The sequence below is a fragment of the Myotis nattereri genome (assembly GCF_964212035.1).
Source record: "Myotis nattereri genome assembly, chromosome: 18".
Lineage (NCBI taxonomy): Eukaryota > Metazoa > Chordata > Mammalia > Chiroptera > Vespertilionidae > Myotis > Myotis nattereri.
The window spans coordinates 18620903-19545729 of NC_138093.1; the positions used below are offsets into that span (position 1 = coordinate 18620903).

A 924827-nucleotide genomic window follows, 5' to 3' on the forward strand; every position below is an offset into this window, starting at 1 on the left:
TCTCATTGGAGAAGGATAAGGTCCCAAATTCCCTTAGGTTGTTGGGAGCAAACCAGCTCCCCACACCAGGACCCACTGAAGGCTTCCCCATGCCCACTCTTCCTCAATGGTGCTGTGTGGCTCCAGGTTCCCATGGCAGAGTGAAACATAAAAGCTGCTCCCCGCACCTAGCAAGGGTTTGAAGGGAAGGTCATAGAGCAGAGGAGCCACCTGATTTCAGCATCTAGAAGTCTGATATGTGCCCTCCCAGAAGCAATGTGGCTGTCAGGGTGGGCCCAAGAATGGGGGTTGATGATAAACCCATACAATACCCTCAACTCATTTACATTTATCAAAATTCCTTCCCAATGCTTTTCCAACCACTAAAGGGAAACCCCTTACCTATGATCTTGGAATCACTGGAAACTTTGACAGGCTCAGTTGCTTGGATAATCAGTAGCTTGCTTAAATCTGAAGTTCCCTGAACCTAAAGGAGAAAAGCCCAAATTGGTCAAAAGCGCATTCTTTGATCTCTAAGCTGGCTGCTTCCTAAACTTTGCAAAGAATATTAGAAATAAGCCAAAACCTAGAACTGGGCCTTCAACCTAAACTCTTTCTCATTTCAAATCCTCTTTAACATTGCTTCAAAAAGCCTTGTACCAGCAAATTATTTTTGGCATATTTATAGACATCAGGAATTTTCTGCACATTACTTGTAACTGGACTGGAAATTCTCAGTTTAAAACAGAAAACCCATAATCCACTGAGTTAGTTTTACTCCTTTGAAATACAAGGGCTCAGGACCCAGCCTTCCCACGTAGCAGGATGGTCTTCTTTTCTTAGAGTTTTTGCCCACAAAATCTGCCCTCCCAGAATGCAAGTAGTGGAAAAGTAACAATAACTATCATTTCTAGGGAGAACCAAGATGGCGGTGTAGGCAAATGCCTGTACTCGCTGCCTCCCACAACCACATCAAAATTGCAACTAAAATACAGAACAACCATCATCCAGAACTGCCGGAAAGCTGGCTGAATGGAAGGCCTACAACTAGAGAAGTAAAGAAGAAAGCGCACTGAGACTGGTAGGAGGTGCGGAGGTGCGGAGCGGCAGGTCCAGCACCCACGTGCTGCTTTTTTAATTGGGAGGGAGATTGCCTCTGCGGAGGCTGCCCATGAGGAGCAGGAGGTCCCAACTCCACACCAGATGTCCAGCTGGGGGAAGAAGTTCCTATGGGCTGTAAAATCCAGTGGGGATTGGGGCTCAGTGACACAGAGGCTGCTGGAGACGCAGCTGCTCCTCTTAAAAGGCAGGCACCACGAACTTAACTTATAAGCTCCCGCTTCTCTGAGTTCCAGTGCTGGGTGAGGCTCTGGGGGACCCAGACACATACTAGGAGAAACCAGACTGTCTGGCATTGGGGCAGGAACTCGGGGGCGGCTTTCTTCCAGACGGAGGTGCTCGCAGGGGTCATTGTTCCTGTGCTGGGACCTCCCTAGTTGCAGGGATGACTGGCAGCCATTTCTGTTTGCTCAGCCCTGGTGATTGATTCCCTGAGACCTCGCCCCACCCTGTTCCTTTCTCTGGGGAGGTACAGCCCCACACCAAGGCAGACAACATGGTGAGCAGAGAGCAGGCTGATCCCAGCTCTTACCTGCCCCTCAATCACAGCCTTGTGCAGGGCACAACTTGCATGCAGTACACAGAAGTCCTGGGTATGTTTTGACCATTCTGTTAAGGGCAGGTGAGACCTGCAGAATCTTTCCAGGTTAAATTTATTTTTAAGGTGGTCAGTTGAGTATTAAAGCCACTTATGCAACACCGTGGAATGCAAATGACTCTAGAAATGATCCTTCTTACCTGCTCACAGGTTTTAGATAAGATGCAAGGTGCAAGGAATGGTGCCTCTGTCTTTGTATCCATCACACTGCCATACACGACAATCACCAACTTCATGGTCGCCCAGTCAATAGTCATCTCGTTACAGTTTGATAAAGTCTCCACGTATGCCACATTGAGTGCCACACACCTCTGGAATGTTATGTCCTACAAAAAAATTACAGTTTTCTATAAGTCATACACAAGGTCATACACAATGACACAAGGTATCAAAACGAGAAAATTCAACAGCAATACCGTCATAATATGGGACTTTAACACCCCACTGTCATCAATGGATAGATCTTCCACACGAAAAAATCAAAAAGGAGACAGCAATCTTAAACGACACACTAGATCATATGGATTTGATATTTACAGATTATTTCATCCCAAAGCAGCAGAATATACATTCTTCTCAAGTGCACATGGGATATTCTAAAAGGTAGATCACATTTTAGGACACAAAAATAAGTCTTAACAAATTCAAGATTGAAATCATACCAAGCATCTTCTCAGATCACAATGGCATGAAACTAGAAATTAACCACAATAAAAAAAAAACACCTCAAAAAACATTCAAACACATGGAAGCTAAATAGCATACTATTGAACAATGAATGTGTTACCAATGAGATCAGGAAGAAAGCAAAAATTACCTGGAAACAAATGAAAATGAATACACAACAACCCAAAATCATAGCATTACAGGCACCTCAAGAAACAAGAAAAATCTCAAATAAACAATCTAACCCTACACCTAAAAGATCTAGAAAAAGAACAACAGGAAAAGTAAGTAGAAGGAATGAAATAATAAAGATATCAAAGCAGAAATAAATGTCATAGAAACTAAAAAACAATATAAAAGATCAATTAAACCAAGAATGGCTCTTTGAAAAGAAAAACAAGATTGATGAACCTTTTACCAGGCTCGTCCAGAAACAAAGAAGATCCAAATAAAATCAGAAATGAAAGAGGATAAGAAACAACTGACATCACATAAATACAAAAGATTGTAAGAAAATATTATGACTCATTATAGGCCAACAAATTGGACAACCTGGGTAAAATGGGCAAATTTCTAGAAACATACAATCTTTCAAAACTGAATCAGGAAGAAACAGAAAACTTGAATAGACCAATAACTAATGAAATTGAAGCAGTAATAAAAAGACTTCCAACAAACAAAAGTCTTAGACCAGATAGCTTCAAATCATAGGCAAATTTTGCCAAACATTCAAAAAGCACATATCCTTAAACTACTCCAAAAAATTCAAGAGGAGGGAAGACTTCTAGGCTCTTTTAACAAGACATTCAATAAAATCTAGCACTGATTTATGATTAAAACTCTCAGCAAAGTGGGAATAGAGGGATCATACCTCAACATATTAAAGGCCATATATGAAAAACCTCCTGACAAAATCATACTCAACGGGCGAAAACTAAAAGCATTTCTCTTAAGATCAGGAACAAGACAGGGATGTCCACTTTCACCACTCTTATTCAACACAGTTCTGGAAGTTCTAGTCACAGTGATCAGACAAATAAAAGGCATCCAAATTGGAAAGAAGAAGTAAAACTCATTATTTGCATATGACATGATACACATAGAAAACATTAAAGATTCCACTGAAAAAACTACTAGATCTAATAAATGAATTCAGCAAAGTAGCAGGATACAAAATCAGTATCCAGAAATTGATGGCATTTTTATACACCAATAATGAACTATTAGAAGGAGACTTAAACCCTTAATCACTGAGGCACCAAAAACATAAGAAAATTAACAAATATCTAGACTTTTGCAACCTGAGAACTGTTCAAATTCTGGAATCTAAACTTGTACTCTTGAAACTTACAGAGTCTTATTCATGAATGTCACCCCAGTACATTTAATTAAAAAAATAAGTAAATAAATTCTGGAATCTCCAAAAGAGAGATTCTTCTTTAGAAGATCAGACATAATTATCCTCTCTGTCTTTGTCACAAAAATATGAAGTGCATTTTGTAAAAAATACAGTCAATCACTTATATTTTAATCTTGTCACTTACCTCATCGACAAGAGCTGATTCAAAATACTGATAGGCAGTGTTGAGAGCAAGCTTTAGCCATATTTTGTATTCCAGGGACGGCCAGAAGACATCAAAGCCCTCATATAAATCCTCCAGGGAGATGAAGCAGGCCTGAAATGACAAGATGTCATGCAGCAAGCTCAATTTGGAACTAAATTACAAGACCATCAGAAAACAAGATGCCTGTCACTTTCATCTTTATCAAACTCTACCATTTAAAAGCACTGTATTATTGGAGAGGTTGTTTTTTATGTATAAAGCAATACAATTTATAGTCCAATTAAAGCTATGGACTTACTAGTAGGCCAGGAAAATCAATACCAGTCAATAGCTAAGATAAGGATATGGCTCATGAGCCCAGGATCCAGGAACTAAGCCACATAAGTTACCTATTTTTATTGCCACAGTAGATAAAGTGGGCTCATGTAAAGTCTGTTTCCGAGGCGAAAGGCTTCCCTGCATAAGGAAGACTACACTTCCAGAATTCACGCTACATGAACTTCAGTCAATTCAATTCAGTTTTGTGACTAAATTCATGCCTCCTATCCTCTTCCAGAAATGAAATGGTATGAAACTGATACAGCAACACTCCCTCTATGCCCCACACCCCTGAGACTGGTCCCTCTCGATTGCATCAGAGTCCCAAAAACTTGAGAATTCTGTGTAAGCAGAAACTTTGGCTCTCTTCTATTTGAAACACCCGCCACACCCTCAGCTAGTAGAATACCGGGCTACTTATTTGTTGAATAGATAACTTCCTACGTAGCAAGTGAAAAATGAAAGAAAGGGAGATTCAGAACAAGCATTCTTTAAAAACACTGCTTTCGTATGATGGTCTATACATGCCAGGCACTTCACATCGGTGTTTTCCTAATCTTGGTAACATCAGAAGTGAGATCTACTCTCTTTTAATGAACGAGGACACAAAGGCTCACAGAGGTTAAAAATACCGCACTCCAGATGCCACAGCCAGGAATTCAGATGGCAAATGTGCCTTCCCAGTTGCTGGTTGAGGGACTAAATAATATATCAGAATGCCAAGGAAGCGAACATGCTAGCATTCGTCATTTACTTGAGGAAGAGTTCATGAATAACCTACAATGTAGACAGAACCAGGGCCTTACCTGTAAAATAGTTTCACAGATGGCAGTATATTCAATTTCACGCTTAAGCAGACAGCTCAACTCTCCAATTATGTCCCCACAAGTACAGTACTCTGTAAATAGGGTTTGGGACTGTCTAGTCATCCAATGGACACTGTCGATTCCAAAGGTAGGAGGTGAACTATGCAGCTGCAAAGGGAAATCCCAAGTTAGAAACCCTTGACCAGACTATAGGGGCTCCCACTCTTTCTTGCATTCATTACAATGGAAGGTAAAGGTGCTTTATGAATCCTCTCGGGTGTGAATTGGGCTTCACAAAAATCATGGTTTCTTTCACATTTAAACTCTCGGAGGCATGGATTATTTCTGATCTTTAGCTTTACAGTTTTCTCCTTAAACCTTCCTTATGTAAAATCTCACACAAAGTAGTTATTGCCATCTGCAACTAATGTCACTCCCCCTGAGTCCATTAGATATTCTTATTGTCACAAGCCAGTGCCTCAAGTGAAAAAAACAAAAACAAAAAAACCCACACCTTTTGATTCCATAAATGCATAAATCGGACATCTGAATTAATTCACCTCCGAACCAAGCAGTTCAGTAAAAGCCTGTCTCCCTTTAAGGTGCTTAAGAATAGCTACCAGGAAACAGCAGAAGAAAACGTTTTTAGGGTGAACACAAGATGGTTGAGTTCCCCCCAGGAAAAGAACTGGTAGGCACAAGTGGGGGAAGAAGAAAGGCATCAGACTTTGGGAGGAAACTGCAAGAATCAACCAGAAGGATTACAGAATTTCCCAGAAAGTTTAGCTGTAAACATCGAAGACGAAGGTTATTTTTCCGGACACAGGAAATAGGAAACAAAGGGTCACTGAAGAAGTTGCTGTGACAACTGTACCCTCTCTGATAGATCCCCATTCAGACTCCAAAGAGCTTGGACATTTTTTACATTTAATTTTGAATGCAGTTCAAAGGCCCCTTGAGCAGTGAGGAATGTCCCTGCTCTTTACAAACCAAGGAAAGAAGATAGCATCTGTGGTAGGCAGAATTCTAAAAAGCCAATTATACTTGAGTCTAGGTACCGCTATGAAGGGATTTTGGAAATGGAGTTAAGATTACTGACCACCTGATCATAGAGATGATTCTGGATTGTCCTGGTGAGCCCAGTATAATCACATACGCCCTCAAAAGTAGAAAAGGAAGTAGTCATTCAAAGAGATGTGACTGTCATCTAAGATCTGGGAATTATTGGGGTCAGGAGCTAGGGCTCACCCATGCATTCAGCTAGTAGTAATTTGGATTCTAAAGGATTCCTGTCCTCATCACTCTACTGACATCTTTCTTTTACTTTGGTCACCAAAGCCTCCTACTGGTCAGATAAAAAGTTGTATTTTCTATTCTCGTCCTATTTGACCTCTGAGGGGATGTGACACTGTGGTCCATTTCCTTAATCCTGACTCTCATTTTCTTTAGGTGAGTAACTCCACCACTCCAAGTACTGGGTTCCTTAATCGAACATCATGGAAAAGACTGCTTCCTCCCAGGATTGTTGTGAGGAATAAGTAACAGTTATAAAAACAATCTGTAAAATGAGAAGCACCTTTCAGATGTTAGGTATTAGCATCATCTCTCAGCTGTGGTGCTCACACTGGGAGAAATGGTTTCATTTGGTAAAGAGACTATGTTAAAATTTTGAAACTTTCTTGATTCCTAAATTTCTCCTTATGCTATAATTACATATTGCAAATACATTTTAAATAAAAAATAAACAAATAGTCCCTTACAATTGCCATTCCTGAAATAATTAGGTAGATTCCTTGTGGCATTTCACCTTCTTTACAAATAACATCTCCATAGTCAAAATAGGCAAGTTTGGCTCGTTCCTGAAGTAAAAAAAAAAAAAGAAAAAGTCAACACAAAAGCTTCATAGTCTACTTTTCTCAGTAGAAATTTTTTTTTTTTTTTTTTACACCGGCTCTGCCAGACACAGGCGCTTGGTCTGGAGGCCATTCTCGCGATAACCTCGTGGCTGCTTTTAGTAGAAATATTTTAAAGCAAAAATGTCTTCCAAGTTGCATGAAACCACAAGTTATATTATTCGGTTTGTTAATGAATTATAATAATGTGCTGACATAATGCATTAACCTTTAGAAAAAAAGGGAGAAGCAAGCAAACCATAGACTTTGTGATTCGTAATCAGCACAGTGACTGATAGAAAACCCAATAAATTCGAGGTTGGGTAGATGTTTACAATAAAGTGTGATAAGAAGACAGACAGGACGCCCTGGGAAAATCCAGAAAGGCCACAGGTCTGTGTCTTGAGTGTCCAGGGAAGACTTTACAGAGGAAAGAACAGCTAAGCTGAGACCTGCTGGAAGAGTTACACATGGCCAAGATTCGGTGAGCCGAAGACCATTCGGGCAGAGGGTTCAGTATACGCAGAGAACAGAAGCAAACAGAGTATCTGCTTGGGGTGAGCAGAGACTCAGTATGTCTCGGGCAGGGAGCGGTGGTCACCCGGACTCAGTTATCCATTAGGCCTCAAGAGGCACAGTGACTAGGGTTCACAATCGTTTTAGGGACTCAGCAATACTTTCGTTTCTTTTAAAATCAGAAGGAATGAAAGAACTTTTAAATAGAAGAGAATGTTTTAACACTAAAACAGTACTGGTCAGTACTAACAGTCATCTTCATGTGAATACAGTCAGAAAGTATAATTTGGGGAACTTGTTTATGGAGGAAGAGACCCACTGAGGCAAAAGAGTGCAGGGCCCATGAAGAGTCATGATGCAGCCTGGGCGAGGCAGGACTGGGAGCTGAGCCAGAGCCAGGTCTTGCAGGATCTGGGAGGCCCGTGAAAGAGTCCGGTTTTTTCCGAAATCAGGGGGAAACCACTGAAGGGGTTGTCACAGGAGAATTATGGTGACAGATTTGCATTTTACAAAGATTGTGAGAAACGTATTTCCAAGTCATTCATAGTGGTTATCACTAAGTGTGGGATGGAAGAGTGAACAGTCCTCTCTTTTCAATTTACTTCTGGGTCATTTGAAAATAAGCATGGATGACTTAACGATTTTTTTTTTCTTAAGTTCACCTAAAGCCAATTACCCAGAGTATGGATTATTCAGACCTTGTTTTTCTACCACTGTCTTCTGGCTTACCTTTATAGAGTATGGGCTTTTAGTAAACCACACCTGTTGGAGGATGAAAGAAGGGAGGAGTGGTGAAAATTAAGGATGGGGGCTGTGATGGAGACCAAGATTGAACTTACAGTCTTCACTAAGAGGTGTTTTATGTTTCTTTTCTCTGTGGATTTCAGTCATCCACACAATCCCTGGGCTGTTTCTAATGAGAATAACGCCCCTGTGCTCCCAACTCATTACCATTTTTATCCAGTTGAAATCAGATTTAAGTGGCTATCAAGAGCCAGCATAGGAAAAGGACCACTTAAAGAGAGAGGTACCTGAAAGGGATAGAGAAAGCCCAACAGCTTCGCATAGGATGGAGGGGAGGAAGATTGTGCCCTGCTCATAGATTCACCTCAGTGTCTGTGAATCATTAATTTATGGAGTTTTCTTCTCACCCCATTGTTCCCCATTCACCATTGGATCGTCAGTTATAATTATACTTGTGAAAATTATTGCCTATAAAGAACCAAATTCTAACTTTATCTTAAAATTGGATTTTTGAAAAACTAAACAGTTTCCATAAAAGCAAGGACTTCATTTATTTTGTTCACTGCCGTATCCCCAAACATAGAATAGTTTCTGGCACATACAATAGCTTCTGATAAATATTAGTTGGAAGAGCCCCAATTCCTAAAGCAACACTCAGTTGACTTTAGACAACACACGAACTCTAGACTATACCACAGTCCTCACTATTCCCTATTACACTACACCCAGCTGGTTTTACTTTTTAATGTATTTTAAAAAATTTTAAATTGATTTCAGAGAGGAAGGGAGAAGGAGAGAGAAATAGAAATATCAAGGATGAGAGAGAATCATTGGTCAGCTGCCTCCTACATGACCCCTACAGGGGATGGAGCCTGCAACCTGGATGTATGCCCTAACTGGGAATCGAACCATGACCTCCTGGTTCATAGGTCAACGTTCAACCACTGAGCCATACCGGCTGGGCTAGTTTTACTTTTATATTATCTTCCTGACCTGTATAGTCATTTAAATTTGAGGACCTTGCTCTAAAAAGTCTTTTCCAGAGTGGTCATCTGGAAGTCCAGACTCTACAACATAAAATAAGATGGAATTGCTAATGATCAGGTAACAGAGAGAGCTCATCCTGAGCAGATAATCCGTTGTAAGAAAACAATCATTGCTTTTCAGGCTTAAAATGAAATCTACTCTTCTAGGTTTTGCTAGGCCTCCATTTGACTTATCCTTTATTGGCCATTACAGGAATCTTCCTTTAAATTTTGTAGTTGTTAATCTTATATTAGGGAGTGGGAAAAACTAAAAATAATTATTAAACCTGAGCCAGAACAGAAGACAGAAGCTTTACCTTGAAGAACTCAATGAGAACATCTTTATTTTCCAGCCAAACAATATTATGAAGATATTTGTCAGGAGTAGGGGGCGGGATTGACATTGGAAAGTTATTCAGTGCTTTTATTTTTGAAAGAAGTACCTAAAAACAAACAATCAAAACAAGGGTGATCAGATCCTATAACAGAAAAGGTACACTTGGTTAAAACTGAGGAAATCTAAACAAACAACTGTTATGCAAACTTAATCTTGATTTTTGACTCAGAGCTTCTCTCACCGTATTTAAATTGTCCTCTAACTTTTTGTCCCTATTCTCCCCTCATTATTATTTTCACTAATGTCTTACCTCATATTCAATTTAACATCCTTATAATCCAATTAACACTTACATTCTACCCTGCCTTAATCTTAAATTATCTAAACTTCAAGGTTGATTACTATATGATTTAATGCCATGCTCTCTCCATTATCTTCATGTGTATGATTTGCTTCTCTAAACCCTTCTAGTGGAGGATACCCTGAGAAGCCCTCTCTGGCTTCCCCCACCAAGTAAGAGATAACCACTTATCTCCATATTCCCAAGGCATCTACAGGTCTCCCTTACGGAACTCATTGCATTATAGTAGAAGTAGTAGTTGTACTTCCGTGTTTCACCCTCCATATTATGTCACTTTTGTTGATTGGATGAACAAGTGACTGAGTGAAAGAAAGGAAGAGCCCATGGATCTTAGGAGACAGTGTTGTATCCATTAACTATCCCCATCTCCTCAAGAGTCCATAACAGATAGTAAGTATCCCATATATATTTACTTAATTAAATCGAATAGACTTACCTGCTTCCGTATGACCTGGGGTTGATAATTATATCTCTTTGGCTGACAATTTGACAATTAGCAGGCATTCAATTAGTAACTGTGGAATGATTGTTTACCCGTTACCTTTCTAAACAAATCGACAGGAAAAAATAAGTTTCTCTCCCCATAAGGGTTATTATTTATTTATGGGTATCAAGCATTCAGTTGAATCTCATATAGCCTTCAAAGTGATAAATGAAAAAAAAAATACAAAACACAATGCGTGCAGAGGTGTAATTTGAAGAATACTCTAAAGTAGCCCTTCCACTCTCTCTAAAAATCAATGGAAAAATATCCTTGGGTGAGGATTGAAAACAAACAAATAAGTAAATAAAGTCACAGTACACGTTGGGGTGTCAGGCTAATGGAATCAAGCAACATAAAAATTGCTCCGTTACCTTATTCATCTCGACGCCCTCGTGCTTATCGATAATGCCTCTGGAGCAAAGGAAGGCGAGGTGTTTCAGAGACTTGGCAATCACGGTCTGGATTGCCTGCCTGGTCTTCAAAGCAATGACCACATCACGATCCTCGTGCTCTATGAGTCCTGATGCGAATAAACCTCTCAGTAAGCAAACCATTCAATAGCCGCAATGACTAATATTTGTGTAATAAATAGTTTGTGATTTCCAAAGTATTTACACAACAGCCTTTTTGTTCCTGTCTCAGACAGGACTGGTGAGGCTGGTAGAACCAGAGTTATTTTCATCTCCATTTTATGGGTGAGGAAACCAAAAAACGGCTTTCCCCACTGGCGAGGAGAAAAATCACTCGTGCTGCCTATTCCCATGGCACGCCTACCTGGCCCATTATGAAACTCATTCCATTGCAATATTATTCTTTTCACCTGTCTCATGGATAATTTTGTATAAATTACATATTGTTGGTTGGCTAGTTGAATAAATGACTTGAGATCAAAGAGCCCCTGGACTTTGGCTGGTGAGTCTTTCTGAGATCAAATCCCTTTTTTTTTTCCCCTCTTTCATGAACATGAGGAAGTATGGACAGGACCGGGAGTCCAGGCTAAAACTGTGTCTATTCCATCTTTGTAATCCTAGCATCCAGCGCAATGCCTGACACCTGGGAGGTACTGGAGTCATTTTTCTAACTAAAATGAGAAGAGCAGTCAAATGAAGGATACGATGATCAAGAGCCGGTTCTAGTGTCAGACACGCCTGGGCCTGAGGTCTAGCTCACCACGTACCAGGCAAGTTAACTTCTAAGCCTCAGTTTCACCAACTATACATGAAGATGACAACAGTATTTGCCTCATAGAATAATTATAAGTGTTAAATGAGATAATGTATATAAAGCCACTAACACAATTCCTGGCATAATTAGTATTCAACAGTCCGTTGCAGTAATCATATGGGAACAGGCACTCCCTCTTATAGGACTGAATCAAGGAAACTTTGTAATATTCTGTACTAACCTAAAACATAATGTAAGACAGCAGCTCCTAGGCCCCTAATCTTTCAAAGCACAGAAGTAAAAATCTATCGACATGAAAATGGCAGCAATGGGCCCTGGATTTTCTGAGACAGCTCCCAAATATTGCCCTATTATCTCCAAAGTTCAAATTTCAGTCATTAGACCACATTCTTTCTGTTTTGATTTGGAAAGTCTGATCTTTAGAAGCCCACGTGGCATCTTACACTGTGATTATAAATGCAAAGTGGTTTTACTTGATTACTTTTATAAGAACTTCCATATATTAGGGGCCCACAATTTTCCAGGCTCTCTACCAGCTCTCTACTTTTCACACACCGGAAGCCTGGTCCACAGCCCCCTCAGGAGGAAAGCAGACCCAGGAAGCTTTGTATAGGATCCTAGCCGTGTGTTGTGATTCAAGCAGTGCGACCACAGTTGCTCAAGAAGTGGCATCCCGTGCGGTCTCACACTCCTGAGTAGCCTTGCAAAGTAAAACAAAGCCAAACACCCTCTGTGAAACAAAGGTAATTTTCAAATGTCTTTTTCTTACAACCTTAAAGGATCTGATCCTTAATACACTTCCCACACTTCTCATTCTTTCCTCTGGGCTCCCACAGCAAATAATAGAACTCTAACTTTCTGCAGTTAGCTACTCATAGGCGCATATCTGCACTATTTGCATACCTGGCCCATTACATGTGTTCAGTAAGTGCTTGTTGGATGAGTAAATGGGTGATTGCAGAATTGAGTGAAAGCATGAATTTGTCTTCATTTGGTTAAATTATGGGTCCTAGAGCAAATTAAGCCTGAAACATTGCTGGAGGCAAAAATGACAAAACTGAAGCTGTCCTACTTAGGGCACATCATGAGAAGGCAGGGTTCTTTGGAAAAGACAATAATGCCGGGGGAAAACAGAAGGCAGCAGCAAAAGAGGAAGACCAAACATGAGATGGATTGACTCCATAAAAGAAGCCATAGGCATGAGTCTACAGGAGGTGAGCAAGCAGGGCTGTTGAGGATAGGACATCACTCATGTGTAGTAGGGTCACCAGGGGTTGAAGCCAACTCAATGGCACGTAACACACACAGGGAATCAGATACTCCAACGACCTACCTAGTTCTTTGATAGCATCTCGTTTGTTGGTTTCTAAAATTTCATACAATTTCTGTAAGAAGTTAGGAAAAAAAACATTAATTTCTTATTATACCAAGTGCATTTCTAACTTTAAAATCTGAGGGGGGCCCTAGCTGGTTTGGCTCAGTGGATAGAGCATCAGCCTGTGGACTGAAAGGTCCCAGGTTTGATTCCGGCCAAGGGCATGTACCTTGGTTGCGGGCACATCCCCAGTAGGAGGTGTGCAAGAGGCAGCTGATTGATGTTTCTCTCTCATCGATGTTTCTAACTCTCTATCCCTCTCTCTTCCTCTCTGTAAAAAATCAATAAAATATATATTTAAAAAAATCTGAGGGGGGAAGTACAGTAGTCAAAATCTCACTCAGTTTATGATTTGGGGGAGATATTTGGCTCAGTTCTGCCCTCTGTGTGATTCTGCTGCCTTCCCCACGCTCACGCTCATGTTACAATGAATGCTGTGCTTGCCTAACTAATATTTCTCAGAAAAGATTGTTGTGCACCGCACACGCACCCAGGAGAATTCTCAGAGATAGAGCCCCACTAGGGGAGAGCCAACTGAGCAGTCATTTGGGGAGCCAGTCTATTGGGAGCACAAAAACAGTGGAATTAATGAGAAGAATGTGCTGTCAATTAGTTCATGCTTCCTACTGATAATTCCTGACACGCATAGCTCCACTCCGGGGTCACCGATCTCTGTTCAATCATACAGTAGGTGTTCGTCAAATGTCCCAGCCAGCACTCTTCATGGAACTACTCTCTGGCTTTGAGTCTTTCAGGAGCTTGCACTTGGACACACCAAAACCCCTGTGACCTAACAACTGAAGTTTCCGCAGACTGCCAGGCACAGGTGACTGAATTTCTGCACCCAGGCAATGCGTGGCATGGTGCTAGTTACAGAGAACAGCTGTTGGTCATCTCAAGTTTAATCAGTGTCAGTAATGAGAATATGCTGTGATTGTGTTGGTTTTAGAAAAACACATGTAATAAATCCCTCATTTTGAATATGAGAGTAAGGTATACAATTTTTATTAGGTTTTTCTCCTCTCCTGACAACATTGAATCAATATTGGGAAGATGTCAAACTACTGGCCTGACCAGGGCAGCCACATACTGTGGTCCAACCCCCTTCACACCAAACAGAGCCCACAGTAAACCGTAAGATGGCTGCAGAACGACCCTGCACAGGAGCGTGTTGGAACCAATTCTGCCTACAAAGAGAATAGAACCGTGAGAGCCTGGACACAATGTGACTTCTCTAAAGGTGAGCGGCCACGGCCTGGTTTCTTGAACACGTAAGTAGTTAGGTTTCGTTGTTTGGGTTTTGATGTGTTTTTTTTTCCCATAAGACCAGTACTAGTCTCTTACCCGTGGTCGGCAAACTGCAGCTCGCGAGCCACATGCGGCTCTTTGGCCCCTTGAGTGTGGCTCTTCCTAAGCCTTAGCAGTACCCTAATTAAGTTAATAACAATGTACCTACCTATATAGTTTAAGTTTAAAAAATTTGGCTCTCAAAAGAAATTTCAATCGTTGTCCTGTTGATATTTGGCTCTGTTGACTAATGAGTTTGCCGACCACTGCTCTTACCTGATATATTGATTCTCTGCTAGAAATCTGTTTTATCAAAAATTTGGCATCCTCTTGGCTTTTGACATAGCCTTTGGTGATACTATACATCAAGCTGAGGCGCCTCTTGATCTGCACATCCACAATGTTGATCAGCGTTGGGATTAATAACTGCAAAAATGGAGAGGGGGAAACCTGAAAACGTGACGAGGCAAAGCATGCTCAACAAATCTTTATGCGAGGCTTCATTCAAGAATTGTAAGGTTATATCAGTGACAAAAACGAAGACTGCTACCTAGCAGAGCGTCCATTGAACATACAGGAAAAGGTGATAATGCTGTGAGGAAAAAATAAACTTCAGCAGGTAGAGAGGGATCAGGAAGGTGGGTTGGGAGACTAGGCATACAGGGAGGGGGTGGGGCATGTTGCCATTCTATGTAGGTGGCCAGGGAAGATCTTCTGTGTAAAAAGGAGAGATTTGAGCAATGACTTGAAGGAGGTGAAACTGTGAACCAATCAGTTACCCATAGAGTGTTCTAAGGGAAGAGACAGCTCCTTCCCTCATTTATTTCAAAATAGTGAGGTTTCTGCCTGGCTGGTGTTGCTCAGTAGTTGAGTATCGCCCTATGAACCAGGAGGTCATGGCTTGATTCCCAGTCAAGACATATGCCCAGGTTTTGGGCTCAATCTCCGGTAGGGGGTGTGCAATGATTCTCTCTTATCATTGATGTTTCTATCTCTCCCTCTCCCTTCCTCTCTGAAATCAATAAAAAAAAATATATAAAAATAATTCAGTGAGGTTTCTGAACATATTTAACAAACAGTGTAGGAAAAAAAGACCCAATATTTTAAAATGTGAAGTTTTACCTTGATCAGAGGAATAAATCTAATTATTCTTGTATACCCTAATATTATTGTAAACTGAATAAGAACCAAGTTTTCCGGTCTCAATTTGACAAAGTATACACAAAAGCTATCAGTAATTCCAATAATCAGGATACAAAATTCCAGAGTATTCCAATGTTGATGAAAATATTTCCTTTTCAAAATTATTATCTGTTTAGAAAACAAATAGGACATATGTCATTTCATAGTACCTATACAATGTTGTATGTGAAGGGTAGGGGGGAGTCTTAAAAATTAACAGTTACATTCTCAACAAATGAGTTATAATCCAGAAGTTGGGTTTTAAGTTATTCATTTGGGGAATTCCAAAAAGTTATTTTTAATTTTCAACATAAAAAATCATAATTTAATTCAAACTATATAATTCTCTAATTAATCTGAAGTGCCCAGAACAAACCATGAAAAATATCGATAAACAGGTTCTTTGTCAGACTATTGATAATAATTAAAGTGTGAAAACAATCTTATCTTTTGAAGTAAAACATAGTTCTCCTAGTGAGGACCTAGCAAACCAGTTTGTTTTTATTTGCTCATTTATTTTTTTGCATCATTACAGAGGGAAATTGAGGGAAACATCCTGTCTGAACATTCAATTCTTGTCACTTGACCTTTGAGAGTCTGTTCACTTTATGATAATTGTTGTATCTGATATCCAAAACTGTGGCTATTATACTGATTTCATTATTAAACCCAGAAAATTAAAAAAGATTAAAATTCTAGGATTCTATCAACTGTTAGAGCAAGTGGCTTCTAGTATCAAGTTATTTCAAAAATATGACAAAAATAAATTTACAATATCTGAATTTTTTTATGGGATATATTTCTATTTAAAGCAGTACCTTTAATGTTGATTGTAATACATATAAAAGTATAAAATAGTAGTTTACTAATGTCAGAGACATCTCATTTAACTTTCTTGGCACTGAAGTTAGATGAATTATCAGAGGATAAATGTACATTAATGATATAATATGTCCTGCATAGTCAAATTCTTCTGAAAATACAATGTGATATATAAATATCAGAAATTTATTATTCCTGAAAAAAAGAGAGATCAAGTGAAATGTTAGATCACTTTAAAAGTATAACAAGATGGAAAGTTCAACATTTACTTAAACAAATCATTAACAGTAATTTGAAGAAAGTGTAATATAAAATAATAGATAAGAAAAAATCTAAAACATACTTTCTATACATAAAAATCATAGTGCAGAAATAAAAATTTGGCTCTGTAAATCTATGTCAGGCATAGAAAGTATTTTTAAAAATCAAGGTGAATGTACATAGGAAACGGTTGAAAGGATTTATAGATTGAAAGCAAGAAACAAATTTAGAGAAAAAAGTAGCATTGTTTAAAATTAAGGACAGGGCCCAGTTGAGGTGGCTCAGTGGTTGAGCATTGGCCTATGAACCAAGGGGTCACAGTTTGATTCCTGATCAGGGCACATGCCAGGTTGCAGGCTCAATCCCCAGTGTTGGGTGTGCAAGAAGCAGCCCATCAATGATTCTCTCTCATCATTAATGTTTTTATCTCTCTCTCCTTCTCCCTTCTTCTCTGAAATCAATAAATATCTACACTAATAAAAGACAAAGATGCTAATTGACCATACCTTCGCTATGCCCTAAGCCACGCCCACCATCCAGTCAGAGCGACTGCATGCAAATTAACCCAACCAAGATGGTGGCCAGCAGCCACAGAGCTGGAGCAAGCAGGAGGCTTGGTTGCCCGGGTGGTGGAGGAAGCCAAGCTTCCCGCCTGCTCTGAGCCAGCTGTGCCCTCCACTCATGGCAACAAAGTTTCAATTATAGAAGATAAATAAACCCCAGATACCTGCTTCTAGACAGCCTCCACTGGGAGCTTGGGTGGCTGGGGGTTGTGGCCAGCCTGCAAACAGCCATCAGCCCCTCACCCAGACTGGCTACACCCTTATGGGGTGAGGGTCCCCGCTGGGGGGCTTAGCCAGCCTAAAAACGGCTCTTAGTCCCTCACCCAGACTGGCCAGGCACCCCAGCAGGACCCCCCACCCTGAAGGGACTGTGGCCAGCCTGCAAACAGCCATCAGCCCCTCACCCAGGCTGGCTAGGCACTCCTATATAATAAAGGGGTAATATGCAAATTGACCCTAACAGCAGAACGACTGGGAATGACTGGTCACTGTGACACACACTGACCACCAAGGGGCAGATGCTCAATGCAGGAACTGCCCCCTGGTGGTCAGTGCGCTCCCACAGGGAGAGCTCTGCTCAGCCACAAGCCAGGCTGATGGCTGCCAGTACAGCGGTGGTGGTGAGAGCCTCTCCTGCCTCCCAAGCAATGCTAAGGATGTCTGATTGCAGCTTAGGCCTGCTCCCTGCTGGCAAGTGGACATCCCCCGAGGGCTCCCGGGCTGCCAGAGGGATGTCTGACTGCCAGCTTAGGCCCAATCCCCCAGGGAGCAGGCCTAAGCCAGCAGGTGGTCATCCCCTGAGGGGTCCCAGACTGCGAGAGGGCAAGGCCGGGCTGAGGGACGCCCCCCCCCCCCCCAGAGTGCACAAATTTTTGTGCACCGGGCCTCTAGTCCTATATAATAAAAGGCTAATATGCAAATTGACCCAAGACATGGCAAATAAAACTTGAAGAAGCCAAATCTGACCATCATCTGCTTCTTCCTACCCCTCTCTCCTGGAGAAGTCAGGATCTGCTGAAACACAATGGCGACAGGCAAGCAAGCACTCTGCTCAGTCGCCACTAAGCCAGTAACAGTTGATCATAATGTCAGTGTGTGTGTTTTAAATAAGAAAAACCAAAGTAAAGTACTCTGACAGTGTAAAAAGGTCAGATTGTCAAGTATATTGCTATGAAAGGTTCACAATACTTACCCATATGGAATAAAAAATCCCGTATCTTTATGATATTCCAAGAGAGTTAAAATTTTTTTGAACTTTATAAGCCAACTTCTAGCTTTTACATAAGTTGAAACATCATAAATACTCATGAATCTAAGAGAGAAACATATGCATATGTTAGGAGAAAGAGCAAGCACTAGCTGTCCTTGGGGGTAATCTAAAAGGAAAAGTTATACTCTATGTAATGTCACTTTATTATGCATGCCGAGTGCCGAGCCTCTGTATCCATCCACTGACCACTCATGGTCATGGGACAGGAACATAGTTAGCATCAGACTCCTGCTGTGTCTGTTCCTGGAACCATTCCTGACCTGAGTACAACAGAATTAAGACTTCTCCAGACCAATTCTTTGGAGTTCGGAATCAAGCTTCCCTTTGTCATGCCTTGCTAGCCCAAACCTCTCCAGGTCCTTCAGGCCCTAGCTTTCCCCCAACGTTATCCAGGAACTGATGCCAGATCTCCCAGGTAGATTACCAGGCTGCTAAACCATCAGCTGTCACCCAGATGGGATCCCCTATCATTGTTGCCCTGCAGCTGTGCCTTGAACCATCCATTGCTTCTGTTTGCCAGTACTGTGACCAGGTATCAATGTATCTCTGAGATTCTGAGCCTTTCCCACCAGGTTTAATTGCATCTATCAGCTAGGTCAATTCCTCCAGAGCCTGCTCTACCTCATGGAGTGTCTAATAGCAGGCTCCAGGCTTTCCTACCTCTCATAGACAGTAATTTAGTGAATTTGATATAAAGACAAAATAATTATAATAGCAGTTGAAACTATCTGGGTGCTCTTTCATGACTCTCTTAGCCTGTAATTTAATTTCATTGTAGTCAGATCTTCCTCCCAAATCTCCTAATGTCACCAACCTTCAGGGAGGGAACTGTAAACAACTCAAATAGGAAATAGACAAATTGATGGATGGATGGATGGATGGATGGATGGATGTGTGGGTGGACAGGTAGATGGATGAGATAAATAGATTGATCAATCAGGACATTTAACTCTCAGTTCATTTATTCCTTATCACAAATTAATTCAATTTTGGAAATATCAATTAAATAAATACTATACTTACTTTCCTTGGATGGGACAATAGCTTTTGGTTGCACCAATTAATATTCGGGCTGCCTCTGTATCAAGGATTCCATCTTGACACTGTTTTTCAAAGCTACTCTAAACATACAATTTTAAATAAAAATTACAAAGGACCAAAACATAAATGCAGTGAATTCTGCTTAATCTTTATATAGCCCTCACTATTATTATTGAACTCATTACAATTAAAGTATTCTTTTACCAAAAAATGCTATAGCGGGAAATACATTTTATTCAATTTAAATATTTACTGAATATTCAGTTTTGCAAAGTACTGTTCGGGATGTTTTAAAAGATACAAAGGTTCCTAGCTTCAGGAAACTCAAAATTTGTACTATTCAAAGAGTTTACTTTAATAATACAAACAGCTTCAGTAGCATCATCTTTTTAAAAAAATATATTTTATTGATTTTTTTACAGAGAGGAAGGGAGAGGGATAGAGAGTTAGAAACATCGATGAGAGAGAAACATCGATCACCTGCCTCCTGCACACCCCCTACTGGGGATGTACCCACAACCAAGGTACATGCCCTTGACTAGAATCAAACCTGGGACCCTTCAGTCCACAGGCCGACGCTCTGTCCACTGAGCCAAACAGTTAGGGCAGTAGCATCACCTTTGTACAGCAGCATAGATTATGCAAATTATTTATTCAAAGGGTAACTACCCCACAAAGAACTACCAATAAATAAAAGTAAACCGGGAGAGAATCAAGATGGCGGCATAGGTAAACACCTGTACTTGCTGCCTCTCACAACCACATCAAAACTACAACTAAAAGACAAACCAATTATCATCCAGAACCACAGGAAAGCTGGCTGAGTGGAAGTTCTACAACTAGAGGGAAAGAAAAAAGCGCATTGAGACTGGTAGGAGGTGCGGAGGTGCGGAGGCACGCACGGAAAGGGCTGGCAACTGGGTGCGCTGTTGTTTTTTTCAATAGGGAGGGAGATACAGGCTCCTGATTGCTCTGAACTCCAGTTCCGGGTGAGACTCTGGGGATCCAGACTCATACGGGGAGAAACTAGACTGTCTGGCATTGGGCCGGAACAAGAGGGCGGCTTTCTCTCAGAGGTGCTCAAAGCAATCATTGTTCCTGTGCAGGGGTACTGGATGCGGAGATGCAGGGACCTCTCTCGTGCAGGGCTGACTGGCAGCCACTGCTGTTTGCTCCGCCCTGGTGATTCCCTGAGGCCCTGCCCCACCCAATTTACAATCCCACCCAAGCTGTGCACAGCAGCTTTTGCCTATGAATGGCCTGTTCTTTCTCCGCCTAAAACCTGTCAAACTGCAGCTGGGTCAGAGAGCCCCACAGCTTCCAAAAGAAGGCCCAAGGCCCGGAAGCAGCAGCCTGCCTTGCTTTAGAGCTGGGCCTCATCTGGGCACTTTCAAACTCTATACAAAGAGGAGGAATCTGCAGATCTCTCTGTAGCACCTGCTGGGTGGCCTCAGGCAGTGGCTGACTTTGCACCTCCTTGGAGATCCAAGAGCCAGTGTATCCAGTCGTCAGTGTGAGACCATACCAGATTACAACACTTCAGATCCATAAGCAACACACTCCAGGGGCAGACTCAGTGAGCAGCAAAGCCCCACTGAAGCAAGTCCTGCCCCATAAGGGTGTCCCCTCCCGCCCATCTGCGCGTGCAGCTCCTCCTGAGTGGTTGTGATGCTCAGCTAATTAGCATATTCCCTGTTTATATAGATAGATAATTATAAAATTTATCTTCTCTTTTTTTCTTTTTCTTAATCTTTACTGAGGGCACGTTTATTAACTTTAGAGAGATAGAGGAAAACATCAATTGGCTGCCTCTTGGTGCTCTGACCTGGAATTGAACCTGCAATATAGGATATGCCCCAATGGGGAATCAAATCTGCAACCTTTTTGGTGTACGGAGAACACTCCAACCAACTGACCCTCCTGGCCTGGCCCTTTTGTCTTCTTGAGCTGTCTCCCTTTGTTATTTATTTTTGTAGTGGTTTTCTTCCATTCCTTTCTCTATATCTACTCTACATTTTTTTCTTTGTGACTACCCTGAGGCTTACCTAAAATATAGATATACTAGACCAGGGGTGGGCAAACTTTTTGACTCGAGGGCCACAATGGGTTCTTAAACTGGACCGGAGGGCCGGAACAAAAGCATGGATGGAGTGTTTGTGTGAACTAATATAAATTCAAAGTAAACATCATTACATAAAAGGGTATGGTCTTTTTTTTTTTAGTTTTATTCATTTCAAACGGGCCAGATCCGGCCCGCCGGCCGAAGTTTGCCCACAGCTGCTTTAAGCAATAAAAAAAAAAATCTAAAAAAAAAAAAAAAAAGAAATATTAAAAAAAAAAAAAAGTTACCTCCTGGGACTACTTCCTTTCTCACTAAACTTCCTCATATGCTGATCATGCACTCTTGCCTTATAAATGTACCCATCGCTTCTACTCATTGTTCATAATGTATTCATTGTAGAAGCTGCAAATATTCCCAAGGCCTAGGCTTCAGAACATTCCCAATATCACTTTCCCCACATTTTATTAGTCAAAACAAGTGACAAGAGCAGCCCAAATTCAATTGAGGGAAGTTACTAGATAAGAGACTTCCCAACTCTGAGAAGGACATATCCATTAATTGCAATGTGTGAACTTTATTGGAATCCAATTTAAAAATATAAACTAAAAATATGCATTGGTCATATTTATCAGACAATTGGAAATCATTGACTTGATATTTGATGCTATTAAGATCTTACTAATTTTAGGTCAATATATTATTTTTTCAATACTTTTTAAAAGATTTTAAAATTTAGAGATACATATTAAAATATTTACAGATGAAATGACATGATATCAAAATACTATGGAAGGTGGGGGAGTGAAAGAAGGTGGGAATGGGGTAGGGTTGGTCCTGTGTGGATAGGTTTTTAAAGATCGGTACATGGGGGTTCATTACACTATCATACCTACTTTTGTATATGTTAGAATTTTTCATAATAATACATTTTAAAATAAAAGTAAAAAGGACTCTATAAATAATGAGTATTTTAAATACTTGTAATATTGACTAACATTTGTCTTATTTAGAATGTAGCCCCAATTTAAAATGTGCAATTTGATAAGTTGATTTAACTTGATTTTACCTAGAAATCTTCCTATGTTTATAGTAGAACATTTAAATATTAAATTAGAAATATTTTAGGAGAATTTTTGATTCACTAGATTTATTTTAACTTATTAGATTTATAAGAATTAAATGATTACTTGAAATAATTTTCTATAGCCCTAACTGGTTTGGCTTAGTGGATAGAGCATCAACCTGCGGACCTAAGGGTCCCAGGTTTGATTCCGGTCAAGGGCATGTACCTTGGCTGTGGGCACATCCCCAGTAGCGGGTGTGCAGGAGGCAGCTGATCCATGTTTATCTCTCATCGATGTTTCTAACTCTCTATCCCTCTCCCTTCCTCTCTGTAAAAAAATTAATAAAAAAATATATATTTTTTAAAAATTTTCTATAAAAGATACTCAAATATTTGAGGATATTTACTTTACTAAATATGTAAATTACATCAAGCGTCATTCAGATCCCCAAAAAGTGAACTATTAAAATCCACTAGATTTAGAAACAGAATGAGATTTGTTACTTGAACTTTAAAGTCTAAAGAGATTTTTAATTTTTATTTTTAACTTTCATAAATAAAGCATAAATTTAACAACCAATAGACTATCAAATGATGAAAAAAATGTTTCTCTAGTCACCTGTAAACCATAAGTAAGAATTAAAAGCATTGCAAGAATAAAAACAAACTTCAAAGCAGATTATGTGAACAATACCAACCATTTGTATGATGGCTACATGCAATCTGGCTTCTTCTATTAAAACTTCATCAGTTGGGGACTCCTGCTCTTTTTCGCCAGTCGAAATGTGGTGAAACTGAACAGCATTAGACTGTTTTAAAAGCATACAGAGGTAAAGTTAAAAGTAAGTGAAAATGATTAGTCACTCAGAGATTTCAATACTCAATCAGAATTGCTCAAATGAAGGACCATGTGCATGTGGATAACCTTCTACATATTGTGGCAAAGTAACTATTTATTTGGGGAGATTTAGAAATTCTTCCCCCAAATGGCCTATGCTTGACTGTTCTTTTGTTTTTTCTAATACTAATCTGGGGGGAGATCTCTCAGTTCCTGAACTGGTTGGAAGCATCAGCTTGAAAGTCCATTCATAATTATTCAATCAGCCAATTGGTGAAAACACTAATTCTCGCATATTTGCCAAATGGGTTTAGATCACCAAGACAAAATTCAAAGAAGTCTTCTCACCAAGATAGCAAAGCTAGTAAACATACCCCCTCCCAAGTTTTCTGACATTTCATTAGCAGAATTAAGTTTCTTATAATAAACTAAAGCAAGAGAGGCAGACCCAGGAAGGGAAAGAAGCCAGGCATCAACTCACAGAAATTCTATATTTAATCTTCGATTTTTCTTCTACTAAGGTCCAATTAACATTTGTCAAAATTTTCTCCGTTTTAAATAAAGTTATTGTGTTCTGTATTATCTCCTGGATGTGGTCAATGGCATTTTGCATGGCCATCTGTCTTGGAAGAGAGATTACACACAAACCTGTAACAGAGAAAGCGAGAGCTTTATAGAATTCACTGATGGCTGCCAGGGGAAGCAGGAACATTGCATGATGTGGTGAAATCTTGGCATCGCCTGCATAGCTTAAGGCAAAGACAAGGTTTGGTCCAGAACTTTCCAGAAAATCACCCAACTATTTGTTTCCTTTTGGCTGTATAGCTTAACTTAATCTGACTCAAGTGCTAAAGAATGTTTTATTAGTTTCCTTTCATTCCCTATAGCTATAGACGTGACTCACTATTTCAAGGCACCAATGGATATTTCTCAAAGTGTGGAGAACTCCATGTGTCTTCTGTAGGCAGAAGGGCTGCTTAAAATATGCAAATTCCTGGGCTCCATTCCATACCAGCAGAAGCGGACTGGCCTGGGAATATGCATTTTAACAAGTTATGAGTCTTATAGATAATAAAGTTTAAAGGCCACTCCAAAAGACATCTCTCAAATTTAACATCTCTGTTTCCTTGGCCAGCAAATCTAATGTCCAAAACTTGTAGCAGCTTGTATTTGCTTAAGGTATGAATGTGAAGTTTTAGGTATGAGGCTCATTTACCAAAACGATGAATGTAATTAAGTGAGCTTAGCCTGCTTGCTCGAAGGTCCATCTCAGTAAAACAACTTTTTCTTCCTAATTGCATATGAAATGCCTCATAAATGGTTTCACAATATTTCTGTTTAACTTTATGCCTCCTCTATGGGCACTGTGTTCAACTGTAGTGTTTGAAATTCTGGGGATTCAAAAAGGTCTGGAGGCATATCCCTGTCAGTTCTCTATAGTCCCAACAAAGATGGGTTTGACTATAGTTAGAAGCTTTGGATTTAAAATACCCCTGGCTCAGACCACACTGGACGAATTTATTCATGTGCCTAATTACATCCTACCCATGTGATGGCGCCACAGCCACATCTGGGAAAGTTGCTCTGGGGAAGCATGAGTATATGGGGGAGCAATAAGTTTGAATGAATGAACATGTTGAAGATGATCTCTGTCACTGGTTCCATGCTTTCTAAGAAACCTTATGGATTACTAACTTGGTTTATCAAGGGAAATTGGTATTATAAGCCCTAGCCAGTTTGACTCAGTGGATAGAATGTCGGGCCCACAGACTAAAGCATCCTGGGTTAGATTCCTCTAGTCAAGGGCAGATACCTCAGTTGCAGGCTCAATTCCCAGCCCTGGTAGGGGCGCAGGCAGGAGGCAACCACTCTCACATCGAAGTTTCTCTCTCTCTCTGTCTCTCCCCCTCCCTTCCACTCTCTCTAAAAACTCAATGGAAAAATATCCTCGGGTAAGGATTAACAACAACAACAACAAAAAACCTGTCCCTACAACCCCAACAATAATCTGTTTACATTATTTTCCCCAATTAATTAATGAAATATAGATATACGTTACCTAATGTCCTGGCTAAATGAATCATCATGTATGAATTTATTCCCATCGTCATTAATGATAGTACTTGTACATAAAATATAATCTAAAAAAAACAAACAAAACACAAAAATACTTAGAGCCAAAACGTTAGTAAGTTCTCCAAAGGGAAACATTGTTCAGTTAACCACCAACAAAATGCTATCTTAATCCACATTTTTAATCCTGCCTCTGATAGGTAAATTGAGGCTAAGGGTTGTTTTGTGGGCACTGCATGAATACAATAATACTAGGGCAGAAATTAGTTTTCAATCTGAAGGAGAAAACAAAAGATTTCATAGTTTCTGGGAGAGAGAAGAACCCTGAGAGGCAGCAGCCAGGAAACCAGCACAGACCAGGTGGGGGAGAGACCCCAGCAACAGCAGGCGGTGGGGACCACAGGTGGGACAGGGCAGTGTGCCTACCACCAGCATTTCCTGCAACTGGACAGGTGACTCTGCAGGAGGCAGCTGTGCTGGGGTCTGGAGAGGGGCCGTGCAGAAGCAGAAACACAACCACATTTGTAGTTCTTGGCTCTGCTATTTTCCCCCATGTACTTTGGGGCCAGTTAAGCACTCTGAGCCTCAGGGTCCTTCACTGAAAAATGGAGTTTATAGCAATATATCCTCCAGGGAGCATGTCCCAAGCTTGACTGGTAACAACAGAGCTCCTGACGTGCTGGTTAAAGACACCAACTCCCCTTCTCCCATGCAGACTCTATTCTGTAGGTGGGGGTGGAGGGGCACTAAAGGGATTCTGAACATCAGACAGATTTGGGAAACACTGTGAAATGATACTCAAATGTGAGTTAACATGTCATTGACTTGCTCTGAGGCCAACTTCTTGCACAAAAGAAAACTGAAGGATTTCAGATGTTGGTTATCATACTTTTCCTTTGGAGCGTGGAAAGCTCCAAAGTCTTGGCAAAGCCACAGGCTTGTTTGAACTCCAGATTAATTCCCAGACCATTCCCGCAGATCTGAAGTGCGAACCCTCAGGAAAGAAGGTGAGGAATATGATACTCCATTAAAAAAAAAGCACTTCCCCCTTTGGGAGTTAGGGACCTGAGTTCTTTCCCTAAAATGCTCTTCTCTGTTTTGAATTCTCCACAGGCAAGATGGAGAGGGTGAACATTGCTCACAGAATGAAGCTATCTGAAAAGCACTGCACTCCGGGGGCTTCCAGGACAGGAGCGAAATAGCTAAGAGGAGGGAATCCCGAGCTGGGAAGTAGATGACAGCAGGAAACTGTATATCTCCCTCCAGAGTCAAGTTCCTTAGGCAGGTGTTCTTAATTCATATTATTCAAGTGCGTTTCTCCCTCCTAGGGGCAGGTTTGAAATTCATCTGACTGGGAGGTGCCAAGGGTGTCCTGGAGATTTCTAGAATCTTCTAGCAACTTTTCCAGCTAGCTCACACAGTACTGTCGCAAATGACGAGGTGCCTTAACGTGGTCAGCAGATGCACTAAGATCTTTTGATCTTCGCATAGATGCTGCCACCACCAGGTTGCCCATTGGCTAGACCCGTGGTCGGCAAACTACGGCTCGCGAGCCACATGCGGCTCTTTGGCCTCTTGAGTGTGGCTCTTCCTAAGCCTTAGGAGTGCCCTAATTAAGTTAATAACAATGTACCTACCTATATAGTTTAAGTTTAAAAAATTTGGCTCTCAAAAGAAATTTCAATCGTTGTACTGTTGATATTTGGCTCTGTTGACTTAATGAGTTTGCCGACCACTGCTAGTACATATTCAAGTAACATTTCAGGTTTTACTCTAATGGCTATAGGGATTGGACTGCTCTAGACAGGGTATTTTTTTATGCTTTCTGACATCTATTAAAAAATAGCATTTATATGCTCAATGACATTTATTGAGCATTTACTAAACATCCTCAACTGGAAATGGAGGCTCCACCAGTTTAGGGAACTTGCCCCAGGTCACTCAGTCTGTGAATGGTGGGCCAGGATTCGATCCAAAGTCCATCTGTCTCCCATGCCCATAATCTGTATTTGCTGTTGGTTCCTTTCACATTGCCAACAGCAGTCAAGTTTCCTCTGCAGGTTTCTTTCTAGTTGAAAGAATGTATTTTTCAAATCTAATTTTTAAAAGGATTAACTTTATTATTGGGTACAATGACAAGTGCTACAAAATTAATAAATATGAATAATCAGGAGACATGATTTTCCTACCATTTCTGGCGACTCCACTTTTTTATCAGACAGATTATAAATATCAGGAGCCAAGAGCAAGTTAAAAACACCTTTGATACCAGACCATGCTATCACAACTCCCCATCTCCAATTATATTCATAACTCGAACGCATCAGAATAGGGCTCACCAACACAATAGTAAGCAATCTGGGGAAAGAAAACACATTTTTAAGTCACACCTTATGTATTGTTATTCATAGTTGAAACTATGTACTAAGTACTAAATTTCATATAAAAATTTTCAGGAAAGAGAAGACAATCCACTTTATTAATAAATTGTTCAAAACTTTCTGGAGCTAACCAAATCTACTATCTTGCACATAATACTCAATCTTGAAAAGTAATGCTAGAAGTTCTATACAATGTAAGGAATTATCATTTACACTAGTGTGTACTGTTTTGATTTTGGTAGTAAATTCCTATAGTGAAACTTCTTCCAATAACATCAACAAGTTCATATATTCCCTGAAAGGCATTGTCTGGATTCAGAAATTAGCCTGGAGGACATACAATCATGGCCAAAGAGTAACATCATTATAGACACATTAATAAACTTGGCTCAACCACATTTTTCTTGTGTTCTCACAAGAATCATACACTAAATGCCACATATATCATTTCAATTTGCGCCTTATTTCTCTATGGATAATTTTTCTATAGGACCCCGTGCCAAAATTTAGAATCCATCTTCAGGGAATCTGCACCAAAAGGATATCAGTGTTGTCCTTCAAATAAGGTTTCAGTAGAAACAAAATTGATATGTTCTCAGCCTCAAAAAAATACACTGTGTCTCACTTGCTAAGCTGGGAATTTCACAACACAATTTAGACAGTTCCTGTCACTGAGAAACAGAAAAATCTACAATTACCATTTATAATGTCTGTAATTAATTTGGGCAAACTCCTTGGCCTTGTATTTAAGCTGTTTGCAAAGTAATTCTTACCAGTCTTACTAAACAATCTTTCTCTAAAATACCAGTGACTCCAGCCAAGATAGAACAGTGTGTGCTGTGTCCTGGTAACAAACACAGAGAGGCAGCATAGCAAAGCTCTGGAGTAGGTCTACCGGGTTCACATTTAGGCTTTTTTCACTAACTCTATAAAGCTCAGCATGTTACTTAACCTCTCTGAGCCTCTGTTTCTCCTTCTAAGGGTGTCCCAAAATTCACGCAAGATTTGAATTTTATGCCATTTATGCTGCAAAGTGTTGCCAGAGAAAAAAAAGGATAGCATGACAGCTGACAGTTCAGGGTTATTAAAAATGGAGGGCTACATGAAAGAACAATGCGTTTTCGTTGTTGAGCAATATTTTAAAAATAATGAAGGTTTGGCAGCTACAGTTCGCAATTTTCGTGCAAAATATGGTCGGAATAGTGATTTAACTTCATCAACTATGAAGAGATTAGTTAAAAAATTTAGGGAAACTGGATCAGTTAGTCATCTTAAACACTCTGGTCGTCCTTCAACAAGTCGTTCGACACAAAACATCGAAGCAGTTCGTGAGAGTGTTGCTGAGAGTCCAGGGACATCAATTCGGCACCGTGGTCAAGAATTGGACATTTCGAGAAGCTCTCTACAGCGTATTCTCGTGAAAGATTTGCATCTTCATGCTTACAAAGTTCAATTGACTCAAGAACTGAAGCCTACTGACCATGCACAGCGAATAGAGTTCGTTGAATGGATTATGGAACAACACGTGGATGCTGATTTTTCTAACAAAATCATCTTCAGCGATGAGGCTCATTTTCATCTTGATGGCTTGGTTAATTGACAGAATTGTCACATTTGGGGTTCAGGAAACCCACGAGTGATTGTTGAGAAACAAATGCATCCACAATGTGTCACTGTTTGGTGCAGATTTTGGGCTGGAGGCATCATCGGACCATTCTTCAAAAATGTGGCTGCTCAGGCAATAAGAGTTAATGGTGCTCACTATCGCAACATGATAATCCAGTTTGCTATTCTATACATAACCCTATACTGTATACTTTATGAATCAATAAAAAATTTGCAATTTTTAATGATAAACCTGTTTTCTCGATCAAAATTACTTCTTGCGTGAATTTTGGGACACCCTTATAAAAATGGAGATGATGGGGATGATAATTATACTTGCCTCAAAGGATTATTATGAAGGTTCAATTACATGGGACAGCATGCATAGCGCTAGAATGACATCTTGAATGTGGCCAGTGCTCATTGCGTTAGCAATGATGATTATGCCCTGGCCTTAGTTTGACTCATCCTCTCTGAAATGTTCCTCTCAACAAGTCTCTTATGGAAAGCCCACCCACTTACTGAGGCCTCTGCGGATGACTCTCTCCATTGAAGCCTTTCGTCTAAGGTGGAACCGTAAGTTCCCATAGTATCTCTGAAACTCACTAACCATTCGACCTTGGACAAGATACTTTGCCTTTCTTTAGCCGGTGCCTTCATCTATAATACAGAGATAATAGTTCATGTCTCCTAGTGCTGTAAGGAAGACGAAATGAGATCATGGACATGTAGCTGAGACAATGTGCAAAAAGCCATGTGTCTTTCCTCAACTCTCTGACCACTCTCCACTTGCACATGAGAGAAAGGTGGAGAGAAAGGTGAGCTGTATCCACTACCTTCTGAGTGACAGTGACTATCTGAGTGGCATGAAGAAGCCACATTCCAAGAGAACATCCTGTAAAGTGAGTACCCTTGGCCAGGCCTATCCTGAATGGAAATAACAATGTTTCAAAGACACTGTCATAAATTCTTATGGTAGACACGACTACCAGGAGTGGACTACCATGAGTGGGCCATAGCAGTCTAGAAAAAGCATGCTTGTGGGGGTCAAGTTTAAATCCCAACTCTGCCTTTACCAGTTGGGTGACTCTGAGCGAGTTTTTAACCTCTCTGTGTCATCTGTGAAATGATGAAGTAACACCTACCTCACTGGATTGTATTCAAATTAGTGACCTAATGTACATGGTAACTGCTTAATAAATGGCTTTATCCTAGCTATGGTGATAATAAGTGATGGTGAAAGTCAACGAAAACGTTAGGAGCCATTAATCTGGTCCAGTGATGCTCAAACTTTTAACAAGCATGTTGAAACAGCTTCCTGAATCTCATCTCCAGAGATTCAACTCTGGATGATGATTGGGATGGGCCCATTAATTTGCATTCCTACCCAGCTCATGGGTTATGCAGATGCTGCTATTCTGCCTTGCCCCTTCTCCTGTTACAGGTGGAATCTTGACCAGTGAATAGACACCCACACCCCTCGTGGCTCAGCAAGCTATCGCCAGGACCTTGACCATGATACAGGCTTCCCGGCTGCACATCCAGAGCTTTTCTGTGCTGGAACCCACTGCTTCCCAATTGTAATTATGAGCTTGGAAGACCAGGAAGCGAACTTTAAAACACAATTCTTACCTTACAAAGTTCACTGTGATAAATAAGACCAACGTGAAATTTAGTGTGTGAAACTTAAAATAGTTGTTTTCTCCACATCCAATTACAATGCCAAAGAAAGTGTATATTAATTGTTGGAACACAGATGTAAACATTATTAAGAACCTAGGGTGAATGGAAAGGAAATCATGTTTAAGTAGCGTGTTTTTTAAATAGCATCCTTCTCACAAAGCAGCAGGTGTCATGTATCTGCCACGCTTGTCTTGGAAAAGCTCCTTGCCTTTGTCACTGTCACAAGCAGCATCAAAAGTATCTGTGGGAACTGGAACCGCCCAGTTCCATGTTCCCCGTGGCCCTCATCGCACCAACACCCGTAGGCCATCTCTCTCAGCAACGTAATAAAAGCAAGGCAGAAAGATAAGGATACCGACCCCCTGCCCCCACCCTCAGGTCAGTGCTGTGGCAGTTTTGCTGAGATCAGCTGGCAGCATATCAACTGGGGGCCTGCCACAGCCACACCTGGGTCACCTTGGCTTTGTGAGAGCTGACTGGACCCACCTCCATGCCCACTGCATAACTTCTTCCTTTGTGATCCGCATGGAAGAGCCTTACCTTGAGGGTCTCCTGTCTGCTTCTACTGAATTCCTAACTTCCTGCACCGCTAACTCTACTTCTGTGTTCTTCACAAAACTATGCTAAGCACTGTCTCTGGAGGTGATCCTCCTCTGAATCCCTCCAGTGCCCATGACCTACACCATTTGTAAGCAGAGAAGAGCAGTAAGGATCACCCAGATTGCTTTCCAAAAACCTACGTGCGGCCCCACCCACCTTCAAAGACTCTTACTGAGTAGACCAGAGCACAGAGGTTAGGGCCTGGGGCTGGGCTGTGTCCATGTGGTGACACGCCTGGGGTCAGGGCCAGATCGGACCTCTACAGGCAGATCTCAGATCTCACCTCCTCTTGGACTCTCTAATGGGACTTTCCCCTTCAGCTGACTGGGTGAGACCCACCTACAGGGAGCCCAGCCTCCCTGTAGGTGAGTCTCAGTTTCCGCACTTAGGAAGCCTCCTGTTAGCTGCAGGTATAAGCCATGTGCTCTGATCCAGCTTTACTCCAATTAAGCAGACAGTCTGGTTCTCTGTCTGAATCCAATCTTTTGATTCAGTTGATTCAGAACTCCTAGAAGGGCCCTAGCCGGTCTGGCTCAGTGGATAGAGCGTCGGCCTGCAGACTGAAGGGTCCCAGATTCGATTCCAGTCAAGAGCGCACGTACCTAGGTTGCAGGCTTGATACGCGGCCCTGGTTGGGATGCATGCAGAAGGCAACCAATCAATGTGTCTCTCTCAACATTGATGTTTCTATCTCTCTCCCTCTTCCTTCCTCTCTGAAATCAATATAAATATATTTTTAAAAGAACTAGAAGGGAAGAGTATGAGTGGGACTGCAAATCCCAATGCTTAATTTTCTGAAAATTTAGAAATGAAGAAATGAGTAGAATGCTTTTTAAAATGTCTCTACAGGACCTTAAAAATACATACCTTATATATAGTAGGATCCCAATGAACATATAATTATTCTCACTTATTATTAGTTTCTTACATCAACACACCCATCACTTAACAATGAGTGTCTTCTGAGAAGGACTTATTTTCATAGCCCAAACCTAAGATACAATGTTCGGGTCATAGCAGACATTAAACCAGAGGTTCTCAACCTGTGGGTCGTGACCCTATTGGCGGTCGAACGACCCTTTCATAGGGGTCGCCTAAGACCATCCTGCATATCAGATATTTACATTACAATTCATAACAGTAGCAACATGACAGTTATGAAGTAGCACTGAAAATAATTTTATGGTTGGGTCACAACATGAGGAACTGTATTTATAGGGCCAGAAGGTTGAGAACCACTGCATTAAACAATGATTGGTTGAATAGGTGAAACAATAAACAATTAAATCAAGAGAATAATTTAGAATGATGCTGACAGACAGCACAACTGATCTCATAAACTGTCCAAATTCAGACAAAAAGTATATGTTTTATGAATTAGTTATTCCCAAGCTTCTGGACTTTAAAAGCCAATTTAAAAAATTTGCCAACGAGAGCTATTAAAAAAGTACAATCTTTTATCACAGGACTTTCATAAAAGAAAGAAAATTTTAAATACCAAAAAGATAGGAAGGCTATAATTTCAGAACAATGCATAGTCTTTACATTAAAAAAATAAATCTTGCCCAGCTGGCATGGCTTAGTGGTTGAGAGTCAACCTATGAATCAGGAGGTCACAGTTCGATTCGCAATCAGGGCACATGCCCAAGTTGCGGGTTCAATCACCATTTGGGGCACATAGAAGAGGCAACTGATAGATGTTTCTCACATCGATGTTTCTCTCTCTCCCTCTCTCTCTAAAAACCATGCAAACATATCCTCTGGTGAGGATTTTTTTTTTTTTAAAGGAAAAGGTAGAAAAAAGTTATAAAAAGGGAGTTTTATTAGTATCCAGGAAGTGCAGGGCCACTTAAGCACTAAATTTCTATGAGATCTACACCAAGCACACAATAGGAGACTTACTTAGTTATTATTATCTCCATCCTCGGTTTAAAGCTTAAGGAATCTAAATTCAGTCCTACAGTGATCAAAGCGACCATCCCTGACAATTTTAAAAATTCCACTAGGAGAAAAAAAATGAATAAAGTTAGTTGCATTCAAATCTGCACATTGAGGTACTTTATCTTGAGTAAAGGACTGGTGCGGAACATAAGAGTAATATTTCTTGGAAAGTTGCTTCAAGGGATTGGCCTAATCCTGCAGCTCAAGGGTATCCCTTCTGTAAATGACCAGATGATGAGTAGTCTTGGTGGGCCAAGTGGTCCCTGTTGAAACTACTCAACTCAGCTGTTGTAGTACATAAACTGCCACAGGGAACATGTAAATGAGTGAGTGTCCAATAAATCATGACACAGGAACTTGAATTTGAAATAACTTTCCCATGCCACAATATATTTTTCTTTTGAGTTGTGTTTTTTTTTTTAAACCATTGTAAAATGTAAAAACTATTCTTGGCTCATGGGCTGTGCAAAAATAGGAATATTTGATCCACGAGCTGTAGTGCCAACCCCTGCTGTAGATGGTCATTGAGGATAGGGCTAATAGAAGAATAGTGTAACAGCCTCTGCCCAGCACCTCAGGGGTGTCCTAGGGGTTGTGGTCCAAGAGGCTGCAGGTCCTGAAGCTGGCAGTTCTTTTGCATGATACAGACTCCCCTGTAACTGTCATTCCTTGGGCTCTAAACAGCTGTGTCAGTATAGTCTAGGGCAGGAAAAGCAGCTACAAAGGACGTTTGAATACCATAAATGACAACAGTTCTAGGCTGTAGAGCAGTGATGGTGAACCTTTTGAGCTCAGCGTGTCAGCATTTTGAAAAACCCTAGCTTAACTCTGGTGCCGTGTCACATATAGAAATTTTTTTATATTTGCAACCATAGTAAAACAAAGACTTATATTTTTGATATTTATTTTATATATTTAAATGCCATTTAACAAAGAAAAATCAACCAAAGAATGAGTTTGCTTGTCACCTCTGACATGCGTGTCATAGGTTTGCCATCACTGCTGTAGAGCCTTCGGCTGGAACCTTATAAACATCAGGCAGAAAGAAAGGAAAGGAAGTGCTTTGGAGCAGGGCAGAGCTCCATCCTGCATCTGTAAGAGAACAGTACCTCAGAGACTTGCCGTGAGCATTAAATTCGCTAATGTGAAAAGTGCTCAGCGCACTTTTAAGAGAATGAATAAATGATCATCATTATTCTTATTATGCTATCTGTTTTTACAGCCTGGCTTTACTGCTGAGTAAATTAACACTGATCACTAATTTGAACAGGATTTTATTTTTCCTTTGTTTTATCTCATCCCTTAAATCCGCTTTGGATTTCTTTTTATAGACTTTTAAATGGAATTTAAGATAAGTAACAACGGCAGTAAAACCAGTTGTGCTGGGAACTGTGATGATAGGGAAAATGTCTCTCAAAATCTTATTTCCAATTTCCTATAATTAGTATTACTAGATTTTAAAGCTCATCATAGTCTTTTTCAGAAACAGTCACTGCTTAGAGACAGCATCTGCAATGAGGGAACCACTGAACAACTTTATCTTAAAACTGATGTCATCTTATTTAGTGTAATCCCATTGCTATAGGAATATATGGCACGAATGCCTACATTAATATAAGCATGTACATTTATTAAATGTATTTTAAAGGCTGAGGTGCATGCACTCAGCTCTCAAACAGGTCAGAGCTACCTCCAACACACCAGCATGAGTGAGCCACATGGCACACATTATCTCATTACTGCCTGCAATCCTCCTACGAAGGTAGTGTTACTGTATCCCTTTTATAGATGAGGAAATTAACTCAAGTTTAGAGAGTTTAAGAAAAACTCCAAAGTCACGAGCTAATAAATGGCAAAGCTGGGATTCGAACTCCAATCCGCCTAACTCCAAAGCTCTTCACGGACTAGCATTTGTGTATTCAACCAGCATGTGTTCAATTACTAATGGACATATGGCAAGCGCTGGGCGTGCCTGGGGGAACATAGAAAAGAGAAGGAGTAAAGAGGAATGAGAGACAGCCTCCACCTCAAAGAACTCCTGGTCTAGGGGGAACACTGGATACATTAAATTAAAAATACTTCCTTCAGACATTTAAGGCATCCATAAAGGATTCACAGGGGAGGGGGAAAACGAAGGAAGCTGAAGAAATGCCCCTCCAGTGAATGTGTTCTGTAAGTTTTACTGACTGATTCAGGACAGTGAGCAACACCCAGGGGCGCTTCTGTATAGAGCAGCGGTTCTCAACCTGTGGGTCGCGACCCTTTTGGCGGTCGAACGACGCTTTCACAGGGGTCGCCTAAGACCATCCTGCACATCAGATATTTACATTACGATTCATAACAGTAGCAACATGACAGTTATGAAGTAGCACCGAGATTAATTTTATGGTTGGGTCACAACATGAGGAACTGTGTTTAAAGGGCCAGAAGGTTGAGAACCACTGGTGCAGAGGAAGTCGTGTTTAGGTAACAGGATACTAATTATCCTCTTAATACCAAGGCCTTTTGTGCATGGAGTCTGTCCCGCTGTGTGAAGTGAGGGAGGGCAGCCGAATTTGCCTGTGTCACCAGAGTCGCTATGGCTCTCTGGGTCTGGTGACCTGGGTGAGGCCAGTATACTAGGAAACTCTCCCACTCTCACTGGACTAGACTGGCAGGTGATGGTGGGAGGTGTGCCGATGTGATTATTCCACTCTGTCAGACACACACGTGCCTGATTCCTCCCTCTCCTTTCCTGCCCTCAGGTGAGGGGCGCCACTTCTACAGTCCCCATCAGTCTGGTGCTTGTTGAATTTAAGACTTGAGCACCTCCCCCAACGTTCTCCTTTGAGAGGTGGGTTGCTGAGAGTCAGAGCAGGAATCGGGCAGAGCTGATTCCTCTGCAGGGACTGCCGATAACTAATGTAAGGTCCAATGGTGGGGCTCGGAAAGAATAAGAGAGTCACCACACAGAGAATGTGAAGGGAAGGGACGAGGAGTTGAAATTAAGGGGATGTTAAGAGAGACCAGGGAAGAGCTGGAGGTGGCAGGAAGATAAGATGACAAGATGCGCAGAAGAGCCACAACAAGGGGGAAGTGGCTGGGAAAAAGGCAACTGGATTCAAGGTCAAGGGAAAATAGAGAAGTATGAAGTTCACACTGAGGACAGCACTTTTTGTATTTGGTTCTGCCTTACCAATGTAGAAAGTCATGTACACCATTGAAACGCAAAGAATGATGCTAGTCAGCGTGTTGCTAAATAGGTCGGTCAGAATGAACTGAATGATTCTCGCACTCCAATATCCAACTAGTATGCTCCCGAAAATGTGGAAGATAAAGTCCAGGAGTACATGGAACTCTAAAAAGAAAAGAAAATGAGAAAAAAAAAAAAGTTGAACTATAACTTTTGTTCCTTTTGTTGATGGCATTTGGGTCTACCCACTTTGGTTTGCTCATTTTTTGAGTGGAGACCTTGATCTTCAGCAGATGGGAGTTTCCCATGAAAGGCTGACGAGAGAGACTCTCTGGAGATATCCCCTCGCCCTCTGCAGCCTGAGGTTTGTTCATCCAAGGACAGCCCCCAGGAGCCAGTCTGGCAGAATCCTGTGAAAAGCCTATGACAAGCTGGAAAGTGAATGTCCATCCAAAAGATACCGGAATGTCCATTCAAATTCAAATGTTTTACAAACTATGTCAGGGCCAAGCAGACCTTGTCCAGGACCCTCACCAACCTGCAGTCCCTTTGTGGCCCCCGCCCCCGGCCCCGGTGGCATCTGAGAACTAGAGAGGGAAATTTCCTAAAGTCACAATAACTGGGACAGTAGTGACAGTCGGTCAGCAGGTTTCAGGCAATGCCATGGGCAGTTCTAAACAACAAAGATTGCCCCATCCTACGTGCCTGTCAAGAAGCACTACCAACGCCTCTGTATCCCCAGCATTCCTTTCTCCTCCTAGCCCGCTCTCTTCCTACATTTCAGGAGGATGGATGCCTTTTGCTTCTTCATGCTGTGGTTGTTTTCCCTTTCTACACTGCTCTGACCATATCTGGAAACCTCGCGAGACCATGTGCTCCACAGCCCAGTGAACTTGAATCACATGAATCTGACTATTAGCGCTTCAAGGCCCTGACACTCCAGTACTGCCCTGAGCCATTCTGCTTTCACCAGCGCCACGCCAGATCTTCACATCCAGCCTCTGAGATCTGGGTTGATCCAGGAAAGAAGGAAATCTGAGCCAGGCGGGAAAACGTGTGTGTTTGTGTGTGGGTGTGCACCCACACATGTACATGTGTACATGCATGTTGAGGGAGATGAAAAAATTTAACATTCTTTCCCCCCTAGTGTCCAAGAAAAGACTGAGATGGCCTGTAGTTATTTTCTTGTTGCCCGATATACTATTTTAGTTGGTCCAAGAGTAAGTATAGAAAAAGAGGTAAAGACATCTCGAATGTGTTTCAATTTCAGTATGAACTGAAATGCACCTGGTAAGCACAATTTTAAGAAAATAGACAGACCAAAAAAATAAATAAATAAATGTTCCTACCCCTAAACACGAACATGTGAACTAAGTTGTTCCGAAGAATTCCAAAAAAAATGCTTGTGACGCCACAGATGATCATGGATTCTCCTCGGATGATATCAGTATACATTTTGGAAATGCCTGGAAAAGGAAATATGGCCCATGAAAATGATGCTCTTGCACAAGAAACACAAGGACAGAAGAGAAAGCATATGCTAGAAACAAAAGAAGGCAGCCATGCCTGGGATAGGTCTGTAAGACAGTCACAGTCACCGGTTTTGTTTTGTTTTTTTTAATATATTTTATTGATTTTTTACAGAGAGGAAGGGAGAGGGATAGAGAGCCAGAAACATCGATCAGCCGCCTCCTGCACACCCCCCCACTGGGGATGTGCCCGCAACCAAGGTACATGCCCTTTGACCGGAATCGAACCTGGGACCCTTCAGTCCACAGGCTGACGCTCTATCCACTGAGCCAATACCAACTAAGAGCCAAATACTTTTGCTAGTTTTCTTTTCAAGAAATAGAAGGCTTTCTATTCTACTCCTTTGCTGAAAACATTTCTTAATATGGGAGCTGCAATAACTAATGATAGTATATAGTTTATTATAGCCACTTAGAGTCAAGAGACTGCAAAAAAGGGAGCAGGAAGAGAAGGAGTTGAGTAAAACAAGGGGGAAATGCCAGTGACTAAAAGAGAAGGACAGATGAAGAAAAGATAGAAAAAAATTGTACTTGGAAAATAAAGAGAAAGAAAAGAGGACAGGACCAGATTCTTTGAGGATTTAGAATATTACCATCACAAGTGTCTTAAAACCTGCTATGTTTTCCCAACTGTAAGGATCAATGGGTGTAAAAATGGGAATACCACTTGCTAGAAAGCTTGGAGGCCTCCCACTCTAATCATAAGGCAATATATTTCCACAAAATAGAACCACTGCCTGAAAATTGGTTAGGGACATATGTCTGAGTCCAAAACCAAAACCATAGCATCTAACCATTTCATGTGTGTATTGCTGAGTTAATAAAATGTGACAAAAGGGAGATATTTCAGCATGAAATCATCTTTTACCAAATAAGATAAGATGGGATGCTTGTATTGAATAACATAGTTACCAGACTATATTCTTACCCCGTTTCCTTTAAATCAACCACAGCCACCTGCCCAAGGTTAGCTCATCCAAAATGGAGTTCCAACAAGAGGTAGCGAGGCCTTGAAAACGTTTCTGTGGCATAAAGCACAGTCTCTATAGCTTAGAATTCAGTAGAACAGTAGAAGGATGCTAATTTTTATCACCTTCTTTTTGGGAAAAAAAATCCTTTGAGATTAGAATTGGTGTTATTTAACTCAGATCCTGAGTGGCCTTATTTGCATTGTGCCCTTCAAGTCAACCAAGGCCCCAAGAATAGCAGCCTAAACACCTACTCCGCTGGATGCACAATTTGTGCAAGAAAAATATAATCAGAAGCAGATAATTTATCATCGTTTCTTCAAGATATCAGAGAGCAGTACATCCTACATACCGATCGTTTTTAGTGTATTCACAGAGTGAATAGGGTCTATGATGCCAAGGGTCATGCTGAAGAGCAGGCAGCATTGCAGATCCCACGAAGCCTTATTGAATTTTATAACCACATACCCAACTATGATGAATGCCGTAGAGAAGCTAATAAATCCAGTTAATAAGACCTGTGGAACAAATTCATTACATAGTATTAGTTTCAACATCCATGTACTTACCTAAGAATCAGATCTTGGTTACATATTTTTTGTTGTTATTGTTAATCCTCACCAGAGGATATTTTTTTCATTGATTTCTAGACAGAGTAGAAGGGAAGGGGAGAGACAGAGAGAGAGAGAGAAATAGACATTGACATGAGAGAGACATATCTACCAGCTGCCTCCTGCACGCACCCTGACTGGGGCCAGGGATCAAACCTGCAACCAAGACACATGCCTTTGACTGGAATTGAACCCCTGGCCCCTCAGTACACGGGCCAACACTCTAACCATTGAGCCACTAGCTAGGGCTGGTTACATCCTATATAATAAAAGCATAATATGCTAAGTGTCCGACTGATCAGTTGACTGTTCATTGGACCCCCCAACCAGTTGCTATGATGCACACTGACCACCAGGGGGTAGATGCTCTGACCGGTAGGTTAGTTTGCTGCTAGGGTCTGGCCGAGTAGGACTGGGCAAGAGGGCCAGACACACCCTGGGGCCCTCCCGAGGTCCCTCCCTGGCTGGCCAGCCTCCATCGGCGCCAATTGGCCCCGATTGCCAGCCAGGCCGAAGGACCCCACCTGTCCATGAATTTGTGCACTGGGCCTCTAGTATTTTATACAATTCCTCTGGAAGATCACTTCAAAAGGTAATCTAGTTTACCCACCTCAAAGAAACCATCCCTTCCAAACAAGTGAGAGTCTATCTTATTGTGAAAAGATCAACTCCCTAATATTTCTTGTTCTTCCAGCTCAAGAGTCCTCAATATCAAAATGATCTTAAAATGGAATGCAAACTTCTCCTGTGGCTGTGTAAAACATTTCCTGGTTTCCTCAGTATCACCATCTGCTGGGCTCCAGGTAGAAAGAGAAGGACAGCAAAGGGCCAAAAGTACATGCCAGCTGACTGAGGTCCCTGGTTAAGGACATTCTAGAAGAAACCTTATTTAGCAAACCTCTGTATAGTACATTCCAATGGCCAAACTCTTCTAAGGTTACCACATATGTCAGAGATGCTAGATAATGTGGTATTTTACAGTGGGCCCACTACCATACCAAACGAACAGTAGTAAGTTCCTGTTAGTGAGGGGAAAGGGATAATACATACCAAATAGGCAATTGGCAGTGGCTGCCTCAGAAACAGAAATAGAATGGAAATAGAAGAGACAAAAATATATAAAGAAAAGTGAATCAACTTGATTGAGAAGAGAAGTATGAGAAAAAGCAAGGGGAAAGCATGCTCACTGCAGAGTACAAAAACTATCTGGGAGAAATAAAGCCAAATCTATTTCCTTTGATTTTTAAAATTTTATCTTTAATTCAAAAACAGTAAAATTCATTCTTTTGGGGGTACTGTTACATGAGTTTTGACAACCGCATGCAGTCACTTAGCCACGACCACAGTTAAAAACAGAGCAGAGCCCTGGCCGGGTGGCACAATTGGTAGGAGCATCGTCCCAGGCACCTTGAAAAGGTGGGTTCAGTTCCTGGTCAAGGCACATACCTAGGTTGCAGGTTTGGTCCCCAGTCCGAGCATGTGCAAGAGGCAACCAATTAATGTTTCTCTCTCTCTCCCTCTTCCTCACTCTACAATCAATTTTTAAAAATCTTTTTTAAAATAAACCAGATCCATCACTCTCAAAAATATCCCACACTGCTTTGTAGTCAATTTCTTCCCTCATCCCCAGTCCCTGGAAACCAATGATCTGTTCCCCAAACCTAGAGTGTTGCCTTACTAGAAGGAAGGCGTATGAATGGAATTGCACAGCATGTGGCCTTTGAGTCTGGGTTTCTTTCTCTAGCATTTGAAATTCTTCCATGTTGTTCCTGTCAATTGTTGTTTTTTTGTTGCTGAGTGATATTTGATTACCATACCAAACTTCATAAGTAACAAAACAATCTACTGAGTAAATTCAGGCCCTGTACTCAACAATTAGAGAATATACATTTTTGGAAAACAAACAGAACATTTTGGAAAAATGATCAGGTACTAGGCCCCAAGCAAATCTCCACAAATCACAAGAGTTGATATACAAAGCACATTCTCTGGCTACACTGTGGGGAAAGAAATCATAATAAGCCATATTTGGACATTTTTAAATAATTTCAAAATGATTAACAGGTTAAGGAAAAAGTACAATAAAAGGTAGGATTTGTATGATAATAAAAATGCTAATAATCAAATCATGTGGGATTACACTAAAAGAGTAGTTATAGGAAAATTTAAAACCTTAAATGTACAAAGTACAAAAATAAGTAAGCTAAAAATCAAACAACTACTATCTAACTCAAGATGTTAGGGGAGGGGATCAAAACCAAACCAAAGAAAATAAAATGTTATTTGAAAGGAAAAATAAATTAGTCTGGCAAGTATGGTTAAGAAAAAAAAAAGAGAAGGCACATAAAAAAAAAAAAAAAAACCAGCCTTAGCAACAAAAGCTGTATCTACAGATACAGTTGAGATTAAGTCAGCTGTGAAATTAGAATCCAGGTTCTGCCATTTATCGGCCTGGTTTGTGACCTCTGAACCGCAGTCTGTTTATACGTCAAATAGAGATGATATTTACTCAATCACAGTGGTCACTCAGCAAATAGTCATCCCTTCTCCCTCCCCTCAGCTCTCTCTAATTACTGGTTCTGCAGAATGAGGAAGGCACAACAACTAAAAGTGTGGGATTTGTGACTTAGTACCTTTCTTTACAGACAATCATATTCTCGGTCAACATGAATAAGAATTGACCATAATTTCTTTTTATTTTTTTATATATTTTTATTGTTTTCAGAGAGGAAGGGAGAGGGAGAGGGAGATAAAAACATTAATGATGAGAGAGAATCACTGATTGGCTGCCTTCTGCACGCCCCCACACTGGGGATGGAGCCCACAACCCAGTCATGTGCCCTTGACTGGGAATTGAACTGTGACCTCCTGGTTCATAGGTCAACGCTCAACCACTGAGCCATGCTGGCTGGGCGACTATAACTTCTTTTAAAAATGTGTTCTTACCTGCCAAAGCACATTCTTGAGGATATAAAAGTCCACGTCCAAGGCAGCCATAAATATAATTAAAGGTGAAACATAACAATAAAGTGAAAAACTTGGAGTTCTTAGAAGAGAATAGACAACTTGGTGCATCTAAATCAACAAAAGCAAACAAATTAGTTTGCTGCCATTTTGAAGTATTAGAAAGTAGGTTGAAGGTATGTCAATCAACATATTTTAGGATAATCCGATTTGCAATTTATGAGGGATGATCTGCAAGGCCAGTCCTGGAGGCCCAGGGGTGAGATTTCTTGATCTGTTATATGTGTTACCCTATTCAGCGGAGAATTGTGTGGGCTTGGGCTGCAGGCATACTGCTTATTTAAGTAATCAGTGTTTTCAAAAGCGAAACCCCTACCATTGGTGATGTCTGAGATGATTTTAGGTGGTCCACAGATAAGTATTTTTTATTAGAGATTTATTCTAATTTGCATTAAGAGGGGGGAAAAACCCTTGCACAGACATTTGCTCAGGATTTAAAAATCTTTCAGGGTATCTATAGTGTATACGATGTGTGTCATATATATTTCTATTATACTATGTTACACATGAAGCTGGCAGTTAGAAAAGAGGAACCATGCTTCGTCATAGCTGCTGCTTTTTATAACCAGAGTCTCCACAGGTGTTGGAGACAACAGCCCGGAAGAATCCAGTCTATGTCCTGGGCAGGAGCCAGGGCAGGGCTCCAAAGGAAGACGATGAAGAACCCAAGAATGCAGTCACATTGTCCACACTTACAGATCGGTGCTTTTTCTCAAGCACCTCTAATGTGTGTCTCCTTTACTGAATAGTATTTCATTTTTAAAGACGTTACTACCAGATGATTGTTTTTCAGCAGCTGTTCACATAAAAAAAATCCATGCATTCAGAATGGGTGGGAGTGGACCTTGTTTTGTGTGTCTGTTCTTTTATTTACTCTCTAGCTTCTGGTACATACATCACCTGAATAAAACTGTAGGCCAGGTGTCCTATCACAAATCCTGTTAGAGAGAGAACTGCTAAGACAATGACTTCAGAATTCTTTATAAAGGACCTCAGGAATCCTAAAGAAATAAATGGATGTGTTATTTAGATATCATATATAGTTTCAAAACGGTTTTATATCCCCTTGCTCTAGTTATTTAATTTTAAAGTTACTCTGAGTGTCATATAATTATGAACAAATAATTAACAGGGGGGAAAAAAACTTCCTCTGAATGTCATTTCATTACAAATGCTGCCTCTTAAATATAAGATACACATAATGAGGTATCTCTTACAGGTGAATTTGGAAAATACTGGAGTGCCAACAACCTCCTATTTGCGCACCCAGTGTCACTTACCTATGGATCTACTGATGAGAAATTATGAAAAGTCAAACTCCCTATCTACAGAGTACACTATATATTAATAATTACTCATCCTGAGCTACAGCCGCATAGATTCCATAATTTTCCTAAAAGCCAGAAGTACTATTAAACTGAGTTCTAACCATAGTGAAAACTGCCTTCACCGGGTAAGTAACAAAAGATACTTGCTAACTCTGTCTGTGTGCATTTTTGTGCCTTGAAACTCCACTCTAGCCGAAACCGGTTTGGCTCAGTGGATAGAGCGTCGGCCTGCGGACTGAAAGGTCCCAGGTTCGATTCCGGTCAAGGGCATGTACGTTGGTTGCGTTGGTTGCGGGCACATCCCCAGTAGGAGATGTGCAGGAGGCAGCTGATTGATGTTTCTCTCTCATCGATGTTTCTAACTCTCTATCTCTCTCCCTTCCTCTCTGTAAAAAAACAATAAAATATATTTAAAAAAAAAAAAAAAAGAAACTCCATTCTAAGATTCACTGCCTCCAGACATAAAATATAGGCTATAATCCAATTAATGTGTGCCTCAGGTGACATTCACTGGCATCCCAGCTCCTGCATTTATTGACAGTGGGAACTGCAGGTCAAGCCAAATCAGTAAATATTATTGGCTGCTTCTTACTTGTAAGGCCAGAGGAAGATATGTTCCTCGAACTATTTCTGCAATGCCCTTTACTGGTGGAGCACTTATCTCTCTGAGTTTATCGAAGATCTAGAACTAATGAAATTCATGGTCACCAGACCTCCCGGTAGCAACAGGAAACCAGGTCATTAGTGAATATCTTAAAGACCTAATACACTGAGTAAAATGGAAGGTTTTTTAGGTGTGTTCGCTTCATTGTTTGCTTCTTTACAGTCTTCCTAGTTCCAGAAAGGATTTTTTAAAATTCTTTATTGTTTAAAGTATTACATGAATCTCCTTTTTCCCTCCATTGACCTCTCCCCTGCCACCCCTCCCCCAAGCACAAGCCCTCATCCCCCCTACTGTCTGTGTCCATTGGTTTTGCTAATATGCATGCATACAAGTCCTTTGGTTGATCTCTTACCCCCTAACCCCCACCCCCCACCCCCTGCCTTCTCTCATGGGTTGTACAGTCTGTTCAATGCTTCTGTATCTCTGGTTTTATTTTTGTTCTTCAGTTTATGTTGTTCATTATATTCCACAAATGAGTGAGATCATGTGACATTTATCTTTCTCTGACTGGCTTATTTCGCTTAGCATAATGCTCTTTAGTTCCATCCATCCAAAAAGGATTTTAAAGTGGCTGACATTTTCACCAAATAAACATTTTTAAAGGGAACTAGAAACTTCTCTAATCACTAGCATTGAATGGGGGAACCAAGCACCTGCATTTTTGAATGCTGTTTTATGTGAATGAATATCGCTCACCATCCCTGCTGAACTCTTAATCACTGTTTAAGAGGCCCTTCCCCAGGAAACCTTTCCTAATTCCTCAGCAGGGTTAGGATGGGTGGTGCATCTTCCCACTCCATCTATGCAAATTGTGAACCGTATGTCTAGGTTCTATTTGCCCCAATTGCCCTCTCCTCATCCTGCCTATTTTGGTCAGGTGTAGGCAGGCAGTGTAAGGCCTCCTGCATAGAGATGGTCCACCATGCCTTTTATTACACTGAGCACATTGCATTGTGATGATCTGCTTGCCCACTGCCCCAGGAGAGGGCTCCCTAAGGTTAAGGGCTGTCTTCTTCTCCTGTGCCTTTCACACTACTGTGTTCAGCCAACGTCACCAACTAAAGGAACACAGTGTAGATGCTACTGAGGTTACAGGGAGCTAGACTGACAGCATTCACTCACATCTTATGATTGCAGGGGACCCTTATTTTGATGTAGTTGTGCATACTTTCTGCATTGACAAAGGCTGAAAGGGCAGAGGAAAGATGAAATTTAAAAGCTGCTACCTAGCCCTACCTGGCTTGGCTCGGTAGATAGAACATCGGCCTGTGGACTGAGAGGTCCCAGGTTTGATTCCAGTCAAGGGCACAGGCCAGGGTTGCAGACTTGATCCCCAGTAGGGGGCCTCCAGGAAGCAACAGATCAATGATTTTCTCTCATCATCAATGTTTCTTTCTCTCTCCCTCTCCTCCCTTCCTCTCTGAAATCAATAAAAATACGTTTAAAAAAATAATAATAAATAAAAGCCGCTACCTACCTCCCAAAATAGTAATGAAACACACAAGCATTGGAAAATACCCATGCACAAAAGTGTAGTCAGCCGACCTTCCACAGAGTAAATCTGCTGTGTTACCACTTCCTGTCCCCAAGTAGGTAGAATTCATTTTTGCCACCGCTTTTTCAGTTCTTCCTTGAGGAATTCATAGGTGAGTTATTACTGATACTTGCGCGACGACAGACCAGCCTGTGGTAATATGCAAAAAGGAGGAAGTGAGACTTGCCAGGAGCCCACCACACACATTCTTTCCACCAAAGATTGGCCCTCACTCAGATCCGAGCTCATTTCTCGCCACAGGGCACTCATCACACCTCCTGTTGCAGCTTGTGCCCCGGGACATTGTGCAGGAAACAGACAGCAGTGTTAGCTTCACAGACGCTGTGTGTCCCTAGGGGAGGGCTCATGTGGATTTCTGCACTTCCCACTGTTTGATATGGTAATGTCATACCGAGCCTTCCCCTCTGGGCACACAAGGGCTAGGGCTGAATATTAATTTTTCTTAAGGCTGTAGACACAGCTCATGGCACACAATAGGCTCTCCCTGAATATGTGATGAACTGAACTCGGTGAGGGGCACTTCCTCCATGGGTACCAATCATTCTGGAATTCCCTTCTACTGCAATCCCATGGCCCCTTTTCCTCTCTAGGACCCTCTAAAACCAAAATGGCAAATGGGAAACAAGGTCAACGTTGAGTCATACCAGTTAGGTGGGGGTGGTGAGGTCTATGAATAGCCCGAAAACAAAGGAAAAAACTAAAGTATGTGGTGTCTTCGAGTGAATTAGAAAAAGTCCCCTCTCCTGACCCCAGGGCACATGGCTTGGCATCTGAACAACAAACAGCCTGGGTTTCAGCCTCCACCCCCGTGTGCTGCTTCCCTTGTGTGGCACAGAGCCTGCATGGCGGTCCTGAGAAGGACTCATTCTGTTTTATTTTTCCTTGTGGCTAGTCTTAACCTGAAAATTCCTGGAGGTTCCTGAAGTATCCCCAATAATATCTAGAGCTGCTCTACAAACCACAATGATTCCCGTTGGAAGCAGAGGGTGGGCCAGAAATGAGAATCAAAATGCTCCATCTTCAAATCACTTCACCTGTCTTCAGGTCCTTGTCATCTTCACATCCTGCTGTCGCCACTTGTCACTCCAGCATCACTCTCAAATCAAGTTCTCCAAAACTACCAAGACCAGTGGTATCTTCTGCCAGGGCTCAGCGGTTCCGAACTGAAACCAGAGGGAGGCTGTCAAAAACCACGAAGAGCAAGGCTCACTCAGCTCTGCGTCTGTTTGCCAGGGTCAGTACTGCCAACTGATACCACCCTGAAAGCCATTTCCATGCCCGATTCCTATTGGTTTCTTGCCAACTCACTTTCATTCTGATTGGCTACCTACACCATCCCCACCCCCAATCCAGAAGCAGCTAAGTGATCCAATTCCAGGAAGTTTGCACTGCTTACTGCTCAAGCTGTGTCTGTCCCAACAACTGTCTTAACTGATTTTCCTTACCTGACATAATAGCTGAAATGGTCATTGACCATGAACCTCCTCCTAAATTTTTAAAAATATACACTCTGTTAGTTAAGGTATTACAAATGTCTCGTAATACCTTAACCAATAAAGAAATTAAAAAATTATATTTATATATATATATATATATATATATATATATATATACTGTTTTTCTTTGTTCAACCCTAACCCTTTTCAGCACTGCCTTGTCTCCCCTCTGACTTTTTCATTCATCCTTTTACATTTTCTTTTTCTATCACTCCTTCCTTTTCAATGGGAGTGTCTCTCCCCCATTTTCCTCCTTGACTCCTATTTTTCATTGGCTTTTGGTCCTTAATTTGAAGAAACAATCTCACCTGCTTTCATTGGGGAGAAAAAATACACCCCAAGCTCTGTGATGCCTAACTTATACCTGTTTGCCTCAACCCTAATCACTGAAAACAAATTCAGTATAAATTTAACCCAGTGAACATTAATTTGTAGTTTACTTTCAAGGAAGTTACTTTGTCACAATGAAATTCTGCTCTCGTTCCTATGTCACACCTCATGAGCTCCTCCCATGTTCACATGCTTAAACAGTAACGTGGCATCCAAGGTGAACGTCCCAGAAGAAACGAGATACACTGTCCTGAGGCTGGGTGTGTGCAGCTTGTCTGCTGGAGGAACGGGAGTGGAGCGGGGCACTGGCACAGCACAGTATGGAGAGTGGGATCCGGGGCTCATTTTTATAAAGGTGACCAAGCCCTATTGATGAATGAAGACCAGTGAGTTCTACGAATCAGTTAGCACCCAACGAAAATTCATTCAACTGTTATTCACTATCTTATCGGCTCTTCAGGTCTGAAGAGAAACAAGACAAAACCCCTACCCACAAAAAGCGCACAATTCACAAGGGGAGACAAACATGTGAAAGATCCCATGGAACACAGGATGAGGTTATTAGCACTATGGTTGCCCCCAAAGCACGCGGGGTTCCTTCTTCCTAACGTTAGGGATACAGAAGGTCGTGGTGGGGGTGACAGAGTGCTCCACCAAGGATAAGGATTGCCTTTCTTGCTTCCAGCTGGTTGAGGTATAATTGACATGTAAAATTAGAAGACAGGATTGACTTTGGAGAAGTCAAGCTGGAGGCAAGATGGAAAAGAGGTGGTGGAGTCTTAGTCTGCTTGGGCTGCTATAACAAAAAAAACTATAAACCAGGTAACTTATAAGCAAAAAAAATTTCTTTCTTTCTGTTTGAAGGCTTGGAAATTCAAGATCGTGGTGCCAGCAGATCCGGTGTCTGGTGAGAGCCTGCTTCCCAGATTACCATAACCTCACCCGGTGCCAGAGGTAACCTGATCCCATTCATGAGGGCTCTGCCCGCATGTCCTAACCACCTCCCAAAGGCCCCACCTCCTAACCTGTCGCATTGGGCATTACATTTCAACATATGAATTTGGGGAAAACAGACACAGCAGCTGGTGAAAGAGGGGAAAAGTTCGTAAGACTGTACAGCAAGCATGTCAAACTCGTGGCCCGCAGGCCGCATGCAGCCCACTGTGAATATTTTTGCAGCCCAGCCAATATAACGGTATGTAAGAAATGTTTTAATAAAAATTTTGTAACTTAATTTTTACAATATCCTGTTATACATAACTAGAGGTCAGATGCACGAAATTCGTGCAAGAGTAGACCTTCCTTCCCCCAGCTGCTGGCAGCGGCTTCCCTCCGGCACCCGGGACCCAGGCTGCCCTTGCAGTCCTGGCTTCATCTGGAAGGTCATCCGGAAGGACATCTGGAAAGACATCCAGTCTAATTAGCATACTATGCATTTATTATTATAGACTAGAGACTTGATGCACGAAATTCGTGCACTGGAGGCGGGGGGGCGGTCCCTAAGCCCAGCCTACGCCCTCTCACAGTCTGGGAGCCCTTGGGGGATGTCCAACTGAGGGCTTAGGCCCGCTCTCTGCGGGCCTAAGCTGGTAGTTGGACATCCTTAGCACTGCCATGGAGGCAGGAGAGGCTCCTGCCACCACCGCTGCACTTGCTAGCCATGAGCCTGGCTTCTGGCTGAGCAGTGCTTCCCTTGTGGGAGCGCACTGACCACGAGGGGGCAGCTCCTGCGTTGAGTGTCTGCCCCCTGGTGGTTAGTGCACATCATAGCTACCAGTGTTCCCATTTGGTTGATTTGCATATTAGCCTTTCATTATATAGGATTAATAACAAACTCAATGTTCGCTAATGACTGATTACTATAATTGTGTTGCATTCATTTCCCTTATGTGCCTCTCCACTAATACTAGCAGTGAATATTTTATTTTATTTTATTTTTATTTTTATTTTTTTAAATATATTTCATCGATTCTCCACTGAGAGGAAGGGAGAGGGACAGAGAGCCAGAAACATCGATGGGAGAGAAACATCAATCAGCCGCCTCCCACACACCTCCACCAGGGATGTGCCCGCAACCAAGGCACATGCCCCCGACCGGAATCGATCCCAGGGCCCTTCAGTCTGCAGGCCGATGCTCCATCCACTGTGCCAAACCAGTCAGGGCAGCAGTGAATATTTTAGCAGCCGATTGGCACGTCATTAGTCTTGGACTGACTTGATTGGTGTGCGCAACAGGAAATATTTCGTTTTCGGAGAACAAGAAAAATAGGTTTATTTGTGTTATGCTTTTTGTGCTAGTTATTTAGTGTCTGGTAAGTTAACGTTCAAGAAAAAATATTAATTTTTATTAAAATGTTCTATTATTTTATGTTAACAATTACTCATTTATTTCAGCCCTTTGTATTCAGCATGTCTATCAAAATAAACCTACATTTCTTTTTTTTAAGCTTTTTCTTCATTAAAAAATGTATTTGTTTATTGATTTCAGAGAGGAAGGGAGGAGAGAAAGATAGAAACATCAATGATGAGCGAGAATCATTGATCGACTGCCTCCTGCACGCCCCCTACTGGGGATCGAGCCTGCAACCCAGGCATGTGCTCTTGGCCAGAATCAAACCTGGGACCCTTCAGTCTGGAGATTGACGCTCTATCCACTGAGCCAAGCCGGCTAGGGAAACCCTATGTTTCTATGAAAATTGAAGCTTTTTTTTTTCCCCCTGACCCACATAAACTTAAACCTCGTTTATTTGGCCCGTGTTAGCCTTTGAGTTTGACATGCTTGATGTAAAGAAATCATTAAGGGCATAAAATGCCACTACAAAGAGTTTCATGAAGTCAGCATTAGCAAGTAGATCGAAAGCTACACATATCTGAGGATAATGACTAAAAGGTGAATAGAGGAGAGAGAGGCTAATTTTATCCTGGAGTCTCCAGAAGTGCCTCGGCCTCACCTAGATTCTCCGCAGGGAGGCTCGGGAGTCCTTCCTCGTCGCGGAGACCACATGCCTGGAGAGCAATGTCATATTCAAGAGCAAGGCTCAGAAGACAGAGAAATAGAGAGAGCAAACATGGCACCAGGCCTTGTCCCAATTTACGGCAGTGCTTAAAGGTAATGGACTCCTCACAACACACAGACGGGAGAGAACAGAGCAAACACAGAGCACCTGCTCTCTATTCCTCCCCAAACGCCCGCGGCATCTACTGAAGACGGGAGTGAGGGGTACTGCCTGTCCTTTTGCTTAAGGCAACTGAATCGCTCAGACATAAAAAAGATCTCAAAATTTTAACATTTGAGAGACAAGTTTAAAATAGCGTTACCTCAAAACCACAGCAGCGATGGAATTGCTGAATTGCTTATTTCTTTTCCTTCACCTCTATAATAAAAACTAGCTTTCAGGGTGAGACAAAGAAGAGAAACTCAAAAGAAAAAACAAATAAATGTGGTTTTTAAAAAATATTTTCTTTCACCCTGACCGGTTTGGCTTTGTGGATAGAGCGTCGGCCTGTGGGCTGAGGGGTCCTGGGTTCGATTCCGGTCAAGGGCATGTACCTTGGTTGAGGGCACATCCCCAGTGGGGGGTGTACAGGAGGCAGTTGATTGATGTTTCTCTCTCATCGATGTTTCTATCTCTCTATTCCTCTCCCTTCCTCTCTGTAAAAAATCAATAAAATATATTTAAAAAATATTTTCTTTCGTAAAAGTTTTCCAGAAAGTCATGGAGTAGTAGATCAGGGGCTTTTGGATAAACTAGGGGGAAAAAATTTCCAAATATTCTAAATCACTAATATGAAACCAACTATGATATTTAAAATCTAGAAAATGTAAAACAAAACAGAAGGTAAATTGACGTGGAATCCAGGTATAATAGCTGCATTACCAATCCTACAGAATAGAAGACATCTAAATATAAAACTAAACAGATTTGTGCTTATTAATTCAAAGACAGAACAGGGCTAAAGACAAATAAGAAGGTGTATTAAGAGACTATATCCCAACTTACAGGTAAATCTTAATTTGAACATAAAAAGTAATAGTTTTATGAGCTGAGGATTCTGATCCAAACTCCTAATAGTTCCTTGCTCCAGATACCATCCCATAACTTCCTTTTGAGAGAGGGAGACATCCCATAACTTCCTTTGGGGGGGGTGGGGGGGATTGCCTCTGGAAATAGCCACTATGTCTTCTCTTAAAAGAATTCTTTAACTGAACGGAAACTTCCTGCCTCATTACACAGAAGGTTATCAGATTCTCTAACCAGCTTCTAAAGCTTCCCTATGGTTTGTGTGAGTGACTCACACCCACGCGCTCTCTGGAAGGAGCAGGTGGAGCTCACAGGGGCTTGCACCCAGGGGAGCAGTCAAGGTCAGAGTCCGGACGGGAGCACGCTGACGAGGATAAAACAGAACAGGGGTCGACCCATTTCATACTTAAACATTTTTATAAAACCCCACATCTATGTTCTCAGCCTCAGTTGTCATGAATAGGTGTCCCTTTACAAATGCTGGAAGGAAATGCGGCTTTTTGTAACGTGTCTGTTCAGTAGAAGGCATGGTTTTGGCTTCTCTTCTGAGCAAGGCTTAGGCTACAGATTTGGCACTTCTCACTTGACCTGAAAGGAAGCAGATTTTTAAAGGTCCGTTTAATCCGTTTGCAATATAAAACACAAACGAAGGCAGTTTTTAAGATTTCTATTAAATTCATTGGGGTGACACTCGTTAATAAAACCGTATAGGTTTCGAGTGTACAATTCTGTAATACGTCATCTGTATGTTGTATTTGTTGACCCACAGTCAAGTCTCCTTCTGTCACCATATTTCTGACATTCAAACCACTTTTTATCCCAAACTTACGTGGTGTAGCCATTTTTGTGAAGATAGGAGTCACAATATCTTCCAATTGTTGTTTCTGCTCAAAAATCTCATCGATCGAAGCTTCCAATTGGGTTTCCAACCACTCACTTCTTAGACGGCATGCAGTGAGGATGTTATTCTAGAGACAGACCCAGAAAATTTACTTATTTATTGAAAAATAAAACACTGTATCCCTCTATACCAGCATTGCCTACCAGAACGTTCTGTGATGATCTGTGTCTGCATTGCCCAGTACAGCCACATGTGTAACATCTATGGCCACTGAGTACTGAAAAAGTGGTGGCTACTTCGTGACTCGAGCCTGTGGGCTTAATCTTGCCTGTGCTTTGTTGGTCTCATAAGAGATCTTGTAAAGTGCTTTATAAACCACGAGTGAAATGTGTGACTTAATCACGTTCCCAGACTTGGAGACCTCTATGCTTTAGCAATCTCTCATTCTTTTCATCAGAAAGTCACAAGAAAGTTCTCAGAACATCCTGCAGAGAAATGCAGGGAACAAAACCAAAACACATTCCTGACACCCTGAGTATATCTTGTGTGTGTGTGTGTGCATCCAAAGCAGTACACTAATCCACATGCAGCACTCAGTATGCAGCCAATATGGCACGCTATCTTTATAGCTATGCATCTTTTATACCATTATGTAAACTGTGACACATTAATAAACGTATGTAGTGGATATGTTCATATACACTAAAATACATGATGCAGATCTGGTTTGAAGCAAAGTAATGAGTATCGGTGGACCTCTCCAAACAATAGAAGATGCAGACAGACACCTCCAGGACTATTAATCCTGCTTCTGTGCCCCTCCTGTGATCCACCCGCCCCCCACCCACATCCAAGAGGCTTATACCTTTACTTTCCTTTTAAAATAGTTTTACCCCATATGTTGGCATCCCTAACAATATAGCTTGATATTGCTTGCTTTTGAGCTTTGTAAAAATCTATGTAGTCTTTGGTACTTTTTTTTCACTCAGTGCTAAGATTCATTCATGTTGTTGGGTGAGATATTTACTTAGTACATCTCTATGTCACTCTTTAATATGATTTCATTACTTTTTTTTTTTCTCAAAAGCTTTATTATTTCGTTTGGTCCAATGCATGGGAGAGGGCTTCAGGGTGGTTAAAAGAATGACCAGTGGTTTCTGGGAGAGGCTCAGGTAAAAGCCAGACACCAGGGGAGGCAGAGGGGCCCCTCAAGGGCCCCCGGGCTCCACAGGCTCCTAATCATGCTGGAGGGTGAGCCTTTCCTACAGCCACTCGCCCAGCCCAGCCTGGGGGCCGCAGCCTGCGGAGGGAGCCAGGTGTGGCCCATTTTGTTGATGAGCTTCACCTCCTCACCCGGAAGTGGCTCTGCAGGAAGTCACGGAGCTGAGGGCCTGCACGGGTAGAACCAGGGCCTGCAGGTCCACCAGGGCCTGGTCAGGTTCCTCCCCAAGGCCAGGGCGGTCTCCATGGCGCCCTGAGTTCTGCCCACTCATCTGGGGAGGCCTCAGCGCGTCCTGGGAGAGAGTGCGGCCACGGCGCTGCGTTTGCAACTTTAAGAGACACTCAGAGCCCTCGAGCTTCATCTCCACCATCTCGCCCAGAGAGAGGTAGCTGTGGGCGGCCGCAGAGGCAGGGGGGCCAGGCGGTTGCCCTCAGCCTCCACCTCAGGGGAATAATTCTGACGGATCTGGGAGCTCATGGTTGTTCGGCGATAAGGGGTTAAGGTAGAAAAGAAGCCGGTGTGTTGGCTGGTCCCGGAGGTGGTGCTGAAGGTGGTGACTGGATAAGACGCAGGAGGGTGGCCGGAGGCTGCGAGAAGGGGCGTCCCTGGGTCTGTTCTGTCCAAACACTTTTGAAGCAAGAGACAGATCCGGGACTGCCGAGGGCACTGCCTTTCATTACTTTGTATTAGTTCATCTCTTATCAGTCATTAAGAAAGAAAGGAAAGAAGGGGAGGAGGGAAGGAAAATGGAAGAAGAGAGCAGTAAGGACCGCCACCTACCTCTGGAACTTTAGCATAAAATTAAAGCTATAAGGCAAAAAATCTCAGACTTCAGAACAAGCAATGATCACAATGTAGTACCTTGTCTTCTTTGAAGAGTCTCCCTGGTCCCTTTTCTGATTCTGTAAGAGTGGCAGAGACCTTTGCGATATATCTTTTCAGAGCCAGCCTTGCAGCTGAAAGAATAGGCAGTAAGATGTACACAAATAAGACAAAGACCAAAAAAATGTGCTCAACTGTTTGTAATGGACTGTTACATACCCAGAGCTTGAAAGGGACTGTGTGGAGGAGATTTTTTTGTGTTTGTTTTTATTGAATTTCAAGAAAGATAACAACTCAACCGGCATAGCATTTGGGGCCTTCCAAAATTCACAGCTATCCCACATGCAAATTACATTTACCCCATCCCCGCATCCAAAAGTCTCAACCTATTACAGCATCAATTAATGTCCTAATGTTCATTGAAAATATTATCAGCTCACAAGTCTCAAATCTCATCGTCAAATCATCTAGACCAGCGGTTCTCAATCTGTGGGTCATGACCCCTTTGGGAGTCGAACGACCCTTTCACAGGGGTCGCCTAAGACCATCGGAAAACACATATATAATCACATGTGTTTTTGTGATTAATCACTATGCTTTAATTATGTTCAATTTGTAACAGTGAAATTGGGGGTCACCACAACATTAGGAACTGTATTAAAGGGTCGCGGCATTAGGAAGGTTGAGAACCACTGATCTAGACCTGGGTGAGACTTCGGTGTGACCCTTCCTCCCTGAAGTAGAATTCCTCTCCATCTGGAGACGCATGAAACTAGAAAACAAGTTCTGTACTCCCCAAACACAGGGATGGGACAGGCACCGAGTAACAGTTGTAGACACTGCCATTCGAAACGGGAGAAAATAGAAGAAAAAAAGGAGTCACTCGTCCCTAGTAATTTCAAAATCCCACGTGGCAAACTCTTATGCGTCAAGGCCTGGGAATAACCCTCTGCAGAGCAAGGCTCCCGCCTCGGCCTGCAGCTCCAGCAGAGCCGTCCTTCCCGCTTCATGACCCATAGCACGCTTTTGCAGCTGAAAAGTTTCATCGGTCAGTTCCAGCGTGTAGACTTTCAGGGGTCTGGCAGCCTTTTTCCATTTTGTTCTTTCGTCGTCCCTTTGTCCAGACCGGCAGTGTGTCTGCTGGTCTAACATCCACAAAAACCTTGAGTCTACCTGTATGTCAGAGTCATTCCATTAGACTAGAGCAGGGGTCCTCAAACTTTTTAAACAGGGGGCCAGTTCACTGTCCCTCAGACCGTTGGAGGGCCGGACTATAGTTTAAAAAAAAACTATGAACAAATTCCTATGCACACTGCACATATCTTATTTTGAAGTAAAAAAACAAAATGGGAACAAATACAATATTTGTATTTGCATGTGGCCCGCGGGCCGTAGTTTGAGGACCTCTGGACTAGAAGCTCGGCCACGGGTCCTCTTGGACAATCTCCTTTCTGGCCTGACTTCTGCTGAGAGGGCTGCGGGGGCCCGTAAGCCTGAGCTCTCAGCACCAGCAAAACACGGGGTGGCCACACCCCTGGCTTTCCCTCCAGAGGACACCTTCCTGACAGTGAATCTCCTCGTGTTAGCAGTTTTGCGATCCCTCTAGGCTGAGAAGTTCCCAAAACATCAAGTCCTGTTTTCCTTTCCATAGCAGGTTCTTTCCTCAATTTATCTTACCCCTCTCACATTTTACTAGGAGCAACAGAAAGAAACCAGGTCCTGTCTTCAACACTTGGCTTCGAAATCCCTTCAGCTAAATGTCCACATTCACTTCTAATTCAGCTAAGCTCTCTGCCATGCCAAATTCCCCACCCCTCACCCACTACTTAGTGGGCATAGGTTAAAAGGTGTAGGTACTTTTTTTGCTTAATTTGAAAGGAAGGATATTTCTGAGCGAAAAACAGAAGCAATTGTAGGTTGTGTAAAATGGCATAGCTACAGATATTTTTAAAGTAGATATAAAACAGCTATACTTGAGAAGGGTTGGAAGGGATATAGGTAAATTGTTTCCATGAAACTCCATTAATATGATTATAGTTTTAATTAATTAGCTAGCAAGACATTAGTAAAGTCTTCATTTTTCATAAAATTGAAGTAGCTTAAATAATTCTAGTATAAAGCAAGAAAAAGGATCCCCAGGTGACTGGATAAGTAACACCTTTTAGTTCCAATGTGGTTATGATGTCACTGACTCTGTCCATGAATCACTGACTGATGATGTCACAATGATCAGCAGTGTTTATTTTCCCAAGTAGAACGACTACCTTCCGTGTTCTTATTAACTAGTACTCAGGGCATCCCTGCTCTGTCTCTGACCAGAGTTTTGGCCATAGATTTTTTTTTTTTTATCCCAATTGAGAAAGATGTCCATTCAAGAACTACCCCTGATGTTTCTTCTGTTGTGTGCCTGCTTATTGAAGGAAAATTCCTGCATTTGTGATGGGACTACCTGGGCTAAGGTTGGATGGGAGATATTTCCTGAAGAAATGCTTTATCTAAAAGTTGAACCTTCTCCATCTCACTGTCTACCTTACCCTATGGACAAACTATGGTGCAATTTTATTAATATGGATGTAATTGCGAGTCTTGTATATCTCATATGTATTTTAGGACAAGCTATCTCTCTAATCCTGCTTGCTTTATCTGTGCATTACCTGTGGATGAAGTGGAAGAGACACAAGAAAGAGGTAAGTTAGTGATGCAAATAGTAGTAGTCATAGGATATCAGAGTTTAAAAGAGAAGATTACCAGCTTCTTTGAAGGAAAGTACGACATCTTTTTCCTCTTTGCAATCTCCCACAGTCCCTGCCATTCACCCCCAGCATCTAGCACAGTGTCTGGCATATAGTAGGTGCTCAACAAATCAGTATTAAATTAGAAGGTCCTTAAAATAACCTAGTACAATCCCTCCCTTTCAAGTTACAAAATGCATCAAGAAAGTAATGAGCTACAATGAGTAGAATGAACAGGAAATGAAGTTACCTGTCTGGGCCCAGAGGTAAGTCATTGGATCCTTCTCAGCTGCCTCACCAATACAATGAAGGATGTGAAATAAGGTATCTGTTAGATTCCTTCCAGATCTATCTAAGAAGGCTAAGGATGTAAAAGTTGGCATGTATTTTTTAAATGGACTGTAAACTAATGTCTAAAGTTTGGATCACTTTCTGGGAAATGGCACTCTTTAACTAATTCCCCACTTTTGCCAATGACTCCATATTTTGAGGCAATCTTAAAAGCTCATTGACTTTTACAATAAACATGTTGCTATAAAATGACCCTGACGTTATTGCATTATACTTTGAAGCTGTTTAGTAAAGGGAAATATTTTGCTAATATTCAAATAGCTTCTCCCAGCAGAATGCTCTAACCATAGGAAGCACTTTTTAAATGTTTGTTGATGATGATAATGATTATTATCATCTTTCACAGGGACATACACAAAAGAGCATTTCTTCTGCCCCCGGACCTGTTTTCTGTAATGACCTTTCTTTCATATAAATCAGTAAGGTGTTTCAGTACAGCTATCCAGAAAATTTAATTTGAACTACAGCAAGAAAACAACCTATAATTTCATTCGCTTTTCCCCCTGTTAGCTGAAAAAACAAGCCTCCATAGACACAGTCGGTAATGAACCGGAAAGCCAGTCCACCAATGACATAGACAAACTACTCTTCAAACTGTTGGCCACGACATCCATGATGAGTGAGTACCTGGACCGGAAGGCCCAGCGTCCTTCGTCTAAGAAATTCAAGCACGGAAAGCTCAAGTACAAGAACCGCGGAGGAACCAGAGAACACCAAAAACATGTGAATGTGGTTCTGTCCAAAATGGAGACGACGCAAAGCGCCTAGAAGAGAACGCGTATAAGGTTCAAAATGGTTCTCTGTGAGCCTTTCTCTTTTGCCACATTCTTTACTGAAATTTTGCAAAGAAGTCCAAGTTAAAGATATTTCTATTCAGCTGAAAAGGCATCCGTACTTTCTGAAGTACCGGGGAAAAGACGGCCCACAGTCACTACTGCAGATTTAAGTATTTTGTTCTTTTTAATGCATCACATTACAAATCATTAATCGATCTTTAAATTAGAATCTTTAGTGTTTTAATAAATCTCCAATTTAAATAATATTTGTGACTTTCCTTGCTTTCCTGAGCAAATGTTATGGCCACAAGAAAACTTAATTTCTCATCTCAGATGCCCTTTGCTAGAATAGTACGCAAGTATCAAGTAACAGATTAATTTTTTTAATATTATTTTTTCCATTTTTAGTATAATAAATGATGAATTGAGTATCAACACTCCTTTTAAATTTCTGAGTTTTGTTGCTCGGCTATCTCAATTTTTTAACAATATGGTTACCATATCTTCCAACAAATACTGGGAGACTGATCTGAGACTAGGACAGAAAGTTTGATTAAAAACATGAAAAATCCCAGAAATATATGCAAGATCTAAGGCTGGGTAGAGGGGACTTAAGAAGGGGGAATAGGGGGGACATCTGTAATATTGTCTACAATAACATTTAAAAAAACAATCCTTGGCCCTAGCTGATTTGGCTCAGTGGATTGAGCGTTGGCCTGGGGACTGAAGGGTCCCGGGTTCAATTCCAGTCAAGGGCACATGCCCAGGTTACAGGCTCAGTCCTCAGTAGGGGGCGTGCAGGAGGCAGCCAATCAATGATTCTCTCTCATCACTGATGTTTCTAGCTCTCTCACCCTCTCCCTTCCTCTCTGGAATCAATAAAATATATATTTAGAAAAAAATAATTCTTGAAATAGAAATAGTCTTTACAAAGTAATAGAAAGCAATAGTGTCCATCTTAGGTTATTGTGGATTAAAAGTTAATTTATAGCCCAGCGGCATGGCTCAGTAGTTGAGCCTCCACCTGTGAATCAGGAGGTCATTGTTAAATTCCCAGTCAGAGCACATGCCTAGGTTGCGGGCTCGATCCCCAGTGTGGTGCATGCAAAAAGCATCTGATCAATGTCTCTCTCTCATCATTAATGTTTTTATCTCTTTCTCCCTCTCCCTTCCTCTCTGAAATCAATAAAAATATCTTTTAAAGTTTATTTATGGTTCTACTTTCCAGACTCTCCTCCTTCTTTCCATGCTTTCTTAGCACAACCCTACCCACATTTCCACAGATGTTTGTTCCATGCCTTTAGAGTTCTGAAATATCAACTAATTCCCACTCAGAGAAAGCTGATAAATATTTTTTTTTAATGGAGGACTCTTGAACACTTAAAAAGTGTCCAAACCTTGAAAACCCAAAGAAATTTCTAACAGTGGAGAGGACTCTTTGGGGTAGGGAGTCCTCAACCCCTTAAACCTCTCCAGATGCCTCCTACTCTAATGACTAGAACAGGGAATGGAAGTGGCTTATACACTTGGAAGTCAGAGTTAAACAAACATGAAATGTTGAATAGTTTGTGTTTCTGACATTCCAGAGCTACGTGCACTTGAAGTCACAATCCTTACAATTCTATCACTGGTCTGGAAACAGAATAAGAGTTGATAGTATTAGCACCTTTTTTATCTTCATCACTAGGAAATGTTAGGTATCATTCCCCTGAGAATGTAAGGACCCAAACAAAACAGATGGATATTAGGGACAGGAAAACAATAAAACTCCGTACCCATAAACCTCAAACTGTTTCTTTTCAGAAAAGTAACAGCAAAATCTGTCCCTGGATTGTGTTTCTTAAGTGCTATGGGTCATTCTTCAAAAATGGGTGGAGTGTTGTTGTGTTTGTTTTTTGGGGGGTGGCGGGTGGGGGGTGTCCAAGGTCACATAGGTTTCAAGTGGAGATACCTCTATGTAAACTCAAGCAATCTGGGGCAAGAGCCCATGTACTTATGCTTTTATTACTCTGCAGCTTACCTGTGCAAACTAGGACTTGCGTTCCAGTAAAGCAATCTTGTCACTGTCCTTCAAACAGGCCACTTTCACTCCCAGCTCTTAGAGTTAGCTCATGCCCGTTTCCTTCTATTGTATTTTCAAATCCCACCCATTCTTCAAGGCCCAGCTCAACTCCAACATGCTCTGACTTCATGACCTCTGTCCACTTCAAAGCAGGTATGATGATCTGCTCTGCTGATTTTAACCCTTCATCATAGTCTGGCTGATCTTATTACTGATATGTACCTACCGTTTATCACCCCCGCCCCAACAAATGTCCAGAGGGCAGGAACAACCAATTGTACCTACAACAGTGCTCAGTGAGCATTTATTAAATGCTTGCTAAAAGCATGAGTGCAAATTACTACATAAAATGAATGCTGTGAACTTGATATTTACTAATTTTTTAACCGATGTTTGTATGCATGCAAATCTCTACGCTATATTCTACAGGGCTGTGGAAATGACATATACAAAATATTAGTATGGCTTTTTGACCTTTGATGGAAGCACAGCATACATACAAATGAACCAGTCAGCTTACTGATACCAGGTGGGTGTCCTTACCTGCCCAGTCCAGGAATTCAACGCACTCGGTCTGGGAATACCGAGCAGCAACGTCTCGAGCTAGCTCTTGCCGGAAGTTCAGAGCTTCTATATCAACATCCAGTTCCACCACAAGCACTTTCAATGTTTCCAGACGACCCCAGGCGGCAGCACAGTGTAAGGGTGTATAACCTGACAAACAGCATGAAGACAGGCCAAATGGACTACACTCTTCAAGATCGTCATTGCAATAATATTATTGAGCAATTACTGTTTACAACTTACTATGTACCAAGGACTGTGATATTTATAATTATCTTATTTGATTGTTACACCCTATGAGGAAAAATACAATATTAGCCCCATTTTGCAGATGAAAAAAGAGAGAGACAAAATGATTGGGTAACTTGCCCAAGTCACACAGCAATAGTGAAGTCTGTGTTCTTAACTACTGTGCTGTACGGTATCAGCGCGTATACACACACGTACATTCTTATCTATGTGTGTATATATTATATGTGCAAAATATAAAGCAGGCACATCCTATTTATCCACCTTTAGGTAGTCATAAGTAATACTGGTGAGAGAAAAGGGAAAATACCTCTGGCTGTGCTGTCATTCAGATCCGCGCCATATTTTGCCAAAACTCTAATCACTTCACTCTGCCCAGCCATGCAAGCTGCATACAACAAATTTCTTCCAACAATGTCTTTTTCCAAGAGGAGCTGTATAGCCTGGTCATAGAGAGGGTTCTCTGGATCCTCAAAAATCTTCTGCAAACCTTCTACATCCCCTGTGAGAACAGGTTGTAGGAGAGGATTAAGAAAGCCTGTCTTTTCTTCCTCCTCCTCTTCCTCCTCCTCCTCCTCTTCCTCTTCTTCCTCCTCCTCCTCCTCCTCCTCTTCTCCTTCTTCAACTTCTTCTTGCTGTGAGAAAGGTTCTGATTTTTCTGAACTCTCTGAGTCTTGGGGTTCTTCTAGATCCATTAACTCCAAAAATACCTGAGACAAAAAAAAAAAGAGTAATAAAAATCTACTCAGACAAATTGGTATTGATTGATTGATTCAGTCAGTCCACTGACAATATAGATGGGATGAAAATTCTTAACTGGCTTAAAAGTAATTATAAAATATTTCATCCATTCAACTAACAAAGTTTCTTGTGCACCTACCAGAAGTCAATACAGACGATGCACTGCCTGAATACATTCTACAATGCTGAACGTGTGCTATACATAGTAAATTCAATAGGAACAGTAGAGAGCAATGCGGGCTGGATTCACTGGGGAAAGATTGAAAGAGGATGTTAGAGTAACCCACTTGCCCAACCATGGGTCATACTGGGGAGAAGTGAAAAATAGTTGCATCATTGGAGTCAGATTATTAAGACCTTAAAAAATTAGGCACTGATGTTTAGACAGAATTCAGTCTCTCAGTAATGGTTACTGAAACCTTACCAATATCCTAAGTGCTGTGTAGGTATTATGTAAATTTTGAAGAAGAATCAACTTTATTTCCTGCCCTAAACAACTTAGTTTTTTTAAGGGAAAAAGGCGACCTGTGCAAAATAAGTGTAATAAAAGGTGATAGATGATAAGTATCACATGAGAGGAAGTGCTATGGAAATTTACAAGGGACAGGATTAATTCCAGATGGAAGTCGTCACAGTGCTCACTCTGGCATAATACATATTAAATTGGGAATGATACAAAGAAGGGGGGCATGGTTTCTGCAGATGTGTGAGAATGCTTGTAGCATCACTGTTCATAGAGCAAAAAGCCTGGGTGGGGGGGAAACAGTGCCCATTAACAGGAGCATAAACTGTGACATAGTTGCACAAGATAGTATATAGTAGTTAGAGTGATTAAATTACAGTGATACTCCATGGGTAGGCAGCTCTGACATGACTCCCAAAGCCCCTCACCCCACACCCTGGTATTCACACCTTTGTGTAATTCTCTCCTTGTGAAGAAGGCAGGATATAGTGATTTTATTCTAATGTGATGGGATGTCACTTCCATAATTCACTTACAACAGACAAGGGCATGTACTTTGGTTTCGGGTACAGCCCCAGCAGGGGGTGTGCAGGAGGCAGCTGATCGATGTTTCTCTCTCATCAATGTTTCTAACTCTCTATCCCTCTCCCTTCCTCTCTGTAAAAAAATCAATAAAAAAAATTTTTTTTTTTAAAGAAAAAGAGACATGGGCAATCTCTAGCCAAGAGCCAGTAAGGAACCGAGGCCCTCAGTCTAACAGCCCAGAGGAACTTAAACTCACCAACAACCACTGAGTGAAGGTGGGAGTGGATCTGCCGCTGTGGAACCTTGAGGTAACTGTGGCCTCAGGCAGCATGCCGCTGTGAAATGAGAACAGCACTGCTCTGCCTTGCTGACTGAGGTGGAGAACAGCCCATGGCTTTTCCTTTGAGTGTGAACTCTTTTGAGGCTGCTAAGGCACTAACAATAGGAAACCCATAGGTCATGGTCCTTGCCCCATGGGCCTTTACCGTCCAGTGGGGAAGACTCGGTCAATCAGCAATGACCGAGATATGGGACAGAATGGAGATTAGCAAAGCGTGTTTGAGAGTCGAGAATGGACATCTACAGTAGACTCAGCGTTGGCAGGTCCGGGAAAGGCTTTCCAGAAGAGGTGACCCTTCAGGATTGAAGAGTAGGCGTCTTAAAAGGAGGAGAAAAGGGCAACCGGGTCACAGGAGGAGCATAAACAAACAGCCAGGGGGCAGTCAAGGCAGCCTGAGGTTGTAGCTGGAGGAATAGAGCTCAAGGGTCTTTTAAACCAACTGGATTTTTTACAATGTAGTCCCTTGTCCCGGCTCAGGAAGGTCCCCAGGGCTAAGCAAAGGGGAGGCCTGAGGAAGAGGATAGGGAGCGGCAGCCCTGCCAAGAGTGGCAGAGGGGGCACCAGAGTTCGCCTTTCGGCCTGAACCCCGCAGGCACCTCCCGGATCCCCGAGGCGGGACCCGCTCCGCAAAGTTCCCTCCCCGCCCACCCCACCCGCCCCAGCTGCCCGGCTGGGAGCTACCCATTCCCCACACGCCCACCTGGGCCCTCGGCGCCCGGACCCAGCACTCTCAGCTCCCGGGATCCCCGGCTTCCGCGGTTACCATGGCGACGACTCACCCCGACGCTAACGCTGCACACACGGGTCAAAATGCCAGGTGCGAGGATCTGCGGGAAAGACGCAGCGGGACGATTAAAATCTTAATGATTAACATCGCTGTGTTCGGAAGGTGGTGTGCGGGGGTTTTTCTTTATTTTGTAAGTTTTCTGTAATACGGTCTATATTTGTTTTACAAAAACAAAAAAATAAAATTTAAAAGTAAGGTGTGCCCATTGGTAGCTTATCTTTGGCCTTTAAATGGAAGAATTTTCCAGAAATATGAAGATGCCATCTAAAAACGACGAAAGACAGTAATTCTAATGGGCAGCTTAATTTTCTAGTCTGTGGGAGATCTTTCACCTATGGCTATGGTCATGGCCACCAAGTGGCATTTCCTGAGACCTCCCAAGTGCCAACTATGGCAGGAGTGGAAGGAACTTGGAAACTTTCTCTCTCTTGATTCAGTTATTTAAGATCCAAAACAGAGGATTTTTAAAATGGGGGTGGGGTGGACAATGGGATGGGGTATCAAAAGAATGTGCCCTCTGGTCCCTCGCATGGATTCTAACTGCCTTCTGGGTTTTCCAGGCTTGCATTGTATATCCACTCTAGCTTGCTCACTTTTTTTTTTTTTTTAACATTTTAATCCCTTGTTCCACTGCCTTGCATGGCAATCCTGGCATCGTGACCTCATCTAGTAGGGGCCATCACTCTCCATGCTTAGGAAGCCATTCTAGCGGCATGTTTGTACTATCTCCTGAGATCTTTGCCATGGTGCTTAGATCCCCTATCCCAGGAGAGTGCTTTCCAGTTAAGTCTCCCCTGTTCAACTTTGTATTCTGTCCTTGTTCCAGCACCTTCAGAAGTCAGTCCTGTGTGTACTCCACCAGATGTCTCCATCCCATTGTTAAGGTTCCACTCTTTCCCAACTAGTACCCTGTCCTGGGCATAGCAGACTTGCCAATATTGAGAGTTTAATCTTCTTTGAGGCTCTGCTACTCTCATGATTAAGTCCTGGACCTGGTCCTCAGCTTACAGAAGAGGAGAGCCCCTGTATTTGTTACCTAGGAAACCCTTTGGCTTTCCTGCTTAGTGTTTGTTTGTTTTTTAATATATTGTTTATTGATTTTTTACAGAGAGGAGAGGGATAGAGTGTTAGAAACATCGATGAGAGAGAAACATCGATCAGCTGACTCCTGCACACCCCCTACTGGGGATGTGCCTGCAACCAAAGTACATGCCCTTGACCAGAATCAAACTCCAGACCCTTCAGTCCACAGGCCCATGCTCTATCCACTGAGCCAAACTAGTCTGGGCTGCTTAGCATTTAATTGCCAATTTATCAATCTATTTAATTAAACAGCATCACGTGAGCTTAGCAACAGGCCACCCCTATTTCTTCTATATATCTCTTTGCCTGATACATTGCACCCACTAGAACAGTGGTTCTCAACCTTGGCTGCACATTAGAATCACCTGAGAATCTTTTTAAAATCCTGATTTCTGGGCCTCATCCTCCGGAAATTCTGTTTCTTTGTTATGGGGTGAGGCCACAACATTAGTAACAAAGAAACAGAATTTCCGGAGGATGAGGCCCAGAAATCAGGATTTTAAAAAGATTCCCTTGGGAACTGGAAGGAGGGGAGTTATGGGGGGGGGGGGGGGGAAGAGGAACAAATGTAATAATCTGAACAATAAAGATTTAATTAAAAAAAAAAGATTCCCAGGTGATTCTAATGTGCAGCCAAGGTTGAGAACCACTACACTAGAATGTCTCCTCCCATCAGAATATACAGTTTGCTGAGGGCAGAGCACCAAGAAATCGGACCAAAATCACAAAGCTAGTCAGTCACAGGACTAGGATTTAAACCTATGGGTCTCTAGACCTAAAGGCAATGCATTCTCCACTACAAGCTAACTAGCAAAAGTTATTCTTTCTCTTTCAGAAGCAAGTGGACAAACCTTTGAATATCCCGTGTGAAGAACTGTTAAAGGAAAATCTGGTTAATTTGTGCTTAACTGTATATTTATTAGGAAACCACCACGTGTTTCACTGATATTACTGAAATTGTATCCCCCCTACCCTACCACTTATTTTTTTTTCTAAATATATAGTAAAACTCACGTGGCTATGTGCTGTGGAAAAATCAGGCAAATAGCAAATTTGAAAGTTCCCCCCACCCCCAGAAGTGTTCTGCTAGTGTCTGGTGGTTAATTAAGTGAAAGGGCAAGTTGACACGTAGCCTTAAAATCGTGGATAAAACTCTGGTATTTTGAAAGTTAAAATGTGGAAAATCTCCGCGGTGGAGTCCACTTCTGATTTGGCTGTGCGTCCTCAGCAGTTTGCACATAGTATGGGCCTAATAGATATATGTCGACCCCATGCGAGCATGCGTCCATCTATGTGCCTACAGGAGACTCACCTGCTACAAATAAATCAAAATTCCTAGCTTTCTCTGACTAGGCTCGTCTTCCTATTGCCTTCAGCTGGGGAAAACAAGGGAGCGATGTGGCGGCTTCAGCCAAAGACCTTTATGCATTTATGCATAACCCGAGGACACAGACTATAGGGTGGTGAAGGCCTGGGGCGAAGGGGTGAGGGGGAATGGGGGCGGGCTGAAAGGGGACTATGGGGGGGAAAGGGAGCCATATGTAATACCTTCAACAATAAAGATTTTTATTTTTATTTTTTTAAAGGAGGCGTCAGTACTCAAATACTGCCAGTTCGGCGGTGAACTCGCAAAGTAGTCATCTTTGGGATAGAAAGAACTGGATGCAAGGAGATCGGCTACTTCCGGAGCCGCGCCGGAACCTCTTAGCAGAATAAGTGAGTTCCAGGGGGGAACTATTTAAGATGAGGACCGCTTCCTGCTGCTGAACGGAGCGAGGGACGGGGAGGAAGCAGCTCGAGGAGTGGCATCCTGCCGGCGCTAGCGGCTGCAGAGGCGGAGGCGGAGAGGAGGCGGCGGGCGGACCAGGCGGGGGAGGCTGCGGCAAAGGGACAGGAAAGTGTCCGAGCCGGTGAGTGAGCCGCCTGAGAGCAGGGACAGTGGAGAACGCCCCGGGCTCGCTTTGCACATCTGTGCTTCCAAGTTGCCGAGTCTCCGCGTCGGGTAAGGGCCGAGCTTCGCCCTCCGCCTGTCACTCGGCGCCGAGAAGGGGCTGTTGGGGCGCTGGGGCTGGGCCTCGTGGGGCACCAGCCTGCACTCCAGCCGGCTGTCCGCCCCACCCCGGAGCCCGGGAGGCGCAGGGCTGTCCTGTCCCGCCTGGGGGTTGGGGCTTGTCTGCACAGCTTCCCCAGACAAGGGCTGGGACGAGGGAGAAGCGCCCCATTTACCCCTGGGGACCTAGCGAGAGCGTGCCGAGTGGGCGGTGGACATGGTTTCGGGGACAGGGAAGGGCTGGTGAAGGGAATGTGAACCCGGAGCGTTCGTGTCTCTGTACCGTTAAAGCTGCCCGGCTGGCCGAAACCGGTTTGGCTCAGTGGATAGAGCGTCGGCTTGCGGACTGAGGGGTCCCAGGTTCGATTCCGGTCAGGGGCATGTACCTGGGTTGCGGGCACATCCCCAGTGGGAGATGTGCAGGAGGCAGCTGATCGATGTTTCTCTCTCATCGATGTTTCTAACTCTCTATCCCTCTCCCTTCCTCTCTGTAAAAAATCAATAAAATATATTAAAAAAAAAAAAAAAAAAGCTGCCCGGCTGTCGGAGGCGGCGTTTTTGTTTTTAAAGGCAAAATGCCTCCCCTGCCGCTGTCGCTTCCAGACAGGTTCATTGCTTTCAGGTCCGTTGTTGAACCGGCCGCTCCCTATTCGTCTGAGTTAGAGCCGCCGTGGGCACCCGGTGGGCGCGCTGAGGGTGCGCCTGGCGGGAGGGCGGACGGGACGCCTCCGAGCGCCGTTTGAAGGGAGACGGACCTGGCGGTGGAGCCTGTTGAGCGCGCGTCCCCTCGCCTTCACCTCCAACCGATTCAGGTGAAGGATAGTCATCTGCAGCGGTTCTCAACCTGTGGGTCGCGACCCCTTTGGGGGTCGAACGACCCTTTCACAGGAGTCGCCTAAGACCATCGGAAAACACACATATAATTACATATTGTTTTTGTGATTAATCACTAGGCTTTAATTATGTTCAATTTGTAACAATGAAATTGGGGGTCACCACAACATGAGGAACTGTATTAAATGGCATTAGGAAGGTTGAGAACCACTGTAAGGTCCTGGGTAAAGGCTGTGCTTGTGCATCTGCAAAAGGTCTGTAATATAACCGGACGCGAAATGGTGTATCGCTGAGAAATAGTTTTTATTAAGTTGCTGCTTTTCTGTTGTCTTAGGTTCGGCTGTAGAGCGTGGTGAAGGGTACTTTTCATGGTGCATGGAAGGAAAGCCAATGCGCAGGTAGGCATTTAGGAAGAAAACCTTCGGTTTCACTGAAATCCAGCGCATGATCATTCAGGGCTTCATTTAAAAAAATTTTTTTTTTAAGTTTACAAATCTTTTTTAAAGTTCACAATGTTTTTTTTTAAGTTTACTAAAGTTTTTTGTTCTAAAAGAAATAATATCAGAAATTAATAGCTTTTAAATAGAGAACTATATAGAAAAGTTTCTAAGGAGTACTATGAATTTTGTGTCGTCGTTAATATTGAAATGTTCCTTTGTATGGTAATTTTTGGGGATAATCGTTAAGTGCACCGTGATATATGGATGGATTACAGTCTTTCATCCCCTGTAGAGGGTTCTGTTGCCATATACGTATAATGATGATTTATAATACACTGTACTGAATGTCTAATGATTGTTTTAGTTATTTCATTGATATTTGGTAATACAATTGTTCTGTTAATTAAAATAGCCACGTTGCAGGGAAGATTGAGGAGTATAAAAGGTACTGGCCAGCCCCACTGGTGTGGGTCAGTGGTTGAGCCTCTACCCAGGAACCAAGAGATCACTGGTTCTGCCCCGGTCAGGGCCCATGCCCAGATTTTGGGTTAACCCACAGGGGCGCTCAGGAGGCAGCTGATCATGATTCTCTCTCATCATGGATGTTTCTATCACTCTCTCCATTCCTCTCTCTCTAAAAATTAATATCTTTTTAAAAAAGATATTGGACATAATAACTCGGTCCATAGAAAAGCAAAACAGTTTGTGGGGAAATGTAGGCAATTATAGGTCCTCCCAACCCTAAAACTCAGTAATACTTTTTCTCAATCTGTTCTAACAAGTAGAACAAGAGCCCTTATTGAAACAATCAGCCCAGTTCAAGTTCATTTTTTAAACTCATTTTACATTAATTGAACTATACTTAATTATTTGCTATTTAACATCAAAGATAAACAATGTGGCAGATCCTTTTAAGAAAAGAAACATTTCATGATGGGGATATGGCTTATAACTTAAAACTGGGAGCAAAAATCAGAATATATCTTTTTCCAGATCTGTTATTGATTTTTTTTATTGACCTTGAGCTGTTCACCTCTCTGTGCCTCAATTTACCTCTCTAATGTATCTGATCAGGATATTGGGAATAATGAATGCTTGAAATGGTTTGAAATCTCCAGATGAAAAGATGTTATGTATGTAACAAATGCCATTATGTTATTTATATCTTACTCTATAGTAGCAATAATACTTGACAGAAAGCACATGAAATTAACAACACATGTACTTCATCACTTCAACATGGTTATAAAACCACAAATTGCTTCTCATCCTCAGCTGCCATAAATTTTATATCTTATGTAATTGCTAAAATAAGAGCTTATTATTCTTTAAAAAGAGGCACAGCGTGGGAATGTTTTTATCAGTAATTTCTATATAAAATACTCATTTAATTACACCCATTTTTTCTGCATTATTACATAATACTGCCAGTTACTTAAAATCATTTTGGAGAATTCTGGTGCCATTTAGTTACAGCTCTTTCTTTATCACCATCACTTGGCTCAAGCCAAGTAGAGATGCCAATTAGAATATGGGTCTGGAGCAGAAGAGCAGTTTGGGTTGGCGATTAAAAAAAAAAAAAAATTGTGTGTCAGTGCACAGAAGGTTCTAGAAGTTGTAGATGTGAATGAGGGTAAAACAGAAAAGAAGGATGCCAAAGACAGAACTCTAGGGAGTACCAGTGCAATTTAAGGTGTGATCTAAGACAAAAAGCCTGTAAGGATTCTAAAATGGGCAAGAAGTTTTAGGTTCTTTGGGTCTTGTTTTATTTAATTGTATTTAGAGTTTCATCAGTTTTCACTCACAGTGAAGATCAAACAAGTTTCTCCTTGAGTTCAACTTCAAATGCAAAACAAAACAAAAAAAATCCCATTCAGATCTTTAGAATTTCCTATTCCAGTCAGTCGAAAATGTTTGCTTAAAAGTAGTAGTATAAGATGTATTGCTTGATCTGGGTGCTCCTTGCTCAACACCTCTCCTTCCTTTCCTCCCTTTACTGTAGACATAAGAAAATTAAATATTATGCTTGCTATCTTAATCCTTGCATTTTGGGATAGCTGTGTAACAGAGTTCTCAGTGAGATGTCAGCAAAGTTGCTGAGGGGAACCCAGGAAGGTTTTTGCTTTCCTTACCTAAAGGGAGATCAGCTGGTTTTCATTGCCGTTTGCCCTGCCTCCTTCACCTTGCCTTGACTGTCGGGCTGAAGCACCCAAGCTGACCCTTATTTTGTCCAAGAAGCAGTGGTAAGATGTCTTGAGCTGAATCATTCATGACCTGTTTTCAGATTAAGGGTTAACAGCTTGGCATTCTGGTGTGGAATTAGGTATGGGATGTAGTGCCTAGCAGGTGCCCTTCTAATAACCAGAACTGGCACTTACAATAACAGATGGGTTTTCTATCTTAAGGATTTCTGTACTCGAACCTCTAGTTCTCTCTATTCTCAGTGTGTTTGGGACTTTAAATGAGGGTCAAACCAGCTGAATCTTTTTTCTAAGCTCAGGCTGTTAATTTCCAAATTAAAACAAAATGTTTGAAATATAAAAGGAGAGATGTTCACTTACCCCTGGCCAGTGTGGCTCTGTTGGTTGAGTATCATCCGTACACTGAAAGGTTGCCAGTTCAATTCCCGGTCAGGGAACATACCCGGGTTGTGGGCTTCGTCCCTGGTAGGGTGTGTGTAGGAAGCTTCTGGTGTTTCCCTTTCACATTGATGCCTCTCTCTCTGTCTCCCTCTCACACTCGCTGTCTTGATTTTGAGAGAGAGAGAAAGGTTCTTAGCTTAGGAACATAATTCCAAGCTAAGGAAAAATTCTGTAGGTCTTTGGACAAAGAGGTAAAATTGATTATAAATGTTTTAGAATCGGAGACTGTTTTCTAAACTTTTTATTGTGCTTGATTTCAACTTATCTTACCCACTTACAGAAAATGACTCTTTCCTCAATGAGGAATATTACTTTGGGATTACAAGATCTGAGGAATGTGTGACATGATAGCTCTGAAATCTGAAGTTGACTCACAAATTTTGGGTGGATAGAAATTATATTTATTTAGGGAGGTACCAGAGTTGTAACATTCCTTTGGTAAACATGAAGAATATTTAAGGTGTTTGGTTTGTTTTTTGGTTTATGCTTCCGGTATACACATGACTTGATTCTTCTCCTCACTATGATTTTAGGATATATTAATATTCATGGGAATGACACAGCCATTTACCTAGCCTGCACTTCCTTGGCTTCTTAAATTCTTGTGACTTTCACCTTCACTCACTTCCACAATGCGTTTCTACTGTCACTCAGAAAAACTCTCTGAAATCATAAATGCTAATGACTTGTTTTCTGACCATAATCTCTTGAATGTTCATTCCATCTGTTCTTTGTCAAAATTAACATGCCATTCCCCCTTCTCTCTTCACACAGTTTCAACCATTTTCTAGCCATCATTCAACTCGTTTTGTCTGTGGTATTTCAGGCATACCTATTAATTAGGCATTTCTATTATGCCTAATTATATGCAGGCATTTCTTTTCTCTGATTTGGGCTGTTGATTACCACTAGATAAAACAGCCACGGGGAATTCATGAGTCTTTAATATCATTTGGGCCAACAGTGTTATCCAACAATATTTCTGAGTCTTCACTGATTCCCCATAGCAGCTCTTCCACGTCATTACCCATTCTTCTCATAATCCTGTCACCATTCTGCTCACAGCCAGAAGATGACCTGCCACCCTCCTACTCCCAGCTTCACAGAAAAATAGAGGTCTTTATGAACTTCCCTAATTCCTGACACCTTCTTACCCCAAAATAAATGTATCTGTTTCCACATTATCTCCCTCCCACACCTTTTCTCTGATCTCTTACATCGAAGTTCCATTCCTCTGGTTTTGGTTCTCTGCACTCCCACTCTTCAAGGATCTCATTCCATCATTTATTCTCCCCCTCTTGCTTGTATTTTTAAACTTCTCCCACCTTTGGGTTCTTAGTGTCAGTATATAATTATTTTCCAGTCTTTGACTTCTTTAAGCAGACATAGCACTGTATCTCTTCACAGAAAAGCTTCTTTCTAAAAATGGTTCATACTCGCTGTCTTTCTTTATATATATATACAAGAGGCCCGGTGCACGAAATTCATGGGGGGAGGGTGTCCCCTCAGACCAGCCTGCACCCTCTCCAATCCGGGACCACTCGGAGAATGTCAGACATCCCTCTCACAGTCCTGGACCACTGGCTCCTAATTGCTCGCCTGCCTGCCTGGTCACCCCTAACTACCCCACCCCCCACTGGCCTGATCACCCCTCACTGCCTCTGCATGCCGGCCTGATTGCCCCTCACTGCCTCTGAGTGCTGGCCTGGTCACCCCTAACTGCCCCCCCGCCGGCCTGGTCACTCCCAACTGCAACCCCCCTGCCGACCTGGTTGCCTCTAACTGCCTCCCCCAGCCCTCCGCCACCCTGGTAGCCTCTTACTGCCCCCCTCTGCCGGCCTGGCTGCCCCTAACTGCCCCCCCCCCTTTGCCAGCCTGGTTGCCCCCAACTGCCCCCCCCTCGCTGGCCTGGTTGTCCCCAGCTGTGCTCCCTGCTGGCCTGGTCGCCCTTCATGCCCCGCCCACCCCCCCACCCCCCCCCACCAGCGGCCTGGTCACCCCATGCAGCCTGCTTGTTCAGTCATTTGGTCATCCCTCACCCCTCTGCTGGCCTGGTTGCAGGCAGCCATCTTGTGAGGGTGTGTGGGTTAATTTGCATATTACCTCTTTATTATATAGGATATACTTTATAAAAAATATATATAAATATATTCTTTTTTATTGATTTCAGAGAGGAAGGGGAAGGGAGAGAGAGAGATAGAAACATCAATGATGAAAGAGACTCATTGATTGGCTGCTTCCTGCACACCCTCCACTGAGGATCCAGCCTGCATGCAACTAGGCATGTGCTCTTGACTGGAATCAAACCTGGGACTCTTCAGTCTGCAGGCCAATGCTCTGTCCACTGAGCCAAACCGGCTAGGGCCTCACTGTCTCTTTCTTCGCCTCCATTAACTGCTGCCATTGAATACCTCAGGTTTTACTGAAAGTTTAGGGATAGTGGAGGGGGCCATAAAGTTTTTTGGACATCATCATTTTCTCACTGGCTGTCTCCTTAGATCATAACCCACCACCGTTTTATTTATTTATTTTTAAATATATTTTTATTGATTTCAGAGAGGAAGGGAGAGGGAGAGAGAGATAGAAACATCAGTGATGAGAGAAAAATCATTGATTGGTTGCCTCCTACATGGCCCCCACAGGGGATCGAGCCCACAACCCAGGCATATGCCCTTGACCGGAAGCAAACCCGTGACCCTTCAGTCCTCAGGCCGATGCTCTGTCCACCGATCCAAGCCAGCCAGGGCCCACCACCATTTTAAAAGTCTCTTTCCTTCCTTTCCTTTCCCTTTTCTTTCCCTTCCCTTCCCTCCCTTCCTCTTCCTCTTCTCCTTCCCTTCATTTCCCTTTCTCTTAAAATTCTTCCTTTCTCACCCTCCCCCTGCAAAAACTTTCTCCCTTTAAAATTACTGTTACTTTATTCTACCAAACAGTTTATTTTGTCACAATCCTTATACTAGTACCTCTATAGCAGAGGTTAAAAAACAAATTCATAGATCTTTAGGTAGTTTACACAATGTATGGCACAGCTTCACGTAAGACAGTATGATGGTGAACTAAAAGTCCTCCTAATGATATTCTATTTCCATTTCAAAACAAAACAAACCCAAAAATACTGCCAACCAAACAATTCTAATGGTCTTTATCATTCAGGGGGCCCTCATCTTGTCTTTTATAATTAAAAGGTCTAAATAAATGTATAGAGAAGAGAATATAAATTAACAAATGTGGAAGCAAGAAGACCACTTATGAGATTATGATACTTTTAAAAGGTAAGGATAGCCTGACTTAGGGTGGGGCTAGTTAGATATGTAGAGAAATAGTTGGATTTTAGGTATTATGTGGAGGTAGAATGATAGGATTTGCTGATGGCTTGGGTTTCAGGGTGGAAAGGAAAGGTTCCAAGATTTCTAGCCTGAGCCAATGTAAGAATAAAACTGCCTTTTATTGATCTGGGGAAGACTAGAGGAGAGACACCAGTGGAGGAAGAGAATCAAGGAATCAGTTTTAGATATAGCATTGAGATAGATGAGCTTGAGTTATCCAGATAGGAGATAAAACTCCTTTAGCCATTCACACATGGGTGATGGGAACCATGAGATGTGTATAGAGAGCAGAGAGGACAGACTTTGGAGAATGACCACATTCAAGAGAATTCCTTCCAAGTTTGTTAACCACATAGTCTATAATAATATAGAAATTACCCATTATTTAAAGTCAGAGTCTAATAATAGCAGCAGGGGTTTTTTTTTGTTATGGCATACTTCAAAAAAATAGATATGTAGAAATTAGCTTTCATATTTTACTTAGGTGAGATAAAAAATTGTTTATCTGATTTCAACAGTATCATCTTTATGTGCATAATTAAGGTTACAACAAACATGCTTTAACTTCTACATGCAATATCAGTATTACAACAGGAATTTTTGAATTGGTCTTGTCTTTAATGGTGGGGTTTTTTAAAGCCTGATTCTACCACTGTTGCCCGTGTGGTTTATTTTTTCAGCATCTACTACATACAAGGCACTAGTATGCACGTGGCTAAAAGCCTTCTTGATGGTTTATGTGGGTGGTAAAATTATCTAACTGCATAGCTTTATATTTCAGTCTTTCACTTGTCAAGCATATACAGTACTATTTCCGCCAGACGTCAGGAATTATGCACAGTTTATACTCTAGCATACACAGTCACCTGTGGGCTGAGGCCAAGCGTGGAAAGATTGAATGTATAAGTGCTTTGGAAAAACAGGTTGCTGTTGGAAGAACCATGCTCTTGATTTTTAAGTTTGTGCCTTTATAATGTAAATGCATAGGTATTTACTACATTTCCTCACTCGTAAGACACACAGTTGATTTAATAACAACTTTTTAGAATTGTGAATATTGAATTAAAGGTATACAAAGCTTTTCTTACTAGCTGCCAATATAGCAAGTATTTATCCATATAATTGATACCTCAATATTCTTTAATATCACAAAGTTTTATTCTAAGTTCTCCTCTCATTCAAAGACTGAAGAATCCCCTTGAATTATGTCTGGCCCTAAGCAATTATCCAAAGCATCCCAAGGACATACTTGTGCTTGTGATTTTTTCCCAGTTTTTTTTGTTGTTGTTTTTCACTTTTTTAGAACATTGTGATTGACTGTATAAACTGTAAACTCTAGACATCTTCAGGTAAAGGAAATACAGTACTACATATAAAGTTAGGTTTTGGACCCTGGCCTATTTTTCTTCTGACCTTTTCATGCAACATTGGCTATATTGGCTATATTGGTGCCGAACCTTAGAGCAATTTAAAATATCTTCCAATGATAATCAGAAATAAACATTTATGTGTTTTAGAAAAATGACAACTATCAAGATTTTGGTTAAGCCAGATTAAGGAATTAAAGTCCACAGATCATAATTTAAAAATGTTTTTCATAATGTGTTATTAATTTAGTACAGGCAGTTGCAAAAGATATGGTCTAAACCAGTGGTTGGCAAACTGCGGCTCGCGAGCCACATGCCGCTCTCTGGCCCCTTGAGTGTGGCTCTTCCACAAAATACCACGTGCGGGCGCGCACGTACAGTGCGATTGAAACTTCGTGGCCCATGCGCAGAAGTCAGTATTTTGTGGAAGAGCCACATGTGGGCCAAAGAGCCGCAGTTTGCCGACCACTGGCCTAAACAGTCTAATCTGACTACTGAGATGAAAAAAGAATTGTCCTTTATTTTATGGGAGTTCACAGTGAAAGTGCTCTGACTTGGAATTAGTACTATTCATTCCTTGAGAGACTTTAAAGAAGTTTTGAGTTCTAGAGTTCTTAGAACGGGAACTCTTTGGGGACTTGGTTCTGTCTTTCGGTTACCTATAGGTTTCCCTGTCTCTTGACTTAGGAATACTTTTATGACAGGAGTGAGCTTCTAATAATACTGCCATCTTCTCTTCCCTCTCCCCCTGCCATTCCTGTAGGTGCACCAACATTCGACCAGGAGAGACTGGAATGGATGTAACAAGCCGCTGCACCCTTGGAGACCCCAACAAACTGCCAGAAGGGGTTCCCCAACCTGCCCGTATGCCCTATATCTCAGACAAGCACCCTCGACAAACCTTGGAAGTGATTAACCTCCTGAGAAAGCACCGGGAGCTCTGCGATGTGGTGCTAGTTGTGGGCGCTAAGAAGATATATGCCCACCGAGTCATTTTGTCAGCCTGTAGTCCCTACTTCCGCGCTATGTTTACAGGAGAATTGGCAGAGAGCCGGCAGACAGAAGTAGTGATCCGAGACATAGATGAGAGGGCTATGGAACTGCTGATTGACTTTGCATATACCTCCCAGATAACTGTGGAAGAGGGCAATGTTCAGACCCTACTGCCAGCTGCTTGTCTCCTCCAGCTGGCAGAAATACAGGAAGCCTGCTGCGAATTCTTAAAGAGACAATTAGATCCCTCTAACTGCCTTGGTATTCGGGCTTTTGCTGACACACATTCATGTCGTGAGTTGCTAAGGATAGCAGACAAGTTCACTCAACATAACTTTCAAGAGGTGAGTTGTACTTAGTGGTTTGAATGTATTCATAATGTCTTTGTCAGGAGAGTATATAGGCCAGGGGTGGGCAAACTTTTTGACTCGAGGGCCACAATGGGTTCTTAAACTGGACCGGAGGGCCGGAACAAAAGCATGGATGGAGTGTTTGTGTGAACTAATATAAATTCAAAGTAAACATCATTACATAAAAGGGTACGGTCTTTTTTTTTTTTTTTTTTTTTTTTTTTTAGTTTTATTCATTTCAAGCGGGCCGTAGTTTGCCCACGGCTGGTCTAGGCTCACACTCTGCTAACTGACACAGCAGCTTGGCTGTTTACTGCCAATAATATTAAATAAGTAAGTTGTTATAAATTCTAAACTTGGTTTTTATTTTAGAGTCCAAGTTTGTGTTTCTCAGTAATAGTTAAAGTTTAGGACTTGATTGTGCCTAGTCATGTCATATTCATAAAAGGCTAATTTAAAAGTCAGAATACAGTTTATTAATTCATAAGGAGATGTGTGTCTGCTAGGATACCTGGTATTAGTCATTTACCTGAAGCATGGCCTTCCTGATTATATGGATTATTCAGCAGAATAAATTATAGGTCAGAGGTTATTTGGTGAGTAAACAAAAAAATTGACATTAGATATTATCAAAAGAATTTTTCATTAAGCCTGTTATTTTTCATTCATTCATTCAATATTTGTAAAGCTACTATGTTTAAGCCACTGGGCTTAGACACAAAGGCTGCAGTAGTAAATGAGACCCCTGGAGTCTGTTTTCGTGTGTTTATAATCCAGCAGGGCAGATAGCCAGGGAATGTACAATTACACAACTAATTACAGCAGTCGGTGCTACAAAGAAGAAACCCTGGATGATTTAACAGTGTGTTACAGAGATTTAACTTTGGTTCTAGAACAGCTCATTCAAAATCCTGAGACATGAAGAAGCATAACTAGTTTGAAGAATGGAAAGAAATCTAGTGAGACCCAGAGAGTAAAAGAGAGGATGTTACATAATGATTTTACAGAAAGAACAGAGCCAAATTGCACTGGAGTTAATAGACCATGTTAAGAAATTGAAATTTAACCATTAAAGTGTTTTGAGCAAAGGAAAGACATGGTTCATTTTGCACTTCAATATTACTCTTCTGTTCACCAGGATAACCTCCAGTGACTGAAAGACTTAAAAATACAAATGAAACCATGAAAATATTAGATGGCACGGATCAATTCCTTTCTAATTTTGAAGCAAAGAAGGCTTAATTGACTAACCCAGAAGGCATAGAAAAAAATATTGATAGATTTGACTGTATAAAATGAAAAAATGTCTGCATGGTAAAACAAAATAAGTCAAAGACAAACTGGGGGCATAGTAGCTTTACAAACTGGGGGCAAATATGTGCAAATCATATCACAGGCAATAATCTTAATATATCAAAAGCTCCTATTGGTCACTAACCAAGACCAGTAAAATGAGCAATAAAATAATAAATTCAGATTGCCCTTAAACATGTGAAAATCTGCTCAAGCTTGTTCATAATAACTGAAACATGAATTAATACTACACAAAGTACTATTTTTTTATCTACCAGATTACAAATATTCAGAAGTTGGATTGCAAATTCTATTGATAAGGCCATGGGGGAAATAGCTACATTGCTAGTGTGAGTATAAATTGATACATCTCCTTTGAAAAGAAATTTGGCAGTATCTATCAAAATTACACTCTTATTGCACACACTCAGCAATCCCATTTCTAGAAATTTGTACTACAAATGTACTGGAGAGGGGAAATGTTTGAGGAAGTAAGATCCGTAATGGATTCTGATTTAGGTATATTCTGTTTGAGACACTTGTGACATATCTAAATAGAGATATTGAGTAGGCCTCTGTTTATATGAGTCTGTATCTTAGAAAAGAGATTAGGCCCTAGCTGGTTTGGTTCAGTGGATAGAGCATTGGCCTGCGGACTGAAAGGTCCTAGGTTCAGTTTCAGTCAAGGGCACATGCCCAGGTTGTGGGCTTGATCCCCAGTGGGGGGCGTGCAGGAGGCAGCCAATCAGTGATTCTCTCTCATCATTGATGTTTCTATCTCTCCCTTCCTCTCTGAAATAAATAAAAAGATTAGGATGCGATTGAAATTTAGGAGTCATCAACATAGTAATTAAGTCACAGTAATTAAACTATGGTTTAATTCTTTTTAGGCCAGATATAATCCAGAAGCCATAAAAGAAAAAATTGATAAAGTTGATTACATAAAACTTTTAAATAACGAAAGCACTATAAGCCGGGTAAAAAAAAATCAATGCAAATGAAGTCACCTAATTCGGGGAAAGAAGAAAAAAGCGCTAAAATTTTTCCCATACAAAAGGATGGGTTAGCTGAACAGCAGCTGGCAGAGGAAACTGAAAATAGAGAGAAGAGGAAAGTTAGGAGTGTGGGATTGTTTCATGAAGGAGATTATATATATATATATATTTATAAAAACTGACTCAAGAAGAAACTGAAGACCAGAAAAAACCTATATCAATGAAAGAAGTTCCCATAATAGTGTGGGACTTAAAATGCAGATCTCCTGTAAACTTTTATTTGAGAAAGTGGATATTTTAAGGTATTATATATATATTATTGATTTCAGAGAGAGGAAGGAAGAAGGAGAGAGAGATAGAATCATCAATGAGAAGGAACCATTGATTGGGTGCCTCCTGCACACCCCCTACTGGGGATCAAGCTCTCAACCCTGGCATGTGCCCTGACCAGGAATCAAACCGTGACGACCTGGCTCATAGGTTGATGCTCAGCCAATGAGCCACACAGGCCAGGCAAGGCATTGTTTTCTTAAGCTGATTGTTTGTTTCCAGGATAGATGTCAGTGCTAGATTTGCCATAATGGTAGACAGTATCTTTTTCTTATTGGTGAAAAAGGAGAAGTGACATTTTAACCATACTTTGTTTATCAAAAGTATTATTCTTACTCTTTGTCCTTAGTGCCAAACAAATATTTTCTCACACAGATTTTCATGTCTTCTTGCCATCTGATGTTTCCAGTAAGTGATATCATTTTTAATATCATTATTTAATATCATGGTGGTTCACTTATAAACTTTAAACTTGGTGATCATTGACACATAACATTTGGTTTATAATACTAAGTTGGGAAAAATTTTTACGCTCTGACAAGATCGATCCACAAAGAATGTTAAGGCACTCCACAAAGAGATATGATACCTTACTTGTACTTAAGTAAAGAAATCGGAGTGAAAAGAAAAGAGGAAAGTAGGATACAGCCGTGGCTTAAGTTTTGCACACTGTGAAGGCCAGCACATTTAATTTGAAGCGAAGCCCCAAATTTGGCCCTGGCCTTTCTAGCCTCCAACATAGGGTTGCCAGATAAAATACAGGGTGTCCAGTTAAATTTAAATTTCAGATAAATAAATAACTTTTAGTGTAAGTATGTCCTCTATTTTTATTTGCTGTATCTAACAGTCCTGCCACAGAGAGTACAATGCAGTCATTCTAAGCTACCTGGTTAAGCAACCTAGCTAAAATGTAAATGTTACCTATTTAATTTCCTGAACCACAGAAGGTCTCCCACTCAGGTGATTTGAAACTTTTTGCTATACAAATGAAATGTTCATTAGTATTTTCTACTATAAGTATAGCTGACTTTATGGTCTGAAACTTTTATTTTGAGATGCACATTTTTTTCTAATGTACTTGGGAAAAACATTCTTAATCCAATATTCAAATAGCAGTTGCTTATCTCATATTCTGCGAAATATTCTGACTTTTTGATGAGCATGAAAATAACCTTGTCCCAAGAGAATAAATATATCACCTGCATCAGAGGTCACATGGAATGAATTGACCTCTTCACTAGATCCTTCCTGCACACATGGGCATCACACGTAGCACGTGTACTGTTGAGAGAACAAACCACATGGAGTGTAGCGGTTACCATTCCCTCCTGCATTGTACCCTGCCCCTTGTACTCTGCATAGTCATGGCAAGATCTATAAGCTTCTGGGATTTATGGATGGCATGCATGACAAGGTGATATCCTTGTTGTCATTTCCTCTCCATTCTGACAGTTAGTTCCCTAGCCCTGGGTAAAGATAAGTTATTGGTGTGTGTGTGTGTAGCAATATATGTAATGTATGCACACACATATCAGTGAGATAGATGTACTGGTATAGATAAATATAAGCGTGCGTTGGTCTTCAGAGGTTTTCCTGGGTCTGATTCTCCTCATTATATCCATTCTTGCTTATAAAATTGCTGACACCTTTATTCTTTATACTGGCCCCTTGGTGTTTCTACCCCAGACACTATTCTGTCAGTACTAATCTTCCTCTGGAAGCTATTCTTGAATTTTTTATGCCTCTTATATTTCTGGAGTTATAATTTGGTATAGTTTAGTTTACTTTGAATGTAAACTTTTATTTTGATACTTCTTTTTAGGAAAAAAAGATGTCATTTGTCTTAAATTATTTGAATCATAAATTCTTATTTTCCCCAAGCTTTGTGTCCCCTGTACTCTCCTTTGTTTCCTTTTTTAAATTAATAAACATTTTTTTAGAGTAGTGTTAGGTTCCAGCAAAATTGAACAGAAAGTAGAGTTCTACACACACACACACACACAATCACACACAACATCCCCCACTATCAACATCAGAAGGGTACACAACTGATGAACCTACATTGACATGTTATTATCACCCCAAGTCCATAGTTTACATTAGGGTTCACTCTTGATGTTGTACATTTTGTGCGTTTTGACCAATGTGTAATGTTGTATCCACCATTGTAGTATTGTACATGATAGATTCATTGTCTTAAACATAGCTCTGCCCATCTGTTTCTTTTAAACTTTTCTGCTCCACTGTTTTGAACCTCAGCTCTATTGTGGAATAGAACTTTTCTTCATAACCCTTAAGAAAAATATTGAGACAATAAATTAAGTATGATCACAGGTTTTTTTCTTTTATTCTTACCTCACTTTGAACAGGTGATGGAAAGTGAAGAGTTCATGTTGCTTCCAGCCAATCAGCTCATTGATATAATATCTAGTGATGAGCTAAACGTTCGCAGTGAAGAACAGGTGTTCAATGCAGTGATGGCGTGGGTCAAATACAGCATCCAAGAAAGACGTCCTCAGTTACCCCAGGTATAACGGAAATGCTTCTCTAAGTAACTGCTTTCATAATATGTATTTGACTTGCAAAAAAGGAGCAGGCATCACTCCTGTCCCTTATATTAGACTGTAAGAAAGACCATCTGTTTCCAAATAATCAAGGAGATACGTGTTTATCATAAACTTTTTGCTCTTTGCTTCCTCTCTATTTTGCATCAACTCTAGGTTTGGGCTATAAAGCTGGTCAGAACCTAAATCAGTGGTTCTCAACCTTCCTAATGCCACAACCCTTTAATACAGTTCCTCATGTTGTGGTGACCCCCAACCATAAAATTATTTTCGTTGCTACTTCATAACTGTAATTTTGCTGCTGTTATGAATCGTAATGTAAATATCTGATATGCAGGATGTATTTTCAGGGGTCGCGACCCACAGGTCCTAAATGGTACAAAATGAACAGAAGAGAGCAAGGAAGGCGACTGTCCTGCTTCCTTTCCCTATGGCTTGGAAATCCCATGCCATTTTCAAGAAAAAAGGGACAATATGAGGCATAAGTGGTCACTAAATGAAATGTTTGATGTTCTTATTATGACTGTAGGCTTTAGCAGTTTAATAGGATATTCTTCTAGATTTTTAATTAGAGTCCAGTTAAATAAGCTAATTGTAGAAGAGCTTATAAATATATTGCTGAAAGCTTCAAGTAACATCTAAAGCAGTGGTTCTCAACCTTCCTAATGCCACGGCCCTTTAATATAGTTGCTCATGTTGTGGTGACCCCCAATTTCATTGTTACAAATTGAACATAATTAAAGCACAGTGATTAATCATAAAAACAATATGTAATTATATATGTGTTTTCTGATGGTCTTAGGTAACCCCTGTGAAAGGGTCGTTTGACCCCCAAAGGGGTCGCGACCCACAGGTTGAGAACTGCTGATCTAAACTGCTGATATTACTGTGCTTTGTTTTCTGATTATTCTAATTACTGAGTTGGTGGTTAGAATAAACTGAATTTAGTTTTAGTATTTATGTCTTCCTCTTCATTATATGTTAATTAGATCAATTGGTAAGTTGATTCAATTAGATCCCCAAACAGTTGAAATACAATAGGGGAGCACTATTCTCTTACAAACCTGGCAGATGGGCACTAGCCTATAAGCATGTTCCTTTTCTCATAGGTGCTCCAGCATGTCCGCCTGCCTTTGCTCAGTCCCAAGTTCCTGGTGGGCACCGTGGGCTCTGATCCCCTCATCAAGAGCGATGAGGAATGCAGGTACGAATGGCTGTCGGGAAAATCAGCCGCCGAGAGTTCCTGTTTCCTCCTAATTTTCGTATTTCTATTGCTGCCTAACTAGCGTGTTTCCTAGTGCTGAATAACAGATTTTTATTCTTGGTTCGGGTCAAGAGGAGGAGATGAAGAGAGGACTGAACTTCCAGTATTTCGTCCCATTAGTTTTGTAATGTATTGTGTTTTTTGGTGTAGAAGTGCCAATAAAGATGTAGATTTCTAAGATTTTAATGCAAGCTTGTGTTAGAAGAGGTAAGTCTCTGCTAATATATTTCTTCTTGAGATAAATAATGCTATTGGTTTTGTCAAAAAGTGTGTCCGGAGCACATTTTCATTCCATCATGTATGCCCAATTAGGGAATAGGACTGGCCTTGTTTTCTGAGACTGTGGACGAAGTTAAAGGTCTACCACACTTTTGAAGTAGCTTTATAAACGCTTTTACAAAGCAAACAAAACACCTCCTTTATTGGGCTGTCTCTATAATGTATATGAAATGTAATAAATTTTCCCAGTTTGACAGATTTTACGATTTAGGTTCAAATCTGAAGCCATGTGGTGTTTTTAATCATTTTCTCATTTTAATCATTTTCATAAAAGAGCAAGTTAGTACTCAGAACTCCTTAACTTACACTGAAGAAACATGTTCTAAAATCAAGAAGCCCCTGGCTGGGCCAGTGGTAGTGGGTTATCAGAACTTAACTAAAATCAGAAATCCCTATAACGGGAAGGACATGAAGATGCATTTGTATTTCTTCTGTAATCTAAAGTCTGTCCCTTTAACAGATGTTAGAGAGGCTTTAGATTTTTGTCTTTTAAATTTAAAAAACAGACAAGTGGCAGTTTTTCCTCTAGATATTTACAGTACCTGCAGGAAAACCATAGGCATTATGGATGCTGAAATCTGAAGAAATAATACAAAGGTGCCCCTTGTGCATAAAACAGAAGTCAGATTGTACTGATTCTGATGCAGAAAGTAAAGGTGAAGTCACTTGTCAAAGAAGCCCCTTCCTGATATCTTGACCTCAGCATTTACCAGCTCTGTGACCTTAGGCAAGTCACTTTAACCTCTTTCTGCTACGGTTTCTTCATCTATAAAGTTAGGATAGTAATAGTACCGATTTCATAGACTGTGGTGGGGATTAGTGAGCTAGTGTGCCGTACAGCAGCACATGGCTGTAAATGCTGTTATTAATTGTGGGTTGGCTTGCTGAGTATCAGCTGTATGGTACTCTTTCTAGGAACCCCTGAAAACCTAATTAAAAACCAACTATATCGCCGAGACCGGTTTGGCTCAGTGGATAGAGCGTCAGCCTGCGGACTGAGGGGTCCCGGGTTCGATTCCGGTCAAGGGCATGTACCTGGGTTGCGGGCATATCCCCAGTGGGGGATGTGCAGGAGGCAGCTGGTCGATGTTTCTCTCTCATCGATGTTTCTAACTCTCTATCTCTCTCCCTTCCTCTCTGTAAAAAATCAATAAAATATATTTAAAAATTAAAAAAAAAAAAAAAAAAACCAACTATATCGCCCTAGCCGGTTTGGCTCAGTGGATAGAGCATCAGCCTGCGGACTCAAGGGTCCCGGGTTTGATTCCGGTCAAGGGCATGTACCTTGGTTGCGGGCACATACCCAGTGAGGAGTGTGCAGGAGGCAGCTGATCGATGTTTCTCTCTCATTGATGTTTCTAACTCTCTGTCCCTCTCCCTTCCTCTCTGTAAAAAAAAAAAAAAAATCAATAAAATATATTTAAAAAAACAAAAAACAAAAAAACCCAGCTATTAGGAGATCACTGTCTCTGTTTTTAAGGCTGAGAAAGCTAGAAAAGGCTCTTCATCATCATCGGGAGATTTTTTTGGTTTTTGTTTGTTTTATTTTTAAGATAAATAAACTCAGAGGAACTTAGCAAAGCCATATATAGGAAGTGCATTATTGGGTCATACCTGACGACTAGTCCAGCAGGAAAAAATTACTCTGTAACATAAAATAACTAGAGAAATTAAAATATAGTATAATTTAGGAAACATTTTAGAGTTGAGAGAGGACAGAGTAACAGATGGATATGCACTAGTCAGGTACTGTGTCATGCAGAGGACTCAAGTGAAATAAGTACATACAGAAGTAGTGTGCATTAGGATATTTTTTAGGTACAATTACTAGGTTCTTCTCATAAAATAACTTAATAGACAGAAAAAAACATTTCTTTATCCTCAGTAGAGTTGTTGAGAGTAAACCATTCAGACAGTACCAGATAGCAAATCAATATTAAATGATGGCACCATGCTTCTTTTTAGCAACAGTCTAATTTTTGACCTAGTTTTATTACCTTAATTAATTCAGCAAACATTTTGTGCTACGGCTGATGTGCTACTTTGCCAGTATCCTGCAGAATCTAATAAAATTTATGAGAAAGCAATAACTAGGCTGGTAATATAGTTGTAAAAGACCAGTCCAACACTGGTATTTTCCGTAAGTTATTATTGGCCCCAAGCATGTTGAGGTACATTTGCACTGAGATATGAAGGCAAAATGGAAATACTAATCAATCCATGACTCCGAGAGTGACTGGCATCATTGCTCTCATGTTTGTGACCCTTGTTAATATGGGCTGGCGTTCAGGGTTTGGTTTGATTTATGCTTGATCTCTTTGCCAACCTACCTAGTCCTAAACTATGCTGGGATTTGACTAACAGTGTTATTTAGACACTTGAAATAAAGGCAGAATTTTCTCCACAGAGACTTGGTAGATGAGGCTAAAAACTATCTTCTATTGCCCCAAGAACGACCACTAATGCAAGGACCAAGGACAAGACCACGGAAGCCTATCCGCTGTGGAGAAGTACTTTTTGCAGGTTTGGATCTTAATTATGGTGACTAAAGTGAACATTTTAGAGAAACTGTCAAATGAGTAGTCCTTTGGACAGTTGTGATATCCACTGTCATAAGAAACACATATGCTGTCATGTAACTTCAGTCTTACCTGCTGACCCAACACTGGTATTCTCTAAAACAGTGCTGTTTGCATAAACCTAAAACCTCATTGCACAGGCAAAACCTTAGAGCGGTGGTTCTCAACCTTGGCTGCACATTAGAATCACCTGGGAATCTTTTTAAAATCCTGATTTCTGGGCCTCATCCTCCAGAAATTCATCCTCTGGAAAATTTATTTTTAAGATAAATAAACTCAGAGGAACTTAGCAAAGCCACATATAGGAAGTGCCTTATGGGTCATACCTTAGGACTAGTCCAGCAGGAAAAAATTACTCTGTAACATAAAATAACCAGAGAAATTAAAATATAGTATAATTTAGGAAACACTTTTAGAGTTGAGAGAGGACAAAGTAACAGATGGATAGTCTGTTTCTTTGTTACTAATGTTGTGGCCTCACCCCATAACAAAGAAACAGAATTTCTGGAGGATGAGGCCCAGAAATCAGGATTTTAAAGATTCCCAGGTGATTCTAATGTGCAGCCACGGTTGAGAACCACTGCCTTAGAGAGTCTCAAGAATAGTCTAACTTGGTAACTAGTAATGTGTTTTTAAGGCTAGTTTCGTGGTAAGGCTGTGTTAGATTTTTAAAATAGTGGATTAATTCCTCTTTGTTGTGTTGCTTTCATTACTGAAAATAAATGGAACTTTGTATTTGAGTCCAAAAATAATAAAATTCTGAGGGGTTTTTTTCAGTTTAAGAATATATAAAAGCAAATTGGGAAAATTACCTAAAATCTATTTATAAATAAATAAAGCCACATTGCAGTGGATGTTTTGTTCAAATGAGTCATGTGCATTAATTTATATACCAGTGTGCAAGTTGTCTCATAATTACATGAAACTGTCAAAAAAACATTATCTTATATCAGTTATTTATACGCCTTCCTAGCTTTACTGGCTAGATGCAGCCCAAGACAACCTTATGCTGTATCGTTTTGCTCCTATTGTCTGCCTCTGAATCTGTTGATCTGAGGAAGACTAGGGAAAAATTATCACCCAGCCGTCATGATTAATGGAAAATCAGGTTTCATTTAAATCAGTATATTTAACTAATACTAAATGACACTGTTTTGTGTATCCTAATTTGAATACTGTTCTAGGATGTATGCCAGGAGTTTCAATATCAGAGAAAACATCTTAAATTCCAGAATAAAATCTGGCTCCTACTGTGAGGGTTGTGAGCATTTGAGACAAATCAAATAGCCTGCTCATTAAACCTCTGACAATTTTATAATGGAAGTCATAAACAGCTTTTTATTAGATTACATGGTTCCAAATCAAATTAATATTACTTCATCAACTGTGTTCCTTGATACTAAAGAAAAACACAGGCCTTTAGAAAACCAGTGTACTAAGGAAAATATTGCTGGAAAGGGATGCATGGTATTAGTTTAATACCCTGATTTATATGAAACCATAATAAAATAAAATGTGTGCACATTGAGATTTGAAATAAAGGAATGAATTTTCAAATTCAGCTAGAAGGTTAGAAACATTCCTATTTTAGTCTAGCTCTGGAAGTTATTGAAACCCCTTCGAAAACAGTTTTCAAATGTTTTGAGGTAAAGGTATCCTTAGACTTCACTTTTTAAGCTCTAGAATATAGCTCTTATTTGGATTGAAATAGAGATGGTTTGAAAGAATAACAAATGTATCCCAAATAAGCATGCTTTCAGGGAGCACTCAGAGATGCTTTATGGAACTCAGTTTGAACTTGTTATGAGCTTATGAAAAATATAACTTCTTTAAAACATTTTTTGATCTAAAATGTTATGTTAGGTGCTGGCTAGTGTGGCTCAGTTAGTTGAGCATCATCCCTTGGACTGAAAGGTCACCGGTTTGGTTCCCAGCGGGGCACATACCCAGGTTGTGGGTTTGGTCCCTGTAGGGGTGTGTGCCAGAGACAACTGATGTTTCTTTCTCTTTCTCTTTCTCTCTCTCTTTTTGTCTCTTCCTCTCTAAAATCAATTTTAAAAAATATTATGTTGAATAATACAGAATTCAGTACAGATTACAGATTAAAAAGCAAAATATTTTGTCAATAAATCATAAGAATTTTTGCATTATTTTTAGTTACAAGAGGACCTAGTAAGAAATCATGAGAAGAGCCAAAATCCCTCCCCTAACAGAGTAAAAACAAAAGGAACAGGCTTATGAATTATGGTTCTTCTTTTGGCTCTTAATTACATTTATGTAGTGTGTTGTGCTTTAAAAAGCAGTTTTATGTATTTTGTTTCACTTTAAAGTTTTTTTTGTGTGTTTTTTTTAAAATATATTTTATTTTTTACAGAGAGGAAGGGAGAGGGATAGAGAGTTAGAAACATCGATGAGAGAGAAACATTGATCAACTGCCTCTTGCACACCTCCTACTGGGGATGTGCCTTCAACCAAGGTACATGCCCTTGACCGGAATCGAACCTGGGACCTTTCAGTCCGCAGGCCGATGCTCTATCCACTGAGCCAAACCGGTTATGTCAAGTTTTTATTTCTTATTTTACAACTAGGTAGTTTACAGGATTTTTCAAAGATCACGGAGCTCAGTAAAGGCAGCAGTCAAGCTTTCTAGCTAAATTCAGTCTTCTGTTTTGTCACAGTACCTCCCAATCCCATTTGAATTGGTATCCTTGCCTGTCTCTGTAAAATGGACCCTATACTAACTTATTTAGAAATGAAAGATTTTAGCAATCCTAGTGGACGAAGTAAAAGTCCAACATGATAAGTCCAAGCACTGGTCACAGTTTACAGGTTGGCAGTAAGTGGTACAGCCTGTGCTTTGGGACAGGCATTCTGACCATTTGCGTTACTTCCCCAGTTGGTGGTTGGTGCAGTGGAGATGCCATTTCCAGTGTAGAACGATATGACCCCCAGACCAATGAGTGGCGGATGGTAGCTTCAATGAGCAAAAGGCGATGTGGTGTTGGGGTCAGTGTCCTTGATGACCTGTTATATGCAGTAGGCGGCCATGATGGATCCTCGTATCTCAATAGTGTTGAAAGGTAAGCAAGGTCAATGTGAAATTTTCTTCTGTACAATTCATATGGTTTCATTTGGGATGTTCATTAGGATACAGACAGGACTTGCTGCTTTAGGACTGCATCTGTGGCACCGGTTGGCAGCCTAGACCACTTAGCATGCACGTCCTTGATGATCTTACCAACACCTGTTTTTCCAAGTCTGTCTTCCCTGGCACCCCAGTGTTCCCTGAACGTGCTGCTGCAGACCCACTGAATTATTCGCTGGTCCTTAGACATGCGATCCTTTCCTACCTCTTCCTCTATGGTTATGCATGCTTTTCTTTATTTGGAAACAGTGCCTACTGAATAGTATTATTTATGCAACAAAAACATGCTTGCATATAAAGAATATATATGTGGATAGATATATACCTTTTTTTAAAAAAAAAAAGAGATACGCCCACTCATAGAATAAGACATTTAAAAAATGTACTTTTATTGATTTTTTTACAGAGAAGGGAGAAGAGTGATAGAACTATCGATGAGAAACATTGATCAGCTGCCTCCTGCATTCCCCCTACTGGGGATCAAGCCTACAACCAAGGTACATGCCCTTGACCGGAATTGAACCTGGGACCTTTCAGTCCTCAGCCTGACGCTCTATCTACTGAGCCAAACCGGTCAGGGCTATACCTATTTTAAAGTATTTTACTAACAAGTCTTGTAGGATATACACCAAAATGGGAAGAGGCCAGAAACCAAATGTAATTCAAAGGGAACTATAGCTCTCTATATATAACATCCTGAAAAAAAATTATATTCATATGTTACTTATTTAAGTAAAAATGAAATTTTTTAAGTGAAAATGAATTTTTAAAAAAATAAAAACATAGCCCTGGCTGGTGTAGCACAGTTGGCTGAAGCATCGTCCAGTACATCAGAAGGTGGCAGGTTCAATTTCGCGTTAGCACAGATACCAGAGTTGAGGGTTCGATCCCTGGTAGGGGTGGGTACAGAAGGCAGCCAGTCGATGTTTCTCACATCCATGTTTCTCTCTTTCCCTTCCTCTCTTTCAAAATTAATATTAAAAAACAACATAAATTAGACTTTTATATGCGTTAGTTATTAGTCATATTTAGGGGAAAGAACATATATATTATTATTTGTCAGTAAATATGTGAACATAGCCATACTTTCTTTGTGTAAGACAAACTCTGCTCTTGATGTTCTCGGCAGGTATGACCCCAAAACAAACCAGTGGAGCAGTGATGTGGCTCCTACAAGCACCTGCAGGACAAGTGTTGGCGTGGCAGTGCTTGGAGGATTTCTTTATGCTGTCGGTGGCCAGGATGGTGTGTCTTGCCTCAACATTGTTGAGAGGTGATTTTTTTCCCCAATTTATTTTCAAGTTTTAAAAGGCATATGGAGAGTGGGAAGAGATTAACCAAGAACTTTGCATACTAGAGGCTCTGTGCATGAGGGTCCCTTGCCCTTGCCTGCAGCGATTGAGCCGAAACCGGCTCTCCGACATTCCCCAAGGGGTCCTGGGTTGTAAGAGGGCGCAGGCCAGGCTGAGGGACCCCACTGGTGCACGGATCAGGCCGGGAAGGGACCACGGGAGGGCTCCAGGGCGTGTCCAACCCAGCTCACCCAGCCCCAATTGGCTGGATCCCAGCAGCAAGCTAACCTACCAATCAGAGTGGTCAGTGCAGGTCATAGTGACTAGTCGAACAGTCAAGAGATCGGACACTTAGCATATTAGGCTTTTATTACATAGGATATGCGTAATTCATGGACTCAGTCAATAGTACAGTGAAGGCCTGGAGGGGGTAGAGTGGAGGGGGTCAATGTGGGGGAAGAAAGGGGATATCTATAATACTTTCATCAGTACAGATACATTTTAAAAAATAAAAGGTATATAGAGGGCTCTTTAAAAGAAGCAATTTAGGACACTATGGATCCACTATTTGGTACTTTTCCCATGGGCTTTAAGGAAAACGTTTTCAGTTGATCTTAAAGTCTAGGAAGATGAAAGGTATTATCTTGGTTTTTTAAACTATGTGCTCCACTGATGAGCCTAACATTAAAGTGTTGGGATCATTTTAAAATTGCCTTCTATATAGGATATCAAGCATACCACTTCTGAAATCTGCTGTCTTTTCCCAGTATACTGAATGTAAGACTGCCCGGACTTCTTTCAGAAAAATAATTAAAGCAATCATTCTTTGTCTAGCACATCTTATAAGGACTCCCAATATTTTGTATATGGAGTCTCCTTAATTCTTGTGTTACTAAGGGAAATCTGGGCAGATGCCAAGGTTTACTTTACACTTTTACAAATCCGTTAATTTTGGTGAAATAGATTCTGTTTTTAATACCCTGCCCCATCAGTTTTTTCTCGCTCTGTCTTAGAGATTAGATTTGGAGTCTCATGTGCTATGATTACTGGTAAGAACATAGCCATATTTCATCCTTACTTCTTAAAAAGAAATGCTCATGACCCCAGAATTTTTTGAAATGGCATTTGAGTTGGGTTACCTGCTTACGTTGAAGAGTTTAACTCCGTCTTAAAATTGTAGGTAACTCTTAAAAGCTATGCTATCTGTCAATAAACTTATTTCCTCACTTTTAAAAATTCTGTGCAAGAGGATTCTGGGAAGATAACAGTAGTAATAGCATAATTTTTTAATCTCTCCAAATTCCCACATAAAAATAAACACAGCAACCAATAGCAAAGCTAAAAAACTATGGAAAAGTATGGAGCTTGGTTGCATGATAATGTGAATGTTTTCAACACTTAAAAATGGTTACAGTGGTAAATTTTATGTATATTTTACCACAATTAAAAAAACAAAACCCTGTGGACATTTAAAATAAATTAGGGGAGCCGGAACCGGTTTGCCTCAGTGGATAGAGCGTTGGCCTGCGGACTGAAGGGTCCCGGGTTCGATTCCGGTCAAGGGCATGTGCCTGGGTTGCGGGCACGTCCCCAGTGGGGAGTGTGCAGGAGGCGGCTGGTCGATGTTTCTCTCTCATCAGTGTTTCTAGCTCTCTATCTATCTCCTTTCCTCTCTGTAGAGACTCAATAAAATATATTAAAAAATAAATAAATAAATAAATAAATTAGGGGAAAGGGTCTCCCCATGAATTCCAAAACACAAATAAGCAAAGCAAACTACCAGTAGGCACAAGACCTGCATGATATTGTTTGTGCAGGAGAAAACGGAAAAGCAGTTGTTGAAGTCTGATAGCGCTAAGAACAGCCAGTAGCCAATGCGTGTTTACTAGAAAGCGTGAGGGGGAAATGTATGAACAGGTGGAGCTAAGAAGGGTTTTGCTTTTTCCCATTATAGAACAAATGCAAGGGACCTACAGCTAGATCTGAAGGACTTAGAAGGGGGTTTCTCAGCATCAAGCACGACTGACATTTTGGGCCAGATACTTTGTTGTGGGGGGCTTCTTTGTGCCCCCCACAAAACAGGATGGTTAATAGAACCGTTGGCCTCTACCTCGATGTCCAGTGTCTAGTCCTTCCTTTTGGCAGAATCTGATAGCGTGGCAAAGGACAGTGTCTTTTTCAGAGCACTAGCCGTGGCATCAGAAGTCAGAGTACAAAATAGCTCATAACTGACACAGGCACTGGGTCTAAGAGCTTTTTTTTTTTTTTTTTTTAATATATTTTATTGATATTTTACAGAGAGGAAGGGAGAGAGATAGAGAGCTGGAAACATCGATGAGAGAGAAACATCGATCAGCTGCCTCCTGCACGTCTCCTACTGGGGATGTGTCCGCAACCCAGGTACGTGCCCTTGACCGGAATCGAACCCGGGACCCTTCAGTCCACAGGCCGACGCTCTATCCACTGAGCCAAACCGGCTTCGGCAAAGAGCTTTTCCCCGTAAAACTAGTGAAGTGTGTTAGATTCGCACTGTGCATTTGACCATCGCATGTCCATGCCTCCAGCATCTCGGTCATTTCACACCTTATGAAAAAGATATCACTTACTGGAAACATGCATGTAGTCTGTGGTTTCTCTCACTGCAGGTATGATCCAAAGGAGAACAAATGGACCCGTGTGGCTTCCATGAGCACCCGAAGGCTAGGCGTGGCTGTGGCTGTGCTAGGCGGCTTCTTATATGCCGTAGGTGGCTCTGACGGGACATCCCCACTCAACACAGGTTGGTCCCTTCCAGAGTCAGTCTGCTTCTCCAAAAGCAACACGTTTTCCTTTGGAGAGTCTCCCTACAAAAAGTATAAATGTCGGGTTCCTGGTTGGTGTGGCTCAGTGGTTCTGTGTCAACCCATGAACCAGGAGTCAGGGCACATGCCAAGGTTGTGGGTTCGGCCCCCAGGAGGGGCGTGTGCAAGGAGGCAGCCAATCGTTGTTTCTCTCTCACTGATGTTTCTATCTCTCTATCCCTCTCCTTTCTTTAAAAAAAAAAAAAAATCAAAACATATTTTTTAAAAAGTATAAAAGTCAGGCATACCCTGTAATTTATTGGAAAAATTATTTTCCCTCTAGGGGAGGGCAACTCTTAGCTCCTCCTCAGCTCCCTGGGCAACCAGAGTCGTCTTGTATATTCTCAAAATATGTCTTTCTCCAAGCTGCTGGGAATTTATGATGAATAAAAGAACTATTTTCTTAATATGACTAGTTCCCTCCCCCCAACCATCTCTCCTTAGAAGACCAAAAAAACCCTCTATATCAGTGGTTCTCAACCTTCCTAATGCTGCGACCCTTTAATACAGTTCCTCATGTTGTGGTGACCCTCAATTTCATTGTTACAAATTGAACATAATTAAAGCATAGTGATTAATCACAAAAACAATATGTAATTATATGTGTTTTCCGATGGTCTTAGGCGACCACTGTGAAAGGGTTGTTCAACCCTCAAAGGGGTCGCGACCCACAGGTTGAGAACCGCTGCTCTATATCAAAGTCGGAGTAAAAACTTATAGCTATAAACTGGTTTATGTGTTAGTCCTTTCTATTTCTAAATATGTGGCACTCAGATATATTCATTGTCAAATATCTTTTTTTCAATGGCTTAGAATGCAGTAGGAATAGAGGCAAGAGAGTACAAGGTAGAGTTGTCTAAGACAATAAATTATTAGCACAAAATGATGCTTACAGATCATGTACTCTAATGCCCTCATTTAAAGATGAGAGAGTGAGGCCAAGAGTCACCCAGCCAATGAGTCCTACAGTCAGAACTGCAACTAGGTACCTTGACTCCAACGCCCGCCCTTTCCACCACACCATACCTGGAAGACACCAGCGCCTGATGAGAGTGTAGCGCTGTTGTCAATGGCATACAAGTCCTTCACAGAAGCAAAATCAGAGTACTTATTGAAAATGTACGTGTGTGATCACAGTTTCAGTGGCTGTGCAGGAAACTAGAGGGGAGAGGAAATGCTGGCTTTTCTGTTCTCTGCAGTGGAGCGCTACAGTCCTCAGGAGAACAGATGGCACACCATCGCCCCCATGGGGACCCGCAGGAAACACCTGGGCTGTGCAGTGTATCAGGACATGATCTATGCTGTGGGAGGCAGAGACGACACCACAGAGCTCAGCAGTGCGGAGAGATACAACCCCAGAACTAACCAGTGGTCTCCGGTGGTGGCTATGACATCCCGCCGTAGCGGAGTAAGTGCCCAGCTACTAAAAACTTTGAAAATCCAGAACCAAGAGAGGGCTGTGCAGGACTCTTGACGTGCAACACAGGACAGTGCGAAGATGCAGGTCAGGCAAAACAATCCCTGCACTTCTATACCGGGGAAAATTTTATTTTGATTGCTGTTGTCTCAAGTAGTTAGCTATATCATTAGAGATTTATGATTTATTTTTTATGATTTAGTATAAGTTGCATCTGAAAGGCATCTTCCGGTCTTATCTACCACCATCTAACTTCACCCATATTCATCCGATATCTATTAGGGCTAAATATTTCTACCTACTATTTCTAAGGAATTCGCATGCCAGTATAAATGTTCTGACAGAAATATGTCTGGCCCCACCACCAGTCTCCACAAACTGGTTTGCGTCTGTCGCATTTATAGTATAGGCCAGATTGGGCTGGCCTGTCATATTCTAGACCAGTGGTTCTCAACCTTCTGGCCCTTTAAATACATGTTGTGACCCAACCATAAAATTATTTTCGTTGCTACTTCATAACTGTAATGTTGCTACTGTTATGAATCGTAATGTAAATATCTGATATGCAGGATGGTCTTAGGCAACCCCTGTGAAAGGGTCGTTTGACCGCCAAAGGGGTCGCGACCCACGGGTTGAGAACCGCTATTCTAGACCATGGATGACCAGTGACTACAGAGACTACCTCGGTGGGTCTAGACTTCATCCATCCAGGACATCGGCTGGATGAAGAGTGAGATGTAACTCATTAACCAGATCCTGTCAGGAGTCCATCCATGTAGCACAACAGGTGGGAGAACCCAGCAGTGGCTGAAGGCTCCATGACCTGAGGATAAAAGTCAGTTCTGGTTTGCACGAATCGGGGAACACCACTGCATGGCTCAGCAGGGCAAAGCATTCACGTAGCTGTGGCTCTTTATTACTGGTACCCAACAGCGTCTAGTTACAGTCCTGCTGTTTTCACTGCTACATTCTGTTGATTTTATTTTCACTTGTTTAGCAAATATTTACTGTGTGCTGGGAAAACAAAATTGAGTATGATGATTCCTCCCCTCAAAGGGCTTCCAGGTTAGTGAAAGAAAATGTTTGCAGCTAGTGATAAAAGACCAATGTATAGTAGTGGCCTGTGCATTAGAGGAGAGCATGGGCAAATAGGCTTACTGCTTTGGGGGGCAGTGAAGAGACTCATCAGAGAAAGGCACATGTAAGCTAGTTCATGAAAGAACAGATGTTCTAGAAGAAGGAAGGAAAACAGCAGCCGGGGAGCATGTGCAAAAGAACAGAGATGTGAAGTGTACAGCATTTTCTGGGACTAGAATCAATCTAGTATTACTGCAGCATTGGTTTAAAGTTAACTTTCGTGGATTAGAACAGGCAAATACCAAAAAAAATAGAGCAATTTGAAGGTTCTGGTTCACTCCCAGAGAATGCTTTTTCTAAAATTTAATATGTTTTGAACTCTGTAAATATCCTAATTGAATATAATTTTCTAGTTCCCGTAATTTAATAGATTTTTGTTTTTTCCTCTAACACAGACAAAAATCTATTAAATAATAAGTAAACCAAACAAACAAAACAAATCAAGCAAACCAGAAGGTAAGGCCATAAAGAATTATCTTTTATTAAAGAGATTTATCTAGAAACCATTCTGCATTTTCCCAGGGATCAGTTTCTTTAGCAGACACTGTGTTTCGGTCCACAGGTTGGCCTGGCGGTGGTGAATGGACAACTCATGGCTGTAGGAGGTTTTGACGGCACAACATACTTGAAGACCATTGAAGTTTTTGATCCTGATGCCAATACATGGAGGTAACTTTTCAGCTATGTTGTGAATCACTCACTGCTGCCTTGAAAATAATGGGCTTGAGATAGCCCATGACTGTCAAAATCAGGGTGGTCGGCGCACTGAATTACCTCTTGCAGTTTTTGAAGAGGGCTGAAGTTACCCATATTTGGTTGTTTATTTTGACTTAATTGCTTTAAAGTGGCTGGCATCTTACAAAACTCTTCTCCTTGGTAACTGTCCAGATTTATACTTGAGAAGACAGAAACGGGGGTGGGGTGTCTCTCTAGGCCCATCGTTTAGCAGAGGAAAAGGAGGCACAGAGAAAGTAAATGACCGAGTTCCAATTAGAACCTTGACCTTTGTCTCTCAGTGCAGTTTTTCGGTGTCCAGTAAAAACAAACTGCAGTTACTTTAAAAAAAAAAAATTTAAAACCAGTATTTTTTCCTTGAGCTTTTAAAATCTATTTAAAATTTACTAGACTTTAAAATAGAATAATATATTTTAGGAGGAGGCTATATTTTATTTAAGGGTTTAATTTTACTTTGCTTTTAAATCTTTGTCTAACAAATCCTAAGGACTTAAGTGGTTCTTATAAATTCACATAAATCAGGTGGCTCATGCATTTATTTTAAATACTCAAAACGCTTACAAATTTAGCAAAATTCTCTTAAACCTCTAAACTTAAAATCATGGGTTTAAATCTCTACTTAATCACATATTTTACATTTGATTCACAAATTAATCTGATATACTTTAAGTATCAAATATAGTTAATTCTCAAATTTAACATAAAAATATCAATACTGATAGTTTGACGTACTTCATACCAGCCTTTTAAGGAAAGTTTTACCTTCCACACAATTTGAGGCCTGTTTTTCAATAAATGTGAGCTTCTTTGCCTAAACAAATTCTAGGGTAGGCATCTCAGTGGTTGAGGTTGCACATCAACCACAGGTATCAGTCGACATGAGATCTGAGGCAGCAGACATCCTGAAAGGTTTTCTCATGGCTGTGAAAGGTCAGCTGAGAGTCTGTTTTATAGCCACTACTCCAAAAGGGGCAGTCTCATAGCCCATCCTGTTGTTCTAAGTGTACATTTTCTAATTTTGTGCCTGTAGCTACCCACCCAGATTTTTCATGTTTATAAGATTCAACTAATGAATTTACTGAGTTCTTTGTCTAGTCTTCATCTCTAGAAAAGCCCGTTTTCACAGATATTTAGGTGACATTCTTTGAATTCTGCATCTCTTTCCTGGCTCTGTAAGGCTAAGCCCAACTAATGACATTGTAGCCCTTTTTGCTTCAACCTTGTTCATTAAGTAAAGATGCACCGAGTGTTGTAGACCCTGGGAATTCGAAAGTGTACAAAACAGAACTCCCTGCCCTCCAGGAGCGGACATGCTCTGACATTGTGGGGAGGGGGCTGGAATGTCCATTGTAAAGGGTGGCTCAGGAAGTCCTCACTGCAAAGGTAACATCTAGCAAAGCCTAGTACAGGTAAGGGAGATATAATGGCAGATTTTCATGAATAGGGGTATATTTCCTTCCACATACAGCTTTCTAACTTTAGTGGGAATTTGAGTAAGACATTTACTTCTGCCTCTTAATCACTATGATCTTAATGTAAGGACTTGTTTCTCAATAACTAAGTAGGTTGAAAGATAACTAAATATAGTAGTTATAGATCCCCAACTTAACACCAGTTTTCTCATGGCTGGCAGAGGAGTTAATATTCTTTCCCATAGAAATCCTTGTTTACATGTCACAAACTAGATGCCGACTTTATTTACTTACGTCCAGTTTTGTTCCATGAAGGGTTTGTACATACAAACGGCCCTAGCTGGTTTGGCTCAGTGGATTCAGTGTCAGCCTGCAGACTGAAGGGTCCCGGGTTCTATTCTGGTCAGGGGCACATGCCTGGGTTGCGGGCTCCATCCCCAGTAGAGGGTGTGCAGGAGGCAGCTGATTGATGATGTTTCTCTCAATATTCCTGCCTCTCTAAAATCAGTAAAAACTAATTCATGAAGGTTATGCAAAAGGAAACATGGGTGGGAAAATAATACAGCCAGGACAAAAATTAGACGCAGTCTTGGTGTAAAGTCACGATGCAAAAAGTAGATATAAAACAGTCCCCTCTAAGTTGTAGCATTTCAGTCAGCATCTAAAATAATTCCACCACTTGCCAGTGCTCAATTCCAGCTCTTAATCTTTGGAAGCGAAGTTTGAAAGCTAAAAATATTGTGATCTAAAACAGAGATAATGGTGTTTTTTTCCAGTTAGAAATCAGATTTTCTTTCTTTGCAGGTTATATGGCGGGATGAATTACCGTCGGCTGGGGGGTGGAGTAGGAGTTATTAAAATGACGCATTGTGAGTCCCACATATGGTGAACGTCTAGAAGACAGCTGTGTGTATGCTCTGCTGTATTCTGGAGCGCTTTGACTTTGTAGCTTTCTAAGCTCGGGAAAACACGAACAAATTTTATTCTTTGCCGGTGCCTCAACTATGGAAACACAAACAAAAAGTACTTCACCTGTAGGATGCCATCTTTGCACAATAATGTTCAGTTCTGTGCAGAATATTTATTTTTGATTTTAATTTATCATGGTTGTTTTTTTAGCTTTCCTCCCAACCAAAATAAAAAATTCCAAGCACTGAAATTTTAAGATACTAAGTTTGAAAATGTTAATAAGGGGAAAAGGGCTATATATGATCTAGCTGTTATTTCTAGGTACTCCATCCACGATTCCACTCCTTACAAGGACTACCAGTGACAAAGATCAGAATGCAAAGTGTCTAAGTTAGCTATCATTCTTGCACTAAGCACCAGAAGACTTGAAAATCTTTTTAAAAAGTATTAAATCAATAAAACCAGGACTCAAAGTTTTCATCAGTGGAACTTTGCATCTTGTTTCCTTCCATATGACCTTGTTTTCTGCTACATTTCAAGTTTTTTCCTCCCCACTATTTTATAGTGTCTGCTAGATCTAGAGCCCTACTGTGTGCCTCTACAAAACAGTATGCGATTCTCATGTACTGTCTTGAGAATCATGTGCAACTCTGCATGTTTTTACTCTAAAACATTACCGACTGACTGAAGCAACTTTCCTTTTGATTTGCATATTGCTACCAAGGACCAGCAGGGAGAAATGTGCCCTCCCCAGCAGTGAATTGTTGTAAAACTTACATTTGATGCTCAGGCTGCTGAAGCTGAGGCTTACCTGTAATCACAGCTGCCAAGGAATGAATTCTTCAGTTCACGTGATAGTACATGGGAAGGGGTGTAAAACCAGCTGAGGCATTTTATTAATATCTTGGTTCTTTTATACAGCTATATATTATTATCCTCATTCTATAAAGTCACTGCTACTACTCTCACATTGCACTTTTTGAAGAAAAGTTTAAAAAGTTTTAAGGAGAAAATGCTAAAAATTTCAGTGGTTGAAATATTTTGTCATTGTGTTCATAGACCTTCTGCAGGAAGGAATAACCTTCTCCCTGCAAAAAAATATTTGGCAACTTTTGTGTTTACATTTAAAAATCATTTGCACCTTTACAAGGAAAAGTATTTGGTAAACAATTGTTTACGTGTATCATTTATGCTTTTTTCTAGCATGTATAACTTTTTAAAATAAAGAGTACTTACCATAAAAAAAGTTTGGTTAATGTTTTTTAATCCTTGTGTCTTTACTACTTAGATGTTCTGTTTCTATATCATTTATATTTCCTTGATATAAAAAGGGATTGCTAGCTAGAATTATAAGTTGTATTTTATAAAGACATATAAAAGTTTAATGTATATATAACAATGTTTATATTAATATATTTAACTCTTGTATAATTTAATTATATTTAATATATTACCTAACCTATACACTTGTTTTCTAGTATAGGACTTAGAATCGTAGAATTTGGAGCTAGAAGGACTCAACAATTCATCTATTCCAGACCCATCTGTTTCTTTGCTTTAAGAGTGAAAACTCAGAAATCCCTTCCATAGAGTAAGCAGGCAATGAAAAAACCAACTTTAGAAATCAGTTGCCCAAACTCCCACTCCATTTCTTTCTGTGCCCCATTGCCTCTGCAGGGCAACCTGAAACGGCCTGAAACTAAATACACTAACAAACTTTATTTAACTGATTAATAACATTGAAAAAGTATAAAAAATACGAGATCCTTACAGTACTGCATCGTTAACAGCCAGTCTTCAAGGCAAAATCACCTATTTCCCAATACTAGAGTATTACCTATATTGGAAGAAAAGGAGAATGATAAGAACTAAATTCAAGAGGTGAGACTCTTTATACATAGGGAATTCCCCAATGGGAATGATTCATATGGCTGTGATTCAAGAACAGAGACCCAGGAACTACATTACTGGCCAGTGTTCATTGGAGCCAGGTTTATTACAACTTACTTGCATAGTGATTTCCTCAACACTATAACTGGGCCGTTGGGGTTTTTAACTCGCAGATTTGTCCACACTGAGCCTCCAGCATTTCATTAATTACAGCTCTGGTTTGCTTACCCCTGGCTCTGGTTCCCACGTAGTTTCTGCTCCAGTGAGCATGACTCCCTGTATTCACCTGTTTGTCTCTACAGTCTTGGGGGCACCAATTCGCCCTGTGTCCTCCCCTCTCTTAGGGACCTAAAAAGAGTCATTGACTTTTCCATCTGTTCTTTTTACTTATTGCTCAGGATAGAGTGGCAACTTACAACCTCCTTCCATATGAAACTAGAAACCAGAAGTAAAGAGTGTAGTTTTGAGTAATAAATAAGTTATGAATCATCTCAATAGATACAGAAAAATAAATTTGACAAGATTCAACATCCATTCATAATAAAAACCCCTCAACAAATCAGAAATAGAAGTGGACATCTTTAACCTGACAGGACACCTATGAAACACCTACAGCTAACATCATATTTAATAGTGAAATATGCTTTCCCATTACCATCAGAAACAAGACGTACTTTCTTACCATCTATTTCTTATACTGAAGAGTAGCCAAGGCAAGTTAGCACAGAAAAGGAAATATAAAACATCCAGATTGCAATTAAAAAATAAAACTGGCTTTATTCACAAATTGACACCAATCTTGTATATAGAAAATCCTAAGGAATTCACTGAAAATACTAACGTAAACAACTCTAGTGAGACCATAGGATACAAGAGCAATATATAAAATCAATTGTATTTCTGTGCAATAGTAACAAACAGTCCAAAAATGAAATTAAGAAAACAATTCTAGTCTCAATAGCATAAAATACTTAGGAATAAATTTAACAAAGTGCAATATTTGTATACTGAAAACTATAAAACTTCGTTGAAGAAAATTTTGAAAGATTTAAATAAGTGGAAAAATATCCCACGTTCATAGATTGGAAGACTTAATATAATTATGACAATACTCCCCGATTCAACACAATCACTATCAAAATCAAAGCTGTTTTACAGAAATTGACCAACAAATGCTAAAATTCTTATAAAAATGTGAAAGACCCAGAATAGCCAAAACAACCTTGAAAAAAGCTAGAAAAGTCATACTTCCTGATTTTAAAAAACACTACAAATCTACAGTAATCAAGTCAGTGTGGTATAGGCATGAGAACTGACACATTATAAATCAATGAATCCAGAAATAAACATTTATAGCCAACTGATTTTTAAGAAAGGTGACAGACAATTCAATGGGAAAATAATCTTTTCTATAAATGGTGCTGGGACAAATGGATATCCATATGTCAAATGAATTTGGATGCTTACCTCACACCACACATAAAAATTAACACAAGATGGATTACAGACCTAAAGTTAAGAGTTAAAATTATAAAATCCATAGAAGAAAACATAAGAATAAACTTCAGGACTGAAGATTAAACAATGATTTCTTAGATGACAGCAAAAGGACAATAAAAACATTGATAAACTAGACTTCATCAATATTTAAAACTTTTTGCATTTCAAAAATAAATGAGCTCATTCTGATATTTCCAATTAAAATTTAGTAGTATAGTTTCTACTTAGCTTACCTGATATTATAATTGTGTATCTTTTACACTGTAAAACTTGGTTCCTAACATTGTTATAATTACGTTTCATCTTATTAATAATTGGTAAAATACCAATATTAATAAAAATATAACTGAATGACATTTAATATTCCTTTGCTGCTCTTCTTTTCCTAGGATATAGACCACTAACGATGCACAGTCAAAATAGTAGTAAAGATAGTAAGAATAGTTCTTTGTGTGATTATAGCATGAACTTCATATATATTTAGGTTCATTTGTTTTCAATTTTAAGGATTGCTTTTTTCCCCCTTTTGGATCTGATTTTGTTTTATAGCTATATAAACCACTTATATGGTTCCAAACTATAAATGGAACATTCAAAGAAGCCTTAAGATACTAAGGCTTTCATTCCTGTCTCCTCTCCCCAATTTCTTCCTTTCTATTAGTAACCACTTTTATTAGTTTTTGACTTGTCCCTTCCATTGTTGCTTTTTTAACATAAGGAAATACACACACATATCCCTCAATTCCTCATAAAAGAGAGCATACTATACACTAACTTCTCCATAGAGTCTGTTCCATTTCTAACACCCCTTTACCTGTTTTCCCTCTTCCACTCTTGTCTCCCTACAATTTCTCCAATACCTTATAAAATACACAGTGGGTCATATAACTCTCCTGCTTAAAACTTCAGGGGCTCCCCATTGCATTTAGGATAAAATCCTATTTCTTCACAGTCCCTATGAAAACTGAGATGATGGGAATCCTGCCTCTAGGTATTAGGATTAGGTTTGGTTATGAGCAAGAGACCCAAACAGCAATAGCTTAAAACAAGATGGAAGTTTACTTCTCTGACACACATGTCTAAAGGAAGACCTCCCAAGGCTGGTACAGGGTTCAGCTTCAAGAAGTCCTCAGGGCCCTAATAGGTTTGGCTCAGTGGTTAAAGCATCGGCCTGCAGACGGAAGGGTCCCGGGTTCAATTCCGGTCAAGGGCACATGCCCGGGTTGTGGGCTCGATCCCCAGTAGGGGGCATACAGGAGGCTGAAATCAATAAAAATACATATATTTTAGAAAGTCCTCAGGGCACAAACTCCTTCCAGGCCATGTTCCCCGGTCTTTAGGACCTGACCCTCATCCCTGTGACCTAAAAGAGCAGCTAGAGTACCAGTCATTACATGTGTACCAAGTAGCAAAGTCGGAAGAAGAAAAGAGCAAGGGGTACATGCCTGCTGTGTTTTAAGGCAGATTCCTGGAAGCTCTACATACGCTTCCACTTACAGGGGTCAGAACTTAGAGACCTCTGAGAAAGGCTGGACAATGTCTTCCTGTTTCTGGGCAGCCATGTGCCCAGCCACAAGTTGGGAGTCACAACACCATGGAAGAAGTTTCTGCTGCAGTCTCTTCAGTTCCATCTCTTACTGTGCTTCAGGCACGCGTTCCCTTTGTTCCTCAAACTGAGCCCTTACCTGTCCCAAGGCCTTTGCTCCTGTAGTGTCACCTGCCTAGCACACTCGTCCTCAGATCTTCACGTGGCTGGTTCCTGCTCCTCACTCAGGACTCGGCTCCCCTGTCACTTCCTCAGAGAGCCCTTCTTCGACAATTGTAAGTAAAGTAGGCCCATCCCACTCACCCTTTTTCTCATCTCATTGCCTTATTTTCTTTATAGTGTTTTATCTCCATATGAAATTATCTTTTGCCTTACTCCATTAGAATATAATTTCCACAGGGTAGGGACCTTTTTTGTCTTCACTACTATATTCTTATTACCCAATACAATTCTAAGTATAAAGTAGGAGCTTAATATTAGTTGAATCAATGAATGTCTGACTCCAATGCCCATGCTTTTTCTACTACTTCTTCTGTTCCTAATGTAAAACAATACCACACTCCAGAGCTTGTTTTTTGTTTTTAGAATAGCCTATTAAAGATATTTTCCCCCCAGACAAGATTTTTAAAAACATGGTTTCTAAAGTAAAACAAAATTTTTCTATGCTCAGTAGTAAAGAGAGATTTAGATATAACTGCTAGGGCAAGTCTCAAAAGTTAGTACATTTCATCAGCAAAATGGAAGAGTTGGTTAAAATTCATTTATTTTATCTACAGATATTTACCAAGCACTGTGCTAAAGCAAAATTAGGGAATGAAGAAACTCTCTGCCTTTCCAATGTACAATTTGTATGACTCTCCGTAATTGTTGGTTTGTAACCTTTGTGCTAGAGAAAAAGCCCTTGACTTTCCATTCCTCAAACATTAAACATCTGTCACCAAGATATTGATAAACACACTGCTTCATTTTAAAAGTGAATATATTTAATTCAACACTGCAATAAGAAATGAATAATATTAAAAACAAGCATATTAATGGCTTCTAAAAATCCATATTCATTTTTAGTTTCCTTTGCAGAGGATTTTTTGATTGCTAGTTCTCTACAGCAAAATTGTGCTAGGAAAATGTCTTTACAAGACAGAAATTCTCTCAATGCAAGTCTAAAATGCTTACAAGGAACTAAAAGTTTTAGAGACCCAAGTCAGAAATACTGAATATTAGAGCTCTCTCATTTGAATCCGAAACGTCTGACATACTAAACATTACATATTTTTTAGGAAGATGGCCAACAAATAACAACTCAGCATTTTCTAGAGACTGGCACCCCTGATAGTCATGACTATTAAAGAAGTGCCTGACTGTGGTTCATCCCCTACCACCTTCTGTTCTAGATCCTTCTTGGCGTCTACGGGCACCTCCAAAGGCACTGTGAAGAAACAGATGCAGAGATGGATGCCCATTTCTCCTGCAGTCCCTTCTCAGCATAGCAGTTAATCAATGAGAAAAAGGTATAAAATCCATGACTTATGATCCCCACAAGGCCTCACTCAATTTGAAAAATTGCCAGTTCTGTCAAATATGCCAACACTCCAATAAGGTATTTATGACACAGAATCTGAAAAGAAAAAAAAGGGACAACATTTAAAATTAAAATAGAATTATGATAATAAAGTAGTTTGTATTTGATAAATATTCCAGGATTATTTTAAATTCCCTATCTGCAAGCTAAGATATGAATATGAAAACAAACCATTGCTGCTCTAAGTCTAATAAATTCACAACTATGGTCAATGGTGCTTAGAAGTAATTAGACTAGGGTGCTTATTTATCCTGAGTTCCGTGCTTGGGCTAACTCTCTGCCTAAAGAGTGAGGGGAGGAAGGGCATCTCTGAACCCCTTGAACTTATATACACATTGAGTATTTACATTTTCTAGAAGGAGGTGCATAGCTTCCTTCTTCTCAAGGGATATATATATATACACACATATACATATATATACACACATATATATACACACACACACATATATATATATATATATATATATATATATACACACATATATATATATGAATTCCAAAAGTATCTTATAAAAACAAAGTAAATGGCAGAAACCTGGCTAACAGATTACAATTAAGGTATGTTAAACTCCTACCTAGCACAGTGACAAAGCCAGTATTCACTGAGTGTTTATGGTGGTTGCATATGAATATATTTTAAATATATTAACATATTTTAATATACTTAAGGGCCTACTTTCAATTGGTTTTTCATACTTACTCTAATAAGGACTTCATGAACAGTAAAACAATGTCTTTATTACTTCCTTTATCTATTTTATTGATTTTTTACAAAGAGGAAGGGAGAGGATAGAGAGCCAGAAACATCGATGAGAGAGAAACATTGATCAGCTGCCTCCTGCACACCTCCTACTGGGGATGTGCCTGCAACCAAGGTACATGCCCTTGACCAGAATCAAACCTGGGACCTTTCAGTCCGCAGGCCAACACTCTACCACTGAGCCAAACCGGTCAGGGCTGTCTTTATTACTTCTTTTCCAGCAGGGATAGAAAAGCCTAAAATATGAAAATGATTATCTTAGTTATATGTTTCTGGCTATAATTTCCTTATCTAACATAAAATCCTGTTATCTGATTATTACTTCAAAGTTTGACAAGAAACTATTTGGAAAGTTTCAAAGTTACTACAGAGTAATTCATATGATTTCCAAAATCTGTAGCACACAACACATAGTATCCTTCCATAATAAAGTTGAATCAAGCCCTGGCCAGGGTGGCTCAGTTGGTTGGGCATCATCCTGTACACTGAAAAATTGCTGGTTCAATTTCTAGTCAGGGCACATGCTCAATTCCCAGTAGGGGGCATGCAGGAGACAGTCAGTTCATATTTTGCTCTCACACTGATGTTTCTCTCTCTCCCTCTCCCTTCCTCTCTCTAAAAATGAATTTTTTTTATAAAAAAGCTGAATCAAAAAGGCTAAACATTTTTATAAATCTTTTATAAAGCATAAAATAAAATGTCTCTATTGGCAGACATTAAGTTTATTTAGTCCATGTGGAAAACACAATCACCATACATTTTGAAAACTATGCAACAATAAGAAAAATTACTTAACTAGATTTGTTCAAACTAACCTTTATTTTTCCATTAGTATGTGCTGAAGCTACAGATGTTGAAACGCGAACCAATCTTGTGGCTGATAAGTGAATTTTGAAATGCCTATGGAAATGTGAACAAAGGCAGTCCATGAACAAGTCAACTTCCTCCTGGGTAACTTCCCCAGGGGCTTTGTGGACACTGTCCCACAAAGCTTTTGCATCCTCCGGATGTATGGCATAAGAAATATCCAGACTTTGAGGGCTACATGGTACAGACCAAAGAAACTCAGTAGTGGCCACATAATGGTCCATTTTGCATGCAGTCCACATAGCTGCCATCCAGGAAAGATTAAATGCATTGATTGCTAAAGGACTGAAATGACAGTCAAAAGTTTTCTGAAACCAGGTTCCAATTAAGGCTGTATTAGTCTCTGCTCCATTTGCAAGGAATAAGGGTAAGCAGGTGAAATCTTCTGAAACAGTCTCCAAAAGACTGTCTCCAAATATACAGCAGAACCAACCAGTCCACAACACTTTACCTTCTCTGTTCTCAGATGGCAATTGAGATTTTGACAGAATCTACAAAGAAAGAAAACAGGTTCATTAAGTTTAAAAGTACATTTACTCCTAAGTTACATCACCTCAAAATTAATTAGTACGTTTAAAACTACGAAGACATTATATTACTTATGAAAAAACAAAGAACAGTGTCCCTAATCATTATTAGGTTTTATTAAGTTCACTGATCTTTTTCCTAATATTTTTTTTTTTTTCAATTTGTAAGTTTTATTCCCACAAGGCAGCCAGGGGTGGGGGTACAGAGCTGCGAGCCAGGCCGGCCGAGGGGCCTTCCTCCGGCAGAGGTGCACGCCGGGTTCTCGGGTCTGCCCCACCAGCAGGCTGGTTTTTAGAAAGACTGTCATGAGTGCCGGGTGGAAGGCTCTGCGGGGCGCAGGCGGTGGGCTCAGATGTGGGGGTGCACACTTGTGGAGCTAAGGGTAGCAGGGCAGGTCCTTCTCTATGACCTGGGGCTCTTCCATGGGACCATACCGCTTCACCACACAACCATTCTTGTCAATGAGGAACTTGGTGAAGTTCCATTTGATGGCATTTCCCAGGATGCCCCTCCCCTTGGGCTGGGCTTTCATCCACTTCCACAGAGGGTGGGCATCATCTCCGTTCACACAGATCTTGCTATACATATCTAATTTGACATTATAGCCGGCAGCGAACTCTTTGATCTCGGCATTAGTCCCTGGCTCCTGCCTCCCGAACTGGTTGCAAGGGAAAGCCAGGATCCGTAAACCGCACTCAGCATATCGGGCGTGCAGGTCGACAAGCTGAGTGTAGTTTACGTCTGTTTTGCCTCATTGCGAGGCCACGTTGATGACGATGCACACGAAGCCCCGGTACTTGTCCAGGTTAACCATGTGCCCATCGATGTCCTTGGCTGAGAACTCGTGCATTGACTGAGCACAGCGCCAGTCGTCACGGGAGGCGCACATGGTGCTGGCCACGCCGGGCACGGCAAGAGCACCACACAGAAGCGCTGGCTTCAGCAGGCGGCACAGGCGGCTTCCTAATATTCTTATACACTAGAGACACGGTATATGGCAAGATCTTTGTACAACCAAAATGCAAAATAAAAGCTACCGATATGGTACAACCAAGTACAGCATCAGGGGGAAAAAGATCTCAGCTTTAGAAGGAGCAGTAAAAGGTCACCAAATGCAATGTGCTTGAACTCTCTCTAAGCATGTCCTCAGGTGAGGATTTTACTAGGGCTTCATTTATTTAGGTAAATTTTAAATATGAAAAATTTTAACATTGAAAAGCAAAATGAGCCCAGCCGGTGTGGCTCAGGGGTTGAGCATCGACCTATGAACCAGAGGTAATGGTTCGATTACCCGTCAGGGCACATACCCGGGTTGTGGGCTCCATCCCCAGTAGGGAGTATGCAGAAGGCAACCTATCAATGATTCTCTCTGATCATTGATGTTTCTATCTTCCTCTCCCTTCCTTTCTCTGAAATCAATAAAAATATATTTTTAAAATTTGGCTCAGTGCATAGAGCATCAGCCCACAGACTGAAGGGCCCCAGGTTCAATTCTGGTCAAGGGCATGTACCTCGGTTGCAGGTATTCCTGCCCTGGTCAGGGGATGTGTAGGAAGCAACCAATTGATGAGTCTCTCTCACATTGATGTTTCTCTCTGTCTCTCCCTCTTCCTTCCACTCTCTCTAAAAATCAATGAAAAAAATATCCGCGGGTGAGGATTAACAACAACAACAAAAATTTTAATAAAAAATAAAATAAAGAGAAGTTTCTGGATCTCAGAAAGTTTCATTAAAGATTTATGCGGTGGTAGGCATCCTGTTGGCCCTTCCCATCTTCGTTCTAATTTTTGCCGGAAACTTGCATATATCTAGAGCTCCAAGAGCCATCTTAGACTATAAAGTCACCTTAAGGATGGAAGCCACACACCAACGATAAGAGAGAAGAGAGAAGGGGCCTATTATTAATAATATCATAAAGCATATATATACCAGCCTTGAATAGCTTACCTATGTACACCTCTGTAAGATAGATAAACCTCTATCTCGTTTAATTTGCTATTATTTAAGCTTTCTGTCATATGCAGCTGAATCTAATCCTAGGCATCTTGAGATCCTTGCAAATACCATGACCTATACCATGGCTCAGCAAACTTTTTCTGTAAAGGACCAAATAGTAAATATTTTAGGGCTTGTGGGCCATAGCAAATACTCAGCTTTGCTATTGTAGCACAAAAGCAGCCATAGAAAATTCATAAACAAATGAAAGGGGCTCTGCTCCAATAAAACCTCATTTATAGAAATAAGCCGTGGGTCAGACTTGGCCATGCAGTCCATGGTTGGCTGACCTCTGATGTGTAACAAACAAACAAATTAGGTCTGTTCAACTGTTTCAGAATTTAACTTATCAATGACTAAGAAGAGTTACCCCAGAAACAGAAGTAGCAGGCACGAATAAAATAAATTCAGTTTCTGAATAAATCAAAAGTTAGTTATATTACTTTTATACACTGCACATAGGAAGGTAAAAGGTTACATTTCTGAGAGTAACTTGACCTGTATCACAAAATGTAAAAATAAGTTACTTTTTAAAAATATATATTTTTATTGATTTCAGAGAAGAGAGGAGAGGGAGAGAGAAACATCAATGATGAGAGGGAATCATTGATTGGCTGCCTCCTGCATGCCCCCACACTGGGGATTGAGCCCATAACCCAGGCATGTGCCCTGATAGGGAATGGAACCATGACTTCCTGGTTCATAGGTCAATGCTCAACCATCGTGCCACACAAGCTGGGCTAAGTTACATAATTTCTTTGTTAACATTCTACTTCTAAGAATCTAATCCCAGTAAAAATCATAAACCTGTAAAATTCCTAATGATATGAGTAATTATCTTCAACATTGATTATTAGGAAAAAAGCCATAATGCAAATAAATATGGGCAATATAATCCCAATTTTTAATAGACACAGATAGCTAAATGTATGTGTCTATGCTCATGAGGGATACTGATTTGTAGTTTTCTTTTGTTATAGTGTCTTAGTCTGTTTTTGGTATTAGGGTAAGGCTGGCCTCCCAGAATGAGTTAGAAAGTATTCCCTCTGCTTCTATCCTCTGAAAGAGAATATAGATAATTGGTTTATTTTCTTCTTTAAGTGCTTGGTAGAATTCACCAGCGAACCTGTCTGGACCTGATGCTTTCTGTTTTGGAAGGTTATTAATTATTTATCCAACTTCTTTAATAGATATAGGCCTATTCAGATTATCTACTGCCAAAAAGATGTATACCAAGATGCTGAACTGTGGTTTTTAACTTTCTTTGTACTTTATGTATTTTTTAAGTTTTCTAAAATAAACATGTTATACAGGGTGAGGCAAAAGTAGGTTTACAGTTGTTCATATGGAAAATACAATAATTAATAAGTAATAATACAAGAATAAACTCTGTTTCACTACTCACAACTATAAACCTACTCTGTATTGCCCCACCCTGAAGTAATAAGAAAAAGTATTTTTTAAGTTGGTCATAATCTACTTTAAATGTGGTCAAATAAGACATAAGAGGTTATAAATCACAAGCTTAAGAAATTCAAAAACTGCCCTAACTGGTTTGGCTCAATGGATAGAGCGTCGGTCTGGGGACTCAAGGGTCCCAGGCTCGATTCCGGTCAAGGGCATATACCTTGGTTGCAGGCACATACCCAATAGGGAGTGTGCAGGAGGCAGCTGATCGATGTTTCTCTCTCATCGATGTTTCTAACTCTCTATCCCTCTCCCTTCCTCTCTGTAAGAAATCAATAAAATATATTAAAAAAAAAAAAAGAAATTCAAAAACTGTAACAATTAGCACAATGTCCAAACCAAGACAATGCAGATTATTTTCCCTAGCAAATAAGTATTAATACTTAATAAATAAGTATTGCCTATACTATACCTGGACGAGAAATGCATCAGGGTCCCTTTGTGTTCCTTTCATTCCCAGGAGAGTAGAGAAAATCACTTTGATGTTCAAATCTTCGCCCACTTCCACAGCAAGTCCTTTTTGCTTTTCAGCAACAATAAATGCACTCAGAAATTTAGAGTACTCTTTGAGATTAGTGTAGGAGAACTTATACAGGGGAGTTAAACTATACAGAGTCCATTGCTTATGTAGAAGGAATGCAACCTTTTGAGGATCAACATCTTCCTAAAAAAAGAAAAAAGATCACAGCAAATGAAGTTTAAGAATTAGGAAACCTTAGTAAATAAGAATTTAATCATAGTATTTAATATAAATCTTTGGCTGGGTACCTGATCTTTGCACTCCAGCCAAACTGGAGTTTGCAGGACTCTGAAGATCTTTGAACAGGCCTTTGCTTTTGTTGTACCTGGCCTGTCCCTTTCCTTTAATCAGGTCTTTGCCTAAATGTCACTCAAAAGGCCACTGTACCTAAAGTAGCACCTGAACCCACTCCAACTTGTCACTTTCTAACTCCTAACATGCTTTATATTTATGACTACCTGATATTATATACTAGAGGCCCGGTGCACGGTAATTTGTGCACTTGTGGGGTGGGGGAAGTCCCTCAGCCCAGCCTGCGCCCTCTCACAGAGCAGAAGCCCTCAGAGGAGTGGGCCTAAGCCAAAGTCTGGCCTCCCTCTGCGAGAGGTGACCCACAGGCCGATCAGGGGACGGCACTGGCCGGTGAGCGGCCAGCACTACCCCCCAATTGCCCCTCCGCCACCACCAGTCGCCGTTGCCTCCCCAATCACCGTCCCCTCCCTCTGCCCACTGGCACCTGCCTTGGCTGGCTTGGCGCCGCCCACTCTCCAGCCCCACCCCCTGCCTACCAGTTGTTCCGCCATTCAGTCGATTTGCTTATTAGGCTTTTATTATATAGAATTTGTGTTACTTTTACTGTCTATTTTTCCTACTAGAGAATGAGTTTGATGAAATCATGAATTTTGTCTATTTTATTCACTACTACTTTCTAGGACTTAGAGCAGTGCCATCTAGAACAGGTGTTCAATAAATATTAATGGATGAAAATTTATGTTTCACTTGTAGAAACTTCAAGTTATAGATTTTGAAAATAATTATTCTTAGAGCAACTAATTTTATTGGATTTAATTAAGTAATTTTTAAAAGTGCCTGGCACACTATGCCATTCTATGACACAATACCTAATTTGGTAGATTAAATAAAAAGATACCTGGGAGTATTTTTGCCATGCTCTATTAGAACCACAGGTACCATCAAAAACAAAAGCAGCCCTAGCTGCTTTGGCTCAATGGATACAGCATCAGCCTGCAGACTGAAGGGTCCCAGGTTCGATTCCAGTTAAGGACACATGACCAGGTTGTGGGCCCGATCCCTAGTAAGGGGTATGCAGGACATAGCCGATCAATGATTCTCTCTCATCATTAATGTTTCTCTCCCTCTCTGAAATCAATAAAAATATAATTTATTTTAAAAAAAACACTTCACCTACACTATATCGGCACTATGTCGTTACTGAGCAAGAGTCTGCACAGACACTCTATAGTTCCTAGTTTTATCCTGAATTGAATTTTTCTATACAATTCATACTTCGTGAGATAGTCTCACCATTATCTTTTAGAAATTTCACTAGTTGTCTATTTACAAAAACATTTGTTCTGACAAAGTTACTCATGGAAATAGTTATAAACTTTTATATAAAAGTTATAATGTTTTTTTCTTATTACTAGGCAAAAGGTATGGCAAAATTTTTTGTATCATATACATAAGGGAGTACTACATTGGACATTCCAAACTTTAATTAATACAGTTTCTGTTTAGTGGTTAGGAACTATCACTTTCATTATCAGCACTAGCAATATTTCTTAAAGAAAGTTGTCACAAAGAAGCAAAACTTTTCTCATATCCCAAAAGATACTGTGCGCACAACAGTGTTAAGAAAACAAAGTTACCAGGAAGGTCTGAGTGACTGATCGCCAGGATCCTAGCTAAGTGACTCAAAACCACACACCAAACTGCCTGGGGCTTTATTTCATGTTTCAGTAAAATTACAAATTACTAATGTTTTATACTGTCAGGGTCGTGTGCGAATGATCAAAACAGAGCATGATGCCACCAGATAAATCTGAGCCAATTTAAACACCAAAATAACTTGGTAATGAATTACAAAAATTTGAAAAACAGGAATTCATGAGTTCAAGTCTCCAATAAACAAATGGAGGAGAAAAGAAAAGGGCTTAAAATAGAATGCCAAAAGCTGATTGGTAAATACGGAGTAAGGGGCCGAAACCGGTTTGGCTCAGTGGATAGAGCGTCGGCCTGCCGACTGAAAGGTCCCAGGTTCGATTCCGGTCAAGGGCATGTACCTGGGTTGCGGGCACATCCCCAGTAGGAGCTGTGCAGGAGGCAGCTGATCGATGTTTCTCTCTCATCGATGTTTCTAACTCTCTATCTCTCTCCCTTCTTCTCTGTAAAAAATCAATAAAATATATTTAAAAAATAATAATAAAAAAAAAATAAAAAAAAAAATACGGAGTAAGGGAGATTAGAAAGTCATTATTTTGCAACCATCATGATAAAGATGGGGTCAGGCAAAAATTATCAATGGATGTTAAGTCTAGGGGGAAATTTTGATAAGGAACATGATATTTGCATTATCTTAAAATATCTCCCCATAGATGCTTATTAGTTGCAGAGGGAACTAAAACAGTAATTACTGGGCAACACCTTGACAGGGTGATCAAAATTAACATTACCTATGTGGTACCAGATGTCATTCCCCCAGGACACAATAGCACCTATATAGTATCCCAGCCAAGAATACACAACTTCAACCTAATCGAGAGGAAACAGCACACAAATACAAAATAAGGCATAGTCTACTTTAAAAAGGGAAAGGAGAAAACTATACTCTTCAAAAATGTCTATGTCGTAAAAGACCAAGAAATATTGTGGCAGTGTTCTAGATCAAAGGGTTTAAAAGACCTAACAAAGGAGGTACTTCCTGACAGTGTGAATAACTTTCTTTTTGCTATTTCTCATTTATTTTATTACCTGAGGGATGGAGAAAATACTAAAAGTACTAGAAATTGTAACAAAAAATGAGATGTTCTGTTCACATCTATTCTCAATTATTGAGTAACACAAAAGCATACCTGCAACTGTGAACACTGGGGAACTTTCCTTTGAGGTGAAGGTGGGACAAATGAAGTCAGCTTCCTGACTGATTCCAACCGCTTCTGCAGAGGAGTAGCACCTATAAAGTGATCTTTAAGCCTTGAGGATGCACTTCGTCTGGGAGTCGATTCTGGGATAGCATAAGAATCCATGGTCTACATAAAAAGAAATAAAACCAGAATTCTAAACACTAACAAGTTAATTCATGCTCACAGTTTCAATGCTTCCTCTGCTCACTATAAAGGAGTTCTTTCTCCCTTCCCCTCCCTGCTTCCCATTTTGACTTTTCAACCAAGTCCAGTATTTCTCAATGGCTACTGGCTATTTTTATGAATATCTGACAGATGACTCAGACACAGTATGTTCAAAACTAAATTCAACTCCTTCCCATCCTCCTTCTTCCAAAAGTTAGCAGGTCCATTTTCTAATTCCTGTCAATATTCCAAGTTAACTTAAATTCATTTAAGTAGTCTCCCACTTTCATTCTTTAACATGCAGTCCTAAAGCACATTCTGTTGAGATTTTTCTTGAACAGTCTGTCATCTATTCCCAAAGCTACTTCCTTAGCCAGCTTCTATTACCACAACTAACCTTTTCTTCCATATCTAAGGGTAATAATCATCCTTCAGAAATGGCACTTTATTGTTAGATACCTGTGCAAAAACCTTTATAGTGATGAGTTCTACTCTTCTGCTCTGTACTTAAAAATCTTTCATAATTCAGTTGTCCTTATCCTCCTACTTACCCTAAATGTACACATTTTTTTGTCTTCATGTTTTTGCCTATCAACTATATTCCCTATCTAAAGTGTCCTTTTTCCATTTCACCATTTTTGAGATCATGCTTGAATCCAATCTAATTTCAAGTAGTTAGGGTTTTTTTAACCTTCTTTCCCAAAACACCTGTTATACACTTCTGTCTATATCAGTGGCTCCCTCATTCCTGGGAGGGAGGGAATGGAAGCTGGGGATGGGTGTGCGTGTGTACAATGAGCTATAGGGGTAAATATTTTTTAAAAGCCCCAAGGTCCTCCTGTGAGTTCCAAAGCAAGCTCCCCTCTGGCCAGCCCAACACTTGAGCCCAGGGTGCGGCGACCACGTGAGCAGTCGCGTGAGCAGCCTGCCCCCAACCAAGAAGCAGTAGCACCATGAGCAGCTTGCCCCCTTCCAAGGAACAACAGCCTCATACAGCCTGTCCCCATCCGAGGTGCAGCAGTCGCATGAGCAACCTGCCCCCGCCAGCCAGAGGAGCCATCACTGTTGCAAGCAGCGCCCACCAGAGGAGCCACTGCCAACTGAGGAGCAGCCACTGCCGCAACTGCCCGAGGACCAGCTGCCGCCTGAGGAGCAGCCCCCACACAACTCGACACCTAGATCCTTTGGTGAGAGAAAAAAAATGGGCAAAGAAACCCCCAAAGGAAAAAAATGGAGGAATTGCCAGAAAAGGCGCTAAGTGAAATGGAGGCATGCAATATGTTAGAAAAAGAATTCAGAATAAGGGTCATATAGTTTATAAACCAGATGGATGAAAAAAATCAAAAACTTACGTTAAGAGTCAAGAAGAAATAAAGAGTGATATAGCTGCAATAAAAAACACTATGGAAAGTTTCAACAGTAGACTAGGAGAAGCGGAGAACCAAATTAGCGAATTAGAAGACAAGGAAGCAAAACACACCCAAACTGAACTGCAATTGGAGAAAAAAATTAAAAGACAGGAAGAGAGCTTAAGGAAGGCTTTGGAACAACATGAAACGAAGCAACATAAAAATAATAGGGGTGCCAGAACAACAGGAAGAGGAACAAGTGTTAGAAAACCTATTTGAAGAACTAATATCAGAAAACTTCCCTGATGTGGGGAAGAAAACAGTCACACAAGCACAAAGATTCCCAAACAAGATGAACCCAAAAAGGCCCACACCAAGACACATTGTAATTATGATGGCAAATGTTCAGGACAAAGAGAGAATCTTAAAGGCTGCAAGAGAGAGACAGAAAGTTACATACAAGGGATCTCCCATTAGATTATCAAATAATTTCTCAACAGAAACACATCAGGCCAGAAAGTAATGGAAGGAAGTTTACAAACTGATACAAAGCAAGGGACTGATTCCAAGAATACTCTATCCAGCAAGGTTATCATTCAAAATTGAAGGGGAAATAAGGAGCTTCACAGACAAAAAAAAAAGCTAAAGGAGTGTATCACCACCAAGCCAGCAATGCAAGAAATGCTAAAGGGACTGGTGTAAAAAGAAGAAATAAAAAGGGAAGAAGGAACACAGGCACAAAAAATAAAAATGGCTATAAACAGGAGAAACTAAGATGGCGGCATAGATAAACACCGGGAAATAGTCGCCTCCCACAGCAATTGAAAATTATCCCAAAGGACGGAGCAAACATCGTCCAGAACAACAGGAAGGCTGGCTGAGTGTAATTTCTACAACTAGAAGAAAAGAGAAGCACGCTGAGAGCCAGAGGAGCTGCGGAGGCTGAGTGCAGAGACACAGCTGCTTCCCACAGCCAATTGGCCTGGAGGTCAATTCCTCCCAGTGATCCTACAACAAGCGAGGCACCAAGAGTGCACCAAGAGTGTCCACCCCGGGTAACTGGGGAGGCTGAGCCACTGGGCCCTACAGGACACCTGGCGCGCAGGCCACTCTATCAACACAGGGAAGCAGCCAAAATGCGGAGACAAAGAAACAGGTCACAATTGGCAGAAACGGAGGAGGCCAGACGACTGGATATAGAGTTCAAGGCCACGTTTATAAGGTTTGTCAAGAATTTTATGGAAACCGCCGATAAATTTAATGAATCCCTCAAGGAGTATGGTGAGACCATGGAGGTCATGAAAAAGGACCAATTAGAAATTATGCATACACTGACTGAAATAAAGAATACTTTACAGAGCTCCAACAGCAGACAAGAGGATCCCAAGAATCAAGTCAAAGATTTGAAATGCAAAGAAACAAAAAATACCCAACCGAAAAAGAAAAAAGAAAAGAGATTCAAAAAATATGAAGATAGTGTAAGGAACCTCTGGGACAACTTCAAGCGTACCAACATCAGAATTATAGGGGTACCAGAAGGAGAGAGAGGGCAAGATATTGAAAACCTTTTTGAAGAAATAATGACAGAAAACTTCCCCCACCTGGTGAAAGAAATGGACCTACAAGTCCAAGAAGCGCAGAGAACCCCAAACAAAAGGAATCCAAAGAGGACCACACCAAGACACATCATAATTAAAATGCCAAGAGCAAAAGATAAGGAGAGAATCTTAAAAGCAGCAAGAGAAAGACAGTCAGTTACCTACAAGGGAGTACCCATCCGACTGTCAGCTGATTTCTCAACAGAAACCATGCAGGCCAGAAGAGAGTGGCAAGAAATATTCAAAGTGATGAATACCAAGAACCTACAACCAAGATTACTTTATCCAGCAAAGTTATCATTCAGAATTGAAGGTCAGATAAAGAGCTTCACAGATAAGGAAAAGCTAAAGGAGTTCATCACCACCAAACCAGCATTATATGAAATGCTGAAAGGTATTCTTTAAGAAGAGGAAGAAGAAAAAGGAACTCTTACCATTTGCCACAGCATGGATGGAACTGGAGAGCGGATAAATACCACAAGATCTCACTTATTTGTGGAATATAATGAACAACATAAACTGATGAACAAGGACTGATCCAGAGACGGAGAGGCTTTGATTGGACTGTCGGGCCTTGGAGGGAAGGTAGGGGAGGGTGGGGGCAAGGGGGAAGGATCAACCAAAGGACTTATATGCAAGCATATAGGACTAACCAATGGACACGGACAACAGGGGGGTGAGGGGATGAGCGGGGGGGGGGGGGGGGGGGAGTAGAGGGTACACATATGTAATATCTTAATCAATAAAAAAAAAAAAAGAAAGAAAAAAAAATGGCTATAAACAAGTACCCTTCAATAACTTTAAACATAAATGGACTAAATGCTCCAATCAAAAGACATCAAGTGGCTGAATGGATAAAAAAAACATGACCCACATATTTGCTGTCTACAAGAGACCCACCTCAGAATAAGAGACTCACACAGACTGAAAGTGAAGGGATGGAAAAATATCTTCCAGGCAAATGGAAATGAAAAAAAGCTGGGGTCTGACAAAATAGACCTGAAAGTGTAGGCCATATCAAGAGATAAGGAAGGCCACTTCATAGTACTAAAGGGATCGATACAACAAAAAGATATAACCCTGATAAACATATATGCACCCAATGTAGGAGCACCCAAATACATAACTCTTGGAAGATATCAAGGGAGAGATTGACAACAATACAATCATAGTAGGGGACTTTAACACACCACTGACATCACTGGATAAATCCTCTAGACAAAAAATCAGCAAAGAAACAGCAATCCTAAATGACTCACTAGATCAGATGGACTTGGCATCTTCAGAACATTTCACCCCAAAGCCATGGAATATACGTTCTTCTCAAGTGCACATGGGACATTTTCAAAGATAGACCACATATTGGGTCACAGGCAAAGTCTCTCCAAATTCAAGAAGACTGAAATCATATCAAGCATCTTCTCAGACCACAATGGCATAATATTAGAAGTAAACTACAATAAAAACAATAAAAAAATTCAAACACTTGAAAGCTGAATAGCATGCTATTAAACAATAATTGGATTACCAAAGAGATCAAAGAAGAAATTAAAAACATCCTGGAAATGAATGACAATGAAAACACAACAGTCCAAAATCTATGGGACACAGTGAAAGCAGTCCTGAGAGGGAAGTTTATAGCTCTACAGGCCTACCTCAAAAAAACAAGAAAAAATGGTAATAAACCATCTAATTCTACAGGTTAAAGAGAGCAACAAGAAAAGCCCAGAGTGAGCAGAAGAAAGAAGATAATAAAGATCAGAGCAGAAATAAATGACATAGAGACAAAAAGAAAAAAAAAAATACAAAAGATCAATGAAACCAAGAGCTGGCTCTTTGAAAGGATAAACAGGACTGATGAACCTTGCCCTGACCGGTTTGGCTTAGTGGATAGAGAGTTGGCCTGCAGACTGAAGGGTCCCACGTTCGATTCTGGTCAAGGGCATGTACCTTGGTTGAGGCTAATCGATGTTTCTCTCTCACTGATGTTTCTAACCCTCTAACCCTCTCCCTTCCTCTCTGTAAAAAAATCAATAAAATCCTATCTAATAAAAGAGAAACATGGTAATTGGCGTAGGACCGCTACCCTTCCCATTGGCTAATCAGCAAGATATGCAAATTAACTGCCAGTCAAGATGGAGGCCGGCAGCCAGGCAGCTTGAAACTAACATGAGGCTTGCTTGCTTCAGTGACGGAGGAAACCAACGTTCCCCGCCTGCTTTGCCAGCCTCTGAGCCTGCACTTTAAGAAACATCGTAACAAATATAGAAGCTAAACAAAACCCCAGAAACCTGCTTTCAGCGAGCCCGGGATCTCAGAGCTGGAGTTATACAGTGTTTCGATTATAGAACCGAAACAAACCAGATACCTTCTTTCAGCAGCAGAAGCCTGAGCTGGAGCCAGAGCTAAAGCTGGCCCAGAATTTTTTAAAAAAAAGAAAAAAAGGAGCAGTTGGGAGCTTCAGTCGGCCTGAAAACAGCCCTCAGCCTCTCACCCAGACTAGCCAGGCACCCCAGTAGGGACCCCCACCCTGAAAAGTGTGTGACGAGCTGCAAACAGCCATCATCCCCTCACCCAGGCTGGCCAGGCACCCCAGTGGGGACCCCTACCCTGAAGGGTGTGTGACCAGCTGCAAACAACCATCATCCCCTCACCCAGGCTGGCCAGGCACCCCAGTGGGGACCCCCACCCTGATCCAGGACACCCTTCAGGGCAAACCAGCCAGCCCCGCCCATGCACCAGGCCTCTATCCTATATAGTAAAAGGGTAATATGCCTCCCAGCACCGGGATCAGTGTGACAGGGGGCAGCGCCCCAACCCCCTGATCGCCCTGCGGCTCTGTGTGTGACAGGGTGCGGCGCCCCAACCCCCCCACCCCACGGGCCCTGCTCTGTGTGTGACAGGGTAGAGCCATAACCTCCCCATTGGCCCTGCCCTGAGTGTGAGAGAGGCGGCGCCCCAACCCCCTGATTGGCCCTGCTCTGTGCGTGACCGGGGGTGGCGCCGCAACCTCCCCATTGACCCTGCCTTGAGTGTGACAGGGCGGTGCCCCAACCCCCCAATCAGCCCTGCTCTGAGCCCGACCAGGGGCTGCACCTAGGGATTGGGCCTGCCCTCTGCCACCCGGGAGCAGGCCTAAGCCAGCAGGTCGTTATCTCCCAAGGGGTCCCAGACTGCGAGAGGGCACAGGCCGGGCTGAGGGACCCCCCTCCCCCCTGAGTGCACAAATTTTTGTGCACCGGGCCTCTAGTATATTAAAAAAAAAAGACTGATGAACCTCTAGCCAGGCTCACCAAGAAGTAAAGAGAAACTGTAGTACATCTACACAATGGAATACTATGCTGCTGTAAAAAAGAAGGAATTCTTACCATTTGCAACAGCATGGATGGAACTGGAGAGCATTATGCTAAGTGAAATAAGCAGTCAAGCCGAAACCGGTTTGGCTCAGTGGAAAGAGCGTCAGCTTGCGGAATGAAGGGTCCCAGGTTTGATTCTGGTCAAGGGCATGTACCTGGGTTGCGGGCACATCCCCAGTGGGAGATGTGCAGGAGGCAGCTGATCGATGTTTCTCTCTCATCGATGTTTCTGACTCTCTATCTCTCTCCCTTCCTCTCTGTAAAAAAAAATCAATAAAATATATTCTAAAAAAAAAAAAAAGAAAGAAAGAAGCCAGTCAATGAAAGAAAAATACCACATGATCTCATTCATTTATGGATAATAAATACCATTATTAACTGATGAACAAAAATAGATACAGAGTCAGAGCAGCATCAAACAGACTGTCAAACTATAGCAGGAAAGCAGGGGAGGGTGCGGGGTGGGGGTGGGGGAGTAAGAGATCAACCAAAGGACTTGTATGCATGCATATAAGCATTACCAATGGACACAAGACACTGGGGGGTAAGGGAGGCCGGGGGAAGGTCAAGGGGGGCGTGGGGGGGGGGGAAGGAGACATATTGTAATACTCTTTGTAATACTTTAAGCAATAAAACAAAATTTTTAAAAATAAAAAAAGCAAAGAGAGAGGATCCAAGTAAACAAAGTCAGAAATGAAAGAGGCAAAATAACAACAGACCCCACAGAAATACAAAGGATTGTTAAACAATACTATGAACAACTCTATTCCAACAAACTAGACAACCTAGAGGAAATGGACATATTCCTAGAAAAATACAACCTTCCAAAACTCAATCAGGAAGAATCTAAAAATCTCAATAGGCCGATAACAATGGAGGAAACTAAAGCAGTCATCAAAAAGCTTCCAACAAACAAAAGCTCGGGGCTAGACAGCTTCAGAGGGGAGTTGTACCAAACATTCAAAGAAGAACTAAAACGTATCTTCCTAAGACTTCCAAAAAATTCAAGAGGAAGGCACACTTCCAAGTTCATTCTATGAAGCCAGCATTACCCTAATACCAAAACCAGATAAAGACAACAACACAATGAAAGAGAATTACAGACCAATATCCCTTATGAACATAGATGCCAAAATCCTCAACAAAATTCTAGCAAATCGGATCCAGCATTACATCAGAAAGATCAGACACCATGACCAAGTAGAATTTATGCTGGGATGCAAGGATGGTACAATATCTGCAAACCAATAAACATGATACATCACATAAACAAATTGAGAGATAAAAACCACATAATCATATCAATTGATGCAGAAAAAGCATTTTACAAAATCCAACACCCTTTTTTGATAAAAACCCTCAGCAAAGTGGGAATAGAGGGATCACACCTCAACTAATAAAAGCCTTATATGACAAACTTACAGCCAAAATCATATTCAATGGGCAAAAACTAAAACCATTTCACCTACAAACAGGAACAAGATAGGGATGCCCACTTTCACCACTCCTGTTTGACACAGTACTGGAAGTGCTAGACATGGAATAAAAGGTATCCAAGTTGGAAAAGAAGAGGTAAAATTGTCATTATTCACAGATGACATGATACTGTACATAGAAAACCCTAAAGACTCCATCAAAAAATTATTAGACTTACTAAATGAATTCAGCAAAGTAGCAGGATACAAAATTAACATCAAGAGATCTATGGCATTTTTATACAACAACTAGTGACTCGGTGCATGGATTCACACATTGAAAGGAAATTAATTAGGTGGCCGGCAGGGTTGGATTGGGTGAGACAGGCCAGACACACCCTGGAGCCAACCTCCCGCCATCCCTCTGCAGAGTGAGCTGGGTCCCTCTGGCAGGTTGGGTCCCTCGGCTTGGCTTGCGGGAATCGGGCCGAAACCAGCTCTCCAACATACCCAGAGGGGTCCCGAAGTGTGAGAGGGCACTCTGGAAAGTCGCTGTCGTACAGGGTGTGAAACGCAAATCCAAGTGTACAGTAAACCAGATTTGGGGCCGACAGTACCCCAACAACATAACCCATGGCCGAAGGTGGAACTGTGCAGCCCCGCAAGGAATTGGGCTCCCTTCTCTCTGATTTCATGGTGCATCACCTGAGAACCGCTACTGCCAAGTCACTGCAGCCTGGCAGCTCCTGCATTGAGCATCTGCCCCCTCGTGGTCAGTGCACATCATAGCAACCAGTCAGACGGGTGGAGGGACACTTAGCATATCAGCCTTTTATACATATAGATTATATATAGATAGTGACTTTACAGAAAGAGAGATTTAAAAAAAATCCCATTTACCACTGCACCAAAAAAAAATCAAGATACCTAGGAATAAACTTAACTAAGGAGGTAAAAGACCTGTACTCAGAAAACTATAGGACACTGAAAAAAGAGATAGAGGAAGACATAAACAAATGGAAGAACATACCTTGTTCATGGATTGGTAGAATCAACATCATTAAAATGTCCATTACTACCCAAAGCAATCTATAGATTCAATGCACTGCCCATTAAAATACCAATGGCATATTTCACAGACCTAGAACGAATTCTCCAAAAATTCATCTGGAATAAAAAAAGACCCCGAATAGCTGCAGTAATCCTGAGAAAGAAGAACAAAGTAGGAGGGATCTCAATACCAGATATCAAGCTATATTACAAAGTCATTGTTCACAAAACTGCCTGGTACTGGCACAAGAATAGATATATAGACCAATCAAATAGAACAGAAGACCCAGAAATCAACCCAAACCACTATGCTCAATTAATATTTGACAAAGGAGGCAAGAGCATACAATGGAGTCAAGAGAGCTCTTCAATAAATGGTGTTGGGAAAATTGGACACATACATACAAAAAAATGAAACTAGACCACCAACTTACACCATACACAAAAATAAACTCAAAATGGATAAAGGACTTACACGTAAGATGGGAAACCATAAAAATCTTAGCGGAATCCACAGGCAGCAAAATCTCAGACATATGCTGAAGCAGTATCATCACTGATACAGCTACTAGGGCAATGGAAACTAAAGAGAAAATAACAAATAGGACTACATCAAAATAAAAAGCTTCTGCACAGCAAAACCATCAACAAAACAACAAGAAAGCCCACTGAATGAGAGAACATATTTGCCCATGTTATCTCTCCGATAAGGGTTTAATCTCCAACATTTACAGGGAATTCATACAACTTAACAAAAGGAATATAAACAACCCAAGCAAAAAATAGCAACGGACCTAAATAGATACTTTTTAAAAATATATATTTTTTATTGATTTTTTTACAGAGAGAAAGGGAGAGGGATAGAGAGTTAGAAACACCCATGAGACAGAAACATCGATCAGCTGCCTCCTGCACACCCCCCACTGAGGATATGCCCGCAACCAAGGTACATGCCCTTGACCAAGATCGAACCGGGGACCCTTCAGTCTGCAGGCTGATGCTCTGTCCACTGAACCAAACCAGCCAGGGCCTAAATAGATACTTTTTGAAAGAGTTTGACATAAGGAAGGCCAAGAGACATATGAAAACATGCTCAAAGTTACTAATCACCCCAGATGCAAATCAAAACGACAATGAGGTACCATCTCACACCTGTCAGAATGGCTGTCATCAACAAATCAACAAATGACAAGTGCTGGAGAGGATGCAGAGAAAAAGAACCCTCACGCACTGCTGGTGGGAATGCAGACTGGTGCAGCCACTGTGGAGAACAGTAAGGAATTTCCTCAAAAAACTAAAAATGCGAGAAACTAAGATGGCGGCATAGATAAACACCGGGAAATAGTCGCCTCGCACAACAATTGAAAAATACCGCAAAGGACGGAGCAAACATCGTCCAGAACAACAGGAAGGCTGGCTGAGTGTAATTTCTACAACTAGAAGAAAAGAAAAGCACGCTGAGAGCCAGAGGAGCTGCGGAGGCTGAGTACAGAGGTACGGCGGCGGCTCGCACGCGCGGAAAGGGGGTGGCACCTGAGGACGCGGCTGTCTTTTTGAATCACAAGCTCCCGACTGCTCTGAACTCCGGTTCTGGGAAGTCTCTGGGGACCCAGGACTCATACGGGGAGAGGCTGCTCTGTCAGGCGGCAGCGGGCGAACTTGAGGGCGGATTTCCCTCAGAGGTGCTTGCAGCCGGTACCGGGACACTGAGACGCGCGACTCCAGGCGCAGAGAATCAGCCATAGCTTCTTTCTCCGCCCTTTGACTCCCTGAGACCCCGCCCCACCCAGGCTGCAGCAGAGGCTTTTGCATGTGAATGTACCTAACTACAGCACAGCCAAGCAGACCCGGAACTTCCAAGAGAAGGCCCAAGGCCCCGCAGCGGCTTGCATTGCTTCACAGCTGAGCCTCTTCGTGGCTCCGGCTGTGTGGCCTCAGGCAGGGGCTGAATTAGCACCTCCTTAGATCCAGGAGCCACTGTACCCAGTGGTCAGAGGGGGACCATTCTCCCACTTCAGACACAGCTGCTTCCCACAGCCAATTGGCCTGGAGGTCAATTCCTCCCAGTGATCCTACAACAACCAAGGCACCAAGAGTGCACCAAGAGTGTCCACCCCAGGTAACTGGGGAGGCTGAGCCACTGGGCCCTACAGGACACCTGGCGCACAGGGCCACTCTATCAACACAGGGAAGCAGCCAAAATGCGGAGACAAAGAAACAGGTCACAATTGGCAGAAACGGAGGAGGCCAGACGACTGGATATAGAGTTCAAGGCCACGTTTATAAGGTTTGTCAAGAATTTTATGGAAACCGCCGATAAATTTAATGAATCCCTCAAGGAGTATAGTGAGACCATGGAGGACATGAAAAAGGACCAACTAGAAATTAAGCATACACTGACTGAAATAAAGAATAATTTACAGAGATCCAACAGCAGACAAGAGGATCCCAAGAATCAAGTCAAAGATTTGAAATACAAAGAAACAAAAAATACCCAACCGAAAAAGAAAAAAGAAAAGAGATTCAAAAAATATGAAGATAGTGTAAGGAACCTCTGGGACAACTTCAAGCGTACCAACATCAGAATTATAGGGGTACCAGAAGGAGAGAGAGGGCAAGATATTGAAAACCTTTTTGAAGAAATAATGACAGAAAACTTCCCCTACCTGGTCAAAGAAATGGACTTACAAGTCCAGGAAGCGCAGAGAACCCCAAACAAAAGGAATCCAAAGAGGACCACACCAAGACACATCATAATTAAAATGCCAAGAGCAAAAGATAAAGAGAGAATCCTAAAAGCAGCAAGAGAAAGAAAATCAGTTACCTACAAGGGAGTACCCATACGACTGTCAGCTGATTTCTCAACAGAAACCATGCAGGCCAGAAGAGAGTGGCAAGAAATATTCAAAGAGATGAATAGCAAGAACCTGCAACCAAGATTACTTTATCCAGCAAAGCTATCATTCAGAATGGAAGGTCAGATAAAGAGCTTCACAGATAAGAAAAAGCTAAAGGAGTTCACCACCACCAAACCAGCATTATATGAAATGCTGAAAGGTATTCTTTAAGAAGAGGAAGAAGAAAAAGGAACTCTTACCATTTGCCACAGCATGGATGGAACTGGAGAGCGGATAAACACCACAAGATCTCACTTATTTGTGGAATATAATGAACAACATAAACTGATGAACAAGGACTGATCCAGAGACGGAGAGGCTTTGATTGGACTGTCGGGCCTTGGAGGGAAGGTAGGGGAGGGTGGTGGCAAGGGGGAAGGATCAACCAAAGGACTTATATGCAAGCATATAGGCCTAACCAATGGACACGGACAACGGGGGGGGGGGGGGGGGGTGAGGGGATGAGTGGGGGGGGGGGGGGTAGAGGGTACACATATGTAATATCTTAATCAATAAAAAAAAAAAAAACTAAAAATGGAACTCCCATTTGACCCAGTGATTCCACTTCTAGGAATATATCCCAAGAAACTAGAAACACCAATCAGAAAGGATATATGCACCCATATGTTCATAGCAGCACAATTTACCATAGCTAAGATTTGGAAACAGCCTAAGTGCCCATCAGCAGATGAGTGGATTAAAAACTGTGGTACATCTACACAATGGAATACTACGCTGATGTAAAAAGGAAGGAACTCCTACCATTTGCAACAGCATGGATGGACCTGGAGAGCATTATGCTAAGTGAAATAAGTCAGTCAGAGAAAGATAAGTATCACATGCTCTCACTCATCTGTGGAATATAATGAACAACATATACACTGATGAACAAAAACAGATCCAGAGCCCTAGCCAGTTTGGCTCAGTGGATAGAGCATCAGCCTAAGGACTGAAGGGTACCAGGATAGATTCTGGCCAGGGGCATATGCCCAGGTTGCGGGCTTGATCCCCAGTAGGGGGTGTGCAGGAGGCAGCCCATCAATGATTCTCTCTGATCATTGATGTTTCTTTCTCTCTCTCTCTCTCCCTTCCTCTCTGAAATTAGTAAATATATATTAAAAAAAAGAAAAAGATCCAGAGATAGAGAGCATCGATCAGACTGTCAAACCTTAGAGGGAAGGTAGGGGGAGAGTGGGGGAAGGGGGAGAGATCAACCAAAGGACTTGTATGCATGCATATACCAGTAAGCCTAACCAATGGACACAGACACCAGGGGGTTGAGGACATGAGCAGGGGTGGGGGAGCAATGGGGGGATAGGGACACATATGTAATGCCTTAATCAATAGAGAAAAAAAATTAAAATTAAAAAATAATAATAATATTTGGGGGGGAAAAGCCTCAAGACCCTCTAGATGGGTCTAACAAAATCCTTAAAGATGGTCTATAAAATCTTTGGAAACTACTAATATACTCGCCCACAGGGATCTCTGGGATCACCTAGTCCAGTGGTCGGCAAACTGCGGCTCCCGAGCCACATGCGGCTCTTTGGCCCCTTGAGTGTGGCTCTTCCACAAAATACCGACTTCTGCGCACGAAGTTTCCATCGCACTGTACGTGCACGCCCGCATGTGGTATTTTGTGGAAGAGCCACACTCAAGGGGCCAAAGAGCCGCATGTGGCTTGCGAGCCACAGTTTGCCGACCACGACCTAGTCCAGTGATGGCGAACCTTTTGAGCTCGGCGTGTCAGCATTTTAAAAAACACTAACTTAACTCTGGTGCCGTGTCACATATAGAAATTTTTTGATATTTGCAACCATAGTAAAACAAAGACTTATATTTTTGATATTTATTTTATATATTTAAATGTCATTTAACAAAGAAAAATCAACCAAAAAAATGAGTTCACGTGTCACCTCTGACACGCGTGTCATAGGTTCGCCATCACTGAGTCTGTAACACTCATTTTGGTCCATCTTCATATACCTCCTTGTACCCACATTTTGCCTCACGGAAAAAGCATCTCCCCGCCCACGTCCCCATGCGGCAGAACCGGGTAAAGATGGCTGGGAAGCTGCAAACACACAACATTGCCAACATCCATAACTGGATCGAGAACTTGCCTCCTCTCCTCCACACGCCCCCCTGAGCGCGGAAAAGCCAAAAACACAGGGGAGAGGAGGTAGGAAGGAGTTCTGGGAACTCTCAAAACCAGTGCCACCCCACACTGCCCCACCATTACCAGGCCAGCCGGTCACATAGGGACTCCCACCATCAGGGCATTTTCGAGCAATCCCAGAAGGAAAGGAGAGCAGGTCAGAGAAAATAGGAACGTACCTACGGCACCACCTACAGGAGAAAAGGAAGTAAGCTACCTATCGGCCTGCAGAACTGCTCAGCAATTCACCTGTCGGTCATTAGCAAACCAACAAACAAGATCAGGTGAGGATGTGTAGAAAAGGGAAACCTCACGCACAGATGGCGGGAATGCAGACTGAAGCAGCCGCTACGGAAACCAGTACGGAGGTTCTTACAACAACTAAACACAGAACTACCAAACCACCTACCGATCCCACGCCTGGGCGTTTTCCAAAGAAAACGAACTCTAATTCGAAAAGCTATCTGCACCCTACGATCACTGCAGCATTATTTACAATAGCCAAGATGTGGAAGCAACCTAGGTGTCCATTCATAGGTGAATGGATAAAGTGGTACATATATATAATGAAATGCTCCTCATAGGGAATAAATCTTGCCATTTGCAACAACATGGGTGGACCTAGGCAGTGATGGCGAACCTATGACATGCGTGTCAGAGGTGACACGCGAACTCATTTTTTTGGTTGATTTTTCTTTGTTAAATGACATTTAAATATATAAAATAAATATCAAAAATATAAGTCTTTGTTTTACTATGGTTGCAAATATCAAAAAATTTCTATATGTGACACGGCACCAGAGTTAAGTTAGGGTTTTTCAAAATGCTGACATGCTGAGCTCAAAAGGTTCGCCATCACTGATAGAGGGTATTATGCTCAGTGAAATAAGTCAGAGGAAGACAAGTACCATATGATTTCACTTATGTGCGGAATCTCCTAAAAAAAAACAAAACCAAAACACAGAAAGAAAGCAAACTGATGATTGCCAGATGGGGGCTAGGGGATGGGTGATAAATTGGCACGCGGACACAGGTTACTACAATTAGTGAGATGACCACATTGTAAAGTATGCAAATATCAGATCACCGTAGTGTACACCTAAAACTAACATAAGTAATATAATTTTGTATGTAAAATAAATAAAATTTAAAACCTAGGTAATACATGTTTACTAAGTATTTTCCTAACTTTTGAATTAGGTTAAAATTCGCTCGCTCTCCCGCCGAGTCCCCCTGCACCTGTAGCTCAGAACACACGCTCACAGCGTCGTCGCTTTTCTCCCGTGAAATCTGCGAAGGAAGGAACCCTGACTCTACCTTCTCCATCGCCACCGCCCCGAGGCCAACCGCCCCCAGGCCGGGGCTCGGCGGGTGCTGGGGACACCGTGCAGGCGAAAGGCACCGAAACACACAAGACCGTAAGGATAGCGACCACGCAACAGGGTGAGATGTCAAGTTCACTGCCAGGCCTGGACCCCCACAAAGCATCTTACCAGTGAAGTGCCGCGATGACGCTGTCCCCCACGCCGGCGTCGCGAGTCATTCTTCAAAGCTGGGCCAGCACGTCGCCGAGACTGACATCCCCTGAGGTACAAAAGCCGCCCAAAGGGCGGCTAAGGGCGAGGCCGGCCCACTGGGGACACTTCCGCTCTCTTGGAAGCCGGGGGGGGGAGCACTGCGACTTCACCCCGCGGGACAGCTCCGCGGACTCGGCCACCAGCTCTGCGACCCTCGCTCCTGCCGAGTCGGCCTCTGCCCGCGGAGGGGAAGGGCAAGGGACAGGGTGTCCCACCTGGCACGCTCCACCGGAGCCCCTCGGGTGCAAGGCAAGGCCAGCCCAGCCGCCAAAAGCCGCCGTTGAAAATCCGCAATTCACTCGCTAGCCGCCGCCGCCCGCCTCGTTTAAAATCGTTTCCCGACTCACACTGCGGCCCGACGCCGGAAGCCTCCCGGGCGCCGATTCCAAGTCAGTGAAGCAACTACGGTCGCCATTTTTACTGAGGGCACGTTCGAGCAATCTAACCATTAGCCTCACGTTTGAAAGCGCGCGGCGACGGACAGCGGTTTCCCACCTGCGCGAAGCTTTCCTTCCAATTTCCGGCCGCACTAAGCATGGCGGCGGGGCCTCCGCTCTGATTGGTTGATCGACTTCACCGTAGTCTCGGGCGCTCGCGATCGCTTTGAGGAGTGCTTGGCTCACCCTGAGGCTTGCCGGGAGAATCGGACCCTCACAACCGTTTGGATTTGCCCTCTTCCTCATTTTGAATATCCGAGGTCGGCGCCAGAATTGGAACGCGAGGCTGGGTTCTCCCTGTTTCCCGGTTCTGCCTTTGGGGAAGCGCGGAAGGAAAGGAAGGGCGTGCGCTTGATGACCGGCCCCTTCAGTCTCTCCCTGGGCGTGGGGTTCCCTCTTGGCGCTGCTATGAGGACGCGTCCTTGCACATCTGGCCGCAGGTGTGTTTGTTAGCAGAAGTGGAAACCGATGCATGGAGAAGGGGAGAAAAGTCTTTCTTCTACCCACTCCCCAAGGACCCCAAAGACCTTGTAAATCGATCCGGTGTCCAGACACGTGTACTTGAATGTTCAGCGGAGAAGGGCTTAAATACTGGAGCAGAACGTGGAAACTCCTAGCATTCTAAGGGATTTGCGTGTATTTCCAAAAATGATCGTTGACCACCGTCCAGCACCGGCAGTGTGGGATCCGTGAACGTTTCGCCCTCCAGCGGCTTCAACATGTTTTCGCGTTGGTTACCTGGGCTAAATAGGGGTTTGGCCACACCCACCGGAAGGATCGCGCAGCTGGTCGGGCGGTCTCTAGCCAGAAGTCTGCAGCTGAGCTCACGATGGAGCGTTCCAGGTGAAAGCAGTGAGGAGCTCGTGACCTCCGGACCGCACTTTCTCCTGTTCTCCATTCCCCGCTAGTCTTAACTGGATGGATGGTCAAAATGTAAAAGCAGATCATTCACCCTCTTCCTTTCTTATACTATAGTGTGTGTTTGCCTGGAGTTTAAAAAGACCAGAAAATGAGCCACATAGATAGGCTTTCAGTTAATGCTACTAAATCTCAAAATTTTTAAGTGTACATGGTGACTGTTCCACTTTCACACTAAAGTTAGTCACTGCACCATCCAATTTCCGTGATTCCTAAGGTCCTGTTGCGTATGGGAAGGATCTGTGCTGAGCTATTAAGAGTAGGGTGATTTTAGGTCAATGCAAATGCTTGGTGATGAAAAAATTTTGATTTCCTTACATAAGGCAAAAATTTAAGACAGTTATTTAGTTGGCTTTTGACACATTTACCTTTGACATTATAGATTTAATAGTGATTGAATCAAATTACGAACTTAGATTTACTTTATAAATTTTATCCATGGACATGAAATACCTAAGATGATGTGACTTGAAGTCTTTATTTTTAAGCAGTTTGGAAATAGATTTTTAATCTTGCTTTTTTCTTTTTTCTTTAGAACTCAGTAGCTTTGTTGCCCGGACCAACACGTGTGGAGAGTTGCGTTCTTCGCACTTAGGCCAAGAAGTCACCTTGTGTGGATGGATTCAGTACCGAAGGTAAATTGACGCAGACGGTGTAAGAATGCATAGTGTTGCCAGAAGAGTAAAAGCTTTGCAACTCCTACAAGATTCTCAAAATTCGTTAAGTTTTCCATTTTGTTTTGAAAGGCCCAAATAGTGTTACTCTGAGTAAGTACCACTAGCATATGTTGGAGGGTATAATAAGGAAGTGTGATCCACCAATGAACAGAAATGCCCCTTGGCTTACAAGGGTTGAAGTCTCCTGACAAGAAAATTCTGAGATGTCCTAAATTAAATTACTGCAGGTCAGAGGGTGAAGGAAGAGATAAAGGGGTTAAATTGGTTAACAGCTATAGTGCAAAACCAACAAAAGACTGCTCACACTCCTTAGTGCAGTGGTCGGCAAACTCATTAGTCAACAGAGCCAAATATCAACAGTACAACGATTGAAATTTCTTTTGAGAGCCAAATTTTTTAAACTTAAACTATATAGGTAGGTACATTGTTATTAACTTAATTAGGGTACTCCTAAGGCTTAGGAAGAGCCACACTCAAGGGGCCAAAGAGCTGCATGTGGCTCGAGAGCCGCAGTTTGCCGACCACGGCCTTAGTGTATGTTGGAATTATAATTAACATTCAGGTGGCTATTTCTGAGATTATATAAAAAGAGTGAATAGCCAGGCCTATCAAACCCCAGCAGCCTCTGCTTCTTGTTCACACAGGAGCTTTACAGATTCTGCTGCTGTGCCCTAGGCCATAGTAGCCCTGCTTCACCTTCACCGATTCCCTTTGTCTGTAGCTAATGTTCAAGCATGTCAGACGTGAGGCCCCATGCCTCATTTATTTAAGGCGTCACACCTTTCTCCCTGTTTCAGGTATAAAAACACTTGCAAAATTCGGGGATAACAGACATGCTGGTTTTTTTCTATCTAACCATGCTGCACCATGCCCCAAGAACAGTCTTTTTTTGTGTTGTGGTTTTTGTTTTTTGGGGTTTTTTTTTTTTTTGGTATCAATGGCCTAATAAACACTTTCTTTTAAAAAGACTTTCAGCCACGGAATTTAACTTTTTATTTTAAAACTCCCAAGGACTAGTAATTGGGAATAGGCCAGCTAGTAAGCTCCAAGAGCATGAACAAGCTTATTTTATTCTAAATTTAGGTAGAGAACATGATTCTTTAAGATTAGAGCCCTTTTGTTGTTGTATTCTAGAACATTTCTGAATAATACAGTAATTCACATTGAAGAGATCCAAATATATAGTGTAACCTCTCTAAAGAATATGTCCTAAATGGATGGACATTTGACCCATAAATTTGTTGATTTTATCTTCTCAAAATCAGAGGAGGTGCCCAGCCAGCATAGCTCACTGATTGAGCATCGACCTATGAACCAGAAGGTCATGGTTTGATTCCCAGTCAGGGCACATGCCCTGGTTGCGGGCTCGATCCCGTGGGGCATGCAGGAAGCAGCAGATCAATGATTCTCTCTTATCCTTGATGTTTCTATCTCTCCCTCTCCCTTCCTCTCTGAAATCAATATATATATATTTTTAAAAATCAGAGGAGGTTTTCTGAACCTCTTGTTGGTAGTAAAGACAATATGAAAAATGTAGATTGAATGCTAAAAATGTTGGGGTTTGGGGAAACTTTTGATGGTTTATAGAGATATTAAATTAGTAGTTGGACCTCCTCTAGAGAATTTTAGATTGTATCTTTTTTTTAGGAAAAGGCTTTATATTGTTGTACTTCAAAAATGTCCAATCAGATGTTTTTAATATCCTAAAATATTCCCTTGGATTTTAATATGTGGAAAGTTTTCAAATTTAATAAAATTTTCTTGTAAAGACCTAAGCCAGTGATGGCAAACCTTTTGAGCTCAGCATGTCAGCATTTTGAAAAACCCTAACTCAACTCTGGTGCCGTGTTACATATACAAATTTTTTGATATTTGCAATCATAGTAAAACAAAGATTTATATTTTTGATATTTATTTTATATATTTAAATGTCATTTAACAAAGAAAAATCAACCAAAAAAATGAGTTCGCGTGTCACCTTTGACATGCGTGTCATAGGTTCGCCATCACTGATCTAAGCCAATGAAAGTTAAACATTTTTTTAATCTTTTCATTAATAAGTCATCTGGATAACATTAGTAAGCTGAATATCTATATATATAAAAGCCTAAGCGACCGAATGACCAGTCACTATGATGCGCACTGACCACCAAGGGGCAGACACGCCACACAGGAGCTGCCGCCTGGTGATCAGTGAGCTCCCACAGCCAACCTCCGTGGCCAGCCAACCTCCTGTGGTCCCTCCCCCTGGCCAGCCAGCCCCAATCAGCCCTAATCACCACTCAGGCCGAGGGACCCCACCCATGCATGAATTTGTGCACCAGGCCTCTAGTATAGCCAATAAAAATTGAAAACAAAAAGAAGTTGTTTCGGTTTTTTTCATTAATAATCTACATAGAGCCCTGGTTCAGTTGGTTGGAGTGTCATCCCATATACCAAAAGGTTTCGTGTTCGATTCCTGGTCAGGGCACATACTGAGGTTTCAGGTTTGATCCCTAGTCAGGGTGCATTCCAGAGGCAACTCATCAGTGTTTCTCTCTCGATGTTTTTTTTCTCTCTCTCTCTTCCTTCCTTTCCCTAAAATCAATAAACATATCCCTAGGTGAGGATTAAAAAAAAAAAAGCTACATAGAAAGTTTCATGACTATCTATATATATAAAAGGCTAAGTGTCTGTCCATCCTACCAGTAGCTATGATGTTCACTGGCCATTTAAAAATGAACTGCACCACAGACCTGGCGCCAACAAACCAACGCTCAGCTTTCCCCAAGTGGGACACCGGCTCCACCACCACCCTGGAGCAACACCAAATCACAGCCAACGCCACCAAGACCCCATGGCGCAAAATGCAGCCCACAGCCCAGCCCAGCCCAGAAACGGTCACTGTGGGCGCGGGGTAATAACATCACGTAGCAACGCCCAGCTTCCTCTCCCTAGTGACTAGCATCCTTGGAGTTTCTTCAGCCCAGGAACCCAACTTGCTTTATAGCCAGGTGCAAACATTTTATAGTTTAACCAAATGTTTGTGAAGCTTTTTCCCTTGCCTCATCTCATTTGATCCTCACAGAAGTCCTGGAGTAGGTAGATAGGAGACTCGGTAGAATCCTATTTTCTTTTCATTAGCAAGATGCGAATATCAATATTAAAATATCAAAATATTTCTTGTAATTAATTTCCTTTCAGTGTGCATGAATCCGTGCACCAGGACACTAGTAGTTAATAAAAACCATATTATTTATTATAATAAATGTGAGAAATTATATGGATCTTTTGTTTGTTTAGTTTGCTTTGCCTGCTTAAATTTTGGGCTCAAAGATTTTATCCTAACGTGTTCATTTTCTTCATTAATCAGGCAAAACATGTTCCTGGTGTTAAGAGATTTCCAGGGGCTTGTTCAAGTTCTCATTCCTCAGGATGAGGTATGGAAGGTTTCCTACTGTTACTGAAAACCTCTTTGATGCTGTGGTCAGGGTAACTAAATACATTTGAGGTTTGAAATTCAAAAGTTAATAAAAAGTTAAAAAAATACAAACAACATTGAGACAAATGACAAACTGGGGGAAAATGTTCATCACAAACATACACCTATATAAATATAAATGAGACATTTGTTAATGAGCACATCAAATACAGGGGCTAATTTTGCTAATATCTAAAAGGTTACTACAGATCAAATTAAAAACAAAAACAGTGACTCAGCAGAAATATGAACCTAGGACATGAACATAAAATTTACAGAAAAGAAAAAGAAAATATAAATGGCTTTTAGATGTATGAAATATGCCCGACCTCACTCATAGGTAGGGAGATAACTACACAGAATTGTTATTTTTGACACACGGATTGACAACACACTGCTTGGGAAAACAAGTGTTCCTACATTCATGGAGGGAGTCCAAATGGCACTAGTTCCATAGAGGGCAATTTGGCAACATCAAAACTAGAAGTGCATCTATCCTTTCAACCATCCCTTCCACTTCTAGTCAGTTATCTTAGAAGCATCTTACACCTAGACTTACACAAATGCAAACTGACATAAATATAAGGTTTTTCATTGCGGGATTATTTTTAATAGAAACAAAACAATTGGGAAAAACCTAGTTGTTCCCCCAATAAGAGAGTGACATAAAAAATGCACATCCTGAGAGCCATAGAAAAAAGGTTACAGTAGCTCTTTATGAACTAATAATGGAAAAAGAAGGGTATGTTGATAGAGGAAACAAAACAGGAGTGCTATCATCTGTATTAAAAAGGAGGTGTGCGTGTGTGTATTTCATGATGTGTCCCTGGAAGGATCCGTGAGTGTCTGGGAAGAGAAACTAAAGGGCAAGGATAGGAGGGAGACTTCACTGTATATCTGTTCGTTTCCATTGAAGTTTGAGCCTTGTGAAGGTACTACTTGCTAAAAATAATTACTATTAAAATTAGATGAAATAAAGCTCTCTCATCATAGTTGTTGGGCAACATTGGTCTCTATTGTAATGCTTGTATGCCTAAGAAAAAATTTATTTACTCAGCTTTTAGTGTTTGAAATAAGAGCAATGAATTATCTCAGGATCTAGAAATGAGCATAGCTGACCTTTAGACTCCATTATTGCTGTGGGACTTAACTGACCCGAAGACTAACTCTGGAAACAGTTGCCTTTCAAGTATGTATGTGGGATTTGTTTGCATTAATCGTTTCTTTCCTTATTTCCTTTTAAGGAAAACACTGTTCCACTCTTAGTTAAGAGTTTGACTTGCTGTATTAACTGGAGTCAAAATTGTGAGGCAGTTTACCAAGTTCTTTAATAAAGTCATTAAGGGCAGCCCCAGTATTTACAGCAATTAAGCTCTGAGTACTATCGTTTTTCTAAACCATAGACTAGAGTTAGCACAGATTCCTTTAAATTCATGTGTTTCTTGGAACTGTTTCCCCCTCTTTTTCTGTAGTCCGCTGCTTCCGTGAAGAAGATTTTATGTGACGCCCCCATGGAATCTGTGGTGCAAGTGTCTGGGACAGTGGTTTCCCGGCCTCCAGGACAAGAGAACCCAGTTAGTAGTTTTGACACTGTATCTGTGTAAATTTCACCGTATACATTTGCACTGTCTGTCTACACATTCAGGCAACAGAGGCTGAGCACCTATTGGACATCAGGCACTAAAGCTCTGTAAGTTCTATGAATGAACCTGCAGATTTCAAAATCTTCACTATAAACACACACACTGATATAAATATGCATGTTATTTATTAATGATCATATCAGCCACAGGTATGCATAAGAATGTCAAAATCATGTATAGACATTTAGACTACACACTAAGCACCTGTGTACTTTACATACATAAGTAAATCATGTATTTTACAAATGTTCACTGTGTACATATCCTGATGAGTAAATTTTTAAATAGGTCTCTTCTCTCTCTTTAAGAAAATGCCAACAGGTGACATTGAAATCAAGGTTAAAACGGCTGAACTTCTGAATCCGTGCAAGAAGCTGCCCTTTGAAATTAAGGACTTTATGAAGGTGCCATCCTCTGTTATTAATAAAACTAGTAGCCCTGCGCACAAATCCCTGTGCCAGTAGGTTGCTGCTGCCCTCCAGTAGCTCTCCACCTGCTGCCCCACCCTCCTGTAATTCCCCTCCCCCCTCCCCCCTCATAGCGTGCTGCCCTGCCCCCTCCTGTAGCTCTCCGCAGCCCGCTTCTACCTCTCTGGCCCACCCTCCTGCTGATCTGTGATCTGGTTGTGAAGCACTTGGTCATTACACCTCAGGGTGTAACAACTAATTAGCATATTCCTCTCTTATATAGGATAGAGTATCTAGAGAATGTTGATGACCAATAAAATGTTTTCAAGTTTTTTTAAGAAAAACTTTAACTTCCATGGCATTAAGCATGTTGTTATAGATGTATCATGAATTGGTAGTCCCACAATTTCTTGATGAACCCTTCTTAAATAGTGACAATTCATTAAGCTGTTGGAGTTCCTAAACACGTGGACTGCTTATCAGACAGCTTGAAACATGATTCTGTCTTTAAGACTTGGGTTATTATTGCCCTGGCAGTGTGGTTCAGTGGGTAGTGTCCACTGGGGCACCAAAGGGTCTCTGGTTTGATTCCCGATCAAGGGTACATACCTGGGTTGCAGGTTCAATACTTGGCCCCAGTTGGGGCATGTGCAGGAGGCAACCAATTGATGTGTCTGACATCGATGTTTCTCTCTCTCTCTTCTCTTCGGTGTTATTGTGTTCATGTCTTTTTGCTGCTTGTTTACATTTTGAAAGGAAATTTATGTCTAGCTTGGACATGGCCAAATAGCATAGGAGATCTTGCATCTATTAAGTTTAAACCTCTAACAGTGAAAAAGGGTTGGCTTGATTTCCCAAGCATATAAATATTACTGTAATTCAGGATGTTCTTTACCAGTTTGAGGGGTTGATGAAGCTAGACAGCACTGGGTATGCACCCCCAGATAAATCTCAGCTATGTCACAATTATCTGTAGTTGCAGACCTGCATAGTCTGAGTGTGTAAATGGGTCAATACAGGGATTTTTAAATTAATTGCAAGGCCTCTTAGTCTTCCATTTTAAGTTCCCAATACTTAATCTTTTAATTAGAAAAGGCAGTGTAATTACAGAGTTGGCCTTGGGGGGAGGTGGGGAGAAATACCCAGTTAATCTTTCAGAAAGATAAGTGACAGTTCTTCTGTTTCTAGTATCAAGGAAATAAGCTACACCAAGAAAAGGGCTTTAAAAGCCCTTTTTTTAAATAAAAAGTTGTCAGCACAGAGATTTACAGCCTGTAAAGTAAGCAAAAGTCCCTCTGCTGTTCTTTGCATTTCTTACACTCTCAGTCCCATTCAGGTGATAAAGTTGTAGTTGTTTTTTACTCTAGTGTATATTATAAAAAGATCTTTGAAGACTTAATTACAAGTTTAACTGAATGGATAAATGTTTAGTATGATAGGCAAATTTCAGTCAGTGAAGGGTCACATTAATAATCCTTTATAATAAAAGTCTAATATGCAAGCCGACCCAACAGCGGAATGACCGGAGGAACAACTGGTCGCTATGATGAGCACTGACCACCAGGGGGCAGATTCTCAATGCAGGAGATGCCCCCAGCCTGCAGGCCCCAGGCCGGCCAAGGGAGGTGTCAGCGGGGGCTCCCTGATCGCCCTGCCAGTCGCCCCACAGATCGGCCCTGATCGCTAACCCAGGCCTAGGGACCTGTGCACGAATTTCATGCACCAGGCCTCTAGTCATGAATAAAAAATGTAAGCTCTGTGCCAGTAACAAACTTCGAAGTGGTAGGAATCAAGGGTGGCGGTGTATATACAAATGGTGGGAGCTAAAGATAAAGCTTTTGAAATTTCACACTCTGTATCTAAAGTTAATATCTTGTTAATATTTGAAAAAATATTTAAACATAAAAATCTTTTAATTTGTTTAGAAAACAGAGGCTCTTCGTTTGCAGTATCGCTACTTAGACTTGCGCAGTTTCCAAATGCAGTATAACCTGCGGCTGAGGTCCCAGATGGTCATGAAAATGCGGGAATATCTCTGTAATCTACATGGTGAGGAGATGCCTGCATGTTCTTGGAGCTTTTTAGCATCTCTTCTGTTCTGTTCAGCAGTTTTACTGTATCCTCGCCTTAGCATCATTGGGTCTGATGTTGCCAGAGGTCTGGAATTCACTTAATGTGTAAAGCAGTTTTTGAAGTTTAATTTCCAGGTGTTTTGTCCTAAAGCATCATTTAGTAATTTAGAGCATAATTTTGCTCCCCACTGGGTCACAAATGCAGCCTTTTAAAGGTGATAGTGCATGTTACCTTAAGTATTTCCCATCACTACTGAAGGTCAGACAGCCCTTTGGTTGTTACACCTGGAAGTTTTTTAAATTCTTTGTCATGCTTAAGTAGCATTTGTTGTGAGCTCAGAAATGTCATGGGAATTAAATTTGACTCTTTAATTAGTCCTGGGATCTTTTCCTACTATATTTATGTATTTTATGTTATTTTTGCTATGCTAGCAGAATATTTAAAAAAACAAAACAGTTCATAGACAAGTACGAATTATTTCATTACAAAAGTATCAACTTTATGAACAGAATAGGATTTCATGAAAATGTTCAGCTTTCTTCTTGGGTTTTTAGAAACCAGCATCAGTGGGCTTGGTAACTTTTTCAGTCAAAATTCCTAATTAAGGGTAGCCTCAGATTATTGTACTATACCATAAACATCATATTAGACAAATTCTATCTATTAAATTCAAATGTCTCTCTCTTTTTAGGGTTTGTGGATGTAGAAACACCAACATTGTTTAAGAGGACTCCAGGAGTACGTATAAACCTACTGTAATGTCCTGTTAGTTAGGAAACTGGACCACTTTGCATTTATATTCACTTGGTTTTACTCCTTTTACTGCCTCAAGATAATCACATTATCCAGATTTTCTTAAGAGCTGAGAAAATTGCCAGTGAAGCAGAGGTGCTAACCGGCAAAGCCCTGTCTGTGTCCCACCTGCTCACATTCCATTTTCTCTTTGGGGATGTGAGTGGATCCTGTTGCCAAGGCCCCACGCTGCACCCCCACCCCCAACCCCAGTGTGTATCCCTCCCTCAACTGAGGTGGACACTTGAAGACCCTGAACCTGCCCTCTCACCTGCAACAGGGCTCAGGACCTCGGAGTTGGGGTTTCGCCATCCCTGCTCCATGGTCTAGGAGAGAAAACAGGACTTAGGGCTGAGCAGAAGTCACACCTACTGCTTTGGGTACAGCAGCTCGTTGAACCAGGTCTGAGCACGCATCGTAGCCCTGTGTTCTCTAGGTCTCAATGATATTCACTTAAAAGGGGTTTATAGGCTACAGTTTCCAGGACCCAACACACTCCCCCAATCCTTGGATTTGCATTGGGTTTCCTGGGCATTTTAATTCAGGATGAACCTTTTCACATGGAAAATGCTGAAAGAAGCTTAGGAACAAGTAAAATAGCATCTTCTAGCCATTCAGTTCATAGTGATGTTGAAGAGTTGAGTGCAAAAAAGCAAGGTAGGAGAGGGGATAAATGGTGGTGAAAGGAGACTTGACTTGTGAACACACAGTGCAATATACAAACGATGTATTATAGAGAATTATACACCTGAAACCTATATAATTTTTATTGACCAACGTCACCCCAATAAATTTAATTTTTTTAAAAAAAGAGTTGCGTGCAACAGCTGTGAGGTAGATGAACTAATCTGGGAATATTAGAAATAGGCCAGGACAAGGCCACTCATACTTCTTCAGAATCCTTCAGACTGTTCTTTTATTCTAAATGTCAAAACTAAGGGGGGTAAAAAGAAATGGGATTTTGATTGGTCATTTTAATGTGGGTTTCGCTGAAGTCTTCCTTTAGGTCAGTGATGGCGAACCTATGACACGCGTGTCAGAGGTGACACACAAACTCATTTTTTTGGTTGATTTTTCTTTGTTAAATGGCATTTAAATATATAAAATAAATATCAAAAATATAAGTCTTTGTTTGACTATGGTTGCAAATATCAAAAAATTTCTATATGTGACACGGCACCAGAGTTAAGTTAGGGTTTTTCAAAATGCTGACACGCCGAGCTCAAAAGGTTCGCCATCACTGCTTTAGGTCCTTTAGTTAAACTATATTTTTCCTTAAAAGAAAAGGGAGTTGAAAAAATTGTATGGGTCAATATTTTGAGATAAAAATCTTTGTATTCTCTTTGAGTTTTCTTTGAGTTTTATAGATGCAGATCAATAATGAATTGGTTCCCTAAATATAAATCCCTTGTTCATTAAGAACTGACATTTCTAAACCTTGATGTTCAATCTATTTATACAATATCTGGACTTATAAAACTGTAGTTTAATTTTAAAAAGCAGGTAGGAATTATGTGAATAGGAATTGAGAATTCATTTCAACAAGCATACATTTAATACCTACTATATCCGAACATTTAAAGCCTACTGTGTGCAAGCCTTTAGGGGACTAAAAGGTGAACAAGAAATGATTTCTGTCATTTGAGGACTTTGCTCATTGCATCATTTAGTTCATTGATGAGCTGAAGTGTCAGCTCCCACCAGTTCTTGGGTTTGTTTGTTTTTTAATAATGTCTCCTGTCTCTCCCTCCCACCCCTCTCTCGTTAAAAGGGTGCAAAAGAGTTTGTGATACCGTCCAGGGAACCTGGAAAGTTCTATTCTCTCCCTCAGAGTCCACAACAGTTTAAGCAGCTTCTGATGGTTGGTGGTTTAGACAGGTGAGCTTTCCTTATGCTAGTAGTTTTCAGGAAAGGAAAAGTGGGACAGGAAAGGGAAAAGGAAAAAAAGTTGCCTGCATTCTTTTTATTTCAGAGAGGAAGGGAGAGGGAGAGAGAGATAGAAACATCAATAATGAGAGAGGCCCTAGCCGTTTTGGCTCAGTGGATAGAGTGTCAGTGAGGAATAAAAGGTCCGGGGTTCGATTCTGGTCAATGGCACGTACCTCAGTTGCAGGCTCAATCTCTGGTCTGGAAGTGTGCAGGAGGCAACCAACCAATGTTTCTCTCTCTCTGTCTGTCTCACCTCCTCATTTCCACTATCTCTAAAAAAAAAAAAAAAAATCAATGGGAAAATATCCTCTGGTGAGATTAACAAAAAAATTAAAAAATAATGAAAATCATTGATAGGCTGCCTTCTGCACGCCCCCTACTGGGCATCGAGCCTGCAATCTGGGCATTTACCCTTGACTGGAATCACACCCGGGGACCCTTAAGTCCGCAGGCCAACACTCTATCTACTGAGCAAAACCAGCTAGGGCTACCTGAACTCTTAAAAGAAGGTTAGAAAATGTATGAGCATTTGGGAAATATATGCAAAACACTCTAAAAATATGTAGTCATTCTTTAGTAAAGATTTATTGGGTGGCCACTGTGTGCAGAGCTATAAGCTAGTAAACATGGCAGGGGATTCAAAACAGAATAGCTTTTGCTCTCAAGGAATTAATGAATCTAGTTAGACAGAATAGGATAATAAATAAAACCAACTGAGGTAAACAAAAAAGGAGTGCATTGAGAGTTGCAGGGTGGATATTAAGAGGTTTGAAATTATATTGTTTGGGAAGTATAGAAACTTTGTCAGCTGGGTCTCCTGGGACAGAGTTCATTTCAGCAGATTGAGTTGAAAGTTGAATGGCATAGCACAGGAAAGCTCAAGTGTATTCATGGAGCAACAAGTAGTTCAATTTGGCCAAGGCACAAGAGTCTGTGTGAAGAAGCATGAACCGCCTTGCATGCCAGTCTCATGTAAATATCCAAAGGTGCCATGGTATATTTCTAAAGCAATATATAGAATAGTTCAATTCTGGGTCAGCTGTGTATGTACCTGATTAGATTAGGACAGTGATCGGCAAACTGCGGCTCGAGAGCCACATGTGGCCCTTTGGCCCCTTGAGTGTGGCTCTTCCACAAAATACCGACTTCTGTGCATGGGCCACGAAGTTTCAATCGCACTGTACGTGCGCGCCCGCACATAGTATTTTGTGGAAGAGCCACACTTTAGGGGCCAAAGAGCCGCATGTGGCTCGCGAGCCGCAGTTTGCTGACTACTGGATTAGGGCGTCATAATGAATTTTTAAATTTCTTATATGCCCTTTAGGTACTATAATTAATTTATCTCATAGCCTACACGGCCATGAATTTGGGGGGAAATGTGTGTATGTCTTATTAGAATCATGACTCAATTCATGCTATTTTTCTATTGTAGATATTTTCAGGTTGCCAGATGTTATCGAGATGAAGGCTCAAGGCCAGACAGACAGCCTGAGTTTACGCAGGTACAAAGCTATATTCACTTGTCTCTTACTCATGCAGCCTCACTTCAGCCCAGTGTCTCCAGACCAGGACAGTAGTCAGATAGACTTCTCATTACATTTTATCCATCAGATATTTAGTGCAACTGGCCTACAGTGGAGGCATTCATTATTTAACTTTTGACATATTTCATGTGTCCTTTTTATAAGGATTTTGGCCACCAACTAAGGGATGCCAAAGATCCCATAGCATTTTCATAGTCATGATAAAGTTCTTAAAACACCTCTTGTACATTAAGGACTAACAGTTCTGTATGTTGATATTTACTCTGCCTACTCTAGGCACTCATCAGAGCTGCTATGATTTGGTTTCTGTTTGGTAGCATATGAATCTGTGATGAAGCACAAAAATCATAAGTTTTGAAGGTGGACAGCCTGGGATCAAGTGTAGCTTTACTACTTAGTAGCTGTACATACACGGGCAAGTGACTTAGCTGCATGAGGCATGGGTAGTCATAGGAACTAAACAAGGGGATGATGTATGTAAGCATTCGCACAGTACCTGACATAAAACAGATGTACAGCCCTGCTAGTGTAGCTCAGTGGTTGAGTGTCGACCTATGAACCAGGAGATCACAGTTCAATTCCTGGTCAGGGCACATGCCTGGGTTGCGGACTCTATCCCCAGTAGGGGGCGTGCAGGAGGCAGCGAATTGATTCTCTCATCATTGATGTTTCTATCTCTTTCTCCCTCCTTCTCTGAAATTTTAAAAAAAATTTAAACACAGATGTACAATAATATTAATTCCCTCCTTGTATTAAGTACTTATGTCCAGAATCCTGTGGTAACTTAAAACCAGAGAAATATATGAATATGTACATAGTGATATTATGGCTGTTCAAGTTAGTTTCCATGTGTTATTTGGTTTCAGATTGACATAGAGATGTCTTTTGTAGACCAGACCGGGATCCGGAGTCTAATTGAGGGTTTGCTCCAGTATTCCTGGCCCAGTGACAAAGGACCTGTAGGGGTGCCTTTTCCTTCTATGACTTTTGCTGAGGCTTTGGCCAGCTATGGAACTGATAAACCCGACACTCGCTTTGGGATGAAGGTACTTTTGACGCTTCAGTTTCCCAGGTCTCTGCCCCCAAATAGTCCTGCAGTCTTTTGAACCACTCTGAAATGTACAACCAGTTGCACACACTGTTGTATCATATTTTCTGTTGTTGCCTTAGCTTGTTACCTTTGTTGTTTCGGAGCTACAGCAAGAGAGGATAATAGTCTGTTAGCATCGCAATACCTTTTTCTATCTACTATGTTCCAAAACCAATTTTCAGACAGCAAGATTCTTGCTATAAAGTTTATATTATTGATAAATTATCAATTATATGGACACAAATGATAACTGAAAGGAAAAACAAAAAACCCTGTTCTTTCCTCTTCAATTTTTCTTAAGCCAACTAAAATGGCACTTGGAAGGCCATTAAGAGATATTTATCCCTTTTCTGTGGTATTTAAAGAGTTCAAACCTATGGAAAATTTTTTCAAATTATTAAGATCAATACATATTTAACTATAAGGGTCAGGGGAGGATGTACGTGGTGCAGTTTCCGTTGGCAAGCCTCTCATTATTTGCTCTTAGAGAGCAACAGCCCTTTGTCTGTGTGATGCTGGTGACATTACCGCATCTGTTCTCAGTTCAGATGCCTCAGAAATTGAGTCCTCCCTCGTCTACAAATAGGCAGTGCTCAGTTCTTAGATTGAAAAACGTTTGCTACACAAAGTCTTAACTGCCTACTCACAGCTGATGCCAAAAAACAAAAATTTAAATATTCCAAAACAACACTCCTTGTTTCTTGTTTTGGAATATGGAATAGTGGTTCTTAAGTCAGGCTGCTTCAGTTGTGCTTCTGCCACTACTAGCTGTGTCATCTTGGGCAAGTTTTTGCCTTCTTTGTGCTTTGGTTTTTGCATTTATTAAATGGGGATAATAAGAGTGCCTCCCTTATACTTTTGTTTTACAGATGAGATGAATTAATACTATTGAAGAGTACATTAGCACAGGCCATAGTGCCCAGCCCATCCATGACAATCACTCTATATGAATGCACTTTGTAGATGTTAACAGCTCTATTTTCTTTAAAAACTTGTTTGTAAATGTTTTAGTTACCCTTTTTTTTAACCCACTTTCCAGATTGTAGACATCAGTGATGTGTTCAGAAACACAGAGGTTGGATTTCTTCAAGATGCACTTAGTAAACCCCAAGGAACCGTCAAAGCCATATGCATCCCTGAAGGAGCAGTAAGTAAGGCACAATTCTGTGTGTTCTCTAGAACCTGTTTATGGGGAGTAAATATATTCGACATGGGCATGTCTAAACTTTAGAAAGGACAGTCCTCTTTAAATGGGAATATAATCTATTCAAATAAACTTAAAAATTGTTTTTTAAAAAAATGAATACTTACATATTTTTATGTAAAGTCTAAAAGTGTCCCTAAAACTATGGAGAACAATAAAACCTGATGAATATGACTTTATACTCAAGATCTAGAGCTTTTTTATTTTTTTCCCCTTTTAAACATTGCTGTAAAGTACACCTGCTTCATTTGGGGGCGTTTCCACTAGTGATGAGCATAACATCGTATTCATATTCTGTCTCCAGCCTCGGTTTGTCCAGAGGCTCTCAGCTTAACCCAGCATAACCCTTGCATGTTGGGTCTTGAATAAGATTACTATTTTGAAGGACTACTCACTTGGATATATAAGAATATTAAGTATATTCAACCTGGGGATAAGAATTTAGTCTCTTAATTACTTCATATGTCCAGTGGAAAGTAATGTGGTGTCCATACTCTAGTCCAGACAGAATGAATGTACTCAGGTGAGCTCTGTACAACATATATTGTTGTCATTATTTACCCCAATTTGAGGATGTCCATTCTTCCCCAAGTAGCTGATCAGACCTGCTGGGTCACGAACCCTGACTCCTCCTTTGTGTATCTCCCATACCTACTTAAGTGGCCCATGAATATTAGTTATGATGACATTGTCTTACTTAGAAAGACATTGAGATAATTTACAAAAAGTAAGATATAAAGAATTTTAAGAGATCTGAAATAATTAAATTATGAATCTTCATATTGACCTGAAAGTTATATTTTCTTTCACAATTCAGAATGTAAAAATTAATTTGGAACATTTATCCTGCATATTACATGGAATACATACACAGCTATTCCCAGTGAGACTTGCATACAGTGTTTGGAAAAAAATAAGCCCTATAACAAGCTTTAAGTTTTCGTTATTTGGCAGCAGAAATTAAATTTGTATTTAATCCTACTCTTGTGATGGAAAGACACAAAATATATTTGTATTCCCTTTGCTATCATAAACATGTTTATGAAGCTAAGTGTCATACTGTTGAGTTTACTTTGATTTTCTTTCATCAGAAATACTTAAAAAGGAAAGACATTGAATCCATTAGGAAATTTGCAGCTGACCATTTTGATCAGGTAAGGATTAATTAGAGCAGGTTTTTTCCTGTCTTTTAGGGATTCAATATTTTTAACTAATAATTGCGTGAGCTTTTTCACCAACGTTAGTTTTGAGGATCTTGTTATTTCAGATCATTCTTCTACTTTTCCTTTTTATTTTTAAACTTAACCTTACCTCTGGGTATAATTCTAAGACTTAAACTTAGTTGAACTCACCGTTAATCAGAATGGAAGTTCAACCATAGCTTTTTAAAATAAACAACAGTACTTTAATCTGGTTAGGAAAATAAATAGAGCCCCATGTGTCCAAGATGTAAGTGAAAGTGTGGCGGGCGTGAAGGAAAGTCTGAATTAATTGTTCCTCCTGTACCCTTTTTAAAAATTCTGAATATAACTTTGATAGACACCTGTCTTCTGGGCTTGGTTAACGGTAGAACTAAAACGGGAGGAGCAGGAGTGGAAATGGGCATTCTTAACTCCCACAAGAAGTGGAAACTGCCTCAGCCATTTTGGAATCAATGACTTTAAAAATAGTCATGTTTTTTTGAGTCACTAAAATCAGTGATACTTTGAAGAAAGGATCTAAAATATAAGACTTTATGCTCCATTCACTTGCAACCTGCCAAAAATTTGCAGAAATCTCATCTACTGACATCCCTCCTGACCCTTCATTCTCTTTGTTTTTCGTTATGAGATTGCTTTTTAAATTCCTTTAGTATCATTTTGAAGGGGTTCAGGAGGGAATAGAGATAATCTCATGTAAGTTTTCTTCTATTGGGAACAAGAAATCTTTATAAGAAAACCCCACTTTTTTGAAAAATGTTAATCTTTTTCTTTATCACAGGAAGTCTTACCTGTGTTCCTGAAAGCCAATAGGAACTGGAATTCTCCGGTTGCTAAGCTTGTGATGGAGGAGCAAGGACTGGACCTGATCAGACGAATGGAGAACCAGGAGGAGGACGTGGTCCTGCTAACGGCCGGAGAGCACAGGAGAGCAGTAAGAGAAGTTACCTCCACGCTCAGTGCTGCTGGGGTTGAATGGAACCCTCTTCTCCTGTGCAATTAGCACACATTTGAAATTGACTGTTGATTGCATTAAATGAAGCTGCTCTGCATGAGTTTTTATATGAGTAAATATCTTTTTTTTTTTTTTTTTAATCCTCACCCGAGGATATTTTTTCATTGATTATTAAATATCAATGTGAGAGAAACACATCAATTGGTTGCCTCCTGCATGCACCCCCACCAGGAGCGGGGGGAGGAGCCTGCAACTGAGGCACATGCCCTTGACCAAAACCGAACCTGGGACCCTTCGGTCTGCAGGCCATCGCTCTATCCACTGGGCCATACTGGCTAGGGCATATGAGTAATGTCTTTCAGCACTTTATAATGCACTGTATAAAAACTAGTTTCTTCCCAGCCACTAGCCTCCATGGGTACTGCTCACAGACTGGCTATGGTTCTGATTAGGAAAGCCACTTAGGTAGAAGGCTATCGGGACTCGATGTATAACTATGAGAAAATATTTTCATTTTCAAAGTTTTGCAAATTAAGAAAATTTGATAGTCACTAACTTTTATACATAATGCATTCCTGAAAATGTGGAGGACAGGTCAGACTGCTGGAGGGCTGCTGGCTGGCAGACACTTGGCCCTACTTGATCGTGGCAGGATCCTCTTCCTTGGAGCAGCCGCTGGGAGTTGGTGAGGGCTGCCAGGCACTGGCCAACTCACTGTTCTTCAGCAGAAACACAGCAGACTGGATGTAGCTGAATAGGCCGTCGTAAAATATGCAGAAGTGGTATAGAAGTCAAACAAATACTGGAACTATACTGTAAGGGTCAAGAAGTACCGCTACTGTTACTATTGTAAAGAGAACTGAGGCTGAGAAGTTAAAAATTTGCACACACACAGCTGGGATGTGGAGGAGCCAGATTTTTTCCCTAACCCTCACAGTCTGGTTCCCAAAGGTGTACTCTGAAGTTAACCTCTAATCCACCCTGCCTTTCTCCTAGCAGCAAGCATCGTTGAACATTAAGTACATGCCAGGCACTCCACACATCCTCATCACACCCTTCAGGGCAGTAAGGAAATCATGGGAGTAGGTGCCCATGATCTTGCACCGTACACGTCTTACCTCACTGTGTTGTCACCACAGCCTTCTGGAATAGATACTTTTATCTCCATTTCACTGTGGCAAAGGATGCAGAGATGTTAGTAGCCAACAGATCAGACTCACTGTGCTCCATTCCCCAATCACTGAGGGTGACAGTCCTTCTCGAACCATTGAGTGTGTCTTCTATTACTTGGCTATTCCTTTCTCAGAGAATGGCCTGGCTTTAGAATCCACATCGGTCATTGCTGACGACTCTCCCCGTAGTTACCTCAATGTTCCTATCTTCTGTTTGCAGTGCTCCTTGCTGGGAAAATTACGGCTGGAATGTGCTGACCTTCTAGAAGCAAGAGGAGTGCTGCTCCGTGACCCAGCTCTGTTCTCTTTCCTTTGGGTGGTGGATTTCCCACTCTTCCTTCCCAAGGAGGAAAACCCCGGGGAGCTGGAGTCAGCCCACCACCCATTCACGGCTCCCCATCCCAGTGACATCCACCTTCTCCACACTGAGCCCGAAAAGGTACCATATCTGTGCTTGTAAATCAAAGCAACTGTGGGAACAAACAGCAAAGAACTTCAGATTTCAGTCTGACCCAGTTCTGGAAGCCCCAGAAGAAACTGTCGGTTTGAGTCAGTAGTTAACATTCTCTAATGTCGAGACTCTGCATCTTGTAGGTCCGTAGCCAGCACTATGACTTGGTTTTAAACGGCAGTGAAGTAGGAGGCGGTTCTATCCGAATTCATGATGCACAGCTCCAGCGCTACATCCTGGAAACGTTACTGAAGGTAACATTTCTAACCTGGCCTTGTGTCTGTTAAAATTTGTAATGAATGGAGGACTCACTAGATACAGGATAGTAGCAGCTTCTCTCTCTGCCTTCAGTGTAAGTCTTTGAAAAGTAGGTAATAACTGTTTGGCAGTGCTTACTATATGCCAGGCACTGCTCAAGTACTTCATAGGCACTGACACGTTTAATTCTCAGATGAATACCCAAGTCCGGTGGTCTGTTCTTGGTCACCAAATTCAATGGGCCGTTCTTTACCTTTACTCTCTCCTACCTCCCAGCAGCATTTGACACTGTTGCTTCCTAATATCCATCCTAGTCCCTTGACAGGACAATTCCCTGCTTTCATCCTACCCTTTGGAGCCATATCCTTGGTCTCACTGTTTGCATTATCAGTGTAACAGCTGCATTTACTGAGCACCAGGCATTTCTCTGCATGTTTTAATATGTGACTTGTCACATCACCTTGCTCTACTCTAAACCTCTTGAGGTCTTTAACTCACCTTTGTTTTCCCTTTCACACCTAAATGCACTGTGGCGCTTAGTGGACCCTCAGTATGTATTTAAATGGAATTATCTTTTGAATTTCAGGAAGACGTGAAATTGCTCTCCCACCTGCTCCAGGCTTTAGATTACGGGGCGCCCCCTCATGGAGGAATTGCCTTAGGTAAACAGTCTGCCCTTTTACAAGCCCAATTTCATTCACTGCACTGAAATTTGGGCTCAGCTTAAGGGGGGTGGTGGATGGAGGAATAAAGGAGATAAGGGAGTGAGCCCAAGGGTTCTACAGAATTTATGTTTCGTTTTTTTTTGTTGTTGTTTTTTTTTAAATATATTTTATTGATTTTTTACAGAGAGGAAGGGAGAGAGATAGAGAGTCAGAAACATCGATGAGAGAGAAACATCGACCAGCCGCCTCCTGCACATCCCCCACCGGGGATGTGCCCGCAACCCAGGTACATGCCCTTGACCGGAATCGAACCCGGGACCCTTCAGTCCGCAGGCCAATGCTCTATCCACTGAGCCAAACCGGTTTCGGCATGTTTCGTTTTTATTTACCAGTTATAAAGCTAAAACTTAACTGACCATTTGCATTTGAAAGATAAATAGAATGGAACTCTATGGTCTTAGCTCAAATCCCTGGGGGCTCAGACACCTTGGTAGCCCTGCTGCCTAGCCCCAGATTGTGTGAGTAGAAATGTGCCATGGCCCTTTTGATGGGCGAGGATGCTCACCTTCCTTCTTTTATCAAGAGTGTGAAAAATTCTAGAAAGTTCACTAGATTGTGAATCCTCAACCACAGGGACCACCTGTGTTCTTAGAGACTCCTACACAGCACCTAATTTTGTTTAGCCTTTAGTAAGCCCTTGCTAAAGGTATTACCTGCTGTCACTATTCATCCAGTCGATGTGACTGAGTATTTTTCAGTCCTGAGCATCTTTCTAAAGTGAGATAAAAGTAACCTCAAAAGTTCCCTAAAAAGGCAGGGAACTATGCCTGGGTGCAGCTTGGTAAAGATTCTTATTTAAACATTCTCTGTAACCTTTGTAGAAAAACGAAGCCACTCCCAACCGCAGGTTACATTCTCATCTGTTAACTGTTTTACTCACAGGGTTAGACAGACTGATATGCCTCGTCACCAGAGCGCCAAGCATCAGAGACGTCATAGCCTTCCCAAAGTCCTTCCGGGGGCAGGACCTCATGAGCGATGCCCCAGATTTTATCCCTCCTGAGGACCTGAAGCCCTATCACATTCAGGTCTCCTGGCCAACAGTCGCAGAAACAGAAAAGAATTCATTGAATCCTCCGCACCATCCAGAAAGCTGAGCTTTTGGGTTTCATCCTCTGCTCCCTCTGGAGTTCTGCCAAAGATCTGACACGTCTTTAGGTGGAAGGACTCCAGCCAACATTCTTTACCGCAATGAAAAAACAGTACTCAATCTGGACCTGATAACATGCATATTTAGGATTTTTGTTTGGGACTTTTTTGAAGTTTCTTTTCACTTGGAGAGGTGTGAAAGATGGCTCTTTGTTAGAATAATGTAATGGCTAAGCATCTTCTGATCATGTTTTCCCATACCCAGAGAGTAGGTTGTTCACTTGGGACAGAAGTAATCAGATCATGTATGAATTGTGAGAAAATATTTGACCCTTTAGACTGGTGAGTTGTTGGTGGAGTCCGTTTAACCAGCTTCGTCAAGAAAATCCTATAAATTAAGCTGGACAATCATAATATAGTGAAAAGCAACATGATAAATGCCAAATATCACTGAAATGAAACTCACAAAATCCCAGTCATTGCTTCACTTTGAGCAAGTTACGTAAGCCTTGCTTAATCTCCCTCCTGCTGTGTGAAATGCAAACAGAATTTGTCTGGCTGCCTCATAGGGCTCTTCTCGCCAGAATCAGAGATCAGAGATCACGTACGCGGAAGATAATGTGAGTGAAAATGCTTTGGAAAATTATAATGCATGACACAAATGTATGACTGCCCACCCATCTGTAAACAGAAACAGGTACAGCTGTGGATTTTATAATTTAAGATTAAACAAAACTGATTACCTGTAGTAAAAGAAAAACAGTGTTTATTCATCAGTATTGATTATACTTCTATTTTTTTAAGTAATCCCTGAATACCTTTTCCTCAGTTGTACTAAAAACATTTACCTTAGACCAACCTCAGATGTGTAAGAGTGAAAAAAAAAAATGTGTAAGAGTGAAAAAAAAAAATGTGTGAGAGCGAATATGAGGCTCACTGTGATTTTCTTCTATTGTGTGATTGGGGCCAAAGGGGGACACATGTAGTATTTTCAATAATAAAGATTTAGTTTTTTTAAAAGCTTACGATTAGTCATAAAAACGGGAACAAGGGAGGCCTGAATAAAATTGTTCTTTTTGACATTATCCTCACTTTTGCCTTGGCATTCTTTTGATTTATAACGTATGAACACAAATTATCAGCCTATATCCCTGTCTGGTTTTCTCAAGTGTTCTAAGCAATGCGATACTATGACCTATTCCAGGTCTCATTTCGGCTGCTCAGTGAGCTGGGAAGAACATACATGCTCTTCCCAACTGCAGAAAGCTGTTCCCCTGAAGTTTGTCCTTAACCCAGTCTCTCCTCATCTGTGGGCCCTGCGGCCAGAAAATCCTTGTTGGCAGGGCTCTCATGGTAAGAAAGGATGTCCAACTCTGCCTGCCCTTTCTCAGTGGAACTTCTTGAGATGCCCTTTATTGGGTAGGAAAATGCAATTTTACATCTACTTATCCCACATGCATGTTACCTAATTTTTAATAAAGTCACTAGTCACTGTTTAGAGCTGCATTCTAACCAAAATATTGTCTCGATGCTGGAGTTTCAGAAAACACCCCAAATCTGAGGATGTTTTCTGGGCTACAAATACCAAAAGCCCCAGGTCCCCAGACGTCAAAAAATCCTGTATTGGCATCTCAGAGACCTAGTCACTGGGGCATCACTCAGCTTTTCTTTAGTTCTGCCTCTCAGAAGAAAAAAAATGCTTATCTGAAATTCAAAGAAATGTCACTACTTCAGATCTTAATCATTGAAGTGACATTTTAAACATTTTCTCAAAAATTAAGGAAATATTGCCGAAACCGGTTTGGCTCAGTGGATAGAGCGTCGGCCTGCGGACTGAAGGGTCCCGGGTTCGATTCCAGTTAAGGGCATGTACCTGGGTTGCGGGCACATCCCCAGTGGGAGACGTGCAGGAGGCAGCTGATCGATGTTTCTCTCTCATCGATGTTTCTGGCTTTCTCTCTCTCTCCCTTCCTCTCTGTGAAAAATCAATAAAATATATTTAAAAAAATATATATATTGGAACGTTGAATCCTGTTTTTAAAAAAAAAAAAAAATTAAGGAAATATTAAGTTTGGAAACACCACAACCAGGACTTTGCAAACCAAACTAATTGTAAATTGGAAGCCAAATTTATTTCAAATCCAATCCCCAACCTCCTACGCAATTTAGATTTATTCTATGTTGCAAATTTTAAAAACAAGGTAAACAACTGTTGGGGAAGGTCAGATGATGCCACTCCTGCTCAAAACCCTTCGATAGGTGGTTTCCTATCTCAGAGGAAAGCCAGTCTTTATATGCGCACCAAAGCCATGAGAGCCTCTTACTACCTGACCACACTCTGCTCCACTCACTGGCATCCTTGCTTTTCCTGTTCCAGGCATGAGCCCAGCGCAGGCCTTTGCCCTAGCTGACCCGAGCAACTCTCCTCCAGAGGTCATTTGCTTTGTTCACTCCCTAATCCTGTCTGTTTAAGTGCTCCTCAGGGAAGATTTCCTGGACAACCATACTCAAACGGATGAGCCCGTTCCCCACCAGCACCCTCTGCCCCTTTCCCTGCTTTTTCCCTGTCGCATTAACCACATTTTAGTTTGCCACACTAGAATGTAAGCTCCAAGAGGGCAGATTTTATTTTCATGTTGTCTCTGCAATTACCTATTCCCAGCACCTAAAACACTGCTTGGTTAGATATTCAGTAAACCTGTCGGATCAAATTATTAAATGAGTAATACATGCGGACCTCTGGGCTGAGCTGAGGGGGCATGAAAATGAGTAAGTCATGGTTTTCCTAGAGCAGGTGTTCCCAACGTGGGGCACACATCCCACAGGGGGGCAAATCTGATGATTAAGGAGGGCAATTTGAGAATGAGTTAACAGTGAATTTTTTGCGTTTCTTAATGTCAAGGGCCTCATATACAATATATAAATATATATCATGACATACTTATGCATTTCAGTTCTTATGTTTTGAAACTTTGCTATTTTTTCCTATCACTTCAGATTTTTTTCAACAATTTTAGTGATTTTTTCCTCAGTACTTCAACTGGCCTTTCGTTTTTTTTCTTTCATGGATGCCATGTTCTTTGGAAGCTTGTTTAGACCAAGTTAATGGCCTTTTAGGCTTCCTGCATGTGAACAGCTCACTTTTTGAATATGGATTATAGGGGGGGGCGGGGGGGGGGCAGATCAGGATTTAAGAGATGCTTAGGTGGGGAATGGCCAAAAATAAGGTTGGGAACCAGTCCTAGAGGTTTTAGTAAAGGAGAGATAAACAGATCATATTGATACGATTCAGTCAACTGTGAGGTCATGCAGAGAAGGACCAGCCTTATTAACCCTCAAATGCTGGCAGCTTGTTGCTACGCTGGCTTCTTAGCCTTGACCTTTCAATGCCTGGGGTAAACCAGAGTCTCAGCTTTCTCATCTGTACAGCACAGTACACCACTTCCTCTAGCTTTTTGTCTGGAATAAACATAATTTACCATTTAAGCCCCAAAATGTTAAGGAGCTTGAGAATTCCTTTAATAAGATTTCCTTAAAAGCTGTGATAAGTTTTTAAGAACAAAGCATTGGTTTTGAATTATGGAACCCAGCCTTTCAGCCTGAATTTAACTACATGAGACCTTTTTTTTTTTGGGGGGGGGGGGCAGGGTATGCAGTGAAACATACTCAAATTCCCCATGGTTGGCTGTGATGGGGTTGAGGTCAGGGTCAATGTGATCCTTTCCTCAAATTACAAGATATCCATTAGGAAATGGGTGTAACTTTTTCAGGGGCCCAAATCCATGATATTGGAAGTATAAAACTGGGAACCAGGGATTCATACCAGTTGCCAGTGCTGTAACAGCACCTCCCCATGATGTGACAGGTTAGTCACAGGTTTCTGGAATGAGGGCACACGACAGTCCAACTTCCCACTGGTGTTCACCAAAGGTCACATTTTTTAAACCAACCTAGTCCCGCTTTTGGATACAGGGTTTGTCTCCCCAACTTTCCCTGAGCACACCACTGGGCCTTTCAAACAGACTAGTCTTTCCTGCCTATAGTCTTTCTAGTGGGGTCTTGGCCCTTTCCCACACCAGGAGAGCCTTCAGTGCCTTCTGTTCACTACAAATATGTTGCCGTATATTGACTGTTACCCTTGTGGCCTGTTAACTTGATTCTCTATCTGTAAAAATGAAGACAATTCCTAATCTGCTGTCATCAAAAGGATGAAAACAGAATATAGTAATCGTTCAAGATATTTTTCTCATATACTTGAGACTCAATGCTTCATTAAGGACTCTGTGAGCAACCTTAAACAGCATATAGTTAATTGTTCAAAAAAGTTGTTTCTTTCATCACCCAAGTTTATTAACATGACAGGACTAATGGTTGTAGTTCATATACTTCAAATTCACTGCTTCAATTAACCAACCACTCTGGGCAATCTTCCCCCAGCCAGCTGACCTAACTGCAGCCACCCAGGCCACGGACCTTCTTCATGCTGGATTTTGCTTTAGCGCAGACTTACTCCCCATTTCAAGATCAGGGTATTTTATCAGCCTTTTGGCACTCAAGTCACTAAAACTTCTCCAAGACTTCACCTGATCACTCTTCATTCAATAAATATAACCACCTACTGCTAAAAGCTTGGTAAATACTGCAATACAACAGACCAAATACCTCTCATGGAATAACATCTTATTAGGTGAAAACATGCACAAGTGCATAATTTAAGAGGTAGTGCTGGTGTGGATGGTCCATTTTCAGGATGTCTCAGGGCCTTGTGGCAGGACATTTGAGTAGGGACCAGGAACGGAAATGAATATGCATATTTAAATTTTCCTGCAGAACAAGCATTAAGTCTAAAGTAGCGGTTCTCAACCTGTAGGTCGCGACCCCTTTGGGGGTCAAATGACCCTTTTACAGGGGTCACCTAAGACCATTGGAAAACATAATTACATAGTTTTTGTGATTTATCACTATGCTTTAATTATGTTCAATTTGTAACAATGAAATCGGGGGTCCCCACAACGAGGAACTATTAAAGGGTCATGGCATTAGGAAGGTTGAGAACCACTGGTCCAAAGGAACTTCAAAGTAGGGGTCTAAGTGCAGCTAGCACTAACAACTTGAAATATTCCCTCCTACCCTGGAAGTGTTAGAACTCAAAACAGCACCTATTTGGAGAAAATGTGAAATCACAGCTCAAAAGTGAGCTGGAATTTGATTGGCAGGTATTGACTAGGATTTTCAAAGCTGCAAGAAGCCAGTTAATGGTTTCTTAGAGAAATTCACTGGCAACCCATTGGATAACTAATATTCTCACTTGACCTAATGTATGCCTCTAACATTTTATTTGCAAAATTAATTGATCTTCTAAAGATAAAGGACATTGCTATAACCACAGTGCCAACCTCAAAATTTTTCAACATTCCCCCTTGTTCTTTCTAGGCTCTTTCCTGTTGGGGGATTCATCCCTGAGACAGCCAGTCAGGGGGACTCATCAATTCTAGCCAGAGACCAAGCACCAAGGTGTTTACAGCCAATGGAGGTTTCTAGCTTCAGCACTCTCTACATTAAGATCACCTGCTTTTCTTTGCAAATTTATCTGTGTAAGCTCATGTTTCAGTGGCTCACTTGCCCATTTTGGGCAATAAGGGGAACACTGCAGAAGGTCTATAGTTTATTTCTCAGCATAAACTGCACTTACAAAGACGAAGACATCCTATGAATCTATGAAGTACACATGAAAAGGCGAGTTGGCAGTATGCTGCCATGGGGTCTTACTCACAAAAATGTCCTATTTTCCTTCATCCCATTAAGATGAAATAAGCAGACTTGATCAGATGGTTTATAAAAATTTATTAAAATTCAAAGTTGATCTTCTATCCCATGAGTATCCATCCAGCTGCCTGCAATAAAATAGCCACTTTTAGTCAATTTCCATACTTCAATTCTAATGGTATTTGAAGCACAGTATCCAGAATATCAGATCTCCTTTCATCATCAAGTAATCAGTGAGAGAGTTCAAGTCAGGTTGAGATCATCATGTATTCTGGGATAAAACCACAGCACTGATATTTACAAGACTTACCTCTCAAAGGTCAGCCAGTTGCCATGACCGCTATCATAAATGCCTGAAAGCAAAGAATGCACATTAATCATGGTAAAAAGAACTTGTGTGATGTTTGTCAGTAACGTAACCTCAGAATAAAAATGGAACGGTTTTATGAGTGATATCATCCTATTTCATTTGGCAGAATCACTACATCACTGGTTACATTCTAACTTATCATATATAACAAGTATCATATATTACCTGGAAATCTCCAGGGTTTCAGGTCTGCCTGTTTAAAGATTGAAAAAAAAAAGGACATTTATTAGAAATATACCCTACCAACATTTTTAACTTCTGGAAAAATAACATTTAGGGCAGTGAGCACCTTCTGTATAGCTCAATGGTGAATGTTCCACCATGCATGAACCCTAATGTGGACTTTGGGTGGCAATTATGTGTACTTGTGTTAAGTCCGTAAGTTTAACAAAAGGCTAATTCTGGTGGCTGGATGTTGATCATGAGGTGTGCAATTACAAGGTATATGGGAACTGTACTTCAGTTCTGCTGTGAATCTCAGTACAAAATTAAATTTAATGAATTAAAATATGACAGCTAAATAATTCAGGTATCATCTACAAATTTATATGCCATAAAAATTTGTTCACCAAGTGTTATTAACCTGCACTTCTCCAAATGTGTTATTCATCCTCCATTACCGCATAGAATGTTTGGTGTAGCACGTTCCCAGAATGTTTTGTGGGAACATGGCCAATTCCCTTTTTGAGGTTATGATTGTTGTAGCCAGATACATCAGATAGGAGCGAAAGACAATATTGCTCATCACTATTAGTCTGCTGAACTATGTTATCATCATTGTATCGGCTTTAAACCACTAAAAATAGAAAGAAACCAAAATGGAAACTACCATACATACCTCTGCTAAAACTCTTTACTTCTGGACTTGAAGCCAACCCAACTTCTCACACCTGCAGACGTATTTTCAAATTTAGTAACAGGCAATAATAGGAAAATTTATAAAATGTTCCAGGTACTGTTTCAGTTATACAATAAAATCTTCATTCTTTTTCTGAGAGATTCCCATCTGTTTTTTTTTAAATCATCACTAACAGCACCTTTCTTAGTAACTATTTGAGATTAATAAAATGCATACCTTTATTTTAAATGTCTCCAAAACCTGCATCTGAAAAAAAGTATTTATTTAGACTATATTTCCCAAATCAATGTCTTTGCACACCAGGAAACACGATCAGCAATCACTAAGACAAGCATATTTTAGCAATATAAATCTGTACCAGAAGCCAAAATCTGTTCTCATGTCTTACCCCAAGCATGCCATCCATGGATAAAAATGTGTATCCAACAGCTAGAAGGGAAATAGAACATTTTTATTAGTGTTAAATATCATTAAGTTCTTTGCTTATTGTTATATGTCACAGGGTTCTTCAGTGTTAGATTTGTCTACATGCTAATTTCAGGTCAGACATTTGATCAACATCATTACAAAAACCCCGTTCAAAGCATGCACAACATGCACTCAACTATTATGCAGTGTATTTTATCACATTCTCAGTTTTGAGTCAATTAGAATGGTTTTTTACAATTAATACTTACAAGAAGAAAATCAAGCCAGTCCAGACATGTCAAGAGACTAAGTCCACCTAAGAAAAAAAAAAGTGGTTTTCCAATAGCCGAAGATGAATTTTCTCCTTACCAATCTAAAAAATGCCTGAAATCAGATAGAGCTAATTAAGACCTTCACATTCAGTCAGTATTTGCTTATCATCACACAGGCTTTTACATATCCAGACATCTTAGGAATGGTGACAGGACAAGGACCGGATATTTAATGCACTCACACCTTTCAAGCACTTCCTGATGAGTGCTTCCTGTGCATTAGAAGGAAACCCTCAGAAGCCACTGGTGGCATTGTCGTCCTTGTCCAGTTACCTATGTGAAGTTATAATTATAATTTTACTTACCATTCCAACTTCCAGTTAGTCCTTTTTAGTGTCTACACAAAAGGAAAAGCAAATTAGTAGTGGCACTTTGCTTATGCTATAACCAGCTAACGTTTTATAGCAGATACATCAGACAAGTGGTACATCTCTTCAGAATTCAATCTGCTGAACTATGCAAGCATCACAGTATCCGTTTCTTTAGGTGTCCCCCAACATTAAATATTAGTGCAGGCGTTCACGTTTGAAAACGGGAGGAAAGCCCTGAGGATCAGCACCAATTTGGCAATGTGTGATCCCTTAGAAAAGTCATGGGTAAATAAAAAAGATCGATATATAAAAACGTTCTCACCTGTCTGCCCATGGCAAGAGAGTGATGCTTGCACCTTAAGACCTGAGAAGGAAGAGTTTCAGGTCAACTTTGGTGCAATCTTTATTTTCTCTAAATCACCGTTTTGTGTGCCTCAGTTAGGATAATGGTGGTAATACTTCTCGTCATTCTCACAGTCGAGAGTAGCAAATAAAATGTCATCATTGTAGCACATGGGGTGTACCTTTAACCTAACTTTCCTGCCTGAAAAAGCTCTCGGTTCACTTACCCCAGCAGCGGTTCTCATTCCTTTGGCACAGAACTAGAAAACAGACAAAGAGATCCCAATGAAGCATACTACACAGCCACGTTAAACATTCATGTCACGAATACTGAAGCCTCAGAATAGGATTTGTCAGAAATTCTTTCTGTCCACTACTCTTAAACCATCACAGGCTTAACAAAAAAAGACCACATCTAGGCAAATTTCATCCTTCCCACCGTATTTACCCGGTTCTTACCTGTCCATCAGATGCCACGTTGCACTCGTGCCGAGCATCATTCCTAGGGAAAATATTAGTTTTTGTTCATTTTGTTCTAAATTATGCAAGTGGTTTACATCACCCACAATTTCAGTGCATTAGACGTATTATAATGAGAGCACTATACAGTTAAGTTTAAGAACCACTGACGGCAATAATGCTGCAATGCGGAATGCAGCCCTTCAGAGAACCACGTGGGCTAACCCAATACCCGCCTCCCTGGAGGAAGTGGCTCAGGCCGAGGTTATTTACGGTGACTCGGCATGCGCCGCCATCAGAGCTGTTGGCATTCATCAACAGTCTCAGATGTCCCTACCAACATAAGCTTCATCAGAGGCAGGGCACGCGAGCCGAGGTATTTCCGCAGTTGAGCCCTACAACCGAGTGTCGAGTTTACGTCGTGCCCGCACCCAACACGCAATCCTCTACAATCCTCATCCTGTGGTTCCTGCAAAGCCTTGCATCTAGCCCATAAAAATCAGCGCGTTTAGGGCGACTTTAGTTGCCATGACCTGGAGGCCTTGCGCCAAGAACCCACTTAGCATGCGCGAAGAACATACACACATACCAGTTAGTGACTTCCATCCTCAAAAGACCGAGATGGCGTCCAGGCGCCTGTATATAAGGATTTCGTTCAATGACGTCATGACGCACTTTCCCCGCCTGCGTCGGCTCTAGCTCCTCCCCCACTCCTCCCTTAGTCTCCTCCTCCAGCCACACCTTCGTCCCGGCCTCTCTGCCCGCCCTTGGCCCCACCCCCTCGACTTGTGGGCGGGGTCACGATGGCCAGCGTGACGCTAAGCTCCCACCCTCCAAACCGGCTGAGGAGGAAGACAGGAGCGGGGAGGGGGCGCGGGGACGGAAAGCGCTGGGGGAGGGGGAAAGGGGACGGTGGAAGGGTGAGTGATTTCCTTCCGGCACGTCGCCCGCGCCAGGGGAGGGGGCGGGGGTTTTCACTTCCGGGACGGTGTTCCGGCCCATTCCTGCCCATTTCCACCCCCGGAGGTAGGTGCTGCTCCTTGACTGGGCCGGGGCCCGCACGCCCGTCCCGCTGCCCTGCCCTGGGGCCGCCCCGCCCGATCTCTCCCGCCTGCCTGCTCCTGGGGCGCTCAGCCACTTCCCTCCACTCCCACCCTAAGGCACCCGAGACCTGCCACCCCCTTGGCCCCGGGCCGGGCTGGGCTGCCGGACCCGCCCCCTCGCCGAGTCCCTCCCTCAGGACCCCGGGATGGGCGGCCCCCTCCCCCACCCGCCACACCCAGACACACACACCCACCTCTGAGCAGCTCCCCGCCCGCCCACACCTACCGCCTGGACCGGGTCCCGGGGCGCCGCCCCCTTCCCGCTCTGTACCCCGCACCTTATGGCCCGCTCCCAGGCCGCGCGCCCGGCTCCCCCCGCTGCCCCTGCTCCTCGGTGACATTGCGCGGCTCAGTCAGTGCCCGGCTCCCCGCGCTTCCTCACCCCGACGGAAGCCACTCAAGGACCGGAGTGGCCCACCGGACGGCGTTCCCGATTCTCCTCTTACAGCTCCCACTCCTCCAGCGCCGACGGTAGTGCAAGACCTTGCTGCAGGGGCCTCCTCCACTGGGGCATTGCCGGGAAGAGCAAACAAAAAGGCGCTGGTGTAGGCTCCAAAACACACACATCTGAATTCAGGATGGCATCGACAGAGGCTCTTATTGGATTAAAAGTTGTCAAACAAACAAAAACGCTTTGGAAAAAGGTCAGATTGGCTACAGTTGGTTCTTGAAAACAGTGTATGCACTTCCCTGTTTAACTGACCGGTGTGTTGTGAATGCCGGGCAGTCCTGTGAGCTTGTCAGATAAATTCCTGAAGTTTCAGGTCTTCGGTAACTATGTAATGTCCTAACTTTACAGATAAATGGAAACACATTGGGCTCCACTTAGTGTCTTCCCAGTGGGGTTTATATAAAACTACTCCCAGCCATGGAAAGCTGTTGGATGCGATTATAGGCTTAGTGTTTTTAAAACCTTTTAATGTAAAAATACTGGCCATACTTGGTAAATGCTCTATTTCTTTTTTTTTTTTTTTTTACCAGTTTTGGGGAACTAAATGTCAGAATCAAAGTACCATCCCCACCCTGAAATTTCCAACTTTGAAATTAGATTATTTAGATAGGGGCAGGTATACCTCCCTTTTCCTAATTCTGAGAGTGAACGTCAAGTCGCCTCATCTCAGTTGAGTCCTGTGGCACCTTTCCTAACCTAGACTTTGCCTCGAGTCCTAAGCCTCAACCCTTTTTGTGGGGGCTCGGCGCATCCTTAAAAATAATGGCTTGCATTCCTGTGGGATAGTAGTGACTTTGTAAAATAATAAACTCACTCAAGTAGTAAAATGTTAAGAGGAGGCATATCTAATCGACCTATCTGTGCATAATCACATTTATTCAAAAACTTATTTCCTCCAAGGAAAAGTTGTCATAGGATTTTATATTCAGTGCAAATACCTTATGATTAATGCTTAAAAAAAAAAAAACTCACAACTGCTTTCCCCCTCTCTGTTCTGTTGAACTCTGTTTTGATGTTGCATAGTTTATTGGTAAGGAAAGTATGGGTATAGCTTGAATTTTTAGAAATGTAACAATCACTTTTGTGTGTGTGTGTTTTTAATATATTTGTATTGATTTCAGAGAGGGAGTGGGAGATAGAAATATCAATCATGAGAGAGAATCATTGATCGGCTGACTTCTGCACGCCCCCTACTGGGGATCAAGCCCACAACCCCACATGTGCCCTTGACCAGAATCAAACCCGGGACCCTTCAGTCCCCAGGCCTATGCTCTATCCACTGAGCCAAACCCGCTAGGGCTAACAATCACTTTTTTGGGTTTAATGGTGTCTTGCTGTGAAACCTAGACTGAAAAAGCCTGTTGGTTTTTCTATTCCAGATCTAAACATAAGGCAGGTGTCTCTTTTTACTGGGAGATTTTGAAATTTTGCCAAATGATGTTTTTAAACACATTTGAACTGGAAAGCATGAGGGGGATACAATTCTAATTGTTCATGAGAATCTGGTTTCCTCTTTCGCAGGGTTGAATGCCTGCCTACACCCTCAGGCCCCACCATGGAGAAGGGTGGTAACATACAATTGGAGATCCCTGACTTCAGCAACTCCGTCCTGAGCCATCTAAACCAGCTGCGAATGCAGGGCCGGCTCTGTGATATCGTGGTCAACGTGCAAGGACAAGCTTTTCGGGCTCACAAAGTGGTACTGGCCGCCAGCTCTCCCTATTTCCGGGATCACATGTCCTTGAACGAGATGAGTACTGTCTCCATTTCTGTCATCAAGAACCCCACTGTTTTTGAACAGCTCCTTTCTTTCTGTTACACAGGGCGGATATGCCTGCAGCTGGCAGATATCATCAGCTACCTGACAGCTGCCAGTTTTCTGCAAATGCAGCATATTATAGACAAATGCACACAGATCCTAGAGGGCATTCATTTCAAAATTAATGTGGCTGAGGTCGAAGCAGAATTAAGTCAAACGAGGACAAAGCATCCAGAGAGACCTCCGGAGTCTCACAGGGTTACACCAACTCTAAACCGCTCCCTTAGCCCACGGCAAAATGCCCCAAAGGGAAGTCGGCGAGGTCAGGTTAGTGCTGTGCTGGACATCAGGGAGCTCAGTCCTCCCGAGGAGTCCACCAGCCCTCAGATCATTGAACAGAGTTCTGATGTAGAGAGCCGGGAGCCTATTCTTCGGATCAACCGAGCAGGACAGTGGTACGTAGAGACAGGAGTAGCAGACCGAGGGGCACGGAGTGATGATGACGTGAGGGTTCTTGGGGCAGTACACATCAAAACGGAAAATCTAGAGGAGTGGCTGGGGCCTGAGAATCAGCCCTCTGGAGAAGATGGGAGCAGTGCTGAGGAGGTCACAGCCATGGTGATTGACACCACGGGCCATGGTTCCATGGCACAGGAAAATTACACTTTAGGATCTTCAGGAGCCAAGGTGACTCGGCCAACAAGCAGTGAGATTGACAGGTAAGTTTTGTTTTGTTCGCCCATCTAACAGCTGTTGTACAGACATAACTAAAGCGAGACCCCTGTGTGGTACAGAGAGCATCTTCCTTCCTTGATGCTCTTAGCCGAAATAAGTTTATGTTGGGGAAACTGGAGGTGTGCCAGAAGACTTGCATTCTTATTTTTTTAAAGCAGGAAGCTCCTTGCCCTGGCCAGTGTGGCTCAGTTGGTTGAGCGTCATCCCATGCACCAAAGGTCACTGGTTTGATTCCTGTCAGGGCACATGCCTGGCTTACAGGCTCAATCCCCAGTAGGTGGTGTGCAGGAGGTAGCCAATTGATGTTTCTCTTTCATTGATGTTTCTCTCCCTCTCCCTTCCTCTCTCTCTAAACATCAATAAAAATATTTTTAAAAAATAAAAATAAAGCAGGAAGTTCCTAGTCCTGAAAAATTCAGTGTTAGGAGAACTATGGTAAAATTAGACACTTCCATGACTCAGAATAGCATCTGCAGCCACACTATGTCAGTAATTAGCAAGGCTTCCTTGGAATTCCAGGTAGAGGGCTCGTCATCAGCTGGGAACCTGGCAGGTTTGCCCTTCTTCCTTATGTTATCACCCAGGTAGGTGGCCTCAGGGGAGTTTGACTTGCCTTTGTAGCGCTGTTTACTTTTCTTTGCTGCCCACCTGTCAAGTTAGAAGGGGTATGGTACCAGCAATACTTGTGCTTTTTAAATTAGTGTAATCACAATACACTTATTCCAAAGAAAAGCTTTGGACATGGTTTTTATTCCTTTCTTCGCTTGTCATTTGATGTCTTCCTTTTGTCTTTCATTGGTGACTGCTATCACGGGTCCAAGAGTCTGTTTTTTCACCAGTGCTACTAGGTCCCATGGCTCCCATTTCTCTTTCTAATGGTAATTAGAGCATTTCTTTTTGGTGGAGATAGCAATCGTTTTAATTTAAGTAAATTTAAAGATAGTTTCAGTTGAAAGTATTGTCCTGGTTGGTGTGGCTCTATTCTATTGGTTGGGCATCTTCCCATGCACTGAGAGGTTGCAAGTTCAGTTCCTTGTCAGAGCATATGCTTGGGTTGTGGGCTTGATCCTCTGTAGAGGGCGTATAGGAGGCAGCCCATAGATGGTTCTCTCTCATCCATCTTTCTCTCTCCCTCTCTCTCTTCCTCCCTTTCTCTAAAAATCAATAAAAAAAACACATTTTTTTAAAAAGAAGAAAGTATTGCCCTGACTGGTTTGGCTCAGTGGATAGAGCATCGACCTGCAGACTGAAGGGTCCCAGGTTCAATTCCAGTCAAGGGCATGTACCTTGGTTGCTGGCACATCCCAGTGGGGCGTGTGCAGGAGGCAGCTGATCGATGTTTCTCTCTCATGGATGTTTCTAACTCTCTATCCCTCTCCCTGCCTCTCTATAAAAAATAAATAAAATATATTTTAAAAATAAATAAAGAAAGAAAATATTATCAACTTAGATTGTTTATATATGTTCTTTTTCCCCTTTTAAAAATAAATTAAAATTGACTGCATGGACAATGAAAGTTTAAAAAGTTATAACGGTTGGTTGATACCTGGTCTTGAGAGACATATGTGTTACAGATTTCTAAAGTATATATTGTATCCAGTTCAGGTAGTCTTGATTTGGCTATTTTCCTTCTTGTGTTCTTAATAGTTAAAATATTCTTGAACACAATACATATTGCCACCCCCCCCCCCATGTTAGTACTGTATCAGAAGTAATAGCTTAATGCAAAGACTGAATCTCCATGATCTACTATATCAAAAGTCTGAAATATATAACAAGTTATGTTAGGGCCTAAAGGAAGGAACAACCAAAAACCTAATCGTTACATAGAAGAAAAAATTATAAACCCAGTTTTAATTTATTCTTTTATGGTTCCCAATACTTACATAAGGATAGAACTTATATTTAGCTTTAGCTTCCCCAGGTCATATGGCCTATCCCATATGTAATTCTGTATTTCTTAAATTTACTACGGCAAACCTTTCTTAAAAAGAAAACAAAAAACCTTTCTTGTCTTATTTCAAATCAGATCCTATTATTGACTCCCTGAATTCCTTAGTCATCTGTTGTTCAGTTTGTTCCCCTTCTCTCAGCCATGGGATAAAGAGGATAAACATCACCATTTTTAAGTTCCTTGACACTGCTCTTCTGTTAGTCCCCTTTTGCTCCTCTTCCGACAGATTTAGCCCCTCCGGCAGTGTTGTCCCCTTGACGGAGAGACACAGAGCCCGAAGTGAGTCTCCTGGGAGAATGGATGAGCCTAAGCAGCCCAGCTCCCAGGTATGTAGTTGTGATGGCTGAAGCAATTGCCACTGTGTGTGAATCCGACAGGAAAGATGTAGGAGAGGGAACAGGGACCCTGTTAAAGAAATATTCTCCTTGATTACTTTTTTCTTTATTCCTGTTTGCAAGCATGCAGGAAATGCACTTTTGGTGTTCGCAGAGTTTGGGAAATAGAAAAGATGAGATTGCGGAACTCTTTTCTGAACCAGTCTTTAGTCCTGAGAGTAGAAATAAAAAAGTAACCCCTGAAAAGTACATGCAGGAAATGCAGGACCTGAGATGGAGAGCCTGATTCTGTACATGTGTGGTGGGTATAACACTACATAATTACTACTTTATGTAATAGAAAATATTTGTACACAGCTGCTTTTGCATTTTTATATGCTTACATCTTTTCATTTATTTTCTTCCTGAATCTTTTGTTAGACTAAAATGTTTTAGAGAAGATAGGAATTATGTCTTCTATTTTCTTTGCAATTCTCCTTAGCAAGTAGCATAAGTAGTTGGTTGATATTGTTTGTTTGTTTTTCCTCACAGGTCTCTATCATTGAAGATTTATTTGTAAAAGGACAGTAGAGCTCACCAAGTAGAACTTAATACGTTGTAAACACTTTTGTCCTTTGAAAGAAAACACTGGTGGACTAAGATTGCATAGCTAATTTTTTTAGCTTCTGCATCATACTGGTAGTATCTTGTTTAGTTTTTACTTAAACATTGGACACTTAGTGTGTATATATTATAATAACAGCAGCAGGACACTGTTAGAAACTACATTTACTTGCATGTTACCATGCCAGTTTTTCGGTACCAGAAAAGGAATTGTAACTATTATAAGAATTTTTTTTAGTTTTAATAAGGTATTAGAGAAAATATTAGGAGCTTGGAGGGAAAGCTTATTCTTAGTATTAGGGCCCTTTTTCTCTCATCTTTGAAAAGAACGTAATGACTATGTGAAGGTAACTAGGATGCAAATAAATACGAGACAGACCTTATAACTTAATGGGAGCATAAGGCAGACTAACACATACACAAAACAGATATAGGTGAGACTATATAGACCTCATTAACAGTGTTGTGGGAATAGAGTGCTTAAAAGGCAGTTACTGGAATCAATAACCACTTAAAGAAAGTGGAGAATTTAAGTGCAGTATTTAATGAAGTGGTTAGAAAGAGGTAACTTACTGCATATGTAGATATAATAGGGATAATAATTGGAATTCTACAAGGATGTTTACCCGACTAAAGCAGAAGGTGCAGACTATAAAGAAATAGAAAATAAATAATATTGTTTGGAGATAATATTAAGAGATGAGGTAAGCCTTAAACCGGTTTGGCTCAGTGGATAGAGCATCAGCCTGCAGACTCAAGGGTCCCAGGTTCGATTCCGATCAAGGGCATGTACTTTGGTTGCGGGCACATTCCCAGTAGGGGGTGTGCAGGAGGCAGCTGATCGATGTTTCTCTCGCATCGATGTTTCTAACTCTCTATCTCTCTCCCTTCCTCTATTTAAAAAAAAAAAAAAAAAAAAAAAGAGATGAGTTAAGCTCTAACTGGTTTGGCTCAGTGGATAGAGTGTCGGCCTGCGGACTGAAAGGTCCCAGGTTCGATTCCGGTCAAGGGCATGTACCTTGGTTTCGGGCACATCCCCAGTAGGGGGTGTGCAGGAGGCAGCTGATAGATGTTTCTCTCGCATCAATGTTTCTAACTCTCTATGCCTCTCCCTCTCTGTAAAAAATCAATAAAATATATTTTTTAAAAAAAGAGAGAGATGAGTTAATATGACATGTGTGAGAGTTTAGATGATGCAGGTAAATGAACATTTCCATCGAAGTACCCACCTGATTATCTAGATATAATTGTAGATTAGAATTCAAGAGGATGGTATGAGTGGGCCCAGATTCTTCTATTGCTGTACAATAGATCATTTACTGGGGGTGCCATAAAAAGCGTGCAGTTTGTCAGCCAGAAAGTAACTTGACTTTCTTGTTCTGTTATGGTAATGGAATACAGTGTCCTCATTTTTTTTTTAATTGTTATGTTAACAACTTTACTTGTGGGTAGTAATTTCCTGTTTGGATCTCGAAAATCAGCATAAAGCTTAGTAACAGGTAAAAGTAGATTTGATTTATTTTACTATTCACAGTGTATGTTCTTTTGTGCTTATTTTCCTCACCTGGCACAGGTAGAAGAATCAGCAATGATGGGAGTAAGTGGCTATGTGGAGTATCTTCGAGAGCAAGAAGTATCTGAGCGGTGGTTCCGGTACAACCCCCGTCTCACCTGCATCTACTGTGCCAAATCTTTCAACCAGAAGGGGAGCCTGGACCGGCACATGCGCCTGCACATGGGGATCACACCGTTCGTCTGTCGTATGTGTGGCAAGAAGTACACCCGCAAAGATCAGCTGGAGTATCACATCCGCAAGCACACAGGCAACAAACCCTTTCACTGCCATGTTTGTGGCAAAAGTTTCCCCTTCCAGGCCATCTTGAATCAGCACTTTCGCAAAAACCACCCTGGCTGTATCCCCCTGGAGGGGCCTCATAGCATCTCCCCTGAAACAACTGTCACATCTCGAGGACAAGTCGAGGAAGAGTCACCTTCACAAGAAGATACAGTTGCTCCTGGGGAAATTGCCCAGGGCTCTGTGTCCACCACTGGGCCAGATTGAAACATCGAGGGGGAGGGGGCAGACCCTCTTCCCCATTGGACCGTAAGCAGCCAGCATCAGGGCCATGGGCTGGTACTTCGATTCACAAAATGCCACATCACTAGATCGGAAGATGCTCCCAAGATGTTGCCAAACTAGAGGATCAGCAACATACACAGAAGCACTAGAGGCTTTTCCCCCTCTCCTTCCCACCTCACACTTTGGAAATTATCAAGCAAATCAACTTTCTAATTCAGGGATCAACAGCCTTGGTTTGTTAACTTTATAAGAAAAAAATTTTTTTAACAAAATAGTGATAGATGCTCATTTATCTACCAGTCACATTTGAACATTGTCCTTTGGTCCTTGTTATCCTGTTGGCTGTCACTCACCCAGATCTAAAAAACCCAGCAGGAGCCTTGGTCATCGGAACCAGCCAACCATATGAGGAATTTCCTTTCTTCCTTTCTGCCAGAATGTGCAGCTTCAAATTTCAAGGGAAAAAAAAGAATCCTGGTGCTTCTTATTGTTTTGAAAGGTTAGACTTATCTTTGCCCTGAGTAGGCATCTGCTGCGTGGTCATGTTTCCGGTAACAGCCATGGTGGAGGCAGCATCCGCTGAAGCACTTTAGGCAGCTGAAAGTGAAATGACAGCAGTGTTTGCAATAGGTACCACTAAGCTTGGGGGCTGGAGTGCTGGGTTGAGGTGAGGGGAGCAGAGGGAAGTTTTGGGTTTACAAACGTGGAACAGTACAGCGCCTACTGCAACTTACTGCTTGGTATTTGTAAACCACCGTGCTTGTATATCTTTGGATATTAGGAAATGGCTCTAGTCCGGATGAATTAACGTGTTAGGCTGACTACCAAAGTTTCCTCCACTTTCTTTGGCTCCTAGTTTCACATAACAGCAATAGTATACATCAGAAATGTCCCTTTCCAGTGAAATGAGCCTGGATTGTATTTTTAAATCCACAGGTCTCCCTATTTGATAACTTTTATATGAAGTTTTAAACACATTTTTTCTGCAGCATTCTGATTGAAGAAATTCAACACTATGGTTCTTATTGCAGCCACAATTCCATTTCCTCTTATATAAGTAATAGTTTATATTTTCAGTCCAATAGGAGAACCTCACTAAATCCATGTCTCATGTCTGCAAACCTAGTAATTCATAAACCAACCATCAGCAAATTGCTGGTGACTCCAAGAGCTTTGCTTTTTAATATAGTACAGGGCATTTACCAGAAAACATCAGGCACAATCATGTTGCAATAAATTGATCAAGGCATCAGTTTTGATCAGGTTTGATTACTTGATCATTCCTAAGATTTTTTAAAACTTCAGGAGCCCTTTCTGGTAATTCTGAGATTCTTACTCCAGCACTGAGAGTCAAGAGGAATTTACTAAGTGTGTAGAGCTTTAGATGCCCGATTTTGTATGCAGAGAATGAGGGTGGATTTTTAAGGGATGCAGGCAAGTAGATGCTTACAAGTTACAGTACAAATAGAAAGGAGAAAAATCTCTAGCTTCTCTTAACGATCATTAAAATGTTAAGATTAGTATTTCAATGCATAGTGGTTTAAGAAATTGTCTTGGTGCAGAGGCATAGATAATTGTTAAAGGGATTTGGAAGAGGGCCTGGTCACGCCTGCACTGGTGAGCCATTGTGAGTGTTAGTAGTGCGCTCGCTTCCTGAGAATGCTTTGTGATATGTGGAAAGGGGGACAGGAAAGGTGGCATTTCTTTGATGATAGGATGTTAAATGCAAAGGGTAATTCTTAAGCAATCTAAGAATTGTACATATACATACAGCTGCACTGTATCACTAGAGAATGGTTATTTTTTCTCTTTAGAAAAACAGAAATGTGTCTTTTAATAGGAATGTAATAATGCTATCATATGTTAAGAGCCTACCCTTAAAAGTTGTTTTGGAGTATATTTTATCTTTATAGACATTGACCAGGACACCATGATAGGGTAAAAACTCTTGCCGAGGTCCATCTTAAGGACCGACTAGGCTCTGTGACCTATAAAAAGTAGAGTTGAAATGAGACTGAAATCTATAGGGAAACATTTCAACTGGTAATCAAGGCTTTCAATGGACAGATCTTGCCATAACTAAATAGGTGAAAAGGACAGAATATGCTGCTTTAGCTGGAGCTTTTAAGCCTACCAAAAAAATATTAAGTCAATCCTATGTTTGAGAAGTAGTATGCTGGAAAGTTATTGCTTTGCTAGTTTTCTGAGATTTTATGTGAGAAAATAGAGCTTTTTAAACTATTACCAAATTGTAAAGGTGAAGTGCAGTAATTTCTGTAAAGAGAAACTTTGCAGCATTTGTCAGTACTCTATCCGGGGTTGGCAGCAAACACTTTGAATGCAGTAGAGACTGTCCAATAGACATGGAAATACTATGAGTGCTTGGTGGGTTCCTCACCTTTTCACTCATTTGTAATAGCTTTTGCTGTGTTAATACTGTGAATAGTGCCTCCAGATCGTCTAGGATCTCGTCAGCACAATTGTCTTTGCTGGTTCTCTCCTTTTCACTGGTCTAGACTAGAGCCAAGAGGTTCGTGAAATTCAAGTTTCCGAAAGCAATTTTCCCATTTTAACTAGGAGAGATATTGTTATTCTGAATACTTATCCATATTCTTCTCCAGGTTCACTGTGACATTGCCCTAGTTCTTAGTTAACATCATGGGGGAGCATAGGAGTTAGTAGTGTTCTGTCTACATCAATGAATCGCTATATTGTTGTGTGCACAGAGGATACCTCTCTTAACAGTGTATTAAATAACTTTAGCTAATGCTGAAAATTATTACCAAATCTTCACCTTGTGAAGGGAACTGCATTGGCAATGAGAGCTGAATCATCAAGTACTTTAATGCCCAGAAATAGCAAACACTGGGCCTGTTTTCATTCATTGAATGGCTCTTCATAGCAAAAGAGCTACCCAATATTCTCAGCAAACTAAGAGAGATAGCAATAGATTCAACTTCTTTCATTCTAAGGGGTACCTTTTATTCTCTCTGAACTCTGATACCAGTATAAAATGCAGCTTTGGCATGTGCAGTAACACTGTACTGAGGCAGAAAGGCTCTTTCTAATGACCTGTTCTCTCTTTACTCAGAACCATATTTACCTCTGAACTGAGTTGAGTTTTATTTTATGTAACTTACAAACTACCCCAGAGCCATTTCATTGTACCAGAGGGTTAAATCTAATTTTGAATATGTAAAATAACTTACTAAAGGATAAAGATCCAGAACGAAGGGAGATGGCAGTTAAGGGAAGTTTTCTTGCTATTTTGTTTTTTGGTGGTTTTGTTTTTTTTGTGGGTTTTTTGTTTGTTTGTTTTTGGGTGTTTTTTTTCTTATGTTTCCAGTTCCCTCTACATCTGTGAAATGGGGTTTTCCAAAGATGGTTTAACATATAGAATTAAACCATTTTCCTCTGAACTTCATAGTTGAAATTTGAACTTGGCTGGAAAGTGGTCTAACCAAAGAAATAGTGAACTTCATCCTTAATAACTGAATAGTCTTTTATCAAGAAGTAACTTTTAAAAAGTGTTAGCTGTTACTTGACACTGATTTTGTTTCCTTTAACTGGTAAAAACTACATTTTGTTTGACTAGAAGATCTAATTTAAAGAAATGATAGCAATGGCTAATGGAAAGAAATTAAACAAAGACAAAAGTCTTCTGAATCATAGTGGAAAGGCATTTAGTCAGGAAGGAGTTTGAATCCTGAAAGTATTTTTCCTCTCAGAAACAATAGACATGGTTTTTTTCTCTTCCTCACATGTCCTCCTTATCTGTGTACTTATTTGTTTAAGGAACAACAGATAAGTCTTCATTGAATTTTATCTTTGAAAGCAGGGCTCTTTACTTAGGCCTCATGGGAAAGTGCAAAATATTGAAGTATTTTGGTTCCTGCGATTTAGAAGGGAAAACAAGCAATTAAGTCAGATTAATCCCTAAATTTCAGAGGCTGTCCCTTTGTAAAGTATGTCCCTAGGACTATGAATTAGATCTGTGTTCAACAAACTGCAGCCCCCTGGTCAAAAGTGATAGTGGACTAGCCTCTTCATTTAAGTGTTGTTTATGGCTACTTTCTTCTACAATTCAAAGTTGAGACCAGATGGCCTGCAAAGCTTGAAAATACAGTATTTACTGTCTGACACCTGACAGAAGTTTACCAGCTCCAAATTTAATTTGAACACATCACCCCCCAAATTTGTCAGTCCTGCCATTTTGCTATTACAAATTCATAAGTCTAAAAGGGTTTTAATTCGTATTGCTATATATGCATGTTTCCCAAAAGAGTTTGCCATCTTTTCCTAGTTCCTTTTCTCACAACCCTCCTTGTGCTCCTTAATGATCCCCATTGCTTTAAGAGCATTTAGAATAGTCCTTAGGATTTGACCTTGCCTTAAAGGTGCAGGTAGATTAAAGTTTAGGATGGTTGTTATAGATATAGACAAGTAATTTTTAAAAACAATCCCCATGCATAATAATGTAAGGTTAAATGAATACCATGTTTACATAAAATACGGTAAAAAATTGTTTTATAAGTAAGCTTTGCCATTCCTCTGAGTTAACTTGAACTGCCTTGCATAATGATAGCAAGGGTGAATTTATTCCCACTAGTATTAAAATTGCATTTCTGTTAGGAATAAGTGGTTTGATTCTTATCCAAAGTACTGTTTTTCTAGATTAGAAACCTCTAACTTTTCCTGTATTATAAATCTTCATTCTAATTTCCTCAAGTAAACTTACTCTGTTCCTTGTGGAGTACTGAAAAGCCAAATCTTCCTTTTCCCTTTTTAATGAATGTTTTAAAGCATAGTGAAACATCTGAAGATTGCTGATTCTTCCTAGACCTATCTTCCAATTTCTATTACTGTATGTAATTCTTCTGAATATATATTGGGCCATTATATATTTGTTTTGTGAATGTTCATTCTTCCAGTAGCTTATTTATGCTAGACGTGAAAAAATTGGAAATTTTAAAGAAATAATAATAGAATTCTTTGCAAAAGGAGAATATAGTTGTTCCCCATTTGAAAACAATACATGGTCCTCTGCATTAGGTGCACTTGTCTGAATAAAGGGTTGTAGGCCACGCAGGTGCAATCCAGTGAGTTTACCTCTCACCTTGTGGTTGTAGCTCCATAACACATGTGAAGTTCGGATGAATGACCCAGCCACCTGTAGGGCACTTCTTCACCAGGCATTTTATTCTTAGAGTTGCCTTTCTCTAACTCCGAGATTAGTAAGTTCTACATAATACACCCTCTTAGTAATAAGTAGTCTTCATCGATAATATTTGCCTACATTTGTTCTGCCTTGTCTTAGAGCACTTATAGTAATAGTGGGTTCTTGGCATTTTGAACTATTGCTCTTCTGACTACTTTGAAACTCTGATTAATCTGGGGTTTTGGACTTGTGAAAGAAATTGGATTCAGATATATAAGCTCAGTGAATCATCTGCATCCATCCCTCCTTGAGGTCTGTAGTAGATGTCATTTAAATATAAATCTGTTTAATATGAGAAACAGTGGAGTTTGCCAAGTATTATGACTTCTTTGATAATTATCAGTTTTACATTTTGCCTTCTTTGTTTTCTAGTCTCTTTCTCTGTTTTCAATCTTCTTATTCTTTTTTTTTAAAAAAATATATTTTATTGATTTTTTACAGAGAGGAAGGGAGAGAGATAGAGAGAGTTAGAAACATCGATGAGAGAGAAACATCGATCAGCCGCCTCCTGGGTTGGGGATGTGCCCGCAACCCAGGTACATGCCCTTGACCGGAATCGAACCTGGGACCTTTCAGTCCGCAGGCCGACGCTCTATTCACTGAGCCAAACCAGTTTCGGCCAATCTTCTTATTCTTAAGTGGTGCTTTTCCCAGGGCCAGTCTTTTCGTTTTGCAGTAAGTGGGTTTTCTGCTCAGAACAAGCCAAAGTTGGATCTTTTGAGTACTTTGAAACACGTGACTTAGTTACATTCCAAAGGGTATAATTATTGATGGGAACAATGATGTCAAACTTAGAAAATATCTGTACAGACTGTCCAGTTTTGTTTTATAAGCAGACTATCTTTTCCCTCAACTGTGAGGAACAATGATTTAGAAGGCAACTATTACTTGAAATACATACTGTTTTCACAGAGGGTACATATATAAATAAATTCCTTATCATACATCTTTCCCATTATTTATATAACAAATATCTCCCATCTTAACACAGTTAAGAATGGCCCACCAGCTCAAATAGTGGAAGATTTAAACAACAAAGCTAAATTATAAAGGCAGAGCAGTTATGTTAAAAAGAGAAAATACTTTTCTAATGCTTGCTTCTTTCATGTCTACTCAGTCCTATTGAAGTGACTAGAATTCACTATCCAGTTAAGAGAGATATATGTGCAGCATCTCATGTGGCAACAGCACAATTTAACAGTACTAATTACTAATTACTGTGAATCTTAGAATCGAATCCATAATACCAAAAGTCACAGTATCTTGTAGGGAAATTTTTTCAATTTTGTGAAATCACTTATCTTAAGTGGTAAGTAGCATACAGGCAAATCTGTGCCATTAAGTAAATATTAAGTACTTTTTGGTACTAGACGATGTGCTTGGAATTTGTATAACAAAATTGATTTTAGACGTAGTTTAGATGTGGCTTCCTATAGTACTTGAGAGTCCTAAACTTGGTTGGAGTCTGTATGTATTGTTTTTTAAAAGCCTGCACTTTTTACTGCATAGATAAAGGATCAAAAAGCAGGGGACAGAATTAACTGTACTAAGAAAATAGCCCTATGAAGTAATAATAAGAACTAAAAGCTGACTTTTCTGAATGCTTACTATGTGCCAGGCACAGTTCTGTGCTTCTTATTGATTAACTCTTCTAATCCTGTGACAATCCTATTAGGGTAGATACTGTTATTATTTTCACTTTAGAAAGGGAGAAACTGAGACACAGAGGTGGACCCTGGTAGTCTCATACGAGAGTTGACACTCTTAACAGATTATATTGCCTTTAATAGGTTTAATTATACCACACTGTATAGATGAGGAAACTGATGAGCCCAACGGTCACACCATGGATAAATTACACAGCCAGTATTTACCAATCTGATCCCAAAGTCCAAACTATCTTTACTATATCTTGTTCATTGTTTAATGATAAAGGTTGGGATGAACTGGAATATGTAATAGCCAGTAACAGTACTACTTATAGTGAACTGTTAATTCAAGAATATGTGGTTGGAAGATCTCTTCAAAAGATAATGCAGTTGATCTCTGAGCAGATGTTGAATGGTGAAAATTTTCTAGAGATATCGCCCACCGATTTCAAGAGTCACCCATTCAGTAGGTCTAGTGGCGAATGTGTGAATGAGTTACTACCAAGGCAGAAAATGAAAGCTAGCATTCCAGATATCTGTTGCTGTGTGACAGACTACCCAAACCTTCAGTGACTTAAAATAACTACTATTGTATATCTCTCGTGATGTTGTGGATCAGAAATTCAGGACAGGTTCATCTAGGCAATTCTCTTGCTTCCTGTGGTATGACGAGTCAGGTCACTTGATAGTATTCAGCAAGTGGTTGGACTGGTCTGCAGTGTCCAAGAAACCTCACCCACATGCCTGCCACCTTCGCAGGATGGTTCACCAAGCCTCCTCTCCCTCGCTGGTGTCCCAGCAACTCTCTATGTATGTGGTCTCTCCAGCAGGGTAGTCAGACTTATTCAGAATGGCAGCTCAGGCCTCCAAGAGGCTGGGTAGGAGGTGGCATCCTGTTAAAGGCCAGGGTCACCACCATACAGTATTGGTCAAAGAAGTCACTGGTCAGCCCAGATTCATGGGGACAGGAAACACCTTCCCACTTGATAGAAGGTTTGTCAAGGATTGGGGCCTGTCCTTAATGAATGCTGTTATAGGTAGCATTCATTTTTTTTATTGGTGTTGACTCTTCTCTGTTCATTCATTTAGGTCCATTTTTTGTGCCATAGACACCATTTATTATGTCTGGCATTGGCCGGTAAAGGAGCTAGAAGGAGAATGAGACACATACCTGCAACAGATTTCATTATTTACCTGCCTCTGAGTTTCATTTATCTTACAGCAAAATGTCCATTTTTTTCTTTTGTTCCAACTTGTGAGCCTTTGCCCGGTTCTTTGTTTTGTGAAGCCACAGAAACTGTACATGCTGAGACAAATACTCCTGAGGGAGTAAAGAGCTTACTGTTACAGAACTTGAGATATCAGCTGTATTTTAAGTTTACAAATAGGTGAAAACTCCTGTGGCATGGGAAATTTATATGGCTAATAAACCTCTTTCAACAGGAGTTTCTGTTGAGTGGCTAGAAAGATCATATTCTTGAAATAATTGGAAGTTTTGCCTATGTATCCCAGGCCCATCGTCACTGCCGCCCACCGGCACTGGCTCAGTTTTGTCCTAGGAGATGAGTAGGTTCGTCCCACTTTTATTACCTTTCATATAGGAAAATCCATGGCCCAATTTTACATTTTGTTAATCCTTTAAAGTTACCAGTTGCTGCCAACCTCTCAACTGAAATAACAGCTCATTGAAGTTTTGTCAGATTTAGGATGCTTTAACTCCTGCTGGCTAAAATAACTAGACACTAACTGCCATCACAAGAAATAAAGGGGGAGAATAAATTCTGCAACAAAATGATCATTCTCAAGTCCATACACTTTCTAAGAGAAGAAAGGTTTGGGATTATCCATCTATTCCTTGTGCAGTGGATGCCTGAAGAGTTAGCTATGAGGGGTTCTAGTTGGTCACCCCAATTATCATACAGTAAAGAGCTCTCTGTCAGGCCTCAGGAATTGCAAATACAAGAGTAAAAGGAACACCCAGGGCTGAAGACTTAGTTTAAGGCTCTACAGAATGCTGGGAAGGGAAAGAGGAGACTTTTGGATAGGCTGGGATGGAATGCTTGGAGGCATATAGGCATCAAGATTAATTCGATTTTATCATACAAAGATTGGGGCAGATTTTAATGAAGAAAAATAAAGGAGCCTTAACTTTTTTTTGATCCACATTTCCACTCAAAGTCTGCTCTTTGTGACAGAGAAAGCTTTTGAAGATTTCCAGGGAATGAAAACTCATGGTAATCTATGGAGGTGTCTCTCGGTCTGGATTTCCTAGCTCTCCGGGCCCCTCTCTAGGCTCTTGGTGACTCTTAAATTTGAAATCATCTGATGGTTAGATGAAACTCAGTACTGTGGTTTTGAGTTGCAAAAGAGAACAGAGAAGAAAGGGAATTTGTAGATTGACAAAATATTTGTTCTTTTTTTTCAGCATCACAAGTCTAGACCAAATCAAGCCAATCACAACAACCTGAGTGAGTAGAAATTCCTTTAGGGTTTAGATTTCTGCTGGTAGCTGCATCTTAAAGTAGATATTTATGTCAAGAGAAGGTGATCTATTGTAGTTCCCATAAGGTAACAGAATCCTAACTCTAGCGGTTCTTTAAGAACCATTGCGAAAACAGAATTACAACACAGGGAACAGAGCTTAAGATGTGTTTCCTCGGAAAGCCATGATGCTGAAACAGAGGACGCTAAGTGTGACTGAAATCACCTCTAGAATGGCTGTCAGCAAGACAGTAGAGATTTTAGAATTTTTATGGTATTCGTAATATTTTTACAAAAATGATTTAAAATCATGTAACTTGAAGTTTTAAAAAAATGAGCCTGTTTTCTTTTTGGAAAACTGGCCCAATAAAAATAACACTAATATAATTCACTTGTATATGCATGTGCATTGAACACAGAGTGGTATACTAAAGAGAGTTCATGCAAATAACTTGTGGGAAGTTTGGCTATTTTCTTAATATCTTTTTTCATAAATGTATGTTTATAAGTATTTACTCGTCCACTATGACCTTGGTAGCATTAGAAGCATTTTGTTAGTTGTATCATTGATTCTAAAAATCTCATTCTTGGCACAGTAGGCTATGAGAGCTTTTTGTTGCTTTGTTAGTATTTTGGCTAAGAAATGATTTCTCGCACTTTCTATTTATAAAGATGTTATAACACATTGCACCCACTTAGTGCAGCTATTCTTCAGAGATAAAGTTGTAGGTGCTAAAGTGAAATGTATGTTTAAAAGCCTGGCAAAGGAGGGACCTCAGAGTAACCGATTTGGCTTGCATCTGCCTGAGAAGAGCTGGGGTACAGTATAAAACTGAGACTGAAAGCAGCTGTTAGGATAAGCGTGCTGCTGCTGCACGTTGCAATATTGTTGTGAGTGGCCAGCTCCGTGTATGTGACTTCATGTGTGTATGTGAGAAAAAGGTGTCTGATGAAGGCAGATGAGTCAGTGTACACTACCTCCTATTAAAGACTGAGCATATTCCAAGGTTGCCCTGCAACCCCTTCGGCAGGAGGCTGGATTCCTCAGCCAGTGCCCCCCCATTCTCTCTTGTACTCACTTCAGCTCCTCTACCTCTGAGCACTTGGCTGAAGAAAGAGTGTAGCTTTCTGTAGCAAGCAAAGGAAAGCCAAACCCAAGATACAGAGGCTGCCGGATCCAGTTCTCCTTGTCAAGTTAGATGTTAATGTTTGTTTTGGTGCCCAGATCAAAGTGTCAGAACACTTGGGGTTAGTGCTTTTATCCGCTGGCTTCTATTTGGCAAGAGTAGTCAGTGGAAGTGGAGCCTTTCTGTTGTTCTCAAAGATGCACCCCACTCCTTTTAATGATGTGAAAAATGTATTTGAATCCTGCATTGTTGATGTTTTCAGTTGCCATTTGCGGTCCATTTTGGGGGGGACTGGAATAAAAACCATATGTTCCTGGTAACAAGCCTTCTGCCAATATCTTGACATAGAGGTGAGGATGACATGGATTTCTGGGTGGCCTGTTTTGCTTTTTTGTCACTTCAAAGAGTGATGTTCCTGTTTTTAATGCCGATACTGTTATAATAGTCAGGACACCTCGCTTGAATGTTGTAGGTGTCAGAAAATGTAGTTTTAGTAGTAAAATGCCACTAGGCAGACCACCTAATCTGGAAGTCCAGCTGTAGCACTCAACTGACTGGCTGTTTGGGGCACTGGCACACTGAGCCACATCAGGTCACCTCCCCTTGGAACATCTGTTACAGCTGGGGAAGGACCAATGGCCCTTTAATAGGTACCCTGGAATGCTTCTGCCTTTTCTTTCTAATGCACTGGCTAGTCCTAATGTCTGATGAGGAGTGAAGATGAGACAGAGTGATCCACTTTCATATTTTGAGAGGTTGGCTTCTTTGTTTCAGGTACAAGCTAATAAATATTCATTTATCCAGTAACTGGGTAGGACAAGCGATGATACCAACAGTGTGAAATGCCAAATAATGAGACAAGCATTACTCATAGGTGACAACTGATGCAGAGTAACCTCTGCCTGAGTACAGTATGAATCCTGTAGATGAGGCAGTAAAATCAATGTGAATCTATTCACCACAGCTATTTTTTGTATAACTGTAAAATAATTGTCAGTGTATAAGCCAGGCTAATATCCTGGACTCAGGAATTAACTCCTGCTTAGGAAAATTCTCACCTCTGGCTTGTCTTTTGTTTGTGCCCAGATTCTGTCCTAGGCCAGTCCCCAGCTGTTTTGCTATACCACATGCTTTATTACCTAAAGTCAATAATTTACTGTTGATGGTGCAGCCAGTACAGCTAAAGTGATTTACTTAAAAACAGAACAAACACAACAGTGAGAAATGCCTAGATCTTTCCTTTGAGGCATGTTAAATCTGTGAATTGGGAGGAAGCATGGAGTCTTCCCTTTCTTCCCTGTGACTTGGGTGAACACTGGCCTTACTGCTTTCTAGTTCAGAGTCAGTTGACCTTGGCCCATAGACCTCCCTCATCAGATACCTTTATTGGCTCTGAGTTTAAGCTTATGGTGGGTGGGCCAAGACTCAGGTATTACAATAGATTGTCCATTTGTCCTCAGAGTCATTCTGGAGAGAGATGTTGCCATCCATTCCATTTCCTCTCTATACCAGATACAAAGGCTGCATAAGTAAACAAAGCATATTTTCAAAGTCTGGTTTCTAGAACCCACTTTACATAGGTGGTTTGAGTGGAGGTTTCTCAGTTCTGCTACGAAAATAGAACCCTTGACCTTATTAAAAGAGCCAAGCCACGCCACCCAGAGGGACCTCTCTTTGTAAAGTAACTGAGAAGCATTGTTAAATCAGTGGAGAGGAAAGGCTCCTTTCTGGGGTGATGCATTCAGTTGTCTCTTAGCTGTCTTCTATGTGGGATTTTTATGTAAAGTGACTTTCATTTTTCCTTCTTTGTGAATGAAATGCACTAGCTAAGGCTTAAATGTTTCTGAATTTTATAAGAAATGTGAAATAGTCATTTTAGCATCTTTGTTCCAGGATGTCAAAGACCTAATCCAGTAATTCCCAAATGAAGTTTCATATCTTTCCTTCTTTCCACCCCAGGTAGTAAAGATACCTGCCATGGCAACCTCACACATGGTAATGAAAGGGGAGAACTGTTTGATTTCCCATAAAAAGTGAGAGCCACTGTTCTAACTAAGGAACTACCCAGTGATTTCTAATTCATGAAAGAAATTTGTGTTTCAGAGCAGGTTCAGACATAGCAGACTCTCTCCTGAGAGAATTCTGGGCACCATAGAAATTCGTTCATATATTGCCTACAAATAACTGATCATTTAAATTTCAAGTAGCTGGTATGTTTGAGAAGAAATAGTGGGTCAAAAAGGAAAGACTGGTTTGTGCAGAGGACTGAATTAGCATCAGGCTATGAAATGTCATTTCAGTAACATTAAGGCCTGGCTATTTGCTTAGCATGCAAATGCTGCAATGTCACTTAGAGAAAATGCCTCCTATGCCTTAGAAAACGTGTGAAGGCTTCCTGATGCTGGGTGGAATTGGAAAGCGGCAGCTTTGGGACTTGTATGAATCGGGAGAGTGGCCCACGGGTTCTCCTACTGAAGAGCATTGTGGAGTACTGTGAAATGTTGTTGGACTTTATGCAAATCACGCCGCACTGGATTTTAAGATTGGGAGTGGGGAGAGTGGAAAAGGATGGGGAAGTAATGGTAAATATATATATATATATATATATATATATAAACTTGTACTAAATTTTAAGCAAGAAACGAAACATTCCCTATCAGGACTGTGAAGTTCTGTCAGGTTCTTCCGCCCTCCTGGGTCAGCTTGCTGATTCCTTTGAAACCTCTAAGAAGTCCTTTTGGAAGCAGCTAACCAGAGGCTAGTCTGACCACAGTTTCATCACCTGCCCTATCCCTCCTCTCAACAAAAGAAAGACATTCCCAAACTCTAGGCAGAAGCAATGTGTTCTGTCCCAGCCACTCACTTTTCATCTGCTGTGGTCTGTGTTCACAGGTTGAGCCCGTTGCATTTTTTTTGTGATCTCATGGCAGACCTTAAAGAGAACTGCCAGTTCATTCAGGAACCAAGAGCTCCTCCTTTCAGAAATCTGAAAATCAGAACTCTCAGTTTGGGGCAGTTCAGCATATGTGAGGAAAGGGGAAAGTACATTGGAAGAGAAGGAGAGAAGACTGAGGGTTCAGACAGAAGAGTCATGTAGCCAAAACTCCACTTCTGTCAGATGGACGTGGTCGAAAGAAATCTGTTCTCTATGGTGCTTATCCGGTGGGTGACACTGTCCCACCCACTGTCCCTGGCATTGTGCCTTCCCACTGGTCACTGTGAAAAGCAGATCACACTGGACTCAGAGGCCAGACTCCAGGACAATTCCCCCTCATTTTGAGCCCACCACTTCTGCGTACAGCTAATAATGTAGCACTTAGTTCTCTTTGGAAAACTCTTGGGATTGTCCCCCAAGAAATAGTAAAGCGTTTAAAGGAAAATAGTCAGTGGTAGCTATCAAATAAGGAGATTACAGGGAAGTGTCACTTCCTCTCGGCTGATACTGATTGATAGCAAGCACCTACAATGCCCCCTCCACCTGAGTTTTTAAAGGCTACCATAATATTTGTAAGCAACGAACTTATCTAACATTTTTTCACAACTTGTTAATCAAGGATTCATATGAAAACAGACAATCAGTTTCTGAAATGCTGTTATCCCTGAAAGGGAATGAGGTAGTTTTTAACTAGAAGAACCTACCAGTCTGTTTTTTCCCTTTGAAAAAACTAACCCTTGCAGTTTGTATCTTTCATCTGCAGCGATTACTCCAGGTCGCTTAAAGATGCCTCAGACAAGTCAGTGAGCCAGGCCAGCGCCCTTGGACCTCATAGGGTGCTGGGCTGGTTTGCGCATCTTATTTCCTTAGAGAGTATTGATCTTTATTATGACCTTAATTATAAATACCTATATATAGGAATAGGATTTCCTCTCACCCCACCCTCTTTTAATCATTATCACTTAAGCGTAAACCACCCCCCCACACACACCCCTTTTACTGAAAAAATGCACTTTAATTCCTAAGGAGAGTGGCTGTTTCCAGCCCTAAAGCCAGATTACTTCAGGAGGAGAGTTGAGGAGGGAGAACTCTTTTGCCAGACCCTGTGAAATTAACCAAATTCCTTAATGTAAACACACAAATAATAACATCCATTTTTAAGCCGCCCCCACCCCCAGCCAAAGGGAAAATGAAACAACCAAAATGAAAAAGTTCAAAATGCCTACTCTGATTTTAAAAGTTTCACTGGGGAACCCAATATTAAGTTATTTTCTCAGCTACCAAACTATCAGAAACTTCTGGGTTGTTTTGTGGGAGGCTGAGATTTTTTTCATTAGAAAGTCAAATGAAAATACAAAGGCTATAAAATGAGTCTGACATGTGTCATTTCTAAATCTCAGCCCTTAATTTGATAGGTGTGCTCAGTCTCTCCTCCTGTAGGGTCTGTCCTTCCCCTGATGACAAGCCAATCTTTCTTGGTGGGTTGCATGCCTCCTAGAGCCCAGAAGCCCTGTTGTGTCCGGGAGGGGGGAGGGCAGGAGGGTGGGCGGAGACTGGGGTTGGGGGCGGGAGATTCCGAGAAAGAGTGAAGAGATGGGTTTATATAAACATATTTAAAGCAGCTTAGCAAAAGCTTTCTTGTTGGACAGCTTTAAGAACAATGTGAATGAAATCTTAGCAACTTGGTTAGTAATCTGAAAAGTCTATTAATGTATACTTGAAATCTGTATAAAGATACATTTTCCTCTTTATTTTAACACTGTGTAAAAGAACATTATGCATGTGAGTGGTTTGAGAATTAAATGGTTTAATACTCAGATTTGAGTCTCTGTTTTTCTGTACATAGAGATTAATGCGTTTTAAAATGGGGGATTTTTTTGTAAGGTGGGAATACCAAGATATCAAGCCCCCCTGCCCTTCCGGGATGCCTACCACCATTCAGGATGATGCAGTCACATATCCTTCACTTCCTTTACCCAGATGTGTTCACTGGTAGCAAGTAAAAATCATCATTTTACCAAATGCCCAATAGCATGTCTAGCAATTTCTCCCTTCCTTGTCTTTATTTCAGGTGGCAATGTCCATTCATACTGGTGAGATGGGAGTAATTGTATTTATTTTTACCTCTGTTCACAAACCAAATAGGAGGAGGTGCAAGGAATAAGAACCCTCTAGTTCACACAAGGGTTGGCTACTCTTCCCATGAAGATGATAGTGTTCAGAGCAACTTCCCTTATAAGAACCAGGAAGGGCCTGTTGGCCTTGAAGATCACCCTGTTGGGGTTCAGCGAACGGCCAGCAATCACAATGGCGGTACTAGCTGCTGCTTCACTGCCTTCCTCATTCACCTGCAGGTCAAACAGGAAACAAACTGCTGCATTAGCTGCTCTGCTCTGCGTCTGTTCCTTAGATGCAGAGACCTCACGCATACACACAGCCACTCCAAGCGCTATCTGCCATCCAGTGGGAAGTGCCTTTGGGTCAGCTGGGAACCCCACTGTTCCCAGAGGGAACCCCACTGTTCCTCATTCTTCCACCCAGTGAATATTGATGTAGGCATTTGGATTCATCCAAGCTTTTGGCTGGATCCTCAGGTAATTGCTGAACCAGAAATCTGAATGGAGACAAGGATATCACATTCCTGGCTGGCACATGGTACATGGTATTTCAAGGGGATTATGTTGTACTCGATGCTAAAAGAAATTCTGACTCAAGATCAGAGCTCTACCGTTGAAATAGTTTCACTCTTGGAGCATCAGGCTCCCAGATATAAGTACCCCAAGCAGCCACTTGGGACCCAGGGCCTATGAAAAGAGGAGGACCCTCTGGCTGGAGGAGATGGCTTGGAGTAATAGACTGAAACAATGGTATGTGAATTTGCTGATAAGCAGAAGCGCCACCAGTCTAGAGGGAGATGCCTTTGGAAAATTGTACTTGGGGACCCAGAATATCACTAAAACTGTCTGTGCCTCTTCATGATAGTCCTCTGCTGGCTCCTTTCCCTTAATGTTTGTGTCCCTGTTTCACCTGCTTCAGGAGAGACACAGGAAGGGAGGTGGGAACAATGAGACCCCAGGGCTTCAGGGCAGGGCTGTGTTGTAGCTGGCCTCCCAAGGAGGGGGCAGTTCAAGCATCTGCTAGCTATACTAGGACAGCCAGTGAAACAAGAACTCCAGAATTACAAGTCACAGGAGATACTGATGAACAAATAATAAAGCAGATGGGAATAAAAAAGAGAGAGCAAAGGGAGGTGTACTCACCTCAAGAAATGCCTTATGGAATGCGTCTGAGACGAAGAGGTCGTCACGGCCTCCGGCAACAATACCTACAAGGAAGACCAGAGAAGGCTCTGTGACATGGGAGAAAGGGATCCAAATTCATTAAGAGGCCCTTTGGGGCTTTTTTGAAAAATAGGAAGCCATTCTGGACCCTCACTTAATGACACCCTCAAAATGCCTTCATGGAAACAGTAAGAACATATGCAGGGCTTCTCAGCCTGGCTCTGTGCATTGAGTCTCATGCTTCAGTCCTTGGTGGGGTAAGGGGGGGTGGCGGGGGCAGGGACTCTGTTCTTAAAGAAAAACTCACTCCATCTGGTAGGAATGTCTTTCTTTCCAGTCTGGCAACATTTTTGAGAGAGGGATTGGTTTTCAGACCTAGTTTAAAGATAGGCCATTAAAGGTCAATCCAGTTACCTAACTATGTAAGCTGAAAGGTGTGGCTGTGTCTGTCCAAGTGACCTTGAGGGAAACACATGAGCCCTTTGGAATAGCAGGTAAAGGGCTACCAGACGTAAGCTACCCCCATGTTGTGGGACCCAGATGCCCCCAGCTCTTCATCAGATCTATCTCTGCTCTGAATTTGATGCCTTTTCAAGTTCTTCTCTACCGGGTCTCATCTCCTCTATCAGTGACAGACTCAAAGGGTTCCCGTGCCAGCTGGGCCGGCGGAGAACCAAGAGCTACCTCCCCCTTTTCCAGAAGAAAAAGCTGAGTCCTGGAGAGGAAAAGGGAGTTCCCTGCGTTCACAGTAGAACTGGATTAGACCCAGGTGTCCCACCTGTTCTCTTTTCTACTCTCCCTCCCACTCTTCCACCTTTGGTCAGACCCCCTGGGGGGCAGATGAAGGAGTAAAGTCTTTTCTCCACTAACCCGGGAGCTTGGATTTCTCCGGACTGAACAGGTCCACAAGGCCCATGTCCTGCAGCTTCTCCTTCACGCTGAAGCTGTCCTCGATGCGGAAGCGGGGCATGTGGACCACCAGCATGGTCTCCGCCAGCTCATCCAGCCACTCCTGCAGCACCTCCGGGCTGAGCTGCTGCTCCACCTTGGCCAGGCTCTTCTCACGCTGGGGCAGGATGAGCACCATGGTGATGTCATCACCCTTGAAAGGCAACTCGAGCACCTGGGTGCCTTCTGCCACGCGCCGATAGCGGAACTTGCCCTCCTGGTACATCATGGATGCCGAGCACGACTGCCCATCGGCCTTGTAGAAAGGTTCTAACCTTGTGTTCTCAGAGCTGAACTTCGACTTCCATAGGCCCTGGAAGAAGACGCCAGGTGGAAGAATCACAAAGCAAGAAGACCCGGAGGATACTGACCTGCGCATATGCACATTTTGTTATGTTAACTTGTGCATATAATTATTAGGAAAAACAACTAGATGAATGATGACTATGTCAGAGTGTTTTCTTTCTGTGAACTTTCTGTATATTTCCCAGATTTTTAGCAATGATTATCTATTTGATTTTATAACAAAAAAGGTAAAAACTAAAACCAAGAAAAACCTACTGGCCTCTTCACAAGTCTCTTCTTGAGTTTAAATCGAATTGCTTTCTTTTTCCCACCAGCCTCTTTCTCCAAGGTATTATCCAAAATGCGGGGCTCTGCCAGGTAAATACAGGACACACACACACAAAAAATAACCCCAGGGGGTTATCCAGAAGCCTTGCCAGGCAGAGGGTGCATCCTGGCCAACTTCCTAGTCAAAGGGAGGAGATACAAGACACTCCTTTGAAGTGTAATGACCATCCCTGTTATCTTCTGGTTCTTTGATTTGCGGACAAGTCATTTAACTTAACTCTGAGCAGTGGGCCTTCATCTGTAACATTTGGAGCTGGAGATCACTAGTATTTGTAGGGAGTTCAATGTTCATCATGTGGAGGGCACTGCTCCAAGCATTTTACATGCATCAATTTAGTCCCCTCAGTTATGCAGTTATACATCATTACCAGCATTTTACAGATGCAGAAATTGGGACAGAGAAAATGTCACAGGTAGTGAGGCCAAGTTCATGCAGTTGAGATTACAGAGTCTGGATTTATACTAAGTAACCTGAATGAGCAGTCCAAGGTCACATTTGTGATGTTAGGAGGACCAGGAGGGCTAATTAATGGCAAAGTGTTCCCTAAACAGTCAAGGGCAATAGACCCTGAGGAAATGCAACCTATTTTACTCTTGGAGAGAAGGAAACCCCAGGCAACGGAGTGGTTGGCCACAGCAGTTGACTGGCTAAACCCTTGGGCTAAACCCCTGTGGAGGAGGGGGAATACATATGGAGCACAACCCAGGATGGGCAAATGTGCCACAATTCTACCCACCTTCAACGGGTGACCATCCTGACTCTGTCAGGAAGCTGTTTATTCCCACCACCCACACCCCATCCTCCTCCCTAAACGTTATTAATTTGGAGCAATCTTCAGAATTTCTGACTCTCTGAGAAAGATAAGGCCCTCAAATCACAGGGCCTTTGCAAGTCTGAGGTCAGTTTACCAAGGTCACTTACCTTGAAGTAAATGGTGTTAACCAGCACCAGGACAGTGAACTCATTAATAGCATCCTGGGGAATGACATCAGTGATACGTCCTTCGGTCTTATTGGATATCCACTGGTTGATGGTCACTCTGGATGGCTCTGGATTTTCCTAAGGAGAACAGGAAACAAATCTACCCACCTGTGCTATTCAACCATCTTCTCCATTTCCCCAGGCAGCATTTTATTTTATCCTTCATCCCTCTGTCCTTTCCCAGCATGTGGTTAAGCCATCACTCTAACCCAGATTGGGGAAACCTCACATATCTAGTACGGTGCCATGAACTCACAAGAGTCCAGGTTTCCCGGCCCCGGTGAGGCTGAGACGGTGAGGCTGAGATGGTGAGGCTGAGACGGTCCCAGTGAGGTTGGGACTGCTCCAGTGAGGTTGGAACAGATAATGGGGACCAGTATAGACTGATGAACAGGGGTAGATGCAGAGGCAGAGCAACATTGAACAGACTGTCAAACTAGTGGGAAGCCTGGAGAGGGTTGGGGGGGGGGGGATTAAGAGATCAACCGAAGGACTTATATGCATGCATATAAGATTAACCAATGGACACAAGACACCGGCGGGGTAGAGGCCGGGGGAATGTCGGGGGGTGGGGGGGGAGAGACATATATAATACTCTTTGTAATACTTTAAGAAATAAAAATTATTAAAAAAAAAAAAAAAAGTCCAGGTTTCCAAAACATGTTCTTTGGGAAGCTAATGAGTGATGAGGGAGCGGGGTGGGGCAGGAGGGATATTCATATGGTCAAAAATGCCTAAGAAATGCTGTTTGAATTAAAGTCGATAGACTTTTTGACCACAGGACTTCTCAGACACTTAATACCTCTGGTGCTTCATGAACCTCCAAGAGGAGAACATAACATGCATCACATGCCAATTTTGACCATGGTAACTTTAAAACATTGAATTAAATAAGGTCTCTGGTAGGACTGGCATCTCCAGGATAGCGTTGGGTATATATGTGAACTTGGTAGAGGAAATGAAGAATTTATTGCTTGTACTACTTTTTTAGAGCTTCCACTACAATCCATAGACACCACTGACTTCTCAGATTTAAAGCAAGAGTAAGTGTTCCAGGGGTTGTGACTTGGAGTGCCCCTCCACCTGCCCCTAACTAGCATAGCAGTGTTAACTTGGATCCTGCTTCTCTATCTCAATCCCTTAGTGGAGAGGAAGAACTCTGAGGTCAGGCATAATATGTGTAACTCACCTTGAAGTCCAGGGGCTGGAGCTTGGCTCCATATACCACCTCACTGATGTCCTGGTAGGTTTCATTGAAAGTAAGGGATTTGTCTCCAAAGAGGCGATTGGCTGATACCAACTCAGAGGATTTGTTGGCTTTCCGATAGAGTCGGCAGTTCAGTTTGGCAAAGAAGAAGTGGATCTGGTCCGATGTTTTCTCGGAGATAGTATCAAACTTAAAAACCTGTAGAAGCCAAAAGAAAATGGTGGTGGGTTGGGTGGTGAGCATGGTGCTGTTGGTCCCTGACCAAGAGCCACCTCAGTTATGAGCTCCTTCAGGTACAGTGCCTGGCAGCGTAAATGCTCAGCTCCTGTTTCCTAAACGAACACATGGATGAAAGAAGAATAAAGGTAGGAAGGATAAAAGGGAGAAGAAACACACAAAGACTGGGATACCACCTAAATCCTCCAAAGGGCTCTAGACCAAGACAGTAAGGAGCTGGGCAGAGGGCCCTGGATTGTACCTCCATCAGCTCCTTGAGGGTGTTGTCACAGGCTCCCAGCTTGGTCATAGCAAAAGCTGTGGAGATACTCAGGGGCGACAGGAAAATGTTGTCATTTTCATTCTTGGAGTCCGCCAGATGCTGATAGAAGGCAGTGGCAAAGCGGGAATTGGCCTTGGACAGTTCCCAGACCCGCCTGTTGGTGGCCTCGGGGATCTTCTGGTCTGAGCCCTCCTCCTCAGGGACCTTCTTCTCTGGGGTTCGGTAAATGCACATGGGATTCACAGGGATGTCCCGCGGCTTGGCTGTGCAGATGTCCTCCACAGGGCTCCAGTGACAGGTCACACAGCCCCAGAGGCCAAGGAGCAGCAAGGAGAGAAGACACACACTCCTACAGGGGGACAGAAAGCTGAGTTAAGCTAGGCTGGATGACCCCTATCCACTACCCATCACAGACGTGCCCCAGTAAAGCATAGGATGCCAAACCACCCGTGGGACCTTGGACTTTGTAAAATACAAGGGCCCAGGACAAGTCCAGTCCTGGATTCCCTACAAGTGGATAGTTATGTTGAAATTGGAATCAACTACTGAAGCAACTGATGGTTATTAAAAATAAAGAATGCTGAGCTTCCAGTGGTGAGATGGGATGTGCGCGCATGAAAAATAGGCAGGCCCTAGCAGGCTTGGTTCAGTGGATAGAGCATCAGCCTGCGGACTTAAGGGTCCCAGGTTCAATTCCGGGCAAGGGCACATGCCTGGGTTGCGGGCTCGATCCCCAGTGGGGGGCATGCAGGAGGCAGCCAATCAGTGATTCTCTCTCATCATTGATGCTTCTACCTCTCCTTCTCCCTTCCTCTCTGAAATCAATAAATATATTTTTTTAAAAAAAAGAAAGAAAGAAAAATAGGCAGGAAACATTGGTGCCCAAGGAAGAGGGAGGGTAGCAGTGGGAGCCACTTACAGAGCTGTGTTGGGAATTTAACCTGGATGGAAAAGGAGTGGAAGGATTTTCGCTGATACAGCAGAGAGGCTTCACTAACACACGAGGGATAAGAAGGAATGAGTGGGCAAGGGCACTCTACGTGCTCAAGACTCCCACATCCGTATCTCCAGCCCCAGAGTGTGCTGGATAACCCCACTTGGATGCCCTACACATTCCTTAATGAAATGCGACCACACCCTTGCTGCTGCTTCTGTGTCCTCCAACTCAGCAGATGGGACCCTCGCACACCCTGTGATCCAATCCTGAAACCTGGGGGTCACCCTGATTCCTCCCTCCCACCCTCCTCATTCAGTCAGACCTAGATTCGATTAATTCTTCTCCTTGCTCTCTCATTACCTTAGTTCAGGCCTCATAATTGTCTGTTGCCTGGAATTCTTAATAGCTTCCAACATGGGTTCACTAAAGGTAAATGAGACTAATTTTTTAAAAAAACGAGATCACAAAATTGGCAGATTAGAATTGGGACATCCAAGTAAGTAAACCCAGAGATGAACTCTCTTGTGTTTTATCGATAAGACTGGCTGGGCCAGGGCTTCCTCTGGCAGGCTTGAGCCCCTGGGTCTGGAAAAGGGAGTCTCTATGTGGTACCAGGTCTTCTCAGAAAAGACAGCTGGCAGGGCAGGAAAGATGTGTTAGGGAGGTCTATTGGGCAAGTGGGGGCTGGCGGGAAGCTGGGGGCCGCTGAGGGGTGCATGCTTGTGTGTGATCTGAGGCCAACTCCGTAGCTGTTTGCAGAACAGAGGCCCAGAATGGGAGAGGAGTGGAGGCGCTGAGGGAGGGAAGGGAGGTAAGGGGGGAGCAGAAAGAGAATCTTGCCATTCATCTTCCCTCTTGTTGCTTCTGTTCCCCATTTTGTCGCTCCACGACATTTGCAAACCCAAGTGGAGGCTGAGGAGGCCCTGGGAGCTCTGTTAAACACAAGGGAAAACCCAGATGGGTGAGCCACAGCCTCACGTCTGGCTTCCTCCAGCAACCAGATCAGGGAGAGAATGTGTGTGGTGTGGAGGGAGGAGAGAACAGGGCTGCGGCCCTTTCGTCAAAGGTCACCGAAATCTCAGAGAGGGGCATCCAAGCAGAAGGAAGAACCAAAAGGGAGTTAGGAGATCCTCACAAATTAAACTCGGAGGATTGTAGAGGCACGGCGGGCCCGGAGTTCCCCTCGGAGAGTCTCGGGACTGCTGTGAGGGCTGGGACTGGCGCAGCGCCTTCAAGGAAAGGAAAAGGCCCCTTGGCTTCTTGGGCTAAGAACCCAAGGTGTGGCTTAGGGAAAGGCCTTACCCCAAGAGGGGGCGGAGGGAGGGCGCTTGGAGTGACTTCCTGCAAACAAGCCGTCTTTGATTGTAACCACCTGGGAGAGGGCCTGGTCTTCTCCAAGGTATGGAGACCATCCTCGTGGGTCCTTCAGAGGTCAGGAAACCCTCGAGAGCCTGCGAAGGCCAAGCTTACCTTCTTCCAGCAGCCGCAGTTCCTATCCCACTGGAAAACATGGTCGCTAATCTTCCACAGGCTGGGCAGGTGGAGGTAGTGTGGCCGAGGCGATCCCTCGGAAAACTGGCTCTTTCCTCTAAAGCTGAGGTTCCAGAGGCCAGGGCGGGGGAGGGGCTGGTGAGGAGCGGACGACTGAGGTCAGAGGCTGATGACCAGCTTCCAGGGTTAAGCAAAGTGTGGGGCCCAGTGTTGTTTACTCACTAGAGAAGTTTTAAAGTTCAGTCCGGTGCAGGGAAAGCAAGGCCCACCTCTCTCATCCATACGTTCTCACTCTCCATCTTTACAGAACAGAAAAAGAAGGTTCACAAGTTCAAACTTGATCCGAAAATGCCTCCCTGAGGACAACTTTGCAGGATTTTTTTCCCCAGGGAACCAAACCGGGAGTAGAAAATAGGTGACTAGAAGTAGTCAAGTTGAATGTCTAGAAACTTCTAGACTTCTACCTGCTCAGCGTGATACCCTCTCTTTCTAGGTTTCTTTAGGGAGAGAGAGAAAGGGAGAGTCCATAGTGTGTCATTAGGGCAGAGAGAAGAGGAATATTCTGGAACAAGGTGCTACCTTCCGGCTTCTAAACCAACATACCCGTGACCCAGACCAGGACACACGTGGTTACACCTGGGGCCCACAGATAGAACCTTCCCCTTAGCCCTGAAGTGACGGGAGGGGGACCAGCGCAGGGGCCTCAGGGTGCACACCAGGACGTGCTTAAGGTAGCTGAGCTGGTTGGGAGACAGAACACAATCCTACGGGGGACTCGGGAGACAGAGTGCGGGGCAGATACAAACACACACAACAGCTGAAACACTCTAAAAGCAAACAAGCCACATTACGGTTGGTGCAAATGGTCATTTTTACTTAGTTTAGTTATTGGGGAAACTAAATAAATTCAAACCAGCGGAGATGAAGGGCCCGTTTATATTTTTCTCTTCCTCCTAGTAAACAGCCCGAAACAGCCTCCCTAGGACTGCGGCAGCAGAGTTCACGAGACGCGCCATCTGTGACTGAGGACTCCTGGACGCTGGGACAGTCAGAGGAACTCTAGCGTTCTCTCCTCACTAGACAGAAATCTCTGTCTGGACTGAAGTTGTATCTAATTCTTGGCTGACGTAGACCCTGGACACCTTGAGGACTCCCGTGAAGTGTGGGCAGTTACTAGGAACTGTCCTAACCCTCTCATGCTTAGGGGCTCCTTGTCACTCCAGGTGAAAGACAATTGAAAAGCTTCGCGTCTTAGGTCCTATGAACACAAGAGTGCTACCTGTGCCAGTGGGCTCTGTCCTCGGGCCGGGGACTCCAACTGGGGAAGGCAAGCAGCAATAACATAAAGAATCAGTATATACTTCTCATTAATAATAAAGGCTTACTGTAGAAAATGTAAAAAAAAAAAAGAAAGAAGAAAAAGAAAAAAAAGAATCAGTATATACGCCTTGGCCAGTTTGGCTTAGTGGATAGAGCATTGGCCTGCGGACCAACGGGTCCTGGGTTCGATTCCAGTCCAGGGCGCGTACCTCGGTTGCAGGCTCCTCCCTGGCCTGGGCCCTGGTCAGGGCGTGTGCAGGAGGCAACCAATCGATGTATTTCTTCACATTGATATTTGTCTTTCCCTCTCTCTGAAAATCAATGGAAAAAATCCTTGGGTGAGAATTAAAAAAAAAAAAAAATCAGTATATACTAAATAAATACATACCATATCAGTCAGGTATTGATAAAGGCCATGGAGAAAAATACAACAGAGCCAGGGGTTAGACAGTGATGGGGGCCAGTGGGGAGGTTACCTTTTATAAAGGGTGGTAGCAAAGGGCTCCCTGGGGGGAGTACAGAGTGCCATGTAACCCTGTGAAGGGAAATTTAGCAATACCAACATTACAAATGAATTTACCCTTTGAGCGGGGAAATCCCACGTTAGGAAACGTCTCCTACAGAGCTATCTGTGTGGGTATGAATGAGATTACCAATTGTAACAGCGACTGGGATAAACCAAGGTTCATCGCACGGCCTGTGGAAAACTATGCGGCTGTCACAGGGTGGGGGTCCTCAGTGTACTGACGTGAAACGCCTCCGGGATCATCGAGTGGTGCTGTGTTACCTTTTACACAGCAAAGTGGGGAACGGACGGTAGGGTGAGGGGTGGACAGACAGACGGGGTGGGAGTAAGACGTGGCTGTGAACCTTCCTTTCCTGTTTTTGAACATGTCGAAGTTCAAAAGGTCTTGACTTTGTGAGCAAGAAGGATGTTATGTTGTATCCTACAGAGGGTTGGGGGCAGGGGCGTTCCGGGGCGGCACCAAAGAGGAGGTCGAAGCATCTTAACTGACGTGTCATCACTAGCTGTCTGATCTCGGAAACAGGAGAAAAGGAGACTGAGACGCCCATGTCAGTGTCTGCAGGTGGAGTATAGGTGTTCAGGTGTGCCTGGGCTGGCAAAAACGTTTAGTAGCGTAGGATATTCCATCTTCACAGTAGCTTAGGTCAAGTTCTTTAAATCTTTGAATATGATAATAATAGGCACCACTTTCAACACCTACTGTACATATATATGTTTATATAGAAAAGAAACTAGTTACCCCCTGGCCGGGTGGCTCAGTTGGTTAGAGCATCAGTCCCCTACGCCAAAAGGTTGTGGGTTTGATCCCAGGTCGGGGCGCATAGGGGAGGCAATCGATCAATGTTTCTCTCTCACGTTGATGTATCTCTCTGTCTCTCAAAAATCAATTTAAAAAATCCAGTTATCACAGAATGCTATAAATATATACAAAATTTTGTTGTATTACCTTTATTATTGAATAAAGTACTTTTCAATAATATAACAAGACTCCTTTTTATTTAATTCTGGTAAGATCAGCCCTGACCAGTTTGGCTCAGTGGCTAGAGCGTCTGTCTGTAGACTGGAGTCCCAGGTTCGATTCCAGTCAAGGGCATGTACCTTGGTTACAGGCACATCCCCAGTAGGGTGTGTGCAGGAGGCAGCTGATTGATGTTTCTCTCTCATCGATGTTTCTAACTCTCTATCCCTCTCCCTTCCTCTCTGTGAAAAATCAATAAAATATATTAAAAAAATAATAAATTCTGGTAAGATCAAAGAAGACAGTTGGAGTGAATAGGACTGAATTCTGAAGAATAAACACAGTATGTTAATAAATGTATCAAAAATATTCAAGACCAAGGCCTGTACTGATGTGCTAAGCCCAGATAAAATCATGAGCAAGTCAGCCTCACCGAAATGACTGGTACTGTCTGGAATTTCTAATGCCCCAGGTGACGGGAAAATCCCAGGACGCCTGAGCGAAGCCATGGCCTTGCCATGTATTCACTAGCTGTCTGATCTCTCAACCTCTCAGAGGGTCAGAGATTTTAAGTCTCTCTATGGGGACAGAGTAACCACCTCTCGAGGATTTTGAAGGATTACAGATCATCCAATGGTCTATTGTTAACAAGTTAATACAGTTACACTTCCTCCAGGGAACACAGCTCAATTCTATTTCCAGCCTCCCCTACAGTTCAGTGGGACCACAGAATTAAGTTCTGGGAGGTGGGATGTTGCTGCAAATGTGCTAAAATGGCCCCACAGCCCTCCAAGCTCTGCCTCCCACGTTCAGGCTAGATGCCCTCAGGACTTTGAAGTGCACAGGAATTTGACCATGGCTGTGGTCATGCAGAAGTCAGCTGACACTGTCAAATACTACAGAAATGCGGTTGTGTGGTTTTCCTTTACCATCATTAATGACTCGCTTCCAAGTGGAACACAATATTAAAGGGGAACCCACCGTCTGACAACTCAAGTGCCATTTGATCTGATTTGATTAATTAAGGTAACATTTAAGGAACACCTTTGTGTCAAGGACTGTTCCAGACACCAGGAATAGAATGGTACATTCAACATAGTCGCTGCCCTCATGTAGCAAATGTTCTAGTGAGTGAAACAGATAATAAGCAAACCAATTCACACACACACTTTTTAAAAAAATCCCACTTACCATATATCAGGATCCTTGCTAAGTGTTTTACAGGCATTTGCTTGATCATCCTCTTGTCAGGAAGATGCTACTATGCCCAGCTGACAGATGAGAAAACCGCTGTTCACCAGGCTTAAGAGCCAGCCCCCAACCTATGTAGCTGAGATTCAAACCCTGTCTGCCCGTCTCACAGGTCTCATCCTCCTACGGGACAGCCGAGGAGAAACGGTCCAGGTGAAACCTCAGTCCCCTTGTTCTCCTGGGGCCAGGTTACAACACGTCACCACCTGGTTCTCCTCTGGCTAGTCTCTACCAAGTTTGCCCACGTTTCCCTCAAAACCCAGGGTCCAGAAACGAACGCAGGCACTGCCACCTGTTCCTTTGGTTACCCACATTTTGTTAGAAAACATTTGTCTTGATTGGTGAGCACACAGTGCGATATACAAAACCTGTAGCACAGAAATCCATACCTGAAACCTATATGATCCTATTAACCAATGCCACCTCAATAAACATAAGGAAACGTCTGTCTCCGGTGCCTTTTCCAAATGAGGTTTTCACACCAGCTTCTCATTGCACACAGCGTCCTTGCCTCTATCTAGATTTTTTTAAAAAAATATATTTTGTTGATTTTTTTACAGAGAGGAAGGGAGAAGAATAGTCAGAAACATCGATGAGAGAGAAACATGGATCAGCTGCCTCCTGCACACCCCCCGCTGGGGATGTGCCCGCAACCAAGGTACACGCCCTTGACCGGAATCAAACCTGGGACCCCTCAGTCCGCAGGCCGATGCTCTATCCACTAAGCCAAACCAGTTAGGGCCTCTATCTAGATTTTGATCACCCAAACCCCTTTCCTCTTGGTTCATCCTAGGCTGGTTTGATGAGGAAAGGAAAAGATAAAAAAGCTCGTATGCAGGGCAGACTAACCTGGGTCTGCCTGCCTATCTCTCCATCTCCACACACGCAGTGTCATCAGTATTCTGTGAAGTGTTGTAATAACTGTGCATATTTAAATCAAATTCTTCACGGGCTCTTACGACTATTTCTGGAAGTGGAGACAGCCTTAAGGACTTTTCTCAGGTAAATACTAGTTTGGGAAGAGGATACCTAACTTCTGTGTGGCCCAGTTTATCTCTATTCTGAGTGGAAACAAGATCGGAAGGAGCACATAGGAACCCTCTGCGTTGCTGTGTTTGGGGTCTGAGGAACCAGGGAGAATAATGTAGCATTCAGTCACCCCCTTTTCTTTAGGGTAGCAATAAAGTAAAAAATATCCCTCTTCCCCTTGCCCTGCCTCCAGGCTCAGCGGTAAGTCCTGTGAGTAGGTAATTGAGTGGGTCCTGGCCATTGCCTCACATCCAGGCTGTTCTGTTCTTTTCTTTGGACTCAAGAGAAAGACCTTGGCGGGAACAAACAGAGGAGCAGGACTCCCGCTGTGGTTACTGAGTAACTCCCAGCTGAACTCTTCCACGGAAATTCGGCAAAACATCTGGCACCCACACCACAGTCGCCTCCATCTCACTGGGGTTTCCAGTAGACCAGGCAGTTATGATACTAATTAAGGGGAAATAAAGTTTATCACACTAAGCCCTGCATTACCACCTGGGCAGCTTTCAGGGGAGCCTCTCAAAGCACGTCACAGGGATCTGTCCCAAGTCTCACAACTGTTAGAAAGTGCAGTTTTGGTTTCTGGGAAACCAAATCAAAACAAATATTTATTGAACATGTTCCGTGCCAATACCATTGGGTCTTCAGTGTACCTGATACTCAATAAATATTTGTGTTTGAAGAAACCCTGGTTTGGAGTAGTTCTGACTTATTAATAGGAAGATACTTTAAATGCCTCCCAAGTGGAAAGTTATCAAGCAAAGTAAAAATGCTACTGATTCAGGGAAGGTGATGCCTTGCATGAACAGCAACAATGGGCAAGGGTATTCTAGACAGTTGCATGGAGTTTACATCATTGCTTCTGATTTAGTCCAGCAAGTTGTAGGTGGTGAAGAGAAACAGAGAGACGGGCAGGAGGCAGAGCACACAGCAGAGATGTTGGGAGAAATCCCTGGAGATAGGGGGTGGGTAAGACAGGTTGCCCGGCAGCAATAGGAAGAAACTCACAGTAAAGCCAACCGTGTTTTCTGTGACTGGTGCCTGTTTCCTGCCTCTGCCAGGGCTGCTCTGGCCAACTTGACCAAGTCCGTTTGAGGGGTGAGGCAGAAAGGAGGGTCTACGAATGGAAGTGGGAGGGCAGTTTCTATCCCATCAGGACTCACAGCTGGTCTCAGGCCCTTCCCAAATGGCCAATACTGAACACCAGCAGATGCTACCTGGGCACAGGATGCTCGAACTCCAGGAATCACCTCTTGGGTGGCTACAGGTCAGCTCCACAGTAAATGGGCTGGAGGCAAACCCTTGAGCCGCTCACAGCTAGAGATAGGGGCCAGCCCAAGCTGCGAGCTGCGAGCTGCGGAGGAAGCCGAGCCATGCCCTAGGTCCAAGAGTTCAGCAGGTCCCTAGCATGTTGTCGGAATAACAAAAGGCCCAGTCAGTTTGAGGGTAGCAAGGGCAAGCCTAGACTGAAGAAAACCATGTTGCTATTATCACACTCAACAAAAATGTCATTCCCTGATATTATCTAATATCCAATAGTTAATCAACTCACTTTCCCAATCATAAATGCCTTTGTACATTTTGTTTGTTGGAATCAGAATCCAAACAAAGTGTTGCAATTGATTCCAACATCTCTTAAGTGTCTTTGAAGCTGGACTAGTTCGCTCCCTTCTCTTTTTCTCATATTTAACCATGACCTCTAAGAAAAAATAAACCTACATTTATTCTCTAATTGCAAGGAATGACTAATGGGCGGGGGTTTCAGGACAATTAGAAGATGTCAGTAAGAATGGAAAGATTAAAAACTGTACCAGGAAGGTATCCAGAGCAGGTCCATGTTGCTTAACCATAAAGAAGGTCCTGAGTTAGGAGAAGCCATCAAAGCCAGGACTTAGCTGTTGAGTCATGAGGTCTCATGGAACACTGACTGGCCCTAAGCTCTGAGAACATTACCTTATTCCTCGTGTGCAATCACTGTGTAATGAATGAAGGAATCTGGGCAGCAGTATATTTAAGGTTGGACTAACTCCTGTGATCTCTCTGCAAAACTGGTTACTACAAATATGTGTTTGCTTGTGTGCATGATCTACTGCTTTATTTTTAACCTAAAAAAAGAAAAAAAGATGTAAGGAATTAATCCCAATGGTTAGAATAAGTTGACAGACTCATTTACAACACAGACTACAGTTTCTCATTAATTTATCATTTAATATAAATGCTGACAGAAAGCAGATAAAGACCTTGTAGACACTTTCATATATTTACAAACCAAAAGGTGAATCACCTCCTTCTACTTGTTAAAATGATCCTTTTATCTGCAACTCATGGGAGCCCTAAACACTAATTAGAAGCAACATGAGGCTGAGTCAGTTTCCAAGGTAATAAAGGAAGGAAATAGCATTTTAACTAAATGTGGCATCTTTGATATAAACAACATGCACACAAATCATACTAAATTGAAAAAGATGGCCCTAATCCTTTCAAAAGCCTGCGACAAGCAGAACACACCCTTACTCGCACCCCAAGTTCTGCTGCCCCAAATACCTTCCTACTACTATATTTTCCACTTCACTTGATAAAAAATTGGAACTCTAAACAGATTTAAAGAGAGGAAAATGGTTCATTTCAAACGGGGTTCTTTTCCTTATTCCAAAAGGACTTCCAGGAAACAAAGTCTTCAAATAAGACTTTAGTTTGCCAAATGCTAAGAAATTATTCACACCCTGTGAAATTACAACCCATTGTCCATCTGTCTTCACTTTTTCTTTTTAAGTTGGAAATACTTGGAAAAAGTAAAATTTCATAAACTTCAGCAATTTAAAAATCAGCTATGACTTTAAGGCTCAGTACTTTTATTTCTGAACAGGTGGTGGAGGCAGGCAAGAAAGAATAGGGAGCAGAGGCAAGGAAAAAATAGGAATATAATAGGAATACAAGATTTTTAAAAAAGTATTTAGTCTAGCAATGATTTTTAACAGGAAATTTAAATTTCACTATGCAAAACTGTGATTTCATGAAATCATTCATAATCTGACTCAAATCTCATGGGCTCCTTTATTGACCTAGATTATTTTGTCTTGTTAAATATACCTCTGTAGGGCACAATCACATACAATCAATACGATTGGTAAATTACACAAGCTCTATCCCAAGCAAGTATGCATCAATGTTAAAAAGTTATTTTAAAAACAAAAACAAAATAAAACAAAATAAAATCCACCCAAAAAGGTGATAATGACTGCAGAATGTCTCGGGGAGACTGGTATGAGCCTAAAGACCAAATTGACCATAGTCAGGGGAACAGGGCAGCTGGGGTGACAAGGAAGAGACCACACACAAGAAGAGGAATCTCACAACTGGAAAATGTTAAATGGGTGAAAGGTTTTGTCCATTATCTTAATCTACTTTTCCACTGTTCTTGTTTCAAAAAGTCATAGATTCATCATAAAGTAGGATAATGAGGCCCATGCATCAATGAATAAAATGGGGGGAAAAATTTCCCCCCTATTTTCTTTCATTCCCAGAAGGTGGGAAGAGAAGGAGAAAGGGGACAATGAAAACTTAGTCAATACACCTGTTAAAAGTAGTCCCCAGGGCTGTGTATTAGTTGAACAGAGGATATAAAAATAATAAACAAGTTTAAACTGCCTTCAAATTTGAGGAATATTTTACAGGGTGGTTCAGATATGATAGCAAGAAGTGATTTTTTAAAATCAGGCAAAACAAAACAACCAGAAAACCAATTATTCACCCAATAGTTTTTTTCCATCCTTTTCTACATCCTTTCATGTACCAGCTGGGGTGGAGTAAGGGGCTACCTGACAGTTTCCAGTTATAAGATGACTCTCTGAGTGTACAACCTGGAATGGATGCCAAAGACTTGTGAGCTCTGTCTACTTAGAGTTAAACAAAACAAAACAAAACAAAACAAAAAACCCCAACCAATCAGAAACAGTGAGACCTCAATACAAGAAAATAACTCACCTTATGTTGTATATAATATACTAACTCCACAGGATTTTGTTTTCTATTTTCTTGTGAAAATAAAGGTTATTACCCTAGGGATGTTTTGCTCAGGAATAAAGTTTAGGGGAAATTCAGTGTTTGTCTGAAAGTTCAGAGGCTCTGAAAACAAGGATTCCAGTGGTAGGTAAGTACCTATATCACAATAGGATTTCAAAAGGCTCTTTACCCAGCTGGTTCAGTGCAGTATTGAAAATCCACCCAATTAGTAGAAGGTGTTACTTCTTCCTGGTGGTGGCAGTTTCCTGTTCTTAACATAACTAGTATTACTCCTCAATTATACTCTAATACATGTGAAGTATCTTTAGCAGTCAAAACAATCTTAAAAAACAAATCTTAAGTTGGTGTTTACTATAATTAATAGTACCTTTTGACAAAAACAGCTTTTTCAAGTGACTCAGAAAGGTTAAATGAAGAATTAAAATATATATATATTAACTGCAACCCACCTACAATTCCCAATAAGTCATTTCAGCAGGAAAATTTCATAAAGCTGAGCTAAAACAACAAATAAATATAAAACTCACAGCTGCCCAAGGTAGGGAGAATGTGGACCTGCAAACAGGCACAGGGGTAAAATGACGACAGCAGCAGACTGCTTGCTTGTCCAATCCTGAATGCTGAGTGACTGTTTTAGTTTAAGAGCTCTAATTTTCCTCTAAAAGGACAGGCCAATTTTTTTAGGAAGAGAACACTATAATAATGTAACATCAAATAAAAAATAAACAAAGTTGGACTCTAATAAGGTAAAAATCTAAGCAAGCACTGCAATTTCCAGGCAGGTTAATTTTTCCTTAAAAGTAACCGGGCCTTTGCTTTTAATGATATATAAATCATTACAGGTGCTTTTTACAGATAGATTTTATGTATGAAACCTTTACTCAATCCTTTAAAATGAGCAAAAACAAAGTGGAAGAAGGATGGTAAGACCTCCACCCACCACCATTTATATACATGAAATAGCCACCACATACTCTTTAGTGAAAAGAGCCTATTTTTCTTGGAATGTGATAATCTGACATATACAGCCCACAGTTAATTATGTCTCACCAGCCCATGACTTAACCATAGTGATAGGAGACTGTTCTTTAGGTACAAGTGAAAAAAAGCAAAAACACACAAGATGCTATCATGACAAAACAGTCTCAAAAAGAAGGGAAGGGACCACTTACACATAATATTATTAAAGATATTCCCTGATGAAAGAGAAACGGATGAATTTTCATTACTTTTACATTTTATAAGGCCAGCTAACTTTATCAGTTAACTTTAGATAAATCTTACACAGTACAGTCAACTCACAAATACTTAAAGGTTACACAATCAAAATGCTACTATTTTTCCCAAACCAAAACAGAGTAAACCACAAGTCTTTGGCTCTCCTTTAAAAAAAGAAAAAAAAGAAAAACACCAACACCCCAGCAGGTGACCATCCTGAACCAGACCTTTGCTTGCCTACCAGTAGGGCAAATGCCACATTTGTGCATCACTGAGTAATACTCCATTAGAAAAGGCAACTTCACAGAAGTTACTGGCTAAGCGAATTCATCTGAATGCTCTGTGCTGAGGCAGCCCACTGTCACTGTTGCCGATTGGGGAGGGCAGGGGGTAAATCAAGGGGCATTTGCAAGATAGAAAAGGGCCAGAAAATGAAAGAGAAAAACAACTTTGAGCTTCAACTCTGAAGGTCTGATGAAGTTATACATTCAAGATAGCAAATAAGAATCATACCAATTTTATGTCTTTTAGAAAAAGCAAAAGGATAAATACATGGGAACAGTGAGGCGAAGGGAAGGGGAACGGATGGGAGAAGGGACTCAGTCAGCCACATGAATGCTGTACCAGATAAACTGTGTGCATTCTGAGTAGCTGAATATTTGTAGCTGGCATTAGAAATAGTGTCTTGTCATTTGAATAATGTTAGTAGGAACCTCTGCTATAACTAACTTTTGATTAGAAAAGTAACAAGGAATGGATCTTTGGTTACGTTAGCCTCTGTAAAATAGCCAAGACAGGGCAAGCTACTGGACTTACATTGTGATAGTATTTATCAGTAAGGCAAAAGAGCTACACATAAGTCAAGAAACTGAATCCATATCTCTGAATCCGTATTTTCAGTACTTCTACACTTTTCCAGAGACCCCTTAAAAAAAGAATAAGTCAAAGTACTTTTATATTTCTAGCTATAAAATTATGGTCTTACTTGAACAGGAGTGAACACAGTGCTTATTATTCCCACCTTGGCCCTCTCAGAATTGTTCCAATCTGAGACGTCCAAGTCTTGATTTTGAATTCAGTGAAAGCAAGTAGTCATTTTCAGAAGAAATTAATATTTTAATAAGTAGAAAGCATAAAAACTTATTTCCTATCTGACAGGTTTAATCTCTTATTTCTAATGGCATAAATTTTAGAAGCTAGAAAAAATCAATGTCTTTCACAGATTTTGACCAAAATAGGCATTAAACAGTCAAGCACTTTTGCCACTTTCCCTTACAGGCTCATATATCATAAAGTAAATCACAGAGAAAAGGAAAAAAGAAACCCAAATTTTGAGGCTTTATCCTAACACTGCTTGTGAGCACTAGGAAAGCTTTAAGAATATCCAGGAGGTGGGCTACAGGCACATGGACAATATACTACTCCCCTGCCTTTCCATGCATCCAGCTTGCCTCAAGAGTGTGGGACCTTAGAGAGGTACAGCGAGAATTAAGGCTACCATTTAAGAGATGTTCCTACCCCCCCAAATAAATATACCTTAAAAAGTGAAAAACTATTTTCAATCAATTCAAAACAGTGGCTTTCCTGGTTTTATTCAGAAAAGGAACACTGTATAAATTAATCCCTGTTCCTGGCTAGTTTGGAGTATCAAAATGGTGATAGCTAGAATGAGAGCATTTGAAGGCCACAGAATAACAGAAGCTATCAGGCGTGGTAACAGATATCCCAATGGAATTTTACTTATTCTGAACTTTACCAAAATCAATATCCTTAAGTTTCATTTTGAGTTCCAAATTGAACATGTTAACATGTCCAAAGGAGAAGATCTGCCCAATTCTTCCCACAGAAGGTTGCAGGCCAAGAATGTTGCCTTTTATGGTTGTCTATATAGAAAAATGAAAAGTATTGGGGTTCTGTCAGACACACAGTTTCTCTCCTTCTCCCAAAAAACAATAAACACTTAAAGAATAAATATAAGAGGGTTTTAAGCAAAACAAAAAAAGCACAAAAGTATATTAACAAAAAAGAATATGGATTTCAAATGAAAAAAATGCCTCATCTTCATTCAGTGCTTCTACCTCCCAATCAGTCATTTTATCGCAACAGCTGCGCTCATGCGAAAAAATCCTTAAAACATACCCAATATATATACAGATATAGCTATGTATATATGTATATATATATATAATATATATAAATTTTTATTTAAATAAAAAAGAAAGCTCGAATCCCAAGCCAATATGTGTATATCAAATCCTTGACCAGCCAGGTCTGTAGGGCATAATCAAATTCAATGTGAAATAGTATATAAACACGGTGCCTTGACTGGGCAAATTAAATAATCGCTACTCAAAAGAGTGTTCTGTTTGGACTCTCCTACTGGTAGGCAATGGCAGGACTGAATTACCCCCCTCCCCACAATTTGTTAACATTATGATGGACACAGAGCTTAGACTGAGGTTATGACCTCAGAAGGAGTTAAGGGTTAAGAAAATAAGAAACAAGAAAAATACAAACTCTTGCTTTTACCCAACCAAAGCAATGCAGTAACATTACATAACCAGTGCTTTCTGTTTTAGTAGTATAATCCAGAAAGGGAAATTATAAAAAATCAGGCAAACAGAGGGATGGGGAGAGTGACTATATCCAATAATCCCCACCTAGCATGGTTTATAGGGTCTTAGTTCAGTACAGACATGGGCCATCAGAATATGTGCAGCAGAACTAACCAAATTCTTCTTTATTCTTTTTAACATTTTCATGGAGAATCTTTTCAGTATTGTAAAACCAAGTCTCTGGAAATTAACCTGTAGGTACTTCTACCTACTTGTGCTAATGATTCTGAACACCAACAACTGATCAATTCAGAAACTATTCCCAGGATCCAGGCAAACCTCTGAAAGCCAGGGGCACCAGTATTTAGGGATTTTATTTTATATTTTTGGGTTTTGAGGGTAAAATAAAAGAATTCAGTGAAATAATGTGGCTCTGTCCATTTTAACTTGAATTCAAGTATTGCAGTTTTAAAACATGGTTGACTGTGCTGTGCTGGTTTTTTAGCATTCTCTGATTTCATCCGAAGTTCAATTTAGAAAAGCACAGGTCCAAATTTCCAACCGTCAGCTCAAAGTAGGTTATACACTAACCAAGTATTTCCAGTGCTGACAAATTAGAGTTCATTCTTAAAATAATCTCCATACAAATCTAACCAACAATCTGAACACTGGCTCTGCTTTCAGATTACGTTAAGAGAATGAAAGGGTTCCATGACATGAACATGAGGACTTCAAGACTTGTCTGGCAATTATCTCTGAAAAGTTAAAAACAAAACAAGAAATGAAACCCCCCTGAACAAAAATACGTTTGAACAACATAGGAAACATACTTAACACATGAAGGCAGTGACCCAGAGAGGAAAGGATAATCATGGCTTCCAAATGACAGTTCTCAGAAACCTTGGTTTGCTGCACATTTTCTAACTGGTCTGTTACTGTCTTTTTGTTTATCAGGCACCAGAGAATTCTCAGAAAGGCTGGTGCTTTTTGTCTGTTTTAATTTATGGGGTTGTGATAGTGGGAAAGGATTGCAAGGCAAGAATTATACACTGGGTATGTAATAATACCAAAATACAAGAAAAACCTACTTCATTAAGATCATACAATTAATCAAACAGAGTGTATATATAATATCTTCTTTTTTTTAAAGCCCTGGATCCAAGGCGTCCAAAGTTATTAAAATAAAGTTCATTCACAGAACAAAAACAAATTTAATCTGAATTGCTTGCAGATACTGCTAATTTTCTTTTTCTTTAAATTAAAAAATGCATTAATGTGATCTATGTGCAGGGTTTGTTTTTAGTAGTGGTGTTTGTGCACATTGCCTCCGGTGCTTTCCCTGGACTTCTCTGACCACTCTCAGAGAAGAAGTTTAGAAGTTATCGTTCTGCTACCCTACGTCCTACAAATTGATTCGGAGCAGAACTCCTCATATTTTAGGGAGCAGAACTGGGTGTAACTCCTGATCTCTGGGAGTCATTGTTGTCTCCTCCTCCTTCAGGGTCCTCTGATAGGTTCAGAGAGCTGGTCTTGTTTGATAGGAGGCTGATATTCTCTTGTGTCAAGGCTGACCCATTCGGCACATCACTGTTAACATTAAAAAAAAAAAAGAAAGAGTTGGAATTTTTAAATAGGAGATAAAATGATTATTTAGTAGAATAAAATCAACAGGACTGTTCTTTCAGTAGTATGAAGACTAGGAATGGCTTTCAAACTTTAATTTACAGCTCTATATCCATGCTTTAGCACAGAGGTTCTCAAACTAAGGCTAGCTGCTGCCAGTTTTTGTAAATAAAGTTTCATTGGAACATAGCCTGCCTGTTTGTTTACATAGTGTCTATGGCTGCTTTCACACTATAATGGCAGAATTGAGAGTTTTGACAGAGACTATAAAACACATAATTTTAAATATTTATAATATGGCCTTTAAGAAAAACAATGCATGGGTTTAAATAGCCAAACTCTGAGCGTGAAAGTGACAAGGCATTAGCAGTTATCTATATATGTAAAAGCCTAAGTGACCATTATGACCGGTCAACTGCTCGACCAGTTGCTATGATGACATGCTGACTACCAGGAGGCAGACGCTCAATGCAGGAGCTGCCTCCGGTGGTCAGTGCGCTCCCACAGCCAACCTCCCACAGTCCCTCCCCTTGGCCAGCCGGCCCTGTTTGGCTCAGATCACCATCCAGGCTGAGGGACCCCACTGGTGCACAAATTTGTGCACTGGGCTTCTAGTTGTTATATATTGTCAGGAGGGCAACTCAGGACTATGTATCAACAGTCTCAAAATGTTCTAAGGGAATACTTAAAGATGTACAAAGAATTAACTTCAGGAAGAACCAAGAAGGCGGTATAAGGTATAAACCTGTATGTGCTGCCCCCCACAACAACATTAAAACTACAACTATAAGACAAAGCAGCTATCATCCAGAACCACGGGAAAGCTGGCCAAGTGGAAGTTCTACAACTAGAAGGAAAGAAAAAAGCGTATTGAGACCAGGTAGGAGGTGCAGAGGCACCAAGAACAGAGGTACAAAGATGCGCACCAGGAGGCTGCACCTGGTGCATGATTTTTTTCAATCGGAAGCGGATACAGACTCTCGAATGCACTGAACTCATTTACGGCGAAACTCTGGGGACCCAGAATCCTACGGGGAGAAACTGGACTGTCTTGCAGCGGGTCAGAAAGCGGGAGTGGCTTTCTCGCAGAGCTGCTCGCAGGAATCATTGTTGCTGTGGGGGTGTGGGACTCGGGACACAGAGACGGGGAGTCGCAAAGATGGCTGATGACAGCCATTGCTGTTTGCTCCGCCCTGGTGATTCTCTGAGAACCCGCCCCACTCAATTTACATCCCCATCCAACCTGTGCACAGCAGGGCAAGGGAACTGCCTGCCCTTTTGCAGCCTAACCTAACAAATTGCAGCTGGGTCACAGAGCTCCAAAACTTCCAAACCCCAAACAAAGAGGAGAAATCTGCTGATATCGCTGTAGCTCCTGCTGGGTGGACTCACACAGTGGTCGACTTGGAGATCCAGGAGCCAGGGTACGCCTGGTCAGATACCAGATTTCAACTCCTCACATCCATAAGGGACACACTCAAGAAGCAGACTCACTGAGCACCAAAGCCCCACTGAAGCAAGTCCTACCCCATAAGGGTGTCTCCAGCACAGCAGTTCTTCCACTGTAGACACAGCGGGTCCTCGCAGTCAGCCAAAAATGCAGAGACAAAGAAACATGTCACAAATGAAAGAAATGGAGGAAAGCAAACTAATGGAGGACATAAGAGTTCAAAACCACAGTTATAAGGCTACTCAAGAATCTTCTACGAACCTCCGAGGAACTTAGTGAGACCTTTAAGGATCTTAATGAGAATGCCAAAAACATGGAAAAGGACTAGTCAGAAATTAAACATACACTGACTGAAATTAAAAAAAATAAACAGAGATCCAACAACAGACTAGAGGATCCCAAGAATCAAGTCAAAGATTTGAAATACAAAGAAGCAAAAAACACCCATCTGGAAAAGCAAAACGAAAAAAGAATCCAAAAATACGAAGATAGTGTAAGGAGCCTCTGGGACAACTTCAAATGTACCAACATCCGAATTATCGGGGTGCCAGAAGAGAGAGAGCAAGATACTAAAAGCCTATTAGAAGAAATCATGACAGAAAATTTCCCCTACCTGATGAAAGAAATAGATTTACAAGTCCAGGGAGTGAAGAGAACCCCAAATAAGAGGAATCCAAAGAGGACCACACCAAGACACATCATAATTAAAATGCCAAGGGCTAAAGACAAAGAGAGAATCTTAAAAGCAGCAAGAGAAAAACAGTTAAGTTACCTACAAGGGAGTACCCATACGACTGTCAGCTGATTTCTCAACAGAAACCATGCAGGCCAGAAGGGAGTGGCAAGAAATATTCAAAGTGATGAATACCAAGAACCTACAACCAAGATTACTCTACCGGGTAGAGTCTACCCAGCAAAGCTATCGTGTAGAATTGAAGGTCAGATAAAGAGCTTCACAGACAAGAAAAACCTAAAGGAGTTCATCACCACCAAACCAGGATTATGTGAAATGCTGAAGGATATTCTTTAAGAAGAGGAAGAAGAAGAAAAAGGTACAGATAAAAATTATGAACAACAAAGTGACAACAAATAAATATCTATCAACAAGTGAACCTAAAAATTAAGTCAGAATAAACTGGTGAATATAACAGAAGCAGGGGCATAGAAAGGGATTGGACTGACAATTCTTGGGGGGAAGGAGCTTGGGGGGTACGGGAAGAGACTGGACAAAAATCTTACACCTATGGATGAGGGCAATGGCAGGGGGTAAGGGCATGGGGTGTGGTGGGAATCAGGTGGAGGGGAGCTATGGGGGGGGAAAAAGAGGAACATCTGTAATAATCTGAACAATAAAGATTTATTAATTAAAAAAAGAATTAACTTCAATATCGTTTACTGCAGGGTGGTTCACAATATCTGACAGGTATCCTTCCAAACCTGTAGAATTATTATTAGATGACATGAATAGAACAAATTAAAAACCAGGGAGATGGAATGGTGGGTGGGTTTTGAAAGAAGCTAAATGCCCACACTTTTTTAAAAAGACTAGAAAGGTATACATCAAAATGTAAACATTGTTTTTTCAAATAAATTAAAAAGCAAGGGAAAGAAGGAAATGTAACCAGTCTTAACAGATAATTCAATTTTGGATCTGTTCTAAAATAAAATTTTAGACTCCTAAATTTATGTGAAAATATTCTTTCTCAATGTATACAGAACAATGACACTTTAAAAATCAAATCATGCCAAAACCGGTTTGGCTCAGTGGATAGAGCGTCGGCCTGCGGACTGAAAGGTCCCAGGTTCGATTCCGGTCAAGGGCATGTACCTGGGTTGCGGGCACATCCCCAGTAGGAGATGTGCAGGAGGCGGCTGATCGATGTTTCTCTCCCATCGATGTTTCTAACTCTCTATCTCTCTCCCTTCCTCTCTGTATAAAGTCAATAAAATATATTTAAAATAAATAAATAAATAAATAAAAACATTTAAAAAAAAAATCAAATCATTGGGGTATTTCTGTCATGACTGTGTAATATATGACTATGCAAATGACTCTTTACCTGAATGTCAATGTAAGATCCTCGGCTGGAACCTTAGCTTGTGGTTCTGGTTGTCCATTTTCTGCTTGCTTACTTGTATTCAATTTGCTTTTCATATCCAGAGAACACTGGTTCTCCTTGAGAGAAGGAAATAAATTCAATTAGCTTCTATTTAATGGTGCTAATGGAAGAGAGATCAAACAGAGATAATAGAAACTGATGATCCAGAAATCACATAGTTTTGTAAAATGACTAAAGAAACAGGCAGACTAAAAGAGAGACATACACAATAGAGTACAATCCAATTGTTCACTACCCAAGCTGAACAATAAGGGGGAGAATGCCTCAAGTTAACATGGAAATATCTCACATAAATGAGGACTTAGAAAAAGCAAGCCAAATATAAAATCTATCTATAATCTACTTAATGAAAACAGAAAAACTACCCCATTTATTTGCTTAGAAAAAATGTGAAAGCTACACAACAACAAAGTCAGTTACATGCAAGCTGGGGGACTGGTTCAATCCCCTAAGATTCAAAATTTACCGAAATGGACGTTAGTACACTATGAAGCAAAGCCTAAGCACATCCATGGATATAATGCCACAGGAAAGGGTGTGTAGATTGTATCCCATAAGAAAAGCCAGATCATCAATAACAAGGGCTATGAAAACTAGAATGCTATTTGGTAACATGTAGTACATCTTTATATAACATGACAATATCAGCAAAATCACAAACAACACACTCCCACTGCTTCCTTAATCAGCAATGTTTAACAGAAATGTAGTAACTTCCAAGTACCTGCCTTGTTTTCCCTAAACGTTTTTTTGTAATGCAGAATCCCAACACAAAGAACACAGTCAAATCAAAAGGGAATGAGGAGAGGAATGATAAAATAGGATGAAAGCCCATCTTCATGAGACTTATTCTAAGCATTTATTACTCCTTGGAGTGCCTTGGGGTGATGATTCTACAGTTCTGGGTGATTCTACAACTCTAGAGCTATGAGTTCCATGACGGACGTTTTCCTTTTACCTTCCCTTTCTTTTCCCACCGCAACACTCACCAAACTCAGTTCCCGGGTTCTCTTCCCGATTTCCCTTTCCACCTGGTGCAGTTCCAAGCTCAACTGCTCACTTGAGATCATTCCAGGCCATTTTGGAGGTGGTGGTGGTGGCTGTGACTGAGCTGCCAGGGTGTTCACCTCCCTCTGCAACACCAGCCTGTTACTAACAGCCTAGTGCATGAAGCCAAGCACATACACAATTCAACACATTTCACACCATGCACAGAAAGGCCAGGCCCGATTTTAGACCACAGCCAAAAGCAGCTTATCACTCAGGTATTTGCAATAAAAATGGTGCAACTGTAAGATACTGTCTCTTTCTTTGAGTACTATGTGAAAATAAAAACATAGAGGATTTAAACTTAGTGAATAGTAATTTGATCTTAGGTATAAGTAGCTCTTAAAGAAGTCAACATTAAATGTACATTCTTCCCCCTTTTTATTTACATTTTTCTGAAGTAAATCCTTTAATTTCAATGAAATCTCACTAATGGCAAGGAAGGACCTTTAACCACAGTTGAGTTAAATATGTGATAAGCTTCCAAATGATGGTGATATTCTTTTGGGACAGAAAATGGGTCTAGAAATTTCAACTAAGATAAAACCATAAATCAGCAGCAACACTGAATTTGGAGTTTGAAGACCTGGGCTCATGTTTCAATCTCTGTAAAACTAAAAAACTTCAACTACAAAAGGGTAATAATAACATCTGATAACTTATAAACTAAAAGAACTGTATTGATGAAGGTGCTATTATTATACAGAGGCTATTTTTAAAAGTCAAAGATCTAAGCTTCTATTTTTAAAATATGTATAAATAAATGCTGGGACTTAAAGAATATAAGACAAATTTTAAAAAGTTAAAGAAATATAAGAAATTAAAAACCAATTTTAAGTTAAAGCACATGTTGATAAATATCTATTGTGAAAATTTAGATAACCTGTCTTCTATCCTCAAGTAATAAAATAATAATTTTTGCACCGTCCCAGAACTAAACTCTAAGTGCTTCAATTCTTTGAAGAAAGGACACCTATATACTAGTAACTGTTAAAGTGGTACTTCAAAAGATCCTCCTAAAATCTTTGAGCACTCTTCAAAAACTGGAGTAAAAAAATATCTATAGGCTGGTACCTCTAGTCCACGTAGCTGGGTCTGTTGGCTAATTTGATGGTTTAGCTGCTGCAATTCTAGTCGTAGCTGTTCCCTGTCAGCAGATGGAAGGGGTTTGCCATGACTGGCCACTTCTGACATGGATATTCTCTCCCTTTGGTGGGAAAGAAAGCATGGAACAAATTACAATGTTTGCTTTTAAAAAATAGTAACTAGAAAAACAAAATAAGAGAAGTTGAATAATTTTAAAGGTTTGTAAAAGTAAAAAGAATGACTCATACCTTTCACTGAAGTGTCCCTGAGAAGGTATGTTTTGATGAGGTGAGTAGGGAGAACCTCCCCAGCCACCATGGGTTCCATATGGACTGTAATCTGTAAGAGAAGAGTAACTCACTGTAGAGCAACACAGTCCACAGATTTGATTCTCCTAGGGCCGTGGTCGGCAAACTGCGGCTCGCAAGCTACATGCAGCTCTTTGGCCCCTTGAGTGTGGCTCTTCCTAAGCCTTAGGAGTACCCTAATTAAGATAATAACAATGTACCTACCTATATAGTTTAAGTTTAAAAAATTTGGCTCTCAAAAGAAATTTCAATCGTTGTACTGTTGATATTTGGCTCTGTTGACTAATGAGTTTGCCGACCACTGTTCATGGTCTAAAAGGCATAGGCATGGTATGTACACAGCTATCTGGAAAGATGTCTCCCAGTATAATAACAGGGCACTGATGTCTGTTTTTCCCCCAATGAAACATCAGTCTTGGCAATTTTTTTCTTTTGCTTCAATTAAAAAAAAATGAGAACGCATTATTTTAATAAAGAGTAATGAAGCTATTAAAAAACTAGGCAATCTTCATATAAGACATTCAATTTTAGTTTATACCCCTAGAATTGCCTGGGTGATAATTACCTTTCTACAGGGATAATTCCAAGGAAAAGTTTGAAGACAGATTGTCTTGGAAGATTATGGGAAGCACTGACAGTAAGAGAGTAGTAGGGAGGGTGCTGGGGGGTCATGTCTGTGAACCCTCTAGATGAGATTACCCGGGAAGTTCTTACCTGAAATATTAATAGATTTTGTGGGAGCTCCCTGAGGTGCCATAGCCTGCATTGGGCCAGCACCCTGATATATTGTTTTGGAAGTTCGAGAGATGGCACCAAACCGAGATACTGTTGGTCGGTCTCCAAATGGGATGAGGTCATCATCACTGGTTTCTGTTGCTCTTCTCTGATGATCCAACCGCTGGTCTCTCATTCCTTTACTCTCCACATTCTGATAAGTAAAATGAGAAATCCACCCCACACTTAGGTCTCTAATATAATTTCCTCTAACTGTAATTAGGTTGAAAAAGAGTACAGTATCCTTACTGCTAAGATTAAAATCATTAGTTGCCTTTGGTTGGTTGTCATATAAAACATCACTTTTTAAACCTTTGATCATTCCACAATATTATATTTTACTAGAGGCCCGGTGCACAGATTCGTGCACTGGTAGGGTCCCTCGGCCTGTGGGGATTGGGCCAAAACCAGCTCTTGACATCCCCCGAGGGGTCCCGGATTGTGAGAGGGCAGTTCTTGGGTGATGCACCCTGGAATCAGGCTCCCTCCTCTCTGGTTGCAGGTCCATCACCTGAGAACTGCAACTGCCAAGTCACTGCAGCTTCTGCGTTGAGCGTTTGCCCCCTAGTGCAGTGATGGCGAAACTTTTGAGCTTGGCGTGTCAGCATTTTGAAAAACCCTCATTTAACTCTGGTGCTGTGTCACATATAGAAATTTTTTGATATTTGCAACCACAGTAAAACAAAGATTTATATTTTTGATATTTATTTTATATATTTAAATGCCATTTAACAAAGAAAAATCAACCAAAAAAATGAGTTCCCGTGTCACCTCTGACATGCATGTCGTAAGTTTGCCATCACTGCCCTAGTGGTTAGTGTGCATATCATAGCTACTGGTCGGAGCATCTGCCCCCTGGTGGTCATTGCGCATCATACCTACCGGTTGCACAGTAGAACAGTCGCTTAGGCTTTTTATATACAGTGGGGCCTTGACTTATGAGTTTAATTCGTTCCGTGACGGAGGTCGTAACTCAAATTACTCATATGTCAAATCAACAGTGAACGAGTGAGATGTTCACTGTGACGTTCACTGCGCCAACTAGCGGTGGGGTATCTGAAGCTGGCTCGTAACCCAAATTTTAGCTTGCAACTCAAAGCAAAAAATCGGCCGAGAGACGGCTCGTATCTTGAAAAACTCGTTAGTCGGGACACTCGTAAGTCAAGGCCCCACTGTATATAGATATCATGAGTCAGCTCATATATACATTCAAATGTAATTTCATGACAAATATTTACCCTTACTAAATGAAATGTACTCTGGTATTTATATTGTTATTCTAATTCATTTCTTTAAAGACCCATCATGACCCAATCAGCTAATTTCAGAACTCAGTAGGTAGAAAAACACTGTTTAAAAATGTAAGTGCCACCACAGAATCTTCAAAGGGATTCCAGTCAGAAAGAAATAAGTATTGAAATAAATAGAAATGGAAATCTAATTGTAGACCATTGCTACTGAAAGTATATAGTGTGGGAGCAGCAGCAGCAGCGATTGGAAAATATTAGAAATGCAGACTCTCAGGTCCCACCCCAGTCTTTCTCAACTTGAACCTGCACTTTAACAGAACTTTAGGTAATTTTTTTGGACATTCATGTCTGAGAAACAGCTAAGAGATTTTCAATTACATCTAGGTTAGGTTGGCAAACTTTTTTATTTACTGATCTAAGGAAATGAGGTTTTTTTTGCTAATATTTGTTACTTTACTATAATAACCCTTTCTGAAAGCCAGATACAAAGCAAGGGTTTCTGTTATCTCTGCCTCCTCATCTCATTCCTGTTCTTAGACAGTTTTCTATGGCCGAAAAACATGTCCCCAATCACACCATAGAAAAACAAAAGGTTTATATTTTGCTTCTTCTTCCTCTACATCCCTTTCTATCTGTCTATCTCATTCCCTCCCTTCCTGCCTCCCTCTGGCATCTAATTATATTTATACTATAGGTATCACTTTACTCATTTATAGCAGTATTAGCATCTAAGTCTCCCTTTTCTATTAAGACAACTGGTCTTCTTTTAACCAACTGGACAAATATTTGTCTACGAAACCGTTGTTACAGTTAATAAGGGCAAATGTTAAAGAATAGTCAAGGCATACCTTTAACCCAGCAATACCGTTCTCTAAGCATAATTTCCACGCATGTGCACAAGAAGACATACACAGAAATGTTCACTGTAGTAGTGCACATAATAGTAAAAGATAAAAAATAGCCTAAATAAAAAAAAAAAAATAGCCTAAACATCCAACAGAAAAAGAAATAATTCATATATATATTTATTGTTGGATTTCAGTTATCCAATGGTATAGGATAAAAGCAGTTAAAATGAATGAACTTGAACTACAGGTATAAATTTGGATACATCTCAAAAACACTGCTGAGCCAAAGCTGGTTTGGCTCAGTGGATAGAGCGTCGGCCTGGGGACTGGAAGGTCCCGGGTTCGATTCCGGTCAAGGGCATGTACCTGGGTTGCGGGCACATCCCCAGTAGGAGATGTGCAGGAGGCAGCTGATCGATGTTTCTAACTCTCTATCTCTCTCCCTTCCTCTCTGTAAAAAATCAATAAAATATATTAAAAAAAAACAAAAAACAAAAAAACAAAACATTGCTGAGTGAAAATGCAAATTGAAGTATATAATATATAAGGTCTATAAACATGCAAAACAAAATGGTTTAAGAAGTATAAAATTATCTATACAATGATAATTCAGGATAGAGGTTACCTCCAGGGAAGGAGGGAGGGGAAACAAGAGATTAGGCAAGATTAGGCAAGTATATACAGGAGGATTTAACTACTTTTGTGAAGTTTTATTTATTTTTTTAATAAAGAAGTAATTAGGATAAAATACTGATAATATTAAGCTTGGGTACACTGGTGTTACATTATTTTTTTGTTTAGAAAAAAATAGCGTAAGTATAACATTTCAGTATACCACAGCTCACTTGAGGTTAAGTAGCTGCAAATCTGACTCAAATACTACTATTGTTCACTAGATTCCACTTTGTTGCTTAAACTTCAATGTTGTAGAAGAGTTATAATTTCTTGGACAAGAAATCCAGGATCTTGATTAATTATGCAAAATAATTTAATTTTGTTTCTAAACTGTTGTTGGGTTAACTGCTAGATGTACAGAAATATAACAAATGTTCTTCTTTGTCTAGGTAAGTATTAAAATATTTTTATTTACTCCCCAAAAAACAAACAAAAAAGTATAGTTTAAATATAATTCAATTGCATAGTATATAATATGGCCTGAAACACTTAAGCAAAGCTCAATTATGTATCTGTACTATAACAGGGGATAATTTACTTGGTTATCTTGGCTTATATTAATTATGGCTTAGTTATTACACATACCATCATTTCCACACTCCCTGCTGCCACAGCATCTTTGGGTTTTGCATCTTTGGTTCCAATGTAGGAGCCGATGGTGTCACATGACCAGGGAGAGTATTGGCTATAATCATTTCCTTTATATTTCCCAGCTACCTTCAATTCTTCATCCAATAACTAAAGAAAGGGGGGAAAAAGAAAAGAATAGGAAATGGGTCTATGAATAACAACACAGAAAAAGCAGGAATTTCTTAGAACATCATGCTGAAACAAGGTAATGGTGGTTATTTGATTTGTCACAACAGATTTTTATAGAATATAAAACATATACAACAAGTGAAGAATGATGTTTAGCCTTTACATTTTGTTAGCAGAAGTCAGAAAGGAAGTATCTCAGTGTCTTTCAAGGAATCAAGCTGGAGTTTTGAGGTTTGATCATCTTCTTCCTCATTAGATCATATCAATATGTAAGCAAATATGTACCAAGCCCTCAAGTTTTGCCAACCCGCCCCTTCAATGTTTCTTTCAATAACATTCCAGGTAAAAAAGAGTATTAAGACTATTTTGAATGTTCTATATAGTTATGTTCTATATGGTAATAACTTTTTTACTTAAATCTCTTTAACAGTAATAATTCATATCTTGAAAAATTTCTTGTCCTGAGGTTGACTCAATGGAGTGAAAAGGATAAGATGCGAAGAAGAAATAAAATGGAGAAACTAAGATGGCGGCATAGGTAAACACCGGGAGATTGCTGCCTCCCACAACAACTTCAAAAATACAACGAAAAGACAAAACGGACATCATTCAGACCTACAGGAAGGCTGGCTGAGTGGAAATTCTACAACTAGAAGGAAAGAAAAGCACACTAAGACTCAGAGGAGCTGCGGAAGTAAAGTGCAGAGGTACGGAGGCTCGCGTGCGCGGAAAGGGGTTGGCACCTGAGGACGCGGCTGTCTTTTTGAATCGGGAGGGAGTCACAAGCTCCCGACTGCTCTGAACTCAGGTTCCCGGAAGTCTCTGGGGACCCAGGACTCATACGGGGAGAAACTGGACTGTCTGGCAGCAGGCAGAACTCGGAACTCGAGGGCGGCTTTCCCTTAGAGGTGCTTGCAGCAATTATCGGGACACTGAGACGCGGGGCCCCTTAGGGCAGGGCTGAGAATCCGCCATAGCTGCTTGCTCTGCCCTTTGATTCCCTGAGACCCTGCCCCACCCAGGCTGCAGCAGAGGCTTTTGTATATGAATGCCCTGGCCCCTTGCAACCTGAGAATTACCTAACAAATTGCACTTGGGCCAGACAGACCCAGAACTTCCAAGAGAAGGCCCAAGGCCCCATAGCAGCTTGCATTGCTTCACAGCTGGGCCTCATCAGGGCACCTCCAAACTCCAAAAAAGGAAGGGGAATCTGCAGTTCTCTTCGTAGCTCCTGCTGGGTGGCCTCAGGCAGAGGCTAAATTAGCACCTCCTTAGATCCAAGAGCCAGTGTACCCAGATGTCAGAAGGGGACCATCCGGATTACAACGCCTCAGATCCATAAGGGACACACTCAGGGGGCAGACTCAGTGAGCACCAAAGCCCCACTGAAGCAAGTCTTGCCCCAGAAGGGTGTCTTCAGCACAGAAGTTCTCCCACTGCATACACAGCTGATTCTCACTGCCAATTGGCCTGGAGGTCAATTCCTCCCAGTGATCCTACAACAATCAAGGCATAACTACAACAAGACTGTGCACAAAGCCCACAAGGGGGTGCACCAAGAGTGTCCACCTCAGGTAACTGAGGAGGCTGAGCCACTGGGCCCTATAGGACATCTAGCACACAAAGCCACTCTACCAAAACAGGGAAGCATAAAAAATGCGGAGACAAAGAAACAGGTCACAAATGACAGAAATGGAGGAAAGCAAATGACTGGATATAGAGTTCAAAACCACGTTTATAAGGTTTTTCAAGAATTTTATGGAAACCGCCGATAAATTTAGTGAGACCCTGGAGGATATGAAAAAAGACCAACTAAAAATTAAGCATACACTGACTGAAATAAAGAATAATATACAGAGATACAACAGCAGACAAGAGGATCCCAAGAATCAAGTCAAAGATTTGAAATACGAAGAAACAAAAAATACCCAACCAAAAAAGAAAGAAAAAAGATTCCAAAAATATGAAGATAGTGTAAGGAGCCTCTGGGACAACGTCAAGCGTACCAACATCAGAATTATAGGGGTACCAGAAGAAGAGAGAGGGCAAGATATTGAAAACCTGTTTGAAGAAATAATGACAGAAAACTTCCCCTACCTGGTCAAAGAAATAGACTTACAAGTCCAGGAAGCGCAGAGAACCCCAAACAAAAGGAATCCAAAGAGGACCACACCAAGACACAGTATAATTAAAATGCCAAGAGCAAAAGACAAAGAGAGAATCTTAAAAGCAGCAAGAGAAAGACAGTTAGTTACCTACAAGGGAGTACCCATACGACTGTCAGCTGATTTCTCAACAGAAACCATGCAGGCCAGAAGGGAGTGGCAAGAAATATTCAAAGTGATGAATACCAAGAACCTACAACCAAGATTACTTTATCCAGCAAAGCTATCATTCAGAATTTAAGGTCAGATAAAGAGCTTCACAGATAAGGAAAAGCTAAAGGAGTTCATCACCACCAAACCAGCATTATATGAAATGCTGAAAGGTATTCTTTAAGAAGAGGAAGAAGAAAAAGGAACTCTTACCATTTACCACAGCATGGATGGAACTGGAGAGCGGATAAATACCACATGATCTCACTCATTTGTGGAATATAATGAACAACATAAACTGATGAACAAGGACTGATCCAGAGACGGAGAGGCATTGATTGTACTGTCCGGACTTGGAGGGAAGGTAGGGGAGGGTGAGGGTAAGGGGGAAAGATCAACCAAAGGACTTATATGAAAGCATATAGGCCTAACCAATGGTCACGGACAATGGGGGGGGGGGGGGGGGTTGGGGGTAACGTGGCGATAAGGACATATATGTAATATCTTAATAAAAAACATTTAAAAAAAGGATAAGATGCATAATTTTGTTTTCTCAAGATGAAATCTGAAATTATATAATGACAGAATAGCTATTCTAGGTCTAATGATTTTTACTAAATTCACAACATTCGTACCTGTGTAATGTTTTGCTGTATTCCACGTGCTTTGATGCACTCTCTCTCTCTCTCATACGTTCAAGTCCACATGATCTAACCAAGGCTCCATCAGTCTAGGGCAGTGCTAGAACTACAACTTCAATACTGCTTTCACTTCAGATATATATACCGATCCCTAGGGGCCACTGGTACACATAACTGGCTCTATGCCTACCTCCATCTAAAACAATCTTGTTTTCTGAATTATCAGTATTGGTCTTCTGTGTGGCACAGGGTCTGCTGTTTCCAAGTATCACTCAGTTTCAACCACAACTCCTACTTCTATGGTTAACACCTTTTTTGTTTGTCCTACCTCTATTTTTAAACATATATTTTTATTAATTTCAGAGAGGAAGGGAGAGGGAGATATAGAAACATCAATGAAGAGAGAGAATCATTGATTGGCTGCCTCTTCCATGCCCCACACACTGGCGATCGAGTCTACAACTGGGGATGTGCCCTGACCGGAAATCGAACTATGATCTCCTGGTTCAAAGTCAACGCTCAACCACTGAGCCACTGTCCTACCTCTATTTTTAAAATTCTGTCTCTGTTATCATTTCTCTTCCACTTACAAACTTTGTGTGGAACAACTAGCTTTTTAGAGACATGCCCTACTAACGAGGGCCTTTTCCCCTGACCATAATGTATTATGCATCTGTTAAAAAGAATGAGAAAAGGTTATATACTGACAGAAAGACATGCAGTGTAATTGATTAAATGAAAACAAAAAACAAACAAAAAAATACAAAACACACACAAAACCTTAAGATATATTACTAAATACTTATTAGTTCACCCACAGAAAAGTTGAAATATCTAATAAACTGACGATATAAAAAATGGGAATTTTGGAGAAATTTTTGTTATGTATTTTTACAATGTATAAAGTTAACACAACTCTATGTATGTTATTTATAAGCAGAACTGAAATTTAAATACAGTTGACCCATGAACAACACAGTTTTAAACTGCATAGGTTCAGAACTAAGATGGCGGCATAAGGTATACATAGACCTGTGCGTGCTGCCTCCCACAACAACATTGAAACTACCAACTATAAGACAAACAGCTATCATTCAGAACCATGGGAAAGCTGGCCCAGTGGAAGTTCTACAACTGGAAGGAAAGAAAGAAGCGCATTGAGACTGAGTAGGATATGCAGAGGCACCAAGAACAGAGGTACGGAGTTGTGCGCCAGGTAGGCTGCAACTGGATGCGCGGTTTTATTCAATCGGAAGGGGTTACAAACTCTCAAATCCACTGAGCTTGTTTGGGGCGGGATTCTGAGGTCCCAGACCCCAAGGGGAGAGGCGGGACGGCCTTGCAGCAGGTCGGAAAGTGGAGGTGGCTCTCTCGCAGAGCTGCTCGCTGGCACTTGGGGATGCGAAGTCACGGAGAGGCGAGGAGTCACGGAGACGCCATTGCTGCTTGCTCCGCCCTGGTGATTCCCTGAGACCCCGCCCTACTCAATTTATATCCCCGCCCAAGCTGTACCAGTGGCACAAAAGGAACCACCTGGGCTTTTGCAGCTTAACCCAACAAACTGTAGATTTCAACTCCTCGCACCCATAAGGGACACACTCAAGAAGAAGACTCAGGTTCAGAGGAAGCCGGAGCCGGATCCGGCTGGGCCGGCGACATGGAACCACTGTACCAACAAACGCACAAGCAGGTCCACCAGAACCAGTTTCACATGGGACACCGGGAGACGGCAGACAAGCAGTCTGTGCACTTAGTAGAAAACGAAACCCAAGCAAGCACACCCGATATTCAGCCAGCTAGAACGCCTGGAGATTTTATCCAGCAAGGAGCCTCCCAACAAAAGACAGAATGCCAAACTTCGTGTTGACCAGTTAAAGTATGATGTCCAGCACGTGCAGACGGCTCTCAGAAACTTCCAGCAGGAGAGACAGCGAGAGGAGCTTCTGACTCACACCTCCACCCCCAACGTGGGATGCGGTGCCCCATGCGAGGCTGCGATGGCCCCTGTGAGTCTGAGACGGCCCCAGTGAGGCTGAGACAGCCCCTGTGAGGCTGAGACGGTCCCAGTGAGGCTGAGATGGTCCCTGTGAGGCTGAAACGGCCCCTGCGAGGCTGCGACGGCCCCTGGGAAGCCGGCGGAACCGCGCAAGCCGCCCAGAAGGCTTCGTCAACAGCCCGCGAACCAGCGCGCAGCCCCAAGCACAACTATCACCCAAAGGGCAAGAGGGGCGAGAGCAGCTGTAGTGTTGCTTTCTCCTCACTTTTGGTAACAAAATCCTCATTTTAAACATAAGAGGACACATTATTTTCAAAAGCCGTTACGTGTCTCTGTACCCTTTCTGAGTAGAGCGTGAACAAGTCGTGAGAGACCTTTCCGAACACAGGGACAAGTCGCGGATGGAAATAGCTATATTTTCCATGTGTATGACCTTTGACCTGGCAACAAAAAGTGTACACCTATGGACGAGGACAGTGGGGGGGTAAGGGCAGAGGGTGGGGTGGGAACTGGGTGGAGGGGAGCTATGGGGGAAAAAAAGGGAAACAACTGTAATCTGAACAATAAAGATTTATTTAAAAAAAAAAGAATAAAAAAATAAATAAACTGCATAGGTTCACTATACACCAGCAGTTCTCAACCTGTGGGTCGCCACCCCTTTGGCAGTCGAATAACCCTTTCACAGGGGTCGCCTAAGACCATCCTGCATATCAGATATTTACATTACGATTCATAACAGTAGCAACATTACAGTTATGAAGTAGCAACAAAAATAATTTTATGGTTGGGTCACAACATGAGAAACTGCATTTAAAGGGCCAGAAGGTTGAGAACCACCGCACACAGTTATTTTTCAATAAACATATGGTTGGCCCTGTATCCCCAGGTTTTGTACCCAGAGATGCAGAGGGTCAAATGTATGCATAGTTCTATGCCAGTTTATACAAGGGCCTTGAGCATCTGTGGCTATTGATATGGGGGCATGTGCTAGAACCAATCCTTCATTGAGGGACAACTACACAGTAGAAAAGTTTTGAGGGAGTCAAAAGTTTTCACTTCACAGGGTTGGCACTCCTAACCCCCATGCTTTCAAGGGTCAACTGTATATAGCTTTGCATGTTAGTAACTAGTTATTATTCACTGAATGCCTGCTATGTGCCACATGACTTATGTCTCATTTAATCTTCATCGCATCACTATGAGTAGGCTTCATTATGCTTGATTTACAAATAGAGAAACCTGAGCCTCAGGGTCCAGGGAGGCTAGGGAACTTACAAAAGATCACACTGGGTGACACAGCTAAACCTCAAAGATGTTTGATTCCAAAATTAGCTCACTTTTCACAGTGTCATATTGCTTTCCATAATTCTTAAAAAAAAACACACACACAGTAGGGCATAACAAGGTTCTAGGATGTCTCTTTTACAGTTTTCCATCATGTAATGTTTATATTTTACAAGTAAAATTACATTAATAAATGTTATGACTTTCAGAGACCCAAAAGGTTACTGTTTATTTATTACACATGATCTTATGTACTTCACTTTTCAGTTATTATCTGTCAGATAGCAATGTTGTTTAGAATAATAATTCTACACATAAAGGATGTGAGACATTTTTCTTACATAGCATCAACTGCAACACTGCTGAGAAAGTCTGTTTGACATAAAAAAACCCCACCATATATACATACTATAAGCTCAGGCAGTATGTATAATCAACAAACCAGAATACATATCAACAAAGCAAAGGCTGTTTGTTTTTTTTGAAAAGATGAAACTGATAAGTCCCTAGCATGACTGAAAAAATTATTAAGCGATGTCAGAAGTGGAAAAATGAACACCACTACAGACCCTGTACACATTAAAAAGATAATAATATTCATTCAAGGTGACTATTAACAGTGTCCTGTAAAAATACAAAGAAGATAACCCCCCAAAGTATGGCTTACTGCCTTGTAGCACTTTTAATCAGTTTATTCTAGCAACCTTATTTAAGCATTTTTTTTTTCTCTAACATTCATTACTATACTAGCCTGGCTCTCCTATTCTTTGAATAATCTTTAGCATCCTGCTACTTTCCTCATTATTTATTTAATATATTTTTATTGATTTCAGATAGGAAGGGAGAGATAGAACATCAATGATGAGAGAGAATCATTGATCAGCTGCCTCCTGTACTGGGGATTGAGACCACAACCAGGCATGTGCCCTTGACCAGAATCGAACCCATGACCCTTCAGTCCACACGCCGGCACTCTATTCACTGAGCCAAACCAGCTAGGGCAGTTATTTAAATAAATATTTGGCATATCTCATTTATACAAATAGTATAAACTAAGGAGAGGGGAATTTCATTAATTTGGTAAAATCTACAAAAAAGTAAATATAATGATGAATTATTAAAAGCTCCATTCACTGAACGATTGCAAATAAGTCAAGAATACATGCTATCATTCCTTTTATTCAAAACCATTCTGGAGGACTAGCTATCACAAGATAAGAAAAAAACGAGACATAAGGATTAAAAAGAAAAATGGTCATTATTCACTGAGGATATGACTGTGTGCAAGAAAATCCATAAAAATCCACCAACAAATATAAAAATTAATAAGGAAATTTAGCAAGGCTGCTGAATATGAGGGCCAATACACAAAAATATTTTTTCTCTACATTAATAATAAAGAGAAAATAAAATTTCAAAAGGATTCCATTTAAAATAGCTTAAAAATCAATTAGCTAGAAGTTTAATGAAAGATGTGCAAGACTGAAAATTATATGACTGAGAGAAATTAAAGAAGACCCAAGTAAGTGGAGGCAACATGCTCTTGGAGACTCAATAGTGAAAAGATGTCACTTCTCCCCAAATGGATCTAAAGCAATACTGTCTAATGAAAATATGAGACTCACACATGTAATTTAAAAATTTCTAACAGCCACATTAAAAAAATAAAAAATTATTAAAATTAATTTTAATACTATGTATTTGTAAAACTAATACTAGTATATCCAAAGTATTATCATTTTAATATGTAATTAATAGATATATATTAATGAATATCTTGCTCTTGGGGGTACTAAATCTTCAGATCAGTGTACATTTTATGCTTATAGCACATGTGAATTTGGACTAGCCACATTTTTTGCACTCAGTAGTCACATATGACTAGTGGTTACATATTGGACAGTGCAGATCCAGAGAGTCAATGTAATCATAATAAAAATCGCAGCAGACATTTTTGTGGACAGCAATATGCTGATTCCAAAAGGTGCCTGGCAAGTCCAAGGACCAAGAACAGCAAAGGTAACCTTGAAGAACAAAACTGACAAACAAACATCACCAATTAATAAGACGTATTATAAAACTACACTGAGATAATGTGGTGTTGGTCTAAGTACACAGAAATATATCAATTAAACAGAATATGAGTCCAGAAACATATCTAGTCTCCTGACCATGATAAAGGTGACTACAGGGCCCTGGGAAAAGAATGGTCTTTTTATTAAATGGTGCTGGGTCAATAAGATATCCTCTGGGGGAAAAAATGGATCTGGACTCTTAAAACACTAGGATACAAAAATCAATTCTAGACAGACTGTAGATCTAAATGGGAAATAAAAAGGTAAATCTTTTAAAAGGTAACATGGGAAAATGTTTTCATAACATTGAGAATAATAAGCAAAGACTACTTAGGCAGGACATGTCAAACGACTGATAAAGGAAAAATGGATAACCGAGACTAAAAATGATGTGCTTACTTCCTCTTGATGGAAGGTAGGTGGCAATGTTGGTGAAGGTGCAAAAGGAGGTGGAGAGATAACCTTTCTTTCCTCTAGTTGGGCCATTATTTCCTTTCGTCTTCGATGTAGCTCATCTAGACTAGGGTGGGGCTGGGGAGGAGGAGGAAGCCGGCTATAAGGAGGCTCCTGAAAATGCAAAAATTGAAAAGAACTTCAGAACACATTAACTTATTTAGCACATTATTTTAAATAAGCTTATTTAACATTTGGAAATACCAACATTTAAAACAAAGCAAAACAAATCCCCCACACCCTCCAAATTCTCAGGATTTCCCAAAGAGCTAAATTTAAGTTTCTCTTTTTGGTCAGAGGCCATAATTTCCAAATAGATCTAGAATTGCTAATAAAACCATCTAAAGTTCAGAAACTAAGAAGGGTTATTAGTGAGAATGGGGTGGGAATTTTTTCCCCTTTAATCGTTTAATTTAAAACAAAAACCTACCCAAATTATGACAAGATGAAAAAATAAGGGCATGCTTAATTTTATTTTTTAAAACAGATGTTCCACCAGCGGTTCTCAACCTGTGGGTCGCGAACAATGAAAACACATCCTGCATATTGGATATTTACATTATGATTCATAACAGTAGCAAAATTACAGTTATGAAGTAGCAATGAAAATAATTTTATGGTTGGGGGTCACTACAACATGAGGAACTGTATTAAAGGGTCGCGGCATTAGGAAGGTTGAGAACCACTTTTAAAATAAGCAAATTAAATCTATGTAATAAGAAAAAAACACAGCATACTCTGATGTACGAAGGTCTGATCTGAGTTGGATGAGGAGCCACTGGATAGTAACCCTCCACCTGTTGGTATCTTTCTCTGGATTCTGGTATATAGGATTGTACTGCTGCAGGTGGAATCTCAATGGGTATAGGACTTTCTCGGAAAATCTCCTCTCTTGGATAAGATTGAGCAGGATATACTCGACGGCCATCATAGTGTGGTGGGTACATAGGTGGGTATTGTTGTGGCTGAGTGCCATATTGAGAGTTTACAACACGATCTTGGAGGTAGGGTGGGTAATGATCCAAGTAGGGAGGACCAGGCTCAGGAGCAGATGGTGGCGGTCGGACAAAGCGGGACACACACGGTGGCGCAGTGTAGTACACACCTGTACATTACAGAAAAGCAACGAGAGCAACAATGAGCTAAGCTAATTTTCTATCTAAGTCTTTGTCCATTAAAATATTTCAACACTAAATAATTAACAACTCATTTCTTTAGCTATTTTCCCTCTGCTATGTACTCAGGTTAACTTTATGAAAAATAACATGTAAAAATTGTCCTTAAAAGTGACAATTAAATTGACCCTAAAAAAACTAATTTAGAATCTACAATAGATTGGCTCTCTTAACTGTTTGACTGTCTTTCAGATGTGCCTTAACACAATGCAAACATTGGAAAGCAAAAAATTACATTTCCCTGAAGCTCAGGCTGCACAAATCACTCATTTGCATGAGTTCTGAATGTGCCACTGTGTTACCTGGAAGGAGATCTGGTGCAAACCTAGCAGCTTCCCAATTTCCAGACTTTTGCCTCAAGTGATGTGATTCTGGAGCTAGCAGTTAAGGATATAAGTTTCCAATTTTTATTGCTTCTTCACTAAAACAGGTTCTTTCAGCAGCTAGTTCTGGGACTTATTCCTGCAGGCCTATCTTAAACCTGCTTTTCCAGAACTTTCCATTTATTTTATAAACACCTAACTTCATGCACTGAACCCCTTTCTGCTAACTATTGAACCCTAACTGGTACACTGTATTTAAGGTCACTGCAACAAAAGCAGTTGGGTTTTTCCGACAATGGATGGTCAAAAGAAAGATACAATCCAATTTTTGTCATATTTTCATATATATTAATAATGCTGTACCAATTTAAAGCTATCCTTTCAAAAGCAGAGAAGTCAATTCTGATTCACAATGGAGACAGCCTTGGGAAAAGGCAATGGAAAACACCTTTAATCTATCCCTGTTTAAAAATAACAGCACTAGCCCTGACTGGTTTGGCTCAGCGGATAGAGCGTCGGCCTGCAGACTGAAGGGTCCCGGGTTTGATTCCGGTTGGGGGCATGTGCCTTGGTTGTGAGCACATCCCCAGTGGGGGGTGTGCAGGAGGCAGCTGATTGGTGTTTCTCTCTCATTGATGTTTCTAGTTCTCTGTCCCTCTTCCTTCCTCTCTGTAAGGAATCAATAGAATATATTTTTTTTAAAAAGATTTTAAAAAAATAACAGCACTATTAAAAAATTTAAATTAAAAACACACACACACACACACAGAATAAGCTGTTAAAAAAAAATAACAGCACTATACTATTTACAAATAGGAGGTTTATGGCAACCCTGAGAGGAGCAAGTCTATCGGTGCCATTTTTCCAACAGGCCCAGATGACAGGGGCAGCATTTTGCCAATAAAGTATTTTTAAATTAAGGTATGCATACTTTTAGACATAATGCTATTGCACACATTAATAGACTATAGTATAGTGTAAATATAACTATTATATTTACTGGGAAACATAAACGTTCGTGGGATCAAGGCTGAAACCTGAAATTGAACCGATGACTTCCTGGTTCATGGGTTGTCGCTCAACCACTGGGCTACACCAGCCGGGCACAGTTTTCTATTTTTTAATTTTTTGTATTTTTACTGATTTCAGAAAGGAAGGGAGAGGGAGAGTGAGATAGAAACATCAACAAAGAGAGAGAGTCATTGATGGCTGCTTCCTGCACGCCCCCTAGCAGGGACCCAGCCCGCAACCCAGGCATGTGCCCTTGACGGGAATCGAAACTGGAACCCTTCAGTCCACAGGCCAACACTCTATCCACTGAGCCAAACCGGCTAGTGCATGTATGCTGTCTTTTTCATATACACTACAGGACCCAGAAAAATAGATAACTGAAAGGAAGAAAAATATACTGTATTTAATTTATACACACTGTAATAATAAATTCTTTTTTCATGTTTGAAGAAAATTTTGGTCAGGATAATATATACTGCCTTAGCAAATTTCCATTGTTTACTTGGGTGACTAGTTATTTCCATAAATATAGGGGTGGGCAAAAGTAGGTATACAGTTGTGAGTATATAAAACACTTTATTCTTATATTATTATTTATTAATCATTGTATTATTTATTTGTATAACAACTGTAAACCTACTTTTTCCAACCCCTGTATATGAACATATTTAACATACAACTGCTTTTAGTAGTTAAGGCAATTTTCTTTTATAGCTTTGTTACTTCACTTATTTTATACTATTTAACTGATAAAACCTGTTTTTCCCAAAGTATTAAGAAATACACTTGAGGCTACTGCAAATATAATCATTCTTACCTGGAATTGTTCCCACAAATCCTAAGAAAAGTGAGCGCAATAAAGGAAAGATCATTACCCTGCTGATAAGGTGCTGGTTCAAATGGTGGCGCGGCTCCTCGAGGATCCTGATAATACACGTCTGCCTGCTGGGCGGGATATAACTGCGAACCCCGCGGTACCATCTGCATTGGTTTAGTGACAGGCATGGGAGGCAGGTCTGATGGCCCCCTTGGAGGTACAGGATGTGGAATACTCTTGGGGACAGATTCTAGCCTATGGGAATAAAATTCTGCAAGTCAAGTTTAATGTCTCGAAATGTACATAAATTATTAAATGTAAAAAAAACTGCCACAATTTGGGAAACTATTTTCTTCTGATAGTTATACTTTCTATAAAATGTATAAAATGTGATCTTATTTCACCTATGCTTTCTTAAAAGTCAAGTAACAGAAGAAATAGAAATAAAAAAAACAACAAAATGGCCAAAAATTTAGTCTAAAAAACTGATTATTCTTCCTTTCCTCTACTTTGTATTTATAAAGAAGAAATTTTAAAATAAAAGTTAGGAAAATGACGTACAGGTCAGGAGGGGATCCAGGGGCACTGTTGCTCAGATGATCCATCTTTCCTGGTTTCAGAGTAGAATCGTAGTTGGGGTCTGTTCCTCGTGGAATCAGCTGAGTTACTGTGTTCCCTGCTGACACAATCCCATTGGGCAGAGAAGGGGGTTTTCTGCTCGGCAGATCGACCGCACCTTCGTCAGGAAGGATAGCTGCTGAAGGCAGGCCCACCTCATTAAGCTGACCCATAGAGGCACTCAGGGGTCTTCTGGGACCCAGGCGTTTGTTCATTTTACGAAATCTATGTAAAGAGCAAAGGCACACACCAAATCCAAAATTACAAAAGCAAAACCAAGAACACAAATGCATTTAAGAAACAGATACAAAAGTTAAAAGATTCCAAGCACATTGTTTTCTAGAAATTCTCTTCAAACATTGGCTTTAGCTATACATTTGAGAATGTGCTTGTGTGGCTATATCCAAGCTCATTTTATGAGGCCAATATTATCCTAATTCCAAAACCAGATAAAGACTATACAAAGAAATAAAATTATAGGCCTGTATAAAATCTCAAGCAAGACATACTGATTAAATATAAAATTCTTCATAATATTTGTAACATTACAAATCATGCTAATTAAGCCCAGCTAGTGTGAGTCAGTGGTTGAGTGTCAACCTATGAACTAGGAGGTCATGGCTTGATTCCCAGTCAGGGCACATGCCCGGGTTTCGGGCTTGATCCCCAGTAGGGGGGTGTGGAGGAAGCAGTCAATCAATGATTCTCTCTCATCATTGATGTTTCTATCTTTCTCTCCCTCTCCCTTCCTCTCTGAAATCAATAAAAATAATTTTAAGAAAATTATGCTAATTAATATTTGTATTAATATAACTATGTTATTTTCATTGAAATTTCTACTTCTAAAACTTTTAAAGGAGAGGGTAGAAAAAGCCTTAAAGGATAGTGTTCTGAAAAATTTTATCTTAGGTGCTCCTCAAATGCCTTGGGATACAGTGAACCTATATTATAAATGAAGAATAAAACAAAAGGCCAGTGTGCACTGAGAAAAATTTACTATTTATTCCATTAAAATATTTAAATAATCAAGAATTGTAATTTGTATCAGATCTGATGCTGATTATAAGTGTGCCTATGTAAAACTGAAATTATTTCAAAATGGGGTTAATGGAAATCATGTAGAATAATGCCTAAATTTAAAACAGACACTGTAGTATAAAAGGCTTGTAGATTCTAAATCTAACCACAGGATAAAAATTAAGTCATCAAACTCCAGTATCCTTGTTCATCAACAATGAAAGCAAATCTATTCACAACTATCTAGTGCATTTAAAAAAATTGCAAACACAAGCCCCCAACACAGTAATGCTATTTTTTCAAATGTTTCCCATATCTGACAAATTTCTAGGGGGAAAAAAATCTACCCATCAGGGGTAACCACTGATAACAGTTTGGTATATAATCATACAGATTTTTCCTCCATATCCTGTCTTAGTATTTGTATGTTCATAAGATTACTGTTTACAGAAATAGGGTCATATATGACTGCTTAGTAATTTTTTTCTCTACTTCACAATCCTGGCTATTCCTTTAAGTCAGTACATTTTAAGTTATTCCTAACTTTTTTTTCTGTTAAAACAATGTAGTAATGAATAATTATATACATGTATTTGCACCCTTGTGTGAATAACTGGAAGCAGACTTGCTAAGTCCCGTGTATGCACATTAGAAACTGTTTTAATGCTCCAAAACTATTATCACGTCTACTGATAATGTCTTTTTTCAGTATGTTATCAAACACTGGGTAGTATCAGTCTTTGTTAACTGAAAGTTCAAAAATTCCAAGTTTTGTTTATATTTGCATTCTTTAGCAATTAGTGAGGTTGAACAGAGTTTTACAAGTTTATTGGCAATGAGTATTCTTCCACTTTGCTCATTTATCTTCACATTCCATCTTTCCACTGGTTCTTCGTTCTTACACATTTATAGGAGCTCATTCTAGATTAGGGATTATCAGCCCGTGTATATCATTTCCCCACTAATATTTTTTCTTTCAATTGTGGTATTTAGGACATATCTTAGTTTTTAATTTTTATATAATCAAATTTATCAATCTTCTTCTTTATGGGTGCTGGGTTGTCATGTTTCAAAAATCCTTTCCTACTATAAAATTATGTAACAACAACAAAAATCTCTAAATACTCTATGGTTTCCTTCTTAAATATTTAAATCTCGGATACATTTATAATTCATTTTGCCATAAAGATAAGAACCAGCTGCAACTATTTTTCCAAATGGATAGCAGTTATTTCATCATCTTTTTTATTACTGATATAAAATGCCTCCTTTGACACGTATGCCCATGTATCTGGAACTCCTTCTAGATTTTATATTATAGTTCATTGATCTATCTATTTCTATGCTTACACCATAGCATTTATATTCATTTTAGCTCATAATACTGGCGAATAGTTGCTAGTTTAGTTCCTTTTTTCAGAATTTTCATGGCTATTTGCATATTACTGTTTAAAATACAACAAAACCTTTATAACGCCCAGTCTCACCTAAAAATATAGTATTCTTCATTTATCATTTCTTCCTTTATGTTCCTAGCTAGTCTACTAATTCAATTAATATAGATACTGAATATTTCTTATTACTTTATTACTTGGTATTTGTCTTTTTGTTGTTGTTAATGCAAAAGGAATCATTAATTTCACTTTACTGATTTATATGACAGCAAGTCATTTAAAAATTTTTCTGATTTGCCACCTTACTAAACTCATTTCTTTAGCTTCCAGTAGTTTTCTTGAATTGCTCCATGTAATCATTTTAGGCCTATTTTACTCCTACATACATTTGTTACTACTTCCAGGACATTAAATAAAAGTTTTGCTAGTAGAAAATTTTGCTTTACTCTTAATTTAAATGAGACTGCATCTAATTAGATATAATTAATTATACTAATTAAGTATGATACTATCATGCTGGCTTTTATATATGTTATTATTATATTGATAAGGAATTTTGATCTATTATGGACACTAGGTTTTATTCAAATGCCTTTTGGAATCTTTGGCTATGACCACAAGGTATTTCTTCTCTAACCTTAGTAACTAATATTGTGCTACCTTTGTCATTAGCCATGGCATCTATTTTAATGTATTATTGAATTCTAATTTTAATATTTGAAATTTAAGAAATATTAATATACAAGATAAATTTGTAGTTTAATTGTGCTGTGTTTATCAAAGTTAGTATTACTGGTTTTATAAAAGAGATTAAAAGGTTTTTCTTTCTATTATGTGCTGGAAAATTTAATATCATTGGAATTATCTGGTCCTTGAAATTTAAATTAAACCTGTGAAATTGAACCTGGAAATAAAATAACTCCTTTAATAGAGCAAAGGGCCAATTTTTCCATTGGTAATGCACTATTCAATTAGTTAAAGTCAGTTAAAACTGATGAAAATTCTCAGAACTTCCATTTTTTTTGATAGTTACAATGACTCACTTCTAGATTTGGCTAACCATAAAATAGTTTCCTATTTTTAGGCACAATATAATGAAAGCTGAAAAAACTGATTCAGTTTTCTTTTTTAAAATTCTGCATTACTTTCTAAACATTTCCTGTTCATTAAAGAGAATGCACCTACTCTCCTTGTATTTCTCAATGGCAGAAAGTTATTCTAGTTAATAATTCAACCTTATCTACTAGAAGGCTGAGTTTAATGCCTTTCTCACTTACTTTTCCAGTTCCTCCTGGGAGTGTGCAAATGTACAGCTGGCCCCACGAGGGCATCCTCCTCTCTGCTTCATATCTCGACACATGTATGTTTTATATTTGCTATGCTGTGGAGGCTAAGACCAAAATTGAAACATTAGACATTAGAAACAAATGGAAAATTTTCACTGCCATTTTAGGATCTTGGAAATTTAGATAAACAATTCAGATTGATGCACACACTTAGCTAGACTACCGAGAGCAAAAGTGCTGGGAAGTCATTCTGTCTGAAGTCTCAGCGTCCCCCCCAAAATAAATTAATTAAAAAGAATGCATCCAAATTTTCTGATATGTTCTCAAACATGCACCATCTCATAAATTCTTGATTAAGCCTCAAGGGGGCTCTATGATCTTCTTTCTAGGTTTGTAATAAAAGTCGTAAACCACTGGAGTTTAGGACTTTCAAATGTTTAAACTGTGTTCTAATATTTCTTTTGAACAATGTGTAGTATAGTATACTTAAAATTATGTTTCTTTATAACATACCACAAAATCTACAATAGGCCCTATAACTGAAAAATATTCTGTAACCAATTCTTAACATATAGACGATTCAGTGATGGCGAACCTTTAGAGCTCGGCGTGTCAGCATTTTGAAAAACCCTAACTTAACTCTGGTGCCGTGTCACATATAGAAATTTTTTGATATTTGCAACCATAGTAAAACAAAGACTTATATTTTTGATATTTATTTTATATATTTAAATGCCATTTAACAAAGAAAAATCAACCAAAAAATTGAGTTCGCTTGTCACCTCTGACATGCGTGTCATAGGTTCACCATCACTGGATTATATCAAAGAATTAACATAGCTCCAATGGTACAAAGGAAACATTATTTACAACTCAGTGATAAGGCAGGACAACAAATTTGGGAGTTAATATCAAACACATTACTAAGTAAAATGATATTTAATGTATTTTATCACCTACTGGCAGAATTTCAAGGTTATTCTTACTATTTTTGTGACATTCTTCATGTCTAATGGAATAGGGAGTTAAAATAGGTTTTAATTTCTTTTATTTCTGAGTCAAAAAAAAGTTCTGATCTGTTCTTAAACTGATTAGGATAAGTATATCCATATTATTCTACTTGGGACAGTTTTAATATTTCTTATCTCCCAAAGACGATAAGAACAGTAAATCATTATTGTTAATATTTACCTGAGCCAGATGAATTAAAAACAAAGTTTTAATTTCTCAAGTTTACTATTGAAAAATAAAAGATCTAGCGAACCTAACATAAAACTTAAGAACAAAATAAAATTTTGGGGAATAAAATGAAAAACTCTAGTCACATGATCTATTATATTTTAGTGCCATAAATTTCATTTTAAAATATTTGAGGAAAATTTGGCCCAATGGCATAACGGATATTATGAATGAAAAATGTTAAAATACTAATATAGAAAAAGCATGTACAAATGTGTGAACAGTACTGGAGAGATGTAGCATTAGCACTAAAAAGTGATACCTGTGGTCCGACGGAGATGTAATAGTAACCAAAGAGAATAATTTAATTTAAATTGAATAAATTTTAGCACAGAATCAAATGCTGCTATATCCAATGTGAACAGTGAGTCCAGTACATTATTTCATTCAATGTTGTCACATAAAATTACTAGGCTAATCCAGGAAACTGGCTGCTAACCACACTAGCTTACTGTATCGTTTCTATAGTCAGAGCTTTAAAATGCTCATGTTACCTTGCTGGCTGTGTCTCTTACCTGCTGTTGATCTGCTCCTTTCTTGCTGTGGTTCTGGATGTAATCAACCAGCCCATGTACCACTGTACGCACAGCAACCAGTCCATTTTCTAGCTGTTCCCAAGTAGGAGGAGGAGCATCTACACAACAAATAAAAATAATTTTTTTAAACAATGTTATCCCATGTTTTGCCCAGTATTAAATTAATAAAGGAGATGTGTCAGCTCTTCAGTGAAATCAACTTAAGCTTCAGGTAATAATAGCTTGTTCTCCTAAATATCATTTTAAAGAAACAGATATATCCTTCTAAATCTGGAGCTGTAAACTAAAATAGCTATAGGGACAAGGAAGGTAATATAAGGGAATTAAGTAGGCCAGACAATAAATGGCAACTGTCAATAGATGCTTAATTTTGGAAATGACAACAGATAAAGATAGGAACTGTGTTGAAATGTAGAGTATGTTTCACAACTAAGGCCATGGTTACTATTAACCTTAGCTGATGGTTGTTATGTGAAAATGCAAGGCTGGCCCTGCCAGATACACCACACAGTTTCCCAGGGAAAGGTGAAATTTGAGATTTTTAATGTAAAGTTACCCAGTTTTTATGTGTTGGTATCTAAAAAATTTACAGTATTTTCAGGCCAACACTGTGTGTACCAAACAAAGCTTAAGTGTGGATTGCTTGCAGGCAACTAATTTGTAATGACTATTTTGAAATTTTGTATAAATGAAGTATTGGTAAACAGAATATTTTTAAAGTTTCACAGAAGAGCTAATATATAAAGCAACTCTACTATACATCCTCTTCATTTAGTAAGTTATTTGTCCAGGGCCAGCATTGAGATTTTATAAAGGAAAAATTAACCACAGGGTTTAATATGAAATATTCTTTAAAAGAAACACAAAATGAGAACACAGATGCAGATATGACTTCTGTTGGGAGACATTCTGAAAGATTTAGGTGATGGCATCTAAAATAGGCTTTGAAGGAGACAGGGAATTTTAACAACAACAAAAGGATGAAGATACAGAGAAGGTAAAGAGAATAGTCACACAAAAAAGTATTTTTTTTTTTAACTTCTAATTCCCGGGAGTGTTCTCATTGCTGGGGAAGCAGTAGCAACCAAAACAAAAATCCCTGTTGTATTCAAGGAGAGGAGCCAGACAATAGATGAGATGAATAACCAAAATACAAAGTATTTTGATAATAATGAATTGAATAAGTAAAGGAGGGGAGTGAGACCGGTACAGGTATGTGTAAAGTTTCAGACAGGGTAGCCTGAGAAGGCCTCCTTGAGAAGGTTACATTTAACCAAAGACATGAAAGAAAGGTTGATATACTAGGAGAAAAATATTCTAGGGAAAGAGGCAATCCAAAGCCGCTGTGAGAGTACGCCTGGCCTGTATGTGGAGCTGAAACCAGAGAGAAATAAGTTGGATGGAAAAGAGGAGGAGAGGAAGAGAAAGGTAAAGGAAGACCAGATCTTGGGAGGCCTGGTAAGTCATGGAAAAGATTTTGGCTTTTATTGATTGACGAAGGTCCTGAAGAATTTTGAACAGAGGGGTAACAGAATCACTCTGGCGCCTATGCTCAAACCAGACAGACAATAGGAGGCTATTCTATAGTCCATGAAGAGAGATAAGGGTGGTAGAAGGGAAAGTGATAAGTAGGTAGATTCTGAATGGATTTTACAGGATATGCTGATGGAGCAGATATACCTTATGAAGGAAAGATAAGTTGAAGATGATATCACCAAGGTCTTTAGACTGAGGAAATGGAAGACCAGAATTGCTACTAACTGGAATGGGGGTGGAGTGGAGGCTTGGAACTCACTTTTCAACTGATTAAGTTCGAAATTCCTGATAGAGAGGTTGGAATGTTGAATGTTGAGCAGGCAGGTGAATATACAAAAGAATTCTGGAAGAAGGTGTGGGCTGGAGATATTATGTTTCACAGATCCTAAAATACCATCAATTATAACATACACAAACCAGTATTTTATGTGACCCCATAATTAAAAAAAGACTGCTAATTAAGTTATCACATGTCACAGCACAGCTTGTTCAAATGCATCCCAATTCGGAAATGCTAAGATCTGTAAAAAAACAACTGTAGGCTTCAGAACTGGTGAAATATAGTAAATTCATGATATATATATATATAATATTTAAAGCATGAGACTTTAAATAATATTTCAAGCACATTCTAGGGAATAGGTATAAATAAAAAACAAAAGGTAAAGGAAGACCAGATCTTGGGAGGTCTGGTAAGTCACAAAGATTAAACTCTAGAAGCACTCTAAAAATTAGAGGGGGGTGGGGGGGTGGGGGAGGGTGGTTAGAAGCTATGGAGAGGAGGAGAAACCAGCAACGGAGGCTGAGAAGGAGGATCCTATAAAGAAAGAAGGAAACTAGGAGAGTGGTGGCCTGAATTCAAGTGAAAAAAGTGTTGCAAAAAGTGAAGTAAACAACGTTAAATGCTGCTAATAGTTCAAATACAATGAGTATCAAGAGCTGATGTTTGGAGTCAGCTACGTGGAAGTCACTTGTAACCTTGACAAAAGCACACTGAATTAAGTGGTAGAGATAAATGCCTGGCTACAGTGAGCTCAAGGGAGTGCTATAAAAAGGAGAGAAATAGAGAAATAGAGTGGAAGGTGGATAGCAAATGGGCCAAAAGTGTGTTACAATGAGAGGAATAATAGTATATTTGTATGCTGATAGAAATACTCCAGGAGAGAAGAAAAACTGGTGATAAGAAACAAGTCTGTCTGGAAGGACAGCCTTGACAAGATATTAGTACAGGAGGAGAGAGGGTGGCCTTAGGTGCAAGTACAGTTTATCCACTCTCACATGAGGAGCACAGACTCTACTGGCACAGATGCAGGTAGATAGGCTGGGGTTGATGGAGTGGTGAGCTTGTGAAAGTGCTCTTTTCATTGCTCAGAATGATCAGTGTGTGTAGTGGATCTCTGTGTTCTAGGAATAGATCTGATCTGCTTTGATTAAGCAGTTTTGGTAGTAAATCTACAAAGGTAGATTGATAAAAATTAGAGAGCTCTGAATGCCACAGTCAGGATTTTGAAACCTTATTCAATAGGCTATCACTGAAAGTTTATGAACGTAGAAATGAGAGATGTGATTTATTTTGTAGTAGTAAGTGGAATGGAAGGCATTCAATCTCAGGAAAAGGACTGAGGCCTCACTAAGACATATTAACATTAATGGGCATAAGATAAAGGGATATTGTGAAAGAAGAATAGATAGATCCTCTTGTCTGGAATGGTATGTAGAGCAAGTGAAAGGAAAAGATATGAAGTAACACAAAAGACTCAAGTTTTAAGCTCACATACCTCAAGAATGAAGTCATTTACAGAGAATGGGAACACAGGAGGAAGAGTGGGTAATGAGTGAAAAAGAAATGAGGAGATAATGGTGAATCTCAGAAAATGGGTCTGGAGTAATGAAGAGAAAACAGTGATAGAGATATTTGGGAGTCTATTATCTATAAAGAGATAATACCTGATGCTGGGAATGAATGACCACCATCAACAGAGTGCAGAGAAAACAAAATTCCAAGAATACAACCAGCCAATTCCTTGATGGGCAGGAGAGGAAAGAATGGTAAAAATAAGAGAGAACTAGCATTTAGACGGGTCAGAAGAAAACCAAAAGACTACAGATATAAGCTATTATAAGAGTTTCTATATCAAGGAAGTAGTCAACATTATCAAATGCTGAAGACAAATCAAGTAATTTAAGGACTAAGAAGAAGCCTTTGGAATAAGAAACTGGGAGGTTACTAGTGAACGTTAAGAGGGTTTTATATCAGTAGTGGGAATAAACACAAGGACAACAATAGAATACAAGCTAAAATAGCTCAGATGAAGTATTAGGTGAGAAATTAGGGTGATTTTCAGGTCAAGAAAGAACAGGAAAAGGGGTGAAAATAAGAGAGATATTTGATGGAATGAGATACAGAGAAGGAAAACATAGGACCAAAAAAAACACACAACTCACATATGTAATACCCTTTGTAATACTTTAAGCAATAAATAAAAAACAAACAAACAAACAAAAAAACCCAAAAAAAACCCACAACTAATAACAAATGATTTCGAAAAAATGAGAAAACTTTAGTCAAAAAAGATGAGAATGGTAAAATACAGCACAACTTGACAATGAGAGAAAAAAGAAACAAAGGATTCCAGAGAGAACCCTTTGCTGGTGAAATGAACAGCATAGTAAAAAGTATTAAATAAAAATTAGTTGATATAACATAAAGAGACAGACAAGAATGGGAGCAGAACTTAAATACTGTAGAAAAAATCTGGAATAGCCCATTCTGGGAATGGTAACAAAAAATAATTAAAAGAACCATTGAGCAGCACTGAGGCACACATAGGACAGTCCATTAACATCCCTTGGGTTTACCTGGACTAGGGTCAATGTTTGCTAAGAGCTCCAAATGGGGTCTTAGTCGGTTCAAATTTGCTGGATCTCCAGTCCGCTGGAGAGCAATTGTTAGTTCCTGGACACTTTGTGCAAAAGAGGCTGGAGTCTGCAACTTAAAAAAAGAAAAATATTAACTCTCCAAAGGCCAGATAATCCTTTTTTTTTTGGGGGGGGGGGATTATTTACAATATCACAATCATTTTTGCAATTTATTAAATTTAATTTTATCCTTCCCCACATCCCGAGCTTTGGCCAGGTATGTATTGTGCCCTTACTTCCCTCTGCTATCACATTCCTTACATGTGAGACCTCTCTCAATTCTCAGTTTGGAAGTCCTCTTTTATGTTCTTACAGTTTGACTGGCCCTTGGGGTCCTTCCAAATAACTGAAATCTGGAAAGATAGTCTAGAAATAATGCTATACAAAGGACAGAACAATGAAACTGAACTTAATCTCAGTTTGAGTTCAAGTTTTGTTATAGACCAAAGATCATGACACAGGCTATAATCTTTACAGACTCTCTCTAAAAATCAATGGGGGAAAAATATCCTCAGGTGAGGATTAACAATAACAAAAACTATCATTACGAAAGTTTCAATATGTTATAATCAGTTAGTCGCATAATTTCAGACCTAAAAGTTGCAGGTAAAGTTTGGCTAAAGGTATCTAGGGGCCCTAGCCAGTTTGGTTCAGTGGATATAGCATTGGCCTGCGAACTGAAGATTTGCGGGTTTGATTCTGGTCAAGGGCATGTACCCTGGCTGCAGGCTTGATCCCTAGCCCTAGCCGGGGCACATGCAGGAGGCAACCAATCAATGTGTCTCTCTCACATCGAAGTTTCTCTCTTCCTCTCTCTCTCCCCCTCCTCCCTCCCTCCCACACTCTCTAAAAATCAATAGGAAAATATCCTCATGTGAGGATAAACAACAAAAAAAGGTATCTAGGGAAGACTTATAGGACAGAACAAGTAATATATATCATATTGAAAATTTTGCACCAAGTAGTTATAAAACACATTTCCCAATTCTCCTTTAACATCAATCTTCTACTCATTCAAAGAATTCTATTTTGGGGAGTAGGAGAGAGAGAGAGAAAGAGACAGAGAAAAGCAGCGTAGCCCAGAAAGAGGCTTAGTGATTAAGAACATGGATTCTAGAGTCAGAATACCCTAATTCAAATCCAGATCTGTCACTGGAGGAATGTATTTAACCTCTGTGTCTCTGTATAAAAGGGATGATAGATGGCTGTTGAGAAGACTAAATGAACTGTTTAAACCACCAGGCACATAGTAAGCTCTCAGTAAGTGTTAAATATTTGGGCAACATCTTGACCTTATTTCTCTCAGTTAATGGTTGGGTAACTCTAAGTATATCATCTCTATGGTTTTAAGTATATAAGGAAAAATAGTAAAAATTAAATTAAATACTATTATTGGCCCTAACCGGTTTGGCTCAGTGATAGAGCATCAGCCTGCGGGCTCAAGGGTCCCAGGTTCGATTCCGGTCAAGGGCATGTACCTTGGTTGCGGGCACATCCCCAGTAGGGGAGTGTGCAGGAGGCAGCTGATTGATGTTTCTCTCTCATCAATGTTTCTGATTCTCTGTCCCTCTCCCTTCCTCTCTGTAAAAAATCAATAAAATATATTTAAAAAAAAATACTATTATTGAACATAGTATATTTACAAGGTGTTTTTATAGCACTTTCATATATTTCATATTGAATTACAACACATTTATGGTCTGCTCCAGGTTGGGTTCTTTTTAGTGTGCTCCAGTTTTAAGAGAATTAAAATTAGCTCTTAGCCCTAAACGGTTTGGCTCAGTAGATAGAGCGTCCACCTGCGGACTGAAGGGTCCCAGGTTCAATTCCGGTCAAGGGCATGTACCTTGGTTGTGGGCACATCCCCAGTGGGGGGTGTGCAGGAGGCAGCTGATTGATGTTTCTCTCTCATCGATGTTTCTAACTGTCTGTCCCTCTCCCTTCCTCTCTGTAAAAAATCAATAAAATAAAATTAGCTTAGAGTCAGAAATAAATAATGAGCCCGATCTAAAATTCATGTGAACTCTAGTGATCTTTTTTTCATCATAACAAACAACATTAAGTAAAAATAAGTTTACTGAAAATTTGATCAAACTTAGAATGGTTGGTAAGTTATTATGTGAAATTTTTCTAGTGCCTATAATATGAAGCCTCAGTGTGTACATCTTCCAGACTTAAATGGCTGCTACAGGCAGACAATAAAGGCATTTAGGAAATGGGTTTAACTAACACAGTGAACAAAACTCAGAGAACAATAAAAGTTGGGAGAGAGGCAACGATATAAAAGAAATGCCAGCCTCTCAAAGAATGAGCGAACGTGGGCTGGAAAAAGCATTAAAACATTAATTAAATATTATATGAAAAATGTCAATTATACCTCAATTTTAAAAAATCTTTATATTAGCAAACTGGTATTTTGATGTGACTAGTTGCGACATGACACCGGCCTATAGAGAATATAACTTAAATGAGTGTGACGTATAGTACTCACTTTAATACACACTTGTTAAATAAATGAATCACACAAATTCCAGGATTACTGCAAGAATTCAGGAACAACAAAAGAGTCTACCTTGTCAATAATGGACTGCATATGAGATTTGTGAGACTGGTCTCCATAAAGCAAAGAGGACCACTGGTCTGGTGCGATTCGTAAGCCTGCTTCCATAGCAATCTGAACTATCTGGGAGTCATGCTCTCGCCGCAGAGCTTCATAGGTCCTGAATTCTTCTTTCAGTTGCATCAAAGAGGAATCTTCATCACGTTTGGTGACCTAACAAGACACACATAATCTCATTTTGAGTCAGGTAAGGAACAAAATGGGCTTATTCTTTGTTAGAGCATCTATGGATAACAGATAATTTTCTTAAAAAAAAAAAAAGTTTTTAATGATTTCAGAGAGAGGAAGGGAGAAGGAGAAATAGAAACATCGATGAAAGAGAAACACCAATTGGCTATCTCCTGCACACCCCCTACTGGAGATCGAGCCTGAAACCCAGGAATGTGCCCTGACTTGGAATCAACCAGGGACCTCCTGGTGAAAGGGACAACATCCAACCAACTGAGCCACACTGGCTGGTCATAACAGATAATTTTTTTTTTTTAATATTCAGAGTTGGCTCTTTGGTATGGTAGTTCGAGCCTCAGAAATCTTTTTTTTTTTTTTAAATATACTTTATTGACTTCTTACAGAGAGGAAGGAAGAGAGATAGAGAGCTAGAAACATTGATCAGCTGCCTCCTGCACACCTCCTACTGGGGATGTGCCCACAACCCAGGTACATGCCCTTGACCGGAATCGAACCCGGGACCTTTCAGTCCACAGACCGACGCTCTATCCACTGAGCCAAACCGGTTTCGGCAACAGATAATTTTTAATGTAACAAACAAATTTCTTATAGTAACAACAGCAAGGTTAAAATGGAGCACACCATTTTGCCAATAAAACATTTCCCCTTTTACAGATGTCAAAATCCCTGGAATGATATCAGAACAAAGAGCCAAATACAGTTTATTTCCTGCTTCAATGACTCTCTATCCAGACCAATTCTCCTTGTAGTCTTGGTGGAAAACTGAGCCAGCTTATTAGTCTCACCAAACAGAAAAATCTATAAGCCTTGGTTTGATCTATGTCGTTCAATATCTAATATACAAATTTAATACAAAAAGATTTAAGTTTAATAGGATGCCATCTGTATTCTTTAAAAGAAAAATTGTTGCCGAAACCGGTTTGGCTCAGTGGATAGAGCGTCGGCCTGTGGACTGAAAGGTCCTAGGTTCGATTCCGGTCAAGGGCATGTACCTGGGTTGCGGGCACATCCCCAGTGGGAGATGTGCAGGAGGCAGCTGATCGATGTTTCTCTCTCATCGATGTTTCTAGCTCTCTATCTCTCTCCCTTCCTCTCTGTAAAAAATCAATAAAATATATTTTTAAAAAATAAATAAATAAAAGAAAAATTGCTAACTTTTCTGAAAAGACTCAGGCAACTTTATTAAACTAAAAGTTTTATTAATTGTTTAGGGAATGGATAATGTTTCCTTTAAGCTGTAATGTAACAGAGGTTCATACCTTGAAGCAGGAGGCTCTATACAGGAGCTGGACAACATGCCCAATGCTAGTTTTAGAGGCTTGAGGGAACCGTGGCTCTAACCTTTGCACCACAAAGAGAACCAATACTTTTCTTGACAAAGCAGAACCATCTTCTAAAGCCAGGAGAACCAACTTAAGAGCTTCCTCCTGCATTGCTAGGAAAGTTAGGCAAAATCAAAATTTATCATGTGCAGGGATAAGATAAATTCACTTATTAAAAGGGCAATACTCAATAATTTCTGCAGGTATCACTTAAATAGGCAATGCAATGATAGATAGTTACACTTTTTAACCTTTCGGGGGCTTTTTGTATTACATTTTATTTAAGAAAAGAGATAAAAAGTCAATACGTTCAAGAAAAATGTCTATCAAAATGAATAAACTTTTGGCATTAAGGGAAAAGTTAAGTGCTCTGAAAAACTGACGTGGAATCACCCAAACCATAGTTATCAAGTAGAATATTGCTTGGTAACAACAGAATTTGCAATGAACTAGCCGTTGTGTATATTTATAGTCCCCAGACCATACTTTTAGAATTACTAGTGTAGTACATATGAAATTTAATTATATACCTGGTCCAAGGAACTGGCAGCCCCGAGCCCTGACTGCTGCCCAAAGATTAGAAGAGAGTTGCTGAGGATTCTGGTGCTGGAGAATGAGCTCTGTAACTGTTCGTTCACCTAACGATCGAGCTGCTCGCATGGCACGAATCCTGCCTTCTTCTTCCACTAATTGGCAGTGGACCAGAGTCACCAGCTTCCTCTGCATTGGGCGACTCAGAACACTCTGAGTAGTGCTATTCAGACCCACTCCTTTAAATAGAGTAAAAAATTATTTCTAGGTTTACAATGCAATTTTAGAGAGTTCAGAAAAACTTCCTTGGATGGGCTGATTGACTTATGGGTTCTACTAGAATATTTAAAATGAATAACAGAATTACACAAGTGAAGCATTTCTAAAAGTATACAAAAGCTTTTACCTCATACAAATACATTAATGACATTAAATATACCATTATTCATTTTAATTATGGAGAAGTAAAGATGAAAAGGCCAGACAATAATAATTAGTTTAAGACCCAAATCTGGAGGTCATAACAGTTCTGACATTATTTCATAGTGAAATAACAAGCTGTAATGGCAAGATAATAATGGCAACTTCCAATTTTATTACCTTCCCTATAGCACACCATATAAAACTGAATAGAAGGCAGACAATTCAGTTGCCAAATGATAGTGAGCCCTTCTGAAACCATTACTGCATTTACACTTATACTTATTTCTGTAACTCATTCAAATAATGCTTCCAACATCACATTAACTCTCAATTCACTACTTTGTTTGATATGGTTTGTAATAATATTATTTAGCACTAGTGAGTTTGATTTACACTAAATAAATTAATTTCATTAACATTCATTTACAGCCCACAATTTTTATGGTAATAAAAGTATTTTTAATAAACATTTGCTTAGCATTACTAACTGCACCAGACTTACCTCGAGCGCTGCTGAGTGGTTTCAGGTACAATGCTAATTCTTCTACACATTTCCTGGCTTCGTCATAATGCTTTGTATCTTCAACCCCACTACACAATGTAACGGGCTGCTGCTCAGGGACCTAGAGATCAAAAGAAGCGGTCTGTGTCAGTGCTTACTAATCAATTAAACAAGTGCTTTTTCGAGTATGTTTTACGCACTGCCATTTAACACCAGTAACATCAAAACTCCCATTAAATCTACTGGATTCTTAAAGAACTTCATATTCTTTTAAGTACTATTCCTCCCACATTTTTTCCACTCCTACCCCAGTCCAAAAAACTAATCTATTTCTGTCTCTACAAATTTGCCTATTTTGGACATTTCATATAAGCAGAACATAGAATGATACAATAGCTTCCAAAGTGGCTGCACCATTTTTCCATTCCCACCAGCAATAAATGAGTTTCTGTTGCTCCACATCCTCACCAGCATTGGGTGTTGTCAGTGTTTTGGATTTTAGATATTGTAATTGGTGTAGTAGTATCTCAGTGTTTTAATTTGCAATTCCAATTGTCAAATGCTGCTGAGCTCCTTTATTTGCTCATATGCTATCTGTGTATCTTTTTGGTGAGGCATCTGTTCAGAGCTTTGTCTATTTTAAAATTATGTTCTTTTTAATAAGCTGTAAGAGTTCTTTACATATTCTAGATGCAAGTTTCTTACCAGATATGAGTTACAATTATTTCTCTCATTCTGTGGGTTGTTCTTTCACTCTCTTGACAATATCCTTTGAAGCACAAAGTTTTAAATTTTGATTTAGTTCAATTTATCTTGTCTTGTGCTCCTGAGTGTCATATCTTAAAAAAACCACTGCCTACTCCAAGGTCATCGATATTATCTAGGCCTATATTTTTCTTCTAAGAGTTTTATAATTTTAGCTCCTACATTTACCCTTTGTTCCACTTTGAGTCAATTTTTGTACATGATGTGAGGTAGAGGTCCAATTCATTCTTTTACATTTGGATATCAACTTTTCCTAGAACATTTTTTTGGAAAAACTGTTCTTTTCCCATTGAATGGCCTTGGCAACCTTGTCAAAAAAATCATCTGACTGTACATTGGGTTTATTTCTGAACTCTCTATTCTATTACATTACCTAAATATGTCTTTATGCCAATACCACTCTCTCTTGATCACTTTAGCTTTGCAGTTTCAAAATCAGAAAGTGTGATTCTTTTTTGTTCTTTTTCAAGATTGTTTGGCTATTTGAGGCCCTTACGATTCCATATAAATTTTAGGGTGAATTTTTCTATCTCTGAAAAAAAGAACCACCACTGGGATTTTGATAGTGCTTACAATAAATCTGTAGGTTACTTTGGATATATTATCATCTTAATAATACAAAGTCTGCCTCTCCATGAGCATGTGATGTCTTTCCATTTGTTTATATCTTTTTAAATTTCAGCAAAGTTTTGTAGTTTTCAGAGTACAAGTCTTTCACTTCCTTTGCTAAAATTATTCTTAGGTATTTTATTCTTTTTGATGCTGACTTACATATGTGTTTTTTAAAAAAATATTTTTATTGACTTCAGAGAGGAAGGGAGATATAGAAATATCAATGATGAATCATTTATCTGCTGCCTCCTGCACACCCCCTATTGGGGATTGAGCCCGCAATCTGGGCATGAGCCCTGATCAGGAAGAGAAGACCTCCTGGTTCATGGGTCTATGTTCAATCACTGAGCCGAACCAGCCTCGGCTGGAATTGTTTAAATTTCCTTTTGGATTGTTCATTGTTAGTATAGATATACAATTAATTTTTGCATGTTGATTTTTTAACTTCAACTTTGGTTAATTAATTTATTAGCTCTAACTTTTCTTTTTTGTTGTTATTCTTCACCTGAAGGTATTTTTCCCATTGATTTTTAGAGAGACTAGAAGGAAGGAAGGAAGGAAGGAAGGAAGGAAGGAAGGAAGGAAGGAAGGAAAGAAGGAAGGAAGGAAGGGGGAGAGAGGGTGAGAAAAACACTGATGTGAGACAGACACATGGATTGGTTTCCTCCCGCACATGCCCCAACCAGAGTCAGGGATCGAACCTGCAATCAAGGTACATGCCCTGGACCAGGAATCAAACCTGCGACCTCCTGATGCCAGGGCCAACACTCTAACCACTGCGAAACACCGGCCAAGGCTCTAACAGTTTTTAAATGGAACTCTTTAGGGTTAAAATAGTAGATATTATGTGTTAAAATGCATACGATCCTACCACCAAATTTCACAAACATTAGCTGTTTCAATTAAGATATGAGAACGACTTACTCATTTTGTAGGGGGAAAATCAGTTCATCCTTAGATATCTTTACGAAAAGATATCTGCCTCCTTCATGCCCCTATTGGGGACTGAACCTGCAATCTGCGCATGTGCCCTAACCAGGAATGGAACCAGTGATCTCTCCAATGCATGGGATGACACTCAACCAACTGAGCCATGCCAGCCAGGGCCAATAAGTCTATTTTTAATATGTTTCCAAAATGTCATACTGGAATTTTCAAATTAAAAGAAAAATGATTATAAATAAAAAATTAAGTATAGGAAGAAAAGAAAAAGCTGCACTTTCCCTTTGGACAAATATTTTATAGTATTGCTGATGACATCAAAACAAGTATGTAAGTAAATTAAGTTTTCCTTTTGAATAAGAACTGCTCTCTTTACCTTCAACATACATATTAACCTTTTCTACTTTCTGCAGCCTTTAGGATATCTGAGTGGGGTCAGATCCAAAATTTCAGTATATTTATTCTGATAATGATTTACAGTAAACAGATGGTACTCTGGACACTATGCAAATTAATCTGGTGAGGGGTTATTTAAGTGAATCATAGCTGGCTTTCAAAACGCTGCCTCCCATGACTTTGTGAAGCCTTCTGAAGATACCGCTGATCTTGAATTAAAGGATACTGACATAAAACTTTCAAAGTATTACTTTCAGAATTACCACACTAAACTTTATGGTTATCTAAGGATATTTGCTCCTACCCTAGATAAATGGTTCCCAAAGGCTGTGGGCTACAGTTTCTCGTCACCTTCTTCTTCTTTCATTTTGATTAATATCTACTAAGTAAAATTGTCTGAAGCAGCTTCACTTTTCTTATTAAGTAAAATGCAATGGTTTTGTGAATAATATTTTCCTCAATATAAAAGTCCTTGTGACTTCTTAGGTTTCTCTAGTAATCAGAATTGCTAAATTTGTTGAGAAAGTCTGACACCAGATTAAAATATTGTTACTGTATTATAACTGAGAAACACTGGACTACCACTGTAAGTCTCCTAACAGAATGAAATAAAGTATTTGCACGGTACTGAACAGAATTTTATCTATTTAAATAGAGGGCAATATTATCCAGTTTTAATTCAACAAATTTGCCTCAGGAGGAAAACACACACAGAAATTAAGAAGTATAGTAGGTCACCCATCATACCTGAGCACCCACTAGCTGAAGCAACGCTGAGTTCACGGGAAGGAGCTCAATGTCAGTATTGATAGTGGTCTGGTCAAATGGGCAAGCCTTCCGGTGGAGTTTATTCAGGCACATCTTGCAGACAGTATGGCCACAACCCAAACTGATGGGCTTTCGAACTGTTTCGTCGAAAGTCTGAGTGCAAATCGGGCAGGAAAGGAAATCCGTCCACTGTGGAGCTTGTACAGGCATTGCTTCTGGAGTTACAATTCACTAATACACACACACACACACACACACACACACACACACACACACACAATATCTAAAGCAAAGATTCCACTGGAATCAAAATCTTTGAAAAAAGTTTATCTTTTTTTAATAGTTTCTGTAGATACAGTCAGCACATAGTGTGAAATATAACCTGGAAAACAAAGAAAAAGAAAAAAATCAATCTCCCTTTTTAAATTACACTGTCTTCTCAGCCTACTACCTCCAACCTTTTGTAGTGCATTTATATCACCATACCCTCTTATTGCCCTTTTACAGAATTAGAGCCATAATAAACATCCAATCTCAGCCCCTCAATTTAAAGATGAGGTACAGACCCCAGAAAGGCAGAGTAACTCGCCTAAGGCGACACACAAAGGTAGGAATAACATTAAAAGATCCCAGACCTGAGTCTCTCAAGTCTATCTAGATTTGTGATTGTTTTATATTTAAAAATTAGCCTTTTTAAGGTGGTCAATACTATTCTGTGTTTTAATCTGTACACCAGTTACATGAATCTGTTCAGCTGTGAAGTTTTATCAAGCTCTACACTTACAACATGTACATTCCTGTTGTATGTTAACCCCTCAATAAAGAGAGAATTGGCCCAAAATAAAAACTACCTTAAACTATTTTATCATCAAATTTGGTATGGGTAATGAGATAAAAAGAGATTGTACTGTCTTTTTAAGGTTTATTTTTAAGATTTATTTTTAAGGATTTTAGATATTGTTTTTTTAAAAAATGTTTTATTTTATTGACTTTTTAGAGAGAGAGGAAGGGAGAGGGAGAGATAGATAGAAACATCAATGTTGAGAGAGAAACATTGATTGGCTGCCTCTTGCACGCCTCCCACTGGGGATCCAGCCTGCAACCTGGGCATATGCCCTGACTGGGAATCGAACTGTGACCTCCTGGTTCATAGGTCTATGCTCAACCATTGAGCCATGCTGGCTGGGCAATAAACATAATTTTTAAAAAATAATGAATAAATAAATCTCTAAATATTTATATTAATAAAATGAATAATTAATATTATAATTTTTCCCAGAGCTTTTTGTTTTACAAAGAAATAAGATCTTCTAGTAAGAAGAGTATTTCAATGAACAATAAACAGTAAGACCAATGACTCATTCTACCAGCTCGGTAAGTAGTCTCCAGATATCCAACTCCAACTCTCAGCTACAGTGTACCACTCAATTCAAATCCATGCCTCTGCAAAATATCAAATAACTATTTGTTGTGAGCCTCAAAGGTTTAACTGTGGTTAAAGCAACTGCTAAAGAGCTACTATAAACTTATGACAACATGATATAAAAGAGCTTGGTTTTCTGAAAAAAATCTGTGTGTCAGGCATTATTTTAGGTATTTTCAGATGCTTCTCTTATTTAAAGAGGCCCAGTGCCTGAAATTAGTACACTGGTAGGGTCCCTAGCAGATGCTAGTCAGGGCCTCCCTCCCTTCCCCCTGCCGGCCCTGCCCCCTGGTAGAACTCCCCGACAACTCCCAGTTGAGGGGACAATTTGCATACTATGCTTTTATCATATAGGATCTACCATAAATCTAAATCACAATATAATATGTTAGGTATTTTAGCATTTTCAGTGTTGTTCTATACACAGTACCTTATTAACTGAATGCTCACAACAATGATATAATATCATTATCTCCATTTTAAAGATAAAGGAACTGAAGTACAGCGTGGTCAGTGTGGCTCAGTTGGCTGGAGTGTCGTCCTGTACACTGAAAGGTTGTGGATTCAATTCCTGGTCAGGGTGCATACCTAGTTTGAGGGTTCAGTCCCCAGTCAGGGCACATATGGAAGGCAACCCATTGATGTTCTCTGTCAAAGTGATGTTTTTTTCCTTTCACTCTCTTCCCCTCTCTAAAAGTAATAAGCATACCCTCAGGTAAAGATTAAAAAGAAAAAGAAAAGAAATCAAAGTACATAGAAGTACTCAAAGACTCAAGACTAGTAAGTGGCAGGATTGGGATTCAAACTCAGACAGACCAAACTCCCAAACTGGGACTTTCAAATCCCATAATTTGTGCCACCTTACAGATGAAAGTTAATAGTCACTAAAGTGAGGGAACTTTTAGGGGTGATGGAAATATTCTAAAATTGGATTATGGTGATGGTTGCACAATTCTGTAAATTTACTAAAAATCATTGAACCGTGCACTTAAAATAAGTTAATTTTATAGTATGCAAATTATACTTCAATAAAGCTGCTAAAATAGTCATTAAAGGCTTTTTATAAAAGGTCAGTTTCAAATGTAATAACTTAAAAATATAAAGACACTTCAGATTTGTTCTATGAGCATAGCGATACCACTATTAGTTATATTGCTTTGAGGATTCCATTCACATATTATAAACTGACATTTTAAATGTTTTAAAGCATATTACCATCTCCTCTATTACAGGTTCATCTTGTCTGCTTCTGCTTTAGAGGGCAAAACACAGAAATTAAAATTCATCAAGTATCTACTCTGGGCCAGTCACTCCTCCGAGGCTTTACTAGGCCCATTTTATAGAAAACTGCTGAGCTGCTGCAGCATTAAATAACTTGCCCAAAGCTATAAACTGTGGAACTGAGACTAAAACTCAGCTCTTACATGAATTGAAGCATAAGTTGCTCTGAGAAAGATATTATATCAAACAAAACCTACTGTCTGTAAGAAGGCAATCTTGATCTATTCCCACCCTACCCTATGAGATGAGTTTATCTCATTATTCCTGGCCTTAACTTAATCTACCATTTCTCTGGAACATTTTCATAGCAACCAACATGCAGGGCAACACCAGGAAAAAGTTTAACTATCTTGAAAAATAAAGCTAAAAGCAGGAAATAAAAACAAAAAGAAGAAAAATAAGTGAAGGCTTATTGTAACTATTCAGTGTTATAATTCTCAGAAAAATATAAATTAATTTACAGATAAAATAGTCGGAGATGTTTGAGAAAGAGCAAGGTTTCTCCAGCAATACCCTGTGAAGAAAGACCCGATTGCACAACATCCTAGATATAAATAATTTCATATGCTAATGTTAGTACTAATGGAGAAATACTTGGGACAAGTGTGATGAGAAGGGCTTTTGACTTAGAGGGGGAAAGGCCTGAAAAATAGAACTTGATAAAGAAGGGTTAAGAAAGCTACAAAGGGTTCAATTAGGTCGCTTACTTATCCAGTGTGCAGAGGGACAAAAAGAAACATTTCTACCTCCAACTTAATGACAGACTTAGAAGAAACAGTAAAAAGGATAAACCCATTCCTGGGGAAGCTGCCTGCTCTGAAGCTGACAGTACTCTAAGCCGTGAATAACTGTGTCTCACTTTGTGTCCACAGTCTGAAGCTCCAGGTTTCTATTCTATGTAACAAAGTTACACGTTGTGTGTAAATGTGCTATGCTGAAGAGGAAATCAGCAGTTGATTAAGAGGTGATAGAATGACAAGGCCAGACTCTAAAACATCATCTTTAAGATCCTTTAAGCAGAAAAACCGTCCCCATTATAGCAAAACAGCAAATAATTATTTTCTTCTTTCAGTCTTTGCATTAATACTCTGCGAAGTGGTACATATACTATACTATACTATCAAGTACATAAGTATATCATCATCATTTAGTGGTAATCCAAACATCAAGGACATAACGAGAACTAATAAAATCAAGACAATTTTGGAATACACCAGGCATTTTAATTCATCTGTCATCTGTTAACTGCTTTCAAATTAAATGCAAACTTCTGAAATTGGCTGTTTCCTTTGTAAAAAAATGATGTCTCCTTAACTAAGGTTGTTTGCTAAATCATAAAGATAACTCAGTCCCATACAACAGATTCATGAATAAATTTTGAAAAGTAGGCCAAATATTTTAATGAGACTTTAGTTTTTCAGATCACATCTTGAAATCATCCTCCTGCTACAATAATGGCTCCTTTTTGTAGAGGAAGTTTGCTCCCTGTGTACCCAGAAGTTATTTTGAGACACAATGACAAATCTGATTGGCAAGCAGTCAATAATCATGACTGTAGGGGGAAAAACTCACAATGAAAAGAAAATCTAACTGTGCCTCATAAATTTATATTTCAGATTGTTAAATACTAATCTATAGACTGAGAAATCCAATGAGAATGAGACATTTTAAGGAGTAGAACTAGTATTATTTCTTTAACTTATCCCAGTTTACTATTTCTTTCCCCACCAGCACACTTAAATCCTTGTTTAGAGAAGCTAAAAAACACATTTCTATCTCCCACCTGTCTTATTTAAAATTTTTTTTAAATCATTCAATCCCTGTCTCTGCCTTCTCCTAGACTCTATTCTCTAACCCTCTTACCTCTCAGTTTCCAAACTACACTTTTTCCCAACCACTATTTTGAAATGACTTTAACTGGCATATCAAAAACCTTCTTATGTTCAATAGTCACATTTCAGTCCTTAACTTTCTTCTTTCTATACAGCATTAATAATGTTGACTAGTTGCCCTAGCCCAGGGGTGGGCAAACTTTTTGACTGGAGGGCCACAATGGGTTCTTAAACTGGACCTGAGGGCCGGAACAAAAGCATGGATGGAGTGTTTGTGTGAACTAATATAAATTCAAAGTAAACATCGTTACATAAAAGGGTACGGTCTTTTTTTTTTTTTTAGTTTTATTCATTTCAAATGGGCCGGATCCGGCCAGTGGGCCATAGTTTGCCCACGGCTGCCCTAGCCGGTTTGGCTCAGTGGATAGAGCATCGGCCTTCAGACCAAAGGGTCCCAGTGTTCAATTCCGCTCAAGAGCTAGGGCACTGACGCGTACCTTGGTTGCAGGCTCCTGCAGGAGGTAACCAATCGATGTGCATCAGTATTTCTGTCTTTCTCTCTCTTTCACTCTCTCTAAAAATCAATGGAAAAATATCCTCGGGTGAGGATTTAAAAAAAATTAATGTGACTTTTGAATATAAGAAGGTTTTTGATATGCCAGTTAAAGTCATTTCAAAATAGTGGTTGGGAAAAAGTGTAGTTTGAAAACTGAGAGAATAGAGTCTAGGAGAAGGAAGGGACAGGGATTGAATGATTAAAAAAAAATTACAGCAAATGCTACTCCACTTTGGCTTTTATAATGGCACACTGTCCAAGTACTGCAGGCCACTCCTTATGTGCTGCACTTGAGGGCTTCTCCTTCTCTGCCCATCCTTGGAATATGTGTGGTTCCCTCAGAATTCCTTCCTCACTTCTCTTCTCTACAAAATTTCCTTGAGTGATGTCATCTATTTTTCAGCTTTCAACTATCAACTAGATGCTGATGACTTCCAAATCTATATCTCAAGTTCAGACCTCTCTCCTGAGTGCCACGGCCATATAACCAGTTGGCTACTAGTCATTCATGTTTAACTAGGTCTCAAACCATTTCAACCTAATGAAACCTTTTGTTCTCTAAGTCAATGACTGAGTGACTTAGCTGTTGACAGAAACATTGGGGAATCATCCTTGACTACTTCCTTTTCCTCAAATCTGCCTCCTCAAATAACCAATCACCATGTCCTATTCATTTTATTTCTTCAATGTTTCTTGAAATCCTCCCATCCATTCCCAATACCTTAGTTTAGGTTATCAACATCTCTTACCTGGGTAACTGTGACAGTTTTTTAATTGGTGTCCCTGTTAACAGTATCCCCATCAATCAAAGCTAGGCTATATAACTAGATTGTAAATTCCTTAAAATCAGAGAATATCTTGGGGATTTCCCCTCGCTTGCTTTTTGCTCTATAGTTTTAATATAGAAAAAGTCAGCCAATATACATTAGCAAACCTATCAAGCTGGAGTATTTGTTTTTTCCAAGACAACGTCAATTAAGCTCATGGAAAACTTTAAGGCCTTAGCATCCAGAATAGCACGCACAGCTCAACAAGGATATACATACAAGACTCGAATACCACTATAACGAAACTGGACCTAAAAGACATCCATAGAATACTACATCCAACAACAGCATTTTTTTTTTCAAGTGTATATAGAACACTCTCCAAAACAGGCCATATGCTAGGCCAGGACAGGAACCCAAGAACTGTTTAACCCTACTAGTTTATTTAAAAAACAAACAAACAACAGACTATGGCAACTATTTCTTTTGAAGAGAACTACAGGAATAGTTTACTAGAACACACTGAGAAATACTCAGGGGTCTGAAATAGAAAATGACTCCTAATTTTACATATAATGTATTGAAGTATGGCATACATACAAAAAGATACACAGATAGAGAAGGTTCAGCTCAATGAATTATCACAAAGTACACATACCAACAGACATATTACCAGCACCCTGGCTAGCATAAGGCTCAATAAACCCTTTGTTTTAGAAAAGCATTCACATGAAAGTTTTTGTTTCACAATCCCAACTACAGGATATTCTGGAAAAGGCTAACTATGGAAACAATACAAAGATCAGTGGTTGCTAGGAGTTGGGGCGGAGGAGGGATGAACAGGCAAAGGACAAAGGACTTTTAGGGTAATAAAAATATTCCATGTGATTTATACTATCACGATAGATACATGCCATTACATATTTGTTCAGACCCATAGAATGTACAACACCAAGAGAGAACCCAAATGTAAACCATGAACTTTGTCAATATAGGTTCATCAATTGTTACAAACTGTACCAAATCTGGTGGTGGATGTTGACAATGGGGGAAAAGCCACACATGTGTATAGACAAGGAGTACTGTATATAGGAAATCTCAGTACCTTCTTTTCAATTTTGCTGTGAAACCTAAAATTGCTTTAAAAAATAGTCTTTACAAACAACAACAAAATTAGAAATCAACAACTGAATCTGAAATCTCCCTCAAATATATAGATAGATTTGCTACCCCCATCTTTCCTCTCTGCCTCACCATTTTGTTATGTACCTAAGAAGATTCTTAAAGTTTTACCTTAACATCTGAGTATAATGAATTAATTAATGGCAATCATTAGGGGATTAGGTGCTGCCACTTCAATATTCAATCATGCTTTCATAAGAATATTTCCTTGTTTGGGCTCTGTGATAGTCTAAATTACTCAAATAGATTTAAACAGAATTATTTGCTATTCTAAGAATTTTATTTCAAAAAGTCAACTTAAAAAAAAGAAACAGTGGTAGAAAGAAAATAAATTCGAGGGTCTTTTGTACCCTTATGAGCTGGTTCTCATCCACTGCAGTTCTACATAATAAAATGACATTTCTGAAAAAATTGACTTAGAGCAAATGAGTCAATCCAAAGAACCCATAATTCAATTTTTGCTAAATAAGTGTGGAGTCTTACATTTACTTTTTAAAAGTTTTTAATAAATTTAAAGAGGCTAGACTCAAGCAAAGAGTGACAGTTTTAATCAAAACAGTTCAAAAACTGCTATAATGGAGTAATGTAAAAGTTGACATATAAAATATGGGTTTTAAAAGCAGTAACTATAGGGGAAGTATTTCAAAATGAAGATTAAAATCCAGGGTGTGTTTTTTAAGTATAGAACTTAAATATGGAAGACTACCACTCTTAACAGAATGTCTCCACGAAAATGGACTTTTGAGCAAGCATAACCAGTATGCAGAAAAGGTCAAATCCAGATCATACACAGCATGACTACTTTGAGCAAAAGTAGAGGTACAACCCACCTGAAAACACAGACTAATATGAGGGTCTCCATTTTTCAAACTCTGGAAACTTTAACATGATGAGTTTGGGGAAATACAAGTTCATGTGGCAACCCATTTGGGTTCTACAGATCAAAAAGTAGTTTGAATAGAATCCAAATGTAAAACTAGCACCAACAGAGAATTTCGGATACCAATAACGTTCAGTTAAATTCTATTTATCCTGGCCAAAACCGGTTTGGCTCAGTGGATAGAGCATCGGTCTGTGGACTGAAGGGTCCCAGGTTCGATTCCAGTCAAGGGCATGTACCTTGGTTGCAGGCACATCCCCAGTAGGAGGTGTGCAGGAGGCAGCTGATCGATGCTACTCTCTCATCGATGTTTCTAACTCTCTCTCTCTCTCCCTTCCTCTCTGTAAAAAATCAATAAAATATATTTAAAAAAAAAATTCTATTTATCCTTACCAGCCAATTTGTATTAGTACTGGAAATTAATTTTTTGTTATCTAAAATGGGTCACACTTGGAGGGAAAAAACTTCCATCATAAATTAAAGAAAAAATCCACTAAGTAGGATAAATTTCTTCATTTAAGATTCTTTTTTAAAAAAACATTTTTTTATTGGTTTCAGAGAGGAAGGGAGAGAGAGAAAGAGAGAAATATCAATGATGAGAGAGAATCATTGGCTGGTTGCCTCCTGCAACCAATTGATTGATCCACTACTGGATCAATCCCACAACCCGTGTGCCCCTGGCTGGAATTGAACCTGGGACCTTTCAGTCCCCAGGCTGACGCTCTATCCACTGAGCCAAACCAGCTAGGGCCTTCATTTAAGATTCTAATTGTTTAAAGAACAATATATCACTATTAAATCTATAGCAATAGCCTCTGTACTTTTGATTTGTAAGTAGTATATGTTAAATTACTCAGTATTTAATGAAATAGTCCTCAGTAATCGCTTTCAAACTGATTCTATCTTCAACAGTGATTGTAAAAGCAACCCCAAATAATGGGGATCTTAGGAGAGAACTAGAATAGGAAAATCTAAATTCTAATCTTAGTTATGCCATTTATTAGCTCTGAGATCTATATATATTTGATAAATATTCAAAAGTTTTAGAGCAAAATAAGAAAGAAAAGGATGACTCCAGGTTGGGAACAATGAAGAGTGGAGTAAAAGATGATGCCCTGATAGGAAAATGAGGAAGCCACACTACAAATGGGCAACATTTGGAAAGTCTGGGGCTTTGGGAGAGTAAAGGGTTTTTAATTATTTCAAGGTTAGGTTGCCAGCAGTGTAAGTGACAAAGCATAGAAAATCGTAGGCTTGAGGACAAATTGAGGCCATGTAAATAGGTAAATTCTTTGTGAGAGTGACTATAAATGAAGGACTGAACCTTTGGGGAATAGTTTACAACAGCACTCTTCAACCAAACTTTCTGAGATGATGAAAATGTTCTATATGTTTCCAATATAAAAGCCACAAGCCACATGTGGCCATTGAGCTCTTATAATGTGGCTACTTCAAGTAAGTAACTAAATTTTAAATTTTATTTGACTTTAATTAATTAAAACTTAAATGTATCCATACAATGGAGTATTGTTTAGCAGTAAAAAGAAATGCACTATCATGTCATGAAAACATGGAAGAAGCTTAAATATACATTGTTAAGTGAAAGAAAACAATCTTGCCCATAGAACTATACAACACAAAGAGTGAATCCTAATGTAAACTATGGACTTTGGTTAGAAATAATTTACCAATACTAGTTCACCAATTACAATAACTGCACCACACTAATGTGAGACGTTAACAGAGGTAACTGGGGAAGCTGGCTGTATATGGAAACGTATGCTTTCAGTGCATTTTTTCTATAAATCTAAAACTATTTTTAAAAAATAAAATCTATAAAATTTTTTAAAAATAAGTAGCCACATGTAGACAGTGGCTGATATCGAATAGCACAGGTCTATATTAATAAGACTGGTGTGGGAAGAAAACCAGAATAGTATTTTATTTTTGATAAAATACACACACAGTTAATGCTAAACTGTACAAAGTTTATATGTAGCTTTAATATTAACATTTTACAGCAGAACTTTTTTCAAATATTCTAGGTATCTTCCTAAAATGATTTTTGGTCAAACAGATTTAAGGACGAAAATAACATTTATTGACTGGGTACTAGATGTCAGGTAGTATACTAAAGACATATGTTATCTCATTTAAATTTCAAAACAATCTTTAAAGGAAGGTATTACCCTTTCTGTTTTTAGAGATGATGAATCATAATGCTTAAATGATAAAAGATGAAAACCTAGCTACATATGACTCCAAAGTCTATGTTCTAATATACTTTGTACATATTTTTGATTCCCAAAATTACAAACATTTTCCCACAATAAATTTATTATCAGGAACTCTTAAAAATCTGGAGTCATCTTTTTCTTTCTTATTCTTCTCTAAACCTTTTGAATAAGTTATATAGCACAACACAATAATTAACCATACACTATAGGCATAGTACTCATCAGAGTCTAATGAGGTACTATGCCTACATCAAATGGCCCCAAGCTAACCTGGTTTTTTCCTGTCACCCTCCTTGCATCTTTTAATCTGCTATGGGATTAGAAAAGAGACAATCAAATTTCTTAGAATTACCTACAAAGCAAGAGATTTTCTAAGCCAATACTTTAATCAGATGATTTAGTTAATTAATTTTGTGACAGTTAAAGGTCTGTTATCAACTTATTTTAAACTGGAACCTGGATAGATAAAATACTGTTCTATAATAAAGTTAAAAATATAACAATCCGGTTTCATTCACAAATCTTCTACTAAATCATATTTTCAAGCACAGATCTTTAAACATCACCCACTTAAAGATGTTATTTTTTTGGGGGCTGGGGAGGGAAACATCTGAAATACTTTCGAAAAAGATAAATTTTTAAAAAGACGTTATTTTTATGATTACATATAGTACACTAGCTTTCCAATAAATGTTACTATAAAAATTAATGAGTTATATGTAAAAACACAAATTATTATAAAGAATTGATATTTTCCCGAAAAAAGTCACTATTTAAAAAATGCAGAAATTTTACTGCATTGAGTCCTAGTCTTATGTAATTCTTTTTAATCACTTCTTAAGTTGTTCTTAGAATTAACTTTATTAATTACATAACTTTTCCCTAGAAGGGGGAAGGTTAGTATCAAAATTTAAATTCTTTCCTTTTTAAAAAAAATATTTTTATTAATTTCAGAGAGGAAGGGAGAGGAAGAGGGAGAGATAGAGATAGACAGAAACATCAATGAGCGAAAATCATTGATCAGCCCCCTACTGGGGAGGCAAGCCCACAACCTGGGCATGTGCCCTGACCTCCTGGTTCATAGGTCAACACTCAACCATTGGAACCACCCTGGTCAGGCTAAATTCTTCTTTTCCACTTAGACCTCTTGTAACCTATTACAAATCTTTACTAATAACATGAAATCTGTATTTCACTTCTCACCATACATTTTAAGATTTCAATAAACTAGGAAAGTACCATTCTGAATTTAAGATAAGGATAAAAGAATATTTTCAAAGCCCAAAATTGAAACTTTGAACTTAGTAGCAATGTTAAATTTACAGAAGTCCAAATTTATTATGTTATTCTAAAAAGAAAAAAAACCTAGTTGTTTTCTCCCTCAATCAACCAACTAAAACAATCCAAAAAAGCTAAAAAATCAATCGCGTCTGTAACAGTGTCTATGTTTCTGGAATGAGTCACATATAAAGGTTTCTAAGATTTATTCAACAAGGGATAAAAGCAGAGTTCAGGAAAATCTAAATATCCTAAAACATGGCTGAATAAAATAGTCACAAAGTTAGATTTATAAGGGTAGGATCAAAGGTTATCAATCTAACAATGATTTCCCAATATAATCTCAAATAAGTCTGTTAATATTCAAAGTTGTTGTATACATTAAGAAAACCAAAAGGCAAACAATTCGCAGATAACGGACAATAAATCGCTCACATGTGTAATGTAACATCGAAATTTAGTTAAGTCTCACAACCTAATGAAGAAATACAAATGAGTCTGAGTTTGAGTGTAACTCCTTCAGAATGATCAAAACTAAAAGTGCAAATTGCTGTGACTTCCAACTTCTCTTCCATAAAAAGTACCTGGCAACAGCCTACTACTGTACTTGGAAAAGCATGAAAAGAATGAGTGGGTTTTAATTTTTAACAATCATATTCCAAGATTTTTTCTGCAATTTCAATGATACATGGTACTCTCCCTCGATTTTGGCTCAAAATAATGTTCTTTTAAATCCAAAGAGACAGAAAATAGAATGGTGGTAGCCAGAGACGGGAGGAAGGGGATTGAGAATAACCACTTAACAAGTATAGCATTTCCTTTTGGGGTGATAAAAATGTTATGGAATTAGAGGTGGTAGTTGCAAAACATTGTGAATGTACTGCCACTGTACTGTTTACTTTAATTTTTTAGTTGATTTCAGAGAGAGGAAGCGAGAGATAGAAACATTGATGAGAGAGAAACACCAATCCGCTGCCTCCTTCCTGAAGGCTTCCTACTGGGGATAGAGCAGTGATGGTGAACCTTTGAGCTCGGCGTGCCAGCATTTTGAAAAACCCTAACTTAACTCTGGTGCCGTGTCACATATAGAATTTTTTTTTATATTTGCAACCATAGTAAAACAAAGACTTATATTTTTGATATTTATTTTATATATTTAAATGCCATTTAACAAAGAAAAATCAACCAAAAACATGAGTTCGCGTATCATAGGTTCGCCATCACTGGGACAGAGCCTGCAACCTGGGCATGTGCCCTGACCGAGACTTGAACCTGCGGCCTCTGGGTGCATGGGGTCAACACTCAACCCTCTGAGACACACCGGCAGGGCTGTACTGCTTACTTTAAATCGTTAATTTTATGTTGTGTGAATTAAACCTCAATAGAACATTTATGTTAAGATATATAAAATTGAACCCTTTAGAATTCTCTTCAAAACATTGCTACCATGGTCAAATGCTATTTAGATCTTGGAGGTTTTTAGCTAAAATGCATTACAAGTTAAATTATTACCATATTTTCTCAGAAACAGTGAGGAGTGGGGTGACATCAGGACTAAAATGCTTGATAAATGTCAAAAGAAAATTGCTGACATATATTTGTAAATAATCTCAAAGAAAGATATAAATTAATCTTAGAATATTTATTCCTCTGTGACAGAATGCAATTTCTGTCAGCTTAACTGCACATGTAAGGTGAACTCAAAATTTTTACTATAATTCCTTTCCTGAACTTCAACCAATCAGGAAAACATGTGCACTTATCAGAAGTCTCTAATATTATATGAAAAGCAAACAGGCATAAGCATGACCAATATGGATATAAATAAAGATGCTAGAGCTAACTAAGCATTTAGACCTGCTAGAGCTACCTGTCCTATGTAAATGCAGGGCAACATTACATTTCAGATTAGTAAACTTCACACTTGAAAATGTATAGAAAATGTAAGAAACTTTGGAGAAAAATCCCTTTGCACCTGACAAATTAATCTTATAACCTCTAAGGCTAGTCCAAATCCAGACTAGACTCCAGGATTAAACAAAAGAGGAGATCTTAAAGAGGACCCTGCAGAACAGGCTGATTTCGAAATCTGTGACTATTTTGATGCAGGTCAGTCTGAGAATTTAAATCCATTGGAATCCAACCCAAAAAAATACCTGAACTCCTGAGCACTGACAGGGCCAAAGCGAAACCAGGTCAGTATACCCTGCCAAGGAACAGCTTGCTCCGAGGTGTCCACCAAACAAGGATCATTTATCAGTTTATTCTTCACTTTGTTGGATGCCAAGCACTTGCAAGATATAATCAAGTGTAGACTGATTAGACCCCATCAAACTCCATTTCAAGCCCTAAGATTTAGAGGTTTAAAAAATAAATGCTGCAGAATTCTAAATGGTCTATGGCTTTTAAAAAATGAAGAATTTCAAATGTTGGCTGACCCAACATTAAACAACATTGAACGTTACTAAAGTTATTTTTGAATTTTCATAAACTATTTCAAAGGCACACCTTAGTTATTGCTTACATAACAAATTAAAGCCATGACACAATTATAGCAATTCCACAGATCTGTTCTATGTAAATGGTATGAGTTTCTATATCTAAAGCATTTAGACCTATTAAAAGCAAATATAAATGTGCCTTTTGTAATTCACATGAATATATACTTTCTCAAACTTATAAGTAAATACTTGGCAGGATACAAATAATGATAATAGAAAGGATATCTGGGCTAAAGGCAAATACAGTAGTACAAGACATAGCTGGTGGTCAAAACAAGATTCTTCAAAGTTTAACCTTGAGATATATGGTAGCCATAGTAAAGCCTCTAATTTGTGTCACAGGACCAGCGTTTGAGTAACTTTTTAACTATTAATTATGTGGCCTTTTTGCTAGTTACTTAGCTTCTCCTAGCCTTAGATTCTTCATATGTAAATTGAGAATATTACAGCCTAAGTAGGAGAATTAAATGAGAATGTTTTTATTCATTCAACAAATATGCTTTGAAAAACTGTAATTTTCTATACAAAAAAACCCCACAAACCCAAACATGTTTTCAAATGAATCGAACATATATTGACTTTCAATATTACCAAGAAAATACATATCTGATTCTTAAGCTATGGTCCCAAAATTTTTTAGAAGAAAATTCTTTTTAAAAAAAATATATTTTATTGATTTTTTACAGAGAGGAAGGGAGAGGGAGGGAGAGAGAAACATCAATTCAGCTGCCTCTTGCAAGCCCCCTACTGGGGATGTGCCCGCAACCCGGGTACATGCCCTTGACTGGAATCGAACCTGGAACCCTTCAGTCCCCAGGCCGACCCTCTATCCGCTGAGCCAAACCGGTCAGGGCTAAAAGAAAATTCTTAACTATTACTTGAGAAATTCTGAATTGAAGTAATCAGAATAAACATTGAAAATGAAGATATGACAGCTGAGGGATCATATCATAAAAAAGTTTTGACATAAATAAAAACTTAATTCTCTAAAGACACTTTTCAATGTTAAACAGAGATTCAACCCAGAAATTAATTGTTGGATCAACATCCAATTTCAAACACAATACCTTAACACTTAAAAACTTTGTTTTCAGAAAAATGACATTAGGTATGAGGCAAATTAGTCCTTCAACAACAACATGATGAGATTTTTTCATAACAAAGCACAACTACTTACAATGTGCAAAGCTCTTAAGTTACTAAAATTGTTGTAATAGGTTTAGCAGCACAGAAAAATGTAAGAATCACTGAAACATACTTTCCTTGTATCGTGTACTGACCTATCAAAATTCAGCATAAAAAAAAAAAAATCATGGATTTGAGCACTTAAAAGTGTCCTTTCTAAAACTTATTCTCAGGAAATTCACATTAGCAAGAGCTATGTGAAAGTTGTTCTTTCCCCATCACTTAAAAAGTAAAAAAAATCCACAAGTTACTTATGCTACACATAAAATGAAAGTCATTCATATTCACCCACTATACTTCAATCCCAAACAAGACAGTTCAACCTCCAGGTTTATCCAATTGCTAGTCTATTTACTGTCAACTCTTAGACAAGAACTAAGGGCTGACTAGTAAGGGCAGCTCATTAAACTTCATATACAGTAACCTGAAAATGCTTTGAATTATAACAGACATGGACAACAATTCTAATTAGCAATTTACCCTAAAGACATTACCAAGAAAATGCAAATCTGATTCTTGGGCTATGGTCCCAAAACTTCTTAGGACGATACTAACTGGCATGTTCGCTGCACAGATCAACCTTCCTTTTACAAATACCAACTAGATGAACCACACAATTTAGTCTTAAAGAGTGGAAAGCAATCTTCTTAGATGCATTGCAAACAACTTTAATATAATCATGTCTGCACACCCAGGTAGAAAATGTAATAGAAATAACCTGAATCATTTGCCCCCCTCACTTGGAAATGGATGTGGTAGGTGCCTTTAAAAATTAAGTTTAAGAGAGGTAGCAGTTACCTGTGGAAGTCTCAGACACCACTACCATGGGACAAATATAACGAATACCTGTTTCTTGATAAGCTTAAACAGCAAAACAGAACAGTTGTTTCCAGTTTTTGAAAAATTACAATAACGTTTTTGGAATCTTATAAAATATGCTTTAGAAACCAAACGTCAAGCTCAGAGGAAAGGGTTGGTCTTGAATAATTTTAGGAGTTACTGAAAGACAAAATTAGAACATGAGACAGGACACAAGAAGTTCTAGCCTGCGGACCAACCACTCTGCCTCCTGAAGGAAGGCGTGCTCGCTCCATCGGGTCCATTTCACGCCAGTGGCTGTTGCTTCTGAGGCGGCACATTAATAATGCACAACGGTTCGGTTCGTGCGAAGAAAAGTTCTTTCTATTCAAACATTACAATTCGTCTTTGCGTCGCCGGCAAGCGGCTTTGTTTCCAGCGTCAGGGACTATTCTGGGACGTCAAGAGTTTCATCCCGAGCGCTCCCAAAGCGCCCCGTTCCACTCGCACCGGGACGTGGGCGTCGCCGATGTTTAGCGATAACTGATCCCTGGAGATGCGTAAAGGGGAGCGCCGGGCTCCAGACCTCCATCCCTGTCCATCCTGCCAGCTAACCATCACCTTCCACCGTGCACACTTTTTGGTGCTGCACTTACATTTTTTAAAAAAGACACCTGCATCTACGATTTCCCTCTCTCGCCACCAGGAAGAAAGACGACTATCTGGATCGATCTCTAGGGAAAGAGACGCTGTAAACCCCCCTGGGCCGGGGAAGGGAGCAGATCCGAGGAGCAGGGAGGCAGAGGCGGCGCCTGTTTACAGACGCCTTCACCTCCCCCACCCCGCAGACTGGGGGGGTCCAGCAGCGTTTCCCGGGCGCTGTCCCCTCCCAGACCGGCCTCGCAGTCTCGGAGCAGCTGGGCAGCCGGCTGGCCCCCTCCCTCCCTCACTCCGGCCGCAGCCTCGCTCGCCCTCCCCAGGTCCCGAGCAGCGTCCGCACCTCCCACGGCCTACCCGCCCCGCAGGCCCTCCAGGCGGCTGGCCGAGGCCTAGAGGCCGCTGGCCACGAACTAGTCCCCGGCCGCCGGCGGGGCCCGAGGCCGGCCGGGCGGGCGGACGCGGCCCAGGAGCAGAGGACGGGCGGGGACAAACCCTTCCTCGCCGCCGCTGCCCATTGTTCCCGACCGAGCCCGGGCCGCCGCCGCCGCTCACCGCGCTGGTCCGAGCAGAAGCTCCTCTCAGCTCCGAGTCCCGGCGGCCGTCGCCACCGCCGCGGCAGCCACCGCCGCCGCCGCCGCCGCCGCCGCCACCGTCGACTCCGACTCTGTCCCAGGCCTCCGGGCCCCGGCCGCCGCCACCGCCAGTGCCGCCTGCGGCCCCCCACCTGCTGCTGCGGAGGCCGCTTGGGCAGCAGGGGCCATCTTGTTGGTCGGCCTCCTCTTCCTCCTCCTCCTTCTCCTCCTCCTCCTCCGCCCGGTCGCTCTAGTCTTCGTCCCCTTCCTCTTCCTCGGGCTCCCGCGCCCGCCCCGGAGACTGGGCGGGGACCAGGGCGAGGCCCCACCTTCCGGGGCGTGGCCAGCGGAGGGCGTGGCCGACGGAGGGCGGGGGTAGCGAAGGGCGGAGTCGGCAGAGGCGGGGCGGGCGCGGGAGGGTCGCTCTGAGTCACCGTCCGCCGACGCCACGCCCGACGGGGAGGCGGGCGACGCGCACCGCCCGGAGCCCGAGCGCACCGCGCCGGAGCGGAAGAATTGGTCCCGGGTCCGCCCGGCCCGGCCCCCAGCGCCTCCGCGCCCAGCCAGCAGGTGGCCCGACGGCGAAGGTGAATTGGAAAATTCCCGACGTTGCCCTCTCGTCCGGCACTACCTCTACCCGCGTGGCTTTCGCAGCCCTTGTCCCTCCATTCTTGTTGCTTTGCCACGGGTCGCCTCACCCGCCCCAGAAGCATTTGTTCTCACTTCATTTTACCCAGATTCTCTATCACAACAGCTTTGCCCCAGCCACCGCTCGCAAGAGTCCCCAAAGAGTTCGGCCTCGCAACGGGGCGAAGCGGCCCAAAGGCCTGCACACTTGCTGCCCCAGAAGGTGTCCCCAGGCCCCTGGGAAGAGAAGAGCTCTCTGGGGAAGGGGGGGGGGCGGGGGGGCGGGCGGCAAGGGGCACAGAGCGGGGACAGGAAAAGATTCGGCCCCTGGAATGGCTCCCGGACCTGAGAGCCAACCTCGAGATGGCTGAAAGTTTCTTCTCCCTTATGGAGAAGGAGCCATGCTGCTTCGGGGTAATGGGAGACCCCTGCAAGGCCATTCAGTTTAGCCAGGTCCTAGCTTTTAAGAAGTGAGAGAAATGGAATGCTTTTCATACGATGCAGATCTAATTTCAAAATAAATGGTTTTATTAGAATAGAGAAGCGAGATCGTCCTCAAATAAGCACCCAGTTAATAGTCCTCTGCACTGTCATCCCCATTTCTGTGTTGTGTGTGTGTGTGTGTTTGCCCCAGATCTTGGCTAAGAGCGCAGAGATGTTGCTTTCCCATCCTTTCTTCACTGCCTGCATCACCAATACCAAGGAAAGTGCTGTGCTATATTTAGAGACGCTTCTGCCCTTAAGGTGATAAAATCCAGTCACTATGACAGATAGTGTTTTTATATTTTCTGTAAATAGTACATCACACACCTTCCTTAACTCTGAGCAGGGGAGAGTTCTTTTTAATTGCTACCACCCTCCTGCTACTGGGATTTCAGCTTCTTTTTAGAAGCCCCACTGATGTTTTCCTATTGATTGGAAATAACTGCCTTTGAAGTGAACTAAATCTGTAACCTTGTCTTCAACCTACTAATTAGTAGCCCCAGTCCTACAAAGAGCAAATTTCCAGCTACCACAGAGGGATTAGGCTAGCGTGTGCTAACCTAAAGGCTATCTCCCACCTCAAACAGCCAGGCCTCAGTCCCCTGCTAGGAAAAACATTAATCTGCCCCTGCTTTTCCTCCTCCTCTCTTCTTTTCACTACTAGGGAACCTTCCACAACAGAAGGTTTGAGCGGCTGTTGCTAGGCAAACATGCCAACTTAATTTGTTTAGGGGAAGCCAGTAACTTCCATTACAACCAAGCAACCTATTAATTCTTTGACCTATTAATAGTTGTACCTAGGTTGGTAAAGCCCCTTCAAGGTTCCCTTTTAAAAAATAGAATTTTTAACTTAAATGTATTTCACCAATATTTCAGTTAAAAATAAGTTTAAAATGAAGGGGCTCCCCCAAAATTCATTTTAGTGGTATAATTAAACATTTGGCAGAAAAAGGGGAAGAGCAGCTTTGAAGTGTTTACAATAAAAACTAATCTATAAGAAGTCATTTTTATGCTTTAAATTCCCTGATTAGGCTAAACATTTAAGATATAGAGAATGATTTCTCCCTTCAGATTGAGCCTATTTACTAGTAGAATAAAGATAATATGGTTATGCAGTGAGGAAGAAAAAAAAGGATTTTATTCCCAAATTAACTCTGTAAGGATTTTAGCTAGTGAATTAAGCTCCTTTTTCCTGATTTTACTGTTTAAAAGTTTTTGCTATGTTATTGTTATGTAATAGTAACATTTTTCAGGGGGTTGAGACTTAATACAAATAAGATTAAATCTGATATTATGTTGAAATTTAAATTATATATATTTAATCTTCTAAACTCCTAAAATTGTTTTAATCCAGTGAAATTTTTATTAATACAATGAAACTGTGTTTGAGAAGTACCTTGAGCTAAGATAACAGATTAAGAATGAATTACTAGCCCTAGCTGGCTTGGCTCAGTGGATAGAGTGTGAGCCTGTGGACTAAAGGGTCCCAGGTTCGATTCCAGTCAAGGGCACATACCCGGGCTGCAGGCTCGGGCCCCAATAGAGGGCATGCAGGAGGCAGCCAATCAATGATTCGCTCTCATCACTGATGTTTCTATCTCTGTCCCTTTCCCTTCCTCTCTGAAATCAAAAATAATTTTTAAAAAAAGAATGAATTACTAAAGACAAACAGGTTAAAAGTTTTATATTATTTGTACAGACAGTCCTTTTGTGGTTATGTTGCCAGCTCCCATTTATTTATTTAAAAAAAAGTTCTGTCATTTTGATGTATGTACATATGTGCTTTATGTTTTTTATTATTTACCACAAGTGAAGGTCAGGAATTGTTATCTTTCTTTTAATTTTTTTTTACTGTTTCACTTCATTACTACTGTGTATGTGCTCCATGTGAGTGACGTAGGTGCTTATGTAGGTGGGTTACGGTGAAAATCGCATTACGTCGCACCATAGGAATGGGTCTCTGAGTAATCTGAGGATCTACTGTACTCAGAAATCACTATTTTGTAGCTTTAACACAATTTAAATAATTTAGTTTTATTTTATATTTTCTAATTTAACTAGAGACCCGGTGCATGAAAATTCACCGGCCTGCCCCCTCTCACAGTCCGGGAGCCCTCAGGGGCAGGAGGCGACACCCCCATCACACCTCTGCTGCTGCCACTGCTGGCAGCGCAAGCCTTGGCCGGCCCTGGTTACCTGAGCCCTGGGCGGCTGGGCAGCTGCCATCCAAGGCTTGCCTGCGCCTTGGGCTGGCCTTGGGCAGCTGGGGGCTGAGGGGACTGGGGGACTCTGGAGGCAGGCGCCCTGGTGGGGCTAAGGGGAGTGGGTGCTGCCATCTTGTGGTTGTGGTTGCTGCCATCTTTGAAGGCGGGACAGTCAATTAGCATATCCCCTCCTTATTGGCTGTGGGCACCGCCATATTTGTGATGGTGTGAGGGTCAATTAGTATATTCCCTCTTTATTAGATAGGATTCTGATATAGAATACCTAGAAATTTTATTGATTTCAGAGAGGAATGATGAGAGAGACTCATTGATTGGCTGCCTCCTGCACACCCCACACTGGGGATCAAGCCTGCAACCCAGGCATGTGCCCTTGACTGGAATCGAACCTGGGAACCCTTCAGTCCATAGGCTGATGCTCTATCCACTGAGCCAAACCAGCTAGGGCTAAAAAAAATATTTTTATTGATTTCAGAGAGGAAAGGAGAGGGAGAGAGAGATAGATACATTGATGTGAGAGACAATATCAATTGGTTGCCTTCTGTACATGCCCCAACCAGGTAACAAACCCTCAACCTAGGCGTGTGCCCTGACTAGGAATTGAATCCACAACCTTTCGGTATATGGGAGGATGCTCCAACCAACTGAGCCACCTGGCCATGGCAATGGTCAGCATTTTTTGGTAAATGCAGGTAATAAATATTTTAGACTTTACAGGCCAGGAGATCTCTGTCACAACTACTCAACTCTGCCACTGCAGCAGAAAAGCAGCCATAGACTATGTAAACAAATGAGCACAACTGTGTTTTATTAAACTTTATTTACAAAAACAGGCAAAAAGAGATAGTGGGCTGGATTTGGCCCCCCAGACTGTTATTTGCCCACCCTGTCTTATATGAAGAGAGATTATATTTGCTATAGCCAGGGAAAGTATTTTATTATTATTATGTTCAACAGCAGCATTAAAAGCTTTACATGTAATGACCAATGTTTGCTATTAAACACAATTAATTAAACAGACAGGGCTCCTGCCTTCCAAGGAATTACTAATCTAAAACAACAACAGCACAGACATAATATTTATAAGTATTCCTGAATGAGTAATTGCCATATAAACAGATGACTCTACAGGGCTAAATATGGAACTGAATTCAGAGGTGGGCAGATTTTCCCAATGCTATTGATTTACAAATATCAGATAAGGTGTTTTTTGTTTTTTGTTTTTTAAAAAAAAAAAGGCACAAGGGCTCATTCAGGAGCCAAAGAGAACAATGCCCCAGGCTAGCTCCTCCTTTTCAGCAAGAGGCTTTAAGAGAGCATTTTTCAAAAGGATCCCTCTCCCAATTGTAATTTCTTTGATAAGACACATTATTGTCTGATTTATCCTATGAGGTTAGGGGCTGTGTTATGGTTGCAATTAAAAAAAATTTTTTTTTTATTGGTTTCAGAGAGGAAGGGAGAGGAAGAGAGAGAGATAGAAACACCAATGATGAGAGAGAATTATTGATCGGCTGCCTCCCGCACACCCCCTACTGGGGACTGAGCCAAAACCCGGGCTTGTGCACCGTGATCGGAGTCAAACCTGGGACCTCTCAGTTCGCAGGCCGACACTCTATCCACTGAGCCAAACCAGCCAGGAGCTATGGTTGCAATTTAGTGACACCTGTGCCCATCTCCTTTATTTAACCTGCATCAAAGAAAAATGTTTCCCTTTCTCAACAGGAATACTAGTAAACTTAGAAGAAAAGTCAGTAGGGCAATTTGTTCATGTGCTCGTGTATGTATGCGTATGGTTAAATGATCAAGTGATTGGTAATTCAGTAACCTATTGCCTCCAATTACAGAAATGATGCAATAGTTGCTGTTGGATAGGGCAAGATTCCCTTGTAACTCCTCATGTTCCTGAAAGATGGACATGTATAATGAATATTTGTAATATTTTGGCTGCCCAATATCTTAGCTTCTCCTCCTTAAACTGTTTGGGAATTTTCAGTTTGAGAATTTTTGTGGGTGGCAGGATATCTTCTACTATAGAGGCCAGAAAGTCCAGCTACTCGCCTTCTGCCCTCTGCCCTGCCCCCACAGTGATCCTAGGGTGAGGGGAAGTGACCTAAACTTCTTGGTAAACTGCATGTTCTTACTTAAGTCTTTTAATCTGGACTGAGTTACACGGGAGTACGTAGAATTCATCCCACTAGCATCGGTGATATCCACAGTGTGGTGGGACAATGGCAGCAATCCCTGGGGTGGTGTCCATCATTCACTGGCAATGACAGTGGTACACTTACCAGGCCATTTCAGGACAGATTTTAGCTGTGGTTCTGGCTATCAAATCTACCTTCAGTTCCCTTTTTTACCATTAAACTGTGAGCCACTCAATGTTCTTCCAGAAAATTCCCTTTCTGCTTAAGTTAGCCACTGAGATAGTTTAACTTATGAAGGGAAGGGTGCAGAAATCCAGGGAAGGCAGAAATAATCCACTTTCCCATTTCTCATATAGTTGCCCTTCACTCAGTTTAATGGAGTTATCCATGTTTTTTCTTTCTTTGGGCCCTGATATGACCCTAGTCATTAGATTCTCAAAACTTAAGAGTACATCGGTGTTCATTTCACTTAAACTGAAGTGAAGGTATCCTAAGGTAGGTTTCCTTTTGTTAACTAAGTTCATTGATTATACCCAAATAATAAGCACTCCTCTCAAAGTTTTACTCATTCTGCTAAGAATGTTTAGTGTCTGCATTAAAAACAAATACACAGATTTCTCAAGGGGAAAAGTTCCATATAAATCTCTGTTTAGCTAAAAATTATTACAAATGCAAAATGCTTTTTTTTATTTTCTTGAGTTCCTTTTGCTAAGAAGGATCTTCCTAATCAAGGGCTTCATTTGGGGCAATCAAAGCCCTCCTTGCTAAAATTACATGGAAAAGGGATTCTTTTTAAAATTTTTGCAGGAGTATTTCAATGACCATAATTGAAGTATTCATTTATAGATCTTTTCTGCAAATTTGTAACCTTGTTTCTGCAACATCTAATTCAGCCTCAGATGTTCTCAACTGATAATATTCACAGCGAATGGAACAAAATTAATTTGCATTTTCTTTATTACAATCACAATAAATATTTAATAACCTGTTATGTGCCCGTCACTATGTTGTGGTATTGGAGGCAGGGCAAAAGTGCATGAGAAGTTTGCAAGGATATGAAGCAATTGGTTCTCTCATGTGATGTTAGTGAGAGTGTGAAATGCTTTGGAAAGAAATCAAAACATCGATGAGCTAGCCGCCCAACTTGTGGGTATTCGAAAGAACTGAAGCAGGATCTTGAAGATATACTTGCACACCCATGTTCATTGTAGCATTGTTTATAATAGACAAGAGGTGGAAATAACCCAAATGTTTATCTACTGATGACTGGATAAAGAAAATGTAGTATACACACGCAATGGAATTATTATTCAGCATCAAAAAAGGAAGTCCTATCATATGCTGGGACATAAATGAATCTTGAGGACATTATGCTAAGTGAAATAAGCCAGTCACAAAAGGAAAAATACTGTATGATTCCACTTACATGAGGTATCTGGAGTAATCAGATTCATGGAAATAGAGTAGAGTGGAGGTTGCCAATGAGGGGAGAGGGGAAATTTGGGAGATGTTTATCGGGTATAAAATTTCAGTTTTTCCAAATGAAAACGTTCTAGGGTCTGTTACACAACAATATAAACATAGTCAACACCACTGAACTGAACACTTAAAAATGGTTAAGATGGTAAAATTGTTTTTTACCATAATTTTAAAAATTAATTAAAAATGGATACTATTATAGAAGGACTCAAAAATCCTATCTATGTGAGGGAGTTTCTTTTTTTTTTTAATTAAAATTTATTGGGGTGACATTGGTTCACAAAACCGTACCAATTTCAAGTGTACAGCTCAGCAAAACATCATTTACACACTGCATCGTGTGCCCATCACTCAAAGCAAAGTCTCTTTCTCATTTATCCCCCCTTTGCACACCTCCACCTCTTCCCATCCCCCTTTCCCTCTGGCTGTCACCACACTGTTGTCTGTGTCTATGTGATACATATAAATATTTCTTAATCCCTTCACCTTCTTTCATCCAACTTCACAACCCTACTTACCTCTGCTATCTGTCATTCTGTTCCATGTATCCATGCCTCTGGTTCTATTTTGTTTATTTTATTCATTACATTCCACATATAAGTGAGGTCATATGGTATTTGTCTTTCTCTGACGGGCTTTTTTCACTTAGCATAAAAATCTCCACGTTCATCCATGCTGTCACAGAGGTAAGATTTCCTTCTTTTTTACATCTGAGTAGTATTCCATTGTGTAAATGTACCACAGCTTTTTTATCCACTCATCTTGGGCATATACCCACACTTGTGGCTTCAAAAATTGGGATCTTGATTAATAACCCCACCAAAAACACATGGAGCCAGAATTAGAGAACTACACAGATAAATCTATGCTAAGTGCCTTTTGAAACATATGCTGATCACACTTTGCTTTTTAGGGAAGATGCATTACAAATCATTTTGAGATAATGCAATAAATGATTAAAAAAAAGTAACAATAGCAATCAATATTAATTGAGTGCTTACTGTCATCAGGCATTGTTCTAAATGTACTGACTTACTTAATTCTTTTGTTGTTGTTGTTAATCCTCACCTGAGGATATTTTCCCATTGATTTTTAGAGAGAGTGGAAGGGAGAGAGAGAGAGAGAGAGAGAGAGAGAGAGAGAGAGAGAAACATGAATGTGAGAGAGACACATCAATTGGTTGTCCCCCTCCCCTGCATGTGCCCTGACCAGGACTGGGGATCAAGCCTGCAACCGAGGTTCGTGCCTTTGACCAGAATCGAACCCAGGACCTTTCAGTTCACAGGCTGATGCTCTATCCACTGAGCCAAACTGGCTAGAGTGACTCATTTAATTCTTACACAGACTTATAAATAGGAATTATTTTCATTATCTCCATTTTTTAAATAAGAAAAGAGAAAAATCAAGTTGCTTGTCCCGAGGTCACTCATCAAAAAAGTAGTAGAGCTGGGAATTGAGTCTTAGGCTGTGCTGACAGAGTAGGAGGGAAAAACCCACCCAATATATTTGGATAAGAGAAAACATATTTTCAAGTACACTCAGTGGAAAATTTGGAATAAAACAAAAAGATCAATTTGGTTTTTAACTTTCATAAAATGTTGAAAACTCAGAAATGTTTGGTGAAGGTTGGAGTGAATTTTTAAAGAATTCCATCAGTGTTCAAAATCATCCAAGGAATATATTAGATAACAATGTATTTCAATCTCCTAGGAGAATATCCATGAAAAAGCACACCTTGCATCTCCTTGGGTATTAACTAAGAGCTTACTTGTGTTACAAACAGCTTTACCCACGGAAGGATTGAAGACAGTCTCTCTGTACATCTGAGAGCAAGCATCAAGCCAACCTTTAATTAAGTCAGAAGCTCTGGTTCAAAAGGAGATGGAGTGGTTTTTGTTGTTGTTGTTGTTTGTTTGTTTTTTAAAATAATCCTCACCCTAGGATATTTTTTCTATTGATCTTTATGTTTTTATTTTATTTGTTTAATACATTTTTATTGATTTCAGAGAGGAAGGGAGAGGGAGAGAGAGATAGAAACATCAATGATGACAGAGAATCATCGATTGGCTGCCTTGATTGGAATCGAATCTGGGACCCTTTAGTCTGCAGGCCAACACTCTATCCACTGAGCCAAACCAGCTAGCGTCCATTGATTTTTAGAGAGAGTGGAAGGGAGGAAAGGGAGGCAGAGAGAGAAACATTGATGTAAGAGAGACACATCGATAGGTTGCCTCCTGTACACACCCCCACCCGGGCTGGGATAGGGCCGGCAACCCAGGTACATGCCCTTGACTGGGAATCCAACCGGGACCTTTCGGTGCCTCAGGCTGACGCTCCAACCACTGAGCCAAACCAGCCAGAGCTGATGGAGCATTTCTTGAGATCCAGTAATGTCTCTGGAGACCTTTCTTCTCTTGGGTTTATGGGCTAGTGAGTCCCTGTCTTCCTCTCTTCTTCACAGGTGCCACCACCCCATCTATGTTTCTCCTTACAAGGCTGAGAAAACGACCAACTTCAGTGACCTCAGGAAAAAGCCCAGGGCCCTTTTGTTTATAAGGAATTACTGTCAATTGCTATGGGAAACAAATATGTGGTCAAAAGAAACTGACAAACATGGGGAAGTAGCAATATGCACAAATTTTCAGTAAGTTCTTTAAATTATTCCTCATACTTTACCGAAATGAGTTAGCAGATTGCAGCTAAACTAATTTTATCATAGTCCTACCTGGAACTTGCCTTTCACGTGATAATTATTTATTGAGGACTTATAAATAGATTGCATGACATTATGGCTGTGTATTTGTGTCTTATGAGTTTGGTCAGTGTGAATTGTCTTTAAGATACTCCTTATCTTTTTTTTTTTTTTTCAATCCTCACCCAAGGAGGGAAAGAGAGGGGGTTAGAGGCAAGAGAGAAAGAGAGAGAGAGAGAAAGAGAGAGAGAGAGAGAGAGAGAGAGAGAGAGAGAGAGGAACATTGGTATGAGAGAGAAACATTGGTGTGAGAGAGAAACAACGATCTGTTGTCCCCCATATACACCCCCACTGGGGACTGAACCTAGAAAACAGGTATGTGCCCTGAGACTGGGAATCAAGCCCATGACCCTTCAGTATATGGGCCGATGCTCCAACCAACTGTGCCACAATAGCCAGGACTCCTTATCTTTAAATAATTGAGAAAATCCAGTTTATAAAAAAGAGCTCCTTGAAACCTGTATGATCCTATTAATCAATGTCACCCCAATACATTTAATTAAAAAATAAAAATAAAAGCTTAGGAACAGTGGCGATTCTTCCAAGTCTTCTGCCGAAGAGGGCCTTTCAGAGCAGAGCTCCTAAGCCACATTCCCGACTCATTCCCCCAGACTGTTACACAGCCCTGCCTGTTCTACCCTGATTTTGGCTGCACCAGAGGAGCCATAAAGTGCCATGGTCAAGAGAATAGACTTTAGAGCTAGGCTGCCTCAGTTTGAAGCATGACTCTCTTATTTATAAAGTCACCTAGAGCAAGCAGCCAATCTTTCTATGCCTAAGTTTCCTCAGATGAAGTAAGACCAGGGATCCTGGAAAACTAGGAAGTTTGTTAGTGAGGATAGAATTGTAGCAAGGGAAGTCAAAGACTTGGTGGGTCAGTTTCCTTTAGACTCTGGATGTGGCCGATGAAACATTCTTCTCCTGTTATGCCAGAGGACACAACCTGATGGTTCTCTCCAGATCTGATGTCTGTCTCCATGGGTCAGGGGCTGGATGGACATGTCTGGTGTTTGCCTTAGTGGCTATCTATATGTTAGAAAATAAAAATCTTACCCACATTCATGCAACAGAGATGGAATATAAGTAGCAGAGGTGGAAGTCTCATTCAGCTCTGATTCCAAAGCCAGTGAGCCTCACAGGACCCACCCTCCTGGTTTAAAAGAGAGACAACAGCAGAGCACAGTCGGGATCAGACAATGAGGGGAACATTTCCTGTGCTCCTGGGAAGTGCTTCACTCTGACATGCAAAATGTGTATCCAGAGCAGTCCTTGCCCTCAAGGAGGTTACAGACTCCTCATGTATGTAAGAGTGACAAACATGGAAGTCCGTGGTACAAACTAGGTGGTCAGATACTAAAAAGGCCAGAAAAGAGAAAGATTACTGTGAGCTGGCATAGTCGGGGAAGGCTTTAAAGTTGATCAGAAACTTTAAGAGTGGGCTAAGTTGATATTGATAGAGGGGAAGGATAGTACATCCCCGTGGTTTAAAGATTATGAAGGAGAGGATCACTCCCAAGGAGAACAACATGACTGAATCAAGGTCCTGCAGGACAGGCAGAGTGGGGGCCTGATGATAACAGGCCTTCACAGCAGGGAGATCGTTTAGATAGGATGAGTTTGGTATACAGGGTGAGAATGTTTAGGAAGGCCAGCCAGGTGGCAACTGACTGCAGTAATCCAGATCTGAGATGCTGAGGTATCCATCAGAGGTGAAGTAGGTGAGAATGAATAGGAGGAACTGATATTTAGGAGGGAATATTATTAGGTCTTCATTTTCAAGAGCAGTGAAATAGAAGGATAGGTTCAAAATAATTCTTAGGTTACTCCTCTGTCCACTGATGTTTACTCAGTTTTTCCCCCTTCCCTCCCTTCTCTTCCTTTGAACTGTCTTCCCCCAACCACATGTAAAACTAATAAGAAGTAACATAAGATCAAGTTTTTGTGATAAGCTCTTCCTGATGAGTTTATAATTGTTTATCTCAATGGGAAAAGTATGTCAAGAAACAAGGATCTTTAGTCTTGCTTTTAGGCTATCTCCTTTGATCTCTCTCTCTCTCTCTCTCTCTCTCTCTCTCTCTCTCTCTCTCTCTCTCTCTCTCTCTTCCTTTTGATATTTAGGTTTCCAAAAGGCTATACTTCCTTAGTCTACAACAATTTCCTTCTTTTGTTAGTTACATGTTCACCTGAAAAATCTCGAGTTTCATTCTGTTCTTCCAAATACTGTTTGATTCTTCTGCAAACACTAATAAAAATAACTTGAAGTTACTACTGGACCTTTCATTCAAAAAGATAGCAATATTCTTTTACACTGTGTACGAATGTTATTATATTATGAAGATACACTGCATTTCCTTAGTGCCTTTTATCTGAGGATCATAAGTACACAGCAAACGCTAATTAATTCTTACAACAACCTTATGAACTATAATTTTTATGTGTATATAGTAGATGAATCACTCCAAAAGACCAGCAAAACACAGCCTTTGTGGGAGAGTAGGCTTGGCACAACTTCATGTATAAACAACCCAGTCAAATAGTTTAGAGCAGGAAAGGCAACATCGTATTTTGTTTAACTAAAACCACCAATGGAATTTCAGTAAGAGAATATTATCCAAATAATGACTTATCTAGGTTTCCACCAACAACACTTGGGTTTTGCAATAAACACCCCCAGAAAAAAAGAAGGAAGTGTTCAAACCTATTAATAACTGCACCCTCAATCTCATTGTCTCTCCCAAATAAAGTGCTTAGGCAACAAAACAGTCCTAGTTATTAAAAGTGTGCTATGGAGTGACTCATCAACACTTTGCTTCCTGCTTAGATTTTCATGAGGGTCTCTCCTTGAGGTGTATAAGTCTTCATTATTTTCAGGTAGGCTGCTCTTTATCATAAAAACAAAAATGGACTTTATAATGGAAAATATTTACAAGAAAATGGACTCTATTTTTCTAAGTTGGCTCAGGGAACAATAGAGGATCTATACCAACAAATGCTTTCTTTGCTCAGGAAAATGGATTTAACACCTTTTCTTTTATTGGGAGCTTACCTTTATTCTAGCTTTTTCATATAGAAATTTTCAAATATATACAAAAGTAGACAGAAGGATATAATAAAGACCCTATGTACCCATCACTTAACTCAGTTATCACCTTGGCTCCTCTTTTTTGAAAACAATACATTTTTATTGATTTCAGAGAAGAAGGGAGAGGGAGAGAGAGATATAGAAACATCAAATGAAAATCGTACACCTATGGATGAGGACAGTGGGGAGGGTAAGGGCAGAGGGTGGGGTGGGAACCAGGTGGAGGGGCACTATGGGGGAAAAAAAGAGGAACAACTGTAATAATCTCAACAATAAAGATTTAATTAAAAAAAAAAAAAGAAAGAAACATCAAATGATGAGAGAGAATCATTGATTGGCTGCTTCCGATTGAGCCTGTAACTTGGGCATGTGCCCTGACCGGGAATCAAACCTGACCTCCTGGATCATAGGTCAACCACTGAGCCACACCAGCTGGGGCCTGTTTTGTTTTTAATGGTGTCATATAATCTCTTATCTCTTGAAAGTTTTAGAGTTTACTTTTGTTTTTTGTTTTTGGTTGTAGAGGTGAGCCAGCTGGGCTGCATGGGCTCAGGAAACAAGTTCAGAAGCAAAAGAAGAGCCCTTGGAGTTTAGGCGAGAGAAAGACAAAGGTATGGAGCCTGGGGGGAGGCCAAAGGGGAAGGGAAAGGTGCCTTTGGTGTGCTCCTGAGAGGGAAAGTGAGCCTGAAAGCTTTAGAGTTTTAAAAAGAGTTTTCTTCCTATATTATCTCTGTTTTCTCTGGGTCCCTTTGTTCTGTTCCTCAGGTTTAGGATGATTGGACAGGAACCAGACAGTTGACTGGAGGCCACACACTGTGTATTTTTCCCAGGGCTATTCTGCAGAATCAGTTACTACTTCGTCTGATTGCAGGTTTTCAAAAGCTTGTTGAAATTTCTTATCTGCTGCTCTTTCTTCTCCCATTCTCTTCATTTTTGGAGGGTTAAGAGGTGGTCTTAGGCAGGAGTGTAGATACATTCATTCATATGATCAATCTGCCATCTTCAACCAGACTCTATTGAGAAATGTAAAATCTCTCAAAAATATAATTTGTAGATTATTTGATAATTGTCATTAACAGGAATAGCAAGATTTATTGAAATAGTCTTTAAATCTCATTTTTAAGTTTTCTATATGAAACTATTATTAGCTCAGTTGGGCAGAGCATAGCAAAATAATGACAAGGTCATGAGTTTGATGTCCATCAAGGTCAGCTAGCCTTTTTTAATTTCAAAGACTCCATCTTCTCCCCTAAACTCACAGAAAAAGTCCAGAATGTTGTTTTGGGTAGCTATAAAAGGCAAGAAATAATCCAGCTTTCGTTTTCCTGCTGCAACATGCTGCCACGGGAAGTTAAAGGAACAAAAACCACTGGGAAGTTAAAGGGAAATGGTGAGAAGAGTACAGACTTATCACTATAAACCAATTCACTTCTGGTGGGGGAAAAAATCAACCCATACTTCTTAGGTTTTTTCCTCAGAGGCAGACTTGTGGAGAAAATTTTATTGAGGAGTCCTCCCAGGGACAACACCTTAAGGGTGTGAGGGCAGTGGGAAAAGTTGATCTTTGATGCAGCGATACCAGAGGCCTCAGCTGTTCCACAAAAAAAGTCTGGAGCTGGGGGTTCCTTCAAAATTATCCCACTTTAAGGCAAGAGGCCAGACTTTTATAACCTCACATTGACCACTTATTGGATGAGAACTATGCCCAGGAAGGGAGCGTGACATTCTGAGGACATGTCTTCGGTGAAGTGGCTCTCATCAGATGACAACAATTTCTAGAGAGTTTTGAGGTTGGAACCAGCAGGCAATGTCCCTGGCAGTGGGGGTAGCAGACCAAGGCATTGAATATGCTTACAATCTACTGCCCCTGGCAAGTTCAAGAGCTGAAATATTGCTTCTTTCTTCCATATCTCCTAGATCCTTAGGGAGAGAAGAAAATTAGAAGTTCGATGGCAGAAATGCAACTGTGTTTGGAGTGAGATGGAACAAAGGATCGGTCCAGTCCATACAGCAAATAATTAGCTTCCAACAGACAGAATAATGGAATGACCTCTCCAGGGTTTGAGTTTTTTATTTCTGTCATTTTGGCATCTTGTGCATTTGAGTATATTTACTTTGGTTAAAAATCATGCTTGGTTTTAAATATAAAACCAAAGTTGCCATGTGTAGGTTTATGGTGCAAAATTTGGGAAAAGCTCAAAGACAATACTTTCAGGAGAAAGAAAACACTCAGAATGTATTTCAAGTTCAGTTAACAAAGCACAGAAAAGTAATAGTAAAAAATTACCACATTTTTCACTATTTATATGTCTAGATCTCTCTCTCTCTCTCTAATAATATACTAGGGGACCAGTGCACGAATTCGTGCACCTTGAAAGCAACTATGGGCCTCGAAGCTATGGTCGGCACAGGGGCAGGTCTCGGCCCATCCTCCGTGCCTCTGCCTGACCCCTCCCACTGTGGCCCCTGGTCCCGTCTGCCAGTAGCCCTGCTCCCACCACTGCTGCTCCCATGCGTTGAAGACACCAGTCCCACTTGCATCTGCTGACAGCACAAAGTGATTGGGGCCGGCACCAGCAGGGGTGTGAGCGGTGGCTGCCATCCCCGATCACCCCTCAGGAGCAGGGGGAGATGGAGAAGCCCTGAGGGGTGATCAAGGCTGGCGCCTGGCACCGGTCGGGTGTGAGCGCCAGGCGGGACTGTGGTGCACGGGAGCAAAGAATTTTCAGTAACCACCAGAGGCTTGTCCCGATGACAGTGACTGGTGCCCTGCCTTGGTCTGGTGCCCCCACTCACCTGCTCCACCATCCTGCCACGGCTGATGCCCGCCATGTTCTGTGCTTTGCAACCTGCTGCCGATGCTTACCATGTTTGCGTGTGCCCCCTGGAGGTCAGCGCACGTCATAGCGACCAGTTGTTTAGCTGTTCAGTTGTTCTGCCATTTGGTCTACTTCACACAATACTGAGAAGGAAAGAAGAAGGTGAAGAATATCACATAATTTTAAATTCCTAATGGAACATTTTTGAACCCTTCCCAAAATACTACCAGCTACAGGGTCTCTCATTCTCTTCTAACCCTTCATTTACCCTCCTCTTAGAGTAATTTAGAGTAACTTCTCTAACTTATAATTGTCAATCTTCCCGTAGAGTTTTGAAGCCAAGCCTCTCTAAGTGAGTTTAGCAAAGCAAGTCTGGCCCTGGGAAAGGATTCTCTTGTTCCCTGCCCCTAATCATCTTATTTTTATTATTACATTCCCAATTCTCTTTTTTTTCCAGGGCAAATCTCTCTTATGAACTCTGGTTCTCTATACTTAGTTGCTACCTGCCTTCTCTGCCTGGATGTCTCATAGGCACCTTATTTTATCATGTCTCAAATCAAATTTGCATTCTTTATTTTCTTTCAAATTCTGTTCCTCCTTTGTATCTTTTATTTCAAAAATGGAACCACCATCCACCCAGATACTCTAAGGCAGAAACCAGGAACCATCCTTGACCCTTCTCTCCCTTCTCACACCTTCCACACTGGTAAGCATTTTGAGGAGGAGCAACATCTCCCAAATTTTACTTCTATACTCTTGGTGTTTACCTACTATTTGGTGAATTAATTAAAGTGCTTGATAAGAGCTTTTTCATTGAAAGAGTTAAAAGAACTCATTGTGCTAAGTTTCTGGATTTGTAATGCAAAACCAGATTTATTTAAAAAATGCAAAAACTTTTATTTGTGCACACAACGATGAAGGAAAGCAGTCTTCTGTCAAATGGAGAACATTGAGATTTTTAAGTAGCTGATTTGGGACCTACTACAATGGGTGGACTTGCTTTGTTGCCTTCAGATGTTAGGTCTCTTTACCTGACACTTCAGCAGGCTTTTAAAATGTGTCTTCTGCTGGGCCTGCTTTTCTAATCCCCTATGATATACAAGCTGGTGCTCCAGTCAGCCTGTATTCCTCTTCTGTTTATCCAACTACTTTTCCGGGAAGCGTAAGAGATTGGTTTCACTGTTGGCAGAAGCCACGGTCTTCAGGTCTAACAGGAGCTTGTTTAACTTGTTCTCCAAACTCCAGAGGAGACTCTAGAGCTTGTATGCCAGCTCCCCAGTTATTTATATCAAGCCTGTTAATCACTGGAAGGCAGGTTTTACCCCCACGTTTTCTTAGAGGTCTTAGGAACTGTTTGACATGTTCCCTTTGCAAAAAGAGGTGTCTTCATTGTAATAACAGGCCGTAGATAAAGAAGCATCACTGATACGCAGCTCATAAGATGCCACGTGATTAATAGCAACCCTACAATCTTCAGAGATGAGGCCCTGGACCTGGGATGCCATCTCAGCTTTGGGGAAAACTAACAGTGCTTAAACAGTGCTACTTTTTCTAACAGCTTGACTTTTTATACAGTACTTTAATATACCTTACATATTTACAACACTTTGCAACACATTTTCACATTCATAAACAGAGGAGAAGGAGAAATTATACTATTTTAGAGGTATGGAAATGGAGATTAAGTAATTTGCCACCAGGCCATATGATTAGCAAGAGACGATGGGTAGGAGTAGGCAGGGGGAAGTGATCTCAAATTCTAGCCCTTTGCCTTTTGACCCAAGGCTTATTCTAATACTCTAAACCAGAGGTTCTCAACCTGTGGGTCGCGACCCCTTTGGGGGGGTCAAACGACCCTTTCACAGGGGTCGCCTAAGACCATCGGAAAACACATATATAATTACATATTGTTTTTATGATTAATCACTATGCTTTAATTATGTTCAATTTGTAACAATGAAATTGGGGGGTCACCACAACATAAGGAACTGTATTAAAGGGTCGCGGCATTAGGAAAGTTGAGAACCACTGCTCTAAACCATCTCTTTCATAAGTGCATTTCCTAATAGAGAATTGCAAATAAGTAATGGAAATTATTTTATAAATAGGATCGCACAAAAAATCTGTAATTGTGCAAGCATCTAGAATATTGAACCTAGTGATCTCCCTAATATTAATACATCAAACCTTTTTAATTTTTGATTTAAGGCTTGTTCCATTTTTGGAACACTTGATATGTTTTGTTTTTTTTTAATATATTTTATTGATTTTTCACAGAGAGGAAGGGAGAGAGATAGAGAGAGTTAGAAACATCGATGAGAGAGAAACATCGATCAGCTGCCTCTTGCACATCCCCCACCGGGGATGTGCCCGCAACCCAGGCACATGCCCTTGACCGGAATCGAACCCGGGACCTCTCAGTCCTCAGGCTGAGGCTCTATCCACTGAGCCAAACCGGTTTCGGCGTGATATGTTTTTTAAAATCATGACTACGAGTTCTGAAAGATGCTCCTATTAACTATTTTGATAACTTGAAGTTCGAAACTATCTTGATCACCTAGTGCCCTCTACCGAATATGCTATAGTATTACAATTAATTTCTTCTAAAACAGTATTGAATGGTCTCAGGATAGATAGCAAGTGGCCTTGGATTTTGTAGTGATTCTTTTAGCACATTCTTTGTTGTTAAGTACAGGGTGGAGCAAAAGTAGGTTTACAGTTGTGACTTTATTCTTGTATAATTTTTCATACAAACACCTGTAGACCTACTTTTATCCCACCCTGTATATTACATCAATGAAAAAATATATGCTGTCAGTATCTAGCTCAGTGACCATATCAGGGGTCACTCAATACATGCTTGGTGAATTATTTTCCATGTACTCTGCTTTATTCTAGTAGTGTTCATGTGACAATCTACTGTGCCATTCTTCCAGCCTCTGACTGTGGGATGTCCCAGGACAGAGTCTTTGGCTGCTGCTCAGTCTGCACTCTCCTTCAGAGGATTAATCTACTCTTACACCTTTACATCTGATATCTGATGACCCTCAAACTGCTGTCTGTAATCCTATCTTCTCCCCTAAATCGTCATCCTTTATTTTCTGAATGAAAGACATTTCTACTTGTCTAATCCACAAGGTTCTATGTCCCTGATGGATGTGTTCTTACTTTAATCATTAAGACTGCTAAACTAACAAAGCCCAAAAGTCATGGGGACAGGAAATAAATACTTTGCGTAAGGACCATTTGGTCAAACTGTGGGAGGCATAACCCTCATTTCCACTCCTTTGTTCCCCAAGAAGAGAACGTATTACCTTATATTAGTCAAAGGCTTAGAACATTTACCTCACCCTGAAGTTGGACCACACCCCAACTTCACACCTTAATACTGAATGGTTCCAAGAGCTGGCAATGTAACTGAGTTTTTATTTATTAATTATTATTTTTTTATGTTTTTAAAATTGATTTTTAGAGAGAGAGGAAGGGAGAGGGAAAGAGAGAAAGAAACATCAATGGGAAAGTCAACATCGATCCAGTCCGAAATTTGGCCATGTACTCTGGGAATTGACTGGGAATTGAACCAGTGACCTCTTAGTGAATGGGTCAACACTCAACCACTGGGCAACACCAGCCAGGCTTGTAATTTTTTTTTTTAGTTTTTTTTTTAATTAAATCTTTATTGTTCAGATTATTACATTTGTTCCTCTTTTTTCCCCCCATAATTCCCCTCCTCCCAGTTCCCGCCCCACCCTCCGCCCTCACTCCCCACCCACTGTCCTCATCCATAGGTGCAGGATTTTTGTCCAGTCTCTTCCCGCATCTCCCACACCCCTTTCCCCCCCCCAAGAATAGTCAGTCCATTCCCTTTCTATGTCCCTGATTCTATTATGATCACCAGATTATTTATTCACTTGATTCTTAGATTCACTTGTTGATAGATGCATGTTTGTTGTTCATAATTTGTATCTTTACCTTTTTCTTCCTCTTCTTCTTCTTAAAGGATACCTTTCAGCATTTCATATAATACTGGTTTGGTGGTGATGAACTCCTTTAGCCTTTCCTTATCTGTGAAGCTCTTTATCTGACCTTCAGTTCTGAATGATAGTTTTGCTGGATAAAGTAATCTTGGTTGTAGGTTCTTGGTATTCATCACTTTGAATATTTCTTGCCATTCCCTTCTGGCCTGCAAAGTTTCTGTTGAGAAATCAGCTGACAGTCGTATGGGTATTCCCTTGTAGGTAACTGAGTTTCTTTCTCTTGCTGCTTTTAAGATTCTCTCTTTGTCTTTTGCTCTTGGCATTTTAATTATGATGTGTCTTGGTGTGGTCCTCTTTGGATTCCTTTTGTTTGGGGTTCTCTGCGCTTCCTGGACCTGTAAGTCTATTTCTTTCACCAGGTGGGAGAAGTTTTCTGTCATTATTTCTTCAAATAGGTTTTCAATATCTTGCTCTCTCTCTTCTTCTGGCACCCCTATAATTCTGATGTTGGTACGCTTGAAGCTGTCCCAGAGGCTCCTTACACTATCTTCGTATTTTCGGATTCTTTTTTCATTTTGCTTTTCCGGTTGGGTGTTTTTTGCTTCTTCGCATTTCGAATCTTTGACTTGATTCTTGCGCTCCTCTGGTCTGTTGTTGGGTGTCTGTATAATATTCTTTATTTCAGTCAGTGTATGCTTAATTTCTAGTTGGTTCTTTATCACAACATCGAGGGTCGCATTAGATTTCTTGAGGATCTCACTACATTTATCGGCGATCTCACCAATCTTTTCGAGGGCCTTACTAAGTTTATCGGCAGCTTCTAGACAGTTCTTGAGAGACCTTAAAAGTGTGGTTTTGAGCTCTATATCTTCCATTTCTGACATTTGCGTCCTGTTTCTTTGTCTCCACATTTTTTTATCTTTTCTTGGTGTACCCCCTAGTGGTCTTTGTGCGCAGTCTTATTGTAGTTAAGCCTTGATTGTTCTTGGCAATACCCGGGGTGATTTGACCTCCAGGCTAACTGGCTATGAGAGTCAGCTGTGTCTGCAGTGGGAGAGCTTCTGTGCTGGATCTCTAGGGCGGTGCTAATCTAGCGTTTGCCTGAGGCTATCCGGCAAATGGCTCTGCGCAGGGCTTGGGTGGGGCGGGTCCCCAGGGATCTACAGGGTGGGCGGAGTGAGCAGTTATGGCTGCTCTCAGTTCCGTCCCTAGGGGCTCTGCCTCACAGAGTCCCAGCAACCGCTGCAAACCTCAGAGAGAAAGCTGCCTTCGAGTTCTGACCGAAGCCAGACAGTCCCGCTTCTCCCGTTTGAGTCTGGGTCCCTAGAGACTCGCCCGGATCTGGAGCTCAGAGTCTGAAACTCCCTCCCAATTGAAAACAACAACCGTGCCCTCCACCGCCAGCCCACTCCGCGTGCACTCCGCACCTTAGTATTTCACTTCAGCCCTGCGCCTCCTCTGAGTCTGGGTATGATATTCTCTTTCCTCCTAGTTGTAGAATTTCCACTCAGCCAGCCTTCCTGTGGTTCTGGATGATGTCCATTCCATCTTTTAGTTGTATTTTTGATTGGTTGTTCGAGGCAGCAATCTCTGGTGTTAACCTATGCCGCCATCTTGGTTTCTCCCCAGGCTTGTAATTTTTAAAATTATTCTTACCCAAGGATATTTTTTTCCATTGATTTTTAGAGAGAGTGGAAGGGAGGGAGGGAGGGAGGGAGGAGGAGGAGGAGGAGAGAGAGAGAAACATCATTGTGAGAGAAACACATTGATTGGTTGCCTCCCACATGCACCCTGTTGGGGATAGAACCTGCCACCCAGGTACGTGCCCTTGACCAGGAATTGAACTCTCGACTCTTTGGTGCACAGACCGATGCTCTAACCACTGAACACACTAGCCAAGGCGTAACTGAGTTTTTAGTGGCCATGTCACTGTTCTCTAAGATCAGCACTAATTGCTGCTGGGTGATGTGATGCGAGATAATTATTTTGGCTGAAGCTATATTGCATGGGAAATTCATATCATATAGGATGCTTCCAGTTGACTCCAAGACACTGACAGTCAGACCTAGACCCTCTAGGCAGGAGATTGGAATATCCTTCTCTGGGGTTTGGACCAGTCCACAAAGAAAGTGAAAGATACCAATTCAGGATTTCCTCAAAAAATGACCCAACCATATCATTTCACACTAAAACTCAGAGTTGACATATGCTCAAATCTTTAGACCAGCTTTTAGTGTCCTACTCTTAAATATGAGCAACCAAATAATTAAGTATCAGAAAGTTGAAAAAATCCTATGAAAGAAAGAGAAAAACCAAAATGCAAGAAAGGAAATTTGAGGAAAATTGGAGAAATCCCCAGTGGGGGACATGCAGGAGGAGCCAAATGGGAGACATGTACGAGGAGCTGATAATTCTCTCATCACTGATGTTTCTATCTCCCTCTCCCTCTCCCTTCATTCTGAAATCAATAAAAAAGTATATTTTTAAAAATGAGTAAGTGCAAGAAAGAAAGTTTGAGGAAATAGCAATTAGGCAAAGAGAAAAAAAACTAAACAGGAGAAGATATTACATTCATGAAATAAGACACTACAGAAGAATAGTATTCAGATAGCAAAAATCATTCTTTGGAATTAAAGCTATGGTAGCATGAATGAAAAACTCAACAGAAGAACTGGAAAATCCAGTTGAGAAAATCTTTTAGAGAGTAGAGCAAAAATCAAACAACTAAGCAGTAAGTAAAAGATGAAGAAAAAAGAGAACAACTCCATCTATGAATCTAAGCTCTGCCTCTCAATCAAGAAGTCAGCCCTAACCAGTTTGGCTCAGTGGATAGAGCGTTGGCCTGTGGACTGAAGGGTCCCAGGTTCAATTCTGGTCAAGGGCATACACCTTGGTTGCGGGCACATCCCCAGTAGTCAGTGTGCAGGAGGCAGCTGATCGATGGTTCTCTCTCATCCACATTTCTAAATCTCTATCCCTCTCCCCTCCTCTCTGTAAAAAATCAATAAACTATATTTAAAAGAAAAAGAAGTCAGCAAACAACAAATTTTTAAAAATATTTTTATTGATTTCAGAGAGAAGAAGGGAGAGGGAGAGAGAGAGAGAAACATCAATGATGAGAGAATCATTGATCTGCTGCCTCCTGCATGTCCCCCCCCCCTCCGCCCTGTGCCCCGCAGATCGAGCTCACAACCCAGGCATGTGGCCTTACTTGGAAACGAATTGTGACCTCCTGATTCATGGGTTGACACTCAACCACTGAGCCACACTGGCTGTGCAACAAATTTTTTTTGGAGTACTTATTATGGGTAAGACAGATAACACAGTTCTTTATTATCGACATTACATTCTCTAGGAAAAGAACATGAGAGATTGCCCAAAGTCACCCAGAGAAACAGACAGCACCGCCTCTTCTAAGTGAGATCATTTGCCCTACACCCAACTTTTGTGATAAAGACACTCAGAGTAGGTGTGAGAAAAGAGTCAGAAGGGTTTATCCCACTTGAGTTTAACAGGCAGTGTAGTTTGTCTTCAACTCAAGTGTTGATGGCTAAAATACAAAAACTGGTGTGTCAATTCAGCCTTCACTGTGTTGAAAGGGGATTAAAAATAGAAAGGAATTAAGGTTGAGATATAGAGAGAACTTTTGTAAAGGAGAGGGCTTGAGATATTTCCACACTGAGGAGCCCAAATTATGAAGCTGCCAGAATAAGCATCTTGCCTGCGTGCTTGTATTCCTGGTGTTTCGATCAATCACATGACTGTCCTATATCAGCACTCTTTACAAATTCACAGTTCCAGAGAGTTAATATGAGATTATCCAGACACTATTTAAAGGGCCAGAGATGGAGAAAACAAAGAAGCCTCTTCATAGGGGTATGTGCGTACTTTCCTAGTCCTTAGGCACTTGGTAATTTCACAAAGTAGATATGGTATATTTGCCAAACAAATATCTTCCAACAGATTCTCCTCTACTTCATTTGTTCCCTCCCATTATAAATGGAGTTTATATTCTATACCTCCAATATGGGGCAATTATTTTAAGTAGAACAATTGTAATACTTTCTATTTGCTGTATTAATGGTTGTCTCCTGTATGGAATCTTATCTTGGACAGCTTAGGTTTAAAAAACAAAAATACTCAGAAGAGCACCCGCAGGACTTCAGCAACTATATATATAATTCAGAAAACTTTTGAAATAAATGGAGTCTAGGAAACAGTTAAGTGTAAGAAAACTGCATTAATAATTACCACTTAAAAATCTGTCATACATACCACATGATCTCACTCATTTCTGGATAATAAAGACCATTATAAACTTATGAACAAAAATAGATACAGAGGCAGAGCTGCCTCGAACAGACTGTCAAACTACAGCAGGAAGGCCGGGGAGGGTGGGAGGGCTGGAAGGGGGTGGGTAAGAGATCAACCAAAGGACTTGTATGCATGCATATAAGCATAACCAATGGACATAAGACACTGGGGGGTAGGGGAGGCCAGGGGATTGTCAAGGGCGGGGGGGGGGGGGGGGAAAGGAGACATATGTAATACTCTTTGTAATACTTTAAGCAATAAAAAAAATAAAAAATCTGTCATACATAAAATAACTAAAAACTTAAAAGGACTTACCTATCAGCTTCAATAATTTTAAATTGATTTTCAGAGATATATTTTCTAGATAAAAGAAGCACTCTACATTTTCAAATAGTAAATGCTGAAAGATGTAATACAACAATAACACTTTGGATTTTTTTTTTTGACGAGGGCTTTAGGTTTAGTTAGATCAGGATTCCAATGTCTGTACATCGGGGAATTTTCCTCAGAATCTACATTTAGTATATTAATTATAAATAGAGTATGTTGTAGAACATGATGAGGAGAGGAATATTTAAACTCATTTTCTTTTAATTTTTTAATTTGTGTTTTTAAAGTTTGGTGAGCCCTTTCTACTATTGCTTGGCCTTGAAGATTGTAGGGTATTCCTGTAGTATGTGCGATGCTGAATGTAGAGCATAAGTTTTTAAAAGCTCTAGAGGTATAGGCAGGCCCATTGTCTGTTTTAAGTGCCCTTGGTATTCCTAGGTAGGAAAAACATTGGAATAAATGTTGACTTACATCTTTAAAGGCTTCTCCTGTATGTGCAGAAGCAAGGATAACATGAGAAAAGGTATCAATACAAACATGCACATAACAAAGTTTGCCAAAAGATGGGACATGAGTAATATCCATCTGTCATAAGTCACAGGGTCTAAGTCCTCTTGGATTAATTCCAGTAGCAGGGCTAGGAAAATGAGTAGGACAATGGCCACAGTCACGCACAATACTTCGAACAGCTTCTCTAGATATGCGATAATATAGATGGAGAGCAGAAACATTTTGATGGTGAATGGCATGAGACCGCCAGGCTTCTTCTAGAGCTGTACAAACTACTGGGCGAGTTAGTAGATCCGCTTGATAATTTCCTTCGCTTAAGGGTCCTGGTAGGCAGGAATGAGCTCTAATATGTCCAATATAGAAAGCCTTTTCTCGTTTATGAATGTAAGTTTGTAGCTGAGTTAACAAAGAGAAAATGGCTGTTCTTCCTTGTGGGAGAGAGGCGGTCTCAATATGAGGAAATAATTTAACTATATATTGAGAGTCAGTGTGCAAGTTAAAGGGAACCTGTTGCAATTGTTCAAAAGCATAAATGACTGCTAAAAGCTCTGTTCTCTGGGCTGATGTCTCTAGGGTTTGTTGAGCATGGGTTATTGAGTCAATGATTATTACTGCCCTACCATTAGAAGAACCATCTGTGAATACTAAGGAGGCAGGAGGTGATAATGGGAGCCGTCTATTGGGGTCCAGCCCAATCAGGTCCCGGGGTTCCCAGAGGTGTGGATGGAGGCAGCGTTCAGGTGATTATCATAGCCAGGTTCTGTGCTTATTGTCTTGTTACATCTGTATTTATACCAGTTGATTTTAATCCTATCCATTCTATTCCAAAGGTTAGGGCATTTCTTATCTCCATTCCAAGGTTACCCTATTGTTCTATTAAGCTACAAGGAAGTAACTGAAGGAGATTATCCTAAGTAAAGATTATGTAGCTTAAGTGTGATTGTTCATAGTTAAAGTGATTAATTACCTGCCTGACACTTAGTTAAGGGGTTTTATTCCCTCCCTAACTCCAGGGAAAAATCCCCACCTGGGGAAACAACCTTTCTCGGAGAGGTGACCTTGGTTAAAACACATAATGCTAAAAAGGGGAGCAAACATATTAAGAACAGTATGCCATATACACCAGGTCCCTTGAAACATATGCTGTGCAGATGTTTCTTCCCTTCAGCGACTGTGTCAAGCAGCAAGGATGGACCAGCTTCTGGCACTCAGTGACCTGGCACTAGGAGAACTAAGCAGAGGATGGGGCCCACCCTCTGTACTCAGAGCTCCCTCCTGTTGATTCCGTCCCAAGGGAGCTCTGGGATTCTAGAAGCCAGTCCAGAGAATATCGGATTAAGTAGGGTGGGATCAGTGTGTGCATCTGACTCCAGGTGCCCTGGGTTCTGAAAACCAATCTAGAGAAGATGAGACCAAGTAAGATTCATTGGCTGACCGAGTTAATCTGCTTGGAGATAGGCTTTCTGCTTATATAAGGGCTGAGGGCACCCAGCCTAGGCCATTAGACACCAGAGCCCAGGAGAGCAAGGACCATGTCGCCACCAGGGAAAAGTGAATTAGCGCGAGCTCCAGCTCTCCTGAGGGCCACGGCACCGAGCTGGTTTCCTCCTGGCCATCTGCAAGCTCAGGAGGCCGAGCTGGGTGCCTCCTGCCCTGTCCCAACCCTGGTGCACCGGCCTTCCTGCCAGTGGCCCTGCCATCAACCTATTGGCCCTGGCGGCCTGCTCCCGGTGCCCCCCATATACACCTGGGCTCCCATATATCTCATCATCCAGCCAGAGTCCATGAGGAGAGGCCTGGCCCCCCGCACCCGGCTACCCCCCGCCCAGGAGCTGTGTGATCTGCTGCAGGGAGCAGACAAGCCTCCCATGGAGTCAGCCAGCCTGACCCAGGCTGCCCAGGATCCAGCCCCGAAGTCCCCTTCCATCCACCTCTCAGCTGCCAGAGGCAAGAGGAGGATTGCCCGCGACACCATGCCCTGCCTGGCTGCAGGTGCCAAGAGGCGCTTCCTGGCCAGCAGCAGCAGCAGCCCTCCTCCCAATGCCCAGGGGTTGGGCATCAAGCTCCCAGAGGCCCGTGCCCCATCAGGCCAGGCGTCCAAAGCCACCAGCACTGTGCCTCCCAAACTCGTAACCCGCGGCCCATCTGAGCAGAGTTCTCAGAAGCCCGTTCCTCCAAAAGAGTGTGCGGGCAAAGTGCCTGCCATCACCCGTCAACGCCATCTTAGCCTCTTTATGGACAAGGGTCTCAAGTTCTGCTCCTCTACCCAGGATGCCACAGAGAAGGAGCTGAAGGAGGAGAAGGCGGTCTACCACCAGAGCCCCAGCAAGAGGATGGACCGGGGCGTGGCCGCAAACACCTTCCACAAGATGCAGGGCCTGGAACCCGGCCCTGGAGCCGGTCTCCGCAAGACCCGGGACAGAGGGGCTGTGTTCCAGGAGGTGGTGCTGGGGGGCAAGTTGGCCGCCCAGACCAGCTTCTCACTCCAGTGTCCGAACAGCCCCCCAGAAGAGGATCCTTTGCAAGGGGCCGCCCTGTACCAGCGCCTCAAGGAGCACCTGCTAACCCAGGCCCAGCTCAAGGAGAATGGCTACCCCTTCGCGCACCCCAAGAGGCCAGGGGGCGCTGTCCTCTTCACCGCCCAGGAGAAGCCGCCCCAAGATGCCTCTTGCAGGCTGTGCTGCCGCTGTGGCACCCAGTACCTCGTGGCCCCCTCGGGCCACTTGTGTGCACCAGGAAGAATGTCACTACCACTGGGGGCGGCTGCGCCCCACTCCAGCGGCACCATCCTCATCGGACACAGCCTGCAGAGCGACCTGCTGGCCTTGAAGCTCATCCACGGCACCGTGCTGGACACATCTGTGCTCTTCCCGCACCGCTGCGGCCTCCCCTACAAGCGCTCCCTTGGCAACCTCACGGCTCACTACCTTGGACACGTCATCCAGAACCGGATGGATGGCCACAGCTCCAGCGAGGACACCAGCTCCTGCATGTGCCTGGTCATCTGGAAGATGGGACAAGACGCCAAGACTGAGCGCTGACCGCAGCCTAGCATTTTGTGGACAGGACTATGACTTTGGAAAGAGCTTTGTGATCACATATATCTTCTTGCCCCACATGTCTAACAATAAAGGAATGGTTCAGTAAACTATAGTAAAAAAAAAAATAACACTTTGTATTTGCTGTTCCATACTTTTAAAAATGTTTATACACACACACACACACACACACACACACACACACACACACTCTAGAGGCCTGGTGCACGGATTCATGCACTGGGGGGGCATGGCCTGCACGGATTGGCACTGCTCATTCCAGTCAGCTGAGTGGCTATGGACCTGCCCTCTGAGCGACTGCTGAATGAGGAAATTAGTCTGAGCTGATATTTCAGGGTATTGTCTTGGGTAAAGGCATGTTCTGTGTCCGGAGGAACCTGGTGGAGAGCTTTACACCCCAAAGCCACTCAGTGAATGTCCTTGATGTGTGATGCCAGGTAGGTGACACCATCGGGGATGTTCAGGGCAACCATGCTCCAGGATCCTCAGCCATCAGGACAGCCTCCTCGGGGGTCATGTCCCCTCTTGCCATCCGTCTATGCTAGCTCCCTGCGCTCTTTCTAGAACACACCTTACAGGGCCTGCATCAGCTGGTGGGGGCAGGCCAGAGTCTGGATTGTCTCAGGTATTTGTTAGGTGCAGAGACTCAGCCTCACCCTGGGCAGCTGCTCATCCTGGTCAGCCAAACGGTGCTCCCACTGTGGGAGTGCATTGATCATCAGGGGGAAGCTCCTGTGTTGAGCATCTGCCCCCTGGTGGTCAGTTCATGTCATAGCGACTGGTCGACCGGTTGTTCTGGTCGTTTTGCCTTTCGGTTACTGGGATATATATATATATATATATATATATATATATATATATATATCTATTTTTAGAGGCCCGGTGCACGAATTAGTGCACTGGTGGGATCCCTCAGCCTGGCCTGTGCCCCTGTGCCCTCTCGTAATCCCAGACCCCTGAGTGATGTAGTAGTCCACGAAGTGGCAGGTGTCCAGGAAGGAGCCCAAGCCAGGGCCTGGCGCTGCACCGCTCTCGCTCATCCCAGCCCTGTTGCATCTGCTGCCGCCGCTGCTCGGTAGTGCTGCTGCAGAGGAGGGAGAGGCGTGCACCACTGCTGTGCTTGCCAGCTGTGAGCCCGACATCTGGTGCCCATCGGACAGCTGAGTGGTGCTCTCCCTGTGGGTGCACTGGCCACCGGGGGGCAGCTCCTGCATTGAGCATCTGCCCCCTGGTGGTCAGTGTGCATCATACTAACTGGTCAAATGGTTGAATTGTTGACCAGTCGCTTAGGGCTTTTTAGATGATAGATAGATAGATAGATAGATAGATAGATAGATAGATAGATAGATAGATAATGCAGGAATTATTATCATTTATGGATTGAGGAAACTGAGACATGAGAATTTAAGCAATATGACCAAAACCTCATTATATCATGAAAGGACCAGAATTCTTTTTCTTCTTTTAAAATGTATTTTTATTCATTTTAGAAAAGAAGGGAGAGGGAGAGAGAGAGAAACATCAATGATGAGAGAGATTCATAGATTGGCTGCCTCCTGCATACCCCACACTGGGGATCGAGCCTGAAACCCCAGCATGTGCCCTGACTGGGAATCGAACTTTGACCTCCTGGTTCTTAGGTTGACATTCAACCACTGAGCCACCATGGCCAGTCAGGACCAGAATTCTTACTCCATTGTTTTGTTCTTTACCATCTACAAGTAGAAACCATATCTTTGATTAATTATAGGCATTTCCATTTTATAGTTCAGTATATGAATACAAAACAAAAAATCTTAATGGGTTTGTTTCAGGTCATTCTGTAAAAGAAATGAACAGCTAAGAAAAATACACAAGCATTGACTTAAAATCCTTTGATCAAATCACTTGACCACAATGAATGTAAGAAAGAATGAATGCTAAAGAGTTGTGCAGAACACATTGTCCATTACTGTTCTTAAGGTTTGTCCTAGATAAAAGGTTTCCATTAAAATTCATTTCTTCTTGGCATACATTGTAACCTGTGTATAACTACTTGTCTTCTCTAGAAACATTGAAAACAAAAAAGAAATTTGTGTGTGTGTGTAAATAATAGAAATGGATCAATGCTGTATGATGAACAAAAGTTAGAAGGATTAAGTTTTTTACAAAGTATAGGATTATGCTCATCATTCAGTTTTAAAGTTTATAATAGTCATAAACTATTGTATGGTCAAATAATAAAGATAATATTATAGTAACCATCTGTTAATCTGACTTTCAAAACTTAATTTTAAATCAAAGAAACCACTATACATCAGACAAATAGTGGACATAGTTTTCCTAAATAAATAATTTTAGACAATTAAAAATAATTTGGATACTGTAGTAGAAGTTGGTTATTATTTTGGCCACCTGAATGGCTTCCCTGTATTTAGAGAATTCTTCACTTTAAAAATCTTGATGGTAAGCAAAGGTTTTTTCCTAATGGAAGTGGAAGATGTCCAATACCTTCTCTGCTTCCCTTGCAGCTAGGGTACAGGCATGTAACCTGGACTTTCCATTCAGACATTTATGCTGGACCTTTGACTCCTTGCTGGATACAAGAAATAGTTTGTCTCTTCCTCCTTCCGCCTTTCTTTCTCCCTGTCTCCTAGTGGCAGTAGATGTTACTGCAAGCTATAGTTTCCAATGCAAAAGTGGCCAGAGCTTGATGTCCATGGCATCAGATGTAGGGTGACAAACTTGTCACAATTTGCCCAGCATTTTCCCAGTTTTAGCATGGAAAGCTGTCTGGAAACTGAAGACAAGGATGGTTGGTTACTCTAGCCACTTACTTATCAGGTCAGTGCTGTGGGTGTTTTATCCCTGTCACTTAAATTTAAGCCTAATTTTTCAGCTCTCCCAGCATTTCCATGAGCCGCCCAATATCCCTTAAAAATTTTGTGTAAGTGTAACCCAATATCCTTTTAATCAAACTGTTCTGCTTAAATCAGCAAGAGTTGGTCTCTATTGTCACTGCTACTAAGAACTTTGGCTGAAATGGACACCTTTGTGTGTAAGCAGTTTAGAAACCTGGGTTTGACAATCAAACCTATCATATTGGTTTGATTCTGCTCATAGAGATATTATGGACCCTATTTGATGTTGGTGAAATCTTTTAATATTTTGAAAGATGCTGTAAAAGCATCTAGTGATCATTCTAACTGTATTTTTGAAATTCGGAGATAATTTTGATGGTTGAGAGTGTCATGAACTATTTTCCCCCGATGATGAGATAACAAACAGTGTCAGAATAAATCACTTAAAAGTAAAGTTGCTAACAGATAATCTTTAAATTTCCTCATTCCATCCCATCCCACCTCCCTAAAATTTATGAATGCTTATTTCTCCAGTTGAAGAATTTTAAAGTAAAAAAAATAAAATAAAAGGATGTGGGACCTCACCCTCTCCTCCCATTCATCTTTGGAGCACATATAGAAGTTCTTTGCTGTTTCTCCTGATAATTAGACATTGCTAGTGAACACCTGGGCCTGTCATTCAGCCTAACCTTCGTGACATCCTCATACTCCTGCACTTTGATTTTTTATCCTTTGGAGAGAAAACCTTCAGTGAGGATACTCTGGCTCATAAAATACTTATGAAAATATTATTACATAAATAGTATATCTTTATTAATAAAAATAGAAGATAAAAGAATACAAATAGCAGTAAGCATCCATAATTCTTCCACTGCTAACAATTTTGCATTCTTTTTTGTAAGCATTCATATCTATAGCTATAGGATTTTTTAAAATTTGAGGTCACATTATAACTAATAATTCAGAAGTTGTTTTTATTAGCATTATAAATTTCTTTCCATGTATATGCATAGAAGATATAATATTAAATGAGTCAGTCTTTCACAATGTATATAGAGAAATCATAACACATCATCAGTGGACTTTTAAATATGTTTTTATTTATTTCAGAGAGAGGATAGGGGAGGGAGGGAGAGAGAAACATTAAGGATGAGAATCATCCATCGGCTGCCTCCTGCATGCCCATGGGATCAAGCCCAGAACCTGGGCGTATGCCCTGACTGGGAATAGAACCATGACTCCTGGCTCATAGGTCAATGCTCTAACCACTGAGAAACACTAGGCAGAGCTCCTTGACATTTTTATGATTATTTCCCAAAAGTAAATATTAGAAGTAGAATTTTTACAGCAGAAACTATTCTCATTTTTGAGGCTTTTCTTATATTTTGCCAAATTGCTTCCCAGAAGAGTTATGCCTTTTATTTTTCTGCTAATCATCTATAAAACTGTATACTTCCACTGTCAACAACACTTAAGTATTATCATTGTTTTTGACCTTTATTAATTTGATAAAGAGATATCTTTTTGTTTTATGGATATAAACATAGGCTAAACATTTAAATATGTTTTTTAGCTTTGTACTTAAAAAATTATCTACTCCTATCATGTGCCCATTTTCTTTACTGTGAATATATGAGATTAACCACTTAATTCTACCTTAAAATGCAAAAAAGCAAACTCGAATTCTGAAGATAATTATCACACTCTCCAAGAGTTGTCATTATTTGCTTTGTCATCATCACCTAGATATTTGTTTTTTACAAATTACTACCTCCCTGAATAGGTTTCTAGCTAATTTTCAATCTCTTATTCCCTTCTCAAGAAATCCCGATTTTAAAAATTTATTTTTGTTTATCCCATGAAGTCCCATATTAATATTATACTCCTTATTTTAAATATAGATGTTTGGTAATTTATACTTTTTATAGGAGGAAGTCAAGCAGATAATACCAAAATGCAATTATTCTAATCAGTTTTCTCTTTGGGTTAAACATATTATCTCCCTTTTAAAAGGAAAATACGTCTTTTGGTTTTCTCTTCTATTTGAGGAACATATAAGCTATTCAATAAAATAGTTACAATGCTGGTATTTGTCTCTAGCTGGGAGTTTGGAGGAAGCCAATCAGTGTCCCTGCCGCTGTATTTGCTGCCTATTTCCCAACTACTTTGCGGTTTCTTGCTGACCCTCATGTCTGCTGTTACCTCAGAATCCATCATCACCCACTTCTACAGCCTACCTGCTGGGCTGTTGCTGGAGGCTCTAGTGTCAGTCACACCAGAGAGAGGAGAGTGGGCAGGAAACTCTTCAGGGGATCTTGGTTGGCTTCTATATCTAGGCTCTATTTTTAATGCTCTGCAGTCAATGCTGATGACATTAGACAATCGCTTAATCTCAGTGCACTCAGTCATCTTTCTTTGGCTCATTCCTCTCACGCCTTACAGCCTTCTCTCTTATGCCTAGAGTGACCATATGCTCTCTTTTTCTGGAAAGTCCCAATTTCAAATATTCTGTCCTGTTGCCAAATCAAATGTCAGACCATATGCTTCATATTTTCTTTGGGGAAATATGTTCACTTACCTCTGTTTGAGTTCCCTGAACTCTGCTCATCAAAATTTATATTGGTTTTTCTAGACAGTTTGTGAAAAATGTTATTAATCCAAAATGTAGCTCAGATGCCAGACAAAAATAGTGTGCGATTTTATCTGAGTAAGATTCTAGATAAGTGGCTCCTTTGTGTTTATCATTATCAGTTAGCATTCCTATTGTTCTAATAAGGATTTTAGTTTTTAAAGCATAGTATACTGGAAAACTATGCTTATTTTCTCGTGGTTAAACATGTCTCAAAAAGCCTTAGCTACTTTCATCCTGAGGCTGTCACAGGTATAAAGGAGAGTGTATAGAATTTTCTACAGAAGCACTCCAATGCAACAGGTGTGATTTCTCAGAGTGAAGCACCATACTACCAAGCAGCAATTGCAGGCAGATATCCACTAGTTAGACGGTTCTTAAAAACTGCAAGGGTCAGAGAGTGGAAAGTGCGGCTGTTTGTGAAGCGTGTCCTTTAGAGAAAGCTGTGCTGTGCATGCAATAGAAGATACAATATTAAATGAGTTAGTCACTAGAGTGAAGGAGGGGAGGGTGCATGCCCCTTCACCTCTGGCCAAGGGAGAGGGTATTCTTACAGGATTGTTCAGGGAACTCTGATGGGAAGGGCATAAAGGGCTGATGTCTGACTCCCCACCCAGGAAAATCTAGAGGGCCTGGCAGGCTCTTTGTTATCAGAGAGGATATACCCAGTTGCACTGGGACCAGTCAGCTCCCTCAGAGTTTATCAGGACAAAGGATGTATCATGCCTCCCACAGACCAGATGTGGGTCACAAAGGGGAGAAAGAGCCAGTCCAAAGATCTTCTTGACTTCTGTCCAAGAGAACTTCTTGAGATTTTAATTGAGCTCTAAGAGAAAAGACCTGTATGGCGTGGATATTCAAAAATAAATAAATAAATAAATAAATAAATAAATAAATAAATAAATAAATAAATAATAAATAAATCTGAGGCTATGGGAGAAGTGGTGGTCTGAGGAATAGGATACCTGGCCCATGTCACAGGAGTTGTTGGACCAGTTGTAGCTTGATTGGCATGTGAGCCTCAGAGGAACTCACAAAAGTTCCCACAAGACAAAGAGCCAGCTTCAAACATCTGCAAGTCCCAGAAAGTACAGTCATCTCTCTCACTGTAGTACCAGCCAACTAAGACCTTCCTGCTCCCTTTTGCTCCCTTCCCTCCCTGTACTCCAACCAGAGACTCCAAAAACAACAGTTACTGAGTGGAAGAGGAAGTCAGCAGAAAAGGGAGAGGCAGCTGACCACAGGCCTTTTCTCTAAGGCTTTCCTTTCTAAATGTCAGATTGAGGCTGAACGTTATGATTGAAAGTGGTTGTAAGAATAAGTGAGCAGACAAATCATGAAACTTGCTGAAATTTACATCTTTGTGGCAGGGGGAAAAGCTCACCCTTCTGAATTAATTTCTGAGAACAGTTATGTTTTGACTATATCTCACAAATCACACTAGCTCATTGTAATGAACACACAGACTGTCTACTGTACAGTCAGTAGAAGCCTTTCAGAACTTGTAGGTTCAAGTCTTAGAAGGAAATAAGCATTGCAGGCCCACATTTATAAAATAAAAAAATTGTAATTCCTGTATTAGGTTCATTCACCAATCACTACAGAAGCATCCTGAAATAAATGAATATAGAATATTCAGACTTCCCTTTCAGTAAAAAGATGATTGAACCAAAACATACTTTTTGGCCACAGTGGTAAAGATAATATAGTGACTGAAATGCTCCTATAGCTTTCCTGTATCATCTATTCTTTTAGATATGATGGATCCAAATAAAGAATTTCACTTTTAAAGGTTACATTATTATGAAACTATTTTAATTCTCTATTCTAAAGTCATATGAATGAGCTTAGAAGAAGTATGACTCTAAAAAAGGGTAAGAGCAGTGGTTAGAATTAAGTTCAACTACAGTGAGTAAAACAAAAAATAATAAATAATGATAGACTAAATATACAAGGTTTTATTCTCTATAAAAGAAGTTTGGAAGTTGGTGTTTCAGGTGGGTTGGAAGTTCTACAAAGTCACCAGGCACCTAAACTCTTCCCAGGTCATCACTCTACCATACCTATGGTGCACTCTTGTACCCTGGTCCAAGATGCTTGCTAGATGCACCCATCAAACCTATGTTCCAGGTAGTAAGAGGGAAGAAAGAAGAGCCCATTCCTTCTTTTTGAAGAAAATTTCTGTCACTTCTCTTTTGCCAGAATGCATGGGTGCAAGCGAGGCAAGGAATTGTAGTTGTTCTAATTAAAGAATTGGGTTTTGTTACTAAGGTGGAAAGCAAGCATTTAGGAGTGACTGACATAGAGACTTAAGTATATTTCTTCTACTAAAATGGCTGGGTCACAAACATTGCTAACAAGTTAGAATTATTAAAAAAGATCATTGATTTTACTGTAGATATTATTTTCTTTAAAAGCTTGCTTTCTCTTTGTAGAGAATTTTTTTTTGTCCCTTGCAAGCAAAGAAAGACTAATTTATGATTAATTATTAGGAAATTCAGTAATTTGTTATATTAATTAAGTTTGTTGTTTCATTAAAAAGAGAAACATCTCAGTAATTTCTAAAATTTGTGAATAAATTCATTCATTCTATCAGGTATACAGTAAGCATTTACTGACTTTTTAGGTACTAGGGGGAAAAAAGAGATGTTTTTTGTCCTCAAAGAGCTAAAAATAGTGGAGATAGATGGTCAAATTTAAATGTAAGAAATTGTTATAGGTACTGAAAGAAAGTGTGTACTGGGTGTTGTGGAGGCACATAAGAGTGAGGTGTTAATTCTATAAAAAGAGATTGAAAGGTATATATCCAAAGTAAGACACAAAATGATGGTGGAATTCAATTAAAAATTATTATGCAATTTTAAGTATACCGAAAGGCATCTATAATAATAAAAGTGTAATATGCTAATTAGACCAGACGTCCTTCTGGACGAGCTTCTGGACGAAGCTGAGGCTGCGAGGGAAGCCTGGGTCCCAGGTGCCAGAGGGAAGCTGGTGCTGGCAGCCAGGGGAGGTAGGCCTACTCTTGCATGAATTTTGTGCATTGGACCTCTAGTAGAGAATAACACAATGAACATCCATTTACTCACCATCTACCTTATAAAATAACACATTATGAATATGTAATCACAGGACACATTTCTTATCCTATCTAATAAAAGACAAAAGGGTAATTAACCGTACCTCCGCTATGCTTCCCATTGGCTAATCAGGGTGATATGCAAATTAACTGCCAACAAAGATGGTGGCTGGCAGCCACGCAGCTGAAGTGAACATGAGGCTTCTTTGCTCCATTGATGGAGGAAGCCAAGGTTCCCCTCCTGCCGCGGCCTGGCTCTGAGCCCGAAAGCAACAATGTTTCAATTATAGAAGCTAAACAAACCCCAGATACCTGCTTTCAGCAGGCCGTGGCCTCAGAGCTGCAGCGAGCAAGGACGGCAACAAAGTTTCGATTATAGAAGGTAAATAAATCCCAGAATAAAAAAAAAAAGAAAAAAAGGAGAGGCTGGGAGCTTCAGTCGCCGGCCAGCCTAAAAACGGCCCTCAACCTCTCACCCAGACTGGCCAGGCACCCCAGTGGGGACCCCCACCCTAAAGGGGGTGTGGCCAGCCTGAAAACAGCCATCAGCCCCTCATCCAGGTTGGCCAGGCACCCCAGTGGGGACCCCCATCCTGAAGGGGGTGTGACCAGCTGCAAACAGCCATCAGCCCCTCACCCAGGCTGGCCAGGCACCCAAGTGGGACCCCCACCCTGATCCGGGACACCCTTCAGGGCAAACCAGCCGGCCCCCACCCGTGCACCAGGCCTCTATCATATATAGTAAAAGGGTAATATGCAAACTGACCCTAACAGCAGAAAGACACTGACCACCAGGGGGCAGACGCTCAATGCAGCAGCTGCCCTCTGGTGGTCAGTGCTCTCCCACATGGGGGAGCTCTGCTCAGCCACAAGCCAGGCTGATGGCTGCCAGTACAGCGGTGGTGGTGGGAGCCTCTCCTGCCTCCTCAGCAGCGCTAAGGATGTCCGACTGCAGCTTAGGTCTGCTCCCCGCTGGCAAGTGGACATCCCCTGACGGCTGCTGGGCTGCCAGAGGGATGTCTGATTGCCATCTTAGGCCCAATCCCCCGGGGAACAGGCCTAAGCCAGCAAGTGGTCATCCCTTGAGGGGTCCCAGACTGCGAGAGGGCACAGGCCGGGCTGAGGGACCACATAGGCCAGGCTGAGGGACCACCCCCCCCCCCCGAGTGCACAAATTTTTGTGCACTAGGCCTCTAGTTAAAAATAATCCTAAAGCCCAGCTGGCATGGCTCAATGGTTGAGTGCTGACTTATGAAGCAGGAGGTTGCAGTTTGATTCCTGGTCAGGGCACATGCCCGATTGTGGGCTTGATCCCCAGCATGGGACATGCCAGAGGCAGCCGATCAATGATTCTCTGTTATCATTGATGTTTCTATCTCTCTCTGTCTCCCTTCATCTCTGAAATCAATAAAAATATATTTTTTAAAAAATCCTAAAACCTGGATTTTAGTATGAAGTTTGAAATTATTAGCAATGATGTATATAGGTGTAATTATCATAAACTAAAAATCTTCACAAAAGGTTGTTATTGTCATTAAATAAAAGAATGACAGAATGGTAAGAGTCTTCCTGAAATTGTAGAAGTGTTAGAGAAAGTGCTAGGAATCTTTTTTTAATATAGTTTTTAGAAAATTGATTTTAGAGAGAGACAAAGGAAAAAAAAAATGAAGAAAGAGAGAGAAACATCGATATGAGAGAGAAACATCAATTGGTTGACCAGGGATCAAACCCGCAACATGGGTATGTGCCTTGACCAGGAATCAATTCATGACCCTTCGGGTGAATGGAATGTTGCTCAACCAACTGAGCCACACTGGCCAGGGCAGGAATTTTATAATATATTCTAAAGCAACAGTATTTGTCATTTAATAATCCCCAATTAATACTTTTATATTAGATAGACTCTTGTAGAACTTAGACATAAGCCATTTAAAAAATTTTAAATTTGCAGCTTATTTTTTTTTATGTGGCAAGGGGAAAGGGCACTAAAAAATGTCTTGTGGGAGGGGAAGGGAATTGGTGGAGAGGGCATGAATTTCCCTTGACTCAGAAGAGGAAAGTGGTAATTTTCCTGGCTTTACCATGCAAGTATTTGTCATTTTATGAAGTTGTTTTTCTGCAAAACATATGTATTTAAGAAATATTTCTTATATGCCCAAAGCCTAAATTCTGGGCCTGTGGCAAAGTCCTTCAAGGAGACTTGGGGTCATGCCAAAGCTATGTTTGTGTGGCTGGTGTAGAGAATGCATCAGGGAGCCAGAACTCTGCTAACATGGCTGCCACCACATCTACAGAGGCAGGCTCCCAATTCGACTATACAGCTTCTTTACATTTTTCAAAAATAGAATTGCTGTCCTGTCTGGTGTTTCTCAGTGGTTAGAGCGTGGGTCTGTGCACCCAAGGGGCACAGGTCAAGGGCATGTACGTGGGTGGCAGGTTTGACTTCTGGCCTGGTCAGGGCACATGACCAACTGATGTGGGCAACCAACTGATGTGTCTCTGTTACATCAATGTTTCTCTCTCTCTTCTCCCTCACTCCCTTCCACTCTTTCTAAAAATCAATGGGAAAAATATCCTCTGGGTGAGGATTAACAACAGGAACAACAAAATAGAATTCCTTTTCAACTACTTCTTTACATTGTCATAAAGAAGTTCCTTTCAATATTTTTTTTACATTGTTATAAAATTAATCAAATTTATATTAATATGGTGAACTAGGCTGACAAAGAAAGACTCTCTACCTTTCCCAAAATATAAAAAGTGCTGGATAATAACCTAAAATTTTTGAGAAAAAAACCCCCACAAAAAAACAGATGCTGCCAATTTCAATATTTTGAAAGCAAGAAAGGGGAACACCTCCGGTCCTAGAAAAAGGAACAGGCAAACACAAAGCACTAGAGGGAACTGAAGCCAATGACACGCTGAAGGTACTGGAACTGGAGACATGCTTGAGACTGACGGATGAGGAAGAGGGGATTGGCCATATGTTGGTAATTGTTTAAGCTGAGTGACTGACATACTATCTTCTCTTCTTGTTATGTGCTGAAACACTTTTGTAATAAAAAGTTAAAATAGACACAGAACTTAGAAGACAGAACTTAGAAGACAGAACCTACACAGAACCTAGAGACAGAAGAACTTCGCTGGAGAGAACATGGCAAAAGATCCTGGACTGAACCTGACTACAGAAATTGGCAAGAGAACCTGACTAGAACCTGGTGACTGAACCTGGCTGGAGAACCTGGACAGAACCTGGCTGGAGAACCTAGCGAGGGAACATGGCTACAGAACCTGGCTGGAGAACCTGGAGAACCTAGCAAGAGAACATGGGCACAGAACCTGGTTGGAGATCCTAACCAGAACTTCGCTGGAGATCCAGACCAGAACTTGGCTGGAGATCCTGGCTAGAGATCCTGGCTAGGCTGCTGATCAACTAACGCTGTCTCCAAGTCATTCCTTCTTCGCTGACTCCATCTACACCTTTGGGGACCCCTGGACCTGCTGGGGCAGGACCCCAGCACACAGGTAGCAATTAATAATAACTAATAATAAAATAGAAAAAAAAAGTTAAAATAAAACAAGCCCTGGGTGCCATCCTAGAGCAGTGGTCGGCAAACTCATTAGTCAACAGAGCCAAATATCAACAGTACAACGATTGAAATTTCTTCTGAGAGCCAAATTTTTTAAACTTAAACTATATAGGTAGGTACATTGTTATTAACTTAATTAGCTGGTCTTTGCTAAAAACGTCCTCAATCTGAGGGGTCGACCTCAGCGAACGTACCCCCACTTCTTCTAACGCCACTTCTTCAAAACAGACTCGCCCAGGCCGAAAACCGACTTCTGCGCATGGGCCACGAAGTTTCAATCGCACTGTACGTGCCCGCATGTGGTATTTTGTGGAAGAGCCACACTCAAGGGGCCAAAGAGCCGCATGTGGCTCACGAGCTGTGGTTTGCCGACCACTGTCCTAAAGTTACGGAATCTCTTAGGGGTTCTGTATAGAGGTCTGCATTTTTAATACACTTCTGAGGTGATTTTGTTACCCCAGACCAAAGAAGAAGACTGATGGTGAGGTGAATTTCAGACATCTGCCACAAGGGATGGGAGAAACAGTTTTGAGTAGGTATCCTTTTCATTTCTTATCACATTAGAAAAGTAGCACTTTGGCTAGAATTCAGAGAGACATTTATGGGTCTGCTGGTCTCTTCTACTGCTAGGAAACTTTCTGATCCCTATATACATATTGTTTGATTTTATTCTGATTCAGTGTTAAAAACATAGATTTGGCTGATCACACAGGCTCAGTATGGTTTTCTTGAATTGCTCTGAATTTCAGCCCTCCATAAAACTGTAAAATAGAAAACTTTGCCTTCTGTATGTAGGCTCCTCTTTGCTCCTTCTGTGATTCCCTCCTTCCTCTGGTTCTCAGTATCTCTTTTGCAATCTTCCCACTATTAAAAAACAACAACACCCCACACTCAAAAACCATCTAGCCCTAGCCAGTTTGACTCAGTGGATAGAGCGTCAGCCTTCAGGCTGAAGGGTCCTGTGTTCGATTCTGGTCAAGGGTACATACCTCAGTTGTGGGCTTGATCCCTGACCCTGGTAGGGGCCCATGTGGGAGGCAACCAATTGATCTGTCTCTTTCACATCAATGTTTCTCTCTCTCTGTCTCTCCTCCTCCCTTCTACTCTCTCTAAAAAAAATCAGTGGAAAAATATCCTCAGCCTGGCTGTTGTGGTTCAGTGGTTGAGTGTCGACCTATGAATCAGGAGGTCACGGTTGGATTCCCAGTCAGGACACATGCCTGGGTTGTGGGCTCCATGTTGTGTGGGGCGTGCAGGAGGCAGCTGATCAATGATTCTCTCTTATCATTTATGTTTCTATCTCTCTCTCCCGCTCCCTTCCTCTCTGAAATCCATTTTAAAAATATATTTAAAAAAATATACTCTCAGGTGAGGATTAACAAAAAACCACAAACAACAACAACAACAACAACAACAACAACAAAACCCATCTAACAAATTTATTTATGTGAGATTACTGATTAGAGTCATAAAGTATTCTTTTCAGGAAAAGTTTATTTAAATTGAGCACAAGATTTAATTCAAAACTAAAAAAAAAAAAAAAAAAGTATTCTCAGGTAACCTAGTCAGGAAAGGATTTTTGGAGGGTGGTCAAGTTCCCTTCAGGATCCTCTAAAATTTTACCAAGTAGGTTGTTACCTATTCGTTCCATTGGAAATATATCCTTAGAAAAGTCAGATAATGTAACTACAGCTTTTTCTTCTGTAACCATGCATGAAAAATTTAGCTTTGGCTGCAAGTAATAAAAAGTCAAATTCAAACTTTCTTAAATAGCTAAGAAAATGTATTGGCTTGGGGAACTTACTGAATCCAGAGTAAGGGTAGGGCTTTAAGCTGGGTTTAAGCTCTTCCATCTTATGTCAGCTTTATCCTCAGGCTGTCTTCCGTCATGGTAGCAAAGTGGCAGAAACTATAGGACTCACATCCACCCATCACACCAGCCAGAGTAAGAGGGAAAGGACATTTCTTCTCCCAACATACACAAGGTCTGGCCTTCCTTATGATTGGACCAATTTATTTTTATTTATTTATTTTTTTTAAAAATATACTTTAAAAAAAATTGATTTCAGATAGGAAGGGAGAGAGAGATAGAAACATCAATGATGAGAGGGAATCATTGATTGGCTGCCTCCTGCATGCCCCCTACTGGGTCTCAAGCCTGCAACCCAAGCATGTGCCCTTGACTGGAATTGAACCTGGGACTCTTCAGTCCGCAGGCCAACGCTTTATCTACTGAGCCAAACCAACGAGGGCTGATTGGACCAATTTAGACTTGCATTAAGGTCTACCCATGAACACTCACAGTGTCTGGTGAGGATAAGATTAGGCTGACTATGTACATCCATTAGGAAATATATCCTTAGAAAATAGGCCCACACCTGGATCTGGGCCTATTCCCATTTGAATCATTGCTGTGTGAACGAAAAAGGGATTCTATGAAAATAAGCTCACAGGGTGAACTGATCAAAAATTCCCAGCTGGGCAGGTCATGTTGGGTAGTCATGCTCAAGGCCTATGACTTTTTTAGTGACAGGTTTTTAAGCAAGCCCTGTCCATTGTTCTAGCGCATTTATGTTAACACACCAGAAGTAATAGCCCTCAAAGGTGTAACCACCCTCAAAAGAGCACATTCGTACCATAGCTAAGATTTGGAAACACCCTAAGTGCCCATCAGCAGATGAATGGATTAGAAAACTGTGGTACATCTACACAATGGAATACTATGCTGCTGTAAAAAAGAAGGAATTCTTACCATTTGCAACCACATGGATGGACCTGGAGAGCATTATGCTAAGTGAAATAAGTCAGTCAGAGAAAGATAAGTATCACATGATCTCACTAATTTATGGATAATAAAGACCATTCTAAACTGATGAACAAAAATAGATACAGAGGCAGAGCAGCATCGAACAGACTGTCAAACTACAGCGGGAAGGCCAGGGAGGGTTGCGGGGGGTGGGGTAAGAGATCAACTGAAGGATTTGTATGCATGCATATAAGCATAACCAATGGACACAAGACACTGGGGGGTAGGGGAGGCCGGGGGAAGATCAAGGGGGGGAAAAAAAAGGAGACATATGTAATACTCTTTGTAATACTTTTAGCAATAAAACAAAATTAAAAAAAAGAGAGAGAGAGAGCACATTCACTTGACTATCCTGTATTCCAATCCCTGCCTTATTTTCTTCCACTTTCATGGAATCTTCTTTACATTCCCTCCTTAATTTCAAATGCACAAAAGAAATTGCATAACTCTTATTCTCTGGAACATCTGAGATCTTCCTGGCAACTGTTGTTTGTCTCAAATAAATTCTTATACAAATTATTTACATGTTTGGATGTTCTTACATCAATGGCTGCTTCACAATTCAGAGGAGTAGAAAGACATATTGGGGAGTCAACTAGTAATACCCACTATAAAAGCATTATAATATTCCACTCCATTAAATACCATAATTTTCACTCTCTCATTTTTGTTCAATATTTAACTTGTTCCAAGTTTTTTTACATTATGATATTTTAAATCAGCAGTTATAGACCAAATGAGGGAAATAGGATAGTGTATGGTACAGTGGGGAATGGAGAAACTGTGGGGAAAGAGCATGCATGTCCTGTAGTTGATTGTCACCAGGTGAAAATGTAAGCCCACTGCTACCAAATCTTCTACGTTATTTATTTATTTAAATCCTTACCCAAGGACATTTTTTCCATTGAATTTTAGAGAGAGGGAAAGAGAGAGAGAGAGAGAGAGAGAGAGAGAGAGAGAAAGAGAGAGAGAGAAATATTGATGTGAGAGAAACACTTCGATTGGTTGCCTCCTGCACCAGGGAAAAGCCTGCAACCAAGGCACCTGCCCTTGACCGGAATCTAACCCGGGACCCTTTGGTCCGCAGGCAGACACTCTATCTACTGAACCAAATCATCTAGGGCCAAATCTACATTTTAAAGAGAAGTCGGGAATGCATGTGAAATCTTCTGACTTTTAACTTTTGGCTTTGGATAATTTTTTTGAAGCATCATTCAGATGCTTAGACAAACTATATTTGTGTGTTAGATCTGGGCCTAGGCCACCAGTTTCTACCATGTAGAATATTTTATAACACCTTCTGCAAAAGTGAGAACTTCAGTCCTTTCCTGGACTTGGGCTGCTAGGATAGTTTTAATGTAAAGGAAGCCATAGTGGGGAGAGGAGTGAGCAGCACACACCATCTGAGGAATGTTTTATTATTAATTCTTTGGCATGTACTTAAGAATTGTTTTTCTTGTGGTAAGGGTGAGTTTCTACCAAATCACCTCCACGGTCTCTTATCTGGGTTCTCCTGTGACTTGCCTGTTATCTAGGTTCTCGTGTGACATCTCTTATCTAGGTTCTATTGTGAGGAACAGTTCAGTGTTACAGAGTGACCCCTGGTGATTAGAGGTGTGACATGTGGCCATGGGACAGCGTTTTCCTTTTCCTGGTAACAAGCTGGCACATGGGTTGATCCTGTACTAGTGACTTAGATGTTATGCTCCACTTTAATAGGATTGAACAGCCCATGGTGACCACTGTTATTGCTTTCAGAGGCCTAGGGAACTGAATTTGGGGAACACTGTATTTATTTTAGACTTACCATTTAAAAATTTTATTTTCTCTGCCGAAACCGGTTTGGCTCAGTGGATAGAGCATCGGCCTGTGGACTGAAAGGTCCCAGGTTCAATTCCGGTCTAAGGGCATGTACCTGGGTTGTGGGCACATCCCCAGTAGGAGATGTGCAGGAGGCAGCTGATCGATGTTTCTCTCTCATCGATGTTTCTAACTCTCTATCTCTCTCCCTTCCTCTCTGTAAAAAATCAATAAAATATATTAAAAAAAAATTTTATTTTCTCTTACTGAGTGCAGATAATTACCACAGTGCTGCCCTTTTTGTCAAAAAGCTTCTCTCTATTTAGGAGATACCAGGAGGCAGAACTACAGCTTTTTCATCTGTGACTTTGTCATGGTGCCTAGTGTAACTTTACTAGTACTTTATTCAGTAGAGGCTCAGTACCTACTTCTTGGCTGATTTATTAGTAGGTACTATCTCAGGAAATCAATGGATGATTTGAGTTATTCTAACCCTAACTTGATTAAATATAAAAATTCCAGCATTTGAGTTGGGCCCAGAGCTAGGTATACTCTTGGAATACAGAGGTTACTAAAGGACCTCAGAGAAGGAGCTCCTCAGGGAGGAGAAATCACACAGTTGCCACACCGGATTTGTTCTATAGACATTTAAATTAGGAAAAAAGAAAAAGAACTTGAGAGAGAGGGTTTGTTGACAAATGTCATTATTTCTCAGAAGCTTTTGGATCTAGGCGGGCAAATGAGTGCAGGGGAATTGACGTGGGACAGAAGGGAAAATTTCAAATTAAAGGAGTCATTGTAGAGCCACATCATTAGACCCTGTACTTAATGAAGTCTTGCTGTACTATATTCACTTGTTCGGCAGTAGCATTTATGGCAGTGGTTCTCAACCTTCCTGATGCCGCGACCCTTTAATACAGTTCTTCATGTTGTGGTGACCCCCAACCATAAAATTATTTTCGTTGCTACTTCGTAACTGTAATTTTGCTACTGTTATGAATCGTCATGTAAATATCTGATATGCAGGATGTATTTTCATTGTTACAAATTGAACATAATTAAAGCATAGTGATTAATCACAAAAACAATATGTAATTATATATGTGTTTTCCGATGGTCTTAGGCGACCCCTGTGAAAGGGTCGTTCAACCCCCAAAGGGGTCGCGACCCACAGGCTGAGAACTGCTGACTTATGGAGTACTTTCTTTTTTTAAATTTTTATTATTTTTTATATTTTTATTGATTTCAGAGAGGAAGGGAGAGATAGAAACATCAATGATGAGAGAATAATTGATGGGCTGCTTCCTGCACAACCCCCCCACTGGGGATCGGGCATATGCCCCCAACCGGAATCAAACCCAGAACCTTTCAATCCCCAGGGCGATGCTCCATCCACTGGGCCAAACCGGCCAGGGCTGGAGTACTTTCTTTTTATTTTTTTAAAAAAAATGTATTTTATTGATTTTTTACAGAGAGGGACAGAGAGTTAGAAACATGGATGAGAGAGAAACATCGATCAGCTGCCTCTTGCACACTCCCTACTGGGGATGTGCCCTCAACCAAGGTACATGCCCTTGACTGGAATCGAACCTGGGACCCTTGAATCTGCAGGCCGACGTTCTATACTCTGAACCAAATTGGCCAGGGCTGGAGTACTTTCTATGAGTTGTGCACTATGCTAGGCTTTGTGGAAGACGCAAAAACGGATGAAGGAGGTTCTCCAGGATTTCCTAGGGGGATAAAATTTTGCACAGATTTACCCAGATAAGGTTGAATATTAGGTGCCACAAACATAGAAACAAAGTGCAAAGGAAATCGGGAACATTTACAGGTCATTTCTGGCTGCAGGATCCAGGAAGGAGGAAGTCCACACAGTTCAAGGATCAACGCTTTTTTTTTTTTTTTGGTACATTATTTGTAGAGGAAAAGAGTTGGTTATTTTATCTCTACCTCTTTTGTACACCTCCATTTATTACCCCAACGGATAAAGAGGTGCACGTTTTCTTCTTCTTATAAACACCAAGCAGTGCTTAGCGCTCTCCTGTTCAACCCCGTGGGTTATTTCTCTCTCCAATCTCCCCGAGTCCCACATGACCCACTAACAAGGGAGCGTTTCATGAGCTCGTGACACCGTGCAAGAGACACAGACAAGAGTTCGTATTCTTTGAGGAGGACTGGACATTAACGAAAGGATGGAAACCAGGTTTACGAGCAAGAAAACCATCGTCCCCAACTCAGAATTCTCCAACAACTCGCTACCGCTGCTGTGGCGTCCCGGGGGGCGGTTCCGGAGGGCGGCGAGCCGCTCTCGCCCCTTCCCGGGTCCCCCCTCCAACAGCCCGGGTCCTGCGGGACCTCCAGCCCCCAGTCCGGCAGCCCCGCGGCCAGGCCAGGGCCGCGCGCGCCGCCGCCGCCGCCGCCCTCGGGAGCGCGCGCGCCGCTCCCGATGGGCCGACGTGCGCGTCCCCGATGCACCTCCCCCGCGGCCCGCTCCCTCCTCGCCTCTTCCTGCCAGCGGCCTCTCCCCCGCCCTCTCGCTCCCTCCGCCTCCCGCGGCTCGGGCTGCCGCGGAGTGAACGGGACCGGCCCGGCCGCAGAGCGCGGGCGGCGGCGGGGACGCGGCGCCTGGCAGAGTTGTGGCGGCCCTGCCCGCGGGGACGTGAGGAGGTGAGGCGGTCGCGGCTGCCTGAGGGGCCGGCGGGCGGCCGGGTGGCCAGGGGCGGCGGGCCGGGCGGGGGTGTTGTTGGCGCCGGGGCTGAGCTGAGGGAGGAGGGTCGAGGAGGGGGCCGGGCCGGGCCGCGCTGCGAGGGGACCTCGGGAGGAGGGCACGGGGCGCGCTCGGGACGGTCGATCGCCGCCCGGACTGCGAGGTTCTCCGGGGTGGCGGCTCCTCGCGGCCGGGGCGGGCGGGGTGGGCGCCTCTCACCTGGGGGCGGGTGGCCACTGGGGCGCTCGGCCCCGGCCGTGCCCTCCTGACATTGCCTTCGCCTCCGCGGTGGCCGCCGCCGGGGTCGCCGCCGCAGCAGCCCCGCGGCGCCGGGTGGGGTGTTTTCTTGCCCACACTCGGGTTTCTTTCCGTTCGTGACCGGGTCGCGCCCTCGCACTCCCCCGTCTCCGCCCGGCACTCGCTCGCCTCGGCTCGGCTGTGGAGTCCTGTGGTTTTGCCGCGTGGGACGGGCTGCGTCCTGGGCAGATGTCCACCTGCGATGAACGCCCCGCGCGGACGGACCGTCCGCCTGGCCCGACAGCCCCGTCCAGGTCGTGGGTGCTGAGTCCCGAGAGTCGGCCGAGTCCAAGTTTCTGGGACGGGCGAGGGCTTCGCACCGGTCGCCACGGTGCAGGGCGGGCAGCCGTGCGTCCGCGTGTGGACGGGGGCGCCAGGGGACCGCACCGACCGGGTTTCTAACCCCTGGTGCTGGGTATGCCCCTTGGACCTCGTGGGAAGGCTGCTCTTGGAAAACGTACCCCGATTTAGGTGGTCCGTGGCGGAACTGAGGGTTTCATGAAAGTGAAGGGAACCGCCAGTCTCAGAGAGGGAGAACTTCTGCTTGCCTGACGGATTTCAGGGCTGTTTGGAAACTGATCTCAAGGCCTGCAGGTTTAATACATGTACATTTCCTTGTGCATCCACGGCGGGAGGAGGTACATGGTTGCTTGTTGCGATTCTGGAAACACAATTGCATGAAAGCCTGCTGACTTTTCTCAGACTCGTGTTTTTATATTTGGTTTCTGCTGTACTTCGGAAGATATCCAATACTAGGACAGCAGGAGATACAAACATGAAGTCTGCTTGCGGTCAAATGGGGAGTGGATTTTGCCCATGGAAAATATTGGTCCACGAGCTGGTAGCCCTGGAGAACTGGCCTGTGATTCATTGTCTCAATAGAGAGTCCCGTATGAAACTGATGATGAAATTGCAGAGGGGAAAGACAAGAGGAATTTCATATATACAATATCATAAAATTGTATTAAGTGCTCACCTGCTTGGGGAGTTAGTTGAGACTCTGAGTTAGACTGGTGTCTGTATTAAATCGGTTCAAAATGTGCTCTTTTTTTTTTAAAAAAAATATTTTTTATTTATTTCAGAAAGGAAGGGAGAGGGAGAGAGTGAGAAACATAAATGTTGAGAGAGAATCATTGATGGGCTGCCTCCTGCACGCACCATACAGGGGATCCAGCCCATAACCTGGGCATGTGCTCGGACCCAGAATCGAACTGTGACCTCCAGGTTCTTAGTCAAGGCTCAACCACTGAGCCACGCCCAGCCGGGCTGTGCTCTTATGTTATGTATTAATAAGTCATCTGGGAAGAATTGGGTGTCATTGGGCAGTGATTAACATGTGAACATATTATATGGCCTACTTTGTATGCTAGAAAGCTAGAAACAGGTAGTAGGTCCCCGTACTACTGGGGCATATAGTGAATAGACCTAAAAAGATGTGACTATAAATGTATGAAGCTTTTTTGGGGCCTGAGTTATTTGATGCCAATCTGTATATATTATAGTTGAGATAGTCTGAGAATTGTTATTCCTTTGCTACTTGTTGCATGATTTATATAATTTTCATTCTAGTAATTATGATATTTTTTATTTGAATGACAGACTTTTATTAGGCATGTGAAGCAGGAGTTTTCATATTTCAGCTCACTGATTCTAAATTTATGACTTCTAAAATTTGTATTTAAAAAATTGTTTTTGCCTTAATCCATTCTGAATTTGTTGAATTCTTGTATATTTATTTGAACTCAGATGAAACAGCTTTAAAGCTGAAAGCATTTTTATCCATTCTTTTGGAGTAGTCAGAAGAAGGAATTCTGTTGTGCTGAGTAAAAATATTATGAGTTGGAGATAGCCAGGCTTGTAGAGATTAACTCTGAAGAGAGTAGTAGCAAACATTTTTTGTATTTAGGGTCTGCATTCTAGCTTGCCATTGTCTTGAAGTGGTGTGGGGATGATTATGGCTGGATAGAGGGTGTTTGGAGAATAAAATAGATACTGTAGCCTATGGGATTCCCATGATCAGAGTTTTTTGCTATGTCCCACAAATTTTTTAAGAAAGATAGTTTTATTGATTTCAGAGAGGAAAGGAGGAGAGGGAGCTAGAAACATCAATGAGAGAGAATCATTGATTGACTGCCTCCTGCACGCTCCACGCTGGGGATTGAGCCTACAACCCAGGCATGTGCCCTGACCAGGAATCAAACCATGACCTCCTGGTTCATAGGTCGACGCTCAACCACTGAGCCACGCAGGCTGGGCAACATACTCAGTTTTTAAGGAGAGCATTAATATTCTCAGCATGGAGACTTGATTTGACTCTTGGCTTTTCAGAGGGGGGAGTGATTTTCACTTTATGATCAATGGACCTTAATAAGGAAGATGGGATTAAGCAGAACTTGTATCTCAACATTCTCCTTTTCATACTTCATTTACTTGCCATATTGTACTCATTCAGCAGATAGGATGCCATCATTGTTTTGAGTATAGTAAGTTTGTGCTCATGCTGACTCCTTTCTGACATTTTGGGGGGAATTTTTTGGTGTAATTTTTGGGGATTTTCCTGGGAAACTTTTAGGCATATATTCAGTTGATTTGGAGTTAGATTTGGGCTAAGATTTGAAATTCTGAGCCTATATTTGAAATTCTGAGCCTTCTTGTTTTCTAAATAGTCTTAAAAATAGAAAACACAATTCTTTATAAACACTCATGAACAATCTGGTTACAGATTTTGTTGTGATAGACATAGTACAGCCAAAAATATATTCAAGAAACTTTTCCTCTCTTTGCTCAGTTTAGAAAGCTTAAATAAGTAAGAAAATAAAGTATTTTTTTGAATAAAAGCCTGATTTTCCCAGACTGCGAAGTCTAACAACTGTTTGCTGTGGTATTTTCCCCCTTGCCTATTCTAAATTCAGTAAATACTACCTGTCTCTAGTCCATGGCAAAAACTTAATTCCAGTAGGGAATTCTTAGTGATGGAGGTCTCATTGAGGGATGCAAGTTTATGCTGGGGAATTTGGCTTGGAAATGTTAAGTATGGAAACTTACTTTATTACAATATTGGTATTCTCTGTACCCAGGTTCTCCGAGGGGTGGGGGTGTGGCACAAACATCACAATATTTGGATTTTTGTTTTCAAACTATAGGTTTTCTCTTCCTTTCCTCCTCTTCCCTCAACCCTTCGCTAAATGAGCCTTTGCTACTTGTGGGAATATATTGTGTCCCTCAGGTGTGTGGGGCTGAACAAAGGCTGAGAATCTTGGTCCTTTGCTGATACGTCCTAAGCCAAATTTCCACTCCCTATAATTTGCCTGTGTTACTTTCATTTTTGCAGAGAAATACAAATTGTGGTGAAGAGACTACAGATGTACCCAAGAGTAAGATTTATTGCATTGTGTAGTACATGTGGAAGAGACTAGGTGATTATTTAGCTGAATATTTATTAAATTGTTTTGATTGTGACTTATAGTAAGAAATACTTATACCCTGATTCAACACATGCTCACAAAGCTGAAAGATAAGTTTGGTAAAACAATACTTATCTTTTTAGGACCTTGCTAGAGCTGGCTCATCATACTGGTTTGCAAGGCAGTTATGCATTTTTCTTCCCACTTAGTCCATGTTCAGTGACATTATGTTGGTAGATTGAAATCAGCCATGGTGGCAGTATTTACACCAGGGGAATCCGCTAATGGTATAGTTTAGGGTTTTTTCCACTCTGTATAGCAACTGTTAAACATTTATAGCACTCTACTGCCTACAACACACTTTGATATTTTCTATTTAATTTTACTTAAAAAAATCTGGGTTTTGACCTCTTAATTTGTTTTACAGCCAGTTGATGTAGCAGCTTACAGTGGTTTAGTCCACCTCTTTAGTTTGCAGATATACATGCTAAAAGACTAAAGTTGAAGGTTATATAGTTAGTTGTTAATAATGCCAGGTCTCTGGACTCCTAATCTGGAGTTGTTTCTAATGGACTTGTTTTTTGTCTTAACCCAAGCTGTTCATGTAGCTCAGTTGAAGGGCCTCATACTAGTATGTGCAAGACACTGCATTAAGCACTTTGAATAGAGATGCTTAAGGCATGAACCTTGACCCTGAGGCCTTTGTGCTCTTGTGGGGGGTTAAATATGGAAGCAAAGATAATGTAAGGCAGAAAGTATTGTGTAGTAAAGAAATATAGATAAGGTACTACAAGAGTTTAGTGCAGGGGTTCTCAACCTTGGCTGCACATTAGAATCACCTGGGAATCTTTTTAAAATCCTGGTTTCTGGGCCTCATCCTCCAGAAATTCTGTTTCTTTGTTACTAATGTTGTGGCCCCACCCCATAACAAAGAAACAGAATTTCCGGAGGATGGGGCCCAGAAACCAGGATTTTAAAAAGATTCCCAGGTGATTCTAATGTGCAGCCAAGGTTGAGAACCACTGGTTTAGTGAGAGGAGGGAGAGATTACTTTTAGTTGAAGGACAAAGGAAATGATGACTTTTACACCATGCTTTGAAGAATGGATAGGATTTGGACATGTTGAAATAAGATAAATAATATAGAGAGAAAGGCCTTTCTGGGCCATGATGATCAAAAGGCATAAAGGGAAAGAGCTAGGCAAGAAAGAGTCAGCACCAGATGGTGAAGAGTCTTGAATGCCAGTGCCCCTTTCTGCTTTTCAGTTTACCTTTCATTTTTGTTTCTGGAGTCACCCGGTACTTCTTTTTTCGTTGTTGTTAATCCTCACCTGAGGATATTTTTCCATTGATTTTTAGAGAGAGTGGAAGAGAGAGGGAAGGATAGAGAGAAACATTGAAGTGAGAGAGAGACACTTGGTTGCCTCCTGCATGCATCCTGACCAGGGCTGGGGAATCAAGCCACAACTGGTACATGCCCTTGACTGGAATTGAACCCGGGACCCTTCAGTCTGCAGGATGATGCTCTATCCACTGAGCCAAACCAGCTAGGATCACCCAATACTTCTTAACATTAAATAAACTTTATATGCTGTGCTCCTGATTAGAATATGACCCAAAGAACACTTAGGTATCTATTCTTAGAGTAAAAGCTGAAGGGAAAAGTATGTGTTAGGGAAACAACCTTAAGTTTACAGTCCTAAAATTGTTGCAAAGGGAAAAATATTTTTATTTTTTTTGTAAGGAGATACCATTATTTTTTGTTTTGCCAAATAGACAACATCAAATTGGCTGTAGCAGAGCAGGAAACTGTTTTGAAAGTCTTTTCAAAGTGCTCTCTAAAGTGTGTTTTTTAAATAACTGGGACTTAATTTTTGGAGGCAGGTCTGGTTCGGACAGAAAGGCATTTTATATAGATGCTCAGCTGAGCTGACTAGCTTTCAGAATTTAGGGCAGCAAGGCCGGGTATTTCACACCACAGCCAGCTGTGGGAGGGATTGATAGATTTTTTCACTCAAAGAAGTTCCTTGGATTTCAGCATTTATGTGTGTGACAGCCTGTATGACAGGATGTTTTGAAGTCTTAGATGGAGCTTGCCTTGTTCCACAGTGGAATTAGGTGCCTGGAAATGAAGATAAATGGCCTCAAGTTGTGTCTGTTAATCAAAATGAGGCACTGGTGGCAATTCTCAAGGTTTTCTGTCTGTTGATTATTTCACACTTATTGCTTCTAATTAAAATGATGTACAGTCAATATGAAGAAGCTTTATTTCTCTTTGACCCACTAGTTCTATAAAGGTAAAACCACTTTTAGACTGTTGCCCAGGTAACAACACATACAGAGACTGTTGGAAGTGTGTGGAAAATTTTGGTAATCTTGGTAATGAAGTTGCTATAGTAAATAGCTACTTGGTTTGTAAAAAAAGAAAAAAGGAAAAAAAAGCCAGTTGACTTCTGAATGGTCGACAAAGAATCTTCAGGATAAGCTTTGGTTCCATAATAAGTATGAATAGTGTCTTGTATATACTGTGTTCCTCATTTATTTAAGCTTCTGATACGTAAAGTATATATATTGTCCTGTCATTTTAGGAAGTTTCATCTGAACTGCTCCACAAGACAGCACACCCCAAGTAGCATGATAAAAGTTCAGATGCAACCTGCCTGATACCTCCCACCAGTTGAATGGACTAGCTAATCGTGTCAGCACAGTCTCTTTTCTTATTGTTGTTTTTTTTTTTTTTTTTGGGGGGGGGGTGGTGGGCAGGGAGGAAGATGTGTTAGGCTTTACAAATTGAGTTTATTAGAATCCTTCCAAGTTTTCTACCATCATTTTTTTTGTGTGTGTGTGTGTGGTACAAAATGTGATGTTGATGTCCTTAACTTAAACTATGCAAACATTTTTTAAAGATATACACATATATATAGATGTGTCTATGTGTATGTGTACACACACACACACACACACACACAGACACCCCTATTAGTTGTAGGAATTTGTGGTGAAAATACAGTCTACCTGGCAAATATCTAAAAACAAATGTCTAGCTCTTTGGAGACTGTCATGTTAGTTACAATTATGAAAGTAATGCATACCCAAAAGGATTTTTTATATGCCAAATTTCCAAGAAAGGGGCACATTTTAAAAGGCAAGTGTAGAACTCATTCACGTACCAGTGAAGGATTTCTCAGCCTCTCCTCTACCCCACATATACACTTGTATTCTGCCCTTATTATTAGCAGTAATGCAAATTGCAGGACTTTAAAATCAGACTTCCATTACAGAGGATGCAAATAACAAACACTATTTTTAGAAAAAATATAAGCCCGTGTTTTTCAGTTTTTAAGGTTTAAGAGACAAATAACACTAGTTTTGATAAACCATGTAGAGTATTTATTCCGTGCTTCAAGATGTGGTTGTCATTTTGAGGCCCTCTGCTAAGAGCATTATGTAAATACAAACGGTTGTTAAAGTGGTAATTAGGTATTTGCTTGAGTAGTTTGTTTCTCTGTAGTAAATTTATCTTGGTATGACACTTTGAATAGATTATACGTTAGTGAAACCGTCAACCATTAAAGGGAGCCTTTACATATACTGGCAACAGTTCGGTTTCTTAGATTATTTTACTGTAATTTTGTTATTTCAGCGGCCATTTGCCATTATATCTCATTCATTTATTGTTTTAGTTCCACAAACCTCTTTTGTCTTGAATCGTACTCTTTCATTTTAAAACTTCCTCTCATATTTTAACGGCCATGTTTGGACTAATGTTTTGATTTGCCTTTGTCCTAGTCTTTTTGTGTTAACAAAGATACGTTACTGCCTATCAAGTTGGTACTGAATTGTAATTCAGTTAATGTCTTCTTTCTTCCGTCCATTTCCCCACTTCAATAGTCTAGAATAGATTCTAACACTAACCCAAAGTTCCTGGTAGTTAATGGGAAAATTGGGTAGTTAATGGGAATTTTTATGCAAGTGTTATGCAGCTTGCGCAACCGATTTGGCTCAGTGGATAGAGCATTGGCCTGTGGATCAAAGGGTCCTGAGTTCGATTCCAGCCAAGGGCATGTAATTTGGTTGCAGACTCCTCCCCGGCCTGGGCCCTGGAAGGGGTACGTGCAGGAGGCAACAAATCGATGTGTTTATCTCACATCAATGTTTCACTCTGTCTTTTCCTCTCTCTTCCACTCTCTCTAAAAGATCAATGGAAAAATATCATCAGGTGAGGATTAATAAAAACAAACAAAAAGTGTCAGGAATTATTCCTAGGCAAATCAAGTTTATTAAAAAAAAAAAAGAGTCATGCAGCTTAATTTTCACTAATGAATCTTGGCCTCTAGGGTTTTTTTTCTTTTTTTGTTTTTTTTTTCTTTTTAAATTTTGGCCTGCATTTTGTATTTCTTGTCAACATTGTCAATAGTTCTGATAGATGAAACAGGTTTCTCCTGTTGCACTTGGTTTCACAAACACTAAAATAGCAATCTCTATCATTTGAAGATATCAGATAGTTTTAAAAGATAATGCAATAATAGTAGGTTAGGGAAGCTTGTTTGTTTAGCAATTAATGTGATACTTCCCATTTTGCATATACATCTCAGTATGTTTGTATGCGAATCATAGTAGAACTTTATTATGTTCCACTGAGAATTCACTTTCCTAAAGAAGCGCTTTAGCAAATTTGTGCTTTTGAGAATTGGGTTTGGAAGAGGATGACAATAGTAGATTTTGGAAATTTTGATTGGCCAGGAGGTGTCGGTGTGTGTGTGTGTGTGTGTGTGTGTGTGTGTGTGTAAAGAAAAATAGTCATTAAGCTGCAAATAACTAAAAACATTCTGATTTTGTAGAAGACAGTGTAGGTAAAACAGGACTTCTTGATGTAGTGCTGCTATGAAATTCAGAGAGAATAAGGGATTTACCACAGTTTTTTCTTTTTGCATAATTAATAATAACTAACATTTAATGAGTTAGTTATAAGATAATGCATATTACCTAGTTAATCTTCACAATAACTGTGTGAGGTAGGAGCTATTATACTATTTCCAGTTTTCAGCTGAGGAAACATTCAGTTTAGTGTTCATTCACTTGCTTAAAATCAGAGTTCTTAAGAAGCAGGTCTCTTTTGCTCCTAAATCTGCCTATACTGTACTAGTAGTGACTCTCAAGTCCTACTATATATTGTTGGTTCTTTATATGGGGATGATGAGACTTGCCTTGTCTGTTTCATAGGGTAGTTATGAGGGTGAAAAAGGTAAGGTTTACAAAATAACACCTATAAATGTGCCTGATGTTTTCATTTTACTAGATAGTTTTGAGAAACCAAAGAAATCTTTGAACTAGATCAGCTAGATTACATATATTATTTTGCAATCACTAATGGCATAAAATAAGTCAAACAAATGAGAATTTGAAAGGCTACACTGCAAAGTAGAAGGCATATTTTGTGTGAGTCCAGAGGATCAGTGAGTAAATGCTAAAGGAAGGTAGAAAGGTTGTGGTGTATTGAGTAAAAGTGGGTTGGATGATGCCTAGTGATCTGAATTCTCTCTACAATGAGGAGCATATGTAAATAACATTAGGTGACCTCGAAGATCCTTCCAGCATTAAGAATCTATGAGTCTTTGTAATGGGTGACTTTTCTTCTATTCTGATACCTCAAAATAGCTAGATAGACCCAAGGTAACATTTTCATTTAGCTGGGATTATCAACAGGCACCATTCATTAAATCTCTCTCTTTTTTTTTTAACGTAGATTGAACAAACGTGGGAAAGATATAGTTATGTATTTTTGCTCTCCCCCCCCATAGAAAAATATGTTTTTGAGGATGTGGTGGGTAGAACAACTTAAGAATAGGTTGTCACATGTTTGTACTTAATACTTTTCTTATGAGTGTCCCTTAAATTTAGATTTCCTGAGTGTATATTTTCAGGTAAAAGTTAATATCACGATGAGTATGAAAGGTCATTTTTTATTGTATGGAATGTTATAGCTCTCTGGCTCTTTATACATTTCATTTCATTCTCTGACATTGTTTTATTTACATGGCAAAGCATGAATTCAGTATGAGAGAAGCAGAGATAAGAGGCTGTTAAGGAGCCGACAGTCATATTGGAGAAACACAAAAAAAAGGGGAGTGTAGCAAGGATGGGGCAGCATAGGATGTGTCATACAGGAAAGCTTCAGAGGGTTATGTATCCTGGTTTGGGGTTTCAGGTATGGCTGCCTGGAGTATCTAAATTGACCTGCAGATTTTATGGAATACTAGACATAGTTCAGCACAGTATTTGCTATATAACATTAGTGAGAGATTATTTGCTTATATAAGATATTAGAATTAGGGTTCTTGACCATTTGGCTATCAGCTATTTTTAGAGAGTGTGGACCAGGTCATTTTTCTGTTCTGAATGCTTTATTATAGCATCATCTTGAAAGCCTTTACTTAGACTGTAGACTATTAGAAATCTCTCATGTGTGCTTTCAGAGCATCCTATGTTGTGATACTAATAATATTGTCTTGTAACTTGTCTGTTTTTGTATTAGACAATAGGCTTTTCAAGAGCAAAAACTTTTGTTTAGGGCTCTGAAATTGTTGTGCTGCACATTGGAATGTTGGCTCTGTATGGCATCAAGAAGTTATTTGTAAAGTGGGGATAATAGTACTCACTACATAGGGTTGTTTATCTTGAAAAAGTTAAAATAAAGAGGAGACATAGCACAGTTCTTGGCACATAAATTCTCATAAATGTTTTCTCCTTTTCTTTTTGTGTTTGGTGCTTAGTAGTACTTTCAGTCATACTTAAAAAAAAACATTTTTATTGATTTCAGAGAGAGGAAAGGAGCGGGGAGAGAGACAGAAACACTGATGATCAGAGAGAAACATCGATCGGCTTCTTCCTGTACCCCACCCCACTGGGGATCAAGCCTGCAACCCGGGCATGTACCCTAACCAGGAATCGAACCGTGACCTTCTTGTTTATGGGTTGACATTCAACCACTGAGCCACACCGGCTGGGTTCAGTCATACTTTTTATAAAAAAATCTTTATTGTTGAGATTATTACAGATGTCCCTCTTTTTCCCCCCCATTACTCCCTCCACCCAGTTCCTGCCCTGCCCCAGGCCTTGCCACCCTATTGTCTGTGTCCATAGGCAATGCATATATGCATATAAGATCTTTGTTTAATTTCTTCCTGCCCCCCAACCCCCCTCTCTCTGAGAATCATCAGTCTGTTCCATTTCCATGCCTCTGATTCTATTTTATTCAGCAGTTTGTTCTGTTCATTAGATTTCTTAATTCCTTTATTTTATTTTTTTAAAATATATTTTATTGATTTTTTACAGAGAGGAAGGGAGAGATAGAGAGTTAGAAACATCGATGGGAGAGAAACATCGATCAGCTGCCTCTTGCACACCTCCTACTGGGGATGTGCCCGCAACCAAGGTACATGCCCTTGGCCGGAATTGAACCTGGGACCTTTCAGTCCACAGGCTGATGCTCTATCCACTGAGCCAAACTGGTTAGGGCTTAATTCCTTTATTTTCATTTTTAAATTCAATTGTTGATAGGTATGTATTTGTTGCCATTTTTTTGTTCATATTTTTGATCTTTTTCTTTTTCTTCTTCTTCCTCTTTTTAAAGAATACCCTTCAACATTTCATATAATACTGGTTTGGTGGTGATGAGCTCCTTTAGGTTTTTCTTGTTTGTGAAGCTCTTTATTCTGTGAAGACCTTCAATTCTAAATGATAGCTTTGCTGGGTAGAGTAATCTTGGTTGTAGGTCCTTATTGTTCATCACTTTGAATATTTCTTGCCACTCCCTTCTGGCCTGTATAGTTTCTGTTGAGAAATCAGCTGACAGTCGTATAAGCATTCCATTGTAGGTAACTAACTGCTTTTCTCTTGCTGCTTTTAAGATTCTCTCTTTGTCTCTAGCCCTTGGCATTTTTAATTATGACATGTCTTGGTGTGGTTCTCTTTGGGTTCCTCTTGTTTGGGACTCTCTTTGCTTCCCTGGACTTGTAAGTCTATTTCTTTCACCAGGTAGGGGACGATTTCTGTCATAATTTCTTCAAATAGGTTTTCAATATCTTGCTCTCTTCTTCTGGCACCCACATATTATGAATGTTGGTATGCTTGAAGTTGTCCCAAAGGCTCCTTACTCTGTCTTCATATTTTTGGGTTCATTTTTCTTTTTGCTCTTCTGGTTGGATGTTTTTTTGCTTCCTTATATTTCAAATCATTGATTTGATTCTCAAAATCCTCTACTCTACTGTTGAATCCCAGAATATTATTCTTTATTTCAGTAAGTGTATGCTTAATTTCTGACTGGTCCTTTTCCATTTTTTTTGAGGTTTCTAGAAGATTCTTGAGTAATCTTAACCATAATTTTGAACTCTGTATCCAGTAGTTTGCTTCTTCCATTTCTTTGTCTCCGCATTTTGGCTGCTTCTCTGTGTTTGCTTCTATGTCTCCTTGAGTTGGTAGAGTGGCTTTGTGTAGTTGGTATTCTATAGTGGCTCAGCCTCCCCAGTCACTTGTTCTGGCAGCTCTAGGTGCACCCCTTTATGGGCTGAGAGCACAGTCTTATTGTAGTTGAGACTTGATTGCTGTTGGTGTCACTGGGAGAAACTGACCTCCAGGCCAATTAGCTGTAAGGACCAGCTGCGACTACAGTAGGAGAGCTGTGATGCAGGAGACACCCCTGTGAAGCAGGACTTGCTTCAGTGGGGCTTTGGTGCTCACTGAGTCTCTCCCTTGAGTGGGTCTCTGATGGATGTGTAGAGTTGTAATCTGGTATGGTCTGATACTGACCACTGGGTATACTGGCTCTTGGGTCTCCAGGGAGGTGTAAAGTTAGCCACTGCCTGGGGCGACCCGGCAGGAGCTACAGAGAGTTCTGTAGCTTCCTCCTATTGGTATTGGGTTTGGAAATGCTCAGGTAAGGCCCAGCTGTGAAGCAAGGCAAGCTGGTGCTGGTGCTGGGTCTTGGACCTTTTATTGATAGGTTTGGGGCTCCCTGACCCAGCTGCAGCTTGTTTGAGAGATTTTACCCTGAGCAAGGAAAGGACATTCATATGCAAAATCCACTGAACACATCTTGGTTGGGGTTGTAAATTGGATGAGGCAGGGTCTTAGGGAATCACCTGGACGGGACAAACAGACATGGCTGCCAATTAGCTCTGTGACCAGGGAGGTCCCAGCATAGGAACAATGATTCCTGCGAGCACCTCCATCTGGGAAAAAGCCGCTTCTGAGTTCTGCCCTGATGCCAGACAATCCAGTTCCTCCTTGTATGTGTCTGTGTTCCCCAGAATCTTGCCCTGGTGCTGGAGCTCAGAGGAAGCAGGATCTTTTAAGTTAAATTCGTGGTGCTGGCCTTTTAAGAGGAATAGCTGGGTCTCCAGCATCCTCTGTGTCACTAAGCCCCAATCCCTACTGGTTTTTACAGCCCGTAGTTCTTACTGCCCTTAGGGACTTCTTTTCCCAGCTCTGGAACCCTGGGCTGGGTTCTGGTGTGGAGTTGGGACCCCTTGCTCCTCGGGCGGTCTCCACAGGGATGATCTCCCTCCCAATTAAAAAAATGGCACGCGTTCCATGCCTCCGCACCTCTTATCAGTCTCAGTGTGCTTTCTTCTTTACTTCTCTAGTTGTAGGACTTCCATTCATCCAGCTTTCCAGTAGTTATGGGTGATGGTTGTTCTGCATTTTAGTTGTAATTTTGATGTGGTTGCGGGAGATCATGAGTATAGGCGTTTACCTACGCTGCCATCTTCAAATCTCTCCTCAGTCATATTTTTTTTTTTTATAAATATATTTTATTGATTTTTCACAGAGAGGAAGGGAGAGAGACAGAGAGCCAGAAACACCGATGAGAGAGAAACATCGATCAGCTGCCTCCTGCACATCCCCCACTGGGGATGTGCCCGCAACCCAGGCACATGCCCCTGACCAAAATCGAACCCGGAACCCTTCAGTCCACAGGCCGATGCTCTATCCACTGAGCCAAACCGGTTTTGGCATGAATTGTTTAAATTAAAAACATTTTTGGGCACCAGCATTTATGGTTGATGCTGTGTATATCATAATGCATTATATCTGGAGTCACAGATCTGATTGTCCTACTCTTAGTGGTGCTGAGATTGATCAGTGAGTAAAGCGATGACAAATCTAATCATTCTATTATAAAGTTTATTTTTTCCCTTATAAGCAACATGTCATCTGTGGTACAGTGCTTTGACTCTAAGTACAATGTAGTGTTTTTTTTTTTTTGTTTTTTTTTTTAATATATTTTATTGATTTTTTTACAGAGAGGAAGGGAGAGAGATAGAGAGTCAGAAACATTGATGAGAGAGAAACATCGATCAGCTGCCTCCCGCACATCTCCCACTGGGGATGTGCCCGCAACCAAGGCACATGCCCCCGACCGGAATCGAACCCGGGACCCTTCAGTTCGCAGGCCAACGCTCTATCCACTGAGCCAAACCGGTTTCAGCCAATGTAGTGTTTTTTAAAAAATATATTCTTTATTGATTTCAGAGAGGAAGTGAGAGGAAGGGAGAGATAGAACATTAATGATGAGAGAGAATCATTGATTGGCTGCCTCCTGCATGCCCCTCACTGGGGATCAAGCCCACAGCCCAAGCATGTGCCCTGACTGGGAATTGAACCGTGACCTCCTGGTTCATAGGTCGATGCTCAATCACTGAGCCATGCCCACCATATGATTTTGATAATTATTATTTAGGGTAGTGTAGTTGCCTAAATGCCATCAGTAGGGTTGTTATGAGTCGTAAACATTTGTCATCTATTTGCTTTCAGCATTTGAACCTTTTCCTGCATTTGGCAAACCCTTCAATTTGTGAGTCAGTGCCTTCCTTTCACTAGAAAAGCTAAAAATGTTAGATGCTTTATTACCAGCCTCCTTTTTATCTCAGACATGGATAGGTTCCATCAGTATAATATGCCTACCTCCAATTTTGGACCAGAAACTAGTCATATTGAAGAAGATGGTACTGCACACAATCCACTCTGTGATGGTGGTAGCAGTAGCCATTCTTGTTTAGTTTTAGAAGCATCAGAAACAGCGGTTCTAAGGGTAGCATTCATCCAGTGTCGGCTGTTGGTTGTGCAAGCTATGACATCTGGGCACAGACACTGGGCAGGTTGAGACATACTCTTAGGTTTATTCTTGGCTACGTGGCCTTTAAAAGTTTAGTTCCTTGCTGTTCTGGAGATACTTTAAAAAAAAAACCTTTTTTTTTTTTCCTTAGGTACCTATTATTTGTTTTTCTTCTTAATAACTAATAACTCCAAGAGAGACACTTTGAAGGAATAATTTAGATCGAGGGATCCAGTGTCTTCCTAGGTCCTCCTTAAATCTACAGTTACATTTGTCTACCCCTTCTTAGTTTTTAAAAGTCATCGTATATTTATATTCTCATTTCTTGTTCTTTGAGATGTAGTTTGTTATCGATTGTCAACTCTTAGAAATACTCAATGCTTTTTTGAGGTGGGAGAATTTTGAAGAGTTTATTAATTAATAGCATCTATTGCACTGACTGAATTTTGGCCATGTGCATTTGTTAAAATTTTAATTAAAAACTTTTCAAGTGGCCACATAACTTATGCCAATACATGGCCTTTGAAGTCTCCATCATCCTTTCCAACCTTTTCACATTTCTTCTCTCCTCCTTACATCTCATCCTTCCATCAGTTCTATAAATGTTGAAAAAACCCTCATAGCAGTTCTTCACTCTATTGGAAAACATATTCTCTGCACCTGCTCCTTCCTTTAGATCTGGCTTCTTCTTGCACACCTTTTACATCTTGGCTTAGACATTACTACTTGTACATAACTTCTCTTTCTTGGCTGGTCAGCCAGGTTAAGATCCTTGGTCACATACTCTCATCAGCCCTGCAGCATTTGCTTTGCAGCTGTGATGAGTTATTTAGAACACTTTCTGTTATAAGTGGGAAACCCAACTCAAAAAGGAAAAAAGAGAATTAGTGTCTCCTATTATAGAAAAGCCCAAGTTTTGGGTCTGATTTAGGTATGGCTGCATTCAGAAACAAGTTTCTATTCCGCTTTGTTACCTTCATGCTCAGATTTCACATGGCAGTCTTCACGAGTTCTAGGTTTCCATCCTCTCAAGTTCAAATCTAGTGGTAATAGAAACTATAAAAACATGAAGGCTTTATATCCTAGCATGTCTTTTTGAAGACTGGGTCAGCAATGCTAAATTAGGAGAGGCAAGCTGAAACCCTAGAACAAGGCTGTGATATACCTGATATATGAAATATTGAGATAAAAACCTTTTATTGAAAAATAAAAGCAAAATTTACCTTACATATCATATGAATGCCAGTTTAACTTAATAAACTCTTCATGCAGTTTAGTTATTTGTTCCCTTGTAGGCAACAAATAGCAAACTCAGTCTTTCCAGAAAAAAATGAAGCAGCTCAATAATTGAATTTTTGAGAAAGCAGTTTATAGACAGTTACAACCAAATGCAGATTTGAGCAGGATAGGAGATTCTTAGGAACATTTTCCCTGTTAAACCTTTATGTACATTCTTAAATTCAAACTTGGTGACTGAAGTTAATGTTTCATAGAAATTCACTGACAACTATAAAAGAAAACATTAAGCAAAAGCTCAAAAATACATTCAGTTCTTATAAAGCCTTAAGTATTTGTCACCTCTTAGTATCACCTTTATAGATTAAAGCAAGACAGGGACTGCTAATCACATATCATTGCCTCTGGTAGCTGCATGAAAACAAGTGTCCTTGAAGAAGCATACTTGTGTTACGCTAGCAAAACACATAAGAATTTGGTACTTTCTGTGCCCTTGTGGGGTGGCTGTTTGCAGGAGGATGCTGTCCCTTCCTGCGGGGGCAGCTGTGGGGATGAGGACACAGTGCTGTGTGTGACAGCTGACTGCAGGTCATAATCAATAGCAAAAGCTTAAAGGTGGCCCGTGGGGTGGAGGGCTGGGGTTGAGGGGGGCTGTGGTTCAGACCCAGGAGGAGGTTGGGGAGAGGACATGCAGCAGTCTCAATGAAGGACCGACATGGGTAGCAACACAACGCTCTGGCAGGGCAGTGCCCAGAGCAGCCATGTGCTGCACATGTTCCACGGCTCCACGGGGAAGCTGCAGCGGCAGCTGTGCAAGGGCGCATTTACCATGTTCAAGCGCATTCCTATGTTTGAGAGTGACTTCATCCAGATCAGCAAAAGAGGAAAAGTGATTGATGTGCACAACAGTATGCAAGTGATTACTGTGGGCATTGCATATACCAGCCCCAGCCTCACAATACCTGACGTCATGCTGCTGGCACGACCAGCTGTCAGCTGTGCAGTCTATGCCAGACATGATCAACACACCCAAGGAAGGGGACTCAAGTCAGCGAAGACCTTGGGACTGACCAGGCTTCTTCCTTTGAAGTTTGCAAAGTTGTCTGTTTACAGTCATGAGAAAAAACAGCTCCACTTGAAGCTTGCCACTGGCCACTCTTTTTACCTACAATTATGCTCCCCTTCAGATGCAAAAGAAGATGTGTTTGCACACTGGGAAAACCTGGTGTTGTTCCTGAGACCACCAGAGGATGTTTAAAGCAGTACCCGAGTTGTATCCGCTTGGGACTCGATGGACATACCTGTGTTGGAGGCATAGGACAGGAAGAGCCCAGGAGTAAGTTTTTGCAGAGACACTCAGAGAGGGACCCTAGTGCTTCGAGAGAGCAACTGGAGGCTCCCAGGCTGCTCTCTTAGGCTGCCTGGGGAAACTGCATGTGGTAGGACTCAGGCCAGTAGAACCACTATGTGGAGGCCTTGCTACATTTGGGAGGTCCCGAGTACATCTGAATATCCAACATACCTTAGACCCTGTACCTGATGTTGTAATGCCGTCGACAGCATTCTGACTGTCCAGTCTGTTCTGAAACACATACTGCTGTGGACTCAGGCAGTCTGATCTGCTGTGGGACATTTTTAACTATGAGAAAGCCCTTTCTTTATTTGAGCCATGAACTGATATTTGCATAAATCAGTGGCATTGCAGCATGCATTGCACACAGGTGCACAGTTTGTTAGTAGCTCTCAGAATGTAGGATGGACATAGCTTTTGACTAGTGGTTTCCCTTTAGAAATCTGTTTTGCAGAAATTATAAAACAAGTATATAAAGCAGTGATGGCGAACCTTTTGAGCTCGGTGTGTCAGCATTTTGAAAAACCCTAACTTAACTCTGGTGCCGTGTCACATATAGAAATTTTTTGATATTTACAACCATAGTAAAACAAAGACTTATATTTTTGATATTTATTTTATACATTTAAATGCCATTTAACAAAGAAAAATCAACCAAAAAAATGAGTTCGCATGTGTCATAGGTTCGCCATCAACTGATATAAAGTAAAAGTGTGAGGATGCTCACTGGTGAATCACACTAGTAATCTCCCTGGGACTGAAATTGTCCAACTTCAGCTGGTCCACAGGTATTCTCAACACTTCTTTCTGGTCACACGGACAATTTGGGGTCCCTTTCTCACAACTCCCAGCACATGGGAATCCACACTGGTTTCTGGCTCCACCATCTAGTTGCCTTTACTGATGTTGCTTCACGGTACCCTGTACCTTTGAGGAAAGTTAAAATCTGAGAGTGTGCCAATAGCTCTCAAAGCTCTCAGGTTTCCCAAATAGCTAATTATTTCTACTCCTGCCCCTATGTTTATCCTTCTGGCCAGGTTTGAAAACAAAACTCCCATGTTTGTCCCCCTAGATCTACCTGAATCTCCCTTCTCCAACAATCCCATGGAACCAAAAGGCTTAAGCTTTCCTCAAATCCTATCAGCCGGAGGAGGACCCTCCTTTCCACTTATGTAATATTGTATATGCATGGTGGCCAGAGCTACAGTATTTTATGCTGAAAGATAGAATAATAGATTTTTAAAAAATTCCTTTTTTCTGGATTACTCTGTACTTTTGCAAATATGGTCTTGCTAAAGAGGTTATGCAAGTCAGCTTTAAGACTCAAAGCGGGAAGGAGGGGAATGGGGACATCTGTAAGAGTGTCAATAATAAAAAAAACGTTAAAAAATAAGACTCAAAGCAGGGTCAATGTCCCCTTTCTTCTAGGAAATCAGTAAATATTTGAGGACACGGATTTTCTGTGAAGATTAGCTGATAAAAAGCAGGCCAAGTCCTTAGCACTGTGTTCACCACATAGTGATCACAGTGCTGTGATTTCTGCTATGTTGGCTGCTATGGTTGCTGTGGTATTTCAAGGACATTAAAGGGGAACTTCCCAATCATTTGTTAGAAGTAAAAATTTCAGGGAATGCCTTTAAATATTATTTTGGATCTTGGCTTTCTCAGAATTGTGTAATCCTTTCTCTCATGCTCTATAAAAGCTCTTTGGATTTCAGCGCATTCCTCTGAACATATCCTGCACGCATGCACTCACCCCCTGGGCCCTCTGCCTTTATCCACACCCTGTATTTTCCCTGTCCTTATTTCCCTCTATATTCCCTCTGCATATGTATATTCCTTGTGCATACTTTTTCTCTTTGCAAGCACTTTCTTAATCTGAACAACCAGAAGCTGAGCTGGAGATGAATAGTCTGCACTCAAGGAAGATAAATCATTTAGAGATGTTAATTGAGAGAAGTTCAGATAAAGTACATTGGCAATTCAAGTAGGAAGAAATAATTTGTAGTAGGAGATGATGAAAGAGGTAGCTGTTGAGCTGAGTTTTGAAGGATTATAGCATCTAGATGTGTCCAGCTGAGAGAGGAAGGGTGCTTTATTATTTTTTTCTTCAAAAGAAACAATTTAAAAGCAGCTCAATTGTGAGTGCATGTTTGAGTGACAGCTACTTTTATTTATTTATTTTTTAAAAATATATTTTATCGATTTTTTACGAAGAGAAAGGGAGAGGGATAGAGAGTTAGGTTGCCCTTGACTGGAATCGAACCTGGGACCCTTCTGTTCACAGGCCGACACTCTATCCACTGAGCCAAACTGGTTAGGGCAAGTGACAACTACTTTTTTTTTTTCTTTTTTCTTTTCAAGGCCACCAAAAATTTGGTTGCCTCCCCCCAAAAAAAATTAGGAGAGAGAGAGAGAGAGAAGATGTGACAGCTACTTTTAATCTGTGTGAGCCAAAAGGAAGGGTACTTAGGTAAAGGGAACAACATGACCCTAAAGGTAGGATGTTGGAAATGTATAAGGGGCTATTTACTCTATTAGAAATTAAAATTTAAAATGCTTATTAGTTAAAAATAACAGTAATAAAGGCATTGCATGTTAACTTAAATAACATTTTAAAGAAAAGTAACTATCTCTGAAACAAAACAATTTAGTGAGATGACAGCATCATTATACATTTGGCAAATCCCCTTAATGTCTACCTTATTAGGAGACAGACTCTCATTTCTGCTGTTGCATTCACTCTGCTGTAGTATGTTGTTTGAGTTGAAGTGTATAAAGAGCAGCTGGCCATTAACCTTTACCTTTAATTACCACTCATCTGGGGCCTGGATAGAAGCTGAGAGTGTAGGCATTTGAAGGTCTCCTCCAAGTGCATACTGTTTAACTGGAATTAATAAGATAAAAAACGAATATGAATATTTTTTGGGATTTGAGGTGAGACTAGTAGGCATTAGATAAATAGGAGAAAATAGAAAGGCTTTACAGTTGAAGCCATATAGTACAAGTTATGGAAAATTGCACTTCTCAAGATCAAAAGATTGGATAGTTACTAAGAATTCAAGAGGTAGAACAAAAGTAAAAATGACTACCTTAAACTGGGATCTGATAAAGTCTCAAGGATAATATAAGACACTGGGACAATTAGTTGGCCAGTAATGCTGGGGAAGAATGTAGCTAGCCATCTATTAAGTGCTTTCCATATGACAGTTACTGATCTAAGTGTACTATGTGTATTCATGCATTTAATCTGCAAATAACTCTAGAAGGTTGGTATTATTATCATTATCATTATTTTACATGTCTGAAATCTGAGGCACAGAGAAATCATGTTACCCACATGAGATTACACAATTAGTAAGTTGTAGAATTGGAATTTAAACTAAGGCAGTTGGGTAACAAGGCCTGTGCTTTTATGAAGCATTCCAAGTGCCCCTTAAATATCTACACTAGTAAAAGAGAAACACGGTAATTGGCGTACGACCGCTACCCTTCCCATTGGCTAATCAGGGAGATATGAAATTAACTGTCAGCCAAGATGGCGGCCGGCAGCCAGGCAGCTTGAAACTAACATGAGGCTTGCTTGCTTCAGTGACGGAGGACTCCAACGTTCCCTGCCTGCTGCTGCAGGCCTCTGAGCCTGCAGTTTCAAACATTGTAACAAATATAGATGCTAAACAAAACCTCAGCCAGCTGGGATCTCAGAGCTGGAGTTGATACAGAGTTTGGAGAACCGAAACAAACCAGATACCTGCTTTCAGGAGCGGAGGCCTAAGAGCTGGAGCCTCAGAGCTAAAGCTGGTCCAGAATAAAAAAAGAAAAAGAAAACAAGGAACAGTTGGGAGCTTCAGTCCCAGCCTGAAAACAGCCCTCAGCCCCTCACCCAGACTGGCCAGGCACCCCAGTGGGGACCCCCACCCTGAAGGGGGTGTGACCAGCTGCAAACAGCCATCATCCCCTCATCCAGGACACCCTTCAGGGCAAACCAGCCGGCCCCCACCCGTGCACCAGGCCTCTATTCTATATAGTAAAAGGGTAATATGCCTCCCAGAACTGGGATCAGCGGAGCTGAGAGGCCTCCCAGCACCGGGATCAGCGTGACAGGGGGCAGCGCCCAAACCCCCTGATCGCCCTGCGGCTCTGTGTGTGACAGGGTGCGGGGCCACAACCTCCCTATCCGCCCTGCTCTGTTCATGACAGAGGAAGGCGCCCCAACCCCCTGATCGGCCCTGCTCTGTGGGTGATAGAGGGCGGCGCCCAAACCCCCCTCCCCCATGGGCCCTGCTCTGTGTGTGACAGGGTAGAGCCATAACCTCCCCATCGGCCCTGCCCTGAGTGTGACAGTGGCGGCGCCCCAACCCCCTGATTGGCCCTGCTCTGTGGGTGATAGAGGGCGACGCCCCAACCCCCTGATCCGCCCTGCTCTGTGTGTGACAGGGGGCGGTGTGCCAACTCCCCTATTGGCCCTGCTCTGTGAGTGACAGGGGGGAGCTCCTCAACCCCCTGATGGGCCCTGCTCTGTGCGTGACAGGGGGTGGCGCCACAACCTCCCCATCGACTCTGCCTTGAGTGTGACAGGGGAGGTGCCCCAACCCCCCAATTGGCCCTACCCTGAGGGTGACTGAGGGTGGCATCGCAACCTCCCAATCCGCCCTGCTCTGTGCATGACAAGGGGCGGCGCCCCAACTCCCCAATCGGCCCTGCTCTGAGCCCAACCAGGGCTGCACCTAGGGATTGGGCCTGCCCTCTGCCACCCGGGAGCAGGCATAAGCCAGCAGGTCGTTATCTCCCAAGGGGTCCCAGACTGTGAGAGGGCACAGGCTGGGCTGAGGGACCTCCCCCCCGAGTGCACAAATTTTTGTGCACCGGGCCTCTATTTAACAAATAAAATTATATAAGGAGGATGGTACTAGTTTAAAAAAGAACCTTAACACAAACCAGAGGATTTTGAACTTGATACAGGAGACTCTCAGTTAATGTTTGCTTTTTTTTCAATTGAGCTGATTTAAGAAGTAAAATAGATTAAGTGCCACTGTTGTATGTGTCATTCATTATGGTGAGGATATAAGGATGAGTGTGGCAGGGCTTGGTAATTATCCCTCAATAGCTGTCTTTCCTTTCTTCTGAATTAATAGCATTTTCAGCTGGCCTCATGGTCATCCTATATAATAAAAGGCTAATATGCAAATTGTCCCCTTGGGAGTTCCACCTACTGGGAGTTCGGCTGCTCGTTATGATGTGCGCTGACCACTGGGGGCAGCGTGGAATGAAGGAAGGTCCCAGCTGGCAGCTGGGGGTAGATCGGCCCTGACGCTGGCCAGGCCTGGGGAACCTACCGGTGAACGAATTTCATGCACTGGGCCTCTAGTCCATAATAAAGACTATATTCACCAGCCTTTCTTGAAAGCTGGAGTGGCCACGTAATTAAGTTCAGGCCATTGGGATGTGAGTGAACCTATGCTTGTCAGAGCTTGTTGGAACTTGGCTGAAATGATTGGTGGTATACATCCTTTGTCCTCTTTTTTTTCTTTTGGTTTGGTATTTCTTCATTGTTATTGCCTGGGCAGTGCCAAAGGGAAAGGTATTAAAAGGAAGAGCATAAAATCTCTTTAAAATGGAAATTCTTATAAAGAAGGATTACATAGAAATCTGCTACAGTGGAAGCAGGTGAAGGAAAAATCTATCATAGGAATTAGTTTGGTAGGGGCAGCAAGAATACCAAAGATGTGTGGAAAACAGTTTATCAGATTAGTAGTGCTCAGTTGATGAATTTGAATCTGTTGATCCTGGAGCAGCAAACACCTCCACTCCTAACCTGGTGTTCTCAGGAATTCAAATTCATAAAGATGCTTGACCAGAAATGGCCAAGGTAATCCACTCATTTGAAATGTCAGCAACACTCAGGAAGAAAGTGGCATTAGGCTTTTAAATCATATGAACAACCTCCTTATATCTTCTTGCTTTTATAAAACCCCATGATGCTATTATTTTTACTTATTTTAAATTTTTGAATACATTTTTTTCAGAGCAGTTTTGTGTTACAACAAAATTTAGCAGAAAGTACAGCAAGTTCCCATCTACCCCTGCCACCATACACACACAGCCTCCCCCACTGTCAACATGGGGCATCAGAGTGGTACATTTGTTACAATTCGATGAACCTACATTCTTGCCAGAACTTGGCATTGTAAGTGTTCTGAATTTTGACCATTTTAGTAGTTGTATAGTGTTATGTCATTGTTGTTTTAATTTGCGTTTCTCTGATGACATACGAAATGGAGCATCTTTTCATATGCTTATTTGCTGTCTATATGTCTTCTTTGGTGATCTAACTGTTCAGGTCTTTCGACCATTTTTAAGTCAGGTTGTTCATTTTCTCATTATGCTATGATTTTCATGCTCTTTCTTCCTCTAACAGGTAATGTGCCAGACAGTGATTAAAAATGATTTCTTTATAATCAGATTCACTGTAAGAATCCTGTCTCCATTATGTAATAGCTGTGTGACTTTGTGAAAGTTACATAAGCTCTTTGTGCCTCAGGTTTCTTCTTGGTAAAAGGGGGTTAATAATGCGTGATGGTCAAATGAGTTGATACATATAAAGGACTTAGACTAGGACTTGACTTGTAGTAAGTACTTAATAAATGTTAGTACGTAGTATTTATTACTCCATTATTTCATATACTCATTATCACTGTCTGCTCTTTACTGTATTCCCTGTAGAAAATGTTTGCTAAACGTATCCACACAAAATTGTAAATTGTTTTTATGGGTATTTATATTTTTTAGTCTTTGTTGAACTAAAAAAATCATTTACCATACGAGCACAGTCTCTTGGTAAAAGATTCAGCAAATACACAAATATGTCTACATATATGTAGTAAAAATGAAAGTTCCTTTACATGTAACACCTCCCCCCCCCACCCACTTCCTCTTTTCTTTCCAGAAGTAACTACTGTTAACAGTTAGAATAGGTTGAGGCTGAGCAGATTGGTCTGTGATGTTCCATATTAATTTTTTTTTAATTGGAAGCCTTTGGCAGTGTTTTTGCCTAGAGTCTTGTAGTAGAGGTTTTCTGAGATTCTGCAGTGTTAACCCCTGTACACTCCTTAGAACTTCCTAGTAGGTCCGATTCTCAGACTAATACCTGCTTCTCTTTATTTACTCCTTCAATTTGTAGCAACCAGGGGTAATTAAATTTTTTAAAAATATACTTTTTGTTGTTGATAGTATTATAGATATCACCCCTTTCCCCCCACTTTCCCCCATCCTCCCAGCCCCTCATCTCCCCCCCCCCCCCATGTCTTTACTATCCTATTGCCCATGTCCATGGGCTATGCCTGTAAGTATATAAGTTCTTTGGTTTATCTCTTCTCATCCCCAAACTCCACATCAAGATATGTTTGTCTGTTCCATGCCTCCATGCTTCAGGTCTTATTTTGTTGGTCAATTCATTCTGCTCATTGGATTTCACAAATAAGTGAGATCCTGTTATATTTGTCTTTCTCAGATTGGCTTATTTCACTTAGCATAATTTTTTCCCGGTCCAACCATGCTGTCCCAAAGGGTAAGAGATCTCTCTTTTTTACAGCTGCATAGTATTCCATTGTGTAAATGCCCCACAACTTTTTTTATCCATTTATCTACTGATTTTGGCACTTGGGTGCCAAGAATGTCCACCTTATTTAAGATGTTCAACCTAAAAGTGGTGTGGAAGGTGAACTTAGCTGTCACTCAGGGTTGGGGTAGAGTTGTGCTGGCAACCCTTTCCCTTGACATGTGACCCAAAGGATAGAAGGAATCTAGGAGGTGTCTTTCAGTGCTCTCTACCCTACCATTCTCCTATTTCTGATGACAGGATCTGAGGAATGTGCGGAGATCTGGAGATGCCTTATAATCTTTTAGATCTAACTTCAGAGTGCACTGGTTAAGGACTGTTCAGTAAGTGAATACCCCGGTTGAGATGGAGATAATTGCAGCTTGCTTTGAGAATTATAGAGCTAAAGTATGTTGAAGGGTAATTAAAATTTTTATTTCTTTTAGGTTTTACTTGTAATTAAAATATTTTTGTTTTATTTAAAGGTTAGAGTAAGGATATAAATTAATGTAAAACATTGTAGAAACACTGTAGAGGGGTGATTGACTCTTTTTGGAAGGATCAGAGAAGGTTTCCAGATTTGTTAATCCAGACAAGTCCACTGTTGGCATTTTACCCTCCCAAATTTGTGTAAAGTACCTGTAAATTTGTGTAAACTACATGCAAAGAACCTCAGAGGCAGAGGAGAGTGAGAATACCCACTGGAAGTTCAGGATATACCTGAGAGCAGCTTGAAAATTTCTTAAATTCTCTGTTTTATCTTAAGAATTCATGTGAATGTTGCATTTCATTGCATTCTGATTGTGTAAATGTAGAATTATTTTAATTACAACCAGAAAAGAAAAAAAACAAAACATTCTCTGCTGATCTATTAATTGTGGAAAACTGAGGTGAATAAAGAGAGCTGACACTACCTATATACCAGGTTTAGCACTCACCTTTCTTTTCTTTTTTGTTAATCCTCACCTGAGTATATTTTTCCATTGATTTTTAGAGAGAGTAGTTGGGAGGGGGAGAGACACACAGAGAGGAACATTGATGTGAGAGAATGTTCTCATTCTCACTAAGTTCCTTGAAGCTCTTATTAAGTTCCTTGAGCATCCTTATAAACTTCGTTTTGAACTCTATCTTGTGGTTTGCTTACTTCCATTTCATTTAGAGATTTCTGGAGATTTCTTCTGTTCTTTCATTTGTGACATGTTTCTTTGTCTCCATGTTTTGGTTGCTTCCCTGTGTTTGTTTCTATGTACTGGTAGAGCTGCTAAGTTTCCTGGGCTTGGTAGAGTGGCCTATTGTAGTAGGTGTCCTATAGGGTCAGCCTCCCTGATCACCCAAGCTGGGCACTGCAGTTATGCAACCATTCCTTCTATGAGCTGTAAACCCTCTTGTTGTAGTTGAACCTTGATTGTTGTTAGCACAACAATGGCTGGGATTTACTCTTCAAGCCAATAAGCTTTAAGGCAGTGGTTCTCAACCTTCCTAATGCCGCGACCCTTTAATACAGTTACTCATGTTGTGGTGACCCCCAACTATAAAATTATTTTCGTTGCTACTTCATAACTGTAATTTTGCTACTGTTATGAATCGTAGTGTAAATATCTGATATGTAGGATGTATTTTCATTGTTACAAATTGAACATAATTAAAACATAGTGATTAATCACAAAAACAATATGTAATTATTTATGTGTTTTCCGATGGTCTTAGGCGACCCCTGTGAAAAGGTCGTTCGGCCCCCAAAGGGGTCGCGATCCACAGGTTGAGAACCACTGCTTTAAGGATTGCCTGCGAGGAACCACCACTGTGGATGATCAGCTGTGCTGGGGCCCTCTCCACAGAGCAGGATTTACTACAGCAGGCTGTGGTATCCACTGCCTCTGCCCCTTGCGTGTTGCTGTGGAGGTGGTTGGGTGATGTTTTGATGTGGTCTGAAGTTGTCCACAGGGAGCACTGGCCTTGGGGCCTCCTGGGAGACATAAGCCTGCACTAGAAGTCAGGCCAGAAGTCAGGCTGCTGCATCTTCGCAGTCGTTGAAGACAAACTTCCCACGCCCAGGGCCGCTCTGGTACTGGCTCTCGCCCCTGCAGGCGAGGTGGGACCGGAACCCCCTACAAATTAGTCACGGCTGCACCCACCCAACTCCACAGGACAAAGAAACCCACCAACCCCGGAAACTGCCCTTGTGGTTCTCTTGATGTTAGTGTTTCATTAATGACAGCTTCATCTCAATCCTGTCTATTTCTCTAACTTTACTGCACGTGTCAGTTGGAGGTTCAGGAGGGTGTAATTAAGTCACTTCTGGAACTCTCTGGATTTTTAACTAATTGAGAACAGAAGCAGGAGCCACATGTAGGATGAAATAAAGTATTGAGCTTTATTACCAGTACAGGTGGATTGGAAAATGTGGTGAGGATTTTAGAAGTGAAAGCCCCCACATGGAGTAGAACAGAAGAATAGGGGTTTGTTTTCAGTGCAATGAGTCATGACACCTGCCAAAGCCACAGTCCCTTCAGATGGAAACTTTGGGCAGGAGCTAGGCAGGCATGTTTTAAAGCACTTAACTTGGTTTCTCCCCACTCCCACCACTGGGCTTGAGATGGGCACTTGACCAATGGGCAGTCTTAGCAGACAGATCCCTACAAGGTGAGATTGATTTGGTTGCTTCACATCTGGACCCCATATTTAATTTGCTGTATTAACTAGAACAAATTATTTAATCTTTTGAATGCATTCCTTCTTTTGTCAGGTGGGAATACAAGTATGCTAAGTGATTGTTGTGAACACACACAAAAAAATGCCCAATACTGTTTTGTTACTGCTATTTGTGAATTGTAGTAACTTATTCTTTTTTAAAAAATATATTTTTATTGATTTCAGAGAGGAAGGGAGAAGGAGAGAGAGATATAGAAACATCAATGATGAAAGAATCATTAATCGGCTGCCTCCTGCACGCCCCACACAGGGGATCGAGCCAGAAACCTGGGCATGTGCCCCAACTGGGAATCAAACTGTGACTTCCTGGTTCATAGATAGATACTCAACTACTGAGCCACCGCGGCTGGGCCTGTAGTAATTTATTCTTATACTAGGCCTTGAATGTTTAAATCTTCAAAAATTACAACTGCTACATTAAAAGTATAGTAAATTACTTCTTATATTCCTAAATTGTACTGTTAATTGAAAACATGTATGGCTTCAAATTAATATTGCTTTTTTGATTTACTCATTTCATGAAAGCATAAGGTTACACTTGCTTTATGCTGATGTATCCTCATATTGCAGACTTGACCATATGAATATTACACACACCACCAGGTGTAAGTTTTCATTTTCTTGTCAGAATGAAACCTCAATCATATTCTCCATATTTTGAGGGAAGGGAGCATATAGTTAGTGGACACTAAGTGTCTTAAGTGTCATTTGAAATCAGAGCTTTAATTTGTTTGAACCAATGTGATGATATTTTGAAAAGAAAAAAAGGTGTTACTTATATCAGTGTGTAGCAAAACACACAAAAAGCATTAAACTGCCTTAAACTTTATATGGATGCCTTGCACATAATTATTGTTTAGTAAGAATTTTTTCACTGGCCTTGTGTTGTACATTGATTTATTCAGATACATTAGGGGAGATCTTAAGGTACTTAATTAAGATTTGGATACTTATAACAGGATAAATTAAAAAATAAATTTCTCAAAATAATGAGTGGTCCTACTTGGTGTGTTGGGACAATGCTCTAACCAACTGAGCTACCCAACCGGGGCTCTTTAATTCTTATCTTAAGTTTTGAAATATCTTCATTTTCATTTTGTATTAAAGTTTAGTAACTGGCTAGGATAAATGATTTGCTCTAAGAGTCTAAACAATAATTTTAGAGAATGGAGGAGGGTTGTTTGAAAGTGCTGGAAGTTTTGTTTTCTTTCATTTTTAGAGATCAAATAATCTATAAGGTGTATGTGGCAATTTGAGAAGCTGCAGGGACCCTTTGCACTATTAAAGGAATTAGAACTTAATGAGTCCACTGGTTTTATTCATCTCTAAATTCCAGTTTTTATGTTAAGTATATAGTAGACTTCCAGTAAACGTTCGATTTACTAAATCCATGGCATGCACATTAAAAAATATTTATTGGCACCTTTTGGGCAAGTATTTAATTATTTTTCTTATATTATTGGGGTCATCTTCAGAAATTATGACAAGTATAGTTGCTTCATTTTCTCAAAGTTAGAAAGACATGACTTAGCCGTATATAGAAATTATTAGTTTTTTGTTTGTTTTTTTGTTAAGCCTCACCTGAAGATATTTTTCCATTGATTTTTTTTAGCGAGTGGAAGAGAGAGGGAAAGACAGAGAGAAACATTGCTGTGAGAGAAACATATAGATTGGTTGCCTCCTGCATGCGCCCCAACCAGTACCCGGGCCTGGGAGGAGCCTGCAACGAAGGTACATGCCCTTGACCGAATGGAACCGTCGGGACTCTTTGGTCCGCAGGCCGACCCTCTATCCACTGAGCCAAATCGGATAGGGCTAGAAATTTTTATTTTTTATCTAGTGTTCGTACTTTCGTTGTTGTTAACCAGTTGACTAAGTGTTTCTCAAGAAATTCAAGGATGGAGTAGTACTAGTTTCTGATTTGCAAGGTTATTCCTGTTGTTCAATATAAGAGCTTCTGCCCCACCTCTCCTCAATCTAGATACATCTCTCATAAAAAAGTCCCTAGATGTTAAGATGTGGCATAATTTAAGAATGGTACTTGGAGTAGACCTGGATTTGCATCTCATTTCCGTCAGTTACTGGTTGTGTGGTTCTTGGGTGAGTTACTTCCTTTTTAATTCCAACTAACAATTAAATTAATTAACAAATACTATAAAACTCCTGACAGAGCAATTAACAGACAGTAAAGTGGTAAATTCTAGTAACTACCAGCTTCTGACTATATGTTTACTAAAGGAAAAGTAGAGTTAAGCATGCAAATTAGGATATGTTTGAATGTAAGGGTGAAGGAAAATTATACAGTTGTTAAAATTGTGGCAGCATAGTGAATTTCTATTTTTAAGGTATTGAGGACTCTAACTTTGTCTTCTGGATATAGGTTACTTTTTCTCTTAAACTCATCATCCTAAAATGTCATCGAAATGGCAAACTAAAAATCTGTTTTGGTTGAGATATAATAGCAGCTGAACTTTTAAAATTCTAGAGTTTGTTTAGTAGTTCTTGGAGGGATTACATTAGAAACAGAAGAAAAGTATGTAGTACTGTGCCTGCTACATAACTGTTGTCAATTGTGTGTGTGTGTGTGTGTGTGTGTGTGTGTGTGTGTGTGTGAAGTGGTTGAGAGTATGGCCTCTCTTGTCAGACTGCTATACTAGTCTTGTGACCTGGGGTAAGTTATTTAGCATTCTATTGTTTCTTTGTTTATAAAGGTGGATTAATATTAGCTCTATCTTATATTGTGAGGATTAAATGAGATGGAATATGAAGTGCATAGTACAAAATAAGCACTTGATAAATGTTAGAGATTATTATTGTAAAATTTTTCTTTTAGGGGGCATCTATCAGTGGAAAAAGCAGGATCTTCAGAGTCAGGTTGAATTAGTTTTGAGTTTTGCTTTAGCTACATACTAACACTGTGACCTTGGGCAGATTACTTAACAACTACTCTTTTCCTGTTTTCATATGTATAAAATGAGGATAATAGTTACCTTGTAGAGTTTATGGAAGCATTATAAATACATAGATACTTAGTAAATGGTAATTATTATGAGCATGGTGCCTGTAATTCAGGTCAGTAGTATTTTCTTGGGTTGGCAATGTGAGCTAGCTGGCTAGATTTTTTTCCTGACACTGATGCCTCTATTTGAATTGAGTACTTAGTTACAATCAAGTCAATTATGCCTTTTCTATAAAAATAAAACTTTATAATAACAGCTAAATATTTACTTATTTATAAAATCTTAGGTGAAATATAAATTAGAGTATACTTTGTTTGTGTTCTCTTGTTTATTGTTGTAGAACAAAGGTAAAAGCAACATCAGTGTAGCTCGGGATAAAGGGCCGTTCGTTATTCTGACTTCTCCTAGATGCCTTCTGCCTTATGTATCCTGGAAAAGAGAAATCCTGTTCCTCTGGGGTTGTTTCTAGGATGTAGAGGCTTTCTAGAGAGGTGACAGTCATCTGCCTATTTAGGTAGACAGCTTAGAACTTGTATTGCGTAGATAACACAGAACTCCTAACCGAAAGTGCCAAGTGACTATTGTATGAACATGGCTGCCAGTGGGATCAGGCAGCTCAGCTCCCAGCTTAGGTCTGCAAAGGTAGGAGCAGTGTTTCACAAGAAAGGATCCAGCTATTAGAATTGACTGAGCAGCCTTGGCTAACATAAAAACACAGAAATGAAATTAGAGCAGGCCACTCTGAACTGAAACTTTAGCAGGCTCTGACAGGTCTCTCAGAGTAGAGTTTGTTTATGAGGAATGTTAGCAAAGAGTTTGCATGTCCATTCAGATATTCAAATTTCATGGCTTATTAGGGAGACAAAATATGTACTTGTATCCCCCCTCCCCCAATTTATTTCCCCTGAGAAAAGAGATCTTGGAATATACAGAAAGTACAGCTTAATAGCAAATTCTTGCTAAACACAAAACTTCTGATAGTTTTTTACATATATTTTTGTAATAGTTATTTTACATATATTTTCCTTCTCTTTGTGGGAGGTTTTACGTATAGATTTTAGTTACACTTTTTGTTGTTGAGATATTGTTTACATATCATAAAATTCACCATTTTAAAGTGTACAGTTGGGTGGTTTTTAGCGTATTCATGAGATTGTGCACCATTATCTATCTAATGGTATATTCATGATGTTGTGCACCTCTATCTAATTTTAAGGAAAGACATCTTTTTTTTCAGATTTTGATTAACTTACCCCTGATTTTCTTTTCTACTTTAAGGAAAATCTGACATACTAGGGCTTATCTCTGAGTTTTTGATAGTTGTTTGTAGTTCTGCTACAGTTTCAGTTAGAGGGGTTGGTCATTTGTTTCTTTTTCTTTTTCCATAGTACTCACTGGCGCTTAGTAAATTCTTATAGCTTGGTGTCCTCTTGAGAGAAAACTGTTGAAGAAGTCCTCAAACATCTGTCTCATTTTAATTCTGTTCCAGAATAAGAGAGATAGGAAAGGGTATCATTTTGTACGACTGCCATTAGGCTGGATGAATGTTGTTCTTGGACAGTGGAACAAATGTCTGTTAACTTAATTATTCACTCCTTCCTCTTGCATGATTAGTTATGTTTTATTATTAGTTATGTATAAAATTGAGTTTTATAGACCAGCTAAGGATGATCATTTTCTTTAGAAGCTCACAAAACTGTCATGCAAGCATTTTATGAACTGCTGCTGTAGGTCTCTTAAATAATCATCTTTATTCATAGAGGAGCTTTACCTTTCTTTCCATCTGAACAATTTTGGTCAGATTGGTACAAGCATTATAATTTTTCAACACATTTAGTTCCCCTGGAAAATGAAAATATGTGTTTATGTAACTTTTCTATACACAAGTAGATACAGATCAACAATAGATATAGAATTTAGCTTTATCTATTTGTCCAGCCTAATATATGTATTAGTAGCTGGTTCTCTGAAAAAAAAATATATTTATTGATTTCACAGAGGAAGGGAGAGGGAGTGAGAGATAGAAACATCAATGATGAGAGAGAATCATTAATCTGCTGCCTCCTGCATGCCCCCTACTGGGGTTCAAACCGTGACCTCTGGTTCATAGGTCTTTGCTCAACCACTGAGGCACACCAGCCAGGCTGAAAAATATTTTAAATGTTATTTTCCAGTTTACTGTTATTTTCAACTGAAACTAAAATGTAATTATCTCATTAACTGCAAAGCATGTCTCTTTAGGTTCTTTAACTTCTAGTGAAATAAAAACGTTTTCACTTTTTTTTTTTTTAGCATCATTCTTTACCTTTTCCCTGACACCTGAGATCTTTTATAGGCCTTATATCTATATGCCATACTGTCCAGAGGGAGGAGCGACTCTCTCTCTTTTCCAATACATTCTCTTGTGGGTTTAATCTGAAGAGACAGTTTAGTTCTTATATTCTTCCTTGAACTATTGTCAGGAAAATGCCATGTTAATTGCCTTAAGACTTAGTGCCTCGCTTGAAACAAAGTGTTAAAGTAAAAGGTATTAAGTTAATTGGCGTAGAATTCATTTAGAGACTCAACCTGTAGCATTCCTCCTGCCTCTATCACCCTCCCCCCTCCCCCAATAGGCTAGGGACTGGGGCTGCTATACAGTTGGGGAAGAGATAGAATAGATGCTAAAAAAACATTTAATAATATGTGTATTGGTCTTTTGTCTTTTTGTGTTCTCTATTTCATTTTCTATTGATGTATTTATCTTTTTTTCTTTTTAACAGCTTGTTATATATTTAGGACAATACCATTTCAAACTCTTGCCTTTAAATTTTGCCCACATTATTTGATATGCTAAGTTTATCAGTCTTTTTTTTTTTGGTTTCAGGTAGGGATCAAATTTAATTTTTCCCTAATAATTAGCTGGTTGTCTTATCACCTTTATTAAATAACTAGAGGCCCAGTGCACAAAATTCGTGCACGGGTAGGGACCCTAGGCCTGGCCGGCAATCAGGGCCAATCTGTGGGGCAACTGGCAGGGCGATCAGGGGGCCCCTGCTGGCACCTGCCTTGGCTGGCCTGGGGCCTGTGGGCTGGGGGCAGCTCCTGCGTTAAGTGTCTGCCCTCTGGTGATCAGTGTGCATCATAGCGACTGGTCATTCTGCTGGTCATTCCACTGTTCGGTTGATTTGCATATTAGGCTTTTATTATATAGGATACATCCTTCCATTATTATTATTATTATTATTTTTTTGTTAATCCTCACAAAAAAGTATATTTTTTCATTAACTTTTAGAGAGTGTGGGAGGGACAGGGGAAGGGAGGGAGGAAAGGAGAGGACTCTGTACTGTATTCTGTCATATGATGGATTTTTTCCCCTTGACCATATATATACCTGTACTCATTGGGCACAAAGATGATTATTAGTCTTAAGCCAAGTTTATGAAACTGAATTGCATCAACTTTACCTTTGAATTGATTGCATATGTAATTATAGCAGAAAAACCAAGAGAAAAATATAGAATTAAAGTTAATCCTCATTAAAATTTTTGAGTATATATATTTTACAATATTTTAAACTTATATTTATTGCCTAGAAGTTATTGCTGAGTAGGCTTTTCTAAACAACAGTATGAGACATGGGTTAAAGTTTTACATAACTGAATATATCTAGAGTTAAATATTAGTATTAGAAGGGTAGGCTATTAAAGTACATTTTAATTCAGTGGAATGTCAATAATAATTATAGAAACCGCTGGAGTTTTTTTAGGTAATAGTTGAAGAGTCATAGCAGTATCTCCTTGAGAGATTGATTTGTTAGTTGCTGTTAGCTTTCCCTGAGTTTAATCTCAAGATAGTATAACAATGCTGAAGAAATTTAAAAATAGTAGATCACTTAATTAGCTGTTGCTTTGGTAGTGCTGTGTGACAATACTGAAATGTTTGATGGCTTCAACAATAAACATTTTGTTTTTTAACTTATGGTTCTGGGGGTCTGTGAGGGAGACTATACTTCCGGCTGTGGATTAAATTCAAGTCTTATTTACATGTTGCATTTTGGGTACATATTCTTTTCTTGATCTTCTCAAGAGACCAAGCCAAATAACTCAAGCAAATTTAAACTGTCTGCTCAGGTTTTGTTTATTGATATTCTGTGGCTCAGCCCAAAATGATTTGGCCAGGGAAATATTTTGCCTCACTTACTCTCTTGGGAGGCATTATAAAGTCATATGGCCAGAGGCACAAATGTACAATTCTGTAATAGGGAGTAAAAAAATTGGTAAAAATAACCTGATCTATCACAGTTAACTTATGAATGTCATCATCCTAATACAGATTTTTAAATAAAATATTTTTTTTTCCTGTATTACATTCTGTTTTTATGATAGGAGCATTATGCAGCAATAATCATAATGTGCCTACCATTTTAAATTCCTTTTTGTCCTTTGCTGGCTTCCTATTTTGGTTTTAAAATATTTTCCTATTGTCTTTTAAACCATCCTTTGACTGTAATTACCACTTGTGTTATCCTGTGTTTGTTCCTGTGATTATTTCAATTAATTCATTTCTCTATTTTTTCTTTCATTCATCATATCCACTACACTGTTAATCTGGGAAATTATTGTCAATTTTTCAGATTCTCTGCTCTTCCTTTACTGAGATTTCTGTTCTCATACCTACTATATGAAACCATATTGCTATCTGCAGCCTGTTAAAATATAAGCTTGTATGTCTTTTGGCTAGCATATAGTTACATTAGGACTCATTAGGCTTCAGGTGACAGAAACTCAATTTAAACTAGCTTATGCAAAAGGAATTTATTGGAAGGGATATTTTATAGAATTAAGGCAACAGTGGATTTACCAAGACTGAGGATGGGAACAGATGGAGCTAGGCTTCAGGAGTGACTCAAAATGATGGACTCAAGTAAGACTCTCTTGCTTGTCTGTGTATAGGAATGACTTCTTACTCTCTCCCTACATACTGGCATTCTTCAGATGGGTAAAAACATGGCCACCAACAATTCCCAGTTTACATCTTAAAAGTTTCTGCTGTAAGAGGGACACTGTCATGATGAACTCTTTGGTCATCAGTCCAGAAATCTTAGGAAATACGTTAATTGGTCTAGTTTGGATGTTTACCTTTGAATCTGTTTGGCCACAGTGTTGAGGTTTCTATACAAGTCATGTAGTTTGAATAGAGGGAAGCCTTATTCTCAGAAAAGTAGTTTTGCAGATGATTGCTGGACTAATAAAAGTAGGTGTCCACTAAAGTAATATGAATTAATAAGACCCCTTTGTGCCCTTTTCAGGGCCAGGGACATTCTTGCCTACACACCTACATATTAGTGTGGCTCTTGCCTGCTATTTTCTTATTGTAAATTAAGAATATTTTTTATTTCCACCTTTGTAATGAGTCTACTATAGTCATTCTAATTTTCATGCCTCATAGTCCTTCCTGCTTACCAAATCTGGATTTACATTCATTTTTTTTTCAGTTTTCTATTTCAGTTTAAGAGCTACTTGAAAATTAATACATGCAAACATGTAATATAAAAGCAAGAAGCAGACTAACCACATTTGGAACAGAAAGAAATTGGACCATGTGCACTACGACTTTATCTTTTGAATGTGTTTGGTTATTTTGGGAAGAAGATAGCTGCCAGTTAGACTTTGCTGAATGTGGTTATACGGTTTCTAGTATATGTGAAAATTGTAGTTTTAGGTATCCAAGTGAGATGCTAATTTAGATATATTGCTTATTTGACAAAAATGATGTGGCATTAGAGTAAGAATTAATAGGGATTTCACTTGTTAAAATTGTTACAGGTGTGGGGATGTTTATGTGATTTAATTAAACAAAAAATATTTATTGAGTTTCTTTGGGTTCAGAACAGGTGAGAAGGTAATGAAGAAAAATATATCATATTCTTGGTAACACTGATAAGTTTTCTGTCCCTTATTCTCATATACCTTTAAAATTCCCTAAAAATTAAAATTTTTTATGCCTATAGTTCCCAGTAATGTTTTTTTTTTTTAAATCTGAAGAGACGTAAACATTCTTTGTCAGATTTTACATTCTAATTTTTAGATTATAATAGGGCAGCCTTTAACCAAATGCCGTTAAAAGAAGTTTTGCTTTTGTGTACTGTACTGCTTTACTTGCTGAATTGAAATGAATCTATTAATCTTGAGTTCACAGAACAGCAAACTCCATATTTAAAAGATCTCTGCAAATCTAATTTGAATTGAGCAACCATTAATATTTACTAACACTAATGCAGAGTTAACTCTCAGGTTACTTATCACTGATCTAAGAAGAATGCTTTGGGGGAAGAGACAGGTAAGTTTTGATGTGGGAAGGAGTGCAGGGGGTCCGGTGTGCACAGTGGCATTCTGTAGAGACACATACCAACCCTGTTCTCAGCCGATGAGTAGACTAAAAGGCAGTATGACAGTGCAGGGCAGAGCATTACTCTGAAGCAATTACTGAGTCCTGGCTTTACATTTGCTATTTTGTGAGAACTTTCAAGTGATTGGTGCTTTTACGAACAATTTGTTCCACACATTTATTGAATATCTACTATGTATGTACTATGCAAGGAATGGAATATTCCCTGGTAAACAAAGCAGAGTTTGGGTTTGGGGAGGGTGCTTATTTAGATAGCCTTACGTCGTGACGGCTTCAGGCTTCTCTGTCATCCTTTCCGTATCTCAGCTCCTGCTATTCTCGCCCATACTCACTATGATCTAGCTGTCATGGTCTCCTTTCCATTCCTCAATAAGGCGTTTCTCACATCAAGTTCTTTTTCCCTAGTTCTTTCCATGGCTTACTCGTTCTTTTACGTCCAGACATCAGCTGGATCCGTATTGCCTCCTGCCTTCTCCTCGCCTTCTGTAATAATTCCAGTATGTGATCCTGATTTACTCACATCTGTATTATTTATCTCTTCCATAAGAATGTTAGCTTTGGGAAGACCAGGACTGCATTGTCTTTACTCATCATTTAGTCTCCAGTTCCCATTATAGTTTCTAGCTAGTAGGGACTCATAAAATATTTGTTGAATGGGTGAATGAAAGCTGATACCAGTGGAGTCAGTCATACGAAGGTAGGAAGCAAGAGCTAAGACTCTAAGTTGGGACTGAATTTTCTGTGATTAAAGAGTTGAAATGATAAAGTGACAGAGGCAAGGGTGTGTTTGGCCTTGTAAGTGCTGTTAACGAGTTTGGATTTTGTTTGAATTTTAGTAAAAAAATTTTAGTCTGGAGTTTTAATGTAATTCAGTGTATTTCCTAAAAGTGTTCTTTGGTAGCTCTGTGAAGAGTAAATTAGGGAGGAGTAGAATGGAGGAAGGAGATGGGTTCGAGACTTTTATAGTCGATAAAAACATTGCTTGGATTAGGCTGGTAAAATGGATATAGAGCAAGATGGGATAGATGTAGGGTGTATTTTAGAGGTGGGGCTGACATGCTGATGTGAGGAATGCAGTAGAGATGAGTTAAGGATGAGACCCAGATATTTTGTGTGTGCAACTTGGTAGGAGGTGTTGTTATTTACTGAAATGGAAAATCTGAATGAGAAGCAAGTTTGGAGAAGACATTAGAAATTCCATTTTGATCACATTTGCATTACTGAGAATTCCACATGGGTTCCAAATAAGTAATTTAGAGGAGTCATTTGGGTTGGGGTAGAAATTTGGGACACTGTCAGCATATAGGTAGTATTTAAATTCATGACAATGAGAGATATTACTTATAGTGTGTGGCAAGGAATCAGAAAAAAGCTCAGGACCTGAACTTGGGGAATTTCTAACATGTAGGTATTAAGTAGAGGAGTGGCAGCTTAAAAGGACTTGGAGAAGGATTGGCCACACAAAGAATACCTGGAGTGTGTCTTGGCAATCAAGGATTCATGGGGCAATCTGGAAGGGTAAAGACATGGCTGCTAATACATACTGCATTTTTAGAAACATATAACATACAAAATAAGAAAAACTTTGAGAGGACAGATGAATGTACTTGAAGGGTTTTAAAAAAGAAGGATATTAACATGTCTAACATATAAATGATGGCTATCTTGTTAGCCTAGGAGTATAATTATTTTTTATTTTGATATTAGTGGAATTTTTGATTTTTTTTAAGTAAAGCTGGGAAGTAATTTTTTTTAAAAGTATAACTTGAAGCTGCAAGTACTTTTTTTCTAAGGGCCAGGAGTAATGGTGTTAGTGTCACCTAATGGCAAAATGAGATATTGCAGCCATATTTATATGCTGCAGTGAGCAAAGTAACCGAATTAGAAAGAGAAAAAGAACATTTCTGGGGGAATTCAGGCTTAGATCAGCAGGCTACTAAAGTTACATGGTCCTCTCCTATTTAACCCTGGCTTACTTGTTTTACCCCTTTCATATTACCCTTTGGTCACTGAGCAGGTCCTTTTTATTGTCTTTGAGGTTTCAGCTCAAATATTACCCTTTTGGAGAGTCCTTTGCCACTACCTTACTTACAGCTATCCCTACACTCCTTACAGCTAAGCTACCCTTTGTCACATTAACCTCTTTCATAATCTTCATAGACTTTAGAGCAGCGGTTCTCAACCTGTGGGTCGCGACCCCTTTGGGGGTCGAATGACCCTTTCACAGGGGTTGCTTAAGACCATCAGAAAACACATATATAATTACATATTGTTTTTGTGATTAGTCACTATGCTTTAATTATGTTCAATTTGTAACAATGAAAATACATCCTGCATATCAGATATTTACATTACGATTCATAACAGTAGCAACATTATAGTTACGAAGTAGCAACGAGAATAATTTTATGGTTGGGGGTCACCACAACATGAAGAACTGTATTAAAGGGTCGCGGCATTAGGAAGGTTGAGAACCACTGCTTTAGAGTGATTTGGAATTATCTTATTTGCGTCATTGCTTGTTTTCTCACTATATGTCAGCTCCAGGAGAGCAGGCTGTTCACTCATGTAACTCTAGTGCTGAGTGCAATGTCTGCTATGTAGTAGTATTCATGCTGAGTTAAAGTGTGAATATTTGGAGAATGTTGAGTTTCTGTGGTGTAGAGATCTATCCAGAAAATAGAATTACACTGTATTTGATCACTGTAACATTGTTTGCTACATAAATGCAATGTGAAAGCTTTGATACCCCCCCTCCCCACCCCCTAGCTCATAAATGGTAATGTGTCTGGGGAAAAAAAAAGATATATGGCTTAGGGTGTTGAATTGTATATTAGTTAATTTTAGTAACATAAAATATTTTTGAAAGTACTATATATAGTCTTGAGGAGATACGTTTTTTAAGACATTTAGATTTAATTACAAAATAATTCTGTGAATATATTTTTGTGTGTGTGAATTTGTAGATACTTCTAATATCATGCTTAATTTTTCCTCTATTTATTAAAAACAATAAAAATAGTATTTCTAGGAGAAAAATAGTTAAACAGTAGTAGTTGAGATATGGGCGGGTTTATATTGTTTTTCAGGGAACAATATGGTTCTGTTAGCCTGGAAACTCAGGGCGAAGAGAGTATATTTCCATTATGTGGCCCAGTCCAAGAGGGTAGCTTCCTTAGTTTTGAGATAATTGTCTAGTGAGAAGAATTCTTCTTCACATGAGCCATTTTTAAAGGCTGAGGATTGATCAGTTCATGTTTTTATTCAATAGGTTTTGTTTTTAATCCTTGCGGCTTTTACCAGGTGGATGTGGGAAGAGATTTTTGCAGGACTGAAATGGAGGTCAGAGCTTCCTTACAGAAGGTTACTGGGTCATCAGATTCTGTGGCTGCACAGAACAGTGAAGAATTTGTTTTGGTTCCTCAGCATGCAGATGATACTTCTACAAAAGATGAAGAAAAACCTGAACTGAAGGTAGTTTTTCTTTCCTACAAACGATACTATTTTAAATTATGGCTTCTTTAACTAGGTGAAAGGAGATGTATAAAATCCAAAGGTTTTTCTCCAGTGTTGACTGTGAGAATAGAGTCAATGTTTGATGTATTTAGAGGCTTCTTATTTGGTTTGTATATTTTTGAAATTTTTTGCTTTTGGTTATTTATCTTTTAATTCGGAATTTAGAAAGAATGGAATAGACGGAGAAAGAGAAAGGATAATTGAGAATTAGACTTAATGGTTAAATCTTACATAAATGTAATTTATCTGAATATTTTTATCTCTCTTACTACTGGGTTAAGTTGATTATATAAATAGTTATGTTTACTTTCACTTTTTTTTCGTTATGACCTCAAATCAACTGGTAACATTGTAGTATGTGATTTAACAGTTGCCTTGTTTAAATATTTTAAAAATATATGTCTTTTATTTTTAGTGTTTGTATTTGGTTATGCTCCTTTTCCTTTTTCATTTTTGTGTTGCCTTTCCTAACTCAAAGAAAAAACCAAGCAAACCCAGGTATATATGCATGAGAATTGCATAGCTATCTTCTAGAAACAGTAGTAGAGAAGGTAGTCAGAACTGCTACATATTTTTTAAATGATTTTTGTTTAATTTAAACTATGGCATCAAAGATATATTAGTATACAAATCTAATAAAATTATATAAAAATCAGGTTATTAAATACCCATTTTACCTTATGTTGAAGATATAGTTTTATAATTCTGTTAAAATAACCAATAGCTTTATTTAAATTTATTTAAATTTCTATTTAAACAAATAACTATTTAAATTTCTTTGAATATCTGTATTTTAGTATTAATGTATTTAAGATGTTATTTATTACTTAGGTTTTGTGTCTTCTCTGCTTTTAAGAAAAACAAAATTTATAAAGAAATTAGAAATAGGCCTGCGAACTGAAAGATCCCAGGTTCCATTCCAGTCAGGGGCACATGCCTGGGTTGTGGGCTTGATACCCAGTGGTGGACTTGCAGGAGGCAGCTGGTCCATGATTCTCTCTCATCATGGATATTTCTTCCTCTCTGAAATAAATAAAAATATATTTTAAAAAATCAGTAATATGTTTATGTTATGATAAGAAATATGACATTTTAAATGATATCACAGTAGACTGTGGCCTATTTAAACTTATCAGGCTTTCCCTAAAGCCCGTACATTTAAGATTATTTGGTTCTGGAATATGTTATGAAATACTAAAAAGAAATAACAAGAAAAGAAAATCTCTGTAAACAAGTTCTCAGATCAGATGTACTTGGAAAGTGCCTGAAGCATTCTGAGAAATCCTTTTCTGAAACTAATAATCTTCTAGTTTCGCTGTTTTTGTAATTCAGGATTTTGTATTATATCTAGTAAAATTAGGTAAAACTGTATAAATTCTTGATGTTAAGTTAACTATATTTAAACAAATATTTAGATTGTTTTAATTTCTTCTAGAAGTGAAATATTTTCATTCAGCTCCAGAACCATAATATGATTGATACAGAATTGTCTTGCTTTGTCTGTAGATAGTTTCTAATGGTGATGAACAATTGGAAAAAGCCATGGAAGAGATTTTGAGAGATTCTGAAAAAGGGCAAGGCAGCCTTCTTGTGGATCGTCAAAGTTCCAGTGAGATTTCAGACCATTCGCTTGGAGGTGTTTCATCCAGCCAAACAAATAAGCCATCTCTTCAGTTAATTTTGGATCCATCAAATACAGGTATTGTACTGAACTCATAGAAACCATAGGAGAAGTGGGATAAAGTGATACTGAAAATTTAAAAATCCTGTTAACTTTGTTTTTAAGATCACGGCCACCAGCTTTTCAGTGCTGGTTGAGAGCTCCCACTTTGGTTCTTATGTTTCTGTGAAATTTTGCATTGACTTTTGAGTGCTTTTTTTTTTTCTTTAGAAATTTCTGCACTCAGACCATCTTCTCCAAGTGGATTGCCGGAAGAAGATAGTGTTTTATTTAACAAACTGACCTACTTAGGATGTATGAAGGTTTCTTCCCCACGTAATGAAGTAGAGGCTTTACGGGCAATGGCAACTATGAAATCTTCGAGTCAGTACCCCTTTCCCGTTACTCTGTATGTGCCAAATGTTCCAGAAGGTTCTGTGAGGTGAGCTGTAATCCCCCTTCTCCTCTTAGACATATTGCAGATTTTGTGTGATGGTGATGATGTTATATCATAAATCAGCCTAGGACTTACTGGTAATTCACTTTTACTCTGTAATGCAAAGGAAACATGTTTAGGCTTAGACTGTGTTCCTTTTTTGCAAGGGGCATGTGCAAAATTATACTTAGAATATCAGTGGAAATATAACTATAAAATACATGTAATTCTGTTTTTGTATTCTGAAGAGCCTAATAGCATGCCTCCACCTTGTCATTAACAGTGGGTCAAAAAATTGGAGTGAGCCCTTCATTTTAAGCTCTTTTCATCAGACTGGAAAGAAGCAAAATGGTTTTTTTTTCCTTATGCTTAATTAGTAATAATGTTTAATGTCATCTGAACCTTGAATTTCTATTTTTTTAAAATATATTTTTATTGATTTCAGAGAGGAAGGGAGAGGAAGGGAGAGGAAGAGAGAGTTAGAAACATCAATGATGAGAGAGAATCATTGATTGGCTGCCTCCTGCATGCCCACTACTGGGGATCGAGCCCGCAACCTCAGCATGTGCCCTTGACCAGAACCGAATTCGGGACCTTTCAAGTACGCAGGTTGACACTTTATCCACAAACCAGCTAGGGCGAACCTTGAATTTCTTTACATGTAAATCAGATGTTACTCCAACATTCAGCCCTCCAGTGGCCTTCAGTCACACCTGTGATTATATTCTTTCTCCTCGCTGTTTTTTTCTTTTTCCTTCATAGCACTTTTCCTTGACTCGACATTATATACAACTTACTTGCTTATTTGTTTATTGTCTACTTTCCTCACTAGACATAAGCTCCATGGGAGCAGGGTATTTCTATTTTTCCCTGTTGTTACTTCAGTGTCTAGAGTAGTATCTGGTCCAAGTTTTCAGCAAATATTTGCTGAATGAACAAATAAGTGTACCAGCTCTAGGAAATGAGGTTGAATGTATCCTAAACCTGTAATATTCCCCGAAAGTTGTCTTAATCTTTTTTCAAACTCTTCCCGATTTTCATCATTCTCTAAAGTTTAGAATGTGAAAAAAATGTTAGCTAAGTTCTAAAATAGCAATATAAATTGCAAGGTTTTGGTAAAAATGCTTTGAATTTTTCAGAAAAGGGTTCTGTAGATATATTGTTTGTATAACTGTTAAAAATGTCAAAATGCTTTTTAATGTTACCTGTTTAGTTTCAAAGTACCAAATACTTCTTGACAAACCCAGTGCTTTGACTTGCCTCTGTTTTTAGTGGATACCCCTCAGTTTCACAGTTTGAGACCCTGCAGTGTTCTTGAATTTTTAGATCAATCTAGGGCTTGGAATTTGTATAGGGAAATTCAGAGAATAATTTGTTCTTAAATTCCACAGACTCCTTATACTTCTTTTTTTTTCTCTCTCTCTCTCCTTATACCTTTTAAATTCTGCTGTTAATTGGATCTGTGGAACCTCTCTGACCGTTTTTGTGATAAAAGAGGTCTCAGTTGAACAGTGACCTGGGGCTTGGATAAACTTACAGGTGCTGCTTTCAGTAGAAATGAACTCCCTTTGGATCGTCTATGCTATTCTGTGCTGGCATTCCTTTTCCTCTTCCTGTAACAGAAAAAGACTAGCATTTAGGGATGGGTGACAGGCAGTAAGTGAATTAGATCATAGGAAACATAAAAGTGAAGTAATTGTCAAAAGAAGGTGAAGAATTTGTGTGCTTATACATTATATACATATAGCAAGAATATGAAGACAAATGGTTTTCTCACATTATTAGTACCAGTTTATTTTGTGATTTTAAGATGATTATGTTTATATGTTATTGGCATAGTAAAACTATTTACTTTTGTTCTTTGATAGTTAATATTTTATTTCATTTTCCACCACTGTTCTGCAGAATCATAGATCAGTCCAGCAATGTGGAGATAGCATCTTTTCCAATCTATAAGGTGCTGTTCTGTGCACGTGGACATGATGGGACAACAGAGAGCAATTGCTTTGCATTTACAGAGAGTTCCCATGGTTCAGAAGAATTTCAGATACACGTTTTCACCTGTGAAATTAAAGAGGCAGTAAGTATAATATATTGTAGCAATGGGCTAAGGAGACGAATTAGAGTAGTATTTTTGAGCCCTAATCTTAGTCATAAATTTGTATGTATGCGTATGTACCATATTATATAAACTTGGAGTATATTTCTAAAGAGAAAGAGCATATTTTTACTGGCATAGAACTGAATATGGAAAAGTCAAATCTTATAACTATGCAGGAAAGTGGTATTATAGGTGGGGCACACTCAGCCTAATAGATGTAACAGGAGAAGGCCACTTGACGAACTGTCCTCCCACCCCACCATGGTAGTCATTGCTCAGGATTAGTTAGAAAGAGGGATTTTTTTTGCACCTTTTTATTATTTTGCCCAAGTTGATTGGTCCATGTGATTTGAAAAACTGCCTCTAACAATACCTTTTCGTCTGCCGGTCATGATGGTTGCATATTGCTTGCACTTGGATACTGTACTAAAGTGGTTTCATAGAGCTCTGTAGTTTCACTATAGAGACTGTTTTTTACGTACATCCACTTAGCGGCTGGCTTTGGCTCTAGAAAACTGGCCTAATTAAATATGCAAATGCTCACATATAGCAGGGTGTCAACTTGGAGGCCTTCGAAGGGGCCAGGAAGTTCCTTTTAGCCATTCTTAAGTGGTGGTTTCTTCTAAGCCTGGAGAAATAATTCAGAATCAAATGGCTGGTAAATACATGGGGAAATTTCCTTCATTTCTGCATCTGTTAATTAAAAAGAAATTGCACTTTTAGAACTTTAGTATTTAGGCTTTAATCAATGGGTTTGGATAAGCAAGTTCGCCAGAATGTGTGCTTTGGGGAATATAAATTGTCAGCAGAAAATGCTGAAAGCCGTAGTTATTGTCTTTGCTCTTTACCATGAAGCGTAAACAAACATTGTATTAACAGGAGTTCTGAGAGCTTATTTCTGGCCACAACATGTAAACTCATAGAAATATAGATTTCTGTGTGTTTGATACTAAGCACGAGGGGCATGTCAGTCTTTATTTCCTGACCACCAAAATGAACATGCACAGACACATGTAACTTAGATTGTAGCCATAGAGTTCTCTATCAGAATCCATGCCTGTGTGAGAAGTAGTTCTGATTCTATTTCAGCCAACATTTATGTACACACACACTCTGATGGTAGAGTGCTGGCATTTCATGTTGGCAGCCACCATTTAATATCCCTGTGTGGTTTCTGGACAATTGGCACTCAACAGCAAGGAAGTGAAAGTTGAAGAGTTGCAAAACCTGCTGCTTGGAGAGGCAGAAACACTGCGGCAAAAGGAAGTGGAAAGGGACCTGGCTGCAGCAGTCTTCTTAATTGTGACGGTATGAAACTCTCTTTGGATTATAGCATCCACTTATTTATGGGTGGGGAAATCTTTGTCATTTTTGAGGTTTTTAAAATTTTTAATTTTTTATTATTTTTTATTATCCTCATCCAAGGACATGTTCATTGACTTGAGAAAGAGAGAGACAGAGAGAGAGTGAGAGAGAAACATCATTTTGGTTGCCTCCTGTATGCGCCCCTACCAGGGATCGAACTTGCAACCTAGGCATGTGCTTTGGGAATTGAACCGACAACCTTTTGGTGCTTCTGATGATGCTTCAAACAACTGAGCCACACTGCCAAGGCATCTTTGTCATCTTTTGGAGCTTTAACAGTGAGAAAGCATGGATAAAACTGGGGAATTCTTTTTTTTTTTTAAATATATTTTATTGATTTTTTACAGAGAGGAAGGGAGAGAGATAGAGAGCCAGAAACATCAATGAGAGAGAAACATTGATCAGCTGCCTCCGGCACATCTCCCACTGGGGATGTGCCCGCAACCCAGGTACATGCCCCTGACTGGAATCGAACCTGGGACCCTTCAGTCCGCAGGCCGATACTCTATCCACTGAGCCAAACCGGTTTCGGCAGGGGAATTCTTACCCTTACCATTTTGGATATGGTATTAAATAGTATTTCTAGAGAGAATATTTGGTACTTTGCAGGCTGTGAGCAAGTGATGTCCATGTATTTTTTTTTTTATTTCCATGTATTATTATTATTTTTTAGAGTACATTTTTCAAAGTGTTACACTATAGGACATTGGTGGTAAAATTCATTTCTTGAAGGAGAATACAAAATTGTCATTAAACTTTATTACAAGGCATCCTTTCTAGCCCTGGCTGGGCAGCTCAGTTGGTTAGAGCATTTGCCCGATATGCCAAGGTTGCGTGTTCGATCCCCGGTCAGGATACATACAAGAATGAACCAATGAATCCATAGATAAGTGGAACAACAAATCGATGTTTCTTTTTTCTCTCTCTTTCCCTTCCTCTCTCTCTCAAATAAATTAATTTAAAAATTTTTATGAAGAAAGGACATCATTTCTAAACAAAGATAACCTTGTGTAAATATAGAGCTTATGCCTGGCACAATGCTGAGCACTTACTCAATACTCATCACATCTCCATGACATAGATAGTATTTATTTAAACTGATGATCTTATGCTCCTTCTTGCCTGGGGCAGTCATAGTTTATCCCTCTTCTCCAGGTGTATTATTAATGGCACTCCGTTGTGTTCTTAGAAGTGCTCTGGTTTGTTTGGCACATGTAGTTACCCTTTGCTTATCTGAAGACTAAGAGAATAGAGGATGGAGCTGGGTTTCCAATGGAAGTCTCTGACTCTGAAGCCCCATGTAATTTCAGTAACAACTTTTCTGTTGCTTTAACATTGTAACAGGCAAATATGGATTTTTGTCATTCATTTATGCTTTATAAAGGGATTGATTAGTTATAGAGTTTGCATCCCACCTGCCTTTGTTTTTTACCCATGCTTTTATAGAAGATCTTCCTCTCCCCTCAAAAAAACAATTACCCTTTAATTAATTTAAAGTCTTTTTCTTATATCTACCAGTTGTCAGGTTATTTTGTTCCCAGAAGTTTCTTGTTCTGTGGTGAAGGGACAACTTTAGTCCTTAGTGTTTGGGCTCTCTTGGTGAGCACAAACAATTGGCAAAGATAGTTTAGGAACATGTGATAGACATTATTATTGCTTAAATATGTACTGTGTAGTAGTGTTGCTAATTAATTTGTTTTTCGTTGTTTTCAGAGTCCCCGGATGAGACATGAAGAAGTAGGTTAAGGCAAGAAGATGTCTTTTCAAGTAGGAAAAGCAACATGGCTACCACTACCAGCTGTACTGTCATGCTCTTATTTCACCATATAGTTCCACAGGCAGCAGCCAGCAGCAGTGGCAGAGGGGAAGCTGGTGAAGGTGATGGCCTCTTTGGACCTGTGGCACAAGGATTAGGGGTTCTAACCCCACAGAAGATTTAGCGCACATTTGCCTCACACCCTAGATGTTCTTCTGCAGGACTCTGCTGGAGCGAATCTCAGTGATCTGTGGCGAAAGATCTGGGATCCAGCCCAAAGAATCCTGATGCCGGTGATCATTGTTCAGGAGAATGACGGGCTAGGCTTCTGCTGCAAAAGTGAAATATCAGAAAGCATAGAGAAAAAAGCCAAGAAAGCACCTATTTTTGTTACATTTTTATGGATATATTATACAAAACTGTTCTTAAAGATACTTTAAAAGGCTTAGTTGACTCTTTAAGAATTTATTTCTACTAGTCAGTGTGATCGTTTTCTTCAAAACAGACTTTGATGTTTGTGTTATTTGTATGTTTTAACATACTTATCATTCATTACTAGCAATTCTCAGTGTTATATTTTAGAAGCACGGTTGTTATCTGGTTTTAGGCATTCAGAGGTGTTTTATGAGAAATATTAAGGGTGTCATTGGGAAGATCTTAATTCTTAATGCACTGGTTTTTATTGATGTTATTTTAGCAAAACACTTTACATTGGAAATTAATTCAGAAGTTATGCCGTTAGTGTTTTCTGTAGATTTTTATAAATTTTTAAAAAGTTTATTTTATTTTATGATATGCCTCTTATTTTAGCCCCTTTCACTGAGTAATAAATTTGAGCGAGATATTTTAAAAATTTTAATACATATCTTTCCAGGTGTCTTTTATAGAATGATTTTCCTACATTTATTTTTGGGGTGAATATTTTCTTGACATATGGTGTATTTATTTATTTATTTATTTATTTATTTATTTATTTTTTTACTTACTTTCCACTTACAGTTTACATTTAATATTATCAGTTTCAGATGTACAGTGTAGTGGTTAGACATTTATATAATTTACCAAGTAATTCCTCCTGATAAGTCTTTTGCCCACCTGGTACTGACACCTGGTCTTTTTAAAAGAGTTGATTCTCTTTTACCAATATTAGTAAAATATATTTATTTTTGAAAAATGGGCTAGGTTATTTAATTAACTATGTTATTTAAGTAAATGTCTTTTTTTAAAAAAATCCTCACCTAAGGATATGTTTTTACTGATATATTTTATTTATTTATTTATTTTTTTGTTAATCCTCACCCGAGGATACTTTTCCATTGATTTTTGGAGAGAGTGAAAGGGAGAGGGAGAGACAGAGACACAGACACATCAATTGGTTGCCTCCTGCACATGTTCTGACCAGGGCCAGGGATCGAGCCTGCAACTGAGGTACATGCCTTTGACCGGTATCAAACCTGGGACCCTTAAGTCTAAGGGCCGATGCTCTATCCACTGAGCCAAACCATCAAGGGCTAATGATATATTTTAGAAATCAGGGAAGAGAGGGAGGAAGGAAGGGAGAGAGAGAAAAACATCAATGTAAGAGAGAAATATCAATCTGGTAGCCTCCTATATGCTCCCTGGCCGGGGATCAAACTTGCAACTTAGGTATGTACCCTAACTGGGATTTGAACTCACAGCCTTTAGGTGTTCAGGACTGTACTCCAACCAACTGAGCCACCCAGCCAAGGCTAAAATAGCACTTTTTTTTTTTTTAACTATTAACATGTAGTACATATTTGAGAATTTGGAAAATACCGAAATAAAATATATATATATATATAAAATATATATATATATATAATTCAAAATTTCACCAGCGTTAAGATTTTGATGTTTCTCCTTTCCATGTATCTACATGCATTCTCCTTTTCACCTCTTCAGAACCAATAACACAATAACAACAACAACAATCCCAACATAGTTTTATGTTTAATTAGTGCTTTCTATACGTACTGTGTTCTGGGGAAAAATTGTACTGTATTATGTCAATAAACTTTTGCCTTCTGCAAAGAAAAGGCCTATTCTAGTACATTTGTGTGTGTGTCTGTGTGTGTGTGTGTGTGCGTGCGCGCATGCGTGCACATGCAATAGTTGGCATATATAGAAATGTTTGCCATGGCTTGTGTTAATTTTCTTGTCATGATATTGGTTACCCGGTTTGTTCCAGTAACTATAAATATTGGTCATTATTGTTTCTGAAGCTCTCTACCTTACTAATCTGTGGATACCATTCCAGCATATTTACCACTCTAGAATTCACAAATGATTTTAACCTTTTGTTGGAAATAGCAACTTGTAAGATACGTTCAGGACTAAATGCAGTTTGATTGCTATTAATGATGTTAATGTACTGTTGTGTCTTTCCTCCAAAAAGAGAGAAAGGTGTAGTTTGATCCTCCCGCCCCCCATCATTCTCTACCTACTCTGGCTCAGCCCCATATACTTAACCTTTTAAAAGAGAAATTCCTGAGCCTTGCCATCTACTTTAGAATTTGCCAAGTTTTTTTTTGACTTTTCTTGATGTGGTATGATGTGGTAGGCTTGCTGATAGCTTTGACACAAAGAAAGTGAAATAGACGATATAGGAGAGGAGAAAAAAAGAAATATAATTGGAGTTTGACTATACAAATGTTTGAAAAATTATGTAAAACAGGGAAAAAAGGTATTTCCCTGTTTTCACATATAGTGTTTTCTTAAAAATATGCTGAAGTTGAATGGGTAAAAAGAGACCAATAGACTTCACATTTTATTGGGGGTTAGGAGGTGGGGAGTACTCAAAGAACCAAAAGTAGTTTAAAGTTCCTATTTACACTTTACTTTGTAGGCACAATATTCAATGACATATTCTTAGCATGTTCTTTGGTTCTGTTTTCCTCTATAACACTTAAATTACTGAGCTAAGTCAAATAAGTATCCAGTTGAGACTAAACATTTCTGCTTTTGGCTTACCTAATAAGTCCTCACCTACCTCAAGCACACTCAGCTTTCATATATGTGCTGGAATGTAAACTTCATGTTAACTGCAGTATAATACTTAGTGCACCGAACATGTTCAAAATATATTTGTGGAAAGAATGAGTAAATTTATCATTGTTTTAAATGTCTAAGATATGAGGCTTACAGTTTTTGTTAATGTCAATCCTTTGCTGTTTTTATTCATTAATATAACATTAAAATCAGATGACACATTAGAATATTAAAATTTTATGTGCAGTGTGATATTGCTGAAGTTAAACATTCTTATACAGTTAAAAGTTTATATTCAAGAAGCTATGAATTTGGCATTGGCAAGGCATTTTAGGGTAATATAGGTTAATATGTGTAAGTATGGCTGATGGAGGTTTGAGAATTACTTGTTTTTGAATGTGATAGACTGAATGTATGAGAAAAGGTAGAATATATGAATATAACAAGATAGAAAAATGGGGAAATACCCCATACCTTAAGAAATTCTACTGTTGATGAAAGGGTTCTTGTTTCAAGCAAATTACAAAATATTACAGTCCTAGACAAATATAATTCAGTGAGTAATTTGAACCCACTCTATTTAAAGTGAAGGATTTATTAACATCCAGAGAAGTCTCTTTACTTGTTCCTCCCAATGTGAGGTTTTGAAAATACGACCTTCGTTAAACCCTTCTTATTTCATCGTGTTTTCTTTGTTCAACCCATGAGTGGCCCAGGAGATTTGGAAGGTCTTTGGTGCTTTAGGCTTACACAGATGTGAGATTGTATGATGCTTCTTTTGGAACTGAGGAAAAGAATAACTTCTGGAATAGTGTGTGATATTTTTCCATTTTAGGGGAAGTGTATGAGGGTGGCTTACTACTAGTAAAATAGATATGACCATTTCAGCATGCATTCTGGAATCCTGCAATACCTTTATATCACAACCACTTTGTGTAACAACACTGGAAACAACCATATTATTGTGTTTGTTTATTGCAAAAACCAGTATTTGCTTCATTCTATGCCTAAATGTCTAGTCCTCTGAAGCTGAGGGAAGTGAAAAGAGAAATTGACGACTTGGGCTAAAACCTTGTTTGTGTGTGTTGATTGGGAAGGTTTAGATGCCGGCATCATTCTAGTAATTATCTTTTGATTCATTCGTTGCAATATACTATATTCTGAGGTCTAGACTCATCTATAAATAAATAGAGATCTTTTGTGAACTTAAATATCTTTATTACTGTGTTTAAATGCCAGATTGAAAGAAGTATATATATATAAAATATTACAGACTATACAACATATATTATAAACTGTATATATGCCTATACTATATCTGCTGAAGAAAAATGTTATGGTAAATTATAGATTCAAGAATTAGGAGAGAAGGGTATAAAAATGCAGTTAAAGCCTTGCCTAATGGTACTCCCATTTTTATTCTTTTAGGTAAGCAGAATTTTATATAGTTTCTGTACAGCATTCAAACGTTCTTCCAGACAAGTGTCTGATGTTAAAGACTCAGTTATTCCTACACCCGACAGTGATGTGTTTACCTTCAGTGTCTCCTTGGAGGTAAAAGAAGATGATGGAAAAGGAAACTTTAGGTGAGGTTATTTGGAATGAAAATAAATTGATATTGTGCCTGAAATATGATATTGGCTAATATAAAGAGGCCAGAAACTATACAATGTTCGTTTAAAGCTTTAAAATGCTAAAGAAATATTTGGTGAATATGTTTCACTTTTCTCCTGATTTTAAAATATTTTATGTAAGTGATTTTCCTAATATTTAAAAGTCTTGATATTTATTATAGAAAACTTAGTAAAATAATAAAGGTAGAATAAAAAACAGCTGTAGTATTGTCAGCTAAGACAATCACTTTTAATATTTTAGTTATTTCCTTTGTTTATTTCTAGGAAGTATTTTTAAATATATTCTTATACATATAAATTTTTCTTTTAACTTTATAAGAATTTTTTATTAAAATGTACTTAATCAAAATTATTTTTAATGGTTACCAGTAGTAGATTGTGTGGTTTGACCATCATTTACTTAACCAGTTCATTCTATGGTATATTTAGAATGTTTTTTCCATTTCAAAAATAGGCGGATAATAGGCCACAGTTGTATTCTTTTGTTTTTAATCCTCACCGGAGGATATTTTTGTGTTGATTTTAGAGAGAGTGGAAGAGAAAGGGAAAGACAAATATTGATGTGAGAGACACACATCGATTGGTTGCCTCCTGCATGTGCCCTGACCAGCCCAGGCTGGGGAGGAGTATGTAACTGAGGTACGTGCCCTTGACTGAATCGAACCCCAGACTCTTGATCTGTAGGCCGACACTCTATCCACTGAGCCAAAACAGCGAGGGCTCCATGTTTTTTTTTTTCATTCATTCCTCACTCCCATTTGTCTTTACACTCAGGGTGAAGGATTTTTATTCCAAGCTCTATGTGAGCCAAACCGGGTAGGGCCAGTCATATTCTAATGATCACTTACTAGTAAGTGCCTTAACTGTGCTTTCAATTTGATAATTGTTAGGTAGGTATTTTATCTGTTTATTATAGATACAGAAATTGATCCTAGGTCAAATAAGTTGCTCAAGGTTTCTTTCTTTTTCAGATAAGACAACCTATATTTTAGACATTTATTGTTTTAATAACTCTTACAAATATTCAGTCTTGCCTAGGGCTAGAATGCTGCAATCTATATCACTTTGTCCATTTTTTATGTATATTTTCCTGGATATATCACAGTTATCTCACATTCTAGATCAGTGGTTCTCAACCTGTGGGTCGCGACCCCTTTGGGGGTCGAACGACCTTTTCACAGGGGTCGACTAAGACCATCGGAAAACACATATATAATTACATATTGTTTTTGTGATTAATCACTATGCTTTAATTATGTTCAGTTTGTAACAATGAAAATACATCCTGCATATCAGATATTTACATTACGATTCATAACAATAGCAAAATTACAGTTATGAAGTAGCAACGAGAATAATTTTATGGTTGGGGGTCACCACAACATGAGAAACTGTATTAAAGGGTTGTGGCATTAGGAAGGTTGCGAACCACTGTTCTAGATGTTTAAAAGTAAGCTCATCTTCTAATTTTTTTTGCCTTGGGTTTCACTATGTTAAAAGAACTCAGAACTGCACTTCCAGCTAAATCAGACATGGGACTATCTTTAAAAACAAGTTATTAAAACATATTCCTAAATTTGTTAAATTTAAAAAATAAAATTTGAAATGATGTCATTTACAAAATCTTGTTTTTAACCTCTGTTAGGTTTTGCTGACTATAAAATTACTGGAGGCCCAATGCACGAAATTCGTGCAAAAGCAAGCCTTCCTTCCCCCTGCTGCTGGCACCGGTGTCCCTCTGGCACCCGGGCTACAGGCTTCCCTTGTAGCCCTGGCTTCCGGAAGGTTGTCCGGAAGGATGTCCAGTCTAATTAGCATGACACTTTTATTATTATAGGTAGTTTGTTACTGTGTGGCAGGATGAGAGTTTAGTACATTTTAAGAATAAGGGTGTTGTTGCTTAAATACCTTGTCTCATTCTAATGTTGCAATAGACTATCTTATGTTATTTTGTTACTTATTGTATTGATAATTCCTGTTCTTTCTGCATATTTCAGTCCTGTGCCTAAGGACAGAGATAAATTTTATTTCAAATTGAAGCAAGGAATAGAGAAGAAGGTTGTGATTACAGTGCAGCAACTTTCTAACAAAGAATTAGCTATTGAAAGGTAAGCAGCTTGCTCCTAAATGCTACGGCAAACTTGTATTGACATTGTTATTATGTTTCAAGAGACATACTATTGAATCTCAGCTGTATTAATCACTGTGGCTTTTCACCATACTTTAGTTTCTTCATTTAAAAAATGAAGATGAGGATGAGAATCATAATACTTTCTGTGCTTAAATAAGTTAGATATAACTGGTTCATTGAAATCTCATTGATGGGAGCAATAAACATGAAATGACTATTTTTTCAGTAACAACTTCTTCAACCCTGTTTGGTCAAATCAATCTTTCTTGCTATTCCTTATTTATATATATGAGACAGATACCTCAGAAGGCAACTTTCCATTTGTCAAGTCTGTAATAACACAGGCCAAGAAGTATTAGATGTTGAGTACAGTGGGTCCTTGACTTACGAGTGTCCCGACTAACGAGTTTTTTGAGATACCAGCTGTCTCTTGGCCGATTTTTTGCATTGAGTTGACAGAGTAATTTGAGTTAACGAGCTCCTTAACGAGTTTGGTCTCGGAACAAATTAAACTCGTAAGTAAAGGCCCCACTGTAATTTAACTTTTAGTAATTACGTAAAAATCTTGGAGTTTTATGATTAAGAGGTCTAATATGCCTCTACTTTAGAGGCATATAGTGTACTTATATATAAGGTACAGGTCTTCCTTTTTCCAATGAGAAGCTCCCAGTTTGAACTCCTTGAATGTAGAAACCTTGATGAATAAAGGTGAAATCATTGAATGCCCAAACATAATATTTTTTTTGGTTAATTTAAACATTTGCATATACATTTAAATATATATTACACAAAATAATAACTTAGAAATGTTGCTTTTTGTCCATGCTCACATTCATAAGACAACTGTAATTAGAATCTCTTCAATAATCTTCAACATCAGTGTCTTCATTATCACTTCAGCTGCTTTTGGAATAATTTTAAGGCATATTTTAGAGCACATTATGTGAACTCTGCCTAAGTTGAGGTAAAGCACTTTTGTAATCATAACATATTGCTGCATCATTAGAAATTTTATCTAAGCCCCAAGTACCCACTTGCATAATATTAGGGTGGTTAAAAATTATTACCTTTATACCCACTTACTGTATTGCTCTTATTTTAATATAAGTAATATTGATGATAATATCTAACAACTGTGAGTTCATATATACTGCAATAATTACTAAATCCATGTTAAATTTCTTTGTTTCCTTTTCCACACATCTGTCAGATGAGCTCTGCAAACATAGACTCTAGTGTGATAGGCCTGGTGTTGGAGGATAGATGCAGAGTGGAAGGGGTAAATGGAGAAAAAAGGGGACATCTGTTACACTTTCAACAATAAAATAAATATACAATAGAATGAACTGGTTAAGTAAATAAAGATAAATTAAAAAAATAAATTGACTGAGATTGCTTCAGGCTAATGGTCTTCTTTAATAATAATTTAACAGGCAGAATTTCCTGTGATGTGGATTTTTTTTTTTTTTGTAACTGCTTGGAATTATTATTATTACTAGAGGCCCGGTGCACAAAAATTTGTGCACTCGGGGGGAAGGGGGGGTCCCTCAGCCCGGCCTGTGCGCTCTCCCAGTCTGGGACCCCTTGGGAGATAACGACCTGCTGGCTTATGCCTGCTCCCGGGTGGCAGAGGGCAGGCCCAATCCCTAGGTGCAGGCCCTGGTTGGGCTCAGAGCAGGGCCGATTGGGGAGTTGGGGCACTGCCCCCTGTCATGCACAGAGCAGGGCGGATTGGGAGGTTGCGATGCCACCCTCAGTCACGCTCAGGGTAGGGCCGATGGGGAGTTGGGGCACCGCCCCCTGTCACACTCAAGGCAGAGTCGATGGGGAGGTTGTGGCGCCACCCCCTGTCATGCACAGAGCAGGTCCAATCAGGGGGTTGGGGCGCTGCCCCGTCATGCACAGAGCAGGGCCGATCAGGGGGTTGGGGAGCTCCCCCCTGTCAAGCACAGAGCAGGGCCCATCAGGGGGTTGAGGAGCTCCCCGCTGTCACTCACAGAGTAGGGCCAATAGGGGAGTTGGCACACCACCCCCTGTCACACACAGAGCAGGGCGGATCTGGGGGTTGGGGCGCCGCCACTGTCATACTCAGGGCAGGGCCGATGGGGAGGTTATGGCTCTACCCCATCACACACAGAGCAGGGCCCGTGGGGGGGGGGGAGAGGGAGGGGTGCCGCCCTCTATCACCCACAGAGCAGGGTCGATCAGGGGGTTGGGGTGCCTTCACCTGTCACGAACAGAGCAGGGCAGATAGGGAGGTTGTGGCCCCGCCCCCTGTCACACACAGAGCCGCAGGGCAATCAGGGGGTTTGGGCACTGCCCCCTGTCACACTGATCCCGGTGCTGGGAGGCCTCTCGGCTCCGCTGATCCCGGTGCTGGGAGGCATATTACCCTTTTACTATATAGAATAGAGGCCTGGTGCATGGGTGGGGGCCGGCTGGTTTGCCCTGAAGGGTGTCCTGGATCAGGGTGGGGGTCTCCACTGGGGTGCCTGGCCAGCCTGGGTGAGGGGATGATGGCTGTTTGCAGCTGGTCACACCCCCTTCAGGGTGGGGGTCCCCACTGGGGTGCCTGGCCAGTCTGGGTGAGGGGCTGAGGGCTGTTTTCAGCTGGGACTGAAGCTCCAAACTGCTCCTTTTTTTCTTTTTTTATTCTGGGCCAGCTTTAGCTCTGAGGCTCCAGCTCTTAGGCCTCAGCTCCTGAAAGCAGGTATCTGGTTTGTTTCGGTTCTTGAAACTCTGTATCAACTCTAGCTCTGAGATCCCAGCCGGCTGAAAGCTGGTTTTTGGTCGTCTATATTTGTTACAATGTTTGAAACTGCAGGCTCAGAGGGGAACGTTGGAGTCCTCCGTCACTGAAGCAAGCAAGCCTCATGTTAGTTTAAAGCTGCCTGGCTGCCGGCCGCCATCTTGGCTGACAGTTAATTTGCATATCTCGCTGATTAGCCAATGGGAAGGGTAGCGGTCGTACGCCAATTACCATGTTTCTCTTTTATTAGTGTAGATTATTATTATTTAAAAAATACACCCTTGTCTTTTTTGAAAAATACATTTTATTGATTTTTTACAGAGAGGAAGGGAGAGGGATAGAGAGTTAGAAACATCCATGAGAGAGAAACATCGACCAGCTGCCTCCTGCACACTCCCCACTGGGGATGTGCCTGCAACCAAGGTACATGCCCTTGACTGGAATCAAACCCAGGACCCTTCAGCCCGCAGGCTGATGCTCTATCCACTGAGCCAAACCGGTCAGGGCACACCCTTGTCTTTTATTGGTTATATGTGGTATTTAACGTTTTAAAATCTCAAAATGTTAAATTCTGGAATTTAAGGTAATCCAGTAGGTGGCAGTCTTGTCAAGAGAATTCTTAACACCTCTGGATTGTAAACGTCGTTGCTGGCAGTTACCTTTTTTTGAATTATTTTCTTAAGGAAAAGATTTCCAAGCCAACAGGTACTGAAAAAAAAATCATCAGGGGCTATTTTCTTCTTACAGTCCAAACAATTTTCTAGCATAGTTTGACATCGCTAACGTAGACGGTAGTAGGTGGTAGTGTTAGAGCTGTTTGTTATTTTTGTGCTGATTTAATTGGATGTTAGTCCATTCTGAGGGTCTTTTGCTGAATTTGCCTAGCATATACTTTTGTCTTTACCCTAGGCAAGTTGTTCCTGTTTGATTTAGAAAGAAGCTCAAGTCACTGACTTCACGTTGCCTAGATGTTAGTTTTATTTGCATCTTTTATCCCCTTATGTAAGTTAGTGTATCTATGAAATCTTTTAATCAAATCAAGAGTCTCAGATATCCTAATAACTTTTCTTAATGGACATCCTGAGAATGAGAAACATTTATTAGAAAGATGACTCTCTTTTTCCTTAGAAAAGCAAAGTTTAGTTATACAAAACGATTTCATTGTTCTCCGATAGTTATTTTAGATGCTTTGAGATGCTTTCATTGTTCTCTGATAGTTATTTTAGATGCTTTATTAATTGGAAGCTTCTGTTTTTCAGCCTTTGGGCTGGAACTTGTGATTAGGACAGAATTTTCAATGTCTTTCATTGCTGGCTTCTGCTGGCACCCAGTAGATGGAGATAGCACTATAGACGTATGTATGTAGTACTACTACCTTTTTAGCGTCAGATACTAAGAAATACTATGTTTGTATAAGTTTATCTATTACAGATGTTGGAGCTCATATTTAAATAAACTTTTAAATTTGAAATAATTATGGACTCACAGGAAATTACAAAATAGTATAGAGAGGCTCCATGCATACTTCCCCCAGCTTCTCTAAATGGGAACATCTTATATAACTCTAGTACAATAGGAGAATTAGGAAATTGACATTGGTACAACCTATAGATTTCTATTGGAGCTCTTTTAAAAAATATATATATATACACACATATATATATATATTTTTAAAAATATATATTTTTTGATTTCAGAGAGGGAGAGATAGAAATATCAATACTGAGAGAGAAGCATTGATTGGCTGCCTCCTGCAGGAACCTCCCCTTACCCCCCCCCCACACCCCTCTACTGGAGGTTGAGCTCGAAACCCGAGCATGTGCCCTGATCGGGAGTTGAAATGTGACCTCCTGGTTCATAGGTCTATGCCCAGTCACTGAGCCACATGGGTTGGGCTATTAGAACTCTTTTTGAATTCTTTTCTAAATCATAGTATACTTCTATAATATAATAATGATTTATTAATTAATTGATTGCTTTTCTAGCGGCAAGAGACCTTTACTTAGCTTTATTTAATTTAAGGTGACTAATCAAGACAGTTATGGACAAAGGGGCTTCTGGGCCTTAGCTGAGGAGAGTTCTAGGTTGTTCATATATAGAAGTAATTTTTTATTATGTTATACTAGTGGCCTGGTGCGCAGATTCGTGCACATTGAAAGGAAATTAATTAGAAGATTCTTGTGGTAATTATGTTACTGCAAAAAATTACATGTCAAAATAGTATTTATAATATAGTATTATACTGGCACCAGCGAGAGCTTTATATGTATTGTGCATGCGCAAGTCCAGGTTTATTTTTAAATTGCCAGTGCGTTTCATATGTACCGACTGGTAGGTCAGTCAGATGATCAATGAATAAATCACGATGTGGTTCATGTTGAATGCCAACAAAAACAACCAAATTGACAATGACAAATCAAAACACACACATGCGATTGGCACCAGTGAGAACTTTACATGTATCGTGCATGCGCGAGTCAATGTTTATTTTTAAACTAGAGGCCTGGTGCACAAAAATTTGTGCACTCTGGGGGGAAGGGAGGGTCCCTCAGCCTGGCCTGTGCCCTCTTGCAGTCTGGGACCCCTCAGGAGATAATGACCTGCTGGCTTAGGCTTGCTCCCATGTGGCAGAGGGCAGGCCTAATCCCTAGGTGCAGCCCCTGGTTGGGCTCAGAGCAGGGCTGATTGGGGAATTGGGGCGCTGCCCCCTGTCATGCACAGAGCAGGGCGGATCGGGAGGTTGCGATACCACCCTCAGTCACGCTCAGGGTAGGGCTGATTGGGGGGTTGGGGCACTGCCACCTGTCACACTCAAGGCAGGGTCAATGGGAGGTTGCGGCGCCACCCCCTGTCACGCACAGAGCAGGGCTGATCGGGGTTGGGGAGCTCCCCCCTGTCACGCACAGAGCAGGGCCCATCAGGTGGTTGGGGAGCTCCCCCCTGTCATGCACAGAGCAGGGCCCATGAGGGGGTTGGGGAACTCCCCCCTGTCACGCACAGAGCAGGGCCCATCAGGGGGTTAGGGCGCCGCCCTCTATCACCCACAGAGCAGGGCCGATCAGGGGGTTGGGGCGCCGCCACTGTCACACTCAGGGCAGGGCCGATGGGGAGGTTATGGCTCTACCCCATCACACACAGAGCAGGGCCCGTGGGGGAGGGGGGTTGGGGCGTGGCCCTCTATCAACCACAGAGCCGCAGGGCGATTAGGAGGTTGGGGAGCACCCCCCTATCAGGCACAGAGCAGGGCCGATCAGGGAGTTGGGGCGCCTTTCCCTGTCAGGAACAGAGCAGGGCCGATAGGGAGGTTGTCGCCCCGCCCCCTGTCACACACAGAGCCACAGGGTGATCAGGGGGTTTGGGCGCTGCACCCTGTCATGCTGATCCCGGTGCCGGGAGACCTCGCGGCTCCACTGATCCCGGTGCTGGGAGGCATATTACCCTTTTACTATATAGAATAGAAGCCTGGTGCATGAGTGGGGGCTGGCTGGTTTGCCCTGAAGGGTGTCCCAGATCAGGGTGGGGGTCCCCACTGGGGTGCCTGGCCAGCTTGGATGAGGGGATGATGGCTGTTTGCAGCTGGTCACACACCCTTCAGAGTGGGGGTCCCCACTGGGGTGACTGGCCAGTCAGGGTGAGGGGCTGAGGGCTGTTTTCAGGCTGGGACTGAAGCTCCCAACTGCTCCTTTTTTTCTTTCTTTCTTTTTTTTTTTATTCTGGGCCAGCTTTAGCTCTGAGGCTCCAGCTCTTAGGCCTCAGCTCCTGAAAGCAGGTATCTGGTTTGTTTAGGTTCTACAATCGAAACTCTGTATCAACTCCAGGTCTGAGATCCCGGCTAGCTGAAAGCTGGTTTCTGGGGTTTTGCTTAGCTTCTATTTTTGTAACTATGTTTCAAACTGCCAGCTCAGAGGCCTGCAGCAGCAGGTGGGGAACGTTGGAGTCCTCCGTCACTGAAGCAAGCAAGCCTCATGTTAGTTTAAAGCTGCCTGGCTGCCGGCCGCCATCTTGGCTGACAGTTAATTTGCATATCTCGCTGATTAGCCAATGGGAAGGGTAGCGGTCGTACGCCAATTACCATGTTTCTCTTTTATTAGATAGGATTGTCAGTGCTTGTCATAATTACCAGCTGGCTAGTTGGTTGGATGGTCGGACAGAGGTGCGGTTGGTCACTTAGCCTTTTTATATATATAATGTTATATTGATATATAATACTGTAAATTTAAGGTATACAACATATTGATTTGATATATTTATGTATTATAATATGATTGCTATTGTAGTGATAGTTAGCACCTCTGTAATGTCATATAATTATTTTTTTGTGATTGGAATAATTAAAATTTGGTCTCTGAGCAAGTTTGATTATACCACAGTATTGCTTTCTACATTCATTATACCGTGGGTTAGACCTCTGTTACTTATTTACTACTAGTTGCAAGTATGTGCCCTTAAACAACATCTCTTCTATTCCCCACTCTCACAGCATAGTATCTTCAAGGTTCATTTATGTTGTTGCAAATGGCAAGATTTTCTTATTTATCATGGCTTAATAATATTCGTGTGTGTGTGTGTGTGTGTGTGTGTGTGCCATCTTTATTCATCCATTGATGGGTACTTTGGTTGTTTTTATATCTTGGTTATTGTGTATAATGCTGCAATAAACATGGGAGTGCATATGTCTCATATCTCTTTGATATCCTGTTTTCATTTTCTTTGTATATATATCCAGAAATGGTATTTCTGGATCATATGGTAGATCTATTTTTAAATTAAAAGAAGTTTTTTTTGAGGAGCCTCCATATTTTTCATAATGGTGAGCCAATTTATGTTCTTAATTTACATTAAGAAAAGAATTTCTTATTTCTTATTTGAAATTGTGATTTCAAACCTGGCTGTTAAATAATTAGAAGAGATGGGGTATTTTAATTATATTCTATTCTGGTAATCAGTTTACTGTCTCTTGGTTCCAAATCTATTCTTTTTGTCTGCATTAGTTGAAACTTTACCTATTTCTTCTTTGCAAGCAAGCACAATATTAAATTGTGCCAGTAGAGGGTGCTGGAGGGACACTGCAGGAGAAAGGGACTTTTCCTGGTTCTGGTGTGCTTATTTCTTGCTGCAAGATTCTGGAACATCCAACGGTGCTGCGCTCCAGCTGGGCATCCAGTGCACGCTCACCATCTATTAGCCCTCAGTCCTGGTCCTGACTCAGCGAGACCTGTGGCCTCCAGACACAAACACTGTGGGCTCCGGGGCTTGCACCACTCTGCCAGTAAGCTGGCTCCAGGAGTCCTCATTTCCACTGTTGCCTGCCCACCTTGGCTGCCTGCACCTCAAGGGTTGTTTTGCTTGCTTGTGGCCCAGCTTTGCCTGAGCAATCCAATAAACTTCTTTGTCTTCCACTAGGTTGCCATCATACCCTCTCTAGTGAGGTCTGAATAAAGCTTTAGGGTAGTGGTTCTCAACCTTCCTAATGCTGCGACCCTTTAATCCAGTTCCTCATGTTGTGGTGACCCCCAGCCATAAAATTATTTTCGTTGCTACTTCATAACTGTAATTTTGCTATGAATCGTAATGAATCGTAATGTAAAGATCTGATATGCAGGATGTATTTTCATTGTTACAAATTGAACATAATTAAAGCATAGTGATTAATCACAAAAACTATGTAATTATATATGTGTTTTCCGATGGTCTTAGGGAGTGGACCCTCTGAGTTTGCTGTTCCTTGGGGCTCTCCCTTAGCTTTAGGGTATTCTTTAGAATTCACTTTCTATTACATTTAATAATTCGTTTTTTTGTTATTGTTAATCCTCACCTGAGGATATTTTTATAACTTTGCAAACTCATCAAATGGGAGTGTCTTTGGACATCCAGAAGTAATCTTTTCTTGATGTAAAGAAAAACCTCCTTTAAATAAAACCTCCTCCACACTCATGTATTCTGTTTCCCTTCCTACCCTCCCCCATCAATATCAGTAAGAGTGTGCCGAGAGCACCACATTCCTCTGGTAATACTGCCTCTCCCTTGACTTGTGCACCTTAGCTATCCAAACTGTGGTGAAGCAGGGTACTCCAAAGCTCTGCATGCTCTTGCCAAGGTCCTTCTTCTTACCCTCAACCTTCAGCCTCACTGAAATAATCTATTTCTACTTTGCCTGTTCCTCTTAGGCCTTATAAGACTCCTGGGTTTTTCATCAATACTCAGATTCTAATCCCCAAATGACTCTGTATATGCCCCCCATCTTTCACCTGGGCCCAACTTTCTAAACCACTCCATTCTACACTCTAGAACTCATAGTCCATCATCAGCACAATTCCTTTTTTCCTCCACCTCCACCTTGTTTCTGAATGTCACTTTCACTTTATAGGACCTGGCTTTTGCTTTTCAAATGATGGCTCTTTCCCACTGCCTGTACCTCTGGACTGGAGGTGTAAAAGCATCTTTCTTGTATGCCTTTGCTTCTTCCACTGTTGTTCCTCCTTCCTTAAAAACTTCCAGCTTTAGAGTTTGTGCTCTCAGGTTTTATCGTCTGCTCACCTGTCTCGCTGCAGTTATCTACAAATTCTTATGGGTTCCCATCATTCTTTGAAGATTTAGCTCCTGGCTCACTGTCACTCTAATTATTAGGCTTATTTTAATTTTGGCAGTTTTAGCATCTATGTAGATCATTTTTCTAATAATCTAGCTTCTTAGTTTCTTGACTTCTGTTTGTCCTAAGATCTTGTCCTTTTTCCTGCCTCAATCACCTACTTCCGTGGTCATACTCTAGAATTTGTCATTACCAGTATTTAAAGATCACAGAACAATCATATTTCCCCCGCGGATTATAAGGTAACTTTTGCAGAGTTCCAGCTTGCAAGGTTATTGTATTTCCACACTACTGTGCATACTGAGGAATGCCTGTATATCTTTCTCTCCTTGATTCCTTCAGTAAGGCAAAAACAATCCAATAATTTTATGTAGGAGGCTTTTCTATATTTTGTTTTAAATTCTTTATGTTGAAACATACTGGGATTCCAATTTTTATGAAATTGTTTGGAGTTTTTATATGTTCTAAAAATATGATTTGTTATAGCTTTTCTTGTTTGTGGTTGTTTGCCCCTTCTGTCATACTGTCATTTTTTTTCATTTTTAATAACAAAGTTTAGCCTGCATCCTTTTCTTTGTCTTTCCTCTCCTATTTTTTATCCATAATTTTTATGGAGGTGTATAGAATCCTAATGATTTGAGGGACAAAAAGCTAAAGTTGAAAATAATTAGTCTCCTATTGCAGTGTATTAACATATCATCTTTATCTTTCTCACTTATTTGCCCACTGTTAAGTCTAAAGCAATGCTAGATACACTGAGCTTTTGGTGTTGGTATGGGTACTAACTTGGTGTTAAAGCTGTTTAAAACTGTTTTGAGTAAAAGCTCACTAGGCATTATGGAAGACTGAACTTTCTCTTTGGTAATTGTAATAATAATTTATAATTGGCACTGCTCTGTAGTTTGCAGTGTTAGTCCACTATTAGTTTTTTTCATTTCAACTTTACATTAACTTCATGAACATGTATACAGGAAGTATTGGTATTTCAGAAATGTGGTGAAACTTTGAAGTGTGTGGCTTGCCCAGGATCACCCAGGAAATGTATAATCTGTTCTACCGATAGTCTAGGGAGGCAGTCAGAATATAATGTGTGAAAAACCAGGCGGTTTTTGAGTCATAGACAAGAGCTTGAATCCCAGCGTTATAATTTAATATGTGTGTGGTTTGGGAAAATCACTTCTACTTACTGAAAACCAGTTTTATTATTAGGTTATTAGAAGGTTGTTTTGAAATATAAATGTAACAATATAGTAATATCTGACTTAAAGTTAAGGCATTCAATAAACAGTAGCTGGCATAATTAATATGATAATATCATCTCATTCTCAGAAGGTTTGATTTCAAATTTTGGGCAGGTCAGCTACTTACTATATTATAAATAATGCTGGGTGTGTCTCTGCTCTGCTTGTTAGCATTCTGCATTTACAGCTGTCAGAGAACTCACCATCTCAGGTTGTAATTGTCTGTTTACTTATTTTCCTCCCCTACTAGCCTGTGAACTCCTTCAGAAAATAGATGTGCTAGCAATTTGCTTTCTACATTATTTATAGAGTTAATAAGTGAAGGTTGAATGCTTTGAACTCCCCAGTGAAACACTTACTATTTGCCTTAGGTGTTAGTGGTGATAATAATATCTATCTAATTACTGACACCTTATTCCTAATAGACCCTGCTTGTCCCACAGGAAACCTGATGTGCTTTAATGAAGTATAATTTTGGAAATGACTAATACAGCTTGATAGAAAAAAAATTGTGCAAATTTAGTGCTGGAAGAACCCTCAGAATGTATTTATTATCCCCCTTTCTGAAAGAGGAAGTGGAGGCCCAAGGGGGTGGGGTGCTTTCTCTAAGGTTACACTGCCAGTTGGTGGCAGGATTTTTTTTATAACCCAGAAAAAGAATAGTACATCAAGCATCATCAAAAGAAGGTAATAAGCATTGCCATTTAAGGAATACCTAAACTTCCAAGGCTCCTTTTGCAGTAGATCTTAACATAGGAATTATATTAAAGAAGTATAAAATTGTACCATTATAAAAATATAGTATTTACCTATAAGTGCTAGATGAACAAAATAAGAGTTTAAATTTTCAAAAACAGCAAAAGAAAAGTATGGAGGATGCAATTAAACTTTGGCATTAGTTTCTAATGGGCCTAAGATAGGGAGAGAAGGGAGAATTAATTTTTTTCCTATATATTTTGGTATTCATTAACTTTTTACAATGAGTATATAATAGTTTTATAACTTAAAAACCTTATACTATAGGGAATTGTTCTTTTAAACTATGATTGGTGAAAGCTGAAGCAAAATGTGTAGTAGTTTCTTCTTATCCTCAGTTTCAGTTACCCGTGGCAACTATGGCCTGAAAATATTAAATGGAAAATTCTAGAAAAAAACAACACATGAGTTTTAAATTACATGTTTTTTTTTCTTTTTGTTAATCCTCATTTGAGGGATTTTTTTTTTTTATTGATTTTTAGAGAGAGTGGGAGAGAGAGGGAAAGACAGAGAGAAACATTGATGTGAGAGAAACACATTGATTGGTTGCCTCCTGTGCAAGCCCCCAGGGCCAAGCTGGGGAGGAGCCTGCAACCAAGGTACGTGCCTTTGACTGGAATCGAACCCGGGTACCTTTGGTCCATAGGCCAAGGCTCTATCTACTGAGCCAAACTGGCTAGGGCTATATGCTGTTTTGAGTAAGGTGACAAAATCAGGCCATATACTCTCCCTGCCTGTTAGTCACTTAGTTGTCGCCTTGGTTTTCAGATCTACTGTTAAGCTATCGCTGTACTTGTATTTAAGTCACTGCTATTTTACTTAATGATAGCCCCAAAGTGGAAGAGTAGTGATGTTGACAATTCGGATATGCCCAAGAGCTGTAAGATGCTGCAGCGGTTCTCAACCTGTGGGTCGCAACCCCGTTGGGGGTCGAACGACCCTTTCACAGGGGTCGCCTAAGACCATCCTGCATATCAGATATTTACATTATGATTCATAACAGTAGCAACATTACAGTTATGAAGTAGCAACGAAAATAATTTTATGGTTGGGTCACAACATGAGGAACTGTATTTAAAAGGCCAGGAGGTTGAGAACCACTGCTTTAAGTGAAAGGGTCTGTATGTACAGCTTAAACATAGTATATATGTGGTTTGGTACCATCTGTAGTTTCATGTAAGGAATGAATCCCCAGCAGATAAGGGGGGACTGCTGTCCAGGGAATGTGAGACAAATCTTCTGTCTTTATTGATCTGATTTCTTTGTTGGGGGATCCAATTTCATATCTGAAAATAACTTTTATTTTTGTTTATCAAGAATTTAAGCAATAGTCAGAGAAATAGTACAATGAATTGCATAATTAATTAACATTTAATTTATACAGGTAATGTTTATTATAGTAGTTCATAGGAGAGAGATCAAATAGTGTATAGTAGTAATATTGCAATTATGACTATTAGAATATAATTATCTCTGTATTAGTAGATTATATTTTGTTCAGTGATACAATAATATGCTTGGAAAGTTATCCTCAGAGATTTTCAACTTTATCTTTGTTATGTACTTGATTGTTTTTGGATGCCAAAGGGAGCCCTGAGCAAAATATCTCGAAGTACTCACAGGAAATAGTGTTTCACTGCTTACTGAACTCCTGTTTGGATAGGATCAATCACTTACCTTGATCATAGAAAAAAAAGAGAAAAAGCTAGTGCTACTAGAAAAGTAAACCTTTGGGAAATAACAAGGATCAGATTCAATATTGACTGGTTAACTGCCACTATTTTAAAATTTGAAAAATCTCTCCCTAGCCAGTTTGGCTCCGTGGATAGAGCGTCTGCCTGCGGACTGAGGGGTCCCAGGTTCGATTCCGGTCAGGGGCATGTACCATGGTTATGGGCACATCCCCAGTGGGGGGTGTGCAGGAGGCAGCTGATCAATGTTTCTGACTCTCTGTCCCTCTCCCTTCCTCTCTGTAAAAAATCAATAAAATATATTTTAAAAAAATTTGAAAAATCTCATATTTAATTGACTTATATTCTCTAACCCTTGTATAAAGTGCTTCATAGCATATTAAATTTGGAAAGCTACAATAAAAACACTAGTACGTGTGAGTATGTGTTGTTGGCTGAGGGACACAGTGGACAGATCACATTGCCTCTTGAGTTACAAGACCTGTGGAATAGCCACGTTAATATGAATAAATTGTTTAACTTCTCTGGGCTTTACCTTTCTTCCCTCTAAAGCAGAATTAACAAGTATATCCTAACAAATAAAAATATTAGATTTAACTGAATTTTGCAGCTTATGAAAACCTTCTACAAATAAAGGGGTAGTGTTGATGGGATTTCTAACACTTCTTTTACATCAGGAAGCATGGAATAAAGTAAATGGTTACTAACATATAATACATTGGATAATGTTTTCACTGAATAATAGTACTTTTAGTAATGTATTTTATATTATTATTTTTCTTTTCAAATGAGGACATAGTTTTAATAAGCTACTCAGTGAACATGACTGGTGAGGGCCAGGGTGATTGTTTCTGTTAATATAGCTTGATACAAAGGGAGAGCACAGTGTCTTTTTCTTATTCTTAAAAAAAAATCTCCTTTTTAATTTAATTGGGTTATATGATCTTGACCTATATGTTTGGAATAACTTCAACTGTTTTCTGTTTCAATCAAAAATTTTTGTGGCCATTTTTATCACAGTTTCTGATCACTGGTAATCTTTTACATGTAGAAATAAAGATCTGGCAATTTAGATAAGTTATTTCTATGTAATTTTTATTATGTATCTTAATGAATTTTTATCTGTGCTGTTTCTCTATAATAAGAAAGCTATTTGTAAGTACAGAGGTCAGATTATATAGTTATTATAAAAAGGCTTTTTGTTCACTGGGCTTCTATATATTTTTGATACCTTATTTCTCCTTTTTCCCTCAAATTTTCAGATGTTTTGGAATGTTATTAAGCCCAGGTCGAAACGTGAAGAACAGTGACATGCATTTACTGGATATGGTAATATTAACCTTAAACACTTTAACCAAGTATAGATCTAGTTATTTTATATTTTTAAAATATTTTCTATTTTAAAATTGTCATATTGAGAGATCTGTTTCTAACTTTCAGCTGTATAATAGTAATAATGAAATTTGAAAACCTAAACTTAAAATTACTTATGAGGGAGAGATTTGGGACAATTCCCACCAAAAAATCATATGCAAGTTCAAAGCAAATAGAAGAACAGTGTTATGACGATGTCCATCTATTCATCTGTTTGGCTTCTTAGGAGGATGTCTTTTCTTTGAGCCAAAAATAACAAGGACATGATTATCACAGGCGTATCCAGAGTGAATATGGTACCTTTTATTTATTTTAATGCACTGTTATTAATTTGAGTCCTGTGATAGATGCTTTTATTTTCTTAAAAGCATTTCCCTTTCTGAATATCTCCTCCTTGATTATCTATCCTTAGCAAAGTATATGTATTGTGGGAGTGCTATTTATTTCAGGAATGCCCTTAAAGGTCAATATATATTTAAGAGTTTGTATTTGATGTAAATTAGCAAGCCATCCTAACTTTTAAACATAAACACCTTCTAATATTGCAATTAATGAAAACATTTACTTTGCAATTTAGAAATGTTATAGGAAATGGTCATCTTAGAGTAAGCATAAAGCTTTTTACTTACTTCACTGCAGTTTTTATATTTAGTGATAACAAGTACTAAATGTTTTTTTTTCTTCTTTTCAGCTGTGTTTTGCGAATGTCAGATAAATGTCACCAATTATGTCAACATTTTCTTTATTTCATGGTGACGATCACATGGTTTTCTAGTGGTACTGGGATGTTTCAGTCAGCCTTTTTGAACTTCTAACTATGTGCCAAGCATTGTGTGAAGTGCTGGGGTTGTAGATAAGGTAGAACACAACTCTCACCATCTGTGGATTCATAGTCTTATGATGGGAACAGACCTTATGAGTCTGTAACTATAGCAGTGGGTTAAGTGCTCTCATTAAGTGGGTTGAGTTGGTCTAGTGAGCCACAGGAATTTAGAGTAAGAACCCCATGGTGAGGACAACCAGTTACAGTGAATGTGCAAACAAATGAGCTTTTGATCCATCTCTCCTCCATCCCTCTTTAAGGCACAGCAGTAATGCAAGTGCTTTTACCTGAGGCAATCCAGAGCATTTCAAGCCCTGAAAATTCCATGAGGCAGTTGTTCAGGGACATTAAAAAATGCGTACATGCTTCTAGGTCTTAACTAGTCATGGTCTTTCACAGTTTCAGAGATTAAGATGAATCACTGGCAGAGATTTTTCCATGAACTTAAGTTCACATTATAGAATTACAGGCCTGGCATGAACTCCTGAGGCCCCTTGTGTGTCTCATTGTCGTGCAGTCTCCACCTTTAAGAGTCCATGTTGAAATCAAAGGGCTTGCCGGCATTAAAGCCCCTGGAAAGAGAAGTGGGCTGACCTGTACAACCAGAAGTTGGTCAGGTGGGAGGGCCAGCATTTGCAGTTATCAACAGTTGTGACTTACTACCCAGTGCTGTTAATCTTCATACAGTCTTAATACATGGTTATTGAGCTTCGGCTAGACTATGCCTAATAAAAAGGAACTCGTTACTTTATAATGAAGATTATGGGACAGTGCTGGTTATTACAAAATTATTTTTTGTGATCACCTGATACTGTATTCCTTGTAACTTGGCCTAATCTGTGTTACTTCTCCCCGCAGAGCAAGACTTTGATACTTCTCTGTCTTCTATGACATGTCCAAATATGTGAACACTTTTGAAAACAAATTTCACCTTCTTACATATTATTCTGACAAATTTTGAAAGTTTTGCCTCTTTCTTTCTTTCTTTCTTTCTTTCTTTCTTTCTTTCTTTCTTTCTTTCTCTCTCTCTCTCTCTCCTTCCTTCCTTCCTTCCTTCCTTTCTTTTTCTTTCTTCTTGCTATTTCCTCCCCTTTTCCCTCCTTGCCTTCCTCCCTGCCTTCCTCCCTGCCCTTCCTCTGCCTCTCTCCCTCCTTCTCCCTCCCTTCCTGCTTCTCAATATTTGCCTTTATTTTTTGACTGTGTGACTAATTATTTTAAAGGATTTAAAAAATGTTTTCCATTTCTCTCAGCATTTAGCAGTTTCCTCATACTCTGCTATTCTTTATCTGTTTTACCTACCATATAGTTTCTATTATCATCACATATCTAGCTTCACTTTATTTATTTTTAAATTTTTATTGCATTTATTGGGGTGACATTGATTAATAAAGTTATATAGGTTTCAGGGGTACATTTCTATAATGCATCACCTGTATATTGTATTGTGTTCACCACCCCAAGGCAAGTCTCCTTTCATCATCTAATTTTATTTTATACTAGAGTCCTGGTGCATGAAAATTCATGCACTGGAGGGGGGTCCCTCAGCCTGGCCTGTCCCCTCTCACAGTCTGGGAGCCCTCAGGCGCAGGAGGCGACCCGGCGATCAGGGGAAGGCAACACCCCATCACACCTCTGCTGCTGCCACTGCTGGCAGCACGAGCCTCGGCCGGCCCTGGTTACCTGAGCCTCGGGCGGCCCTGGGCAGCTGTGGAGCCGCCATCCGAGGCTTGCCTGTGCCTCGGGCCGGCCCTGGGCAGCAGGGGGCCTGAGGGGACTGGGGGTCTCTGGAGGCAGGTGTGCAGAGCACCTGCCGCCCCAGTGGGGCTGAGGGGACTGGACGCCGCCATCTTGTGGCTGTGGGCGCTGCCATCTTTGAGGGAGGGGCAGTCAATTAGCATATTCCCTCCTTATTGGCTGTGGGCGCCGCCATCTTTGAGGGTGGGACAGTCAATTAGCATATCCCCTACTTATTGGCTGTGGGTGCCGCCATCTTTGCAGTGTAAGGGTCAATTAGCATATTCTCTCTTTATTAGGTAGGATGTGACCTGTCATCACCTGACTTCTTTTTTTTGTTGTTTTTATTTTCTTGTTTGTTTTTCTTTTTTTTAATTTCTTTTTTTTTGTTCTGTTTGTTTTTGTTTTTATTTTTTTTCCACCTGACTTCTTATCAAAGCTTTTAGCTCTACTTTTAACTGTCCACTTTCCTTTGTATTTGTTAATTAAAAGAAAGACTTTTATTGGTCTGGCTCTTCTTTTTAGACTCAAGCATTGCACTGTTCTTGTCCACAGGTGGATTGTGTTTCTTTGGGAGGTGGGGTTAGATGCTCATTCTTGAGGGTCTAATTAGAGGATAGAGAGAGAAGATAAAGGAGAGAGAAGGGGATGGAGAGGGGGAGAGGGAGAAAAGGAGAGGGAGAATATGAATATATGAGTATTGGAGGTACTGAGTGAGTTTCCTTTATATTACCTTGAGTGTATTTCATTGAATGTGGTCTTTGCACTCAAGCTAAGCAATTCGACAAGTGAAATATCACCAATACACCATAAAAATATACCAAATGACTGAAACAATTTTATAGAGATTTAGAGAAGCATATGTGGGAGGGGGGTAATTTTGTAAAAAAAGTTTTCTCTTTTTTTAGTCTGACCCTTTGAAACCTTTCTGTTTACAATAGGAAATTGGTACAGAACATTGAAAGTACTATAGATAATATTCCGTTTCGCATATGCACATGTTTGTATTCTGTGTGCAGTTCTCCCATGGGACAACCTTTAACCTCCCCCCTCCCCCAACTATATGTGGTCTTGCCCTCAGTATAGGGAGTTGCTGGCTTCTGTAGGGAGAGTCAGGAGCTGGCTAGGTAAAAGTCTTAAAGAGTGGAGGAAATGAAGAAGAAGGGGAGAGGAGAGAGGGAAGAAGGAGGGAGTGAGTGTAAGGGTAGAGGGAGATAGTAAGCATCCATGTTGATTACAAACCAATATTAGTCTCCTCCTATTGACTTATGATTTTAAGAAAGTGTATAAATATCTGACATATATAGCAGGAAAATATTCACTTTGAAGGTATTGATTGTGACAAAGTAAATTAATATTTTAAGAATATATTAAAATTAGAGCATTGGAGGAAAATTCTATCTTGTGATTAGCTATAAATTCAATTTAACTGTCTTCAGTAAGATCTATACCAGTGATGGTGAACCTTTTGAGCTCGGCGTGTCAGCATTTTGAAAAACCCTAACATAACTCTGGTGCCGTGTCACATATAGAAATTTTTTGATATTTGCAACCATAGTAAAGCAAAGGCTTATATTTTTGACATTTATTTTATATATTTAAATGCCATTTAACAAAGAAAAATCAACCAAAAAAATGAGTTTGCGTGTCACCTCTGACACACGTGTCATAGGTTCACCATCACTGATCTATACTATAGTTTTCATAGCAACTACATACATCCTTGTATGTGTGAGTATATGAGATTTTGATAGCAGCCTAAGATCAAGTTAAGTATAACTTCATAGCAATATTATGTTTTTGTGATCCAGCATGGACTCTTTTATTTTAAGAGGTACGTGTCTTTATTTTTTATTTTATTTAAAATATTTTAAATTGATTTCAGAGAGGAAGGGAGAGGGAGAAAGAGATAGAAGCATCAAGATGAGAGAGAATCATTGATCGGTTGCCTCCTGCATGCCCCACAGTGGGGGATGAGCCTACAACTGGGGCATGTGCCCTGATCAGGAATCGAACTTTTACCTCCTGATTCATAGGTCAACACTCAACCACTGAGCCATGCTGGCCGGGCCAAAAGGTACATGTCTTTAAAAGAAACTGTTTGAAGAGAGCTGTAGGAGAATTTAATATTCAAAGAAATGTTTTTGTAGGGTGAAAAAATTTACAGAGAAAATAGCCCCCCCCTTTTGATTGTAAATCCAAATTTTAGTAAATTGGATTGTTTAAAGCAGGGGTCCTCAAACTTTTTAAACAGGGGGGAACAGTTCACTGTCCCTCAGACCGTTGGAGGGCCAGACTATAGTTTTAAAAAAAAACTATGAACAAATTCCTATGCACACTGCATATATCTTATTTTGAAGTAAAAAAAGAAATGTTTTCGGCGGGCCGCATGTGGCCCGCGGGCCGTAGTTTGAGGACCCCTGGTTTAAAGTAAGATAAACTTAATTGAAATGGTGATTTTCTTGATGTATATATTTCTGTTTGGACTTTCACAGGAATCCATGGGAAAGAGCTATGATGGGAGGGCTTACGTTATCACCGGCATGTGGAACCCCAATGCACCCATATTTCTGGCACTTAATGAAGAAACCCCAAAAGGTGAATTTTCTTAAAAGATTCCTTATTATTTGCTTAAAATTTCACATTATGGACAGTGTTGTTTTGCTATGTTTTAAAAAAATATCTGGTGCTCATTTAAAATGGAGTATTTTTTTCATTAATAGATTTTACAATAAAATTTAGCCCAGACTTGTGTTTTGCACAATAAACATATCTGATATAGTTTTCTTACTATTCATTTTGCATTTCTACATCCAACACTATTTCTTTAGCATAAGGAGAACGGTCTATTGCAGGGAAAACAATAGTCTAAGTTAATGTGTATAATGCATTAAAACATGCTAAATCTTATGTGGTTTCACATGATTACTACACATATATAATTATTGACACTGAACACTGTTGTACTGAGGCACAATAGAAAGTAAACACAGGTTCAGTGTGAATTTTAAGAAGATTGTTATTTACATAATACTATTTAGAATGGTGCTCTAAATTTTGTGAGAAATCAATTTGTATCTCCAGTAAGTCCTTCAAATTTTCTTTTTTAAAATATGTTTTTATTGATTTTAGAGAGAGAGGAAGGAAGAGGGAGAGAAAGAAACATCGATGTGAGAGAGAACCATCTATTGGCTGCCTCCTGCACGTCCCCTACTAGGGATTGAGCCTGCAACATTGGCATGTGCCCTCACAGGAATTGAATTAGCAACCTTTTGGTGCATGGGATGATGCTCAATCAAGTGAGCCACACCAGCCAGGGGCGGATTTTCTTTAAAGAAATATTACATTAGGAGTTATTCTTCTTTAGAGTTTAAAGGTTCTTTTTCTATTTTACCTATCTATTGGGGAAAACCTCCACTATTCAAAAGAATCCCCCCTAGAGATACATGAGTTAATTTTATTAGATTATGTTGAAAGTGTTTGTGCTTTGTGTTTTATTATTTTTATTTTTTGTTAACCTTCATCTGAGTATATTTTTTCCATTGATTTTTAGAGAGTGGAGGAAGAGAGGAGGTAGAGGGAGGGAGGGAACAATAGGAGGGAGGGAAGCAGAGAGAGAAAATGGGAGAGAAAAATTGGTTGAACCTGCAACCCAGGTACATGCCCTTGACCGAGAATCGAACCCGCAACCCGTTGGTGCATAGTACGGCGCTCTAACCAATGAGCAACACCAGCCAGGGCTGTGCTTTGTGTTTTATATGTCATTATAGAGTGATTTTATTTGGAGGCAAAATGATGGAAGAATATGAATGAAATAATGAAAGCAAATTCTAAAATTCTGCATATTTTTGATAAGCATTTTAACTTTAAAAAAATATAACTTACAATTTTGTTCCAGTCTTTTGAACTTAGGGAATTTAGATCTTAGTAATGTATAGCAAGGATATCATTTATGACATACCCTTTTTTCCTTGTTGTTTACCTTTTCATTTTGTTGAACATGACTAGTGTTGAACAGAATTTATGAATGGTATATAGTCACATTGGTCATTTTTTCCACTGTGTTTATTTATTTTATTTTTTTTTAATAATATATTTTATTGATTTTTTTACAGAGAGGAAGGGAGAGAGATAGAGAGTTAGAAACATCTATGGGAGAGAAACATCGATCAGCCGCCTCCTGCACATCTCCCACTGGGGACGTGCCCGCAGCCCAGGCACATGCCCTTGACCGGAATCGAACCTGGGACCCCTCAGTCCGCAGGCCGACGCTCTATCCACTGAGCCAAACCGGTTTCGGCCACTGTGTTTATTTTTATTCCTACTTTTTCCAGGTATCTGTCAATTACCTGTTTGTTTGTTTTTTTGCTCCTCCATCATCTGCTTTCAAACTAACATTAATTACCTCATGAATTATAATCTTATACTAAATTCTTTACTGTCATTCAACCAATAATTTATATTGAGAAAATAATGGATTTTTTTTTTTTATCTTTGTCTTACATTATTTCATTTATAATGTAGACTTTTGGTTAAACACAGGAGCATTAGTGAATACTGATATGGAAGTACAATATATTGATGAAGAATATTAAAATGATAATTACTCTCAAATTTCTTTAAAGAGTCTTTTCCAGTCCCATAAATTGCATGCATTTAATCACACATCAAGGTATTTCATACTGAGGGCTAAAAAGGGAGAAAAAATAATGATTATATAAAATTTAGCTTTTCATATGTTAAGAATAAATAATTTTTACACTCACAGTTTTTTATTTCTGGAGCTATACTTGTAAGTACCAGCTTATTAACTTCTTTCTTATTATTACTCAGAAAGAAACCACAAAAATGAGAAAAATAAGCCAGTTGATAATTTTGAAGAATAAAATATTCAAATTTCAAAAAATAAGTAAAGCAGTTTTTATCTATTTTTAATGTAACATAGTTCAGTTTCATTTTGTACTTTAATACACATTGACTCCTCAAATAAAAGACAATATATTTTAAAATTTATGTTTTATTAAAATAAACTTCATGTAATATTGAATTAAAATAATCTTCTGATCCAAAAGATAATGTATCTTAAATTTAAATTATTTCATATGCAAACTCAAATGTTTATCTGATTGCTAAAATTTTCAAATCGTGTCCTTGATATTATAAATTATTGAGGAGATTCATGAATTACAGTTTGATTTTTACAGAAGAAGTTGAGGCCCTGGGAGAGGAAATGTCTTGGATCTTTTCACTATACCAAGTTGTGTATTATAGTCTGTGTTTTCTCTGTTACCCCTCTACATTATTCCCTTAGACTTTAAGGTCTTCTAGATCAAGTACAATATCTAGAGAATCCTACTTTCTCTTCAATTGGCAGCAGAATGCATATAAGAATGCAATACAATATTTGAGTTTGATGATATTAATAGATGTGTGGTTGATGAGTATAAATGTTGTAAAATGTTTTTAAAAGCACAATTGAATGTTTCTTTTAGTGGGCTTAGCCATTTGATTCTCCCTCTAACTCAGAACTAAAAGTGGTGGGCACAATAAATTGGAAAAAAGTTTTTAAAGTAATGAAGAAATGACAAAATGGTATGGAGTAACCAAGCCACAGACTCAAAAATCCTAATGAATCTGAAGTAGGGCAAATCAAATCAAATCAAATCCATATTTCAACCTATCATTATGAAATTGTAGAAAACCAGTAGCCAATGGCCTGGAAGATTCTAGATTCAAATTAAAGGAAGGCCAAGTAAACATTTTAAATAGTAACTGAAATTTTGATTGTTGTTCTCAAAAAGGACTCAGATACATACAATATGTATGAAAATCACAGTGATTTTCCTGAGGGTCAATATATATATTATGGACAATGAAGGAGGGAACTGACAGATACCCAGGGATTTCTCTTAAAGCATATAATGTTGAAGTATTCATTTTAATAGCATCTTCCGTTGCAAATTTAATATAGTGAAGGTAGAGTAGCTCTTCTGATTTGATGATCTTTCCAAGCAACTCAACAAACATGATTTCTAGTATCTCTTTTTATAAAATGAAAGAGCAAGCCTCCGTGATTTTTCCAGAGGTTTTTCTGGGAAACCTGAAAGATAGTTTTAGTGTAAAAGACATCCTGAAGATTTTATTTTATTTATTTTACTAGAGGCCCGGTGCACAAACATTTGTGCACTCGAGGGGATTGGGGGTCCCTCAGCCCGGCCTGTGCCCTCTCGCAGACTGGGACCCCTCAGGGGATGACCACCTGCTTGCTTAGGCCCACTCCCTAGGGGATTGGGCCTAAGATGACAATCAGACATCACTCTGGCAGCCCGGCAGCCCTCAGGGAATGTCCACTTGCCAGCGGGGAGCAGGCCTAAACTGCAGTTGGACATCCTTAGCGCTGCTGAGGAGGCAGGAGAGGCTCCCACCACCACCGCTGTACTGGCAGCCATCAGCCTGGCTTGTGGCTGAGCAGAGCTCCTCCCATGTGAGAGCGCCCTGACCACCAGAAGGCAGCTTCTTCATTGAGCGTCTGCCCCCTGGTGGTCAGTGTGTGTCATAGTGATCAGTCATTCCCAGTCCTTCTGCTGTTAGGGTCAGTTTTCATATTACCCATTTACTATATACGATAGAGGCCTGGTGCACGGGTGGTGGCCGGCTGGTTTGCCCTGAAGCGTGTCCCGGATCTGGGTGGGGGTCCAGCTTGGGTGCCTGGCCAGCCTAGATGATGGGATGATGGCTGCTTGCAGCTGGTCACACCCCCTTCAGGGTGGGGGTCCCGCTTGGGTGCCTGGCCAGCCTGGATGAGGGGATGAGGGCTGTTTGCAGCTGGTCACACTCCCTTCAGGGTGGGGGTCCCCACTGGGGTGCCTGGCCAGCCTGGATGATGGGATGATGGCTGTTTGCTGCTGGTCACACACCCTTCAGGGTGGGGGGCCCCACTGGGGTGCCTGGCCAGTCTGGGTGAGGGGCTGAGGGCTGTTTTCAGACTGGTGGGCGACTGAAGCTCCCAGCCTCTCCTTTTTTCTTTTCTTTTTTTATTCTGGGATTAATTTACCTTCTATAGCTGTCACTGGAGCTGAGAGCAGGCTCCAGCTCTGAGGCTGTTGCCGGCTGAAAGCAGGTACCTGGGTTTGTTTAGATTCTATAATTGAAACTCTGTTGCCATCACTGGCTGCTCTAAGCTCTGAGGCCGTGCTGGCTGAAAGCAGGTTTCTGGGGTTTGTTTAGGTTCTATAATTGCAACATTGTTTCATCCGGAGCTCAGAGCTGAGCTGCGGCAGGCGGGGAACGTTGACTTCCTCCATCACTGGAGTAAGCAAGCCTCCTGTTCATGTTCGCTTCAGCTGCCTGGCTGCCGGCCGCCATCTTGGTTGGCAGTTAATTTGCATATCTCCCTGATTAGCCAATGGGAAGGGTAGCGAAGTTATGGCTAATTACCATGTTTCTCTTTTATTAGGATAGTAAGACCTGATTTGGGAAAAAATATTAAAGTTGTCAGAGAAGATTTGGATAGCTGATTAAAATAGGATTCTGTGTGATGAGCAACATATTTGGAATACTTGGTTACTATTTAATCAAACTGACATGAAAACCTTTAAAATTAAACATAGAAGGTAATGTGATAGTAGTGAGGAAACTGTTTTCTTAAATAATGAAGGTATAATAAAGCCAGCATAAAAACACAGAAAATTTCTGCTGCAGATAAACGAGTGTACATGACTGTGGCAGTGGATATGGTTGTCACGGAGGTGGTGGAGCCTGTCCGCTTTCTCCTGGAGACAGTAGTACGTGTATACCCTGCAAATGAGCGATTCTGGTATTTCAGCAGAAAGACTTTCACGGAGACTTTCTTCATGAGGTTGAAACAGGTAGGACCTTTTTGTTCTCCTCATGTAATAGCATATTTTTTTCCATCATTCTTTTTAAATGTCAAGATAGTTCCTTAAGTAGCAATAAAAAGCCATAAAATTTCTCTAATTAAATGATGTTTAGAGTCAACCAATAGAGTTTTGAAAAATCTACATCTAGGTAATGTAAGTTAAAAAAAAACAGCAGTTATAATGAATAAATATTCAAGTAATATCTGATTACTTTTCATAATTATTTCTATCTATACTATTATATGAATATAGGGTGGGGCAAATGTAGGTTTATAGTTGTAAGTATGCAAAACACAGTTTATTCTTGTATTATTATTAATTATTGTGTTATTTTCCATATGAACAACTGTACACCTATGTTTGCCCCATCCTGTATATTGTTTGACTTATTAGTAAAGTTATAAAGTTATTTTAATATTAAATGAACAAAAGTAGGGTTTCTAAGACATTCCTAAATTAGGCAGTGTTAGTAGGTAATAGACATAATTTTTGTTTTATAGTGAAGGAAGAAGGTAACCATTACCAGTCATTCATTCCACTGATATTTATTGAGTACCTATGTGTCAGGCACTGTATTATTTCTGATTGAAAATCAACATAGTCCCTGTCTTTAAGGTGCATACTGTCCAGTAGACAGGATAGCCATTAAACACATGAATATGATAAATGTGTAATTACCTGTGGTGAAGGAAGTGAAGGAAGAACAAGGTATGAGAATCAAAACGTAGGGAACTCAGGTTAAATTCTTTGTAGAAGTGAAAGGATCTGAGTTTGATGGGGGTTAGCAAAGAGTAGGAGGAAAAGCTGTATTGGCAGAGAGAAAAGGATGTCCCTACACCTTCAGCTGGGAGAGAATTTAAAGATTCCCAGTGCTGAATGAGGCCAAAGTGGCTGGAATGTAGTGACACACTTAGGTGTGCGATGAGGTTGGAGGCAGTTTATCTAGGGCTTTGTAGGCCATGCTTGGTTAATTAATTAGCAGTTGCCTTAGTTTTTCCTTCTTAAAAATAATCCATTTATAATATAAACATTTATAAGGTAGAAACTATTTACTTCCATGAATTAGTTGAGGGATGTTGTGATATCTCTTTATCTCAATGCGAGGTAGTGAGTCCTAAGAATCTAGCAACATTCGCTTACCTGCATGCCCTTTAATCTGTGGTGTCTTGGGTTTTTATGATAAAGAAGATTGAGTTCTTCCAAAATGGTTAGCAGGTTTCATTGTATTGGTTAACATAATGCTATAAGAACCATACATTTCAAATACCATGTGAAGAACAAAGTACTTCCAAATTTTTTTTCAAGCATGACATGCTGCTTTTCATTACAGTGCTTTTTTTTTTTTTAAAAAAAAAACTTTTAAAATTGATTTTAGAGAGGAAGGGAGAGGGAGAGAGAGAGATAGAAACATCAGTGATGATGAGAATCATTGATTGACTGCCTCCTGCACACCCCATACTGGGGATTGAGCCTGCAACCCAGGCATGTGCCCTTGACCAGAATAGAACGGGACCCTTCAGTCTGCAGGCAGATTATCTGTCCACTGAGCCAAACCATCTAGGGCTCATTTCAGCATTTTTTTTTTCTTTTTTTTTTTTAATTGCTTAAAGTATTACAAAGGGTATTACATATGTGTCCATTTTATCCCCCCGCCCTAGACAGTCCCCCAGCCTCCCCTATCCCCCAGTGTCTTATGTCCATTGGTTATGCTTATACGCATGCATACAAGTCCTTTAGTTGATCTCTTACCCCCCTACCTCCTGCCACCCAACCCTCCCCGGCCTTCCCACTGCAGTTTGACAATCTGTTTGAGGCAGCTCTGCCTCTGTATCTATTATTGTTCAAAAGTTTATAATGGTCTCTATTATCCATGAATGAGTGAGATCATGTGGTATTTTTTTTTTTTTTTTTTTAATGGACCATTGAAACAGTGTTTCCTTCACATTTCTCATATTGAAACACATGTTTATCTCTTTCTTAGACAGAGGGAAAAGGTCACACCAGTGCTGGAGATGCAATCTATGAGGTGGTGAGTCTACAGAGAGAATCTGAGAAGGAGGAACCTGTCACTCCTACTAGTGGAGGGGGCCCAATGTCACCCCAGGAGGATGAAGCAGAAGAGGGTAAGAAGGGACACTTACTCAGTTCCCTTTCTTTATATAGCTGCTTTACTTACAGTCCTCAAAGATGTGTGTGTGTGTGTGTGTGTGTGTGTGTGTGTGTGTGTGTGTGTGTGTGTCACTCCTAGTTTCGGCCCTTCTCAGGCTAGATTCTGCTAGATGCAAAGAGAATTTGGTTCATTGGGTTTCTTGGTTGTATAGTCCCCATTGCCACTTATGCAACTGCTTAAATTTGATAGCCCTGCTTTGCTGTTTTGCTTCCTATTTTATTTGAAGTAGTTTTGAAGTGTTTAATGAGAAGTTTCAAATTCTCTCAAGTGTCATTAGAATCTCAGTGAAATGTTATGCCCTACTTCTCATGAGGCATTATTCACTTATGACTTCTTTGTTGTTGCTTTATATAACACTTACCACTCACTTTTTTGAATTTGTGTGATATCTGCTCTGTTTTCTACCTGGATGCTGCTGAACCTCCAGCATGAGAGTCATACTTCATTTGGCTGTGTGCTCAGTAATCTTTTTATAGAAACTAGAGCTTAATGACAGATTTTTACTTTAAGCCCTTATATTATCTGCTAATAGGGTAGGGTTTTTTAAAAATAAATTTCTGAATTTATCTTATTTTGAAAAAAACATCTTAAAATTCTCAGTCTATCTATGAAACCATTTCTTTCTTGGATTGCCATAAAAATAATAGTTATTTTTAGCTAATATTTATTGAGTGCTTATATATGCTAGATATTATTCTAAGTGTTTTATTAAAAAACTTTATGAAGATATAATTTATGTACTATGGAATTTAACTGTTTATTGTGTATATAGTTCATTGAATTTTGACAAATGGTGTATAACCACCAGCAGAATCTATACTAATAAAAGGGTAATATGCTAATTAGACCAGATAGACCAGACGTCTTCTGGATGTCCTTCTGGACATTCTTCTGATCAAAGCCATGGTGGTGGGGGCCGAGGCAGAGGTGGTTAGGGGCAATCAGGCGGGCAGGGGAGCAATTAGGGGCATCAGGCAGGCAGGCAGAGGCGGGTAGGGGCAATCAGGCAGGCAGGCAGAGGGGTTAGGGGCGATCAGGCAGGCAGGGAGAGATAGTTAGGGGCCATCAGGCAGGCAGGCAGGTGAGTGGTTAGGAGCCAGTGGTCCTGGATTGCAAGAGGGATGTCTGACTGCCTGTTTAGGCCCTATCATGTTGAACATCCCCCGAGGTGTCCCAGATTGGAGAGGGTACAGGCTGGGCTGAGGGACACCCCCCCCCCCCCCCGCATGAATTTTGTGCACCGTGCCTCTAGTCATAATATAAAGCATTTCCATTACACAAAAGCTTCCCTTATACCATTTAGAGTCCATCCTTTCCCCCCTCACCTGTGATCCCTGACAACTATGATCTGTTTTCTGTCACTATGTTTACCATTCCTATAATTTCATGTAGAAGAAATCATGTAGTACATCTTTTGTATATGGTATCTTTACATAGCATAGTACTTTTGAGATTTATCTATGTTGTGTCAGTATTTGATTCCTTTTTACTACTGAATAATAACCTATTGTAAAGATATACCATGGTTTGTTTATCTATCTAGTCACCAGTTAATGACCACTGGGTTGTTTCTAGCCATTGGCTATTAAGAATAAAGCTGCTATAAATATTTGAGTACAAGTCTTTGGTGAATATATGCTTTCATTGGTTTTTGGTAAAAACCTAGAAGTGGACTGGCTGGGTCTTATGATAAGTATATACTTAACTTTATAAGAAACCACTAAACTGTATTTCAAAGTAACTGTACCATTTTCCATCCTTATCAACAACGTATGAGTCAGTTGCTCCATATCAATATTTGGCATTGTTAGTTTAAAACATTTTAGCCATTCTGGTGGGTGCATAGTGGTATTTTGTGGTATTAGTTTGCATTTCCCTCACCATTAATGATGTCCATCTTTTTATATAATACTAGAGGCCTGGTGCATGAAATTTGTGATGGATAGGGTCCCTAGGCCTGGCTGGCAATCAGGGCTGGCTGGGGCTTTCCTTCCCCTGGCTGCTGGCCGCTGGCTGGGGCTTTCCTTCATTCCGTGCTGCCCCCTGGTGGTCAGCACATGTCATAGCGAGTGGTTGAACTCCCGGTCGGTTGAACTCCTGAGGGGACAATTTGCATATTAGCCTTTTATTATATAGGATTTGCCACTTGTATACCTTTTTGGGCAAGAGTCTATTCAAATCTGTTATGCATTTTTAAATTTGGCTCTTTGTCTTTCTCTTGATTTTCAAGATTCCTTTATATATATTGATAAAAAATCTTTTATTAGATATGTTTTGCAAATTTTTCTCTCATTCCGTAGTTGGCCTTTTCATTTTCTGAACAATGTCTTTTGAGGAGCAAAAGTTTAATTTTTATGAAGTCTATAATTTGTCAATATTTTCCTTTATGATTGTCTAGGATTTATATAAGTTTTTATGTATGTTTGGAGGGAGGTAGAGGTCAGAGTTCTTTTGTTTTTGGCTTAAAAAATAATAAAAACATTTATTATCTCTCACAGTTTCTGTGGGTCAGGAATTAGGGTGTGGCTTGTCTGGGCAATTCTGAGGTGTAGTCATCTGAAGATTTCACTGGATAGGGCTGAAAGCTTGGAGAAACTTCTAAGGGCTCATTCACATAGCTGCCAAATGATGCTGGTGGTTGGTAAGAAACTTCTCTTCCTCTCCACATATGCCTCCTCATAGTGGCTGCTTGGATGTCCTCATGGCGTAATGGTTAGCTTCCCCTAGATAGCTACCAGACAAGGTGGAAGCTGCAATGCTTTCAATGTCTTAGCCTTGGAGTCAACACAACATCATTTCTTAGTATTCTGTTGATCGCAGAGTTCAGCCCTTGCTTCCATGGTGTGACTCCACTGTATTCTATATAAGACTTCCAGGAACACCGTTGTGATCATCTTCATCCTAGCCAACATGAAGAGGAAAAGAGATCACACAGACAAGAATTCCAGGCCAGACCAAAAGTTTGGTGCCCGTTATTTTCTGCTAAACAAGAACCACAGGGGTGGTTGGGGAATGTAATTGAGCCATGTGCTCAGGACAAAGAATAATAAACAGGTGTGACAAGCATCAACCAGCAAGTTATTTAAACACAATATTTCGGGCGATTTCTTGCATAACTGCAATTTCCTTTAGAAATGAAAAATATATGGAACTAGAATTGGGAAAGACCAAAAATGGTAGATGACAGGCACTTCTCAATAAGAATACATTGTACAGCTTAGTATCACATAATTATGTCCTTATTCTAGTTTAGTAAAGACAGTTCTTCACTTTTTAAAAAATATATATATTTTATTGATTTTTTACAGAGAGGAAGGAGAGAGATAGAGACTTAGAAACATCGATCAGCTGCCTCCTGCACACCTCCTACTGGAGATGTGCCCACAACCAAGGTACATGCCCTTGACCAGAATCGAACCTGGGACCTTTCAGTCCGCAGGCCGACGCTCTATCCACTGAGCCAAACCAGTTAGGGTGACAGTTCTTCACTTTTAATAACTTAAAGAAGGAAAGCTAACTAACATGGATTAAGTACTTGCTTTTTGAAATATAATGTATTAGATATTAAGTAGACCTACTTACATATTTTACTCACATTAGCTCTGAGATATAACTATTATCATCTTTATATTTCATATGAGAAAGTAGATTAAAACTTTTAAAGCAAATCATTCGAGGTCATAGGGCCAAAACGTATAATATACAGAATTCAAACCATGAATTTTTATAACTTGCAAAGTCCAGGTTTTCTTATTTAAATCACTGAATGGTATTCACTCCTAATGTTTAAAAGGTAGTATTTTTAGTATTCCCTTTACAGACTACATATTCTTTTTTAAAAAAAACATATTTTATTGATATATTGCAGAGAGGAAGGGAGAAGGATAGAGAGTTAGAAACATTGATGAGAGAGCAACATCGATCAGCTGCCTCCTGCACACCCACTACTGAGGATGTGCCCGCAACCAAGGTACATGCCCTTGACGGATGTCGAACCTGGGACCTTTCAGTCTGCAGGCCAACGCTCTATCCACTGAGCCAAACCGGTTAGGGCAGACTACATATTCTTGATCTTACATATTCTAAATCATGTTCTAGATCTGTCAAGAATTGGAGACTTTGAATAGAAAAATATAATATGAAAATATAACATGAGACCAAACAGTATTGTTTTATGTAAAAGCAGTTTTGAAGAATGATTTCAAACAATGGGTAAACAAGTGCATTAAAAAATAACTTTAGGTCTAGTTTTCAAATGATGACAGCTGGAAGCAACTCATACTTCTTTTTTTTATTTTATTTATTTATTTTTTAATATATATTTTATTGATTTTTTACATAGAGGAAGGGAGAGAGAGAATTAGAAACATCGATGAGATAGAAACATTGATCAGCCACCTCCTGCACACCCCCTACTGGAGATGTGCCCACAACCAAGATACATGCCCTTGATTGGAATCGAACCTGGGACCCTTCAGTCCACAGGCCAACGCTCTATCCACTGAGCCAAACTGGCCAGGGCCATACTTCTTTTTTTAAAAATTTAAATTCTTTTTTGTTGAAAGTAATACATATGTCTCCTTTTTTCCTTATTGACCTCTCCCTGCCTGCTCCTGCCCCCCAGCACAGGCCTCACCCTACTATTGTCTGTGTCCATCGGTTATGTTACATGCATGCATACAAGACCTTTGGTTGATTTCTTACCCCTCCCCTGCCTTCCCTCTGAGGTTTGACAGTCTGTTCTATGCTTCTGTGTCTCTGGATCTATTTTTGTTCATCAGTTTATGTTCATTATATTCCACAAATGAGTGAAATCATGTGATATTTCTCTTTCTCTGACTGGCTTATTTCACTTAGCATAATGCTCTCCAGGTCCATCCATGCTGTTGCAAATGGTAAGAGTTCTTTCTTTTTTATAGCTGCAGTAGAGGCCCGGTGCACAAAAATTTCTGCACTTGGGTGGGTCCCTCAGCCCGGCCTGTGCCCTCTCGCAGTCTGGGGCCACTCGGGGGCCCCTTCCCCTAGCTGCTGGCATCAGTTTTCCTCTGGCGCCCAGAACCCAGGCCTTCGCTCTTCGCCGGGAGGGGTTCAGGCCCCAGGGGCGTGGCGGAAGCCGGTGTGCAGCAAGCGAGGAGCTAAGCCCCTCTCTCTCCATGTGCGGGCCCCGGGGGCATGGCCGAGGCCGACGCGGCAGTCTTCCCTCTTTGTTCTTCATTTGCCATGCCGGCCTTCGCTCGTTGCTCCTGCCCAGGCTGGCTTCACTTTGTTGCTTGGTGCCTACGTATGCAAATTAACCGCCATCTTTTTTGGCAGTTAATTTGCATATCGCCCTGAATAGCCAATGGGAAGCGTAGCGAAGGTATGGTCAATTACCCGTTTTGTCTTTTATTAGATAGGATAGTATTCCATTGTGTAGATGTACCACAGTTTTTTTTGCTGAAAAAAAAGGGAAGGCCCATAGCTGGCCTATAGCATGAGGTTGCCATTCTGGTGTGGAAAAGCCAAAGATGGGCCAGAATTTTAGCTGGGAGATTTATGGTGTGAGTGGGCCTTCATAAGATCCAACGTGTTGCTGGAGGTCTGGAAGGCTATGTACGAGTGCAATGCTGTGCACATACTTAGGAGAGAGCAGAGAGGGCCTGACAAGTCACTCCTGAGCTGGATGGAAGGCCTTGCTTGTGTGTGATGGAGGTGTGTTTCCAGAAGTCTTGTCTTCTGAGTGGTTTTGCTTCCTTCTTCTTTTTTTTTTTTTTAATATTTTATTGATTTTATACAGAGAGGAAGGGAGAGGGATAGAGAGTTAGAAACATTGATTGATCAGCTGCCTCCTGCAAACCCCCTCCTGGGGATGTGCCCACAACCAAGGTACATGCTCTTGACTGGAATCGAACCTGGGACCTTTCTTTTTTTTTTTTTTTTAAATTAAATCTTTATTGTTCAGATTATTACAGTTGTTCTTCTTTTTTTCCCCCATAGCTCCCCTCCAACCGGTTCCAACCCCCCCCCCCCCCGCCCACACCCCCCCCCCCCCGCACTGTCCTCATCCATAGGTGCATGATTTTTGTCCAGTCTCTTCCCGCATCCCCCACACCAATCCCCCCCCCCGCACAAGAATAGTCAGTCCACTCCCTTTCTATGTCCCTGATTCTATTATAATCATCAGTTTATTCTGTTCATCAGATTATTTATTTACTTGATTTTTAGATTCACTTGTTGGTAGATGCGTATTTGTGGTTCATAATTTGTATCTTTACCTTTTTCTTCTTCTTCCTCTTCTTAAAGGATACCTTTCATCATTTCATATAATACTGGTTTGGTGGTGATGAACTCCTTTAGCTTTTCCTTATCTGTGAAGCTCTTTATCTGACCTTCAATTCTGAATGATAGCTTTGCTGGATAAAGTAATCTTGATGTAGGTTCTTGATATTCATCACTTTGAATATTTCTTGCCACTCCCTTCTGGCCTGCAAAGTTTCTGTTGAGAAATCAGCTGACAGTCGTATGGGAATTCCCTTGTAGGTCACTGAGTTTCTTTCTCCTGCTGCTTTTAAGATTCTCTCTTTGTCTTTTGCTCTTGGCATTTTAATGATGATGTGTCTTGGTGTGGTCCTCTTTGGATTCCTTTGTTTGGGGTTCTCTGCGCTTCCTGGACTTGTAAGTCTATTTCTTTCACCAGGTGGGGGAAGTTTTCTGTCATTATTTCTTCAAATAGGTTTTCAATATCTTGCTCTCTCTCTTCTTCTGGCACCCCTATAATTTGGATGTTGGTATGCTTGAAGCTGTCCCAGAGGCTCCCTACACTATCTTCGTATTTTTGGATTCTTTTTCATTTTGCTTTTCTGGTTGGGTGTTTTTTGCTTCTTCATATTTCAAATCTTTGACTTGATTCTTGCGATCCTCTGGTGTGCTGTTGTAACTCTGCATAATATCCTTTATTTCAGTCAGTGTATGCTTAATTTCTAGTTGGTCCCTTTTCATAACCTCGAGGGTCTCACTAGATTTCTTGACGGTCTCACTACATTTATCGGTGGTCTCGCCAGACTTTTTGAGGTTCTTACTAAATTTATTGGCGGTTTCTAGAAAGTTCTTGAAAAACCTTAAAAGTGTGGTTTTGAACTCTATATCCAGTAGTTTGCTTTCCTCCATTTCTGTCATTTGTGTCCTGTTTCTTTGTCTCCTCATTCTTTATGCTTCCCTGTGTTGATAGAGTGGCTTTCTGTGTTAGGTGTCCTATAGGGCTCAGTGGCTGAGCCTCCCCAGTTACCTGAGGTAGACACTCTTGGTGCACCCCCTTGTGGGCTTTGTGCACAGTCTTGTTGTAGTTAAGCCTTGATTGTTGTAGGTATCACTGGGAGGAATTGACCTCCAGGCCAATTGGCTGGGAGAATCAGCTGTGTCTGCAGTGGGAGAACTTCTGTGCTGGAGACACCCTTCCGGGGCAAGACTTGCCTCAGTGGGGCTTTGGTGCTCACTGAGTCTGCCCCCTGAGTGTGTCCTTTATAGATCCAAGGAGCTGCAATCTGGATGGTCCCACTCTGACCACCAGGCACACTGGCTCCTGGATCTCTAAGGAGGTGCTAATCTAGCCTCTGCCTGAGGCTACCCAGCAGGAGCTCAGCTGTGAAGCAATGCGAGTTGCCTTGGGGCTTTGGGCCAGCTGCAGTTTGTTAGGTAATTTTCAGATTGCAAAGGGCCAGGACTTTCATATGCAAAAGCCAGCACACAGCTTGGGCGGGGCGGGGGTCTCGGAATCAACAGGGAGGAGCAAGCAGCTATGGCTGCCCTCAGAGGCCTCGCTTCTCAGTGTCCGGGCAATCGCTGCAAGCACCTTCGAGAGAAAGCTGCCCTTGAGTTCCGACCGATGCCAGACAGTCCAGTTTCTCCCGTATGAGTCTGGGTCCCCAGAGACTCGCCCACAACTGGAGCTCAGAGGTTGAGACTCCCTACCGATTGAAAAAGACAACCGTGTCCACAGCCGCCAGCCCTCTCCACATGCGCTTCCATACCTCTGTACTTTACTTCCTCACCCACCTCCTCTGAGTCTCGGTATGCTTTTCTCTTTCCTTCTAGTTGTAGAATTTCCACTCAGCTAGCCTTCCTGTGGTTCTGGATGATGTCCGTTCCATCTTTTAGTTGTATTCTTGAAGTGGTTGTGCTAAGCAGCAATCTCCGGCGTTTACCTATGCTGCCATCTTGGTTTTTCTTTTTTATTCTATGGAGTGAATCCGTGTTCTAGGAGGAGAAGATGGCTGAAGCCTATTAGTCTTCCTGTGTCAGCCAGTGGCAACTTCTCAGAGCCCCGAATCCGGCCTCTCTCTGGGCCTGTCATTTTTTGTGTTGGATTATTGCAGTGCCTCCTAACTGGTCTCCTGCCTGCCATCCTGTGCCTGTGTTCCACACACCAGCCAAATTTCATCCTTTTGAAATTTGTCAGGTCACATTATTGCTCTGCTTAAAACCCTCTGTTGGCCTCTCATTTCATTCAACCAGACTTCTTTTATCATGGTTTACAAGGCCATATGCGGTCTTGCTCTCTGATTTGTTCCTTTATGACCTCATTTTCTCCTTCTCTCTGCCTCACAAATCCCACACTTGTCCTTTTGCCATCTTGCCGACCAACATAGGTCTCTGGGCTGTTGCACTTGCTGTTCCCTCGGCTGGAACTCTGGTTTTCCTAGATTGCCAACTTCTCTGCCCTCTTCTTTCTAATCTTTTCTCAGATGCTACCTTCTCAAGGCGATCTTGATTGTTCAGTAAATAGTATGAATAACAATGAATGAACAAATAATCCTATATAATAAAAGGTTAATATGCAATTGACTGAACAGCGGAATGACCGGTCACTATGATGCACACTGACCACCAGGGGGCAGATGCTCAATGCAGGAGCTGCCCCCTGGTGGTCAGTGTGCTCTCACAGGGGGTGCTGCTCAGCCAGAAGCCCTGAGCTGGGCTCAGGGCTGGCTGGCGAGTGCAGCAGTGGTGGTGGGAGCCTCTCCCGCCTCTGGGCAGTCAGACATCCCCTGAGGGCTCCCGGGCTGCGAGAGGGTGCAGGCCAGGCTGAGGGACCTGTACCTCTGAGTGTACGAATTTTGTGCACTGGGCCTCTAGTAAATAAATGAAAAGAAATACAATATAGGTTATAACAAATATTATAATAATGAGTATTTTTCCTTTTATAATGGCTCAAAATAATTCAGTAGTGAGGAAGACTGAAAAAAACACAGGTAACACTTCTGGAATTGAATTTAAAATTATGAAAAACATACATAAAGTTTTCAATTTCTCCTTGTGTATGGTCTGAATAAAAGCAAGTCACCAGATTTCTGTTTTTCTCTAAATTTTTTTCACTTCTTTTCTTAGTAGTTTTTTACCACTTGATATATCACCTTGTCTTTTGAAAATGTATTAAGCCATCACCTATATTAAAACTACAAAAATCACAAAGTAGGAAGTAATAGTTCCTATTCTTTTATAGATCACGCGTTTCATACATTTTCAATACACTTTATTATTAGTTCTGTAATTGACATTTCTGTCAACGCAAGCATCAAAAGTTAGAGCCGGAGGTGGCATAGAAATGTTTTACTGCTGGGGTGATTGGAATACTCTTTTATTTAATTATTTTCAACAATTTGCCTGTCAAAGCAAAAATGGAAGTTCAAGTCACTCTAAATTGTCTTGCCTTAGCTTGTAATTTAACTAAAAAGGGATCCATTTAAAAGCACTAAATTGCTCTTAATTTGGGGGGAAAGATATAAAATAAAATGGATTAAGGTATCTTTGCATATTTTTCAAATGCTGTTCAAAAAAAAACAAGTGTGTTAAAGAGTACTAATTTTAATGCAGGGAATCTTAGCAGAAGATTAATTTCATCAATGCACCATTATAGGGATTATTTTTAAATTACCTTGTCAGCCTCATATACACATGTTCTGAATGGCTCCTGCTTTTGAAACTTGAGGCACACTGGTGTTGCTTCATCTGAATTTCACACTGGCTTTCTGTTGGTTGACCTGAGACTGGTACAGTAAGTCCTCACATAATGTCATTGATAGGTTCTGTGACTTCAAGCGAAACGATGATAATGAAACCAATTTACCATGGGCTAGTTGCTATAAAGGAGAGTTGAGTCCTATGGCATCTCGTCAGCATTATAACAAAATGATGTTGAATGATAAGACTATGTTATTCGAGGACCTGCTGTATTTAGTTACTTGTAACATGGATAGTAAGTTACAAGAAGGCAACAGATGGGGAGTACAGTATGACCTCCTTTAGGATACATGCCCAATTGTAAAATACCAGATTCACAGTAATAATAGGTAAGCTTTACTCTTGGTTGTACCTTTTACATTTAGTATAGTCTGCATTTTTTTTTGTTTATGGTTTGGCTATGCTATCTAAAAAAACAAGGATTTTTTTCTTGGTTTTTGAAATGATCTTAATTAGAGCAACTCAAGTTTCATGAGTTGGGTTTTTTTTTTTTTTCATAGAAAATATGTTTGAAAGGAAATAAGAGAAGTAGCGAGAAAAAAAGAGAAGCATGCTAGAGTTAGTGTTTCCTCAGATAAGTTTCATGGTAGGCATCCATCTTTCTCAGTATTTAAGTGCACCTAAACAATTTGGTAATTCGTAGTCTACGACTGTACTCTTGGTTGTTTTGGCAACTCCCAAATGTGTACTTAATTCATACTATCATAAATGGATGATCCAATAGAAAAAGTACATCTTACGATCATAAATATAGTTTTTATATTGTTATATAAGCTTTTTCAGGGAGGATTGATTTTCAATGTTAATATGATGTAGAATTTTTGGTAAGAAAATCAACCTTGACAATTTTATCCAAAAGTTTTAAAAATATAATGCATAAAGTTTAAGTTTTAACTTTATAGTAAATATAAGATTGTGAATATAGCAAATATGAGTTGTAAACTTTAGATTGTATGTATTTAGAAAAAGAGTTAAATGTTGATTTTAAAGTGCTTCTATGTGGTTATTAAGCTTTTATAGGTTTGGTTGTTTTTGGTGTTCTTTCATTATTTTTCTTATTTTGGTGTTTTTGTTTTTATGCTAGTGTCAAATTTGGTTTATTTTGTTCTTTGTACATATACTATTTATATTTTCTGAAACATTAAAGATTCATTATCAAGAATTAAGGGATCATGTTTCCCTTTTTATATATTTTTCTAATTTGTTAAAAATATTCATTTCAGAAGTTAGAAAATTAATTTTGAATTAACCAGTACCCCATAGAAAGTTATCCCTAATTCTTTCTTAATTAGTGCTATTTTCATGTCATTCCAGTATGCATGCAGCTGCCCTTCCTCATCTTTCTAACTTCAGTGTGATTAAATGCCTCACATTTCCCAACCCCCAAATTCTCCTGATTGCCAGCTAATGTGATGCTTCTTTGCCAGGCTTCATGCTTCAAACTTCTTGAAAAATGGAGATTAAGATTAATGTATAATTTATCTTAGAGACATTGTTACAAGGCTGCCTTTGCAATTTCCCTATCAACACAGTGAAAATATTATAGAATAAGATGAAGGCTGAATAGGAAAGGATATTAGAAGATAAGAGAGAGGTTGAATTAAGTAAAATATGTTATGCAAAATCTTGGATTAGCACCGTGGCTGGTGCTACCTCAAGTTTGGGTGAAAACTCATGTTTCTCATCAATATTCAGAGTTCACATTATATACCAAGATGTTTTTATTTGAAATTCTTGAATTTTTACTGAAATGGAATTTCCTTACTCTTCAGTAAAATCCCATTCTCCTTACTTAATTTAATCCATAGAATAATTGGGAATCAAGGGGAAAAATCTTTGGTATCTAAAGTATTAAGATAATACAAAATCTCATTCCTTCATTTCTTTTTTTTTTTTTCCTTCATTTCTTTTTTAAGGGAAATAATTATCTCATGACCTGATGATTTTTTGTTTTGTCTTATTGAAATGTATTTCAAATGTATAGAAATCTTACATATTTACATACAAAGCTGTCATCCTATATAATAAAGAGGTAATATGCAAATTGACCATCACACCCTCACACAAGATGGCTGCCCCCATGTGGTCAAAGATGACCGCCCTCATGTGGTCACAAGATGGCCACCACAAGATGGCTGGCAGGGGAGGGCAGTTATGGGCAATCAGGCCAGCAGGGGAAGGTAGTTAGGGGTGACCGGGAAGGCAGGGGAGGGCAGTTAGGGGTGACCAGGCCAGCAGGGGAGGGCAGTTGGGGGTGACCGGGCCGGCAGGGGAGCAGTTAGGGGCCGATAAGGCTGGCAGGGAGTGGTTAGGGGGCGATCAGGCTGGCAGGCAGATGCGGTTAGGGGCAATTGGGCAGGCAGGCAGGCGAGAGGTTGGGAGCCAGCAGTCCCGGATTGTGAGAGGGATGTCTGACTGACAGGGATCGGGCCTAAACCCGCAGTTGGACATTCCCCGAGGGATCCCAGATTGGAGAGGGTGCAGGCTGGGCTGATGAACACCCCCCTCCAGTGCATGAATTTCATGCACTGGGGTTCTAGTCCTATCTAATAATAGACAAACATGGTAATTAACCATACCTCTGCTACACTTCCCATTGGCTAATCAGCAGGATATGCAAATTAACTGCCAACCAAGATGGTGGTCGGCAGCCAGGCAGCTGAAGCGAACATGAGGATTGCTTGCTCCAGTGTGGAGGAAGCCAAGGTTCCCCGCCTGCTTCGGCTGGGCTCTGAGCTGCACTCTAAGCAACAATGTTGCAATTATAGAAGCTAAACAAACCCCAGATACCTGCTTTCAGCCAGCTGGCCTCGGAGCTGGAGCCGCAACAAACTTTCAATTACAGAAGGTAAATAAATCCCAGAATAAAAAAAAAAAAAAAGGAGAGACTGGGAGCATCAGTTGCAGGCTTGGCCCACCTGAAAACAGCCCTCAGCCTCTCATCCAGGCTGGCCAGGCACCCCAGTGGGGACCCCCACCCTGAAGGGGGTGCAGGCAGCCTGAAAACATCCATAAGCCCCTCATCCAGGCTGGCCAGGCACCCCAGTGGGGATCCCCACCCTGTAAGGGGTGCGGGCAGCCTGAAAACAGCCATCAGCCCCTCATCCAGGCTGGCCAGGTACCCCAGTGGGGACCTCCACCCTGAAAGGGGTGTGGGCAGCCTGAAAACAGCCATCAGCCCCTCATCCAGGCTGGCCAGGCACCCCAGTGGGGACCCCCACCCTGAAGGGGGTGCGGGCAGCCTGAAAACAGCCATCAGCCCCTCATCCAGGCTGGCCAGGCACCCCAGTGGGGACCCCCACCCTGAAGGGGGTGCGGGCAGCCTGAAAACAGCCATCAGCCCCTCACCCAGGCTGGCCAGGCACCCAAGAGGGATCCCCACCCTGATTCGGGACACCATTCAGGGCAAGCCAGCCGGCCCCCCACCCATGCACCACCAGGCCTCTATCCTATATTAAGTAAAAGAGTAATATGCAAACTGACCCTAACAGCAGGAAGACTGGGAATGACTGGTCACTGTGACACACACTGACCACCAGGGGGTAGATGCTCAATGCAGGAGCTGCCCTCCGGTGGTCCGTGAGCTCCCACATGAAGGAGCTCTGCTCAGCCACAAGTCAGGCTGATGGCTGCCAGTACAGCAGTGGTGGTGGGAGCCTCTCCTGCCTCCTCAGCAGCGCTAAAAATGTCCGACTGCAGCTTAGGTCTGCTCCCTTCTGGCAAGTGGATATCCCCCGATCGCTGCCAGGCTGCCAGAGGGATGTCTGATTGCCAGCTTAGGCCCGATCCCCTGGGGAGCAGGCCTCAGCCAGCAGATGGTCATCCCCCGAGGGGTTCCAGACTGCGAGAGGGCACAGGCTGGGCTGAGGGACCCTCCCGAGTGCACACATTTTTGTGTATTGGGCCTCTAGTTATAAATAAAGTTATACACAGATCCTGTTTTGAAGGTTGGAAGGCTTAAATTGATTTTACAAATGTCTTTGTTGATAGTAGGGATGACCTTTAAATGATGGATGACCTTTGTATTTGAAGGGTCAATGCAACTGTCTAAATGCCACACAGTTTTTATATAGATTTGACTTGATTTTATTTATCTCTCTCTATTAACGTTTTTATGTGTAACTATATTTTCCTAAGTGGTTTAGTAAAGCATGTGTTTGAAAAGGTTGTCTAAATCCATCATGCTAAGAGGAAGATAAGACTTTATTCACGATGATATATCAATAGTATTTTAAATAGTAGCCTAATAAAAGGAAGAGATTGATTGGAAACAGACTGGAGTTCTTAAAATAATTATTGTTGTTGACAAATGATGAACAGAATGTAATAGAAAGACATCAAGGGGATTTTTTCTTTGAGATAAACTTATAATAATAATGTTCTGGTTTTCCCTAGAAAATATTGTTGATAGGTTTGTCATTTCAGTTTTTCCAAGTTGATTTTTCCTAATCAACTAAAATGGTTTTTGACTGAGAAAATAATTTATTTAATCAAATCTTTGGGACATTTAAATAAATTAAAAGAACTATTGAAAAACTGTCTGTAAATCCAGTCAAAGATTTACAATTTGGGAAGATAAGCAGCTTTACATTACTTAGAGAACAAACACACAAAAAATATGGAGTCTACTTTCTCTTAATGTTTAAAAGTGTAAATAAATATAAAATGGACCTCCACTGCCCATGAACTCTAATTCTCAGGAGAAATATGTATCCTTTTCTAATATGCCTATCCTTTTGTTTGGCAACTTACTTTTTTCATTAAACAATTTACTGTGTATACTACATTAAATGATTTCTCACTCTTTTTAATTGCATATAATACTCTAAGGCATGAATATAGCATAATTTACATTTCCATTTCTCTTTTGAGGGTTTTAAGAGCAATTTCCATTTTTCTTTCATGCTATTGCAAATATTGTAAAGAATAGTCTTCCTTGTACATATACCCCAACGCACACACACGGATGTCTAGATTGATCTCCTGAGCTGTGCCCGATCTGGTTGTTGATGGGATGACGAAATTGCTCTCTAGAAAGACTGCAAATGTATGCCCACCTAGCACCCTCTCTCCTTTGTGCCTTCACCAACAGCAGATATTATCAGTCTTTTAAATCTTTATCACTCTGATTAGGAACAAGTAGTGTCCATTTTATTTTCATTTCCCTGATTACAAAGTGAGGTTGAGTATTTTTTATATGTTTGTTAGGTAATAAATTTTAATTTTAATTTTGTAAGTGCCTATATGACTGTTAAACCTCATTTATACTGCTCTTCCTATCAGAGATTTAATATTTCATAATTACTACAGTTAAATTCTAAACATCTCATTAGGTTTGTACATCTGCCTGCATGTTAGTCTAAAGGGGAGTCAGGAAGACAGTGAACATTGCTTTCCTAATAGTGTGGGAGCGGAATCATGAAAAACCCCTCCGCCTTTCCACTCATACCCACGCCTTCTAGATTTTTATCTCTTAAAAGGTGTATAATGTTTCGGGATCCCAGCATACCATGGATATACAGATCAAAACTCCTAGGAAACCAGAAATAACCCACCTTATTTGAGGGGAGGGAATTTACCTTCCCCTAGGATTCTCTCCCCTCCTCTCAAATGTTTCACCTGTGCCTTCTCTGTCACACTGTGGTCACTCAGGCTGATTCCTCTTTGACCAGGACCTGCTTTTCTTGGTATGGTGGTCATAAATCAAATCACATGTACTTATGCTAGATTAAGACATCTTAATCATGCTTCATCTGACTGAAGAAATGTAAATATTCCGGACACTGACTTCTAGTGAAATCTGGAGACCCTACACTTTGTCAGTGGTGTTAAGGTTTAGAAGGTGCCTAGAAGCATACAGACCTTGGAACTTATTTTTGTGATAGTCCTTGGAGACTGCTCCTGTGACGTGTTAATGGTAATAATCTGGGTTAACTTTTATTGAACATTTACACATGTCTGGGTCTATCATCAGCATTTTACAGCCTTTATTTTCTGTGTTGCGAAGTGCACCCTCTGGACTTTATTTCCATAGGCACAGGTAGGTGGTGCAAAGTTCAGAACCTTTATGTCTCGGAGCACAAGTGCATGCTGACCCCCTAACCCACTTCCACTGCCAACTTAATGATTAGGATTCAGACTGAAAGATGGTAGTGACCACTGTGCTGGTCATGTACACATTCTGGTGGTGGTGATACTGCTGCATATTTTCTTTTTCTTTTTTTTTAGTATGAGAAACAGAGTTTATTCTTGTTTGATTAGAAGTAACCAAGTACAAAACAGGCATATTTTTTCTGAGAAACTAAGTCCCTGAGCTGATAACCACTGCTGCATATTTTCAGTGAATCTTTGAATTAGAAGAGACCTTCGAGTCTTCTGCTGCTTGTTATATGCAAGGCACGATATTGTATGCTTAAGAACAGTTCCAGCCGAAACCGGTTTGGCTCAGTGGATAGAGCATCGGCCTGTGGACTGAAAGGTCCCAGGTTTGATTCCGGTCAAGGGCATGTACCTGGGTTGCGGGCCCATCTCTAGTAGGAGATGTGCGGGAGGCGGCTGATCGATGTTTCTCTCTCATCGATGTTTCTACCTCTCTATCTCTCTCCCTTCCTCTCTGTAAAAAATCAATAAAAATATATTTTTTAAAAAAAGAACAGTTCCAGTCTCTAAGAGCTTACAGTCTGGAAATAAATAAAATAAATAAAATAAATTCAAGAAGTTAGAGGTACAGACACTCAGAGGAAAACAGGTTGAATTCCAGTGGTTAGAATTTGGATTCCCTTGAAGGCTACACAAAGTAAGATTTCTGTTGAATATTTTTAATGGTCATGTTATTCAGTTGAGGGATTAAAACTGTCTAAGAAAACTTGTTTCATTCTCAGTACTTTTCTTGAAAAGAGGATGATATTTTGCATAAGTAGAATAATAAACCTGAATCATAGAATGATGCAACAGATTGCCTTTCCTTTCACTGTGACTAGCAACCAGATTTTAGGGCAAAGAATAGATGTATGGATTGTGGTTTGAATTCAGTGGAGTATCTGACCTTCATATAAGTCACATTTTGTATGTTGGCCTTTATCACATTTTTTTAAAAAGGAAAGGAATATATTCTAAGTTATAAATGTACTCATAGGAGATTAATATATCAGATTATGAGATCTTTTCAAATTGGAGTAACATATGTAGAACAGCAGTTCTCAACATATGGGAGTACATTGTTACTTCAGAGGGCGTGCCCTTAGTTGAGAATTCACTGTGCACATTGAAGAATATCATTCATAAGAATGGGCTACATATGTGAATGATAGAGAGGGAGAGCCACTGGTTATAGATCACTTATGCTGAGATTCTTTCGCCCTCCATCCACATGTGGATGTATGGAAGGCTTTTTGATTTCTGCAATACAATTTCATTTTGCCACCATTCACCTAATAAGTGTGCAGAGGAAATGGAGCTTCTCTAGCCACAGTGAAGACCAAGAGGATACTTGACCCTTGCCAGTGGTCTCAGTTTTGAAGAGTCTGTACTACAGACTGTGAAAAATGTAGACAGTTGATATTCAGGATGCCCCCTCTAAAGGAAACATAAATGATTTATTCTTCTGTGTTTTTAAGCGGGATTCCTGGATCAGCTCAGATCATTAGAAAGCCATCTGTAGTTCAAGTTAGTTCCTCAGTAGGTTTTATCAAACTTGTAAAAGTTTAATAAAATTTTAGTGGGCCAAGTGCTGTGGACACAAAAATAAATAAGACATGACTTTTTTCTTCAAGGAGGTTATAGTCTATTTCAGTGATGGCGAACCTTTTGAGCTCGGCGTGTCAGCATTTTGAAAAACCCTAACTTAACTCTGGTGCCGTGTCACATATAGAATTTTTTTGATATTTGCAACCATAGTAAAACAAAGATTTATATTTTCGATATTTATCTTATATATTTAAATGCCATTTAACAAAGAAAAATCAACCAAAAAATGAGTTCGTGTGTCACCTCTGACACGCGCGTGTCACAGGTTTGCCATCACTGGTCTAGTTGAAGAAAAAGACCCATAAGTAGCTAATTTTAGCAAAATGTAGTAAATGCAGCAATAAGATATGAACAGGGTATAATATTAACTGACTAAAAGGAACTTAGTTTGGCTTGGCTTTTTCATTCTTGGCTTTCGCTCCCAGCATGTAGTAGATGTAGGCACTTGGCACAGACTGGTACCTGCTAATGCCGAGCCCAGCTCCTTTAGAAATGTGGTAGGGAAAACTATACGGAGAGGTGGTGTTTGACTCTGGTTTCAAACCATTAGCAGGGTAGCCACGGGCAAGTTACTTAATCTCTCTGTGCCTCCAGTTTTTTCGTCTTCTAAGTGGACAAATTAGTAGTGACTTACCTCATTAGGTTCTTTAAAGGATGAAATGAGATAATGCCTGTAAAACTTAGCATAGTGCCTGGAATATAGATTTTATTTATTTATTTTAAATTTATCTATATTGTTGAAAGTATTACAGATGTCCCCTTTATTTTTGTGTTTTTTTTCCCCATTGACCCCTCCACCCTCTACCTGGCCCTCCTAGGCCTTCACCTCTCTGTTGTCTGAGTTCATGGGTTATGCATATATGCATATAAGTTTCCCAGTTAATCACCCCCCCACACCCCTTCCTTCCCTCTGAAATTCGTCAGTCTGTTCCATGCTTCTATGTCTCTGGTTCTATTTTATTCATCAGTGTATTTTGTTCATTAGATTCCACATATGAGTGAGATCATATCATACTTATCTATCTCTGTCTGGTTTATTTCACTTAGCATAATGCTCTCCAGGTCCTTCCATGTTGTTGCAAATGGTAAGAGTCCTTTCTTTTTTACAGCTGTGTAGTATTCCATTGTGTAGATGTACTACAGCTTTTTTATCCACTCATCTGCTAATGGGCATTTGGGCTGTTTCCGAATCTTAGCTATTGTAAATTGTGCTGCTATGAACATATGGGTGCATACATTCTTTCTTATTGGTGTTTCAGGTTTCTTAGTATATATTCCTAGAAGTGGGATCACCGGGTCAAATTGGAGTTCCATTTTTATTTTTTTAAGGAGACTCCATACTGTTTTCCACAGTGGCTGCACCAGTCTGCATTCCAACCAGCCTTGTACTAGGGTTCCCTTTTCTCCACATCCTCACCAATACTTGTTTGTTGATTTGTTGATGATAGCCATTCAGATAGGTGTGAAGTGATAGCTCATTGGTGTTTTAATTTGTATCTCATAGATCATTAGTGACTTTGAGCTTTTTTTCGTATGCCTTTTGGCCTTCTGTATGTTCACTTTGGAGAAGTGTCTTTATTGATCCTTTGCCCATTTTTAAATTGGATTATTTGTCTTCCTTTTGTTAAGTTTTTTGAGTTCCCTCTCTATTTTAGAAATTAATCCCTTATCGGATGTATCATTGGCAAATATGTTCTCCTGTGGGCTCTTTTTTTTTCATTTTGTTGATGGTTTCTTTTCCTATGCAAAAGCTTTTTATTTTTATGTAGTCCCATTTGTTTATTTTCTCCTTAGTTTCCTTGGCCCTAGAAGATGTAGCTGTAAACATATTGCTACGAGAAATGTCTGAGATTTTTGCTGCCTATGGTTTCTTCAAAGATTTTTATGGTTTCACGACTTACATTTAAGTCTTTTATCCATTTTGAGTTTACTCTAGTTTACTCTTGTGTATGGTATAAGTTGTGGTCTAGTTTTATTTTTTTGCTTGCACCTGTCCAGTTTTCCCAACACCATTTATTGAAGAGACTGTCTTGACTCCATTGTATGCTCTTGCCTCCTTTGTCAAACATTACTTGAGCATAATGGCTTGGGTTGATTTCTGGGGTCACTGTTCTGTTGAGCCATATGCCTGTTTGTGTGCCAGTACCAGGCTGTTTTGAGTACAGTGGCTTTTTAGTATAACTTGATATCTGGTATTGAGAGTCATCCAACTTTGTTGTTCTTTCTCAAGATTGTTGTGGCTATTTGGGGTCTTTTTTGGTTCCACATAAATTTTTGGAGTGTTTATTCTAGATCTGTGCAATATGCTGTTGGTATTTTAATAGGAGTTCCCTTAAATCTGTAGATTGCTTTGGGTAGTATGGATATTTTAATGATGTTAATTCTACCAATCCATGAACACAGTATATTCTTCCACTTGTTTATATCGTCCTCTATCTCTTTTTCAGCATCCTGTATTTTTCAGGGTACAGGTCTTTTGCCTCCTTGGTCAAGTTTATCCCTAAGGATCTTAATATTTTTGTTGCAATGGTATATGGAATTTTTTTTCTTTGTTTATTTGTTTCCCTTTCTGAGAGTTCATTTAGTGATGTATAAAAATGCCATTGATTTCTGGGTGTTAATTTTGTTACCTACGACATTGCTGAATTCATTTTTTCATAATGTTGTTGCTTTTGTTTTTGTGTTTTTTTTCTGCAGAGAGTGATAATGAACTCTCAAGTGGAACAGGTGATGTGTCTAAGGATTGTCCTGAGAAGATCCTGTATTCCTGGGGAGAATTGCTAGGAAGATGGTAAAAATTTATTTTTCTTATTGAAAATGTTTACATAATTGATATTGAGTTAGTTAGATTTTATATTATATAATTTTGTTGTATAAAATATGTGTTCATATATCTTAATATTTAATGAATTTTTAAAAACATAAAAGTTAAAATAAAATTCACAAATACTCTTTATGTTTATCTAGGTCTTCCCCTAGTATGGTCTTATATAACTTACTTTTGAAAGACATATTTTGCCTTATTATTTCTCCAGGCATAACATTGCTCAGAGCAGTCAATTTTATGCTGTATGCCAACACACATAGATAGCATTATTATAGGGTTACATTTACTAAGACAGTTACCACAAAAAGGGGCTGTAGAGTTTAGAAATACTCATTTCACCACTGATTATAAACTAAAACTCAGTCTGTTTTATTCTTTCTTACTATATTACTTTACATTTTGGGATTTTTTAAATCTGGAACTATCAAAAAAAAGTACTCTGTTTATATTTATTGTAAATACTCTGTTTATATTTATTATAATTAAGTTTTTAAAAAAGATAATCATGATGTCATATGCTGATAAAATAATCTTGCCAATGAAAAGTTTCCTCCATATCAGTGTAGACATATGGAAAACACTATTTTTTAATTGAGTATACAGATCAGATTATATGCATGCAGGTAGTCCAGGAGAAACTACAGAAAAAAAAAAGGTACAATAAAGTATAAGAACAATTAAACTACTTTTATCTTAAGAGTCAAATGAATGTTATTTATCATGATCTCCTATACATATCCTAAGAGACTCCTGAGTTAATTTGAAGATGTGTATTTTTTTTTTTTAACAGAGGTCAGCTTTTATTGGCCGTGTTACAAAAGAGCCAGTTTAGTCAAAAAGACCAAAGCCCATGTCATCATCAGACTCCTCAGATTCTTCTTTCTTTGCTTCCACTTTCTTCTCCTCAGCTGGGGCAGCAGCGGTGGAGGGGGTAGGACTTCCTGCTGGTGCAGCACTAGCTGCAGGGGCAGGCCCACCAGCCCCTACATTGCAGATGAGACTCCCAATGTTGACGTTGGCTAGAGCCTTTGCAAACAAGCCTGGCCAGAAAGGCTCAACGTTCACACCGGCTGCTTTAATGAGGGCGTTGATCTTATCCTCCGTCACCGTCACCTCATCGTCCTGCAGGATCAGGGCCGAGTAGATGCAGGCGAGCTCTGAGACGGAGGCCATGGCGAGGGCGAGTGCTGGGCGAGCGCTGCCGGGAGCGGTGCTAGTCGCCGGATGAAGTGAGGGCCTCACCCCAACGCGGCCTTAGCTCCCTCGGAAGAACCGAGCACCTTACCGGCAGCGGGGGAAAGGGGGTGAAGATGTGTATTTATAGATCCAAGGGTTGGAAGGTTTATGACTTTTCATTATAAAATCTGGAGACTAGGTTTGTCAAATTCCTAATCAAAGTGTTGAGCCTATTATGCTTGTAAGGAGTTACCCTAAGAGGAAGAGAGGGCCTGCTGCCTCGCCTTTATTAAAGAAAATTTGATTTATCATACATGTACAAATATAAAAAGAACACATCTCAGAATGTGTTTAGCTCATTAATTCATAGGGAACCAATAAGATATTAGAACCAGCTGAAACCGGTTTGGCTCAGTGGATAGAGCATCGGCCTGTGGACTGAAAGGTCCCAGGTTCGATTCCGGTCAAGGGCATGTACCTGGGTTGCGGGCATATCTCCAGTAGGAGATGTGCAGGAGGCAGCTGACCGATGTTTCTCTCTCATCGATGTTTCTAACTCTCTATCTCTCTCCCTTCCTCTCTGTAAAAAATCAATAAAATAAAATAAAAAAAGATATTAGAACCAATCAAAATGAGGATTTGATTTAGAGATTTGTATTCTCCACCTGACAGTCCATTTGCATTGTATGAACAGGAATCACTTGAATAGCTGGGTACAAAAAACTTTTGCATTATTATCAGTTTTCTACATATTATCTTCTACCTGAAGAGAGTTGTGAATTAGCCTAGTCAAAGACAAATAAATACACCCCTATGCCATCAGATAATTCTCAGAAGCTCCAGCATTCCACTGAAAGGATGTTCAGCAATCTCTTTAGTCCATAGTAAAACTTTTCCACTATTTTTCCCTATATTATATCCAGAAGTTAATTTATTCATTGTAAGCATTGTTGACCTATCTAAATTTATTTCACATGTTTTTACTGATTTTGTTTAGTGTTATTGTCCCTATTATTTTATGATCAACAATTTTCAATTTAGATGGCCCTGAGTTATTGTTGAAGTAAAACTATTCATGACACTTCTTAAAGACAGGTAGACTTCATTCAAAGGGGGTGGGGCTATCTTGATACAGGTATAGGGATCACTGAAGTGGGCCTTGCAGTGGGGGAGAAAGATTGGGCTCAAACTCAAATACAGCAAAAGCAAAAAAAAAAAAAAAAAAAAAAGTGTGAATTTACAGCCAGCGTGCAAGGTGGAGGTCAGTGGATGGAAAATTACTAAGCAGAAACCTCAGGGGTAATGTGGGATCCTGGCTAAACTGACCTAAAAAAGGTTCTTAATGAAGACAGATCAGCATGCTCAGACATCACATGGGGGTGTGGAAGATAAGGAACCCAATTGGAAATCGAGCTTGATTAGATACGGAGGATGGGTGATTTTTTAAGGCATTCTCAATGTTTAACTCACCCTGGCACCAGAACCCCTGGTATCTGGCCCCTTTGTCCACCCATTACTTTCCTTTTGGAACATATAGGTTCATCACTTAGAGGGCACAAAACAGATAGTCTGGGTGGTAGTGAATGCTGCTGGGATCCATTTGTCCTGCTGGTGCCCAGGACTGCATTCCTGTAGGTAAGTTCCCTGTTAAAACTCTAAACCGACAAGCTGGACTTATCTGCATTATTCTTTGGCCTCTCGGCTTCTTGGGCACTTGGGGGCATGTTGATCCAGAGCCTATGATCCACTTTCAGCTTCAGGGTCATTTCCCCCCCATCCCCTGCCATGCACACACACTTAGCCAATTTGCCATACATTTATCTCAGGAGATTCAGATGGTTCTTTTTGTGCCTTGACATGCTGCTTAGAAATATTTAGTTAATACATTCATCTACACTAATAAAAGACAAAGATGCTAATTGACCATACCTTTGCTGCACCCCAAGCCACGCCCACCAGCCAATCAGAGTGACCATATGCAAATTAACCCAACCAAGATGGCCATTGGCAGCCACGGAGCTGGAGCAAGCAGGAGGCTTGGTTGCCCAGGCAATGGAGGAAGCCAAGCTTCCTGCCAGCCCTGAGCTGGCTGTGGCCTCTGCTAAAGGCAACAAAGTTTCAATTATAGAAGATAAACAAATCCCAGATTCCTGCTTCCAGCCAGCCTCCACTGGGAGCTTGGGTGGCTGGGGGTTATAGCCAACCTGCAAGCAGCCATCAGCCCCTCACTCAGGCTGGCCACACCCTCATGGGGTGAGGGTCCCCACTGGGGGGCTTAGCCAGCCTGAAAATGGCCCTCAGCCCCTCACCCAGACTGGTCAGGCACCCCAGCAGGACCTCCCACTCTGAAGGGGCTGTGGCCAGCCTGCAAATGGCCCTCAGCCCCTCACCCAGGATGGCCCTCAGCCCCTCACCCCAGTGGGGACCCCCACACTGAAGGGGCTGTAGCCAGCCTGCAAACAGCCATCAGCCCCTCACCCAGGCTGGCCAGGTACTCCTATATTATAAAAGGGTAATATGCAAATTGACCCTAACAGCAGAACGACTGGGAATGACTGGTCACTATGACACACATTGACCACCAGGGGGCAGATGCTCAATGCAGGAGCTGTCCCCTGGTGGTCAGTGCGCCCCCACAGGGGGAGCTCTGCTCAGCCACAAACCAGGCTGGCAGCTGCCAGTACAGCGGTGGTGGTGGGAGCCTCTCCCGCCTCCTCAGCAGCACTAAGGATGTCCGACTGCAGCTTAGGCCTGCTCCCTGCTGGCAAGTGGACATCCCCCAAGGGCTTCCGGGCTGCCTGAGGGATGTCTGATGCCACCTTAGGCCTGATCCCCCAGGGAGCGGGCCTAAGCTAGCAGGTGGTCATCCCCCGAGGGGCCCCAGACTGCGAGAGGGCACAGGCCGGACTGAGGGACCCCCCTGAGTGCACAGTTTTTTGTGCACTGGGCCTCTAGTTATAATGAGAAAGTTCATAGGGTGATTTTTAAAAAAGTAAATGAGAGGAAGAAAAACCTTTCCTTGATGGTGGAATAACATGGTTCACCAATAAAGAAGATAAGATCAAGGAACATAGTCAAAGACATCACAGAGCTTAAACTCTATCATTATCTTGTGCTCTTCCCCCATTTCTCTTTTGACACAGGCTTATACTTTATGTAAACTCATTAATATACTTTTCATAACAACAGCAGTTCAGCAGTGGTGAGGGGTGTATGAATGTCTTATTTTCTTGTTTTTTTCAGGCACAATAACCTTGGTGTACGACCAAAAGGACTGTCCACGCTGGTGAAGAGTGGCATCCCTGAAGCTCTGAGGGCAGAGGTATGGCAGTTGTTAGCAGGCTGCCATGACAACCAGGCAATGCTGGATAGATACCGACTTCTCATCACAAAGGTAGGAAGCTATTTTCATGTTATGCTCATGGACAACATTTAACTCGTAACTCCAATACTGCTTTGGACCTATTTCAACATGCTATTGATGGAGTGCAGTGAATAGTTCTGCCTTTTGTTGGAACCCTTGCTGGACAGTGGAAACAATACACCATAGTCAGCTGCAAACACTTTATGCTTTGGCTTTCTTTTTTCCCTGTAAGTGACTTTATAATAACTGTTTACCAAATTGGAATATATTTTAAGTGAAATAAAGTAACCTTTTTTGTTGTTGTTTGAGATTTATGTACAGTTATCTTGTTCACAATATACTTGGCTTCTAGTATACTTTAAAAATCAAATTAACTTAAAATGAAATTTAAAAGGCCTTCTGTGCCTAAATGACTTTGTCATTCAATGATGTGGGCAGCTTCCCACATCAGGAGCTTCTGGATTCAATGTAGATTCCTTTGCTTATGTCTAAAAGGCTGATTTTAGAACATGGTAAAGGTCATCCTCAATCCTAGATTGTCTTTGTAGGTCTCACCTCCTAATTTTTTAATCTACTCTAAAATGTAGATTTTGAAATAATAGCAACTTTAAAAAATTTTAATTCATAAATGTGATTTTTTTGATAACCAAGACGTTGTTCCTCAGGATATATCAACTTTCATAATTCCTTAACTCCTCTAATTCCTTTTTCCTGTCCTTCCTTCTTTGCCCCCTCCCTTCCACAAATATTTTTGAGTGCCTAGGATATTCAGTCACTGCTAAATTCAGATTTTTAAACCATCTTTTATGATTAATGTTTTCTACAGTGGCATGTGCAAGGTGATCCATGGGGAGGATGTCTAAAGTTTCATTTGTATTTTTAAAAATACAAACACACAAGGATATGGAGCTGTATTGGTACTTGCTATGCTGACATTTGTTGTGCTGTGGTACTGAGATCTCACTAGGTCCTTGGGCCCAGTGGCCACTTGTCCCATGTGGTTCAGGAGTGACCCGAGAGAAGAAGGGGTTTGCACACCTTGGAGCTGAATAACAGTGGTGCTGACACTCATATGTTCACTTTCAGAATATTACAGTTTTTTACAGTTTACATGTGCTTGATTACGTGGATTTATAGGTTATCTAGTTTTAATTTAACCTTAACTCATAGAATGGATGAGCGCTTTGAAAAGATTGCTGTCACATGATGTTAATAGCAAGATGTTTAAAAAACACTGATCTATCCCTTCAAGTAAAAAATAATATTATGATGATGGATGACAGAGCACCTGCTGTGGAAATAAACTCATGTTATAGAGAATGGCATTTGACATATTTGGCAATTTAAATACCACTATGTGATTTTGCCACTGAAAACTACATGTGTGTTATTATAAAAACTCTTTATGTCTTCTTACTTAAAAACCTGAAATCAGGAATTTCAAATATGGTTAAATTTGTACAAATAGTTGTAGAGAATTTGGAGACTGAATGTTAAAAATATAAAAATAACAGTATAATACAGTAGTACTGGTATGTAATAAAAATAAATAGTGAGAGAAATAGACATATATTGGAAGTTTATGCTCAGAAAAGTTGTTATTGATGGGGCTATCTGAGCAAAAATGTGCAAAGACCATAATTCTGGATGTCAGATCCCTTTTTCATATAAATAACAAACAGTACTTTTAATGGCTGCTCATGGGGTAGCAGCTAGAGGCTTTGTTAATTCATACCTTTCAAGATTTCAGACTTTGGGGGAAAAATTAAAATATCATTTATGAACTCCTGACACTACAAGTGTATGCTCATATATGTGATAAAAGTTTTACCATATATACCAAGCGCCACATAAGGAACGTGCTCAAGGTCCCAAGCTAGTAAGTAAGCAGCAGAGCTTAGAATTTGAAGCCACGGTCGCCCTCTGTAGTGAACACCAACCTTTCCTCCTGGATTTGAGTCTCACTCTTCCCACATATTAATTTGTGATCTTGAGAAGTTATCCCAATTTTCTAAGCCTCAATTTCATCATTTGTAAAGCAGGGATCATTACTGGGATTGTTGTGGGAATTAAATAAAATGATACAGTGCTTGGCACGTAGTAAGTATTCAAGATTAGCTTCTACTATTTTTACCAATATGATATTACATCATGAACATGATAATAGAGATAATGGCTATGGTGTCAGTGTATACTTCTACTTCAATATGTGTGACAACTTCCAGTCACGTGATTTTCATTAGAACACATGATGTGAATAACAGCTGATGGAATGGAGAAGGAATCTTTTTAGTAGAAGCATCAAATGTCAGATTTGTCTCTTTTGTTGTCTTTTTTTCTGGCTGGTGTATATCATGTAATATTTGAATTCTAAAACTTGACTTTGTAGTGATTTCATGAGTTACTATTTTAGTGGTTATGCATATTCAAGTATATCATAAAGTCCAGTGATATTCTCTAAAAGTCACTCCTAATGACTGTCTGATAAAATCAAGATTGCAAGGCAGGCATTAATTTCATTCACTTATTAACACACTCATTTATTCAGTAACTCTTTTTAAAAAATTAAATCTTTATTGTTTGAACATATTACATAGGTCCCCCTCCCCCCTCCTTGACCCCTTTTAACCCACCCCCAGAACTTTTATTGAGCATCTTTTATGACTGCACTCTCTGTGGTTTCTAGGGCTATGTAGATGAAAAGAGTCCATACCCTTGAGGAGTTTAGCTTTGGGGGAAGCCAGGCCTGTACACAGATAGGTCGAGTATATTCTGATATAGGGTATAATAGGTATCTTAATCATGTGTGTGGAATATAGATGAAGTAGTAACAGCTCTGCTTGGGTGAGCCAGGTGGGAATTAAATATGTCTGAGGAGTCTTAGGAGAGGGAGTGCATTGTAAGGGGGCGTTTATGTAATGACTCACCTATCAGTTAGTGACTTGGTTGGATTATTCAGGGAGTCTTAGAAAGTGAAATCTTTCCTTTCCTCACTCCCACCCCAGTTATCCAACTACATTCACTGTTCACGGATCAATGCTTGTCCCTTGCTAAATGGGAAAAATGTAATACAAGTTTATTCTTCTTAGAATAAACATATGAAATGAAGAACTGCAGAAAATATGTTGTATCAAAAAGATATCACAAGAGAATATTTATTTGATAACCTAGGATTGATGTAATAGAGTTTTATCAAGTAGTATAATGTCTACTCAATAAATGTTTGAGTACCTGTTGTTTAAGTTCTGTGCTAGGATGGTGATGCATATTAATTTTTTAAATCAGTGAACTGAAAAATACTCTCTATTGGTTAAATATAAAACAGTATAAACTTGCAAAGAAGAAGGCCAAGTTTATAAACTGCAGAGAACATGTGCTCGAACTTCTATCAGAGAGCAAAAAGGGCAATAATTGCCAATATTACTTTGGCAGTTGATGCGAAAATCTTTTTGGAATGTAAATGAAAAACAACCATTTTAAGATTTCTGCAAGTTCTCTGCTTTCTTGAGTTTTGTATGAACAGATAAAGCTTCCTGTGTTTATCCTAGTCAGATTATTGGTACTGCTCAGAATAAAGCCTGTCTTCTCTGTCCTCCAGTGCGTTATTGTAGCAGATGGCTTTTAATAAAACATGTAGCTAAAGAAACATTTTTACTCTACTTTGTTAGAATGTACTATAATTATAGTTATGGACATTCTCAAGAGGAAATGCTTAAATTGGTATTTTTCTTATGATCGAATAGATGCATATGTAATTGAAAAGTGAAAATATGGTGTCAGTTATGTATTTTTTTTATCTGATAAGCTTTCGCAACCAAATTAAACTCTGAACATCATTTAGTCAGGTAGATGTCTGCTTTTTCTTTACAAGGTTTATTTTTAAAAAATTCACTGCAGTATATTAATCAACCAACGCTCAACACTAGATTTCATTGAGAGGCAGGGCATTGCCTAATTACACGCTGCTCTAGTCTTTGTCATCACCTCATCTAGTTGAGGAAATGAGCTTTTTGATAGAATGGGGTTATTCCAGCTTGGTCTGTACCATTGGGATGTATAAAATCCATGGACTCTTGTACTGTTGCTGCCATAAAATTTACAAAAATTTCTCCAGAAGATTTAGGGTTCTTTAAAATTTATTAATTAAAAAAATAAGGTGGGGAAGGAGAATAAAGAGCACTCACTATGTTGTAATGTAAATACCTTGAACATGTAGATATTTCCTTTATTAAAGGAAAGTAAGAATTATTGAAAGAGATTTTTTAAAAAAATGTACCTTTTATTTTCTCTTTCTTGTGTAATAAGGGTGGTGGTTTTTTACCACATAATATTATTTTTTCACAGTAGAATTTTAATCAAATTTTCTCAGTCCTCATCCCTTGAGCTCTTTCATCTTCTATCATATCTATACTGACTGCCACCTGCATGTAGAAACTAGAATTAAATGTGAATCTGAGAACTAAAAGTTTTCCCCCAGTACTGAACATGTTTCTGCAAAAATTTAAAAATATATCCTTAATTATTTTCATTCACTTAAATGATAATGTTCTGTTTCTCATAACAAATGTTAGTTTCATTATCCTTTAAACAAAGTTAGTAGTTTTGAGGTAAATTGAAATGATGATTTCCTAATGTTACCTTCATTTGCATATGATGGGATTAGAGTAGGAGCACTCTGTTTTGAAGGAAGATTTTTGGGTGATTGTTGAGCATAGATGATTCAGTGGCATAAAAGCTATATTTATAGTTATAGACAAGGATAAGAGGAAAGCAGTAATATTCTTCTTAAATCTCAGAAATTTTCAGGAGCCTAGGATTACAGTGTGACTCCTGGATCCCAACTTCATAATAACTTTACTGATCATATCAGCACATATTTCTAGAGTATACATATTTATATTGTATGAGTGCCCCAGTGCACAGATTCGTGCACATTGAAAAGAAATTATTTAGAAGGTGGCCAGTGGAGCAGGACTGGGTGAAATGGGCCGGACACACCCTGGAGCCAACCTCCAGTGGTCTCTCCCAGGCTGGCCGCACCTAGGGTGGCACCATGGCTCGAAGGGCATCTGCGGAGTGAATAGGATCCTTCGCGCAGGTGGGTTCCCTCAGCCTGGCCTGCGGGGATCGGGCCAAAACCTGCTCTCTGACATCCCCTGAGGGGTCCTGGAATGCAAGAGGGTGGTTCTTGGGTGACGCACCCCAGAATCAGGCTCCCTCCTCTCTGGTTCTGGGGTGCATCACCCGAGAACCGCTGCTGCCAAGTGACCGCAGCTCGGCAGCTCCTGTGTTGAGCATCTGCCCCCTGTTGGTCAGTGTGTGTCATAGCTACTGGCCAGTCGGATGGTTGGACTGTCACTTAGCCTTTTATATGTATAGATAGATTGGATAATATGGTGTGGTGAGTTCTCTTCAGGGTTTTTACTTTGGCTTTGATTTACTTTTCCATACAAATTTATGTTTAGATATATTTACCACTAATTAGTGCCAAGGTTAAAAAAGGGAGAGATAGCAGATGCCTATGAGGCAGGTACCCAAAGTCCACCCTACATCACTGTGTTACATAGTTCTGCTCATGCTTTGGTACCAGTTCCATTTTGCAGCTTCTTGCTTAATTACATCACGAATCTCTCAGTATCTTCTCTTCCTTGTTTTGTGTCTCTTTATAGATTGTATGTCTTTGTCTCTTCATCATATCTTCCTTTATACCTGCCTTCCTTTTTAAATGGAGCTCTGAAAAGTGGTTTTCATTAATTGTTATATTTGCTTGGTTTCATGTTCCCTGTGACTTTCTCAGATTAGGCTGCCTTTTAGTTGTATGGCTGTTAGTTGATTTTTAAACTGACAAGATAGGAGACTGTGTCATCTTAGAGAGACTGTCATTTTTTTTTTGTTTGTTTTTTTTAAATTAAATCTTTATTGTTCAGATTATTACATTTGTTCCTCTTTTTTTCCCCCCCATAACTCCCCTCCTCCCAGTTCCCGCCCCACCCTCCGCCCTCACTCCCCACCCACTGTCCTCATCCATAGGTGCACGATTTTTGTCCAGTCTCTTCCCGCATCTCCCACACCCCTTTCCCCCCCAAGAATAGTCAGTCCATTCCCTTTCTATGTCCCTGATACTATTATAATAACCAGTTCATTCTGTTCATCAGATTATTTATTCACTTAATTCTTAGATTCACTTGTTGATAGATGCATATTTGTTGTTCATAATTTGTATCTTTACCTTTTTCTTCCTCTTCCTCTTCTTAAAGGATACCTTTCAGCATTTCATATAATCCTGGTTTGGTGGTGATGAACTCCTTTAGCTTTTCCTTATCTGTGAAGCACTTTATCTGACCTTCAATTCTGAACGATAGCTTTGCTGGATAAAGTAATCTTGGTTGTAGGTTGTTGGTATTCATCACTTTGAATATTTCTTGCCACTCCCTTCTGGCCTGCAAAGTTTCTGTTGAGAAATCAGCTGACAGTCGTATGGGTATTCCCTTGTAGGTCACTGAGTTTCTTTCTCTTGCTGCTTTTAAGATTCTCTCTTTATCTTTTGCTCTTGGCATTTTAATTATGATGTGTCTTGGTGTGGTCCTCTTTGGATTCCTTTTGTTTGGGGTTCTCCTCGCTTCTTGGACCTGCAAGTCCATTTCTTTCACCAGGTGGGGGAAGTTTTCTGTCATTATTTCTTCAAATAGGTTTTCAATATCTTGCTCTCTCTCATCTTCTGGCACCCCTATAATTCTGATGTTGGTACGCTTGAAGCTGTCCCAGAGGCTCCTTACACTATCCTCGCATTTTTGGATTCTTTTTTCATTTTGCTTTTCCGGTTGGGTGTTTTTTGCTTCCTCGCATTTCAAATCATTGACTTGATTCTTGCGCTCCTCTGGTCTGCTGTCGGGAGTCTGTATATTATCCTTTATTTTAGTCAGTGTATGCTTAATTTCTAGTTGGTTCCCCAATATAAGATCGAGGGTCTCATTAGTTTTCTTGTAGATTTCATTAAGTTTATCGGCGGCTTCTAAACAGTTCTTGAGAGACCTTGAAAGTGTGGTTCTAAACTCTATATCTTCCATTGACAATTTTGTCCTGTTTCTTTGTCTCCGCATTTTGTTATGCTTTCTTGGTGCACCCCCTAGTGGTCTTTGTTCGAAGTCTCATAGTTAAATCTTGATTGTTGTAGCTAATTCCAGGGAAGGTTTGACCTCCAGGCCAAGTGGCTATGAGAATCAGCTGTGTCTGCAGTGAGAGAACTTCTGTCCTCTAGGGAGGTGCTAATCTAGCCTTTGCCTGAGGCTATCTGGCAAATGCCTCTGTGCAGGGCTTGGGCGGGGCGGGTCGCACAGGATCAACAGGGTGGGCCAGAGAGAGCAGTTATGGCCGCTCTCAGTCCTGTCCCCAGGGGCTCTGCCTCTCTGAGTCCCAGCAACGGCTGCAAACCTCGGAGAGAAAGCTGCACTCGCTCTGACCGAAGCCAGACAGTTCCGCTTCTCCCGTGTGAGTCTGGGTCCCTAAAGACTCCCCTGTATCTGGAGCTCAGAGTCTGCGACTCCCTCCCGATTGAAAACGCCAACCGCGCCCTCCGCCGCCAGCCCGCTCCGCGCGCGCACTCCGCACCTCAGAATTTGACTTCAGCACTGCGCCTCCTCTGAGTGTCCGTATGCGTTTCTCTTTCCTCCTAGTTGTAGGACTTCCACTCAGCCAGCGTTCCTGTGGTTCTGGGTGATGTCCCTTCAGTCTTTTAGTTTCACTTTTGAAGTAGTTGTTCAAAGCAGCAAACTCTGGCGTTAACCTATGCCGCCATCTTGGTTCTCGAGAGACTGTCATTTTGTTGTATTTTGTATCCCCAGGGCCTGGCAGTAGCCCTTAATAAATATCTGTTGAATAATTAAATGAATTAAACTCTACAGGGCAGTGCTCCATGATTTGAAAAGCTTTAAAAAATGTTTTTATTGATTTTTCTTTCTTTTTTTTTTTTTTTTAGAGAGAGAGAGAGAAGAAGAGAGAGGGAGAGAGAGATAGAAACATCAATGATTGAGTGGCTGCCTCCTGCATGCCTCTACTGGGGATCGAGCCCACAACCCAGGCACGTGACCTGATTGGGAATTGAACCAGTGACCTCTTGGTGCATTGGACATCGCTCAGTGAGCCACGCTGGCCAGGCCAAGTTTTATGATTTTCATCACATTTAATGAGTAGCTCTTAGGGATCACCCTTCAAGAGTAGGCATTAAAAGTTATGGTTATTCTTATTTTTAATATTTTTTTATCACCATTTATCCCCCCTATACCACTTTCCATCTCCACCCACCATTCCTCCATCCTGTAATCACCATACTGTTATCCATGTCAATGAGTTCTTTCTCTTTTTTTTCTGGAAAGTTGTCTTTTTAATTTGCTTAATTTTTTCACTATAAGAGAATTATATCTTTAGAGCTTTTGAAGTTTATATGTAATTGTTAATGTGTATACTTAAAGATCCCAAAATATGATGTGTAGTATGTCTCCTATTACAAATTTGAATATATCCAAGTTTCTACTTCCTTTTTCCATCAGAGAAAAATAAGCAGATGGAAAAAAAAATAGATCAATGAGTAAATTTAAGGTATTGTTAGCCATAGAAAAATGTAGTTCCTTTGTGAAATGTCTTGAACTTCTTTAAGAAGATACTAGATAAATACCATGTTAAGGGATATTATTGATGCTGAAATTTTTTCAGACATTAAAGCTTTATTCTATAATCTGCCTTTTGATTTAATTGATATTAATTCACAGAGTGTTTCAAACTAAGCATTGTAATTAATTTGATATGTTATACTTTTAAAGGAATAGTTGTATAATAACAGTTTTGATTCTTACTGGGTCCCTTTTTTCTTTATGTTAAATCTTTACTTTTTCTAGATTCACAATCAGTTTTTTTCAGAAGTGCTTCTATTATGTGCATAATAGAGTTTAACTTTTTATTTCTAAAGAATAATGAATACACTAGGTAAAAGTTGCTCAAAATGTTTTTATTCCTGGATTGGAATATTCTGGCTATGCATACTTACTTCTCTATAAGGGAGAACTTTACTTGTTACTGTCAGAATAACTCAATCACTTCTACCCTTTACAGGGCAGATCTCTGTCACGTTTATGAAAACTACTTGATATTTTAATAGATGACTTTTACCTTGATACCAGCAAAAATGATGTAAAAAGGAGCAATTCCATTTAACTCTAAATATTGAGTTCTTTTTTGAAAAGTATAATGGCAATTTTTATTTTACTTTATTTTATTTTATAACTAGAGGCCTGGTGCACAGCTTTGTGAACTGGTGTGGTCCCTCAGCCTGGCCTGTGCCCTCTCACAATCCAGGACCCCTCAGGGGATGTCAGAGAGCTGGTTTCGGCCTGATCCCCGCAGGCCAGGCCGAGAGACCCCACTGGTGCACTAATTCATGTACCGGGCTTCTAGTATGCACGTAAGATCTTTGGTTAATTTCTTCCTGCCCTCCCCCCTCTCCCCTTCCTTTTGAGATTCATTAGTCTGTTCCATGTTTCCATGCCTGTGTGTTGAGCATCTTCCCCCTGGTGGTCATTGCATGTCATAGCTACCAGTCCAATGGTCGCTTAGGCTTTTATATACATACTAGAGGCCCGGTGCACAAAAATTTGTGCACTCGGGGGGAAGAGCGGGGTCCCTCAGCCCAGCCTGTGCCCTCTCGCAGACTGGGACCCCTCAGGGGATGACCACCTGCTGGCTTAGGCCTGCTCCCCAGGGGATTGGGCCTAAGATGGCAATCAGACATCCCTCTGGCAGTCTGGCAGCCCTCGGGGAATGTCCACTTGCCAGCGGGGAGCAGGCCTAAACTGTAGTCGTACATCCTTAGCGTTGCTGAGGAGGCAGGAGAGGCTCCCACCACCACCACTGTACTGGCAGCCATCAGCCTGGCTTGTGGCTGAGCAGAGCCCCTCCCATGTGAGAGCGCCCTGACCACCAGAGGGCAGCTCCTGCATTGAGCGTCTGCCCCTGATGGTCAGTGTGTGTCATAGTGACCAGTCATTCCCAGTCTTTCTGCTGTTAGGGTCAGTTTGCATATTATCCTGTTACTGTATAGGATAGAGGCCTGGTGCATGGGTGGGGGCCAGCTGGTTTGCCCTGAAGGTTGTCCCGGATCAGGGTGGGGTCCTGCTGGGGTGCCTGGCCAGCCTGGATGAGGTGATGATGACTGTTTGCATCTTGTCACACCCCCTCCATGGTGGGGGTCCCGCTTGGGTGCCTGACCAGCCTGGATGATGGCTGTTTGCAACTGGTCACACCCCCTTCAGGGTGGGGGTCTCCACTGGGGTGCCTGGCCAGTCTGGGTGAGGGGCTGAGGGCTGTTTTCAGGCTGGCTGGCGACTGAAGCTCCCAACCTCTCCTTTTTTTCTTTTCTTTTTTTTATTCTGGGATTTATTTACCTTCTATGGCTGTCACCGGAGCTGAGAGCCGGCTTTAGCTCTGAGGCTCGGCTCCAGCTCTGAGACCTCGGCTGCTGAAAGCAGATATCTGGGTTTGTTTGGCTTCTATAATTGAAACACTGTTGCAACTCCAGCTCTGAGGCCCGGCTGGCTGAAAGCAGGTTTCTGGGGTTTGTTTAGCTTCTGTAATTGCAACATTGTTTCTTAGAGTGCAGCTCAGAGTCCAGCAGTGGCAGGCGGGGAACCTTGGCTTCCTCCATCACTGGAGCAAGCAAGCCTCCTGTTCGCTTCAGCTGCCTGGCTGCCGGCCGCCATCTTGGTTGGCAGTTAATTTGCATATCGCCCTGATTAGCCAATGGGAAGCGTAGCGGAGATATGGTTAATTACCATGTTTGTCTATTATTAGATAGGATATATATATATATATATATATATATATATATATATATTTTTTTTTTAATTGAAAGGTTATCTTAATTTTTCTACCCATCTGTCTAGTTGGTACTTAGGTTCTCTAGTAAGTAAGGTTCCATGTCTTCATAGAAATTATTTAATCAAAGTCTCTATAGCTTTCTTACTTTACTTTCTAGAGACATCAGATCTTTACTTTGAAGGTTTCAAAGCTCAAGTATGGGCAAGGATGATTTGGGTATGTTTACAAAATTTCTGTACTGTTCAGTCCTTTAGAGCTGATCATACAGTCAACAGGAAAATTGATTTCTATTACATACTATTTAAAAATCAAGATCTTTCTGAGTAGAAAACTATAGCAGAATATTAAATTAAGGATTGAGGAGTTTCCCTAGATAATTTAAATACTCTTTTTTCCTGGTGGGGTTGATGATGATATTGACCTACAGTTTTCCAGCCAACTTCTGTGGAAAGACTCTTTCTGAACAGAAAGCAGATTGAACTGATCCTCAGGAAAAGACGAGACCGTACTCTAAGGAGAATCGTTTTTTGTCCCAGTCGCACAGTGTAGTCTTGTATTAAGGGTTCTGGGACTAATTAATCAGAAAAACAACTCTAATTAAAAAGGAAACTGCTTTCAGCTGCTTGTTCAAGGTATTTAATGGAAAGAAACTGTTGGCTTAGCTACTTGCTGTCCAGCTTCCAGCAATGTTCTTTAACTGCTTATGTCCTAGTTGAAAGAGGGTGACTTAAGGATTTCTACCAGACTTTATTTGTAGTGATAAACTTCGATATTTCATGGACTTTTTTTCAGGTAAATTTACACAATAGCAGTAATTTTGGAGTTACAATATTGTGATTGCTCTGCAAGGTTTTTTAACTTATACTCCTACCATGCTTTTTAAATCCTGAAACAAACTATGCTACTTAGATATAATCCTACTAGACAACTTTGGGTATGCATGTACGTAAATGTCAACATAAACAAACATATGCATATCATGTAGGATCTAAATAAAAAATATCTAGCAACTATTAGTAAACTTATCTATTTAAATCATGTTGGCATTTCTGTTAGCTTAACAGAAGTCTGTGTAGAAAATTAGTGTATAAGAGACAGTAGTTTAATTTCATGAGGGTATGTGCATTATAAAGTATATGTATTATATGTCTTGTTTTTCAGGATTGTTTGTGATTTTAGGATTTTTATTATGTTCAACATACCAGATATTTCTTAATTTCCCAAGCGGTAATTGATTATGAACTACTAATTGTTCTGAATGTTGCTTTTGTTAATTTTCCTTTCTATCTTTTGATGTTTGTCTTAATGCATTTACAGAATTTTATTAGTTTCTAAAACAGGGAAGTATTAGACAATTTAAGAAGATAAGAACTGGAAAGCTATCCCAAGGAAGGATTGGAATTGTAACTTATTCTTCCTTGGGTCCTTCCCACCTGCTGGCACACAGTAGACTCTGAGTATGTCTATATGTAGCTGGTTTCAGTTGTGGCCCTTTAGGATCAGTTATTTTCTGTGCTTTATTTCAAATCAGTTATAGCTCAAGAAGGTAAATTTTGTACAAACAATTTTGGGGACAGCACAATCTAAGGTTTATGAACTTTATGGCATGCTTAGGGCAAACATAATCTTGTGAATTTGGAGTAATTGCTTTTTATTTATTTATTTATTTTTCTTTTTTTTTTAAAATTAAATCTTTATTGTTCAGATTATTACATTTATTCCTCTTTTTTCCCCCATAACTCCCCTCCACCCAGTTCCCACCCCACCCTCTGCCCTCACTCCCCACCCACTGTCCTCATCCATAGGTGTACAATTTTTGTCCAGTTTCTTCCCGCATCCCCAACCCCTTTTCCCCCCAAGAATAGTCAGTCCATTCCCTTTCTATGTCCCTGATTCTATTATAATAACCAGTTCATTCTGTTCATCAGATTATTTATTCACTTGATTTTTAGATTCACTTGTTGGTAGATGCGTATTTGTGGTTCATAATTTGTATCTTTACCTTTTTCTTCTTCTTCCTCTTCTTAAAGGATACCTTTCAGCATTTCATATAATACTGGTTTGGTGGTGATGAACTCCTTTAGCTTTTTCTTACCTGTGAAGCTCTTTATCTGACCTTCAATTCTGAATGCTAGCTTTGCTGGGTAAAGCAATCTTGGTTGTAGGTTCTTGGCATTCATCACTTTGAATATTTCTTGCCACTCCCTTCTGGCCTGCAAAGTTTCTGTTGAGAAATCAGCTGACAGTCGTATGGGTATTCCCTTGTAGGTCACTGAGTTTCTTTCTCTTGCTGCTTTTAAGATTCTCTCTTTGTCTTTTGCTCTTGGCATTTTAATTATGATGTGTCTTGGTGTGGTCCTCTTTGGATTCCTTTTGTTTGGGGTTCTCTGCGCTTCCTGGACTTGTAAGTCTATTTCTTTCACCAGGTAGGGGAAGTTTTCTGTCATTATTTCTTCAAATAGGCTTTCAATATCTTGCTCTCTCTCTTCTTCTTGCACCCCTATAATTCTGATGTTGGTACGCTTGAAGCTGTCCCAGAGGCTCTTTACATTATCTTCATATTTTTGGATTCTTTTTTCATTTTGCTTTTCCTGTTGGTTGTTTTTTGCTTTTTCGTATTTCAAATCTTTGACTTGATTCTTGCAATCCTCTGGTCTGCTGTTGGGAGTCTGTATAATATTCTTTATTTCAGTCAGTGTATGCTTAATTTCTAGTTGGTCCTTTATCACAACATCGAGGGTCTCACTACATTTCTTGAGGGTCTCATTGAGTTTATCAGCAGTTTCTAGAAAATTCTTGAAAAACCTTAAAAGTGTGGTTTTGAACTCTATATCTAGTCATTTGCTTTCCTCCATTTCTGTCATTTGTGTCCTGTTTCTTTGTCTCGGCATTTTTTATGCTTCGCTGTGTCAATAGAGTGGCTTTCTGTGCTAAGTGTCCTATAGGACCCAGTGGCTCAGCCTCCCCAATTAGCTGAGGTGGACACTCTTGGTGCACCCCCTTGTGGGCTTTGTGCACAGTCTTGTTGTAGTTAAGCCTTGATTGTTGTAGGTAACACTGGGAGAATTTGACCTCCAGGCCAGTTGGCTGTGAGAATCAGCTGTATCTATGGTGGGAGAACTTCTGTGCTGAAGACACCCTTATGGGGCAAGACTTGCCTCAGTGGGGCTTTGGTGCTCACTGAGTCTGTCCCCTGAGTGTGTCCCTTATGGATCTGAGTTGCAATTGGATGGTCCCACTCTGACCACTGGGTACACTGGCTCTTGGATCTAAGGAGGTGCTAATCTAGCCTCTGCCTGAGGCTACCCAACAGAAGCCAGCTGTAAAGCAATGCAGGATGCCCTGGGGCCTTGGGGCAGCTGCAGTTTGTTAAGTAATTTTCAGATTACAAAGGGCTGGGCCTTTCATATGCAAAAGCCTCCATGCAAGGCTTGGGCGGGGCGGGGTCCCAAGGGATCAACACGGTGGGCGGAGTGAGCAGTATGCCTGCTCTCAGTCCTGCCCTCAGTGTCCCAACAATCGCTGCGAGTGCCTCCGAGAGAAAGCTGCCCTCAAGTTCCGACTGATGCCAGACAGTCCCGTTTCTCCTGTATGAGTCTGGGTCCCCAGAGACTCGCCTGGAACTGGAGCTCAGAGCTTGAGACTCCCTCCTGATTGAAAAAGACAATTGTGTCCTCAGCCGCCAGCCCTCTCCGAATGCACCTTTGTATTTTACTTCCACACCGCACCTCCTCTGAGTCTCAGTATGCTTTACTCTTTCCTTCTAGTTGTAGAATTTCCACTCAGCCAGCCTTCCTGTGGTTCTGGATGATGTCCGTTCCGTCTTTTAGTTGTATTTTTGAAGTGGTTGTGCGAGGCAGCAATCTCCGGCGTTTACCTATTCCGCCATCTTGGTTTCTCCAGTAATTGCTTTTTAAAGGTAGATATATTGCTATTAGATTTATAGTGTCTTTAAAGAAAAAAAGAAAAAGTTATTAAACCCAAAATGCCACTAACCTGTATTACATGTGGTGCACCTAATGGGAGCCAAACACCTTAAACAAGGACAGTATGAAAGCCAGGAGCCATAGTTTTTATGTCTCTGGGCTTACTATTGGTTCAGGTTTCCTTTGTACTTTGGGTATGTGGATTTGTGTTAATAACTCAGTGAAATGTTTACCTTACTTGCAGTTTGTCATATGTTTATTTAATGCAGCAATTAATTTAGAAACGTTTATTAATTTCCTTTGTGACTTATCTATTTGATTTCAAATACTGGTATTACAGTTAATGCAGAAATCTAAAAGCTCAAGGTCCAGTGGAAGATGTGTGTCAGAACTGGATATAGAAACTGGAGTTACTTGTAATTTATCTATGATTTCTAACTCTTTGTAATGTTTCCCATTGAACATTGCTTGGGCCATAAAGTCAGAGAATATTTCTTCTTTGTAGTGTTATCAAACTGCAGGCTTATCAAAGTTTTCATCACTAAATAGTACCTTCGGAGATTGAACACTAAGGGACAACTTAAAGACTCTCTAGAGGTGGCCTTTCCAATCCTGAGGCATGTGCGGGGCTTGCGCTGGTTGTCTGGGGCGCTCACCAGTGTCAGTACCTACCCTCCTTAGTGCTGAGATGGAAGCGAATGGAAGCTCTGCACCCCTCCAAACTGATGCTGAACTGATCTAAATCAGACACTCATATCACCTGCTTTCCTTAGGTGACAGGTCATGTTCAGATTCAGCAAGGTAGTAGTTATTATTTCCTGTTTATGGGCTTCTTCATGGAATGATTTTCTTACCGTATAAGAGGAAACTTTTTCTTGATGCTCAGTTTTATCCAGTTTGTACTAAACCCAGTGGTGTCTTAAGTCACTGACAATTTTTGAAGATGAGGGGGTCTTTGTGGCTTATTAACACTTGAGAGAATGGGTACAATTAAATCATGACTGTCTTTTCACTGTGGAGATAGAGATGTTCTCTAAGAATGCCCACAGCAGTGAAGCATCCTTGAGAAACCCGCATCTCATCTTGGTAATTGTAAAGATTTTCTAATGATTCTGTGTTGCTTCAGGGGCACTCAAAAGCGTCTTTAAGGATTCCTTAGCCCCATAAAAATATGGCAGTGCAACTAAATGCCAACCTTGTGTTAATTTGATCCCAGTGGAGTATAAACTTAGAATACAATCTAAGATTCCAATTTCATACCTCTCTTCCATTATCCTGATTCAGTCATTTAATCACTGAGTTGATTCTTGAGAATCTGTTCATGCTTTTTTAATATTCAGTTTTAATTTCACTGTTGCCTTTTTTGTTGTGAACTATCTAGTACAGACCTCAAAATTTAATGTGCATTCAGAACAGGTGTAGATCTTGTTAAATACAGATTTGGATTCAGTACATCTGGGGTGGGGCTTGTGATTCTCCTTTCTAACTAGTTCTCATTGCTGCTAGTTCATGAACCACAGTTTGAGTAGCAGCTAGACCTTAAACTCTACAATGTTCCTGAAATATTTTTAAATGAGTATGAACTCAGTGAATGCATGTAATTATTTCTGGCTAATTATATTAGTTAAGAAAGATACATATACTAAAAAGTCACAATGTAGCTTACTACTTACTATAAAATTATATATCATCATGGATGGCCTTCATCATAATACAGAGTTTACTACTAAACATTATATTGTTAAGAAAAGATAAATAAAACAATATAGTTTAAAAACTAAAATAGTTATAGTTTCTTATCAAAAGACTATATATGTAAATAAATATAAAATGATAACTATGAAAATGGGTTAAACATAGTTGCCTTATAAGGCTTAAGGTTTTTTTCTTAAATTATACATAAAGTAACATCTAAATCTTCTGACATTTGGCTTTTATTTGATGGAAAAGAAGGAAGGAAAGTCAGAGAATCAAAGAAGTAGAAGATGATTTTTCTGAATGATTTTTCTCTCCTGGGTTTTGGCTGTCCACTTTCATTTTTGATTCACGCTTCTTCTTTAATTCTGAAAATGTATGGAGACTGTAGGTTTTCCATTTGAGGCCAAAGAACAAGAATTAAATATGACTTCCTTTAATCTTCATTCCTGTATTACTCTACTGAGCACATTTAAAATCTAAGGAAGGTAAGTCCTGTTCACATTCCTCTGCCGGGTTTTATTGAGAGAAGTGTCCTTTACTTAGCAAACCACATTACTTAAAAATATTCTGTCATGAAGATAGTAGCTTAACATGGAGGTTAAAGTTATTGGAGGGCAATTTTTCTTTTTCCATTTCGGTAATGGGCAAAGATGTAGCCAGAAAGATATTGTGACAAACTGTTCTCTAGGAAAACCTGGCCAGTGCCTTTGTTGTGAAAATGAAAGTACGAATATTAACTACATTAACCAAAAGAGCCTCTTGATTTGTCTTACCTTTTAGAAATCACTTCCAGGAAGTGATTTAATTATTCATGATGTATTTGATCACTGCTGTAGACATACTTATAAGATCTTGAACATACTATATATTAATAGAGATTGTTGATTTAGAAAACATTAGGTTGAATGTTATTAATTTGTGGGAATGCTTTTTAAATGACACTCATCATTCAAGACATGTTTAGTATTATTCTGAGTGCTCAAGAGGATTTATTAACTAACTTGTTATTTTCATTTCTAATATGCCTTGCATCTCTCTCATAAAGCTACTTAGTTTTGTCTGAGTATCCAATATGGATTCAGGTTTTGTTGTGCCTGACAAATACATACTTTTTGAGTTGGGGGAGCTCCTTAAGGGAAATAATTTTTGGGGGGGCATATTTTACAAAAACATATAATGATGTGAACATATTTCTAGGGAACCTTCCAGGACAAAATGAAGCTTAAGCTAAGCTTCATCTTCTGTCAGTATCATACACTGAGAAAATACTTTGCACTTTTTTCTTGTTGATACAGTCCAGTATAGTGGGAAAGAGCATGGTTATATGTTGCAACTGGGATTCAAACGTGGGCTTTCTCCGTCTTCTTTGCTATGGTTAGGTTCCAAGGTGCATCTTTTTTCAAGGTGACAACAGTGGCTTTTGAAATGCTTTTTCTACATCCATTTTCTCACACACCCCGCTTTCCACTTTCCTATAGCCTGTTCACATTATAGCCAGAGAACTCTATTTATTTTTATTTTTAACTTTATTTTTATTGTTGATGCAATTACAGATGTCCCCATCTCCCACCCCTTTGCCCACCCCCACCCAGGCCCCGCCCCCCATTCCCTCTGGCCATCATCACACTGTTGCCTGTGTCTATGGATTATGCATATATGTTCTTTGACTAATCTGTTCACTTCTTTCATCCACTTCTCCCAACCCACTTTTCTTCTGACAGCTGTCAGTCTGTTCCATGTATCCATGCCTGTTTCTCTTTTGTTCATCAGTTTATTTTGTTCATTAGATTCCACATGTAAATAGGAATATGATATTTGTTTTTCTCTGACTGGCTTATTTCACTTAGCATAATACTCTTCAGGTCTATCCATGCTGTTGCAAAAGATAAGATTTCCTTCTTTTTTATAACTGCACAGTACTCCATTGTGTAAATATACCACAGCTTTTTTTTAACCTATTCATCTACTGATGGGCACTTGGGCTTTTTCCAGAGCTTGGCTATTGTAAATAACACTGCTATGAATATTGGGGTGCATATATTCTTTTGAATTGGTTAAAACTCTCCCGGTGATGCATTTAGGACAAAGAATCAAATCTAGGTATTTATAACTATTTTCACTGGTCTTCATTCTTTCCTAAAGTTTCAAATTTTTCTCTGCTTTCATTTCCCTTGCACCTGAAACAATTCCTTTAGCATTACTTCAGTACAGGCCTTTTGGTAACAACATAATTTTCTTTTCTTTGAAAATGTCTTTTTTGTACCTTTATTTTTGAAGGGTATTTTTTCTGGATATACACAATTATGTTGACAGTTTTCTTTTTTTCAGCATTTTGAAGATGATGGTCCATTGCCTTGGTATCCATAATTCCTGATGAAAATAAATGATCACTCCAGAGTTGAGTTCATGGACATGTGATCTGTACAGTTGCATAAGGCCCCACACTTAGAAGGGCTCTCTGCTTGGTTAAATTTTCTGCTGTTACTGCCTTGAAACTCTTGCTAGTTTTGAATAATGGGTCTATATTTTCATTTGTCACTGACACCCACAAATTACATAGCTAGCTGGTCCTGTATCATTTGAATCATTATTCCCTCCTGCACGAGCCCTGACCAGGGCCCGGGCCAGGAAGGAGCCTGCAAACAAGGTATGTGACCTTGACCGGAATTGAACCCCAGACCATTTGGTCTGCAGGCTGACGCTCTATCCACTGAGCCATACCAGCTAGAGCTACTTTTTCTTTTTCAGTCTCTATTATAAGTCCATATAGTAAAATTTTATAAAATCTTCCCCTGAGGATTTTTTTAGAGAGAAGATGAGTGTGAGACGGAGAAAGAGAGAGAGAGAGAGAGAGAGAGAGAGAGAGAGAGAGAGAGAATATCGATTTGCTGTCTCCCATACATACCCTGACTAGGGATAGAACATGCAAACTTTTGGTGTACAGGATGACACTTCAACTAACTGAGCCACCCAGCCATGGCCATCCGGTAAATTTTTTTTTTTAAACATATTTTTTTATTGACTTCAGAGAGGAAGGCAGAAGGAGAGAGAGATAGAAACATCAATGATGAGAGAGAATCATTGATCGGCTGCCTCCTGCACACCCCCCACTGGGGAATGAGCCCACAACCCAGGCATGTGCCCTTGGCCGGAATAGAACCCGGGACCCTCCAGTCTGCAGGCTGGAGCTCTATCCACTGAGCCAAGCCGGCCAGGGCTCCAGTAAATTTTTATTGTATATTTGTATTCTACAGTTTTAATTTGTATCTATTTTATATTGCCAGTTTCTCTCCTGAAATTTTTTCTCCTTTTATTTACTACAAGTATAATTTTCTTAGCATTAATGAGCATAGTTATAATAGCTGCTTAAATATTCTTGTCTGATAACTTCAACATTTAGATCATCTTAAGGTTGACTTCTGTTGATAGTTTTTTCCTTTGCAAATGGATTACAGATTCCTGTACTTTTTTGTCAAATAATTTTGGAATTATCTCTTGGAAATTATGAATGTTATGAGAGTGTTGATTTTTTGTTTTAGCACTGGTTAACTTGATTTTGCTCAAACTATAAAGTCTGTCTTGGCTATGGGTGGTTAGCAACTTAAAAAAAAGTTTTAAGAAGAGAAAATAAAATTCATTATAAGAATGGTCATTTATATTTTATAGCTGTCTTAGTTCATTTGGGCTACTATAACAAAATAACATAATTTGGGTGGCATTTAAACATCAGACATTTACTTCTCTCAGTTCTGGAGGCTAGGAAATTCAAGATCATTTTAATGGCATTATTATTATTTAAAAAATGTAGCCTACAATTGGAATGCAGGTTTTTGTGAAATTAAAATAAACCAACAATAGGATTATCATTTAGCATTTGGAACAGAACGGTTAAATTGTCTTTGTTGCTAAGGGGAAGCAAATACTAGAGAACTTTCTACTATTTTTTCCTCCTGTTTCACTTGGTAAGGAAGAGTGTTATAAACTGAGTGTTACTTGAGATCTGTAGGTCATCAGCCACAGCATTGGGAATCTTTTTGTCATGCTGATTTTTTTACATTGGAAATTGTTATGGCATTTGCTATAGATAGAATTTGACCTGTCTAACCAACAGACACTGTAGTATGTTATTCTTTATTAGTAGTTTTTTGTAACTCCTATATCTACAACTTTGTGTCCCAGCTCAAATTTATAATATTGTTAATAGGTGTCCTTGTGAACATAAAAATTTCAGGGCTCTCAAGAATTTCAAAAAAAAGCATCTAGAGTTGCTATAGCACACTTCATGTGGTAAGCACCTCATGTAATAAATGAGGCATGTTAGGCATTTGGGACTGGAAGAAGTCAAATGACTTTCTCCCTGTCATCCAGTGAATAAGTTAATTAGACTTTCTTTACTGGTTTCCAGTAGTATTTGCCTGAGACATGAAGAGTATTTGCAACAGTTGTATTCAGAATTCTTCACAAACTTGGATTCTTATGAAAATCCCTTCAAGTATAAGGAAGAAATTAGACATAACCTAATATTTTTAATTCTAATGGATTAAAAAAAACTGAATAAGTAAAACAGAAGAAGACAAAACAAAGCAAAAACACGCTAGTCTGATTATCCTGCCCATTGTCTTTTATTAATGGTGGGATTTAAACCAGTGCTTTTGAGAAATGCAGTACATCCTCATGTTACCTAGTTTTCTCTTGATTCTGTTTATGTTGGTTAAATCCACTTTATGCAAAGTTAAAGTTTACAAATATAAAGACATTCCAGGGACATTGGGTACATTGTCTGAAATTTTCCAAAATGTTTTAAACATCCATTTTGTGCACAGACAAAAACTTTAATTGTAATAGTGCTATACATCTACTTTATTAGGAAACTCAAAGGGTTAGAGTTATATTTATAATTGTCTCATCCTATATAATAAAGAGTTAATGTGCTAATTAGACCAGACAGCAGAACAACCTTCTGGAACAACCTTCCACAACAACCTTCCGGAATGACCAGTGGGCAGGGCTGTGGGGCCGCAAGGCAGCCAGGGCTGTGAGGGCTGAGCCCCTTACACAAATTTCGTGCATCAGGCCTCTAGTGTACTTATAAGGAAGGAACTTTATTGGTGGAATAGCGTTTATTATTGTAACTGTTATTGTTTGAGTGGCATGGATTTACTGTGTTACAATCAATTAACCATTATTCTCATGAAATTCTATAAGAAATACTTCATATTTAATACCTTTACTCATGAATAACACCAAGAATTTCATTTCCCTTTGGGGCATACAGCTGTTTCCAGCCTACTCAGTGCCATGTCAGGGCATAAAATCATCTTGACAGAAAGCTCTAAATTATAAATAGTCCCATAATGACATTCAGCTTGGGCGGTACATTTTATAAAAGGAGTTATTAGGGAAAATGTCATTCTAACCCATTACTATAAGGAAAATTCCTCACATTTCTGCAGCTCTTTTGGACCCCCTATAATATTTACATATGTAAGTATTTAAAAGGCTATGGTTATCAGATTTACAAGTATAAAGACATACTAGGGATGTTGGATAAGTGTTTTCTCAAATTTTCGGACACTTTTTTTGTCTAAAACTTTTCTATCACAAATACATCTTAATGCATGCCTTCTTTCTATGATGACTGCTGAAAGACTGGAATATTAACACTCCACGGTTTGATATTATTCAAAAGGCATAACTCTGGTAATACTTCATATATTATAAAAGAAACAAAAGAATCTGAAGTTGATTTATTTCATTGGTATCCTATAAGTAACTTCATAATATTGGGTATTGAATAAAATTTTGTGAGACTTTTTTCCTAGCATAAAAGCTGATTATGGATTACTTGGTGTTAGTGTTCTGATTTTTAAATACCCAATGAATTCTGGCATCCTCTTGGCACATTTAAGTCCTGCAAGAATCTGCTTTGAACCCAAAGAATACTTTTCTTTGAACAAAATTATCTTTTTTCCAAAAAGGTTCAATTTTTTAAATAATTGTATTTCTGTAAATTATCTTTTTGTTTTTATACTGCTTACATAACAGGTTATTTCAGCACCTGAAAGTTGGGATGGGCAAGAGAGTGAATGGGAAAAGCAGAGGAAGGTAACATTTGTAACGAGTCCATGTTGCAGACCTTTACTTTTCAAGCTTTGGCCTGTGTTATGGTCATCACTGAAAACATCTAGAACATTGCTGGTTGGAGCTGCCATCGTGGAGATGCCAATGTTAGGGTAACAGGAACATTTAGTCTCAGGATATGTGTATATATACGTGTGTATGTGTATGTGAACATTCAAAGTCATAGCCCCCAGCTCAGGAGTTTGTAAACATTGTCACATGGTACTGTTTAATGAGCCAGAAAGTACCAAATGATTGCTGATCCCTACTTCACTCTTCTAATTCAGTTTTTAATCACATTTTCTTCTTTGACCCCTAATCATTCTTAATAGAGACATTTTCTTAGTTGGCTTTTGCCAGTTTAGCAACATTTTGTCCCTCTTTTAGGCACATCTTGAAAACAGCATAATTGGTTTATTCTTTCCTTTCTCAATTTCTGTCTCTTAAAAGTGATTTCTGTCAAAGGTTCCATGTTCTGAGTTGTTCCCTATACTCCCTAATCACTTTAGCCACTTAGCTTTGAAACTGCCTGGTGAGAAACAAAGTTGTCCTGGCAGATGTAGGTCAGTCGCTTGATTTCTCATTTTCCTCATCCCCCCCGTAACATGACCCAACGATGATGAGAAAGTATAATATTTTTAGCTTTCTTTTAAAATCTTTCTATTCTGAGTTTAAGCCACTCCAATTTCTGATGTTTTAAGAGAATCCTGCTGTTTATTCCAGATTAGATTCCAGCTTTATAAAATAATCTTTTGTGTTGACATTCAGCAGGGGAGGAACACAAATCAGTCAACTTGATTTATTTAGCAAATATTATGGCCTTCTGTTATTTGCCAGGCACTGTGCTTGCCATTGAGGATAACAGTAATGAGAGACATTTTCAGAGGACCTCATAAATTAGTGAAGAAGATGGTTAATATACTCAAACCTCTGTTGGTTGGTGAATTAAATTGCTAAGTAAATTATTTTAGGCCCCTGCAACAGATGCTTAATGATCTTGTGGTTAATACATCCCTGGTCTGAGGGTTAGAGGATTTTCTTTTCATTCTTTTCTGTTGACATGTCCCTCTTCCATCATATTTGTAGTATGATGCTGCAAAGTCAGTAATGTCTGTTTATAAAGTATTATGAGATCTTTGGGCAAAAGTGTTGGGTCAACAATAATATTATCCTTTCAACAAACATGAACTGAACATGTATGATTGGAGCATTGCATGTTAGGCTCCAGGAGAGATAGAAAGGTAAATGAGAAGAGTGTCTAGGTCTGGAAGCAGGCCATGCAGTGTTTGGGGTGGAAATGGGAGATGGTGGAAGTTTGTGGAGGAGGGGGTAATAATCAAGACTTTCTCTAGTACTTTCATTAAAACCAAATATATGTGTAAATGAGACTCTTATGATAATTATATCATTTGATAACTCTTTTTCCATCTGTTCAGATGACTTGTAATTGAATATTTTCTATAAGACTATGGGCATTGTAGATTCAAATATTGTTTCTTATTAACCTAGTTAAATAGTTTTCTTTAGCTTTGCTTCCCTTTCACTTGTATTGCCATAGTTCTTAGTCATCATTATTAAAAGACATCTTTTGAATCTCAACTATGATATGTGTCAGCGTTTTGAACTTTGAATAATATGCCGTACCATTTCATGGGGCTAAAAAATCATCAATAATCCCCTTCCATCAGTGTTGACTATAAAAATGATTTCAATGTTACCTAAATAAGTGACAATATAAAGTCAAATATAAACTCTTTATACTTTTAGCTCTCGTAACCATAAGAAATGTAATAGAAATAAGATCAATACGTATGGACATTTACCGCATTAATTTAATGTTACAGATGAAGTTATTTTCCTGAAATTAAATTGCTGCTATACAGTGTGAATGTGATCCTGGCAGCTACAATATAGATTTTTTTTGAGCTTTTTATGCTTATGGGGCCATGTGCCTTCAGATGACTCAGATTTTTCCAGCACACTCTTCCAACCCACTGGAAAAACTTATTTGTATGGTGTAGTGTTAGGTCATGTGACCTTCACTTGGTACATCATTTACATATTAAGTGCCTTTATGTTCTATTTTCTTAGCCTGCAACAAATTAAGAACTGCTTGGCTCCAACACAATGGTGAATGCTTCAATGAATGTTGGCACCAACATTGCAGAACAATACTTAGTTATGAGCTAGCAGTTAGATAATCCGAATATACTTCTAGTAAAGCTTTGAGATTGTTGTGGATATAAAAATAGAAAATTACAAAGTACTATAGAGTACCTATAACGGACCACTAATAATATATTCACAAAGATTCCTTGGACTTCAGTTTGAGAAATATATCAAATAATATATATACATATAGTTAGACACCATATGTGGTGTGAACAAATAGAAATCCAACAACTATTATAAAATCAATCATACAGGCACTACAGGGATAGCAACGACTACATTATTAAAATGATTAGTTATTGAATAATTTACTTTATTTGTAGATACACTGCTATTTTTGAGTGCTTGTGTTATTTTTTTGTAAAAATTAACAAAAGTAAGATTTTGTTAGATGATGCTAATAAGCATTAAGAATAAAGCAAGGTTTTGCAAATTATTCAAATAAAGGACAATAAAAGTTATTCATTATAATAAAAGACAATAAAATTGTATTGGGTTCAGGATCAAATAGTAGTAGTCATCACTAGGCTTCCTCAGGTAATGTAGGTAAGGGAAGAGATTGGAGTTTTGAAAGCATTCTCTTTCTGCAGAGTTGTCAGACTTTACAACAACAGGCTTCACTAACCAGAACTGCAGCTCTCCTATTCAGGGTCTAAGGGAAATACATTCTGGCTCTCCCCTCCCCAGCCTCCCCCCCCCCCCCCACCTTGTCCAGTCTGAGCTTCTCAAGTTGTCTTGACTAGCTCACAGAAATAAACCACTGCTAGCTTAAAAACAGCCAGTGTTTTTTTGGGAAAAATACTGAAAAAGGAGATGGATAAAGTACAAATAAAGCAGAAGGGTATGGAGAGATATACGTAGGGGTCTGTCTATTCCCAGTCAATTCTCTTCAGTTCATAAATACTAGAGAAATGTGCTATGTTTACACCATTTGCTACATTTGTCACTCGAATCTTGGTCATTAGATATTAGAAAGGAACAAATGAAAGTATGAAAGTAAAGACTTACCTTGATTTTCTAATGTAAAGCACATAAATCTAAAATTTTAATTGTTTAATCTGGCCACCTCTGGGAAAATAATCAATTTATGTTATTCTCTGGTTTAAAGTCTTTAAAGACATTACCACTGCTTATAGGACCTTTGTGAATTCTCTCTTGCTGGTCTCATAATATCCCACATTGCACTTTATATTCCAGTGATGCTGACCCACTTGAGTTCATTCTCTACTAGACTGTGACCTCTATGAGAAGAGGTTCCAGAACATCTCTGAACACCTAGCTTATAATAATCCTTCAGCAAAAAATATTAACTCTAATTGGAGGAATTTGGTCAAAGCACATTGACAGCGAGATCTTTTCCATCTTCAGTGTATTTTATTTCGATTAGAGCAGTGAAATTAGAGGTAAGGAGCAAGTTAGAAGACCAGAAAAATCCAGATTTTGTACAAACTCTGAATAGTTGAGTTCAATTAAGTGTGCATTTGTTGAGTAATGAACATGTCCTGCTACTCATGGAGTTCAGTATCTTGTGTGGTTATCAAAGCCCCATTATTGACTGTATATAAAATGATGGAGGGATACAGGAATATAAAAAATAGTTGAACTGTTCTGCTGAAGTTTTTGTTGTTTTGTTTTTAAATTTGGATTCTAGAGACAACTGGTAAAGACAAGAGCATGAGTATTTCAAGTTTCATTTTGAGAACTGAGTCATAGATGTTGCATTTCAAGCCAAGTAAAGGTTTGATTACTTTACACTTCATGGCTTTTTAAAATTCCAGTTGCTATAACAACTTTGATATTTCTTTATTATTTTTAGTACTTCCGTTGCCATAACAATAAGATACCTTAGTCCTAACAGGCTTGGCTCAGTGGATAGAGCGTCGGCCTGGGGACTGAAAGGTCCCAGGTTCGATTCCGGTCAAGGGCATGTACCTTGGTTGCGGGCACATCTCCAGTAGGGGGTGTGCAGGAGGCAGCTGGTCGATGTTTCTCTCTCATCGATGTTTCTAACTCTCTATCCCTCTCCCTTCCTCTCTGTAAAAATCAATAAAATATATTTTAAAAAAAAGATACCTTAAAAAAAAGCAATTTTTTATAAGGAAAAACCTCTTTCAATTAAAAGTGAATTTGAATAAACATTTATTTCCTATAATGTGAACCATTATTTAAAATGTAATTGTGCTATTATGTTTTTATATTTTTTAACAGACTTTTGCAGGAGATGTTGTAAAGTTAAACTTTTTCTCTCTGTTTTTCCTCTATGTGAAAGTTAAAGATAGTGGCTGTATTGAACTCTTTCTGTGAGATAATATTTGATGGGATTTCATTGATATAAAAACCTTCAACAGTTTAATTTCTAGATTTGTTATTTCTTAGAGTAAGAGAACATGACTAATGAATAGTTCTTCCATAGAAGATACAAAAAACTTGGAATTTCCTTTTTCCTATGTGTCTTATAGTGTACTTATCATATCTATTGCCGTGCTGAAATAGTCACCACCTCTCTGATCTGGAAATGTCTGACAGCTCAAGCCTGGGCTAGGGCACTTTAGGAAACAGAGCAGTTCTACTATTTACTTTTTGAGACAAAATCCTCATAAGTGTAGTTCTGATATTTAATCCTCCAGAAAATTAAAGATAGCAAATAAGAAGAGGAAGGAGAGGCAGTGCATATTTGCTATGTAAATAGAGTCAGAAAATATAGGAAGCCATATATTCTTTTCTAGATGCCCAGTTAGTTGTGGAAATTAAACAGGTCTCTCTCCATACATATACTGGTATCTTCCTGCTATACATGTATACTGAATCCAGCAGCTACAGAGGCATGAGTATATCATCTGATAGTGTTCTAATTGATGTTAACAGTAATGACCCCAGCCTGCCAAGCTAACATTAAAGTATATTCAGAATTATTAGTTTAAGAGGGCAGAGGAGTGGATGATACTTCTTACAAAGATTTAAATGTAAAATTTGATAGAGCAAAACAAAATTTTTAAAATGTAAAAAGAGAAATCCTCAATTATTTGGGAATCACAAGATCTGTGTAACTGAGGTTTTCATGGACTAAGGTTTGGTAAATCCCCCCGCCGTCCCCCTCACCAGTGCATGAATTTCATGCACTGGGCCTCTAGTACAAGAATAAACTCTGATTCACATATTCACAACTATAAACTCACTTTTGCCAACACCTATATATGATTTCCTGGCAGTGCCTTAAAATTCACTCAGGTAATTTAAGACTCTAATTTAGTGATTTTACACAAAAATGGAGCACTTGAAATACGCAAGTGCAATAATAGTTTTATCATTCTCTTTAGCAATAACTTACATGTAGCTGAAATACACAGATATTAAATGTTACATTTAGATGAGTTTTGACATGTATGCATGAATGTAGCACACAGCAATTAAAATACAAAATGTTTTCATCTTACCTGAAAGTTTCCTTATACCTCTTGCCAGTCAACATACATACATACACACACACACACACACACACACACACACTCACCCTGAGGCAACTATGTTCTGATTTCTTTCGTCAAAAACTAGTTTGCCTTTCTCTTGAATTTTTTGGAACATAGTCTGAGAAGGATAGATTTTAGTTCTTCTTTGAATGTTTGGTAAAACTCTCCTGTGAAGCCATCTGGCCCCGGGCTTTTGCTTGCTGGAAGCTTTTTGATGACTGCTTCAATATCCTCCTTAGTTATTGGCTTGAGATTTCTTGATTCTTCTTGATTGAGTTTTGGAAGGTCGTATTTTTTTAGGACTATGTCCATTTCCTCTAGGTTGTTTAGTTTGTTGGAGTAGAATTGTTCATAATATTTTTTTATAGTCTTTTGGATTTCTGTGGGGTCTGTTGTTATTTTGCCTTTTTCATTTCTGATTTTGTTTATTTGGGTCCTCTCTCTTTGCTTCTTGGTGAGCCTGGCTAGAGGTTCATCAATCTTGTTTATCATTTCAAAGAACCAACTCTTGATTTCATTGATCTTTTGTATTTTTTTTAGTCTCTATGTCATTTATTTCTGCTCTGATCTTTATTATCTCCTTCCTTCTGCCCACGCTGGGCTTTTCTTGTTGCTCTCTTTCTAATTCTTTAAGTTATAAAGTTAGATAATTTATTACCAGTTTTTCTTGTTTTTTGAGGTAGGCCTGTAATGCTATGAACTTCCCCTCTCAGTACTGGACCCCGAATAGCTGCAGCAATCTTGAGAAAGAAGAACAAAGTTGGAAGGATCACAATATCAGATATCAGGCTAACTACAAAGCCACTATTCTCAAAACTGGTTGGTACTGGCACAAGAACACACATATAGATCAATGGAACAGAACAGAGAACCCAGAGATCAACCCAAGCCATTATGCTCAATTAATATTTGACAAAGGAGGAAAGAGCATACAATGGAGTCAAGACAGTCTTCAATAAGTGGTGTTGGGAAAATTGGACAGATACATGTGAAAAAATGAAACTAGACCATCAACTTACACCATACACAAAAATAAACTCAAAATGGATAAAAGACTTTAACGTAATATGGGAAACCATAAAAATCTTAGAGGAATCCTCTGGCAGCAAAATCTCAGACATAAGCTGAAGCAATATCTTCACCGATACAGCCCTTAGGGCAATGATGGCGAACCTATGACACGCATGTCAGAGGTGACACGCGAACTCATTTTTTTGGTTGATTTTTCTTTGTTAAATGGCATTTAAATATATAAAATAAATATCAAAAATATAAATCTTTGTTTTACTATGGTTGCAGATATGAAAAAATTTCTGTATGTGACACGGCACCAGAGTTAAGTTAGGGTTTTTCAAAATGCTGACACGCCGAGCTCAAAAGGTTCACCATCACTGCCTTAGGTCAATGAAAACTAAGGAGAAAATAAACAAATGGGACTATATCAAAATAAAAAGCTTCTGCACAGCAAAAGAAACCATCAACAAAACAATAAGAAAGCCCACTGTATGGGAGAACGTATTTGCCAATGTTATCTCTGATAAGGGTTTGATCTCCAACATTTACAGGAAACTCATACAACTTAACGAAAGGAAGATAAACAATCCAATAAAAAAATGGGCAAAGGACCTAAATAGACACTTTTCAAAAGAGGACATTCAGAAAGCCAAGAGACATATGAAAACATGCTCAAAGTCACTAATCATCAGAGAAATGCAAATCAAAACAACAATGAGGTACCATCTCACACCTGTCAGAATGGCTATCATCAACAAATCAACAAACGACAAGTGCTGGAGAGGATGCAGAGGAAGAGGAACCCTCCTTCACTGCTAGTGGGAATGCAGACTGGTGCAGCCATTGTGGAGAACAGTATGGCATTTCCTCAAAAAACTAAAAATGGAACTCCCGTTTGACTGAGTAATCCCACTTCTAGGACTATATCCCAAGAAAACAGAAACACCAATCAGAAAGGATATATGCACCCCTATGTTCATAGCAGCACAATTTACAATAGCTAAGATTTGGAAACAGCCCAAGTGCCCAGCAGCAGATGATTGGATTAGAAAACTGTGGTACATCTACACAATGGTATACTATTTTGCTGTAAAAAAGAAGGAATTCTTACCATTTGCAACAGCATGGATGGAACTGGAAAGCATTATGCTAAGCAAAATAAGCCAGTCGGAGAAAGATAAATATCACATGGTCTCACTCTTTTGTGGAATATAATGAACAATATAAACTGATGGAAAAAAAAAATAGAACCAGAGTCATAGAAGCATCAAACAGACTGCCCAACCTATGAGGGAAGGCAGGGGTGGGGGGTGGTGAGGGGGTAAAAGATCAACCAAAGGACTTGTATGCATGCATCTGAGCATAATCAATGGACACAGACCTGGGTGGGGTGGGGTGGGGTGAGGGCATGTGCTGGGGAGTGGGGGTGGCCAGGGAGTGGTCAATGGGGGTAAAAGGAGACTTAGGTAATACTTTAAACAATAGAGAATTCAAATTAAAAAGAAAAAACAGAACTAGTTTGCCAGTTCCAGAACTTCATTTTATGTGCATATCACAGTTTGTTTATCCATTTCCTTATTGATGGATGGATGGTTGTTTTCAGTTTTTGGCTATTAAAAATAAAGCTGCTGTGTACATTTTTATACAATTTTTTTAATGGATATGTGTTTTTGTTTCTAGTGGGTAGATTTGATGGGTTAGGGCAGATTTGCTTAATGTTATCAGAAACTCCCAAACTGCTTTAAAGTTGGGCCATTTTACATGATGACTTTCACTTATTCTGCATCCTTACCAACATTTAGTATTTGTCAATGTTTTAATATTAACCATTCTGGTGGGTGTATAATGGTATCTTATTGTGATTGTAGTTTCCTGTTTCTCGATGCCTGTTGATATTCAGCACTTTTTAAATATTCTTTTTTTTTTAAAATATATTTTATTGATTTTTTACAGAGAGGAAGGGAGAGAGATAGAGAGTTAGAAACATCGATGAGAGAGAAACATCGATCAGCTGCCTCCTGCACATCTCCTACTGGGGATGTGCCCGCAACCCAGGTACATGCCCTTGACCGGAATCGAACCTGGGACCTTTCAGTCCGCAGGCCGACGCTCTATCCGCTGAGCCAAACCGGTTTCGGCGATATTCTTAATGGTCATATGTATACCTTACTTTGTGAAATGTCTATGCCAGTTTTTCTCATTTTTAAATTGGGTTATTTGTATTTCTATTAACAAATTATAGGGGTCAATTGTATAACTTGGACCACAAGTCCTTTGTTAGATATGTGTTTTGCTAACATTTTCTCCCAGTCTTTTGACTTGCTTATTGATTTTCTTAATATCATTAGAAAATCAGAATTTTGATGTTAAGTGTAAGTTATTAAATTTTTTTATAGTTATTGTTTTTAGTATTCTAAGATACCTTTGTTTACTCTTATATTATGCAGGTATTCTCCTTCTAGAATGTTTTCCCAGGAGCTATATATTTATAGTTTTAATTTTTATGTATAGATCTATGATCATCTCCAGTGTATTTTTGTGTATGGTATGAGGAAAAGCTCTAAGTTCATTTTCCTCCAGATATCCAATTTTTCTACTGCAATTTACTGAAAAGATTTTCTTTTCCTCTGACTTGTTTTAGATTTTGTTGAAATTTGGTTGGTAAGTAAGTGTGGGTTTATTTTTGGACTCTATTCTCTTCTGTGATCTGTTTATCCTTATGCCAGCCTTCATTACCTTGGCTTTAGAGTAAGTTTTGAAATAAGTTTGCCAGTCTTCCAACTTTTTTATTCTTTCCCCATATTGTTTTAGCTATCCTAGGTTCTTTGTATTTATATATAAATTTTAGAAACAACTTGTTAATGCTATAACATATCTGCTTGTATTTTAATTGGAATAGCAAATAAATCTATAGATCAATTTGAGAAAAACTGGCATGATTAACAATATTGAGTCTTCTAATCCATAAGATGGTATATATTGCTACTTATTTTAATTTTTCTCAATGACATTTTGTAGTGTGCAAGGTAGAGGTCTTATACATCTTTTGTTAAATTTATCCATATTTTTCTGTTTTTTTTTGAGGCTATTGTAAATGGTTTATTGTTTTAAAATTTTATTTACAATTGTGTGTTACAAATGTAGTGATTTTTGTATTATTGACCTTGTATTTTGACAAAGTTATTATTTCTGATGGGTTTTAGGTAGTTTAAAAGTATTTCGTATATATACAATTACGCCTTCCTTTTCTTGTATGGCTTACCTATTTCTTTTTTCTTGCCTGTTACACTGTCTGGGACCTCTGATACAGTGTGGACAGAGGTGGTGAGAGCAGACACCTTTGCCTGGTTTCCCATCTAGAGGAGAAAGCATTTAGTCTTTCACCTTTCAATATCATGTTAGCTGCAGGTTTTCCCATGGACTGTTTCTCATGGTTTTCCAGGTTGAGGAAGTTTTCTTTTGTAGTGTGATTAACTTAACCTTTGTTAAATATTTTCTAATTGTCAATAACTTGCATTAAAGTGAAATGAAATTAACAATATAAACTTTTTTTTGCCTTTGAGAGGCCACTAAATCAGTGGATTGTAATATGTGCTGCTTCAGAGTCTTTATTTTTTTTTAGCACGTCCACCTTGCCTTGATATTGTTTTTTTAAAAATATATTTTTATTGATTTCAGAGAGGAAGGGAAAGGAAGAGAGAAATAGAAACATTAATGATGAGATGGAATCATTGCTCGGCTGTCTCCTGCACAGCCCCCACTGGGGACCGAGCCCACAACCTGGGCATATCCCTTGACCAGAATCAAACCCAGGACCCTTGAGTCTGCAGGCTGAGGCTCTATCCACTGAGCCAAACTGGCCAGGGTGCCTTGATATTGTTAATACTACATTTGATAGTACTACATTTAAAATACATTGGCACTGCATTTTGCAGCATTTTTCATTTTAAAAATAAGTAAATAATCATCATCTCTTGCTAGATATGATTTTTTCAAAGCACTAGTTAAATATTCATATAGAATCGGGTTTAGGTAGTAGTATTGATGAATGTTACCCTTAATTTAAATATATTAGAAGACTAATCATTTTCCCCCTGCAATTTGGTCATAAATTTTATAGCTTTCATGTGAAGCTTATGTCAACAAGGGATTGCAAGGAACTATGTGTAGTCTGAATTTCACAGAAACTGGTTATTAGTGTTTTTCTGTCATCTTATAGACTCTTTAAGCTTTTTTATATGATTTATATTAAAGTGATATTGGATATTTATTTGTTCAACTCCTATTCTATACCCAACTCTGTAGTGTAGACACTTGAGATATAATGAGGAACAAAATGTTGCTTCTACCATGGGGCTGGCAATCTAGTCAGGAAGACTCCCCTGGATGAAAGAGATCATTACAACTATGGTAAGTGTGGAATCTGGTGTAGTCTGGGAATTAATGGAAGATTTCTCTGAGGAGATAGTATTTGAACTGAAAGCAAAGAGTACATATGAATTAACTAAGAGAAGTGTGATGGCATAGTAAGCAGCAGGTACAGATAACCTAGGCAGCAGGGAACATAGCGCATATATGTGGGACTGGGGGAGGGTGGAGTGATGGGGGAAACAGAGCCAGTTTAGCTAATCCTAAACAATATAGACGAGAGAAGTAAGATTGCCTAGATATATGGAGGCTGGATTTTATAGGGCCTGTTAGGTCTTTGTCTCTAAGGGCAGTGTCAAACCACTGAAGTAATTTAAACAGAAGAGTGGTACAATCTGGTTTGCATTTTGGAAAGAATATTCTTTCTGTTTTGTGCATAATGGATTGAAAAGAGGCTACATAAAATTCAGGAAGCCACTACAGTAGTCCGCACACAAGATGATGCTAGCTTGCTTAGTGTAGTGACAGTGATGATGGAGAAAAGTTAACCAATGGGAGTAGTAGTAGAAGAAATAGTTAAAATCTGAATGTATACATCATTGGTACATTTAATAAATATATTTTAAAACCTTTTACTTTATTCTATATTTGTTTACTTTTTAATATATTATATTAGTTGTGTAGTTCTCCTTGATAGTCATTGCCTACTTCTATTTACCTTCTTGCTTTACTGTTGAGAGCCTATTGAGTAATTGCTTAGATGTTTAATAACAAAATATTGATACATAGAAGAATATATAAAACATCTCTAAGGTATAAATAAAAAACAAAATACCTGTGATGTATCATCTCATATAGTTATAGAGTTTTAGCTGTTAGAAGTAATTCTGGAGAAATCCCAGGCAGGCAGGCAGGCAGGTGAGCAATTAGGAGCCAGAGGTCCTCTTAGAGATTTTCTGACTAGCATCCATTAGTTGAAAGGAAAGGAAGGGTAATGACTGTATTAAGAGTGGCAATAATCAAATACCTAATGACCCTGCAAATGAAGAGAATTATGCCTAATGTAAAAACAAAGAATGCTTAATGTAATGAGCTATGTAGATATATGATAATAATACTCTTGTTATTAGAGCTTCACATTGTAAATTAGTCCCTATATAATCAGATCTGAGAAAAGGGTGGGAAGGAAGAAAAGTGAGGGACTAGTAGAAACAGCCAGTCTCTAAAAAGAAGAAAATTGTCTTGTTAGAACTACTGAAACTTTGGTGGAAGTTGGTGGAAGGATAGAAGGAAGCTTAATGGGTCAAAGGCACTGCTCCTTGAACTTTCCTTCTCATATACCTTTGAAAGCATGTACAGTTACGTGTTATTTACAGCATTCTTACATTAAGATCCCTGCCTGTGATTTTTGGGAAATAAATGTGCTTTAGTGGTCTACTATTTGAATTTCCATAAATGAGATTTTTTTTTTTGCCATGTACCTGATTTTAGAAAATTATAATTCAAAACTGTCTTTAAAATGTGTAAAATCTATACTTGAAAAATCATTTGTTTAGATGCTTTTTATTTTTCAATGGTTTTGTAATAAAACATTATTTAACTTTTCTTTGTATGGAATGTGGGATCTTTATACATTTATGAATATTTATCTAATGTAATTTTAATTTTTAATATTATTGTAAAATGTTAGTTAAATCCAATTTTGTATGATTTTAATACTTTTAGGCATTTCTACAATCAAAATTCTGCCCTAACTGGTTTGGCTCAGTGGATAGAAAGTCAGCCTGTGGACTGAAGGGTCCTGGGTTCGATTCTGGTCAAGGGCACATGCCTGAGTTGCGGGCTTGATTCCCAGTGTGGGGCATGCAGGAGGCAGCCAATCAGTGATTCTCTCCAATCATTGATGTTTCTGTCTCTCCCCTCTCTGAAATCAATAAAAATATTTTTTAAAAAGTCAAAATGCTTTCCTATAAAATAGAACTTTTCTAGCCTTTTAAAAAATTGGCATAAGATTGAAATATAATATCCTATTAGTTTCAGGTATACATCATAGTGATATGATATATATTCCTATATAATAAAGAGGTAATATGCAAATTAACCCTCACACCCTCACAAGATGGCAGCCTACAACCAGGCTGGCAGGGGGGTTATTTAGGGACGACCAAACGACTGAACAAGCAGGCTGCATGGGGCAACCAGGCCGGCGGGGGTGGTTGGGGGGGCGTGAGGCAGTGAGAGGTGACCAGGCTGGCAGGGGTGGCAGTTGGGGGTGACCAGACTGGTGTGAGGGGCAGTTAGGGGTGACCAGGCCGGCAGGGGAGGGCAGTTGGGGGCTATTAGGCTGACAGGGAGGTAGTGAGGGGCAACTAGGCCAGTGGGGGGCAGTTGGGAGTTACCAGGCCAGTGGGGGGGCAGTTAGGGGCAATCAGGCTGGCATGCAGAGGCAGTGTGGGGCGATCAGGCCAGCGGGGGAGGCAGTTAGGGGTGACCAGGCAGGCAGACAGGTGAGCGATTAGGAGCCAGAGGTCTAGGATTGTGAGAGGGATGTCCAACTGCCAGTTTAGGCCCAATCCCAGGGATCAGGCCTAAACTATCAGTTGGACATTCCCTGAGGAGTCCCAGATTGGAGAGGATGCAGAGGGTGCAGGCTGGGCTGAGGGGACCCCCCTCCCTGACCACAAATTTCATGCACGGGGCCTCTCGTGTGTGTGTGTGTGTGTGTGTGTGTGTGTGTGTGTGTGTATTATTTCTAATATATTATTTCTAATAATAAGTAAGACTACTTACCATCTTACTTACCACAGTAAGACTACTTACCATCTCTCATTATACAAAGTTATGACAATATTATTGACTCTATTCTCTATGCTGTACATTACATCTTTATGACTTATTTATCTTATAACTGGAAGTTTATGCCTCATAATTCCCTCCCCTAGTTTCACCTGCCCCCCAACCCATCCCCTCTGGTAACCAACAGTTTGTTTCTTATACCTATGAATCTGTCTGTTTTGTTTATTTGTTTTGTTTTTTAGATTCCCCATATAATTGAAATCATATGATATTTATCTTTCTCTGTCTGACATATTTCACTTAGCATAATACCCTCTAAGTCTATTCATGTGTTACCAATGGTAAGATTTCATTTTTTATGGCTGAATAGTATTCTATTATATATTCACTGAGTGGCCAGATTATTATGACCACCCCTCAGTACTTCGTTGGGCCACCTTTTGCCTTCAATACTGTGGCGATTCTTCTTGGCATTGACTCCACGAGATGTTGAAAGGTGATGTGAGGAATCTGACACTATGCCTGATGAATAGCACTGTCCAGTTCTGCGAGATTTGATGGTTGTGGAACCAGCTGCCTGATGGCTCTTTTAACTTTGTCCCACAAATGCTCAATTGGATTGAGATCTGGTGATTGTGGGGGCCACCTAAGCAAGGTAAAGTCTCCCTCATGTTCTTGAAACCACTTCTGCACAATACGAGCACTGTGGCATGGCGCATTGTCTTGTTGGAAGAAGCCATCTCCATTGGGATACACCATCAACATGATAGGATGAACTTGATCAGCAGTGATACTTAGGTATGTTGTGCTATTCAAACGTTGTTCCACACGAATTAAAGGGCCCAAATCATGCCAGGAAAACATGCCCCAAACCATAACACTGCCCCCACTAGCTTGAAGGGTTGTACTCATGCATGTGGGGTGCATGCTTTCATGCTGTTTCTTCCAAATTCTCACACTGCCTTCTGCATAATGCAACTGGAAACGTGATTCATCAGACCACATGACTTTTTTTCCAATGCTTGACTGTCCAATCTTTGTGTTCCTGTGCGAATTGGAGACGTTTTATCTTGGTAACTGCAGACAGCAAGGTGTTCCAACAGGCCTTCGGCTTCCATATCCCATATGATGCAGTGTACGTCTAATTTGCCTAACAAACGTCAGGTGGTCATAATAATCAGGCCACTCAGTGTGTGTGTGTGTGTGTGTGTGTGTGTGTGTATCCCACGTTCAAAGGCTGTTAAATCGTGTTATTTACCCATATCTTCAGAAAAAAATCACTTCTGTTATGGTAAACAACCTGCTTCCCTATTTAAATGGTCTGGCCCTCTAGCAACTTCAGCGCAAAATTATAGTTAATTTGCCTACAAACGTCAGATAGTCATAATAATCTGGCCACTCAATGTATATATATATCACCTATTATTCATTCATCTATCATGGGCACTTGGGTTGCTTCCATATGTTGGCTATTGTAAATAATGCGGCAGTGAACATAGGGGTGCCTATATCTCTTTGAATTTTTATTTTCTTTGGATGCACCCCTGTGTTCACTGCAGCATTATTTACATTAGCCTTTTTATATTAAATTTAAATATTTACTTTCAAACCTCAACATGGTTCTCATTCTAAGATTGTTATTCTAACTTGTTTATAAATTTTTCTGGTAATGAAAAATGCACTTCCATTCTCTTTACCTAAATCCTTAAAAATTTTAGCAATAATAGGTCTTCCTGAAAGGCAGATCAACATAAAGGAAAGAATACGGCCTCTGTTCTTTACAAATTGTTGTTTGAAATCCAAAAGAATTCTTCTTAGACATTTCCTGACTGGCAGCCATTGGTGGAAAGAAGAGAAAAAAGGGATGGGGTTCATAAATACCATGTTAATAATGACAGTTTTGACCCATTTCAATCCTAGGTTCATGACTCTGTAATAGGCAAGTTATCATATCTTCTCTAGAACCCTTTCTCTTCTCTTGGGAAATGATAATGATGGTACCTACTTCATAGAAAGTTAGGTTTTTATAAGCACATAGCGTAGTGATTGGCACATAGAATGTACTCAACAAATGTTAGTTCTTTTCCATTTTCATCTTTTTATTTAAATCATTATCCAAGGATCCCCCCCCCCCCATTGATTTTTAGAGAGAGTGAAAGGGAGGGAAGAGGAGGAGGAGAGAGAGAAACATTGATGCGAGAGAGACACATTGACTGGTTGTCGCCTGCACATGCCCCAAGGTTCATGCCCTTGCCCGGGAATTGAACCTGCAATCCTTCAGTCTGTGGCCCAATGTTCTAACCACTGAGAAGCCCTTCAGGTTCCATTTTCATCTTAATTTCCCTAACTTAATTCTGAAATATTGGTAAATTAGTTCTAAATCACTTTTAAGAAAACTGCTGACCCCATAAGAATTATGCTTAAAATAGTGAATGTTTGTTGATAGTAACTCAAAATAAATGAAAATGTTTTTAACCTTCATCAAATGAATGAGCTAAATTTTCTGTCTTTGAACATGGGTATGGGTAACTCAGGTACCATATGACAAGTTCTTTGACTCGTTGAATCTTTTTCATGTTAGGGTGAAAAGTGGACTAAGCAAACATTCTGCTTATTTTTAATACCTACTCTTCTGAGGTCATATTTGACCTTAAATATTTTCCCAAATTGATTTTAGTATACAGGTGTTAGCTCCAAGGCTTTGTTTGTACAGTTAACTACATCAAATTCAGCAAGTTAGTGTGGGTGTGGCAGGGATTTGAGAGATTAGGTGATTTCTAACTTCTGTTAATCAAAATATAACTATATTTTAGAGAATAAAAATAGAACTATATCACTTGAGTTCATGAAGACTTAGCTGATTTTTAATAATTAATAAGTTTTTTCTGCCAATGAGCATTAAATTACTGCTGACTTTTTAGTGTCATAGTACCTTGTGGTAGTTTTTCTGCAGGGTTTAAAGGTGCATTCCAGTTTTGTTTTATTTTTCCTGTCCTGTCCAGAGGAAATAATCTTTACAAATGATATAGGGAGACTATTTCTAGAAGTCCATACATGCCATTAATATGTTATAAGGATCGGTCAGTCCCATTGTCTTCTTTTGTCAATCTTGATCGGAGCTTGCCGAGTAAGTCTATAAGCCTGCATGTGCCTGGCAACTGTTACCTAGTGACAGTTTCAGCTGCTGTAGCCATTGGCTGTGCTGTTGATTGGGGCAGGAGGACCGAGTCACCTTTCTGATGGTGAGTTCTTCTGCATCAGCTCAGGATGAGGAGGAGGAGCCGGGCTCCAGCTCAGGTGGAGGCAGTGATGCCGAGCGATTGTGAAGAATATCCTGACAGCATCCTGGAAGCTGCATCACAGTGAGTCGGACTTCTGAATCGAGCAGCTCATAACAGTGAATGTATGTGAGGAGCACTGCCTTATTCCTGTAACAAGAGAACTATTTTGTGACAAGTGAAGCTGGGAATGTGAAAGGAGGAATATCCTGTGGCTGTTTTAAAAGAAGAAGGACTTCCCTGCATGACTTGGTGATGCACGAGAAAATAACTTTCAGAAGAGTGCCGCTGCATTGTTCCTGAGGAAGTCTGTGTTTTTAACCTATGGCATTTCTTCAAAAGGTGTGACAACAAAGGCTGACAAGCGACTCTCCGAAATGCCTATACTTTAAAAAAGACTTTTGACAATGTTAACCTTGTATCAGGACGACCTTGGAAGCCTGTTGGGTGGATTCATTCCTGCATTATTCCTTTCATTATTTCAGACTCTAGGATTTAAACTCATCTTGATGTGTTAGAGGTATTTTAAAACAAAATCATTTTACAACCTACCCAATGGCCCCTATGCTAATTGAGTACTTGCTCAAAATAGAATGCAGAAATAGAAGAGACATTTAAAAAAACATATGGCTGCTACATAACTGCAAAAAAATGCAAACAAGGTAAATTTCTACTTTCAGAAGATTTAGTTGAAATTTCTTTATTGTGTTAATCATCTAATGAAACTAGAAAAGGCAGAGAAGTATAGATTATGCTGTCTACTAGAAATACCTAAGTAGTAAATAATGGCAGCATTTCTAGTCAGATAAGCTCAGAGTAGATAGGAAAGTTTCCATTATTGTCTAAATTTCATATAAATTCACAGATATATTTGAGACATAGGTGTGGTTGCAAGGTGAGCAATAACTTTGAGCTGTTTATTTTATGGTCATGCTTCATTTTAAGGAAGGTGGCATATCAGACAATGAAAGTTAATGATGCTGAAATTAATAGCAAAATAATGTATTTTTCTTTTGAAAAGGAAGAAGTATAAATTACATTGTTGGTGGTAGCACCAGTAACTGTAATATACTAAAACTGTTTTTTTTTTCTGAGCACTTAAAAAATGCATGCAGAATGAAAAGTTTGTCATTTTTTGTCAGGTGTTAACCCATTACCTATTATCTTCCTACTGGAAATATGTATTGTTTTGTTTTGTTTTTCGCATGAAAGCTATATGGCAATCTGGAGTCTGTTACCTCTGTTCTACTCCTTTGTGCCCAAATACATATGAGTCTTTTGGAATTAGCCTTTTCCAGAAAGGGGGTAGTGGTGGCAGTTCATAGCTTCTTAAAGAAATGAGAAATGGATTATAAAGTTGACCTACCAGCATCAAACCCTCAACTGAGCCCCAAAACACTCTTTGTCACAATGAACTTTTTCTTAGCTTTCCAACCAAATCTGAGATCTTAATTATTTAAATTCTAAAATATGAATCCACTTCTTATGTTAGATGAAACAGGAAGCCTGAGACAATTTCAGACTTTTTCTTTTCTCATTCTTTCTAGTTGATCCTTAAGAAACAGCCTTTCTGAGGAGGACAAACAGCCCACAGAAGCTTTTCTTCTCTTGGCAATTGCTTTTTTTCTTTTTGCAGCTTTAATTTTTTATTGTGCAAGGTAATAAATCCATTTTCCCTAGAAGTGCCTTGTGTCTGCAAAAAGTTGTTTGAGACCACCAGAGGATGCTAATGGTGACCTTTCTCCACCTCCGCTGTAGCTTATTCTCCTCCCTCTCCCCTTAAAACTGAGGTGTGTCACTGCTCACTGAGGCTGATGAAGAGACTTGAGTCCTTTCTGGGATGCTCAGCTGTGACAGAAGCACTGCCACCGTCTCCTGAAGCTGATTCTGAGACTCTCAGGTGCAGAGTTTAACAGATGCTGGCAGGGCACCGGCTTGCTGTAGCCCAGGCTGCAGGTTCCCTCAATTCCAAGCCATGAACGAATCCAGGTGGACTGAATGGAGGATCCTAAACCTGAGCAGTGGCCCTGTGAATGTGTCTGCGCGTCACTCCTGCCCACTAGGATTTGGCCACTACAGTGCAGTGGACATCTGCGTCTTTGAGACAGTTGTTATTGTCCTGCTGACATTTCTGATCATTGCTGGGAATTTAACAGCCATCTTTGTCTTTCACTGTGCTCCACTCTTACACCATTATACTACCAGCTACTTCATCCAGACGATGGCATATGCTGATCTTTTCGTTGGAGTTAGCTGCTTGGTTCCTACTCTCTCACTTCTCCACTACTCCACAGGTATCCACGAGTCACTGACTTGCCAGGTTTTTGGATATATTATCTCTGTTCTCAAAAGTGTTTCTATGGCATGTCTTGCTTGCATAAGTGTGGATCGTTATCTTGCAATCACCAAGCCTCTCTCCTACAATCAACTGGTCACCCCTTGTCGGCTGAGAATTTGCATTATTCTAATCTGGATCTACTCCTGCCTAATTTTCTTGCCTTCTTTCTTTGGCTGGGGGAAACCTGGTTACCACGGTGACATTTTTGAATGGTGTGCCACCTCTTGGCTCACCAGTGCCTATTTTACAGGCTTTATTGTTTGTTTACTTTATGCTCCTGCTGCCTTTGTTGTCTGCTTCACTTACTTCCACATTTTCAAAATTTGCCGGCAGCACACCAAAGAGATACATGACCGGAGGGCCCGGTTCCCGAGCAATGAGGTGGATGCTTCTGGAGAGACTGGACACAGCCCCGACCGTCGCTATGCCATGGTCCTGTTTCGGATAACCAGCGTATTTTACATGCTGTGGCTCCCCTATATTATTTACTTTCTTTTGGAAAGCTCCCGGGTCTTAGACAATCCAACACTGTCCTTCCTAACAACCTGGCTTGCTATAAGTAATAGTTTTTGTAACTGTGTAATATACAGCCTTTCCAACAGTGTTTTCCGGCTAGGCCTCCGAAGGCTTTCCGAGACAATGTGCACGTCTTGTATGTGTCAGAAGGAGCAGGACACACGAGACCCCAAGCCCAGGAAACGGGCCAATTCCTGCTCCATTTGAAGAGAACTGCCCAGTAAATCAAGTGTAATGGATAGTGGTTTGTGTTCATAGTCTTGATTCATCTGGAAATTTGCCACTAGAGAAATATTTACTTGAATAGTAATATGAGATGAAGGGACTAAAGGTTTCATTTTTTTCTTTTTTTTCATGGAGGAAAAAACTAAAGGAAAGGATGTATAGAGAGTAATCTCATGAGATAAATATTGCATGTGAGTATCAATGTGCAGTAGTGGGAAAAATTAAGCACTGAGGATGACAAAAGTAAGTCAGATACCCCACAGGATGCGAGCCAAGCCCCTCGGTGTCTTTCTCTCTGATTGAACTCTGTCCTCTGTCTTTGTCTCTAATTCTTGTCTCTTTACTTTCATTGTGTTTGTGGAAATTACTTGCATCAATTTTCCTCTATAGAAAAATGCTACATATTATATATGTGGCAAAGTATAATCTTTGGCATCAAAGTGTACTTTTAAACACACTGATCTGAAATCCGTAAGTGGTCTCTCATGGATGTATAGTAAGCATTGTATGTTAGTACCTGCCACACAACCCTTTTTGCTTGTGTTTTTATAATCTTCACAGCACACATTTTCTGTCATGAGCAAAAACAAACAGTATTTTTCTTTTATCAGGGTAAAATGATGCTCCCCTTCCCTGTATTCCTGCTGTATTTCCCTTTATCTGCATCCTTTTGTACCTTAATTCAGAAGTATCTTAGCTAATGAAAGAATCTACTACATAGAGCAATCAAAATGTTAAATAATTTATTCCTTCCAACAAAGCAATCGATAACCAGTATGAGATATTATGTTAAATCTTTTTAATGGGTTTTAGAAACATTTTTTCTGATTTCTTTTAAATTCTTTCACATTCCCAAAGTGGTGTCCCTTTTGCTATATAGTAAAGCTTTGTTTTCCCTTAATACAATCAACAAATAATTCTAATGCAGATGGTGAGTACTCACCCAGAAGTGAGGCATTGCTCTTAAAGCTACTTGGTGTGTCTTTTTTTATTTTTAAGACTAAAATATTGACCTTTTTGTGCTAGGTTTACAAAACTTACTGTTCTGTCCACCAATCATCTGTGTAATATGCATTTGCACATAGTATATTTTTTACAACAAAGAAAATGTAAATGACATTATGTGATCTGTGCCTAATGTTTTCTTAGCACAATATATAGATCAATGTTGCTTACGTCACCAACATATGGAAAAAATATACAAAAACTTATTTTAGTGAAAAAATACTTTTGTGTAGCTGTTATTTAGATATTTATATTAAACCAAGCTGTATTCTTAGTGCTGCTGAGAATATAATATACTTAACTATGAAATACAGGTGACAGCTTTCAGTATTTTCTTTTGTAATGATCTGTTTTCATATTCAGAGTTTAAATTAGCTTATTTTTTAGTGTGCTACATGGAATTGTGTAATAAATTGTCAGGGGTTTAGATGTAGCAAAATGGCATTTGGGAATTAGTAGTGAAGCAGGTCTGAGTGGTAAAACATCTAAATCTTACTTTTTTAGCCATAATTCTCCTGCCTGATAGATATTTTAAATTTTATATCAAACTACTACTGAGTATTTTTCTTCTCAGCATTTTTGATTTGTTTGTTTTATGAAATGCATTAATGAATGTGCCTACGGAAGCCAACCATGTTGCACACTGGTGGTTTGACTTCATAGGCCCTTTAGTGGAAATGTCATCATTCTATTGAGGTTGTTCTGAAACCCTGTATATTTTTTAAAATGTAAGAAAGGTTTAAAATAAATAATAAAATAGTATTCTATATATCAAAATCAGACTTTGCTCCAGTTTAATAAAATACTTAACTTGGAACAAGAGTTTACTTGTTTGGGATCAAAATTTAACTGTTTTATATTTCTGTGGTTTGGGTTGCTTACATTAATTCTTGTCCCCAGTTTGCAGTTGGCATCTTGGAAAAGTTGAAATGCACATTTTAAGTTTAGATCAGTTCAATGAAACATGATACTATAACTTTTCAGTGGTCATAAATAGGACCTTCAACATGTATTATTTGAGAACAAACACATTTTGATTCCTTAAGTTTGGAGTGTACAGATAGTTAGAAAAGACTCAGTAGATGACCTGTATAGGAACCGTGAGGTCCTGTTTATTGCATTTTCCTCTTCTAGCTTTTTCTCATAATAATTCTAACAACAGTTATGCGCCAGGCACCGTGTTAAGTTTTACATGTGAAATTTAATCCTACTATGACTCTTTGAGATAGCTACTGTTATTCCCATTATAGAGAGGAGGAAACTAGAGAAAAGTGACTTATCCAAGGTCACTCAATAAAGTCAGTGTCAGAAGTTCAGTAACACCCAGCTGTCCTGGAGCCAAAGCCTGCACACTTAACCACTTTACATACTCCCTCCACCTCTACCCCCTCCCCACAAAAAGCACCTTCAAACCTTTGTACCTCTTTTCATACAAAAATTCTCTTTCTTTTTTTCTCACCTAAATCTTTTGCTTCACTTCTTTTTCTGTTCTGGTGATATCTTTTTTCTTGATCTTACAAATCTCTTTGATGAAAACAGCAATTTTAATAGGCCCAAACTTGTCAGGTTAGTCTATAATCTGTAATCTATAATCAAACTATTTTTGATTATAGTAAAAAAAATAGTAAAAATGAAACCCCAGGCATGGCATTTCCTTGACATTATTTTTGTTCATTTTTGTTAAGTTTTCCTTGAATAGTTTTTTAAAATCTCTATAAATTTCTTATTGAAAGAGAATTTTTTTGAAGAAGAGTAGAAATGGAAGTCTTTATTGTAGCCTGAAAGGGGAGCCACTATGAGGCAAGTTTTAGGTTTAGAATCTCTATTTATTATAATGTTTCCTGTGTAACTCTAGGGTAAGCCACTTAACTTTCTTTTGACATACTTTAATATGTGTATAATTATAGAATAAGGTAACACTTATTTTGAAACAACTCTGTCTTTTTCAGAATAATGCGTTTTAAGAACAGGAAGCATAGCCGTTTTTCTCATCATTATATAGTGTTCTGTGATAATTATCCAATTTGGTTATAAATGACAGAATATATAATTTATTATGTGAGTGTACACATAAATGACGTTGTTGTGTTAAAGGACTGTGCTCTGTCTCTCCTCACCCTGAAAACTAATTTATATATATACATAACAAGTATGTGATACACAAGTAAAGAAGAACAAGATGTGGAGAAGTGCTATGTAACATGCTGAGCATGGCATCACTTGTGTTCAGGTAGAAGCACTGGCAGTGCACAGGAGCCTATGTTACTGTGGATGCTCTATTTTGATGTTTTAGGTTCCAACAGTTGACCTTTTCTCTGAGCAAAACTATTGTAAGATTAAGAAGGTTATGTAGAAAGTGGCATATTCTACAGCCAAGTATATAGACATTGGGGAAAAACAAAATGACCAGTGACCAGTGTTTCTTGGAAATGAAAGTTTTATCCAGTGCTAGTTTTGCTCTATAATTTAAAATATTCATAACTTTTTAAAAATAGTAAAAGTGGGCATCTTTTAAAATATTAAGTGATGTGATTAGGTATTTCTTTATTAATTTTTTTTATAATGAGCATTTACTTTTTTAATAATTAGGAAGATAAAATAGTTTTAATAAAAATAATGCTGTCTATTTAAAAAATATTTTGACTTTTCACTAAACAGCTTTTGTTCTTTCTATAAGTAACATTATACAGTTTTGTCTTAAAATTATTTTGCTTTGATGATAGTTTATATGATTTTCATAATACTTGTTATTTTAGATAGTTTTTCAGAGAAATTTGATGACCTTCTACTTATGATATCAGACGTTCTTATTTTTGCTTTAACACAATTGGTTTGAAGTGTTATTTGCTGAATTTGAAATGGATATCAATCACTGTAAGGTTTTTTTATGTACCACTGATGACACCTTCTAGCATTTTTTCCCACATCTTTAACAAAAGGATGACCCTGCATTTCATAGATTGGCAGGATTCTATTTTCAGTCCCCCCATCTAAAAAGGTCATATCTATAACTTTTTAATGGTAATTTTATTCTATTCTTATATATGTTTAGAGGCCCAGTGCACAAATTCGTGCACATTGAAAGGAAATTAATTAGAAGGTGGCTGGAGGGGCGGGACTGGGCGAATCCGGCCAGACATGCCCTGGAGCCAACCTCCCACGGTCCCTCTACAGCTAGCTGCACCTGGTGTAGCCAAAGCTCGAAGGGCATCTGCAGAGTGAGCGGGGTCCCTCTGGCAGGTGGGGGTCCCTCGGCCTGTCCTGCAGGGACCAGGCCAAAACCGGCAGTCCGACATCCCCCAAGGGGTCCCAAATTGCGAGAGGGTGCAGGCCAGGCCTTGGGACCCACCAGTGCATTTGTGCTCTGGGCCTCTAGTATGCATATAAGATTTTTGGTTAATCTCTTCCCTCCCTCCCCCCTCCCCTCTTCCCTCTGAGATTCATTAGTCTGTTCCATGTTTCCATGCCTGTGGTTTCCGCTCCTGTGTTGAGTGTCTGCACCCTGGTGGTCAGTGTGCGTCATAGCTACCAGCCGGTCAGCCAGTCAGCTGGTCACTTAGGCTTTCACTAGTATATATATGTACTAGTAGATTGCCCATGAAGGTGAAAATATCACAGTAATAAATCTAGCAAGTGTCTGGTGTGTCTGATAGATATTAAACATAAAACACATATAGGATATCAGTACCTTCACCATAGTAAATGGGACCATATTAATTTTTGAGATTCTAAAATTTATAGATGATAAATATCAAGAAACATAGCACATAGAGTAAAATTTATTGAATGGTAGTATTTGCTAAAATTCTAAAACTTTCCCAAATGCTACTTTATTCAAGAGAAATCACTTTTATCTTTGACTTTAAAAATTTGACTCCAATTTTATTTTATGTTTTCTACTTAAGCAAGTATAAGTATGGTTGATGCCAGTTAAAAGTGCCCGAATAAACTTTATAAATTCAAAGTTGTGGCATTATTTTAGTTGAGAGGCCCCCACAAACACAAAATCAAGTATAAATGTATATAGCCTGTTCATTCAAATTCAAAATATAGCCCTGGCCAGTGTGGCTCAGTTGTTTGGGCATCGTCCCATGCACCAAAAGGTTGCTGGTTCGATTCAGGGTCAGGGCACATGCCCAAGTTGTGGGTTTGGTCCCCAATAGGGGGCATTCAGGAGGCAGGAGATGGATGGTTCTCTCTCACGTTAATGCTTTTCTCTCTTCCTCTCTCTAAAAAGCAATAAAATATCTTTAGAAAAAAAATGTCAGACTATATCTTTGAACGCAATGCAGACTGTAGCAAGCGGTGGCCAGTGTTTTGTCTGAGGTTATGCTTGTCACAAACCATTGATCACGGATATACTCAGTGTAAAATACAATTTTAAAGCACTTTTGTTCATAATAGAGTTTGAAGTTTAAAATAGGTATTATTAGATCATACATGTTATGCTAATAGCCTCTTCACAGTTATTTCATTTACTTTTTCAGGAATTTTATAATAAAAATGTTAAATTGATATTACAAATGATAGATGTAGAGAAGATTAAAAGATAATTTGTGAAGAAGCCAACAAAAAATTCCTGAAAATACTGGTTTTATTGTTTTACTAAGTTAAAATACATTGGGAATTTTCTTATATTTATTATTTTGACAAGGAAAAGATGATTCAAAATTGGTTTTTCAGAAATGCTTGCAGTTATGAATTTCAAAGTAGAGCATAGTTCTTTATTTGAAAGGAAAAAAACACTGTATAATGTATATCTAGGTTTTTGTGAAATGTTTTTCTTGCCAAAGGTTAAAATTTAAAATGAAGTTGTATTAAAATTAAAAATTGCAAATAGATATACATTCAAATTGCTGCTCTCTTCAAATAGATTTTGAGGAAAAACTCACTATCCCAAAGATTAGTTTATTATCCTACTTCCACCACTCCCAGGCAACTAAAAAACCTTATGTGTCTAAGATCTTAAAACTTTACTGGTCATGGCATGTATGGGGGGGCAACTGATGGATGTCTCTCTCTCTCTCTCTCTCTCTCTCTCTCTCTCTCTCAAATCAGTAAAAAACATGTCCTTGGGTGAGGATTAAAAAAAGAAGATAGCAAATTATCAGGTTTTCATTAGTTTGACTTCAGATGAAAAATCTCAGAGATTCATTAGGTCTTCCTACCCTTTTCAGAGTACTCAGTAGACTGGAGGTGTTAAGAGAAGACCTCAAGGACTTCCTATAGAGATTATTCGAATGTTGATATTGTGTCTATTTCATATATCCACCAACTTGCCCTTTCATGTTAGCACCTTTTAATTTCAGACAACTTTATAAAAGAATGAATTATAGCTAATCACTGTAAACTTATTTCCAAATTCTGCCTCTCCTGATTTCCATCCCTTTTACATAACTAATTTCTCCTTTTTCATCTTCAATCAAGATTCATTTTGTGTGTTTTTTAATTTTTAAAGAAGTATTACCCCTTGAGGAAGTTTAGGGGTCTAAAGGCATAAAAAAGAAAATTAAATACCCGTTGTTCCATTACTGATATATAATTAGATATAACAACTTTTCAATTTTTTTCTTCTTTTTTTTCCACTATGGACTAACACTTTTTCTATATACTAGTAAAGGATATTTTGGCCCTGCTGGCATGGCTCAGTGGTTGAGCGTCAACCTATGAACCAGGAGGTCACAGTTTGATTCCTGGTCAGGGCACATGCCAGAGTTGCAGGCTTGATCCCCAGTAGAGGGCATGCAGGAGGCAGCCAATCAATGATTCTCTTTCATCATTGATGTTTCTCTCTCTCTCCCTCTCTCTTCTTCTCTGAAATCAATAAAAATATATTTTTTAATTTTAAAACAAGGATTTTTAAATGCAGTTATTTATAATATAAGCATTTTTGATGTTATTGTATATTCTTTTTTAATTAAATCTTTATTGTTCAGATTATTACATTTGTTTCTCTTTTTTCCCCCCATAACTCCCCTCCTCCCAGTTCCCGCCCCACCCTTCGCCCTCACTCCCCACCCACTGTCCTCATCCATAGGTGCACGATTTTTGTCCAGTCTCTTCCCGCATCTCCCACCCCCCTTTCCCCCCCAAGAATAGTCAGTCCATTCCCTTTCTATGTCCCTGATTCTATTATGATCACCAGATTATTTATTCACTTGATTCTTAGATTCACTTGTTGATAGATGCATGTTTGTTGTTCATAATTTGTATCTTTACCTTTTTCTTCCTCTTCCTCTTCTTAAAGGATACCTTTCAGCATTTCATATAATCCTGGTTTGGGGGTGATGAACTCCTTTAGCTTTTCCTTATCTGTGAAGCTCTTTATCTGACCTTCAGTTCTGAATGATAGCTTTGCTGGATAAAGTAATCTTGGTTGTAGGTTCTTGGTATTCATCACTTTGAATATTTCTTGACATTCCCTTCTGGCCTGCAAAGTTTCTGTTGAGAAATCAGCTGACAGTCATATGGGTACTCCCTTGTAGGTAACTGACTTTCTTTCTCTTGCTGCTTTTAAGATTCTCTCTTTGTCTTTTGCTCTTGGCATTTTAATTATGATGTGTCTTGGTGTGGTCCTCTTTGGATTCCTTTTGTTTGGGGTTCTCTGCGCTTCCTGGACTTGCAAGTCTATTTCTTTTACCAGGTGGGGGAAGTTTTCTGTCATTATTTCTTCAAATAGGTTTTCAATATCTTGCTCTCTCTCTTCTTCTGGCACCCCTATAATTCTGATGTTGGTACGCTTGAAGCTGTCCCAGAGGCTCCTTACACTATTTTCGTATTCTTTTTTCATTTTGCTTTTCCAGTTGGGTGTTTTTTGCTTCTTCGCATTTCGAATCTTTGACTTGATTCTTGCGTCCTCTGGTCTGCTGTTGGGTGTCTGTATAATATTCTTTATTTCAGTCAGTCTATGCTTAATTTCTAGTTGGTTCTTTATCACAACATCGAGGTTCTCATTAGATTTCTTGAGGATCTCACTACATTTATCGGCGGTTTCTAGAAAATTATTGAAAGACCTTAAAATTGCGGTTTTTAGCTCTATATCCTCCATTTCTGTCATGTTTCTTTGTCTCTGCATTTTTTATGCTTTCTTGGTGCACCCCCTTGTGGTCTTTGTGTGCAGTCTTGTTGTAGTTAAGCCTTGATGGTTGTCGGCAATACTGGGGGTGATTTGACCTCTAGGCCAACTGGCTATGAGAGTCAGCTGTGTCTCAGTGGGAGAACTTCTGTGCTTGATCTCGGTGCTAATCTAGCATTTGCCTGAGGCTATCCGGCAAATGGCTCTGGGCAGGGCTTGGGCGGGGCGGGTCCCCGGGGATCTACAGGGCGGGCCGGAGCGAGAAGTTATGGCTGCTCTCAGTTCCATCCCTAGGGGCTCTGCCTCACAGAGTCCCAGCAACCACTGCAAACCTGAGTTCCGACTGAAGCCAGACAGTCCCGCTTCTCCCGTTTGAGTCTGGGTCCCTAGAGACTCGCCCAGATCTGGAGCTCAGAGTCTGAAACTCCCTCCCGATTGAAAACAACAACCATGCCCTCCGCCTCCAGCCCGCTCCGCGTGTACTCCGCACCTTAGTATTTCACTTCAGCACTGCGCCTCCTCTGAGTCTGGGTATGATATTCTCTTTCCTCCTAGTTGTAGAATTTCCACTCAGCCAGCCTTCCTGTGGTTCCGGATGATGTCCGTTCCGTCTTTTAGTTGTATTTTTGATTGGTTGTTCGAGGCAGCAATCTCCGGCGTTAACCTATGCCGCCATCTTGGTTTCTCTGTATGTTCTTTATGAACGTCTTTATAAATAAAACATTGTCTCTATTTAGTATTCTTACAATTTTTAAGAAATAAATACTTAGTTAAAACGTATGGAGATATTTTAAGATTATTTATACATATTGCCAAATTGCTTTCCAAAAGGAGTGAGCCAGTTTGTCTTCACACCAATAATTATCAAGCTATGTTGTTTCACCACAAACTTTCTAGCAGAAAGTCTACAGTAACAAGTAAATTAAGGGAATTGATTTTCACTTTATCCCCTCCCAGCTCCTTTAAGAGGTTGTTTTGTTAAGGCAGTTTTTTCTGGTATTTGTTTTCCTAGCATACCCGCCCCCACACCCCCCCTCGCCAAATGTAGCTAAAATGGGTCTGCTGAACCTCATTTAAAGAAATAATTCTTTATTTCAAAGGTCTTTGAGCCCAGATTATCTTCTCACTTTATTAGTTCACCATTTACTCTGCTGCTGCTTGGTTAAGACCAGCCGTGGGCAAACTACGGCCCGTAGGCCGGATTCGGCCCGTTTGAAATGTATAAAAGTAAAAAAAAAAAAGACCGTACCCTTTTATGTAATGATGTTTACTTTGAATTTATATTAATTCACACAAAAACTCCATCCATGCTTTTGTTCCGGCCCTCCGGTCCAGTTTAAGAACCCATTGTGGCCCTCGAGTCAAAAAGTTTGCCCACCCCTGGTTATTTTCAGAACACGGAATTCTGTTAATGCTCTTGCCCTGTGATCGGTGCTATCTTAAGCATTGCCTATTTCAGTGTGTGTTGTGTGTGCCCCAGGACCATCTGTGTACTGAAGTTTGAGAAAGACTTAGAACATGTTCTTCTGCCCTGTTACAGCAGTAACATCCCTACTTGCCTCTCCAGGAAGGGGAGGACCTTTTCCTAAGCAGATTTTTAGGTCCTGGATCCTTGGAGTGTATGTGGGCATCAAGACTTCAGCTGTTAAGGGCTGCGGTCCCCAGGCCTGGTTTTGACTCTAGGATTTACCTGACCTGCAGAACTGTGGGCACAATTCCCTCAGCAGCTTTACCACTTTGAAGAAGTCCTACTTGGTGTGGATGTGAAAAGAGCAGGGGATGCTCACACATCTGCATCTTTTCTCTTCACTGTGTCTTTTACTCAAATCTCTCTATATTTAGTGGTTATTCAATATTTGTTGAGCTAAGTATAAAGTGCTTTCTATATATTAAGTCATTTATTTCTTGAGTTCAATTGAACTTAATTATCCAAATTAACTGTATTTTTGTTTTTTTCCACCACCCCCCCCCAATTCAGTGGAGGTGTGGTTGTACTGAAGGTTACCGCAAATCCTTTTCCCCTCTGCATTTATATTAGAGACTAAGTGAGGAAGCCATAAAAATGAGTGTATTAGGAGAGTCGAATGATTACTTAATATAGGTATCATTTAATATAGCTATTCTCTCTAATTGAATTCTTCCTTCCAAACCCCATAGTGTAGGCTTTGAATGTGTTTTAAAGGAGGATGAATGCACTTTGGGAAGATTTGAATTTTGGATAATTTTTATTTGCATTCAGCTGAAATGAATGTCTTTCTGAATTCTTTATGATGATATAGAAAAAATTAAAATTCTATATTACCCCAAACCTTCTCATATGTTAGTAGAACTATTGTTCCAATCTCTGGTCTTCTCTTTATCTTGGAGCATTTCTGGTAAATTATGGTTTTGAAGCTCATCACCAGCTTTTCTCAGAATATGCTCTAATATATCCTTCTTTAAATGGTGCTCAGAGCTGAATATAATGTTCTGTATGTAACATGACCAGTGTCAGAGGAAAGTGGGGTTATCTTTTTTGCTTGCTTTATATTTCATACTGCTAATTTTTATGCACAAAAGTAAATTAGATATCTTTGTTAGTTATGCTTTACTGTTTAACATTTATTTTCAATAAACCCATAAATATTTTTCACACCTTCTTAATTATACGTTCTTTCTCTACATGTACAATGGTTTATGTTTTTTTAAAACCTTATCTTTCTCTCCCTTAAATTTCATCTTGTTAGAGCTGGTTCATTTAGTCCAGTTTTTTTGAATCTTCATTGTATTTTGAATATATTAATTAAATGTTTGCCATCTTTAAATGTGATAGACATATTTAATGTATAAGGCCAGATAATTGATGTTTAAAAATCAAGCTTTGTCATGGGTCCCTAAGACCACCTCCAGGTTTGGTGATTTGTTGGAAGGATTCATAAGATTGGCTGTACCCATGGCTAAGAATTATTGCAACAAATGGATATTAAACAGAATTAGCAAAGGGAATCAGATGGGAGCTTTTAAGAGTCCTCTCCAGTGGAGTCACACAGTGTCCACTTAATTCCTCTAGCATGTAGTGACAGCATGTGCAGTGTTATGCAGCTCATTAGAGACTCAGCACCCCAGGGTTTTACTGGGGGCTGGTCACACAAGCATCCTTGGCTGAGCACCTACCAAAATCCCAGACTCCCAGAAGGAAAGCAGATATTCTGTTTAATAAAAGCCCAGCGACTGAAATGGTGGAATGACCAGAACTACCAGAGACCAGAACACCACGGCCCCTCATCCCGGCTGGCCCCACCCCTCAGGGAGCAGTTAGGGGCGATCGGGAAGGCAGGCAGACGAGGTTAGGAGTGATCAGATAGGCAGGTGCGTGATTAGGGGCGATCAGGCAGGCAGGTGAGCATTTAGGAGCCAGTAGTCCCAGATTGCAAGAGGGATGTTCGACTGCCAGTTTAGGCCCGACCTGCAGGAATCCCTGCGGGATCGGGCCTAAACTGGCATTTGGACATCCCCTGAAAGGTTCTGGATTGTGAGAGGATGCAGGCTGGGCTGAGGGACCCCCCTTCTCCATGCATGAATTTCATGCACTGGGCCTCTAGTTTAATATAAACCATATTGTTTGCATAAATAATCCAGGCACAATGAGCTACCCTTATCATTTAGGAAGAGTTTTTTTTATCATTATAGGGAACTGTTTATCAGCCAAGTTTTTAGAAGTCAGCCAAGGGCTAACCTTTCGAGGAGGCTGTTTTAAGGATAGGCAGTTCCAGGTCTGCTATATTAACTCTTCTCTATACATTATGTTACATTGACATTTACTAGAATAGTATATGTCTAGTGTGTTTTGAGATTGGTGCAATAAAATTCCCTATATATACACCCAGGTGGTCATTTGCTTAGAAGTAACCTTGAATGTAGGCCCTTTTAATGAGATTAGACCTGTTATTTTTATTTATTTATTTAAAAAATATATTTTTTTTATTGATTTCAGAGAGGAAGGGAAAGGGAGAGAGAGAATTATTGGTTGGCTGACTCCTGTATGACCCCATTGGGGATCGAGCCCACAACCTGGGCCTATGCCCCGACTGGGAATCGAACTGTGACCCCCTGGTTCATAGGCCGACACTCAACCACTGAACCACACCAGCTGGGCTAGACCTATTTTTACAGCAGAAGACCTTTTGTTTGAAATGCACCTTACCTTACCTTACCACTTAATGTTGTTTCTTGTATACACCAGTTTTAGTTATATAATTTTGGTAAGAATATTTAACAACATTTGCCTCTCATTTTTCTTCCTTATTACCAGTTGCCAAATAGTTACTAATTTTGTGAGTTCCAGACTTCCAAATTGCAAAGATTGTTTACCTTTTATAAAACCTAGTTTTTCTCTAATTTTTATTATTATTTTAACCTTGTTCTTGATTGTATAAGAGAAGAAAATTAAGAATAGCAAGAACAATAAACCCACAATTTGGAACAAACAAACTAAAGCTTCATAATTTAAATTTCATGAATTACATTTTATTTAAGTTGTGACAGGAAAGGTACCATTTATTTTAGAGTTGTAGAGCATTTATACAAGTGCAGAAACCTTTTCTTTTCTTTTTTTTTTTTTTACCATTTGAAAAGTACGTAAAATATTGGTAGATATTTTGGACTTGTCAGAAGAGAATATTTTATTTTCTAAGCTTATACTTTATACTGAGTTATAAATTTTTAAAAGGCCAAGAAATAAGTGTTAAAGTCCCTTTGCGTATTCATTTAGCAAATGTAACTATAATTCAATATGATTATTTGATACTATTTACTATAAGAAAATTTGCCATTTGTATTTCATAACTACATTTTAAATATAGAAATATTTTAATACAGATATCTTTAGCATTTGGCGTATATTTTTCAGGGAGATTTTTAAGAATGCCTTTTAGTTGAATTTTTAAGATGAAAATAATGACCTTTTTTGCAGTTCTTCCCAAGGACGAAGGATTGTATGACATTTAAAAATGATCCTTACAAGAGCTGTAATTTTGTGATGCTCTCCCCATTCCTCATTTATTGTTCCCTTTGAATATTTCCACAGAGAACACATCCTTTCTCAGGGATTGAACTACCATCCTTTGCCAGGTGCTCTGAAATGAAGCTCTAAATCTGGCCTTGTGCCTTTTCTCTAGTTACATGTATCTAGTGTTCAGATTCTTCATTTCTCATAAAAATTGAAACCCCCAAAATTATAACGGGAACTCACTATTGCCAACTCTTATTCCTTAAACTGACTGTCTCATTTGGTTTTGTTTTCTTATTAATTGCTTTGGTACAGCTTACAACTCTGTGTATGTAATAAATGTCCATTTCCAGCTTACAGCTCTGTATATTTAATAAATGCCTATTGGAAAAAGACTACAAGACTTTCTTCTCCCTCTCTCCCCATTTCACTCAGAATACAATGTGTATTCATTTTTCGGTGTTCTAAGATATCTTCTCTGAGTTACCACTTAGGTCACTTTCTTTACTTTCAATCTTCATGTATAGTTTTATTATATTCTTTATGTACTTTGAATCATATGAACTGTGATTAACTGGTGACCCCTGGACACAGTCTCCTACTCCTAAGAATCCTTTCAGAATTAACAGGGTGACCACTTTAATTATTAGGGGGCTCTGTGGCTTAGAAGATGCTTCCTAGTTGTGAGCCAAAGTTTTCTTTCTTGAAATGCCTACCATTTGACCCTATGTCATCTCTTCTGGAGAAGAACAGAAATGTCTTCTTTTTGATATAGTACATCTGATATGTGAAAACTGCTCTTATATCTTCCTTCTCTTCCCAGATTACACATCCTTGTTTTCCGACCCTTTACTCATTCATCCATTTAGCAAATATTTATTGAGCACCTCTTAGGTGCAAGGCACTGTTTTGAAATACTTGGAATATGGTGTTGAACAAGAATGATGGGCTCTCTTTCCTCATAGGGTTTATTCCAAATAGAAGTAAACCAAAAGTGTTCCAAATTAAGACACTGACAAGTAAAAGAGAAGATAATTTCAGATTAGGAAACATGCCATGAAGAAAATAACACAGGGCTATAGGATAGAGAGGCGTAGAGATGGGAGGCTACTGCTTCTCCATGTACTTTGGTTTCCAAATGTCTCATCATCTTGATTGCCCTTCACACAACAATACTCACGGCCTTTGGTACCATGAAAATCCATACAAGGGCGGGATGGACTTTGACCTGCTATTGTCCTATATACATAGGAAGGTAGAAACATCTTAATTATATGTTCAATGGAGCTTTTGGACTACTAGATCCACAAGACCACTATTAAAAAGCCAGAGAGAAAAATTTAGACCTTGTCGGACTTAGACACAGTGTTCTCCAGCCCAGTGTGCTCTCACTTACAGTGGATACAGTGGGATTAACACTTGCCATACCTAGACAATTTGTTTCCATTAGTGCAGCCCCAGATATCCTTAGTGGGTTCAACAGCAGGGTCACCTAGCTTTGTAGTGTACTTCTTCAGGTCTGTTGGTTTCGAACTAGTCTTTTACCAGCTCTTTCTCTATTCTGAACTTGGAAAATCGTTTTATTGATCCTACTTGCAGAGCTTTACAGTCCTCCCTATAAAATTCAATCTCACCTCTGAGCCCTTCCTTCTCATTTTTATGTGATCCCTTTGGATCTTGTAGATTTGAAAAGCTTATCTCCTCTGTTGTTTTTCAAGTCAGCAATAATGAACTTAGCAAACAGTTTCCTTCTACATGGATTTTGCTTTATATAATTAGCACATCTTGAGTATGGCTGTATATCTACCTCTAATTCTTCCTAATAACTAGTTATACCTTGATGTAATGTTAATATCTAGTTTCTATGTTCCCTCTTGTTTTCAATTATTTCATGAGATATTTGCTAGAGAGGGAGAGGCATACTTGTTAAGCCTGCATTCTAAAGTCAATTTATTTTTTTAAAATTTAAACTCTTTATTGTTTAATGTATTACGTAAGTCTCCTTTTTCCCCACATTGACCTCCCCCTATCTTCCTCCAACCCCCAGCACATGCCCTCCCCCCACCCCTTCCCCCATCTGTGTCCATTGGTTATGCTCATATGCAATATTTGGGTTTTAATTTTGTATTCTTTTTCCTATTATTTGTGTAATACTGAGCATATTATCTAACCTCTCTGACCATTGGTTTCCTAATAATTGTTCCTCTTCATGGGGATTTATGAAATAATGAATATAAATCACCTATCATAGTGCCTGGTATATAGAAAGGAGAGCCCAATAAATACTAGCAACAGCAACTATAGTTATTGTCAGCCCTGCAAAAATTAAGTATATTCCATCTTGGGTTTTCCTGATCTAAAACCCTTTAAATGCATGTTCACGTACACAAATACACATATAGCTAGATTTTTGCCATTTTTTTTCTTAGGGATGAACACAGTGAAACACTTTTGTTTTTTAAGTCTTATATGTCGTCTGTCTAGAAAAAGCATCAAATTTACCACCTTTGAAATCCATTTTTTTTTAATTGAAAGCTTAAACTTTATCTTCTCATTTACCACCTTTCCAGTGGTCCCCAGTTCTCAAAGTTTAGCAATACCAAATCTTTTAACGGCCTTTGGTTTATCTTTGAGCCTAAGTCTAAAATGAGTCATGGTCATGGGATGCTGAAAGTTAATATGAAAATTGCCTGGGTATTTCACTTAGTCACAAAGAATAAAATTGTTGATAGCAGGGAAGGGACATATTTATAACACAACTACTTTATGACAAGAGCTGTGAAAACATCTTTATATAGAATATATATATTTTTTGATCTCAAATCACTTTTTTAAAAAATTTTATTTTATTTTTTTATATATATTTTTTTATTGATTAAGATATTACATATGTGTATATAGAATATTTTATTTAACCCTTTTAGTAACTTCATTTCACAGGGGAGGAAATTAACACCAGAATTTAAATATATCTATTAAGTGGTAAAATATATAGAATTTGAATCCAGCTTTGTCTGACACTAAAACTATGTCCTTTCCCTCCCACATATGCTACCTCCTTTCTTCCGGCTATTTGGCAACTAACATTATACTGACATGTATATTAAACTCAAGATATTAGCACTATTTTTTTTCCCACTGGGCATCTGTCCCTGGGAAGCTAATAAATGATTGCCCTAGAGATTTTCAAAGTCAGGAAATTGGTGAGGATCATGACTAAAGTTGTCAAGTTTCCTTACTTAGGAAAACTTTAGCACTTTAGAAATACAATATAATGGAATCTTAAGGTTTGAAGAGACCTTCTTGGTCCTGAGTTTTGTTTTCTGTCCACATAACAGTTACATATGTGCAGGTCTATAATACGGAGGTTATTTCAGTATTTTGTATGTGGAATATTTTATAGTGATTTAAGATCAATTCTTGCCTTTTTAAATTACACTCTCTAATAATACATTGTATTTTTTTAAATCTTTATTGTTCAGATTATTACAAATATGTCCCTTCCTCCTCCCTCCCCCCCATAGCTCCCCTCCACTTGGTTCCCACCCCACCCCAGGCCCTCGCCACTCCACTGTCTGCATCCATAGGTACTGCATACATGCATATAAGATCTTTGTCCAGTCTCTTCCTGCACGCCCCCACACCTCCTTTCCCCTAAGAATTGTCAGTCCACTCCATTTCCATGCCCTGATTCTGTTACATTCACCAGTTTATTCTGTTCATCAGATTTTTTATTCATTTGATTTTTAGATTCACTTATTGATAGATATGTATTTGTTGTCACTTTGTTGTTCATAATTTATTATCTTTACCTTTTTCTTCTTCCTCTTCTTAAAGAATACCCTTCAACATTTCATGTAATACTGGTTTGGTGGTGTTGAACTCCTTTAGCTTTTTCTTGTATATGAAGCTCTTTATATGACCTTCAATTCTGAATGATAGCTTTGCTGGATAAAGTAATCTTGGTTGTAGGTTCTTGGCATTCATCTCTTTGAATATTTCTTGCCACTCCCTTCTAGCCTGCAGTTTCTGTTGAGAAATCAGCTGACATTCGTATGGGTACTCCCTTGTAGGTAACTGACTTTCTTTCTCTTGCTGCTTTTAAGATTCTCTCATCTTTTGCTCTTGGCATTTTAATTATGATGTGTCTTGGTGTGGTCCTCTTTGGATTCCTTTTGTTTGGGGTTCTCTGTGCTTCCTGGACTTGTAAGTCTATTTCTTTCACCAGGTGGGGGAAGTTTTCTGTCATTATTTCTTCAAATAGGTTTTCAATATCTTGCTCTCTCTCTTCTTCTGGCACCCCTAAAATTCAGATGTTGGTATGCTTGAAGTTGTCCCAGAGGCTCCTTGCGCTATCTTCATATCTTTGTATTCTTTTTTCTTTTTGCTCTTCCAGTTGGGTGTTTTTTGCTTCCTCATATTTCAAATCTTTGACTTGATTCTTGGGATCCTCTTGTCTGCTGTTGAACCTCTGTATATTATTCTTTATTTCAGCCAGTGTATGCTTAATTTCTGACTGGTCCTTTTTCTTTTTCTTTCTTTCTTTTTTTTCTTTTTTTGAATTCTCACCAAGATCCTTGAAGGTCTCACTAAGTTCCTTAGCGGATTCTAGAAGATTCTTGAGTAACCTTATAACTGTGATTTTGAATTCTATATCCAGTAGTTTGCTTTCTTCCACTTCTTTCATTTGTGACACGTTTCTTTTGTCTCTGTGTTTGTTTCTATGTAGCTAGCTGCTAAGTCCTTGAGTTGATAGAGTGGCCTGTATAGTAGGAGTCCTATAGGGCCCAGTGGCTCAGCCTCCCCAATCACCTGAGGTGGACACTCTTGGTGCACCCCTTTGTGGGCTGTGTGCACAGTCTTCTTGTAGTTGAACCTTGATTGCTGTTGGTATCACTGGGAGGAATTGACTTCCAGGCCAATTGGCTGTGAGGATCAGCTGTGTCTACAATGGAAGAGCTGCTGTGCAAGAGATACCCCTATGGAGCAGGACTTGCTTTAGTGTGGCTTTGGTGCTCCACTTCACTGAGTCTGCCCCTTGAATGTGTCACTTATGGATGTGAAGAGTTGTAATGTGGTATGGTTTCACACTGACCACTGGGTACACTGGCTCTTGGATCTCTAAGGAGGTGCAAAGTCAGCCACTGCCTGGGGCTACCCAGTAAGAGCTACAGAGAGATCTGCAGATTCCTCCTCTTTGTATGGGGTTTGGAGGTACCCAGATGAGGCCCAGCTGTGAAGCAAGGCAGGCTGCTGCTGGTGCTGGCCTTGGGCTTCTTTTGATAGCTTTGGGGTTCCCTGACCCAGCTTCAGCTTGTTTGACAGGCTGAGAAAGGACAGACCATTCATATGCAAAAGCCGCTGAGCACAGCTTGGGTGGTGTTTTAAATTGGGTGGGGTGGAATCTCAGGGAATCTCCAGGGTGGAGCAAACAGTAATGGCTGCCAGTCAGCTCTGCACCAGGGAGGTCCCAGCACAGGAACAATGACCATTGGGAGCACCTCTGCCTGGAAGAAAGCTGTCCCCGCATTCCTGCCCTGATGTCAGACAGTCCAGTTTCTCCCCGTATGCGTCCGGGTCCCCCAGAGTCTCACCTGGCACTGGAGCTCAGAGCAAGTGAGAGCTTGTATCTCCCTCCCAATTAAAAAAGCGGAACACCTGGATGCCAGCCCGTTCCGTGCCTCCACACCTCCTACCAGTCTCCATGCACTTTTTTCTTTACCTCTCTAGTTGTAGTACTTCCACTCAGCCAGCTTTCCCATGGTTCTGAATGATAGTTGTTCTGTATTTTAGTTGTAATTTTGATGTGGTTGTGGGAGGAAGCAAGTACAGGTGTTTACCTATGCTGCCATTTTGGTTCTCCCTCAATACATTGTATTTTTAAAGTTTCTTTTGTATTTCTGTAATTTAATGGCTGCACAAACTTTATATATGTAAGGATAAATGAATGGAAGTTTAAGAATTCTTCTGTATGTGAGAAATACCATGGTGCTGTAGTTTATCATGGAAGGATTGAATGACTTACACTAATTTCTGGAAGAGAGTTTTACATACAAAAAAAATCAGTACAGGTAAGCTGACTTTGTATTAAATAATTCTGTGATATTTTTATGTTTTCATGTGGGTCATCAAAGCTTCTAATAATAGTTTATTTTATATTTTTCTCAGCTTTATTTACAAAAAATTATTTTAAAATCTTAAAATGCAAATAGACATCATCGTTATTATCTGATACCCTGATTATACAGTCTTCCCCCCAGCTTTATTATAATTGACAAATAAAATTGTATATATTTAGAGTATACCTTATTTCTTAATAAGAACTCATCCTGGTAATTGTTCAATGATAGATTCATACTCTACATTGGTTTTGTAATTTTGTAGGGTTATAGCATAAAATAGAGTTATTTACTTCGAGTTTAAACAAATATTTTGATGGTGTAATTTTAAGCAGGTTCCATATTATTGAGTGGACAGATATTTTTGTATAAATATCAAACAATGAATTTCAAATAGTGGTTAGTTTTTTTAGGCGAATATTGGACATTATTACCCCAAAGAATTCAAAGAAAAAATTAAATCTCTAGAAGGATTCATTTATCAAGAGATTGAATTTTTGCTTGGTTGCTAAAAAGTGGGCATGACTAAAATGTGAACATTGAAAATCAAATGGGCTGTGTTAATTTAATTTCCTGGAAAGCCATGTGAGTGATTCAGTGTTTGTGAAAATCTACATCCTATTTAAATGGACATTTAACTTTATTCATATGAAATGAGCCATGAGCTAGCCCATTAGGTGGTTTTGCAAGATTCAGCATCAAGAACAGTGTTATCCAGGACTATTTCCAGAATAATATATGGTTGAAATTTGAAATTGACATTTCTTGAGTTCTGTGATATGAATGTGTCTTGCATGTTTGTCCAAGCTTTTACTGTTTGTTTAGTTACTGATGTCAATAAGCACAAAGAAAGATCTATTTCATCTGAGTGATGAAAGTGCTGTAAATCTAATCAGAAATTATGATGGGGAAAGAAAAATTATAATAATTACATTAAAAAGGATTTGGCATGGTCTCTGATTTTTGTCATAATGTCAGGAGAGACTATTCATGTTGTTTGTTTCACTTTATGCAATCTTTTCATATATAATTGCTCGTGTATTCAAGAACCCAGTTGGTTCTATCTAACTTCCTCAACCCCCCTCTTCCCGCCTGGTTTTCATATTTATGCAGCAACAGCAGTTTGGTGATGTCCACCTCTGCCTCCTGGGAGGCTGCTGCTATTTGATGCTTGTATTGAGAGCTCATGTCTTGACGGATAGGACCTCTGTGCACCATGCTGGTATGCAGAATTCCTTATGTGCCAGGTATTTGTTGCTTCCTAAGGAGCTCTGCAGAAGCAGGCTGCATTCAGTGGTACCTTAGGAAACATCCAGCTCTTCCCACCCTCAAAAGTGGATGTATTATCATGCACTACATGGATCCCAAAGCTTTCCTGTCTTATACTCCAAGTGTCTCAAAGAGGTTTTTTGAGCGATATCTTATTTTCCTGTTTTTGGTATAGTATTTGTTGTCCTGAGCTCTAGGACAAGTCCCATTTAGAATTGGGAGGTAGAAACATTATAGTCTCAAGGGCACTCAGGGGACAAAATGCCTGAATATTGTTTTCCCTCCCTGCAGCATTTGCTGCCCTTTTCCACCTTAGGATGATTTCTTACAGCCGAGGCCCCTTAGAAGTTAATAGAAATCATTTCCTGGCAGACTAGACACGCTTTGAAGTAAGGGTAATTTGACATATATAATTATGTGATGCTAGCATTATTAAAATTTTCAAACTTTCTTTCAATGTCAACAGAATCTTCTTTAGATACATATACAGTAGGTCCTCAGGTTACGTTGGGGATCCGTTCCTACAACACGAGGTAACAATCGCCGTAAGTCGGAACCCACCTACATAAGCATCTATGTCACTTACATGGAGCACATTCACAGCAGTGATGAAGTGAAACAGCAAAGCAGATGTAAAAGAAAGATAAATTCCTGACCTTTACTTGTGGTAAATAAATAATAAAAAACATAAAGCACATATGTACATATGTTGAAATGATGGATTTTTTTTTTTTTTTATAAATAAATGGGACATGGCGACGTAACCACGAAACGATGTACGTGGAGTCCAAGGTAACCCGAGGACTGTCTGTATACACACATACATGAGTTGCTGTTATTGAAGCGGGTCAAGGAGTCCTGCAGTCAGTCATTTTTCTTAGGCTTCTGCATATAATGTTCAGGTTCTCCGAGATTATTGACCTCCAAAACAAATGCCCGAGGCATTAATCCAGATCCATCTGTTCTTTCAGGGCCTCCCCCAACTTTTTCTAGACCTTCTTTGACTAATATAGTTTTCTCCTTAGTCACACATGGTGGAATTGGCTTTGGCATTTTGTGTACATGTCTCATGTAATGCTTACCATGTTGTTTTATACTTAAACATTGGTGCTGTGTCCTTCAGAGTCTCTAACCTCAAAGAGTCTATTTTTTAAAATTAATTTGAGATCTTCAGTGCCTAATGTAATCTTATATGTGTAATAGGTAGCTAATACATGCTACATTAAAATGAATGACTTTTTTTTTTATTATTGATTTTAGAGAGAGGAAGGGAGAGGGAGAGAGAGAAACATCGATGAGTTGAGAGAGAAACATGGATCAGCTGTCTCCTGCACACCCCCTACTGGGGTTTGAGCCCACAACCCGGGCATGTGCCCTGACTGGGAATTGAACCATGACCTTGGTTCATGAGTTGACACTCAACCACTGAACCACATCAGCCAGGCTAAAATGAAATAATGTATTTCATGCTTTTCTTGGAAATTATGTATGTATTTAGTTGTAAAGTGTCATTTTAATTTTTGATGGTTGTCTGCTAGAGTATGTGAAATAGTTCTGTTTCTTTAACTAGATCAGTGGTCCTCAACCTTCTGGCCCTTTAAATACAGTTCCTCATGTTGTGATCCAACCATAAAATTATTTTCCTTGCTACTTCATAACTGTAATGTTGCTACTGTTATGAATCGTAATGTAAATATCTGATATGCAGGATGGTGTTAGGCGACCCCTGTGAAGGGTCCTTCGACCGCCAAAGGGGTTGCGACCCACAGGTTGAGAACCGCTGAACTAGATTGACACTCTTTTTAAAACCTTCTGTGTCTACTACTCACCACAAAATCCAACATAATAGAAGTACTTTGATTAACCAAAGAGAATCCCATAGAAAATGTCATGATACTGTTGCTTTACCCCCTTCTTAGAGCCTCTTACAATATTCTGTCATTGACAAGTAACAGTTATGAATGCTCTTTTCTCATGAAGCCAGGGGATGGAGAAGCAGTGTAAAACTGAATTATCATGGATTTGTGTCTAGGATCAATTACTTAATAGCTTTCATTGCTCAAATCCTTTGGAAACTACAAGCAGTATCTCTGTCTTCACCAGCAACGGAGCCCATAGACCTTCAGGGCATTCTAGAAATCTGGGGAAGCACTTCCCTGGGTCTTGAAGAGTGTTACTTATGACACTTAGGGTCACAGGCCACACAGCTTCAGTCTCCTCTGAGTGGCCCAAGGCGCCCACGTGTTCTTCAATAGATTTGATTTGGAGTATTTGTGATAGCCAGGGTCCTTAGAAACACAGTGTCTATGTCCCTTCTTTCCTGGATCTGAGGGTGGTACTGCTGACTACCATTGTCACAGGAGCAGAGCTGGGTGTGCTGCAATAGCAAAGCTGTGCATATGACCTCTGCCAGATTGTTATAATTCAAGTATTATTTTAGGCACAAGATAAAATACAAAAGTTAGTACTCGTAGGTTTCTTTCACAGATTTCTGCCAGTAATCTATAGGTTTGAATGGCAGCCAGTCTACTGAAAGGTATGAACAAATAGCATCACAAGCTAAAATCATGCTGTTCATAAGGAAATAATCTCCCCTGTGCTTCTAAGCACCTTGGAGTCATTCTCTTCCTGGTCGTAGTCATTGTTGTGATAGAGTTAGCATCATTGTCTAACATTTAGGACTTCTGAGCAGTTGTATTTTTGAACATTGTATTTTTATTTTTATTTCAAGTATAGAAAGTAGAAAAGGAAGTAGTGTCAGTTTGGAGTGTAGTGTTGGTTCAAAGTCAGCAAACAAGTGATAGCTATTTCAAATAATATTCTCGTATTTGCTTCCTATGGCATTGTTTTCAGACCCAGTTTTCAAGGGACTGAGGGCAAAGGTACTGGACATCTGGACAGATTTTATTCTCTGTAAATACTGTAATAAACTGTGATATATATGTGTTATATATAATATTTAAAACTGATATAATAATTAGTTATTATGGTAGTATACAACAGGGATCCTGACATAATAATAATTATATTTTTTCAAGAGGATATTGACATTTATTTTGTTCTTAACTTACCTAAAATTTATTTATCATACTTTCACATTAATAAGATTTCCAATAAGTGCTCTGAGATTTCCAAAGATTAAAAAACATATTTAAATCAACCCTGCCTAATGTATTTTATAAATAAGCTGAATATATAGATAGTATTCCTATAGTTGAGTGATAATAGTGTCATTACTAGTAATAAAATTGATAATTAATTTATATACTTCCATGATTAAGAAAACACATTGTCATTTCTATTTATAAGGCAGCATAACATTTATCTTGACTATGCACATTATCTCTAGTTTTGCCTATCTACTTTCAAGTGAATCTTTTTGAACTTTAGTCATCTCTGATTTGTATTCCACCTTGTTAAAGAAAAAAAGAAACAGGGAGGACTGTCCCTTAACATTATGTTTTTGATTCTCTATACCAAGTGTTTTTATTAAATAAGAAACTATATCCCAATCTCCAGTGCATTCATACATGGAAAACTTTTAGAATGTGCTGAATTAAATGATTAAGGTCTCGGTAATTCCTTATGAAACCTCTATTTCTCAGCTTTTGTCTGTTTTCAGTTGTATTTTGAATGATTTCTGTCTTCTTTGATTAATACAATGCTTGGTAGAGTAGAATGGAAATGATATCATGAACATTTTAAAATTCACCAAAAGATATTGAGTCTTTCCTCTGCATTTCAATAGAGCCTTGGCTGTGATTGCTATTTTAATATAAAGTATATTTCTGGTGTTTACTGCAATATCCCTAATGTTCTTTGCTGGTGTAAGGTGCTCCAGGACACCACATCCAAGAATAACTGCTCTAGACCAGTATAGCTCAGGCTTTAATGTAAACGTGAATCACACAGGGATCTTGTTGAAATGCAGATGTTTTTCACGGATGGGCCCGGGATTCTGCATTTCTAACAAGTTCCTAGGTGATGCCACTGCCCCTGATCGAAGGGCCATACCCTCAAAGTGGAGTTTCTATGTGTAAGTCTAGTGCTTCTTTTTTTTTTTTTATTATTATTAGTTAAGGTATTACAAATGTGAAGTCTAGTGCTTCTTAACACACATACCAAGTGTCACAGTAATAGGTTGTTCTTGGGCAGTAGTTCTTGAACTCTAACATGCACTGGAATCGCATAAAAGAATGTTTGCTAAAAAGTATACATGCCTGCCCTAGCCTATTTGGATAGAGTGTCGGCCTGTGGACTGAAGGGTCCCGGGTTCGATTCAGATCAAGGGCATATGTCTGGTTTGCGGGCTCAATCCCCAGTTAGGGGCATGCAGGAGGCAAGCCAATCAGTGATTCTCTCTCATTGATGTTTCTACCTCTCTCTCCCTCTCGCTTCCTCTCTGAAATCAATAAAAAAAAAAAGTATACATGCCTGAGCTCCCATCTTCAGTGTCCATTTTGTGGGTCTTTTGGAGCCTAGGAATCTGCATTTTTGAAACTCAGAGATTTGTTTTTTAAAGTTTATTTATTTACTAGAGTCCTGGTGCACAAATCTGTTGGGGTCCGGCCAACCTGCCCTGATGGGGGCTCATTGGGCCAGGTCTGTGGGGCAAGGGGGGGGCTGCGGGGGCCGATCTGGCCGGATCAGGCTGGTTGGCTGCCACAGTGCACATCATAGCCATTGGTCATTCTCATTGTTCCATTGGTCCAGTCACTGGGCTTTTACACATGTAGATTTTTTTGGTGCAGGTAGATCAAACAGTTCTGCAAAGATTGGAATTGCTATGGAAAATCATAGTCCTTTCTGAAATGACAGGTTTTTTTTTAAAGCCAAAGATACAATGAAAAGCCCATCTGAAAGGCGACTGTTGAATGTGGATGTAGTATTTGGTCAATGAGGACCCAGTGGTCTAATGTGGTATGTTCCTCTCTTCTGTCCCATTGCCTCAGGCAGAGGGCACAGGGTTATTGTATCAGTGGTGAAGACCAGAGTTTCATTTACTCCCTAATTAACTTTGAAGGAGTATGAATTGGATAATTGGCTGAGGTAATAGGTGAGTAAGTTTAGTAGGTTTGGGAAATGATGGTGATTCTTCTCTTGGATATTCTGACCAGGATATTTACTGTCTCTGGGATACACCTACACCTCTAATAGTACCTGTTATTCTATTTACCTGGTGTCACCAGACTAGCCTATTCCATATGAAATACACAGTTGGTTCTAAAGTTCAAAAAAAAATTAGGAATTCAGATAACTAGTGAGTTTGTTATTTTAGTTTAAGACAGCAGTTAAATTTTAAAAGTGTGTCACTCAAAGTGAAATTTTAAAAATGACATCTTTTCATAACTTTAAAATTGATTCTTCATCTGCTCATGTCTCTTTTTATTTTAAGGATGTGGGTGGTATTTATATAATACCTAATTGCTTCTCTACAAATTATTTAAAACAAAAAGGTTGTACAGAGGTTGCAGTTATTAGTTAATTTTATCAGACACAGTGAGTTCCATGTAGAATATACTCTGTTTAGCAAACTATCTAATGTTAACCAAAGTGATTTAAAAGCTTTATTTAGGATTAATCCATCATATGCTTAAGTTTATTATCTCATTTACCACTTATTTGCGTATGATTTTGCAATTCAAAAATTTTAAGCAAACAGAAGTCTACCCAAAAATGAATTTACAGGGTGAATTGAATTAAAGCAGATTATAACCAAGGTCAGCCTTGGACAGAAATGTGGGATTAGCAAGCAGTGATTACATTACTCCTTTTCTGCTCCTCTGCCCTCAAGAGCAGATTCCTTTGTGTGCTGCCTCTGGATGGTTTTGTTCCACCACCATTGTACCCCTCTGAGGTCTCTCTTGCCCTTGAGAATTTCAAGGTCTAGAACAGAGACAGATTGGAAAACCACTATGAACTAGTATAGTAAGTGCTGTGTGGGAAGGATATATATCACACAAAATATTTTATGGTCACAGGGAGAGATTAATTCTTCCTGAAGGGAAAGGGGAGAAGGTAGACCAACATGTCTAGGGGCAATTACATAATCCTCTCTGGGATGAGAACATAAACTAAGTGACTTTTCGAAGTATCTTTCTGTCATTAATTTTCTAGTTTATTAATAACCAAAGAACCGTGCTTTATAATCCATAATATCCATACCTCTTAACACAAACATGGTTAGCCTTGGGAGGAAAAGTGTCTACTAGTTTTTAAAGCAGACCAAACATTTTTTCATCGTGTGCTAGGAAGTAGTTGTATTGAAATTCGGGTAAGAATTTTGCTTTGATATTCTCTAGCATAATATTAGGTCAATTGTTAATGAACTGAAAAGGCATTTCACCTTTGTAGATACTCCTTTTTGTATTCCAGCTGCTTTGAGTTCAGAGAACATCTGAATGGGGAAAAAATGTAAAAATATTTCAATTCTGTCACATTTTTAAGAGCAGTGGGTTTCTAATGAAGAAGATATTCAGGAGAGGTTTCAGTACCAAAGTAGAAAATGTGTTACAGATTCGCTGTCACATTGTCTTCATCATTGTGACTAATGTTTTCTAAATTCCTAAAGGTATGGCTCATGATAAACGTAATAGAATTACTCTAGCAAAATTTAATTACAGGCATATCTCTTATGTAAATTAAAATAATGTTGAGAATTTTACTGTCTTGTTATATATCAATTAGGAAGGAATTTGTTATCTTCCTAAATTAACTCAGTCACAATTTTTATGCTCCTTGATGCCTAGAGTTGTGCTGTCCAATATAATAGCCACTAGCCACATGTGGCTATTTAAATTTAAATTAATTGAAGTTAAATCCAATTTAAAATGTTTTAAGTGTTATAAAGCATTTCAAATGCTCAGTAATCACATGTGACTAGTAGCTACTGGATGACAGCAAAAATACAGAACATTTCCATCATCACAGAACACTCTTTTGGACAGCACTGGTTTAGACTTTAGAGCATATGCCAGGTGTGGAATTGTTAGGATAAGCACATTGTATCTGTTAGGATTAGGTTCAATTACATAAAGTGAAATCCTGTAAATAACATGGCTTAAAGAAGGTAGAAGTTTGTTTTCCTTCCATGGAAATAGTCTGGAGGTAGACAATCTAAGGCTAGTGAGGTGGCTTTAGTGCATAAAAAACCTAAACTCATTCTTATTTTGTTGCTGCCCTGCCATCACAAAGCTTCTACCTCGCAGTTCAGTATGGCTGCTCAAGCTCCTGCCTTCAAGTCTACATCCCAGTCAGAAAAAAAACTGGGAAAAAGGGAATGCATTTCCCTCTTTTTAAAGATGATTTTCCATTTTACTGTCACAGAGCACTTTGGCTTATATTTCTTTGGCTGGGACTTATATTTTAATTTCAAAATAGATTAGGAGAGACTCTTCAAGTCATCTTAAGAATTTAAGCAGTTAATAGATTTTTCTTCTTTTAAAAAGTTAAACTTTTAGAGCAGATATTCTTAATTGATATTGTCAATAGCTTTATTATAAGTTTTTACCCTTAGGTATTGACTTGAGAGTTGCGACCTTTGTCTTTGATTTGATTTTTTGCTTTTATTCTTCTTTATCATTGACTTCTTCCCATCAGCATACGATCAAACCTTTTATCTTACTGTCTTCTCAAACTTCTTTAAAAAATATTTTACTTTTTTTAACTACAGATTTATCAAAAGAATCATTTACACTTGCTGCCAGCCCACTGTGGGAGCCACAGTGTGGCTTCTGCTGCCAGCACTTGACTGAGTGCTTGTCTGAAGATCACCCATGATCCACTAATTAAAACTCCAGTGACCTCTCCTGTCATTGTGTTTCTTCATCTCTGCCACAGTTGAATTTTTTACCACTTTCTCCTTGAAATTCTCAGTTCCCGCTGCTTGCTATTGAGTGCTCTTCACCCCAGCAGGACTTGTTCAATGTCTTCCTTTTTTACCTTTCTTCCATTTAGCACAAGGCCCCCACCAGAAATAATGCCTCATACTCATCTCTGCCTGTTACAGATCCTGTCTGTGCTTGAAGACCTCCTTCATGTGCAGTCTTCCCTATAAGCCTTTGAGCTGAAAATGTTCTTTCTCATCTCTACGGTCATTTAATTCCTACTTGAAGTACTTTTGATGCATTTTTCATTGACAGTATGATTTTGTACACATTTTCTATCTAACCCAGCAGATACAAAGCACAGGAGAGAGATCATTGCAGGTTCCTCAATATTGTGTATAACTGAGATAGGCAGAATAGTAGCACCCCAAAGATATCCATGCCCTAATCCTCAGAACCTCATATGTTAAATTATATGGCCAAGGGGTATTAAGGTAGCAGATGTAATTAAGGTTGGTAATCAGTTAACCTTAAAAGATAGATTTGCCTGGGTTATCTAGGTGGGCCCAGTACAATCATAAGAGTCCTTAAAAATGGAAGGAGAGTCAGAGTGATGCGATCAGCCCTTGTTTTAAAGATGGAGTAAGGGACGACAAGCCCTGAAAACCTGGAAAAACTCAAAGCAGGTTCTCTTCGTGGAGCTGCAGAAGGAGTGCAGCCCTCGATTTTAGCTCAGTGAGACCCGGGTCGGATTTCTGATCTACTGAACTTTAAGATGAACATATTTTGAAAACTCAAAATATGGAAATGGGATAAGAAAGGAAGGAAAACAAACAAACCATTATTTCAAGCTTAATTCCTCCACAAGTTATTTATTCAGCTTTACATCAATTTTCTTTCTGGTTTGTTTTTCAAAGGAATTTTGTGTAACGAAGTCATCCTAATGAGAAAGAGCCTTTATAACATAGATTGACTTCCTTTTGTTTGTGTTTTATAATTTAAAAAAAATAAAGATACCTCCCTGGTTGAAAGGAGTGACAAATAGTAGGAGCTGTCAAATAACAAAACTATTTAGTAATGAGCTTGATATTCTTTAATCAAGGCAAGACAGTGGAGGGATTGGGGGCAGTGAAACACTGTTCAGAGGGATTTTGTGCAAGAGCTATTTTTATAGAGCATTAGAAGAGGCAATGCAGAAACAGGACAGGATTGGCTAGGAGGTCAGGGATTTCTTTAAAAGACTAGCAGATCAGCAGATGAGTGGATTAGAAAACTGTGGTATACCTACACTATGGAATACTACGCTGCTATAAAAAAGAAGGAATTCTTACCATTTGCAACAGCATGGATGGAACTGGAGAGCATTATGCTAAGCAAAATAAGCCAGTCAGAGAAAGATAAATATCACATGATCTCACTCATTTGTGGAATATAATGAACAACATAAACTGATGAACAAAAATAGATCCAGAGACATAGAAGCATCGAACAGACTATCCAACCTATGAGAGAAGGCGGGTGTGTGTGTGTGTAAGAGAGTAAGCAATCAACCAAAGGACTGGTATGCATGCATATAAGCATAATCAATGGACACAGATAGTAGGGGGGTGAAGGGGGGGGGTGACCAGGGAGAGGTCAATGGGGGAAAAAAGGAAACTCGTGTAATACTTTAAACAATAAAGAATTTAACTTAGCCCTAGCCGGTTTGGCTCAGTGGATAGAGCATCGGTCTGCAGACCAAAGGGTCCCAGGTTCAGTTCCAGTCAGGGGCACATGCCTGGGTCGCAGGCTCAGTCCAACGTGCAGGAGGCAGCCAATCGATGATTCCCTCTCAGCATTGATGTTTCTATATCTCTCTTCATCTCTCTTCCTCTTTGAAATAAATAAAAATATATTTAAAAAAGAATTTAAATTAAAAACAGAAAAAGACTAGCAGGTCCTGTTTTCTAGGGTCAGGTAAGTGAGCTGAAACTGAGTTGGAGGGCTGAGATTGGTACATGTTAGGTTTCCTTGACCTGCTAGTGAGGTGTTTTCCATAAAAGCAAGCTGCCTTAGTTTTAGATTTGTGATGTGAACCAAGCCATTGGGCAGCCCATCATTTTGTGGGTCCTGATATACAAATTAACTTTGTCAGAGCCCCATAAATATTAATTGAGTAAACAAATAGAGCTGATGAGTGAAGGGAAAATGTTTTCATTCATTCACTAAGAAATGAGTTACTTTTAGTTTCTCAAATGCCCTATATTCTTCTCCCTACCCACCCTACCCTGTCCCTTTTCTCTTATACAAACAATGCTTCCTTTACTGGGATCCTTCATCTGCCTTCCCTTTAAGTCCTAGTGATCCATAAAGTCTTAGTTTAAATGGCTCACCATTCACTACTTCTCCTTCCCTCTTCCATCCTGGTCAGGTGCACTGGCTTTGCTTTCCCACAGCGCCTTGTACCTCTGTCTCAGCCTTAACACACCGCAGTGTTATTCCTCACTTAATTGTATTTCTCACTAGACTGTAAGCTCCATGAAGTCAGGGGCTATGTCTTTTTTTGTTTTGTTTTGTTTTCACCATTGCACTCCAGAACCTGGCATAATGTGCATTTAATAAATATTTATTGAATGACATTCATGAAATATAGTAGCAGTCTTAAATTTGTCAAAAATAATATGTTCAATGTAAGTAGATTGAAAGTATTGTTTTTAGGTTCTTTATTTGCTTATCTATTGAAGTTCATAACCCTACCCAGTGTTAAACTTAATAATAGCTGTTATAGGCAGACTGTACTCTCTAACAGTAAAATCTACATGTATTTTTAAAGTATTAGTTTATCCAAACATCCAACTTGACATTTCATCTCAAGACTTAATCTGTTTCACCTTTATTTTGAAATTTAAATACTTCTTAGAAGTTGCCATTTTACACTTACATATTATTTTTCAAGAAAAATTTTATTTCATTGGAGTCTAGTATTTTTTGAGAGCATGTATTTAGAACATCGTGTATAAGTTTTTTTAGGGAGGATATGGCATTGATCTGTTTTTTGCCTTTTGAAAATAGTGCTATGTTGGAGGTTTGGAAGGGTTTATGTAGAATTAAGTGGGCTTAAGTCTGTTGATGGGTTCCTGCAGATAAAGCCACAACCACCTTCAGCCAGGCCACTTTTGTGTTGATATACTGTTTTTTACCTTGGGCCAATAGATGCTGTTTCTTATAAAATAAGAACATGGTAGAGAAAGAAATGTGTTCTGTTTTGCTGCTATTTAAAGCACTGCAGGCCTGGTTGATAGACCTTGACACTCTGTTCATCTCATCCTCAGTTGAATTATTGTCATTGCTGTTTTAGTAGGAAAAAAGTTCCTTTGAGATCATTTCTACCAAGCACTTATAATTTATAAGAGCTTTTATGGTTTTCCCTGTGAAGTGAAATTATTCTCTGGAGATTTAGACCTATTTACATTTGGTTCCAGAATCTTAACCACTAGATTGTTTTGCCTCCAGTTTGGAAAATTAAAGTTAACAAAGCTAGTTATTTGGCCAGTAGAAAGAATTCCAGGCAACCAAATCTTGGATCCTTTATTTTAGAATGTCTCTAAATGACTTCCTCCCTCCCGCCCCCCTCCTCCTACGTGTTTGCTCTCAATCTGCCTTCACTGTGGCTTTCATTTACCCTGGGATTTAGGTTACTAAGGCCACAGGAGATACCTGGACCCTCACCCTTTCCACAGCCAGGAGAAGGGGTGAGGGCTTTGGTTTACACAAATCAAGGGGGAGAGTTGGTTGAGTCATGTGTGATACATCTTTGCCAAGTCCTGCCTACTGAGCGATGCCCAAGCCTAATGTTCTGTTAAGATCACTTTGTTTATGTGAGGGAAGCGACACAAGGAAATCCAGGAGCTTCCATGTGGAATCTGAGGTTGTGGAGTTCATACTCTTAACAAGGAAGCTGCTTGGCATCCCAATGCCTTGTGTTTTTGCTTTTAGCTCTTCCCTATGCTTCTGTGTTTCGTGTCAATTCTTTGTCTTCCCTTAGTCCCTTGCCCCATTGGTTTTCTGGTCTTTCTGTGTTGTATGAGTTTTATTTTCTTCTTTTGTCACCTGAAATCTGTCTGGTATCCTGATTTCTGGTTCTCTGAGTCTGTTCTTTATACTTCTCACCTCCCCACCCCCTTTTGACCTTTTGTCATTGGCAGCTTCTTGCAGATTCATTTACTCCCTCCCTCCTCCTCTCCCTCCCCCGCCCCGCCCCCCTTATCTCTCCTCAGAAAGAGCAGCAGCCTTGTCATTTGAACAAAAGATTCTGAGAGCCCTAGGTAGGTTGCCTATTGATTTGTTGGACTGAAAAGCTAATTAGCCATTTCACCTATGGTTGAATATCTCTGTTAACGTGAGGGAGTTACATGTTACAGTATCAGTAGCTCTGACCATGACTGCCTTCACATTAATTTTACGAACTGATTTCTATCTCAGAGGTCTTAACTACACAGTGATTATTGCAGTGTCTCCCGAAAGGGAAAATAAAATCCCTCAAAACACACCACCTTACAGGCTTGATTTATTTCAAGATCCTGTTAGTTTCATGGATATTACCTTCATTGCACTTAGAAAGACAGTTTTATATTTTCATTCCATATTTCTAAAGTTCTGAATCATGCATGGAAAAGATGTAGTAATTTAATCCTTTCAGTTTTTTGAGCTTTGAACTAATTGATTTATATTTTTATTTAGTATTGAAATATATTAATAGAGTATAATGATTCCGCTAAGGAAGATTATTTATACATGAATTTATACCTAAATCTATAGAAATATGCAAATGTATTCTAAGTATTAATTATATGTAATTATATAATCAATATTCACATGTTGTTTAAGTGTGTTAATTGATAAAGATAGAGCTTGCTAAAATCAAATACATTTTATTATCCTCCTTTTAATGATTTTCTATTAAGTGATCAGGTAGACTCCAATAAATCTAATCAGTAGGTAAGATTTATTGAGTCTTTTCAATATGGGGAATAAGCATATTTTAACTGAAACAAAATTTTAATTGCAACTATTTAGCATTATTTTCTCCTCATAAAAGCTAAGAATTAACTCTTTGATATTGATTATCTCCTACAAGACCATGTAGTACATTTGGTATAGTAATTTCCATTGATTTATATGTTTGATCAATTCAAAAGGTTCTCTTTCAGAAGAATAATCTCTTAGTCTGTATTAGTTGGTGATGTGCTATGGAATGTATTACAACAAAGTTTTTCTTATATTCTAATTTTTTTGCATAATATTAGGAATTCTCATAAATGGAATAGGTTTTCTATTCATACTAAAAAGTTGCAATTATTCATCCAAAGTTTTTTTTATCCAATGAGATGCCAGAATATCACAATGCAACATGCACAATAGAACTGTAAAAAAAATAAAAGATGAGTTCCTTTATGTAAGATCAGATACAACCAATAATGCATTATGGTCCAGGGAGTAGCTAAAAATTATAATATAGTTCATATGTTCTTGATGAAATCTTACAGAACTTAGAAATTCAAGTTTAAAACAACCTGATTTTATGTGAATTAATAATTTTAGAATTATAGTACAGAAGAAGGATAATTATAATCATCAAAGGTTGTCAAATTTGTGTATACAGTTAATACGTGTCAGGATGTTTCAGAATACTAACGGTATATTTTGGTATAGAAAAGAAGACCATGTGGATTGTTGCTTCTTACTTGTTTAAGGTCAATACTTGGATATTTATAGTGGAGAGGTTATTTTATTGTATACTAGAGGCCCAGTGCACAAAATTTGTGCACTTGGGGGGCAGGGGTCCCTCAGCCCGGCCTGTGCCCTCTTGCAATCCAGTAGCCCTTGGGGGATGTCTGACTGCTGCTGAGGTAGGAGAGCTCTTGCCACCACCACTGCTCTCACCAGCTGTGAATCCAGCTCCTGCGTTGTGTCAGCCCCCTGGTGGTCAGTGCATGTCATAGTGACTGGTCGTTCTGCAGTTCAGTTGATTTGCATATTAACTTTTTATTTTATAGGATAGAATTAGAAAGCTTATATATGTCTTGAAATATGGATTTTTAGTTGTGAGTTTTGGCATCAAACACACATTGAGTTCCAGCTCCAACCAATGTGACTTTGGGCTACCATCCTGAGCCTCAGTTTCCTTGGGCATAACAATAATGACCCAGTAGAATTTTCATGAAGATGGTAAACTTCACATGCAGTCTCGCACAGCGCCTGGCACATGTGGAGAGTCGATAAGTGGTAGAGGCTATGAACAGTGGAGCTGGCACTGTTGCAGTTCTGTTTTGTGGGAGAAAATAAAATCAAACCAAAACATACATCACTTATGACTTCCTTGGCTTTCTCTCTGTGATTTTAATTTCCGTTCCCAGGACTCTTCTTCACGTTTTTATAATTATAAACTTACAACTTTTAGACTCATAACTTCTGGACTATTTAGAATCATGTCATATAATTACAAAATTTTGGAGCTGGAAGAGAGTTTTGGGATAATTTAATCCAAACCTCTTATTTTCTAAGTGAGAAAATGATGTGGGGGTGGGGAGGGGAGAGAGAGAGAGATATGTGAGAGAGATACATCAGTTGGTTGCCTCTGGCACATCCCTCACCTGGCCGGGATTGAACCTGCAACTGTAGTATGTGCCCTTGGCCGGGAATCGAATCTGGGACCTTTTGGTCTGTGGGCCAACATTTTAACCACTAAGCCAAACTGGGCAGGGTGAGACTCTACATTTTCTAAACTAATTGATCTTCTTACCTCATTTACTTTTATCACTTAGTTTTTCCTGCCTATACTTTCATAATATCTTTTTAGTTGCTTCTCAGATGGGTATATAAGGCAATATGAGAAAATTTGGTTGTTCACTGACAACTGAAAATTGTCATTATTACTTTTGGTAATTTTTTGAAAAATGATTTTGGGAGAGCAGCTATATACTAACAATTAGGAGACTTTCTTAAAATGTTCCTACTGCATAACCATTTTCTTTTGTATGTTTTTTTAAAACACTAGGTTGCTTTGGCTTCCAGAAAGGTTTTCAGAAGGGAAAACAAACCCATTTAGAAAATACTTAGTATATATGCTCTCTTTTTGAGGGAAAGTATCATTCTAGATTCTTAGGATATCTATATTTTTTTTTCTTAAATTTTAATTTTGAACAGTGATGGAGCTGGTCTAGAAGGTATTCAGGCTTTTTTTTGTTTCAAAATTCTCCTATTTTACTGAAACTACTGATTATTTTTGGAAACTATTAATTGAAATAAAGACATAAAATTTGCTGACACGATGAAAATTATAAGTAGAAAATTATGTCAGTAAATAAAAATGTACATCACAATGTGCTGCTCTTCATCATTATTAAAATATACATAAATGAATTTCCTGATATAGAGAATTTTTGTAAGCAACAGGTATCAAAGTTAATTCAATTAGTATATATAGCTAGAACACCAGGCAAAATGTTAGCAACCAAACTAACACCATATAGTCAAAAAATTGAAGGGTTCCTCTCTAGGAAAACTGACCATTCCAAAAGAAAAGACTCCCAAAGCACTGGCCAGGTCACCACTCCATGTAAATAACATGTGTACCCAGTACCTGTAATACACTTGGGCTTTGCTGAAAGGTATGCCTGTAAATACAGGATGAAATAGCTGAAAAAATTGAAAATGATTTATCAGGGTAATCAGAATCAGAAGCTTAATAGCACTGTTTAAAACCATGTACATTTATCGCTTTGATAAAACTTTTTACAAATTAAATTTTTAAAAAGTAAAAAATAGCGGTCAGAATTATGCTTGTTGATATAGTAGTGTTGCTGTGTTATTCTGGTGCTTCCATTGCATCACTGAACATATATGCAGAATTCAGCAAATATTTAAACAAAAGGCATCAGAGGTACGACAGGAAACATAGATGTTAAAAGATAAGAGTACCTTCTAACAACCTATTCCATCAATTTTTAAAAAATATATTTTATTGATTTTTTACAGAGAGGAGGGGAGAGGGATAGAGTTAGAAACATCGATGAGAGAGAAACATCGATCAGCTGCCTCCTGCACACTCCTTACTGGGTATGTGCCTGCAACCGAGGTACATGCCCTTGACCGGAATCGAACCTGGGACCCTTGAGTCCACAGGCCGACGCTCTATCCACTGAGCCAAACCGGTTAGGGCCCATCAATTTTTATTATCTGCTTTTAGGGCACAACTAGAGTAGGTAATTGGTACTCATAGATAACCTCCATCTCTTACTTCAATGTTATCAATAGTTTCAAAACTTCCATTACTATAGCTGTAATCAAGAAGCCCCCGCTCCAAAAGAGAGAGAGAGAGAGAGAGAGAGAGAGAGAGAGAGAGAGAGAGAGAGAAAAGAAAAACAAAACAAAACTGATTTATTGTTGTGGTACTCTTGTGGAGGTGATAATGTAAAAAGACTAGGGGAGGCCGAAACCGGTTTGGCTCAGTGGATAGAGCGTCGGCCTGCAGACTGAAAGGTCCCAGGTTCGATTCCCGTCAAGGGCATGTACCTGGGTTGCGGGCACATCCCCAGTAGGAGATGTACAGGAGGCAGCTGATCGATGTTTCTAACTCTCTATCTCTCTCCCTTCCTCTCTGTAAAAAATCAGTAAAATATATTTTTAATAAAATAAAATAAGACTAGGGGAGGAAAAAAATAAATGAGTTGCAATGGCCTTTGATAATCCACAGGCTAAAGTCAATCAGATGACTATCCCTGGGGATCAGAAAACCATATAACTTGATGGTAAATAATAAAATGTCTCTGAGTTTTGATTTACTATTAAGTATCTTTAATGTACTATATTTTATATTCACCAAATACAGCCATCTCTCTCACTTAGTTAAAAAGTTTTTTAAAGGTAGCAACCACATTTTATTCAGTCTCTGCATCCTCTATGGCATAGTCATGTCAATGAAGGAGTGCATTATCATGAATGGATTTTCACTGCCTAGGAAATAGTATGTTGTAGCTGTGTTGCAACAGCATCTTAAATTTGAAAGTGCATAAACAAACAATTGTATGAGTACTATGACATCTTGAATAAATAAAAGCATTTCTTTTTCCTAATTTCACATATGTATGGTTTGTGCTAATAATAAAGACCCACCATTTTCCACTTTGTTGCGAGAGGTCCATATCTTCTCTACACAGGTTTGTAGCATGTTGCTGTAAAACAAAACCCAAGATCCCTTATCTATTTTTTTCTAAATTTCAGTACCCTGGCAGAAGGATGTTTTTCATTGATTTTTAAAGAGAGGAGGAGAGACAGAGAGAAACTGATGAGAGAGACACTTCAACTGGTTGCCTCCTACACGTGCCTCGACTGGGACCCAGGATTGAGTCTGTAACTGAGGCAACATGCCCTTTACCAGAATCGAACTTGAGACCCTTCAGTCTGTGGGCTGATTCTCTATCCACTGAGCCAAACTGGCCAGGACTATATTTTTTTTAATCATCACTGAGGACATGGGTTGGGGGGAGTGGGGAGAGAGAGAGAGAGAGGGAGAGAGGGAGGGAGGGAGAGAGAGAGAGAGAGAGAGAGAGAGAGAGAGAGAGAGAGAGAGAGATCGAGATCGGTTGCTTTCTGTATGTTCCCCGACCGGGAGGTCAAACCCACAACCCAGGTATGTGCCCTGACCAGGAATTGAACCAGCATCCTTTTGGTACACAGGACAAACTCAATCAACTGAGCCACACCGGCTGGACAGAGAACATATTTTTAATGTGGTTTCCTACAGTGAGCTTTCAATATACTTTGAGATCTGCTATATGCTTTTGTTTCCCAGGGTGTTTTGTTTTTTGTTTTCTCTTTCTCTGAACCAGTACAATTATGCAATTTACATTGCTATTGAACCTCAGGGTTATTTTCTTCTTAATGTAGTTTTTCATCATTTCTGCAATATTCTCTTTGGAAGAATCTTGATTGCTTTTGAGCTAAATGGTATCTTGGCCAGAGGAAAAGCAGTTAAAATCTGATGACATATAATGAATTGGCATGTCATTTGCAATTGTGTACTCTACCCAGATCTCTATTTGAGGGAGTTGTTTCCTCCTGGGAGTGTTAGAGAAATTGTTACAGCATCATTCCTCAGAAAAGCTATTCGTGGGCAAGTGTCTGTGAGACACATCTAGACCAAGGCTGTTGCATGGAAATGATTGTCCTTTCTGAACAAATGCCACACGTTTTTATTGGAAAATTCAATTTTCTTCTCATGGCAATAATGATATTATACACAGTGTATGACAGAAGTGTTACTCTGACATACAAACAATGCCCGTTTTATTACTTCTATATAACTTGCAAGTCCTGTTCAGTTGTATTCATTTTTGTAGGAATGCAAAAGGAGTACATTTGCTTTTAATTAAATTGTGGTGATATATATTATACCAGTGTTTAAAAACTACTGGTGCATTTTAAATGTTCAGAGCACTGTATAAATAGGGATGAGCCAGTTTATTCGGAACAAGGTAATTAGAGCATTTTTGGCTAAGATCTCTGAGTAAAAATAGCTAGTCTTAGATGGTGGTGGAGAAAGGTAATTAGGGTTTGAAGAAGAATGATGAAAATCTTTTGCCCAGATACTCTTTATTTTAGGTTTAATGCTTTACATTAAAAATAGTGAACCTGCTATAACCGGTTTGGCTCAGTGGATAGAGCAACTGCCTGCGGACTCAAGGGTCCCAGGTTCGATTCCGGTCAAGGGCATGTACCTTGGTTGCAGGCACATCCCCAATAGGGAGTGTGCAGGAGGCAGCTGATGGATGTTTCTCTCTCGTCGATGCTTCTAACTCTCTATCCCTCTCCCTTCCTCTCTGTAAAAATGTATGTGACTTAGTAACATATCAGCTTATGAATTAAAAACATTCATCTTGCCTCTTTTGTCTTATTTCAAATATATATATATATAATCTTCTAACACCCCCTTCCTCCTTTTTCCCTTTTCCTCAGGTAATGTACAAGAATGCATTATGGTAACCTAAGTTAAAATTGTCAGATTTGTTATACTCTTCTGAATTCTCTAATGAATAATTGATTACACCCCCTTTCCAAACCTTAAATAATAGGCATCCTTCAATGAGCTGTTTTCAGTCCTTTTCTCCCACCACCCACTTTAGTCCATTCCTTAGAAGTCCTTTATATTTCTATGCACTGATTTCCAAACATATACTTTTGGTCTTCAAGTTTCTTGGACTCCAAAAGTGCATTTCTAAGTGTTGCCCGGATGTCTATACTGGAAGTGTAGGAATATCTTAAACTAAATGTCTTCTAAGAATCATTCTCTCTTTTCTGTCACCCTCCAACCTCCACTACACACAGACATTACCATTTTAGTTCATGGCACTTTAAGTCACTTTGGACAATTAAAAACATTTTACATATTCAACATAAGACATGTCCCTTCTGCTTATATAACAGCTATGATTACATTTGTCTCCTCCTCTCCATTCTCACTGCCCATTGCTAAGGTTCAGGCCCACAGAGTGTTAGTTGCCACTTTTCTAGGAAATCATTATATTATAGGCTCAGACATATTATTGGCATCATGTTTTGATGAAATGTAAAAAATTTTTTTAAAAACTTTATTCATAGTCTATTTTGGTGTGTAATTTTCCTAATGGGGTACTAAAGTTATCAAAAATTATTTTATTTAGATAAAATTATTTATTTAAAATGAATGTATAACAGGTAACAGATATGTAACAGTAAGACTATCTTTTAAGCACTCCTCATATGAAAAATTGTAAAACTAACAAAATTAACTACACATTTGTATGAGTTTTTGCTTTATTTTGCAATGATACATATTGTGATGAAAGTCAAAGGAAGAGAGACTCTTGAAAACTAAAAGGTGGTGACAATGAATGTTACTTCTCATTTAACGATGAAGGTTCAGTTCTGAGGGCAGAAACCTAGAGGCAAAATCTAAAATGAAGAAATCAGAAATAGCCATATAAGCAGATGGACACGTAGGAAAAATGCTAATTATTATTAGAATAAGAAAAAAGTTGCTTTTAGGAAGATAACTTCGTGTGAAAAGAGGAATAATGGGTTGTTTTATGCTATTTGATTTTTTAAACCACGAAGAATGTGCTCTATTTTAGGCCCCAAAAGGGGGAGGAGATTACCTTTGGTGGGGGGTTCATTTACTACCTTAAAAGTGTAGAGTTTTGTGTTGGGGTAGAAATCAAATAGAAGGGAGTGATCAGCAGCCATAGCCACCCCTTCCACGAAGTAGCTTCATCTTGAAAGAGTTAAATTACCCTTGAGCTAGACAAAGGTAATTTGCTATAAGTAACAGCTCATCTGGTGTGCTGACTTATCATGAATTAAATACACTCACTTACTTACACATTACACACCAGGTTGTCATTTAAATAGATGCATAAGGGGCCAGCCTCTGTGATAAGAAGATGAAGGCAGAACCTACAGGCACAGGAGCTTCAAAGTTCAGTGTGGAGTTTTTTTCCTCAGAGATCTTTTGCTTTTCCTGGTCCTTTTATACTAGCTAATCTTGGCTTCTTGATCAAGATGGCGATTTTTCATCTTTGTTTTCCCAAGACACCCCATTCTTTTTAATCATAATTTTTCTGACAGGTTTTGGATTGGATCTAAATTTGCAACCCAGGTCCTGAGAATCTAATTTATGTATCTATTACAGCAGACTAAAAGTTTTTAGTCTCAGAACCAACTGCTTTATATGCTTAAAAATTACTGAGGACCCTCAAAAGTTCTTGTTTGTATGGGTTTTTTCTATTGATATTTACCATATTGGAAATAAAAAACTGAGAAGTTTTGTAACAGTTTTATTAATTTATTTAAAATAATAATAAGCCAATTATATTATGGTTTTCTACATTTATGAAAATTTCTTTAATATCTGGCTTAATGTAAGAGAACTAGAATCTCAGATTTGCTTTTCTTTCATTGTGTTGCAATGTCAGGTCATGTGGCCTCTGGAAAACTTCACCGTATACTCAAGAAAGAGAGCGGGAAACGAAAATAACATTGTAGTATTAGCAAGAAAATAGCTTTGACCTTGAGAAACCTCTGAAAGGGTCTTGAGGCCTCACAGATGAAGTGTTGATGTGGTCTCTTGCCCTTTTGACCACCATCTAGTTAACATGTGCATGTGTGTCAGCCTACGATGTCCTCTAGGACTAGGAAGTCCTGATTACTGGGCTACATTTTTCAGTTATTTACCCCTGTGGGATTTCCCGCCCCCAACCTTGTCCTTTCCTTTTTCCCTTTGTAAAGGGAAGTTCAACTTCAGCAGCATTCATTCTCTCTGTGTTCTGAAACCCGTGTCCACCCCAGAAATTGGAGGAATTAAATCCTGGACTAGTGACAGAGAGGCCTCAGGCACTCCCTTCCAGCTCCGAGCCATGCTGTTCTCCAGACTTTTTGAATGCATGCCCTGTCAGTAAATATATTTGAGCACACATCTCCCATTGTTGTAAATGTACTTATTTAGGAGTTGTATACGTGACAGATCAGTAGAAGTATTTGGCAAGGACTTGAAATCCGAGAAGTTGGTGGAACAGTGGCCTGTAATTGGCAAAAAGGAACAAAAAGTTGGGGTGACACAGTCATTTGTACTGGAGAGACTGAGAAAGAAAGCCACATTTTAGTTAATGTGAGGTGCTAAAGGAAGGAAGGAGTAGAGTCAGCCTGGGTAATGTTAAGCATTTGGTTCAATGTGTAAAGGACGATTAATATAAATAACAAAGAGGAGGGAGATGAGAGAAAACTTTGCTCATGATCCTTTGTGAATTTAACCAAGAAGGGCTTTTGTTGTTAGAAACACTTAGAGAACTAACCAATCCCCGGGTTTCTCGAGGTGGTGTGTGAGCTTGCTGGAGAGAGCCTCTGCCCTCTGCCTTCCTTCTGATGTTCTGAGGTTCCACTCTGCAGATTGGCTCATGTGTGCCCCAGGGAACAAGGTTACAGGTATTGACTGTTTGAGAATCAGACCCCCCCCCCCCCGTTAGTTACTAAATGTTGTACACCTATACCTGTATGGTTACAGGTATACCGCGTTCCTTCAGGATTTTACCCAGTGACCTGCTCTTCCCCATCCAGGTGACTTCCTTCTTTTCCTGTTATATCTGAGTTCATATCCACTCAAATAAAGTAATCTTGCTTATTAAATACATAGTGTATACTATTATGAAATACACAATATTATGAAGACATAATATGATGAAATACATAATGTATACATTCACACATGCCCTTGTTTGAATACATTTTTAAAAATTTATTTCCCAATATTCCTAAATGTTTCTAATGGTTCTTTCCTCACATCAATCTCTGCTTTAAACTCATTTTGTTTAATAAGTGTTTTTTGCCTACCTACCTGTAGGTATTCTTTTTTAAAAAATTATTTTTATTGATTTCAGAGGGGAATGGAGAAGAGAGAGAGACAGAAACATCAATGATGAGAGAGAATCACTGATTGACTGCCTCCTGCATGTCCCACACCGGGACCAGGAATCAAGCCTGACCTCCTGGTTCATAGGTCCATGTTCAACCCCTGAGCCATGGCTGTAGGTATTCTATCCAAGGCTGATAACCTGCAGGGAGTCTGGCTTGGAGGCAGGTTGCTACCCAACTCCCTCAAGTGCACACTTTCCCTTTGAATTATACCTGCTAGTCCAGGGAAGGGATGCTTTTTCTAATGTTCACAAAGATGCTTTATGGACTGGAAGGGCCATGACTAGTCATTTGTAAAACGTGCTGCTACTCTTATATATTATTTACCGAATAATAATGAGAACAGTCACTAACCAGTAGTGAGCACTTGCTCGTCCTGGGTGTTTTGCTAAACTCAACAAGGATTATTTCATTTATGTTATTTCAACATAAATCTATGAAAGTAGGACCCATAATTAGTGTAATGGACAAATATATTGTAAGAATAAGTCAAATTTATCTGAAATATCCACTATCTTTGCAAAGTAAAATTATCAGCTTCTTTAATGAGATTAGACAAAAATCTTGAAATTAGGAGGTAGTTGAGGTATTCCAACTTTGAAAAGCGTGTGAGTGTGTGTGTGTGACTTATTCAGCAGAAAACTCTCCCACAGAGCTTGCTCCCACTTGATAGGTGTGTTCTTTTTCCTGCTCATCTGTAGTTTATGTAATACATCTAATAGTTTTGAGAGATCTTTGCTATTATAGTGTAATTGGAAGATTGATTGGTTTCTTATGCATATTGCCCATTTTCTATGTATGGACCTATTAGACACACCTGTTGTTAGATATTTTCCATGTGTTTGTTATTATTGAAGCCATACTTATATATATGTTTCATTGAATTGAAAGGTCCTTAAGAAAAGTGATGATATTTTTAGTTCTGTAGTAGCTCATCATGACTAGATGTATTGTATTGAAGTGCTCTGAGCATAGAGAGCATTTATTCTATGTTTTTGCACAAGTCACCATTTTTATTTATTATTATTATTTTTATTGCTGACAGTATTATAGATGTCCCCCATTTCTCCCTGCTTTGCCCACCTCCTGACTGATATATACTCAAGTACAGTTTACTGTAAATAGAGATAGTCTTTCTTATTACTCATAATAACAGTGTTAAAGGCATAACTCTGAAAATCACAGTATTAAAAAAATATAGCTAGCATTCTGTCTTGGGTTTGGGTTCTAATACAATTTTTGCCAGTCATATCAGTGGGAGACATTTCTTGGGCACCTGCTAAATCTTTATTAATCAAAATAGGAGTGATGGCCTGGCCAGTGTGGCTCAGTGATTGAGCATCAACCTATAAACTAGTAGATCATAGTTTGATTCCCAGTCAGGGCACAAGCCCGGGTTGAGGGTTGAGCCCCAGTAGGGGGCATACAGGAGGCAGTCAGTCCATGATTTGCTTTCATCATTGATGTTTCTGTCTCTCTCTTCCTCTCCCTTCCTCTCTGAAATTAATAAAAATATATTTAAAAAAATAAGAATGATGGTTCCTGGAAGATAACTTTAAAATATTTAAATGGAAAAAAAAATTGAGCTCCTAACAATATAATTATGAAGGTCAAGAGACTATGATTGAAGTATTAAATTTTAAGGAAGAACATCCTAAAAACAAAGGTTAGTGGCTTAATGTAAAGGCTAAACTTAGATAAGTTATCATGATTAAATCCTAAGAAATAATTATAATGGTCACCCGAGAACAACTGCTGCCCAGTCCTGCAGCTCGGCAGCTCCTGCGTTGAGTGTCTGTCCCCTGGTGGTTATTGTGCATCATAGTGACTGGTTGATGGTCGGATGCTTACCGTATTAGCCTTTTATATATATATATATATATATATATATATATATATATATATATATATATATATATATTAGTGGTCTGGTGAGCGAAATTCGTGTGGGGGGAAGGGGAAGCGGAGGGGTGTCCCTCAGTCCGGCCTGTACCCTCTCAATCTGGGACCCCTCGAGGGATGTCTGACTGCCGGTTTAGGCCCACAGGGATCAGGCCTAAACAGGCAGTTGGACATTCCTCTCGCAATCCGGGACCACTGGCTCCTAACCGCTCACCTGCCTGCCTGCCTGAGCGCCCCTAACCACTCTGCCTACTGGCCTGCTCGCGCCCAACTGCCCCCCCCAGCTGGCCTGATCACCCCCAACTGCCCCCCCGCCAGCCTGCTTGCCCCCAGTTGCCCCCCCCTTGCTGGCCTGATCACCCCCAACTGCCCCCCCCCCGCCGGCCTACTTGCCCCCAACTGCCCCCCCTTTGCTGGCCTGATCACCCCCAACTGCCCTCCCCTCCTGGCCTGGCACTCCTAACTGCCTCTGCCTCAGCCTTGCCACCATGGCTTTGTCTGGAAGGATGTCCAGAAGGTCTCCTGGTCTAATTAGCATATTACCCTTTTATTAGTATAGATAGATAATGTTTATGGAGTGTGCACTGTGTCAAGTGCAGTGTTAAATGTTATATGCCATATCTCATTTATCCTCAGTACAACCCCATGAAGTATCCATTATAATGACTCTCATTGTATACTAGTAGATGAGGAAACGGAGGTGACAAGGTTAAATAACTAGCCCTAGTAATTGGCAGAACTGAGATTTGAACTCAGGGGTTTATTTGAACAGTGATTTAAAAAATTATAGATGCTGTAAAATTTATATTACCAAATATAATTCAAGTGCTAGCTTACAATTCCTTTAAAATGGGGAGCTAATGAATTATTTCAAAGAGAAATCTATTGGAATGTCCCTACAATTTCACTAAGGGGAAGGGTTTAGATACAGGTCTGAATAATATTTTGCTAAGGCATCACACTACTGTCAATAGGGGAATATTATGGGGATGCAATCTAACTTTAACATATATTAAAACAGGTTTTATTACATGGAGTTAATACTCTAAGGGGCACCATTCCTAAGGTGTTATATGTGAATGGCACTTCCTCCAGGAGTAAATAGTGCCTTCTGGAGTTGGCTGTTGGTTACATGAATAAGCAAATGGCTTTAGTAATTACTGATATAGGAATAACAGGGATACTAATAGAGGAATATACAGTATAGCAGTCACCCTGTAAACATTCCTCTTCAATTTCAACACACAAATGACAGTCACTGTTTATTTAAAATAGGTCAGATGTATGCAACAGCAAGACTGAGAAAAAGTCTGTATCTTTTAGTAGCAGAATATTGAAAATGTCACAAGAGAAACAATGGGAGCTGTGTATGAAATGAATATTTGCATGGGGTTTCAGAGCTGAAGAGTGGGGGAGGGTAAGGTATAGCAAAAGCTTTTTATCATTGAAGAGCTTATCTCTTTAAAACAGAATAGGAAAATAGCCATGATCATAGAAAGAAATGCCTCATTAAATACTATTAGAATAAAAAATATGTGGTACTACTATGGAGTCTTTTGCTAACCTGACAAACATATATTGCTCACTGTGCTTAGGTTCCTTGTATTTTAATTAATCTTCAGTGATGTAAAATCACTGGACTCTATCTAACACCAGTTTGATTTCAAACCCCTTTAGGAGGCTAAGATGAACTGTGGCTTTGGGCTTTCTCAACACCATTGTGTATGCTTTATTGTGGCGAATATCAAAACAGCAGTTAATTATAGTAGGACCATTTCTGTTCTTCACCTCATTATCTCTGTCTTACACTATTATTTTCTCCTGGTACCATTGAAGTGTGAACACAATGCCTGCACTGCATTCAGCACAAGAATAGAAAGGCAGATGGCAGATTTTACTATTTATAGTTGGAGCCAATTTGCCTGAGGTGAGCCCGGCTGAACTGGTTTTATCAAGAATGTTTTCATTTATTAAAGGGAATAAGAAAATGAAAGCCAAATCAAAAGCCTCAGTCCCCAGGACTCTGAGAGCAAAACTCTTTTCAAAGATTGGAAAGCAATTCCAAGTATTGATTAGACATTTATGAAGTAAAAAATTGTATATTTTTCTCCCTGTTCTCAAAATAAAGACTTTTAGGTCAGCAGCATCCTTCATGGCAGAACTTGAGGAATTTGTTGTTCAGGGAAGTCATGCAGCCATAGCAACTGGTGCAGAGTGAATTTTTATTATTAGGAATAAAATAGGTTTATGATAAGAACTAATTATTAAATACCATCAACTATCATATTTAAACTATGAGTAATATTTTACTTCCCCACTCATCATCTTTTGACTGCCACAGAAAAAACACACAAAATAACTACTTCACATTTGATTAATTTGTGTTTTTTAGATTGATTGTTCAAAACCCTAGAAAATTTTTGTATTAATCAGTGGCATGTGGAAACAGATTTTATATTCAAAATTAAAAGAGCAATGAGTTTCCTAGGCTTTTTATCCTGTAGGAATCTGATTTAACAAATATTTTATTGTTAGGAATATCAGTTGAAAACTAAACAAACCTATTAAAGAATTTATGTGTCCCAGATAATCTAAAATATAGCTGTGAGCCAATGATAGTCACTAATAAAACTCAGAAAATAATTTACATTTTAGTCTGAATAAATTAATTTGATTCAGTCATGGGTGTAAAAGAAAAATATTTTCATTGGATATATTGCAATTTAGCAAGTTGTTTACTTATAATTCTAATTTAGGCTAAAACATGTAATCCATTTTAAATCATGGTAAAATATCATGTGAGTGTATTGGCTTTATTTAGATGAAATAGCCAGTTGATTTAAAATTTTCACTTTTCTCTGGCTTGTACTTTGATACTAGTAGATAGAAGTAGGTACTTCTGCTTTTTTGTTTGTATGTTTTTATTTGCATCGAATATCTTTTTCCATTTATTCACTTTGAACCTATACATGTCCTTAAAGTTGAAATGAGTCTTTTGTAAGCAGTATAGAGTTGGATCTTAGTCTTTTAACCTTTCAGCAACTCTGTGTCTTTTAAGGGAGACAATCTATTTAAAGACTTACTAATACCATCTTATTGTTTTCTGGTTGTTTTGTAGTTCCCCTTTCCTTCTCTTGTTGTCTTCCTTTGAGAATTAATGTTTTTCCATAGTGGTTTGCTTTGATTCATTTCTCTTTACCTTTTTTGTACCTACTACAGGTTTTCCCTTTGCGGTTATCATGTGGCTTACGTAAAACATCTTGTAGATATAGCAGTCCACTTTAAGCTGATTACTACTTAACTTTCACCCCATACAAATATTCTACCCTTTAACTCCCAGTTATTTTATTTGATGTCACAATTTACATTTTTTTAAATTATATATCATTAACAGATTATTGTAGCTATAGTCATTTTTATTAATTTTGTCCATTAACCTTTATACTAGAGTTAACACACCACCATATTATATTACTAGAGTATTCTGATTTTGAATATATATTTACCTTAATGAGTATGTTTTATATTTTCATGTTACTAATTAACATTATTCAATTTCATCTTGAAGAACTTATAGCATTTCTTATAAGGCAGTTCTAGTGGTGATGGACTACCTCAGCTTTTGTTTATTTGGAAGAGTCATATTGATCCTTCAGTTCTGAAAGGACATGTTAGCTGAGTAAAGTATTCTTGTTTGGCAATTCCTACCCTGCCCCTCCCCCAGCACTTTGAATATGTCATCTCAGTCTATCTTGGCCTGCAAATTTTTTGCTGAGAAATCTGCTCATTGTCTTGTAGGGATTCCCTTATATGTGAGGAATATTTTTTTCTCTTGCTGCTTTAAATTTTTTCTCTTTCCTTTCATTTGAGACAGTTTTATTATAACCTGTCCTGAAGAAGATTGTTGTGGTTTAAAATTGGATTGGGGAACCTCTGAGCTTCAGAAACTTTGATGTCCACATCTCTCTCCAGATTTGGAAAGTTCTCAGCCATTATTTCTTTAAATAAGCTTTCTCTGTCTCTTCTTTTGGAACTCTAATAATGCACAGGCTGGTTCTCTTTTTGAACTATTCCATAGTTCATGTAGACTTTGTTCAGTCTTTTTCATTTTTTTCCTTTGTTCTCCTCTGACTGAATACTTTCAAATGACCTGTCTTCTACTTCACATATTCTTTCTTCTGTTTGTTCTATTATGCTTTTAATGCTCTCTGTTGCATTTTTTTCATTTCATTCATTGCATTATTCAACTCCAGAATTTCTTTTTTTTTTTTAAATTTTTTTATTGCTTAAAGTATTACAAAGGGTATTACATATGTGTCCATTTTATCCCCCCGCCCTAGACAGTCCCCCAGCCTCCCCTATCCCCCAGTGTCTTATGTCCATTGGTTATGCTTATACGCATGCATACAAGTCCTTTAGTTGATCTCTTACCCCCCTACCTCCTGCCCCCCAACCCTCCCCGGCCTTCCCACTGCAGTTTGACAATCTGTTTGAGGCAGCTCTGCCTCTGAATCTATTATTGTTCAAAAGTTTATAATGGTCTCTATTATCCATGAATGAGTGAGATCATGTGGTATTTTTCCTTCATTGACTGGCTTATTTCACTTAGCATAATGCTCTCCAGTTCCATCCATGACGTTGCAAATGGTAAGAGTTCCTTCCTTTTTAGAGCAGCATAGTATTCCATCGTGTAGATGTACCACAGTTTTCTAATCCATTCATCTACTGATGGGCACTTAGGCTGTTTCCAAATCTTAGCTATGGTGAATTGTGCTGCTATGAACATAGGGGTGCATATATCTTTTCTGATTGGTGTTTCTGGTTTCTTGGGATATATTCCTAGAAGTGGGATCACAGGGTCAAATGGGAGTTCCATTTTCAGTTTTTTAAGGAAACTCCATACTGTCTTCCATAGTGGCTGCACCAGAACTCCAGAATTTCTGAGCTGTGATTGGTCATTCTTCTCAGAAGTGCTCCTAGGAAATATCTCAAGAAATAACTAGGAATTGTTTATATACTTGGAAGAAAGGGGAGAGTTTCTCTAAAGCAGTGTTCTCAGAGTTTGGTGCTGATCAGAATCACTTGGAGAACTTGCTAAAGGGCAGATTGCTTGCTGCCCCTTCCCCCAAGTTTTTTATTCAGTCCAATTGAGATAGGGCCTGATACTTTGCATTTTTTTAGTTAGTTCTCAGGTGATGCTTCTTAGGAGCTCAGCTAAGCTGGTAAGAGAGTACTCTGAACCTCCAAGTGTCAGAGTAACTATTAAAACAACAAGCCAAAAATGAAAGAATCAAGCCTTTAATCATTTACTGCTATGGTATTAGCAAGAGTCTAAAACTGGAGGAAATGCTGATTTCCCTATTCCATTTTCCCCATTGAAGGGCATACTAGTTGAGGGTCGGGTGGGTCAGCACAGACAAGGGGATTGTCTCAATGTTGAGGGAGCCTGGACTAAAAGGCCCTAGATGACATCTGGGCAGGAGGAGGAAAAGCAGTGAGTAGTGGAGAAAAGTGTCAAGGCTCCCCTCACCCCCATATGAAACTTAAAGCAGAGAAGCCTGAAGAAGTCCTCCACAACGTTCTCAGATAAAGAGACCTAGGGATGAAGGCAGCTGGGAGGAATGGAAGAGGATGATTGTCCAGGGGGCCTGAGTTCTTGACTGCAACTCTTTTTAGAGACTGCAATGCATTATTTGTTAGCTATGCACCAAGTCTGGTGTTGGGAATGCAACTTTCCCTATGAGTTTTACCTGCTAAAGCCTTTATAATTGCCTTTGGTCAGGCCTGAAAAATTGCACATAGGTTTTTAACCAGGAACTGGACTCTTAATGCTGATGTTATTGAGTGTGGAACCACACTTTGAGAACAACTGATCTAAATTTTAAAGTATAGCAGTGTTTGTTTGTCTGCCACTCACCAGATCATGCCTATTTAAGGCATTCATCACATTGAATTGTCACGTTTTCAGAATAATATGCAGCATTTTAAGACAGCTTTCAACCATCTATTGACTAGTACTAGTAAATATTAGCCTTGTCACCAAGTGACAACATAAAATGTTTGTAGTATGATTAGATGCTAACCCAACTGTACTTGAAATTGTATGTAAACTCCCACAGTTGAAAACTAAAGTGGTTAGGATTCCATTTATAAAGCCATTAAAAATTGACTTTTTGTATTATAACCTATAGTGTAGTGGTTAATAGTTCAGGTTCTGAGGCCAGACTTCCCAAGTTTCTGGCATGGCTTTGCCTCTTTCTAGATCTATGAGTTTGGTATAAGTTATTTGATCTCACTGTGTTTTAATTTCCTCATCTATGAAAAGGGCACCTTCTCATAGGGTTGATGTGATAATTATTACATGTAAAGTATAAAGTATAAAGAACAGTGTCAGGCTCATGGTAAACACATAATCAGTATTAAAAGCTGTTATTTAACATTGCCATCACCATCAATATATTTCCTCTGGGAGGATTTTTATGTCACATTAAGTTTTTATTTCCTAAAAATGAGTCATTTGCCATAAACAGATACTTCCTTACTGTTTTTATTTTTCCAAACAGCTATATTTAAATGAACTTTGGATAATATTTAGTCTTTTGAAGTATTACTAATTATTAGGGCTCAAAATTGGATTCTATAATTACAGGTAAAGAATAAAATATAAGAATATTAGCTTTTTAGATTTGAAGGTTAGTGGTGGTTTCTAAATTATAATTTGTTTCAAGATATATATGTCATGTTATCTTTTATTTTTTTATTAAATTTATTGGGTGACATTGATCAATTAAATCATATAGGTTTCAAGTGTACATTTCTGATACATGATCTGTGTATTGCATTGTGTGCTCACCACCCAAAGTCAAATCATCTTCTATCACCATACATTTGGCCGCCTTTCCCTTTACTACCTGCCCACTCCTTCCCTCTGGTAACCATCATACTGTTGTCTGTGTCTATGAGTTTCAGTTTTATATCCCACGCATCAGTGAAATTATATGGTTCTTAGCTTTTTCTGACTGACTTATTTTGCTTAGCATAATATTCTCAAGGTCCCTCCATGTTGCCACAATGGCAGCATTTCATTTTTTCTTATGGATGAGTAGTATTCCATTGTATACATGTACCACCTCTTCTTTACCCAGTCTTCTATCAAAGGATACTTTGGTTGTCTACATTTCTTGGCCGCCATGAATAATGCTTCATTGAACATAGGGCTGCAATATCTTTGTTTTTAGTCTCTTTTCTTAATCCATCAGGACAGAATGATTTTTGGAATGATTTTCTTCTAAGTTTGGTATATTGCATTATAAGGCACATTTGTAAAGGTTTTGTGTCCAAGTGTGCATTTCTTTTTCTTTTTAATAGAAATATGATTACCTTTGATTAATTTAATTGTAAAAGTTTTATTTTTTTGATGTTACTTAAGTAACTCTTTGCATATTCTCTTTTAAATATGGTAAGTTTTTTGCTTTATCCTTATGGAGCCCATATGGATGAACCTATCTGGGGAGATGAAAAAAGATGAATTTAGGATAAGGGCATTACATTTTCAACAGATATTTTGAGACTCTTATTAAGATTCTATAATATTCAGATCCAAAAGATGGAGGCAATTACTGGAGTATCTTAAAATTAAAGGTACAGTGAAATGGAGTTCAATTATTGTTGTCAAGAAATCGTAGAGAGAGAAAAACAAAACAAAAAACACTTCAAGAGACAAAAACAAGATACAAACATATTTAGCTAGAAGAAAACTAAGTAGTGATAACCATAATTAGTAAGCTATACAAAGAAATTCAGAAAGAAGCAATAAAACGTTTGATGAAATCTAGTAGAGGAATTAACAAAAGAAATTTAATATGTTACATTGAGTTAAATTTAACACCAAGGGAATATAGGCCTATTGATATATAAGAAGTAAGATTAAGGGTTATTAAAAAGTGGTTGAAGTCTGGAGGTTCCTTTTTTGACCTGATTTTTTTTATATGCAACTAGAGGCCTGGTTCATGAATTCGTGTACTGGTGGGTTCCCTTGGCCCAGCCTGCAAGAATCTGGCTGAAACCGGCTCTCTGACATTCCCTGAGGGGCCCTGGATTGCAAGAGGGTGCAGGCCAAGCAAAGGACCCCACCAGGGCACAATCAGGACCGGGGAGGTATTGTGGGAGGGCTCTAGGGCATGTCCGGCCGTCTCCCCCAGTCCTGATTGGCTGGACCCCAGCAGCAAGCTAACCTACCAGTCAGAGTATCTGCCCTCTGGTGGTCAGTGCTCATCATAGTGACTGGTTGAACAGTCGAACAAACGGTTGGACACTTGGCATATTAGGCTTTTATTATATAGGATAAATTAGGATATAGAGAAAGAAAAAGTAATAAAACTTTGAATATTATTAAATAAAGTTTAAAAACTTGAGAAAATTGAAACATTTATGATTAGATACAGATAATTAGGGATTTCTAACTGGGGTTGACAACCTGAAACCTGCAGGCCAGGTCTGGTCTGCTGCCTGCTTTTGTATGATCTGAGAACTAAGAATGGTTTCTTATATTTTAAATGGTGGGGAAAGGTCAGAAGAATATTTTGTGACTGAAAAAATTACATGAAATTCAAATTCCATGTCCATAAATAAAATTTTAATGGGGCACAGCCAAGCTCTTCACGTATGGTTGTTTAAGGCTGCCTTGTAATACAGGGACAGAGTAAATAGTTGCAACAGGCACAGCGTGGCTGACAAAGACTGAGATATTGATTATCTGGCCCATTTCAGAAAAGCCTTGAAGACCAGACCCCTGCTCTGGCCCATTGCTCTCTTGTCGGTTTCAGAAGTCCTGTGTTTCTGCCTTACTGCTCTTGCTCAGGCCAGTCTGTAGTGTTGAAGTTCTCTTGACTCCCTCCATCTGTCAAAATACTAGGTATGTTTTAAGACCCAGTTCAGATGCCTCACTTCTTTCATTTGAATATCATTTTCTCCACCTTATGAATACCATAGAACTTGGTTTTGTAGTTTTCTTTGAATACTCAACTCTTTATTGTGAACCTATATTATATTAACACTAGAGGCCCGGTGCACGAATTAGTGCATGGGTGGAGTCTCTTGGCCTGCTGGCAATTGGGGCTGATCAGGGCTGGCCAGGGGGAGGGACCGTGGGAGGTTGGCCAGCTGTGAGAGGTTGACTGTGGGAGCGCACTGACCACCAGGGAGCAGCTCCTGCATTGAGTGTTCTCTAGTGGTCAGTGTGTATTATAGTGATCGGTCGTTCGGTCGACTGGTCATAATGGTTGCTTAGGTTTTTATATATATATAGATAGATTTGAATTCCTCATAATAATACATGAGCAGAGTCAGAGAACAGGTGGCTAATGGAACTGTTTACCAAGTGCTTACTTTCAAATACTTCACTAGGATCTTTAAGTATGTTCTCCTTTGTCTTATCGGATCTTTCAGGCACTTAAATATTTTGCTTTTCTTCATTGGGACTTTGGAGCTTTAAAGTACCGTTTACCTAATGCAAATGAATGGCATTCATTCTAAAGACATATGCAAAATGTATGGGAAAAAATTCATGTAATTACAAAAAATGCTCTGACAGCAGGCTTTCATCTTTCAGAATTGCTTGTCAGGTTTTCATTGAATTAGAAATCCATTTTCCCCTGAGCTTTACAGAAAAATTGAGCATAATAAAAAAATAAATTGAATGTGTATAATTTTATAAGCATAAAAAAGGTTTGTCCTTGAAAATTTTCCATTTTCTTTTACTTTATTTTGTTGTAGAACATTGTCTTCACATAGTAGCACTCAGTGAATATTTGTTAAATGAATATGATAGCCTTATGTTAATAGAATTCAAAAATGCTAAAATAATATGGATGTGTGTTTTCTGTAGGAAATCTTGTCCTTATTTCACCTCAGGTTTTATCATAACATTTTTTTTCCTCTTTGTAAATATTCTTTCATCAGTATTTTAATTATTGATGAGGTCTGCATTTGGAGAACTTATTCAAATGAATAATTTCAACATGTATACTGCACTCTGGAAATTTAACGTATGCCCTTTCTCAGTATTTATATTACTGTCCTTAAAGTGCTGTTGGAGAATGAAAAACTCCAAAGCAAAAATAATTCTTTCTGCAACTATGTGTCTGTGCAAAGACTGAGGGAGAGATAGAAGAAAGGAGAGTGGGAGGACAAAGAGGACAAGAATGTGAAATTGTGACACATTTCCAGGGTGACTGAAAATGACAGATTAAGTAGAAAGAAAAATAAGCATTTTCCTTTCATGTGGGAAGAGTTTTACTTTTTTTAAAAAAGAAATTATTTTTATCAAAACAAGCAGTAATAAGGTTAACAAATAGTAACTTTTAGATAAAACCGATAGTTTTTTTTTTAGATAATAGCTTAAGTCACTGACTAGAGGGATAAACTATCTTTTGGGGAAGGGTATGTATTATGTTAAAATAAAAATATTTGGTTACTTTAAATAAATTTTCTAACATTTAGCAGGAAATATTGTGGGGTTTTGTGGTTGTTGTTGTTTTTTTAGCAGAAGGTGGAGTATCTGAATTATTGCCTTTATATGGTTTTACCCTAGACCTTTTACATAATTTATTTTTTCTTTTACTAAGGAAAAGAGCAGATTTAGACACTGTGTTTATTTTACACTTTAAAGCAATTTTCTTTGGTAAGATAGGGTGAAATAAATTTAAAACCAAGGAGATTTTTAAGTTATAGAATGTAATTAGGTGGTGAAATTTTATCTTGCTGCTTCTGAAGTTGGTTCTTTGACATAAAAGGCCAACAATACATTTATTGATTGCTTTGAAATAGTGAGTTGCCTATCTTCTCTCCTCACCAAACCATAAAGATAATTTCAGAAATATCTTTCCAGCTGAGCTTTTGTATTTTGCCAGTTTTTCTGTGACTTAGATGAAGTTTCAATTAAAAATAGACTATAAACTTATATGTGGGAGGCAGTTGAATGAGTTGCTATGACAGTTCATATTATGAGGTTGAACCAAGTGCAAAGAAGCTTAATAAGATTTGAGAAACAAAGAGCTATATCAGTACTAGTGATTAGCCTTCTTTCCCCCAGAGGACTGGGAGGATCAGCAGATATAGGTCAAGAGATTTGGGGGGAACAATCATGCCTGTATGGCTGTTTCCCCAGTCCTCCACAGCCAGTGTTCAGAGAGATACTTAATAAAAGTTACCTACCATCAGCAATTCTTATACTTTCTAATTCTGAAAGGATATTTGGTTTATTTTTTTCCCTTACAGAATTTTCCAAATCATATTCTGCCATTTTCTAGACTCTGTATTTCTCACTAGAATTTTAGAGTATTGCAAAGTGTACATGGGACCATACCAAGAAATTTTAATATTCTATTATTAATATGCCATTGCACATTAAACTTAGGTATTAGGCAGGAACGCAAACAGCATTTTAATTTAACTGGCCTCTATTTTAAGAAAAGATTTTCATTTACAGAACACTAGCAACTAAAAATAGGAGAGAAGAATAAAAGAGAAGAAAGCTAGCAGCCTTATTTCTATGAGAAGGTGGCTAATAAAATTCATTTGGGTAATGAAAAAGCAGGTATTGGAGGAAACATATGTAATGAATTATTTTTCTATTTCTAGAAGGAGCTGTGGGTAGATGCAATGAAAAAATTCATTCTTCTGCTGATACAGTGTCAGTTGTTCAGAATGAAAATATGCACAACCAGAGTGGAGAGCCACAGTTTCACACAGAAACAGAACCTCTCTGTTTATTTTTCCTGACGTCCAGGAAAGGCTCCTGAATCTTCAAAGGGAAGTAGGGTGCCCAATCTAACTAACCATGTGCATTTTGTGTTTGCCTTGCTCTGTTTATCATCTGTTTTAAAATTAGACTTGACAAATCATCGTGAATATTTTCCTGTACCACTAAATATTTTTCCATAATGTAATGCTTAATGACTGCATAATATTTTATAGTAGGGCTTTTATTGTATATATTTAACCATTTTCCTATTGTTGAGTATTTTCTGATAGGATTTTTAATATTCTGCCATGAAGTGCAGAGTCATATTTTACTTTTTAGATTACTATATGCTGACTTTTTTATAATGACATACAAAGAAAATAGTTTTGTTTTTGTTTCCCCCTCATTATAAGTACTGCATGCTAGAAGAAATAGTTTCAAGAGCCCACATTAAGAAACCCAGTTAGTAAATGTCTAAGCTTTCTTGGTAAGGCCGGTAGGACTGAATGGGACACTTGGTCTTTCTTTATTTACTTTTACAAGGTAACTTTTCACTCTGATTTTTGCTCTACCATCAGCATTAATCCTATCAAGTAGCAGCTTCTTGTTTGATTCCTCCATTTTTGATGCTCTGAGCTCTGTGAGGATAGGGTCTGGGCTCTCTTTTCTGCCTCACAGGCAGCAAGACTTTTTTTTTTTTTAAATGATTTAAGAAAGGAAACAAGAGAAGGAGGGGGAAAGCAAGATTATTTCTCAGTTTTCTCATTGTCCAAACCTATGATGATAAAATTTAATTTGAAGTCACATCTAACCTCAAACCTTTAATTTTATTTAAAGCCCATTTAAACATTCTTATTTTTAATATTTATGATCCTTATTGTTGAGACATATTTTTAAAAATTCTTAATTGTTGAAAGTATTACATATGTCTACATTCCCCCCCTATTGACCTCTCCGAGCCCACTCCTGCCCCCCAGCACATGCCTTTACCCCCTGACTGTCTGTGTCCATTGGTTATGCTTATATGCATGTATACAAGCCTTTTGATTGATCTCTTACCCTACTTTCCACCCTCCCCTGCCTTCCCTCTGTGGTTTGTCTATTTGATGCTTCTATGTCTCTGGATCTGTTTTTGTTCATCAGTTTATGTTGTTCATTATATTCCACAAATGAGTGAGATCATGTGATATTTATCTTTCTCTGATAGTCTTATTTCACTTAGCATAATGCTCTCCAGGGTCCATCCATGCTGTTGCAGATAGTAAGAGTTCTTTCTTTTTTTATAGCAAAATAGTATTCCATTGTGTAGATGTACTACCATTTTTTAATCTACTCATCTGCTGATGGGCACTTAGGCTGTTTCCTAATCTTAGCTATTGTAAATTGTGTTGCTATGAACATAGTGGTGCATATATTCTTTCCGATTGGTGTTTCTGGTTTCTTGGGGTATATTCCTAGAGGTGGGATTCCTGGTTCAAATGGGAATTCCATTTTTAATTTTTTGAGGAAACGCCATACTGTTCTCCACAGTGGCTGCACTAGTCTGCATTCCCACCAGCAGTGTACTAGGGTTCATTTTTCTCCACATCCTCGCCAGCACTTGTCGTTTGTTGATTTGTTGATAATTTGAGACATATTTTTGAACTGTATATTTTTCTGTTGTTTTGTCGTTGTCGTTGTTAAAAAAGATTTTACTGAAAATAAAACTGTTTTATATAACTGTTGTGACCTTAGGGAGGAATATTAAACACTAAAATTTTTAAATGGAGATGCTAACATATTAGGACAATCCAATTACTTACTGCTGAGCACTCTTCTGAAAATTGTGGGGACAGCATTGGGGGAGGGTTTGGAGGTGTCTCCTAATCTGACCAAAGCACACCTCCCAGTGGATGAGAATACATTGTTACTCTGGCCTGATTAAAGCCTTGAAAAAGGAGCAGGATCCTCAGGTCAGATGGGTAGACTCGTTACACCCCTCTGGGAGAGGGAAATATAAATAATTATGATGCCATTTCATCTATTGCTTCTTCAGTTATTTAGTCAACAGACATTTGCTGAATACTAACTAGATGCCAGAAGTTGCGCAAAGTCTTAGAAATACAACTGTAACCTAAGACAGTCCCTTGGCATGGTCCAAGTTCAAGTGGGTACATACAGACAGGGAACAGGCCATTTGACATAATCTGCTAAGTGCTGGAGATGTGGTGTGCAGTGTAACATGGGAGTTTGTAGGAGGGGAACCTAGCTGTGTCTGGGCGGAAGAATAAGGAAGGGGTGACCGCAATTACCTCACCCCTAACATCTCTAGCCCATTCACCTCCATTTGATTGCATAAGTTAGACCTTCCCACTTACATCATTAAAACCTTATACAGTGTTTCTCAAACATTTTCATCTTAGAACAGCCAGCTAAGAAGAGGGGGCTAGTCACTGAGGAGAGAGGAGGGGTGCTACCTTAGAGCACAGTCTCAATGCTGTGCCATCGTGTGAGTTTTATGTATTAGTCCGTACTTTTTGTGATCAGTGTGGGAAGTGGGATTCTGATGCATGTGTAAAGACCTTTTAAGGAGCACAAAAAGTTATCATTTTTTTCAAATCTACAAATCTTCCAATAAAATTGGATTTGAAGGAAGATCTTGCATGGGTATCCAGTGGTTTCATATTACCCCACACACACTGTTACTCAACAAGTGTGCACCCAATTAGTTATGCTCTTTTCTAGTCAATCTTCTAAAAATGTTGCCAGAACAATCTCCCTAAGGCTCACATTCTGTTATGTAATTATCTTGTTCTCCTTGGTTTAGAAAAAAAATTAAACTCCTTAGCCTGTTGAGAATGCCCTCCACGCTCTGTCTGGAGCCTGCCTTTCCACTCGTAGGTGGCGCTGCCCTTTTCATGTGTGCGCTGGTGCAGTCATCTCTGAACTATTCTTTGGAAAAACCATTTCTTTGCTTCTGATGATACTGCTATCTGGAATGCATGTTTCTCTCCCTTCGTGTGTGAACGTTTTAACTGTTCCTAAGGTACGCCAGGTTAAATGCCTTTGAAACTTTCTCGTTTTCAACCTGAGTGTAATTTTTTCTCTTTTGGTTTCCTTATAAATCCGTTAACAGCTTTTATTAATATGTACTTCCTTCCCTTATGATTCCTTATGTGGATATCTTATTTACTGCCAGATTATAAGCCACTTTAGAAACATATTTTTTTTTACATTTTTCCAAACCCCAAATTGTCTGCCATGTGTCTGATATAGTATGTGCCTCATAAATGTCTCCTGAAATGGACAAAAGTTTGAGGCCTAGCCTTATAGACATACCATTATAGGGACTTTTGTATTCTATTCCCAGTGCTGCCTTTTACTCCTTGAATTGCAGTCTGACATTTAATGTTTTTACAACTTAGTTATTTTTTTACCTACCGAGTGGGTGTAATGATATTTCGCTCTGTTATAAAATTATGTTATTTATTGAAGAACTACTTTGAACTCTTTGGGAGGAAAAAGGTCAAATTTATAGGAAGAAATAATAGGATTATGCCTCTGCAATTTGAAACATTTGAACACAATTTAAAGATAATTTTGTTTAAACATCAAATAACCTAGAAATGCAGGGCCAATAATAGTTCATATGTATGTGTATGTGTGTGTAATCTTTCATGTTTATGAGTTCATTTTGTAATGTGATGCCAATTCCAGACCAGGGAATTTGTCTGCTAAATGTTTATGAGGTGGAAATTGTTGCAGGAAAACACATTACTTTAGTGAAGTGGTTGAGAGCCTGGGCTCTGGAAGTAGAATGCCTAGATTCCAATCACTTTTAAGCCTTCTGTCTCCTAGGGCGTGTTATTAAACATTTTTATGCTTTGGTTTCCTCATCTATAAATAAAAATAATAACTACAACTTAGAGTATCATTTTCAAGAATAAGTAAGGTGCCCTACCTGGTTTGGCTCAGTGGATAGAGCATCAGCCTGTGGACTGAAGGGTCCCAGGTTCAATTCTGGTTGTGGGTTCAATCCCCAGTAGGGGGCGTGCAGGAGACAGCCGATCAATGATTCTCTCTCATGATTGATGTTTCTATCTCTCTCTCTCCCTCTCTGAAATCAATTAAAAAAAAAAGAAATAATAAGTAAGGTAAAATCAACACATACTAAATATGTTAGTTATTGTTATTATTATTTTTTCATGGAGAAATCATACAAACTTGCCTTAGTTGGAGGTTAAGCTCACTGGTTAAGAGCTTAGCATTAGATAAACCTAAGATTTAATTCCTACTCTCTGGGTGAAGGTAAATAACAGAAAGCACCATTTACTGAATGGAGCTAAACAATCTAAGCATTCTAAACTCTGATATTTAATGTTAATTAAATTGTTTGCCTTCTCATTTACTACTTGTGAAATGATAGTTTCTGTTGTTAATGTGCTCCATAATCCTTACTGTAAACATCCTGTCTACCATGATTTTTAAGAGTATGAATAGAAATAATGAAGAAACTCTGAACTTGTTTATTTATAGATATATCATATTATATGCTTAGTAGTGTGTGTGTGTATGTGTGTGTGTGTATATATATATATATAGTATATGCCTAAGGGACCATTCAACCGTTTGACTGTTCGATTGTTAGCTATGACACACAATGACCACCAGGGGGCAGATGCTTAACGCACAGGCATGGAAACATGGAACAGACTGATGAATCTCAGACGGAAGGGGGGAGGAGGGAGGGCAGGAAGAGATTAACCAGAGATCTTATATGCATACTAGAGGCCTGGTGCATGAATTCCTGCACCGTTGGGGTCCCTTGGCCTGGCCTGCACCCTCTTTTTTTACGAGCTAGTTAAAAGCACCTAAAAAGGCTTAAAAAAACAACAATTTAAAACTATAATATTAACCTAAATTGAAAAAAAGATATACCACAGCTATAAAAGTTTCTTACTATTGTGTTTATACCACGAAGATTTAAATATTAATGACTGATTCCTCAGATAGTATAGGCAGATGTTATAGAGCATATGTTAGTCATTTTGTCAGTGTATCTGGATCCCTGTCCTGAGTCCACTCAGAACAGCAATGAAACCTAGGTCATTGCCCTCAAATCCATCTGTTAGCTCCATAGTGGTGGTGAACAGCTCCATAGTGGTGGTGAAGCCACAGGCCATGTTGTTGGCAATTTTTGCTACCATCTCTTGGTATCCTGCACCTCACTCTTTATAAACATAATTTTTTTCATAGACCAGGAATTCTCAAAAGAAGATAGAAGAGGCAGCCTTCTTTCCACAGTTGATGCATTATTTTGACTATTTTTATTTTCTTCTAATTAAAATTATAGAAAGTAAAACTCAAATTTTCTTGGTTTGCAGAAGATGGGGAAAGTGGTTCCTCTAGATACTTGAAAGATGGAGTGAGAATGCATTAAAAGAGGAGACCTAATTCTAACTATTGCGATGCAAAACCATATAGGTATTTCAACTTAGAATGCCCTCGAAGAGAGAATCCAATGTGTATAGAGCTGGACACTATTCTAGACTGAAGTTTAGAATTATGCAGAGATGAAGTGGAAGCTTTCGATTTTTAGTAATAGCTCTTGAGATCTCAAGCAATAGAACAAGCTGAAGAGGTAAAATTATTAAAAAGCCACGTCAACTTGTTTCTGAATCCCTAAAACTAAGAATAATTCCAAAAGCTTAGGTTTTTTCTATAAATAGTGTAGGGGAGTTAGCTTTGCCATTAAATAGGAATTGAGCACTATGCCAGTCTGAAACCCTTGAGACTAAAGTTGGTCAGAAGCCATGCTCTGTTTTAATTTATAGCACCTTCCTCTATCCTCACCTCCCCTTAGTTTAAGGAAGTACCCTTGTAATAATTGGGGGATCTCATTTTTTTTTTTTAATTAAATCTTTATTGTTCAGATTATTACATTTGTTCCTCTTTTTTTTGCCCCAATACCTCCCCTCCTCCCAGTTCCCGCCCCACCCTCCGCCCTCACTCCCCACCCACTGTCCTCATCCATAGGTGCACGATTTTTGTCCAGTCTCTTCCCGCATCTCCAACACCCCTTTCCCCCCCAAGAATAGTCAGTCCATTCCCTTTCTATGTCCCTGATTCTATTATAATCACCAGTTCATTCTGTTCATCAGATTATTTATTCACTTGATTCTTAGATTCACTTGTTGATAGATGCATATTTGTTGTTCATAATTTGTATCTTTACGTTTTTCTTCCTCTTCCTCTTCTTAAAGGATACCTTTCAGCATTTCATATAATCCTGGTTTGGTGGTGATGATCTCCTTTAGCTTTTCCTTATCTGTGAAGCTCTTTATCTGACCTTCAATTCTGAATGATAGCTTTGCTGGATAAAGTAATCTTGGTTGTAGGTTCTTGGTATTCATCACTTTGAATATTTCTTGCCACTCCCTTCTGGCCTGCAAAGTTTCTGTTGAGAAATCAGCTGACAGTCGTATGGGTATTCCCTTGTAGGTAACTGAGTTTCTTTCTCTTGCTGCTTGTAAGATTCTCTCTTTGTCTTTTGCTCTTGGCATTTTAATTATGATGTGTCTTGGTGTGGTCCTCTTTGGATTCCTTTTGTTTGGGGTTCTCCGCGCTTCTTGGACCTGTAAGTCCATTTCTTTCACCATGTGGGGGAAGTTTTCTGTCATGATTTCTTCAAATAGGTTTTCAATATCTTGCTCTCTCTCTTCTTCTGGCACCCCTATAATTCTGATGTTGGTACGCTTGAAGCTGTCCCAGAGGCTCCTTACACTATCCTCGCATTTTTGGATTCTTTTTTCATTTTGCTTTTCCGGTTGGGTGTTTTTTGCTTCCTCGCATTTCAAATCATTGACTTGATTCTCGCGCTCCTCTGGTCTGCTGTCGGGAGTCTGTAAATTATTCTTTATTTCAGTCAGTGTATGCTTAATTTCTAGTTGGTTCCCCAATATAAGATCGAGGGTCTCATTAGTTTTCTTGTAGATCTCATTAAGTTTATCGGCGGCTTCTAAACAGTTCTTGAGAGACCTTAAAAGTGTGGTTCTGAACTCTATATCTTCCATTGACAATTTTGTCCTGTTTCTTTGTCTCCGCATTTTGTTATGCTTTCTTGGTGCACCCCCTAGTGGTCTTTGTTCGCAGTCTTATAATTAAATCTTGATTGTTGTAGCTAATTCCAGGGAGGGTTTGACCTCCAGGCCAAGTGGCTATGAGAATCAGCTGTGTCTGCAGTGAGAGAACTTCTGTCCTCTAGGGAGGTGCTAATCTAGCCTTTGCCTGAGGCTATCCGGCAAATGCCTCTGTGCAGGGCTTGGGCGGGGCGGGGCGGGTCGCACAGGATCAACAGGGTGGGCCGGAGAGAGCAGTAATGGCGGCTCTCAGTCCTGTCCCCAGGGGCTCTGCCTCTCTGAGTCCCAGCACCCGCTGCAAAGCTCGGAGAGAAAGCTGCACTTGCTCTGACCAAAGCCAGACAGTCCCGCTTCTCCCGTTTGAGTCTGGGTCCCTAAAGACTCGCCCGGATCTGGAGCTCAGAGTCTGCGACTCCCTCCCGATTGAAAACGCCAACCGTGCCCTCCGCTGCCAGCCCGCTCCGCGCACTCCTCACCTCAGAATTTGACTTCAGCACTGCGCCTCCTCTGAGTGTCCGTATTCGTTTCTCTTTCCTCCTAGTTGTAGGACTTCCACTCAGCCAGCATTCCTTTGGTTCTGAGTGATGTTCCTTCCGTTTTTTGGTTTCACTTTTGAAGTAGTTGTTCAAAGCAGCAAACTCCGGCGTTAACCTATGCCGCCATCTTGGTTCTCCTCGGATCTCATTTTTAATACTTTTCCTGGATTATGGTTTTAGTTAAAGGAATCTCACTCCCCCACCTCCACCCCCACCTGTATAAAACATTAATTGTACCTTTCTCCTATTTAAAAACCATCCATATCATCTGAAGTCCAGTCTTTATCAAGACACACACACATTCCCTCATGATTAGGGTAGTCATGTATTGAATGATTTTGTGTGTGGACTTTATTAGGATGCATTAAATAACATGTATTCAACATTTTCACAGCATATAAAAATCTGGCCATTAGAGCTAACTTAATTGGCACGTAAATAATTTAAATGGCAACATTAGCTGAAAATTATACCTCCAGAAATATAGATCTACTAGAGGCCCGATGCACGAAATTCGTGCAAGAGTAGGCCTTCCTTCCTCCGGCTGCCAGCAGGCACCTGGGACCCGGGCTTCCCTCACAGCCCTGGTTTCGTCCCGGAAGGTTGTCTGAAAGGACATCTGGTCTAATTAGCATATTACACTTTCATTATTATAGATATGCTCCTTTATGGTCTCTCCTGCAGGTTATTCTGAATGGAACTGAGAATTAGAAGTACTTAACTTTTATGTTCAAGAAAGGAAAAGACTATCCTTTCCCCAAAGTCCCAAGTCATGCATAAGTAACCATCATTAAGTGCACGTGCCTCTGAAAATCAGCCAGTCAATAAATCTTACTCCAGTAACTGCACTTCTGCTAATTAGCAAGTCAATGGTAGCCCCAGGTTTCTGAGAGTCAGCCAGCTAGTGACTGCTACTATATGTTCAGTTACCTGCCCAACATTCATTACTGAATATTCAAGTGGACAAAGGAACAAAATAAATTGGATGTGGCCACTAAAGAAATTATGTCAAAATGTAAATGGACCCTTTTTCAGCAACGGATAAAACGACTACACAGAAAATCAGCAGGGATATAAAAGAGCAAAATAATAAGATCAACCAATAGAATCTAACAGGTGTATATAGAACATGCTACCCCAAATCAACATAATACAGGTGGGGCATTTAGCAAGATAGAACAATATCCTGGGCCATAAGGCAAACTCAACAAATTTTAAAGAGTTGAAATTATACAGAGAATATTCTCTGACAACAGTGAATTTAAAATAGAAATTAATAGCAGAAATAAACAGGGAGAAAAATGATCTGTAAGTAAAAGAGGAATTTTCAAAGGAAATTTTAAAAATACATAGAAATGAGTGAAAATAAAACATCAAATTGTTAGAGGGCAGCTAAGCCAGTGCTGGTGGAAAATTTGTAATATTACATGCTTATATTAGACATATGGAAAGGTCTCTAATCAATAATCTAATTTACTTCCTCAAGAAACTTATGTTTCCCCTTAAGAAACTGGAAAAGAGAAAAACCGTGCAGAAAAAGAAAATCATAGACTGCTTATGTATGTAGAAGAGCAGTTTCCCATAGGAATAATACAACATAGTAATTATAATTAGTATTCCTCCTCTTAGAGATTAATAATCAAAGTTTGTCACTTTAATGAAAATCTCAATTCAGTGCTTTAAGTTACTCCCACTACCCTTAAAAATGAATTGATTTATAGTCAAATTCAGTAGGTTTTTATAGTTTCATTTTGTTCTCTTCATTTGTATCACCACTGTTTTTCAAGTATAATTACTTTTGCAGATTGGACCAAATCCTTGGTATTATTTTTAAAAATTGAGCCTTCCTCACATTTGCTTCTTCTGAGAAAAGTCTATGCACCATTTATCTAACTTTCTATTTTTTTAGAGCACTGAACCAGCTTCATCTGAAGTTCTTCTTGCTTTTAAAGGAGATATCTAAAAATCTAAAAATGTTTCTTGCAATGTGTTCATTATTAGGTGAAATTTTCCTCTTTCTGACCTGGTGGCTGTAAAATTGAAATCAATTAGAGTTATAATAATCTACTATATCCCCTGGGCATTTGCAAATGAGCTCCTTGGAATTTGGGAATGGTAGATTTTTTTAAAAAAAACAGTACTTTTACTTCAAAGTAAAATGTGCCATAATGTGTATCATAGGATGAAGTGTTTGGTTTGATTTATACACTGTAAATCCCTTCTTTAGAAGACATCTTGTACTTATTTGAAATAGTTTTTTTCAGCAAAGTACCTTCCTGTAAGTTTAAATTTATATTTTTCCCTCTCAATGAAAGTGATAATCCTCTGAAATCAAATGTTTACTGGGGTGATGGTGAGGGCATTACATATCTTAGCATAGATCTCATCTGTCTTAAAGGAAGAAAATGAAAGTCCTCTTTAGATTTAGTTGGTAACATAACTCTTTTTGCTTTTTGGTGCTTAATAACTCTGGAGTTAATAATGAATGGTGATAGTTGCATAACATTTTTCATGTTGTTGTGTTTTTGCTTGCCCTCAGAGTGTCCAAGGCCAGCACGCAGGGGGTTGTCTACTGCTCCTTAATTAGGTTTCCAGCAGTTAGAATAAGCAAGAGGGTGCCTGGCTTATGGCATTGAGTATGTCCTGATAGGCTTCCCTCAGTCACGGTAAGTAAATAGAGAAAATAACCAGCGTTCTTCCACAATTATCCCTTCTCTACAAATGACAACTCTTTGTTTATAGTTAAACATTAAAAAGTAATTATGTACCCATTGAATGAGTGACATATACATTTAGAGCCTTTTATAAAGATTTACAGATATGCCAAGATACAGATTATCTTTCAGATTCATATTTAACTGTTTTCCACCCTGCTTAACCCACTCTTGAGTAACAGTTTTCAAACTTCAAAACACTGTATAGTGTGTTTGTGATAAGGTAGATATGGCAAAAAAATCTTGCAGTCATTTTCCTTGCCATGAAACCAGGTGCTAGCATCCTGCTGAACAGTTCTTACTTCGATCAGGTCAGAGGCTGTACCTGAATTACACTGTCTTGTTGCCCCCGTGGTCAATTTTGAAGACAGCCTGCCCAAGCTAGGATCCCCATAGTTCCTTTAGCCTTTACACTGAGCTCCGATGAGCTGGTTGTTGCCCGAGCTAACTCTGATACATGATTGGCTTTGGAACTCCTTGTACATCATTTAAGTTCTCTGAATACTAGTTTTCTTCTATAGAAAATGAGATAAATGTGTCCACCTTCTGGTCTTTACAGGGTTATTTCAGGACAAAACAGGAAAGTTCTCTTAAGAGGGATAAATAGAAAAGATCATGACAAATTGTCAATCTTATATCAAGGTTCTTCAAACCTCAGCACTATTGGCATTTTGGGCTGGGTAATTCTTTGTTGTAGGGACCATCCTGTGCATTGTGGGATGTTTAGCAGCATTCCTGACCTCTACCTACTAGATGTCAGTAACACTCCCCTAATCATGACAGCCCAAAATGTCTCTAGACATTGACCTAGGAGGCAAACTCACTCTCTAGGAGGCAGAGCTAACTCTCTAGCTTCCTGTAGAGTATGGCACCACTCTTAAGGGCTAGGGACTCGTGTCCTTTAGGACACACATTGGAAAGGAGGATTGCTCTGCCAGAGGGACTGGCTGCTTTCTGATTGAGGGACCATGAAAAGCAAATGGACCACAAGAACTTGGGGTCAGCGAACAGGCAGTCCCAATACTACCATGCAGCTCTCTTCAGAAGAAAAAGAAAGCACTCCTGCTTAATCCCTGCATTTTAACTGTTCCCAGTTCAAAGAGTCATTATGTATCATTCGCAGCCACTTCTTTCTCATAACCTAGAGGGGAAAGGGATAAGGGAACATTCTCTTCTCCCCTTGAAGTTTTCTCCAAAAATTGGAAAAAACTTTTAAGTCAAAGCCAGGACAGTTCATTCTTGTTACTCTGTGAGGCCTTGACATGTCTAAAAATCTCCGTTAATCTTCCCACAGTTCAGTTGTATTGTGTTATGACCTCTTTTTCAAACAAAAGCTCCACCCTGGAGCTGCAGACCAGCCACCTTGATGCTTTCTGCAAAGGCTGTGATGTTTTATCTCAGCCTAAGGGAACTCCTTATGCTGTTTTACTGCCAGACTAAGTTAAAGTTTACATCGAATCAAATGTGTAGCTTAATAAGTTTGTTTCTTTACCTCATTTAACCTGGTCTCACTTTCAAGGCTTTGCTCAGAGTTTCCTTCGAGATAAACAGATTCTGCCTGTGGTAGCTGTCATTCTGTTGATCTCCATAGATGAGTTGGCTCATCTTTCTAAGCAAAGGAGGAACAATTATTGGTAAAAGGAGAAGTAGCTGGACTCCAAATAAACTCTCAAGTTATGCAGTAGTCCCCCTTATCCGAAGTTTCCCTTTCTGTGGTTTCAGTTATCCACGATTAACCAAGATTCAAAAATATAAAATGGAAGATTCCAGAAATACTCAGTTCATCAGTTTTAGTTGCATGCAGTTCTGAGTAGTGTGATGGAATCTTGCACCGTCTGTTCTGTCCAGCCCAGGATGTGAATCGTCCCTTTGTGATTGAATTGTCCCTCAATGAGACCTTAGAAAACCAAATAGTGACAAAATATAGACAACATTTACTTCATAAAAAAAAGAGAAATTACATGTATTAAAATCTGATGTGTATTGGGGGAGGTGAACACAGGTTTGAAAACATTAGACCTGGGTTAATATTAGCTCTGATACATGATTGGCTTTGGAAATCCTTGTACATCATTTAAGTTCTCTGAATACTAGTTTTCTTCTATAGAAAATGAGATAAATGTGTCCACCTTCTGGTCTTTACAGGGTTATTTCAGGACAAAACAGGAAAGTTCTCTTAAGAGGGATAAATAGAAAAGATCATGACAAATTGTCAATCTTATATCAAGGTTCTTCAAACCTCAGCACTATTGGCATTTTGGGCTGGGTAATTCTTTGTTGTAGGGACCATCCTGTGCATTGTGGGATGTTTAGCAGCATTCCTGACCTCTACCTACTAGATGTCAGTAACACTCCCCTAATCATGACAACCCAAAATATCTCTAGACATTGACCTAGGAGGCAAACTCACCCCTGCTTGAGAACTACTGCCTTAAACCAAATAAATTATTTAAAGCAACTTGTAATAAGGTAGTTAGTCTATGTGGCTAGCCTGCTTTCACCACAGTAGACTCTTGTCTAGGTATACATTGTTTCTGTGTGGAGCGGGGTGAGCTCACCATGGCCCTCAGGCCAAATCTGGCCTGCCGCTTGTTCTGTAAGGAAGTTTGAAGCTTATCATTTACACATTATCTATGGCTGTTCTTATGTTCCAAAGGCAGAGATGAGTAGTGCTTACAGAGATGTTTGAGTCACAAGCCTAAAATGTGTACTATCTGGCCTTTGACCAAAAAAGCTTGTCCACACCCAATGTTAGAGTATTTTTGAGTGTTTTAGCAGAATATTCTTTCCCATGCACTGGACCATGAGTGCTTAGACTTAAAATTATTCGTTTTCATGTGAAGATTTTGGTGAAAAGAATATTCAATTTATACAAGTATGTAAATTAGGTATAAAATTAAATTGAAAAGTTACTGCATGTATCTGTGCTGGCTGCTATGTAGACATACAATATAGAACATTAACTAAGAGCAAAAACTATGGAGCCAGACTGTTCTGGTTCAAATCCTGGCTCTACTCCTCTGTGACCTAGAACAAGTCACTTAACCTCTCTGTGCTTTGCTTTCCTCACCATAAAATGAGGATAATATTAAAACCTGGGAGGACTAAATAAAATTAACATATGCAAAGCATGTAGACCAGTGTTTGGCATCTAATAAGCACATGCTCATTACTGTGATAGCCAAACGGTTCCAGAAATCAACTCAATTTATATTTGGCTTCTACAATTCTTTAACAGTGCAGTTTAAAGATGTGAATGCGTAATAGTTGTTTTCATAGTAAAATGTGGGCAAATAATTTCACTTAATTTCTTTCTTCCTCTAACGTAGAAATGTTTGAATGGGGGAAAAGTTGTTGAATTGGTGTCGTCTAGCCAGGCAACTTATTTCATTCCAGCCAGATCTTAGTTTTAAGTCTCAAAAAAATATTGTCAGCCCAGGTTTTTGCCACTAATAGTAGAAAACAGATCACCTCTAAAAAACATTATGGCTTTTTCAAAGTGTTTATCACTTTCAGTGACCTGCCTAGGATGTTTACTCCAGCTCATGCCAACCTCTGCTTATATCCATCAGAGTTTAGGCACTAGGCTCCCCGGCTTCCTAGACATCTATATTTTAATACAATTTTCTATTTATGGAGTATCATTTTGCCCCAAAGCACAAAGATGATTACAGATGATTTTATTAAGCCTCTTGTATAATATTTAACAATCATAGTTTCCTTATTTTCTAGATATAAAACTAAAAACAGAAAGTTGGTAAGTACCAAGATGAAATTTTTATTCCCTTGTTTTTTTTCCCCTTGGACTTATTGGTTATGTTAGGCTGCCACATATACAATAATTGATCAATTAGCAACTGATTATTGAACTATGTGAGAGTGATGCTAAGTGATATAGAATTTGGAAGGAATATAAGGCTTGGATCTTGCTCTCAAGAGGTATCCGACTATATGCGAAGACCATAATACATTTGTAGATGCTTAAATAGCAATATAAAAATCACACAATATTCTAAAAGTATTCCAAGAGAAGCTACAGGATTTTTCATAATAAGTTATCAAGTGAGCTGTATAGACAATGAGTAGTTTACCTTCCAAGAAGAAACTGTTCATAATTGATGATAGTGTATTTGTCCTGAATTTCACAGCATTACAGGTTTCTAAGTATCAGGAACTGTATAAAAAATTAGAAACCTAAACAAGGTAGTATGTTCCCTCTGGGACTTAGAATAGGGTGAGAGAGACAGTTATTGTATGCTATAGGCAGGGCAGTAGTGACTGCTTTAACAAAGATTGTGGGAATACAAAGGACAGACAGAAAGCCTGGGAGAAATGAGAACATATTCATGCAGGTTTTTTAAAAAAACATTTTTCTAAAATAATTCTTTTTATTTTCTACCTAAATAACTTGCCATGCAGAACATTTATCAAATATTTCTATTTTTTAAAAGAGATTTTCATTCTGAAAATAATGTGCACATATGCACTACACATTACATGATCTTCAGTGAAGATGGCACAGATGAGAACTGTGTCCTTATCATTAGACAGACATATTTTTTATTATATATATATAGTATTTTTAATATATATTTTTATTGATTTAAGAGAGGAAAGGAGAAAGAGAGAGAGATAGAAACATCAATGATTAGAGGGAATCATTGATTGGCTGCCTCCTGCATGGCCCCCAACTGGGAACCGAGCCAGCAACCCAGGCATATGCCCTTGACTGGAATTGAACCTGCAACCTTTTAGTCTGCAGGCCGACACTCTATCCACTGAGCCAAGCCAGCTAGGGCTAGACAGACATATTTTATACAAAGTTAAAACTGCAGAGCTCCATGTTTTAAAAATTCACATATTTGTAGTTTTGCAGTGGTTTCACATATCTAATCTTTTTTAATATTTATTTTATATATTTATTTATTTATTTATGTATCTCAGTCTATTTTTTTTTCTTTTTTTAAATATATTTTTTATTGATTAAGATATTACATATGTGTCCTTATCCCCACGTTGCCCCCTACTCTCCCTCCCCCTGCTCATGCCCTCACCCCCCCGTTGTCCGTGTCCATTGGTTAGGCCTATATCCTTGCATATAAGTCCTTTGGTTGATATTTCCCCCTTACCCCCACCCTCCCTTACCTTCCCTCCAAGGCCCAACAGTCCAATCAATGCCTCTCCGTCTCTGGATCAGTCCTTGTTCATCAGTTTATGTTGTTCATTATATTCCACAAATGAGTGAGATCATGTGGTATTTATCCGCTCTCCAGTTCCATCCATGCTGTGGTAAATGGTAAGAGTTCCTTTTTCTTCTTCCTCTTCTTAAAGAATACCTTTCAGCATTTCATATAATGCTGGTTTGGTGGTGATGAACTCCTTTAGCTTTTTCTTATCTGTGAAGCTCGTTATCTGACCTTCTATTCTGAATGATAGCTTTGCTGGATAAAGTAATCTTGGTTGTAGGTTCTTGCTATTCAACACTTTGAATATTTCTTGCCACTCTCTTCTGGCTTGCATGGTTTCTGTTGAGAAATCAGCTGACGGTCGTATGGGTACTCCCTTTAGGTAACTGACTTTCTTTCTCTTGCTGCTTTTGAGATTCTCTCTTTGTCTTTTGCTCTTGGCATTTTAATTATCATGTGTCTTGGTATGGTCCTCTTTGGGTTCCTTTTGTTTGGGGTTCTCTGCGCTTCCTGGAATTGGAAGTCTATTTCTTTGACCAGGTAGGGGAAGTTTTCTGTCATTATTTCTTCAAATAGGTTTTCAATATCTTGCCCTCTCTCTTCTTCTGGTACCCCTATAATTCTGATGTTGGTACGCTTGAAGTTGTCCCAGAGGCTCCTTATACTATCTTTATATTTTTGGAATCTTTTTTCTTTTTCGGTTGGGTATTTTTTGTTTCTTCATATTTCAAATCTTTGACTTGATTCTTGGGATCCTCTTGTCTGCTGTTGGATCTCTGTATATTATTCTTTATTTCAGTCAGTGTATGCTTAATTTCTAGTTGGTCTTTTTTCATATCCTCCAGGGTCTCACTAAATTTATCGGCGGTTTCCATAAAATTCTTGAAAAACCTTATAAACGTGGTTTTGAACTCTATATCCAGTCGTTTGCTTTCCTCCATTTCTGTCATTTGTGACCTGTTTCTTTGTCTCCGCATTTTTTATGCTTCCCCGTGTTGGTAGAGTGGTTTTGTGTGCTAGGTGTCCTATAGGGCCCAGTGGCTCAGCCTCCCCAGTTACCTGAGGTGGACACTCTTGGTGCACCCCCTTGTGGGCTTTGTGCACAGTCTTATTGTAGTTATGCCTTGATTGTTGTAGTATCACTGGGAGGAATTGACCTCCAGGCCAATTGGGAGTGAGAATCAGCTGTGTCTGCAGTGGGAGAACTTCTGTGCTGAAGACACCCTTCCGGGGCAAGACTTGCTTCAGTGGGGCTTTGGTGCTCACTGAGTCTGCACCCTGAGTGTGTCCCTTATGGATCTGAGGAGTTGTAATCTGGATGGTCCCCCTCTGACCACTGGGTACACTGGCTCTTGGATCTAAGGAGGTGCTAATTTAGCCTCTGCCTAAGGCTACCCAGCAGGAGCTACGAAGAGAACTGCAGATTCCCCTTCCTTTGTTGGAGTTTGGAGGTGCCCTGATGAGGCCCAGCTGTGAAGCAATGCAAGCTGCTGTGGGGCCTTGGGCCTTCTCTTGGAAGTTCTGGGTCTGTCTGTCCCAGCTGCAATTTGTTAGGTAATTTTCAGGTTGCAAAGGGCCAGGGCATTCATATGCAATAGCCTCTGCTGCAGCCTGGGTGGGGCGGGTCTCAGGGAATCAAAGGGCAGAGCAAGCAGCTATGGCTGGTCCTCAGCCCTGCCCTAAGGGGCCACGCGTCTCAGTGACCTGATAATTGCTGCAAGCACCTCTGAGGGAAAGCCGCCCTCAAGTTCAGGGTTCTGCCTGCTGCCAGACAGTCCAGTTTCTCCCTGTATGAGTCCTGGGTCCCCAGAGACTTCCCAGAACTGGAGTTCAGAGCAGTCGGGAGCTTGTGACTCCCTCCTGATTCAAAAAGACAGCCGCGTCCTCAGGTACCAGCCCCTTTCCGCGCGCGCTCGAGCCTCTGTACCTCTGCACTTCCGCAGCTCCTCTGGGTCTCAGTGTGCTTTTCTCTTTTCTTCTAGTTGTAGAATTTCCACTCAGCCAGCCTTCCTGTAGTTCTGGATGATGTCCGTTTTGTCTTTTCGTTGTATTTTTGAAGTTGTTGTGGGAGGCAGCAATTTCCTGGTGTTTACCTATGCCGCCATCTTAGTTTCTCCACATATCTAATCTTATTTGATTCTCATAGTTGGCCAGGGTAAGCAGTGGTTGTTCTCATTCTCATTTTCCAGGTGAGGAAACTGAGGCTCACAGAAGTTGTGCTTTATTCATTCTAGGTCATATGACCAGATACGTAAAATCTGTCTACTGATCTCCCTCTTTCTGCTGGAATCCCCTTTCTTCTGGCAGCAGCAGTTGGCATTTATTGACCATTTAGGATGAGTCAGCCACTCTACCTGTGCTGTGCAAATGTGGATGTGTATAATCCTCACAACAGCATGTGAGATAACTACCATTATTATCATCATTTTGCAGATGAGGATTGAGAAGCATAGACAAGTAACTTGTTCGGAGTCACACTTGGCAAGGTAGCCTATAGGCATTCAACCCAACTGTGTAATTAAAGATGTAGTGAGACTTTTATTTATTTAATTGAGGTAACATTGGTTTATAACATTATATAAGTTTCAGGTGTACAATATTATAATTCCCCTCTAGTTTCTCTTGGTTTTTACTTTCCTTCTGTTCTCCCCCTAATTCCTTTGTGTATGTTAATATTAAACTGATTGTCATAATATTTATAAGGTATTCGTTGTTTGGACTTGACAAAGTTTGGAATTTTCCTAGTGCTTCTGAATTTAAATTTATAATACCAAACAAAGCTGTGCTGCATGATAGTTTGAGCACCAGTCACAAACCAAAGAAATTCCACCTAAGCCTTGTTTCCTCATGTCCCAGTTGCTTTGTGTTGGAAACTTGGGCACAGAATGTTTAGTGAGGCCCGGAATTTGCTATAGTTAAAAAAAATAAATAAAATGATGGGGGAGATGCTTCAGGAAGCTGATTAAATCCTTCATCTCAAGAAAAATATGAAGATTTGAGAGCTCTTGAGTGGGACTCTCTTCCTTCTATATCTAAAGATGTAACTTTCTTTGATTGTTTAATAAATGAAAAATTATAAGTTGTTATTCAGACAGATACATTTTGATCTATGGTGTGGTATTATATTAACAACTTCTTATTTATAGTTAGGATTCTTAAGTCCTTTTAGAATTTATCCCAAGAAATTGAAAGGTATCTCAGTGATATTTCTAGTTATTAAGCATTCAGGTGCTGAATACTCGAGCTTTTGGTAATTCCATTGTTGTTTATGATTTGTGCCTCCAATAGAAGCCAAGCAGAGAGCAAGGAGAGAAATTCCATTTTGCTGCCTGTCAGTAACTGGAGGGGGTTGAGCATGAGAAGTGACAAATGGGGAAGGATCTGGCCAGTGAGCTGGCAGAGTCTCACCTGAAGAAGGTTTTAGAACCTCCTCATCAAAAGGGGTTAGGTCGTTTATTGAAGGGCAGGTGCCACCTTTGTTTATTTCTCAATCATGGTCGCTCGGGTGGGTAATAATGTGGTCACCTCTTCTTTTTCCCCACATTACCATTTATACCCCCTATACCTTTTTCTACCCTCCCCCACCCCGGAAGTCACCACACTGTTGTCTGTGTCCTTGAGTTCTTTCTCTTTTCTTTTCTGGGTTTGTTTTTGTTGTTGTTGTTTTTTGGTCACCTCTTCTGAGTTAGTGTCTTTAAATGCTCCCCTTTAAATTTGGAGGGCATACTGTATGCTGTAGGGGGAACATTTGAGGAGGGCTGAGGGTGGTGATCAGGATTCACCCTGCTCTGCTTTCATCTCTTGTAATAGGAGTATCACGTTGATGTTTTGTGGTGTTTTTCAAGATTGCATGATCCAGTAACTTACTGAACGCTAGGCTGAGAACCATAGCTTTTAGTGTCAGCTTTACACAGTAATCCAAGCAGCATCACTTTTCTTTGTGCCTATGTTAGCCATTTACACAATGGAAATTAGACAATTGTCCTTGAATCCTGGTGACACAATTGCAAAGATTCAGTTTAATCAAGATTTTGTTGAACATTATATGTCTGCATGCAGACATGCACAAAACCCTTTTCCTGAAGGTTACGATGATCATATTGGCAAAGCAAGATGTGCTTAAGGATTTATTGCTTAGGTGTTTAATGGAAATGGTAGTTTTCATTTGCTGTCTGCTTAAAGTTTTTAAAGAGCACAAACCAATAATATAGGACATTTCCTAGCATCTTCTGATCCCAGAAGGGTTTTATTAGCCTTCCGTAGAGTCTATGGAGTGTGACTATAGTATATTGTCCCAGATATTTTTTTATTGTGATAAACGTAACATAATATTTATCATTTCAACCATTCATAAGTGTACAATTCAGTGTCATTAAATACATTCACAGTGTTGTGTAACTCTCACCACTATCTATAACCAAAATGTCTTCATCATCCCCAACAAAAACTCTATACTTGTGAAAGTTCCACTTTTCCTCCTCCCCATAGCCTCTAGTAAGCTCCATTCTACTTTCTGTCTTTATGAATTTGCCTATTCTAGATACCTCATATAAGTGGAATTGTACAATATTTGGCCTCTATGACTGGCTTATTTTTCAATGTCCATCATGTTTTCAAGGTCCATCCTGTTGTACCATATATCAAAATTTTATTCTTTTTTATGGCTGACTGTTATTCCATTGTATGAGTATACTAAATTTTGTTTATCTTATACTTGATATCTTAATATATGAAATGGTTATATAATAAAAGACTATATGTGATTTACTATCTAAATAAGGGATACAGGAAGAATATATTTTGTCAGAGGAGGTAAATTATGAAAGATGAATCACTGGCAGTATTGTTTAGTGGTTAAAAGCACAAACTCTGCATCCAGACTAGCTGGTTGGAATCCTGGCTTCAACATTTACTAACTTTGTGAACTGGGGCAAGTTGCTTGCCTCTTCATATCTGCCTCATTTTAAAATGGGGATAATTAGGGTCTAATTCACAGGGTTGAAGATTAAATGAGTTAGTGCATGTATGGTGCTTAGAACCATGTAGTATTATAGCAGTATAATTTAAATACCATTTGCTGTTTGTTATCATTATAGTTATGAGGGGCCCATAGAAGAGATCAGACATGAGCTGTACCTTAATGAAGCTCTGCAGGATGTGATTAGAGAAAGGATTCCAAGGTGACTCAGGTGTGTACTTGGAATGCAGATGGCATGTTTGTACAGGAAGACAGGTGTCACACAGTGGCTACCAGTAAATGAACAGCTTTGGAGTCCAGCAGACCTCTGCCATATATTTACTGTGTGACCTTTTTTTTTTTTTTAAAAAAATATATTTTATTGATTTTTCACAGAGAGAAAGGGAGAGAGATAGAGAGTTAGAAACATCGATCAGCTGCCTCCTGCACACTCCCCACTGGGGATGTGCCCGCAACCAAGGTACATGCCCTTGACCGCAATCGAACCTGGGACCCTTCAGTCCACAGGCCGACGCTCTATCCACCGAGCCAAACCGGTTTCGGACTGTGTGACTTTTGTTATAACCTTTCTAAGCTTTAGTTCTAATCTTTATTTTGGAAATAATAATGGTGATAACCTCACAAGATTATTATGAGGATTAAAAGTGAAGGTTCATATAAAGCACTTAGGACATTACCTGACAAAGAAAAAAACTTTTAAAAACTGATGGCCTCTGTTAGCTTAGTACTTTGGTCCTCATTTTTTGTCATTGTTGTCATTAGTGTTATCCACATTACTAGTACATCATAGTAGGAGATTTTTCTGGAAAGATATTGGGGAAGTAAAAGGAAGTTTTTAGAGGTTATGGCATAGCTTTAGAAGAATGCCACTAAGAGAAAGTAAAAGGAAATGAGTGTTTGCAGTATATGTATGTTTAGTGCATGTGTGTGTGTGTGTGTGTGTGTGTGTGTGTGTGTGTGGTGTTTGTTGGCAAGGGCATTTGAAAGAGGAGTGGTCTTGTTGAAATCGGTGATTTGAGAAGATCAATCTGTTTACACTATGCAGATGTTTTGGGGTTTGGGAAAGAGTAGATAAACTAAAGACAACAAAACTGTTCATACAATTTTTAACAATTGAAAAGGAAATTAGTAAGAGAAAAATAATTGTTTACTTTGCTGGGTATTTATTATGTACCAGACACTATGCTAACCCCTCTATGTATATTATCATTTCATGTTCATAGTAACTCTGTGATGGAAGATTCTTTTGTTGTTCCATTTTTCAGATGAGAAGTCAGTGCATAACGAGGTCTTGATCACACAGATAGTGTAGTAGAGACAGCTACCACCCCAATATCTGTTCTCACCTTTTCCCTATAGTAAAAACAGTTCAACTGGGCATGTGGCTACTCAGAGTCCTAAACTCCTTTGCAGTGAAGTGCGACAAGTTGTGACCAAAAAGAAGTATTGTGGGTCATTTGGGGAAGCTTTCTTAAGAGAGAGTTCGCTTACCCACTCTGCCCCTCTTCTCCCCTTCTCTGTTCCTCCTTGTCCTGCGCCAGCACGTGACAGTAGGAATATTATCTTAGACCTCTAGGGCCAGGGTTGCACCCGAGGAATGGTAGGACAGAAAGCTGGAAGGAGCAGCATTCCCGTGGACTTTGGGGAGCAGAGCTTCTGCACATGCCCTGTACTGCCAACCTTTGGGCATTTACAAAAGAGAGAAAAATAAACTTCTGTCTGGAATTTCCTGTTATTTTTTCAGCCCATCTGAATCTTCACCAGCAAAGATTGCTGCGGGAAGAACTAGGACTTGGTCCTGGGCCAGGGGTGGGCAAACTTTTTGACTCGAGGGCCACAGTGGGTTCTTAAACTGGACCCGAGGGCCGGAACAAAAGCATGGATGGAGTGTTTGTGTGAACTAATATAAATTCAAAGTAAACATCATTACATAAAAGGGTACGGTCTTTTTTTTTTTTTTTTTTTAGTTTTATTCATTTCAAACGGGCCGTAGTTTGCCCATGGCTGTTCTGGGCCCTCTAATTCTGGAGCGTGTTGTAACTACTACGTGTACTGCCTCATTGTACTCTTTATTTTGGCAACCCTCAGATGTCCACTAGTTTTTACAAGGAATTGTTGGAAAGTAACTCTGGTGTTGCTGCTCAGAAAGCCACATGTATGTGTCCAGATGTGGACTCAAGAACTCAGCGGTGTTTTCTCTCAGCCAACTAGAGAAGCTCAAAGCTCTGCTACTTCTGCCTCCTCCCAGACAAGATTGCTTAAGTTTCTTTTTCCTTTGCATGAATGTTCCTAATCCTGTGACAAAGGAAAGGAGTTGAAGAGTAGTTTGTTTGTTTTAATTATCAAGAATTGTGGCTTGTAAATGGCTTTTTTTGAAAAATGACACCTGTCTTTAAGCTAAGGTCCTGTGTAGTTATTATTATGACAAAAGTAAATTCTGTGACATCATAGACAGAAGGTGTTTTTAGACACTGTAAAACTATTACTCTCTGATCTTATTTTGAGCAGTAAGTAAAAGGTGTTGGAATTATGTCACTTGATCCATTGCCAAGAGGCAGTCCTGAAGTATTGGCCTTACAGTGCCACTGATTACTAAGTACTGACAGATACAAAGCTCTGTGCTCATTCAACCTATGCAGGGGAGAGGAGATATAAAAGCAGTTTATCTGAACACCAGCCCAAGCCTATCCGTCTTCCATCACTGTGTTCCTCTGTAATGATGATGACTGAACTGTTGCTTTAGAAAATGTTCAGGTTGAGGATTTCTAGGAACATAGAACAGAAAGCATGCTAACGTCTCTCTGTGTTGGTTCTTTTAAAAAATGTATTTTTACTGATTTCAGAGAGTCAGGGAGAGAGAGAGAGAAACATCAATGATGAGAGAGAATAATTGACTAGCTGCCTCCTGCAACCCCCACACTGGGGATCAAGCCCGAAACCCTGGCATGTGCCCTGCTCAGGAATCGAACCATGACCTCCTGATTCATAGGTTGACGCCCAACCACTAAGCCATGCGGGCAGGACTTGCTCTACCATTTTCTAACCATGTAACTGAGTTATAATTTAACTCACCTGAAGGTTTTGCCTTTTCATTTTCAATGTGCTATATAGTAATTATCTGTGTACCTATAGCCTTGCTGTGAGCATCAGATGAGGTAGTGATATATATCATGTAGGTGATAACCTGGAAAACACAGAAACAAGGTAAAGTGGGTTATTTCCTTCGGTTTGCTCTCTTCTCCCTTGCTCTCTTCCTGGCTCTTTTTTCTCTTCTCCTCCTGCCCTTTTCAAAGGACCCTACAATAAGGTTTTTTGTCCTAAAAATAGTTTATCTGCCCACATTTATTGGAGGGCACACAATCAACAATCTAATCAAATTATATAGCTTCCTAGTGACTATAAACTATTTTGAAATCATTTTAAAACCAACCATTATAACCTGAATTTAATCTACTTAATACATAAAATATTTCATAAGAACTTGAAACAGATTTATGCTAAATAATCTGATAAAAATGAAAATGCTGTAGCATCAAATATTAATATTTTGCTAACAGCAGGCAGCCCCAATGTTCATGGCTGGTATGCATTTGAAGGCCTCCTTAACTATGAATTTTATTAGGACTGTTTCTCAGAGCTGGAGTTATAAATGGCCTTATAAATGAGAAATTAGCCTTCCCTCTAGGGAGCATCAGGTTCTTTGAAATCTTAATTAACCAATTACATTGTGCTTCTCTTCTTCCATTCAGCAGCACTTGGTTAAATGCTAATGAAGACATTATCTAGTTGGTAACGAAAACAATTGGTACACAATTTTTTTATATGTTGAAATATAATCGTAAAATGGAAACTAAAAGTAAACCATTGTTCATACTTGCCTTTTTGAATATGTTCTTTTGTCCACTGTACTTCTTTTTTAAAAATTACACTGTAAAATAAGGAAATTTATTCCCAAACATCAGAAATAAGTATAAGACAGAATAATATAGAATGTAAAGTGTAATTGAAAAATAAAGTTTTAATTAAATATACTTTAAAAACAAAAAAGAAATAAGTACCAAAAAAAAACATAGGCTGTTTTATCTGTATAATAATCATTACTTACAACATGACTTTTGAAGTACCATTTTATTTTCTTCCACACAAAAGGTCATGAATGGAGGCAACTTATGTAAGAAAGTTAATTTTTTTTTGCATGAATAGCCAATAAGTCTGTTCTATATTATATATAAGAAACTCTTCACCCAGCCGATGTGGCTCAATAGTTGAGTGTGAACCAGGTCACCATTCTATTTCCATTCAGGGCCCAGGCCCAGGTTGCAGGCTCCATCCCCAGTGTGGGGCATGTAGGAGGCAGTGCATCGATGATTCTCTCTCATCATTGATGTTTCTGTCTCTCTCTCCCTCTCCCTTCCTCTCTGAAATCAATAAAAATATATTTAAAAATAAAAGCAAAGAACTCTTACAACTCAATCATAAAAAGACAAATAGCCCAATTGAAAGATGAGCAAAGGATTTTAATAGTTATTTCTCCAAAGAAGATATACCAATAGCCAACCAGCACATGAAAAGATGCCCAACATCATTAGCTATCAGAGATATGCAAATCAAAAACACAATGAGATACTATTTCATACTTGTTAGGATGGCTATGGCCAGCCAAGTGTTGGCAAGCATCAGAGCCCTTGTACACTCCTGGTGGGAATGTATAAATGCTGCAGTTACTTTGGAAAACAGGCAGTTTCTTAGAAGACTGAACAGAGAATTACCATATCACCTAGCACTTCCAGTTCAACATATAGACCCAAGAGAATAAAAATACGTTCACACAAAAACTTGTTCACAATGTTCGTAGCAGCATTATTCATAATATTCTAAAAGTGAAAACAACCTAGATGTCTATAAAATGATGAATGGATAAATAAATTGTGGTATGTCCATACAATGGAAAATTATTCAGCAAAAAATGAATGAATAAAAAGGAAGCACTGGTACATGCTTCAACATGGATGAACCTTGAAAATATGATGCTTAAGTGAAAAAAAAAACAGTCACAAAAGACTACATATTGTATTATTAAATTTATATCAAGTTTATAGTCACATAAAGTAGAGCTTGCATAGGAATAGGGATGCTGAGGGGTGAAGAGTAAAGGATAGCTCTAACCGGTTTGGCTCAGTGGATAGAGCGTCGGCCTGCAGACTGAAGGATCCCAGGTTCGATTCCAGTCAAGGGCATGTACCTTGGTTGCGGGCACATCCCCAGTAGGAGGTGTGTAGGAGGCAGCTGATGGATGTTTCTCATCAATGTTTCTAACTCTCTATCCCTCTCCCTCCCTCTCTGTAAAAAATCAATAAAATATGTATTTTTAAAAAAGAGTAAAGGATATGAGGCTTAGTTTTAGGTTATAAAAATGTCTAAACTGCCAAAACCGGTTTGGCTCAGTGGATAGAGCGTTGGCCTGCGGACTGAAAGGTCCTAGGTTCGATTCCGGTCAAGGGCATGTACCTGGGTTGTGGGCACATCCCCAGTAGGAGATGTGCAGGAGGTGGCTGATCGATGTTTCTCTCTCATCGATGTTTCTAACTCTCTATCTCTCTCCCTTCCTCTCTGTAAAAAATCAATAAAATATATTTTTTTAAAAATGTCTAAACTTAGACCATGATGATGATTGCATTACTATGTGAATATACTAAAAGCCACTGAATTGTATATTTTAAATGGTGGCTTTTTTTTTTTTTTTTTTTGGGTAAGTCAGTTATATCCCAATAAATCTACTTTAGAAAGAAAAAGTTTATAATATTCTAGGAAGAAGAAGCTCAGCTGCTGAAATAAGGTAGGGGAGATGGAGAAAGGATGATGGATTTAAGGTCAATAATGAGAGCCAATAAGGCTTTGTAACTGATTTAGATAACAGCAGCCAGATAAGAGGATGCATATGTGGAGACACCAGCTTTCTAGCTCTGGGGATTAAATAGTGAGTGGTGGCATTCACAGTGGGTGGGAATATGGGAGGGAAATAAGACTTCAGGAAAAAGGTGATGAGTTGTTTCTTAGCATTGAGTTTGAGGTGCGTATGGGGAAACCAGGTAGAGATGCTCAGTAGGCAGTTGAAAATGAGTCTGAACCTTGAGACATAATTTGAGAATTATTAGTGAGTGAGTTAGATTTGAGGCCTTGTATATACAAGGAGAGTGTTAGTTAAGAAGAAGAAAGGGCCAAAAATATTTAAGAATTTTATAGAAAAAGAGTAGATGACCAGGGAGACTGAGGAGAGGTATGTGGGAGCTCCAAGAGAGAAGGAATCCTATCTAATAAAAGAGAAATATGGTAATTAGCGTACGACCACTACCCTTCCCATTGGCTAATCAGGGCAATATGCAAATTAACTGCCAGCCAAGATGGCGGCCGGCAGCCAGGCAGCTTGAAACTAACATGAGGCTTGCTTGCTTCAGTGACGGAGGACTCCAACGTTCCCGGCCTGCCTTGCCGGCCTCTGAGCTTGCAGTTTAAGAAACACTGTAACAAATGTAGAAGCTAAACAAAACCCCAGAAACCTGCTTTAGTCGCCGGGCTTCAGCCAGCAGGATCGCAACATTGTTTCAAATACAGAAGGTAAACAAAGGCCAGAAACCTGCTTTCAGCAGCGGAGGCCTAAGACCTGGAGCCTCAGAGCTAAAGCTGGCCCAGAATAAAAAAAAAAAAAAGAAAAAAAGGAGCGGTTGGGAGTTTCAGTCACCCGCCAGCCTGAAAACAGCCCTCAGCCCCTCACCCAGACTGGCCAGGCACCCCAGTGGGGACCCCCACCATGAAGGGTGTGTGACCAGCTGCAAACAGCCATCATCCCCTCACCCAGGCTGGCCAGGCACCCCAGTGGGGACCCCCACCCTGATCCAGGACACCCTTCAGGGCAAAGCAGCCGGCCCCCACCTGTACACCAGGCTTCTATCCTATATAGTAAAAGGGTAATATGCCTCCCAGCACCGGGATCAGCGTGACAGGGGGCAGCGCCCAAACCCCCTGATCGCCCTGTGGCTCTGTGTGTGACAGGGGGCGGGGCCACAACCTCCCTATCCGCCCTGCTCTGTTTGTGACAGGGCTTGAAGCCGCCCCAACCCCCTGATCAGCCCTGTTCTGTGCCTGATAGGGGGAAGCTCCCCAACCCCCTGATTGCCCTGCGGCTCTGTGTGTGACAGGCTGCGGTGCCCCAACCCCCTGATCGGCCCTGCTCTGTGTGTGACAGGGTGCGGCGCCCCAACCCCCCCCCCCCATGGGTCCTGCTCTGTGTGTGACGGGGTAGAGCCATAAACTCCCCATCGGCCCTGCCCTGAGTGTGACAGGGTGCGGCGCCCCAACCCCCTGATCCGCCCTGCTCTGTGTGTGACAGGGGGCGGTGCCCCAACTCCCTTATTGGCCCTACTCTGTGAGTGACAGGGGGGAGCTCCCCAACACCCTGATCGACCCTGCTCTGTGTGTGACAGGTTACGGAGCCCCACCCCCCCTGATGGGCCCTGCTCTGTGAGTGACAGGGGGCAGTGCCCCAACCCCCTGATTGGCTGTGCTCTGTGCGTGACAGGGGGTGGCGCCACAACCTCCCCATCGACCCTGCCTTGAGTGTGACAGGGGTGGTGTCCCAACCCCCCAATCAGCCCTACCCTGAGCGTGACTGAGGGTGGCATTGCAACCTCCCGATCTGCCCTGCTCTGTGCATGACACGGGCAGCGCCCCAACTCCCCAATCAGCCCTGCTCTGAGCCTGACCAGGGGCTGCACCTAGGGATTGGGCCTGCCCTCTGCCACCCGGGAGCAGGCCTAAGCCAGCAGGTCATTATCTCCCGAGGGGTTCCAGACTGCGAGAGGGCACAGGCCGGGCTGAGGGACCCCCGCTTCCCCCCAAGTGCATATTAGTCTATACCAGCCGTGGGCAAACTACGGCCCGTGGGCCGGATCCGACCCATTTGAAATGAATAAAACTAAAAAAAAAGAAAGACCGTACCCTTTTATGTAATGATGTTTACTTTGAGTTTATATTAGTTCACGCAAACACTCCATCCATGCTTTTGTTCCAGCTCTCCGGTCCAGTTTAAGAACCCATTGTGGCCCTCGAGTCAAAAAGTTTGCCCACCCCTGCTCTATACTAATAAAAGGGTAATATGCTAATTGGACCAGGAGACCTTCTGGGAGACCTTCCAGACATCCTTCTGGACAAAGCCATGGTGGCAGGGCCGAGGCAGAGGTGGTTAGGGGCCATCCAGGCCAGCAGGGGAGGGCATTTGGGGGTGATCAGGCCGGTGGGGGGGGGGCAGTTCAGGGCGAGCAGGCTGGCAAGGGGCCAGTTGGGGGCAAGCAGGCTGGCAGTGGGGGGCAGTTGGGGGCAATCAGGCCAGTAGGGGGGTCAGTTGGGGGCAAGCAGGCCAGCAGGGGGGGCAATTGGGTGATCAGGCCGGCGGGGGGCGGGAGGGTTTGGGGGCGAGCAGGCCAGCAGGCAGAGTGGTTAGGGGTGATCAGGCAGGCAGGCAGGTGAGCAGTTAGGAGCCAGTGGTCCCAGATTGCGAGAGGGGTCCCAGATTGGAGAGGGTGCAGGATGGGCTGAGGGACATTCCCCCACTCCCGTTTACGAATTTCGTGCACTGGGCCACTAGTCTATAATAATAAAAGCATAATATGCTAATTAGACCGGACAGCTGAACGACCTTCCGGACGTCCTTTCAGCCAGCCTTCAGGACGAAGCTGGGGCTGTGAGGTCCAGGGCAAGTCACCTCAGCTGCGAGGGCTGAGTCCCTTGCATGAATTCAGTGCATCGGGCCTCTTGTGGGTTATAAAATAGTTAAGTCCTGGGGATCTAATATACAGCTTAGTGACTATAGTTAACGATACTGTATTAAATACAGGCATACTTTGCTTTATTGCTTTGCTTTATTGAGCTTCATTCATGTTGTATTTTTTTACAAATTGAAAGCACTATCTTCCACCAGCAAAAAGGTTACAACTTACTTTGTTGTGGTGGTCTAGAATGAACCCCCACATTTGAAAGTTGCTAAGAGAGTAGATCTCTAAGGTATGCCCATATTTGAAAGTTGCTAAGAGAGTAGATCTTAAAAGTTCTTATCATCATAAGAGAGAGAAAAAAAAGGAAGGTACAGTTAGCTCTCAGAAGCTGTCTATTTCACACAATATGAGCACTGAAAAATATCCCTTGTACTTGATAATTCAGATGTCAGTGTAACCCTATGAGCAGCTACAGTGGAGTGCTGAGGGTAGAATTTAAATGAGGGTTTCTTTCACAATGGGATGGACAGACGTTTTTTTCTTTAATCGTTTTTCTGTCTTAATACTAAAACTTTATTCTTTAAACCTAAGCATGGTGCTTCATTTTTTAAAAGTTGCATGTGCTTTAATCAAGGTTGGTTTTTCTTTTTATAACCCCAAATAGCAATGCAAACTATAGCACACACAAAAAAGGATTTATATTGAATTCCCTTAATAAAGTCAAGAAAATTTCTTTTACCACACCCTTAGCTCTTATATTTCCCAAGTGCTTTTAAAAAGAAATGCTATTTAAAAAGTGACTATATTACCCTAGGAAGATTTCATATCATCTAGCTCAGCAGTTACACTTTGTGCTGTAGTCATTGAAGGTAGTCAGATGTAATGCAGGCCTATTGATCAGAATTTGGATCATTATGTCATTATCCTGTATCTGTATTTTAGAGCCCATCTTTGACAATTCTACCTCTTGGTTGCCCTAAAAATTCCTTTCCAAAGGAGTCAGATGCTCTCTTTTTCCTGCTCATTTGCATATCCTAGGAAGTGAGAAGTTTCAGGGCTCTGTGAAAGTCTAGTATGTTCTAGTAAATTCTACCCTTGGTGGTGGTCAATCTTTTTGACCATCCCCATACATACCTCTATGTTTGTCTGTCAGATGCAGATGTTTTCAGAAATGATTCTGTGAGGTGCACTGTGGGATTTACTAGTTCTTTGTTCTTTTTCATTTTGATTATAGTCCACTACAGTGAGCATTAGGTCATAATCGTTCAGTAATAGAGATTTAAAGTTCCCACGGAGAAGCTCCAAAGATGGCCATATATTTGCTACCCCAGTCTGTTCACCATGACTTCATGTTAGAAGTTCTGGGTAGGATCTGGCTGCCTGGTACCATCAGGAGGCAGCAAGAATTGCCCAACTTCCAAATGCTCTTGTGCTATAGGAAGAGGCAAAATAATTTCAGACTTAATACTATCCACCATGAATTGCATGCTTCCTGTGTGTCAATTGGCATATGTAATACCTTATGTAACACAGTTTTGAAAATTAGAATTAGCATCACCATTTTAGTGGGAGAGTAGTGATAATGAGAAAATCGAAGTTCAGAGAGGTGAGGTAACCTGTCCATTACCTAGTTTGTAGGTAGCTTTAAAGCCCATTTTCCCCTCTACCATATGGTCTCTGAAAAGAGTATACCACTGTGAAGGATTTTTTGTGTGCCCTTCTTTATTGTGCCCAAAGGAGAATGAGAGACCTGGAAAAAAGCAAGAGCCCAAATTGGATTTTGTTAATCTAGCCTGGGAGCATTCTCACTGCTTAGAGAACTCAGGCAGTGCTTTCTCAATACAAGGTTAATTAAGATTTGCTTCCATAATTTTTGTCAGTCCCGGGAGCAGAAATTATCTCTGAGATTTGCACAACCTTCTGTGAAGCACTTTGAAGCCAAAGTCTAGAGAAAAGACTTTGAAGACCATGCCCCAACTTGTGCTTTTTACTGGTGTTTATCTCTTGGCCCAGGGTAGTCAATTATATCCCATATGGAAGCATGGCTAAGAAATATTATTCTTGGTAATGAGTTTAGCCACTTTGCAAGAAACCTTGTCATCTCAGAAGACTGGTGGACGAGACAAAAGCATCAGTGGTCATTCTGTGTAACATGTGTTCCTAGGGCCAGAATTTAACTCAACTTACACAGTCAAAGGCTGGTTTTGAGAACTTCATTTCCATCCTTCTCACCTCCTCCCTGTTTTCACTCTCCCACTCAAAAGACATTTTTTCTAACCCCCTACAAAGAGAAAAGTTTATGATGAAGGGACTGAAGTGTGGCTTTGGAGTTAAAATCTATTTCTACACTGTCTATTATGGCAGCCACTAGCCACCTGTACTGTCAAGCACTTGAAATGTGGCAGATCAGCACTTGACATGTGTGGAAAGTATAAACAATTTCATACCAGATTTCAGAAACTTGAGTCTGTTTCTGTTCGGCTTGATTGTTTATCTTGGTTTTTTTTTAAAGATTCAATTCTTGATAGGTATGTATTTATAACCCATTTTATTGTTTATATTTTGATCCTTTTCTCCCCCCTTCTTCTTAAAGAAGACCCTTTAACATTTCATGTAATACTGGTTTGGTGGTGAACTCCTTTAGCTTATTCTTGTCTGGGGAGTTCTTTTTATGTTATTGGAATGATCACTTAGTAAGTTATGTAATATCTACTCACTGGGGTGTACACCTGAAACTAATATAATATTGTATGTCAATGGTAATTGAAAAATAAAAAGTGATATAAGAAACAGTATGAAAATGTAAAATGTTTTGTTAATTTTTAATATTGATTACATGTTGAGATGATAATATTTCAGATTTATTGGGTTAAATAAAATACGTTACTAAAATTAACTTCCCCTACTCTTTTAATGTGGCTACACAAAAATTTAAAATTATAAATGTGGCTTGCATTTGTGGCTCGCATTATATATATTTTTGGACAGCATTGATTCTAGACCAATAGTACAGCCACCTTACCCAGCCTACCTTTGAATTATGGCCCATTATCTAATACCCCTAAGAGGGCTAAATTTGTCCAGTCTTTTCTTCCGATCCTGTCTGCTTCCCTACCCTCCTTGAAATGAGTATTCCATTGTTTACTGGACAGGTAGGACACATAGAAGAAAATCAGCAAGTTTACCCAATTGGAGGTGAGGACAGATGGTCTTATTGGATAGAATGGGGGCAGTAGGTTGGTGGGGCCCAGAAGCAATGGATTGGCTGAGGATATTTCCTGAAGCAAGTTTTAGATTGTTCCCATTGTGAGTATTTTAGTGATTTTGATTTTGATTGAAATATAAAATTTTCCCAAGATAATTGTGTTCCTTATTTTTCAGTGCCCCTGGTTTGCCTAGTTACAGTCTGTGTGGTTTATCTTCAGAGACCACCAAACCCTTGGTGAGTCCAGGCCTAGGGGTGAGATGGCAGACTGTGAATCCCTGAGCGGTGGGGACTAAGCTCCTGCTGTGGTTAGTGGTTACTGCCGAAAAGATGAAAGTAGCTAATAAGAATTGTTTAAAAGGAAGTGGACTCTTGAGTGTGTGTGTGTGTGTGTGTGTGTGTGTGTTAAAGAAGTTTCTGTTTAAATTGTTTTCAGCTGAAAATCCTCTTTTCTTTTTCTTTTAAATCCTTTTTTATTTCTCAATTACAGTTGACCTACAATATTATATATCTCACACACATCTGACACCATACATAGTTATTAGAATATTATTGACTATATCCCCTATGCTGTACTTTACATCCCCATGACTGTTCTGTAACTACCAATTTGTACTTCTTAATCCCTTCACCTTTTAAAAATTGTTTTCAATAGAAAATTCTCCATTTTAAAGAGTGCAGTATGGGAAGAAAAATCATATTTTTTCAATTACTAGGAATTTACAGTGCAATCAACGAAAGACTAACAGTTTGTTTTAAAATGCCATATTATAATCAGGTACTGCAGTGTCTGCTAGTTACTTAGTTAATGAAGTGTCAATGAAAAATTTAAAACACTTCAGGAAAATAACTAAGAATATTTAAATGTAGGTGCATTTATTTACTTTGAAATGTTAATTAAAAATGTGTTTAAAATATGCAACCCGTAAACTTTTATTTTACCCGAATTGGCAATTATATACAAATGTTGCTTGTCCTCAGGACACCACTCTCACCATTTCTTTCAAGTTGTGTCCTGATACTTCTTCATATCTTACCATGTAAATACCAGAGCAATAAATGGTCATTTGAAGCCTTAGGTCCTAAGACATGGCATAGTACTAAAATCTCTGGTATAAGTTAATGTCATTATGCTAATATTTAAGCCTCTTTCTCTGTGACCAGAAAAGTTTTCAGATGTTAATTGATTGCTCTTTATTTGGCATTTGAACAGAGGAGAGTTAACTAAGTAAACATTCTCAGCATCTTTCTCTTTTATTCACTAGGAGGAATCTCTCTCTCTCTGTTCCCTGCCTTCAGGTCTTCAGGGACCTCAGATCAGTCTGCTAGATCTTAATTTGATCTTATTTTCTAGGCCATCAATTCAATTTTTCTGTGCCTCACAGGCTTGGTATCCTCCCTAATAATGTGACTGTCCATTGTTATCTAGATGTCCTCATTTTTCTCTCCGTTGTTTTTTTTTTTAGTTTAGAACAGATCTTTCTGATTCTATTCATAGCAATATCTATGGATTTTAACTAATATTTGCTCATTTTTATTAAGTAAATTTAGCATAGCTTGCTTGAGAAGTCAGATGTGACTAATTTAAATAAAAAATGGTGCCTTTCAGACAAAAGTATTTAATAACAACTGAAAAAAATTATGTATGAAGAGTACTCAGAAATTGATTTTCCCAATACTGTGATATTAGTAATCTGGATAAGGTTTCCAGATTTAGCAAATAAAACTGTAGGACAAATCTTAAATTTGAATTTCAGATGAACAAAAACTAATTTTTAAATATAAGTATGGCCCTGGCTAGGAGGCTCAGTTGATTGGAGTGGCATCTCATAAACAGAAAGTTGGTGGGTTCAGTTCCTGGTCAGAGCACATACCTAGGTTTCAGGTTCAGTCCCTAGTTGGGCGTATACAGAAGGCAACTGATTGATTTCCCTCTCTCACATTGATGCTTCTCTCTCTCTTCTTTCCCAAATCAATGAAAGACATATCCTTGGGTGAGGGGCGGGGGGGATTTTTTTAAAAAATATATATATTTTATTGATTTTTTACAGAGAGGAAAGGAGAGGGATAGAGAGTTAGAAACATCGATGAGAGAGAAACATCTATCAGCTGCCTCCTGCACACCTCCTACTGGGGATGTGCCGGCAACCAAGGTACATGCCCTTAACCGGGATCGAACCTGGGACCCTTCAGTTCGCAGGTCGACGCTCTATCCACTGAGCCAAACCAGCTAGGGTTGGGGTGGGGGGGTGCGGGCGGGGGGCGGGCGGAGGAGGGAAGAGGAGGTTGTTAAATGTAAGTATGTGCCATGCATTTAACTGGGCATCCTTTATGTTATCTGGGAACCATAAAGCTGGGGTGAAGCATAGTAGCTTTTAACCCTTGTAGAATTATAAAATTGTAAGATAACTAAAGCCCACATTATAGTTGAGCATATTGAATTGCATTCATTTTCTATATAGGGCACTGATTCTTATAGTAGTGTCCTACTTAAATTCTTTGGTAAAATACGAATAAAAACTAGCAAGGGTTCTACACATGAAATATTATTGTGCCCTCCACCCTCCAGTGTCATTCTTTCCCTTCAACTCTGACTTTGCTGCATTTCCTTGATTCTCCCAGGGGCAGGTGTCACAGTACCTGCTGTCACGGTTAGAGCCAGAACATTCCTCTTGTCTCACTTATGCCATCCATCTCCATCTCTCCCTGACTTTCAAAGGTTGCCGCTGTTCCCCTCCTGGTTAAGGCAGAGGTGTCTTGACTGACACTCAGGATCATAATGCTGTATTTTAGTTGTTTTAAGAATTAAAGTCAGCCACATTCCTTCCCTCTCCCAGTGGCTCCCAGAATTGCTGCATGTGGGATAGGTTCTCTGGATCACGCTACCCCGTTATATTTCAGGGCTGCCTCATTTGCCATTATGATTTCAACCACAATATCACAGCCATAGCAAGAAATACTGACTTGGAGGAGTGCTGTTGTCAGTGGCTACTCTGCTAATTGCAGCACTACACATCTTCATGAAACATTTTAGCCTATGCTGGGTTGAAGGTAGATTTAGCAAAGGTTGTTACAGAGTGTTTTCTGTTTATACATGATAAATCCATGTAAAGGCTTCTTTGGTTTTTCTTTCCTGTACATTAGGAAGTTAGCATTATGAACTAAATTGTGCTGACTTACTCCAAGGTTACCTCCAAGTAACCACTGGCAAAACAGTGTTGTGAACAAAGAGACCATCTTTTTCTTGTAGGTAAAATGTTGTGAATTGTGGTGAAAATAATATTAGTTATTTTCATATTGTGAACGACATATCCATTATACCTAATTACCATGCAACATAGGAACCATGATGTATATATAACGGGATCAACCACTCAAAGCTTTGGAGAAATGGGAGAGTGTTTATTTGCAGAACCAGGCCTACAGAAACAAGCAATGCCAGACGAATGCCTGGAAGGAAGCCTGCTTCTAGCCCCGCTAGCCACCAAATCAAGTCCAAGTACCTTCCACAAATGGCAACCTAATACATGAGAAATAAGTGGGATCACTTGTTTCTTAGTATTTTCTTTCCCTTTATTATAAATTCAGACTTTAGGACTGGTTGGGCAGAAATTAATTGGAGAACTTATGTGCATATGTACATAGCCCATGACACAGACAGTAGTGTGGTGAAGGCTTGGAAGGAGTGGGTCTGAGATGGAGATGTCCATAAGGGAAAAAGGGAGACATTTGGTTTGTGGTTTTTTTTTAAATATATTTTTATTGATTTCAGAGAGGAAGGGAGAGAGAGATAGAAACATCAATGATAAGAGAATCATTGATAGGTTGCCTCCTGCACACCCCTACCGGGATCAAGCCCACAGTCCAGGCATATGCCCTGACCTGGATTCAAATCATGATCTCCTGGTTCACAGGTCAATGCTCAACCACTGAGCCATGCTCGCTGGGCAAAAAAGGGGGACATTTGTAATACTTTCAACAATAAAGATAAATTTAAAAAAAAATTCAGACTTTAAATATCCCCTCTTAGCAACTGGGATATGTTGGAAAAAAATTGCATAAAAATCTGTGGCCCTTATAACATTTAAATTCATATATTGATGTTATGTGATAAATTTATGCCAAATAATTATTTTATAACAATAAATAAAATGGCATCAGAAAAAAAATAAATTCATATATTGATTAAATGGTTGGGGGTGGTATTTCAGAAGTGAGAAAGACCACAACCATAAACTGTTTCTATTTCTATATTTTTCTAGTGCTGGTTTTATAGAACCTAAATAACTAACTGTTCAAAATATAAGAAAAATCCTTTTTTTCATGAGTATCTTCTAGTCTTATGAAGTAGAAAATAAGATGTTAGTCTTTATTAATTTATTACTCCCAGAGTGTCCTAATATAAAAAAAAGAGGAGGATTTTTTTTCTGATTTAACATGGCATTAAAGACCCTGAGCCTATTAAATGCTATAATACAGTGGTACAATAAAGAGGAAGGAATTTCCTGATTCTTGCCTAACCTTGACCTCAATCTACTACTTTAAGCTATTTCACTGAGAAAGAGTTAACATGTAAACTGTGAAGTAGTTTCCTTCTAGCAGGGTTTTAACACATTATGTGATTTATCTCACTTTTAAAAGACTGATTTTAAAATAATATGGAATTTGAATATATCCTTATCTTTTTTTTGCTTTTCATATAAAATGAAGTAAAACTCAGAAAACCCCAGCTTTCTGTAATAATGACTTTTGGCAATTCCAATAGCAGTAGAATTTCTGATTTCTATTTTAAGATGGAAACCCATTTCATGTTTCCCCTTGTAGTTTATATAACATCATGGTATACATTTTACTGTGAAATTTTGATTTAGAAATCTCTGAGTCTTTGTCATCATCTTAGATTTTGTTGCAAATTATTTCCTTTTGCTACTGTTCTTGATTAAATGAGGTCAGAAAAGCATTTAAAACTCAAAGCAAAAAATGATAAACTTTGGGTCTCTTCATCCTAGGAAGTATATGCTTACCATGCCTGCTTCTCTTATTCTATTTATTGAGCATCCATTTACTAAGCACATGTAAAGGCTCAGGAACCAGGGAAACAAAGATAAATATACTGATCATGATACACTTAGAGGTGACAATCCAGTGAGGATATTCAGATATGGGTACCATTTAATTAAAAGAGCAGAGATGGGAGTGGAAGTTCATGCCATTGAGAGTGAGAATATAAAAAGGACACCTGATTATATGGAAAATTCTGAATTGAGTTTTTGATTTGTTAAGTTTAGATGTGGAATGGTAGCTTTCTAAGACTAATAGTTCCCAAGTAACAATTTATCAACTTTTGCTGGCAATATGAAATTTGCAATAGCTTCTCAGATGATTCTGATCATTAGTAAGGTTTAGAATCTGCATTAGTAAAGATTAGGTGAGAGAAGACAGATGGTAGCAGAAGTCATAGGAATGGGTATGATTTCCCAGGGACAGCAAGGAGGGTGCACAAAGAACAAGGCTGTGGTTGTAACACCATCCCATGAGGAGTAGGCAGAGGAAGAATCAGCAAAGAAACTAAATAGGAATATACAGTGTCAGGAGCTGGAAGATATATCTACCTAAATCTCCCAAGTCTTAGAATAGTAATATCATTTTTGAATCCATAACATAGAAAAAAGGTGTAAAATAAAAATCTTTAGGTTTATACTCATGCTTTGGCTTTATTCCAAAAAGGATTAATCACGTTGCAAATGTACCCTATGCAAAAGGTTTCTTCTACTTCCAGAGAAATCTGTTGGAGAAACGCAAATGGACAATCATCTTACGTATAGAAAAATAAACAAAGTAGAGTATCAGAAAATAAAGTTCTAACTTTAGCCAGGATTTGTAAAACAAAAACAAACAAACAAACAAACAAAGCCCGATTGGACACTTACTAGATGCAATTAAAGCATTCAATTTATCAAAATGACCTTTAGAATTGAGAACTAGAACTATTATAGTCTCTCAGGAAGAAACCTTTCTGTTCTTAGCACTTCCCATTTTTTGGTTGTTATTGTTGTGGTGATCAGTGCATTCTCAACTTCTAGATGAGTAAAAACTGATGTTAATGGAAACATATACTGTTGTAAAAAGAACAAAATGGCAGGTATATAACCTGACTTGATAAAAAAATTAATTGCCTTTTCCAAAACCCACATTCTAGTACAGAGTAACTTTATTGGTCCTGTAGGATTTAAAAAATATACACATTATTGGCATTACTGCCCATGTGCCTGACCTTTGGACACCAGCTTCTCACAGATCGGACTAACACTGCATGGCCCCAAACCCCATCATATCGTTAGACTATGGGGTGGCCAAGGCCCACATGCACAAACCTTCTTTCAGGCATGAAATTTCAAGGGTCTGGAGATCGCCTTCTAGTAGCCAGTGACAAAGGCCAGCCCTCTTTTTGGATAAAGTTAATTCCTCACTGTGTACCAATTCTTTCCCCAAATTGTGATCAGAAAGACCATAGTAAAGAAACAGCTCCTTCCTGTCTACAGGATTAAGTTAAAACATCTTCATTCAAGATTATCTTTGCACATTCTAGATCCCATTAAACTTACCCCATTATGAATTCCCTCCTGTGGTCAGAGTCTGTCTCCTAGGCATGCGAAGTGCTCTCCTGCTTTGGGTCTCTGCTCACACCACACTTGCTGTCAAAGAATTCTCTTGAGATCTTTCAATTTTGTTGAGCCCATTTGTCTGCAGTACTCAGCCCAGTCCCCAGCTCCTGTAGAAGGCCATTTTTACCACTTCAGCCCTTTTGCAATCACTTTATCTCCTGAATTCCTGTAGCTGCCATTGTCTCTATTACTTACTTGGCTGATAGCATGTTTCCTTCCATTGGGATTTGCAACTATATTTTGCCTTTAGAAATAGATCATAACCTCTTGCAATTTAGGAACAGTATTGTCTATATCCCATGCTTTTTTGATCCCGTAGATCCTCATACAGTGTATTGCACATGGCAAGTGTTAGCTAAATTTTGAATGGTAAGCTTTCATATAAACATGTTCAACTAGGAGCACATTATTCAAATATATGAATTAAAACATCTCTTAATTCATCTAAATTACAATTATAAATTTTGGAGGAAGCCATGTTAATTTAGGATAGCATCAGAATCACGTTTGGTAATTCATTGGAGCCATCTGCAAAGATAAAGGTCAGCAAAGTGCTGCAAAAGTCTAGAAACATATTGCCATTCCACTCCCCACCTCAGGGCTTTTACATATGCGTTCCCCTTTGCCAGTAATGCTCTTTGTCTGAATATTTGAACCCTCACCTAAAGAGAGGCAAAACCTCCATACCTAAAATATCAGACCTCTCCTTGCTATCTCTTTACCTTGATTTTTGTTCATCATACTTTTCACTAACCAGTATTACATGCTTGCTTTTTAAATATATTTTCCCTGCCGAAACCGGTTTGGCTCAGTGGATAGAGCGTCGGCCTGCGGACTGAAAGGTCCCAGGTTCGATTCCGGTCAAGGGCATGTACCTGGGTTGCGGGCATATCCCCAGTAGGAGATGTGCAGGAGGCAGCTGATCGATGTTTCTCTCTCATCGATGTTTCTAACTCTCTATCTCTCTCCCTTCCTCTCTGTAAAAAATCAATAAAATATATTTTTTAAAAAATTAAAAAAATAAATATATTTTCCCCAACTATTAGAATATAAGCTTCATAAGGAAGACATTGTCTTGCTGACAATGATATCTTCTGCACCTAAAACAGAGCCTGATTCTTAGTACTATGCAGCAAATAGAAAGAAAATATAATTGAGCTCCAAGAATTTCAAAGAGAAAGATCTAAAGTGATTGGAGTGGTAGAGTGCTTTCTAAAACGATTAAAAATTATCCAGCCTGTAAGAACAATGATGAGGTATATACATGGTCAAAGTTAATAAAATTATAAAATGTAATACTGAGATAAAAATAAGCATGTTTTTCAAATGCTGGTTATCAGAGACATTCTTTAAAATTTTGTGGACAAATGAATGTTTTGTTCTTTTTACACAGTGGGTAGTAAATATGGAGTTGTTAAAATGTTTATTTCAAAAAGGTTTAAAGGGCTGCTTTGAGAAAAATCATAAAGCAAAGTTATAAATGCATCTCACTTTGGAAAGTAACAGTATGGAGTATAGTTATTGTGCTCATTCTAACAGGCGTTGGAGGGTTTATCAATCACTGTCCATTGGTAGGAATTTCGAATACTGCCAAGTGTCCCAAATGAACCTTTATTTGGGGACAATGAGTGATCAGCAACGCTGGGAAGGAGGTCATGTCCAAATATGGCCATAGATGCATCTGGTAGGTATATTTGGAGTCTAAAGGTAACCCCAGATAGTCATCATAGAGAGTCATCTGTAGTTCTGACCTAGATTTCCTAGGAGCTCAGTGAAATTCAGACTGGGCTTCAATGCTTCTTAATTTCCGGGTCCAAAAGGAATCCTTTGTTCTATTTAAACCTTTCCCACTCCAGTCCCGCACTTCCTTCAGGATCAAGGTATCTATCATGAATATTTACTGGTCTTGTAAGTACACTTCCCTCTCTCCCCTCCCTTTCCCTGCCCTTAGGCTTCACTGTTGCTACTGTACCTGAAGAGATTTCCTAGAAGGTGAGACCAGAATATGGCTTGTGTTTTTGACCTTCATGTCAGGCTTTGATTCTGAGACATTTGGGAACATCTGTGTCCAATGCCCTCAGAACAGCTTGCTCACAATATGAGATAGTTGGCGTTAATTTTATTGCTTCCATATTACCCCATTTATGCTACGACCCCCCCCCCCCGCCCATATTCAAGAAAGGAAGCCTGGCAGTGATCCAACCTTTCTGTGTTCCTGTTTCCAGATCCTGATTTTAGTAGCACATTTGAAACTGAATACACTTTTACATTTTCTCCTTTCATCTCTGCCTCTTTGGATTTTTGGCAAACATCAAGGCAAATCAATCAGACCCACCACTGCACACCCATCTGCTTTCAGGGACATGCAGGCTGACCAGTTTGTGATGTTTACCCTAGATCCAGCTCCAACACAGAACTAAAGGAGGATCCCTGTGGAGGAAGGATAGATAGAAGGCACGTTCTAAGGTCAAATGTTTTAAGCTCTGAATCATTTATCTGCTGACGGGCGGTGGCGAGGCGTGCTCTGCGTTGGCATTTTTAGTGACACTGACAAGATGGCATGGGACTTCTAAAGTTGAAATGATTTTGTCGAAGATGAAAAGTGAAAATGCAGTTCTTCTATGGATTTGACAATAGAGATTGATTAAAAAAAAAAGATGCTGTCATTGTTGTAGAAATGTAGCAAATCAAGGTCCAGTCAGGGTGTTCATTTATCAGGACATTACTTCTACACTTCACCTGGCACTAAGGTCACATGTGAAAACTGCCATCCTCACTAAAATACCTTTCCTGCTGTTGACAGCCCAGAAATTGTTTCATAAAAAATACTTGGCTATGGCCATCCACACTTGTCTTCCTAATACTTGATGACACTTGAATGTTGTGTTCATTTCTTGCTCACAACAAGCACGTAAGTGATGATTCATTTCAAATAGGAATTAAGAGGATTACAGACTGTGAGGCTATATACATTATATTGGAAGAACAGCTCATGTAATACCCTTGGTAACAGTTTTAAATTGAACCCACTTACAATGATCAAAAGTTAATCGAGCTGCTCTCATCATATCTCTTGGAGATGGTTTTAGTCTGATCTTCAGCCAGCTGAATTATGTTCTCTGTTGGACCATAGATTTTTTTTTGCACTGGAGATCAGCATCTTTTTTGAAGATTTTTAGTATTATGATCTAGTTGTTTGGAAATTAAAGAAAATCCTTAAAAGGTTAACTAAGTATAAATGTATCTGGTGGTAGTGTCAGGGGTGGGGGTGGAGGGAATAAAACTCAACTTTTAAGATTTTCTTCCAAGTCTTTCCCCACTACTCCTAATTTCTGATCTGAGTCAGCTTTTGTGTGTGACCTAACTGGAACCCTCCTTAGGCACAATAGAAGGCCATCTTAAGGACTTTGTTTGCCAGCTAGGTTACATTCTTGGTGGTGACAGTCCAAAAGGGAAGCATGCAATTGTGACAATGGCATTTGTCCTCTCCATAGCTATGACTTTACCCTTTGCTTGATCCTCTGAATACTACTGGATACTACATGATCCTCATGATACTAAAGTGGTAGCTATTCTGGCAAATTTAGCTTCCACTTTACCCTCTCCTTCCCATCCTCCTTCTGAGCCTGTGTACGTCTTTCTTTATTGCATGGACATATGCAAGACTGGAGCCAGAGTATCTGTCAGTTGATAAAAACATCACTTTATTCAAATAATTGTTCACTTTTGCTTTTATTCATGGATTAATAGAAACAAGGATAATTTAGGACACATAACATACAGGACAAGAAATTCAGAACAGGGCATGTATGCATTATGTCATCATGCTCAAAATTCTAAGGAAATTGGTTTCATAATCAGGTTCATGATATCCAAAGAACAGTTATTTACTTTATTATTTAGTGTGTACAAATACAGAAAGATGTCTAAAATGTATGTTCACCAAAATATTTAAACAGTTAAATGTGATTCTTGAGGAAAGGGGGAATAATAATTATTTTCATTTTTTTCTTTCTCTACTACTCAGTTTATAGTAAGCAGTGTACTAAGCACTGTATACACATTATTTTATTCTAAACGACATGAATTTGGTGTTATCCCATTTTACAGATGAGGAAACTAATGCTAAGTGAGATTAAATAAGTTGTCAGGTTTCATAGGTATCAAGTGGGGTAGCCAGAAATAGAACCAATGAGCTCCTCTGGCTCCAAACGCCAGTAGTCCACCATCATGGCCTGAGGATCAGAATGCGAGACGCATTTACAGGAAAGTAAATGCTGGGTCAAGTTGTCAGTCTCTGGATACGGGGGAAGTAGCTGCTCATGAAGGAGTGACTTCCCTCTTTTCATTCTGAACATGGTTGGCAGGACTTAAGGAGACTCTTCTCATGGGGACCCGCCAAGAAAATGACCTCATATCAGTTTTGGTTGTGCTCTACAATGTTTTTAGCCATCCTATATAATAAAAGCCTAATGTGCTAAGTGGCTGGTCATCGGCCATCCATTCAACCAATCAAAGCAAAATATGCTAATGATATGTTAAGGCCACTCAACTGCTCGCTATGACATGCAATGACCACCAGGGGGCAGATGCTCCGACCCGTAGGTTAGCTTGCTGCTGGGGTCCGGCTGATTGGGGCTGAGAGTGAAAGGCTGGACATGCCCTGGAGCCCTCCTACAGTCCCTCCCTGGCTGGCCAACCTCCCGTGTCCCTCCCCAGTCCCTATCGTGCACCAGTGGGGTCCCTCGGTTTGGCCTGTGCCCTCTTGCAATCTGGGACCCCTTGGGATGGCCGAGAGCCGGTTTTGGCCTGATCCTGCAAGCATAAAAGGCTAATATGCAAGTAGACCGAACGGTGGAATGACTGGTCACTATGACGTGCACTGACCACCCGGAGGAAGACAGTCAATGCAGGAGCTGCCCCCTGGTGGTCAGTGCAAGTCATAGCGACCGGTCATTCCACTGTTTGGTCTATTTGCATATTACCCTTTTATCATAGGATGGTGAATTATTTGGCCTCTTTTTTTGTCCTTTCTATACATTTTACTTTTTGTAAAAATGACAAATATAATTTGAATAAGACTAAAAAGAAAGTAATGAATATCAAAGAGAACAGTTGTTTTATTCTTCTTTGAGAGTTAGGTTTGGTGACTCCCTGTCTCTAATATTTGTTGAATGGGTTGAGGGAGTGAATGAATTTGGGGAATTAGGTGTGGATTCCTGAAATTATATATATATATATATATATATATATATATATATATATATCCCACACACACACACATACATACACATACACATACATACGTACTGTTCTTGCTCTCAACAATATGGGTAATTAGCTTTAGCTTAAAAAATGATTATTTTTCTAGTCTAGTACACAATTTCATTCATTTTAGTCTATACAGACTCATAAGAGTCTACTGTATATCTTGACCTTTACTTCCAATGAACAATGTAACAATAGTTATTTAGTCTATAAAGTGAAGTTCCAGAAATTATTCCCTTAGAAACTGAGATCAATATGTAGGAAGAAAACTCTAGAAGCACACAAGTGCAGAAAGTATTTAAAGGTAACCCTAGAAAGGGAAAGTTTATTAAGTAAGGAAAAGTTTATGAATTGTAATTTCATTTGATTTTTTGCCTCTTTAAAAACAACAAGGAAGATTCACATATGCATAGAAAGAAATTACTCAATCTTAAGCAAAATTACTTTCTTGAAATTGCTGATCAATTTCCCTTTTACTTAATCAGACTGTTTGTACCATTTAGACACAGCATGATGCCAAATAGTAGGCAGTTACTAGGGAATATAGTTCAATGATTTCTCTCTTTAACATCTTGAAAGCTGCTAAAAAGAGTTATCCACTCGGCATATGTTTGCTCTTGAAATAGTCCAGCAACGGTAGTGATAACATTTTCATTGGTTATCTTTTCAAATAGTTTGTAAGTGGAAACGATTACTGTATGGAAAGAGAACCCTTCTCTTGGAAAACACCTGGACAGTGAAAACTTTCTTCTACCTGGTACCAGACTCCCTCCTTCTTCTCTAGACCAGACCAAGTAAAACTTACATTTCATAGTGATTCTCTTTATACATTACCTTCATATTCATCCACCTTGTTCAATGCCCACCTCACCCTAAAGTATTCTTTATCAGTAGAAACTGTCTTTACCTTGATAAATATAAACTTTCTATGTGTGCTTTTTCTTAAGTTATGCTATTTTTTTAAGTTTCATTTTTATTCAACTCTAGCATTCCATTCCTGTAAGCCATCAGAATTTTCTCTGGACTGATTTGCAATATGTTTGGTGTTTGCTAGCAAATGTGGAACTTTTCAGTCCGTGTCCTTTCTCTATGTGATAGAAGATCTAATTACCACCCAGCATGAAATAGCAGCTGAAATGAAAAAGGCAGCAAGACAAGGCACTGGCTTCACTTGAAGCCACACAGCTACTTCCTTTATGCACGTCTCAGCTAGAGAGCAAATGGAAATACCATTCATTAAAGTAACTCATATATTAAACATTCTTTTCCTCCCTGGATTTAAACTGAAAGGGGATTTGTTCAAATCTTTATGGAAGCAAGACATTAAACAAATATTTTTAATTTTCTGTGGTATTCATTCATTAAGGTATCCTTAAATTATGTGAAATATTTCCATCATCAGGGTTGCTAGACATTGTCCCAACACATCTTCTTGACATGTAAACAGATAAAACTAACCATCTTTACAGAAATGAAATAAAATCAAGTGAATCATTAATCATTTTTTCATAAGGCTTAGAATTTTACTCAATTTGGAGCTTTAGGATTCTAAATCTGGAAAAAAATAACCACATATATATACGTATATATATATATATACATATATATACGTATATATGTATATATATATACGTATACACACACACACACACACATATATCTTTTAAAAAGCATTTGTCATCTTAATATAGTAGTTTTGGGGCTTTTTATTTTCTGGAATAAGTTGGGGAATTAACCTCGCAGGGGGAAAAGATTGATAATATTTTACTTTTTTAAATTTTTGTGGTTTGACTTTTCAGTTATTGTCCAAAATTACAAAGACAGATACCAGGTGGTATTGTGGGGTGTGGAGAAACACTCTTCCTACAGTTTGTATGTATTGGGCACAACTCTGGAGGGAAAGCAACTTTATCAAAAATGGAAATACTAGTAATGCCCTAGCCGGTTTGGCTCAGTGGCTAGAGCATTGGCCTGCAGACTGAAGGGTCTCGGGTTCGATTCCAGTCAAGGGCACATTCCCAGGGTTGCGGGCTCCGTTCCCAGTTGCGGGCATGCAGGAGGCAGCTGATCAATGATTCTCTCTCATCATTGATGTTTCTCTCTTTCACTCCCTCTCCCTTCTTCTCTGAAATCAATGGGAATATATATTTTTTTTAAAAAGGAAATATGTATGTCTTTGACCTAGCAAGTCCACTTTTACGAACCTATTCTTGAACATATGGATACAAATGTTTCTAGTGATATTATTTGTAATATAAATAGAAAAAATGCAAAAACAATTATTATTAGGAGAATATTAAATAAATTATGATAGCCCTACCTCAGTGATGGTGAACCTTTTGAGCTCGGTGTGTCAGCATTTTGAAAACCCTAACTTAACTCTGGTGCCGTGTCACATATATAAATTTTTTGATATTTGCAACCATAGTAAAACAAAGATTTATATTTTTGATATTTATTTTATATATTTAAATGCCATTTAACAAAGAAAAATCAACCAAAAAATGAGTTTGCGTGTCACCTCTGACACGCGTGTCATAGGTTCGCCATCGCTGTCCTAGCTGGTATGGCTCAATTGTTCGGAGCATCATCTCATACATTGGAAGGTACTGGGTCCGATTCCCAGTCAGGGCACATGCCCAGGTTGTGGGTGCAATCCCCGGTCAGGATGTGTATGGGAGGCAACCAATCAATATTTCTCTCTCTCTCTCTCTCTCTCTCTCTCTCTCTCTCTCTCTCCCCCCCTTCCTCTCTCTCTCAATAAATACATAAATAAATACATAAATAAATAATGATATATCCATATCCAGTGTACCTCATTCTTTTAAGTAGCTGCTCTTAGAGAGAATGAAATACATTTGCATGTACTGATAAGGAATATTCCAGAGAGACTATGTTCTTGGGTGGAAGGCATTGATGGGAGGGGCATACTTTTTATGTGCTGTTTGAATTTTCTTTTACCATGTATATGTGTTAGCTTTCATAATTAAAAAGAAATTTCAATTTTTCTTTAAGGACTCTGCCCAGGAGAGTGTTATCACTCGAGACATTCATCGGACGTTCCCTGCACATGATTACTTTAAAGACACAGGAGGAGATGGCCAGGAATCGCTCTACAAGATCTGCAAGGTAGGGCCCTTGGCCTCAGGTTTTCTAATTGATTTTATAGACTATCTTTCAGGAACCCATCTGAAAGAGCTTGAGATTTCTTACCGTCTTCCTTTCTTATGTGCTCTGTGCATGTTCTCTGCTTTACATGGAAACTGCCAGACCCTCAGTCCTAGGTCCTGAGGTATCTTTTCGGCTGCGTGTTCAGTGCCAACTTGTGAGGAAGAGGCATGGTATAGCCTCAGTTTGGCTCTGCTGCAAACAAAAGGGAACAGAAGGTCCTCTTCAGGCCACTGCAGTAAACGCTCAGTGGAGTCCCCATCTCTGTCCTTCTGACAAGATAATGTGATAGTTGTCTCAATTTTTGACAGAAAGCAGGATTAAGAAGTATTGTGGCACCTGTTATTGATATAATCTGTGTTATCACAGCGTTCGTCTTCGTGCAGTTTGTATGTCCCATTTTGAAATCTTTCTTCTCCCTCATGGGTGGTAGGCCTGGAAGAAAACTGTTTCCTAGCATTCAGTACATATGCTTGGGTACAAAATATTCTGTCTCTGTTAGTGGAGAATACTCATTAGAATATTATTCATTTCTCTAGGTCATATCAGAAATGCAGAATGACTTTTTTAGTCATTATATGAAGTTAACTCCTCATATTGTCGATGCTAAGTGAGGCCAAAGACTCAAAATTATGAAAGCATTAAACAAAGTTGCCCCTTTCCTCACACTTAAGTTGCCCTACAATGTGTGATGGGTATACTCAGCATTATCCTCATCTACCATTGCGATAGAGATGAACAAACAGTGAACTATCCAAAAATCTTGTAAAAATATGGAGAAAAAGCAAACACTATGGGTAATTTGTAAGTTAGATAACCAGTTCCTGAATAATCAGATTTAGCCTTTTGAACATCAGAGATGAGCCAGTAGGTAATCGAAGTATACTCACATATCGACATCATTGTATATTTGCTGTTTTTTAAATGGTGCGTATAAAAGCACTTGCCTGCATATGCTAACCAAGCAGGATTGATATTTAATTGTGCAAAGGGCTCAGCTTTCAGTAAAGTCATCCTTGCATGTTTGTGGGTTAGCCCTCCACTCACTCCTGTCTTGTTTAGTCTATATTGTCTTTTCTTGTCTCCTGATGGCCTCATTTTTGAGGATTATAAATATATACACTGATCAGAAATCTATTTTTATATGGATGTATCATTCAGAACTAGAAGTGCATAAATAACTGAAAATCTGAGAATGTACTGATTTCTAGAAAGTGATACATCTTTTAGTTTTAAAAATGTCAAACCCATCCAACACCACAAAAAAAATGTATAATGTATTTATTATATGCTTGTAACAGGAAAAGGTAATTATTAAAAATATTTTCTAACTATTTTGAAATTCTACAGGCTAATTAGCTTCTGGCTTGTGTAAGGCAGATATCAAAATGTATGCAGTTTCTAAGTTTATTTAGAAGGGCCTGGTTTACGGGATATAGAACAACATTTTCCCCTTAGCGTTGAGTATGTTTTCAACCTATCAGTGACTTTCCCTCAATTTTTCTCTGATTGATGCTCGATATTTTTTTCACATCACTAAACAGATGGTTCCATGCTTGCAGCCTCTGACTTAGTTTTACTCTATTGTACTAAAAACAGTATTTGCCTCATTATGTAATATTTAGAGGGAAATATCTGAAAAATTACTAAACACAAAGATAAAAGTTAAACAGTTGGTAAATTTAAATACTTGCTACCCCTTGCTTTGGTATTACAGGCTAATAATCCAACCTTGAATTCATTAAAAAATATTCATTAGTAACTCACTCATGTAGCCATTTTACTAGATTTTTATCAATGTAGATTTTGAAACATAATTAGTTTTAAAAATTTATGTTTATTGTTGAAAGTATTACAGATGTTCCCTTTTTCCCCCCATTAACTCCCTCCTCCCCTCTCCGTTCCCCTCCCTAGACCTTCACTGAATTATTGTCTGTCCATGGCAATTAGACAGTTTTAAAAGCTGTTTTTGGGTAAAGAATATTATAAAAATGTAGCGCTAAGATACCTTAATTGCTGACTAAATTGCACTAAATTTTGTAAAAATTGCAGAGAACAAAGGAACCATATTAAAAACATTTCAAAATTAAAGATAATAAATATAAATTGCTGAGGGTTGTGATATTGTACTAAAATAGGAATTACTTAAACATAAGTTTACAACAGTCTTTGATAATGGAGGAGAGCAGAGATGAACATATCAGAAAATGTTTTAGAAACCAAAATTCACTGGAGTCCTACCATGAATTAGCAGTCAAGTGCTCATAAAGGGAAGCTCAGGTGGTGGTGATAACTCACAAATTGCACAGCATACTTATGAAAAATTTAGACTTCAGTATTCTCAGGTTTGTACATCCTATTTCCTTTGCTTTTTGCATTCAGTTTGAACCATAGTCTTTCATTTTATGACCGCCCCATGTCCCCAAAAGCTATTGTGTGTGACTTTCAGGGCACAGAGTGTGACCTACCTGTTCTATCATTTTAATTTCTAGAATAATATCCAACATTATACTTCACACACTCAGCAGTATACCTTTGAGTTTACATTCTGGATACCTTGCACAAAACCAAATAAACATTCATAATACATTGATCTAAAATCAGCTGTTTTGTTATATAATCTTGAAATAATGACAGTTTTGCTTCTTCTTACCAATTTCTTTTTTTCTTCTTATTCTTTTTCCTGTCTTACCGCACTGGCCAGAACCTCTATTATAATGTTAAAATGAAGCAGTGAGAATAGATATCCATGTCTTACTCCTGATTGTAAAGGATCAGCATCAGCATCTAATGATGCATCACTAAGAATAGTGCATCTTATTCACATCAGCAACACCCGTATAAATCTTTTTTTAATACAGTGCCTCCATGTGCCTTATAATAATTTCACATTTACAGAGTGCTTTCACACTTACTACCTCATTTATTTCTGACAACTCCTTACCCGTAAGGCCTGTACGACTTACAGTATGCTCTGCTCTTAAATTGAGACAGAAATTAAGAGAATTTCAATTACAATAATTATTGAAACCAACGCTGGTTTCAAGGATACAAGAGTCTGACTTTGTAGGTGAAGTTTTCTGTGGCTCTGGTGAGATGAGAAATGGCCTGAACTGTCAGGTTAGAGGGAACACAGTTAAAAACCTGCTGTCATGTTTTAATGGCCCTGTCAATTTCAGCTTTTGCCTTTTAATATCATTTTCACAGTAGGAGGAAATCAAAATGGTTCAAAGATTCTTATGTTGTCATAAATTTATGTGTGGAGTTGAACTGGAGGTATAATAGTAAAATTCATAGGATTCTGAATATGTAAAGGTTTGGGCTCCCCTTCCACCCTTCCTCCTTCCTGTCTTTCAATAACATGTTTTAAAATAGTGTCCTTCAAAGGAAGAAAAATGTGATACCATCCCAGGTGTCTTTAGCACTTTTCTAATTTACATATGATGTAAAATCTGTTTTCTGTTGGGGGACAGGTTGGTGCAATTTAAAGGACTGAGCATCAGGAGATCTGGTTCTGGTCCCGATTCTTCCCCTAGGAAAATCTAAGATTTGGAGGAAAATTGCTTTTCGGATTTGCTCCTCATTAGAGTATGGGGTCTGATAAGATTATTCTACTTCCAATTTGCTAGGATTCTTAATGTTGTTTTCAAAATTTTCCTAAAATATAACAGATGAATTCCTATGTCAGGTATTCTATCTCTCGATACTGAAGCTATAAGGGAGTGTGATTTAACTTTGAATATTTTCCTGGCTTTCTGCTGTTGTGTTGGGTGTGTGTTTCAGGAACACCTGAAATGGAATACATTTAGTGACTTACTTTTAGATAACTTCTTTTGATGAGAATTCTTCTCTATGGCTTTCTTTTTCACTTTATTAATGGTATCTTTTGATGAATAGAAGCTATTAAAAAAGTGAGGCCCACTTTATTAATCACTTATTTTATGGTTAGTGTTTTGGTATCCTGTTTAAGAAGTATTTGTCTAATCCAAAGTCATGAAAATATTCTCTGATGTATCTAGACATTTTATTCTTTTGCTTTTTACATTGGAATTATGATCTATCTAGAGTTGGTTTTTGGATGAGGTAGAAGTCAAGGCTCATTACCCCCCACCCCATATGTATCTCTAATTGAACCATAGTTATTTTTAAACAACTATTCTTTCCCCTACTGTATTGCTATAGCATCCTTTTTATAAGTCAGATCCATGTATATGTGGGTTTGTATCTGGGCCATTCTTTCTTTTTTGGGAGTGGGGGCAGGAGTTGTATTTCTTTTTTTACTGAATATGTTTGACATAATTATACTCACTGTATATTTAAAGTATACAGTGTCTTAATTTGATACATTTATGTATTATAATATGATTGCCATTGTAGCAATATTTAGCATCTCTATCACATTACATAATTATCTTATCTTTTTAGTGGTTGGATAATTAATTTTTTGTGTCTTATTAGCAAGTTCCATGATTGTAATAATATATTATCATCTATATTCATTATATTGTGCATAAGCTCTCTATGGCTAATATCTACTCATTGCAAATTTGTACCCTTATGAATATCAATCTTAGTCTCCCCACCCCCACTCCCTGGTAAACATCATTTCACACTTGGTTTTCAAGTTTGACTTTTTTTTTTAAGATTCCACATATGGGTGATATCATATAGTATTTGTCATTTTTCGGTCTGACTTATTTCACTTAGCATAATGTTCTCAAGGTCCTTCCGTGTTGTCTCAAATGGCAGGTTATCCTCCTTTCTGGCTGAATAAGTATGTATATACACCACATTTTGTTATCCATTCATCCATTGATGGGCACTTAGGTTGTTTCTATATCTTGGCTATTGTGAATAATAGTGCAGTAAAAATGGGAGTGCATATATCTCTTAAAAATTCTGGGTTTTTTGTTGTGTGTGTGTTTTTTGTTTGTTTGTGTGTGTGTGTGTGTGTTTGTTTTTTTGCTGAACCATTTTATTCTAGTGATCTATTTATCTATCTTTGCACCAGTACCACACTATTGTAATGATAGTGGCTTTATAATGTCTTGTTATCTTGTATTGTTGGGCCTACAACTTTGTTTTGCGTCAAAATTGTTTTTACTATCTGGTCCTTTGTAGTTTCATATTTTAAAATTAGCTTGGAAGTTTTGGAGGGGGAACAAAACACCTTTGAAGATTTTGATTGGTGTTGCATTGAATTGATATTATGCTAATTTTATTAGTTTTTCAAAGAATCAACTTTGGCTTTGTTGATTTTATTTATTAAATGTTTGCTTTCTATTTCATTGCTATCTGCTCTTATTTTTAAAAAAATATGTTTTCATTGATTTCAGAGAGGAAGGGAGAGGGAGAGAGATAGAAACATCAATGATTAGAGAGAATCATTGATTGGCTGCCTCCTGCACACCCTCCACTAGGGATGGAGTCCACAACCCAGGCATGTGCCCTGACCAGGCATAGAACTGTAACCTCCCAATTCATAGGTCAACGCTCAGCCACTGAGCCACACTGGTCAGGCTGTTCTTATTTTTATTATTTTATTTAAAGTACAATACCTGATGTCCTATGAATATATTCTTATTTTGATTTTTATTTACTTTCTCATGTTTTCTTCATGCTTGATTGTTTTTAATAGAATTCTGGATTATATGAGAATTATAAAGGTTTAGATGATGTTTATTCCAGAGTAGATTCATTGTTCCTCTGATAGGAAGATGGAGTATTTGCGGGAGGTGGGGGAGGGAACTCTTTGATTCAGGTTTGACTTTTTCTTGTATAGAGACCTTTCCAGGATCTTGACTAAAATCCTGAGGCATTTACTAGAGACCTTCTTCTTTGGTCGGTCCTCCTTCAGCCGTGTCCTTGACATTAGGAAACTATTGAAATCTCTGCTCATTTATATTCTCAGTATTTTTGCAGGCCACTTTTCCCAAAATTTCCACTTCTTTGAGACATTATTTAGCTCCCATGAAGAAATAGGAGTGATCAAATTTTCACAATGTTCCCCTCAAACTTTTTGGTACACAAGTAATTGGTTAATAATTTCAGATTTTTCTAAAGGAGTGGGGAAATTTTCATGATCCTTTTGTTTACATTGGGATAACGAGAGTACCAGATTAGCATACTGATAGATCTTAATCTCTCAGAGTAAGAGTTTTACTTAGTTTTTTCCTTCCTTTAAATCATCCATTTCACATTTTCCATTTTAGAAGAATTGTCTAATTCTGCTACATTGCCAAGGACAATGTTTATAGCCGTTCAAAACAGCAAATGCACACTCACACATATATACATACACATATAAAGAAGCTTCATGGCGTGTGTGTGTGTGTGTGTGTGTGTGTTCATGCTTAACTCTTGCTTACAATATCTCAAAAACATTTTATATTTGTTAGTATCACTAAAGTCCTTCATAACGGATTAGCTTCGTGTTTAAATTTTGTGGTCCTCTTTAATATACATATTAATAGGATAGACTTTCTGAGTCAGAGCTTAACTAAGAAGATAGGATGTTATTTTAAATAATGGATTTTTCTTCTGAAACTGTAACCGTGAAAAGGTCAGGTTTGTGAAGCTGGAGTCCTGGAAAGAGAATGACCGATCTATAATGCTTTTGAGAGTGTCTGAGGAGAATTTAAAATTTCCTTTGTGTGCTTGGTCCTATAAGCTTTCCTTGAAATAGCTTTGTAGTTTCTGTGGAGCCTGTGGTCTTTCAACTGAAAGGCTAATTGAAGCCATCACACCATGACTATAGAGTATAGAAAGGAAATGGTGGGATTCTAAGGATGATACAAAATGTTTAAAATCAGAGTACAGAGATTAGTGTTTACCCTATGGGCTTGTTTATAGCAACTTTTGGAAAAAAAACATTGCCCTTTGAGGAAGATAAGAAGTTAGATTACTTTTTAAAATAGAGAAAAAGGAAGAACAAAATGAACCTGTAAAGACATAGCACAAGGAGCCTTCACATAAAATGCTGCTTATGGCGCCTCCTGCATTTATGGATTTTTACAACATAGAGATCTATTTCTATTCTAGATTCAAATGCCTTCAATATCCTAAACAATAAACGCGCAGTTATTTCTGAGTGAATTAGTTATGGAATTATGGGGACCTATTTCCTGTTTACTAATTATTATGCAGTTGGCAATATCTTTATAACTCTAAAGCCTCCTCCTTAACCAGACCTCTTCCTGCATCTTTTAAAGACCTGGGAAGGGTGTGAATCTGAATTGCTTTCCACCTCCTCCCCATCTGTCCAGATCTTGGTTGCCCACTTCCCTTGTGAAGCTTGTCCTACCCACTTCTACCCACAGTGATTTACAGATTAAAAATACTTTCTGAAATTTAGACCATTATTATGGTTTATGTTTTGAACATCACTTGATTAGTTTCATTTCAGTCTTTGAGGGAAGAGGCTACCTCTGACTTTTTTCTTTGTCTCAGAGAGCAGAGTGCAGTACTAGTTACACAGTGTCAATATAATCAACTTAGAGGTCTTGACTCATGAAACTGACAGTGTTAGTCTAGGTTTTCTAAGAAACTTGTAACCAACACAGGATTAAAGATGTAAGAAATATATTCAGGGGAAATGCCTATAAGAGAAAATGAGGGGGGGGGGGGCGGGGGAGGGTAGGGGAGAGCTAGGAGAGCATGGACTCCAGTGCTCATCTGATCCCAAGGGAAGAAGAGAGGAAGGAAAGTTGGATGGAAGTGTCTGAGACTGTAGGGTCCTTCGAAGGGAAGTTCGGCAAGGCCAGTGGGGAGTCCTCAACCACAGTTGCCTGTGAGGTCCCACATCTGCCGAAAGCTGGCCTACCTATGTGTTCTTGCTGTGCTCAGTCATTGGCTGGTAGCAAACCATGGGAAGTGTGGCTCAGGTGCAAATGCAGGATAGGTTTCAGAGCACAGCAGTGGAGACCCTCTGCTAATTACGTCCCCATTGGTGGAGATCTGGGAGACATATTTTCATGGTCATCATACTGATATTTTACATAACGTTTAATGTATAGAAACTCTAAAAGAGCTCTTTATTTCTATCACTGTTTTCTTCTGTAAAGTAATTTTATTCACACACATTATTCAGGATAATTTCCTAAGATCAGGGCTGTTGCTTAATTTTAGAGACTTTGTTGAGGATAGCCTTTATGTATTATATTTTTTAAATCAAAAGTCCAAGAATGTAAAAGAAATACTCTGAGTAATTTACCATTATCACACAGTAGTTCACTTTTAATAGAGGCAATTTTTTTTAAGGTTATGGTAGTCTAGTTATTTTACATTTCCTTCTTTAAAAAAAAACCCACACAAGTATATCAGTTCAGTTCTAAATTGTTGCCAAGGGCGTTTTTTTTGAAGTGTTATATAAAAGGAAAGTTACATCTAGGAAGTTTGCCAGCTCTGTTAGATAAGAAAATGGCTTTGTGAGTGAGTATCAGTGAGTACATCTAGCCTCTATGTTTATCATCACCAGTATTTAGATTATTTCATGTCAGTGAACCTATTTTCACAGCTTATGTAGATACTCTGCTTTTACCAGCATATAGGACAAACTTAATAACCATTTTTAAAGCCTCAATATTTTATTATTACAATCAACAGACAAATGATTCTGTCAAATCTATGTACATATGTATATTTCCATGTCTATATATTTTTTAAACAATCTCAAACTTACAGGAATGTTGTAAGTACTGGAGTTTGGTGTTTTCCACTATTTGAGAGTGATTTGCCATTATGGTGCCACACTGACCCCCAAGTACTTTAGGGTGTTTCCTAACAAGCAAGAATATTCTCCCACATAACTGTAATAGAACCTAGAAATCATGAACGTAGCATTGATATATTGCTTCTGCCTAAGCTTTAGACCAATTGTCCAAATAATGTTCTTTACAGAAAAGGAGCTAGTTCAGAATCGCACATTTCATTTAGTTGTCGTGTCTCCTTGATTTCCTTCTGTCTGAAACAGCATCTCACTCCTCCCTTCACTTTCTTGACCTTGGCACTTTGGAAGATTACAGGCCAGTCATTTTCTAGACTGGTCCCCCCATTTGGGTTTGTCTGATGTTTCCTCACGGTTGGATTTGGGTTATATATCTTTGGCAGGACTAACAGAAGAGATGACCTGTTCCTCGCAGGGAGCACACTGTTGCATTATTGCTGACTGCTCACTTTGATCACATAAATAAGATGTTATTTATCAGCCTTCTGCACTATAAAGTTACTTATTTCTCTTTGTAATTAACAAGTACTGTGTGTAAGGTCATTTGTAACTATGTAAATATCTCATTTCCCATCAGACTTAGCATTTATTTATCACCTGCAAGTGTCATCTAAAAGTCAGACTGAACAGGCGTCTGGCCAGAGAAGCAAGTAAAGTGAGGAGTGGGGAGAGGTTTGGTGCAAAGAGAGGCATGTTTTGAGTAGAGGGAAAGGGTTCACTTTAGTTCAGTTGGAGAAGGCTTAGACTAGCAGTGCTTGGAAGAACTCCAAGCAAAAGAACTTGCTAGAACACTATGTTTCAAACTGTGAATCATAAAATCAATTTAGTAGGTGGCCTCTGGAAAAGTCATTTTTCCTACTAACCTAACCCAAAACTATAAAACAAGTGGAAAGTAAGATAAATGCAGACTGATTTGCACTGTTATCCTCAGCTCTCTGGTGAGAGAAGAGTCTGTGGACTCGGTGAATTCATACCATCTCTCATGAGTGGTGGACCTTGATTTCGTTCTTTTTGTTGTTGTTTTGTTAATCCTCATCCGAGAATAGTTTTTACATTGATTTTCAGATAGAGTGTAAGGGAGGGAGGGAGAGGGGAGAGAGAGAAACATCAACATGAGAGAGACACATCAATTGGTTGCCTCCCATATATACCCAACTGGGGCTGGAGATCGAACCTGCAACCTAGGTATGTGCCCTTGACTGGAAATTGAACCGGCAACCCTTTAGTGTAGGGGTTATGCTCTAACCATTGTGAAATACTGGCCAGGGCAACCTTGATTTTTTTATTGAACTTCTCTTGTAACACAAACAAGCATATAAATAGCACACTTCTCAATAAATGTTAAATATATTTATGTAATGATGGATCCAACATTTGTCAAAGTGACATCAGCATTGGTGAAAAATGATTGACTTTTGGAGATCCAGAGATCTAAGGAATCCTCCACTTAGACATCTTTCATGGGGAAGGGGAAGCATTGAATATCTATCACTCATGCAACATGCTCTGTCATCAGCAAATCCCAGGATTCTGTGTTCATGAAAAAGGCAGTGTCGGAGCACCACCAGAAATGCTGCAAATAGGGATAGTATTAGAACCTTCTCCCTCTTCTTCAGCTTTGTTCTCCTTCTCTGTTCTCTGTCTGCAATCCTTTTTCCAACTCCTAACACACACCCAATACACCCCCCCCCCCCCACACACACACACCCCTGAGCTCTGGGTAAAAGTACAAATGAAGCAATCAGGAATATAAATGTACTAGAGGCCCGGTGCACAAAAATTTGTGCACTCGGGGGGGGGGGGGTCCCCTCAGCCAGGCCTGTGCCCTCTCACAGTCTGGAACCCCTCAGGAGATAACGACCTGCTGGCTTAGGCCTACTCCCGGGTGGCAGAGGGCAGGCCCAATCCCTAGGTGCAGCCCCTGGTCGGGCTCAGAGCAGGGCCGATTGGGGAGTTGGGGCACCGCCCCCTGTCACACTCAAGACAGGGTCGATGGGGAGGTTGCAGCGCCACCCCCTGTCACGCACAGAGCAGGGCCGATCAGGGTGTTGAGGAGCTCCCCCCTGTCACTCACAGAGTAGGGCCAATAGGGGAGTTGGGGCACCGCCCCCTGTCACCCACAGAGCAGGGCCAATCAGGGGGTTGGGGCGCCGCCACTGTCACACTCAGGGCAGGGCCGATGCGGAGGTTATGGCTCTACCCCATCACCCACAGAGCAGGGTCCGTGGTAGGGGGCGCCACCCTCTATTACCCACAGAGCAGGGCCAATCAGGGGGTTGGGGCGCCACCACTGTCACACGCAGGTCAGGGCCGATGGAGAGGTTATGGCTCTACCCCGTCACACACAGAGCAGGGCCCATGGGGGGCGGGGGGGTTAGGGTGCTGCACCCTGTCACACACAGAGCCGCAGGGCAATCAAGAGGTTGAGGCGCTCCCCCCTATCAGGCACAGAGCAGGGCTGATCAGGGGGTTGGGGCGCCTTCCCCTGTCATGAACAGAGCAGGGTGGATAGGGAGGTTGTGGCCCCGCCCCCTATCACACACAGAGCCGCAGGGCGATCAGGGGGTTTGGGCGCTGCCCCCTGTCACGCTGATCCCGGTGCTGGGAGGCATATTACCCTTTTACTATAAAGGATAGAGGCCTGGTGCACGGGTGGGGGCCGGCTGGTTTGCCCTGAAGGGTGTCCTGGATCAGGGTAGGGGTCCCCACTGGGGTGCCTGTCCAGCCTTGGTGAGGGGATGATGGCTGTTTGCAACTGGTCACATACCCTTTAGGGTGGGGGTCCCCACTGGGGTGCCTGGCCAGTCTGGGTGAGGGGCTGAGGGCTGTTTTTAGGCTGGCGGGTGACTGAAGCTCCCAACTGCTCCTTTTTTTCTTTTTTATTCTGGGCCAGCTTTAGCTCTGAGGCTCCAGCTCTGAGGCCTCTGCTGCTGAAAGCAGGTATCTGGTTTGTTTGGGTTCTATAATCGAAACACTGTATAACTCCAGCTCTGAGATCCCGGCTCCCTGAAAGCAGGTTTCTGGGGTTTTGTTTTGCTTCTATATTTGTAACAATGTTTCAAACTGCAAGCTCAGAGGCCGGCAAGGCAGGCGGGGAATGTTGGAGTCCTCTGTCACTGAAGCAAGCAAGCCTCATGTTAACTTCAAGCTGCCTGGCTGCCGGCCGCCATCTTGGCTGGCAGTTAATTTGCATATCGCCCTGATTAGCCAATGGGAAGGGTAGCGGATGTACGGCTAATTCCCATGTTTCTCTTTTATTAGATAGGATAAAGCAAAGAACATTTAAAAAGTAAAAGAATGTTAATTTATCTTTTAATTTTTAAAATTCGCCAGAGCTCTGGTAACTGATGATAATGAAGAAAAGCTCTTTTCAGATTCATTAGATAGTGATTTCATGGTCTGATTTTTCTCTCATTAGGAGAGTGTGTGATAATATCATCATTAGCAGAAGAAGGTTAAAAGAGAGCAGTAGTACTTCAAAAGATGCCATTAAGAAAAGGAAAAGGCAGGGCACAGACTGGGAGAAAATACTGGCAATGCAGTCTAACAATGGGTTTGTAAACTGAACAAAATCTTAGGAATCAATAATAAAAGACAGTCACAAACGAATATGTATTAATTGCCTAAAAGCACTTGATATGCTCTACATCATTAACCATCAAGAAAATGCAAGTCAGAACCACAGAAATTAATAAAAGGAAGGAGAATGGCAATATCAAGTATGGACAAGGATGTGAAGCACTGAGTACTCCTACTTAGCTGTATTGCTGTAATCATTGTACCACTACTTTGGAAAACAGTTTGGCATTTTCTTATCAAGTTGAGCATTCACTTATTATTTGAACCCTGAACCTCCACTCTAGGTATTTATCTAGTGAAAATGAAAACCTATATCCACCAAAAAACCTTGTGTATACATAACAACTTTATTCATACTAGTAAAAAATGGGAAAAAACAACAACAGATGTTCAATCAATGGGAGAGTTGATAAACAAATTGTGGTTTATTCATGCAGTGGAATACTACTCAGCAATAAAAAGGAATGGGCTACTGATACATGCAGTAATATGACAGAATTTCAGGAACAGTATGCTGAGTAAAAGAAGCCAGGCACAAAAGAGTATATGTTATATAATTCCATTTATATGAAATTCTTTTTAAAATGCCAAGCTAATAATATTGATATATTGTGATCAAATCAGATCATTACTTGCCTGGGTTTGACTGCAAAGAGGCGCTGAGTGACATTCTGAAATGATGGAAATATTCTGTAATGATGGGTTACCTAAATGACCCAACTCAAAGAATTGTGCAGTTAAAATGTGTGCATTTCATTGAACACAAGTTATATATTTCAGTAAAAACTTTTTAAGTAAAAAAAGAGCTCTAGACCAGTGGTTCTCAACCTGTAGGTCGCCAACCTGTGGGTCGCGACCCCTTTGGGGGTCGAACGATCCTTTCACAGGGGTTGCCCAAGACCATCGGAATACACATATATAATTACATATTGTTTTTGTGATAAATCACTATGCTTTAAGTATGTTCAATTTGTAACAATGAAAATACATCCTGCATATCAGATATTTACATTACGATTCATAACAGTAGCAAAATTACAGTTATGAAGTAGCAATGAAAATAATTTTATGGTTGGGGGTCACCACAACATGAGGAACTGTATTAAGGGGTCGCGGCATTAGGAAGGTTGAGAACCACTGCTCTAGACCCTGTACTCTGACTTCTTTGGCATTTGGGAGATAGCACACTTAGTCTCCCTATGGGAACCCTTCCTGATTATCTTTGATAATCATTGCCCTGGACATTAAATGGAAATCCTCTCACTAAGATGAAATCTAGCACATGGGTGGGATACATGCCCGGGACTCAAACAGCACAACTGGGATGTTTGTCTTTTAGAAATAAATGTAGGAGCACCTGAATGGGTCAGTAAACTGTGGCCCATGCTACTTGCTTTTGTACCTCCTTTGAGCTACGAATGTTTTTTATATTTTAAGAGGTTGTTTAAAAAACAAAAACAGTCCAGCCAGCGTGGCTCAATGGTTGAGCATCAACCTATGAACCAGGAGGTTACTGGTTCTATTCCCAGTCAGGGCACATGCCTGGGTTGTGGGCTCGATCCTCAGTATGGGGCATGCAGGAGGCAGCCAGTCAGTGATTCTCTCTCATATTGATGTTTCTATCTCTCTCCCCCTCTTCTTTCCACTCTGAAATCAATAAAAATATATTTAAAAAACACAAAACATGCCACAGATGTTTGTGTTCCTCAAAAGTGAAAATACTTACTCTTTGGACTTTTACAGAAAAAGCTTACTAATTTCTTTACTCTTTGATCAGCACACCATGCCTACATACAGTAACTGAGTCAATTTCTTAAAAACTTCTAATGAGTATCTTCTTTAAAAGTTATGCTCCAGCAGTTTGAAGTGCTAAGTGGTATATATTATGCATACAACCTTTTTTCCTTTCCTCTGAAGATAAATATGAACCCTGAATTAAATGGTATGACAGCTGTTTCCCCAGGAGCACTGGATTTGCTATGAATGGGCCTCTTTGGTTCTGTTCCTGCCATCCTGGTTAGAATGATATTAAAGATTGTGAATCCGGAACATCTGTGAGACTCTCTTAGCCATTCTGTAAAACATGCCAGCTAAATGTTTCTGCTTTGCCCCAGTGGAATAAATGGGAGGAGTCATTTTTACCCGTTAGCCTTCTGGAAAGTGGGAGAATAGCTTAGAAAATGTTTGAGAAGGCTATAGAAAGTGATTATCTTGTCTACTAGATTAGAGGATCCTCACTACAGATTCAGCAACATTAAGATTTCCCCCATAGAGTGCACTAGAACCCACATCAACTCAGAAACTTCCCACCTTCTCCCGTCCTTAGCTCCTGCCTCCTGTGATCTCATTTGCCTGATGACAAACTGCATGGATCTTTTAAAATTAATTTAGGTGCTCTGAGTATCTCTTTATTCCAAATGCTGAAGATGAACCTGGGGATAATTGGACATCTAAAATTGCTTTAGGAAAGGTGCTGCCTCTTTGGGGATGCCTCTGTGCTCATGACCCACACATTCACGGTGAAGGACCAGAGGAACTGTGGTGACAGTGCATGGACAAGAACAAGCAGCAGCCTGATGTGAGCTAACCCCTAAGTGAAAGTCTGTGAATGTTTATGAGACTTCTCTCTCTTTCCTTCAGGCCTACTCTGTCTACGACGAAGACATTGGGTACTGCCAAGGACAGTCTTTTCTTGCTGCTGTATTGCTTCTGCATGTAAGTAATTTTCCATGTGATAAATGGTATGGTGCTGCTAAGTTTAGTTTATTTTCTACTTGGTTTTGTCCTCCCTCCTTATTTTCCATTTACCTGATGGAGATTACACATGGCATATCTTTTTAGAAACGTACCTTTGGTGATAAAGTAAGAGATCTGAAGTCTTTTTTTGAAGTCAAGAACAGGACAGTTCCTCATTAGAATTAATTTTGTTGGCTAGAAGGGAATAAAGTGGTTATTTGGAGTTATTTTTAACTAGAACCCTCTAAAATTAAAGAAGTCAATGTAGCTGCCCCAAAATGAGCAGGTTCAGGACCATTATGAAGGAATGTGACAAGGAGGCCTTTTGCTTTTCCGTGATTTATTGTTGTATACTCTCTTTCTTCTCAGTCACTTTTATTTAACAGAATATTCCTTGAGCATCTGTTGTCAGTCCTGGGCTAGTGGGTGGGATTACAAATATGAGTGATTTATGATTTGTGCTCTCAAAGGCCTCATGGTCCAGGGTGGGGCACAGAGAATTCAGGCACATGCTTATTATTTTTATTCCTATGTCTTTATTGATTTTCCTTATGTTTATTAAAGAACTTATAGTGTGCTTAGTGAAAGCGACACACAAAGTAAGAGAATAATAGAAGAACTATCCAACCCAGAACTTTCAGAAAGACTTTTTGGAGGAGGCAGTAGCTTTGCCAAGACATAAATAATTGAGGTTGGGGGAGGCAAGACGAGAAAGGGAGGGAGTAGAGATTGTTAGACAAAAGGAACAACATGAACGAATGTATGAAAACACAGAAGGGCACAGTATATAAAGGGAACAATACGAAATTACAGTTCCTATACAGTTACTATAGGAACTGAATGCAAGGAAAGGTATGAGGCAAAAACGGTCATATGGGCAGGCACCAAATTACGAAGACTTTGTAATCATGTCAACAAATGTGGGCTTTAGAATAAAGCGAAGGAGGAACCATTGATCAGTGTCAAGTGAGGGAATGGCAGTCAGATGTTCATTTCAGATACATTCTTTATTACTCCCTTGTATTGGGCGGAACTGAAGGGAACGAGCAGCAGTAGAGAGAAAAGGAAATATCAATCTAAATGAGAGATGTTGGGACCCAGAGAAAGAGAAACAGAATTAAGAAACATGCAGGAGGCAAAATTGGTAGGTTTTATGGATGCATTGACAAAGAAGGATCTAAGGTAGCATGTCTAGTTTTCTAGTTTTAGTGACTTGGATGGATTATGTTATTTTGAGCTGAGAAACAAATGCATCCATTGAGATTGAATGAAGAAAAAGGGTTAGGAGGGGATGATGAATTCTGCTTTGAATTCCTTGAGTTTGGGATATTTGAGACATAGCTGCGTGAAGCTATCCAGCAACCAATTGGATACTGGAGACTGATGCTGGTGAAAAAACAAAAGTGAGATTATGAAAGTGGATCATCATCAAAGAAAAATAAATAGAGTAAGAAGAACAGGATAGAGCTCAGAGATGCCAGATATTTAAAGGGCTGATAGGGACGAAGAATCCTTGAAGGATTTCTGGATTTTCAACTGAGAGGAAGCAATGTATAATGTCAGATGCATCAGAGAAGTCCAGGAAGTTCAAAACAAAAGCATTCCTTGTAGGTTTGCATTTTGGAAATGAAGAGCAATTATAGTAGAGTATGGTTCTAGTTTTGATAACTTGATTTGAATGATAATAATGATATGATTGGTTCTATTGTGATTATTCACCTTCTTTAACTTGGAGTTTGTTTTCTTTGTCTGTTGCATTATCACCTGTTGTTGGTCTTCTTTATCTTGTCCTTACCTTCCCTCTTTCTTTGATATCTCCATGGCCAACCTGCTTGGCATTCCCTGTGATAATCAAGTACTTAATGGCCACAAATTCTCTACTACTAAACCCACCTAGTATCTCGAATTGTCAGGTCCCTAACAAGGGGCTGGAGACTGTAAGCAATGACATGGTATTATTATCAGGGCTCAGAGCCATTGTTCTTCTACAAGGAGCCTTTGTAGTGGCTCTGATGAAAGCTGATGTTCAAGCTGTGGATGGTGATGCTTTGTATTCCACAAAGTAGTCACTGAGTATATCACAGTCTAGCATTTTAGCATTTAACTGTAGCCCAGTGAAACACATTGTAATATATTGATTGAAATTCAATGAGAAGAATATCTTGCTGAGAAATCTGTTCCGAGATTTAACAGGTTTAGATATCTGTAAGTTTATATTTGTTTGGAAACACCTCCCCCTGAAAAAAAAAAAGAGAGAAGAGTGAATCAAATAGTCAGAAAAATCAAATACCCAAATTTTTTTTCTATATTATGTCCTCTCCTATTATAAGTGTTATATGGTAAGTCAGCCATTGTAAACTTATTCAACAAAATTGCTTTTAAAGTATGTCACAAGATGGATAGAAATTCAATCCAGGCTCTTACACTTTGTACATTAGTAGAATTATGCAGTTGTTGCCATGGCTTATAAATAACTTGAAATACAGAAATGCCTTCAGCATCTTTGAGGAAAGATGAACTGATAGTCCGCCTAGTGTTAATGAAAAATATACTGTAATTTTTAATTGAACAGTATGTGTAATACTTCTGTTAATCAGTATATTCCATTAATTGACCAACCCATTAACCAATTTGAATTAGAAAAGTTAACTAATTCTTTTCTTCCGTATTTTTGCCTCCATGGTTTAAATAGGTAGAAGAATATAGTCTAGCTTAAACAATTCTTCAAATATACTATCTCAGGTTCCAAGGAGATATGTTATTAGGGTCCTACTAATTTTTTTATCAGTTACATAAGCTATTGCTTCTTTTTGCTGCCAGACATTCTTTGGCAGCTCTACATTAATCATTGTCAGAACCTGCTTCTTTGGGGATGCTGTCTTTTCCTCCCCCATGGTCATTTATATTTCACATGCACTGCCTAAGAGGAAAGAAAGACCAAAAGTGAAAGTATGTTAAAAAAAAAAAGTTTAGAATTTTTGTGTTTTTTCATGTCTAAGTAGTTTTAGGAAATAATTACCTTCCTGCTTGGAAATTTCTAAAGGCTTTGATAATAGCTTTGTAACTTGTTATAGTTTAAACAATGAAAGAAGTGTTTATTATAGTAGATGCTGTTTTATCTATTGATGAGATTACAGGAAACTGATCATTTAGAATTGGAGAAGAATGTTATAGCATGGATTGCTTGTAACCATTATATGTTCACCAGCCTTTGAAGTTAAATATGCAATAATTAGCAATATGATCATTATGGTGTTAGTCTTTGCTTAATGGAAATATGATAATTTCCTTTTATATGCTTCATTTATTCTAAAAATCATATAACATATTTTAGATAATTTTTAAAAAATATATTTTATTGATTTTTTACAGAGAGGAAGGAAGAGGGATAGAGAATTAGAAACATTAATGAGAGAGAAACATCGATCAGCTACCTCTTGCACACCTCCTACTGGGGATGTGCCCTTGACCGGAATCGAACCTGGGACCCTTGAGTCCGTAGGCTGACGCTCTATCCACTGAGCCAAACCGGTTAGGGCAATAATTTTTAACCCAATATATTTTTACTAACATATCTGTGTGTTTTATTTAAAAAAAAGTTTTAAAAATTATGAAACCTTTAATGCACCCCTCAAAAAGACAGGTTTAGGATAAGATTTAACTAATAGACTTAAATGGGAAGCAGAGCTACTTAGTTTTTTGAAAATAAAGATTCCACAGAGTCTAAGGTGACAAGGTAGAGGCTTCCAAGTGTTTCTGTAAGTAAGAGTGTTTATGCCATTACGCTATTGAGGACTCTGTCTGCTACTTGACGTAGCCTTAGCTCAAAGCAACTTATTTAAGAAGGAAGTTTATTGGCTCACCTAACTGGGAAGGTCCAGGGCAGGGGTGATTTTGACATGGCTGGATTCCAGAATTGCTTAGTCAGGAACCTGTGTCTCTGTATCTCTGTTTCCTTTAAATTTTCTTGCCTTAATTATATGAATTGGTCACAAATGTGCAACATGTCTGCAGACTGGCCTGGCTCATATCCTTTCAGTTTTATAACTTCATTTAAAAGGGACCAGTTTTTTTGCTATAGCTCCTGCATTGAAGAAGAGGAGGAAGGGGTGGGGGGGAGGGGAGGGAGAGGGGGAGGAGTAAAGAAAATAAAGAGAAAGGAAGAAAAGAAAAGAAAAGAGAAGAAAAGAAAAAGGGAAAGAAAAGAAAAGAAAAGAAAAGAAAAGAAAAGAAAAGAAAAGAAAAGAAAAGAAAAAGGAAAAGAATTCCTGGAGGATTCTGATTGGCCTTGGGAACCTGCCGTCCCTGAGCCTGTTGCTAAGGCCAGGAAGATAGGATGTTCTGATTAGCCCTGTCCAGGCCTTGAGTCTCCCTCAATTGCTGGCAGTGAGCTGGATCAGCTCCTCCTGAGCAGCTCTCCTAGAGGAAAGGAGTTTTGATACCAGATGATAGGGAGACAGGATGCTAGACAGACACAACACATCATCTTATAGTGATGTTCTTACTACAGGAGTTTTAATAAGCCCTTTTATGTTCCCAAATAACTTTTTCTTAAAATCCAAGAGATTTTCCTGTTCTAAGTTCATTCTTGCATCAGTACCTTTGGGGCCATTCCCCAATATCCTCTTCATGTGTCCTGTAAATATATTCAAGACATGTTAAAAAACAATCCTCTGTCGATCCTTCCATTTTATTTATTTATTTATTTATTTATTTATTTATTTATTTATATTTTATTGATTTTTACAGAGAGGAAGGGAGAGGGATAGAGAGCTAGAAACATCGATGAGAGAGAAACATCGACCAGCTGCCTCCTGCACACCCCCCACTGGGGATGTGCCCGCAACCAAGGTACATGCCCTTGACCAGATTCGAACCTGGGACCTTTCAGTCCGCAGGCCAACACTCTATCCACTGAGCCAAACTGGTTAGGGCAATCCTCCCATTTTAGGTAACTTAAGTTTCTCTACCTTTTCAAAGCTGAACTCATTCAAAGGATAGTAAAAGCACAACTATAAATTTGAACTATGGTTTAATACCTTCCAATTTATATGACCTTGGAAAAGTTTCCTAAACTCTGAGGTTCAGCGTTGTTGTTGTTGTTTTCATTTATAAAATGGAAACAATATTATTATATTTCTAGTGTTCTTATGAATATCGGATACCTTATATCATGAGCATGAAGAGTCCCTATTTTGTATCTGGCACAAAAAGAGTGTAGCTGTGGGATTAAATCCAGGCTTTACTTAATAGATGTGCAGTTATTGGCAAATCACTTAACTTCATTGAACTTCACTCATCCACTATTTAAAATGTAAAAATAATTCCTACGTTGCAGATTTGGTAAGGATCAAATGGGATCATGAATGAATGCCTCTAATAACAGTAGCTACTACTATTCTTTGTAAAATTAATCATTATTTGCCCAGTCAATTTTCTTTGGACCCTGGTCCCATTAGCTTCAATTGACCACACGTTAACAGACTAATATGCTGTACAGTATGTTTTATATCTTATAAATGCACATTTAATTTAGATGTATTTTAGCATATATTTGCTTTAAGAGGAAAACAATCAGCTGGAAATTTTCATTCTATTTGCTGTTCAATGGGTGAACAGAAAATAAAGACTCATGAGTTTCTGATTTTCAGAACAGTCACTAGCATCCACCTTTGTTGAAGAAACCCAGAAAATTGGTAGACTGTTCAGCGCCTTCAAGGACAAAGGTAGATTTCTTGCAAAAAGATATGAAACAACCATTCAGATCAGAAAATTTAGTTTTATCCTAAATAAGAGTATTATTTTATATTATCAACAGATAATTTTGCTTTAAAAAATGTCTTGATGTGTGTGACTTCAGCTGAGTCTTAAAGACTTTTGAAGTACATAGGGCTGCTTTGTTTTGTGGTTCACTGCAGAAAGAAGCAGTGAAACTTGGAGATTGTCTCCATTCAGTGATTACCTTTGTTAGTACAGATGGCAGATCATTGTCAATATTTGTTACCAAACAGTGATTACATCATACTTGATTCTCATATTGTGCATGTGAGGCAGGTATTTAACTTTGTATTTCATAGTCATGGATGACATTGTGGTATCTTAAGTTAAAGGATTTAAGTGCTTATCACCTCCTTCTCTCAATAAAACAACACTGATTCCGTGACAAAGCTCCTGTACACAGCCAAGATGGATATGCAGTATTAGAGACCCATCTTATCTAATAAAAGACAAATAGGGTAATTAACCGTACCTGCGATATGCTTCCCATTGGCTAATCAGGGCGATATGCAAATTAACTGCCAACCAAGATGGCGGCTGGCAGCCATGCAGCTGAAGCGAACATGAGGCTTGCTTGCTCCAGTGATGGAGGAAGCCAAGGTTCCCCGCCTGCCATGGCCCGGCTCTGAGCCTGAAAGCAACAATGTTTCAATTATAGAAGCCAAACAAACCCCAGATAACTGCTTTCAGCAGCCGAGGCCTCAAGCTGGAGCCAGGCCTCAGAGCTGTAGCCGGCTCTCAGCTCCAGTAACAGCCATAGAAGGTAAATAAATCCCAGAATTAAAAAAAAACACACAAAGAAGGAAAGGAGAGGTTGGAAGCTTTAGTCGCACACCAGCCTGAAAACAGCCCTCAGCCCCTCACCCAGACTGGCCAGGCACCCCAGTGGGGACCCCCACCCTGAAGGGGGTGTGACCAGATGTAAACAGCCATCAGCCCCTCTTCCAGGCTGGCCAGGCACCCAAGCGAGACCCCCACGCTGATCCGGATCACCCTTCATGGCAAACCAGCTGGCACCCACCCGTGCACCAGGCCTCTATCCTATATAGTAAAAGGGTAATATGCAAACTGACCCTAACAGCAGAAAGACTGGGAATGACTGGTCACTATGACACACACTGACCACCAGGGGGCAGACGCTCAATGCAGGAGCTGCCCTCTGGTGGTCAGTGCGCTCTCACAGGGGGGAGCTCTGCTCAGCCAAAAGCCAGGCTGATGGCTGCCAGTACAGCAGTGGTGGTGGGAGCCTCTCCTGCCTCCTCAGCAGCGCTAAGGATGTCCGACTGCAGTTTAGGTCTGCTCCCTGCTGGCAAGTGGACATCCCCCGAGGGCTGCCGGGCTGCCAGAGGGATGTCTGATTGCCAGCTTAGGCCCAATCCCCCGGGGAACAGGCCTAAGCCAGCAAGTAGTCATCCCCTGAGGGGTCCCAGACTGAGAGAGGGCACAGGCCGGGCTGAGGGGACCGCCCCCCCCCCCACGAGTGCACAAATTTTTGTGCACTGGGCCTCTAGTCATGTAATAACATCTGATATTTAATTTAAAAAGATATTGTTCAATGACTTATTTTTATTGTACTTCAGACCAATTACATATCAATGATAAAACTGGCATGTCTAATTCAATGAACCATTATTTTCATAAATTAAATAGTTATTTTAATGCTTTAAAAAAAGGTCAGCAGGTGCCACAATACTATGTAGTGGGGAACCCACTCTTGTAGTAAGATGAGGTTGACAGTACAGCTAGGTGTTGATTCTCAGATCCTGACTGATTCTCTTTATGCAAATTGAGGGGCAAGCTTAATAGCCAATACTAAGTACAGATAATACAAAAGATTTTTATATTTAGCATTTGTCATATTAAAAGAGATCAAGAACTGATATAGTTACCTTTGGCTGCCTCTTGCTTCCACTTTCACACCTGTCCTTTCCCACTACATTTTTGCTGGCTCTTTGCAGGTGACACCGATGGCCCTACTAGTCTACATGCCTTCATTGATAAAGGCAGATGTATTCAGTTTTGCTAAAGTTATCCTAAACAAATATTTAATACTTGATATTTATTTAAGTCTATATGCTAAGATCTTTAGGGGATGCAAAGTTAAAGCTCATTCCCGAGTTAGTAGGAGCATAAAAATAACTTCACTACATGCCACAAAGAGCTTTGGGAGTCAGAGAAAGCAAAGATCTTGTCAGGTTAAAGTGGATAACAGAGACTGCAATATTGCATATATGTCTCTCTGAATTCTTTCAGCTTATTGAGACCTCAATTTGTTTATTTTTAAATTTTTTATATACTATGTCAAAAAAACCCTCATTTATTTTTTATTTTCCTAATTCAGAATTTTTAATGCAGTATTTAAACGGAGTCTAAGCTCTGGTTTTCCTTTGCTCAAATAAGCTTTCCACATTATGATACAATATCATTGATAAGATTATAGGAAGAATACATAAAATTACTTAAAGGGCGGACCATTTTCATACATTCTCAAAAGTTTCAGAAACACTTATTACCTAACTAGTGGCCTGTTATATGAAATTCGTGCACATTAAAAGGGAATTAATTAGAGGAAATATTTTAATATTGCTATTTGCCCTTTCTCTATAATAGAAATGTCAGAGATGAAAGAAAATTAGTAGAATGTATATGAACATCTTCCTCCGGTCAGAGTCTGGGGCAAACTGCAGGACCCAGAGTCAAGCCCCCACCCACCTGCGTGTGCCTTGAAATTGTGCGAGACCCAGACCTAGCTGGCCCCACCTCTATTGGGCGAGATCCAGACCCAGCCGGCCCCACCCCTGTCAGGCCCCGCCAGGTGGGGGGCACAGCCTCAGGTACCCAGCGCACCCTCAGGTCCCCCAGCCTGGTGCTGTGGTGGGGGGCGTGGCTTTAGGTCCCCCGGCCCAGGGCAGGGATGTGGCCTTAGGTCCCCGTCAAGCCCCTCCAGGCAGGGGGGCATGGCCTGAGGTCCCCCGTCAAGCCTTGCCAGGCAGGGGGCATGGCCTGAGGTCCCCCATCAAGTCCCACTGGGCAGAGAGGTGCAGCCTGAGGTCCCCTAACCCAGTGCCGGTGTGGGGGGTGCAGCCTGAGGTCCCCTATCAAGCTCCACCAGGCGGGGTGCCCAGCCTTAGGTCTCCCACCACAGCCCGGCGCCACACAGCCTCCGGTCCCTGCTGATCACTCGTTATAGCTTGTTATGGGAACCCCGCCTCTGCTGTGGGTGCAGCCATCTTGAGACGTGTGATGATGTGAGGGTTAATTTGCATATTACCTCTTTATTATATAGGATTTGCTAATAACAAATTATTACCTATTCATTAAAGCAAACCCTTTGAGATCCACTAATTTGATTTAAACTCTTTAAAAATAATGTTGCATTCTTTAGAAATAGTCTGCAGTAAGATTTCTTCCTTTGTTCAAAATATCTTTTTTAATTAAATTAATTTGAAATAGAGAGCACTGTTTGTGTGTGTGTATGTTTTATATGAGAGCAGTGTTGTGTGTGTGTGTGTGTGTGTGTGTGTGTTTTGTATGGGAGCACTGTTTTTAGGTTACCAAATCCAGTCAACCGTCTCAGCAAACGGGCAACAGACAATGAAAATTTCTATATTCATTGAGCTGCAATTGTATAACACCAGCCAGGGGACATTGGTCTTTCACATGCTATAACGTTCTTGAGAACAAGGCACTGATATCCAGGCTTTTCCTACACAGGCAATTGAAGCAAATAAGGGCTGAAAATTGCAGATCCCTCCTCATGTCCACTTATTGCACGAGAGCTTCTCTGTGCTTCTTTGGGGACCAGATTACAGGGAGCCCCAGTGGGGAGGCATGAGTGGGCTTATAAGGTCAAGAAGAAAGATTCTCAGGAAGTCACTTAGGTAAACACAATGGGGGAAGTTGGAACATAGTCCAATATTTTTTTTTTTGTTAATCACATTGTAGCTTTTTCATTTCTACAGCCTAAAACTCGTAAGTCACAGACCTATTAGGTTCTTATAAGTGCCCCATGGGACATCTGTACTTTTTTTTTCTTTTTATTTAATTGAAATTTTTTTATATTTTTCAATTACAGTTTATGTTAAATATTATTCTGTATTAGCATAGTGGTTAGATAATTGTATACTTTACAAAGTATTCCCCCTGTTATTTCCAGTGACCACCTGGCACCATACATAGTTATTCCAATATTATTGACTATATTCCCTATGCTGTACTTCACATCCCCATGCGTATTTTGTAACTACCAATATGTACTTTTCAGTCCCACCACAATTTAGAGCTTGTTTCTTTGATTTCGGACTTTATTCTCTGTTCACAAAAAAATACTTCTGGGAGGGTGTATTAGATTTTATTGGCCATTAGAATCTTAATGGTAGAAGCACACAAGATTCTTTCTGGAAAACTATTTTTTATAGAAAGAAAAATAGCAACACCAAGAAGATTATGGGAGAACAGTATTGCACTATTTATCGAAACTAAAAAATGTGTTTATCCCTTGATCCAGCAATCCCTCTTTGGAATTATTACTGAGGAAAAAAGCCAGCTGTCCTTTATGTAGAAAAGGGAAAAAATAAAATAAGAAATATAATTATTTCACTTGCATAGAGAAACACTTGCAGGATACATGAGACATTATTAAGAGTAGTTATGAAGTTAAGCAAAAGAGATGGGGTCAGACACAGGGGTTAGTGTCCTGGGCATAGAGAGGAGTGAGACTTCTGCCTTTTATACTTTTACATTGTTTTGATTTTTGAATCACGTGACTGTATTAACTATTTTTAAGGTGATATAGTGAATGAATGAATGAATGAATGAAGGATGATTAAATTAACAAAAGAGGGAAGATCATCTCAAGTGAAGAAGTTACAAGCTGTGAAAACAGATTTTACCTGTAACAATGCAGAAGGCTGGCTCTAAAGAACTTCATTCACTACAGGCCTTCAGCTGTTAATGTAGAAGACTAACAAAGTGTTGGAAATTTTCTGACATTCTGGCCAAATGCCACTCAGTCATGCTCTGTATTTATGTTTTTCTGTAGATGCCAGAAGAACAAGCATTCTGTGTTTTGGTGAAAATCATGTATGACTATGGTTTACGAGATCTCTACAAAAACAACTTTGAAGATCTTCATTGCAAATTTTATCAGTTGGAGAGACTAATGCAGGTAAATAAAAGTTTGGGACTTTTATCTCTCAGGGATTGGTTGTGTTATAGAAAAAGTCTAATAAGATTGATGAGCAATCATGATTTATGAAAATTTAATAGAATTCTACAGAAAATGCAAATGGAATTGGTTTCTGACCAATATCTACATTGGTGTTGATATTATAAAATATTTGTTTAACCATTTGACCATTTTAAAAATTATCTTCCTTTTTAAATAGTCAACTTTAATACACTTTGAATGAGAATATAGTGAGTTAAGTCAATGAAGAGATTGTTGAGTATTATTTGTAAAGAAATAAAGACATTTACAGAGTAAGAATATTTAAGTTTTCTCTGTATTATTAGCACCGGTACCCAAACCATATTTAGGTCTACATATAGAGAATACTTTGAAAAGACAGAAAGATATTGATAGCAGCGTAAAAAACACCTAAAATATTGTAATGTGGAGACATACTTTAAAAAATCTTTCCACATAAGGTGAAGGGATTAAGGGAAAAAAAACCTCCTAGACATAGACAATAGTATGATGTTTATAAGAGGGAATGGGGAGGTGGGGGAAGTAGAAGAGGTAAAAGAGAGATAAATGGGGACAGAAGGAGACTTGACTTTGGATAGTGAATACACAATACAATATACAGATGATGTATTATATAATTGTACATCTAAAACCTATATAATTTTATTAACCAATGTCACCCCAATAAATTCAATAGAAATTTAAAAAATTTTCCCGCATACTTTCCTAATCTCAGAGTTGTTACTATTTTATAATATGTATGTATAAATTTATATATATGAGAAACATATTTATGTCAAATATTACATAATAAAAAAGATTGTAAGGGCAAAATTACTGATTAGTACTGACAAAAAAATTGAGTAGCTTTGAAATTCCACTGAGATTAGAAATCACACCTTTATAATGGATCTATGCATTCTCTATATGAGGTATTGGAAACTCAAGAGAAATGTGAAAAAAAATTCATGAAGGGATTTATTCTATATTGGGGAAAAGTGAAATGGTTGGGGAGGAATGTTAGTGGGATGTGGCAGTGGAAGATACTGGCAGGAACTAATTGCCACGGCCTGTCTGGAGACCCACAGGTGTCTGGAGAGGGAAGTGAAGCCAATAGGAGATGGAGGGAACAGGGGAGTGAAAGATGGAGAGTTTGCAGTGAGATAAAGGACAGCTTTCCTGGAAGAAGGGGATATAGGAGGGTGGGAAACCTCAAATATGAACAAGAAAGAAAAGGATGGAAAGGATGGAAGGATGTCAAATAAACTGTAAGCACAATGACAAATGGGCATGGTGGGGAAGAAAGAACTTAGAGAGTCTGGTAACTAAGGGCATTAAAGGCTACAGGCTCTTTTTTAGAGATATAATTCTTCCAAGAAAAGTTTTATTTGGAATTATTCACTTTCACCTTATTACAAAAGCTTATATATTTTTTAAATATATTTTATTGATTTTTTACAGAGAGAAAGGGAGAGAGATAGTTAGAAACATCGATGAGAGAGAAACATCGATCAGCTGCCTCCTGCACATCTCCCATTGGGGATATGCCCGCAACCCAGGTACATGCCCTTGACCGGAATCGAACCTGGGACCCTTCAGTCCGCAGGCCGACGCTCTATCCACTGAGCCAAACCGGTTTCGGCAAAAGCTTATATTTTTTAAAGGTCACTATCCTTAAGCACTTTGAGAGTCAAATAATTGTACCTGATAATTGAATAGCAAGTTCATGGTACTATGAAGAAACGCAAGCACGCCCAGGCCAGTGGTCTCAATGGTTAGAGCTCCGGCCTATGCATCAAAGGGTCACAGGTTCAATTTCTGATCAGGGGGGCATACTTGGGTTGTAGGTTTGATCCCTGGCCATGGTTGGGACATGTGCCAGAGACAACCAATTGGTGTGTCTCTCTCACATCTATGATTTTCTCTTTCGCTCTCTAAAACTGTGGTTCTCAACCTTCCTAATGCCGCAACCATTTAATACAGTTCCTCATGTTGCAGTGACCCCCAATTTCATTGTTACAAATTGAACATAATTAAAGCATAGTGATTAATCACAAAAACAATATGTAATTATTTATGTGTTTTCCGATGGTCTTAGGCGACCCCTGTGAAAGGGTCGTTTGACCCCCAAAGGGGTTGCAACCCATGGGTTGAGAACCACTGCTCTAAAACATGGAAAATATTCTTGGGTGAGGATTAGCAAGGAGAAACAAAAAAGAAACCCAAGCACATTTTTCTGTTAGCACCTTCTGTCTGTTAATTGGATGACCATTGAACACCCCAGTTAAAGTACTAGATGGGCACTTTTGGGTGTTTTTCAAAGAGCATCTTGCACAAGAAGTGGGCTTTTTGTTTTTGTGGTCTTTTTATGAAAACAAAATGAAAGTGGGCTTTTATGTTTGCCTTTGTCTTTCAGTTATGGGAATTCTGCACTAATGCTGTGAACTTGGCCTTTCACGCTTTTGAAATGCATTTACTGGCATAGCTTGGGCAAAAAGATAAAACTAGCATAAAGACGTTTTAAGGAGACATTCAATTTCATACATTATACACTTGCAGTTTCTGTACTTTGCTATTATTTTAAGATCTCAAAGATAGGTTTCTAAAATATTGGTTATGTTTTGGCCTTTTCTAAGTTTCAAAAAATATACTGAAGTGGTAGCATAAAAACCAGATGATGTTGACAAGTACATCTCTTTTCTAGCTAGTCAGGAGTTGAACAAGAGGGAGAGGTGGGTGAGGGAGATAGAAGAGGTAAAGGGGAAATAAATGGTGACCCCTGAATGGGGGTAGTCACTTGACCCTGGAGTCACGATGTTCTTCAGAAGGCAGGTGGGCCATCTGAACATTTCCCCAGAAACAAGACGAGTCAAGTGAGCAAGAGATGGTCTTTGTTACTTGTTCATAACAAGTCTGTCCCTAATCCCCACCTCCTCTCATCACTTCATTGTAGTTATGCAGTTCTTGGATTGCTTCAGTAAAATGAAAAATGTTCATAAGAAGCTTGTCATAAATGGCAGTTGTGGCAGGAAATAAAGCTTCTTGCACGTTCTGCCGACTAAATCTTCCCCTTTGACTTTTAGGAGCAGCTACCGGACCTGCACAGCCATTTTTGTGACTTGAACCTGGAGGCCCATATGTATGCTTCCCAGTGGTTTCTCACTCTTTTCACCGCCAAGTTCCCACTCTGCATGGTCTTCCACATCATTGACTTACTGCTCTGTGAGGTAGGGTGACCCCCTCTCTCATACCTAAGCCCAAAGAGAAAGAGCATTGTTTCTGCTCACAATGGTTTAAGTGGTCTTCATTTTCTTCTTTCCTGTGACATTAAGCTATAAATACTGACCAAAAAGTTCTCTTTGAATTTTTAGTAAAGACTATTTCAATTGAAATTTTGCTATTTGTGAGAAATGAGGGTATTAAAGCATATATAATTTCTACAAAGTAAAATGTGGTAATTAAATTTGCATAGTTAAATTTATAAGTCCATATGTGTAATAATGGGCTACTAATATAAAGGACCTGTAAAGTTAAATAATGATTTAGAATCAGGTGTTTTTAGTACTAATGCAGTTATATACCAAGAGTGAAAATTTTATAATAATTAAATCCTCAATTCGTAAGATATCTCTTTTTATATGATGTTTGAGACTCCATCCAGATCATAAAGAAGTAGTAAAGTTTCTGCATCATATAGGTATATTTTCATACAGTAAAATATTTCAAAAATTAGTTTGCATAATTTCTGAGGTATCTCTAGTATTTATTTATTTTATTGCTTTTAGTTTCTTAGATGACTACATTTATTTACTTTGTTCTCTTAAAGAAATAAGCATTATTACATATACATAGCACATATACTGACCATCAAAATGTTTGAGTCTTAGCAGTGATAGAAAGTTGCTGGAGAAAATAATCTTTTAATTGGGAATATAAATGTGTATAAAAATATAGCTGTCTTAACTTTAAAAGTTGGAGTAATTAGTCAAAAGCATAAACCTAATATAATCTAGGCAATTTTGTATTACTATATTGCTTTTCTTACACAAAGCTTCCTCTTTCTTAAAAGAAAAGTCTATTTTAATCACCCTAGAAATTTAACTATAAAAGTAAGATTTGAAAAGATAAAATGAATCAGCTGTATAAAGCTTGATTGTTATATCTCAGCCTACTATGACAGGGACCATTTTGTGTGAGTATAGCTGGGTTCAAAGGTTCTAGTTGGCGGTTTACAGTGCTTGAAGGTGCAGAGCATTTTGTAGGCATGTAAGATTTTTAAAGATTTGCAACATATTTTGATAAAGAAGGGTCAAGCGTTTTGCCGAGGGTCACAGAACAAGTTCCCAAATTCTGAATGCATAGCAGCTAGAGAACCTGGTTGATAATACATTAATTCTACTTGTTTTACTTACAAATTAGTTTCTAAAATGCCTACCTAAATTTAACCTAAAGGAAGAATGCAGAATTAGGAGCTAAAGTCTTATTCAAAGTCAAAACAATGTGATCACTGGAATGGTGACTGTCTAAAATCGTCTCTACCTGATATTGGAGCACTGTCCACGGGTCTTCTGGAACCCAGATATATTGTTCTTCAGGAAATTTCATCTTGAAGATACTCGAATTTCCAATGTCAGTTGCTAAGAAAAATTAGCAACATTGATGGCAAGGAAAAGAAAATTTATAAGACTTCTTATCATTTGTCAACTGTGATTCATAATCACAGTGTTTGAAAGATCTTAATGCTCATTAAAATGAATAAGAGCATCGTAGATAGATGTCACTTTCCCTTCTCTTAAACTGATGCTCTGTAGCTGTTTTAGGAAGTTGCATAGTTTAGCTCTCCAAAACACGGAGTAGGTTGTAATCACAACATTATGTTAACCAGGGAAATAAATAACAAACCTTAACAGAGCAAAGTAGCTCTGTAAAACAAACCGTATTGGGAACAATATTGGAGTATGCTTCAGGATATTTGTTCTTTCCACTAACTCATCTTTGTCAGAGTATTATTTTGCAAAGGAAATTTTTAGATAAACTTTTATTTCCTGCCTGTCTGTGTTTTCTCTTTGCCCATTTCCTTCTTGTAGTTAATAAAATATTTATACTAAAGCTATTCTTTCACATGTAATAAAATATTCTAAATATTTTATTCTATTTAAGACTATGGTACCATAGTCTTAAATAGAATCATCCATTTATGTTTTTTGTCATATTCTTTATTTGTTAAGGAAATAATTTAAATCTTGATAGTTCTGAATTAATGTTTAGTTACAAATGGAAGGCTAGGAAATTCTCAGATGGAAAAGTGTTAATTTTTCAAAAACTTTTCAGAGGCCCTCCTCCCTTTTACTGCCTCTTCAGTTATTACCCCTCTGAAGAGTCATTACTATCCTGACTTTTAATGCCATAGATTAGTTTTGATTGTTTTTGAACTGTATATAAATGGAATCACACAATAGGAACTCTTTCTTGTCTAGCTTTTTCATTTATCATTATGCTTATGAGTTTCATCTAGGTAGTTGAATGTGGGCATGGTTTGTTTGTTCCATCGTGGATATACCACCATTTCCTCATTCTTCATGCTATTGTTGAAGGGCATTTGGGTCGTTTCCAGATTAGGGCTATTATGAATAGTGTTGCTGTGAACATTCTTGGACTAGTCTTTTGGTAAGCAAGCATACATACGACTTTTTTGGAATTGCTGGGTTAGGGCACCCAAGCACTAAAGTTTATAGATGCCACCAAGCAGTTTTCCAAAAATTTTTGAACATTTTAATTTGAGTTGTTTTTACTCACTGAAAGTCTTCCTCATGGTCAAGGGCAGGTTTTTGTTTTATTTATTTTTTATTTTTATTTTTTAAGAGAACAGGTCCTGGAGCAGATTAGAGTTCATGAATATGAAACAAAATACAATTCATTTGGTGTCTGAAGTAATTTACTTGGTCTCTGAAGTTGTATTTGGATGGGACTAAGAGTGGATCTAAGAGCAGAATCGCTTCTGTGCTTTTATGAGCGAAGTCAGCCTGATGGGGAAAATCTAGCAATGTACTCAGTTATAGCAGAAGCAACATAGAGATAGTTTAATATTGGAGTTAAGATATTTGGCTTTTAAGTTAATCCTTCCTATTTCACCTTCATGTTACTTGACCTATATGTGTCTCAGTTTCTTCATGTGTTAAATGAAGCTAACAATATATCTACCTCTCAGGTTTACATAATGATTATATGAAATTATGAATAATAAGGTACTTAGCACTGTGCCTGTTATACAGTAAATAGTCAGTTAATATTATCTTCAATTCTACCTGTGTAATCCTTTTAGTTGCTCCCAATTTCTTCAATTAACCAGCTGACTACAGAGATTCTTAGAGAGGGTCAAGTAGCTATTGATTCTTTATTACCTTTCTAACAACACTCCCAGTAGAGATGCATCTTTGCTAAAATCAAAATTTTAGCCATTAACCTTAATGGAAGTTTCATTCTATTTCTTTTTTTTTTCTTCCTCACCTGAGGATATTTTCCCATTGATATTTAGAGAGAGTGGAAGGAAGAGGGAGAGACAAAGAGAAACATTGATGTGAAAGAGACACTTCAACTGGTTGCCTCCTGCATGCACCCCAGCCAGGGCCGGGGAACCTGCAACCAAGGTACATGCCCTTCAGTGTAACTGAACCCGGGGCCCTTCAGTCTGAGGGCCGACACTCTATCCACTGAGCAAAACTGGCTAGGCCAGTGGTCGGCAAACTCATTAGTCAACAGAGCCAAATATCAACAGTACAACGATTGAAATTTCTTTTGAGAGCCAAATTTTTTAAACTTAAACTATATAGGTAGGTACATTGTTATTAACTTAATTAGGGTACTCCTAAGGCTTAGGAAGAGCCACACTCAAGGGGCCAAAGAGCCCCATGTGGCTCGCAAGCCGCAGTTTGCTGACCACCAGGCTAGGCCATTCTATTTTTTTATTTATTTTTTATTTTTTGTGATTTAAGGAGTCCTCCAAAAGTATTTTTTCTATCTTCTTTCAAAAGACCTAAGGAAAACAGTATTTCTTTTAGTCTTGACATGGTAACTGACAGCTGGGGTTTGAAGTTGACTCTTCCCAGATAGTTCAATTTTTAGAGTAGCAAATATATTCAGCTTTATATAGTAACTTGGTATTTCATGAAATTAAAGGAAATCATTGATCTTTCAAATTCAAGTATATTTCTTACCTCTCCTTTCTTCTTAGGATAATGAAAAAAAAGTTAAAAATACCTTATTAAATACCACCAGGTATAATCCCCCTTTCAAGGCTATTTTCGGAAGCTATTAATCTGAAGAGTAGATTTATTATATAATATTCTTACTCTTTGCCCCATTTTCCTCCCTCAAACAGTAATATGTTGAATTTTTTAAAATTGAGATATAATTGATTTAACATTTTCTAAGTTTGAGGTATATAACCTGTTGGTTTGATATATGTTGGTTATATATTGCAATATGCTTACTACAGTAGCATTAATTAACGCCTTTATCAAGTAATACATTGAATATAAAAAACATCAGAATGGGCTGATATAGGGAAGATTAAGAATTCTAACATAAATATAAAACTTTCAGAAAACTTTAAGAGTAGTAATTGGCCACAAGAGTAGGGAAGAGATTTTTGATTAACCAATAAATACTGTATAGGCTACTTTAAATTTTTACTTAGCAATAGAAATCTTCAGGAATAGAAAACACTGTCTCTAAAATCTTATTTCTGGACCCTAACTTCTTTCTCACCTATAAGCTCTTTGTGGTTCTCACATCAGTTGTATTATAGCTCTTTCTTGTGTTTTCATTAATTTTGTCATTACACAAGAGGCAGAACCATTAAAATGGTTAAAATGGCAGAACCATTGTGCTTGTGCTTCTGGTGACTTTTAGAAGAATATTTACTTATTCATTCATTCAACAAAAATATATTAAATGCTGACACCATTCAAGTTTGGGGATAGAGCAGTAAAGAAAAAGCAGATAGAACTCTTGCCCTCATTAAGGTTTTATCCTTGTAGAAGAGACAGACAACAAACAGATGACTAAGTAGACTATGTAGTAGATCAAAGCTGGTAAGTACTATGGAGAAAAACAAAGGAAGGAAGAAATGTGGCAGATTTTAATAGAGCCTTTTGACCAGTGTAGAGAATTTAGGTTGTATTGGACTGAGATGGGGAACCACTGGAGAATGTTGAGTATGAGTTACATGCTCTGATATATGATCACACAAGTTGCACAACTGGGAGGAGTTGGAGACCATTAGGAGGCAATTGTAGTAATCTGGGCTGCTTGGACCATTTTATTGGCACTGGAGGTTGTGAAAAGTGGTTGAATTCTGGATATGAAGTGCTGATGGATCATCTGGGGTAAGTTTTATTCATCACATTTTTTTCATTTAATGTAGTGGTGAGAGGGAAGTATGGCTGGTTGTGCAGCTTCTACACTTCATGGAACATCTTGGAGACATGATGTTGTGGAGTGACTGGGAATATTACTGTTATGTGCTTTATTCAGGCAATGCTTACATTACCATTTCTCTGCAATGTTTGTTCTAGATGTAGGTTTTGGTACCTTTAGGGGGCATTTAAGGCATATAGAGGGTGGAATAATTATAAAAAACAATCAATGGGGGAGTAAGCATGTCAGACCTAGTACTTTAAAATAAAAGTACATATTTACTGTTATAAAAAGGAGTGATACTCTATTACAATAAAATCAGACCCACATGACTCTGAAGACTCACAAAGACCGGATACATAGTAACCTACAGCGTTTATTTGCTGTTGGTTTGGTTCTCATCATCAACACAAAGATCACTGACTTAAAGTCAGAGGGTAACTGATTTTTTTCCTAGGAAAAAATCTTACAGTTCATCATGAATTGGAATAACTAAAGTTACTTTATAGTATTTTTTTTATTGCAGAAAAACTCATGACAGGTAAACTGTATTATGGATTGAATAAAATAACTAAACATATTCTCTTATTTTTATGATTGAATATTTAAAACCCACAAAAGAACTATTAAGACATATAGTGAGCTTCTGTGTGTATCTCTACCTCTCTTGTTAAGAAATAAAACAGTAACAAGATTAGCTTTGTGTATTACTACATCTTCCTAACCATACCCTCCTTTGCCTTCCTCAGAGGAACCGTTATACAGAATTCAATGTTTATCATTCCCTTGCATGCATTTTACTACATATGTATGTATCTCTCAGCACTTTATAATTGAACATATTTGGAAATTCTAGTTTATCAAGTCTACTTCCAAAATAGATCTTTTTTTAAATTAAATTTATTGGGGTGACATTGGTAAGTAGGATCATATAGGTTTCAAGTGTACATTTTTATGATACAAGATCTATATATTGCACTGTGTGCCTACTACCCAAAGTCAGATCATCATCCATCACCATATATTAGGCCCCCTTCACTCTCGACCCCCGCTACTCCCTTCCCTCTGGCAACCACCACACTGCTGTTTGTGTCCATGAGTTTTAGTTTTATATCCCACACGAGTGAAATCATATGGTTCTTAGCTTTTTCTGACTGACTTACTTCATTTGGCATATTCTCAAGATCCATCCAGGTTGTCACAAATGGCAGTATTTCATCTTTTCTTATGGTTGGGTAGTATTCCATTGTGTATATGTACCATATCTTCTTTATCCAATCCTCCATTGCAGGACATGTTGGTTGTCTCCATGTCTTGGCCACTGTGAATAATGCACAATGAACACAGGGGTGCATACATGTTTTTGAGTTTTTTGGGTATATACCCAGGAGAGGGATTGCTGGGTCATATGTTAACTCTATTCTTAATTCCAGAATAGATCTTGAAATCTTTTTCTGTCTCCAACCGAGTATCATATCCTATTCAGTAACCTCCCAAGTGGTTTTTCCACTTGACACCATGTATCTTTTATTCTATTATTCTCCATTGCATCCAGAGAGATTTTCATAAAATACCTATCAGATCATATCACTCCTCTGCTTAGAACCCTTCAGTGGTTTCCCACTGAATAAACCTCACATCGTCTTATTTGGCCTGTATTCTTGCTCTTCCTTCCTGCCAGTGGTATCTTAGGGTCAATCTTCCTCTTCCTCACTGTACTTCAACACTGGTCCTCTTTTACTTTCTGGAACACTTAAGATCTGCTCAGCTTGAAACCATTTGTACATTTTTCCCCTTCTGCCTAGAGTGTATTCATCACTGTTTACCTGGATAACTCCTTCAAGTCTAAGGTTAAATGTTACTTCTTCTGAGAAGCTTTCCCTGACCACCCATCTCTAAATAGGTCCTTCCTTTTACTCTCTCTGATAGCACCCTGTGTATTATTTTTCAAATTTCTATTTCTTCCCCTAGATTATAAATTTCCAAAAAGAGAAGCCATGTCTCTTTTGTGAACTGCCATATAACTACTCAGCTTGTAAATACACAAGAAATAATCTGTTGAAGAAAAAAGGAACAAAGAATTAATGGATGAAGTTATTTTTATTGTCTACATTTAAATGCGTTTATGAACGGGGGGAAAAGGAGACTTATGTGGTGCCAAAGAGACTCCAGGCACTCATCTATATTGCTCTCTGTCTCTCTTTATGAATTAGATGTTCTCCCTTATTTCTTGACCTGTTTCTTTGTAGCTTTGTTTTGCACAGGGCCTAAAATATTTCAGAAAGACCTACTAGGACCATTCAACTCTAGTATCAACAGCTCTTGCCAAGTAGGATAGCCTAATTGGTCCTGCTCATACTTTAAAATAAGCTTGGATAGTCCAAGTCACAAGTATTGGTCACCTTACACTAGCTGTCCATCTCTTGTCCAATATGCTGTGGTAAGGGGTAGTCTTGGGGTGAGTCATTCAACAGGAGCTGTTGATTTTCTGTGCCATTGGTGGATCTGGCACAATAAAGCATTTCTAGTGTGCATATACCTCATAGACTAGAATTTTTAGTGTTGCCTGCTTTGAAATTTGGCAGTTGATAAATATAATATTTATTAAATAAAACTCGAATGCATCTTCAAAACAAGCTACATATTATCCAGCCATAAATATTTATTTAATTAGAATGCAAGCAGAATAGTTTTAATATAGAGTGTAATCTTGAAAATTATGGCCCTCAGGGTTGAAGTGGTAGCAGTGTCCCAAATTATCTTCATGGTATAGTTTTTGCTGTTAAGGTTTTGAGTTATGGCAGCATAGTGATTATCCACAAAGTGATATAAAATATTTCAATGCTTTCCATTGTCTAGAAATTGGATTGTGAAAGCATCTAACAAATACTTGTTTAAAGACCTCCACTGCAATTATTAGTAATAATGGTCCCCCAATTTATAAATTGTTTAGATTGACATTAGAGAAGGAAATCCAGCACACAGTATCAGCTGGAAGTAGTTGAAAATGAGAACTTGCTTTGGAGAGTAGTTACTTGGCCTCACCATCTAGTTTTATTCATACCCAATTTTTGCTGATAAACTCTCAAGCTTCCTTTTTTAAGTCTCAAAGATTTGAGGGAAGCATACTGGAAGGCATTTCTGGCGAGTATTCCTGAGCCATACACTGTACTAAAAGCCTTACGTACCTTCTCCCACTTGTTCTTACCTTCTCCAAACAGATGGCTGTCCTTCATTTTTCTCAGCTTCTAAATTAGCCAACTTAGAAATAGTGTTTTTTTGTTTGTTTTTTTAAATTTACATGGGCAGATAGCCTGATTATTCTTGTCCATCTCCATAGCAAATAGACCAATGGGCTTTGCTTCTCTGAAGAAGCCCCCATTACCTACTGTCTTTTAAAGGCGAAAGTCATATCAATTCATAACATCAGTTGGGGTCTCTCTGTCCAAGACTATTGACATCGTATTCCAGGTGCTCCTTCTATGATTTAGCAGAATTTCACAATGAAATGGTTTTCTCTGGTATTCTTCTCTAGCTTCCTTCTACAGGTACTTTACCATCAGCATCCATTGTTTGACATTTTAACCAAATAATGGTTTGACCTTTTCATCATTATCCAGGGCCTCTACATTATATCTAAATGTACAATAAATGTCCAGCGACCATCACTAGAATTGCTGATTGCATTAGTTAAAAAGCAGCATAATGGGGCCTTCTGGTCCTGCTTTTTGGATTGTCTTATCATGGTTTTCAGAAGTTTTATCTTGTTTTTAAAAGTCCACTTGACATTTTGATTTTTGTCCATGGCCTAGTAAACAGCCCATTTTGCTCTTTTTTGCTGACGAATAATGCCAGAAAACTTTCCATTGAAAAGAACAATTTCCTGTATGTTCCAGTGCCTCATTGACCTATTGGATTTCATTTTGGGTTGTGTCACAGTCTGGTGGTTGTTTCTTACTTAAGGCATTTAGTGATCATGGTCTAGTTGTTCTCCAACATTCCGGTGAAATATGTATATACTACCTCTGACTAGATCTCTTCTTTATGCTAATCAGCAGATAGGCAAGAATCTATTTTATCCACAAGACTCCTTAATACAGAGAAAAATTAGTATATTCTTAATATTCAGAATTTCTCTTTCCCTCCCTTTGTAGGATGAAAGATAGATATCTGGTAGAACTGATTTGGTCTATACTTTAAATGCTCTTTTAGAATCAAAGCACATTTTATCTTATAATTAATAAGCTTTCCACTTGAAAAGTAAATAGCTTAAAATAAGTGACTGTGGGTTGAAGTGAATATTCAAATACCATGAGTCAACCTTGAAATATATGAAATTTTCAGGCTTCTGAAAAACAGATCACCTTTAGCAGGCAGATATTACTTTGCCTATTTACCCATCTAGAAATATGATCTAGTTCTTTTTCTTGGGGCTTCACTGCTCTTCGGGTAATGAAATGTTCTGAAATTAGATAATGGAGTTGATTGTATAATCTTGTAAATATACTGAAAAACTACTGAATTGTGTACTGTTAAAGGGTGGATTTTATGCTTTTTGAATTACAATTATATCTCAGTTTAAAAAATAACTTGGGCCCAGCTGGTGTGGCTCAGTGGTTGAGCATAGACTTATAAACCAGGAGCTCACAGTTTGATTCCCGGTCGGGGCATATGCCTGGGTTGTGGGCTTGATTCCCGGTGTTGGGTGTGCAGGAAGCAGCCAATCAATGATCCTCTCTCATCATTGATGTTTCTATCTCTCCCACTACCTTCCTCTCTGAAATAAATAAAAATATATTAAAAAATAACTTGGGGGAATTGGGAAGTGCTTGTTAAATATACAAACCTTATAGGCCCACCTTGGAGTTAAGATTCTTGAGGATATGGCCCTAATAATCTGCATGTTTAACAGATGTCCCCGAGTTTTTTAATTTTCCAAGTTTAGGGAATGCTGATTTAACAGTTTTTTGTACTTATATACAGGAATGTGTTTGGGCTAAAGGATATATGCTTTTTGATCATTTTAATTACCAACAGCAGCAGTACCAAAGAGTTATTGGGGAACTACTTTCTGGCCCCTCTCATACTTATTGAGTTATACAGGCAGAGACCTTTCTCGGAAGGATTAAGAAGAGGGAGCTGGAGAGGCGTGAGATAGTGCACACTTTCATCTCTTAAAATTTATTATTTTGACAAATTCTAGAAATAAAGTAATAGTTTAAGGTAATTAATTGAGAGAAACACAAAACTTAAGGGAAATATCCAACTATGTTTTCGTGGTTGCTGTATCGTCAATGGTGACTCTGGGAGTGAAAACCTGGTCTGCTAATTTTTGCAAAGCTATTTACTCAGATGTTACCATGAGTTTATCAACAATGCCAAGTTGACAGAGAACAGATGAGTGTTTTAACAGCTCAACTTCCTCAGCACTAGTGTCTGGATCAGGTTTGTTTTACAACAGGACAAATTATGATGAAAAATAGGCATTTATTTCATTTCATGGAGATTTAGGTGAAGAATAAGACAGAACCTTTTAGGGTTAGTAGTTGCCACATAAGGAATGAAGATGAATTTGCATTCTTCCAGTACAGACTGTTTGGGGGAAGAGGGGAGCTTATTCAGATTTTTACTTTCACTAGGTCAGAAATTGATATGTGGTCACTAATAGTAATAATATATACATATACATATACATATATATTAAGCTTATACATATTATGTATACATACATATATTAAGCTTAAAAATGTCTTTTGAAAATCTAAAACTTACCTTTTTCTCAAAGTATCAAAGCTTTTTAAAAATCATATTCACAAATGCTTTTTTTAAAAAAAATAGAGAAGTGTGCCTTGGTATTTCATAAATTCTGTATGCTTGATATCAGGCACTCTTATTTTAAGCCTATTTCTTTCTTTGACAGTAAAAACACATGATGAAATTTAAAAGATTCTACATATATATGAATGGTTTAGTATAATCATTTTGTTATATTATAAGTCCAATAGTATGCTATAGGACAAAATTTTGTTCAATTAGGGTGTGGAAGCATGAATGTGACTAGATTTTCCCTTTTTTAAAAAAAAATCTCATGCTGTGCCTCAGGTTCAGGAAGCACAGTTATAAAAATTCGAAGCCACTGGAAGTTTATATTAGGGTAATGTCATGATGACATACATGTTTTAGAAAGATATTTCTGGGGGAGCCAAAATAGTTGTGTGGTAATATCAACCGACATATATTCAGTGGGAATAAAAACATTCAGAATAAATGCTGACCTCCTTCAATGTGCAGAAGCTTTGTAGTCTGATGTAGTCCCATTTATTTTTGCTTTCATTGCCTCCGATTTTGATGTCAGATCCAAAAAAATCATTGCCAAGACCAATGTCAAGGAGCTTGTTTTCTTCTATGATTTTTTTATGGTTTCGGGTCTTACAATTCAAGTCTTTAATCCATTTTGAATTAATATGTGTGTCTGGTGTAAGACAGTAGTCTAGTTTCTTACATAGAGAAGATATCAGTGGTTGCCAAAATACGGGGCTGTGGGACGTGGATGAAATGCATGATGGAATTTAAAAGGTACGAACTTCTAGTTATAAACTAAATAAGTTCTGGAATTGTGATGTACAGCATGGTGACTAGAGTTATAAGCATATTTGAAAGTTGCTAAGAGATTAAATGTTAAAAGTTCTCATCACACACACAAAAATATAACTCTGTATGGTGACGAATGGTAACTAGACTTATTGTGGTGATCATTTAGCAGTGTATAAAGGTATTGAATCATTATGTGATACATATGAAACCTGTATAAAATGTTAACTATACCATAAACAAACAAACAAACAAAACAAATAAAAAGGAGGAATGCTGATACTATGCATTGTGGCTTTTATGAGTCTGTCCTCTAGCAATTGTGCCTTTTATCTTTTGGCAGTAAGTGTATGAAAGAGTATGTGGTATGATGCCACATTGTCTAATGGTACTACATTTTTGTGGAATTATATGAGAAGGAACAAATTACAAATATTAGCAAAAATTTTAGATTAGATTTCTTTTTATAGCCTTTTCTTTTATGTGGTTTCTTATATTAGGGGAGAAGGGATTCATAGAATACATTTGTTAGTGTATTGCATTAAGACAGGTGTATAACTAGTTTAAATAGTTGGGTAATTAAAGGCTTATATGAGAGTCTAAAGAGACTCATGAGTAATTTCAAAAGTATTAAAAAGGTGTGAAAAGTGGATGACTCTAATTTCAGTACTTAAAGCAGTTAGAAGGATGCCAAGAAAGCAAAAAATGGAGCAGCATATGCTTCCAAATTGTTTAGAAGTGAGGCTTTGTCTTTTGTCTCTAGAAAATTAATAACTAATAGCTCATCAATTCAACATGCAGGGACCAGTGATGCTCACTAAAAAGAATATCTTATTTATTCACCCATCATTAATTTATTTAATAAATAGTGAACACCTTCTGTGTCCTGGCATTGTGCTAGACCTAATAAATGCCATGCTCAATGGAACAGACATTGTCTTTGCATCCATTGAGCTAACAAGCTAATGGGAAGACAGATAATTCAAAAATACAAAAACATACATGATTATAATCTGCACACCTAACACAGCAGCACCTAAATATATAAAGCAAATATTAGTGGATATAAAGGGAGAATACAATAATAGTGGGAACTTTAATACCCCACTAATGTCAATGGACAGATATCCTGAAAGAAATAAGGAAATGGTGGTTTCAAATGTTACATTAGACCAGATTGACTTAACAGATATTAATATGATTATACATGATAGTAAATGCTATGAAGGGAAAGTACAAGCTGCCTCAACTTTTGTAATAAGTAAGCCTATTTTAGATCAGGGTTTCAAGAATGGTCTCTCTGAGTAAGTGACATTTAAAGCTGAGATCTGAGAGATGAGTAGGAGAATTCCCACTGGTAGGTGGGGGAAATGCGTGTGAGGCTTTGGGTGGGAGGAACTAAAAGAAAGCCAGAACTTCTGGAATACAGAGAGCAGTTGGTCAAGAGGTAGGTGGACCCAGTGGTGTGAGCTTGTCGATCGCATTGAGGAGGACATGTGATTCCATCCCAAGTGCAGAGAGAAGCCATTGGAGATCTTTAAGCATGGAACGGCATGGTCTGATTTAAACGTTTCAGAGATGACTATGGCTGTTGTGAATGCATTAAAGGGAGATAAGGAGATCAGGGAGATCAGTTAGGGACTATGGTTGAGTCCCACTTAAGAAATGATGGTTGATCATCACAGGTGTCAGCAGAGGAGATGAAGGGTGGTAGATGAATTTATATTTCAGAAATAGAGGCCATGATTGTTGTTAAGGCATGGTTAGGGATTGGCAGGCTCTTTGATGGACTCTGACTGCTTGATGAGGAAAGATGAGGTCAGGCAAAGTAGGATTGAATTGAATCAGAAAAGAGCGCCTACCTGTGGCCAAGAGCATTTGTTACACGGATATTCATTGTCCTTTATTTATTGTTTGGTCCTCAAGTGAACTTGTGCAATTGAAGGTCAAAGGTTACTGTGAGTTAAACTCTTAAGAGGTATTATTGCTGTATCTTACCCAGGTAAAATACCTGTCTGGAACAGGAAAATAAATACCCTTTCCCCAAGCACTACATAGATAGTTTAAAGGTTGAGGAAGAGGGATATACTGCAGGACATTTTTGATGATTTGTTGCTGGTTTGTTTGTTTGTTTGTTTGTTTTACCTTCTGAGAACATGATCTGTTTTCTCCCCCACAGGTTCTCTGTTTGGAAAAAGAGAGTTAGTAGAATTTAGACTTACAAATAGGAAGCATCAATAATGTATAACCTTTTATATCACTTTACTTTTATATCTTTATCTTTTAACATTTCGCCTTCCTTCTATAATTGTATAGAAATTGTGTCTATGGCATCTCTTTCCTGTCTATTAAAAAAGATAGTCCAGGTACTTTACGTTTCCAAGGATGAAATGGCCTCTGCGGAAATGTCTATCGCTTGGCTTACTGGTCAGAGAAGGGCAGGGCTCACCTGTCCTCTGACAGTGTTTAGACTGACTATGCTTCCTAGATTTTTATTGTGTTCTGGGACCAGGCTTGGGAGTTTTGGAGTCAAAGAAAAAATGTGATGCCGTTTGGTAGCAAAAAGTATAGTTCAGCACGAGCGGTAGGTGACAATAGCACAAGTTATTTCTATTGACCAAAATCAGTTTTGAAGCAATAATAATTATTTTATGGTTCTAAATGTATATATTAGATTTGTTTGCTTGTTTAATAATTTGCAGTTAGCATTTACCCTTTGACTCTTTATTCTTCCAGAAATCTCTGCTGGGTTGGGGTTTTCATGTAAAGATTTATGTTAGAGACTTATACCTCTATTTGTAAATAGATTTGCAGCAGACTTTTTATAAATTAGGCTACCTCTTTCCTCTTTTATTTCCTCACACAATTTCTGGTCAGCAAGGCTGACTCAAAAGAAACTTCATCTGAAGTGAATTTTCAAATAAGTCTTTTCAATGATCAGTCACTATTATAAAGCTAATTAGAAAATTAGAGTTATTTTTGGAAAGATCAATTTTGACAGCTTGATCTTTAGGACTTTTATCATTCTTTCACTGCTACATGGAGCCATCTGCTGTTTGTGGGAGGTAGATTACATTTGGAATCACTACACAGAATAGATATATATTGTCTGAAAAAAAAAGTGGATCTCAGATTTTAATATGCATTTGAATCAGTTGGCGATCTTATTTATTTATTTATTTATTTATTTATTTAAAATATATTTTATTGATTTTTTTACAGAGAGGAAGGGAGAGGGATAGAGAGTTAGAAACATCAATCAGCTGCCTCTTGCACACTCTCCACTAGGGATGTGCCTGCAACCAAGGTACATGCCCTTGACCAGAATCGAACCTGGGATCCTTCAGACCACAGGCTGACAATCTATCCACTGAGTCAAACAGATTAGGGCAGTTGGCGATCTTATTTAAATTGTAGTTCAGATTCGGGGTTGGTGGTTCTGGGACATGGAACCTGAGCGTCTGCTCGTGGAACTCACTCTTAGGCGATGCTGGCACACTGCCTTCACAGAGCACACCTTCTGGAGCAAGCCTCTAGAAAACAGCAAACAAAAAATAACTCATAAAGATTCTGTTTTTCCTCCTCACGCAAGTAACCTCACGTACCAGTCACCAGAACTGCATTTCTTTGTAGAGGAGAAAAGCAATCCTGAGCCTCTCTCCAGAAGACATCACAGACAAACTTCTATTATTCCCTCCCCGCGGTAACATTGTGTAGCTAATTATATTCAAGACCCATTCATTTATTGCCCAAGCAATGCAATCTCCACACACTGCAACATCCAAATACTCTGTTGGAACCAATTTGAAATCCATCTACAACTTTTATTTTACTTTGCAATTTCTTACTCATTTATTTCCATTTATGTTGTCTTTAAAATTTTGCCACATTAAAGATGAAAAGCTAAACAAATTAGTTCCAGTAACCGAATGTAAATTCTAGAGTAATTACTTGACTCAAGACTTCTTTTTGGTGAGACGAACATATAGTGCTCTCAAGGTTTGGCTTTCCCCCACACTAGTTGTTTGTGAACACGAATCACCTTTGCAGTGCACCAGGGTGGGGTCGCCAGGGTAATGTGTCTACCCACATCTTCTCTGAGCAGGCATGCCTTTGATTTTACCCAAGTGAAGAGTTGCTCAAACCTGAGGAGCCATCCAGTCCAGTCACACAATTTCAGGGTCCTAAAGGAAATTAAAACAGGCATAAACAAAATTCCGCTTGGGAACATATGAATTTGATTAAAAAGTAAAAATTATGGCCTAGAGAAGAATTTAATGGGCAAGACCATTTTTCCAAATTCAATCTCAACTAGAACAGCATTGCCCCTTCCTCCCACCTCCTCTGAAGCAGCCCTAGGGACATCCTGCTTTTACTGGCGGCTCACTGCCCTCAGAAGCATAGCTATGAGGCTACACAAAGGTCGCGAGGGCCCCTGGGAATCATAGAGAGGCGTTCACTGTTCTCCTGTCACAAACACTTAGATATCCGTCTGAAATGAGTGCTTGCCCTGATGTTTAGAATGTCTAGAAAAGGAATGTTCTACTTGGTAACTTTTTCAGGATTTTTAATTCTCTTGCTTTTCTTAGCATTTGTGAAAATCAGATTACATTGCTTTCTGAAACAAATATATGTTCCAATGGATAATCCAGAAAACAAAACAAAAACCTTTATACTCTAGATCTTCAACTTGAGAAATTTCCTTTTCCATACCTCTCCTGGCTGTCCATCTTTACTTTTATTCACAAGCTCAGCCTCCATTAAAGTTTGCCGGGAAATCCCTCCAGTCTTAACACTGCTAGATTCTATAGGCATACTCTGTGAGTGAGTCTTGGTTTCCAAACTCTGCCCTGGTAATGTTGGTGCCTTCCTTGGTACATCTTCTGTTGAACTAGAACTTAAAGACAGCCATGTCTCTATAAATCTATTAAGTCTATTCTAAATATTTAAATCATAAAGAATAATGGATCAGCCGAAACCGGTTTGGCTCAGTGGATAGAGCGTCGGCCTGCGGACTGAGGGGTCCCGGGTTCGATTCCGGTCAAGGGCATGTACCTGGGTTGCGGGCATATCCCCAGTGGAGGATGTGCAGGAGGCAGCTGATCGATGTTTCTCTCTCATCGATGTTTCTGGCTCTCTGTCTCTCTCCCTTCCTCTCTGTAAAAAATCAATAAAATATATTTGAAAAAAAAAAAGAATAATGGATCAATGTTAGACTTGGAAAGCACTCTATGGGTAGTTTAAGCCAATAGCCCTTATTTAAAAGAAGAGGACTTGTGTAAGTCTGGCCGGAAAAGGTTATAAGACCCATAGCTGACCTCAAGCTCAAAGCAGTAGATAGTTTAGTAGTAGGGCTTAAATTTAATGCTCTGAGTATAGTAGGCAATTCTTCAATAGTAGCCTGTACGATTTGGACTTATGCTACAGTATACTATCTAGTTTTATTTTTTTTAGGAGATTTATGAATGCCTTAAAGATAATTAATTCATAGGCAAACAACAAAAGAAGTTGCAATTAGTACAGATGAGGACAGATTAAAAGAATTGAGGATATTTAACTTTGAAAGGTGTACCTTCAAAAGCATCTTTGGTTACAGGAGGAAATTGCACTCAGGTATTCTCCACTTCATTTGAAGACAGAACAAAAAGCAGTAAACGTGAACTGTAGCAAAAGGAACAGCAGTTGGATGAGAGACAGAGCCACACGGCCGGTGAACGCTGAACAGGCTGGTACTCAGCTTCCCAGTTGTCCTCTCCATATTCTCTGGTTCTTATCACTGTTTCCCTGTGCTTTTATTTGACATCTCAAGGCCCAAGTGGATGCACCCCCAGAGGTCCTGTCCGGCTCAGAGATCTTGCACAGTCTGTTCACCAGTGATGTTAGGGGCGCGATAGCAGCCTAACCAGGGCAAGCTGCCTGCATTTTCAGTGCCTCTAAGCTCTGTTTCATTGAAATAAAAATTTTTAAAGTCCAACTGGCAATTAAGGAATAAATGCCAAAGATGTAATTAGTCAGCTTCCATCACTTTCTAAGAAGCAAAACCTATGAACACTTCTCTTTAATCCTTTGATCTATTTCTCCCGAATTACTAGCTATCTCCATTTCCTTGTGATCAGTTCTCATCCTCTTAAGAGTGAGTCTTTGATCTGATCAAATTGATTGGGAGAAAGGAGAACATGTTTTTCAAGAAACTATACAAGAAATGTATAGATCAGTTGTTATCAGAATATGTAGCATACTCCTTGAGATCTTAAAAAACTGAAATTCCTTTACAATCCTGGCAAGTTCAGTTTTGAGGACTTTTCTATAATAATGTGTTCAGACATGTACTATAATAATGTGTGTCAGGCACTGTTCTAAGTGCCTTACTCATAGTAACTCATTTAATCCTCACAGCCATTCTTTGAAATAGGTGCTCTTTATGAGGAAACCGGGACAGAGAGTTTACATAACTGCTCTAAGTTAGACAGGAGGGGGTGAAAGGTCGATCAAGACCTGGGAAGGGTTGCTCCAGAGTACATCACATAACCCCCTGCACTCTACTGACTCTCCAAAAAGAGATAAAGGTAGGAAGGAGATCAGACTTTAAGGGAAATGAAAGTTCTTTATGTTGCTAGCTGTCTTTAGAACTGATAATACTGTGGACCAAGGTCTGGGCAGTTGTGAGGGGAAAGGAGAGCCAACGAGTAGAGGGGCACCTCCCTCGCTCTCCAGCTTCACTCCTAACCACAGAGCCCTGTGCCTTCTGGCTTCTAGGTGAATTGGGTCAATGGGAACTAGCAGGAGTTTGGAAGGAGAGGATGAAGATTAGTTGGTAGTTAGGACTGCTAAGTAGTCCTCAGAATACCTGTCAAAACCTCTAACTTGATTTATTTCTCTCACTTTACCTGCCTTGTTTCTGGAAGGTTTATTTAATTCAGATGTCACCAACCTCTAAGAATTCTTCCTAGGGCTGCTCATAATTAAGGACACAGACTTTGTAGATATATGTCTATTCAGTACTTTATTTATAAAAACAAATGCAAGTCAAGCAAAGTTAAAAAAATTATCCACAGTTAGAGGAATTCATATGTTATATTTAGTTCTCATCCCTCCCCATTCTTGAGCTCTCTTCTTCACCCTAATTAGGAAAATACTAACAAATGACTTGATAATAAAAATGGAAAATATATAATAAAACTGGGGAAAGGAAAAGTGGAAATCATCCAGACTTTGTCATATTTTATATTCCATTAGTGAGTGAATAGTAGGCACAAGGGAGGACTTAGCCATGAGGGTTTTAAAACATCAGGACTTAAATTTGTACAGAGGCTACTGTGAAGATCCCTGTAATCATTTTTTAGCTGCTGCTTGGTTTTCGGTGCTGCAGTCCTGACCTCTAGTGGTCATTCAGAAATAAAAACCAAAAACCAAAAGGTCCTATCATTTTTACTAGTAATGGTTACTCCATCAAACTCTGTTATAAAAGGTTGAACTTTTAAAGAGCTCACTTACAATATGAGGAGCAGACTAAGGCAAAATACTTTTTGGCTAACATATTATGGTATTCTTGCCATAGGACCTATATTTAAATGCAGCCAGTATTTACTTCTTTAAATTTGCATGATAATTCTCTTACTTTCTTCTTTCTGTGGAGGAATGCATTAGTTTATAGATCATGGAAGTAAGATATTTATCAACGAGAAGACAAAGGGCTTCTGTTCTGCTTACCTGATAACATGCTACATTGGACCCAAGTCGCTTTGAAACAATGATTTTGGAGTGAGACATACTGATACTGCATAGTCTCCTGATAAGATGCACAGACACAGCATTGCTTCTGTGGCATTTGTGTCAACAACACATCATAGAGCCCTAGCTGGTTTTCCTCAGTGGTTAGAGTGTCAGTTCGATTCCGGTCAAGGGCACATACCTGGGTTGCAGGCTCCATCCCTGGCCCTGGTCAGGGCACCTACAGTCAATTTGTCTCTCTCATATTGATGTTTCTCCTCCTCCCTTTCACTCTCTCTAAAAATCAATAGAAAAAAATATCCTCAGGTGAGAATTAACAAAACAAAAAAAAGAACACATCATCTAATCTAAATTTATTCATAAAGAAACATCAGACAAATCAAATTGAGGACGTTCTACAAAATAACTGGCTGGTACTCTTTTCAAAAGTATGAAGTTCATGAAAGACAAAGATTGAAAACTGTCTCAGGTGAAAGAAGGCCAAGCAGATTTGACAACTAAAATTTATTTTTATTGATTTCAGAGAGGGAGAAGGAAAGAGATAGAAACATCAATGATAAGAATCATTGATCAGCTGCCTCCTGCACTTCCTCCCCGCCACCTCCCACTTACTGGGGATCAAGCCTGCACCCTGGACATGTGTCTGACCAGAAATCGAACCTTGATTTCCTAGTTCATAGGTTGGGCTCAACCACTGAGCCACACCAGCTGGGCACTTCCTTGGTTTTGATAGTTACTCTGTGGTTATGTAAGACATTAACACTGCAAAGGATATGCAGAAGCTCTTGGTGCTGTTTTGGCAATTTTTTTCTAGTTCTGAAATCAGTTCAGATAAAAAGCTTTCAAAAATTACAAGCAGCCATTTATTTTGTTCACAATTTCCTAAGTCCGGAATTTGGATGGGTCTGGAGGCGTCCCTTTCAGGGTGACTTTTCACTCACAGGTCTGGCACCTGGGTGGCCCTTGGCCTTTCTTTCTTATGGACAGCATCTCATCCTGCAGGCCCTTTGTCTTTGTTTGACTTCTTAGAGTGTGGGGGTCTAGGTGTAATCACACTTCTTACATGGTGACTGGCTTCCAAGAGCCAGTGCTGTAAGAAATGGGCCCTGGAGGCTGCCAGTCATGAAGGTCTGGGCCCAGAACGGTTTGCACAGCTTCACTTTCACCACATTTTATTGGTCAAAGAGGTAGCATAGCCTGCCCAGATTCTGAAAAAGAGAAGTGTCAAAAAATTGTGACCATCTTTAATTCATCGCAGATATCTGACCAATGTTGAATTTGCAGTAGAGGTGGAATTAGAAGGAAAAAGCATGGATTTCTTTTTTTTTTTTTTTTGTCTGACAGACATAAATTCTAATCCGGGATTTACCGTGTACCATCAGTATTAGGTTTCTGAGCCTTTGTTTCCTGATCCCTAAAGTGGTAGCAGTAGCACATATGCTATAGAGTTGTTGAGAGAATTAAGTGAAAAGTATATATGAAAAATAAGATCTGGTTGGCAATAAATACATGAACTTAATAACTGCTAGCTTTCACTGGGTACTTAGCAAGTGCTCAATACATCATTATGCTTTTTAAATGTGGTCTCATTTAGTCATTCTCCTTCCTGAGGTGGAATGTTGCGTGTTGGATGGATCAGAAAGGGCAGCACCCATCTCTTCTGGCTTTAGCCGTATTTGTCTGTGCGTCTGCTCCACTTACCTTAGCCACTTCTGCTTTGATAATTTCTCCCGGCCTTATTGTTAGGACTCCATGTTCACATGCTGTTGATTTCCCCTTTTGATCCCTGAGGACCCAGGTGCTGAGGCACACTTGGCACTTTTGACACCACCTTTTCAGCATTTGTTCTCGGCGCTGTCAACGTCAGCTTTGACAGCTTCTCATGCAATCTGTCAGCTCCCTGAGCCCACAATTGCTTGCTCATCAGAGCCCCAGGGTGCGCTCTCTGTTTCTGTGGGTGCTCTGCACTCAGCCTTCCTTTGTGCAGGATTGTGGGTGCTTAGTTGTCGGCCTCCCCAGGAACATAGCGATCTGCACTTTAGAGCAATTATTTCATTTGGGGCAATTACGTGTAGGTGTTCTTTAAGTGAACATTCTCCCAGGCTGTGACTGAATTTTGAAACAGCAGGTTCCCAATCTGATCTCAGTCTGTTGTCACTGGAGGACGGTGGGGACCCTTTCTGTCCACCACAAGCGGGGTTATTGCCTCACATCCTGTAAGTGGTCGGCTACTTTTGTATTTTCAATATAGGGACAAATGATAAACCTTGGTTTTGGTAGAAGTCACCTATTTGGTATCCTTCCACTCTCTGTTCGAAAAATTTACTTCCTTGAAATGGAAGAAGTCACTTTAATCCTTTAGGAATTAGAGGACACATTAAATAATACCCAACTAATTTATTCATTCATTTACCATTGAGCCATCTTCTCTAACTTAGTGGTTAAGAGTATGACGTGTAGAATGGCACTGCTTAGGTTAAAATCTACTTACTAGGTGTGTGACCTTGAAAATTTAACTTTAACTTCTCTAAGTCTTAACTTCCTGTGTGAAAAATGGAATTTAGGTTTGTCATGGCATTAAATAAGGACACATTTTCATATAATTAATTCAGATCTTGGCACATAGAAAATATTCAGTGGATGTTGGTTCTTATTTATTTTCTTGCTCTTGGGGATAGATCTTTTACTATAATTAATAAGTGACCATGACAACATATTAATTGTTATTTTTGCTCTTAATAATTCTCCAAAGGTTTTTACCCTCTGAGTCCTCTTAGGAAGCCTTATTTCCCCCTCAGTAGCAAACAGATTGCAGCAGATTACACATTCCTGAAAAGAGGAGGTATCTGGAAAATATATAACATCTTTGTCTTTTAAAAATATGTTTCAAAAAATAAATGTCAGCTCAGTTAGGCAGACGTTGGATCATGTAGAAGTAGGTGGACAGTGGGGGATTCGAATTCAGTTCCTGGTGTTAGGCGTGCACGGTGGTTCACTTAGTTCACTTGATTGTTGGGTGGGACGCTGGGACCACAGCTTGCACTGACATCATCACATCGTAAATCCAACCTCTTTGTAGCTTTTAAACTGACCAAATGCTGACCCAGGGATAGTTTCTGCAATTTAATGATATCTCTAATTGTATTCCTGTGAGAATGTCTTATTTAAAAGAAAAAATAGGTATTTAAAAATATCCAACCCATTTTAAATAGTTTTTAATAGTAAAAATGGTTTTAATAGTAAAAATGGGTTAGATATTTTTAAATACATTTTGTAGTGAAATGAAGATCCTGGTAGATTAGCAAGATTTTCCTGATTTTTAAAAACTCAGAGGTCTAAAAGGATCTTTGTTTCCATAGTCTGACACAGTCTTCTTTAGTTTAAGGCTGTGAAGTCTTTGTGTGTGTGTGTGTGTGTGTGTGTGTGTGTGTGTGTGTGTGTTGGGGTGCGGGGTAGAAGGGGGAATGGGAAGGGTTAATGGATAATGTCTAGAGCAGTGGTTCTCAACCTTCCTAATGCTGCGACCCTTTAATACATTTCCTCATGCCCTAACCGGTTTGGCTCAGTGGATAGAGCATCGGCCTGTGGACAGAAGGGTCCCAGGTTCGATTCCGGTCAGGGGCGTGTACCTTGGTTGCAGGCACATCCCCAGGGAGGGTGTGTAGGAGTCAGCTGATCAATGTTTCTCTCTCATCGATGTTTCTAACTCTCTATCCCACTCCCTTCCTCTCTGTAAAAAAATCAATAAAATATACTTAAAAAAAATACAGTTCCTCATGTTGTGGTGACCCCCAATTTCATTGTTACAAATTGAACATAATTAAAGCATAGCGATTAATTACAAAAACAATATGTAATTATATATGTGTTTTCCGATGGTCTTAGGCGACCCCTGTGAAAGGGTCGTTCGACCCCCAAAGGGGTTGCAACCCACAGGTTGAGAACCGCTGGTCTAGAGCTTCATGTAAGCAGATGCTGTAATACCTGACTATTTTGAACTTTTTAAAAAATATATATTTTATTGATTTTTTGCAGAGAGGAAGGGAGAGGGATAGAGAGTTAGAAACATGATGAGTGAGAAACATCTATCAACTGCCTCCTGCACACCCCTTACTGGGGATGTGCCTGCAGCCAAGGTACATGCCCTTGACCGGAATCGAACCTGGGACCCTTCAGTCCGCAGGCCGACGCTCTATCCACTGAGCCAAACTGGTTAGGCTATTTTGAACTTTTTAAAAGAGTTTACTTGATATATTTTTTCTGGTAACTGTAAGTCATCTCTTTTGCCTCCCAAACTTAAAAAAAATCTACTTTTAATTTAAAGCACATACTGTGTTCCCTTCCTATGCACAGTATTTTGAGCATAAGCATTCATTATTGCTGCTGGAGTATCATGATGCACTGATGTTAACTATTGGAGGGTTATAAGATCCACTAGATGGGCCAAGATTGCTATACATTTTATAGTTTTTAAAAAAATCTATGCTTTATTTCTGTCAGATCTAATATTTTAATTCTGACAACTGTCCTTACACGCTACCTGTCCTAATCCCATCTACTTCACACTTTGGTTTTAGTTTGCTACTTCTGATATCTATAGATTGTAATATCATATCACCACACTAATTTGAATAAATATTTCTCTTGGTGTTAGTGAGAGCTATTTTGGTTAATCAGAGATATATTTGATGATTATTCTGTACTTGGTTTAGCTGGTCCACAGGGAAGAGAATGAATCCCAGAAAGTTTGGGATAGCTAATATAGTTCATTCATTCAGTCATCAAATAAGTACCTACTATGTGTGTTCCACCGGCACTATATGGTGAAAATACTATTCCTAGATGTTAGGAGGCTTGGGGACAGGATTGATCCTAGCCTGCTGCTAAATACATCTATACCCTTAGGCTAGTCAAGTTCATATTGTGAAAAATATGAATTATTATACATGTTGTGAGCATCAATGAAATCTCATTATTCCTGTGAATGCAAAGGAGGGGGGAGTGTTTGGGAGTGAGGTAGAGAATACAGCAAAGTTGGTTGAACATGGAGTGGCGTTTCCAAAGAGTGTGCCGAAGGGATAGGGAAGGAGAGGTGGACAGGAGAAAGCTTAGGGTAGAGAACTGGAGACAAGACAGGCTTACATTTTGAGCGGTGACTAGAAAAACAAGAACAGAGCCAGGTGGACTTGGTCCTGATGGCAGGTGCGTAAGCACTCAGGTTGTGAGAATTCACCACTGCCCAGCAGTAGTGATGTGGGATGGAGGGAGTGTTGGGTGAGGCAGCAGATCTTTGTCTCTCGGTTTGCAAGTTTTGGCTGCAGTGGGCAGCAGTTAGTGGGGGAGGATGCAACTTTAGGAAAGCAAAACCTGCTTAATTGTAACCCACATTTTAGATCTCCAGTATCTTTTTTCCTTTTTCTAATTGGTAAATAGTCTATGGTCATTGCTTGGGTGGTGATGAACTTTGTAAATCAATTTTTGTCTCCTGGCCTGAATATACTTACTTCTACTGCTTTTAGTTTCTTAAAGAATTAACTGAGTAAATTCAAAACCTCCAACCAAATATTTGCTGCTTATCATTTTCCCTTCCACCATCATGTCATATTTTTAGTGGCTGACTATGAAAGATTACATTAGCAAATTATAATAGTAATGCACTCTAAGTACCTAGTCCTAATGCTCACTTCTGATTTTGTAGACAGAAAAAAGATGGTTTATTAGAAGTTCTTTGCATAATACATCTGATTCAGGTTACATTTGTGACCAAGATGATGAGGGTGCATCAAATAGAACCTGGGCTTATAGGAGATATCAACTCATAGTCACCTCCTACTTGAAAGATCTTTCTTCTCATGTATGGCGACTCACATGGCAAGGAAGCAGGATATTCTGTGGCAACCTCATTTCTGATTCTGTCATCTTGAGCATTTCAGATTCCCTCTTCTTGAATTTAACATCTCTTCAGAATGAATTGTGAGCTCAGAGTTCACAGTTCAGCTCCAATATGGCTTCTTAGCAAGCTATTTAATTTGTTTATTTCTAAAGAAATACTACTCTGGTTTTGAGAAGGAAGAAAAGAAAGAAAAGCAAGTCTAGAGATAGGCCTAATTACCATCTCTAGTTGTACAAATACTACCTGAAAGCAAGAACTAAAACAAACAACAAAACAATAAGCAGTAATGGAAATCCTGTGTGATGCTTACAACTGCCCCCATGCAGTTATCTGTCCTAGTTATCAGCCACACTATTTGTTTTGTTTTGCCTGCCACTGACAGTTTAACCACATCATCCAGACATACAGACCAGGAATTTCAGTAATAATTTTAGACTTCTGCATTACTGCCATCTTGATCCAGGCACTTGACTTTCACAAGCCTTAGGCCATGCATGTAATCCAGAATTAGATAGGAGGAAAGTGATTTATGGTAAAAACAATGATTTTATGTGAATATTCATTAAATAGCACCTCAAATTTGCAATAAGCCTCTCAGAGAAAAAAAATACCTTTTTTAAAAAATCTCATGTTTTGTTTAATTATTATTGTACTAGAGTATTGTACTAGAGGCCCAGTGCATGAAATTCGTGCATAGCTGGGGGAGGGGGGCGCGGGGGGGGGGGAAGTCCCTCAGCCCGGCCTGTGCCCTCTCACAGTCCAGGATCCCTTGCTAATTACTGCCCACCTGCTTGCTGCTCCTTACCGCTCAGCTCACTGCTCCTTATCGCTGCCATGGAGGCAGGAGAGGCTCCTGCCACCACCGTTGTGCTCACCAGCCGTGAGCCTGGCTTCTGGCTGAGCGGCGCTCCCCCTGTGGGAGCACACTGACCACCAGGGAGCAGCTTCTGCATTGAGCATCTGCCCTCTGGTGGTCAGTGCACATCATAGCAACCAGTCATTTCGCTGGTTGTTCTACCATTTGGTTGATTTGCATATTAGGCTTTTATTGCATAGAAAGTGAAAATGATGTGTAGAAGTCTCGGGAAAATACTTAATAAAATTGTGGTAGATGTGGCAATGTTGATTTTGAATCTTTTTCTTTTAATTTCAGGGTTTGAATATAATCTTTCATGTAGCCTTGGCTCTTCTAAAGGTAAGTCTGTTTTTCTTTTTAAGTTACCAAACTCTCTGACCCCTCTGCCCTGAGAACTGGGCATAATTCAACTTATCATTGCTGACTCATTCTAGATTCTTAAACACACAGAAAAGATTTCTTTGAGGAACTCTGATCCTCTCCCCTCTTCCCATCTCTTTCGTTGTTGTTTATTTAGACTTTGTTTCTTTTTTTCCTTATAATCTATTTAATCTTGCTGTCATAGCTCTCATTCTAATAATTTTTAAAAAAGGTTTTCATTCATATGAGTTAGATGGTATAAAAGAAAAAGTTAAAACCTGTTTCTGTCGAAATGATGCCCGTTCTTTTTCTTAAAATACTTCTTTCCATAATAACATCCCTGGAGATACCTAAACATGTCATTGAATTATTAGAAAGCTTCTGTAACATACAGACTAAAAAGGAAACTGCTACATTTCAATTTGCAGTTCTTTCTATGATAGCTAGAAATTTATAAGACACTTTAGAATTCAGTTATAATTACCTTGTTGGATTTTATACCAACATATCAATACTATTTTAATAGTGTGGTAACAGCAAGACATTTGCTGCAGAGTTGGTAAAAATAACCCAGTCGGTTTTTGTTCTTCAGTCAAATATGACATTCCGTTGTTGAAAGTGATAATTGCCTTGTTTATTAAAAGATATAGGCTCACCTTTCCCCAGTAAAGCATAGTGGTTAAAATCGCAGCCACTGGACTCAGATTTGGGTCTAATTTCAGCTCCAGTGACCTTGGGTAATTAAGTGCTCAAACCCTGAGTTTTGAGATACTAATAGAAAATAATTTATGGGATTATGGTAAGAATTAAGTAAGGTGATACATAAAAGTTTCTAACATAGTGTCTAGAAAATTGTATTGCCTAATAAATGTTAGCTGTCATTATTGTGATTACTCTTGTAGTCACAAGATAACTCAGAATCTTTTTCTAGGTTCCCCATCATGTTTCCAAATTTTCCAAAAGATAATGACTTGATAACTTTAAAGAGCCCCTTGATGTTTTAGGAGAGCTTCCATACTTAACCATGGAATATCTTGACAGTGGTTCTCAACCTTCCTAATGCCGCGACCCTTTAATACAGTTCCTCATGTTGTGGTGACCCCCAATTTCATTGTTACAAATTGAACATAATTAAAGCATAGTGGTTAATCACAAAAACAATATGTAATTATATATGTGTTTTCCGATGGTCTTAGGCGACCCCTGTGAAAGAGTCGTTCGACCCCCAAAGGGGTCGCAACCCACAGGTTGAGAACCGCTGATCTAGAACAAAGGGGTGGCATCATACAGGTCTATGCAACTCAAGATGCGGGTTGCTGCTCTTCACCTCATATTCATTTGTTTTTGTGAAGTTCACTAAATGTACTTTAAATTGTCTATTTAATAATTTTGAGTTTAGATATGAACATTCTTATGCCAAAGTTATTTTAGAAGTTAGGAAACTATATACAATACCTTCAATAAATTAACAAACATATTTGCATGATTCTGTTAGTGAAGTTACGGATCTCTCTACCTCTAACTTTTTATTTCTTGTCCTTAAAACAAACCAAAACCAAGCACTTTTTAAGATGCTTTCTGAGTAGGACTGGAATAAGACTTTTAGAATGCCTTAGTGACAGTATTATGTACTACAGGCTGAAAACAGTATTAAACCCTAAGTGTAAGAAGTCTAACAAAGTTCTGATTCTTCCTATTATATCTAATTTTTTAAAAAATCTCAGCTATCCCCTCTTTCCCATGATGCCTTTCCTCATTTTTGTGGTGACCTTCCTTTACTGGTGCTCTTAGCACATGCTTAGTCTGTCTTTTGTGGCTAACCCAGGCCTTTACCTCTGCATATCAGACCTGTACTCTGTGTCAGCCAATATGTATCCATCTGGTAAGTTATCTTTCTGATTAACAGGTATTTTTGGCCATGTTAACCTCTACATGACCTGGCAGAGGATACTCTCTGGCCACTGGGCAGAAAGGCTTTTGTACCTTCTCTACTAATACCTGGCTACTCATCTGATATCGCCTTGGAGAATTTGACCAGATAGAGAAGATATAAAGGAGAGCTTTCTCACTGCTACTGGCCTATATTTATATCCCTTTCTTGTGTGAATCCTGGAGCTGACCCCACATAGAGACCATGCAGATAGCCGAATCCAAGTAGAGTTGACTGAGCTGATTGCCCCCATCTGGAAAAAGACTACTCCAAACACATATGACATTGACTTTTAGCTTCTAGAAGACTATATTTGTTTATATAAAAATAAACTTAGGGATAGTTCCAAGTGCTTATGCTTATGAATCCAGTGGCAGAGGGGCTCCAGTTCCTCTGAATTAGAAGAGTTTCTTGGGATGAAGGGAATCAGAAAGGAAAGTGCCGTTTCTGAGCACTTACTCTGTGCTAAGTGTTAGCATAGGTTTCTCATTAGCACACAATAAATGTCCAGAAAAACCATCAAATTCTCTCTCCCAATTGAGACCTTAGAGAGCTCAGGCCCCAGGTTACCTAAAGTCTTTTGGCTTAATAATGGCAAAGCTGGATTTGTAGCATTTTTATACAGCTTCTCCCTTGCTGATCTTGTTCATTTCCCCTGGCTTTATCTATAAATGTTCATTCTTCTCTTTATATTTAGCCTGTACTCAAATGTTTGGCAGTGGATTTAACAAGTCTGCTTAGATGTTTCAGAGGCACATCAAATCCGAAAGTCAAAACCAAACCAATATGCCCTCCCAGACCTGTTCCTCCTCCTCCATCACCTTCCCCTCAGCTGCTCAAAGTAGAAACCTGGAAGCTAGCCTCTCTTCTGTCTTCTCTTTTTTAAATCTCTGACATCTAAGGGGATTTCTTAATCCCCTATAGATGAGAATGTATAGAATCTTCCCACTTGGGTGGTTTGGGCTCTGAACTCTCTGACCTGGATGGTTGCCATGACCTCTTTCAGTAAGAAATATTGGACACCTACCAAGTGGTAGACACTTTTGTAGGCATTAGCAGTAAAGTATTGACGAGGACATACCCCGTATTCTTGGAGCCTGTGTTCTGATGAATGAAAGATAGTAATTGCACAAATGTAATGACCTTAGCATTGTGTTTGTTTAGGTTTATCAAGGAGAGTGATGTTGGTGCAGAGGGGCCAGAGTCCCCTTTCTTTGAATTAGCTTGTCAATAAAAATGCTGTACGGGGTGATATTTGAGCTGAACACTAAATGAAAAGAAGTAGCCAGCTCTGCCAAAATCTGGAGAATGAGCCTTCTAGGCAGAAGAAACAAGTATAAAGGTCTTAAAGAGGGCTTTCTATGCTTAAAAAAGAGGAGGAACGCCTTTTTCTGGAGTGCGATGTGTAAGAGAAGTTGGTGGCTTGGCTTTGGTTTTAGCAGTGGAGCTAAGAAAAGCGGATGCTGTTCCGCCTCCAAATACTTGTGGCCATTGTCCAGCCCATTCCCACGTGGCCACCATTCGTGTCCTTTTAAAACAAATTTTGTTATTTACTATTCAGCAAATATTCACTAAACACCTACTAGGAGACAGACACTATTTTATATGCTTGACTAGATTAGTGAACTAAAATAGCAAAAATACCATACTTGCCTCCATGAAGCCTGTGTTGTAGCAGACAGTTAATAACCAAGAAACATAACAAGTATGTAAATAGTGTGTGTGAGAAGTGGTAGTGCTGTGGGAAAAAGGAGAAGTTCAGCAGGGTAGAGGGCGTTGTGGTCGGTTTTGCCATGTTAAATAGGGAGTCTGGTTCCTCCAAGTAAGGGGCAGGGGTGGAGGGGCTTGGGCAAAGGCTTGAGGCAGTGAGGGAGGGAGCGATGCTGATGTGTACAGGAGCATTCCAGGTTGGTGGAAAGCCCTGCCAATGCTTTGTGCTCTGAGAAGGACGAGGGGAGGAGGGTCAGAGAAGTAACTGACTCCCTGACTTAAAACCCTTCAATGGCCTCCCACTGCTCTTGGGTAAACTTCACAGTTTATAATGGAACCCACAAGGTTTTCACGGTCTGGCCAAGTTTAGCCTCTTCTCATCTCCCCACTTTCCTCCCTCTCACTGCACTCTCTTAGTCAAGTCATAATAATCGACTATCTCCACAATCCTAGGGCAAGAATCCCTCCGTACCAACAGGGTAAATAAGAGGCAACTAAAACAATGAGGGTTCTGACTTCTCTATACCCTTGCTAACCCTTATTATCACCTTTTTGATTATAGCCACTCCAGTGGGCAAGCAGAATCTCCTTGTGGTTTAATTTGCATTTCACTGATGGCTAATGATGTTGAGCATCCTTTCATGAGTTCATTGGCTGTTTGTATATCTTCTTTTTTTTTTTAGAAATATCTATTCAGATATTTTGCCCAATTTTTTAATTGGGTTACCTCATACTTTTTATTGTTGAGTTTAAGGGTTCTTACAGTCTTCTGAATTTGCAATGAGTTTACACATTGTTAGTTTTGTAACTTCCATGAAGGAATGCCTGTTGTCCTGTTGGTGGCAGCAAAACACCACTCTTTTGAAAATAGAAGCTACTAATCCAGCACTTCCGATTCTATGGCACTGGAATTCCTTTATATTGGTTTCCCCTTCCAGTATAATTTGAATGTTTAGTTTGTTTTAACTTTTCTCTAGTGTAGCTTCAGTTTGATGATCTGTGTAGTTTTAGTATGCTATCTTGTAAATGCTAAAACAAACACAAATGTGGACATTTAAAGTTCCAGAAATAATGCCTTTTATGGATTAAAGATCAATACTAGAAAAAGTGCAAGTTTATTCAGGGAGAACCAAGAAAGAATGTCCAAGGGTGACAACTAAACTTTGAGGAGGGCCTTTTGGGCAGAGTGAGCCCCATGAAGAGGAGGCACGAGAAAAGTGGCCACGGCAGGTGCTTTGCTCTGGTGCATTTGAGGGTGATTCCTGGGCGAGGTTCAGAGGGCTTTAATTACATATCTGCCACCAGTTTACTGTGGGATTTTAATCAGGTCACCTAACCTTTCTAACACCTAATTTCTTTATTTATAAAATAAGGAGTCAGGAACATATGGTTTCCAAGGCTCTTAATTTTTGTCTTGCTGTCAGTCTATGCTAGATGTGTGTATGTGTATGTATTATGTATGCATACACACACACCCAGACACACTCTGTATATGCTACATACAACCATCTCAGTCTTTTAATGGATAGATAAGAATCATCCTGTAATTAGCATGTTGATTATTTAAATGCTTGGCTAAAGTTTATCTTTGACTCTTAAAGAGTTTGCAGAGTAACATAATAATATTAGGAGCAAAAGAATATTCAGTCCATTATAGTTAAAAATAATACCAGTAAACTATTCTCAATTCCATTTAAAAGGCCCTTTAGCACCATCCTTGTTGGTGAACAAACAGTTTGTTCTAAATTAGTGAAATGTTGTGACTTGTGTGTGTGTGTGTGTGTGTGTGTGTGTGGCTGTGTGTATAAGTGCACACACTGCTGTACTACCATCATTCTTACTAGGTGTTTCCAGATGCTCAAGTACTATGTTGGATCCATGTAAAAATCTGACAGCTAAAATCACTAATTAGGTAATTGCGTAGCATTTACCATCTGTGTTGAGCTCTCAAATGCATTTCAAGAATAGTTAATAAATCAAATTAATAGTAGCAGAACTATCCATTTTTTAGCACTTAAAATATGCTTGGTGCTGTGCTAAGCACTTTTAAAGTAATCTTCATGACCGTTAGTTGTTTTTTTCTTTTGTTTTTATTATGATGGCCATTTTAACCATTTCTAAGCATATAGTCCAGTGACATAAAGTGCAGTCATCACTAACATCCTTCTCTAGAGCTTTTTCATCTTCCCTAATTGTAACTCTGAGTCCATGAAGCAATTACTCCCCATTACCCCTGCTTCCAGCTCCTACCAGTAACGGTTTATTTTAATTAGCATATTGTATGACCTTGAATTTTAACTGTAATCCTATAAAGGTAGGCTGAGTCAAGATACTCATTTTACAAATGAGGAAACTAAGGCTTTAGAATTTAAGTAACTTGTCTACAGTCATTCAGTGTCAGTGATACACCAGACACAGAACTTAACCACTAAACTAGTGTGTGTGTGTGTGTGTGTGTGTGTGTGTTTTAAACCTTACAGTCACCTGTGAAAAAGAGACGATTATTCCCACTTCATACTCAGTTCCAGTAGTTCTCACTCAAAAACCCATGTTTTTTCACACTTAAATTGTAGTCAAATCAGCTTTAATTTCACAAATTCATGTTGCCAACGTACTATGAATGAAAAGGAAGTTTTTTATCCAAGTTTTTGGAGGACTGTGTAGGTGAGGAAAAGTTTTCTGGAACTCTTTTAGGATTCCTGGTTAGACCTATAAGTCAGATGACAAAGACAGATTAACAAGAGAAATGCAGACAAATTTAAATAACATATTTTACATGACATGGGAGCCTTCAAAAGGAAGCAAAGACCTGAAGAACTGATTAAACTTGAATGTTTTGATGTTAGGTTGGATGAAAAGTAGATAGTCTTGCAGAAATATGATAGGACAAAGGGGAGATGAGCTAAATATAATAAACTGGGGGAAACTTTGCCAGGCTTGTTTTTTTATATTCTTCTCCACAGTCCCCTGTCTTGGAGATAAGGATGTTTCTTTCCTTCAGGTATAGGGAGGGCACCTCTCACATGAGGGTCTGATGACCTGCTTCAGGGGAGAAGGACAGAAGAAGGTCAGAGAAACTTTCCTACTTCTATCATTTTCTTCTTCAGCTTAAAATATTCAATATGCCCAGGTACCATGTTTTGGGATAGTGTGTTCTGAACCCCATAAACTTCACATGTAAAGATGGTTGTCCCAATTTCAAAATGTCACTGGTTGAATAGAACAGAAGCAGAGCCAGAGCAACTCTGGAGCCATTGTTATATAAAAATAATTGAATTTAAGTTAATGAAAACAAGCTCACAATCAAGAATGATCATGAGTTCTGCTTATCCATTTCTTCTTTCACAGCCTGTAAGATGTATGAAGTCATCCCTGAATCCCGTTTAATGCCCTATTCAAACTTTATTTCACTCTGTCCAATCACTTTGTGTGAGCTGAGCATAGGGCGATGTTATCAGGAGATTTTTGTCAGAGGATGTCACTGCCCAGTAAGTTTTCATGACCCTTTTTATCTGCAAGACTTGCCAGTTTTGCTTTTCCGCATGAAATAGACTAATTTTGTTCATTAAAGTGCTGACAGAGTTGATGACTCACTGTGGGAATTGATTGATATTATCACAATAGTATAACCAGTCAGAGGAAATTCAACTGAAGCATATTAAAATTTATTTGATACTTGGTTTATGCAGGTTGAAAAAAGGTTGAAATATGCTCCTTTTACTGGAAATACAATAACCCCAAACCTCATAGCCTTACTCTTTTTTTCTCTCCTTTGTTTCTGTCCGGTGACTAAGGCTGTTTGGCGTGGGCAAAGCCAAATGAATTTAGAATAAAATGTTTTATTTGTAATATTTATAACCTTGATTAATTAGGGTATAGACTAAGCTGCTATTTAAAAAGAGAAGTAGCTCATGAAAGAGAAACCATAAAAACAAAGTGGTTTAAATTAGATAGTTTATTTCTCTTACACATGCCAGTCCACAAAAAGGAGAGCTGGCCCAAAAGGCAGGCAGCTCAGCTCCATGGATCACTGAGGGGCTTCGGTTCCATGTGTTTTTGCTTCACCATCTCGTAGTATGTTATCCTCATGTGCATGGTTAAAACGAGATTAATGCCACATCAAGTTCTAAGTCAGAGGAAGAGGGAAATTTTAAGCAAAAGTAGACAGCAAGCAATTTCCTTTTAAACATGAGGAAATTGAATACATTACTTTTTTCACATTCTATTGACAAAAATGTTGCCCATGGTCACACTTACCTGTAAGGGAACTAGTTAAAATTATTATGTCTATGGAAGAAGGGGACAATTTTTAGAGAACAATTAGCAGTCATTATAATTGGCCCCTCTGGCCTTTCAGTATCTGTGATGACTTTTATTCCGGCACATAAACACTTCATCCTTCCCAAGGGAAACGTTCAAAGGCCTCATTCGGTTACCTCATCTGCTCAAAGTTAAGGTTCTCTAAATGATGCACAGTCCTGTGTCTCGGGTCTGGGATGGTTCCTCAGAGTCCAGTGACAAGGTATCTGCTCATCTCACATCCAATGTACAGAAGTGGTAGGGAAATGTATAACTGGAATAAAAGCCCTCATTTGGAAAAGGGAAGAATGGGAAACACCCCATCATCAGTGGTCCATGGGAATTTACAAAACTCCTGCTCTAGCAGTAGAGAGGATTTTTGGTTAGCCCACCTGGCTGCCGTTTGGTTCTAAGCTCTAGAAGCTACACTGTTACCCATTGTCCTTCCTGGTGGTATCTAAAGTTAGAGCTAGAGTGTACACCCTCCTTGGAAGCTGTATGGTTTTCAAAGCTACTTCCTATTTGTGGAGAGTTGAAAGCCTGAGAGTTGTTTTAGTACTCAAACTAAATATAAGTTATTTTACTAGGCAAGCCTTTTGATTTTGGGGGGGGGGGTGAATTAATTCCCTCCATATTTTTATAGGCTTTCAGTTTTTTGCTTCTGGTTAATTCATTGTGAGTAAGTAAATCCAAAGATTGCTTCTAAACATTAATCCTTAAGTCTTCTTTTTCTATTTGTTTGTCTGTTTTCAGTGGCCCCTTCTCTTCATCCCCCATTTTATTTTTTAATATATTTTTTATTGATTTCAGAGAGGAAGGGAGAGGGAGAAATAGATAGAAACATCAATGATGAAAGAGAATCGTTGATTGGCTGCTTCCTGCATGCTCCCACTGGGGATTGAGCCCGCAACCCAAGTATGTGCCCTTGACTGGAATCAAACCTGGGATCTTTCAGTCTGCAGGCCGACACTCTATTCGCTGAGCCAAGCCACTAGGGCATCCCCCGTTTTAATAGTGGTTATCCTGAGGCCAGCCACAGCTTGGGTGGGAAGGTGACACTCTTAATTTGATCTTTGCCTCTTGGCTGATTGTCTATTTTGGCTGAGATGTTTCGAGATAACTTGTGAAAAAATGTAGAAGCTATTTATCCTTCTGTTTGGGAGATAAGCTAGATTTTTCAACCCCCAGGCCTCAAATCATTATACCTGATCAGTTTAGATTATAGACCACTTTCCAGCCGCTTTCTCTAGAGCGACAGGTATCACAGATACATACATGGTCTACTTTTTTTTTTTTTTTTTTTTTTTTACTTTTTTTTTTAATTAAATCTTTATTGTTCAGATTATTACATTTGTTCCTCTTTTTCCCCCCCATAACTCCCCTCCTCCCAGTTCCCGCCCCACCATCCGCCCTCACTCCCCACCCACTGTCCTCATCCATAGGTGCACGATTTTTGTCCAGTCTCTTCGCGAATTTCCCACACCCCTTTCCCCCCCAAGAATAGTCAGTCCATTCCCTTTCTATGTCCCTGATTCTATTATAATCACCAGTTCATTTTGTTCATCGGATTATTTATTCACTTGATTCTTAGATTCACTTGTTGATAGATGCATATTTGTTGTTCATAATTTGTATCTTTACCTTTTTCTTCCTCTTCCTCTTCTTAAAGGATACCTTTCAGCATTTCATATAATCCTGGTTTGGTGGTGATGAACTCCTTTAGCTTTTCCTTATCTGTGAAGCTCTTTATCTGACCTTCAATTCTGATTGATAGCTTTGCTGGATAAAGTAATCTTGGTTGTAGGTTCTTGGTATTCATCACTTTGAATATTTCTTGCCATTCCCTTCTGGCCTGCAAAGTTTCTGTTGAGAAATCAGCTGACAGTCGTATGGGTATTCCCTTGTAGGTAACTGAGTTTCTTTCTCTTGCTGTTTTTAAGATTCTCTCTTTATCTTTTGCTCTTGGCATTTTAATTATGATGTGTCTTGGTGTGGTCCTCTTTGGATTCCTTTTGTTTGGGGTTCTCCGCGCTTCTTGGACCTGTAAGTCCATTTCTTTCACCAGGTGAGGGAAGTTTTCTGTCATTATTTCTTCAAATAGGTTTTCAATATCTTGCTCTCTCTCATCTTCTGGCACCCCTATAATTCTGATGTTGGTACGCATGGTCTACTTTTGAGGTTATCACAGGTAACAGTTTTACCAACATCGTGACAGCATAAAAGGGATCACCAATTTTCCAGTCTGCAATATTTGTTTTCTTGCCTGTCTTTCACTCAACCACAAAGCCAAGAAACTTATTTCAAATTTCAGTGTTGGCAGCAATATCTGGGTACCAATTTCTGTATTAGAGGATAGGCCTGTGCCCCAGGCCTATATGCAGCTCAACTCCATGAGATGTTTCAGGAACCCAAGTTGCTTCAGCAGGGTTTTCCTGACTCAGGGCTGCTATTGATATTTTGGGCCAGCTAAGTCTTTGTTGTAGGTGACTGTCCTGTGCAGTGCAGGGTGTTTAGTAGTATTCCTGACTTCTGCCTGCGAGCTGCCAGTAACTTCACTAGTTAAGACAAAAAAAGTAAAGTTGTGAAACATTGCTTATAATGTCTTAGAATCATCTTCATCTATGTGGTCAAAGCAGATATTAATCTACAGTGAAGAGGAAAAACACACCAACCAATCAAAATAGGCCAGATGGCCGAAACCGGTTTGGCTCAGTGGATAGAGCGCCGGCCTGCGGACTGAAAGGTCCCAGGTTCGATTCCGGTCAAGGGCATGTACCTGGGTTGCGGGCACATCCCCAGTAGGAGATGTGCAGGAGGCGGCTGATCGATGATTCTCTCTCATCAATGTTTCTAACTCTCTATCTCTCTCCCTTCTTCTCTGTAAAAAATCAATAAAATATATTAAAAAAAAATAGGCCAGATGTCATAATTAGCAATGCCATTAATATAATAATTATAACTTTATTCTATATTTTCAAAAGTTAAGAAAAAAAATGTAAGATATAAAATAGGGCCAAAATTGAATTTTGAAATAAATTTTTTATTGATTTCAGAGAGAAAGAGAGAGGGAGAGAGAGAAAGAAACATCAATGATGAGAGAGAATCATCGATTTGTTGCCTCTTGCACGCCCCCTCCTGGGGATTGAGCCAGAAACCCTGGCATGTGCCCTGACCGGGAATTGAACCGTGACCTCCTCATTCATAGGTCAACACTCAACCACTGAGCCACGCTGGTTGGGTGGGCCTTCTGCTTTTTGCATTGCATAAATTCACATTCCTAAGAAAATAATTCTAAATTTTGTCCTAGCTCAAATTCCAGTATCTTTAGCCACCCTATGGAGAATCCTCAGAGGCCTTTGATATTTCTTTTTTGCTATCATTGTTTTTATGTGGATAAGTCATCTTATGTACAGTACACCTTCAGGGGGTTCCATTTACAAAGACAATGATCTGCATGTCTACGTCATGTCCTTATTACACTTTATTCATCTTTTCATTCTCCTATCAGAATATAGCACTAGCTCTGTGTCCCGAAAGCATCTTTATATCACACATCACGTCCTCTTTCTCTGTTTGCACAGAGCCTTCCTAACCCCTATGTTCTCCTTTCAAGGATGGTTCTTGACTCTTTCTGCCTGAAACGAGTGCCTGCTGCACACACGCCTGGTACTGGCTGCTTTCTGTCTGGGAATTGTCTTTCAGCCTTTATAAAAATCTACACATTTTTTCAAGTCCAGCTTAAAAAACTGTCGAAAATCTGCATGTAACTTTTGACTCCCCCAAAACCTAACTACTAATAGCCTATTGTTGACTGGAAGCCTTACTGATAACATAAACAGTAGATTAACACATATTTTGTATGTTATATGTATTATACACAATATTCTTACAATAAAGTAAGCTAGAGAAAATAAAATGTTATTAAGACAACCATAAGGGCCCGGCCAGTGATTGAGCATCTACCTATGAATCAGGAGATGCCTGGTCAGGGAACATGCCTGGGTTGCAGGGTCGATCTCCAGTGGGAGCAGTGCAGGAGGCACCCAACAAATTCTCTCTCATCATTGATGTTCCTATCTCTCTCTCCCTCTCCCTTCCTCTCTGAAATCAATAAAAATATTTTTTTTTAAAAAAAGAAAATCATAAGGGAGAGAAAATACATTTACAAATTTATTGAAAAAATCCACATGTAAGTGGACATGTTCAAACCCATGCTGTTCGAGGGTCAACTGTATATATAAATGTAAAACAAATGGAAATTGGAACTTAATTCTTTAGTTAATTTGTTTATCTAGCCTAGCTAATCCCATTTCAAACATCTTACCCATTTACTTGTAGTTTTTATCTTCTCTAAATGTAATAGCTTGTAGAGGAGACACACGGAAGTGTCTTCTACTTACCACAGTGATTTCCATATCATTTTCTTGAGTTTGGCTTTAATCCTATTATAGAAAACTAGAGGCCTGATGCACAAAATTCATGCAAGGGGCTCAGCCCTCACATCCATGGCGGCTTGCCTCAGCCCTTGCAGCCCCAGCTTCATCCGGAAGGTCGTCCGGAAGGATGTCCAGTCTAATTAGCACATTACACTTTTATTATTATAGATTCTGAGCATCTGCCCTCTTGGGCAAATAAACTTGTCAATCAGATGTTTTCTTAAAGCTGTATTTTATGTTAATATTAGTTCAGGTGTATATTGGCATTGTTTAGAAATCTTTGTTTGAGAACTTTAATGATTTGAATTTACAATATTCACTATTTATAGGCACATTACTATGTCCATGAACATGTACTTTGTTTCCATGTAAGATAGGAAATGTTGTTTTATTCAGCACCCTCCTCCCCAGTATATTTTTCACATTAAAACTCAAACAATAACTTCTGGACTTCTCTTTGTGCAAAGTCCTTGGGTCTGTCCATTGACCCACCACCAGGGAACTAGCCTGCACTCCCCAAGTCAGATATACTTATTTCTGAAGCAACTGCCACCTGATAGTGAGCATAGTGCTAAATAACATTGAGTTTCATTTATTTTCTCTTGGCTTTGACACTGTTTTATTATGTGTCAGTATTTTCCCTCTCTTCTTTTAGAAAGCCATAAATGTTGTACTTGCTTTCATTTTGACTTTTTTCTTACTAATTTAGATGGTAAATAAAAGAGGAACACACTTACCATCCCCTAGTTCAGTGATTCTCAACCTTCCTAATGCCGTGACCCTTTAATACAGTTCCTCATGTTATGGTGACCCCCAACCATAAAATTATTTTTGTTGCTACTTCATAACTGTAATGTTGCTACCGTTATGAATCGTAATGTAAATATCTGATATGTAGGATGTATTTTTCATTGTTACAAATTGAACATAATTAAAGCATAGTGATTAATCACAAAAACAATATGTAATTATATATGTGTTTTCCGATGGTCTTAGGCGACCCCTATGAAAGGGTCATTCGACCCCCAAAGGGGTCGCAACACACAGGTTGAGAACCGCAGCCCTAGTTTAATGCATGCCTTTTAAAAAATTAAGCCTCGCCTGGCTGGTGTGACTCAGTGGTTGAGAGTTGACCCATGAACCAGGAGGTCAAGGTTCAATTCCTAGTTAGAGCACATGCCTGGGTTGTGGATTCAATTCCCAGTAGGGGGAGGAGGGATCTGTGTGTGTGCAGGAGGCAGCCACTTGATGATGTTTCTCTCTCATTGATGTTTCTATCTCTCTATCCCTCTCCCTCTCCCTAAAAAATCAATAAAACATATAATAATTAAGCCCATACTTTAATTCTATGTGTAACTCACTTCTTCATTTGAACATAAGTCATTTATTAATTTACTCAATATTTATTTAAATGATCTGTGACCATAGTGACTAGGAACTGTTGGTAGTGAAGGTGCAAAGATGAGTATGTTGTAGTTCATATGAGGGGTTCACAGGGAGTTGGAGGAGACAGACAAGGATACAGGTATTTGCCGTAGAATTGTTGCGTCATAGTCATGAACAGGCACAGGATGCAGAGGAGGGAGATATTGGCAGGGATGGCCTGAAAGAGATAATGACATTTGCATCTTGAAAGATTAGCAAGAAAAAGACAAGGAATGATATTTTGGGCGATGAGAACAGCATATTTGAGGAGCAGAGGCATCACAAAACACAGCATGTTTGGGAAGCGCCGAGAGAATGCTGCTAGGAGGTGTCAAGGGGACAGTGTAGTTGGAAAAGTATGTGAGGTCCAAATTGTTGAAGTGTGTCTTATCGTTACAGTTGTGTGCTAACCTTTGAACTTGTGAGCCAGAGGGTACCTTCAAACAGTTACACAGTCAGGTCTGGTGTGTTTAGGAAGACAGTTTTGGAGATAGAGGGAGAGACTGAAATGTGAAGACTGGTAATGAATATGGAGACTGTTAGGAGAATAGCCCAGAGGAGAAATAATGAAGGCTTCTTTAACCAAGGCTGCAACAACAGGGGTGCAAGGGAGGGGCCACTGAGCAGCATTTCTCAGGTGCCGTCAGGGGGACTTGGGGCTAGTTAGATGTACCGGACGATGTGCACTAAGGATTATTGCTACTCTCCACTTTTCTCTTACTCTTAAGCCAGGGTATCCCTACAGCTGTGGGCAAACTATGGCCCGCGGGCCAGATCCGGCCCGTTTGAAATGAATAAAACTAAAAAAAAAAAAAAAAAAAAGACTGTACCCTTTTATGTAATGATGTTTACTTTGGATTTATATTAGTTCACACAAACACTCCATCCATGCTTTTGTCTGGCCCTCCGGTCCAGTTTAAGAACCCATTGTGGCCCTCGAGTCAAAAAATTTGCCCACCCCTGCCCTAGACAGTCGAGTAGGGCTACCAGATCAGCTTCTGCTTGGGTCAGCTTGGTTCAGCTTAATGTATTGTGGTTTGAAGTCTATTAATAGACTTTCTGAGAAACTAATCAAACCAATCCTATCCAATAAAAGAGAAACATGGTAATTGGCGTACAACCGCTACCCTTCCCATGGCTAATCAGCGAGATATGCAAATTAACTGCCAGCCAAGATGGCGGCCGGCAGCCAGGCAGCTTGAAACTAACATGAGGCTTGCTTGCTTCAGTGACGGAGGACTCCAACGTTCCCCGCCTGCTGCTGTAGGCCTCTGAGCTGCAACTCTAAGCAACTATGTAACAAATATAGAAGCTAAACAAAACCCCAGAAACCTGCTTTAGTCTGCTGGGCTTCATTGTAAACAAAGGCCAGAAACCTGCTTTCAGAAGCAGAGGCCTAAGAGCTGGAGCCAAGTCTCAAAGCTAAAGCTGGCCCAGAATAAAAAGAAAAAAAAAGTAAAAAAGGAGCAGTTGGGAGCTTTAGTCACCCACCAGCCTGAAAATAGCCCTCAGCCCCTCACCCAGACTGGCCAGGCACCCCAGTGGGGAACCCCACCCTGAAGGGTGTGTGACCAGCTGCAAACAGCCATCATCCCCTCACCCAGGCTGGCCAGGAACCCCAGTGGGGACCCCCACCCTGATCCAGGTCACCCTTCAGGGCAAACCAGCCGGCACCCACCCGTGCACCAGGCCTCTACCCTATATAGTAAAAGGGTAGTATGCTTCCAAGCACCGGGATCAGCATGACAGGGGGCAGCGCCCAAACCCCCTGATCGCCCTGTGGCTCTGTGTGTGACAGGGGGCGGGGCCACAACCTCCCTATCCACCCTGCTCTGTACCTGATAGGGGGGAGCTCCCCAACCCCCTGGTCACTCTGCGGCTCTGTGTGTGACAGGGTGCGGCACCCCAACCCCCCACCCCCATGGGCCCTGCTCTGTGTGTGACAGGGTAGAGCCATAACCTCCCCATCGGCCCTGCCCTGAGTGTGAGAGTGGCGGTGCCCCAACCCCCTGATTGGCCCTGCTCTGTGGGTGATAGAGGGCGGCACCCCAAGCCCCTGATCTGCCCTGCTCTGTGCGTGACAGGGTATGGAGCCCCAACCCCCCTGATGGGCCCTGCTCTATGCGTGACAGGGGGCAATGCCCCAACCCCCTGATTTGCCCTGCTCTGTGCGTGACAGGGGGTGGCGCCGCAACCTCCCCATGGACCCTGCCTTGAGTGTGACAGGGGGCAGTGCCCCAATCCCCCAATCGGCCCTACCCTGAGCGTGACTGAGGGTGGCATCGCAACCTCCCAATCCGCCCTGCTCTGTGCATGATGGGGGCAGCGCCCCAACTCCCCAATAGGCCCTGCTCTGAGCCTGACCAGGGGCTGCACCTAGGGATTGGGCCTGCCCTCTGCCACCTGGGAGCAGGCCTAAGCCAGCAGGTCGTTATCTCCTGAGGGGTCCCAGACTGCGGAGAGGGCACAGGCTGGGCTGAGGGGCCTCCCCCCCCCCCCCCGAGTGCACAAAGTTTTGTGCACCGGGCCTCTAGTCCTATATAATAAAAGCCTAATATGCTAAGTGTCCAGTCGACCAGTGGACTGTTCAACCAATCAAAGTGTAATATGCTAATGATATGCTAAGGGCACACAACTGCTCACTATGACATGCACTGACCACCAGGGGGCAGACGCTCTGACTGGTAGGTTAGCTTGCTGCTGGGGTCCCGCCGATCAGGACTGAATGAGATGGGCTAGACACGCCCTGGAGCTCTCCCAGGGTCCTTCCCTGGCTGGCCAACTTCCCCCATCTCTCCCCCATCCCAATTGTGCACTGGTGGGGTCCCTTGACCTGGCCTGTGCCCTCTCGCAATCCAGGACCCCCTCAGGGAATGTCAAAGAGCTGGTTTCAGCCAAATCCCACAGAGAGAGCGCTGCTTAGCCAGAAGCCAGGCTCATGGCTGGCGAGTGCAGTGGCAGTGGTGGGAGCACTCTCCCACCTCTGTGGCAGTCAGACATCCCCTGAGGGCTCCCGGACTGTGAGAGGGCACAGGCTGGGCTGAGGGACCCTCCCTGAGTACACAAATTTTGTGCACCAGGCCTCTAGTTGATCTTATAACCAAACTTTGTACTTCAAGTCAGCAACTCTGAGAGAGCCACTGTGTTCATATATAGGGGTTGTTCATATATTGGGGGTGTTCATATATAGGGGTGTTCATATATAGGGGGTGTTCATGTATAGGGGTGTTCATATATAGGGGGTGTTCTGTTTCCTCTATGATGTGACCTTCCCTGACATGATAAGGGATTTTATCTCTGGCAGTTTTGTACCAATGAGTTATATAAAGGAGGACATAATAAGCCACAGGTTCTTGGAAAGTTGCACAAAGATAGCAAAGAGCAAAGAGCTGTTTTCTCCTTCATGATGCTTCTCAGGTTCACCATAGCTCTGTTTCTATGGCAACCACATGGTCTAGGCTCTCATTTTCTCACATTTGACTTACTGAAGAGTTTTATGACTTATCTACCTTCAGTCTCTTCCTCTCTTAAACTCCCTGTCCCTCGCCTCTGCTATCAGATTAATCTTTTTAAAGAACTATTTTCATTGTATTTCTCTATCTGGCATTCCATTTTCATCATAATCTGGCCTCAAATGTACCTACTGGGAACATTATTACATATGGCCAGTTGTCCCTTAATTGTCCCAATCATGCATCATGTTTCCCCATAAAGTCTAATACCTTTGAGAGCAGAGGCCCCATCACATGCTAGTGTTGTATTCCACCCAGCAGCAAGCACAACTCTTGGCTTATGGTGTGTACACAGAGAGGCAAATATTTCCCCTTTTGCTCTTTGTCCCTGGGTTTATTTATTCCTCCATATCCCACTAGGACTGAGGGCTGTTTCTGGTTGTTTTGTGTTAATTTTTTTTCCTTCCTAACGTAGTTGGTGGTTATATAGCACATATTATCCAAAGCTTGCAGGACATTTTAAAAACCAATATTATCATATCTTTGCTTTTAAATATAGAAGCCTCTCTCTCCTTTAGCAAAAACCACAATGACACAGCTACTTGCATGTCTAAAATGGGTTCTGCATTTTTTTTGTGGCCAGTCTTTCCAATGGTCATAGATTAATTGTAGCCTTTAAGAAGCATTACATTTGGTATTAGTCACAGCACTACTGCAGGTAACAGGTAGACCAATTTAGTTGGAGTGTGGTCTGTTTCTTTAATGTGTATAGACATAGGTTCAGAGGGGGAAAAACAACTCGACATTCATGAAGGATATATTCCAAGGTGCTCTTGAATTTCCTAATTTTTAAGATCACTGTGATTTTTAACTCATTTTATTTATAAAATTGAGAGAAAATATCCACTTTGCCATCAGAACATATAATAACAAAGACAAAGATTACAAGCTTGGCTTACTCACTACCTGCCACATGGAAGTGAGTACTAATTCATTCCTCAGCAAACCCACAAGTTGCTATGTTGTGACCTTGTGGGGTCTCTCCAGGAGAGCTGAAGGAATAAATATTAAATCTTTAAATGTTAAGAGGTTACTTTAGTTGACTTCCGGTTGCTAAAGAAAAGAAATATTAAAAAGGCCCTGTAAAATAATAACATTTTAAATTAAAATTAAATAAATGAGTAGAAGAAGCTGAGACAAGAATCTTATTTTATTTATATTTTTTTTACCAACTTGTTAATAAAGCTCTGTCTCCTCTCCCTGTGAGCCTTGCCCTGATATTTTCTAATTGGAAAGAGATAAATACTCAGGTTTCAAATGGATTCAGACTTTCAGAAGTAACAAAAAAGTGAGGATGTGGGTGATTCTTCCTCTACATTCACTGGTGAGGATCAGCTCCCTCTGCACCTCCCTTATGAGTTCAGCACTTATGTACCTCGGTATTGCCGCGGGCTGTCCTGCAGGCTGACAGGAACACGTGGACACGTGCGTACAGTCTTCCCTGCCTGGTGGGCTCCTTTACCTAGCGCATACTCATGTTTTCCAAACAGGGCTTAACAAAGCAACTTATACATCGCAGATTTTTGCAAAATATTTAAGTGACTAAAAGTATTAATAATAATAGTTATCATTTATTCAGTGTTTATAAGGCCCACGAACTATGCTAAACCCTCATGTGTTCCTTTGGTGTGTCAGACATTACGCCATCCACTTCCATGCATGATCATATTTCATCATTATTATGTATTATAGTAAAATTATCGCCAAAATAAATGATTTGCTCGTTTTTCAAAACCAGCTTGCACCATCTCTCCTGGTTTGGATCTCTGGTGAGATCCTTGGTTTCTCACTTCCCTCAGCTTTCCAAATTCAATTGATCTATACCTCCTGTAAGCCCTATCTACAAAAGTATCTTGAATTTGCCCTCTTTTTACATCTTTCCTGTCACCACCTTGGTCTAAGCTACCATCATTTCCTGCTTATCCTACTGAAATAACGTCCTGACTGGTCTCCATGCTTCTACACTCGCCTTTTTATAATCCACATTCCACAGAGGAGGAAATAGTATGGCTGTACAGTGTCTTTTTTTAATATATATTTTTATTGATTTTAGAGAGGAAGAAAGACCGAGAGAGAGATAGAAACATCAATGATGAGAGAGAATCATTGATCAACTGCCTCCTGCACGCCCCATACTGGGGATCGAGCCGGCAACCCAGACATGCACCCTGACTGGGCATTGAACCCTGACCTCCTGGGTCATGCATTGAGGCTCAGCCATTGAGCCACATGGGCTGGGCAAATGTCTTACCATCTTATTTCAGAACATGGACTTGTCTGTTCACAAAAAGACAGTGTCCCCATCTTGACATATTCATTTTGTGGAAACAAATTCACTCACTAATTCATGGGCTGACCCATATAACTCCACTGAAAATATTATTTTTCACAGAAACTGCTGTTAAACTTCACCTATCATTCCATGTGACACGGAGATGCCAGAGATAGCACATTTCACAGAGAACTGGAGACGGACCAGAGGAAGAAAGTAGAGGCAATTCACAACTTATCAAGATGAACGCAGCACCTCATTATTTTTAACAGCAATGACAATACACACACATAAAAATAAAAAGTAAATGCTGATTTAGCTTGAGAAGATCAAGGAATAGTTTAGAATCTATCTGTTGTAATTTTAACCTGATCAATGAAAATTAAAGAATAGGCGCTCTAACATTTATGCATGCCTTCTGTGTAAGCTTGGAAACAAAGAGGAGCCCTGCACACACCGCCCAGGGAAAGGGTCGGATGAAGTGGGGTAGCATTCCATTGTGCAGCCTGCACCTCAGACATGGCTTGGGGAAGCTGCTCTTCTGTAGACAGTTGGCTGAGCTGCCAAGGATGTGGCCTCTGTGGCCGTTTGATTGAAGAAGAGGTGCTTCTCAGTTAAGCACTGAGAAGGCACCTGTGCTCCGTTACACAGTGTGTGTTTAGCAGTGACTGTCCTCCAGGCAGGCTTTTGGGAGCCCCCTCCCTACTCAAATCTATGAACCTTGAACTCTTTCTTACCAGATGGCAGGCACAGGCTCCAGACCAATCCCATGCGGAGTGAAGTGATGGAGCACAGTCTTCCTAATTAGATAGTTTTTTTAAAAAAATGGCTCCATTCATTGAAATATAGCATGTTACAGTGCAGGGGACACCAGGTTCCTCTCTGTGTAGCTGGGCTCTGGGATCTTGGCTGCCTGGCTCTGCCTCAGACAAGTTTTATGATCATGAGCACTTCACTTTCTGCTGTCTCCGTCCTTTCTTTCATTAGTAGGATAAACATGTTTTCTAGGGTCTAACAACGTCACATTACTTAGGATTCTGCTATCATGGTTATGTATATAATATTCTCATGCTTTTGATCATTTTACACTAAAATCTTCACTTTGTATGGTTTTTAAAGAAATTGTTTTGGGAAGAAATAAAGGCTTGACCGCCACATATAGATATCTTATTTAAAATATTTTGTTAATTAATATTTTAAATGCTTAATGAAACAAACTTTTGTTTTTCTGAGGTTTTAGAAAAGGAAACCAAACAATATTCTGTTAAGGAAGGCAATATTTTCCTTTAACCCAATTCCATAATTAATCTACTTTTCTAACCAAGATTACAGAGATATGCTGATAAATATGTTTCTGTTTTGCTACCTGAAGAGATCTAGAACTCGTATTTGTTAGAGTAGGAAGTAAGGCTCAGGAGGAAGTTGCTCTACTCTCAGCCCTGCCACTCACTTTGTGCCATGCACAGCTCCGCTGACACCAGCTACAGAACTGCTGCCCCAGTGTTCTGAATCCATATTGGTTCGTTGTTGGGCTGAAGTTAAGAAACTGTCCCTAAAGGTGATCCTTTTTGCCTTCATCTGGCTACAACTGATTATTTATAGCAAGTAAATTAATATAACACTTTAATTCTGAGATTGTAAACTTCTTAAACTAGGGGCAGTTCCCAGTTATATTATGTCTAGGGAAAGATTAATTTGACCAGAGTCTATCAAAACAGTGTTTTGGACTGTTAACTGAGTGTCAAGGTCTATGGCTTAAGAAAGTTATTTTTGCTTTGAGAATCTCAACATCAGTAGTTCTTTAAATGTATACTCTTATTATATTGTAGGTTTTTATGTTTTATCACATTGTGTATTTGTGAAAAAAAAAAGTCCTTCTAATGTGGCTAGCCTTCCCATAATGCTGAAATACTGCTGCACATCCTAGCATTGCAGAGTCATTATTATTGCACAAACATGTCAAGTGGAGGGTGTGTCATTTCTTGGATGCTAGATCCTTGCTCTTCTGTCCACACTCAATCATTTTGCTCTAAACCTCTTTTCAGTGGAGATTTCAGTAATCTAACAAGGATTGGAGCTTCCCACTTTGAATACACAGTATAAAATCAGACTTTTACCTGTTTTTGTCATTAGAAAGCAAGAGTAAATAAAGGTCAGCATCTTAGCTGGCAGGCTGTCTGATTTTCCTGTGACCATCACGTTAGGAGAAGCTAGTTCATCTGTCTGTGGGTTTAGGATTCAGCAGCATAAGCTGTCAGACGAACACTGATTGAAGGTGGACAGGGAGGGGAAGCGCATCTGTCCAACGATCGCCATTGGCTTCTTATTACAGCATTCTCCCCCGAGACGCGCTCTGCATGCTCATTCACCTACCTCCTCTTCCCTCCCTGCCTGCCTGCCCCTTCATTACTGATTCACAGCGAGAGGCAGCAGCAGCAGCAGCAGCAGCAGCAGCAGCAGCAACGCTGCTTGTCACGAATCAAGGATTGCAATGAGCTCATCCTTTTTCTCCTTGCAGCTTCACAACTGCTCTGGCTTCCTGGCTCCTGCTGCTGCTGTCTGCTCACACACAGACACGCACACACACACACACACACACACACACACACAGGCACAGTCTCTCTCTCTCTCTCTCTCTCTCACACACACACACACACACACACACACTAGACCCTTCTAAGCAGCTTGTACATTTTGACACATGTATCTGAACTCTCCTACATCATTCTTGGCCATTTTCTTGCATTCCATTGCTTTTACCGTTTTGCATTGACATCAGTAGTTGATTTCATTTTCTGATCTTCTTCGGGGCTCTTGCACCGTGGCTAATTTAGCCAAAATGCTTTTCTTGTGGAGACATTAGCTGACAATTCCCAGAACGGACTGGATTGTGCTTGCTCTTGGGGAGACCAAAGCCAGGCTCCCCTCCCACTACACCTCCTAAAATTGTGGATGAGAGCTCCAGCTTGCTCATTCTGGATACCTACTTACTGCTCATGGAACAAGGGGTGCCCTGCCCAGCCCCAGCTGCTAAGCTCGCACCTCCTGTCAAAAAGTCCCAGGACATGCACGACGAGAGGACCAAGCTGGTGAATGAGTATGCGTGTCGCGTGCTGGAGCTTCTGGGGATGGGGCATCGCCTGTTTGTGCCTCGGCTCCTGGCGGTGAGACTGTTTTTCATTGAACTTCATTTGGGGGGAATCGGCCACCCTCCGTGAGGACTCCTGGTGTCCTGGAGGAGCTTGCAGTCTGTTTTCCTCCTCCTTTCTCACTCAGCCGAGAAGGAAGTGCCGCGTGGCTGCGGCCAGGGGCTCTACCCAGCCTGGTCCACTCCTTAATTGGCTAGAGGAGACAGTTCTTTTCCAGAGCCCAGGGCACAGTAGTGGCATTATCTCTGTGGCAGCCAAAATAATGGTTTTCTGGCTGGCTCGGCTCAGCAGTAAAGCAGAATACTCAAGAGCTTGGTGTAGGCATCCTCTGCCTATGTCTCCAAAGGGTTAAATTGTATAACAGATGTTATTGCTACTTATTTAGACTGTGTGTGGTTTGCTTTCTAACCTCCCCATCTGATTGCCAATTTGATTCTTTTGGGGGTGGGTGGGGGGATTAGGGAATTTTACCCCATAAAAATCTTTGAGTGGGAAATTGTACATTTCGCTCCCGGAATGTTCAAACTGTGTATCTATGAAAGAGCTTAAAACTATTGAGTCTGTGAGTGGATCGGGGAAGTCTGGCTTGCTTTTTTTTTTTTTATTTCCTGAACAAGAGAAAAATCACCTATCCTCACTTCCTACCAAGGGTTAAAATTAATACCCACAATCACTGGCGCAAGGTTTCTTTTTAGTGGCTTGAGAACTACACCTAGCAACTGTTCTATAATGTAATTGGGCTGCAGTAGTCCTAAACTATTATTTGGTATTTGAACAAGACTAATTTAGCTTTGTCTGTTTTATATAATGGAGTTTAATACCATTCTGCTTGTTCCTCATTATGGTTCTCTCACATTTGAGTCTTTTAAGAAGTACAATATTGACTCGCCTGAATTTAACTCTTTTCTCTCACATATTTCCCTCTAGTATAGCTCATCTTTGTTTATACTTACCTTTACCATTATTAATTCAGTCTTCACATATTTATTTGCATACAAATATAATCTCCTGCATAATCATAACAGACATGTTAGGCAACCACGTCTATAAGGGATTTCTCATCCTGAAGAGAGTCTGTTTATCATTCCAAGATGAAGATAGATGCAATGACTAGCACACAATTATAGGGAGGAGGGCTGTATTTTTGAGAAATATCATTCCTTTGACATTTAAAAATGAAAGAAAAAGAACTCAATATGTGTTTTAATGCCCAGGTGAGGTCATCAGTGCTCATTTGGATTTTGTTTTCCTGAATCACATTTTTTCTTAACACAGGAGAAAACTGAAGGTTCATGATTCTATTAGAAAGGTGTTTGTTCTTTTTAAGGGAAATAAAAATTTTAAGTGAAATAAAAAGTGTGGTATTTCAGGGGCTTTGACACTAAGAAGTACTAAAATATATATTCTACAAATTCTCTGCATCTCTGAGGAATCCGTTTTGGCTGAATACAGTTCCATATTCTTAAAGACCACACAACTTTGTGTCACCAGGGCTTGAACTGGTAACTCTCTGTAATCTGGGGCTGCCTCTTTTTGACATTTACATTTTCAGTGTTTTAAAGGAAAACATAAACTGATAACTAAGAATGTCCCTCATACTCAAATCTTCATTAGAGATTAATTTAAAACACACTATTAATGATAAAATCCACAGGGAGTTAGGTTCCCAGCTCCAGGTCTTAGGGAGGTCACACATATCTGTATGTTGCAACTATGCAGTCAGCCTGGTTGCGTGTCTGAGGAAGTACATCTCTTGGGTTGTTTTAGGCTCTAAAATTCAGAGTCTAGGTTGTAGTGTCCCATACAGTACATGTGAGAAGTATATGCCGAGTTGTCCAGAGGCCATTTGGAAATCTCTGATGTTATGCAGTGTTGCACTTATAAGATTATTCATAGAATGGGATACTCTACATATTGGGAAGTCACATGCCTGTTCATTAGCAATATGGCTGTGAATTGGGATCAGCTAGCCAATGAGTTACTGCTCAAATTTTAGCACGTGTATTGGGGGAAGTACAGTTGTTCAGACCTCTCTGATTGGACTGGCTAATGATGTGGGATCGATGGCTGATCTGCCCAGGATGGGCCTACCAGGAATCCTGCCACATGCAATATTGTCATCTTTCTAGTACCAGTCAAAAGGGCCGGCACTGGAGTTTAGATCTTTAGTCATGTTTTAAACATGAATGTGTGTGAGTTAAATATATACAAATACCTAATTTTGCTTTACAGATCCCAATAGTTTTTTGTGTGCAAGACAACTTAACTTCTTAATGAAGTTGTTCAAATAAAAGGAGATTAACCTAGACAGTGTTGTAGATTTGGACTTTGAGCTTTAGTTATTGCTCCCTGGTCCACAGAGGGACCTCAACCTGCTGGGACACCAAGCACATCATTGTTCGTCAAAGGTAATTCTAGTCAAGAACACCCCCCCTTAACAAATCAGGCGCGTGGACTTTATTGTAGACTAGAGACCCGATGCATGAAATTCGTGCAAGAATAGGCCTTCCTTTCCCTGCTGCAGGCACTGGCTTCCCTCCGGCTGCCGGCAGGCACCATGGACCCAGGCTTCCCTCTGGCCGCAAGCAGGCATCTGGGGCCCAGACTTCCCTTGCAGCCCCAGCTTTGTCCAGAAGGTAGTCTGGAAGGACTCCCAAAGGACATCCGGTCTAATTAGCATATTATGCCTTTATTATTATAGATATTACCAAAAGGCGTATATTCTGTAGGTAGACTCACCAAATAAATGTTTCTTTGTTGGAATTAAAACACCAAAACAAGAGACATAGGTGTCTTTGATGCCAGCTAAGTAATGGTTCCGTCTTCTAAAGCCTGTGCTTCCAAATGTCTCAGACCTCCAAAAATATTGCTCAACCGAATAGAAATCTTGTTAGACACTCTATATAACTAAAGGAAGAAAAAGCCAATTTGTGGTGAAAACAGCAAAGGTGAGAGAGAAAATCATGCCTAGATGTTTTTTCAAATAATTCCCTAAGATAATCTAACCTAGAATTTGATGCTTATCAGAGGCCCTTAAAGAAGATTTGCCATCCAGGAACAGTTAGAGGTTTGGGATAGAAGCACTGAGAGCTGACACTGAAACGTCAGAATTCTTCCTTTCCACTCACCCTGCCTCCTTTAAAAAATCACTTTAAAATGTGAAGCTCTTGCATTGAATTTTTCAGTGGAAAGAACACACTCAAAATCGTATCAGCAGAGGCACATAGCCAGAGTCCACACTCTTATAAGTGTGAAATTTGGAGAAAGAGGAAAAACTTTTACTCTACTTATGTTCAAAATCTTTCCCCTCTAAATGTTTCCACCTTTGGCTGTTATATCACATGGGAAGTCATTGTCAGATCATGACATGTTAATATCAGTGTTGACTGTACTTTCCATATGATACTCCAGGCACTGTGCACAGTGAATCCAAATGTCTCTCAGGCCAAGGAGGGTGGATGAATATAGGCAAATGCTTAGCAGTCTCTTCAGTAGCCATGTCAAGGTCTAATTTTGATCAAATTTCTTATGCAGTCTAATTACATGCTAGTTGGTATTTTTTAAATTTGTGGACTTTTTAAAAAACATTACTTCTAAGCAGGGAATTAAAGAGCAGGGGATAACAGATGGCTCATTGGAAAGAGATTATAACTCTTAAAAGAAGTTAGAGTCCCAGATAGAGCGATTGCTATGTAGACTTCTGATGCTGCCCAAATATAAAAATCAATTTTATATCAAAATAAGTCCTAAATCCACTTTCTAATCAGAATTTTATAAATTTTGATTAAAAAATACTGGGTTGGCTTAAAGTGGAGCCTTTATGAATCCATGGAATACATGAATGTGGTGTCTACCATGTGCCTAGCAATTTGCTTAATTCATTTTACTAGGAGAGTGGGAAGGATGATATATTAACATCCCACTTACCTATGAGCTCTGGCTGTTTCTTTCTACCTACTTGGAAGGAAATAGAAGTTGGAATTGTTTAAGTGTTTTTAACTGTCCAGGTAATCTTTTTATATAATCTATTCAAATGAAAGAAGTAGTGTTACCTTGGAAGATATAGTTAGTAAACACATTTCCTATCATCATTTTATGACAGAAAATTTGGAAAACAAAAAGTGAGTGTTATGAAGAGCTGGGAGAAGAATGTTCTGGGCAGAGAGGACAGCTAGGGCAGTAGCCTTCAGTTATGGATGAACCTGGTGTGTATAGAAACCAGAAAGAAAGTCAGTGTGCCTGAGAGGGATGTGGTTCAAGATGAGGATGGAGGGGAATGGGGGCGGATTATGAAGGGTTCTGTGGGAAATGCTAAAAATTTGGGTTTTTGTTCTGAGCACACTAGGAACCCTTGGAGGGCTTTAAATTGAAGAGTGACATGACCTGAAGGGGTATCATGGGGCTGCTATACGGAGAGTAGATTGTCGGGAGCAAGAGTAGAAACAGGGAGGCCAGTTAGGAAGTTACTGTGGTGGCTCACCTGAGAAATAACAATGGCCTGGATCACAGAAGTGAGGACAGCAACTCAGACCCTATTACAAGCAGGAATTTCTCTGACTTCCTTATACTCTCTCAGTGTACTATTAATAGTTAATTTATTGTACTTCTGAATTTAAATAAAGTAATATTTTGAACTAGTGCTTAGTTCTATGATTTCTAGCCTCCGTGTTTTTATTTTTTTTTCTTTCTCATTTTATTACTGAAGTCTTGCATAATTAAGTACTGACTCTTAAAACATCTATCTTTTTGGCTTACTTCTATGTTACTGAGTCTGCCTGAATCTATAATTTGTATCAGGTATTTTCCATAAATCACTTATAATTGTTTATTAAAATACTTAGTGTCTTTCTTACTACAAAATTTTTCCTGCAGAAAATACAACAAAATATATTTTTAAAAAATACATAAGCATGATGCTATCCAGAGAAAAATTTTATTTCATTTTCTTTTAGTCTTTTTTCTATGCATACATGTACTTATTTCTAAGTGGTTGTTATTTTTTAAGGAAGTAAATTTTGCCAACAGTAGTTTTCATAAGAAGTTCAGTAGTTAAGTGGCTTACTTCATTTACTTTTCATAGCATTCTTTTTTTTAAATTTTATTTTTTAAGTTAAATGTATTGGGATGACATTGGTTAATGAGATTATTATTGTTTTCAAATGTACATTTCTATGACACATGATCTGTTGAATTGTGTGCCCACTACCCAAAGTCAAATAATCTTTCACCACCATATATTTGGTCTCCTTTACACTTTAGTACCCTCCTACCCCCCTTCCCTCTGGTAACCATAGCATTCTTTAAGGTATTCGATCAATTTCTTATTTCCATCATGAGCTGCTGAAAAGCCATCATCCAATTAGGTGTTTATTATATAACTCAGATGGGCTCTGGTTGCATTGTCTGTGTCTTCAGCAAGCTTTGTAGTAATATCCGTAAAATGCCTGTAAAGTCACAGATTAGTCCCAGGTTTCAATTTTTTTCCTGGCATTTATTTTTCTCTCACAGCTGTAACTTGGTTAGCATTGCCACGATCCACCATTGAAATCTTCAGGCAATATAAATTAAATATGTTAGCCTGTTAATTAATTCTTATATTGCTTCTAGGATTTATGGTGACTTATTTCAACTTTGAATCAAGAGATTAGAAATCTCTTTCTAAAATGTTTTAGAACTAACCTAGATATTAGCTATAAAAAGTGCATTCCAGAAAATAGAAATTCTTTTTTCAACATGTGTGTCATAAATGCAGGCTAAAATGTCATGATGATCTGGGTGCTTATTTTGCAGACCTCAAAGGAAGATCTTCTGCAGGCTGATTTTGAAGGGGCTTTAAAGTTCTTCAGAGTTCAGCTTCCAAAGAGATACAGGGCAGAGGAAAATGCAAGAAGATTGATGGAGCAGGCTTGTAATATCAAGGTAAGATACACAAATTTACATGTCATAAAGGTGGAACTTGAATGCATAATAGCATGGAAAATTATGTAAACCCAGTCCTGGTGTATGTTGCTGGATTTTGACTATGTTTAAGGTGATGGGTGTGTGTGTCAACTAGTCTCTCCCAGACTTTTTTGTCAGGCTGATAAGTATATAGTAGCCATACCATCTAGTAGGATTTAGAGTGAAAATTGGCAGGTTCAGATGGTAACAACAGGGAGACAAACATTTATTTTATAGGTAAGACTCTAGAATGGGCTGCTGTGATAGTGGTTTCCATGGCAGAAGACCTAGTATTTAGCTTTTACCATCGTTTTAAGATTATTTAGGACAAAGCAAGAAAAGCCTGCTTAGGCAGTGCTTTCCTTTCTCTAAGGGACTTGGAAAGCTTCGACTCTTCATCTGTCCATTCGCTTCCCACACTTGCCAAATACTGTGGATAGGTTGCTCCTTATCATATGTCTGACAAAATGAAACACATTATATAAAATAATTTGAAATAGAAATCTATCTAGAAAGTTTTAGTATCAAGGTGAGAGATCACTTTGTTTTTTAATTTGGCATCAATTTACTGATGTTAATTCTTATACCTTGGGACTATACTAGGGAATTTTCTTACCTAACCATGGTATTAATATACATTTCTTTTCTGAACAAACAGGCAAAGATCCCAGTTCTTATGGACCTAAAATTCTTGCATAAGGAAGTAGAGAGTGAACAACATAATAAATAAAGAATATATTTAATATGTTAGAAACTGCTAAATAGCTATAAAGAAATAAAAAGTAGGGGGAAATAAGCAAGGTGGGATCAGGGAAGAAGGAGAAAATTACTGTTGTTTTAGCTAGAGTAGACCTCACTGAGAAGGTGAAGGAGGTGGGTTAGTCATGGAGATGTCTAGGGAAGGACCATTCCAGCAATTAGTTCAAAGGCCCTGAGGTTAGCTCATGCCTGGTGGGTGTGAGGAACAGCAAAAAGGCCAGTGTAGCTGGAGTGAAGTGAATGAAAATGAGAGTGGTGGGAGAGGAAGTTAGAGAGCTCCAAGGGAGCCAGGAAAGTCGACCATTGTGAGGACGTAGACTTTACTTTGAGTGAAGTGGGAAGCTCAGGCAGAGGTTTGAGTGGCAGAGTGATATGCTTTGTCTGAGCTTTTAGAGGATCACAATGTCCACTGTGTTGAGAACAGACTATAGGAAGGTAGGAATAGAAATAGGAAGCTCAGACCGAGTTTTGCCGTGATACTGCTGAGAAATTATGGTAGCTTGAACAAGGGTGATTATAGTGGGGATGGAGACAGGGTAGAGATGGAGGTGGTTGGAACCTGGGTATATTTTTAAAGAGAATCAATTATTAATGATATATTAAACATGGATGTCAGAGGAGGGGAAGAGTCAAGAGGATTCCACTGATTTTGGACTGAGCAATTAGAAGATAGAGTTGCCATTGACTTGTTAAACTCATTACTTAAAATGTAGTTTGACATGGATTGCACTTGAGCACCAAACCCACTATAACACTTTTTTACTGAATTTTAACTTAAAATAAATTCTAAATGTTAAAATGTACAAATCAATACTTAAATAAATGATTATATATTTACTTAAAGTAAATGATTATATATATAATATATTATATATATTATATATATGTGTGTATATATATGTGTGTGTATGTGTGTATATATATATATATATATATATATATATATATATATATATATAGGCTTTGCATTCCAGTGGGCATAGTGGCTTTGATTGATTTTTGTGGGTGGTAAGTTTGATGTGTATTCTTCAGCCAGCTGATTATTCCAGAGCTGTTAGAGAAAAGTATTAGAAACTGGAGCAATGCTGTAGGAATCTATTAAAATAAAACATCCATTTCTAAGAATAAAAGAGTAGAGAGTTAAGAGGTACAAGTAAGGTGGAAAGTTAAATGTTTTCAGGGGAAATCTCATAGCATTGGAAAATCATTGGGAGTGAAAATCCATCCAAAAATATGAAATTCACAGGAAAAGACTTTCCCACTGTATTGTATGAAGTTCCGCAGAAGATGGAGGTAACTAGCAATTGTCAAGCCAGAAACATGAGATCTGAGAGACGCAGAAACACAGAGTGTTAGAAAACAAGTCCAAAATGTGATCTGAATGGACCATTCTTGGAATGAAAGGGTTAGGTACAACCAGAGTGGTTTATTTGCCCATGAATGGATAGATATAAAGTATCTGTTTTTAAAGTAATAATATTATTTTGTTTTGTTTTGTTTTGCATTATCTAAGGAGAGTGATTTTCTTTGACACCATTTAAAAATATTAAGGTATAATTGACAAAACATTAGTTTCATGTGTACAACATAATGATTCAATATTTTTATATATTGTAGAATGATGAACACAATAAGTCCAGTTAAAATCTGTCACCATACATAATTACCATTTTTTTCTTGTGGTAAAATCTTTCAAGATCCACTATCCTAGCTGCTTTCAAATATGTGATAAAATATTATTAACTCTTATCACCATGACTTATCCATTACATACATATATACACACACATATACCTGAAGAGAGGCTTACCTTTACAATACATGATGTACTCCAATGTTTTCTCTTTCACTGTGTTGTATTCTATTTCATTTTAAACTTCTCCCCTCTCCCCAAGAAAAATTCCCAAAACAAAAAGCTAGTCACAACCTACTAAGTCAGTTTCACAATGACTTGCAGTTTGGGGAAAAAAATCTAAGGCCTATCCCACTGTTTGCACCTCCTCTCCCTGCCCCATTCTGATCCCATGCAGCCTGTGAGAGTGTGTGGAAGATGAGGAGTGTCCACACTGAATAATGGAAATGGGAGTGTACTAAGGACGTGGGTCACCAGGCCCTCATTGCAGCAGTGCATGCTGGCTACTGGAAATTTTAGGGAACTTGTTAGACAAAGCATTCACAGACACAGGTGACGGCAGGCATGGGACAGGCTAAAATGTTGAACACACAATTTCTTATCTACAGCCTGTTTAAGATTAAAGATAACATTTTGTCAAAGTAATACAAATTCTTTTCTGTATTTTAATTCTTTTCAAAGTTAGTATTTGTATACAGTTGTATTTTCTTAGTGTTCTCATTAAATTTCCCAACAAAATTAATCACTTCCTCTAACTTTAAGGATCTAGGAGGTGATCAGTGATTTCAGTGAATGGACTAGTTTTAAAATATATGTAACAGTTGCAGATAAAAATTAACTACTTAGCTCTGTATGTGGCTTATTTCTGAGTGTACCAACAGGATGTATTATTGAACCAGGGTGGATTAGATAAAAATCAGGAATATATTTTGGTGTTTATTTTTCTAATTTAACTAACATGATTTCAAATTATTCTATCTCCCTCAGCTCCTATGGTTTCAGCTAGGCTAAAATCAGAAATATGTTGACCCATCAGCCTTTTTGAAAAAGTCATTTGGTTACTTAATACTTAATATATGAATATCCTGCCCTTTACCAGGGAGTCAGCTTTTGTTTAATATCATTATTCAGTTATTACCCTATAGTTAAAAACTCTGGCCCTAGCTGGTTTGGCTCAGTGGATAGAACATTGGCTTCAGACCAAAGGGTCCCAGGTCCGATTCCAGTCAAGGGCACGTACCTTGGTTGCAGGCTCCTCTCCAGCCCGGGCCTTGGCTGGGGTGTATGCAGAAGGCAACCAATTGATACGTTTCTCTCACATTGATGTTTCTGTCTTTTCCTCTCATCCACTCTCTCTAAAAAAGATCAATGGAAAAATGTCCTCAGGTGAGGATTAACAACAACAACAACAAAATATCCAAAAAATTTGTAAAAGAAACCCAACAGAAGGCTTGCAAAACAAAGTTTAAAAAAATTATCCAGAACATAGAACAAAAAGACATAAAATATGAGAGAAAAAAGACAAGTTCAATAAAGGAGGTTGGACAACTTCCTAATAGGAGGAAGCACAAAAAACAAACAAACAACTTTTGCAGTTGCTTAGCTTCTTAAACTTGGATCTTGGCTTCATGAACTCTGAATCAGTAGAAATTTGTATTTTTTTATATAAGCACTAGAGGCCTGGTGCATAAACATTTGTGCACTCGGGGGGGGGGGGGGGCCCTCAGCCCGGCCTGTGCCCTCTTGCAGTCTGGGACCCCTCGGGAGATAACGACCTGCTGGCTTAGGCCTGCTCTCGGGTGACAGAGGGCAGGCCCAATCCCTAGGTGCAGCCCCTGGTCGGGCTCAGAGCAGGGCCGATTGGGAAGTTGGGGCGCCGCCCCCTGTCATACACAGAGCAGGGCGATCTGGAGGTTGTGATTCCACCCTCAGTCACGCTCAGGGTAGGGCCGATTGGGGGGTTGGGGCACCATCCCCTGTCACACTCAAGGCAGGGTCGATGGGGAGGTTGTGGCGCCACCCCTGTCATGCACAGAGCAGGGCAAATCAGGGGGTTGGGGCATTGCCCCCTGTCACGCATAGAGCAGGGCCCATCAGGGGGGTTGGGGCTCTGTACCCTGTCATGCACAGAGCAGGGCCCATCAGGGGGTTGGGGCGCCGCCCTCTATCACCCACAGAGCAGGGCCGATCAGGGGGTTGGGGTGCCGCAACTCACACACTCAGGGCAGGGCCGATGGGGAGGTTATGGCTCTACCCCGTCACACACAGAGCAGGGCCCGTGGCGGGGGGGGGGGGGGTTTGGGGCACCGCACCCTGTCACACACAGAGCAGGGCCGATCAGGGGGCTGGGGCGCCGCACCCTGTCACACACAGAGCCACAGGGCGATCAGGGGGTTTGGGCGCTGCCCCCTGTCACGCTGATCCCGGTGCTGGGAGGCCTCGCGGCTCCGCTGATCCCGGTGCTGGGAGGCATACTACCCTTTTACTATATAGGGTAGAGGCCTGGTGCATGGGTGGGTGCCTGCTGGTTTGCCCTGAAGGGTGTCCTGGATCAGGGTGGGGGTCCCCACTGGGGTTCCTGGCCAGCCTGGGTGAGGGGATGATGGCTGTTTGCAGCTGGTCACACACCCTTCAGGGTGGGGGTCCCCACTGGGGTGCCTGGCCAGTCTGGGTGAGGAGCTGAGGGCTGTTTTCAGGCTGGGGGTGACTGAAGCTCCCAACCGCTCCTTTTTTTCTTTTTTTTTCTTTTTATTCTGGGCCAGCTTTAGCTTTGAGGCTTGGCTCCAGCTCTTAGGCCTCCGCTGCTGAAAGTAGGTTTCTGGCTTTTGCTTACAATGTTGCGATCCTGCTGGCTGAAGCCCGGCAGGTTTCTGGGGTTTTGTTTAGCTTCTATGTTTGTTACATAGTTGCTTGCAGCTCGGAGGCCTGCAGCGGCAGACAGGGAATGTTGGAGTCCTCCATCACTGAAACAAGCAAGCCTCATGTTAGTTTCAAGCTGCCTGGCTGCCGGCCGCCATCTTGGCTGACAGTTAATTTGCATATTGCCCTGATTAGCCAATGGGAAGTGTAGCGGTCGTACGCCAATTACCATGTTTCTCTCTTATTAGATAGGATATGAACATTTTTTCCTCTGGCAAGACAATATATAGCTTTCATTAGATTCTTAAAGGGAACTTAGTGACTAAAAAAAATCAGCGTCTATTGTGGGACAAACTGAAATTTGTTAATAAGCAAATTATATTTCTATAGAGCATAAGAGTCCATAAATGGGATACCTATATATATATTCAAGTACATATACACATAACCTTTATAATTACTTTTTCTTTTTTTAAAAAAACTTTTACTTTATTTATTTTTAAAATCCTCACCAGAGGATATTTTTCCATTGATTTTTATTTTTTTTATTTTTTAAATTTCTTTATTGATCTTTATAATTATTCTTGATCTGATTGCTTTTTTCTATATATTTTATTCAATATTATTTATATTATATTAGGTTGAGTTGATTAAATTATTCTTGTTTGGTAAAAACCATCAGGTATTAGACATTGTATATAATTTAATTCAATATCTTATTCCTTCTTATGGTTCACGTAAGTGCTGTGTATGTAAATGATGAAATATTAAAAATTTGAATCTTTTAATTATAATGGGATTCATTTAGCTGGCATTATTCTGATAAAAATAAAAAGTGGAATTAGAAGAATAAAACATCTGCATACACCTTAGGTCTATGGACATGTAAGACTGGGAAGCAAGTCTTTTTTAAGTTGTTTTTTATTTAGAATAATTTTGCAAATGCCATGTTTATGATGGGCTTCTTTAGTAGCAAGATTCATTACATCACTCAAAATATTCTGTTGGTAGGTCTTTTATAAAAGAATACCTAAAAATATAAATCAGCCTGTTTTGTTTGTTTTTTATTAATAAAATAGCTTGAGTAAAATCAAAACTATAAAATCTGACATTAAACTAAAACACAGGAATTAGGAAAGAAAGGTAATTTATTGAGTGCCTGTTGTGTGCAAGGGGACTTCTCAGAGGAAGTAAGAGTTAAGGTGAAATCTCAAGGATTGGCAGGACTTAGGTTGTATGTAGAGGCAAGGGGTAGGATATTCCCTGCAAAGAATATGCAGAGGCCCAGAGGTAAGAACAGATGGAGCAGTCCAAGATCTAAGCTAGAGGTCATGACTGGAGAATAGGGAATGAGGAGAGTAAATAGAAGACTAGAGAAGTAAGCAGCAACCAGACAGTTGGGCAGAGCCAGGTAGGCCATGGTAAGCAATTTAGATTTTATCCTAGGGGCAGTGGGAAGCCTTGAGAGGTTTTAAGTAGGAGACAGAAGTAATCAGATTTTTGTTTGAGTAAGGAGATTCTGGCTGCTTTGTGGAGAATGGATTGTAAGTGATAAGATTCTATATTGGTGACAGACCAATTCAGAGACAATTACAGTAATCCAGGTGAAAAATGACCAGAGCATTTGTTATGGGCTCGAGAAATGTAGGCAGATTCCAGAGATATTCCAAAGAGAGAATCAACAGACATTGATGACATTCAGGATTCTTAGTCAACTTGGTATAGTAATCACACCACAAAAGGGAATAAACAAAGGAGAACAAATTACAAGGATGAAAGATAATGAGTTGTGTTAGACATGTTAAGTTTGTGGTGTCTATCCACAAATTCATATCCAAGTACTTAGAAATATCATGTAGGCAGGTGGATATTGAAGTGAGATCTGAGCTAAAAGTAGGCATTTTTATGTCATCAGTATTGAAACCATGGATGAATTCTCATAGAGGAACCCAGAGAAGGGTTGGGGGTGGGTGCATTAACACATAAAAGATGAGCTGAGGAGTAGAAGCCAGTAAGAGTGAGAAGGCAGGAAGAAACTCAGAGGAGTATGAACTGTGAACACCAAGGGGAATGGTATCTGCTTTCACTTAGGAAGATACTGAAAAGTGCTTAGAGGTCACATAAGGTACCAAGGAGTGGAAAGTGGTCACTGTGCAATGGTTCATGATAAACATGTCCTTAATGGCCTTATTGAGAACGCTTTCAGTGGATGATGAATTATAAAAGCCAGTGATTCAAGGCCTATGTGGAGGGTGAGTAAATGGAAAAAGGAGAATGAAACAACTCTTCTAAGAAGGTTCTTATGGGGAGAACATGGGGGATGGTAGAGACAGCCAGCAAAAGAGAGTACAAGAGGCAAGATAAGTAGACATGAGCTTGAGATGGATTTTTGGAGGATAAAAAGGATGAGTCTTTAAAAGTTAAAAAAAAGCTCAATGAATCAATTTCTTCATTGAGCACTTAATATATGCCAGGCACTGTGCTAAACCCAGGGAATACAAGATTGAACAAAAGCAGATATGCTCTCTGAACTCATGGAGTTTATACTGTTGTGCAGAAAATGACAATTAGATAATCACCTTAATAAATGTACAGTTACAGCTCTAACCGGTTTGGCTCAGTGGATAGAGTGTCGGCCTGCAGACTGAAGGGTCCCAGGTTCGATTCCGGTCAAGAGCATGTACCTTGGTTGCGGGCACATCCCCAGTGGGAGGTGTGTAGGAGGCAGCTGATCAATGTTTCTCTCTCATCGATGTTTCTAACTTTCATCCCTCTCCCTTCCTCTCTGTAAAAAATCAATAAAATATATTTTAAAAATAATAATAAAAATAAATGTACAGTTACAAAGTGAGATAAATGCTTAAAAGAGATATAAGAATACATGAGAGCAAAGAGCAAAGGGACCTGTCTTTGACTCAGTGACTTAGGGAACACTTTCCTAAACTGAGATTACAAAGCATTCCCAATGGAAGGAACAATATATGTAAACCCTGTGAGGTGAGGGATGTTTAAGAAACTAGGAGTAGGCCAATGTGACTTACGCTTAGAGAATGATGAGGGCTGATATCTAAGGACCAGAGCACTCCATCTTCAAATAGGAAGGAAAGGCCCATAGAAAAAGAAAAGTTGAAGATTCGATTAAAAAAGTGGGAGATAACAGAGACAGGCTTCTGAGGAGGTACAGGGTTAGACTCAAAAGTATGGGCCTTTCTTCCATTACAGCAGGAGGGACTGAGCAAGGAATAGATGGGGATAAAGGGAATGTGCAGTTTGGTAAAGACAAAGTTGAAAATATTCCATTTGAAGGTTTCTGTTAGTTCAACTAAGCAGATTCTAGAATGAAAGGAATATAGAGTCAAAAGTTTAAAGAACATGGAAAAGCTTTTAGACAGACATGGTAGAGAATGGAAGAACTAACTGGAAAACATAAAAGAATTGTTGGAGATAATGAATTCATAGTGGTAAAAATCTGCAGTGCTTGTGAGTTTCTCCAGAAATACTCAGCAGTCCAAATGTATGCATGAGAGAAGCGGACAGTTATTTTTACTCAGAGCTGAGGCAAAGGAAGGGCAGTGGGGACAGGACAGTGGTGCCCTAATAAACCACATCTTGGGGGAATGAGAGGGATGAGCAAAAGGGAAATCCCTGATTGGTTGCTTTTGCTAATTTCCATATATGAATTCTCCTACAGTGGCCAATTTCAAGGCACCAATGACTTAACTGGCTCACACAGTTTTTGAATATTAACAGTCACTTCTGAGGAACTGGGTCAGGAACTGGTTGTTCATTACCCAGCACACCACCGGGTCAAGGAGATGAGGCTAGTAGCCAGAGAGTGGTTGACATGATGGATCATTGAACCTGACTGTAGAAAAGCAAGTGAAGACAGGTGGGGACTGAGAGACCACAAGGAAAGAAGATGGGGAAGAAGTACAAAGAATATTTGAACCCATAAATAGGGAGAATGGTAACGGAGGACATTAGATCCCTGATGGTGTTTACCTAAGAAAAAGAGCATCTTCCTCCAAAATTCTTACATTTTAAAGACAGTTTAGTGACACTGGAAGATAATACTGACCTGTGCTTAAGTTTTTCTGTTGTTAACTGAGGTTAATGCATTGACATGAATTGGAGATGGAAAAACCAAAGATGGCAGAGGCAAGAGAGCCAGGGAAATGAGAAGGGCCCCTAGTGGCTACAACAAAGTCCTGCCGGGGCATCTTCCTTCTGCACACCAGAAATGTCTTCTACCTTGTGCTGGAGAGGTAGCCATCAGTGACAAAATGTTACCTTGGTAGCTATTTGCCTCCGAAATTTCTAAGCTCTGCTTCCAGCTCAGTTTCCTAGATATCGTGCTGGACAGCAGTGCCATCTCCCACAGTGGATTAATACAATTTGATATTGCCTCTCACAAATCATGTTTTTAATGTGAGATTGTAAATTTGTTTACCTGTAAGTTACTATTTTTTCCTCTAAGACCTTCATATTTGCAACCATGGATTTGAACTTGACTAGTTGGAAGTAACTTTCACACCAGAGCTACACTATAAAGAACATTTGTATTAAAAGCAATTTTCCTCTAATTTCTTCATGCTGCTTGCTATTTATTTCTGGTTGTTGTTGCTGTGTGTAAACGAGAATGTAATCTCCCAAATGGAGGCTTACTTAGAATTTGCAGTGAGGCCACACAAAGCTTTTGTGGATTCCATGCAACTAAAATGTGTGCCGTTCTGTGAACCATGAAGAGGGTGATTTTTAATCATGTTCTGTTCCTGTAAAGGCTCTACATTTACAACCGCATTTGGGAATATTTGGTTTAAAGTGCCATAATCTGCTGGGGAAATGTTTATTATGTTATAGGATACAGAGACATGATAATAAACAAATTGATAATGGGGTTGTTTCTATATCAAAACATTTGCCTCTTTTTTCTTTAGAGGCTTTTTTTTACATTCATGATCCTCAGTGCACCTCAGATTTGGGACACTGGTTTTGTTTTTCCCCAAAACGGGCATTCATACAGTTTGATTTCGCCTCTCATAAGTCATGCATTGTGGGATGAGCAGGGAACATGTTACATGCTGGACAAGCTCTGAAACCATTACTAACACGTGGAGAAAACAGGCCAGAGCACCAGATGCCCAGGCCCAGGTCCCCTCCACACTCAGAAAGCTCAGCTTCTCTAGCTGTTCTGAGTCAGCTGGAATGCATTGGTCTCCTTTATTTACTTCTACCATTTTATTCTACCATTACACCCACTCCTGCCTGTTATTTTCTTTCAGTTTATTGAGAAAGCCATGTGTAGACATTTTAAAATGATGGGTGGCCCTGGCTATTGTCTCATGAACTAATCCATAAAAATCATTACATTTTTTTACCTGAAAGAAAAGTAAGATAAATAGACATAAAAGTTGATTTTTTTATGGGAGTCTCTTTTTTTTAGAAAAATAAAGAATAAATAATAGGAATAAAGCATTATGCCCGTATATGCATTCCACACTTGGTACCGTGTAAGAGCTTTCCACATAAAATTAACAGCAAAATAACACTAGGACTGTTGTTCTAACTGGTAATTTCTCTCCCTTCAAACTTTAAGTATTTCCCATGCAACAGTTTCATGCTCAGCAGTTTTCTAAGGTCTTAGTAAGACTAATGATTGTGCTCTTAAATGGGAGTGTTCATATTTCATAGACCTTTCTGCATGTTTTGCCAATTAATTTTTATCCAGTTGTTATGATTCATGTGTATCTGTGTTGGAGAATAAAATTTGAACTCATCTTCACTGTTTGGAGACAATGGTAATAAATATTTCCCTTCAACTATTTATGAAATCCACAGTTCTTCAATTTTATTTTTTTTTACTACTTGAATTCATATTAAAGATTAGAGTTAAGATGTGTTTAACAAATTGTGTTTGGGGTTCTATTTGGACAAGAAAATAGAGATGTTTCTCTCTGCTCTTGTTGCCACTTGGTGGAAATAATTTAATTTTTTAGGTAGTGATAAAAATAAATGTAGATGTCTTCGGTGTTTAGAATTGGTTAGGTTAGGAAGGCTGGGCCATCGGATTCTGGGGAGTTAGTATTCCAAACACTTCCATAAACCCTCTACTCCAGGAGCACTGTAGAGTATAATTCCATTATACTTAGTTTTCCATATTCCTGTTTCTCCAACTTACGGACCCGTTTAGCATATGGCTGTCCACTAACTGAGTCACATTAATACTCTGGAGAACCTACTTATTTTACTATTGTGCCTTTTTCTCTCCTCCTCTCTTCCACCCTGAGAAAAATTATTTTCTTTTGAAATGATGGAAACACATATAAATGAGAATTTCAACCTGAAAAAGATAGTGAAAATTTTTCGTGTAATTCACGTCTCCAACTGTTGTTTGTCCCATTTTCCGAAGCTCCACTTATAGGCAAACAAACTGCTGAGTGGAAAATTATATTCCTCGCTGTAGTTGAAAGTTGTGATTAAATGGGCAATCTTTTCCTATTGTCGATTCATCTGGCTTGGGGGCTTTCTATTGCTGCCACCTGTGGGAGAGAGCTATTTCTTTCACTTAGAATGTCTAGAATTTTGCCTTTTCCCTGCCTGTGCTACTTTCTATCCAAATCACTATAATATGTAGTTCACATAGTGTCTTTCAAATACTTCTTGTAGTTGCTATTATTATTATTATTGGGAATCTTGAAGTACAAATCTCATGAAGAGGTGGTAAAACTCAGTGTTTTGTTACATGGTTTAGGCAGCCGTGAGCAAACTACGGCCCGTGGGCCGGATCCGGCCCGTTTGAAATGAATAAAACTAAAAAAAAAAAAAAGACCGTACCCTTTTATGTAATGATGTTTACTTTGAATTTATATTAGTTCACACAAACACTCCATCCATGCTTTCGTTCCGGCCCTCAGGTCCAGTTTAAGAACCCATTGTGGCCCTCGAGTCAAAAAGTTTGCCCACCCCTGGGCTAGGGAATGCTTACATTCCTGACTTTGGCACAGATTCGACATATTTATGAGTATTTTCTATGCAGTGTTTCCTTCTTTTTCAGGGACTACATCACCCTCTGTTATCTCTCACCCTTAGCATCACTGTACAGCTCTTATTATATGCCGAAGCTTCTCACTACGTTGGTTCCTAAACAGACAGTACTTTTTTTCCTAGGTCTCATATCTGTCCCCCAATTTCATGTCTGTGATAGTCTGCTAGGCTGTCATAAAATACCACAGACTGTGTAGCTTAAACAGCAGACATTTATTTTCTCACAATCTTGTGGACTAAAGGTCCAAGATCAGTGTCTACGGATTTGGTTTCTTCTGAGGCTTCTCTACTTGTCTTGCAGGTGGCCGCCTTCTCACTGTGTCCTCACTGTTTCCCCTCTGTGTGCCACTATCCTAATGGGACACTGGCCATATTGGATCAGGATCCACCCTACTGACTCCATTTTAACTTAATTACCTCTTTAAAGGCCCTGTCTCCAGATAGTTATATTCTGAGGACCTTGAAATTAGGGCTACAACGTATGTATTTGAGGGGCATACAGTTCTGCCCATGACAATGCCTTTCTCATCATAGTCAACAGATTCCTCTGAAAATAATCTTACTAGGCAACCCAGAGCTGTATCTGTAAGATCTGCTAGCACATGACAGTGCCCTGTGTCTGTCTGCCCGCCTAATTTCTCCCATTGTTTCCTAAACTCTGAGATTATATAAAAAGACCGTATTCTTCTTCATGACTTTGCCCTCCACTTCCATCAGCCTGCTTGGTTGGCAGGGAATTTTCTCTGGCATGTATATTCGCTTATTAAAAGCTCTAATTTATCTTATGTACCCTGTTCTCATATGGTCATATTGCATTAACTTCTTTATAGTCCTGTCTTTATATTGTATCACATCTTATATAAGCCATGACCTCCCTAACTCCCCTCCTTTCCTGAAAGAGGAAGTGAGTTGTGCAAGTAAATAAGTTATATCTTATTAGGATGCCCATTGATAGAAGAATATCTATATTTTATGATAATAGAAAAAATATCTTAAGCAATAACATAATTTGAATACTATATGGAACATAAGGACTTCATTTATTTACATGAAACCTTTTATTCTAAAATATTTCACCAAACTTTAGGATGGCCATTGTTTAAGAAGTCAAATCACAGACATCACCCCTATAAGGGAAAGTCTCAAGAGAATTGTCTGACATAGTAGAATCTTTCAGAGCCTTACAAGTCATAGTTTCAGGCCCCTAACATTGCTGGATGGGACTGCTAAAGCTGCCTCAGGCCAACCGGTCTCTCTGGCTTCGGTTTCTATCTTCTCTAGTTTCCTCCGCACACTTTCACTGGAGTTGTCTGCCTGGCAAAGCAGCCTCCTCTTACCACTCCTCACCTAGTTCATCTCACTGTTCAGCTTTAGTCATTTTATCCCTGCAGATGTAACTTTAGAATCTTAATATAGGTGATATAAACTTATCTTAATGTAAATTTTTCATGAGGGCCCTGGGCATGTGGTCTCAGAGTGACTGAAAAATAACTAGATTGTCATCTACTAAAAGAGGGTGAAACATTATTCATTATAAAATAATTAGACCTGTCTTCAGTGTAGTATCACAAAATCCCAACTCTATTGACTTCATTGTAGATGGACCCAGGATCTGGGGGTGGGGAATGAGCACATGAGAGAAGGTTGTGTAATATATTTTCAATATTTGGAGACAAATGCTAGTTAAAAGGAACAAAGGAAATGGGAAAGATCTAGTGTTTTGTCTTTTGAAAAATAGGATCCATGAATAGAGTATTCCATTTGTCAGGAAAACTGCTGTACTAGACGAACTGCCTTTAATGCCTGGAGAAACCTGCTGCTGTCAGAAGGCACACAACTTAATCATGCTGCTTGGCAGATGCTCCCGACTAGTTTCAATGAACTGAGCCTGAAATCAGATCCAGAGATGTCCTTTCCTCAGAGAGTGATGGATCGAGTGAGCAACATGCTCTGAGCATTTTCAGAAGAGGAAGGTAGGCCCATCCAGGCTCTCTCCAGCAGCCCCTCCTCCCCTGACCACTAAGTCTGTCATGTCTACAGGCTGGCAGTGGACACCCTTGAGCCAGCTCCTCCCTGCCTCCCCCAGGTGTGTCTGTGTGCTGCTGCCTCTTGCTGGCACATCTATAACCCACACCATCTTCCACAGCTTGCCGTTCGTACATATTTTCCCTTCTGATTCTATGCAAGTTGCCAGTTTTGTTTGATGGCACCATTGATTAACATTGTCTTTCCAATGATAACAACCACAACCACAATGATACCCTACTTCCTTGGATGCCTGGATGGTTATCATTGAATTGCCACCTTACCATCATAAAGTACTTGTAGTAACCCGATTTTACAGATCAGAAAGCAGGTACAGCATGTTTAAGTTTCTACCAAAGGCCCCCTGGCTGATAAGTCATGGAGCTGAAATTTGAATCCAGGCAGTCAGTTTCAGAGTCTGTATTTTACTACCTCTCCTCTACTCACTATTTTTTTTTGTATTAACCTTATACTATACTGCCTAGGTTTTAAAGGCAGTCAATATTTAAATGTTGTTTAATATTGCCAATATCTATTGGTCACTTACAGGATTTAAAACTACTGATTCCCTATGGTTATATTAAATTTCATCCAGTCATTCTTTCCCTTAATGAGTAGTTAAGATTTCTTGTACAGCTACTGTGTCCTAGCACTGTGCCAGGTACTTTATTTAGTAATAATCACAACAGACAAGATTTCTGTCCTCCTGGAGCTTACAGGATAATGGAAGGGACAGATAATGCAGAAATAACGTATAATCCAAAGTTGTGATCAGGGTTACAAAGGCAAAGAGAAGTGTGTTGCAAGAGAGAAAGTAGTACGGAGCTCTTTTAGATTGGGGAAGAGGGTGGAGGTGGTGCCCACGATTCACAGGAGCTAGCCTGCTGAAGAGGCGGGTGAAGTATGCTGCAGGAGATCTCTTGTTTCTGGCAAAAGAGTAGACTAGATGTCAGTCTAAACCCTCGGTACAGAACCTCTAGAAGTTCTGGATAAAATAATTTTAAAATAGTTTTAAATGTATGGCTGAGTTAGTGGGAAAATAAGGAAAAATTTTAGAAGCCACAAATCCTGTGAAAGGCTGAATCTTGAAGTATAAGTGAATTCTAAAACTATGTTATTTGGGTATTTGCCAGTTCCTGATGGCCTAGATCTTGGGTTTTACCAGGCTTCATGCAGGCCACAAAGACATAGCCAGGGCCTCCAGTGGGCTTCTCTGTCACGAGGTGCACTGGGGGAAAGCTCATCCTCTCCAAAGTGGTTCATTGCTTGCTTTGGCAATGGTGCTTGAGTGAATGGGAGTGTATGTATGTATGTATGTGTGTGTGTATATATATATATCAGTTCCATTCTCCCATGGTAAAAAGAGAAATATAAAAACCCTCTGGACCGAGGAAATGCTATGTGGGAAGGCCCCTAGGCAGAAAGGCCGTTGATCTTTTCAGGGAACTGACAGAGTGAGCAAAATTAGTGCTGCTGAATGAGTTTGGAGAAGAAGCCAGAGACCAGATTCTTGTAGAAGCTCACAGGCCTTGTTTAAGATTTTTTATTTTATCCTAAGTACAATGCAAATCTTTTGAAGGGTTTTCAAGAGATTATCTGACTTCCATGAGAAATAATAGATAGAGAAAACGTAAAAATAGAGAGCCACTTTTAAAGGTAGAAGTAAAGATAATAAAATTAAAGAGATATAAACATATTTTTATGTATTTAAGCTCATCTTTGAATAAGCCAGTGTGTAATGAGAATGAAAATTTATCTTTTGCAGGCTATATCCATTTTATAGTAATTTTTATTGGGAGGTAAATATGTTAAGTAGTAGAATTTTATTGGAATAAATATGCCATTTAAATTTACATCCTTGAGAAATAAGATCTGAGTGTATTTGCAGATAAGGTATAATATTCTGGGAAAGACACTGCAGAGATTGGCTAATGATTCACCAAACCTATTTTCCTTTCTTCCTGCTAATACGCTACACTACATTTCCCAGTCTCCTCTGCAGTCAGGTGTAGTCATATGATAGTCTGGCAGGGGAATGAGAGTAAAAGCGATGTGCATTTCTTCCTTTAGTCTGGCTGTGTGTGTGTGTGTGTGTGGGGGGGGGGGGTTAAGTTTCCATATTGCTTTCATGTGCTCTACTTCTTGTGCCATTTGGATATTGGCATCCAAACTGACTTGGAAACCACATGTTGAAGATGATAGAATCTCCATCAGTGAGAGTTCTGAATGAAATCCCCAACCCCACCCTCTTGCCAGCCGAACTTCCCATGAACAAAAATAAGCTGTTATTTTAAATCACCAATATTCTGTGATTTTTCTATTTCAGCAGCCAGCATCACTGTTAAAAGATGTTAATTTCCTTTCAAGATGATACCAAGGACCTAATTTTGTTCTCATTCCTTTCTTTTCCCATCTTTCTTCTGTATACATTTGCTGTCATATGTGACAAGGCAATTAGTGTAGATTAGGATGTTAGGAGGTTTGTACAGGGAGTGAGGGGATTTGATATGCTTGAGGCATGAGAAGAGTTGAAGGGTTATTTGCTTCCTATTCTCTATGTAAGATAACTCTCCCTTTCCTTCTGTTTGGCCCACTAATTCATTTCAAAGATTTTACTCCTGCAGCTATTTATTCTCACCTGCTAATAGCAACCTCCTTGCAAACTGGGTTGATGAAAACCTTGATCACCTCTCCCTTCCTTGCCTAGTTTAACAATCACGTATAATTAAATTTATACACTGTGTATTAAAATAGTCATCAAATCAACACTGAGAAATATCTTTTCTCCCTGTAGACATCCAATAATAGATGTCACAGGATTTCTCATGGTAAACACTTGGGAGAGATAGAAAATATGTCAGAATATGTGCATATCTCTAATAGGGCATGTTGAAACCAGAACAACCCCATTTAAATCTTTGGCCAATGGATTAGCCAGTTAGACATACTCTTACATTGTTTTCTGATTATTTATTTATCAGCTTATTTGTCATCTGGACCTTATAACGCCTCTTGAGGGAAGGTAGGAAGTAAATTCAGTTTTTCATAAACATTAGGTATAGAGAAAGGGGAACCTTACCATGTTTTATTAGCAAAGGCCTTTCATAGTAAAAAAGTAGATTATTCCTGTAGAAACCATGTAAATTACAGAAGGGAATTATGACCAAGAATATGTTTTGGGTGAATAGCTGCCAAGTGCCCATCTCTCTAGATGATTACTATTCTAAATATTTTTCCATTAGCTAGTTTCAGCTTAGGAAATAGATTAGACCCTTAATGGGCTAAGCAACCAGGAAATGAGTGATATATTTATAGATTCCACCAGTGAATTTGAAATAAAACTTCTTGCCTATTAAGAATTCTGACTGTAATACTCAATGTAAATGCTTCTTTTTTTAAAAAAATATATTTTATTGATTTTTTACAGAGAGGAAGGGAGAGAGATAGAGAGTCAGAAACATCGATGAGAGAGAAACATCGACCAGTTGCCTCCTGCACATCCCCCACCGGGGATGTGCCCGCAACCCAGGTACATGCCCTTGACCAAAATCGAACCTGGGACCTTTCAGTCCACAGGCCGACGCTCAATCCACTGAGCCAAACCTGTTTCGGCAATGTAAATGCTTCTTAACAAAATGATTTTTCAGTGTTCTCTGTTTCTCTCCTATCCCAACCCCCTTGAAGGTCTGATATTCTAATACAGAGAATAAATTACCTAAAATCACATTTTGAGGAAAGCCTGATTTTTCATTAAGTGTGGGCTGTCAAATTACCATTGAGTTTAGGTCATATGTTTTAGTAGTAGAGACAATCCATTTCTATTTTGGTAGTCTATAGCAAGTCTGAACCGTGGACCTCTCCGATTGGCCCCATTCAAGCCTGCAACTTCTCCAGACTAAAAGGTACTAGAGAGCCAAAACCGGTTTGGCTCAGCGGATAGAGTGTCGGCTTGCGGACTGAAAGGTCCCAGGTTCGATTCCGGTCAAGGGCATGTATCTGGGTTGCGGGCACATCTCCAGTGGGAGATATGCAGGAGGCGGCTGATCGATGCTTCTCTCTCATCGATGTTTCTGACTCTCTATCTCTCTCCCTTCCTCTCTGTGAAAAATCAATAAAATATATTTAAAAAAAATAAAAGGTACTAGAGAAAGCTTGTTTCCATCCGACTTAGACCTGGGAGTTTCCTGTGCTCTATGGAAGATGGGATGACTGTGTCCTATACAGAGGCCAAAGGTTAGACAAACTCTTGCTTTCATTAGGGCCCTTAAATATATGTGATTTTTGTCAGTTACACATCAATAAAGCTAAAATATGAAAAGAATATTTAAATGTCCTTTGTAATCTATGAAGCAAAGATCATGTCAAAGTAAAAATAAGTTCACAGATATTAATCAGTGACTCGTGTATTGATAATTTTCATAGGGTCGGAGGCAGCATCAACAGGGTCTGAAAACCTAGAAATTATTTTTAAAAGTCTAATGGTTACAAGTCAATTTCAGATTAAAAAAAAACACTTCCCCATAACTTTAATTTACTCTATATCCATGGTTCGCATCTCAGGGCAGTTTTGTCCCCAGGGTACATTTGGCAAGGTCTAGAAATTTGGGGGTTGTCACAACCACGGGGGATGGGTACTACTGGTATCTAGTGTGCAGAGGCTAGTGATGGTACAAAACATTTTAAGGTGCAGAGGACAGCTCCCTACAATAATACAATTACTCTTCCCAAACGTTTTGGTGCCAAGTTGAGAAACTTTTGTATTTGTGACTCTGTGACTCAATATAAGAGTTCTAGTCAGACTGTCAAACTACAGTGGGAAGCCTGGGGAGGGTTGCGGGGGAGAGGGGCGTGTTAAGAGATCAACCGAAGGACTTATATGCATGCATATAGGAATAACCGGTGGACACAAGACACTGGGGGGTGGGGGCCGGGGGAGTGTCAAGGGGGGGGGGGAGGAGACATATGTAATACTCTTTGTAATACTTCAAGAAATAAATATTATTTTTTTAAAAAGAGTTCTAGAATTTGGAGTGTCTACTCATGTTTAATTCTGGTAGGTCTTGTAAACAAAATGAAGACCATTAAAATTCACATCTTAACCATGCATATCGTTACAAACTGCTTGCTTGTTCTTAGCGTTTTACCCCTCTTCAGACAATTAGATTTCCACAATGGATTCTTGAGTTTGGTCTGAGGCACTGTTATTATTATGGGAAAACAAACAGAGAAAGCACTAAAAGTTCCTACTTTTAGTTATGTGTTATGTGTCTGACCTGAGCAGGTTTAAAGATTGAGTGATTCTTTCATAGATAATAATTCTCACATAATGCTTCAAAGTGCAGTCAATGACTGCTCAGTCAAAATTGAACCAATCATTAAGTCTAGTGCTATTGTTTTAAAATAAAATAAGAAGCTCACAGTGTTTTGGTTGTAGAACCAACACAAGGAATGGTTACAGACCAGACACATGAATTTTCTTCTCCTTCATGAAGATAAGATATTCCTCGCACTTCTAGGTTCTTTTCATCGACCATTTATTAAAGCTGACCCTCATTCACCTCTGCATTAAGTTTTGCTCATTGTGGACTTTAAGAAAACTCAGGGAGAACTGACTGTGAATAAGGGGTTGGCACTTGCAACCCGACACCATTTGCACAACTAGCAACATGATATTAAAAATGAGGAAGAGGATCCCTGACCGGTTTGGCTCAGTGGATAGAGTGTCTGCCTGCGGACTGAAAGGTCCCAGGTTCGATTCTGGTCAAGGACATGTACCTTGGTTGTGGGCTCATCCCCAGTAGGGGGTGTGCAGGAGGCAGCTGATTGATGTTTCTAACTCTCTATCCCCTCTCCCTTCCTCTCTGTAGAAAATCAATAAAATATATAAAAAATAAAAATTAAAAAAATAAAAATGAGGAAGAGGAGAAATACAGGGTTGGGTGGGGAATTTTCCCTGAATCCTCAATGATAGAACTGTATTCCACTTCCTATCTTTTCTTCCCCACAACAGTTGAAATTCTACAGTAATTTTCTTTTTAGTTATTTACCTTTTTAAAAAAGTTTCCATAATTATACCTAATAGATTAAATAGCACTCCTTTTTACTCATTGAATTGATATAAGTAATGCCTGTAAAAAGAATTATTCCACAATGTTGTATCAAAGAACAAACTTTTCAGGGATGTAGTAGTTTAAGCAGCATCATAAAGCTGTGGCTTTACTAATTCCATGTTACATTAAGTAAAAAAAAATTAAATACAAACCAGGGTTGTGACATACCCTGAAACTTGGGATTTGAGGAAAATAACTATTAGAGAAAGAGCTCCATAGAGATCAGTATTAGTAGCAGTAATTGGAGTATTCTGATCTGATTTAATTTGCAATATTCAAAATAGTTAGGCTATTGAGTGTAGAGACGAATATAATGATCACTATTACAATATTAGTATATGAAAAGACCACCCCATTTGGTGCTGGTGGAAAACAAAATGTTTAACCACTGTAACCTCTCTGATGGCCTGATTAGCAAGTTAATGCTTCCCCCTTTTTGCTTTTCAAATGCCATTCCTTAATTTTACATTCATCTTTTTCTGAAAACCTTCTAATTTCATGTGCTTTAGGCCTACAGAAGAGAACGTTGCTTAGCAACCACCAAAATAACTAATAAGCCCATATCCAGTAAAGGCTTGAAGGACTTATTTTAAATTTATATGTTTCTTTATTGACCATTAAAAGAAAAAAAGAGAGAGCTCATGGACAACAGTGTGGTGATTGGGGGACAAGGGTGGAGTTGTTTCACTTTGAATTTATTCTAATTTCTGCATTAATAATATTCATATATGTGTTGTTTGTAACAAAAACAAAACAAAAAACACAGTATATTTAATGTGAATGTCTCTTTTCTCCCATCATCTTTGTACTAACATTGCTCTGTATTCATCATTTGCTTTAGTTGTTTCCAACAGAATACCCTATCAATCACATACGCTGGGTAAAGAAATGTTTTCTATTTCATGAATACAGAATTCCATAATATTGTGTTTTTAATGCCACGAAGCTATTTTCTTTAGAGGAAATTGATTAAAGTTTTAGGAGAGGAAAATACTTGGAGATTAAATGGAAATGGTTGATACATAAATTTTTTGGTTATTGACCCAGAAGTATATGAGAGGAGCATCTGAGCTAAGGGATTTGGGGTGGGAAGTGGTGCTTCCCAGCTGCCATGTGCTGTCACTTAGTCCTGGCGTGCTTGCTTGTCAGAGGTTTCAGTCTCCCTGCTATGACTTTCAAAGCTTCATTATTACCTAATCTCAGACCTATTTTCTTCATATGCTTCTATCCTGGGGTAAGTAGTGAAGAATCAAAGAACTACTTGGCCATTAGGAGAAGCAAAAGAAATTGTTATTCACAAAAATTAAAATTATCCACAAATTTTTATTAATATTTAATATGTATCTTTATTCAGTTTTACTATATAATTATTTACACATATTTGCTAATATATATAAACATTACCCTACTCTCAACTTTTTGTCTTACTACTGGAAGGGTTCAAACAAACCTTCCCAAAATATACCGCTTTGGTATGTGAACAAGTTGAGCTGAAAGCAATTAAGATACTGCAGATTCAAGAAATACTTCTTTAACTACCTAAAGGAATCTAGAGAAGGGGCCTGCCCCAGAAAGACAGCTATCACCAGAGATTACATTTTGTCTGAGTGATCTGTGTGTATGATAGGACAAACATCTGATTACTAGACCATCTGCTCTTCTCACCATCCTGTGGATTACCCTTCTCCCTGGCCTGTTATCCCATTTCTTCACTCAGGATGGCATAAAAGCATCAACTGCCCAACTTGCCCTTCAATCCCATATCTATGGGGCCCCTGTACGTACATAATTAAGTTTGTTTTTCTCCTTTTAACCTGTTTTATGTCAGTTTAGTTATTAGACCAGCCTAAGTGTAGAGAATAAGTTCCTATACTTCCATTTTAATAATAGGTAAATGTTGGTCATTTTAGTCTTGCAAATCATAATCTCTTATTACATTGCATGCTTACAGTTCTCCACAAATTCATGCTAACTTGAATGTAAAACAGTAGTTGTATAGAAGTTCTGAACATTTAAAATTTATACTTAAGAACTATATTGAAGATTATAATACAGGATCATTAAGACAAGACAATAAAGAATGAATAGGTAGCAATTTTAGAAATTGAAGATAGCTGCTTGTTTTGCTTTTCATTCTTCTTTAAAAAATGTTTTTATTGATTTTTAGAGAGAGAGGAAGGGAGAGAAAGAGAGAAACATCAATGAGATCAATTTGCTGCTCCCTGCACACCCCTTACTGGGGATGGCGCCTGCAACCCAGGCATGTGACCTGACTGGGAATAGAACCAGCAGCCTCTTGGTGCATGGGCTATCACTCAAACAACTGAGCCACACTGGCCAGAGCTACCTTTCATTCTTTATGTATCTTTGGTTAACTGGTAAGCAGGCCTTTTTTTACCTAAACATTTGAAGGTTTTCTTAGATCCCAAATGGACATTTTTAAGAAGAAAAATGTGTTGCAGAATATGTATGCCCTTAAGTCTAAAGATGGTCATCATATTAGAATTTGTGACTGAAACTAAACCCATTAGGCACTAATATTATCTCTTAAGTTCATGTTTGCCCTAGTTGGTTTGTCTCAGTGGATAGAGCGTCAGCCTGGGGACTGACCGGCCGGTTTAGATTCCAGTCAAGGACACATGCCAGGTTTGTAGGCTCAATCCCCAGTAGGGGGCATGCAGGAGGCAGCAAATCAATGATTCTCTCTCACCATTGATGTTTCTATCTCTCTCTCCATCTCCCTTCCTCTCTGAAACCAATAAAAATATATTTAAAAAATATTTTTTAAAAAGTTCATGCTTAATTTGAAGAGTAATGAAAGCATAAGGATTTTAGCTATTTTTCTGATCTTCATGATATTCGAGAGTTATTCTCTGTGACGAAACTATATGACCATTTTTAAACCTGAAATGACCACTTTGAGGGATGATATTTTAAACTGAACATAGAAAATAAACTTGCATTGAAATGAATGAAACTAGAATGCTCTGGGCATTGCCACCACTGCTACTAGGACCACTGTTAAAAAGATTAAAACCTTTTTATTATTTGACTATTAGCCAATTAAGCAATTTACTATTGCTCTTAAAGCAAACAAAAAGTCAGTTTTTAACATCATGGAAGCCACCCTGACAGATCATTCGAGGAATGCTGCCTCCTCAGTCCACAAGATACTTTCCGTTGTAGGATACTGTTAATATGTGTATTGCACTTGTCAGCAGTTCACCTTTTTCTTTGTTTGCAAATGTCTTGTTAATAATACTGTTAGATGCAGTATGAGTTTTTAGTTCATATTTTCAATATACGAGGATATAATATTAAAGTAATATAATAAGAGAAATACAGAGTTCAGCTTTAAAAATTTAAAAGCTTTTATTTCAGGATTTCCAAATTCAATTTACTCTCTTCTCTCATTCATCTTATAATGAACCGGTTGTAGGTGGGGAAAAACCCAGAACCTCTGTAATCACACATTTCAGTTTTAATCGTGTCTCTGACCTTAAGTTACTGAAACTCTTAGGGCATTGGTTTTCTGATTTGTAAAATGGGGATGATAAGACCAGCTTCATAGTATTGTCAAAACCAAAATATATATGTAGTTAAAGCTCCACCCAGCACAATAGATGTGAAATATGTGTTATTTCTGCCCTCCTTCCCTTTCACCCCTAATTAAACTCAGCTATCTTTGAACTGCGCGGATTAGTTTTACTGGTCAGGTCTAAGCTTCCAGATAAGCTGCTACTGTTAACCATTGGGTGGGATAGTTCTTTTGACTCAAAGATACAAATGAAAAGTGGAAAATTTTATTCTAATACAATTATAAAGAAGGACTATGTATTTCATATGATAGCCCAGAGTAACCGTGTTTTGTTGATCAGGTTACAACAGATGAATATCGTTGTACAACAAATGCTCTCTTTGTTCCCTGTTCTTGTCACAGTGGCTCAATTTAATAAGAGGTCATTGATTAAACTGTTTGCATTGTAGTCAGGAAACTGGAGAGGGCAGCTAAACTAAAGGAGATCCCATCACTCCCACCATACACCCACATTGCCACCCTTTTACCTCCTCTAACCTGTCTCAATTATTTTTGACAGAAGGCCTCATATAAATTACCAAATTGCTCCCAAATGAAACCAGACCTAGGAAGATTTCATTGCTCAGAGAACACTGGTAGAGGTTTGGAATTGTGATACATTTTATTCCACCCCCTGGATGTTTATGGTTTGAACTAGGCAATAGGGAATGGAGGCCTTGACTGTGTTCCTGCACACGGAGAACATCCCGTCTCATTTCTAAAGGCAGCTGCTCCATCTTCCCTTCAGTGTTTGGCAGATGATCCTGCCCCTGCAGACATCATTTTCATTAATATTGATAATAACAGCAGCTAACATTAATCAAACACTTTCTAGAACCAGGCAGCTTACTGAGGGCTTTGATATGCATTATCTTATTATTCCTCATAATATCAAAAACGCTTTTATTTTCTCATTTTATGGATGAGAAAACCAAGGGGAGACAGCTTAAGTAATGTGCTCATGTCACACAGCTGGTATATGGCAGAGTCAGGTACCAAACCAGGTTATTCTGAACCCTGGAGCCCCTGTGTTGACTGTTATACCATGTGTCCTTCCTCTAATAACATCGTTGTTGGCTAGACCTTGTAGACTTTAATGACTGCCCTTGACCTACAGACAGTATATTCCAAATTTGCTGACCTGATATTTGAAACCTACCACAGGTTGATTCAAATCTTCCTTTGAAACCTTATCTCCTTACTGTACCCAACATCAGTTCACCACTTTGGCCAGGCTAAGTTAGTTTTCCCTATAAAAAATTATTTCAGCCCTAGCTAGTTTGGGTCAGTGGATAGAGTGCCAGCCTGCGGACTGAAGGGTCCCAGGTTTGATTCCAGTCAAGGGCACATGCCCAGGTGGCGGGTTCAATCCCCGGTGGAGGGGGGGCGGTGCAAGAGGCAGCTGATCAATGATTTATCTCTCATCATTGATGTTTCTATCTCTCTCTCCCTCTCCCTTCCTTTCTGAAATCAATAAAGGTATATTTTTTTTTAAAAAAAGAATCATGTCATCTGCAAAAACTGGCAATTTAAAAATAATTTATTTCACTTTGCCTGTTTAAACCCAATCCATCTTTTCCATGAAGACTTTTCTGTCTTTAGAGTCTTCATTCTGTTACAGTCCTCTGATCACTGCTTATTGCATTCCTTGGCAGACCTGGTGTATTGTATTGTGTGAGCTGTGTGTATGTGGAGGAGAAACCAGTATTTCAGAAGCTGTGGTGTCTGGCACATGCTGATCTCAGTATATGTTTGCTTACTTCCTTTTTCATCCGTCAGTGATTGGGGGTATGTGCTTTGGAGCCAGACATACCTGTTTTTTAATTCTATCAGTTCCATTTCTAGCTGTAAGAATTGAGTCAAATCACTAAGCTCCTCCACACTTTAGTTACCACGTGCATAAAATGCATAATTATAGTACCTAGCTCATTGACTTGTGATGATTAAATGAGATCCTATGTCTAGGACAGTGAATGCTTACTAAAGATTATTGTCATTATAAAAGAATTTTTAGTATATATTAGTCATTATGTTACTATATTACAAATATTACTAGGTGTTCCAGTTAATAATGGTGGATTTTGTAATCAAAGAAAACACGATAATTTCAAGAGAAACATCAAAAGTGCTTTATTCAAAGTAATGTCCATCGCTAGCTACACATTTCCCCCATCTTTCAAGTAATTTGTGGATACCATCCCAATAGAACTTTACTTGTTTTGAGGCAAACCATTCAGAGATCCAATTTTCCACTTCTTCGTACGTTTTGAAGTGCTGCTCAGAAAGTGCGTGTGCCATCGATCGGAACAAGTGGTAATCTGAAGGAGCAAGGTCTGGTGAATATAGCCGGTGGGTTAATACTTCCCAAGCAAGATCTTTTAACGTGTCTTTAACTGGTTTTGAAGTGTGTGATGGTACGTCATCATGAAGCAACATTACTTTGCCGTGTCTTCTGGCACATTTTGGTCTTTTTACGATCAAAGCGTGGTTCAAATTGATTACTGGTATGTAGCAGCCCTTAAAACCCTTATGTTTAATTAGAAGGTAAAGTTTAAGCGGATGTGTTGTGTTTAAAAACAAAATTCAACTAAGTGAATTTTAAAGATTTTAATGGCTTTATTGAAGGATTCATGAATCGGGCAGCATCCAACCTGGCAGATAGAAAGGAGCTTCAAGGAGCTGTACAGAATGAAGGACTTTTATAAGCAGAAGGGAGCGAGACAAGGAGGATATACTAGGCAAAAAAGCAGAATAGTTATTGCCAAAGTCACTTTCCTTTTTTAGAGGTCTGTCAGGCAGATGACCTAACTAGTGCTGATCAGGTGATTCCTGATTGACTAGTTTAATTTCCATTTCTGGGAGGGATGAAACTTCAATGAAGTCTCTGTTTGGTGACATGGGGGTGGGGCTTAGTATAAGCGCCTCCATTTTGGGCCTAATTATCTTGTTTTTAACAGTTGACTATGGATTTAGAGTTACAAATGAGGTAAAAGTTGAACTGTGAAAGAGTTGCAGTTACTCTTTCAGGGTCTGGAATCTACCTCACCCTCATTCTTTGTAGTGACATGCAAATGAGGAAGTAAGATACCTAGTATAACTGTTAAGTATTTATGTTCCACTGTTTTTCTTAGTTTAACCTCAGGGATTTTTTTTTTTTTTTTAAGAATCTGTGTGTGTTTTTTTTTCTCCTGAGGTTTTGAATTTGCCTAGCAATTGCTAGGAAAGATAGAAAAGATAATGAGCTGAATGGCTGGAATTTGACATAAGAATAATGGTTTTCTTTACTTACCTTTGCATGATTTTAAAGAGAACTAAGATTTCACTTATCTTTTACTGTTGCCTTTTTTCCCCCTTTGTACAAACTCAGTGTGTGTTACTGGACTATTCTGAAATTCAAAATATTCTGAAAAGCTTTCTTCTATTGATATTTACTTCTGTGGTTTCTTATTCTCATTTTATTTTATCTTTGGGTTTTATAATGTGCACTTCTAAGTGTAAATAGAAACCTACTTGAAATAATTTGTTTTCTGTGATTAACAAAGTACTTGTAGAATTTTGTTTTTCTTATTGTTCTTTATCTCTATGTTGATACCATGAACATTTTGTTATGATCCCTTAATACTGTTATTTATACTTCATGAATATTTATATTGAAATAGGAAGATGTGTGAAGATGTGTAAAGATGGTAATGTGTGATGATGTTGGCTCTCGGTTCTTGAGTTCAGCAAAGAAAGAATTCAGAGCCAAGAACTCTAGCACAAGAAGATTATTTAGTATGCAAAACAAAAGTATACTCAAAGAAAAGATTCAAGTGGGCTGCTCAGAGAGCTGTCTTGGCCTTTTAGAAAGAAAGTCACAGAGGCAGAAGAAGTGAGCCAGTTGGGCTGTGTTGACTCAGGAAACAAGCTAGGGAGGCAAAGAAGGGCCATTGCAAGCAGGTTCAGGGGGTAGCCCAGGATGTGTAGCTGCTGTCCATTGCTCCCCTGGTTGTGAGTTTCTTGTATTCCCTTAGAGCTTAGGAGAAAGAATGCAAAGATACACACCTGAAGAGACTGGGGCGTTGGGGTGTGCTCCAGAGCAGCAGTCACCAACCGGTGATCTGCAGACAACTGGTGGTCCATGAAGTCCGAAAGGTTGGCAACAGCTGCTCTAGAGAGAGTAGCGCGTACACTGGGTCCTTAGTCTTAAGGGTTTTTAATCTGTTTTCTAAAGGCAGGAATTTTAGGGGTTATCTCAGGGGAGGATCTCAATGGAATATTCATCTGGTTTCCAGGTAGGCCCTTTAATATGCTGACTCATCAAAATGAGCATATGGGTTCAGGATCATGGTCTCTACTGCTTAATTGGTGCTAGGGTAGGGAGTCATTGGTCATTGCATCTGGTCCTAAAGCCAGACATGGCATAGCTTCATCTGGTTTTGCTGCTTTTCTGGGCCTGAGCTGAAACACAACTGAGGCATATATGTTATCTCTATTGACCAAATCTCTGTCTCTGTAGTTAACAGACCCCTAAAATTACTTGATGCTGATCACAACTAAATTGTCCTGAGGGCTTAATGCTTAAGGGAATGGTAGTGTAAGAGAAAAGGAGGCAGGTGAGTCAGGGTGCTCGAAGAGGCCAGTTTGAGTCAGCCATATGCTCAGTTTCCCCATTCCACTTGCCAAGGAATTCTCCTGGCTTCTTATTGTCCTGCCTCAATTAGACAAGGGCCACTCGGGAGGAATGAGCAGTCTCTACAGGGCTCCACCTGTCCCTGTGGGGGACACAGAAGACTTTTTTGCCCTCTAGACCATATTTCTGTTGTGGCAGCTTGGTCTTCTTTTCCTTCTCATCCTGATTTTATGGTTGTTTTGATGTGAATGTTCAACAAATAGAACCTGAGGCATGGGAAAAGGTCCTTTACAGCCACTCTGCGAGGTGAGATAATTTTTTAATTTGTGTTGTTGTTTTTTAATGTATTTGCTGCTTTGACTGGTGGATAACAAAATACTGCTTTGAAACTGCTTTGCTTTGCTGCATTTGGGGAGACTAAATATAGAAAAATATGCACATCTTATTCAAGTTTTTCTTGTTTTGGTTGTTTCCAAATCTGACACTTGAGGATAAATAGGTTTCTCTGAAGGCCAGAGGTGGTTTATCAGATTCATACTCATCCAGTATGACCCAGGTATGGTTCTGTTAAAAATAATCCTAGAAAAATGATGGTTGGAACAAAATCAGCTACCTGAGTAAACTCTTTCCATGTGAAAATCTTAAAACAGCACTTCAAAACCACTAGAGATTTCCTTCGTTAAAATTTTAACTTGTTGAGATCCAGAGGCTTTTGAGAATTATTTCATAGCTGGTTTGGCCTCTGAATAGAGACTGTAAAGATTAACTAATAAAAAGTGTAACAACTGCAACTGAGTCCTCTTTTATAGGGAAAAGAGTACTATTAGAAAATCCAAATGAGGGTACAAAGTAGATTGCATTTGTTAAGACATATTATAGCATCTCTGGGGAGTTTCTTTTAACATCTTGGAATAGTGTTTCCCTTTGATTTTATTCTGATAGAGACTGAAAAGGTATTTCCACCTTTAAATTGCCTAAGAAGCCTATTTAGTGGGGGGAAATTGGGCACATTGCTCTTGACTCTTTCTGAGCTGGGTGAAAACCTCTGATCTCTTCCATGCCTCTCATTTGCATGACCATGGGGAAACTGAAACCAAGGGAGGTTAAATGACTTGCCCTGGGACAGACAGCGAGCTAGTCCTGCTTGAACTGGGGACCATATATTGGTTAGCACGGATGCCAGTGTTGTCTGCTGCCCCTTTGATATACAATCCTCTCTAGGTAAATTTTAGCAGCAAATGGTGTTGTGGGCACTGCACCCTGGATCTCAGGTAACTTCCCACCCCACCCCCTCTCCCCCCACGCCATTTTTAGTGGAGTCACTTGGTGTGAAGTAGATGACTGCAGAAACAACAGGGGTGATCAATGGGCCAAAGTTCTCCCGGGAAAAGGCAAAAGAGTAACAAAAGTGTCTTGCCAGGGAGCTTGGGACTGTGTGTAAACATGACTATATGAAGACCACTGAAGTTTGGGAGGGGATTGTAGCTGGTATTTCTGAGACTGCAGAAATGTTTTTAGGAAAGGGAAAATCCAGTACAAAGACAGTTTTTAAAATAGATCATCAGTTTTCAGAAGGTATGCTTTTTGTGGGGACCACATGTACATTTCATTGCATAAGAAAGGAATCATTTGAATTTTCCTTTGCATACTCTGAAAGTGAAGTATGGAGGAACAATAAAGGATGCAAATCTAACTTAGAAAGTCCTTGCTCTAGAAATGTATGTACTGTGGCTGTGACGGAGGACCTCTTGGATTTAGGAATGAAATGCTCTTAATCTAGTCCTGTGGATAATTAAAAAAATCTTTTTACCTTTTGAAAAATGCCTAATTATTTACCTAAAAGCCTTGTGGAATTCTAAAAGGACTGAATTATTTGTAGTTGTTAGTTTCTGTTTGTTTTTGTAATTTAAAAACTACCTTTACAAAACCTTTGATTATGTTTTTAAAAATGTTTTGCACTCTTATGGCCCTGATTCCTTCAATGTCTTACGCTTAATACACCACACCTAGACTATTTGATATTGTTTTCCTGGCCCCTTTTTTTTTCTCTTGGATTATGAGTGCTCTTCTTAAACAGGATCACCTACTGTTACACTAATGCGCTCTCCAGGGCACATTGACAATTGCTTAGGTGAGGTTATAATTCTTGTTTGCCCCTGGGCAGTTGCCAGCAGGGAGTAGGGCATTGTGGGAAGTAGTTTCTTTACCTTCGACAACAGGTGTCTTTGTCAGTGCACCTTATTCAGATACCAGTGTGGAAGCACTGAGTCACTGTAGCAAAGAAAAGTAGGAGAGCAAAAGGGATTGATTGCTTTCCCATCTGGAAAATGGTCTGCAAGATAATGGGAAATCTTCTGATGCACGAAGAGGTTTGCAGAATTTTTTAACGTGCTTCTGAAAAGATAAAAAGGATTTCAAAAGGTATGAGCTGCCGGGATGCCTTAGAACACGTTGTCTCCTGACTATCATTTAATTTTTACCTGGTTAGTCAGCGTTAAGATAAATGTGCTGGAAAGATTTTTAACGAAAATAATGCTTAAAAGACAAAGCTGCATTGTAGGAAAAAATAGGAAGTAAAAATGCTTTACCAGTTCCAACTAGCGTCAAACGCAGTTGGAAGTTGTTTTAATCTTGAGGATTTATGTAAAGTATTGCATTTTCTGTTTAAATAAGCCTATTAGACCTGCTTCTGTTTCCTAGCAATAGGTTGCTCCCCACACCCCTTTCACTGGTGTGTATTTAATCTCGAGTGCTATAGCAGTTGCAAGACTCTCCTAATCACATTTACATGGAACACGTACTACTGAAGTGATCGTGCTAATCTAGGTGAAGATACTTCAGGAAAACTGGAGAAATAGATATTATAAATTTCATTCTAAGTTTTGTTTTCTGAAAAGCGAATAAATTTACACAACATAACACTGCTATCGGTAATTAGGACAAAAAATTGCAACCAGTGTTTGTATTTGATTGTAGACAAGCATTGCCAAATTGATTTCTAAATCTAGCAAATAATGTTTCTCATTGCACTGCAGTGTCATAATCTGTAAACAGCAAAGAAGATAATAGCTTAATTATAAATATTGGAAAAATTTGGAGGAGCTTTTGTCCTCCCTCTTTATTTACTTAATGATTTTTCCATGGAATTAGCATACATTATACTTCCTGGTAATTTAGGCAGCCTTGTAATGATAGTCATGGGCAGCTTTCGGATTTTCATCTGCGCACATTAAGGTTCATTTACAGTTGCTAACTGTACTTAAATACACTTCAGGTGGCGAAGGCACCAACAGTTCTGGCTATGTGCTGATTTGGATAATTAAGAGAAAGCTCTGAGTTTAAACATAAAAGATAAAGAGAACTCTTTCTTGTGGGAGAAAAGCAGTCAGTTTAGAAATGAGACCCTTGTGCTGCTTTCTGAATAACAACAGAAAACAGTTCTCCAAATCAAGAATTCTGTTTAAAATGTTTGTGTTGTTATTGCGGTAGAAGGGAGTATGATTATTAATTGATATTGCGGTCCCTGTTTCATTTTTATATTTTGGTACTTTTTTTTTTAACAGAATACTCAGAGGGGAAAAGGGATCTCTTTTTTTTCATACTTAAGGAGATAATTTTTAACTACACCAAGAATGCTAGACATTCTGAAACACTAAAGGTCACCATCTATTTATTTTCTATAAATGTGAAGAAATAAGCAGGAAGAAAATCCCCTTCTCCTCCAAGAAGAATCTTGACATAACTAACACCGAAGAAGATAAACTTCTAAAAATTTCTAATTACCAAGAACATATTTTAAATCCATTAAGAAAAATTTTTCTTTAAGAATATTTTCAGTTAGGAAACACCTTAATTTCTCTTTTTTGAAGTTCAAAGAAGATTTCTGAAAAGTGAATTTTTCTGCGTCTGTGTCAAGAATGCAGAAGGTGTTTACCGCGTATACTTCCTCTGTAGATAAGAGACCTCCCTTGGTTTGCTGCTGGGGGTGAATTGCTAGACAAGCCTGTGAGAGCAGCTGCTGTTTTTCCCCCTTTTATTCCTTCTGGGCTTTTGACACCACCCCCTGCAACTCAGGTGGGTGTGTGCACTGGCACTGAGCTGCGGTAGGATTTTTCCTTGGACAGCGTGGTCTGGAGTTGAGCAGCAGCTGCTGCCTGGAAAGGTCAGCTGGCAAGATGATGGAAGAAATCTCCATTATGGTAGCCTATGACGCCCACGTTTTCAGCCAGCTGCACGATGAAGACTTCCTCACTAGTTTGGTGGCCATCAGCAAGCCCCGGTCTATGGTAGGTGGTGCCTCGCACGCTGCTCTGGGGCCGGCTTTTTCTTTTCTGATATGATAGTTATACTCCTACAGAAACTGGGGCATAGCTTCCTGGGGATCAAAATTAAAGTATTGCTCTTGGCTTTGTGTTACAGGCCACAGCAAGGGCTACAGGTTTTCAAAGATTTATTTACGTAACTAAGCATTGTTATATCGTACAGTACATTTCAAGTGTCTGAGGAGTAAAACTTAGGTTAATGCTTTTATACTTAGTGAGGTTGATACCGTCACTTTGCCCCACATATATTTGCCTTCTATGAATCCATACGATTATTAGAGCTAACTTCATTTGCACACAAAATAATTCAGTCTTTTTGAAGTGGAACATTTTTACCATGAGCCATAACATTGACATTGAGAATTGAACTAGTATTTAAAAATCAAATAACTTTCAGAATCTTTACAGTATTACTAAGAACTATTATGAAAATGACGTCTAGTATAATCTTAGATTGGACTTAATATTCTGTTGTTGTTTTTACTGTTCTCTAAGGGTCTTCTTAGTGTGCCTGTCCTGGCAGAATAGAAAAATGAAGTTTTTGCAAATGTTTGTTGTTTCTTCTCTGTAGATATCATTCTTATAATGGCTACTGAGTTTAAGATATCAGTGATCCATACCGTTTAAACAAGCTTTCTTTACTATTGTCATAACTTCTTATTCATTTTTTAATGGTTCTCTTCACAAAAATAGTACTCTTCTGAAAGAGTATAATACTCTTCTGAAAGAGGATAGTATATCTTAACAGTTATCTTACTAGTTTGAAATCCTGACTTTCTATTTTAAGGCATATGAACATTAAACATGTAATATGGCAATTTCTTCAAACAATAAATTGCAATGAAAAATTAAAGGGGACACTCATAGATTGATTTTAAAAGACTTAAGGGTTATATCAACTAGATGCAGTTACTGACCTTGTTTAGATGCTGATTTGAACTCTAATAAACATCTATAAGTTAATTGGGGGAAATTTGGCTACTAATTAGCTATTTAGTGATATTAAGAAATTTTTTTTGTGTGCAATAATTATATGATTATTTTAAAAATGTGAATAAAACTAGGTGACTGTGTTGATAATTGTTGAAACTGGGAGATGAATACATGGGGATTCTCTATACTTTTCACTTTCATAGCTATTTTATAGATGGGGTTTGAAAGAATCAGCTGGCCAAAAATAATAGCAAAACAAATACAAAACCATGATATACTTCTGAAAGTGTTCATGTATAGAAACATCTAGCCTACTTTGCATTCTTTTATAAAAAATATGTTTCTATTGATTCCAGAGAGGAAGGAAGGGGGAGAGAGAGATAGAATTATCAATAATGAGAGAGAATCATTGATCGGCTGCCTCCTGCACGCCCCCATTGGGGATTGAGCCCGCAACCCAGGCATGTGCCCTTGACCAGAATCAAACCTGGGACCCTTCAGTCCGCAGGCCTATGCTCTATCCACTGAGCCAAACTGGCTAGGGCTACTTTGCATTCTTTTCCTATTTAAGATACATAATCTATTTTATAATTATATGCAATATATGGAGATTGTTACCAACAACCACAATAGAAATACCAAGTCAGGATAGGGGAGTCCATAGTTGTGGATAATCTTTAAAACTTCATTTTGTCCATTGATTTCACAATATTCCGCCATTAATACTTATCCAAAGAATTCAGAATTCTATTTTATGTTGTTCTGATGGTCTTGTCAAGATGCTCTTATGGGGTCTGAGGTGAGTCTTCAAAAACTTGTAGGAATTTTCCAGGCCAAAGGGGAGATGAAATGAAAACAGGGAGAGGTAAAGTGACACAGTGGAGAGGACTGAAGAGGCTGAAGAGCTAGAAAGTGACTGAGTTACAGGGAGCATCCTGTGCTGAATTAAGTATAGGACCTTGTGTGGTGTGTGTGCACACATGCCTGCAGGAGACAGGAAGAGAGAGAAAATGAATGAATTAATTAATATTAATGTGTTTACCGGGAAACACTCTTCCATTTGTAGGTGATATGAAATAAATATATATATATATATATCAACTTAAGCTCCCCAAAGGGGACTCCTACTCCTACTCCTAAACCTGGAGCTTATTTGATATGAAATTCAGCCACTAATATGGAATGCCTCAGAGGCATGTTACGCACACAAAATATTCCCCTATATACCAAACCTTTAAATAATCTAGATGTTGGGATGTTGAATTTAAGGAAACAGTTAATTTTTTTAATCAGATTTGAAATTTAAAAGAGTTGATGCGTATAGCCTCTTGGAGGTGATACTTGGTTTGGGTTCATCTGGAAAGATATTACTAAAATTATGCTAAGATAAAATATTTATCATTTGCCTTTGATTTCATGTTGAATTTCTTTTTGCTTTGTCTGAGATGAACCCTTTAAATTGTATGAAAAAGATAAATATTCAGATTTTCTAGAGTATAAAATAAAGTTCTTCTCTTTCTGACTTATTACTGCATTGTTAAGCAAATGACATTCTTGCTAACATTCAATCCTCTGGGTTTAGGTTGACTATCACAAAGAAGTGTTAGAGCTATTTAGAAGTTTATGTAGTACAGGATTAAATATCTTTTTGTATTTGCACTTTATTTCATAATGTGAGATATCTTGATTCCTTAAATGGTAAAAATCCCATTAGGTATAGTGGTTTCGGTGTGGAAACTGAATCTTTTCTTGTTCTTAAATAGCCCTGTGGCTCTCTGACATTTTTGATGGAGACTCATAGAAAAAGTACATTTCAAGTCATTATACACACAAGATTAAAAGAAAATTTGGAAAAAAAAATAATACTTTCTGTTGCTGCATGTGATGTATTGAGGTTCTTTTCTGTTGTATTTAATTGTTTAAAGGCTAGTTATGAGCCACTAAATTGATTTGAGAAATATCTTGACCCACACTTTTAAAAAATGTGGCTATATCCTATTGATTCTTTAAAAATGAATGACAGTGCAAGAAATTCAGTTCCCTTTATGCAGGTCCCTGTAGACAAGTCACAGATAAGTAAAAGGATAAGGAAGCCAAGCAGAACTTATCTCGTCTTCCAGATCACGCACACTCGCACAACATGAGAAATTGCCCAGACCAGTACTGTATTTACTAAGATAAACTAAACTACACTCACCACCAGCAGAACTTAAGAGCTTTAGCATTCCAGCACAAATAAGTTGGTATGTAAGAGGAAAATCCAGTATAGTCAGAATGACTCAGGGGACATGTAGAAAGGTGCCTCATTGGACAGTATTCCTGCCTCCCCTTAAATCCAACAGATTGCTTTTCTTTGGTTGTTAACTAGCTGAAATTATCTGGCTTGCATTTTGAGACAAAATTGTGGCGTCCTCCCCCCATCCTCCCCTCCCCCCCACTATTCTCTGCTCTTCCCCCCCATTCTCACCTCCTCCACCCCCATCCTCCCTGCACCACAAGGACCTTTAAATGCAGCCAGAACCTCTCACACAGGAGTAATAGCAGTTCAAGGAGAGAGTCCCTGAAGTTTTCCTTCTGATTGTCTCTGTGTGGAATGGCCAGCATTCTTCTCTATCACCTCCACCATTTCCAGTATTTTCATACCTGACAGTATAAATAAAGGAAGATCATACCCGTTACGTTTATTATGCATTCCAAAGGAAACTTTGAATATGTATTTAAATTCAAAAATGTATGATTTAATGTTAGAACAGTGAACAAGCATACTTGGTCAAGCTCTAATATTTCGGATTAAATGTTACTTTATATTCTGAATTAACTTTTTCATCACTAAGGTGGTTAGGAAGGGAACATTGCTTTCTCATGTATATTAGTAGAGGCCAATATGTAATATTACAAACACTTCAGGGTTATTACAGTGTTCTGTCAAGTAAGAGAGAGAAGCAAAATAAATATTTATGGGAGTGATGTTTGCTATCAGGATAGAATGAAGTGTAGAGTAATTACTGCGGATTGAACACTGTGGAAGAAGTCTTCAAAAGGTGGTGATAGAAGCATGTAAGTGAGGTTTTGGTTGTTTTTTTTTTGTTTTGTTTTTGTTTTCACTATATTTCCCCACTGAGTCTTGGCTGCTACAGTCAGACAGACACAAAGTGCAAGGGCCCTTTTTCTTGGATCTGCACTGGAACCTTAGCATGTAAATGAGGCTCTGAAGGCTGCCCAGGTGCTTGACGCCCGTAGAAGGGAGTAGGTCCTTCCTGAGCAGGGGGAACAGCTTGTGCAAAGGCTGAGAGGTTACTATTTGGGGGGCTTTAACGTTACACAGTCCTCAGTTCACATTTTGCATCTGCAACTTCCTGGTAAATTACTTAATTCCTCTAAGTTCACTTTCCTCATCTGAAAAGTGAGGGACATAGAATTAACTTGCTGGATTACTGTAAGGATTCAGTGAGTCACATATAAATAGCACAGAGAAAGAGTTTACTAATCGTCTCCCCTTCTGACAAGGAAAGGGCTATTCAAACTGTTTGGGCAAGGCCTAAAGGAAGGAGTGGGCTAGGTAGATCAGGCACCATAGGGATGGAAGAGGAGAGTGGTGGACAAAGGAGAACATGGACTAGCTGGGCTACCCTGGCATATTGCTTTAATCAGGCAATCACTATCAGGATATCAGTCCTACAGGAAACTGGAAGCCTCTCGTCCTAAAGATGGTACAATGGGTCTTAGGTTGAGGCTCAGGGGGGTGGGAAGGCAATGTATCAGTAGGAGGGATTTATATGGGCCAAACTATCAGCTGAGTAGATGTATCCATTACTGCAGCGATAATCTGGCAGTGATAGACAGACAGCAGCCACATTGCCCATGGAAAAAAATTTAAAGGGCATTACCACAATGCAGGACGAAAGAGTTGACAAGTATCTATATGTAGGCCCTTGACAATGGCAGTGTGAGTTAAGAAGTTAGTCCACACATGCTGGTTCTGTTGGTGGATACATACGGTAGTATTACGTAGGAATAAGCAACCGCTGATCTACATGAGAAGAGAAAATGATGGAGAAGTTGAAACTTACTGTAAGCTTCCCACCCTATAAAATTGGAAAGATTGTTGTGCCAACTTGAACTGGAAAGCTGGATATCAAGAATGGAATGGAGAAAAGATGGCCCATTCTGGCTTTACCATGTTCCACATCTAGAAATGTTTCCTCAGTGTCCCTGTAAGATACTTGGTGTTCAGTGGTTAGAACACTGTCCCTTAACAAACGCTGTTTACTCAGACTAACATATCTAGATAGCATTGGTAACTGACAGATACCAAAATAGCAGCACTGTGCCAGTAAAGGAAGGGAGGTGAGGGTTGAGCGTTGTGAAATTCCTTCCTCCTTATTGGGTTGGTACATGGATTTCACTTAGCATGTCAAATTAAAAAATAAATCCAGAGCAATTCCATGTGCCAGAGATGAGAACAATGAAATCAATACGGTTACTTCTTCACTGGATATACATTTTAAATATTGATTAGAAGAAAACATTATAAAACCAATTAAGATTCATTCATATTTTAAAAAATGTTATCTGGACAGTTTTATTCTCATTGTTATTTAGCATGTGCATATTTGGCAGTATTTAATAAATTTCAGTTTAGTACAAGGATCCAACTCTCCCCTCAATTGGCTTATCAGTTCTGATATGAGTTAAGGTTCTTACGGTTTAAATACTAAAATCTTGAGCTATCTTAAACTAGAAAGGCAGTTTATGATATGGACACGAAGGTGTGTCCCTATAAACGCAAGGGCAGGAGTTCAGCTAGGCAGCAGAGCTGGCTGTTACTGGCCAGCATCCAACAGGTCTCTTGCCATATAATTAACTTCTCACTTTGGGTCTCTTATTTATCTTCCATTCCCCGAGTTCGCTGCTTCTTCATTCCCAGGGCAGAATATGGATGACGTACAGCATTCAGAGTTTCAGCTCTGTCTTCTGCAGAGGGGTAGTTTGCTGCCTCTGAATCACAACTCAGATTCCTTGGAGAGAGTCTGGCTGTGCATGTTAGGTGAGGAGACATGGTGTTGAGTGGAGCAATGATGAGCACAGACTATGAAGCTAGACTGAGTCAAATCCCACCTTGCCATCCTCTAGCTCTAGCTCACTGACTTTCTAAGCTTCATTTCTCTCGTCTGTAAAATTGGAATTATGTTAGATAGATGCACCTTATAGGATTGTGAGACTTAATCATCCTATATAATAAAAGTCTAATATGCAAATTGACTGAACAGTGAAACGACTGGTCGCTATGATGCTCACTGACCACCAGGGAGCAGATGCTCAATGCTGGAGCTGCCCCCTGGTGGTCAGTGCACTCCCACGGGGAGAGTCGCTCAGCCAGAAGCCAGGCTTATGGCTGGCAAAGTGCAGCGGCAGTAGTGGGAGTCTCTCCTGCCTCCGCTGCAGTGCTAAGGATGTCTGGCTGCCGGCTGTCAGTTGGACATCCCCCGAGGGCTCCTGGACTGCTATAGGGTACAGGCCAGGCTGAGAGACCCTACCCTGAATGCACGAATTTTCTGCACTGGGACTAGTCTAGTTAATACATATAAAGCACTTAAGACTACCTAGCACATAGTAAGAGGCATATGTATATTTGTTGACATTATTCCACACTGATTCTTTCTTTACAAAATCTTAAAATAAAAGATTAACTTTGAGTAAGACTATAAGTAATTCACTATTCAGAAATTATGTAGGTTGTTTTGCTAATAAATATGAAATCATTAAACTAGCTTCTATGATAATAATTAGAACTTTTTTACGTTTAATCCTGTTTCAGATATTGAAAAATAATCTTTCTGTACTTGATTCTGGGGGTGAGGTTAATTTGTAAGTTAATTCAAAATATCTGTTTTATGAAAGATTTTATAGAAACAGTTGACATGAAACATATAATACATTAAATTTTTATTTTTCTGCTTTATAAAATCATAGCTTGTTCGCCATGATTGAAAAAATCTTATTCTAGTTTTTGTTTTGTTTTGTTTTATGCCCATGTTTGTATTCAATTTAATAATCAATCAAAAATACCCTGCCTCTGGGTGCTGTGGTATCATTTTGGCCCTGGGAATCCAGGTGTGGACAAGAAAGACATATTAATTCTGAATCTTATACTATTTAGAGGAGAGGTAAGATACAAATATTCTAATGATATCACTTATCTACTAGTGCTCAGTATTATGCAGAGACTTAAAATGGAGTGATGTCATCAAAAGTGATCAATTGAAGGCTCTATGTTGGATAGTCAGTGAGGGCCTCACTGGTGTCATTTAAGATCTGAATGATATCCAAGAGAAAATCAGGAAAAGAATAGCTCAGGCAGAGGAAACCTCTGAGAGAAAGGCCCCAGAGTGGTTACAAGCTTGATATTTAACAGGACAGTGTGGTTGGAACACCAGGAGTCAGGTGCCAGCAGTGGTAAGACATGAGGCTGGAGAAGTTAGCCGCTGACTGTGATGGAGGGCTCTGTAAGTCAGCAGAAGGCATTTAGGGTTTATTCCTTACATGATGTCCTTGTATTTTAAAAATCTAATGAATCAGATTTTAGGCTTGGTTAACAGAAATTTCAAATGATTAGGTTTCCAAAGAAGGCAGTAGTAGTACATTAAAAACTCACCACAGTGCTCAAGCTCAGTATGAAATCAAATTGTAGCATTCATACTCAATACTAGGATTACAAGTTGGCTTATAAACAGGATTCACAACAAAAATAATACTAGCTCTGATTATTTTAATGCCTCTCTGCTGGTTCAGGACATGAAGCATAAAAAATACTACATACTAACTAACTTAAACACTTATTTTAACTTAAAACATAAATGCATATTTATTATCAACTTTATTATAGGGCTCCTAACGCTCTTTCTTTTATTATGAATTCTGATATACATAATGCTTTCCAAGTTCAGCTACCTTAAAAGGGGCAATAAATTAATAAACTTATAAAGAGTATTATTAACTCTGGTCACCGTGCTGTACATTTCACCCCCTGGACTTATTTATAACTGCAAATTTGTACCTGTTGGCCCCCTTCACCCATTTTCACCATTCATTCTAATGAACGAATAAAGGAATGAAGGAGGGGAGTGTGGGAAATGAAGATGTTTTCATAGGGATGTGAACACTTCGTTTTAGCATTTTGATTTTTAAACTTTTACAGTTTTACCTTTTGAGTAAGTAGTACATTCACAGGGTTTCAAAGTTTCAGCAAATATAAAATGCTATCCCCTCAAAAATAGTGTTCCATTCATGTTCTGCTCTTTGCTTTTCTCACTTGACAATATGTGTTGGAAATTTTCTGTGTCAGTGCATCAAAGCTTCCTTATTCATTTGACAGCTGCATAGTATTTCTCTATGGACTTCTATAATATGTTTAGCTAATTCCCAATATATGGATATGTAGGGTTCTTCCCAATATTTTGCTGCTGCAAATCTTGTGCACCTCATCATTTCAGAAATGCGTGTGAGTGTACCTGTAGGTTAATTTCCTCAGAGTGGAATTGTTGGATTGAAGGGGATGTGCATGTGTGATTTTGATAGGGAGAGCCAACTTAAAGGATGCATTATTTTACCCACCAGCAGTGTATGTCTGTGCCCATTCAAAGGTGGAAGAGTTGAATAGAATTCTCATGGGAAAGAAGAAAAGAAGGGAAATTTTCAGGTGGTCAGGTGGAGGGAAAGTTCCAGATCAAAAGAATAGCACTTTCAGGGACACAGGGGTGAGAGAGGTAGCAGGTCTGCCTGGCAAGAATGTGGGAGGAAATACACCAGCAGCTGGTGAGAGGAGAGGTTGGGTCGTGGAAGGTTTGGTATGTAATGCGAAGGAACTGATGCTTTTAATTCTATAGATGAAGGTTTGAGTAGGGAAATGATGTAATAAAGTTGATGAATACATATTACAGAAGAAATAGCTGTGTGTATCTATTTACTTAAAGTGAAACTGGCCAAATGGGTCTATTTCCTAAAGATCTTGTAACTTAAAGGGTGTTTTTCTCATTAATGACAAATAATGATGGAAAATTTGGAAAATACATGTAAATAAAAACTAAAACACAGAAATTGCTCATAATTTTACCACTCAGATTCTATCTAAATAATCCTGTTATCCGTAAAACAATAAATAATATGCATTAGTTTAGGTAATAAGAAGTGGTTTCCAAAGATGGAATAAACTCCTTGTTAAGGGATTCTTATGATTTCATCCAGGAAAAAGGAAAAGAGAAACTAGTACATATTTCTGCATAAGTCACAGCATACAGCATAATTGTTAATGTAGGGATATACAATGAAGGCCTTTTCTCGAACATATGGGTGTCTCAAGACATAAAGAATCATTTCATTTTTTATTTTTGTTAAAGACTTTATTACAAACCTTTCAGATGCTCTCTGTGATGTTTCACTGCCAGGTACGGCTCTAGTCAGTATCCCCACTAGCAGCCACACAGATGTCTTAAGGATGCTAATTTTCAGAGAGCTGGGCTCCACTGTCCCTACTCAGAAGTCCTCCTGGGAACAGTCCTAATGTTAGGAATAGCTAGCTCATTTATAGGTGTGTTTTTAAGTTTGTGGCAGATCCTTTGCAGGCTGTTCTTCAGGTATAGGGTTTGAAAAATATCTCCAAATCACTAATGCCCCGTTTGCATGTATCCTACCATCTCACAAGTGCATTAAAGATACCTTAGTAATTTCCCCTCCTTAATTACACCCCAAGAATTATAAGTGGGAGGAGAGGAAGGTCCCAAGTGCATTTACTGAGCCATCTATTAAAATACTCCAAGCGGATAGATCGTGACAGTCATTACGATGATTTAGGATTCTGCATATCCGAAATGGTGCTAAAACCATGCATGTGATAAATACTGGAATCAGCAAAATTTCTCTTAATTAAAATATGACCTTTGATTAGAAGGCCAAACGCTCTGCAGTGCCCTCCAACCTAACAGTCTCACTTAAGTTAATTTTATTTTTTCATGTAAAACAATCATTTTTATTGCTCCTGCCTGAGAGGTGCAAATTACTTTCTCTCTTAGGTATTGGCCAAACAGCTTCATTCTTATTAAAGAGACAGGAATAATATCTTCCATTTAAAGTATTAATGCCATCTGTAAATGTGTAGTATAATTTGCCATCGACTTGAACTCTTCAAAGATTTAAAAAACAATGTGTCACTTAGCACTCAAGACTGTTACACATTAAAGTTCTTCAGTCACCAGCCTTCTCACTGAGGATAAGAGAGGCTGGAATGGATTTGAATATATTTTTTTCTAAGTAAGAATGGCATGATTGAGCCTGCTGGGCTCACAAGTCCATTTTTCTCCTAAGAAGGACTTTAATCTATTATGTCAGGAAGTGAGCACTCTTTATAATCCTTGATGGAAGTGAATTTAGCACACTGTTTGGTGCAAGAGGTTGTTGAGACTGCCCCAGGGGAGAAAAGAGGTCATTTGTTACATACTTACCAGAGACAAGGATTTTCTCAACCCTTATCAGGTCAAAACATGATAGCTATTCTACCAAAAGTAGTCAGATAAGTAAATGGAATAACTGAATGAAAATTATTAATTTCTGTTGATTGGAAATAATAGAAATTGTTCTATGTATTCTCTGTAGACCTGAGAGTAAAGTATTGAAAATAATTTAATGGCTAAACAAATTTGAATTGATACTGGTATCCCACAATAAAACACTTTTCACCTCCCTTAATCTTCAAGGGGAAAAAGAAATAAAGACAATCTATATATATAAAAGCCTGAGTGACCAGATGACCGGACCGTAGCTATGATGTGCACTGACCACCAGGGGGCAGATGCTCAATGCAGGAGCTGCTCCCTGGTGGTCAGTGTGCTCCCACAGCAGGAACGCTGCTCAGCTGACAGGCGCCAGGCTCCGGGCACACGGCTGACGAGCGAGTGCAGCAGCTGTGGTGGTATGAGCCTCTCCTGCGGACACTCCCCCTGTGCCCCTGCGCTGGGCAGTGGTGGTAGGTGCAGGCAGGCTGTGATGAGCGGGAGTGGTGCTGTGCCCAGCCTGGGCTCCTCCCCGGCCGCCTGCCACTTCGCACACCACTTCGTGCTGTGGGGGATCGATGCAGAGAGTGACCTGGAGCCCCACGAGCTGGCGGGTAAGGCTGGGCTGTGACGGCACGGAGGTCCAGTGATCCCCACAGGCCAGGCCGAGGGACCCCACCAGTGCACGAATCTGTGCACGGGGCCTCTAGTGTAAAATAAAAGTGCTAATTCCAGGATGAAATGAAGGCATTCAGCCCACTCAATTTTTAACTATGTAGTTGTTTTTTGTATGTTTAACATATTTGAACATTATATAAAATCATGAATTTATGCTGAAAAATTTCACTCACCTGTGACCTATTTACTAGTAGACCAACCCCGTAGGACTCAGCCTGCTTTTGGCCTCAGGAGCCTGGGCCCAGCTGTGGCAGGATAATGACTGTGATGACAGCTTGCTGGCATAGTCCTAACCCACCCTGGGCCAGGTGTCTCTGTGGCCCATCTCCTTGTGCAGATTATCAGTCTTCTTCAGCTTTTAGAACTTTCCCATGTAACAGCAAAATGTACTTGCTTTGGTGTGTTTGGTACCCTACAAAAGGAAAGATTTAATTTCCTTTTTTAAAGAAAATATTTTTATTTGTTTCAGAGAGGAAGGGAGAGGGAAAGAGAGATAGAAACATTAAGGATGAGAGGGAATCATTGATCAGTTTACCTCCTGCATGCTCCTTACTGGGGATTAAGCCTCAAACTGGGGCATGTGCCCTGACCATGACCTCCTGGTTCATAGGTCGATGCTCAACCACTGAGCTATACCAGCTGGGCTAATTTCCTTTTTTGATTCAGCATTGACTTCATACTAGATTTGGAGCAAGAATAGAAAATGAAAAATCACAAATTGAGATGAAAGAGAAGTGACATAATAAGGAACATAAAGAGCAAGGTCCACAAATCCTACAGTGTTATAACCTGGCTTTCATCTTAATAGTATTAAAATAGATACGTTATTAAAAAGAATACATTATTTTAAAAATGCAATTTACTGAACACATTATTCTTTTTTAAACTCATTTAACCACAACTCTGTGAGGTAGATACATATGTTTAGGCTTATTTTACAGATGGTCAGGTTGAAGCACGGATTAAGTAACTAGCTCAAGGTCACACTACTGGAAAGTAATAGAGTCGGAATTTGAACACAGGCCCCCTGGCTGTAGGGCAGTGCTCTTCACCATTTTTTCAAATGCATAGCTTTGTGCTTTGTACTTTCTCATTAGTTACCGAAGCCAGGATTCCTTTGATTATATGTCCCTTTGATTATCAGAATCCTGAACTTTTTTTTACACTTCGGCAGTTTCTGAGGAAGGTGATCTATAATTTGGATTTCCTTAAATTTTGAAGCACGCACGGCTCTTGAAGGAGAGCGATTGTCCTAATGATGAATGGCACTGTTATCAGATTCTTACTCACTTTGTTTCAGTTATTTGGGTATTAAGGTATACATGCTTCTCTAAATTCCCAAAGTTTCAGATTTGCCTTTGTGCCCTATACATAGACAGGGAGCCTGTTCTGTGGCAAGCATTCTTACAGTGACTAAGTAAACAAACAGTTCCGTCTGCTTTGAATTTCTCCCACTGTGGAGAAGGCACATGCCAACGAGAGCATTATTGTTTGAACGTAGGTCTGCTGCCATCTGATTAGAATCTCGTTTTCAATTCATTTATTCAAGTACGTCTGTGAGAAAAGCTAAGAGTACTTATTGGTGTAATGGAGAAAAACCTTAATAGTTCAGAGAGCGGAGGTTTAGAAGATCAGACACAGATACAGAGGTGGCTTATGTTAGAAGTTATCCTTGGACAGCTCCTTAAAGGAAAGACACTTAAGTATATAAAGGCAGGGTTTTTTTTTTGTTGTTTTTTTTGTAGCATGCGTATCAAATTTATAGAGGACCTAACATTTTGGTTGACAGAATTAGGCTCCAGAAAAATCTGGTTGGAACAGTGTGTTCATGAAATATAACAGGGTTCAAGGTAATATATGAGGCTTAAATTCAAAGGATTTGGTGTAGTATAGCATGATAACAGCCTTTTAGTAGATATTTTAGCAATTATTAGCTAATTTAAGCCTTTGTGAAATTCATTATTTATTAAGTATGCACTTTGTGCCCAGTAATGTGTTCTCGATAAGACCGCCGAAAATAGAAGGGTGAATATGGTCCCTACTTTCAGAGGGTAGGCAATCTAGCAGGCATTGTCGATATTAAACAAATAATCACCAGGAAAATGGTATGGATTTTGTGAAAAAAAGGAGTCCTGGGTCCTTAGAGACATATGGGGAGACCTAATGTCTAGATTAGGGCTCCCGGGTTTATGGGAACATGTCGGGCGGACTGATCTAAGTTAGGGATCAGGGAAGAGAGTGAGGGCAAAGGGAAGAGGAGTAAGTATACATTAAGCCTCAGAGATGAGCAAAAGAAGAACTTAAAAATGTTAAATAAATGGAACATGGAGTGCAGGGTGCAGGAGCAGGGAAGGGCTTGAAATTAGCTGCAGAAGATGGCAGGAGCCAGGTCCTGAAGAGCCTTCATAGTCTCACTGAGAAAATTGGACTTTATGCAAAGGGTGATGGAAAGCTGTTTCAAAGGTTTTAAGCAGAGAAGACATTAATTTTATGGAGCTGTCAAAACATTAGGCTAGTGATTTAAAGTTGGCAATTCATTTGACCTTTCTAGTTCTAAATTTTCTCATTTTCCGAGGGAGACATGGGTTATAGCCCTTTCAGATCGAAGATCGCTAATGTGATGAAGAATCCTGAAAGCTGCATTCTAGAAAGAAATAACAGCATTTTTCATGTTTTGCTCTGATTCTCTTCAGTTTTCTTTTTCCTTTCAGATTGGAATACAGATTTTATCATGAAGCATAGTACTAGTATTTTAGAGAAAGTACTTGAATGACTCATGATGCAATGTTCCTTTAAGTTACTTTGTTATCCTTAAGAAAATACAGATGTATCATGGACAGGTTTTTAAATGTCAAAGTGAATGAGAAGAAATCATAATCCTGGGAACCATGATACAAAACACTTGGAATTTAGCTGGTAAAACTGACCTGAAACCCTGTCTCAAGGGAACTAAATTAGTGCTTGCTGGGAGAGGAATATGAGGGTTAGCAATAGTCTTCAGCTTCTTGGAGGATGATTGTGTGGAAGTTGGACTAGAGGCAGAACCATGGGTAATGAGTAGAGGCTGCTAAAGATACAGATTTAAACTAAGGGTCTGGGGGGAAAAAGGCTAACAACTAAAACTTCTCACCTGAAAGTTAGTGAATTCCTTTGAACACCTGTAGATGCTCCAGTAAATTCCTCCATATGTTTAAGCAGTGCGTATCACTTAGGGATATTACTGAGGCAGTCTTTACCAAAATAATGCATTGATTAAACAGTCTACTGTATTACACATAGAGCTGGACAGAAAGAGCTGGGGTGGGGGTTGGGGGATTCTGGATGAATGCACCAAAAGAAAGAGTAGTTGGAATATTTGAAAGTATTGATCTGCTTCCACCAAGCAAAATGATCAGATATTAGTGAGGACACAGAAATTTATACACTGTAGAATATAGGGTATGTGTGTAAGAACTAAGTGAATGGTCACCGGATTCTATCATGTGTGCCAGTGGAGTTAATAAAATAAATTTTAGGACCATGAAACAAGGAGTAAAACCCTGTGTAAACAAAACTTTTATAAAACATAAAATATATATTCAACTTAACTTCCATTCCATTTTACAAATATCAGGCACCTAGTTTCTGTCAGGTGCTGTGCTAGGTGCTAAGGCTAGAAAAAGAAATAAGACCCAAACCTGCCTCCAAGATTGGGAGAAAGGGAGGTGGAAGCAACTCACATGATACAGTGGGAAGAGGGAACTAACATTTATTTAATTAGCACCTACTTTGTCCCAAAGTGATAGACTAATATTGCCTATTTAATTTTCAATATCCCTAAGGTAGAAGGTTCATCGCTGTCTAGCACATGAGGAATGAAGGGTCTGAGAAGTTAGGGAACTAAGACTTCAGAGCTTAGTGACAAAGCTGGAACTTAAATTCCAAGTTCCAGCCTCTGACTCCAGCAGCTGTTTTATCCTCCCTCTCCCCCCACTGTATGCATTCTCTAAATTAAATTCTCCGTTTGAGTCCATAGGGCAATTCTTTCCTCCCGGAGAGTATAGGGAACTCTTCCCAAAATTCCCAGACACACATGTACACACATGTATGATCAGGATTAGTATTAATACATTAGCCTGTACCTGAGGTTCAGCACCCAGGGATGCAGAATTACACATTGTTCTGTAGTTGGGGTTGTCCCTCTAAAAGTCTGGATTTGTGCCGAAACCGGTCTGGCTCAGTGGATAGAGCGTCGGCCTGCGGACTGAAAGGTCCCAGGTTCGATTCCGGTCAAGGGCATGTACCTGGGTTGCGGGCATATCCCCAGTAGGAGATGTGCAGGAGGCAGCTGATCGATGTTTCTAACTCTCTATCTTTCTCCCTTCCTCTCTGTAAAAAATCAATAAAATATATTTAAAAAAAAATAAAAAAATAAAAGTCTGGATTTGTGAAATGTGCATCTAGTGAAATGCAGGAGCCTTTACACTAAGATTGTGAATAGAATCTGAGTATATATTGAGGAACTCATTTTATTATCAAATATACATTTTTCTGTGAGCACAGGGCTTCCACAAGTTCTTCATTTCCGAGTATTCAAAGACAGATTTTGAGATGTTATGACAGTGCAGAGGGGAGATGAAGATGTTCATGTAGGGCAAGGGGAAGGAACTCTGAGCAAATGAATTGGAAATATCAGCACACAAAGCCATGTAGTACTGGGTGTAGTGGAAAAGAAGTGGATGGAAAATTGTCCACAAGGAGACCTTTGGACTAGAATGATTTCCGAAATGATGTTGAGAGAAGAGTCTGCAGTCTTGAGAATGGTGGTATCTGGATATAACTGTCATTTCTGGGAGAGTTATCATAGAGTCAGCTTTGGAAGCAACTGTGAAACCAGTGTTGCTGATAAGGAGTAATTTAAAGTTTGTCATCATAAAAGATTTGTGATGGTAAAAATCTAAGCAGTTTGGGTCAAGCATATGGCACACTTACTCGAAAGCTCTATGATAGGATATGGAGGAAGTGAAGTGTCAATGAACTGTGATGTTGACTGAAGATTTACTCGAATTGGGGGGAAATTTGGATTTCAAGGGCCATATCAAATTAAGAAACATTAATGTATATTTTACCCCATTGTTGAATGATGTTGCTATTTTTAAAATTCTAGCCATCCTAATGGATGTGAAGTGGTATCTCATTGTGTTTTTGATTTGTATTCTCTTAATGCCTAATGATGTTGAGCATCTTCTTATGTACTTATTAACCATTTATATGTCCTCCTTAGAGAAATGTCTATTCAAGTCCTCTTCCCATTTTTAAAATTGGGTTATTTGTCTTGTTCTTGAGTTGTAAGAGTTCTTTATATTTTCTGAATTTCAAACCCTTATCAGATAATATGACTTGCAAATATTTTCTCCCATTCTGTAGGTTGTCTCTGGACTTTCTTGATAATAAAAAAAAAGCTTTTAATTTTGATGAAGTCCCACTTAGTTGCTGAGTCAAAGATATTTTTACTTGACATAAAACACCATAATATTCATAAAATACCTAAGAGAGCAAACTTTTTTGTTATTTAATGAGTGCAAACTGTTCAGTTGGATACAAGTAGAATAATGTAATAGCTGAATCAAGTGCAAATTTGTGTGATTTGAGTAGTTGTGTTGCTTTTGCTAAGCGCTATCTTTCTGTGTAAAAGAATCCATAGAAAGGATATTTTTAGATTTTTAGCTAATGCTGATAGAAACTGAGAATGTGCTTATAAGATTTGCAGTAAATTTTGTGAGCATACTATTTATTATTGCTTGGTAATGACAATATCTAGATTTTAAGATGTTGAAATTAACCTATTCAAATACTTCTGTTATGTAATAGAATCATCATTTGTTGTTATAAAAATCAAAGCTCCCTTGCTACTGGTATGATTCTCCTAAGCTGCTGAACATAGACACACATGGCTGAGCAGTGAAAGATCCTTACAGCTTCCAGGCTGTGCTTGCCTTAATGGTATAGGATAGAGCTGTAGATGACTCTGGAGACAGTGACTTTTAAACTACTCCTAGAACTAGGACTTGTTTTATTTTAGATATCTGTTTTCCCCCTGGAGCTTCTGTGATGTGCGGACTAGCTCAGAGTAGTATCAAAAGCCCTGTTCAGTTAATAAACTTCCTCTTCTTGATATTTCTAGTGTTGCTATTCCAGTAGCTCCTACCCTTGGCACCCTGCTTTTGCTTTATAGGTCAAATGAGTAAACAGATAAGATGTGCTTTTTGCCTTTGAAAACTTAAAGTATAAATTGATTTGGGAAATCATTTATGCTTTTGCGAAGTCATTGTTTATATAAGAAACATGCAAGATGGGTCAATGGCGTTGTCCATGGCCAATGGGTGTTAATGAGATACTATCCCTGTGCTCCACATCCACATGAGACAGATGACTGTGGTCTGTTCTGTAGGTTTTACTGCCAATAGCCTCTTAAACTTCTCTCACAAAAGGGATCTCTCAGGCAAGAGAATATGGACAGAGAAGCTCGCATCCATTGTTCTGGGAAAGGACCTAAAGCAAACATATGTCCAAAGGATTGCATATTTGTTTCGTCTTTGCATAAGCTGGGACTGTGCATTTATTAAGTGGCAAAGGTGTACTATGCCTTATTATAAGAGATATTTTTAAAAGCCAAATACGTGCTCTTTGATCTCTATAAGTTTTGTTATTCTCAGAAAAGAACACACCCACATCTAGAAATGTCTCATGAATTAACAGTAAGGTAGAAACAAGTGCTGATAAATAGGGCACAAACTGAATCTGTTTGGCATAGAGCCAGCTGTGTCTAATCATGTGGAAAATGTTTATTGATCCAAGAGATGAGATGAAATGAGTTGAAACGAGCTGTGAATTCTGGCCCCTTCTAGATTTTCAGGAAAGGATTCATTTAACAATAAAATTTATTCCACCTATTGGAGAACAAGTCAGACTTGTTCTCTGTTTCAGCTTCGCTGACTGTAAAGCTGGTATTTTGATTAAGACATTTATTCCAGATGTTTATAACCTGTAGGTTTTAACTAGAAAATAGTAAAAATAATTGACATGCATGCCATTTTAATGGCATCAGCTTTAATGTTATCATTTCCATTGTCATCTGGTATACCCATCAAGCAGCTCAATTATTCAGTTTAATTATTCCTGGCACTGTGTGAAAGTGTATGTCTCTCATATGTGACACAGATTGTACCATTCAGAGTCCACTCTGTACATGCTGATTTGCAAAAGCCACGTGATAAAACCGTGAAACTATAAGGGTTTGATAGTCCCCCAGAAGATTTGACTTGTACGCTCACCGTTACCATGGTAGGTAGCAGCCCTAAACCTTGCGTTTCTAGAGATAGAAAGGTCAGTCCTGTGGACTGATATTTAGGACAGGCAGTTTCTCTTGTCTTTCCTGAAGAACAGCATACCTTCTTTCTGAGATAAGATCTTCCTGATAAGGAAGATATGTTTACCAAACTCTTATTTTATGAAATTTTATAAGGCTTAACCTTGTAACCTCAATGTGGAGAAAAGTGCCCTGCCTTCTGACTTTCAGCTCTCTCCTGGCTGATTATCTGCCACAGTTCTATTTTAAGTCAGGTGACAGGTAAGTAAATACCTAGCTTCTTTATATGAATGAACTGCCCACAAAAAGTTTTTGCATGATTTACCTATCTTAAATTGTAATTGGAGTAATATAAGAAAAAGAAAAAGGACAGATTTTAAACTTAGAACTATTTTAATATCAGTGGTTGTATAAAATGAAAAAGAAGCCTGCCAGTTCATTGTTTCAGAAAATAAATCTTGATACCTAAAAGTTACAAGCCTTCAATAACATCCCTTAAACAAATTTTCAATACATGCACTTCAATGTCCATGATAGATTTCCCCAGTATATTTGTCTACAACAGAACTTAAATATTGAAAACTAACAGAAGTTGTTGCATAAATTTTTCTGTAATTATATAAGAACATTCTTCTTGCTGGTCTGCAAACAGTTCATAACGATAGCTGCTGCCTGAGATACTTTACAGTTGACAAATGTTGAGTGGTGAACTCTAGTCTTCATTTTCTGTAATGTAATTGTTTTATCTTAAAATTCAGTGGTTTTCTCACACAGAATTCAGAGTTAAGAGTGCAAGGCTAGCAGGACAGCTCTGCTATCCTCACAGTGGCTTTGATGTATGGGTCCAAGGAGTTGTTAGAGCTCTTGCCAAATCACTGCCAGCAGGAGAAAGGAAGGGGGGACAAAACACACTCTTTTTAAGAGCACTAGTACAAAATGGCATACGTTACTTTTGCTTAATCATATGGCCTCATCAAGCTATAGGGAAGGCGGGGAAAGATCATCTTTAGATGGGTACCCATGAGCCCAGTTGAAATTCAGGAACGATAATTATAGAGTTGTGCTATTGTCATCCAGTTTTCAAACATTTATGTCACCCAAAAGTTCCCTCGTACATCCCACCCGTAGACTCAGTCACCCGTAACCCATGTTGGCTATCTTGTTGATGTGCCACCTTCAGGGATGTTGCTCTCATCTTCATGGTCAGATAACTCACCAGCACATTTCCTGTGTCCACAGTCCAGTTGGAGGGGCGGGTGGACATGGGAAAGGGAGAGCATGCCTCTGCCTTGGGAGAAAGTTTTCATATAACAATTCTACTCCTTTCATTGGCCAGAACTTGCATGCAAAGAAGGTTTGGAAGCACAATCTTTAGCAGAAGGCCATGTACCCAGCTAAAAATATATTACTAAAAAACAAAGGGATGCCCTAACCGGTTTGGCTCAGTGAATAGAGCATTGGCCTGCGGACTGAAAGGTCCCAGGTTTGATTCTGATCAAGGGCATGTACCTTGGTTGTGGGCACATCCCCAGTAGGAGGTGTGCAGGAAGCAGCTGACGATGTATCTCTCTCATCGATGTTCCTAACTCTCTATCCTTCTCTCTTCCTCTCTGTAAAAAATCAATAAAATATATTTTTAAAAAAATAAAAAACAAAGGGAGAATGCATGCTTACAGGCAATTAACAGTGATACTTCCAATTTTATTTATATTATGTATAGTTGTATTTATAAACATAATTATATTTATTTATACATCAGGAGTCATTGAGCAGTTACATTTGAGACTACCTTAAGTGTGATTTCCAGAATTTATAATTGGTGGGGAAGGGCAATCATAGTTTTATCACTTAAACATTTATTTCAAACCTGAAAATGCTGCTTTTTTTTTTCAAACACAAGCATTGAAGATCTATGCTGCACCATTTACAGATTTTTTTAGCTGCCCTATTTTAGTAATCCTTCACTTTAAAAAACATTTATTGAGGCCTGTCATGTGCCAGGGGTAGTAGGCAGTAAATTGTCTGCATCCAGAAATATAATTATGTTTGGCCTTGGACACAGAGCTTGTGGAATATCCTGAATGTTGCTGTTTGAATAATAGAGATGTAAGAGGCTTTTATAACATAGAACCGTATTGTGAGATAATTATGTTTTTGAAAGAGCCTAGTACTGGAAGTAAAGAGATTTAAGTGCATGGCCTGGGTCTGTCACTCATCAGGCAGCTATGGATTGACCTCAGTTTCCTCATCTTTAAAGTGAGGGGGTTGATTATATACTTTCTATGGTCCCCTTTGTTTCTATAGCTCTTAATATCTATACTATGTATTATGTATGCACTATATTGTCACATATATTATCTGTAGTCTGCATATCTCTATGATTCAATAGTCCTGATTATCTATAGTCTATAGTTCTAGTATATCTATTGCAAATCACCCCATAACACAGTATCTTAAAATGAGGACCATTGTGCTCACAGGTTCAGTGTGTCAGGCATTCAGATAGGGCATAATGGGTATGGCTTTCTCTCTGCTCCAGAACATCTGGGGCCTTTATGGAGAGACTTGAACAAACGGAAGTGACTTGAAGACTAGAGGCCAGAATCATCTGGAGGTGCCTCACTCTTGTGTCAGGTGCCGAATGGGATAACTCAAGGATAGTGCTCAGCCAGGCCTGCTGAATGAAACACCTTCTTTGGCTTCTCCGTATGATGGGGGCTTCCTCACAGCATGGTGACTGTCTTACACGGCAGCCCATGGCTTCAGGAGCGAATGTTTTCCAAGAGAAAGGTTTTATCTTATGAGATAATTGAAAAATATTACTGGAATAAAATTGTAAGAATTATTTTTAAAACCAAACACATGAAAAGTTATTAAGCATCAACTAATCAAGTTATAAAAGTTTGTTGAGGCTTACCAGAACACTACAACTGTCATTTAAGTGAATACTGTGAGCTAGGCATTGTTCCATAAGCCCTTTTGCAGATTATCTCATTTATGCATCACAACAATCATATGCAAAAGTCAAGGCTTAGAGAGATAAAGCAACATGTCCAGGTCATATGCTGAACTCTGACTCAAAACACATCTAACTCCAAAGTTTGTGGTTTAACCATCAGTATGGGCCGATTTGTATGTGTCACACACACCCTCCCCCTCACCATGCCTCAATTTACTTGTTGAAGTTCTACACACACACTCACCCCATACCATAGCATGTGGCTGTATTTGGAGACAGGGTTCTTATTTTTCCTTAATTGAGGTAACACTGGTTAATATCATTATGTAATATTCAGGTGTACACCATTATAACTTGATATCTGTATACACTATCCAGTGATGGCGAACCTATGACACGTGTGTCAGAGGTGACACGCGAACTCATTGTTTTGGTTGATTTTTCTTTATTAAATGGCATTTAAATATATAAAATAAATATCAAAAATATAAGTCTTTGTTTTACTATGGTTGCAAATATCAAAAAATTTCTATATGTGACACGGCACCAGAGTTAAGTTAGGGTTTTTCAAAATGCTGACACGCCGAGCTCAAAAGGTTCGCCATCACTGCACTGGACTGTACTTAGTGTACTCAGCACCAAAGGTCTAGTTTCCATACAGTTGACCTCCTTTACCCATTTTGCCCTCCCCCTCTTTTCTTCCCCTCTGCTGACCACCAGTCTGTTACCTGTATCCTTGGGTTTGTTTCTGTTTTGTTTGTTCATTTTTTCATATTTCACATATAAGTGAAGTCATATGGTTTTTTTTTCCTTTTCCAACTGACATTTATAAAAATTGATTTTGAGAGAGAGAGAGAGATTAATTTGTTGTTCCACTTATTTATGCATTAATTGTATGTGCCCTGACCGGAGTTCGAACCCAAAATCTTGGTATATAGGGATGATGCTGTAACCAACTGACCTACCCGCCAGGGTCCCATCTGACTTATTTCATTTAGCATAATACCCTCACGGTATGGTTGCATTAACAACCCCTTTATACTAGAAATTATCAAACACACACAAAAGCAGAGAGAAGAGTACCATGAATATCCATGTACCTATCACCCATCTTCAATGACCACCAGTTTCCTGTTTTTGTTGTTTCATTCTCCAAATCTGTTCTTTGCTGAAATATTAAATAAAAATTTCAGATATATCATTTTACTCATAAATAAGTAATATCTTAACAGATAAGGATTTAAAATTAAATCCCTAATATTGATATTTTACCTACTAACATTAACAATAATCTTATAATGGGTGCAGTTTTTAAATTCAAATGAATATGAAGTCCAAGTAAAGGAATTTATCAGGTTCCAACTTAGCAAGTGGGGAAGAGTTTGGAATTTTTTAACCCTCAAGTTTAATGGGTGTGTTATTTTGGTTGTTTTTCTTAATTTTAACCGGAAACATTTAAAAATCATCCCATCATTGTCCCCTCTTTTAAAATAGAATGACAAGTAAGCAGTGTAATGCTCTTACTGCATAGTTTTGATTATTCTCCGGTGCTCACAATATACTCATACCTCCTCCAGGCTCTGGGGGTGGGAATGAATTTGTGTGCAGTGAAACTCAGAATTTTCTTATTTGATGAAATCTCCCGTTTCTTTTAAAAGAGAAAGCTGATGGTATGTCTTTTGCATTATATTTCAAGAATAAAATTCAGAATCCTTAGTGCTGACGGTGAGATTGGTATTCTAATACCCTAGTTCTAAGTCTCACTTTGAATTCTTTGAATGAGGGAAGTCATTTCTCAGGGCTTCTAACAGAATGCTTTTTTTTTCTGTGATCCTCTTTCAGGAATTTTCTCTGTGAGGCTTTTCAAACTTAATAGAAGCTGGTTCTCTAAGCCAAATCAGAGCTTGCTTCAGCCCTGGCAAGACTTACATGTTTTAAAAAAAGAGATTAGGGAAGACAGCTATTGTCAGTGCTTTACTAAGTTATACTGAACCAGAACCAGTTGTCTCAGCCAACTGGTGAATTTATGACAGGCGGGGGAAGACAGGGAGTTTTTGTATTTATATAACATATATAGCTCTGTTCTGTTCTTTGTGTAAGGTGTGAAAACTGATTAATTGCTAAACTGTAGCCATCTGAAGTGGTTATGAAATAACCTGACCATGCTATGGAGGTACATTTACTACTTGCCATTAGTCTCCTAGGTGCTGTAGGAAGCAAAAAGGTGAATCCTATTTTCAGCCAGAAGGCTTTGTTAATATTTAACCTAAAAACAAACATTGTATTGTTTCTATTACTTCCTGGTTGAGCTTACAATCAAGGGGCAGATATGCCACCTGAAGGCACATGCTGGCCTCTTGTTGAAGTTATGGTCTGCCTCCCACGTTGAGTCCAGGTGTAAATTTTTGAGACTTGCTGTCTTACTATTACAATAAGAATTAAATCATAAAACAGCATTCCTTAGACTGATCATGCTTTTTTCTTTGGTATGTGGTTGTTTATTTGCCTGTCCAGTGAGGTCCTGAGCTCTACATGTTCAAACTACTGTTCATTGCATGCTGAGTGATAGATAAGCAGGTATATGGTAAATAGGGTAGAATCAGTAAATTAGAAAGGACCCAGAGAAATCATCTCGTATTTCTCCTTTCTCCATGTAGGATTATATCAAAACAACTCCAGAAAGTCAGTACTTTTCTTTCAAATTTCAGAGGAGTATGTATTCATTTATTTAAAAGAAAAAATTTAAGAACACTTCTAAGCCAGGTACTTGGGTTTGAAACATCTATCAGTCTTTCTTTGAGCTTCATAACCTTGATACTTTTGAAGATTGCAAGCTATTTATTCATTAGAGTGTCTCTCAATTTGAACTTGTCGATGGTTCCTCATAATTTAGGGTAGTTTAGGGTGGACACTTTGACCAGATATCATAGAGCTCATGCTGTGTGTTTCTCACTGCGTCCCTCCTGTCAGATGGAGTTGGATTTCGAATTGTCCCATCACTGGAGACACTCACTTTGATCATTTGACTAAGGGTGGTTTCTGCCAGGTTCTCCATCTAAATTGCTTTATCCCCCTTCTTAACTAATGAGAAGTTTGTGGTGAGGTGCTTTGAAATTCTGTAAATATCCCATTCAGAATCAGACTTTAAATTTATTTATGGGGGGGGGGGGGAGAGAGAGAGAGAGAGAGAGAGAGAGAGAGAGAGAGAGAGAGAGAGAGAGACTGAGGATTTCCTGTTTTGTTGATTATTCTGTTTTGTTCAAATACTTATTTTAATGCTCAAACTATTCCCTTTTTGATACTGGTAGTTTCTTCAAGATGGATTCTGTGTCCTTTTTCTTTCTTTCTTTTTTTTTTTTTGTTCTTAAAGAAGGCCTTTATTATTGTTTTTCACAAAATTTTTGTATATGCCTTTGTTCTGAGTTCATATGAATAATAGTTTTGAGAGTATTTAGGAGTAATAACTTTGACTTTTTCTGGACTAGACGCAACAGATATATCAATATGTACCCACTCAAATTTACAAATCCTAGGAGATGAAGTAAATAACTTAATAGGGACTTTGGCTTACTTTTGTCTGGTCCCCACATATTTGCATTCATAAATAATCTCTTGAAAATAAAAATGTATCACAGGAAATTGTTAGCCAGCAAAAATTTGTTTGTGAACAAAGAAAGGAAAGATATTTACGTAGAATTAGAAAGTGCCAGAATTTATCAATTACTTTGGCCCCATATTTATAGATGTACAGTGGGTCCTAAGAAGTCACTTCCATTGTTTCAACTATAATCTGAATTTTATAGCTTAGATTATATGTTACATCACAAGTGACATTTACAAAATCTCAGTACAGTGCTCATGTACAGCAAGGTCTATAGTAGTGAAGGATGGGATAAGAGAGCTACCCTGTGTTTTTAAATATAAGAATGATTTAAAAATAGCAATATTTCATTAAAAAAAATAGGTATCTGGCAGGTAGGAAATCTGTCTTACTCATACATGTTGGTATTACCAGTACCTGGTGCTAAGCGTTAAGAAGGTGCTCAATATGTCCTGACACAGAAACATGAACAGAATTAGGCTTGAGTCAACAGTGAAAACCGAGTATCTGAACTTGGGAGTTCCTCTGTAGTTTATTCTCATATTCTTGTCTTGGAACTATCACCTTGGAGATGGTGTTAAGAATAAGAAGCAGCAAAGGTCTGTTCTAATATCCCTCCTTGTCTTACTGGCAAGTGCTCTTGACACCATTCTGTTGAGTTGTCTTCGATAATGTTCAGGTTTTGTATTTGCCTGAGGCATGTGTGAACAGAAGCCGAGTTATAGTGAACAATTTGGAATGATGACCTCTCCAAAAAGAGTGAAAAAGAACCTCAGAGATAAAACTGAGTGATGGACATGTAAAACAAAAATAATTATTTTTCCACGTTTTCAACCTTTACATGTTTTAAAAAGATGGAATTCATTTCAGGTTATTGATGAGGCTATTTCCCCTTGAGCTAAAAGCTTATATAATACATTTTCCCTGTATAAATCGTTTTACATATGTATTCTAAAGCCCTTGGATGTAGAGGGGAAATGGGTAGTCTTTAGCAAGTTCTGGCCTGTCCTTTTTAGTTATGTTTTGCTAAAGAAGTACAGGTATAAGCTCTCTTTTTGAACTTGGGAAGCAAGGAGGTTTGGATAGCAATTCTGTAGGTTTATAGAATTTTATACAAATGCTTAAGTCTGGATCCCTCAACAAGTTCATTCGGCTTGGTGTTCCAAGTCTAGGTGTAGCTGACAATCTTTACATCGTTTCTTGTAATAAAATGTAATTAGTTTTTATATTAGATCCCTGCTCTCCCCTCCCACCCCAGTTTAATTAGTTACTCTATTCCTTTTCCACGTCCGCCATTTGGAGGAAGTCTGTACATCAGAGTGACTTGGTGAGCACCCTCTTCACTTCACTGCATTTCCTGTCACAGTCATTTGTTTTAAAATGATACATGATCATTGGAATTATGAAAGACAACAACAGCCCAATCCTCCAAAGACCCCTTTGTGTATTCTTCCTCATACTAGTTATACAGTCAGTTTTTCGCTTGTAATGTATTACTGAGGTGAATTTATTAGGGAAAACATCATTTAAAAATGTTAACGGTTGCTATAAACCATCACTTGCAGCTCTCAGCTGACACTGGCATAGCTGCAATCTATGAGTGAGTTTCTCTTTCAGCTGCTGGAAGTCTTTCAGTGCCTGTTCCCAATGGAAATGAGAGGGCCTGGTGGGTAGAAGTGAGGGTTGAAATATACATTTCCCATACCTTGTTTTTCTTGCCTGCTCACAGTTTCCATGGGAATGGGAACATAAATGCCACTCCACACCAAGCTTTGGGGAGCAATCATTCACCTGTAAGCAATGGTACACGGACTTAACCAGGCACAGAGAAAAGTTAATCTCCTGGCCTTTCCTTTACCTATGTGGCCAACCCTAATATCAAATACATTCTCCTTTGGTCTGCTCTGCATATACAAGTGATTCAGTCAATTCTAGAAAGACAGTTTGATATTACTTTTTTTCCCAAAATGAGAATTCTCTTCGACTTATTGATTGTCAGAGATATAGATAGATAGATAGATAGATAGATAGATAGATATAGAAGAATATATATATTCTTTGTGTGTTAAGCATTTAGTATGCTGAATATTTTCTCTTCCTCTTATGTTTCCCCCCACCAAGATTAAAGAACTGAATTTCAGTTTAGGGAGCAGCATCAATTGCATAGCATAAAAAAATCTTCTCAATTTATCTCATTCTTATGCACTGTTTTAGAAATTGCCCCACAGAGCAAAGGTAATTATTGGCTCTGTCAAACATATCAAGGAAAACTGCCATTTTTAATTGCTTATCACAATCTTCTCATTCAGGTAACAAAAATATCCTATGCTAAGTGGATTTTGGTGTCTTTCCACTTATCAGCTCTATGTCATCACATATCTCGTTTAATACCCATACTCGAGGAAAATATATGTGCAAGGCCCCTGTCTGCCTTTTTTTAAAATTTCAGTATTTTAACTAATTAACAAAATCCACTTGAACCCTGAGATATTAAGAATATCCCTAACTGAAACAACCTGCTTTAGGCATCTATGAAGTATTCAGCTTTGTGTTAGGACAAAGCTGGAGATACCAAGTTTGGTTTTGTTTGTTTTAAGGCATCCTATTTAGGTTAGGAAAATTCACACCCCAGGCAAAGCTTTTAACAGCCATACATGATTATTAAATGCTGTATAACTAATTCTAAAGAGGTTTAAGGAGGGGAGGGATCCCTTGACCTAAATCACCAGGAAAGACTTCCTTTAACAACATCTCTTTTATTGGTTTTAATGGTTCTTTCTTTCCATTTCTATTGTTATCTTCTTCACAAAGGCTTTTTTCCTGAACTATTTTCATAACTTTCTAAATAGTTTTATTTGCCACCTTTCTCCTTTTCTTTGTCCTCCCATTTAGTTTAACATATACTAGTATGTCATTTCCAGAGGAACACCCCCCCCCCCAAGTATATTTTTATTGATTTCAGAGAGGAAGGAAGAGATAGAAACATCAATGATGAGAGAGATTCATTGATCAGCTGCCCCTGCATGCTCCCTACTGAGGATTGAGCCTGAGGGAATCAACCTTGACCTCCTGGTTCATAAGTTGATACTCAACCACTGAGCAACACCCGCCAGGCCAGATGAACATTCTTACCAGCACACTTTTGATCTTTCTTGTGCCCAATTTTAAAACGTCAGTGACTTCTTATCAATACTGGGACAAGACCTTTAAAAAAAAAAATAGTTCCAATGTCAAGTATTCTGTCTTATAAGCCCTGTAAGCTATTGAAATAGTAAAGATTTTTTAAGTGTTTTAGGTTCTTTTCTATTCCAAATTGCTTCTCATATCCAGAATGGGTGCAAACATCTGTTAAGACCATGTGCCTGATTGTAGTTTCAGCAAATATGGTCACTGAACTAGCAACTACCAAAATAGGTTCACACTTTCAATTGGCAGAGATCTAGATCTTCCACAATCTGGCTCCAGTATATTCTTCCCGGCCTGCTCTGCAGTGCCTCACACCAGGGCACCAGCTCCTCATCCAGACAAATATACCTGCTTAGATAGTTGGGATTGAATTTTAGCTTCACGCCTTTGCTCACAGCAGTTTCCTCTGCTTCCTTTATGGAATAAGGAAAGAAAATAAGCAATAATGAGCTGTTCCACCATATCTTACCCCCTCTGTACCTCTCACAGGCCTACCCTACTGTTACACTCTCCATAATTTACATTAAGATAGTCCAACCTACACTCTGTGATATAACGTGTTTTTGTTTTAGTCTACACCTTGGACTTGGTTAATATTTGCAGTACCCTGATATGGAAATACGCAGTCTAGGGGTAGTTGGTTGTCATTGGAAAGACCCTAATCAGGAGATAACTACTTTAAATTTAACCTACTTATATTTAAGTCTATACCAGAGGGTTTTCCAATTAGCATAAAGGATATCATAATTTTTAATTGGATTGGCTAGAAATACTACCAGGCCCCTCTATTTCTGCATAGATTGCGAGTAAGATTCTGATAAGCCAGGCAGTCTGACACCTGCGGAATGGCCCCTGAGAGCACCCGGGCCAAGTGAAGCTCCCCACCTCCTAGAAAGGTGGTGGGAAGAAACCTAATGCCTTGCCTGCCTGTAATCCTTGGAGGCTACTGATATCTACTTAAAAAAATCCTGACACTTGTGAATGGTCAATAGCAAAAGCTCCCTCTAGGACAAGACAATGCTTATGTGCAAGTTCCTCCTTAAAGTCTGTCCTAAATTTCCTGGTGGATTTGTGAAAACATTTTCTCTTAACCAATGATAGCATGAGGCTTATATGTCTGTAATGGCATTAATCAAATTTTATAGTTTTTGTATGTTTATTGATGAAAGGATTTGTCATAGGTGTCTGTCCAGCATAGCATCTGGCACAGTGCCTTACACACTGTTGATATTTGTTGATATAATGAGCACATACATGTGCTTCCCAATCCTGTACGGAACGGATCCTGCATTTGGTCATGGGGACACTGGGAACCATGTGTGGCTTCCCAGAATTCCATTGATTCAGTGTTCACACTCTTATGGAGTCAGTAGTAATCACGCATAACTACATCGGCTCTAGTTGGCCATCGGTACAAAGACGCATTGGTGCTGCTGTCAGTACCAGAGGAAAGTAGCATTGTGTATGTCATCTTCTTTTAGAAAGTCATATCTAAGTGTATTTCCCATTGCTGTTTGTGCCAGCTCTGGCTCTTAATGATAAAAACAGAAAAATCTTTAGGGAAAATTACTTTTCTTGTATATCTCTCAGCCAAATCAAGGCAGTGTATATAGCTTAGTGAGTAGATAAAAAGGTTAAAATGACAACACATGGCCAGGGAGAAGAACTAAAAAAGGCATAAGTATAGCACATATTTTTAAAAACAAAGCAAACTAAAACAGTATTAGTAAATGGTAGTGTAGTGTAGTAAGTAGTTCAGAGCAAGGACTTTAGACCTGGTCTCGTAAATGGAATTTGCTACCTGTGTGGCTGTGGACAACTTAATGTAAGGGATCTGTTTCCTCTTCTGTAAAGTGAGAATGATAATAGCCCTACCTCCTCGAGGTGAGGCTAATGTATATTAGTGCGTATAGAGTACATAGCATTCTACTCCTGGCACACGGGAGTGCTGATGTGTTTGCCATTTCCACAGTGGTATGCACATCAGTGCTCTGTAGGCAGAAGAATGCTAATTTCAGTCAGGTCTGTGTTTACATTCTCCCCCTCAAGCGGGTAATTTTCATGCCTCAGTCTCCCACAGTTGGTGCTTATACTCTTCTCTGGAACTTATCACATTCTACCCCAAATTATACAACAATTTGTAAGCCTCTTGAAAGCAAATACTATCTTCTTTGTCCTCCTTAGCGTTGAGTACTTATTTAAGAGCCTGGCTCTTTGGTAACTGTTGGGGGAACTGGGAAGGACACACTGTAGGTTGGTCTGTGAGGCTGGTCTTGGCCCTGCACCCTGGCCTGGGCCTCGTGTACCTTACAGACCTCTGCAGCCTCCGCAGTCACTTCTCTCCTCGCTGTGCTCCAGTTGGCCTTGAGCTCCACTGCATCCTCCCTTCCCAGAGCCTGCTTCACGGGCACCGGACCTGTGCAGTCACACAGGTCCCCACACTTAGTTTAATGCTCTAGCACAGTGGTTCTCAACCTTCTGGCCCTTTAAATGCAGTTCCTCATGTTGTGACCCAACCATAAAATTATTTTCGTTGCTACTTCATAACTGTAATGTTGCTACTGTTATGAATTGTAATGTAAATATCTGATATGCAGGATGGTCTTAGGCGACCCCTGTGAAAGGGTCGTTCGACCGCCAAAGGGGTCGCGACCCACAGGCTGAGAACCGCTGCCTAGCACCATCTGAAATCATCACTTTGAACCAGGGGCCTTGACCTTTTTGTACTGGTCCTGGCAAATCATGTAGCCTGTCTTGCTCTTCCCTATCACCTGCCATTGCTCCTCTGCTGTGGACACTCCCTACTTGTCCCTGGCTGACTTATTCTTCAGGTCTCAGCTTGAGTGTCATTCCTTAGAAAAGCAATCAAAATTAGAGCCTGGGTATAATTTTCCCTCCCTCCACCTTTACTTCTCCCTCAGAGGCTCACCTTACTTTGTAAATGAGTCTTTATTTAAATTGTGTGATTATCTCTTTCTCCCCACCAGACTGTAAATTCCTTGAGGGGACAGACTGCATTCGTTCCTGGATGGCCATGCCAGCTTCATGGAAGATGATAAAAACATATTTGTTCCAGGGGCGTTTTGACTTTTAAAATGCAAAATAGGGATATTTATCTTCCCATGTTAAAAAAGTTGGTGTATAAAAATGGAGTGCAGTCACCATGCGGGTTAATGCTGCTGCTGACTTCTAACCAGTTTCACTACAGCCTTTTAACTTGCAGCGGTTCTCAACCTGTGGGTCGCGAACAATGAAAATACATCCTGCTTATCAGATATTTACATTACGATTCATACCAGTAGCAAAATTACAGTTATGAAGTAGCAACGAAAATAATTTTATGGTTGGGGGTCACCACAACATGAGGAACTGTATTAAAGGGTCGCGGCATTAGGAAGGTTGAGAACCACTGCTTAAAGGTAGATAGATGAACTAAACACAGTAAAGGGCTCTCCTCCTCTTTCTTTCCCACCATTTATCCTTCTCAGATTTCTGTACTAGTAAAGTTGATTCTAAAGACTCAGATTGTTTTATAGAGCTACTGTTCAGCATATTAGTCTTGAATGAAATTTCCTATAGCATAAATGTCTGTAGCCTTCTGCCTACCATGAGCATGAGCTATGTATTTACTTTTGATCTAATTGCCAGCAGCAACGAGCGTAAAGTATTACTTCAGGTTTCTTAGCATCCCGTGTGGAAAGGCCAGCACCACTATAATGAACGGAGCACTTGATGGTGATAAAGAACAAAGTCCTACTTGGCTCCCCTGTCCTCTTTCTGTCCTGTCTCATTGTCTAGTTTTAAATAAGCTTGATTAGCTCGCTCTGAATGTATAGCTGTATCAGCTTTCCATGGCCCAGTTTTGGGACTACATCTGGTTAATCTACTCCCTGGAATCAAACCAATGCTATTCAACATGTAACCAGATTTAGTGTATTATTTACTATCTTACAATCTTATTTTTTAGTACTTAGTAGTCATTCTACTTTTCAAACACTATACTAAAAATGTAAGTGGTACATTTCTAACCAAAGACTCATTGAGAAGTGGAATTTTACTTGAGATATTACAGTGGATTTTGAGCACCTCGCCCCAAAAATAAAAGAAGTAATAGCATACCAACTTAAGATACGATTGTTTTCTGAATTTTTCCCAAAGGGAAAAAATTTCCGTAAGTCTACCTAAAATTGAAGAACCGCTGCAAGTTTAAAGGCTGTAGTGAAACTGGTTAGAAGTCAGCAGCAGCATTAACCCGCATGGTGACTGCACTCCATTTTTATACACCAACTTTTTTAACATGGGAAGATAAATATCCCTATTTTGCATTTTAAAAGTCAAAACGCCCCTGGAACAAATATGTTTTTATCATGAGAAGAATTTTTCTTGCTTATAAGAAGAAGAGACAAAATGTCTTTCTCTGTCTTGTGCAAAGAATCTGAGAAAAACAGATTTGAAAACCAATAGGAGGAATGCTTGTGATCCAGCCACAACTGTTGCATGTGGGGGAAGAGAGAACCCAGATTATCTGTACACACAGAACATGAAGCAGTGGGGACAGAGAGAAATCCTAAAGAAGTGTAGGAAACAATAGAGAAGAGAGGCATTCTCCGTGAAGTCATTGGCCTCAAAAACAGTTCCATCTGAGCAGGACTGAGTCCATAACATAAGGTGATTTGCTTTAAGCTGTAAATCTCCTGGGTGCTTTAGGCCTCAATACTTGTTTTCACAAGGCTGGAAGAGGAGGAAAATATATCATTTCAATCTTCCCCCTCTTAATACTGTATGGAATTTTAAGCAGGCTTCTCCCAGAGTTAATCTCCACCCCACAGTCTGTGTGACATACTCCTTTTTTCTAGCTTGCCCAGAAAGTTCAGGGGGAGGGTGTTATATTTTTCTGAACTCCTACTTTATGCTGGGTAATATGACTTATCTTACGTGCATTATCTCCCAGTCAGGTGTTAAAATAACAGCTCCATCATCTTGCTGTTGATTAGTTCTTTGGTTGCAGCCAGCTACTGATGAGGCTTAGCAAGGGCCCCAGGGTTGAATCTGTGTGCTGGCTGGGTGACAGGCAGGGAGCATTGCAGTTGAGAAAGGCCTGTTGGGCTAGTCATTACTGTGGTCCCTGTGCATGTTACTTGGCCTTTCTCAAAGTGCTCATGTTATGGAATGGGTTTGGTAAACCAAGCTCAACTTTGTGAGGCTAAGGCAACATAAAGTGGATTAAGTGCTTATTTCAGTGCTGGGGCGTGCATTATGTGCTCACTAAAAGGAGATGGTCCTTGTAGGTGTCATTTGTGTTACCTCCATTTTTAAAAAAGGAATTGAAGTTTCCAGTAGGAGGTTTAAATGATTTGCTTATAAAATTACATAGCTAATATTTGACAGAGCAGGGTTTCCAGTGCAAGCCTGTTTAACCTCCAAGCCCTACATATAACCATTTTGAAGTTGTAAGTTCTCATTATCAGTTGCACTTACAAACAATTGTGGATTCTTTAAGGACATTTTCTGAATTTAGCCAAATTGGAGGTATTGGACAGGCAGAGCATGGATGGTTAGTGGAACAGGACCCCCCGATTAGGTAGACATCTAAAAAAACTGGTGTTTCTTATTCAACATACTCCTCAAGTGCACACTTGCATTAAATTTATTTAAATTAAGGAGAGAGATACCTACACTGCTCTTGGGGTAATTGTAATAATTCTTGATGACTTTGTGTTCCTTTAATTAAGCCTACATACTACAGGCATTTTTAAAATTCCTTTCTCTAATGAGAAAATTTTCAAACTCAGTATGACAGTCACTAAAATAAAATTAATTTTATCCTGGAATATAGTTTTAGAAACTGTCACTGTCCATTTTCTCTGTGTCATAAATAACAGAAGTTTCCTATCAGCTCTTGTGTCTCTTCCTCCTCTGCCCTTTCGCCGCTTTTACTTCGTGCCAATCACAGGTGGATGCTCAATATCACCCCACAGCACAAGATAAATAAGCTTGGACAGTCTCCTAGCAACATATTGTTCTGGGAACCTGTTCTGTTTCCCTGAGCAAGCTGAAGCCAAACATGCTGGAATCTCAGCCAGATGGGAAAGGATTAGCTTATTGAGGGTGTCTAATGCATTTTTTTTTTTAAATTTCACTTTGAAATGAACCTCTTAACATACGTAGCAAGGTTGATTTTTAAAAGGACACTCTTTTACATATAAAGATAGTATCAGTAATAGCTTAAATATAAAAATATGTAGTTTTAGGAGAAATTCTCTAGGAGCAAGCTTGCCATATGTTCTTGCATCATTGGTGAATAGATCCATTTTAGAACCGTATAGAAAATACTTCCTCTCAGGCCTGATGGGCAGCCTGGAACCCCCTGGTACTGATATTCAGTTGCAAAAAATATTGAAATACTTCTGATCTGTGAGTGAATGGCTGCTGGGGTAGGTGCCCTCCTCATAGTACCATTCACTTCTGTCCTTGCCCCTGCCCCTGGGGATACACATGAAACACCTGTCACTGCTTAAAACTCTCGGACACCTTTCCTCTTTTCCCCCAGTGCCAGTGATCGCCATTTCATCTGTAGTTTTTTTTTTACTTGGTTTTCTAAGTGTATGATTAATACATACAGAGAAAAGAAAACAAGGAGAAATTGAGGCCCGATCAAGGTCAAGAAAAATAATGTTTCATCACATGATCATGTAGATCAGGGGTCCTCAAACTACGGCCCGCGGGCCACATGCAAATACAAATATTGTGTTTGTTCCTGTTTTGTTTTTTTTACTTCAAAATAAGATATGTGCAGTGTGCATAGGAATTTGTTCATAGGTTTTTTTAAAACTATAGTCCGGCCCTCCAACGGTCTGAGGGACAGTGAACTGGCCCCTGTTTAAAAAGTTTGAGGACCCCTGATGTAGATTCTCCTTGTTCATCTGATGATCTTGAGGCCACACAGTTGGCAGGTGGTGCTTTCCATTCGATTGCACTCTAGTCAGTCTTAGTGACTGGTTGGAGATGCCTGGAGATGGTGTAATAAGGATTACCATTCCTCATGACAATCTGCAGCAGGGATTTTGTAAATCAGTTACACTCTGGGGCATGTCTGACTTCTTGTTTGATGAAGATTGTCATCATGTTGTTGTTCAACAACTGTCTGCCAGGTTTGGTCTGAGTTTGGGAAACTTCCCAGTTATGGTGAGAAGCAGATCATTCCACACTTCAGAGTGTTCCTGGGTGGAAAGAACAAAGCAATTACAATAAGATGGGTGTCTTTGCTTTTTTTTTTTTTTTTTTAAACTCTTCTGGCCAGATTCCAGAGAATTAAATCATCTTCATCCCAGAAAGCTGCATGTTAATTCTATATCGAGTCTGGGTGCTGTCCATTCTCTCTTGCTCTCTGTCACACATACATACACATGTTTTGAACTCGACAAGAAACAATCTGTTGAGAGCCTCCCAGGGGCCACTTTGGTAGACATCCTGACGGATACTGAGAGGCATCAATGCATCACCCGCGCCTTTACCACCTTATCAAGAATTTAGCAAAATAACACATTTGTAATCTTTTAAAAAATTAAACTGTTTCTCTTCATTTTCAGTCACTTCCTTTAGGACCTATACATTAAGATTATTATTCCTAAAGGGATTATATCATTTTGATTATCCAAGGAAAGCCTAAAAGTAGATTTTTCTCTGTTCTATGGAGCAAACGAGATTGCATTAATTGTGAGGGGATACATTAAAAAACAATTTTAAAAATGTACATGAACCAGGCATTATTTTAGATAATTTACCTATATCACTTAATTCTCCTGACAGCCATTGTGAACTAGAATTTTTTTTGCCTGTCATTTTACAGATGAAGAAAGTCAAGTTAAGAGAGGTTAAATACCTCTTTGCCGAGGGGTTAAGAAAAGTAAAATAGGCATGTAGACCCTGGCCTGCCCAGGTCCAAATGCTTACTTATTTACTTTTAAAATTCTAAGGTTCTGTGAGATTTTAGTCTTTTCTCAGAAAAGATTAGACCACTTTATGTCTTTTAAAGATGACATAATTCTAGCAAGAAATAGATGAGCTGTTTAGATGATTTTCTATTATCTCATTCAGCACAATGATTCCATATTCCTTTGCGCTTTCAGTGACGAGCTTTACAATCTTCTTTCTGTCTGGTAAATTAACTCCATTTTAAAAATGTTTTTGTTGTTGTTATAAATCACTTTCATTTCAGCATGATAGAAGCCAGGAGTGAATTTTACTTAAATGAAAGTAGTTAGAATTAATAACACTGTTAAATACATTAACAAGAAAACAGTATGGCATATCAGCAACATTGTAGAACAGAGATGGACAAACTACAGTCCGTTTTGTAAAAAAAAGTTTGTTAAAACAGGGCCAAACTCATTTGTTTATGCATCACTTATGGCAGCTTTTGTGCGGTAACAGCAGCGTGGAGTAGGTGTAACCTAGACCGCAGGACCCACAAAGCCTACAACACACACAAGTGGACTTTCAGAGAAAGAGTGCAAATCTAGATTGCTTCCCCCTAACTTTGAGTTGGGTGAGTGGCATCAGAATGCCAGAGACTTGATTGGAACACCTCAGAGAATGCTTCCCTAAATCATCTCCTCGTCTCACATGCTGTTCCTCTGATGCCTTCTCCCCACTGCAGGTACCGACCAAGAAGCTGAAGAAATATGAGAAGGAATATCAGACAATGCGTGAGAGTCAGCTGCAGCAGGAGGACCCCATGGACAGATACAAGGTATGGGAGATGCGGCACCTGCCAGAGCAGGGCCTCAGTGACCCTTAGCAGCAGTTGTGGCGAGTTCAAGTCCCTCTGTTCCTTCCTGCTTGATGTAGACACTCTGGCCATGCTAAATGTCCAGGGCTGTTTTCATTTCAGCACACTTCCTGAGTAGCCCACCGTAATATTTCTTTTCTTTCAGTTTATATATTTGTAGGTAACGCCACCTGTTGCATTTATACTGGGAATCTGCCTAAGAAGCTGAGAGAAAGAGAGGGAAAAGGAAAGAGAGAAAGTGGCTCTCGACTACTTTCAAAAATGAGAGAAAAAGGAAAATGGCAAAGTACTGTATTAGCTGTGCACGGTCACATCCACAAAGACTTTTAGAAGGTGATCTGTCCCAAGACTGGCAAGAGAATGCTTCAGACTCACCTGTGTCTGTAGCAAATGTGAAAAGTACAAGCTCATTTGGAAGAACAAATAAAAACCACAAAGGTTGTATTGAGCACAGTCATGGTGTTTGTTGCAACATTTATTTCCACAAATAAATTTATGAGTCACAGTAACATTTCACTACAGTATTCAGTTTCAGAATCAAAATGATCTCATCTGAACATCTTAGTTAAATAAGTGATAATATTTTTTTTTAAAATCAGGCTATTCACAAAAATAGATTTCTTCATTGGTAATTAGCAACACTGTTCCCATGATGCAATGACTAATTTCGAACTTATTTTTTCCAACTGAAATAATATTACAGATGCGTTGTTCCCTTTCTCTCCACATCAGCACATCAGGGTAAGAGAATATTGTATTTGTACAGTGAGGAATGTTACAATATCCTGCCAAAAAAAAAGCACTGGGTGGCATTATGAATTAAATCACCCAGGGTGGCATGGCTTCCACTTTTGGAACTAAGGTTGCTTTTATGTAGTCAGAGACCTGGGCACAGGCAGCTACAGTTACATAGTAAATCTTGCCTCTGTTGCTAAATTGAATAGCATGTGGGGTTCTGGGAGGGGCCACGGTGGAAGGAGTATATAGATTTTGTAGTCAGACCTGAGTTCGAATCCTGGCTTTCCAAAATCAAAGGGCCAGAATGTGGAATGCAAATTGGGAGTTTTTAATCCTTACACCATTGTCCATTGTGTTGGACTAACTATTAAGCCTCTTCCTCGTCTGCAAAACATGTCGTGTACACATTGCCTGGAGGGGCTGTTGTGAAGATGGGGATGGCGTATTTTAAGCACCCAGCACATGGTTGGTGTGCAATAAATGGTCGTTTTAGCCTTATTAGGCCTACTGCTTCCACTTACCCAGGTATTACTAGAATAGCACCACCTTTTATGCATCAGTCTCTTGCAGATCTTCCTCATATTTCTTCCAGGCATTGCTAGCCAATAATCAAATATCAGCATGTTTTCCCTCTTGTTCATAGAACTGGCTGCAGAACTGATAGTGGAGTCCCACATACTGCTCTGGTAGAGAACTGTAACACAAGGTGCTCCTGGAGTAAGGTGCAAAGCTAGCCACCAGTCCTCAATAATTAGCTCATGTAGCATGCTGCTTTAGAAAGGCTTGAAGTAGTAATTAGGAAACATTTCTGAGGATCCAACCTGAAGCCCTCCTACTGCTTGCGTCAATCTAGTTTTCTTATTGCTGCCATCGTTATAAATAAAATCTGGGAAGAGTGCTTTAAAATAGAAGGTAGGGAAATGAAAGACTAAAATTGTATATTTAAAATCTGCCTGGGACTGAATTTGTTATTGTTTCTTAAAGTCTTTTTCTGTACAAGCAGATACATATAAATAAATAGTACAATGCATAATATTATTTTTAAAATGTTTACCACACAGCACTATCAATGTGTATAATTTTTATTGTGGGATCAAAGTAGAGCTAAACCTTTTGTTTTTGTTTTGAAAACAGATATTACTCTTTTGCTTGAGTGCTGTGGCCTCCTGTGTGCACATCAGGCCCCTTCTAGAACCGTTTGTTTTGTATCATTGGAATAGCTGGTCAATACATCACCTAACAAATAGCTCAACCCTTTATCAACGTCTAGACCAGTGATGGCGAACCTATGACACGCTTGTCAGAGGTGACACGCGAACTCATCTTTTTGGTTGATTTTCTTTGTTAAATGGCATTTAAATATATAAAATAAATATCAAAAATATAAGTCTTTGTTTTACTATGGTTGCAAATATAAAAAATTTTCTATATGTGACACAGCACCAGAGTTAAGTTAGGGTTTTTCAAAATGCTGACACGCCGAGCTCAAAAGGTTCGCCATCACTGGTCTAGACCTTTGTATTGGCAATAGTTATACTTGGTAAAATGACAGTCCTCAAATTACATTATACTTTTGAGATGACAATTGACAACATAGTTTTCAATCAACAGATTTGTTATCTCACATACTCAATTTCTAGTTTAAGAATCTAATTATAATTATTTAATTATACTAGGATAGTCTTAGAAAATACCTTTTATCATCTTCTAAATTTAATTTTGTCAAGAATAAGATCTAGGTCCTGGAAACTTTATAAGTCATAGATCTTGGACTGGGAACCTAGTTATGTAAATTCTTAAGAATAACTTGCGCCGAAACCGGTTTGGCTCAGTGGATAGAGCGTCGGCCTGCGGACTGAAAGGTCCCAGGTTCGATTCCGGTCAAGGGCATGTACCTGGGTTGCGGGCATATCCCCAGTGGGGGGTGTGCAGGAGGCAGCTGATCGATGTTTCTCTCTCATCGATGTTTCTGACTCTCTATCTCTCTCCCTTCCTCTCTGTACAAAATCAATTAAAATATATTAAAAATAAAATAAAAAAAAAGAATAACTTGGGAAGATCTTTGAGACTTCGAGTCAAAACTTCTACCAGTGAACTAACAACCCCTTCTCCACCATTAGGATCCATACTGCTTACAATGTTGTATTTACCTCTAGCTTGCCACATGGCAAGAGAGTTAGGAAGGTTTGTCAATTAAAAAAAAATGTCACGCCGAAACTGGTTTGGCTCAGTGGATAGAGCATCGGCCTGCGGACTGAAGGGTCCCGGGTTCGATTCTGGTCAGGGGCCTGTACCTGGATTTCGGGCACATCCCCCATGGGAGATATGCGGGAGGCAGCTGATCGATGTTTCTCTCATCATTGATGTTTCTAACTCTCTATACCTCTCCCTTCCTCTCTAAAAAATCAATAAAATATATATTTTTAAAAAAATGTCACGCAGTAAGATATTCTAAGAGATGTTTCAGTTTGCAGCTATTTCTCTTGAGCATGGTGGTAGACAGAACTATTGCAGGTAAGCCAGAGGTGGGATCAGAGACTCAACAAAGCAGACATAGCTCTCAGCAGTCCTGTTCTTGCTTTATCATCTAAACATGTGTTTGGGTTTATTTTATTATTTTTATATATATATATATATATATATATATATATATATATATATATATATATTTATTGATTTCAGAGAGGAAGGGAGAGAGATAGAAACATCAATGATGAGAGAGAATACTGATTGGCTGCCTCCTGCATGCTCCCTACTGGGGATCAAGCTCACGAACCTGGCATGTGCTCTGACTGGGAATCGAACCGTGACCTCTTGGTTCATAAATCAACACAACCAACTGAGCCATGCTGGCTGGGATGTTGGGGTTTATTTTTATACGCAAATATCTGCACTCTCAGGTTATGTCACTATACTCACCGGTATCTAATATCTAACACTGAAATCTCAACCACAACGAAAGAGACAAAACAGTGTTGGTATAAATTTGAATTGTAGAACCCTACGCACAATGAAAATGGTTTGGAATTAGTGGTAATGGTGGCACGACTTTGCGAATACACTGAAACCACTCAAGAGTATATTTTAAAAGGTAAATTATATCATTTTTTATGAATTTTATGTGAATTATATATCAAGAAAATTCAAGCAAAGTGTTCCAGGAGGATGGGTGCCTGGCCTACCATCTAACTTTCATAAACCCTGAGTCACACAGAGGTACCTGTGCAGAAGCCATCCTGTGGGAGAGGAGACCTTAGAATGGAGCTAATTAATGACTATAGACTCTGTGTACCCGTATTTATGGGGGAAAGGACAACATAAGTGGGTGGCATATTCATTTTCATTTATATGTGTGTGTATATACATATACACACACATATAAATGAAAATGAAGATATATATGTATACACACACACACATATAAACATATATAAATAGGTAATAAACATGTGTACACACTGCCTATGCCACCTGGTCTTGGCATCAATTTGTATTTGAAACTCCGTGAGCTCTATACTGACTGCTTATAGCCTTTGGTATACTTTTTCTGTTTATCTTTATGACTAGATTTCAAGACAGAAAAGGAAATTTTATTGGAAGAATATAGGATATGCATTCTAAGTCTCTTTTGTTGTCCTTAAGTTTGGCTTGATCAAATGTGTGTAGCAGCTTTTATCTACTCTGATATTTACTGATTTCAAATGAAGTGACGTGCAGGAGGGAGGTTTGTCCGTAGAAGTACATCATGGATATTTTCATTTTCATACACGTCCCCAGAAAACAAACATTCATGGATATGTGCAGCTGTTTTAGTACATTGTAAAAATTAGTTGCCAGGCCACTAGTAACAGTTACCAATTTCAGAAAATAAAATATTTTCTCTTTTAAGGAGATCAATTGTTCCCATCTAGGGAAAGTTAGTTTTTTGATAATGTAATCAGCCGACAGCACTTTTTAGAGAATTGCAGTCTTCACCTGCCTCCAGAAGATGCTATGCTTTTCTTGTTTAATTAAAGAACTACTTGCACAAACGAGGGCTATGCCGTAAAAAGCATAGCTAATTAATTAAACTCAGTGAATCTCCCACAGCACGAAAAAGACTATTACCTATTTTAGCTGGGCATATCCTAGAAAGAACCAGGGATGCTTATACTCTCTTGTGTTTGGGACACAGATAGTATTATAAATGCATAATTTCTAATTGAAGTAGCTTACCCATGCTCAGTATAAGTGAATTTCAAATATGTAACTTTGTTTCTTAAGGTTAGACATAGTAATTTTAAAATCAAAATGTAATTCAAATAGGAAGAAAATAACTCCTAAATTTACGAAGTTTGCTTGCATGTACTAATGTTTATAGAGCAATTGCTCTGCATATAACTTTAAATTAAGCTGTCTAATTGCACCTGGTAAAAACAATGCAAACAAAACATTTGAAGTAAAGCTTAATTGTACTTGTATTATTTGCCATCCTCACATATAATATCACATTTTGTTTTTAACTTGACTAATGAAGAATTTAAATTATGCTAAAATCCTTACCTCACAAAAAAAAATTAAAAAGGTTCCCCTCTTTTTACTGTGTTGGGACCCCTCATTCAGAGAAGTCAAGATAAGTGAATTCATGTTTGAAAAGTGTTTTTCTACAAATGGAAAGAAAGTTACATTTCATTATGTTTCCACATCACAGAGACTGTGGTTGGCTTTTGGAAATATTATGTCATGAAATAATGTGCTTTTCATGAATGGCTATAGTCAAGAGGGTGGTTTTTATGATAACTATGAAACTTAATGGTAAGCTTCAGAAGACTGCCAGTCTGTCTCTCTGAGCTTGGAAAACCCAGCGAACTTGCCGTTGTAGGATGGTGGAGAAGGCAAGCCCTTGGCTCCTGAGGCTTCACGAACAGGTTAGCTAAGAAAGAGCAGGTGGCTCCTGATGCTGCTGCTGCTGATTGCTCATGCTTAACACTGGGGGAGGTAAACAGTATGCATATTAAGAATTCCATAGTATGTTTATTGATGATCTTCAGAATGAATTCTCCAAAACTTTCTTCAGTTTTCAGTAAGTTCTGTTTTTTGTTGAAGTGGTATTACTGAGAAAGTTATGTGTCACACTCATGTATTTCTACATCCTTTGTAACTCATTTGCTTTGTTGTTTTTTTTTAAAAAAATGTATTTTTTTTTATTGATTTCAGAGAGGAAGGGAGAGGGAGAGGGGGATAGAAACATCAGTTATAAGAGAAAATCATTGATCGGCTGCCTCCTGCAACCTGGGCATGTGCCTCGACTAGGAATTGAACCCTGACCTCCTGGTTCATATGTCGATGCTCAACCACTGAACCAAGCTGGCCAGGACCATTTACTTTTTTAAAATTTGATTTGTAAGCTAGAGTAGAGCAGGGATTTGCAGACCATGGCCTATAGGCCAGATATGGCCCACTGCCTGTGTTTGTAAATAAAGTTTTATTGGAACACAGCCACATCCATTTGTTTAGTTATTCTTTTGCATGTAATAACAGAGTTGAGTAGTGTCAAAGACCATATGGCCTGCAAAGCTGAAAATATTTACTATCTGGTCATTTACATTAAGTTTGCTATCCCCTGTGCTATAATCTAAGATTTTATTTTTAATGCCACAAGAAATGCAGTCTGGTTTGCCAACTGCCATTACTTATCACTGATAAATCTTGTTTTTAGTTTGACATTTAAAATTTTTAAATTTCTACCAGCCAGATAAAATTGGATATGTTGGGTGAAGGAAGAGCATAAAACAATTCTAAATATCGAGGTTTTCCTTCTAAAATCTTCATTTACAGACAGTGTAGACATTTCAGCATTTCATGTGTAAGTATTTGTCTTTGAATGTCAAAAAACCTGATGAAATTTGAATGTGATTATTATCACCTCTTTTGAGAGAGGGAGGTATCCATAACAAAATAAGTGAGAGCTGAGCGTGCCATTGCTCATAAAATTGCACTGGATCTTTTAGGGAAACATTTTCTTCTGGCCCTTAAATGTCTTCAAAAACATGCCAAGAATTCATTACAGCAGCGGACAACACACCCAAAACACAGCTGGAGTTTATGAAGCTGCCTCCTTCCCCATCATTTTTTCCTTTAAGGCTCAGTTTATTTTCTTTTGATCGCCAGCTCACATTTTTCTGGGTTTTTTTCGTCTTGGAAAAAATGATGTTCACCATCCTTGTACTATTCCACCCAAACTTCAGAACTCAGACTCGGAGGAGGGCTGGAACCCCGTGTTCTTGTGCATTCCCTGCCCAGCAATGTCATTCTGTTGCCTGAAGATAAACTATTTTGCAAGATTTCCAACCTTGTTGCCTAAGGAGGTTCCTTCCACCCGGCTCTGATAACAGCATAAACAACTCACACTGTAGTTGGTAATAGTTACACGCAGCATTTTCATCAGTCATGCAGACGGCAATAGTTCCTGGAGTGGGAGGAGTTTCGTGACTCAGTCTTGGTCTTCCTGAGTTGAGACTTGCCCTCTGGCTGCCTGAAGTGCACTTTCTTCCATTGAATGCTCGCAGTCCCAGAGAGAACTTAGAGTATATGACACTCTAAGGAAAAACAGCAAATCTGAGCCAAATAGCATTGACAAGTGCCTGTTCCTGTTACTGCCATTCCCTAAATGTATCAGTAGGTGTGCAATTTCATTGGATCTTCTTTTTTTTCCTTCAATTGTCTTTGTACCTATGATTGAAAACGGTAGTTGGTCTATGGCTTTTGAGGAGGTAAGTTTTTAAAATCTATGTATGTCTGTAATAGCAGCGTCTGTCTCTCTGAAAAATGCAGTATCCTCCTCCCAAAAGTTACTAACCGCACTCTCCCAGCTGTGCGTCCCTGTGCAGGAGGGGAGGGGACGAATGGGAAAGCTATGGTCTGCTTGTTGTCCAGTTGTACGAGGTGGGGCATGTTCCAGGCAGCGTGAGGAGCGATTGAGGGGTTATGGAGGCAGTGTCTCCTGGAGTCCGTGCTGTGAGGCCGGGGAAGCACGAGCCTGTTTTGTCTACAGGCGCTGAGCATTCAGCACATCTGCTTGTGCAAACGTAGGACACGTGGCTGTCTCCGGACTGACTGAGGTGCATGGGGCTGAGTTCAGCTCTCTCTCAGGTGGGCAGCCCTTGCTAATGTTTCCAAATGAGCCAAGCAAGCTTACTACCTTTCCCAAGCCCATCGAAAGGAAACTTTCTTCTCCGTTCTGGTGTAAAGGTGAACTCTGTCTTGAATTAGTCAGTTCCAAAGTGAGTTTGGCTCCTCGGGAAAGGCTGGAAAAGACAGCTAAGTGATGCAACCTCTTTAACCCTTGGTGAGTGCGGGCAAGCGCCTCTTCATGGAAAATGTCCATCTGAGTGGCCTGGAGGGTCATGCTGTGGAGGAGGATACTGCATTTTCCCTCTGGCTTGCTTTCCCCACATCTGTGAGTGCAGAGCCGGAGACCACACTCCCCACTCTGCTGCTTGCTTCGCAGACACTGGACTGAGCTTCCTGCTAAAGCAAATGCCAGGTGTGCCCTAGCTGTTGTGCTTTTTAGGGACCCTCAGACACATAATTCCTCCCCGATAGACTCCCACCCTTCAGGTGTGTGTCTGTGAAGAAGGGTCCGAGTTACATCGGTCTTGGAATGGGAACTTAACCAGTCAGAATTTTAGCTGAGCTCATACCCCTTCCGCATATAATATAACCATCAGAAGCAGCTCTGATCCATAGGGAGAGTAGCTACCTGTGCTTCTTAAATACTTTGAACAAAGTCCTTTCCCACTCACGTCGTGTGACTTTACCTGGAGGTTATTTTAACTCAATTCTAAGCATGTAATGTAACCTGAAAAACTGGTAGCTGCAACATTTTCTCTTATGCCAAATGAGTGTGATGTAAATAATTAGGGGAGATTTTTGTACCTCGGAGTCCTGCAAGTACAATTTCAGTAGAAATAGGACTTTAACTCAGGAATAGGTAGTGTAGTAGTCTTACCAGGTTCCCTTTGGAGGGGATTTATCAAAAAATTAGAAAAATGTCTTCTGCATTGTGAAATACGTTGAGGAAACTGCTGGTATTTGCTGCCTGTTCCTGGCAAGGAGGGTATTTATGAGAGAAGTTTCTGACTCTCTTTTTAAATCTGAGTTTTTGACAAGTATGTAAGTTGTTTCCACAAATAGGGGCAATAGTTAGATATATTGGCATGAAAGACGCACTCTCCAGGCCCTGCTGGAATTTGGATCACTTCCCCAAAGACTGAAAGATTCAGCTGCACAGGCCCTGGCTTTTCCATTATTTTAGTCTCCATGTAATTATGCTTCTGTAAGAGGGCAGAGCATCTGTGGAGGGGACAGATAGACTTGGATGAGGACAACTTGCCCCTATAAATGTGCACGCTGTCTCTTCAGGAATAAATACCTTGGCAAAGGGCTTCTGGCCAGGCAGCACTTTTGAGGGTTACATTGTATTTCAGTCACAAAGGAAGATCCACTGTGGTTTCATGCAGAATATGAGCATCTAGCAAGAGTGGACTTAAAAAAAAAAGTTCTTTTGACATTTTTATCATTTCCAGTGAAATTGAAATTCTAAATTGCTTTTTATTTTTTAAACAACTTTTTAAACTTTTAAAATACATGTATTATATATCCATTGTGGAAAACTTAGAAACCTTTAAATATCACAAAGACAACAATAAAAATAATCCACTATCCACAATTAATATCTTTTATGCTGTTATAAAAATGGGATTTTCCATTTACTTAGCTCTTTTTCTTCAAGGTAGCATAAGCATTTCTTCTGTTATTAGATATTTTTCATTTCCATTTTAATGCTGCATGGAATTCATGAAATTATTTAGAAATATCTAAGTGATTTGGGACTTTTAAACCTTTTTCAGTCGGTGTCTTTTTAAAAAATGTTTTTACATTCCCCGATTGCCCCAGTCTACCTTCTCCAGAAGAGAGGGCAGGGAGGATCCCTGTTGGCTGGTTAGAGTCGAGTACTAGTTTGGGCTTTAGCTTCTCTGCTGGCCTGTGTCTGAATCCACTGCCCCCAGGACAGCCGCAGGCGTTGCCTGTACCATGTTTCTTAGCCCTTCTTTGAAAAACAAAAAGAAATTATGTTTTCTTCTTTCCATATAACAAACCCTAGGTTGTCCTATAGAAGACAAAATTCACCACACATACCCACTTGCATACACGCACACATACTCTCACACACTCACATTCATACACACTCACACACACATTCTCACTCACACATACACAGAGTATGCCATGACAAAATCTCTTTCAGGACGTAGATTTGTCTCCTGGTTGTGAAACACTGCTTTGTCTGAGTTTTTGCCACTCTTGCAGAAGGCACGGCTAGGAGTATAAATATGAAAAACAGGAAGGTGTCATCACATTGAAGTCTTTCCTGTCAGCTCTCTGGAGTGTCCTGTAATTGCTAACAATAACAGAAAAAGCACTTTTGATACTTCGGAATGGAAAACACTACATCGCTATTCTGATGGGAATGTACACAATTCATAATGGCTAGTTAAGGGGAGACCTTGCTTCCTAACAATGTGGCTTGGTTCTCTCATCATATAACTTTGTTTCAGATTTTCTTCCTGGGATTTCATGGGGGGAAATAGCTCAGTAATGTATTTTACCCAGAATCTTTTAATCTGAAATTTAAAACAATAACAGCAAAGCAAACATAAGGACAATTGTTCTTATAACACAAAAAATTGGTGTTCAGAAAAGTAAACATATTTTTACCCAAAGAATGAAAATGTCAGTTGATAGCAAAGTCATGGACCCGTGCATCCTGACCCCTGATATTGGGAACACAACTTGAAGCCCTGTCTAGTGGTTTCCCCCTATTCCAGCCCTACTGTGTCTAGTGGTTTCCCCTGAGGTCAGGGTGGGGTTATTGTGCATGTTTCCAACAAAGAACTGCCTGTGTCTGCATTCTAGGTCTATGTGGGAACCTCACGCGTTGGGGGTACGTGTGGAAATTTTGCTTTTTTGTGGCACATGTTTTATAACGAAGCCCTGCCTGGGGGTCTGGGGCAGGGGTAAGTTCACGGGGTAGAGTGCCGCCTCTGCACCGCTCGCTTAACTCACTGTTGTTCCCCAGACAGCTGTCCTGCCCTCCTGTGCCACTGCGCCTTCTCTACACCTTCAGTTCACTAGTCGTTGCTGCTTGTTTTTCCTCACCAGTCCCATCTGTTGCTGCTAGTACCTCAGGCACTAACCCCCACCCCTGGTTGTTGCTCTTTTTCTGCAGAGGGAGAACCGGAGATTACAGGAGGCCAGCATGAGGTTGGAACAAGAGAATGATGACCTCGCCCATGAACTCGTAACCAGCAAGATTGCTCTGCGGAATGACTTGGATCAGGTACACCCATCATTCACTAGGAAGAGATAAGACTGTGACTACCTCCTCAAGGGCAAGGACCCAGTTGCTCTCACCACAGTCCCGCCGGGGCTCCCTCTGTACTTGACAGGGAGTCCGCTGCTTGATGGATGCGTGGGTGGGTGTAGGTGGGAGGGGACTGCTTGTGCCGATTGGAGCAGGTGGGAAACGCCAGCCTTGCAGAGGGCTTGGGTCACTTCCAAGAAGCATGTGTGACCTACGCTTTTATACCTCTTCACTCCGTGTCTCTTCTCTGCCCCTGTAATTTCCTAAGGCAAGGCCTGCCAGCATAGTCACCTGAGAGCATCCGCCACCAGGAATGCTCATCGACAGGAAATATAAAGGATTTATGTGACGTATGCACATTAAGATACGCATATTGTCGGGTCAACGGGCATCCTAGTGGCTAAGCACCCACACTGCCTGGGTGTGAATCCTAGCATTACCATTTCCTAACCACGTGGCCCAGGCAGTTCTTACCCTACATATCGGTATAAAAACGGCTGCCGCATGGGCTGATGTGAGAATAAAACAAGGGAAAGCAGTTTGGTAGTATGTGTTGAATAAACTTTAGCTGTTGCTAGGAAGACCTTAAATTGTTTAACTTCCTTTGTTCTTTCCAACAGTACTGCCAGCTTTAGGACTTCTGTTTTCTATTGCTGGAGTTTTCAAAAACAGTTGGCAATATGGAAGGAGTCTTGTGTAGATTTAAAGTTATCACTCTATTTTCTGACTTTAAAAAAGTGAACATGCCCAGCCCTGGCCGGGTAGCTTGACTGGTTAGAGTGTGGTTCCAATATGCCAAGATTGTGGGTTCCATCCCGTCAGGGCACATACAAGAAGCAACCAATGCAGGCATAAATAAGTGGAACAGCAAATCAATGTTCCTCTCCCTCTCTCTTTCTCCCTCCCTTCCTCTCTCTCTCTCAAATCAATTTAAAAAAATTTTAAGTGAACATGCTGAACAAATAGTGTGGGATCAGAAAAACTGAGACTTAGAAGAGGCATTATTGTGCCCTAACTATGCATTGGCACTGTTTAAAATACAAATCCATGAATAACATAAATCCGATGGAATTAAGATTGAAGGAATTTTAACAATGTTTAAAAAATTGTCCCTGCCACAACTTCTTTTCCCCATGGACACAGTTGATTTTGCAGCTCACAAGTTTTAACCGCAGTAAGGGGGGAGAAAAGACCATGGGAAGCAAACAGTGCTCACAGGGAGAGGTGGAAGCTGAAGGAGTCAGCACCAGACAGCGTTAGGAAATAAAACAAAGACTGCTGCTCAGAACGCCGGATACGGAGGTAGAAAAAGCAGCCAATCGGGGTGGGAGAGAGATGGCCCTTTTAACCACAAACCTCATGCAGCTAGCCTGCTTGTAAGGTGTTGGTATGAAAAGTATGTGACTAAGAGAGTCAGAACCAAAGAAGGAAGAGGCGTCTCCAGTGGATGAGGACCACACCCCACCTGATCACAGCGGTTACAGTTTTGTATTTAAAAGACTAGAGTGGTGAGTTAGTACTGTAATGAAATTCTTGGTTCCCTGTTAGCTTTCCAAATGGCCCTCACTCATAACTGACTCTGTCATTTTGAGTCTTTTATCCATTAATAGTTTTCTTGAGATGGCGAGCTAAATGAAAAATGTTTTAAGCAGTTGGCCTCAGTGGGCGTTCAGTGAAATAAGCTAGAGCTGTAAATTGTAAGTTGTGTGGGTAGTATATTTGGTAAGCCTTTAAAAGTTTCAAAAAGTAATGAAATTAAATAGTTACTGATTACCTACTATGTCCCAAGCACTATATTAGTGATTTCTAAGCATTATCTCATTTAATCTTCCTAATCACTTATTTTAATCTTCCATTTTATAAATGAAGAAACTGGCATATATACAGGGTGTCCCCCCAAAATATATACACATTTTAACAGCTGATAGCTCAGTTTCGAAAATGAAATATATTTTAATAAATACTGCCTTAATAATTATTTAGAGTGTGTGTACACATTTTTGGGGGACACTCTACATATGTATCAAAGATTTGGTCAAAAATATACATACAAGGTTATTTACTGCAGTGTTACTTATAAGAATAAAAAATAGAAGTAATGCATATGTCCAATAGAAGGGGAGAACAGAAGTATATTTGTAAAATGTCTTTTTGAAATAGATTTTTAAAACAATGGGAAGATAATGATATAATATATGTATTTTTAAACTAAAGTTCTTTTTTAAGGATAATCCTTTTTAAAGGATATTTTAAAATATATTATTTAAAGAAAATATATCATCTACAAATAAAAATCGTAAAAATTAATTATGTAAAAGTTTTTTCGAGAAAATCCATTTTGAGGATCAGTCTGAAAGGATGCTCCATGGGTACTCCTGAAATATTTGAGTGCTGAGCACCTAGGTGCTCATGTAAATACTGGAGCAGCCCCTGAAGAAAGTTAACTCCTTCATCTATTCCTTCTCCCTCATATTTCCTCCCTTCATACCTCTCTTTCTCTTTCTTTTTAAAGAATAAGACCTGGCCCCTGCCTTTTGAAGCTTGCTATCTTGATGAAAGAATAAAAATTGCAATTTCATGGATATCTCCTCCTGATGTTGCAGTTTCTGCCGAGCAGGGCTTATTCACCTACCACAAAGCTGTCCCCAGGTTAGGTGCCCCGCCCGGCGGCTTCAAGGAGGGGCCCTCGCCTGCGAGTCTGCCTCACCCCGTTGGCCTAGTACTTTTCCATTCCCAGCGGGACAAGATCAGATCTCTTCATTAAAACAGCAAAACATTAAACAAACATGACAGAAGATTGTATTTGAAATAATATGTAAAGCAAACAAACACTAATTAGGTAATTAGGAACTCTGAGAAAATAAATGACTCCTTACCCTCGTCATGTCCTCGTGGGCTTCAGGCTTCTTGGGTACGAAGGCTCTCAGTGTTTCTCTCTGACACAGCTTCTCTTTTGAGAACTCACCCTCCCTCAGCTCCTTCAGTAAGGGCTTCTCAGCGATGAGAAACGTGAACAGATACATCTCCGGTTCTGTTTCTGCTGCCCCCGGCTCTCAGGCCCTCCCTGTCCTTTCCTGGTCCCAAGGAACACAGGAGAGAGACAGCCAGGACTTTCCCACCGAAAGTGCCTAGCTCCCTCCTAACCACATCATGTTTCCTGTTAGACCAGAAACATGTACTAAGTGGCAGATTCTTTTGTTTTATTTGAAACAACTGGCTAGTTCTTTGAGAAACTATCTCTGAAAGCTCCTCATCCTGATGGTAGAGCCTTTTGATCAGGTGATGGGAGGATTTGAGATTAAATCACAAATTGCAGTGTTTCTCTCACATTCAAGTCACAGAAGCCTCACAAAGAGGAGAAACTTCAGATGAAGCCTCCTGGGAAACTCTGGCTCCTCCCACATGGGGCCCACAGAAATTTCTGCAGCTGTCAGATGGGAAAGCAGTAGAAATCCAGTGAGCTTGCTTTACCTTGGCCTGGTGAAGAATGTGCAGCAGAAAATGTGAAATAAAAATAGTAGGCCCTCTCCTCATAAATATTTAGTTGTTTTTATATTAAAAACTTCCTCTGGAAAGTGGCTTTCTTTTTCTTTTATTACAGACATTTCCAAAACTGCATTTTTGAAGTCTGCCTCTAATTTTAAGATGCTCTTTTGCTGTGTAGATTTCCCCCCTAAAATCTAATGTATTAGTGTCCTTAAAGGGGACTTTTTCACCTTAAGTATCTGACACTTTCAAGGTATCTGAAAACAGAGCTATAACCTCTGAGGTACGGGACATGAGGAACATCAGACAGTGAGAACGGAGAAGCTGGATGTGGCTTCCCTGCCAGCACCCAGCAGACTGTGTTGGCCTGGCCATCTGGACACGCGGCAGATACGGCGAAACAGACAGGAGGCCACCTGGCCAGCATTCACAATTACTTGGATAACATTTTGCTGCTGTCAGCCAGGGACAGCTTTTTCAAATAGCTTTCATCCTCTGCGTCGGTGGTTTTCTCTGCTGACCGTGTCCTGTGGCTCTCCGCCACCTCCACTCCACACGGTCTGCTTCTGTAGTGACTTTCAGAGCCACATCCATTTATTCGCCAGATACTTACGGAGTGCCTACTCTCTACCTGTGCTGGGCTTGCTTCTGGGGCTGTAGAGATGCGCGGAGAGATGTGGTTTCTGCCTCCCAGAGCTTCAAGTCTAGTGGGCAACACAAGTAAATGACACATGGAATTTGTCATTACAGACTGTGCTAAGTGCTGTCAAAGGAAGTATGACAGAGTTAAATAAACAGGAGCAAATTTAGATGGGGGCAGTGGGGCAGGGCTCAGCCATGCTTCCCTGTACATGTGAACTTGAAGCTGAGATCTAAGGGGTAAGAGCCCTAGAGTGTAAAATAGGCACATTTTTAACTGAGTGAAGCTAACACACAGTGCTTTCTTGCTTAATTTGGGCTCTGTTCTCTGAGTTAAGACCAGAGTATTTTTCTGAGCTTTTCTGGGCCTTTCTAGAAATACGGTCTTTTCTGTTTAGATTACTTCATTTTTCCTCATGGATCTCTCTACCATGGGGTTTTGTATTTATTTATTGATTAGTTGATTTTATTTTGAGAGAAAGATTTGTTGTTCCACTTACTTATGTATTCACCGATTGATTCTTGTATGTGCTCTGACTGGAGATCAAACTTGCAACCTTGGCATATCAGGATGATGCTCTAACCAACTGAGATACCCGGTCAGGGCTCTATCATAGATTTTAGGTCTTAATTTCTCCCTGCTATACTCACTGTCCTATGTGAATACCCTTGTGGGGCTCAGCTGATCTTTGAATTTTCTCACCTGTCTTTGGTCCATGGATCAGCCTCTCTCTTGCTTGCCCTCTCTGAACCCACCCACAGGAACTGCTGGTTAGAGCCTCCCTAAAGGCTCCACCCCCTTCACCCAACCACTTCCACAGGGTCCGAGTGAGTGCTGTGGTGACATCTGAGATGTGTAAGGAGCATTTAGGAAGAGCATGGGCGCTGATGCCAGTCCAGTATGAATTCGGATCATGGCTCTGATAGCAGATGTGTGCCCCAGGCGGGTTATTTGATCCCTGCCAACCTCACTGCCATTACCTGTAAAACAGTCATTGTTGTGAGGGTTAGAGATAATGCGTGCCAAGGGCCTGGTGTGTCATTGGCATTCAGTGAAAGCAGCCATCCCAGGGTTAGCGAGGAACAAAAAGAATGGCTTGTGGTGATGCTGGAACAGGAAGTGCTGGAGTTGGAGAAGTAAACACACTCCCTGCACCGTCTTTGTCTTTATGACTGTGACACGCTCTGATCTGCAGGCAGAAGACAAGGCAGACGTGTTGAATAAGGAGCTCCTCTTGACCAAACAGAGGCTGGTGGAGACCGAGGAAGAGAAGCGGAAGCAGGAGGAAGAGACGGCTCAGGTAACAGGCCTAGGCGGGCTTTCTCTTACACAGGTGTGTTACCCAGGTATGTGGAGCTGATTCATACTACAGACAAGAAACCATTTTATTCTAAATCAAGGCTGACGTCAAAGCAGTCCACGTGAGTGGCATCACACCTCGACATTCCCTTTGCAGGTGTTAGAAGAGGAGGCAGCATTTCTCCCCTCAAGCAGCCTGTAGGAATTTGCCTTTACTGAGCTGTCTAGCCAGCGCATTCACTTTTCTCTAAGTTTAGTAACGGGATTATGATCCGAGAGCTTTGACAAATCTGCAAATTTCGTGTCGGAGCTAAAGGTAATTGACTTCTCGAGTAATTTATGAGGACTGTGAAGCTCAAAGCCCACAGAATCTCTGCTGGGAGTTGCCTCCATCGGTCACACTTCATTTTCCTGATTCATGCCTTGGAAGGAGATGTAACAGTGTTCCTGGCAGAGCTCTCAAACCTTACTCCCAGGGAATAAAAGAAACCCTTTGGGATCCAGCCGTGAAGTTAGCACCTGACAGTCTTCCGTGAGTTAGGAAGCTGTTCAGCTGGAAGACGCTTCCATTGGAAGGTCCCGGATTGGGGACAGGCAGGGCCTCTCTGCCCCAGACGTCTATGCTTGCAGCTTCCCTGGAAGAGCAGGCTGCTTCCCTCTCTCCGTCCAGCCAGGCTGATTAACTCATTTATTCTAATCTTTTGTTCTGAGACATCGAAATACTAAATATCAAGTAAGACACAAAGCCTTTCAAAGACATAGGTCCAAGCAGGCAAAGTTCCAGTGAAGTTACTAATGAAGGGTTGTATCATTGAGTACCTTTTAGGGTTTATAAAAAGTGTTCTATGATTTTTATTGCATTTATTTATTATTATTTTGGAAAATGAAAAAAATGACTTTGGCCTATTTTGGACCAAGATTTTTTTTTTATGTACTTGAAAATTTTCAGGGCCTGATTATCCAGTTTGATATAGGCCTTTCGATGAGTATTGTTTTTTCTTTTACTTCCTACCCTTTGGGGGCTCACTTTAATAACTCAGGTAAAGGTGAAGCTATTAGCCAGTGAACTTAATCCATGCTTCTTCCCTGTTTTAATCATTATGGTACCCTCATGAGATTTATTAGTGGAAACTATGGCTCAGAGAATTAGTGTCAAAACCTCTCAGCCATCTAAGTCAGTCCTGAGGTCCATGGGCCCTGTGATAGGAAGGGGAAAAGCAATGATTTATGTCCTTACATTCTGTAAGATAGAGAATAGAGACTAATCTAACAACCAAGTCTGAATCAGAATAACCTACAAATTGCTTATAGAATTGTAGCAAATATGAAGAAATTCAGAAATCTCCTAATGATATGAGCCCGATTATAAATTGCACTAATAAATTGCACGTACAGATTAATCATTAAATACATGATCAGAATAAACAGATGAATTCCACATCACAGCATCCCAATTAATGATGGGGTATAACCAAAGCTTTTATTTGGTTGTTTGGTCAACAACTTGGAAGACCTGAGTTCACCTGAGCCTGGTGGCACCTGAGCCTTTTCATCGTCTTTACCTTCCCCTATACCTAGAATTCTAGAGCTGCCAGACTACGAAAATAGCTGGTTTAAGCTTAGCATTCATAATTCAGTATTTCTTTGACTGTAACAAGCACCTCCTCTAGGCATCACCTTAGCTCCTTCTGAAGTCACTGTTTCTTTAGTCCCTGAATCTCCTGGCCTCCAGGGCTCTCATCTTTCTCCATCTTTTTCTGACTCCACTCCCAGAGTCCTTTGTTCCTGCCTTCAGAGAGCTGACAGCAGTGACGGTTGGGGATATGAAGAGGAGGGCTTAAAATGTTTTTTCAGTAATTGATCATATAGCATCAAGGGTGCAGGCAATGTGGCCTTGAGGATTTGTTTTAGACTCTCATAAAGATAAATGTAGCTTCTGAATCGACAATTAACAATCTACATATATAAAAGCCTAAGCGACTGTTACAACCAGACAGCGCTCAACACAGGAGCTGCCCCCTGGTGGTCATTGCGCTCCCACAGCTAACCTCCTGCAGCCAGCCAACCTCCCTCAGTCCCTCCCCCTGGTTGGCCAACCTCCCAGCCCCAATCAGTCAGATGGGGACTGGGTGAGGCACCCGATTGGCCCTGATCCCCAGCCAAGCCAAGGGACCCCACCCATGCACGAATTCGTGCACCAGGCCCCTAGTATATTTGTAAAGTAAGTAGTAAGCATAAGCAGCTTTAATGAGAAAAATTTAAGATAGTTATAGCTTTAATGAGGAAAATGTATATAGTTATAGTGTTTATCTTGCCATTGGCTCTGATTCAGGCAGACCTGAATCTAGATGTTTGTGGGAATTATTTAAAGATTGTGACTGAGTCTTGATGTTTTTCATTCTCACTCTTTCTAGCTAAAAGAAGTCTTCAGGAGACAGCTAGAGAAGGCAGAATATGAAATAAAGAAGACTACAGCTATCATTGCCGAGTACAAACAGGTAAAGTACCACTGTGGTTTTTGTCGCTATGAAAGTAATTGTTGTTGTTCTTCAGGGAAATATATTTTGTTTTTAGAGTTTCCAGAACAATGACTGCACTGCATTCATTACATTTGTTGGCTTATTTTCTCCTCTGAAACTGGCAGTGGTTGGACATGCTTGCTGATAACATGGAGGTTTATTTGAGCAAAACAATCTGTTGTTTGTTCACAATGTTTGATAGATTTAGAGGAACAAGAAACCTCATTATTACCACGGGGATCCCGTCTCTGCCCTACTTAGAAGCTAATTTCCTATAGAACACACTAGTGACATTTGCCTCTTTGCCAAGGACTAAAGTTTAGTGATTGTATCGAATAGCAGTAGCTAGGGGATCAGTGTGTCCTTTGCTGTCACAGTATAGAATGTGGGAACTCATTTTCCCACTTGGCTATGTGGCCTTGTAAAGGGAGACAATATCTGTGTATAAATAAGAGGAAGGGAACTTACTGCATTTGGGAAGTAGGGAACCCTTCCTGGAGAAGGGCTGATGTGAGTTGTGCCTCAGCGGCCGGGTGAGATGTGGGTGTGTGGAGAGGGAGCGGAGAGGAGCCATGGGGAAACAGCACGTGCAAAGGCACGGAGGTAGATTAGTGGACAGAAATAGTTTAGTTTGGCAAGAGTATCAAATACAGAAGAAAAGCATAGGTGAGAGGGGACCCAGTTTAAGGAAGGTCTTCAGGGATAGCTGAGGTGTTTGGACTTAATTGTTTATAGTAGGAACACCTGAGCAGGAATGTGGCAAAGCATGGAGTCCAGGTGAGAAAAAATGGGACCCTGACTAAAATCAATAGTGACAGAAGCGGAGGAGAGCGAGCCACAAAATGATAGCCATGTTTTGCTAGAATGAGGGAAAACATTGAAGTGATCATGAGATTTTGAATTTGGGTAAGTGGGAGAGGGCATGGTTAGACATTAACCAGTACAAGGAACATTAAAGGCATGTGCTGTGGAACCCGCCATCACTGCAGATGCAGTTTTTGTCACCATGCTAGGCCATATGCCACACTCTGCAAATAGCAGTCCTTGGGACTGTTCTTGAATATTATCTGGCAAGTACTTCAAGTCATGTAAAAGGCAACAGGCCCATCTGTTTGAAGATAATTAGAACATAAAACATGATCACATGCATTCTATAGTTGGAATTGGTTATCATTGGCTATATTTTAGAATGTTTTGGTTTATTTAAAAGGGTATATGGCTTAAAATTACTAGGATGATTGTTTCTCTTTAATGTTGACTAATGGAGACCTATTTGTTATCTCCAGGCGTGGACCTGGAGAATTCGAGACTGAACTCTACAAGCAGGCCCTGGCCTCTAGGACTGTTTTTGAGGAAAATGGGGTTTCTTTTTAGTGCCTGTTTTGATAATAGAGATCACCTTTTATGTTGCCAGTCCAAATTGCACTTGAAAATTTGACATCCCCTAATTCTTTTATTTCATTACTCAAAAAATTAAAGATTCAAATTTCACTCAAGTTCCATAAGAGTTGAACTTTCAGTATTTTTTTAAAGCAACTTTTGTTTTTTGGCTTTAAAGCATTTATTTCTACCTGTTATAGTACTTGTTAGTACCTTATTTCAAAATCAGTAATAATGAGATTTTATTTAATGCGCACTTATCAGTCAGGTGCTATACTAAACTCTGTGAGTACATATTTTCCACTGATTTTCATAGCACAACACTTTCTGGCCAGGAGGAAACTGAAGCTTCGAGAGCTTACGAATTTCCCAAGGACATAACACTAGAAGGTAGTAGAACTGGACTCCCAGGCTTTACGTTTTATGCTGTGTTGCCAAACCACTTGATGAGATTTTAGTCTTTATTATTTTCTGGTCATTTAACCTTTTTAAAAAATTTTATTCACTCTGCCACTTCTTAAGGAAACTTTTGTCATTGAAAAAAGAGACTCTTTCCATGGCTGTAGATAGGGGACATTTCTGGTTCAAACTGCGTTTCATCCAGTTCCCAGCATAAATAGTATCTTGCACAAAGTAGGTACTCAGCAGAGATTCTATAGAGCGATTCCAGAAGCAGGACAGGAATTCACTGGAACAGTCCTGAGGCTAGAGACGGAAAGAACTCAGATCTTCCTCATGTGTTTCCTTCTACTCATTAAGATAGTGCTCCACACAGGGACACTCCCAGGCCTTCAGCTGCTCACTGCAGAAATGACCACATCTGCACAATTTCTTCCAGCAGCAGAGGTGTGATACCACAGGAGTTGATAAAGTTATGTGCACGCGCTCTAAGAATCATTCTGTTGTCCAGTATGGAGACTCTTTTTTTTCTTTCCTTTAGATCTGTTCCCAGTTGAGCACCAGACTGGAGAAGCAGCAAGCAGCCAGCAAGGAGGAGCTGGAGGTAGTGAAGGTGAGGAGAGTGGAGTAGTTCAGTGATAGAATTTCTTCCACATTCACAGCCCCAAGGGAGTGCCTGATAGGAGGATCCATCCCAGTATGTGATGCTGCCCCACAGGCAGGATGGCTTCTACATCCGCCCTCCCCCCCCCCCCTTCCCCAGCCCCCTTGTTGTAGAAGACTGAGGAATCATGGAGAATAGTGTCTCTCTTCTGACTGGAGTGTAATCCTCCTCCCAACAGCAGAGAGTTATGTCCCCATAAGTCTTATGGGCTGTCAGAGGCAGGTAGTGGGTTTCAGCATCGTGACAGGAGGCCCGGGCTTTCTCGGGTGGTGGAAACCTGGGAACCCTCAGCAGCTGCATCCCAGCTGTGCCTGAGCTTCAGGGTCTGACCCGCAGCTTCATCCCATCGCTGTCTTGGACAGTGAACAGTGTGGGTAACCTGGAACTTGACTGGAAAACACATGTTGGCTTCAAAGAGCAATTTTTTAGATGTTTGTTTTTAAAGAAAACTTGTGGCATTTATTTATATGCTGCCCCCTAGTGGTTTTGATTATTTTTGAAAAAAGGAGTTGCTTATTCTGTAGAAACAGTAAACCAAATAAATGGATTGGTATTCTTTTTTTTTTTTTTTTTTTTTTTTTTTTTTTTTTTTTTTGTTCCATCACAATTTATTTTTTTTTTTTTTTTTTTTTTTTTTTTTTTTAATATTTTTTATTGATTAAGATATTACATATGCGTACCCTCTACCCCCCCTCTCCCCGCTCACCCCCTCACCCCCCCGTTGTCCGTGTCCATTGGTTAGGCCTATATGCTTACATATAAGTCCTTTGGTTGATCTTTCCCCCTTGCCCCCACCCTCCCCTACCTTCCCTCCAAGGCCCGACAGTCCAATCAATGCCTCTCCGTCTCTGGATCAGTCCTTGTTCATCAGTTTATGTTGTTCATTATATTCCACAAATAAGTGAGATCTTGTGGTATTTATCCACTCTCCAGTTCCATCCATGCTGTGGCAAATGGTAAGAGTTCCTTTTTCTTTTTCCTCTTCTTAAAGAATACCTTTCAGCATTTCATATAATGCTGGTTTGGTGGTGATGAACTCCTTTAGCTTTTTCTTATCCGTGAAGCTCTTTATCTGACCTTCCATTCTGAATGATAGCTTTGCTGGATAAAGTAATCTTGGTTGCAGGTTCTTGCTATTCATCTCTTTGAATATTTCTTGCCACTCTCTTCTGGCCTGCATGGTTTCTGTTGAGAAATCAGCTGACAGTCGGATGGGTACTCCCTTGTAGGTAACTGACTGTCTTTCTCTTGCTGCTTTTAAGATTCTCTCTTTATCTTTTGCTCTTGGCATTTTAATTATGATGTGTCTTGGTGTGGTCCTCTTTGGATTCCTTTTGTTTGGGGTTCTCTGCGCTTCCTGGACTTGTAAGTCCATTTCTTTTACCAGGTGGGGGAAGTTTTCTGTCATTATTTCTTCAAAAAGATTTTCAATATCTTGCCCTCTCTCTCCTTCTGGTACCCCTATAATTCTGATGTTGGTACGCTTGAAGTTGTCCCAGAGGTTCCTTACACTATCTTCATATTTTTTGAATCTCTTTTCTTTTTTCTTTTTCGGTTGGGTATTTTTTGTTTCTTTGCATTTCAAATCTTTGACTTGATTCTTGGGATCCTCTTGTCTGCTGTTGGATCTCTGTAAAGTATTCTTTATTTCAGTCAGTGTATGCATAATTTCTAGTTGGTCCTTTTTCATGACCTCCATGGTCTCACCATACTCCTTGAGGGATTTATTAAATTTATCGGCGGTTTCCATAAAATTCTTGAAAAACCTTATAAACGTGGCCTTGAACTCTATATCCAGTCGTCTGTCCTCCTCCGTTTCTGCCAATTGTGACCTGTTTCTTTGTCTCCGCATTTTGGCTGCTTCCCTGTGTTGATAGAGTGGCCTGCGCGCCGGGTGTCCTGTAGGGCCCAGTGGCTCAGCCTCCCCAGTTACCTGGGGTGGACACTCTTGGTGCCTCGCTTGTTGTAGGATCACTGGGAGGAATTGACCTCCAGGCCAATTGGCTGTGGGAAGCAGCTGTGTCTGAAGTGGGAGAATGGACCCCCTCTGACCACTGGGTACAGTGGCTCCTGGATCTAAGGAGGTGCTAATTCAGCCCCTGCCTGAGGCCACACAGCCGGGGCCACGGAGAGGCTCAGCTGTGAAGCAATGCAAGCCGCTGCGGGGCCTTGGGCCTTCTCTTGGAAGTTCCGGGTCTGGCTGGCCCGGCTGCAGTTAGGTAATTATCAGGTTGCAAAGTTCTGGGGCATTCACATGCAAAAGCCTCTGCCGCAGCCCGGGTGGGGCGGGGTCTCAGGGAGGCAAAGGGCGTAGAAAGAAGCTATGGCTGATTCTCCGAGCCCGGAGTCGCGCGTCTCAGTGTCCCGGTAACGGCTGCAAGCACCTCTGAGGGAAAGCGGCCCCCCAAGTTCGCCCGCTGCTGCCTGAGAGAGCAGCCTCTGCCCGTATGAGTCCTGGGTCCCCAGAGACTTCCCAGAACCGGAGATCAGAGCAGTCGGGAGCTTGTGATTCAAAAAGACAGCCGCGTCCTCAGGTGCCACCCCCTTTCCGCGAGCCGCCGCCGTACCTCTGCACTCAGCCTCCGCAGCTCCTCTGGCTCTCAGCGTGCTTTTCTTTTCTTCTAGTTGTAGAAATTACACTCAGCCAGCCTTCCTGTTGTTTTGGACGATGTTTGCTCCGTCCTTTGGGATAATTTTCTATTGCTGTGGGAAGCGACTATTTCCCGGTGTTTATCTATGCCGCCATCTTAGTTTCTCTGGATTGGTATTCTTAAGAAGTAATGTTGGGACCAGTGCTCTAGAAACCTGATGTAATTCTATTTGAATATATTTAGGTTTAATACCGGTAATTTCTATGCATTCTAGGGACTTCAGCATATAGTTTAACAACTTGGGCAAGTTATTTAACCTCTCTAAACTTTATTATTTTGTAAAAGAGAAAACAGTACCTGCCTCATAAGGTCATTTTGAAGAGTAAATAAGATAATGTATATAAAGTGCTTAGCTTAGTATTTAGCACACAATAAATGCACATTTTAATAAGTTATAACCTAAAAATCCAAGACATGAGAAATGAAAATATGAACTTTATTCTGACTTTGTATTCTAAAAGTGTATTTTTCTTATTTCATATTATAAAACACCAGTCTGAGATTATTAGTGAGTATAGAGTTAGTGATCTCCCTCCCCAAACCTGCTAAATTTGGGGTTTATAATCTTCCCTTTCTGCTCTTCTTTTACCCCTCCCACCCCCCACTTAGCTTTTATCATTCTTTGTACCTTGTAGAAACAATGACCAAGACTCAGTCGACAAAGTGTCTTGGCCAAAAAGGATTAACTATCCTGAACTAAAATCTTTGTGGAAATAAAAATAAACAAGGATTTATATTAATCACTCTATAAAGGTTTTATTGAGCATCTTCTATGTGCACTGCTATTAGATTTCTTTTTTTTTTTTTAACATAAATTATACCTGACAATGAGCTCAGAATTTTCCTAAAGGAACAAATTATACAGATATATGTGAAACATTGAGGAAATAATTCAGAAGCATGTAAATAGGTGCTGAGTTGGACGACACTGACAATCAGTTGTAGAGAAAGCAAAATCATAAGAACTGTAGACCAAAGATGACTTCAGGTCTGGTTGGACTAAAGCAGGATGGGTAGAATTCAGTTAGAAAGATTTAAAAAAGGACATCTGGAAGAAACAGTGTGAGTTGAAGACCTAGAAATAGGAATGAGCATTTCAGTATTTCATTAAGGAAACTGATGTGATTAGAGTATGCATTAAGAATAAGAGGAGATTATTGGCTAACAGATGGGGTTACCTAATGGAAGGCATGACATTCAGAAAGAGGCATTTGAACTTGTTTTAGCCAGAATCAAGAATAACAACCAACACTTATGGGGCTGCATAATTATTATCCCATATAACCCTCTCAACTACCTTAGAAGATAGACACTATACTCTTCTCCTTACCAATTTATTATCTTCTTTTTATTGATGATGGTTTCTAAAACAGGTAATTCATTTCCTCGAGATCACAAAGCTGATAAGTGGTCATGCTAGGATTTGAACCTAGGGAGTCAGACTCTACAACTCATACACTTAGCCATTACACCACACTATCTCTCTTTCCAGTCCTACTTCTTCAACTCTTATTTGGCATGATGTGATGATAGCTTCTGATTTTTTGATCCTCCTGTAACACCATCCCCTAACAACATTCCTCTATCACCATCCTGTTTTCAGTTAATTCTCTACACTGTAATCAGAGTGATCATTCCCAAATATAAACTTGACTAATCACCCTATGTATCCATTTAGAATTAGTTAGGCCACACATAAAAAAAAATAATAATAACATTGGTTTAAACACAGAAGATGCTGATTATCTCATGTAGAAGAAGTCTAGGACTAAAAAGATCCTTGGTTTTACCAGTGTCCAAACTTTAGTGACCCATATCCTCAGCATGGGCTTCCATCCTCAAGGTCACTTAAAAGTCAAATCTGTCAATTGGAGTTTCCACCATCACACCCACATTCCATGGTGGAATTTTAGGACAAAGAAGATGCAAGGATACAATGGCCTACCTCCAATTGGATGAGTATCTCTACGTAGCCATACATATCAGAACTTAATCTCATGGCTACACCTAATATCAAGCGAGTCTAGAAAATGGCACTTTTTAACTGGGCATTTTCCTGCCCAAATAACATCAGGTTTCTGTTACTAAGGGAGGAGATGGACGTGGGTGGGAATCTGTGGTCTCTCCCACACGTCAGCATGTCTGCTCCATGAGGCTAATTGCTCTACTCCAACATGGAGCACAGGATTTAGTGAAGTGAATGAATGAATTTTCTTCAGGATAAAACCAGGATTCATGAGCATTCTGTTTCAGGACTTTTACAATGTGGCCGTGGAGAACTCTTCTCGCTGAGTACCTCTTACTAGCGCATCACTTCCCCTCTGCTTGAGCGTCTCGCTCCCTGCAGTTCTCTGAGGCTGCACACAGTCTCCTCTCTGCTGGAATGTCCTCCTCCCTCTTGTGAGATTAATCGCTTCTTTTATAAGGTTCAGCCTAATGACACTGCTTACCCAGCTTGGTAAACTTTTAGTCACTTAAACCCAGATCAAAGCCATAACTTTAACATTTTATTTAATCAACAAATAGTCAACAATAAACATATACCAAACACTTGCTGTGTGCCTGTCTGAGCCAGCACAGGGTTCTTGGGAGAGCTATCAGATATCTTTTAAGTCTCTAGTGAACATTAATCAGGCAGGAATCAGAAGAGCATGGTATGGATGGGGTAAGAAAGAAACCAGTGAGGGCTGAGAAGGTGATTTTAGGTGATTTTAGGGATTCAGGCCTGGGATAGGGAGAGCTTGGTCATGTCAGAGGAAGAATTTAATGAGAAGCTGGAAATGGAAGGAGAAGTTAATGAAAAGACACCCAAGTCTTCAGGCCTCAATGGTGGCAATGAGCACAATGACACAGAAGGGGGGAGAGCTGCTGCATGTGTGTGAAGAGAGAGAGAAGTTAGGGTTATGGACATTGAGCTTGCTGTAACAGTAGGTCGCTGAAATAGAAAGATTATGTGATATCTTTTCTCTCTAAGCTACTTTTGGAGATATTTTAAGCAAATAGCAGCACTCCTTTCTCAAAGAGAGTTGCTGTTGCCTGGTGGTGGTTATGCTGTCATTGGCAGTCCAGGTCAGAGTTACTTTTATTACCTTGAACAGTAGTGATCATCTTTGCTTAATGCTGAACAAAAGGACTTATACTTTATTGGCTGCAAGGGTAGATTTAGGTTAGTCATAATGACTTCAGTCGACTCTAAGCAAGTTACTTAAATGCTGAGTTTCTTCATTTATAAAAAGGGGGTGAAAATAGTACCTAATCATACAGTAGCCCTAGGATTAAATGAGATACTGCATGCAAGGCATGATGGATGGGGCTTGGCATCTAGTAAGGGTAATGGTAGTACAACATTTCTACAACAGATGTAAAGAGGGGCTGTAATACTGTCTATTCCCAGTCTCTCTAGAGCAGGGGTCCTCAAACTACGGCCCACGGGCCACATGTGGCCCGCCGAAAACATTTATCCGGCCCGCCGGGTGTTTTTGCCGCCGCTGTGTGCATAGGAATTTGTTCATAGTTTTTTTTAAACTATAGTCCGGCCCTCCAGCGGTCTGAGGGACAGTGAACTGGCCCTCTGTTTAAAAAGTTTGAGGACCCCCTGCTCTAGAGATACTTTGAGGAAAGGGGGCATCTGTCTTGGATACTTGGGTTTTGTGCTGACTGTAACCATGTTGGTTGTGGCATAAGGGAAATAATGACCTTCAGAAATAGGCCTGCATTTGATGGCAACAAACAGCATCTAAATAAAAATCAAGCCGCATATTGTTTCAGGAAGTGATTTACGATATGGAATACAGCTTGACGTTGGTTATCTCCTTTCAGGGTAAAATGATGGCCTGTAAGCACTGCAGTGACATTTTCAGCAAGGAGGGCGCTTTGAAGCCAGCAGCCATAAGCAGAGAGGACCAGGGAATTGAATCGGATGATGAGAAGGACTCACTTAAGAAGCAGCTGAGGGAGATGGAGCTGGAATTGGCACAAACCAAACTGCAGCTGGTGGAGGCCAAGTGTAAAATCCAGGTTGGTGACTCGGTAAAAGGTTTGGGATATTTTAGGACTTTAGAATATACATATTTAGCTCAGAATCATAGGAGTTATGATAAACACATTTTTCTGCCCAAGAATGTGTCCTGCATAGTCAGGTGTTTGTCATTATTTTTAAACACTGATATAAACACATAGATTTAAATGAATGTTAATAATTAAAATTATATCCTGTGAGAACTTAAGCATACGCTTTTTTAGTTTTCCCTGCAATTTTTTGCCAAGATCCTTTCTCATTGAACTTGGTCACTTTGAAAAATGAAAGGCCAAACCTCCTCTGTTTATTCTTCCCCCGATGGTTGAACATCCTTTTTTTTTTATTTTATTTTATTTTTTTTAGCTTCTTTTCATCATTACCTGATTTGGCCAAATTCCTTTCTCCGTAATCTCTTTCCATATCAAAGGATAACATAATTAAAAGTGGTCCTGACTTCTGATGGACTGTCCCCCATTCCCTCTTTAACAGTGAATCGTACCCACCATGTCCTGCCATGGCTCCAACCCACACACACTGGTGTCCTTAGCTGTCTCTGCTGGACCTTGTATGTTCTCAGGGCAAAGGCCATGTGTTTGGAACTAGAACTCACTCATGCTTTACTCTATCAGTAAAAATGCAACCCATCCATATGTTTATGTTTATTTGTGGTTTGAAACAGGTTATATCAGGTTGTAACCTAAATTGCAGGGGGAATAAAAAGATAACGTGAGGTTTCATTTAATTGTTCAGAGAAGGCACAGATTCTGGTTTTTAGTGATACCTCTTCTAGCTGTAAACTTTTATTTATTTATTTATTTATTTCTGCATCAAGAAGCCAGTTACATTTCTCCTGGGTTTTCTGGGAGGAAAACTATGACTCTATAGACCTGGGGATGCCGAGAAGCTGTACTGGATTTTTTGGCAGAGAGAAAACATTTATAAAACGCAGATGATTTTGTTTCTGTTTTAATTAGGAACTTGAACATCAGAGAGGGGCCCTTATGAATGAAATCCAAGCTGCAAAAAACTCTTGGTTTAGCAAAACCCTGAACTCGATCAAAACGGCCACGGGCACCCAGCCCCTGCAGCCGCCACAGAGCACCCAGCCCCCCCGAGAGAGCACATAGTTCCTGCCTCAGCCCAGCACAGGAGCACAACGATCAAAGCGACGGAGGCCCCGAGGACTCGCCCAGGTGCCCCTTTGAAGAAAGAAAGTAAAGGAGGCGGGGAAGAAGCAAACCCGCTCTTTCAGTGGCTTTCACTCTTTCTCGTTTGCCACTTTCAAAGGGATGTTATTGAAACGGACCTGATTTATGTTGAATCCCTGTTTTCGCGCTTCTTCTTGGAAGGCCATGTTCAGATCCATCCTAGTATTACCCATTATTTTACATGCCTGCTATTTAGTTGGAAATCAGTAATTCAGAACTAAATGCTTTTTATTCAGAACTAACTGTTCATATTGGTTTTTATCTTACATAAGAATGGAGATGTCTTTTATTCCAAGGTTGAAGTGATAAGACGATATTTGCCACACAAAAAGAAATTGAAACCTAAAACTCTTAACTTTTCAGCATTTATTCAGGTAAAGCACACTGTGGGGCTGGTCAGGACCACTGTCAGGCTTCCTCCTGAAAGCGATGTCCTGGAGAGCGGTGACCTGTCGGAGGGAAGGACAGTCCCTGAAGCAAGTTAGTTTATTTCATTTTATGTTGGGTGCATCTGGAAACGAAGTGCCAAGAACCATAGGATAAGTTAGGCTGTTGAGAAGTCACACTAGAGAAAAGGAACTGAGATTTCGATAAACACAGAAAGAAATAAATCACTTTGGCCCTGTTGTTCTAACAGGTCCTTTTAAGAACTCCACACAGGAATTGCAAGGCCCTAAATATGAGCACAGTTGTGAGTGCTAGCAAACGCCAAGTCGAAGGGGACATTGCGAGTTGTAGCCTTAGGAAACCTTCACCAGAGAAGCCGAGAAAGATCTAGGTTTAGCCACTGTGTTCAGAAACTGGGACAGAGAATGTCGTTTAATGTTGACATATGCTTGCTAAGGAAACACTAATATACTGTAACTTTGTTAAAGTTATGAGATGGGGAAATGGAGGTCAGCTTCACATCATCTTAGTTTAACCTTAGGCAGCTTTTCTTGATTTCTATAGCTCCCCCAAAATGTGCCCTTGGTACTCCTAGATGAGGCTGCAAATGCATTTGTAACATTTTTGATTGAATATGAAACCTTTATAGAAATACTTATATCATGGAAAGGTAAAGAAAAGTACTGTTTAAAAGTTGATGGGAATATTTTTTCTATTATATGTAACATGTATATATCAATAGTCCTCACAGGAAATCCTTTGGTAAGGGCAAAACAAATTTTACCATTTCCTAAGCTTTTTTGGCGGCATTTGGCCTTTTCCACCAACCCAACTACGGTCAGGTATGTACAGTAACATTTACTGACACTCATCCTTGGTTTCCTTGTTGAACATATTCTTTGCAAAGGATCTTAACCTCTGTATCGCCAGAGTGAGTCTCATGTGTGCCATATGGTGCAATTAAAATCAACACACTCCTGGAGATAAAGCTCAAATAACAGCCATCTTGACCAGGAGCACACACTACAATTTGCTTCCCTCTAAAATGGTCATTAAACTCTAAAAAGTGAAGTCCCTTCATCAGTGTTTATAGGCTTGTTTGTTACACTTATGAAATAATACTTTCTTACAGCATTTCTTTTTTGGGTCCTGACCTCTTTCATCATTATATTCATTTCCTTTTACCAAAAATTAAAATAAGCCAGCATTCCAGTGTCTATGTTGACTTTAACATTCCCTACATGGTGGTTTAGAAAACCTAATCTTTTTATTTTTATTTTTTATTTTTGTAAAATACAATGGCTAGAGAATTGCGCATTGGTGTTTGTTTCTGTAAATCATTGAGCGTAGTCTGTTAGCTTTATTGATGCTTTGGGCTTTGATACCAGGAAGCCCTGTACAAGTTGCCTTATCAAATGGCCGCTAAACTGAAGATGTTCTTTTCTGTTTTGCAAATCGGATAGATCTGCTATACAGAGCCTTTTTAACTTCCAAAAATTGGCACATTCCACAGAAGGACTAAATTGCATAATTTTCCTTAAATACTAGTTGAGGGAGAAATAGAATTGTTCTAAGGTCCAGTCCTTACCTGTAAACCTGGTCAAATTTCATTTTTTTCTTTAAATAAAATCACCAGGTATATACATTCCAAATGTTTAGTAAATCAATCTTTTGCATTTTCTTTTTAAAGATTGTAATGGTAATCTACAGATTTTTTTCTTTTCCGGTTCCATATCATACTTGAGTATGTTTTGGCACCATAAGTCTAAACTTTTTCATCGCAATGCCTTTGGATCAGTAGCAATAGTAAAGATAGAAAGAAAATTCAAAATACGGTATATGATATGATTATTCAAACAATATGTTATAACAGCATTATCTCAAACCACATGTCCTTCACTGTCTTTTGTTTAAAACTCATGCATCTTAGGATTAACTGCTAGTTTTAATTTCACTTGTTTTGAAGTATATTTGAGGATTGCTACTCTTCTCTTGATTCCTTTAGAAAGAGATTAGCCCAAATATCCAGGAAATTTTCAGATATTAAAGTGTGTTTTTCATCTTTTCTAGAACACATTATCTAAAACATTCCTCCAGAATCTAACATTTGCAACATTCTGAAAAGTGATTATTTCTCTTTTCATTAAATTCTGCAAAATAAATGAAGGGAATGAACTTCAACTTGATTATTCAATTCAGTAGCTTTTATATCTTGAAAATCTTATTTAACATATATTTTAAAGCTGAAAAACACCAAGCTGAATTTTGCAGTGCATATGTTTGCTAGCTACACACATTCTGAGCCATGGCACAATTTGATTATATTTAGTTACACATAATTAAATGCAAAAAAACCAAACTCTGTTACCTAATGTTCTGTATATGAGAGCATTTCAGAAACACTGATAGGAATACCATACAGGCCTCTGGCCTATATCAACATACAGCTAATACTTGTATTCCCCTCTCTTGGCTATTAAGTTGGCAGTTTCTTCTTCATTGACTTTCTTAAACTTTCATAGTAAAATAGAAAAGCAATTTTTGTACTGATGTTGGGATATTTAATCGTATATATCTTGTTTCATTTCTTCAATGTTTTCATTCTTTTATACTATATATTATTTATTTTTCTCAACCCCTACTCCATTTTCTTAAATACTTTCCAGTTAATAACTAGTGGCTTCATTTCTAAGCCAAAGTGAGTAAAACAAGAGAATATACAGTTTAGGGCACAAGAGGTGAGGAATCCTTAAAAGGGTTGATTAGGTGCTGCAGCTGAGAATCACATGTAACTGAGGTAAGGGACTCTTTTCTTTCTTTCTTTTTTTTAGCTGAAATCACTCTACTAACTATTCTGCTAAGGTGGATGTCTGAATTCAGGACCCCTTTAAGGGACAAAGGAGCTTTTAAAAAATTAAATACCTTGTTTGTTTTATCTCTCTTGAAAAGAACACTTAATAAGATGATTCTATATATAACTTTTAAAAACAATACTTACAAAAGCTCTGATTCTCTTGCTTCCATTACAAATGAGAGAATGGACAAACTATTGTTTGATTTGAACAGTTAGATTTGTGTGTGTAAAATTTTATAGAGTGCCCCTAACTCTTGTATACCCAGGTACCATGCACCTGAATACATACATGGTGACTGAATACAGAAGGGCAGGTAACGGTTCAATGGCCTGCTCACTACTGGCTAGCAAGCTCTTGCCTCGAGTTGGAGTTGCCAGGCTCATGGTCACACTGAACTAGAACTGCTCCAAAACATCCTCTCTCATAGTGGCTTCTGTACAATAAAGGCAAAGCCCTTTACCTTAGGAATTCCTTGTCTTTCAAAAGCTACCAAAATGAATACTTTAGTGGGGGCTGCACCTCAAGCAGAGATGATCTTGAGTTGTAATGAGAAACTGGATGTTTACAAGTAGGGAGTGACTCAGTCAGCGGTCAGGAGTCCCCTTCTCAGCTTCCATCTAAAAGATGACATGTCCAGCTTATCTCCAAATGAATTTGTTACCTGCTGTACAAACATCTTCGTCAACATGTCCCATTCTCCCCACCTCCATCCCAGGTTTATCATCAGTGGTATTCTGAAAAACTTAAGAAAAAAGAATCACTGAGTAGAAAATGAACATTTTAAGTTCCTTTTGTTTTCATTGGCAGTAAGTTAACATGTAAAATCTTTTCCACTGTAACATAAGTATATATTATATATGGAATAAAATATAGGAAACTGAGTTATAAGGACATAAATGCATCAAGACTCTGGTGTCATGAAAGCACAAGAATAAAGCTGGAGATGGTCCCAGAATCCAAGATGTCCCAATAGCCTTTCACATCAGTTTCTCTATTTTTGGTATTTTGCATAATATATGGATCCTTAATTCAAATGAAAGAAACGAGTTTCTCAGTCAGCCCCACTTTTTTTCTTTCAACTCCTACCTTTCCCTTGCTGAGGAGGTAGTAGAAATTCTCTAACATCTATTTTCAGGAATAGTATGATTTTTGTCCGTGGTTTCTCTAATGGAAACAGGTTCTGGGATAAAGGAGTTGATTAGCCCCGGCAGTGCTAATTGACGACAAAAGAAATATTTAGTGGGCAGCCTCTCTCCTCTGTAAACACTGACCAATTAGATGTTTCCATAATTCCATGTATTATGCATAGTACACTCCACAAATGTAAATGTAATGCTTGTTAAGAAAAGTGCAATTTATTGTACATTGTCTCCAAAATGTTTACTTTTATAATTGTTATGAACTTGAACTGGATTAGTAGCTTGTTTTCATGTGTGAATGGAGCCTTGTGAAATAAACAAATGCAACCCCGAAGGTAACCACAGGTGACTGTTTTTGTGAGCCAGTGATGTTTTCAATGCTTTGTGTTGCCCCTTTGGCCCCATTAAGCAGTAATAAACATTTGTTTCCGAGTCTGTATCTGTCTTTTCTGTTTTCTTCTAGTTGATTTTATTCTAAATCAGCAGAACCCAGTGTTTATGTAGCACTTCTTATTTGACACTGGACTCCAGTCTGCTTAGGAAGAAAAAACACACAGGCGCTTGTTCCAGGCTCTACCTGCAGAACTGCCAAGGGCCCTGTTTTCCTAGAGCAGCAGTTCTCAACCTGTGGGTCGAGATCCCTTTGGTGGTCGAACGACCCTTTCACACGGGTCGCATAAGACCATCCTGAATATCAGATATTTACATTATGATTCATAATAGTAGCAACATGACAGTTATGAAGTAGCAACTAAAATAATTTTATGGTTGAGTCACAACATGAGGAACTGTATTTAAAGGGCCAGAAGGTTGAGAATCACTGTCCTAGAGATTCCTTGGTTGCAAGTAACAGAAACCCTCAAGCTAGCTTAATAATAAGGTACATGTACACAATGGAATACTACGCTGCTATAAAAAAGAAGGAATTCTTACCATTTGCAGCAGCATGGGTGGAACTGGAGAGCATTATGCTAAGAGAAATAAGCCAGTCAGAGAAAGATAAATATCACATGATCTCATTTATGGATAATAAAGAACATTAGAACCTAATGAACAAAAAGATAGATACAGAGGCAGAGAAGCATCAAACAGACTGTCAAATTACAGCGGGAAGGCTGGGGAGTGTTTGGGGAGGGGTAAGAGATCAATGGAGGGACTTGTATGCATGCATATAAGCACAACCAATGGACACAAGAGGGGGGGGGAGCGGGGGATAAGGCATGTGTGTGGGGGGGCGGGGGAGGCCGGAGAAGGTCAATGGGGGAAAAAAGGAGACATATGTACTACTATTTATAATACTTTAAACAAGAAAATAAAATTTTAAAAAGCTAGCTTAATAATAAGACAATTAATTAAAAGGAAATAGGGACTTATTTTATTGTATTATAGATACCAAACGCCGAACGGGCCGGAAGAGGCACTGGGGCAAAAGACTTATTGTTGACAGTATTACAGCTGTCCCTCACCCAACCTCCGCTTCGCTCCTCCCCCTGCCCCTGCCCCTGCCCCTGCCCAACCCTTCACACTATTTATTGTCCCTGTCCATGGGCTATGCATGTAAGACCATCCTGATTTTTATAACACCTTAGGCTAGTTTTGTTGTTTTTAGACTTCATTTCACGTTTGTGAAATTCATGCATTTGCTTTTGAATTGTACTCCCCTTTGTTAGCTAGGATAAGGATCAACCTGCATCTTTCGAAAAGCTTTTTTCTTCTCTGATTTTAATCACTGCCTCCGGCGATAGTAAAGCTTAGTGACTGCGGGCAGGGACTTCTCAGGGGTTAGTGTTCACGCTGCAGACGTTGAGAGGCTGTCAGAGGCTGAAACACCTGACAAGTGGGTTGGTTTCTTGCAGTGGTTCTCAACCTTCCTAATGCCACGGCCCTTTGGTACAGTTCCTCATGCTGTGGTGACCCCCAACCATAAAATTCTCGTTGCTACTTCTTAACTGTAATTTTACTGTTATGAATCGTAATGTAATTATATATGTGTTTTCCGATGGTCTTAGGTGACCCCTGTGAAAGGGTCGTTCGACCCCCAAAGGGGTCGCGACCCACAGGTTGAGAACCGCTGTTAGGGGCTTTTACTGAGAGTCTGGAGCCAGCAGAGCCGAATACAGTCCCAGAATCCACACCCGGTGAGAACTGGAGACTTGCAGAATGGTCAGTGGCGGGGGCGCGGGCACCCCGGAAGTGCTTCCGCAAACCACAGGGACAGGAGAACGCGTGTTAAGGGTTATAGTGTGTGGCGCCTGGTATAGTAGCCTTAACCCCGGTCGCGCCGTCACGTGCCCAACGCAGCCCCACTTAGTCCCTGATGACACAACCATGTCGCTGGTGCCAGAACCCAGTGAAAATCACTGTTCTCTCCAGGGTTCTCCATGGTTAACTTCTCGTTCTCTCCCGTTTTAACAACATAAATAGACTGCCCCTTTTCCCTTTTGTGTCCATTTCTCGCAGAGGCTCACAGCTTAGCCTCAAACAAGATGGCTGCCTAGTTGTTCCGCTGTCCTAGAGGGGACGGAAGCAGCCGTCTCTCTAGTCAACTTCCGACTTGGAGCTCGAAGACCGATACGTTCCTTCCGGGTTGCGGTAAGGTTCCGAGTTGCGACTGCGCAGCCGGGGCAAACAAGGCGTACGCACAAACGTACACTGGTTCTGGCGGAGAGGAATGGCGTTACACTTCTCGCGAGAGTTCAGCGTCGCTAGGAGGCTCGCGGGAAGGAGGGGCGGAGCCAGGTTCGGCGGGATGGGGCGGGGCTGAGGGGGAAGGGCGGCGGGCGGCGCTGGGGGCTGTGACGCCGGACTCGCGAAGGTTCCAGAGGCGCCGCGCGCGGTAGGCGGGCCGCGGTGTGGTGCAGGGTCAGGGTCGTCGCAGGGCTGCGGGCGCTGCGAGTCACGTGGGTGCGGCGTTTCCTGTTCTTTCCCCCGCGGGGCTGCGGCTCGTGCCTTGCCTACCCAGCCGGACCATGGCTTCAGCTGTGGAGGAGGTAAGGATCCCGCCTCATCTTCCTCCGTCGCCCCGTCGCGGTCGCTCGCCTCCACCGCCCGGTTTCCCGTGCTGACTGCCCTGCGGCCGCCCCCCTGGCAGCTTCCTGCGCCGTCGGGTCCCCGCGCTTCCCCGGCCTCATCCCTGCGGCGGCCCCTGGAGCCGAGCTGCTCCTGCGGGAAAGTTGCCGGTGGCCGGGCCGGGGTCTCTCCCCGCGCGCGGTGCGGGTGAGCGGGGTGTGTCGGGCGGGCTTCTCGGCCTCGGGTAGTGCGGGTGGTGGACCGAGCGGCTGGTCACCTTCACGTTTGCCCCAGGCCCTTTCGGCGCCCGCTGTGGCAGCCCCGGGGCCGTGACGCTTCCTTAAATCAGGGCCGATCGCGAACCCCGAGGGTCGCTCCAGGTGGAAGGTGGCGGGCGGGGGGCACGTCTGGTCCCAGCCCGCGGACTCTCCGTCGCGAGTCGCCCGGTGCTGCGGGGCGCGCGGCTGTGCCGCTCGGAGCCGGGGGCTGTGCGGACCCAGGCGCAGTTCTGCGGAACGGGCTGGGCGGGCAGCCGTCTGCTCACGGGGAGGTGGTTGTCACTGAGCGGGGAAGAGCCTCCTCCGCGCCTCCGGTCTGTTCTGTAAACTGCACCGAAGCGGCCCAACTCTCCTGGAGACATTTGGAAATTCCACCTGGGGCGAATGCTGTTCGGGGGGCTCCTTTCCTGGCCGGATTCGAACGTCGGTGTCCCAGGGACGTGCTGGGTGTCTAGATTTGTTGCCTGGACATCTTTCCCTCAATAGGAACACGTCTGGGGAATCTCACATGTGACTCTTAAGTCTCATGCTCTGGTTTAAATGAAGACAAAGTGTGTGTGTATTTAAGTGTTATTCTGGGTAACTTGCCACAAGTTTATGTTATGGGTGAAAGATAGGCCTTGGGGTACTGGGTGCCCTGAGGAAATAACCTCTGAAGTGACTTGACAGTCTTAACATCAGGATAGCTCAGTATTCATCCTCTTCAAAGTAAGGGACTTGCTTTTTTTTTTTTTTTTTTTTTTTTTGCGGAGGTGGGGGGCGGGGAGGAGGGAGAAAAAAGGGAGAGACAGAGAAAGGAAGGGAGAGAGGGAGAGGAACATCAGTTTGTTTTTCCACTTATATATGCAGTCATTGGCTGATTCTTGTGTGTGTCCTGACCCGAGATGGAACTTGAAACCTTGGCACATCTGACGATGCTCTGACCAACTGAGCTACCCTGCCAGGACCAGGGGGCTTTCTCAGTTGAGGTACTTAAACTCAGGGATGCTTGGTGGAGGGTGTTTTGTGAGAGTGAAAATGCACTGTTTTTAACCAATTTAAAGCATACAAATCAGTGCATTTTAGTATAGTCACAGTGTTGTGAAACCATCACTGCTAATCCAGAACATTTTCATCACACCCCAAAAGAAACCTAGGGGTCCATGAAAAAGTCACTCCTCATTCTTCCTCCGCCAGCAGCCACCAATCCAGTTCTGTCTTTATGGATTTGCCTATTCTGGGCATTGCATATAAATAGAAGCTTACAGTATGTGGCCTTTGGCTTTTTGGTTCCTTTTCACGTAGCATAATATTTTCAAGTTCGTCCATGGTGGAGCTTGTATTCCTTTCTATGACTTAATAACATGCCATTAGATGGATACACCACATTTTGTTTATCAGTTAATCAATTGATGGACATTTGAATTATTTCTACTTTTTGATGGTTAGGAACAACGCTGCTATGAATACTTGTGAACAGCTTTTTATGCAGACATGGCTTTCAGTTTTCTTTAGTGTATATCTATGAGTAGAATTGCAGCATCATATGGCAACTAACTCTGAGAAATTGCCAAACTCCTTCCCAAAGTGGCTGTACCATTTTACATCCCCACAAGCAGTGTCTGAAGATGCCCTTGTTATTTCCTGGGCGTTTTTGTTGTTGACATTAGCCATCTTGATGGGTATGACGTGGTATTTCATTGTGGTTCTGATGTGCATTTCCTTAATGACTAATGAATGAAGCTGAGCATCTTCTCATGTGCTTAGTGGTTTTGCCATTTGTATATTTTTTGAGAAATGTCTTTTCAGTCCTTTCCCCACTTTGAGGCACTTGATTTTAGTGCCTTTATAGTGTAGGATTTGGCACTAGATTAGAAGATAAATTTGAATGTGTTTATGGGTGGGTATAAAAGGGATATGTGATTTTTGCATAAGGAAAACAAGTGAATGCCAAGGTAAATTAGATGAGAAGCTGCTCTATCTAAGGCACCTTAAAGTATGCGTGCAGGAAAGGCACCAGAGGGATCACTTTTACTGGTTTCAGGACCGCAGGAACAGAACAATTGAGGAATACCAAAACGGCCTGCTTGACGTTGTTTCAGACTTACAGTGGATGTACCTTACGTTTGTAGTTTGTAGTGCTTGAGAGCCAAAACTGGCTACAAAGGGCCTGGGAATCCGTTAATTCTCAGAGTTCTTTTCAGGGTCTGCTCAAAAAAGGATTTCTATTCTAATCAAGAAGTAAAACCTCTTGTTTGGGACATTTTTAAAACTAAATTCTCACTCTAGGAACATAAACTAATTTTAATTTCAACATTTTTATCGGTATTAGAATCATATGAAAAATTTAAACCATTATAATAAAAAATATTGCTTTGCTTTGAACTAAAACATCTTGGTGTTATGCTCCCAAGATAAGCTTGCAATTTTTTTGTCTTAATAATATGAGCTCGGGGTCGTGAGTATGGACAGGAGACGGCACAGTTGGACTTTTTATACTGTTATCAGTTACAGATGGTGAAGCAAGGGCATCTGAGTTAAATGAGATAATACAAGAGTTGGATAAGAGAAAGCATTCATTTTTCTGTCACTGCATTTTTTATAAGACTTGAGAAACATTAGGACTCCTAAACTCTACTTCAGATATTATACTGAGTTATTTAACGATGTTTATATTGAGCTTTTTATGTCCTCAGGATATAATGTAAGCATCCTCCTATCAAATTGCTAGTATTGGCCAGAATGTAAAATTATTTTAAGAAAAACAAATTCCTTACTTGTAATGTCTCAGAGGATAATTGGAAAAATATTTTTTAAGCCCATTAATTTTCTAACAGTGTCTTTACTCTCAAACTTAAAAAACTGTTGGCTCTACCTTTAGAAAGTAGAAGTAGACTTCAGTAGGCGAGGTACTGGCATGAGGAAAGAACAGGTGGCTTTTCTAATGATCAGGAGTATGTTGGATTGTTTGCCCAGGCTTTTTCTCTCTATTGTGCAACCAAGTCCAAGACTTTTGATCATAAATATAAGCCTGGAGCTTCAGAACAAGACTTTTTCTTAAAAGCAGAGATACATTTTCTTTATCTTTTGTCTTAAAAATTCAAACTTTTTTAGGTGTAATATTTAGGTATTTGGTGAAGGAATATTAGCGAAGAACAATTCCTGATAGAGTTAGATGACCTCAGTCAAGTTACTAGAGCGTTTCACCACTCATCATGTATTCCCTCATCCTTTTACTTTAATATTTTTAAAATTCCAAATTTTAAAATTCCTGATGACTAGGACTGCACGTTATAAGGGAATCTATGAACTCATTTTCTACTTAAAAAAATGATTTCTTCATCTCAATTTAAATCACAGAAGTATCTTGTAAATATAATGTTCTACAACAGCCCTAGCCAGTTTGGCTCAGGGAATGGAACGTTGGCCTGCAGACTGAAGGTTCCCGGGTTCTGTTCCGGTCAAGGGCACATGCCTGGGTTGTGGGCTCGATTTCCAGAAGGGGGCGTACAGGAAGCAGCCGATCAATGAATCTTTCTCACCATCGATGTTTTTGTCTCTCTCTTCCTCTGAAATCAATAAAAATATATTTTAAGAAAATGTTCAACAAAGGCAGATAATGGTTTACCAAACTCAAAAATTTAGGCTTGACTACCTATTGTTATTGCAAGATTGTTAAGTTTTCATTTTTTTATTTAAAATAGGCTGGAGGAAAGAATTCAAGTTACTACCCAACCTGAGAAAATTTAAATGAACGTCCTTAATTCTTAGCTCTTATTTCAGAAAACTGAAATGACCAAAAGGCATAATACCAAGTTTTATCTTATCATAACTGACTTTTACTTTAACGCAGCTACAGAAAGATCTTGAGGAGGTGAAGGTGCTGCTGGAAAAGGCCACTAGAAAGAGAGTGCGTGATGCTCTTACAGCTGAAAAATCCAAGATTGAGACCGAAGTCAAGAACAAGACGCAGCAGAAATCACCAAGGAAAGCAGAACTTGACAATGAAAAGCCAGCTGCAGTGGTTGCTCCCATTACAACGGGATATACAGTGAAAATCAGTAATTATGGTATGACACGCTCCCCTACATCCAGCTCTTTTTTTCCTGTGAGCAACTGAGTCCTCAGTAATGACCAACTAACATAACAAACTTAATTTTAAAAATAGTTTTGAGTGTTTGTTTTGGTGGTTTGAATACATCACTTATTTAATAAGATGCTTTTTAAGAGATGAAAAAGGATAGTCTAAGGATACATTCTAGAAGCTATTACCAGAGCAAGTTGATTTAGTACAATGATGAATAGCAACAAGAAAGAACCTACTCGGTATATATGGAACAGAGTTTTTTGTTTTGATTTTCATCCTGTTTTGCATTTCATTTTGCCAAACAACCACTAATATTAATTGAGGAAAGAAATCTAGTTAAATTTTTGAGTATCTATGTGCCACTGTTGTGCTTGGACTTGTGGACATGTTATTGGTGGGGGGCACTCCTTGTCCCTACTGGTTTTTGGTGGGAGTAGGCTTGCAATGACCTAAGAAAAAGAATTTTCTGATACTCGCACTGGAGGGTAAGGTACTGTAGAAAACTTTATTTCTGTGGAATTATATACCTGAGTTTCCAAGATCCCATTTTCCTTTGTCCTGCCATAGCAGTATAGCTATGGCTTCAGCAGAGCTTGGATCAAAGCTGTTGCCTAGAGTTTTCATTTCATGTTGGAGCAGTGTCCATCCAGTCCAGCATTGAGCTAGGTTGGCCTGTGTTTCCAGTTGCAGTCCATCAGTCTGTTGTGTGTAGGGTCTGCAGGGCCATGTGGCTGTGGAGGGAACGTGGGCAAATGCAGGAGAGCCCAGTGAGCCAAGAGCACCAAGAGATCAAGCTCCTTTGTTTGGGGGCAAGCACCTTTGGGGGATTATGTATTCCCAAATTTTCATGAGCTTGCATAGGCCATGCCCCCTATAGCCAATCCATGGTTCCCCAGGTTAGATCAGCAGGCAAGTACCTTCCCTAGGTCACCCCAACTTTTCTGCACATCTCCCCTTTGTTAGACCCCTCCCTCCAGTGTTTTGCAGGGAATGGGCCAGTAGTTGGCTGGGGAATGTGAAAGTGCAGCTTCCTGGTGAAGCTGCCCAAAATGGCCATGCTAATCATGCCTGGCCTTCCCTTTGTTCTTTGTTCCTTTGTTATTGTTAATAACTAGAGGCCCTGTGCATGAAAATTCATGCATTGGAGGGGGCGGTCCCTCAGCACGGCCTGCCCCCTCTCACAGTCAGGGAGCCCTCAGGGGTGGGAGGCGACCCATCACACCTCTGCTGCTGCCACTGCCGGCAGCGCAAGCCTCGGCCGGCCCTGGACGGCTGTGGGGCTGAGGGGACTGGGGGACTCTGTAGGCCTTGCCACACACCTGCCGCTCTGGTGGGGCTGAGGGGACTGGGCGCCGCCATCTTTGAGGGTGTGGCAGTCAATTAGCATATTCCCTCCTTCTTGGTTGTGGGTGCCTCTATGTGATGGTGTGAGGGTCAGTTAGCATATTCTCTCTTTATTAGATAGGACTAGCTGATTACAGTGATATCAGATGCACAACAATGACGAAGACCCAGACCCTGCTTATGGTGCTTGGGACAAAGATAAAACTAATACCACAAAAATCTAACAATACCATTTGTCCTCAGTAGATCGTAACTTTTTTTGTTTTGTAAGCAGGACGACTTAAATCTGAGTGGTGAATTATTATGAAGGCAAGGACAGCCTTAGGTTTCTTTTTGTACATAGTAAATCCTTAATAAATTTACAAATTATGGGAATGCAGCTGATGAAATGATTCTACTTGTAGAAGAGACATTTGAGTTTGAAGGGTGCATTCAGCAAGTGTGAAAAAAGAAAGGGAATTTCATGAACAAATGACATGAATAGAGACATTAAAGGCATCAGATCATGTATTTTTAAAAATATATATATTTTTATTGATTTTGGAGAGGAAAAGAGAGGAGGGGAGAGATAGAAATATCAATGATGAGAGAATCATTGACCAGCTGCCTTCTGCATGCCCCACACTGGGGACTGAGACTGCAACCCAGGCATTTGCCCTGACGGAATCAAACCATGACTTCCTGGTTCATAGGCCGACAACCACTGAACCACACTGGCTGGGCTCAAACCATGTATTTTGAGTATTGTCATAATGAAAAGCAGTGTGTGTCATGCTTAAGAGATGTACTATAGGAGTTATGCTATGTATTTAGTTGATTGATACAGGAAAATAGTCTAAAGGTGGTAGGATTATGGCACATTAAGGAAGAACCTAGATTTGTGTTTAGGGAGATACTTAATGTGAAAGATGGATTGAATGAATGGGAAAAGGTTAGATGAAGTTCTACAGGACTCTGTAGGACTTTTTAAAAAATTGACACTTTTATTCTATAGCACAAACTGGGGAAGTGTTAGGGATATATATATAATTGTATACAGTAAACATAATATGCTTTTATGTGATGTTTGTATATTTTTTGTGTTGACAAATCATCTAGATCAGCGGTTCTCAATCTGTGGGTCGTAACCCCTTTGGGGGTCGCCTTGGGGTCACCTAAGACCATCGGAAAACACATATATAATTACATATTGTTTTTGTGATTAATCACTATGCTTTAATTATGTTCAATTTGTAACAATGAAATTGGGGTCACCACAACATGAGGAACTGTATTAAAGGGTCGCAGCATTAGGAAGGTTGAGAACCACTGATCTAGATTATAATGTCAGTAGTTTGACAGTATATACTGAAATGGCATTTAGTAAATGTTAGGTTAGTCAAATTAGCAGATTTGGGTGAATTGGACTCTATATTTTACTTTGTCAAAGAAGGGAATTGAGGAAGCTATGATTGGTTGTGTTTGTTGAACTGCTTAGATAAGTAGAAATGACTATGGAATTAGTACTGATGTTTAGTAATCCAGTTTAGTGGAGAATACCAATATTTAGGGATAGGACAAAATTATTTCCATAAATAGGGGAAACAAACTACTATTAAATAATATACTAAGACCCTAGCCTGTTTTGCTCAGTGGATAGAGCCGTCGGCCTGTGGACTGAAGGGTCCCAGGTTCGATTCTGGTCAAGGGCACATACCTTGGTTACAAGCTCCTCCCTAGCCTGGCCCTGGTCAGGGCTCGTACAGGAGGCAGCCAATTGATGTGTTTCTCTCACATCAATATTTCTTTATGTATTTCCCTCTCTCTTTCTAAAAATCAATGGAAAAGCATTCTCGGATGAGGATATATCCTATGTAATAAAAGGGTAATATGCAAACTGACCCTAAGAGCAGAACAACTGGGAATGACTGGTCACTATGATACACACTGACCACCAGAGGGCAGATGCTCAATGCAAGAGCTGCCCCCTGGTGGTCAGTGTGCTCCCACAGGGGGAGCTCTGCTCATCCACAAGCCAGGCTGACGGCTGCCAGTACAGTGGTGGTGGTGGGAGCCTCTTCCGCCTCCTCAGCAGCATTAAGGATGTCCGACTGCAGCTTAGGGTTGCTCCGTGCTGGCAAGTGGACATCACCCAAGGGCTCCCGGGCTGCCAGAGGGATGTCTTATTGCTAGCTTAGGTCCAATCCACCGGGGAGCGGGCCTAAGCCAACAGGTGATCATTCCCCGAGGGGTCCCAGACTGCAAGAGGGCACAGGCCGGGCTGAGGGACCCACCCCTTCTGAGTGCACAAATTCTGTGCACCGGGCCTCTAGTGTGTGTGTGTGTGTGTGTATATGTGTATATATATATACACATATACACACACACACACATATTTTTTAAGGACCATATTCTTTATTTTGAGGAATAAAACATGGGCTTTGTGTTCAGTAAACACGGATTTGATTCCAAGTTCTACTACTGGCTAAATGCCTAATTTGGGGTAGATTACTTAACTGCTTTGAAGCTCTTCTCCATCTAGAAAAATATTTATATTTTAATTTTTTCATGTTTCTATTACTAGATTTCCATTTTACTTAGTTTATGATAAGCCATATGCACTTACTGTTTTAGAGATAGTGTCAGACTTCACTCATGTCTTTTTTTGTTGTTTTGTTACTAGGGTGGGATCAGTCAGACAAGTTTGTGAAAATCTATATTACCTTAACTGGAGTCCAGCACGTTCCCACGGAGAATGTGCAGGTGCACTTCACAGAGAGGTGAGTTCCCATTATGGGGAAGACAGTGAGCTGTGAGGCAGCGATGACTTTGTGATGGCCTCTTTTTTTTACAGTATCTAAAATTCTGCTTAAATTTAGAATCAATTGCCCTACACATCTGCTTTGAAGGTGTGCATCTTCTCTGGGATGGCCAGATGCTCAACTGTGGCTTATTTCCACAAGAACTAGATAGCACCTTTCATAGAACCAGAAAGATAATATGTTTGTTATTATGTTGTAGGTCATTTGATCTTTTGGTAAAGAATCTAAATGGGAAGAATTACTCCATGATTGTGAACAATCTCTTGAAACCCATCTCTGTGGAAGGCAGTTCAAAAAAAGTAAGTCTGCTTTTTTTGTCATATTGTGAAATCTCATTAAATTGTACCTGGCCAATTTAGAATTGAGATGAAGTAAAATAAGTTAATCCTGTATAACAAAAATCAGCAGACTACAGCATGTTGCTTATTTTGTAAGTACAGTTTTGTTTGAACACAGCCACACTTGTTTGTGTATTGTATGTGCGACTGCTTTTGTGCTATGACGACAGAATTAAGTAGCTACAGCAGATCACGTGGCCCACAAAGCCTAAAACATTTACTCTCTTGTCCTTTATAGAAGAAGTTTGCCAACCCCTGCTCCAGAAAAACAGATTATTATAGGAATATTGCATTAAATTCTGGAGAGGACTATGCTTTTAAAATGGTTAAGAGTGGGACTTGAGTTTTAATGCCAGTCTTGCCACTTATTGGTTGTGACCTTTTGGCAGGTCACTTAATAACTTCCTGTCCCAGTTTCCTCAGTTGTACTATGGGAATAATTTATTTCACAAAGCTGAAATTATATACTGAAATGAAATATATATAAAGTTTAAATTAATAGTAGCTATTATTAGAAGCTTTATGTGGTTTTGATACATAAAAGGACTTAAGTACTTAGCCTAGTTGGAGTTAGAAGCTATAAAAATAAACTGTCTTGTCCAGCCAGTCTTGCTCAGTGGTTGAGCGTCAACCTGTGTGCCAGGAGGTCACGGTTCGATTCCTGGTCAGGGCACATGCTGGGGTTGTGGGCTTGATTCCCAGTGTGGGGCATGCAGGAGGCAATTGATCAATGATTCCTTTCTTACCATTGATGTTTCCATCTCTCTCTCCCTCTCCCTTCCTCTCTGAAATCTATTAAATATGTGTTTTAAAAAATAAACTATCTTTTCAAAAACTGTTATTCACACTTTTCCCTAGTTCAGATAATCCCTCTTTTCTACCTGATTTAAATAAATGAGATTTAATACATCTGGTATATAGATGTCTCATTCTGCCATCTATACATAGAATTATGTAGCAGCTTAAAGGTAATACTGGAATATAATTTATTGATTAACTTGTGTCTCACTCCTCAGTTTTCATCAGCTAATTCCATAGTTGAAGGATACTTTATAGACTCCTGTCCTAGGAGTTACATGGATCATTGCTGAAAGAGTTGTATACTCTTACTTGTCCTGTTTTCTTATTACCTTTCAGACTCAGTGATACTGCCTTTATGATTGGATTTTCTGCCTGTCTCTGACCCCTCTTACTATGTTACTCCACGCTTCACCAAAATCCAGCCACTCCTTTTTTCTTTTTATTCAAACACCAAAATCATCCCATTTTGGAGCCCTTATCGTTGCTGTACCAGTTGCTTCGAAGACTCTTTTTCCTGGATCTTGGAGAGTGCTTCCTGATGAAGGTCCTTCCCCAGCTCCCATTAGCACCCTCTTTGTCTTGAGAGCACTTAGTACTCTTAATTTTCCCTGTTGTGGTCTTTCTCGTCCATGATTGTTCAGACTCTGGCCTCTATTCATAAAGGTATTACTAGTTCTTAAAACAGGTCCTACACATTAAAGTAATGATTAGTGAATAAATAATTGTCTTCTAAGCATTCATGCTTATCTCCTTGTATTCTAGGTCAAGACAGATACAGTCATTATCTTATGTAGAAAGAAAGCGGAAAACACACGGTGGGACTACCTGACTCAAGTTGAAAAAGAGTGCAAAGAGAAAGAGTGAGTTCACTTTCATTTTCTTAAGAAATTTAATGTATTCTTTGCTGGATTATAAATTTTTAATAGTTTACCTTTTTAGATAACAGAGTTGTATAGTCTGTGATTTGACCATTTACCTCTCAGTGTCCACTGACTAACCCAATTATCTTAACTTATGCTCCAACTATCAGAACCTACTGGAAGTGTCCAGCATTTTGCATTTGGTTGGCTCTTTTTTGCTGGTTCTTAACCCTGGACCAATAGTGCTGCTCTAGATACGGTGCCCATTCCCAGAGAGTTCATTTTAGTAGTTCCAGAGAGACCCAGATACCCTGTGGTTTTTGAGTTCCATAGAAGTTTCTGGTAATGTAGTTATGGAGTTTCATTGTCACTGATGTAGAGTGGAAAAGATAGAATAATTTTATCCGACTTTAATGCTATTCTAAAAAATGTTTATTCAAGGCACTTCCATTTTAGGTCACACATTCCTCTCTATTGGTAATGTACTACATGGAATGAGTTAGCCATCCACCTTTCTCTCACTCCTCTCTCATAGCCAGCATGCATTTGGTATGTGGTTGACTAGAGTTGGGCACTCTCTGTGGAACTGATTTTTAAATCTAGAGTGAATTACCTGAGTACAGAACCCTGTCTTATTGTATATCTCCAATGTCCAGTATATAACTTGGCACTTAATAAATGAGGTGAGTAAAGAATTAAATATGAGTTAATTGGCCCTGACTGGTTTGGCTCAGTGGATAGAGCGTCGGCCTACAGAATGAAGGGTCCCAGGTTCGATTCCAGTCAAGGGCATGTACCTTGGTTGTGGGCACATCCCCAGTAGGGGGTGTACGAGAGGCAGCTGATCAGTGTTTCTCTCTCATCGATGTTTCTAACTCTCTATCCCTTTCCCTTCCTCTCTGTAAAAAATCAATAAAATATATTAAAAATAAATAAATAAATAAGAGTTAATTGGCCTAGGTTGAACATTGATTGCACGAAGGGTATTAACTACATTAAGGACTGTTGCTTTTACTGCCAGGCCCAGGCCCATACCCATATATCTCAGGCTTAAGAGGAGGGATTTTCTAATTAAAAAATACGAACTTCAGTGTGTGTCCATATGTAGCGTATGTTTGTGTTTTTCTCTCAAAATATTTTTTTTTCAAATAATATGAGGAAACATGCTTTAAAAAAAAGACAGTTCAGAAAAGTAAATGCTTATTTACTTACGTCTTCTGCTAAAAATTAACCAAAATCTCACTGTCCCAAGAAAACTCCTAGCCGTTTTGATAACCCCTCTTTGCTACAACCAGAAACATAATGTGTGGGTGTATATTGTTTTCATTAAGATGAATTTGTTATGTGCTGTATTAATTGTGACTATCTTTAGATACTCAATATCTTCCCCTTACCTCCACTCCTCTGCTTGCTACAAACGTTAACCTGATTTGTATCTTCCCATACTTAGTAATCAATCATGCATATAAAATTTGTCAGTAAATGGGATCATTTGTGTATATACACACACATAATTTTTAGATGTATATATACATACTTCTTAATTATTACGTTTTCTTTTTAACAGAAAGCCCTCCTATGACACTGAAACAGATCCTAGTGAGGGACTGATGAATGTTCTAAAGAAAATTTATGAAGATGGAGATGATGATATGAAGCGAACCATTAATAAAGCCTGGGTACAATCAAGAGAGAAGCAAGCCAAAGGAGAGACAGAATTCTGAGACTTTAAAGTTCTTTCGGGAATTGTGATGTGGAAATAATGATGTTTCCAATAAGGACATGTTGGTGAGCTGCAGATACATTTAACAGATAATTTTACAGAGCCTTCTTCTAAGTAAAAGCAATGAATTCTCCTGCTGGAGGATTTATTTAAATAAAATATGCTTATTCAACAGTTCCTCTAAAGATGGTTTCCTTAGTAAACTGGTCATTTTGTTCAAGAAAGATTAATATTTGCATTCTCATGTGAAATGTAAAGAAGCAAGTCTTGCCTAATGAAAATGCCATATTGTGTGTATTTTTGTTCAGCTAGGAGGTGGGGAAAAAAATGTTACCGCTTATTAAGTTCTTGACATCAGTTCTCACCAATGTAAGAACAAGTAAATAAAACTTGAATTTTTTCAGAAAATGCAAATTTGTATTTGTGCTTCAAGGTTGCTATAGAGACATTAATTTCTTTTCTGTTAGCAGCTTAAGTAATACATATGCCATGCATAACAATGTCCTAATGATCCAATCACAAATGTTTTTCTCTGGGTTTAGATACAGTTTTTTATGAATAAATTGAAACTAAATCTGATTTTGACAAGAATAAACAAATATCTTTGTATAGTACCAATTAGTAAGTTTTGCCATGGATCAGATAGCTTACAAAAGGCAATAACCATAAGCTAAAAACAAATGTAAAATCCATCTTTTCTATTTTCAGTGAAGTTAGGTTTTTATTCAGTGGAATATCTTTACTATCTGTTTATCCAGGAAAAGTTAGGCTTTGGGGGAGAAATGGTTTATTTTAGAGGGAATTGCTGCTCCTAAAAACAAGAAGAAGAGCAAAAAACCTATGATCTCCATAACTATGTTATGTTGGAGGTATTTGCCAGTGCAACTGAGGAATAAGAGAAGACAAACACATAGAGGAGATCCAAGAGGAGATTAGCCAAGACTACTATAATGAGAGAATTTGGTATAAGTGGTAGAATAAAATTTATTAGGTAGCATTTAAAATGAATAAACAGCCTATATGTAGGCTAGTTGTTAATACTACTGAACATGTTAGTAAAACTATAATTAAAGCTGTGATGATGACACATGAATAAACAGACCAATGGAACAGAATAGAAAAAGACCCAAGGCAGAAGTTGTATTGAGCTTCACTTTATTGCACTCCACAGGTGTTGCATTATTTACAAATTGAAGGCAAGACCCTCCACCAGCAAAAAGATTACAACTCGCTTTATGCGATACTCAATTTATTTCAGTGGTCTGGAACTTCACCTGCAATCTCTCCAAGGTATGCCTCTAATAGCATTTCAACAAGGGGCAGAGATGGGCTTTTATTGAGATAACCAAAAATAACCATATGCATACATTGCAAACAGATGAAAGCTAATATATATGTGAAGCCATGTGAGTATTAGAAGACAAGGATAGAACTCCTTTATTACCTAAGAGTGAGGGAAACCTATACTATGTGACTTAAAATCTAGCGGTAATAAGGCTAAATATTGGTTAATTCTAACTACATAGTAAATGTTTACATAGCCAAAAAAAAAATCCCACAATAAAAAATACATGATGTGTCAAGAAGATTCCAAAATTAAGAAATTGTTGTTCACAGAAAAAGAAATGCAAGTGAACTTCAACGTAAAAAGATGCCCACCTTGTTCGGAAGAGAAATTTAAAAACACTTTTTTACCTTTTATTGGGAAAACCCAAAGCTGAGCATACTGATTGTTGAGGGTATGGGAAAATTCATATAAGGGAATGGAACCAAAATGATGAGAAGGTTAAAACTTGTGTAGAAGGACAGTTGGTAATCTCTACCAGAATTACATGTGCATTTATCATCTGGCTCACGATTCTAGGCTCTTTCCCCACAGGCAACTGGCCAGAATTTGGAATATGTGCAAAAGATTGGAAACACCCAAATGTCAATTAATATCTGACTAGCTGAATAAAGTATGGTACATTCACACGGGGAGTACTTAGAGTCACAAAAAGAAATGAAGATTATTTCTGTACACTAGTGTATTGAATAATTACCAGCATACAGTAAGTGGAAAGGCAAAGTGCAGAATGCCATTTGTGGTGTACTAGTACTTACCTGCCTTAGTGTTAGAATGGGTGGAAATGTGAATGCACACACATACATGTATTTGCTTGTACAGTGGGGCCTTGACTTACAAGTTTAATTCGTTCCGAGACCGAGCTCGTTAAGGAGCTCGTTAAGGAGCTCATTAACTCAAATTACTCTGTCAACTCAATGCAAAAAATCGGTAGAGAGACAGCTGGTAGGTATCTCAAAAAACTCGTTAGTCGGGACACTCGTAAGTCAAGGCCCCACTGTATTTCAAAAAGAAACTGGAAGAGTAAGCCCAAAGTAATAAAAACGGTAAATAATGAGAAAAGAGAGACAAGATGGAAGCAGTATTTACGTGAATGTACCATTTTCTTTAGTTTTGGTTTTAGAACCATCTAAAATTTAATTTAAAAGCTAAATAAAAAATAACCCTAAAATTTGGGGAAAAACACCTAATGCATGTCAGATTATAAATGCATGTTACTTTCAAATGACTTTAGAACATGGTATTTTGACTGTCCATCACTAGTGAGATAGTGAAACTAGACTGATATCATGAGGAGCTAAGGTTTTTATAAGTATAAAATCAATATAAACTATTTTTATCTTGAAAAAATATCCATTTCTTTGCAAGTCTCACCAATAGAGCTTAAAAGTTTACAGCAATGACAATTCAGAATTCATTAGTTATGAGTAGCACCCCAAGTGCACACCATTTCCTACTAACAGGACCCGGGATGCAAAAAAACTGTGCCCGGCTGGTGTGGTTCAGTGGTTGAGCTTTGACCCATGAACCAGGAGGTCACGGTTTGATTCCCGGTCAGGGCACATGCCTATGTTGTGGGCTCGAGCCCCAGTGTGGGGCATGCAGGAGGCAGCCAATCAATGATACTCTCTCATCATTGATGTTTCAATCTCCCCTTCTCCCTTCCTCTCTCTGAAATTAATAACATTTTTTAAAAAATTGTCTGAGGCAGGAAATACAAAGGTAAGCCTGGGTTATCTTATGCTAGAAAGTGAGGGAAGATCATATATCCTATATCAAGTCAACAGGATAAAGGACCCAGTCGTGGGAGTATAAGGGGCACTGGAAGGATTAATTTGAGTCTCAAAATAATGTCTGGAGTGGATTGAAACAAAATCTACAAGTTTGGGAGAGTGAAAGATTATTTGTTACCTTTGGAAGTTGCTAGAGCATCAATTCATTTACTCTGAAAATTGATAGAAAATTATGCATTTACTGGTCTTTATTGTAAGTAAAACATTTCAGAATAATAAATTGATAAGGGAAGTTCCTACAGACAAATTGCAGCTAATGCAGAAAAAGTGATGATATTTAGAATATCTCCATTGCAATCCTTAGTGATAGATGATAGGTTAATAAATGATGAATTTTATATGTAGGGGTCAGGCTGAGCCCCCTGATGAATTATCACTAAAAGTTGGACAACCAGGTATGTGCCTTCTAATGTGATGTAATAGAGTACACAACACACTTGTGAAAATTCATTTAAAAAAAATTGGACCTGTGTCTAGTAAGCCTTTAGATGTAACAACCAGTTTATAGGAAAGACAGGAATAAGTTAAAGGTCACATGAAGAAGCCAACAGCCCAATGTTAGACACTACAGTACAAATAACCTGGCTCCTCCAAATGGAAGACATGGAGAAAAGGGAGACAGAGCAACCAGATTTGGGTTGCCCTTGGATCCTGAGCCAAACAAGAAAAGTCGGGGCGTGTCTTACCAGTGAATGCCAGAGATCAGCAAATGTGATGTTCTAGTTATAATTTGATTAATACTAGTTTCTAGTTGGGATTTGCTAGAGAATTCCAGTTTGTAAACTGGAAGATAAATTTAGGGAACATGAATCCAAGGTATACTGACAATTCCCTCTCATAACTTCATCTCCACCAAGTTCTTGACTCTGCTATCCACCTGCACAGTAGACTTCGGGATGAAACAGCCTCTCAAACAGTGCATGGCTGAGACCTGAACTTAGAGATCTTGTTTCCCTTAAACCCATTCTTTCCCCCCAGATCTTCTATCTGGGAGTTGCCTTCTGTCATCTATCTAGTCACCCTTACCAGGAACCCAGAGAGCCCTTTTACTTATTAAATATAAGCAGTCTCTAAGTCTTACCGAATTTTCTTTCCTAAATAATACTTAGATCTGTCCTGTCATCTCCTTTGTTAATATCACTACTTAGTTCAGGCACTTGTCTACCTGAACAATTAAGACATTGTCCTGACCCATTATCTTGTATGGAGCCTTTTCCTCTCATGACTATCTCTACCACACAGCAGTAGAGCAAGCTGATGTCATTCCTTTGCTTAAGACTCCAATAACTGGTATTTAAATTCAGTCTTAACTCTTTGCCATATATGACATTTTCCATGGTATGGTCCTTGTTTTGCACTACATGTTTGATACACTGAAGTGACGAGTTTCACAGTTTGATGTGTCTAGCCCTTTGCTTGCACCATTCTGTCTGCAAAGAATCACATCCCTGGCCTCCTGATGTAAGTGCAGGTATCGGCTCCAGGAATACTGTCCCAACATTAAGTCAGTGCTGCCATACTGCTCTGCACGTTGTTATCACCGGGCTGATCCACACTGTTACTGCTACTTTCACTCTTTTGCTACAGGTGAAATAAATATGAATATAGAGAATATATACTTTCAACAAAACTTTCCCTTTTTGCATAGATTTTTAGGGGCTTTGTTCTAAGGGTCCTTGAAGATGGAACAAGAAAACACTTAGTGCTTCAGCCATCATACAAAAATTGAGCATTAGCTAATCCAGACATCAGCTCTACCCTCCCACATACTGTTTTTCTAACAGTGAACTAACAGCACAGTGAATTGTGCAGGTTAGGGAAGCCAGCCCAGCATTACAGAGTGCCTGCCATAGGTGAGCTAGCTCCATGTCAATGATTTGGATGAACTATGAGATAAATCCTGCTTTCTGAGATAATGCCCTTAAATACAGGAACCCTTTTTTGTTGTTAGAAGATTAAATTTGAAGGAAAAGGCAAGCATACAAAGCATATTTTCACAGAAAATATTTTTATTACTCTGCATCATGCTTGGGAACACTTACGTTTCATTTAGTCCAACAGGAAAGAAGATTCACTGACAGAATGAAACATCCAGGTTTCTTCATTGAAAATTTAAAAGTAATTTAACTAGACATCAGGTAGACTAGATTCCTATTAAAACTAGGTTTTTGTCTGTTAGAAGAGTGTTGTCTTGTCAGAACTGGTTCCCTGCAAGCGCAGTAGGTTCTGGAGCTAAGGCAGTTTACCACATGGCCCGCTGGACCCCAGACATCTGCCCATGGTCAGCTAAGTGACGGAAGACGATCCGACTAAGCCTCCAGCGCCGCTTCACACCACGTGGACGGGACGTCATAACACACCGATTTCTGATCCTAACGGGACAGCTATCCCGGGGAAGGGCAGCAATTTCTTCATCGGCCACATCCTAAGGGAAGTCACAACATTGTTACACAGACATGGTGAAGTCAATGATTAGAGGAAGAAAACAATAGGCTAGGTTCACTAATGTGGCCAGAGTTTGGCCAAAGAACCCTGAACATAGTAGGGAGCCTACACCTCAAAGTAGAAACAGACCAGAAAAATCACCAGCTCAGTAGTTGCACTGATCTTCAGTGTTTGTCTGGTCTCCATTTCATTATTTCTGCTTTTATCTTTGTTATTTCCTTTCTTCTGCTAATTTTGGGCTTAATTTGCTCTTTTTTTAGTTCCTTGGGGTATAAAGTTAGGTTATTTCCCATGCGACTTTTGAGTCATTGAAAGTATGAAACTTGTGGACTAAAGCTGAATTAGGAACAAATATGGTTGAGATGAGGTTGGAGAGGGAGTAAGGGTAGGATCCCCAGAGCTTTGACATCTGTGATAAAGATTCTGACTGATAGAAAAGCAAAGGTGAGTAATCAGATGAGATTTACATATTTAAAAGATCATTTGCAAGGTAGAGAGTCTGGTTAGGGCAAAAGTGGTTGAGAGGAGAAAAACAGATTACTACAGAGCAAGTATGACTGACCCTGTGCTAGACTGTGGTGGAAGCAAAATAATTACTCCAATGTATTAAAAGAACATAAATGAGAAAATGCACATGAAAGCCACTAAATTAACATAAATTATTAAGCATTAATAGTTCCTGATCTCCAAAAGCATATACATGAGTTGCTATTATGAAATAATTATATAAAACAACACAATTAGGTCAATAAATGACAGACAGTAAGTACTATAGGAAGAACTGGAGAAGAGAAAAATGACCAGATTGGAAGAATGAAGTTTCATAAGGCAGAAACTGAAGAATAGCTGCAAATTATTTATGTATGCACATAATATGTACACACACACACACACACACACACACACACACACACACTCCCTACCTCTCCTCGTTCCCAAAAACATGTAAGGCAGTTTACAATGAGGAAATTGGGGCAAAGGGAAAATGAGACAAAGCTACATGCTCTGAAAGCCTGTAATCTGGTTAGAACTGGGACATAAATACTGACTTGGAAGCTACTAGGCACAGGGCCATGATCAGGTCTCATAATTCAGAGAATCTCAGCACCATTATTGCTGCTCATACCAGACATTTCTTCAGGGAGTCTTCATAGATAATGTCCTCCACAACATCCTGAGCTGAGAGGGCCCCTTGTTACTCCCTAAATATAGGCAAGTACCTAAATGCCATTACAGTAAAAGCCGTAATGAGTGTCCAGCGCACTCAGTTTTCTGTTCATATGGCTTAATCTAGACAAGATTTAAAAGAATCTGTAGTAATTAATGGCTGATATATTCTGCCAGCTTCTATAAATGTATTTTATTTTTACTCTGGGCTTTTGATAAGTTGAGTGGCCTTGAGTTTGAGTTATACCCCCTGATGCTACTCTTGAATGCAAGTATTCTATCTATATCACCAGGTAGGTGCAGGACCTTCTGCTTCAGGATGCCAAACAGGGTTGTCATCCTCTTACTCAAGGAGTCTAATAAGAAAGTAAACCTAATTGGAAGGCCACCTCAGTACACAGAGGTGGCAAAGGAGTTCAGACAAGTAGGCTAGAAATGGCCCTGGGTGAAGAACACAGCCCCATGCATCAGCAAAGCTTAGGACACTGGAATGAGGCAGGGAGTAGGGGGAGGGGGGATTGGGGGGGGGGGGGCGTTCCGAGGTCAAATAACTGCCCAATTTCTGGTGTGGTTAGCATGCCCCAGTACTTTCTAAGCATCACCTACTGAAATGGCTAAAGGCTTAGTAGTTAGGAACGAATAATTCTCTTTAATCTGAAACTCACCAAAATCAGTTTCAAGGGTATTCATTTGTGTTGACTGAGAGCATTTGATCATATTCTCCAGAAATTATTTTGACAGTAAGTCACAACAAACAGTATCAAAAGTGGTCTGATTTGAGTTAATGACCTTGGGTGGTCAGGGATTCATCTTAATTAGCTAACCTGAAGGTATTTTGGCAAAATGGTATTCTTCCTAAGCGAATTAATCCGTAGCCTCTCATCTGCATATTCATAGGCCATTTTCCTTCTCTTCACATCACGCAACATTCTCCAGTCTACGTAGTAGCCTCGAACTTGGCCTGGAGCTGATGAAGGAACCATCTAAAAAAGAGAAAGGATAAGTGAGGGATAGTCAGACCCTGGCTCTGCCATGTCCCCATCCCGCAGTCCTCTTTTAGTCGCTACTTAGGATCAACTATTTTTTTTAGTAATTTTAAATAGACTTAATTCAGAATAAATACCTTTTATGGATGTACATTAAACCAAAATAGTGGCAATTAATACAATGCCAAAAATGTGTGTTGGAAGGTGAAACGTTTTTCCCTTAAATTCTTTACAATCAACTTTCTACCATTTCCTAACAGGTTTCTACAGGGTGTCACAAAAAAACACACTTTAAAAGCTGATAGCTCAATTTTGATTGAAATGTATTTTAATAAACACTGCCTTTGTAATTATTCCAAGTGTGTATATATGTTTTTGGGACACCCTATAGTTATTTTTTTTTTAAAAAACTTTCATTCTTTATACAACTTTTTTTCTGATTATAAAATACACTTTTAAAACTATACACTTTAAAAATGTATTGGTCTACATTTCTTCTGTGAATGTTTTGTGTTCTTTGCCCATATTTCTATTACATTGTTTTTTCTTATTTTATACCAGTGCTTTATATATTAAGATTGCCTTCGTTCTGTTCTGTACACATCCTATCCTGCCCCTCTGTCTCTTCTGTCATGTTAAAAACACTCACACACACAACACCCACTCTTAACTCGTCACTCTAGCTCCTGACCCATTTTTCTGCCCCACTTTGCAGCAAAACGTCTTCAGAGACTTGTCTCTACTCTGTGTCCGCTTTCTTTCCCATTCTTTCTTGAAGGCTTTCACCCCACCAACCTCCACCATGCTAACCCAGCAGCCCGTTCTCAGCCCTTCTTCATTTTTTAAAATATATTTTTTATTTCAGAGGGGAAGGGAGAGAGAGAAACATCAACAATGAGAGAGAATCATTGATCCTGCACACCCCACACTGGGGACCGAACACGCAACCCGGGCATGTGCCCTGACCGGGAACTGAACCGTGACTTCCCGAGTTGCCTACTCCCCGCTCCCTGAAATTGTCGCCTCCCGCTTCCAGGTCAGCCACTGCCGGCTCTCCTCCTCCCTCGCTGAGCTCCTTTCAAGTCTGCTTTGCTCGGCTCTCATGTCTTAACCGCGGGGTCCCCGGGGCCTCGCTCCCCGGACCCCTTTCCTGGTCCACCTGCACTCACTCCTAAGCCGTCAGGCCGCAGCTTTCAATGCTAGTCAGTTTCACGGTGACCGATGCCGAATGTACATCAGCTCGGGCCTCCTCTGAGTCGAGCCGGAGGAGGGGGGACCCCTGGGACGGGTCCGCGCCGAGCTCTGCAGGTGGCAGAGGAGTGGGGTGCCTGCGGTTTGGGGGGAAAGGGGGAAAGGGGGAAGGGTGGGGAAGAGGACCCGGGCCTGACCTGCCGGACGGTCCGCAGCAGTGAGCCCAGCATGGAGGTCGCCATGTTGTTCGCTGCAAAGTCAAACCGTTGCAACTTTATTGACACTGCCGAATAAGAGACACCCGCAGGGTGGGGCCTGGGCCGCAGGGGCGTGGCTTGGCGTGGCGGCGGGCGAGTCTGCGCCCTGCGGGATGGAGGGGTTAGTTGCAGAATGTGCGTTCCCGTGGTAATTCACGGTACTTGGGCAAATTGCAAACCTACGAACGCAGCTTTGATATCTATTGGGCAGCTTGATGCTCCCTTTCCTCCTGCTTTACCTATTCTCTTAAGCTGCCTTCGTTCCTACCCAAATCCTTTCCTTCAGTCCCTGCCCCCCACCTTCCATTCAGGATCACCAAAGTCTCTTCCCCCAAGTCCCCCGTCTCACTCACCTGCTCCTGCTCACATATCCTCCATTGAGTTTAGGGGGCTACTCGCCAGAAACCTACAATTATTGTCAACTCCTCTGTCATCCCGCCTGTAGATGTTGTAAATCTCTTTCCATTATAATGGTGATAATGACCATGTTGATGATAGCAATGATATAGTTCCCATTTATGTCTGTATATACACACACATACATATTCTGTATTGGAAGGGGAACTTTGCCATTTAAAAACTGCTGATTTCAGTCTGTAGTACAGGGAACTTTCTGGTCATCCCATTCATTTTTAAGTGTACAATTCAGTGGCATTAAGTACATTCACATGGCTGTGCAATCATAACCACATCTCCCGAACTTTTTATATTGCAAAACTGTGTACCATTAAACAATAACTTCCCATTTCCCTGCACTGCTAGCCTCGGGCAACCACCATTCTGCTTTCTGTCTCTATGAATTGGAATCCTCTATGTAGCTTAAAGAAGTGGAATCATACACTTGTCCTTTGGTAACTGGCTTCTTTCACTTAACATATCTTTGAGATTCATTCATGTTATAGCATGTGTTAATACTTCACTCCTTATGACTGAATAATAAATACTCCATTGTATGGATATACCATATTTTGTTTATCCATTCATCTGTAGATGGACACTTGCTTTGCCTCTTCCCTTTGGCTATTGTGAATAATGCTACTATGAACATGTGCACAGTATCTTAAACACTATTATTATGTTATTAGACTGTTTTTCATTGCAAGAGAAGAGGTTAAAGCAATCTAATGGCTGGTAAGGCAGGGAGATCAGAAATAGTGAGATAAGACTCCAGGGTCTCTTTTCTTTATAATCCTCACTGGAGGACATGGAGAGAGAGAGAGGGAGAGAGAAGGGAAGGGAAGGGAAGGGAAGGGAAGGGAAGGGAAGGGAAGGGAAGGGAAGGGAAGGGAAGGGAAGAGAGAGAGAGAGAGAGAGAGAGAGAGAGAGAGAGAGAGGGAGGAGAGAGAGAAACGTTGATGTGAGGGAGAAACATCAATCATTGCCTTCTATACTCGCCCTATAAGCATCAGTTGGCCCGTGCTTCCCGATCAGCTGTCCAGGAGGGGCCTTCAGGGCCAGGCCCCCACATAGGGAGAGCTGGAGAAATAACAAAAGAAACAGACTTGAGGGGCTCTCAGTGTGGGGAGGGGCTCTCAGCTATGAGGAACTACAAACAAGAGGAAGGTGAGTGTGAAGGGAAAGAACATGCTGGCAGAAAGGCACAGATACACACACATACACACACACAGGCTCTGAAATGGTGTGTATGAATAGTCTGTCTTCATGGAACACCACCAGCTCAATAGAAACATTCTTGATGTATTGGCCATAGAGTGTGGGTGGTCCTTGCACCTACTTCTGCTAGCAGCCCCAATGCCCCTGCCTGGGAGTCTCCTCCAGAGCTCTGTGTTGTGCACGAGTTGAACACAAGATGGCAGTAATAGCACACCTGAGCTCCAAACCCTGGGCCTGTTCCCACACACAGGGTCTAATGCAAACTGGAAACACACACACACACACACACACACACACACACACACACACACACGCCACCCGTCCTCCAAATAAGATCATGACACGTTAACACCTTGACTATCATCAGGTAGGACCTGTGTTTGAGTTTGCCTCCCTTGTAGGAGTCAGGACAGGCTACACAATTTGTGCAAAATGAAAATGAAGGTCCCCTTATTCAAAAATCAGGAAAAAGTTGCTGTTAAAAAGAGTAAAACATAGAGCTGAGCTCAGCACCTCTCACTTCTCTGAGGTGACACGGGACACCTGAGGAACCAGGGGTCTGCTGGGCAGTGGACACCCACGGGAACAGCCCGAGCCAGTGTGGGATGGAATGGCTGCTCAAAGGTCTTAGAGATATAGAGTCACTAATCAAGTTCCTCATCCTTGTATTGCTTTGTTCTTCCTTGCTCCACTGTTCCGACTCCTCTCTCCCGCTCCCTGGGGTCCTTGCCCAAATCTCCTACTTATACACACACACTTCTGTCTTGGATTCTGCCTTTGCAGGTGGTGGGGCGGTTGTGGAGGAACTCAGGCTCAGACAAACACACCCCATCCAACATCATCCAAACAGTTCTGCTTCTGATTGTCCCTTTCTCTTTCTCTATCCTACTCCTGCTCCTCCTGCTCAGACCCTCTTCATCTCTTGCCTGAATTAGTGCTAACTGGATTCCTTATTCCTTTTTTTGCCTCCTTTTTTTTTTCAACTTAACCCATCACTTTCCCCCCAAACATGCCCACCTTTTTCTGCTTCCAGAGTGAACCATCCAAGCCACGACAACTACTCCCTTTGGGCAGCTCCCCACGGCCTGCAGTATAGAGACCTCTGCCCATCCTCCAAGGCTCCCCTCGGTCCTTCTGCCTCGGGAAGCCTTTATTTCAGGCAACCTTCCCGTTCAGTTTGGTTTGGTTCATCAAATGCTTAATTGAACACCAGGAGCATAGCAGTTTCTGCCATCCAAGGGCTGAGGAGCAGACGGGTGGGTGGGAGATACTACATGACGGGGCTAGTGGTGCAGAAAATGTCGCAATGTCAACAGAATCCCATGTAAATCAAGGCTTTTAGCTCATCCACCCCAGTTGAGGGGCCTGGAAATACTTTTCACCAGGCCGAACTATGACGAGGTTTTGGTGGGGAGACAGGAAAATTTGCTTTTGCAGAGTGTGAGATCTTGTGGAAAAATAAGATTCTGAGTGGGGAAAATATATGAAAAGCCTTTTTATTATTGCATTAATCCTAAAACTGATGTCTATAAAAAGGCAACACGATTGGCATTTTGCACATTTTAAATTAGTAGTAGCAGGAATGTTACTAAAAAAAATAATAGTGTTCCCTTTTCTTCCCAGTAGTTTCAGGGAGATGCTTGCATATTTGTTTTGATTTGTTGCAGATAATATGCACGCAAAGAGGTTTTTCTTTTCTGAGCCTCATTTTCCATCCACATATTCAGTCTCTTCCTGACCCAAGGACTTGGAAAGGCTGATTTTCCACCTCCCTCGTTCTGCCTGCAGGGCCTGGAGACAGTGTGCAAGTTGGCACCAGCCAAGGGGGCAATGGGCCTGATGTTCAGCCAGACCCGGCTCCTTGGCTCACAGCTGCATTGCTCTTCTTTCTTTCTGCTGTGACTTAGAGGTGTCACATAGGTTGGTGCTTGAGATAAAAAAGGTTTAGAACGATGTTATTTAACCAGTGAGGCACAGCTCAGCAGGTAATTCTCAAGCCGCCTCCAGCTCCCAGGGTTGTGGTCTCAGTCCTGGCCTCGGTATCTGTGTGCAGAAGCGCATGCTGTCAACTACTCTTTCAGGCTTAGCACCGCCTTCTTCCTCTCAGGCTCATTCCCACTTCTAAGGACCTGATTTACTTTGTACTTTTCCTCATTGTATTCATTTCCTGTGGCTGCCATAACAAATTGCCACAACCTGGGTGACTTAAACCACAGGAATGTATTTTCCCACAGCTCTGGAGGCCAGAAGCCCAAAATCAAGGTGTCCGCAGGGCCACACTCCCTCCAGAGTTTCTAGGGGGGGTTCCTCCTTGCCCATCCCAGGTAGTGGTGGCTCCTGGCATTCCTTGGCTTGTGGCATCATCATTCCAATCTCTGCTCACGTCTTCACTGGCCTTCTGCCCTGTGTGTATCTTCATGTTCTTTTCGAATCCAGTATGATCTCATCTCAACCCTTACATTAATTACCTCTGCTAAGACCCAATTTTCAAATAAAGTCATGTTCTGAGGTTGTGGGTGATTGTGAATTTTGGGGGACACTTTTTAATGCACTACTCATCTACTTGAACCTTATCAAGACTTCAATGCCAGCCCCTCTGCTCTTCAGCCGTCTGCTCCACCTCCTTTCGTATTCTCACCTCCAGCTCCTCTTCTTCTCTGACTGTAGTAGGAGTGACTCATGGTGTATGTGCCCAGGGCTTGGCCCTCCTGACTTTCTGAAGAAATATACAAAGGTAAGCACATATTTATTAGAATTTCTCATAGAAGGAAGTCAAAGTCAGGAAGGATCGGACTAATGTGTTCACATACAACTCTTTTAATATTGTACTTGGTTGACATGTTCCCTAAGCTATCATATATCATATATCATATATCATATATCATATATCATATATCATATATCATATATCATATATCATATATCATACACACACACACACACATATATCTAATCTAATAAAAGAGAAACATGCAAATTGACTGCAACTCCACTGCACCCCCCAAGCCACACCCACCAGCCAATCAGAGCAACTATATGCAAATTAACCCAACCAAGATGGCGGCCGGCAGCAATGGAGCTAGAGCAAGCTGGAGGCTTGGTTGCCCCGGCGATGGAGGGCAACCAAGCCTCCCGCCTGCCCTGGCCGGCTCAGGCATCCGCTCAAGTCAACAAAGTTTCAATTATAGAAGATAAATAAATCCCAGATACTGGCTTCCAGCCAGCTTCCACTGGGAGCTTGGGTGGCTGGGGGCCATGGCCAGCCTACAAACAGCCATCAACCCCTCACCCAGGATGGCCACACCCTCATGGGGTGAGGGTCCCCACTGGGAGGCTTGGCCAGCCTGCAAACAGCCATCAGCCACTCACCCAGGCTGGCCAGGCACCCCAGCGGGACCCCCACCCTGATCCAGGACACCCTTCAGGGGAAATCAGCTGGCCCCCACCCATGCACTAGGCCTCTATCCTATATAATAAAAGGGTAATATGCAAATTGACCCTAACAGCAGAACGACTGGGAATGACTGGTCACCATGACACACACTGACCACCAGGGGGGAGATGCTCTGCTCAACCACAAGCCAGGCTGACAGCTGCCAGTACAGCAGTGGTGGTGGGAGCCTCTCCCACCTCCTCAGCAGCGCTAAGGATGTCCGACTGCAGCTTAGGCCTGCTCCCGCTGGCAAGTGGACATCCCCTGAGGGCTTCTGGGCTGCCAGAGGGATGTCTGACTGCCAGCTTAGGCCCAATTCCCCGGGAAGCGGGCCTAAGCCAGCAGGTGGTCATCCACCGAAGGGTCCCAGACTGCAAGAGGGCACAGGCCGGGCTGAGAGACCACCCCCCCCTGGACCACCCCCCCCCACACACACACACACACACACACCGAGTGCACAAATTTTTGTGCACCGGGCCTCTAGTCTGTAATAATAAAAGCATAATATGCAAATTGACCAAACAGATGATGACAATGCTTATGTATCTGGCTGAGACTCAAGCACATGTGGTCACACTGTTGGCCCCTGAACGCCCAAGAGCCTGTCCCTGGAGAGACTGAGGGCCTGGGGCTATCTGGGCTTCCTGGATTCCAGACGTCCTGCCTCAGCAGAGTTTCTCCTTCCCAGCGGCTCCCTGCCCAAGGCCAGGCCCTCCCGATCGTCAAGCTGATCCCGTTGTTCTCTCTGCCTCTGTGGCTGGGTGGGTGCCGTCTCTCCTCTAACCAGAGGGAAGCCTGTACTTACTCTGAGGTTGGATGACTCAGTGCCCCCCAGGGCACTCTCCTCCCTGCTGGACTCAGCCTGAAACACAGTGTTTCCTGTGGTTCCAGGGATGAGCTCACCCGTTTTCTTCTGCGAGGTCCTCAATAGATTTTCATTTGAGGGAATAAAGAGTTGATAGGAAAGCAGATTCTTTCTTTTACACCATTTTCTCTTTTTTCTTTCTTTCTCCACTTCCTAGTTTTTTTAAATTCTAAACTCTGATGAAAAGGGAAAATGTTAGCAATTTAGCTGAAATGCATTGCTTTTGGTGGCTGTGGGGACAGAAATACCAGCCCCGTGAATTAGTGGGAGTCAAGGGTAGAAAACCTCTGCAGAGCCGCAGGGTGAGTCCTGCGGATGCCAACACAGGCCAGAGGCGCTGCATGATCAGGTGACCCTCCAGGTCGCTCAGCAGCCCCAGGGCAACAGAGTGTGCACAGTGAGTGACCTTAGGTCCGATCCTGGGAAAGCGCAAGAGGAAGCCACACTCACTTTCTATTCCATGTCCGTCCAAGACCGTCGCCATGGCTTTCTCCCAGAAACCCAAAGACCCGGAAGTTCTATCCCCTTTCCTACCTCTGTGCTTGCTAACTTATGTTAGAGCAAGAAAACTGTTCTTGGATACACCTCGTCTCCTGCTGAATGTATCAGTTGTCCATCAAACCAGGTGGATTTTCTCCTGATTAATTTTAGAAAAGAAAGTTAAAATTGTGTTTCTGGATGTTCTTTTTTCATCCTCTGATCTTTGCTGCATAAATAGCTAAAGTTCTCTTTTGTGTTATTCACTAATTGTTTCCTGTCTTGTCTTTCTGAGGGTAGAATTCATGTCACAACAGTTTCTTGGATTTCTCGGATGCACAGCTCATAGTAGGCATTCAGTTCTCGGGAAACGCCCTCTCATCAAGTAATTAAGTTGCTGGGTTGAGTTAGACTTGCTGGACGTCTGCTTTCAGGGTTCCGTGTGGGTGTGTTGTCTTCCTAGGATGTAATTCATAAAGAACAAGAGTCCTCGCCTTCTCTCTCAGGGAAGAGAAGAGGGGAAAGGACAATGGTAACTACTTAGTCCCTTCGTGTCCATAGGATACAAGCTGTAGGGTCGTTAGGATCTTGTACCGCGCAGAGAACTCTAATGTCTATTCCCTAAAAGATCCATGAGGAATATAAACTACCAATAGTTCATTCACTTCTTTCATAGAACCCCAGGGCCATGCCTTGCTAATAGTGATTCCCTTCTACTGCGGGGAATGCTGGTCTGTCTTTATCTCTAGGAATGTAAACCCTGCAAGGGCAGCGATGATGATGATGGCAGTGATAGTCTGTTTTGTTCAAGTCTACACCCTCATCTCATGGAACAGTCCCTAGCACATAATATGCATTCAATGAATACTTGAATGAATGGAGTTCAGTTGTATTGGGAGATACCTGACAGATGATGCTCATCAGCAAAGTGGAGATTAGATTGTCCTCTCGTACATGGGAAGTCTGTCCTTGCGGTCTGACGTCAGGCTGTGTCTCCCACTCTGATTTGGTCTGGTATCCCCGAAACCTCGGCTTCATGCCTTTAGCAACCACAGGGTCTGCCTCTGGAAGAGGAGGGATGGTGCAGTAATGAAGGGAAGGAGAGCGGATGCAATGGAGAAGAGAACAGGCCCACACATGTGGGTGCTTTATTACAGAAGATATTGGACTGCATGGGGTGTCCTCAGCCTCCACCGAGGCCTTTGTAGGATTCTCTGTCTCCCTTTTGCTTCATTTAGTGATGCTCCATCACTCTGCCATGAGGGGTTGGGTTTGACTCATGTTGATTTCAACACCAGGGAGGAATTGGAGAGCGTGGGCACCAACTCACCTTTGTTGTTGGTATTATTTGGGCGAATACATCAGGGCCAGCCCATCCCCCGAGGGCAGCAGACCTGTCCACCTCACCTCCCAGCTGAGCCTCCACAGCTTCTCGCTTCTCTCGGTGGCTGGGCCCTCAGGGCTTTCTGAAAGCAACCACACAGTGTGTGCCTGCAAAGTGTTTATGCCGAGCGCAATCTCAGGCAGGCTCTCGTGAACACACTGCCAGTCACCAGCCACCTTTGGGACGCTTTCCATCAGTCTGAATTGTCGCTTATCTTTCCAGCCCCCACAGACCGACACCTCCTCCTATGCCATGCACACTCCCCAGTACACGCCATCCACCAAGGCATCACCAAGGTGCCTCCCTGTACATTCAGGTTCACAAACTCACTGTGTACCCCAACTCCTCTTCATCTTCCTCTGTGGTTATGTTTAGCCAGATCTTTATTTGTAATTATTTCTGAGGTTCAGCTTTAAACCTCTCCCCAAACCATAATGGTATGGTAGAAGGTGAAGTCACCAGGGTTTAAGAGTCATGATGCCTGGTGTCCCCTTGCCTCAGGCCATGTTCTTCTCCTGGAACATTGTGGTGGGACAGACATGTTTCTGCACTTGTCTGATGGCTCCTTCTGGAACATAAACCAGCACATGGTTCTTGGGGCGCTGAAGCTCATCATAGAGGCTGTGGGATGAGCTGTGGTTGGTTTTGGAGTTGGCTAGCCCAACAGGATTCCTGGGGGATGTTTTTTCATCCTTTGTCATTGCTGAGGGGATGGCTATAAGAACCAAGCAAAAATAATGATGGCCTTTGAAATTCTGGGTTTGAAATCCAGCTCCTTTAAGTCAGTGGTGACTTCGGTTAGAGGACATATTTGTTGATGAGAAATATATTCTTAACAGGCCACTTTCTACTTCTTATCTCCAGATCTTGACTGTGTGAATCAAGATTTTGGACCCCTGGCCCACAGTGTTTCTCAGTCCCCTGCAGGGGTGGGAGGCTCAGCCAGGTACAGCCACACGTACACGTTTGTCAGCACCACGAATCCTGAAGGCACTTACACAGACATAACAAGAGGATTTCAAGACAGGGGATACCGGGCAGCGACTCAGCTCACGGAGGCTAGCACTGACTCTGCAGCACTAACAGTCACCGCTCAGAGTGTGCACCAGTGTTTATTAACCATCCATTGTGTGTGCAGAGCTTGCGTTAGGCCTTGCTGGGGTTGGATGTGGGGAAAATTAAAATAAACTCGTGTCTATTTGCTAAGTGCCTAGTACATACCAGGCATGGCCCTAGGTGTTGGAATTACACGTTGAACAGAAGTGGCAGCTCTGTCCTTCCAGAGATTACAGCTAACAATTCCATGTTTGATGGGTACTCCTGGAAAGAATGAGGCCAATCATTCCCTGCTGCCACCCCACTCCCTGTGACTCTGGCATGAATGTCATCAGGCTCACCAGGCCTACTGAGCCCCCAACAAAACACAAGACTAAGAGATGGGGCAGCATCCCAGCATCTCTGTGGTCGGGTTCAGCTCGATCCTTCAGGGTTGCTTGCTTCGCACTCAGCATTTCATTTATTGTGAAAGGCTGGCCTGGGAGCTGTGGCATCCACCCCTAAGTACTAGAAAAAGGCGAGGAGAGTAGTAACATGGTTGGGCGAACTTTTACAAACGAACTAGATGGTATTCTTGTGCCAGGCTGCAGGGCAGAACTTACGGGGGATAGAGTGACATTTACATACTGTATTTTGAGATTTCAAGGAAAAAGAAAAGAAATGTAAAAACCCATTAAATAACTGAAGGGCAGTGTTTACGCTTACATGTACACATATGTAATAAAAGTATAAAGACACCCACTGCAATGATAGTCCCAGGTCCAGGAAAATGTTTTTCTCTCGGAGGTAGGGGAATATGATCAGAAACATGCAGAGATTTTAACAGTATTTATAGTAGTTTATTTCCTAAGCTGGGTAGAGATACAAGAGTGTTTAAAATACTTGTCTCTAAACCAGCGGTTCTCAACTTGTGGGTCGCGACCCCTTTGGCGGTCGAACGACCCTTTCACAGGGGTCGCCTAAGACCATTTTACATATCAGATATTTACATTACAATTCATAACAGTAGCAACATTACAGTTATGAAGTAGCAACGAAAATAATTTTATGGTTGGGTCACAAGATGAGGAGCTGTATTTAAAGGGCCAGAAGGTTGAGAACCACTGCTCTAAACCTTTCTGAATATCTGAAATATTCCGTCACTCACACAAAGGTCTGTCTCCAGCTTTGGGCTTCAATAGGGATGATGTGTTGATTATGAATTTTGCCCCCTTTGACATTTCTCAAACCCGTCATTGGCAAGAAGGAAGAGAGTAAGAAGAGCCTGTAACACCCAGTGGGCATGGGTATGGGGTCGTAGAGAGGGGAGGAGAGAGTCCAAGGGAGGGCAGTCTGCAGGGGACCCTGTGGGCCCTGTCCCTCAGTCACTCAGGGAGCCACCCAGGGACTCATCTCCCAGAGACCACAGTTGGCCACAAATGGGCGACCTCAGCAGTTCCACAATCAAACCTCATCATTACCCGTGGCTCTGCCCTCACAGGTCATGGAACAGTTACCACACAGCCGCCTTGCTGTAATCCTACACTCTTAGAAAACAGCAACTGAAAAATAACAACCCAAACCAGAAATGTTGATAGTTAAGCTATTAGGGAGAATGAAAGTAGTTTAAAACAACTACGGCGACAACAAAAAAAACCCCAAAAAGCCTGGACAGCTTGGCCTTAGGAAGAACATTTGAGATGGGAGGCTATGACTCAGTTTGTAAAGAAAATGATTGGATTTTCCTATCATGTTTCCAGAGGTTAGTCATCTTCAGGGAGGGACAGTGGGGTCTTTCTTCTCTTTGATTTACACTCATGACATTTGGGAGATGTTATGTTTGCAGAAGCCCCATTTGACAGAAATGGGTTAGGTATCCTTTCCTAAATCAAATCATGTCAGAGAGCCTGCAATTACCATGATTCATTTAGAATCAGTCAGAGTTTAACCATGAGTCAGATGGGGGGAGAGGTAGACACCCAGACAAAATTGTGGTCCTGCTTCTAGGCACCCGTGGTCCCAAGGATCCTTCCACTGTTCTGATCCTAAGACTGTTGACTTGTACAGATAAGTTTGGTCCCTTTGCTGATCAGAGAGATCTACTTGAATCAGACCCCACGATCAGAAACAAAGTATCCTGTTTACGAAATTGATTAGCCTCAAGATCAATTTATCAACAAGTATTTATTAAGGACCTACTGAGAACTTGGCATTGGAAGTCAGCTCTGTTAGACACTGGACCCACTGATGTGTGGACATGGACAATTGGACTTAGAGTTCCTAATCAGCTAACAGAATAAGTAAAAATTTCTTCCAGGTGAGCAGACGTAGATACTTAAAAAAATACATGACTATGATTTTCAACAAGGGTGCCAAGATAATTCAATGGGGAAAGAATAGACTTGCCAATGAAAGGTGCTGGGACAACTGGATATTCACATGCAAAAGAATGGAGTTGGACCCTTTCTCACACCATATACCAAGATTAGCTCAAAATGAATCAGTGACCTTAATGTAAGAGCTAAAACTATAAAAAACTTAGAGGAAAATTTGTAAATCTTCATGACTTTGGATTAGTCAGTGTTTTCTTGTTGCTAACTCACAAGCAACAAGAGAAAAAGAAATTGGACTTCATCAAAATTAAAATGTTTATGTTTTAAAGGATGATTTTAAGAAAGTGAAAAGACAGTCCAAAGAATAAGAGAAAATATTTGCAAATCATATACATATTTATTAAGAGTCTAGTATCTCGGATATATAAAGAACTCTTATAACTCAGCAATAAAAGTATAAATAATTCAACTAAAATGGCCAAAGGATTTGAATAAACATTTCTCCAAAGAAGATATACAAATGGCCCATAAGCACATGAAATGATGTTCAATATCATTAACTTTTTAAAAAATGTATTTTTATTGATTTCAGAGAGTCAGGGAGAAGGAGATAGAAACATCAATGATGAGAGAGAGTCATTGATCGTCTACTTCCTGCACACCCCACACTGGGGATTGAGCCCACAACCCAGCATGTGCCCTGACCAGGAATTGAACCATGACCTCCTGGTTCATAGGTTGATGCTCAACCATTGAGCAACACTGGCCTGGCAACATCATTAAATTTTAATGAAAGACAAATAAAAAATTCAAGCTGTTTCTTCACACCCACTAGGACGATATAATTAAAAAGAGAGACAAAAACAAATGTTGGAGAGGAAAGACATGAAGAAATTGGAATCCTTATACATTGTGGTGAGGATGCAAAACGATGTAGCCACTTTGGAAAACCATTTGATAGTTCCTTAAAAAGTTAAACATAAAGTTACCCCATATGGCCCAGCAATCAATTCCACTCCTACTAAATACCAGGAGAAATGAAAATAGGTATCCATGTAAAAATGTGTACACAAATGTTCATAGCAACAATATAATAGGCAACAAGTGGAAACAACCTAAGTGCCACCAATGGATGAATGGATTAACAAAAGATGCTATATCCATATGATAGAATAATGTTTGGGCATGAAAAGGATCAAAGTACTGATATATGCTACAACATGTGTGAACCTTTAAAATGATATATTAAGCCCTAACCAGTTTAGCTCAGTGGATGGAGCGTCGGCCTGCAGACTGAAGGGTCCCTGGTTTGATCCCGGTCAAGGGCATGTACCTTGGTTGTGGGCACATCACTAGTAGGAGGTGTTCAGGAGGCAACTGATCGATGTTTCTCTCTTATTGATGTTTCTAACTCTCTATCCCTCTCCCTTCCTCTCTGTAAAAAAATCAATAAAATATATTTTTTAAATGCTATATTAAATGAAATAAGCCAGTCACAAAAGGTCATATATTATATGATTCCATTCATGTGAAATATCCAGAACAGGGAAATCCATGGAGACAGCAAGCAGATTCATGGTTGTCACAAGAGGGGGAAATGGTGACTATTAATGACTGTAGGGTTTGTTCTTGAGTAGAAGAAAAATGTTCTCAAAGTAAATAATGGTATTGGTTGAACAACCTCGTGAATATACTAAGATCCACTGAATTGTATTCTTTATTTATTTTTAATCTTCACCAGAGGATATATTTATTAGAGAGAGAGAGAGAGAGAGAGAGAGAGAGAGAGAGAGAGAGAGAGAGAAAAGACAGTCCAAAGAATAGGAGAAAATATTTGCAAATCATATACATATTTATTAAGAGTCTAGTATCTCAGATATATAAAGAACTCTTACAACTCAACAATAAAAGTATAGATAATCCAACTAAAATGGCCTGACCAGGGTTCAAACCCACAATCTATGTGCCTTGACCTGCAATTGAACCCATAATCTTTTGATATACAGGACGATGCTCAACTAACTAAGCCACCTGGCCAGGGCCTAAATTATACACTTTAAAAGGATGAGTTCTATGGCATGTGAGTTATATTGCAATAAAAATATTTTTATGACTATCTCAGGACTTTGGAGGGAAATAAGACAAAAAAAATCAGTGGACTAATAAATGCTTAGTTGGCAAAATTCATATAACTCTTATGATTCTGAAATTTACAAGTCCCGTTTGATCTCCTACTTCCGTGGTCCAATGACTTACTGGGCAGATCAGTGCTTCTCAGCCCTGCTGCACGTTTTAGAACCACCATGGGAGCTTTCAGAAAATACGATGCCTTGGCCTGACCCATGGCCAATTAAATCAGTCTCTGGCTCCCGTCTTCCCAAACCCTGGCATCTTATTTTATTAAGCACTCCCAGGTGATTCCCACGTGCTGTCAAGACTGATGAGTTAGAGTACACACGATCTGGGCAGCACTGGGTCATATATAAGGTGGTCCCTCAACGACATCTTTTAAGTCAGGTTTATGAGATATCATTTATATACAATAAAATTGACCCTTTTTATGTATTCAGCTCAATGAATTTTGAGAAATGTGCATAGTCCTATGGCAGCCACCATAGTCAAGCCAGACTAGAACTGTTATTTCCACTTCTCCCCCAGATGCCTCCAAGTTCCTTTGCAGTCCATCCTACCCCCCATGAATTAGATGCACATGTTAGGATACTATGCAACATTAAAACACATGCCTTTGAAGACACTAGGAGCCTGGTGCATGGAATTTGTGCACTGGGGGGTGGAGGGTCCCTCAGCCCAGCCTGCACCCTCTCACAGTCCGGGACCCCTCGTTCCTTATTGCCCCCCTGCTCGCTGCTCCTTACCACTCAGCTTGCTGCTCCTTAGCACTGCCGCTGCTTTTGCCAGCCGTCAGCCCGGCTTCTGGTCAAGCAGCCCTCCCCCATGGGAGCGCACTGACCACCAGGAGGCAGCTCCTGCATTGAGCGTCTGCCCCCTGGTGGCCAGTGCACATCATAGTGACCAGTCGTTCTGGTCGTTCTGCCATAACGGTTGCTGAGACTTTTATTATATACTTGAGGGGGGTAATACTATGTAAGTTTAGAACAAAACACAGAAAAAACTCTATGTAATAGAATCTTAATTGTTTGACTTTTTAAATATATGTGCACAGATATATACATCTTTCCATATATGTGTACATTTATAGAAAAATTAAGGGTTACCTCTGGTTGTAGGAATTACAGGAAAAGTTAATTTTCTTCTTTATATTTTGCTGTATATTTTAGTTAGTCTGCAATAATGTTACTTTCATAATAAAAAATAATAATGAATAATAGCTACAAAACAGCCATCTTTGGGCAAGTGATGCATAAAGAATCTCCTAAAAACCAAACTGCCATCCTCTCCAAGGTTCCAGGCCCCTGGTTGCACATCCAGCCCTCTGCTCCCACACACTTCAGGCTCACAGCAACTGTTATTGTCAGAAAATATTAATAAGGAGATATTGACTAATACTGAGATGGATATCAAAAAGTATTGACCCAAGAGAAGAAAATATTGACGGAAGAAGAATCAAGGTCTTTCATTGCCTTGAAGGGAGTCATAAACACCCCTCTTTGCTGCAGGCCATGCTCTGTGGTTTATGTTTGCAGGCACACGCACATTTAAAGGCGAAGGTGGCACATCCTGTAAGCACGGTTAGAGGTTTGACTCAGAATCTACCACAAGGGGAAGGTGATCCTGTGGGTATAGAATATATATTATTTATGACAGAGTAAGTAAGTTCAGCGAGTGAGCTGGGACAAGATCTTGAGAGTGGAGGTCTGTTTAAGTGTGGTTCCAATTCCTTTAAACTCAGCAGAACCTTAGTTAAAGATACTGAGACATATCCTCCAACCAGCTCAAACAGGCCCAAGCCAGCTCAGACCAGGTCCAGGTCTCCAAGCCAGACACAGCGGATTCGGATTCGGGTTCCCTCAGAGCCAGCACATTGGTCTGTTGGGTTTTGGGTGATTTCATAGGACAAATAAAATCAGAGATGACTGCAGTTGGTCATCTGCATATGAGTAAACTGAGGCACTTTTTTTTACATTTTTCTCAAATAAAAGAAGATGCTATAATAACACGTTGCTTGAACCATCATTTGCACCAGCAACTTTGTGGTTTTTTTCCAGGTTGTTCTGGAGTGGGTTACACTATTTTGACGAAATAATGGATTGAAATTAGTTTCAAGTTAAATTATTCCCCTACTTTGGATATAGGCTCTGTATCACTTTTCCATTGTTGCATAGTAAACCTCTCCAAAATACAGTGACTATAAACAATTATTTATTTGTTTCTAATTCTGTGGGTTGGCAGTTTGGGCTAGCCTGGGCTGGGATGGCTCACATCGCACTGGCTCGGCTCGTTCGTGTGTCTGGCCTTCAGCGAGCGCGGCCAGGCCTCTTTCTCCTTGTGCTGTCCCATCCTCCGGAAGGCACTTACTTGTATTCCAAGAGGGCGAGAGCAGATGCTGCAAGGCCACTGGTGGCCCCAGCTCAGTGGGTGGATGGGACCGATCGCCATTTATCTTTACAAGGACAAAGTATGAGGCTGAAGAGCAGCGCTCCATTACCTGTCAGGGCCTTGGTGTCGGCCTTCTGGCTCTCCCGGTCCCCCTTCTGGGCCCACACGTGGACCGTGTACTCCACGCCCGGCCTCAGGCCTGTCAGGACGGTGCTGCTCTGCTCCTTCCCCACCGGGACCTCCCTGCTGTCTCCATCGGCGGAGGTGTAGCGCAGCGTGACCAGGAGATGGTGGCCATGGTCTCTGTCACCTGGTTGGTCACCAGATTTGGGGGCTGTCAATTTCTTTAGCCATGTTTTAAGGGTGAAGGTCAGTTATTTTGTAGAATGTCCTCATTTTGATCGCTGTATCAAGGTTATGTAAAGGTGTGTCCTTGTTTGGGGGAAATATTACACACTGAAGTGATTTAGAGGTTAACCTGTCTCTAAGTTACTCTCGCACATTTTAGGAAAAAATAGAAAGAGAAATGAATGATACTGCACCTTTGGTAACATTTGGAGAATGTGGGCCAAGGTTACATGCGGATTCTTTGTAATATTTATGTGGTTTCTCTGCAACTCTGAAATGATTGTAAAATAAAAAAAGGTTCTGTTTCTGTGTTTTTAAGGAATGGGCATCCTTCGTACCTCTCACTGGCTGAGAGATGGCCCTATGGACTGGGGACCGTGGATGGTGGCACTGCCCTCGCGCCTGGACAGCCTTCTTCTGCTGTAATGTGAGAGCACCTCTATCTTGTTGAGCTACTGCATGGGGAGGGTCTTTGTGAGAGTGGCATGGGCTGCCCCTACCTAATACAGGCTGGAGGAAGATGGCCTCTGACGAGCCCATTGTGTTGGTTTAGTTATATACCTACTTAGGGCACAGAAGGTGGATAATGGGGAGAGTTTGGGAAGTCCACTAACTCAGGGAGAAATAGTGAGAGGAAATGAACAAGAGTGGAGCAACTTGAGGGGACAGTGGGTTCTAAGAGCCTCCAGGGGAAACTTTTCCATTCAAGGAGCAGAGAAGAAAGGTCCAAAGGAGAATAGAAATGTCTGAGGCCTGGGGGACATTCTGGTGAGCCCTGGTTCACACCACAGTGTCCCCTCTGTGTGTAGCTGGCCTGATTCTGGGGCAGATGGCAAGACTATTTGAGGTCGTAAGAAAGGAAGGGCAGAGAACTGTGAACCCATCCAGACTGGGGTGCAGATCATCAAAGACTACTGTGGGGTATGCAAGAGTAACAAGTAGTAATAATAATAATGACAACAATCGCAGTAGCTAGCATTTATTGACTCCTCATTGTGTCCCTGGGACTAGTCAGAATTCTTTACATGTATCAACTCACTTATCCTCACCATAACTGCACTATTGGTCTTTAAAGATGAGTAAACTGAGGCACAAAGAGGTTAAGTCAAAGGTCATCTGCAAGTTACAGACACAGACTTCAGGTACAGGCAGTCTGGCTCTGGACGCACACTCACACAGATGCTGGAGCAACTCCTTGATCGCCCCCCACTTCTCCTGTCCTCTTCCTTTCCCTCCATCAACACTCAGTGTCCACATAAGGGAACTGAGACCTCACAGGCTCCTTCCATTATGTTGCAGATCTGCCCTCAGGGTGGGGTTGGAGTAGAGAGCAGCTCTGCTTCACAGGAAGATTAAGGTCTGTCCATCTGATGGCAAAAGAGGTAGGGTGGTGTAAGGGGTGCCCTGCTTTCCTGGTGATGGCGGGGGTCTGGGGGGCTGAGGAATTGAAGGCGCTGGGTCTGCACTTGCTCTCTTGTCCTCAGAGGCCTGCCACTCATCGCTGTGAACTGATGGACGGAACTTTAGAGACAGCTTCCAAACCCTGAGGCCCACTCCCAGACAGGAGGCACACAGACTCTTCATTTAATAACTGTATTCTGGAGCAACTTATTATTTTTTGTTGAATTTGTTGGGGTGACACTGGTTGGCAAAACCGTACAGGTTTCTAGTGTACAACTCAACAAAACATCATCTGCACCCTGCATCGTGCACATCACCCCAGGCAAAGTCTCCTTCCGTCCTCATCCCGCCGCTTTGCCCACCTCCACTACCCCTTCTGTCCCCCTGGCTGTCACCACACTGTTGTCTGTGTCTATGTGATATATACACACACACACTTACATATATACTTTTTTGCTTAACTGGAAACAGTATTCTTAGTGTCTGGGTAAGCATTTCCACCCCTTTGTTAGGACGAGCCGCGCTTCACTGAGCTCCTGCCAGTGAGAGGGAACACCCAGGAGGACCCTTGCCAGCTCCTCCCCTGTCCTGACCAGTGTTTAAACCCCAGGAGGGAAGCCGAGGAGCAAGCGAGGAACCAGGGACGGCCAGCACTGAGGTCTGGGTGGCAGGAGAGTTGGACACGGTGCCCAGCAGCTTCCCAGGTAAGAGCGTTGGTCTCCGAGGTTTCCTGTGTGGCTGGGAAGGTGGCCAGGTGGGAGCAAGCCTGAGGCTCAGGCACCACAGCCCCAAGAACAGCAGAGGTTGTAGAAAATGTTTCCTGTGTGTAAGTCTAGCATCTTTATTTCTTTGCTGGCTTCTTCCCAATGTCAAAGGCTACTTTTTTTTTTTTTAATTTATCTGTGTCACTGTTTTTAAATGTATATATATTTAAAAAATTTTAAATTATAGTTGCATACAATATTATGTTAGTTTCAGGTGTACCACATAGTGATTAGACATTTATATACCCTACAAAGTGATCCCCCAGTAAGTCTAGTATTTATGGCTCACTTTTTGGTTTTTTTTTTTAAACTTTTTTTTGGTTTGTTAAAGGTGCTCACACTTATTTTATTTTTTTATAGAACTTGTGACAGCTTTTTTTTCTATCACCATTGAACTCCCCTGTACCCTCCACCACCTCCACCCGCCCCCGCCCCCACAATCACCACACTGTTGTCCCTGTCAGTGAGTTCTTCCTCTTTTTCTTTCTTCCTTTTTATTTTTCTCAATCCCTCCACCCATGTGTCACTTTTTTAAAAAGTCCCCAGATAGAATCTTTGTTCTGGTTGTGATCAGGAAACTGTGATGGCATCCCTGTCTCTGGCGGCTGTAAATACCAATTACGATGAGGTTTGCAAGGGAGCTTGATGAGCTTTGAAGTTTATTCAAACATTTAACTTTGTAGATTTTGATTCTGTTTGTATGATGACAGCCTCTTTCCCCCAAATTCTCATGCTATTCCTTCACAATGCCTCAAAGAAGACATTTCAAAACCTTTCAAGACATGATGTGGACTCGTTTTTGGAGGTCTTTTTACTTACCTGTTTATTTTTGCGGTTGGGAGAGAGGTGGGGGAAGAAGAGAGAAAGAATGAGTGAAAGCAGTCACTTCAAAGCAAAAACTCAAGATGCTTATATAAGCATTAAAAAAAGAACAAGTCCTAACATAAAAATACAAACTACCTACATCTGGACAGAGGTTAGCCACCGTGCCTGGGTCCACTGGCTCATGCAGAAGCCGGAGCATCGCCAGGCATCAGGTGACACACCAATGGGTGGCTGGCAGAGCACAGATATGTGTGGAAAGAATCGTGTTTTTTGCCACCGGCATTTGTTGGATTCAGGGTGTTTGGAAGAGGGACTCAGAAAGGAACAGAGAGTAGCAACATCAGCCCAGAGAGGCCGAGAAAATCTACTTAACATTGTTTGATTCCAGCGATGGTCAGCCTTTTTCATCTCATGGCACATAAACTAATTACTAAAATCTCACCAAAAAAATGTTATCTCTTTTTGCCGATCTGACAAAAAATAGCTGTAATTTTGATTCATTCACACTGGACAGCTATGGTTGTGTTGGCTGTTGTCACTTTTTGGTTTGACAGTCTAAGGGAAAAGAGGTCAGTGCCCCTGACTAAATAGTCAGGTATCGCATGTTTTAAACATTGTGGCATGCCGGTTGAAAATTGCTGTTCCATACAATTTCAATTCCTGCTGTGTCCCCAAGTTTGTGGCTGCAGCTGCCTCCTGCAGGAGGGAAACAGGACAGGCGACTCAGATCATCCCTGGCTTCTGGTGTCTGTCCAGCTGGTTCTGTGGTTTGAAATGCAGGGTAGACTGAGGTCTGTTCCTTAGAAGACGCCTGAGGAAACTGCCCAGACCCAGTGGAAACTCTTGTCCGTCCAAGGCTCATTCAGAGCCTTGGCTCCTGTGGGTCTGGATCCAGACATGCGATCGTGGTTTTGGTTTTGCAGCAGCGTCTGGAGCCACCAGTCTGCGAGCTGGTGATGCTGAGGTCTCGGGCTGATGCTCGATGGACAGGGGCTTTGCTGGCACCCACCACAGGAGACTCAGTGCCAGAGCCCCAGCCACCTCTCAGTATGGCTGTTGGTCTTGAAGACAGACCTGGAGAGTGTGGCTGGGGCAGGGCAGACCCTGGAGCAGGAAAAGCCTGTCTCCTTCGAAGAGGCTGGGACTTGAACGTTACTTCTGTGTGTGGAAAAGCAACGTTGAACTACAGGAAGGAATCGCAGCTTCTCTGCCTGGTCCTCTGTTCTTGTCCTTCAGTGGGAGCAGTTCGTCATCAGGTGCCCGCCGCGGGGAAGAGGCTGGCTGGGTCTCAGGTCATACAAAGTCGTTCTAATGCATAGTCGTTCTAATGCATAGTCGTTCTAATGCACAGGAGACCGGGCGTGTGCTTTGGCTGGCTCCAGGTCCCTGAATTCATGCCCTTGTGTCCATGTGACCTTGTCTTTGTGCTTGAACCCGTACATTCCAAGAAGGTGAAAGGACGGTCTTTTGTGAGAAAGGGGCTCCTTCCTGTGGGTTGTGGGCATCTTCGCCTGGTGCTCAGGAAGACCTTCGGCACTTGGCGCAGAGGCCTGCGCACAGTAGGTGCTTAGGAAATGGTGCCACCGTTCCCATCACCCGGTTGAGCCTTTGCAACGCGGATTAAGGTTCGGTTGACAACACAAAACAATCACACCAGCCTGTGGCCACCCCTGGAAAAGGGACTGAGTGCTGAGACCAGGGAAAGGGGTACGGCACAGTGGGGTGTGAGTCATCTGCAAGGATATTTGGGGTGCTCACTGGGTATATTCCACTGAACCAACCAGAAGAGTGAGGGGACAGCATGATGCTTGGAGTGTGACTATCTGAAGCCTTATCACATGAGACCACATTTGTACTCTCACGCACACCTGGCTGCCCGCATCCTGTATGGCACGCCTGTGCAGAGTCAGAGGCACCAAGACTTGAAACAGAAATGCTCCTATCCATCCTGGGTCGGCCCGGAGTGCGCCCAGCAGGAGCGGCGCAGCCTGGCAGGAGCGCTCGCACGCCTCCATATCAGGGACGGCCACCCTGTCATTTGGGGACAGAGCACCTTTTTAATGACTTCACTGGAAACCCACGATAATCAGTTTTCCTAAAATCCCAGGCAGTGCTCTCGCGTGCTTGTGGTTAACTAGACAGGATGAGGTAATGAGGGAGCCAGAGAAAGCCTGGGTTTAAGCGGAAAGGTCTGTAACGGCGGCTTAGAAACGGGCTGCTGCTGTCTTTGGTGCAAGTAGTGTATTTCGTCCTGATCAGGTGTATGCCCTTCTTTGGGGAAAATGAGGTGACACAGAGGCCATGAGCCTGTGACTGAGGGCCGTGTGGGACTCGGGGTCCGTCCGCTCTGGCCAAGGCCGGGAGACGCCTGCCCCTGCACAGGGGCCTGGTCCACACAGTTTCCCAGAAAGGGGATGCCCAGCCTCTCACGAGGTGCAACTGGATTCCACCTCCCGGGAGAAACACCGGTTTATCCTCCCAGGGTCCTGCTGGCACTGCCCAGAGCGAGTGAAGCGTGGAATTTAATCACTGGACAGTTAACCTGTAACGAGCACCTGCCCTGCCTCCTTCTCCTTTATTCTCAGAAGAGCCCTCTCTTAAGTACCAGGGGAAAGAGGACATTTGGGCCTTTTTTTCACACGTGGCAATCTTCTCACTGGACTTCCTCATTTGGGGCAGGACACACAGCAGAGGGAGGGAGACACAGACGTGAGGAATGGACGGCCCTGGTATTTTATCCCAGCTCTGCTGCTTATTAGCTGTGTGACCTTGGGCAGGTCACTTAACCTCTCAGAGCATCTATAACAAAGAATGGACGCCTGGGATTCTGCAGATTAAATGAGAATAGTGTTCATAAAGTATTTGGCACAGTACCCATCATCTGACAAACGTGCAGAAAACCTCGTGGCTATTCTAATTTAATACACAGATCACGTAGGCCAGGACCGTGCTGTGAGGCTGGGGATTCAGGGGGACCCACAGTCCTGGCACTGCCATCCCTGAGCTTACAGGGACATCTGGCCCAGGAACGCACAAGCAGATTCGGGAGCCATCAGTGTTTGGCTAGAAATTAAAGCCACAGGGTAGATGTGGCCACCGAGGAAGAATAAATAGAGCCCAGGCAGAGAGCCCTGTGACGTCAGTGTGCCTCCCAGACAAGCAGGGGATCATCCGTCCAGCTCACCGCCAGCAGCACACACCTCCAGGAGCCTTTCTGGTAAAAACCACTTCGGGCAGCATTCACCCTGAGTCTTAGCCTGCCTCTGCCCCCCACCTGTCCCCATCACCCACCATCCTGCCTGCCAGCAGAATGTAGGACGTGATCAGAGGTGGGAATGATTCCTGGGGACACCTGATGTTCTGCGGTCTCCTGCATGCACATCCCCTGCATGTGAACCCCCTTTGCCTCATACATTCCTGCAGCATTCACCCCACTTTCTGTAAGAAACTTCGTCAATAGAGGATTCATCCCATTTGGAACCTCACTACCCTGCATGTGTCTTGATGAGATGTACAGCCCTGCCCGCCCCGTCCCACCCTCCTGGGCTCTCTGTGGTCGGTTGTGCCTGCAAGAGTTGGTGAGCTCATCCCTTCCTTAAGCTGTGACACAGGCGGGTCTCCTGCCACGTGGGAGGGAGAGCCAGGAGGCTCCTCATGCTTCTGACCCAGGGGAGGACTGCTGGGCCGAGGATTCCCCCGCCTGCCCCAGCTTCTTTCGAGCAATGACTCTGCCCAGGAAAATCTGAGCTCAAGCGTGGAACCGACAAGGCTGTAATTATCGAGGACATCTTGTTACAACTCAGGATGGGGACACCCAGCGCTCCTACACGGCGTCTGGGGCTTCTCATATTCCCGGCTTCAAAAAACAAACTCTGAGCCTGGGCTTTGCCCAGTGTTGCGGTTATGGCAGGAGTCGGTGGCTCTGTGCATGTGCTGGGAATGGCTTCAGAAAGCCATCCACAGGCTGTTTGTGGCCCAGAGAACAGCGAGCCCGGCTGGGCCTTGGGCCTGGATGGAGGAGTGGGCAGAGAAGCTGAGATTGCGTTTTACTCTGTTGCTGCCCGGGACCAAGAAAGCTCTCTGAGATCAATCTGTGGTTTTGGGGATGGCTGACGCGCACAGGGGTTAATGGCTTGGTGAGGGGACCCTCTGCTCCTGGGTCCGCGTCTGCGGCCTGGCACTGACCTTGCATCATCAGGCGCACTGCTTCATGCCTCTGAGCTCCGCCTGTCTCGGGAGGAGGTGGAGGTGTGCAGGGCTGCTCCATGCCACCGGCTGAGCTGGTGAAGACAGCAGTTGTGAAATAGCATTATGTTCATCCTGCACCCGCCCAGCAGCCCACTCTGCTGGCTCTCCTCCCCGCCCCCAACCTCCGACAAAAATCTCCAGGGATTCCAGGGCTTTTCTGGTGCCTTTAGGTATTGGAAGAGAAGCCTTTGGAAAGGCAGGTCCATCCCAATATCAGAGCCTCAGCATCCATCCAGGCCACTTCTTTCTTTTCACCCAACTCAGGCCTGATGCTGGAATTGGAGGTGAGCGGGAGGGGACCTGGGACAGAGGCTGTCCTGGGCTTTCCTTCCTCCCCTTCCCATACCTGTAGCTGCTGCTGGCTCCCCCAGGTGGCTGACAGAGGCAAGGAGGTGGGGGCAGAAGAGAAGGGAGAAGGGGTTTGTGTGCGGCTGGGCTGGTGTGGTTCCCTGAGGTCAGCAGAGGCCCTTGTTATGACAGCTGCGCCCATGCTGGCTCCACCTGCCGCGCCTGCGGGAACCTCCTGTGGTTCCTGCCCTGCCTGCTGGGCGCCTCCTCCTGTGGTTTGCCCACGGGGGCAGCACACGCTGGCTGAGCTGTGGGCTGCACTCAGCTCTGGCTCCAGTTGCCTTCTTTCTGTAGCAGGATTTACCTGTCCTGGTTCCCCCCAAACTTTGGGGTGTAGGTCTCTTCCCATCATAGCCAATGATTGCTCTGCCCTGTGGCACTGATGGATTTGAGGGGGATTGAACCCCTCTGTGCCCATGCCTTGGGAGGGGCCCCCTAGAGCAGCGGTCGGCAAACTGCAGCTCGGCAAACTGCGACTCGCAAGCCACATGCGGCTCTTTGGCCCCTTGAGTGTGGCTCTTCCACAAAATACCGACTTCTGCGCATGGGCCACGAAGTTCCAATCACACTGTACGTGCGCGCCCGCAAGTGGTATTTTGTGGAAGAGCCACACTCAAGGGGCCAAAGAGCTGCATGTGGCTCACAAGCTGCAGTTTGCCGACCACGGCCCTAGAGAAATCAACCTTGGGTCTCGTCCTTAAGAGTCTCACAGTGTCATGGGCAGACAGGATGCGGCAAGAGGAACCATGCACAGGGTAACCCATCAAGGGACCCAGAGAGGGACCGTAGCATTTCTCTGAATGTTTAGCAGAAGGAGGGCTCATTCCAACTGGGATGTGGAAGACTTCAGGGAGAAGGTATTTTTAGTGGAAATTGTGAACTTTTCCTGGTTTGTAGGCAGAGGTGGTGAACAGGACACTGGCCTGGAATCTGAGCACAGGCATGGCCCTCGCTGGCCATGGTACCCAGGACAGTGCGCTCCAGCCCTCCAGCCTCCGCTTCCTCCTCTGCGCAGGACAGAGCGCTGACGAGCATGGACTCAAGCCAGACTGCCTGGCTTCAAACTCTGCCACTTGGCTGTGTGCCTGTGGGCAAATTATGTAAGGTAGCTAACTGTGCCTCGGTTTCCCTATCTGTAAAATGGGGGTGATAATAGTAAATACCACGAAGGGTTGTTGTGAGGATGAAGTGATAAGTGTGGAACACTTCGAATGGTGCCTGGCACACAGCACGTGCTCTCTGGCCACCATGAGATTGGCATCGTCCATGGGGAGGACAACATTAGGGTTGTTGTAAAGATTAGGGATTAGGGGATCAAAGCCTGGCACACAGTAGGCCTTCAACACAAGACAGTTCTTGTCATTATTAAAATGCAGGTGCGTACAGAATTAGAAGCACAGAGAAAGGCCTCCCAGTAGTGGGAACAGTGCAAGGGAAACAAAGACAGGAGGCAGGAATGTGCAGCGTGTGAGGACGGAACAGAAGGTAATGTAGTTCAGAACCTCAGCAGATGCAGGACAAAATCTTTCTGCTGGTTTCTCAGCTGCCTGTGGACTCTCAGGATCCATTTAAAAAGGCCAGTTTCCATCAGCAAATCTCCATGGCTGTCTTCCTTTTCTCTGCATACAGGCCTCCTGGAGGGTCTGCACCTCATCTCTCCAAGGATGGGGACCTTCTGCTTCCCCCTGGGGCTCCTGTTTGGCTCTGTGCTGCTGGTGGCCTCGGCCCCGGCCCCTCTCGAGCCTCATAGCTGCAGTGACAAGGAGCAACAGCTGACCGTCAGCCACACCTACAAGATTGATGTGCCCAAGTCTGCCCTGGTCCAGGTGGAGGCTGACCCTCAGCCCCTCAGTGATGAAGGGGCCTCGCTTCTGGCCCTGGGAGAGGCCGAGGAACAGAATATCATCTTCAGACACAACATCCGCCTGCAGACACCACAGAAGGACTGCGAGCTGGCAGGCCTTGTCCAGGACCTCCTGGCCCGGGTGCAGAAGCTGGAGGGCGAGATGGCAGAGGTGAAGGAGCGGTGTGACTTCCAGCGTTGCTGCCAGGGAGCTGCCGGTGAGCTCACCTTTTGGTACTCATTCAACAAAAACTTAGTGAGCACCTTCTGGTGCCAGGCTTTCCACCAGCCCCATGAGCACTCTTGAGTCTAGTGCATTCCCACCCCTCAATCTGGGTTTCCCCGGGGGACCTCATCGCTGGCACTAGCTCCAGGGGCATCTGCAAGCGGAGCAGGAAGTGAGTCGGAACTCCTGGTTCAGGCTTCCAGGTGAGAAGGCTCCTGGGTGCTGTTTTGCCAGTGGGCCAATCCCTTCTATAGGGAATGCAGTGGAGTTGAGAGGACAGAGCTAGTAGGACTGGGACAAACCCAGGTCTGCCACTTCTTAGCTCTATGACCTTTGGGCAGATTCCTATGTTTCCTGAACTGTCCAGTGAGGATAATTCTATCAACTAGTCTGAGAACTACAGATGATGTATTTGAGATTCCTGGCCCATAGTAGAGAGTCAGCCAATTGTTTTTTAAAAAATTCTAGCAAGTAGCCCACTGCACATGTCATTAGTAAAAATCTCCCCTTCCCAGGCATGACTGCTTAAGGAAGGTTGGCCATTCTTTTACCCTCCCTCAGCAAGTTTGCTGGTGGTCTGGTGAAAGAGGTGGGGAGGGAAGGGGCCGGAGTTAAGCAAGACATAATCTAACTAGAACTCAGCACTCAGTTAAGACAGGCCAAAGTGGGCTGGGTGGAGGAAGGCAGAGCATTCCCTTCAGGAGGCTGAAGGAGATGGGGTAGCTGGGTTGCTGTCCCTCTGAATATATCTGGGCTTCCTGCAAAAGAAGAAAGAAAAAAAAAATTGTTTCAATTATAGTTTACATTCAATATATTCTGCATTAGTTTCAGGTGTACAGAATAGTGGTCAGACAATCATATACTAAGGTGTTCCCCCCACCTCCCATATCTCCAGTACCCAATGGGCACCATGCATAGTTATTGCAATACTAGAGGCCCAGTGAATGGATTCGTGCACTGGTGGGGTTCCTCGGCCTGGCCTGCACCCTCTTGCAATCTGGGACCCCTCGGGGGATGTCAGAGAGCTAGTTTCGGCCTAATCCCCACAGGCCAGGCAGAGGGACTCCACCGTTGTACGAATCTGTGCACCAGGCCTCTAGTATGCATATAAGATCTTTGGTTAATCTCTTCCCGCCCTCCCCCTTCCCCTTTCCCTCTGAGATTCATCAGTCTGTTCCATGTTTCCATGTCTGTGCATCGAGCATCTGCCCCCTGGTGGTCATTGCATGTCATAGCTACTGGATGGTTGACCCTCCACCAGTTGCTTAGGCTTTTATATATATATAGATTACTCACTATAGTTCCTATGCTGTACTTTATGCTCCCATGCCTATTTTATAATCACCAATCTGTACTTCTCAATCCCTTCATTTTTTTATTTAACCTCCCAGGCTGATCCAAATAATAAGTGGCCCTTCCCATGCATTTCTATTGCCTGAAGAAATTGCTCTGGTGAAGAGCACCCTTATACACGGGATACAGAACTAGACACCTGGAGGCTGCCAGGAATTGCCCCTGGGGAGTCTCCACGGTGGAAGTGTTTTTAGGAAGGAAAGCAGGTGTTCTGAGAAAGGGGCGGGGCGACTGGCCCACCCTCTGACTGCCCCTTGCTGTCTAGGGTCAGAGGGGGATCCTGGCTAATCCCTCCCCCCACCCTCACCCCGTGCCTTCTGGGCTGTGGGGTAGCTTCTGCAGGCCCACTTTTCCGGGCTTCAGTGTGGGCTCACTTGCCAAGGGCCTGGCCTCGCTGGTCCAGCCGCCTGCAGCCAAGATAAGCCAAGCTCCCGCGCAGGCTGGAGCCAGGGCCCCTCAAGGAGAGAACTAAAGGCTGACCGCCATTTAGAGGGGAGGGAACCGGGGATTCACGGGAGCACTGGGGGTGGGGCGGGGAAGGGGAGGCTGGTTCCTTTGCAGAGGAGGAGGAAACGTCCGCAGCTTTCACGGGTCCCAGTCTGGCCCAGGTTGGAAGGGTCGGACCCCTACCGTCCTCAGAGAAAGAGCTCTTCGGGTCGCCGGGGAAGGAGGCCCTCACGCTCCGCCCTCACCCCCGCCTTTCCTCTCCCTGGCAGGGCAGGGCGGCCAGTGCAGCGGCCACGGGACCTTCTCCCGGGAGACGTGCGGCTGCCGCTGCGAGCAGGGCTGGGAGGGCGCCGCCTGCGAGGTGCCCGCCTGCCCCGGCGCCTGCAGCGGCCACGGGCGCTGCGAGGACGGCCGCTGCGTGTGCGCCGAGCCCTACGTGGGCGCCGACTGCGCCCACCCCGCCTGCCCCGGGAACTGCAGCGGGCAGGGCGTGTGCGTGCGCGGTCGGTGCCGGTGCCACGCGGACTTCACGTCGGAGGACTGCAGCGAGCGGCGCTGCCCGGGCGACTGCAGCGGCCACGGCTTCTGCGACACGGGCGAGTGCTACTGCGAGGAGGGCTTCGCCGGCCGGGACTGCTCGCAGGGTGAGAGGCGCCGCCCGCGCCCCGCCCGCCGCGCTCTCATTTAACACTTTTTTTTTTTAATTACCTTCTTTTTGTTTCTTTCTCTTTTTTTAATGTTTAAAGTATTACAAATAGTAGTACATATGTCTCCTTTTTTCCCTATTGACCTCCCCCGGCTTCCCCGCCCCCCACCCCCCCACATGGCTTCACCCCCACCCCCACCCCCTAGTGTTTTGTGTCCATTGGTTGTGCGTATGTGCATACATACAGTCCGTGGGTTGATCTCTTTCTCCTCTGCAGGGGCTCGGCCTCTAGCCCACCTCAGATTCGCCTGGAGGGCTTGTTCAAGCGCAGGTGGTTGGGTCTGAGAATTTGCATTTTTTAAAAATATATATATATTTTTATTAATTTAAGAGAGGAAGGGAGGAGAGAGAGACATCAATGATAAGAGAGAATCATTGATCGGCTGCCTCTGCACGCCCCCTACTGGGGATGGAGCCCACAACCCAGGCATGTGCTCTTGACCTGGAATCTAACGGAGACTTCCTGGTTCATAGGTAGACGCTCAACCACTGAGCCACACCAGCTGGGCCTGAGAATTTGCATGTTTAACAAGTTCCCAGGTGATGCTGATGCTGGTTTGAGGACCATTGGTCTTAGGTGATGTGTGTGTGTGTGTGTGTGTGTGTGTGTGTGTGTGTGTGTGTCAGAGGTCCATCAGATGTATCTTCCACACCCACACCTGTTAATGATAGTGTATAGTAGGTGCGCAACCAGTACTGTGTTCTACCCCTCTTTCCTCACCTTCTCCATCCTGTTCCTGCTCCCCACACAGTGGTCGCCCCCCAGGGCCTGCAGCTGCTCAAGAGCACGGAGGAGTCCCTGCTGGTGAGCTGGGAGCCCTCCAGCGAGGTGGACCACTACCTCCTCAGCTACCACCCCCTGGGCAGGGAGCCCTCCCGGAAGCAGATACAGGTGCCCAAGGAGCAAAACAGCTACGACATCCTTGGTTTGCTGCCTGGGACCAAGTACATAGTCACCCTGCACAATGTGAAGAAAGGGATCCCCAGCAGCCCCCAGCACCTGCTGGCCACCACAGGTGAGGGAGCAGCCCGGTGCCCAGGTTGCCCAGGAGAGGTGCTGTTTCGAACGTTTTCCTGCATTGGTCCCCGCCAGTCCCCTTCCACGCTGTCCCCTGATTTGGGGCTGAAACACAGCTGCTGCAATCCTGGCTTCCGGAGGAAGTCTCAGTTCTGGCTCCCTGCTTTCTGCTCACCAAATATTGGGTCCTCCTGGCTGGTGACAGAGCCTGCTGAATTGTGGGACCCAAAGGGTCTTCTCCCCCTGATTGCCCTGCACCCACACACAAGCAGCCACACACCTGCATCCCCAGGTCCTCACTGAGCCTCTGAGGCCATTCAGCAGGTTGAAGTTGGGACAAGTGAGGATCTTCTGAGCCACCTGTTAGATTTCTCTCAGCAGGAAAGAAAGGGGAGAAATAGGTCATTGAAGAAAGTGTAATGAAAAGGTTATTTACAGAGGTGTAGGCGGGGGTTGGATGGACCCTAGGGCCAGCATCAGTGGGGATCCACCCCAGGCTGAAGGGGCAGGAGGTGGGAGTTGGTACTGGGACCCAGAGAGCTGGGAGAGGCTGTCCAACGAGTTGCTTTAGGTAAAGGGAGGCAGGCTGTCCGCTGTGTCCCCCGGAAGGGAGTGAAGGAGACCTCTCTTGCCCTCTGATCTTCTTGTGACTCTCACTGGTGGAACCCAACCAGAAGCCAGGGGGCAAGGGAACCTGGCTAACACAGGTCATAGAGGTGGTAATCTGGGATACAGAGCAGGATGGGGGGTGTCTGGAGGGATAAGCGGAGTCTACAGGGCACCACCGAACGCTACGAAAATGTCTGCAAGGACCAGCATCGCTACTTACTCTTCAGAAATTCTCATGAAAGGACTTAAAGCTGCTTAGACATTCAAGGGCGTGGAGAAACCTTGTTGTTTGAGTGGTTATGATTCATTCCTTCACTCCACATATTTTATTGAACATCTACTGTGTGCCAGGCACTGTTCTAGATGCTAATAAAAATGAGCTGCCTCCAGCCTTCCCTAAACTCCTGGGGAGAGATCCAGGGAGACCCAGATGGATGGGCGTTTGGCACACTGTGTCTTTGCAGAACATCTGACTGCCTGTCCTCTTTGGTGGTGGGGCAGGGGTGGCTCAGTGCTGCAAAGGGCCGTGAGGGACTTGTCATCCTGGGAGCACAATGTGTGAATGCCTTTGTCAACACCCTCCAGCCAATGACCCTTCTTGGAACATCCCTGTAGTTGAACAAGTTGCATTTATCAACTGTTGCAGCAGGGAGAGAACGCACGCATTGGGGGACGGTGGGCATCTTAGTTGGAGAGTGTCAGAGAGACTGGTATAGAATGTGGGCTGTGTTCGGTGGTTTGGAAGGATTCGGGGAAGCATGCTGTCAGGAAGTGGGATGATTCTATGACTGGCATCTTGGTGATTCTTACCTAGAAAGGGGCAACCCAGAGGGAGGCTAAAGCTGTGATTGCCACAGAAGCAGCAGTCACTTAGGAGAGAGGTTTGTTTGGTCTTTTTGTGGTTTGGACATTGTTCATGATTTTGCCTGTGTTCAGACATGCTCATGAATGGTCTTGTTTTGGTCTTGACCTGTCATGGCTGCAGAGTGGCTTGTCCGATATTGACGTTATGTTCAATGGGAGAACACAAGGCCTACGTGTGCGAGCCAGGCCGGCTCCCAGCTCTCAGCTGCTCTTTCCTCCTCCCCGCTCTGTCACTGCCTCTGCCTTCAGACAGAACAGTGCCCGAAGCCCCGAAGACAGACATCTGTTCTGATGTCTTAGCAGCCCCTCTTGGCTCCTTGCTCTGGGGACTTGTAAAATGTGGCTGGGAAGCTTGTCTTTCTGTCTAATCCGATTCAAGTTAAACCCATTCTCATTTGCTCCTCAGGGGAGCCTCAGTCAGAGAGATGCTCGACCCCTAGAATCGTGCACATTGTCATCACATCCCTGCTGTTTCGTTTGTGAGCTGCAGGACCTTCTTCACCACTCCCGCCCTGCTCCTTCAAGGGACTGCGTGGGGAGGGAGAGCCTGCAGGCTAGGCAGGCAGGTGGGAGCCGGGGGTGGGGGCGCCTCAGAGGGAAGGCTCTGGAGGCTCTTTGTCTCTAACACAGTGAACCACAAGCATTCAGAGCCGAGGGGCCTTGAGACCACTGAGCGAACTGCCCACTCATAGATTTTCTTTCCCACGTCCTTGACAGGGGGCCCGTCAGCTGGGGTGGGAGCACCACCAAGGCAGGGAAGATGGGGTTGGGACTGAGAAAGGGGGCAAGGCTGAGAGTCTGGGGACTTGTCTCCCAGGCAGGCTCATCAGCTTGGGGTCTGGCGATTGGAATTCAAAGTGCCCCTAAGACCCCAACCCCTCTTCACCACTACCCACAGTTCTTCCCTTAGAGCCACTTTGGCGATCCATTCTTTTGTGTTAATCATTAAATTCTTTTCTTTTCTGAATGGAGGGGTAAAGATCTAGCCATTCACACTTTCCGATGAATGAGTGTGTACAATGCCCGCCCCCTGCCCCTGCTCTGTCACAGGATGGACAGGGTGGGCAGCCAAGGATACCTGGGACTTGGTGGAGGTGCTAAAGTTTGGTCAAAGGTGCAGGAAGGTACTCAGAAGGACCAAGTTAAAGTTGGCCTACTTTATAGTTTTGCCTTGGGTTAATCTTCCAGGCGCATTTGGGAGGTTGAGGAAGGAGGGGGTTGTGGTATCAGCGTTACACTCCAGAACGTTTGAAATGCGTCCCAAACTTACATGTGTGTGTGTGGCGGGGGGGCTGGGCCTCTGATCCAGGGCGAGTCATGGGGGGCAGGGGCTCTGCAGCTAGAGGCTGAGTGAGTGTTCAGGTCAGAGCTGGCTGAACCCTGAGCCGAGTGGATGAGAGGGCTGCATGGTCCGGATGGGATGGGATGGGGTGGGATGGGATGGGGTGGGGTGGAGGGTGGGGTGGGGTGGGGAGGGGTGGGGTGAGACATGGGGTGGGGTGGCATGGGGTGGGGTGGGGTGGGGTGGGGTGGGAGGGGTGGGATGGGATGGGGTGGGGTGGGGATGGGTAGGGTGGGATAGAGGGTGGGGTGCGGTGGGGTGGGATGGGCACTGGAGGCTTTCCCTAAACAGAGTCCATCCTCCGCCGTGTGCACACCAATAGTTTCTTTGCTGCTTGGTGGTCCTAGGACACCTGTTGAGGACTGTGTGCAGGGCTGCAGCCTGCTCGCTGTATGTCAAGAAAGGGAGCTGAGCTGGTAGCCAGGGGCCTGGCACGGAGCTGTCGGCCCTCCTTCCTCTTCACTGCCTTCTCCTGCCATCCCGCCTCTGCCCTAGATCTTGCTGTGCTTGGCACCGCGTGGGTGACAGACGAGACGGAGAACTCCCTGGACGTGGAGTGGGAGAACCCCCCGACCGAGGTGGATTATTACAAGCTGCTGTACAGCCCCCTGACGGGGCAGGAGGTGGCCGAGGTCACGGTGCCCAAGAGCAACCACCCCAAGAGCCGATATGACATCACGGGTAAGAGCCAGCACTGGGATGGGAGGGTTTGCTGTGGATGCTGAGGCAGGGACAGCGTGTGCACAGCGGGTCCTGGGGCCTTAGGAATCCCTTGAACCCTGACCCCGGAAACTCCCAGATGTGAGCCCACTCTGGAAGCCCGAGGACGCTGCTCCAGCATCCCAGAGTGACTCCAGAACCTCAGAGTAACTCCAGAAGCCCCTGCTTAACAGATGACTCATCCGACATGCTCATCCCGTGTCTCACCCAGTCTGTCTCAGGGATATGAGAGCGCACAGACTTTCCTTTTGGAAAAATGTGTGCGTGTGTTGTGTGTGTGAGAGAGAGATAAAAAGGAAGAGACAGAGACAGAGAGAGAGGGAAGGGAAGGGAAGGGAAGGGAAGGGAAGGGAAGGGAAGGGAAGGGAAGGGAAAGAAATTGATGGAGATAATTTTTTCAGCATAATCCATGGAAGGAGTTGCTGGGTGGCTGGGCTCGGGGAGGTCCTGTCCCAGATGCCCGAGCTAATGCTGTGAGAACAGGAAATCAGAGGCTGCTAGGGGAACAGACCATGCAGGGCTGGGTTATGTGTGTGACACCAGCGCCCTCTTTAAGAAAAGCAGTAAGGCAATCATGAATACCCAATTCATCACGTGGCTCCAGCTGGGGTCTGCTCCTCCGTCTGCTCCGAGTTCCATGTTGAGTGGCCGTCTTGGGGTCCCCACTGTGCAGTGAAAACCAGGGTCTCGCTCACACTGCTTTTTGCCTGCACTTGCCACCAGAGTCTGAGAGTTTGTGCCATGAGGAACAATCATTCAAGTTGGTGCTACAGAGAAATAACATAAGGCAGAGAAAAGAAATAAAAGGGGGGGGGGAATTAGGTTAATTATTACAGCGAGAGGGAAAGAACATTTGAGGAAAAGGATTGTTAGGGGCAGAAAAAGATTGGGCTGTAAATACACTGGGAAGTCAGTGCTCGGTGGTGCACTGCGTGTGTGGGGGGGGGGGGGAGGGGGGAGGGGACGGGAAGCTCCCTTTCACCCCTCTGCCCCATCCCCACTGAAGGATAAGCCCCCCCTTGGTGCTTGGTGCTGGGGCCCCACTGGTCCTGCATCTCTTTACCTGCCTTACGTGGATTAGTCTGTGGGTGGGAAATCCTGGCTGGGGGCACAGTGCTGGGGTCCTGGCTCCAGAGCCAGTGCTCAGACCCAGCACTGGCTGCTTATTTCCAGGTCTGCAGCCCGGGATGGACTATAAGATCACAATTGTCCCCATGCGAGGAGACCTGGAGGGCAGGCCAATCTTCCTGAACGGCAGGACAGGTAAGAACTGCCTGGAGGCACCGGGAGCTTTTCTCACGTTTGTCTTCTGATGTTTTTCTCAGCTGACTCCCATCTGGGCAAAACTCTGGGATTTGTGTGTAGAGATAGTCTATCTTTGTGTCTACCTTTGTGTCCTGAAGTCTGTTTTGGGGGGCAAAGGGCTGTTGGATTCAGATTGCAGAAACCTTTCAGATCACACTTTTAAAATTTACTATTATTATTATTATTATTATTATTAAAGGGCTTATCTCGCTCCTCTTGAAGCTGTCTCTCAGCGTAGGGTTCAAGCAGAGGCCAGTGTCCACCTGTCTCGGGTGGTGGAGACAACCTCTTGCGTGTGTAAACTGTGGAACGAGGTCACCCAGAGGAACTAGGTCTTGAGCATCCGTGATCTTGACCAGCCAAATGACTTCTCTAATTTTTCTTTTTTACATATTTTTATGAAGAAATTGATGGCCCAACCAATGTGGTCACTGATCGAGTGACTGAAGACATGGCGGTGGTGTCCTGGGAACCCGTCCAGGCTGTCATCGACAAGTACATGGTGCGCTACACCTCCGCTGACGGGCAGTCCTGGGACACAGCGGTGCCCAGGGAGCAGAGCAGCACAGTCCTCACGGGCCTGACGCCGGGGGAGGCGTACAGAGTCCACGTGTGGGCCGAGCGGGGCGGCCAGGAGAGCAAGAAGGCCAACACCACGGCCCTGACAGGTATGGATGGAGCAGGATCCTCGCGTCAGGGGGTGAAGCATCCATCTTATATAAAAACTGCTGTTTGAAATTTTAACCCTGCTATTTCTGGCTCCTGTAAATGTTTGCTGGCTTAAATAATAAGGAAAATAAGACTACTCCCATTTCAGAGAGGCCATTAAACCTTCTCCAGATGAAATTATCAGTGCTGGCATCAGGCCAAGCCTTGGTCGAGGTCTCAAAGCGCCAGCACAGAGGGCCCTTTAAGAACCTGCAAAGGAGCCGAACCGGTTTGGCTCAGTGGATAGAGCGTTGGCCTGTGGACTGAGGGGTCCCGGTTTCGATTCCGGTCAAGGGCATGTACCTTGGTTGCGGGCACATCTCCAGTGCAGGGGCGTGCAGGAGGCAGCTGACCCATCTCTCTCATCGATGTTTCTAACTCTCTATTCTTCTCCTTTCTTCTCTGTAAAAAATCAATAAAAATATATTTTAAAAAAAGAACCTGCAAAGGGAACCGGAAAAACCCCATATTGGGGTGGGGAGACAAAGAGGATAAGATAGTATAAATACAGGAAACTTCCTGTGTGATTTCGCCCAGAATTTGAGAGGCATTTTCCTCTGGGCCCGCGCGTAATAATAATAAATGTAACTCCATCTCTCTAAGCGTTGCTTGGTTCTTCTCCGGTTTGTCTGTAACAGGAGGAAGCTGACTTTTGAATCAGGAGTCCGGTGTCCATCGGCTGCAGCTCTTTTCTTTGTAAGGGTTGGGGTGGGGCTTGCAGAAGCAAGTTCAAATTGCATAATTATGATTTTTTTCATTTTTAAACCTCAAACAAAAGAGACCAGTCTTTTTATTTGATATAGAAGGTCACACTTATTTGGGTTGGAATTCCATATGCAGCTCCCTCAGAGAAGGGTAACTTACTTTCTAATTTTCATTTTTTGGTTGTGAAAACTCAAAACATTTGGAAGTTGAATGCTCATCCCAGTTTGCAGTGAAGGTACAGGCACTTCGCATGTGAACTGGAGCTCCCTTTCAGGTGTGGGGATGGTTCGTGTCCTGACTCAACACTCACCAAACTACCGATTCCGCCCTGGGGCTCTCAGAAGCCATGAGCTCCCCATACTCCACTCAGCGCTCTGCTCAGTTCTGGCCGGTGTCCCGAGACTGCCTGGCATACCCAGGACATTCTTTCCACTTATACCCTCCTCGGCACTATCCCTGGGTTCCCAGAAGCTGGATCCTGGAGAACACTCGAGGCTTCCAGCACTTGACAGGAAATCATGGAGAGAGATTCTAACCCAGGTTAATCACATATACGCCCAGCAGATTCTACAAGTAGGGTTATTTCTATCAGCACAGACCTCAAATGCCATCAGTTAGAGTCTTCTTTTTTTGACCACAGACATAATGTTTTTGTTTGTTTTCTAATGTTTGTTTTTTTTTTAAATTGATTTTTAGAGAGAAAAGAAGAGGGAGAGAAAGATAGAAACACCAATGAAGAAAGAGAATCATTGATCGGCTGCCTCCTGCACACCCCACACTGGGAATCGAGCTTGCAACCTGGGCATGTACCCTGACTGGGAATTGAACCTTGACTTCCTGGTTCATAGGTTGATGCTCAATCACTGAGTCATGCTGGCCAGGCGGCATAATGTTTGCAGTGGAAAGAACTGGCAGCTCCTGTTTCCAGGATAATTTTCTTCCCCAAAACAATATTAGAGCAGATGTTGAGATTTATTGAAGTAGAATTTCTTTCAGGTACAAGGAGTTGGAAACTGAAAGAGCGTTTTCTATAAATTCAGTGGAAAGGAGAAAAAGACCAATTCTTTTTATCCAAAGGCAACTTGTGGAAAAAGTTTACAAAGTTGAGACTTTATGGTGGCTTTGTCTGCACACCCTACTTCTCATGAAATGCAATTAGACCATTCTTGAAATTTCAGACCACTTGTTTAATTAAACCCTCAAGTTTTCTCAATCATTTGCATTTAACAGACTCTGAAATTTATCAAGGTCATCATTTGGGCAACCTGGCCTTTCACGAGCCAGAGAGTTGCTAAATGCTGCACTCTTTTCTTTCTCTTAAAGAAATTGACAGCCCCCAAAACCTGGTGACCGACCGGGTGACAGAGACCACAGCCACCATCTCCTGGGAGCCGGTGCAGGCCATCATCGACAGGTACATGGTGCGCTACACCTCCGCCGATGGAGACACCAAGGAGGTCCCGGTGGGGAAGGAGCAGAGCAGCACCGTCCTGACGGGCCTGAGGCCGGGCGTGGAGTACACGGTCCACGTGTGGGCCCAGAAGGGGGACCGGGAGAGCCAGAAGGCCGACACCAAGGCCCCGACAGGTAACCAGAGAGGCGGTCAGTTGGAATTGAATTTTGAGCACATGGTACCAAAAGACATGGCCTGAGTTGAGAGACTGCAAAGCAAGTCTTAACGCTCAAACAGGACAGTGAGTCTAGTGCTTATCTCCCTGAGCTGCTCTTTCCGGCAGCTCTGAGCTGGTCATAAAAGCCTCTGCCTACTAGAAGAGAGACATAAAGTTGTGCAGTAGCAGTGTTTTTAGCAGACTCAGCGGAGACGGTCAGAGGATGTGGCCATTGCAGTGCTGGTGGTAATGCTTTCAGAATGATCACCTGTAAAGTAGCCCTTGATAAACTATAAATTAGGTGCCCTGAATGCCATGGCAGATGTATGATGGATTGTTTTGGTGTGCCATAATGTTGCAAAGAAGACATCATTGGCGGGAGCTGAAAGCCAAGAAAGTATGTCAGGCTTATAATGAGTGGTCCTCTGGAATTGAGAACGAGGGGTGACCTTTGCCCTCGATCCCCTCTCAGGGAGAGACTCGGAATGGGAACATCATTCCTTGTGCCAACAAAGCTCCAGACGATGAGATCATGGAGATGGGTTGGTGGGTATCTCTACCGTGACTTCAGAGCTTAAACTTTCCGAAATATTTGCTTAAGAAATCGACAGCCCAACAAACCTGGTGACCGACCAGGTGACGGAGACCACGGCCACCATCTCCTGGGAGCCGGTGCAGGCCGTCATCGACAGGTACATGGTGCGCTACACCTCCGCCGATGGAGACACCAGGGAGGTTCCGGTGGGGAAGGAGCAGAGCGGCACCGTCCTGACAGGCCTGAGGCCAGGTGTGGAGTACACGGTCCACGTGTGGGCCCAGAAGGGGGACCGGGAAAGCAGGAAGGCCGACACCAAGGCCCCGACAGGTAATAGAGAGTTGTTCTTCGGCTTCATACTTTGTTCTTGTAAAGATAAATGGTGATCAGTCCCCTGCACCCACTGTTCCTCCCATTGTGTATTTCCTTTGTGATCAGTCACTAAATTATTTCTTCTTGAAAGGGAAAAATAGGAAGAGGCTTATATGTTAGGATCTGTGAGCTAAGTACTTTTGGGCAATGGCTTTTGCTGTGATCTCTTTGGAACAAGAAGGGTTATTGTTTTCTTGGTGAACAAGTCCTCCTGAGCACTTTGTGCACTGTTCTGAGGATCCTACGGTTAAAGCAATATTCAAGAAGAGTTCATACTTTTTAAATATTTTCATCTCTGTTCCCCGCCCCTCTGCTCTGTCTCTGGGCTAGAAGCCAGCTCCTCTGATTCTGTGTCTGGGCCTCATTCTACTGTGCTGCCTTCTTGAAGATCCAAGAGTCCAGCCACGCACAGAAGGTCTCTGTTCATGACACAACTGAAAACCTGCGTATGGGATGGGGAACCTTAAGAACAGGAAGCTGTCTCACCCCAAGCAACATGCCATGAGATCTCAGTCTGCTAATAGTGTTTCTTGATCAGCATTTTCCTTTCAGACATTGACAGCCCCCAAAACCTGGTGACCGACCGGGTGACGGAGACCACGGCCACCATCTCCTGGGAGCCGGTGCAGGCCGTCATCGACAGGTACATGGTGCGCTACACCTCCGCCGATGGAGACACCAGGGAGGTTCCGGTGGGGAAGGAGCAGAGCAGCACCGTCCTGACGGGCCTGAGGCCGGGCGTGGAGTACACGGTCCACGTGTGGGCCCAGAAGGGGAACCGGGAGAGCCAGAAGGCTGACACCAGGGCCCCGACAGGTAAGGGAGCGTTCCTCTTGGGGAATGTAAGACCTGTCACACTAAGTGTATGGGTGGTTAATTTTTTTTTTCATCCCTGACACTGGTCGAATCCATGATTTATGGAGAGAAGAATGGTGTCCCGTTATAATGGACTGTACCCATCATGCCCACTCCCTTTTACCTGCTTTCCTTACAAGTCAGGGCCTCATGGCTGTCTCCAAGCAACGATTTGCCGTGATGGGCACATTGAGCCACATGAATCTTCTGTTGTGGACCGTGTTGAGGGTCCCCTACTGAGTTTGTGAGTGGGAACAGAAAGGAAAACCCAATGTTGTTTATATTACTATGTTGAAAATTTAACTTCAAAAAGTAGACTTTATATCTACCAGAGCAAGTTGATGTTTGTGGTTTGCTTTACAGTGAATGAATAATATGATGATTCTGGCTTTGAGAATAAGGGTAGCTTTTATGTTATACTCCTATCCTATGAGGAAGAGATGAATGACCATATTTCTGTATGGAGATTTAACTAGCAAACTAGTGTTCTGAGTGAATCTATGATATTATAAAGAACATTAAAACTAGGTTTTAATTTTTGCCTATTTGTTTAGCTATACGGATTGAGCACTTTCCATTTGCCCTGTCCTCTATTAGGCAGTGAGAGCCCTGAGGGTTTAGGACACATCCCTCTTCCTCTAGGAGCTTCTGTGTGTGCCTTGCTATTAGAATATTCTTGTATGAAATGGGAGGTCTTCATTGATAGGATGCTGGAAATGATATTATTAGCTGCTGTGAGCAAAGCCTGTGTCTTCCTTTAGACCTGACGCTCTAACTAACACCATTGTGTGTACAGGGTGGGAGTGTGACATACGCTTACTAAATGAGTAAAGAGATTTGTTTTGCTACACTCTTAGTAGAGGTAATGGCGTAGATTTTCAGAGTTTGGTCTACTGTGCTTTCTCCTTGAGGAGCCAAAGTCTATCTGGGAAGAGAAGATATATGTCCAGGAAGGAGTTAGAGCATATGAAATGGAAAAACCACAAAATATGAACATGTTTCGCCCCAAGCAAAATAGCCACTAGTTTGATCCATTAATAGTGCATAGTGATCAGCATTTTTTATTTCTAGACATTGACAGCCCTCAAAACCTGGTGACTATCCGGGTGACGGAGACCACGGCCACCATCTCCTGGGAGCCGGTGCAGGCCGTCATTGATAGGTACATGGTGCGCTACACCTCCGCCGATGGAGACACCAGGGAGGTTCCGGTGGGGAAGGAGCAGAGCAGCACCGTCCTGACGGGCCTGAGGCCAGGTGTGGAGTACACGGTCCACGTGTGGGCCCAGAAGGGGGACCGGGAGAGCCAGAAGGCCAACACCAAGGCCTCGACAGGTAACAGCAGGGAGGAGAAAAACAAACTAGGGTCATCACCATGGATTGATCTGTTGGGATCTGTGATGAGGTTATTGTGATGAGGGACGCTGGTGTGTTTTAGGAGAGTTTTCTGTAAAAAAAACCTTCATTTACCTAAAGAAAAAACAGAGCAATCTCATGAATATCTTTAAACTCTTTCCCAAAGCCTGTGTTATTAACCACTGTGCTACTCAGTTACAGGCAATTATAGAGAACAAGTTAAACCAGTATAAGATTTCTACACCACTGGATTAAAGAAGTGTCCTGTGGCAAGACATTTCATGTAGGTTTGGCTTAATAGATGGTGTGTAGTTTGAAAGAACAAGTGTTGTCCATGACAGCTGGAGCTCTATGCTCATTTCTGCATGAATTACATTTTCTAAGTGCCAGGCGTGGGATATAGTGGTGAACAAAACAAATCTGATTCCATTATATGATTCTAATTATCTTGAACTCCAGTGGGAAAGATGGACCACCAGCAAACAAACAAATTTCTATTGTAAGTTGTAAGTTCTGTGAAGGACATGAACATGGTGTAGGTATAAAGAATGACAGGGTAGGGATATTTCTTAGATGGTATGGAGTAATAGTTAATAATGTTGACAGAAATATCCAAATATCAGTTGCTTAAATAAGAAATAAGTTCATCTCTTTCTTTTGGAATGGTCAGAGTGCAAGTTGGCCAGGGCTGGTATGGCAGAGGACCCAGGTTCCTTCCGTATTGTTGCTCAGTCATCCTTCAGGAGTTGCCTTCATCTATATTGTCATCACATAACCTCACTCCAGCTTGTGGAAGGGGGATGAGGAAAGGACAGGACATGAGAGGAACATTGTAGGTGTCAGTTTTTCTCACATCCCATTGGTCAGATCCAAACTCCAGACATGGTGCCAGACCTTAAGACAAGGGAAGCTGGGAAATGAAGCCTTTTACTGGATGCCACATGCCAAATGTAAACTTCTTTTATACTGTCCTTTCTAACCTACCTGTGGTTATATTATATTTTAATGAATTAAAACTAGAATAAAAAATATTTCCTCAGTTGGACTAGCCACATTTCAAATGATCAATAGCCACATGTGACTAATGGCTACTAAATTGGACAATGTAGATAAAAGAGTATTTCCATCAGTACAGACAGATCTTTGGATAGTATGCTTGTAGAAGGAGAGGAGAATGGATAGTGGGGAAAACTAGACATTTCTGGCCAAGGGAACAGTATGTGCGATGGCTCTAAGCTGCAACAGCATGCAATGCTGAAGAACTGAGTGGCTGTTGGTGTTGCTGGAGCGTGGAGGGCGAGAAAGAAAGTGGCCCAAGATGAGGTGAAAAGAGGCAAGAAGCAGATCATACAGGGCCACATGCTATATTTATTGGAAGAGTGACATGATGTGATATTCATTTTAAAAAGGTTACTCAGACCATAGTGTGAAGAATGAATGAAAGAGAAGGCAGGTGGAAGTGGGAAGAATAGTAAAGAGGCTATGGTAAAAGTCTGGTGAGAGACGATGATGATTGGCACACGGGTGATGGCAGTAAGGTAGAGAAACGGGGATCTCTGGGCACATATTTTGGAGGTGATGACAGGGTGTGTTGATGGGTGAGATGTGGGGCAGGATGAAAATGAGGGATGAAGTATGATATGTGTTGGGGCATCATTTTCTGAGAGGTAAATGGCTTTGGGGAGGAACATGAAGATGTTTAGATATGTAAGCTTGGATACTTGTGACCTATTTTGGTTAATTAAGTGATTTATTTTTTGATTCCACACATATTCATTGAGTGTCTAATACTGGCCAGGCACTGTGGTAGATAAGCAATTGTAGATATAGGTGGGGGCTCAGAATTGATGTTGGGGAGCCAGAAGCTTTCAGTTGGTATTTACAGTTGTGGGTATGGGTGAGATCACCTAAGGCAGTGGTCAGCAAACCGCAGCTCACGAGCCACATGCGGCTCTTTGGCCCCTTGAGTGTGGCTCTTCCACAAAATACCACGTGCGGGCGCGCACATACAGTGCGATTGAAACTTCGTGGCCCAAGCGCAGAAGTCAGTTTTCAGAAAGGAGATAGACGAAACAAGTATACAAGACGAATGTGGATGGGAGAGTTGGAAGGGGTCGACCTCAGCAAACATACCTCGATCAGATTGAGGACGTTTTTAGCAAAGGCCAGCTTAGGAGTACCCTAATTAAGTTAATAACAATGTACCTACCTATATAGTTTAAGTTTAAAAAATTTGGCTCGCAATTTTGAAGAAATTTCAATCATTGTACGGTTGATATTTGGCTCTGTTGACTAATGAGTTTGCCGACCACTGACCTAGGGAGGCGTGTAGAGGAGACTTTGGTGCCCAACAGTTTCAGGTGCTGATGGAGGAGACTCCGAGGATGAGTCAGGGTGTTGGGAAACCAGGGGAGGGTACAGTCATGGAAGCCCAGACGTGGGAGTGTTTCACGAAGGGGAGTGCAGATCAGCTCTGCCAGACACTGCTCAGAAGTAGTCAGGTGAGGATGCTGTTCACTGGACTTGGCCACGTGGAAGTTGTTGGTGACCTAGACGTACAGTTTTAGTGATGCGATGTGGAAAAGTGCGGGGCTTCGTTGAGGAGTGATGGGAGGTGAGATGTGAAGGCGTGTAGTCCTCCTGAGAAGTCTGTAGGTTAAGGGGTGCAGAGGATGGGAGTCCTAGAGCTTGCTTGTCTAGAAGCGATGGCGGCAGAGAAAAGACTGATGGTGCAGGAGAGAGGGTACGTGACTAGGAGCAAAGGCCTTGAGAAGGTGGTGGGCTCCCAGTTCAGAGTGAACAGGGCTTTACACAAGAAAAGAATTGTTGTCTCAGTTTTAACACAAGAAAACAGTAGGCCCTTGGACAAGTCTTTCATTTCTCTGGGCTGCCATTCTCCTCCCCTCTTATTAGACAAGAAAGTTGGAAGATATGACTTCTCAGCTCTCAAATTCTGAGAAACAAGTTAACTACATATCATGAGGATAGTGAAGGAAGTTGTTTTAGTAGAATTTGGGGCAACTCCTCTTGCTGCTAGGTGACTTCCATTGTTATTCCTGTGGGAACTAGGAGAAAATTTCCATATTGGTAAACTCGATTAAGATCTAATTCCTCCCAGTTTTAATATCCAGGGGTTTGTTTCTCTGGAAAATGGAAGTCAGGGCCTTTTCGCTTCTGTCGATGGAATTGTTTTGTGTGAAAGAAGTTGAATGGAGATTTTGGGTGCTGGGGTGCTGGGATGTTCTCCCCTGGCTCTAAAAGTCAGCCTTCTCTTTTTAAAAAGAAATTGACAGCCCCCAAAACCTGGTGACCGACCGGGTGACGGAGACCACGGCCACCATCTCCTGGGAGCCGGTGCAGGCCGTCATCGACAGGTACATGGTGCGCTACACCTCCGCCGATGGAGACACCAAGGAGGTTCCGGTGGGGAAGGAGCAGAGCGGCACCGTCCTGACGGGCCTGAGGCCGGGCGTGGAGTACACGGTCCATGTGTGGGCCCAGAAGGGGGACCGGGAGAGCCAGAAGGCTGACACCAAGGCCCTGACAGGTACTGCCAGGGACCCAGACAGGGAACCCTTCACACGTATCAGATGTGGGGAGGGGAGCAGAGAAGACTGTGTCCCTGAGGACATTCTTCAGAGGGTTCCCTTTTTAACTTTTTGAGGTCATATGTTGACATAATGGTTCAGATGAATATGACCATAGAGGAACGAGTGTCAAAGTAAGACTGCATGACTGTCCAAGATGGCTGTGCAAAGGCCGCCTCCCTGACCGCGCTGCCCTGCTAGCTCTCATGCTCCCACGCGCCCCCATACAGCCCTGGCTGGGTCTCAGCTCCAGCTCAGAGCACGGGGAGGCCAGGTGCCCCTGCTTTTTCTCTCTTCCAGATGGGGCCGCGGTGGAGCGTCTTCTCTCACTGTCCCCTCCAGTTGGTGATCAGGGGGTCCGATGCCTGTATTTTATGTGTGATGGGCCTCTGGTCTCACTGAGCCTCATGGCGATCAGGCCTTGGGGGTCCCGAGAAAAGGGCTGTGCCCACCCCGAGGTCCACGGGTCTCCTTATACTGGGCAAGGCCGTCCCCTCTGCGGCCTCATACATACCCGTGGCCACTGGAGTTAGAAGTGATTTGAATTTCTTTATAATTATTATTATTACAATTAATAGGAGTTTTTAACCAAAAAAGTGACACATACTTATATTAAAACTTTCAAACTAACCGAGGTTCTATAGAAAGAAAAACAGTTGTCCACATCCCAGGCTCCCTAATAAGAGTGCTGCTCTCCAGCGCTGGCCGGTGTGGCTCAGCTGGTTGGAGTGTTGTCCCGTACACTAGTACACCAAAAGGTCGTGGATTCGATTCCTGGCTAGAGCACATACCCAGGTTGCAGGTTTGATCCCCAGTCGTTCTATCCTGAATCTGGGCACATATAAGAGACAGCTGATTGATGTTTCTCTCTCACATCCATGTTTCTCTCCCCCCTCCCTTCCTCTCTAAAATAAATAAAAACATATCCTCAGGTGAGGATTAAAAATAAAAATAAAAAGTGCTCCTAGAGGCAACCAATACTTTCCTCTTTCCTCCCACCCTCTCTCTCCCTCACTCCCTTGTTCCTTCCTTCCGCTCTTCCTTTACCTTCTCTTTGCCCATTTTAAAGGCAGCAATATTACCATGTTTCTGCTCCATGGACATGTGGCTAAGACAGACACCTCAAGTCCATAACCCGGATGGTGGGCAGTCACAGAGGTGGCAGAGCCAGTCTACGATATTTAAATTGCTAGGTTTTTCCTGGCCAGCGTGGCTCAGTGGTTGAGCCTTGACCTAAGAACTAGAAAGCCATGGTTCGATTCCTGGTCAGGGCACATGCCCAGGTTGTGGGCTCAATCCCCAGTGTGGGGCTTGCAGGAGGCCACCAAGTAATGACTGTCTGTCATCATTGATGTTTCTATCTCTCCCTCTCTGAAATGAAAATATATATATTAAAAATAAATAAATCATTCAATCCCTGACTTCAAAGCAGGAAATTCAGTCTTTCTGTGGGATGAGGACACTAAAATCCATACCAGATGTTACACTTTAGAAAGTCAAACCAAGCTGACATTGCAGAAATTCTACATTTGTCAAAACATCCTAAAACAACAGCTGCCTGATTTCTATTAAAATACTGCAATTCAGTTCTCAGCCGAAATGCTACTGGGTATAAAATAGCCTGGAGACATCTTTTTTGGGAACTTCGAAATTAAAATCACCTTCTATAATGACTTTTCAAAATGGAAATTTCCATTCATATCTTATTTGGTTGGGAAAACATAGTCTTCTGACCAATTACTTTGCTTTAGTTTTTCTGGTCCACCATGCACACATCCCCATGTTCCCACTGGCATTCATGTGGGAGAGTGACTGGAAACTAGAGGGAGAGCTCTGCTTTTTCTCTTTTCTCTTGCTTCCCTTTCCTTCCCTTCTCCTTCCCTTCTCCTCCTCCTCCTCCTCCTCCTCCTCCTCCTCCTCCTCCTCCTCCTTCTTCTTCTTCTTCTTTCTCTCTCTCTCTCTCTCTCTCTCTCTCTCTCTCTCTCTCTCTCTCTCTCTCTCTCTCTCTCCTTTATACAGACACCCCTTCCATCCCTGCTTCTTTTTGTGCAGAGCAGGCATCTAAGGCCACACACTTAGATGTGTAAGAAATAGGACTTTATATTTCTCTGTCAACTTAATGTCCATCATAAGCCCTACACTGCTTGTTGGACATGAATCTCAGTGAATTTAGGGTCATGCTCCTTACCCAGGGCTGATGTAAAGCTGTAATGTTTCCAGATATCCAGCCGGGGAGCCCATCCTGGGGGCACCCTGCGCTCCGTCATCCTTCCTGGCAGCTGTTTGCTGAGATGCCCTGGTTTCCGTGTGCAGGGCCCTTTCGGATCTGCACTCGCCTATCATTTCCATGCCACCATGGGGCTCTGCCAGCTCTGAATCTAGCCTCTGGTCTAGATTGCTCCTACCCACCACCCTCTGCGGGTCTGCTGGAAATGGGCCCCAGGGTCACTCCATCTGGGAGGTAACTCACCCCAGCACCAGTTCCTTAATCCTTGTCCTTCCTATGCTTTTGGAAACAAAAGTCATAACAGGCTGGTGGCAAGGAAGAAGAGAGCCTGCGTGAAGGAAAAGACATGGGAGGGTATGTGGGCAGAAAATGTAATACTTCAAAAATTACTTCCAGCCCTGACTGGTTTGGCCCAGTGGATAGAGCGTCGGCCTGTGGACTGAAGGGTCCCAGGTTTGATTCCAGTCAAGGGCATGTACCTTGGTTGCGGGCACATCCCCAGTAGGGGGTGTGCAGGAGACAGCTGATTGATGTTTCTCTCTCATTGATGTTTCTAACTCTCTATCCCTCTCCCTTCCTCTCTGTAAAAAAGCAATAAAATATATATATTTTTAAAAAATTACTTCCATTACCTTAGTGATAATAATTGCCTGACTTTTGATACACAGACATTGACCCTCCCAGAAACTTTCGTCCGTCTGCTGTTACCCAGTCTGGGGGAGTACTGACCTGGACACGTCCCTCGGCTCAGATCAATGGCTACATTCTGACCTACCAGTTCCCAGATGGCACCACTAAGGTACTGCATGCTCCTGCCTCTTCTCATGGTGCCATGCCAGCCCCATATGAAGCAACTAACTGGGGTCAGCTTGATTGCTGGTCCCATGACAACCTGCTGATAAATGAGTTGGTCCTTACTGACCACCTGCTGTGTGCAAGGGCCAATGCGAGACACAGTCCCTGTGAACATCGGGTCTCATTTTGTAGGGTTACCTTGTGCCTGCTCCCAGCTGACCACTGCATATTTGCTGACCCACATCGGCCCCATGTTATTTGTTTATCTTCCCCATAAGTGTTAGCTCCGTGAGGAAGGGACTTTTTGTCTGTTTTGTTGAGCGCCTACCACATATGTAGCTGCTCAGTCAAGATTTATTGAATGAATTATTAACCCTTATTTCAAAGATGCTACTTCCCACATGGAATCGGAAGGCCAGTACATTTTCAAAATTTGTCCCAGTGGAAAATTGTTGTCCTCTCTCCTTGATGAGGAAGAAAGGGGAGGAGGGAAAAAGGAAAGGCACATTGCTTATTATTGCTTCAGTGACTCCTTAGGACAGCCCTGCTAGAGGCAGAAACACAGGTTCAGAAGGAGGACTATTGAGGAACCAGCCATCTCCCTGCCTTGCAGACGTGGGGATGGTTTCACCTCCCCTCCTCACTTCTCAGCTGGCGTGGAGTGCCCCAGTGTGGACCAGAGGGCAGAGGTCCCGGGAGACTGGAGGCCCCCCCACCCCCCATTGCTGCTGCCTCGTGCTGGCTCCCAGCTCCTGCGCCCCCAGGAGGCCATTCAGGAGAAGTGGCTGGGAGGCACTGGGGTCCTGGGCTGCCACTGAGCCCTCAGAGACAAGCACTGCTGCCTGAGAGCTGCTGGCATCGGCCCAGGGAATGTGATGGCGCCCAGGCTGCTAGTGGCGATACACTGAGTGTCGCTTCCTGTCTCCTTTGTGTGGTAGGAGGTGCAGCTCGGACGCGGGGACCAGAGGTTTGAGCTGCAAGGCCTTGAGCAGGGCGTCACCTACCCTGTCTCCTTGGTGGCATTCAAGGGTGATCGCCGGAGCAGGAATGTGTCCATCGCCCTTTCCACAGGTCCGTGGGCTCCTGCTCTCTGAACAAGACATCGCAGAGGCCGAGCCTGGGAGAGGCCAGGAGAGTCTCAGGAGAGGTGTCCGAGGGAGGGGTGTCCGCGGGAGGGGTGTCTGAGGGAGGGGTGTCCACGGGAGGGGTGTCCGCGGGAGGGGTGTCTGAGGGAGGGGTGTCCGCAGGAGGGGTGTCCGCGGGAGGGGTGTCCGCGGGAGGGGTGTCCGCGGGAGGGGTGTCTGAGGGAGGGGTGTCCCAGGGAGGGGGTCCGCGGGAGGGGTGTCCGAGGGAGGGGTGTCCCAGGGAGGGGTGTCCGCGGGAGGGGTGTCCGCGGGAGGGGTGTCCGCGGGAGGGGTGTCTGCAGTGGCGGTGGCCACAGAGCTGTGGGTTCTCCAGCATGGGCATGGGTAGGGTACAGGTTCAGGAGAGGCCCCTCCCCGGGGGGAGAGACTAAGGAGAGGAGCGAAACGCTGGGTGCAGTTGAGCTGGGGAGGAAGAGGTGTGAAGTTGACCTTGTTTCTAGTCCATCTGGAGGGTTTGATGAGAGCAGAGTGAGTGAAAAGTGAAATGTGAGAGAAGAGTTGGAAGGAGCAAAGTAGTAGGTTATGAATCATTCCCAAGAAAAATGAATTAACTTGAAATAGGGACTGGCCCGCTGCCCTTCTAATGATGCTACCCTCTGCTCGGCTCCTAGTTGGTGCCCGCTTCCCACACCCTTCGGACTGCAGTCAAGTCCAGCAGAACAGCAACGTTGCCAGCGGCCTGTACACCATCTACCTGCACGGGGACGCCAGCCGGCCCCTGCAGGTATACTGCGACATGGACACGGACGGAGGCGGCTGGATCGTGAGTCACGCAAAACATGACCCTCACAAAGTATGACCTTCACACAACTGTGAGCCTCACATAAGTATAACCCTCATACAAAACATGGCCCATGCCCTAGCTGGGTTTGCTCAGTGGTTAGAGCGTCAGCCTGCGGACTGAAGGGTCCCAGGTTCGATTCAGGTCAGGGGCACATGCGTAGGTTGAGGGCTTGATCCCCGGTAGGGGGCGTGCAGGAGGCAGCCGATCAATGGATCAATGATTCTCTCTCATCATTGATGTTTCTATCTCCCTCTCCCTCTCCCTTCCTCTCTGAAATTAATACAAATACATTTATAAAAAACAAAAAATATGACTCTCACACAAGTATGAGCCTCACACAAGTATGACCCTTACACAAAACCTTTAGAGTAACTGAGATGATTATTCCGATTTTACAGATAAGTAAAGTGAGGCCCACAAAGGGATGTGCCCAGGCTAAGCCACACGAGTTAGTGACAAAGTGGGAACCAGATTTCAGGACTCCAGCCTCCTCCTCGATCACGGGTCTTCCTGGGGTCATGTCAGGTCACCTGAAACACATGACCTCTTTGGGGGCTCTGCCCTCTGACCTGGAGCCTGTTGTCTGGGTTTCTCATCCTGGCTCCTCAGTACAGAGGCAAGGCCGTCGGGACTTTGATCTGAGAGGATAAGGCCTGAGAGAAGACCACGTGGCGACGTTTCGATCGTGCCCCATCTGAGTGAGGTTTTATTCTCTTGGGCCATTGTCTGCTGAGAGCACATGGCCCGTCTCTGATGGCGGCAGCCTGGTCCAGGGATCTGAGGCGCTGCCTTGGAGGGTTGCTGTCTGATCCTCTGTCTCCCCAGCCCCTGCTCCCTGCGCCTGAGCAGAGAGAGGCTCTCGCTGCCCCAGACCAGCACGCACTTGCCCGCTGTGCACCCGCCACTCGGGGAAGCAGAAAACTGAGCCCATCCCACTCAAACCGCATTCATTCATGCACCCGCTCAGGGGCCTGGGAAACCAAAGACACTTGAGCAGCCACGGATAAAATAATACCATCTGATAAGCAGCAACGGAGAAAACTTATTATCCGCACAGCTGCCTCCGATGGCTGAAAGGCAGTAATTGGATTGGAAGGGCAAATTCCTGATGGATCCTTACAAATACGGGAACAGAAGGTGTCATAGGAGGTCTTCCACCTGACCAGACCCACAGGCTGCACCTGCTGCTTTTCCTCAGCACCGCTGTAGCTCTGAGCATCCTGCCCTGGAGCCCATAATCAGCTTTGGCAGGATGTTTGTACTGCCTAGTGGGCCTTCTTTGAAAGCCAGGGAAGGAGGCGCTTGTCCTGGGCAGCCTTCAGAGAGAGATCTGCCAGTGTGTCTGCCTGGGGATACCCGTGAATTTTCCACAGATATTTGAGTGCCTACTATGAGTCCAGCACTGTTGTACCGAATCAAGAACCACAAGAGAGCCAAACAGAGCCAGGAGCTTGCCTCCTACATCCTGCTCACGCAGAGGACCCCGAGAAAATGGCTCTGCGTTCTCGCTAACCCCAGGCCCACCCGCCCAGGTTGTGTGTTCTGGCTGACTCCTAAGGTGACACGTGGCCTGAGAGGCTGTAGAGTCCTCCTCAAAGCCAGCACACCCTGGATGACCCGTAGGGACCTGGAAACTTCTCCATCAAACCTCTCACTGGTGGTTTCCGTAGTTTTGGGCTCAAGAGTCTATTTGTCACTGAAAGATGACCTTAGTACACTGCTCTTTCCAGCTGAGCTCTCAAGTCCTTGTACGGAGGTTCTTCACCAGCCCCGGCAGCTGAGCCCAATCTCATGCACGGGCAGAGGGCCTTGCCCCGGGGAATGGAGGCCGAGCGCAAGCCTGCGGTGAACCCAGGGAGCACTTACGTGGCTCAGATATTTCCGTCTTTGTTTTCCATCTTGCAAGGTTTAAGGGCCACGTGTGAGGCTCTTTCCACAGGCATTCATTTAAGTGAGATTTTTATTTTTTTTCTCCGGTTTAGTTGTTCAGGACATCAAGTAAGTTGTAGTGTACCCCGACAGCTGGAGTGTACAACCAGACAGAAAAGATTCCCCCGAGACGTTTGTGCTAAGGGGCCCTTGTTTTCCCAGAATAGTTCATTAAACTAGCTCACCTCCTAGAGTGGGAACGTGATTCTCAGTGAGTCCGTTAAGGCTTCCTGATCAAGACGTCCACATGATCCCTGTGGGCTAGTTCATTGGGAATCTGATGTAATAAAATGCAAACCAACACTTACCGAGATATAATAACTTATATCCTTATATGCCAGGCTCTGGCCTCGATACTTTATGATTTATATTTTAAATATATTTTTATTGATTTCAGAGAGGAAGGGAGAGAGAGAGATAGAAACATTAACAATGAGAGAGAATCATTCATCACTCCACACGGGGGATCAAACCCTCAACCTGGGCATGTACCCTGACCAGAATCAAACTGTGACCTTCTCATTCATAGATCGATGCTCAACCACTGAGCCATGCCAGCCGGGCAATACTGTATAATTTATTATGATTCTTGACCTTGCTGAAGCCTCACTTAAGAGCATGACAAATGGGCCACCTTGGTCTAATGGTTTAGAGAAGTGAGGCTTGTCAAGGTTAACTAACTTGCTCAAGGACACAGCTGGCAAGCAGAGCACTGGGTCTCGTCTAAATAGTGATGCGGAGAGCATCGGAAACATTGCCCAGAGTTTCTCTGGCCAAGCTGGAGAATTTCCTAACAAGGAAAAGAGATAAGCTCCCATCACACTTGGGCATTGTGTTCATTGATTGGCGGAAGGGACCAAATGCGTTTGTAATGCATCTGTCCTGGGGGCGGGATTTGAGCCTGACCTTGTTACTGGGCATGTATTTTGATGTGATGTTTGTGGAACTAACATCGGTGCCACATCCACCTTAGGATTCCACTGTCTGTGACGCAGCCATAGTCCCGGGGAAGGGACTGGCACAGTCTCTGTGCTAGGAAACGGACCATGAGCCTCAGAGTGTTAAGAAATGCTTTTTGGAGAATAGACTCAGTAGAGCTGGTATCCTCAAACTTTCCAATGGAAGGGTGAGGGGATCAGTGTTTTATCCTGGCATCAGTCCCCAAACACTTAGCTGTGTGAACTTTCACATCCATAAGTGGCATCTTACATGCTTGCCCTGCAGCCAGCACTTAGCAGATGCTCAGTAAACGATTGCTATGTCAGTGAATCAGTGAAGGAGCAATGAGGGGATGAGGGAATGGGGCATCTCTGAAGAAGGACTGGAGCGAAGGGGCAAGAGAACAGCAGAGCTAACTGGTGTCATTGTTTGCCCGTCCTGCCCACGCAGGGATTCAGGCCGATTCCAACGTGTGGCTCTGCCCTGTCCCATGTGGCCTTCCCCGAGGCAGAGGGCTCTGTGGCAATGAAAGGGGGAGCATGGAGCACCCCACCCCCCTCCTGTGATCCCACTGAAGGCCCTTTGGCTCCAGCTACGTGTGAAGGAGTGCGGGAGAGGCCAGCAGGAAGTCTCCGTGTGCCTGGGGAGAGGGAGTGCGGTGCGCGTGGTGGGCCCGCACCCTCTCAGACACGCTGACCTTCCCATCTGGCCTAGGTCTCTCTGTGGGACTCTGCGCTCACACCCAGCTGTGCCTGTGGCCTCTTCATCCAGCAGGAGACCTCAGAAAGGGCTCACACCTACCGTGTCCCCGTGGGCCCGTGGTGCCCGCACAAAGCCAGTCTTCTCTCCATGCAGACTTCCCAGAACCACAGAACCGCTCTGACGTCCTCCCTCTCTATCGCCACATCTGCCACATTGCCTCTGTCTGTCCTCAGGGCCAGCTCCCTTTCCAGGTCCCCAGCCCCCGCTCCTGTCCCTCTCTCTCAGTCACGGCTGCTGAGTGCATCAGAGGGAACGCCATCTCCCTTTCCAGGTCTTCCAGCGGCGGAACACCGGGCAGCTGGACTTCTTCAAGCGCTGGCGGACCTACGTGGAGGGCTTTGGGGACCCCACCAAGGAGTTCTGGTTCGGTACGGGAGATTCCCCTTGAGAACCAAAGGATTAGAAAATAGCCATCGATGAGGATTCTGGCTACTGTGAGGAGGCCACCCTGGCCCCAGAAGTGCTGCGCGTTCTGCCAGCCACTAGGGGCCCTGCTCGCTCTCTCTTCTGCTCTGTGCTGGAGCACATGCTCATGGAGAGTGAGGGAGTCGGAAGTGTCCACTGGGAGATGAAACATTAAAAAGTCACAGTCTGGATGCTCGGTGCCTGGGAGGGTAGGAGACCGTCAGCGAGTGGTTGGTCTCCGCCAGCTGTGAGATAAGAGGACAATGAATATAAACCGCTGGTGCCTCAGGGATGGAGCCGGTGGGGCAGGCTCACCCCCGGAGTGCCTGCACCCTGCCCTCCCGGAGGACACAGCCTCCACACTCAATAGCACGACTGCACCAGAGAAATAACAGCAGGAGGAAATGAGCCCCTGAAAGAGAAAGCGGGGGGACGCCCCATTAGCAGAGGAGGTGAAGGCTAAGGTGACGTTCAGTGATTGGAATTCCTTGTTTCTAGGACTCGACAAGCTGCACAACCTCACCACTGGCACCCCCACCCGGTACGAGGTGAGAGTGGACTTGCAGACCGCCAATGAGTCCGCCTATGCCGTGTACGACTTCTTCCAGGTGGCCTCCAGCAAGGAGCGGTACAGGCTCACGGTGGGGAAGTACAGAGGCACGGCAGGTGCGTGCAGTGTTCCTGACAGACCACGAGGCCGCGTGCCCTGTGTCCAAGCCTTGGGCTGCCGTGTGCCACGGATCAGGGGGTGGAAGTTTGTCCTGCGAAGGTGCATGGTTCTCATGGACACGTGAGGGCCTGCTCCCAGCAGGAGGTCAGGGTACACAAGGTTCTTAAAGCAATCCTTGATCATTGTAAGACCAGAACATTATACGTGGACACGCCCCCCAGTGCACCCCCAGCCAGTAAAAACCCTCCTCTTGTACCCCCAGTTCAGGATGCTGCCTCCTCGCTGAGGAATCACACTCTGAGCCGCCACCCCTGGTGCTGCCCACCTCCCACTCGGCTTCAGGGGGCTGCCTCCGTGCACAGCCTGAGTGTGTTATTACTTAAAGGCAGGAAGGTCAAAGTGCGGAGCCAGCACTAGGCGTGTAGGTCGCAGTGACATGCAGCAGTGACAACACAGGGACAGCCGTCAGTGGAGATGGGGCTCACCCTCCTTGGGCTGCGCTCTGTTTATTTGTGAAGGAAAATGACAAAATTAATCCTGGGATAGTGCTATTGGACTATTTTATTTAAGAGAGAGGCATGGTTATTGTTTTAATGTTATAGTTAAGCCTATATTCCTAGTTTAAAAAATCCTAACAAGTAGGTCTGCTTTTGCTTCTGCATGTTTTGACTTTGGTGTAACTAGGTAGGAATGTGTAACCAGCCAGATCGACTGACTGCATAAGACATGGCCTCTCCCCTGAGACTCACATGGAAATAGGTCAGTGAGAATAGAAGGTAACTTTGGCAGAGTCTAACAAGTGGTCAGGAGATGAGAGCTCCAGGAGCGTGGGGAAGGTGGTATGTGGGGGCTGAGGCGTGCACGGGCTTCTGCAGGCTGGTGGGCTGGAGTCGGGTCTGAGAGGGAAGAACTTAGCTGGGAGGGAGGAAGGGGCTCGCCAGGCCCAGGGCAGTCCGGGACTGAGAAAGGACTGAGCTGAGGCAAGGAAATGGTGTGTATTCTTAAGACCGCAGGCCTTCTCAACATGGTCTGCTCAGCGACCCCTAATGGCAGAAGGCTGAACACACACTGTGATCTGAAGTGGCCAACCGCTGGTGCAAAATTTCAGGTTTTAGGACTTAATGTTTAAAAAAGTCACATGCATTTTGCCTTCGCTCTTATTTCCCAGTGCTTAGCATGGAGCATGGTAGGTGAGCTTCAGCGAAGCTATTGCCAGCAGGACCTTTCTGCATAATCCTAGGGAGGCTTTATGTTGTAAGAACAGTTCCTGAGACCCAGAGAGCTTCCATGCGGTGGGTGGAGGGGGGAGTCTGGTGACATGGAGGAGACGAGCTGGAGGGGTGGCCGCTGGATGAGCCCGTGGACTCTAACGTCTGTGAGTTTGCTTCCTTGTGGGACCAGGAGGTGCCCCGCCCACCCCAAAGGCTTGTTTGTGAAGGTGATCGGTAAACTCAGAGACCAGATATAATATGTTTATTATCATAAAAACAGCACTTGATTAAGCTTGGGATCAATATGGGCCCACTGCCTTTTGTGAGCTGAATTAAAAAGTAAACTTATAAAAGGACCACACATGTGATGGGGAAATAGGAGAAAGGCAAGTAAAGTAACTACAGGTTTCCAGACACGATGACATGGAGCATGAGCCTGTGTGCTGTGCCCAGGGAGCTCCGGAAGTTCCGGTGTGTGGCAGGAGGTGTGAGGGAGGGTGAGGAGGAGACTCCTCAGGACCGCTGAGCTGGGCTTCGAGGATTGGTTAGGGTTTAACCATGGAGAGCAGGGAGAAAGCGGTGAGAGGCACGAATGAGGCTGGACCTGTGCGCTCCACACGGAAGCTGCCTGTGGGGACAGTGGGCTGAGATTGTGCATCGGGAACAGCCAAGTTACAGGTCTGCAAAGCCAGGGGGAGAAATTCACATCGTGTGGCAGGAAACAGGACGTGAGGCCTGAGAGGATGGGTGTTTAAGCATCAGGAGGGCTAGGAGGGCTGCGGTGTGGATCAGGCCCAGAGAGGAGAGCAGGCCCCGGTGGCCCTGGTGGAGAGGGCGCCTGAGTGACCTGTAGGAGGAAGGGTGTGATGAGGGTACAGGGGATTGTCGGACATGGCTCAGGGGCTTCTGGGCTGGGCGGGTGGCTGAGCAGAGACCGGGAGGATGGAAGGGGGTGGTGAGGTGCTATGGGAAGAGTCATGAGTTTGTTTGGGGGTGTGGCTATTTCATGGGACTGGGACGCTTTTAAAGAGCGTGCTGTGAAGGCTGTTGGAGGACGAGGCCTGGAGTTTGGGTGGCAGACCTGGAAAGAGAACCTGTGGCATAATGGACCGGGTCCTCGGTGTTTTCATGCTAGATTTGTTCCTGCTAAGTCCTCCACCCCTGGTGAGGTGAACGTGGCCTCTCACCGCTCACATCTTCTTCCCTGCAGGGGATGCTCTTACTTACCACAACGGGTGGAAGTTTACAACTTTTGACAGAGACAACGACATCGCCCTCAGCAACTGTGCCCTGACGCACCATGGCGGCTGGTGGTACAAGAACTGCCACCTGGCCAACCCCAATGGCAGATACGGGGAGACCAAGCACAGTGAGGTAGGTGACTGGCTCTGCCCACATTCAGTTCCCCAAGTGACTCCCTCCAGGCAGGTTTGTCTGCCTTCTCCTTCTGAGGCTCCCAGTCAGGGCAGGAGTTTGTTTCTAGGCTCCATGGCCTTGGGGTCAGGGCCCGCCTGCCCACCTGCTCACCCCTCCCCAGTGCCCCACACTTTCCGCCGGTCGGTGAGAGCCCAGGCTGCCCATTCAGAATATTCACATACAATGTGGGTCCTGCTCCATCTCACTAGACAAGTTCCTACATGGACACGGTCTTACCCAGCTTGGTCTGCTATCACCAAACACTATAGATTGCGGGGCTCGAACAGACATTTGTTTCTCTTCTGAAGGCTGGGAGTCCAAGATCAAGGTGCAGGCAGGCTCGGGTCCTGGTAGAGCCCTGTCCTTTTCACGGTGCAGAGAGCTCTGCTTCTCATCCTCTTCTTACAAGGGCACCAGTCCCACCTGGAGGAACCCTCCCTCATGGCCTCATCTAACCCTGCTTACCCCTCAACACCATCACATTGGGGGGTAGGGCTTCAACTAGTTCTCCCAGGTAAACCAGAGCTATTTTTCTCAAGTCTTTGGATCACCAGGGAAACAAAGTCCTTTCTGCCCGAGCTCAGACCCATCTGTGGGCCCATTTCGTCCAGAACCAGCCAGTCCGCCCAGAGCTCTGTGCTGAGCACCTCCCCATTTCAGTGCGCAGAGGCACATCCTCACGGCCGCTGTCCTCTCTGGGCTCTGAAACTTTCCCATCCGCAGTGTCTCGAGCTTCCATGAACATTGCCCTGACTCCTCACCGGCTATGGGCGTCTCCTGCCTGCTTCCTCACAGCTTCTTGATCATTGCACCTTTGTTCCTTCTCAGCATTAATCCGTGCCCTCCATGCACTCTCTCGGAGTGCATCCTGGCTTTCTACCTCCATCCCAGTCGGATCCTGGCCTCCAGGAAGCCCCGCCCCCACACACCCCTCGCCAATGGCACTGTAAGGACTAGCACACCTGAAGCCCGGTGACATGATTGCTTTGGCCCTGACCGGCAGTAGCAGGGCTGATCTGGATCATGGGGTGATTTTTCACAGGGAAGAAGAAAGGTGCCCCTGGGAAGCCGAGGCGGGTGGGCCCCAGCACCAAGGTGGCAGGCTGTGGCCCGACCCAGGGACGCCTGTGATCAGAGACCAGCTGTTTGCAATGAGCAGCCAGCGGGCCCCAAACCAGGCCCTTGTCTGCTAATAAAGGACATTCATCTGGTTAATGTGCTGCTCACAGTCGGCAGGGCGTTTATTTCCTGTTTATTATTTACCTCACAAATTAAAACACACAGAATTGGTCACTTGGGCTCTTTATTGGCCAGGTTGCGAGGTTATTAAGTGAATTAAATATTGTGCTCTCCAGTCAGAAGACATAAAATGAAATTTAGTTTTCAGCAGGCTGTTCGTTACCCCAGAGCTAATATCTAAACAGCCTAAATTGAAAATGATTCCACACAATAGGCCAATTAATATGTTTATTTTTGCCTTTAATATTTTGGAAAGGGGGAAGAGTGAGGCAAAGACAATGTGATCATTGCTGGCCAGGCTGATCCTATTATCTGAGCCCCTGTGCCTCCTGAGCTCACCCCCCCACCCCCCACCCCACAAGGGGGCTCGCAGCCTGTCTAACCCCAGCTGCCCAGCAGAGGGCGCAGATTCCTAGATCAACCCTCACTTCCCTGAGGGCTCTCTCTGGCCCTGAGCAGTGAGGGTGTGGTTTCCCAGGCAAGGGACCCCCAACCCCCATTCCTCTTCTTGATGTTGGATTTTTGATGTAGGGGGTGAACTGGGAGCCGTGGAAAGGACACGAATTCTCCATTCCTTATGTGGAGCTGAAGATCCGCCCTCAGGGCTACAACGGGGAGCTCGTCCTGGGCAGGAAGAAGAGGACACTAGGAGAAAATTCTAGAACGTTCTGATGACCCATCTGAGCAATCATCGCATGAGGCAAGGCCGGCTGGGGTTGGGGCTGTGTAAGCTTGGAGTGGGGTGGGTCCTGGTGACTGGTTAGTGGAAGCTGGAGGGAAGTCAGCCCCTGGTTCCTGAGATGGCTGGTCACCAGCAGACACAGCCTGTCACCAAGCCCCAGGCCACCTGCATTCTCGTCCCTCCACACTGGGGCCCAAAGGCCAGCTCAGTCGTGGTTGCCCAGTGCGTATGGGAGAGAACGACAAGGTCTTTCTTTCAATCTTTCTTCAGTAACAAATACATAGGATGAGGGCAGAAAAAAACAGAATCCAGAGCTTTGCTGACTGGAAACTCTGGAAGTCGGTGTGTGAATATGAAGCTCTGCTAATACAAATCTTCTCTCTAGAAAGAAGCACAAGGAGGTGTCCCTGACCAGGGCTGAGGTCGCCTGATGCTGTGGCCTCCTGTGACACTGGGTTTTGAGGAAAAGGGTGTACACCTTCCCCTTTCCAAAGCTTGCTGGTGTGGTGAGGAGGAATGACGGGAGCCAAAGGGACGAGATGGAGTCGCGCTGAGCTGAGCCCTGACTAGCCCAGCTCGTGGGAACCACGCCTTCCAAGTTTCTGCTGTTTCAAGCATCCTCTCCCCAGCCCTTTGCATAATCACGTTCCTAGGCCTGCATATGTTGTGAATAAATTCTCACTCGTTTCAACTTTAAGTCATTTGCCTCTTGATAACTGGTTGCTCCCAAAGTCTCTTTCCTGGGACTCCTGCTCAAGGCCCAGCCTCCCTCCCTTCCCCACCCACCCACCCTGCTGGGAAAATTTTAACGTTGTGCCCAGCGGTGTGGCTCAGCCCTGGGGTTTTTCAGAAAGTGCTCAGCGTCCAAAGCTTGTTGTCGGAACAGACACACAGTCAGATCCTTTCGGCTTATTTTCCTATCTCTTTGGAAGGTTTTTCTGTAGGGAAATCAGTGACCATTGAAGTAAGTCAAATTCCTCTTCAAGAAGAAAATACTAATAAACCACCTGATTTAAAACATTTGCCTTGTGTTCTTTTCCCCACAGAAGTACGCTTGAATTCTAAATTTAACCCAAGTGTGAGTGAAGGCACAGTCTGTGCACTTTAATGGGATAGGGTTGGCTGTGGTCTCTTACTTGCATGATGGCAAATAATGGTATTTGGAAGCAGGAGGAGAGAGTGGGCAGGAGGACACATGTCCCCTAAAAGCTGTAGTCTCCCTCCAGGACAAGGGTGTCCTTTATTGCCTCAGCTTCTCCCGGGGTTAACCTGTACTTTTGGAACTTTTTTTAAAATCAGCCTTTAAAATTTTACCCGACACACACACACACACACACACACACACACATTGAGCAATGCCATGGTCACTGCTAGATCTCACGGTGGGTGGTCTGAGTGACAGTTCCAGAGCTGGGACTGATCATTAAAAAATGCCCCACGTTGTTCTTTGACTCTAGAATTTTTTTTTTTTTTTTTTTTTTTTTTTAAATATATTTTATTGATTTTTTACAGAGAGGAAGGGAGAGAGACAGAGAGTTAGAAACATCGATGAGAGAGAAACATCGATCAGCTGCCTCCTGCACACCCCCCACTGGGGATATGCCCGCAACCCAGGTACATGCCCCTGACCGGAATCGAACCTGGGACCCTTCAGTCCACAGGCCGACGCTCTATCCACTGAGCCAAACCGGTCTCGGCTGACTCTAGAATTTAAGTGTCTGCCTGCTTCATAGCAGGGGGGACAGAGGTCCTTGCCCTGATGGAGTGCAGGCTGTCATTCATTCATTCATTCATTCGTTTGTTCAGCACACTGAGTAAGCCTCGGGGTGTGCCAGCCCTCCTCTAGGCACTGCTCACCTTCACGGGACCAGCTCCGGCAGCTCCCACTCGGGGGCTGGAATGGGCTTCTGGGTAAACCCCTTCAGAGGGTCACACTCTTTCCTTAGAGTCAGGTCATAGCCACGGGGGACAAACCAAAGAAAACCACAGCCTTCCTAGGCTGCCAGCCAGGCCCCCGGCAGAAGCAGCGCACTCATTTGATCAAGTCTCCAAGCCACGCCTATTTCATGTAGGACACTACACAGCCCCTGCCCACAGCTCGGTGGGGACAGGCCTGGGACACACCATGACAGTGGGCAGTGAGGTGGGGAGAGCGAGTCCACAGGGATATGGACTGGATGCTGCCAGGGGGAGGAGGGGGGAAGGGGGGCTGAGGGGAGAGGATGGGGGCCAGGGAAAGCGTCACGGAAGTGATGGGAGAGGATCTGTGGGGATGCCCTGAGTTTGCTGGGAGACAGGAGAGGCCTGGGAGGAGGCAGGGCACCCGGGAAAGGGAAGTCTGGTGACAAAGACGAGAAGGGTGGAGGGTGGTAAGTTTGAGGGAGGAAGTGGTCTCTGGGTGAGGGGAGGAGGGCTTGGTGCAGGGCACAGCGGGAGAGATGGGTAGGGACTCTGGTCTGGGCCACGTGGATGCGCGGTTCTGGCTCCCGCTCTCCATCAAAATCAGCTGGAGCTGCTGCTCCCAGGTCCGGCCGGGCCCTTGGCGCCTGCGCATTTAAAGCGCTGGGAGGCGGGGAGGGGGGTTCGGATAAAGGGCGGCGGTTTACAGACAGGCTGTGCAGTAGGCCTGTGCCGGGAGGAGTGGGACAGGGGAGCTCAGACCGCAGAGCTCTTCAGGAGGGAGGGTGAGAGGGTGTGAGGGCCACGGTGGCGAAGGCAGGGAGGGTCCTTCCCTGGCAGTTTAGGGCTGGTGTGGACAGTGGCGTCTGCTGGAATGGAGGCCCGGAGTTTGTTTGTCAGACGACAAGAGCTCTGCTTTTACGTGGAGAGCTCTCAGGGATTCGAGGATCATTAAAGCCAGAAACCGCTGAAGGGGCGGGAGAAAGACAAGATTGAAGGGGAGGCCTGGAAGGAAAAGGACCAGGTGTTGTGTGCGAAGAGAGGCCCCCGACAGGGAGCAACGCAAATGGGCGTACAGCGTGGCAGAAGGAAAACAGGTGTAAATAATGAAAAGCTCCTGGCGAAACGTCATCGTTTGCTGAAGGCCTGCGTGAAGAATGTCCAGGTCGCTCCCTTAAGCCGGCCCAGGGCGCGGGAGAGGAGCCGAAGGAGCGCGGGTCAATGGGACCAGGGCCCGGGCCGAGCAGGAGGCGCGCGGTGCCAGCGCGGCCAGCAGGTGGCAGTGTCGCCCCGCTCTGCCGCCACTTCCTCTCCTCTGTAAAGGTGAGTTCTGGGGAGCCCCCACTTTTCTTCCTTCCTGGATAGCATGGTCGTGAGAGTCGCCTGTGGGTCCAGCCTGTGCTTGGTGGTTGTGGAGGCAGCGTGGCTGCTGGACGAAGGGTACCTGGGACATACCTTGGAGAGATTGCCTAGTGAGCCTGGACTCCTCCCGGACCTGGTCTACTGGGCTGGTGGCGAGACAGGGGCTGGGGGCTCTCAGCTTGATGAAAGTTAGGGGGGGCACCCCCTAAAGGGGTTTCTGGCAGTTCCTAATATGCACATAACTCCACTTCCCAAGGTCCTTCTGGCTGTGGGTACTTCCTACGGGCGGTGAGAATGGGCTGTTTCGATCCCAGTGTTACCTGGGGAAGTTAGGTTCCCAGGCCAGCCCACCCCACAGAAGCCTGTTTATTCTTCATTACAGCAAATCGCAGGGCACTGAGAGGGCAAGGACCAGAAAACAAACGTTTTGGGGTGTTGTGATGTAAATAAGAGAAGCTAACAGAACGGAATGAAAATGCTTCTCCATGTTGGTAGGTGAGGACAATTAGCTTTAATCAGAGAGCGCTAACGAGACAGATGCGGCTTGATGGGGAACCTCTAAAGGGGGACTCGAGTTCTTTGTTGCACCAGGTGCGCCTGCAGGTGAACATGAAGGAGCCCAAACCAGCACATGGCAGGGCCCTGGGGGAGGCGTTCGAGGCTCTGCTCCGTTCCAGGTCTGGGGAGCGGTGTGCCTCCTCTGGGCCTCGTTTCTTCATTTGTAAAATGGCACCAACCCTGGTTTACACCCTGCATTGGTCGCCGCAGGGATCAAATGGGATCCCGAGATACTCTGTGTGTTATACAGCAGGCGGGAGGGGGGCGGGGGAGACCAGATCGTCCGTCTCCGTAACTTCATTCAAAATGTTTGGTTTTCCTCGATGGAGGTGTCTCTCCAGCCAGCCCTAAGGTCTGCAGGCCATGAATAGCCAGCAAGGGGATTATCATGGTTCCTAATGGAAGAAAGAGAAAGAGCAGCGGGAAACAGAGGCTATTAAAGGTGAAGGAGAATCTGTGCATTTAGGAACCGATTTCCTTGGGGAATGTAGGAATTGAGCTGTAAGTAATGGGAGACAGGAACAGATAAGGCATGGGGGATGGCTGCCAGGGCAGCATTTCCCAAACAGTGTTCCTTGGAACCCTTGCTCCTCCAGGTGTGCTGAAAGAGGAGGTTTCATGGTCCAATCTGCTTGGGAAGACTGAGTTCAGCAGAGTGACACCTGTTTCTATTATCGAACCTGTTAGACGCTAATGTGACCCACGTGTGCGGATCTCAAGCCGCGGGATAGTCGCATATCTGACCATAGCATTTGTTTGTTTTCTGAGTATCTAGATCAGGGGTCCTCAGACTATGGCCCACGGGTCACATGCAAATACAAATGTTGTATTTGTTCCCGTTTCGTTTTTTTACTTCAAAATATGTGCAGTGTGCATAGGAATTTGTTCATAGTTTTTTTAAAAAAACTATAGTCTGGCCCTCCAACAGTCTGAGGGACAGTGAACTGGCCCCCTGTTTAAAAAGTCTGAGGACTCCTGATCTAGATAATCAAATGTAATTCAGAGACCACACTAGCATTTACGTAGAGCGGTGATTTTCAACTGGTGTGCTGCAACAATTTTAAAAATATGCAATACCTGACTCGTCAGGACACTGACCTTTTCCCCGAAGATTGGCAGATAAAAAAATGACAACAGCCAACACAACAGTGGTGGTCTGGTGTGCCCGGCACAGGGTAAGAAACATCAAAAATGTTCACGGGATAAACATGGCCGCCCTGAGTGACATGGCCTAGGTATTTGAAAACATCTCTTTGAACCTAAGACAGAGACCAAAAGCTGTGTTGAAGTGACTATTTCAGTCTTGTAATCCTGCGACTTTGAATTTGGTAATAATGCTGGGGTCAAAGGTCCAGGAGCCCGCACAGAGGGTTCCTGTGAGTTGAGAGTTGTGGCATTGTCCAAGCCCATATCCACCCCAAGGTCAGGGCCAAGGCTGGGCAGGTGGAGCTGATGGCCTCCCCTCAGGTGTCGGCAGCTGGAAGGGATTGGGAGGGAGTCCCAGAGAAGTCCCGGAATCTGTGGGGATGGGCAGGGGGCAGGAACCCACCAGAACGCCAGACACTCCGCTGCCGTGGGGGGCAGGCAGAGGCCTTCCTTCCTCAGCCCTTGCTGATGGCCAGTGTGTTGACCCCGACCCCTATGAGCTTCTGGACCCGATGTCCAGGGTGGTAGCCACTGGCCGCAGGTGGCCGCTGAGAGATTGGAACCTGGCGGGTGTATCTGGGCGCCTGCACCTTTACTGCCATTACCTTTCATTGTAAGAGCTGGATGTGGCTGACGCACGTGGCGGACAGTGTAGATATGGGACTAGTCCATCGTTCCTGGTCCTGGTGCACAGCCCTGTGCTAGACGGTTTGATGACCAGCTTAGCATCACTGAAGGAGGGATCAGGAGCATCTAAGCCAGTGGTTCTCAACCTTCTGGCCCTTTAAATACAGTTCCTCATGTTGTGACCCAACCATAAAATTATTTTCGTGGCTACTTCATTACTGTCATGTTGCTACTGTTATGAATCGTAATGTAAATATCTGATATGCAGGATGGTCTTAGGTGACCCCTGTGAAAGGGTCGTTCGACCGCCAAAGGGGTCGCGACCCACAGGTTGAGAACCGCTGAATTCTAAGCCATTGCATTTCATATGAGGCAAAGCTATGGCCAACTCGGAAAAAGACGGGTATTTATACGCACATACACGTGTCTCTCTAGGATTTTGATTTCTCCCCTTCCCAGGACCTGAGGGGACTCATGAGTCTGTTATTGTGTGGTTTGTGCTGTTTTCCCCTTTTTCCTTGAGGAAGACATTGCCCAGCCCCCTGTAGGGAGCCTCTCTCGGTGCTTCCCGGGCGCCTCTGACGCCTGGAATCCCAGGCAGCTGCTCTGCAGGACAGGGGCTGGGGCGGGGGGAGGGGGGGAGGCAGTGCCCAGAGGGAGTCCCTGCATCCGTCAGTCCATCCGTCATTCGTGAGTGAGTGAGGAATGACGTCTGGGAGAGGTCGTATCGAATGTCCAGAAAGGAACTGTCTGGCTCCAGCAAGGAAGGAGGCCAGGCTTTTATTTTCTAAAGTATTTTATTAAATCAGTTTTTCTGTTGATGTGTTTGAATTTTTCAGAAAAAAAGAATACTGACAAATACTGTACAATTTGGACCACTATGTTCTTCTTGAAAGGGCGACTACCCTTTCTCCATAGCCTTCCCTCCCCCCAAGAAACAGGAGAGCGAATCCCTGGAGAGCAGCAGCAGCAGCAGCAGGGGAAGACCTGCTCTGACAGGGGCCGTGCTGGCTGGAGCTGGGTACACATCGAGGGGCTCCCAGGCCTGTGCTGGGGGAGGACGCCCCTTCCTTACTCCCTCGTTGTCCTTCATTAGCTTAAACCCCCTGAGAGGGGCCAGGCAGGCTCCCCTCAGAGGCACCCCTGTTGCCAGAGGCAGTTCTGGGACAGAGGCTGGGAGGGAAAGGAGTGAAAATGGAGATGAAGGAAGGGATGGAGCCAGGACAAGAGGGGATAGAGATGTGTGTGTGTGTGTGTGTGTGAGAGAGAGAGAGAGAGAGAGAGAGAGAGAGAGAGAGAGAGAGAGAGAGAATGATGATGATGATGATGATGCCCCTGGCACTGTTGTAGGTACCCCAGGGAGGGTCATGGGGGAGGCTGGGTGGGGAAAAGAGAGGCCTCGCTCAGGGCTTGGGTGTCCTGGGTCTGAGGCTTTGGAAGCAGCTGAGAGGTGTGTCCTGGTGTTTCGTGGCCGGAGCTGGAGCAGATGCACTAGATTAGGAGACAGCAGGGCCCTGCACCTGGAGATGGAGGCCTTGTCGTGGAGGTGACAAACACTGCTCTCTTAATTCAAATGAGCAGCCAGTTGCCACAGCAACCATGTTCCTGGTGATCTGCTCTCTGGGATCATATCTAACACCAGCCTCAGCCGCCAGCCCCCCGCGTCTGCCCAACTCATCCATCCAGGGGACTGCGAGGCACCGACGGGAAGGCCGGCGTCCTGGGCAGCGGGAGACGTGGGGAGATGACTAGCCGTCCTGTGATGGCCTACGGACAGTCAGCTGCTCTGACAGGCTCTCCCTGTGACAAGGGGGAAGGGAGTCAGAGGGTGTAGCTTCTCTGGTCACAGGGGTTTAGGAGCCAGGGCCTGAGTGCCTGGGAGACTTGGGGCCTCGTAGGGGGAGGGGGTGACCATTGCTGGTTCCACAGTGTATGCAACTGAACTCGGCAACCCAGATCGCTGTGAGGAGACCTGGGACCCATGGCAGGCACCACCCAGCGTCCGCTCTGCACAGGCCTGGAGCACACTGGGGGGCAGGTGAGAACCTGGTGGCCCACGTGCGCCGATAGAGCGCGTTTTCCCCTTAGCGCAATCGCACAGCATTTCGTTTCCGCTGCTATAAGTACCATAGTTTAGCTACACTGTTAATTAAATGGCAATTTCACACCATTTGGAACCACCTCCGAGGGTTGCAAATGAATCTGGACAGCACAGCCTGCTCTCAGGAATTACCCACCATTGCAACACGGTCACAGTCCAGTCCAAATACCAACCAGCTCATCAGACACGTGGATTACCTCGGCCTCCCAACTTCAGCCTGGTGGGAAGACACGCTCCTCAGCTCACCGTGGACCTGGTTTGTAAGTCCTCATGGACCTCGGGGCCCATGTGCCAACCCACCCCCTGGTTCTGCAGAATTCAACACCCACGTCCACCCTCGCAGCGATGGGGGCTCACTTAGAAGGCCACTTCGGGGAACTGGCGAGGTATTACAGCTTACCCTTAACGTCATCACATACCCAACAGCGTCCACAGACAGTATGAGTACCCACTGTGCGCAAGGCACTTGCCTGAGCTTCAAGATAAATATTAATAAACCTCTATATAGCTTCATCCTGCTTTCGCTTCAAGTCTGAATCTCCCGCATCCCACCCTCAGCACGCCACCCGTCGCTTCCAGTGTGCCTTCTGCGAGGCTGTGCCGGCGATGTCTTCATTCCTTCCCCACGGAAAGCCTCTGGCTCCGGGGGGATGCCCAACTCAGGTGGGGCATCTCCTTCCACCTCTGCGTTGCACAGGATGGTGCACTGGGTGGAGTGGGCCGAGCAGCCTGTTACCTGGTTCCCATAGCTCTCTAGGAGCCACACCCAGAGCTGCCGTCCTGGGGGGAGAAGGAGCCTTCCTGAGGGGCTCTGCGGGGAGCGTCTCAACGAGGGGTCTTGGACCACGTTCAACACCGACCGGTGGTGATGAGGACCTTGCGAGACCATAGCTTCCGATGAATTCGGATCCATTGCACTTTAAACTTGCCCTCCTCGGGGAGGGGCCAGGAGCACGGGACCTGGAGGGTCTGCATCAACAACAGTGAAGGGCACTGTGCCAGGTGCTGAGACGGCCGAGGATGAGGATTCGCAGCAGGAGGGTTTGTGGGGAGCGGAGTAGGAAGCACACATCTGTAACCTGAGTAGTACATGGGCCAGGTATGGAGTTTGTAACCTTGCCGGGTCGTGTAATTGTGCACTTGCGCCCGAATCTGGCCAGGCCCTCCTATGAGATGGTTTCGCGAGAGCAGGTACTGTACTGCGTGTGTGTGGTGTGCATGGTGAGCCCAGGTGGTTATGGATACGTGTTCCCTGTGCTTTGGCGTATGGACTGTGCCGGAAGTAGGCGGGGGGCACGCCTGAACCTGGAGCAGAGCGCGTTGCTATTGGACACATAGCTGCCCAGCCAGTGCCCACGCATTGTCCCCGTGCCCCCTGGGGGTGCCCTCCCTGGGGACACTCAGTCTGAGGTTTGCTCCTTGGCTGAGAAGTTCCTCTGTGGACACGTGTGTGACGCTCCAGGCCCCGTGTGTCGTTGGAAGGCGGACCCTCTGCGGCCCGCCCCGCTAGACCGGCAGCGATGGCCTCTTGTCCATCTGCAGGAGCTTGGGCTGGGCGGAGATCCAGAGGTCTTCTTCGCCCTTCTTCCTCCTCCTCTTCTTCTTCCTCCCCGGGCCGTGCTCCGGCTGCTGGCCCTTGCCCGGCCGGCTCCAGCAGCAGTAGCAGCAGACGAAGACCAGGGTGAGGAGCACCAGCAGCGGCAGCGCCAGCACCACGCCCAGGCAGACGCTGTTGAAGAGGCCCTCCTGGTGCTTGGTCAGGATGGTGTCCCAGATGTCACTGAAGAAGGAGCCGAACTTCTCCATGGTGCTCAGCTCGTCGCCACGTCCTGGGCTCGTGGGGACACAGCCTCGCTCACTCGTGACGGATGCCCCTTCGGGCGGAGGGTCTGGGCATGCCACAGGGGGCACCTGGAGAGAGAGAAACAGACGACTCAGGAAACGTGCAGTGGAACGCCCTCCTGTTTCTAATAACACCATCGACTTTAGGCTTAAGGGGAGGAACTGCAGATTTCCAGAGTTCACTGGAATCCTACCGAGGCTCCACAAACAAGACATATGCGTGCATTTAGTCAATAGGTAGTCGTGCATTCTCACCGTGCATACACGCTGCTACTGGGCGTAGGATGTAAAAATCGATAGGCTATCAGTCCAGGCACGCAGGGGATGCTCAGCGATTGTGGGACAGAGGGATTGTGTGCACGGTCAGTGTTCTGAGGGCCCCTGAGAGCTGCTCTCAATCTCTCCTCCACCGCAGCTCACACTGTGACCTTCCATGAGCACAGCCCGCCATTTCCAGCACACACGAGAGCTGAGGCACAAGAGGCAATGCCGATGTCCGGCTGCCTGTCAGAGGGGACTTGGACGTCCCCAGGCTATAAGGTCGTGGGTCCCATCCAGCCTCACTCCAGCCTTCTTACTGCCCCTTCCTGCTCCGAGCCCCCAGCCCTGTCCTTGCATCCCACTCCTGTGTCTGACGGGACTCACCATGCTTGGGGGCCCATCTGCTGGTCTTTCCTCTCCCTCATCACCCTGTCTGCTTCCTGGCCCTCGCCGAATATTCTCACAATCCTTCCCAGCCTGCTCCCTTTCTTTCCAGTGGAAAAGGGGTCTTGACGGCCGCTCAGCGATGGCACTAGGGAACAGGGACGGGGTCCCTGGACCCCTCCCTACTCCTGCCCTGAGCTCAGCTCACAGCTGGGTCTTTCTGGTTGCTTGTCTGGGCTGGCCCCGCTTCCTCCGGCACCCCTCCCCCTCTCCCGCTCTCCCCATGCATCTTAGCCATCAGCACTCAGGTGTAAGGTCTTCGAGGCTCCTTGAGTTCCGGAATCCTCAGGTCCTTGTGTCCAAGCGAGATGTGGAGGACAGGCATGATTCGAGGAAATGCAGGAGGCTTCTTGGTGCACAACATTGCCCAGGACCAAAGACCGCACTTGATCGTAGCCCAGAGGCCAAGAAGCGATGGGACCCCAAATCAGAGTCACTGGTTTTCAGGCTGAAGACCCAGCCAACCCTCTCACTGAAACAAAGGACCTGGGGCCTGGAGTGGGGAGGTGACATGTCTGAGGACCCACCGTTGTGACAAACACCCAGACCCCTGGACAATGGGTCCAGCACTCCCAAGGCTGCTGATCCAGCCAAAGAACTGAGGAGGAGGATGCTACCTTGTGCTTGCTTTTCGTCTGATACTTTCTTCATGGCCTTCGTGTGAATGACAGCTTTTAAGTGAGCAACAGGATGGCGCATTGTCAACGTGGGGAAGCGAGGGGGACGTGGCCCAGAATCATTGTTTCATTGTTTCCTGCACTGGAGCAGGGCCAGTGGCTGCAGCTGGGCCATCATGTGTCACATGGTGCCCTGGGGTTGTCCTCGGGGTCTGTGTCCTTGGGTCAGTCACAGGCTCTATAAGTGTCCCGTGTACCCAGGGCTCCGTGTCCTTCCAAGCCTGCATGACCGCAGTCCTGGTGTGCTGGCCGGTGGCCCCACACCCTCATGGTACATCTTACACAGTTTTATAAATTGGCTCCTGGCACTGTGCCGTCTGGCCCCTGGGAGGCAGTGAGACTATAAGTTGGCATGTATCACTTTGCATTACTAGTCTTCATTACCAATCCACCAAGTGGGCATGGTCATTCCCCAGGCCTCTAGCCCAGGACACGGAGCACATCGGGCAGTGAGTGAGAAGCGGGCATGGCCATTCCCCAGGCCTCTAGCCCAGGACACGGAGCACACCGGGCAGGGAGTGAGAAGCGGGCATGGTCATTCCCCAGGCCTCTAGCCCAGGACACAGAGCACATCGGGCAGTGAGTGAGAAGCGGGCATGGCCATTCCCCAGGCCTCTAGCCCAGGACACGGAGCACATCGGGCAGTGAGTGAGAAGCGGGCATGGTCATTCCCCAGGCCTCTAGCCCAGGACACAGAGCACACCGGGCAGTGAGTGAGGGGCGGTGCTGGCCTGGCTGACTCTGGGAAGTTTGTCTCCTGATGCCCCAGGGCGAGCCCTTCACTGGTGTTGCTCTGGCCTCCTCTTCCTTTGTGTGGAATTAACCCGTTTTTGGCAAGTAGCCCGGGATGCTCAGAATCTTACGCTACTTGGCTACGCCCCAGACTGACGTAAACGTTTATGTTGGTCCGTCCTGGACAAAGGCAAAGAGAGTGCCTTCCTGTTGTTAGATACTTTACAAATGCTTGAAGACTTACAACCAAAACCAGGCCCTTCCCAAGTGAAGGTTTACAGAAAGCACAGACGGCCCAGACAAACCACAGGCAACAAAGGGAAGCATTCTGAGAAGCCACAGCCCCTCGGGGCCCGGGAACACTGCCTGGGTCTGCCCACAGGCCACCCAGCCCCATGGTCTTGACAGAGGAAAACCTCCGCGGCCACCCACCGGCCACCCACCGCCTCGCTCCTCACACCCCTCACCTCCTCCCTCGGCCGAGGCTTTGCTCTGACCTCAGCCTGGGATGGGCCAGTAGGTTTCGCTGCTCTGTGGTGGGGAGACCTGGGTACTTTTCTCTGCTTTGATCTTACCCGAGAGCTTTCCTGGGACCAGGAGCTCTTCGCACTGCATTTTTGTGGTTCAAATTAGACACCAACCTCCGCGTGTTGACAGTTTTCATGAAGGTAGAGCCACTTGGGGAGGACACGGTAGGTGGGTAGGCTCTTGACGGAGAAGCATAGGTGAAAAAGATGCTCACAGGTTTCGGGCAGGGCCTTAGACCTGGGCAGGAGTGCAGGGGCCTCCTGGTGCGCCCATGGGCAGAGAGGAGGTCTGGGGGTTGTGGCCGGGTCCCCAGGGCCTTCTTAGGGTGCGTGTTACTTCGGGGGCTTTGTAACGGGAGGCAGATGTTGTGATCAGAGCTGCCCTTCAGGAAAAGATGACGGGATCTGAAAAACTCTGGGAAATGCTTTGAGAGAGTTCTCTGTGCGTTTAACAGACATTTCGTGAGCACCTAATACAGCGGTTCTCAACCTTGGCTGCACATTAGAATCACCTGGGAATCTTTTTAAAATCCTGATTTCTGGGCCTCATCCTCCGGAAATTCTGTTTCTTTGCTACTAATGTTGTGGCCCCACCCCATAACAAAGAAACAGAATTTTCGGAGGATGAGGCCCAGAAACCAGGATTTTAAAAAGATTCCCAGGTGATTCTAATGTGCAGCCAAGGTTGAGAACCACTGACTAATATATGCCACACGTTGCGTTAGGTGTCGGGGATTCGGTAATGAGGGACAAAGATAATGGGGTCTGCTATCACGGAGCCTCGTACATTCCGCTCACTGAGGGATCGTGCCGTACAGGCCAAATCGAATCAGCAAATTCCAACTTAGGCTGCTTCGCTGGCTAAACTAGAAGCATGAATTTGAATTATGTGTTTAGCCCAATGTCCCAGGCCCTCCTACCCCTCCCAACCTTTGTCTCAAACTCATCCATCCCATGGCACCTAAAATAGCCTTTGAATAAATAGATTTCTCTTCAAGCTTAAAGCTAAGTCAGTAATTCCCGTCTGGATTCCTAAAGGTACTGATTTGTGTCGGCTCCCCACACAGCCAAAGAGAGTATTCATTACCACGCGGGAACCCAGTCCGGGCGAAATGCGACTAAAAGGTGTTCTTTATACTTTTTACTCTCAGAACTCTTTTCTAGGCCCCCAGGCTACTCGCTAGGCTCGGCTAATCCGCAGTGTTTGATTAGCATTTATGAGCCTCGCACGAAGAGCATTCCCTGAACGATCAAAGGTGTCCTTGGGGGCGTGAGTTAATGTCAGAGCGTCCGCAGACTGTTCTGCAAAAGGGGCCCGGCTTTGGGCCTTGGACGGCGCTCTGGGCAGCCGTCCTGTTGTGTCTCCTAGTGTCGCTGCCACTGAGACGGGTCCTCTGTCCTGGACAAACCAAAGTGGGTGCCACCCAACCTGGGTCGTTCGGTTGTGATTGTGGGGATTGTCGCCCTGTGTTTCCATTTAGTCCCCAAATGTCGGAAACACAGGGTGACAATGCGTTTACTGTGCTTTTTTCCAGACGAACAATCGGACCCCTGGCTTCTCCAGAAAGGATCGTGTGGCTGAGCCCAGGAGCAGCGGCAGCGAGTGGGGTGGCCGTGTGGCGACGCAGGCCCGCAGGTAGGCGGCCCCGCCAAGGGGCCTCTAAGCCATGTGGCTGTGGGCTGTCAGAGCCGCCAGGGAACAAGGAGGGGACTAATCCACTGTGTTTGTGAAGAACACTCCCCTAAGGGGCGAGATGGAGAGATGGTTACTGGTGTCCGTGTCCGGGGATGGCACAGGAGGAGGGAAGGTGGGAGGCAGGGGGGTCAAGGGCTGGACAAGGTGTTCTCTGGAGGATGGGGGTGGGGGGGGAGGGGAAGGGACGTGAGGTGGTGTCCCTGGCTGTGTTCTGCTTGCGTCCTCCAGCCCTGGTCTGGCTAGGTCATCAAGGCTGGTGCATTTATTTTCTCTCAGTGGGGAATCACGTCGAACAGTCTGTGCCGTCTCCCCACCATCTGTCCTTGGGGTCGAAGACATCTTAACCAGCCCAGGTGTCTCCCCTGCCTGCCTGCCCACACCATGCCCCTGCTCCCCAAACTGCGGTACAGTCCTTGCAAGACCCCAGTGGTGACGATGGTGTCACACACGCCATCGCCGGGCTGAGGGGAACCTCAGTCTGTGGATAACGCTGCTGCTCTGGGTGTGTTTTCTCGATGGTTCTCGACTGGCTCTCCTGACATGCTCAGGGGCCCTCTAACTGATGGAAGTGCCATTTTGTACAGAAATTGTCGCACCCCAGCAAGTAACCTGCGTGTGGATGATCAGGTTTATCACTGAAACCCGGCCCTGGGCATGGTGACAGCGATGCCTGTGCTCTCCCCAATTTAAGTAATTGCTGCCCGTGACCCATGGGCGCCTCTCCCCCCGGAGTGTGCACACGTGGTGTGTCACAGACGCCGAGCGCGCGGGAAGTAGGTCGTAGTTCCCTCCCAATCACTGTGATTGTGATGGTTGCCATTTTGAACAAAAGCACAAGCTCATCGATGTAGACTGACCAGAACACCGTGATTATTAGAAGAATGAAATGTCGCTGCGTCCCGTGGGCGTGGTGAGCTGGGAGAGGCACAGGTGCGTCAGGTCGCTGGGTCCCCGCCCTGCTGAGGAGGAACAGGCGCCAAAGGGGCTGTGACTGGCCGGACACACAATGGCGATCGGTGGAGTCGGGGCCAGAACCGATGTTTTCCGACTCCTGGCACCTCAAAAGTCCTTAAAAATGGGCCCGGAGGCTGTGCCCACCTTCCTCTCCCTGGGCGCAGGCTGGGCTGCTTCCCAAGCCCCCATACATCACCGCGGGCCCGGTGACAGAGTTCTGGCCCAGGGAAGGGTTCTCATGTTTTTGCTCAGCTTGCTCATTGGCTGGTGACAGGCAAAGGGCCATGGGGAGGACTCCGGGCCCCCGCATGACTGTGGAGCACAGTGCCCCCTACTGACCACAGTCAAGAGTGGGATGAGTGAGAAGCAAACCTTGGTTGGGTGCGGCCGCTGAGGGAAGGGGCCTTTGCTCCCGCAGGCAGCCTGTGCTGACCGGCAACACGCCACGCTGGTCATGACTGTGACAACGACGCGATGATTCAGCAACTTCCCTCCAGCGCCTGATCCAACAGGGGTTAGCTAAGTGCTCCGGTGCCGTGGGGGGACCGCATTTCCCGGGTTCGAGTCCTGACTCTGCTCCTCACTGGCTGTTGCGCCGGGCGGGTCAGCGAACCTCGGTGTGGGGCTCCGTTGGCTCATCTGTGAGGTGGAGTTGATAACCGGTTGTTGTGACAAGTCAGCGAGTCCGTGGATGTGGCGCCTCTCGGAGCCAAGGCTGGCGCTATCCAAACAGGGAGGAAGAGGTGCCGCGATCCTCAGCTGACAATGCTTAGAGCTTGGGGCGGCCCGGGTCCTGGCGGTGGTTCCGTAGGCCTCCGTCAAGCGAAGGCGCTGTCTCTCTCTGTACGGAGATGCTTTCTAATCACTCATCCGTTTTCAAAGAGACCGTTTCAGGATGAAAACATGGACATCGCTCAGAGCGGCGCCCTGAGTGACGGTCTCTTCGCCCTCTCTCCGTGAACCCACATTCCGGGCAGAGTCGGACCCGTCTTCTCTCCCCCCCACCCCCAACCTCACCCCAGTGGCCTTTGGTCTCTGCGAATGCACCTCATGAGCCCTGAGCCTATGGATACAGCCCTGAATGACAGATGCGGCAAGGCTACTACCTTCTGCAGGGAGAAGGGAGGTGACAAACAGTGACAGACAGACAAACCAAGATATGTGCTCAGGGCTGCGCAGGAAGTAGTTGGTGTGGCCCCGAGGAGGGGACTTGGCACTGAGGTCTGAGGGGTGACAAGGATCCAGAGGGCACAGGGCCCAGGGAATGGCCGTCGGGGCAGAGACCGTGGGGTAAAGGCTCCCATGTGGGAAGGAGGTCGCCAAGTGCGAGTGCACTGGAGCCGGGAGCCCTGAAGGCGCCACGGGCTCTCCTTCCCCCAGGCAGCTCTGGGGGTGGGCGTGGGGGTAGGGATGGGGGTGGGGTGGGGAGGGGAGAGAGGGTCCTTGGATGTCAGGAGCCCCTTTCATCTGTCAGAGCCTCGGTGTGGCTCTGGCTTCCTCCCTCCAGCTCCTCTTTCTAAAGCCTGTGACGGTGGTCCTCTCGGCCTCCTTTGGCTCCTCGTTGCTCAGATGATACCACAGATCTCTCGTGATCGGGTCCCGTCACCCCAGCCTCATCTCCCACCACCCCTATCGCCCCACTTCCCTTAAGTTCTCCCAGACACCCCTGCCTTCTCCCGCCGTGAGCTTCGCACACACTGTTCCGTCGCCTGGAAGGCTTTTCCACCTTCTCCCCTCCTCCCGCTCAGAGGTCCTGTCCCCAACCCTCCCCAGATGGATTGCCTTCTCTTCTGAGCTCTGAGTCAGTACCTACCAGGGCCTTTATCTGATTGTATTAAAGTTGTTTCCTTTAAAAGCAGGAAAGAGCAAGGGTCTCACACACACATTCCTTACACATTCCTTGTGGGCTCGCGTCTCTCACGCTCGTGCAAGCTCCTAACTAGCAGCGATCCACTCGGCCGTGGGAGTTGACAGCTCGCTCTGTGCCTGCCACACGCTTGGGGCCTAAACGTGATGTGACGAGGGAATGAATTCTTTCCAGGCTTGGACTAAGCCGAGGACTGAGTGTGTGTCCTTGGTCCCCTCCCCCTCGACCCCCTCCATTATGGGTCAAACTGTGTCCCCCACAATTTACACTGTACAGGGCGTGGGAAGTCCTGAGCCCAGGACCTCACAATGGGGCCTGCTTTGGCCACAGCGTGTTTGCAGACGCACTTGGTGAAGAAGAGGCCACACGGGCCAAGGGGGCCCATCATGTAATGTGCCTGGTGTCCTTCCGAGAAGGGAGTTTGGACACGGAGAGGGGCGTGCACAGAGGGTGACAGGGGGAAGAGACACTGAGAAGGTGGCACTTACAGGAGAGGGGCCTGGAATGGATTTTCCATCCTGAGCTTCACTAGGAACCTGCCCTACCAACACTCCGAGTTCGTACTTCTAGCCCCCAGACCCGGGAGACGATGTTTCTGTTGCTGAAGCCCCCAGCTTGTGGTACGTTGTCAGGGCAGCCCCAGGAAAGTAGTGATACACCCTTCTGCTTCACCCCCACTCCACCCCATTGGCTGGACCCAGCAGCTCTACCTCCAAAACCCATGCATCCTAAATCCATCCATCTCTCCATCCATGGCCAGGTCATTGTCCCTCGTCCAATCACTGTGACACCCTCCCAATGAGCCTCTGGTTCCCCTGGTCCCTCTAAAGCCTGCCTTCCCCCCACGAGCCAGATCGCGTCACTCCCTACGCCCTGCACCTCCACTCACTCCCATCCCCCCATGGCTTCCCAATGCCATAGAGTGAAACCTGAACTCCCCGCTGTACCCCATCATCTGGCCCTGCCTCCTTCTCCAATCTCATCTACCCTTTCTCACCCCCCGCACCCTGGACACACCTACTCCAGGCCTGTCCACCCCCAGAACCTTGTGTGTCCCTGGTACATTAGCTCTCAGATCTTGGCGTGCGTGACCACTCCTCGCATTCGGAGCTCAGCTCAAATGCATTTCTGCTGAGATGTAACCTCAACTGTTACCCCATCAAGCCCCCTCTCCCGTCAACACCCCAGGCCTGTCTTGCTGCCCTTGTGGCAGGAACTTCTCGTTCACGTGTCCTGTCTGTCACTGTAGGCTACACATCACTGACTGCCTTCCTGTGCTGGAACGTGAGTGCGGTGAGGACAGGGCGCTGGCCTGGCTCATTCTGTGTGGATGCCCAGAGTCTGAACGAATGAACGGAGTCATGCCAGTTCAAGGGCCTCCAAGAAAAGGGATCTTGAAAAAATGTTCATGGGTCAACCCCGGTCATTGGGGCAAGAACAGGGGCAATGAAGGGCATAGGACAGCGACCATCAGCCACGTCTCTGACTAGACACTGATGACAGTTACTCACCGTTTAGCCCACAGGCCAGCCAGGCCCTCCAGCCAAGTAACTCTTTTCAGGAGGAAATAATGATCGAGAAAATTCCCTATCGCTGAGAGCAGCAGGGAGTGTGTGTGGGGGCACCTTTATCAGTGCCCAAATCATCGCCTGCCTTCCTACAAAGGGCTCATTGTCGCTGGGACTTTCTGATAACAAGGGATCCTTTCCTAATTACTATATGCTCTGTCTCAGGTTCAGAAAGGAAAAGGAAAATGCTCCATTCATTTCACTCCAGGTTCAAATGAGTCAGTCTTTCAATCAATCAAGGATTAATTAAACTGTGCTAGGAAGTACAGGGAAGGCAAAAAGACACCCTCTCTCTACTCAGAGATGATACCAGGGAAAGAGAGAACAATTTAAGAACCTGGGCTTCCTCTGACTTCCGGTGAGGGAGGGCCAAGGCAGTGATGGCGAACCTATGACACTCATTTTTTTGGTTGATTTTTCTTTGTTAAATGGCATTTAAATATATAAAACAAATATCAAAAATATAAGTCTTTGTTTTACTATGGTTGCAAATATCAAAAAATCTCTATATGTGACACGGCACCAGAGTTATGTCAGGGTTTTTCAAAATGCTGACACGCCGAGCTCAAAAGGTTCGCCATCACTGGCCAAGGGTCTCCAGCCACTTTATCTCCATGCCTCTTCACATCCTCTTCTCTCTCTCATCCCTAATTACTTGGTCTCCACAGGGTCCATGCGAATAATTCGTCTTTTTCAGGCACCCTTAGGATTTGACACTAGAAGTCACGTGTGAGTCTCTGAGAATCCCAACTATGCAAAATTCAATCAAATACCGTTCCTATCTCCAGCCCATTAGCAAGGCAACAACTTCCTCATATTTCTGTCCCTGAGATGATCCAGGAAATTTTCTGGTGTTTCTTCGTCTGAACAGAAAACTTGTGGTCAGGAATGTGGCCTCCTCCACTAACAGAGTGTGGAGTCTGGGAAGCATTCACTTAAGCACTTTTTCAAGCTTTCTCTCCTGTAAATAGACATCAGCACATTTCTCAGAGGGTCAGTTTCATCCACTGTGCTACATCAGTTTTTAAAATCCTTACCCATGGATATGTTTATTGCTTTGAGAAAGAGAGGAAGGGAGAGAGAGACACACACACACACACACATCGACTGGTTGCCTCAGTATGCACCCCAACCAGGGATCAAACCCACAACCAAATATGTGCCCTGACTAGGAGTCAAACCCACAACCTATTTGGTGTACGGGGTGATGTTCCAACCAACTGAGCCACCCAGTGTGCTACATCATTTTAGCCTCAATACCTAGCACAGTGCCTGATAGGTTGGTAACAGATATTTGTTGAATGGATAGATGGGTGAATGAATGAATGAATGAATGAGGGAATGAATGAGTGGGTAAATGAATAAGGGAATGAATGCCTTATTGGGAAGAATAAAATAAATCATGTGTGTGAAGCATGCAGCTTAAGTATACCTCATACAGTGGGTGCCTTAAAATTGCCTTGACAATGATATAACACTATCTTTGTTATTATACTACTCTCTATCCATTTAAAAAACTATTTCGTTGTGACCAGAGTTTGATCCATTTTTCACTAAGCTGGTGTAAACAGTGAGTCAGCCACCTCCCCGGGAATCAGGGCAGAAACTGGCCGTTGCTCCGCCTTCTTGCTCTTTCCATTCATCCCCAGCCGCGCCGCCCTCTTCTGCCCCCCTGGCCTCCAGGACCCAGTTTCTGAGGGGCGCCTTGTTTGTCCGTCACTATCATCTTTCTCCTCTTCATTTCAGCGAGAATGCGCACTTGTTTTCCTTTGGCTGGCCTCTGTTGACATAGATACCTCAGGAGGCCAAAGCCTCAAAACAGAGGGTTGGCAAAATGTCCTATCACTTTCCCCGGGAACAGAGGGCGATCTGTTGAGTCAAACAGCTGCCATTTGCTGCGCTCTTACTAAGAGCGCAACTCGGTGTGTGGTATCCAGGTTAGACATGTGTGGCCTCACTCAGCAACCCAGGAGGGGGCCTCTGTAGCCCCATTACACAGATGGGACAACCGAGGCTATCAGAGATTAAGTGCTTTGCCGAGGCTACTCAGCTGCTAAAGTTCGTAAGACGTTTGACTATAGTCCTATCTGGGTCCCAAGACCCTGCTGTAACCACCATCCTCAGGAGGCCCCCTTGTCTTCCAGGATGAGGAGGTGTTCACCCACTGCCCCCCATCCGGCAGTTTAGAGCCTGCACCTGAGGGATATCCTCTTGGTTAACTAAGATACCCCTGAGCCTTCCAGCAGCTCACATTTTCATAGGACCAAACACGGAAGAAGAGAAGCTCAGAACAATACCACATAGGACCGTGGGGATTGGGGATTCTATTCACCTCATGGGCACCTTTGTTTTAATTTTTTCCCTCTTCTGATTTCATATGAAGTTCTCAACCTTTAGCTCGTCCTGAAATTTGGCCACGCTAACCTCCCACGGGGCCAAGATCGGCTGGAGCTTTCGAAGGGCCTATGTTCCCCCCGTCGCACACCCTGGTCCCCCTGCCTGCTTCACCGGTCCTGTCAGCTGCCTGGTCTCTGCAGGCAGTTCAAGCTTGCGTTCCTTGCACTGTCCACTCCCGCTGGAGAGGGGCCACATCACCTATCCTATTCTTGGTGCTGTTCTGTGTAGGGGACAGCCCCCCAGGGAAAAGGCAAAGGCAGCCTCACTTTCCAGTGTCACCTCCAGTTGGATGGCCTGATGCTGGTCTTCGTCTTTGGCTGATGGGACAAAGAATGATGAGGAGGGGCATTTGCAAGAGGAATGAATAGCTATCAGAACGCCCCAGGACAGCACAGGAGGGTGGAGGGGGGCGCCGTGGAAGGAACAGTCAGCGAGGAGGCAGAGGACCCAGTTCTCGTCTCCCTTCAGTTGTCCTCCAAGCACCTGACCTTGGCCAGGTCGGTCCGGCTTTCTGCGCCTCATCTGAACTATGAAGCTATTCACCCGCCCAGATATTTTTTCTCAAGATTGTTGTAAAGACCGTACAAGGCGCATGTGTGAAAAGGACATCGGGAAGGGAAATTGCCGCCTAAATGCAAGGTAGTGGCCTGGTAGAGGATGCTATTAAAAAGCTGAATTAAAGCTCAAGTGAGAACCCTGGGCGGCTCTTAGGGGTGCAGCCCGCCACCGGCCTGACCCCTCCCCTCCCCTCCCCTCCCTTCCCCTCCCGTTCCCCCTGGTCCTTTATGAATCGGCACCATTATCAGCTCCGTTTCCAATTTGGAGGATTTGTGGGCACACGCCGTGACACCACTCACACCTGCCTTGGCCATCTGTGTCTTTCTGATCTGACCACATCCTGGTGTTTGGGCTAATAAAACCCGTAGCCATGGTTACAGTGAAATACCTTGGCCACGCAGCTCTCATTTTTACTTCTCAGACCTTTACTTGGTTAAGAGGGTGGAGCCAGTGTCTGTGGGTGCGGTGGGTGCTTAGGTGGGTTTATTTTTGGAGACGGTGAGCCGAGGCTCTGAGGTCATCTCTGAGTGAAGTGGGTGGGAGGGGTGGGCCTTCTCCACTCCACAAATAAATGGGGAGGCTCCGTAACTGAGGGCCAGGTCTGCACGCGTCATATCCGCTTGGAGGTAAAGAGTGTTTTTTGAAAAAGCAAGAAGACAACAGGGCACTTGTGTGATCCCGGGTCTCCCACTCAGGTGGTAATTAAAAAATAGGCCTTCAACTTGAAGTTGCATAATTCCCTTTAATATTGCAGAAGGGAACTCGGAGTTCTGCAAACTTTGCAGCAATAACCGAATGGCTGCTTCGTTTTTCTCGGTGGTGGCCGGGGAGAGGTTGGTAGGCTGGAATACTTGGAAACTAATGGGGTGGCGAAAATATACAATTATGCAACTCAACAGCAATGCAGATACGGGTTTATTTTCCTTACCATTTCTTCCCTTCATTGAATGTTAACAGAAGTTCAGGACAATTAAAAGCCCAGAGCTGCCGTGCTGTAATATTAAGGCTCAAAATGTAAAGGCCAAACCATAGAGGGAGGGGGCAGCGATATCCTGGTCCGGCCATGGCTCAGCGATGCCCAGTGGCACAGTGTGGAGTCCCCAGACCCGCTGGGTCGGCTGCCCCCCGACCCCCCAACTCCCGCCAAGCAGACGGGCTGTGCAGAGGAGCTGGTGTGGCTGGAGATGAGCTTCACTTCCTGTCTGCTCCAGTTTAAATGTGCATCCCTCATGTCCAGTGCAGGCTTTTACAGTGTGACAAGTAATTGTGCTGAACGCAGAGCACCCGTGCGAGTGCCCTGAAGGCTTGACCGAGCACCCGCTCTGGCCAGCAGCCCTGGTGTAGACGGCGTTTCCTCAGTCTCACCCGGCGCGGCTTTAGGTGCCCACCTCTCCTAGCGGCCCCTGCCCAGCTCCTGAACAGAGAAACTCTGGAACGGCCACTGGCTTCACCCCATCCCTGATCCCCTTGGTTCGCCTGACCTCACCCCCAAACGCCTTCCTCTCTCCCTGTCAGGTGTGCAAATAAGCCATTTGGGAGAATGGACAGAAGAAACTGCAGGGCGGGGGGTGCGCCACAGACACCAACGTGTACACACACGCACACTAGTACACAGCTCACACCCTCTCCTCAGCCTCGGCCCCTCACCCTGCCCCCCATCTCTCTTCCATCCTTGCCCAGAGACCCCAAAGCTTTATGAAGACTTTCCGGAAAGCTCCTGGACCCCTGGGAGGGGGGATGAGGCAGGGAAACGTAGGCCTTGTCTGATCTCCCCGCAGGGCGGCCTCATGGCCTGGCTGCCTGCAGGCTTGGGGCCAGCCTCTAGCTTTATCTCCCACTAGCAGCTCAGAATACATTATTATTATTTTTTATCAGACTAACTTGACGAACTGGGACATTGGGTGGGAACGTTCTGATAGAGCAACCGGTCTGAACGCGTGGCCCTGCCTCGGCCGGTCAGAGGCAGGGGAGGTCCTGGGGATGGGTGTCGGCTCCGCCCAGTCACAGGCAGGGACAGGTGTCCTGGTGGGGCCTGAGTGGGGGAGAGCCTGTGGGAGCCCAGCTCTGCTCTGACGCGGTCTGGTTGTGTGTGTGCAGGCTCCTGCAGGAGGTCACAGGAGCTGAGGGCTTGGCTTGACGACCGCGAGCAGGGGAGGCTCAGAGACTGGTCTCCGAAGCCGGCTCAGATTCTCACCTGTGAGCCGCATGTGTCCTTGGCAAAGGCCTTCAGTTGCCTTGGGCCTCGGTTTCTCCCTCCCCAAATGGGGAAAAGTCAGGACAGATAGCCGAGAAAGTGACTGCAGTGTGGCCTGGATGGAAGGGCAGGCTGTGGCTTAAGGTCTGATCACATGCACCAGCTTCAGAGCAAACCAGCCGTGGACGCTGTGAAAGCGGACGTGCCTGCGAGTGTGCACTCGGCCGGTAGGAACTGGGCTGCTGTTTGGAGTCATAACGGGTGATGGCAGACAGGAATCGGGCGTGGCAGAACACACGCAGTTCTGCAGGTGGCAAAGCGGCCTGAAGATCTTGGGAAACGAGCTCCCATGAGAGTCCAGATGGACAGATGGATGGGCACCCCACCCCGCCGGGCGGCTTTCACCTGGCTGTATAGTGGCGCTGGGCAACCTAGACCCTCCACGCACCAGGTGACCCGTGACCGGGGTCCCCCAGGGCTGGCCGAGCACGGAGCATGTCCCCCTGCTGAGCCAGTTCTGAGAAGCACATTCCAGCCCCTGCCCTGAGGCATGGGGCCCAGCGCCGTTTGTGGTTAACCCTGATGACCCCCGATGACTCCGCGGTGCGGAGGTTTGTATGGAGTGGGTGCGAGTCTCCCTCCACACACACAAAAATAATGCTGCAGGCATATTCTTTGTATCTAAGAAGCTAATAGTACAAATCACAATTATTTGCATCGATAAAATGTGCCATTTGAGTTATTTTTCCTGAAGTTTGCACATGGGTTTTTATTTCAAGACAGGAAGTGCTAGTTACGAACCTACTGTGTGACCAGGGTGGTGCAGAGGGAGGACCAGGAGGTGTGGGAGCCCGTTCCTTCCAAGGACTGCTTCTTAACGAAGCTCAGAGTGCTCCTGCCAGGTGCCGGGCAAGTCCCGGAGCCCCCGGGCCCAGCTTCCCCATCTCCAAGCTGGGAAGACGATAAGCCCACCGACTCCATCACCACCCACTGTTGTGAGAGCCGGATGACAGCATCATAGAGTCCTTTACAAACTGAAAGTGCCCTTTCCATTCCCAAACATAATAACAGCAATTAGAGGCGAAAGTGAATATCAGAAAATCCAAAGTGCATGCACCGTGAGAAAGGAGGAGGCTCAGTGTTGGCTTGGGTTCTGGGGGAGGGGCGTGGAGGAGACGGAGGTTGTGCTGGACCCTGTGCGACCATCATCACCTGGAGGGAGGGAGGAAGTTGGGGTGCAATGGATAGGAAGGGCTGCCAAGAGCAGAGTGTGGGACTGGGTGGCAGGGCAGAAACCCTCCGGGGAAGGGCGGGGCGGGGTGGGGGTTGGGGGGTGAGTGGTTCAGGGAAGGCTGGTGAGATACAGACTGTGAAGGCCGCACACAGGTTTGCTGGGATGGGCCCCAGGGAGGCCCCGGAAGTTTGGTCAACCAAAGAACGCCTTGGCCAGAGCTGGGGACTGTGCAGGGTTAATCACAAATATTACAATTAAAAAAACCTTTTATTAATAGCCTACTTTCTCCCTCCGGCAAAATCTGATTAGGAGCTGAAATGAAATATCACCAAAGCAATCAGAAAGAAACTGCTATTTATCTCCTGCTCCCCTGGGATGGGGGGAGGGAGATTAAAAACTCCGAAGTAATGGCCTCCCCAGGCTCCGGCTGACACGGGTGGGCTTGCCTGGTTCATCTGTGAGAGGGGAAGGTGCCATCAGGGACCTGCGCTTGTAACTCATCTTAATTTTTCAAAGGCTCTGCACACATTTCTTCGCCGGGTCCCTGTCCTGCGGGCAGGGGAGGGGTTTCTCAGCTGGATAAGCCAAAGAGCAGTTTATAACAGCAGCGCTGCCCGCGGCAGGCGGGACCCGAGCCTCCGGTGTCCCAGTGGGGACCTGTCTCACAGGAGACCGAGCACACGGGGCCTGGCCCCTCCGCAGGCCACAGGCCTTCCGTTTCTCAGGCTCCCTGGGTCCTCTCTGTGGTCCTCTCTTGTTTGGGGCCCCCCACAAGCTTCTTTATCTGGAACCCCCAGTGCTCCCCAATCCCACCCGAACCTCCTTTCACGTGAGCCTCAGCTGAACTACAGTTCCCCTTGGGAAACCTTCCATGACCTCACTGAGGGGAGAGCCTGGCCCTGTGCCCCTCACAACAGCCCCCACCTGCCTTAGGCTCCTTGTTTATTCAGTCGTCTTAGGGTCTATTCCCTTCACGGCATCCCCACCACCTGGGCCGTGTTTGCTCTTGGGAAGTATCTGGGAGTGAATGAATGAACGTGTCTATAGAGGAGGAAATGAGGCTCCCGAAGTGAGACAGCCCAGGTCTCACAGCCAGTCAGGACCACGCGACAACTCTTCCCCCAGCCACCCTGCGTCACTTCACTGTGCCGTGCAGTGTTCCCGGCTCCCACGCAGCTCTGGTCAGACAGACGGTCCCAGGGACAATGCATCCACCCAGTGGCACTTCGTTATCTGGTTGGAGACTCTTACAGCCTGGGCTCCGGTGCCAGAGAGAGAGTCTTGGGCATCTGAGTGCAGCGCACCCTGCCGGCCTCTCTTGGTGACGGGCTGCTTCTGACTCTCTGGTGAGGATGTCAGTGCCAAGGTTGGAGGTGACCGAGGCGTGACCGGACACCCCAAGATCGCTGGCCTCAAATGGAGGGGCCTCAGCCCCCGGGGCTCCATGCCGAACACATACAGGACGCCACTTGAAAGTGAGGCTACGACGTGTTGTTGGAGAGCCCCCCGACTGGCTGTGTTCCTGACATTTCCGCGTTAGGAACTGACATTCCATTTGGTATTTTCTGATTGCTGAGCTGAGTAGAGTCCACGTGTGTGGAGCACTCAGCATCTCGCTGCCTCAATTACTGCAGAAGGCTCTCCCGTGTTTTTCCCAGAGGGAGGCAGGCTCTGCTGGCGTTTCCTTCCTTCCCTGAGCCTGGGTTGTTGGTACGATTGAGGCCGAAGGGGCCAAGAGCTGCCACGTCTGCCGTCTGCAGTCCAGCTGCAGACAGTCGGTGCACAGGTGTTGAGCACCCAGTGTGCACGAGGACGAGGCCCGCCTCTGTTGTCTAAGGCTTTCCAGGGCCTGCTGCACCTGCCCCCTACCTGGCTGGATTCCTAAGTGAACCACAGACAGACTGTGCTTTTTGTGGGGAGATGGATGAGCACAGGAAACGGGCGAGAGCGCAGGACTAGTTAAGCATCCCAAGGGAAGCGCGGACAGACGGGGATGGGAGCAGCAAGGAGGCAGCTGTCACACCAGCGGGGATCTGGGCCGGGTGCAGGAGGGTGCGGTCCGAGTTGGATGACTCAGTGCAGGCGGAGGGGATGACGGGTTCCAGGTTGCTCAAGAAAGCAGAGCTGGCCCCGAGGAGTCCATCACGGGTGCCAGATCTGGAGGTTTCCAAACGCCCACCGTTACCACGGCGACACTTCCACAGCTCCCTCCAGCCACGGGCTCTGATCCACGGACTCCTGGGCCGCCTGGCCGCAGGCTGGAGGGCCCCCCCTGTGGCCCGGGAGAAGGGCTGCTGGGACTGTTTTCCCCTCCATGCTGCCTTCCCAGGGCCCGGGGACAGAGCTGCGGGGGCCGATGGCGCGCTGGGCATGAGGGCCTTATGGGGTGTTTTACATGTTTGGCTCTGAAAGCAATTATGTAAGAAACCTCGAGTGGATAGGGAGTAGTCAGCCTCCTTCTTCCCCGACTTGAAACACATCTGATCCCTCTGTATGTTCTTAAGTTTGGTGATAATCCTGATTTTAAATCTGGGGTCACAAAGGCAACCAGGCTGGTTCTAGTTGGCTCTAGTTCTTTCTCTTCCTCTCCCTGCGCCCCCCCCCCCCCGCCCCCGCCGACCCCCACCTCCGCACACTCAGCCTACCCGTGCAGCAATACTGCGTACACTCAGCACAGGTTGCTAGAAAGAGATTATTTCCCCAAGAGGGGCAAACCTCTATCACAGGTTGCAAACTGGAAGCCCGTGAGGCCGATGTGACCAGTGAATGGGCTTTGTTTCTTCTACAGCTTTCCCGATTCTTAGCACACGCTCCCTGCATTCCCACCCCACAGCCTGGGTCAAGGCCTGTCTCTCCTGCCCCACCCCACCCCACCCCACCCCCCAATTCACGAGCTGTCTGACCATCTCCTTTCCCTGATCCCTGGGCCACGCCTGTTTTGAGAAAGTGTATGAGTTGGAATTGAGGTCCCAGGCATTGGAGTCACGTGCCCGTGCGACAGGGGCTGGAAGTTCCATCTGCACTAGCACGAGGTTATGAACCCCTGTTTAATGAGCAGCTGCTATGTACCAGATACCGTGTGCACTGGGAATACAACAGAGCGGTGGCACCAGGGGGCAGCTGGGGGAGTCACATCTTACCAAGCGCCACAAAGCTTTATACATAAAATACTACGGGAGCCGGGGGAAGGACACTTAGCTCTTGGTAGAGACCTCGGTTTCCTCATCTGTAAAATAGGGACAGTAGTTGAGCTGTCGTGAGGGTTAAATGAGAGGAAGGAGGTGGAGCAGCCACTACAATGGCCGGCACACGTATACACAGTACTCCATAAAGGTTGCTGCTGTTAGCTGTTGCTTCCTACCGAGTTAGTATTTTCTTTGTTAAGCATCCAAATACCTCTACCTCTAGGACAACAAGTGGCAATATCTCTCATTAATTTGTAAGATCAAAGGCGATGAATAAGGGACGAGGCACAGAAAAGCACGCTACTTAACATGCATATTATCTTCTAGGAAGGAACGTGAATTGATAAGCATGTTGATAAGAAAGTGGGGGAAGGGAAAAGAGTCTGGCGGCTCCTCAAAAAGTTAAACTAAAAATTACCATCTGATCCAGCAATTCCACTCCTCGGTATGTGCCCAAAGCAACTGAAAATAAGCACTCAGAAGCAAGTCCTTGAACTCCCATATTCACAGTAGTCAAAAGGTGGAAACAGCCTAAAAGTCTGTCACCAGAGGAGTAGGTGAACTGTGCTATAGACAGGCAATGGGATGTTACTCAGTCACGAAAAGGCACCAAGCGTCAGTAGATGCTGGGCCATGGATGAACCTTGAAAACATTACGCTAAATGGAGAAGCCAGGCACTAAAGGTCAGACATTGTGTGGTTCCACTTGTATAGAATAACAGACAAGATAAATCCACAGAGACGGCAAGCAGCTTGGTGGCTGCCAGGGGCTGGGGAGGGGGAGCGATCGGGGTGCCTGCTCAGTGGGAACAGAGGTGACGAAAATCGAGGTGGTGGTTACACAACATCATGAATGTACTAAATGCCACTGAATTGTTCACTTTAAAATGGTTAATTTTATGTGATGTGAATTTCTCCCGGATAAAAACCATGTGGAAAGATATAATGCAAAGTTGCTTGAAATCTAATAGCTGGTAAGTGGAAAAGAATGGTCCAGTTTCCATTATTAATTGCTTAAGAAATAGAAAATGTCAGAGTTTACTTTTTTTGGTGTGAATTTATCCATTCACTCCAAAAAGCAAATGCTGAATGTCCGCACACCTCAGGGGTTTAAATGTTCCTATTGAAGGAATAACTTTTTTAAAACCACTGAACACTTATTCCTGGAAAATGTCAGTCAGGAAGGAGCCTGGGACCTTCTTCCCCACGTGGCACATGCTCTGTGACGGGTTCCCTCCCCTGTCCAGACAGGGCGTCTGCGTGGGCCTGAGCTGTTCTTTCCGTGGCTGCCGGGAGTCCGTGCGGCTGTCCACCGAAAACACAGCAGACGTCAGCTCTGTCCTCTCTCAAAGCTCCGACGGGCACAGTGGTCGGGCATCGGCGAGTGTCCCGAGCCCACCTTGCCTTTTCCCGGACCCAGATCAGGCTTCAGGCCAGCTGTCCGTGGGCGGGGCCCGAGTTTCTAATCTGAAACCAGGAGCGCTCCGAGCAGGTGGAGTCTGGGCCCGAGCTGTGTGTGGTGCCTCCCGCTCCCTGTGGAGGCTTCCCGAGGGGGTGGCAGGGTCACCCGTCTCATCACCTGGAGCATTTCACCTCGGCCACTGCTGCTCAGCAGGCTGTGGACCCTGGGCAGCGGGCGTGGCTCCGGTCCAGGCGCGGACGGCAGGGTGACCCAGGGAGGCTGGAGGCCATCAGCCCCTTCCAGGAAAGGGGCTTGAAGGATGGGGCACGTCTGCAGGGCTGGCTCCCAGCTTCGCCCTTGTCGGTGGAGTGTGCTTACTCCCGGTCCCTATGGGCAGGTCCCTATGACCACAGTGTCAGCTCCTGGGTGATTTCAGGCCACTGCCCATGAGTGGCGCCTGGAGTCTCGGGGTCACGGCCACGCGTGGGCAGCAGAGGGGTGCTGGGAGGCTGGCACTGTCCCCTCGTGGAGCTCCCAGCTTGGGTGGGAAGGGCAGTACCTCTTGATAAGGTGGCCATGGTCCCCGTGTCATTTCGGTGAAGACATGGCATGTCCACTGCCTGCCGGTCGGTTCCCATAATGCCGCAGCTGGTGGACTCCTCCGTCCCTCCTCTGTCCCTGCCCCACACCCCCCTCGAGAGCCGCGAACCCACCCTTTCCTTCTCACCACTGACGGCGCAGTAACATGTCGCTCTCCCTGTCCCCATGGTAGTTCTCCCACTTTTCTGCCCGGTTTTACAACTCGCCCAGAAGCGAGAAGGAACTGCTGATGGGCTTTCCTTGGGGCCGTCTGGCGGGAAGTTAGGGCCGTCTTGGTCTTGGTGGAGAATAGAAGTCAACTGGAGCCTCCTCGCAGGAAGAAGCTGGGGGCAGGTCTGCAGTGGCTTGTCCACCAGCCTCCAGTGCTCACCAGGAGGCAGAGCACGAGGGGGCTGTCTTTTCATTGCTCAGCGACAACCTCCACGGAGCAGCTCGCTTACAGGTGTGGAGCGAGTTTCTTCCCAGGGGCCGGGATCCGGGTGGGTGCTGCCCCGGCCCCAGGAGCCGCCCTGGGAGAGGGACCTCAGTTCCCGTGGCATTCATTCTGGAGCTCGGCCTCCCTGGTCCAGCCTCCGCCAAAGGCTGGCTCCCGGCTCTCGGCCCCCTGGCCCCCGAAGCACCCTGTGGAGCTCTGTGGCCCTGGGGCCGCCCTTCCAAGAACTTGCATTGCTTTTCCTTTCGCTGCTCGGAGAGGGAAGGGGCCTGTGGGCCCACTTCTCTTCCTGCGCCTGTGGGGAGCCTCGTGAGCTCTCTGTGATGTGCCTGGAGCCGTTCTCACCGAGTGGTCCGCGTGTATCCGTGTGTGAGGTGCCATGCTGGCCCGTCCACCGGCCTCGGTACAGTCTTCCTGGCACGTTTCACCAAACACCCAATGCTGTCCCTCTTACCGGGGGTCTTCGGGGATTCTGGAAGATCTGCTCCCAGTTTTCCCTGGAGTCTCGGGGGGAAGGGTCGGTTTCAAGGGCAATCTTTTTGTTTGACCTCGGCCAGCATTTCAGTGCCTGTGTGTGTCCCCGTGTGTGAGGTGACAGAAAGCCCAGAGTGTCCGCTATTCCTGAGCGAAGAGACCGAGCTCGGATTCCCGCCCCTCCCTTCACCGGCTGTTGGCCTGGGCACACACGTTGCCTCCCTGAACCTTGGTTTGCTCATCTGTGAAGTGAGGGGGTGGGTGGCTCCTCACTCAGTGTTTTTCCATTTGAAGTCTTTGCGTGTGCGGTTACTTCCTCTTTTGCACCAACAGCCAGCCCTATCAGAAGTCTGTTGACTCGAGCGTTTTGATGTTGGCATAACTTGTGAGCTTCACTTGGTTGGCATATGTCAGGCTTCCCTGCTTGGGACAGAGGGAAAACCACAGGCACCCAGGGCAGGAGCCGATGCTCAGCTTCAGGGCCACTGCGGGGAGGATCAGAGAAAAGCAGCCCCGCTGGGTGGACGGGGCCCCACGTGGGTGGTCCTTGGCCGAGCGCGGGAAGACTGGCCGCTTTCAGCCCCTGAGCTCCCAGGAGCCCGTGTGCAGTGCGCAACCCGCATACGCGCTAGCAAAGCATCCACTTCTTCGGGCTCTGACCACTGTAGGCACGGAGTGCAAAGCAGCAGCCAGAATAGACGTGTGCCCCTGATAGGACAGGAGACGCAACTGCTGCCTGAAAATATTTCAGGCCGTTAAAAAGCTGCAAGTCTGGGCCCTCGTAGCTGCTCAGATCCCACACCTCCAGAGTCCCATCTCATAGCTGCAAGAGGAGCAGTCACACCTTTTTCTAGAACCTTACAATGTGTGAGACACAGTAAATGCACTTTCTTTTTCATTTTGATTCTGATTTTATCCACTGCCCTGGTGAGTAACAATCCATCAGCCCCATTTTAAATATAAGGGGAGTGATGCTGAGAGATTCAAAGACTTGTTTGAGGGCAGCTAGTCAGTGGTCAAGGCAAGAATCGAACCCATGCCTGTCTAGTTCCCAGTTCAAGGTTTCTTTTCTGCCATAAGATCCTGACCTGGACAGGGGCAGCCAGACCTAAAGGACTACCCTATAGGGCAGTGGTTCTCAACCTTGGCTGCACATTAGAATCACCTGGGAATCTTTTTAAAATCCTGGTTTCTGGGCCTCATCCTCCGGAAATTCTGTTTCTTTGTTACTCATGTTGTGGCCTCACCCCATAACAAAGAAACAGGATTTCTGGAGGATGAGGCCCAGAAATCAGGATTTTAAAAAGATTCCCAGGTGATTCTAATGTGCAGCCAAGGTTGAGAATCACTGTTCTAGAGTATTCATTTCTCACACAGAGAAGTGATTCCTGGGTATCGACATGTAATTACCTGTGTGCCGCTAACCCAGGATTCTCTCCAATACCTCCGGTATCACCCTGCAGGCAAATGGGGAAAGCCTTGGGAATCTAGAGAGAGTCATGTGGAAGTCGGCACGCGGCATGAAAAGAACGTCCGTAGGCTCTCAGCACCGACATGGTCTCACGGAGGCCTCTGCAGCTGCCTCCAGCACTGCTTTTATGCACAACATCTTGGATAGCCTCCCTCTCTCCCTGAGCTCCCGACCCGAGTACGCACTGCCAACCACCTGAGTCTACCAGGCCTCTCCTGGAATATCCAATTAAATGTGTCTAAAGTGTTAACTGCCTCCTCCTCCCACAGTCCACTTCCCAGGCCCACTCCTCGTGTAGTTCTTATGATGTCCACCACAGGCATCACCACACACCCACCCCCCAGCTCCACCCGATAAGCATCCTCTCTCCCATTCATTCCTCCGTCACCACATTCAGTTGGGCATCAGGTACTTTGCCTCTCCTTTCTAAAAGCACCACTGAAACCCATCTCTCTCCTCAGTTTCCACGGCTATTACCTTCGTTGAGGTCCTTCACATCTCTGCATCGCATCTCTCTAAGCCAGCTTCCACCTGGTCATTAGCCGTCTCTCCAAACACAAATCTGACCGTAGCCTTTCCCTGCTGAACAACCCAGAACGACTTCCCACTGTCCGGGAGAGGGCTCGCCATTCTCAGTACGTCAGATACTCCCCATGACTTGCATTCCCCCCAGCGTGCCCTTGACTTTGCATATAGTCTTCCCTCGGCCCAAACACCCAACACCCTGCCCGCCCACCTCTCCTGCAGTGTGGACTCCCCAGATAACGCCTGGGGAGCTGATCACTCCCTCCCTGGGATTGTTCAGTGTCCCGGGGCCACTGCCATTAGGATGTGGATTATTATGAACTGCGGTTTGTTTTGGTATCTGTCTTATTGATCAGATTGTGGGTCCTCAAAAGCAGAAACGGCCTCATTATTTTGGGACTCCAGGGTCTTGACGTCCTGCCTGGCGCACAGTAGGTACAGTCCGTGTTGAGTGAATGAGCGGATGGGATGGATGTGCCTCCCTCTTTGATGAAAGCAGTAATTTTGCTTGTTGAGTTCATTATTCTCCTGGGTTTCGTCTTCAGGGAAAAGAGCAGAAGTCATCCTCTCTTTATTCCACAGGCTAAATATGACCAAGTGTTTGGCAATGCATTTCTCTCCTAAAACTGAGTCTGGGCTGGAGATGGGGACCAGAGTTTCAGAGGACTTGGTGAGACTTCCCAGCCCTGGGCCCGGGGGAGGCGTCACCAACCTCCTAGCGAGGCCTTGCTGAATCCTTTAGGTGGTGCCTGCAAACCATTTGTAGGAACGAGACCTATCAAAGCTACTTTTAAGTCTTATAACTCAAGCATCTCTCATTGGCCAACGGGACTTCAAAACAAGGGGTCCTGTGGGGCCGGCATGGCTCAGTGGTTGAGCGTTGACTGATGAACCAGGAAGTCACAGTTCGATTCTGGGTCAGGGCACATGCTGGGGTTGCCAGCTCTGTCCCCAGTGTGGGGCGTGCAGGAGGCAGCCGATCCATGATTATTCTCTCTCATCATTGATGTTTCCATCGCTCTCCCTGTCCCTTCCTCTCTCAAATCAATAAAAATATAGTTGGAAAAAAAAAAAGAGGGGCCCTTACCAGTAGCTTCAGGTTCCTCTGAACCTAGTGCAGGGGCATTGGGAGGAAGGTGCTTCTATGAGATGCTCAAGTGCACTTTCCCTCCCTGTCCCCGCCAACAGGATCGAGGGGCGCCCTGCGGGGCTGTGCCTTCCCTTTCGGTTGGCAGGACCGGCATTCCCAGGCGCCCAGAGCTGCCGCTGACTTAACTCTCTTATTACGTAATGTGGTCCCTGAAGCTCCGCGAAAGGCTGGGAAACAGGGCATATCGCGTCCCGGGCCGCCGTCCCGGGTGGGCGGAGGGACCTTCTGGAGAAAAGTGAGGCGGGATCGGGCCCAGCCACAGCCGGGAGGGGAGCCGGGGCGCGGGCAGCCCCTTCCACCCCGGGCTCCAGGCCGGGTTTTCGCTCGGCCACTTTCTGAGCCGGTGAGCACCGGGCTTCACCTGGACGAATTCGGAGACGCGGAAGCCCAACTTCTCGGCGGTCACAGGCCCTCACTTCTTCCGCGGCGAACGGAATGCCCCGTCCCTGGTCCCTTCCCACGCGCCCAACGGCAGCCAGAGCGCCCGCCCCGCCCGCCCCACCCAACGGCCGCACGCAGCAGCCCGCACTCGGCCCGCAGCGGCGGGGCGCGGGGACCCCCCCCGCCCCCCAGGAGGGGCCGAGCTGCCGTCCCGAAGGGCCGGAGCAGGGGCTGAGAGGCGGCCCTGGATGCCACCCCTGGGCGCTGGTCTCTTAAGTAAGAAGTGAGCTGAGGTTCCCCCAACAGATGGCAGCTCAGGCACGGGCTCCCGCGCAGCACCCGCCGGAGCCCAGACCCAGACTCACCTCTGTCCCGAGGAAGGCTGCCTGCCGGCGTCCTGGGTCCGCGGTGCTGCCGTCCGGACCGGGATCGGGACCGGGACTGGGATCGGCTGGGCGTGGGGGCAGGTCCGGGCGGTCCCGGGGGCCGGAGCGCACAGCCTACCTGCGCCGGCCCAGGCGCCCTCTGCCTTCCCCGCCCGCCGGCCGGCCGGCGCCGCGCATTTTTGAGGTTTCGCTCCGACCCCCTCCTGCCCCTGAGGTCGCAGCCTGAACCGCCTGAACCAGCCGCGCGCTCCCGCTCCTGGGCTCGGCGGGCGTCCCACCGGGGCCCTCTCACCACCACGATGCCCTCGGACTTGGGCACGCGCCCCAGCCGCGCCCTCCGTCTTCCCGCCAGTCGCCCCCCCCCCCTCACCCCGCCCCGTGTCCGCCCCGCTCCGTCCCGGGACACGCCTCCCGCAGGACCCAGCAGGGAGCGGCCCCCAGTCGCTCACCGCTCACCGCAGGGAAGTTCCCAGGCACAGGAGACCTCAGCCAGGGAAACTGGGTTTCAGGGAAAGGGCCCAGTGCGCCGAAAGGAGCAGCCTTCTTGGAAGGGGCGCGGGGGGCGTGGAGAGGGAGGCCCTGGGCAGTTGGGTGGGGCCCAGTGCCTCATCGGGACAGACAGAAATGACCCGCTCAGCGGGGTGCACGCAGCGCCTCTGCAACTCGGTGCCATCACAGGAGCTGTGGGCAGGGGGTAATGCCAGGCCCTGGTCTGGAGGGGCCTCCTTGGCGTCATCTTCCAGGACACGGACATGAGATGCTGCCCAGGTGCCAGGTGCTAAGCCAGGTCTGCACGCCGCCTGCTGTGCTAGGCGGTGTCTTCTGGCCTCGGCAGGTCAGCCTTAGGGTGACTGCAGCCAGCTGTTTCCACGCAGGGACAGCAGACACCCCCTGTTCACCCGCAGAAACCAAATGGCTCTGAGTTGAAAGGCCAGGGAACACCCAGCCCTCCAGGCAGAAATACCAAGAAGGATTAAGGAACAAGAATTTTTTTTTTCCATTGCAAGGAGAGTGGATGAGATTCTCTTCCGGGAAATCCAGTGGAGTGCACATGGTCTGCATTTGAACAGGAAGAAGGGGGAGGTGTGTCCCAGAGCAGGTGGACCAGCAGGTGCTCACAGACCAGCACCGATGGGCAGGTCCCAGCCCGAGGGTGTCTCTCCGCGCTCGTGTTTCCCAAGCTGGGAAAAGCGCAATCTGTAGTCACACTGGGAGCCTACACTTGGCTCCTCACTCTGGAGCTTAAAGTCTTGCAGGCCACTACATTCTGTCAATTTTTAAAAATATATTTTTATTGATTTCCCAGAGGAAGGGGGAGCGATAGAAACATCAATGATGAGAGAGAACCATGGATTGGCTGCCTCCTGCACCCCCCTACTGGGAAACGAGCCCAAAACCTGGGCATGTGCCCCGACCTGGAATCGGACTGTCACCTCCTGGTTCATAGGTCCACGCTCAACCCCTGAGCCACACCGGCTGGGCCGGCTATAGGCAGTTGAGGAGGACAGGTCTGGGGGGAGGACAGATGTGGGGGCCGGCAGTGAGGCCTTGTGTGCTGGCCCAAGGATTTGGGAGTGGCACTTCCTTGCATGGTCCGGAAGGACACTGGACAGTGAGCCAGGAGCCTTACACTAGGCCTAAGGGACTGTTGTCTAGGGCTGCTTTTTAAGAGAAAACAAGAGGGAATGAAATGAGAGCAACCGAGGCAATTGGCTTGAACTCGGGCTTCTTGGGCATGGCTGTCAATGGCAGAAAGAAAACCAGAGGCCTCCCTATGAGGTGGGAACCCTGGGATGTCTGGGGGTGAGAAAGAAACGGTGACTCATGGGTGAGCCGGACGGCAGACTGGCCCACGGCGGATGGCCAAGGCTGCAGCCTGTTGAGGGTCTGACACTCCTAGGGAGACGCGCTTCTGGCAGGAGAAGGGGAGTGGGAGTCGAGCCAGGATGCTCTCACTCTGGGTGGATGATGCATCCCTCCCGAAGAAGCAGGTTAGAACACCCCCTGCGCTTTTATTCTCTTGGCAGTGAAATCCCAACTCCCATGAGCTCATGAACGGCCCCAGGCAACCACAGGGCTGTGGCGTTTTGCTTAACCCTTATCATTTTTCATGTTTTCACTAAAGATATTTGCAGGTGGTCAAGAAGTTAGCAGGCTATAAATGCAGTAAAACAGCATTAATATCCAATTACAAAAAAAAAAAAGCCCAAATAATCAGATTTTTGTTCTGAGACTAGAAATTGGAGTGACCACCCACTGCTAACGGTAGCACCTGCTGAGCCCCGATCGCAGTATGTTGGGGACAAGAGGTGTTGCCTCCCTCCCCGAGTGCTGGGAAAGCCAGCGGGGTGTCCAGTGTAGAAGGCAGCCTGCCAGGAGGCCAGGACCAGCCGCACTTGCCTTTGCCCCGGCCGTGCCCTGCTTCAGCAGGCGACGTGCACTGCTGGTCAGCATCCATCCACCCTGGGCCACCTGCAGACTCTCTCCCATCGGTTCACAAACTCCCCGAGTTTAGCAGGCCTGTCCAATAGGCCACATCTGCACCCAGGACAGTGCTGCCCCCAGATGGCCACATTCTTCAGGAATGGGAAATGCTAAACTGAGGACATCATACCCGCCTCCCCTGAAAGCGGTGGTGATTCTCGCCTGCGACCCCGTGGGCCACAGAGAGTCCTGATGCTCCGAGGAGCGCCTGGACCTCGGAGGGCTGTGGACAAGGCACAGGCTGTTAGGAAGTGATCAGCCTATCGATCAATGGTGCGGATGAGATCACACTTGTTCACCCGGTCCTGAAATAGAGTAGCGTCTTAGCACCACGAGGGAGGCGAGTTCAGGCGGAAATACTACACCCGCAGCGGGCACCGAATCTATGGGACGGGTTATCTCCCAGAGGTGGCTCAAGCTGGCAACACGAATGGGCTCCCCAAGGGTTTGGACAGACGTGTCAATGGCTGAGCGATGGGGAAGCTGCAGGAAGCCGGGGTCTACCACGTGGGCAGGAGTTCAGGGTGGACCCGCTGCCCCTTAACGCTGTGCGTGCGTGGGGTCTTTGTGGAGCGGAGCCCTGGCTGCCATAGAACTTGAACTTGAGCCAGTTGGCAACACCAACACTACCTCCCTGAAGCTACTGTCTCGGTAGCCTTTGCTCAGGAAGGCACCAAAACCTTGTTCTTTTCACCCTAGCCAAGTGGAAAGGTATTTCCTCTGTGACACCCCGCGGCCCCCCTCCAGCCCACCCCGTACAGCCTTTTAAAAATGCATCGCTTTTTCATTTTGGCTTTGGGCTTCTAAACAGATTATGAGAGCTTGTTTTCGTACCAACTATTTTATTTATCTCGCCATTCCATTTCAGTCCGATGTTCCCTCCTGAACTGTCAAACTCTGACATCGGTGCCTCTAATTAAGAAAGCTCCTCTGAAAAGCTCCGTGATGATGGCTTTTCAGGGCGACATGTAACAGCCCTCAGTGCTGCGTGCCGGTGCCGAGGAGCATGGGAGTTCAGGCCGGAGCTCCAAACCTTGGCCGTGGGGGAGTTTGGGACCCTGGGATGTCTCCTCTAATACTCCACGTGTGTCTGCTGCACCCCCTGCCCCCCATCCCTCTGCTCATGTGCTTCGTGCGTTCTTGGGCGCTCCTGCAGGCTCTCTCGTTGGAGCACCCCTTCCAGGAGCGGGGCTGGCACATGAGTCGGTTGCTGGCTTGGTAGACCGTCTGCTTAGAGCAGCGGTTCTCAACCTGTGGGTCGCGACCCCTTTGGGGGTCGAACGACCCTTTCACAGGGGTCGCCTAAGACCCTTGGAAAACACATGTATAATTACATATTGTGTTTGTGATTAATCACTGTGCTTTAATTATGTTCAATTTGTAACAATGAAATTGGGGGTCACCACAACATGAGGAACTGTATTAAAGGGTCACGGCATTAGGAAGGTTGAGAACCAATGGCTTAGACCCTTGGGCACAAAAGGGGCTCAGATTTCCTTTTCTGTTTCTGGCGCACAGCTCCCCAGAGTTGTGTCCCGGAAGCTAGTTTTACATCCCTGTCGCTGGCCCTGCAAACGGGCCGGGCCAGCCCCGCTGTGGCCGCTGTGGGCGCCTTCGCAGCGGCCCTGTTGGAGCGTAAACAGAGGCCTCAGGGCCCACTGTCCGCAGGGGCCTGGGGCGGGAGGGGCCCGCAGAGTCCTCTTTGGCCTGTCCGTGGCCCGCCTTGCCTTCCGCTGTTCGCGTGGGATGGTTACTTGCTAGTACTGATGGATGGGGGGAGCCCCGTGTGAGCTTCGTCCAGCACCTCCAGACGCACTTTGCTGTCACTTTGTCGGAGCGACGCCTGGGAGCCCCGCTTGCCCGCGCGCAGTCATTCCGGAGGCAGGGCTGTGAAGTCTGAAACTGTTCATTCCTCTTGCCTGGAGGGCCCGCAAAGTGGCTGTGCCTTGGCAATCGGCTTCCTTAACTAGTTCAGTGACTCAGATCATCCACGCCCGGCAAACAAGCTTCCTCTCCGTGGGCTGGCTGGTCCACAGCAGGTAGCGGAAGGCTGATGACAACGCCAACCAAGGGGCTGCCTTCACCCCGAGTTGCAGGCGGCCACTCACCCTCTCCCTCTGTCTTCACCTCCACTGGCTGCTGTCTGTGTGGCCGGGCTGGCTAAGCAGCTTGTGCACGGAGCGCCACGCTGCCTTTACGTCCTAACGCACTCGAGCTGCTGCTGGACGGATCCTGTAGATGGGGAGACTGAGATCTCGAAAATTTTCAAATGTGTCAGAGACCTGCTCCATGGAAGGCAGAGAGTCCAACAACCTGTTAGAAATGCCTTCACTTAGCATATATGTTCCCAGCACATGCGACACATGGGGTGAGAGTCTGGTTTGGGAGAGCTCACACGAGATCAGGTATCCAGAACTTTCCAAACCCAGACTCCACTGCTGCTCAGAGCCCCGCCTCACTCAACCGGCGGGTCTGGGAAGCAGCCTGTGTCCCTGGGGCCCCATCGAATGAACTGATCCTGGGCTGATAAGGGCAACAGTAGTAACACCTGGAGCTCACCTGTCGTTTCCGGGTACGAAGACATTTCCCACGTGTCAGTTACCTTCACCCGACCTTCGCAGGGAGGGCAGAGGGGGTGCCAGGCTGGATGCCCACAGCAGTTGCATAACTGGACCGGAGCCCAGGTGCTCTGGCTCCTACACCTGGGTCTCTCCATCCTACAATGGAGCAGCTCTTGGAGGGGACAGACCTGCTGGTCACCTGGCAGAGTCCAGAAGCAAAGTCTAAAGTGAGGGACTCAAGCAGCGTCCGGGTATCCATCTGGGAGGGAATTCCTGTACCTGGGAGAGCAAGTAACCCTAAAGGGCAGGGAATTGCTGCTCTAGGGAGGCATCATTTCACACCTGTGGCTTCGTACGCACTTGACACACTTCTCCCTATACCTCCAGGGATGTGGGCACGCCAGCCTGAGAGCATAGGATCAGATGACATAGGAAACCACAGTCAAACTGTGTTCCAACCAACTGCACAGATATTTATGGAGAATCTACAATGGCCTCTGCATTGTGCTGGAGGCACCACAGTATGGCCCTTGAGGAGTTTACAGTCTAATGGGGAACTGACCCATGAAATGATTAGCCTAGAACAGTGGTCGGCAAACTGCGGCTCGCGAGCCACATGCGGCTCTTTGGCCCCTTGAGTGTGGCTCTTCCACAAAATACTGACTTCTGCGCATGGGCCACCAGTGGTATTTTGTGGAAGAGCCACACTCAAGGGGCCAAAGAGCTGCATATGGCTCGTGAGCCGCAGTTTGCCGACCACTGGCCTAGAAGAAAACTGCTTATCATGAAGGGCTACATTTTGTAATTTGGATTCAGGGACAGTGAGGACTGGAGCACTCATGGAAACCTTCCTTAAGTGGCGGGCTGGCTGGATTCAGGAGGTGCAGAGGGACTCAGGCGGGGAAGGCGCATTCTAGGTTGGGTAGAATAGAAAGGGTGAAGAGGGAATACACATGGTAGGACTTTTTTTGTATATAACATTAATTATTTGATGATTCTCTCTCTCTCTCTCTCTCTCTCTCTCTCTCTCTCTCTCTCTCTCCTAGAAAACTAGGGAAAGACTAAAAAATATGCAGGAGAAAAGCAAAATACCACCCATCACCTGGTGACTGCAGGGGGCCAGAGCTGCCTTTTGATGTGGGCCATGCTAGTCCCTTAGTCGGAGATGAGAATATTTCATATGTCAGTGGTTGGGGTCCCTGCAGGTTGAACAATGGACTGACTCCTCTCGGGGAAAGTTAATCGGGTGGACTTTTGCAGGATTTATTCAAGTATGGAGAGACTGGGAGACTGGAGTCAGAAATTCCAGCCTGCTTGGGGTCACTATCTCCTCCAGCTCCTGCCTTTAAAACTAGCTGGCTAGCGAACTAGCTAGCTAACTAACTAACTGCCTGATCGGTGGAGCGCTCTCGGTCACCATCGGGAGCAGTTCAGGGACCCTGTGGAGGGTTGCTCTACCTGGTGAGAGGCTGTGTAGCCCTCATGATCCTTTCCAACCCCGAGATCCTAGCGCTTGTGTTGTTAGCAGGACAGTCCATTCCAGTGGATTATAATCCTGTGTCTTTTCTTACAATTCGACAGCAGTTGGTTTGTTCAGTACATGTTATTGGGTAACATGGTAAATGCTATGGGGAGGTAGGAATCATCCGTCTTTGAGGTGCTGGGTTGAGTGCTTCTGTAGTTTAGCTCTGCTGTGTTCTCTTGTCATGTTATCTGTGAGCCAGCCTTACATGGGGAGCACCCAATCCAATCTCTACCTGCCCGGTCCCAGTCAGCCACCATCTCCTCCGAAAGGCTCTCCCGGACCCCCCAAGGTGAAGGTGGAGCCAGCCTCCATATTCCCACGGGACTCTCACGTGTCCTAGAGCCTGTTCATTTTCTCCCACACTGGGCTGCAGCTCTGAGTGGGCAGGAACGGGGGGTGAGAGGTTCGGTAGCCATTGACGGAGACCCGTTAGAGCGGGGGGGGGGGGGGGGGGGGGGGACCTGGCGGGCGTCCTGGGGAGCTACCCCCGTGAGTGCCGGGCACTGGTCGCTCCTTCCTCATACTGTCTTGGGGTCTGCAATTCATCTCCCCAAAGACCTGACAATATTGGGGACTGCGTATGAAAAGGGGCACTAGAGGGGAAAAGAACAGAATCAAAGGCGACAGGGGGTCAGGGTATGGGGCAGGAACACGGCCAAGAAGGCTCTTCAGACACAGGGCAGGGGACACAGTTCCTAAGACGCTGTGACATTGATAAGAGGACCTTCCTGCCCCTCCTGCCCCTGGTGGCGGCCCTGGCGCTCCCTTCTCACAAGGTCCAATCCTGCTCCAAACAGAAGGGAGGAACCAGGCCCGAGGACTCCCCACCCGCAGCATCAGGCCCGTCCTCTCTCGGGTTCCTGGTGTGGCCAGGGCTGGGGGAGAGAGCGCGCCAGCTCAGGGAGAATTCCCCAGCCAGGGTGAACCTGGGAGAATCTGAGTGCCTGAGCGACCGCCCGCACAGGTTCCACCTGGAGCCTGAGTTTAGAGCAGAGCCGTCTCCACCTAGAATCCTCTCCCTCCTCCCGCGGAGTCCCACAGCTCTTAGTGCCTCTGAGAGCAAGTGGGTAAAGAGTCTGTACTCCTATATATGGCCAGACAAGAGCCCAATCTCGTCCGGCTTCCTGGTTGGCAAGCTCCAGTTTTTCCAGACCTGCAGGCTCCAGAGGCTTCCCGCCTGGACAGTGGCTGTGGGGCCTGCGCGTCATGCGCGTCAGCAATGGAAAATTTGGCTCCTCAGTAGTCCAGGTCCCCACCCCTCCCCCGGGCCCCTCCCCCCTCAGAATACTGCAGCTAAAAGCCAAATAATGAGGCGCTCCCAGCTGCAGCCCTGCTAAAAATAGCAAGTTTGTTTATTTTTATGGTCACGAAGCCCTTTTCCTGCTGTTGCTGTTGTTACGAGCAGGGCCCGGTTGGGCTCTGCGCTGGTCACCCGCCAAGTGCATTCTCTCCTGCGTTGGGGGCTCCCATCAAAGCCTCTTCAGGGCCCCAAAACCCGGTGACCTGTGTTCTGTTTTGAGCCTCTCCTCTCTCAGCTGACACCTGCTCCCCTGAACTGGGGCCGTGGGTGTCTTGTTTTCAGATGATCTGCATGAATGCACTTCCCTTTCAGAGATCTCCTGGGAGGAGGGGCACGGTCGGGCGCAAGGATCCTGGGCGAGGAGGCAAGAAATCTGGGATGTGCTTCCTCGCTCCCGTGACCTTGAGGGAGTCACAGTCTCTCTGGCCTATTTCCTCAGCTAGAAAACAGGAGTAATGACATAGGCCCAGAATTCCAGTGGGATCGTGGGCATGAGTCAGCTCTGAAAAGTTCAAGATATCTGCAAGGGATTGTTTTCTACTTTGGCTAAACAAACCCAGGCCCGAGGATGCCTAAACGACAGATAATCCTTTTGCCTTGCAGGCCTGTTGAGCCCCCCTCCCAAAAGGAGGTGGAAGGGGGATAAGAAAATAGTACATGGGGGTGGGGCGGGGAGTATCTTTTGATCATGGTTCCTTTGAGATCTGCAAAAAGCAAACCGCTATTGTAAAACCTGAGAGGTGATCTGGGCGGAAACAGAGCATCGTGGATTAGGATTTGGGAAACAAAGGGGACCCTTCGACACCGTTAGTTTACTGTGGGCTCTGGAGCCAGCGTCACCCTGCTGTGTCCTATCTCCCTTCTCAGAACATAGAGCCATCATTAACGGTTCCTGCTCCCAGGTAGACGGGACCTTCACCTGCGGGCCACCTCCGTCACTTGGTTTATTCCACACACACAGGGCTTGTCCCATGCTCTCCACTCGGCATCCTGGAGTGTCGCCACTCATACCTTCTCCTCTGAGATGCTAACGGCTGAGGGCAGAGCTGGGTTGGATATGTTTGGACTCACCCGGGGCCACTGTGCCTATTGTGTCGGCTTGCCTTCCGGGGAGAACTCGGGCGTACCCAGGGCTGTCCTGGAGCCTGGGCCACCTTGGGTCCCTGCGTCCTATAGGCGGCTCTGTGTCATCAACAAGATAACAGCTTTGGCTGATGGAAGCAGAAAAGGAATTTACTTAAATTTTAATTCATGACATTTTAAGGTTAAATTAAAATTTAATTAAAATTTAGGGGTTCTGTGACCTGGATGGATCACTTTTTAATTTTAATTTTTTTGGATGGATGACTTAAAAAAAAACAAGCCTCACTGAATTTAGCATTTCCTTACGTGATTAACGTAGACAACCAGCCAGGGGACTGGGACTTTGTTACCCGAAGGAATCACAGGCGTGTCAGCTCACATTTCAGTCGTTGCAGGCGTTCCAAAACGTTGTTTATGCGCCGTGCTGCCGGGGAACCGCCGTTATTAGCCCTGCCAATGGACTTATTTAACGCACTAATAAAAAAGCACACATTATGCTAGCGTATATTTTTAAAATACGGTTTAACTGTATTTCGATATAATTGGCTTCCTGTGTATTTTATTTTGTACATCTGAAAACATTCTTTGTGTGCTCCCAAGGTTTCAGCAGCCGCCCAAGGGCTGTGTGGCTCGCAGAGGTTAAGAGCTCCTTGACCTGCAGCCTATCAGCGAGCTCACAGCCGGGCTGGCTACGCAACTTGCAGGGCCCAGTGCAAAACGAAACTGTGAGGCCTCTCGGCCAAAAAAATGTGAAGAATTGGAAGGTGGGCAGTGGCGCATTACACCCAGCCCAGGACCGCGCTGAGCCCGGAGACCTGTGTGACTCCAGGTGAAGTGCGCCCGGCTCCGAGGATTTCCAGAAAGGTCAGAGGGCCCGGCTTTGACCTTCTGCCAATTGTGCTCCTGCCGAGCACAGATGCTGCCCCCCTGCCACACCCACACCGAGTGCTGGGAGCTGCCCCGAGGCTGTCACCACTGGTATGTCAGTCGGCTGGATGGAGCTGTCCCCACTGCCAGAATGCATTCCGTGTTGTGTTCTCTCTCGTTTCCAATTTCAAGCCTGGACCAGGTGCTTTGGCCTGGCAGCCTCGTTAGTTCCTGGCCGGCCCTGCAGCTGCAAGGGTGGGAGTAAGCAAACCTGTCATTGCTACGGCCCCAGAGGGAGACTAGCTCTGCCCCAGGGGTAGGGGCTCCCCAAACATAGGAAGGGGGTTCAGATGCTGGGTGGCCAAGAGGCATGAGGAACGTCCCTGACTGTACCCACCTGCCCCGTGGGCACCCTGACCCCTTTTGAAGAAAGCCCATGAGCTGGTGAGAACACGTGGTCACGTTCAGGCAGACGAGGCCGGGAGAGAATGCAGACTAAAACATTTTCCATTTCTGGGACACTTGGATGGTTTCTTGGGTCAAAAAAGGCAGAATATTTGGACTAGAGATCATTCAGAAAATTCACCACCTATGGCAACAGGACATAAAAACTTGGGACTTTCACCAAACATCCTCAATCTGCAAGACCAGACAATGCCAGGAAGAATGGGTGGCCTCACACTGCCACACGGTGTAGTTAATTTAAGAGTTTTCTTAAAGAAAAAGACAGTGAGTGTGGACATACTAATATTTGGGCCAAGCCAAGGGGACCCAATGTTGCTCTAGAAATATACACAGTGCCACTTGTGTAAGCCGTAGGTTTCTCTGTCTGCCTGTCCCCTCTGGGCTGTTCTTTAAAGAGTGGAGCAAGGACACAGCTGCTGCCAGAGGGCTTAGCCGAGCCCAGCGGACCGCAAGCTGCTCTGTAGAAGTGGGGCTGACGGGCCAGAGCAGCTGCCCCGGGGCTGAGACACCCAGCAGGTGCTCAGGGCCCAGGAGCTCAGGGACCTGCCTGCCAGGACGGAGGAGCGTCCTTCACACACAGGGACCACCGGTCAGCTTCCCTAAAGGCTGACGGAGCTGCTGGCCAGGCGTTCTGAGGAGGAGGGAGGAAATGCCACATGCCAGCTCCTGCCATGCGGCCTCTATGAGCGTTTTTCCCCCAGGGGTGCTGCGAGGTGTCATGATCTCCATTTCACAGCCGAGAGCCCCACGCCTGGAGCTCCCGCTTCTCCTGACCCCCCAGCATGTTACCGTGAGGAGAAGAGCAGCCACCACCTTTTGGTTGATCTCCGATAAAAGGCTGGCAATTTCTGTCATTTAATATACTTTTCACTGTAGAGAGAGAATAATAATCTCCACCCCTCCCACCAAACAAAGGTTCTTTGGCAAATACATCTTGACATTTTTTTTTCAGTTTTAAAATAAACTCTTGAATAATTTTAGATTTATAGAAAAGTTACAAAAGTAAATACAGAGATCCAATCTATTCTTCACTCTGTTTCCCTGAATGTTGGCATCTAATGTAACTCTGGGCACATGTCACATCTAAGAAATTAGCATTGGTGTTATACTATTAACCGAACTAGGGACTCTGTGGGTTTTATCGGTTCATCCTCTAATGGCCCTTTTTTTCTTCTCTGTGTTAGGATCCAATTTAGGGAACCACGGGGCTTTGGGGAAACCTTGAATTGTAAGAGAACTTTCAGATTGCCAGTGGAGGGTTTCATCCTGGATGAAAAAGTGGTTTTATTTGTATTTTCCCTCATTTTTCTTACCAAAGTGCGCTATTAGGTGCTCTTGAAAGCCTGGTGGCCTCAATGAACTCTCAGCCACGACTCTGAGCTGCTCATGTGAGAAGCTGGCATGGTTCGCGAGATGCTGCAGAAATGCAAAATATTGGGGTCTTTGGAAATTTGGGATCCCCAAGTCGTTTCTTCCCCGCAAGTTGTAAGTACTATCAAGCAGGACACTTTTCACGAGAATTCTCCCTCACATCTCCTGCGGAGCCGCCAGTTTAGGCTCCGTCTTCCTTTGCACCAATGGCCGGAGAGAGTGGCAGGAGGTGCCATATCGTGTGCACTCAGATTCCCTGGGCGACTCTCTGCATTGGTCCTAGCACCAGACTTGTGCTGGCAACACTCCAAGTCTCAGAGCGTCTTCTCATATTTGTCTGGGCTTCTGCTTATCGATTGGGCATCCTTGCTAATATAGTTTGTTTTCTCTTGAAATGGAACTGAAAACGGAATTATAATTAGGCACCCTGAGTCTACGAGGGTCTCCTTTTACAGTCCTGCCTGGTGCTTTCAGAAATCTGTACCATCTCGGTGTGTGTGTGTGTGTGTGTGTGTGTGCGCGCGCGCACACGCTGGTTATATGGAACTGAGATTCCCCCAGAATACATTGGCTATTAGAGTTATTTATGAGGCTTCATGGACTAGATATAGCAAAACCATAAGTGCTTGATTGATCATTTAGCTCCCTATCCCCCATCTTTACCCACCATAATATAAAAATGTGCGTATGTCACACAACCGTACATATAACTGTCCATCTGCCCTTATAGCCCACCTAACTCTCAGGGCTTTTATTGATTTTATTTATTTTTCCTTGGGGCTTCCTTTTAGAATAGCGACAATTGCTGATGTTTGTGGAGCATTTACTACGTGTTAGGAAGTCTGCCATACTCTTGAAATGTTTTGTGAATTTTTCACAATTCTAAGTACCATTAACATGTTCATGTTTTGGTTGAGGAAAGTTAAGAAGCTTAATGTCATCCAAGGCCACACAGCTAGGAAGCGGCGGGGCCAGCACTCGAGTCAGAGCATCTAACTCCAAAGCCAGTGTCTGTAGCCGCTTGCCGCACCGAGCCAGCTCGCTAACACACACACCTTTCTAGGCAATGATTGCCTCCTCCCCTTAAAGCAAAGATTACTCGTGTTTCAGAAACCAATAATCTACATCATGTAAACTTTTTCCTACATGCAGAACTCTGCCCTTGATGCTGTAAGGGATGGGGAGATAAGAGAAAACGAAAGAGTTCCAGAGGGGAAAGAGCCAGGAGGCCGCATTCTTGTCCCAGGATTCTCACTGACTGGTTCGGCTACATCAGGCAGCCTCCCTGGGCATCAGATAAGTTATTTGTAAGGTAAACGGCTGGGATTAGATGACCCAAAGGTCCCTGCCAGGTCTTTGATGCTGTTCCCACACCTTTATGCCAGACGTGGCATAGGATAAATGCCAGGGGTCCTCCTCCCCTCAAGGATCATGGGACCAAACCATCAAGCATGTGAGACAGCTGAAGCGCAGTAACAGTGGTAAACTGTGCTACGGGCTCTCGGCAGTCACGGGACATGATCTTACTTGGAACCTGGAGCAGTGGCTAATACAAGGCATTAGATCATGAAGTGCTAAATTGTGGTGTGTGGTCATTGTGAGATGAGGTAAAATGATGGCAACTAACATCTCCTGAGTTCTTAGGCGAGTGCGCAAGATTTTAGGGATGCCGCCTAGAACCCCGGAATTCAAGAGAAGTCACACGTTAGAGCAATGCTTTTTAAAAAGTAAAAATCTTCATGACGCACAAAATATCACGATTTTAAATAAAGACAGTCTCTGTGCTATTGATTTTTCCTTTTGTCTGAGGTCAGGCTTGGCTCAGCACAGCTCTGCGTGCGAGCCACACACCTTATTGCTTTACATCCATCATCTCCTTTAATCCTCACGCTGCCCCTCAGGATTAGATTCTACGTTTCTGGACGAGGAAGCTGAGGCTTGGAGAGCAGGAGACACAGAGGTGGGAAGGGGCAGGGGTGGGACTTGAGCCCAGGTCTCTGGCTGTAGAGCTCATGCTTTCAAACATGGCCTATATGCCCTTACAATGTACAGACAGCGCTCACTGCCCCGTGGGCTGGGGGTGTTGCTGGGCTGGGGTATTGCTGGGCTGGGGTGTTGCTGGGCTGGGGTGTTGCTGGCTGGGGGTGTTGCTGGGCTGGGGTGTTGCTGGCTGGGGGTGTTGCTGGGCTGTTGCTGGGCTGGGGTGTTGCTGGGCTGTGGTGTTGCTGGGCTGGGGTGTTGCTGGCTGGGGGTGTTGCTGGCTGGGGGTGTTGCTGGCTGGGGGTATTGCTGGCTGGGGGTTTTGCTGGGCTGGGGTGTTGCTGGGCTGGGGGTGTTGCTGGGCTGGGGTGTTGCTGGCTGGGGGTGTTGCTGGCTGGGGGTGTTGCTGGGCTGGGGTGTTGCTGGGCTGGGGTGTTGCTGGGGTGTTGCTGGGCTGGGGTGTTGCTGGGCTGGGGTGTTGCTGGGCTGGGGTGTTGCTGGGGTGTTGCTGGGCTGGGGTGTTGCTGGCTGGGGGTGTTGCTGGGGTGTTGCTGGGCTGGGGTGTTGCTGGGCTGGGGTGTTGCTGGCTGGGGGTGTTGCTGGGCTGGGGGGTTGCTGGCTGGGGGTGTTGCTGGGCTGGGGTGTTGCTGGCTGGGGGTGTTGCTGGCTGGGGGTGTTGCTGGGCTGGGGTGTTGCTGGCTGGGGGTGTTGCTGGGCTGGGGTGTTGCTGGGCTGGGGTGTTGCTGGGCTGGGGTTTTGATGGGCTGGGGTGTTGCTGGGCTGGGGGTGTTGCTGGGCTGGGGTTTTGATGGGCTGGGGTGTTTCTGGGCTGGGGGTGTTGCTGGGCTGGGATGTTGCTGGCTGGGGGTGTTGCTGGCTGGGGGTGTTGCTGGCTGGGGGTGTTGCTGGGCTGGGGTGTTGCTGGGGTGTTGCTGGGCTGGGGTGTTGCTGGGGTGTTGCTGGGCTGGGGTGTTGCTGGCTGGGGGTGTTGCTGGGCTGGGGTGTTGCTGGGCTGGGGGTGTTGCTGGGCTGGGGTGTTGCTGGCTGGGGGTGTTGCTGGGCTGGGGTGTTGCTGGCTGGGGGTGTTGCTGGCTGGGGGTGTTGCTGGGCTGGGGTGTTGCTGGGCTGGGGTGTTGCTGGGCTGGGGTGTTGCTGGCTGGGGGTGTTGCTGGGCTGGGGGTGTTGCTGGGCTGGGGTGTTGCTGGCTGGGGGTGTTGCTGGGCTGGGGTGTTGCTGGGCTGGGGTGTTGCTGGGCTGGGGGTGTTGCTGGGCTGGGGTGTTGCTGGCTGGGGGTGTTGCTGGGCTGGGGTGTTGCTGGGCTGGGGTGTTGCTGGGCTGGGGGTGTTGCTGGGCTGGGGTGTTGCTGGCTGGGGTATTGCTCGGTGGGGGTGTTGCTGTGCGGGGGTGTTGCTGGGCTGCTGCTGGGCGGGGGGTGTTGCTGGGCGGGGGTGTTGCTGGGCTGTTGCTGGGCGGGGGTGTTGCTGGGCGGGCGTGGGCTCCCCCTGGGCACTGCTGAGGTCCTCTGGGAGGGGTGCTCAGTGAAGCCGCACTCCTCACACCTGGTGCCCTTTGGCTGGGACCCTAGGGGAGAGGGCTCTTCTTTTCCTACCCAGTGGCTGGACCGAACCCCGAAACTCCAGGGCACACTCCACACCCATTTCACCCGAAGCAGGGAATCAAGGGGGAGGGCCGGCGCCGGACCCGCACGCTGAAGGGGCTGTGGCGTGGGACCCAGCGCCTCACAGCAGAGGAAGCCGCGCTGCACGCAGCACCCGCCCAGCCTGTGCGCCTTCTCGGGGGGCCCATCTGCCGCGCCAGCTCGGTTTCCGGAGGAAGTGAAACCACAGGGCGAGGCCAGGCTCCTTTGTCAAGTTCCCGCCTCGCGGGCAGCAGCCATTGTCTGGTAGCTTTGCACTCAGCACACAGTTGCCCAGGATGCCAAGGCCAGACGAGCCCGTGGGCATCTCAGCGGAGCTGTGCTGTTTGGACCAGGACCCCACCCGTGAGCCTTCGGGGACGAGGGCTGCGATGTCTGCTGCCCGAGACCATGCGTTGTTAGTGCAGACGGAGGCCTGAGATAAAGGGCAGAGGGCACAGTCAGAATGATGAGCTGCCGGGGCGGGCCCTGGCTTCGGAGGTGATCTGGTCCAGGCCTTCATTTTACGGGAGAGGAACAAGAAGCCCAGACGGATGGTGTGACCTTAGGGAAGGTCACATAACCTGTGGGGGCAGGCAAGGCACGTGAAATTGGGTCGATGGCATATTGCAATGGCAATTTTAATGCCGCCAGAGGGCCATTTGGATGACGTCCAAAAGCACCATTTTTACAGCACAAGGGATCCTTGCACTGTCTGCTGACCTCGCCTTGTCCCCGTATCTCAGGGTCAGTGGCAGGCGCACTGAAGGCCTCCTGCGATGCCTGCAGGGGCGGCCGCTGTGCAACACACGGGCTCTGTCTGCCACACAAACAGGGTCTTCTGCAGGCGCAGCGCCCTCGCCTGTGCGGGTCTCGCACACTGCTCTGTCTTGTCTCTGTCTCTTATCGTGATGGGAAATCTTCTCGTTTTATATCGTGGGACGCCTGTCTCTGACAGTTCCAAAATGTTTACGTCTCTGGGATGTGGTGTTGTTTTGCCGGGCCACTGAGATGCCACGCTGGGAAGCTGTGCCTCTGTCCTTCAGCCGCCTTCCTCTCCGCCCCTCCTCGGGCCTTTATCCGTGGGGTGGCCTGTCTCAGAGAAACTCAAGAACCTCTGGGAGCAGGCATGGGTGACCGAGGGCCATTGAATGACCTATCGCCAGTAAAAACTCCAGGTGCTTAACTTAAAAATATTCGGTGAACCCGATGAGTTTGTGCAATAGGGAGTGTGAGTAATTGGAAATAATTGGTTGCTGCCAATTTCACGAGGATAGTAAGCTATGTCTACATTATACAGTATGTGCATTATACATGTATGTGTATGTATGTGTACATTATGTGTGCCTGATAAGTTCTTAGGAACTACCCACAGTTCCCTGATTTCACCCCTCGATTTGGTGGCTGGGCCTTTGTCCCAGGAGTTCCGCTCTGGACTGCCCCTCCCCTCGATTGGTGAGGCAAGTGCCTTATCTTTTAAGGTTCAGCTCAGGTGTTACTTCCCCTGAGAAATCTCCCCTTAACCCTTCAGGTGAAATGGGCCACATCTTTGTGCCACTTTATGGCCTGTACAGACCTCAGGGTCAGCCAGTCACTCTCTGCTTGCAGTCATTTATTTATGGGCCTACGTCTCCCCTTGAGCGCAGGCATGACGTCCGTCCATCTTGTCCCCAAGCCCAGCACATGCCCGACACGAGGAGCTCTGGGAGCATTGCCAGGTGAGCTGTAGGGCAGTGATGCTCAGAGAGTTCAGGCAGGTGCCTCGGTCACGGGTGCTGGATCGCCTGCTCCCCGGGTCACGTGACAGGAAGTGATACCAACATCATGAATACATGAACCACTTTTGTTTGTTTTGAGCAATGTTACCAGTAAGATGCCAGCATTTTGGATGCTGTGCATCTAGGCGTTCATATAAACTTGTGGCTATAAAAGAAAATCTGATTTTTCTTTCAAATGATTTCCAGTTGCTTTCACTTTTGCTTTTAGAGAATAAGACAGTTATTGAAGTGTAACCATTATCCTGTGCTGATTCCACAGCTGGTTTTTATGCTGTTTTGAGGCTGTCAGCTCTTTCTGTCTCTGTGATTTTTCTGCATTGACCATGCATTTGTTAGTCAAGAGGTATTTACTGAGAGCCCTGCAGGGTATCTCACATTCTTAACACACATGTTTTTCTTAAGTATTCTCCTGGTGTAATAACTTCGGCTTCTAGTACAGTTTAAATGAGCGAAATATTTCACTGGAAGGTGTTTTGAAGTTCGTAATCCAGAGATTGGTGGCTTTGGTGGGGACAGTCAGAATTTATTGGCCAGGCATGATGTTCCCCAGGTACATGGTTATCTTGGTTCCCGTCCCTGTCCCAAGTGGAAGTGGAGTTTTACGGCTCAGGAAACAGATTCAGAGATGCCAGGCTCTGTAAGCAGCAAAGGGTCAAGCCAGGACTTGAACTCATCCCGTCTGAAGCTAAAGCTCACACTCTTTCCCGTGCATTTTCTTATTTCATGAAACCACCGGACAGGCAAACGTTTGGAGTGATTACAACTGGAAGCAGATTGTAAACTCCTCAAGGCTGGGACCGTGCATTAAACTGAAATGTGCCATTTGGTGATGTTGACACATCTTTGTGTCTCTTTTTCCCCTGCACGTGACCAATAGGACTCACACTGGGAGTCCGCTCTGAGCAGGTGGAAGTGATGGGTGATGTCTCACACCCCTTCCTTCCATCAGCCCCAGAGACCAAGTCCCAGGACCTAACCCCCACCCTGACGCTGAGCAGCGGCGCTCCTGATTCCAGCCACGTGCTCACCTGTTACGTCTGTACTCCTGCAACGCAGGGCTCTTCCTGTGAGTCCAATGGCTTTTCGGTATCTGTCTGTTCTCTCCATACCATGTCCTGGAGCAAAGAAAAACACCACCAACAACCCTGCCTTGTGTAATTTACAAGGTATTTCAAGGTCACTCATTCATTTGGTCATACACCAATGGGACAATTTGTTTATCCATCAGTTTTGAACTCTTTGATTGTCTGCAGTGTATCTCAGAAACGCCCACTGTGCCTCCTTGAGGAACTCAGGCAAGCTTGCACACAGCCCGCACAGGACAATATATTTGCTCCATTATTCCCGTGAGCAAAGTGTAAGGGGCTTTGGGAGATAAGAAAGGAATTGTATTGGCGAGAGGATAAGGAAAGGGAAGAACAGAAGCCTGCAGGACGGAGGAGTGAGGGGAGACGGATCTTCAGCCATCCCTCAAACATTTCCTCAACCACCTCCTACGTGCCAGGCACTACTGGAGGCACTGAAAACGCAAATGTAAGTGTTACATGGCCTCCATCCGCAAGGCGCTCACAGACTCGAAAAGGGGCAAAGACCCGTGAGCCCCTGAGCGTTGGGTCCAGGATAGATGTGCATGGGAGAGAGGGATGCAGGAGAGAGGGTGATGAACTCTCTCTGATCTGGGCCCTTCAGGGGAGAAAGAGGCAAGAACTCCCACAGGAGGTGGGTTTAGCTGAATCTTGAAAGATATGAAGCTGCTTTGATGCTCGAAAGCTACGAAGGTGTTGAGGGGGCAGGGGAGCATGCAGAGAGCACGAGATAGACCACAAGGCCCATTAAGGAGCCTGAAATAGTCAAGAGCTGTAGAGAGGAATGTGTGTGTGTGGGCAGCAGTGAAGGGTGTGGGCCAGGGTCTGGAACAGCAGTGACTCAAATGCTGAGCTAAGAGTTTGGGTCCTGTAGGCCTTGGAAGCCACGGAAGATGTTTAAACCAGGGGATGGTAGCATCAGAATGGCATTTGAGTATGTTTTCATCAGTTATTAATGGAAGCACTGTGTGCATTGTTCTACACCGTTGTGCATAAGGGACTTGAGCAGCTGTGGATTTTGGTGTCTATGGAGGTTCCTGGAACCAATCCCCTGTGGAGACCGAGGGATAACTGTAACTTTTGGGGGGTCAAAAGTTGTACTTGGATTTTCAACTGCACAGGGGTTGGTGCCCCTAACCCCTCATTGTTCAAGAGTCAAGAGTAAATGTTAAAAAGTGAAAATTTAACCTTATTTTTCATGTAGTTACTGAAAAAAAAATTAAAAGCATTTATAATCATATATTAAAATTAAAAGAAACATACAAGTTATAAATAAGTTTTAATTACATTTTTAATTCTGAGATAAATGTGGATTCACACGCAGTTATAAGAAAGATCCCATGTACCCTTACCCAGTTCCCTCTTATAAAACTACTAGAGGCCCGGTGCATGAAGTTCGTGCAAGGGGCTCCGCCCCCGCCGTCGAAGCTTCATCCAGAAAGTCGTCTGGAAGGACATCCGGAAGGATGTCCAGTCTAATTAGCATATTATACTTTTATTATTATAGATTGTACAGTTTTACAACCAGGATATTAATATCGATAGGTGAGGTTTTTGCCCAGGGTTTTGAAGTTGTACTTAATGACAGCTACAGGTATATCTAAGTATATCTATTCTCTCTCCCCTGAAGAAGTATCCTATGGAAATGTTTTAAAGAAAGCTGAATTTTAATTTGATGTCTTTGTAATTTAAGTATTTTTACAAAAACAAAAAGCACTTATAGTTTTAGCAGTCAACCGTCTTCCAATTACCAGTAAATATATAGGCATCATGCTTCCTTCACACACACAAATTCAAGGGTGACGTGACTTGTTTAATATTGCAAACTGTTCTTCAGTTGCTACCTGCATCCGTTGCAAATCCTGTGATCCTTCCATCAGAAGACGCGGGAAGGAGGAACACAGACACCTGGTGCTCCTGGCAGGGCCGCCCAGCGTCCGTGCGTGAGGCGCATTGCGTTTACGCCGAGAGGAAGGACCTGGCAAGTGAATTTGTCTCTTCTCTTCCGCTAAGTACTCTGGTGCTCCAGTTCCCAGGGTTCTGTTTCTGCAGGACAAACCCACAGCTCTTCACGGCACGCAGACCCAGCTGCTTTCCGTGGGGAGGATCTGGGCAAGAGGCGTGAAGTAGTTCCTGGGGCCTGCAGGGCGCTGGAAGCAAGAGAGAATGTGCGGGTGCGGGCGGCTCTGAGCCACCATGTTAATGAGCACCAGAGCCCAGGAGGTGCTCTCCGGATTCAGTGACTGTGTGCGGTGTGCGTGTGGTGCGTGTGTGGTGTGGTGAGTGTGTGCTGTGAGGTGTGGGAGCCCCTCCCACAGGTCTGGGCCTGGGCCTCTGTTGCCTGGAGCCTACGGTTAGTTCCATGGTCTTCTCTTGGGCAAGTTCAGGGAAGACTTGGAAGCTATTCTGCCACTTGCTAAGGGCCGTTTGTATCTGTTTTCTCATAAGCTAGTGTAAGGCTATTAACAATGTAAATGAGGCAGAACAAAACATTTCCCTGTTCAATTGAGAATTAACACGAGGTAAACACAGATCAGGAGGTGGTGAGCGACTATCCGTAATTTAGGACGCGGCTTTAATGGGACTGCGCCTGTGCGGAGAGGGGTGTGGGCAGAAAGGGATGTTGCTCTGAATTGTGGGGGAGAGATTTGTTTTTATGGTCAATTTCATTTTTTCTAGCGTCAAATGCTTGATATGATAATTAAAAATACATCAAGTCGCCCAGAAGGGGAGCCGTGTGTGCTTGGTTAGATGGCAGCATAATTGCAACCCTTATCTTCCATTTTCAGACTAAATCTCTCCCCGTTTAGTTTTAATTGGCTGTAGGCCTCGCCGTCCTGAACTTGGGGTGCGTTTGTCACACGGTTTTATCTGAGCTAAGTCGTTCTGTAATGAATACCGTAAATCTGTGTGTGTGATTCATCTTGGTTTTTGTGGTTAATATTTTAAAATAACACCTGACTCTGCAGAATGTGAAATACAGAATCACTCTGTTCATGTCGGTGAAAGGCAGTGGCTTATTGAATCACATTTTAAAAAGTCTATTTTTATTGATTTCAGAGAGGAAGGGAGAGGGAGAGAGAGATGGAAACATCAATGACGAGAGAATCATTGATGGGCCGCCCCCTGCGTGCCCCACACTGGGGATTGAGCCCACAACCCAGGCATGTGCCCTGACCAGGAATTGAACCTGATCCCCGGGTTCATAGGTCAATGCTCAACCACTGAGCCACACCATCCGGGCTGAATCACATTTTTTAAAACTCTCCATGAAAAGCAAGGATTTGTGTTTTTGGTGTTTTCGCTCTAACTCCCATAGCAGCGGGTGTGGAAATTGTGCTGCCTTTTCATGATGGTTCCTTCTCTTTCTCAAGCTGCCAGTTCAATGGCGACCTGTCGAAGGCTCTTGGTCACCCGTGGCCACGTTGCTGACACAGAGCTTGGCCCAGGTTCACCAGCTACTGACAGGGTTCTCACTTGGGAGGGGAAATAGCTTTTCAAGTCGGAAACCCTCTCTTTGCAGCGGTGTTAGGGCTTCGCGGACGCTCTGCCTGGTGCACGGGGTCCTAAGGGCTTCCCAGCCCCTGGGTGAGCCCTTGGTCTGGACACTCAGTGGAAGAGGCGAGCGCAGTGGTCACGACGTGGCCACGTGGAGAAGTGTCTGCGTGAGGCGCGGAGCTGGGTCTGAGCTGCAGCTGCGGGTGGGGCAGGGTCCCGGGTGGGGCAGCCCCTGTCTTTAGCCCCGAAGGCAGTGGGAGGCTGAGCCCCTGAAGGACAGCGGGGAGCATGCTCCAGTCAGGGGAGCTTAGGAAGTGAAAGGGAACACTGTTTCTTTGCTCTCTAATGAGTTTGGATTAAAGTCATCATTTTATTCAAGAGACAAAGGAAAAGAAACATCATGTAAAGCACGTGTCTTTGAAAACTGGTCCTTCTAAAGGAGCCCGGGGGTTTGGCTCCGTGGCACACCTGGCTGCGCTTGGGACCTGTGAGCAGGGGAGGGAGCTGCCAGGCCCTGAGGGGCAGGGGGAGGGTTCCCGGGGGGAGGGGGAGAGAGCCTGGAGCTTTGTAGGAAGGCATGGCCGGTGAGAAATCCCTAGAGAATGTTCGGGAAATGGGACATCTAGTATCAGATGTTAGATAGTTTGCTGTGTGGTGAGAAAATGTAACCCATCCCTCCTGACCTACAAACGGCCCATCACAATCCTGCCAACGTGCAGCGCTGGTAGGAATGACTGCTTTTGGGCGAGGACGGGGTTGGGTGGAGAAGGCGCGGGAGTATGGAGAGCAGAGAATGGAAATTCAGTGAGGGCAGGAAATCAGAGCCGGAGGGGACAGGAGAATGTAGGTTCCCTTGCAATTTGCAGAAATCCCCAGACAGGCCTTAGATTTCCCCCAGGACGTAGACGGGGAGACGGAGCCAAACAGGCGTATATTTTAAGGAGCACGGTGGTCCCTGCTGACCTCTCACTACCGCTCGTCTAAAGAGCCTGTTCTCACTGTTTGTTCTCTTCTCAGCTGGGGTCAGGAGCTTGGGGGTGCTTGCAAGGCTGGCTGAGTCTTGTGACCCCGGGCTGCTGAGAGATGGTTATGGGAGGGAGGGTGACTGAGGGGGGGTGACGGAGGGAGGGCAGCTGAGGGAGGGCAGCCATCACTGAGACTCAGGGAAAATGCTGGTGGGGCCGGATCGTTTGGAGAGCTTGCTTAACGCTTCATTACAAGGTTTCCAGCTCAGTCATGTCTTATTCCCACGAGGGACAGCCAGGGGCCCAGGTGTCACTCTGCTCTTTTCCGGGTGAGAGGTCTCAGGAGAACATGTGACCTGAGCTGTCCCCGCCCACCCTGCCCTTTGGGAGCCTGGGGTGTGGGTGGGCAGGGGCGGGGCAGGGCTCAGTCCTTCCTTCCCTGTTGTTGGCGGAAGGGTTTGGCTCTGGGGGAATCTGTATGGGACTTGCACTGTTTCACATGAAAATAGAACCAGGCCTCCCCCCTTGCTTATCAGTGTGCCTGGTACATGTCCCCACTCTGCACAGGAATTCGAGGTGGGGGGGTCAGGTGGGGGGCAGGCTGCGTGGAGGTCGGGCCATCAGAGGAGGAACCAGGGGTGCAGGCCCCAGAGGTCGTCTGGCTGACTTGTTTCATTTGTCACCCTGACCTGCACATCCAGCCCTTTCTTTTATGATGTGGTCCCTGGAGACTTGAGACAGCTCCCTGAGGTGGGTGAGGACACGTCTTCGGATGGTGCCCACGCTGTCTGAAGCGCTTGCTGGGCTGGAGGGGTGTGGAGCTGTGGGGGACGGGAGGCAGCCACGTGGATGAGCCGGCACCCACCCAGGGCTAGGGCGGCACAAAGAGTGCAGCCGTGTTCCCGCCTGGCGCTCATCCCCAGATCTTGCTGCCTGCTCCTCCTCGTCATTCAGGTTTCCGCTCAACGACCTCTGACCACCGACCTCTGGGGGGAAGCTTCCCTGCCTCTCGGCCTCTCAGTCTAGATAGTGCCTCACTCTGCCTCCATCCCCCGTGTCTTCTCTTCGCAGCCCTTACCGCTGCCTGAAGGGCCTTGTTGATGGCTGGCTCCCATGTGGTTACTCCCTGGTCCCCACCCCTCCTCTCCCCCGCTTCCCCTAGATGCCTGTCCCTTTCTCTCCAACATCAGATAGAACGCGAGCCCCACCCACACTGGAATCTCACCGTCGGGTTCACTGTTTCAGCGCCAGAGCCTGGAAGATCATCACCTGGGAAGTAACAGGTGCTCAGCAAATATTCGTTCAGTGAACAGACACCCAGACCCATCAAACGGGCTGCATTTCTATATTTCCTGGTTTTTCAAGAAAAGCCAGAAGAAAGCCCACCTTTGCAGTGTCATCTCCCCACATGGTAGACAAATAAGTCCCATCTGTAGGATTCTTGGTCCTGACAACTTCCAGTCTGAGGCCATGCCCTCCACTCCAGCAGACACTGTGCTGTGTTTGTTGGAGGGAGGGGAGGGGAAGGCTCAGACCTGGCCTCAGACCTGGGAAAGAGGTGACAGAGAGGAGAGGAGGGAGTGGTGGCAGAGACATCTGAGGGGTGCATGGTGGGAGCTGCTGCTGGCCTGATTTTGGATGGAGTGGTACAGGCCCCTGGGCCCCCGGTGATGGGCTCATAGGCCCCTCTAAAGTTGCATGAAAATCACGGTGAGGTTAGATTTCAAAGGGCCATGTGGAGGGCCCAATGCAGTCACCAGCGTGGGCTGGAACGGCCTCACAAATATTTTGAGCGGCAGCAGCAGCCCCAGGCCCTTTGCACAGCTCTGAGGGGCCCATTTGATGGGGTCTGGCTGTCTGTTCACTGAACAAGTATTTATTGAACACCTGTAATGACTGGATTGGATTTCCCATCGACAAGGGACAGGGACTCTGAGTCAGAGTAAAATTCGAGTCAATACAGCGACATGACAGTTCTCATACAACCAAGTCTGTGGATTCATACTCGATATTTTGTTTTTGTCCAAGTGGGGGAGACAGCTGGGGAGGGTGTGGGGGAAATTCTAACACCGAACCTCACACCGACACAGGGGCCTCACCTCAGGGCCCCTTGGACCCTCTCGGGTGCTTCCTTGTCCCCTGGGACCCTGCCCTCCCACAGGCCTCTCCAGGTTCCAGCTCGCCCCACCCAGAGGGAGGGTCCAGCTCGCCCCAAGCTTGTCCCTGAGGAATCTGCAGTCACAGCATTTGCCCCACAGGTTCCGGCAGCAGGGCCAGGGCCGCGGCATCGGAGCCTCTAGGTCCAGATGAGGGGCGGTCAGCGCCCGTCACAGCATCCGGGCTGTGTCCCCAGCACCGGGGAAGGGGAATTCCCAGGCTCTGCGGGCTCAGAGAACAATAAAACCCTTCCTGACCCTTTTCATGTTCTAAACACCCTTCTCCTCCCGCCTTCCTCTTCCTCCCGCCTGCCCGTCCCCCCCCCTCCCCCCCCCCCGCCCCTCGTGAATAACCCGCATGGAAGGAAAGCAGCTGCCTCAAGCTGGTGACAGGGGGAGGCTGTGCGGAGAACTTCCCCTGGAGCCAGCAGCCAGAGGCGGTGGAGAGGGCGTCTGTCCCTAGAGGTCAGGTCTGGAGTGGGCTGCCCAGCTAGTGGGGGTGAGGCTGGGGGGCCCTCTCTATTGAGCGTGCCCGTGACGGCCTCGGGGCCTGAGGCCTGCTCACTATTTATGACGCCGGGTCTGCTGTGTTCACAGTGCAGTTCGGGCGTGTCTGGGCATCTTTGGCAAGTTGGTCCGTGACCCGGCCAGGGACTCAGGAGCCTCCTGAAGGTTCCCTGTGCTATGGAAGCAGGAACCCAGCCCCTCAATCTTGGCCCGGTCACAGGACCCTAGGCTTCTGAGGGGAGGCGTGATGTCTGAGGTCAGATGGGTCTCGTGCATCTGTCTCAGCCCTGCCCCTGCCCCAGGGAGAGAGGGAACCAGCTGTAAGAGGAAGTGGAAAGAATTCGTGTCAATTCCACAAGACCGTGGGCAGGGACATTTCTGCTTCGGGAGCACAGCTTTGTGACAGCTCATGGACCAGAAGCTTCTCTGAGAACCTTGCCATTGAGAACCGAGTGTGTCGCTGGGACATGGGCGATGGCATAGGAAGTGCTTTAGGGGAGACCATGGGGTGGTGGGGGGAGAGAGAGAGAGAAGAGAAGTTGGAGAGGGAGAGGGAGAGAGAAAGACATCAGTGTGAGTAGATTCACTGAACATCAGTAAATGATAGAGATTTACATCAGGACATTGTTCCTTGGACCACTTAGGGCCTGTAAGCCATAGCCTGGGCCATGGGCTTCTTACATTGTTTTTATATTAAAAGCAGATAAGAATGTCTTGCTTCTTGATGCAATAAGGAGGAAGCATCTGCTCTGTGCTGGGTCCTGTGTGGTGAGGGATGTGTGACGTTTGGTTTCTGTGAGCGCAAGGCTAAGTTGAGGGTGTCAGTGTGTGATGTGATCAGCACAGTTAAGAAGGTATAAGCCCTCGCCGGTTTGGCTCAGTGGATAGAGCACCGGCCTGTGGACTGAAGGGTCCCAGGTTCAGTTCCGGTCAAGGGCACATGCCCAGGTTGTGGGCTTGATCCTCAGTTAGTGGTGTGCAGGAGGCAGCCGATCAATGATTCTCTCTCATCATTGATGTTTCTATCTCTCTCCCTCTCCCTTCCTCTCTGAAACCAATAAAAATATATTTAAAAAATAAGAAGATAAGAAGAAAAGTGCCACTATGGTCCGAGGTAGCACTGATCCGACGTGGGGTGTGAAGAAAGCTCTTTGGAAAAGTCAGCTAAGTCGCACCTTGGAGGGTGGATAGGATTTTGACAAGCAGAGATGCAGGGAGAGGCTCTTCCAGGCTGCCCTGTGTCGGAGGAATGTTGATCAGCCAGCTCTTGCCCCAGTGTTCTGGGTGTGTGTGTGTGAGGAGGGGAGTGGAGAGGAGGGAGATGGCTGCAGCGGAATGAGAGAGGGCGCGTGATCTGGAAAGGTCAGTGATGTTGGGAAAGGCCTTCAGGGGGTAGTGGGGCCTCTTCAAGGAGGGCCGGGGAGACATGGACTTGTGAGAAACCCTCCGGCAGTGCGGAACAGGGGCTGAAAGGTGGTCCGAGGCCGGTGTGTGCGTCTGGGGGAGAGCTGGGGAGGCAGAGCCACTGCAGAGGCCGCGGGAGTGGGTGTGAGGGCCTCATCTGTGAGATGCGTTGAGGCAGCCCTGATCCCTGCAGAAGCAGGCCTGGCTGGCGTGGGAGGCAATGGCGAGTTTACCTGGTCGTCTCTTATTTAACAGTGGCCCTCCCCCGCCATGGAGGCAGAGAACCGGGCTCTCATCTCCGTGTCCCCCTCCGCCTTGAGCTCAGTGCTCTGGCCGGGTGGAGGCAAAGCCATATGAATGCGTGTGACAACCAAGTGCCCCAGGGGGCTAGGGGTGGCATTCGAATCGCTGGAGGGAGGGCCTGTGGGTTGCTCTGTGGGCTCAGGGCCTGGTACCTGAAGTGAAACTAGGTGGAGTCCGGTGTGAGGGTGGGAGCCTGTGTGGGAAATCCCCACTGACACCCCTGAGCGGCCGCCTCAGGGGCCACCTGAACTGTGGAGCCCCGATCAGTGGCAGGAGGTGGGAGGGTCCTTTCCTGGGCTGGGCCAGCACCTTCAATGAGAAGCCTGGTTGCCGGGACTCCTGCTGAGCAGATGGCAGATCCTGGCTACTCAGGGGCCTAGGACTCACCACTTTAGTTCCCACAAAAGCCCCTGGAGATCATTGTTGGTTATAGGTTCTGGGTCACCCAGAGAAGCTCGCCTGGCAGGGTGGGAAATATGGACTAAGTATTCTCTTCTTTATATTTGATGTACACCCCCTCCTTTTTTTTTTATTTTTTAAGAATAATGCATGCTTATTGTGGAAATTTGGAAAATAAATACAAATAAAAATATATATAAGCACCCATTGTCCTACCAGTCAAGAGAGCCAGTGCCAAGTTTTCATGTTGTGAGGCGGTATGTCCTTAGCATGTGATCGAGAGGCAGTATGTCCTTACTGTGTAATTGAGAGGCGGTATGTCCTTAGTGTGTGATCGAGACGTGGTATGTCCTTAGCGTGTGATCGAGAGGCAGTATGTCCTTAGCGTGTGATTGAGAGGCAGTATGTCCTTAGCGTGTGATCGAGAGGCAGTATGTCCTTGTCATGTGATCGAGAGGCAGTATGTCCTTAGCGTGTGATTGTGAGGCAGTATGTCCTTAGCGTGTGATTGTGAGGCAGTATGTCCTTAGCGTGTGATTGTGAGGCAGTATGTCCTTAGCGTGTGATTGTGAGGCAGTATGTCCTTACCGTGTGAGTAAGGTACATACCATATACAGTCGTTACCAGATCAGATACAAGGTGGGGAAGGTAGGCTTACAGTTGTGATACCAATGAATAACGCAGTAGTTAATACACAACAATACAAAAAAAAAACTGTTTTGCAGACTCACAACAGTAAACCACCGTTTGCCCACCCGTACCTGGCACACGGCGCTGTTTCTCTCCTCCGTCACTGGGATCCTCGCTGTCCTCGTTTGCAGGGCGTTCAGGGTCTTACCTTGAGCCCCTTCCCTCCTTCGTTGTCCGCGAACCCCAGGTGGCTCTCTCAGCCCAAAGGGAGCCAGAGCTGCTCTCAAACACCAGGGGTGACACGACCAGGCCTGGCTGGGCCCGTGCCATTGTTTCCCTTGCTGCCACGTGGCGCCACCATTGAAAACTGTTGGCCAACACTGACGTCCTCACGGGTGGACTCCTCGCTACTACTGAGGAGGCCCGAGCGTGCGCTGCTGGGTCCCCGCTCTCTGAGCTCCTGTTCCACCCCAAGCGTTGTTCCCCAAGACCCAGGGCCAGCTGGTAGCGTGTGGGTTTTGACTTCATGCAGAAACAATTTCATAACAGGAGTCCAGGTGGATTTTAGAGAACGTGTGTTCAGGCTGGGGACAGTGAAGCAAGGAAGGGCCTAGGACGGAAGGAGCAGCAGGAGAGGGACGCGGTGGGGAAATGAGCCTGTGCTGGGCTGCTTTGGCTGAGAAGGCAGAGAAAAGGGGGGTTGGGGGACAGGCTGAGGGGGTTCGCCTGCCATGAGCTGCCGCTGCCCATTGCTCCCTGGTTGCAAGCCTTGTGGGTGGGGTCCCTTAGAGTTTAGGAGATGATGCCTAGGGGGAAGGGAGGCAGGGGGTGGGGAGAGAGGTGAGGTGTGGGTGTGCTCCTGGGAGAGAGAGCGTGTGTTGGATTTTGTTTTGAGGGGGTTTAAAGTCTGGAAGTTTAGGGGAAGTCTTAGGGGAGGGTCTCAATAGAACATTCATCAGCTTTATGCTGGTGTGTCTAAATGAGGTTTATTCTCTTCATTTCACCTGTCCTTAGGTGAGGTTGGCAAATGGCTCTAACGGGACTTCTGCTGTCTGTCTCCCTGAGTAGGTGATTTAAGCTATTTACCCGCTGGTAGGGGAGAAGTGCTAAGCATTTACTTTAAGTGCCCTTGGTTTAGGGAAGGTAGGATTTACGAGGTGGCTGCAAACCGCTGTTTAACGTCTGTCTCGGTTTCCCCATTCCGCGTGTCCGGGCTTACGGGCCTGTCTCAACAGCAGCAGTTTGAAGAGCATTTCTGTCCACCTTGGAAGTCCTGGAGGAGCTCTTAGGCTTCCCCAACTTGGATGTTTCACGGGGCGAGGCCGACCCGGGAAGCTGGGGGAGGTGGGGATTTTCTGGTGACGGACATGAAGAACTTGACCTATAGCTGACTTACCTTAAATGGCCACTTCTCTTACAGTTCAAGTAAGTTGCTACGGGAAGTAGAGCTTGGCGTGGCCACTGGCGTTCAGAGCCAGGGTGGTTGTGAGTCGAAAGGCTTCACTTTCTTACACCGCCTATGCTTCCTTTCAGTGCTGGGCATTGCTCCTAAATCTTTTCAGAATATTTGAGCTAAATGAAACCCTGGGTGGCAGCTGGCTGCCAAGTCAAACAGTGCCTCACCCCCGGTCACCCGGGCCAGGCAGGGCGTTCTTAGGGCTGGCTGAGGATCGCCCAAGTGCATTTTCTCTCGGTTACTTTTGAGGTCAAGCCTCCAGGGATCCGCAGGCTCTACAGTCCTTCCCTGTTCCAGCTATTTTAAAATCTTGTTTCTATGCTAATCGTACTCCACCCTCAGCCGGCCTTCTATCTGTCAAGTAAATAGTGACTGTCATGAGAATAGGAACCAGAAATGCAAATGAAGGAAAACAAAAGAGTGAGCAGGAACCAGCTGAGCAGAAACGTATAAATTCCTGCTCAGAGACACACTGTCTCATAGCCACACTCACACCTTTATTTTTTATTTGCTCTGGCGTAGGGAGGTTCTTGCATTAGTACTGATGCTGTTGGTGTTTTGTCGAGCTTGGAACTCCTCCCTCCTCAGATGGAGGGCTGCGAGGCTTATTGAAACATACACTGAGTTTGAGTCAGACTATCATCTACTCCAAGGACCTGAGCATTCTTTGGGGGTGTTGGTGACAATTGGGCCCCTTCCATTGTTAACATACACTCCTCTATGCTCCAAGCTGCTTCAGAAGACCTTCAACCTCCTTTCTTAACAGACCTGGACCTCCTCAAAGTCTTGACTTCTGCACTCCACACATCAGTTCTTGGTTCTGCATCCGTGCAGCATCCTCCGGGAAAAAGGTTGCTGTTCTGACTCTCACTCCACCTCCAGACCTTCAACCTTCAAGTAGAAACTCTTTCCCCTTCCAGGTCATGTTCTTTTCCTCCTGGTCACTGGATACCTGCCAATTTCCTAGTGAGTTCCCTTTCTTCACTGACCATTTCGAGGTGGCTGTCAGCCATTATTCCCATGTATTTTAGACACAGTCCTGGAGTATTTTACCATTTGTAAGACAACCCATTCAGCAATCCAGTCTCCAAACTCCTGGACATCATTAACTCTAATATCCTTCATTTGTTTCCTCTTCAACCAACCTTGCTTGGGCAACACTCCAGTGTCCTCCTCTCTTTGGCCACACTGTCCTGTCCCCAAATGTCTCTCCCATTACTGTGACCTCATAGGCACTTCCTGTCCCTCAGTCACATCATGTTCTCACAGTTATCTGCTTTTTCTCGATCCCATGGGTTATAGAGTAATCTGAACGATGCTTTCACAAGCCTCTTTGATTCCTTTCCATCCTTTATCCTTCTATCCTATTATCCATAAAACCCCAACCTGCAACAAGTGGTATTATTACTCTCTACTTCCTTTGCACTTGCACCAGAGTAGGGGAACAGCCTGGAAAAATAGTCACACATAGGTTGGCATGTGGAAAAATTCATGGTCCCCCAGCTCAGCTTGCCCCTTAACACTACCTCTCAATTGTCTATCTTTAGTCAACTCTTTCATTTCCTTCACCGACTTTCAAATCATACGTTTCTTCAAGCCTCCTAGTCCAGTGGTCGGCACACTGCGGCTCGCGAGCCACATGCGGCTCTTTGGCCCCTTGAGTGTGGCCACAAAGTTTCAATTGCACTGTACGTGCGCGCCCGCACATGGTACTTTGTGGAAGAGCCATACTCAAGGGGCCGCAGTTTGCTGACCACTGTCCTAGTCAACCCTTTTCCTTCACTCTCAGCAGACAATCAAGGAAATCAGGCATCACTTCTACCCCTGGACACAAACTCTCCCACATATGTCCCGTAGTGGCAGACACTGTGGGCCATGCCCACCCATTATTTCTTGACAACAGGGCCCAGATTTGGCCGAGGTGTTTGGTGGCCATGCTCTCAGGGAGGCGGGGCTCGGGGATGAATCATAATTAGCCTGACCCACTGTTGAGTACTTCATTCCCTTGTCAGGCCTCTGGGCTGACCTTCAGATCCTCCTGTTGAACGACTTGCTAGAAATCTTCTCCAGGATGCCACTCAGCCCCCTCTAGCCCACAAAACCTCCTCCCTCCTGTATTCTCTCACTTATACTGGTGGCCGCTCCAATTACTAATCACTAAGTAAGACACTTGAGGGCCATCCTGAGCATCTTCCTTTCTTCCTTCTCCTTATTCAGTCTGCCACCAACTATGGTTGGTCTTGCCTCCCACATAGCTCTCAGCATTATTCCTGCCTCTCCATTCCCATAGCCACGCCCCCAGTTCAGGCCTCTGTCACCTCTCTCCCACCTACAAGAATGACCTCCTAATTGCTTTCCCTACCTTCATTGTTTACCTCCTCCCACCCGTCCTCCACACAGCCAGAGAACTGCATCTTCGCAATTAAGCTTCACTGTGATATGCCCGCGACTGAATTCTGTGCGTGGCTCCCCAGCCTGTGTTTACAGGGTGAAGTACACATTCCTTAACCTGACAAAGTTCTTGGTGAGCGACCCCTGCTGGTTTCTCCAGGCTTATCTCCTGGCATTTGCCCCATATTTTATTCCTCAGCAATAAAAAGTTTCTTTTGTTCCCAGTGCACGCCATGTTACTTCTCAACACACACACACACACACACACACACACACGTACGCACACACACGTTGCCTAAGTTGGATGCCATTTCGAAATTCTCCCACAAGACTCTGTCTGCCCTTTGACCTCTACAGCTGACCACATTGCTCTGTCATTTTTCTGTTTTCTGAAGGTCTGGCGCAGTTTTATTGATATCTGGGCTGCCAGTGACCAGCCCATAGCAGGGATCCCTGGGCCACAGTACAGATTCCTTTATATTTGTTGAATGAATGAACAGCATATCCTCTAGGGCAGCAGTCGTCAACCGGTGGTCCGTGAGGTCCGAAAGGTTGGTGACCACTGCTCTAGGGAGTTCAGTCTGTGTAGACTGGGCCCCTGTAGCTTCAACTCCGAACTTGAAGAATGAGCTAACAACAGCGCCTGATCCCTCTGCGGCCCCTTGTCACTGCTCCCACATTTCCCATCCTGTCGTAATTCTCAAATTGTTTTGTTACCTCTCTAGTATTAGAATAATAAGAGAATTTCTCAACGGATCCACATGCAGGAAATAGTAAAAGCAACTTGTGATTCTGGGATTACTTGCATACAATTAACAGGTACATAAATAAGCGTTATGTTAGTTTCCAGGCTGCCAGAGCGGATGTTGCTTGCTGCGTTTGTCTCTCCTATGCCCCCTCTGCTCCCACTGCCTGGCTGGATGAGACGTGATCTCTCCTCAAGAGAAGGAAATTCTTAGACCTGGAGGAGGCAGAGACCCTGCAAACATGGCTTCTTCCTGGATTTTGCAGAGAATAGCATTGGGCTGGGAGTCTTTTCTAGTTTAGAAATGTTTTTACATCTCTGACTCCCCCTTCTTGCCTCTCATGCCCCTCCCATCACCCCTCATACCCACCTGGGATGCCCTCTGCCCTCCTGAACCTGTAAAAATTCCACGAGGTGAGTCCTGGGCAAACTGTGGAATGCGTGAATTTATTTATTTATTTTTTATTGCTTAAAGTATTACAAAGAGTATTACATATGTCTCCTTCCCCTCCCCCCCGCCCTTGACAATCACCTGGCCTCCCCTACCCCCCAGTGTCTTATGTCCATTGGTTATGCTCATATGCATGCATACAAGTCCTTCAGTTGATCTCTTAGAATGCGTGAATTTAGATGCATTGTTTCCTGTCCCCTCTAGCCCTGCAGCTGAAAGCGAAGGAGGGCCCTTCCATCAGCAAATTAGTGGCAGAATTTCAGAGAGAGGCGGGCAGACCTTTTGCTGAGTAATGCCTTCAGACCACATTACAGAGCCATTGCCCACTTGACCTGTTAGTCAAGCTAGGGAAACAACTGTCTTTGAGCAGTAAGGTTTCAGAATCTCCCACCTTCCTTCCTATTCCTCAGCTTCTTTTAATCACCAGGATTTCTCAAAGCAAACTGAGTGAGTGGGGGTGACGGTGATAAAATTATAGTTTTTCTTTGTTGCACAGGGGCTCCTAAGTGCAGGCTGTTGCTGAGGTTAAGAGACAAGTCTAGATGGGAAGTGCCCTGCGTGAGGACGAGGAGGACAGCAGGGACGCTCGCTAACAAGTGGCGGACTGTGTTCTTCCTCTGGTCACCTGCTGCAGAAACACGCATCCTGACCACATCGTTCCACATCAGGGAGGGTGCAGGGTCACGTGGTGGGGCCGGTGCACGCTGGCACATGCCTTGTCAGATGGCCTGATGTGACTAGCAGCTGCCGCATGGTCATTCCCTGCTGATAGGGCCGGAAGCGGGAAAATCCCGGAACTGGACTGCCCTGGAGTCTCGGACTCCTAGGCCCGGTTTCCTTGGCTGCTTGGTAGCGGGTGAGAGTTGGAAAATGCTAGTGGAGGTGTCCTGGGTAGAGGCAATGGGTAGGTAGTTGGCATCGTAGGTCTGTGAGGGTGTGTATTCAGGAGGGGCCCTGGGGGGTGGAGTGGGAGGTCTGAAGGACATGCCCCCTTCTGCATCCTTCGTCCTTCCCTGCCGATACCAGAAGTCTCAGAGCTGCAAACGTGGCAGAATATTTTGCCTAAGAAAACATTATTCTGCTTTTGGTTTTAGGTAGTTATGATCCTTCAAATAGTATAATCATGTAAAAATGTTCAAAATATAGATGAGCCATAAAGTGTCTCCTACCAAACCCTTCATGTAGGAGACCCATACGTTTTAAAATGAATTTGCAAACTCCCTAATTCATATTGTGAAGCAGTCATAATTTTAATCTCAAGATCTTCATCAAGAACATAAAAAGGAGAACTTAGATCATTTTAATAAGAGACCCCCCCCACCCCCACCCCCACCCCCGTCTCAGGAATCAGAGGTCATAGACACTCTGGAAGCAGAGGAAGAGGAGGGTCTAAAGCCAGGAGAACTGGTTCAAATCATTTTAAAGAAAGAGGCGGGGCCCCAAGTCATTTTCCCGTCCGTGTAAGAAGATGGGGCCCCGCTTCCACTCTGGCAGAAGACTGGAGGGTCACCCTGTAGAGGGGATACAAGCAGATGCTTCTAGAAGCCGCAGGAAGGTGACGTGAAATGAGCATGATGGGGGCTGTTGGTTTTAACCAGGAAGTTGTGGTGATTTTAGTTGGAACAGTTTTATTGGAGTGAGTGGTATTCAGAAACCAGAGTGCAGTGTACGTGGGGCCCAGGAAGCAGTCAGCTGAAACCAATTAGTTATTTTTAATATATACATTTTTTAATTTATTTTAGAGAAAGAGGAAGGGAGTGAGAGAGAAATATCCTTGGGAGAGAGTCACTGATGGGCTCGCTGCCTTGTGCATGCCCCACACTGGGGATTGAGCTTGCAACCCAGGCATGTGCTCCGACCAGGGATTGAACCGTGACCTCCCGATTCATGGGTCGATGCTCAACCACTGAGCAACACCGGCTGGTGAAACCAGGTATTTCTTAATGTCCACCTCTCCAACTCAAGGTGGACTCCATTCAGGCTCTAAGCCCATCTCCTGGGAGGGAACTGTGTTTTCACCCAGGAGACCACTTAGACACACAACATTGGGTTTCTGCAATGACTATGTGAGACCATTTTTAGGGATTCATGGGCCCTGGCCAATCCTATTATTGCTTTCTCTGGTTAGTTATTTTTATGTTTTTTTAATGTGAAACATTCAGTGGGATGAAGTGCTGAGACTGGCTGGGAAAGTGGGTATTGAATTACCCTGTCCTTCAAGCAATTTCTCAGTGTGAATGGAGAACTTCCTACCCTGTACAGTGAAAGGGTGGTGTCGGCTTGTCACTGGAACCTCTGGCGGCACAGCATTGCTGCGCCAAATACCTATCATTCATTCATTCATTCACTCACATATTCACCACTGTCACAGGCGTTAAGGAGATAGAAACGGGGAGCAGGGCCCTGGCTTGGTGAGCGTCATGCCAGGCGCTGACAGGTCCCCGGTTTGATTCCCTGTGAGGGCACATCCCTGGGTTGCAAGCTCAATCCTCAGTAGGGGGCGTGTAGGAGGCAGCGATTGATATGATGTCTCTCCCTCTCCCTTTCCCTGTGAAAATCAATTTAAAATGTTCTAGGAAAATAAGGAGCAGATAAGGAATGTTCTCTCAAGAAGCTTCAAGAGAAGCAAAGGGGTGTTTGTGTGTCCAAACAGCACCAGCACCAGGTAAAAGGCCGAAGGAAACTTACTTCATGGAGAGTCTTCTCTCTGAATCAGCTGTGCACGGGGCACGCAGAGGAGGTGGGGCACTGCTTGGCTTTGGTATTGCCCTCCTGTGACCTGAGTGTGACCTCAGGCTTCCCAGGGCTGTTTGGGCTGCAAACGGTCAACCCATGGAGCTACTTCTGCCCACGCAAAGGGGGCGCGGGGGTGAGGAGGTGCCATCCGAGCTTGTGTTTGGAGTTCATTGCAGTCGCCCTTCCCTGTAAAGGGTTTATGAATTGAGTGTTGGAGTAAAATGATACTTCTGATCTGTTACGTACTCAACGGGGTGCATTAAAATTTCAACGAGGACTCTCAGCCCCTATGATTGGAAGGCCCGGACCTTCTGTGGCAGAGCCAGATCGGTGCTATGAAATCCAGTCAGATTTACAGACATGCCCCACGTATCAGGGCGCAGAGCCCACCCACCCTCCACAGGCAGGAAGTCCTCTTGCTTCCAGGAGTTTTTCTCCCAAATATTTTTGGGCTCTTCCACCCAGATCGTCTGTGCATCTCAAACGTCCCCTTGGTCTCCTGGAGTTACCCTCGGGAGTGTATGTGGGGTCAGCAGTTCTCGCCGCTGTAATCAGAGCCGTGGCGGCAGCTCTACTGTCCCTGCCCTTGGCTGGGTACAGAAGTCGGCCAACTGGGGGCTCCGTGTGCGTCCGATGGCCCCTGGGCCTCTGAACGCCCCTCCCGCTGGGGTGGCAGGGGAATGCTGACAGGGGAGCCTGCTCGCTGTGACTTCACACAGACACCGAGGAAAGAAAGAAAACTGGATTTTCCTCAAAGAAAGAAACTCAAGGACCTCAGCCAGGCTTGTCATGCAAATGGACGCAGAATGTCCGTCCTGCTCCCAGTTATGCCCAGAGTGGGAAGAGCAGAGACCGAAGGAGACTTAACTCAGAGGAAAGAAAAACATTGGCTCATCTGTGGGGCACGGGTGTTAAAGGGGAAAACATCCCTTTTCACGTGATTATCTGTTTTCACCTCCTGCGTTGGCCCCGGAAACTTGGATGCTCGCTTAGAGCTGCATCCCAATGGTGCCAAGAAAGGCACCGCCATGAATCTCCATTTGGATTTATATTCAGTGGGGACGGGGACTTGTTGGCGCTTTCCCTGCTGTATCCGGAATGTAGGATAGCGGCATTATAAGTATTTGTAGGTTTAATAAAACCCAGCCCCATAGACAGCGCTTTGCTGGGCCTCACTGACAGAGGTTGAGCCTCGAGTCCCCAGCAGCCTGACCTTCTAGTTTGGTATATCGCTGCGCCTGAAGACAGTTTCCATCATATTCCTCCTAGTTCCCTCTGAAAATCCTTCAGCCCCACATCTCTGCATCGTCCTGTTTAGCAGGAATTCGCTCTGAATTATCTCCTTGCTGCAAACTTGCACGTTCAGAAAACGCATAGCTCTGTTTCTGGTGATACATTGTCTGGGTACCTGAAGCAGACTTTCTGCTAATAGCAATAAAAAATGCAAGTGAATGGATATTTTATGGAATCTCCTTAAAAGCACTGAAGAATGGGTAGAATACAGCCGCAGGGGGTTATCAGCCCAGCATCAAAGGGAAAGCAGGAAGCAAGGGGAGAAAGCATAGTTTTTACCCCAAGGGCTGTTGCTGAATCCGATGAACTTGAACTTCCATTTTCATAGTATTTTAGGACAAGCTGTGTGTGTGTGTGTGTGTGTGTGTGTGTGTGTGTGAGAGAGAGAGAGAGAGAGATTGAGTGTGTGAGAGTGTGTGAGAGTGTGTGTGTGTGTGTGAGAAAGAGAGTGTGTGTGAGTGTGTGAGATAGTGGTGTGTGAGAGAGAGAGAGAGAGTGTGTGTATGTGTGTGTGTGTGTGAGTGTGTGTGTGAGAAAGAGTGTGTGTGTGTGTGAGTGTGTGAGATAATGGTGTGTGTGAGAGAGAGAGAGTATGTGTATGTGTGTGTGTGTGTGTGAGAGAGAGAGAGAGTGTGTGTGAGAGAGAGAGTGTGTATGTGTGTGTGTGTGAGAGAGAGAGAGAGTGGGAGGGAGATGGAAAAGTTCAGTGCCTGTTCCCAAATCCTGGAACCGCAGGGGTCACAAACCAGGTGGGAATATGATTCCAAACTAAACGCGACTGCACCTTCCACACACACTGGACATTTCAAGACAAGTTGCCTAAGTAGCAGCCAAAACAAAGGTAATAAAAAACCCAACCCAAAACCAAAGCCCCAAATCCAAAACAACTCTTCCTGGTAATGAAAATCAGAAGCTGACCTTTGTGTGGAAGTAAAAGTCAAATTTCTGTGACCTGGGTGGCCCAAGCATGTCATGTCTCCTGTCTTCCGCAGCCGCCACACAGGAACAGGCGGATCGATGAGCTTGTGGGCCGGGTACAGTCAGATCACAGACCCCACAGTGTCTGGCAGTAAATCTAAGGAAAGATGCATAAACCCCTCAGAAGAAAATGAGAAGCCTTTGTGGAGAGACATCACAGACCGTCTAATACGCGGAGAGATAGTTTGTGTTCATTGATAAAGGACTCAAGGTTGTGGGGAGGCCCATTCTTCCAAATTATTAGAGTTGACGCCATTCCAATAAAAATTCCATTTTACTTGGCAGAACTTGACAAGCTGATTTTAACATTTATTTCGAAGCGTAAAGAGTCAAGAATAGCCAAACTCTGTCAAGAGAGTTGAAGAAAAAGAACAGAGTCTTTGCCTACAGACATCAGGAGTTCTTCTAAAGCCACAGTAACTGAGATGACGTGGTATTGGGACTGGGAGTGACCGGAAGGCCACGTGAGGAAGGTGGCCTTGCAGTGAGGAAGGACGGACTTTTAATAAACGGTGCCGAGGAAGAGTATTACTCCCATGGGAAAACTATAAACATGCCCCTGCCTCACACCATAGATGGAACCATAAAGAGCTGTCATTCTGTAGTTTAAAAACAGTCAGATGGAGGCAGCTACATATAATTCTACCGAGTTAAAAAAAATAAAATCCAGGCAGATTAAAAACCTAAATGTAAAAAAATAAAACCACAGATAACACAGGAGAGCATTTTTAAGTCTGAGGATCAGAAAACGACCGACAGACACAAACCATCGAGGAAAGGTTGGGAAATTTGATTACATAGAAACCAGAAACTCTCTTCACCAAAGGCACCATCAAGAGTGGAGACCAGCAACAGAGCGCAGTGAGATATTTTAAACCACAAAACTGATAACTACGTCCTGTCTAGAATATGTAAAAATAACCCCTAACGTCAATAAGAAAACGGCAGGCAAACTAGTAGAAAACTCATTCAAGGAGTTGTACAGATCTTCCAAATTTGACATCGTTTCTCATACAAAGTTTTAAAACCACATCTTTTACCATCACCCCCGACCTCATCAGACACGTCCTGGCGCGTTGGAAAGCTGTCAAGCTTAGCATGTGACACACGCTTTTCAAAATTCTAATCTCCTTTGGAGAGCTCCAGCGTGATCACCAGCTATGAGCACTATCGATTGTTTCCCTCCGAGTGACGGGCTCGCTTGCTTGCTTTCGAGAAAACGTCTGCCAAATACCGTGCAGAAGCCACAGCTGTCGGTCACTGTTCTTCCAGGAACAAATGGACAGAAGCCACGAGGTCAGCTGGAGACTCAGCCGCGCAGTCCGTTCCCTCCGGGCGATGATTGTGCGCGAGTCCGCGTGCTCCCGGTGAGTCACAGCGAACCACATCGACAGGTAAGCCCTCTCGGGCAAGATACACGAAAATTAATTTTCACGTTTCCGTCAAGTGAAACTGGCATTTTTATTATTTTTTTACTGTGAGTAAAAAATACGACTTGTGAGTCCAGTTCGTTGCCATTGACTTGACCTGGGCTCGGCGCCCGCAGCTTGACCATCAGTGCGAGTGTCCGTGCAACCAAGAAGCTAAATGCTACTTCGTAGTCTCATGAGAGAGCCTGGATTTTGTGGGTCCCCCGGAAAGGGCTCACGGACCCCTGGCGACCTGTGGGCCACAACTTGGCCACTGCTGCCCTAGATGGGGGTTTCCCCAATGGCGACAGCAAGGCAGGCATCGGCACACCTGGCATCCAGGTGTGATCTGTCTTTTTCCTCATAGGCAGGCATCGGCACACCTGGCATCCAGGTGTGATCTGTCTTTTTCCTCATAGGCAGGCATCGGCACACCTGGCATCCAGGTGTGATCTGTCTTTTTCCTCATAGGCAGGCATCGGCACACCTGGAATCCAGGTGTGATCTGTCTTTTTCCTCATAGGCAGGCATCGGCACACCTGGCATCCAGGTGTGATCTGTCTTTTTCCTCATAGGCAGGCATCGGCACACCTGGAATCCAGGTGTGATCTGTCTTTTTCCTCATAGGCAGGCATCGGCACACCTGGCATCCAGGTGTGATCTGTCTTTTTCCGGGACATCCGGCTGGGTGGGTAACCAAGGACATGTTGATGGGGTACAGGAGGGAACTCCTTTGACATTATCCATTTGACTTCACGAAAAACATGAATTTGGGGATGAATGTGTTGATGTCAAAGATGAAAAGAGGTAATTTCAACCTTAATTTTTTTTTTCCAGAAATGGACGTTAATAGGTTATTTTTGAGACTGGATCAAAATTTTCCTGGGGTCTAAATGTTATGAACCTACTTACCATATTTTATTGGTTAAGTTTCTTTTAGTATCAAATAACAAAACACACACACCCACTGTCTTCAACAAAAAAGGAGAGGATTTCATCAAGTGCAGGTCAGACTGGACTCAGCAACTTAATGGGCCAGAACCCAGTTTCTTTCCGTGTCTGTGCTTAGCCCCCTGTGGTATCAGCTGCATCCTGAGCCCGGCCTTTTTCACGGAGAGAAAAGGGGTACACGTTCTGAGAGTTTTATCCACATGCCACGCAATTCAGGGGCAGTGGAGTGTCATGTCAGGAGCCACCAAAAAATGTGGGCTCTCCTCTTCTGGGACGGAATTGGGACTTGTGCTCACCCAGAACCAATAACTGGCTGGAATAGGACCGAACCGCTGTGCCCTGTCCTGGGAGCAGGGTGATTTCCACACCTCCCCCTCCCCCTCCCCCTCCCCGGGGACATTTTGGTTGTCATAACTGTGTGTGTGTGTGTGCATGTGTACGTGTGTGTGCATGTGTACGCGTGTGTATGTGTGTGTGTGCGTGTTTGCTCGCGCGCTCCCACTGGCATCTGATGGACAGAGCATGAGACGGCTCTGTCCTGCAGCGTGGCTGGCTCTTGGAAGAGGAACAGGGGGTCCTGGGAATCCCACCCCGAGGGCCAGGCAGACGGGTTGGGGAGGCACTCTGGCTGCTTCTGCGGCTCCTGATTAGGAAGGGGACTCTGGTGAAAAAGATCTCGACGGGAAGCAGCACATCCGTGGCACCAAGAGGTGAACCCAGGGCCCCCCCTGCTGGGAGGGGTGTGGCTCCACACACACCTGCGGGAAGGGCCCCCGCGGTTACTGGTTACTGGCGAGCCTGAGCCAGACCTGTCCCCTCTGAGCCAGAGAAGCGACCCTGAGGGCTGTTGCTGCCAGTGGACGTTGATCCCCTGACCCCGGGTGGCCTTCACAGCTAACTTAGCGCAACACAGATCTGCAATGGTGACGGCACGTCCTAAGCACAGAACTAGGCCTCCTGGCCCAACAGGCGGGGCTGGGACTACAGGAAAGAAAAACCAACATTGTGACTTTTCTCTGAAAAAGCTGGAGGAAATCATGGTGTTGCATCCCTCTCCCTGTGCACCGCACCCCCTTCCTGAATACCTGGCACCCCCTTTCCCCTCCCCGCCTCGTGCCAGAAGAGCTAGCTTGGGGGTGAGTGGGGGTGGGAGTGGGGGGGGGGATGGGAGGGTTGGTGGTAGGCACATTTCTTGGCCACTTCCTGAGGCTGCAGTGGATTTCTTTCGTGGACAACTTTCTATTTTTCCTTTTGCTTCATCTCTATCCTTGTGGTAGTTAAAGTTCTCCTTGGCTCGGGGTCTGCTCCCCAACATCACGGGGCACGTAGGCATGTGACTTTGATGTCCACGTTCTCCTGGGAGCATGGACAGCGGCCCTGGCTCCCTTGTTCAGAATTTTGGGACAAAGCCTTCCCTTCCTCCTGTCCTCGGTTCCTAACTTACCCTCGTTTCTTTTCTTCGTGAGAAACCTCCAGGACAGAGGAGATGGGGAGGTGTTTGGGGATCTTAAACAATCAGCCCCATTTATTACTGTCCACCGGGGGCAGAAGCGACCCTTGGTTGGGAACGTCATTGGTTCCCGGGAGCCCCGACCCTGTGAGTCAGCCGCTCGTTCTCTGTACGCACCACCTTATAAACTCCAGGCCCGCCTGGGAATCTAACCTCATGCCCGGGGTGAGCCCAACGAAATGAAACTGAGAACACAGATCGCTCTTCAAACATCGACACACGACATAGAGAAATTCAATAGGAAGGCTATAGCTGTAATCCACTTGGGGGGCTATTTTGTCTTTTGAACTGAAATGGACTGGATGGTGCATCTTAAAATGTGGCTTTAACGGAGGCTGCATGGAAGCCGTCACCTTCTGGTGATAAATCTTAGAACAGCGACTCTCAGCTCGGGGCCATGTTGCTCGCTGCAGGCACGTTGCACTTGTCAGCGTCTGGGTATTTTGGTTGGTAACAGTGTGGAGGGCGGGGTCCTGCTGGAATTTGGTGGGTAGAGGCCAGGGATGCTGCTGAGTCTTCTACGACGCACAGCACAGTTTCCTGCAACAAAGAATTATCTGACCGAGATGTCAGCGATACTGGTGCATTGCAACCCTGCCCTCGGCAAGCATGCGCATTCCAAACCGGGCTAAAACAGCTCTTTTCTTTGGGAAAACTAAAGGTGTGTGTGTGTGTGTGTGTGTGTGTGTGTGTGTGTGTGTGTGAAAGCTAGGTTTCCAGGAATGTCCCTCAAAGTATTTACATGGCGCGTGACGCGGTGGTGGTGGTGGTGGTGGTGTGGGGGGGGGGGGGGAGGTTAGGGCAGGAGGGCAGGTGGCTCCACGTTTTGGGTTGATTTCTCCGTCGTCGGTGACTCTCGGTCACTAAGTCCGCGAGGTGCCGTTCATGGAGATCCAGCTGTCACTGCTGATGGCTGTTCCAGTGTAGCTTTGGTTGTAAATACAAGTTTTAGAGATTACTCTGTGGGTTTTATTTACGGAAGAAAAGTCATAAAAAAGTGAGCCTGGCCCACAAATCACGCCAGGTAATGCGTGCGCACAGACATAATTTACACCTTCCCTCCTAGTTCTCACTGTTTGTCTTGGCTCTTTAAATTTCCTGCACAGCTAGCATATTGAATTTTCATAATTGCTACTGCATTTCTTGTAATTTATACTCATTTCCCAGAAACCTCTAAAGGGCTTATTGTTTGTCGCGAAGAGCAGGCCCAGAACTTTGACACACGAGATGAATGAGTGCTCAGTAGGGATCGCGGTCATAGCGATTCTTCTTTAAGGCCTTAAAGGGCAACAGCACCTAAAAATGCCAGGACATTTCTTTTCTGACGCCCTCGCTCCCCCCCCCCCCCCCCAAGGAAGATTCTATGGTGCTTAAGCCTTTGAGAAGGTTCTGTTAGCGTTTTGGATTCAAGACTCTCCTTAATTGCCACTTTTCTTAGCGTTTGAAGTGTTTGAAATGTGTCTGAGTTAAAAAAACACTGTCAATATTGAAATGACAGCCCTCATCCCAATTAACTGAATTCTGTCACTGTGTATCTCTTTCCAGTTCCTCGTGAACACGTACACAGAAACGGGGAGACTTCACTCTCTTTTCTCTTAAAACCACTGAAGCGAGGGCCCTGACCCTCAGGTGTGCGGGACGTCCTGGCTGGGGAGTGGGGAGTTCGGTGCAAGCGGACGGAAATGGCACGAGGCACACAGAGATGCAAGGGACCAGGCGCTTCATCCCGGCACATCCAGAGGCAGCGCCGGTCCATAGCAGGTGCTCACTGAGCGTGGATGCTGCAAGCGGGAAGGGGACAGAGACGCAGTTGTGTGTGCACTCACACACGCACGCTCTTTTATTCCTTGAGAGCTGGGCAGTGGGGTACATCGCACATGCCACACGAGAGGGAGTACAGGCCGCAGGGCCCTCACTCCCGTGAGCAGCCTTCCTGCCAGCCGGCGGAGAGGTCCCTGCCCGGCCACGTGTCCCCCGGACGCTGGCGTCCCTGCGGGAGAGGACGCTGTGGCGTCAGGCCGGGCTCTCGGTAACACCTCTGAGTGCTCCTGCTGCTCTTGTTTCTCTTGCTTAATGATCCACTTTTAGTGTCACCCGCGGCGGTTCCTAGTTCCCAGCACACAGCACTGGTTCAGTCTGTGTTCAGATGGTTGTAAATGAGCCTGGGGCCTTCAGTAAGGGGCGAATGACACTCATTTAAGTCAGAACCGGAGGCGAGCGTCCAGCCACTGCAGGAGTAAATCCTAATCCCTCCCTGCCTCTCGGCTCTCCTTCCTCCCTGTAGCTCCCTCCCCCAGGCGATGGGCAGGTGTGATGCCTGGACAGCCCTGAGGACGGGGAGTGTGGCTGGTTTCAAAGGCCTCTCTTGTCTGAGGGTCCAGAGATCTGGGCTCTGGGAAATGAGCCCCCGGGGACGCTGGGCAGCGCTCTGCCCCACGCGCGTGGGGCACCTCCGGGGAGCCTGTCGCTGTGGCTGGGAGCCGGGATTTTGCCGTTTCCAGGGCTGAGAGGAGGCCTGCTGGTGCCTACAAAGGTCTGGGAGGAAGGATTCGTTTTGTGTGTTTTTAAAAATTATTTCCAAGTTTGGGATTCTGTCCCTTTACGAAGTCCTCTCTCCCTGTGACAAGGGGACATGGAGAAAGTCCTCTCCCTCTTGGCTGGGGGAGTCTCCATGTTCAGTCTGGCCCTGGCCGCCTGTGGGGAGCTGTCATTAGAGCCCCTCACGGGTCCCCAGGGAGACGGCCCCGGCCCGGCCCTGCTCCCACAGGTAGGTCCTCTGCCTCGGACTCCTAGTCACACTGTTCCCACTCACCTGTCCTGTGGATTATTCCCGTTGTCACCAGACCCAGCGGCTGGCCTCCAGCGGCTGGCCTGCCCCAGGGAGTCTCCGCACACGCCCTCCCTGCAGGGGCCCGGCCCGGCCCTGGCACCCAGGTGCCGCAGGTGACTGCCATCTGGGCACGTGGCCCGGGGGCCTGTGGAGCTGCGGTAGGCAGGTGGCCCTTAGGCCCTCCTCTTGGGGCTGTTACCTGGCTGGGTCTTACCTGATGTGACCCGGAGGTTACAATTGGTGTCACAATGTGCCCTGGGCCCATATTCAAGGGAGAAAAGGGGAAAATGGTTTCCCAGGTGACCCAAGGCCGAGAGGTGGGTGGGCCTGGCCCTGGGGACCGGAGCTGAGGGAGGCAGCGGGGCCTGTTGGGTGTTCTCCGCCAGGGCCCATAGGTGGCACTAGAACCTTGGAGATCCGGCTGCCACGGGGCCTCCAGGGTTGAGGGAGCCGGACCCTGAGGCAGTTGCAGTGGCTGATCAAGGGCTCAAAACCCAGACAAGACAGTGCGGGTCATGCTGGCACCAGCAGAGGCGCCACCCACCTGACCTTTCCTGAGGGTGAAAGCAAAAACGGAGACGAAGAGTTCAAAGCGGGTGGGAGATGGGAAGGAAGGGAGGGGAGGAGGGGAGGGTGCTGAGGAGGAGACCCAGGGGATATGAGAGCAGAGGACTGGGAAGGTGGGGGGGGCGCGGATGGGGGGCAGGGCACAGAGGAATGGGAACAGCGCCTGGAAGGGTGACCCAGGGAAGACGGTTGGCAGAGGTGGTTGGCAGAGTGGCGGGCAGACGCGTAGAGGGGGTCTGAGCGAGGAGGCAGACCAGCCACTGAGCTGGCCTTCCCCCAGGCCCCCGGCACTAGGAAGGTGACATCGTCCTTCGGGTCTTTTATTAACGTATAGAAAATGTGTTTAAAAAAGGAACTATACAGAGGCTAAAAGCTACCAGGACTAACAATGGTTAACAAGCGGAGACCCCAGTCTCTGAGCCAGGGCCGGGACAGGCTGGGCGTCGTCCCCGCTCCCTCCCTGCCCCTGCGCTTTCCTTCTGATTCAGTTCGCTGCCGCCTTCCCGCTGAGCAGCGCTGCTTTCCTTCTTCCTTCTGGTCTTTCCTTCCTGTGAACGCTTTTCCAAGCATGTGGTAGCTACAAAGTCAGTAAGTTGGTCTTTGTTATTTTTACCTGAAAAGGCTGTTAAAGGTTAAGATGGCAAACGCAAACTCGGAGCGACGGAGGACCTGGCGTTGGTGATGTCTCAGAAAACCTTCCCGGTGGGTTTCAGCTGGCCGAGCTCTGATCACCCCCCTCGCCCCATGCTCACAGGGCTCTCTTAGGGGCCTGGCAGTCCTCTGGGCCGGAGTGTATTTGAGGTTTGAGTAACTGGGTGGGGTGGGGGTGGGGGGTGATTGACAGGAAGGAGGCGATGTGTGTTAACTCCCACAGGTTCCAAACCTTGAACCTGTGGGACCATGATGTGAGTCTAGGCCTCAGAGGGGACCTGGGTGGGGTGGGGTGCATAGGGAGCACTTTCTGGGCTGATGTGATCGCATTGATCATGGTGTCTGGTGCCCTCTTGGGGGGGGGCAGGGGGTAGGTAGGGCAAGGAACAGGGAAACCAGTGAGCAAGTGAGTGAGTCTCCTGCCTGTGTGACCTCAGGCAAGTTACTTAACCTGTCTGTGCCTCTATTCTCTCATCTGGAAAATGGTGAAACCCGATCCAGGGTTTTGGGGAGGATTGAACAAAGTAACATATGTCCAGCCACTAACCCCCCCCCCCCCCCCCACCCAGGTCTGGAAAACAGCAGGTGTGCATGAATCCCGATTCTCTCAGCCTTCGTTTGGCGAGAGAAGTGAAAAAGTTTATGCCAAATCTGATCGCAGCTCTGTTACTAGCCAGCCCTGTGCACCGTGAGCCAGTCGCCTAACCTTTCTGGGCCTGGGGGTGAAATGAGAGAGGGGTCAGATATGGAGTCCCCTCCAAGGCCTGAAGGGGACTGGGAGATGCCAACTTGAGTTCCATCCCCCTGATCTCATGGGACAATTTGTTTTCTCTTGCCTCAGACTTGCCAAAGCTGCAAGAGGGGCCTTGGACCTCAGAGGCTGGGGCACAACCTGAAGGTGGGAGTCTGCCCAGCGTTGGCCTGTTGGAGGCAGCGTTGAGCATGTTTGTGTTCAATGTCAGGATGTTCAGAAGCAGCCCAGGGTCTCCCTGGGGCTCTGAAACCACTGAGGGGAAGAATCCAATAGTTCTCATCCATGCACCTGCCTCCTGGCCATGTCGCTGGACCCCAACCCTCTCCGTGGCCTAGAGGTTCCCGGCCCCCTGGGAGAGCCGCTGGGGAGACGGAAAGTGTTAAACTTCTGACCTGGAGACTCAGCATCAGCCCAGCCTCACAGCCGACAGTGAGGAGCTGTTTCGCTGGTTAGCAGAGGGGACAGAGTTTTTCTGAGGAACAAGAGCTGTGCTATTTGAATGTCCTGCAAGTGCCCGATTAAGCTTGGAGAAGGAGGGAGGATTTCCGGTTTGGAGAAGAGGCAACACTGTCCAAACACTGAGAGGCTGGCCAAGGACATTTGGACAATGAAGTGCTGCAGGTGCAATGAAGTCATGCTTCAGGCAAAGGGTGACCTCGAAAAATTAATCAGAAATGCTGGAGGTGACAGATCGGGCTTGTGACTGCTCGGGAAGGAACGTGCGGTCCAGGCAGGATGGGTGGAGCGAGTCAGTTTCTGTGCAGCGACAGGCCCCTGGGACCTCCACCTTCTCAGGTGAAGTGGGGAGCAGACAGGGGTGCTGGGGGGGGCGGGGGGGAGGAGCACAAAGAGCAGGGAACTAATGCCGGCCCTTCACGCCCGGTCTCTGCACTTTTACTGTGGGTCCACCTGGAGAAGGTTTGCTTTTAGTCTCCAATGATCCACCAGCTTCTCTTTTTTTGTCATTTGGTGGCCAGGCAGAGCTGGCAGCAGCTCCCGGAACCTGGAGCTATGGACACGAGGCAGATTCCCATCTTCAGGTTGTGCCCCAGCCTCTGAGGTCCAAGGCCCCTCTCGCAGCTTTGGCAAGTCTGAGGCAAGAGAAAACAAATTGTCCCATGAGATCAGGGGGATGGAACTCAAGTTGGCATCTCCCAGAGATTCCTTTAAGGGTTTTGAGAGCAGACAGTGAGATACAAGACGAATGCGCCCTTTGGAGCAAAGAAATGGGAGTAAGGAACTGGACTGGATGGGAGCCTGCTGATCAGACAAAAGCCATAGAGAAGCACATGTCCTGAGCCAGGGGCTCCGCCTTTCCTGAAATCCTGGGTGGTTAAAAAAAAAAAAAAGAAAAAAGAAAAAAGAAAAAAAATTATTTTCAAGCCCCAGGTGTATTTGCAATTCCTGGCCACCAGCTAGTGGGCGTCAGCGCCCTCAGCTTTGTGCACCTGCTGTTCTCACAGGTTCCGTTTCCCCCAGAGGAGGGAACAGAGAGGACTCTAAGCCCTTTCTCACCGGCGCTTTGACAAGAGCTCGTTGAAAAGGTCCCTGAATGACCTTTTGTCCTTGAATCTACAGCTCTGTCCTGGGACTGGCTTATAAAGTCTACATGAGGTTGGGATTGTTTGGTTTGGCATTGAGCTCATTGGCAACCTTGGTTCTCCAGGTCTGTCTTGGGAAGGCCAGTTCTCAGGATGCCAGGAGCAGGTATGAGGTCTCTTACATCTTCATGAGGACTGGGGCTGTGAAGGGTCCGGGGCATTGAACTGTTTGTGGAAGTTTGCTCTGCATTTCTTTGCTGCCATTATTCTTCTTCTTATTGTTATTATTAACAAATCTGTTCATCTGTTGGCCAGTTTTTCTTTGGTGTGGGTTCTCCTGGTAACCTGGAGGCACTTGCTGTCCTCACCCACAGATGACTCACAGGGGGGGGTTACAGGAGGGGCTGGGGTTGTGATTGCCCCCTGGTGGTGACACTTAGCAAGCTCCCTCCTCCAGTTAAATCTGGTCTAAAGACCAGCAGGAGTTTCCCACAGATTCATCTTCCCCATTCCCCGCTTCACCTTCCAGAAATAACCCTGGAGAATGTGAGTTTACTGAGCTGGAAATGATCTCTCTCTGATGGGGAAATGCAAACAGGAGGAACTGTCTGGATCCCGGGTCTAGGCAGTGAGTCTGTAGCCGTCATCGGTGGGTTGTGTGTGTGTGCGCGCGCGCGCGAGTACGCATCCTGGGTGTCTCCAGGTAAACTGCCCCTGGGCAGGGTGCACACTCCTTCCTGTCCCTGGAGGGACGCGCTGGTGTAGGCCGGGTGCTCTGTGGGCGCTGCTCAGGATCCACCCCCGGAAGAGCACCTGCTTGGGGGAGCGGGATTAGCAGGAGCCAGGGAGGGAGCTAGCAGCTCTGAGTCAAGTTGACCATGGGCCTTAAAAACGATAAAAATTCGTGACAAAATGACTCTACTTAATAAAAGGAATCTATAAATCCTTGGACTGAAGGCTGGGTGAGCTAATCTTTGAAGTCCCTTCCTTGCTTTAGGATTCTTCCACATGGATCAGGGCCCTGCTGCGGGACTATTTATAGAAGTGCTCCACAGGGTGCGGCGCTTCCAACAAAAGGCGGATGGGGGTTTCTGCAGCGTTTCCTGAACGTTTCTGTGTCAGTCCCTTCACAAGATGGGTAGTATCAGTGCCACCCAGGTCCCTGGGCTCTGCTTTCGCAGACAAAATGAGTGCAGCCTCCTATGGGGCATAATCCTTCCTGCAAAGTGTGTGTGTGTGTTTCACTGATGACTTCTCCCTCCCTCCCCCCTCCCTTCCTAAATAAAGCAGGGTTTCTGGTGCATTTTCATGGCTTGATTGTGCTCCCTCCCCAATGCCAGTTTCTGTGCAGATTTTCAGATGAGAGATGGGCATCAATGACTGTTAGAAGCCATCCTGGCTCATCTTTCATGTACCAGGTGAGGAGATGGAGGCCCAGAGAGGTGCAGCGCCCTCCTGGATGTCACAGGGCCAGCAGAACGGCCTGTCGCTCAGCTCATTCAGCGTGCTCCCCGCTGTTCACTGGTGGCCCACTCCACGAAGTCTCATTTAACTTACAGGTTTCTAGAAAGGCTTGCTTGCGTTTCCCTGCTTTTCCTCATTTTTCTGAGGCCCACAGTGAACTGAGAAATGGAAATGCCACCTCCGTTTTCCGGTCCCGGGCATGTCAGTCACATCCACGCCACAGCCGTGACAAGGCCTTGGCGGCCTGTTAAAGGGACAGTGTGCACAGCAAGTGACCACAGGTATGGTCGTCAGCCCGAGGGATGGCCTCCTGGTTATCAGAGCTTGGCTAGACTGCAGGTGGAACAGGTACCTGGATGCCCCAGATGGACACTACAGAGAGTGGAACTGAGGCCTTGAGGAGAAGGAGAGGACGGGGGAGGGCAGCTGGGGAAACAGCCTGGGTTTGGCCGGCGCCGTGGGGACGATGGCAGCTAATGTTTGATTTGGAGAAGCTGAAGGGTCCTGGCTTCTAGAGCCTCCAGCTCTCTCGGGCTTAAAAATCAAATCA

General features: G+C 41.7%; 18 protein-coding genes and 2 long non-coding RNA genes across 30 annotated transcripts; 9 read left to right on the top strand and 11 right to left on the bottom strand.

The window, feature by feature from the left end:
* Window positions 1-331: 331 nt before the first annotated feature.
* SLC9C2 (solute carrier family 9 member C2 (putative)) lies at window positions 332-46542 on the bottom strand (the record flags this gene model as incomplete). Its single annotated transcript, XM_081113281.1, has 25 exons — window positions 332-466; window positions 1837-2022; window positions 3907-4038; window positions 5052-5219; window positions 6812-6910; window positions 9546-9671; window positions 10782-10930; window positions 12929-12980; window positions 14534-14683; window positions 15380-15568; window positions 16258-16456; window positions 18278-18397; window positions 19379-19476; window positions 23220-23330; window positions 23841-24007; window positions 25419-25500; window positions 27622-27790; window positions 31051-31194; window positions 33604-33703; window positions 36818-36979; window positions 38164-38280; window positions 39664-39829; window positions 42869-42997; window positions 43847-43947; window positions 46416-46542. 25 exons carry the CDS (start codon window positions 46540-46542, stop codon window positions 332-334), a joined length of 3378 nt encoding a protein of 1125 aa, XP_080969407.1.
* A 6282-nt stretch (window positions 46543-52824) lies between these two features.
* On the bottom strand, window positions 52825-64020 carry ANKRD45 (ankyrin repeat domain 45; the record flags this gene model as incomplete). Its single annotated transcript, XM_081113282.1, has 6 exons — window positions 52825-52929; window positions 53171-53309; window positions 55266-55360; window positions 61691-61861; window positions 62271-62670; window positions 63946-64020. 6 exons carry the CDS (start codon window positions 64018-64020, stop codon window positions 52898-52900), a joined length of 912 nt encoding a protein of 303 aa, XP_080969408.1. The 3' UTR covers window positions 52825-52897.
* Window positions 57590-59077, top strand: TEX50 (testis expressed 50; the record flags this gene model as incomplete). The annotated part of the gene is made up of 2 exons (XM_081113059.1): window positions 57590-57913; window positions 58820-59077. The coding sequence occupies 2 exons, from the start codon at window positions 57590-57592 to the stop codon at window positions 59075-59077; spliced, it is 582 nt and encodes a 193-aa protein (XP_080969185.1).
* A 3643-nt stretch (window positions 64021-67663) lies between the features above and the next one.
* On the top strand, window positions 67664-101331 carry KLHL20 (kelch like family member 20). 3 transcript variants are annotated; one of them, XM_081111867.1, is made up of 13 exons: window positions 67671-67809; window positions 69118-69181; window positions 77322-77895; window positions 80895-80927; window positions 82889-83047; window positions 84193-84287; window positions 87034-87149; window positions 90102-90285; window positions 91480-91623; window positions 94288-94421; window positions 95682-95890; window positions 97599-97705; window positions 99988-101331. In XM_081111867.1, the coding sequence occupies exons 2-13, from the start codon at window positions 69159-69161 to the stop codon at window positions 100070-100072; spliced, it is 1863 nt and encodes a 620-aa protein (XP_080967993.1). In that variant the 5' UTR covers window positions 67671-67809; window positions 69118-69158; the 3' UTR covers window positions 100073-101331. The 3 variants fall into 3 exon arrangements, with proteins under 3 accessions (XP_080967995.1, XP_080967994.1, XP_080967993.1); XM_081111869.1 differs by lacking the exon at window positions 80895-80927 and having other exon boundaries at window positions 67664-67901; XM_081111868.1 differs by lacking the exon at window positions 80895-80927 and having other exon boundaries at window positions 67668-67809.
* Window positions 101332-104633: 3302 nt separating this feature from the next.
* On the bottom strand, window positions 104634-131805 carry CENPL (centromere protein L). Its single transcript, XM_081111871.1, has 5 exons — window positions 131372-131805; window positions 115840-116016; window positions 112640-112891; window positions 108186-108728; window positions 104634-106643 (listed from the first exon to the last, which is right to left on the bottom strand). Exons 2-5 carry the CDS (start codon window positions 116011-116013, stop codon window positions 106572-106574), a joined length of 1041 nt encoding a protein of 346 aa, XP_080967997.1. The 5' UTR covers window positions 116014-116016; window positions 131372-131805; the 3' UTR covers window positions 104634-106571.
* On the bottom strand, window positions 108929-110420 carry LOC308533762 (phospholipid hydroperoxide glutathione peroxidase GPX4-like). The gene has a single exon (XM_081111872.1). It carries the CDS (start codon window positions 109652-109654, stop codon window positions 109142-109144), a length of 513 nt encoding a protein of 170 aa, XP_080967998.1. The 5' UTR covers window positions 109655-110420; the 3' UTR covers window positions 108929-109141.
* A 535-nt stretch (window positions 131806-132340) lies between the features above and the next one.
* On the top strand, window positions 132341-154562 carry DARS2 (aspartyl-tRNA synthetase 2, mitochondrial). Its single transcript, XM_081111870.1, is given in 18 exon segments — window positions 132341-132735; window positions 133346-133445; window positions 136840-136906; window positions 138420-138521; window positions 138899-138994; window positions 140923-141046; window positions 141762-141808; window positions 143634-143740; window positions 145224-145293; window positions 146202-146381; window positions 147465-147572; window positions 148721-148783; window positions 149610-149762; window positions 151176-151394; window positions 151550-151660; window positions 152251-152326; window positions 153272-153451; window positions 153454-154562. Coding segments are annotated over 18 exon segments (2010 nt in total). The 5' UTR covers window positions 132341-132611; the 3' UTR covers window positions 153537-154562.
* A 4743-nt stretch (window positions 154563-159305) lies between these two features.
* Window positions 159306-163755, bottom strand: LOC308533818. Of its 2 annotated transcripts, none has more exons than XR_013997122.1 (12): window positions 163707-163755; window positions 162326-162368; window positions 162094-162126; window positions 161847-161888; window positions 161519-161550; window positions 161151-161197; window positions 160862-160902; window positions 160690-160719; window positions 160453-160504; window positions 159780-159807; window positions 159555-159597; window positions 159306-159372 (listed from the first exon to the last, which is right to left on the bottom strand). It is a non-coding gene; the product is annotated as an uncharacterized lncRNA (long non-coding RNA). The 2 variants fall into 2 exon arrangements; XR_013997123.1 differs by lacking the exon at window positions 163707-163755 and adding an exon at window positions 162915-162967.
* Window positions 163756-164410: 655 nt separating this feature from the next.
* On the top strand, window positions 164411-172816 carry ZBTB37 (zinc finger and BTB domain containing 37). Of its 2 annotated transcripts, none has more exons than XM_081111934.1 (3): window positions 164411-166357; window positions 168554-168653; window positions 170839-172816. In XM_081111934.1, the coding sequence occupies exons 1-3, from the start codon at window positions 165435-165437 to the stop codon at window positions 171325-171327; spliced, it is 1512 nt and encodes a 503-aa protein (XP_080968060.1). In that variant the 5' UTR covers window positions 164411-165434; the 3' UTR covers window positions 171328-172816. The 2 variants fall into 2 exon arrangements, with proteins under 2 accessions (XP_080968060.1, XP_080968061.1); XM_081111935.1 differs by having other exon boundaries at window positions 168554-168657; window positions 170759-171938.
* A 13727-nt stretch (window positions 172817-186543) lies between these two features.
* On the bottom strand, window positions 186544-192648 carry SERPINC1 (serpin family C member 1). Its single transcript, XM_081111936.1, has 6 exons — window positions 192285-192648; window positions 191789-192004; window positions 190540-190677; window positions 188907-189297; window positions 188016-188080; window positions 186544-187103 (listed from the first exon to the last, which is right to left on the bottom strand). Exons 1-6 carry the CDS (start codon window positions 192537-192539, stop codon window positions 186927-186929), a joined length of 1242 nt encoding a protein of 413 aa, XP_080968062.1. The 5' UTR covers window positions 192540-192648; the 3' UTR covers window positions 186544-186926.
* Window positions 192649-207606: 14958 nt separating this feature from the next.
* Window positions 207607-268637, bottom strand: RC3H1 (ring finger and CCCH-type domains 1). The gene is made up of 20 exons (XM_081111873.1): window positions 268391-268637; window positions 251238-251640; window positions 247776-247896; window positions 246850-247089; window positions 246257-246432; window positions 244761-244961; window positions 242129-242261; window positions 237713-237831; window positions 235950-236062; window positions 232205-232486; window positions 231702-231898; window positions 229055-229422; window positions 228264-228431; window positions 219380-219532; window positions 215962-216175; window positions 215188-215278; window positions 214928-215060; window positions 213796-213966; window positions 212747-212862; window positions 207607-209200 (listed from the first exon to the last, which is right to left on the bottom strand). The coding sequence occupies exons 2-20, from the start codon at window positions 251466-251468 to the stop codon at window positions 209050-209052; spliced, it is 3378 nt and encodes a 1125-aa protein (XP_080967999.1). The 5' UTR covers window positions 251469-251640; window positions 268391-268637; the 3' UTR covers window positions 207607-209049.
* A 46895-nt stretch (window positions 268638-315532) lies between these two features.
* On the top strand, window positions 315533-755700 carry RABGAP1L (RAB GTPase activating protein 1 like; the record flags this gene model as incomplete). 7 transcript variants are annotated; one of them, XM_081112105.1, is made up of 26 exons in its annotated part: window positions 315559-315619; window positions 356025-356195; window positions 357744-357936; window positions 358129-358339; window positions 360239-360413; window positions 367993-368150; window positions 370196-370306; window positions 384618-384684; window positions 389782-389884; window positions 394988-395154; window positions 397148-397289; window positions 417776-417869; window positions 422325-422475; window positions 569090-569203; window positions 584187-584261; window positions 595102-595227; window positions 598332-598475; window positions 625035-625076; window positions 653621-653749; window positions 723621-723713; window positions 734761-734871; window positions 740217-740321; window positions 742735-742818; window positions 745160-745231; window positions 751753-751950; window positions 752926-755700. In XM_081112105.1, 25 exons carry the CDS (start codon window positions 356058-356060, stop codon window positions 753076-753078), a joined length of 3156 nt encoding a protein of 1051 aa, XP_080968231.1. In that variant the 3' UTR covers window positions 753079-755700. The 7 variants fall into 7 exon arrangements, with proteins under 7 accessions (XP_080968232.1, XP_080968231.1, XP_080968233.1 ...); XM_081112106.1 differs by lacking the exons at window positions 734761-734871; window positions 740217-740321; window positions 742735-742818; ... (1 more) ...; window positions 751753-751950; window positions 752926-755700 and adding an exon at window positions 723898-724274 and having other exon boundaries at window positions 315533-315619; XM_081112107.1 differs by lacking the exons at window positions 315559-315619; window positions 356025-356195; window positions 357744-357936; ... (6 more) ...; window positions 751753-751950; window positions 752926-755700 and adding exons at window positions 360495-361742; window positions 363513-363848; window positions 723898-724274.
* LOC308534717 (Golgi-associated RAB2 interactor protein 6-like) lies at window positions 332427-332969 on the top strand (the record flags this gene model as incomplete). The annotated part of the gene is made up of 1 exon (XM_081113283.1): window positions 332427-332969. The coding sequence occupies one exon, from the start codon at window positions 332427-332429 to the stop codon at window positions 332967-332969; it is 543 nt and encodes a 180-aa protein (XP_080969409.1).
* On the bottom strand, window positions 418679-420276 carry LOC308533899 (large ribosomal subunit protein P1-like). The gene has a single exon (XM_081112114.1). It carries the CDS (start codon window positions 419076-419078, stop codon window positions 418734-418736), a length of 345 nt encoding a protein of 114 aa, XP_080968240.1. The 5' UTR covers window positions 419079-420276; the 3' UTR covers window positions 418679-418733.
* On the top strand, window positions 464126-465211 carry GPR52 (G protein-coupled receptor 52; the record flags this gene model as incomplete). The annotated part of the gene is made up of 1 exon (XM_081112113.1): window positions 464126-465211. The coding sequence occupies one exon, from the start codon at window positions 464126-464128 to the stop codon at window positions 465209-465211; it is 1086 nt and encodes a 361-aa protein (XP_080968239.1).
* Window positions 755701-760153: 4453 nt separating the features above from the next.
* CACYBP (calcyclin binding protein) lies at window positions 760154-773168 on the top strand. Its single transcript, XM_081112115.1, has 6 exons — window positions 760154-760530; window positions 764660-764876; window positions 768900-768996; window positions 769238-769337; window positions 770940-771037; window positions 772605-773168. Exons 1-6 carry the CDS (start codon window positions 760510-760512, stop codon window positions 772759-772761), a joined length of 690 nt encoding a protein of 229 aa, XP_080968241.1. The 5' UTR covers window positions 760154-760509; the 3' UTR covers window positions 772762-773168.
* Window positions 773169-777887: 4719 nt separating this feature from the next.
* MRPS14 (mitochondrial ribosomal protein S14) lies at window positions 777888-781958 on the bottom strand. The gene is made up of 3 exons (XM_081112116.1): window positions 781885-781958; window positions 780335-780493; window positions 777888-778323 (listed from the first exon to the last, which is right to left on the bottom strand). The coding sequence occupies exons 1-3, from the start codon at window positions 781927-781929 to the stop codon at window positions 778141-778143; spliced, it is 387 nt and encodes a 128-aa protein (XP_080968242.1). The 5' UTR covers window positions 781930-781958; the 3' UTR covers window positions 777888-778140.
* A 17068-nt stretch (window positions 781959-799026) lies between these two features.
* On the top strand, window positions 799027-840916 carry TNN (tenascin N; the record flags this gene model as incomplete). The annotated part of the gene is made up of 21 exons (XM_081113284.1): window positions 799027-799093; window positions 799949-800056; window positions 807167-807598; window positions 809676-810050; window positions 810865-811128; window positions 814441-814626; window positions 815839-815928; window positions 816375-816638; window positions 818707-818970; window positions 819595-819858; window positions 820453-820716; window positions 821827-822090; window positions 825395-825658; window positions 828594-828724; window positions 829659-829791; window positions 830477-830628; window positions 834551-834647; window positions 835183-835350; window positions 837776-837939; window positions 839752-839920; window positions 840288-840916. The coding sequence occupies 20 exons, from the start codon at window positions 799027-799029 to the stop codon at window positions 839890-839892; spliced, it is 4092 nt and encodes a 1363-aa protein (XP_080969410.1). The 3' UTR covers window positions 839893-839920; window positions 840288-840916.
* An 8185-nt stretch (window positions 840917-849101) lies between these two features.
* Window positions 849102-849401, bottom strand: KIAA0040 (the record flags this gene model as incomplete). The annotated part of the gene is made up of 1 exon (XM_081113319.1): window positions 849102-849401. One exon carries the CDS (start codon window positions 849399-849401, stop codon window positions 849102-849104), a length of 300 nt encoding a protein of 99 aa, XP_080969445.1.
* Window positions 849402-920171: 70770 nt separating this feature from the next.
* Window positions 920172-923733, bottom strand: LOC308533903. The gene is made up of 2 exons (XR_013997130.1): window positions 922470-923733; window positions 920172-921306 (listed from the first exon to the last, which is right to left on the bottom strand). It is a non-coding gene; the product is annotated as an uncharacterized lncRNA (long non-coding RNA).
* Window positions 923734-924827: the final 1094 nt, after the last annotated feature.

Coding starts and splice junctions, on each gene's coding strand:
- CENPL (XM_081111871.1), bottom strand. CDS start 116,013: ATGGATTCTTATGCTATCCCAGAATCGACTCCCAGACGAAGTGCATCC. Junction 112,892..115,839: donor CCCAGTGTTCACAGTTGCAG/GTATGCTTTTGT, acceptor TTCTTTTTTTAG/GAAGATGTTGATCCTCAAAA. Junction 106,644..108,185: donor ATACTAATGGAAAAATAAAG/GTTAGTTTGAAC, acceptor TTTTCTTTTCAG/ATTCTGTGTCATAAATACCT.
- SERPINC1 (XM_081111936.1), bottom strand. CDS start 192,539: ATGTGCATTTACCGAACCCCAGAGAAGAAGGTCCCTGAGGAGGAGGGC. Junction 192,005..192,284: donor CCCTCAAGGAGCTGATGGAG/GTACAATCCAGG, acceptor TGGCTTCTACAG/GTTTTTAAGTTTGATACTAT. Junction 189,298..190,539: donor TTAACACCATTTACTTCAAG/GTAAGTGACCTT, acceptor GTCTTCTTCCAG/GGCCTATGGAAGTCGAAGTT.
- MRPS14 (XM_081112116.1), bottom strand. CDS start 781,929: ATGGCGACCTCCATGCTGGGCTCACTGCTGCGGACCGTCCGGCAG. Junction 780,494..781,884: donor TGCTGCGGACCGTCCGGCAG/GTCAGGCCCGGG, acceptor TCTCTTTTTTAG/ATGGTTCCTTCATCAGCTCC. Junction 778,324..780,334: donor TTTTGCCAAAATACCTTCAG/GTTAGCTAATTA, acceptor GACTTCCCTTAG/GATGTGGCCGATGAAGAAAT.
- KLHL20 (XM_081111867.1), top strand. CDS start 69,159: ATGGAAGGAAAGCCAATGCGCAG. Junction 80,928..82,888: donor CTTGCCATCTGATGTTTCCA/GTAAGTGATATC, acceptor CACTTTGAACAG/GTGATGGAAAGTGAAGAGTT. Junction 90,286..91,479: donor TATCTCAATAGTGTTGAAAG/GTAAGCAAGGTC, acceptor TGTTCTCGGCAG/GTATGACCCCAAAACAAACC.
- ZBTB37 (XM_081111935.1), top strand. CDS start 165,435: ATGGAGAAGGGTGGTAACATACAATTGGAGATCCCTGACTTCAGCAAC. Junction 166,358..168,553: donor ACAAGCAGTGAGATTGACAG/GTAAGTTTTGTT, acceptor CTCTTCCGACAG/ATTTAGCCCCTCCGGCAGTG. Junction 168,658..170,758: donor GCAGCCCAGCTCCCAGGTAT/GTAGTTGTGATG, acceptor CATAAAGCTTAG/TAACAGGTAAAAGTAGATTT.
- LOC308533899 (XM_081112114.1), bottom strand. CDS start 419,078: ATGGCCTCCGTCTCAGAGCTCGCCTGCATCTACTCGGCCCTGATCCTG.
- RC3H1 (XM_081111873.1), bottom strand. CDS start 251,468: ATGCCTGTACAAGCTCCACAGTGGACGGATTTCCTTTCCTGCCCGATT. Junction 247,897..251,237: donor TTCAGCTAGTGGGTGCTCAG/GTATGATGGGTG, acceptor TTTGATCTCTAG/GTCCCTGAGCAGCAGCCCGT. Junction 236,063..237,712: donor AAGGAGCAGATCAACAGCAG/GTAAGAGACACA, acceptor TTTTGGTCTTAG/CCTCCACAGCATAGCAAATA.
- CACYBP (XM_081112115.1), top strand. CDS start 760,510: ATGGCTTCAGCTGTGGAGGAG. Junction 760,531..764,659: donor TGGCTTCAGCTGTGGAGGAG/GTAAGGATCCCG, acceptor ACTTTAACGCAG/CTACAGAAAGATCTTGAGGA. Junction 764,877..768,899: donor AGTGAAAATCAGTAATTATG/GTATGACACGCT, acceptor TTTTGTTACTAG/GGTGGGATCAGTCAGACAAG.